Genomic DNA, 1,105,183 nt, shown 5'->3' on the forward strand with positions numbered 1-1,105,183 from the left:
AGCTTCACTTGAGAAATGGGCGGCGGACGCTAGATGGTTGCATAACACTGCATGGTCCACCAGGTCAAAGGCCGCCGATAAGTCAAGGAGGAGGAGCATGGCTGTTTTACCTTTATCCTTCAACTCATCGATTTGTGTCTTAAGGTCGATTAAGGCCGTTTCAGTACCATGTAGTCGTCTGAATCTAGATTGGCATGATCTTAGTAGTTGGTTTGTCTCCAGATAATTTTGGATCTGGAGGTAGGCTACTCTGTCGATGATTTTAAGGAGAGATGGGACCGTGGTAATGGGCCTATAATTGGTCGGGATGGCTGGGCCAAGGGTCTGTTTTTTAAGGAGAGGCAGCACCCAAGATTCATTGAGGTTTGTGGGTACAGTGCTGGATCTAAAGGAGGCATTTATTAATTTAGAAATGAAGGGTGCTAAGTCTCTAGTTGCATCCTTAATAACTTGTGCTGGGCAGCTGTCACCTTGGCAGTTGGAAGGTTTCAGGGATGATATCACCTTTTCAGTTTTCAATATGGATATGTTGGTAAATCTGAATGGTTTACAGTTGCTTTGAGTGACTGTTCTAGGTGTATCTGTCATGTGGGAAGTATGGGTTCCAGTGGGACTAAGAGATGCTTTCTTCTTTGCAATTTTGGATTGTAGGGTTGTTATTTTATTAGCTAAGGCATTTTGGATGCTGGTGCACCATTGTTTGTCCTTGGGAACATTATCTGTGGGCGCAATCGGGTTTTCCATTTCCCGAGGATGGAAAAGAGTGCTTTGGAATTAGAGTTAGCTTTGCTAATTCTCTCATTAAATGTGTCTTTTTTGGTTTGGATTATTTCCTTCTTATATTTTTTAGCAAGGTTGTCGAGTAGAGTTTTATTCTCAACTGAAGGTGTATGCCTCCAAATAGCTTGGAGTTTACGTTTTTGAATTCGTAGCTCTTTGAGGTGAGGGGTGAACCATGAGTTGAGATGACATTCTCGTTTACTTTTACGTAGTTTGATAGGGGCAATTATATCCACTGCTTTGGACATAGTGTTGTTGAATATCTCAACTAGCGTATTATGGCCAGAGTTAATAGCGCTAGCAGGGAGAGCTGGTAGGAGGAGTGGGAGTAGTTTTTCAGCCATGATTTATTTTTTGCTTCTGGTTGGCATAGGTGGTGCTATTTCTGGATTATCTAATTTAGGAGGCTCTATGGTGGATGAGAAGCAGATGAGTAGGTGGTCGGTCCATGTTTGTGGTAAGATGTTGGAGATGGTGGTGGCACAGTTTCGGTTAGCTATCCAATCTAATGTCCGTCCTTTTATATGTGTAGGGGCTAAGACTTTTTGGGTAAGGCCATGATCAACTAAGATTGATTGGATGGAGTGGGCCTGTTTGTCCTCATCATCCTTGAATCCCAGGTTAAAGTCACCTAGTAGAAGGAGCTGGATGGAATCTTTGATGATATTAGTAAGGAGGCTAGATAGGTCTTCCTCAAAGTTACCTAGTGGGCCTGGTGGCCTGTATACGAGAAGGACAGTTAGTGTACTGTTATTAGAGATAGGTATTTTAGCAGAAAGAAGTTCGCAAGATGTAATTGCTGGGTGTGGGGTAAGTCTTACAGCTAGCTTAGTTTTGGTGATGATGGCCAGGCCACCTCCCCTAGAGTTGGGCCGATCGACTCTTAGTATATTGTAATTGTCTGGTATGGCAATCATGAGTGCTGGGCCTGCGGCATCATGGAGTCAGGTCTCAGTGATAGGAAGGAGATCTAGGTTGTCCATGGCCAGTATGTCGGCAATTTCCATGTTGTGTGCTATGAGGGACGTTGCATTGTTGAGGGCTCCTGATAAGGTAGGGGTTGTGATTTTTTCTTGGGTGTGTCTAGGATTGGGAAAGTTGGGTCTCTTCTGGTTGTGGAGGAGGTCAGTTTGTATTTTAGGGCGCCTTTCTGCAGCTAGGGCAAAAGGGTTAGGATCAGAGGCAGTTAGAGTTCGTATAGAACCTGAGGATCTAGTTCTTTTATTTTTGAGGTTGTAAAGACGTGGCAGTCTCGCTCTAAGTCGCATATTTCTCTCTTGCAGATTGCAAGGTGTGGAGTTGGTGTGGGCCATTGTTATGGTGATAGTTACAATAGTCCAGAGTAGGAAACAGAGTATGTATATAAGGCAAGTCTTGGTAGTGCACATGTTGGGAGACAGGTAGCAATGGCACCTAAATGTGGCAATCCCAGCAGTGACCAAAATGCATACAACAAAGAGGCACCTAAATGCGACAATCCCAGCAGTGACTAAAAATGCAAACAACAAAAAGGCACCTAAATGCGAAAATCCCAGCAGTGACTAAAATGCATAAAACAAAGAGGCACCTAAATGCGACAATCCCAGCAGTGACTAAAATGCATACAAAAAGAGGCACCTAAATGCTAAACTAAACCAAACTAAACTAAATTATGGACGAGCCAAAGCCAGCCCATTGAAAGCACACCCTAGAGATCCTGGGTTGGCTTGAACTGTCAAAGGGAAACACAGTTTCCCTTTGACAGTTAATGTTCACCAGCATGCTTCCCCAGTGTGCCATGCAAGGCCGGGGGTGTTTTGCTTCCCCAGCCTTGCAAGGCCCATTGGGGATGTAGACTGGGGAACTGCACTATATTTGCCAAGGTGCAATGCCTGCACCTCCCTGCACATTAAGGCCTTCCAAGACAGAGTTTAAGAGTGCTCTTAGGAACCATGAAGATCCCTCTTCTTCCTGGTTCTTGTTAATGTTTTGCGGGAAACCGGTGGGCCTTACATGCAAGACAACGTCTGGACCAGGGCTGCAGGCAATGAGAATCGAGAATGTTTTTTTTAAAATATTGTGTGAGACACTGCAGAACTGATCCCATTACTACATCCATTTGATTTCTTGAAGCAGCTCCCAAGGGACAATTCTTGAACTGTATAAAACAACGTAAATAAATAGCATAATTACATAGTTTAGTTTACCTTCAACTCAGGCAAAAATTGCAAGTGAGTAAGATGAGTACACTTCCTACACAGACCGTCCTCATGTGCGCACTTTCATATACACCTGCTTAAAGTGGGAGAATACTAATTCTCTATGAGGGTGAGGTTTTGAATCTCACCAAGGCCCTAATTCATGGAATTATCAGCGTGGAAAATCGTGACTTGGGATGCATTCTGCACGCAAAACCCTGTTTGTTGATTCATGGAATCAACTTCATAGGACTTGCATGGATTTAGCGCAGGTCTGGCACGCCTCTGTGAGCAGTTGAGCACCTGGCGTGAGACTCCTCGCAGAGTGCGAGTTGGACGTACGCAGAGTCCAAAATAGAGGGCGGAACATGCAAAATGAGGAAGAACAAGGGGAAAAGTGGGCGTGCCGAGGGACGACCTGCCGCAGGGAGATCGCACGCCGACAACTGCGCAGAACAAATCGTATTCATGGATCTGATCGTGCAACCTCACGTTGGGGAAATGACCACCCGAAGGCAGGTGTATAGACACTTACTCATAGGAATCACTGCCCAGAGGTAAGATCGCATGTTGGATTTAGGGGTGCGTGCATGCAGTAGAGGTTCCAATCGGACTTAGCAGTGCGCGTAAGCAGCGTAGCGGGGTGCAGGCGTGGTTTACACGGGTTTGCACACATATTTACTGGGAAATGACAACTTTTATGATGCATGGTATGCAAGTTGTCAGGGTGCTGTGAACAGTTGCGGGAGACCCAACACAATGTTGCTGGGGTGTTGGCTTGGCTACGGGGGACGCCATGCAGGATTACCTGTGTGCATGAGTTGGTGCCCGAGGACTGCGCACAGTTAGGTATTAGTGGCTACATTGGCTTTGCAGGGAGCGTTTCATGGCCGTTCTGGCCGCGACTTGTGCACAGGGTTACTTTGCAGGAAAGATTCCATGAATATGCAAATCTTGCACAGGTGCCTAATGCGAGAGGGGGCACGCAAAGTCCTACTCGCTGTGCGAACTTTGCGGGGTCTATGTGCACTTTTTCATGAAACGGACCCTTAATCTCAATTCACCACTGCTGCCCTTCTCCCCGCACCCAAGCCGACCCCAGCCCACTTAGCGTGATAACACCTACTCTCTTACTTTGCACATACCGTTCTCTTACCACTCGCATAAAGGTGCCTATGGAAAGACATGTGTAGTGTCAGTGCGACTCATCCCAAAACGTAAAGTGCTACCAAGGGCCAGATTACAGAGACTTTACATCATTGCAAGTGCAACTTTGCACAGCATTAGCACTAAGGCAATGTTTCCCCTAGTGCAAAAAACAGTGAGGCCACATTAGAAAACATTTGCGCCAAAGCAAGTGCAATTTTGCATAGTATTAGCACTAGTGCAAAAACTGCCCTAGTGCAAAAAACAGATACTTTCTATGCATTTTTACACCAGAGCAAAGTTTACCCAGGTTCAAAAATGCATTAAAGGAAGAGATTTTGGCCCAAGTTCAAGCTTTGTCCTAGTGCTAATGTCATGCACTTGTAATAGTGAAAATGTTTTCTAATGTAGTCCAAATGTTTTTGTCACTATGTGCTAATACAGTAACGAAATTGCTCTTTTACCAATGAGAAAATCGGCTCCCAGATGCCTCTGGGTTCTGGGTGGTTTATAAATGTCAAAATAAATAAATAAACAGATAAAAATGTCTGTAATATGGCCCCAGGTGGCCTAGTCCATCGGATGGAGGTCTAAGGTTAGGTTGGGACTGGGAGAAGTAATGCCTGCCCCATTTGCACACGACTGTGTTAAAAGCCAGGTTGAAAGAAACAGCGCAGTTTGTTTTAGAGCATGGCTCACTCCGAAAACTGGAAAGCGATTCATAGGGAATCGTGGTAATGTACAGTTTTACACTTCCTGACATGCTGCAGATGCCGAGCCGATAATATTCCCGCCAAAGCTGGAGCCCACGGTGAGATAGATAAAAACCTAACTGCGCATTCAGAATAAGTGCTTTTCTTCATTAGGGCCGGTGCATCAGCTAATTACTACAGCTCGGCTTAAGACTCATGTGGAGACGCCATTGATTTGTAGAGTCTTGTTCTGGTTTTAATGCCTCAAAGACATTTGGCCCATTTGGGAATCGAACGCCGCAATGCTACACTTCAACAGAGTATCACGTTATGGAAACCGCCGCCGGATGACGCAAGCTAGAAAACTTAATGGTCCTCGACGGAGATAAATAAGGTAGCAGTTTCGCTAATATGTGTAGCTCTTTCCTTGCCGGTATTGAGGAAACCTTGGATCCCAGCACTCACGACAGAGTGACTCCATCTGTGCTCTTGGACAACTATCAAAGTGAATGCCTAAACTTGCACTTCTTGGAATGAGTGGATCTTGAAACCCATGTGAGACTGAGACGGTGGACCTATCTAAATGTTAGTGCCCTCACCATAGGGTATTAGCGTGTAGTCAATGACTACTTCCAAAGTTCATGGTCCGGGTTCCATGTCTTAAAATCGCGGCAAAAATGGGCGTGAATACAAAATATTGCGGCAAAAATGCAGTGGTTTTCCCACCACAATCATGTAAAAGATGCAGGGGACACTCCCGCAACTCCCGGACGCATTATACCATTTAAGGGGAGCGGGGTACACGCCCGCAACCCAGCTCCACTTAAATGGTATAATGGGTACACCTTTACCGGGTCAAAACACAGCATTTTGGCCCTGATTTTTTTTACCAGCAACATTTTGCTATGATTTTATTACCTGATACCATGGTCCAATGCCAAAGGCAACGGCCCTCTTACGAAGGTGAAAGTCGCGAAGACCACATTAGAACCGGATGGTAAGGGTTTGAATGCTATAAGAGCTTGTGCAGTACAGAAAAAAAGAAGCCTCACCTTGGGGTACGACACTGGGCACTAGCCAAGGATATATGGACCAGCTCCATCATGGGAAGCCCCAGGTGGGTTCCATGTCATTTCGTCGCGGGATGTTTTTTCGTGGGGTTTTTTAACCACAAATTTTTTTAGAAAAAAACCCATCGAATTTTTTCGAAAATGGGGGGCTTGGGACAGAACCTCCCTAAAAAATAATAAGAAAAAAAAGAAACCGATGTTTAAAAAAAAACAGCGAAAAAACATCCCTTACACCAATTACAAACCGGTCGGCAGCCTAGCTCCCTAAGGTCTGTAAAAGTCTTGTCCACAAGATGCTGGTGTAGGTCAACCTCACAATTCTTCAGTACATGCTCACACACAATCAGATTGTAAATCCCTTTGAATGTGTCAACTTTGTCTCCAGACACCCTCCCGCCCAGATATTTCAATGATAAGTGTGTGAATGCCTCAAATGGCTGCCCACTTTTTCTAAGCTCTATGAAGCTCTTGAGATAATGTTCTGGGGTCTTAAAGAACTTCCTGAGGAGGGCAACCTTCATGCTCTCATAAACAGGCCTTTCCACAGGAGTTGACTGAAGGATTGCATCAGTCCCCTGGGTCGGAAAGCAACTCATCAGGGCTCCACCCCACAGTACCTCCTCCACCTCCTCTAGTTGAAAAGCAAGCGTAAGCACTTCAAACCAGTCAAACATATCCTTCCCCACTTCATAAGCCTGCACTAAATCTTTGGGAATGTAGCACCAGTGCTTATGCCGGACACCCTGGTTTGAGCCACAACCGCTGCTTTCGCTAGAGGTGGATCTGTTGGCCTATTTCTTCTCTGCGAGTGCCAGCTTGCGCAGCTCTATTGCGACTTTGTGCCACTCTTTTTGTTCCACCAGTGCTAGTCTCCTCTCCTCCAGCAGGAGCTTACTAGCCGCTACATCGTTTACCACCAGAAAAATTACTGGACCACTCATAGGCTGTGCTGAGGCCTGGGACTGGTGGGATGTCGCACTAGCCCCTGACCTCACTGACAGTCTGGAGTGTTGGGAAACCACACTTGCCCCTTGAGGGATGGTTTGCATTTTCGGGGGTCGCAGTAAACGCAGCGCAGTAATTGTATAATCCCACAGTCTCTACGTCAAGATCCATGATTATTAACAAATACCTAGCAGTGTCTAAACATTGCCTGCAACAGTACTTTTATCGCTGGGTGACTAAGCTGTGCGCAAGGCTCCAACTAGATCTGACCGTCTGCCACCAATGTAACTAATCAACTTTTCGGGCACCAGTGGTTCAGCGGTGAATATCGGTTTCTTAACTATCAATCAACCCCACACCTTTATTACACCAGAAGAGATCCAAACAGATTGGAATAACAAGCAAATTATAAACCTCCTTGTCCAATTTTGGTAACCTGGACGCAGTGCTCCAGATAAGATTTTGAGGTGGGAGTATTTTACGCATGATTTTTCAAATTAGAGCGTAAATGCAATTTCAAGAGAGTAAAAATTAGTTTTCTCCTCTGCAAGAGAGTAAAACTTATCCAACACATACGTTATGGGTATGAACACATTTTAAAAGGGCGTGTGCTTTATGGTGTTGCTCGCTTAGCTGTCACAGATTTGGTCTTTCAGTTGGAAATTCACCATCATGCATAAGAAGGCTATGCTGCTGACAAAAGAAATGCTACATTGCCATCTAGTGGTGGAAAGTATGTTTTTTTTAATGAATAAATCAAAGCGTACACGGTACGCAGTACAAAATTAAATGGTCCGTATTTGCCATATTTACATGCATACAAGGGCAAGATACGCACGTTAACTGGTAGGCTGCCTGGACGGAATGTTATGTTATGTTAACTGAATTTATTGAAGCGCACCTACGCCCGAAGGCATCATGGCGCTGGAGACATGAGGAGAGTTTTTATAATATCACTGTTTCTAAAATAGCATTGTTTTCAATTGCCGACGAAAGGCAAAGTGGTCAGTGGTCCCCCGCAGGGCAAAAGGAAGGTCATTCCAGGCTTTGGCGGCTGCCACTGAGAAAGCACGCCCCCTAACGTCACAGTTAGAAAAAAGGGGAAATGTGGACCACGACCCCTTAACCGGGGATGGTTCCACATCCTGTGAGGGCAGTACCATAGCCCATCCTTTCTCTGACGTAGAAAGTGACTGAACCAAATCAAATAGGGTTTTCGGTTTGTTAATAGCCCTCTCTACCATAAGACTGAAATAGACTTTCTTAGCACTCGCCACTGCTTTATGGTAGGCAGCGAGAGTGCTGCGAAAGATGGTTTTAGATTCACAGAAGTAGATAAAACGCCACTTTCTTTCAGGAATGACACGCTTATCTCCGAAAGGTTGTGGATCCTTTAGTTTGTTTATTGTTTTTTGGTGTTTTCATAATGCGCCTATACACAAGTGTTTTGAGGCACACCAAGGCAGGAGGGGGGAACACGAAGGGGAAAGTAGCAATTCTAATAGGACTTGCGACATTCGGTTCGTACAAGTGCTGTAACGTGATGTGCATGGGGGAGGGAAGGTGGGGAAGTGCAGGAACTGGACGGAAGGGCCCATTAGAAGGAGAGTGCTATGGGAGGCCAGGTGTTCAGGGCCAGGGGGAAGCAGAAGTGAAGAGGAGTCCACAACTAAGTGCAAGTCTAAATTGGCTGGAATAGCTCCAGGGGATGCAAGCCGGCCAGACAAGTGAGGGAGGGGGAGCAAGAGGGCACGTGCAGGTTAGGAGAGGGAGGGTGGGATGGTTGTCAGGTGAGGACAAGTGCAGAGGTAGAATGGGCATGGGGGGGCTCATGCTCTATATGACTTTGAGGGAACCAGGCTGGCAGTCACAGGCAAAGGGAGATTTAGCATGGAAGGGGGAGGGAGAAGGAAGAAGATATTCTTCAGTTAGTTGCAACACAGCGAAAATACAATTATTACCCTATGATAAAAGGGACTGTCCAGTCAAGGTTGTGCCAAAAATATCTGCTTTATTTACATCACAACAGTCAGTTCTACCAACACTACTAAATACAACTGTAAAGGAATGCAGAGGACAGACAGTTCCAAAGAAGGGAAAGGGATGCACTTTGGATACTGACAGGAGGGTAGTCAGTATGGTTAATAACCACAACAGTTTAAGGTTACTTGGCTTTAGCACAAAGGAAGCAATGTGTCTTACTATGTCTCTTGGGGCATTCTTGGAAGGATCAGTGGGACAGAACCACAATGTACTTTGTGCTGTAGATGTTCTCGGTTCTCGACAGGATTGAGTTGGCTTCAGGGCACTTTTCAGGATTCTGTGACAGAGTTCAAGACAGAAGTCAGCTGCGGGTATCAGATGGCAATACAGTTCAGTGAGCAAATCTAGACAAACAGCTGGAGGCTGGCCTACACGCCGGCTCACGATCAGGAATTGTCTCCTCAGTGCTGGTTGGCAGTTCTGAATTACTGGTCTAAATGTCTTGGATGTCTCTAAGCGACTACAGCTTGAAAACAGTCAGCGTTGCAGTCTGTTGCAGCTCAAGGAACACGACTAACTCGAAAATGCCCTTTAAGCCGACATCGGGAGATGCTCATCGAGGCACTTCTCACAGCTTCTTCAAAGGGCTTGTATCTTCCTTTAACACGGATGGGCCAAAACAGAGGAGTGTGTTGCACAGCTGCCATGTGCTTAGTTGTAGGTTCAGAGACCTTCTGGTGCTTCTTACCTAGGAAGCTTGCCACAGAACCTAGCAGGGCAAACTGTGTACTGGTTGGGTATCGGTTCTGGAGCGGCGAGATGGTACTCTTAGGTATTTGTCTCCCTCTGTTCACTGGGAGATGGTTAGCGGAGGGGTCTTGCTTCCCTCATTGGAAATCCTGGTCTTCCTTTACTGGTGGAAGATGTAAGTGTAACGCTCACCTGGTATCAACGGGGAGGTCACTCAGCCTGTTCTGACCTCTTACGACCTCAAACCCTTCCCTGGAGTCTACTCAATTGGAGACTGGGCCTGAAACACAGGATTGGTAGAGTTTAACTCCCTATTGTCTCTGTGTGCCTTCTTCCCTGGGGTCCAAGCCCTCCCTTTGATCCACAACTCACCTTGTTTTCTTGGAAAGTGTGCTCTCTGTCCTGCTTTCAGCGCAGGGGTGCGTTGATTGATGCGGGCTCGTTGCGGCCTAGTTACTTCACTGGCAAGAGTCTGACAGGTAAGTATAATGAGTCTTTTGAACAGTCCTCTAACTTCGTTCCTTTCCTTCCTTAGATGATGGCCGGCGTCCGGGGATGGCAACGTGCTGCTGAGATGAGTAGCGCTGAAGGTGAGTGAGAGTGCGATGCGCGATGCAACCCTTTCGTATTTGTACTGAACTGAGTTCTTTTTATGTGCCTTTTAGGTGCCGCGACGTTTTCAGCGTGGATGCCGGTTATAAAGAAGAAATGCGGAGAGTAAGCGCAGTATGCGGAGCCTCTAGATGTTTCCACGCTAACCTGGAGTGTCTTTACCCTCTTGCAGATGGATGAGAAGTTCCGGAGACAGAGTTCCCCCAGAGCGGCTGGGATTCAGGTAAGCGTTTGAAGCTCGTACAGTCTTTAAAAAATAAGCGAAGATTTGCTGAATGCTTACCAATGCCTTTTTTCTGTTCTTTTCCCTTTTCCTTAGAAAGCGGCATGCCGGGAGGGGAATTACACCGCCGAAGATGCCCGCAGAACAGAAGGAGCGATGAATGATGGGCAGAAGCGCCGCAAGGTAAGGCTGTTCCTAACGGTGTTCTTGTTCTTGCAGGAGCTGAGCGTAGAAGAAAGATGCAAGCCTACTGGAGACCAATCAGAACACAGTGAGTGTCACGCTGCAGGTGCAGAAAACACAAAGCATGCTTCTCAGCCTGGGCGTGGCTTAAATAGTCTGTGGGTTTCCCAGGTGTCTCTGGGCTGAACCACACCCAAAAGACTAGACTGCACATGCAGTTCTGGGAACCGAAATATGTGGGGGCATCCATCTTGACCCCCATCAATGCACTACAAGTCCAATCCCCAATGTTATCCTATGGGAGTGAGTGAGTCTGGTGCCACAAGCGCCAAGTCTGACTCCAAGTGGGTCTTTGGAGGGATGGAGAGGCCCTTGAGGGCCATGTAGGTGATCGTGGCCTGGCTCCAGCCTGACATCTTGGAGGGCTGGGGAAATGAGGGGCAGGAATCATGACAGTAAGGCAGAGTGCACCTTCAGCCAGAGTCCAATGATGAATTCTTCTTGCTACTCCTTGAAAAGTCTTCAGATGATCTGCCAAAAGAGGGGTTCATCCCTCTTTTAAAGCCAAGTGGGCCTCAGTGATTGGAGTATGCGAAGCCCACCTTAATGAACCAATTCTGGGGTCCCCACCAACAATCTCCTGTATGCATGAGGTCATATCCAGAGTGTTTTGCAACAGGAAATGTAAACATGTCCCACCCATCTTCCTGTCTGTTCTTGATCAAAGAGTCTCTCTGGTTAATGGATCTCTCTGTGGTTCCTGTTTAAAGTGGCAGGTCTCCCTGTGGCGAGACTAGACTCTCTGGCTCCCTCTTACCTGATGAATGGGGTCCCCCTACCGGGGAGGCTTACTGTAAACATGCAGTTCCAGACATGACAGTTCACTGTCAATGACACTGAGGGTGGGAACTGCCTTCAGGTTGGCACAGGTACATAAGAAAAGTTGTTTGGGGTTTTCTGTCTCCTTTGTTAACCTCTTTAACCAGGTACCCATGTGGGCCTGTTTGAAGTACACTCTATTAATATGATAGGCAGGGCCAAACAAAAGAGCAGTGCGCCTCCATGGAGCCTTTGTTACTTAATCAGGTTGGCCATGGCAGGAGGAAGGTGGGCCCTTCCCCTTCCTGAGATGACATGGTGTACTCCTGGTTGTCACATGCAAACTAAATATGATAGGGCTAACTGTGCCTGTATCCACCAAGAGTACACAGGGCTATGCGTCTGTCGTGGTGCGAGTATAGAAAGATGTGTGTGGATTAGCCCCACACATTTTCCTGAGGTTGGTCTACCATCATTCCACTTTATTAAAAATGTAAAAAAAGCCGAGGTCAGCGCCACACCTACCCTGCGGAAGGTCGGATTCCTCACACCCATACTTAAAAATCATTCTTTTGTGTAATAATCAAAGATCCTTCATTCTTTCGTGTAATAATCAAAGATCCTTAGAGCATATCAGTAAGTTCCATCAGTTAGCTTTATTCCATGTTACACAAAGTTCCTTTAAGATGGCAAGTATGAACCACTGGCTCCCATCACCCAGGCAGGAGCTCTCCAACTCACATACTGCGGAACCTTCACTACAAGCATTCCTACACTCACATCTAAACATTCTCTGAGTCACACCAACATTTTCTCATACATTACCAAGCACCTGCATTCACTCCAAGCACGATACAACACAGATCCACAAGAGGAAAACATACAGGGAACACTCATACGAGACATCTTTTTTGTGAGAGGTGCAACTCAAAAATAAGGTAGAGGGACGTCCCCCCATGCACCATCCATCCTCCCACTTTCTCCTCCCATTGCCGCACTTAATCTCCCACCTTCTTCTTCATCGTCCTCCACATCACACCACAAGTCCTCTCTACCCCCTGTGGCCAGTATTTCATCATCAGCATGTTCACTCACCTCATGTAGTTCTATTAATCCCGTGGGCGCTTCTTGTATTCTGAACAATATTTCCCCCTTCTTCCACCCCTCCTCAATAGACTTGTCATGGCCCTGTGCCCTTGGTGTTTGCTCTGGCCGGCAACATTAGTCCCACTCTGCTCACAAATGTTTTTAATTCTTGATAATTCTTCTCTTGCTAATGAGAGCCTGGAGTCTAAATCCTCTGTTAGCTTTTCTATATCTACTGTGGGTGTATTTATCTGTCCACGTTGTCTATGGCTCTCATACGGTGGGGGTGCAGTCGGGCCATGGTCGTTGTAGCTGTAGTTGGGAGCACATATGTGGGGTCACTATACCCCTCTGCGGGCACCGGTTTATTAAATATAGGGTACAACTGTGTTACTTCACCTCGTTTTCCTTCCTCTATCATCTCTTTATCATCTTTAGGTATCAGTAATGGGTTATCGGTGGTAGATGGCAAATTTATCCCTAACTCCTTTTTGAGAGGGGGCACTTCTTCAAACAATCTCCAAAGATCTAATATCTCCTTCCTATTGTGAAACTGCTTCCCCTTATATTTCATAAAAATGCAGATGGCTACCATATCTAGAACATTTTTGTCAAACGATCCTCCTTCTGGCCATATCTGGGGCAGCCCTTCTCCCTTTAACTCTGTGACCCACTGGTCGTGGTATTTTCTGATGCGTTCAGCATACCCAGGAAAACTCTTACAAATATGGGCCAGGGGTGTTTCTGCCCCCATGGTATATGCTTGGCTTATATATCACTTTATATACGTACGTATAAAAACCTGTGCGTTTCCAACACCTGGGCAATATGCAAGTGGGTCTGTACAGCTTATACTTTAAATAACTTACATACAAGGGCAAACCACCTTTTGCACACTACCAATATCTTCAGCACAAATATTCAAAAGAAACAGTTTAATTCATTGGGCTTACCGCCTTAGAATGTCTCCTGGTCACACTTACCACACCATAATCATACATATTTTACCATTCACTAAAATCATCATAACATAGCTACGTTTTGACACATATAATGCATATACAACGATAGTCAACACTCTATTGACAGTTAACCTTCAATCTTTTTCCTCCCTCCCTAGTTGGCCCCTTCTTTCTTTCTTTGATATGAGGTCCCCCTTTTGCTTGAATCTTTTTTATTTTTGCTCAGTATTAACCTATTTTTATTCATAGACCCAGAAAGAATGAAAGAATAGCAGTCACTAATATATTCACTGTGTCTCCCTTTTTTACCAGACACCTTTATCTTATTCTCCACTTGTTCATATATTCCCAGTACTAGTCAAGATAGCACTATGCGGCGCAGCCTTCTACCCCCTTGCAGAGGTAGGTTCGAGTCTCTTTATCTCTTTTCACCTTTTGATCCTAATGGCCATATGCAAAGAAAAAGTAAAGAAAATGTAGAATAGTTTTTAGTGGTCCCAAAAGTGTCCCCTTTTAAATGACCTCGTTTTTTATCCTGCTCACTTCCCCTACTCCCTTTACGGTCACTTGCACTTAATACTCACGTGCCCGTCTTGAACCGAGAGTCTCCGAACTGGGTCCATTCAGGCGGCGCTACCACACGCTCAACGGCCAGCCCCAGCTCCAGCGAGCGGTACTCAAAGGGTATTTTTTGAAACGGGATCCCGTACCCTTTCTCTATTGAGAGCACACTTCTAAGCGTACCAGTTGCCGTAGGCGGGTAGCTTTCCGGAGCAGGCGTACCGTGCGTCTCCCTTTTCAACCAGAGATTTTCATGCCAGAGGGGACGGAAGGGATATATTAAGAGATGTAATCACGCATTTGGGGTCACCACTGAAGGCGAGCGTCCCCAAATAGCACGACCCTCCCCGCAATGAGAGGCAATAATGGACTTTCCCAAAATGGGAATAAGGCTAAGACCAAGTGCGGGTGAGCTTAATGGAAGTTTTATCTTAGTCAAGTAGGGCATGCAAAGAACTCTGCATACTCCGAGAGCGCTCTGTCTGACAATCGCAAAGACAGGCGTTTATATTTACAAAAAGTGTCATAAGAACCTACACACTATAGGGGGCACATGTTCATGGGGATTGGGTGGCATCAACTAACTATATGTGCAGCTTTGATGTGTTGCTTCGTGGTTGGTGGACAACGCTGGGTGCCAACGTGGGGTGGGTAGGTGAGCTGGGCTCATCCGGGAGGTGCTGCCAGGCCAGGCGTGGTCAATGTCATTGATGGACATCTTTCTTGGCATTCTGCCCTAATGGCCATGCACACCCCATTCATTCAATACTACAATGTCAGTTGTCCTGTAAATCCTACAATAGGTTATTCTACAGGTTAATACAACACAGGAGGAATGCACATTGGGTGGAATACTTTGACGATACATCAATACATGGTTACTGTTTTCCTGTTGACTAGGTATCATGGGGTCAGGTCTCAGGGCACGGGGTGAGCTGTCCGAGTTTTAGGTCTCCTTAGAAGTAATGACAGATGCTTTTACACAATGTTGGCACAATATTAGGTGTCTTATTTTACAAGCGCCATTAATCTGGGGTGAACTGGTGGGCCATGGGACCTATGAGGGGGCACCTCTAGCCTTTGGTTATGGCCAGGTTTTACTGCTAGGTTGTAAATAATTCAGGTGGCTGGCCGTGGCCATGTGAGCTGCGGGGGAACATGAATGCTTGAAGCGGCTCCAGCCGAATTGGGGGAGGTGAGGCGGTGTAGCTAGGGCCTTTGCTTTCTCTGGCAGGCTTCAATGGGAAGGGAGGGGAAGTGACCTTGGATATGCCCATGATGATACTTTTCTTGTATGCTGCAGATTATATTGAAAACAAAGGGATTTGTATAATGTATAATGCTTATTGATTTTCTACAGGGTTACACGTCTACATCCTTTGCACCTTTACATAGTCATTTCAAATATGTTAACTATACCAACGTTTCTATTAATCACTACAGGGTGAGTATTTGCAAAAATAGCAGCTCTTGCATTATATGGTAAACATGATACGTGAGGTAGCATTAGGGTTGATGGAGCACGCAGGAGCAACAGACCAATATGGTTGACAGCAGTAATACAGGTTAAACTCATACATTCACATTTGATTGCATTCTATGTATCTCTTTAAGCAATTTACATGAGCTCACAATACTGTCGCGCTTGTGTTCCTTTGCACTCTAGCAGCATCAGTTTAGTCATTGCATAAGGACTTGGTATTGCTCTATTTACATTACCCCTAGAGAAGCACATAGTAGGAGGCCAGGGGCACTGGGTACATAATTGAAGAGGTTTGGGTATCCTGACCATTTTGTCGAATAATAACACATTCTTCTATCCTTACAGTGTTTGTAGATTTTGACAAGGGGGTCGTACAGAAGGGGGTATCATTGTGATGCATTATATATATATATATATATATATATATATATATATATATATATATATATATATATATATATATATATATACAGTTTCTTGGTATAGGATTGATGCTTTTTATTCGTCTGGGACGATTTACAGTTATTTTCCAAGCCGGCCCCGCTACCCGGGTCACGCTGAGGATAATTATGCACTGCGGAAGGTGAATGATACAGTGTTTGCTCTAGCACAAGCACATGTCCGACTGTTCATGGGAACAGGCTTTCAGCGGATCTGCCAGGGAGCGGAGGCAACAGGGGTAGGCGAAGACTCTCTGAAGGTGGGGGCGGTGCTGCAGCGCACGAGGAATCATGTCTCACGATGGCGTTCTGGTTTTCAAAATGGTTTCCAGGAACAAGCCTAATACAGTACGTTTGGTCAATGTGTCAGCCAGTGGTCCACCCACCACCTGGGTCCTGGTGACAGGGGGGCCCCTGACGAGTCATGGACATCACAAGGAGGGGACTGCAGGGGAGGGGGGGTCCCTTGGACCTGTCCTCCCATGCATTTCCCCCCTTTCGTTACTTAAGTAACGAATACTGTAACTCCCCCAACCTCTGGCTTTCCTTTTCATCAGCCACTGCCTCGTCCCACGCCAGGGTGCCCTTTATGGGCATCCAAGCCCTACACACCCCCTCAGGCTTTCCCCCCTTCTAGCATGTTCGTCTGGTGTACAAGTCAGGTATGTACAGTTCCTATCCCCCTCCAAATCCACCCACACCTCTTCATACCATTCACGTTCCCGGGGCTCTCCAATTGTGGTGTGCCATAATCGGTCCACTATATCCCCACTGTGGTATATTGGCACCATCTGGTACTTGGGCTCACTCTCTTCACCTGTTTGCACCTGAGCTTCCAGCATAGCTTGTACTGCACCTCGAGCATTGCCCATTGTCACCATCATCAATGTACCATTTGGTACTGCGTTTGCACAACATCGAAGGCCCATCTGACACACGCAAAAAATTAGAAGTAAAAAGACCACTGTGGGCATTAGTAGTTTGACAGTTATCCCCAACCATGATGGGACCCAGCAGAAGAGGTTGTCGAACCACGTGCTTGCTTCTGCCCCACCTTCGGTTTTCATTCTTTCTCCTAGGTTGTGTACTGCTGCGATCACATGGGACAATGTACCATTATCTGCGTCTTCAGAAGGTATAAAAGTGCAACAGGCACTTCCAATTTTTCGGCAAACACCTCCGTCCATCACTGTTAATAGGTCTAAGACATACCTATTTTGCATTGTCTTTAGCCGCAGGGCTCTCAGCTCTACCTTGATCACGTTGAAACCTTCTCCAGTGTCGTTTGCTAACTGGATCAGCTCCCAGCGGGTTATTTGGAGCCACTTAGCATTTGCCCGTGCCTGGATACTTGGAATGAGTGAGGCAAAGAAAGTCTCTGCAGAGCTAAACAATCGATATCTGTCTGGGATCTGCGCCAGTAGTTCTGAAGATGCTTTGGATATGTAATTGGACGATCGTCTGTTTTGGGACAGCATTTCTTCCTTATTGCCAGAGGACAGGACATACATTTGCGGCTCTTCCGTCGGTTGGGCCTTGCTTTCACGAGGAGCATCTTGCACTTTCTTGCCCGCACCGATGTGGCTCTCTGGTATCACCATTAGGGCAGAATGTAGTGTGGCCAGTGAGCAAATGCCGCTCCATGATTGTGGGAGATGCAAGTATGCCTGGCTGCCACACACCCAGTAAGTGTCTATGAGTGCTGCGGTCCCCTTCCTCATGTCTGGGATGGTGAGAGTCCTGTTGCCGTTTTTGTTTACCCCAATTACGGTTTTTCCTTCTCCCTGGAAACACAGTTCATATGTTATTTCTTTCTGCAGTTTGAACGGTTTTTCGATGGCAGTCACCCAGGTTAGCTTTGCGATATGCTCCTTCCAGACTGGTGTGCACGTTTTTTCGATCCACTGCAGTTTTTCAGGTGACACTCCTCGTAGTGCCTCAGCTTTACATGTCACTTCTTGGTCTTTCCACTTGTTGTCTTTAAATAATGTCCCTTTTATTATAAAAAACGGTTCTTTCGGGCATGTTACTCCTTCCACTTTCGGGTAGCATGTTTTCTCGTTCTGTAGCATGTTAAAAGTTATTTCGTGTGCCTGGAAGGTGTTCTTAATTCTGCACAGCGTAAGATGAAGGAGACATTGGGCATTTATAAGAGGCAATTCTTTTGGTAGCAGCACCTTGGGTGTTCCTGAGGCGTGGGGGATAAGGGAGCAGACATAGCAACTCTCATTTGTTATTTGCTTGGCAGTTGCACTCATGTCCGCATACCATTTATTAGTTTGGTGAGGGTGTCTTGGGTCATCCATTTTATCTAAACCCAGACTATAATACTCATCATACTTCCTACTCCCCACCTCCCTTTTCCTTCTATTATTTCTAAGGTATCTCCCAGCTTCACGGGCAAGGTGTAATCTGGACCCCCCTTTTCCCACACCCCTCTCTTCCCATTCATCATACAGAGATGCAAACCTTTCTGCCATCTCTTAATTTTCTTCTTTTATTCTATGATGTAATGTACTGTCTGCTGTAGGGATGGTTACATGTGTGGGCAGGGTGGTGGGGGTATTGTAAAGCCATGATATGACAGAAGGGTTGCGGTCATTTAAGCTGTGGGCATTGTAGTCAGAAACATTTGGCAGGGGAGTTGTGTTAACATTCATTTTAACACTGCTTTCCTTGGAGGGGGTGATTGTTTTGGGCAGTTTTGTGTTATAGCCCCATACAAGCTGGAATCTGTCCCATACCAAAAAATCACCTTCTTTACCCTTTCAGTTGTTTTGGTTTCATTTGTCATATTACTTCCGTTCCCCCGTCCACCCTCATTCATCTCGATAGAGATGAATGCTACGAACCAATAAGTACTTAGGCCAAACAGTATTGCAAAAAATAATACGATGCACACAGACAGTCCACATTCATACGAATATCTACAACGTTTTACTACAGCATCTCTACATCTAGACACTCTATTGCTATCAATTGCGGGCTGCCCGTTTGTTGCCATGGTTGTTCCTATTTAAAACATAAAAGTGCATTAAGTATATACATGTAAACATTTCTTTTTTTAACTGTGTGTATCAGAGGATTATAGGGAGAGGGAGAGAGAGAGACATTTTCTCATTTATATTTGATCACTTTTTTCATAATTCATTTCAATCATTAATTTTACCCAGTTATCTTTTTCTTTTACCTGTAAGTGAATTTGTTCGTTAGCATATCAATTTGTTTGTTAGCATATTAATGTACCGTTTACACTTCCGTTTACCTGTACCTTTTCATTCAACATTTTCATTGTTATTGTTTGCTGTTGTCTGTGCCTCCTCAGTCACTTCCTCCTGAACATTATTGTACGCCCTTTGTACATCTGTTAAATGTATCCAGTACCGGAGTCCTTTGACCTTGACAGCGGTGGGCGTACAAAAAACTACCTCGTATGGGCCATGGAACCTTGGGGCATCCCACCTACGCACAAAACTTCTAACATAAATGAAATCCCCTGGAATTAGTTGTCCTTGGGGGTTCTGTTCCATAAATGACACAGCTGTGTTCCCTTCTTCCCTTGTAAATGGTGGTGAGAGTTGTCTTGAGATTGCGTGCGCTGGCCTAGTCAGTTTTTTCAGGTAATCAGTAAACTCATCTCCTAATATCGTGGCGCTTCTGTGTGCACCTGAGTGTCTGCGCAGCGTAGAATGTGCTGTGTGCATTCGTCTTCCCGTCACAATCTCGTGCAGGGACAAGTGGTGGTCCTTACTTGGCTGATTCCTCAGCTCAAATAGTGCAAGCGGTAAACAATACACCCAATTTTTTTTTAGGTGAGAAACATAGTTTGGCCAATCTCCCTTTTAATAGGCCGTTGATCTTCTCGACAACGCCGTTACTTTGAGGGTGATAAATCGAGCAAAGCTTATGTTTAATCCCCAACATTGCAGTTACTTCTTTGAATAGCTCGTTTAGAAAATGAGGGCCGTTGTCTGAGCGAATCACGTCGCAAATTCCCCAGCGCGGGAACACCTCTCTCACTAGGAACTTTGCGGCGCATTTAGCATCAGGGCGTGCACATGGACCAGCTTCGACCCACCTGGAGAACGGACATACAACTACTATCATGTAGTGTGCCCCATTACACCTTTCCCCCATGTCTGCATAATCAATATGCAGTTCTCGCCCTGTAGGTTTTGGAATTGTCCCTCTGAGTGTCCGTAAGGTCATCCCAGAGTTGCATATCTGGCAGGCTGTGCACTCCATTGCTAATCTTGATATATGTTCTTGGAGCCCAGACACAAACCAATCTTCCTGTATCTCTGCTGCTATATGTTGTTTGGTATTGTGTGCTGGAAAGTGTAATTGCTGGAACGCTATCTCCACCAGTTTAATGGACATCACTACTTCGGGATCATCTTCGACTCCACACTCTCTTTCTCTCCTCACATATCTGACGTCTCTAAGAAGTCACACTACCAGCTACACCTCCTCAGAGGTATCCTTCCTTTACTCTCCTTCCCCCAGAAGCTCACTGTCTCCAGAGCCCTGGTTCTCTCGAAGCTGGACTACTGTAACAGCCTCTATCTAAATCTTCCTGCCTCTACTCTCCGCCCTTTGCAACTCATCCAGAACAGGACTGCAAGACTTGTCCTTGGCCTCAAGCCCAGGGACCGTATCTCTCCAGTGGCCGCAAGGATTAAGTTCAAAACCCTCTGCATTGTCCACAAGGCCTTCTGGGGCCTTGGGCCAAAATACCTTCAACTCTCTCTTCCTAAATATCTTCCTTCTCGAGCTCTTCGCTCATCCACCTCCAACTACCTCAGGGTCAGCCGCTTCTCCAAGCAACGAGCTGGGGGTAGATCTCTCTCCGCAGCAGGGGCCTCCCTCTTGAACAGCCTTCCTGCCTCCCTGAAAGTTGAGGAGAACCATCTCCGGTTCCGGAAGCACCTCAAAACCTTCCTCTTTGCCTCCGCTTTCTCTCCCTCTCTCCCCTGCTAAAATCACTGAACCTGCACTGAATCTGCAACTGGCCACTCACCGATCTCGGTCCTTGGCCCTGCCACTCTTCCCTGCACTGCCTACCTGCACTACGGGACTGTCTCTGTATCCTACAGCCCCTTCTCCCGGCACTTACCTTGCACTTGCCACCAGCTGGCCCTATTATTTATCTTGTATTCTACTAACCATGTACTGCACTCTCCTTGCACTTGCCACCAGCTGGCCCTATTACTTATCTTGTATTCTACTAACCATGTACTGCACTTCCCCTCTCCCCTTCCACTTGCACTTTTCCCAGTCCCCCTACCCTTGCACTTGCGCGATCTGAATGACACCTGGCCTAGTAGGATCGTTGTCTGTTCTCCCCTTTTTCCCCTCCTGCCTCGTCGCGCCTTGAAACACTTGTGTATAGGCGCGTTACAAATGCCATATCATATATCATACTTAACCTGTGTTATTTTGGCGCCATAATAAGTCTGTTAGCGACTGGCTGCAACCCCTTTTTTTCCTACAAGGCTTTTTCCTCATTACTCGCTCCTTCCTGCAACTCTAGTATTTGCGATATGGGCATGGCATCGTTTTCCTCACTTGCTTGTTGTTGCAATAGGTACTCACCTGCAGTTTCTTTTACAAAATATGACGCCTCCTTGGCGGCCACGTCCGCTGCCGCGTTTCCCAAAGATACAATGTCTGTGTTAGACGTATGGGCTTGGCACTTGCCGATTGCCACCATTGTAGGTTCTTTCAGTGCCTCAATTAATTCCTTTAACAGTTCGGCATGTTGTACTGGAGTCCCATCCGCCCTGCGAAACCCTCTCCGCCCCCACCGGGCCAGGCCACCGTGTACGGTGGTAGTCATATAGGCTGAATCTGTGTATATCGTTACTGTGCATCCCTTGGCTGCACGTAATGCTTCAATTAGGGCGATAAATTCTGCTGCTTGAGCTGAAAAGTGCGATATTGTACTAGCACCTCGTACTCACCTTCTTCTAATCTCACTACCGCCATCCCCACATGTTTTTCCCCTGTATCCATGTCAATTGATGCTGATCCATCTACAAAGTACACCTCTCCTTCGGTTAGGGCATTTTCACTTACCACCGGGCTCTCCCCCTGTTCTCCTGTGTAAGTTGCACAATTGTGCTCTTGCATGTCTTCTAATGTACATGGTTCTGTGATAAATGTCGCTGGGTTTACTGTTCTGCACCTTACTATGTGGATGTTGGCGCTGGACAATATTATCTCATAGGCCGTTGCCCGCTGTGTTGTCAGTGTGCTTTTTGATCTCTCCAGTATTGCGAACAGGGAATGTTCCACAAATAATGTAACGGAGCACCCCATTACTATAGTGGCGCTTTTCTCAATGGCGAACGCGGCGGCAGCGAGAGACTGCTCGCACGTGAAGTGACCTTGCATTACTGCATCTAGCGTGCTACTGTAGTAGGCCAATGGCCTGTGTCCCAGGGATGTCTTTTGGGTCAACACAGCTGTCATAAGAGTCCCTTTGCAGTGGGAGAACATGTACAATTTGCGCTCATAGTCCGGATTGGCGAGTACTGGAGCACTTGAAATTAACTGTTTCAATGACGCAAAGTAGTCACTCATTTCTTTTGACCACTTTATTGCTCTGTTCTCCCTCTGGGCCTCTTTGAGTGCTTGTAGTAAGGGCCTGTTGTATTCTGCGTAATCTAGTATCCATGCTCTGCAACAGTTGCACATTCCTAGAAATGTTTGCATCTCTTTTACCGTGTTTGGCTCTGTTACTGATGTGATCGCTTCTACTTTGTCAGGTATTATCTTTTTGCCATCCTTTGATATCAGCTGTCCCAGTTATATTATTTCTGGATGACAGTATTGTAGTTTCCCTCTGTCCACTTTGTAGCCTTTGTGGGCCAGCAGTGTTAAGAGGGTAACTGAGTCCTTCCTGCACTCATCCTCATTCTGTGCGCAAATGAGCAGGTCATCTACGTACTGAATGATTGTGCTTTCAGCTGTCAATTTTCCAAAGTCTTTGTGGAGGATGCGATTGAATATGCTGGGACTCTCACAGTAACCCTGTGGCAACCTGCAATGTTCATATCTCTTCCCCCCTAGAGTGAATGCTGTCAAGTATCTGCTTTCTTCTGCCAAGGGAATGGAGAAAAATGCATTTTTCAAATCAACTATTGTGAAATGTGATGCGTTTTTTGGGATACTGCAAAGTATCGATGCAGGGTTTGGGACTAGAGGAAACTCTTTTTGTATGACGTCATTTAGTGGGCGTTGATCCTGGATCATCCTCCATGCCCCTCCCTTTGCTTTCTTGATCGGGTAAGGAACAAGTTACTTACCTGTAACTGTTGTTCTCCAGCATGGGTCTGGCATGGATTCACATGCTCATGAATATTCCCCGTCGTCAGGCTGGGAATCCTTGGTAAAGAAAAAACCAGTATCAGTTTCGTTTCTGATCTGTCTTTCGTAATAGCAACCAATCACTGATCTCTGCGTCATACTGACCACAGCCAATGACTGCCCTCTACCTAAGCCCCGCCTCTGGCAGCCATCTTCAGATTTGGTAGCACGTGAAGTGGCAGTATGACCAAGTGAAGAGCCGCAGAGGAATAGGCGGGAGGGTTCGCATGTGAATCCATGCCAGACCCATGCTGGAGAACAACAGTTACAGGTAAGTAACTTGTTCCGTCTCCAGCATGGGGTCTGGCATGGATTCACATGCTCATGAATAAATAATACATAGCAGTACACACATGCACAACCACGGGAGGTGGCAAAGGCTCAACATTAAGCATCACATCAAACTCAACATTAAGCAAATGTTACCTCCTCACCAGGCTCACCTTAGGCGAACAGGTTGCGCTGCACTGCTTGGCCGACCCTGGACTCCTCCCTGGAATCCCGATCGACGCAGTAGAATTTCGTGAAGGTGTGCGTCAACCTCCACGTAGCAGCCCTGCAGATGTCCAGCAAGGGCACACCAGATAGGAACGCCGTAGTAGCTGCGATCGCTCTGGTGGAATGGGCTCTCGGACGGCCCGGCAGCGGTCGGTTTTCCAACCGATGACAGTACATGATACAGCTGGAGAGCCATCTGGAAATGGAAGCCTTCGAGAGAGCCTTCCCCTGATTGACAGGTCCAAAGTTCACAAAGAGTTGTGACGTCTTCCGAAAACACTTTGTGCAGTCCACATAGAACTTCAGCACTCTAGCCACATCCAGCGAGTGCAAAGTCCTTTCAGCCGGCGACGAAGGCGACGGGAAGAAAACAGGCAACACCAAGGGTTTGTTGAGGTGGAAGTCCGACGGCACCTTGGGCATGAAGGAGGGGTGCGTCCTGAGCACTACCCTCGTGTCGTGAAAAGTCAAGTACGGGGCCTTGCAGGAAAGGGCCTGGATCTCTCCCACCCGTCGTGCGGAGGTGATGGCCACAAGAAACGCTGTTTTCCATGACAAGAACTTCAACGGAGCCGAGTACAGAGGCTCGAACGGAGGTCCCATGAGCTTGGTCAGCACCACGTTGAGCTCCCACGCCGAGGCCGGAGCCTTCACCGGCGGGAACAATCTGAACAGTCCCTTCATGAACTCTTTCACCAGACGATGAGACCACAAAGACGTCCGCACCGTGGTTCTGGTGTATCGGGAGATCGCAGCAAGATGAATCTTGATGGACGCGTGCGCCAGTCCAGCCTTGGCCAGCGTCGGTAGGTACGGCAGTACTTGGGGAGCCGTAATCCGTAGAGGGTTAATCTTCTGTGCGTGGCACCAGACAGAGAACCTCTTCCATTTGTGTCCGTAGCATTTAAGAGTTGAGGGCGCCCTGGCCTTTGCAAGAACCTCTCTGCAGTCGGCCGGTATGTCGTATCCTCCAAACTCTAACGCTACAGGAGCCAGTCCTGCAAGTTCAGCGACTTCGGGTCGTGATGGAGGATGGCGCCTCCTTCCCTGGAGAGAAGATCCGCGTCCACTGGCAGCTTGATTGACGGGGACACTGACAAGTCCAGAAGGTCCGGGAACCATATCTGCCTCGGCCACGCAGGTGCGACGAGGATCATCCTGCACTGTGACCTCTTGAGCTGGTTGATGAGCCGGATCAGCAATGGCAATGGAGGGAACGCGTATAGAAACAGGCCCTCCCAGGGGAACGAGAAAGCATCGCCCATGCTCCTCGGCTGGGGAAACCTGCTGGCGAACCTCCGGCACTTGGAGTTTGTTGCCGTCGCGAACAGATCGATCTGGGGTGTGCCCCACCGTCGGAAGAGACGATCCACTAGATCCTGTCGTAGTTCCCACTCGTGGCACGAGCGAAGCTCCCTGCTGAGTGAGTCGGCAATGGTGTTTTTTATCCCTGCCAGATGAAACTGCACCAGAAACATCCCTTGGGCGACGGCCCAATGCCACAGATCCTGCGCCTCCCTGGACAGGGCTGGGGACCTGGTTCCGCCCTGTTTCCTGATGTAGAACATGGTGGTGGTGTAGTCGGTGAAGATCCTCACCACCTTGCCCTTGAGGGACGGAAGGAAGGACCTGAGGGCCCAAAACACTGCACGGAGCTCCAGGACGTTGATATGGAGGGACTTCTCCGTCGGGAGCCAAAGGCCTCTCGCGTGCAGATTTTCGGTGTGCGCTCCCCCACCCTTCCAGGGAGGCATCCGTGGTCACTGTCTCCTGGTGGCCGGGGGTCTGGAAGTCCATGCCCGCCGTCAGATGCGCGCGGGAGCCCCACCACCGGATCGCTCGTCGGAAACTCTCGTCGAGTGTGATCCTCTCCTCGAAGCTGCCCGTCGTCTAGATCCAGCGCGCGTCCAGGAACTCCTGCAACGGGCGCATCCGGAGCCTGCACAGGGGGATGAGGTAAATGCAAGAAGACATCAATCCGAGGAGGGACTTGATGGACCTCACTCTGGCCGCGTCCGCAACCAGCTGCACCTTGCCCAAAATGGCCCTCGTCCTTTCCTCCGACGGATAGGCCAGAAGCGACACTGTGTCGAGCTTCGCTCCCAGAAACAGTGCGTCTTCTTACGCGGGCACCAGGTGGGACCTGGTGTAGGTTATGGAGAATCCCAGGTCCGTGAGAAGTTGGACGGTCCTTGCCGTGTGCTCCACGGCGAGCTCCTTCGTCTTCGCTCGGATGAGCCAGTCGTCCAGGTAGGGGTAGACGTGGATCCCCTCTCGGCGCAGCTGCGCCGCCACAGGTGCGAGGCACTTGGTGAACACCCTGGGTGCCGACCTCAGTCCGAAGGGAAGGGCTCTGAACTGATAGTGACGCCCTTGGACCACGAACCTGAGAAACTTTCGGTGTCCCTTTAGGATGGGAATATGGAAGTAGGCATCCTCCAAATCCAACGACGACAGGAAATCGCCCTCCTCCAGCTGACCCAGGACGTGTTGGAGGGTGACCATCCGGAACTTCTGTGCCTTGATGAATTTTTCAGTCGTCGTAGGTCCAGGATGGGACGCCATCCTCCCGTCTTCTTCTTCACGAGGAAGTATCTTGAGTAAACTCCGGAGCCCCGAAGCCTCTTTGGGACGAGCTCGATGGCGCCCTTCCTGAGCATCGCCTTTACCTCCAAGAGAAGTTGAGGAACGTGATGTTCTTTCCTGGCCACAGGGGGGCGCGGGTGCACCTCTTTAGAAACTCGAGCGCGTGACCCTGGGCTAGGGCGTCCAGCACCCAACGGTCGGTGGAGATGGACTCCCACACGCTGACGAAGCTCGCCAGCCGGCCTCCCACCGGGGTGCTTCGGTGGGGGCCCGACCCCACGGCCGGTTCAGTCCTGCTTCGACGAGGCTTTGCCGCCTTGACCTCCTTGGCGACGACGACGGGGTCCGCCTGACTTGCCTCATCCCCTGTACGCTTCCTGCAACGACGAACGGGCCGCTTGATGGTAGGTGGAAAATCCGCCGCCGGAACCTTTGGAGGCACCCTGTTTGCCTCCGCCGCTCTGAAAGGGCGGCCCCCGTTGCTGGAGAACCCCAAGAGCCTGGGCCGTCTCCGTGTCTGCCTTGATGGCTTGAAGGGAATCGTCCACTGTTTTCCCAAACAGGTTGTTTCCGTCGAACGGCATGTCCAAGACTCTGGTCTGCACGTCCTGACGGAAGTCAGTAGCCTTGAGCCATCCACGCCGCCTAACGCACACGCCGTTGTCCAACTGGCGAAATCCAGTGTCAGCGATGTCCGTGGAAATCGTAATGGCGTGGTCCGACGCCACCTCTCCTTCCTGCAAGATCTTTAGGGCATCCGCCCTCTTGTCGTCCGGTAGAAGTCCAGCAGGGGGGCCAGTTTGTACCACAACTCCCTGTCGTAGCGGGCTACGATAGCCAAGGCGTTGGCCGCCTTAATCGTCGTCGCCGCAGACGAGATGACCCTGCGTCCCATCGTATCCAATTTCTTTCCCTCGCCGTCCGGCTTTCTTCCTGGCCGCCGCGGAGACGACCGAGTCCGGGGTCGGCTGTGCCCGAAGGCACAAGGAGGCCGCGTCCGGGACCCGGTACTTCTTCTCGTACCGATCCCTTCTTGCCGGCGTCGTGGATGGGTTCTTGAGGAGCGCGAGGCCCTCATCCCAAATATCATCCAGTAGAGGTACGGAGAGGACCGTCTTCCTCTTGGCCTTGCGCCGTTGATAAAGGAAACCTTCCTTCTTCTTCTCTTCCGGGCAGAGCTGGAAAAGCTCGGATGCCCTGGCGATTATGGAGTGAAACGATCCAATCTCGTCGGGCGGGGAAGCCCGAGTGGGAGGTGACGACGGCAGATCCTCATCGTAAACCTCGTCGTCCGTACCCGTCGCGGCCGTGTCAGTCCTCGTATCATCCCCACGAGTCGTGGACGGGGAGGAGGGCTGAACAGGGTGCGATGGCTGAAAAGGAGGATGAATCCTTCTTCTCTTAGGGGGAAGGCTCCCAGAAGGGCCTGGCTCCGGGTCTCCCGACGGGAGCGGTTCCTCCGCTGGTGGTAACGGCAGTCTCGTCCTTATCTCCGAGCATAAGGACTGTATAGCCAACAAAATGGCCGCCGAGTTGTCTTGCGGCACTGGTTGAGGGGATTCCGACGGGCGGTCAGGGGCCCCGTCGGCACCCTCGATGTTATCGTCGTCTCCCACGTCGGGGTCCCTCCCGACGGGCTGGTCTTCTTCCACGCCAACGCCGTGGCTTAAGACTTCGATCAGCTCCTCCTCAGAGGTTGAGGCCGAATCTATGACGACCTCCTGCCCCCCCCTTTTTCTTCTCCGTCGGAGGTTTCACGGGAGTCCTGTCGATGGGCATAAAAGAGGACTCCCTCCGCGGTGGCAGGGAGACTCTGAGCCCCGAGGTCGCCACCACTGGTGTAGCCTCCACAGGCTGAGCCAGGGCCGCCGCGACTGTCTCGATAGAGGCCTTGGCCGGATGGATTAAGGCTTTCACCACCTTAGGTGCGCTCACCGCCTTCTCCTTGGGGGGAGGGTCACTGCCTCGCTCTCCCTCCGATGGGCCCTTCGAGCTCGACCGGAGCCTCTCCAGGAGCTTCGGCGGGTGCTCGGCCTTCCTCTTACCCGAACCAGAGCGTTGGCTCGTGGTTGATGGTGCCGGGGAGGATGCGCCCTGCCTGGCGCCCGTAGAGCCCGACCGTTCGGCGCTCCCGATGCCAGCGGACTCGTGGTGCTTGGCCTTATGTTGGACCCCTCTCGCCGGGGCGTCCTCAAAGGTCTTAGAAGACCGCTCGGATTTCTTCTTCTTCTTCTCGCCTGACGGGCTCTTCCCTTCCAGCCAGTTGGCGAGACGTTGATGGCGGTCCTTCATGGTCCGCTCCGACATATTGCCGCAAAACGCAGAGTCCTTCTCCACGTGCGTCTTGTCCTCATGTAGGCAGTACAGACAAAAGGAGTGTTCGTCCTCCTTAAAGACATTCTGAAGCTGGCATCCAGGGCAGACCCTGAACAGCTTTCCGGGCGTCGAGCTTCCCTTCTCCTGGGCCATGTCCGAGATGGGCCTGAGAAACTTCTGGAGTCCTCCAAAAGTGTGGCTCGACGAAATCTTCACCCTTGAGGGGCGTAGACGAATCCGACACGGGTCCCCGTTGATCGGATGAAGAGACGGTGGAGCTTGAGGCTCTTTTGACCGAAAAATCGAAGTTTTTGAGAAAAAAACGTGAAAAATAGCACTAACGCTCGAGAGCAATAGCACAAGGATCCCAACACTTGAACGTGCAGTAAAAATCTGAATATGGCTGCCAGAGGTGGGGCTTAGGTAGAGGGCAGTCATTGGCTGTGGTCAGTATGACGCAGAGATCAGTGATTGGTTGCTACTACGAAAGACAGATCAGAAACGAAACTAGTGCTGGTTTTTTCTTTACCGAGGATTCCCAACCTGACGACGGGGAATATTCATGAGCATGTGAATCCATGCCAGACCCCATGCTGGAGAAATGCAAGTATTACATGGGGAATTTGAGGGTATTATTATTCCCTGGGCCAATAAGGCACTTATTGTTTCCTTTATCCCTTCCTCAGCTTCGCGGGACAATGGGTACTGTTTGACTCGGGGCAGGATTGCTCCCGGTTTAATCTTTATTGTGACTGGGGTAACTCCGTACAACAACCCTACATCATGGGGACCTGTAGTCCACAAGTTGCTTGGCACTAGTTTCATGTCATCATCAAAAAAGGAAGGCGGTGCTCCTACCACTGCCATCAACTGTACGGGCACTTGTCTCACTTGTATCAAGATATCACATGGTATTGCTATCTCAATTATTATCTCACCGTCACTTTCTGAGTCAGAAAAGAGATCCTCATCTGACAGATCACGTAAGGCAATGTCAGCATTGATGAACAACACAGTGCGCCATTCACATCCATCTATGCCCATGCCAATTACTGCAATTCTGTTGGCTGATATCTGTACGGCATGCAAATCTAGAGATATCACTGAACCAGGTGCAATGTCTGGGCGTACTATTGGGCGGACGATGAATTCTGTTGGCATCCGCCATTCTAGGTTTTTTAGCTCGGGTACTATTCGGGCTAGTGTTTTCAATCTTTCAATGAAAACATTTGGATTTACCGGCATGCCACGTATCTCTGGTGCTGTTGCTCGCGCATGTACCACCAGCATTACACGCAACGGGCATATTCCTGGGGTGGAGCAAACTATTCCTCTTTCCGTGAATGATATAGTCATATTGAGCTTGCTGAGAAGGTCCCTTCCGAGCAAGTTTATCAGTGACGGTTCATAGTAGAGTAGGGGTGTCCTCACTGTTTTACCCCCCACTGTCACATCCAAATCTGCTGTGTAAGGAACTTCAACGACAGCCCCAGAGAACCCCTGCATCTCCAACCTACGGTTAGATAGCAGAAACTGGCCTTTACGTAGGCATGATTTTTCGGCTCCCGAATCCACCATAAATATGAATTGCTTGTCTCCTATCTGCGCCCCTACTAATGGTTCCTCCACTGCATTGTAGGTGGTAGATAGAACGGGACACGCAAGTGTTCCCTGTGGGCTGTCCTATGCTGGTTGCCTCATGGCTCCCCCTTCAATAAAGACATTGCCTGACACTACTGCCACACCACTGTAGCGGGCTGGGGCAGGTGCCCTGCTTGCAACTGTTGCGAAAGGGTTTCCTGGTGTGTATTGCATAGGTTCGTCTTTCTGTGGGTGTCCCTGTGCTCTATTGGGTTAAACTAGTCTTTGGTCTACGTACCCTTGCTCTTGTTGCCTCTGCTGTCTTCCCATTGGAAGACCGTATGGGATCTCCTGAAATCCGTTGTTTGGTCTGTTCCTGCATTCTCGGGAGAAGTGTCCCCACCTCCCGCAATTACAGCAGCTCCCTTGTGCACCTCTGGGACCTTGCCCCCCATATCCTCCATTACTACCATACCCCTGCCCACCCCCTCTGCGACCCCTGTACCCACCTCGTCCCCCTCGAAGGGCCCAATCTTGCCACTGTGGACCTCCGTACCGCTCCTGTCCGTTCCACTGTGGTTGTCCCGCTCCTGCCCAATTTGCTGCCATCCTCCCCTGTATTGCTACCTGCCCCGCCTCCTCCTCTTCTCTCTCCCTGTTATGTGGGAGCACAGCTACTGCTGCAGCGACCTTCACCAGTTTCGTTTGTACTAACTTGGCCTCATCTGCCAATCTTTTTTGTGCTATTTCTTTCTCACGCTCTTTTATTCTTTTGCAGTGGTGGACTATTATACTCTGTATTTCGGGCCACCCCTTCGCCTCAATTCCTGAAATTTTGTCAAGTGCGTTTTGTACCTCTTTAGGCAGCCCTCTCTTTATTATGAAATAAAATAATGATGTTGACTGATACCAAGGCGTGCCCGTTTCCGCTCTCCACATCTCCTGTACCCGGAAAATGTAATCCATAGCATCTTCCCCATCATTCATCGTACATTGCATAACTGACTGTAAGTCTGGGGTGTCTGGAAACGTTTCTCTTAATGCGTCCCACACTCGTGCACGCACTGTGTTGAAGGAGGCACCGTCATGGTGGTCGCAATCTAGTGTTATCCCCGGGAACCCAGCTTTTGCCAACACTCTATCTGTTTGATCCCCAACTGCCGATAATAGCAGACTTTTCACATCACCTACTGCCAAGGGTACTCCAGCTGTGTGCTTCTCGAATGCATATATCCACTTACTTGCCCCTCCCGACAGCGGTGGTAACAGCTTTAACAAATTGACCTTATCCATCTGACCCCAGGGTATGTAATTTGGCCTCCCTCCTCCCCTGTGTATCAATGGGAGTTGTAACCTTCCCTTTGTTACTTTGCTTGTACTCACCTTCGTTCCTTTCTTTCCTAGTGGAGCCATTCTCCCCAATCTATTCCTTAATCGGCCTGTCCATTCCTCATCCATTGTTCTCCCTAAAGATGCACCATCCATCCTCCCACTTTCTCCTCCTATTGCCGCACTTAATCTCCCACCTTCTTCTTCATCGTCCTCCACATCACACCACAAGTCCTCTCTACCCGCTGTGGCCAGTATTTCATCATCAGCATGTTCACTCACCTCATCTAGTTCTATTATTCGCGTGGGCGCTTCTTGTATTCTGAACAATATTTCCCCCTTCTTCCACCCCTCCTCAATAGACTTGTCATGGCCCTGTGCCTTTGGTGTTTGCTCTAGCCGAGCAACATTAGTCCCACTCTGCTCGCAAATGTTTTTAATTCTTGATAATTCTTCTCTTGCTAATGAGAGCCTGGGGTCTAAATCCTCTGTTAGCTTTTCTATATCTACTGTTGGTGTATTTATCTGTCCACATTGTCTATGGCTCTCATACGGTGGGGGTGCAGTCGGGCCATGGGTCGATGTAGCTGTAGTTGGGGCACATATGTGGGGTCACTATACCCCTCTGCGGGCACCGGTTTATTAAGTATAGGGTACAACTGTGTTACTTCACCTCGTTTTCCTTCCTCTATCATCTGTTTATCATCTTTAGGTATCAGTAATGGGTTATCGGTGGTAGATGGCAAATTTGTCCCTAAATCCTTCTTTTTCAGAGGTGGCACTTCTCCAAACAATCTCCAAAGATCTAATATCTCCTTCCTATTGTGAAACTGCTTCCCCTTATATTTCATAAAAATGCAGGTGGCTACCATATCTAGAACTTTTTTGTCAAACGATCCTCCTTCTGGCCATATCTGGGGCAGCCCTTCTCCCTTTAACTCTGTGAACCACTGGTCGTGGTATTTTCTGATGCGTTCAGCATACCCAGGTAAACTCTTACAAATATGGGCCAGGGGTGTTTCTGCCCCCATGGTATGTGCTTGGCTTATATATCACTATATATACGTACGCATAAAAACCTGTGCGTTTCCAACACCTGGGCAATATGGGAGTGGGTGCGTACAGCTTATACTTTAAATAACTTACATACAAGGGCAAACCACCTTTTGCACACTACCAATACCTTCAGCACAAATATTCAAAAGAAACAGTTTAATTCATTGGGCTTACCGCCTTAGAATGTCTCCTGGTCACACTTACCATGACCACACCATAATCATACATATTTTAACATTCACTAAAATCATCATAACATAGCTACGTTTTGCCACATCTAATGCATATACAACGATAGTCAACACTCTTTGACAGTTAACCTTCAATATGTTTCCTCCCTCCCTAGTTGGCCCCTTCTTTCTTTCTTTGATATGAGGTCCCCCTTTTGCTTGAATCTTTTTTTATTTTTCTCAGTATTAACCTATTTTTATTCATAGACCCAGAAAGAATGAAAGAATAGCAGTTACTAATATATTCACTGTGTCTCCCTTTTTTACCAGACACCTTTATCTTATTCTCGACTTGTTCATATATTCCCAGTACTAGTCAAGATAGCACTATGCGGCGCCGCCTTCTACCCCCTTGCAGAGCTAGGTTCTCGTCTCTTTATCTCTTTTCACCTTTTGATCCTAATGGCCATATGCAAAGAAAAAGTAAAGAAAATGTAGAATAGTTTTTAGTGGTCCCAAAAGTGTCCCCTTTTAAATGACCTCGTTTTTTATCCTGCTCCCTTCCCCTACTCCCTTTACGGTCACTTGCACTTAATACTCACGTGCCCGTCTTGAACCGAGAGTCTCCGAACTGGGTCTGTCCAGGCGGCGCTACCACACGCTCAACGGCCAGCCCCAGCTCCGGCGAGCGGTACTCAAAGGGGATTTTTTGAAACGGGATCCCGTACCCTTTCTCTATTGAGAGCGCACTTCTAAGCGTACCAGTTGCCGTAGGCGGGTAGCTTTCCGGAGCAGGCATATCGTGCGTCTCCCTTTTCGACCGGAGATTTTCGTGCCAGAGGGGACGGAAGGGATATATTAAGAGATGTAATCACGCATTCAGGGTCACCACTGAAGGCGAGCGTCCCCAAATAGCACGACCCTCCCCGCAATGAGAGGCAATAATGGACTCTCCCAAAATGGGAATAAGGCTAAGACCAAATGCGGGTGAGCTTAATGGAAGTTTTATCTAAGTCAAATAGGGCATGCAAAGAACTCTGCATACTCCGAGAGCGCTCTGTCTGACAATCGCAAAGGCAGGCGTTTATATTTACAAAAAGTGTCATCAGAACCTGCACACTATAGGGGCACATGTTCATGGGGATTGGGTGGCGTCGACTAACTATATGTGCAGCTGTGATGTGTTGCTTCGTGGTTGGTGGACAACGCCGGGTGCCAACGTGGGGTGGGTAGGTCAGCTGGGCTCATCCGGGAGGTGCTGCCAGGCCAGGCGTGGTCGGTGTCATTGATGGACGTCTTTCTTGGCTTTCTGCCCTAATGGCCATGCACACCCCATTCATTCAATACTACAATGTCAGTTGTCCTGTAAATCCTACAATAGGTTATTCTACAGGTTAATACAACACAGGAGGAATGCACATTGGGTGGAATACTTTGACGATACATCAATACATGGTTACTGTTGACTAGGTATCATGGGTCATGGGGTCGGTCGGGTCTCAGGGCACGGGGTGAGCTGTCCGAGTTTTAGGTCTCGTTAGAAGTAATGACAGATGCTTTTACACAATGTTGGCGCAATATTAGGTGTCTTATTTTACAAGCGCCATTAATCTGGGGTGAACTGGTGGGCCATGGGACCTATGAGGGGGCACCTGTGCCCTTTGGTTATGGACAGGTTTTACTGCTAGGTTGTAAATAATTCAGGTGGCTGGCCGTGGCCATGTGAGCTGTGGGGGAACATGAATGCTTGCAGCGGCTCCAGCCGAATTGGGGGAGGTGAGGCGGTGTAGCTCGGGCCTTTGCTTTCTCTGGCAGGCTTCAATGGGAAGGGAGGGGAAGTGACCTTGGATATGCCCATGATGATACTCTTCTCGTCTGCTGCAGATTATATTGAAAACAAAGGGATTTGTATAATGTATAATGCTTATTGATTTTCTACAGGGTTACACGTCTACATCGTCTGCACCTTTACATAGTCATTTCAAATATGTTAACTATGCCAACGTTTCTATTAATCACTACAGGGTGAGTACTTGCAAAAATAGCAGCTCTTGCATTATATGGTAAACATGATACGTGAGGTAGCATTAGGGTTGATGGAGCACGCAGGAACAACAGACCAATATGGTTGACAGCAGTAATACATGTTAAACTCATACATTCACATTTGATTGCATTCTATGTATCTCTTTAAGCAATTTACATGAGCTCACAATACTGTCGCGCTTGTGTTCCTTTGCACTCTAGCAGCATCAGTTTAGTCATTGCATAAGGACTTGGCATTGCTCTATTTACATTACCCCTAGAGAAGCACATAGTAGGAGGCCGGGGGCACTGGGTGTTTGTACATAACTGAGGAGGTTTGGGTATCCTGACCATTTTGTCAAATAATAACACATTCTTCTATCCTTACAGTGTTTGTAGATTTTGACAAGGGGGTCGTACAGAAGGGATATCATTGTGATGCATTATATATATATATAAACAGTTTCTTGGTATAGGATTGAGGCTTTTGTTTCGTCGGGGACGATTTACAGTTATTTTCCAAGCCAGCCCCGCTACCCGGGTCACGCTGAGGATAATGATGCACTGCGGAAGGTGAATGATACAGTGTTTGCTCTAACACTAGCTCATGTCCGACTGTTGGTGGGAACGGGCTTTTAGCGGATCTGCCAGGGAGCGGAGGCAACAGGGGTAGGCGAGGACTCTCTGAAGGTGGGGGCCATGCTGCAGCGCACGAGGACTCATGTCTCAAGATGGCGTTCTGGTTTTCAAAATGGTTTCCAGGACCTAGCCTAATACAGTACGTTCGGTCAATGTGTCAGCCAGTGGTCCACCCACCACCTGGGCCCTGGTGGCAGTGGGGCCCCTGACGAGTCATGGACGTCACAAGGAGGGGACTGCAGGGAAAGGGGGTCCCTTGGACCTGTCCTCCCATACACTATGTATGTTGGTGCCGTGTCACCACAAACCAGTAACCACCCCTCACACAAGGGAAGTCCCATTCCATGCATACCTCACTCAAATACCCTACCCTTAAAATATTCTAAAGTACTTGCACAATGACACTATAACATCTTTGACATTGCCCTAAGAGTCCACAACTGAAAACATATTTTAAACTGAAATCCGCCAAAGAGGTCATACTAACCCATACTCTTAACTTTCTACCCTTTTACAGAATAGTGCTACATCTTTTACTGGCGATGAAGTTTTCAATCTAAATGTCCATAGCTGAGAGCAGCCCTAAACTGAAAACTCTCAAAAATGTGTTTGTCCTTTGTATTTTCTCATAACAGCAAACATTTTCCCAATGCACCTTACTTTAATTAAGATTACTAAATTTGACACTGTTGGAAATACATTCTAAAAGTCAATGTTGCCTCCAACAAACTAAAAGTCCATGTTACAGCCAGCAACCTAAAAGTCCACGTTGCAGCCAGCAACCTAGAAGTCCATGTTACAGTCCATGTTACAGCCAGCAACCTAAAAGTCCATGTTACAGCCAGCAACCTAAAAGTCCATGTTACAGCCAGCAACCTAAAAGTCCATGTTGCAGCCAGCAACCATAAAGCTAAAATTCCTCAATAGGTAAAATTAAGTGAACTTCTAAACACAACTATCGACATCATGTCATACACACAGCACCATTCACACACATTGCCACCCGTTGCCTCGCCGAACACTCCCTGCGCATTTCCTAAACATCTTTTCTGCTCGAGACAATTTATATGTCACATTTAACCATTCCACTTTGACCATCGTATGGTGCACATATAACTACAACACAACCGTTAACGCTACCAAAAGAACAGATCCTCACTACATTAATACTTCTAAATTTACCCGCAACGCCGCTCACCACCAGCTGATGCGGTTAACCACTCTGCAGTCTGCCTCCTATGTGGGCATTGGAGGTAGGGATCCATCCCAGGCAAATCCATGGATCCATTTCTTGACAGCCCCTTGCTATTAAGAGGCGCAAGTCATTTTATGCTGACTCTGCCCTCCCGACTAACACTGTTCCTCCAGCGCCACGTGTTAATAGGACGCATTTCCTCCTGCACCAGGTCTTACAAAAAAAAAACACAGCTCCTACTGCACCGTGTTTTACCACCATCACTGGCGGCAAAATGCAGTTCCTCCTGCACTGTGTTTTACCTCCAGCACTGCCGCAGTAACTAAAACAGACCCACAGTGCCTCAGTACATCATCGGATGCAGCCGCACCACTCCCCACAGCTAAATGTACACAGAGTGTGACATCACTATGCAGCCGTGGAGCTCGGAGACCGGGTGTTCCATCTTTCGCCATCACCCAGCACATAGGGAAGACGTCATCGCATCAGCTCGGAGCGTCAAATTCAACTGAGCTCCTGCCTCCAACCGTCACACGGGGTGCTGGTGAGTCAATGCGCTGTCATGAGGGGCAAACAGGGGGCCTCTTTATTTACCCTCTAGCCAGGCAGAGCGCCCCTTTCACCTTAAGAGGCAACCACTGCCCTTCCCTCACTCATTCCTAATGTGCCGCTTGTGCCCAGTCCTACTCCTGCCCTTGGAGCACTCACATTGTAGGGTGCATAATGAATTCACACCGGGCAGAACATGAGTTCAGTCTTCAGCTTCTGTTTACTGCCCTGAGTCCTCCTTCTCCTCGTTCCCCCTGGACATACTTCTTCTCTCCTGCCCAAGGACCCACGTGGCACAACTTCTCATCTTCCCACTGTGTCATGTGCTAGGACAGCACTCATTGTTTCCTGACACAGGCAAGTTCCTTATTGGCACTGGTTTTGGGATGGCTTCCCATAATAGGCCACTTTCTCCTTCCTCTGTACCTTGGGACTTCTCTGCTTCCTTATCTTTTCATCTTGGCTCTCTTGTTGGGGCTCCCTTGCTAATGGGTTGCTAAGTGCAGCTCTCCCTTTTTATTCTCACTGGTGTATCTTAATGCTGCAGCTCCCCCTTTACTTGGCCCTGGATGATGGGATGTACTTGTGTGGGGGGCAGTGGTTCCTTTCCTTCTTCTCTGCACCACCCGATGCAGACTGGTCACCTTAATCTTCACTCTTATGCCACACAGGTCCGTTTCTTTCCTTAGAGAAGACCAACTCGTCGCCAGGGTAATAATCAAAGATCCTTAGGAACATCAGTAAGTTCCATCAATTAGCTTTATTCCATGTTACACAAAGTTCCTTTAAGATGGCTCCCATCACCCAGGCAGGAGCTCTCCATCTGTGGGACATTCACTACAAGCATTCCTACACTGACAGCTAAAGATTCTCTGAGGCACACCAACATTCTCTCATACATTACCAAGCACCTGTATTCACACCAAGCACAATGCAACATTTTGCATTCAATGTAAATGTGGAAGCGATGCAGGGTGAGCAGTACCTCAGTACAGAACCCTATGATCAGACTCTGCAGTGTCGATGAGTAATGACCCTTCCAACCTGCTGTCAGTGCATGCCCCCTGGCTGTGCCACTTTCTGAGGAAACGCCCATTGATGCATTGCTCTCTGCACACTGGCAGCAGTAGCCGCTAAGATGGATCGCCCTTTGTCTCCAGAGCTGCAGGCTGTCCTTGCTCAGTATCACTTACCCACCTTGAAGGCTCTCCCTTTACACACCACTCACCACACTGCTGCTGCATTCATTCTCTTCTTGGACATGATGTTTTCCCCGTCTTCCATGCGAAGTGTCTCTCTTGGTCTTTGAGATGTCAAAACCAGCATCTTATTTATTTTCTTTAATTTGTAGACGTTGCAGTTAGTTCTTGCTGGGAAAATACATATTTTATGGTCCCATGCACTGCCTGTAAAGACACGGCAGTTTTACTTTGAAAACACGCATACAGTTTCTGGGCTACTTCACAACAAGAGGAGGCAATTGTTATAGTAGTTGTAAGAAGAAACTGTTACTTTGGAGTACAGCTGGAAGGGAGGACCTTGTTTGTGTTGTTTGGTTATAAACCCACCCATTTACTGCCCATGGGCATGCTAATCCATATGGGCATTCCCACGCCCATTCCTGCCTAAAACACATTCTCCTGGAATCGCTTTGAGCTAGCTTTATCTAGTAATAACCTCAAACTTGTGCAGCCAGTGTTATTTCTAAGCACTCTGCTGAGAGATAATGGTTTAATTGCAGCTGTAAATGTGCTGCTGGAGTAATATAAATATTGGATCCGTATGTGCCTTCAGACACTTGATTCAGATGTGTTCCTTGCGGTGAAGTTCTGTTAAAAAACAAACATGGACAAAGACAACTGTTTTGACTTGTGTATAGATATTAGATAGGCATTTTCCAGGCACCTCTATTGTATGCCCAGGTAACCATGCCTCCAAAAAAGCCAAAACTGTTGTCAATGCTCATTTATGGATATTACTCTCAAATCCTTGACAAAACTCATCTGACATCGGAGTGAAGTCATAGACATTTGTAAGTCAATCCCTTTGTTTAAAGCTGCTAATGTAAGCCTCACTCAGGATTGGGAAGAGTCAGGAATAAGAGGCGGACGCAGAGGACTCAGGCTTAGGTTACAAACTTTTATTAAATGAGAACGGGGTTGAAAAATGCCTTTCTTTCCCTATACTATGAGTTTCCCTACCTAAACCAAAACGAATGGGTCTCTACTTTGTCAAGATTTCCAAAGTATAAATATGTGCTGTGCCCGAAATCCTATCCTGGCCCTCACACTAAAACTAACTCTAAGGTCAAAGGTTATTGTCTCTGAGTTTCAAAGTGCAAAAGTGTTCACCTGCAACACAAAAGGAAAAAATCCAACCAAAAAGATCCAAGTGGACAATGATCACATTTCCAGGGAATTACTCCCTTCCCCAGGTTTCTTTTCTCCCAAACGAAAAGTTCAAACAAAGAATAACCAAATTCCTTGTAATTCAACAGGACAACACTTGCCCCTTTATGTGTTTATGGTTCCTGAGGAAATGGCTCCCTTCTCCAGGTCTCTTTCAAATTCAAGACAGTTCAAAATCTTAATGGTATATGTCTTCCTTGTTATTCTCGCGTCGCTGTCTTACACTTTGGTTGTGGGTTCCAGACTTGCATGTCACCTGGCATATTTTTTTAGCAGGCACTTTTCCACACTCATAACAATGCAGTCTCAAGGGCATGGTTCTTCCTTGAGATTTACTTCTTACTTTTATTCATCACAAATACTTGACTTTGCCTGGTATACCCTTGTGCCAGTTCTTGGATGCACACTCTTTCACTTTCTTGCAAATATTTATCTTTTTCTAATATACCCTCCTGCCAGGATTTGTATGCAATTTCTGTCAAACATTTTACTTTGGCTGGCATACTCTCCTACCAGGACTTGTATTCAGTTTCTTTCAAACACACTTGGTATATTTTGTTTCCAAGTCACAACATGTAATGTATCCCTGGTCTCTGCTCTTGATCTCTGCCAAGCTCGTACTGATGATTCCAGACCCCAGTCTCACTGTCTAGGGCTTTTGTTCTGCCGCCGGACAGTGCTTTGCCGTCCGAACCCTTTCCCTGGTCCTTTCTTTGGGCCTTTGCAGCGTTCCCGGCTCCAAGTTAGATGTTTCTCCAGCTCTCACATTGCTTTCTGCCCTTGCCGGCAGCTTCAGTAGGCGTACAGGCTTTGGTCAGCTTCCCAGTCTCTGAAGCAGTCTGGAACAACGGTTCGCTTACATAAGCATCTTTTTGGTCTCTAGTGAGCCTTCCCGAGCGTGTCGCTCCCAGGCTGTCCCTCTTGCACCATGTAGCTGCTTGGACCCCCGTGCTGCCACCCGTACTTCATTCTGCCTTGAGCTGTAGAACTCCATCTTTCTATTTCTGGCATGGTTTCGAACCATGTTAGGCCAATTGGACTTCTCCAGTGACTACACCGCTGACCTTGGTTCGCATTAGGAGTAATCCCCGTTGCTCCTTGGCTCTTCCTCGTCTCAGTTGTTGTTATACTGTTCTCTATGGTATATTGGGGAAACTGAGGTTGGATCTTGTTGGGAGGAATCATCATCGTTCCCAGCTTCTTCCGCGTCTCAGTTGTTGATACACTATTCTTGGGATGATATTTGGGAACACTTACAGTAGGTTTGGCAGGTGGTTGAGAGCGTTACTACAACATGCCATCAAGGCATGAGGAAGGAATGGAACATCCTTGAAAGGGAATGTGGGGTATACAATTTTGTCCGATGAAGTTGTGTCCTCCCCCGAGGGTCAGCTCCCCCATGTAGTCCTTCCTCATGTAGACACCCCCCCACCCCCCGGATCAGGATCAGGTAGCGGCTGCCGTCTCCTGGCAACATAAGAAAAGGCTGTCCCAGGAGAAGTGACAACACCATCAGATGCATCGCAGGATGCATTGGCCCATTACACGATGACGACCGACCTTAATATTGTCCACTTCACAGCTAAATGTATTCACTGTGTATGGCCGGTGAGGAAGCAATTAATTATCCATTGATCATCATGATATTTGCTACTTTTATTTTACTTGTTGGTTGTTTGTATTTTATTGCTGGGTTTTTATGCTCTATTTAGTCATATATTTTTAATTAACTGCTGTTGTAATTGGCTGCTTTTATCATGATGAATTTACTGTATTTCAAATTGGATCTATTTTAATTGTCTGCCTGTGAACTGGTGACCAATGTCGAATAAAGCAGTTTGAACTGAAACTGTAAGCCAATTCTGGGAAACAAACCTCTATGAATTTCAAACTAGCCCTGCATTGCCAGGGTGACAATTCCCATCTACTGCAATACTTTAAGGAATTGTGGCCCCTGAAGTGAAGTGCCATTTTGATGGCCCCCACAAGACTTGCAGTGGGTCCATAATTGCGCTGCCTGGTGCCCTTCTGCTGGTGGCATCAAATGTGACAGTAGAATTGCCTTACTGTAGCACAGAGGTCTTCAATCTGTGGGGCGCGCCCCTTTGGGGTGCGCGCCACTATGCCTGGGGGGGCACGTGATGCCTTCCAGAAGAAAAGAAAAGAAAAAGAGTAACGCTTTTTTTTTTTTTTTTGCACTGAACTGAGCATGTGCAATGGGGAGCCACTGACTCCCATGCACATGCTCAGCCAGTGCGATGTGGTGAGGGCGTGGCCATGGAAACAGGAAATAAACGCAGCCTGGATGCGCGCTTTCCTGCATTTGGATCGCGCATCCAGGCTGCGTTGTAGTTCCTGTGTTCCCTGTTGTTGCTGCTGCTGCCGACGTGTGCGAGTGCGAGGTAAGTCACCCGTTCCGGCTTTATTTTTGCCACGGGGGAGCCGTGTTGTTAATGCAGCACCGCCCCCCTGCGCCCCTCTCTCCCTGCATCCCCCACATTGGGGGGCATGCATGGAGGAGAGGAGGCGAGCGGGGGACCGGAACTGCTCTGCCTGTGTTTTTTTACAACGCGGCTCCCCCATGGCAGATTGCTGGAGCCCAGCAATCTGCCATGAGGGAGCTGCGTTATTAATGCAGCACCGGTCCCCCTGCGCCCCTCTCTCCCTGCATCCCCCACATTGGGGGGCATGCATGGAGGAGAGGAGGCGATCGGGGGACCGGAACTGCTCTGCCGGTGTTTTTTTACAACGCGGCTCCCCCATGGCAGATTGCTGGAGCCCAGCAATCTGCCATGGGGTAGCTGCGTTATTAAAGCAGCACCGGTCCCCCTGCGCCCCTCTCTCCCTGCATCCCCCACATTGGGGGGCATGCATGGAGGAGAGGAGGCGAGCGGGGGACCGGAACTGCGCTGCCAGTGTTTTTTTACAACGCGGCTCCCCCATGGCAGATTGCTGGAGCCCAGCAATCTGCCATGGGGGAGCTGCGTTATTAATGCAGCACCGGTCCCCCTGCGTCCCCCAATAGCGATAAGCCCACATTCAGGGGGAACCGGGGTGCAAAGCTCCTGCTCCCCTGAGAGAATTGAGGGCCTCTGCCAGTGGAGTAACTTTGCTTAAAATGTTGGGGGGACATGACATCTGAAGAAAGGTGCCCCAGCTAAATGAATGAGGACAAAATGGTATGCCATGAAAGTTGGGGGGACAAACACCCCTGCCCCCCTAAAATTACACCCATGGCCTCTGCCCCCAGGTCTCCCAGAGTCTTTCCCAGAGCCGCTGAAATAATGTAAAATGGAAGTAACACCAGGGCACTAAACCCACAATTAGCAAGAGTGCTTCGGGGCACCCCAGCAAAAACAGGAAGTAGCATTGTTCCCAAGTACTTTAATTTTCCACATAAATTTGCTGGACTTCCAGTCCCCCTTATGTCCACCCGTCCATTCCATGCACCCCCAGTCCCCTCTCCAGATCTTGTAGTCCTAATCTTGTGGCTGTGCAGTAGACAAGGAAACCTCAAGCAGAAATTATTAAACTATCGAGTGATGAAAACATTAAGGGTCAGGTGGGCTCATGAATTAAGTCGCTTGCAGCATCAGATCAAGAGGGATGAGTTGAGTCCGCTAGATGTTTTTAAAAGAGGGACTGGACCGGAGCTGCTCCCCTTTGCTGTTGTAAACCACTGTCTGGGGGAATAGGGTGGCAGCGCCACGCGGGTCATGTATTTGAATCAGGGATTTCAACCCTATCTACTTCTGGGGCTGTACCTAACTCTGATGCATTTTACCCAAGAGCTGGGTTTAGCTCGTGCTCATCTAATCCCAATTTGAAGTCTCAGGAAGACCCATATATCCTTGTCTAACTGTTCTGTTTTCATTGCAGCAGCATTGCTCCATGTAACCTTGACTAACTGTTCTGTTTTCATTGCAGCCGCATTGCTCCAAGCGTCAGTCTATCAACCAAACTACCTGTGTTCCGGCAAGAAAAACCCAGTGAAGCACTTGCCCCAGTCACGCAGGTAAGGATTTATTTTCCCTGTGTGCCATTGGATGAGTAAATATGCTGATGTTTTATATCCACCCTGTGCAAGGTTGCACCTGCAACCTAGTCCGGGGCCACATTGCAAAAAGAAATTAGAACTGGGCCTGCATGATCTGAATAGTAATTCTTCTGAGACTTGTACCAATGTATTTTAATCCAACCAGTGTTTCTGGCCCATTTTTGCTTTTTTAAAATCTGCCCTCCTTTTTCCCCCACCCCATATTTCTGGAGGTGGAAGAAAGCCTGCGGTTGGCTATTGAAAACATTGAACCCAATATTGACAGGCTGGCTGGTGAAAGGCAGGCCCACCCTTCACACTAGTTCTCCAGTATGCCACTGTCCAACTTGCAAGTGACAGCATTGACAGTACGCTGTTGTACTTCAGAAACAAATTGTTACAGCACTTGCATAGCAAATGTTACTACAGGACAGCAATATTGGGTGTTTTTTTCGTTTGTGTGAAATAAATATCCAACACTATTTTTAGTCAAGTCCTCTGTATTATAGCAAAATAATCGGAATGCTTTGTTCACAAATATTTGTCCTCATCTGATTTGAATCATTGCAAGCAATGATTTTGAAACAAAGTGGTGTTTGACATGCACTCCTTCGTTGGAGGCACCATTGTACTCCAGCGCGCGATAACCGTTTGCAACCGAGTACAATTTCGGAGTACATGTGTATAGGGGGGGGCCTGGGCCGGAGAAATTTTTCTTAGGGGGGGCTCGGGGTCAAAAAGTTTGAAGACCACTGCTGTAGCATCAGCCTCTTTGCTCCTTGGCATCCTGATTTGGTTTGGCTGCTGGTGTGTGATATGGGCTCGGTCCACAACTGGAGCTCAATGAACACGGAGAAAGGGTACTAGGAGTTTATCTTTTGTTTTGAGAAGAAAAAAAGCATGCATGGTCTTTCACTTCCCAGGCGTGGCAGTGATTGTTGCTTCCTGGTTAATCGGGAGCCCCTAACCATTAGGGACTATACAGGGAGAATGGTGCTGTGGTGGCGTGCGATTGTTCATAGTAATTTGGTCTTACTGTCCATTTGGCATTTTTGGGGGGACCGGCCAGCCTACTTTTATCTCAGGGAGGCAGAGGCGGGAGGGCACAAGCCAAGGGGGCGCAGGGCTCTGTAGGTGGGCCACGTTGGAATCAGGCATATCCGTGTCACCCCACCCCTCGGAGTTTGGAGAAATCTGGGACACACCGACTCTTTGAGCCATTGTAGGAGTCAGATGTGGCCTTACTGTACCTGAAGGCCCTTAAGACAGCTGGAACTGCAACACTCATTCAGCATTCCCCCTAAAACAGTGCTGCATGCATTGGACTAACCCCAATAAAGGGCAAGTAGCCAGAAAACTGAATGCCAGTTGACAGGGAAGTGACGCAGGATTAATAGCTCTTGAGTACAAATGAATCAAACAGTTTGTGATTTCCTAACTCTGCTACCAATGGATAAAAGGCTTGCAAGTATGTTCCCAATGAAGAGTGTAATGACTGCCATTATACCACCAACCATACTGGTGGGGTGATCGCATTCAAACTCTGCATTCCAATCCATTACATGGCACATGAGAGGGTGACAGTCGACAGACACCTTGGGGGGCTGGGGCTGAGGCTGCAATGACCATGGAAGATGAATGCCATGTAAGGTCAATAAAAGCTCCCAGGTTCTGTTCTTAGATCGCCAGGATTTTTCGCTGAGATTTTTGCTGAATATTTTTGGCTGAAAAAAACGCATTGAATTTTCGTTTTTAATATTTGAGTGGTTTCCCCCCAAGCCCCACCATTTCAGCCGCGATCAACTGAACCTGATTGGCTGCACCCCCTGCCCCCGGTGCTAATGCTCGAATGTTTACGAATGTTTTGAGTATGGCAATCGAAATTAGAAGCAATATTTTTTCGAATCCCTAAACAAACCAACAGACCCCGCCAGTAAGAAATTACAGGGGATAAAGTTTATACAAAGACAGGCGACAATGACCAACACTTTCTACCTCCTCATCCTCCACTTCTACCCCCAATACGCAGGGAGATCATGGGGGGGGTCGCCAGGGGTCACAACTGCGACCACTGTGGACTCCCTTGCTACCCCTAAAAAAAACCAACATGTTTTTCTTTTTATTTTAATGTAAGCTCCTGGGCTGCGGCCAGCACCATGTGGCTCTTTGTTTCTGGAGTGGCTGGCTTTCTTCTTCAGGCCTCTTAAAAAACTGGCGATTCCACAAGTGTAACACTTTGAGCAGTGACCCTAAATAAGAAAGAATAGGAATAAAAAATAATTTGTCTTTCTGGAATTCTATTCAATAACTGCTAGACTCATTAAAGGTTTGTTTCAGGGACACTTCAGGGTAAGGTGACCAGCCCGGTTTTGCCAGGACTTTCCAGGCTTTTGGTGCTCTGACGGCCTTTCTCAAGATTATGTTTCCATTGGAAACTGTTGTGGTCCTTTGATAGTCTGTCTTCATGGCTGGCATGCAGGAAAGCAAAATCTCGCACAGAAGAAATTCTGCATTTTACAACTTAAGATAGCGCTAGTTTGTGATAAATTAATTATAATATGTGTTTATTTGAACAGTAACCTTTAAACCCGTTTCTCCTCCAACGGCTACTGAAGTGAAGTGCCTTGACAGCCACTTTCAAGAGTTAGTCCTACTTTTATCTTAATTGCCCTCTCCCGGTTTTTTACTTTTTAAATCTGGTCACCCTACTTTCGGGGGTGGGTCACTGATTTGGTCTGTTCTTAAACCCCTCAATCCAGCCTTTCATACTTCTGAGGTCGATAAATGAGTACCAACACAGGTTGAGTGACATTGTATGTATATTTGTTGTATATAAAGCGCTTAAGCGTAAGTGCTATATAATAACACATCATTATAATTTGGCCTTGGAGGTCTGCTTCCATTCACAGTAATTTGGTAATATGGGCCTATACACACTGGTATTAACGATACATGTGGTGATCCATTCTTGTATGAAATGTAATGTTAATGTTAAAGGATATTTGTACTGCCCACTATCACCACCGGAGTGATATCACATTATAGTGATAACGTAATCATATTTTTTGTAGTGTGCTTAGGAACAATGCTTAGTGATGCCAATTCCTGTTTTGTCAATGGATGATTGGTCGTGTTCTATTGCTTCCGTGATGTGACTTAGGGGTGCGGTCAAAGGGTCGTGTGTGTGGTCACTTCCGCTACACCTGGCATTTTGGTGAAATGACATCCCTGCCAATACGTCACACTATGTTGCAATAGGACACTGGTCTAATGCTCACACACTCCCAAGGAACGATATAAACCTGCCTGTCTGACCCTCCACAACCAACAACCACACAGGCCCCTCTGCACCCATTATAATCTACCTCAGACTAACATAATGGGATGGAAGATGTGTGTGTTCAGGGCCGCTGGTGTGTACTGCTAACCTCCCTGTGGCACAACTTCCCATGAGATGCCTGACAAGGCTAGCCCATACTCCACTCCATAGTTGTGTTGCAGTGTCCAGAGACTAGTCATTGATGGGCGATGTCTGTGACCCATGCTGTGTTATTAAAAATATGCAACTCTGGTCGGTTGACTAACTCTCAACCTCCTGCCCCAACACCCACACTGCTCTTCTAAGGCCAGGGCCGTCACGAAGGGGGCACAGTGGGGGGGGGGGCAAACTGCCCCGGGCCTCGCACTTGTGGGGGGCCTCGCAGCCCCCTCTCCTAAGTGGAAGACAGCACAGTCTCCCGTGTCCTTTATTCACACGGGGGACTGTGCTTTCTGCTCTCTGCCCCTGCAATGATTTTGCTGTTTGTTGCTAAGCCGTTTGGCTCTGCAACAAACAGCAAAATAATGGAGACAGCAGGGCTCAGAAGTGAGCTCTGCTACCTCCCGTGATTCAGCTCAAAACGTGGACATGCTGAATGACAAGAGCCAGTGTGTTCACGTTGCTCAGCATGACCACACTGACTGACAGGAGAGGAGTTCTCTCTTGTCAGTCAATGTTTTCATGTTGTCAGCGTGATCACGCTGACTGATGGGAGAGGAGTTCTCTCTTGTCAGTTAGTGTGTTCACGTTGCTCAGCATAACCACGCTGACTGACAGAAGAGGAGTTCTCTCTTGTCAGTCAGTGTGTTCGTGTTGTCAGTGTGATCACGCTGACTGATCGGAGAGGAGTTCTCTCTTGTCAGTCAGTGTGTTCACGTTGCTCAGCGTGACCACGCTGACTGATGGGAGAGGAGTTCTTTCTTGTCAGTTAGTGTGTTTACGTTGCTCAGCGTGACCACTCGGATTGATGGGAGAGGAATTCTCTCTTGTCAGTCAGTGTGTTCATGTTGCTCAGGATGGACCACGCTGACTGACAGGAGAGGGCTCCTCTCCTGTCAGTGTGTTCATGTTGTCACCGTGATCACGCTGACTGTTTGGAGAGAAGTTCTCTCTTGTCAGTCAGTGTGTTCACGTTGCCCAGCGTGACCACGCTGACTGATGGGAGAGGAGTTCTCTATTGTCAGTGTGTTCACGTTGCTCAGCATGACCACGCTGACTGATAGGAGAGGACTCCTCTCCTGTCAGTCATTGTGTTCATGTTGTTAGCGTGATGACGCTGACTGATGGGAGAGGAGTTCTCTCTTGTCAGGCAGCATGTCTACCTGTCGGCTGCGTGGATGCTTTTTAAGGGTGCATGGAGGTAAGGTAAGTTTTTTTTTATTTTAAATTAAAAGTGTATATGTGTATTTAAATTAAATTAGTATGTATATGTGTATGTATGAATGCATGCGTGCATGTTGGTGTTTGTGTCAATGCTTTGTTTGGTTTTATGTATACATGCATGGAGTTGTGTAACTGGTGGATGAATGCATGGTTGAAAGTATTTTTTGTGAGTGTGTGGTCTGCACCACCCCTAAATGTAGCCGCCCTGGGGCCACTTCATTAAGGGGTGGGTTCATGGCATCAAAGGTGCACCTAGGCTAAAATGTCAGGGGGGACAGGGGACTAACACTTCAAATGTTAGGAGAGGTGCTAATGCCAGAGGCTGTGAGGAAGGGGCACCTAACATCTTTCCACATTTTGAATGAGATTATTCTGGTGAAGCTTCAATGTTGCAAGCAGCTACCTCTTGCCTTCACTTCTGAAACATCACACTTAAGGACTGCTGTGAGAATGAGATGTCTCATGTCACCACTTCCCTTCTTTTCACTGCCCTAGCATGCAGGTCCTAATCCCACATCACAATTTCAATTACCTAAAAATGTATGGATATGAATGCAGGTGCTAACAGTGAAATGAATTATCATGGCCATGCTAATCCCTATGGCAATTCTCACCCAGTTCCTGCCCTCCCCACCCAAAACACCTCCTCACTGGAACTCTTTGAGCTAGCTTTAAACATGCCTTGCCATCAAGCTTTGCCCTCAATGTGCCAGCAAGTGTTTCCTTAAAGGAGTCTTCTGAGAGTTCATGACTTCATTGGAGTTGTAAACACTGAACTGGTGTAATAAAAATGTCTTAATCAGGTATGCCTTTGGCCACTCAATTTGAAAACACCCTGCATGTCTTTTGTTGAAGTTCTTTTAAAAATAAGCATTGGCAAAGCCAACAGTTTTGGCTTGTGTATAAGTATTAGGCATTTACCAGGCACTGCTACTAGCTGCTCAGGTACTCAAACCATTTTGCACTGATGCTATCAATGGCCAGCTAATACCAATACAGAAGTGCCTTTCCCATGCCTACATGAATGCCCAAACTGTTAGCATTGCCAGTGCTCTTTTTGCTTTACCCATGATGCACACGACTATGCATCAAGGTTAAAGCAAACATACTACTTGGCTAAATTAGCCCACATTGAGTGCAGTCATTCTAGCCAGTAATAACACTTATGGTACATAATCAGCCTGGATATACTTTCTGTGGCATGGCATTTTTACTGGCTGGGAGTCCGTACATGGTAATAATGGCATATATTGATGCAGCCTCCATCGACATAATTAGAACAACCAGCATGAATATATTTTTATACTAGCATATCTCGCGTGGAAAGGCGGGATGAAATGTATTGGAAAATGTTTCCATGCACAATTTGTGATTTTCAACTATTGGGAATTCCATGTGCTTCCATACAAAACCAATTGCAAACTGTATGGATTTCTACCCAATTTTGCAAAGAAAGTTTTGTAAAATGCTTACTTTTAACCTAATGTTTCAAACATTTTCTTGGGAGTGAGAACCCCCCTCAAGCGACCCTTGTTTGGTTTGGGCTCCCTCACTGTGCTCTGTTGATCCTGCCTAATTGGCACAATAATTTAAGCCTCTTCAGTTCAGAAATGTACCAGCCTCCACTGTACATCATTTGTCACTGTGCATGATGTGTATTTTAATGCACACACAGGGGCAGGGTGATCCTTAATGATATGGTATGGCATTTATAATGTGCCTGTACACAAGTGTTTCGAGGCACGACAAGGCAACGAGGGAGAAACAAAAGAGTAGGACAAAACACAGATCTTACTAGGCCTTGTGTCATTCAGATCGCGCAAGAGCAGGGAAGGGGAGAGGGGAGAAGTACCAAGGGTGGGGTAGGATGCAGAAGTGCAGGAACAAAGGAGAAACAAGAGTGCAACCAGCGGGTGGCAAGTGTGTGTACTCATAAGTGCAGCCAACAGGTGGAGAATAAGATCAAGAGCAGGGACTCTCAGGTTACAGATAGACCACAATTGCAGGGGAGCCAAGAGGCAGCGCGGGATTGCAACAGGACAGGCAGAGACCTGGGCCAGAATTCAGAGCTTGACCAGGTGACCAGTGTATGGATCAGGCAGGTGATCAGCAAGGGAGAGAAAGAGAGAAGGCAGAAGCAAAGAGACAGGTCTTGAGGTGCTTCCGGAACCGGAGATGGTTCTCCTCAAGTTTCAGCAAGGCAGGCAGGCTGTTTCCAGAGGGAGGCTCCAGCCGAAGAAAGAGATCTGCCCTCAACTCTTTCCTTGGAAAAGTGACTGACCCTCAGAGAATTGGAGGTGGCGCAGTGGAGCGCTCATACCATCTTATAAATATTTATTCATATGATAAAAAAGTTAGTCTGGCATGAACCTTTCTTCAGTAGAGAATTCTAACTTTGCTGTAGTTCATTTGGAGTTGTAGTAATAAACCATATTTGGGATCCTGCACACAAAGGGGGAGATTTCTCGAGTTTCCTGTTTGCGGAGGTGCCGCCGCTGGCCGAGTGTTTTGCCCCGGACCTCACCACATCTTCTGACAGCCATGTCTACAGCAGCCGCCACTTGCCTTCCTGTCTTCACATACCATGCATAACACAAATCAAGCCCTCGCCACATCTCCCAACTATATCACCCACTGTTCCCACCTCCCCATACCCTTGCAATAACCTGCACGTAGTGAGTTGCTAAACAGCAACACTTTAAAAACACTAATGCATTCCACACATAAAACACATGCAGACCCGCTGCACAGCTCTTATAATAGCGCCAAGAGGCCAATAAAATGACAAAAGGTGTGCCACAGCAAGATCCCGTAACATAAATAACTAGATAAACAGTCCAGATTATGGAGTCCGCAAAGTGAAAGATGAAAGTTTACGGTTTTGCTTTGCTGTGGGTAGCTCCGATTCCTTACCCAGCACTGCCATCTGCTGGCAGTGAGGCAATTACATATACGCCTGTCCATGAACAAGGTAATAATCTGGAACTATGCATTCCAGTGGACAAAATGTTATACCATTCAAGCAAATAGTCCATTAAAAATGAATATGCACCATTACAGTGGAAATGATTATTTGAATATTAACCTTCTGTGGATTACCAAAAAATGATTGTCTGCATTTTTGTAGGAGCCAAATTGCCCAAGAGGGAAAGCTGACTCGGTCAGAGAGCTAGAAATAAAACACTACTAATGAGAAATAAATCCTGCGGCGCATGGGATTACTTCAAAGTAAAAATGCAGAACACATTTGCCCTATGCAAGGACCTGACATTCTGTTGCATAGAAGCAAGTAGGTGGGTACAATAAAATATATCTGTTGACCTCTAAACTTCTAAATGTCCTGGCCATCCTTGTGCAATCACACGCAACTGCATACGCTTGAATGTGGCCAAAAGTCAGAGTGAAGCGGCTAACAATAAGAATTTAAAAACAAAATTACGTAAAGTAGGGCTGCTGGTTCTGGTCCCCTGAATGCTGTCAGGTTAGCTAATCTACGTTTTCCTTATTTTATTTGAATAATTGGCTCGACTGCATAAATATCTCCAAGGACTATTGCAGCAGCAGCATTTCAAAGATGAGGAACAGTATAACCTTTGGGGCAAGGCTGAATTGTAATACAGAAACTAGAATGTGATATGGATGAGGGATGGGGTGTTACCGTGACAGTGTAGGATGGCACAATGGCCATGGACGCTTTTAAACATAGTTACACTCAGTGGATTAGTAAAATGCTAAATCGAGGGGGGCTCTCATTAGGGGACCAGGCCTAAGTATGTGTGTCCATAGACCACGCCCCCAATGAGAGCCCGCTCGCCAATGGGGGATTGGGGGCTGGTGAAAGCAGGGGAGGTGGGGCGCACTGGCAGTGTTACCTTTGGTGCGCCCAGTTTCCAAAGGTGTGGCACCAGTGTGCCCCAGCTCTCACACGCAGCAGACAGCCCTTTCATTCAAGGTGCCGTGTGGTTAAAAACCACAGGCTCCTTGAATGAAAAGACTTCCTGTTACCTAATGACTCTGTACTCCGAAACAGGAGGAGGACCGAGTCTATCCTTTTGTTTCCATGTAAAGCGTCATCACGCATCATGACGCCTTGTTTAAAAGGGTTTGTGGTGCACAATGAGATTACTCAGAAACAAAAGGAGTGACAGGGCCCTCCAGCCCTCCTCCTGTTTCGGAGTTCAGAGTCATCTGGCAGCCGTGTAGCCGAAACCATGGTTACACTGGCCGTCTGAGGATGTCAGTGATTATGAAGTGCTGACACCGGCAGGCAGTCCCTGTAACTGTGCAGCGCTTCAGCTACACGGCTGTCTGAAGATGTCAGTGATTCTGAAGTGCTGACACCTGCAGGCAGTCCCTGTAACTGTACAGTACTTCGGCTACACGGCTGTCTGAGGTGTCGACATGGCTGGGGCTAGTCGGGGTGGGCCCTAGCAGGACCCCGGCTCGGGAGCCCTTTCTGGAGACTGCCCACTTAAAGCCCTGGTTACACTACTCCATCTTTGCAACGTTTAGGCACAATGCGGTAAAAGATGCATCCAAGATGACACTGTTGGCTTCAATGAAGTGTCTGCTATGGTTCAAATTCTCACAAGGATACATGCGGACCGTCGTCATCACGATCATCAGCAACATCGGCACCCCCGCCCGTGACTAGATTTAGAAAACTTCTAAGCTAACGTATTAAATTAAGCATTTAGATTTAAAGATGGGAGTTTTTTATTTTTTTTTAAGACAGTATCAAATTCGGATTACAAGTATTAAGCAGGCCTAAAAAGTTCCTGGTAAGCCAGAGGTACTGAAATCAATCCAGACGAAACTCAATGAGGAAGTAGACAAAGTGCAAAGCAAAGTTCAGCTTCATCATCGTCCAAATAAAACAGGGACAGCATACAAGCATCACAATATTGTCCCTCGCTATCCTCTGGATACAAAACAATGGATTACATTCTTGAAACACGTCATGAATGGCATTATAACAATCACAGTTACAAAAACCTAAAGGGAAATGGGAATAGGTTACTGAGGGTGACTACATATGGATCATATATGGGTTAAACATTTCATTGGGGTTGCTATATCTGATGGCTCCTCCTGAGACCATCCCAATATTGATAAGCATTTTATAATGGTGCAAACCCATATGAAAACGTTCTGTGAATCAGGCCCATAATCTGTAGGGAAGACAATTGGCTGCCATACTGCGTGGTGGGCGGCATGACACAAAGGGATTTGATTGGTTGGCTTCGTGCTAACCAACCTTGGACATCTGACAGGTTGTCGAGATATGTTCCAGACTGCGAGTAGCGGGAGAGAGGCCCAGATCTTCTATTCATTAAAGAAGTTACCATCCCTCAATTCCTAAGCCCTGGCGATCTCTTTGTATTTGGCAGTGTGGCAGCTAGTGTCCATGTGTGCTTTTAGGGAGTACCACAGGTGTCCTTATCTGTTGGCTCTTTGTAAATAGACACTGTTCTCCAATTATAAATCACAAGTTAGGGGACCATGAATGAAGTTGTTATATTTTCTAGTCAGAGGTATAATCTTTTTAAGTCCTTCTCTATTCTAGGGCATGTGTGAACTCAAAGACAGAAGAGAACCATAGTGGTCTAGGAGCCAAAAGTAGGAAGGTCAGGATAGGGCTCAGACCAGGAAAGTCAGAGTTCCAGAGGATATCTCATCGAACAAGTAACTACAGACTTCATAGTTAGTAGAAAGTGTTCAGGGACTTCAAAGAAGCCTCTATGATGCGTTCGAGCTTTGGGTCTGGGCGAGCCATATGGCCAAACGACCAAAAAAACACACATCACCCACTCAGCCACATTGGATTGACACAAGACTTTAGTTATGTATTACCCAAGCCAAAACAGTACCTCAGCAGTGAAGATGAGCTTGGAGATGAATGCCTTCACGATGCAGCAGCACAGGACCCCGTCTCTGGATTCTTGGCCATGGTGATGAAAGAACGGACTCTGGATGGGAACTTGCAGCAGCAGTCAACAGAAAAGTCTCCCAACAGAGGATTCTTCAGTACTTCTGTGGCTCTGTGGATTTGGTGTCCTTTTCAAGGTATCAGATGAAGGACGGTTGTCACCGGTCAGACTTTCTTCACTCTCTCGGTCCAGCACTCTGCTGAGGGGACTGCAGGGATTCGAATTGCATCTCCGGAGGTCCAGCAGGAGTCCACCAAACTTTCAGCGAGAAGTGGACTCTGGCTTGAGGTCCCTGGGTATTGGCGGTTTGCAGCCCAGCAATGTTGCATCATATCGAGGGATGGCTCTAAATGCAGGTCTTTTCAAGGCTAGTGAGTCTCATCGGACTGTAGGTGGGGATCATCATCCTGTGGACCCCCAGGTCTTTTGGAAGGAAGGGTCAGAACTGGCTTTGGTTACACAGCAGGCATCTCAGGTCGCTAGAATCAGTTAAAGCAGCCTTTTCTTCATCTTCCTCTTCAGATCCAGATCCAGTGGTCGACTTGTTTTCAGTTTCCAGAATCTGACTTTTATACAGGAACCCACACACAAACTCTCCCTACTGTTTACAGAAAGGGATGGGTGGCTGTCCAATCAGGACAGCCAGCGCCCCAGCGGGAAATGGTTTCACTGATGCACAACAGAAGACAAAGGGCTTCAGAGTTTCAGACTCCTCCCTCACTTCCTGCTTTCACAGACACACTGGAGCCTCAGTGGGAAACACAAAGGGTTCCTGTCAAAGACAAAACTTCAACCAGGAACTCCCCAACCTAGGATGGCAGAAGACCCAAGAAAGGACAATCACAATACAAATGAAAAAAAAAAGAAAAGTCACCACTCTGGTTTGACAACCTGCATGTAATATTAACTTAAAATTCATACAAGTATATCCACTGCAGGGGGTGCTCATGAGCTTTTGACCGGAAGTCTTCTGAGCTCCGTGAGCGTAGGGACAGAGGAGGAGGCCACATGCTGATCTAGCCCAATGGTGGAAGTGGCGACGGACTGAGTGCACGCAGGAAGCGGTTTTGGAGTCCCACTCTGCTTTTGGTGACCTGCACCTGCCTATTTGTGGAATAATCACTGGAAGAAAGTGGGCCCCTCCCACCCCTGACACTGAGATGAGATTGGAGCAGCCAAGAGAGGAGGAGCGCACACAGGGCTGTGAATGCCGTGGTGGTTCTCCCCAGGTTTGGGAGTGGGGTCGCAGCAGGGGATTCCGCTTGCCAATGAAGAGTCGCCGGGGGAGCAGGAGACCGGGCCCCTGCAAGCGCACGCATGAGTTCTAGTGGCAGGTGGCAGCCAGAAAACCCGCTGAAGACCCTGGAGCAGAGGACTAGCTCGAGGGGCTCTGGCAAACACTGAGCCCACACACTGTGGCGTAGCAGTGTAGTGAGAGCTGGGCGCCTCATGATCTGGACCAAAGAGCGAGGGGCTGGATTAAAGGAGCGGGGAGGCCCTCGGCAGAGTGTGGGCCGGTGCCGCCTTCCTGCTCTGCTGGTTCCTACTGGCACGGAACGAAGAGCCAATTTGGTGTGGTGATTGCAGGCCACAGGAGAAAGTATTCGAGGCTACTGGAGAGGTGCAGTGGGAAACGGATGAATGGTGCCCATTGTACAGAATGTAGCACCGAAAGCTTTACAAGTGCAGTGCAGACACAGCAAGTGGAGCCAGGGACAGCTGCTGGCTGGTGTCTTTGCTGGCCCTTGCGATAGAGGGTGGAGGAAAGCAACTGGATTACATCAGGGATTGGAAGGAATGCTTGTGTTTGTGAACCTGAGTGAGGTGGTTGTGGTTGGTCGAGGTACCCTGGAACAGTCGGAGCACTGACAGCAACCTCTTCTCAGCTCTAAGCCTAGCTAGTGTTCGGGGTGTGGCTGGTGCATGGTAGTGACCACAGGGAGAGCGAGGGAAGTGAAGGTGGCATTATCATCAGGGCCTGGCCTGGGAGTGAAAGTGCAGTGCAGTCCTGCCCGGCTGTCTGTGGGCTCTTTTAGAAGTGGGAGGTCTCGCTGAACACGGGAGCTGCATTTGAGATGGCGTGGATTGGGACTAAGGTGAATGGGTGTCCCCTGTGCTACAAGGGGAGGCAGAGCAAGCAAAGACCCGGCGGCTACAACGGGATGGCTAAAGATAACAAGAAGCAGGACCGCCTGCAGCTTACGCAAAAGGAAGGCCTGGCACTGAGTAAGGGTACAATGGAGGCTCCGGGCCTGGCAGGAAGAGAGGTCGGGGAGGCACCCAGTCTGGTTATGTCACCACTGGAAGTATTGGTAGGAGCACCCTCAGAACTCAGCATACATGAAGAATGGCTTTGCGTCAGTGAACAGTAAACTTGATGGTATGGAATTCAAGATGGACGGAATGCAGGAAAGAATCGAGAAGGAGAACAGCCGTATTCGCGAAGCACAGCATTGAGTGTGGGTGCTGGAGGACACTAGCAATGAGTTAACTCAGGCGATATGAGGTCTGCAAAAAGAAGTAAAAGAGATTCGACAACGAGGATTTGGAAGCAAGGACCAGACACAATAACATCAGAGTGGTGGGCATCCCAGATTCAGTGCTGGCGCAGAGAATGGAACTATTTATGGAGACCTTTATGAGAGCGGTACTGAAGGATGCCCCGTTGTCTCCCCAATTCATTGTGGAAAGGGCACACCGGATCTCGACACAAAAACCCAGACCAGGGCAGAAACCCGCCCAGTTATTGCTAGACGACTGCTGAATTATCACGGTCAGGACATTAGCTTGCACAGGGTATGGGAACTGGATGAGCTGCAGTATAAGGAAGCCAAGGTGTCCTATCAGGACTTTACCCTGTCAGTACAGAGTGCCCATCTTTCCTTCCTGTCCGCTAACTGGTTGCTGAGAGACAAGGGGATGCAATATGCAATGCTTTATCCATCCAAGTTGCGTGTAATTCATGAGAACAAAACTCTCTTCTTCATGCATCCGGCAGAAGTGTTTATATTTGTGGAATCACTTCCTAAGTCTTGAGTGGAGGAAAATCCTCAGGCTCAAATCGCGGAATTGATGAAACCAGGTTGTGGAAACTGCTACGCTTGGATCCAGAGCCCACTTCCGGACAGATCTGAATGTGTTATTCAAGAAAAGATATTTGCTTTAAGTACCATGTTGGGTACAATCATAGTTTCATAATCCAAAAATATGGGTCAGTAGCTGGGTATCTTGGCAACACACTGCCTCCTCCTCCAGGGAAGGGGCTCAGTATGGGTGGTCAAACAAGGTTGTCAAGTCCGGTAGCCCCGGGCGGGTGGCCTGATGAGAGATGGGTGTTGGGAATGGGTGGAGAAGGGTGGGTGATAGTGCAGCTGGCTTGGGGTTTCGCAGCGGGGGTGGGTGGCATTTGGGTTGGGCGGGGGCTGGGTGAGGGATTAGGATCAGAGAAGGGGGTGGTTGAGTTAGGGTATGGTGTGGATGTTTCTGGTTGGGGACGTTAATGAAAAACGGGTCCACATGTGGCATAAATTCAGTGCTGAGTACATAGAATTGCTTTCTTGGATGTTCACGAACATGGAGTGGGCATCTGTAGTGTCTTCAGGTCTTCAGAACGGATACAGGATGGGAGGACAGATAGTCTTGTTTATAGGAACAACGGAGGGAGGCCAGGGCTCTGATACCTGTACTCTACTCAATTGGAATGTGCAGGGCCTTAATAATCATGCGAAAATGGACAAAGTCGTGGCATATAGCGAGCAGCGCCACAGGGCTAAAATCTTATTTTGACAAGAGACACACTTAATGGGGGGCTGAATCCTGGCTTTGCAGATTGTATACATCCTTTTCCTGCTACTCACAGGCGTGATGATTGTTTTCCAAAGGTCGTTGGAATTTAAGCGCATGGAGAAGGTATGCGACCCTGACGGGAAGTATTTCATAGTCTCCGAGGTGTTGGCTACATGCCTCATTACATTGGTTAATGTGTACAGACCAAATTTGGAGGACCCTGTTTTCTACGCAGCCTTGTGGGCAAGGTGTGGGAAATATGCGCATACACAGCTAGTAGTCGCTGGGGATTCGAATACAGTCCTGCAAGTAGAACGGGATAGATCTTCTGTGTGTGGGAGGTCAGAGTCATCTGTCACTAGGGTGATTCAGGGAGGGATGGAAAATCTGGGCATAGTGGATCTATGGAGGACACTACATCCGGAGGAGCAGAGATATTCTTTCTACACCTGTGTCCACGACACAAGCACATGCATAGACTATATATTAACCAGCCAAGCTCTGGTCCGCAGTTGTGTATCTTGTTTTATGCTTCCACATACTCTCTCTGATCACTTCCCGCTAGTGTGGCAGTTCCATCTGGCTGGAATGTGCATTGTGCACCCACACTGGTGTTTTAAGGGTCAGAACCACCTAGACGTAGTTTATTGCAGTGAGGTGCAGGAAATTGTCTCATTGTTCTTCCCTACAAATGAGGGTTCAGTAACATCTGCCCGTAGTTTTAGGGAGGCTTCAAGGTTAACTTGAAGGGTCATTGCATTTCAATAGAATGCAGGGTATTGACGGGAATGCATAGCAGATTAGTGTTGCTAGAAAGCACTTGTGTGGAGTTGGAAATCAAGAATAGGGAAAATAGCTCCACAGACTCCCTAGCAGCGGCCTGTACTGCTTTAAACCAATTTAGAACGGAGGCAGACAGAGGGGTACGCTTTTTGGCAGCCCCCCAACGGGTGCGTAGGTATGGAGAGGAGGGTAAACCGGGTAGATCCTTGGCAAGGATGCTGAAACGTGCCGAAGGGCAGACATATACCAGTCATTTGTCGGGCAGACAGTTCCTTAGTGCCGGACCCAGGAGGTATTTTGGCAGAATTACGTGATTTATATAGGAATTTGTATGCCGCTAGGTCTGACATTTGCCTGGACATGCTTAGGGAGTTTGTGGGAGATGCCATTCTGACGGTTCTTAGCGCTACTGCAGTAGAGGCCCTAAATGCTAAAATTACTGTGGGTGATATTATGAATGCTATTAGGTACCTCCCGTCGACTAAAGTCCTTCGGTTGGATGGAATCACCTCTGAATTCTTTAAGGAATTCGGACCTGGGGTGGCGGGGTATTTATTGCAGACATGTTAGAAAAGTGTGGAGTTAGGGGCCCTACCCTCCATCAATGCATGAGGGGAATATAACGCTGATTTTAAAACCTAATAAAGATCTGCTGGACTGGGCCTCGTACAGGCCGATTTCCTTGATCAACGTGGACACATTTTTTTGCCAAGATTTTGGCTGATCGATTTTTACCACTCCGCCCTTCTATAATACATGTACACCAGGTGGGTTTATTCTGGGCAGCAGCACAGCTCTTAACCGGAGAAGACTGTTTGGGGTAGTAGCACAGACTGACCCTTCGATTCAGGCAACTGGGGCAATGCTAGACATGGAAAAGGCATTTGACTCGGTTGCGTGGGAGTACCTCTTTGCAGTCCTGGAGAAGATTGGAGTGCCCCCTTAATTTATGTCCTGTGGACAGGTATTATACTCTGGGGTGACAGCGGGGATTGGGCTATTTGGACAGCACTCTGAGGCTTTTAATCTTGGGAGAGGGACCCGCCAGGGGGGTCCACTGTCCCCACTTTTATTCGGCATTGCAATGGAACCATTAGCTGTCAGATTGAGACGGCTCCACATCCATCGAGGTCTGGCATTGGGAGGGGTCCAGGAATTGATTTCGCTATACGTGGATGATATAATATTGTATATTAAGGATCCCAGTAGTAACCTAACCCCCTATCTGAGAAAGTCGAAAAGTTTGGGCGACTATCAGTGCTGCACCCCACCAGTGTGGGAGTTTTGGCTAAGAACAGGCATCAACAAAGTATTTGGGGATTAGGTTGTGCAGGTCCAGAGTTCAGATTTTGAGGGACAACAATGGGGTGTATGTGGAGGGTCTCCGGAGCTGGGTGCATAGATGGGTGTAGTTCCCAATTTTTGTTTTTGGGAAAGTGGTGATTATAAAAACGATTATCCTCCTGAAAGGATATATTTTTTTTTATGTCCCAGTGTGGCCAGGATCCCAATTTTTTGCAGAGATCAACTCCCTGATGGGTAAACTGGTGTGGGGCCCGGAAAAGCCTAGGATTCGGTGGGACTCACTGGTGGGAACATTGGAGCAGAGAGGTGTGGGGCTGCCGGATTTTGAATTATACTACATGGTGGCGCAAGGGTCTTTTGCTTTATACTGGAGGCCAGAATCCCAGCAGTTCCCTCATGTTAGGTTAGGGAGAAGGTCAGCATTCCCGTATTCGTTGCAGGGCTCCCCACTTTCCCTTAAGACAATCAACAAGTGCCAGTTCAATCCGGCAGCATTCACGGTCCACGTTTGGAGAAGGACTTGTACCCCGCAGGGAAGTTTTTTACATGGAACTAAGTAAAGGCAAAATTGGGGGATACATTTGGGTTGGCGTTCCAATTTCATAGACTGAAGGAGGCATTTAGGGCATGGTCCGCTAGATTCCCGGAGGAGCCCCATACAGTTCCCCTTTTGAGGTTCTTGGGGAATTCTGGGAATTCCAGAAGAATAGTTGCTGTAATATTTAGTATGGCCTTGAGCTCGGCCCCCAGGAAAGTGTTGGCTAGCAGACAGAAATGGGAATCTGACATAGGCGAGGAACTAGGGGATGTCAGATGGAAAATATGTGCACACATACTATGAGAGTGGCAATTTGCTCCTCCAGATTTAAACTCATACAGCTTAAAATTCTTCAACGGGCAAACTTGTCCCCGGCTGTTCAGTCGAAATTCGATAGCAAATGTGATCGGAAGTGTCCAAGGTGCAAATGCACTAACGCCATCTTTATTCATGTCTTGTGGAGTTGCCCGCACTTGCTCTCCTTGCTGAAGTCATGGGCGGTATGATTAACTGTGAAGTCCCATTAAATATAATGTGTTGTATCTTTGGGTGGCAATCGGATGCCCCAAAGGGCAGTAGGGAATTATTGGCTATTTGTATGATGCTAGCTAAACATTGTATATTAATGCTCTGGGCAAACCAGGCAGCTCAAACAGTGTTAAAATGGCTAAAGGACTGTTACTCTCACCTGGTATCCATGGGGGAGCCACACGATACTGGATGGCAGTCTAAGCGCTATCCCGGACCCCTCTCTGCTTGGTTATGTGCCAGACGTTGGGTAGCGCATTAGGTTTTTGTGTGTTGAACTCTACGTCCTGCGTCTCTGTGCAGGGCGAGTGGTTGGTGCCGGCATTCTGTGGTCCTAGTTGCTTCACTGGTCCGTGTGCCCTTATGTCGGGTCCAGATCGGCTTTGACTCCGACTCTGCTTGCTGTCTTCCAGGTGAGTTATACTGTCTTTTCCGTCTTTATTCTGTCTCTTTCTTTCCCTCTGTTTTCTCTGTCTTCTCGGCATCTTGCTCCACTACGCTGTTCCCTTACAATGTCTCTTTTTGTTTTCACAGGGATGGTTGCGATCTCGGAGTTGCCGCACCGATGGCGAAGACCACAGTGAGTTATTGATGTGCGGAGAGCTGCACTGTTTATTGGTGTTAATTGCTAAACTGTGTTCTCTTCCCTTATTTGTACAGGTTGCGGTGATGTTCTGGAGTGATGAGCGATCGAAGCGCTGCTTGCCCAGGTAAGTGCTTTGTTAATGCTGACCTTGTTCCTTCTCCCTTGCAGGTTGCGGTGAAACCCGGAGATGGGCGAGTAAGAGAAGCGCAGGGTGCTTTCAGGACTCGCTGCTTGCCCAGGTAAGAATTGTTATTAATGCTGTCCTCGTTTCTTTACCTTTGCGGGTTGCGGCGAACTCTGGAGATGGGCGAGGTAAGCGAAGCGCAGGATGGATTGAAGACCGGTTACTTCACAGGCAGTGTTCTTGCTCGCTAATGCTGTTCTTGTTCTTCATGGTTATTAGTGGAATCCGGATATAGGGCTTCAAAATCGGGCCACCGGAGAAGCAGATGAGCAGGAGCTGGACACGGTGAGCGTTACGCTGCAGGAGTGCAGAATAACGCAAAGCGTGTTCTGCTGTTTGGGTGTGGTTTAAATAGCCCAGGTAAAGTAGTTCCAGGCCAGCCACACCCAAAACACTAGACCACATGGCTTGGTTCTAAAGTACATGAGTTGTGTAATAAGCCTCCATGTTTGATTAATGTCCAAAACTGGTATTGCTTTATTCCTGATAATGAGCCTGGCGCCACAGTCGCCAGGACTGACTCCACGTATGTTTATGATAAAGTTTTAAGGCCCTTGGGGCCAGTGTGAAGGGCTTTAGCCCCACTGCTGCCAGGGGGCTGTTATACCCAAGGGGGTCAGGGGCATGGATCGTGACAAGGACCTGGCTTGGTGTTGCGATATGGAGCAGGAATATTGCAGGACACAACCGATGGGCTCCAGGCCTGCAGACATTTGGGACCCAGTGCGGGATATGTTGGCTCTGTGGAGCAGTTTGAGAGAAGGGGGGTACCCATGGGAGGACGTAGTAGCTGCATATAAACTGGCGGGTTATGGGAGGGTCTGGATACAGCAAAGTGGGTCTCCCAGCTGAATCTGCGGCGCAGTAGTGTACATGAGGGTCATTACCCTCTACAGGCTATGTAGACCGTGTTGGCTATCAGATGTTCTTAATATTTGTTAATGTTGAAAATCAATGTGCACTTGTATGTTGTCACAACTGTGAACCTGAATAAATAAAGTGTTAAAATAAAGAAAAAGTGTATCCACTGCCACCAGTCATAAGAGTTAGCTTGCCATAGTAATAGAAATGTTACTAGGTCAGTCAGAAAGAGGATACCATGCATCTCCACAGCACTCCACATAAGGTGGGGTGTGCTGGTCTCACATATAAAATGAAAAGGGGATGCAAATCTCACTCTACCCTTGGGAACAGTAGTTTACCCATGGTAAATTAAGAGAAAATACAAAGGGAAGCCCAAGGAGAAACCCAGCAACACTGCATATAATGTGCTGTAAGCTGCCATAGGAAAATGCATAATGCCCAAAGGTTATAAAACTACAAATCCAAGCATACATTATGGAGAGATATAAAAAGGTCACCCATCAAAACAGTTCTAGGGGTTTCACAGGTGAGGAAGATTTGCTATTACCCAATTTGACAGTGGCTGATTCGATCATGATGGATTTGATCGAATCCTTGGGTGGCCGCTTTTGATGCAAATATATGTGGGGGTGGGTTTAGGGTAATCATTAATATGGGGGATTGGAGGGGCTGCAGGGGGCTCTCCCTGCATATATTTGTGACAAAAACTACCAAAAAAGAAAATGTGATCAATTCCACCATGATCAAATGAACTCTAACAAATCACACAGTTCCGAAGATTCATCATTCAAATAAAAATCTACCCTAACAATAACTGTTATGTTTTTTGATGAAATCCCACAAATCATCAATGCAGACCTGCAACTGCATGCTGAAATGAGACACAGTGCGCTATGTCCGGCATGATCAGACCAATTTGAAAATATATCATTTGTGATGCATTTGTAAATTGGAGAAAGTTTGGCATGTTGTAGATTTTTAAGTTCATAACTGGATAGTTCAGGAATGCTAATCGAAATGGTGGAGTTATACGACCCAGAAATGGAACCTAAAAACCTGAGGACCAGTCAGAGGGAAGAGGCAAGGCCTTGATTAAGGGGGAGGACAAATAGATGTCCAATCCGAGTCACGAGCCAACAAGCTGGCACCTGATCATTCAGATATTTGGGGTTGTGATGAGTGGTATAAAAGAAGGCGCAAAATGGGAAATAGAGGGGAGAGCTGTCTGAAATGATCAGTGGGGTACTGCTGAAACGTTTCTGGAGAACCAACATTGGTTGGGAGACAGAAGGAGCAAAAGAAAAACCAGGAAAAGAGAGAGAGGCTGGGTATCCATAACTAGGAGAGGCAAATAGAGGGATTGATGTTATAGTCTGACAAGGTCTCTGTCCTTTACCAGGAAATGGTCCAGGAGGCTTGATTTATTTTTCTAAGGACAAAACCCATAGCTGTTCAATGTAAGTAAACTTGTCGAACAGAACCAAGTATTTTGGGGATCTGTTTGAATTAATACCCTCCCCTTATTTAGTGTGTGGCATACGGAAGTAGATCCCTAGCCTTTTCTTATTAAGTAATAATTGAATTAATTTCCATACAGCCAAATGACATGGGTCAATTTTGTGGAAGTTCAAAATCTACAAACTCTCCCAGTATGAATAATGGTATAGTCATATAAAGTAATTTTGGGATCACTTATATCCTTTTTACCAACCTCAAAACTCCCTAACGGTGGGGGGTTGCATTTAAAAACGAAATTCCCTACTGTTCACTATTCCCCAGATCATGCCTTAAAGCAGAGGGGTTCCAAATGCAAACTGAATTTCTGGGTTTGTGCTGGAGCAGAAATGTGTCTTGCCCAGTTAAACAGAGTAAAATGACTGATTGAAAGGGCACCCTCTCTACTGAGAGTGTGAAAGAGACACCAAATTGAAGAGAGATTGTTCACTGAAGGGTGGTAAAGGAAAAAAGTTCATTACATTTTAAGAAAAGTATTTTTGTTAAATGTTGGTTGTGCTAGGACCTAGTTGGAAATATGGCAGGTGAGAATTCTAACACTGAACCACCAATGCTAGTTAGAAATAGTACAAGCACAGGGATGTCAGAGTCGAATGGCGCTGTGCATGAAAATTGTTTTGCCAATTGAAATGTGCTACATGTTATTTAAAGTAACCCCATACATAATATATAGTAGGTTAAATTATCCCATCATGTCTAGGGTGCTGCTTAATTATTTACGTTATGTGTATTGTGAGTGACCCCATAATTCGAAGGGTTTATTCAACCTGTGTGTGTTTTTACATGAAAGCAGGATTGAAAATACACATGTTGAGTTTTGGCTATCTTTTGAATTATATTATTAAAGGTGACTAGTGTTCAACTGGTTTGTATTGAAGTTTGTGCCACAGAGTAAGGTGGAATGTCTAGTGATCATTTTTGGGCTATATTGATTTTGTCTGCTAAATAATAAATGTACATTCTTTCTGCACACCGGCCTGCTTCTTGGCTTACCTATTGCATTGGGATGATGGCTGATAGTTATGTGAAATAAGTCAGGGGCAGGGCAAGAAACAAATCCGATACATTAAGTTACTGGTGTGGGGCTCTTGATTGGGGAAGGAAAGAATTCCCTGCATTGATTGTTGCCCCATAAATATCTCCTACAAGCATTTTCCCGTAACCGTGGCAAGAGGTAAGCGATAGGTTATCATGAGAATCAGAATTTCATGGCATCATTACCGTGGGAATAGGATGAGGGTAAAAGAAATTCACTGAGTCAGTGTTTCAAACCTGCACAGATCACACTTACTAAGCAAGGAGCAATGCGTCTTCAGGAATCATTGGTGCATGTACAATGGACACAGCCCTGGCCAGTGGAATACAATGGGTACGACTGTGGGCACTGAAAATGGATGAAGCTCAGTGGCCTCTAAGGGCCTCAGGATCCACTGACCTTCAGCCTCGACGGGTAAGCCTTCCCCCTTCATCAGGGCAACATGGACAGTCACCATGCCAAAGGGTGACTGTCCATGTTGGGGCATGGTGACTGCCAAGGCCAAATGCTATGGCTAGTGGGCCCCAAAGAATCTATATTATAACTAAAGCCAGGAAATTCATTGAACATCTATAGTTAAAAGGGAGTTAAGGTGAGCGAATAAGACGGAAGGGCTTACCGTTTTTTAAGTCATTGTTGAAACATGGAGAGTGGCCACGGCAAAGGCCATAGCTAGTGACCCTGATAAAATACATAGTGTGACAAAAGCCTTGACATTCACTTTAAAAAACTTTAGTTAAGAGACTGTGAAGGTGAGTCAGTTTATTGCAGTGAAAGTCTTGAAAGTCAGCGCGTTTTGGAAGTGTTGATTCACAATGACATCATGGGGGACATCTATAGGCGAGTGAAGATGATCATCACTTCCCAGACCCGCTGAATATCAAGGGTTTTGTTGAAAAAAAATCATCCCACCTTAATTCTCTCTTAACTAAAGTTTCTTTTCAGTGAATTATATATGCACATATTCAGTGAAAAAAACTTGTTAAGCGAGAGTTAAGGTGATTAGGTTTAATGCACCAAAATCATTGAAATTAAGCAGATGTGGGAAGGAATGACCATCTTAACAATGCGTCCCCCCATGCATGTCCCCCATGATGTCATTTTGTATGTCATTGTGAATCCCTTCTGTTATAATATGAATGTGCTCATGGGCTTCGCGATGGGGGGATGCCGAGTTAAGATCGTCCTCACTTCCCACATTCGATGAATTCCAAGGGTTTTGTTGCGCTGAATATGATCACCTTAACTCTCTCTCAATAAAGTTTACTCACTGAATTTCATGTTTGTTATACTATAGTTTCTTCAGGACCTACTAACCGGCCACGTATATGTTACACCAATATTTTTTTCAGAAAGACTCATTGCCTCCTTCCTAGTAGATGTGATCTCGGCAAGCATAGCAGATTTCCTGCTATAGCGTAGCAGTGTGTGCCGATTCCTGCAATGATGGAAAAAATGGTTGAAAAATGGGTGTTACTCTTAGCAGTGCACAGTGGTGGTCCGAGATATGGTTGCTTACCTTACCATAACTGGCCAATTTCGGGGGGTTTTCGATTTTACTTGTAACCATAATAACCCTTTAAGAAAGTTTTTCCACTGATTGTGTTAGGTTTATACGAGTGGAAGTTAACCATAAGTTCCACTTATGGGGACCCTGCTCCTGTCCTGCAGACGCCTGGACGCATGTGTACTTGATCCCTTTGCGCCCCAAACACTGCACCTGTCCGGACCTGTCCGCAGCATATGTCACTTTTAATTGGTTCGGGGGCTCTACCACTGTCCTACGGACACTGGCATGCATGCGCAAACCGTATCCCATGCAGTAGGTGGCCGCAGGACTAACTTGTTGAACCCTACCTATGGTTCGAACTGTCCGTGGACAGTCGCAGTGTCTGCGGACAGCACCCCTAAAAGGGACACACCCACTGCTGCTCCTCGTTGTGTTTCTGTCCAGGAGTGAGCGCCTGCTGCCGATTAGGATATTGCCTTCCTCTGCTTTCTTTGCATTCTTGAGAATGTCCGCAATCAGGAAAGTGAGTGAAACAGTCAGTCCCTATGTGTTGTCAGCTGCCTCTATTTACCCTTGCAAATGACATCATAAAATGGGTGTATGGGCCGGCTTAGCTAAGCTTTCCCCTGTGAGCTAGGATTGGATCAAAACCTCATCTCCACCTTGCAACTGAGTGATTGGATCAAGGCCGGATGATGTCACATTTTATGGTTTGCTTTACAGCTCTTAGAAACCTCCCTTTAGCCACTGGTCTCAAAATCGGATTTTATACTAAATACATATTTCTACATTGGTCACCTCTACACAAATCACACACAAAGATTCCATATTTTATGTAGCATTTGTTCCTCAAAATCCCGCAGCTGTAGGATCTTGTTTCAACTTTCTACAGAATTTTGTCCTTTTTGCTATGAACGCAATTTCCAAACTTTATGCAAATTGATACATTTCACATAAAACCATATATATTGCCATTCCTGTCCAGAACATGTTACACATTTCTGCTGCCTCTTAAAACATGCAGCCAGAAATTAGACTAACAGATATGTCCTTGGTATATTTTTCACCACTTTGAATCACAAGTTATGAGTCTTTAAAAATTGTTCTTTGTTCATTCTTAACAGCAAATAGTATGCCCCTTTTTCTCTCCCTGGAGTCCAGGAGCATCCCCCTCCTTGTTTGTTCCTTCCAGGAGCCGTTTACGACCCTCTCACACCTCTGTTTCCTGGGCTGAAGGGCCTGCTATTGTTCATTCTCTTTCTGTAGACAAGAGTCTGGGTTACCCCACAATTATCATCTCCCCGTGAGTTTCAGCTGGGAGGAATCCCTCCCCCCTGGGAGAAACCCGTTTGTCCACTTCCAAAGGGTTGCAGCTCAGCCAAGCTAATTTATTCTTAATTAAAAATCCAGGAAAAAACAAACTTGTTGCATCAAACATAAATGCATTACTTTCTTAGCTTTAACTCTGTGGGAAAAAAGCAACTGAGATCTGTATTCTTTTTAGCCACAATCCTTCTTTTGTGTGCTAATCCGGCAGACTTTTTAGTTTAGATCACTTTGAAGTTTCATCAGTAACTCATCGGACAGCTGTCATTCAGGTAGCTCAGGGTACTGCATCCAGATTTTGACAGGGGCTGTCAGTTTACAGACAATCCAGTTTGTCTGATTAACGTTTTGCTCTGCACATTAGGACTTTGTATGTTCGCAATGCTTCCTTAGATTACATGAATTATAGTGCCGAGCAAGATTTTGAATGTGGAGAAGTGTTGTGTTATAGGCATTTTGGAGTTTTTAGCACCAAGCAACTGTCATTTGTAGGCACATTTTTGAGTTTCAATTGCAAAGTGCTGCTTCTCCTTCTGCACTCTGTTTGCTGGTCATGGAGTCCATTGGCACATTCTCTGCAGTGTGTTGGTTGTGCATCCATCTGTTTGTGTGCTTGAAAACGCAGTTTTTGTAGGTTTTTGGCGCGCACAAGAGTTTTGCCGCCATTGTTGGAGTTCCTTGCACCATACTATCAGAGTGATGCTTAGTGGAATGGGTCAATACATCCCACACTACGAAGCTGCAGACCATTTAAAAGGCACAGCCTTATACGGGAAATCTGAACACATACTGCCTCATCACAAGTTTGGCGGTATTCCGGCAGATTACCCGTTGAGCGATATTTGCGATAACGTCACGCTGCCTGGTGGAAAGTACATCAGATCACGAGTCCGCGTGCATGCACACAGGGACATGGCGTTAATGCAAATAGTGTTTCGCGTAAAAATTGACCAGGAACCCATTAAATCCATCGCACATTGCGCTACAGCCTAGCCGCAGCGCTAATAGCTCGCGGGAAATGCATCACCGCTGGAACAGGAAATAAAGCGGCAGCCATTTTGGAAAACACAGTCCGCTGAAAATCACAGCCCCTGCAAGCCATCCACTCCTGTAAACATCGCAAAATGTCTCAGGAACACACCAGGGGCAAGTCAGCCCTGGACAGGGTGAGAAAAACAAAGTTTACTGACCAGGAGCTAGCCATACTGGTAGACGAGGCAGTGGCCCATCAGGAAGAGCTGTATGGCTCACCGCAGCACAAGACAACTGGCCAGCGTCGAGTGCAGATATGGAGGCAAATCAGCCAGAGGCTGTCTGCGGTGGGCCTAGGGATGGGGAGGACAGCCCCTAGCACTTGAATGACTTGCGGGTTCCAGTACGTGGCCTACTCTCCCAGCACAGAAGTGCAAGCATGGCGACTGGAGGAGGGCCAGCACCACCACCACCCGAGCTCACCCCCTGAGAGGAGCAGATGACAACACTCATCGATATGGGTACCATTGAGTGAGTCAGAGGAGTGGAGGCTGCAGGTGAGATCCCCCTCCACGTAAAAATGCATGAAACTGTAAGGGCCACGCCTCCAGACCCTGAATAAATGTATCTGCATGCAATGTGCGTGAAGCTCCGCAGCCACCCATAACTGACCCCTCGTTCCACCGTACCGTAGCGCTCCCTTGACCCCTGAGTTCGGACAATCCATCAACACAATGCCCAGGGGAAAGACATCCATGCCATGGCACAGCAACATGATGTGTGAGTGTGCATGACCCCCCCAGCAATATGGGAGTCGTGCATCCCCAGCAGACATCTGTAGATGTCATGCCAACATGTCCAAGCACTGTCCCTCTCCAGTACCACGTTCCACCAATCACAACATGGGGAGTCACCAAACTGCAATGGCCAAGCATGATTGCATCTGTTTTCAAACCCATTGTAAGGCATGATATACATGATACAAAGCTAAGCTGCCCTAAACTCATACCACACCCTATGTACCCCACAGGTACGCATCGCTCATCACAGGCCGATGATGAAGTTGAGGAGGCAACAACATCCAGCCGCATGACGGAGCGCGCTTCCACCAGCACCACCACCCTGCAAACAGACCGGGCAGATAAAACACATTGCCGGACACATTTAACGTCACCCCACCGTAGCCCAACCAGACGGGTGCAGTGACCACAGGGCCGCAGCGCCTCATACACCGAAAGCCACCACGGCCACCCATGATGTGGTGGGAGCCACCAGTGGGTCTGACTCTGTTGAGGGCCACACACCAACAGCAGCACAACGCACTGCTGTCGTCACCCAGCCTCAGTGTCACACAAGAGTTGGCCACACCCCAGGGTAGCCCATAGCATGTGCCAGTGGATGCACACACGTCACATGTACAGGTGCGTCGGGGCCCGCACACCTGAGCCAGATGTGGATACACCATCCTCCCATGAGGAGAGTAACTCCAAACACTGCAGCCCCATTAGAGGTGGCACCATGTCCCCCAATAGCTCCCATCCGAACCCAGGCAGAGCCGTCAGTCCAATCCCCAACACACCTCAGATCCATCATCACAGAAGCAGCAGTGATGGGGCAGCTAGATCTGATAGAGGCCCGACAGCAGCGCACTGAGGAAATGTCAACAGAACACACAAACCACATCAAGGCGATCAGCCGTGCAATACGCAATGCTGCAAAGTCGATGGCACATGACAATGCACAGACCCGTAGAGTCGTGGAGGGCTGCACAGCGGCCATGACAGGTTTTGGTCAAAGGGTACGGGAGCTGTGCGAGGTCCAATCCGCATATGCTGAGCAGAAGCGGCAGGCAAACAATCTGCTCCGCCAGCAGCTGCAGGTCTCTGGAGCAATACCATCTGCCTCAACCACACCCACTGAGGGATCCATAGAGGCATCGCCCACGTGACGTTTCCTGCGAAATCTCACCTGCCGTTCACCGTAGGGACCCGGCCGTGGAAAGTGTCAACGTCCAGCCTAGGTCCACATTTCACAGTTGTGCAGAGCCATGGGCACATGGACACACTAGCACTATGTAGGGGTGTGCTGAGGGGGGCGGGGGGGAACGTGTGATGGGGAGTTTACACGGGATGAGGGAACGTGTGATGGGGAGTTTACAAGGGGTGGGGGAACGTGTGATGGGGAGTTTACAGGGGGTGGGGGAGTTGTTTAAAATTACAATAAATCCCATTCCAAAATCATACATAGCATGGACATTCATGATTGAGTTGAAGTGCTCTTTATTCTACAAGTGGTATGTGTCAAGTTTTTCAATGCAGTGGATCAAAAATAATTGTCAATCAAGGTCTGTCTGGCCAAACTCCCCTCCCTCACTGCATCCCTGTGTGCATGTGGCATGGCTTCGCTCACATTTTCATCATCACTCCCAGCCCCAGGTGGCTGGCCATCGGCATCAGGGGGCAGCGGCACATGCCAGCGTCAGCAGATTTTGTGCAGCATGGCACAGGTCAGTATGATTTGGCCTACTTTATCAGGTGCATACATCAATGCCCCTCCCGTACGTTCTAGGCACCAGATCGTGCCTTCAGCAGTCCAAATGCCCTTTCCACACAGATGTGTGTACGCCCATGGGCAATGTTGTATGCCAGCTCAGCAGTAGTGTGTGGATGACGCAGAGGAGTCATAAGCCATGTGTACTACGAGTATCCAGAATCGCCTGCACTGGAGAGAATGTGCACATTAGGGCAAGGTTGGTAACGTGGATGTACAAGGCTCGGTCATCAGTGACATTGGCAGCACAATCTAGTATGTGTTGTGAAGGTTCCTGCTATCTCAGTGAAATTTTGCCAAACATCCTTCACCTTCTGAGACGTGCATGCTCTGAGGTTTACATGTAGCAGTGTATCAATTGATATGTGGATTCCTTTGTGTGTCACTCTCATGTTGTACACGCACGCTAGAACCTATTTGGTTACTTTCATTGTGGTGTGTGTTGTGCACGGTGTAACAATCAATCAATAGACCCTTTACTGCATGCACAACCCCAGTGTTGAAATGCCACACTACTCTGACCATTATCACTGGATGGGGGCACCCTTATGTCTGCATGTTCATGTGACACATTGTTAGGCCATGTGTCTTGGCATTCGCTATGGCTGGTATTGCGTTTGCTACTTGGCACGCTCATGTACATTTGGCCAGGCATGTGATTGCCCAATCAGGTATCAGTATCTCAGGGATGGTCATGACTCCAACTACTTGTGTATAGTGGCTTTGTGAATATGCCTACATTAAGACTCTATTGGCATAACTGTCTGGTGACCAGGATGGGATGTCTCTTCTGTGTCAGGGTGGGGTGCAGCACAGCAACAAACACAAGATGCTTAGTGGTAGTTGTGCTTCCATATGTGACTGTACTTTCACAGGTGTGTGACATTCAGACTGTGTTCTGCAGTGTTGAACGTGTACTGTGTTTCACGTGAGGCACAGCCATGGGAATGTTGCAGTGCTTTTGCTGCCTTTGTCGCATGCTGGCATGCAGGGATTCCTCTGTGTATGCCCCCTAACCCCCAGCAGATGCAATTTGGAATGCATTTGGGGCTAATTTTGTACTCACCCAGCATCCATGTGTTTTGGCCTCAGTGCCTCTCCATGTAGGCTGGGTAGGTACTGTTGTGAAGGACCATGGAGTCGTGGGTGGATCCTGGGTAGCGGGCGCAGCAGTGTGTGAAGCTTAGGTCAGGGCTACATGTCATCTACACGTTAATTGAATGGTAATTCTTACGGTTCCGGTAGGCTGCCTCATGTTGCCGGGGGGCTACTAGTGCTACGTTTGTGCAGTCCAGGGCTGCTATGACATTCGGGACTTGGGCAATGGCATAGAACTGGCCCTTGAGCTGGTTGACCTGTGCCTGTGTGGCTGGCAATGCGATGTGCTCATTGACGTGGAGCAGCAGTGCATTCAGCACCTGTCCCAGCACAGCACTGAAGGTGGACTGGGCCATGCCGTGAATCATGCCAACGGCGTGTTGGTAGCTGCCAGTTCCCAGGGACACAAGCAAGACAAGTGGGGGCACAGCAGTGCTGATGGCTATTTGGCTGCTTATGTCAGTATGGATTGTTTGTTTATGTATGCTTATAATGCCCGTGGGCATCAGGGCGCGGAAAGCTCAGAAAGATCAAAACATAATAAAGCCAAACTAACGGTAGTAGAGTAGGACTAACTGTTAGAGTAATTAGTGAAACAGATGAGTTTTCAGTAATTTCCTAAAACTCTGGTAATTTTCCTCTAGTCAGAAAGTGGAGGGCAGCTTGTTCCAATGTTGTGCTGCCCGCACTGGGAAAGATCTACCTTGGCCTGTGGCGTGATTTACGTGAGGTACGTTAAGCAGGTCTAAATTGGCTGATTTTAGAAGTCTCCTGGGAGTATAGATTGAGAATTGTTTTTTTAAAATAACTCGGTGCATTGCCAAATAAGCACCTGTGGACTATTGTCATAGATTTGCATATGACCATCTTCAATTTTAAGCCAAGGTTTTTCTTCCTGTTGTTATGTGTTCTCTGTTTTAAATTCCTTTTACTATATGAACTGCACCATTTTCCATTACTTGGCACCTCTCTATTTCTCTTTTGGTGGCTCCAAGCAAAAAAGCATTTCCGTAATCCAGTCTTGACAATATGGTTGCTCTGGCGATGGTAGCCGTATTTTCCTCGTTGATGAATGGTCCAATAGCCCTCAGTAGGCGCAGGTAGTATCCGTTATTTTTATGCAGGTAATTAACCTGTACCTCTGACCCAACTGAAGCTTCGACCATCATCCCAAGTGTTTTAACTTGAGTCATTACCGGAATATTAGCCTCTTTAATAATGAAAGCTTTATATTCTTCACCAAGTTTAGATCTGGCCTGTCGTGTACCGAAAATCATAAGTTCCGTCTTGGTTTCATTCAAACACATCCAGTGTTGTTGCATCAGGAGGTCTATAATATTATAGACCTCTGTTATTTTTGCACTGTCCGTAGCATGATCGCCTTTTAGTTTGAATATTAGTTGTGTATCATCGGCGTAATTCATAAAGAATACGCCGATGTTTTCCAATAAATCGCAAAGGCTTCTCATGTAGAGGTTAAACAATAGGGGGGATATGCTTGCTCCCTGGGGAACTCCAAAGATAATGGGAGCAGCCTCAGAGAATGTATCACCCCAGTGTACTCTAGCTCGCCAATCCTTCAACAAGGAGGCCAACTATGCCAGTGCCACAAGGGAGCAACCTGCTATTTTATCCAGCGCTTGTTGTAATAGTTGGTGGTCCACCAGGTCAAACGCTGCACTGCGATCAAGTAGCATTAAAATCCCAGTTTTGCCTTTCTCGTCCAATTCCAGCATATGATTCTGTAGCTCTAACATGGCCGTTTCGGTGCTGTGAGCAGCTCGAAAGCCTGACTGCTGTTCGTCTAAGGTTCCTAAGACATCCACATTCTTTTGAAGTTGATTGGTTGCTATTTTATCAAGAATCTTCAAAATAAAGTTAGAATTTGTGATTGGTCGTAGGTTACTTGAATCTTTTGGATCCAGGCCAGCTTTTCTGACCAGTGGTGTTATCGTCACATCTTTAATCTCCCTTGGTACTGTACCCTCACTAAAAGATGCGTTGATTATCCTGGTTAGAACTGGAGAAAATAGTTCTTTGTTATCTAAAATAATTTTCGGCGGTAGAATATTCTCCGCACAAGACGTGAGTTTCATTTTGGCCAGTACTGAGCATAGTTCTTCCTCTGAAATAGGAGTGAAGCTAAAGCTGTCTCTTTCTTCCAGTTTGGGAGTGTCCACTAAGTGTGCTGTCATGTCTGCAGCTCCTCTGGCTATAATAATGTTATTTCTGGCTTTCTGGATCTTAGCTGCAAATGCCTCTTGTACTGCATCACAATCATCCTTAGTGGGTATGAAAGGAGGTGTGAGCGTCTTTGCTTTTTCTATGCCCTTGTCTATCTCAAAAATGTTGCTACCTCCAGCATTTGGCTAGGGGTATTTCCGGCGGATTTTCTGCCAGTTTTCTGGCGCTATTAGCACCTACGCCGGACTCATGATGGCTCTGTAATAGCGCGATTGGGTGCCGGCACTATTACGGCCGGTGCTATTACAGCCGGTTTTGCTCCACCGTCTGTAAACGCGCTGGCAGGATTTGTACTCGTGATCCGGCACAGCGGTATTGGCGGCGCTAATACCGTTACCGCCGGATTTAAGGGCTACAGCCCAACTCCTGATGAGGACCATAGTCTGGCTAAGCTTTGGTCCTGCTGCATACAGAAAAAGAGTACTCAGCCTTGCTGGTGCTGGTCTCCTCCTCCTTCTCCTCATCGCCAATACCCCCTGTGCTCCCAGGGCACTTGGCTGGTTGGCAGGCATCTGCATCTCCAGTCGCAGCAAGTAGATGTCATCATCAAGGCTCCCGGCTCCAAATGGCAACATGCTGTTGGGAAGAGTGTGTTGTGCATGGGTGGGTCTTTCGTAGGCCTCTGATGTGCACTGGATTCACCTGGGCACATTTTGCTCTCTCCTCCCTACTCCTGCTGGTGTAATAGTGTTGGGGAGGGTGTGTTGTGCATGGGTGGGTCCTGTATAGGCCTCTGATGTGCATTGGTTTCACCTGGGCACATTTTTCTGTCTCCTGTGTTCTTTTACCTCCAGCATTTGGCTAGGGGTATTTTCCGCTGATTTTCCACTGGTTTTCTGTTAATGTTTAACTAGATGAAAAACATGGAAAATACATTTCAAACTTATCAAACCCAGCCTAATCAATCATATGAAGTTATCATTTAAAACTCCTTAACATAGGGGGGGGAACGCTGTTGCGCTTGAAGGAGCATGGCCGCCCGAAAAGGAGTTCTGTGCTGGGTGACTGCATCCTGGATTATATCTGCGATAGTACGACAAATTTTTGACAGTGGAGACTGGTGGTTAACTGCTGCAGTTCCTCTCCATCTGCCATCTGAGTTTCGTATCGAGAGATTGCAGATCTGGCTGACCTTGGGAGACTGTGTGGAGGCGCTCCCTGAATCTGGCATTCGCATCTGGTGAGGTCTGTGTGTGGAGGGGCCGTGGCTGCGGGGCCTGCTATGGGGGAGGGGCAGGCTGCTGCTCACCCTCGCTCACCCGGCGCTGGAGGGGATCAGCGACTGGTGCCTACTTGGAGGGGGGTCGGTGTGTTGCCCTTGGCACTCCACCCTGAGAGCTGCCACCCCCCCTCTCCCCTCTACCGCCCATGCGGCGCTCCGACGTGGTGTAGGCTGGACTGGAGCCCCGAGACCTGCTGAGAACGGCCCAGTGGCCTGAATAGAGACGGTCCCCCAGCTGCTCATTGGAGGACGTGCCGCTCAGCGGACTGCTTGCTTGCCCTGGAGACGAAGGAGCCGAGCTTGCGGGCGCCCTTGCTCCACTTCGTGAGTCGCAATCCAATGCGTGAGAGGACACCGACTCTGCAGAGCATACAGTGAGTCTGCCGCCTCTTTTGCTGCCGCGGGCGACGTCAGTCCGAAGAGACATCTCAAAGAGTGAAACTGCTCTCTCCTCCCTTGAGACCCAGTACGCCCTGTCGCAGACCCCCGAAACCCTTTCCAATATTGTTATAGAACTGGATACATTCCGCACACATGCAGAACGGGAAAGGAAATGTATTAATAACCCCTGTGCTGCTCGGAGATATGGAGAGGGGGAATGACCTGGTCGTGTTCTGGCTAGGCTCCTCCACTAGGAAACAGGATCTCCTCACATCCCGGCTATAGAGAAATCTGATGGTACCTTGGCCCTTCTTCCGCAAGACATAAACGCAGAATTCCTCTCTTTCTATTAATCCCTATATTCGAAATGTAGATACCGTTCCCACAACTGAAGTTGACGCATACTTGGACAGCCTACCTCTCTCCATTATCTCTGATGAAACTAGCTGCTGTCTCGATGTACCAATGACAGCCGAAGAAATATCAAAAGTCATTGATTTCCTAGCGTTAGGTAAGGCCCCTGGCTCCGAAGGCCTCCTGGTTGAATTTTAAAAACAGTATAAATCTGACTGGTCCCCCAACTGTTGGCACTTTGGGATGAGTCATGCGAGGTGGGTACACTCCCCCCCCTGCCTTTGCAAGGCTATTATATCTGTTCTACTTAAACCGGGTAAACCTCCCACTCAATGCGGATAATACCGACCCCTTTCCCATATTAACTGCGATGCTAAGATTTATGCAAAAAGTTTAGCCCTTTGATTGTCCCTGTACATGTCCTCCATTATTCACCCTGACCAGTCAGGATTTATCCCTGGAAGATCCACCTCCCTTAACCTACGTATTCTGTTCAATATTATCAGCCGAATGGACCCAAGCCCTCAGGCAGTGGCTGCCATCCTTGACATGCAGAAGGCTTTAGACTCTGTTTCATTAAACTACGTTTGGCGAGTCATTGAGAAATGCAATTTTGGGCCCCGTTTTCGATCCTGGGTCAAATTGTTATACTCAGCTCCTATGGCTAGGGTCCATACCGAGGACAGGTGTTCTTCTCCCTTTCGAATAGCCAGAGGTACGAGACAGGGCTGTCCCTTTTCCCCTTTGATATTTGCCATAGCCATAGAACCTCTAGTGGACAAGTTGTGACAGATCCATTCACACTGGGGGCTGAGATTGTCAGGAACACCTGATATTATTTCCTTATATGCTGACGATGCCCTACTCTTCATTCGCTCACGGGCACACAACCTTGCCCCGATCTTCGAAGATGTTATCTACTTCGGACAAATATCGGGACTCAAGGTAAACTCTTCTAAATCAACGCTATTTCCACTTACCGATGCCACACTTCCCACGATCCCATGGGGTTCACCTGGTCACATACTGAAATCACCTATCTCGGAGTGGTGGTCGCTCGCCAATCCAATTTAGTATCTGAGGCTAACTATCAGAGATACTTTAAGAAGAAATGGAGATTAGGCACGCACTCTGATTCCCAGTCAGATTTACCTGCTAAAGCAACAGTTAGTCTTCTCCTCCAAACGTTTTCTTGACTCTATCAATCATCAGGGAGGCTGTGTTTCTTTTCCTTTTCAGGTGTGTCTGGTTAATTCTCATTAAAGTCTCTAAGGATTCTGGTACATGTAGTCACACACCTTTTTCAATGCAGGTGACTAGGAACCAACTCTCCTCCAAAGCACAAATCTTTCCCTTCATAGGGAGAGTGGGAAAACCATGTTTATGGCTCTCCATAGAAAGGCATGATGACCCTGGTGCTGCTGCCTCTTGAGCCCGGGACTCTTGAAACACTGTAAGAAGAAATGGAGATGAGGCGCGCACTCTGATTCCCAGTCAGATTTACCTGCTAAAACAACAGTTAGTCTTCTCCTCCAAACATTTGCTTGACTCTATCATTCATCAGGGAGGCTGTGTTTCTTTTCCTTTTCAGGTGTTTGGTTAATTCTCAATAAAGTCTCTAAGGATTCTGATACATGTAGTTGAACACTTTTTTCAGAGATACATCACTACGCTTACCAGGAAGTGTACGGGCTGAGCAAAACTCCCTCCTATCTCACTAGTTAGCAAGGTCGGTATTTTGAAAATGATCGTGCTCTCTCAACTTCTTTACCGTTTTCTTAACCTACCCCTGTGGCAAGGTAGAGAATGTTTTCAATCACTGAACCGTACAATCAATACATTCATATGGCACTCCAGAGCAGTCCGCCTTAAACTCGACACATTGTCTGCTCCCATTGATGGCATTGAAGTTGGTCCCCAACTTCGGAAGATATTGGTTGGTTGCGCAGGCCCAGTTTGCGTCGCACTGGTTTACCACTACAAACCCTCCCCCTCATATTAGCCTTGAGCGACTAGTGGTGGAGGGTCGGGATATTCGCTCCTTATTTCTTTCTCCCCCAAGTCTTAAATATGATCCACTGGATCCAGTGGGCACCACGTTCCTAGTTCTGTCTAAAATATGGAAGATGCCCTGTGCTTCTTGTCCCTTTCACAACAGTTTACCTCACTGGAATTTCCTCCCGGGTGCCCCCTGTATTCCCTCGTCCGTAGTACACCGTTGGGCTGCTGCAGGTTTTGAAACCATTAATGATGGCTTTAATACTCGGGCCTCCGCCGATTTCTCAAGGGTAGGTTTACAAATTTCCCCTCTATACCCCCTGATGACCCTATACTAGCTGAAATCATGAATGCTAATGGTTTCAGAGGAAAGGTATCCAGATTGTACGCTTTGCTACAGTCCAGATCCACTCCACCGTTTGATAAATTCAAACGCTCTTGGGCGGAGGAACTGGAGATCGATATGACAGATCAATGCTGGAATCGTATGTGTGCTCGCACTCACAATGTATCATTTAACGCTCCCTTTAAACTAATTCAATTTAAAATTTTACACAGATTTCACTACACCCCAATTAGATTACACTGGATGTCAGAAGACCATTCCCTCATATGCCCCAGGTGTGGATCCGAAAGTGCAACATATATACATATGATTTGGTCCTGCCCTTGCCTGGCTCCATTTTGGGAGGGGATCTGCTCCACCATGCCCGATGTCCTCGACTACAATATCACCCCATACCCACTGTTGTGTCTCTTTCATCACTTCCCTGGATTTGGACGCGATTCCCAAAAATTGGCAGGGCTATGCATGCTCCTCGCTGCACGCTGTATCCTGCTATGTTGGCTCCGCCCTCGGGCACCTACACATGCACAGTGGCTCAGTGCTGTGACCTGGGCCTCAGACACCGAGGAGGCCTGGACAGACCAGCAACACCCGACGTCTAAACCCAGGAACATCTGGTAATCAACTGTACCCCCTTCTCCTGTCAATGTTTCCACTTGAACTAGAGGCATTAGTTGTTGTATTGCATGTGGGTTCAGATGTTGTCGGGTGAGAAGGTCTAATCGCTTGATTGGTGACAATGCATACAAACTGTTTGTGACTAAATTGTAAGTGCCAATACTCATTTATTGCTCGCTCTTCTATTGTTGTGTCAAGCTCAATAAATAAAGTTTAAAAAAAAACTCAACATAGAAAACTGTACTACATGTCCTTACTCCAACTTTTTAAACCATAGAGAAAAGAAGATTTATTAGGCACCCATGACTCATTTGAAGCTGCATTCAATACAAATGAAAGCAGTATAACAAATGTCAATTTCAAGCAATACAAAACCATGTTGGACAATGAACGCCAACAAGAGGAAGAAGTTCAAGCTCAACTAAATGAAGACACTCCTGAGGGCAGTAAACCTTCTGTTACAGGAAGACATGAAGACATGAACCACTTGTAGAGCCACTCATAGTGAAGACGTGGAAGTTTTGACAAAACTTAGTTGTAACTGAGTAAAGTTCAAATAAATAATAATAAAAACATAAAATGAACCATAATTAGCAATGACTGAAGTAGAAAACAACATATATCAATATGAGCAATCAGAAGAAAACTTGCCACTGCTCAAATCGCAACTAAACGATGAGCAACTTAGCATTTTCCTAGAAGTTACTAAAGAAATAGAACATGGTTTCCAGCTTGAAAGTAAAACTTGTAGCTGTCAAAATGATAAACCTGTACTACTCTATGTAAGTGGTGAAGCTGGATCAGGCAAAACATTCTTAATAAAAATCATCAGCAAATTCCTTAAAAAGTTAACATACAACAACCTTTCAGCTACTATAACAGCCCCCACAGGTTTAGCTACCTACAATATAGGAGGTGTAACTTTACACCGACGACGGCTCCTTCCAGTAGAACACCAAAACAAATTAGAGTACTACAAACTATCAACAGAAGCTGCTACTGTAATACACAGAATTCTTAAACAAATGAAAATGCTCCTAATAGATGAGGTGAGCATGGTCTCCAACCTAATGTTGGCTTTAATTCACCTCAGATTACAAGCACTCCTTAAAACGGGCTACAAATATCTCTTTGGATGAAAACATGTTCTTGTTTTACAATTAACACCAGAGAAAGGAGAACCTTAGGACACAAACAATGCTGCAACACAGTTGACAGCATAGGAAATGTAAATCTCTGGCAACATTTCCAATATAGAGAACTAGCTCAAAACATGTGTCAGTCTGCAGACCTCCCCAATGCTAACATTTTAAAAAGCATTAGGACTGGTCTTCTTTCTAAAGATGCACAATACGTCTTAAATACTAGACTCGTACATTAGCCATATGGGCATGGCACATCTGCTCCTGATGTCATGGAACAATTAGCACAAAAAATGCCAAATGTATGTCCTTAATGCCAACCCTAGCAAGCTGTACAAAATTCAATGAGACAATGTTAAATAAAGAAGTGCAACCAATAGTTCATATTAGTTCCACAGACAAACTGGAAGTGCTAGCATGACACTCTATGTGTCAACAAGCAACAGCACGACTAAATAGCTTAGTGAAATGCATCTCCAACACAGCTGGTTTGGAGAAAATCTTAACATTGTGTTTAAACTGCAGAGAAATTCTGAAACGTAACCTTGACATGGAGAAAGGTTTAGTCAATGGAGCAACTGGTACAGTTGCTGGCTTCCAGATGTATCCATATTACAACATTCAGTTTGGCAACATCCACTTTGAAAAAATGTAATAACTTCTTTTCAAAGACATGTATGTATGCAGAGAGCAATCATCTCTGTCTCTTGCATATGCAGTCACTATTCACAAATCACAGGCACTGGTTGGCATTGGCAGCACATTCTTTAAAGAAGGTATGAGTTAAATAGCACTGTCACATCTACATACACTCGAAGGACTATTTCTAGTCCATTTTGATTCAAACAAAGTCAAGGCTGGCATTCGTTGCATTGTAGAGTACAACGGACTACATGCACTCTACAGACCCCATCTCGATATGTATCCTGTTCCTGAAAAAGGTAAACCTTTTAAAAGAAAAGTAATGCAAATAGAACATATAAGAGATCCCCCAACAGTACCACCAAAGAAACTAAAAACAGCTGCTACTCCATCGAGTACTACAACCACAAAACCGTCTAGTGCAAACTCAAGTGCACCTCCGTCAGCAGAAACAAAGAGAAATATGTCTCCGGTCCATATAAATTTTCAAACACAACTGGTGATAATTGGTATGCAAATATAGCCATCACTCTTCTGTTCCAATTGCCACCAATTGTACAAAACATTTACGTGAACGGCTCAGACCAGTTGTGTTGGCAAATGCTCTTTCTTCATAGAAATGCAAAAAGTAATCCTGTCAATACTTACAGTGTCTCAGGAATAAGGCAATAATTGGACAACTGTGCAGGAATGGTAAAATTCACCATAAACACACAGGAAGATCCACACAAATTTCTAATGTACTTAACACAAGTACTAGAATGCACAAATGTACCTACAAATGACATGGAAGCATACATGCACTCTCTGCACCCATATTGCACAAGAGTAGATCCCTAATGAACGACTTGTGCATGTATCTATACCTAATTGTGAATCCATTCCATCAGCTGGTGCAAATTGCAAATCATGGCATATTATGTACTGTTTGCCATTCAGACAATCGTTCCACCTTACACATAAACTCACATAGCCAATATGCAATAGTAATTATTTTATGGTACAACGTAGATGGTACCAAAAACAACTGAAAGCTTACTAGCTTCACACACGGGCAAATACCTCTTGGCAAGAAAAACTTCCTAACAGTCGGCATAATATACCACACTGCTGCCACCACCACTGCATACATTAAAAAAGATGTGGTTGGTTTGAATGAAATGACACTTCCATTACTATAAAACATAGATCACCAGCCAATCTAACAAATGCCTACTTAATATTCCTTAAACCTTAAATTTAGTCACTGACCTGTAAAGGTATCATAAGTTGGTGCACTTTAGACACCAACAGGTATCTAACTGCTTCAAAAAATACCCTTCAGAACTGTAAAACTATAAACAGTTAGAATACGCCAACTGGTATCTAACTACATCCATAGTGCTACACTGCTGTTTTTGAAATGGAAAACAGTTTCATTATGCCAACAGATGTAAATTTAGTACATTTTTGGTAATGCTTTATAGATTTCTTCCCCAATGATTATGCAAACACAAACAACAACTGTGCAAAACACACATTAAAGTTGTTCCATCCATAGTACTTAGAATGTACTGATTATGAGGGTCTACAAACTGTAGTCACTAACCAGTAAAACTATAAAGAGCTAGAATAGGGCACCTGGTGTCTAACTGCAGCCATACCACTCCAATACTACTTTTGAATAGCAAAATAGCTAGAATACACAAACAGGAATAAAACAGGAATGCCAACTGGTATTTAACTGCACCCATAATACTGCAATATTAGTTTCCAATAGCAAAATAGTTAGAATTCACCACCAAAAATCAAATAGAATCAAAACGTACCCTTCACAACTGCAAAGCTATAAGCAGTTAGAATACACCAACTGGTATCCAACTACAGCCATACCACCAGCACTTTCGAAAAGCAAAACACATACACCATAACAATTCTTCCTACTGAAACACTGCTAGTAATAACAAATTCACTCAGTTGTGGACCTTACACATTTCTTTAAGTACTGCACACTTCAAACATAGTGTTACATGTAACGTCAAATAAATGTACTAGGTTTTAATCCTACATGGATTTTTTTCCCCCAAAGACTCAATGATTATGCAAACAAAAACTGCAACTGTGCAAAACGCACAATAATGTAGTTTGAAGCATACTACTTGGAATGTACTAATTATAAGGGTCTAAAAAGTACATGAATATGTGAGATTGTATGCAATGCGACATTGTGAACTATCCTACCTAACATATTATGCTACGTTTTTTTCTCAGAGATAGAAGCAAAGATTTCTCCTGCATTACCATGTACAACAAAGTCAACCTGTACCACCAATGTAACATCAATCAAAAGTACAATTTCCACTTCAATGGTATTTTGTCACAAAAACTATACACTGCCTACACAGTATGTATAATTAACTGTACACTTATAATTTGTTTCCAATCGCTGAATTCCATTTCTGTACACATATTATTCCAATACTTGTGGCCAGATTCGTGGGTGCATGGCCGTATTATGCTGTGGTGCTTGTGGCCAGTGCCTAGATTCTTGGGTGCATGGCCTACGGCCTGCGGCCGGGGGAATAGCATTTTGGGGGACATCAAGGTGAACGCGCAGGTTAAGCTGGCCGAGATTTCCCACATCCACTGAATTGAAGTGTTTTGTTGAGTTAAATATGCTCAACTGAACTACACTTTAACTAAAGTATTTTCGGTGAATATATATATTTTCAATGAAAAAAACCTTGTTAAAGGAACGTTATGGTTAAGTTGCACTAATAAACACCAATGGAATTCAGTGAAAAGAATAGCAACAACACAGGCCCGTTGAATACATGTGATAGAAACTAGTCTGTTCTATATATAATAATATAGCTATGTTGTCCCCTTTGCCAGCAATGGGATTTTAATATGACTAAGAGCTGAATAACGGTGTACAGTGGCAGACAAACAAGCCGCAAGCAAAAACACTTTTAGAAGAATTGCTATTTGGTGTTTAAATAAATGTACTGTGTTGTGACAGTTATTGACATCCGGCATGCAACACGCTGTGACACTCTGGTTCTTGCAGAGTCACAGATTCAAAGCCCAGCACTATTGCATTAGTAACTATGTGGTAAGAAGTACTGGTAGTGTGCTTCAAGAAGAAATATTCGTGAGTATAACACTCTTGATTATTTAAAGACAATCCTGAGGAAAGTAGGCACAAGAGATATCATCCTACTGAAACCGATCGACACGCATGTAGAGATGCCACTATGTCAATTGTCACAAGCTAGATTTCACTTAATCCACAGAGGTTGAATAACGTACACCTTCTGTGTTGATTCGGTGTGTTTTTTCAGTTTTTACATTGTTTGTTTTGTAAGAAAAACTTGTGAACCTAGATTATCGGCCATTAAAGTTGCAAACTGTTGCCCAAGGTAGTTACTGGGTCCCACATTATGTTTTAGTGTGAGATGTGGGAATGAGGCTGGTATGAGGTGAAGTGGTGTTGAAACTCTGGTGACATAGTAGCACTTTGCATCCTGGAAAGTTACTTATTTCAGACTTTCTTTTTCTATCCAATTTTAGATAGGCAGTACACAAGTACCCACTAGGGTATCTGTAGCACAGGCAGGGTCCCAACCTTTTCACACCTGGTATTTTGAATGGGATGCAGACCATCACCTTGTTACGCTCACCTGGTATCCACAGGGACGCCACCCAGCCCTGGTTGGATGATTTGCACTCTCGAACCCTCTCCCGGTTCCTTGGTAAGGCCTCTGGTTAAAGATGGGTCTGCAATATAGGAGAGCTGGATTCAATACCAGATTGTCTTTATGTTTTCCCACCTCCCTTGGCCTCAACTCCTTCCTCCCCCTTGGGCCTTCTCCTCACCTTAATATTGTAAAAGGTGGATTCTCCATCCTGCTCCTCGTGTCAGGGGCGCGTAGATGTGGGGGGCGAGCAGCGACCAAGTTACTTCACTAGTACAAGCCCCCCTGTGGGAATCCAGGCCTGCTGCGACTCCGTAGGTTGGCTGCTTTACAGTCTTTATATGCAGTTCTTATGTTCCTCTTAGTTCGAATAATAATGTCTTGCTTCTTTCCTTTTAGGTATGGAAAGGTATTTTGGTGTTGTCATGCAGTTTGAAGATGAGCAGGGCCGGTAGGCAAAAGCGTGGTGTGCGCGATGCTCTCCAGTGAGTACTGATCGATGTGCGGTGCTGTTTCGCCTTTTATATTGCTAACCTGTGTCTTTTCTCTCCTTGCAGGTTGCGATGTTCCTCGCCGAACGCCGTAATGTTCCAGCAATGATACTGACCAGGAGATGACTACCCAGGTAAGAATTCTGTGGCTTTCTTCATTCGGGAGGAAATGTGAGTAAACGCTTACTAATGCTGTCTTTCTTTCTCCTCTTTCCAGGTTATGGTATTCCAGGTTGCATGCGGTGCCGGATAATGGAGTTTGTACCTTCAGGTGAGTGGAACTGAAGTCGGCGATGGATTGAAGACAGGATACTGTTCCAGGTAAGTTTTGTAGTTTTCTTTTTCTCTCTGTAGGTCTTTGGTTTCAGATAAACTGGCGGCATCAAAGAACTGGACACAGTGAGCATTACGCTGCCCACAGCAGAATAACGCAAAGCATGTTCTGCTGTTTGGATGCGGTTTAAATAGTCTCAGGTAAAGTAGTCCAGGTAAAATAGTCCCAGGCCTGCCACACCCAAAGTAGTCCAGGTAAAGTAGTCCCAGGCCTGCCACACCCAAAAGACTAGACCACATAGCTCAGTTCCTTGTAACTGAGCTTTGTGTGTACCTCCATGTTGGCTGAACTCCCCCAAGTTAAATAGTCCCAAGTAAATAGTCCCATTCTAATGTTGGTCTTCATTATGGTTATGAGCGTGAAGAGAGCCTTGGATGAGGTTTGAAGGCCTTTCACCTGGCCCTAACTGGAAGGCTGACTTGCCAGTGAGGGCCAGGGGCAAGGGTCATGATAGCACTCCCCCCCCCAAGGCCCCTCTGACGGTTGCACTTCTGTCTGGTCCTGGTTTGGCTGGGTAATTCTGATGGAACTTTTTTAATTAAGCAAGGTGCATGGATGTATTCACTAGGTTCCCATGATCTGTCTTGAGGGCCGTATCTCTTCCAAACAACTAAGTAGTATAGTTTGGATCTGGTGTAGTTTGAGTCTAGGATATCCTTTACTTCAAACTCTGGTTCTCCGTCAACTAATACTGGTTTTGATGGTGTTGAAACCTGGGTTGTACCGGTTTCAGGAGTGATACGTGAAACACAGGATGAATCTGCATAGTGGGTGGTAGGGCTAATTTAACTGCCACTGGATTTATTATGGATTCAATAGAATAAGGTCCCAGATATCGGGGACGAAAGGTCCGAGTCCCTTTTATGGGCACATATTTTGATGCTAACCAGACCTTGGGCCTCATTACGAGTCACCCGGTATGGAAATAACGGTGGAGGTAAAACCGCCACCACCGTTGTTTCCATACCGGGTGATCTCGAGTCCTGCAGGCGGAGGTGTCAGTCCCGCCAGGTCTGACCTGGCGGGTTTAACACCACCCGCCTGCAGGCGGACGTGGAAACACCGGCACCATCACAAGATGGTGCCGGTGTTTCCACTTCCCCATTCCCATTGAGTCCCAGGGGACTCAGTGGGAAGTGGGATTTACCGAATTCTGCCTCCGGAATTCCCGGGTCACTGGGGTCGTAATGCCCCAGTAATTCCGGGAATCACAGAGGCGGAATGGTAATACGAGTCCGGCGGTAATCTGCCGGAATATCAGGCACGGTTACCGACGGACTCGTAATGAGGCCCCTTGTCTCCAATTTGATAGTCGGGGGCTTTACTACGATGTTGGTCAGCGAATTTCTTTTGTCTGTTCTTGGCTTGGAGTAAATGTTCTGCTGCTTCTTTGAAGGCCTGGGAAATAGTGGTATGTAGGGTTTCAACCGCTGGCATTTCCAAAGGGTTTGGGAGATCCAATTCTGAAGTATGTGGATGTCTACCATATATAGTGTAGAAAGGGATTTGTCCAGTGCTGGTGTGCAATGAATTATTATAGGCATATTCAGCTATCCATAACAAGTCCTTCCAATTTCTTTCCACTTGATGTAACATGCAACGTAAGTATTGCTCGAGGGTTTGGTGTCTTCTTTCTGTTTGGCAATCTGTTTAAGGATGGTGACTTGTGGATAGTCGAATGTCAATTAGGGCCATTGAACAGCATTTCGTCCAGAAGTTGGATAAGAACTGACTACCTCGATCTGAGATCAAGACCGATGGAAAGCCATGTAGCCGTACGATTTCCTCCAGGAATACTTTTGCTAAATTGTATGCATTTGGAAGACCCTTAAAAGGAATAAAGTGTGCCATTTTAGAGAACAAGTCTACAACTACTAAGATGGTGTTGAATCCTTGACTGGGTGGTAGATCTGTAATTAAATCAAGGGACAGTGTGTGCCATGGTGCGGGAGGAATTTCCAATGGTTGGAGAAGACCAGCTGGTTTCTGCTTTTGGGACTTATTTTATGCACACACACCGCAAGATTGGATAAATTGTATGATGTCTTTACGCCATGTGGGCCACCAATAGTTTTGTTTTACTTTAGCTAGAGTTTTGGCAATTCCAGGATGACCTTCAATCAGGAAGTGTGATAACCCGAAATAACCTGCTCTTGTAAATCTTTACTTGGAAAGTACAGACGGTTCCTAAAATATGGTAACTGGTCTTTAATGGTATAATGTTCTCCTTGAGTACACCACTCTTGTGAGAAAGTGGGATCCATTAAGAGTTGTATCTTGTTTTGGAGTTCACCATGTGTCAATGTTGTCGTAAGACCCAGGAGTTTGTCTTCTGGAATGATGGCTACTGGATCTGGAGTTATGTATACCTTTTCATCAACACCCATGCGGGACAAGGCGTCAGCCTTTCCGTTTCGGATTCCTGGCCGGTAGGTGATCACATAGTCATATTCAGCGAAGAAAAGAGCCCACCGCAGTTGACGGGATGATTGAGCATTTGCTGTTTTTAGGTATTGCAGGTTTCGATAATCAGTTATGACCGTGACAGTATGTCTAGCACCAAGGAGATAGTGTTGCTGTGCCTTGAAAGCTGATTTTATAGCCAAGAGTTCTTTGTCTGTGATAGCATAGTTGAGTTCGGGAGGTGAGAATTTTCGTGACCAGAAGGCTACAGGGTGTAACTGGCCAGTTCCTGGGTCCCTTTGTGACAGAACAGCTCCCACAGCCATGCTAGAGGAATGTGTTTCAACTATATAAGTGAGGTCTGGGCGAGGATGCTGTAGAACTGGAGCAGAAGTGAATTTTTTCTTAAGTTCTTGAAAGGCCTTCTCTGCTTCTTCGGTCCAATGGAACTTTTTATTGTTTCTTCTCAATAGTGATGTAATTGTATGCACTATTTGGGAAAAATCTGGGATGAATTGGCGGTAAAAGTTTGCAAAGCCCAACATACTCTGGATTCCTTTAAATGAAGTTGGTGACGGCCAGTTAAGAATGGCATCTACCTTGTGCCTATCCATTCTGATACCTTTTGGTGTGAGGATAAAACCGAGGAACTCCACTTTGGTGACATGAAAAGAGCATTTTTCGAGTTTAGCATACAGTTTATGTTGGCAGTTTATATTAAGGACTTAGCGGACATGCCTGACATGGTCTTCTTTTGTAGCAGAATACACTAAGATGTCATCAATGTAAACCAGGGCGCAAATGTCAATTAACTCCCGCAAAACATCATTCATAAAGTACTGGAATGCAGCAGGAGCGTTGCAAAGTCCAAAAGGTATTACCTGGCATTCATACAAGCCGTATTTGGTACGAAAGGCGGTTTTCCGTTCGTCTCCTTTCTTCACTCGAACAAGATGGTACGGCCCCTAAGGTCCAGTTTGGTATACATTTGGGCGTCTTTGACTTGATCCAATAATTCAGGAATAAGGGGCAGTGGATAACGTTTTTTTTACTGTGATCTGGTTTAATGCGCGATAGTCCTCAAATCTCCTTCCTTCTTTGGTACGAAGAATAAGGGACTGGCTGTCGGTGATTTAGGTGGGCGGATAAATCCATTTGCCAGGTACTGATCAAGATAAGATTTCAAATGGAGGTTTTCTGGTTCAGTAAGTGCATAGATTCGACCACAAGGAATTTGCGCACCAGGTATGAGGTCTAGCTGACAATCGTAGGGCCTGTGCGGTGGTAGAGTATTGGCTTGTTCTTTCTGGAACATGTCTTGAAAATCTTGTTATTCATTTGGTAGAGTACTAGTCACACCTAGTACAATCGCCGCTGTACTAGGAGTAGCAGATGTACATAAGTCTGTTTTCCCCTTTTCTTCGTAATAACAGGTGCGAGCACAATCATCGGAAAAGGCCAACTTCTTGGCACGCCAATCTATTAGAGGGTTGTGAGTTACCAACCATGGCATCCCTAAGATTAGTCGAAACTGAGGAGCTTTGATGAGATCAAATGCAATAGATTCTTGGTGTCCATCCTGGCACAGTAAGGTTAGTGCTGCTGTACATTGGGATGCTGGTCCGGAAGCTATTTCTGTCCCATCAACAGTAGTAACTTTTTCAGTAGTCGACTTAGAGCATAAGGGAAGCCCCATCTCTGCTGCCAGATCTTGGTCTACATAATTCCCAACTGCTCCGCTATCTATGTATGCTTCGACAGCATGCATCCGAGACGGTTGTTGGTGATTGATCAAAATTACTGATAATGCAAAGTGTGAGGTCTGTGGCTCATCCTTCTCGCTAGACAAGCGGACCTCTACGCTTGCCGGGCTTGGAAGTTCTCCGACTCCTTGTTATTATCTTCCTTCTCTGTGGCTCCAACAGTTCTCTTTGGTTGTTTCACTGGACATTCTTTGAGGAAGTGGCTTGATTTTCCGCAATATAAGCATAATTCTCCAGCATGGGGTCTGGCATGGATTCACATGCTCATGAATATTCCCCGTCGTCAGGCTGGGAATCCTCGATAAAGAAAAAATCTGTTTCAGTTTCGTTTCTGAACTGTCTTTCTCCTAATAACCAATCACTGGGTCACACTTCCCCCAGCCAATGACTGCCCTCTACCTAAGCCCCTCCTCTGGCAGCACTCTACAGATTTTTACCGCACGTTCAAGTGTTGGGAGTCCTTGTGCTGTAGCTCTCTAGCTTTTACTGCATTTTGCGATTTTTCAAAGAGTTTAATCACATTTTGTAAGCCAATCGAGCCTCAAGCTCCACCGTTTCTACTTCCGATCAACAAAGTTTTCGTCGAGTTACGCTTCTTGGAGGATTCCAGAAGATCTTTGAGGCCTAACCCACGTGGACATGGCCAAGGATAAAGGGAGCACTACGCCCGGATCCAAGCTGTTCAGGAGCTGCCCTGGATGAAGATTGCAGAATGTCTGCAAGGACGACGAGCATTCTAGATGCCTCTACTGCCTTCACGAAGACAAAATGCACGTGGAGAGAGACTGTGCGTTTTGCAAGAACATGTCGGAGCGGACCATGAAGGATCGGTGTATCCGCCTCACCAACTGGCTGGAGGGGAAGAGCCCAGCAGCAGGTGAGAAGAAAAAGAGGTCCGAGCGGTCTTCTAAGACCTTTGAGGGCGCTCTGGCGACGGGGGCACAACAAAAGGCAAAGCAGTGCGAGTCCACGGGTGCCGGGAGCGCCGAACGGTTGGGCTCCTCGGCTGCCAGGCAGGGCACACTTTCACCGACGCCATCAACCACAAGTCAACGCTCTGGCTCGGGAAAAAGGAAGTCGGAGAACCCGGGTAAGCTTGGAGGAGTAGTCCCGGTTGATCCCGACGGAGACAGCCAAGGGGGAGTGAGGCGGCGACCCTCCCCCCAAGGTGAAGGCCTCAAGCGCGCCCAAAGTCGTGAAGGCCTTGATTCATCCAGCTAAGGCCTCTATCGAGGGAGTCGTGGCGGCCCTGGCAAAGCCTGTGGAGGCTACCCCAGTGGAGGCCACCTCGGGGCCCATAGTTTCCCTTCCACCGCAGAGGGAATCCTGTTTTCAACCCATCGATAAGACCCTCGTGAGAACCCCGGAGGGGGGGGTGGTGGCCATCACGGACACAGATACAGCCTCTGGCTGAAGTCGTGAAGGTACTGGACAAGAGGTTCGAGGAAGTCCGGTCCCGCGGGACGGATCCCGACGAGCGGATGAAGAAAGCAAGGGTGGTGCCGACGAGGTTCCCGTGGAGGATTCGACTCCCCAACCGTCGCGCCAGTCACAGCCGGTACCTGGGCCACAGGACAACTCAGGAGCAATGTTGATGGCGATCCAGGCCTTGTGTACAGAGATAAGGACAAGGCTGCTCTTACCCACAACTGACGACCCAGCAGAGCCTGGACCGTCGGGAAGCCGTCCGAGCAAGCAGAGAACTCATCCCCCGGCGCCCTCCCAGCCTGCGCGGCCCTCACAGTCTTCATCCCCTTCCCCGGATCCGAGGGATGAGACGGGTACAGAGATGGCCACGACGGGGACGGATGATGACGGTGGCGACGACGGGATGGGCCTTCCATCATCACCTCACCGGGCTTCCCTGCCCGATGAAATTGGCTCCTTCCACGCCATGATTGCCAGGGCATCCGAGCTCTTCCAGCTCTGCCCCGAAGAACAGAAGGAGGAAGGTCTCCTCTATCAACAGCGCAAGGACAAGAGGAAGACGGTCCTCTCGGTCCCATTACTCAACGACATCTGGGTCAAGGGTCTGGCGCTCCTGAAGAACCCGTTCACGACCCCTGCCAAGAGAGACCGGTACAAGAAGAATTAACGGGTCCCGGATTCGGTCGTCTCAGCGGCGGCCAAGAAGAAAGCGGTGGGGGCGACGGCTTCAACTCTGACCTCCCTGCCGGACGGCAAAGGGAAGATATTCGACGCCATGGGACGACGGGCCATCTCGTCGGCGGCGACAACGATTAAAGCAGCCAACGCCCTCGCAATTGTGGCCCGCTATGACAGGGAGCTGTGGTTTAAGATCACTCCTCTGCTGGACTTTCTCCTGGAACACAAGAGGGCTGAGGTCCTGGAGATCCTGCAGGAAGGCGAGGTGGCGTCAGACCACGCCATAACGGTGGCCATGGACATTGCCGACACCGGCTTCCGCCAGATGGACAACGGTGTTTGCTTTCGCCGGCGTGGTTGCCTCAAGGCAACTGATTTCCGCCAGGACATGCAAACCAGAGTTTTGGACATGACTTTCGACGGGAACAACCTGTTTGGCAAGACAGTGGACAAGTCACTGCAGGCCATCAAGGCCGACAGAGACGGTGCCGGCCTTAGGAGTTTTGCAGCAACAACGGCCGCCCTTTCGGAACTCCGAAGGCAAGCAAGGTGCCTTCAAAGGATTCGGTGGCGGCTCCTCGACGTAACGCCAGGCGGCCCACTCCTCGTCGCAGGAGGCCTACAGAGGATGCAAGTCAGGAGGATCTCGTTGTCGTCAAGGAGGCCAAGGCGGCAAGGCCGCTACCAAGCAGGACTGAACCGGCCGTAGCGTCGGGCCCCCACCTGAGCACCCCGATGGGATGCCGGCTGGCGAAGTTCGTCAGCGTGTGGGAGTCTATCTCCACTGACTGATGGGTGCTGGATGCCCTGGCCCGCGGGCACACTCTTGAGTTTCTAAAGAAGTACCACCACATTCCACCCGTGGCCAGGAAGGAAAACCACGTACCTCAACTGCTGCTGGAAGTAAGGGCGATGCTGAAGGAAGGAGCCATCGAGCTTGTCCCAAAGAGGCTCCGGGGCTCCGGAGTGTACTCACGATACTTCCTCGTAAGAAAGAAGACCGGCGGTAGGCGACCAATCCTGGACCTTTGTTGTCTAAACAAGTACATGAAGTCCGAGAAGTTCCAGATGGTCACTCTCCAGCACGTGCTGGGGCAGCTGGAGGGGGGCGACTTCCTATCGTCGCTGGACTTGGACGATGCGCCTTCTTCCACATCCCCGTTCTAAAAGGACACCAAATGTTTCTCAGATTCGTAGTCCAAGGACGGCACTACCAGTTCAAGGCCCTCCCCTTTCAGATTGAAGTCGGCGCCCAGGGTATTCAACAAGTGCCTAGCACCAGTGGCGGCAGGGGATCCACGTCTACTCCTACCTGGACGATTGGCTCATACGAGCAAGGACAAGAGAACTCGCCGTCGAGCACACAGCGAAGACCGTCCAGCTGCTCACGGATCTGGAATTTTCCATCAACTTTGTGAAATCCCACTTGGTTCCGTCGCAAGTCGCACTGTTCCTGGGAGCCAGGCTCGACACAGTGGCGCGATTGGCCTCTTCGTCAGGGGAAAGGACGAAGGAAAAAGAAAAAAAGGTAAAACAAAAAATAGACAAACTAAACAAATCACAAGACAAAGGAAAATTGGATTTTGGGAAAACTGGGTAAAAGGATGAAGAGTGTAAGGGGTAATGTGCCAAAAGTGCTTGCCGTTACTCAGAAACCCTTTCACTAGCAAGTAGATAAAGCAATGATTAATGTAAAGTTATTTTGTGTGGGTGTGGTGATTATTCACAGCTACAAACTACAGCACTGTCTGATTGGGAAGTCCTGTATGCGTGGATGTCCTCAAACGACATGAGCGTAGCTGCGTCAATACAGCGCAACGTGGGATTGGATAGTTTGTGACGCATATAAAAGTCACATGTATGCACAGAGCCGCAATGTGTGTTATGATTGGCTGATGCATTTTTGCCCAGAGGTGTAGCCGCGTTACAGGGGTTTGACGTCCCATTGGCTTATTTCGTAGGCGCAGGTTACGTCAAACGGCAAGGGTGTACTTGCATAAATACTTTGCAATGTGTGATTGGATCATTTGTTGGTGAGTATAACGTGTAGGGACAGAAACGCAGCGTGTGATACCATTGCCTGGAGTATTAGGCACAAACATGCGTAGCCACAATGAAGGATGTCGACGTTCTACTGGCTCATTTCGCACACACAGGTTACCCCCTGCCCCAGTCATTGCTGTATGTAGCCGCGCATGTATACTTGGTAGACGTGGCTATAAAACCTTTAAAAAAAATAAATATATATATATATATATATATATATATATATATATATATATATATTTATATATATATACATATATATGGGCAGTAGTCTTCTAAATATTTATTTTAAAATATATAGACAGTTACTGTAAGACTTCAATAACTATTCATGAACAGTACATATACATGTAAATACTTTAAAAAGTTAAGAACATATGCAAACTCATTTTTTGTAACAACAGTTTTATTTGGGGGGAATGTGGTTGCCCAATTGCTTTTTATTTTATTTTCTAGATATAATACAATGTTTTGATTAGCTGAATTGTCTGTATTATTCGTGTTAATTATATATGGAATACCAAAACCCTTGAAATTCAAGGAAACAAGTTTAGTTGCAGAGATGTTAAGGTGAGCAATAAATTGTAACAAAACCTTTGAAATTCAAGGAAAAAACTTTAGTTTCAGGGACTTTAAGGTGGGGAACTTAATGCAACAAAACCCTGGAATATCAGCTAAAGTCACCTTAACTTTGCGCTCCCTGTTGCGCATATTATGACCACAATGATGACATCACATATCACAACACTGATGACATCACTAATTACATTACAACAGTAACTGGCATTAAGCATGGCGTTCAGCCATGGTCAGTGTGCATGGCCAAATATATTTTAACACATGAATGGGTTAGCCATAGCTGAAGGCCTGTTGGGACTCGGGGCTAGCTAGCCCTTTGGTTGTAGCCCGACCTTCTATTCGGGGCTACAACAGATAGACCAGGGTCTATAGTCCCCTCAGCACCCCTAGCAACCCCTCTGTGAGTTTGAAGAGTAGGAGGTGGCTGATTCGACATGGCAACCAAGGGAATGAGTCCAACCAGTAACACGCACACAAATTTGTGCTGACTAGGATTGTGATCTTTTTTATGCACGTACAGAGGCAAATCTGGGTCAGTTAGACAAGGGGCCAGGTGACGGCAGGTCCTACACACAGTGTTATTGGATATAAAGGTACTTGCAAATTCTCCCACAACACATGCCGGCTGCAGATGCCAGCATTAATATTTACCTTTGATGAGCTACTCTGCAGTGGGAAAGCCTCTTCTCGACCAAGACTGCATACTCACAATAGGTGGAGGGGAGGACCTTCACAGTGCTCCAGCGACCATCCTGGACCCTATAAGAGATGGAGGTTACTTTTGAGAAGCACTTGACATGTGCGCCACCTGCAAGGTCTGCCTCATGACATGGCAGGATTCCCTGTAAAACCAGCGTAGGGTGCACCCATTGATATATTTAATGGGTAGGTTTCTTGCTTGGCCATTGACAACGCCTTCACCCTACTGTACGGAATAATGGTCAGGGAAGGGGTGCTCAACAGATCTATAGACATACAGATGATTGAGATGAGCAGGCAAGGTTAGAAAATCTTCCAGTAAGTCAGAACTTATATAAGGAGCACAGTGAGACGAGGACTAGGACGTCCAGTAATGGCACGGGGCCAGGTTAAAGACCCGAATGAAGCAAGGGCCTTATTAGCAGTGTCTAGTGCCATTACCAGCCCGGATAATCACACCCAACCCATTATTATTGCCATTATCACCCCGGATTTGCAACCCGTAAACGCAGAGTGCTGATAGCAATGTATTTTCTTTGAATTAACGAGATGCTGCATGGAGTCCCGTTCATTCAAAGAAACTACTGACTTAAAATGGCTACCACAGAGAAAAAAGGTGAGGCTCCATGTAGAGCCCCTCTTCCATTTCCACAGCGGCCAGCAGTCCAGAAAGGGGGCTTGAGTGGCAGCGGTGGTTGCCGCCACAAAACATTAAGCTGAGTGGGGTATTGGGACGGGGCGGGGAGGGGAAGAAATGGTGACCGAAGGGAAAACAGGAGCAAGAATTTGAAGGGGCGGGGAAGCAGCTATCAAGCTGCTTGGAACGTGGGTTGAGAACGTGTGATTCAGCCTGCGATCTGAGCATTCTGATTAGTTGGCTCCCCTATCCCGGGTGCTAATGTTATATATTGTCAATATTAATATATGCATATTATTTATTTAATGATTTTGAAGATGGCCAAAATCTTCATGGCTTAAGGGCTACCGTTCTAAGTCAGGCAAAAATAAGTCAGCACTGTGCCTAACTTTCACAGCCTTGACTACTGAGCTGCCTGTAGTGAAATAGTAGCTTGCAAATTAGACCACGCGTTCATTCTTCAACGCCAGGCACTTTTGTAGGTAACCAATGAGAGTCTTGCATGTGCACCATAACACATTTATTCGGAAAATGCATTTGCTACATTGTTTTCCAAACTGAAAGTTTTTAATGAATTCACTCTGAATACTGGAGACATTATGGGCTCATAAGGAAAGTGGGATGAGGCATATGCTGTCTTTGACGGACATTGGGGACATGGGGGCCCTGGTGTGGTAGGGCTATGATTCCATGAGACATTTCTTAGCAGGGTTATATAGGGCAAGGACCACATACAAATACATTCAGAGCATTTTCTCATTGTATCACCTATATTGAGTACAGTTTTTAACCCAGTGGTGCCCATCCGATCCTTCACTTTACGGAAGATCTTTTTTGCACAGCAAGTTGGTGGTACACTATTATTAACATGTTGTATGAAAACATGTCTAATTTAAGGAGATGGAAGGAGAAAAAATCCATATTAATCTGGCGTTGACTAGACTTCTGTTGTTATATTTTAGTTATATTTTAGAAAATCGATGAAATGCCAACGCAGGAAAAGGTGGAGGAGGGTGTAAGAAAGAACTGAAGGACTAGCAAGACTGGGTTACACCCATACCATGATTGACTGGAGTATTACTTTGTTATGTCTCAACTTTTCCTTTTCTTCTTCTCCTCTCTTTCTTTCCGCTTTCCTTTTCTCTTTGTTCTCTTTTTAATGAAACCTTAAAATGTTTGAAATTACTACATTGTAATGGCTAAAGGATTTCGATTTGTAAAGCATGTAGAGCCGTATAAATAAAAAATAATTATAATAAAAATTCTTTATAAAACAGAACATTCTAATTTAACAAACTAGAAGGCTGACATTGTGGGTTCACAACTAAAGAAGCAGATGCTATACTGAATTTGGCACAGGCAGAACATGTGCTAATATAGATCCTACTAATATAGTTAACGTATTGGAACAATTAATACACAGGAAAATCAACAGAAAATTCAATGTTGTTCTCTATAAAGCACAACCCATTCTCTGGGGACATAGAATTGGGTTGAAACCCACTTCATGGAAAGAAAGTAGAGTTCATTCGTAAGTGGGAACAAATCCTCCACAAACGTCCACTAGATTTAATTCTGTTGACAATCCAAGAGTTATCGAAAGCTTTAGACAATTTATGGAAAGAAACTGAAGACATACGTACAGAACTATTAGGGTGATATAGCAAAACACAATTAGGACCTCAACAATAATCTGATAGAATATCGCACAGAATTAGAACAGAAAAAGATAAGACAATTTCGGAGAGCCACCTACGACTCCTTGCATGACGAAGTGCACACTTGGATGAAGAAATATAAACAATCCCAAAAGACAAATATGCAACAACATAGTTAATTAGCTTTTAGAAGATCAGATTCTGACATTGTAAAAAGTAAACAAGAAAGCGTATTTAGAGAACCTGTAGGTAACATTTCTAATACAGCTTTGTTTTTTTGGAAGTGGAGCAAAAGAAAAAGGACTCGTAGGGGACATAGGATACGCAGACACAGCACATTTTCAAACCAGACAATATAACAAGGGAACCTAGAAGTAAATCTTTCTAACAGAATTCCTACTGACTGGGAACTTAACATATTGTAAAAAGTTCTCCGCTTTGTAGACACATATAGTTCTAACTTATTTGAGAACAAAGTAGATTTATTTAGATTTATGAGTAGGGATGTCACGGTATTGATTTTTTGACGGTATGATAACCTGCATGCGAAATGACGGTATACCGTGGTTATCGCGGTATAGCACACACGCGTGTTTAACCATTATCTTAGATAATATTTTGCCAGGGAAAGTCACACATTTTCACCAAGACACAAAACACAAACAAGAGTCTCCACCAAGAAGTTGCCTTAGTTCTTCTTACATAAATTTATGTTACTTTAACGCAGCAGACGGGGATCCTGGTGGTCCAACTTAACTTGGTCATACAATATACAACCTTTATAGAAGTTTAGAGAGGTAGGAGGTCAAGAAATGTGGAGTCATGCAAGTGTTGTAGTAGAAGTCACTTATGTCTCAGTCGCACTAATGGTAATTAGACCATCAATATGAAGAAAAACAAATCTCAAATGATGTAAAATACTGTCATGCCATACCAAGTAGATTGTACACGATAACACTTGTACCGATAAGGTCATGCCACAGAAATAAATGACTAGACTGACTACCAAAATGCTATTCTAGTGACATTCACATAACACATATGCTGAAGAAAAAGCAATTGCACAGACCCTAACCTCGGGTGTGAAAAAGTACACATAATGTCATTATATGTAGGCTCGCATCCGTGGGGAGGGGGCTTATGTGAGCATTTGATTTTGCTGAGGCAGACGGGCATGGAAGTCTTGAAAATAGCAGCTTTCAAGTTTTACTGTGTTAGTGCAAGTACATTTTTCTGCATGTGCACAAACAGAGTAAAAGTTTAATGCTGCCGGTTTCAGGAAAGTCTTCCCTCCTCACCTCTCTGCCAACAGCAAGTGTGCATATCTGCTCCTTCCAGTGGTGCACCTAGGGTAACATTTCGGTGGGTGGGGGACGGGGGGGCTAAATGTTGGTGGAGGCGCTAACTTCAGAGAATGTGGGGGAGTGGCAAACATACTTGTGTGGGGGCATCTAACTTCTTTACACATTCCAATGAGACTATTCTGGTCAAGCTTGAAGGCTAAAAGCTGTTAACTCTGCCCTATACCTCTGAAATCACCCACTTATTTATTTATTACATTTGTTATACGCCCAAACCCGGAGGTATCACGGCGTAGGTTACATGAACAGGCTTAACTGGGTACAGGGGAAAGTACAGTGCAGTGAGGGTTAGGGTGGTTGATTAAGCCACCAGCGGCACAGTTCAAGGCATGGCATGGTTATAATACAATACAGGCAGTGCGGGGCTATAACATAGATATAGGTCAATATAGACAGAGGAAGATAGCCGGGTGAAGTGGGAGAATGAGGCTCTCAGAGTCAAGGCATGGCATGGTTATAGTGCAATACTGGAAGTGCAGTTCGGGGCATAACATAATTATAGAACAATGCAGGCAGAGGGAAATATCCTTGAAGGGTGAAGTGAAAGAATGAGGATCTCATTGTCATGGATTGTTAAAACTTGTTGGAGAGCCAAGTTTTGATTAGGCTCTTGCACCGCTGGTGGGGTGGCTTGTTTCTGATATGCATGGGAAGACAGTTCCAGATTTTTGGAGCAGCAACAGGAAAGCTGCCCCCCCCTGCTCTAGTGCTTTTGAACCTCGGGATGAAGAGGTTGAGTTCTGGAACCTGATCTGAGGGATCTACGGCCGCAGGAAAGGACCGAGACCCCTGAAGTCCTGTGCATGGCCAGTGTAGGCCATCCCCTGTTTAAAGAGGCGACCACCCTCCCCCTGGGTAAAAGCGCCCTAAGGAGCGCTCACCTGCAGGAGAACAACCACACGTCTCTGACACACCACCTAGCATTATTTTCCAGTGATCCCATTAGCCCTGCCCAAGTATTGGGGTTCCCCGCTTCCTATGCCACCCCCTCGCTGCATCATGGCTTCGGGTCAGATCGGGGGCCTGGTGCCGGATCCCCCATGACCCTGGTTTCCCTTCCAGTTGGAGAGCTGCCACTCGCCCCTGCCAGCAGCAGCGCCGGGCACGGAATAAAGAGCCCTTTCACGCCACCAGTGCCGATGACAGAAGAGGCCCAGGCCAACATCCTGCTCTCAGGAAGGAGGCGCTCTCCTCCAAGTGCCCATGGGGCTTTGTCAACAGTTCGAGTGTCCCCTACTGATAGAGAGCGGGCAAAAGATTGAATGTCAAAGCAGTGAGCACCTTCTGGCCCTGGGGCAACAGGAGTAGAGCATTTGGTGCCCAGGAGTGGTTTCTACAGCTGTTAACACCCCGCAGGCCACGTCTCCCCCGAAACCTAATTTGAATCGTGCGTCTCTTATCCCCCTTCTGAAGAACAAGTTCTCAGATCCACAGGACGGACATGCAGCCTTGCTGCCACAAAACATTCCTCTCCCCCTCACCACCTCCCCTCCCCCCCCATTCCAATGGCCCCTATCCACTCCTTCTCCTTTCACAGAGTACGGTCTGGATACCCCGGGCAATGGGCGCACAATATGCCAACCTCCAGACCTGCCTGGATGCTCAGAGACTACTACGGTGGACACATGAAGGCACAACATGAAAGCTTTACAACACAACATAACAAAAGGCTGCGATACCCCACTATCAGATCCTGACAGCAGCAGGTGCATCACCGACCCCACAGAGTTTTCTTCCCAGCATACCATTTCTAGAACTGCCAGTTGCCTAGCCCTGTGTTAGTTGCGTACAGCCTCAGCCAGTCCTGTTTTTCTTAAACATCAGTAATTATGGTAGGAGCAATTAAACTACATGTCCCAGCATGCAACGTATTGGGTCTCCAAGGGTCAGTCATGCATTGCATATGGCCACACAACAGCAATACCTATACAGTGCCGGCGGGTGCAGGGGCCTGCTCTAGGGACATGGGCTGGCGTATCCTTTCCGAGACAGTCAGAAGACATAGAGAGAGGCTTGTCAGAAACTCTCGGGTATATTATTTGCTTTTACTCTCGTCCCCCTTGGGCGGGCCCACTCTTATATTCGGGGCTAAACACTCAGTTGTGAAATTCTAGGAGCTGAAATTGGCTCTTGCCTCTGTCAGGGTAACATGGCCGTGTTCGCAGCTGGCAGGGGACACAAATCACGATGAGTCAAATTGTTTTATTTGTTTCACAATTTCTCAACAGACACGTGCTATCATAGGAGTGTTAGCCTGGGGAAAAAACTTCAGACAGCTCTGCAGGCCAAGCCACCAGAGGTGGCGATCTGTGCATGGCATAAATGCAGGCCAATCAAGAAGAGATGGACCTCTGAGAGGCTAAAGGCAAGTACAGGGCAAGTCATTAGAGGACTTAAGAACTGCTGTGAGAATGAGCAGTCTCCTATGCTCCCTCTACACTTCCAATCACTCCCCTGGCGCGCATCTACACTTCCAATCACTCCCCTGGTACGCAGTGCTAACCCCACATGTATGCATGCATTCGAATACAGGTGCTAACAGTGAAATGAGTTAGTAATGCAGCCCCTTTGTCTTTTGGTCCGGCCACGGCTCTTTAGGTTAGCCAGGTCGAATCAATAGCCCAACATTTTGGTGGCCGGGGGGAGGGGGCGGGGGTCTGGGGTAGAGTCCGATCAGAACAATGGTTTTGCCCACTGCAGAACATAACATACAGAGTAAACTGCTAGGGTACGGTCAAAACATGCTTTGTACCACCATTCCCTAGTACATTCCAAGACTTAACTGCTTTTCTGGTAGAATGCACTATGCCACATATAGCATTCATAATAACCGAGCAATTGTATAATTAAAAGACAGTTCTAAGGCCACACAGTAAATGGCCACTTTCGATTTGCTCGGGTGAAGTGTGCTGTGCCGCTCTAAATGTTTGTCTTTTAGTTTTGCGAGGGGTTTCAAATAGTTTTGAAAGGGGGGGCGAGGGGGATAATAAAAACTGTGCAGGATCATTACGAAATGCATTTTCTTGGAGAGATACGTGCTTGCTAGTTTTTAAAACTGAGTCAGTACATGAGTGAGAACCCTGCGCATTCGCATAATGTGCCGCCACCATGTCCGTTCCTCTCATGCTAACTGGCATCAGAGAGAAGTGCAGTGCCCCATATTTTACCCCTCACCATGCCCCCTAAAACAGAAGAGACTACACACACACACACGGGGCTTTGCAGGCAGAGTGCAGAAATTGATCCCCATTATTAATTTTCTGTCTAATGCGGCAGACTACAAGGGGAAAGCTGCATCCTGACTTTCTCTTCTCTTCGCTGAGGCTGCCTATGCCTGTCTCGTGCCCCCTTTCCCTCCCAATACCCTCCTCGCGCCTAGCCCTGTTTGAGCTGAGGATAGGAATTACAGTTACACCTGTGGCTGGTTTGTAACTGGGGTTGGCGAACAGGGCTGGGAAGGGGGAAAGGAAGGGTAGGTAGGGGTACCTTACCTGCTGCTGCACGTACGTAGGTATATAGGCTCCTGCAGGTGCTGCCATTGCACCCACGATCGTCAAGGAGCAGGCCACAACTCTGGCACTGAACAACCCTGCGCAGGTCCAGTGGGCCTCCATTCCAGAATCCAGGAGGGCACTGTCTGAAGTAAATCTGCTCCCTGCTCAGTCTAATAGCTGCCTGGCTTTTCAGAGTTCTTCTTGGTGACTGAAGTCATGCTGTGTTGATAGAAACTTCAGAAACTTATTTTTGTAACCTCCTCTCTGCTGCAGGCCCGTGTCTGTCTTACACATGCGTCAGGAATGTTCCAAGCAGCCTGGGCCCGGGCAAACTCCGCCTCCAGTCCCAGGCTCACTGAACAGAAGCCTGCCAGCCCAGCCCAGTGACTCATAGCCCTGCTTGCATTCATTGTAAAGTCTGGGCCCGGGCAAACTCCGCCTCCAGTCCCAGGCTCAGAACAGAAGCCAGCCAGCCCAGCCCAGTGACTCACACCCCTGCTTGCATTCATTGTGAAGCCTGGGCCTGGGCAAACTCCGCCTCCAGTCCCAGGCTCACTGAACAGAAGCCTGCCAGCCCAGCCCAGTGACTCATAGCCCTGCTTGCATTCATTGTAAAGTCTGGGCCCGGGCAAACTCCGCCTCCAGTCCCAGGCTCAGAACAGAAGCCAGCCAGCCCAGCCCAGTGACTCACACCCCTGCTTGCATTCATTGTGAAGCCTGGGCCTGGGCAAACTCCGCCTCCAGCCCCAGACTCGCTGAACAGAAGCCAGCCAGCCCAGCCCAGTGACTCACACCCCTGCTTGCATTCATTGTAAAGTGCACTACAAAAACATAATTTATATCGGGATTCGGTATACCGTTACAAACAAGGTAACGGTTATTTAAAGATAATTAAATTGTTCACGGTGTCTATACCGGTATACCGGTATACAACCCTATTTATGAGAAACCTGAGGCTTAAGTCTATTTTCTGGCAGAACTTACCAAAAACAACCAGCAGACACAAGTAGAAGAACCACTGTACATGGAGTTGAAACCATGGAGTACTTTTACAGTAACAGTGACTAATCCAAAAACTGACCGTTTTATAGACTGGAATAAACAGATATATAGCAGTTCTCCTTTAAACATCCTACATTTGTTAACTTTAGCCATCAAGAAATGGCTTTCTTGATCAAGTTTAGCCATCAAGAAATGGCTTTCTTTTATCAAGTACACAGATTACAAGATAACCATAAAACCAGCAGACAAAGGAGGAGCCTGGTCATTCTAAATACCGAAGACTATGAGACAGAATGCCAATGACAACCTGTGGACCGGGTAATCCAGAATAGGCGTCCCCAACAACATGAACCCAGGGGAAAAACAGAGCAAAGCACACCAAAAAAGGAAGGGGGTTCACGTGAATTAGACCATAGAACAGATCAATGGAATAAACTGCTCACTGTAAAGGAGCTAAATGTGGGCATAGATCAGGTCAAGGAGCATAAAATGTTATTCAATCAATCTTTAATAAACACATTCAATTGCCTTACACATGATAAAAACAGGATAAAAACATATAATCAATGCTGAACATATCCGATTAAAGTACATATTAGTTTAGTGGCCATCCTAAGATGTAAGAATGAATACACTGTGCATAAAGTAGTTCAAAAACACATAGCATCAGAGGACAGCTTGAATCTCAAATTGGTGCCCAATCTGTATTCAAAAAAGTTTTTTTATAACCAAAATTAAGGCAGAAAAAAAGAGAAGGAAAATTAGAAAGGTATACAAATGTTTTTTTTTTTTTTTTAGAAAAAAAGAGAAAGAAATATGGAGGGCACCAACCCACGCAGACAAGGCAATCAATATTTTCTGCGGGGTAAAAGAGGTTGTCCCCTAGTCAAACCAATCTATTGTTATTGTAAACAGACAAGTAGGATTGCATCAATACATACTAAAGCAGAAGCAATACTTGTCTCCAATCTGACCATAATAGTCAACGACCAGTACCTAGTACAGCTCCTAACTGTCTCATGGGCTGTACTGGTATCTAACACAGGTAGTTTCGACGACTAATTAACAATGTCTAAGCTATCTGTCTCTTAACCTAGCAAGAGAGAGAAGGTTTGACAGTCGTCTTCCTCAGGACAGGACAGATTAGATAATCAATTATAAAATATAAACATGTAATTTCTCCACATATAAATATTCAAAAGGCACTTGTTTACAAGCAATACAAAAAGTGTCTTGATATTATTCCACGTGTCCATTCTTCTTCAAGTGGTTCTTCCTTAGTTCACAAGGATGATCAATGTATTCCATGTTAGTGATACTCAAAAACTAACAATACATCGGAGAAGAATATACAAAAAGACAAGAAAAAAAGAAAGTATAAGACAATACATGAATAAAATTCATTCATAAAAACTGCATAATTAAAAACATCGCTTGACCCGATCTAGCAACCCCACATATAACTCCATACAAGCAATTTAGAATCATAGTCCCCTTTGTTATAATGAAGGGATAACCCCACACTCTACTCTCAAGTCAGAGATGGGAAGTCCCAAAGTGATTTATAGGAAGATGTCAAAGGACATATTTTCCCTGCATCTGTGCCGTGAATATACAATAAAGTTGATCCAGCCAGGCACGTAGGGAGAGGGAAGCCTAAGTCAATCTGGGCATCCACTATCATCCCGGTGGCAACAGAACTAGAATGCAGAGTGAGAGGCATCCTAGCAGTTCAATACATAGACAAATTACAGTTCCATACCTTCAAAGGGAGGAGAAACTCCTCTTGAATATATCCAAGGGTAGCAATCGAAGTAGGAAGAAATTCTCTTGATAATGCAACCTTAGGATCTTATCGGGGTGCAGTAAAGATCCAAACTGGGTGGGGAAGAATCCCATCACCTGATGATCTTGAGAGCAGAATAGACCGGATGTCACTAGTCAACGCATTGTATGCGTAACCACCTTTAATTCACACCATAAGGAGATCTCAGTTCTTGTTCCCCCATCCCTCATCGTGTAGCAGAAGTGGCCAAAAATCAGGCCTGACCGTACTCAGCTATGTTGGAACGAAAGCTGTTATAGCATGTGAAATTCTTCATAGGGGTAGGTTGGAAGGGCGATGAATACGTTGGGGGTACATCCAGGCGAAAGAACGTTACCAGGGTAACTTGTTCTTCGAATGGATTGTGTCCTCCACCATATTCCTCATCTTTGACAGACTCCCAAATCAGAATCCGGAATAGGAGGGTGAAGAATTTAGCATGAATGGAAATTTAAAGGGCAGAATAGAGGACTGCCCTACCAAACGCCACATATTGAGCATGGGATGTACCCAGGGAATAATGTTTTGCAGGGCTGTTGACGTAGCCATGCCTCTGATGGAATGCGCGCGCAAGCCCTCTGGAGGGGCCTTCCACGCCAAAGTATCACACTCAGAAATAGTGAGGATGATCCACCTAGACAAGGTCTGTTTAGACACAGCGTGGCCTAGTTTGTGCCCGGTATACCCCACAAAGAGCTGGTCATTCACTCTCACCTTGGACATTTTGGAAATATAAAAGATCAAAGCTCTACTAGGGTCCAACCTATGAAGCCTCTCCTCTTCCTTAGTAGGATGCGGAGGAGGATAGAAGACAGGTAGCACCATTTTCTGACTCAAATGAAAGTCTGAAACTACCTTAGGTAGAAATGAGGGTCTGATTCTAAACACAACCCTGTCCATGTGGAACACAGTAAAGGGTGGCTTGGAACAAAATGCTTGCAATTCGCTCACTCTTCTTGCAGATGTAAGAGCAACCAACAGAACGGTCTTAAAGGTTAACAACCTCATTGGGCATGACTGCAATGGTTCAAACGGAGCACCCATGAGAAACTGAAAGAACAAGTTAAGGTCCCAAACCGGAACCTGAAATGGTGAAGGCGGGAACACATTCGTGAGCCCTTTCAGAAATTGAGTAACCAAAGGGATCTTAAAATAAGAGCATTCCTCGGATGAGCGCTTAAAGATTGATAGCGCTGCTAGGTAACCTTTAATGGTCCCCACCTGAAGACCTTTGTGGGCTAAAGAAAGCAAAAAGGACAGAACATCCGGAGTTGAACACTGAAAAGGATTAACATTCCTTTCTCTGCACCAGTCGCAGAACTTATTCCAACGGCAACGGTACAGAGACTTTGTTGCCGGCCACCTGGCCGAATCAACACCTCCATCATGTCATCCAGGAGGTCCCAGTCCTTGTATCTCAACCTTTCAGAAACCATGCGTGTAGGTTGAGAGTCTTGACTGCTGGATGGAGAACCCAACCTCCCTCTCGCGAGAGAAGATTCTCTCTTTGGGGAAGACGTATCGGAGGACAGATGGACATTTCCAGAAGATCCGGGTACCATGATCTCCTGGCCCAATCCAGAGCAACTAGGATCATGTGGGACCCGAATCGTCTTAACCTCCTAAGAACTTGAGGAATGGTAAGGAGTGGAGGAAACATGTACAGTAGTGGAAATTCCCAATCCACCACAAACGCGTCTCCTAGAGCTCCTATCAGAGGAAATTCCCTTGAGCAGTACTGCTCGCACTTCCGGTTGGCACCTGTCATGAACAGATTCACTTGCGGGGTTCCCTATAGGGCGAAGACCTCTTGAAGGACTTCCTGAGCTATTTCCCACTCGTGGGAGACTGCACTCTGCCTGCACAGAGCGTCCGCCGCCATATTCTCCTCTCCGGCCAAATGAACTGCAGCTAAGGAGATTCCTTCTAGAATTTCCGAGAACCAGAGCTGCTTCGCCTCTAAGCACAGTGGTAGCGACCCTACACCCCCTCTCTTGTTTCGGTAATGCATGGCCACTGTGTTGTCCGTCATTATCAGGACATTCATCTCCCATACAGACGGCAGAAAAGCCTTTAGTGCTAGCCTGATCGCTCTCAGCTCCAAAAGATTGATGTGCAGAGTGGACATCGATGGAGACCAATGACCATTGATGATCAGATCATTGGCATGAGCACCCCACCCTGTGAGGGAAGTGTCCGTCATTACGGTCACCTACGGCCATGGTTGCCAAAAAGGTTTTCCCTTCATTAGGTTTTCCTCGCAGGCCCACCACAGAATATCCTGTAATACCCTGACCGGAACCTGAAGGTGATCCAACATCCTGCCTGAGAATTGTGACCACTGAGTCCTGAGTGCCCATTGAAGGGACCTCATTCGCAGGCGGGCCTCTGGCACCAGAAAAATGCAGGATACCATGAGGCAAAGCAACCTCAAGAAGTCGTAGGCCAGAAGACTCTGGGCAGTCTGAAACTTGTTTACCATCTGGCAAATGTTGTGAGCCCACACCTTCGTTTGGCGAGCACGTCCCCAAGGACGTGTCTAAGACAGCCCCGATGTACTGGAGCCGTTGGGAAGGTGCAAATGGGTCTTCTTGAAATTGAGAGAAGCCCAGTCTGTGAAGGGAGTGACAGGTAACGTTGAGATGATCCAAGGCTTGCTCAGGAGAACGTGCCCTGATCAGCCAATCGTCCAGGTAGGGGTAGATGTGTGAATCCCCTCTCTCCTAACATGCGCTGCCACGACCATCGTCAGTTTGGTGACGACCCTCGGGCGGAGGTCAACCCAAATGGCAGGACTCGAAACTGATAGTGTGAGCCGATCTGGAACCTTAAAAGAGTGTACTCCTGGTGTATTGTCTTGAGGCAGCCGTAAAAAAGGAAGGCAATACCCGTGGGAAATTGTATCCAGAGCCCAAGCATCCGAAGTAATAGCTCGCCATGCTACCAGATGCTGTGATAGCCTGCCCCCCACCAGGGAACTTTGACTGAAGGCCTCAGAGCGGTTTTGAAGCAGCAGTAGAAGAGACTGACGGCAAAGAGGCTGCTGCTTCAGCGGCTTTGGCACCTCTACCTCTTCCACCATGAGGAAACTTACGTTGGCCTCTTTTACTGGCCATTCCTCTCACCCTTCCAAATGAGGAGTAGTAACGAAAAGATCTACCCCTCCATTTCTGTCCTCTAGGTTGAAAAGGCTGAAGCTGTCTAACAGCGACACCCAAAGACGTGGCGGCCACCTTAGAGGTCTGCAGCTTCTCAAGGCTCTCGTCAGCCTTGCTGCCAAAAAGGTGAGACCCGTCAAATGGCATGTTCGGAAGTCTAGCATGCACATCCGGTGCAAAACCCGACTTCCGCAACCACACAAGTCTGTGTATTATGGTGCTCATAGTCATGGACCTGCTGACGCTGTCAGCAACATCCAACCCAGACTGAAGGGATTCACACATGGCTTCCTTGCCGTCCTTAACAATAGCCAGAAAGCCCTGCTGTTCTTCCCCTTCGGGAATATGCTCAGCCGCCATACGGATGCAATCCCATACAGTGTTCGAAAATCTTGCCAAGGCACAAGAGGAGTTGGCCGCCTTCAACGTCATACTCCCAGCTGAAAATAAATTGCGCGCCCATCCATCCATGCGCTTATCCCTATCCGGGGGATGGTATGGTACGCAGCCTGCTTCGAGGCAGCCGTGAATGCCTGGACCACCAGACTCTCAGGAGTGGGGTGAGAGGACAGATAGCCAGGGTCGCTACTGGAGGGGCGGTATTTTCTCATCAGAGACTTGTTCACTGCCGGATTAGTCTCCGGGGTTTCCCAATTCTTTGCCACCCTGTTCTGCAGATCCACATGAAATGGCAATATGGGATCTGTAGGAGGACCCTGATCCAAAATGTCCATAAGATCATCCTGATCATAGTGGGTAGCAGGCCTGGACCAGCCCAAATACTCCAAAACTCTCGACATAAGGCGTCAGATTCGGTATGCTCACCAGGGTCTGGTCTGCCGAGATCCAGCTCTGGAGAAGTGTCACTACCACTGGCATTATGCAAGGTATCACAAAGATCCTGTATCCTACTCTCCTCCGAGATGAGGCATTCTGGCACATTTGGGGTACAAAACTGGAGACCAAAAGGAGCCTCACCCTCATCAGACTGTTCCTCCTCCTCAAATATGGAGGTGAAGGACTTAAAGAAGTCTTTCTTCAGCAGGCGGGGGGCACCGTTTCTCAGGAACGACAGCCAGAGGTTTCAAAGTCGACAGCTTCGACTTAGACACCGCCTTTTTAGGAGGATCCACTGGTACCAGGGGCTGCATCAGCAAATTTGGCACTGACGGCATCAATGGTGTTGACACCGGTGCCAAAGGCATCGAGGGCCTGATCGGAGTGGAGGACCCAACGGGCACTATCGACTGGTGTGGCACTGACGGCTTCGATGGCATCGAGGGTTTAGACAGTTTCGGTGGAGATGAAAACCGTGACCTCGCATCACGTCTCGAGCGATCCTTAGCAACCTTGTCCAGACGAGGCCTCGAAGGCTCTCCATGAGGATTGCGCTGTTTACCCGGGCTTGAGGGCGCGCGAGTATCCGGCTGATACCGTTCCCTGCGGGCTTCAACAGAAGGCGCGGACGGGGCCTTGCACTGCTTTTTGAAAAGTCTAAGCATGTCCACTAGGGAAAGCTTCCCAATCAGCAGACGTCGAATGTTTAGATGGGCAACTCAACCTGTCGGGGGTGCCGCCTGAAGACGACGACGAGGAAGGCGAGCGGTGGTGCTTTCTCCTCGAGCACTTTGACGAGGCAGACGAGTGTCGGGAACAATTCCTGGACCTTGAACACTTTGCCTTCTTCCTCTGAGGAGAGTCACCCCTCAACTCATCTGTCGAAGGCAAAGCCGGTCGGGGCTTATAGGGCTTGAACACCTTGCCTACCTTGGGTTTCCCCTTTCGTTCCTGCAAGGCCTTTCCAGTCGTTGACTGCCACTTGGAGCATGTATCGGTGTCATGGCCCCCGCCGAGACACCACAGGCAGACACGATGGGGATCCGCATGGACATCTTGGATCTGCAGTCCCTGCAATTCTTAAACCCGGACCGAGGTGTCGTCGGAGTGGAAGACAAAGACATATCGAAGAACTTCACAGCAAATACTAGAAAGTACGAGGCGTACCGAGTTTCACGTAGGAAGCAAACACATTTGTGGAAAAAACAGAACTGAGGCTACGGGCGCCGTGTGTGCTACCTATAACATCCTATGAAGTCACCCTCGACGGAGGCCTTCGAGGGACATCGACCTGATGCCATTGATGCAGGACACCCAGCGCTGAAAAATTTCCGAAGCAGCCGAGCTGTGGACACTACATGTCAAGGAAGAGGAATACTTTGGATGACACAATCCATTCAAAAGCCCTATATGTAACCCCGAAGAAATAACGACCTTCTGAAGGAAGTTCCAGAAGAAGTGTGAAAAAGAATGAAAGAAAGAACTGGTGACATCACAAGAAGTAGAGGTGAAGCACACAGAAGAGATATACATTAAATAAGGATATAGACCATATAGAAGCTGATTGCAAAGTAATGAAGTATTTAATATTTCACCCCTAAATTGAAGATTGCATGTGCGGAGAGGCACCGAAGAAAATGCAAAACCATTTTACAATTGTACAGACGCAGTAACGCAATTAGACGAAGTAATCATAAGGCTGGCTACATAGTGAATAGAGTGCGGCGATACATAGCAAATATATAGGATCTGGAACTTCCACAACGCACTTTAGCAAACTTAGACACTGTGAATGGAAGAATGTGGCGCAGCAGAATAATAGCTGACGGTGAAGGAAGATTCGAGAAAGGCTTGCCTGGCCCAGTGTGAAGAGTTGGGGCCACAGAGAGCTTTGCCATGTACTCAAGAAGATACAAAAACGTGAGAAGCAAGCTCAGATCCCGTTTGAGGTGTAATGAAAACCATCAAGGATGCCAAGATTTCTTCATTTAATGGTATAAAAAAACAACAAAGAGCTCGAAAACATGGTCTCCAGTCACATGATCGGATGAGAATAGACTTTGGGTCGAGCTACACCGAGACCAGAAGATAAGACCATGCTTCACTCCCTTTTATTCCCAGGCGCAGTGAGCATCTGCAAAGCAAAGTTCAAAGCCAAGAAAACATTAGCTAACGTAGGAAAAATCAGTTTTCCAGGAAGTTAGTAAAGGAGATGTGATACCTGTAAAACTGGTTGAGAAGGAGTGAAAGTGGGTTTTACTTTTGTGCGAAGTTATACATTTAACCAGGACCAGCTTTTTATAATTCAAAAACAACCTGTGCCCCAAAAGTCTGTAATAAGACCCAAAGGTAAAAGAATTCCACTGAAACACACAAGTACATGTGATATGAGTAATGTGATTTATGGAATTAAATATCCATGCGGGCTATTCTATGTAGGACTTACAACAAGGAAGGCCAAGCTCTGGTGGACTGAACACAAATCTAACATCCGATTCTGTTCAGTCCATTCGCCAGTGGCACAACACTTTAAAACGTTCAAGCATACTGTAGCTCAAATGAAATTCTTGATTCTCGAACAAGTGAAATGCCCTAAGAGAGGAGGTGACATTCAGTTGTTATTAAGACAGAAAGAGGTTGAGTGGATCGAAAGATTGGACTCGCTGGAGCCAAAGGGCATGAATAACGACTTTGATTTAACATGTTACATTTCAATGGACTTAGGACATGTTTCCTGTAGTCGCTCTTGATTTGCCCCTGGACCCTGTTTTTTTATAACTTGGATTTTGAGTACCACAAATTTCGTACATTGAAACATATTTTTTATTCTCTCTCAGTTGAGAACATTGTGTATTAGCAATATTGTACTACTGTGTTATTGAATGATCATGTTTACATTTCCAAATGAACACCCATGGCACTATTGGCAATTACCCTTAACTATTGGTTTAACGGGTCGATAACTCTATATTACCCCAACATTACATTTATTTTTAGTGCCACTATCCGGCAGACAGCAATATTAGGTTGGGGAGTATATGACAGAGTGTTGTCTACATTCATTTAACTACTACGAACAACATTAGCTATCCAAGGTCAGTGGATAAACTTTTATTACGACGCTTTAGATTAAAGTATCTTTGTGCAATCTTTTCCATTTGAGTATGCCTTTGGTTGAAGATAGTGTTCCATTGACATCAGACGTTCTTACTTAACCATATTAGTAAACAGCATGCCCTATACCTACTTCTCACAATGCGGATCGCGAAGTGAAGCTACAATGTGGCTTTCGACTTTAACCAATGATAGTGGTTCAATGCGATCAGGTGATCTTCATGTGCATGACTCAATGACGTCTATTTACAATATTTAGGCCACCCCCTATTAGGGTATTCTGAACTGTAATCACTTGTATTTAGCACCTCACTTCTGCTAAATCGTTGGTCTAATATGTTCCAGCCCGCTAATGCGGTTTTGACTATACGAATGGATCCTATGCACTACTGGGTACAAAATGATCATCCGTTCATGATCACGTGACAAACTTCGTAAGTAAATAAATATGCGATGCGGGACAGGAGGCTGTATCAACAGCGGACTTCCCGTTCCTGCATCGTGTTCCATAAAACTGCCAAAAAGGTAGGCACTTTTTTGTCTAAACTCTGAATATTGGGAACATATCGGACTGCACTATTTGTGCGTTTTTTTGACAGCTTCCCTGAACACTAGACTTATGGCAGGGTATGTTCCTGTGTATTTCAGATTTGGCCCAGTACTTCTTCATCCGTTGGGGAATGAAAGTTATGGTTGTCCTTCAAGCCACACATTATTGACAACAGCCTAGAAGGCGTTTATCTCAGCAATACATTGTGTGCCATCTTAGAGCTTCAAAGTTGAAGACTGACCTTGTTCTCACAAAGATTAGTCAAATAAGCATGTTTTGCCATTTCCAGTACATGGGTGTCCACATGGAAAATGAGACAGTGCAGTGATTTTGTCTCTTTATAATATTTTCTTTAGAAAGTGAAGAAACACAATCAACATCTACACCTGAAGAAAGGGTCAGGGAATCCCCGAAACACGTCGTGTACAAAAATATGTGATTGTGTTAACATATTTTGATGAACCTTTAAGCAGATGATAAATTCAGAGATTTGCTCTGATGCACTTTTGATTTATTATTTTGAAAACGATTTCTTGTATGAATCAATTTGGAAAATGTAATTTTTGTATTAATGAATGATGTAATTCATTTTACTCTACATTCCTTGTGGAAAACTGAATGCCTTTACAATACAGTTTACCTAAAGTATACATTTTGTGTATTTTTATTTATTGTACATCTAATTATATAAATATTAGTTATTACAACTAAGTGATCAGGAAGAGACTTTTTTCTCGATTAGAGTGATCAGGCTTTTACCTTAGAGGTTTCTGTGGTAACAAATGTGCTGTTAATGCACAAACAGACCAGCCCAAACTGATAGGCCATTTCTCCACTGTCCAGAAATGCAAACACCATAGCTTTTCATTCTGCTCTTTTTGTTTCTTACGACGGTCCTTAAACATCAAGGAGTACTAGGAGAGATCCAAAATGTGTAATTGTTGTAATGAAATATATTGCATGCCATTTACAAATATCCATCAATAACCTTTAAGCAGGAATCACAGGCAAAGACCACAGCGCAGAGCATTCGGGAGAGAGACTGGCGTGGTAGACTGAAATTACTAAAAGCAGGAAGGCAGGATGATGTGGAGATCTATGTAACATAGTGAAACATAGTGAAACACAATCAATGGTTCATCTGCAGGCGACCAATGCCACTCACTAATTTAACAAATAGGTCATAGCTAAAATAATACTTTAACAGAAAGGCACTTGAAGACACATCAACTAATTTACTGCAGGTGTGGACCAATGTATTTGTACAAAACATCACTATTCTCTCAAGAAAGAGCTGGTCATTTTACAGCAAAAAAACACTTATAATTCTTCAAAAAGAGAATACACTAACGGCCACACGAATACTGAACAATTGGCTAATCAGCCTATGACTTTGTCTCCGTCCTCCTGGTAGCCAGATTACAATAATCATATAATTCTGGATGACGCTGATCTTAAGACAGCTTATCCTGTTACAGGTAAATACCTCCAAAAAGGTTCCTTTCGTGTCCCACCCCTACCTATTTACGCATGAAAAATGCAAAGAGGCATTGGTGATGTTAATATTGCATTTTCTTTTATTATAGGCATCTATTTTTCTTCACTCTTAATTTGTTTGGCTGAAGCTACAGTCTGTTAATGTGAACATCTCAGCCGTGATCGAACATCTCAGTCATGATCATAATCAATTATTTATGATTTGCGGGTCACATACATCTGGTTGTAGAAACAGTATCTATGCATTATTTATGTTCTTATGTTCTCACTATGAGACAACATTGCAGTAAGGAATGTTTTATTCTCAACTTCTTTTTCAATTCAAAAGTTATACTGTTGCCCTGTATAGTGGGCACCAGGTCATGACTAGGTCTAGGTCAGGTGGCAAGGGGTTGGCATGTCCTCATTAAATAGTGGCAAGGATGTTTAATTGCCGGTTTGGTGCTGGGTTTGGTACCCTAAACGTTCATAGGGAAATGTCCATTTAAAATGTACCTGCTCCACCACCTCATAAAACGTAATTGCAATATCAAAAGACAGCTAAATGTCAAAACACCTCCGGAGAATGAGCAAGGATTGCATTGAATGTTGCCTTGATTTAATAATAAAACCGATGCCAGGTATAAAAGAACTGCCTGGATTTTAACCAACAGCATGTACCAATGTCAATGCTTTATGGTGCACATTTTTAAGAAGATGGTGCTACTACGGCCTGTGGCTATAAGGTTTGAAGCTTGGGGTTAGTTAAAGCTCAGGCATTAACGAAATAATTGTGGAATTAGACATTGCATCCTCTGGACCTTAGGACCTCCTCTGCACACAGCATCTTGTATAGGACAAAAACATGACTCCTTGGAATACATCTTGAAAAAATTATTGGTTAGAGTTTCTATAGTAATGAATACTCATTCGAATTTTTCTCAAGAATAAAGTCTCTGAAACAAAACATTAAATATACATTCAATCATTTAATCCACAACAAGTGTATAAATACAGGTAAGTGATAAGCAAGCTAAAAAAATACAAAAAACCAATTACATAGCCAATATTAGTCCTCTGTTCACCCAACACATATATTCAAAACAATTAAAGTAAGAAAATACATGGAATATGAAATTAATGAATCCACAGAAAATATGTATAGAAGAATACAACATAATCAAATACTTTAAAGCCAAAATAAGGAGGCAGGCATCGCTGATGTAATAAGCCTAGTCAAATACGCATTGTTGAAAGAACCAACCAACCAGTGTTAATGCAATGACCTATAACTTCATGAGCACGTCTTTATTAGGGCAATATTCTGTGTACCTGAACCCAAACATATTTTATTGCATATAGATGAATGAGAGAAAGGATTGTTGAGACATAGAAATTAAACATTGTGTGAAAGAAATTATCTTGCACACCTATGTAAATATTCTACATGAGAGATGAAACTAATTCTTGGATCCTATAAAACATAAGCAAGATAATAAATAAACTGAAGTTACTATTGCATTGGTCCACCACCAACAAAGTTAACAGCATGAACTGCTGCATTACTTATTTTAAACAAATTGGTACTTGGACATCTTCAAATCTAAACTACCTAACCAAATGAACTCTGGAAGCACTTCCAAGATATTCTGCAAATAAATTAAGTGACAAGAACAAAACGAAACGCTAAAGATTCTTACACCACTCATGCTGTTGTATAATGAACCCGAAGGTGGTCAGTCTTTGAATGCTGGCAACGCGTCCCGCTGACACAGAAACACTCCTGATGTACCATTATTCTACAAAGGCATGAGTGGTGCGAGATTCTCCCTTAAAATTGGAATAGTAGAGGTGGCGAAAACTGACCTGTGATGAGATGGGAGACCATGTTGTGTTGAGCGATTTTCTTGAGCCAATGTGATCCATGCACTTATGAAAGCAATTAATGGGCGGTCAGTCCTGAAGAAAACATTGGCAAATTTACTTTGGGATAATGTTGAAACTAGGAAGAAGGGGAAAATAGAAGACCCTTCCAAAGAGCTCATTTTGTCAAGAAGACAATATCAATACACAACTGTCTCACCTAGGAGACTGTGGCTTATTTGAATGTGGTTCATTTCTTTTTGTCTTTCCAGCCAAGTGGTTTAGGAATTTCTCATACATTGTTTTGCACATTTAGACTCTATTGTCATTGATGGGGCATTGAGATTAATGGCATGATTTGCACTTTTTTTGTTAGATACATTGTGATGTTAGTTTATGTCTGACACTGTATTTACAATGAATTGCTATGATTCTATGAGCCAGCTCAGGCAGATTTTACATATGGAAAATTTTGAATAAAATTTATTTTTTATTCCTTTTGGAAACTTTATTCCCCTTACATTTTTGTGTTTGAATATATTAGCCCTTGGAATGAAGTGTTAGGGGCCTACCTACCCTTGTTTTTGTTTTTCAAATCTTGTTCAGATCTATTCATGTTAGGAACTGAACATGGTTTAGATTTAATAATCTTGTCAAACCCTTTCAAAATGACCTTTCCAAAAGGTAACAATTTCACTGGTCATTTTAGAGCCCAGAGGAAGATAAATCGATAAGTGGCTGGATCCAGTACTAACATCATGAGTTACATCATCTTATTCAGCCCGGTTCTCTACCTCTACTTGAAGACTCTGCATATAATACGAGAGAACGGCCTACATCATTGTACTTTAGAAGTTTGAATGGTAGTCAGTTAAAGATGCAGGGCAGCCTGCCACCCTCATAGAACAAATGCTGCAAAACATTCACTGAATTCTATTCATGCGAATAACCTCTCAGTGAGGACTTGAGGAGAAAACACATTTGTAAAACGCAATCTTGCGTCCATCAACTAACAAATTGTCAAGAAACGGCAGCAGATTGCTAAAGACAGGACATCTGGAAACATTATGAAAAGGAGAACATTTTAAGTCTAACAGACAAGGAGAAGTAAACATATCAAAGTTGCTGACTGAAAGAACAGCACAAACCGGCACATAAAACAATCTAAGAATGGAGATGAAGCCAAAAGGAATGTTGGGGCTTTAGACAAAGTTTTGATTACAAGCTAATTATGGTAATAACTTTCACTGAATGTTTTATTACTATTGAGGATTAACCAAAGGAAAGCAAAATAACTGAGTAACATGAATGTATACAACACCAACAGTGAACAATAATAAGGATGTCAGAAAAGCTATTATTTGCTCTAAAATAATTCTAAACAGTGGGAATACCGACCTAAACAAAGCTGAATGGAAAGCCATCATTGTTGAAAAGCCTCAAACCAATGTGCGACTACAATAGTGTGCAGACCGAAGACACATTTTAGACCAATCTGCACAATTATATATTTAAGATTTAGTGTACAAAAACATGTCTGCTAAATTGACCAGCTTTTCTCTTGATATAGTAGATGGCAACAAGTCTACAAGGGATAAGGTGTGCATGCCAGTCAATTTATAAGAACTTGAAGAAGTTATTTGTGGTATGTCCACGACAGAACATGGAATCTAAGAAATGGGGGAAGCCCAACAGCCTCAACAATATTAGTAGAAACAGTAAATGGTCATTGTGTCCTCCAGATTGGGGCTGGTTTTTACTCCTTTCCACAGTTATTGTTACCCTGAGATTATGCAAAAGTAAGGTAGATGATACAATACATTGCCTTAGAGTAATGAATGTGCTATACAGTGATGGACAGAATGTGTCTTCAAGTCCTAGTTTCTCTACAGAAATCCTTCTTAGTGCACTCAATAAAGTTTCCATGTTGGTAGCATCAGGCAATGAATTCCAATTCCTATGCGCTTTCAACAACACGGGTGCACAGACTGAGAACTTTCACCATACCCATAAAAGCAAAAGGTTTACATATGTGATTCGGTCATTTTTAATATGCTGTTCAAAATGAAGCCTGATAGAAACCACTGCTGATGTTGCTGATGGGCAACAATGTGTTGCCTCCCCTATAGTGGTTGCTGAATGTTCTATATTGGAAGAAATCACAGTATATGCCACACGCATCCCATTCTATGGCAAGTTAGGCTATATTGGATTGGATGAAGGGCCAGTCAGTTCTCGGCTCCTTTCAACTAGGTCATGAATTAAAATGCCCAATGTCTTTATGGACTGTAAATAACTGATCAGTGACCAAAACATCTGTCCAATACAGAGGAATCCATTTCTTTCCATGAACTTCAATTCTGTTATTGATACACAAAGTACTTTGGTTGGTATATTTGGAAAAGGCGTTCCTCTACCGTGCAGGCATATGGATCTCATTGCAGGTTCTGTTGGTCCGTTCCAGTCTGCTTTAGTTTGTAGTGCTCTTCAGTTAACCCTCTCAGTCGTTCTGCTGCCTAAACAAATAGAGAACAAAGTCAGAAGACTTGAGGCTTATACTTTATACTTAGCCTAATTTATCCTGAATAGTTGTTATTGTGATAGGATCTGATGGGTTCATCCCCCACCACGCCTCTTTGCGATCATTATGTGTTGGGTGGGTGGGCGTAAACCTGCTTACTTAGATGGGCAATGAGATGCTGTTATTACTCACAATGGGCCTCATTATAACGCTGGCAGTAGCTGTGCCGGTAAAAACTTCAGGCTGTCGCCGGATTTGTGCTTTTTTTTCCGGCATCTGGTAATGGGGAATCACCAGGGCATTACAGACCCGGTGGTCCCTGAAGCCAGGCGCCGGAAAAAGAAACTCTCGATTCCCATTGAGTCCCAGTCATAGGACTCAATGGGAATGGGGAGGACGGATGCACCAGTACTGTGTGGCACAGTGCCGGTGCATCCGTCGAGGTCTGCGAGCGGGTGCCTTTCCGCCTGCTAGGTCAGACTTGGTGAGTGGAAAGGCACCGGCACGCAGAACTCGGAGTGTGCCGGTACGGTAACAACGGTGCCGGTAGCTTACCGGCACTGTTATTACCGAACTGGCATACTCATAATGAGGCCCAATATCTACATAGGCATCCCTGGGGATACCGGCTGACATCACAGGAGGGTAGTGATATTGTGGGCTAGTAAAATTTCATGGGGAGGTTGGGATCTGCCATCATAGCAAAGGGGATACCTCATATCATAGGGGTAGAGTGTCTTACATCATGCAGGATTTGCAGACACCATTTAAGGGCTAGTGTCATTCCTTAGGAGCACAAAGACATCACTTATGGGCGGATCTGACTAGCACCCTAACAATACAGACACATATCACCACAAACAAGGCATCTTTATAATAGTACAACCTTCACCAGATTAATGTTGGCAAATCTGCTCAGAGGTGGCTGCCGGACACATTACATCTTTAGCCCTATCACATCCACTTATCACATCCAAACTAGCAGCGTTGTTCCTGCACTGTTACCATATAGATCTTCTGATTTTCCCTTCCGGATCAAACATGGACCCAAGTGTCACTGCAACAAATGTAGAACCATACCAGCACTCAGGACTTGGATAGGTCTAGCCTGCACTCACCAAACCCACATCCCTCCACCCTTCCAACCCAGCTTTTTTTTTTTGAGAACCAAGCACCACTAGGCAGCAAAAACGGTGAAGGTGTGCTATACAAGTCTCATTTACATTACAAAAACCATACATGTTTTTTTAAGCTGGTATGTTGGACGGTTTCATAGGAGGGAATGTATGAATATTAGTAGATTAATTATGGTAGATATTTCATCAGTGAGCACAGATGACAGAAATTACTTGGGTCCAAGGTCACATTCCCAACTAGTTACTACTATAAACAATTATTAAGCTCTTAAAATGCATTAATGTATGAAAGATATTTGTCAGACTGCAAAACTACAAGCCTGTATGTACTCATGCTGGCTCAAAGTCATAACAACAGATTACAGGTGTAACGGCGAGCAGCAATTTCTTTCTAGTTTTATTTTTTACTTTAAATAAGTAGTTGCATGTTGTAGTTATTTGTATTTATTATGTGGAGGACAATTGTCCAAAACCTAGAGTACCCAACTGTATTATGGGGGGTGATAATCATGGGGTAGTGGGTAAATGATTGGGGGGTATGAGGTTAGAGCAGTATAGAGACTGTGAAAAAATATGTTAGGGCAGGACATCACCAACGCTGTTAATGGCAGACTAAAACTGTAGGTGCCATTAAGTGCAGTGATAGTGGAAACTGCAGACTGCGCAACCGGAGGTGTTGGTGGACATAAATGAGCGCAGCAGGGGCTCAACGAGTTCCACTGGATTTAAATTGCCAGACAAAGATTTCTGACACTTTAGAATGAGACTGCTGCTGCGCAGTGCATCAGCATTCAGATGAGGCCTTCAGTGATCACCTAAACACCATCAACCAATGGGCCGTCATCAGGCCGAAGTGCCCGGACTACTACAAGGGCGTCAGCAGGCAGTGTAGTTCCCAGATCATTACTACACCTACCACCGCACCCTCTGCTTTAACAAGTTTGTGAAGCTCTGCCTGAACCGGCTACAGGACCCTGCCACCCTCTGCACCCTGGACACTGGGTCCTGGTGAAATGTCATTAGCGAAGGTCTGCACGTCAGCTGAGGTGGCATGGTCCAAATCAAATTTTATTAATCAGCAACTAAGCAGTGAAGTGCGCCAGTATCTCTATCTGGATTCACGTGGCACATTGCCACAAGGTAGCTGCCTCAGCTGATGACATCACCTTACCGGTCACCGATCTACCACGGACTGGCTCCAGCTCCCCCATGGCCACCGACACCACCTCCAGTGAGGCCGCCATGTGAGTGTGTCAGAGGCATCTGTGCAGTCATAAAGAGAGAGCTGCAGTTTCCTTTGTTAGAAACATCTAAGGATTCTTCACTCCCACACAGTGCCCATCAACGAGAGGTGAAGTTAATGTCAGCACGCAATCTCTACCGATATCGAAACAGATTGATATTAAGCAGAGCAGTGAATATTGTCCTTTTCCTGGTTGTGATAGAACTGAGCCTCTGGGCAGCAGTTACGAAATGTCCCTGTAAGAATGGACCACCATATCCATATGTATTTTGCAAGGGAGGTGCTGAGACAAGAAATGATGACATCATGAATAACTCAGCCTCTAATTAGAGGGGTATTCAGCTTATCCCACTTTCCAGCCCAGCAGCGGTCGCCAAGTGTTCCTGTAAGGATGGGCAACCTCATCCATCTGCAGGTAGCAAGGAAGGTGAAGTTCATGAGTCAAGAAAGGATGACATCATGAATAGGTCAGTCGCTGAATGGAGGAAGATTTAGCCTATCACGGTTCACAGCCCAGCAGCTGCCAAATGTCCCCGTAAGGGAGGTGCTGAGACAAAGGATGGCATCATGAATAGCTCAGTTCCTGTTTGGAGGGATCTCATTTCCCAGTCCAGCAGGTACAGTAATGGTCAGCTCGGAACTCCAGAAGGCTGTTCCAGACAAACCTTCTCTGAATACTACCACAGGGTCAGTGACAATCAACTGAACATCAGAAGCCTTTTTCAGATAAACCTTCTCTGAATACCTCCACAGGTACATTGCCAATCACCTCTGAATATCAAAGCACTGTCCTAGGCCAACATTTTCTGAATACTACCACAGATAGAGTGACTATCACCTCTGAAAATGAGAAGACAGTACCAGACCAACCATTGCTGAATACTAGCACGGTTTTTCCTGTAGACAAAAGTCTGGAATCAGACTTTACGCAGAAGCAAGAGTCCATGAGAATTGACTATGGAGATGAGACTGAAAACAAAGATGGTCCCTAAAGCACAGAAGCCATTTCACTTTAATGAGCAAATGTGACTCCTTATTTATAAATGAGAATGTGAATGGATCAACTTGCCAACAGTGCCATCTGCCTCTCAGGGACTTACTGTACTGTAGGACCCGGTGACTGTAAGCTGTACTACATGGCTATCACAAGGTGGAGGACTTGCAGCCTGCAAAATGTACAGAGAACGCCCACTCCAGCCTAATCATGCCCCTTAGATGGCATTATATACATATACATCCTAGCAGCAATGCCATGGCAGCTTGATCGCTAGAGGGATGGAGGGTCTGAGGGCTTAATCAGGGCCTCTTTTGCCATACCTGTAAACACAAATCCAAATAAAGCGCTGCACTGTGTCTCATATATTTCTTTCTTTTTTAAAGTGCAGTGATAGTAGGTAGGGAGGATTCAGGGGCATGGGAAAGTTATTTTGTGTGACAAAGTGGTTGCTTGTTTAATGAGCAGAAGAAGGAACCTTAGTGTTATTGGAATGAGTAATGTTGGTTTTAATGTCAGGAGGGGAGTTCTAGAGGAGGGGAGAAAAAAAGTAGAAGGCATTGAATCGAGTGGGTTGACGGGGTTTGGTACAGACAGTTTCAGTTGGGGGGGAGAGAATCAATAGATGAGTATGCAAGGTATGGGGTGTGGAGCAAGGCCATTAATATATTTGGAAATTAGAATTCTATAGAGGGATTGTTGTGCATAGGGCGTAAACTAAATGTGCCGAGGAGAGGTAGTGGAGAAGAAGGGAGGATTGTGTGTGTGTGTGTGTGGTAAAGTTCAGGACTTTGTTAAGTTAAGGAAGGTTGTTCAGGGTAGGCAAAGCGACCAAGGACCATGTGGATATAACAACTCTAGCAGAGTGATCAAAGAGGACACCAAGTTTGCGTGCTTTGGGGGAGGGTGTTAAGAGATTATGGAGAGAAGAAATAGGGAAGGGAAGAGGAAATAGAGGCTGGGAGATACGGTTTACATCCAGTGTCAGGCGGCAGTTAGTGATCCCTAGGGATGGGTTAGGGGTGGACAAGTGGAGGAAGTAGAAGTCCTTAGGATGGGAGCTAGCTCAGAAAGTGATGTGAGGGAACGAGTGAATGAAGGCTAGAACGAGTAATGGAGACTGGCCAGTGGAAGAAAAAGGAGGAGGATGTCAAAGAGGTTATATGTGGTAACTCAGATCCTAGACATTTCTGCTGAGCTAAAAGAGGATGTTGGGAGCCAAGTTGCCGTCAGTGCAGTCTGTCTGTCTGCACTGTGTCTTTCTACGCTTACCCTGCTCATTGCTGCCTGGAGGAGGAGCCAGTCTTTAAAACCCCTGCTAGACCTTAGAGCGGAGTTGGGAGCTGAATTGCTGTCTGTGCAGTCTGTGCTGCGACTGCAGCTAGAGAGGCTGTCCTGACCTTGGCCTGCGAAGCTCTTGACTCCAAGACCCTTGGAATTCAAGGGAAGCGGGTTGGCCGAGTCACATCTGGTGTTATAAGCCACCTCAGGGGTAAGCGTTCCTGTCTTATACAAACCTACTGGGTCGTGATCTAACTGTGACTGGGCCTTTGGAGTGTGAGCCTGCTGCCTTTCTGCAGCCCCATAGCCCTTTGCTGGCTGTCCCCCCTCTCAGGTGAACTCAAGCTGTTTTGACTGTTACTTGCTCAAAAGAGTGAGGGAAGAAGCAAGTGTTCCCTTGGGAAAGGCTCGGTCTGTGGGCAGAAGAGTGGCTGGAATCTTTACAATGCAAAGTTACACCAAAAGTGCCTGTCGCCCCATCTGTCTTTGATGAAAGATCTCAGTCCAAACTACACCCTGTGGCCAAAAGCCCAGAGACACAACTTGCAACTCGATGAAGAGCCTGTAAAGCACTGTTCCACCACTGTTTGTTGTTCTTCTATTTATGTAGCCTCAGGGGGGTCTCCCTCACTTAGCTCAAATCTGGTACCCAGCAGGCATTCATCTCAAATAATCAGGACCTTGTTTCAAATGTTTCAATCCTTGCCCCAGCGATCTGTCACAAACTGGGGAAACGAGTGAGACTCTCACTCGACTTTAAATCCAACCAGTGGGTATTTCCAAGCCTTATTGATGAGGAGGATAACATCACCAAGGTCATGTTACATCGGCCCACTAGGCTGGGCCCATCGCCCAATGATCTCACTGGAGCATCTCCCTCAGTAAATGTACTAACAAACTCCCTATGGGAAGAAAGAGGCCCTGGGACCTATGGTGTTACCGAAGCTCCCAAGGTGGGAGACGGGGGGGGCTTATCCATTGCCCACTGTGGTAAATCCTGGGGGTAGTGATCCTGTCCATGAGCAGACAGCAGTCGACGAGCTATCCTTCCTGGTTCTATCCCGTTTGTTGAACTCCCTGGACAGGTGTTATGATACCCTTAACTTTGAATTAAAGGAGGTTCAGACAATATTGAAGGATGTTTGTGCAATGGTTAATTATCTTCCAAGTAGGGATACTGAGTGAACAAAAGCCACCCAGAGATCAGGCCCAACATTTGACAGTTAATTTGTGCACTAACCAGTCTCAGGGGCCCTAGAAGCCACACCCTAATACACAGGAGGGCGAGAGAAGAGCTAGTTCGGACTGGGTCAGGACTGTGAACGCACTACATGGGGAAGTAGTTAACTCCGATCCCCACGCATGATTAACTATAACATCTATGGTGTCTTGGAACTCGAGGGAATTTAACAATATTTCTAGTAACAAAGATGTTTTAAGTTCCTTTGCTATTGTTTGCCTGCAGGAAACCATAATGTGTGATGCTTCCATCATGGATGGTTATGAGGTGTTTGGAATTAACACTGAACGGGGTGAAAGAGGCTACCTCTATGGCAGGCTCTTGACAGCCATTAAACATAACCAGGGGATTGAAGCTACCCCAATCAATTCATCAAGATCGGATATGTTAATCACTCTCCTGTCTTAAAAGCTGTCGGCTTCAGACGAATTCATTAAGTGTCTTTTATTTAATATCTACTTTAACCCAGAACATGTAGGTTTAGAGGATTTTCTCTCAGATTTCTCTTACTCTATGCTTGGTGAAACCCCAGAGGAAGGGGCCTATGTTATAGTTGTGGGAGATTTTAATGCAGAATGTCTCGAGCAGTCATGGTACCAAAAACAAGACCGACTGGGGGTGTCAGCTAAAAAACTCTACAATGGGAGCCGGATACGCCAAGAATTTCTGTCATGGGATTTGATCCCTTGAATGGAGTCCTACAGCCTGGTATACCACCTAGGTTTTAGTGGCACAACAATCTCTGGCGATCGACGATTGACTATGTTTTTGTGTCCTCATGCCTTTCAGCAAGGTGTTGTTCTCTGGAGGTACGGTCCACTCAGCTAAGCGACCATTCAATGTTAGTGTACACATTTCCAGCCATATAGTCTTGTTCCGTAGGCAATGTGGAGCTGCCAATAGTGGTAAACCCAAGGGACCACAGTGTCTGCTGGCAATATAGATTTGCATGTTAATTCAATGGGATAATGGAATTGAAGTTTGAGGAAAATATGCCCAGACTATGATCCCCAAAGTACTTTGGTCCCACTGTTTTTTCAACTCTGGGGGCTCTTTGCTCTGCAAGGTTTCTGGCAAAAAGTATACGCTTGGATGTCCACGCCCCCGCTCTTGACAGTGCAGTAAGGCTTCGCTAGAAACAGTTGAGGCATAATATTAGGGGGCTGAACAAAAACAGCCACTCCTTTTTTGCCGAAAGGCGTGCCTTAAAGACTACATTTAAAAACTGGATTTGGGGGCGCAGGTTTATGAGGTCAATAAATGATGCTGAAAAAATGTTAGGATTTTTGTTAGGGTCCAATTCAGTTAATTCCTGGCAGCTGATTGGATCAAACAGGATTGACCCATTCTTGCAGGTACAATCCATATCGAAGGCAAGCTGGGTTGACCACTTTGAAAAATTACACAAGGTAAATAAAGAAAGTGTGTAGTGCGGACAACAAGGTGTCATGGTGGGGTGCTCTCACTTGGGATTTGGATGACTTGCTGACCATTACTGGCTCTAGTAAGAGCTCGAATGCTCCTGGCCCGGATGGCTTGTTAGTTATGATATTAAGGTCTGACCCCATACTGTGGGCAAAGATTATTTCAGCCCTGTTCTGTAAGATCCTTCTATCTTGGAAACTCGCAACAGTGGTGGTGATTTTTAAAGGAGTGGACAGATTCTCGCCACTTAACTATAGGCCGATATCCATATCGGACGCAAACTGTAAAATATTCTCAAAGCTAGTCCTACAGGATTTGCTAATTTTGGCTCGAAATCTAGGCAAGCTTGACCTTTTCCAATATGGGTTAAAAAAAAGAAGGAGTGGGCACAGGTCGAAACAGTTTTCTGGTAAACCTACTAGATACCAAGACGCGGAACAGGCTCTATACTTGGCATTCCTAGATGTAAATAAGGCGTTCTACTGTGTAAATCGGGAGCTTTTATGGGCAAAAATTATCCAAGCATGGCTGCCCGAGTGCACCATTAGATATCCTTGTTTCACTAAGCAGGGACACAAAGATCAGGATCAGACATGACGCCAACGGGGCCCGCACTGCCTGTATTTCCACGAACAGGGGACTACGTCAAGAGTGTGTCCTGGTGCCTTTTTAATTTAATCTCTACATAATGGACATGGGCCTCTGCTGGGAATGTGTTCCATACGAATCCCCCTCTTTTACGTCAGACCAAGATCCAATGTTAAAACTATGCAGACAATTTAATCATTTTCGACAAAACTCTGATAGGACTACAACGGGCCTTGGACATATTAAATCTTTACTTCGAAAGTCTGGACCTCAAACTAAATGGTGCTAAATCAAAAGTCCTGATCTGAAATTAGGTGAAATCCAAATAGAAATCTTATAGATGTACGGTACAAGGGTATGCCCTGGCAGTAGTAAAGGAGTTTAAATATTTGGGCCGTATACTGTGTCATCAAACAAATGTAAAGCTGAAATGTATAGGAAATTTAGATCGTCCTTTTTAGCTTCGGCCTCTCAGCTGCGACTGTTTGACAACAAATTTGGTTGCTTTTCAACCATGCTGAAATTGTACTGGCAAAATTGCCAGGATTTATCTTTGGCATGGAAAATTTGGGAGTTATGATATGATATATTTTATTTGTATCGCGCTCGTACAAAAGTGTTTCAGAGCGCAAGGGAGGGGAACAGGGGCACAACAACGATCTTACTAGGCCCAGTGACATTGAGAACGCGCAAGTGCATGGGAAAGGGAGAAAGGGAAAAAGTGCATGGAAGGGGGAGAGTGGAAAGTGCGGAGCAGAGGAGAGCAGAATAAATAACAATAAATAGAACATTGAGGCAATAAACAGTGGTAGTGCAGCCAGCAAGTGGCAAGTGCTGTGTTTAAGGCAGCAGACTGGGTAGTGTGATAACTGGAGAAAAAGAAGAAAAAATGGGGGGGGGTACAGATACAGTCCCGGACGGGAGGCAGTGCAGGAGGGTGGCAGGGTGAGCAGGTACCTGGGCCCAGGGGACAGAGGGTGGCCAGGTGCACAGTGCCAAGAGAGAGCAGATCAGCAGGGGAGAGGGGGAGTGAAGGCAGAAGCAAAGAGGAAGGTCTTGAGATGCTTCCGGAACCGTAGATGGTTCTCCTCAGGTTTTAGAGTGGCAGGGAGGATGTTCCAGAGGGAGGCTAGGTAGATAGGGATCTACCCCCAGCACGTTTCTTTGAAAAACGATTGACCCGGAGGGAGTTAGAGGTAGAGGAGCGAAGAGCTCGAGAGGGGAGGTATTTGCAGAGGGATAGCTGAAGGTATTTTGAACCCAGGCCCCAGGACGATGCAGAGGGCTTTGAATTTAACCCTTGCATCCACTGGGAGCCAAGGGAGTGATTTCAGAGCTGGAGAGATACGATCCCAGGGTTTGAGGCCAAGGACAAGTCTTGCAGTCCTGTTCTGGATAAGTTGTAGAGGGCGGAGAGTAGAGGCCGGTAGATTTAGAAAGAGGCTGCTACAATAGTCCAACTTAGAGAGAACCAGGGCTTGGCAGACAGTGAGCTTCTGAGGGAAGGAGAGGAAAGGCGGAGTACCTCTGAGGAGATGCAGTCGGAAGTTTGACTTTTTAGAGACCTCATAGATATGGGCGGAGAAGGAAAGTGTGGAATCGAAGATGACCCTGAGGTTCTTAGCCTCGCAGGTAGGGGTAGGAGGAGGGCCAAGAGAGGCCGGTCAGAGAGTGAGGGAAAAGGATGGAGTTGCCATAGATTGGTCAACATTAGAGGCCCTCCTCTGGAGAAGGGCCCTGCACCTGCCCAACTCAATTCAATGGCCGCGATAAGGCATGAATTTGGTCTGTTGCCTGCTGGTTCTATGGTTGAATGGAAAAGTTTGCAAACATATGCTTTAACATTGGCTCCCCCATATGCATCATTGTACATAAAACTGGGTCAAGAACTCACCAAAGCTATCTGTAAACCATTAGTGGCCTGGAATGTAAATTGTGAGCTGATATTAACAAGGATTGATTCTTCAGCTGTGGAACTTGTTAGTAACCCCAACAAGGTGAAATGTAAGCTATATACAAATGAATGGTTAAAAGACAGGATGATTCTGATGAATTACCAATGTTTCAATGACCACTTTGAACACAATATAAAAAGCTTTAACATCTTGTCTTCTTACCTGAGAAAGCACCCGTCCAGGGACTTTCGAATGACAGCCATGAGACGAAGAATTAATTCATACTTGACAAAGGAGGTTCAAGGTTCACGAGAAGGCCTGGCTCCCAGTTTGAGATGATGTTGCTTCTGTAACTAGGTGCAGGAATCACTACAACACTTATTTGTGGGGAGTGCCCTAAAATGGCACAACTCCGACACGAGAAATTGGATAGATGTAGCTATAACCTCGGGGACATACATGAGGACCACTTATGGATACGTATTTTAAACCTGAATGAAATAAATCTCTTGATTGCAATTTTTGAATTTCTAGAAAAAATCATATCCCCTGACTGTTGAACTAAAATGATTTTATTTAATTTATTTATTTTGCATTTTTAAAGCGCTCACACAGCCCGCAGGCATCGAGGCGCTATTACAGGAATTGTTTGTTTTTTACTTAAGTAATTGTTTTTTCTTAGTTGCGTATTTATAACGCGCTTAAATACCCAGAGCTTTCTAAGCGCGGACCCGGGGATCGAACCTGTGTTGCTTCATGTCGTCTTGCTTCCAAGGCGCGCACGTTGCTGCTGAGCTATCCTCCCTGGATGACATTTTATCCTGTTTTTTAAGGTGTATTTTGTCAATTGAAATAATGTGTAAAATGGATGTATATATGTTGATGACTTGGGTGAAAGGTTTTAAATATTAAACAAATGCTCAATAATGTAATTTAAAAGCGGATATAGATTGAGGGTGGGAGGAACCAGCATGGCTTGAAAGGTAAAGGAGAGTTTGTGTGGTGAGAGCTGAGAGAGGCAACAAGCTGGGTAAAGCAGATAGATTTCGCGGTTTCTAGGGAAGGTGCAAGTTAGAGGGCCTTTTTGTATGTTGTAAAAAATGTAGGTGTGCAAGATTTATTCCATCTGCGAAGGCGGAGTCGCATTGTGGGTTTTGGTTTTGAGCAGGTGGATTTCCAGGGTGATCCACGGTTGGAGGGTGAAAAAGTGTGAGAGGGATATTGGTGTTTGAAGGGAGGCACAGAGGTAGGATGAAGCCCCCGGAATGCTCGCTCAATACAGGATTCCTGGATTGGAAAGCAGGTTAACATGTGAAAATCTGACCTCAGGTATACAGGGGTGGGGTTCGGGGGGGTTAGGAAGTTAGTTATGTACTACTATCTAGAAACAGAGAGACGGGTGGGAAACCAGTTAAAGGACAGAGACATTGAATTGTATATGGTACTAGTCAGATGGGGGAAGGGCTGGTAGTAAGGTCAGATGAGGGAGGAAGGAAGGAAGACAAGTCAAGACAGTTGCCTTTGATGTAAGTAAGAAGATTATGCAGAAAGGTCGGAGAGAGAGTCAATTTGAATTGGTGGGGGGGACATTTTTGGAAGTTTGAAATCAGTCATAATGTGCTCCTTGTGAAAAGATGTTAAAGTATGTCCTAAAGCAACATCATGCATGTTCTAAAATGTCATCAGCAGTCAAACAGTAACAACTTAAAAATACTTACTAACAGACATTGGCTACAAACTGCTGTAGTCTAAATCTGTACCCTCAAAGCCCTTGTGTTGAGGGTGGGGAGGGTTAGCAGGGTGGAGAGGGTTTAGAGCCACTCCATTGAAAATATTAAACAAGACAGGAAAAGAAATCCGCAAAATATAGGAAAATAGTTATTTAGTGAATATTTCGGGGTGTAACGGTTAAAGGGAGTTGCTGAGTGTTATAGTAGCACAATACATGAATTTAAGATTATGTGAAATGCAGATTTGTTAGGTTTTAAATTAGCTAAGGGAGTCAGCTAAACCCCAACAAAACATTGTGTAGGAACGAGGGAATTACTTACCGTGCTAAACTGTTTATCTATAGTATGTGGGTACGATTGGCAAGGAGGACCCAGAGGTTTTGGACAGATTGCACTCTGCAAACTATATTTGACAAATTATCAAAATGTCCCCTGTTATGGCCTCACCTGCTCTGGGGTCAGGTCCCTCTGGGCTTGTGCCAGCATCTCATAGCCTACCATAAACTTCCGTACAGTGGCTGAGCGGAGCAGAGGAGGGTAGTAATGAGCATGAAGCTGCCAATGGCTACAGTCATCCTCGAGGTGAGGTCCTGTGGGAGCACCTAACATAGGGAAAGGAATAAATGGTTCACCATCAAAGTGGAGTTAGCAGCAGACAAAAGAAGTCCATATAAAGAACAAAATAAAATATGTGATATTAGGTGTTACATGTATAAAGAGTAAAGTAATTGCCCACAAGATCACCAAGGGGCGTTCTATCATCTGAAACAAGGATAAGACAAGGTATTTTATAAGACTAGACATTCATCCCATACTGCACGGCTTCTTTTTATATTTGTAAATCAATTTCGATATCAGCGCGTCAAATTTCCGAATAGGATATCCCTGTATTTTAAACAAACTACCTCAGGAAAAAAACCACAACAGGTTTGCAAAAATCTTTTGCAATATTTTTCCCACTCAGTCAAAAAGGTCACAAGAAAGATATTATGTAAACATCAAGCAGCCCAATTTTTTTTTTTTAAACGAAACATAATAAATTCAGTAAATAATCATTACAACTACATAACTTAATATAACAGGCTACACAATAGCATTTTGTAAAAAGAGGAAACAAAACAGGAAGAACAAATGCCCTTAGAAGCAGGTATATGCAAGGCTTTCAAATGTCTACAGAAATCTGGATTTACTATAGTACTACATGTACTATACAGAGAGGAGGCCAAAAGCATAAACAGCAGGGCGGATCAACATTGCTATACCAGAACCAATCAACGTCTGGATCCATAAACGCTTATAATTAGCCATCTGCTTTTTATTCTCAAATGTTAGTTAGTAGCATCATCTACGTTCTTTCAGTATGATGCCACAACCAGCTTTCCTCTCACTTGTGTATTGTTCCTCTAGTTTCTTATGTTGAAGCAATGACCTTGTGCATATTTGCCATTCCCAGGTTCTATTGGCTATTGTTTGGTGTACGAGTTTCAGACAAACATGTACCATCGCTCTTCATATTTGTTCTTTCACTATGGCATTAGGTAGTTCGTACTGTGACAAATCTGGACTATTCCCAGAGGGGAGTGGGATGAATCCTGCACAGTCATCACTGATGCTCAGCCTAAAGTCTCCTCCCATGTGGCCGGGGGAAGGCAGTCAAATTATGAGGGAGGATCAAATGCGAGGAGTGTCTATCAAGGAGAAGTGGTGACTCCTTAGGAGAGACCCAGTATTCGTCTGTTTGTAAAGATGAAGATCCTATAATCCCCAAGTACCTGATGCAATGTTGTCATTGCGCAAGTACTTCCCCTGTTAAAATCCAAAGAACATCATATGAAAGAACACCTAAACAGAATAAGTTTTACACTTTAGGAATTCATGGGTCACATGTGATGTCCCCTGATTAGAATGGTTCTGTCCTGGGTAAAGACGCAGACTAGTTGTTTACCGAATCATCAGCTGTGCGGGAGATTAAAAAATGGTGCAATTTGCCATGCACAGGAGAGTGGAGAGGAGAGGAGGAAGTCGTAACAGTTTGAAGGAAGGAGCAGGAGCGGAAAGCCATGTAGGATGCAGAGCGGAAAGGTACTCCGAGGCGAGCCATCCTGAAGGAGGACGACGCTCATGGGCACCCACCTGGAGGCATTGCATACTGGAGGAGAGAGACGAGAGACGCAGGTGGAAGTCAGCTGCTGCTGGACGAGACGTTCTTGCGGAACAGCAAAGGTTTCATTGGCAGGGGCGCGAGAGACCGCTGCGGGAACCAAGAGAGATTCTGTGCACTTGGGGAAACCAGCCCAGCAACGGTCCTCTGTTACTACACGTTAAACCAGTGAGTCAACCAAAAGGAGTTGCGGGCCCGGGACATGTTATTAAATTGAAGGACACTTAAAGAGACAAGTTGAATACCGTAGAAAGAAAGGGCAAAAGGGTAAAATTCTCCTCACAGGAAATGTCGGTTTGGTGAAAACTGGAACCCGCATTGCCACCAGCCAAGAGACTTTGAAGAAGAGAAAGAAAAGGCAAATAGGGTGCAATTCTCCTCAGGTGAGATATCATTTTGGGGAAACCTGGAACCCACATTGCTATAAGCAAAGAAACAGGCAAACATTGTTCAATTCTCCTCATATGAGATGTTGGTGTGGAGAAACCTTGAAAGAACATTGCCACAAGCAGAGAGACATTAAAAGTTGTATCAAGCAGAAACCATTTCTGGCAGGCGACTAGACTAGGAAAAGAACAGTTGAGTGAAGAAGTTTTAGTTACTTACTTGTAACTGAATTTCTCCAGCATTGGTATCTTTCATAGATCCACATGCTTGAATATTCCCCTTCATCAGACTGGGAATCCTTGGTGATTTAAATAATTATTAAAACATTTAATATATATACATTATTTCCATAGAAATCCAATGCCCCTTATGGCCTATGAGCCATTCACTTGTGTAGTCCCTCCATCTCACTTTGGTCTTTATTGCCCTAACCAATTAGGTGGCAGGGTTTAAGCTCTGCCCCTGGCAGCCATTTTCAGATTTTGAGCCATAGAAGACTACAGATAGGATGGCTGCAGGAAGAGGGAGCAGCCTCTCAGGGGAGGTGGGCACATGTGAATCTATGAAAGATACCAATGCTGGAGAAATACAGTTACAGGTAAGTAACTAAAACATCTCCAGCATTAGATCTTTCATAGATTCAGATACTTGAATAGAATACCAAGCAGTTAGGCCATGCCCATACCATATGTACATTCTGCAGATCCTTCTACTCGCCTTACTATACAACAAATAACAGGTTAAATTACCAGGGAAGGCAGGAAGAGAAGGATGCTCCTACCTTACGCAAAGAGATGGCGAAGAACCGCTTGTCCCACTGCCGACTCTTTGCTGGTATCTTCTGCCAGGCAGTAATGTTTGGTGAACGTATGCAGAGTGCTCCAGGTTGCAGCTCTGCAGATGTCTTTCAATGGTACTCCAGTGTGAAAAGCAACCGGAGCTGCCCTTCCTCTGGTTGAGTGAGCCGAAGGCGATCTAGTAAGTGGATCGTCTTTTGACTGATGGAAGTGGCTGATACATTGGGAAACCCAACGTTCCAAACTTTGCTTTGAAATGTGCTGTCCTTTAGTCCGGCCAGCGAATGCTATGAAGAGTCTAGTCGAGGAGCGGAATTCTTCAGTTCTCTAGATGTAGAACTTTAGGACACTTTCAACATCGAGTGAGTGTAAGGACCTCTCCGCATTGGAAGAGTAATTCATGAAAAAGGTAGGAAGTACGATGCGCTCGGTGAGCGTCATTTAAGACAGTACCTTGGGTAAAAATGTCTGGTGCGTCCTTAGTATGACACGGTCTCTAAGAAACAAGGTGAAAGGAGGCTCTGAAGACAGGGCTTGCAGCTCGCTAATCTTCCTGGCTGACGTAATAGCTACTAAGAAAGCAGCTTTCCAGGATAAACATTTTAAGTCACACCTGTGAATTGGTTCGTATCGTGGCTCCATGAGCGCTGCTAGAACCGTGTTCAGGCTTCATGAAGGAACTGGTGAAGGAGTTGGCGGAAAAGTATGCATCAATCCTTTTAAGAATATTTTGATAGCCGGTTTGGTGAGTAGAGATTGTTGACCTGGGTTAGTCATGTATGCCGATATGGCGGATAAATGCACCTTGATGGATGAAAGGGAAATCCCTGCTTTCGCTAGGTGCAACAGGTACAGTAGTATTTGTTCGATGGAAAAAGAGAGCGGGTTAACTGAAGATGTTTCACACAGTTGGTAAAACGGGTCTATTTCCGAAAGTAGGTTGTTCGTGTAGAAGGGGCCCTAGAGGCCTTCATTACGTCCCAGCATTCGACAGGAAGATTCAGATCGATTAATTTCCATTGCTCAGGAACCATGCATGCAGTGACAGGCTTGCTGGGTCGTGGTGTAGCACCTTCCAACCATATTGCGTTAAGAGGCTCTGATGAGCTTTGAGGCGAATTGGAGGGCATTGAGACAGGTGATGCAGGGTTGGATACCAAACCTGGCTAGCCCAATCCGGTGCTATCAGGATCATCGAGCAGGCCTGTTCTTTCAGTCTGCGTAGCACTCTCGATATGAGTGGGATAGGAGGGAAGGCATAAAGGAATTTTCCCTTCCAGTCCACTGAGAAGGCGTCCCCCATCGAGAGGCGTTCCGGATACCTGGAGGCGAACCTTTGGCATTTTTTGTTGACCTTGGTGGCAAATAGGTTGATCTGTGGACATCCCCACACGTGGAAAATCAGCCGGGTTTCTGCTTCATCCAGCTCCCATTCGTGGGATGCTGAATAATCTCTGCTTAACTTGTCAGCCAGGACATTGTCCACTTCCGGTAGGTGTTCCGCCTTGATGTGGACCTTGTGATGCAAAGCCCAGGTCCATAGCTTTTGAGCCTCTTGCGATAGCAATTCCGACCTTGTTCCCCCTTGTTGGTTTGTGTAGTGCATCGAGGTTGTGTTGTCTGTTTGAACGGTCCCCACCTGCCCTGCCAGTACCGGCAGGAAGGCTTTCCGTGCCCATCTAATTGCCCTGAGCTCTAACACATTTATGTGCAGCTGAGATTCTTGGGTGGACCAAGTGCCTTTGGTTTGTAGATCTGCTAGGTGTGCTCCCCAGCCCGGTAGCCAGGCATCCGTCCTGAGGAGAAGGGTTGACGTTGGAGCCTGGAAAGGCATTCCCCGTAGCAGGTACTGTGGTAAGTTCCACCATCGGAGGGCTTTGTGAAAGGCCGCTGCTAGTTGTATGGTATCTTCCCATGAGCCGATTGCCTGCTTCCATTGGTGGTCCAGGGTCTCTTGGATTGGCCTCAGGTGCAGCCTGCAATTTGGTATGAGGAATATGCATGAGGACATCATGCCCAGAAGAGATTTGAGGGCGCGGACCGTGGTCGCCCCGTTGCTTTGAAACCATGAAGAGCGTTGAATTAGTGCAGATATTCGGTCCATTGACGGTCTTACTCTGGGTATGCTGGTAGTTGATTTCTGCCCCCAGAAACAGCACTGTCTTGTTTGGACGGGCAGGATTTCTCTTCGTTTATCGAAAAAACCAACTCCTTCAAGAGTTTTGTTCTCTCCACCGCGGCACACGCCAGTCTGAGTGAGCGGGCCCTTATGAGCCAATCGTCTAAATATGGGAAGTCTTCCGTTCCCGACCTTCTGAGGTATGCTTCCACAGTGCCAGGCACTTGGTAAACACTCTTGGTGCTGATTTTGGCCGAACGGGAGGACACAGATCTGAAAATGTGACTCCCCTACGGAGAACCTAAGGAATTGCCTGTGGGCAGGATGAATGGGAATGTGGAAATATGCGTCCTCCAAGTCGAGGGTGGCCAGGAAGTCGTGTTGGTTGAGCCACGGGAGAACGTTCTGAAGAGACGTCATCTTGAATTTGATGTGCTTGATAAACTTGTTGAGAGCTTTCAAATCCAGAATCAGTCTCCACTCACTATTCTTTTTCTTCACCAAAAAGAACCGGGAGTAGAAGCTTCTTCCCCTTTGTCGGTATGGTACCGGCTCTATAGCTGCTTTTAGGAGTAGCTTGTGAACCTCCAGCATGACCTGCTTCTGATGATGCACTTTGCGTGGAACGGGGCAAGGAACGGAGGTTGGTCCAGGAATTCAATGGTGTAACCTTCGCGGACACATGTAGCAACCACTTGTCTGATGTTATTTTTAGCCAACGTTGATAAAAACGGCTTATTCTCCCACCCACCGGGGTGCGTCGTGAAAGAGGAGGAAGATGATAGTCAGTTTTGCTTGCTCTGGCCCTTGGCGTGGTTGGAGCCACACTTGCCCCTATGGGTGTACCTATTTGATAACTGATGGTATCTGTCTTGAAAGGTGTTATGTTACTCTGCATTTTTTGATTGTAGGAGGGGCGGCTCACCTATATTTTGAGGTTGCACCTCGAAAAGGCTGAAAGGATCTATGATCTTTGTCTTTGTCCTTAAGGGAACTGATGGCACGTGCCGTATCAGTATCAGCTTTAATACCCTTGAGATGGTCATCAATCTTTTTACCAAAGAGGTTTTGCCCATCGAAGGGCATATCTAAGATCTGAGCCTGAACCTCTGGTCTAAAGTTCGTAGCCTTCATCCAGGCTTACCTTCTCAAGACTGTACCATGGGCCATTTGTCTGAAACCCAACTTGCTATGTCAACAGCTGTGTCGATCATATGGTCGGAGGTGGCCTCGCCATCCAATATGATTTCTTTGGCTTCTTCTTGCAGGTATGCAGGCAAATGCTTGGTCAGTTTGGATATACAGAGCCACAGCTCATGGTCCAGCCGTGCCGTCATGGGCAGAGCGTTTCCAGCCCTGGTGGTGAGAGAGGCAGAAGATGATACCTTCCGGACCATGGCCTCCAATTTACGCCATTCTTTGTCCTGTGAACCTTTTCCTGGCTGCAACCGTTATGACGGAATCGGGTGTGGTATGCCCTCTTAGGCATAATGGTGCTGTGTCCGGTGCCTTGTACTTCTTCTCCGGCCTTGAAACGAGGGCCGGTGTGGACAATGGTGTAGCCAAAGTTTTTGCTCCAGTGTCCTATATAGTGTCCAAAAGAGTGATTGTAGTGACTGTTCTTGTACGTTTGTCTCTATGTTCATAGAGCACCGATTTTTTCTCTTCTGATGCAACTTGTAAATTAAAGGGGTCCGCCGCTTTACCAATTATGGTATGAAAAGACACTAGATCATCTGGTGGTGAAGCATCTCCTCGGGAGTCCTTACTAGGCTTCTCTACAATGTAATCATCCCACTCGCTCTGCACGTCTGGCTCCTGAGTAACCTCCCCTTCTTCAGGGTCTAAAAAATCCCTGAAAGGATCTTCTTGCCAGTCAGAAATGGATGCGGTGCATGGGACTATGGTGGGGTTCCTTGTGGGTGGTCTCATAGAATCCCTTGTGGGTGGTCTTGGCGTAGGGGATGATCTAGAAGGGGAGACCCTTGTCAGTGAAACACTGAGCGTCCTGCTCCTGGACCTGCGGAGAGGTTCCGGCGGGCGGGCTCTCTTCTGAGGTCTGCTCCTGGTAGGGGAGCTTCTTGGGGAATTATGAGGTGGTGAAAACTGCCTTCGAGGAGATCTTTCCACCGGTGTAGAGGATGTCTCTGACGTCCATTGAATTCATCAATGATCCTCTGCATCAAAAGCATGAGTTCTGGATCATATGGGTCTGTGGGTTCCCCTGGAGTGGGATGCCAGGGAGGACTGTTCTCCTTGGGAGTGATGGTCGATTGCTCAGGAATAGGTTTGGAATCCGAGAAATCCTCCTGTAGGATATCAGGAAGTTCTGCCATTTCTTTTAAAGGAGATAGTTGAGCTTATATTGGGAGAATGAGGTCTATGTAGGCCTGTGTTCATTGGTCCGAACGACTCGTTTTCCTTGGAGGGCGTGTCAGGGATATCTGTGGACGGTGCCTTAAACTTGTTATTCCCCGTCGACGAGGGGTCAGTAGTCGTCGATGGTTTGGACTTCGTCGACGAGGATGTCGTCGCTGAGGGTTTTGTGGACGACAAGGGAGTCATCGACGGATGGTGCTCCTTGAGTGTCGACGATAGCTTCGTTGACAAGTGGTGAGATTCTTTCCTCGATGATTGCTTGGAAGTGGCCGATTTCGACGACAATGACTTAGTCGTGGACACGAGGATTGAAGAGTCATCGTTGACGTCTTGGCTTTCATCGACAGTTCAACAGTTTACTCAAGCTTCTTTCCACAGAGAAGGCCCTTCTTTTTGATGTTTGCCTGTATGAAGGCTTCACAGACAGTACAGGGGCTGTCTTAGCTGATTCTTCATCAGAAGAGTGTCCTCTGTATTACAAATGTAGAAGGAGTCTTCTATGTCTGTCCTGGAGAGTTTTGTTAGAAAAAGTCTTACAAATATCACATTTGTGAATTTCATGCGGATAGAGACAGTAAATGCACTGCTCATGAGGGTCTTTCATGTAGACCAGCTTCTTCTTGCATCTAACACAGCCCCTGAAAAGGGAAGGCTTCTTGGTAGTAGATTCCTCTGACATGGTGAGAAGAGAGGATTCACTCGACGAATTCTGAGTGGAAACAAGTGTTTTCTGGGCCCAGAAACACAGTACAGGAAGAGTTTGATCAGGAGATCAAGGTAAAGCTGTTTTTGAGAAACCATTATAAAGCTAACAGCAAAGAAAAATCGAAAAGCTCAGCGAGCTGAGGATTCTCTCCAGTCTGTTAGACTGAGGTGAAAAATCTAAAGATGGCTGCCGGTGGCGGAGCTTAAACCCTGCTACCTCATTGGTTAGGGCCATAAGGACCAAAGTGAGGTGGAGGGACTACACAAATTAATGGCTCATAGGCCATAAGGGCAATCTACATTCCTATGGAAATAATGTATATATTAATTTTTTTATAATTATTTAAATCATGGAGAATATTCAAGCATCTGAATCTATGAAAGATCCAATGCTGCAGAAGAAACCATTCCTAGCACGCAAGTAAACCATGACAGAAAAAGTTGTGTGGCGTGCAAAACATTCCTGGTAGGCGAGTAAACCAGGAAAGGAACAGTTGGGTGAAGGAGAAAACTTTGTCGTTACAGTGTTGTGGAAATACTTGCTTTTTTACCCTGATAAACTATTGTACAACAAGAGACATTAGTTTTGCCATTCTGAAAAAAGTATTCTATAAGGGAAACTTTTACTTTAACCTCCTGATAAAAACATTGTATGAAAGAGGTACTTGTATTAATATCTTGAGAAAAGTATTATATTGAAAAGACGTGTCATCCCTTCATTCCATCTTAAAAAGAATATTTTATGAAAGAAATAGTTGGTTTGGTTTTGAACAAGTGTTTTATGGAAGATACATTTACTTTGTCAATTTGATGGATGTGTTGGATGAAAAAGACATTTTTCATTCAACTGAATAGAATATGGTAGGAGCAAAACTCTTTCAAAAGTCTTCCTGAATTTAATCAGGGGAAGGGAATCAAACCCAGGACACAAGGATTACTTCATTGGCATTATAATGGTGAACTCTTGCACATTTTTGTTGAACTGGAAACAGAGGCATTTACATTACACATGTTGGTTGTAAATGTAGGTTGTATATGTATATGTATTAGTCTGAGAGTCAGATATATTTGGACACAATGTCAATTTTCTTTAGTTTTAGTTTGCTAAGTAGGAAGACTCTTGTTAGGATAGGGACACATAGGCTGTTATCCAATTCCTCTTTATTTTTAATAAAAAGAAAGATGTTGAGAAAATTACAGTTTTGCGTCCGTTTTTCATTTCTGAAACACGGTTGTTACCCCTTACCCCTATTTTGGACTCTCCCAATAGTGATCTTTTCAGTCGCTTTGGCTTCAGGTAATGCTGAATCTCACCTGAGCGCCACAGGAAAAGAGCAGCAGCACACCCTTTTTATTTGTGATGATGTTTTGGACTCTCTATATTGACACCCTTTCAATCTCTTTGGCTTCAGGTAATGCTGGATCCCACTCAAAGGCCACAGTCACAGGACAACCCACCCATTTTGTTTGTGATGACATCCATAAAAAGACTACAAACCTTAAATGGAGAGGAGAGAATCCTACACAGATGAGAGCCTCTAACAGGAGGAAGCCCTGGATGGGTGGAGCCATGCTAGACCACAGAGCCTGCGGTAACGTGAAGAGCGAAAGAATCATTAGGAAGACGCCAGAAAGCTGGCTCCCTGGCTGACCCCGAAGTCAAGGTTGGAAGAGAGACATAGAAGGTAGAGAGCCCATCTCGCCTGGTGGCATGACCACACGTAAGCCGAAGGCGGCCTGGGACCTGCTAACGGCTGCTGGGACCAAACCACAGTGGAGAAGTAGGATCCCTGATCTCTGCATAACTGATCTCCACATAAGAAGTGCAAAAACTGCCGAGCTGGGCAGACTAAGGGAAGCAACAGCTCATGAAGAAGTAACGCCATTGAGAGGGGCGAACCATGGTATCAGTAGCTGGGAGAGCTACAAGGATTATGAGAACCCGGAAAACCTGAACAGGCAGACACCCTGCCGAGGCCCTGATAAAGCAAAACTATCAGAGGGCCAGAGGACTCTGGGGAGCCCTGGAAACAAAACATAGTGAACAGGACTGGAAGGCAAGAGAAACTGGAGCCTTTGCGAGTTCAAAAGCAAGACAAGGACACTGTCAAGCACCAAGTGAGAAATGGTGGAATTGTGTTGAGAAAAGAGAACCATATGGAATCTTTGTAAAAGACTTAAAATTGGCATACAGAACCTGATTCGAGTCTGAGGATTCTAATGCCAGAAATTGACAACTTGGTGTAAAGAAATACAGAACTTGAAGAACTTGGAAGAAACTGATTAACCTTTCGAAAAGAGAACCAAAACATAACAACCCTTTAAAACCTTCTACTTGGAAAAGAGATCAAGTGTTGGGCCAGGCAGAGGCCCAAGGCAGAGAATATTGCTCCGGCCTCCTCCTGTTAAGTTTCCTTAAGTGGTATTGCAAGTTAGCTGAAAAGGATTTGGATAGGGCTTTTTCTTTTATGAAATTTGACAAGCACAATTAGTTTTAGTTTGTTAGGCAGCGATCTTCCCTTATAGCGGTAGGCGCTAGATAGGCGTTTTTATTTTATTTTAAATAAACACCCTTGTACATGCCAGTACTTAGTCTGACTCCTTTTTGTTTGCCACATTACCTCGACACAAAGTTGATAATTGCTGCAAACTCGGTTGCTTTCCATGGCAGATGTAGCTTGTTTTGAATATTCCGAGAAGGCAATAGCCAATGGGCTTTGGAGAAGATCTAGCATAACTGAGCCCTTGAAATCCAGTGAAAAAACCTTAGTTAATAAGGAGTTAAGATGATCCATTTTATTGCAGCAAAACCCATGAAATTCGGAGGGTGTGGAAAGCAACTGGCATCGCCCCAGTCCTGTTATTCAGCCAATAAGTACATACATGACATCACAGCAGGGATGAACTATGATATAAAAAGTGAGAGTATAGGGGACATCTAAAAAGTGATTAAAAATGTCGACCACAGCGATTCGACCAAACTGGCCACTTCTGAAAATGACAGTGTAACCACTGTGAGAAACCTAGGGGTGTTCTCCCATCGAGACATGAGAGTCCTCTATTCAGGTGGCCATGGGAGGGCCATTGCTTTTGGATCCCAACCCTAGGGGTGGACGTGCGTGGGAGGATCACCTGGGTAGGGGAGCCCGGGGTTGTCTTAGTAGGAATACCCCAGGTGAGACACGGTATTCTGATGGGACAATAGAGGAGGTTCTGGACGCCTTCATGGGATATATGTTGATTCCCACAACTCTTAACCAGGTGTCATGATCTTTGATTCCAATCCTATCATTTAAGACCCACGAGGGAGAAAGAAACATGTCAGTTGCCCAAGACTGGGAAGGAAGATGACCCAAATAAAACAAGAACAAAGTTCTTGTGTTAAGATCCATTCAGCCTTTACTTGTCAAAGTTACAAAGAATACCCTCAACACCACTGTTTTGACAATCAACCCACAGACATAAGCGAGGTGGCAACCATTCCCTTCAGTAAAGACAAGATTAGAAGATGTTCCTATACTCAATGTCAACTCCCTAAAAAGGTAACAGGAAATCAATCTAATCTCCAATCCCATTACACTTCACATCCCTCTCCCTCAGCTTTCACAAGGCCTTTCCAATCACACCCCATCTCTCCCTCCCATTTCCAACAAATACTGAGATTGAGGAAAATGCGAATAGGATCAGTCAAGATTACCCATAGAAACAACATGGAGAAAGTAAGTGAAACCGACTATAGAAAGAACTCAAGTTGTCCCACTAATAAAGTCAGGCAAGGTCAGGCATTTTATAATGACCACTCACACCTGACTCCACTTGACTGTTTGTTCAACTATATAAAGGTGTGGTGTTTCACAGAGTAGAGAGTGAGCTGGGGAGGTTGCCTGGACCAGAGAGGGCAAGGTGCAGAGAGCAGCAGAAACTGAAGCCTGGAGGAGGATGGGGTGCCGAGATGCTGGCCCTGTGTTTGGAAGGGGCTGTAGCATGGCTAGAGAGCTGTATCTCCAAGGAGCCGGTGTGAGGCACCCTGCATCCTGTTATTGGCAGTCAGAAAAGTGCTTGTTCCCTTGGAACATGTGCCTGTCCCCAGGGTATCTGAGGGGCAGGTGGTGAGACCATGACCTCAACCCCAACCCTGTGTATCCAGAGGGACCGATCATCGCGGTGACGCTGCCCTGTGAGTCTCATGTCAGTGAGAGAGAAACTTTGGAGCTTGTGATTGACTGAAGCAGAGCGAGAGAAAGACACAGTTGTTAAAGCGGCACTGAATGGGAAAGTGAGAGAACGCTTGTAGTGGAAAAGCGAGAGAAAGCTTGTAAAGTAGCACAGAGCAGTAAAGTGAAAGAAATTAGAAGCTTGTAAAGCGGCACAGAGCAAAAAGGTGAAAGAAGCGAAATACAGCTTGTAGAGCGGCAAAGAGCTGAGAAGTGAAAATACAGAAAAGACAGAAAGCACAAGAAAATAGATAGACAATAAGAAGGTGCACGAGAAAACAAGGAAAGCGCAAGTGTGCACGAGAAAGCAAGAAAAGTGCAAAGAAAAGGCGCTAGCTGCGCAGACGGAAAGTAAAGACATTAAGAAGGTGCAAATGTGAACGAGAAAGCAAGAAAGGTGCAAGTGTGCACAAGAGAGCAGGAAAGCTGCAAGTATGCACAAGAAGAAAGCAAAGGAACCAGGAGAACAAGAAGGGATGCAGGAAGCACCTGAAGGCTAAATGTAAAAAAAAAAAAGAGCAAGCAAGTAATAAAGAGAGGGATACAGATCAGAGTGGCCACGCCTAGGAGAAGTAAAGAACCTGGCGTTTCGATAGTCTCTGACTTTATCCCCACAAGTGAAATGTGTATGAAAGAACTGTATAAAAAAAGGAAAGGTACATCCTGAACTTGGGTCTAAAACACCTTCGCTTGGGGAAGGGTAACCTGAGAGGCCTGAGCTGAGCCTGTGTTTGAATCCAGGAGGGCCTGTGAAGTGTGTGTGAAAGAACTGTATGTAAAAGGAAAGGTTCATCTGGACCGTTAGGCAGAATCCTGTGCAGTGCCCTTAGGGACCTCTACACACAATTAAGACCACAAGTGGCAATACAAGTTCACCTTTGGTACCACAACCAATTCATTCTGTGCACCACAATTCAAGATAAGAACCATTGGTTGACGGACCGGTGTTGGGAAACAAAGACGTTACCGGGGGGACAGATGCAATCACCTTTTGACAGTAATGACGGTTCGGTCTTACTTAAGATACGCGTACCCACGGAAAGAAATGTCACCAGAGTTAAAACACACTTAGCACACGAATCGACACAAGAGTGTTGGGGATAAAACGTTAGATAATACTTTTGTCAAGGCAGATAGAATCAGAGGGCACTTTCCTCAGGCCCGGCTCCAGCAGAGGGGGCAGGCCCCCCAGAGTCAGCCTCTGCCCCACCCTAGAAAGAAGGTGTTATACACCACTGGTAACCGAGGGAGTGGGGGGTGGTTGGCAGGGTCGGACTAGGCCATAATATTGTCTTGGGCACAATCGACAAGTGGCACACAGTTCCAAATGGCTATTCATTCCTTTTTTAACACTGTTTGAATAGTAACCAAGGGGGAGTTTTTTTGATAAAGTGTGGTGCAAGTTGTGCATGTCAAACAATATTTATTCAGTAACACTGGTCAAAACTACTAGCCGCAGAGTGAATGAACTCATCAAACTGGCCCAAATTAGACAGAAAGGTGGCCCACTTTAACCCAAAAAACTGGCCTACACCAGCTTTTCGTGTTTTGGTTTGCCATGCGCCTACTGCCCTATAGGCCAGTCTGAGCCTGGTGGTTGTCACTCTATACATTCCTCAGCCACCTCAGAGACATCATTCTGTGAGGCTGAATTGCAGGAGGCCTAGCCAGGATTTGATTTCTTGCCCTAGACAATGATTTATGCCCCACAGCCATAAAATTACAAATAACCAGGGAGATGGAGGACCATTCACACCTCTAAGTGAGGTAGCACACTTATTCAAGCAGACTGCCTACAACTATTTTCTCAAACATAAAATCACAATTTTGGTTTCTGTAATTTAAAGTATGTTTATTTTTGGTGGGAATATAGTGGTTTTTCACATCATGCTTAATAAAATGGTTAAGTATATCAAACAATACATGATAGGTAAAGTTTCTTGAACACAGATTTCTGCAGAAGGTGTGTCAACTGACTGGGGGCCCTTACAAATTACATTCAAAGTATATATTCTGCTGCATTAACTACTTGAGTATAAGTGAAAAGATAAGGTTGGAAGTAACAAAAATGTAATTCTGAAGGGGAGAGTGTAGTAAAATCAAAAAGTGATAAATGCAAAACTTTTAATTGAACATTACCACTACCGTTGCTCTGTGCAACATTCCATGCCATAATTCGGTAGTATGTCTGTGCGATTAGAGACAGGAACAAGCCATTAGCAAATTACTTTTGGTGCTGCCACCAAAAGGTTCAGTTCAATCTCAGTTGCTAAGCTGTGTTCCATCTGCACTGGAACACAAGCAGCCATATGAATGTTTAGGCCCTGTGGTCTAGCAGTTTCGGAAGGGCTTATGGCATTAGTGACATGGCCAAGGCTGATATGCATACAATGGTATGGAAGGCTGGCCAGAGCAATGCCGGTGGTTCTAATTGATTCAGAGACGTTCTACCTATTAGGTACAACCAGAACACATACCATGCAACACAGATAGGATGGCAATACAATGTGAGGAGAAACACACATCCTATGGGTGTGTCTGGTCATTTAACCACCTAACGACTAGCCATGGCTATGTCAATGCCTCACCACCAAAACCTAACTTTTCTAGAACTCTTTGAGCAAGCTTTATCACAAAGTAACACCAAACGTGTTGCTGTATAGGGCCTGCCAGTGTTATATCTAAGCATTCTTTTGAGTGTTTAATTACTTAGGTGACTCTGTAAATGAGCTCCTGTTGTAGTACATATCCCTTAATGTGTGTCTTCAGCAAGGTGATTTTATAAGCAATATATTTGTCAATGCCTCTGTGACTTGCACTGAAGTCCTGTTTTAAGCAATCACAAAGGCAGCAGTTTTGGCTTGTGTATAGGTATTAGCAGACATTTGTCAGGCAATGTCACTATATGCCAAGTTACTGGCACCATTTTCCAGCTGTTCACTTCTCATGGCCAGGTGGTACCCTTATAGCAGTGCCTGGTGCCTATCCATGCCTAATCAAAAGGCCAAGCTGTTGGCTTTACCAATGCATGTTGGCTTCCGTTTGTCTCCCTAAGTCCAACAAGACCCTTCCTGAAAATGCTAAGGCTAGATTGGCAAGTATTGACCAGTTTCAGATCTTCTCATGCATACTTACCAGTGGGGATCCGACCTAAAAAGAATGTACCTTTGTTTGGAAGCCTAGTCTACTCTGACGGAACGTTTCATGATTCAAACCGATAAGTACTGACTTGATAGCATCATTCTGTTTGAATAAATGTACAGAGTTTGCATGCAAACAGAATATGTCATGTGTGTTGTGGGATTTGTTTGGAAAGTATGATGTAAATCGTGGGTGCTGGGTGTTCAGGCAGTGCCGGAAATGAAACATGAACCCCCGTAAAAATAACAAAAAAGAAGAGCGTTTTCTATAATGTTGCAGGCAAAGTATAAAAGGTGTACCTCTTTATAACTAAAAAGCAGTAAATATTTTCTATTGAGTGCAATCAGAGGTGGATTTAACATTTGGACAAGGAACAAACGCCAGTCCCAAACCTCCCCCCCGCCCCCCTGCTCCCTCCTTCCCCAGGCTCTACTCTCACCCCTCAAATACAAACAGCAGGGCTGATCAGGCCCTACTAGTGAGATCTTATCTTTTTAACATGTCTCAGAGGCAGATTATTTACACAAGGAAGTGATTAGAGATGAGAAAAGGTAAACAGGCAGTGCCCATTGCTGTGGCACTTTAAAAAAGATTATAGAGGGTTTTAAGAAGCTATTTAAGTGTGACTGTCGGGTGATTAGTAAGTAAGCGGATACAGAAAAAGCTGTGTGAAACAATAACCTTGTCATGCATTTCATTTCACTTTGTGTCTGTATAAGATTGTTTGTAAGTTATCATTAATTGCTATGCTGGAGCTTTTAGGCTTCCATTCAGATTGGGGAAAATAAAGCTACAATCATAGGGGATCATTTTCCAGGTCAAGTGGAGTGGAAGAAGTGGTGCTAAATGCATGTAGCTCCACTTTTTATGAGCTTCAGGGTTTTGTATGATTTGACAGGCTAAGTTGGAGAACAGATCAGACTTAAAAAGGTCCCCCTGCCAAATCCGATTGGTATTCCACCCGCATGTATTTTTTTACGTTGGTGGAAAACCAATAGATTCCTATGGGGCCTGCCTGAGATTTTACACCTGGAAAAAGTGGGCAGAGTCCAAAGGAATCTATTGTGGATGGCTCCCACAATCGTTAATTGTGGAAGTGATTTACACTTTTCTAGACACGTAGTGGTAAAGTAAAGAGCAAAGGCGATTTTTGTCTGCATTTTACTCTTTACTTTATCAGTATTTGGTGAAACTAATACGAATTACTGAATGGCCCCTTTTGCAAAAAAGTGCAAACAGGAGAATTCTGATCTGTTCTATTTAGGATTCAAAACAAAATGCCCCCATTGATCTTTTCATCAACATGTTTCTACAATGATGAATACATTGTCAGGTTGGTTTATCATGTGACTTGTGCATTTTTAAAGTAATCTGTATAGAATTTAGTATTATTTTAGGTATTCAATGCCAAACTTCAACGCATATTTGTATCAACTTGAGCTCGGAAGATATGTGTTCAAGTATCTAAATTTCAGAATAGGCGCAAATTATGGATTACCACTTGACCAAAGGGTGTGATCCTGGGCATATTTTTAATTTCACCCTGCCTTTCACCCCACCTTCCCTGTTAAAATTAGGTGCCCCTAACTGTGATTCAGTTCGCATTGTAAGCTATTCCAAAACGCCTCACTCATGGTTTAATAGATGTGCAGCACAGGGATTAGGGCACACACACATCTAACTTTGAAAATATCCGGGCCACATTTATTGAACACAATTGTGTCATTCAATAGCAAATCAGAGAAAACACATCAAACGAAAAGTCATCATGGACAATTGAATATTATACCTAGTATGTACCAGACAATGATGTACAGGGGCACGCCCCACCAGGAGCGATATCAGGGGACCGCAAACCTCTCAACCTGCACTGTCTGCCTCCTGATGCAGCCCTAACAGCCCTATCACTCCCTTTCACTCGCAGCTCAATTAAAATGTGCTGCAGAAATGCAACAAAAAATTACATTGTGTGCTTAAAATGTAATTTTGGACATGAACCATTGATGGGAGACATTCAGAATGGGACTACTGTAGGGGTTCAGTTGGAATGGAGAGGGGGAGGTTGTGGAATGGGTGGGTGAAGGGAGGATTGTATACATGTGTATGTTATTGGAGGATATGTTGCTGTGCTCGAAATATTGTTAAGATCAACAAGAATACCTGTATTGATTTGACATGGTATGTTCTGTTCTTGAAATTTAAAGAAGTTTAAAAAAAAAATGTAATTTTGTAGGAAACAAAATCTATTCCTTGCTTCAGTATTCTGGGTCGGGGGGTCTATCTTTCACAACAAGATGGATGGACCGCAAGCATCTCCTCCGGGGCCTGCTGGGAGTATCTACAGTGCTCAGGAAGGTATTGTTGGGCAGACACCATCCGAGATGGTACAAAGACGGGGGCCTCACTGCTTAGCCCTCTCAGAGGAGGAGGACGAGGCTGAGGCATTGCCCTCCATTCTCCCAATCCAGTACAGGAAAGGCATGCTGGGTGCTGGTGTGAAGAGGTTGGAGGGGAGGTAAATGGGAACGGTGGTTAGGACAGCTGAAGGAAGGGGACTGGACGGTGAAAGGTGAAGGAGGATCAGATGTAACAAAAAGGGGAGAGCAATGGGAAGGGAAGATAGGTAGATTGATGTTGCAACACGATCTTCCTTGCTTCTCTTTTGCTATGTACAGTTTTTTATAGGGGGGGTGCAAATGTATTTTTGCAGATCTGGGAAGACATTTTTTGCTGGATCACGGACCTGCGAAATCTGGATAAACGCCAGCATTTTGTTTAGGGTTCTCCTAAACCGACACCCAATGGAAAGTCAGATGAAAATTCCTGGAGCCGGGCCGGACTTTCCTACAAGTGAATAAAAGTCAATAGGCCTGCGCCAGTGTCAAGTGGACCGGGGTTCCTGTTGTCGAGGATCACACGGTTAGTACAGTTCACGATTCGAGATTGCCAGGAGTACTTTTGGATATTGTCAAAAAAGGAAGCAAAAGTTATAAGAGGAAGGAAGATAAGGACAAGCCTTTGGTGAGGAGAAAGGGCTTCACCCCAGTTCCTTGAGGTCGAACACAGTACCTTATTCAAGTGAAGAAGAGCTGGTGCTATGGCAGTTATTCCTGTCAGTTCCTGGAGACTCACGGTTCCTGTGGCTTCAGTCGTGGGCACAAGAAGGACGGCGTATGGAGCGATCTGCCCTACCCAGGGATGAAGCCAGCAGCAGCAAAAGCTGTGAAAAAAACAGTGAATAAAAGGTGCGCTCCTTTAAAAACAGGAGAGGCTCTTCAGATGGCTATCCGGACCACTACAGCTGTGTGCAGCGATTTCAACAAAGAAGAGGATCCTCTGCCTGTGGAAGATGAGCTGGTTGATCCCACCAGGCTCAAGGGAAGAAGACTCCGGACTGGATCTTCTCTTGTCGTTGAAAGGTAGATAGCTCAGGACTGCACCAGGGCTCCACCGGGAATCAGTAGTTGCAGCAGCCGTCTTCTTCTCGACTTCTCTTGGGTTCCTTGCCGTTCCAGTGGCGACTCTGACTTCCAGCCTGGCTGTCAATCACACAGCAGGGGGCGGCGGTGTTGTCCGGCCCAAACAACCACCTCAGCCAATCACGACAAAGTGCGACTTGGGTTTCCAAGGATACCCTGTGCAGGGAGTGACTACACCCCTCCCTCACATTCAGCCCACCTAGACACCCAGGCGCCAAAAGGAGGGCTTCTTGAGAGAAGCCTGCCAAATGAAGGTGAACAAAGAAGGCAAACCTGGTTTGCTGCGCAAAGTAAAACACAAGAAGGACTTTAACAAAAACAAATGGCGAATAAACCCGACAGGAGCCAAAAGAAAGAGCATTTGGTCAAGCTGTTTATGTTCGAGGCTAATATGATAGCCTGGAACAGTACCATGTTTCTGCAATATAATCGCGGTAGAAAAGTTAAGGTAGATACCACTGCCACCAGCCAAGTCTAAATGTTAAAAGAGCAAAACAAAGCTCAGAGAGGCACAGGCAAAAAGGGATAGGAGTTAACCCTTTCCAGTACTCCATGTAAGATGGGGTGTACTGGATCTGTATTTTTAAATGACTATGTAAAGGAAATGGCAACTTTACCTGTTTTCTGGGGGACAGTAGTCAGCCCCAGAAAAATTGAGTCAGTGGGAAGTCTCAAAGACAACCCTGTGTTACTGCACTGAAGGTGCTGTGTAACACACATAAAAGTGGGGCTCATGGAGTGGCGTCCTCCTATGTCCACGATCACACAAACAGTAAAAATTCTCATGGCAAAACACATGTAAGAGTGGGAAAAAGGCTCACACTCTTATCAAGTAAACTCCAGAAATCCAGCAAAGCTATTGGGGGACTCACTAGGTGAGGGAAATTAGCCATAGAATGAGAATTCTCCCTAACACTCACCCCCCCCAGACTAAGGTATAGGAGGATTTAATCCACTCCTGGATGGATCTCATACCTCTAGTCGGTTATAAACATGCTAGCGAGACCATCAGAATTTTGGTGGTGACTTCCTGCTCTGTGCTCAATGGAAAAATCAAACCCTTGCAGGCAGATTGACCATCTGAGTAGTTTGGGGTTTTCCCCTTTCATTTGCATCAGCCATCTCAAGGGTTGGTGGTCAGTCTGAGTAATGAAGGTAGATCCATACAAGTATCCATACTAAACCTCTTCAGTGACTACACAATAGCAAAAAATGCACGTTCTATTGTTGACCACCTCTGTCTCAGAATCCTTTAGCTTCCTGCTGATGAAACAAATGGGATGTCCCCTACCTTGCTCATCCAGTTGACTAAGGACTGCACCTATACCTACATTAGAAGCATCAGTCTGTGCAATGAAGGTTTGGTGGTAGTCAGGAGCTCTTAGGACTGGAGCTTGACAAAGGGCTTTCTTCAGGCCTTCAAAGGATTGATTGAATTCCTCATTCCACCTGACCTTTTTAGGAAGTTTGGGAGAGGAGATGACATTCAAGGGAGAAGCTATGGTCCCATAGTTCTCTAGGAAGTTCATGTAATACCCAGTGAGACCTAGGAAGGCTCTAACTTGGGTTTGAGTAGTAGGGGTGGCCCAGTTTTGTACAGCTTGTACTTTACTAGGCAATGGCCTTATTTCAACTCCTCCTACCGCATGTCCAAGGTAGACCATTGTGCTCTGACCAATTTGACATTTACTTGCCTTTATGGTCAGATGGGCCTGTTCAATAGCCTGCAAAACATATCCTAGGTGATCAATATGTTCTTTCCATGTAGGACTTAACACTGCAATGTCATCCAAGTATGCCATGTAGAAATCCTCCATCCCATTCAGAACTTGATTGACCATCCTCTGAAATGTAGCAGGTGCATTCTTTAGTCCGAAAGGCAGTACCTTAAATTGGAAGAGGCCTTCTGGGGTGGAGAATGCAGTTTTCTCCTTGGCATGGTCTGTCAGGGCTACTTGCCAATAGCCTGAGATTAGGTCAAATGTGCTGAGGTACTTGGCTGCACCAAGTTTGTCCACCAGCTCATCTGTCCTAGGTAAAGGATAGGCATCAGTCTTGGTGACTGCATGTAGAGCTCTATAGTCCACGCAGAATCTCAACTCCTTGGATCCTGCCTTTGGTACAAGCACAACTGGGATAGACCATGGACTAGTAGAGGGTTCTATAACCCAGAGATCAAGCATCTTTTTGACTTCATTCCTAATATGGGTTCTAATATTGTCTGACATTCTGTACCCCCTGCTTTTCACAGGCAAACAGTCACCAGTGAGGATATCATGCTGGCCACAAGGGGTCAAGTCTGGTGAAAGTGAGAACAGAGAGGCAAACTGATTTAACAGTAATTTGCACTCTTCCTGCTGGTCAGAGGTTAGACTGGAAGAGAGATTAACTCCTTCTACTTGCTCATATAAAGGTACGCCTCTGAGGAGGTCACACAGAGGTTCACTCTCCTCCTCCTCCTGAGCTGAAGCTAGGAGCAATGCTCCCATGTCAGGTCTAAAGACGTAAGCCTTTAAACAGTTGGTGTGAAAGACTCTAGGAGCCTCCTTAGGATTGCTTAAGTCCACCATACAGATCACCAATCCAAGTTTACCCACAACTTTGAAGGGTCCTATCCATTTGTCTTGTAAGGCCCTCTGCCTTGTAGGTACCATAACAAGAACAAGCTGGTCTTGAGTAAACTCAACCATGTTAGCTTTCTGGTCATACCAATGCTTGACCAGAGCTTGACGAGCTTTCAAGTTATCACTTGCTTCTGCCATCATGTGTGACATTCTCCTCCGGAGACCTATTACATAGTGAGTCACTGTGATTGGCTTGGGGGAAGGAGCACTCTCCAACCCCTCCTTAATCAGGGCCAAATGGACCTCTGACTGGATGGCCATAGAGAAGTTCAAAGGAACTGTAACCTACTCCCTCCTGAGGGACTTCTATATATGCAAAGAGAAGGCATGGCAGTAGAAGGTCCCACTTTCTTTTAAGGGGTTCTTCTAAAGCACCTATCATATTCTTCATAGTTCTGTTAAACCTCTCTACCGACCCATCGGTTTGGGGATGGTAGGCAGCAGGGAACTGGTAGGTGACTCCACAGGTTTTCCACATGGCTTGCATGTAGCGGGACATAAAATTGGATCCCCTGTCAGATATCACCTCCTTAGGAAAACCTACTCTGGTAAAAATACCAAGTAGGGCCTTAGCCACAGCGTGAGCCGTAACAGTCCTCATAGGTATTGCTTCAGGATACCTATTAGCATGGTCTACTACAACCAGGATAAACCTGTTTCCTGAAGAAGTGGGAGGATCAAGGGGACCAACAATGGCAATCCCTACCCTCTCAAAAGGAACTCCCACCACTGGGAGAGGCACCAAGGGTGCCAAATTCCTGGCTCCACTCTTGCCAGAGGTTTGGCAAGTTTGACAGGTCCTACAGAATGTGTCTACTTCTGAACCCATATTAGGTCAGTAGAAGTAGATAGAGAGCCTTTCCTTGGTCTTCTTAAAACTTAAGTGAGCAGCCAAAGGTATCTTGTGGGCTAACTGTAGGAGCTGGAGTCGGTTCACTAGAGGTACTACAAGTCTTTTGCAGTCTCCAGGGGTTGACTCAGTCAGTTCACTGTAGAAGAGGCCATCTTCCCAGTGCAACCTATACTTTCCAGGCTCTGTCTCATTGAGCTGAGAAGCAGCCTGTAGGTGAATACCTTGAAGAGTAGGACACTCCCTTTGTCCTCTGCTGAAGTCTGACCTGTTGGGTCCACCTTCTGCCAGTAAAGGCTGCAGCTCAGGATATTCAACAGGGTCAAGATCTCCAACCAGAGTAAGATCTTCTTCTAGATCTGATTCCTCAGTATCTAGTTGAACCATACAGGGTTGAACCTCATACCCACCCTCAGCTGGTGGAGGAGTCAAAGGTGTGACTTTGGTCAGTCTTGAGATGTCCTTCTGGGCACAGGGGGGCTTGCTGGTTTCTTGCTGGCAGACTTGGGTTTCCCATTTGTCTCTTTCTGTCCTGCAATAGCAGTAAGTCCTGTGGACTTGGGGTAATAGTTTCCTCTATCAAGTCCCCAGGAGAGCCTCTCAAGGTTCTCTCACTTACAGACCTTGTGAGCTCCTGCTTTCTTTTGCTGGGAGGCCTCGGGGTACTAGACACAACTCCAAGAGTTTTTAGGTCATTACCCAACAGGACTCTCCCAGGTACATTATGTTGCACACTTACAGCTATTCTGACAGTCATGTCATTGCACTGGATGAGAGCTGGTAACTGGTGAACCATTTGCACAGGGCCTCCAGCTCACTTGGATAAGTGTTTGGGTGCCTTAGCAACATCCTCTACCTTGAAAAAACATTCATCAACCACAGTTATGCTGGCTCCAGTGTCTCTGATGGCAGGGGTCTCCTGACCATCCACAAGAACACTATTTTTATAATACTCTTTAGTATTATCTGGGATTGAGTTATAGACATCTACGTTCTGTTGTTCGCAAAGACCCAAGGACACTAAACTAGCTGAGACTCTCATGGGCTCATCAGCTAGTAACTGAAAGTTTCCACTGGCTATAGTTACTTCATCCACTGGGAGAAGGCTAAGGAGACAGTGGACCCCTGAAGGTTTACCCTTACATCTGGGATCCCCTTTCACATGGTCAGTTGACCCACATTATTGGACTTCTCTTTAGTGTCTTTTGTTGGCTGCTTTCCCTCATCCTTCTTCTGAGTTGCCCTAGAATCCTTGTGAGTAGCCCTGTTGGCAACCCATAAATCAGCAGCCTTAGCTAACTTCTTAGGATTTATCTCAATTGAATCAGCCAAGTGCTGTCTAAGCTCAGGAAAGCAGGCATCATAGATTGACTCCAACATCACAATATTCCTCAAACCTTCATAAGTGTTCACTTTGTAACCCTTAACCCAACCATCTAAGCTCTTCAAACATTCACACACCCAGGTAGCTCAAGCGGTACCATCATGCTTTTTGAGGGTCCTAAACCTCTTAAGGTACTGGGACGGAGTTTTCCCAAATCTAGCTATCAAAGCTAGCTTCACACACTCATAATCCTGCTTATCCTCCTCCCCCAACTCCATTACAGCATCACTTGCAACAGGGAGAAGCCTAGAGAAAAGCCAAGGAATCAACTGATTCCATGAGAAACCCTGAATCCCATGATTGTATTCAAACATTGCTAACCAATCCAAAACATCAAGTTTAGTCTCATACATACCAATAATTTCCTTTGGCATATGGGGTCTCTTAGAGCTGGAAGACCTAGAAGACTCTGGGAGAGAAGCATTTTCCAAAGACAATTTTTTCATTTCTAGAGCATGAGCCAGTTCCATTTCTCTGTGCCTTAATTCTTGATGTTTCATGGCAGTTTGTGCATCAATATGTTTCACTTCTAATTCAAGTCTCGTTTTCTCTAGTACAATAAACTCAGGGGTGAGTGTAGTACCAGTGGGGGTCCCTGTGGACAGAGGTTGTGGTTTCTGAGCAGGAAAGGGAGTTGTAGGGTTTCCTAACAAGGACTCATCTACTTCTTCTAATCCAGCACTCTCAGAATGAGAAACATCATTATCCACATTTGCTGGAGTGGTAGGCCCTTCTGGCCCACTCTCCAGATTTTATTTTCCCAATAATTTAGCAACCAGTTCAGATTCCTTTCCTTTACCAGAGAGGCTCCGCTCTCTACACATGGTTCTTAGAACCTCAGCAGTATAGTTTAAGAGACTCTCTTCACTGTAGTTTTCCATATTTGACATGATTTTTCAGTTAACAGAATAAGTGGTATTTAGCCTTGTGGTTAGTTGACCCAAGGTAATAGCAGCACGCTAAGTGTAATCACTATACTTAAAAAATCCACCGCTGTACACCAGTGTTAGGCAGAATCCTGTGCAGTGCCCTTAGGGACCACTACACACAATTAGGACCACAAGTGGCAATACAAGTTCACCTTTGGTACAAGCCTGTACTACACTGTTAGAGTGGTAGCAGTAGCGGAACAGCCAGACTTATCTTAAAAGCAAATGAGCAGTAGTAGAGATTACACAAAGGACTACAATTACTGTGACTCAAGCAACCACTGACTCAAGGTTTTTGGTTGAAAGGTAAAGTGCATTTATTTCTAGACCATCTGGTCGTAAAACACTTCACTTCTATTAGTTTAAAATCACATGAAAAACACACTACACACAACCAATTCACTCTGTGCACCACAATTCAAAGCAAGTACCACTGGTTTTGACAGATCGGTGTTGGGAAACAAAGACTTTACCGGGGGGACAGATGCAATCACTTTTTGACAGTAATGACAGTTCGGTCTTACTAAAGATACGTGTACCCACGGAAAGAAATGTCACCAGAGTTAAAACACACTTAGCACATGAATCAACACAAGAGAGTTGGGGATAAAAATCATAGGCAATACTTTTGTCAAGGCAGATCGAATCAGAGGGCACTTTCCTACAAGTGAATAAAAGTCAATAGGCCTGCGCAGTGTCAGGTGGATCAGGGTTCCTGTTGTCGAGGATCACACGGTTAGTACAGTAAACGATTCGAGATTGCCAGGAGTACTTGGATATTGTCAAAAGTGGAAGCAAAAGTTATAAGAGGGAAGGAAGATGAGGAAAAGCCTTTGGTGATGAGACAGGGGTTCACCCCAGTTCCTCGAGGTCGGACACAGTACCTTATTCAAGTGAAGAAGAGCTGGTGCTATGGCAGTTGTTCCTGGTAGTTCCTGCAGACTCACGGTTCCTGTGGCTTCAGTCATGGGGACAAGAAGGAGGATGTCTGGAGTGATCTGCACTACCCAGGGATGAAGCCAGCAGCAGCAAAAGCAACAGTGAATAAAAGGTGCGCTCCTTTAAAAACAGGAGAGCCTCTTCAGATGGCTATCCGGACCACTACAGCTGTGTGTAGTGATTTCAACCAAGAAGAGGATCCTCTGCTTGTGGAAGATGAGCTGGTTGATCCCACCAGACTCAAGGGAAGAAAACTCCAGACTGGACCTTCTCTTGTCATTGAAGGGTAGATAGCTCAGGACTGAAGCAGGGCTCCACTGGGAGTCGGTAGTTGCAGCAGCCGTCTTCTTCTCCGCTTCTCTTCGGTTCCTTGCAATTCCAGTGGCGACTCTGACTTCCAGCCCAAGAGTCCTGCCTTTTATACGAAAATCCCCCATTCACACAGCCTGGCTGTCAATCACACAGCAGGGGGGTTGTCCGGCCCGGACAACTACCTCAGCCAATCACAACAAAGTGCGACTTGGTTTACAAGGATACCCTTTGCAAGGGGTGACTACACCTCTCCCTCACATTCAGCCCACCTAGCTACGCAGGCGCCAAAAGGAGGGCTTCTTGAGAGAAGCCCGCCAAAAGACGGTGAACAAAGAAGGCAAACCTGGTTTGCCGCACAAAGTAAAACACAAGTAGATCTTTAACAAAAAGAAATGGCGAATAAACCCGACCGGAGCCAAAAGAAAGTGCATTTGGTCAAGCGGGTTTGTGTTGGAGGCTAATATGATAGCCTGGAACAGTACCACGTTTATGTAATATAATCGCAGTAGAAAAGTTAGGGTAGATACCACTGCCACCAGCCAAGTCTAAATGTTAAAAGAGCAAAACAAAGCTCAGAGAGGCACATACAAAAAGGAATAGGAGTTAACCCTTTCCAGTACTCCATGTAAGATGGGGTGTATTGGGTCTGTAGTTTTAAATGACTATATAAAGGAAATGGCAACTTTACCTGTTTTCTGGGGGACAGTAGTCAGCCCCAGAAAAATGGAGTCAGTGGGAAGTCTCAAAGACAACCCCCTGTCACTGCACTGAAGGTGCTGTGTAACACATAAAAGTCGGGCTCATGGAGTGGTGTCCTCCAGAGCCCACGATCACACAAACAGTAAAAATACACATGGCAAAACACATGTAAGAGTGGGAAAAAGGGTCACACTCTTACCGAGTGGAAAAACTAAACTCCAGAAATCCAGCAAAGCTGCTGGGGAACTCACTAGGTGAGGGAAATTAGCCATAGAATGAGAATTCTCCCTAACACTGACAAGCTGAACTTGTGTTTGCACCCAAGAGGGCCCATGCTCGGGGAAGGGAATCCTGGAAGACCCGACAAAGTGAAGATACATATTATTTTGTGATGCTGATGGAATTGAAGTTTGGGAAGAGGGGCCTAAACTTGGGGAAGGGAACCGTGAGAGTACTGACCAAGTTGAATACTTATTGGTTTAGATGCTAAAGGAGTTAAAGCTTGAGGAAGGGTACATCGAGAAGCTTGGAGAGGAACTGTGTATATTTCTTTTGATTGTGTTTTGGAACTTGGAAGAGCTAAAGCTTGGGGAAGGGAATCCCAAGGAACTTAAGAAAGTGTAAGACTGCAGCAAGAACTGGGGAGATGGCCTGATGAACAACCCTTTTTTGTTATTGGTCTCATTTTTGTGAAGCTGACCAACCCACACCTGGTGAGAAAGTCACCTGAAATCAATATTGATTTCCTATATTCTGTTGAACCACTGTATTTTTCTTCTAAGAGACTTCCTAACACATGTTGCCAAAGAATGAGGGCAAGCATAGGTTTAGACACAGACAGATTTTTATTTTGGACTTTCAGACTTCGACGGCCCTTAGAAACATCACTTAAGGGAACCATCCCTTTAGTGTTATGGCCAGTTAGGCATTACACCAACCCAGGAACCTTAGCAAATAAAGGTTTTGAAACATCTACTTGAAACTGATGGAAACTTGGTTTTAATTCATCTAATCATCCTTGGGTGTCGAAGGAACATGGTCTAGCCCACACATTTGAGACATGGAAAAAAATAGTTTCCGGCTAGAAAAATCAGTATTCATGTCAAGACGAAACCATTCCCTAGCCAACAATGCCGTTGATGAAAAACCTTGCTGAAGTCTTAGTTACTTACCTGTAACTGTATTTCTCCAGCATTGGTATCTGTCATAGATTCACATGCTTGAATATTCCCCGTCGTCAGAGTGGGAATCCTCAGCGATAAAAATAAATTATTTTTTATATACACACATTGCTACATAGAAATGCATGTACATAGTCCATTATGGCCTATTGGCCATTCTATTGTGTAGTCCCTCCACCGCACTTTGGTCCTTTATGACCCCAACCAATGAGGTGGCAGGGCTTAAGATCCGCCCCAGGCAGCCATCTTCAGATTTTGAACCGTAGAGACTACAGTATGATGGAGGCGGAGCACAGGAGCAGCCTCTCAGGGGAGGCGGGTGGCCGCATGTGAATCTATGAAAGACACCAATGCTGGAGAAATACAGTTACAGGAAAGTAACTAAGACTTCTCCAGCAGTGGATCTTTCATAGATTCAGATGCTTGAATAGAATACCAAGCAGTTAAAAACATGACACCATCAGATCCATATATGCAAATACAGAAAACATATTTCTGATCAAACCTTTACCATGCAGCAACACAACGGTTACATACCCCGGGAAAGGTGGGAAAGGGAAGCTGGTCCCACCTTATGCAAAGAGATGGTAGAGCACTGCCTGTCCAACTGCAGTTTGTTTGTTGGTATCTTCAGCCAGGCAGTAGTGTTTAGCGAACGTGTGCAGAGTGCTACACGTGGCGGCTCTGCATATGTCCTTCAAGGCCACCCCTGCGTGGAATGCTGTTGACGCCCCATCTCCCTCTGTTGGAGTGCACTGAGGGTTGTTTGGGAAGGGGGTTGCCTTTCGTTAGATGGCTGTGGGTGATGCAAGAAGAGATCCAGTGCACCAGACCTTGTTTGGAAATATGTTGGCCCTTTGTATGGCCAGAGAAGGCGATGAACAGTCTATTTGAAGAACGGAAATTTCTAGTCCTTTGCAAATAAAACTTTAAAACTCTTGCTATGTCGAGAGAATGCAATGTTTGTTCTGCTTCCAAAGAATGATTCTGGAAGAAAGTTGGTAAGACAATGTGTTCTGTGAGAGTCATTTCCGATACTACCTTCAGAAGGAACTTAGGGTGTGGTCTTAAAATGACACAGGCCCTCATTACGACCCTGGCGGAAATCGGAAAACGATGGCGGAAATGCAATACCGCCATCGAATAGCGCTCGGTGCGACTATGACCCGTCACCGCAAAGTACGAAGCCATTAGCGACACCGTAGTGAACGCCAACGCTAACTGCACTAAGCACGCGCGCGCGCGCCATGCCAAACCGCAAACACCACCATGGTGCAACGGTACGCCAATTCCGACCCTAGCGGACATGTACCTAACGCCATCAGGCATGGCGGAATGGACCATTCCGCCATGGCGAGAAGTACGGCATCGCGAATCAACCGTAAACGGCCCCACTGAGTGCCTGTACACCGCTCCCTGCCCACAAAGTACAACTCCCTGTAGGTGCAATGAAGTCACAATGCAACCATTGAAATGTACAAAGCACCCATGCATGCCAACGAACAAAAGCAACACAAGAGGGGCCAATGGGAGCTGCAGGGCACAGATGGCACGAATACAGAAGCCATCCCAATGGACATGACCACAGTCCCCCACCAAGAAACGCACGCAAACACAGGCACCTGTGACCAGCAACATTCCGAAAATCACATCATTCCACCAGTCCACCTGGCTGACCGCCATCTGTCACACAAAACCCAATCCCCCGCCCCTGAGCATGACAACATCCAAACTGTCATATAGGCAGCCCCCATCCCTGACCTCACGGGCTCAGTAGGCAAACGCGCCCAGCACAGTACCACGCAACTAAACCCCGAAGCAGGAACCCAATGCAGATCTCCTCACAATAAATCGCCCCACAAATAGGCACATGCCACATCACTTGCAAAGAAAAACGCTACACGGGCCAAATCAGAATAGAAATTTAATGCACAACAAAATCACCAAGCCCATACAGCCATCAGGCCATGAACTCCAAAACACATTTCACCATTGTGGGCTGCATCCGCAAGAAATGACCAGCCACTACTTGTGTGACGCCCTGTCCCATCATGGTACACAGAGCCACAATCACGTACGAAAAGGCAAAAAGGAAGCGCACACAACCGCAGGGCCGTCCCAATGGGGAGGCACTAGTCCAGCTGAAAGGCCGAAATGTTGCACCGAGCCACCAGTACTGCGTAAGGGCATGTGGGCCACTGGCGATCGTCCCATAAGATCGTAATGCTGCTCCACTGATTAACACGAAGCAGCAGGTGTCGGGAGTAAAATCCATCTGCAGGAGTGGCATACAGATGGCAGTTGCAAAAGGGGAGGAGATACCTGTCAACCAAAAGAAAAGAACAAGAACAGAATGGCCATCAGAACTACATGCGAACAACTCACTTCAATGAGCACACGAAATCCACAGCCATATGCATGCTAGCCCACTCCAAAGGATCATCACCACCCCAAAGCCACTTGCGACTCATAACCATCTATACCTAGGTGTAAACACCATCACGAACGAGTGTACCTGTGCATGCGTCTGCCAAAACAGAATCCATCAGACGGGAATGTTAACGTGCATGGACACAAGTGTCTGAGGGCGCGTCGAGACAGGGAGGGCTCAACAAGGCCAGATAGACGATGGTCCCACTATGGCAGCCCTGCATCACATAGCGTAGGGGAGGCGGATAGATCCCAAGAAGCCCTGTACATGGCAAACTCTGCATCAAATCACCTGCCCATGCATCCATTCATCATTCCCTCATCCCGGGATCAAAACGCATGAATAATTACTCACATGACATTAGAAACGTCCATTGAGTCTGTGCGTAATGCAGCCTGCTAAATCCACAGTGCCCCAGCCCGTAAATCCAGTGTTGTGAAGTAACATGTATTTGGGAATGGCCGGCCTCATCGCCCACGTAGCTATTGCGCATCCCAAACTATTCATATCAATCATTGCTCCCTCGCCATGGGCCCTGTCTCAAGGACATAGAACAATAGAACGTTATATTTGCAGTCAGACCTGTGGGCATCTCCTCGCCGCTAGCTGGAAACCGAAAGCGCCGCCCTTCGAATTCCTCATTTGCAACATCACGTCGAAAAGGCATCTGCGGCCGTTTGAAATCACTAATTATTCCATCGAGTGCGGCTGTGTGTGAAAATGGCAACTGCCTTCACCCACAAATGGGACGCCCCGCCCGTCGTTGCAACTCGGTACAGTGATGCATGAGGGCCCACCGTTACTCGAGTACTACGTTCCACTGACCCTTCACAAGTCCGTTCGCGACTGCACAGATAGTATTGGAAACAATGGGACCACAGCAGAATGAACATATCAACCAATCTTACACGCCCATCGGGTACAAATACATGATTGCAATAGCAAGATACCATTACCCGATTTGCAGCGTTGTGCGCGGGACGTGCTCGGCCAAAGGGGAGTGCAGTTTGCACAGGTGGAATCAATCACCACAGGTGGAGGCCATACAGCCTGGAAACACATAAATTGCACAGCCAGTCTCCTCCCACAACCACAGCGAAATGCTACCGGCAGGACTCGCGATGTTGGCCCTGGGGGACCTGATAGCACTGCAAGTGCTCCGACTCCAAGAAGAAGACGAACAACAACTACAACCAGCCGCACGGAGGAGACGCAGGAGGAGGAGGAGGCCAAGGCAGGGCCAGCAAGGCCCACCAGCACAGCCACTACCACCACGCAGGCAGCCCGCAATCCCACGCCTCCGAGCACATCCGTTCAACCTCACTGATGAGCAGATCCACACCCTCTACCGTCTGGACCGGGACACCATAGCCGCCATTGTGGACATGACACAGGCTGACCTAGTCAGCATGATAGATAGCCCAACCGCCATCCCACCCCTACTGAAGGTGGTGTCTGTACTCCACTTCCTGGCCACAGGCACCTACCAGCACACAGTCGGACAGTTGCATGGCATTTCTCAGCCACTGTTCTCACGGACACTATTCCAAGTGCTCGATGCCCTCCTGCAGCACGCAGACGACTACATCTCCCTACCACGCTCGGAGCAGGAAATAACCAACACAAAAGTTGGATTCCATGCACTTGCCGGCATACCGGGTTGCATTGGTGCCATCGACTGCACCCATGTTGAATTGGTCGTGCCACATGCCATGGAGGCCCAGTACCGCAACCGAAAACAATTTCATTCCCTGAATGTACAAATGGTGTGTGACTCCAACAGGATCTTTACGCATTGTTGTGCCCGATTCCCTGGATCAACCCATGATTCCATGGTCTTGAGGAACTCTACCATACCACGCTACATGGAGCGACACGCAGGGAACAGATCCTGGCTACTCGGTGAGTCTCATTGCATGCATGATGATGTGGGGTATGTGATTTGGCAATGTACTGGCAGGAAGGGGGGGGGTGTGCGTACGTATCAATGGCATCCCACATCCTACGTTTCTCGTCCACATACAGGTGATGCTGGATATCCACTGAAGAGATGGCTCCTCACACCAGTCCGGAACCCACGGGACCAGCATGAGGAGGACTACAACCATGCCCACTCACGTACCCGTGTAGTCATTGAGCAGGCATTCGGCCTACTGAAGGGCCGTTTCCGCTGCCTCAGCAGGTCTGGCGGGGCACTCCTGTACCGCCATGAGAAGGTTGCAAAGATGGTGATGGCATGTGTCATGCTCCACAACATGTGCGTACGTAGAAATGTGCCCATGCCCCCTGACGCAGAACTGCAAGCACCGGATGATGGTCATGATGAGGGTGGGGATGTGGCAGCACCTCAAGGAGTCTGCGAGGCACCGGAGGCCCGTGACATTCGTCAGCATCTCATTGATGTATGCTTCTAGCACTCATGCCTGGTGGCTGATACATGGACACGGGACACGTGGCACTGTGTGTGTCTGGAACATGCACAAAATGGACTGTACGCCTATGATGGCCTAGTACACAAAGATCAATGTCCACACATCTCATTGGTTGATCGTGCACTGTTTATGGCATATGTGATATCATGTTGTACACCCTATCGACCCGCCACCCAAGTGAGCCCAACACACCCCCTCCACCCTCCTACCTCCCCCCCGAACACCAGTGTTCAAAGATGCTCATTGTCAGTGGGCTGTCGCTATTGCATGCCCCCTCTGCGGGTATCAGGGGCACCCCTGCCTGTGGAGCGCCGGGTCCTCCCAGATCTACGTTGGGGGCTGCCCTGGACGGAACTTGCAACGGATGATGTGTCTGCCTGCTCACGTCCATGCATGTCCCTAAGGGTTTGCGAGAGCTCAGTGAGCACACGGCGCACTGCGGCAAGTTCGGCACATACGTCTTTGGACGTCGCATGCAGTTCCCCCCTCAGGCTCTCGGTGCTTCTCTCAATTTGTGACCTTAGCGTCTCTGTGCCTCTCTCCATTTCTGCCCTAAGTGTCTCAGTTGATGTTTCTATGTCTGCCTTGGTGCCCCCACATTCATCGGCATGGTCCTTGAGGAGTGTGGCCAGTTGCTGCTGTTGTTCGATCAACTGGTCGAGGGACTGTTGCCTCTGCTGGGCCATGGCCATTTGCGGGGGTGTCGCAGAGGGGCTGTTGACCTCAGGTTGCCTTCCCACAGGGCTTGGGGGGGATGGCCAGTCGTCGTCTTGTGGGTGCCCCTGCGTGGTATCCTCATGTTGTACGGGATGGGACAGACAGGGGGATTGGGACAGGTCATGGATGGATCTGACTTCGGCATCCCCGTTTTCTGTGTCCGAGCATGCTGCCATCAATGGGGTGTCACCTATGGTGCTGCTGCCACCAGAGGCAGTGCCTTCTGTGGCATCCATTGGGGGGACCTGTGGTGGTGGTGTTGTGGGCATGCTGGCTGCTGGGGTGCCTGTTGATGTTCCCTCCTGTGTGCTGCCACCTGATTTGTGCTGCTGCCGTGTCTTGATGCGTGCAGCTGAGGTGGAGGGTCTCTGGCCGTTGGTCTTGGCCCTCTTTGCAGGTGTGCTGGTAGGGGTGTCCTGTTGCTCGTCGTTTGGATCGGACCCTGTGGTGGAGTAATGGAGAGCGAGGGTTATTGATGGGTCTGTGGTTATTGGAATGGCATTGTATCACATGCTTTGGGGTGGTACCTGAGGGTGTTTTGGGTCGGGGCTTTGGAGGTGCATTGATTTGTGTGTGGAGTGAGGGTGCAGTTGTTTGGCAGCCTGCAGTTAGGGTGTGCCTGCTGCACGTGTAGTGCGTGTTTTAGGGGTTTTTAATTATTTATGTATTTATTGTGGTTTTTAACGTGCGCTATCAGGCCGATGTGTGTGGACGTTCTCCTGGACATGTGTTTCTGTTGCACTATGTGGACGCATGGTACTTCACATGGATGGACTGTGTGGATTGTTTTATCTGGCCCACCTACCTGAATCTTCGGATGTCTGCACTCCTTTCTCCATCCCTCCGACTCCCTCAATGCTCTCCATTCCGATGGTGGAGGCACAGATTTCTTCCCAGGGGGTCAACTTGATGGGTGATTCAGGACCTCCCCCGGTGGCTGTGGCAATGTTGCGGTTGGCAGAGAGTATGCTGCGGACGCGTATCCGCAGGTCGTCCCATCGCTTGCGGCATTGCTGTGGGGTGCGGGGTGCGGTCCCCACCGCACTTACCCGCTGTGCCACCAGAGCCCATATGGCCTTCTTGTTTGCAAGTGCCGTCCTGGTCATTTGCGTGGAGAAGACCACGGCAGCATTCTCCTGGAGGGTCTCTGTTAGCACGGTGAGTTCCTCACGGGAGAAGTGGACCTGCCGCTTGCGGTCGCACGCTTTCTTCGCTGCTTTTCCCATTTTTCTTGGTTTCGCTAGGGTGGTTGACGGGGTGGGGTGTGTCTCAGGGTAGTGTTTTTAGTGGTTGTGTGGTTTTAGTGTATTTATAGGTGTACGCCGGGATGTTTCCCGTTCCGGGCCCGTGTTTTGACTTCCGTTTCCGTATATTTCCGGCCACCGTACTTTACGGTAGGCGCACACTGCGGTGACCGCTAAGAGGGGTGGCGGTATTGCACCTGGGGCGCCGTACGGCGGCGGTGTGGGCCGTTTTGGGGTCTTTTCCGCCATCGCGGACTTTGCACTTCCGCCATGCCGTGGTGCTCGTGCCCGATGGGTCGGAATGGGCCGCACTTTGCTCCTTCATGCAATGGCGGAAACGCTATTTACGCTGTGGCGCTCCGGTCAGTCGATTTCCGCAAGGGTCGTAATGAGGGCCACAGTCCTTATGGAACAAGGTGAAGAGAGGTTCAGAAGATGAAGCTTGTAACTCACTGATCCTCCTGGTCGAAGTAATGGATATCAAGAATGACAAGAATTTTATGTCGCACCTGTGGATGGGCTCGTAAGGAGGCTCCATGAGGGCTGTTAGCACAGTGTTGAAGCTCCAGGTTGGAACCGGCGGGGGCATAGGCAGGTATGTACGCAGAAGTCCTTAAAGGAAGACCTTAATGGCCGGAAGGGAGAGTAAGGACTGCGTCTCCAGGGCCGTCGTGTATTCCGTAATGGCTGATAGGTGGACCTTGATCGAAGACAGCGAAAGACCTGCGTTGGCTAAGTGCAATAAGTAGGGAAGTACTTGCTCAACCGAAGCGATGAGAGGATCAATAGCATATGTCTCACACCACTTTGAAAAACAAGTCCATTTCCTAGTGTAAGTGATGTGTGTAGAAGGAGCCCTTGAGACCCTGATTATATACCAGCATTCCGCAGGCAGCTTGAGATTCATCAGCTTGCCCTGCTCGGGAACCAGGCCTTGAGAGACAGGCTCGCTGGATCGTGATGGAGGATCTTGCGGTTCTGTTGCGTCAATAGATACTGATCTGCCTTGAGGCAATTCGGGGGCCATCGGGACAGGTGCTGTAGGGTCGAGTACCAGATCTGCCGTGCCCAATCTGTTGCAATTAGGATCATAGAACACTTCTGCTCTTTCAGTCTGCATAGTATCTTAGAGATGAGGGGAAATGGGGGGAAGGCATATAGGAATTTCCCTGTCCAATCCACTGAAAACGTGTCTCCTACTGACTGACTCTCTGGGTATCTGGAGGCGAACATTTCGCATTTCTTGTTGGCCCTGTTGGCAAAAAGATCGAGATGTGGATGGCCCCATAAGGCGAAGATCCGTTGGGCTTCCTTCTCGTCCAGCTCCCACTAGTGAGAAGATGTGCAGTCCCTGCTTAGTTTGACCGCTAGAACATTGTTCCGCCTTTATTTGGACTCAGTGGTGCAAAGCCAATGCCCATAGTAATTGAGCTTCTTTAGATAAGATCTCTGACCTCGTGCCTCCTTGCTTGTTTGTGTAGTGCATGGAGGTTGTGTTGTCTGTCTGTACAGTGAGTACTTGTCCTGCCACTACCGGAAGGAAAGCTTTCAGTGCCCACCGTATGGCCCTGAGTTCCAACACATTGATGTGAAGTTGGGACTCCTGGGTTGACCAGGAGCCCTTGGTGTGTAGGTCCGCAAGATGAGCTCCCCAGCCCGAAAGGGACGCGTCTGTCCTCAAAAGAAGGGTCGACGTTGGTGCCTGAAACGGCATCCCTTGTGAAAGGTTCTGCGGAACGTTCCACCATCAAAGGGCCTTGTGCAGTGTCGTTGGAATTTGGACGATGTCCTCCCAAGAACCGAGAGCTTGTTTCATTCGTGGTCCAGTGCCTCCTGGACAGGCCTCATGCGAAGCCTGCAATTTGGTGTGAGGAATACACATGAGGACATCATGCCCAGGGGGGATTTGTAAGAGCGCACTGATGTCGTTTCTCTCCCTAAGAACCACAAGATCAAGCAGAGAATTGCTGTTGCTCTTTCTGCCGACAGTCTCACCCTGGGAATGTTGGTGTCGAGCTCGGCTCCCAGGAAAGAAACTGTCTTGCTGGGAACTGGGCAAGATTTTGCATTGTTTATGGCAAAACCTAACCCTTTTAGGAGATTTGTTGTCTTTGAAACTGCCAAGCGTGCGCTTGAGGCGGAACTTGCTCATATCAACCAGTCGTCCAGATATGGAAAGACTTCTGTTCCTGTCCTCCTGCGTTTTGCAGCCACTGGTGCCAGGCATTTTGTAAAAACTCTCGGTGCTGATCTCAGACCGAACGGGAGCACTCGAAATTGAAAATGAAGATCACCCAAAATGAATCTGAGGAATTTTCTGTGTGCTGGGTGGATTGGTACGTGGAAGTATGCGTCCTCCAAGTCCAGAGTGGCCAGGAAATCGTGCATGTTTAACGAAGGGAGCACTCCTTGCAAAGTAATCATCTTGAATTTGATGCGCTTGATATATTTGTTTAGCGCTCTCAGTTCCAAGATGGGTCGCCATTGACAATTCTTTTTGACGAGGAAGAAACAGGAGTATAAATCCTTCCCCTTTAGAGAGTAAGGTACTGGCTCTATTGCTGCTTTGTGCAGCAGTTTCTGGATTTTGTTTTAACATATGTACCTTGCGCAGAGTCTGGGGCAAGGAAGGGTGCTGGTCTAGAAATTCCAAAGTGTGTCCCTCGCGGACCACCTGTAACACCCATTTGTCTGATGTTATTGACTGCCAGCGTTGGTAGAACTGGCTCAGCCTTCCCCCCCACCGGGGCGTGACGTTGAGGGAGAGGAACTGGACTGTCAGTTTTGTTTGCTCTGCGACTTCCCTTGAGCGGAGCCCCGCCTCCCTCTCTGGCTGTATTTGTTGGAAGACTGGTACTTGGTCTCCTGGTATGAATTAACTTGCGACTTCTGACTGTAGGAACGACGGTTAAAACCTCTGTACTTCGAGGATGAACTTCAAAAAGGACGAAAAGACAGGCGATCCTTGTCTTTATCTTTCAAAGAACTGATGGCACGTGCCGTGTCCGTTTTGATTCCTTTGAGGTGGTCATCGATCTTTTTCCCAAAGAGTTCTTGACCATCGAAGGGCATGTCCAATATCTGCGCTTGGACCTCAGGCCTGAAATTGGTAGCCTTCATCCAGGCCTGTGTTCTCAGCACCGTACCGTGGGCCATCTGCCGGAAACCTGACTCTGCCACATCGACTGCAGCGTCAATCATGTGATCCGAAGCAGCTTCCCCATCAGCGATAATCGACCTGGCTTTCTCCTGAAGTTCTACAGGTAGCTGTTTGGCCAGCTTGGACATGCAGAGCCAAAGCTTGTGGTGGAATCTTGCCGTCATGGCCAGAGCATTGCACGCTCTGATGGTAAGCGATGCTGATGCGGACACTTTCCTGCCCATAGTCTCTAGTTTGCGACTGTCCTTGTCCAGTGGGACTGATAGAGGTGATGCTGGATTGGTCAACTTCTTCCTAGCTGCTACTGTGATGAGCGAGTCCGGTTTTGTATGACCACGTAGGCAAAGAGGTGCAGACTCCGGAGCCTTGTATTTTTTTCTCCGGCCTGGAAACTAGAGCCAGAGTGGATAAGGGTGTGGCCAATATCTTGGATCCGGACTCCCAAATGGTGTCGAGGAGATAAATGGTAGTAACAGTTCTCCTACGTTTGTCCCTGTGTTCATAGAGCACGACTTCTTCTCCTTCGATGTGACCTGTAACTGAAACAATTCTGCGGCCTTGCCGATGATAGTGTGAAAAGAGACTAGATCATCCGGCAGTGAAGAGCCACCCAGAGAATCTTTCTTTCTGGGCTTTTCCACAATGTAATCGTCCCATTCGTTAGTATCCTGCTCTTGCGTCATCTCGCCTTCTTCTGGTTCAGAAAATTCTCTGAAAGGATCTTCTTGCCAGTCAGACTGAAACAGAGGATGGTACAGTCGTTGGATCTCTAGTTGGAGACTTTGTCCTGTGTGACGGGACCCTTGTCCGTGAAGCACTGAGTGTCATGATGCCCGCTCCCGGGGAGCCGGTTCAAGCCCGGCGTCCCTGAAAGCGGACATCCAGTCCCCAAGGAAGGACCCAGCAACCCAATATAGGGGCCCTTTGGACAGTGTCCTGGCGCCTATGGTGCCGGGCTCATTATGGGAATGCTTGGGTGCACTTACCTGATGCAGACCATGCTGCAGGATCCCGGCCTCCTTGAGGCCTGAAAGGAACTACTTTACCTGTGGGACTAATTTACCATCCGGGCGTGGTCGGGGAAGGATACATACCTGATTGGAGGAAGGATACATACCTGGAACTTCTTCCAAGGCTATTTAAACCCCACCCGAACAGCCACACGTGCTTCGCGTTGTTCTGCATCTAGCAGCTGGACGCTCACCGTGTCTGCTCCTGCATCCTGACTTCTGCCACGCCTGCCAGCATCCTGGATCACCTGCAAAGGAAGAGAAGAAGCGAACAGAAGAAGGAAAAGTCCTTACCTGCTAAATCCGCATCCCGGAGACATCTCGCCGACAATTCTGAAAAGGAAGACTTTAATTTAAAAGCTCATTGCATCGATCGCTGCAGCGCCGCATGCCTCCATGTTCAGCAGCGATCATCCGGATTCGCTGTCACGCCCCAGCGACTAGGGAGAAAAACACCAGAACAAAAGGTGAGAGAGAGAAGGGAATAGGGAAAGCTAAATCTCCATGTTAAGACTTACCTGTTGATTCATTCCCTCTTCATTTCGGGTCCGCGCCGCATCCTGGCATTTCCGGACCCTGGCCCCTAAGGGGAAAAAAAGACATCAGCGTTAATGAGCGAATGAAAAGACATTACCAAAAAACGCTCATTAAAGACTTACCTGATTTCTACAAGGATTTCACCGCTCATCTCGGGTCGGTGCCTGTTACCCGGCATTCCGTACCCCGGCCCCTATGGGGAAAAAGACACTAGCATTAGTACATTAATGCATGGACACAAGGGGAACCACTTATCAAAAAACCTACCTGGAAGCCAAGCAAGTTTGGTTCTCACCAATCTGAAAATCCAGTGAAGTAACTGGATACCAACGCGCCCCTGCATCAGAAGCAGGATGGAGAGCTCGTCCTTCCAGACCCTAAGAAGGATACTTCTGCGAGCCAGACAAGCCAGATTGGGGGGCCCGGTCCAGTCCGTCTTCTGAACCCTGCGCATCACCTTAGAAGAGGTCACAGCAGCGCGAACCAGGCCAGCGCCTCCGTGGGAGTCAGGTGAGCGTAACAGAACGCGAAGCCTTCCTACAAATTCCCACCCAGGCGCTATGGGAAGTTCTGAGACTGATCAGTTGGCCCAATTACTGGGGGAATTACGGGCCGAAGTACATGCCGCTCATCAAGAGACTAATGCCCTCAGGAGGGACTTAATAATATCAAAGGAAAGAACTGATGACCTGGCCAGACAGCTTTTGCAAGGTCAAGCTGGGCAAACTCCTCTACCCGGTTCCGGAAGGAACCCCGCTCCTGTGGTTTCCAGTAACCCTGTGCAGATTAATCTACCTGGAAACATGCCGCTGGCCCCACCCGAACGCTTTGCTGGGGACCCCAAACGATTCGCCGTATTCATGAATCAGTGTCGTTTGCACTTCCTATGCAGACCTGGGGCCTTCCCTAATGATCAGACCAAGGTAGCCTTTGTATTGTCATATCTCAGCGGCTGCGCTGCCGATTGGTCAGTTCCACTGGTTACTCAAGATGACCCGATTCTCCGTGATTTTCAAAGGTTTCAAGCAAGCATGGAAAGGTTATTTGCTCGACACTCTCAGGGGCAGGCTCTGGATGACGAACTTCTATCCCTGCAACAGGGCAATCAGGACCTCCTATCCTATATTGCAACCTGTAATAGCCTAATTGTGGAAACGGGATGGCCAGAGGATAAAAGAGTCATGTTGTTTTATCGAGGCCTTCGAGGAGAACTTAAAGATGTCTTGGCCCAAGTTGTAAATCCGCCCCAAGAATGCACAGAGTATATAGACTTAGTGGTCCAATTGGATCACAGACTTCAAAACAGAAAAGCAGATCGGTCCAGGTTTGAGACCCGGGTGTTGGTCAAGACCCATGCTAATCCCAAGGGAGTGGATGTCTCTGAGCCTATGCAAATTGGAGGGGTTAAAGGACCCTTAACTCAAAAGGAACGTGAATGGAGGCGGCAGTTAAAATTATGTCTTTATTGTGGGAATTCTGGACACTTTCTACGAGATTGCCCGGCAAAACCGCCCCAAAAGGCGGTAGGAGCCGCTGATAAAAACCATGAAGACTCTGTTTCGGGAAACGACTCCGCCCGACAAGTGTAGGGGTCCGCTTGCCGAGCTTGAAAACTAACTCTCAGACCTCGCATTTCATTGTGCCAATGGTTCTCGTAGATCCAGAACAGCCTAAGCGGTTGCATGCAATAAAGGCATACATCAATAGTGGGGCTATTGGAAACTATGTGGATCGTGAATTGGTCTCTAGGATTAACCTCCCTCTCCGTCCTAAAACCAGCAAAGATGTCATCACCACAGTCGATGAAACTGAAATTGCCTCTGGACCGGTAACACATTCCACTACTGAGGTGACTCTTATTGGTCCCGACGGCCATCGGGAGGGTGTTGTGTTTGATGTAATCAAGGCTCTACAGTTTCAGGTTATTCTTGGAATCCCTTGGTTAGAGACACATAATCCTCGAATTGATTAGCGAGCTAAGAGAATAACCTTCCCGGATTGTACACAAACCTGCTACCCAGAAAACCTGCAGATTAATCTAGCATCTGTAACCTCTGCCTGCATGCAACTACCTCCGGAATACCAAGACTTTCAGGACGTCTTCCAAAAGGAACAGGCCAACACGTTACCTCCTCACAGATCGTACGATTGCCAAATCGATCTCGTGCCCTGTGCACAACCCCCTTGTAGCAGGATTTATGCCCTTACCGAACCTGAGAATCTGCATTTGAGACAATATTTGGATCAATACCTAGCTAATGGTTTTATTCGCCCGTCAAAGTCCTCGGCATCCTCGGCTTTGTTCTTCGTGCCCAAAAAAGAAGGCAACCTTAGAACTTGTATCGATTACCGAGCCTTGAACCAGATAACGGTTAAAAACCGTTATACTCTGCTTCTGATCCCTGAACTCCTTGACCAGGTGAAGGACGCTTGCATATACACCAAGTTAGATCTCCGGGGGGCTTATCATCTGGTACGAGTTAAAGAAGGCGACGAATGGAAAACTGCCTTCCGTACTAAATACGGATTATTCGAATACCAGGTGATGCCTTTCGGATTGTGTAACGCGCCGGCTGCCTTCCAATACTTCATGAATGATGTCCTTCGGGAACTCATCGATGTTTGTGTTGTCGTATATATCGATGACATTCTGGTGTACTCCTCTTCGGAATCTGATCACAGAAAACACGTCAGGGCAGTACTTGAAAAACTGCGCCAACACAAACTATTTGCTAAATTGGAGAAATGTGTTTTCCATACCACAGAAGTCGAGTTTCTAGGTTTCATCCTGACACCGAAAGGAGTCCGAATGGACTCAAGAAAAGTGGATCCCATTCTCAAATGGCCATCACCTAGCTCTGTAAAAGGGGTTCAAAGCATGCTCGGCTTTGCCAATTTCTATCGCAGGTGTATCCCGGAATTTTCACGCGTGGTACAACCCATTACTGCACTCTTGAGGAAAAATAAACATTTTGAATGGTCTGAAGAAGCCGAGCAGGCCTTTCAGGATTTAAAAGCTAAGTTTACCTCCGCACCTATATTGAAACACCCGCGTCCAGATCTCCCTTATGTCGTCGAGACTGACGCATCCAGCCTAGCCATGGGAGCTGTCCTGTCCCAAAGAGATCCCGAAACCAACCAACTGCATCCCGTAGCATTTTGGTCCAGAAAATTCTCGGCACCCGAGATTAATTATGCAATCACGGACAAAGAACTGTTAGCCATTAAGTCCGCTTTTAAAGCCTGGCGGCATTATCTGCTTGGCGTTCGACATACCATCACAGTGATCACTGATCACCGGAATTTACAGTATTTGAAAACCGCCAAGGCTCAGTCATCACGGCAGCTCCGATGGGCTTTGTTTTTCGCTGAATTTGATTTCGTGATTACCTATCGACCTGGCTGCAAGAATGGCAAAGCAGACGCCTTATCCCGAATTGGAATGGGAGAATCTGATACAAACTCAGAACCAGTACCAATAATTCCTGAACAGAGGATTCTAGGCATGACTTTGTTACAGACGCTTGAAGACATTCAAGCCAGAGTGAAACAACTCCTGGACCCTACAACCTTACAGGAATGGATACAAAAGGGATCAGACTTTACCATAGATAATGGTTTACCTTATTTCCAAGGACGCTTATTCCTGCCACATAAGGAATTACACGAACTAGTTATTTCCGGTTATCATGATACATTAATAGAGGGACATCCCGGTATTGCCAAGACAGAGGAAAAAGTGAAACGACAATTTTGGTGGCCCTCTTGGCGAAAAGATGTTAAATCTTTTGTGATGTCCTGTGGTGTTTGCGCCCAAAATAAAAGTCAAAAGAAAAGACCAGCCGGTCTCCTTCAACCTCTAGACATACCACCAGCACCCTGGCACACCCTATCAATGGATTTTATTACGGACCTGCCTCCTTGTTCGGGGTACAATACTATTCTGGTAATTGTGGATTTGTTTTCCAAAATGGCCCACTTTATTCCTTTGAAAGGTTTACCTTCAGCTTCTGTCCTAGCCAAAGAATTCCTCGAAAATATTGTTCGGCTACATGGATTCCCATCTATACTAATCTCTGACCGGGGAAGCCAATTCATTTCCCACTTCTGGCGCAAATGTCGTCAAATAGCGCAGATCGACGTAAGATTATCGACCAGTCACCACCCTCAGACCGATGGTCAGACCGAGAGGACAAATCAGACCCTTGAACAGCACTTACGGTGTATGTTACAGCAATCTGAAAGCAACTGGAAAGACATTCTTTGGATAGCCGAATACGCATATAATAATTCGGTACACTCTGGAACTGGCCACAGTCCTTTTTATACTCTGTTTGGGCATCGCCTTCGAACCTCAAACCTTGGCTCACCTCAGAACCTCGGAATGCCTGCAGTAGAACATCTGCATTCTACAATTACCCAAGCCTTCAAAGAGGCAACTACGCATTTACAACAAGCCAAGAGAAAATACAAGGAGAATGCTGATCTACATCAGAGTGAAGCACCTCCGTATCAGATTGGGGATCAAGTGTGGTTAGCTACCAGACATTTACCACTCAAAGGGCCTCGAACTTTTAACCCAAAATTTCTGGGACCTTATTCTATTACGGCAATAATTAACCCAGTGGCTGTTAAACTTGAATTACCAGCTAGTATGCAAATTCACCCTGTTTTTCATGTGTCACTTCTGAAACCAGTGGTACCCGGAACCCGACTACTCAAACCTCCAGAACCTATTCTAATAGATGGGGAGCCCGAATTCGAAGTGAAGAACATTTTAGACTCAAAAATGTTTAGGTCAAAACTGTTCTACCTAATTGATTGGAAGGGGTACGGACCTCAGGAGAGGTCGTGGGAACCCAGCGACCATGTGCATGCACCTCGATTAGTCAGGAAATTCCACCGACTCTTCCCAGACAAACCAAAACCCCCGGAGGGAACAACCTTGGGAGGGGCCTTGGGGGGGTGTGCTGTCATGATGCCCGCTCCCGGGGAGCCGGTTCAAGCCCGGCGTCCCCGAAAGCGGACATCCAGTCCCCAAGGAAGGACCCAGCAACCCCATATAGAGGCCCTTTGGACAGTGTCCTGGCGCCTATGCGCCAGGCTCATAAAAGACATCAGTCCTGGCGCCATAGGCGCCAGGCTCATTATGGGAATGCTTGGGTGCACTTACCTGATGCAGACCATGCTGCAGATCCCGGCCTCCTTGAGGCCTGAAAGGAACTACTTTACCTGTGGGACTAATTTACCATCCGGGCGTGGTCGGGGAAGGATACATACCTGGAACCTATTCCAAGGCTATTTAAACCCCACCCGAACAGCCACACGTGCTTCGCGTTGTTCTGCATCTAGCAGCTGGACTCTCACCGTGTCTGCTCCTGCATCCTATCCTGACTTCTGCCACGCCTGCCAGCATCCTGGATCACCTGCAAAGGAAGAGAAGAAGAGAACAGATGAAGGAAAAGTCCTTACCTGCTAAATCCGCATCCCGGAGACATCTCGCCGACAATTCTGAAAAGGAAGACTTTAATTTAAAAGCTCATTGCGTCGATCGCTGCAGCGCCACTCACCTTTACAGGGCGCCTCCATGTTCAGCAGCGATCATCCGGATTCGCAGTCACGCCCCAGCGACTAGGGAGAAAAACACCAGAACAAAAGGTGAGAGAGAGAAGGGAATAAGGAAAGCTAAATCTCCATGTTAAGACTTACCTGTTGATTCATTCCCTCTTAATTTCGGGTCCGCGCCGCATCCTGGCTTTTCCGGACCCCTGCCCCTAAGGGGAAAAAAAGGCATACATCGATAGTGGGGCTATTGGAAACTATGTGGATCGTGAATTGGTCTCTAGGATTAACCTCCCTCTCCGTCCTAAAACCAGCAAAGATGTCATCACCACAGTCGATGGAACTGAAATTGCCTCTGGACCGGTAGGGGTACGGACCTCAGGAGAGGTCGTGGGAACCCAGCGACCATGTGCATGCACCTCGATTAGTCAGGAAATTCCACCGACTCTTCCCAGACAAACCAAAACCCCCGGAGGGAACAACCTTGGGAGGGGCCTTGGGGGGGTGTGCTGTCATGATGCCCGCTCCCGGGGAGCCGGTTCAAGCCCGGCGTCCCCGAAAGCGGACATCCAGTCCCCAAGGAAGGACCCAGCAACCCCATATAGAGGCCCTTTGGACAGTGTCCTGGCGCCTATGCGCCAGGCTCATAAAAGACATCAGTCCTGGCGCCATAGGCGCCAGGCTCATTATGGGAATGCTTGGGTGCACTTACCTGATGCAGACCATGCTGCAGATCCCGGCCTCCTTGAGGCCTGAAAGGAACTACTTTACCTGTGGGACTAATTTACCATCCGGGCGTGGTCGGGGAAGGATACATACCTGGAACCTATTCCAAGGCTATTTAAACCCCACCCGAACAGCCACACGTGCTTCGCGTTGTTCTGCATCTAGCAGCTGGACTCTCACCGTGTCTGCTCCTGCATCCTATCCTGACTTCTGCCACGCCTGCCAGCATCCTGGATCACCTGCAAAGGAAGAGAAGAAGAGAACAGATGAAGGAAAAGTCCTTACCTGCTAAATCCGCATCCCGGAGACATCTCGCCGACAATTCTGAAAAGGAAGACTTTAATTTAAAAGCTCATTGCGTCGATCGCTGCAGCGCCACTCACCTTTACAGGGCGCCTCCATGTTCAGCAGCGATCATCCGGATTCGCAGTCACGCCCCAGCGACTAGGGAGAAAAACACCAGAACAAAAGGTGAGAGAGAGAAGGGAATAAGGAAAGCTAAATCTCCATGTTAAGACTTACCTGTTGATTCATTCCCTCTTAATTTCGGGTCCGCGCCGCATCCTGGCTTTTCCGGACCCCTGCCCCTAAGGGGAAAAAAAGGCATACATCGATAGTGGGGCTATTGGAAACTATGTGGATCGTGAATTGGTCTCTAGGATTAACCTCCCTCTCCGTCCTAAAACCAGCAAAGATGTCATCACCACAGTCGATGGAACTGAAATTGCCTCTGGACCGGTAACACATTCCACTACTGAGGTGATTCTTATTGGTCCCGACGGCCATCGGGAGGGTGTTGTGTTTGATGTAATCAAGGCTCCACAGTTTCAGGTTATTCTTGGAATCCCTTCGTTAGAGACACATAATCCTCGAATTGATTGGCGAGCTAAGAGAATAACCTTCCCGCATTGTACACAAACCTGCTACCCAGAAAACCTGAAGATTAATCTAGCATCTGTAACCTCTGCCTCCATGCAACTACCTCCGGAATACCAATACTTTCAGGACGTTTTCCAAAAGGAACAGGCCAACACGTTACCTCCTCACATTAATGCATGGACACAAGGGGAACCTCGTATCAAAAAACTTACCTGGAAGCCAAGCAAGTTTGGTTCTCACCAATCTGAAAATCCAGTGAAGTAACTGGATACCAACGCGCCCCTGCATCAGAAGCAGGACGGAGAGCTCGTCCTTCCAGACCCTAAGAAGGATACTTCTGCGAGCCAGACAAGCCAGATTTGGGGGCCCGGTCCAGTCCGTCTTCCGAACCCTGCGCATCACCTTAGAAGAGGTCACAGCAGCGCGAACCAGGCCAGCGCCTCCGTGGGAGTCAGATGAGCGTAACACTGAGTGTCCTGCTCCTAGACCTGCACGGTGGCTCAGGTGAACGCACCCTTTTCTGTGGCCTACTCCTGGAAGGCAAATGTCTTGGCGTTGAAGGCTTGGTGGACGACGGGCCTCTACCTTTACTGCCACTCGTAGACGGCCTCTCTGTGGACGACTGCCCACCCCAGGTTTTTTGAAAACTCCTCCTTACCTTTGGAGGTAGTTTTTGCCATAGAATGCTTCATCTTATGGCTTATAGAATCCAGTGGAGGTAGGAAAGGTATACTTTCCAGCTTCCTCTGGCTCTTGGGAGTGGGAGAGGAGCTCCTTTCCACTGAAGAAGCGATTCTTTTAGAAGTTTGCTTCTCAGAGGATTTGCTGGAGTGAACAGGGGCTGTCTTCACAGATTCCTCATCAGAAGAAAGTCCCCTAGCTTCCAAATGCAGGAGAAGTCTTCTACGCCTGTCTTGTAGGGTTTTTCTTGAAAGACTTGCAAATGTGACATTTCTGGATGTCATGAGGATAAAGACAGTATATACAGTGATCATGGGGATCTTTCATGTAAACCTTCTTTCTCTTGCACCTCGTGCAATCCCTGAATAGGGAAGGCTTCTTGGTAGTCTGAAGGTCAGCCATCTGAAGAGAAAGTTCACTCGACGAATTCTGGGTCAAAACAAAGAAGGCTGCCTGGGCGGAGCTTAAGCCCTGCCACCTCATTGGTTGGGGTCATAAAGGACCAAAGTGAGGTGGAGGGACTACACAATAGAATGGCTCATAGGCCATAATGGTCTATGTGCATGCATTTCTAGGTAGCAATGTATGTATATTAAAAATAAATTATAATTATTTTTTATCACCGAGGATTCCCAGTCTGACGACGGGGAATATTCAAGCATCTGAATCTATGAAAGATCCAATGCTGGAGATCATGCGGTTGTGGTTACAGAAATGTGATGAGAACATGCTGAACATGCGGTTGTGGTAATAGAAATGTGATAAGAGAAGGTACACCCATTACCCTCTCCATGCAACCGTAGAGGTGCCTCGCTTCTGTTCACCACACAGCAGCAACACTATGTCACGGAGAAGGCTCCTTTGATGACACTTACCTCTGCCTCATTAGGCACAATGCAACACCACAGATAAGCGTAGTGCATCCAAATAGAGGGACCAATTCACTGTTTGCTGTTAGGGGCCGATGAACGCATGGCCTTAAATGACTGACACTTTAGCCGAAACTTAAGTAAACGCCACACACAAAGCCTTAACATTTGTTTGCATTGGAACAAGTCCTCAAATTCAAGCATAATGTCTCTAAAAAAAGATTGGTAAGCTTTGACCTTGACAATTGGGATTGTTTTTTTTCTTGTCACTTAACTGTTTGGTTGCACTCTAATGACCTTTTTCTTCTATTTTACATTATTCGTTAATATTTATCACACTATACATAGAGGCATCATTTTTCATGTGCTCTGTCTTCGTAATTCAGCAAGATATTATGCTCTTTATTGAGAATTATGTACCTCATTGAGAACAATGTTTACTATTCTAACAACAATGTAAACAGATTTTGTTCCTGTGTTTCTTGATTAAAAAAAACAACCTAACATCTCCTCTCATAGTCTGATATCTCACCCCACTCAAATATTAACCTGTTCATCTAGGAAGTGGGAGGTTGGGTTTTAAGTGATGAATCGGGAAGCCTGTCAACTCGGAGTGCTTCTCCACCACATGAACCTGCAATAATGGTGTGCTTAATCTTCTGATTGACTGTATGCAGCATTTAATATGCACCAAAGAAAATGTTATCATTTCTAACAAAACGACTACAATTATCGTCCTTACCATGCCAGCCCATTGAATAGGGAAAGGAGATCTCAAAGAGATTGTCATATTTTGTCAATAACCGTTTCATGATTGAAGCCAGGCCTGTAACAAAAGAATAAAAGGAATTTACTTACAACCTAGCGATTCTTTTGATTCAATGTATCTAAAGAAATGTGTTTACTACCGTTCTCTTTCAGTAACAGACTTTTAAAACAAAATGTATTTAGTTAAGAGGAAATCAATCCTAGATTAATTGGGTTAGTATAGTGTTGTAGAAATGTACAGTAACCTAAGAACAGTTGTACAAAAAAGAAAGGAGATTATTTGTTTTAGTTGGTTGCTGTCTGAGAAGACAGCTCATAGATCAGATAGCCACCAGGACACATCTTACCTTAAGTGGAACAATAAATGAGAGGGACAGGCAATCCACATCCATGCAAGGAAGCCACACATCTCTCTCTCCGTAAAACCCAAACACTATTTCACACATATCACACAAATAAGATGCAACAGTCATAAAGCAACATGACTGCCAATAAAGGTTTTTGGGCTGGCCACAGAGGAAGTACAGTGAAGCTTTAAGTACATTACACAACTGCTTTTTGTCCTTGATCACTTGCATTGGCCATAGATTAGACTGCCAAATTCAGACACATCTCTTTATAGAAAACAAGGAAGCCTGTCCAACCTCCGAGACAACAAGCTACAGAACACCAATGGGTCCCCTGATGAATATCCAACCACTGCTGCAATGAATCGCAGACCTCAGAATTTCACCATTTAAAAAATATTTCAATATTTCATTCATACATCCTTTGTCCTGCACAGATACATAGGCATGCACACATACCTCAACCACATACATTTCCCACAAATACTACAAATACTACAACAAAAAGTATAAGAAGAGTATTGCGTCCTATTAGCCATATGGGAAAAGGCCTATAGTTGGCATCCTAGTTCCAACAGGTTGACATAAGAGATTGTGACTTTGCAGGCACTGCATCCAGCAACCAACTCTAGTTATACCGACCTGTAGCCCCTTTTTGTGTAGCATAATGACAAACTTTACTGATGTTCCCATCTAGATCCATCATACTCTTTTCCTCAAACACACCTTCTTGGTATGTAAAATCTTGACGTCCCTTCAACAAACGGCAAGTCATTTCTATTTATATATATATTTGTAAAGTGCTGACATGCACTTTGTGACATATTGTCCACTGACAGGTTTGCTCTATTTAGCACCCAATATTATGTTAGTATAAGCTTTGGTACCATTTGTTTCTCACTAACCTTTTGTCTTATCGCTTCCTTATCCATTCATTTATTTTTTTCACCACACAAATACTAACACTGTTTGCTTCCCCTCTCATTGTATAAAACCCTTCACCGGTGTAACATCTCCAAAAGTACTACCACTCATCCTCAGCTCTTATTAAAGGAAGAGTGGAAGTAGGCTATTTGTCACCCAACCCCTTTTCATTGCTCCCTTGAGTGCAATGGAGGTTCGAGTGGGCCTGTTAGGGATAGCATGAGGACATTGAGATAAGAGCTTATGATCAGAAGGCAGCTTTGAGAGGAACAGAGGCAGCAGAAACAGTGCAAGTGCTCGCCCGGATATGTGCTCCACTGATGCCTAAAAGGTTTAGGGGAGAGCATGAAAGCAGCCCACAGCCTTTGTATGTCTTGTCAGAGTCAAGGTCACAGTTACGCTGCTTTATTAAACACAGAAGATATGTGAAGAGATTGGGATTTGCCAAGACCATTGGACCAGTGAGGATCGAGAGTTAGAACAAATGCAGTGGCATGCCTTTAGGGCAGAGATCCTCAGTTCTCTCTATGCCTTGAATCAACATGTGCCCTGTGAGAGTAGACTAGGTCAATACAACTAAGCCACAGATGCCACAGCGCGATCCAGTAGCCATCTCTGAAAGCTAACATCCAGTTCAGAGCAACTGAGCAATGCACTGTGGTTATTTATTTTACTTTCTGTGTGTTTGTAATAGGCTTACCATGCCTTCAAGAAGCTTTGGGACAAAGAGTGATAAAGCTTGGTCTGCTGGGGAAGGGATAGGAAATAATATGGGTGTTATTAAAAACAAGTCAAGACCTAGAATTCCCTGAAACTCAGCAATGTATAGGCTTAAGTAGCTGGGTAAGGTGAGATAATGGTGCTGACCTGTGCAATCCCAGGAGACAAGGTATTAAGGACCGGTGGTCCTTACCCGAGTGCTCCTAAATGTGTGAAAATAACAAAGTTACTCACCGTAGTGACTATCTTACTCCTAGTCCATGGTCCCCTTTCCTTCATACTTTTGGGACATTCCGTGCAGTGGGACGGGACCGGAGCACTTTTGTAAAAAAACATCATTGAAAAATGAGATAGTCGCTACAGTGGGTAACTTTGTGATACTCCTATGTCCCGTCCCCTTTCCTTCATACTTTTGGGAGATTACCAAGCACTCCTCACAGGAAATACGGGTGGATGGAACCTCCTTACTGAAAAAGGTTTTTAAGAACAGCCTGGCCGAATTGAGCATCGGCTCTAGAGCCCCGCTCTAAGCAGTAATGCTTACCGAAAGCTGGTGGGAAAGCCCACGCAGCTGCTTTGGCAACGGTTCGATGTGCTTACAAAGCGACCAATAGATAGGAGGCAATGAGGGGAAAGCATAAGCTTTCATGTTGACCCACAAGCTGCAAAGAGGATCACCTCTAGCATGCCCCATTTCTGGAAAAAGTTGGAGATGATATTGCTGTTCATCTCACACTCGTAACCGATGCCGACTGGTGACCACGGAGAACCGCAGATATTTCATATGCGGGCTCCAGAGACCCGCAGATATTTCATATGCGGGTTCCAATCAGAATGTGCATTTACGCATCCTGGAAGACCACCACACTGAGCCAATCACCCTTCCGAAGAGAGGACTTTATTTGGCAGGGCGTGATCAACTCAAATTTCTCTCAGAAAGATCAGTGATAGTGCAGGCCAGCCTGGTTGAGCACTGTGAAAGGACTGCAGTACTAGCCCCTCTCTTGCTCCATGAGGGGAACAGGTTCCACCGCTCAGAGGTTTAGAAGTTTCTGTACCTCTGCTCTGAGGGAGGGAATCCTGATCTGTCGGAAGAGAGGTTTGAAGGGTGGGGTAGGAGGAAAGGGCAAGCGAAAACCCACCTAAACGACGGACAAACCCCACCAGTCTTCGGTGAGGGTTTGCCATGCCTCCAGATGAGACGAAATTCGTCCCCTCACCGAAGTGTAGTGTGACCGACAAAAAATATAATTTGGTGATTTGTAGGCAGGGAGATTACATGTCCCTGTAGAGGAGGCAGATGGCCGAGAGAAAAACCAACCACCTTGCCGCTGTCGCTTAAGGTGGGGCTACCAACAGGAGTTTCAGATTGGCACGCACAGTGACTCTGAAACCCCCTGATCCCAGAGAAGGGCTGGGACCCTGACCTCTGTGTACAAGGGGCTTAGCTGAAGCTGTTGCCAGGACCGACAAGCGGGTCTTTGTTGTCCACATAGCGTGGAAAAACTGCTCAGCCCCAAAAGGAAGGCTCTCAGCACCAGTCGTCATGAAAGTTGGTGTAAGGAAGGTATCCAAAATGGCTGCGGTGGACCAAGGAGATTGGGCCGCCATTTAGTCAACACCTGAAGAGAACTGCGTCATAGGAGAGAATGAGGCAACTGTCCCCTCAGGGGAGTCCGGGGAATTAAGAAACACTTAGCCTTGAAACAAGGATCCTCGGCCGAGCCGGTGCTGGCAGATCTAGGATGTTTAGTTCACATCCTAGGAACTGACCCAGAACTAGCCTCCAATGGAGGAACCTCGGCAGTGCCGGTACTGGAAGGCCTGTTGCTGATCACCTTCTTTGCCGCCTCGACAGAATTGGTACCACCACAACCCTGAGCGTGAGATGGTTGAGGAATGTACCCTACTGACAGGACCCTTAGAAGATCCCTCGACTTCGTCAGTACTGTATTTAGAGGAACCTTGGGTTTTAACCCGGGACATATAGCTCCCTCAAGAGGGGCCCGAGCCTTGGCTCGGTGTGACAAGCACCAGAAACTGAGACCTCAGGGCGTACCCCGTTATCAGTGTGGAAAGCTCCAGAAATGGAGACCTAAGGGCGAACCCCAGTATCCAGAGTACTATTGGGCCTGGGATGTTTACTGGACATCCTGTCGTGACCCTTTGAGTTAGCCTCCAAGAGAGGAGCCTCGCCGGTAACAGAGGAGAAACGGTTGGAGACCTCTCCCTGTGCCCCCTCAACAGAACCGGTAACACTGCGAGCGCGGGAAAGTTGTGGAATCCACCTGACAGACAAGACCTTAACAAGTCTCTCAGTTCTGTTGGTACACACCTTAGCTTCGATAAGAGGAACCTCGGAACCGAGTCCGGTCTTTATAGCTCCCCTGAGAGGGGCCTCGAACCATGGTTCGGTACAGAAAGCCTCAACGGAGGCCTCAGGGCGCACCCCGGAGGCTGGCTATTAGCACCTGATTGGTGAACCTTGGATTGTGATCCGGTATCGGCAGGCCCCACGCAGGAACCCTCGGAGAAAAACCCTGGTACGCCTATTAGGCCTGCGAGGCACCTAAGGGGAAACCATGGTAGCAGAGATCTTGAAGCCCCTCCCAGACCTGAGGACCCCAGGAAGGAGTCCCCCGGTCGGGGTGCCCTGAAAAGTAAGGAACTTACTGGGTGTCTCTTCTTTCCGTTGATGAAGAAAATGCTGTGGGGGAACTCTCTGTAAGATCTACTCCCACCGACGAAGACGACGCTGAAGTGCCCGGACCGAAAGGGAGTCGCAGTAGAAACACGAGTCACAATGCTGATCCGTTCCCAGACACTCCAAACGCTCGCAAGATGAACAAGTGACAAATCCGAAATGATCTGGCATAGACGGTTGTTATGACCGCTCCTACGTCATAGGGTTCACTCATCAAGGACACTCAGGATACTTAGGATAGGTACTCTTAGTGGTTACTTTATTAGCTTCCTGGTTATAGGGATCAGCTTGAAACAGGCGGGGCACTTCTCCACTGCACATGCTCTTGGGAAACCTCTTAGCCTGGCTCTCCCAGCTCGTCATCCCTTTGAAAACTCCTTATTGGCAGCTTGTTTTACTCCTGCCTGGACGTAGGCACTTTAGACAGCTCCCTCACTCTTCCCTGCGGGACCGCCTTAATTGGCTCTGGGTGGCTAGCACAAGTAGCCCTGGGGGCTGACTCAAACAGCCCTGAAACAGCCCTGGGTGGTGGGCGCTACACAGTCCATGGGAGGCAGTGGGCTCTCCCTCTCTCCTTGCATTCACTTGTCCTCTTGCCTGCACCCCCCGCAGCAGAGTCTCTTCTCCTCTCTCACATGACATCACATAGGTACCTGCTTTCATGATGTCCACTCCAAGGTCCCTCATCATAGCTTGGGCCATCCTCGTCGCCAATTGTTATGATCGCTCCTTGGTCATAGGGTTCACTCATCAAGGACACTCAGGATACTCAGGCCAGGTACTCTTAGTGGTTACTTTATTACCTACTTAGTTGCAGGGATCAGCTGTCATCAAGTCATTAAGAGATAAGAGGAATAAGGAACAAGAGACCACTGGCTCCCACCACCCAGGCTCACATATTCTAACTGCTTGGGTTAGAACCAATTCAACTCCAAACATTCCAATCTCACACTCCGCACTCACAGCCTACATTCTGAAGTTGACAACAGTACTAGCACCTCACACATTCAGTTAGAGGCCCAACCCTTACAACGGAGGACTACGCGACTGCAGAACCGGAGCAGGAGAGAAGGACAACGGGAAAGAAAAAGGTCCCGGTGATGCAAGTGCGTCCAGCCCCGACCGCACGGAGAAAAGGACTGAAGAGTGATGCACGGGGAGGAGCTAAGGAGGGCAGGGTTACGGCCACGTGTGGTACCCCGCGTAAAAAGAGAAGGAGGACACATTTTTCAATTTGATGCTTTTTTACAAAACTGCTCCGATCCCGTCCCACTGAACAGAATGTCCCAAAAGTATGGACGAAAGGGGACGGGACATAGGAGTATCAATATTCTAATACATGTATCATGCATTCACCTTTCTTGGATGCCTATAAATAGGGATGGTGCCTTCTGCCAGGGCGTTTAGGGTACCCTGGGAAAACCCTGTAAAACTAAAAAACAAAGATAAGAATATGTTCTATAGCCTTACAAATGACAAAATGAATTAAAACGCTAGCTTAAAATGAAGCTGATGCTGAAACAAACAGCTTGGAATTATAGTTGTACTATACAGCAAATCTTATGATCACAAAACAGGGGAACAGTCATCTGAAAAGAGACAGAATCCGAGCCAGTTTTATGGGCCGGTTTATCCCAGCTTGCTCTTCCATCCTCAGGCATGGCTGAAGGAGTTTGCTCTCAAAGGCCTTAAGAACCTACATATGCAGAAATGTTTTTTTTGTTTGAGACTACCTCAAAAGCAGAATCAAAGTCTCATGGGGTCAGGAAATTATTGTAATTAAATAATGATCATCAAAGGAGCACAAGCAGTACCGCCCAGTCTTGTTCAGGAATACTCCTCAACTCCCCAATGTTCCATAGTCCAAACTACAGCATTAATACTTATAGTGGGGGAAATACTTAAAAGAATGTATTATACCACTTATAGCTATTACGTTTATACACTAAAGTAGTGTACATTACAGAATAATGGAAACAACAACATTAATGAGCTTGAATACAGAACAGTTGAAGTATGCTGGGCACACATTTTTGAAAACACGCTTTCCTGTTGTGCACTCCCACCAGCTTTTTATTGGAAAATCTTTCCTGTCCTGTGCTCTAGCACCTTGAAGTGTCTTGTGTGCTAGGGGGAATTACCAATAGTGATCACAGACCCAAATAACCAGACAGACTCAAAGAATATGGCCAAGTACCACTTCATTATTAGTATAAAATAAATTAGGGCAATCTGGCGAACAACAAACTTGATTATACAAAGGTTGTATACCTTGATATGTGTCATTTTTGATGCCATCCTACGTGGCAAATTGTAAAACCTAGTGAAGGGAGGGATTGGTTAAGGGAACATATGTCCCTATATATCATGTAAGTATTAATAATATTACTGGATGGCCTTTATCTGGTGGGCACGCCTTGAACCACCTCTAAATACGTATAATACTGATTATAGCAGAAAAATGGCAGCAGATTGGCCTATGCAACTTTGTATAGCATGTTGCTACATAGACCCTCTGATTGGTTGGCATTCTTTCCCAACCTTGGACTTCGGCTCATTAGCAGCACGTAAGCAAAATAGAACCCAGGTGCCGAGAGTAACGTCAGAAAATCACCACTTTCCCAATTCGTCCATCATCTTTCATCGGTCCAGCCTTAAACCAAAGCTTCTCCTTTGTAGTTGACCTTGCAGCCTCTTCTCTATTCTGGGACTTTTCTGGGAGTGTAGGTACACCATTATCTTCGTCTAGAGCTTAATGAATAACCCTTGTTTTCGGCTTCTAAATCACATGTGAGGAGACCACCAATTTGTCCATTTCAACCTTCTATTTACTGCAATTTGATCAATTGTGCTGAGTGTCATTACTCCTCTCAGCCTCTAGAGACTTGTTCACGCCACCTTACTTTTTGCATCTTCATTTGTCCAAAACAACGCTCTTGCAGATGTTTTCTTCTTTACTTAATCTAAGAGAAATATGTCTTATGTACACAGTTTATCCTTTTGACTCCCCTTGTGCCTTGCAATTATTCCTTAAAGTGACATCCTTGATGCCTGGTCAATAGACTCCTCTTTGTTCATCACACAAAGCTGTTTTTCAAGGTCTCCTGACTCTGCAGCCTCGGTCTATCTCTGAGGTAGCTTAATTGTTTTCAACACAAGTCCGGCGTCCATCTTTCCATCACGGCCGCCCTAGCAGCGTTATTTTTTCTTCTGCAGCAAGCCTCTACATGGCTTGTCTACCTTGTATTTCTGCATATGTACACTTATTAGTCAACAGGTTACTTTATCTTTTTTACATATGTGATTTCTTCATATTTGATTACGTGTTGCGCTTGTTACTTCAGTTACACCTTAATTCTTTAAGTATTTGCACATCATTTCAGCGCGTCTCTGTATCTTTCCTTCATGAAGTCACTCTGCCCTTGTCTGATTTTCACTTGTAGCTCTATTATGTCCAATGGTGTGTGCAGACATCCTTCCACCCTTTCAATGTGAGGGTACATTCGATATGGTTGTCTAAATGCATATCATCACTCATACACTCAATGCGATACTGGGATGATACCTGGTGTCCCACATACAACCCTTCTCCTGCTATTCCAGTATGAGGGAGGTGAGGGGGCAGGAGCTAGGAATGACGTGACCACCAGCCCCTCTACATTCCCCCCACTGGAAGATCCTCGAACAGCATCTCTTCTTTAATCTTCTCTTCACACTGTGTTGTTTTTGGAATCCATAACTTTGTCACCCCACACAGGTGCCCTGCATTCCTTATATGTACATCTACACTCTGGGTCATATGGCAGCAATCCCAAGATGGTGGACAGAATATTTCTTGTGATCTTCAGAATAATAATACATCGTTCCTATAGGTGTAAGGGGGCTCCTTTTTATGTTTTCAAAAGAGCTTTTCTCATTTTGCATGTGTTCATTAGTGTCAGCATCTATGTAGATCATTATCTTCCTCCCAATATCTTTCTTAGCTGTCTTCTGGCATTGTCCCAAAATGATCCTTATAAGACAGAATCCAAGCAGCTTGAAAGCATTTGTCACCCAAGTTGGAATCCACGAAAACAGAGACAAAAGCCAGTCATCTCTTGCTGTCTCATCAACTTCATTCCCCCATCTTCACGTGCAGGGTTGTCAGCATTGTTATTGCTCCATCAGGGTTCCATTCTCTCCATCATGGGAAGGTATGAAAGTACAACAAGAAGGCCCGACCTTCCATCACTGTAATTAAGTCCAGGACATACCTGTCCTGGAGGGTCATAAGCCTAATGGCCTTCAGTTCTTCTCTGATTGCATTACATCCTTTCATTGTTGCGTTAATTGTTTGCAGCAGCTCCCACCTGGCATTAATATAGATGTTAATATCATTGCAGTCTGGCTGAATAATTTATGGTCATCTGGAATATCTTTATAGGATTCTATTGACTTTGATAAGAAGAACAAGTTACTTACCAACTGGTAACCTTCTTTCGACTGGATGTTCCTACAACGCATTCCACATCTTTGACAGACTCCCAAAGCAGTACCAGTAAATGGAGGAGGGAAAATAATTTAGAATACCCAATTAGATTGCAGAATAAAGAACCGCCTTCCCAAAGGCCATATCCTGACCATGGATAGTATCCAGGGAATAATGTTTTACAAATGTATGGATTGAAGCCCAAGTAGCAGCATCACAAATATTCCTGATAGGAACACCCCGCTGGAGGGCGGTGGAAGTAGCCACGCCCCTAGTGGAATGAGCTCTCAACCCTTAGGAGGGTCTTTACCCGCCAACCGGTAACACTCAGTAATGCGAAGGATAATCCACCTGGACAAGATATGTTTGGTAACAGCATGGCCCAATTGGTGTCCAGCATATCCTACAAAGAGTTCATTGTCCACTCTGACCTTGGACATCCTAGAAATGTAAAAGCTAAGAGCTCTCCTAGGATCTAACCGATGGAGATGCTCCTATTCCTTACCAGGATTAGGAGGAGGGTAGAAAGATGGAAGAACCACCTTTTGACTCAAATGATATTTAGAGACCACCTTAGGCTGAAAAGAAGGACGTACTGGCAGTACAACCCTGTCCTTGTGAAACACAGTAAAGGGTGGCTTAGCTGAAAGTGCCTGCAATTCACTCAATCTGCGAGCGGAAGTAACCGGAACCAAGAACACAGTCTTGAAGGACAGTAATCTCAAAGGACAAGAGTGCAAAGGTTCAAGCGTAGCACCCATGAGAAATCTCGAAACCAAATTCAAATCCCAAACCGGCACCTGGAAAGGGGATGGCGGGAAGACATTAGTCAGTCCTTTAAGAAACTGAGAAAACAAAGGAATCTTAAAGTAAGAACATTCTTCAGAGGAGGGCTTAAAGATAGACAGCACCGCAAGGTAACCTAAATGGTACCCACTTGAAGGCCCCTGTGGGCCAAAGAAAGCAAGAAAGACAAAACCATAGGAATAGAGCACTGAAAAGGTTCAACATTGTGATCCCTGCACCAGTCGCAGAACTTGCGCCAACAGCAACGGTACAGGGATTTTGTTGCAGGCCGCCTAGCCGAAAGCAACACCTCCATCATGTCATCCGGGAGGTCCCAATCCTTATACCTCAACCTTTCAGATACCAAGCGTGAAGGTTGAGAGTCTTGACCTCTGGATGGAGAACCTGAACCCCCTCGCGCAAGAGCAGATCCTCTCGGTGGGGAAGATGGCGTGGAGGGCCGATGGACATTTCCAGAAGGTCCGGGTACCACGCTCTCCTGGCCCAATCCAGAGCAATGAGGATCATGTGGGAACCGAACCTCTGTAACCTCTGCAACGCTTGAGGAATGACATGGACTGGAGGAAACGCGTACAGCAGTGGGAATGACCAATCCAACACGAAGGCGTCTCCTAAGGCTCCTCTTAGAGGAAATTCCCTTGAGCAGACTCTCTCGCACTTCCGGTTGACACTGGTAGCGAAGAGATCCACTTGCGGGATTCCCCAAAAGGCGAAGATCTCCTGAAGGACTTCTTGAGCCAACTCCCACTAGTCAGAGCATCCGCCACCGCATTTTCGTCGCCGGCCAGATGAATTACGGAGATCGAAATTTCCTGCTGGATGGCCCAGAACCAGAGCTGCATTGCCTCTCTGCACCCCCCCCCCCTTTTTAATTGAGTTAATGCAAGGCTAGCATGATGGCTCTCAGCTCTAACAGATTGATGTGGAGTCTGGACTCCGACGGACACCAACGACAACTGGCGGTCAAGTTGTTGGCATGAGCGCTCCATCCTGTGAGGGAAGCGTCCGTCAGTACAGTCACCTCTGGCCACGGTTGCCAAAACAGTTCCGCCTTCATCAGGTTCATTTCGTTCACCCACCACAGAAGGTCCTGGGAGACCGAGCGTGGGATCTGGACAGGATCCGTCATCTTGCTGGAGAACTGGGACCACTGCCTCTTGAGGACCCATTGCAGGGATCTCATCCGCAGCCTGGCCTCTGGCACTAAAAAAATGCAGGAAGCCATGAGGCCGAGCAACCTTAAGAATTCGAAAGCCGGGAGACTCTGGGCATGTTGAAACTTGTCCACCATCTGCACAATGTGATGAGCCCTTACCTTGGGAGGCGAACACTTCCAAGGACGTATCCAACACAGCCCCAATGTACTGGAGCTGTTGGGAAGGTGTCAGGTGCGACTTCTTGAAATTCGGGGAGAAGCACAGTCTGTGGAGGGTGCGGCAGGTGACACTGAGATGATCCAAAGCTAGCTCAGGAGAGCGTGCTCGGATCAGCCTGTCGTCCAGGTAGGGGTAGACGTAAATCCCCCTTCGCCTGAGGTACGCTGCCACCACCACCATGAGCTTGGTGAAGACCCTTGGGGCGGAGGTCAATCCGAACGGCAGGACCCGAAACTGAAAGTGCAAGTCGCCAGCCGCAAACCTCAGGTACTTCCTGTGTGCAGGATGGATTGGCACATGGAAGTAAGCATCCTTGAGGTCCAGAGACACCAACCAATCATGAAATTGAAGGGCCTGGAGGACTTGAGAAAGAGTGACCATCTTGAACTTGTCCTTCCGGAGGAGTTTGTTCAACCAACGCAAATGCCATGATGGGTTTCAAACCCGTCTTTCTTTGGGGAATACCATTCCTTGTTCCTTTCCGCTACAGGGACCAGTTCTATAGTGCCTTTCTCCAGCAGGGACAAGATTTCCTGCGCAAGGAGCGGATCCGGAAGCCTCAAAGAGTTTTTTCCCCGTTGGATTGTCATAAGGCCGCTGAAGGAAGGGAAGACAGTAGCCGATGGAATCCAACACCCACGCATCTGAAGTAATGGCCCGCCATTCTTCGAGATACTGAGACAGTCTGCCCCCAACCGGCGAACCATGGGACATGGCCTCATGACTGTTTGGAAGTGGCTGCAGCAGTGCCTGAAGGCAAAGAGGCAACTGCCCGAGCGGCTCTGGCACCACGATTTCCCCGTCCACCACGGGTACCTTTTGCTTACCCCCTTGACTTGTGGCCCCTCTCGTACTACCAAAGGAAGAATAGTACTGCAAGGAACCTCCCCTTCACTGCTGTCCCCTAGGACGAAAAGGCAGAGGTTGACGCACTGCGGTGCTCAAAGACTTTGCCTCAGCTTTTGAGGTATTCGCACATGGCATCCTTGCCGTCTTGCACGAGAGCAAGGGAACCATCCCTTTCTTCCCCCTCGGGAATATGCTCAGCCGCCAAGGAAACAATTCCACAGAGTATGTGAAAATCTTGCCATGGTACACGTGGAGTTGGCCGATTTCAAGGACATGCTCCCAGCAGAAAATACCTTCCGGGCCCAACCGTTGAAGCGCTTGTCGTCCCTATAAGGAGGGATGGTAGGGTACGCCGCCTGCCTCGAGGTGGCCGTAGCTGCCTGAACCACCAAACTCTCAGGACTGGGGTGAATAGATAAATAGCTGGGGTAGCTAACAGAAGGGCGGTATTTCTTAGATTTTTATTCACAGCAAAAGAGATTCCGGGGACTGCCAAGCAACCGCCACCCTTTTCTGCAAGCTAGAATGAAATGGCAAAACAGGTTCAGAGGACGGACCTTGATCCAAGATGTCCGTCAGATCATCCTGCACAAAGTCTTCCAAAGGACTAGACCAGCCCAGATACTCCAAGATTCATGCCATGAGTCTCCTATAAGAAAACACTGCATGAGCCCCAGGCTCAGGTCTACCAAACTCGACTTCCGGGGAAGTGTCCAGTCCACTTGCATCATTGAGGGTCTGCCTCAGCTCCTCCAACTGACTGTCCCCAGAAAAAATTGGAGCATCATCAAGGTCCCCAGGTTCCTCAATCTCAGACCTTTCCTCCTCCTCAAAAATCACCCAGAGGGGGTTGAAACCCAGGTCTGGGGACAGAAGAGGGCCTGGAGGCCAAAACCAGCCTCACCGACTTCGATGTAGCCTTCCTTGGAGGATCTACAATGTCTGGGTACTCCAACGGCAAATTTGGAGAAAAAATCCCTGCCATCATGGATTTTCGAAATGCCACACATCCATCATGAGTCGAGGGCTCCGTAGGGCACGAAACCTTCCTCGAGGCACCATCCACCGAGGAGGACGGTGAAGACGACCGTTGACAGCGCTTCCTTAAGTGTCGGGATGAGGAAGACGAGTGGTGGGAAGCACTCCAGGACCGAGATCCCCGGGAATCCTTCCGACGCAGAGAGTCGCCCCTCGAGTCATCAGTGGAAACCCCCTTGGACTTGGAAGTCAGGTACTTAACAGGCTTAGAGCCCCTACCTAACTGGAGCTTGCCCTTCCACTCGGGCAAGGCCTTGGCAGTCAGCGACTGGCATTTCGAGCAGTCGTCGGTGTCGTGCGACTCGCCCAGGCACCACAAACAAATGTGGTGGGGTCGGTGAGCGACATCTTAGACTTGCAGTCCCGGCAGGTCCCGGCAGGTCTTGAAGTCGGAACGCGGAGTCGGAGGGGACGATGAGAAAGACATCTTCAATGAAGAAAACACACGAGGCGCGCCGAGCCTCACAAAGCTAACACGTTTGCGGAAAAAAACTGAATTGAGGCTACAGGCGCCGTGAGTCCTATTTATAACATCCTGGACGACTGAGGCCCTCGAGGGACATGGACCCGACACAGGACGCCCTCTGTTGAACAAGTTTCCGAGGTGCACAGCTGTGGACATTGCATGTCAAAGATGTGGAATACGTTGGAGGACACAATCAATTCGAAATAGTTATCCCTTTTCAGCCGACAGAGATTGTGTGACCTCTTCTTTCTCTGGTGTTGATTAATTTTTGGATATTCGTCAATATTGAGGTCACTTTGAGGAATCACTAATGCAAGGACGTGTATGACCACAATGGAGCATACTCCTCCCCAATTTTTAGGCAGTTGTATATAAACTCTGGATCCACAGGCCCAATATCGATCCATCGGCACAGCAGTCCCTCCATTCATTCCTGGTACTTCAAAAACCTGCAAACATCCTTTATTTTCTCCAACCAGATCCAGGCCTTCATTCCTGAAACATGTTGTCGCATTTTTTATTGGTTTTATGAATACTGGTCCTGCTTCATTGTCAACCCATGTTAGTAGCTTAGAATACTTGGCCCATGACTCTGTACATATCATTTACTACTTGCACTACGCTTAGGGGTTCATGGGGTTCATTTTTCAATCAGTGTGCAGGGTAAGTTTTAGTTAATTACATGTAACTGTATTTCTCCAGCATTGGTATCTCTCATATATTCACATGCTTGAATATTCCCTGTCGTCAAACTGGGAATCCTCAGTGATAAAAATAATTATTACAATTATTTTTAATATACATACATTGCTACCTAGAAATGCATGCACATAGCCCATTATGGCCCATGAGCCATTATATTGTGTAGTCCCTCCGCCTTACTTTGGTCCTTTATGACCCCAACCAATGAGGTGGAAGGGCTTAAGCTCCGCCTCAGGCAGCCATTTTCAGATTTTGAACCATAGAGACTACAGTATGATAGATGCTGAGCGTAGGAGCAGCCTCTCAGGGGAGGCGGGTGGGCGCATGTGAATCTATCAAAGATACCAATGCTGGAGAAATACAGTTACAGGGAAGTAACTAAGACTTCTCCAGCATTGGATCTTTCATAGATTCAGATGCTTTAATAGAATATCAAGCAGTTAAAAACATGCACTCATCATATCCATATATGCAAATACAGAAAACATATTTATGATCAAACCTTTACCATGCAGCAACACAACGGTTACATACTCCGGGAAAGGTGGGAAAAGGAGGCTGGTCCTACCTTATGCAAAGAAATGGCGGAGCACTGCCTGTCCAACAGCAGTTTCTTTGGTGGCATCTTCAGCCAGTAGTGTTTTGCAAACTTGTGCAAAGTGCTCCACGTGGCGGCTCTGCATATGTCCTTCAAGGCCACCCCTGCGTGGAATGCTGTTGACGCTGCTCTCCCTCTGGTGGAGTGCGCTGAGGGTGGTTTGGGAAGGGGGTCGCCTTTCTTTGTTTTGGAAATATGCTGGCCCTTTGCATGGCCAGAGAAACCGATGAACAGTCTATTTGAAGAACGGAACTCTCTAGTCCTTTGCAAATAAAACTTTAAAACTCTTGCTGTCGAGAGAATGTAATGTTCGTTCTGCTTCCGAAGAATGATTCTGGAAGAAAGTTGGTAAGACAATGCATTCCGTGAGCGTCATTTCCGATACTACCTTCGGAAGGAACTTAGGGTGTAGTCTTAAAATGACACGGTCTTTATGGAACAAGGTGAAGGGAGGTTCAGAAGATAAGACTTGTAACTCACTGATCCTCCTGGCCGAAGTAATGGCTATCAAGAAAGACGTTTTCCATGACAAGAATTTCATGTCGCATCTGTGGATGGACTAGTAAGGAGGCTCCATGAGGGCTGTTAGCACAGTGTTCAAGCTCCAGGTTCGGACCGGCGTGGGCGTAGGTGGGTATGTTAACAGAAGTCCTTTAAGAAAGACCTTAACGGCCGGAAGGGAAAGTAAGGACTGCGTCTCCGGAGCAGTCGTGTATGCCGTAATGGCTGACAGGTGGACCTTGATTGAACACAGCGATAGACCTGCTTTGGCTAATTGTAATAAGTAGGGAAGTACTTGCTCAACCGAAGCTGTGAGAGGATCAATAGCATATGTCTCACACCACTTGGAAAAACAAGTCCTTGAGGCCCTGATTATATCCCAGCATTCTGCAGGCAGATTGAGATTCATCAGTTTGCGCTGCTCAGGAACCAGGCCTTGAGAGACAGGCCTGCTGGATCGTGATGAAGGACCTTGCGGTTCTGCTGCATCAATAGATACTGATGCGTTGTAACGCTCACCTGGTTCCCACGGAGGCGCGGCGTCGAAGGCGCAGAACTCTGAAGATGGACAGGAAGGGCCCCTCTATTCTGGCTTCCCTGGCTCGTTGGATACCCTCCTGTGCGTGAAAAGGGAGTATTACCAACTGTGGAACAATGCTCAAGCCTCCCACTCCCTTCCAACCCTCCACGATACCTCCTCCACGATTCCCCGTGAAGCCTCACCTTAGGTTTTGGAAGGATGAGCTCTCCATCCTGCTTCTGATGCAGGGGCGCGTTGAAACCCAGTTACTTCACTGGATTGAGGATTGATGGGAGTTCAGGTAAGCTTGACTGTTCAGGTAAGGCGCTGTAAAAGTTCTGTTCAAAAGTTCAAGCTTAATAATAATGTTCGTTGTCTAATTGCAGCAAGCGCTAATGCTTATGTCTTTTTCCCCTTAGGGGCCGGGGTTCGGAGTGCCGGAGATATGGCGCCGACCCGAAGTGAAACAGTTCTGGATGAGCGCTCAGGTAATGTCTTTGCATTCGCTCATTCAATGTCTTTGTCTTTTTTCCCCATAGGGGCCGGGGTCCGGAGATGCCAGGAAGTGGCAGGACCCGAAATGCAGTGGGAATAATCCAACAGGTAAGACTTAAAAGGAAACTGAGCTTTCCTCATTCCTTTTCTCCCTCTGACCTTTGTTCTTGTCTTTTTTCCTCTAGGCGCCGGGGCGTAGCTGAATCCGGAAGATCGCTGCTGAAGGTGGAAGCGCCTTGCCAAGGTGAGTAAAATGCAGCGCTGCAGCGATCGAAACGAAATGCCTTTAAAATGATGTCTTCCTTTTCAGGGCCGTTGGAGAAATGACTCCGGGATGCAGATTTAGCAGGTAAGGGCTTTTCTTCTCCTATTCTCTTCCTTTCTCCCCTTGCAGGTGTCCCAGGGTGTTGGCAGGCGTGGCTGAAGTCTGGATGCAGGAGCTGACACGGTGAGCGTCCAGCTGCTAGGTGCAGAACAACCCGAAGCACGTGTGGCTGTTCGGGTGGGGTTTAAATAGCGTTGGAAGAAGTTCCTGGTATGTATCCTTCCACCAATCAGGTATGTATCCTTCCCCGACCACACCCGGGTGGTGAAGTAGTCCTACAGGTAAAGTAGTCCCATTCAGGCCTCAAGAGGGCCTGGATGAAGCAGCAAGGTCTGCATCAGGTAAGTGTGCACCCAAGCACTTAAACACATATCCTCTTCTATGAGCCTGGCGCCTAAGGCACCAGGACTGGGGTCCGCTATGAGCCTGGCGCCTAAGGCGCCAGGACTGAGTCCAAAGGGCCCCGACTTGGGCCCGCTGAGACTTCCCTGGGGAAAATGATGTCTGCCTCTGGGGTTGCTGGGCCCGGCCTGGCTCCTTAGAGGTAGGCATCATGACATGCGTCTTGAGGTGAATCGGGGGCCATCGGGACAGGTGCTGTAGGGTCGAGTATCAGACCTGTCGTGCCCAGTCCGGTGCAATTAGGATCATAGAACGCTCTCCTCAATTCCAATTATGATCCATTGGCTCATACTCACCATGTTCCCTTTCTGTATCTTAAACAATAACACTCCATGTAGCAATAACAGCTACATACCATACAACAATGGACTAGCCAAACTAGGCTGCCCTAGGCACCACCCCATCCCCTGCCCCACACCCTTCCTCCCCTCCCTTCCACCTTTCTCACACACCCCCCACCAACAACTCTTCGCTAAAAGTAAGGCCACACCAGCCAACATCCTACCTAACAGTACCAACTCAACAAATGCCAACCATACTGCCTCCAACCTTCTCCTTCCCAACCTATTAGATCACTGTCCCACAACTTACGCCACCTTCCAAGACCGCAATAATAGACTTGGCGTTAGACTCCCCACCACTTCTAGCAAACTGCCTACCAAACCTATGACTAAAACTTCAACCACTAAGGATAGTGCCATGACCACTAACGCAACTGCTCTAAAAGGTGCACTACTCAATGTTAGATCTCTAGTAGCCCACCCCACCGAAATTGCTGACATTATCCTCTCAGGAGACCTCGACTTCCTTGCCACTACAGAAACTTGGTTACATGAAGCAGCAGGACCCTACCTCACTCTGGCCCTCCCCGACAACTACTCCATCCTCAGAGCAGACAGACCTAATGCTCGCGGAGGAGGTGTAGCTATCATTTTCAAATCCTCACTCGACTTCAGACACATCACCTCCCCCCCGCTAAAGTCCTGCGAGCACCTCACCTACAAAGTACAAACTAACCCCAAGAGTACCATTACTGTGCAACTAATATATAGACCCCCAGGCCCCACAGGATCCTTTGAGGAAGACATTACCACTCTCATAGCAGAGAACACCAAACCCCACTCCCAAAATATCATTTTAGGAGACTTCAACTTAGGATTTAATGACCCTAACGACTCTCCAGCTGCCTCCCTGGCCAACGCCTTATCCGAGCACGACTTCACTCAAGTCGTTACACTACCCACCCACCAGAAAGGTAGAACCATAGATTGGATTGCAGCCCACAACTGTAATATCACCTGCAAAGCCCCACAACCACTCGCATGGACTGACCACTCCCTCATATCATTTGAAATCAACCTAAATAATCCCAACCCCAAACAGAGCCCCTGTGCACCAGCCTGCCTGTCTAGAAACAAGCGCAATATCTCAGCAGAGACCCTCACACCTCTGATCCTCCCTTCGCTAAACACACTGCCTGCCACTGCCGACCTGAACCTTCTAGTCAACACCTACAATGATGCCCTCACCAGCGCCATTGATACTGTCGCTCCCCTAAAGGAACGCAAAGGTAAACCCATAGCCCACTTGAACCCTTGGTTCACACCAGAACTCAAATCCATAAGAAAAAAGAAAGCCAAGATGGAAGCCTTATGGAAATCCAACCCCACTGCAGAAAACAAATCTAATCTCAAAACCATCTCTTCCTTCTATAAGAAAGAGATAATCCGCACTAAAAAGGAAACCTACAATACTAGAATAAATAATGCCCAATCGTCGGTTAAAGAACTCTTCACCATCCTGAAGGAACTAGAAAACCCTAACCCTCCTACCGATACCTGCGTGAAGGACAAGCCTTGGTGCACCAGTATCCAAAATGCCCTCGCCAATAAAATTACTGGTCTCCAAAACAAAATTGAAACCAAAAGACAACAACTCGCCAACAGCAATGCCCTCACTCCTAGCGCACCCACCCCGACCCATAACACCTCTGGCTTCACTTTCAAACCGGTTACTATTCCTGAAATCCAAAAAATCATAGCATCCCTCAAACCTTCTAATTGTAAAGGGGACAGCTGCCCCGCCCAGATCATCAAAGATGCTGCACGAGAACTAGCCCCCTTCATCTCCAAACTAATAAACCTTTCATTCTCAACCAATTCTGTACCTAACAACCTGAAACAGTCCTGGGTTCTGCCCCTCTTAAAAAAACAATCTCTCGACCCGGCCATACCCACCAATTACAGACCCATCACTACGGTCCCTTTCCTGCTAAAAATCCTCGACAGAGTCGCCTACCTGCAAATCCAAGATTACCTGGAGACCAATCAACTGTTAGGCCTGCGTCAATCTGGCTTTCGTCCTCAACACGGAACAGAAACAGCCCTCGTTGACCTCAAAAGCCAGATTGATGGCATCAAAGACAACAACAAAGCAGCCATCCTACTCCTCCTAGACCTCTCAGCAGCCTTTGACCTGGTTGACCACAAAATACTCTGTAACCACCTTTCATCTGCTGCCCACTTCTCACACTCTGCTGTCACTTGGATACAATCTTTCCTAGCCAATAGAACCATGAGGGTTTTTTCATCTTTGGCTGCAGCAGACCCCATCCCCATCACATGCGGTGTCCCACAAGGGTCCTGCGTCTCCCCTACCCTCTACAATATCTTTACCAAACCCCTCTTTGATAAATTGGACCATCTGGGTGTCACCTACACTAACTACGCGGATGACACCCAGATACTCCTCACCATCACTGGCAACTACAACACTGACGCCACCAGGATCAACGAAATCTTCGCCATCATTCAGGCATGGATGGCCATACACGGCCTCTGCCTGAATGATGAGAAGACTGAGCTCCTCTTGGTCGGCTCCCCCAATAACCTACAGAAACTCAGCCCTGACTACTCCAAATTCATCATAGATGGCAACATCATTCCAGTTGTAAACCATGTGAAAACCCTAGGCTTCTACCTAGACGCCAATACCAACCTCTCCAAACAAGTTAATATGACCGCCTCAGCTACCGCCTACACGGGGAAATTAATTAGGGCTTGTAAACCCTTTCTATCTACAAACAGCTGCCTCATTCTGGCGAGGGCCCTCATACAATCTAAGCTCGATTATTGCAACAGCCTCTACCTTGGTGCCAACCAAGCTATAATCAAGAAACTTCAGATCCTCCAGAATAATGCGCTGAGAGCAGCTCTAAACATTCCCAGGAGAGAGCACATCTCACACATAAGACTAGCTTGTAAATGGTTATCTATCCAACAAAAAATCGACTTGAAAACCCTCTGCCTCACCTATAAAGCCCTAAATCACCTTGCCCCCCAGTACCTCACCAACAAACTCTCCCTCAAGCCTAACACAAGACTCACCAGATCATCCAATACTCTCTGCCTCACCGTGCCCAGATTCTCCGCCAAAAGAGCGGGGGGCTCAAGCTTTAGTGTCCTTGCCCCTCAACTCTGGAACACCTTGCCACTGAGTATTAAATTGACCAAATCCTTCCAACTGTTCAGAAGATCAGTCATTAGCTGGCTTCTAGAGAAGGAAATCCCCAGATAAATTAAGCTCAGTCCCACTTGCGTTTACTGTACATACCTTGAATAGATGATTGTCTTAGATCTGTACCAACTGTATATATTGTACATACCTTGAAATGCTCCCACTGCCTGCCTGTATACTCTATATTTGGCATCTTAACGCCACAATTGTATAACTGATTATTTACTGTAATTATGTAACCTATCCTTAAGCGCCCATTTACCCCTGGGTCTGGAGCGCTATACTAAATAAAACAAACAAACAAACAAACAAACAAAGAACATTTCTGCTCCCTCAGTCTGCGTAGTAGACTGGAGATGAGAGGAAAGGGGGGAAAGGCATATAGGAATTTCCGCGTCCAATCCACTGTGAACGCGTCTCCGACTGACTGACTCTCTGGGTACCTAGAGGCGAACCTTTTGCATTACTTGTTGGCAAAAAGATTGAGATGTGGATGGCCTCATAAGGCGAAAATCTGTTGGGCTTCCTTCACGTCCAGCTCCCATTCGCGAGAAGACGTGTAGTCCTTGCTCAGCTTGTGCGCTAGGGCATTGTCCACTCCCGGAAGATGTTCCGCCTTGATTTGGGCTCAGTGATGCAGTGCCCATGCCCATAGTAGTTGAGCTTTTTGAGACAGGATATCTGACCTCGTGCCTCCTTGCTTGTTTGTGTAGTGCATGGAGGTCATGTTGTCTGTCTGTACAGTGAGTACCTGCCCCGCTACTACCGGAAGGAAAGCTTTCAGTGCCCACTGAATGGCCCTGAGTTCCAACACGTTGATGTGAAGTTGTGACTCCTGGGGTGACCAGGAGCCCTTGGTTTGTACATCCGCAAGATGAGCGCCCCAGCCCGAAAGAGACGCGTCTGTCCTTAAGAGAAGGGTTGATGTTGGTGCCTGAAACAGCATTCCCTGTAAAAGGTTCTGCAGAATGTTCCACCATCGAAGAGCCCTGTGCAGAGACGTAGGAATCTGGACGCTGTCCTCCCACGAACCGAGAGCTTGTTTCCATTGGTGGTCCAGTGCCTCCTGAACGGGCCTCATGTGAAGCCTGCAATTTGGTATGAGGAATATACATGACGACATCATGCCCAGGAGGGACTTGTAAGAGCACACCGATGTCGTTTCTCTTCTTAAGAGACAAGAAGTCAAGTGGAGAATTGCTGATGCTCTTTCTGCCGACGATCTCACTCTGGGAATGTTGGCGTTGAGATTGGCTCCCAGGAAAGAAACTGTCTTGCTGGGAACTGGACAGGACTTCGCTTAGTTTATGGCGAAACCTAACCCTCTTAGGAGATTTGTTGCCCTTGAAACCGCCAAGCGTGCGCTTGAGGCGGATCTTGCTCTTATCAACCAGTAGTCCAGATATGGAAAGACTTCTGTTCCTGTCTTCCTGAGTTTTGCAGCCACTGGTGCTAGGCATTTTGTAAAAACCCACGGTGCTGATCTCAGACCGAACGGGAGCACTCGAAACTGAAAATGAAGATCGCCCATAGTGAACCTTAGGAATTTTCTGTGTGCTGGATGGATTGGTACATGGAAGTATGCGTCCTCCAATTCTAGAGTGGCCAAGAAATCGTGCATGTTTAGCCAAGGCAGCACTCCTTGCAGAGTTATCATCTTGAATTTGATGCGCTTGATATATTTGTTTAGTGCCCTTAGGTCCAAGATGAGTCGCCATTGACCATTCTTCTTTTTGACGAGGAAGAAACGGGAGTAGAAACCCTTCCCCTTCAGAGAGTAAGGTACTGGCTCAATCGCTGCTTTGTGCAGCAGTTTCTGGATTTCGGACATGACTTGCTTTAACATATCTACCCTGAGCAGAGCCGGGAGTAAGGAAGGGGGCTGGTCTAGAAATTCCAAGGTGTGTCCCTCGCGAACACCCTGTAACAACCATTTGTCTGATGTTATTGACTGCCAGCGTTGGTAGAACTGGCTCACCCTTCCCCCCAACGGGGTGTGACATTGAGGGGGAGGAGCTAGACTGTCAGTTTTGCTTGCTCTGCGACTTCCCTTGAACGGCACCCCACCTTCCTCTCTGGGTGTACTTATTGGAAGATTGGTATTTGGAGTCCTGGTATGAACTACCTTGCGACTTCTGGCCATAGGGAGGGTGGTTGAAACCTCTGTACTTCGAGAATGAACCTCGAAAAGGACAAAACAACCGTTGATCCTTGTCTTTCTCTTTCAAGGAGCTGATGGCACGTGTCGTGTCCATATCCATTTTGATTCCTTTGAGGTGGTCATCAATCTTTTTCCCAAAGAGTTTTTGACCATCGAAGGGCATATTCAAAAATCTGCGCTTGGACCTCAGGTCTGAATTTGGTAGCCTTCATCCAGGCCTGTTTTCTCAGCACTGTACCGTGGGCCATCTGCTGGAAACCTGACTCTGCCACATCGACTGCAGCGTCAATCATGCGATCCGAAGCTGCTTCCCTATCTGCGATAATCGACCTGGCTTCCTCCTGGAGTTCTACAGGCAGCTGTATGGCCAGCTTGGACATACGGAGCCAAAGCTTGCGGTCGAATCTCGCCGTCATGGCCAGCGCGTTGCCTGCCCTGATGGTAAGCGATGCTGATGCGGACACTTTCCTTCCCATAGCCTCTAGTTTGCGACCATCCTTGTCTGGTGGGGCTGATAGAGGTGATGCTGGATTGGCCAACTTTTTCCTAGCTGCTACTGTGATAACCAAATCCAGTTTTGTATGACCTCGAAGACAAAGAGGAGCAGACTCCGGAGCCTTGTACTTTTTCTCTGGCCTGGAAATTAGAGCCTGAGTGGATAAGGGTGTGGCCAATATCTTGGAACCGGACTCCCAAATGGTGAGGAGAGGCATGGTAGTAACAGTTCTCCTACGCTTGTCCCTGTGCTCATAGAGTACTGACTTCTTCTCCTCCGATGTGACCTGTAATTGGAACAATTCTGCAGCTTTGCCGATGATAGTATGAAAAGAGACTAGATCATCCGGTGGTGAAGAACCACCCGGAGAATCTTTCTTTCTTGGCTTTTCGACAATGTAATCGTCCCATTCACTAGTGTCCGGTTCTTGCATGATCTTGCCTTCTTCCGGTTCAGAAAACTCTCTGAAAGGGTCTTCTTGCCATTCTGAGACCGAAACAGAGGATGGTACAATCGTTGGATCTCTAGCTGGAGACCTTGTCCTGTGCGACGATGCCGGAGAAGGGACTCTTATCGGTGAAGCACTGAGTGTCCTGCTCCTAGACCTGCGCGGTGGTTCTGGTGAACGCATCCTTTTCTGGGGCTTACTCCTGGAAGGCAAATGTCTTGGCGTGATTTGTCGAGGTGAAAACTCCCTCTGTGGAAGGTTAGACTCTCTCGGTATAATTGTCTTGCTTTTTTCATTTGGTCGTCTGTTGAACTCTTCCAATGATCCTTTGCATTGATAACATTAGCACAGGATCATAAGGATCAGCAGGCATCTCTGTAGTAGGATGCCAAGGAGGACTGTGTTCCTTAGTTGTAAGACAGTGTTGTTCCTCAACAAACTCAGTGTCTGAAAATTCCTCTTGGAGGATGACGTCAGGTAGCTCCGGCAATTCTCCTAAGGGAGATAATTGTGCTCCCTATGGTTCAAGAGCGTCCACAAACTGATGCAGCGCTTCTAAAGACTCAGGGAGACTTTCCTCATTGGTTGGCGTAACAGTGGCGTCAGCGAGGGGCGTTTTGGGGCCTATTTCTTCTGTCGGTAACGAAACTCACGGTGCCGTCGACGGAGCCATGGTCGAAGTTTTCGTCGACGGCGGATCCGAGGACGAAGATTTTGTGGACGGTGGCTTGCCTTTATCCATCGACGAATGCATGGAAGAAGATTTCATGGACGGTAACTTCTCTGTCGACGAGTGCTTCGTGGACGAATGTCTCGTGGACGAGTGCTTCCAGGACGAGTGATGAGCCTCCTTCGTCGACGATTGTTTCGTAGACGATAAACTCGCTGACGAGGACTTAGTCGTGAACGATGCGGTTTGCGTGGTGGTCGTCGATGAGGATGCCGTCGACGGCTTGGTGGATGACGGGCCTCTATCTTTACTGCCGCTCGTAGACGCCCTCACCGTGGATGACTACCCCCCACCCCCTGTTTTTTGCAAACTCCTCCTTACCTCTGGAGGTCGTTTTTGCCGTCTTATGGCTTGTAGAGTCCAGGGGAGGAAGGAAAGGTAGCTTCCTCTTGCTCTTGGGAGAAAAAATATACACTACTGAAACATTTTAAGTAAAATCGAAAAAGCTCATGTGTCCATTAGACTGTGGTGAAAAATCTGAAGATGGCTGCCTGGGGCGGAGCTTAAGCCCTGCCACCTCATTGGTTGGGGTCATAAAGGACCAAAGTGAGGTGGAGGGACTACACAATAGAATGGCTTATAGGCCATAATGGTCTATGTGCATGCATTTCTAGGTAGCAATGTATGTATATTAAAAAGAATATATATATATTTTTATCACTGAGGATTCCCAGTCTGACGACGGGGAATATTCAAGCATCTGAATCTATGAAAGATCCAATGCTGGAGAAGATAACATTCCTTCTTCCCATCCTGTACTGGTAGCAACTCGTCCATACACCAATAGCTGAGGTGTCTCCCAGCATGCTGGTACTCCTGATCTTTCCACTATGTCTGAACATCCACCCTCTTCATTTGAACAACCTTTATTCGTTCTCCAATCAGGGATGGAAATATGTTTTTTACTTGTTCAACTTAGCCCGTTTTCCATCTTTGTGTTTTCACATAAGTATCTTCATATGGAAATGTTCTCCTTGATCGCCATAGTAGGGTTGCCTATTTTCCATCAAATTGCCCTCTGGTTGTGAATGCGGCTAGATAACTCAGGCACTACTACGCATCATATGCAGACATTTCTTTTGCAATATATGGTCTGGCTGCGTTCATGGCTTAGGGGATGAGAGAACATAGGTAGCAGCTTTCATCTGACGCACTCGCTCCCACCTCCTTCATGTGCTGATACCATAGAGTATTCTTTACATGAGCCAAATTATCAAGATACAGATTAATCATGATCTTGACCAGCAGCTCTTTTGAGTGAAATCAGGAAAGATGCTGCTCGTGCTTTTGTTAGGGATCATAAAAAATGGTTCAGTGTCACCCACTGTGTCTGCATTTTTAATCAGTATGTGTCTAAATGCTATACTAATAAGGAAGAACAGACAACTCATGATGCAGAATGAAATTACAATTACTATTCCAGAAAAACTCATTGATTTTCTTTATAGCAGTGAGTCTCTTATATGCTGAAACCTTCTCATTTTGTTTCAATTCAATATGTCATTTTGTTATTCCTTTTTGTAAATCACACCTTTAAATCAAAAACTGCAAAATGATTGCCACAATAATTCTAAAAATAATATGATTGTGTTTAGGGTTTCAAAGAAAAGTCACAATGTTTACATGTGGCTTATCAGAGCTGGGCAAGACCGTAATATGTAGGGGAAAACAGCATACAAGAACGTGTGTAATGGTGTTACGACTGGCAACATAGAAGATGCAGTGCGCTCTTTTTCTTTTGGCTCTGGCACATCAACATATTGTTCCTTGTTCCTATCTAAACAAGTTCCAGGATAGCTGCAAGTTCACAAATTCCTTATTAGATTTAAGAACTGTCAATTTGTAATTCAAAAGTGTTTCATTATTCCATAGACTCCTTTTCTTTACTCCTGGTTGCTGATCTTGTCTGCATGCATGGATTTTATTCTCTTGCTTCACTGTGGGTAGATACATGATGGGTCGACGTTTCTCCTTTGTATGGTTTGATGTCATGCAAGTGAAGCTAGGCTTGCCTTACTTGTAGCTTAACAGCTGTGGGTGTACCTTCTTTCACCTCGTAGAGATTCGTACAAAAATGTCGACCTGGGAATTGCGACGGTCAAAAATGCTGACTTTTTTTTGTTTAACCCCCTTTTACACCACATATATATGTGGGGGGGTTTAGAGTAATATTAATATGGGGAGGCTGCATATATATGTGGTGTAAAGGGTTAAGAAAAAAGGTTGGCATTTTCGGCCGTCGCAATGGTCACATAGATCCCCTCGTAGGGTCCTTCGAAACAGGGTGTATTTCACGTGCGGACAAATTTGCATACCAGAATCTGGTCCGTTGGATATAAGCTAGTTTGCTTCAATAGGCTTTCTGGATCATTTGGCTGGCTTTCTTCATCAATCCTCTTGGACCCCTCCCTCTGGCTCTTAATCTGTTGAAAAATAGAAAAAGCTCTAGCAGTCATAGTTGCCAAATAATCATTCATCTCATCACCTAATGTCTTTGCTACACTGTGGGCATCAGTTTCTAACCTAGTTTGAGGAGCAAGAGGTGTTCTCATTCAGCGCCCAGCTACCAAATCATAATAATAATTTTGCATTTATATAGCGCTACGAACCCTCAGGGATCTGAGCGCTGCTTATTACGGTGTGTGGTGCTCATGAGGAGTTAAGTGGTGATCTGAGCTTGGATGATTTCGCAGCGCGCATTGTCCAAGGGGGTCGGCAATGTAACCGTCCCTTTTTTAATGTGATCTTCATCTTTGCGCTCCTCTCTTTAAGAAATTAGTTTAAACGTTCACAAATCCAATTTGCCCGTGGGCAATAGGCAGAAGAGAACTTGTGCTTTATCCCTAATAAAAGAGTAACCTGTTCAAATAGTTCATTTAGAAAATGTGGTCCATTATCAGACTGCAGGACCTCGCAGACACCCCATTTTAGAAACACCTCACGCACAAGGAACTTGGCAGCGCATGTTGCATCGGGGTGCGTACATGGTCCTGCTTCAATCTATCTAGAAAATGGACATTCCACGACCAGCATATACCTATAGCCGTTGCATGCCTGCAGCATAGCTACATAATCTATATGTAGGTGCTGAAATAGGCCACTGGATCTAGGGATTGCTCCCCTTACTGTTCGAAAAGTGTGCCCTGCAGTACATTTTTGACTCACGATGCAATTCACAATAAATTGTGACACATGTTCTGATACATTTGGTGAAAACCAATCATCTGCAATTGTAGCAGCTAGACTCTCGAGTCGTATGCGTGGGGTAGTGAAGCTGCTAGAGAGTCACCCTCAATAATGCTAGAAGCATAACTGGATTTCCAGTGCTATCTTGCCTCCAGATCACCTCAGTGGAGGATAAAGAACACCCCCGTTTTCTTCATAAGTCTTGTTACGCCCGTGAGTCTCGACCTCGTATCTCAACAACTGAACAATAGACAGCATGTTAAAACTCTCCTTTACCAACATACACTGTCCTGTCATCTGTTTAACATTGCTTATCTTAAAATCAGACATATTTGGGAAATATGCTGCTTTTTGGCTTCCAAATCTGCAGCTTCGTTTTCACGAGAAATGTCTGTCTGTTCTTTTAGTATGCGCTGCGCATTTTCCGACTGCGATAGTCAATGGGAGCCTTAATGCCTCAATAAGCTTATCCAATAGGGCTGCATGTTGCACTGTAGTGCCGTTTGCGTGGTGGAAGCCCTCCTTTACAGTTGATGTGACATGGGGCAGTCAGAGTACACCATACACCATCACTTCCTCATCCTCGTATCTCTGCATTGCGGCGATAAGCGCCACTAATTCTGCAGCCTGTGCTGAGCAATGCAAGGGCAATATCAGGCTTGCAAATACTTCAAATTCACCCTGTCGCTTCAACTTTACTACTGCTGATCTAGTATGCCTTTCGCCCGTCGTTTGATCAATTTTCGAAGAACCGTCATAGATAATTTCCCCACCTCTTAGAGCATATTCTCTAACACAGGGAATGTCATCATAGAATTCAGTATACGTTGTGCAGTCATGTACATAATCATACTCCCCTACTGGTTCTGCTATGAATGTTGCTGCGTTCCCGATTCTACATTCACCAATTTTGATCGCAGGATTCAAAAATTTACCTCATATCCTGATGCTCTTTGTGTAGTCAATGTACTTTGGGTTTTTTATAAAATAGCAAATAATGTGTTTCACAAATAATGTTACTAAACACCCCACTGTAATACTTAAAGCTTTTTCAATTACAAATGCAGCAGCAGCTAAAGCTTGTTTGCAAGGATAATGCCCTTTCATAACTGGATCTAAAATCCCACTGTAGTAAGCCAACGGTTTGTGTACATGTCCTAATGTCATTTTCTGTCTGAGGCCTGCTGTCATGACTTCTCCATTTGAATGAAATAATAGGTAGAATTTGTCATGATAATCTGGAATCCCCAACAAAACGACTGTACTGATCGGCTTTTTTAATTCCTCAAATCCTTCAGTCCTTTCATCTGACCATGTTATCTTACTCTTGTCCTTCCAACAAAACGGAAGAAAGAGGGTGAATTAAGTACACTTAAATGATCAGTATATATCATTTAATGATTCTATATAGCCGCAAAATTCTGGCTTCAACACATACATGTTAAAAAACAAATGTTATGCATATATCAAATAAATTGCAAAAGACACATGGAAATAAAAAATAATGGTGTGAAGGAATGTGGCAAAGTGTAAAGATGGTGATCAAAGTAAGGCAAAATACACCAAGCAACAATAACACAAATATCCTATACTGTTCAATTGGGCTCTGAGACAGAAACTCCTCTTGAATCACAGTCTCGTATGCAGCCGCAAGTTCCTTGTCAACCACCACAACCAAATTCATGTTATTAACAAACATGAATTCACATTGAAAAACCTCCTTGAACCCAAGAAGGAAAACATTTTTTAACAGAAATACAGCATATGTAGTGAATACAGTCATATGTAGTCTACTAGGTCAGACAGTATACAATTCATATTATTGTCTTCCATACATGATAATCTTGAGCGCTAAAATTCCTAGTTTCAACTAATCACCCGAAAGGGGCTACTTTTCTTCAGGACTGGTCTCCTGTTTCTACATTAAATTGAAAGTGGATATGTGTCAGTAGCCATAAGTTAAATAACATTAGTATCAAACAATGAAGTTAATTATATACCACTTGGTGTACTTGCTTCAATTCAATTAAGCATGTGCACAGTGTACTTTTGGTGTCCACAGATCACCTGCACAGCCCTAAAAGGAAAAATGCCAGAAAAACACCCATGAAGGTTGTAAATTAGACATTGATGAACCAAATTTGCCTGGTTTATGTTAAAAAGACAGGAGGAGTTAGGGGGGTTTGAAAAAAAAGATTTACACACATGCCGGAGTGATACAATGGTCTGGTTTACAGATGGAGAGACCCACTGGCGCCTGGGCACCCTTCAACGTGGTGCAGCAAGGTACGGAGCAGGCGATGGATGGCACGGGGAAGATGAGGGACAAAGACAAAAAGAGAGATGCACTCCGTTATATGCTCCACAATACAATCGGGATCAGACGATCCTTCACCCTAAAGGTGCTTATGATCTAACGTGGCCTGCAGGAATCAACACATGAAGCCAGAACAGTAGTCAAGGCAACCCCTCGTAGCCGGCATCACGTAATGTCGTGCATGCCTGGGCGGGTCTGGAGAACCAAAGGAGCCCGAGTTAAAAGCCGATGTTAGTAAGAACGTAACCATGGACATGTTTAGGCTGAGAGGGATCCATAGCAATGGAACAGCGGCTCGAGAACAGGGGTGTGTAAGAACCTGTTGGGTCGGTGCTGAACAACAGTCACAGGAGGCAAAAAAGAGAGGCCAACCCTAGTGGCATATAGATACGGTAATCAGTCCCCAGTTGGATAGGTCAGGGCTGCCATAAAATCTGAAGAAAATGTTCTCTGTGCATTTTGAGGGTGTGTGCATGGAAAAAACCCTGAGGCTGCACCCCAATGTAAATCTAATGAATGCCGTTTATATGGCAGATAGAGTCCATGGAGCTCAGGCTGAGCTGGCGGGAGGACAACTGGGAGGGAAATATGGGCGAAAGACTGACCTGAGTGGCTCATGGATACGTAGATGCATACCCAGTAGAATATGTGAGGGCTGCCATACAGTCTAAGAATGAGGCTTTCTGTTAATATGCAAGGATGATGTGTGGAATGGACCCTGAGGCAGCATCCATTATATACCTAAGGGCTGCGATTCTTCTTGCAGACTGAGTCCCGAGTGAAAAGAGTCAAATTTATACAGCCAGAATTGTTATAGCTGGATAGCTTGTACTCAATTTCCCTGGTGTTACTTCCCTGGATTTTGTCCACTACCCACCAGTTGATATCGTTCTCACTGTGGTCCATAGATATGAAGTGTTCGACCAGTGGCACGGTCATCGTCTTGGTTCTGATTTTCAACTGATGTTCAATGATCCTGACTCTGACTTGCCTTGTGGTTTTTTCAACATATATTTTCTTGCAAGAACATTGAATTGCATACACTAAATTGCTGCTCTTATATGTGCTATGAAAGTTCAGATTCCATTCTTTGTTATTAACATCAAAGCTCAGATTTTTCATTATGAATTCACAAATCACACAACTCCCACATTGGTAGTGTCCCTTTACAGGAGGCAATCCCATAAGTGTTCTGATGTCAGTAGGGAGTTGAGTGGAATGATTGTGTGCAGATACTAAATGTTGTTTAAGATTTGTACCTTTTTTAAACACAAATAGGGGAGGTTCCCAATCTGGAGAGATGATTTGGAGGATATGCCAATTTTTCAGAATACATTTTTTCAAAGTAGTACTCTGTGGACTAAAGGTAGTCACACATATCGTCCTGGATTTTTCTTCTTTTTTATTCACTGTTTTATCATGAGATTGGTTCTGTCTGAGAATCTCGCTCTTTCTACATTTTTTGAGTCTGGGATAGCACCTGTCCAGGAATCTGTTAAATACAATTTCAGCTTCTTTCTTGAAATCCTTTATGAGGGTACAGTTTCTTCGTACTCTGAGAATATGTCCGAAGGGAATATTGTCCCAGAGTGCCTTGGGATGGTAGCTGAGGTGGTGTAAAATGGTGTTTTGGTCAGTGGGCTTTCTGTATATACTCATACACAAATATACATCGATCTCTTTGATAGTTAAGTCTAGAAAGGGGAAATGTTTGTTTTCTTTGCATATGGTAAACCTAAGGTTAGAGTTGAGACTGTTGACCCAGTCAAAGAACATGTTGATGTTTGCGTCTATGGTGTCCCATACTATGAGAATATCATCTATATATCTCTTGTACAAAACGAACACCGCCCGGTATGGATTATTGGGCGTGAGTATGAATAGTTCTTCAAATTTGGACATATATGGATTAGCCAAATTAGGGGCAAACTACGCTCACTTTGCTGTTCCTTTGATTTGGGCAAAGAATCGGCTTTTCAAGCGAAAGACGTTTTGGTAGAGAGCTACTTCTAACATTTCTAAAATGAAATCAGTGGGAACCAGATAAGGCTCCACTCTTTCATTGAAATATTCTTTGACCACTCGTAAGGCGTCACCCTGAGTATACTGGAGTATAATGATTACACATCTAGGGTGACCAGGAGGAAGTGGTTAGATACAAAGGGTACTCCTTCAATCAGGTTGATAACATCAGTAATATTGGACAAAAGGCTCGCGTAGCACTGCCAATGGTTTCAGAAACTAGTCAATAAACCTCCCTATCGGTTCCAACACTGTGCCGCACAAAGAGACAATGGGTCTGCCAGGGGGTTTGGCAAGGTCTTTATGAATTTTGGGCAAAGGGTAAAACAAAGGTGTCCTGGGGTTCCTAAGATTGAGGAATTCAAATTATTAATTGGTAAGGAAACCTGCCTCTTTCCCCGACATCGCAATCTCTGTGATCCATGCTTGAATGCTCGAGATAGGAAAGCCCTGTAAGGGCTTGTAGGTGCCCGTGGCAAGTAGAATCCTGTATGTCTCTTGTTCATAAAAACTGCTGTCCATGATGACTATGCCCCCTCCTTAGTCGGCATTTTTGATAACAATGCTTCTGTCATTTTGTAGGTTTTGCAGAATATCTTTCTTTCTCAGTCCAAAGTTAGAGTATACTGGCGAGATATTGTCCCTGAAGATGGCATCCAAGCCTTTTAAGATGACTTTTTCAAACGTGATTGTTTCCTTTGAAATCATATTATTGGTCAGGATAAATGTAGACTTGGAGTTGGAACAGGGTGTTCGCCGTTTCAGAATCCAAATTAGATTGCCATTTAAAGATCTTGGTCCGGATCAGATCCTGATGATAAATTTATAGGTCACCCATTTTTTCCGGTCTCCCCTCTTATGCCTCTCTGGCCTGGGGCACCGGACCAGTGGGCTGGGCCAATGTAGTCTGCCTGTAGGTTAACATATACTTCCTGTATATTGAAATTCGCTAAGTCTTTTTAGAGTTTTTCCATTTTATGGTTGGTCAAGATTTTTATGAATTCATATTGTTGTTTTTGGATAACTTCTAATTTATCTTTTGCATTTTGAATGGTGCCATCGTTGAAGCAGGTCAGTTTTGCCTCATCAAGTTCTTCTTTTATTTTCACACTAGCATTAAGTGCATTGTTAATGGTCAAAATAATCCAATCACGACTGCACTGCATAGCGATGTGTGAAAAGGCAGCTTTGTATTCCTCATCATCTAGGAATAGGCATGGTTCATACTTAATTTGTAATCCAACTGGGATTAAGTTTCCACTGAGATATTTCTTCAATAGATGACTATGCATTAATGTACGGAAATATTTCTTTTTGAGTTTAAGTCAAGTGTCACTATTGATTGTAGTGGGGTTTGAATTGTCAGAGCGTATTATGTCAAAGACTGAGGGACCGCTGATGGCCTCAGCTAATTGCTCATCTCTGAAGGACAAGACTTCCATAGTAGACAGTGGGTGTCCTGGCTTGGAGGAAGGGGATAACAAAACAAACAAATTAGGTCAAATTGAGAATGTGGTTCAATGGATAGAGTGAATCACTCAGCCTACTCTGCCCAACTGGCTGCAATTATAATCACAAAAACACAAGGTAGGCAGGCCCATTTCCTGGGCCAAATACATGTCATTCCAACAACACGGGGAAAGAGGGTGAATTAAGTAAATTTACATGTTCAATATATATCATTTAATGGTTCTAGATGGCCTCAAAATGCTGGCTTCAAAACATACATGTTAAAAAACTAATGTTATGCACATATTAAATAAATCACAAAAGACACAAGGAAAGACAAAATAATGTTATGTAGGAATGTAAAAAAGTGTGAAGATGGCGAGCAAAGTGACGCAAAATAACACCAAGCAGTAGGAACACAAATATCCTATACTGTTCAATCAGGCTCTGAGACAGATACTCATCTTTCTTGAATCACAGTCTAGTATGCAGTCACAAGTTCTTTGTCAACCACAACAAACACATTCATGTTATCACCTAACATGACTTCACATTGAAAAACCTCCTTGGACACAAGAAGGAAACCTTTTCAGGAACAGAAATACAGCCATATGTAATGAATACAGTCAAATGTAGTCTACTAGGAGAGACAATATACAATCCACATTATTGTCTTCCAAACAAGATAAGCTTGAGCGCTAAAATTCCTAATTTCAATTTATCACCTGGATGGGGCTAGTTTTCTTTCATGACTGGTCCGTTTCTACAATAAATTGAAAGCAGATATGTGTCAATAGCCATAAGTTAAATAACATTAGTACCCGGCGAGGGATAATCGGAATTGAAGAACCATTCTGATTGGCCCTCGCCTGGGCATTACCCTGCCGGGAATCCCTCCATCGAGATTTCAGGGCCTTTGACCCCGGCGGGGGGCGTGGCAACCCCTCAGCCAATGAGGAGGCTTGAAGCAGGGACATCCCCGCTCCGAGCCTCCCCAAGGCTGAGAGGCTATCTTCGCCCCCCGCCGGGGACAGAGGTAAGGTTTTTTTTTCCTTCCCTCCCTCCTCCCTGCCCTCCCCACCCCACTTACCTTCTATGCCTTGGTCCCCGGCGGGGGACGATGAAAGCCTCCAGCCGTGTGAAGATTCGGAGCCTCGCTCCGAGCCTCCAAACGGCTGGAGACTTCCATCGTCCCCCACCGGGGACCCAGGTACGTTTTTTTTTTCCTTTTCCCCTCCCTTCTGCCCAACCCCACTTAATTTCTTTTTTTTCGGGAAACGCTTCTGTTTCCAGCGCATCCGCTCCCGAGGGCTGCCATGGAAAGGGAAAACGGACGTATTTATAACGCGCTTAAACACCCAGAGGTTTCTAAGCGCGGACCCGGGGATCGAACCTGTTGTTGCTTCGTGTTGTCTTGCTTCCAAGACACGCACGCTTCCGCTGAGCTATCCTCCCGGGACATGCCCCCGCACTCTGGGCATATTGCTTAATTAGTGTCAAACAATGAAGTTAATTATATACCAATGGGTGCACTTACTTTAATTCAAAAAAATAAAACTCTTGATAATCTGGAATTCCCAACACAGGGGCTGTACCGATTGCCTTGTTCAATTCTTTAAATCCTTCAGTCATGTGTCCACATTATTTTACTCTTGTCCACCTGTGCTTCTTTAAGTCCTTTTAAAAGTGGTCCAATATATGTACTATAATCAAAACCCAGGCCCAGCAATAGTTAAATAGGCCTAAAAACTGTTGCATTTACACTGTTTTAGGTGCTGAAATCTTCATGATTGCATCTGCTCTTTTAGGTTGCACTTTTCTCCCTTCTTAAGAAATGAACTGTCCTATATACAGGATCTCTTCCTGACAATTTTGTAGCTTTTCTTTGTCCACTTTGTATCCTTTCTATGCTAGTATGGTCATGATCCGAACTGAGTCTTCGCTGCATTTTTCTTCTGTCTCACTGCACACTAAAATGTCATCCACAAACTGAATTGTTGTACTTTTAAGCTGAACATTACCCAAATTCATCTGGACTACCGTGTTAAAGATTGAAGGGGACTCACAGATCCCTTGAGGTAAACTAGTATGTTTCAGGCAGATATTTATATATGAAAATGAGGTAAAATCTTGTGAGTCCTCATGGAGGGGAATTGAGAAGAATGCATTTTTTAAATATGTAACTGAAAAATATTTGGCCTTAGATGGGATATTACATAATATTGTAAAAGGATTTAGAACTGAATGAAACTCTGCTTCAACTATATTGTTTAGGGGTCAGAGATCCTGAATAAATCTCCACGATCCCCCAGTTGATTTCTTCAATATCTTGCTTCATTAAAGCGAAAATGTTCTTGAATATACCTTCATCTGCTTCTCTGGACATAGGGTATTGTTTTGCTCTTGCCAAAATTGCTCCTGGTTTAAGCTTGATTTTAACTGCCCCTACTCCTTTCAATAGAGGCACATTATATGGGGCCTCATCATGAGTTGGTCGGTATCGCGGCGCTAATTTTACTGGGTTACCACCCAACACAATTAGCGTGACTGCATCTCGGTCAGGTGCAATTTGCGCCTGATCCCTAGATGCGGGGGGCGGTACATACCTATTGGACCCAAAGGGGGATTCTTGGCGCTTTTAGCGCAGGTGCAATTAGAGCCAGGCTAATAGTGCTGAAAACAGGCAGAACATTGTTATGCTGGTAAACTGAAGGTAAAACTCCCATTTCCGTCCAACTCGAGATTGGGCGGAGCAGTAAATACAGTGGTAATAATAGCATCAGCAGCGCATTTTACTGCTCCGTCCAACTTGTGATGAGGCCAATGGACTGGTATTCTGTAAAATATTTGGCACTTTCTCTAAATCTTCCTGGAAAAATCTATGGTTGATTTTTTACCATCGCCATTCTCTGCAGTATTTCTCTACTTTCACTTTAATCCAATAAGTGAGACTTATGAAAAATACCAATTCATCCTCTGAATAATCAGCCCTAAAAAGCTCTTCATTTGTCAAGTCTGTCAACCTATATCCTTCAGTGAGGCCTATCACTGCTCTCCATCTTCTCCCTTCATCATCTGTTCCATGGACAACCAACCACCCTCTCCTCTCTGACCACTGCTGCTTCTAACTCTAAAGGAATAACCTGTCCTCCTTCGTCCTCCATAGGTATTTCTGGTCTGAACAAAAACTTCAGGTATTCTCAATGTTACCTACCAACTTGGTTAACCACGATAATAAAATAGTCACTCCATACAAACCAATAAAGATCTCAGACCAAATAACCAGACAGAATCAAAGAATATGGCAAAGTACTGCTTTATTCTTATTTTAATAAATCTGGGTACACTGACAAACATCGGACTGATGTTTGCACACACACAAACAAACGTGATGACACAAAGGTTTATACCCCAATATGCATCATCTATTAAATCATCCTACGTGGCAGACTGTAAAACCTACTGGCTGGAGGGATTGGTTAGGGGAACATGTCTACTTATAGCAAGTAAACAGGTTAGTACTTCATTGGCGGTCATTTATCTGTAAGACACAACTCGAACTACCTCTAAATATGTTTAATACTGATTATAGAGGACAGAATGGCAGTGGATTGGTCTATGCAACATTGTATAGCAGGTTGCCCCATAGACTCACTGATCGGTTGGCATCCCACCCAACCTTGGACTTTCGGCTCGCTCACAGCACGTCCACACTGGTGATTCATTGCCAGTGCTCTGCTTCTTCTCTTCAGGATCAGTTCCTTACATCAGACTACTAATAACAACTATATTTGTTCAAAGCCACTGCCCAATGTATCGGGACAGACTTTTTCATCTTTGGCCTAGCTTAAGCAGAGTACTACTCAGTTTCATTGCACAGCACTGAGGAGTCAGCCTAATCAGCTCAGAGTGTACTACTACTTAGCTCACTGCTTTATGAAAGGGCATTCGGCCCACTCACTTGATCTGCCTATGTATCTTGCTGCCACTGCGTAAATGACGACCTGTTTTATCAATGTTTAATCATCACGCGGCGCCAATACACTAGTTTGTTACCCATTGTCTATAATTGCAGAGTCCTTATGACGCCCTCCCTATCTCCATAATGGATTCTCATTACAGAGACTGAACGCCTTCTTCCCCTATCTTTAACACTACCAGTACACTCGCCCAATGACTCATAATACTGCCTTACCGACCAATAACAACGGTCCCATTCTTGCTTAAGATCATAGATAAGATAGCCTACACCCAAATCCAAGCCCATCTTGAACAAAACCAGCTCCTGGGAACCAGGATTTCGGCCTAACCATAGCACAGAGACGGCACTCCTTGATTTGAACATCCAGATGGAAACTTTGCATATTACTGCTGCTAGACTTATCTGCAGCATTCGATCTAGTGAATCATGACAGACTTTGCATGACACTAGCGAATTACTTTAGCTTCTCAAAGGATGCAACCCTCTGGGTGAAATCCTTTCTAGCTGATCGTACCTCCAAAGTCTCCATCGGTAAAGAGACTGCAGATCCTATCCCAGTTCCCATAGTTGTACCCCAAGGATCATGCTTATCGCCCACCCTCTACAACGCGTACACCAAGCTCCTACTTGCGGCTTTGGACGCTACAGTGTCATCTATACCAACTTCACTGACGACACCCAGAGTCTCATACCGATCACTGGGAACTATGACCAAGATACACAGCTCATCAACAAAATATACGCAATAATATAAAATTGGATGGCGCTGAACAGCCTATGTCTCAACGATGAGAAAACAGAGATTTTCATCTTAGGATACCCAACTAAAATTAACGCCCTCCGCCAGGACTATACCCCAATCAACATTGATGTTACTCTGAATCCAGTACTGAAACAGGTAAAAACTCGAGTTGTTTACCTAGATGCCAACATAACTATGACAAAACATGTAAATGTCTTATCCTCATCTACCTCTTACACCTCCAAATTAATTGGCCTAAGTCAACAGGGTCTTGCGCCTAGAAACACTGCACTGCAATAGCCAGAGAGCTGATATTATCCATGTTGGACTACTGCAATGTACTCTTACTAGGTACCTCCAATGTCAACCTATCCAAATTACAACTAATGCAAAATAAAGCCCTACGAGCAGCCCTAGGACTAAAAAAGTAAGACCACATCTCCAATATCAGAAGGGAGACCCACTGGCTACCTATTAAGGCTAGAATTATCTTCAAGTCATAGTGTGTTACTCACAAATGCCTCGCCAAGAAAGCACCCATATATATCAATAACTCAATAGTCAAAAAACAACCTAATAGAATGCTCAGATCCAACAAAAAATCACTCATAGTGGTCCCGCGATACAACAGTTCCAGTGCAGGGGGAAGCAGTATCCCAGTCATGGCCCCTAAACATTGGATCACCCTCCCTTCTAACATCAAAAATGAAGCCTCCTAACAGTGTTTCAAAAAACTATTAAAAACTTGGCTCTTTAACCAATTCTAGAAAATCGACACCCTCGTAACGCTACTCAGTCACCTTCCATTGTCGAAAGTTAAGGAGTATCGCTACCTGATTATGTAATTTAAGTAATCTTTGCAAAATGTATATAATATGTAACCTACTGCTTATTTTCTTTATATGTTTGTACTTGAATGCTGCCAAATGCTAATTAAGATGTCTGTAATTACGCTGTGACACCTCAGGGTTTGGGCATACAACAAATGAACAAGTTACTTCTTACCTTGTAACGTTCTTTCGATGGGATGTTCCTCTGACGTATTCCTTATCTTTAGCTTTGATAGATCATCTTCCAGCTTGCTGGCCTCGGAATTTTTTTTTCAGTAGAGGGCGCTGCGCTTCGACGTCCCTCGAGCCGATGTCCCTCGACGGCCTCAGTATCGGCGTCGACGTCACCACGTGTATAAATAGACTCGCGCAGCATCCGTTGCTCAGTTCCGTTTTGACGTTAACAGTTGTTTTACATGAATTGGTTATTCACCTTGAAGGAGCGTAAACTGCAACCGAATGTAATACGGCTTTGCCAAACCTAGTCTCTTGACTAGAGGAGGAATCCAGGTTGTAAAATGTTGTGAAGGTATGTGCGGACGACCATGTGGCAGCCACACATATGTCTCGAACCGGAACCCTTCTTTGGAGGGCAGAGGAGGCTGCGATACCCCTGGTTGGATGAGCCCTAAGATTTTGAGGAGGCTCTTTCCCTGCCAGTTTGTAACATTCCAGAATGGCCAAAATAATACATCTGGAAATGGTTTGTTTTGTTATCGGTAGTCCCAACTTGTGCCCTGAGTAACCTACGAACAGTTGGTTTGCTTGCCTAATCCTAGCAAGTCTGCTGATGTAAAAGCTTAAAGCCCGCCTTGGGTCCAGCATATGTAGCCTTTCTTCCTCTTTCCCCGGATGGGGAGGCGGATAGAATGAAGGTAAAGTAATTTTCTGAGTAATGTGGAATTCAGAAACCTCCTTTGGGAGGAAATTAGGCTTCACCTGTAGGACAACCTTGTCTTTATGAAAAATTGTATGAGGGGATTTACAAGATAGAGCTTGTAATTCGCTCACCCTTGTAGCAGATGTTAAAGCCACTAATAAGACAGTTTTAAGGGTGAGAAATCTTGGCGAACAAGAGTGGAGTGGTTCGAAAGGAGTACCCATCAGGAAATTTAAGACTAAATTTGGAAAGGTCTTGGAGGGTAGACATTAGTTAATCCCTTTAGAAATTGTATTACTAAGGGTAATTTGAAATAGGAAGGCTACTCCGCAGTGCGCTAGAAGATCGATAGCGCTGCGAGATAGCCCTTGATAGTGCCAACCTGAAGGCCTGAATTTGCCAAGTAGAGTAGAAAGGATAACACCGTTGGTGTACCACATGAAAAGGGGTCGATATTCTCTTCTCTACACCAGCTGAAAAACTTGTTCCAACGGCAGCGGTACAATGACTTTGTTGCTGGCCTTCTGGCCGAAAGCAACACTTCCATGACGTCATCAGGGAGGTCCCAATCCTTGTATCTCAACCTTTCAGAAGCCAGGCGTGAAGGTTGAGGGTTCTGATGTCTGGATGGAGAACCTGACCTCCCTTCTGTGAGAGAAGATTCTCCTTGAGTGGAAGACGAATTGGAGGGCAGATGGACATGTCCAGAAGGTCCGGGTACCACGTTCTCCTGGCCCACTCTGGGGCAATTAGGATCATGGTTCTCCGGAATCTTCTCAACCTCCTGATCATTTGAGGAATGACAGGGACTGGTGGAAACGTGTACAGGAGTGGAAACTCCCAGTCCACTACGAACGCATCCCCTAGAGCTCCTCTCGGGGGAAATTCCCTTGAAATTCCCTTGAACAAAACAGATTGCACTTCCTGTTGGTACTGGGGGCGAACAGATCCACTTGAGTGGTCCCCCATAGGGCAAAGATCTCTTGAAGGACTTCCTGAGCTAGTTCCCTCTCGTGGGAGACTGTGCCCTGCCTGCTCAGAGCGTCCGCCGTCGAGTTCTTCTCTCCAGCTAGGTGAACTGCCGATAGAGAGATTCCTTCTTGAATTGCCCAAAACCAGAGCTGCATTGCCTCTCTACACAGTGGCAGTGATCCTACGCCTCCTCTTTTGTTGAGGTAGTGCATGGCCACTGTGTTGTCCTTCATTATCAGGACATTGTTCCCTTGTACAGATGGCAGAAAAGCTTTCAGCGCTAGTGTGATTGCTCTCAGCTCTAACAGGATGATATGTAGTCTGGACTCCGATGGAGACCAACGACCGCTGATGGTCAAGTCTTTGGTATGGGCTCCCCACCCCGTGAGTGAGGCATCTGTGACTACTGTTATCTCCGGCCATGGTTGCCAAAACAGTTCCCCCTTCAAGATGTTCTTCTGGCAGGCCCACCATTGAAGGTCTCGAGCCACCTTGTCCGGAATCTGAAGGAGGTCTGTCATTCTCCCTGAGAATTGCAACCACTGAGTTCTCAGTGCCCACTGAAGAGATCTCATTCTCAGGCGAGCCTCTGGCACAAGGAAGATGCAGGATGCCATGAGGCCTAGCAACCTCAAAAAGTCGAAGGCTGGGAGACGTTGGGCATTTTGAAACTTGGTGACCATCTGCAGAATATCTTGAGCCCTCATCTCTGGTGGCGAGGCTTTTCCCAGGGAAGTGTCCAGGACCGCTCCAATTAACTGGAGTCTCTGTGATGGTATCATCTGTGACTTCTTTAAATTGAGGGAGAAGCCCAGTTTGTGAAGGAAGTGGCAGACATAATCTAGCTGGATCTGAGCTTGTTCCGAAGATACAGCTCTGATCAGCCAATCGTCCAGGTAGGGGTAGACGTGGATCCCTTCCCTCCTTAGACTTGCAGCCACTACCGACATTAGCTTGGTGAAGACTCTCGGGGCGGAGGTCAGCCCAAATGGCAGAACTCGAAATTGATAATGAGAGCCGCCAATTGCGAACCTCAGGTATTTCCTGTGTTTGAGATGGATTGGCACATGGAAATAAGCATCCTGGAGGTCCAGAGATACAAGCCAGTCCTGGAGCTGGAGGGCCTGAAGGATCTGAGAGAGAGTTACCATCTTGAACTTGTCCTTCCTGAGGAACTAGTTCAATTCTCGTAAATCCAAGATAGGTCTCAGTCTTCCGTCTTTCTTCGGTATGAGAAAGTAGGTGTTACCACATCACTTACCTGTCGTAGGGGGTGCTCCTCTTCACTTACCTGGGGTAGGAGGTGCACCTATGGGTCCCGGCGCGCCCCATTCTGGCGCTGCTATCCCCGATACCGGCTGGGGGGACCGCGGTCTTCTGCGGCACTCGGCGCTTCCGGGGTTTCTGTGTCTCGGGATTCGCGCATGCGCGGAAGGCCGCGTTTTGTTCTTCGCTTGCGCAGTCCACGAGACGCTTGGGAAGCCATAAGCTTGCTTCCCAAGCCTCGTTCTGGGCACGGCAGCACTCGGGGACAGCACGGCATGCATTCCAAGCCTCCCGGGTGCTGCCATCCCTATTTAAGGGATGGAATCTTGAGACTCACCGCGTCTCAACGCGGTTTGTTTCCAGATCATGTTTTTCGCTCCTGCAGCCTTCCGCTGCGTCCATTTTCTCCTTGTTGGATTCCTGTTCCTCCTGTTCCCTTCTGTTTCCTTGGTTTTGGTCCTCCCTTCCCTTGGTTCCCTCAGGCTGCCTAGCTCTTCTCCTTCCCTCTCAGACTTGCTTCTCTTCAGCCTTGCCTGCTGCAGCCTTCCTGTAGCCTAGCCATACCCTGCTATGGACTATTCACTCCTGATCAGCCAACTTGCCTGCTGCCTACCCTGAGCCTTGCAGCTACAGCCTCGGACTACTCTCCTCAGACCAGCCAACTTGCCTGCTGCCTTCCTTGTGCCTTGCAGTCACTGCCTTGGACTATCTACTCAGCTCAACTATTGGTCCCCAGCCGTTTCCTGGAACCTTGCTACTTCTTTTGTAGACATTAGCCTTAAATCTTCAGCCTACTTTTGGGGACCTCTCAGAAGTTGGTTCCAGCATACAGTCCGCAAGCACCGGCCCTCCAGACTGCCCCGGCGCCATGAGAATCAGGGAGGTGCACACTTGTGGCGTTGGGAGCTGGTCCACCCCTAGCCCTGTTGACACCAGGGAGAGGGCTGCACCGGTTTCTCGCGTTACACCTTCTGCAGTCATCTGTCGGACAGCCTGGCGACCTCACCACAATCAACTACCAGAAGTTCAGGTACTCAGCGCCCTAGAGACGCCATCTTTAACAGATTGAGACGCATACCTTCCGACTCCGAGATGGATGAGGCTCAAGAACTCTGGGAGGAGATGCAAGTTCTTCGGGCCGAAATGACAGCACTCCGTCAAGAGAACATTGGTCTAAGACATATGGTGTCACAATCCTCTGGGGCAGCACCTCAGGGAGAAGGAGCTATGTCCCAGACCACGCCCATCAAGTTTGACGGAGATTCAAGACGTGTGGCAGAGTTTTGCAACCACTGCAGAATACATTTCCTCTTTAGAGCCTCCTATTTCAACTCTGACAAAGCCAAGATAGGATATATTCTGGGAAATGTGACTGGGAATGCCCTGGCGTGGGCCGCCCCATTGGTGTCCGCCAATAGCCCCATACTCAATGACTTCGCAGCTTTTGAAAAAGCATTTTTGGAGGTTTTTCAATCACCAAATCTGGCCTCCACAGCCCAGAACCAATTGATGGATCTGAAACAAGGTTCTATGGATATAATAGCCTACATTGGTCGTTTTCGTCAATTGGTAACCGACTCCCAGTGGCCTGAGATAACCCAAAAGACTTTGTTTCGAAGAGGATTGAGAGAGGAGTATAAGGACGAATTACTGCATATTCCAGAGCCAGACACCCTACAGCAATGAATTGAACAGGTTTTGCGTATAGACTACAGACCGGCAGAACGGAGGGGCGAGAGACGACGAGCTGAACGGATGTTCACAAGACCACCCAACGCTCAGGCCGGAAATTCCGGGTCTTCGGACCCGGGTCCAGAACCCATGCAGTTGGGAGCCGTTAGGGGTCCGCTCTCTGAAGCAGAACGAAAACGCAGAAGAAGTTTTAGACTTTGTTTATACTGTGGGGCTGCTGGGCATTTCTTGGGTACCTGTCCTCTACGCCCACAAAGGAAGTCGGAAAACTAGAAGGCCTGTCATCAGTAGGAAGGGCAACGACAGGTCCAGACTCGTACTTAGTCCTTTCCAATTCCAATTCCTTGTTCCAGCCTATGCAACCGGCTGTTCTACTGGCTGTGAAGATCAAGCTATCATGGTTAGACAAAGAGGCAGAGGTTCTAGGCTTATTGGATTGTGGGGCCTCCGGAAATTACATAGAGACATTTGCAGTCTGTCATGGAATACCTCTGTTCGCCCGTACCCGTCGAGGTGATCGATGGGACCCCTTTATCTTCAGGCCCAATTTGTCAACAAACCATGTGCCTACATATTCAGATTAAAGAACATGGGGAAAGAATCGCCTTGGATGTCATCAGATCACCCTCCTATCCTGTGGTCTTAGGTTTGCCCTGGCTTCTTCACCATAATCCAACCATCGATTGGGGAGCTCGCACTCTGGATTTCTCCTCTGCTCATTGTCTCCAAGATTGTTGTTTGCCCGGCGTGTCAAGAAAGGAGATCTCCTCCATACCCCTCACGAGGGGTACTTGTCCTCCTGGGTTTTGTTCCCTGTCGCCTGTCCCACAGGAATACGCCGAATTTCAAACCGTGTTTTCTGAACCTGAAGGCATACCACTGCCTCCTCATCGAATTTTTGACTGTTCTATAGAACTGGTACCTGGTTCTGTGATACCTCATGGGAAGGTATATGCCTTGTCCCTTACTGAGAAGACGGTCCTTCAAGAATACTTCTCAGACTGCATCAGGAAGGGATACATTGCTCCCTCAAAGTCACCAGCTGGTTTCCCGCTATTTTTTGTGAAAAAGAAGGAAGGAACCCTACGACCCTGTATCGACTATCGTCAGTTAAACGATATCACACGAAAAGATAGATATCCATTGCCTTTAATTCGGAGCATCATGGAATCCCTTCGAGCTGCCCAGGTTTTCACCAAGTTGGATCTGCGGGGCGCTTATCATTTAATTCGAATTAAAGAAGGAGATGAATGGAAGACGGCTTTTAAGACCCCTTTTGGGCATTACGAATACCGGGTCATGCCATTCGGGTTATGTAATGCCCTGGCTGTTTTTCAGCGTTTCATGGACAACATCTTTGGCCACTTAATCGGGATATCAGTTTGGATGTACCTTGATGATATTCTCATTTTCTCTGTCTCCCTGAAGCAACATGTGGAACATGTCCGAGAGGTGCTTCGACGTTTGTCCCAGAACCAACTGTACGTTAAGGCTGAGAAGTGTTCTTTTCATCAGAAAAGAATGGAATTTCTGGGTTACGTGATCAGTGGCACAGGAATCTTCATGGATCCAGCCAAGGTACAAGCCATTCAGGACTGGACTCAACCTTCCGATCTGAAGTCCCTTCAACGATTCTTGGGATTTGCCAACTTTTATCGGCAATTTATACCCCACTTTTCTCAACTCACGGTTCCCTTGACTCAATTAACCAGCAGTAAAGCGCCCTTTCTTTGGAATTCACAGGCCACCAAGGCTTTTAACATCTTGAAACAAGCCTTTAGCACTGCTCCCATTTTGCGTCATCCTAATGATGAAATGCCGTACATTGTGGAGGCCGACGCCTCCGATTTTGCTGTTGCTGCTGTCCTCTTGCAGAAGGAACCTGAAACTGATTTGGAACACCCTGTGGCATATTTTTCTCGCAAGCTCACTCCTAGCGAACGAAATTACGCAGTGATCGAAAAGGAATTGTTGGCCATAAAGGCTGCATTTGAAGAGTGGAGGCATCATCTCCTTGGGGGCCGGCATTCTGTGGAAGTACGTACTGATCACCGAAATCTACAGTATTTGAAGTCTCTTCAGTGCCTAACCTCTCGTCAAGCCCGATGGGCCTTCTTTTTCTCTCACTATGACTTCCATATTACGTACATCCCCAGTGCTCAGAAAGGCCGATGCCTTGTCTCGATCCTTGGATATAGACACGAGAAGTCGGTACAGGGATGAGCCACTAATATCCCCAAGGCATTTTCTGTTCACACTTTCACCTTATCTTCAGAAGATTCTACAGGACACAAGTTCTGATCCTGCTCGGGAAGGCCTCCTGAGGCATTCGCAGGTTACTGAAGATAACGGGCTGCTTTTCTTCCGGAACAGGCTATATATCCCCACAACCTCACTTCGGACTCTTGTGCTTCATGGTTTTCACGACTCCCGAGTGGGTGGCCATCGTGGAGTGAGAGCAACTCGAGAATTGATATCTAGACAGTTCTGGTGGCCTGGCTGGGCCGATGATGTTGACCGTTATGTTAAGAGCTGTCCTGTGTGTGCTCAGGTGAAGACTCCTAGGAAGAGGCCCCTGGGATTGCTTCATCCCAATGAGATTCCTCCTTACCCATGGCACACCATTGCGGTTGATTTCATCGTGGAACTCCCTCCATCAGAAGGATATACCTGTATCATGGTCGTAGTGGACTGTTTTTCTAAGGCGGCCCATTTTGTTCCATGTTTTAACATACCCACTGCTTTGCAGATGGCGTTGGCATTTCTTCAGGAGGTATATAGGCTACACGAATTACCGGAAAAGATCATATCCGACCGAGGGTCTCAGTTTTTGTCGTCTTTCTGGCGCCAATTGTGTAGCCATCTCGGCATTCATCGCGCACTCAGTTCTGGTTATCATCCTCACACCAACGGCCAGACAGAAAGGACTAACCAGACTCTGGAACAGTACCTTCGCTGTTTTGCCAATGCCACTCAATCTAACTGGAATTCGCATCTGGTTTTTGCTGAAGTCTCCTACAACAACACGGTTCATTCTGCTACTGGCCTGAGTCCGTTTTTCTGTTTGTCTGGTTTGCATCCTAGACTGGTGCCCTTTTGTCCCGTACTTTCTAGTGCAGTTCCCTCTGCTGATCAGCTTGTCACTTCCATCCAGGATCAACACTCCTTGGCACGCAGTACCTTAGCGGAGGCACAGGCACAGATGAAGCAACAGGCTGATAAGGGGAGGACCCCGAAACCCGCTTTCCAGGTGGGGGGTTTGGTTTGGTTGTCCTCCAAGAATCTTCCCATACGTAATTTGCCCACCAAATTGGCTCCCCGATATTTTGGCCCATTCAGGATTACTAGGCGCCTGTCTGCTGTAGCATTTCGTTTGCAGTTGCCTCAGACATGGCGGGTGCATCCAGTTTTCCATGTCTCCCTTTTGAAGCCATACGTGGTTGACACTTTTGGCCGGTCTTCCCCTCGTCCCGCACCTGTTGATGTCCGGGGGTCCCCTGAATTTGAGGTACAGGAGATTTGCGATTCACGCATAAGGCGAGGGGTTCTCCAGTACTTGGTGGACTGGAAAGGCTACCCCGCCTGTGATCGTACTTGGGAACCACGTAGTTATGTGCATGCTCCCCGCCTGGTCCGTGAATTCTATCGCCGCTTTCCTTGGAAACCTGGGGCTCCTGGCCTTTCTGGGAGGGGGCAAAGTGTTACCACATCACTTACCTGTCGTAGGGGGTGCTCCTCTTCACTTACCTGGGGCAGGGGGCGCATCTATGGGTCCCGGCGCGCCCCATCCTGGCGCTGCTATCCCAGATACCGGCTGGGGGGACTGCGGTCCTCTGCGGCACTCGGCGCTTCCGGGGTTTCTGTGTCTCGGGATTCGCGCATGCGCGGAAGGCCGCGTTTTGTACTTCGCGCATGTGCAGTCCACGAGACGCTTGGGAAGCCACAAGCTTGCTTCCCAAGCCTCGTTCTGGGCACGCCAGCACTCGGGGACAGCACGGCTTGCGTTCCAAGCCTCCCGGGTGCTGCCAGCCCTATTTAAGGGATGGAATCTTGAGACTCACCGCGTCTCAACGCGGTTTGTTTCCGGATCGTGTTTTTCGCTCCTGCAGCCTTCCGCTGCGTCCATTTTCTCCTTGTTGGATTCCTGTTCCTCCTGTTCCCTTCTGTTTCCTTGGTTTTGGTCCTCCCTTCCCTTGGTTCCCTCAGGCTGCCTAGCTCTTCTCCTTCCCTCTCAGCCTTGCTCCTCTTCAGCCTTGCCTGCTGCAGCCTTCCTGTAGCCTAGCCATACCCTGCTATGGACTATTCACTCCTGATCAGCCAACTTGCCTGCTGCCTACCCTGAGCCTTGCAGCCACTGCCTTGGACTATCTACTCAGCTCAACTATTGGTCCCCAGCCGTTTCCTGGAACCTTGCTACTTCTTTTGTGGACATTAGCCTTAAATCTTCAGCCTACTTTTGGGGACCTCTCAGAAGTAGGTTCCAGCATACAGTCCGCAAGCACCGGCCCTCCAGACTGCCCCGGCGCCACGAGAATCAGGGAGGTGCACACTTGTGGCGTTGGAAGCTGGTCCACCCCTAGGCCTGTTGACACCATTGAGAGGGCTGCACCGGTTTCTCGCGTTACACCTTCTGCAGTCATCTGTCGGACAGCCTGGCGACCTCACCACGATCAACTACCAGAAGTTCAGGTACTCAGCGCCCTAGAGATGACATCTTTAACAGTAGGGGGGGGGAGTACCAGCCCTTGTTCCTCTCCGCTACAGGTACCGGTTCTATGGCACCTTTCTCTAGCAGGTCTACAATTTCCTGCAAGAGGAGCGGATCTGGAACTTTCAGAGAGCTGTCTCCCGGTGGATGACTCTGAGGGATGTGTAGAAAAGGCAGGCAGTAACCTTGGGCAACTGTCTCCAATGCCCAAGCATCTGACGTAATAGCCTGCCATTCCGTCAGATGTTGAGTTAACCTGCCCCCTACTGGTGTTTTGTGAAGAGAGTCCTCAGAGCGGTTTGGAGGTGGTTGATGCAGATGCCGAGGGTAAAGAAGCACTTGCTGCTGCTGCGGCTTTTGTGTTTTTACCCCGTCCACCTCGGGTGAATTTCTTCTGACCCCTTTGAACCGGCTGTCCTCTGCCCTTTCTGAATGCAGAATGGAAGTGAAAGGACTTACCTCTCCAAGAGGTTCCTGAGGGGCGATATGGTGTCTGACGGATTGCAGCTCCTAAGGATTTTGCTGCTGCCTTTGATGTTTGTAGTTTTTCTAAACTGTCATCCGCCTTCTTACCAAACAAAGAAGAGCCGTCAAAGGGCATATTCAAGAGTCTGCTTTGCACATCTGGAGCAAAACCAGACTTTCGCAACCAAGCAAATCTCCTGGTTGTTGTACTTGCCGCCATGGCCCTGCTGATACTGTCAGCAGAATCGATGCCAGTCTGAAGGGATTTGCACATTGCATCCTTACCTTCCTTAATGATGTTGAGAAAAGCTTCCCTTACTTCTCCCTCCGGGAGGCAGTCAACCGCTGATGAAGCACACTCCCAAAGTGTGTGGCTGAACCTTGCGAGCGTACAAGTAGCATTGATGGATTTCAACGCCATGCTACATGCGGAAAATACTTTTTTGGCCATAGAGTCATATCTCTTATCATCCCTGTCCTGTGGAACAGTAGGGTAAGGCGATTTACTGCCTGCTGAAGTAGCTGCCTGAGCAACCAGACTCTCCGGAGTTGGGTGTTTGGATAAATATTCAGGGTCAGCAGAAGACACCCGATATTTAGCTGATAATTTTTTGTTAACTGCCGCGATTACCTCAGGTGTTTCCCAGTTTGCCAATATTCTACTTTGTAATGACGCATGTAATGGCACCACAGGATCCTCCTGTGGACCTTTGACCAAGATGTCTGTGAGGTCGTCTTGCTGAAAAGCAGGTGAGGGTGTGGACCATCCCATAAACTCTATTATCCTTGCCATCAAGGTTCTATAAGGGGTTTCAGCATGTTCCCCTGGGTCTGGTGTGGCAAATTCCACTTCTGGGGAAGTGTGGAACCCACTTGCTTCCTGTAGGGTTTCATGGAGGTCTTTCAACTTACCTTCCTCAGAGGTAAATTCCTCTGGTGCAGGAGTTGCAGATCCCTGCAACTCAAAAGGTCTTTCCTGATCTGAATCCTCCCCTTCTTCATAAATAGAAGATAAGACCCTGGAGTGATCAGGTGTTGAAAATGGTATAAATCCCATTTCCAGAGCAGAAGGAGCCAAATTAGTCATGATTGGCTGAGAAAACGTCGACATCGTCGACGCAGACGTTAAAGGCTTCGAAGCCATCGAAAAAGGCGTCGAGAAAGGTGGTAGAGGCCTTGATGAACTCGAGAGTATCTGGATTCTACTCGAGGTTGTCAACGACATTCTCGTGCTCGAGGCTCTGGGTATGGCCACTGGCTGTGAGGTGGCCGTGGGTTTATCCTTTCTCAGCGTCGACTCGACTGACCTGTGCGTCTAAGAACCCTTCGCTAACGGCGTTGACGACGCCGATCTATGAGTCGAAAGGATCTTGGACGACGGCGTCGAAGACGCAACTCTGCCTTTACTAGAGGGTTTGTGACGCTTTCGAGTGGCTTCTTTCGCTGGGTACTGCGACTCGCGGCTTTTTGATTTTTCGGGTCTTTCACCCAGGGTATCACCCTCAGCTGTCTTCGAGGGGGTCGAGGCTGCTTTCTCGAAGACGCTTAGCATCTTTTTCCTGAATTCCGCCCACTCAGCCTGAGAGCTATGTATTGTGGGGCAGGAGACCCTTTTTGGGGAAACGGAAGAAGACGAAGACGAGGAAGGGGATCTTCAAAGTCTCTTTTTTGAATGCCTAGATCTCGAAGAGTGATGGGAACTGCTTCGAGACCTAGAACGAGAATGTCTTTTGTGATGGCGAGGAGATGAATGTCTCGACTCCGCCGAGGAAACTTTCGAAGAAGTTTTAACTGCCTTACCTCTCTCGAATTTCCCCTTACGTTCCTTCAAAGCTTTCGCTGTCATGGACAGGCAGTCCTCGCACTCCGAACAATGGTGCTCGATTCCCAGGCACCACAAACAAATGTGAGGATCCGTCAATGACATTTTCTTTCCACAGTCTCGACATTTTTTGAAGCCGGACCATGGAGTCGTCGTTTCGGGTGAGGAAGGCATCGAGTACGAGTCAGCATTCACGAGGAATATATTGATATATTTGACTGAAGAACTGAGCAACGATATTCCGAGGCCCCACGAAGCACGGAAAAACGGAACTGAGCAACGGACGCTGCGCGAGTCTATTTATACGCGTGGTGATGTCGACGCCGATACGGAGGCCGTTGAGGGACATTGGCTCGAGGGACGTCGACGCGCAGCACCCTCTACTGAAAAAAAAATTCCGAGGCAGGCAAGCTGGGAGATGATCTATCAAAGATAAAGATAAGGAATACGTCGGAGGACACAATCCCTTTGAAGCAATAAATAAGGAAATCGAAACCCAGGTGCTGTTCTATGACATTCGAGGGAGTATAGGCACATCATTTATCTTCAACCGCAGCTTAATGAATATCCCTCGTTTTCATCTTCTGCATCACATGTGAGGAGGCCGCAAATTAGTCCATTTTGACCTCCTATTTACACTGCCATTTGATCCAATTTAGCTGGGTGTTATTGCTCCCTTGGGATCTAGAGACTTGCTCATTCCATCTTGTATGAGCCTTATTCACTGTTAATTGTCCAATACTTGGCTCTCGCATGTGTTTTCATCTTTGTCAATCTAAGAGAAATGTGTCTCACACGCATGACATTATCCGTCTGCCTACCTTTGTACTCTGCAGTTATTTCATGAAATAGCCTCCTTGATCACCGTAGGCCAACATAGACTCCTCTTTGTTCGCGCTCCAAGCCGTTTTCCAGCATCTCCTGACTCTTCAACCCTGATCTGTTTCTGAGGTAGTTAGAATGAATCTTTGCACAAGCCGGCGTCCATTTTCCAATTATGGCCGTCCTAGCAACATTATATATTTCTCCATAGCAAGCTTCTATATGTCTTATCTACCTCGCATTGCTGCGTATTTACAATTATTGATCTACAAGTTACTTCATCTTCTTTTTACATGCATGATTACTTCATCATTTCGTACGTTTCTCTTGTCGCTTCAGTCACATCGGCATTCTTAAGTTTTTTATATCATTTCAGCATATTCTCGTATATCTTCTTCATGACATCACTCTGCTCTTGTCCAATGGTGTGTGTAGACATCCCTGCACTCTCTCAACGTGTGGGTACATTAAATATGGTTGCCTGAGTGCATAATGTCTCTCATACACTCTATGCGGTGTAGGGATAACAGAGGGGGTCCCAAATGCAGCTCTTCTCCTGCTGTTCCAGTATGACAGTGGTGAGGGGGCGGGAGTTAGGGTATATGTGTCTACCTGCTCCTCTACATTCCCCCCGCTGGCTGAGACCTTAACCACATTCCTCTCTTTATTCTCCTTTATAATCTCTTCATATGATCATTTCTTTGGGATCCAGGTCTTTGTCACCCCCCTTAGGTGATCTGCATTCTTTATATGTTCATCCACACTCCAGGTCATGTGGCAACAATCTCCTGATGATGGACAAAATATCCATGGTCCTACATATTTTTGGTGATTCTTAGGGTAAAAGAACTTCATTCCTGGAGGTTCAAGGGTGCTTTTCTTGATATTCTCACAAGTACTCTTCATTTTGCATCTTCTCACTAGTTAAAGCATCTATGTCAATCCAAATTTCATCCCAAAAGCTTTCTTGGCTGTCTTCTTACTTTGTCACAAGATGATCCTTATAAGAAAGTCCTAGCAGTATGAACACTAGTACTGCTCCAAGTAATTTGAAGGCATCCGCTAGCCAAGCTGGAATCCATGAGAACAGGGACCAAAACCAGCCATCATCCTCTGGGTCATCAACTTCATCCTTCATCTTTGTGTGAAAGGTTGACAACATTGCTATTGCTTCTGTCAGAGTCCCATTATCTTCATCATGGGCAGGTATGAAATGTGCAACAAGAATCGAAAGAATGTTACCAGTTGGTAAGTAACTTGTTAATTTGATCAACACAAGGAAGGGTTTATTGTTGTACACTTGATCAAACACTTCAGCCAACACGTGTTTCAACACTGGGTCTTTGTCAAGGCTGATGGTTAGACAGTAATCAGGTGAAATCAGTCATGCCATGATATAAAACAATAACATTTAGTATATAGAAATGATCAATACATACCATGGTCAAGGTTAAGGGGGAGGAAAGGAAAAGCAAAAAGAGGGACACGGGGAAAGAAAATAGTTAATGTGTTAAAGATTCAATATACAGTACATTACACATGTAGACAGTTTCATGAATTCTACAATATACATAGGTTGTTGTGGTTTGGTGCCATAAGCAAGCCGCTACATTATTATTACGAAGATAGGTCGAGCAGAAGAAGCACCCAAAAGTCCCAAACTGATATGTTCACCAGTTGGCAGTGAGATGCACTGGTGCCATAGGTGATCAATGCCTTTAACATAATGATGAGAAGAGATTAGGACTGCCATAATGACGAAAGTAGGGTTACTGTTCATGTGAGGAGGAGGGACTTTAGTATGTGAAAAAATATTAGGATATCTTGACACAGACTCACCAATGCTGGTGTCTTAAAATGACCTGTAAATCACATAATAAAGGGGCGAAAGTATGAGCGGCCGTAAAAAAATTGTATTGATGTACCAACAAGGTTTGAAGTCATGGTGCACCTTGGCACGTACAATAATGGTCACAGATAATGTTTAGGTTCTATCAGTAATTGGTTGGTGGGTGAAATGCAGTCCCGATTAGGAAGCTGTGGAGAGTGGTAAATGGCCTGGTTAGACGATGAAGGGGAGGGTGGGCTCAAAGGGTGGACAAAGGTGATTTGGTAGGCTTACCACTTGACGGTATCAATTGTCACAGGTTGGCAGTATTACTTAGCAACAGTGGGTGGTTTCTATTATAACTTCCTGTAAAGGGTTAGGGCAGCCTTTTAGTATAAAATATTAGGGTCATGTTGCCAGCAATAGGTAATAAAACTGGGATACTTTCATAACAGATATGGGGTGGTTAATATTTAAGACAAGAAGCTATACAGTAATTGTACTTTCTGGTAGGCTATCAGAAAGAGAAATGAAACATGCTCGATTTGCCCTTGGGGGTTAGCATAATAGACCCGGACAGGAGAAAATGTACCTAATGGAATGGGGGTTTCCTTTGAGGAATCCTCCCTTGTGTCTCGTATACGGGACTCACAGCCATGTACGCGCCATTGTTTATACTGTGGTGGTGGGGGTGAGGTCATGCACATTGATACGCGTGACGTCGCACACTCAGTGCGCATCGTGTCATTAGAAACTAATGTCACTATTGCCAATGGCGCTGGGATTCGTAGGTCAAATTGGCAAATAAACAATGTTTAGAAGCAGGGCCTAATTACCTGACGCTAACTAGTGTGAGGATGTCAGGGACGTGGTAGGATTATGTTCTGAATTTGTGAGATCAAAGGTTATTAGTGGGGTCTAAGAAGAATAAGTGAGAGAAACCTCCCTAATATTCACAGAGCTTGAAAAGTGATAGGGTGAAAAAATGGTGAAAAAATGAAGGAGGGTGAGGTGCGCACTCCAGGTCCTGCTCAATTAAACCTGTTGCAAAACAACTACAGACAACAGAACTGCAGCTGATGGGATGTAACCCTGTTAATACTGAGCAACTGAATTGCAGCAGAAGGGATCTAACCCTGTTAATATTTGTTCATCTTTGGGATTTCCAGCAGATGGGATTTAACCCTGGTGAATACTTGTCCATTTTGGGATTTAACCCAGATATATATTTTTTGCAACAGGTTTAATTGACCAGGACCTGGAGTGCGCGCCTCACCCTCCTTCATTATTTCACTTGAATAGTGACTGGTAGGGTCTAAGGAGATAAAGCGAGAAAACCTCACAACTATTCACAGTCTCAGTATATGGATATGGGTGCTTTTCCCTCCAGGCTTTATAGTTTAGAAAAATTGAAATTGAAACCTCACATAGAATAGTGCATGTTGCAAGGGGCATCTTGATTACAGCAGATACCACACAGTACAGTACTAGGTTGGTGCCGTCTATTTGCACCTGTAGTCACAAAACACCATTATCAGTGAACAGAGTTATAAAGCAGATTGTTAAGCTTGAAACTTTGAGCAATTAATAGAAATGATATGCTTAGAATTAGTACAGCAATGCAATACAGTACATTGTTAGATCAATTGAAGTCATGTAAACCTAACATGGAATAATTGGTACAGAGATACATAGGGCGGAATACAGAGACATTTCTAAAATGTAAAGTAAAATTAAGAAACACAATAATTACGCATTCCGCATACAGGACAGTACATTGCTGACTGGATATCAACTGAAGGCTCCTATAATCTCGATAAGGTAATTTTGGTGCAGAATTACATAGAATAAAGTACAACAACATCAATTAAAAACAAAGTTAAAGAAACACATTCATTTCGTGTTCCACATTCAGACCATCTTTGGTGCCCCTGCACTTGCAGATGCATTTGGATTCCAACTGCCGTAACATTAGAGTGCGGTTTCCTCCGCGTTTGCTAGTTATGTCTCTCATGAAGCCTATGAATTTGATCTCTCTCTTGTTTGACATTTGGTGGCAGTTCTGCCAATGCTGCAGAACCAGTATGGGAGGATGATTATGTACATGATTGTACAACGTAGGTTGAAATTTAAAATTCAATTCCCCAACTTAGAGAAAATGCTATTGGGAGGGGGGAAGTTGTCTTTATTGATAATTGTTTTAAAATTGACCAAACGACTGGCGAAAGGCATACTTGATCAGCGGTAGTAAAGTTGAACCGAGAGGGTGAATTTGAAGTAGTGAAAAACACAAGATTGCCTTCGCATTACTCAGCACAGGCTGAAGAATGTGTCGCTTATCGCTGCGCTTCAGAGATTCGATGATGAGGAAGTGACAGTGTAATCTGACTCTATATGGCGTATACTGTACGTGAATGTTTGTCATGCTGGAAAAGGAGGGGCTTCCTCCACGCAGGTGGCACTCGAGTGCAACATGCAGCCCTATTGGATAAACGTATTGAAGTATAAGCACTCTCATTGACGCTATCAGCCGTAAAATGCAAAGCCCATACTAAAAGAGAATACATCATTTCCAGCGGAAACAAAGCCGCAGATTTAGAAGCCAAAAAAGCATCCTATTTCTTTCAGAGATCAATAATTTTGAAATTTAAAGCATTAAACGGATGACAGGACGATGCATGTTGGTAAAGGAGGGCTTTAACATGCATTTCTATTGTCCAGCTAATTGAGATAAAAGGACGAGCACCACAAGAAGATAAGGATTTATATAAGAAACATGGGTGTTCTTTATCCCCTACTGAGGCAATTTCGAGAGAGGTTAGCACTGCAAAGCCAGTTATGCCTCTAGCATTATTGAGGATAGCATTAGAGCAACTCCCCTATCCTGCGCATACGACTCGAGAGAGTCTAGCTACAGCAATTGGAGAAGAGTGGTTCTCGCGAAATCTGTTAGAAAATGTGGCACAATTTATTGTAAATTGCATCGTGTGCCAGCAATGTACAGCAAGGTACTCTTTGCGAACAGTGAGAGAAGCAATTCCTAGACCCAATGACCCATTTCAGCACCTACATATAGATTATGTGGATATGCTGCAGACAAGCAATTGTTACAGATACATGCTGGTTTTGGTATTTCCTTTTTCTAGATGGATTGAGGCAGGTCCAGGCACACTCCCCGACACCACATGCGCTGCCAAGTTTCTTGTACGTGACATCTTTCAAAGATGGGGGTATGTGTGAGGCTTTGCCGTCTGACAATGGACCACATTTTGTTAATGTGCTTTTTGAGCAAATAGTTCTCCTATTAGGCATTAAGCATACATTTTCCTCCATATACCATCCACAGGCGAATGGTGTTTGTGAACGATTAAACAGACTGTTGAAGGAGAGGATAGCGAAAGTCAAAATGACTTTGAAGAAGGGATGGCTACATTGCCTACCCATTGCCCTATACACCCTAAGAAACTAGCCTGGCTCAGATCACCATCTAATGCCTCATGAGTGTGTGACTGAACGCCACATGAGAACTCCCCTTGCTCTTCCAACTATGTTAAAAATGTATGCCCACAGTGTAGCAAGGGTATTGGGAGACGAGATTCATGATTACCTAACAACAACTGCAAGTGATGACTCAACAGGTCAAAAACCGAAGGGAGAAGTCAAAGAGAAGCGATAGACAATCGATCGAAGTAGATATTTATTGAAACAATCAAACATCTAGCCAGGGGATCAGGTGCTGGTATCCAAATTTGCAACCACTTAGAGCACATCCCGTTTTGAAGGTCCATACTAGGTGGAAGAGGTTAACCCAAAAGCTGCAAATTTAAAAGGAGGATGATCTTGGCTACATCTGCACGACATCAAACCATAGAAAGGAGAAACTCTGACCTCCCCTGAAGATATTGAAGGTGAAGCAAGAGAAGTTCCGCGCATGCAGACTCGTTTTGATGGCTAGTAGCAAAGACAAGCAAAATAAAGAGCATGACAGTATTTAGAATTAAGGGCCAAGATCTTTCAGCATTTGAAGATGAGTAAAAAGACTTTCAGTTATGCTGAAACTTTCTTTTTGGACAAACCCATGGAACATTACATTGAATTATCAAAGTTAAAAAGAAGAAAAGCACACTTTTTATGTTACCTATTGCAATAACATTACACACACTTATTTTTGCTGTGTTTACCCACATATTACTATCGTATACAGCTTTTGTATAGGATACGTGATTAAAGTGAAATTTATTGTGAATCTTAAGAACAATTATATTATTTTGCAGTTCTTGGTCTAAAACTGTGCCTCATAAAGAATTAGTTAAAAATAAAATGAGGAGGTTTCAAAATATAAGAGATTCATTGCCATCAAAATAATAAATAGGCTTTCATGCAATACTAATTGCAATATCATTTTGTATTATGATTTGTATGTTCCTCTTGATTATTATGGCATACAGACATGTTATGAAAAATGATGCAGGCATGATGGGGGAAAAAATGAGGCTGTTAATATTATTCCTGATGGAATCACAAACAGTATTTTTTATAATGTCACCAGGCATTTTTTTTTATTTCAAAGGAATGCTGGGGAAAACAAGATATAAATACACCTCTTGAGAATTCGCTAATTAAATGAATAACCTATGGTATCAGCACATGAAAAAGGTGGGAAGACGAACGTCAGATGAAAGCTGATTTGTGTGTTCCTTAATACCTTATCCATTGGGAACCTCTAAAATATTCATAGCCACATAAGTATCGGTGAAAAAAGCTCATCTCGCGCTTTGCCTGACAAGATGAATGTTCCAGGGTAGAACAGCATCCATAGTGTGGGTGAATAAAGACACATCTCAAAGAGAAGACAATTATGTACAAGATTTAAAGACAAAAGAGAAGCGAGAAACAAAGCTTCAAATAATGAAATATGAACAGTCTGGAATAAATGGAGCAGGACCCAAGATTGAAGAAAACATGTTGCAATGCAAAGATAAGAATGGGAAGGAAGTACGAGAATTCTCGGAAATAAGTCAACTACAAATCAAAGGAACAGTGCTTACCTCTAAAGGATGGGGTGATGGACTGATTGTGTTCAAAGCAGCACTATTAACCGGACAGTGGGAAGTAGTTGTGGCAAATGCAGAAAAAGAATGGCAAGATCAATGGCCAAACATTGCAAGATTGTTGACATGAGTCGATAATGAGGGGTACCATTGCAGATGCTACCTCTGAAGAATGCATCCTAATGTTTCAGAAATAATAGTACAGTGAAAGTTGGAGAGAATTGGCAGTGTGGCCGAGATTATGATGTACCAGGCATGAAGGAAGAAACAGCAGTCTTGATGGATCATTATTCGGCCTGTGGATCAAGAGCATACATAAAGTTGGCACCAAAATGGGGAGGAGTTTGTTCATTGGTGCTGGGGGTACCAAAAAGTGAACAGCAGATTACTGACTTTCCAAAAATGGACACAAACCTGTGGAAGAAAAGATCCCCCAGTGAAGCAGACAGAAGAGACATCATTACTTTGCAGCAAAATCAATAGAATCCTATTATAACATTCCAGATGAGCATGTGGTTTTCAACAGAGCAGCAGTGATATTCACTTCAATATTCCTACCAGGAATTCAGACTGCAGCGAATGCTAAATGGTTAGAGATAACAATATGGGAGCTGCTTCAAATGATCAGTATGACAATATAGGGATTTAATGGAATCAGAGAAGAATTGAGGGCAGTCCGGTCTATGGCTCTCCAGAACAGGTATGTCCTGGACTTAATCACAGCTATGGAAGGAGGCATGGGCGCAAAGATCGGGCCTTCTTGTTGCACATTTCATACCTGCCCATGATGAAGATAATGGGACTCTGACAGAAGCAATAGCAATGTTGTCAACCTTTCACACAAAGATGAAGGATGAAGTTGATGAGCCAGAGGATGATGGCTGGTTTTGGTCCCTGTTCTCATGGATTCCAGCTTGGCTGGCGGATGCCTTCAAATTACTTGGAGCAGTACTAGTGTTCATACTGTTGGACTTTCTTATAAGGATCATCTTGTGACAAAGTAAAAAGACAGCCAAGAAAGCTATTGGGATGAAATTTGGATTGACATAGATGCTTTAACTAATGAGAAGATGCAAAATGAAGAGTACTTGTGAGAATATAAAGAAAAGCACCCTTGAACCTCCAACTATTCCTCATCTTAGACGTATTCCATCCAGCTTTAGCTGCTTCAGAAAAAAATTTCGGCAGAGGGCGCCGTGCGTCGATGTCGAGTCGTTGGTACCTCGAAGGCCTCCGTCGAGGGTGACGTCATCGGGTGTATAAGTAGCACGCTTGGCGCCGTTGGCCTCAGTTCTGTTTTTCCCCCTTCATGATTGATTTTTCACTGTATAGGCTGTAGCCCGGAAAAATCTACAGAGGGGTAGGTTGGGAGGGCGATGAGGAATACGTTGGAGCAACATTCAATCAAACGAACGTTACCAGTTGGTAAGTAACTTGTTCTTCGAGTGGATTGTGTCCTCCAACGTATTCCTCATCTTAGATAGACTCCCAAAGCAGTATGGACAACTTCTTTGGAGGACGGATTAGATTTTTTCGGTACCCTTAGATGGCTGAATATAGTACTGCTTTACCAAAATTCAGCTCCTTAGACTGGGAAGTATCCAGGCTATAGAATTTTGAAAAAGTATGCAACGAGGACCAAGTTGCTACTTCACAAATGGACCTTATAGGAACACCTCTTTGTAGGGCTGTCGACGAAGCGATGCCTCTGGTGGAATGAGCCCTTAGAACGTCTGGTGGGTCTTTTTGTGCTAATCTGTCGCATTCCGAAATACAAAGCACAATCCAGCGTGATATTGTTTGCTTTGTTACTGACTGACCCAATCTTTTTCCTGTGTAGCCAATAAACAGTTGATTGTCCACTCTAAGCCTAGAAAGCCTAGAGAGGTAAAAGCTTAAAGCTCTTTTTGGATCCAAGCTGTGTAATCTTTCCTCCTCCTTACTAGGATGGGGTGGAGGATAGAATGCGGGTAAAACAATTCTTTGACTTAAAATGAAAATCATATACCTCTTTTGGTAAAAATGAGGGTTTAACCCTCAACACAACTCTGTCCTTATGGAACACAGTATAGGGTGGGCCAGAAGACAGTGCCTGCAATTCGCTCACTCTTCTTGCAGATGTTAAGGCAACTAGGAAAGCAGTTTTCCATGTCAGTAATCTTAATGGACAAGTGTGCATAGGCTCGAAAGGAGCAGACATTAAGAATTGTAGGACTAGATTGAGATCCCAAATTGGGACTTGAAACGGATGAGGAGGAAACACATTTGTGAGTCCTCTTAAGAATTGCACTATCAACGGAATTTTGAAATAGGAGCATTCTTCCGACGAGCGCTCGAAGATGGAAAGCGCTGCAAGATAACCTTTAATGGTTCCAACATTTAAACCTTTATGTGCTAGGGACAGGAGGAAGGACAATACTTCCGGAATAGAACATAAAAAAGGATCGACATTCTTTTCTCTGTACCAGTTGCAAAACTTTTTCCAACGGCAATGGTATAGAGACTTTGTTGCTGGTCTTCTTGCCGAAAGCAACACCTCCATGACGTCATCTGGGAGGGCCCAATCCTTGTAAATCAGCCTTTCAGATGCCAAGCGTGAAGGTTGAGCGTTTTGACCTCTGGATGGAGAACCTGACCCTACATTTGAGAGAGAAGGTTCTCTCTCTGAGGAAGACGTACTGGTGGACAGATGGACATGTCTAGAAGGTCCGGGTACCACGTTCTCCTGGCTCAATCCGGGGCAATTAGGATCATGCGGCTCCCGAAACGTCTCAGTTTCCTGATGACCTGAGTAATGAAGGGAATCGGGGGGGAACACGTATAATAGTGGAAAATTCCACTCCACTACGAACGCGTCCCGCAGTTCTCCTCTCAGAGGAAATTCCCTTGAGCAATACCTTTCGCACGTCCGGTTTATTCCGGTCGCAAATAGGTCTATTTGAGGGGTTCCCCAAAGGGCAAAGATCTCTTGAATGACTTCCTGAGCCAGTTCCCACTCGTGGGACACCGTGCTCTGCCTGCTCAGAGCATCTGCCGTCATATTCTCCTCCCCCGCTAGGTTGACTGCTGTTAAGGATATTCCTTCTTGAATTGCCCAATACCAGAGCTGCACTGCCTCTCTGCACAGAGGTAGTGATCCTACACCTCCTCTTTTGTTTAGATAATGCATGGCCACTGTGTTGTCCGTCATTATCAAGACATTCTTTCCTCTGAAAGATGGTAGGAAAGCATTCAGCGCTCGTCTGATTGCTCTCAGCTCCAGAAGGTTGATGTGTAGTTTGTACTCCTATGCAGACCAACGACCGCTGATTGTCAAATCGTTGGCATGAGCTCCCCATCCCTTGAGTGAGGCGTCCGTCACTACTGTGAACTCCGGCCATGGTTGCCAAAAAAGTTCTCCTTTCAGGATATTCTCTGAACAAGTCCACCATAGAAGATCCTGACGAACCTTGTTCAGAACCTGGAGAAGATCCGTCCTTCAACCTGAGAACTGGGACCATTGAGACTTTAGAGCCCACTGAAGGGATCTCATTCTCAGACGTGCCTCTGGCACCAGAAAGATGCAGGATGCCAGGAGGCCGAGTAACCTTAAGAAGTCGTAGGCCTGAACCTTTTGGCCATTTTGGAATTTGGAAACCATCTGAAGAATGTCTTGTGACCTCGACCTGGGAGGCGAGCTCTTTCCCAGGCATGTGTCTAATTCGGCTCCTATATATTGGCGCCGTTGAGAAGTTGTCATTTGTGACTTCTTGAAATTGAGGGAGAAGCCCAGTCTGTGGAGGAAGTGGCAGGTGACTTTCAGGTGATCTAGTGCCTGTTCGGCAGAACGTGCTCTGTTCAGCCAATCGTCCAGGTAGGGGTAGACGTGAATCCCCCCCTCCTGAGGTGCGCTGCCACCACTACCATCAGTTTGATGAAGACCCTCGGGCGGAGGTCAATCTGAATGGCAGGACTCGAAACTGATAGTGTGAGTCGCCAACTACGAACCTCAGGTATTTTCTGTGCTTGAGATGAATCGGCACATGAAAATAAGCATCCTGGAGGTCCAATGACACCAACCAATCCTGAAGTTGAAGGGTCTGAAGGATCTGAAAAGGGTAACCATCTTGAACTTGTCCTTCCTGAGGAACTTGTTCAAGTTTCTTAAGTTCAAGATGGGTCTCAATCCTCCGTCCTTTTTGGGGATCAAAAAATACAGGGAGTACCATCCCTTGTTCCTCTCCACTGGAGGTACCGGTTCTATAGCACCTTTCTCCAGCAGGGTTAAAACTTCCTGCTGTAGGAGCGGATCTGAAAACTTCAAAGGGTGTCTCCCTGGTGGATTGCTTTGGGGAAGGCAGTAACCTTGGGCTATTATTTCTAGGGCCCAAACATCTGAAGTAATGGCTCACCATTCTTGCAGGTGCTGTGACAGCCTGCCTCCTACAGGTGTCTTGTGATGCAAGTCCTCAAAGCAGTTTTGAGGCGGTTGCTGCAGCCGCTGATGGTAGAGAGGCTGTAGCTGGAGCGGACTTAGCAAGTTTTCCTCGTCAACCGCGAGTGGCCTTTCTTTGGCCCCTTTGATTGGCCATTCCTCTCGCCCTTCCATATGAGGAGTAGTAACGATAGGATCGTCCCCTCCAAGATTGACTTGTTACACGAAAAGGCTTAGGTTGCCTGATGGCAGCTCCCAAAGATTTGCCAGCTGCCTTTGAGGTCTGCAACCTCTCAAGGCTCTCGTCAGCCTTGCTGCCAAAAAGGTGAGACCCGTCATAGGACATGTTTAGAAGCCTGTTCTGCACGTCTGGTGCGAAAGCAGACTTCCGTAACCATGCAAATCTGCGCATTACCGTGCTAGTGCCCATGGACCTGGTCACACTATCAACAGTGCCCAAACCAGATTCAAGGGATTCTTGCATAGCCTCCTTTCCATCTCTAACAATGGCTAGGAATCCTTCCCTTTCTTCCCCTTCTGGTATGTGCTCTGCCGCCATCGCAATGCACTCCCACAGAGTGTACGAAAACTTTGCCAAGGCACATGTGGAGTTGGCCGATTTTAACGCCATAATCCAAGCTGAAAATACCTTCCGTGCCCAGCCATCCACACGCTTATCGTCCCTGTCCGGAGGGATAGAAAGGTACGCCAGTTTGTTAGAAATTGTGGCTGCCTGTATGACCAAACTCTCGGAGTGGGATGTTTAGACAGATAGCCGGGGTCGCTACTGGCAGGGCGGTATTTTGAAGTAAGGGATTTATTCACTGGAGGAATAGAATCCGGAGTCTCCCAGTTTTTGGCCACCCTATTTTGTAAGGCTACGTGAAAAGGTAGAATTGGGTCTTCAGTAGGACCATGATCCAATATGTCTGTAAGATCATCTTGGACAAATTGGGCTGGAGGTCTGGCCCATCCTAAATAATCTATTACTTTAGTCATCAATTGACGGTATGATGGACTGGCATGTTCTCCTGGTTCTGGTCTACCAAAGTCATTTTCAGGAGACGTATCAATACCACTTGCATTGTGCAGTGATTCAACCAGATCCCTCATCCTGCTTTCTTCTGAAATCAGGCATTCTGGGACATTTGGAGTGCCATATTCTAGCCCAATAGGTAAGGTCTCCTCATCGGATCTCTCCTGTTCCTCAACAATTGAGGTCAGGGACTTGATAAACTCCTTCCTAGGGAAAGGTTTGAAAACTTTTTCTGAGAGAGGTGGAGGAGGAGTGATGATGGGTCCTGAAGGCATCACAGGTGTTGTAGCCTTCTCTTTCCCTTTTTCTCGCTGATCTTTCCGAACTGGAGGTTTCGGCGTCGAGGGCTTCGGGGTCGACGTCGACAAAGGAGTTGATAGCGTCAATGGCGTCGACGTAATACCCGTCTTTGACGGCATCGGCTTCGAGGGCGTCGAGGCACCCTTCGAAGACTTGCCATTCGAGGTGTGTTTGGTCTCGGACGGCGTCAGTGACCTCGAACGGTGGATTCGACCAGTCTTTCTCGCTCGGCGTCCTAGAAGGTTCTCTATCCTTCCTCCTTCGATCACCCGGGCTCGAAGGTGCGCAAGTGTCGGAGCGATGCCGCTCCCGGCCGGTTTCCCAGGAAGGCGCGGACCAAGGCTTTGCTTTTTCGAACACCTCCATCATTTTGACCCTGAATGCTTCCCATTCTTCGGATGATGAATGTTTAGTGGGACATTTCATCCTTTTTGGGGATTCGTCCGTGGACGAGGTGGAGGGGGACCTGTGGCATCGTTTCTTCGATTTTTTCATCGAAGACGACGAGCGATGGGAATCGCTTCGGGACCTAGACTGATGCCTTTCGTGTCGAGGAGATTTCTCCTCACAGGTCTTCGACTCGAAGCTAGAGGCTTTATGGTCGGATTTACGACCTACCTGTAGTCTTCCCCACCTCTCTCGCAAGGCCTTCCCCGTCATCGCCTGACACTTCGTACAGGCCTCCATGTCGTGGCCTTCTCCGAGGCACCACAGACAATCTCGGTGCGGGTCGGTGATCGACATTTCTGAATCGCACGACTTGCACTTTTTGAAACCCGATCTCAGGGTCGTGGTCGGCATCGATGAAGCTGACATATTTGTTATTTATCCTTTATCACAGAACTCGAGGCGCGTGGAATCTCTGAAGCAACGTATACTGCGGAAAAACGGAACTGAGGCCAACGGGCACCGAGCGTGCTACTTATACACCCGATGACGTCACCCTCGACGGAGGCCTTCGGGGGACCATCGACTCGACATCGACGCACGGCGCCCTCTGCCGAAATTTTTTTCCGAAGCAGCTAAAGCTGGATGGAATACATCTAAGATGAGGAATACTTTGGAGGACACAATCCACTCGAAATATAATTATTGTAATAATAATTTTCATTAAGGTTAGCACGAACAACTAGAACCAACCTGCCATTTCTTAACAAGTCCTTGAAGTTGAGAGTAGAACCTCAGGGTTCCCAGTTGCGCTGTACGCCTACATACTTGCCAGGACTAGAGCGCAGCATTAATCTGTTTTACTCACACACTTTAATCTGCAGAAATGGGTCTGGCATGGATTCACATGCTCATGAATATTCCCCGTCGTCAGGCCGGGAATCCTCGGTATAGAAAAAATCAGTATCAGTTTCGTTTCTGATCTGTCTTTCTTAGTAGTAACCAATCACTGGTCTCTGGGTCATACTGCCCCCAGCCAAAGACTGCCCTCTCCCTAAGCCCCGCCCCTGGCAGCCATCCTCAGATTTGGTAGCACGTAAAGTGGCAGTATGACCAAGTGAAGAGCCGCAGAGGGGTAGGCGGGAGGGTTCGCATGTGAATCCATGCCAGACCCATGCTGGAGAACAACAGTTACAGGTAAGTAACTTGCTCCTTCTCCAGCATGGGGTCTGGCATGGATTCACATGCTCATGAATATAAGAATACATAGCAGTAAACACATGCACAACCACGGGAGGTGGCAAAAGGCTCAATATCAAGCAATACAACAACTCAACATTAAGCAACTCTTACCTCCTCACCAGGCTCACCTTATGAGAACAGGTTGCGCAGCACTGCCTGACCGACTCTGGACTCCTCCCTGGTCGACGCAGTACAATCTCGTGAAGGTGTGCGTCGACCTCCACGTAGCAGCCCTGCAGATGTCGAGCAGGGGCACACCAGACAGGAACGCCGTAGTAGCAGCGATCGCTCTGGTCGAATGGGCTCTCGGACGGCCTGGCAAAGGTCGGTTTGCCAACCGGTGACAGTGCATGATGCAGCCAGAGAGCCATCTGGAAATGGAAGTCTTCGAGAGAGCCTTCCCTTGATTCACAGGTCCAAAGTTCAAACAGCTGTGATGCCTTCCGAAAACTCTTCGTGCGGTCCACGTAGAACTTCAGCGCTCTAGCTACATCTAGCGAGTGCAGAGTCCTCTCAGCCGTCGGCGAAAGGCGACGGGAAGAAAACTGGCAACACCAAGGGCTCGTTGAGGTGGAAGTCCGACGGCACCTTGGGCATGAAGGAGGGATGCGTCCTCAGCACCACCCTCGTGTCGTGAAAAGTCAAGTATGGAGGCTTGTAAGATAGGGCCTGGATCTCTCCCACTCGTCGTGCAGAGGTGATGGCCACGAGGAATGCTGTCTTCCACGACAGAAACTTCAACGGCACTGAATGCATAGGCTCGAATGGGGCCCCCATGAACCTAGTCAGCACCACGTTGAGCTCCCACGCCGCGGCAGGGGCCTTCACCGGCGGGAACGATCGGAGCAGACCTTTCATAAATTCCTTCACCAGCCGATGAGACCACAAGGACGCCCGTCCCGTAGTTCTGGTGTAACGTGAGACGGCAGCCAGATGCACCTTGATGGAAGCGTGAGATAGGCCAGCCTTGGCCAAGGACAGTAGGTACGGCAATACTTGAGGATTAATCTTCTGTGCACGGCACCAGACAGAGAACCTCTTCCATTTATGTCCGTAGCACTTGAGAGTTGAGGATGCCCTGGCCTTTGCAAGAACATCTCTGCAGTCGGCCGGGATGTCGTATCCTCCAAACTCTAGTGCTGCAGGAGCCAGGCCAGCAAATTCAGCGACCCTGGTTCGTGATGAAGAATGGCGCCTCCTTCTCTGGAGAGAAGATCTGCGTCCGTCGGCAGCTTGACTGGTGTGGACGCTGACAAGTCCAGAAGGTCCGGGAACCAGATCTGTCTCGGCCACGCCGGTGCGACGAGGATCATCCTGCACCAGGACCTCTTGAGCTGGTTGACGAGCCGGAGTAGCAACGGCGGGAACGCATAAAGGAATAGGCCGTCCCAGGGGAACGAGAAAGCATCGCCCATGCTCCTCGGCTGGGGAAACCTGCTGGCGAACCTCCGGCACTTGGAGTTCGCCGCTGTCGCGAAGAGATTGATCTGGGGTTCGCCCCATCGTCGGAAGAGTCGATCCACTTGATCCTGGCGCAGTTCCCACTCGTGGCACGAGCGCAGCTCTCTGCTGAGTGAGTCGGCGATGGTGTTTTTTATCCCTGCCAGATGAAAGGGTACCAGAAACATCCCCTGGGCGCCGGCCCAATGCCACAGATCCTGGGCTTCCTTGGATAGGGCAGGGGATCTGGTTCCGCCCTGCTTCCGAATGTAAAACATTGTGGTGGTGTTGTCGGTGAAGATCCTCACCACCTTGCCCTTGAGGGACGGGAGGGAAGACCTGAGGGCCCGAAACACTGCACGGAGCTCCAAGATGTTGATGTGGAGTGTCTTCTCCTCCGGGAGGCATCCGTCGTCACTGTCACCTGGTGGGCTGGGGCTAGGAAACCTGTTCCCGCCGTCAGATGAGAGCGGGAACCCCACCATCGTATCGCCTGAAGGAATGCTTCGTCGAGCGGGATCCTGTCCTCGAAGCTGCCCGTCGACTGGATCCAGTGGGCGTCGAGGAAATCTTGCAAGGGCCGCATCCGAAGTCTGCAGTGTCGCACGAGATGCAGGAGGACATCATTCCGAGGAGGGACTTGATAGACCTCACTCTGGCCACGTCCGTGGCCAGCAGACGTTGCACCTTTCCCAGGATGGCCCTGATCCTTTCCTCAGACGGAGAGGCCAGTCGCGCCACTGTGTCGAGCTGTGCTCCCAGAAACAGGGTGACTTGCTGGATCCCCTGTAGGCGCAGCCGCGCCGCCACCGGTGCTAGGCAATTGGTGAACACCCTGGGCGCCGATTTTAATCCGAACGGGAGGGCCTTGAACTGTTAGTGCCGCCCCTGCACCACGAATCTGAGGAACTTTCGGTGTCTCTTTAGAATCGGGATGTGAAAGTACGCATCCTCCAAGTCCAACGACGACAGGAAATCGCCCTCCTCCAGCTGTCCCAGCACGTGCTGGAGGGTGACCATCCGGAACTTCTGTGCCTTGATGTACCTGTTCAGTCGTCGCAGGTCCCGGATGGGACGCCATCCTCCTGTCTTCTTCTTTACGAGGAAGTACCTTGAGTAAACTCTGGAGCCCCGAAGCCTCTTTGGAACAAGCTCGATGGCACCTTTTCTGAGCATCGCCCTTCTTCCAACAGCAGTTGAGGGACGTGATTTTCCTTCCTGGCCACGGGAGGAATGCGGGGGCACTTCTTCTGGAACTCGAGGGCGTGCCCCAGGGCCAGGGCGTCCAGCAACCAACGGTCGGTGGAGATGGACTCCCACACGCCGACAAACTTCGTCAGCTGGCCTCCCACCGGGGTGCTTCGGCGGGGGCCCGACCCGACAGTCGGTTCAATCTTGCTCGGAGGCCGCCTTGCCTCCTTGACCACCTTGGCGACGACGGCGGGATCCACCTGACTTGCCGCGTCCCCTGTAGGCCTCCTGCGATGAACATCTTGCCGCTTGACGGTACGTAGAGGAGCTACTGCCGGCTCCCTTGGAGGCACCCTGTCTGCCTCCGGAGCTCCGAAAGGACGGCCGTCGCTGTTGGAGCACACCCAGTGCACGGGCCGTCTCCGTGTCCGTCTTGATCGCCTGAAGGGACTCATCAACCGCCTTGCCAAACAGGTTGTTCCCATCGAAGGGCATGTCCAAAACCTTGGTCTGTACGTCCTGGCGGAAATCCGTCGCCTTGAGCCATCCTCGTCTCAGGCAAATGCCGTTGCCCAACTGATGGAAACCGGTGTCGGCGATGTCCGTAGCCACCGTAATGGCGTGGTCCGAAGCAATCTCACCTTCCTTTAAGATTTCCAGGGCCTCAGCCCTCTTGGCGTCCAGAAGGAAGTCCAACAGAGGGGCGATCTTGAACCACAACTCCCTGTCGTAGCAGGCTACGATGGCCGGGGCATTGGCCGCCTTGATGGTCGTCGCTGCAGATGAGATGACCCGTCGTCCCATCTCATCCAGCTTCCTACCCTCGCCGTCCGGCGGGGAGGTTGAAGTCGAGGCCGATGCCCCCCCCCGCTTTCTTCTTGGCCGCCGCCGAAACGACCGAATCCGGGGTAGGTTGCACCCTAAAGGCACAAGGGGGCAGCGTCGGGGACCCGGTACTTCTTCTCGTACCGGTCCCTCTTTGCAGGCGCCGTGGCAGGGTTCTTGAGGAGGGCGAGCCCCTCATCCCAGATGTCATCAAGAAGCGGTACGGCGAGGACCGTCTTCCTTTTAGCCTCGCGCCGTTGGTAAAAGAACCCTTCCTTCTTCTTTTCTTCGGGGCAGAGCTGGAAGAGCTCGGATGCCCTGGAAATCATGGCATGGAAGGATCCAATCTCGTCGGGCGGGGACGCCCGGGCAGGGGGCGACGGGGGACACATCCCGTCGTCGCCTCCGTCGTCATCCGTACCTGTTGTAGTCGTGTCCATGCCTGTATCATCCCCGTGGGTAGTAGACCGAGGGGAAGGCATAGAAGGCCGCAGAGGCGGGAGAGGTGGCCTAGGACGCGTCCTCCTCCTCTTAAGCGGTGGACTCTCCGAAGGTCCTGGCTCCGGTTCCCCTGTCGGGTCTGGCTCAGGTACCTCCGTCGGGGGAAGGGGCAACCTAGCCCTTATCTCCGAGCATAAGGGCTGAATGGGTGACAAAATGGCCGCCGAGGTGTCCTGCGGCGCCGGAAACGACGGGAGAGAGGGCTCTTGAGGAGCCTCGTCTGCGACACCGTCGCTCTCGTCGTCGCCCTCGTCGGGATCCCTCCCGATGGGCTGGGCCTCTTCCATGATGAGCTCCTCTTCAGAGGTCGTGTCCGTATCCACGATGGCCACCAGCCCCTCCCCCACCCTTTCCAACGAGGATTTCGTGGGGGTCTTCTTGATGGGCCTGAAAGACGACTCCCTCCGCGGTGGCAGGGAGACTCTGGCTCGTGAGGGCGCTTCCACTGGTGTAGCCTCCACAGGCTGAGCCAGGGGCGCGGCGACATCCTCAATCGAGGTCTTAGCAGGGTGAATTAAGGCCGACGTCACCTTCTGTACGCCTGGGGCCTTCACCTTGGGGGGAGGGTCCGAGCCTCGCTCCCCCTCTGCCGGAATCATCGAGATCGACCGGGGCCTCTCCAGAAGCTTCGCCGGGTTGTCGGACTTCCTCTTACCCGAGCCAGAGCGTTGGCTCGTGGATGATGGCGCCGGGGAGGGTGCGCCCTGCCTGGCAGCCAAGGAGCCCGACCGTTCGGCGCTCCCGGTGCCCGTGGACTCGCGGTGCTTAGTCTTTTGTTGGGCCCGCGTCGCTGGAGCATCCTCACAGGACTTAGAAGACCGCTCAGACTTCTTTTTCTTCTTCTCGCCTGACGGGCTCTTCCCTTCCAGCCAGTTGGTGAGACGGAGGTGGCGATCCTTCATGGTCCGCTCCGACATGTTCCCACAAAACGTGCAGTCCTTCCCCTTGTGCGTCATGTCCTCATGGAGACAGTAGAGGCATAAAGAATGCTCGTCCTCCTTGAAAACGTTCTGAAGCTGGCATCCAGGGCAGGTTCTGAACAGCTTCCCGGGCGTCGAGCTTCCTTTCTCCTGGGCCATGACCGGGGTAGGCCTCGGAACTTCTGGAAACCTCCAAAAGCGTAACTCGATGAAATCTTCACCCTTGAGGGGCGTAGAAACTCCGAAACGGATCCCCGTTGATCGGATGTAGACACGGTGGAGCTTGAGGCTCTATTTAACGGAAAAATGAGAAAATCTCCTGAAAAAAGCGCGAAAACGCAGCAAAAGCTCGAGAGCTACAGCACAAGGACTCCCAACACTTGAACGTGCGGTAAAAATCTGAGGATGGCTGCCAGGGGTGGGGCTTAGGGATAGGGAAGTCATTGGCTGGGGGCAGTATGACCCAGAGACCAGTGATTGGTTACTACTAAGAAAGACAGATCAGAAACGAAACTGATACTGATTTTTTCTATACCGAGGATTCCCGGCCTGACGACGGGGAATATTCATGAGCATGTGAATCCATGTCAAACCCCATGCTGGAGAAATTAAGATATGTTAATTATCAACGTTGCACTGATAATGTTATAAGCTTGGTTACAAATTGTTAAAACCAATTAAGAAATAAAAAAAATAATAATAATTTTGCATTTATATAGCGCTACGAACACTCATGTATCTGAGCACTGCTTATTATTACCCACGGTGTGTGGTGCTCATTTATCGAACTCTGATGGATGAAAGGATGAGTTTCGCCCTGCCGGGATTCTAACCTGCGTTAGCAGGCTCTGCACGGATGTCAAAGCGAACGCTCTAATCGTTGTGCCACTTGACCGGCTACCGGTACCATACAATCCAACCCGCTTTCCAAGCATCCTGATTGGCCAGCACCCCCTTCCAGGTTGCTAAGGACTAGTATTAACTCCTATACTTTTATCTGGTCTAAAGCCAGAAGGCATGTTTTTAAGGAAGGTATTCACTTTACTGAATTGCTGGGTCTGTGTAGAGACAACTTCTTAAATGAGTACCCCTCGACCTATGAGGGCTGTTATGAGGGTATTGTTCTTTTTAAAAACGAAACGAGATGAGCGTAGTCTAGCTTTAACTTTCATGGTTTTCTTGGAGCAGGTCATTTCTAATATGTGCTCTTGAGAGACCGGAGTTAATAATGAAAACATTTGTTAAGTGGAGGGTTGATGAAGATTTCGGGAGGGCTCTGTTGTTAGCTTTGGTAACTACATCACAAACTAACCACAGTCAAAGTCATTGTAAGTTACAGCGATGGCTGGAGTGGCATGGTTTCCTAGTTGGAATTCTTAAGTTCATTGTAACTCTGGAAGGGATCAACACATTTATTGGGAGCATTCAGAACACTTCTGCATACAAATTTGAAGAATTGTGCATTTTTCTATTGCCGCATGGTCTGGAGCTTGACGTGTCTGAGACAAGCCATTTTGTGGTTTAGTCACCCCAATTTCTGGTATGTTCACTTTATCTTTCCATCCTCTCTTTTGAGGTCAGTGAGTGAATGGTCATACCATTTATTGTTCATTGTGGTGATTTTTTTTGTTCTCTGTTTGTAGGAGAGTTAAGTCACCTAAGGGTCTACAAGACGATCTTGTGTATTGTCATCAGTATGGTCAGAGGGTAAGACAGATCACCATCATGTTCTTACAAGAATGTGATGGGTAGAATTGTACAACTCTGGAGATGAGACACGGGAAGAAAGAGAGGTTCCAACACAAGAGGATACGGCTAGTACACAGAATGCGAGCGAAGACCAAAGTCGGAACGAATAGTGCAAAGTGGGCCTAGACCGATAGGGAGTTTTGGGGAGGGGGGGTTGGGTGGGATTATGTTATGTTTTGTGAGCGATTTGTTTGGTATTGAAATGTAAAATGTTAGGCGTTTTGTAAAATAAATAAAAAGTTTAAAAATGTATATATTTTTTTTTTCCACCCCAGCTTGAAGGCAATAGTGTTTGGTGCAATGCGGTTAATGAGAGCAAGAGCATCTGCTGAGAAACAGTCAAATGCCTTGTATAAATGGATAAACCAGAAGCAGGGACGTGCAGTTATTTTCAACTCACATATTGAGGCGTTGAGTGTGAATGGCACAAAAGTGTGCTGTATTGTATGTGTGTGGATTCACAATCCAGTATCTGAAATCCCATGCTGGCCATGTCAAGTAGTTCAGTGACTGGTTTACTAGAGATGCAAGGTGTGAATAACCAGAGGGATGAAACTGTCAATGACACATGTCACTAGTCTCTTCGATGAGGCTGGACAGCAGTCATGTCTAGACAGAGGGATGGGGCCATTAGACACCACCTGCTGTCATAGTATTGTGGAAGCAGATAACTTCAATGTAACATCAGTCGGACAGGTGGTAAAGAAAATAATTTAACTCAATTTAGAGCTTTAAAAGGTTTACTCAGTGGTCTCCTAGTGGATGCAGCTAAGTATCACTTAATGTATCTGGTCAAGTGGACCTCTGTACTTCATAAAATCCACTATGTTTACTGTGGTGTGTATTTTAGGAACAAGGTCATGCCTAAACAATTTGATAAAGGCCCCAATTCATTTCAGCCACCTGCACAAACCAAAAATAAAAGGAAACTACGTGGTGCCCTCCATCACCCACCCCTTCTCCGTGATCCCCTAACCTTCCTCCAGCCTAAGGGGAAGAAAATTACCTGGAACTGACCAGACAGGCCATCTGATTTCCCTCTGCCTCCCTTCTAGTGCAGACTTACTTCCCAACAACGCCAGGGCCACAGACCTGCCACTATCACAGCCCATTGCTCCATAACTGTTGGAACACAAGGCCTGTGACAGAAAGAGGCGATTGTTGACATCAGAGAGGGAAACTTACTCTGACAGACTTGTGGGTGCAGCACGGTCACAGATTTGGCAGTTGCCCTCTTTGGTAGGTCTGAATCAGGATACAAACATGCATGATTTTCAAAAGGTTTATTTCTGCTTTTGAATCAAAAGGCCTATTCTTTCCCTAACTCTGTAATAGTAAGCCCTACTCTAAACAAATTATAGTAACAAGGAGCGCTCGTATAAACATGCTTTAACATAACGTCCTCGGTCCAAAAATCCTATCCTAACCTTTCTCTCCCTACTGCTCAAAAGAAAATATATAACAACCAAGGCATACTTTTGGGCCTTACCCAAAGGAAAGGGATTACTGGCTTCTAACCCCCACTCTTGCGTCTCTTTACCATAGCCCTTTGCCTATGTTCACAGTTCAAAACATATAGATGTTCACAGTCCAAAACATATAGTTTGTGTACTACTGGAGTGCAATCCCAGGGTTTCAGCCGGGTCTCCCTAGTTCTCCTTGAACGTGTGGAACTTGTATTTCCCCCTTCCCGCAGTCTGAGATTCCTTCAGTCTCTTCCTTCTCCTTCAAGGGTGTGCTCGCTCTTGTTTCTTTTCCCTCTTTCTTCCCACTCTAGGGTTCTTTCCTCTGGCCTTGCCACAGGCGTCCCCTTCCTCTGAAGCCACTGCATACCTGTGTCTATCGAGTGGTGCATCATGGCAGGGCTATGCAAGCCTCTTGTCTCACTGCAGAGCCACTTACGCAATTCCCTAACTGAACTCTGCAGTGATGGGCCTATCCTCCTGGTTCCTGCTGGGTTGGTACAGGAGCTTGTGGTTGGCTTCTCCTCCGAGCTCTGCCCACAGAGGTACTCCTTTCTCGCTCGAATTTCCAAACCCAACAGGTACGGTTTCTCACCTGTCAGGCCACGGTACACTCTCCGAGTGCATGCCTCCGGGTGTGACGCCACATCTGGAGTCCTCGGTCTCTGAGCATCTCCCCCGCAATGTGCTCTGCAACGTAATTAAAACCTGCGGGCTGGGGGAAATATGAGAACAGGCTGGGGCGCACAATTTCACCTGTATCATAGGAAGCCATATGGAGAAGGGCAACCAAAACATTGGTATGCACCACAATCCTGAAGAATTCCTATAAAATCCTTTACAGCTGGTATCTTACGCCAGACAAGCTGCACCAAATGTATCCTGAGCTTTCTTCCCTCTGTTTGAAGTGCTGCGCAGAGGTCGGCTCCATGACCCATATATTTCTTTTTTTTTTTTTTATTCAGATATGTAGAGCGCCCTTCAGCGCACTTCGAGGCGCTTGTTACAGACAAAATCTTAGTTACATAGGATACAGTAATTACATATAATACAGAATTTACAGTAGACATGAATACATTAGCAATGCAGAATATTTACATGGATTCCTGAGAGTTTCCTAATTATTTTGTAAGGAAGGAGGTTTTTAGTTTCCTGCGAAAAATGTGGAGTGAGTTTTCCGCTCGAATATCTGCAGGGAGCGCGTTCCAGGTTTTGGCTGCAATGTAGGGGAAGCTCAGACCTCCGGCTTTGGCTTTTTTGATGCGTGGGATGCAGATAAGGTTGGAGTAGTGCGTCCTTGTGGGACGGGAGGAGGAAGGTTTAAGGATGGTTTCTGATAGATAGGACGGGGCGGAGAGAGAGAGGCATTTATGGGTGAGGGTCAGGATTTTGAGAGTGATCCGTTCTTTGACTGGGAGCCATTGGGCTGAGTGCCTGGCCTGAGTGATATGCTCTCTTCTTGGGATACTAAGAGCAGCCCGGAAAGCATTGTTTTGCGTGACTTGTAATCTGTTTATGTTTTTGGCTGAAGTGCCTGCTAGGAGTGCATTGCAGTAGTCCAGTTTAGCTCCAATGGTAGCCCTCGCTATAGAGAGGCAGTTGGGTTTAGAGAGGTAGGGCTTGATGGCGTTTATGAGTTTGGTGGTGTGTGCGGATGCGGAAGTTATTGCGCTGACTTGTCTGGTCATCGAAAGTGAAGAGTCAAGATATACTCCCAGTGTCTTTACGGCTGTGGATACGGGGATGATGGAGTTGTCAATAGAAAAGTTAGCGTAAAATTTGTCAAGTTTGTCTAGGGTGTTCTGTTGACCTAATATCATGATTTCTATCTTGTCACCATTGAGGCAGAGGCCATTAACTGCCATCCATGCCTTAATGACGGAGTAGATTTTGTGGAGTGCCTTGGCGTCTTCGTTGTAGGATCCTGAAAGGGGTAGAAGTACTTGTGTGTCATCCGCGTAGTTAGTGTATGTGATGCCGTATGAGTCAAGTTTGTCAAAGAGGGGCTTGGTGAACAAGTTATAGAGTGTGGGTGCAGTGCAGGATCCTTGAGGGACCCCGCAGTGGATTGTCGTGGGAGTGGCGTTGGCGATGTCCGAGAAGACTTTCATGGCTCTTCCCTCTAGGAAGGAAGTGATCCAGAGGGCTGCTTCTTTGGAGAAGTTGGCAGAGTTGGTGAGGTGTGAAGTGAGAGTCTTGTGATCAACCAGATCGAAAGCGGCTGAGAGATCTAAAAGGAGCAGAAGAGGAGGCTTGCCTTTGTCCATGATTTGGGTGATCTGACTCTTGTGATCTACTAGGGCTGTTTCTGTGCCATATCCTGTCCGGAAGCCTGATTGCCTAGTCCCGAGGATGGAGTGGGTTTCCAGAAAGTGTTGGATTTGGCAGTGTGCGGCTTTGTCCAGTAATTTCAGCAGGAAAGGCACCGTGGTTATTGGTCTGTAGTTGTTTGGTTGTGAGGGGTCGAAAGTAGGTTTTTTTAGAAGGGGCCGGACCCAGGCCTCTTTGAGGTTAGCTGGGATGATGCCTGTTTTAAAGGACGCGTTGATGAATGCAGTGAAGAGCGGCGCAAGGCAGTCTGCGCAGTCTTTGATGAGTTTAGGTGGGCAAATATCGCCTTTACAGGGGGAGGGTTTGAGATTTTTTAGTAGGTTAATAACTTCTGATTCAGTGACATCTCTGAAGGAGAAGTCAGGTATGGTGGGCTTGGGTGAGGTGGGTGGGGTGTTAGTAGGTTTAGTTCCTGTCTGATGAGGAAGTGCTTTGCAGTGGTCTTTGATTTTCTTTTGGAGAAGGTCAATTTTGTGTAGCATGGCAGCTTGAATGCTGGTACACCGAGCTTCATCTTTGATTATTTCGTCCGGTGTATAAGGGGGGGAGATGAGCTCATTAAAAATGGCGAAGATCTCTTTGGAGTGCGATTTGGCATTGGAGATTCGTGTGTTGAAGGCATTGGCTTTGGCATTGGTGATAGCTATCTTGTATTGGTGGGAGATTAAATTGTATTTGTTTTTGGTATTGGTGCAGGGCTCAGATTGCCGGTTTTTTAGTGCTGCTCTTTTGTGGGATCGCATTGAGTACAGTTCTTCAGTAAACCATGAGTTGGTGTGTAGGGATTTCTTCTCTTTTTTCCATTCGAGTGGTGCTATTTCATTGATAGCTTTGGAAATGGCATCTTTGTAGATGTCTGCTAGGACATTGGGGTCATTAGTGAATGGGGGAGCTAATTCGGGGATATTGAGGTCTGGGCGCAGGTTCTCCTTTATGAGTTTTTTAGAGCTTCTGACTTGTGCAGCGCAAGCAGGGGTCGGAGTTTTGTGGTTTTTGTTGATAGGAATAGAGAACTCGATGCAGTTGTGGTCAGTCCAGGGCAGTGAGGAGATAGAGGTGATAGTGGAGAGGCAGTTTTGGTCTGCAATCCAGTCAAGAACGCGGCCTTTGATGTGAGTAGGGCTTTCTACTTTTTGGGTGAAGTTCAGGTCATTGAGTTCCTTGGTGAGGGTGGCTGCAGTTTTGTCCTTAGAATCGTTGAATCCGAGATTGAGGTCTCCTAGTAGAAGGGTTTTGGTGGAGCTTTTGATATTATTTCTAAGGAAATGAATGATGTTGTCCTGGGAGTCTGGGGTGTTGCCTGGGGGGTGATATAGTAGGTGAATGTTGATGGTGCTGTTGGGTGACAGTGTGAGTTTGGCCGATAAGAGGTCAGAGTTGTTGGTCGAGGGGTGGCTGACAGGTCGGAGCTGGAGGTTTTCTTTGTAGATGAGGGCTACTCCGCCTCCTATTCGATCTGGCCTATCTTGTCTGAGTATGGTGAAGCCAGGTGGTAGTGCAAGTGCAACGGCAGGGCCTGATGCTTCATGAAACCATGTTTCAGTGATGGCTAATAGGTCAATGCTATTGTTGGTTATGAGGTCGTGAATATCAGATGCATGGGCTGGGAGTGATCGGACGTTGAGGAGGGCACATTTGATGTGAGGTGTGTGTGATTTGTTTGTGGAAGTGTGAGTGGTGGTCGTATCTGATATGTTATGTGAGGTGGTATTGTGGGGTGTGGCGAGGTTAGTGGGAGGTGGACTGTGGGAGAGAAGGTATCCTGTGCGGGGGCAGCGTTTGGAAGTGGTGCGGGAACTCAGTCTATAGTTTCTGTATTCTGTGGGAAGGGATAGTGTGCTGAGCTCTGTGGTCTGTGTGCGGGCTCTAAGTCTTTCTAGTCTATGCATAGTTGCAACACACGGTGTGCGAAGTGGCATGGTTGGTGTGGTATCCAGGGTAGCGAGATGCTTGTGGTAAGTTAGTGGTGTGGGTATGAGGAGAAGGATAGGAGTATAGAGTTTGAGAGCAGATAGTGTTGCGAAGAGAGTGAGCAACGTGGTGGTGGCAACGGTGAGCTTGCAGGATGCTATGGGCATGATTGTATGCTGGGCGGGGCTGAGTGTGGAGGAGGACAGAGTCAGATTGGGTGAACCTGGCCTGGGGTAGGCAGGAGTGGATAGGTTCAGAGTGGGCTGAAAAGCATCCTAGGTACTAGGAGGTATCAGAGTGGCTAGGCGCAGCAAGAGGCACTGGCCGGATCGCAGATGGGTGACTCTAAGGCACAACACAATTCAATGTGGTCTGGGAGCGACTATAAGGCACAACACAATTCAGAGTGGTCTGGGAGCAACCTTAGGGGACAACACACTTTAGATGTGGTCTGCTGGCAACGATGGGGCATGACACAATTCAAGTGTGGTCTGAAAGCGACCATAGGGTACAACACAATTTAAATGTGGTCTGAAAGCGATCATAGGGTACAACACACTTTAAATGTGGTCTGAAAGCGACCATAGGGCACAACACACTTTAAATGTGGTCTGAGAGCCACCATAGGGTACAACACACTTTAAATGTGGTCTGAAAGCAACCAAGAGGCACAACACTGGGTAGTGTAAGCACTATTAAGTTGAGATCTAATAGCAGCCTAAACATGTGCAAGTTTAGGCCGTGGTCATTGGACTAACTGGACGGGTACAGTTATAGAGCAGGCAACAATGGCATGGACAGCTGAGTGTTAGGAGTGGCTGCTTACTAGATCAGAGCGGCGATGGAGCGCGCTGCTAGTAGCCTATGAGGACCCAGATCATTCAAGTGGGATTTGCCCATGGCGGGCGGCCATCTTGGAGAGAATGGACAGTAGACAATAAAGGGCCGCAAGGGTGTACGGTGGGATGCTGCCGTGAAATGGCACTTTCAGTCGGATTGTCGAAGTCGGGGTCAGGAATAAAGGCAGAGTTGGTGCGTAATTCCGGCGGGAATGCGCAAGCTAGAGGAATAAACTAACAAACCCAGGGGGTCCACCTTGAAATGTTCGAGAAGTACCTGCTTCGCTACACGACGGGATACTGCGCCTGCAGAGTCGTCGAGGCTCCAGGTAGGCAAGCTGAGGTGTGCCGCAGGGAGGTGCAAGATGGCTAGGGTAGGATGATGCCAGTTGTGTAAATGTTGGTACGTGAGGGCGCAGAGGTCGGGAAAAGTGGCGACGCCTAACCGCTGCGACCCGGGGCGAACAGGGGAGGAACAGGGCCTTTTCCCTTGGGCCTTCTCCCGATGCCGGCTTCCGCCTACCGGTGTAGGGGATTGGCTGAAGAGAAGTCAGGTTGCTTAGCAACCAAAGGCAGCCTCGTTTTCGGGCCGCGCTGCGCCCGCCATTTTGAGGTCAGGCCGCAAGATTAAGACAAAATGGCGGATCGTCGCAGAGGATGTGTGCAGGTACACAGGTGGGGCTCTGGTTGGCAACAGGGCTCGGAGGGGAGGCCCAATAAAGGTGAAGGGGGCTAGTTAGCCAAGATATCACCTCACCAATGCTGTGGATTCCGTAGATGCTGCTTCATGTAGGTCAGGCAGCACGAGTGGTATATGCGGCTGGATGCTTTTGGTGAGCTTGTGTGGGGCAGGGGAGGGCTCCAGCCCCCTCACCCTTCTAGGCGAGCAGGTGCAGCTGAGTGGGGCTCACTGGGGAGGAACAGGGCCTTTTCCCTTGGGCCTTCTCCCGATGCCGGCTTCCGCCTACCGGTGTAGGGGAATGGCTTAAGAGAAGTCAGGTTGCTTAGTAACCGAAGGCAGCCTCGTTTTCGGGCCGCGCTGCGCCCGCCATTTTGAGGTCAGGCCGCAAGATTAAGACAAAATGGCGGATCGTCGCAGAGGATGTGTGCAGGTACACAGGTGGGGCTCTGGTTGGCAACAGGGCTCGGAGGGCAGGCCCAATAAAGGTGAAGGGGGCTAGTTAGCCAAGATATCACCTCACCAACGCTGTGGATTCCGTAGATGCTGCTTCATGTAGGTCAGGCAGCACGAGTGGTATATGCGGCTGGATGCTTCTGGTGAGCTCGTGTGGGGCAGGGGAGGGCTCCAGCCCTCTCGCCCTTCTAGGCGAGCAGATGCAGCTGAGTGGGGCTCACTGGGGAGGAACAGGGCCTTTTCCCTTGGGCCTTCTCCCGATGCCGGCTTCCACCTACCGGTGTAGGGGATTGGCTGAAGAGAAGTCAGGTTGCTTAGCAACCGAAGGCAGCCTCGTTTTCGGGCCGCGCTGCGCCCGCCATTTTGGGGTCAGGCTGCAAGATTAAGACAAAAGGGCGGATCGTCGCAGAGGATGTGTGCAGGTACACCGGTGGGGCTCTGGTTGGCAACAGGGCTCAGAGCGCAGGCCCAATAAAGGTGAAGGGGCAGTTAGCCAAGATATCACCTCACCAATGCTGTGGATTCCGTAGATGCTGCTTCATTTAGGTCAGGCAGCACGAGTGGTATATGCGGCTGGATGCTTCTGGTGAGCTTGTGTGGGGCAGGGGAGGGCTCCAGCCCTCTCACCCTTCTAGGCGAGCAGATGCAGCTGAGTGGTGGCAGTGCTCGATTATTAAACCCTTTTGGGCAGCTATTATTGGCATGATCCACAGGATTGTGGGCATCCAACTCCACTTAAACCCCATGGTGAACCTACTGAGCAAGATATTTTACCCTTGGGGGTCTGCGCTCTATATTATCTAGACATATGCTAACGGCAGCAAAACTTGCCATCCCCCATCATTGAAAAAAGATATGATTTATATGTGCCATGAAAAGATCTCTGCTACCCTCTCTGATACCCTTATTAAGTATAGTGGGGTTTGGGACACCTCTATAACGTTGATAAATTCCGAGGACTATTGTCTCTTGATTCCACAGCAGCAGAAGTTGTTCTCACTATCGTGAGAGGGGTGCACGCTTCAATGCCAGCACTGAACTTCAGGTGGGACGTGTTTCTGGATGCACTTCTTTCCAGACTCAATGAATTAGACACTGGTGATTCGGTTACATGCATGCATCTACTTCATTTCTTTTTGGTTTTAAAATAGTTATACAAACAAAAGGTCTTCTCTCCTTGACTGTTTTCTTCTCCTTGTTTAGAAATCAAATCAAATATTTCTTTAATAAAATCTGTGGGACAATTAATTCCTCGTGTGACGTGATTTCAGGAGGATGGATTTCCTGTCAGTCTACTGTTTTCCCTGTAGAGGATGAAAAAAAGGTTGGGTCAGAAGCTTATCCAGCCATTGATAAAGTGACCTTAGTCCCTGCATATCCCATAAAGGTGTCATTCTCTGGGGGAAAGGGTTAGTGACTAAAGTCTCACTCCAGGGTTTTTCCAGCCCAAGGAGGAGTCACCTCCAGAGGGATCCTGCTTACCCTGTCCCCTATGGGATGCTAAGCGCAGCAGGCTCATCTCCATAGTCCCAAGGGATTGGCTCCCCCTTGGGGAGAGGTGACAAACTCCTTTGCTTAGTAACACCTCTTAGTCTCAAAGAGTTGCAAAAAGGGGCGCAACATATCTCCTCTAAGTGTCCCATGTTTACAGCCCCCTGGGAGAGTGGAAAACAAATGCTGTACTACCTTGATGTGACATCACACCAGTGGAATAGAAGTTTCATAGACTACTGCCATGATATTATAGGATGAACATATGTCATTTAGTATAAAAAGTATTCAATCTTGGAATCCTGTGCTGAGATACATTTGTGTTCCCCATTTGCTGGACCACACAAAAGTTGTATTTATTTCACAAGGACATAACTACAAGTAAAAATAAAATGGGCCAGGAAACAAAATGAGGACACACAAAATACCGAACTGGGAAAAGTAGGCAGCCACCGAGTGCAAGCAAAATTAATGCATGTGCAGTGCCATAGCTGTAGTTCTTGACTGCTAAAGAGACAAATCCAGTCACTCTGTGTTGTTCAAGAAAGGATCCGCCGAGAATCCCTGCCCTATGAAGCTGCTTCATTTGGAAACAAAGGTTGAAAATCAGACTGTAGTTTAGGGTGTTAAGGCCTAGCCGAGACTTAAGAGGATGTATAAGTAATGCCTCTTCGATAGAGAGGCACTGATTTGCAAAGAATGTGTTTTTTGGTGCATGGTCTCATGGATGCCAATTCACTGCTGTGGTGGTGACAACACAGGACCGTGGAAAACAAGGCTCATGCATTTCACTCATCCAGATACTGGCAGATGCAGAGCAGAGCCAGTGTCGAGCATGAAAGGTTAAGAAGAAACTTAACTGCAAAGTACCAGGCCCAGCATTTGAAAGTTGGAACTTGACAACAGCCAAATTGGCATTGCCTGTAACGTCCCATCCATTCCGTGCCGATTTTCACTACATTTCATCAATCGCTGATCACTCCACTAAACCCTACTTCTTCTCCGGACCATTTCTGTTGTGTGCTCCCCTACCCATTATAGCTCCATTGCTACCCCCACCAACGCCACAACACCAACCCAGCACCACAAACAGGATGCTCACAGCTCCTGCAGAGAGTGTCTGCTGGAGCCTGCACATAGAGAGAAGGCAGAGCCAGCATCAGGATGGCTATGGTGCAGCAGTGATTCTATTCCTGGGGTTGAGGCGGCCGGTACAACACCGGTCGTCACAGTAAGAAGGCAGCGCAGAGAGCTGGAATCTGTGCATACAGAGAACCCACTAGCCCACCATGGAATCCCTTTTCAACAGGCGCCCATTAGGCCACCAGGCATTGGCTTAGTGAAAAGAAGCCTCCAGAGAGGCCATACTCACCTCCCAAACCACCATGGATATTTTATAATAGAAGGAGATGGAGAAGAATGCCTGGTCCATAGGAACTAGTACAGGATCCATGCTAGAAATGCGGCCAGCTCACATGAAGGGGCAGGACTTACATGCCCTCTTAAGCCCTATCCATGGCCTGCCCCTGTCAGACCCCCAAAAGGCAGCAAAAAGTGATTTGATAAAGGAAGGGGAGGTTATGTAAGTAAGTGTGTGTGTGAATGGCTGAGTGTGGTTTAGTTGGTGAGGACAAGAGCTGGTGGAGGACGTCTGAGAGACCAGAGAAGGCGCGAGCATGCTGGAGAACGGAAGCTATTGGAGAGAGTTCTGGTTAACTATTACATAGATTAAGAGGCCATTATGACGACTTAATATGATGGGAGCAATTTGTGGAGTCTGAATAATGACAAGGGGCCCCTTTCGCTTTGAGCCTTGAATAAAATCTGCATTGGAATTGCATGAAAGAAAGTTGAAACTGGGCCCTTGGAGGCATTTCGATCATACCTAAAAAATTCCACATTTGAAATCCATTCAGTGGGACAATTTCTCTGAAATCGGTATTATGACCCTTACTGTCTCTCCAAAATACTCTGTAAAGATTTTGCAGGCATAAAGACCCCCTGCAACATTCTTGGAGGGTTTTGATGACTTTCTTGTAACCGTAGGCACTAAATACAATGAATTGTTATGCCTGGGTGACCTAAATATATGGATGGAGGACCACACACCAAGCCAGATTCTAAGCACCTCTGGGAAATATTACATCAACATGAGTTGTCACCACTGACACAAACAGCTTAACATGAATCTGGCCATTGCATGGATGCAGTCCGTGCTAGGGCTAAGGGGTTTGACATGATTGAAACAGTACCCATGTGGTGGACAGATCATTAACTTATCTGTCTGTCAGCTATCTTACTCTATTGATGATCCTATACTGTTTACTATTAAGGCAGCAGAGCATGAAATCTGGACCTCCACATCTAATGGTGTAAATTCAGCTTGCAAGAAAAAAGAGCTGAATAGTATTTCTGGTAATGAGGTAAGGGTGGCACTGAGTCTATGTGGCTCATCCAAAGGATGTGACAGCTTCTTTTGTACAGAGGCCCCAAATAATGAATACTCTTTGTACTAAATATGCCCCTCTGAGAAAAAGTCCCCCTAGGAGACCCTCCAAGGTCTGGTACAATGCTCTGCTACTGGAGTTTAAAACAGAACACAGAAATCAAGAGAGGAGGTGGTACTCCTCAAAGTTGCCTGATTGTGCTATGTCAGCAAAAAGAGCCCTGACAAAATATAAAAAAGCCATCTTTAGAGCAACATCTACTTTCTTGGATGGAAAAATTACAGCTGCAGCAAATCATATTCAATAGTTATTTAGAGTAAATGCACAGTTTGTTAATCCCAACATGACTACCTTAGCGAATGATCTATTGGGAGATCATGCAAACGAGCTGAATACCTTTTTCATGGACATAATTCTGAACTTTCAGAAGAGCATCGAGTTTCAGAGGGAGTTAGACAGTTTGGACTCTCTGACTGTTAGAAATGAGACTACTGTATTAACAGAAGAAGGAACTAGTGGGAGTGTTCCATTTACCTTTAAATTGGTAACCAAGGAAGATATTTTTATCTTATTGTCATAACTAAAACCTACTAATAACTTATTATCCCCAATTCCTGCATTTGTACCTAAGCAGATCTCGTCTGAGCGAACCCCTTTTATGACGAAGTTTGTCAATGCATGGTTTGGACAAGGGGTGTTCCCAGACTCTTTGAAATTGTCAGTCATTTCTCTGATGCTGAAGAAGGTCAGCCTCGATCCTGATGATCTCCAGCATTATCACTCTATCGCCGGCCTCTCTTGGTCGGGGAAAATTCTGCAAAAGGTGGCCACGAGCCTGCTCCCAGGCTATGTTGAAGACAAGGGTCTTCTTCACCCCTTACAATTTGGCTTTCGGACCAAATTTGGGACGCAAACTGCTTTATTGGTGGTATGGGACATGCTACTACAGGTAGGTGATGAATGTAAATTATCCCTGCTTGTGATGCTCAACCTATCCGCTGCATTTGATACAGTGGACCGTAGTATTCTGTTCGACCGTCTAATGGGAATGTGGACACCATTGCCTTGGATTGATTTGTCTCATTCCTAGGGAGGCGCAAACAATGTGTACAGGTGGTAGGCTTCCTATCTGAAATCCTTCGACAATGCTGTGGCGTACCACAGGGCTCTGCCCTTACTCCCCTTTTATTTAATATTTATTTAACATTTATCTTCATTCGTTAATGGACATATTGGAGAAACATCTTATTAGGTTCCACTCTTACCACTCTTACGCTGACGATGCACAGCTGTATATCAGGCTTGATGACATGGACACTGTTCTTGTCAAGGTAGGTAGATGCTTGGATGAAATAGGGTTCTGGATGGCCCTAAACTGGCTACAGCTTAATCCCAAGAAAACAGAGGTGATCCTCTTCAGACCAAAAAATCTAATGGAGGGCAATAATAGCCCGCTGTCACCTCTGTTTTTGGGCTCAAGACTTAAATATGCCTCCAGGGTAAAAAACCTGCAGATGGCAGAGTGACCTGGGCTGTGATGGCCAAGTCTCTGCTAAAGTGTAATCAGTCTTTTATAATATTCAGTTGTTGCAGCAAGTGCTCCCCTATGTGCCTGAGACTGATTGTGCTGTGGTCGTGGGAGCCCTGGTTAACTCGAAATTAGACTACTGCAATGGACTCCTAGTTGGAGTCTCGGCTAAACAAATCCATTGCCTACAAAAGGCTCAAAATGCAAGAGTCAGACTAGCTTTTGGCATACCAAAAATCACCTTAACCTCAGGCCTGCGCCGCTCCCTTCACTGTTTAGCGGTGGAGGATCGTATAAAATGTGAGATTGGCTGCTTAGTGTTCAAGTGCATTAATAGCTTGGCACCAAGTTATTTGAGCGACAAATTGCACTTGTATCATCCTGCCCGGGTCTTAAGAACAGAGGACACATTTCTACTTACTATCCCTAGGACAAAATGTGTCTCAGTCGCTGCGCCCAGACTGTGGAACAGTCTGCCATTAGACCCTTTGTTAGCATTCCGAAGAGGACTAAAAACGTATCTCTTCAAATAAACTCTGTTTCTCTTGCTGTGATTTCATTCTTTCCCCTGTTATGTGACTGATTGCTATGTCCAATTTTTCATCTGCGCCAGGATTTGATTTAGTTTGTTGTGTGCGCGTTTACAAATGGTTCAAATAAAATCAGAAAGGGGTTCTGTGGAGTATTTGTAAGTGAGTGAAGAGTGTGAGGAGCAGCGGTAGAGTAGGAGTAGCAGGGCAGTAGTGGTAGCGGATGTGGTAGTTCTCAGAGTAGTAGAGTGGTAGTGAACAGTAGTAGTACTTGGGGAGTGGTAGTTGCAGTAGAGAGGGAGTGGTGGTAGTAAGAGGTAGTAGTGATAGCACAGCGGTGGTAGTAGGGACAGGTGGTGGGAGAAGAGTGGTGGTAGGAAAGGGGAGGTGGTAGTAGCAGAAGTGGAGGAAACCAGCAGGTATCATAGGAGGAAGGAAAGTATCAATGGAGTGGTAGTTGTTGTTCAACTCAAGACGAGAGGTAAGGTCAAGGGGTGGAGGTGTAAAGGCGGAGTGAGAGATCGGAGGGATAGTGACATGGTGGGAGGAGAAAACCTTAGGAACCCAGTGTAGTGAAGGGTCAGGTAAGAACGTGTGTGGAAGAAGAAACAGTGACACCGGGCGAAAGGCTGCATCATCCCTAGCTCTCCAGAATACTAAGCAGGATAGGTCAGGGACAATTAGAAAACCAAGAGGGACTTCAAGATGGCCACCTACACGACAGACATGTCAACGGTGCTCTGGAGCCCTACAGCAAAATATAACAGTTCCACCACCCTGTTTAGGCTGTTCAACTCCAAAACGAAGGAGAAACCCTTGGGAAAAGCTCTGACAAAGTGTTGGGATAGAAGGAGAGCGTGCGGAGCACCAACGATGGGGGGAGGCGAGAGGAGGAGCGTGGCCTGCTCGAGATACGGAACGGAGGGGGAAGGGACGCAGTGGCGGGCCCAGCAAAGGAGAACGTAAGAGCAGGGAGCCACGAGGGAAAGTGAGCGATCGAGCATAGGAAGAAGCAGCAGTTCCCCAATGCCACCACAGTGCAGGGAGGGGTCGGCGCAAAAGGGAAGCAGACCAGCTGAGGAGATCGCCCCCCACTGACACCAGGCAAGGGAAGAGGGGCGCCGCCAAGGGGTGACCAGCGGCCCAGAAAAAAGAAAGTCGGCAGGAAGAGCACCGTGTGATACGCAGGTACAGAATGGGGCCCGGACACCGAAGGAGGCTCCGGACAACCACAGGCCAAGGAGGGCTGAGGTGAGGCGGGCCCGAGTGGGACTACACCGCAGAAGGCAAGGAGAGAGAGCCCATAGGAGAAAAGAGGTACCGGGGCCCGGGTGAGAAAGGAAGACAGCGGAGACCCAGCCAGGAGCTGTCTGGAAAAGGTGAGAGGCCCGCCCGACGGGGGGAACTGATCCGGAAGAGCGGCAGGAGTACTGGGGCTGCGAAGGAGCCAGGCGACTGAGCGACAGACAACGAGGGAGGCACAGAGACACAGAGGCAACCCCCAACAAACACGGGACCCCCGAGGGCGAGAACCCCATGAGCAGAGGAGGACAAGTCCACTCCCCTTAACAGAGGAAGGAGCGATGGGCGGCCGTGACGTGGGGGCTACAAAGACAGCGCCGAGGCCTAGCTGCCTCCCTCCTCCCCCAACGTACACAGGGGTATGAAAGGACTGTACCTAGGGAGATAAGGAAGGAAGGAAATCACAGCGAAATCACAGCGAACTGGCAAGGGGACCAAGGGCAGGGATGGCACGAAACCCGCTAAGGCCCTAAATAACCATCAGACACAACCAGAGGGAGGGGGACATCCAGGGAGGAGAGACGCTCACAAAACCACACACAACACTGCAGAGGCAGCCATCACTTTGAGAGACGGCCCCTCAGCCACGGGGAAACAGGGCAGAGCCACGAGGCAGAGGAGGGGGCGCAAGGCCACAGCGGAGAGAAGTTGCAGAACTAAATCAGGACAAAAGATTGCCCGCCCCCCCCTTCGCCTCACATACACTGGGGGTGAGAGGGAACGGGGAAATCAACCGGGCCATCACAGAGCCCCGCCCGGAGGGAGCAAGACACTCCAAGGATTAAAGAAGCGGCGACCGAGACAGGAGTTGAAGGAACAAGGGCCCATCACGGAAGAAAGGGGGACAGGATCGAAAAAAGAGAAGGCAGCACCCCCAAGGGGGCCCCAAATACCATGGCCTGACCCACACATGGGACAAATAGGTGAGACAAGAAACGGGAAAGGAGGGCAGGGCGGAATAAAGGTGCAAGACAGGGTGAGACACACACCTAACAACGGAGAACCACAGAAGACAACCACCACAAGCCCAGCCAGAAAGAAGCAGGAAGGAGGGGAACCCCCCTCAGCGCCCTACAAGAGCCCCCCACTGAAACACAAGAGGACAAGGCCCAGATGCCAGAAGCAGGGCAGGGCAGGGAAACACACAGCATCAAGCTGCCCGAGACATGACAACCAAAAATAAAAGCAGGCAGAATAAAGGCGCGGAAAGGCACCGGGGGATAACCTCGGAACACTCCCAACAATGTGGCATCCCAGAGAAACAAAGCCCAAATGTATTCCCAAGAAGGGATAGCAGGCCGCAGCTCCCTAGAGGAGGGGGATCCAACCTCCCCAATTTCGCTCCAGGACCTCCATGGAGAACTGCTTGCACTACAATCTAACCTGGTAAAGACGTTCCAGGATCAAATTCAGCTGATTAGATCAGACATCAACCAGGCCATGGCAGAGATTAAGCAGGCGGTGGGACAGCTTGGAGAGCAAACATACCTCCTAGAAAAGGGCCTGCAGGAAGTAGACAGGGAAACAATGACAACTAGTAAGGCGATTGAAAGACTAGATACGGCAACAAGAAACTTGGAACTCAGAATGGAGTAAATGGAAAACAGATCCAGGAGAGTCAACATAAGGCTGAAACTACTATTGGAAACGGTGGCAGACAGAGAACTGAAAGAGGCCTTGCAAGAAATCTTTGCCGAACTAAAAGGAGAAACGGCCTCAGACAGGGTGGAGCTGGACAGGGTCCACAGAGTTTGACGCATCAACAAAGGCCCAAATGCTAGACCAAGGGATGTACTAGTCACTTCCACGAGATATGGGCAGAAGGAAACAGTACTAAGGGCCGCCAGACAACGGGAGCCAGTATAATACAAAGGGGAAAAAACAAAGCTACATCAGAACCCTGGTGAAGTGCCGCCAAATGAGTCCAATTCTTTTTTTTTTTTTTCGAAATATGTTTATTTTAAACCAAGGCAGGAAAACGAGCACAGGCATACATTAATTCACCATTTCAATCAAATTCCCCCCCTCCCTCATTCCCTATTATGGGTGCTGGCCCAGGCCAAAAGTCCCAGAAGCTGGGGTTCTTCCCCTTTCCCTTTTTTGTATTTATGTATCTCTTGTCCTCATCAGGTGCACTCCCGCTGCATAGAATCCGCTTAGCCTGTTGGGGTTTGTACGTAAGGGCCGGGAATTTTAGGTCATAGTCATGAAATGGGCCCCAAATGTTCAAATGAGTCCAATTCTTACAATTCTCAGGGACAGGGTCACAGAAAAGAATAACAACCTTACAAGAAGGGGCTGAGCTCATGCAATTGGACTTGGAAAAGGGAGATCGAGCAGGGAGGCAGGAGAGATCACCAGAAACAGAGCCCCGACTGAGACCCAAACCCTGGGAATGGACAACTGTCAGAGAGCCGGAAGAGGAGAACTACATACAAGGCCCATCCGGAAGGGGTGGAGGTGAGGAGGCGAAGGCAGAAAGGGGAGAAGCAGCCAAAGGAGGGAAACCCTGACAAGGCGACATAATTAAGGGGTGGTGGACACTAAGAAGAACATAGGGGCAGGGGGCCAAGGAGAGCAAACATTATAAAGGTGGTAAGGGTGAAGAGACCAGGGGGGTGGGGGGAGAAGGGAAGGGGAGGGGAGGGATGCCGGGGGATAATGGGCGTGGATGGGGAGCAGGTCAAGGAAGGGGGGGCTAACAAGAGAGGAGAGGAAAGCCAGACAAAGCAGAGGAGAAATGGGAGGGGGGCAGGAGCATTCAAAAGACAAAAGTGGCAAGGGAGCGGGGGAGGACTAAAGGAGGCAGGATCCCCAAAACGGCAACAACACAAGGCACAGGGCTAAGGCACATCCTTCAAGTGGGTGACTCATAATGTTAGGGGACTAAATTCCCTGCTAAAAAGGAAAAGTTGGAAAGATTTACAATGAAGGAGGGACCGATATTCTGGAGTGCAAGAGACGCATCTTCTTCCCAAAGAGCAGGCACTGTTAAGGCTGCAGGGATTTGATCAAATTTACCAAGCGTCAGGGGTATCTAAGACGGGGGGTGGCACTAGCCATCAGGAACTCAGTGGACTTGAGGGAAGCGGGAATCATGCGAGATAAAGAAGGGAGATACATAATAATATGGGGAACCAGTAGGGATCCCGCATACACAATAGCGGTGGTGTACGCTCCCAACTGGAGACACAAAACATTTCTGAAGCGATTCCTGGGGTTACTGGAAGGAAGCGCGAGGGGACAAGTGGTTCTGATTATTATTGCCTGGGACAGGGAACGAGACAGATTGGGGAAAAGAGGCGGGGGTAGCGATGGCGGACTTACGGGATAGGATGGCACGGCTGGGCTTAAGAGACGTGTGGCGAGAAGTGAAGGGGGACGAGGAAGGATACACATTCCTCTCTAGTGTTCATGGCACACAATCTAGAATAGACTATATATGGGTGACGGCGGCCCTCCTGGGAAGGATTAGGGAGGTAAAAGTGGGGCCCATTGGAATAGCGTATCATAAAATCGTCACTACGCTATTGGAACTAGGAGACAAAAGAAGGGGTGTGTGGGGCTGGAAATATCCAGGGACCCTCATGAGGGACCCAGTAATTAAAGAAGAAATGGAAGGGAAAATGAGGGAATTTATGGAGATCAACAAAAGGGGGGACAAAAGGGACGACACTAGATGGAATGCATTTAAGGTCACAATGAGGAGTGATCTCATAGCAGCTAACGGCCAGAGGGAAAAGCAGCTGGGAGAGCTGGAGAAACAACTGGAGGCGGAGGTTGAAGTAGCAAGGAAAAAGGCAGAGGAGGCACCCAATAGGTCCTCTCTGAGAGAACATAGGCAGGCAATGGCTCAACTGGGGATCCTGCGTACGAAAACGGCAGCAGGGGCATTGCTCTTTGTTAGCCAAAAATTATACGCGAAGGCAAACAAGGCAGACACCCTGTTAGCGCACCTTCTCAGGGGAGCGGCGGCCAAAAACGTGATCACGGCATTAAAATCAGACACAGGGGAAAGGATTATACGTAACAAAGATATCCAAGAGAGCTTAGGAAAATTCTATGAGATGTTGTACACATCACAGAACCCACAGCCCCACTTGCAAGAGGAATTCCTGAAGACAGTTTGCCTACATAAAAGCAATAGGGAATCCCAGGAGAACCTGGATCAAGAGATCATGGAGGAAGAGGTGAGAAGGATTATCGGGGGTCTATCCACGGGTAAGGCCCCGGGCCCAGACGGCTACACAGTGGCATTTTACAAAACCTTTGCAACGATCTTAGTACCGTACCTGACACACCTCTACAACACATTTAAAGACACGGGCCGCATAGCCCGCTCCATGTAGGAGGCAAAATTACTCTCATCCTAAAACCCCATAAGGACCCCACAAAACATACATCCTACCGACCAATTGCCTTAATTTAGATGCGAAAATCTACACAAAAATACTAGTGAACAGACTGGAGGGGCTACTCACAGGTCTAATCCACCAAGATCAGGCAGGCTTTAAAGGAGGCAGGCAAATGGCAGACAACATAAGAAGAGTTGCCCACCTGTTGAAAAAAAGCACAGAGAACAAACACTCCTGCGGTCCTGCTCTGACTAGACACTGAAAAAGCGTTTGACTGCGTGGAGTGTCCTTCCTGTTCCAGGCCCCCGGGACAGAGAAAGGAGCATTTAGGAAATGGCAGGAGGGAGGCTGCAAGAGGATCTGGGATTTGTTTCAAGATGGGGAGATTTTGTCCTTCACAGACTGTAAAAGAGAATTTGCAATTGGAGAAGGGGACAGGCTTAGATACGCTCAATTACACCACTGTCTGTTACGCCGGGCGAACAAAGAGGCAGCTAATAGGGAGATGACTCAGTTTGAGAAGTTCTTATTGTCAAATAATGGGTCCAATGGGCTGGTCTCCCACCTGCACAGGATAATAGACAACGCGATCCCCAAACAGCAATGGCCGTACATGCAAGGATGGGAACAGATACTGTGGAGGGACATAGAAAAGGAGGAGTTGGGGAAGCTATGGGGGAAAAATTCCCAAGCTAGCCAAGGCCTCTCAGCTGCAAGAAGCCTGGTATAAAATATTTTTTGGGTGGCACTATACACCAGCTTGCCTCCACAGAATCTACCCAGGGGCCTCAGGGGAATGTTGGAGAGGATTTAGGAAAGAGGGCACATCAGAGCATATATGGTGGAAGTGCCCGAAAATCGTCCCCTTCTGGCATATGGAAAAGGGGGAAGCAGACCCACTGAACAGATCCTGCTGGGCCTAAAGGGAAGAGTGGTGGTGAGGGAAGCCAGCAACAGAGAAAAGGCAACAGTGGTACTAACCCTGGTAGCAATGACTAAGTCCACAGAGATGGAAAAGCACAAACCATCCTACAAACCAAGACTGGCTATGCAAAGTTTTGGAAATAGTAGCCTTAGAATAGGCCACATATGCCATGAATGGGAATCTACAAATGTTTGCAAGGGAATGGGGAGAGACTCTGGCCTTCCTCAAAGACGACTACAGGGCAGTGTGGTGTCCCCAACGCCTCATATACCTAGACTTGCAATGAACATGTAGAACCGGCACAAGCTGAATCAGCACAAGGAAGAACGAAAGCAAGCTTCAGGTGGGGTTTGTGGGGTGAGTTGGAGAAATGTTTTCCATGTTGAAACTCAATAAAAACAAGTTTAAAAAAAAAGAAAACCAAGAGGGAGATAGTTAGCCAATACTTTAGAGAAAACATTAATAGAGTAAGATAGCCGACATACAGATAGGTGTCCACATTGGTGATAAATTAGCACCCTTGTTAAGGATGCCTGTTCTAGGGAGGAGGTAACGCAGAAGGAAACGGACCTAGCGCCAACTTCTCTAAAGAACCCGGTAGGCCCTGAAGAGCTAATTGTAAAACATACAGACACGTTGTCTGTTGTAAAGGCAAAAAGACCCTTGGACCTGCAATCTGAGTCAGTGTGGCACCCACATTTGGCTAGCTCATCATCAGGACTACCTCCTGCTACAACAGTCCAAGACTTGTTAAAGGCTCAAAAGTCTAGGCTATCCAGACATCGCAGTTGTCCAAACTATATAATGAGTGTCATAGAGACCTGGCTCACATCAATTTCAAGACAAACAGAGGCATCTTTATTTGCAGTCTTGCAAGCAAAGGTGCACAGCAACCTGCACCAAATGGGACGTAACCCACCCACCAAACCCCTACCCTTCATCGGACCTTGGAAAATTGGAGAAAACGGAACCCTAGAACTGCCACCACATTTATTCTGCCTCCTGCCAAAACATAGAACTAATTCATTAAAATGTAGTCCTACTTTAGTGTCCACTTAAGTTTCTGACATCACAGGACAACTACCGGTCTGCCGATTCCCACAGAGAGGCGTTGGACCTGCACCCTCAATGATAACGTCTGGTCACTTAAGAGCAACTCCATTGTCTGTGCCAGCCCAGCTGGTTAATTCCACCATACGGATGCCTTCGTCCTTGTCACAGTAACCTCATTCGGTCAGCGCTTTCCAGTTCAGTCCGTAGAATGCAACACCCTTGCACCCTGAAACTCCCCCACCAAAGGTCACATCCACACTTACCTCAATCTGGTCTGCTTCCTCTGCTTACACACCCATGCCATTCTTTCATCGGCCACCCCTCTAAAAAACCCTATCCGCCTACTCCCAACACAGCCGGCCACACCTCTCCCTTAACCGAGTCCATAGGCAAGCAAGTAGTGGGAAAGCCAACTGAGATTGGGGAATATAATAAATGCTTGCTAAAAGGGAAACCCTAAGGGAATGAGTCGTGAAGTTGTATGGGCGGGATCACATGTATTCAATTCATGATCAGTATTCATCTGCAACCAAATTGTCTTTATTTCGTCTACTTATTTATCAGTGGTTTTCCTGGTCATGAGCTTTGCGAAGCATCTTGTGATTGCTTTTTGAGATTTTAAGTGGTGATGAGCCCACTGGTCTGGCAGTTCACTTGCGGTTTAGTTAAGGCTTAACGTTAACAGGGACTTCAGGTTTTCACTACAAAACATTACCTTTATCTGTACGTAACAATCCTAAATGAATTATTATAGAGAGATGCATTATTTAAGCTATACCACAGATTGAACAAACCGTGTAATCATAATGACAGTCTTACCCTACATCTCGATCCACCGTGCTCCAGTCCTGAGAACTTGGCATTGATTACTCACATACATGTGCTTTACAGTGTTAGTGCTGGCATGGGTGTCCAGTTATTTTTTCGAATACAAAAGTTCTGAAAGGCAAACTTTCGAATCTTTTTTTTTCGAAATACAATAGTTTCGAATGACAATTTATTTGAAAAAAGTTTGCCTTTTGAAACTTGGGTTAGGGTTGGGGCTTGGGTTATGGTTGGGGGTGGGAGGGTTTCGTGGGGGTTTAGGGGGTGGGAGGGACTCACCCTCAATATACACTAAAACCTTAAAAGATTAGATGGAGCTGTCCAGTGCTGTAATTTCAGCACTGGGCAGCTCCATGTAACGTTTCAACGTTACAAACAAAACAGCATTGAAATGCTATTTTTAACATGTAAAAGTGCATTTCAATTGAAACTAATCTATGACTATTGTCGAAGGATTGGTTTTGAAAGGAATGCACTTTTGCATGTTAAAAATAGTATGTCGAGACTTTTGTTTTCGAAAATTTTGTTTCAAATCTTTTGTTTTTCAAATCTTCTGATTCGAAACTTTGACCATAAACCACTGGCATGTATTGTGGGCACCGTGAGTTTTCACGTGGCAGTACATGGGCATAGGCAGCATGAACAAATTTGTCCAGGGCAACACTGGCATATGTACATCATGAACCTATTTCACCAATCCACCAATCAACAGTCACATGCGTCAACTGCACATTCACACCATTTCCTTTGCTGCATTGCATTGTACCCATACCTCCATCCGCCTTATCACATCGATTCAATCACATTCATCCCTCCATCTAATCAGACTCATCCAATCGCACTCAAGCACACATTCATACCCATGAATAATCCCAATGTCACCCATTCCTCAATCGCATAAATCCATCCATCCTTCCACACAATCACACCCATCTAGTTCACCTATCCACCGAACTACACCCCCTACCACAAAATAACATCCAGCATCAGTTTAAACAATAATGCTCATCAACCCATCCACCTGTCCTCCATCCACACAATCAAACTCACCCATCCATTCATCCATGAACCAATACTTGTTTTCCCTTGCACACTTAAACACAAAGGCATCCGAGAACTAGACTTCTGCAGAAAGTCTCCCCTTAAATGCCCCCACAAGTTCGTATATACATCCGCTCATTGCAGCTAAAACACATGGATGGCCTCCTTGACACTCTTCCTCATGTCAGTACCTGTCCCGAAGAATATGCAAAACCCACAATGTTTAGCGTTTACATAAAGTCTGCAGGATACAGAACTATTGTAGTATTGTCATTTGGTCATTTATGGAGTATACACGTGTCTACCATGGGCTGATATTCACTTCTGTGTCAAATCTCTCTCACCTAATCGCACTTATGTTTTTCAATTTGTCAATCTCCTGACTTCAATCATTCATACATTAAAATACGTATTGATACGCTTGTGAATAATGCACTTTGATTGTGGTGTAGTTCAACATTTGGGCACGCGCAGGCAGACATCTCTGCTACTTGTCATTTTCTAACTAACTCCAGTGATAACCTTGTGAGAAAGCTACTTTAGCTCATGACCGGGCACATGCGTACCCTTATTTTCGGTAGTGATGATTCTGTCCACGTAGATGGCTTGCATGTAACTGACCACCATTATTCTCTGAAATATTCCTCACTGTTCATACTGCAACTGCTTGGCTATACCTGCTTTATCAAAAAATGCTCTAATGGCTCCCCGGTAGGCTAACCAGCAGATAACCCTACCTGTAACTCCAGGGACCAAAAAAGACTAAGGGGGTCATTACGACCCTCCCGTTCCGGTAACAACGGTGCCGGTAGGCTTACTGGCACCATTGTTACCGGACCGGCAGAGTACAAGGTTGCGGTCCGGATGCCCTCCCGCCGCCAGGTCTGACCTGGCGGGCAGAAAGACACCCTCTCGCAGACTTTGACGGTAGCACCGACACCATTGCGAATGGTGCCGGTGCTACCATCTTCCCCATTCCCAATGAGTCCCATAGGACTCAATGGGAATGGGGGATACCATTATTCCAGCGCCTGACTTTCCCGAACGCCAGGGTCGTAATACCCCGGTAATTCCGGGAAGCCAGGTGCCAGAAAATTGCACAAATCCGGCGGCAGCCTGCCGTTTTTACGGGCACGGCTACCGCCAGAGTTGTAGTGAGGCCCTAAGACTATTACTGTCTTGCTCCATCCACACTGTCTGGTATTATATTATAATTATATTATTATTATTATTATACACGTATTCATATCCTACTTCAAAGCCTGAGTCTCCAGTGTATTCTCCCCAGAACTTTAGGAAGATAAACCTCTATAAATGGTAGTCAGCTTTAAAATTGACACGCTGCTTTGACAGGAGCTTCCTGCAGGCTCTGTACGCTGCCTTACGTTTACCTCCTGGTACATGCAGAGGTGACTTTGGCTTAGTTCTTTTGCAAACGACGGAGGTAAATGCATAGTTGGAAGTTGAATACATTGTTATTGGGCCAATGGTTGTGGAACACATGGGCATTGAGCTACAGTTTAATAGGAAAACAAAAGATGATCCTAGAGCTGTGTAGACTTTAGGGAAGGACCTGGAAGGCAGCTACAACAATGTTTGTTCTGCCCTGAAAGCTGTTAGCGAGGTATATGTACATCTATTATCTTTATATATAAAGCTGAATATATATATGTTTGTGAGTATGTTTGTCCAGCTATACAAATCCACACAGTTGAACCCACGTCCACCAAATATTTCATGGATTCCTCTTTTGTCTGGGGCAAGATCATAGTCTATGTTTGGATGCAAAAATCGTATATGCAAAAAAATGCTTATCTTTGTGTATGTTTGTCCGGCTATACAAATCCACATCGATGAACCCACTTCTACCAAATTTTGCATGGATTTCTCTGGGGCAAGATTGTTTGGATGCAAAAAATGTACTCGGTAGACACCGTCATTTACTGATGCTCACCCAATTCACTACAGTAGGTACTAGAAGGAGGCAAAATTTGGAAAAGTGTCTGAAGCAAAATGTTCAATATGTTGGTTATTCCTTTTAAATGTATTACTACTGTATACAGTTCAAAACTGTTTATTGAAGCATTTTTAAAGGAAATAAAAGAAAAAAAAGAATGACAATTATTTTTTATCACACCACTCCAAATATGGGAAATGGCAAAGTTACAGTTTACTTAAGTTCATTCATGAGAAGAGAGCACAATCAATCTTTCTTGGACATTTTCTCAAATGTGCTGAAGCTATTAAGTGACTGAAACATGCCACACAAAAAATTAACATCACTTGGTAAAGCTCCATCTGACGCAAAGTGAAAATCAACATCAAGAGCTTCTGAAACACAACAACAAACAGGACAAGAGCAACTTTCTTACGGGCAGATGAGATGCCAGAGCAAACTGAAGCAAGACTTGCTGACATGAGGACAAGAGCAACATCCTCCAGGGCACATGAGACACCACTCAATCAGGAAACGGGCAACGGCGGGTAGCCCAGCTATAGGTAATAACAAGGGATTCTCTCTGGATTACAAATAAGCATGTGTCACGGAAACAGAACAGATGCAGGTGTATCCAACTACTTTCTTTTCTAGGCTGAATCTACATAACATGTCAGAAAATGAAATTCCGGAATTCATGAACAAAGGGAAATGTTCAGGAAAAAATGGTATTATAATAGACTTTTTATGAGACCTAAGATCTTTCCATTGACAGGTGATAGAGGAAAGAATCTCGAAATTATGGCAGATGTACTACTAACCCATATTCTAGAACTCTGCCATGACCATACTCATTATGTAAATGTTTACACCACATCCCTTCTAAATTTTGATAGAATGTTTTCAGACAAGAAGTGCTCTTTAAGACTTGAATATAAGGCAACAAACAGTAATCCAAACAATTCAGTCTGGATTTATTCCAGGCAGGCATCGTTCAGGAAACGTGTGGGAGTTGTGGCGGGTCAGTAGAAGAACACAGACTCACGTTAGTTATTTATTAAATGAAACGTGAAAACTCCTAGCTTTCCCTGAACTATGGGTGTTCCCTACCTAACAAAAAGAACTAATATGCTTGTCAGTCATCAGTGAGAGTCCAAACAAAGTTCAGTCCACTATCCAAACTACCCTATATTGATCATACCACTATTATATAAACTAATCCAGAATAGGACTGCAAGATTTATCCTTGGCCTCAAGCCCAGGGACCGCACCACTTCAGCCCTAAAATCTATCCACTGGCTCCCAGTAACCCCAAGCATCAAATTCAAGACCCTTTGCATCATCCACAATGCTGTCTGGGGCCTGGAACGTCATTGCATCCAACTTTCCCCTCCGTAAATACCTCCCATTCAGAGTCTTTTGGTCTTCTGGCCCCAACTCTCTGCAGATCAAACTATTCGCCAAGCAGAGAGTGGGAGTTTGATCCCTTTCCTCAGCTGGTCCTCCCTCTGGAACAGCCTCCCTCCCCCCTCACACTTGAGCTGGATCTTCTTAAGTTTGGGAAAATTCTCAAGGTTTTCCTTTTCTCCTCTTCCTTCCCTCACCACCCCCTCCCATGCTAATTCTGCATCTGCCAATGCGACTGGTGTCTGGTCCCTTCAGAGTCATACAGGAGCCAGACCACCTCATACCAGTCCCTCCAGCATCCCATCTCAGCACTATCCCTTGGACCACCTTTCCCAGACAAGCCCAACTGGCCCTCCCCAGCACTCTTCCCTTGCACTTGCCACTTTGGTCCACCCAGCCCTTGCCCGGTGCCCCACACTTGGGGACAGCCAACTCATGCACTTCTCCCTCTGCTCCTCCACTTGCACTTACCACCTTTTCATACACTTGTACGGTAGGATTGTCACAAGGCCAATATAACTCTGTCTAGGCGCCATACAAATGTCCAATAAATAAAATAAAATAAAGCACAGTGGAATGCCTCTTGTCCCATGTAAGGCGGTCTTCCACCACTTCCATTTCAATAGCATATCCTCAGATAGTTCATGGCAACTGTTCTTACGAGATCATACAGTTCAGATACTTTATTTTTCAGGATCTCAACAGTGTCTTTTATTCATTTATTGCTTCTTTCCTTTTGACTCTTTTCCTTTCACTATATTAGGGTTCTGTGTAAATTGCCATCTTCCTCTTCATATTGACTGAAGATTTCTCCTCTTCTTAATGCCCTTTCTTTATCTTCGTTAGGATGAGTTTGCTTGTCCCAATTATAATTGTTACTCTCTTCATATACTCTTTACCCTTGTGTTTGACTAGGATGAGTAGAAACGTTCCACTTGTGATTATTATTCTCTGCACACAATCTTGATATCTGATTTTGACTGGGACATGTATGAGTGTGCGAAAAATGATTCTCACTCTCCTCAGACAATCTTACTACTTGATCTTGACTGGGACGAGCATGAGCTTTCCAGTAATCTCTGGTGCCCTTCCCGGGTCTCCTGCTTTCGCCGTTACATGGACTCTTCTAGGATAGTGTCACCGGGGCTCCGAACAGGTCGGGACCTTCTCCTTTTGTCAGGCAGGATTCTCTGTCTTCGTTCTTCATTCGAAAAGCTCATTCCATGATACTTTTCCAAAAGTTTGTTTTCAAATAGTATTAGGGTATTTATTGAGCGGGAAGCGAGCTTCAGGAAGCAATTGAGCACTTTACAAAACATAGGGGGAAGGACACAGTGAGAGAAGCAGAGATATAAGGGAGCAGGGAGCTAACAACAGAGGGGCAGGCATGGCAGCAAGGGTTTCACAAGCAACCAGGAGAGGAAACAGGGGGGAGCAGATCACCCAGTCTCAGTTTGGGTTCGGAAAAGCGAGTGAGCGTACTGAGATGATAGGGAGGTTGTCATTCCTTAAAGAGGATGGTCTTGGGCTTCTCTGTGTAATGTAGAAACAAGGGGGGCGAGTCTAGTGTTGATGGGGGGCAGGTTCCAGAGTATGGGGCGTAGACAGAGAAGGGCTATCTTCTGGTTCTTCGCTTCCTGCACCGACAAGTTCAGGAAGCAAAGAACCATGTCTATGCATGTTCTTACTTCTGGTGCAGTCACAGCACTTCTTTTCCAAAGACGCAAGCATTCATTTCATTGAAAAAAGCTGTAATCAGTGGACCATCTATTTCTGGCACTGTAGTTGCACTAACATTGCTGTTAGAATGCCTTTTGCAGACTTTTGGAAATCATTTGGGTGGGGTGATATTTTATTAATGTGCTATTACTTCTCAAAGTTTGCTTTTAAGATGTATGTTTTGTCAGTAAACCTCCTCCTCTGTCTCTTCCTAACCCCGTACCACGAACTAACGCTCCTTCCATGTGAGCATCTGTGTATAACAATGACTACTTTGCTGATCTAAATTGAAGCATATTTTTATACTTCAGAGAATACCTCACAAGATTTCAAAAAAACAGTTTATTGTTCGGCAGACATACTGGGAAAAATAGACTACAAAAGCAGTCTAGTTGAATTATTCCAAAAAGAATAAAAGCGTTTAACATAAGTAGCCTGCCATTCAATTCTCCTTTTCAGAGATTCATACAAAGAAGTTCAAAGAGTCTGCGTCACACTTGAAATCGCTGTGCGTCTGCCAGGAGACTAGCAATGTTTTATGCATGCTCAAGAAATGTTTGGAAAGGCCTTAAATGATCCAATCTGTGTACCTAGATGTTATAGGGCATGCTATGTGCAGTGCTGATTTCTGTATAGCCCCTAAGGCAAAGACCCAGTGATGGTTATAATAAACCTTGCTAAGAGTGCACACAGTTATATCACAGCTCACATTATTAAATAGCTAAATGGGCAAGTGGGTCGCAAAGCATACGTTTGAATACAGTCTTTTTAGGTCATTCTTGGGGGAGAGTGGCGAGGTGCCAGTGAGTTGGTAACACCCATTTATAGATTCCCTATGGGGAATTCAGTTTATGGTTTGCATTGTATATGCAGTTCATGTTTTTATTATGCTGTAGTTGGGATAATGTACTACCTACATTATGCTATGCAAGTCACATATCGGTACTTTGATCATGTAAAGGATAAATCCAAGGTGATTGCGATCTTTCTTCTTACTATATAAAGCAGTCAGCACTCTACAACTTATAGCACAAAGGTCGCTCCCCACCCTGCCTACCTACTGCACAATTGGTCAATGCTACCATTGGGAGTAATACATTATTCCTGTTACTAGACGAGGGATCCAGACTTTGCAAAACAATTAAATGGCCCTATTAAAGGAAGCACAAGCCACTTTTATAAAGCGAGGCAGAGCAAAGAGTCCTCTCTTCTAACCTCCAGCAGTACAACTCAAAGGAAATTACCATTATATGTTTCAGTGTGGCGAGTTATATCACTCAATTAACTAAGCATTTGCTGCAGAGAACTGTGACCAAATTAAGGCTACGTTTACAGTGGGCAATACTAAACCTCATTACTTGCACCATGGTATTGAACAGTTATGCAAATGTTATCATTATTAATGACAATTAATTACTCAGTCACCTTTGAAGCAATGGAATAGTAGTATTGTGTCTTAGCACAACCCCTCCTCCTGTGACTATGTTTGACATGCTTGTGCGAATGTGACATTGAGGGGTCATGTGAGGGATCGCAAATGTCCTGGTATGTCTGAGTATTAGCATTGACGACACTCGCTTGCTCCATTTTTCCCAAAGATCATTGGATTGAATTAGTGGCAAGAACTGATGTGACATAAGCAGGGTGGGATATTTGTGCTCAGGGAGTGGTGCAATGATGCAATGAAGAATTGAGAAACAATGCTGAGCCATGTTTATAACCTGCGCAACACATTTATATTTAAACTGAGCATATTATATAGGCACATCAATAGCAGTATTGTTGTACAGTAAACACACACACTGAACTAGATGGTGTATGAATGAGGTCACGCTGAGCCTGGTAACATAACTGTGCCACAGCTAATTGCAGTGAAAACAGGCAGCGCTATGCCCGTTTGTAGCAGCCATGCACCATGATGGATACCCTATTTATCGCACTATTAGGTTCTACTCACCCAATAAACAGTCATGTAATGTGCTCTTGTATAACATAGCTTCTAGCATTTTGGCGGCCTCAAGGCACTATACTGTAAATTTAAACTGAGCTAGTACTGTGGTGATGGTGGCCGGCCTGTTAATAAGTGATCCTTAATACAGATTAGTAAAAGAATTGGCATCTATGACTCAGAGAACAGCTTACATTGGAGACGTTCTGTTCTATTCAAAAGCATGAAAAGATGAAAAACCTAAATAGTGGACAAGTTTATGGCAGGTTACATGCAAATAAAACAGTGTTTAGTGAAGAGCGCTACCAAATTGCAAGTGGACTGGGCTATTTTAGAGATCACAGATATTGTAACATTCAGCAAAATAATCCCAAGAATTACCCGGATGCTGACTGAGTTGGCAATTACAGATACAGAGGACCACTAGCATAGATAATCCACAGATCAACAGGAGAATTTGAAGCGAAAGGGGAATTCACTTTTATTTATTTATTTATGTGTAATGCGCCGTTAAAACCAAGGCATCTGGGCGCACAAAAACACAAAGGACACAAAGAACGCTTGTGCACGAGCGCGATAGAAATAAAATATCAATAACATACAACAGGACAAGGGCAGGGGCATTACCATCGGGACTTAGGAGCAAGGAGATCGAAAGACAGAAAGAAGATCAGAGAAGTCCATCTAGCAGAGAGCCTATGAAAAGAGTCTAGTTATAAGGGCTATGCGAAAACTCCTCAAGTTATGGTCCAATTGTAGAGTACTTAGCAGTGAATTCCAGACCCGAGCTGCTAGTATCGGAAAAGCACTTCCTAGGCACGTCATCCTTTTAAACTTGGAAGTGTTTATCAGACTGAGGTTCGCTGAACGGAGCGCTCGACTAGGTACATACAGTGAGATACGTGCTCTCAGGTAAGCCAGTGCCTTCTCATAAAGACATTTGTGAAATAACAGAGCTGTCTTGAATCCGAGCAGCAGAGATCGGAAGCCAGTGAAGTGATTGCCTTGTTGATGAAATATGCTCCCTTCTAGGAATGCTTTTAATTATGCGCAGTGTCATTCTGGAGAGTGTGTAGTTGTTTCATACATTTTTTACAAGCCCCCAACAGTAGGGCATCACAGTAATCCAGGCGTAAGAGGATGGTAGCACGAGCAATTGATGCACAGTTGGCTTTGGAAATGAAGGGCTTGATATTTCTCAGAAGTTTTAGATAATAATGAGTTATTGGAGACATAGTTGGTTTGACTTTCAGCGCTATGCTGAGGCGTCAAAGAAGACCCCGAAAGTCTTGGTTTGTCCACTATAGTGATGAGGGAATCCTTAATTCTGAAGCGTGAGTATTCTAACCTTTGTAGATAAAGAGTTTCTGGAAGGGCTTTTAGCCCTTTGTTTGGTCAAAGTTAAAGTTAAGAGCTTTACCTTCTATAACGATGCACAGCCAACACAAGAAGGTACCAATCTAGCATCTTGTTTTGAGTGAGGATAAGAAAGTAGTTCTGTACAGGCATTTGGGGGGTTCTTGATAATTATTAATGTTGGAGCTGTCCCTATTTACATTACCGTATTCCCTTTTAGCTACACCTGTCAAGGTCTGCTACAATAGCATATCCTCCCAAATATCCAGATTATTTTTTGCCAACACTTTTTTTTGGGTAGTTTAATTTCTTGGTAGGTTAATTGCAGGAATGTGCGTCCTTTCCTGCAATATTTTCATCTGAGTTTTCTTATCTTCATCCAACACCTGTCTCAAGTACTGAAAGCTTGTGCTGACTCCACTTGCTTGGCTCCACGAAATCCTAACCAATTCATCCACTTTAAGCTTGTCCCTGACCTGAAAAAACAATGGTGTTGGGCTCTCTTTCATTTTTTGAACAGCTCTTTTTGTTAGCGTTTGCAGCTTTTGTTTGTCTTGTGGACTCTCACAATGCTCACCTCTCACATGTCTGCGTTTTGGGTATGTCATATCTTGGACTCCAATAACTCCTACTTAATTTTAAGTGCTTGCTGAGTTTCTCAGCTCTTAGGAGTTGATTGCCTCTTAAGGTTCACATAACTTTTTTCTTGGTGGTTGTCAATTATCCCAGCATCTTTTAGCTTCAAGTAAATCATAGGATTCTCAGCACTTAGTGGGTCCGAGTGCCTCCCAAGGTTATTAGTACTTGCACAGTCCAAATAAAATCAAGAATCTCAAACCCACATATGGCTAAGCCTTTTCCAGGATTCTTGGCTCCTCTTCGGTTGAAGTACTTACCTGTACTCTTAAGGGTAAAGTGCTTCACAGGCTTCTCAGCGTCTCTCAAGGGGAGAGACAAGCCAAACCCAAGTTCCCCATCAGAAGTGTAAGGTATCTCCAGGGGTGGGGTCCATTAATCAATGCACACGGAAGTATGCGAAAGTACGCTGTTGGCTGGTGTGAACGTTTGACTTGGATCTGCCTGCTCATCTGCCGCTTCACCCTTGCAAGGTTATTCCTTGCCGTGCAGTGGGTCTACTCCGAAGCGGACGTCATTTTCAAGAACACGGAAGTTGCCTGACCCTCTATCCTTTGAACTTTTTATTCATTGGGCTAGTTCCATCAAGCCCGCCTTCCTCCACGCCCACAAACTCTTCAAATATTGTGTGTATAACGCACATGCGCGCGCACACGGAAGTACGCGAAAGTACGCTGTTGGCTGGTGTGAACGTTTGACTTGGACCTGCCTGCTCATCCGCCGCTTCACCCTTGCAAGGTTATTCCTTGCCGTGCAGTGGGTCTACTCCGAAGCGGACGTCATTTTCAAGAACACGGAAGTTGCCTGACCCTCTATCCTTTGAAGTAAACAACCATTATTAACTTTATTGACTTTACTGGCGTAGCATGAGCAATCACGTTCAGCGTTATACTTCCCTCTGTTGCCTGCACTAACGCCCTCCCCTCCCTTTATTTGCAGCTTTTTATTCATTGGGCTAGTTCCATCAAGCCCGCCTTCCTCCACGCCCACAACCTCTTCAAATATTGTGTGTACAGCGCACATGCACGCGCACACGGAAGTATGCGAAAGTACGCTGTTGGCTGGTGTGAACGTTTGACTTGGACCTGCCTGCTCATCCGCCGCTTCACCCTTGCAAGGTTATTCCTTGCCATGCAGTGGGTCTACTCCGAAGCGGACGTCATTTTCAAGAACACGGTAGTTGCCTGACCCTCTAACCTTTGAAGTAAACAACCATTATTAACTGTATTGACTTTACTGGCGTAGCGTGAGCAATCACGTTCAGCGTTATACTTCCCTCTGTTGCCTGCACTAACGCCCTCCCCTCCCTTTATTTGCAGCTTTTTATTCATTGGGCTAGTTCCATCAAGCCCGCCTTCCTCCACGCCCACAACCTCTTCAAATATTGTGTGTACAGCACACATGCGCGCGCACACGGAAGTACGCGAAAGTACGCTGTTGGCTGTTAGCTGGCTAGCTGGTTGTGGGTTGTCTTCATAACTCTACCCATAAAGTGTGAATCTAGGGCAAGTATATATTTTTATGTGATCATCTACTGCTTTTTCTTTTCCTCTATCTTTCTTGTTTTTACGCGTCATCTTAAATATGTTTAGCTTAACGGTATCTAAGCTCTTATAACCTTGTGCAGGAGCCTCACGGTTCTTACGTTCCTGTAAAAAAAAAAAAAAAAAACACATGGCTGCGGGATTGAGGAGCGCGAAGGGAAACCTGACACCCGCGCTTCCACTGTCTGCAATGACCATTGATTCTTTGATCTGCAATGGCAACCCCTCATATACTGAGTCGGGTGCCAATGCACCGCTTGCGGTGTGTTTTCTAGAAGAAGAAACGCATATGCCTTGCTTAGGTTCCCATGCTGCACAAATTCATAAGCAAGGAAACTGAGGTCTATAATTGTACACCTCCGCTAACATCGACTGTAACTACCGAAATTACTAACACTATCAGTCCCGAAGTCCGGAATACCATCGAGGACTTCAGAAGCTGCTCTGAATCCCCGCTGTCTTCGGAAAGCAGCAAAAGGCAATTTGATTTAACTATGGAAAAAATGGACGCATTGGACCAAGCTGTATGTCGTTCCATTGGTACCCTTACTCCTGTAAGGGTTTTCAATTCTGTCAAAAAGCGGATGTCATTTCATCCACACCTGTCCAGACATTCCCAAAATGTGTTGGACACGAGTATTAACATTGCTGACGATATAACTAAAGAAGTGCCTCCATCCCAGTTCACTTATTCTCCTGAAACTGACAAAGTGCAGGATGAAGCATCCCCCATTAAGACTACAGCAGTATTGAATGTAACTTCGAATGGAATTGAAGATGTTGCGCCCCATTCTCCAAACACCTTTCCGGTCATTATTCGTATTTTAGATCTCCTTGACAAGGGCCACGTTAACCCTTTTGGAACTGAAGGAGACCAAAGTAATGCTTTCGTTAATGATTTCTAAAATGGATCGCATTGAGGGGTTCATCATGGCCGCAGAGACACTAAAAAATCTGAGTGGGGAGCCAAGCTCTAAATTAAACCCTATAATTCATCCGAGTGTAAGAGACAAAATTATCCAATGCAGCCTTGATCAAACTCCAACACCCGGATTAATATCGCAAGAGCTGCCTACGTCTCCAACTACCTGTAACTGCCAGAAGGAGGTGAAAGAACTCAAAGCAACCATCGAAGCAATGAACAACATGATCATGTCCCACTTTCCACAACCGAGTCAATCAAATAATTGTCCCGACAGCCCAACTGAATTGCTCAAACTGCTGGAACATATAAAAACTGAACCTAGCGATGAGCCTCCACCAGAAGAAAATGTTTGCTTCATGTCCAGGAGAGCAAAAAAACTACATCTCAGAGCAGTAAAGAGATACGCGAAACGACGCAAGGACAGACTTTTAAAGGGTTCTACATCAAATTCCTCACTAGACACCTTTTCGACAGCCCTGTCCCCTGATACAACCGCTGATGACGATCACATTGATCTCCAACAACTTTCTAAAGAAAGTCAAGAAGCTTTAATTCCAGTTAAAAAATCCTTGCTCAAAAACCCTCAAAAAATAACAAAAAAGAAAAAAAATGCCAACTCAATCAATATGGCAAACATGGGCAATGTCAATCAATCTGACGCTTCTAACACCAACAATATAGAAATGATTGCATCCCAAGTTGCTGAAATGCCTACAACAACAAATGCAGAAAGCCAAATAAACCCGATGTCAGGAAGCATTTTGACCATGTCCTCAAAGCCACTGAAAACTGATTCACCCATTCAACTGACGGGAATGAAAACCAATTTGACAAGTTATTTTCCAGCATGCGGTAGAAGTCGGACTACTCGACTCGACGAAGCATCTTCGCAGGAACCAGTAATTTGTTTAAAGAAGAAAACCTATAGCGAAGCTTGCACCAACGCATTAAATGGCTCGCTTATCCGGACACAACCCACAGATCCTCCGACAGCAATACATCCGAGGATAGTGGTGAATGGCCAAGGGAAAGAACTAACCATAATGTCACATCCTTCTCCCATAGATATAGCCCCACAACCGAAGAGCCAAGTGCCCAATATTTTTAATATTCCATCCCCTTCAACTAATAATCGGTTTTCGGTACATGGTCTCGCGCTGTCTAAATCTATTCCAGCAGACCGGAATGCATCTGTAACAAATTATCATGAGATACTAGACCTACTGCGGAAAGAACTCCACGAAGGGCTTTTGAAAGTTGAAGGAGTTAACAACCGGACGACCCCAACCCTGACATACTCTGAAAATCAAACTCAGCCCAAATCAACAACGGATGAATATTCCACCAATGTCACAGATCAATCTTCTAACATAACACAAGAAAATAAAACTGATAAATTTCACTTACTAGAATTTGAAGGCAACTATGAATTCCTTGGACAGAACAGAATTAATCGAGCTTTTCTCCTAGAATTATTCACACGTATTCCTCAATTATGAATGTTTAAAACAGAAGACCTTCTTAGAGTTTCACTATCTACAGAAAATAATTATCGCGCAGGGTGCTACATGAACTCGGAAGCTGCCAAGAAATTTCTGTGGTTCAACAGAGATGGAATCAAAGATGAAGGTCTCACTTTAAGCTCTATTGCAAATGAGTTGGAAGCAAAGAATTTCATCCAATATAAATGCCCACATGCTGTCACTTTACCGCTGCGATTATCCTCGGCAAACAACTCTCACATTGATGAACAGTGCTATCAACGAGCTATTGACCAAAATGGGCAATTCCAAGAGTCTACCGAGGCTAGCTCCAATGCTTAATGCCATTCTAAAAACTAACAAACCTGGACCTAGCACGTAGCCACCCACAAAAACGCACCTAACTCTCCTATCATGGAATTCGTGTGGTCACTCTAATCTCATGAAATGGCATTCACTTTCACAACATCACAATCGGCCATCTATCTTGATGATTCAAGAAACTATGAAAACCACAACATTTACGTTGCCCGACTACACCACACATTCGACCCCGGCCTCTCGAGCCACTCTTGGTCGTCCATCTGGAGGACTGATGATTGCAATAGATAATGCCTTGCTGTTGGATTCAAGAATCATTTGGAAGGCCGACAACCTACTAGGGACATTAGTGAATACCAACACTAAGAAACATCGTCATCTTATTATAATAACGATTTATTGGAATCCAGTGCATATTCTAATAGAAGACATGATTGATGCAATCAACACCTGTCTCGAATTCATAACTCATGAATACCAAAATACTGATATAATTGTTGGAGGAGATTTCAACTGTGATTGCAGGAAAAACGATGAATTAAGAGGCTCAAAAAGAAATGCCCTATCTAAGCATAGAGGAACGATATTGAGGAATTTCTTCCATGACTGGGATTTGGATATCATCACAGCTGACCAATCCTCCCAGTGGTCCACTTGGTCAAGGAACACAAAGTCTTCTACGGTAGACTTTATATTTGCCACACACAATCTGCTCTTAATCTCAGCCCAGTTAATAATTAACCAGATGCCGTACGGGGACCATGCTCAAATGGTTTGTAAGATGAGTCTCCTTTGCTCTCATTTGCCGGTCGATCAATCTACCGCATTGGTAGAATTAGACCGCCCGCAGACCTCGCTTAGATGGAGTCAAGGCTTATGCAAGCAATTTGTGAAAAATGTAGCCCGAAGCACTGCTAAGTGTACTACTTATAAGGACATTTCGACAGATGAAAGGGAGAAAATATACTCTGACCTCATCCACGCAGCGTTAATATTTTTCAGCAAACAAAGCGTGAACTCGACTCATTTACATCCTTTTGACCCTCTATGTAAAGAACTGAAACGTGCAAAAAATAAAGCATTAAGGCAGTTGCGGACAATTGGCCTATCGCATGAGATGCACCGCACTCAGCAGAATCGTATTATGGCTTCATACAAACAAAGTATGAAACACGCTAGAATATCAAGATATAATGAAGCCAACTGCAAACTTATCAGAGCCATAGAGCGACATGACACCCGTACCATATGGCGCACCATCAAAAACAATCAAAAACAAATACTGTCATCGACACCAAATTCTATATCAGAAGCTGCGTGGACCACTTATATCACAGAGAAATACAAGCTTCCTCTTAAATTTCTGGACCCTTTTCCGATCTCTCTGTCATATAATGAAATTCCTCGTTTAAAATGGACAGAATCAGACATCAAGTGGGCCATCTCCAAACTTCATTCTTCAAAATCAGCTGGGCCTGACGGATTTCCTCCTTGCCTGTATAAAGCAGACCCTGATTTCTGGGCCATGATACTACAAACTAAATTTCAAGCTATCATCAACCAAGGTGCCGTCCAAATGTCCTGGATATCTGCTAATATTATTCCAATATACAAAAAGGGCGATCCATCTCTCCCGCAGAATTACCGACCCATTGCCCTAATAGATACAGAGGCCAAACTGTTTGCGAAACTTCTGCTCTACGATCTAGAAAAGCATATTGAAAGACATGCTTTATATTCCAAATATCAAAAAGGGTTCCGCAAGGGGATTAGAACCACCGTGAATGCTACAATGATGGCATTTGTCATTGCAGGATCTAAAAAAACATGGGCTAATCCTGTTTATATCGCACTCATCGATATGTCATCAGCCTTTGACAATGTCGTCCGCAACCTATTGTGGATTAAACTCATGGATATGGGAATTCCAAAAACCCTAATCTACTGGTTCATAGCATTACACTCTAACACCTCCTACAAAATCAAACGTACAACCGAGGGCAGTATGACAAAACCGATTAGTACCAACTTAGGTTTGAAACAAGGTTGTAACCTTGCAGCAACCTTCTTTAACTTGTACCTTGCAGACCTCGATAAGAACTGGCATGAAAAAAACTTGTTCACTGTCAAAATTGATACCATTCAACTTAAATGGATCGCCTTTGCCGACGATATTATCATATTCGACCCTACGCCGGCAGGCCGTCAAACAAAACTAAGGCTATTTGAAGAATTTGCACTAAGCCACAACTTAACACCCAATCCTACTAAAACGGCAGTTATGAAATTTGGAGTTAAAAAAAGTACTGGCAAATTCCAATGGCAAATCATGGGAACCTCAATTCCTTGCATTGAGGATACCATCTATTTAGGCTATTATTTAACAGGGAATTACTCTATAAAAACATGACGGAGATACTGAAAGATAAAATTAGACCACTTCTATCTCAATTAAAAATCATCCATGCGAAATATTGCAAATTCTCTCTAACTCCTGTCATCGAGTTCCTAACTTTGAAAATTGAAAGTGTGTTATTATATTCGCTGGATATATGTCTTTGTGAAATGGGACCGACTTTAGACCAACTTCAAGGCTTTGTCTTGAAAAGCGTAATGTCCTTCCCAATGTCCCTCCCGAATTCTGTTAAGACATGAACTAGGTCTAATAGCATTATCCACTCGTTGGAAATGGAGGCTTCTTACTAATTATGTAAAAATAATGTATCCGCTGCCTAACTCATTACTAATGGATATGAGGACAAGCATTGAAGTAATGCCCTCACCACCCTTTAATCAATATCGAGCTTAATTAGAAGCTATTTTAATTGACGCCAACATTTCGGTGGATGATGTACACATTAGAACAGCTTATGCAAAAAAGAAGCTATTTGAAATGGATTTGTGCAAGACCATTGAACAAATAGGGCATTATAAATTGCACAAAGAATATTATCTGTATACCAAGAAGCGTTTGCCCAGATACGACCATATAACGCTATTTCCCTGTAATCATACACGGAAGGCCTACTTATGGTTTAAACTAAATCTCTATTATACAAGAGAAAGGACATCGCACTGGGTTGTGAGATCCAATGGAATAGCCAATAAGAATTGTAGATTCCCTTCGTGCACAGAATCTACTGAAACTCTGAAGCATCTAGTTCTATATTGTCCACACTTTAAGCACCTGAGATCTACACTTCTTATGGAATTTGTAAATATCAATTATGGCGATTGTCTAATATTCCTATGGGCCAGAATGATGCAAGGCACCCACAAACCCTTAATTTACGCAGTAGTGAGACTATGTAAATTAATAGCTAAAGAACTTGTGTTGTATTCTAAATAACTGAAATGTCAAATGAGATATATCATTGTCATGCTTACCTAATTTCGAATTTGCATTGCTGGTTACACTTCTAAAAAACCTTAAACATTTTTCAAGTTTTAAATACTAAAGAACATGTTTAAACAAATTCAAGGAGCTATGTGCAACACTGATACTTTTATCTATCTACGTTCTTAATCACGATGATTAGCAATTGTATAATTTTGTATAATTTTGGCATAACATCGTATGTGATCTGTGATCTAAGAACTTTTATTAAGTTTTATCGAAATAATGTTCTTATTTTTCTAAGTTGATATTAGTGTTGCACTTTTAGGAATATGACTTAATGTTTTCTTATACTTTGTAAAGGTTCTGTTATGTCATAACTGAACCAAGAACAAATAAAAAAAAATAAAAAGATCAATGCACATCAGCTGCACTGGGAGATCTGTATTTAGCATTTGTGTTTATTTGAAGATCAGGATGTCAATTCCGATCAGAAATGACCTGTAATACATTTACAGATGGCAGAGGCAATCCCACAAACAAAACAAACACAATACTACATATAAAACAGGTGAATTACGAAGGTAACATTCACCTAAGGGGGCACGTGCATTAAACTAAAGAGGAGTTTTATATAATTATACCAAATTACATTATTAAGCGTCACTGGAGGCAGTGGTGGGGTCAGGTAGGGAGGCTAGGTTGAGCTCCCGCTTTAACAAGTAAGTGACGTTTAAGCCAAGCCTTGAAGAGATCCACAGTAGGACTGGCTTTGTTTGCTTTCTGCAGTGGGTTTCGGTGGAGCCGGGCGACTAGGAAGAAATAGTGGAAGAGAGAGGTGGCACAAGAAGGGTATGGGACAGTGAGATTGAATGTAGAGGAAGATCGGAGGGAATGAGATGGTGAGTAAACTGAGATATATTCAAACAGGAACTGGGGAGGAATACAATTGATGGCTTTGCAGACTAGGAGAAGGAACTTGAAGAGTTGTTGTGCATGGAGAGCCAACCAGCATATTTTCGGTAGGTAGAAGTGGGGGAACATCTGGTTAGGTGGTAGAGAGAGTGGATAGCAAAGTTGAGGACTTAGTCTAGAGGGAGGAAGATGTAGGGAGGAAGGCCAGGGTGAAGGCTTGAGCAAAAGTCAGGTTTGCTGAGCACGAGAAAGGAGATGCACCTGAATCCCCTTAGTCTAGAGGGAGGCTGGAAGTAGGGGTGAAGGGCCTATAAAAGGAAGGTTTGTGGCAGAAAGGTGTGAAGGTTGATAGGGCCTCATGAGGAGATGGCTAGAGGGGGGAATAGAAGGCGCTGGAGGAGCAGCAGGATATGAGACTGCAGAAAACATCTAGGAGACTGATATAAGGGGAGTTAGGAGATTGGAGAGGGAGAGACCCAGACGCTGGAACAATATAGACCCACAGGGCTGAGAATAGAGAGACACAGAACAATGAAGAGTGAAAAAAACTAAAAGGATGGGAATAGAGAGCGCGAGACAGACAGCGACCTGGAGGGGCAGAGAAAGAGGCTGTAGGAGTTGGAGAAGAGGAAACTATTATCAGACCAGAAGAAGAGAGGAAGAAAGAAGACGATAGAGGAAAGAGATACCAAGTTGGTGGATGAGTTGTGTAAGGAAGGAATAGTGGCAATAGTCAAACAGACACAATTGACCACAGTTCAAGGGTGTTTATTGAAATTTTGCATCTAAAGATGGATGCAGGCTACGACCATCAAATAATAAAGAAGGCAGTTCTAGTGGAGTCGTGTCAACATAAAAAGGGCCTATACTAAAAAAAAAACTATTGCCAATCCATACTACTAGTTACAAATAGTGTGGGATGCAGCTCATGAAAAAGAAAGAAGTGTTCACAAAATGATAAGTCGGGATACCATCCGCACGTTTTAAGCAAGACCCATTGCATGACCACTTCGATCTTAGTATTTTTTTCACACTCAGCATCAGTTGGATACCTAACATACTTTTCAATGAGCACCTACGTGGTGCCAGACCACTCTGTGTATGGTATCTTTTCTTGATTTCCCCAGAGTTCAATTCTGAAGTTCAAGTTATTCTTTCTGGCTTTCAATTACAGTTGTGTCGCTCATTCCAAATGCCTCATACAGTGTTCCCTTTATACAATGTTGCTGCTTGCCACCTTGGTTCAAAACACTAGCTAGTTTGGTATCAGTCTCTCCGACTCACTGGCTATGTTGCTTTTTCGGATGCCGCTTTTTTGTATGAGCGAAGGACAGTACCACAGCAGCAATCGCTCCTCTCCGCCTTGGTTATCGATGCGGGAGAGCCCTGGGTACCTCTGACACACTGTGTAGGTTTGATCAGTCTTAGTTCCCGGGCTTCGGTTTCTTACTTTCCAAGGCTTGTGGAAGAAACAGCCTTTATAGGTCAAGGGTGCTTCCCTTCTTACAACCCTCTATGGTCTCACCGTTTTCTGCTTGTATTAAACTGCCATCTTGAAACTGCAGTTTCATCATGTGTTTTGCCTTATTCCAAGTGTGCTTTCGTGCTCTGCCTTTAATCCGTGTGGGGAAGGACGTGTGATGGAAGTGAGGTGTGTGTAATGGTCTGCAATTGTCTGACCTTGCCTGACCGTAGTATTCGGACATGTCAGGTATACAGCTCTGGAGTTAGTCTGTTGTCGCTCACGGTGAACTGGAAATGGGAGGAGCGGTTGGAGTTCCTGTGATCTCTTACCAGGTAGGATGGGGAAAAGGTGTTACAGGGCAGGAGATAGTGTGTCTTGCCGTCCGGTATCCAACTTCCACTCCTCGAATAGCCCTCATCCAGGTGATCCTCCCGCACTGGTCCAAACCCAGGAACTGTATCCAAAAGTGATGGTTGTGTCCTGGACACCTGGATGAACCGGGAACCAGCGGATGAGACACCTTCAGGTTTCTCACAGTTGTTGTAAGTTTACACTGGAAGAGCAATGGAAGGCCTATAGAGACTAGGTGCAGGCGCTGGACCCTAAATTATAATGGGGTGGCAGGGGTAGAGGAACACACTTATAACGGGATATCGAGGAGGAGCTTATGAAGCTGGAGAGAGAAGTCCACTGAATGACTGAGGAACGAACATGTAGCGAGGGGTCAAAGAGGAGAGAGAACAAAGGTTTGTGTTGTAGGACCTGAACCCAAAGAGAGAAAGCCGATGAGAGGACTAGTAAGAACCCTGATAAGTGAATAGGGCAGCCTATTGTCCTCCAATAGCGCCAAGCCCTGGCTAAATAGCAGTACCACTGTGCCACTGCAGAATCCCATACCAGTGACCAGAAAGGTCATATACCTAAAACCCAGGAGAAGTTATACCAGGCATGGTGGCTGTACAGGAACCCAGGCACAAAGAGTAGCAGTAAGAAGGTTGTGTCCCTTTAAAACAAGGCTGTAAATTGTTTTAATACTTTAACGTTTGCTTTGTATGAGAATGCTAATTTGATTTTGTCATGTTTTTGTATCAAGTGAAAAGTGAAAGGTTTATATTTATACTAAGTGAAAGGTTTATAAGTTGATACTTTTGTCTTAACCATAACACTTAATAAAAAAAAAAATATCAAAACAAGGCTACATGCGTACGGGAAGGGACGCGGATTAAGCTGTAATAAGGGTGAAGGATCCCTTAAACTGGAGACTTTGCAGATGCCTGGAAGTACAAGGATTGAGCAGAAAGATATGCCATGACTCTCCCTGACTTGCGCCCCTGACAGCACACCATGGCAGCGCTCATCCCCGGGTGCGAACTGCCTTTGATGGGGGGGGGTGGATGGACGGGCCGGTGGGCGTGCAGACAAGGCACAGGAAGACTGCTGAATGGAGACACACTTATGTGGATTGCAGGGGGTGGCCTGCGTCAGGCTTGGCCTGCCTGGAGACACGGGGTCTGAGGAGGCCATGTGAGCCATGGCCCCTGGGCATGGGATACCTTTTGAAGTTTACATGGTGTTTGGCACCTTGGCCGTTATCGCCCCGGACAGCACACCATGGAAGCGCTCATCCCTGGGTGCAAACTGCCTTTGATGGGGGGTGGGGGGGATGGATGGGCCGGTGGGCGTGCAGACAAGGCACGGGAAGACTGCTGAATGGAGACACACTTGATTCATTTAAAGAATCAAAACAACCGTTGTTAAAATATATGTCGTGTTTTATTTTGTATCTTATTTTGATGGCACAAAAATACAAGACTTTACACATTGTACAGGTCAGGTTGCAGCACAGCTAGGGAAAATCCCCTGTACTGACTGCTGTCACTGGGGAAAGTTTGTCTTATGCCACGAACGGCACAGGCGGGTATTACTCTTCGAACGCGGTGTCCAAGCCTCCCGTGAAGCCACCATGTAAAGGAACGATAGGCCACCAGCCTGTACCAACTGTGAAAAAGAATGAAACAAACTGTTTTTAAATGACCAAGATAAATTTAATAAACGTTTGTTGTAAATGACAATTCTTGTAACTAATGGCATTCTGCTCGGACAAATGCTATCTAGACACTGCACACTATTGAACGCCTTTCATGCGTTAAAATGATATGTGGATGTAATTTTGGATAAAGGAGACGACCATGAAATAGTAGTGGCATCACAAGCAGACTATACTTACTCGTTACTCGTTTTACGAGGTGCCTGACCACTCTGCAGCTGGCCCTTTCTGGACTTCCCCCCAAAAGTTCAAACACACACACATTCTTTGTTCTCAAGTTCTTGCGTTCATCTAATGTTGCTGCTTGCAACCTTGGGCTCAATATTATTCAGCTAACTATCAGCTCCCTCCGAGTCACCGATTGTCTCGGGTCCGCTGGCTTGGCTTTCTTCTGGAGTCAAGGACGGTACCACAGTAGCCAGCGTGTCGCCCCGCCTCTGTTCTCAATGCGGGAGGTCCCCGTGCACCGGTGACATCTGTCACTCCACACGACAGCTGCACTTCCCGGTCTTGTGTTCCCTTTATTGCAGAGTGTCTGGTGTGGCTACAGACCCTGCATCTTTGCTCGTTTAATCGGTGGATTAAAAGTTATCACGCTGTTCAGACTCGTTGAGTCTGCTTTCTACTATTTACTTTCAAGGACTTTGCCTCGCTGCAATAAGACTCGCTGAGTCTGTCCTCGCTGCCTGCTCTTTTGAACTCTGCCTCTACTTCCGCTCGCTACCTTCAAAATCACTGGGCATAGCGAAGTGTGGCGGAGAGTTGCAGTGTGTCTGTTGTCCGGCATCCAGTGGCCAATGGACGAGGCCATACTTCTCAGGAGTAACAAGCATCTGACTATGAGCAAGCAAAGAAGTCTGTCACAATTGCATCAACTATCGCCCAGGACTATGCCAGGAACGGCGGACGATGAGCATAATAATCAGGTGGTGAGTAATCCTTTGACTTTTATCACAAACACTCCCACCCTGGTCTCTCATTCTCTGCGGACTTCGGGGTGCTCGGCAGTTCCGGGCTATAAAAGCACTCTGGTTCACCCTCCTCACAAACCTCGCGGGACGTCCTCTGGGATACAGGGGCAGTGTTTTGTCCGTCCAGGCCGTGTCTCGAATTGCTCGAATTGGATTTGCTTAAAGCCCAGCACACGCCTGCACCTAGCTCTGTACTGGTGTGTGCTTCATGTCTCGCACCCTTTTCCCTGTACATTTGTTGGCCAGGCTGGAGGGTTTTTGCTCCATCTGCACCCCTCCAAGTGGCGGGCTCCCTGGAGGAATTGGGCACACCAGGCAGCTGGATTGCCACTGGTGGTGGTGGAGGGAGAATTGCCCATTCCGGTTTCTGGAACGCCTCTCTTGATAAAGGCACAAATTCACAATCCATCGGCTAATATCAGAGAGAACACCTTGCCTTCCACTTCCCCTAAGGTGGACTCAATTCCTGGTGAGCCCCACTCAGGTGCTGGCACAAGGAGCACCTGACTCTAACCTTCACACCATCCCAGTACTGCTGGGGCCTCCGGTAGAGGACCAAGAGGCAGGTCCACTTCTGCCCTCTCGTAGTAACCCGATTATTCCAACTGTGCATCTAAGGACTTTACGGTCCCACCACCGACAAATCCAGGGGCTAACTCTTCTCGCCGGCCCAGAGAGACTGGGCATGGTCGTCCGAGACCCACAACAAAAACATCTGCAACTTCGACCCACAAGCCCAGCATCCATCACAAATTGCACAGGTGGGGCTTTACCACGAGCCCTAGAGTCTTATCGATGTTTACAAAAAAACAGCCTTCCCCAGCACCTGGTCTTCACGCAGGTGACGTTTTGGACTCTGGCATGCTGGAAAGTGTGGAGGCTTGGGGCTGGCCTCTGAAAGACACACCATGCTCAGAAGTTGGACACATCACGGCTGGACGAGGAGGTATATTCCCTGGATCTACCGAAGCCTGTCGTCCATGACTCACCCTCACCTTCTTTCGAGCAATCCCAGCCATGTGGTTTGCAAGCTGATTAGCCACCAAAGCCTCTTTCAGCTAATTCATCTAAACGAAAAGGAAAAGCTTGATCTCTTTTCCATTATGTCAACCTTGACCATAGCTTTAGCACTGTTCACCAAATTATACGAACAAGTGAACGATACGCTAAGGATCTCGCTACGCTCTTAGCGATGACTCATTCTAAACTGATTTTCCACAAAGGTTTCATCACAGGAAAGGAGGATCGGCGCTTAGGCTCAAGTGTGGCCACTCACGCAACTCAAAGCTGTGCAGACAATCAACGTATCTCTTCCAGTTGATCTGACATTGGATCACCGAGCTCTGCCAGGCCCCCGAATACACCCCCAAGATGATATAATGCCCCCACATTATGTGGAGAATGGGCCGTGTTCTTGTCCTGACTCAGCACTCCAAACCACCGTAGTGCTAGCTGAAGGGGAGGGAGCCGGAGGAAGCCAGGCCTTGCCTATTTTTAGCCAACAAAAACTAGCGCTATCAGTAAAAAAGGAGAGAAGTAACAGGAAAGAAAATCTAGTGGATCAGTGACCGGGATGAAAACCTCCTCAGAACCAGGGGGGAGGAGCACCAAAACCGGCCCAAAGAAAGGCGTCCCTAAGTCAGAAAAGTAAGCATGTGGTGGGTTCCTCAGACAAACAACTCGATACGCAGGCACCCAGTGTAACCGCCCCTCCACCTACAGACATACTGAGCCCCACACTGCAGACTCTTGTCGAACTTTCAACCTATTCGCTTGATGAAACAGTCATTCAAGAAGATGGTAGGGTGTCCGACTCACAACCTGCTAGCATAGAAGCAAGAGCAGCTCATTCGGCAATAAGCACGGAATTACCAGTTTCTCCAGCATTTGAGTCCATGGCTGAAAAAAGACAACGTTTAAGAACTAATGAATTTGTGGATGTAAATGAAAGTGAATCTTGTGCGCTGTCATCTTCACATCTGAAACAACGGGAACGACACGACGAACGCCAAAGTAAGACTGAGTATGAGAGAGGTCAAGATGTTAGAGGGAACCATTCTGACTACGCTTGCGCGAGGTCAAGGCAAGTAAACCCCCTGACCCGCTCCCTGAAATTGGAGAGAGTTTTGGACCACAGTAATAGGCTGGTGCTCAACCGGCGAGTGGTGTTGGAACTTGTCCATTCAATTCCGAATCTGCGTCAGTTACACTCGACTGATTTTCAACTTACTGAATTTCACAACGAGAAACACTTGGATTCAGTGTTTCCTCACACCACTTCACCAGTCATTACAAATATGTTGTTAGATTCCGTAGAGAGTCTGTTGATGCTGGGGTTTGACTTGAAAAGCGTAAATTCGGTAGTGGAAACTAGGCCAAGATATTCCCAATTTGAGCCAACCCCCAAAACTAGGTACAGCAAAGACACAAGTCAACGTCAGGGGGAACAACGGCAGTCGGCTCTGGGATATCTATACCATACTTGGACCTCTTGAATTTGGGCAGGGTGCCATCTGGCCCTGAAGTGAAATTAAATTTGACCTTCCAGCCAAACTTGTCCACTAGACAAGTGGGCAATGTGAAACCAAAGGATCCTTCGGCAAGGTCTAACCTCGCAACATCCGACTGGTCTTGACTGGCAAGTGCATTGGTGCCTCACAACTCATCTTAGCAACCCAGCTGCAACCTTGTGGTTCAACGACGTGAGCTTCACACGGTTCACACATCAGCTTTGCCGGCATCTTTGAAATTGGCCTTCTGGAATAACAGGGGGCTCTCCCACCTTTTAAGACCAAGTAATGTAAGCCTGGGAGAGTATGATTTACTTTGTTGTCTCCAGGAGACATGGTTAAGGAAGAAACCAGTTCTTGATGGCTTTGAGCTGTCAATTAGTCCCGCTATTAAGGGGGTGTTGGACGCCCATTGGCGGGTCTTCTTACAGCAGTAAAATCAGGACCCCATCTGCACCTCTCCCTCGTCAGTTGAATATTCACTTTTGTTGGAGGAGTTCCACTTTCAACCTAAAAACAAAGGTTTTTAGCTCAAAGCCACTAAACACTGTTTCGATCCAGTCCTGGTGATTAAGAGAAGACTAATCCGAAAGCTGAATGGTGTCGCTAAAAACAAAATCAGGTATATGGAATTGATGCTAAGGCAGCACGATAAAGCTATAAAAAGTAGTTGCGCACATCGAGGTACCAGAGATACCAGAACGATGAAGAGGCCATGCTGAAAGCCCTGGCTGATAAGAACCCGCGCAAATGCTGGTCTCTGATACCCAATAAGAGAGGAGATGTGGACCAATCACTTTGGGAAACTGTTTATCTCGCCCAGGGCCGTCGGCGTAGAAGGGGCTTCCGAGCAGAGCACTGGCCCGGGGGTCACGAAAAAGGATAGCGACAAGATCGTAGACCAGATTAGGAGATTGAAGGTCTCTCGAGCACCAGGCCCAGACGGGCTTACAAACTCTATGTTGAAGCAGTTCCCAGAAGATTGGGCAGTTTTTATATCCATTTTGTTCAATCAAATTGCTATAACCCATCAAGTGTCCACTTTGTGGAGGAGAGCAATCGTGGTTCCCATTTACAAAAAAAGGTGATCGGCATGATCCGAAGAACTATCGCCCGATCGCTCTACTCGACGTAATCGGTAAATGGTATGGCTCTATCATCCTGGACCATCTACACAGCTGATGTCGGTCGAGTGACTGTTTTGACCCGTTCCAAACAGGTTTTGTGAAAGGGTTGGGCAATGCTGTTAACATTCTGCTGTTGGAGATTCTGAAGGGAAATTCACACAGTCGAAAGGGTAAGATCTATATGGTCTTTGTGGACTTAGTCCAAGCCTTTGATCAAGTGGACAGGGGTCTGCTCTGGACAAAACTGGAGAAAAAGAACTGCCCGAGTCAATCTTGCACCCAATCAAGGCCATGCATTCTACTACCACCTTAAGAGTGAGACTAAGCCAGGCCAGAGCATTGTCCAGAGAAGTTAAAAATCTAAGAGGAGTTAAACAGGGATGACCCATTGCCCCAACACATAACTTTTTTCTAGAGTACATGCCCGACGCCTTCATGTCAACGAGATAATTTCACCCTAAGGTGGGTGGACTCCATCTGTCACGATTGTTATACGCCGATAATGTGGTACCTATCGGCCAGACCCCGATTGGTCTACAGAGGCCACGTAACTATCTTCAAGACTACATAAACAACAATGGGCTCGAAATAAATAAAGGTAAAACAAAAACCATGAGTTTTGGAGCATCGACAAGAGTCAAGAATCGTCTTTCCTAGCACACAGGTGGCGAGAAAATAGAACGTGTAGACTCGTTTAAGTATTTGGGCGTCTGGCTAAACAATTCTAGGCCTGAAGCTCCTAGGTCATCCCACTTAATGGAAAAAATGAAGACGCTAACCAGCCAGGCTTGTGCGTTAAATTAAAAGTTTGGCCGTTTTTCCATTCTTCCAGTTTTACGATTCTACAAAGCAAAGGTTACATCAGCCGTGACTATGGTGCTGAAGCCATGTTCCACATTCAGGAGCCCCTGTGGACCTGACTCTAGGGGGACTTTTAGAAGAGGGTCCTGGGTGTACCACAATCCACCCTGATGGCGATCCTACGTAGCGGGTTGGGTCTCACTTCTTTGAAGTGCATAGTGAAATGGAACAGACTGGCCCTAGATGGGAAATGCTGCTCTACTCCGAGACCAGTAATTCTGGAGATGATCCACTGTGAAATGATGCAGGAAATCAATACATCATTGCAGGGCTGGCGCTCACAAAAGACGACCTGCCTTGCAGAAATTGGAAGCTCGCTGGATCAACTGGTGACAAATCCAATGCAAGTTAAAGTAAAATTGAAGTCCTATGAGTGGATTCAAACTTTGGAAACTGCCAATAGCCACATTTCTGTACCTATTGAGGGTCGTAAATTGAATGCTGTGTGTACCTACCTGACACAATTCCCGGATGAAAAGATTAGAGACCAATTCATGAGGGCTTGTTTGAATCTTTACTCAACAAACAAGATTCAGGCAATAAGGGGCGTGTCAAAAGAAAACCACTGCCGATATTGCAAAACTCCATCTGAAATTGAATCTCTATCCCACCTGGTTACAGGGTGCTCAGCTTTGAAAGACCTCCGCACAAAACATTTTAGACCACTCTTTTCAGACTTTGCAATCTAGGAGTCTTTATTGTGGTGGAAGTTGTTAATGCAGGGCCACAGAACAAAACACATAATTGCACTGGGCCGATTCCTTGCAGATGCTTGTGTGGATACAGGTCCTGTCATAGGAACTTGATTTCTATTTATTAGGATTACATTGTAGGATTATTTTCCCTAAAATAATAATAATAATAATGTAATGTAATTCAAGTACATGACGAAGATTGTTTTGTTTTGTTCCTTGTCACTTACTGTTCTTTTTGCTAAAAACTTGTTGATCAATTTTAACGCAATAAATACAAATTTTTCTAAAAATCCCTTTTCGGAGGCTTGGCGGGTCTGCGTTGAAATGGGCAAGGGCAGTTGGCCCTTCATCATCCATCCAGGTCTCACCGCCTTTCTCCTCCATTTGAACTGGCAGTTTGGTGTAGATGTCTCATCGTGCGTTCGGCCTTGCTCGAAGTGTGCTCTTGTGCCATGCCTTTTATCCCTGTGGTGAAGGTAAAGGGCAGTCAGGTGTGCGTGGTTATTGCCAACTGCCCGACTCTACCGGACCCTTGTGTTGGGATATGTCAGGTAAACAGCTCTGGTGTTAGTCCGTTGTCTATTACGTGTGTAGGATAGTGTTTGTGTCAGAAAAGGGGGTGGGTAGAGCTTCAAAATATCCTACAGGATAGGATGTGGAAAAGGTTTTAGAAGGAAGGTGATACCGCGTCTCACCCGTCAGCGTCCCACTTCCATTCCCAGAGGACCACCCAACCAGGTGATCCTCCCGCACTGGTGCACCCCCAGGAACTGGATCCAATAGCGATGACCATCTTCTGGCCACCTGGATGACAGATCCCCGGGGATTAGTCAGTGAGACACCTTCAGGTTTCTCACATAGGCCACAGTTGCCCATTTGACAACTGCAGTGACAGCGACGTCTCTGCAGCGCAGGGGCTACATTTAAGATATGCACCTGTGTACCAAAACATGATGATCATAAGTAGCCCATGATGGTGGCAGGGTAAACTCTAAAAATAAGCGATGCCCGAGTTAAGGCATGGTGCATGGCACTACTTCTAATCCTTTCAGCCACATCCAATTTGATATCACACATTTGTCAGCTCCTGTAAGCCAGCTCAGCTATTGCAGGTGATATGTATTCTGGCCATACAGGTTGATCCTGCCAAAGAGTACTGATCCTTCTCCATGGTTACACAAGAACGTTTATTGAGAATTTGATGAAAGGGTTCCATTTAGGCTGGCAGTTGATGTGAGAGAGAATGGACAGCCTGGAGCAGGTGCTATAGCATTGAGTTGATTAAAGACTACAAAATATACGAGTGTATTAATGAGCTTAACAGATACATACCTGATTAATATGCTGCTTCTTTGATCTCTTTGTGAGGGTAGGTAATGCACTCAATGTGTATATCACCTTGAGTCACACCTAAAGAGGACTACGATTATTAACCTGTGCCACACTAAGATAGAACTGTGAATATTAGCCTGCGTCGCATCCATACCGGATTGTGAATATTACAGTGAGTCACATATAGTGAGGACTGCGAATATTAGCCGGTGCCGCTTTAAGAATAAGCCTACAACGCATCCAGAGACGATTACGAATATTACCTTGAGTGAGAACCGACAAAATGAGTGTGCTTCTCTTCAGACAACAATGCTAATTACCAACCCTACTAAAACCTCACCCCTCTGCATACACCTCTCAAACTCAAACTAAAAACAACAATGCCTCTAGAACCACAGCAAACCGCACGCACTTCACTACACTGACAATTTGATAAGGCCCGGACTTGGGTAAGGGAGACCTGAGGCGTCTATTTCAGAAAGCGTTCTACTGTATCTTTGATTCAAGGCAAGGAAGTCAAAAGTAATTGTTTTGAAATGAGAAACGTTTGATGCCCAAGAATGAACTGTCGAATCGTACCAGCAAGTCAAAGTGTGACGCATTGAGAGAACTGTGCCATCTACCTATCCTTTTCTTAACTCTTGAGACCCTGTGCCTGTCATGGCCACTTGCCCAGGATCACAGGAGCTGCACCATCAGGTGGAGGGAGCAAGGGGCTCCATGGTTCACACACGTCCCTTTGGGACGTTTATACACAGGGGGCCCGGTTGGACTCAGTCCTGGCGCCTTTGGCGCCGGGCTCATAGAAAAACATAAGCAAGAATCTTATTATGGGCAGGAGTGCTTTCAAGAACTTTCCACTTGTGTGCAATCAGTCCGGGTGTGGCCTTCTATCTTAAGCTGCACGTGCAACTTTAAGGACTGGCAGGGTGTGGAAAGCAGAACTGAACTAGTGGTTGTGGCTTTAAAGCTCGGCTATAAAAGCCAGCCCAACCCCAAGGCACACGCTTCGCGTTAATCTGCATTCGCATGCAGCTAACGCTCACCACCGCCAGGGACAAGCAGCACTTACCTTGAGAATCCAGTCTCCTGTCCATACACTTACCTTCTGGAGTCAGCTTTCATCTGCATTCTTCATCGCTGAAGTCTGGCATCCATTCTTCATCCTCCAGCACGCAGAACTTCAGCTCTTGGCACCGCAACACGACATCTTCATCCTCCAGCATGCAGAACTTCAGCTCTTGGCACCGCAGCACGACATCTTCTTCATCCTCCGACACGCAGAACTTCAGCTCTTGGCACCGCAGCACGACATCTTCTTCATCCTCCGACACGCGGGACTTCGGCTCAGGGCTCCGCAGCACGACATCATCTTCTTCCATGAAGGCGGACCCTGTAATAAGACAAAAGGCAAGGTTAGACATACGGACCTGCAGCTTAAGGTCACGCTTGCAAAATTCTCTGCGCGATCCTCCGCTCCTCAACCTGACCCACCTCTGGCTCTGTTGCCCTGTTGGCCCGCAATCACACCTATTTGGGAGAAAGACAGACATTATTACAGAGCTGAAAACAGGCTGTGTAAAAGACAATACCAATACTTCAAGACAAAGAGAAACAGAAAGACACTTACCAGAAAGGCGTCGAATCGTCACAGCTGGACTGGACACCACGTATAAAGGCCCAGTGAAGGAACTTGGTCCCCATTCTACATGCGCTCCTGCCAGAAGAGCAGGACGGTGAGCTCACCATTAATAATCTACAGGAGCAGTGTTCCCATTCATCGCAGCAGCCCACAGCCTATTTGCAGCGGGAGGAAGCAGATTGGGGGTCCTACTTCCTGGGAGGGCTGCAACCGTGCCCCAACGTCCCCGCAGAGACCAGGTGAGCGTAAGAGAACTTGAAGCCACTACGAATCTCTGCCTGGGCGTTATGGATGCCTCAGAGACTGACCTATTGGCCCAACCTTTGGGTGAATTACGGGCTGAAGTTCATGCTTCTAGGCAGGAAACCAATGCCTTAAGAAGGGACCATATTGTGAACCAAGAGCGTACTGATGGTTTGGAAAGACATTTACTCCAGGCACAAGCTGGCCAGGTTCCATTGCCAGGGCCTACTCCCACACCACACCAGTCACCACCAGTCCAGGTGGTTCTTCCAGGAGCAGTTCCTCTGGCCCCGCCCGAACGTTTGGCGACCAAAACAAGTATGCCATATTTATGAATCAACGCCGCTTATATTTTTTATCCAGACCTGGGCTTTTTCCAATGACCAACCCAGAGTGGCGTTCATACTCTCATATTTGGGAGGCAGTGCAGCAGACTGGTCAATACCTTTGGTAAATCAAGATGATCCTTTGCTTCAAGACCTAGAGGGTTTTCAGCATGAAATGGAGACATTTTTTGCACGACACACTCAAGGACAGGCCTTGGACAACGAATTACTGTCACTCAGACAGGAAAATCAGGATTTGCTAACCTACATTGCATCCTTCAATCGTCTTATAGTTCAAACAAATTGGCCAGAAGGAAAAAGGACTATGCTCTTTTACCGTGGATTGCGTGGAATGTAAGTGATTTCAATCCGGCAAACAGGCCCAATTACTTTGAGTCTTTCTTTTGTGGGGTGATTGTACAGTGTAGCACAGTATGGTAACCCAACAAGGTGTATGTACCCTGTTGGCTATCACGCTGTGTTAGACTGTCACGAGTGGTATGTCAAATTCAGAATCCTGGCACCGAGCCCCCAAGCTGTAAGTGATTTCAATCTGGCACACACCCAAATCCCGCCCAGCGTGTAGTGCACAAGTGAAACCCTTATTTATTTTATTCAATATTCTGAACGATATAGCACTCATATCACACCCCTCTCCTGGAACCCCCCCCGGTCACACTGAACCAGGAATCGGGCTAGTTTTCAAAGGTAAATATTTATGTATTTAAAATTTAATCACAATGTATTTTAATAGTTAAACAACAATCACCAATGGGCTGCCAGAACACTGAATAATAAATACACTAGGATTCAAATAATAAGCACAAAAACAAATGCAGCACAGAAAAGAATACTTTTGTGTTGGTTTGGTATAGATGGCACTATGGATAAATGTTCCACCTGCAACATCCCTCAACCCCCCTATAGGCAATGAACAGATGTGAGGAGAGAGCAGGTATTTAGGAACAGCACAAATCAAACAGAATATCACTCCCACCTTCGCCCTTCAAGCACAAGAGAAAAACGGAATGGACTTTTCAGCTGTCAGAATGGCTTTGAAATTGACAGAGCAAAAACACCAAATGTGGTCAAAAATACATAAATTATCATAAATTCCTATGGGAGCCGCTTTGAACAGTTGCACACAATCACAATGATTTAGTCAAAAGAAAGCATTTGAAATCTCAAAGTCCAAGTTGGAAGCAGTTTAAGGCAATTAACACGTGTAAAAACCTTTCAAAATTTTAATTTGCGGCAAACTTTTCCTTACGCGATATTCGCCGCTCATAACAGTTCATATGTGATACTATATTTTCCGTTTGGTTTGGGAATTACTTTTCTTAATCAATCATTAAGAAGTTAGGGTTTAGGAACACAGATGAGAAAAGAGTCAGTGCAAAGATAGTTCTAGCAAAACTATGGTTCTGGGATGGGTTTGAGATAGGGATCAGACAATGCAGATATATGAGGGTAACTTTTCTTCCTATTAATACTCACAGGAAAAGTTATTAAATTGGACGGTCAGTTCTGGTCATGGATTGGATCTGGTCTAGGAAGAACAGCACATCAGGCACGGGATTGGATCAGCTATGCCGGTCACCGGATTTGCACAGAATCTGCCCTCCTTGGTGTGGATATTTCAATCAGCTGGATAGCGAGTTCCTCAGGCAAGCCTTGTGGTAGCAAACCAGAGAATTTCAGGATACTAGTTCAACAAGGCCTTCTTGCACCAAAGCACTTCACTGGGTTACAAGAATAAGTTTGAGGATTAGGACTTGCAGAAAGTCAATAGTCCTCTACTGCTTGCAAGGGTCTCGGCATCTGGATCTGGAAGGATGTTAAAGCTGGATGTAGAATGCTGGATCAGAGTGCTTTGCTGGAATCAGGAAAGTGAGTGAATCAGTGAGTCCCTGTGTGTTGTCAGCTGTCTCTATTTATCCTTTAAAATGACATCACAAAATGGGTGTATGGGCCGGCTTAACCAAGCTTGCCCCGGTGAGCTGGGATTGGATCAAAACCTCATCTCTGCCTTGCAGCTGAGTGATTGGATCAAGGCCGGATGATGTCACATTTTATGGTTTGCTTTACAGTTCTAAGAACCCCCCCCTTTAGCTACTAGTACCAAAATCGGATTTAATCCTAATACGTTTTTCTACATTGGTCACTTTTACATACATCACACACAAAGATGCCATATTTTATGTAGTAGCTGTTCCTCAAAATCCCGCAGCTGTAGGATCTTGTTTCACCTTTTTGCAGAATTTTGTCCTTTTCACCATGAACACATTTTCCAAATTTTCTGCAAATTACCACACATGTGCGCGTTCAACATGGGGATGTGTGTGTACATTTTCACAATTCTAGTATTAATACATTTCACATAAAACCACATATATTGCCATTCCTGTCCAGAACATGGTACACGGTTCTGTCGCCTCTCGAAACGTGCAGCCAGAAATTAGACTAACAGATATGTCCTTGGTATATTTTTCACCACTTTGAATCACAAGTTATGAGTCTTGAAAAATTATTCTTTGTTCATGCTTAACACAAAATGGTCCTGCCCCTTTGTCTCTCCCTGCAGTACAAGAACAGGCCCCTCCTTGGGAGTCCCTTCCAGGAGCAGTTTACGGCCCCTTTCACACCTCCGTTTCCTGGGCTGCAGCTCTGCCAGTGTTCCTTCTTTTTCTGTAGACAAAAGTCTGGGCTAACCCGCCATTAGCATCTCCCAGTGAGTTTCTGCTGAGAGGCCTGGGAGAAACCTGCTTTCCAGTTCTTGCAGCTCAACCAGGTTAATTTATTCTTAATTAAAATCCAGCAAAACCAAACTTATTGCATCAAATCACATAAATACATTACTTTCTTAGCCTTCAATCATCTGTGGGATCAAAAACACAACTAAGATGTGTATTCCTTTTAGCAACAATCCTTTTTATGTTTGCTAAGCCGGCAGACTTTTAGTTTAATACTTTTCAGTTTCATCAGGGGCTCCTCTGAAAGCTGTCATCCACAGGTAGCCCAAGGTACTGCACCCAGATTTTGACAGGGGCTGTCAGTTTACAGACAATCCGGTTTTTCTGAAGAAATGTTTTGCTCTTCCCATTTAGGACTTGGTATGTTCGCAATGCTTCATAAGGTTACATGAATTTTAGCGCCAAGCAAGATTTAGGATTTTGAGAAGTGTTGTGTTATAGGCATTTTGGAGTTTTTAGCACCAAAGCAAATGTCATTTGTAGAAACATTTTGGAGTTTTAATTGCAAAGTGCTGCTCCTCATTCTGCACTCTGTTTTCTGGTCACGGAGCCCACTGGCACATTTTCTGCAGTGTGTGCTCTAGCCCACCACACTTGCACCATGAGTGGCAGGTTGTGGATCCATTCTTTTGTGTGTTGCAGAATGCGGTTTTTATAGGTTTTTGGCACACACAAGGGTTTTGCCGCCATTGTTGTTGCTTCTTGCAGCATAACTATCAGAGTGACGCCTCATAGCACAGCAAAGCGGGTTAATACATCACACAGGAGAACTCAATGACGTTTTAGCTCAAGTGGTGAATCCCCCAGAGGTCTGTGCTGAATACATCAACCTAACTGTACAACTTGATCACAGGCTGCAGGATCGGAAAATGGATCGAACTAGGGTGGAAGGGCGATCGGTCAATATGCGGCCTCCTGATAATCCACCCAAGTCACACGAACAGACCGAACTCATGCAACTTGGGGGACTACGGATGTTACACATCGTGGGAGGTGGTCACTATGGGCTCGCAATCGGTTGTTTTGCAACCAGTTGTGTAGTAACGTTCTCTACGCTAATCCCGATAATCCTTCTCAAGATGACTTCCGTTTTGAAAGTAGCGGTCTAGACTCTTCACGTTTCTCCGAGACGTTCCGGCTGGCTCACGTGATCCTTTATCAAACACGGAAGCCGGCGATTCCTCGCGTCGCTACTGTTTCTACAGACGCTCCGTGAGTTCGCCTCTAGGGATTTCTGAGCTCTACTTCTTACTGTCAACCTTTTGACTTACCCTGTAACCTATTTGTCTCTATAGTTCCCATCTCCACGCTCCTGCTCCCAGTCCGGTCTCGCTTTCTCTCGGGATTTCTCATCACTTCCAGATATCCTTCGGCGTCTCGGTTTCGCCAAATCAACTTTCATCTTGCTGATACACCCGCTAGCTGTAAGTTACATAAAATCTGAATCCTGATCTACCTCTTTCAATTCAGATTCTGACCCAAGTCATATTTATTCCAGAGCTCTCATCTCCCGATCTCTTCTCCTTCGAAGCCTTAAATAATTCATCCTCTCATTCCCTCCGCTGGTGAGAACCTTTCACTAAGCCTTTCAATTCCACTTTTCATTCCCATCTCTCCTCTACTTCTCTGATCATTGTCCTCTCATTTCTCCAGACGAAGCCTTCCTGCCCACAGCCACTTGTTGAAGACAGTCATCTACCATCCGGATTCACAACACATCCAGATTCGACCAGGGTTTTCTTCCCCATTGAGGGTTTCCCTGGCTACCCTGTTCTCTCCCCTGGTTAATCTCACTCCGGGTCGGAGAGGGCAGGGCTGTCCTAGGGTAGCTTTCACAGCTGCACTTGATTGTTTCCTGGTGGTCTCCTCGTTCTGTCAAGGTGAGATTAATCACATTTCGCTTTCATTGTGGGAAACAGTATCGACTTTTCTGTCGTAGTTCTATAGCGTAATAGTTAGCGACGCCTAAAGAATATTGACAGAAGAAGACCATTATGGAACAACAAATGCAGCAACTAATGGCCGCTATGCAGGCCATGTCTTTAGAAGTACAATCACTTAAGCAAGACAATGTACAATTACGACAACAGGTTGCTAGAGCTTTTTCCGATACCCCCCCGTCCACATTGCACCCGATAATGTATGATGGCGACCCCTACAAACTCAAAGAATTCCTAGATAGCTGTACGGTACAGTTTACACTTAAAACCTGTTTCTTCCCAACGGACAAAGATAAGGTGGGGTTTGTGATTTCTCACTTATCTGGGCCCGCTTTGGCATGGGCCACGCCCTTAGTTACATCAAACAATGCTATTCTTGAATCTTACTCTGCCTTCTCTAACAGTCTAAAAGCCATGTTTGGGAGAAAAGAAATCACTGTATCCTCCCAAGAAAGACTCCTTGACTTAAAACAAAGCGGAAAAGACCTATTAGGGTATATTACCCAATTTAAGCAGTTATCGTCAGAATTGGGATGGCCAGATGAGGGTCTTCTTACTCTTTTTCGTAGAGGATTAACAGACGAGCTGAAGGATGAGATTTCGAAGGTTCCTCGACCAGCCAACCTAGCAGACATGATAACGCTAACCATGCAAATTGAGTACCGGTTGCAGGAACGATCCTATGAACGAAAAAGAAGCAAGAGTACCAGATCCTTTAATGAATACTATCCAACAGGAAATAAACCTCACGTCCAAAATGAAGAGCCCATGCAGATTGGAGCAGTGAGAGGACCACTATCCACCTCTGAAAGAGAAAGAAGAAGGACAGGAGGACTGTGTATGTACTGTGGTTCTTCATTACATATTTTGAAGGATTGTCACCTGGTTCCTCCGCGACGTACCCCAAATCCTAAGTCGGGAAACTTCAAAGCCCTACCCCAAGGGGAAGAACGGTAGTGGCTTCAAATCCTACTTCCCCATACCGAATGGGAATGTCGCTTGACACAGCTACTTGCCAAACCATGGTGGTGGTATCTCTATCTATGATTCTTTCCGAACGAGTGTTGGCGGGTATACCAGCCTTGATTGACTGCGGGGCCGCTGGCAATTTCTTGGACAATGATTGGGCAACGAAATACGAGATACAGCTTGTTTCCAAATCCATCATTACTCCCATACAAGGAGTGGATGGAAACCCTTTGAGCTCTGGCCCGATCAAGGAACAGACCAAACCAATTACTTGTCTGATTGCCAATCATAAAGAAACTTTGGTTTTTGACCTCATTAAGGCAGCTCATTTCCCTGTTATCTTGGGTCTCCCATGGTTACGACTACATAACCCTTATATTAACTGGTCAGCGGGTACTTTATTCTTAGGGTCTGAGTTCTGTGTAAACCACTGTTTGTCCCAGGAGTCTGTGGGTGTTCACATTCCAACTGAGGTGTCTAATCTTCCAACCGGGTCCACCATAAACCAACTAGAGATCATCCCACTGTGCCATCAAGAGTTTCAGTCAGTTTTCGAGAACCCCAAATTTCCCACTCTACCTCCTCATAGGAGGGATGATTGTCATATTAACCTTCTTTCAGACCAACCCATTCCCTTTGGCAGGATGTATGTTTTGTCCCAAAAAGAAAAAGCAGTCCTTAAAGACTATCTCCAGACCAATTTACGCAATGGTCTAATTTCTGAATCAATCTCCCCAGCGGGCGCCTCTCTTTTCTTTATTCCTAAAAAAGACTCTGAGGAACTTCGCCCCTGCATAGACTATAGAGGTCTCAACAAGATTACCATTCCTGATAAGTACCCCATGCCTTTAATATCTGACATTATTGAGGCTGTCCAGGGGGCTTCTGTGTACACAAAACTCGACCTCAGAGGAGCTTACCACCTCATCAGAATAGCTCCTGGAGACGAATGGAAAACCGCCTTTCGCACACCATTCGGACATTTTGAATATCATGTGATGCCGTTTGGTCTTGTAAATGCTCCAGCAGTGTTCCAGCGATTTATGGATCACCTGTTCGCGGACATTTTGTTTCATTTTGTAATCATCTACCTGGATGATATTTTGGTCTATTCATCCAACCCGAAAGACCATGTAAATCATGTAAACATAGTCCTTGGTCGACTCAAGAAGAACCATCTCTATTGTAAAGCCTCAAAGTGTGTGTTCCATCAAGAACAAGTTACTTACCTAGGTTTTGTGTTATCGAGCCTGGGCATATCTATGGATCCAAAGAAGGTATCCGCAGTCGTAAATTGGCCCAGTCCTTCCTGTGTCAAAGACATCCAGAGATTTCTAGGATTTGCAAATTTCTACAGGAAATTTATCCCCTGTTTTTCTGAAATTATTCTGCCTATCACTCAATTGCTAAAAAAGAACGTCACATTCTGCTGGAACGAAGCCGCCCAAAGGGCCTTTCAGACTTTGAAAGAAATTTTCACCTCTGCCTCTATTTTGATTACCCCTGATCAGACCAAGCCGTTTATAGTGGAGACTGATGCCTCTCAATACGCTATGGGAGCTGTGCTGTTACAACTCTCTGACCAGGGGGAAGAAAGACCCGTTGCGTATCTGTCTAGAACATTCAACGCAGCCGAACTGAATTATTCTGTTCTTGAGAAAGAACTGTTAGCTATTAAACGGGCTTTCGAAGAGTGGAGACATCTGCTCTTGGGGTCTTCCTTTCCTGCCACAGTTCGAACGGATCACCAAAATCTCAGAGTACTCCAGAATGCCCAGACGACCAACAGCAGACAAGCCCGCTGGGCTTATTTCTTTCTTCCCTTTCGGATTGAATTCACTTTTCTTCCTGGAAAACATAACCTAAGGGCCGATGCTCTTTCTCGGAAGGATTCTCCCACTTCTAATTTCTGTTCTGAAAGGATGTTCCCCACAGCACGGTTTATCGCGGTACTAACGGACTTTCTTCAAGAAGTACTGATTGCTACTAATCAAAACAAACTTCTATGTGAAAAAATTGCTACTACTCATCATCTCACTGAAGAAGGGGGCTATTATTTTCAGGGAGCTCAGGTTCTGCTTCCCACTCCATCGCTTCAGCAAGAAGTTCTACGAATGTGTCACGACTCCCGAGCAGCTGGCCACCGAGGTTACGCCTCAACCTTGGAGCTTGTTCAACGACATTTTTGGTGGCCGGAAGTAAAGGCAGACATACATGATTATATTTCAGCCTGCATGATATGCGCTCAGTCTAAGTCTCCTCGGATGTCTCCTTTGGGTTTACTTTCTAGAATGCCTATTCCAGACCGACCTTGGCAGTTTATCTCCACTGACTTTGTCTCGGACCTACCTCCTTCTGAGAATAAAACCACTATCATGGTCACCATTGATTATTTTACCAAACTGGCACACTTTATCCCGTTGGTTAAGCTTCCTGGAGCAGCAGATATGGCAAAAATCTTCCTTTCTGAAATCTTTTCTCGACACGGACTCCCAGATACTATTGTATCAGATCGAGGCCCCCAATATACTTCTCTTTTCTGGCAGAAAGTATGTAACATTCTGGGCATTAAGAGAGCCTTAAGTTCCGGTTATCACCCCCAGACCAACGGGCAGACGGAAAGATTAAACCAGACTTTGGAAGGATATTTAAGATGTTTCATCTCTGCAGCTCAGGACAATTGGGTAGAGTTGCTCCCATTTGCAGAGTTCGCCTACAACAACGCCAAACATTCTGCTCTTCATACCAGTCCTTTTCATTGTTCTTATGGGTATCACCCTTCCTTTGTACCTACCGTTTCTGTCCCTGCTTCCATTTTCCCTGGAGTTGACAGTCTTATATCAGACATTCAAGAGGGACAGAAACTGGCCAGACTATCTCTTCAAGAGGCTCAAGATCGGGCTAAGAGGAATACAGATAAGCATCGTCGGGCAGCCCCTGATATCATCCCGGGAGATTCTGTTTGGCTGGCATCCCGATTCCTTCCCCGGCATCTTGTACCATCTAAATTGTCTCCTAGATATTTTGGGCCTTTTAAATTCCTCTCCTGGGTTGGTTCTGCTGCAATCAAACTCGCCTTACCGGCTTCCTGGTCTCGGATTCATCCAGTGTTCCATTTATCTCAAATCAAATTGGTGGTTCCGGACCGTTTTCAGAGATTGGTGAAGCCTCCTCCGCCTCCGGTCTTGACGGCTACTGGATCAGAGTATGAAGTGGCCAGTATTTGTGACTCTCGTTACAAGAGGGGTAAATTGCAGTTTTTGATAGACTGGAAGGGTTACTCACCTGCTGAACGATCCTGGGAGCCTGCTTCTGCTGTGCATGCCCCCAAGTTGATTCGACGATTCTTTCTTCTTCACCCGGGTAAACCGGGTTCTCCCCCCAGGAGGAGGGGGTATACTGTTACACATCGTGGGAGGTGGTCAATATGGGCTCGCAATCGGTTGTTTTGCAACCAGTTGTGTAGTAACGTTCTCTACGCTAATCCCGATAATACTTCTCAAGATGACTTCCGTTTTGAAAGTAGCGGTCTAGACTCTTCACGTTTCTCCGAGACGTTCCGGCTGGCTCACGTGATCCTTTATCAAACACGGAAGCCGGCGATTCCTCGCGTCGCTACTGTTTCTACAGACGCTCCGTGAGTTCGCCTCTAGGGATTTCTGAGCTCTACTTCTTACTGTCAACCTTTTGACTTACCCTGTAACCTATTTGTCTCTATAGTTCCCATCTCCAGGCTCCTGCTCCCAGTCCGGTCTCGCTTTCTCTCGGGATTTCTCATCACTTCCAGATATCCTACGGCGTCTCGGTTTCGCCAAATCAACTTTCATCTTGCTGATACACCCGCTAGCTGTAAGTTACATAAAATCTGAATCCTGATCTACCTCTTTCAATTCAGATTCTGACCCAAGTCATATTTATTCCAGAGCTCTCATCTCCCGATATCTTCTCCTTCGAAGCCTTAAATAATTCATCCTCTCATTCCCTCCGCTGGTGAGAACCTTTCACTAAGCCTTTCAATTCCACTTTTCATTCCCATCTCTCCTCTACTTCTCTGATCATTGTCCTCTCATTTCTCCAGACGAAGCCTTCCTGCCCACAGCCACTTGTTGAAGACAGTCATCTACCATCCGGATTCACAACACATCCAGATTCGACCAGGGTTTTCTTCCCCATTGAGGGTTTCCCTGGCTACCCTGTTCTCTCCCCTGGTTAATCTCACTCCGGGTCGGAGAGGGCAGGGCTGTCCTAGGGTAGCTTTCACAGCTGCACTTGATTGTTTCCTGGTGGTCTCCTCGTTCTGTCAAGGTGAGATTAATCACATTTCGCTTTCATTGTGGGAAACAGTATCGACTTTTCTGTCGTAGTTCTATAGCGTAATAACGGAGCCCTCTCACCAAGGCAGAACGAGACAAAAGAAGACAACAACCACTCTGCTTGTATTGTGAAAAAGCAGGCCATTTTCTTCGAGAATGCCCGGTGAAACCACCCAGGAAAATAGAAGGAGCAACCGACAAAGACGAAGGAGAACAAGACTCGGAAAACTCCAACGCCCGACAAGCGTAGCAGTCCACTTGTCGAGCGGTAAAAAGGAACCTGTACCGACCTCACATCTAGTCATTCCAGTGCTCTTGGTAGACCACAAACCGTCAAAAATACATGCTTTGGAATCATACATTGACAGTAAAGCTGTGGGAAACTACATTGACCAAGACCTGGCTATCCGAATAGGCCTTCCTCTCCGGCAAAAGCTGAAATAGGAAAATATCACAGCGGTAGACGGATCTCAACATTCATCTGGGCCAGCAACAAATTATACCGAAAAAGTCAAGCTGTTGTGTAAGGATGGCCACCATGTGGACATTACCTTCGATCTCATTCGTGCTCCTCAGTTCTAGGAATGCCTTGGTTGGAGACCTATAACCCTAAGATTGACTGGCAGAAACAAGTTCTGACCTTTCCCCAAGACTCTGTTGACACCTGTTACGCTCAAAGACCCACCAACTAAAAAAGGAATCGTACTGGGTCTCACTGGCTCCTTGCCACTCGAATACCTACAATACCAGGATGTCTTTCAAAAGGAACAAGCAAACATCCTTCCTCCACACAGGTCCAACGACTGCCAAATTGATCTCGTACCCGGAGCCCAGACACCCTGCAATCGGATTTATGCTCTAACTGAGCAAGAAAACCAACACCTCAAATATTACCTAGACAGTACTTAGCCAATGGCTTCATCCGTCCATCCAAATCCCCTGCCTCCTAGGCACTCTTTTCCATGCCTAAAAAGGAGGGCGACTTAAGAACATGCATTGATTATAGAACACTAAACCAGATGACAGTGAAGAATAGATACCCATTGCCACTTATCCCAGAACTCTTGGATCATGTAAAAAATGCTCAGATCTGGTCCAAACTGGACTTTCGAGGGGCCTACCACATTCTAAGGGTCAAAGACGGAGACAAGTGGAAGATGGCGTTCCATACTAAATATGGCCTCTACGAATACCAGGTGATGCTCTTTGGGTCATGTAATTCCCCTGCAGCGTTCCAGTTCTTTATGAACGACGTGCTCCGTGAATTACTGGACGTTTGCGCACTTGTCTATATTGAGGACATTCTCATTTATTCAACTTCCAAAGAAGAGCATATTGGTAATGTTCAAGCAGTGCTAGAAAAGCTTCGGCAACATCGACTGTTTGCCAAGTTGGAGAAGTGTTTCTTCCATGTAACAGAGGTCGAATTTCTTGGCTTTATTCTCACACCAAGAGGCGTTCGCATGGATACACGCAAACGGACGCTATCCTTCAATGGTCCTCACCGACGTCTACAAAAAGGAGTACAAAGTGTGCTCGGATTCGCCCTCTTCTATCGTCGGTTCAAACCCGGTTTCTCTCAGATCGTCCATCCTATTACCTCTCTGCTGCGAAAGAACAAACAATTCTGCTGGTCCCCAGAGGCTAAGGAAGCCTTTCAGAAACTAAAACAAGCGTTTACCACAGCACCCGTTCTACGACACCCGCAACCAGATTTGCCGTATGTGGTTGAAACTGATGACTCTAACATAGCAATGTGTCATGATGCCTACCCCGGGGGACCCAGACCAGGACCAGCAACCCCGGAAGCAGGCATTAAGTTATTTTGAACAAGCCCAAAAACCCCTGCTAGGGGCTGTTTGGGTGCGGTCCTGGCGCCTATGGCGCCAGGCTCATATGGAGAGTCAGTCCTGGCGCCATAGGCGCCAGGCTCATAGAGTAGAACTTATCTGATGCAGACCATGCTGCAAGCTTACCTGATGCAGACCATGCTGCAAGAGCTCCAAGTCAAATGAGGCTTGGAAGGGACTATTTTACTTAGGGACTATTTTTTTTACTCGGGTGGGGCTGGGGAGGAATACTTACCTGGGACTACTTTGGAGGCTATTTAAACCACGCCCGAAGAACAGCACACGCTTCGCGTTATTCTGCGTCCAGCAGCGTAACGCTCACCGTGCCTGCAAGTATGCATCCAGCCTTCTGCCACGCCCGCCTCGAGTTTGGAGCTCCTAGAAAAAAGGAGAAAGAAGGAGAAAAGAAGGAGAAAAGGTTAGAACAAGAGCAATACCTTTGATCCTTACCTGAATTCCCGATCCATCGTGCCTTCGAGCTGGAAGAAAGAAGTTATTTTATGCGCGTCGCCTCGCCTGCTGCAGCGCTGCGCTTAACTCGCAGTATCTTCACAATCCACCGCATCCTCCTGCATGTTCCCGCCGCATTCCGGCACCTAAGGAGAAGACAAGAACAGCAAGGTGAGCCAAGGGAATACACAGAGGAATATTAGTTACCCCCCCATAGACTTACCTGATTTTACCACCGGGGGTACTATTCCTCTTCACGGGTCGCCGCAGCTTCCACTGCATCTCCGCCGAACCCCGGCCCCTAAGGGGAAACAAAAGGACAGCAAGGTGAAACAAAGGGACTATCAAGGGGAACCCTCCTCGCCACAATAGACTTACCTGATTTTACCGCCGGAGGTATTATTCCCCGAGACTTCATACTTTCTCTCAGCGCCTGAATAAGGGAAAAAGCAACAGGTTACATATTGACATTATTCTATCAAACTGTGTTGGAAAATACAAATCCTTACCAGAATATTACCGGTTGCCACGAGGAACTCTTCACTAGGGTCAAGCTGCAACCTGCAAGGAATCGGACAAGAGTGAAAGTCAGGCATTTGAACTCTTACGAACTACATACTTTTCGGAGTCAATATTGTTCTGGAACTCACTAATTCCTTCGAGCCAGTGAAGCAACTGGTTATCAACGCGCCCCTACGCTCAATGCATGATGGAGACCTCATCTTTTCAAACGATCAGGTGAGACTATAAGAGGGGACATCAAAGGTGATCTGTGGGGAGAACAGCGGGGGTGGGGAGATTTACACTCAACTCCACGGGTGGCTAATTCCCTTTCTCCATTTGCAGAAGAATATTCCTACGGGCCAAGCAAACAAAGCTAGGTAGGCCAGTCCAGTCCGTCATCTCGGCCCTACGCGTCACATTGGTGGAGACAGCAGTTGTCAAGTTCAGATCGACGCCTCTGTGGGAGCCAGGTGAGCGTAACAGAACGCGAAGCCTACCCACAAATTCCCACCTGGGCGTTATGGATACCTCAGAGACTGACCAATTGGCCCAATTACTAGGGGAACTGAGTGCTGAAGTGCATTCCGCCCGTCAAGAAACCAATGTTCTTAGGAGAGAACTGATTTTGTCAAAGGAGCGAACTGATGACCTTGCTAGGCAACTATTGCAAAGCCAGGCTGGACAAGCACCCCTACCTGGTTCCGGGGGAAATCCAGCTCATGTGTTATCGAGTAACCCTGTGCAAATAAACCTACCAGGAAATATTCCATTAGCTCCACCCGAACGCTTTGCCGGAGATCCCAAAAGGTTTGCCGTGTTTATGAACCAATGTCGTTGGCACTTTTTATGCAGACCTGGAGCCTTCCCAAACGATCAAGCCAAGGTAGCCTTTGTATAGTCATATCTCCGCGGCAGTGCAGCTGATTGGTCAATTCCACTAGTTACTCAGGATGACCCAATTCTTCAGGATTTTCAGGGCTTTCAAACGAGCATGGAAAGACTATTTGCTCGGCACTCCCAAGGACAGGCCCTGGATAACGAACTTTTGTCCCTACGACAGGGTAACCAGGACTTTCTATCCTACATCGCAACCTTTAATAGGTTGATAGTGGAAACTGGATGGCCTGAGGTAAAACGAATCATGTTATTTCATTGAGGGCTTCGAGGAGAATTCAAGGATGTCTTGGCTCAAGTCGTGAACCCACCTCAAGACTGCACTGAATATATAGACTTAGTGGTCCAGTTAGATCACAGACTTCAGAACAGAAAGGCTGATCGAGCTAAGTTTGAGAATCGGGTGTTGGTCAAAACCCACACTAACCCCAAAGGAGCAGATGCTTCAGAACCCATGCAAATCGGAGGGGTTAAAGGACCCTTAACCCAGAAGGAAAGAGAAAGGAGACGGCAAATACAATTGTGTCTATATTGTGGAACTTCTGGGCATTTTCTACGTTATTGCCCTGTAAAACCACCCAAGAAGGTGGTTGGAGCTGCTGATAAAAGCCATATGGAGTCAGACTCGGGAAACGACCACGCCCGACAAGCGTAGAGGTCCGCTTGCCAAGCTTGAAGAAGGATACTCAGACCTCGCATTTCATCATACCAATGGTCCTCGTAGATCCAGGGCAGGCATCGCGTATGCACGGAGTAAGGGCATACATTGATAGTGGGGCCATAGGAAACTATGTGGACTATGAATTGGCTTCCAGGATGAATCTACCTCTCTGCCGAAAAACCACCTCAGATGTCATCACCACAGTCGATGGAACTGAAATTGCCTCTGGGCCTGTAACTCATTCCACCGCAGAGATGACACTATTGGGTCAGAATGGGCATCGAGAGACTATTGTGTTTGATCTAATCAAAGCCCCACAGTTCCAAATAATACAGGGGATACCTTGGTTGGAAACACATAATCCTTGTATTGATTGGCTAGAGAAGAGAATAACCTTCCCGGATTGTGCACAAACCTGTTACCCAAAGAAAAATCAGAACGCAGGCCTGGCCACAGTAACCACAGCAGTCATGCAACTACCTCCATAATACCAAGAATTCCAGGATGTCTTCCAAAAAGAACAGGCAAACACCTTACCTCCTCACAGATCGTACGATTGTCAAATCGATCTCATACCCGGTGCACAACCCCCTTGTAGCAGGATCTATGCCTTTACGGAACCTGAGAACCTTCACCTAAGACAATACTTAGATCAGTACCTTGCCAATGGCTTTATTCGCCCATCCAAGTCCCCTGCATCTTCATCTTTGTTGTTCGTGCCCAAAAAGGAAGGTGACCTCAGAACGTCCATAGACTACCGCGCATTGAACCAGATAACTGTTAAGAACCGATACCCATTGCCTGTGATCCCTGAATTACTAGACCAAGTGAAGGACGCTTGTATATACACTAAATTAGATCTCCGGGAGGCATACCATCTGGTACGTGTAAAAGAGGGCGATGAATGGAAGACTGCTTTTCACACTAAGTATGGGTTATTCGAATACCAGGTGATGCCTTTCGGGTTGTGCAATGCACCAGCAGCCTTCCATACTTCATGAACGATGTACTTCGTGAACTGATGATATTCTGGTATACTCCTCTTCAGAATCTGACCATTTGAAGGACGTCCGAGCAGTCCTTGAGAAATTGCGCCAGCACAAACTATATGCAAAACTAGAAAAATGCGTTTTTCATGCCACAGAAGAACAAGTTACTTTCTTACCTGGTAACGTTCTTTCGATGGGATGGTCCGACAACGTATTCCATATCTATGACTGGTAATGTCCACAGCTGTGCTGCTTCGGAAAATCTTTGGCATCTGCGTCCTGCGTCGATGACGTCGATGCGCCGTCCACGAGGACCTCCTTCGACAGCCGACGTCACCCGATGTGATAAGTAGGACGCACGACGCCCATAGCCTCAGTTATAGTTTTTTCCCAGAACGTGTGCCACCAGTTTTCTGCCAGTCAGACACACAAGGCCTTGCGGAACGCAAGCTGCAATCGCAAAAGAAATTCTGCAGCGGGGAAGGCAGGGAGGGAGCGATATGGAATAGGTCGTCGGACCATCCCATCGAAAGAACGTTACCAGGAAAGAAAGTAACTTGTTCTTCGAGGGGATTGGGTCCTCCGACGTATTCCATATCTATGACAGACTCCCAAAGCAGTACCAAGCAAGGAGGTGGGAAAGAATTTAGAACACAAATTTAGCATGCCCAATCAAATTGCGGAATAGAGGACTGCCTTGCCAAAGGCCAGATCCTGCCCTCTGATGGAATTGAGGGAGTAGTGACGTACAAAAGTATGTACTGAAGCCCAGGTGGCTGCATCACAGATGTGACGAATAGGAACTCCCCTCTGCAGGGCAGTAGACGCAGCCACTCCCCTGGTAGAATGGGCCCGCAAGCCAGCCGGAGGATCCTTACCCGCCAAGCGATAACACTTGGAGATAGCTAAAATAATCCAACGAGACAAAGTCTGTTTCGTCACAGCTTGTCCCAAACGCTTTCCAGCGTAACCAATGAAAAGTTGATCGTACACTCTGACACGGGACATGCGCAAAATATAAAAGCTCAACGCTCTCCTAGGATCAAGCCTATGGAGCCTCTCCTCTTCCTTACCAGGATGTGGAGGAGGATAGAACGCCTGAAGAACAACCTTCTGACTCAAATGAAATTCCAAAGAAAAGAAGGACGAACTCTAAGGACAACCCTGTCCTTATGAAACACAGTGAAGGGTGGCTTAACTGAAAGTGCCTGTAACTCACTCACTCTGCGAGCGGAAGTAACCGCAACCAAAAACACAGTTTTCAGAGTTAACAACCTCAAAGGGCAAGAATGTAAAGGCTCAAACGGAGCACCCCTAAGAAACTTAAGAACAAGGTTCAAATCCTAACCGGGCACCAGAAAAGGTGACGGAGGGAACACATTAGTGAGCCCTTTCAAAAACTGCGAAATTAAAGGAATCTTAAAATAGGAACACTCTTCAGAGGAGCGCTTAAATATGGACAGCGCCGCCAGGTACCTTTAATGGTCCCCACTTGCAAGCCCCTGTGGGCCAAAGAAAGCAAAAAAGACAGAACCATGGGAATGTCACATTCAAAAGGATCCACATTCTTAACTTTGTTGCCGGCCGCCTGGCCGAGAGCAACACCTCCATCATGTCTTCAGGGAGGTCCCAATCCTTATACCTCAACCTTTCAGAAGCCAAGCGTGAAGGTTGAGGGATCTGACCTCTGGATGGAGAACCTGCCCCCCCTCCCGTGAGAGCAAATCGTCTCAGTAGGGAAGAAGACGTGGAGGGCAGATGGACAAGTCTAGAAGGTCTGGGTACCACGTCCTCCGGGCCCATGCCGGAGCAATGAGGATCATCCGGGAACCGAACCTCCGTAACCTCCGCAGTACTTGCGGTATGACGGGGACTGGAGGAAACGCGTACAGCAGTGGGAATGACCACTCCACCATGAACGCGTCTCCTAAGGCTCCTTTTGGAAGAAATTCCCGCTGGCAAAACCTTTCGCACTTCCGGTTGACACTGGAGGCGAAGAGATCCACATGAGGGGTCCCCCAAAGGGCGAAGATCTCCAGGAGAATCTCCTGAGCCAGCTCCCACTCGTGAGAGATCGTGCTCTGCCTCCTCAGAGCGTCCGCCATCTCGCTGTCGTCTCCGGCCAGATGAACAGCCGAGATCGAACTTTCCTGCTGGATGGCCCAGAACTCGAGCTGCATCGCCTCCCTGCACAGCGGAAGTGACCCTGCCCCCCCTTTTTGTTGACGTAGTGCATGGACACAGTGTTGTCCGTTAGAATCAGGACACTCTTTCCACGCACAGTCGGCAGAAAAGCCTTCAGGACTAGCCTGACGGCCCTCAGCTCCAACAGATTGATATGGAGTCTGGAGTCCGACGGTGACCAACGACCGCTGACTGTCAACTCGTTGGCATGAGCTCCCCATCCCGTGAGGGATGCGTCCGTCACGATCGTCACCTCCGGCCAGGGCAGCCAAAATGGGGCCCCCTCATCAGATTGCCTTCGACGGACCACCACAGAAGGTCCTGGGCTACCGAGGGCGGCACCTGAACAGGGTCCGAGAGCCTGCCGGAGGACTGAGACCACTGGAGCTTGAGTGCCCACTACAAAGATCTCATCCGCAGACGAGCCTCTGGCACCAGAAGGATGCAGGATGCCATGAGGCCGAGCAGTCTCAAGAACTCAGACGCTGGGAGATCCTGGGGAAATTGAAACTTGTTCACCATCTGCTGAATGTGAAGAGCCCTCACCTGAGGAGGAAAACACTGCCCCAGGGACGTGTCGAACACTGCTCCGATGTACTGGAGCCGCTGCGTTGGTGTCAAATGGGACTTCTTTAAATTGAGGGAGAAGCCCAGCCTGTTAAGGGAGTGGCAGGTGACGGACAGATGATCTAGGACTTGCTCGGGAGAGCTCCCCCTGATCAACCAATCGTCCAGGTAGGGGTAGACGTGAATCCCCCCTTTCCTGAGATGCGCTGCCACCACCACCATGAGCTTGGTGAAAACCCTCGGGGCGGAGGTCAATCCGAACGGCATGACACGAAACTGAAAGTGCGAGTCACCAACCGCGAACCTCAGGTACTTCTTGTGCCTGGGATGAATCGGCACATGGAAGAAAGCATCCTTGAGGTCGAGAGACACCAACCAGTGCTGAAGTTGAAGGGCCTGGATGACTTGAGAAAGAGTCACCATCTTGAACTTGTCCTTCCTGAGGAGTTTGTTCAAACCGCGCAAGTCCATGATGGGTCTCAATTCCCCGTCTTTCTTCGAAATCAAAAAATAAGGGGAATACCATCCCTTGTTCCTCTCCGCTACAGGCACCAGTTCTATGGCGCCTTTCTCCAGCAGGGCTTGAATTTCCTGCGCAAGGAGCGGATCTGGACTCTTCAAAGAGAGGTTCCCTGGAGGATTGTCCTGAGGCCTCTGCCGAAAAGGAAGACAGTAGCCGTGGGTTATGATCTCCAGAACCCACACATCCGAAGTAATGGCTTGCCACTCTACAAGATGCTGCGCCAGCCTTCACCCAACCAGCGAACCATGGGACCTGGCCTCATGACTGAGTGGGCGGCAACTGCCCGAGCGGCCTTGGCACCTCGAGTACCTTTGTATCCACATCTGGCACTCTTACGATGGCCTCTGACTGCTAACTCCCCTCGCTTTACTTAAGGACGAGTAATAGCGAAAGGAGCCTCCCCTCCATTGCTGTCCCCTAGGACGAAAAGGCGGAGGTTGGTGAACTGCAGCGCCCAACGACTTCGCTGCAGCTTTGGAGGTCTGCAACCTCTCAAGGCTCTCGTCAGCCTTGCTGCCAAAAAGGTGTTCACAGTCAAAGGGCATGTTGAGGAGCCGGGACTGCACATCAGGAGCGAACCCAGACTTCCACAACCACGCAAATCTGCGCATTACGGTGCTCGCCGCCATGGACCGGCTCACAGAATCTGCCAAGTCCAAACCCGACTGAACGTCCTCACACATGGCATCCTTGCCATCCTGAACCATAGCAAGGAAACCATCCCGTTCATCCCCTTCGTGAATATGTTCAGCCGCTAATGCAACACAGTTCCACAGAGTGTGTGTGAAACGAGACAAGGCACATATGGAGTTGGCCGCCTGAAGCAACATACCCCCTAAAGAAAACACTTTCTTCGCCCAGCCGTCAAAACGTCTGTCGCCCCTATCCGGAGGGATGGTAGGATACGACGCCTGCTTTGCCGGGGCCTTAGCGCCTGCACCACCAAACTCTCTGGATTGGGGTGCCTAGACAAGTAGCAGGGGTCGCTACTGGCTGGATGGTATTTTCGCGACAAAGACTAGCTCACTGCCGGGAGACTCTCCGGAGCAGTCCAAGCCGCCGCCACCCTTCTCTGCAGAGCCATATGAAACGGCAAAACCGGGTCAGTGGGGGGACCAAGATCAAGGATGTCCGTGAGATCATCCTGAACGAACTCCCCTGGGGGAGCAGACCAACCCAAGTACTTGGTGACCCGAGACATAAGGCGCCGATATGAAGAATCGGCATGAGTGCCAGGCTCTGGCCTACAAAACTCCACCTCCGGAGAGGTGTCCAGTCCACTGGCATCATGCAGCGACTGCCTCAGGTCATCAAACTGGCTATGGCCCGAGATAAGCTCATCTGGAACCGTAACCGGAACCAAGCTGTCATGAGAGCCTTCATCACCCTCTGAAATGTACTCCAGGCGGGGAGAGGAAGACCCCTGGGGACCAAAGCAGTGCCTGACCTTAGCCAGAGCCTTCGTAGGGGCTAATCCCGTGCCACGGGGCCCCTCCGACACCACCGCCTCGAAAGGCGTCGAGGGCGCCGGCGTCGACAGAAAAGGCGTCAACGTCGAGCGAATCAGCGTCGACGTCAGCTGCAGCGCCGCCAGCATCGACGGCGTCGACACAGGCCTCGAAGCCGGAGCTCCGAGCGGGTCTCTCGATGACCTAGGCACTGACGACCACCTCGGAGGCGGAGCCTCGAGAGAAATAGACGACGACCTCGGCGCCACAGGCATCGATGTCTTCTTCGAAGACGGCACAGGATCACGCGGTCTCGAGCACTTCAAGGACCGGGACCTGAAATGGGCATGGCGAGAACGGCTACCCTTGTCCGATCGGGACCTCTTCCGCGAGCCATGCCGACCACCCGAGCCCGAAGGCGTACGAGCGGTGTCTCTCGACCGGTGCCGACTGACCCCACTCGGAGGCGTGGACGGACCGGTGCCCTGCGATTCAAGAATCGCTAGCATCTGCTTCCCGAAGGAAGCGCATTCCTCCGGTGTCGCTTGCATGGAGGGATAAGCGACCCGCCGACGGGCGGAGTCCTCGGAAGAGGACGGGGAAGACGACCGATGCCGGCGCTTCCGGGAATGCCTTGAAGAGGCGAAGGAGTGGCGAGACCGACTCCTGGAAGGAGACCCACTGGACTTCCGACGATGACGCGGAGATTCGCCCCTCGAGTCATCCGTCAAAAGCTTAGACACCCGGCCTACCGACAGCTTCTTCTTGCGTTCCCGCAAGGCCTTTGCCGTGAGCGACTGGCAGTCCACACAGTCGTCCATATCATGGGCCTCCCCGAGGCACCAGAGGCAGGCGTCGTGCGAGTCCGTGACCAACATCTTGGACCCACAGTACCCGCATTTCTTGATGCCCGGACGCGGAGTTGAAGACTAAGTAGACATCGCCACGAACAGGTCTTCAAAAAAAACGAACAGGTTCAACGAACCGAGAATTGAAAACAGCAAACTCCAAAGAGTCGAGGCGTACCGAGATTCACGAAGCGAACACGCTCGCAGAAAAAAACAGAACTGAGGCTATGGGCGTCATGCGTCCTACTTATCACATCGGGTGACGTCGGCCGTCGCAAGAGGTCCTCGGGGACGGCGCATCGACGTCATCGACGCAGGACGCAGACGCCAAAGATTTTCCGAAGCAGCACAGCTGTGGACATTACCTGTCATACATATGGAATACATCGGAGGACCTAATCCCCTCAAAGTTGAATTCCTTGGGTTTATCCTGACCCCAAAGGGAGTCCGAATGGACTCACGAAAGGTGGACGCAATCCTTAAGTGGCAATCACCAAGTTCAGTTAGAGTACAAAGCATGCTCGGCTTTGCCAATTTCTACCGCAGATTCAACCCAGATTTTTCACATATCGTACATCCCATCACGCTTTATGTGGACTGAAGAAGCTGAAAATGCCTTCCAAAAGCTGAAAGCGAAATTCACGTCTGCACCTGTATTAAAGCACCCGCGCCCTGACCTTCCATACATAGTGGAAACTGATGCATCCAGTCTAGCCATGGGAGCTGTCCTGTCTCAAAAGGACCCTGAAACTGGCCAGCTTCACCCAGTAGCATTTTGGTACAGAAAGTTCTCGGCATCCAAGTTAAACTATAGGCTTACCGACAAGGAGTTATTAGCCATTAAATCCGCCTTCAATGCTTGGCGGCACTATCTTCTCGGTGCCAGGCATACCATTACTGTGATCACCGAAACTTACAGTATTTAAAAACAGCCAAGGCCCAATCGTCACGTCAACTCCGATGGGCATTGTTCTTTGCCGAGTTCGATTTCGTGATAACCTATCGACCAAGTTGTAAGAATGGTAAAGCAGACGCCTGATCCTGAATAGCGATGGGAGAGGCAGAAGTGAACCCAGAACCAGTACCTATAATTTCCAAACAAAGGATTCTTGGCATGACTACTCTACAGACACTAGAGGACATTCAGGTAAAGATAAAGCAACTCTTTGATCCTACAGCCCTGCAGGACTGGGTAAAGAAAGGCCCGGACTACTCTGTCACCAATGATCTGCCTTATTACCAAGGCCGGCTATTTCTGCCACACAAGGAACTACAAGAGCTAGTCATTTCCCGTTATCATGATACCCAAATGGAGGGGCACCCAGGTATTGCAAAAACTGAAGCTAAAATAGAAAGACAATTCTGGTGGCCCACCTGGCGAAAGGATATTAAATCATTTGTGATGAATTGTGGCATTTGCGCCATAAACAAAAGTCAAAAGAAAAAACCAGCTGGTCTCTTGCAACCTTTAGACATTCCGCCTACACCATGGCACATGTCAATTGGCGCAAATCGACGTGAGATTATCGACCAGTCACCACCCCCAGACCGATGGTCAAACGGAGAGGACCAACCAGACTCTTGAACAATACCTGCTTGTATGTTACATCAGACAGAGTAATTGGAGGGACATTCTTTGGATCGCCGAATATGCATACAATAATTCAGTACATTCTGGAACTGGACAAAGCCCCTTTTATACCCTATGGGCACCATCCTCGAACCTCAGACCTTGACTCACCCCAACACTTAGAAATGCCCGCAGTGGACCATCTACACGCTACGATTACACAAGCCTTTAAGGAGGCAACTGCACATTTAAAACAAGCAAAGAGAAATATAAGAAAGATGCTGATCGGCATAGAAGTGATACTCCACAGTACCAAATAGGGGATCAATTATGGTTGGCCACAAAACACATACCTCTCAAGGGAACGCGGACCTTTAACCCTAGATATTTGGGACCTTCCTCTATTAAGGCCATTATCAACCCGGTGGCCGTCAAGTTGGCCTTACCTGCTATAATGCGAATTCACCCCGTCTTTCATGTGTCACTTTTGAAGCCAGTGCAACCAGGGACAAGACTAACCAAGCCACCAGACCCTATCCTTATAGACGGGGAACCCGAATTTGAGGTTAAAAACATCCTGCACTCCAAGATGGTGAAGTCAAAACTTTTTTTATTTAATCGACTGGAAAGGTTATGGACCACAGGAAAGGTCTTGGGAACCTAGTGACCACGTGCATGCATCTCGATTGGTGAAAAGATTCCACCGAAATTTCCCAGACAAACCAAAACCACGGGGAAGAACGACTTTAGGAGGGGGCTTGGGGGGGGAGGGCTGTCATGATGCCTATCCCCGGGACCCAGACCAGGTCCAGCAACCCGGAAGCAGGCATCAAGTTATTTTGAGCAAGCCCAAAAACCCCTGCTAGGGGCTGTTTGGATGTGGTCCTGGCGCCTATGGCGCCAGGCTCATATGGAGAGGAAGTCCTGGCGCCATAGGCGCCAGGCTCATAGAGTAGAACTTATCTGATGCAGACCATGCTGCAAGCTTACCTGATGCAGACCATGCTGCAAGAGCTCCAAGCCAAATGAGGCTTGGAAGGGACTATTTTACCTAGGGACTATTTTTTTACTCGGGTGGGGCTGGGGAGGAATACTTACCTGGGACTACTTTGGAGGCTATTTAAACCACGCCCGAAGAGCAGCACACGCTTCGCGTTATTCTGCATCCAGCAGCGTAACACTCACCGTGCCTGCAAGTCTGCATCCAGTCTTCTGCCACGCCCTACTCGAGTTTGGAGCTCCTAGAAAAAAGGAGAAAGAAGGAGAAAAGGTTAGAACAAGAGCAATACCTTTGATCCTTACCTGAATTCCCGATCCATTGCGCCTTCGAGCTGGAAGAAAGAAGTTATTTTATGCGCGTCGCCTCGCCTGCTGCAGCGCTGCGCTTAACTCACCGGCCTTCGCAGTATCTTCACAATCCACCGCATCCTCCTGCATGTTCCCGCCGCATTCCGGCACCTAAGGAGAAGACAAGAACAGCAAGGTGAGCCAAGGGAATACACAGAGGAATATTAGTTACCCCCCCCATAGACTCACCTGATTTTACCACCGGGGGTACTATTCCTCTTCACGGGTCGGCGCAGCTTCCACTGCATCTTCGCCGAACCCCGGCCCCTAAATGGAAACAAAAGGACTATCAAGGGGAACCCTCCTCACCATAATAGACTTACCTGATTTTACCGCCGGAGGTATTATTCCCCGAGACTTCATACTTTCTCTCAGCGCCTGAATAAGGGAAAAAGCAACAGGTTACATATTGACATTATTTTATCGAACTGTGTTGGAAAATACAAATCCTTAACAGAATATTACTGGTTGCCACGAGGAACTCTTCACTAGGGTCAAGCTGCAACCTGCAAGGAATCGGACAAGAGTGAAAGTCAGGCATTTAAACTCTTACGAACTACATACTTTTCGGAGTCAATATTGTTCTGGAACTCACCAATTCCTTCGAACCAGTGAAGCAACTGGTTATCAACGCGCCCCTGCGCTCAATGCAGGATGGAGAGCTCATCTTTTCAAACCATCAGGTGAGACTATAAGAGGGGACATCAAAGGTGATCTGTGGGGATAACAGCGGGGGTGGGGGGATTTACACTCAACTCCACGGGTGGTTAATTCCCTTTCTCCATTTGCAGAAGAATATTCCTACGGGCCAAGCAAACGAAGCTAGGTGGGCCAGTCCCGTCCGTCATCTCGGCCCTACGCGTCACATTGGTGGAGACCGCAGTTGTCCAGTTCAGATCGATGCCTCTGTGGGAGCCAGGTAAGCGTAACACAATGGGAGCTGTATTTTCCCAACGGAACCCTGAAACTGGACAGTTACACCCCGTGGCATTCTGGTCCCATAAGTTGTCTTCTCCCGAATTGAACTGCTAGCAATCAAGGCAGCGTTTAAAGCATGGAGACATTATCTTCTCAGAGCCAGACATACAGTCACTGTCATCACAGATCATCGCAACCTACAATACTTAAAGTCCGCTAAAGCACAATCTTCGCGCCAACTTCGTTGGGCCCTCTTCTTTGCGGAATACGACTTTGTCATTACCTATAGACCAGGAGTTCATAATTGGAAAGCGGATGCTCTCTCCCGCATGTGCGCGGACAAGGAAGCTTTCACTACACCAGACCCTGTGGCTATCATTCCTGAAGAGCAGATTCACAATATGATTGTCACGGCAACCTGTCTGGACAATCTACATTCCAACTTGCAAGGCCAGATGAGTCAATCTGCCCAACAGGAATGGTTTCGAAAAGGAGACCGATACACCATTAAAGACATCTACCATACTTCCAAGGGCGACTGTACATTCCGAATAAGAAACTACAAAACCAGATCATCGCCAACTAACATGATTCCTTGGTGGAAGGACATCCAGGAATAGCAAGAACTCATGCTAAGGTAAAGAAACACTATTGGTGGCCCACTTGGAGGAAGGACATTACCCACTGCATTTCGACCTGTGGTGTCTGCGCTCAACACAAATCTCAAAAGCAAAATCCTGCCCGGCTACTATGTCCATTGATTGTACCGCCAGCACTTTGGCACACTCTGTCCATGGATTTTATTACAAAGCTCCCTTCCTGCAACGGTTACACCACCATCTTGGTTATTGTGGATTTGTTCTCCAAAATGGTCCACTTCATTCCTTTGAAAGGGCTCCCCACCGCTTCTGCTCTCTCAACAGTGTTTCTAGAACAGATTGTGCGACTGCAAGGGTTCCTATCGGTATTAATATCGGATCGTGGAACCCAATTCTTTTCAGCATTCTGGAGAAGGTGTTGTAAAGTTGCCAAAATCCACCTTCGGCTGTCCACAAGTCACCACCCCCAAACCGATGGCCAGATCTTACGAACCAACCAGACCCTAGAACAGTATTTAAGATGCATGTTACAACAATCTGAAGAGAGAGAGAGATCCTCTGGTTGGCGGAGTACGCCTATAACAGTTCCATTCGCACCAGTACAGGGCATAGTCCTTTTATAGTGTGTAGGAAGGCATCCACAAACATCTGTTTTTGATGCACTCGACAAATTAGAAATCACAGCTATAGCAAACCTGCATAAAACCATCACCCAGGATTTTAAAGAAGCAACCGAGCATCTGACCAGAGCCAAGGAGAGACAGAAAAGGTTTGCAGATCAACATCGAAGAGAAGCTCCCAGTTACCAAATCGGAGACAAAGTCTGGTTGGCATCAAAGAACATTCCTTTGAAAGGACCACAAGCTTTACGTCCCAGATACTTGGGAACCTACACAATCAAGGCCATAAACAATCCCTCCGCCATGAAATTGGAGTTGCCATCCAACATGAAGATTCATCCGGTGTTTCACGTTTCACTTCTAAAACCAATGGAACCGGATAGAAGTATCAACATTCCACCAGATCCTGAGATAATTGAGGGGGAGCCGGAGTACAAAGTCAAAACTATCCTAGACTCTAAGCTAGTCCGATACAAATTATACTACCTCATAGACTGGAAAGAATATGGGCCTCAAGAGCGGACCTGGGAACCCAGCGAACATCCATGCTCCCTGATTGGTTAGGCAGTTCCATCGCGACAACCCCACCAAACCAGGACCAGGAGGAGAACCACCCTTGATAGGGGCCTTGAGGGGGAGTGCTTTCATGGCCACTTGACCAGGAGCACAGGAGCTGCACCATCAGGTGGAGGGAGCAAGGGGCACCATGGTTCACACACGTCCCTTTGGGACGTTTATACACAGGGGGCCCGGTTGGACTCAGTCCTGGCGCCTTTGGCGCCAGTATCATATAGAAATATGAGCAAGACTCTTATTATGGGCAGGAGTGCTTTAAAGAACTTTCCACTTGTGTGCAATCAGTCCGAGTGTGGCCTTCTATCTTAAGCTGCACGTGCAACTTCAAGGAGTGGCAGGGTGTGGCAAGCAGAACTGAACTAGTGGGCATGGCTTTAAAGCTCAGTTACAAAAGCCAGCCCAACCCCAAGGCACACGCCTCGCGTTAATCTGCATTCGCATGCAGCGGAACGCTCACCGCCGCCAGGGAAAAGCAGCACTTACCTTGGGAATCCAGTCTCCTGTCCATACGCTTACCTCCTGGAGTCAGCTTTCTCCTGCATTCTTCATCGCTTTAGCCTGGCGTCCGTTCTTTATCCTCCGGCACGCAGAATTTCAGTTCTTGGCACCGCAGCACGACATCTTCATCCTCCGACACAGGGACTTCTGCTCAGGGCTCTACTACATGACATCATCTTCTTCCACGAAGGTGGACCCTGTAAAAAAACAAAAGGGAAGGTTAGACATACGAACCTGCAGTTTAAGGTCGCACTTGCAATATTCTTCGCGCTTGTCCTTAAAAGCTCACTCACCTGCTGCCGGACTGCCGCGGGATCCTCTGTTCCTCAGCCAGAGCCACCTCGGGCTCTGTTGCCCTGCTGGACCGCAATTACACCTATTTGGGAGAATGATAGAAATTATTACAGAGCTGAAAACAGGCTGTATAAAAGACAATACCAATACTTCAAGACAAAGAGAAAACAGAAAGACACTTACAAGAAAGGTGTGGAATTGTCGCAGCTCGACTGGACATCACGTACAAAGGACCAGTGAAGGAACTCGGTCCCCATTCTACATGCGCCCCTGCCAGAAGTAGCAGGACGGAGAGTTCACCATTAATAATCTACAGGAGCAGTGTTCCCATTCATCACAGCAGCCCACAGCCTATTTGCAGCTGGAAGAAGATCGAGGGGGTCCTACTTCCTGGGAGGGCTGCAACCGTGCCCCAACGTTCCCGCAGAGACCAGGTAAGAGTAACAGTGCCTTGAACGTGGGGAAGGGAGTTGTTACCTGTTCATAAAAGCAATTCTGACTTTCCTTTTGAAACACTATTTTCTTTTGAACCATATTTCCTTTTCACATTTGTTAGTTAAGAGTGAGGCCAAGTTTAGATTTATAACACAGACAATTAATTTCACTAGACTGACTTGGACTTGTTTCCTTTTGTTAAATAATAGAGACTACTCCCATTGTAGAGTTTGGGCCAGTTAGGAATTCTCCCAACCCTTTGCCATTACAAAATAAAGGTTTTGAAAACTTGCATTTGTGTGCATCTATCTACTATTGATACCATGCCTTCCTCACAGGGCAGATGTATCACTTAAGTTTTTAAAGGCTTTTTGCGGAAAGAGCGATTATACATGAAGCCTGTAAAGATTTACCAGAGTTCTCCAGCTCCAGAATGTGTTCTTGATCTTTCTTATTAAAGGACACTGAATCACATACCACCTTTGGAGTAACGTTCTATTACCCGGTAAGCGTAAAGTAATCATGTAACAGATTGCAGTTCTGTGGGTCCGGTATTATTTTTGAAAATAGAGGCGTCACACATCCACTTGTGAGTTACATGAGATCAGCATGCCACCACCGTTGCTGTGGGAAAAAAACGTAGTCCACTAAAGTTGGCCGACCAGGATTAATTCCAACCAGGAACCGGACTTTGAATCAACACTCATCAAGCAGATGCTGGAGCTAGTTGCCATCAAGATGACCTGTACGATACAATATCACCCTAGGGGGATGCCCAGATGGAGACGTTTAATCAAATCCTCTTGGTAATGCTGGGCACTCTGAGGCCAGAGAGGAACAGATGGAGTCAGCATGTAGACACCCTGACCCAAAAAGAATGCCGCCACCGGGTTTACACTGTATTTCTTGATGCTTGGAAGGGACACCTGGCTGCCTGTAGACCTGCGTTTTGGAGTGTTCACAGACGGAAGAGGCAGCGAGAACTATGCCAGCTAGGTAAAACCGCTCAAGCGTCAACTGGAGCAATCATATCAGCTCACCCAGGCTGCCGCAGAGAAGACACTGGAATAGAACAAACGCTGCTACGCCTCCAATGTCAGGTTCACACTCTTGTGTAATAACTAACTGTGATGATTCCGATGGTGTAATCACTTCTTCCCCGAAAGTGACCTCCCCCCATGTGGCCAGGGGATGGCAGCCCCTACCTGATCCTGATCCTGGGAGCAGCTATATGAGGGAGGATCACATGGGGGTAGACAACCTTCGAGGGCAGAGTCATGGCATCTTAGGATGAGACATGATATCCCATTTTCCTTCTGACAATATCCCACCCATACCGAATGCTTTAAAGGTGCACTGCTACACCTCCCCTCATCCACCCAAGAAGAATCTGTCTACAAACTATCAAAACCCAACTTGCCTTTGAAAACCACAAAAAAACGTTTTCCCAAACTTCACATGCAAGTTACCCAACATGGACTTCCATTCCCACAAACCTGAGAATACTCCGACAAGGAAGAGGGAATCGAGTCATACAGATCACCCGAGTCCAAGAGCACAAGCCGTGCTCTAGTTATGAGCGCTTACCTACAGTGGGGAAATGTAAGCAGCTGAAGCAGCTGACCAAGAAGAGCTGTTGATGGGAGAAGACTGCATCCCTTGGCGACCGAGAGATTGGAGGACCAGAAGGCGTTCAGTGGAGCCAACGGGCTTATGGAGGAAGAGAAGGCAAGCAGACTGTGAAGAGGAACATGCTGCAGGGACTCAAGAAGCCGAGAGAAAACTTCTGGCCATTTGCAGGCGTCCGATGGTAGCTTTCATATCACCGGAGCCCGGAAGACGCAGGAGAGCCCAGCAGGAGCTGGGAAGAGCAGAGAGACAGGGAAACAGAAGAGGCAAGCAGGACGCCGAACACTTGCTGCCGATTAACTGCGAGAGAGGTAAAATACACCAAGAACCACCTGTGACTCCACAGAAGGGAATAGGGGAAACCGAGATGTATTGGCAGACATGCCAAACAATGTTAATGAGCAAATCAGCCACTGAACAAATACATGCAAATGAACATTGTTCAGTGAAAAAGTGAACCGAATAAGACCATATGAGTGTATGCCATACAAATTGGAAAGAAGTCCTGGCAGAATAACGTACCAAGCGGATATAAAAGCAAGAACAGCGCATGTTAAGAGACTATCAATATTGAAGTATAAGGAAGCCTGGGTAGAAAAGAACATCAGGCAATAGCAAATCTGTTTGGAAGTCCCGGCAGAATAAACCAGGCAATTGAAAATGTGGGTCACGAAGTCCTGGCAGAAGAAAATACCAGACAATTGCAAATGTGTATGAAGACGTCCTGGCCAAAGAATATACAAAGAAGTTGCAAGTGTGTTTTGGAAAGCTTTGGAAGGAGAGTAGACCAGACAATTTGAAGGTGTACTTGAAGGTGAAAGAAAGTGTATATGTAATAAAAGCCCCGGCAGGAGAGTATACCAGGTGAATGTTAATTGTGAAAGACATATCAGGCACCCAGTTGACCTTAGTGTAAAACAAAGATTGGTTCAACAAATTCTGAACAGAGCACATTAAGAAAAGGCAGAGGAAATATATCAAAGGAGAAAAGAAACCTGGCAGGAGAGTACACCAGGTATCTTAACACAGTAAAGTACAAGAGTCAAGTTGTTTTGTGTGCCAGTCGCACTGATACTCAAGAGGCTGATAATCCGGAAAGGAAACCAGAGTGAAGAGAAATCCAGGGGAAGGGAATCACCCTCTGGAGCAAAGAACTCTACCCTTTGGAACATTTTGTGTTGGAGTTACGCATTTTCACCCAAGGCCCAAGAAATGTTACCTTTCCACTTTAGAATTACTTTGTTAGAATGTGACGGTCAGAATAAAACTTTGGACCCAGGATGTTTTGTTATGGACACTCTGACCACTGACGGATACTTACTTTTGGTTTTAGGTAGGGAAGCTGCTCTAGTGCAGGGACAGAGAGGCATTTTCCCAAGCCCTGTTATGTTAATAAAAGTATTCAACCAAAACTATGAACCCGCTGTGTCTGCGTTTCATTTGGGACTCACATAACACAGACTAATCAGTAAATAATAATTAATTCAGCTCTTTTTACAGAGCTTCAAATTCACATGGGTCAAAGCATTCTGACACTGAATGTCTTGAATATTTCCAAAACCTTACTATCCCCATTTTTCCCCCAGAAAATGCAGGTGAATGAATCCACCCAAACTCAAGATACATAGGAATACTACAAAGCACTGAGGTTTTGGCAGATCAACCTATGAAATCGTACAATTATATCCTAACATCTAACATGCTCCCAAATATTATGAGGCAAGTTGACATTGCTTAAATACTAAAGCCGGACAGGACCCATTCTCCTATGGTAGCACCCATTCCCTTCTTAATACTGACTTTAAGAGTCCCACTAATACTTTAGGAGAGAGAGAGTGGAGAATGTATTTATTACATTCATACTGGCCAGGTTGAGTTTATTAATAATCAGATGTAAATCACTCTGAAAAAATTAGGGCTGCCATGTCATGGCTCCAGTCAATGTTGAAAAAGCATTCAACAAAATGTTCTTTGCTTGAATTTAGCTTTTCCCTAACTTTTTTATCCTCGATTAGTACGCTTTATAGTTCCCCCACAACTGAAATGTTAACGGTCAATCAGAGATCACAGCCTTTTCAATTCACAAGAGGGAATCATCATGTGTGCGCTCTGTCACCATTGCTTTTTTGCCAATGTCTTAGAGCCCCATGTGATTAAGATTTAGTCATACTCTGAAATTGAGTGCATCACAATAGGCAATTCAGAGAATAAAATACTACTGTACGCCAATGACCTACAATTACATGAAAGGATACTGGTATCAGTGAGCCAAAAAATGTTCTCTAGCTAAAGATCTTAAATCGCATGCAAGAAGAACTGCTCCAACTGACCAATAGAGAGCCACTACCTACCCATCTACCTACTGGGAATTATTGTTCAAATTGATTACTACTCCACCAGTAAATTATTTGTCTATTTGTATTACATTCAGGGTAAAACAAACACTTTGATATCCTGGTAAGGCTGTCATTGAAATTCTGGTGAGCCTGGGGAAAGCCCAGATTAAACTATTGTATGTCTTTAAAGACTACCTTAATTGAGGATACGTTTTATTAATTTAAAGTTATGCATGTGTGATACTAGATTGGCTCAGCTTGCAAGGGTGCAACTCCAAGGCCTTGAACAACCAGTATGCTGAAGTACCAGTCCTTTTTATAATTTCCATTTTCAGTTGCTCAATGGCTGGGTTGCTCAAACACATTACCAAACCCTATTCTACAATGTTCTAAGAGAATGTGGATATCCACTTATTAGTACTTAGATATTACACCTCATATTACACCTCATTTATCTTGTAATACCCTGATTTGGCTCATTTATCATTCATTTGAAGATGAAGGCTAGTGTCCTAAGTGGGCTCAATGGATGGAAATATGTAGTCTTTTATTGGGTCAATGTTTTGAAAAGGAAACTTTTGTTCAGTATGATAAACTAAATCTTTTATTATTGATAAAGAAGGATTTGAGATATCTTCAATTTATAATTGCATAATGTCCAAGCACTCAGTAATAAGTAGCCCACGTAAAAATGAAACTGCAGTAAAGAAGTTCTGAAGGACAATGAGCCTCATTAAACATAGCATATCTTAAACTTTTGCACTTCTTCAATCAGCTATGAGTGCTTTTGGAAACTGTGGAAAAAGAGATCAGAAAGGAAGTAAATCGGAGGGAGCACCAGGGGGCGCACGAATGAGTCCTGCCTTCGTGTGAGCTCCGACGCCTCTGGTCCTTGAGACGAGTTGAGCCCACGTCTCATGAACCCCCCATGGACATAAAATGAGGAGTTGATCAACAAAGACCCTCCGACACCCAGGAAAAAGCCCGGATGAAATCGGACACGGGAAAGCAGAGAAAATGCTGTCCGAAGAAACGCGCTTGCAGTGCACGGGAAGCGAAAGTGAAACTTGGGCTGAACGACGCAGCTACCCCGTGGTGGCCTTCATGAAAGACTGAGGCTCGGACAGCCAACCCGCGCAGTGCCCTCCCCGACCTCCGACTCCACTAATCCTTCGCCCATCTGATAGTACAAGCTCTGCTGCGAGTGCGCAGAGCCTGGGCAGAGAACCCCCGGAGCGACTCGCAGCACGCCGTGTCACCGGAGATCGACGGCAACCCGCGGGCGGTTTCAGGTGAGGAACTTCCCCGCGAATCCACGGAGCTGCGTGCGGTGTCAAGCAGCACTCCTCAACGGGCGCCTGCGATCCATCTGCTTGCGGCCCCCGCAGCGGGGAGTCCGCCGCGGGAAACCCCTGCTCCCAGAAGGCCCTGAATCAAGGTGCCTGGAGACGGGACAATACTAGCCGAGGTCCCCACCCACTATCATACACCGGGCCTCTAGGCCCCAAAGCCCACCAGCTCCCTCATTAACGACGCGCCCTGGGCGCTCCCACATAGACGGTGAGCCCCCCCCTCCTGGCTCATGGCATCATAACACACTCTGCATCATCCCTCAGCTGGGAAGGCTAACGACAACCGATCGTGCTGCACTAACGTGGTGTTTAAGTCCCTCCACCTCACATGCTGCTTAATCCCTCACGCTGATCAATGAGGAGAGAAGCGATTCCCCATATTGAAGATTTTCAAAACCTCCATACTGAGTGGTACCAGGCATGACGCCGCCCTGATATGCGAATCATAAGCACTCTGTTCTAGGCGTCCACACACCAGCTTAAACGGGACCTCGCCTGCCCGTTTCTGGATTTCCCTGTCCACCGCACTCCATTGTTACTCTGTTGACACGCGCTCCCCCCCTGTGGATGGTACCTGAGGCCTGCAGTCCCTGACGCTGCTAACAAACGACGATTTCTCCACGAACTGTGAACTAGAGCAGGGCACCGTCGATCCCCTCCCCCCACAGCGTACAATTTTGGGCGTACTCTCCAAAGGACTAGCCTCATGGCTCTACAGAATGCTCATTGCAAACTCCAATGGCCTCACGTCGACCTACATATGGAGCTAAATGTATGAGACTGCCCTGATCCTACGGTCCCATGCAACTCCAAAGAGGGTAAAATCCTGATTCAGTGGCGTGTGCCTCCTCTGACCCTGGACTCATCATATGGACGTACAACACAAGCTGGAAAGATTCGCCTACGACCCATCCCCCCCCGCTCATCCGAAACACAGCTACCATTTCCACAGACACCTCGGAAGCGGGTGCTGCTGCTACCAAGGGGGACATCGCCGCATTACAAAGTGAGATAAAAAACATGGGGGCCAACCTTAGTGGCAAGATAGATAAAATCACCCAGAGAATGGACAGCTTTGAGGAACGGCTGGAAGGTGTCGAGAACAATCAGGCCTCGATCGACACCCTTGAGACTCAAATGGACATGAGGATACAAAATATTGAAAAAAGGGAGGAGGAGATACGGCTCAAGATGGACGATTTAGAAAACAGAGAAAGGAGGAATAACCTCTGCTTTTTTGGTATTCCAGAGCGCGAAGGTGAAACTGAGAAAGACCTCAAAGACATGATCCACGATATCATAAAAATGTTAACAGCGGATGAAGAAATTGACGAACCCAAAACTGAACAAATACATAGGGCGGGTGGACCACCTGGCGGTCCTCGTTCAGTCCTGGCCAAATTCCATCGATCCCAGGACAGAACTAGAATTCTTGAGAAGGCTAGGTCCGGAGGCCCACTCACAATGGGAGGCGCTCAAATCACCATCTTTCAGGACTTATCCTCACTTATATTAGCGCTTAAGATGCCTATGCAGCCCCTTGATGAAATGGCTCAAAGAACAGGGCACACGGTATAGCTGGGGATATCCTTTCTCGCTCACCTTTGAGCACGGAAGCAGGAAAATTGTCCTCCGATCAGAGGAAGAAATCAAAGATTGCATTGCTGACCTCCTAGGTACGGATCCGGGGAAAAACGAATGTGGCAAAAATGAGCGGGCTGGATCGCAATGGGAACACCAGGGCCCCAGGCGAAAGAGTGAAGGGATCAAGGAAATACAGACGCCCCAACAACACGCCTGACAGTGGAAAATGAAGATATGCCCTGTGGTTCTGCGAATCGGCATAGTGATAGCCACGGCCGAAACATGGGCCACTGACCTCCACAGAGACTGAGATTCAGGAAGATAAGCGACATGGGGGTAACCGGAGGCAGAGCACCCCTCTGGATCGAGAGGGGATACGAACTTTCGCAGGAGGACCCTGGGAGTGCACGTAAAGTTACACTTCTGTATGTTTGTTGTTGTTATTGTTGAATTATATGACGTTGGGGGGGGGAATGAGATAGGGGCTCATCCTTAAGTTAAGATGGTATGTTTGATTGGGACCGTGAGGCAACGGTCCCCACTGATGGTCCGTCAACGGACTGAACACTGTCATCCAGTCCGTTCTGTACGCCGTCAAAAGCTGCCAATGCAGCACCCTCAGTTCCTGGTCTCACTTGAGCACCACCAACTATGGAGGGACAGGGGGAAAGAGGGAAAGGGTAATAGACACTTGGGAAAAATACTAGCATCATCTGGATTATTTCGACACCCCAAAGTCAATGGGACACTAGGAAATCGCATATTCCTCTGGCCGCCGAAAGTGAGTGAACACCCCAGCACAAGCCATTGATGGTGTCACCCGACAAGTCTAAAGGCAAGGGCCTCCTCAGAATTGGGACCATTAATGTGAAGGGATTGAACTCGCCAACTAAGAGGTCACTGCTGCATAGAGAATTGTGCAGATCCGACAGACATTCTCCTTCTCCAGGATACGAAATTTGCAAAGGGAGAAGAGGGGAGCATTCTGGGGAAGCGGGGAGGCATGGAATTTTGGGGCTCTGGTCCACTCAGGAAAGGAGGGGTCGGAATCCTACTCAAGAAGGGAATTCGATTAAAGCTGGAAAAGACATGATCAGATGTAAGTGGACGGGCCCTCCTGATAGTGGGAAAAATTGCGAAGGTCCAGGTCACAATTGCCACAGTTTACTCACCCAACAGCAGACAGGCTGCATTCCTTGGGAAAACGATCCCTAAAATAATGTTAGAAGCTGCAGGCCACGTTATTCTGGGAGGTGACTTTAACCAATGGGTAGACCCGTCCATAGACTGGAGACCAGGTAAACCGGAAACGAGAATTGACCGTACTGAATTGTCCACCATTATGGGGCTATACGAATTAAAAGACGTGTGGAGAACTCTGCACCCTAGAGAAAGTGGATTCACCTTCTACTCAAACCCTCACAGCACATTCACACATATAGATTATATATTTCTAACGGCTGACCTCACAGATACCACAGGTTACTCCGAAATCATTCCGATAATGTGGTCAGATCATGACATGGTACTAGCAGACATCAACTGGGCCGACCTACCTGTCACTGGGGGGGCCTGGTGCTGCAACGAGTCCCTCTGGAAAGATGTGGTCTTTAAAAGTGAAATGGAGACTGAGATTGAAGAATACTTTAAAACGAACAATAACGGGGAAGTCTCCAAACAAATGATCTGGGAAAGCCACATGGAGAGGCATACTGATACGCGAGGGATCCTCTAAGAAGAGGGAACGTAAGATTGTAGAAAATAGACTACAAAATGAAATACACCAACTAGAGGAGGAAGTAAGAGAAAACACAGAGGTGAACCCTGATAAAATAGATGCAGCTCAACGCAAAAGAGAGGAACTACGGCTGTTAGAGCATGGCCAAGTAGTACGCAAATTGCAATTTCTTAAGCAAACATTTTACGAAAAGGGGGACAAAGCTGATGCACTATTAGCAGCCAGACTTAGGGAACAAAGGACAGAACGCAAGGTGAAGGAGATAATAGAGAATACCACTCCCACGGTGCACCCTCCCCGCACGATACCCGAGTGCTTCGCCAGCTTTTATGAAAAACTATATACCTCCGAAATGACCTCTGCCCAATCTGACATAACCTCCTACTTGTCCTCAATCACTATGCCCATAATAACACACACAGAGGCTGAGCTTCTTGATACTCCAATAGCTGAACACGAGATCCGGGATGCAATCAAAAGGCTAACACTGGGGAAATCTCCAGGTGAAGACGGTTGTACTGCTGGCTTATATAAGATCTTTAGTGGACAACTGACACCTTTCCTAACAGAGCTCTTTAATGAGATAGTAGACACTGGAGTCGCACCGGACTCTTTCAAGAGAGCGCTCATAACAGTGATTCCCAAAGAGGGGTGAGACCCCAAACTCTGCGGGTCGTACCGCCCCATCTCCCTCCTTAACCTCGACGCCAAGATCTATGCTAGGGTACTGGCAGCAAGACTGGAAACCCTAATGCCCAACTTGATCCACCCTGACCAGGTCGGGTTTATTCTCGGGAGGCAGGGAGCCGATACCATGCGCAAAACATTACACCTCATCCATGCAGCCCACACCCTCCCCTGCGATCCGGTCCTCCCGTCAATCGACGCAGAGAAAGCCTTTGATAGGGTGGAATGGGAATTTCTGGGAGCAGTCCTACAGAAAGTAGGGATTGGCCCGAAAGTTCGAGATGGGATACGAGCAATATACACCTCCCCCAAGGCGTCGATATTTGTAAATGGGGAATACTCCAGATGGTTCGAACTGCAACGAGGGACCAGACAGGGATGCCCTCTCTCTGCGATCCTGTTCGCACTCTCCCTCGAACCACTGGTACAAAAAAATGAGAGATGACCCCAACATAGAGGGAATGCGATTAGGAGCGGTGGAATATAAGGCAGCATTATATGCAGACAACATTCTTCCACACATAACAAACCCTACAGATTCCATCCCACATGCACTCAACCTAATAGATGAATATGGCCGGTTCTCCGGGTTCAAGGTAAACAAATCTAAGTCCATACTCTTCCCCCCTCCAGGGATCCCCTGAAGAGAACAATGTCAGGTTCCTCTCATTAGGGCTCAAAGTGGAACACACAATACTGCAATATCTGGGTATCCAGATCACTAGAACCCTGAGTGACCTCTATGAAGCCAACTTCCCCCCGCTTCTCTGGCGATTTGAGACAGACCTCAAGAAATGGAGCAAATTCACGATTTCTTGGCTGGGGTGTATTAACGCTGTCAAGATGGTATGCCTCCCTCGATTCCTGTATCCCTTTCAGATGTTGCCAATTGAGATACCTAAAAGGTTCTTCATGGATGCAAAAAGATCATGATGCGGTTCATCTGGCAGGGAAAGAAACCGAGAATTTCATATAACACACTGTTACTCCCCAAAGACAAGGGAGGAGTAGGGCTTCCCAATTTGAAAACCTACGATAACGCCGCCCAGTTGCGCCTCCTAATTCCACACCTTAGGGACCATAAGAACCTCCAGTGGGTACAAATGGACAATCACTACCTGTCCCCCGCCACAGTTTCGGAATGGCTATGGACAAAGAAAAATCAAATGCCACCCCATACTGAGCACTATATGGAGAATATGGCGAATTGGGAAAGAGATGCACAAAATCACTACCTGGCCATCCCCGCTCAGTCACTTGTGGTCACCCGGCATAAACAATTATATTCCTAAAGTGGGGCGGTTCCAATCATGGTACGAGGCGGGCCTGGAAAGGGTGGGGCAACTGCAAAGAAAGGACTCGTTCATCACATTACCAGATCTGACGGAAGCATTGGGTATAGGCACTCTATCAACATTCCAGTTTATCCACTTAAAAGGGGTACTAACGAAACCTGAATGGAGAGAAAACCTTAAGAGACCTTACCCCTTTTGAGAAACTCGTAGATTCCACATCAGAAATAAAAGGCCTCATATCCGTGATGTATCAGGAGCTATTAGCGGCAGGAGATGGCACCACAGATCCCCTCAGGGCCAGATGGGAAAAAGACTTTGGTGAAGAGATACTTCCTGACCAATGGGACTTAATGTGTAGAGCTGCATCTAAAACCTCCATATCTAACAAATATAAACTCCATGCAATTAAGCTTCTGCACAGGTGGCAATACAATCCTCTTAGACTTTCTAAAATGTCCCAATCCATGAGCCCGAGATGCTGGAGACAATGTGGCGAAACTGCTAACTATTGGCATATGTGGTGGGGTGGCCCACACATCAAAGTGTTCTGGACCGAGGTCCTGGGATGGATCAAGGAGGTAGACGAGATCCAAAGGGAAGTTGACCCCTACCTCATACTGTTTGGCCTTTAAAGAGACAAAGAAGACTGGTTCCAGGTGAAAGGTCTGGCCCCCCAACTATTGTTGGCTGCGAGAGCCCTGATAGCGAGCAAATGGAAATCCCGAACAGTTCCACGGAAGAGCGAATGGATCAACTTGGCCTCTAGCATCTACTTGATGGAAACAATCACCGCCTCCGTACACAATAAAGCAGCCAAATGCGAAGCCTTATGGATGGACTTCAAGAGTAAATATATTGCACCTACCTCTGATTCCCAGTTGGAGGAGCCCTCAAGGTCTTGACTCTGCGATGCAAAATCCAAAGAGAATCAAAGGGGGAGAAAACCCATGTTCAGTGGTGACGGTGTTGCCAGACATTGGAACTGTGTTCACTGTGCCTTTCTAGTACTCACATTCAGCGATTATTCACAAGATGTATACTAACCCAAGTAGGGGTGGGGGGCGGGAGTGGGTTGAAGCTAACAGTTGAGGTGATACACCCAGAAACATGGAACTATTGCCAAATTATGTGATTCGAATAACATATGTTCTGTCTTAATTGAATTGTCATGTGCTAATGGAGGTGTATTACAAAACGTATATTCTTTTGTTTAATGTTTGCTTCTCGGTTTTTTTGTTCTTGTAAAACTAATAAAGCCAAATTTAAAAAAAGAAAGGAAGTAAATCAACCTAGATGGCAGGGCTGTTTTGATGGAATGGCATCACAGCTCTATAGAATGACAAGAGATTTGATACAACATTTTACAGACAACACACCCTAACAAATTCATAGCATCAAAAATATTTTCTCTCCAGGTTGTTGGAGGGGATGTGGGGAAGATGGTACAGTGTTTTATTTGTTCTGGGATTGCCCAGTGATTCACCAGTGATTTGCCCGTACCTCCGCTGAACTAGCTTTGCTGGATATTGTTAAGTCAAGTAATCCACTTCAAGGTGCATAGTCCAAATGAAGAGACTAGGCTGCTGCTAGATGATTACGCTATTTGGAGCAATCAAGCACTGTTAAACTCAGGGAAAAGTTATGATGTATTTTACACAACAACATTGTATATGTTATGCTTGCTAGGGATAATGGCTTTGAAAACAAACTTCCTGAATTTTGATCAAAGTTCTTCGGCAAGTAGCTTGTGGGTTATGTTTCTGAACCATATTGTTTCCTACTGAAAAACCATAATTATTTACTAAATGTTTGTCTTTACTAAATAATATATCACAGTCACCAATGGGTTGGGATGTGAAGTGACATTGCATGGGAGAGGTTCCTAATTTTCCTGAATTACCTTTTTCCTTTTTGTTGGTACATTAAAAAACTAAACCCAGATCCTCAAAAAATATCCAATAAATGGTAAGATGGTGAGGCAGAATCCAAAGGGGATATTTATTTAATTTTATTTAACATTCAGCGTGCAAAGCCCCCCAGCAAATAGGCTAAGTAGAAAAGAAAGCAAAATAGTCAAAAAATGACATACAGGATAGTGCAAAAAACAGTCAATTGTCAGTTAGTGATATGGGGAGGAGTTGCTCTTTTTACATGTGGCTTTATGAGAGAAATATATGCTTGCAGTCTTTTCAAATCAAGACAATTTGCTTTACTAGTAGCTGTCTATGCTTGTAGCAGGTTCTCAGAGTCACAGCTAATTAAAGAGGGCGTTCGCGCAGAACATTTATTGGGCCAAACAATCGGGCATGTATTTTTTAGCATACATCGATCGTAAAAAATTTCCAGTGGATCTTACCTTTGTTTTTCTCAAATTTACACATGCAAAACCTATGAGTAGGCTAGCGCCATCTTGGGCTGAACTAAACCGTTATTTCAAGTGTACTGGAGGCAGTAATTCAGATCACCCACTCCTCAAGCTGACATCACTAGATGTTTAGGCCCCTTTTCACAACACAAATCTCATGTCAATGTCCTCTGTGCACAATCGATTGACGTGCCTCTGTGGAAATGTCAAGATGCTCTTTCCTCGACAAATATAAACAAACCCTTTCTGGTCAGACAACATTGGAGTTTCTTTTTCCTTCATGTCAGTCTATTACATTCCAAGCCTCCCTGACTTACTTTTGCTCTGTGCAGCTATCTACCAAGTATGACATACTGAGAACAGGTATTAACACTACCTAAAATGAATTAACTTAGTAATCGTTTTTTGTTTAATATTTTTTATATTATGTACGAATTGCATTACCAAACCATATTAAAATTCTATTCTATTTTACATGTGTCAATGCAAAATGTCAAAGCTTGTGCCTTTTATTCTTGTCGTTGCACTATGGGTTTTTGTAACAAGGCTGTTTCTTCTCTTATTTTTCTTTTGCATTGCATTTAAATGTAAATCCTCATGTGGTTACTGTATGCAACAAATACCTTTTTATTTTCCTCACTGGTGATTTTATACTTCAATATTCAGGCACTATTGCAACAATGTAGCTCTATCTATACGAGCCCGTATATTCAGAGGAGGAAATAGTTGAAAGAGAAAGTAGCCGAAATAATGGTGGGTCAGATGAATCTTGTGAAGATCAATCACTGGAGCCCAATCCCAGTCGCATGGAAGATGTTTTCACCTGGTGTACCTACCATTGCTGTGAGGTTATGCCAACATTTGTGGAGAACTGCTGTTGCAGAGAAAACTCTGGCTGCTTGGCCTACACAACCAAAGAAGACACACCACCACTATGCGTTACCCAGCTGCATGACGTCAGGGGGCAGCCTAGCTTACAAGATGTATTGCGAATGATGATAGTCCATATGCACGAACTTCGAGCAACATTTCACTCTCGTAATTAAGTAATGAGCAAGTTTCCTCTTTATACCTTGTATGTTTGACAACCGAAACTGCTAACATGTTATGTTGTTCTCCTACATCATTATGACTTTGATGGATCACTAATGAAAGAATGTTTCTGGTATTTCAAAAAATGTCTCATTCTAATCTCAAGCCAAATTATTCAACATTATATTTAACGACCACACAATTATATTTCTCTCACTTTAAAGTTAAAAAACAATATTTCCCCATGTTCCAAACAGTTTTTTCGCTGGAATCTACTTGAAAACAAAAGTACTGTCTGTCAGTACTCGGCTCGGAAAGGTACTTTAAGCATCGCGATGCCTTCTATTTTAGAAGACAGTGCAAACAAAATAAATGCATTTAATGGATTAATTCAAGTAAACTATTTCTCTATCTCTTACAAAGATGGTTCAGGCTTGGGGCCTATCGAGCGTTTACATGGTGGATTCATGAAAGACTGGTATTCCGCATTCAACAAGTAATACCTGCCTGTGTGGTTCGAACCATTCGTGAGAAATTCCCCAGTGACTCCGGACAATACAAGGGATTTATACAGACAGTACCTCTACCACAGCATTACAATTTGTAGCTTGTCAATGCCATCAACCTTACCAAACTAAATGAAAAACAAAAGCAGTAATATGAAAAGTTATTAGATCTAAACTGTAAGTCACCAACACGTACAACGATCCAATATTTATAAATGCATGCTCCATCAAGAAGATCATGAAAGATCGGTGTCCTTTAACAGGGTTCGTGGCATACTGCACTCGCCTCATCCACATCCATCCCCCTGTGGGCAGTTTGCACCTGTGTCTGTGCGCTCTCAAGAGGGCTGGGCCAGTTGAAACTAACAAGGTGTTGAATACCATGTACACCTCAAAGGGTTCTTTTGCACGTGGTCCATTGGCCACATGGCCATCCCAGACCCGGTGTCTCGATACTCCCCTTTGAAGACCCCGTCCCTGCAATCAACATATGTATGTGTCCTTTGACTGTGCTCCGGGCCCATTACGCTCCCCTCATCCACATCCATCCATCCATCCTTCGGTATCAATGGCAGGTCGCACTGCGACCGTTGTAGGGGAGGCATGGTATCACAAGTATGACACTAACACAATGGATACAATTTGTAAAACCTTTATGGAAAATGTTGTGGCTGGAGAAACTCCAACTTTGCCCTATAACTAATATGGGAGAAGTCTCAACCATCAAACGATAAATACAGTCCTAGTGGAGTCCGTCAAAACCTAATGCCTGACCTATCTCTTGTTCAAAACGTGTAAAAAAAGAGAAATGTATGCAAAGGAAAAATCAGTGTTCAAAGAATAAATGCAGTTAAACCAGCTCTCCTCCCCATGTTAGACCTCACAGAGAAAGGCTGTCCCTGTAGGCAGGATGACACACTTTTACTCAGTGTCCGACACTATAAACAGTTCCAAACCGTGGATTGAGGCACGCAAGACCTTGAACGTTAAAGTCTCTTTTCTGGATTTCCAAAAATAATACTTCAACACAAAGTTTACAAAGGTCCCCCTCTGTTGGGCTCAGACCTTTCACCACACAGGTCAGGTAGGTCCCCCTCTGTTGGGCTCAGACCTCTCACGTCAAAGTTCAACACAAACTTGCAATGGGGCTCCCTTTCCCAAGCTTATGATACTTCGGGTCTCCCTCAATCAGGCTTGGATCACTTTCGGATGTCGAATACTTTCGAATGTGCATTTCGCTCTTTTCAGACCCCTGCAGGACCACTTTGACTCTATGTTCATGTTTATTCTTGCTTACTTCACTTTTGCTGTTCATTTTCTTGTCTTTACTTCAAAGTTCATTCAAAGGTCTACCTTTCTCAGGGTCTCATCCACACACATGCAGCCTTCACTTGCGATATAATGTTGCTACTTAATTCGCTTTAACACACACCAATCTCTCAGGTTGCTTGCCAACTCACCAGCTGTGTGCGTCTCTTTCTTGTTTTTGATATTTCCAATTCACGAGTCAAGGTTAGTAACACATGCTTGGCCCCGCCTCCCCAACACTGCCATTCACTAGGGAGGCTCGCTGGTGTCCTTGAAACACAATGCAGTCTTCACTTGTGGGATCTGGCATTCTCCACGTGTCTTTCGCGGTGTGTCCAAGGAAACAACCTCGAGTAGGCAATCCTTTGGGTTTTGGGCTCACTGCTCTCATCCCTTGTTCCGTTACTCTGCTCCAGTAGGTGTGCCTTCATCCCAGAAGTTCTGCTTGTACTCGTGTTCCGCCTTGCTCAGAGTGTGTCTTTAGGTGTTGCCTTTTATTTGTGAGGAGAGCTAATTGGTATTAGGTGTATGCACTTAGTGTAAAGTGCCTGACTTTGCCTGATGCAATTAACAGGACATGTCTGGTACGAGGTGAGTTAGTCCGGTTACCCTCAGTCACCCTCTTCCTCTGCCCAGTGATTGTGTAAAAAAATGGGGGAGAGGGGAGTTGGGACATCGAAATATCCTGAAAAAAAGGATGGAGTAGAGGAACAAATTATTATCAGTTACTCACCGTAGTGACTAACATACTCTTAGTCCATAGTCCCCTTTCCTCCATACTGTATGGGCGTCCCTTTGAAGGGACGCGAGACAGAACCTTTTCCACCAGAAAAAATCTTCTTCCTTTTTAAATTTAGAGGCACGAAGGGGCACGGTCCAGGGAGCATGCGCTGCCCTGACTCCGTCCTCCGGTGCCACACCTCAGTCCCCATTGACGCGTCAACAATAGATTTAACATTGCCTAATGACCTCAGTATTATTAGGGGGGAGGTTGGTGGGACGTATGGAGGAAAAGGGACTATGGACTAAGAGTATGTTAGTGACTATTGTGAGTAACTTAAAATTACTCTTACGTCCCATCCCCTTTCCTCCATACTGTATGGGCGAAGAGGAGACCCTCCCTAAGCAAATAGGTTCCTGAGAACCGCCTGTCCGAAAGCTGCATCAGATCTAGAGCCGGCATCCAAACAGTAATGCTTGCAGAAAGCCGAGGGAGAGGCTCAGGTGGTCGCCCTGCTTATGACTTGCCAAGGGACATGGTGCTGGAATGCGATGGCCGATGCCTTGGCCCTAACTGCGTGGGCATGCATGTTGGCCGGGAGCAGCTTGTGCTTGCCCTCATACATTTCTTTGATGGCACAGACCATCCAGTTGGATATGGAAGCTTTAGAGGCCTGATAGCCTGGCCTAGAGCCGCCGAAAGTGACAAACAGGGCGTCCGACTTGCGGAAGCCCTTGGCCCTGTTCAAGTAGACAAGTAGAATTTTAGGGCACGCCTGACCTCCAGGCAGTGCAGCACTCACTGTGCTACATCCTTGAGATCGGGAAAGAACGTAGGAAGGACTATCTCTTAGTTCAAGTGAAATGCAGATGGAACCTTGGGCAGAAGTGCCAGGTACGTCTGCATGAGTACCTTGTCCCTGTGAAAGGTGGTATATGGTTCAGAGGCGACCAACGCCTGAATCTGCAAGCCGAGTTAAGACCGACTAGTAAGGCTGTCTTAGTGGTGACCAGCCTAATGTCCGTGGATGCCATTGGCTCGAATGGCTTGTGCGCCAGGGCGCCCAAGACTATATTAAGGTCCCACACCGGGTGCGGTCTCTTGATGGGCAGGTAGAGCCTGGCAAGACCAGTCAGGTGTTTCTTGACTATAGGGTTGGAGGAAAAGATGCCTTCCTCCGAGTTCCTCTAAGCCCCAATGGCTGCGAGGTATGTATGGCAGGTGTCGACCTGTACGCCTGAGTGGGCGAGGTGCGCCGAAAAGGGGAGCATGTCGTCCAAATTGCAGGCCAAGGGGTCAATTCCCTTAGAGTCTGCCCAGTGGCAGAATCTGGTCCATTTGCTTTGTACTGTGCCCTGGTGGCTTTGCTCCCGACACCCTGTATGATTTCCAGATTTGCCTGTGAGAGGCTAAGGTGCAGAAGCGTTACCTGCTCAGGTACCACGATGTAACGGCTAGTTTTCCTGGCGCGGGATGGATGATCCTGCCCCCTGCTGTGCCAGAAGGTGAGCTGGCCCGTCGGGAAGAGTATCAGAGGCACTTGCGAGAGGCTGAGGAGCCCCAAAAACCATGGCCTGGCCGGCCACCATGGATCAATCAGAATAATGAGGAGTCAGTGTGACTCCTTGCATTTTGCAAATTACCCTGTGGATCAGGGGGGTGGGCGGAAAGGCGTAGGCCTTCATGCTGGTCCACTGGAGGTGAAATGTGTCGGCCAGAGAGCTGGGGCCTTGACCCTGCCAGGATGCGAACTCGGGGCACTTCTTATTGTGCAAGGTGGCAAAGAGATCCACTTGGTGATGACCTCACTTGTTGAAAATCTCCTGAGTAACAAGGTTGTTTAGCTGCCACTCGTAATTGTCCGCTCCCAGCCTGCTGAGCCTGTCCGCTTCGAGGTTGGATTCCCCCAGGAGGTGGACAGCCGAGAGGAAAATTTTGTTTTCCAAAGCCCTTTCCCACATGCTGATCGCCAGTCTGCACAGAGGAGGGGATCTGGTCCCTCCCTGCTTGTTGACGTAGTACATGCTTGTCGAGTTGTCTGTCTGGATGAGTACAACCTAACCCTTGAGAAGTGGTAGGAATGCTCTGAGCGCCAGCCAGATGGCGTACAGCTCCAACCAATTGATGTGGTATTCCTGCTCCGGTCAGGTCCAGGTGCCGTGGACCGAGAGATTGTCCAGGGTGGCTTCCCAGCCCTGGAGCGAGGAGTCTGTGGTGATTGTGGCCTGCGGAGAAGGCGGCAGGAAAGGCTTGCCCGTCCGTAGGTTGCAGTCCCTGGACCATCACGTTAGGTCCGGGTGGAGAGATGCAGGAATGTTGATCCTTTCGGATTGAGAGCCCTGCTCCTGACTCCATGAGGCTGCGAAGTGCAGCTGAATCCTTCTCATCCTTAGTCTCGTGTGTGGGACGGCTAGGAGAACTGCTGCTAGTAGGCCCAGGAGATGTTGATACCACCAAGCCGAGGTCCCTTCTCTGCTGAGGAAGTGGAAGGTGGCCCTCTTGATGGCCGAGATCTTGTCTTCCGTCGGTAAGACCTTCTCGGAGCACGTGTCCCAAAAACATCAGAGTCTGGGTAGGGAGCAGCTGTGACTTCTTGAGGGAGAGAGAGAAGCCCAGGTCGTGCAGTGTGTTCATAAGGGCATGGGAGGAGTGGTGGACCGCCTCCGGATATGTAGCCCTGACGAGCCAGTTGTTGAGGTATGGATAGATGTGGAGGCCCTGCTCTTTGAGGAGGGCTGCTACCACGTTCATGAGTCTGGTAAAGACTATGGAGGCCGAGTTCAGGCCAAACGGGAGGACCTTGTATTGGAAATGGTAGATCTTGAACCGAAGGAAAGAACGATGGGGCTGCCAAATCGGGACGTGTAGGTACGCCTCCTTCAGGTCTAGGGAGCACATCCAGTCTCACTTGTCCAATGTCTCCTCTATAAAAGCTGGCGTTACCATCTTGAGCTTTTGCAGGGGTAAGGAGAGGTTGAGGGTGGAAAGGTCCAGCACAACTCTCAGGCCCGCCTGGTTCTTCTTCTGAATGGCGAAAATCCTGGAGTATAAGCCAAAGCCTCACTGGGAGGCTTGAACTTCCTCCACTGCCTGGCTCTCTACGAGTGACCGGATCTCTTCCAAAAAAGTTGCTGTCCCAACCCGTGGGAGTGGAGGGGAGGAGGGAGTAGAGGCTGGGATGGGTAGGCGGTACCCCGTGGATAATACGGAGAGGCTCCAGGGGTCTGCGAAATTCTGGTGCCAGAAATTTGCATGGAGAGCAAGCCTGCCCCCCACCAGAGACACGTGGGCCCGAAGGGGCGTGTCATGCCTTCTTTCCCTCAGAGGCTGAGGCTGAAAAAAAGCCCTTACTCCCCCCCCTTTTTGTTGTTTGAGCCGGCTCTGAGACAGCGAGCGGTCTGGCTGCCTGGATCTACGTTCCTGGAAGCCGCAGAACCCTCCATATGTAAGACCCTTCTCCGAGCACTGCTGAGATTGGGTGCAAGATTTGGGTGTGGTCTTTGTAAGAATGGACAAAGACTTTTCCGTTTGTGAGCTGTTCTTCTTGTCCAGCTCTTCATCCCTAGAGGAGTGGAAGAGATACGCCCCCCTCGAACGGCAGATCCAGAATGCGCTCCTGGACATCCAGGTTGAATTCCGTCGCCCGGAGTCAGGCTGTGCGCCTCATGTCAGTGGCAATGCAGATGGCTCGGCCCGAGGTATCGATATGCGCAACAGTGGATTCCATGAGGTAGTGCGCCACAAGCTTGGTCTCCGCTAGCCCCGCCTTGAAGCGTGATTGGCATTGGGAGGGGAGTTCTGGGAGGAAGTCCGCAATTTCCCGCCATAGCCGTTGGTTCACGGCAGCCAGCATGGCATCTGCGTTGGCCTGACACATGTGCGTTGGAGTAGATCTCCTTGCCGTAAGCCTCCAAGATCTCCTCCTTGCCTAGCAGCGCCGCAGAGGAGGCTGAGGACGACTTAGGATTGGAGTAAAGTGATGCTGCGGCGATCACCGAGGAGTGTGGCTAAGGATGGGTCGAGAGCAAGAGTGTGTCCCCCTCCATCTGCCTGTACTTGGCGTCCAGGCGTCGGTTGACCGGCAGGACCGAGTGAGGTTTGAGCCAACCCTTCTTGGCCAGGTAGACTACATTGGTTTGCAGTGGAATCCCTGTGTTGGCAGAGGGGCGTCTTGTGAGTACTTCGGCCAGAACCCCCTCTGCCGGCTTTTCAACCTCAGGGCTGAGGAAGGCCTAGGTACTCTGCCAGGCCAGCAAGACATTCATTGAAGGCCCTGGCTGAAGATGGCGTGTCCGGATCTTCTTCCTCGTCCATGTCCTGCGGGTCTGGGGGATCTTGTGGAGGAGGAGGGGTAGATGGTGCCGGAGGCTGGGGTACAGAGACCGCAGCCAGAGGTTATGGAGTTGGCTGTGGAGCCAAAGGAGACTGCTGCGCCGGGGTCAGGGAGCCCGATGGAGGCGTCTGTGGTGCCGCTAGCATGGCGGGGAGGACTTCCCCGACTGCGTCCTTGATGAAAACCCCCATCTGAGGAGACTCCTGAGGGCGCGGAGTTTATCGGAGAACACCTCCTCGTTGGCCGAAGAGGTGGCAGCGGGTACCGACGGCGTAGCGGGGGACTGCTGGAGCCAATGGTTACCCAGTCCGTATGGACGCATGGGAAAGATGCAGGCCGCGTACCTGGTTGCGACCAGTCCCACATGGACACTCGTTCTTTGCTGAATTCGTGGAATGGCGTCGGACGGGTGCCTCTGTCTGGCGCGGCTGCCATTTTGTCGAGCTGCCTGACACGTGCCTGCAATGTGTTGCCAGGACTCACGAGACCTACCCTGCTCCTCGGGTCTCGGCCCGGTAGGTGTAACTCACTCGACCTGGGGGTCGGTAGAGCTGCGTATAGGTGCCACCTCGGACGTATTGCCGGTATTACAGCAGAGCCCCTCGAACGTCTTGCCGGTGTCAGGGCATAGCCCCTCAGCCATTGTGCCGGTAAAAGGGCGTAGCCCCGGTAAAAGAACCTTCCGGTCCCTCGACACTGCGTCCGGGAGGAGATGAGGACCCCTCGACCCAAAGGCCGGGAGCTGAAGCAGCCTCGGCTGGTACCTCCCGCGGGGGTGAGTCCCTGGGAAGGAGTCTCCCTTGCGGGTTGCACTGGAAAATATCGGCCCTACCTAGGACCTGGGACGATGTTTCACGAAGGACAGCGCATCGCACGCTGAACATGATTGCCAACTGTGGTCTGGGCCAAGGCAACGTAGGCAAAGGGTATGGAGGTCTCAAGTTGGGAAGAGCCTGTTGCAGGATGGACACCTGCTGAACCCTGTAGAAGTCGACATGCGCCAGCGAGGAGCACCGAGTACCTGAATGACAAAAAAGACAAACAGAATAAGTATCCGCATGTGGAATTACATGGCCGAAGCCAAACTCAGGAGCGCTGGTGAATTTGGCCCGTTCCCGTCGACGCGGAAAAGGGGAATGAGGTGTGGCGCCGGACCGCGCACCCGCGTGCCTCTAAATTTAAAGGCGAAGAAGATTTTCTCTGGTGAAAAAGGTTCCGTCTCTCGTCCCTTGGAAGGGACGCCAATACAGTATGGAGGAAAGTGGACGGGACGTAAGAGTAAGGGGGGAATACTGCGTCTCTCCATCGGTTATTCCACCCCCACTCCCCGAAGACCCCTCACCCAGGTGATCCTCCCGCACTGGTCCACCCCCAGGAACTGGATCCAAAAGCGATGGCCGTGTTCTGGCCACCTGGATGACAAGTCCCTGAGGACTAGCGGGTGGGACACCCTTTGGTTTCTCACACCATGCTCTCACAATGCGGCTGCAGTGGCGGTAATTAACGAGGTGCCGAATAACATGTACACCTCAAAGGGCTCTTTCGCTCGCACACAAACCATTGCCCACATGGTCACCCCAGCCCCTTTGAAGACCCCATGCCCACAATCAACATATGCATGTGTCCTTTGCCTATGTTTGGGGCCTACTACGCTCCCCCCTCATCCATAGCCATCCCCTCTCCAGTATCAATGGCAGTTTGCACCTGTGGCCCTGCGCTCGCAAGGGGGCTGGGCCGGTGGGAACTAACAAGGTGCCAAATACCATGCACACCTCAGAGGTTTCTTTCACACACGGACCATTGGCCACATGGCCAACCCAGGCCTGGAGGCTCCATACTCGCCTTTTTTTAATACCACGTGGGAAGGACCACTCCACCACGAACACATCCCCTAAGACTCCTCTTGGAGGAAATTCCCGCGAGCAGAACTTTTCACACTTCCAGTTGACACTGGAGGCGAAGAGAGCCACTTGTGGGGTCCCCCAAAGGGCGAAGATCTCCAGGAGAATCTCCTGAGCCAGCTCCCACTCATGAGAGATTGCGCTCTGCCTAAGCCTTCAGGGCAAGCCTGACGGTCCTCAGCTCCAACAGATTGATATGGAGTCTGGACTCCGACGGAGAACAACAACCGTGGACTATCAACTCGTTGGCATGAGCTCCCCATCCGGTGAGGGACGCGTCCGTCACAATCGTCACCTCCAGCCAGGACAGCCAAAATGGAGCCCCCCTCATCAGATTGCCTTCGACGGCCCACAACAGGAGATCCTGGGCGACCGAGGGCGGCACCTGTACGGGGTCCGACATCCTGCCGGAGGACTGTGACCACTGCATCTTGAGGGCCCATTGCAGAGATCTCATCCGCAACCTGGCCTCTGGCACCAGAAGAATGCAGGATGCCATGAGGCCGAGCAACCTCAAGAACTTGAACGCTGGGAGACTCTGGGCATGTTGAAACTTGTCCACCATCTGCACAATGTGATGAGCCCTCACCTGGGGAGGGAAACACTGCCCCAGGGACGTGTCGAGCACTGCTCCGATGTACTGGAGCCGCTGAGTTGGCGTCAAGTGGGACTTCTTTAAGTTGAGGGAGAAGCCCAGCTTGTAAGGGAGTGGCAGGTGATGGACAGATGATCCAGGACTTGCTCGGGAGAGCGCGCCCTGATCAACCAATCGTCCAAGTAGGGGTAGACGTGAATCCCTCCTTTCCTGAGATACGCTGCCACCACCACCATGAGCTTGGTGAAAACCCTCAGGGCGGAGGTAAATCCGAACGGCAGGACCCGAAACTGAAAGTGCGAGTCACCAACCGCGAACCTCAGGTATTGTGCTTGGGATGGATCGGTACATGAAAGTAAGCGTCCTTGAGATCGAGAGACAACCACCAGTCCTGGAGTTGAAGGGCTTGGAGGACTTGAGAAAGAGTAACCATCTTGAACTTGTCCTTCCTGAAGAGCTTGTTCAAACCGCGCAAGTCCATGATGGGTCTCAATCCCCTGTCTTTCTTCGAAATCAAAAAATAAGGGGAATACCATCCCTTGTTCCTCCCCGCTACAGGCACCAGTTATATGGCGCCTTTCTCCAGCAGGGATTGTATTTCCTGCGCAAGGAGCGGATCCAGACTCTTCAAAGAGAGATTCCCTGGTGGATTGTCGTGAGGCCTCTGCCGGAAAGGAAGACAGTAGTCGTGGGCTATGATCTCCAGAACCCACACATCTGAAATAATGGCACGCCACTCTACAAGATGCTGCGCCAGCCTTCCCCCAACGGGCGAAACCATGGGACATGGCCTCATGACTGAGCTGAAGCGGCTGCAGCAGTGTCTGAGGGCAAAGAGGCAACTGCCCGAGCGGCTTTGGCACCTCGAGTACCCTGTTTTCCACCTCTGGTACTCCTACGGTGGCCCCTTTGACTTGCAGCTCCTCTCGATTTACCAAAGGATGAGTAATAGCGAAAGGAACCTCCCCTCCATTGCTGTCCCCTAGGACGAAAAGGCGGAGGTTGGCGAACTGCAGCGCTCAACGACTTCGCTGCAGCTTTAGAGGTATGCAACCTCTCAAGGCTCTCGTCAGCCTTGCTGCCAAAAAGATGTTCACCAAAGGGCATGTTGAGGAGCCCGGCTTGCACATCCAGAGTAAACCCCGACTTGCGCAACCACGCAAACCTGCGTATTACGGTGCTCGCCGCCATCGACCGGCTGACACAAACTGCCATGTCCAGACCCGACTGAACCGACTCACACATGGCATCCTTGCCATCCTGCACAATAGCAAGAAAACCATCCCGTTCCTTCCCTTCGGGAATATGATCAGCCGCTAACGAAATACAGTTCCACAGAGTATGCATGAAACGTGACAAGGCCTGTAAAGCCATACCCCCTGAAGAAAACACTTTCTTTGCCCAACCATCAAAACGCTTGTCGTCCCTAACAGGAGGGATGGTAGGATGGTAGGGTACGACACCTGCTTTGCTGGGGCCGTAGCCGCCTGCACCACCAAACTCTCCGGAGTGGGGTGCGTGGTCAAGTAGCAGGGGTCGCTACTGGCTGGGCGGTATTTTCGCAGCAAAGACTTTCTCACTGCCGGGAGACTCTCCGGAGCAGTCCAAGCTGCTGCCACCCTTCTCTGCAAGGCCATATGGAATGGCAGCACCGGGTCAGTTGGTGGACCTTGGTCGAGGATATCCGTCAGGTCATCCTGCAGAAAATTCACTGGTGGCGCAGACCACCCCAAGTATTCCGTGACCCTCGACATAAGGTGCCGGTACGAGGACTCGGCATGGGTGCCAGACTCAGGCCTACAGAACGCCACCTCAGGAGAGGGGTCCAGACCACTTGCGTCGTGCAGCGACTGCAACAGGTCTTCAATATGGCTATGCTAAGACAAGATCCCGTCAGGTACCTCCTCAGGAACCATACCTTCCTCAGACCCTTCATCCACCTCAGAAATATAATCCAGAGGCTGAAATGCGGGCACAGGAAAAGGGACAAACACATTTTAAGCCTTGGCCAGAGCCTTTCTAGGGGGTTCCACCGTACCACGGGGTACCTCCGACAAAGCAGCCTCGAAATGTGTCGAGGGCGTAGATGGAATCGGTGTCAACGTCGAGCGTGGCGCCGACGGCTTCGACACAATCCTCGAGGGCGGAGCCCCAAGAGTGTCCTTCGACAGCCTGGGCGCCGAAGGCGTCAACGGCTTCCTCGGAGGCGGAGCCTCGAGAGAGTCCCTCGACGAACTTGGCGCCGAAGGCGTCGATGTCTTCTTCGAAGACCTCACAGGCTCTGACGGTCTCGAGGTCGTTGAGGACCGGGACCTGGAGCGGACATGTCTAGAGCGACCATCCTTGTCCAACTGGGACCTCGAAGGTGCCCGGTGATCGCGACGACTGCTCGAGCCCGAAAGCGTGCGAGTGGTGTCTCTAGCATGGTCACGGCCGGCGTCTTTCGACGGCGCGGACGGAACGGAGCCCTGTGACTGAAAAATCGCCAACATCTCCTGCCGGAATGAATCCCATTCCGCAGGAGAGGAGTGCTTGTTGGGACAAGCCACCCGCCGACGGGCAGAGTCCTTGACGAGGAAGACGACCGATGCCGGCGCTTCCGTGAGTGCCTCAAAGAGGCAGAGGAATGGTGGGACCTATTCCTGGACCAGGACCCCCAGGACCTACGCCGACGATGCAGAGAGTTGCCCCTCAAATCGTCAGGCGAAAGCCCAGTGGATCTCGACTTCCGGGGCTTGGCCACCTTACCTACAGAAAGCTTCCTCTTACGCTCCTGCAAGGCCTTTCGATGTAAATGACTGGCATTCTACACAGTCATCCATGTCGTGGTCCTCACTGAGGCACCAGAGGCAGGCGTCGTGCAAATCCGTCAACGACATCTTGGACCCACAGTCCCAACACTTCTTAAAACCCAGCCGTGGGGTAGAAGAAGACGAAGACATCATGAAAATCTTCACAACAAACCGGTTCGACGAACCGAAAGTACAGAACTCAGAAGAACCGAGGCACGCCGAGATCTCTGAAGCGAACTCTTTCGTGGAAAAAGTGGAACTGAGGCTACGGGCGTCGTGCATCCTACTTATAACATCCGGTGACGTCGGCTCGGAGGCCCTCGAGGACAGCGTATCGACATCATCGACGCAGGACGCCGAAAGATTTTCCGAAGCAGCACAGCTGTGGCGATTACTGTCATAGATATGGAATATGTCGGAGGACCCAATCCCCTCGAATTCATCATTATCAACCTTTCTATGTATTTTTTTCTGTGGAATTAGCGCATCAGATAGCAGTGTATTCTTTACAAATGTAATGTTTCGTAACCCATATTTTAAATGCATGTTTTCTTTACGTGGCTCAAAGGTTGTTCAATGTACCAGTAATACGTTTTTTCTTGTGGTAGACAAATGATTTTTGACTAATGTGATCGCTGTGATGGTTAGACCAGGTTACATGGCATTTTTTAAAGTCTAAAAGGTTTTACGATCAAAGCTATGTGATGCTTTATTTACTCACTGTGATACTTTATTAATTGTAATCTTTATTTATATTTTTTAATTAACATCTTCTGGACATTCAAACAATGTATGTTCATATGTACGCAATTGTATGTATACATATGTCGTCTAAATGAGCAAACAATCTATTGAAACAGTGTGTCAAAAGGTAATATTATGAAAGGTTTAGAGTTTTTTCTTGCAATATTTGCATCAATATTGTATTACACAATTTTCTATCACCACACAATGTACAGAGGTTTTAACATTTTTCACTTTAGACCACTTTGTGTATCTCAACTTTAGGGATACACAAATAGGTCAGTGCAATGAGAGCCTTTCGGAAAATTGGGTATTTTGGTAAATGTGTTCATTACCATGTCTGTCTTTACGTAGACCACAATGATGGAAGTACAGACCGTTACCACGGAGGAAACCACAGATACTTCAAATAGCCAAATGGTTAGGCCAAGCAACATGCACATAGACTTATTTTAGAGTGTATGAAATGGTCTAAATTTTAATACTAATGTACGTTTTCTATTAAACACAGTTATGAATATATACATTGAAAAAGGACCAAGCTTCAACTTCGACAACTATTCCAAAATTAACGTCAACCTCACTCCCGTTTCAAACATATTTCTTTTACTATTCCTTCACATGCGACTGCACAATAAATTTGGTCAAGTCCGACTTTAAGCACATTCACCATTGTTATTTAAAATATTATCTAGTGATATAAACTGGCATGTAGGATAATATCACAATATCGACTATCCTTTGCATTAAATGTTTTTGCTAGATTTCTCTCACATCTCATTTATAACCGCAATCATTTTGATACTGGGGGATGCATGAACTTCAACCACTTACTATTCTTCTATTGCAACCAGTCAGCAGGATGAGGTATGATGCTTGAGAATGTATTGAATGATATTAATAGTTGATTAATAATATTTCTTTTAAAATCAATAAGAAAAGGGACAATTTATTTAGAATTTGTCATTAATTCCGACAAATGTAAACGCATTCAATTAACAACCTTGCTGTGTCAAACACCCACACAAATGCAACAAAGTCAGTAATCCATCACAAAAACTAAGATTATAAAAGAGTTACATGGACACTTCACTCTCTTCATGGTCTATGTATCTGTTGATAAACTTCCGCTGCCTATCTAAAACTCAATAGAAAGAAAAAACATTATAACGCGACATACTTTAGGCAGCAACAATTTATCCACTTTATCTTGCAGGATGATCTCACACTAATTTCCTGTGACATCTCTGAAGCTCACAAGGTACAAATTGAAATATCTTTTTTTAATTTACTGTCTCTGTTTTCAATGTGTAACTGATGATGTAAACTCGACAATCATAAAAACTAAATTCCCAAGAAGTACTTTTTGAGAAACTATTTGATGTTAAAATCTTTAATCTGTCAAACTATGTATGTTGCATTTATTATGTACAAGGAGTCTACTACTGAAGCGGTCGAGAATGAAGAGAAACATGGACCTGAAGTATACATATGATATTGTAAAAGATCAGTTATCCATTTTTCGTTTCATGTAAATTTTATAATGTGATGATGGTTTTCATACAGAAATTAGGTTTTATTTGTAAATATGTATATATGTATCTTGAAATGGAATAGTAAAATGCTTGGTTTATACATTTTCAAAATGCTCTTTTCAAGCTGGGTGTTGAAGTCAGCAAATCAAGATTGACACACTAGGAAAACAAGGATACATAAAAAACAGGCTTTCTGTGTATTTAAAGGGGCTGTTTCGAACTTATTTAATTGCATTACATTTTGAGGTTGTAATTCATATATTATTTAAGTGTGCTATAAATTAAGCATTCTTTTATATAATTGATTATAGACCTAGGAAGAAGAGGAGCAGAAAGACTCAGACCACAGCACAAATGATGTTGCTTGCCAAACTGATGTTACTCAGGAGCAACTACATTTTGAGGCTCAGCATGCTCGTCTCAAGATTCAAAGTCCGGATGCAGATGTCCAGGGGCCGGAATTTGAACTGAATGTCACTAGTGACCCATGGAAAGTAACCATGAATCACTGTTATAGCATACAACGTACCCCAGAAGAGACAAACACAGAAGCTGTTTCAGAATTGCTTGCAGAAACGCTCACATAATCTAAAAAATGTCAAAGAAAGAGACAAATCCCTGTTTCCCGAATTCACATTGAAAACCCAGTACCAACATACTGAAACATCACAGACTGAAATAACTAAAGCAATTTTAGAATTGTTCGACGAATGTGTTTATGATCTGGACTTCACTCTTCTGAGTGTGGAGGACTTGTACAACACCATTGAAACACCAACCAATGTACTGTAGGACGATTGACTATTAAGGGAGCCAAAACACCTCGATTTCGACTGTTGCCTGCTAGAGATGATCAAAATGATTAAATCCAATCATAAATTATATTGGAGGGATTTGTGAGGACCCATTGGTGAAGTTTATTCATGTGATCAAAGGCACCAATCTGAAGATCAAGAGTAGCTATGTCCACCGACATAACACATTTAGAAGGACTGCTCGACCTATACTTGGAAAAGTGCTTGCTAGAAATGTACTTTGTTTCCTCTGCTTTGTTGAATAGTGGATGAATGTTCATTAAAATTTGGAGTTTCTGTAAATGTGTGGGACTTGAGATCCTTGCTAAAACCACATACTACAAATATCACAGCAATTTCTTGTTCCCCACTATTAGCCAAGCCTGGAATCCCAAACAGATATGAATGGACAGTGGTCTTACGGGCAAAGGACTAAGGCTTTCTGGTGATGGACAGTGCGACAGTCCTAGTTTTTTCTGCATAATACTGCACTTACCACTTCAAAAAGATGGAAAGCAAAATAAGTGAGTTCAGTCGTCATGCAAGTGTCTGAATGTACATCTTCTGTTGAAATATGGTTTCATTAAATCTATTGAACTTCTGCAATGCAGGGTAATTCAAATAGACCAGATAGCCACTGACAGGCACGTTGGAACAGCAAAGGCCATGCAAGCACAGTTCCCACACAAACAGCATCAATATGATATTTGGCAAGTCACAAAATCAATATCTATAAAAATAACAGCGGCTGATAAACAAAAAAGGGTGCAGAAAACATGTTAAAATTGGTTACGGTCTATCAGCAACCATCTTTGGTGGAGCTCAAAAACTTGAGAGATTTGTAGATAATCTTCTTGAAAATGGGGTTCAATGCTGCACCACTGTTCAAAAATGTACTCTTGGGCAGAAAACAAACATTTCCACAAATTTGTACATGGACCTTTGAATAAGTAGCAAGAGCGTAAGAAAATGTGGTTGTTGCCAGGCTCCCCTCCTCACACAGCACTCAAGAAGTTTTGTGTGCGACAAAAAGCTTTCAAGAGACATGAAGGGACTCACAGAATTCTGCCACAGTGGAGATTTGGAGGAGTTCCATAATATGTGCCGAAAGTACAGGCCTAAAAAGTTGCAATTCGGCATAGACGGTATGGAGGCCAGAACAACACTGGCTGTACACAAGAATATTGGCAAGGAACAAGCCATAACTGCAGGAAATAAAATTATGTTTACAAAAAGAAGCTCATGGTGGGTGGCAAAGCCAATATTCCATCAGATGGATTTTGAATTTATTAAAGATCTGTCATTAACTGTGCTGGCTATGCATACACATGGACAGGCTCCAGATTCTGTTCCCAGGGCCCAGGTTATGCAAAAGAATATTACAAAAGTGGTTTGTCCCCCAAAACCTGAACATGTTGAAAGGTTGACTTCAAGATTCAAATGATGGAACAAGTTACTTACCTATAACTCCTGTTCTCCAGCATTGGTATCTTTCATAGATTCAAATGCTGTGAATATTTGTTAGGCAGAAACCTGTGCAGTTCCCTTTGGGAACACTGAAAAAGATTTAGGACTACAGGTGTTGGCAGTAAACCCACTTGGTAGCAGTCCGCACCACACAGATTCACTGTTGGTAGCTGTGGCTGAGCAGTCAGACTTCCCTCAAGAAGAGTTAGGCAGTATGTAAAGTATACACAATAGGCACTCAGATACAATAGCACAAGCAAACACGGACAAGAGCTTTGGTATCAAAAGGTATATAACTATTTATTTAAAAAGACACACTTATAGAAACACTCCAGCACTAATATTGTAACCCACTTCAAAAACACTGTTACTATTACTATGTACTCCACAAATTCCCTATCAGACAAGTCTTAGTTAACACCACTTATTTCCAGACAGAGGTGAGCACTTAACTAAAGATGGCACTCTGATAAGTTAACGAATTGGGAGGGAAAGGGCAGAGGTTTTGGAAAGCACACAACACACAGACTTTAGAACGTTTAGAGCAAGGCAAGAAAGGCAGAGTCTATCGGTGGGCCAAAGTCCAAAGGCCGGGCCCGCTCTTAGAGGGAGATAGGCACAAATGTGTCCAGGATCACACGGTTAGACAGAGTCAAAAAGTCTTGCAAATAGTTCTTAAAGAAGGAAGTGAACTTTTAGAAAAGATTACTTAGGGTGTCCCAGGCTAACCAGGATCGAGAGCGGAGGGCTCAAACTACCTCGTACAATCGGTTGCAAGGGAAGCCTGGCGGAACACAGTACCTTAGGTGGAAAGGATCCTCCAGCGGGGGCAGATGTTCCTGGCAGTGGGTGCAAGTCGCAGCGTCATCTCGAGGAAGAGGAGGTCTCAACGAAGAGGAATGATGAAGGTCGTTGCACTGCCAGGGATGAGGCCAGCCGTGGAGTTACCCACCCACAGGGTACAACCCTTTGTTCGCGGTTGCGGTAAAAACGTGGTATTCCGGCTACCAAGAGTGCTGGGCACAGGTAGGACGGCCACGAGATGTTCCCGGGAGCGAAAAAGGAAGAAAAACTGGTTATCCCCACCAGTCAAAGGAAGAAGACTCTCCGGAATGGAGATCTCCTCTGTCGTTGGGAGTGAAGAGTCGGTTCAGCAGGGCTCCACCGGTGGTGTCGTCGTTGCAGGTCGGCTCAGCAGCTCCCTCGTCGGATTCTTAGGTCCTGTGGCGACTTCTGAAGAACCAGTCCCAAAGACCCTGCTTTTATGCAGCAAACCCCCATTCATTCAGCCTAGCTGTTACTCAAACATGCTAAGTGGTGAGCGGGGCGGCTCACCACTTGGGCCAATCACACCAGAGTGCGACATGAGTTGGCATGGCAACTCAGTCCAGGGTGCCTAAACCCCCTCCCACGCCCCCTGTGGTACCCAGACAGAATGGCACCACTTTGGAGGGCTTCTATGTAGAAGCCCGGCAAAAGTGGAACAAAGGGCTCAACTTTGGGTTAGAGTCACAGAAGCAAACACATACGCCATTTTAGAACCGAGTTTCGGCAAAAACTACCAACCGGAGAATTATTATTAAATAAATAAACCGGCGGTATGTTCGAGGCTATGGTAAAAAGTATTAGCCTCGAACAATGGGAAAATCCCATAGAGAAATATTTGCGGTCGAATATAACAAGTAGTATCCACTGCCACCAGCCAAAACTCGATCAGGGGGGACGGAGATGTGCCCCCTCGAACAACAGACCCCGGGTCAATCGAATTGCCCCGGCCAGTACGTCCACAATAAGATGGTTTGTACTGGTTCTGTTCAGAATTTAAGACTAGTAAAGTCAATGGTGACTTTAAAATGCGCTGGGAGACAGTAGTCAGTCCCAGGGTATGGAGTCTATGTTTGGGGGTCTCTAGGACACCCCTGTGTTACGGCACTGAGGGTGCTGTGTAACACATATCACAAAAACATATGAAGCCCTATGGAGTAAAAGACCCCATAGCCCATTAAACACATCTAGAGTCAAGGAAACACACTCACATCATGTCCAAGAGTGAGAGTAAAAGAGTCTCACTCTTGGCAGGAGAAAAGAATAAGCCCAAGAAATCCGGCAAAGCTGCTGGGGGACTCACTGGGTTAGGAAATTCAGCCTAAACAGAGAATTCTCCCTAACAATATTCCCTGTTGTCAGGCAGGGACTCCTCGGTAAAACAGAGCAGTTTAAAATTAAACTGAACTTCAGTCACTTTAGTGCTCTATCGTCGTCGTTTTGGGTCATACTGCCCAAAGCCAATAAGAAATACTCCCTTAGCTCCTCCCCTATAAGCCATCTTCAGATTTAACAAGCACACATGAGTGGCAGTAAGAGCCAAATGACGAGCCACGAGGGGATGGAGGGTCGCATGTGAATCTATGAAAGATATCAATGCTGGAGAACAGGAGTTACAGGTAAGTTACTTGTTCCATATCCAGGATTGGATCTTTCATAGATTCACATGCTATGATTAGATTACAAAGCAGTAAAAAAAAACAATACACAAGGGTGGAGGAGCTCTCTGTATCACTTACCACGGGTAACTTACCAACCTTATGCAAACAGGCTTTGTAAAACTGCCTGGCCGACTCCAGACTCCTCTGCGGAATCTAACGCAGTAGAATCTGGTGAATGTGTGCACTGATCTCCAGGTGGCTGGTAGAATGCGCTCGGCGTCTCCCCGGGAGCGGTCTGCCCGCCTGCTGATGGCAGAATGAGATGCACGCTGAAATGCATCTCGCAATTGAAGATTTGGAGACAGCCTTTCTGGGTCCTGTAGGCCCAAATGCGACAAACAGTTGATCCTTTACACGGAATGACTTTGTGCCTCCCACATAATACTTGAGGGCACGCACCACATCCAGCGTGTGCAGGGTGCGTTCTGCCGGAGATGCAGGAGAGCCAAAGAACACCACCTGCTGGTTAAGATGCAAGGATGAAGGTACCTTAGGAATGAACTTTGGTTTAGTTCGCAATACAGCTGTTTTGAAGAAAATGCCTGTACCTCTCCCACCCGTCTCGCTGAAGTAATCACTACCAAAAAAGCAATTTTCCACGACAGGTGTTTGATGGATGGCTGGTGCATGGGCACAAAAGGGGGTCTCATAAGCCTCATGAGCAGTACGTTGAGCTCCTAGGTGCGGGGTGGCGACTGGAGGAATGAACAAAATGTTTGTAAAACCTGCTCCGCCAGCGATAAGAGGTAAGGAAGCAGTTTTTCCAGGTTGATAGTCTGGAGTTGCAGGTGATATCTTCTGCACCACACCTGGAAACGTTTCCACTCGCTCTTGTAGCATTACATAGCATTACAGAGTGGCTGGGGTCCTTGCCTTAGCCAACACCTCCTATCAAGACTGCAGAAGAGAAAGAGTCCCAAATTCTACGAACATAGGAGCCAGGCCGTCAGATTGAGAGAGGCTGGGCATGGTGCAGAACCGTTTTCTGGACCCTGGACAGGAGCGGCTGGTGCAGGGGCAGCCTGATTTGAGCTGTCGCCGAGAGAGCCAGGAGCTCCGAGTACCAATACCACCTCGGCCACGCAGCGGCGAATAATATCAGTCTGCAACGAACGAAACCGTTTGAAAGTGTGTAGGACACCAGGTACCAGAGGAATTGGGGGAAAAGCATACAGAAATGCCCCCTTCCATGGAAGATGCAAAGGCGTCCCTCAAACTCTCTGGTTGAGGAAATCGACTGGCAAAGGTCTTGCAGCGGCTGTTGTTGCATTCTCCGGGGTGCCCTACTCCTGGTAACAACGGATGTAGCTGGTCTTTGTGCAACTCCCATTCGTAACAAGGGCGCAACTCCCTGCTGAGGGAGTCTGCCAGAGTTTTGTGGATAGCCGGTAGATAGAGGGGAAACAAGAAAATGTTCTGTTGCAGGGCCCATTGCCATGGCATTTGGGCCTCACTGGAAAGCAGTCGGGACCTGGTCCCCCCCCCTTGCTTGCAGATGTAGAACATTGTGTTGTCTGTGTAAATCCGAACCACTTTTCCTCCGAGCAGGGGGAGGAAGGATTCAGTGCCCTGAATATCGCCCGTAGATCCAGCAGGTTGATGTGCTGGGTCTTTTCCGTCTCTGACCACAAACCCCTGGTGTGCTGGTCTTGGCAGTGGGCTCCACAGCCCTCCCGAAGCGTCCGTAGGGACAGTGATCTAATGGTCCGGGAGCCTGAAGGGGGCACCTTGGATGTGTTCCCTCACTGACCACCAGAGCAGGCACTTCCTGAAGGCTGGAGTCAGCAGAATGCAGTGCTCCTGGGAGCTTGAAGTTTGTACCCATCTGGCATCCAGGATTTCTTGTACTGGTCTAATGTGTAATCTGCAATTGGTGACTAGTGGGATACATGCATCCCCAGCAAAGACTTGTAGCTGAGGACTGTGGTTGTCCTGCTTTTACTGAGGCAGTGCACCTTCTGTAGAAGAGCCGACACTCTCGTCCGAGGGTCTGGCTCTGCACGTGCTGGTGTCTAGCAGTGCTCCGGAGGTACACTGCCCTCCGAGATGGGGCAGATGAACTTCGGGAAGTTGATGGAGAAGCCCAGTTGTTGAAGACATTGGATGGTGACGGTGGTGTTGGACTTTGAAAGAGAGTAGGAGGGGGCTCTTAATATCCAGTCTAAGTATGGGGACTCTCTGCTGCAGGTGAGCCACCACTGGTGGAAGGCATTTGCTGAACACTTGAGGGGCCGATCTGAGGCCGAAAGGAAGAGCTTTGAACTGATAGTGCTCTCCTGCCACAACGAAACAAAGGTAGAGCCGGTGTGAAGGGTGAATAGGAATGTGGAAGTATGTATCTTTGAGATTGAGGGAAGCTAGAAAATCCCCTTGCTGCAGCTGGGAGAGTACCTGTTGCAGTGCATGCGAAAGTTTTGTGCTTTCAGAAACTTGATGGGCACCCTCAGGTCTAGAATGGGTCTCCAATACTCTGGTTTGTTCAGCAAGTCCCTTTTTCTTACCAGGAAGTAGCTGGAATACACTCCTTTCTGTATCTCGTTTCTGGGGTACTTTTCCACAGTGCCTTTCCGTAGCAGAGACTGCATCTATTGGATCAGGGGGGGCTGCAATTTTTCTGGTCTTCATAAAGGAGGAATGTCTGGTGGGTATTTTTACAAACTCCAGCAAATGCCCCATATGGAGGAGGGACAGCACCCATTTGTTGGATGTTACTCAAGCCCATTTGTCGAAGTTTGATAGACGATTCCCCACTGGGGTGCTGAAGTGGAGGGCTCTGGCTCTCGGTAAGTCATGCGTGCTTGCCGGACTGGCCCCAGCGTTGCTGGGAACCCTCCTAGGGCTGCGTTGGCTTCCTGTACTGATCCCCTGATGAATATGGGCTCTTGTAGGATGACTGGTACCTACTGCAGTTGTCCCATGAAGTTCTATTATTACACCCTTTTCCTGAACGAACGGTCTGGTGCTTGTGTTGGAATGTGACCAAGGATTAGGCGGTTTCAGTGTCTGTCTTTATAGCCTGTAGGGCATCATCCACCTTTTTCCCCAAACAACTCTGTGCCATCAAAAGGCATGTCTGTAATCCAGGATTGGACATCCGGTCGAACGTCTGAGGCTTTAAGGCAACCTTGTTGGCGTAGGACCACTCCATTTCCCATCTTGCAATAGACTGTCGACGATTTCGACGGAAACAGTGATGGCAAGGTCAGATGCAAGCTCACCCTCAACTCACGATCATAGTGGGCGAGTATGGCCATAGTGTTCGCCGCCTTGATAGTCGTGGCAGCTGTCGTTATGATCCTCTTGCCGAAAGAGTCAAGCGTTTACCCTCTTTGTCTGGGGCACTGAGCAGGTTGAAGATTAATTGGTCGACCACTTCCTGGTCGCCGCAGAAACTACAGAGTCTGGGATAGGCTGTCTGCGAAGACAGGCAGCAGTGCTCTCTGGGGCCATGTTTTTTTTTTCTTGAAACGATCCTTCTTTGGAGGTGCAGTTGCTGGGTGTGCCAAGGCAACCAGGTCACCTTCCCAGATATCCTCTAGTAGTGGTATTGCCATGATTAACTTCCTGCGCTGTTCTCTGCGTTGATGTAAAACACTCTCCTTCTCCACATTGTGGATGCCCTTGACATGAGAACATGGAAAGCTCCTATTTCAACAGGGGGAGAATCCTTGAGGGGCACCTCATCTGGCTCACCAACTGCCGCGATGAAGTCGTCAAACTCATCTGTTTGATCGTAATGAGTGAGGGACGTGACCTATTCAGGATCTGTCTCCGCTCCGTCATCTATCAGTAATTCTGGTACTGCCCGGTGTCTTTGCGGCTTGGGGTGGCGAGGAATCTCGTAACTCTCGGTCAGAAGTTCCTGGAGTCTCAGCCGGCATTTGCCTGTTGATGTCAGCATCCGATGGTCTCAAAAGCAGTGTATGCAAGGTTGCCACAAAAGTTGTCAGTGTTGACAAAAGGTCCAATGAAATGTTCCTTTGAGGGCATGGTTGCTGATGCTGGACTGTTGTTGACAGCATAGGATCCCATTGGGGCAAAGGTTGTAGAGGCTGTACTACCCCTGCTGATGGCACAGGGTTCAAGAGTGGTGGTCTAATGAGGCTTGCACCACCCCCCCCCGAGGTGTACTCCTCAGTGGCAATGCCCTAGGGGATGATGGTCACTGTGACAACAGCTCTGACTGTGAAAGACTTGGTTCTGGAACTATGAAGCCACCTGGCAATAGAGCCACCCCCAGGTTTGAAAACACAGCTCTGACATTCTGGCCATGCCTCTGCTGTGCTGATGCTGGACTCAGGGCCAACAGCTGCGGAGACAGTGGATTGGTGGGATTTTGGCCTCGTTGACGGTGCTGTCGGCGACGGTATGGTCGATGAAGCGCTCATGGTTGATGGGCTTATGGTTGTAGTCGTCGAGGACGGATTAGTCGTCGAGGTTTAGGTCGATTACTGTTTTGACGTCCTGTTCGATGACGGGACAGTGCTGGTGTCATAGCCCATGACGAAGTAGATGATTTTGTAGCCGACGTTGTTTTTGGTCGTCAATGATGATGATGATGATGATGACAAGTCTTTGGATTCTGACGCCACCAACGAAGAAGCTGTGGACGATGACTTTGTGTAGATGATCTAGAGTGCGAGGAAGAGGGATTTGTAGCTGACTGTGATAGTCAGAGAGGAATGCTCACCAGACTTGGAACTGGACCTCGAGGTAAATGATTCCTTGGGTCAATGGAAAGGGCTCCAGTACTTTTCCCACTCTGTCTCTCCTTGGGTAGCGACCTTCGTGAGGACCGGTCCACGTGAGAGGACCTCGCACCATCGCCTGAGGCTTCCTTCTGCCACTTTTCGCTTATGGCCTGGTCGTCGTGCGTTCTATACCGCTTACTTGAGGTGGTTCGCTGGGCCATCCTGCCCTGCCGTAACGATGCATGACTTCGTACCAAAGCCGAATCAGAGGCCTCACCGGTGCCTTCTAGCCAAGCGACAAGACTGGGGTGACGGTCTTTCAGCATCTTCAACGAGAAAGACTGGCAACTCTCACAGTCTGTGATGACATGTTGCGGGTGAAGGTAATAGAGGCATTCCTCGTGGTGATCCTCCACATAAACGTTCTTCAGCCCTGAACAGGCACTTCCTTGTGGACTCTGCCATGAGGTAGGTCCAACTGCGTTGTTGACTCATCCTCAACGTTAAATGGCAGGGGGAAAGTTTGACAGAGGTCGCTTAGGTTCTTAGGAACTGCGTTGCCGGTAGTCGAACAAAGTTGCAGAAAAGTTTTTTTTGTTTAAATGCCAAAATTATGTCCTATAATTAGAAGAAAATTGTTGAAGATTTTTGAGCATGCCCAACACTAACGTGCGGTAAAAAATCTGAAAATGGCCGATAGGGGAGGAGCTAAGGGAGTATTCCCTATTGGCTATGGGCAGCATGACCCAAAACGCCACAACGATAGAGCACTAATATGACTGAAGTTTCAATTTAATTTTAAACTGCTCTATTTTACCAAGGATTCCCAGCCTGACAACGGGCACTATTCACAGCATGTGAATCTATGAACGATCCAATGCTGGAGAAGTGTTGCAGTCTTTACAATTTTATCCCAAGCAACTTTCAATTGTTTGTCTGATGTTTGGAAACTGTATTAATCAAACAGAACATGGAAAAGTATACCACTTGAAATGTAATGGTTGAAGAATTTATTTTAGTTAATTTATTGTGTGTGATGTAATCTTAGTAGATCTGCATTAATAGTTCTGTCTTACTTGTCCTTTTTAAAAATATTGGTTCCCCTCAACATTATTGATTTATATTACAACAATAAATTAATGTGATGATTTCGCGTATGTGCCTTTATTTTAAAATCATGTAAAAGTCTTGTATGAATAAAATTCTATATACATATGTTTTTTTTTATTTTTAAACAAATTCTAAGAGGTCATGGTAAAAAGAAGCAGAACAACGATAGAAAGTTAATGCATTCACAAAATTCAATCTTTACATTACAACAGATGCCAGATGTAATATTATCTTTGTTACAATTTATCTTGCACACAGACCATGGATTGACAGGAAAGGAACTATTATAGTTTTGTGGTTGATAGTATTCAAGTATTATGAAAGGGCTGAGGTCTATGGGATACATAACTATCGTGTAGCCCCACTGTCTTCAGGAGCCCCCCTCCAACACTTTTTGAGAAGGCACCCTCATATGCTAATTTCTGGTGAAACAACATTCAATTGGTATGTTAATGAGTAAACCCGCTTTTTTGTGGGGGGCTTGAACACTGGATTATGGTCTGACCGTGCACAAAGCAGAGCATATAGGCTGCCAGTGTATGGATTTCAGCATACAACAAGGATATATTTAATTGTCAATTTGGAAAAACATGACTTCTCTGTCGCATTCATTTAAAACAAGTCTTAATTGAAAGATATATTCTTAATGCAAGTGTGCATCACCTTGTTACAACAAATAAGGCATCGAGCCAGTTCCGCAAGGAGTTGCATTGGCTTGCGAGTCAGGCGTAGATCTTTTGTAACTGCCACTCAATCTAATGACCTACCTTTCATGATTTATTTATTTATTTTGTGTAAGATTTAGTTTACATGAAAAACTTTTATCACACTTTCTACTCTGTTTCATGACCGTTTTAGGATATTTCGACCAATTTCACTATTTGATTTTATGTCGGGTCTTTTCCCGTGGTTTCTCTGGCTGCCTCTTTGTCTTTATCTTTCAAAATGTTGTCCAGCAGGTTTATTCCTGCACACGAGAATCTGGGATTGTGTCCTTGACTAAAATAATCCCATCTTTCCTCGTCATTGCTTTGTGTCATTACTGACATATGGCTTGTTAGCATTTGATTTCTTACTTTTGATACCGCTCTGCAGTTCGTGAGGAGATGTGACGGTGCCTCCTGTTGGTCATTGTCCATACAGAATCTACAGCGTCCTTCGTTCATTCCTCTGCCGCCGGTTCTGTTTTTGTAGTCATTGGTCGGATAAACTCCTGCCCTAATTTTCATTAGTAGACTTCTATGAATATTTGACGGAAATCTTACCAGATACTCTGGGAGCACATTTCCTTTCCAATGCTCCACGGCCATGTTTTTTATGTTCTTTAATTTCATTTTAGCATCTCTTGTTGATATCCAGTCTTGTCTGAACAGTTTTTCTTTTACTTTGTTAGGGTTTGTCACCAGTTCTTCTTCAGTCGGTTCCAAGTCTGATAGAATTCGACTCTATTCCCTTTTCCAATGATTTAAGTAGGTTGAGCTATTACCTTGACCTTTCGTTACCAGTATTTTGTAGCCCTCAGCCAGACTTGCTTCTATGATTTTCCTCAGCAGACCTAGTGATTTACATTTCATGGTGGCCTCTAATGATCCTAGCCCTAGCTCCGCTCTTATCGCTACCATCGGTGTGTTCTTTGGTAGCCTCAGTAGGGGTTTCCAAAACCCACTTTCCAACTTTGGCCAGATTTTGTAGGAAAGGTTCACTCCGGCTTCACTGCCATAAGTTAATGACGGTAGTACTGATCGATGGGTTCAATTCCACTTTGTGGGCTTGCCCTAAGTTGTTCGACTTTTTTGCTGTCCACCAAGTCGCTTTGAGGATGTTGTGATCGCTAACGTTCTGTTTGACAATTTGAAAACTTTTTATTTCTTTTAGTATGGTTGAGGATACCCATATGTAGTCAATTGCAGATGAAACTTGGCCATTTGACCACGTGTGGGCTCCAGGAATATCCCCTGTTTGACCATTTAACATATGCAGATTAAAGCCTTTTACCATTTGTATCCATCTAGAGGCGTTTGATGTTCCTAAGCTTAAAGCTTCCAGCCGTGTAATTCCGTTCACGTTTAATCATTTTATGTTGAGATCTCCACATATGATTATTTGTGTTTAAGGATTAGTTTCCACCCTGGCGACTATTGTTTCTGTTATTACTTCCAGGAAGTGGTCAGTTTTTATTCCTACTGGGTTCCAATAAACATTTAGCACATTTAGATGGTATTTCCTCTTTTTTGTTGTCACTATTGTTTTCTAGTACAGACCATTATACAAAGTTCGTTGAATTGCCTTTGTCAGTTAGCCGCCATCTGCTGCCCTTTCTTATTAGTGTGATTAGCCCTGCTGAAGGTCTCCCCTCGCTTACTGTTTTCACTGGATTCATACAAATGTCCAATTTCCTGTATGTTTAGTAGAGGGTTTTCTTTGTTCATTTGGCGTTTGAAACCCCTAGTATTCCATGAGATCACTAATTCCTCATCCATTGATACATTCTGTTTTTGCCATCGACGGTTTCCTTCCGTAGACAAGGAACTTGCCAGCCATTGCCAATCTTCTTGAAGCTCTACATCTCTCTTCAAGCTGTCTTTTCTGTTTCTAATTTTTTCCTCTCTGTTTCTTGCGTCTTTCTTTTCTACTTCTTTCGCCTTTAAGTTGAAATTTGCCACTGTTATTTTGAAGTTTTCTTTCTGGCATCTTTCCACCGTTTTTTTCGGTACCTGGGAAGTCTTTGTTGTCTTTCTCTGTTCTTGACTGAGTAGTTCTATTTTCTTGTCCTCCACATTTGTATTTCTGAGAATTTCTCGCACTTCATAACCTTGTTTCAACAACTCTTTCCCTTCTCTTATTATTACCTCTTTGTATGAGGACGACTTCAGATGTAAGACCACTATGTCGACTCGATTGTATTCCACCACTGCTATGTCTTGATTTTTTTATTATTTTTTTAGTCTTTCCACACACAGTGAAGTATGGACATCACGTTTTTTCGGTTCAGATTTTTATCCTCGTTTTCTGTGAGCAAGTTTTTGATCAATACCTTTTTCAACGAGTGATCCCTTTCTTTTTTATGTATTTGCGTGTGGCCCAGTTTGTGATCGTCGCACTGACTCTTGCGATGTTGCTTTGGATTCCATGATTTGTTGTTCTTTCTAGCGGGCTCAAACTTCGACATTAACTCCTCTTTCAGACACTTTTCGTTGATTATTAGTTTTCTTTTCTCATCCATTGTTAAGAACCGTGGTCGTTCTGTGATCTCTTCTTCATCAGAGTCCATGTGCGAAGTCTCTCCGTCATTTATCCCTCTTTGTACAGACCTTCTTGCTTTCTGACTTGTTTGGGGTCGCTCATCGTCTTCCGTTGGATTAAATATTGAGCTGTTACCAGCTTTTTCGATGTAAAAGGAACAAGTTACTTACCTGTAACTGTTGTTCTCCAGCATGGGGTCTGGCAGCTTCGAGGAGACGATCATCTGGCAGGGATAAAAAACACGATCGCCGACTCACTCAGCAGGGAGCTGCGCTCGTGCCACGAGTGGGAACTATGGCAGGATCTAGTGGACCGCCTCTTCTGACAGTGGGGCACACCCCAGATCGATCTGTTCGCGACGGCGACAAACTCCAAGTGTCGGAGGTTCGCCAGCAGGTTTCCCCAGCCGAGGAGCCCTGGGAGGGCCTGTTTCTATACGCGTTCCCTCCATTGCCATTGCTGATCCGGCTCATCAACCAGCTCAAGAGGTCACGGTGCAGGATGATCCTCGTCGCACCTGCGTGGCCGAGGCAGATATGGTTCCCGGACCTTCTGGACTTGTCAGCGTCCCCGTCAATCAAGCTGCCAGGGGACGCCATCCTCCATCACGACCCGAAGTCGCTGAACTTGCAGGCCTGGCTCCTGCAGCGTTAGAGTTTGGAGGATACGACATACCAGCCGACTGCAGAGAGGTTCTTGCAAAGGCCAGGGCGTCCTCAACTCTTAAATGCTACGGACACAAATGGAAGAGGTTCTCTGTCTGGTGCCACGCACAGAAGATTAACCCTCTACGGATTACGGCTCCCCAAGTACTGCCGTACCTACTGACGCTGGCCAAAGCTGGACTGGCGCACGCGTCCATCAAGATTCATCTTGCTGCGATCTCCCGATACACCAGAACCACGGGGCGGACGTCCTTGTGGTCTCATCGTCTGGTGAAAGAGTTCATGAAGGGACTGTTCAGATCGTTCCCGCCGGTGAAGGCTCCGGCCCCGGCGTGGGAGCTCAACGTGGTGCTGACCAAGCTCATGGGACCTCCGTTCGAGCCTCTGCACTCGGCTCCGTTGAAGTTCTTGTCGTGGAAAACAGCGTTTCTTGTGGCCATCACGTCTGCACGACGGGTGGGAGAGATCCAGGCCCTTTCCTGCAAGGCCCCGTACTTGACTTTTCACGACACGAGGGTAGTGCTCAGGACGCACCCCTCCTTCATGCCCAAGGTGCCGTCGGACTTCCACCTCAACGAACCCTTGGTGTTGCCTGTTTTCTTCCCGCCGCCTTCGTCGCCGGCTGAAAGGACTTTGCACTCGCTGGATGTGGCTAGAGCGCTGAAGTTCTACGTGGACCGCACGAAGTGTTTTCGGAAGACGTCACAACTCTTTGTGAACTTTGGACCTGTCAATCAGGGGAAGGCTCTCTCGAAGGCTTCCATTTCCAGATGGCTCTCCGGCTGTATCATGTACTGTCATCGGTTGGCAAACCGACCGCTGCCTGGCTGTCCGAGAGCCCATTCCACCAGAGCGATCGCAGCTACCACGGCGTTCCTATCTGGTGTGCCCTTGCTGGACATCGGCAGGGTTGCTACGAGGAGGTCGATGCACACCTTCATGAAATTCTACTGCGTCGATCGGGATTCCAGGGAGGAGTCCGGGGTCGATCAAGCAGTACTGCGCAACCTGTTCGCCTAAGGTGAGCCTGGTGAGGAGGTAAGATTTGCTTAATGTTGAGTTTGATGTAATGCTTAATGTTGAGCCTTTGCCACCTCCCGTGGTTGTGCATGTGTGTACTGCTATGTATTCTTGTATTCATGAGCATGTGAATCCATGCCAGACCCCATGCTGGAGAAGGAACAAGTTACTTACCTGTAACTGTTGTTCTCCAGCATTGGTCTGGCATGGATTCACATGCAAACTTGGTCTTACTGCCACTTTACGTGCTACCAAATCTGAGGATGGCTGCCAGGGGAGGGGCTTATGGAGAGGGCAGTCATTGGCTGTGGGCAGTATGACCCAGAGATCAGTGATTGGTTACTACTAAGAAAGACAGATCAGAAAAGAAACTGATACTGATTTTTCTTCTTTACCGAGGATTCCCAGCCTGACGACAGGGAATATTCATGAGCATGTGAATCCATGCCAGACCCCATGCTGGAGAAATATCCTTATCTTCAGCTTGCTGCAGCTTGCTACTTCGGAATTTTTTTTTCTTCTTTCTACCAGAGGGCACTCCCCTCGAGGCCGCGGTGTCGATGTCCCTCGACGGCACCCTTCGAACACTGACAGCATCGCCTTTATAAAAGCCTCGAGCGCGCCCGCTGGCTTCAGTTCTGTTTTTTCGTATATTGTAGTCAATGGATTTTAATTAATGGCGCGCCTCTTTTGACCCAAGCCTTAAAAGAATTTAGAGTGTAATTCACGTAAACTGTACTGTGGGGTTGGTTGGGAGGGTCGATAAGGAATACGTGGGAGGAACATCCAATCGAAAGAACGTTACAGCTGGTAAGTAATTTGTTCTTCGAATGGATTGTGTCCTCCCACGTATTCCTCATCTTAGATAGACTCCCAAAGCAGTTTTGTCTCGGAGGTGGGAGTACAGAATTTTTCTAATCATGTACAGAATGTAGTACAGATTTAGCAAACAGACTTCCTTGAGAAGAAGTCGAGCCCGGAGCATAATGTTTTATAAAGGTATGCATGGATGACCATGTGGCTGCTGCACAAATGTCTTGTACAGGGACACCCCTTTGTAGTGCTGTCGAAGTTGCCATGCCCCTAGTTGAATGAGCTCTCAATCCATCAGGTGGTTCTTTCCCAGCCAATCTATAACATTCTGCTATAGCCAAAATTATCCATATAGATAATGTTTATTTATTTACCGCAAGTGTACCCCACAAAAAGTTGATCACATTGACGTATTTTTGCCAATCTTGAAATGTAGAAACTAAGAGCTCTTCTGGGATCTAGTCTATGTAGCCGCTGCTCTTCTTTGCTTGCATGAGGAGGAGGATAAAAAGTAGGTAAAGTTATTTTCTGTGACAGATGAAAGTCCGAAACAATTTTTGGCAAAAAAGATGGTTTAACTCTAAGAACTACTTTGTCCCTATAAAAAATAGTGTGAGGAGGACCGCTAGAAAGCGCCTGTAACTCAATTACCCTGCGGGCTGATGTCAATGCTACAAGGAGTATTGTTTTCAAAGTAAGGAGCCTTAGCGGACAAGAGTGTAAAGGCTCAAATGGAATACATATGAGAAATTTTAGAACTAAATTCAAATCCCACACTGGAACCTGGATAGGTATTGGTGGAAATATATTGTTTAACCCTTTCAAGAATTTAATTATTAAAAGGTATCTTGAAGTAAAATTCTTCTTCTGAAGAGCGCTTAAAAATGGATAGCGCTGCTAAGTATCCTTTTATCGTACCAACCTGGAGCCCCAGATTAGCTAAATGTAACAGAAAAGATAAAATTGTGGGAATATTACATTGAAATGGGTCCACATTCTTTTCTCTGCACCAGTTACTAAACTTATTCCAACGACACCGATACAGAGATTTGGTTGCTGGTCTTCTGGCCGAAAGCAAACTCTCCATCACGTCATCCGGAAAGACACAATCCCTCTCAGAAGCCATGCATGAAGGTTGAGTGTGTTGACCTTCGGATGGAGAACATGACCTTCCTCTCGCGAGAGAAGATCCTCTCTTCTTGGAAGACGTATTGGAGGGCAGATGGACATGTCCAGAAGGTTTGGGTACCACGTTCTCCTGGCCCAATCCGGGGCAATTAGGATCATGGTTTTCCTGAACTTTCTCAACCTCCTTATTACTTGAGGGATCACAGGGATTGGAGGGAATGCATACAGGAGTGGAAAATCCAAGTCCACTACAAACGCGTTCCCCAGAGCTCCTCTCGGGGGAAATTCCCTTGAGCAGTACTGCTCGCAATTCCGGTTGGTACTGGTCACAAACAGATCCACTTGAGGGGTTCCCCAAAGGGTGAAGATCTCTTGAATGACTTCCTGAGCTATCTCCCACTTGTGGGAGATTGTACTCTGCCTTCTCAGAGTGTCCGTTGCTGTGTTTTGCTCTCCGGCTAGATTAATTGCCGATAGAGAGATCCCTTCTTGTATTGCCCAGAACCAGAGTTGCATCGCCTCACTGCACAGCGGCAGTGACCTCCAAAAGGTTGATGTGTAGTTTGGACTCCGAAGGAGACCAACGACCGCTGATTGTCAGATCGTTGGTATGGGCTCCTCACTCCGTGAGTGAGGCGTCCGTCACTACTGTTATCTCCGACCACGGTTGCCAAAAAGATTCTCCTCCGAGGACATGATGTCTGCAAGCCCACCATTGCAGATTCTGTGCTCCTTTGGCTGGAACCTGCAACAGATCTGACATTTCCCCTGAGAATTGAGACCATTGAGTTCTGAGAGCCCATTAAAGGGATCTCATTCTCAATCTGGCTTCTGGCACCAGAAAAATGCAGAATGGAATCAGACCGAGCAACCTGAGAAAATCGAAGGCCGGAAGATACTGGGCATTCTGGAATTTTGTTACCATCTGCAGAATGTGGTGAGCTCTCTCTTCGGGAGGCGAGGCTTTGCCCGAGCAAGTATCCAGGACTGCTCTCATAAACTTGAGTTTTTGTGATGGTATCATGTTTGACTTTTTTAAATTCAGAGATAACCCTAGTTTGTGAAGGAAGTGACAAGTCTTGGACAGATGATCCTGGGCTTGCTCTGGGGAACGTGCTCTGATCATCCAATCGTCCAGATAGGGGTAGACATGAATCCCCTATCTCCTGAGACTCGCTGCCACCACCGCCATCAACTTGGTGAAAACTATTGGGGCGGAGGTTAACCCGAATGGCAGAACTCGAAACTAATAGTGAGAATTGCCAATCACAAACCTTAGGTACTTTCTGTGCTTGAGATGGATTGGCACAACAAAGTAAGCATCCTGAAGGTCCAATGATACCAACCAATCCTGGAGTTGAATCTTGAACTTGTCCTCCCTTAGGAACTTGTTCAAATTTCCCAAGTCCAAAATGGGTCTCAGTCCTCCGTCCTTCTTTGGGATGAGGAAATATGGGGGATACCAACCCTTGTTCCTCTCCGCTACAGGTAAATGTTCTATTGCACCTTTCTGTAGCAGGGTTAAGACTTCCTGCAACAGGAGCGGATCCGGATGTTTGACAGAGTTGTATCCCGGGGGGTGATTCTGAGGTTTCTTTAGAAAAGGAAGGCAGTAACCTTGGGATACTTTTTCCAGCGCCCAAGCATCTGAAGTAATGCCCCGCTATTCTTCTAGAAGTTGTGAGATTCTGCCTCCCACCGGGGTCTTGTGGGTCAAAACCGCAGAGTGTTTTGCGGCAGCTGCAGCAGCGGTTGAAGGGACAGATGCCGCTGCTGGGGCAGATCTAGCACCTTTTCCTCGCACCGAGAAAATTTTCTTTGACCCCTCTGACTGGCCTGCCCTCTTCCTCTACCAATTGAGGAATAATAACGAAAAGGACGACCCCTCCAGGAAGATGAGCCTGTGTAGGGGTGTTGCTGAGGTTGTCTTATAGCGGCACTGAGAGATTTTGCCGCCGCTTTGGAGGTCTGCAGCTTCTCCAAACTTTCATCCGCTTTGCTGCCAAACAACCTCGAGCCGTCAAAGGGCATATTAAGAAGAACAAGTTACTTTCTTACCTGGTAACGTTCTTTCGATGGGATGGTCCGACGACGTATTCCATATCTATGACAGGTAATCACCACAGCTGTGCTGCTTCGGAAACTTTTCCGGCGTCTGCGTCCTGCGTCGATGACGTCGATGCGCCGACGTCGAGGACCTCCTCCGACGTCCGACGTCATCCGATGTGATAAGTAGGACGCACGACGCCTGTAGCCTCAGTTGTAGTTTTTTCCCCCAGAACGTGTGACATAAGTCAACTGCCAGTCAGGCACAAAGCCTTGCGGAACGTAAGCTGCAATCGCAAAAGAAATTCTGCAGCGGGGAAGGCATGGCGGGAGCGATATGGAATACGTCGTCGGACCATCCCATCGAAAGAACGTTACCAGGTAAGAAAGTAACTTGTTCTTCGAGGGGATTGGGTCCTCCGACGTATTCCATATCTATGACAGACTCCCAAAGCAGTACCAGAGCAAGGAGGAGGGAAAAAATTTATAAACAAAATTTATAATAGCCAATCAAATAGCAGAGCAAAGGACCGCCTTGCCAAAGGCCAGATCCTGCCCACTGACGGAATCGAAGGAATAATGCCGTACAAATGTATGTACTGAAGCCCAGGTGGCTGCATCACAGATGTTGCGAATAGGAACACCCCTCTGCAGGGCAGTAGACGCAGCCACACCCCTGGTAGAATGGGCCCGCAAGCCAGCCGGTGGGTCCTTACCCGCCAAGCGGTAACACTCCGAGATGGCCAAAATAATCCAGCGGGACAAAGTCTGTTTCGTCACAGCTTGCCCCAAACGCTTACCAGCGTAACCAATAAAGAGTTGATCGTCCACTCTGACCCGGGACATGCGTGAAACATAAAAGCTTAAAGCTCTCCTAGGATCAAGCCTATGGAGCCTCTCCTCTTCCTTACCAGGATGCGGAGGAGGATAGAATGCCGGAAGAACAACCTTCTGGGCCAAATGAAATTCCGTCACTACCTTCGGAAGAAAAGAAGGACGAACACTAAGGACAACCCTGTCCTTGTGGAAAACAGTGAAGGGTGGCTTAACTGAAAGTGCCTGTAACTCACTCACTCTGCGAGCGGAAGTAACCGCAACTAAAAACACAGTTTTCAGAGTTAACAGCCTCAAAGGGCAAGAATGTAAAGGCTCAAACGGAGCACCCATAAGAAACCCAAGAACAAGGTTTAAATCCCAACCAGGCACCAGGAAAGGTGACGGAGGGAACACATTAGTGAGCCCTTTCAGAAACTGTGAAATTAAAGGGATCTTAAAGTAAGAACACTCATCAGACGAGCGCTTAAAGATGGACAGCGCCGCCAGGTAACCTTTAATGGTACCCACTTGCAAGCCCCTGTGGGCCAAAGAAAGCAAAAAGGACAGAACCATGGGGATGTCACATGCAAAAGGATCCACATTCCGAACTCTGCACCAGTCGCAGAACTTACGCCAACGGCAACGGTACAGAGACTTAGTTGCTGGCCTTCGGGCCGAAAGCAACACCTCCATCACGTCTTCAGGGAGGTCCCAATCCCTATACCTCAACCTTTCAGAAGCCAAGCGTGAAGGTTGAGGGATCTGACCTCTGGATGGAGAACCAGACCCCCCTCCCGTGAGAGCAGATCGTCTCGGTAGGGAAGACGACGTGGAGGGCAGATGGACAAGTCGAGAAGGTCCGGGTACCACGTCCTCCGAGCCCACGCCGGAGCAATGAGGATCATCCGGGAACCGAACTTCCGTAACCTCCGCAGCACTTGCGGGATGACGGGGACTGGAGGAAACGCGTACAGCAGCGGGAACGACCAATCCACCACGAACGCGTCTCCTAAGGCTCCTTTTGGAGGAAATTCCCGCGAGCAGAACCTCTCGCACTTCCGGTTGACACTGGAGGCGAAGAGATCCACTTGAGGGGTCCCCCAAAGGGCGAAGATCTCCAGGAGAATCTCCTGAGCCAACTCCCACTCGTGAGAGATCGCGACCTGCCTGCTCAGAGCGTCCGCCGTCACGTTTTCGACTCCGGCCAGATGAACTGCCGAGACCGAAACTTCCTGCTGGATGGCCCAGAACTCGAGCTGCATCGCCTCCCTGCACAGAGGAAGTGACCCTGCCCCCCCTTTTTTGTTGAGGTAGTGCATGGCCACCGTGTTGTCCGTCAGGATCAGGACATTCCTCCCTCGCACAGTCGGCAGAAAAGCCTTCAGGGCTAGCCTGACGGCCCTCAGCTCCAACAGATTGATATGGAGTCTGGACTCCGACGGAGACCAACGACCGCTGACTGTCAGCCCGCTGGCATGAGCTCCCCATTCCGTGAGGGATGCATCCGTCACGATCGTCACCTCCGGCCAGGGAAGCCAAAACAGAGCCCCCTTCATCAAGTTGCCTTCGACGGCCCACCACAGAAGGTCCTGGGCGACCGAGGGCGGCATCTGAATAGGGTCCGACATCCTGCCGGAGGACTGCGACCATTGCATCTTGAGTGCCCACTGCAAAGATCTCATGCGCAGGCGAGCCTCTGGCACCAGAAGAATGCAGGATGCCATGAGGCCGAGCAACCTCAAGAACTCGAACGCTGGGAGCGTCTGGGCATGCTGAAACTTGTGCACCATCTGCTGAATGTGAAGAGCCCTCACCTGGGGAGGAAAACACTGCCCCAGGGAAGTGTCGAGCACTGCTCCGATGTACTGGAGCCTCTGCGTTGGCGTCAAATGGGACTTCTTTAAATTGAGGGAGAAGCCCAGCCTGTGAAGGGAGTGGCAGGTGACAGACAGATGATCCAGGACTTGCTCGGGAGAGCTCCCCCTGATCAACCAATCGTCCAGGTAGGGGTAGACGTGAATCCCCCCTTGCCTGAGATGCGCTGCCACCACCACCATGAGCTTGGTGAAGACCCTCAGGGCGGAGGTCAATCCGAACGGCAGGACCCGAAACTGAAAGTGCGAGTCGCCAACCGCAAACCTCAGGAACTTCTTATGCTTGGGATGGATCGGCACATGGAAGTAAGCATCCTGGAGGTCGAGTGACACCAACCAGTCCTGAAGCTGAAGGGCCTGGAGGACTTGAGAGAGAGTAACCATCTTGAACTTGTCCTTCCTGAGGAGTTTGTTCAAACCGCGCAAGTCCATGATGGGTCTCAATCCCCGTCTTTCTTTGAAATCAAAAAATAAGGGGAATACCATCCCTTGTTCCTCTCCGCTACAGGCACCAGTTCTATAGCGCCTTTCACCAGCAGGGCTTGAATTTCCTGCGCAAGGAGCGGATCCGGACACTTCAAAGAGAGGTTCCCCGGTGGATTGTCGCGAGGCCTGTGCCGAAAGGGAAGCCAGTAGCCGTGGGCTATGATCTCCAGAACCCACACATCTGAAGTAATGGCTTGCCACTCTACAAGATGCTGCGCCAGCCTTCCCCCAACCGGCGAACCATGGGACATGGCCTCATGACTGAGTAGGAGCGGCTGCGGCATTACCTGGGGGCAAAGAGGCAACTGCCCGAGCGGCCTTGGCACCACGGGTACCCTGTCGTCCACCTCTGGTACCCCTGCGCTGGCCTCTTTGACTGCCAGCCCCTCTCGCTTTACTGAAGGACGAGTAATAGCGAAAGGAACCACCCCTCCACTGCTGTCCCCTAGGACGAAAAGGCGGAGGTTGGCGAACTGCAGCGCCCAACGACTTCGCTGCAGCTTTTGAGGTCTGCAACCTCTCAAGGCTCTCGTCAGCCTTGCTGCCAAAAAGGTGTTCACCGTCAAAGGGCATGTTGAGGAGCCGGGATTGCACATCAGGAGCAAACCCCGACTTCCGCAACCACGCAAACCTGCGTATCACGGTGCTCGCCGCCATGGACCTACTGACGCAATCAGCCAAGTCCAGACCCGACTGAACGGACTCACACATGGCATCCTTACCATCCTGGACCATAGCAAGGAAACCATCCCGTTCAACCCCTTCGGGAATATGTTCAGCCGCCAACGCAACACAGTTCCACAGAGTGTGCGCGAAACGTGACAAGGCACAAATGGAGTTGGCCGCCTGAAGCGCCATACCACCAGAAGAAAACACTTTCTTCGCCCAGCCATCAAAACGCTTGTCGTCCCTATCAGGAGGGATGGTAGGGTACGACGCCTGCTTTGCCGGGGCCGTGGCCGCCTGCACCACCAAACTTTCAGGAGTGGGGTGCCTGGTCAAGTAGCAGGGGTCGCTACTGGCTGGACGGTATTTACGCGACAAGGACTTGCCCACCGCCGGGAGACTCTCCGGAGCAGTCCAAGCCGCCGCCACCCTTCTCTGTAAAGCCATATGGAACGGCAGTACCGGGTCAGTTGGGGGACCAACATCAAGGATGTCCGTCAGGTCATCCTGCACAAACTCCCCTGGGGGAGCAGACCATCCCAGATACTCAGAAACCCTAGCCATAAGGCGCCGGTAAGAGGGATCGGCATGGGAGCCAGGCTCAGGCCGACAAAATTCCACCTCCGGAGAGGTGTCCAGTCCACTGGCATCATGCAGAGACTGCCTCAAATCGTCAAACTGACTATGGCCCAAGACAATGTCATCTGGCACCTGACGAGGAACCAGGCCATCAGAATCCTCATCCGCCTCTGAAATATATTCCAGGTGGCGAAAAGAAGGCACCCGAGAGTGCTTGCTCTTAGCCAGAGCCTTCCCAGGGGGTACACCCGAGACACGGGGCACCTCCGACACAAAAGGCGTCGAGCGAATCGGCGCCGCCGTCGAGAAAACCGGCAACGGCGCCGAGAGGATCGGCGTCGACGTCGAGGAAATCGGCGTCGACGTCAGATGCAGCGCCTCCAGTATCGGTGGCGTCGACACAGCCCTCGAAGCCGGAGCCCCGAGCGTGTCCCTCGACGACCTGAACGTCGACGGCTTCAACGACTTCCTCGGAGCCGGAGCTTTGAGAAAGCCTGTCGACGCCCTCGACGCCACAGGCGTCGATGTCTTCCTCGAAGACATCACAGGTGCACACGGTCTCGATCGCGTCGAGGACCGGGACCTCGAACGGGTACGGCGAGAACGAGCCTCCTTGTCCGAACGGGACCTCTCCCGTGACTCGCGCCGACCACTCTTGCGAGCGGTGGCTCTCGACCTCACACGGCCGACCCCCTCGGGGGCGCGGACGGTTGAGTACCCTGCGACTCAAGAATCGCCAACATCTTCTTCCCGAAGGAAGCCCATTCCTCCGGCGTTGCACGGCTAGAGGGGTAACCGACGGGCCGGGCAGAGTCCTCCGAAGAGGACCTGGAAGGCGACCGGTGTCGGCGCTTCTGAGAATGCCTCGAAGAGGCGGAGGAGTGGCGAGACCGACTCCTAGAAGAAGACCGACGAGACTTCCGATGATGACGCGGAGAGTCACCCCTCGAATCATCAGTCGAAACCCCTGCCGACTTCGACTTCCGGGGCTTGGACACCCGACCTACCGACAATTTCTTCTTACGCTCGCGCAAGGCCTTGGACGTGAGCGACAGGCAGTCGATACAGTCATCCGTGTCGTGGGCCTCCCCGAGGCACCAGAGGCAGGCGTCGTGCGAGTCAGTCACCGACATCTTGGACCCGCACTCCCCGCTCTTCTTAAAGCCCGGACGCGGGGTTGACGACGCAGTGGAAGACATCGTCGAAGAAATACACAAACGAACAGGTTCGAAGAACCAGAAAGAACAGAACTCCAAAGAGTCGAGGCTTAGAACAGAGAAACACGAAGCAACACGTTCGCGGAAAAAACGGAACTGAGGCTACAGGCGTCGTGCGTCCTACTTATCACATCGGATGACGTCGGACGTCGGAGGAGGTCCTCGACGTCGGCGCATCGACGTCATCGACGCAGGACGCAGACGCCGGAAAAGTTTCCGAAGCAGCACAGCTGTGGTGATTAGCTGTCATAGATATGGAATACGTCGGAGGACCCAATCCCCTCGAAGCCTGGATTGCACATCCAGAGCAAAACCAGACTTTCTTAGCCACGCAAATCTACGTAGCACCGTGCTAGTTGTCATGGACCTACTGATACTGTCAGCTGTGTCCAAACCTGATTGAAGGCATTCTCCCGAAGCCTCCTTCCATCCCTGATAATGGCTAGGAAGCCATCACACTCTTCACCTTCCGGGATGTGTTCAGCTGCCGCTGACATGCAGTCCCGCAGGGTATATGTGAACCTTGCCATGGTACAGGTTACATTAGTAGACTTCAAAGCCATACTTCTGTTAGGCAGAAACCTGTGCAGTTCCCTTAGGGACCACTGCAAAAGGCTTAAGACTACAGGTGTTGGCAGTAAACCAAATTGGTAGCAGTCTGTAACACCCAGATTTACCTGGTAGCTGTGGCTGAGCAGCCAGACTTCTCTCAAGAAGAGTTAGACAGTATATAGAGTTTACAAGATGGGTACCAAAATACAGTAGCACAAGCAAACACTGACCAGAGCTTTGGTATCAAGTATATAATTATTTATTTAAAGACACACTTTGAGACACTCTAGCACTATTATTGTAAGCAAGTATAAAAACACAGTCACTATTAATATTTATACACCCGTTATTTCTTATTAGACAAGTCTTAGTTAACACCACTTATTTCCAGAAAGAGGTGAGCGCTTAACTTAAGATGGCACTCTAATAAGTTTAAGAAAAAGGGAGGGAAAAGGCAGAAATTAGGAACAGCACACAACACAATACTTTAGAAGCACTCAGCAAGGCAGGAAAGTCAAAGTCTACTTGTGATCAAAAAGTTCAGAGGCCAGGCTCCCTCTTGGAGAGAGTAGAACATCAATGCGCCCAAGATCACACAGTTTGAAAGGCTTGGAGAGTCTTGCAGAAAGTTTAAAAAGGAATCAGTTCAGCTCAGAAAAGTTCAGTTAGCCAGCCTAGAGCCAACCCAAGTGGTAAGTTGAGGATTTAAGAGACACCCCACACAGACCGTTGCGAGGGAGGCCAGGCGGACACAGTACCTTGAAAGTGGAGAGAATCCTCCAGCGGCAGTTGTTCCTGGCAGCGGGTGCAAGTCGCGGCATCGTCCAGAGGAAGAGATGGTCTCGACGTGGAGGAAAGCTGAAGGTCGTTGCACTGCCATGGAAGAAACCAGCCACGGAGTTCTCCGGTTAAAAGGTACTACCCTTTTATTCGCGGGAGTGGAAAAACGTGGTGTCCCGGTTGCCGGGGTGCTTGGCACAGGCAAGGCGGCCACGAGATGATCCGGGAAGGCGAAAAGGCGGGCAAACTGGTTATCCCCACCAGTCAAAGGAAGAAGACTCTTCGGGATGAAGATCTCCTCTGTCGTTGGAAGAAGTGGTGAGTCGGTTCAGCAGGGCTCCACCGGTGGTGTCGTCGTTGCAGGTCGGCTCAGCTTCTCCCTCTTCGGATTCTTTGGTCCTGTGGCGACGTCTGAAGTCCCAGTCCCCTGCTTTTATGCAGAAAACCCCTATTCATCAGTCCTAGCTGTCACTCAAACATGCTAAGTGGTGAGCCGGGCGGCTCACCACTGGGCCAATCATACAAGAGTGTGACTTGAGTTGCCGAGGCAACTCAGTCCAGGGTGCCTAATCCCCCTCCCACACCCCCTGTGGTACCCAGACAGAGTGGCACCACTTTTGGAGGCTTCTGTGGAGAAGCCCGCCAAAAAGTGGAACAAAGGGCTCGACTTGGGTTGGAGTCACAGAAGCGAACACAAACGCCATTTTGGAACTGAGTTCTGGCAAAAAATAACAACCAGTGAATTAATATTAAAAAAATAAACTGGCGGTATGTTTGAGGCTATGTTAAAAAGTATTAGCCTCGAACAATGGGAAAATCCCATAGGAATATATTCGCGGTTGAATATAAAAAGTAGTATCCACTGCCACCAGCCAAAACTCACTCAGGGGGGCCTGGACAGTGCCCCCTCGAACAACAGACCCAGGGGCAATCGAATTGCCCCTACCAGTATGCCCACAATATGATCGTTTGTACTGGTTCTGTTCACAATTTAGGACTAGTAAAGCCAATGGTGACTTTACATGCCCTGGGAGACAGTAGTCAGTCCCAGAGTACGGAGTCTATGTTTGGGGGTCACTAGGACACCCCTGTGTTACGGCACGGAGGGTGCTGTGTAACACACATACCAAAAACACATGAAGCCCTATGGAGTAAAAGACCCCATACCCATAAAACACATTACAAAGTCAAAGGATATCTCAAATCATGTCTAAGAGTGGGAGAAAAAGAGTCTCACTCTTAGAAGTAGAAAAAAATAAACCCCAAAAATCCAGCAAAGCTGCTGGGGGACTCACTAGGTTTGGGAAATTATCCTTAACAGAGAATTCTCCCTAACAACTTCCAGATGTAAAAATCATCCTAGACCATGCATCCACCTTTTTAACGTCCCTATCTGGAGGGATTATAGGGTATGCAGCATTTCTTGTGGAAGTGGCTGTTTGTACTACCATACTTTCTGGAGTTAGGCGTTTGCTCAAGCATTCCGGATCAGAATTGCAAGGTCTATATTTTGGCACAAATGTTTTATTTACTGCCGGTATGGCTTCAGGGTGTTCCCATGCAGAACTAACCCTTCTCTGCAAGGCAATGTGAAAAGGGAGAATGGGGTCCTGTTGAGGAGTTCCTGATAGTATATCAGTCATGTCATCATCTTGACAGACTGGAGAACTTTTACCCCACCCCATAAATTCTGTAACTCTATTCATGAGTTTTCTGTAACCCGCATCAGCCTGCTATGATGGGTCTGGCTTGTCAAATTCGTACTCTGGAGAAGTGTCCAGACCACTTGCAGTCTGTAAACATTCTTGTAGAACTTCAATTTTTGATTGAGGATTAATTCATTCCTCTGGAACAGATCTTGTGCCAAATTTAACACCAGCAGAGGTGACTTCTTCCTCTTCTGATGATTCTCCCTCATAGATAGATGACATGGTCCTGAAAAAGTCATGTCTATTCTCAGGTTGAAAAACCTTTTACTGGTAATGTGGGTTTTTCCCTTATAAAAGGCTTGGGCGTCGACGTAAACGTCAGTGGCGCCGATGTCATAACCACATCCTTCGACATCATCGAGGGAACCTTCGATGACCTTGATGTAATCGTCGAGGGAGTTGCGGAAACTGTCGAAGGAGCTTTAAGTTAGCGAACGTGAACTCCACGTAGCTTCCTTTCGACTCGAGGGCCTTCGAAGTCTACGATGGCGCTGATGTCGACTTCGATGGCGTATGATGTTTCGATGCAATTTTGTTTCCTTCTACCTTCGATTTATGCACCGAAAGGTCTTTTTCATGAGGTGATCGAGAAGAGTCCCTCGATGACACCCTTGACGACTTTTTATCAGCTTTTCTTGTTTTGGACCTCCCTCTGTCACGTTTTTCGTGAGCAGGAGCATGGTCTTCTTTAGCCCAGAAGACCATGCCCCTGCTCACAAAAGCCCCTTTTTTGAGGGGGTCTGGGCTGCATTCTCAAAATTTTTTAGCATGGAAACTCAAAAGGCTTCCCATTTACTCAGGGAGTCATGCTTTGATGGGCATGCTATCACCTCCTCCGATGACGTCGAGGAGGATGAGGGAGATCGATGCAGTCTTTCCTTGGTCTTTTTGGATGACTTTCTCGATCTACTCCTCGACCTATGCTTTTTATGATACTTTTTCGAAGACTCGGCCGAGTCTTTCCCTTTCGAAGTAGACTTCGATGAACCCTCCCCCATCGCCAGTTTACCTCTGCGTTCTTTCAAGGCTTTGGGGTTATCGACTAGCACGAACCACAGTCTTCAATTCTGTGGTCGGAACCGAGGCACCAAAGACAATTTTTATCTGGATCAGTCAGTGACATTTTCTTTCCACATTTCAGAAATTTTTTAAATCCCGTCTTCGGTGTGGAAGGGTTCGAGGAAGACAACATAGCTTTTCACAAAAGATTGAAGCGCTGTTTGAAACGATCTGAAGCGAAGCTAACGGAAAAACGGAACTGAAGCCAGCGGGCGTGCTCGAGGCTCTTATACAGGCGATGACAGTTCGAAGGTGCCGCCGAGGGACATCAACGCTGCGGCCGAGCGGAGCACCCTCTGGTGGAAAGAAGAAAAACATTTTCCAAAGCAGTAAGCTGCAGCAAGCTGAAGGTAAGGATATATCTAAGATGAGGAATACGTGGGAGGACACAATCCATTCGAAATTTATTTTTGCATTCTGAAATTTACATAGCACAGCTACGTTCTGTCGATGTGCTTTTGTCATGGATACAATCTTATCGTGGATGGGTTTTTCAACCAGAATTGGACAATAACCATCAACAACGCACCTGTAATATAAATATTCTAGGGCAATAATCATGCAGCAATCTGTCCTTTTGCGATGGCAGTAATAAGGCGAAGCATGTCTGCCATCATGGCCTGAATATGTGCAGATGCAAAGGTGTTGCATTTCAAAGTGAAACAACTCCTTTCTTCTCACTAATGGAACACCATGTGCGACGGTGATGGAACATAAGCACATTAGATTTAATCACACTGAACTTTGACTAAAGAATGCAAATACAGGGATTAATCGACCGACCAACGCAATTGGTAATATTTGATGGAAGTTGATAGTTATAGAAATAAATGTGAAGCATGCAATGTTTGCTAGCTCCCAATTTTATTGGCAAAAGTTATAAAAAAAAGTGGATGTAATATTCTATTTTGAGCGTTATGTTAAAAATAAAGCACTTGTTATATTCCTGACTTTTGCTATTTTCTTTAAAATATACGTTATTTTCTCCTTTTATGAAAAGAAACAAAATGTTCACGTGGTGTGGGATTGTGAGTCTTTATCTTCCTGGTCTTGCGTTATGTAACGTTATGACATGGGTGATGGATGACAGGGTATGTTTGGCTATGCTGTCCACGAATGCCATGAGAACAGGTGGAGCATACCGTTTTGACTAGTGATGTCAGCTTGACAGGTGGGTGATCTGAATTACTGCCACAGGGAGCACTTGAAGTTAGAGCGATGGACCAGCAGCTAAGTTTAGCACAAGATGACGGTACCCGACCCATCAGTTTTGCATGTGTAAATGTGAGAAAAACTAAGATAAGATACATTGGAGTTTATTTTTACGATCGATTAATATATGCTCACAATGTATTCCTGATCGATTGAGCCAATAACATTTCTGAGCGAACTTCCCCTAGGAGGAGTATCTGAAAGAACATGTATAAAAGAGAGGCAGCTTAAGATGCACATGGCCAATCTATGGCTTGAAAAAATAACTGTGAGCGGTGCATCTTCCACAAAATAATAACAGTAGTGGAACAAAAGAGACTGCAGAGAGCTTGTAGTTGTGATACTTACATTTTTTAATATAGCTTTTTTTACTACAGCATATTTACTACAGACTATATCTGAAGCAATGTAAATTTATCAAGATTTAAATACCCACCCATTTACCCTGTCTGTAATCGTACAATTTTGACTTATTCGTTGTTATCGTCACAGCCACTATTCAATCTTCCTTTTCACAATTATATGTTGCAGCATTGTACCTCTGCAGCACATTCTTCCCTCGAAGCTTCCATACCACAACCTACCTTCTAAAGTGTCCACAACTGAAAGCTTAACGCTTGCACAGAAGCAAAGACGCACACCAAGAGGCACAGAAAACTGCATTGTGGCCTCCAATATTATATGGAGTATACAACTTCCAATAAATTAAGCACTTCACTTTTAATGTGGTCCTCTGCTATGTTCCAGAGAATATTAAAAATAGGAACAGTAGTTTATTGATGTAGTTCACAAAATACATTTAGTCTGAGTAATAGCAATCACAGCCAAATTTACCAGTGAAAAATAGGGGCCTTTTTACGGTGCATTGTACCTATCCTCTTCCTTATAATTTGCTAAATTAATCGGCAATAGAGTTAAATCAGCAAGCTGAGGGCTCACGCAGGAGGATGGATATCCTATCCTGCAAAATTGTACATGGTCAGATTCAATATTCACGACAACTGCTGTAGTTCCTCATTGACAGTAAACCTTAGCCTAGGGTGGTGCATCTTGTGATGAATCCGACAAACTCATCACCGATTTCCTGGTGGTGACCTCCACCCATGTAGCCATGGGACAGCAGCAAAACAAAAGAGGTGATGGCTGGAAGGTATACAATTAATCCTAACCTCTGGCATTGCTCTGGGCAACCCTCCAGACCATCGTTTTGCCTGCCAAGCTATTACAGAAAGGGAAAGACCATATGCAAATCAGGCTTGGTCCTACCATAAAAGGAGCAATCCGGCCCGAACTGCGCGGTCGCATCCCCTCTGCACGAGACCACAAGCATCCCCAAAAATGTTTGGCCTCATTGGCCCTCATCAGTGAGGAGTAGCTTGGGTCTCTAGGCCCAGCAGGCAGCCGCTACCTGATCCTGTCTGTGTGGGTGGTTATATGGGGGAAGATCACATGGAGGGGATGGCTACCGGGGTTCCATGTTCTTTCATCGACAGGCTTTCTAACGCCTCCTGTTTCAATGTGGGAAGAATAACAAAAATGTTCATCAAATTCTTTTTTTATTTTTCCACTCCCCAAACCCTCCTCAGCCACCCTTTTTTAACTATTCCCGAGCCCCCCACCGCTTATCTGCCCTTTCCCACCCCCCCAAAAAAATCAATTTAATGTTTTCGTTATTCTTTCCACGTTGAAACAGCAGGTGTTAGAAAGCCTGGTGACAAAAGAATGTTGTACCGGCTACCGGGAGGACCCTTGTCCCTGATGAAGACCTTATAATACACAAGTTCCTGATGGATTATTGTCACCCTACAAATCTGCCTTATTGTGAAAATCAGAAATCCCTTCCTTTATGTCACTCTAGACAAAACTCCATGCATACCTCAAACATTTACAATACGCCTAAAACATCGTTTGTTTCTGACATTTCTTTATGTAAGGTTTTTGAACAACAACAGTTTAGAAGACCACTTAAATTTATGGACCTCAACTCCCAAAAAGCTTCAAGTACTGGGACGAAGAAGAAGTGGGAAGAGTGGATGCATGCCAGGTCAGGCCAAAAGACTAACGTGCAGACTAGTTGTTCTGTGGGAATTAACGTGCCTTGGACCTTTAAAAATGAAATTCGCAATAACAAGGCAGGCAGTGGTGGGGAGCTCTGTGAATGAGAAAAAACAACAGTGGGAAGACAGGCACCTCCGTGCGGCGGCTTGCAAACCTGAGCTACACACACCGACATGGCGCGAAAGAAGGAGAAGTGCAGTAGACTTACCGGAAGGACAGTGGGGCCACTGAGAGACACAGCGGAGCTCTTGGAGGTGCGGTTGTGCCGGGATACAGCATTCTGTGATCCAGGCCACAGAGACAAGCCGACGAGTAGGCGCGGAGCCACAGGAAGAGCGTGCAAGATGCCTGCAGCCTGTCAGAGGCCAATCCAGAAGGGAAGCTTCATCGCACTAGTACGCCAAAAGTTGGAGACGCATGAGAACAACCAGTGAGTCTGCCCAGAGCCATTGGGGATCGTGGGGCGTACCAACAAACATATAATCAAGTGAATGAAGTACGGGAGATTGATATTATGGACAATGCTCAAAGGTAATTTAACCACAGACAAACCCTAAAGTTAAATCGATGTTTGAAAGAGAAAAGATTTGAATACTGAACAGAGAAAGTGAAACAACAAAAGGACAAGAAATACCTACGCATGAGATGTCAATGTGGGGGCGACAGAACAAAGCAGATGTTGATGTGGTATATTGCAAAAGACAGTGAAACCGCAAAAAATTCTTGGTAAAGAGAAGACACCACGAAACTGATTTGTGTGTGTGTGGGGGGGGGGGGGGCAGGGGTAGAAGATACCTGGGAAGGAAATATACCAGGGTATCTGTGAAACCCCAGAACAGGATTCCTGGCAGGCGGTATACCAGGCAATACACCAAAGTTGTGCCTAGACTTGAACATTCGGAGGAACATACCTGGCAGGGGAGAATACCAGGGAATCTGAAGAGCCCCATGAAAGGTTACCTGACAAAGCAGTAGATCAGGAATCTAACACAGAAGGAACTTATAAAGGAAATCCCGGCAGCTAAGTCTACTAAGCGTTTGTTTTGAAACACTGTGGGAGGAAACCGGGCAAGAAGTACATCAGGGGATCTAAACAACCCAGAGAGGATTCCTGGCAAGGAAGTTTACCAGGTAATCCACCAGAGTTGTAAAAGAAAGCTTGATAACTAAATAAAATAACTGACAGTCAAATATGCCAGCATTTGAATTTGAAAAGTACATGAAAGAAGTTCTGATATGAAAATGCACCAAGCTTTTGAACATGATATCAAGACTTCAATATTGTGAATGATTATCTGGCCTGGGAACATATCAGGAAGTTTAAAAACCCTGCAAGAGGATCTTTGGTAAAGGAGGAGCTCAACTAATTATTTAAGTTTACAGACCAAGAACCTCGTGAATCCAATATACAGAATCTATTATTCAAGAGAAATACTTTTGCTACAAAGCCATCGTTGGATATTATGGAACTTACGGACAGAACCAGAACTTCCAGAAGGCAGTTTAAGAACCTCAAGGAATTGTTGGATAAAGAGACATTTTTGTGCAATAGAGAAATGATTGTTTAAAATAGACACTTTTACATCCTACCTAATAATCCAGGGGAAGAGAACCCATCCCCTGGACCCAAGGGTTTCTCCTTGGAAAGATACATTTTGATTTATTTTTATATTTTAATTATAAGCACTTAACACTATACATAAATCAGAGACATTTCCTTGCACCCTTAATTGTTTGTTTCTAATGTGAGGGTCAGTTCAGATGTTTTGGACACAAGAACCGTTTCCAAGTTGAACTACTTGACAAAGACTGATTCTTAGTTTTAGTTTCCTAGGCAGGGAACCTCTTTTTTTAGGATAGGGTTAGAAAGGAGTTATTCCAACCCTTTTTGTGTTAAATAAAATGTCTGATTCTGAGAATATGATAAACTTGTGCCCACCTCTAATTTCTGACCCGTCACAATCTTCCAAGCTTCAGAAATCCTTCATCCACTCTGCATACCCCTTTACCACTCATACTTGCTGAACTGGTGAGACCGGAAATATGTTCTGCATAAAACGACTTGTTTGATAATCTCAGATTGACTAACTATATTTAGCAAAGAATTGCTTCTAAGGTAAAAGACAAACTGAAAAAATTAGTAAAATTAATAAACGTACTGTCTCGCTCCTTGTGGGTGAGGTCCTGGAGCCTTAGCACATGGCGTCTGGGTAGTAGGAGGGTCTGGAAAGGCCAAACTGCCCAATAGGGGACCACAACTAGCCAATCCTCATTTTCGACAACAAGACGATCCTGAAAAACACACATTCTGCAATCAATTTAAAAATGTAATCTAAGATTGGTCTGAAATAGACTGAAGTATTTGTATAATGCTAAGCCTGATTTCTACCAGATTCTCCTACATATGGATACAAGCCACGATTGATTGGTGTGTTGGAGAGTTATCAAGCATATATGTAGACAACTGAGTATTTAACTTGGTTTACATAGCAATGCTATTATGTGCACCCGCACCTACACACCTTAACAATTCATCCTTATACGTTAACTGGTCACTAAGTACTAACCTTCTGAGTAGCCTCCAAAGTTCCATACTCCACCAACATGGGCACTTTGTGTTCCAGAAGATACTTCTTCTGGGTCCGGTCTTCAATCTGGGCCTCATTGGGCAAATAGTTGCTAGCCCAGACCTAAATGCAGCAAAAAGGTAGATGGGAGATCACACGTCTGATTAATACAAAAAACACAACGGTAAAAAGTCCATATTCTTTGTAGAAAGGTAAAACCTGAAACTGATCACTGGAAAATCCCATGTGACATTAGCCACCACCCAACCTCTGTGCCTAACACAGACTATCAGAATTATATATTTTCTTTCCTGGCTTAGCAACAGAGCTGCAAGTGATCAAATGAAAACACAAGGCTATTAAAAAAAATTACTATTTGAACAGAAAATGAAAAGAAAACAACATCCACATCATATGCACTTCTACATTATCTCATTCTTCAGGCAGAGCAGATAAGGCACAGATCTGTGGCACAGTAAATCATATAATGCTGCAAGACAAACAAACCTCCACCGCAGAGAGTACGCCAACCAACTTCCATCTTGCAAGGGATCACCAGTGCAGATGAGCAAAACAGAACTTGTTTCCCCTTTCATCACCCAAGTGGGGAAAGCTAAAATAGTGAGAACTAGAGTATCCACGTTAGGATTAGTGTTACAGCCAGGAAATGAAGAAGCAACACAAGGCTACAGTTTCAAGGTTCACAGGCCTTAATTAAACAATTGCTATGGGATGAGATAGAATTGAAGCAATGTTGTGAGAAGATCCAAGTAACAAACAAATTAAGCTTTCTAAAGGACTGTAGACTGTCCTTTTCCCTCACCTCCTTAAGACGCTGCAATCAAAAAGAGACAGTAGTGTGGAGTTAAAATTCCCCAACAATAGTTCCTTGGCACTTGTGGTTGGATGATTTGCTTTTGTAGAAGTGGTCAGGATGTTATTCTTTGACATGGAACAGGCACCACCACTCACCTTGGAGCTCTGAAACCCCTCGGTGTGTGCCAGGAATCAAACGCCATTGGATCTTATCCACAACCGTGGTTGGCCCTGCGATTATCAAGCTGGTGGATGTTGGGCATTTTGAAACGTGGTGACCATCTGTAGAATATCCTGAGCCCTCACCTCTGGTGGCGAGGCTTTCCCCAGGGAAGTGTCCAGGACTGCTCCAATGAACTTGAGTCTCTGTGATGGTATCATCTGAGACTTCTTTAAGTTGAGGGAGAAGCCCAGCTTGTGAAGGAAGTGGCAGACATAATCTAGCTGGATCTGAGCTTGTTCCGAAGAAACTGCTCTGATCAACCAATCGTCTAGGTATCGGAAGACGTGGATCCCTTCCCTCCTTAGACTTACAGCCACTACAGACATTAGCTTGGTGAAGACCCTTGGGGCGGAGGTCAGGCCAAATGCCAGAACTCGAAATTGATAGTGAAAGTTGCCAATTGTGAACCTCAGGTATTTCCTATGTTTGAGATGGATTGGCACATGGAAATAAGCATCCTGAAGGTCCAGAGATACCAACCAATCCTGAAGCTGGAGGGCCTGGAGAATCTGAGAAAGGGTTACCATCTTGAACTTGTCTTTCCTGAGGAATTTGTTCAATTCCCTCAAGTCCAATATGGGTCTCAGTCCTCCGTCCTTCTTTGGTACTAGGAAGTAGGGGGAATACCAACCCTTGTTCCTCTCCGCTACAGGTACCGGTTCTATGGCACCTTTCTCTAGCAGGTCCACAATTTCCTGCATAAGGAGCATGTCTGGAAACTTCAAAGAGTTGTTCGCCAGTGGATGACTGAGGGGTGTGTAGGAAGGGCAGGCAGTAACCTTGGGCCACTGTTTCCAATGCCCAAGCATCTGACGTAATAGCCTGCCATTCTGCCAGATGTTGAGTTAACCTGCCCCCTACTGGTGTCTTGTGAGGGGAGACCACAGAGAGGTTTAGAAGCGGCTGACACAGATGCCGAGGGTAAAGCGGCACCTGCTGCTGCGGTTTTTGTACCTTTTCCCCGTCCACCACGGGTGAATCGTTTCTGGCCCCTTTGAGCTGGTGGTCCTCTGCCTTTTCCGAATGCGGAGTAAAAGCAAAAGGACCTACCCCTCCAGGAGGTTCCTGAGGGGCAATTCGGAGTCTGTCGGATTGCAGCACCAAGAGATTTTGCTGCTCCCTTGGATGTTTGTAACTTCTCCAGGCTGTCATCAGCCTTCTTACCAAATAAAGAAGTGCTGTCAAAGTGCATGTTCAAAAGTCTGGCTTGTACATCTGGAGCAAAATCAGACTTCCGCAACCACGCAAATCTGCAGATTGTGGTACTTGCCGCCATGGCCCTGCTGATACTGTCATCAGAATCAATGCCAGTTTGAAGGGACTCGCACATTGCATCTTTCCCATCTTTGATGATGTTTAAAAATGCTTCCCTTTCCTATCCTTCCGGGAGACAGTCAGCCGCAGATGAAGCACTCTCCCAAAGTGTATGGTTGAATCTTGCAAGCAGCGTTAATAGATTTAAGCGAAAAATGCTACATGCCGAAAATACTTTTTTTGACATAGCATCAAACCTTTTATCGTCCCTGTCCTGTGGAATAGTAGGGGATGCAGATCTACTATTTGATGAAGTTGCTGCTTGTACAACCAAACTCTCTGGAGTTGGATGTTTGCTCAAGTATTCAGGATCTGCAGCAGATACCCTGTATTTGGCAGATAGTTTCTTGTTAACTGCAGGGATAACTTCAGGGGTTTTCCAATTAGCAGAGATCTTTCTTTGCAGAGCAGTATGAAAAGGAACAACTGGATCTTCCTGTGGACCTTTAACTAAAATGTCAGTAAGGTCATCCTGCTGAAAAGAAGCTGTAGGGATAGACCACCCCATGAATTCTATTATTGTAGCCATCAGAACCCTATAATGGGTCTCGGCATGCTCCCCAGGGCCTGGTTTAGCAAACTCTACTTCTGGAGAAGTATCTAAACCACTTGCTTCATGTAAAGAGTCTTGAAGATCTTTTAATCTGTTCTCTTCAGAGATAAAGTCCTCTGGTATAGGTGTTGTGGTCCTTTGTAAACCAAAAGGTCTCTCATGGTCGGAATACTCCCCTTCCTCATACATAGAGGACAAAGCTTTAAAGTAATCAGACATAGGGTATGGGTTAAAACCCATTTCTAGAGCAGAGGGGGCTAAATTGGTTGTCACTGGTTGAGAAAACGTCGAAGTTGTCGACGTGGAAGTCAAAGGCTTCGACAAACCCGAGAAGGGCGTCGAAAAAGTTAGAAGAGGCCTCGAAGTACTCGAGAAGATAGGAATCCTGCACGGAGTCGTCGAGGTTGTCGACGGCATCTTCGAGGTAATGGTCGAGGTCCTCGACACATGTACTGTCTGAGATGTAGTGACAGCTGTAGGTCTGTTTTATCAGCGTCGACATAGGCGTCAAAGACGGTGTCGATGCAACCGATTTATGCATCGACGGACCCTTCGACAAAGGCGTCGATGACGCAGATTTATGAGTCGAAGAAACCTTCGACGACACCGTCGATGATGCGGATTTACTGCCTTTACTCGAGGGTTCATGACGCTCTCGGGTAGTTTCTTTCGCCGGGTGCAACGACTCGCTGCGTTTTTGACCTTTAGCCGTCTCCGAGGGGGTCGAGGTAACTTTCTCGAAGACGCTAAGCATTTTCTTACGGAATTCCTCCTACTTAGCTGGAAAGCTGGGTTTCGTGGGGAAGGTGACCCTTTCCGGGGAGACAGAAGACGAAGAAGAGGGAGATCTACGACGCCTCTTCTTAGAGTGTTTCTATCTCAAAGACTGATGGGAACCGCTTCGAGACCTTGAACGGGTATGTTTCCTGTGACAGCGAGGAGACGAATGTCTCGACTCTGCCGAAGACACTTTCGAGGGAGTAGAAGTTTTAAGAGTCTTACCTCTTTCAAGCTTCCCCTTACGCTCCTTCAAAGCTTTCGCCGTCATGGACATACAGTCCTCGCATTCCGAACAGTGATGCTCTGATCCCAGGCACCACTCCTGTGAGGATCCGTCAACAACATTTTGTTCCCACAATCACAACACTTTTTGAAGCCGGACCGTGGGGTTGACAGTTTGGATGAGGAAGCCATCGAATAAAGATGATAACTTCAAAGAATAAGTTGAATCTTCTTGAAGAAAGAACTGAGCAACACGATTCCGAGGCCCACGAAGCGCGTAAAAATGGAACTGAGCAACGGCTGCTGCGGGAGTCTATTTATACGCACGATGACGTTGGCGCCGAAACGGAGGCTGTCTATCGAGGGACACCAGCTCGAGGGACGTCGATGCGCAGCGCCTATACTGAAAAAATTTACGAGGCCAGCAAGCTGGAATGTAATCTATCAAGATAAGGAATACGTCGGAGGACACAATCCCTTCGAAAATAACTTATGATATTTCTGTTTGAGAAATTGTGTGCCAAGCACACAAAAAGGCCTACCTTCTTCAGGCGTCTTAATATACTTGCACATTGAGATGTTGTTTGTATTTTTTTGTATTTATATAACTTTTATATAGCTCTTTACACCAAAGCGCTGTAAATGAGAACAGAAACAGTACATTTAAAAATGGAATGAAAAATTGAAACACTGCAGAATTCTGTGGTTACAATTAACTATCATTAACCAGTAGAAAGAAGATTAAGATATCAAAGTGACCCTATGAGATCTGCCAAACGCTTATTCTCAGCACAATCTTACTCACATTTCTGTTCTTTGAATGATGTTTCCTTGCTGCAGATGAGTACATTCTAGGTCTTACATAATTCTCACCTGGATATCTTTAACATAGTCTATACCATATAGTCTAGTTCCATCTCCACATTTGCAGAAGATATTTCTCATATTCTCTCTACCAACATGAAATCTAATTTGCAAATCATTGTTCAAGGCGACTTCAATCTGGGGTTACAAGACCACAAGGACTCTGCAGCACACGACATTAACAACTTACTCACCAGTTTAGGCTTTTCACAACACATTAATGAGCCTACGCATTCCAAGGGCAGAATCCTTGACTGGATTTCTGGTTTAAATTGCAAACTGAACATGGATTCGAACCAACCATGTATCTGGACAGACCACCATCTAATCACATTTAGTATCTCTGCCAAAACTACCCAGACAGACCCCGACATGGCACCTGCCACCTCGATCAGATACAAGAGAGACATAACATGCGAAAAACTCCTACCACTTATCCTCCCTATCCTTAATGAACACGCCACCACCTGCACAGATCCCACTGCTTTGGTAGATTTGTATAACCAGACTATACTAAAAGCACTAGATCTAATCGCTCCTATTAAACTAAGGACACCTAAACCTTGGGCCCACCTCAACTCCTGGTTCACACCTCAACTGAGAGCCCTACACAAAGAGAAACGTAACCTAGAGGCACGATGGAAAAGTAACCCGAATGATTTGAACAAAGCTAGTCTAGTACTAGCCACCCCGAACTATAAAGACGCGATACTTCAGGATAAAAAAGATACATACAACAAGCGTATTGAACAAGCCAAATCTAACACCAAAGAGCTATTCCTAATACTAAAATAAATGGAATTCCCAGCCTTCCCCCCTGACACCTTTGTCAAAGATAGTACTTGCGGCGCCAATATACAAAAGGCACTTCTTGGCAAAATCTCCACTCTTCAAACCCAAATGAATAACAAGTCAGCCTGATGATTGATCCACAAAGTACCTCTCACCAGCCTAGTCTAAACTACAACCACCATGCCCTCAAACCATTCAACTTCATACCCCTCACTACCGCTGAAGTGGAAAATATAATTAACAACCTTAAACCCTCTAATTGTCAAGGCGACGCCTGCCCTGCCAATATTATCAAGGAGGCCTCCCATAATTTAGCGCCGTTCATCACTGCATTCATAAACTCCTCCTTCAACGCGGGGATTGTCCCTTATAACCTTAAGGATGCCTGGGTCTTCACACTCCTAAAAGAAACGTCCTTTGATGCCAACATCCCCTCGAACTACAGGCCAATCACCACAGTACCTTTCTTGCTAAAAATACTTGATCGGGCAGCCTAGCTACAGATTCAAGATTACTTAGAAACTAATAAACTCCTGGGACTCAGACAATCTGGGTTCCGCCCACGTCACGGCACTGAAACTGCCTTAATTGATCTCAAGACACAGATCGAGGATCTTAAAGACAAGGGTAAACTAGCCCTTCTCCTTCTCGACCTCTCTGCAGCGTTTGACTTAGTCAATCACTAAAATCCTATGCCACCATCTCAAAACAACAGCCCACTTTTCGGACAAAGCCACTGCCTGGATCAGATCATTTCTGGACAACAGGTCAATGAGGGTCTTCTGCCCACCCGCCTCTGCTGAACCTGCCCCTGTCACACGCGGAGTACCTCAAACATCGTGCATCTCACCAACACTTTACAATGTGTTCACGAAGCCTCTCTTCGATATTCTTGATTCTTTGGGTGTCATCTTGACTAATTACGCGGATGACACCGAGATACTCTTACCCATTACCGGTGATCACGCGATGGACACTCTCGCAGTTAACACCATTTATCAAGTCAGCCAAGCCTGGATGGCGAAACACGTACACTGTCTGTATGACGAAAAGACAGAGATTCTCATCCTAGGTACCGAGCAAAGACTTAGCAAACTTGATCTTACTTTCAATTCCTTTGTCATTGATGGCAACATCATCAAAGTCACCAAGGACACTAAAACCTTAGGTATTAATATTGACTCCACCCGTTCTCTCTCCAGGCAAACTAATGCAGTTTCATCTTCAGCGGCCTACACATGTAAGCTTATTACAGCCTGCCGCCCGTTCCTAACCCCAGCTAACTGCACTACATTAGGCAGAACATTAGTAATGTCAAAAATGGATTACTGTAACGCCCTCTATCTAGGCACCAACCAGGGGAATCTTAACAAGTTACAGATTATACAGAACAATGTAATTAGAGCCGCTCTAAACATTCCCAGAAATCACCACATCTCAGATACTAGAAATAGCCTCCGTTGGTTATCAGTTACACAACGTATCTCTAAAAACCCTGGCTATTGCGCCCAAATGCATTGCCAACCAAGCACTTTCCTACCTAGCCAAGTGATTTAATACTCACACCTCGAACAGACCCCTCAGAATTGCACAGGCCAATTGCCTCTCGATACCCCCTTTCAATCAACAGTGATCAGAAGGGTCTAGTTTCCCTGTCCTAGCAGCTAAACAGTGGAACTCAATGCCCAAACCCCTTAGAGCGGAACCATCCTTCCATGCATTCAAAAAGCAAGCCAAAGCTTGGCTGTCTGCCTAACCACTGTTGATTTAGTCTGGTCACTCTACCCACTGACCCATGGTCTTATTACCCGTAAAATGCCTAGCAGCTGTATAACAACATTTAATTGCTCACTATGCCTGTATATATTGTGTTAATGTTTATATTGTAATGTGTCAATTCTTTACTCTGCCTGTACATATCCTGTAAATGCTTCTTTATTGTAACTTTATCTTGCAACCTTGCCTGCATTACAAACTATGCGCCCGGATGCCCTGGGGCCAGGTGCACTTTATAAATAAATAAAATACAAATAACTCCTCCTATGCAACTCAGAGCAGACCAATTATTTTTACAAGATTCGAGGTGTCATATTTCCTATTATACATGTGTGAAGTTAATTAATATTATTAGGGTATTGGAGGAGCGGAGAGCTTAATAATCATCAGGGAGAAAGCAAGGCTAGGGAACAGAGAAACAAGGGAGTGGGGATCTAAAAACAGGAGAGGGAGGGCAATTGTCTGCAAGTAACTAAGGGAGGAAACCATGGGGATCGATCACCCAGCTTCAGGTATGGTGGTGAGTGGACAATGTATAGACCTAGGTGTTAGGGAGGAGCAATTCCTTGAAAAGCGTGTCTTGAACTCCTTCCGGAACTGTAGAAGAAAGGGGAGAGTCAGATGTTGAAAAGGTTCCACAGTCTTTGGGCGTAGACAAAGAAGCCCTGTCATCTGTTTTATTTCCTTCCGGTACGGGTGGAGTTCAAGTCTGTCCTTACTTCCGAGTCTGTGAGTTAGCTTGGGGACTTTAGGGTGACAGTCTTGTAGATGATGCAGCAGGATTTGAAGATGTACAGCCTTGCAGCTGCACCCAGTGCAGTTTAATGAGGGCCAGGGTGATGTGTTCCAATTTGAAATCCTTTGATGAAGTGGACAACAATCGAGAAAAAAACCTAAATACTTGCTCTACCAGCCAGGAGAGTTTTTGATGTGGGAGTCACAGTGAAATCAAAAAGAATGAGACTCTTCCCTAACGTATGTCTTGTAAAGTGCAAAACTACTTCAACAGGGCTTGGTTTCAAAACGTGCCTTTCCTTTTTTAGAATTGAAAAGGTACAAGTTAATTACCTGTAACTCCTGTTCTCAAGCATGGGTCTTGCATGGATTCACATGCTCATGAATATTCCCCTTTGTCAGGCTGGTAATGCTCGGTAAAAAGAAAGAAGTTTTACTTTAGAATGAAAACTGTTAGTCTCCTCTACAGCCAATCAGTGTCCTTTGGGTCATACTGCCCCCAGCCAATGACACTTGTCCTCATAAGCTCCACCCCTGGTGGCCATCTTCAGATATGGTAGTGCACGTAAAGTGGCAACATGAACCAAGAAGATCCAGAGAGGGGAAGGAGGGAGGGTTTGCATGTGAATCCATGCAAGACCCATGGTGGAGAACAATAGTTACAGGTAAGTAACTTGTACCATCTCCAGCATGGGGTCTAGCATAGATTCCCATGCTCATGAATACCATTACACAGCAGTACATATACACAACCACGGGAGGTGGCAAGGCTCACAGAAGCAATACTCTTACCTCTAGAACATTCTCACCTCAAACAAACAGGTTGCGTAGCATTGCTTGTCCAACCCAGGACTTCTCCCTGCAATCCCTGTCAACGCAGTAGAATCTCATGAAGGTGTGGTATAAGGAAGGCATGGTATCAACATTAAGACAGACAAAGGTGAACACAGTTCAAAGGTGTTTATTGAGTTTCAACAAGGCTATGATAAACGCCCATCTAACTATTCCTAAATCTACAGATGAGAGCAAGCTACGACCATCAAATAATAATAACAGTCCTAGTGGTGTCTTGTCAAAACAAAAGAGCCTATACTAAAAAAAACTATTGCCAATCCTTACCTTTAAATGCAAATAGTGTGGGGGTAAGGTTTATGAAAAAGAAAAGTGTTCACAAAAATGATTTATTTTAAAATGTTTTAATTGGCATTTGTATATGAACAGTAATGCCTACATCAATCGCTCCTTTTTCCACAGTACATGTTATGCGCATATATATAATACATACATGCCTTTTAAGAACAACGTAACACAATAAAAAACACAAACTATCTTTACTCAGTAGGCAAATAAGTAGCTTAGCCTCTTTTTGTTCACTGCAGATGGGCCACGCGAGACACCTTATTGTTGTTTGTTGGGGCTCTATGCTAGAAACTGTGCCACTGGCATGTTAACCGCTTTTAACTTTGGGTTCCTGCCAATCTACTAGTAGTAGTTTGCTGTTCACAGGGATTTGTCATCCGAGGGGTGGAACATATCTCAAAACAGCATTTTCCAAGCTTCATGGGTGACACTTGCACTTGCCTCTGATCTAGTAACCACCCCCCCCCACACTTTGGTCTCTGCCTAAGCCCAGTTTTCAAAGTCCCTATGCCAGCGTGAATATTGCGGGCCCCTAACCGATTTCCAAGCCATAGCTATGCATCTCTTGGCTAGGATGCACGCCATGTTCATGAATTTCACCACGTGTTTGTACTTGCTATCTCTAAGGTATGCCTCCAGCAAACATATTTTCAGATACCAGTCATATTGCGTAATCCCTGCCCTTCTACAAGCCTGTTCTATTCACGCCCAGAACCCTTGTATGTGCCCACAACCCCAAAACATGTATATCAGGTCTGCTTCAGTAGTGCCACAACAGGGGCACTTTGGTTGTGTGTTGCTGTTGAATTTAGCTACCCTATGTGGCATCATGTAGGTGTGATATAGTACATTCAGTTGGATTAGTCTAAAGTGAGCGTTCCTGGACACATCCCGGGGGTATGATAGTATTCGTTTCCATTCCCTTTCTTCTATGTCATCTCCTAAATCAGCCTCCCAGTGTTCTTTCAGCAGCATTATGCTCTTTGGATTGGGCCTGTCTATCAGGAGACTGTATATTCTAGATACCGGTTTCCAGCCATCACCTAGGTTATGCATCAGGGCCAGTAGGGTTTAATGTCTGGTTCTTAAATCCATTTCTCCCACTTCCCTTTCGCCACTCTCTTGACTTTCTGGTACTATAGAAATTGCCCATTGGGCTGCCCCTCCTAATTTGATTTGAGGAATTTGTAACGCGCTCAAAACGGACCAAACCGTATAATGGCGCAGATGACCCTTTGCTGAGAACGAACTGCCAGAGTTGTAATAATACCCATATTCCATCCAAAAAGGCAGCATGTTCCAATAACCCAGAGGAAAAAAAACAACTTTATTTAACCCAAACTTTTCAGGGCTTTCCGAAGCTTAAACAATGAGTTCAAAGTCCTAATTTCCTTGGGTAAACTATTGCAGAGTCTAGGACCAAAGGCAGAAAATCTTCTATCCCCTCTTGACACAAATGAAGATGAGGGGATAGCTAGCAAAGCATGCTCTCTTGAGCAGAGCTATCTGGAAGCTTGATAATGCTTAAACATATCTTTCAGGTAATCCAGTGCTGGATTATTCAAACACTTAAATACCAAACATCCTACCTTGATTTTAATACGGTCCTCAACTGATAACCAATGAAGTAAACAGCGTGAAGGGGACACGCAAGAAGTTTTATTTAGTTCATAAATCAACCTAACTGCTGCTTTCTGCGCTTTTGCTGTCTACTAAGTTGTTTTTTTGGAATGCCCATCAATTGACTATTACAATAGTATAAGTGGGCATTTGTAAGTGCTCCCACCACCAAGGCATGATACTCTTCTGTAATATATGGGAGAGTTTGCTGAAGAAGTCTCAGGGAGAAGAAAATAGCCTTCACCTTGGCTCCAACCTGGCTTTCACTACCTAAGTTGTCCTATGGGATGCAGCAAAGATGTTTAACTTTATTAGAAAACTTAAGTTCAACTCCCAGTAACCGGGGGAGGGACTGATTTTTAATGTTGGCCGAAAGATGCTCAGGGCCAAACAGGATAAACTCTGTCTTAGTTGCATTTAATTGCAGTTGATTAGAGGCCATCCCATCACTAATCTCCTGAAGTCAAAGGTTTCCTCATCCTTGTCTATTGTAATGAAAATCTGAGTATCGTGACTGGAAGCTAATTCTATGACGTCTCAGAATTTCCATAACCAGTCGGAGATACAAATTAAAAAGAAGGGGCTAGAATGACAATCTCCTGCTCAAGCAGAGACCCAAACTCTCTGAACACTCCTTCCGCAAACATGTCACCCCAGGTATATACACCTCATCCTTCCCAGCGTTTCACCACCGCCAAACACTCTACAACTCTGCAAACATCCGCTGCTATCAGAGTCTCAGGTGAGTAAGGGCGCTCCAGTTTCAGCAGCGTCAGAGTCCTAAACCAAATCCGATGCCCTAGTAACACGATCATGGGCGTGCCACCCAAACAACCCACCCAGAGGCAACCACAGTATTTCCATCAGCCATGCCGGGGCTACTAATTGCAGTAGCAGCACCGACTTCGAGGTAGCCTCATCTGAAATCCACCTATAGCTAAGTTGTGCTGCCAAATAGTATTTTTCCAGGTCTGGCAACTGTGTGCCCCCCTTCTTATAAGATAGCCAAAGTGTTGCAAGTGCAAGTTTATGTCGAGCCATGCCCCATAGGAATTCATGTAACATCACCTCTAATAAGCGAAAAAAGGGGGTTTTGATATAGTAGTGGACATTGTTGAAAAAATACAGGAATCTCAGTAAGAATATAATTTTGGTTACAGCAATCCTGCCCATCAAACACAACGGTAATTTGGACCAGAATGACACTGATTTTCTCAAGTTCTTCACCACACGTGTTGCACTCATGCATTTTTTCAGGTGTGTGCCTTATGTTTACCCCCAAATATCGAAAAGACTCAAGCTGCTTGTCCCACTCTCGGTAACTCATCCACACTCTTCACTCTCAGACCTGCCAGCGGGAAATATACAGGACTTCTCTCTGCTGAAGCAAATTCCAGAAACACTTGCATAGTTGTGCAGTACCTCCAGTATCACTGGCGTGTTGTGATGTGGATCCCTCAGGTACAGTAATACGTCGTCTGCGTAGAGCGAGACCAGATGCCCTACTCCTCCTACCCATATACCCACCTCCAGCAGGAACTGCTTGCGACGATAAATCGCTATTGGCTCTAGCGCTAGCACATACAGCATGGGTGAAAGCGGGCATCCCACTTTGTATATCCCAGGCTGAAGATACTGACCTTCTTAACAATATCCTTACCCATTTAATAAACTGCTCAATGAACCCAAACTCCTGCAACACTGTTAGCAGACACTCCCAGTACACCGAATCAAAAGCTTTTATTGCGTCTAGCGAAATTATTACATATTGCTCCTGTGAGTCAGTGGGCTGGGTCATGACGTGCTGCTGTCGGCGTAAGTTCATAGCTGTACTGCGACCCGATATGAAACCATTTTGGTACCCATGCATCAGACCTCTGATCACCCTGCGCAGCCGCCCTGCTAATATTGTCGTTAATATCGTTACGTCACGTTTAACATCGCCAGTGGCCCATATGAGTCGCATTTATCAGTAGCTTTCCCTGGCTTGGAGATCGGGATCACTACGGTTCCCCTCATACTTGCCGGAAGCACCCCCTTAGCATAGGCCAACCTGAACACTTTATTCAGCACCGGAATCACAACTGAAGCATACGTTTTGTAGAACTCTGGGGGAGTCCATCACTACCAGGGGTTTTGCTAGTGGCCAGTGATTTCATTGCTTCGCCTATTTCCTCTGCCGATATGTCTAGTTCCAGTGCGTCACGCTATGTTTCGCCCATTCTAAGCAGCCCTATTTCATCTAGGGTGTCTATTATTTCATCCTGGGGTACCAGATTTTCATGCTTATAGAGCTGGGAGTAGAACCTGGCAAAGGAGTCATTAATTGCTTGCTGTGACTTGTGTGCATTGCCCTCATTATCTATAGGTTCTGTGGTTTAGTGTCTCAGGTGTGCTCTTTTGCATAGCCACAATAGTAGCCTGCTCGGTTTGTCCCCATCCGTGTGTGCCCTAGTGCTTCTAACCATGTAATAAAATTTAGATAGTCTCCCCCAGGAATCTTGAATAAAGAATGCACAGAATTACACAACTACGGGAGATGGAAGGGCTCAACAGAAGCAATGTACACTTACCCCTGGAATAGACTCACCTCAAGCAAACAGGTTGTGTAGCACTGCCTGGCCGACTCTGGACTCCTACCTGGAATCCTCGTCCATGCAGTATAACTTTGTGAAGATACGTGTGGACCTGCAGATGTCAAGCAGGGTCACACCAGAAAGGAATACCATCGTTGCAGCGATCTGTCTGGTGCAATGGGCTCTCGGACGGTCCGGCAGGGCCGGTTCACCAGCCTATCACAGTGCATGATGAAGCCGGAGGGCCACCTTGAAATGGAAGCCTTGGACAAGGCCTACCCATGGTTCACAGGACCAAAGTTCACAAACAATTGAGAAGTCTTCCGAAAAAACACTTTTTGTGTGCTAATTAGAACTTCAAAGCACAAGCATCTGTAAGTGATTTCAACCCAGCACTCCAACTAAGTCAATGACTAGTATGGGATGCCCAATGGAAACTCTTATTTATATATTTTTATGTCAAAAGTTCTTTTAATTCTGGATGATGTACCCTTATATAACGCCTCTCCCTTTAAATCCCCCCGGTCTCACTGAACCAAGAAATAGGTTTGTTTTGCAAATTAAAAGATTTATTTGAAGAATTGAACAATATATAGATTACACTTTTATGAATATGAATAATATCTGAATATCACACTGATGAATATGAACAATGATCAGCAATGGGTAATATTACAATATCGACAATCTCTTTAATCAATTAGGAGTAGGAATAGGAAGAATAATGTAGCAGAGAATACTTTGTATGGGTTCAATGAAATGCAATGATAGGAAAGAATGCAACACAGAAATAAAACTTGATATAAATTCAATCAAAGACAATGTGATCACTCTTTCTCCCTGTTGTTACTCACTCCCCACAATATGCAATATGAAGAGATGATGAGGGCACACAGGTATCAGGAATAACAATCAACAATTGCAGTTTCAATACCGATTCCCCCAAGCAAGCTTAGAGAGAACAGTAATGATTTTAAAACAAGTTAATTGCTTTTAAATGTGGTTTGAATTGAATGGGAAAAATGCTAAATTATATTTTAATTCGCTAAATGGGATTCAGAACTAATGAGAGTGGCTTTGGATTGGTTCAGGTAGACACTAACAATGATTGTTGAATGGTTAGCAGATGGAAAACGAAATTCAGAAGTTGAAAACAAGAAATAGCTGTTTTTACATGTGGTGAACTTAGCCAAATGCAAATTCGCGGCAACTTTTCTGCGTGTGAGAAACACGGTTACTGAAAAACTATACTTTGGGTTCCTTTGAAAGCTGAGGATGTTAGCTTCAAAATGAAATTTCAAATTTCGTTCGTAGCACATACGGTTCAAAAGTTAGAGTTTTAGTAGAGGTCGATTTTTCTCAAAAGGAGTCAAGATTTCTAATGAAATTGCGCTTTGAATTACAAACAGGTTGGCTTACACTAACAATTCTCACAGGATTAGATGGATGAGAAAGGATTCAGAATGGATAAAAGAGATTCTACAATGCGTCTGGATATGTTGGAATGGGTTGGATGGGATTACTTAATGTTAATAGAGGACTATGGACAGTTCTATGCTAAATACTTACAACTATGGCTTTGGAATGGGCCCATCAAAGATCTGGTCAAAGGTTTGGACTGGACTTCGCTCGCCACCGGACAGGATCAGGGCACCTGGACTCTGCTCTCAGCACTCTGGTCTCTGCGCGGCCTCTTGGACTGCATCTGACGGGTTCTGGGTTACAGCTCTGCTGGACTGATCTGGATATTGGGTTCTAGCAAAGGTTGTTGGCCAGATGCAGCCAGGCTGCTCAGCCAGGCTGTTGAATGGATTATGCCCTGTGGAAGCTTAGGGGTTAAATCAGGTTTTCAAGGTTTTTAAAGGCCTGCTGAAAAGGGTTCCGTTTTTTGGATTAGGCCTCTGCTTCACGGTTCTGGAGTCTGGATCTGGAGTCTGGATCTGGAGTCTGGTTCTGGAGCCTGGTTCTGGAGCCTGGATCTTCCTGCAGGGTGCTTCGCCAATGGATCAATTGATGAGTGAAAATGTGTCTTGCCTGTCCTCAGCAGTCACTATTTATCCATTTTCCAAAGTGGGTGGGGAGGCCGATTGTCTATACCCAACCCTCTAAGGATCTGATAGGTCAGAGACTTCCCTGTCCCCTGATTTGAGAAAGGAACAGTGTGTCATGAGGTGTCATCATGTGTCAGAGTGATGCTGCCATTTACAATCTAGGGAGAACCTCCCTTTTGCTTTTACCCAGAAAATCTATTTTTCCCAAAATACATATTTTCAATATGCACAACTTGTTAATAATACATATACACATCACAGATTGCCTAAGGTACGTTTCTGTCAAAATCTTATCTTCCTACGAGTTCTGGTTCATAAATGACAATTTTTTGCTCTTTTGATTGGTTACACAGTTTCGGATCTGTACGATTTTTTACACATACATGCACATACCCTCTGGACATATGCCTGTAATTTTTCATGTTCCTAGCATAATCACAATAGCTACAATATTAAACATTTCGTGGTTCAGCCTTTGAATGTCGCACAGATTCCAGATTAGTTTTAAACTGTGAGTGAATTTTTCATTTTAATAATCTCTAAGTTTCATATTTTTGTCAGTTCGGTACAATATTTTCCTTAAACATATATTTAGTCCAGTTTCAAATCCACATTTTCAGTCTGGCCCGCCTCCAAAGCTTGGCTGAGTCAGAGAGTCACATGGCTTGTCTTCCTGCCAGGGCAGTTGATGTCAGTCACACCCGAATTAGCATTTCCATTCTGTTCAAGGACTCCATTATCTCTTTCCCAGAGCCACATGCCACAGTGCCCCTCCCATTTCCTTCCACACTTGCCTGTCAGATACTCATCAGAGCACAGGAGAAAAGATTCTGTTGTTTAGGGAGGCGGTGTGGAATGTGTTTGTAGCATAGTGTGGGAAACCTCTTGGAAGTTTAGCTGAATCAGGTTACCTTATAGTCCATTTTAACATTGTCCTTTGTGCAAAATTACAGTTACAGTTAAAATAAGCAAACATATCTTTAATTTCAGTCTTTTTCAACATGAAAATCAATGTGTGGCACCCTATATCGCATTTGATGGAAATCCCTTCTTTGGCATATTTAGCTTTTGAGCCACAGTTTCTCCTTTCAGATTTAGAAATCGCCAGCGTCTGACAAAGGCCAGTAACGGTATTGCACCCATTTTTGACAGATTTCTTTCCAGCAACCATCTTCAAAAGTGGACTTTGTTCAGATAACATACTTCTGCTGACATTATATTTATGTGGATTCTTGAAGTAGAATGATGTTCAACACCCAACAGGAGGTTGGATCTTTTGGGTGGTTTGTGAGCCATGATTTTTGAAAATTTGACAACCAAGAAAAAACAGATTTTCACACAGCTCTGTTTCTTTTGCAGTCAGCCTTGCTCTGTGGGCAGCCAAGTGATAGGTTTTGGCAGTGGTCTCATGTGTTACCACTGACATAGGCAAAAGTGGATGGCCGCCTATTTTTCAGATTTTTACTGCGCTCTTTTGGATGATTTTTAACGAGCAAAATGCTCTCCGGCGGCCCTTCTGATGTTCCTGATGCAAGCAGCGCACAGAAATGTTGCAGGGCCTGGACTAGTGGGTTGAAACATCCCACACAACGTCCAGCAAATGCAAGGCCCTCTCTACACCAAAGGTTTGTTGAGGTGGAACTCCGAAGGAGGGGTGTGCACGCAGTACCACCCTCGATTCATGGAAAGTCAGATATGGTTGCTTACAAAAAGAGGTAAGGGCACCCCTCTGCCAGAAAGAACATAGCATGATAACCAGTTCTGTGGGAATGTATCCACTCGGAGCCTTCAGCCACATGTTTTAGCTCACTGTACCTTTCACAAAGGAGGAATATCCATTTGCACATCAGTCTTTGTCCCGTCCACTTTAGCAGTCCAGTACTGAAATGCTATGGCAATCCTCCTTTGAACAAGAGTATCAACAGCAAACCCAGACACATGTCTCGGCCTAGTCAGGCCTCATCAGTGAGGTGGAGCTGTGCCTCTCTGAGCACAGTGAGCCTGGATAGGGCCTGGATCTCACTCACACGGCCACAAAGAAAGCCGTATTCCACGAGAGAAACTTGAGTGGGGCTTGATGCATAGATTCAAAAGATGCCCCTATGAGCCTTGTCAGGACCACGCTGAATTCCACGCCGGGGCAGGAGACTTCACCGGCAGTAAAGATCGGAAAAGCCCTTGAGTAGCTCCTTGACAGGTCTGTGGCACCATAGCAAGGATCGACCCGGGGATCTGTTGTACCGTGAGATGGCCGGCAGGTATACCTTGATCGAAGCGTGAGCCAGTCCAGCTTTTGCCAAGGACAGCAAGTATGGAAGAATCTGTGGAGCCGTGACCCTCGGAGGGGTAATCTTCTGCAACCAACACCACATAGCAAAAAGCTTCCACTGATGGCCGTAGCATTTTAGAGTCGGCAACGCCCTGCCTTTGGCGAAGACTTCCCTGCAGTCCCCTGGAAACTCATAACCTCCAAACTTTAAGGCTGGGGGAGCCATGCTTACAGGCTCAGCGATCCTGTGTCGTGATGAAGGATTGCGCCTCCCTCTCTGGTGAGCAGATCCGGAAGTACCGGCAACGTGACTTGAGGTGACGCTTACAGACTGAGCAGGTCCGGATACCAAATCTGCCTCAGCCACACCGGGGCGATGAGTATCATCTTGCATCTACACTGTCTGAGTGTGTTGACACTTAGCAGGCGAGGAAACGGGGCAAAGCACACAGAAGCAGACCTTGCTGCGGGAAAGCGAACGCGTCCCCCAAGCTCCTCGATTGGTGGAATCTGCTGGCAAACTTCTGGCATTTGGAGTTTGCCACAGTGGCAATAAGACTGATCGGGGGTCTGCCCCATTTGACAAACAGATGATCCACCTGATTCTGATGAAGTTCCCACTCGTGGCAGGATTGCAGCTCCCTGCTGAGGGAGTAGGCAATGGTGTTCTTGGCGCCTGCCAGATGGAGAGGGACGAGGAACATCCCCTGTCCGATGGCCCAGTGCCACAAGTCCTAAGCTTCCTTGGAGAGCGTTGGGGATTGAGTGCCCCCTTGCTTCCTGATGTAGAACATGGTGGTGGTGGTGTTCTGTGAAGGTCCTCGCCACCTTGCCCTTCAGAGACAGTAGGAAAGACTTGAGAGCCAAGAACACTGCCCGTAGCTTCAGGATGTTGATGTGCAGATCCTTCTCCTCTGCAAGCCACATACCTCTGGCGTGTAGACATCCGGTGTAAGCCCCCCCAACCTTTCCAGTGAGGCGTCTGTAGTGACCGTCTCCGGGTATGGCACGGTTTGAAATCCTGTCCCCTGGGCGATGTGGGAGCGAACCCCCACCACTCTGTCAACCGCCGGAACTCCTCGTTAAGAGGGATCTTGTCCACAAAACTCCCGGACACCTGTATCCAACGTACATCCAAGAATTCCTTTAGGGAACGGACAAGGTAGATGCAGGACGACAACGTGCCCAGCAATGATTTCATGACCTGCACCATGGCCGGCGTCTCTGACAGTCGTTGCACCTCTCCTTGAATGGCAGCTAGCCTCGTCTCTGAGGGCGACATCAGGCAAGTCACTGCGTTGAGTCTGGCACGAGGAACGGCGTGTTCTGCGATGGCATCAAGCAGGATTTGGAATAGTTTACGGAGAATCTCAGCTCTTTCAGAAGTCGGACGGTCTCCTTCGTTTGCTTGTCGGCCAGATCTTGAGAGCGGGCACGTATACGCCAATCATCTATGTATGGGTATACGTGTATGCCCTACAGACACAGATGGGCCGCCGCCAGGACCAGGCATTTTGTAAACACTCTTGGGGCCGATTTCAAGTCGAACGATAGGCACTTGAACTGGTAGTGTTGTCCTTGCACCACGAACCGTATGAACGTTCAATGTTTCCTGCGGATGGGGACATGGAAGTACATGTCCTCTAGGTCCAACAACATCAAGAAAACCCCTCCCTCCAATTGGCCAAGCACGTGCTGCAACGTGGCCATCCTGAAATTTTGGGACTTACCAGAAAGTATCTGGAATAGACACCGGAGCCACAGAGTCGTTGGGTAACACCCTCTATCGCCCCTTTCCGTAACATGGCCTGCATTTCTTCCAGGTGCTGAAGGATGTGGAGCTCCTGATGGGGGAACAGGAGAAATACGTGGGCAAATGTATTGGAACTCCAAGGTGTGCCCCTAAGCGAGAGCATCCAGCACCCATCTGTCGGTGGTGATCGTCCTCCACTCGCTGATGGACCTAGTCTGCCGGCCTCCCAATGGGGTGCACAAGTAGGAACCAGACGTCGTGGCCGGTTCAGGGTTGCTTGGGCACCAGCGCCCTGCGAGTGAGGCTGATCTCCGCTACTGTAGGCCTAAGAACAACCTCTGTAGGTTTCCTGCATGGAAGAGAGGGGAGATTGTCTGTATGACATGGAGAATCCCTTGGATGAGCTTCTCGATTTACCCCTGGAGGAGCGAAAAGACGACAAGCGATGCTGTTGAAGGGTGCCAAGGGAACGTGCCATCTCTGTATCTGTCTTTATGGCTTGAAGGGATTCATCAACCACCTTCTCGAGCAGATTTTCCCAGTCGAAGGGCATGTCTAGCAAAGGCAGACTCTGTTTCCCATCTGGCAGAAACCCGTGTTGGGTTGGCGATGTCCACTGCCACCGTAATGGCATGGTCCGACACCACCTCCCCTTCCTGAAAGAGGGCAAGAGCTTCCATCTTCTTGTCATTGGGGACGAATTCCAGGATGGGGCCCAGTTTATACCAAAGCTCCCGGTAATATAGGGCCAAGATAGCCAGAGCATTGGCCGCCTTGATGTGGATGCTGCCGTGTAAATCACTCTCTTCCCCATGGCGTTCATCTTCTTCCCCTCACTGTCTGGGGAAACTGATGATGATGAAGCCAGGTTAGCCGAATGTTTCCTTGCAGCAGCCAACACTAACGAGTCCGGCGACGGTTGTGACCTCAATCACTTGGGCGCGGAGTCCGGCACCCTACATTTCTTCTCTAACCTGTCTCGCTTGGAGCCGTACATGGGTTCTTGATGAGGGCTAGGCCTTCCTCCCAAATGTCATTCAAAAAGTCATCTTCCTCTTGGACTCTTGTCGCTGATACAAGAAACTCTCTTTCCTCGGTCCCTCAAGCACCAGCTGTAATAGCTCGGAGGCCCTGGAGATCATCGAGAGGAATGATCCCACCTCGTCTGGTGAGGAGATTATGACTGGCAGTGATTCATCGTCTGCAGGGACGAAGTCCTCATCTTCGTCAACTCCCGTGGCTGTGTCCGTACCAGTGTCTGTGTGCGTATCCTTGTCTGCTGGTGGAGTCAGGGCCTGATGTGGTGGAGGAGGCTGATGTGGAAGCGTCCGATGACGCTTTCTCTTCTTATGCAGAGGCTGATCCAGGGCCTGCAGCACCACAGGTGTCTGGGCTAAGGGCAACCCCTGGATCTCCGTCACCAGGGTGTGGAGAGTCAACAGGATGTCCATGGATATGTCCCTTGACACCGAAGGGAACAATGGATTGCTATGCCCTGTGCAGCTGTCGTTCTTGTGGACCGTTATAAACGGACTCTTGGTCATCGTCGTCCGTGGATGAGATGTCCATCGGTTGAACACCAACCCTGGGTGGCTGTTTTAGGGCCTCCTCGCCACCCCTTAAACCCCCCTGAGGGTTTGAGGGTATGAAGAAATCCAAAGAGGACAGTGTGTGAAACACATGTGATGAGCGACGCGAATATAATTAGAAACCAAAGGAGTGAATGAACTTTGGGAGGCCAAGAAAGATACCGTAGACAGAGGGATCCGGCGCCACGTAGGTGCTCATTCGAAAGTTTCTGTTAGGTATCCAACTGATGCTTTGTGTTAAAAAGGACATCTGGAAATCAAAGTGGTCCTGCAACAGGTCAAGCTAATCCCTGTGCACATTCAAACGTCTTTGATAGTTTAAAGTACTGCAATTGGTCCGAGCCCGGCTGAGGGAGACTAATTAGATACGAGGAAGGATCTGAGCCCGGCTGAGGGGGATCCCGGGTGAACCGTGAGCCACCCGAGAAAGAATATTCCCTGAACATTGTAAAAAGGGGATCTGAGCCTGGAAGAGGGGGATCCACGGTAACGACTGTGATATAAAAGTGATCTTAGCCCGGCTGAGGGGGATCTAGGGTGAATTATCCAAATTGAATACATGTCAGAAGAAATGAACTTTGAATCTTGTTTTTGTAAATCAGGCCCTCTGAATCAAGAGACTTTGTAAAGAAGTAAAGAGACTTGAATACAGAAGGTCCTGATGCTGTTAATGGAAATGTATCCTTGTGCCGTAGAAGCCAGAGTGTGTGCTCAGATTGAGTGAACCGCCTTGCCCCATGCTGAAAACCTGGGTAAAGGTGGACAACGGCTCGAACATACGGACATCATTTTGTGAACACTTCTTTATTTTTCATGAACATTCCCCCATAGTATTTGTGAATTAGCGTCAAGGATTGGCAATAGGTTTTTTAGTACAGACCCTTTTATTTTGACAAGATTCCACTAGGACTGCATTATTATTATTTGATGGTTGTAGCTTGCTCCCATCTGTAGTTTTAGGCTTAGATAGGCGTTTATCACACACTTGTGAAAGTTCAAGAAACACCCTTGAACTGTGGTCACTTGTGTCCGTCTTACTGTTGATAACATGCCTCCCTTACAGTTGCGTATGCATGGTGCAGCCTGTTAGGCAGAATCCTGTGCAGTGCCCTTAGGGACCACTACACACAATAATGAGCAGTAGTAGAGATTACACAAAGGACTACAATTACTGTGACTCAAGCAAACACTGACTCAAGGTTTCTGGTTAAAAAGAACAAGTTACTTTCTTACCTGGTAACGTTCTTTCGATGGGATGGTCCGACGACGTATTCCATATCTATGACAGGTAATCACCACAGCTGTGCTGCTTCGGAAACTTTTTTCGGCGTCGGCGTCCTGCGTCGATGACGTCGATGCGCCGTCGTCGAGGACCTCCTCTGACGTCCGACGTCATCCGATGTGATAAGTAGGACGCACGACGCCCGTAGCCTCAGTTGTAGTTTTTCCCCCAGAACGTGTGACATTAGTCTACTGCCAGTCAGACACAAAGCCTTGCGGAACGTAAGCTGCAATCGCATAAGAAATTCTGCAGCGGGGAAGGTAGGGAGGGAGCGATATGGAATACGTCGTCGGACCATCCCATCGAAAGAACGTTACCAGGTAAGAAAGTAACTTGTTCTTCGAGGGGATTGGGTCCTCCGACGTATTCCATATCTATGACAGACTCCCTCCGACGTATTCCATATCTATGACAGACTCCCAAAGCAGTACCAGAGCAAGGAGGAGGGAAAGTATTTAGAATGAAAATTTAGAATTGCCAATCAAATAGCAGAGCAAAGGACCGCCTTGCCAAAGGCCAGATCCTGTCCTCGGATGGAATCGAGGGAATAGTGACGTAGAAATGTATGTACTGAAGCCCAGGTGGTTGCATCACAGATGTTGCGAATAGGAAAACCCCTCTGCAGGGCATTAGATGCAGCCATACCCCTGGTAGAATGGGCCCGCAAGCCAGCCGGTGAGTCCTTAAGCGCCAAGCGGTAACACTCCGAGATGGCCAAAATAATCCAGCGAGACAAAGTCTGTTTCGTCACAGTTTGTCCCAAACGCTTTCCAGCGTAACCAATAAAGAGTTGATCGTCCACTCTGACCCGGGACATGCGTGAAACATAAAAGCTTAAAGCTCTCCTAGGATCAAGCCTATGGAGCCTCTCCTCTTCCTTACCAGGATGCGGAGGAGGATAGACTGCCGGAAGAACAACCTTCTGGGCCAAATGAAATTCCGTCACTACCTTCGGAAGAAAAGAAGGACGGACTCTAAGGACAACCCTGTCCTTATGGAAAACAGTGAAGGGAGGCTTAACTGAAAGTGCCTGTAACTCACTCACTCTGCGAGCGGAAGTGACCGCAACTAAAAACACAGTTTGGTCAAGTAGCAGGGGTCGCTACTGGCTGGACGGTATTTTCGCGACAAGGACCTGCCCACCGCCGGGAGACTCTCCGGAGCAGTCCAAGCCGCCGCCACCCTTCTCTGTAGAGCCATATGAAACGGCAGTACCGGATCAGTTGGGGGACCAACATCAAGGATGTCCGTGAGATCATCCTGCACAAACTTCCCTGGGGGAGCAGACCATCCCAAGTACTTGGAGAACCTAGCCATAAGGCGCCGGTACAAGGAATCGGCATGAGAGCCAGGCTCAGGCCTACAAAACTCCACCTCCGGAGAGGTGTACAGTCCACTGGCATCATGCAGTGACTGCCTCAAATCGTCAAATTGGCTATGGCCCGAGACCATCTCATCTGGAACCTGACTAGGAACCAGGCCATCAGAGTCCTCATCCACCTCCGAAATATATTCCAGGTGGTGAAAAGAAGGCACTCTAGAGTGCTTGCTCTTAGCCAGAGCCTTTATAGGGGGTTCCCCCGAGCCACGGGGTACCTCCGACACCCCTGCCTCGAACGGCATCGACACAGTCCTCGAAGCCGGAGCTCCGAGCGTGTCCTTCGACGACCTGAGCGTCGACGGCTTTGACGACTTCCTCGGAGCCTCGAGAAAGCCTTTCGACGCCTCAGGCGTCGATGTCTTCCTCGAAGACATCACAGGTGCACACGGTCTCGAGCGCGTCGAGGATCGGGACCTGGAACGGGTATGTCGAAAACGAGTCCCCTTGTCCGACCGCTCTTGCGAGCGGTTTCTCGCCGACCTTTCACGGCCGACCGCACTCGGGGGCGCGGATGGCTTAGTACCCTGCGACTCGAGAATCGCCAGCATTTTCTTCCCGAAGGAAGCACATTCCTCCGGCGTCGCACGGCTGGTGGGGTAAGCGACGTGCTGGGCAGAGTCCTCAGAAGAGGACCTGGAAGACGACTGGTGTCAGCGCTTCCGAGAATGCCTCTAAGAGGCCGAGGAGTGACGAGACCGACTCCTAGAAGGAGACCCACGAGACTTTCGACGACGACGCGGAGAGTCACCTCTCGAATGATCCGTCGAAAGCCCCGCAGACTTCGACTTCCGGGGCTTGGACACCCGACCTACCGACAACTTCTTCTTACGTTCCCTTAAGGCTTTGACGTGAGCGACTGGCAGTCGATACAGTCATCCGTGTCGTGGGCCTCCCCGAGGCACCAGAGGCAGGCGTTGTGCGAGTCCGTCACCGACATCTTGGACCCACATTCGCGCACTTCTTGAAGCCCGGACGCGGGGTCCAAGACGAAGTAGAAGACATCTTCTTACAAAGGATTTTCTCACAAAAACGAACAGGTTCGAAGAACCGAGAAGAACAGAACTCCAAAGAGTCGAGGCGTAACCGAGATTCACGAAGCAACACGTTCGCGGAAAAAACGGACCTGAGGCTATGGGCGTCGTGCGTCCTACTTATCACATCGGATGAAGTCAGAGGAGGTCCTCGACGACGGCGCATCGACGTCATCGACGCAGGACGCAGACGCCGAAAAAAGTTTCCGAAGCAGCACAGCTGTGGTGATTACCTGTCATAGATATGGAATACGTCGGAGGACCCAATCCCCTCGAAATATAAGTACATTTATTTTTAAACCATCTGTTCACAAAACACTTAACTTCTAGAAAAATAAAACCACACTTCAAATACACTACACACAACCGATTCCCCTTGTGTAGATAAATTCAAGGTAAGTACATTGGGATTTGACAGACCGGTGTTGTGAAACAAAGACGTTACCGTACATATGTGTTAACTTATTGACAGTAATGACAGTTCAGTCTTACTAAAGATAAGCATACCTGCGGGAAGAAATGTAACGGTAGTCAAACACACTTAGCACATGAATTCACACAAGAAAATTGGGGATAAAAATCATAGGCAATACTTTTGTCAAGGCAGATAGAATCAGAGGGCACCTTCTAACCAGTAGATAAAAGTCAATAGGCCTGAGCCAGTGTCAAGTGTAACAGGGGTCCTGTTACCGAGGATCACACAGTTAGTACAGTTCACGATTCTAGATTGCCAGGAGTACTTAGATATTGTCACAAAAGGAGGCAAAAGTTATAAGAGAGAAGGAAGAAAAGGACAAGCCTTTGGTGAGGAAGAAGGGTTCACCCCAATTCCTCGAAGTCGGACACAGTACCTTATTCGTTGAAGAAAGCTGGTGCCACGGCAGTTGTTCCTGGTAGTTCCTGCAGACTCACAGTTCTTGGAGCTACAGTCGTGGAGACAAGAAGGACGACGTCTGGAGCGATCTGCACTACCCAGGGATGAGGCCAGCAGCAGCGAATCGACAATGAATAAAAGGTGCACTCCTTTAAAACAGGAGAGGCTCTTCAGATGGCTATCCGGACCACTAAAGCAGTGTGCAGCGATTTCGACCACGAAGAGGATCCTCTGGCTGTGGAAGATGAGCTGGTTGATCCCACCAGGAGCAAGGGAAGAAGACTCCGGACTGGATCGTCTCTGGTCGTTGAAGGGTAGACAGCTCAGGACTGCAGCAGGGCTTCACCGGTACTCGGGAGTTGCAGCAGCCGTCTTATTCTCCGCTTCTCTTCGGTTCTTTGCAGTTCCAGTGGTGACTGACTTCCAGCCCAAGAGTCCTGCCTTTTATGCCAAAATCCCTCATTCACACAGCCTGGCTGTCAATCACTCAGCAGGGGGGTTGTCTGGCCCGGACAACTACCTCAGCCAATCGACACAAAGTGCGACTTGGGTCTCCAAGGAGACCCTGTGCAGGGGGTGTCTAAACCCCTCCCTCACATTCAGCCCACCTAGACACCCAGACGCCAAAGGAGGGCTACTGGACAGAAGCCCGCCAAAGGTTGGCGAACAAAGAAGGCAAACCTGGTTTGGCGCGAAAAGTTAAACACAAGAAGGACTTTAACAAAAAGAAATGGCGGCTAAACCCAACCGGAGCTAAAATAAAAAATATTTGGTCGAGCGGGTTTAAGTTCGAGGCTAATATAATAGCCTAAAACAGTACCACGTTTATATAGTATAATCGTGGTAGAAAAGTTAGGGTAGATACCACTACCACCAGCCAAGTCTTAATGTTAAGAGAGCAAAACAAAGCTCAGAGAGGCACAGACAAAAAGGGGTAGGAATTAACCCTTTCCAATACTCCATGTAAGATGGGGTGTACTGGGTCTGTAGTTTAAAGTGACTATGTAAAGTTAATGGCAACTTTACCTGTTTCTAGGGGACAGTAGTCAGTCCCAGAAAAATGGAGTCAGTGGGAAGTCTCAAAGAAAACCCTGTGTCACTGCACTGAAGGTGCATAAAAGTTGGGCTCATGGAGTGGTGTGGCTCCAGAGCCCAAGATCACACAAAAAGTAGAAATACACATGGCAAAACACATGTAAGAGTGGGAAAAAGGCTCACACTCTTACCAGGTGGAAATAAAAAGAAACCCCAGAAATCCAGCAAAGCTGCTGAGGGACTCACTAAGTGATGGAGATTAGCCATAAATGAGAATTCTCCCTAACATAGCCCAGCAATCAGATGCAGCGTGGGGAGAGCCCACAACTTTATTTAACCTGGGCCACATTCCCAGGTGTGACCCAGGGAGGCGCTGCTTGGAGCCGGTTGAGAGCCGGTAATCAGCTGACCCCGGGGCTGGTGGCAGCGGCACTCCCCACCATAAAAACCTGGGCTGCAGCCGTGCCGAGCCGAGCGCCTGTCAACCCTCTTTGTCAAGGATTGAAAAGCCATTATGTCTATGACACTGCACTTGGTCCGTGTGAGAAACCTGAAGGTGTCTCAATCACTAGTCCCTGGGGATCTGTCATCCAGATGGCCAAGACACGGCCATCGCTATTGTATCCAGTTCCTGGGGGTGGACCACTGCGGGAGGATCATCTGGATGAGGGGTCTTCAGGGAGTGAAAGTGGGACACCGAAAGGGGAGACGCAGTATCCACTTCCTTATGACACCTTTTCCCCACCCATCCTGCCAAATAGGATATGTAGAAACTCTACCCCCTGCCCTTTTCCTACATAAACACTTTCTCACACTGTGAGCGACAATGGACTAATACCAGAGCCGCTTACCTGACATGTCCCAACACAAGGGTCAGGCAATTACAGACAACTATACACACCTAACTGCTCCTTTCCCTTTCCCCATAGGGATAAAAGGCGGAGCACGAGAACACACTCTGAACAAGGCCAAATGTACGAGGATGCAGCTATTCCAGGATGGCAGTTTAAACAAAGAGAAAGGCAGCGAGAGCTAAAAGGACGTCAAGGGGGTAGTTTTCCCTTGCCCTTTTCAACCCATAGCCGCAAAGCCTCTAACAAGGGTAACATAAGACCGGGAATCGCAGCAGGTGAATGGTGTGACGGATGTCAGCGGTACGTGGAACCCTCCCGCACTGACGGCCAGGGCGGGAAGACGCGGTTGCCAGTGAGGTACCGTCTTTGACTCCAGCGACCAAGGAAACGCCAACGAGTTCTGACTCACCGGCTGTGCTGAAGATCCTTATAGTGGACCACACTGTGTGAGGCTCAAGGTTGCAGTGACAACATTAAGAGAAATAGACAGAGGTCTTTTTGTGAACGGACTTGGTCCGGGGCCACGTGGGCGCTCAATCGAAGGTCTCTAGCTGGTACCCCTTTCCTGAAACTACAAGTACCAAGAGCCAAGGGAAGACCGGTGTGAAGTCTCAATGTGGTCATACAAGACTCAAGCCAAACCCCTCGTACAATCGAAAGTACTTGAAACGTTGCAGAAGTTATGAGTATTATAAAATTGTGAACCCAACTGAGGGAATTGCAAAACAGGCATTTGCACCCGGCTAGGGGGAACGGGAAGTGAACTATGAGTTTGTAAAAACCTGCACTTGCCGGGATTCCAAGATGGCCGCCGGACCGTGAGGACGCTCACCTCCGGTCCTCCGTGCGGGCACATTACGAATGAGATCATAGCAAATCACAACGCTGAATTATAGGCTCAAAGGAAGAGCATGTGAGGCAGATGTATATGCGGAGTGCGGGGGGAATGCCAAGAAACATAAAAGTAAGAATCAGAGGTGTCTCGGCAGCGGACATAAGCGCAGGACGCCACGACTCCAACGGCCGAGAACGCATCGCGGCTGAAACTGAAGCGACCTGGAGCACAGAGGCCCAGGGTAAGCAAGCGCCGGAGCAGAGGCCAAGACCCGGGGCCAATGTTCCCTATAAATATTTATATCTATGTGCGGAACTGATTTGCTGTTGTGCGCACATTATTTTCCATGTGCGCAACTGACTAATGAGGTAAGCCACTTTGTGAGCATGCGTATTTAGTGAACTACTGTTGCAGGAGAGAGTCGGAAAGAAATTTCCTCTTCCCAGTCACTGCAATTCTTGACAAATCTTACAACACTTTTTCCAAACACATAGGCTAAAATAAAATATGTCATATGTGATTAAACAGAAAACTCATCAACCAGTCCAAGACTTCCACATCTGCCATAGTTCCTTGCAAATGTTTTATGCCACTGGAAAATCACCAATATGTACTACAAAACACAAATATCTCTTGTCATAAACTGATGTGGCTGTCAGGAAATTCTGACAGAATACATGTGCCAATTAATTAATGGCAATTAAAAGCAATGTGTCAAAAACATACTGATAGGAGTTCAAGTGCCACTTTAATGAAGTCATTCAATGGCCAGGATTACATGCTTCTAATAATGTGTGTAAGGATGAATATTGCATCAGAATAACTGCACCTCAAAATATGATAAAACAATTCCTGTGCCTCTGCTTACTATCCACATTACGTGTCCTGTGGGTAGTGTTAAAACCAGCCTTATAGCTAAGAGACATATATGCCATCCATTTTTAATCCCTGAAAAAATGAAAATGTGCCCAACAAAAACGAGAAACAATGAAAATGTTGTTGCTTCAACCCACAAAGCTCCAATGATCTTTTTTCAAATTGGTGACCAGTAGAGCAGTGGCATAGGAAGGAACTCTAATAATATTAACGCCTGATCTCAACAGGAATTTTATGGGGAAGAACATCTTTTAATAAGCAGAAAATATTCCTATTAGCAGAGCTAATTACTTTTTTACTACCTGAAAAATCCTTTGATTCCAAGTAGGGAGCAAAATCTGATTAGAGCCCTGCTTATAACCCTGACATAGGAAGTTAAATGACAGGGCACATTATAGTTTTGCCCGCCCTTCCGCACCACGGCCTAGATAAAATTAAATAAGTGCCTTACTGAGGTTTATTATGGAGCCCTGCTGAAGAAAGTCACATATATATGCCTTTTAAGTTAATAGCATCAATTCATCAGAGACACAACTGATTGAGTTCCTTCTTCTATAACTATGGATCCCTCTTCTGTAATTCTTTGTTATCAGTTAAATAAGATGGAGGGGGATGCTAGAGCCGATACATACAGAGCAAATGGTTATATTGAAAAGCCCTCAGCAGTTGAGCATAGAAAGAAAAAGAAGGAACTGTTTAGACGGGTACTAGAATTTCCTATCCTTTAGCAAACAAGCAACACATTTGCTTCAGTGTACTGCCGAAACGTCTGATTTTGTTTTTGAAATGTGCTGCTTTGTTCATCAGCCGCAAGGAGTGATGACATGTGCTCTTCCACCTATACCCTTCCCCGGCCCCTCCGCTAGCCTCCAATACTAGTTGATAGAGCACTGTAAAAAGTGAGGGACTGTAGCAGTAAACACTCACTGGGATATTTGCAGACCCACAATACTTTGCAAGCAAGGCGTATTTAATGACTCACCATATTATGTGCATTTTAAGAATGTCATGACTCTGCATGTACGCAATTCTTTTGCAGTGCATACAAGATTGTTTGCAACATTCTCCACCCTTATATCATTGTGTAGGTTTAGACAGTGCTCCGTGAAACGTTTTTGTATAGCAGCGAGTTACCATAAAATGTGTGAAGGCCTATGCCCAAAGGAACTCTGTACACTTGGAAACGAGGCAGACTGTGTGAAAAGCATTCTCTTGTCTGAATATCTGGTGCCCTGATACTATGGACAAGAAATCCCAGGCATAGTCCATACCCATTATCCTTTGTAGGCAAAGTAAATCATATTGCACTGTTGCTATCCACGTATAGGTAATGTTAGTAATGCAACAGTAGGAGACACAGAGCATCACATTTGTCTTCTCAAAATCCTTACAGGGCAAATTAATATTTGAGTTTTATAATGTGTTAACTTGCAAGGGGGTCACTTCAAAACACTTGCATGAAATATGTGCAAAGAAGAGGAACTATGGGATAAGGTTACATATCCAGGTAGCCTGCTTACTTACAGTCAGTATCCGATATTTGAACAGGTAGTTTGAGTGTATTGTGTGGGTGATGCGTTTGGTAAGGCACAATGAGTAACAGAAATTCTGGCATGTGAATGTTATTCATATTACAAACATACATAAAACAAGTGGATGTAGGTACACATCTGCTAATCTTTCGCAGAGCCAAGAGAGGAAGAGTCAAGGTTGTCAGGTACCATCTTAATGTGTTCTGGGGCAGCAGTTAAGAGTCATAAGGTAAAAGTGTGGTAATAACAAGCTTAGGAGTCATGGGTGGGGAGGAAACATTATTCTGTTTATGTGTGCAGGCATATCTTGGTTAGATTCTTCTGTTCATGGAGCCAGTTTTTCATATTAGTTTTTAACCTCTTATGTGTGTATTTTGCTGCTAGGGTTTTTGGGTGTTCACGGTCACTCTTGCATAGTAGCGTAATGCAAATGAGCAGAATATCAAGACTAGTTGCTTATTTTAAGAGAAAGAAAATTTGAAGTAATTGCTGTGACTTGTGCCTTATAAAAAAATGAATAGGTGGGAATTGTCTGTGTGCGCTGCTAAAAATCTTCTGAGTGGCACCCAGAAGGAAGTTGGGCAAGCGCACATGCGCACAGATGAGAGGGAACACGGCCCGGGGCGCTCCATAACACCTACGCATTGCGGGGAGATGCATGGACGTGTCCCCCTCCCCTACCAACAAGGAAGCAGGACCGATCCCGACACAAGACCCCTGCGGCAGCCCGGGGACCGGCTGGCCCGGGACTCAAGTGGGGACAACGGTGCGGTTGCAACAGTGCGCCCGCAGGGCGTAATAAGGAGAAGAAGCGCAATCCCCCCGCATCTATAACTGACTGTGCCTCGGCCTGCCTGGGTCGTGAGGACGGGCAGAGGAGAGCTGGCCCCCTCCATAGAGCGGCTCTTAGAACGCGGGTGGAACTACGGGCCTGAACAACAGAGAGCCTCAGTGAGGCGGATCCCACCACAAATATAGCAGCAAAAAGGGACACGGGAGAGGGAGCCAAAGGAGCCACAAGATGCTCAGTGACCGGGAGAGACTCACCCTCTGGGGACAAATTCTCCAGTTCTTATGAGGAACTCCCTAAGAAAAATATTGCTAACACTCTTTGAACCACATCCTGTGAATAAATAGTATAAGAACAGATCAGAATCTGTTATTGTCATTCAAATACACTATTGATACCTGCAAATGAAAACCTATATGGTACTGGGACGAAGAAAACCACTGGAAGAATACAGAACATGAGTCAAACAGAGAAGAAGGACTTTCACAGTATGCCAGAGAAGTTGCAGAACAGTGCTATACAACTTGCTAGCCTGAGACCTTGAGAAAGAGGGAGAACACGGGAGTTTCGAATCAGCTGGTCGAGGTACGCTGTGGAAAACCTGGATGCGCGCCATCTGATGCTGGTGCGATGCTTGGGTATAGCTCCCAAGGCACGTGAATGCAGACTCGGCACGGTGGATCTGGAGGTTCGTTAACAACGCTGATACCACGCCCACTGAGGAGTCACAGGACGAGCCGACCGAGCCGATACCATGCTCACTGAGGAGCCACAGAGCGAGCCGACCGAGGATGGAATGGAGGGGGCCCTTCACAATACTGCCAAAGAAGTGATAAGCCAACATGACAAGGGAAGGTCCCAGCCGGTTACGAGACCAGGTGACGTTATCCCTGACCAATGCAGGTAACAGGGAAAGCAGGAAACTCAGGAGGGGGACCGAAGATCATTACTGGAACGCTCTTACTGGTCTCTGTCAAAATGAAGTATTAAGAATACCTGAAGAGGGTGAGACTCATTACTGGAACACCCACACTCATCCCAGTCGAGATAAAATATCAAGAATACATAAAATAAAGAGTGGACATTGAATAAAAGGCAAGTAACAAACTTATACCATGAAAGGAGGGGGCAAAATTAACTAGAATAGAACAAGAGGAGAATAAGAATGAAAGAAGGAATAATCGACTGAAAGAGAGGGTTGAGACCTTGAAGAACGACTGTCCTAATCCATCAATACTAAGAAAAGAGTGTTTCAGTGAACTTGGAGTTCTTCCCAAATTGCTAGAAGCAGGTGTGCACACGCAAGCATGCCCTAGATGATCCAGATTCTAGGCCAATGGTTGAAGCCCCAACTCCAAGACACCTAATTTACCTTAATCCCAGAGCATTGATGGGGCGCCTAGGTCCAGCCACAATTTCCATAAAGATGGACATAAGCGATTCATGACTGAGGCTTCTGTGAGTAGAACACAAGGAAGGCAGCTGGAAATAAAACCCTTCTGGCTGCATTACCCTCCGGATTCATTTACAGTGCCCTGCAGGGGAGATTGAGATATGGATAAATACCCACAGGACAACTTTGAGCAGTTCCCTGGAGTAGTCGTGTGAGACCTTTGTCTGTGAATCTTGAATATCTTGCCCTCAAGAGCCCGTTATGCCCTCTGCCTCAAGACTTACAGGCTGATCCAGCGGCACAGACCGGCAGAATGAGACGGGCAGGCCCAGGTTACCAGGCTAAGTGATTCACAACCATCCAAATCCATGCACGATACAACCGACTGGATTACGCAAGTAGACTGCGAGATGTGTAGCCGTGATGACTGGAAACCAGAGCAGACACCAATGAACTACGCAGAGGCAATGTTTTCCTGGTGCCCTAACAGACGTGCACAAGGTCCAGAGAACCTGCAAAATCACAGACAATGAACACAGGACCTCCGCATAAGTGGCTAAAAAACATTTTCCATCCTGATGAAGGATGACATATTTAGAGAAATCATCAATCGTTCCACAGGCCGAAACACTGATGTGTTGACGACAGGAGTATCAATAGTGCAACAGGGACACTACTTCAATAGCCTAGGATTTCAGGCATATACATTGAGCTTGCCACCAATGGAATCATAGGGTTTCGAGATTAGATATTAAGAAGATGACTCTACTTTTTAACCATAAATCACTGCACATGTAATGTATTGCACTTTGTATACCTGTTACAATGCTACAATGTTGATGATGTTGTTTTGATTGTATTAGTTGTGGAAACATGCAAACTGGCTTCTCTATAGATGTATTGGAAGAAATGAAGTCAATGTATATAAATTTGGAAGCATCATGTTCCACTGTATTTATATAATATTGAAACCTGGAGCAAACAGGGCAAAGCCAGGTGCCCTTTTATAAGCCACCTCTGCCCCAAGGTCAGGACAAATATGCAGATCATTGACATCCGCCTCTGCTTGATAGGGAAGAGTGTCTGACGGGGAGTGGAGGAAGGAAACAGAAGCTCTAACGGGCCTGAGCCCTTGGTCTGAATTGTAAGCTGTGAGGGGTGAATGCAAACTGTTACAGGTGCAGCCACCTGAAAGTTGCCAAAGGAGTCCAGGATGATCATCACACATGGGTCTTGGCGAGGTCTCCAGTGGAAGCTCATCTCAGGGCCTCAGGAACATCCCATGCAAGGACCCCTAAAGATATATCAGACTGAAAACTGGAAGAAATATTCCTCATTACTGATAATAGCAACATATGATGTTATTAGAAGAGTGAACATACCAGTCACCGGGTCAAAGTGAAAGATGGTTAATCAGTGTAATATTCAACATGGTTCGGGATCCGAAAAACAATCTGACAGAGTGAACTGACCCAGCCCAAGAGCTGCCCGATTTTCTCAAAATGCTGAAGAAAATAAAAGGCAGAGCAGGTATCAAAGTTGTTGAGCTACTAGGACCCTGCTTGTAGCCAGATCCTTTTAAAGCTTTTCAGCAACAGCTACTATGATGTACTATTGACATTAAGTCTGTGTACTTGGGAATGGGTCAAAGGAGCATTTGGAGACCTCTATAGGACAAGTCAAGCCTGATGTGTCATAATGAACAGAATGCAATAGTTTGCATCTTATGTTTAATAGATGTTATGGTATTCTATGAGCTAGCCACTTGTTCCCCAGAGGTAGCTCCTGTTAATTGGATGATGCGTGATTCCTAGGATGGTTTTAGCTCACATACATCAATCTTCACTTAGATCCCTGAAGAAGTCTTACACTTGCAGAATACATCGAGTACATGACAAGCCGTTTATGCATGGTACAAGGTTGGTGAAGACACACATCAATATCAGACAACCTCTTGTACACAAACCCACAGACGGGGGCCGGCCGTTGTTGCGGCGGCCCGCCCTGCTGACTCAACTCTCAGACCACCCTTTGCACACAATCACATACCAGTCCTGAGCCTCCTTCGCCGTGACTGGTGCGCTCAGGATATCGGTATATAGCACCTGCCATTCTGATGGTAGCTTGTGCGTTATTGGAAAGTTTCAGTACAGCCGATCAGGATATGAAATATGCACTGGGGTCCATTGTTTACACCTGCCTCGGCTGCACAGCTAGAAGACCCATACTGGTAGCGCTTCTCTTGTCAAATATCTAAGGGGATTGCCAAAAAGAAGTGCTCAGAATGTTGGTCTAGATTGTTGGTGGTAGGAAATGTAGTGCACCTAGATGGATTTTTGTGGCGTCGGGAATCGCAGCGCACTTAGATGGATTATTGGGGGTAGGAAATATGTCACGCCGAGATGGATTTTGGGGTAGGAAATGCGAAGCGCTAAGATGGATTTGGGAAGTAGGAAATGTGGTGCACTTAGATGGACTTGGGGCAGGGATTGGAAATGTGACAAATTCGATGGATTTTAGGGGCGGTAGGAATTGTGTAGCACTCTCTAGCTAGCCAGTCCATGAAGATCATAGGGAGAACCAGCCCAATGCGCCTGAAGTCCTTTGAGGACAGAATGTTCATTGCACCTAGATGATGTATTATGATTGCCCCTTTCATGTTTAAAGATCTGTCAGTGTAGCTTGTCAGCTCCAGGGTCTTGGTACTGGACCTGAAAGTTTCTTGACACTTGCACGTTTACACGCTTACAATACCTGTAAGGAAAGCCATGGGGTTGCATCTAGCTATTCGGGTAGCCTCTCATTGCAATTCAAAGAAAGCACATGTAGGTTAACACATGTGTTACACTTAGAGCATTTACGCCTTATAATGTTTAGCCCATGACGCTCAAAGATATATGTTGGTGACCCTCCACTGAACTTTTAACGGCTTAGGTGAGCCCTTGCAACGAACAGTGATTTTATGCAGTTATCCTTGATATTGCACGTAGTACACTCCTTTGGTTAGCGTTTATAGAACATGGAAAATATGTAGTAAAACTATAAAGGTAACCTGTCTATTGCGCTTAGAGTGGCCCATTATCCTAGTTTCTATGGTAGCCCATCTGTCCTGCCTAGAAGCTGTTCTAGGATAGCCAGTCTGTTTCACTTAGTAGACTTGAGGGTTGCCTATCCATAGTGGCTAGAAAGGTCTACAAAGGGATCTAGCTTTTTCTTCCTCACAGACTATCGGATGACACAGCAACATCAAAGATAAGCTCTATTTGAGCTTAAGGTATGTATACATGCACCACTTTGGTGGACATCTGCCGCAGGCATGGCTATCCATCCACGCACTCTAGAATGCAACAAAGACTATGACAAATTCAACCTATCTGGTCACAACCATTTCGCACTGAAAAACACGACTTGCCTCAACACCTCTGCAATTATAATACAGCGTCAACCTATGACAAATTTCGGTTTAGCTGGGTACAGATAGAGTCTCTTGCACTAGCGCTCTGTTGTGATCTCCCTCGACACCCGTTCACATGCCTGACCTCTTGGGTTGCTTACTGGAGCCTACCTAGCCCTCCTAAGTCCCAATCTTGCCAAATGCACACATGCCTCTTAAGCCTACTCTGAGAACTTTCCCATACCTGGACTTATGTCCTCGAGGGCCTTGCTACCACAAAGCGCTTTGAGGGCATACAAATTGGAAACGGCGCTATATAAATGACTACTAGAATACAATACGAGGCTGGCTGAGCCCAGACCACTGAAGCCTGCTGCCAGGAAGACACAAGTTCAGATAAGCCCTGCTAGAGACTCAAAAGTCCATCATATGTCAGACATAGCAAGTCAGAAGAATTTGACTGTTAGAGCTACAGAGAGAATACGGCAAGGAGACTGAGACCACCAAGAGTTGAGAGAAAGGTTGTAGGTACCAATATCCGAGAAATAGCTCCGAGCAGTACAGATGGAGGAGACAAGCCCGAGAAACTTTGAAGTACTAGCCCCATAGTGAATAGAGAATCTTGGCAACTAATGACATTTTGAACTTAGAGAGACCAAGTCATGACTTCCACAAAGCCTGGAAAGACCAGTTACCTAATGAAAGTAATGGTGGGAAAAGTGAACTTCATAACTTAATGGCAAACATTCTAATACGACAACTCCTGAAGCTAAACTGCATTAAGAATTTACCAGAGAGTAAATGGTAGACACATCACGACAACTAAAAAGCCTGATCCCAAATTACAAACTCAGAATGTGTTTAATGAAACCTGTTTAACAGCAATATTGAGTCTGTCATCTGCTTTTTTATTGATAAAGACACTATAGCACCAGAGGATGGAGATGGTGATTAAACTTGGTGCATATTTTCCCACTTTCCACTCCACCCGTGACCTCCCCAACCCTCTCCCAGCTTCCCTCTCAGGAACTGTGGGTCCACTGGGCCAGAGCATCAGGTGACTGCTTCGGCCATCAAAAGCCCAGCCCCTTCGCACAGCTGCAATCTCATTCCTCACTGAAGCACTGGAGGATCAAACAGTTGACTTAACCTTTGTGCAGGCCTTTTTAAACTTATTTTACCACCTCCTGCTCCACCTGCAGCCTTCCCAACCATTTTCCAGCTTCTTACTACAGAATGGAGAGCCCATTGGCCCAGAAGGTCAGTGGATCAATCCCAGGACCACCTTCTTTAAGGCCCCTCAGGGCAGCAGCCTTAGCAAGTCAGCACGCAAAGAGCGACACCTGGTTAAAGCATTGACCCCTCTCCCGCCCTCCCCTTCCTCCCCACAGTCCTGGATGATGAATACAAGCTCATGTAAAAACCAGCAAGCCACAGCACCGTGTCCCCACTAGATATCCCAATAGTTATTATACAACTGCAATAGTTACTATATCACTGTAAGATAATTGTTGCATAATTCGACCTATAATACCACCGTCTAGTCTAACTTCAATCCAGTCAAATGTAATTTGTGCATGATATGATATGGCACTTATAATGCGCCTATACACAAGTGTTTCAAGACGTGACTAGGCAAGGGAGGGGGAACAGAGGGAAGACAGAGACAACGATCATATTAGGACAAGTGTCATTCAGATTGCGCAATAACAGGCGAAGGGGGAAGGGGAACAGTGCGGGGGGAAAGGGGGGGCAGTGCAGTGCATGGGATAAATAGAATAAATAAAAACAATAAATAGAATAAGTGAAGCAATAAGTAAAAAGTACGGCCAGCTGGTGGCAAGTGCAAGGGTAAGTGCAGAGATCAGGTGTCAAGTGCTGGTAGGGGACTGTAGGGATACAAAAAAAGTCCCCAAGTGTGGGGTTTGCCATGGAGGCAGTGCAGGTGTGCAACTGGTGGGGGAGGAGACCTGGGCCAGAGATCAGACGGTGGCCAGATAACCAGTGCAGTTACGTGCAGTTTCTGCCAGAGGTTCAGCATAGGAGAGGAGGAGAGAAAACAGAAGCGAAGAGAAAGGTTTTGAGGTGCTTCCGGAACCGGAGATGGCTCTCCTCAAGTTTCAAGGAGGCAGGGAGGCTGTTCCAAAGGGAGGCCCCAGCCGAAGAAAGATCTACCACCAACTTGTTGCTTGGAGAAGCGACTGACCCTGAGGGAGTTGGAGGCAGATGAGCGAAGAGCTTGAGAAGGAAGATATTTAGGAAGAGAGAGTTGAAGGTATTGCGGCCCCAGGCCCCAGAAGGGCTTGTGGACAAAGCAGAGGGTTTTGAACGTAATCCTTGCAGCCACTGGGAGCCAGTGCAGGGACATCAGGCCTGGAGAGATACGATCCCTGGGCTTGAGGCCAAGGACAAGTCTCATGGTCCTGTTCTGGATGAGTTGCAGAGGGCAGAGAGAAGAAGCAGGCAGATTTAGGAAGAGGCTGTTGCAATCGGCCAGCCTAGAGAGAGCCAGAGCACTGGAGACAGTGAGGTTCTGGGTGAAGGAGAGGAGAGGAAGAATACCTCAGAGGAGGTGCAGCTGGTAGTGTGACTTCTTAGAGACATCCGAGATGTAAGGAGAGAAGGAGAGCGTGGAGTCAAAGATGACCCCAAGGTTTTTAGCCTTGCAGGTGGGAGCAGGAAGAGGGCCAAGAGAGGCCAGCCAGAGAGTGACAGGAAAGGAGGAAGCGGGTGTGCCGATTAGGAGAATCTCAGTCTTACTGACATTAAGGCAGAGGTCATTGGCAGCACACCACACATGGATAGCAGACAGACCGTCAGAGATGAGAGAAGGAAGGAGAGGAGGTGGCTGAAGGTAGCCTGAAAATGAGCTGAGTGTCATCCGCAAAGCACTGAAAATTGGGGCAGAGAGTGGCAATACAGCGGGCAAGAAGTGCCATGTATTGGTTGAACAGCCAGGGAGAGAGGTTGGACCCCTGTGGTACACTACAGGTAGGGATAAAGATAGAGGAGAGGAAGGACCCAAGTTGGACCTGGGAGGGTCGATCAAAGAGGAAAAAGTCAGCCATGCCAGGGCCTGACCGGTGATACCCAGGTTATCACGGAGACGGTTGAGCAGGATGGAATGGTTGACCGAAAGGCAGAAGAGAGATCAAGTAAGATGAGGACGCAGGGGCTGTTGGAATCAAGGTTGGACAGCAGGTCATCCCGGATTTTCAGGAGAGCAGTTTCCGTGCTTCTGGCAGCTCTGAATCCAGACTGATGGTCATGAAGACAACCAACAGATTCAGTGTGAAGATTAAGCTGGGAGATGGCCAGCTTTTCCAGGAGTTTGCCCAGGAAAGGAGTGATGGAGATTGGGTGATAGTTAGCCGGGCAGGAGGAGTGATGGAGATTGGGTGATAGTTAGCCGGGCAGGACGGGTCGGCAGAGGGTTTCTTAAGAAGAGGGTGCAAAAGGGAGTGCATCAATAGATCATTCTGTTTCTAGACTCTCTACGTACAGGTCAGAATACATGAAACATCGCTAGATTGAGCGTACCTCTAGTAGATTAATTGTTTAATCTGTAGATTAATGGTACCATTGTTGGATTAATTGTTTGTCTATTAAGTTAAGATTAGATTTATTGTTACAGCTCTCACAAGTTGTTGTTCCTCTGTTAATTGTTGCATCACAACTTTATTTGTACCAGTGTTAAATTAATGTTGGCATCGCAGCAAGAGTTACTTTTTGCACCCTATAAAAATTAACTGTTGCATCATTGGACTTTTTGCACATATGCTTGGTCAACTATTCCTTTACTTGGTGTATTGTATCAGTTAAAGTTTCATCAGGCAGGTCTTCGATTAATTGATGAAGCACTTAATATAGCTGAACCTTGCCCAAATTAATAGTTGCAATATTAGATGTATTGTACTACTGTTAAACTGACTATATCTCGGTCTTGGATCAATTGTACATCTGCTAAATCAATTGTATCACTAGATTTTAGCTCCAGTTGGTTTAACTGTTGCATTACGTTATATATGTGTGGTGGTCAAACTACTAATTGGACCGCTAAATTGCTGTACTCTCCTTGCCATGACCCTCCTTCCTAGCCCAGGCATCTGCAACACCCCTGTTAGTGCTACTGATTGTTGACCGCATACTGCCTAAATTCTGACAGACTTGTGATGGCACTTCCTAACTTTCCCAAACCCTAAACAAATGTTCCAGGGGTCGAAATTAAGATTGCATAAACAGGGGCTAGAAGCAGCTCCTGGGTATCGGACATTAACCAGTGACCAGGAGCTACCACTGAGGAGCGAGGAGCTAGTACATAGCATTCCACAAATATAACATGCACATAAGATTCAAACATATAATTTTGTCCATTATTTATGACCCCTTATGCCTTAAATGTTGCACAGATGCATCTTAATGTTTATTCATAGCTTGTCCCAAACTGTTACGCGGTTGCGAACTCCCAGTTCCTCAATGAAGCCCGGGTGCCTGGCGGCGGTACGACCGTTGGTGTGCGCGATTCCTGCCCACCCGGCGGCGCGTTCCTTACCTGGATACTGGTGGTCTGGCCCCCACCTGCGTTTCGGCGGTCTCCTCCTGCTCTTTGCCGACCTAGCAGTGGTCCAGGTCTTTGCAGTGCGAAGCAGCTGGACGCGGCCATTTTTGCCTGACATCATGTCCACGTCACGGCCAAGGCCAGGCAAGCGCGTGCCTGTGTTCCGCACAGCATTGCCTACTCAACTCTTGTTGCTCGCTTCTGCTCCCTTTCTCCTTTTTCTCCGTGCATCTTCTCTGGATGTTCCTCGTCTGTTGCCTGTTCCTTGCTCTCTGCCTTTTCGGGATCAACCAGAGTCTCTCGAGTTAGCACCCACGTGGTGCCGGACCCCTCTGCAGCTGGTTTCCCCTCAATCTTACCAGTTCTTTGTACTTCCCTTAATTTGCCACTTTGTGACTTTCATTCAACACAGTGCGGTTTCTTATTAGTTCTCCCCCTCGACTCACTGGCTGTGATGAATCGCTTGGCTTTATTTATTTCTGGAGTCAAGGACGGTACCATGGTAGCAGGCGTCTCTCTCTGTCCTGCTTATCAGCGTGGTCATGCTCCGTGTACCGTTGACTACTGCTGCAACACACTCTGGCTATTGTTCCACCAATGCTTTGTGGCTTTGGGTCGGAAAGGGCAAGGTCGCTTCTGTCCTTGCCGCCCATCTGGTTCTCGCCGCCTTTCTCCTCTTGAACTGCCGTGCTTGGATAGCCCTCTCGTTGTTTGGTCTGCCTTGCTCGTATTGTGCTCTCAGGCTCCACCTTTTATCCTTGTGGGGAAGGGAAAGGGCTGTCAGGTGTGTGTGTGATTCTGGTCAATTGCCTGACTTTGACTGACCCGTGTGTTGGGGCATATCAGGTAAACAGTTTTAGCATTAGTCCGTTGTTTGTCACAGTGTAAAAAAGTGTTTGTGTTGGGAAAAGGGAGCAGTTACAGTTTCTAGATCTCCTATGGTGTAGGATGGGGAGAAGATGTCATAAGGAAGGGAGTGGGAGATTTATAGGGTTTGTGAAATTAATAGGGGAAAATATGGGAACGGTAGTGTTTTATCAAAGTATACTGGGAGTTTGGGAAAGAATGATCAGAGGGACGTAGCTAAGAATGACTGGGAGTATTCCAGTAGGAAGTAAGGAAACAGGGATTCTGGGAGATAACGTTTTTGAGTGCAACAGGGTTTTTAATGGATTTACCAGATGCAGAGGGGATGTTAGATTCTGGTAAAAGAGGTTCACAGGGTGGAAGTGAGGTTGAGTTGGCACAGCCTATAAAAGCCTCAAGGACCTTTTCTTCCTCGTAACTTTCTCCGGTATAACACTGCGCCTCACCGGGGCATTCCCCTGAGCATAACAATGGGTTCCCCCACCCAGGTGATCCTCCCTCGCTCGTCCACCGCCAGGATTGGGATCTGAGAGCGACAGCCCTTCCCTGGTCACCTGAATAAGGGATTTTCAAGGTCTGTTTGGGAGGATACCGTCAGGTTTTTCACAGCTCTCTTCTTCCTTGCTGCCCCCGCCTTGCTACGGTCCTGCCTGGCAATCGATTCCTGGATTCCTGGTCTCAGTGCCTTGAACTGTTTTTGTACCATGTAAGAAATATCGGGTAATCCATTCTGTGTTTCAAGAAGTACAGTCCTGTCTCCTGCCACCTGGTATATTGTCTGGGTACGCGGTTACAGTGCAGTGCTTTTACGCTACTCTTCAGTTCCGGAACATCGTGGCGATACCACTCCCCGAACTTCAAGATCAGGTATATCCAACGCTCCCTCCAGCTTGACAGATTGAGACGCCTACCACCAGATCTTGATGACATGGAAGCTATAGAGGAATTAAGAGATGAAGTTAGGGTACTGTGCCAACAAGTACTCAAAATAAAACAAGAGAACCAACTACTGACACGCTATGGCCCAAAGTGCGGCAGCTCCACTCGTGGAAAGCACCATTGAGTCATCAGGTACCGTAAAGTACGATGGGGATCCACATGCTCTTACTGAATTTTGCAATCATTGTCAGGTTCAATTCATGTTTTGCCCTGTGCACTTTACTAGTGACAGAGCAAAGATTGGTTATATACTAAATAACCTCACTAGAAATGCACTGGCCTGGGCAACAGCGTTTGTTTCAGCATGGAGCCCTGTGCTTGACTCTTTTGCGGAATTTGAAAAGGCCTCCCTGGAGGCCTTCAAATAACCCAACAGCCACCATTGCACAAAATCGTCTGTTGGACATTAAACAAGCTACCCAGAACGTAATACTATATACCTGCAGGTTCCGCCAGCTCGCGAATGAATCTCAGTGGCCAGAGGAAACCCAAAAGACCCTGCTTCTCCGTGGTCTGAGAGAGGAATACAAGGACAAGCTCGTCCATGCTCCGGAACCAGCTACAGTTCAGGCCACTGTAGACCTAGTGATTAAGATCGATCATCGATTGAACGAAAGCCGTTCTGAACGACGGCGACATGACTTCGGAAAAGCTGTGTACAACCCTACCCAATCGGCTAAGAACCCCCTTCCTCCTGGGGAAATAGCGGTGGAACCGATGCAGCTCGGGTCATACGTGGTTCCTTGTCTGAAGACGAGAAGAGGAGGTGAAGAACACAGAATCTATGTTTGTATTGAGAAGTTGACAAGCATTTCCTAAGCGGGTGTCCCATCAGAACAGCAAAGCCAGGTGGAAACTAGTGGGCTTGTTGTCAGCTGGGAAGGAAACAACAAGCCCAATCCCTACTCCGTCCCTTCCAATGGATATGGTCCAAGCAATGAGTCCTCAAGCCTTGTTTTTCTTGAAAGGGACCCTTGTCCAGGGCATGGATAGAAACCTAGTCGATACTATGGCTTTAGTGGATTCAGGAGCATCCGGTAATTATATGGACGTACGATTCATAACCCTCCAAGGCCTTCAAGCCCGCCAAAAGAGCCAGTCAGCCCTGGTGGAAGGCATCTATGGCACCCCATTGGCTTTGAGGACCATCACTCAAGAATATGAACTTATTCGTCTGGCAATTGATACACATCAGGAAACATTGGCCTTCAACATCATCCAGTCTCCTTCGTATCCTTTGGTCCTGGGTCCGCCATGGCTGGTGTTCCAAAACCCTACATTAACTAGGCAATGCACACCATGTTCTTCTGTTCCGACAGTTGCATCAGAGAATGCTGCTCGGTTTCTGGTTCTCCAGCTGTTAGGAAGCCCAGCAAATGGTTTCCTGTTGTCTCAAACGACCTTCTGAGTATCAGACATATGACAAAGTGTTTTTTCCACCGTCATGTCCCTTTGACTGTGAAATAGTATTCACACCAGATCAACCTATTCCTCATGGTCGTGTGTATTCCCTTACTGCCATATGCAGTAAGGGAATACACACTGTGCAGGAACACATTGTGCACGTTTCCTAAGTTCTTCAACGGTTAATAATAATAATTTTACATTTATATAGCGCTACGAACTCTAAGGCGTCCGAGCGCTGCTTATTATTACCCACGGTGTGTGGTGCTCATTTATCGACCTCGGAAGGATGAAAGGTTGAGTTTGGCCCTGCCGGGATGCGAACCTGTGCCAGCAGATGTCAAAGCAAGCGCTCTACTTGCTGTGCTATCAGCCTGTTTACTAGATAATCAGTTGTTTGCCAAAAAGAAAAGTGTGATTTCGTTCAGGAGCGCTTTGAATTCTTGGGTTACATCATAAGCTCCACGAGCATTAATATGGACCCTGGGAAAATCAATGCGATCAAGTAATGTACCAGAAAACAGGATGTTAAAGTCGTCCAAAGATTCCTGGGATTTGCGAATTTCTACTGCCGATTTATCCCCACGTATGCCCAACAGACTTGTAACATCACCCCCTCTTTTAGGAAAAGGAACTGTCTTTGTTTGGGATGACCAGACAGAATAGGCATTTCAAACTATCAAAACAGAATTCACCAAGGCACCTATCCTGCAACATCCTACGGAGAACCAACCATTCATAGTTGAAGCTGATGCATCCGCCACTGCCATAGATTCAGTACTATTGCAATGGAATCCTACGATGACTGGCCTGGAATACCCCGTAGCATACTATTCCCGTCAACTGACAAGCAGTGAGCGTAACTATGCCATCATTGAAAAGGACATACTCGCTATTAAAGAAAGCTTTTCCGAATGGAGGCATCACCTTCTCAGAGGACGGTTCCCTGTTGAAGTACATACCGACCACAGAAATCTGCAATATCTTCGAACCCTGATGTGTAACAACAGCTGTCAAGCCTGATGGGCGCTGTTCTTTTCTCAGTTCGACTTCACGATTTTACATATACCGGGAACACAGAACATCAAGGCAGACGCCCTACCACACAGTCTGAACCAACACGTCTCGAATTCCAAGAACTCCATGCCATTGTTGCCTGCCAAACATTTCCTGATGGCAGTACAGTCCTTTCTAGACACTGTTAAGAAGGCCCAAGCCGTGCAACCCTATATGGCCACCTTGAGGCGATCTGCATTTTTAACTGCTGGGAAGCTCTGTGCCTTTATCAGGATAAACTCTCTACCTCCCTACTGAAGCTCTACAGAACATGGTCCAGCATGGTTTTCAAGACTCAGTGACTGCTGGTCACCGTGGGCAATCCGCTATGCTGGACTTGATTTCTCGCCAATTCTGGTGGTCTTCAATGAGAAAACAGGTGTTCTCTTATGTGTCCCACGTGTGCCATGGAACAAACACTGCAATGTAAAACTGTGGGTCTCTTGCATTCCATTGCAGTTACACCATACCCCTGGCATACCATTGCTATGGACTTTATCGTGCAATTACCTGTAGTATCCAACTGGTATACGTGCATTATGGTGGTCGTTGACTGTTACAGCAATCTGGCGCACTTCGTTCCCTTAGCTACAATACCCTCTGCACACTAAACAGCAGAAGCTTTCTCACACGAGGTGTATCGCCTGCACGGCTTGCCCGAGAAGATCATCACTGATCATGGACAACCATTCACCTCCCGTTTGCTAGAGGCATGTTCCCGGGAATACATAAAGCTCTTAGTTCTCGATATCATCCGCAAACGAACGAAAACACAGATAGAACCAATCAGACCCTTGAATCCTATCTATGTTGCTACACAGGTTCGGTACAATCGGATTGGGCGGACTATCTGGATGCAGCGGAGGTGGTTTACAACACCACCAACACTCACTCAGCGACTCAGTGTAGTCCGTTCTACTGCGCCTACGGGTTGCACCCCAGGAAACTAGCTGTGTACTCTGATTGTTACAAAACCCCATGCCCACAGTGAACAACCATATCAAGGCTATCTGTGACAACCAAGCATCCCTAAAATCCGTCTTGACAAGAACCAAGGCCTATGAAGACACTCAGGCCAATCGAAGGAGAACTCCCGAACCCCCATAACTTGTCGGCGACTGGGTATGGCTTAGTATAACTGTGCCCCGAAATATGCCTCGCGTTTTGTGGGATCTTTCAAGATCACAAAAAGGCTGCCATCCGTGGCCTTCGCCTCCTCCTTCCTGCACCATGGTGTATTCACCAGATTCATTGCATCGTTCCCGTCTTATCCCGGATCCTACGGTTGTGGCTGATGGTGAACCTGAATATGAGGTGGAGGCCATATGTTTTGCCCGTCATGTCCGGGGATGTTTTAAATACTTGATCCACTAGAAAAGCTATGCACCTTGTGATCGCACTTGGGAGCCTGCCTCTCAGGTGTTTGCCCCGCAGCTGCTTTCTACCATCGCTTTCCATGAAAGCCAGGTGCCTCAGTGGTCCCGGTGAGGGGGTAGAGTGTCCGGGTGCCTGGCGGCTGGATGACCGCTGGCGCGTTCGATGCCGGGCCTACCCGGCGCTGCGCTCCTTACCAGGGTCCCGGTGGTCTGGCCTCTGCCCGTGTTTCGCCAGTCTCCTCCTGCTCTTTGCTGACCCAGTGGGGGTCCAGATCTTTGAAGTGTGAGGCAGCTGGACAGGGTCATGTTTGCCTGACCATTATGTCCACGTCCCAGCCAAGGCCAGGCAAATGCGTGCGTGGGTGCCGCACAGTGTTACCTAGCAACCATGACAAAACACATAAATTCAGGAAGTAGACGCATGCTCCCATTCTCCCTGGTCTCTGTGCATCTTCTTTGGATGCTTCCTTGTCTCTTGACTGGTCCTCTGGCTTGTTGCTCTCTGTCTTGTTGCTCTCTGCCTTGTTGCTCCCTGCCTCTTACTTCCTTGGCTCTGTTCTTCCTTGCTACCCCGTGGTTGCTCCTTAACTTGCCGCTACCCTGCCAGGCCATCGTTTGTGCGATTCGTGGATTCCCGATCTCAGCGCCTTGCACTGTTTTTGTACCACATAAAAAATATCGGGATATCCATTCCGTGGTGCAAGAAGTATAGTCCCATCTCCTACCACCTGGTATATTGTCTGGGTAGGCGGTTACAGGGCAGTGCTTTTACGCTACTCCTCTTCAGTTCCAGTTCTGCCTTCAGGGAACATCGTGGCTGATACCACTCCCCGGACTTCAAGATCAGGTACGCGCCAACACAAACGCAGTTAAATTCACATAGGTGTGTGTGGGTGCGGCATCAGTTGACCCGGGGAGCCACTAGAAGCTCCTGATAGCTGTTACTGTCAAGCTAGCAGGAACTTAATAGCTCCCAACTCCCCTCAATTTCGAACCCAGGTGTTCTAAGGATTGAGGGCGTACCTTTCAACTGCTCTGTAGGATTCAACTGGTTTCACTCACGCCCACTTTCACCTCACCCATCTGTTCTACCAATTTCCTCTCCCTTCACTCCTCCACACCAACCCTCTGTCACTTTGATATTTCACTTGTCTCCACCCTTTGATGTTAATTCTCCTCCAACTTCTACTCCCCTCACTCCTCCTCTCCTGACACTCCACTTCCCCACCACTCTTCCCCATCATTCTTCCCCTCCCATACTAGTACGCTTCCTCCTCATATACTGCACCTCCTCCTCCCACACTACATCTCCTCCTCCCACACTACTACACCACCTTCTCCCACACCACTACTCCACCTCCTCCTCTCACATTACTACTCTACCTCCTCCCACACTAGACCTCCTTCTGCCACACTACTATACCTCCTTCTCGCACACTACTATACCTCCCGGTTCCACACTACACTACCTCCTCCTCCCACACTACAATACCTCCTGCTCTCACACACCACTTGCTCCCACACACCACCTCCTCCCACACCACCTCCTCCGACACAACTGCATAGACACCCGCCTTTCACCCGATACTAGCCTTCTCACAATCTTACTTTACACCACCCTCTCTAGACCTTTGTCTCACGCATACTGAAAAACCACCATCACTCTGAAGCCAATGCCTCACCTGCTCCAACAAGCCAGTGCTCCATCATCCCTCTGTTGGTCTCTTGGTTATCGTCCACCTACACCTCTGACCACACCAGATACACCCAGATTTCCTGTTTCCTCTCCCCTACTTTAATAGCCCTTCCACTGGTGCAGGTTGACCATTCATCTCTAACCAATCGGTTTCTCTCTTCTTCCACCCAGGACATTTATGTGTAGAGGAAAGCATTTAAATGGGGCTTAGTCCTGCTGACATTCTCCGTGCAGGGTCAATTCTCGGCAGACTTGGGGATGCTGTGAAATTGTACAGTTCATGGTTTGGGCCCGACATGGACTTTCTTGGTAAACTTAGGAAACTTTCACCATTTTAGTCTGTGGTGGTTTAGGGCATTGTCTCTTTCAAAGGTGGGATTATCGACGAGGTTACTGAACCTGCTCTGTGGGTTTCTGCTTTGTGGTGGTACACAGCTACAGTCAGCGTCTGCCTCTCTCCTTAGCCAGTCTGCACCGGCAAATGGGTCTCTGTGGCACAGAGGACGAGTTTGGGGCTTGTTCGTGCGGGTAACTGTTCTTGGGTTCACCTGCTTATTTTCCTGCCTTTCTTCTGGGGCAGTATCCACAACATTTGTGAACATATATACCCAGAGGCTAGACTGGAGACATAAGGCTTCATTCCGAGTGTGATGGTCTGGAACAAGGCTGTCGGTAAGCTCACTATAAGTCTGCCTGCCGGGGCCGATGAGCCCGGCAGGTCCGACCCTGCCGAGCGCAACAGCCACCCCAGGTGGCAGAGTCATCACATAAGCACCGGCACCGTTAAAACGGTGCTGGTGTTTCCGTCTCCCCACTCCCATGGAGTCCTATGGGAGGGACTCCACGGGAATGGGGAGTTACCAAATCCGCTGACCCGCCCAGACTTGTAATGTCCCAGTGGTACCGGGAAGTCAGGCGGCTGATTTAGTATTTCCAGGTCGGTGGCAACCTGTTGGTGGCATCAGAGGGTTACCGCCGACCTCAGAATGAGGCCTACAGTTCTGCAAAGATACAGGCTGGTACCAATGGGGGACAGGAATTGGGGCCCTCTCTGCTGTCACATCCACCTTAAGGATACAACTGGCTCTGGATTCCTTCCTGATAGGCACCCACTTCAGGCTTAAAGGGGTCCGTCCCCACCTTTTGGCAAGGACATGTTACTGTTCTTGTCACAAAAGGTTGAAACTATTGCACCCAAATCAGATTGTTATTTTCTTCATTTCCCAGATATGTTTTCAAGGTGTGGGTAGCCCACTATTCACTGTGCAACTAGATTGTTACACTGTACACAAGATCGCGCATTGAAAAACTTGTGTATAGGCGCGTTATAAATACCATATCATATCATTATTTCATTGTGTAACCCAATTCTTTTCACTGCATAGCGCGAAAAGATTTCCTTCTGCAGACAATTTTTTTTGTAAAACTTTTTTATTGATTTATACATAAACAAGAAAAACATTAACAATCAACAATACTCCTGACCCCCTCAATCCCTCAACTCATAACCCCCACCCATACCAACCCAGTTGCCCAAACACCCCCTCATTGGATGTCACAGTCACGAAGGCAGATAGGAACAAACAAATCATAACAGTGTGGAACTCATTACCCTCCAGTTGGCATTCCGGCCCAACATACCAAGCAGATCCAAGTACACATCATCGTGGATGAGGCAGGATCATCTAGTGCACATAAGCAGTAGAGGGGCGCTTAATCACAGTTCAAAGGGCCGGAGACCTGTCCCTCTCCCTTAAGAAACACCTAAACAAGGACCAATAATCCAAGGGTCTTCTTCTTAGCGGCATTGTTTGTATATAAAACGATTCCAGTCTCTCGAATCTAGACATGGAGGCAATCCACTCCTCGACAGTCGGAGATTTCGATGCCCCCCGATTTGGCAATCAACCATCTTGCAATGACCAAAGCCATGCCTTGGAGGCGCTTCTCACTCCTGGTTCCGGATTCTACCAGGGCCAACAACCACAATGCTGGGGAGTCGGGTAAAGTTACATCGAGAATAGTAGCCATGGTATGTTGAACCCTAGCCCTGAAAGACTGTATCAGGGAGCATAACCAAACCACATGCAGAAAGTCAGCCAGAGACAAAACACATCGCTTACAGCTGGGAGACCTATCCTGGGTAGAAGTCGCTCAGGCAGGCTGGGGAATAATACATTTGATGGACAAACTTGAAATGTGTCAGGCGCAGTTTAGCATTCATAGCGATGTGCTTAGTCTGCGAACACACTAAACCCCATGAGCCTCCGACAACAAGAAGCCCAAACCCTCCTCCCATCTACTTCTAAATTGTTTTCCCAGAGAAGGGGCATTGGCCCGCACTAATCTATATAATGAAGAGCACTGAATTGCTTACAGAAAGCTTCCTCCTGAGTAAGGGGAATACCACGTACATTGTAAATGGCCATGTCTGGGGAGTACCAGCAGTTTAGGCCCAGCCTAGCCGCCAAACGGTCAAGCGCCTTAAGCGTAATTATTATGGGCTGCACCTCCATCCTAACACCATGAACCCGCACTCACCCAAATAACCCCTTCTAACTATGCGGGTATGATATAACCTTCTCCAATCGCGTGTGAGGATGGTCTAGGGAAGGGGTCCACCACCAGACAGCATATTGGGCCTGCGCAACCAGATGATAAAGGGGAAGGTCTAGAATATCAAATCCACCTTGCGAGTATGGAAGGCAAAGTGTTTCAAGCGCAATCCGAGGGTGTCCACCGGCCCAGATCAATCTATTCAGCAGGCTCCTAATGCAGGCCCAGAATCTCGAGGGAGGCCAGACCGGGACATTATTAAAGATATGTAATAATTTGGGTAAAATCACCATCTTGGAAAGCGCAATTCTGGCCGCCTGGGCGATCGGAAGGGCCATCCATGAATCCACCTTGTGCTCCAAGCCTTCCAGAGTCGACAAATAATTGTCCTCATACAACTTATAGGGAGAAGTGGACACAAAATCTCCAAGTAACGAATCCCCGGAGGGCACCAGGTAAACCTATCCCCAATATCCTCCCGAGATACCCCGCTGTGTGGGGGGGAGTATTTCTGACTTGGACCAGTTAATCCGCAATCCCGAAAGGGCTCCAAACTCCGAGATCTCCCCCATAATTGGCCCCAAATTATCCCTTGGGTGCTTTATATAAATCAACATGTCATCCACATATAACGACACAATAGACGTACACGAATATATACTTATACCCCTATGAGAATGAAATTCATGCAAAACACAAGCCACCGGCTCAAAAGCCAGCGCAAAAAGAATGGGTGAAAGTGGTCCCCCCTGCCTGTTTCCGCGGGAAGGAAATATTGCTGCCGACTGCGTTTGATTAGTGTAAACAACTGCCTTAGGGGCTGTATACAACAGTCGAATCCACTGCAAAAAGATATTGCCTAAACCAGCCCTATGCAGCACCTCGAACAGGAACGGCCACTAAGAGTCAAAGGCCTTCTCTGCATCGAGAGCCGCGACTGCCATGGGGATTTCATTGTTAACGTTGTGCATCAGTGAGAATAGCCTCCTCAGATTATTTTGGGTGGACCGACCTGGGATGAACCCAGCCTGATCCGGCAACACCAGGGCGGGCATATGGGGTAGGAGCCTATGAGCCAAAATTTTGGCTAGAATCTTATTGTCGATGTTCATCAGAGATAGAGGTATGTAGGACGAACAACTGCGTGGATCCTTATCAGGTTTAAGGAGAACTGTGACCAGGGCCGCCTTAGTAGCCTCTGGGAGGGTACTAGCCAGCCTAGCCTGTTCAAACATCTTCCACAGCGGCGGGATAGTAGTTCGGCATATGCTTTGTACATTTCGGCCGTAATGCCATCAACACCCGGCGCCTTACCATTCGGGAGGGATTGGATCACTTTGAGGATCTCTTGGTCAGAGGGAGGGGCATTCAGCAATGCGCCCTGCTCCGGGTCCAGCCACCCAAACGCCACTCTGTCCAAATATTGGGTGATGCTATCATGGCCCACCTTCAGCTGAGTGGAATACAACTTCTCATAAAAAACCCAAAATGTGTCATTAATAGCTCCACTGTCCCTAACCAAATACCCATCTTCCGTCACCACCTCAAGGATAGTCTCCTGCCGACGTTCGTGTTTAATCGCCCAAGCCAGGGTCCTACTGGGGCGATCCCCCTCCACTTATCTAGCCGCCGCTATAGGGTCTCCCAAAAAACGCAACCTATCCATTAGAGACTGAACTTCCGCCCTCTTCACCCACAGTCGATCTTGTATCTCCTGAGAACCACTATGAGTTTGTTCCCATTCCAAATCCCTAATCTTCTTCTCCAGGGTCGCAACAGACCTATGTATGCATTTCAGGACCGCCCCCTCCCTAGACATACAGCACCCTCGGACATAGACCTTGAAGGCCTCCCAGACCGTCCTAGGGACCCACTGAATCCGTATTAGTAAGAAAAAATGTGGTTATTTCCCGTCGAATGTCCTCCCTGAAGGCGGCATCCTCCAGAACCCGCGCTCTGAATCACCATCTGAGCGGACTCCTGGGAACATGGGGTCTAGTAAATTGGGCCACTACCGGGGAATGATCCGAAAGAGTACGAGGGAGGATCTGAGCGAACCCAGTCGACCTGGCTGACTCCAAGGACAGTTGAATGTAGTCTATCCTAGAGGAGCTGCCATGGACTCCTGAATAAAAGGTGAATTCCCGGTCCAAAGGGTGTAACAGTCTCCAAGAGTCCACCAAAGAGTAATCCTCTGCTATGGACCACCACTTCTGGGCCGCACGCGGCAACAAAGTTGGTGTAGATGAGGATCTATTCATATCTAGTGTGAGAGCGACATTAAAATCGCCTGCCCAAACCACATCATATTGAGGGAACTCACAGAGATGATCCGCACATGTTTGAAAAAATTCTGGACAGTCATACTTGGGACCATATATATTAATAAACATTATTCGCCACCCCAAAATTTCTCCCGCTACCAGGACAAATCTACCTTCCGTATCAGAAATCACTTTGTGCAACTTAAACTCAAGAGTTCTGTGTATATATATCGCAACCCCCCGCGAATGGGAGAAGGAGGACCCGTACCTATGGATCCCCCAGCCCGCAAAGTTAGGGAGGTAGCGAGATTTGGTGAGGTGAGTCTCCTGGATACATAGAACATTAGCATGATGGTTCCTTGCATAATTTATTAGGCGTGTTTTTTTACTATTGGTGAACCCCCGAATATTCCAAGATAATACTGTTATATTCCCTCCCAGCTGTACATCACTCACTATGGGGGGCTCTGCAACTGCCCTTGATTGCAGGAGAACATTGCAAAATAGCACATTAGAACAAATTTATCTGCCCCTCGTGTCATGTCAGAACCAACGCTCAATCTTATATTACCGCCTACGCCTTTGGCAACTGGAAATCCCCCCACCTACCCCTGCCCTGCTAAATCTACAGGCCAACAAAACTAACCCAAGTCCCCCCTCCCACCCACGCCAGAAACCCCAACCCACTGGCCCCTTATCGCCCCCCACCCTATACCCCTCAAACAACAAATCCAACATAACAAGTAGCCACTGGGCACGGGGGGAGCTGGCGGCTACTGCGACTCCTAAAGTTCGGGGCTCAATACCATTGATGCAATATGCTGTGGAAATCCATCTGAAGGGAACACAATTTACCATATACAAACGATGCAAAATAACATAAAAAGCAGCTACAGCCATGTATTGCTTTTTATTGGCCAAGTGACACAACGGGACCACAGGTGCATTCAGGCCCCCGCTCCGCTAAGAGGGCTCCAGGACAGGGCTGCTGGAATCCGGAATGCTCATAGCAAACCTCTCCGCTGACTCCGAGGTTGTAAAGAAAAGAACTTTCCCATCTTGCACCACCCAGAACTTCGCAGGATACATCATCGAGTATCGAATCCCTTTTTTCCTCAGAATGCTCTTAACATTTACAAAAGATTTCCTCTGGTCCTGAACCTGCTGGCTAAAATCAGGAAACAACCTAATTGTCGCATTGTCATTCTGGCAATGATGGCCCTTTTTTCTGGGGCTCCAGGCGGTAGCCTTGTCGCTAGCGATCGGTGTGCCCGTTCAACCATAAACATGCTGGTGACCGGAGGATTAGCCAGGACTTCTTTAAGGACTTGTTCAACAAAAAGCTCCATATTATCCATGTGGGTACTCTCGGCCACCCCTGTAATCCGCATATTATTTCTACGAGAGCTCCCCCTCAAGGTCATCGTTTTTGGCTGTGACTCTCTTAACAGTCTGTTGCAAGGATGCCACCTCCCGCTGCAGGATAGAGATCTTGTCTTCACCCTCCCCTATCCTCTGCTCGGCCTCTGACATCCTCCCACACAATTTCTCAATTTGTACCGCTGATATTTGTACTTTTACCGCTGATATATGTACTTTGCAGGTTAAAGCGTCAATTTTTGCTCCGAGACTGTCCATACTGCCTTTCAGAGCTAGAAGTGTTTGATTTAAAGCAGAAATGTCAAAACGGGGCTCACCGATTTCCCCGCCCTGACTGGTCGAGGCCCGATCCGACCTGGCATATTGCTCCATCTTGGATTGCCGCTTCTGGTTGCCCATCCCAAAGGAAACGGGATCTCAACCAGGCCAGCACAGTCAATTCACCCCCGCAGGGACACAAACAGGAAGGGGACCAAGGCACACTCCTGTTGCAAGAATATTGCACTTGGGGTTGGGGGGTACACAACCAATCTCTGGCCCCCTCAATAAAACCCCAACCGGCCTATAGGTTTAATAGATTCCGGTGCCCCTGCTTCGCAAAGAGGGGGTGAGAAAAGAAAAAAAAAAAAAGGGAGGTGGGAGGGCCAATATGCACCCAATCTGCGTTGATCTGTTCAGCCGTCAGGTCATAGGTTCCTCAAGGCCACAGAAAAGGGCCACTACCACGGGCCCCGCAGACAGGCCAGTCCTGGGGACCCAGCAAGCTGTAACCCCCACTGAACCCACCAGCAAAGGAGCGCCAGGCAGACGGCCCGCCTAGCTCAGTCGACCACTCCACAACGCACGACCAGGATGGAAAGAATCCCAAGGGCCCCCACGTTATCCAGCTGAGGAGGAGACACGCCTCAGAAACAAACTCACAGCAGCCACCCTCACAGGAGACCCAAGAAAGAGGGGGCACTCCACTCGCCTCCTCCACCGCAGCACCCCCACACCGCCGCAGCCCAGGTGCAAGCCAGCCAGCACGGACCGCACAAAGAGCAGGCGAGGACTCGGAGGGCCCCGGGCCGTTCAGCAGCCACGTCTCTCCACTGCAAGTGAGCCAGCCTCTCCCTGCCCCACCGCAGATCGTCGCCCAACGGGGTCGGGAGCACTGGCAATGGCCCGAGATCCGGTGGGAAGACCCCCGGTCCGCCGGGAACCACTCCGCCGGCCGTAGGCAAGCAAAATCCGGCAGCACCAAAGCTCCATGAGGCGGGGGGAGGGGCAACTCCAGCACACACGGCCACTACAGCAGCAGGCCCTCAGGGGATTTCTCTGCAGGATGTAAACTGCTTGGGGATCCCTCGGGGCTCTGTACCGCCTGATCAATCCCGGTGTGAATTCCAAGTAGGAGACCTAGCTTCCGGTCGTTGTAGCGTCCCTGTTGGGCAAAGTTTCTGAGCCCCCGACGGAGCGCTTTCAGGCCATGGCCATTTTGTTGCCGTGCAACAGCGCCCCCCTTCTGCAGACAATTTAATTCTGTAGCTAGATTAGTGTCACTGTAGAGCTAGTTTATTAATAATGAAGGTAGATGTATCCTTATGGGGTGGGTGTAGTTCATTGGGAATCTACATTAATTTAACGGTATAGCTAGATGAATTGAATAACTAGATTATTTCACTTTACATCTAAATCTCATTTTGCAGCCAGATCATGGATTATACAGTTAGATTAATTGCACTGTATAGCTATTTTTATTTATTTTGTAGCTAGAATAATTCACTGTACAGCAGGATTAATTTTCATTTTGCAAATACATCCTTTCATGGTGTAGGTAAATTGATCATTGTGTCCAGACAATGCACTGCACAACTACATTAAGATTCACAGTATAGTTAGAGTAATTATTGTGTAGCTAGATTAATTTCACTTTATAGCTAGATTAATTCATTACATATCTAGAATTATTTTTATACAGTGTTATTTTGCAGACAGATCATTTCATTGCCAATAAAAAACTAGTTTCATTAAATATGTCGCTAGATAAATTAAATGTGTATAAATTAAGTTGATTTCCCAGACAGATTAATGGTTTAAGTAGAATTATTGCATGGCTGAAACAATTAATTGTAAATTTCACTGTATAGCTAGATTAATTTATTTTGGCAGATCGATCATTTCATAGTGTAGCTAGATGAATTGGCTGTATATCGAGATACATTTTCATTTTGAGCAGTGATTATTTCACAGCGTGTGTAGTTGTGAGGGGTCAGAAATGAGAGTTGGACACAAAATTGCAATGTTTTCAGCATCAGGCATCTTTATTTAAGAAAAGGTGTTGGATGACGGCCTTTCTGTCCCTATCCTACAAATTAATTAAATAAATCCCAAAGAGAGCTTCCCTTCCCAAGAAACTAAAACTAAACCTAGCGAGTACCACGAGTACTGTTGGATGTGTGGACCGGCTGCTCGACTCTCCTCTCTACTTTATGTCAAGTTGCTCGAATTTCCCAAGAGGACGTCTTTAACGGCTACACTTGCTTGCCTGACCTCAATCCAGGAAGCTTAAAGGTGATTACACAGACATTGGCTCTTCGCATTGGACTTGTTTATGACGCCGCTCTCACATAATTGGTGTCTCTTGCATAGTACGCTCCAAAGGGGCGGTTAGTGATTTGAACGTTACAACGTACCTTTGATGTTCTTTGCACGTCGCGCCTGAGTGGTGCACGGCTAACTTGTGACGTTTGTTGTCTATGCTACTTCTCATTACCCTTGTTTGTGTTTATATGTTTTAGAGTGCCCGCCCCTCTCCTGGCCGCGCCTCTTCCTGCATCTATTATAATCTCCTACTCCTGCGCACCCGCGCTGCGCACCTAGCGAGTACCACGAGTACTGTTGGCTGTTCGCTGTGGGGGGTGCATCGTGCAAGGAGTGGGTCCCTATTAACTGATTGAGGTATTTGGAGTCGTGTCCACTGAACTAGTAGAATTTGAGTCTGTTGAAGCACTACAACTGTAATTTACTTTTTCCAATTGTTGACAACAGAAGTGCCTGGAAGTGCCGTTTGGGCTGTTCGGCCATTGAGGGCGGTGAGTTGGCTCTGAGTATTTTCATTTTCTCGCCCTTATTCATCTGTGTAATTACGTGCATATGAAAATTGGAAGCTAATGTTTATTGTTGATAAGGTGAGCTAGTGGGTTGTATGCGAACTTACCATAACCACTACTGAAAAGTGAGTGACACCAGCACTTTTCAATTAGCATACGAAGTGACAGAGCTATATTACTAGGTCTTCAAGGTAGTTAAAACAGCCGGAGCAGTCCATCCAAAGCGAGAGGAAAATATGGCCAGTGGGCTAAGAAGCAAGGTGGGTGAGAAAATCGCACAACCCACACCTCTCACTGAGGCAGAAAAGACACAAATGCTGCCAGATCAAAATAATGGTAATGCAATCAAAGGCATCCTGTAACTGTAAGTGCAGAAGTACATACACCATGTGCGCATCCACACGGAATCCCTCCGTTCCCTCTGAAGGAAATGTATGATGGTGAACACTCTGTGCAACTCAGTTTTATGAGTATACGTGAAGACCCACACACCAATGTACCAAATAATGGGTCAGGTGGCCTCTTAAAAAAGGGCATATCTGATGAATCTATGCTAGCTCCAACTATAATGGCTGAGCTGGGAAAACGAGTACGTATGTCACTAGGGCCCCCGACTCCTGCAAATCCGAGACATGGAACCATTGAAGAAGTACATCTATTTGGTGCGAGCTGCATCAACTCTGATCGTCTGCAAATCCCTCCAATGGGACTAAATGACTCAGATCCAATCTTAATATAAACATCTTTTGCCACGAACAGCAATAAACCTCAAAACTACGAACTAAATTCAGCCACGACTGCTGGGGCTAGAGCATGCTCCAGTCCCGTAGACTACAAACAAAATCTCCTGGCAGCTCATGAAGCCTCCCAAATTCCAACTATGGGAATGACAAATGCACTCAATGATTTTGAGAATGCAGAAGCAACATTCCCTGTAATAACCAGAATTTTGAATTTGCTTGATAAGGGGCATGAGTTCACCCACCTTGAAATCAGAGAACTCAAACAAACAGCTAAAGAAACCCTCAACAAGATCAGCAAAATAGAGGGGTATATTTTGGGATTACAGAATGTTGGTGAACCCAAACCAAGCAACTCCACCACAGGAAAAATAACTCAAGTGTCCTCTACGGCCACTCAAACTGCAGTTCTCTTACGGCATTCCAAAACAGTACAAACAAACCTCTCGGAAAAAACATTTGCGGTGTCATCTAGATCATATCCTAAAGTGCTGGAACAAAAAAAGACGTTGAATAAAAGTACACAGGCAGAGGCCTCTGCTGAACCATCGATAATTAGTGATACAATTCAAATTAAATTGGATATGTTGGATTCAAAACTTACTCTACTAACAAACAGAGTTTTTTGCAACCTGGAAGGCAGCTCGGAAAGCCCTACTTCTAGCTTTCCCTCTCCCAGCAGAGAGAAGAGTGATAGCCCGTCCTTTTTATTAAAGATAATTGAGCATGAACAGCAGGAAGTTAATGAGGCAACAATTGTCAACATCACAAATGAGGTCCCTATCAAAAACAAAAAGGGATTTTCAGCAGGACCCTATATGTCAAGAAGACAAAAGCGTATGCACACACGCCAATTAAAAAGGAATCTTCGCCCTAAAAAAGAGACGAAAGCGTCTGAAACTGCACAATCAGTAATCATGCCCCAGGATGATGCTAAAGGTGTGGATATGACAGACACCCAGCTAAGCACCTCAGGAGAGGAGGGCGTGCTGGACTTGGAACAGCTAGATGATGAAAGTAAAAAAGCCCTGCAAATAGAGAAAAATAAAATGATAAATGAAAAAAAGGAAGCAGAAATAGGAATAAAGAGTGTCACAAAAAAACAAAAAATGACCAAAATGAAGAAGGATACACATATCACCACAACGGCAACACAATTTAAGAAGACAGACATGCACAACTGCAGGGAGGCACAAGTACCCGCCGCAATGAGTATTGAAGGTGCTTCGGCTATCGAATCTAAACCATCTAAACAGCTACAACTCTCCGCCTTTTTTCAAATGAAGGGGAGTAAAAAACCATCAGATACCAACGCTAAATCACAGCTTGAAATGAGACCTAAAGAGAAAAAAACATCTACAGAAAAGAAGGTAACACATGCTTATATTTGTACAGAAAAACTGGAGCTCCCCAAAAAAGAACCAAGTGGCAATACAAGCGCATCTTCAATCTCATACCATCGCTCAGAAATCTGAAATCAGAGGACATTGACTGGGTGGAACTGTTTAACTCCAAGAATAATAGAATTGTATGTAAAACTCACTCGTTAATTATTACGAAACTGCTCTTAGAACACTGCATGAACACTGCATGGATTTTGAGTTATTGGGACTTGAACTTTTTCAATTTGAATCACATGAAGCAGCTAAAAACTTTCTCCAATTTCAACCACCCAAATATTCCATGGCTGACACACAAGCTGATGGCAATCAAGCCCTCAGAGAGCCAGAAATAATAGCACTTACTCAACTGGCCAACTTAACTGCCACGATCAAAGACTGGTCATGGCCGATTCCTTTAGCTAAAACTCTAAATGAAGTAAAGCCGGTAGCACATCTCACATAGTAACAACGAAATATCAATTTGCTCCTGGAATTCCTGTGGTTTCAAAAACTTCATAACATGGCAGGATAAAATTCCTGCTCATTCTGAGATATCGATAATTCTAATACAGGAAAAGATGAACACATAGGACTGGGTTATAAATGGCTTTACGACATTTCTCACTAAAGCCAAGTCTGGCAGGGGAGGGCGACCGGCTGGAGGGCTGGCCATTTGCATTAACAATAGTCTAAATGTAAAGTCAGAGATGATTCAAAGTACAGAATTCACGCTAGTAGTGCTGCTTTCTTTATGTAACGACTCGTGGCGTCCATTTTACATAATTGATTTATACTGGAATCCAGCCAGAATATCACTAGAGTGCATGCTGGAACAGTTAAATTCAATTCTGGAGGATATTCACTCACGCCATCCCTCGAATCATATAATCATTGGAGGGGATTTCAATGCATGCTGCAGTGGGTATGAAGCTGCAAGTGTGTCACATGGGCTCTCTGCATATCAATCACAGTCACAGGAGAATGGCAACAGATGGAGACGGTTTTTGGAAAGCTGGGACATTTATCTGATAGACTTTGATTCCAACGCAACTCAATATACTTGGCGGCGAGACAAAAGTACCTCCAGAATTGATTTTTTGGCTGCATCACAAAATTTGCTACAGTTATCATCACTTGCATGTGCGGTAGATGTACAACTGGGGGATCACCTTATTATTTTTTTTTTAACTTCTTTTTATTGTTTACAACATAACGGAAAAGAACAAACCAAAAAAGAACGCATTCCCCATTTCCCTTTTTTCCCTCCTCCCCCCTCCCTCTCCCAAAGGCTGCCGCAGTATGTTCGTAGTCCATCGCCTCCTCGGGCTTGGCTCTAACAGTTGTCGCGATTATAGCGGAAGGACCGGTCTCTCAGCAGCCTCCTTCCTTTCACTGGGAGTGTCCCTGCTCTCGTCTATGCGTGTGTATGCTGGCCTTTCCAAGTAGGGTTTCCACTGTTCAACGTCTGCGCAGGCTACGGCCAGGCCTCTTTCCACCCAGTTCTTTCCTATCTCTGAATCATATGGTGCTCTCTGGCGTGGGCGGGCCAGTTTCCTCATTTCCTGAGTCGCCCTGGTCGCTCGTGTTATCCCCGTTTCTGTTACCTAGCAGGTCTCGTACCAGAGAGTTCCATGCCAATAGTCTGGCTCCACTGTTACTCTCCCCCCTTTGAGTGGCTCTCGCCCATACTGCCGTCTCTGCTATTGTCCATTTTTGTAGGTCGGCCCACCAGCCCTCCTTCGAGGGGCCTTCGCTCTTGTTCCATGCCATCGCTATGCGGCGCTTTGCCAGTATTATCATTAGGTCTTTCATTTTTGCCACATGTGACATCTGCCGGTGCCCCCTTGGGAACAGGCCCAACAAGTATGATGCCGGCGATCCCGCTGGCATGTGTATGTCAGCTGTCAGCGCCTTCTCCTTCACCATGTTCCAGAAGTCTGTTATCTGCGGGCACGACCAGAACATGTGCACCATGTCGGCTTGTTCGACTCCGCAACGCGGGCAGCACCGGGCCTGTCCATCTCCCATCCTCGACATTCTCTTGGTAGTCAGGTATGCTGGGATCACCTTATTATTGGTACAAATATTGGTATGAATATACCAGCATTAGCAAAGGACCTAGGGTTGGACTTTGTTGAAATTGAACGTCCGGACATCTCGATAAAATGGAATGCCCGATTATGACGTGAAGTAAACAAAGTAATTAAAGCTTCTACTTCCGTACTAACAACGTCTAATTGGCATTCACATGACATCAAGTGCACAGAGAAGTTATTCATGGAGACGATTGCATCCACTGTCTTATTAAGAACCAGTGACGTTGATAAATCAAAATCACAGCCTCACAAACTTTGTAATGATGCAATCCTCGAATTGAAATGGTTGAAAAACAGAACTTTACGAAAATTAAAGAAAAGTTGTCCCAATATCGAAGATTATCTAATACAAAAAAAGAAAATTTGTAATAACTTCACCAACAAAGTTCGCAACATCAAATGGAGTGCAAAAATTAAAAATAATCAAAACATGGTCCTATTTCTGTGCACAAACAACAGGAGGTCCATATGGGCGATGCTCCGCAGTGGTGTAGACAAACAATCAGAAGTAATGACATCTCCAATCTCTGCGTCAACTTGGACGACATTCATAAAAAGGAAATACCAACTCCCTCTTGCGTTCCAGCAAACAAATCCATGTGATACGAACTATACAACTGTATCTGTTTGTCCGTGGTCAGAACTAGACATCAAATGGGTGATAAACAACCTAAAATACTTAAAGGCACCGGGGCCCGATGGCATCCCGGCTTGCGTCATGAAACAAGATCCTGGATTATGGGCCTCCATATGTAAAATCAAATACGATAACATTTTTAAATCCAAATCAATCCCTACATCTTGGAATACTGCTATAGTAGTGCCTATCTGGAAAAAAGGAAACAGAGAAGATCCAGCCAGTTATAGAGCAATCGCACTTCTAGACACCTCAGAAAAAGTATTTTCTATTTTGATTCTAAAGGAACTGGAACGTCACATGAAGGACAAAAACATGCTTTCAAGATTCCAAGTGGGCTTTCGACGGGCAATGGGCACCCCTCTGAATACCACCGTCCTAGCGCACCTACTTACAAAATCGAAACATGGTGAATGTGGTCCTATTTACATGGCCTCCCTGGATTTAACATCTGCGTTTGACACAGTCATCTGATCATTATTATGGTCCAAGTTAAAAAAATCAGGGTTCGATCCTATGTTATTACACATGTTAGCTCTTCTCCATGAAAACACACAAGTCCGGATTCGTATCACTCAACAAGGCAACTTATCTGACACAGTCCCTACGTTTATTGGCGTCAGACAGGGATGCAATTTAGCATCCACCCTTTTTAATGCCTACTTGTGTAATATGGATAACATATGGCAGGGTACTTCCATCTATCCTGCCAAGCTGGGGGGATTGCGCATACAGTGGTTGGCGTTTGCGGACGATATATTACTGTTCGACCTCACGCCATGTGGTCTGCAAACCAAATTAGAGTTGTTTGCAAAATTTGCACTATAACATAATCTGAGTGCAAATGCACTGAAATCAAACATCATTATATTCAGTAACTCTAAGAAAAAATGTTAAATATAAGTGGGCACTAAATGATACTCGAGTTGAATGCATACACTCAGTGAAATATCTTGGATACAATCTATCCAACAATGAGTCGAAAAGCATGTGGAAAGCTTGCATTGAAGATAAGATCAAACCACTATATGCGCAAATGAAAATTATATTCAATAGATACTGCGAGTACTCTATGTCTCCTCTATTTGAATATTACACGTTAAAAGTAGAAGCAATAGTGTTATATAGTCTGGACATGTGTTTGTTAAACATTGGACCAGAGCTAAACCAGGCTAAATCCGTGATATGGAAAAAAACGTTAAGGCTATCTAATGCAATCCCGAGTGCAGTGATACGACATGAACTTGGTCTCATATCCCTATCTGCTCGCCTTCACTGGAGGCGTCTTAACAGTCTTTCAAAAATGCTTACTCCACCACAAAACTCTCTGTATGAAAATCTGTCAACCATGATCACAGAGAAATCTCCCAAATCTATGAAAAATATTATGGGGAAATGTTGAATTTATTATCAAATATCAATGCAACAATTGACGACTTTCAGTTGCGCCCAGCATATGTTAACAAAAAGCTATATGAATATGATTGGAGAATTACCCTTGAGACCCTTTCAACGCTGACAATGTACACAGAAATAGCACAGTTTATTACTAGATACACCCCAAGAGCAAGATATTTGATGCAATTCCCGGCAAAATTAGAACGGGACACTTACTTACGATTTAAGTTAAATCAGTTTCCGACTATTGAAAAAATCCAATATTGGAGAATCACGCCCGTAGAAATTGCACATGGTGGATGTCGATCTGTGGCAATCCCTCCATAAAGGAAACTCTTAAGCATCTCATTGTTTATTGTAGGCACTTTGAAACACATCGCATCACTTTCTTTGGCAAAAATAAAACTGATATCACAACACTAGGGAGAGAATGGCTGTGGATTCGTTGTATGTGGGGTACAAATGTAACGCTGATTCTTTCATTGACAAGATTCTTAAGCATTATCAATACGCAACTTCAAAAGAAATTAGTTGAATATAAGGCATGGGTGAGACCTGACCTGCAAATGACGCGCTTGAGCTGTTCTGCAAAACATGGAAGGACAGCGTCTGACCAATAACATGATTAATGTTAAACCCTGATAGCAAGGACACAAGGGCAAATGTAATTCATGGGGACTTAACTTAATAGGCTCCAGCAAATGCAGTAGTTGACCATATGTTGAATTTTAATAAATGTATGCAATTGAATGTATCCTCAACAACGCCAATGGATATTACTTAATCTCCCACTATAACTGCAATTGGTGAATCGTACTGTCTGGGCACAGGCAAACAGCTAATGAAAGGCTGGTGTCAACAGCATACATGCAATAGGTGCTTAGTAAAGTAGCGGCGATATTGTAATTTGTGATTATGAAGTGTAAATATGATTTTAGAATTTGTTATATGTAATGAAAGATATATGAATTACTGTGAAATGTTGTATATAGCATACGTTAAATGTGGAAAAAAGAATAATGTGAACAGAAAATGTTTCAAGAAACGTAAAAATTGTTGTAAAAGTTTGTAAAACGAACTAAAAACAACAAATATATTTTAAATAAAAGAAAACTAAAAAAAAAACTAAAGATCAGTCTGTGTCTCGTCGTCAACATTATGCAAACTGTCCTTGTGTCCAAAACAAATCTGACCCTCACACTAAAATTGAACAATCAAAGGTGTAAGGTAAGCATCTCTGTGCTACCATGAGTCCGGTATGGTTCCGGATGTAAGGACATGTTGAAAAATGTTATCAAGTATTGAGGCCCATTCTCAAGGATGCTGTTTAAGCATCCTGTTGTTTAGGACATCAGTCCCAGGAGCTCTCAAATTACTCGATTTCATTATATAATGTAGAATTTCCTCTTCATTGATGTTCATTTGATACGACCTAATGGAGATTGCAGCATCATCCATTTCAACAGAAGTCTTCGGTCGAGCATACAATTCAGTATAATGTTGAATCCACAGCTCCTGAGTGACTCCATTGATTTTTAACGGGAGTTGAGTAACTCGCCATCTAGCTGATATAAATGAGCTTTCCTTGATCGTCTCCAATTTCAATCTCTCCATCGTCTCGCACCCCCTTATCTCTCTCCTCCCTTCGCTCCTACTCCCCCTCTCGTTCCCTTCGGTCCGCTGACCACTTCCTTCTCACCGCACCCCCACCATCCTGTGCCTCCTCCTGTTTTCGCTCCTTCCAACTCCTAGCACCTCTACACTGGAAATCCCTTCCTCTTACTATCCGTTCTTCCCTCACCTTCACTTCATTCTGCACTTCCCTTAAATCTCTCCTCCTCCATTCTCCTCCCTGAAACCCCTTCCCCTTCTGCTTTCCCCCTCCTCACTCTTTCCCCCTGACATTCTCCCCCTTCCCCTCCTGCCTCCCCCCTCTTCCACCCATCCCCTTTCCCCCTCCTTCTCCTCTCCTCCACTCCCCCCCTATCCAGTCCCATCTCCCTTTCCTCCCTATCCCCTTCAGGTAATTGCTCTTCTCACTGTTTTATTGTTCGATTGATTCATATTGTAAATGCTTCAACTGTTATTTCGTTTGTTTTATGTATTATGTTGTTCCACTGTGCAGCGCTTTGGCGTAAGGCGCTTTATAAATCAATAAATACAAATACAAAAACAAAAAGTGTGTTAAAATCAAATATGAAAATTCAACAAACAATCCTTGAATCCAGGTTCACTTCCCCTGGATTGTTTCAGGTAGGATAGTGAAAGTGTCCTTTTCAAACAAGCAGAAATGTCTCTTTCATACAAATGTAGCCGCTGGTTTTCTGGCCTTGGTCCGTGCAAGGGTGTACTCTTCCCTTACCCGGAGCAGGAACAGTTTCCATGGATACCATCATAACCACCCGCCGACTGGGTAGGGAGGGGCGCTGCACCTGCTAAATAAAATTACCACTGACAGGCGACGGGCTACAGCCTAAGTTCTTAGATGACTAAGGACAGAAACACCAGAGTGAGTTTTTGTGAATTTTATATAGACACCCCAACCGGGCTCCTCTTTGTTGAACACACCCTTATTCTTAAAACCTAGACCCTAGGATTCCCCTGACGGGTGCTCCATGTAAGCGGGGACTGGCTACGTCAGCTCACCCTTCGTTGGAGGGGTTTTAGGGACCACAAGGATGAGCTTGTTGCAACTAATCCACTTAAACTCAGGTACCACCCATATGGAGAGTGAGGCCAGAGGATGGCCTCTGTGGGTGATCCCATTTTGCAAGGCGGCCTCCGACGGGGCCGCCAACCTATCCCTCTACCTCACACCAGGGAACCTCCCCTCGACTCCAAATTAACAACAATGGCCATCTACATAATAGCCTATCTATCCCTACTTAAAACAGTTACCCTACTTAACATTCCCCTAATGCCCCAACTATCTACTTCCTCCTACTTAACATTTACCCTACATAGCATTAATCACATATAGATATAACTACTCATAGATATATACATAGACTCACAACATATATACAACATAAACTACTAGATTAAAATGGGGTGACTGCTACAGTACCTTGCAGGTCTGTCCTTCTGGCGCTGGGTAAAGGACTGTGAAGGGTTGGTTGCAGGCTGGGGATCTATTCTCTAATGACACTGGTAGATGGGGGCTCCTTGACATGGCCACGTTGTTGATTTATAATGGGGACCTGACCCCTTGTCCTCCGTCAAGGTGACCCCAACCACCACTTTGGGCCACCACATTCACCAGGCTGGGTTCTTGACACTGTTCTGTGTGGCCTCCATGCATGCATGAGGACCACCCACACTCACTGTTGCACACCCACCTCAGTGTTTAAATTATACTGGGTGGGCCCAAGTAACAGGGGGGCCGCAACACTGCTGTGACCCGCGATATGAAGATTATTTTAGGGTGGGCCCCATTGGCTGGGTAGCCCACACAACATTACGCCGCCACTCGCTGCATGTTCCCAGTTCACTGGGTGTGCCCTGTTGGCGGGGGGCCCACCCAATCTCACTGCTGCAGCCTGGGTGCCATTTTTTTTTTGGCGGCGTCCCCGTTGCTATGGGGATGCTGCCAAACTCAAACTCCGGCCTTCTCCAGGCCCGTCCCCTCAGCAATGCGTTGTAGCAACGCAAGGGGCGGGTGGCGTCTTCATCAGGGCCGATCAGATGGGCAGCCTGGGGGTTTCATTGCCTGGGCCGCTTAACGGACCAACCTGGAACTTCACCATCAACTCCTCTTCACAAGGGTTGCCCGCTGAGGCACACCCGGGGCTTCCTTCTTCACCGCTCCACCCCTTGGCTTCTACTGCACTCTCTGCATTCCCTCCCAGGCTGCTTCCGACATATGCAGCCCCGGAGGATGTCTTCAATGACAGGCCCGCCTCGCTGGCCACAAAGCAGGCCTTTGGGGGCACAGCCGGGCAGCCCATTCGGGGCTGCCCACCACATGTGGTCCTAGCCGGTATGATCTTATCGGGCCAGGGCAGCAACCGCCAAGCTGTACAGACCTCGAATTTGACAGGTGCCACGGCCCAGGGATGGCCCAGCTGTCCTTGACATAGAAGCTTGGCCCGCCTGCTCACAGTCTCTGCAGGGATTTCCCTGTTGCGCTGCCTGATGCTTTTCAAAGGATTAAGGCACCAGAGGCCGCTCAAGGCAGCAAGCCCCCAGGTAGGTCTTTTTTCTATCCTTCTCCAACTGTTCTCTTTTTTAAATCCCTTTGAATTCTCATGTCTCCCCTGCCCAGCCCATTCTTTGGCAGGGGAGTTATTTTCTAAAGTTCTGTCTTTTACTTTTAACATTCCAGCCAGCCCCACGGTGGAACGGATGGATTCTTACAAAAGACACACAGAGACACAGACACACACACACACACAAACACACACACAAAAACTCTCACTACACTTAAATAAACTTAAATAAAACCTTTTTAATATTACACTGGTGATTGTGTCTTTCCTTACTGTATGTTCCCTCAGAGGGCTAGCATGTAGCACAACTAGCCGGGCCCTGTGGAGCCACGGGCTACACAACACTTTCTTAGGGATGGCAAAAAGTGTCTGTTGAAGTATAGCAAAAGTGTCTCCTTTACTCCACAACTTTTCAAGGATGGCAAAGATGGCAAAATTGTCTTTTCAAACAATGATTCCTCAAGATTAGTAGAAATGTCTCTTTCACAAAACACTTTCTTGAGGAATGGTTTCCTGGTTTACTCCCCTGCCAGGAATCCTTCTGGGTTTTACAGAACCCCTGGTATACTCTCTTACCAGGTATCTTTTCTCCAAAAGTTTCACTGCCTGATGTGCTTCTTTGACTAGGACTGCTTACAAGGTTCTCTTTCTTATATTTAAAATGGATTACCTGGTATACTGCCATGCCATGAATCCCCCTCTGGGTGATGCAGATCCCCTACTATACTCCCCTTCCAGGTATCTTTCTCCCAAAGGCACACCGTCTGATGTGCTTCTTTCACCAGGACGTGCTACAATGTTCTCTTTTTGTATAACATAGTTGTACTCCTTCACTGTTTATACTTCATTGACTTTAGGTACGACTTGTTCAAACTTTCCCCTACTCGACATTTCGTATAGGGAGACGTGTTTAAGTTCGGTTTACAAAATTCTTCACTAGGATTCATTTGCATGTGGCAATACTTGATCCACTTTCCCCCGAATTGACATCTCATATATGGAAACTTATAAATGTATTGCCTTTCAACTTCTTCATTAATGTTCATTTTCTGGTGATAATATTTACTCCAACTTTCCTCATATTGAGTTTCCTTATGAGGATTTGTGTAAATTCTGGCTTTCTAATTTACTTGGTCGGTATTCAAAATAAGTTTTCAATTGCTCATTTGCATTTCGGCACATCCCAAGGGACCCTATACCTATGGGCAGACTTACTGGTGTTTGATTGTGGCACATTGATGCAGAGAAGTTTTTACTCTAAAAAGGCTTCTCTTGCTTTGCAGACCCTCATTCAGTTCTCTCACCGGCTCTGCTTTCCTTTACTGGTAGAACTGTTGCTGCTCACCAAGACCGAGTTCTCAAAAGCCTTGCTGCTGCTGCCAGACTTTCAGCAGTTCCTCCAAGGCATCCGCTGAGTTTCTCCCAGTCTCAAGCCTTTCCAATATCATAAGTAGTTGCTTGGAAGCGGCTGCCTCTCAGCGCGTTCCGCTTCCATGCGTCTGCTTCTGTCTTCGGTTCTGCTTCCTGCTTCGTCCACTGTGCATCTCTCTTCTCCAACTCCACTTCTCAATTGCATGTGTTCCCCATGTTTAAATGACCCATGCAGCTGATTTCCATTACAACTTGCATGTTTAGCTTGTTGTTTCATACAATCCACACCGACTCGTTTTCTTCCTCCTCTCAGTACTTGAGGCTTTATGGGAGTTGGAGTCCATAGGAATTGTGGATCTTTTAAAGTTACATTGTTTTGGATCTTTCTTTAAATCAAAATCATCACAGACAGGAGATGTTGAGTGAGCACTATGTGTAATGGTATGAATAGTGTTCTGCTCAGATTGTTTTGCAGGAAGGAGTTTTTGGATCTTAAAATGATAGGGACTTGAAAAATGACAAGAAGTCATTGAGCATTCAGGAATTAGGAGGTCTTAATCTCTGGGAAAGAAAGAATACCCTGTCTTTCCCGATGGAGTTATCACAAATCCCTGACAGCCTTCTTTTCCCATGTGATCCTCCCTCCTGGGTCAGGATCAGGTAGCGGCTGCTGTCCCTTGGTCACATGGGAAATCTTTGGCTGGGGATCAGTGATGACTACACAGGACTCATCACAGTATATTGAGCATTGTGTGGCTGGACCAATCCAATGTGTGACAGAAAATAAACATGTCCCTGCCAGGTGAATGTTGTCAAACATTACACCAACATTGCTAATACTATGCTTCTGACATGAACGTTTATGTCTTAATAACAAATAATATGTTTCTTTAATGTAATTTTGAATTAATGCACTAACTTTGTCATTCCCACATGTTGGCCTTTTCTCAAGAAAATAGAAAATGGCTTTTTGTTCAGCCTTATGCATTCCCTTGCCTGTGCCAGAATTGTCATGTATATGGGACGTGCCCTCACTGCTGCATCTTTGTGTTAATGATTCCAATCTGGCGTCACACCACAGACCAGGACTCTTGTCCTTAGCCTCGGAGGTAGCGCACAATTAAAATACTTTTTCTTTATTTCCTAGAATTCGGATTGAGCTGGCACCCAACCTGCCTCACACCCCCTTTTACAGATACCCCGGGTCACAATCAACCATGAACCAGGCCGGTGGGTGGTAACACAATATTTATTTATTTTAAATTCAAAGAAAATCACACAAATTTAATATTGGGCCGCAATCACCAATGGGGTGATAATTACACTGTACAATGATGGAATACACTTAGTTTGACCTTCTACTATAACATATCCAAAGCACAATTGGATGGGAGCAATTTTACTGTTCAGGTAGATGGCACCCGAGTTAAGATTTCCCCCTGCAATGCTCCCTCAAATTCCTATTAATCCAATTTTGAGTGGATCGAAAGGAGCAGCAAAGAGTTGGGTACACTAGGCAGCAAACAGAATTAAAATCCGACCTTCCCCCGCAAAATGAAATTCAAAAACCTTTGTAATTGTATAAATCACACTCAGAATTGGTAAATAGTTAATTTACATGTGCATTTGAATAAATGAGGTAAATATGAATTATAACAGTATCATAAATGTAAGAACACTAGCAACTACAAGGCAAGGTACCAACAAAGTGCATACAGTTCAAAAATCAACTTTCAAGTGACAACATAGTGCAGCCCAAAATCAAACGATTAGAAATCTCACGGGTTTAAATGTCAAAACGGTTTGAAAAATGGGTGAAATAGACAGAACTGGAATGCGGTTTTAATGTTGGATGACAGATACACATCACAGGGATAATATGCAAGTGAAAGAGTGACTAACTTAATGACAGGATGAGATTCTCAAGGGGAAAGTACATTTGGTTTTAAAAATAAAAGCAGTTGACAGAGAGAATCGGTTTGGAAAGAAATGACAAATTCACTTAAGATTTTAATGACTAGATTGTTAAAGAAAGACACGGTACGCTCCAAGGTTAATTTGCAAGGTTAACCTTTTCACCCCGCGTTCAGCTCTATGTGGAAATTAATTAAATTATTCAAAATATGACTAAGGACATATGCAAGACAGAAATTAGTGTAAGAATGGAGCTAACGCTTGGAAATCAAGGACAGGATGCACAGAGAATTCTGACAGTTTGAAGCAAGTTATCAGGGTATTGATGGGATTACTTAGAGAGTGGAACAAAGACAAGGTTTCAAGATGGGGTATGATATGTGTTGCTATGGGATGGGGTCTATACTCACATCAGCACTTTAGTTTGAGATTTGGGACAGCCAGCCGGATTTCGGGACACCAAGGCAATATCTGGTCACTGGTCACTGCGGTGTGGCTCTCCTAGAAGGGAACAGCTGAGCTGATTCTGGTCACTGGAGGGTACAGCTGGCATGCAGGTAGTGGGGCAAGAAGACGCTCTGGTGACAGGATACTCTCAAAAACGGTACCACCGCTTCTCCCCCTTTCTCCCTGGGTTATTGGGATTTTCAGTGGGGTTTCATTTTCTGGATCAATGGTCCTGCCTGGGTAGGGTCAGCTATGCTTTGGCCTGGCTGTGGAAACAGGAATCTGGTGTCTGGCAGGATGAATATGGAATGTCTGGATACGCAGGAGATGGAAAATTCAGAAGAGTGCTCGTGTCTCTGTGAGCTTTCCCCTTTTATAAGGCGGGTGACAACACAGGACGTATTGTTGGGGCAGGCTTAGGCTGGACATGCCTCTAACAACTGGATAGGTCAGCCTATGTATGTTGCCTCCTTCCTTGAAGCAGATTGGACTGAAGGAGGGACCTCAGTTTTATGGGGTGTGTTTTAAATTGCACATTTTACAGTTGTGGCACTCTTGCAAATCACATAGACAAATGACATACAGAGCATGGCAGTCCAACTCCCAGGTCTGTACGACATTGTTTCATCCCTCTAAGAAGTTTTCGCTCTTTGCGGCGGGAAATATTCCACTTGCAATTCTGCAATTTTATACAGGTGTACCTATTATCAAAGAGCATGTTTGCATTGAATTTCGAAGTTATCCCATGAACACCTTTCCCATGAATGACATTATTCTACCGTTTGCGTCCCATACATGTGAGGGAAAGCCACAATATCTTGTTTTAATGCCCCCAAAATCATATTTAAACTGTTAAACTCTTGCATTACTGTGTTGTCCGGTTGCAGAAATAAAGCCTTATAGCTTTTTAATTAAAAAAATGTATTTTGCCCCAAATGGCCAGAATTGTCTCCCAAACAAGGGCATAACTTCCAAGGTTGATCTGGAGTTTGTTTTCACACTCCCCAGATGAAGTTGAGGGGCGGTGCTGTTCACAAAGTCGCACCCAAATGTCCTGGAAATCCTTTGTCTCCTGGCTGCAGAATGCCAGAAAGTCTGACGAGCGCGTTACATTTTCCACCTTGGTCTATTCATAGTTCCCCGATGCTGGTCCCCTTGGGGGGAGGCAGGTCTTGTTCCCAGGAAGCAAATGTCCTTTGTAGCCAGGCCAGGAAACCTGTTATGTGGCTTCAGCACAGTAAATGCATGTATTTATTTACTTTTTTTCTGAATCAGAAGCAAGTCTGTTGAAATAAAACATCCCATATATGTTTTCAAACAACCCCCCCACCCTCACATTTCTATACAAGGACAGGGCCTAATTCAACATTTCACTTTTAAACAGATATTTTTCTTGTCTCCAAAAAGGAACCCATTTTTACACGTGGTGAATTCAGCTGGGATGTCACTTTCAAATGCGGTTTTTCTCTAGATTCTAACATTATTTGTAGCCCTCGTCATTTTCTCATACACAGAAATCTGTTCAAGTCAAAGGTCCACTGAAACTAACATAAGCACAGAGAGACAGGGCTTGATATGATATGATATGATATATGATATGACATTTGTAACGCACCTATACACAAGTGTTTCCAGGCTTCTTTTGAAGAGTTTATCTGTGATATTTTGTAGCAAAAAGTCAAGCATTGTTCCATACGGCCGAGAGTGAAGTTTCTTTGTTATTTCACAGATCTTGCCTGACACAGCCTGTCATTCAGTGAGAAGTGCTTTCTTTTGCTGCTGGAGCACAGCCTGAATATGGCTGGGCATAGCTGGGTCTCACTGGAACCAACTGTGTACTGCTGAAACGGTGGAAAAAGGCATCAGGGCGCCATCATTTTAAATGCAGAATATTTCCTTTTTCAATGGAAAATTTAGAGCTGCAGCAGAGCAGTGCTGCTTTTCAACTCTTTTCTTGAGTGCACATAACAAACACACTGGCAGCCTTTCTCAGGGTATTCCCATGTTCCATGTTGCCCCATAGGTGTTTGGCAACGACAGCGCAGCCATCATTTTTGATAGCTGCAAAACACAGTTTTAATGCAATGGAATTGCGCTCTGCAGAGCCAGCGCAGCCATTTTGCTGGTAACTGCTGAAATGCAGATTGGTGATGGAGGGGAATTCTGCTGGCTGGGTAAATGTTCCCCACTAATTCCCCCCGACTTCCCCGAGACGTCTTGTTGAGGGAGAGTAGGGCAAAATGGGGTTCATCAGGTGGAGTCCTTCTTCCATCAGGGAGCGGAACACCACGATCCTCCTGTTGTCTTTCGTTGGAGTGTGGATCGACACCCACACATTTTCCTTCGGTCTTTCCTTGGAGTGTGGGGCGACATCCACAGATTACCCTTCAGTCTTTCCTCTCCAGTTCCCCGGGGAAGTCCTCCTCGGTCTATGAAGGAGCAGAGTCAGTACTAATCTAGTGAATAAATAAGACAGGTTACAACATTTTCCCACTGCCTTCCCGGAAGGTTGACAGCATTGGGACACACATACCTTACAGTCATTAAAGAACTCTGACAGAAAAGCAAATGATTCCTTACAAGACACAGATAACTATTGATATTTTTACAAGGGCTTTTTTTTGGCGATACCCTTTTGCACTGACAATGAAGAAAAGTACTCCCTGTTAGATAGATATACCTATGAACCTACCTGTTCCCTTCTGTTTCTTCTTTTTCTTGTTCTCATTCTCCAGATGGCTTCTCTATTTGACTTTCTCTTGGCTCCTCAATCAGCTGCAAAGTGTGTCTGGCGTGAACACTCCTTAACTGATTAATATGGACCCATTTCTCTTCTGCCGATTCTCCTTTGGGGATGCGGATTCTGTAGGCGACAGGAACATTTTTATATACAAGTTCAAAAGGACCGTGCCAGCTAGGGCGAAATTTCCTGTCCTTGGTCTGGTTCGTTTGAAAATTGTGCAAGTGTACCCGGACTACTACTTGGAACTCCTTTTTGGTTGTTTTTAAGTCATATTGAGTCTTCATCCCTTCTGCTGATTTTTCCAGATTCTGCTCAGCGTACGCAAAAGCATGTTGAAGGTGTTTTCTTAGATTCTCAAAGAATTGAGGAGTTGTGGAGGCGTTTATCAGTGTCTGCTCTTGTGTTCTCTAGAGCAGATGCTGAGGTAGCACCATCCTTTGCCCAGTCATTAGCTCAAATGGAGACATCTTGGTTGCAGAAGATGGTGTAGATCTGATGGCATTCAGAACAATCGGTAATCGGATGTCCCAACTTGGCACAGAATCTGCCACAAACTTTTTTAGAATGGTCACAATTTTTTTGTTGTACTTCTCCACTAGTGGACAGCGGTCTGCAATGTGAAGTTTCCTTTTTACCCCAAGTTTCTAGCACATCTTTGTCATCACTTCACTGGAGAAGTGACTTCCTCGGTCTGACTCAATCGTTTGGGGTAGGCCAAAACGCGACAAGATGTGGTTGATTAGAAGAGCAGCTGCTGTTTCTGCCTTGCAATTTGGGGCGGGGAGACATTCCACCCATTTGGTAAACAAGCATGTTACAGTTAACATGTACTTGTTCCCCCTAGAGAAGCGAATCACAGGCCCGATGAAATCTACTTGTGAATCTGACCACAGCAGTGTCATCCCTCTCTTCTGGAGGGGAGCTCGGTGTGTGAGTGAACTCGGCTGAAACTGCGCACACACAAGACACCACTTTAAATATTGGTCCAGGTCCTGCCCCATGTTTGGCCAGTATGCAACCTCCCGCAAGATTTCTAGGGTAGTATGAAACCCCTTATGACTGGCTGTGGCCGCGCCATGGGCGTGACTTAGCATCAGGCTTTGGAATGAGGTAGGTACCACCCACTGGTCACATCCAGAGATGGATCTCCTTACCAACAAACCGTCTTGGATTCTGAACATTTTGGGACACTTCAACACCCTGAGGTCCTCTTTCCCAATGCAATCATTATCCGTCAGAGGAATGTTTTTAGGGTCCTCAATGTGTTTCCCAATAATCGGATCCCCTTTTTGTGCCATGATTAAATCCGCATCTGGGGTCTCCTTACTCCACTGGGCAGTACACAGTTCATTGTGAGCATTTGTCTGGGACCTAATGACAGCAGTGACCTGGATTTCCCCCAACAGTGACTCGATCTCAAGGAGATACCCTTGGATGGCTCCGGTTTTGGCCAGCAGATCAGCTAGGTCATTTCCAGTTTTGTCTGGCCCCTCTATTCTGGAATGACCCTTAATCTTCTTCCAATAGATGGTCATCCCATTAGAAGTGACCAGATCATCAATATATTGTATTAGTTTGCCATGTTTAAGCGGTTTGTTATTAGCACACAGCATGCCTCTAATTTTCCAATTTACCAGGTGCTCCACAAACCTATTCCGGACATAATCTGAATCAGTGATTATGACCATTTTGTGGAGTCGGTGTTGGACAGCAGTGAGAATGGCCTGATGAACCGCCATCAACTCTGCCACAGACTACTGCGGAGAGCGATTTTGTACCCTGCGGAGGGCTCCGAGGCATCATTCACCCAAGCATTCTCAACACCGACCATCAGTTCCCTTTTCCCCCATTGTTGTCAACATGGTACTTACATTTCCGGCACAGATTCTGTCGCTTTGGAGGTATTGCAACGGCTGGTGTGGAGTCTCCACTATGATGTGTTCCCCCTGGATGAACGGGCGGTAATTTTTCAATGCCCACACCGTTGCCAGGAGTGACTTCTCACAATCGTTGACTTTTTCCTCCACAGAGAATAAAGTCTTGCTAGCATAGGAGATGACTTTACTTTATTGAGCTTGTCATGCTCTTGATATAATACTGCTGTCAAGTATGTATTCGAGAACGTTGTCTCCAAGAAGAACTCCTTGTATTTGACAGGGTAAGCTAGACAAGGCGCTTGTGAGGGACTTCTTTTGAGTTGTTTTACTGCTCTGGCTTGTTCTGGACCCCACCCCCACTTGACCTCCCCACTTCAACAGATGATCAGGGGTCTTGTGACCTCTGCGTAATCCTCAATGAACTTCCTACTGTAATTAGTCAGTCCAAGGAGGCTTCTTAGCTCACACAGAGTTGTGGGGTCTTTCAGTTTTAGGAGTGCTTCCACTTTCTTCTCCTGGAGACAGAGACCCTTAGGAGTTATTTTATGTCCCAAGAAGTTGACACGGGTCCTGCACGACTGTGCCTTCTGGAAGGACAGTTTTGCTCCGGCAACCCTCAACTGGGTCAGAACGGATTTCCGCTAAATGTTCCTCCACAGTTGAGCTTTTTATCAAGACATCATCCATATAGGCCAGGTTACCCCTTTCACCCAGGTCAGGCATGGCCTTATGTAAGAAGATGTTGAATTCATTGCCAGACTTTATGTATTCAAAGGGAGTACCGGTCCACGTGCACTGCTGATCCCCGAAGGTAAAGGCCAGCTTGTATTGGTCCTCCTTACTGACAGGCACGGTCCAGTATCCATTTGTCAGGTCAACAGCATTGTATACCTTGGACCCCTGGATCTGGGTCAGACCGTGGCAATGTAGGGAAGAGGCCATCGGGACATGTGGACCCATTGATTTCGCTCCCTGAGGTCTGTGCAAAGTCTCCATTGGCCATTTGGATTTAAAATCCCCAGCACCGGATTATTAAAGGTGCTGTGGACTGGACGAATTATCCCACAGGACTATAGATTTTTTATTATTTGTCAGGGACTCTATGGATGTGAGAGGAAAGCGATATTGCTTCACAAACACAGGAGCCATTCCAGGATCTGTGGTAATAATTGTAGTATGCATCTCGGTGCAACCACAGTCGTACAAGTCCACAGCAAAGAGATCTTGGAAATCTGAGAACACCTGTTTCAACTTTTGTTTTTGCTTCTTGGTCTCACAGGCATCAGCTAGGTTGACCCGCTCTTCAACCATTTGCCTGAAGCCTAGAAAGACTTTGGGTTTCGCTATCTCAGCAGCCTCACCAGCTGGGTGGAGAGGTCTCTGGTTAGAGTATTGACCTGGACAGAGGGTTTCAGGGAGGAGAGGCCATCATTGTGGACCTGCAAGATCACCTCATCCTGCCTGATGTCACAGCCCACCTCTTCCTACCAGTAAGGGCAGGAAGAGTACACCATTCCAATAATGAGTGATACTCCTAGGGTTGCCGTTATCCATGAATATTGGAATGGTGTTGTGTTCTAAATTGACGAATGGTCTTGGGTTTAACCCTGCTGTTGGGTATGGGCATTGAGGTGTACATATGCATCAGGATTTTGCAGTTGGGTTTAAACCTGCTGTTGGAGATGAGCACTGAGGTGTACATATGCGTCAGGATTTTGCAGTTTCTGTCCTCTTAATTTTTAAGTCAAGTGGGAAATGTCGGGTCCGTCCTGGGACGGTGACCTCCTCTCCAGTTTGAACTTCAATCGCATACGGCAGCAATTGGGCTGACTAAAATGCTTTTTCAGAATCATTAAAGTTCATGGGATTTCCCCCTAGTCCGGACCAGGCCTTGTAATTTATAAGGTCCAAATTAATTGCAAAATCACTGCCTAAATAGAATGCAGCAGGGACATCTGGCGGGAACACGAGAGGCATTGAGAAGGGTGTGGAGGTATCGTGACTCCCCTGGGACATTTTGTGCCAAAATGAGAGGCTCACCTGATATATAGTTAGGGCGAGCTCTCAGTCCTGCTTTTCATCAGCAGGGGCGCTTCAAGAAGACCCATTTGCGTCAATGGTCCGTAGATGTGGTGGCCCAGGCCGGCTGTGACCAAACCACTTTGAAGGTAGGAGTCTTTATGATGATTATTGTTCATATAAGTATTAATGTCTTGTCACATGATTTAAGTTCATACTCTTAATGTATCTTTTGCCCGTGGAGGACTTCACAGTGTTCCCAAGAAGATAACCAGTTGGGATCCAAAGGTAAGCGTTAGATGCAATGGTGCGCGACCTTAGCGAATTTCTCTATTAGGTTTCTAACCTTATTTGTTCTTTCCTCCTGCAGGTGCAGTCTGGCGGCGCTTGGAGAAGAGTTGCGGTGCGCGGATCTGGCGGCGGGTGAAGGGTGCGCCTGCGACCGCGATGAAGCTGGCCATGTAGAACTTCGGAGTTGGTCTCAGAGCTGAAGGTCAGGTAAGGCGTGCAGTCGGTGGTTGTATTCCACGAGCCAGGTAAGTAAGCCCTGGACGATCGCAGATGGAGTCACAGCGAGCAGATAAGAGACGCTTCAGCGAAGATTCAGCTGGTTCTGACAGAGAAAACGGGTAAGTAGCGCCTCCACGATGGTTTGGCCGGCTATACAGGTAAGATGGTTCTCCACGATGGTTTCGCTGGACGACAGGTAAGATGCTTTCCCGCGATGGTTTCGCTGGACGACAGGTAAGATGTTCTTCTGAGGTGGTTTGCTGGAAAACAGGTAAGAGGCTTCTCCGAGATGGTTGCAATGGAAAACAGGTAAGTTGCTTCTCAGGCGGCGGTGAGCGTTACGCTGCTTGGGCAGAATAACGCAAAGCCTAGGCCTGCGGGCGGGGCAGGCTTAAATAGCCTGTCCCCAGTCACGCCCCCTTGCTCTGCTAGATGGTTCCAACCTGCCACTCCCAAATGGTGATGCACGTGTAGCTTTATTGATTCCTATGGCCACACACAGCCCAAATGCACGTGGTTGACTGATGTGAGATAGAATGACACGAGCCCAAGGGAAAAAGTGTCCAGAGCACACTTTGTTATGAGTCTGGCGCCAAAGGGGGTTTAGGGGATTTGAACTGGGGTTTCTGACCAGGGACCATGACAGGTTCAGGGATGGGTGACTCTGAAACAGTCCACGCACCGACCCAGTCTTCATTCCCTGAAGGAGAAGATTTTTTTCCCAGAATCCTCTAAGGATTCTTACCCATCAACCAGGAGGATACTAACTTCCTCCACAAAATGGGCCCTTTTGATATCTTTATTTCTCCTACCCACCCTCTGTTCCCTGGGTTGCAGATTTTCGGGGAGGAGATTTTAGTTCCGGTTCCGGGGTGTCCAGGGGCTTTTCACGGGTGAGGAAGGAAGCTTCCTCTAGGGCTTTACACCCCCTTCCTCCCGTGCCTCCTCCTCTGGAACCGGTGAGTTGTTGGGGTTCTCTCCCCGTCATTGTTCTTCTTACAATCTCTTTCAACACCTCGCCTTCTTTTTATGCCAGGAAAGGTACTCACGAATCTTCGGGTTTTATCCGGATGTTTGTAGAGTAGAGAGACGTCCCCCCAGGAGTCCAGAGACCGTGAGTAGTACTCTGTGCACCTAGGGGGCCACCCCCTGGGAAACCCTTGTGGGGAAGAAAACCCAGAATCAGACAGTTTCCGATTGTGTAGAATGGTAGTCTACAGGATCAATGAAGAAGTAGAATAGTAAGCTTGCTGTTCAATTGAAGACTGGATGCGGGATACGAATAATCCAAGGTAAGGTGTTGGGGAGGAACCCAAATACCAGGAGAAGTGAACTGGCACTCGAGAGACGAGACTCCAGAGGTAGGAGAGGAGAGAGAAACAAAAGTGACAGCAGGAAGAGAGGAGCCGAGGGTGAGAGGGGCCGACGGCAGATGGAGGAAAGAATCAGAGAGGTAAGTAAAACAGAAGCTGTGAGCATGAGAGTGGGAGACGCCGGAGCGGAGTAAAAGATGCCGAGTAGGAGCAGCAAACACAGAAAGCCGTGTGGAAAAGGAAACGGCGAACGGCCAAAGTTGGCAGACGCCGAGCTGAGGAAAGGCGCTGCGAGCAGCGAGTACTGCAAAAGGCCAAGGGCGGTAGAAGCCGAACTGAAGAAAGTAAAATGAAAATACGAGTGAAAGGACTGCTGGAGAGCACAGCACCAAGAGTTAGGTAGCAATGCATACACGGGAACGAGTAGCAACGCAGAGTGTGTTAGTGATTCAGTGTATAAGTAGGAGTGATCACGTGGAAACTGAGTGCGAGAACTAGACCTGCACTGTTAGGTAGTGGAAACGTGATCCAACAGGCGCCATCTTGAATTCCACTGGGTGCGCCGATGATGGTGAATCTTCCAGTGTTTCCAAAGACTTCTAGGGGTGTTCCTAACAGTATGCCCTTCCCGTGGGGTGGAAGGTCCGGGTTTCCACGGTTGAGACCTGTGGAATCGGCGCACCAATGTAGGTGCATGAACTGCAGAAGCTGGTTCCCAAGTCCTGTCAGACGGTCCATAACCTTTCCAATCTAGGAGATATTGAAGAGTTCCCCGATGGTATCTGGAGTCTGCTATGGCCGATACTTCATATTCTTGTCCTTCAGAGGAGTCAATAGGCAAAGGTTTGTTTCTTTCTTGCCTTTGGAACCTGTCTGAAACATTGGCCTTTAGCTGAGAGACGTGGAAGACATTATGTATCCTAGACCAAGAAGGAGGTAACTGAAGGCGATATGCCACTTTCCCTACTGTTCCGGAAACCGTAAATGGACCAAAATACTTGGGGGACAGTTTTGTAGGTATCAGTCTTTTTGGGAGGTATCGAGAGGACAACCATACCAAATCCCCTTGATGGTAAGTGGGTTCTTGGGATCTTCGCTTGTCTGCTTGTTTTTTAGTCTTTTCTTGTGTTTCCTTGAGAGCTGTACGGGCCAGGGCATGTCCAGACTGAATGTTGGCCACCAATTCTTCTACTACAGGAGTGTTTGTAATTCTGGGAGGAGTGGTAGGGATTATTACAGGATGATATCCGTATGTACAGTAGAAGGGAGACATTTTGGTAGCAGAGTGTTGCGAATTATTGTATGCTATTTCCGCATAGGGAAGGAAGTCGTCCCAGTTGTCTTGGGTAGCCGAAATGAAGAATCTAAGGTATTGTTCTAAAGACTGGTTCAGCCTCTCTGTCTGACCGTTAGATTGTGGATGGTATCCAGAGGTCAGATCTCGTTGTATTCCTAAGGATTGGCATAGATTCTTCCAGAATGTCGATATATATTGTGGTCCCCTATCGGAGATGATGTTTTTGGGGAGTCCATGCAATCGGAATATTGTCTGTAAAAAACAGGAGGCCATCTGGGCTGCTGTTGGGAGTTTTTTCATGGGAATAAAGTGTGCCATCTTGGTCATTGAATCCACAGTCACCATTATAGTGGTATTACTATTTGAAGGTGGTAGGTCTACAATAAAATCTGTAGATATTTTTTCCCAAGGTTGGTCGGGTAGAGTGGGTTGGACCAGTTTTCCTACTGGGAGCCTCCTTGGTGTTTTTTCTTGCAGACAGATGACACACGAAGAAACGTAGTCTTTAACATCTGCAGATAAGGTGGGCCACCAAAAATGACGGCTGATCAGCTCTTGAGTGTTGGCTATTCCTCTGTGACCTGCTACTTTGTGATCGTGGCACATGTGTAATACTTGCTGTCTTAGGTTGTTTGTAGGCACAAACAAACTAGTGCCATAGTAATATAGACCATGTTCTTCCTGAAGCTGGTAGTTCTGGATATCACTATCTTTTATGTCTTTTATTTGACGGCGGACATCTTGGAGAAATGAAGAGACTACAAAAACAAAAGTAGTTTGTGGAAATATCTTCTCCTTAACTGTACCGTCTACTGTTTATATACTGCGAGACAAGGCATCAGCCATTTGGTTACAGGTGCCTGGAATGTGGGTGATCTGAAAGTCAAAAGAAGAGAAGAAATAGGCCCATCGGGCTTGTCGGCTTTTTTGGCACTCGAAATTCTGAAGGACTTCAAGGTTCCTGTGGTCAGTTCTGATAGTTACGGGATGTCTTGCTCCTACCAGAAGATGTCTCCATTCTTGGCATGCCTTTTTAATGGCAAGCAATTCCTTTTCCAGAACCGTGTAGTTTTGTTCCGAGGAAGTCAAGGTTTTCGACATATAGGCAATGGGATGCTCTTTGCCGCTAAGAGAAGTCTGTTTCAAGACCGCTCCTATAGCCGAATGAGAAGCATCAGTCTCTAGAAGGAATGGTTTGGTTTGGTCCGGCAGTCTAAGGATGGGAGCGGATGAAAAGGCAGACTTAAGTTCGTCGAAGGCTTGTTGTGTCTCCGTAGACCACACGTATTTCCTTCCTTTCTGTAGAAGCGTCGTCAATGGTTTGATGACTCTGGAGAAGTTGGGTATAAATTTCCTGTAGAAATTTGCGAAGCCAACAAACCTTTCGATTTCTTTGACTCCTTGTGGAGCCTTCCAATGCAAAATGGCTTTGTACCTTGTGAGGGTCCATGGAAGCCCCTTCTTTGGAAAGAATAAAGCCCAAATAAGGAATCTTTTCTTGATGAAACGAGCATTTCTCTAATTTGGCGAAAAGGTGATTGTCTTGTAGGCGACGTAGTACCTCTGAAACATGAGAAATGTGCTCCTGTATATTGGTAGAAAAGATCAATATATCGTCAAGATATACGATCAGTGAATGAAGTAATAAATCCGAGAACAAGTGGTCCACGAATCTTTGGAAAACTGATGGAGCATTGGCCAGGCCGAAAGGCATAACGTGATATTCGTAATGCCCAAAAGGGGTGCGGAATGCCGTCTTCCATTCGTCTCCGCTTTTGATCCGAATCAAATGATAAGCGCCTCTCAGGTCCAGTTTGGTGAAAATGGAGGCACCCCTTACCGCTTCTAAAATATCTTGAATCAAAGGCAAGGGATATCGATCCTTGTAGGTGACCCTATTTAACCCCCTATAATCGATGCACGGTCTTAGCTCCTTGCAGTCTTTTTTCGGTATGAAGAACAAGGACGCTCCAGCTGGACTTTTTGATTCAGTGATAAGTCTGTTGCGTAGGTTTGTCTGAACATATTCCTTCAGGGCTTTCTTTTCGGGATTAGACAGGGTGTACATCCTCCCAAATGGAATCTGCGCGTCTGGCAGGAGATCTATACTGCAATCGTCTCTCCTGTGCGGAGGCAGTTCCTTGAATTCCTCATTAGAGAATACATTACGGTACTCGTGGTAACATTCTGGTAACAATTTCAGATTTAGCACCACTGCATTAGAGTTCTGAGAGATTACAGGTGCATTGGAGGTGTGTATACCAGTTGCACTGTTGTGTTGACATGTGGAGATACAGTATTCTGATCCCAGAAACAAGGTTCCAACTTTCCAATTGATATAGGGATTGTGTTTAGCCAACCAAGGTATTCCCAGGATTACCGGGTAGTGAGCTGCCTTAATGAGATCAAAGATCACCTCCTCTTCATGGGAAGATATCCTCATTGTGAGGACGGATGTATTGGCTCGTATGGGTCCAGAGGATAAGGATTCTCCATCTACTCCTTCGACTGGGACAGGTAATTCTTTAGCCATGTTGGGTTATCTTGTTCTTGTAAGCCCAATCGGTATCCATAAAAAGACCAGCTGCCCCGCAATCTACAAGAGCTGGAACGTTTTCGAGGGAAACGTCTTTGAATCGGAGTGTTACCGGTAAAACCACCATTTGAGTTGAATTAGCCACTCCGTTGAGGGAACTCGGAGTTCCATGCCCGTTCATGGTTCCCTTTATGAACGGGTGAAGGCGTTTCCCGAACGGCGGGGAGGGACTAAATTACAGTCCTTCAAAACATGCTTGTCCGAACCACAGTACATACAGAGACCCAAAGAGCGTCTTCTGTTTCTCTCTTCTGAGGTAAGAGGACCTCTGGTGATTCCTATTTGCATAGGTTCTTCCTCATGGGTTCGTGAGGTCTTGGCAAATTCGCTTCGTACAGTTGGAGGAGGTCCTTTTGCTTTTCCTCTCTTCCTTTCCAAGTTCCTTTCTTGGATACGATAATCCATCTGTAGAACGAGTGTAATCATCTCTGCGAGGTTATGCGGGCGAGGTACCCGAGACAGTTCGTCCTTCAATTCTTCGTTTACGTTTCTCCTAAAAATAGTAAAGAGGGCGTCATCTGCCCAGGCTGTTTCATGTGCCAGTTGCTTGAACTGTGTGATGTACGCCAGAATTTCCATTGTTCCTTGTTTCAGGTCTAAGAGGTTTTCTTGTGCAGAGACCACTAATTCTCTGCGTCCAAACATGGCCTGTAGGCTATTGGAGAACCCGGCTAGAGAGTCTAAGATTTGATTATTAGTGGTCACCAGGGGTGTGGCCCAAGCCACAGCACTCCCTGATAGGTTGGATATCATGAAGCTGACCTTGGATCGGTCGTTAGGAAAAAAGGCCGGTTTCAATGTAAATTGTACCGTACAGGAGTCAATGTATTCTTTTAGCTTTTTGGGATTGCCATCATATTTCCCCATAGGGAGGGGTCCTGGAGGCAGTTCGATTCTTGAGTGTACTACTTGGCGAAGCATGGTGTTTTCATTGCGCAAGGTTTGCATTTCGGTATTGAGATTGTGTACAGCTGCGACGAGCTGCTGTATCTGTTGCTCCATGGCGTTGCTATCTCTTACAATCTCTTTCAACACCTCGCCTTCTTTTTATGCCAGGAAAGGTACTCACGAATCTTCGGGTTTTATCTGGATCTTTGTAGAGTAGAGAGACGTCCCCCCAGGAGTCCAGAGACAGTGAGTAGTACTCTGTGCACCTAGGGGGCCACCCCCTGGGAAACCCTCGTGGGGAAGAAAACCCAGAATCAGACAGGTTCCGATTGTGTAGAATGGTAGTCTACAGGATCAATGAAGAAGTAGAATAGTAAGCTTGCTGTTCAATTGAAGACTGGATGCGGGTTACGAATAATCCAAGGTAAGGTGTTGGGGAGGAACCCAAATACCAGGAGAAGTGAACTGGCACTCGAGAGACGAGACTCCAGAGGTAGGAGAGGAGAGAGAAACAAAAGTGACAGCAGGAAGAGAGGAGCCGAGGGTGAGAGGGGCCGACGGCAGATGGAGGAAAGAATCAGAGAGGTAAGTAAAACAGAAGCTGTGAGCATGAGAGTGGGAGACGCCGGAGCGGAGTAAAAGATGCCGAGTAGGAGCAGCAAACACGGAAAGCCGTGTGGAAAAGGAAACGGCGAACAGCCAAAGTTGGCAGACGCCGAGCTGAGGAAAGGCGCTGCGAGCAGCGAGTACTGCAAAAGGCCAAGGGCGGTAGAAGCCGAACTGAAGAAAGTAAAATGAAAATACGAGTGAAAGGACTGCTGGAGAGCACAGCACCAAGAGTTAGGTAGCAATGCATACACGGGAACGAGTAGCAACGCAGAGTGTGTTAGTGATTCAGTGTATAAGTAGGAGTGATCACGTGGAAACTGAGTGCGAGAACTAGACCTGCACTGTTAGGTAGTGGAAACGTGATCCAACAGGCGCCATCTTGAATCCCACTGGGTGCGCCGATGATGGTGAATCTTCCAGTGTTTCCAAAGACTTCTAGGGGTGTTCCTAACAGTTCTGGGGTGCCAGACCCTTGATTTGGGGGGTTCTGAGCCGCCATGTTCATCTGAGGGTTCTGCTGAGCCCTCAACATGCGACTCAGATCCTGTGTGAGGTTCTGGACCTAGTACTCCAGTTGTGAAACCCGTTCCGGCTGGTATGGGGGTCCCTGTCCATACCTAGGTGTTTCAAGGGGAAGTGTAACTATCCCTTCTCCCGGAGTACTCTGGGTATTGGAGATTTTGGTAACCCTCCACCCTTGGCCTCCCTTCTCCTGGATTAGGTAGTCTGGGCTCCTGAAAGCGGGGAAAGAAAGGAGGGCTGTACCTGCAGGTTGGGGTTTTGTAGATACTGGGGAAAGAAACTTAACCCAGGATTTGGGGGATTACTACCCTCCTGAGGGAAGTTACACGGGGCATACTTACCTGTAATCAGGAGAGTTAGGGGTCCCATTGGTGAGATTACCTCCCTGCTGTCACCTGCTGCAGATTAGCCAGAAGGCCCTCTTTGTCTCTAATTTGGCTGGTTTTGGGAAGGGGTGTTTTTAGGCCCCCCTATTTCTATGTCTAAAATGGGGGCAACCATCACCTGCATCACCTTAGCAGCAGCAGGGTGTTGGTTGGTTTGGGGTTTTTTACCTGGTTTTTATTTTCTGCAGGTTTTTTGCACCTCATAGATCCGGGTAGCCTGCTCTATTACCCAGTCCAGGGATCTTTTATCATGAAAATCCCTCCCCAGCTGAGTCATTATGTATTTTGGGAGCGCATGAAAATAGGTAGTAATAAACTCTCCACCATCCGTGCACAACCTCCCGGTAGTTTGTGCAAAGGCGCGTTTTAGCTCCTGCACAAATTCTCGTGGGGCCTGATCTTCTCTGCATTGCAAATAGTAGGCCGCTTTGTGAGCCTCTTCAGGGTTTCTGTGGGCGGAAAAAGTGCTTCAAGATGGCCGCCTTGTAGGTGGACCATCTTGAATGGTTTTGGTCTTCCAGTCCAGCAAAGAAGCTGGAGTATTTCGGAGAGAATGTCCATTTGGCATAATCTATGCAGTTCTGGCTATCTTTGATGTGAAAAGTGTCCATCATTTGTTCACAGAGTTCCAGATGCTCCCAGAAAGAATATTTTGTGTTTTTATGGCACAGTGTGATGAAATTCCTAATAGCCTTAATCTGCCTAATGTGTCTTTCACCAGTACTCTCTTTAGTTTATTTGCCTTCTTTTGCCGCGTTACCAGAGTGCACTCTCCCTCAGACTCAGAGCCGCTACTGTTTGAGGTCCCCTCATGATCATCTGGGCGCTCCCTGATTCTGTGAGCTTGTGAGGGGAATCGCAGAATGGTGGGGCCTAGTTTCTTCTCCCCCGTGGCGCACAGGAGAGTAGTCTTCTGACTCCTCCCTGCTTCCAAGGTTGACAGAGGATCCCCCGCCAGTGCCCTGATTGGGTGGAGTCTTCAGAATGTACTTTTGGGGCCTCATTTCATGCTGTTCTTCTGCAATTTGAACCAAATGGTACCTTTGGAGATAGTGCTTTTGTAGGTCTAATTCCCTGACTTTCTCCTCATAGGTGGCTTCCTGGTGAGAGACATCAGCCCTGATATTTTTGAATCTATATAGGGACGCCCACCCATCAATTTATGAGGGGCGCTGACCTGTCAACCCCATCATGCTAGGCCTATTTAAGTCTGGCTGCCCCATGACACCCAGTTATTGTGAACCGGGGGACATGAATTCAGCAGTGCCCAGGGCATACAAATTGGTTTGAGGCCCTTAGTACAGAGGGCATCATAATGTAATCAGGGATTGCCCTGTCCCCCTCTACTTGTTCAGGGTCCCTCAAATTCGGATTTAGCCTAGCATACTCTTTCTCCAACCTCCTAGTTTCTCCTTTTTGGCCCCTACCTCTTGATAGTAGGCAAAGGTCTGAGCCTTTTCCTCGACTATCAAGGCTTGACTGCCTTCTATTACCTGCACTTGAGCACCCACCTTCTTATGGAGTCTATTGTTCTCCTCAGAGAGGGCCTCATTGTCTTTTTGTGCTGCTTGTATAGTTTGGAACACAGACAATTTTTGTTGCAGGAGATTGACCTCCTGATATTTCACATTTTTAGTTTGGGTGTTCTCTTCCAGAGCACCTTCTACTCGTCTGGTGTGCTCTAATAACTTTTCGTATTCTATTTTTAGTTAATTTAGTTTCTGGAATCCTAACTCTCTTTTCTGTAGTTCTGTTCGTAGGTTGCACACTTCCTGACATAAGGCATCTTTCTCCTGATTTAGGGTGCCCATCTGTTCAGCCAGGTCATCCCTTTGTTGCTTGATAGCATTTAATTTCTGGTATTCTTGATCAAATTCTGCTTGCGCGTGGAGTTAAATAATTAATTTATTACTTTCCTCCTCCGCTTTCTCAAACTGCTTTTGTAACACAATAATTTGTTCTGAGAAATCTATTATATTTTAGTTGTTGATTTAGTTTCTGTTGAAGAGAGTCAGCCTTTTCCTGAAAACTCTCTTTCAATGCATCTAATTGGTCCTCTTAGTCTGAATTATTCTGTTGTTGTAGGGCCAAGTCCTCTATTAGCTGTTTAATGTAATTTTCCATTCCTACCTCAGACTCTTGGCTCTTTTGCAATTTTTCTACCACTGATTTTAATTCAGTCTGGATTTGGCTTAAGAGCCCGGATTGATTTTGTGCAAGGGTTCCATTTTCTTCATGTTTTACCCGCAAAACTCCCATATGGAGATACATGTAGGCTGTGATGCTGACAATTTTAATCCTCTTTAATTTTCAGAGTCATGTACATCTTGCTCAAAGCTTGATGTAATAGGCCAACGTCCTGCCACCTACCCATGTCCATGGCATTGACTTGCTGCACCATTTCTTCTAGCCAGACCGCCTCTTCTTGCTCTGCCCATTCCCCCCAACGAATAACTTGTGCAGAAGGTGCTGTCTAGCCATGTTTATCTCTACTGTGGTAATTTTGGAAAGTGTTCTTTCGTTATTAATTTATCTCTATAAGGGTAACATGTATTCTGTTGCTTTTTGTCTAAATTGGGGTTGATTTTGCTTTAGTTTTACACACAGGCCTGGTACTTAGGGTTTATATTTTGGAGAGGCACCTTCTACAGCGTAACACAGCTTTCTAGCCCCACAAAGCAACACTACCTTGAAAGATAGCCTGCTGTGTTAAGCAGCCACGGGTGGCAACACTTGTCTCAAATCCTGGCACGAGCCCCAAATCTGTTGAGGATTCCAATCGGGCGTCACACACCAGACCAGGACTCTTGCCCTTAGCCTCGGAGGTAACGCACAATTAAAATAATTTTTCTTTAGTTCCTAGGATTTGGATTGAGCTAGCACCCAACCCGTCTCACACCCCCTTTTACAAGTACCCCGGGTCACAATGGACCATGAACCAGGCCGGTGGGTGGTAACACAATATTTATATATTTTAAATTCAAAGAAAATCAAACAAATGTAATATTGGGCAGAAATCACCAATGGGGTGATAATTACACTGCACAATGATAGAATGCACTTAATTTGACCTTCTACTATAACATATCCAAAGCACAAATGAATGGGAGCAATTTTACTGTTCGGGTAGATAGCACCCAAGTTAAGATTTCCACCTGCAATGCTCCCTCAAACCCCTATTAATCGAATTTTAAGTTGATAGAAAGGAGCAGCAAGGAGTTAGGTACAATAGGCAGCCAATAGAATTAAAATCTGAGCTTCCCCCACGAAATGAGAGGAAAAATCGGATTCAAAAACCTTTGCAATTGTATAAATCACACTCAGAATTGGTAAATAATAAATTTACGTGTGCATTTAAATAAATGAGGTAAATATGAGCTATAACAGTATCAATGATATAAGAACACTAGCAACTACAAGGCAAGGTACCAACAAAGGGCATACAGTTAAAAAATCAACTTTGAAGTGACAACGCAGTGCAGCCCAAAATCACACGCATAGAAATTTCACTTTCTTACTCTCACAGGTTTAAATGTCAAAACGGTTTGAAAAACAGGTGAAATAGACAGAATTGGAATGCGGTTTTAATGCTGGATGACAGCTACACATCACAGGGATAATATGCAAGTGAAAGAGTGACTCTAACTCAATTACAGGATGAGATTCTCAAGGGGAAAGTAAATTTGGTTTTAAAAATAAAAGCAGTTGACAGAGAGAATCGGTTTGGAAAGAAATTACAAATTCACTTAAACAAGATTTTAATGACTAGATTGTTAAAGAAAGACACGGTACGCTCCAAGGTTAATTTGCAAGGTTAACCTTTTCACCACCCCGCGTTCAGCTCTATGTGGGAATTAATTAAATTATTCAAAATATGACTAAGGACTTAAGCAAGACAGACATGTGTGGAAGAATGGAGCTAATGCTTGGAAATCAAGGACAGGATGCACAGAGAATTCTGACCGTTTGAAACAAATTATCAGGGCATTGATGGGATTACTTAGAGAGTGGAACAAAGACAAGGTATCAGGATGGGGGTATGATATGTGTTGCTATGCGATGGAGTGAAACTCACATCGGCACTTTAGTTTGAGATTTGGGACAGCCAGCCGGGTTTCTGGACACCAAGGCAATATCTGGTCATTGGTCACTGCGGTGGGGCTCTCCTAGAAGGGACCAGCTTGGCCTGTCTGGTCACTGGAGGATACAGCTGGCATGCAGGTAGTTAGGCAAGAAGCCGCTCTGGTGACAGGATACTCTCAAAAAGGGTACCACCGCTTCTCCCCTTTCTCCCAGGGTTATTGGGATTTTCAGTGGGGTTTCTTTTTCTGGATCAATGGTCCTGCCTGGGTAGGGTCAGCTATGCTTTGGCATGGCAGTGGAATCAGGAATCTGGAGTCTAGCAGGATGAATATGGAATGTCTGGATACGCAGGCTATAAAAAATTCAGAAAAATGCTTGTGTCTCTGTGAGCTTCCCCCTTTTACAAGGCGGGTGACATCACAGGATGTACTGTTGGGGCAGGCTTAGGTTGAACATGCCTCTAACGACTGGATAGGACGGCCTATGTATGTTGCTTCCTTCCTTGAAGCAGATTGCACTGAAGGAGGGAACTCAGTTTTATGGGGTGTGTTTTTATGAGGTACAGAGCCATCCCACAGTTACATTTGCCAAAAATCTGTTCTGATCTAAATTGCATATTTTTACAGTTGTGGCACGCTTGCAAATCACATAGACAAATGACATATTTCATACAGAGCAAGGCTGTCCAACTCCCAGGTCTGTACGACATTGTTTCATCCCTATAATCTTTCGCACTTTTCGGCGGGAAATATTCCACTTACAATTCTGCAATTTTATACAGGTGTACCTATTGTCACAGAGCATGGTTGCATTAAATTTCGAAGTTATCCCATGAACACTTTTCCCATGAATGACATTCTACCGTTTGTGTCCCATACATGTGAGGGAAAGCCACAATATCTTGTTTTAGTGCCCCCAAAATCATATTTAAACTGTTAAACTCTTGCATTACTGTGTTGTCTGGTTGCAGAAAGAAAGCCTTTAAGTTTATTAATTCAAGTATTTTGCCCCAAATGGCCAGCAATGTCTCCCAAATAAGGGCATAACTTCCAAGGTTACTCTGGAATTTGCATTCAGGCTCCCCAGTTGAAGTTGAGGGGCAGTGCTGTTCACAAAGTCGCACCTAAGTGTCCTGGAAATCCTTTGTCTCTTGGCTGCAGAATGCCAGAAAGTCTGACGAGCGGGTTACATTCTCCCCTTGGTCTATTCATAGTTCCCAGAAGCTGGTCCCCTTGGGGGGAGGCAGGTCTTGTTCCCAGGATGCAAATGTCCTTTGAAGCCAGCCCAGGAAACCTGTTCTGTGGCTTCAGCACAATAAATGCATTCATGTATTTACTTTTTTTTCCTTCTGAATCAGAAGCAAGTCTGTTGAAATAAAACATCCCATATATGTTTTCAAACAAAATCCCCCTCACATTTTTATGCAAGGACAGGGCCTAATTCAACATTTCACTTTTAAACAGATATTTTTCTTGTCTGCAAAGAGCAGCCCTTTTTACACGTGGTGAATTCAGCTGGGGTGTCACTTTCAAATGTGGTTTTTCTCTTACATCTAGATTCTAACATTATTTGTAGCCCTCGTCATTTTCTCCTACACAGAAATCTGTTCAAGTCAAAGGTCCACTGAAACTAACATAAGCACAAAGAGACAAGGCTTCTTTTCAAGAGTTTATCTGTGATATTATGTAGCAAAAAGTCAAGCGTTTTTCCATATGGCTGAGAGTGAAGTTTTTGTTATTTCACAGATCTTGCCTGACACAGCCTGTCATTCAGTGAGAAGTGCTTTCTTTTGCTGGAGCACAGCCTGAATATGGCTGGGCATAGATGGGTCTCACTGGAACCAAATGTGTACTGCTGAAATGGTGGAAAAAGGCATCAGGGCACCATCATTTAAAATGCAAAATATTTCCTTTTTCAATGGCAAATTCTGAGCTAGCAGCAGAGCAGTGCTGCTTTTCAATTCTTTTCTTGGGTGCACATAAGGAACACACTGGCAGCCTTTCTCAGGGTGTTCCATGGTCCATCTTGCCTTATAGGTGTTTAGCAACGACAGCGAAGCCATCATTTTTGGTAGCTGCAAAACGCAGTTTTGATGCAAGGGAATGGGCTCTGCAGAGCTAGAGCTGCCATTTTGCTGGTAACTGCTGAAGTGCAGATTGGTGATGGAGGGGAATTCTGCTTGGTGGGTAAATACAACCCACATTTGCTGCAACTGGTTTTTTAAAATTTCTTTTGTTTTTGTCTGATTTGACTCTGTAACTCCATCATTGATCTTCCTGACCTGCACCTTTTGCACCACTTGGGATTTGTTAGCCTTTGTTGTTTCTGTTTTGTTTTTTTTATTTGATTTTTTGACTAATTTAGTTTTTGCCTTTTGCCCATTTTCTTTTTTTTCATTGGATTGTGAATATTAGCTTCTGTCACATTTAGATTGCAAATATTAACCGGCGTCATCTCTAGACAGGATTGTGAATATTGGCCTGTACCACATTTAGATAGAATTGTGAATATTGATTTGCGTCACATCTAGACAGAATTTGTGGGTGTTGGCCTGGCCCATATTTAGAAATAATTGTGAATATTAGCATGCATCATACCTAGATAATGATGCCACTAACCAACCCACTAAAAATCTCACCCTTCTGCATACACCTCTCAAGCTCTAACCAAACACAACCCCATCGCTAAACCACAGCAAACAGCACAAACTTCACTACAGCGCAAAAACAAAACAAATCACACATAGCCTTGAACAACAGATCACAATGGGTACCAACTGAAAAGCACACTTATGCTCAGCGAACAGTGATAACCGAACTGAAGCTGCCAACAACACACCACTGCTCTCTTGCACTTTTCCTGCTCGGTCCTACTAACCTCACTCCACCCCCTTTCCTTTTCAGATCCGGTGGTGATAGTGCACGATACAAATGTCATTAACATATATGGCACTTGTGACAAATCTGGACAGTTCGTCCCTTCTCCCCAGATGGGAGCCACACCCTGTGAGGCTATGGATGTGAGCCGGCTCTGCAAAACCCTCCCTAGGGATCTGTGCAAGTGGGACTTCACTGGGAGTAACTCTCTAGGACAAGGACTTCCAGTCCAATAAGGACCTCCCTACAAGAACTACCTTATCTGCATACATGGGATTGGAAAGCACTGAGTTTTTTTTACTACAAGTACCAGCATTCCTTCTTCCTCCCTATTGGCTTCAGGTAATAGAGACTGTTATCCACGGGTCATCGTAAATGAAGAAGGACCAACATATACTGGTTGTAATGACGTATGTGTACAAGATAAGAACTTTGAATGGAGAGACACTGGGGAAGCCATGCGTGACTCCTACTCTGGGAGGAGAATTCGCAGTGCGTAGAGGCGAGCCTCTGATATGATATGATATGATATATGATATATGATATGGCATTCATAATGCCCCTATAGACAAGTGTGTCAAGGCGCAACTCTGGAAACACGTCCTCGAGGGGAGGAGCTATGCAGAGTCAGCTGTAGTTTAGCGGGAGCAAAGCCAGCTAACTTATAGAGCGCACTGTAACACAGAGGTATCATGGCACTGGAATATCACAGGGCAAGCGATACCTTATGAACTAAAAAATAAGGGTCTTCAGGGATCGCCTAAATTGCAGTGGCTGGAAAGATTTCTAAGTGGGGGCAGCAGGGTGTTCCACAATTGGGCAGACCGCCCACTCTGGTGCGACTGAAAGAGAGCACACAGAGCAAGCCGGCAGACCCAGAATGGAGCTCCTGGCTAGGGAGGTAGTGGACGAATTTGTTGCAGAGGTATTCTGCCCCAACACCCTGGAGGGTGCGGTGAACCAAACAGAGTGATTTGAATTTCATACATTGGGCCACAGGTATCCAATGTAATGCATGCAGGACTGTAGAAATATGACCTCCATACGTGGCTCCAGTAGCAACTCGAGCAGCAAGATTCTGAAGATGCTGAAGTCTCTGGACAATAAAGCACATTACAATAATCCAAACGGCTAAAAACAAGGGAAGCTACGACTGGTGGCCAGAGCTCGGGAGGTATAAGAGGGAGCACTTTCCGCAGAATCTTCAAGTGGAAATGCTCTGCCTTGCACACGGCCAAGACCTGATGATCCATAGAGAGGGTAGAGGAAAGCATAACTCCAAGATTCTTTACAATCAAGGCTGGAACAGGGAGAGACCTAAGTGAAGACGGCCAGAAGGAAGGGTTTGGGGGGGCACCCACCACCAGAACCTCCGTCTTGTCTCTGTACTGTTTCTGCCAGTAGTGGTTCATCCAATCTCCCACGGCAGAAAGACATTGACATCAACATCTCAGCCTGCTCAAGATCTAACCGACCCAGGATCTGCGTGTCGTCAGCATAAGAGTAGCATCTAATGCTGAAGGAGCGGATGAGACACACAAGTGGCTGAATGTACATGTTAAAAAGTATCGGAGACAAAGCAGAGCCCTGAGGGATCCCACTAAAAAAGAGCACGCGAGTGAAGAGAAAGGAGGAAGTGAGAAAGTACATGGCCTCTCTCGGCCAGGCAAGAGGTGAACCAGGCCAGCAGTTGGCCAGCAATGCCGGCCTGGGAAAATGGGGCCAACAGGGTGGACCAACATAAGTTTCTGAGCACAGGGGGAGCCAAGACGGGAAGAAGCCTGTCCTTTCTGGTGGCGTAACCACTAGAAGCTGGTGGTGGGCCATGTGCCCCACAACAGACGGCAACACTAGAAACCAGCAAAGAGCCATGGACGCCGGGCTCCATGAGGTGAGTGCCGATCCAAACTGGACGAGCACGATGAGGGGTGAGAGCGCTCCCGCCGCGATTATGCCCGCAAAGTCAAAACACTATGGGGCCATTCCTGGTATGAGACACTGGAAAACCAAAACGTATACAAGAACCAGGCTACCTGCAATGAGAGAGTTGCTAATATCGATTTTCAATGCTGGAGAAGTCACTGTGAGGGTGAAAGCCTTAAAGCATGAAAAGAGAGTGCAGGCCTTCGCAAAGAGATCGAAAACAACACATGTATTACCTATAAATGTTGGGGAAGCTGCGCTCAGCATCAAAAAGTGAGAAATATATACACACACACGTCTTGTTGACCAGGGAGTTAAAGAAATATGCGTGATCTGTACACTGTCTAGGGAATCCAACAAATGAGTTTGCATTGAAGATATCAAACAACCACATGACTTTGGGGAGTCTCAGTACGACAGGTGGCACCAAAGCGAATATCTATAAAAAAATAATCCTGGAGAGATTTTTACTACTGGAGTCTAAAGTTGATCCTGGAGGAATTTAACCTGTAGTAAACTAAGAATAAGAGAAAGCAAGAAGAATTGTCTTTAAATGGAATAACTATAGCAAGGTATGGATAGCGGGTAGGGACATCCTAATTTGAACTTTGAGACTGAGAGAAGTACTCAAAGAGCCGGGCCAGGCAGAAGTATATGCTGAGGCTATTCTGCAAACCTCCTTTTCTTTTTTAGATAGGTTTGTCTAAATTGGTTGGGCCAGTTAGGTATTTAGGAATTTGGCCTTTTTATTTTGCACTACAAGAACTCTGAGTTTTTATTTTACAAGGCAGGCAATGTCTCTCAGTGATAGGGTAAAGTAAGGCATGTCTCTTTTGATATGAATAAAATACACAAACCATGACGCATTGTTGTCCGAGTCCTCCTTCTAGCTCGCAACACAAGCATAGCTTGATTAATTCCATTTTGCAGATAGAGTATCGCATGGTGTAGCTAGATTAATATTTGCATAATTACGTTGATCAACTACATAACCAGAATAATTCCTTTTGCAGCTAGGATAATTTAAGCGGAGCTAAATTGTTTATTGACGCTAAAGTAAGTATTTTCTTTAGCCAGATTAATTAATTGTAAAGCCTGCTCTAATTTCATTAGGCAACTGGATTAATGCAATGTCTAGATGCTGATTTAATCATCCAGGGCTCAAGATGTGCACTTGCCAATAGCTTTTGGCTAGTGAAAATTGACTCTTGACAAGTAGGATATGGTGTGCTGTGTTTATGTGTATAATTGAGGTGTTGAGAAACCTTTTATCAGTGGTTAGTAGCTTGAAACGCTTACCATTGGATTATCTACATAGTTGTACATTTCTTACTACATTACTCCATTTTGTGACGCTCGATCAATTCATTTGGCTTCTAGATAACTCACTGTGTATCTAAATCATTTACTCTGCCACTAGATAATTGTACTCTGCAGTTAGACTGACACTTTCTGCAGCTAGATTCATTCATCCTGCCACTAGAGGAATTCATTTTGCGGCTAAATTCCTCAAGGAGCATGAATCTTATCTTATCTGAATTTATATAGCGCAGCGTAAGCCCGAAGGCATTATGGCGCTGAAGCTACAGAGGTAAGGCCAACCAGAGGATAGAGGCTAGAAAAGGAAGGTTTTCAAAGCCTGATGGAAAGACAAATGGTCCTCGATGGAACATAAAAGGAAAGGAAGAAGATTCTAAGCCTTAGCTGCCACCACCGAAAAGGCACGACCACCCACCCACGCAAGTCTAGCTCTAAGGGCTGGATAATCTTCAAAGTTTGCCAACAAAGAGGCATGACCGGTATGTAGATGCAGAACTTCGCTTGAAGGAATTCTGCTCCAATTTTATGCAGAGCTTTGTGAACTAAACAGAGTAATTTGAATTTAATGCGCTGCTCAACAGGGAGCCAATGGAGCTGGCGCACAAACAGAGTCATGTGGGCACCAAATTGTGGATGAAGAACTGCTCTTGTTGACATGTTCTGCAGAAGCTGAAGACGCTGGAGCAAATGCAGCGGAAATAGCAAGATATGAGGCGTTACAGTAATCAATATTACTGATGACCAGGGAGATAACAACCAGAGCATGGAATTTCAAAGAGACACTCCGAAGGATCCCCAGTTTAAAATGCGCTTTCTGGCAAACAAGAGTTACCTGCTCGGCCATTGAAAGGAAGGCTGAGATTTTGACACCCAGGTCCTTCACCAAGGAGACCGGACGGGGAAAGAGACCAAGACTCTCGGGCTAGAACTCAGGGGTCCAAAACAGCGAGGGCAACGTGGTGCCCACCATCAACACCTCTGTTTTCCCCCCATTCAATTTAAGCCAGTTTAAGACCATACAATCACCAACTGCTTTCAGGTAAATCCTCAGCTGACCCGCCGTCTCTGGTTAAGTTAAGTCCAGCCGCACAATAATTTGCGAATCATCAGCATAGGATTAACACATAAAACCAAAGGCGTGAATTATGCCCAAGAGAGGTTGAATGTACATATTGAATTAAGTTGGAGATAATGAGGAGCCCTGGGGAACTCCTCACAGCAGAGGGATTGAGTGAGAGAAAAAAGGGGGAAGAGAGACAGATTGAGAGCCCCCCGCCAGAAAAGACGAGAACCAACCAAGAACTTGGCCAGAGAGGCCCGCAGAGGAAAGCCAGGCAATCAGGGTAGGGTGGTCAATGGTGTCAAACGCTGCAGACAGATCAAGCAAAATCAGGCTCACAGCCCACACTGATCAACCAGGGGAGTCAGGTAATCCAAAACAGAAACCAATAGAGACTCTGTGCCCCGGCCAAGGCGAAAGCCTGACCGAAACAGGTCGAAGAAACTGGATGACTCTAGAAAGGAACTAAGAAGAGGGATAACCAAAGACTAGAGCAATTTCATGAGACAGGGAAGCAGAGTAATAAGGTGAAAATTGGACAGAACAGCAGAGTCCAATCCAGGCTTTTTCAGCAGCGGGATGACAAGAGCATGCTTGAGATGATCGGGAATGACCCCTGAAGAAAAGGAGTCCTCAACAGCCTTGGTAAGCCACAGAACGATATCATTGGAGATGTTCTTGAGTAGAGAAAGCGGAATAGGGTCACTAGGCACGGCTGATTTAAGACTGTTGAAAGCTACCAAGACCTTGTCAGAAACCACCGGGAAGGAGGACCAGAAACCAGTCAGGGTTTCTGCAAAGATAGGTGGGCTGAGAAGAGGCTCAGGCTGCACCTCAGAAGGGCGAGACATGCTGATAGCTTTGTGAATGGTGGCTTTCTTCTCATCCAAGCAATAAAGCAGAGAATCACAGTTCCTGAGAGGGCAGGATAGCGGACTGGGGTTTAGCTTGAACAGCTAACAACTGCAAAAAAAGCTCTGGGTTGGTTAAGGGCCTGCTCAATTTTGGCACTAAAGTGTGTTTGCGTCGCAGCTAAGATGGCTTTTTGATATTCTAGAGTAGCCAGACGGTATAGAACTCGGTCAGAGGAGGAATAAACTGACCTCCATTTTCATTCTGCCTGCCTACGATGGAGTCTGAGATTTTTAAGTTCATTAGTAAACCAAGGCTCAGAACGACGGGTCTTTTACAAGGGGCAAGAATATCTGTCACTGAATTTAATGTCTGAGAAATAGTCGTAAGTGTGCAAAGAGGGGCATTACTACACACCTTAAGAAACAGAGAAATAAGATCGGGGGGGGAAACCGAGTGCCAACTTCGCTTTAAGATGAACTGCTGAGAGCGCGTACGAGGAGAAACAGTCGCGTGAAGAAGAAAGGAAACACCTTGTAATCGGACCAGATGATGGGGAAATGCTGGAAAGACAGATAGTACTGCAGGCGGGGAAAATATAAGATCCAGGGTATTCGCCAATTGATGAGTAGAACCAGTAACCAACTGGGACAGACCCAAGTCAGGCATTGAGGCCACAAGTTGCTTAGATAAGCAACAATTGGCTTTGTTGGTAGGGAGATTGAAATCGCCAACAATAATCAAATTAAAGTATTTTTGGCATAGCATAGCAGCAAGGCCAGGGAATTAATCGCAGAATTTGCAATCATAGCCGGAGGGCGATATATCAGAAGCACATATATAGTGTTAGCAGGTGACAAAGGAATGCAAATCAAGATTCCATCCACATTGACATCATGATCAAATTGAATAGAAAGAGCTTGAAAATCTGATGAATAAATAACAGCAACCCCACCGCCAGAGCGGGAAGGACTGCGTTCGCAGCGCAGAAACTCATAGTTAGGGGGAGAGTTTGAATAACAGGTTCAGAGTGAGGGCCCAACCAAGTTTCAGAGATGAAAATAAAAATCGGGAAGATGAGCTTCCACCAAATCGTTGCAATTCTGTCCGTGAGCCGCCAAAGAACAAGTATTCAGCAGGAAGCTATTCAAAGTGGACTTCCCGTTGCTGATGAGTAGCCTCATGAGCAGGCCTTCTATTCAAATTCATAGGATAAATAGTAGCATCTGGGGCCAGAGCAAAAATCTCAGGCCGCAAAAACATAAGAACATAGGGAGGGAAACTAGCATAAGGCAGAAACCATGGGCCAGCTTGGGCACAGACGGGCTTGCTTTGCGCACAAGATTGGCGCGCCTGCTGCAGCCGTCCGCTACACGGGCGTTCACTCTGGCACATTTATGCCAGAGAAAGAGACGAATGCGGTGTGCGAGCGCCAGTACGGACGTAGAAAGAGGACTGACCGCGCAAATAAAAAGAGACCTACCAGCAATAACAGTGTAGCAAACACTGAAATACAGATTCAATAAAAACACAAGGTTAAAAATGCAGCAATGCCAAGTAAAACAATGAGGTAGGTGCTCAGGGTAATTAACAAGAGCGGCTTTAAATGGAAGTCCAACTAAGGACAACCTCACCTCTCGCCTCAATCAATTTTTTCAACTACTAGATTAATTCATTTCTGTTGTCAAATGAATTAGTTCACTGCTACATGAATTTCACTGCAAAGAAAAATTATTCATTCTGCTGTTAGTTTAACTCACCTTGCTGCTGGATCAATTCCATACTGAAAGATTAAATCCTCAAGCTTGTGTAACTCACGCTGCTGCTAGATACATTAATTGCATAGCTAGAGTACCTCTTTTGTTGAAGCAGAATTAAATTGTTTCTGCAACAGGCTATGAATAAGCAAATTCTTTGAGTAGCCACATTACTTCACTTTTTACTTGAAGAATAATTAACTTGACTGCTAGGTGACTCATTGGGAGGCGGCACAGATTCAGGAAGCAACAAACCTCTAGGCAATCTTCCGCCTAACTCCACAAGCACACAAATCACAGCGAACTCTGACTTTCAAAACAGCCTACCCAAGGAAAGAGACAGACAAAAAGAGAATTCGCAAATGACTGAATCCAATATAAGAAACACCTTTCAACGAACTACGGAGCCCTTCCCCAATTAAATAATGTATAACACGCATAACAACACGCACAAGAGACCCACGAGACCTACAGGACGGAAACGCCACAGCAGCGACCAATATTCTCAACATATCGCGCTAACCCTTAACATATCAACACAACCGCCCCAAAGCAGAAAGGAGAGCAGGTGAAATTGAACAGGAACATTACAACACAAGCAGGTCAACAGAAATGGCCACAGCGCCAAACACAATCTGGTTCATGACCAATACAAACAAGCTAGAATTCCAGAACCCCCACTTTCTCCAGGAGTATGGATGCCCTCCCCCACCATCTGCTAAAAGGATTGCAGAGCATAAACAAAAAATGTTCAATAAATGTTTAAGCACAGAACATAGCTCCTCGAAAAATTCAGATTATAAATGTAAGAAGTTAAACCAAATCCTCTAGAAGCAGACCTCTCTATCCTGGAAGAACAAAAGAGTTGCACTGGACACCTTACACAAATGAACGTTATCACTCTTTCAGAAAAACAAGACAGCACACTAAAAAAAAACGGAACAAGTGTGTAGAAAGCATTACAAGCATTTTGACAGGGGAGCGTTTCAGAGACAGATTCAATAATACAAGTTTGAAATATTGCAGTCCAAAAGGATTGAAATTAAGATTAGATAAGCAAGAGCTAAAAGCAGCTCCTCGACATTCAGCATTAACTGGTGATAGGGTGCAACCATTGGGGAACGAAGAGCTAGCATATAGCAGTTCACAAATCTAACACCCACATAAAATGCAAGCTTATAATTGTGTCTATTATTTAGGACCAATTATACTTTAAATGTCATATAAATAGGTTTATTTATTAAAGTTAAGAGTTACATTCACAAAGGTGTGTTTGTTCGCCATCAGTTATTATAGTGGAGTAGCTCCAGTTAGCGGATGGTGTCAAGCTAACCATATTGTTCTAAGCTACATGCAAGAGCTAAATAGCTCCCAGCGGCGCTCAATTTCGAACCCTGCAGTCAAAAAATATAATTACACGAAAAGGCATCAGAATAGCAACCCACCCTGAGAAAACGAGAAACAAATCAGCCATAAATTGTGTAACGACATCACCACCCACTTTTAAAATAAAATGAGCCATACAGCAGGCTATACATGCAGCATGGGCTGTTGGAATTAATGACATTTTCCTAACAACCGCACAAGCACAACCCCAATGCTCAAACAATTCGACTAAATAACGGGAGTGTACGTAATAAAACTAGTGAAAAAAGGTACAAACCAGGCTTCACAGCAAATCCCTGGCTGGGGACATCTACAAGGAGTTACTCGTCAAAGAATGGCTGCGCCTCTTTTGGCAAGCCGCAGGATTTTAAATTGAGTGGAAGTGGGCTCTATTTAGCTTTTGTGAGGAACAGCTTCCAGGAACTACTTTGGCTCTCCAATCCAACTGTTGCTGAACAAAGTGTGACAATCCTTCGGTTGGCGTCACTTCTCCCCAAGAGGGAGCCCCTTTCCAAATGAGGCCAGGGAAGTTCTGCCGCTACCCGCGTGCCTCCCTGGGGTGGTATAATGAGAGAGGATCTCATGTGCAGGGACTCCAGCTTTCACCAGGGAGAAGGACGACCCTATAAGGTGTATCCCTTTTACGAACATCACTGCCCCACAAACTCTAACAACTTCTTTCTCTGCTAATTTCTTTTTAGAGACTAGGTCTATGTGTTGGTGTAAAGCAGACTAACCTCAAGGTCCTGGAAAGTACTGAGAAGAAGGAGATATCAGGACATAGCTAACTCAAGTACTGGAACAAGGTGGAACAAAGGATCAATGATGACCAATGCCAAGACGGAACTGCAGCAGTATCGACATCCGCAGAGGCGTGGTCCTGCTTACGCGATAAAGCCGAAAAATGTACTGCCTGAAAGAGACGCAGCCAACAGGACAAGAGAGCGTAAAGCCCGGGAAGAATGTAGAAGATGCAGAGAAGGCCAGGAGAGAGTCAAAAGCGGTCTGCTTTTGGAATCAAGAGGACATCGGGACTCCTTCACCCGATGGCGTCCAGAGGGTACCGGGAGGCTGGCAGACAGTGACAAGAACGCAGGAAGCCGTGTCCATACCGTCACTCCATGGACATGGCAGGAGATACACAGGGCAAAGGAAACGGGACATGAGAAAAGCCAGTGCAACACTTCGAGCCGGATAAGGACCACAGAAAGAACGGGCCACGCATCTCATGGCAGTGCTTGACAGGGAAGTGAACCAAGTGGGCCAAACCAAAGAAGAAGAGAAAGAAGGGTTGAGGACCCTACCCAAGAGAGGGATACAAGTCATCTTCCTCATGGCAGTGCTTGGCAAGGAAGTGAACAAAGTGGACTAAACCAAAGAAGAGAAACAAGGGTCAAGGACTGCGATGAACCTGAGGATGTCGTCCCTTCTCCCCTAGGGGGAGACCTTTTCCCATGGGGCCAGGGTGGTGCGTCCACAGTGCAAAAGTCCCCAAGGGGGTGCTGCACGAAGGGAGGATCACATGGGGGAGAACACCCTTATGGAATTGGGGACAACCATGTTCAGAGAATGCGGTATGCACCCGCATTAGCACACCCTTCTCCAATGTTCAATTCTACCCTCCCTTTTTTTGATAAGGCCAATATCTATTATTGTCAAGTTAGTCAACCTAATACACTTGACGAGATTCAAACCTTAGAAAATGCAAGGTATGTTACACAGCACTATGGCATGCACTGATGAGAAGATGATGACCAGGAGTCCAAGGATCACTCAAGAAGCAGAGTGAGAGCTCTAGCTTCTCAATGAATGTGATTGGCCCAAAGAAGAACAAGTTACTTACCAACTGGTAACGTTCATTCGATTGGATGTTCCTCCAATGTATTCCATCCAGCTTTAGCTGCTTCAGAACATTTTTTCGACAGAGGGCGACGTGCCTCGATGTCGTCGAGCCGATGGTCCTTCGAAGGCCTCCGTCGACTGTGACTTCATCGGTTGAATAAGAAGCACACGCGGCGCCCGTTGGCCTCAGTTCTGTTTTTCCCCCTTCACTATTGATTTAGCACTGTGTAGATTGTGCCGGCAGACAGGTATTCGCCTTACGACAGTTGAAGTGAAGTGGCAATAACCCGGAAAAATCTACAGAGGGGTAGGTTGGGAGGGCGATGAGGAATACGTTGGAGGAACATCCAATCAAAAGAACGTTACCAGTTGGTAAGTAACTTGTTCTTCGAGTGGATTGTGTCCTCCAACGTATTCCTCATCTTAGATAGACTCCCAAAGCAGTATGGACAACTTCTCTGGAGGAGGGGTTAGATTTTTCGATACCCTTAGATGGCTGAATATAGTACTGCTTTACCAAAATTCAGCTCCTTTGAACGGGAAGCATCCAGACTATAGAATTTTGAAAAGGTATGCAGTGAAGACCAAGTTGCTGCTTCACAAATGGACCGGATAGGAACTAGCTAGTCTGTAGAATTCTGAAATGCAAAGCACAATCCAGCGTGATATTGTTTGCTTTGTCACCGATTGACCCAATTTCCTTCCTGTGTAGCCGATAAACAGTTGATTGTCCAATCTAAGCTTGGAAAGCCTAGAGATGTAAAAGCTTAAAGCTCTTCTTGGATCCAGCCTGTGTAACAATTTTCTGATTTAAATGAAAATCAGACACCACGTTTTAGCTAAAAATTAGGGTTTAACCCGCAACACAACTCTATCCTTATGGAACACAGTATAGGGTGGCCCAGAAGACAGTGCCTGCAATTCGCTCACTCTTCTTGCAGATGTTAAAGCAACTAGGAAAGCAGTGTTCCATACCAGTAATCTTAATGGACAAGTGTGCAAAGGCTCCAAAGGAGCACACATTAAGAATTTTAGGACCAGATTGAGATCCCAAATTGGCACTTGAAATGGGTAAGGAGGAAACACATTAGTGAGTCCTTTTAAGAATTGCACTACCAAAGGAATTTTGAAATAGGAGCATTCTTCCGACGAGCGCTTTCAATATGGAAAGCGCTGCAAGATAACCTTTAATGGTTCCAACATTTAGACCTCTATGTGCTTGGGACAGGAGGAAGGACAGTACTTCCGGAATAGAACATAGAAGAGGATCGACATTCTTTTCTCTGCACCAGTTGCAAAACTTTTTCCAACGGCAACGGTATAGAGACTTTGTTGCTGGCCTTCTTGCCGAAAGCAACACCTCCATGACGTCATCTGGAAGGTCCCAATCCTTGTATCTCAGATACCAAGCGGGAAGGTTGAGCGTTTTGACCTCTGGATGGAGAACCTGACCCTCCATTTGTGAGAGGTCGTCTCTCTGAGGAAGACGTACTGGGGGACAGATGGACATGTCTAGAAGGTCCGGGTACCACGTTCTCCTGGCGCATTCCTGGGCAATTAAGATCATGCGGTTCCCAAACCGTCTCAGTCTCCTGATGACCTGAGGAATGACGGGAATCGGAGGGAACGCGTACAATTCCCTTGAGCAATACCTTTCGCACTTCCGGTTGTTTCCGGTCACAAATAGGTCTACTTGAGGGGTTCCCCAAAGGGCGAACATCTCTTGAATGACTTCCTGAGCCAGTTCCCATTCGTGGGACACAGTGCTCTACTTGCTCAGAGCATCTGCCATCATATTCTCCTCCCCGGTTAGATTAACTGCCGTTAAAGAGATTCCTTCCTGAATTGCCCACTACCGGAGCTGCATTGCCTCTCTGCACAGAGGTAGTGACCCTACACCTCCTCATGGCCACTGTGTTGTCCATCATTATCAAGACATTTCTTCCCCTGACTGATGTCAGGAAAGCTTTCAGCGCTAGTCTGATTGCGCTAAGCTCTAAAAGGTTGATGTGTAGTTTGGACTCTGATGGAGACCAACGACCGCTGATTGTCAGATCGTTGGCATGAGCTCCCCACCCCATGAGTGAGGCGTCCGTCACTACTGTGGATTTCCGGCCAGGGTTGCCAAAAAAGTTCTCCTTTCAGGCTATTCTCTGTAAAAGTCCACCATGGAAGATCTTGTCGAACCTTGTTTGGAATCTGGAGAAGGTCCGTCATTTGGCCTGAGAACTGGGACCATTGAGTCTTTAAAGCCCATTGAAGGGATCTCATCCTCAGGCGTGCCTCCGGCACCAGGAAGATGCAGGATGCCATGAGGCCGAGTAACCTTAAGAAGTCGTAGGCCGGGAGATTTTGGGCATTTTGGAATTTGGAAACCATCTGAAGAATGTCTTGAGCCCTCGACCTGGGAGGCGAGCTCTTTCCACAAGGATGTGTCTAATACAGCTCCTATGTACTGGAGCTGTTGAGAAGGTGCCATTTGTGACTTCTTGAAATTGAGGGAGAATCCCAGTCTGTGGAGGAAGTGGCAGGTGAATTTCAGGTGATCCAGTGCCTGTTCAGCAGAACGTGCTCTGATCAACCAATCGTTTAGGTAGGGGTAGACGTGAATCCCCCCTCTCCTGAGGTGTGCTGCCACTACTACCATCAGCTTGGTGAAGAACCTCGGGCAGAGGTCGATCCGAATGGCAGGACTCGAAACTGATCGTGTGAGTCGCCAACTACGAACCTCAGATATTTTCTGTGCTTGAGATGAATCGGCACATGAAAATAAGCATCCTGGAGGTCCAATGACACCAACCAATCCTGAAGTTGAAGGGCCTGAAGGATCTGAGAAAGGGTAACAATCTTGAACCTGTCCTTTCTGAGGAACTTATTCAAGTTTCTTAAGTCCAAGATGGGTCTCAGTCCTCCGTCCTTTTTGGGATCAAAAAAATACAGGGAGTACCATCCCTTGTTCCTCTCCGCTGCAGGTACTGGCTCTATAGCACCTTTGTCCAGCAGGGTTAGAACTTCCTGCTGTAGGAGCGGGTCTGAAAACTTCAAAGGGTGTCTCCCTGGTGGATTGCTTTGAGGTTGAATTAGAAAAGGAAGGCAGTAACCTTGTGCTATTTTTTCTAGAGCCCAAACATCTGAAGTAATGGCTCGCCATTCTTGCAGATGCTGTGACAGCCTGCCTCCTACAGGTGTCTTGTGATGCAAGTCCTCAAAGTGTTTTTGTGGCGGTTGCTGCAGCCGCTGATGGCAAAGAGGCTGTAGCTGGCTTTGCACGTTTTGCTCGTGCACCGCGAGTGGCCTTTCTCTGGCCCCTTTGACTGCCCATTCCTCTCGCCTTTCCATATGAGGAGTAGTAACGATAGGATCGTCCCCTCCAAGATTGACCTGGAGCACGAAAAGGCTGAGGTTGCCGAATAGCAGCCCCCAAAGACTTGGCAGCTGCTTTTGAGGTCTGCAACCTCTCAAGGCTCTCGTCAGCCTTGCTGCCAAAAAGGTGAGACCCGTCAAAGGGCATGTTCAGAAGGCGGTTCTGTACGTCTGGTGCGAAACCCGACTTCCGTAACCACGCAAATCTGCGCATTACCGTGCTAGTGCCCATGGACCTGCTCACACTATCTACAGTGTCCAATCCAGATTCAAGGGATTCCTGCATGGCCTCCTTCCCATCTCTAACGATTGCTAGGAATCCTTCCCTTTCGTCCCCTTCTGGTATGTGCTCCGCCGCCATTACAATGCACTCCCACAGAGTGAACGAAAACTTTGCCAAGGCACATGTGGAGTTGGCTGATTTTAACGCCATACTCCCAGCTGAAAATACGTTCCGTGCCCAGCCATCCACACGCTTATTGTCGCTGTCGGGAGGGATAGAAGGGTACGACAGTTTGTTAGAAGATGTAGCTGCCTGTATGGCCAAACTCTCGGGAGTGGGATGTTTGGGATAGCCGTGAACGCTACTGGCAGGGCGGTATTTTCAAGTGAGGGATTTATTCACTGGCAGAATAGAATATGGAATCTCACAATTTTGGGCCACCCTATTTTGCAAGGCTACGTGAAAAGGTAGTATTGGGTCTTCAGTAGGGCCATGATCCAACATGTCTGTCAAATCATCTTGGATGAATTGGGTTGGTGGTCTGGTCCATCCTAAGTAATCTACCACATTTGTCATTAACGGTACGATGGACTGACATGATCTCCTGGTTCTGGCCTACCAAAGTCATTTTCAGGAGATGTATCAATGCCACTTGCATTGTGTAGTGATTCAACCAGATCCCTCATCCTGTTTTCTTCTGAAATCAGACATTCTGGGACATTTGGGGTGCCATATTCCAGCCCAAAGGGTACACTCTCCTCATCAGATTTCTCCTGTTCCTCAAAGATTGAGGTCAGGGACTTGAAGAATTCCTTCCTAGGAAGAGGTTTGAAAACCTTTTCTGGGAGAGGTGGAGGAGGAGTATTAATGGGTCCTGAAGGCATTACAGGTCTTGTAGCCTTCTTTTTCCCTTTTTCTGGCTGACTTGGCCGAACTGGAGCCTTTGGCGCCGAGGGCTTCGGGGTCGACATCGACAAAAGCGTCGATGGCGTCAACGTAATACCTGTCGTCGACAGTGCCAGCTTCGAGGGCGTCGAGGTGCTCTTTGAAGACTTGCCCTTCGAGGTGCCTTCGGTCTCGGACGGCATCGGTGACCTAAAGCGGTCGACTCGGGCAGCTTTTCTCGCTCGGCATCCTAGAAGGTTCTCTATCCTTCCTCTTACGATCACCCGGGCTCGAAGGCGCGCAAGTGTCGGAGCGATGACGCTCCCAGCCGGCTTCCGGAGAAGTCGCGGACCGAGACTTCGCTTTCTCAAACACCTCCATCATTTTGACCCTAAATGCTTCCCATCCTTCGGATGACAAATGTTTAGTGGGGCATTTCATCCTTTTTGGGGATTCGTCTGGGGACGAGGTGGAGGGGGACCTGTGGCGTCGTTTCTTCGATATCTTTGTCGAAGACGACGAGCGATGGGAATCACTTCGGGACCTGGACCGATGCCTTTCGCGTAGAGAAAACTTCTCCTCACGGGACCTCAACTCGACGCTAGAGGCTTTACGCTCGGATTTACGACCTACCTGTAGTTTTCCCCTCCTCTCTCGCAAGGCCTTCCCCATCATCGCCTGACACTTCATACATGCCTCCATGTCGTGGCCTTCCCCGAGGCACCACAAACACTCTCGGTGCGGGTCTGTGATAGACATTTTTGAACCGCACGATTTGCACTTCTTGAAACCCTATCTCGGGGTCGTAGTCGCCGTTGATGACGAGGACATATTTGTTATATTGTCAGTAATTCTACTATTCTCACAGAACTCGAGGCACACCGAATCTCCGAAGTAACGTATACTGCGGAAAAACGGAACTGAGGCCAACAGGCGCCGCATGCTAACTATACACCCGATGACGTCACCCTCGACGGAGGCCTTCGAGGGACCATCGACTCGACGGCATCAGCACACGGCACCCTCTGCCGAAATTATTTTCCGAAGCAGCTAAACCTGGATGGAATACATCTAAGATGAGGAATACGTTGGAGGACACAATCCACTCGAAACTCCCTTTTCCAAAGCAGGACTTTAAACATCCAGCAGCTGAGATGCAACAAGAGATCTATCCTTCAAGGAGAAATCCGGCAAACTGTGCAGCGGCAAAATGGACGCAAGACAGTAGGAGGGAAGCCGAGAGCAGAGGACGAGAAGCCAAGCAGGGTCCAAGAAGCAAGGACTGCTCGGGATTGCCGTTTGAAACCTCAGAGCATCCAGAGAACTAGGGAAGCATCCATGAGAGAGGAAGCACCACTGGGGAGAAGCAGACGTCAGGAGAGCCGTTGCAGACCACAAAGCTGCACAGGAAATGCTGGTACCTACCAGAGAGAGGTAAACAGGTATGCTCGTTATATGAGAGGTGCTGGAGGTCGGGAGGATCAAGAGGATCTGGGACGCTGTGAATGAAGTGCGAGTCGAGGACATGCACCCATATGAGAAACTGAAGCAAAGCCAAACAGAATATTGCGAATCTGGGATCCACAATCAAAAAGGATAGTCTTTGTTGGGACTGTTGCTTGGCGGGAGAGTACACCAAGCAACTGTGAATGTTACGAGACTGGGACTTGCACCCAAAGAGGGACAGTTCTTGAGTGGACGAAGGCTTGGCTGGAGAGTACTAAGCCAGTTTGAATATTGCGAGCCTGGGACCTGCACCGAAATAAAAAGTTCATGAAAAGGATAACTCCTTAGCAAGCAAGTTTACCAAGCAGTTCTATTGCCAGTCTGGGACTGGCACCCAAAAAAGTAACAGTCCATGAGAGGACATTTGCTTGGCAAGGAAGAAACCAAGTCATTCGGAATACTGCGAGTCTGGTACCCGCATCCAAAATAAGTGATGAATATATTGTGAAAACAAATCCTAAGCTTGTCAAAAGGAGTGTGCCAAGATGGTTTGATAAAATGGAGAAGCATAAGGAATACATTCTTTTGAACTGCCTATTGACATTTGTATAAGCAAGTACAGGCCTGAGAGGCTCCAAAAGGAGAGAAACACTATAAGAAGAAATCTAGGGTGAAGGACTACGACCCTAACGTCGGAGTCCTATAGTTTTGTGATGTTACGTTAAAGGTTCTTGTACCAGGCATCGTCGTTCATTCTAGTGCACAGCAATTACCTCCCCCACAAATTCATCCAGGAGGGTGTTCCCCGTCCCTTGAGGTGAATCCATGTGCAGCACGATTTCTGCCCCCAAACGCATTCCTTTATGTGCAATGCATTTCACACCCTCTGCAGTCCATTTAAGTGTGATACATCGCACTCCCCTGTTCCCACCTTTGGCGCTCTATCAAGGTGAGATACACTTCTGGTCTCCAACCGCCAATCCATAATAGACGCCTCACTCATTCTCCACCGTCTACCCCGGTGCGACACACTCCCCACTTTTATTCATTACATCTGGGTGTGTAACAATTTCTGCTCCGATCAGTCTATTAGGTTTGATACATTTCTTTATTGTTGCCACTGTGATAAATCTAGCTACGTAATCACTGCCTCTCCAGGGAAACTAGTGAAGAGCACTAGAGCAATGCAGAGCACTGACGCTTGGGAGCCAGAGACATGCTCTAGTTGTTGGAAGGTCCGATAGGTGCTAGGACATTTAAAAACATCCAATGTCAAGAAATATAGAGAACCTCTACTCCCGATGCAGGTCGAGTAACCGAGAAGAGTTGCAGCGGGGTGCAGGGAAGCTCCTGGAGGCGCTGATTTGCAAAGCTGAGGGTGGTCTATGTCTTCCTAATGGGCAACTTTATTTCTAGGCTTTACGGCTACTGAAGCTGGCTAGAACCTACATCCAAAGAGACGAGCGTCAAATAAAGGTGAGATATGAAAGCCATTGTTTCCATTGCTTGTCAGCGTTACAGATGGAGGCGGACGGAAAGTACTCCCACTAATATGCTTTGTACGAGATGGCCATCAAGATACCAGGCCAATGCTTTCTTAAATCTTTGTGGACCTCCCCTCTGAATTTGGGCTACTAGGACCAGACAAGTCGAGCTACCTCCTATTGAGGTACTGTAGTCCTAACCTTCTTAATCTCCCACATACAAAACTTAATATTTTGCACTCAGTAAAAGGTGTCGACGTAGAGGGCTTAAAAGCAGGGTTGTCCAACTCTAGGCCTCAAGGGCTGCAAACATGTAGGATTTTCAGGAAGCCCTTCATCAATATTCATACAATGATTATAAACATATGCATATTTGTTCTCATGAATATTAATGAGGGATATGCTAAAAACCTGCTAGGATTGTGGCCCTCGAGGCCTTAAGTTGGACAAACCTACCTTAAAACATACCAACCCTCCATTTAGGACTAACCAGTCACTAGCTCACAGAACTACACTATGAAATGGAGATGCAGAGGTTCCAATGCGTGACTGACCTATATCCCCAGTGTGATAGTACTGAACAAGATTGGGAGGGCATATAAATCAGACACGACCCCCACCAAATTACCTCACCCCAAGGACATACACAAAATAATTTCAACAGGTAGGCGATGAGGAGAACCTGCAGGTACCTGCGGAAGGACTAGCACAACCTAATCCCCTGTCTAACAGTTCAAAAGCGGAACCACACCAACGTGCATACATCATCAGAGCAAACCTGGAAAGACAAGCGATGAGGGAGGCGTTCCTGCTAGGACCTATTAACACCCCCCTGCCAGGCCCTTTTTACATCACCTGTAGCATGGCGTTTTATACAAGAGTCCAACATATTAATGATCACGCTATACGAGCTAATGTTAACTGCAGAGGTGCCCATTCTTTCTACAATGTGGCGTTTATCCCCCGTTCCAGGGGCTGGAACAGGGGATAACGGCCCGGCAGCCCAAGTTATCAGCACCTGGAGCGGGGGATGATGGCCATTAGCACCCAAAGTTACCAAAGCGGTAAACCGGGGTGCTAAAAAAAATAAAAAAGCATTTCCTTCCTACAATGGGACACGCGTGGCCTCCCGCTTTAGGAAGTAAAATCCTTTTCCAAGATGGGTGCCATGAAAAGGGAAGCCGAGAGGAAGGTGCGGCTGCAGCAGCGAAGGCTGCAGCAGCCGAAATAAGGTAAGAGGGGTGGCGTGGGGATAATAAAGAAAATAAAAACGGGGTGAGGCTGGGGGGAAGATGGCGGCGGGGGGAGTTGGTCGTCAGGCAGCTTGCAACGCAGGCTTACACTGGCGTTAGAAGCATGTGTTCCTAGCCACCCCCGCCCAGGGTGCTAATGTAACATAATTTATGCTGTTTGGAGTAATCAGTGCTACATTCCAGATTATTTTATGTTACATGGTGAACTTTAATGTAGATCTTCCATTTAATATTAATGTTGATCTTCCATTTGATGTTTTAGCCAGTTCCTTTTTTTAAAAAAAAATAGTACGCAATACTGTGTTGTTTACATCATGTTCATTTACACATCACGTTGATTACGTCATCACGCTTAAAGTTAGGTGTGAGTTTGCCGGGATTTATTACAGATATATACGGGCATAGGTAAGACATGCAGCTTGGTTTTAGGATGCAGTGCTATGCTTTTATGGTAAATGTTAAGCCAAAAAGATGATGGACTCTAAGTAGACCCTGAAGCGTACTAGATTTCTTATGATTGCATATGTGATCTATCTGCAGGTGGTAGTGTCTCCATCCTCATTGATTTTGAGGTCATCAGTGGTGCAGGTAACACTCTGGGGTTGTCCAGCTTATCTTTGAACATGGGGACACTTATGTGAGTTTGACACAGGTCTTGTTACGTTTTCCATTTTAGATCCAAGACAGCGTGGCACACACACAGGTAATGAGTCACACATATGCTTTATGATTGACGAGTTAGATGACTGATGTCCTACTCAATTTTGTTCTTATCCTTTTTTTGAGCATTTTCATGTCTGTTTAATTTATGCATTTTTTTGTTTCATTTATTTGCTTCATTTTCTTACTCTTAATGTGGTGTATATGCATAGATTGCCCTAATGATGGACTAATGTCAGAAATGCATAGGCTGACCACAAGTTACTATATTCGTTCCCCCTGATTGGGTCTATATATTAAACATCTGAGCCCCCGATTAATTGGACTATGAATTTATTTCATGTGACTTAAACCAATGAACCTCTTTAAACATATTCTGAGCTTCATATGTGAGCATGCAGCTCTATGGATAATTGTTTCTGGGGATTATTCGTACAATTGGGGAAAGTATACATTTATTGGCCCTTTTTTTGCAGTGTCCTCCAATATGCATATTTAAAATCCAAGGGATGATGTTGAAGCTAAATGTGAAAACAATATTTAGGAAAACAAAAATGTTTAAACAAAATGCATCAAGTATTTTACCTGGCAGTGTGGATGCGGATTCGAGCAGCCCATCATTGCGCCTTTATTTTCAAATATCTGTAGAAAATAGGGCAAAAGAAAACTGTTATTTGATTTTCTATTGATAAAATGCATGTCCTTAAGACTATCTATGAGCCATGTGATTGAGAAACACTAATTTGCCAATATGTCCAGTGTCATACAAGAAAGGAATGGAAACCTGAAGGAACAAGAGAAAAAAGGAAGATCACTGTAAACAGGAAAAATCAATTTAAAAACTCATGTGGTGAGTAAGGCAAAGAGAGTAGTTACAGGTCAGGAGAGCAGATTGGATCAGTCAATTGTAAGGAGCAGAGGCAGGGAGCGGGAAACTCATTTAGCTGGAAACGCCAAGAGCATTGTGGTGGTGTGGCAGAACCACAATGGGGAGACTTATGTAAGGGATCAGGAGTAAGACTCAGACAAAGTGGCATCTTAGGTGCTTGCTATAGGCTTTTATTTATCAAAACAATAAGAGGGTTGGGGGAAATCCTATCCATCCCTAATCCTAATAGGGGTTTCCTCGCATCAACAAATATAAGGATCATCTGTGTCAGGATATTAAACAAAAGAGCACCTTCTGTTCTGTGTCTAAAAACCCTAATGTGATCCTTAGATTCTAAACTCAATATAATGTGTACAAGGAAATATTAGTAGGCTACACACTTACAGCTTACTTTAAGGGTTACAAAATACAATGTGTTATGGTGCAGAAAAGAACCAAATAAAGTTCTACCAGGAAAGGGGCCTCTCTTCCCCTAGATTTCTTCTGGTAGTTTAAAAGTCACTATTACACTGGCCACCAGGGGGCGCGCGGATGTGGTCTGACTTCGCGTGAGCTCCGCTGCTTTGGGTCCCTAGAAGGTATTGAGCGACCACTTTGACGACCCCCCCAAGATTCTACACCGGTGTGCCGCCAGCTGAGGACCCCCCCCTCTGGTCGGTCGAAAACCGATCGAAATCGACCCCTGCAAACCTGAGATATACCTCCCTCAAAAAGTCATCACACATAACGGCTCCGCGGCCCGCTCGCAGGGAACTGCGCAACGGTCGGAGGCGGACCCTGGGCCTGACGAACGAAGAAAACCTGAAAGACCCTGAACCCCGTCCACGGAACTCACACTCCCGACGACGTTCCTCGCCGCAAAGGGGCCGGGACAGCCTCGGTCGAGTCGGCGGAGATTCTGAAGAGCGGGATCGGACTAGGCCCTGAGACAGCGCTGAGCGGGGAGACGGTAGGCCCATCCCATCTACCCCGTGAACAACGGGTGGTGCGCCATCACCACGCAGCGGCGGCTTGGATCTCTCTCGCCCTGAATATTTACCCCAGCATCTTGCACAAGAGGAAAACACCCCCAAAGCGTTGCCGGGCCTGGACTCTGCTTAAAGGGCACCCCGGGTGACCCACACGCATTACTGAGCCGCCTGTACCCTGGGCATATCCACAAACGCACAACGGACACCCCTCCCAACACCTAACGAACTTCCCGAGAACGCCGACTTCGGAGTGCAGAAGTAGGGCCACCGACCCAGGGGCGTGTGCCTCCTCTGCCCCCGACCCCATCTCCCCGTCGAACAGCACTGGTGACACCACGGAGCTTTGGGAGAACCAATGGACATAAGCGAGAAACTAGCTACATTTTCTTACGTTTTGACTCCTGCCGCAAACTGTGCCCATACCATGGCAAACTAAAATACCTCGGGGAGTGAATCAGCAGCTACCAAAGGGGACATTGCCGCCTTGCTGGGCGAAATAAAGAATATGGGCGCCAGTATTGGCTCCAAAATTGACAAGATTACCCAACATCTAGATACCATGGAGGAGAGGCTCGAAGGGGGCGAGAACAATCAAGCGTCCATAGACACCTTTGAAGCACAACTCGACCAGCGGATGACCGAACTCGAGCAACGAGAGGAGAGCTTCAAACTCAAGCTTGATGACTTGGAAAACCGGGAGAGGCAGAACAATCTGAGGATTTTTGGAATCCCGGAACGAGAAGGGGAGACGGAGAGCGATCTGAAGAACACCCTGCATGACATCATCAAACTCTTAGTTGCCGATGACGTGGTTGATGAACCTAAGACAGAGAGGATACACAGAGCCGCAGGGCCCCCAGGCGGACCAAGATCTGTCCTTGCTTGATTTCACCGCTTTCAGGACAAAACACGGATCCACGAGAAAGCAAGAAGCAGCGACTCAATTACCATCCAAGGATCCCAAATCTCGATATACCAGGACCTATCATCCATGCCCCTGGCACTCCGACGCATGTGTGGGCCTATCACCAAACATCTGAAAGAAAAGAACATAAGATACAAGTGGAGGTACCCCTTCTCTCTGTCCTTTGAGTACAACGGAAACAAAGTCAAACTAAGCTCGCAGGGGGAAATCAAGGCATACATCTCTGACCTCCTTGGACCAAGCGCAGAGGAACACGATCGGGGAGACCCACGTCAAGAAGAAAGAGGATGGCGTATACAGGGCCCCAGAAGGAAACGTGTCAAGGGATCGAGGACATTTCGGAGAGGTAATACCCCCCCAGGGGGAGAGAACCGATGAACTACAACACTGGTAAGACAACATATATACTAATACATATGTCCATGGCCTGAACTGTGTAAGGATGTCTAGGCTCGAAAGAGACTCGGTCCATGTAAACGAAGGAGGGAGGTGAATGGGGGCTCAATCAAGATTATGATGTTATAATAATCTTGGGGACCCCAAGTGATGGTCCCTAAAGGTGGTTCGATGCAGGACCAGTGTCTTTACCTGGATCTGCATGGACGCCGTCAATGTGGGAAGGGTGGAGGGTGGGGGGGCTGGGCAGACAAATGTACAGAGGATGAAGCATTATCGGCAATACAAAGGTTCACTCAAGACGACGTGAGTCCTTATGACCAATATATCTACTTGACACGGGTCTCGAATCCACAACCGAAATACTCTGATAATGGCACCAATTGAAGAGCAGAAGGGTAGGGAGTCCCTAAGGATAGGAACACTTAACGTGAAAGGCCTCAACTCGCCGACCAAGAGATCATTAGTGGCAAGGGAATTCCGTAGATCTCAAACAGACATTCTCCCTCTACAAGAGACAAAGTTTGCCAAGGGGGAGGAGAGAGGAATACTAGGAAAAAGAGGGGGAAAGGAATTCTGGGGCTCGGGCCCACTCAGGAACGGAGGAGTCGGAATCCTGATCAAGAAAGGAATCAACTTCGAAGTAGATAAGACCTGGTCCGATGTAAGCGGGCGTGCCCTCCTGATATCTAGGACAATCGCAAAGGTTAAAGTAACAGTCACAGTAATAGATTCTCCCAATGCAGGACAAGCCAAGTTCCTAGAAAAGACAATACCCAAAATAACGTTGAAGCATCCGGCCAAGTTGTTCTTGGAGAAGACTTTAATCAATGGGCAGACCCGACTAAAGACTGGGAACCAGGCAACCCCGAGATAAGAAGCCAAACGAGAAGTGATCGCACTGGGCTTTCCGACATAATGGAGATATCTGACCTGCAAGATGTGTGGAGAATTAAACATCCTAATGAAAGAGGCTACACATTTTACTCCAATCCGCACAAGACATTCACCAGGATTGATTACTTGTACCTCACCAAGGACCTCCTTGACACCACAACGCTATCAGAAATAATTCCGATAACATGGTCAGACCATGACATGGTCCTGTCAGATATAAGATGGGCAGACTTACCTGTTTCAGGAGGGAGGTGGCGCTGTAATGAAAGCCTGTTGAAAGATACAGTATGTAAAATTGAAATGGCAACTGAAATTGAGGAATACTTCAAATTAAACAACAATGGGGAAGTCTCCAAGCAGACAATATGGGAGGCGGGTAAAGCCACCTGGAGAGGCATCCTGATACGAGAAGGATCTACCAAAAAAAGAGAGAGAAAGATGATTGAGCACAGACTTGGGTCCGAAATATGCCAACTGGAAAGCGAGAACAGGGAACACGTGGGCACGGACCGCGACAACATCAACATAGCACAACGTAAAAGGGAAGAACTAAGACTATTGGAGCACAAACAGCTTGTGTGCAATCTCCGATTCCTCAAACAGAAATTCTATGAGAAGGGGGACAAGGCCGACGCACTATTGGCAGCCAGACTCAGAGAACAAAGGGCGGAGCGGAAAGTGAAAGAGATAATTGAAGAAAACCCCACGACCCCCCCAACCCTCCACACTATCCCAGAGAGTTTTGCCAACTTTTACGAGGCGTTGGACACCTCGGAAGTGACTCCAGGACAAGCAGATACAGATCACTATCTCTCCCAGATAGATATGCCCAAAATCTCGTACCCTGAGACTGAGCTCTTAGAATCTCCGATATCCGAACTTGAGGTCCAAGAGGCAATTAAAAGACTAACTGTAGGCAAATCCCCCAGAGAGGACGGTTATACCGCTGGGTTTTATAAAACCTTCAGCGACCAACTAACACCATTCCTGACAGAGCTCTTTAACGAGATATTAGAAACAGGGACAGCCCCCGACTCCTTTACAAAGGCGCTCATAACAGTAATCCCAAAGGAGGGAAGGAACCCCAAACTTTGTGGTTCATATTGCCCGATTTCATTGCTCAACCTAGATGCAAAAATGTACACCAGGGTACTAGCCGCCCGATTAGAAGTACTGATCCCTCACCTCATACACAATGACCAAGTTGGATTTGTATTGGGTAGGCAAGGGTCTGACACCATGCTCAAAACTCTCCATCTCATCCACTCATCACCAGAACTACCAAGTGACCCTGCCCTACTGTCAATAGACGCAGAAAAAGCATTTGATAGAGTGGAGTGGGAATTCTTGAGGGCAGTCCTTCGCAAGGTGGGGATAGGGCCGAGTTTTAGGAAAGGAATACAAGCAGTATACACATCCCCAACGGCATCTATCTCTGTTAATGGGGAGTATTCCAGATGGTTTGAAATGGGACGGGGTACTAGACATGGGTGCCCCTTCTCTGCAATACTTTTTGCGCTCTCCCTAGAACCCCTGGCCCAAAAGATACGATCCGACTCCAGAATAGAAGGCATGCGATTGGGAACAAAAGAATATAAGATAGCATTCTATGCTGATGACATACTTTTACACATTACCAACCCCTCTGTATCTGTCCCTCATGCTCTCCAACTATTAGAAGAATATGGCAAACTCTCTGGGCTTAAGGTGAACAAGACTAAATCAATATTGTTCCCTTTGCAAGGAACGAAAGAGGAAAACGAAACCAAGTTCTTGCCCTTAGGCCTCAAACTTGAACACTCTGCCTTTAAATACTTAGGCATCCAGATCACCAAAAACATAATGGACCTATACGAAGCTAACTTCCCTCCCCTCCTCCAGAGCTTCTCGGCCGATCTGAATAGGTGGGACAAACTCACGATTTTGTGGTTAGGACGGATTAACGCCATTAAAATGGTATGCCTCCCCCCTGATTCCTGTACCCTTTCCAGATGTTACCTATCGAGATACCAAATGCGATTTTTGAAGAGGCCAAAAAACTTATGCTTAGGTTCCTCTGGCAGGGAAATAAGGCGAGGATTGCATTTGACACTCTGGCGCTTTCCAAAGACAAAGGAGGAGTAGGTCTCCCCGACCTGCGAGTATACTACAAAGCCTCACAACTACGTACATTATCCCACACCTGCGTGATCACAACCACCTCCAATGGGTCCACATGGACTTCTCGCCGGCCACTGTGTCAGAATGGCTATGGACCCCTCACAAAAGAATACAAAGGAAAATTAAGGGCCACCCGATACTGAGTACCATCTGGAACATTTGGCAACCAAGCAAAGCAATGAACAAGATCACCACCTGGCCGTCCCCACTTAGCCATTTATGGTCCCCTAGTAAAAACGACCACATACCCGAGGTAGGAAGATTCCAATCCTGGTACGAGGCAGGACTCAAAAGAGTAGGGCAACTCCAGAAGAAGGACAAATTCATAACTCTTCCAGACCTAACTGAAGCCCTAGGGATAGGCCCATTATCCACCTTCCAATACATTCAGATAAAAGGAGTCCTCACAAAATCTGCATGGAAGGAAAAGCTGCAGAGAGAACTCACCCCATTCGAACAACTCTTGGATTCTAAGTCTGGAATGAAGGGTTTGATATCGGCTATGTACAAAGAACTTATCGAAGCAGGCACCGGGTCCACGGAACATCTCAGAAGCAGATGGGGGAGAGACTTAGGAGAGGAGATAGATCCAGAACAATGGGAAATGATGTGCAATAACACATCTAAAACATCCTTATCCAGCCAATATAAATCACACGCCATCAAACTTCTACACAGATGGCAATATGACCCACTCAAATTGTCCAAGATGTTTCAGACTCTGAGCCCGAGATGTTGGCGAGAATGTGGAGAAACAGCCGACTATTGGCACATGTGGTGGAGCTGCCCACGCATTAAGGTATTCTGGGAGGAGGTCCTGGCATGGATCAAAGACATAGACGGCATACAGAGAGACGTTGATCCACGTTTGGTTCTCTTCGGAATGGAAAAGGACGAGGACGAATGTACTAGACTCAGGGGTCTTGCCCCACACCTATTACTAACAGCCCGTGCACTGCTAGTAACACAATGGAAATCCAAAAAGGTTCCAAGTAAGAAGGAATGGATCAATTTGTCCACCAACATCTATACAATGGAATTGATCACGGCATCCCTACATAACAAAGCATCACAATGCGAGATTTTATGGTCAGAATTTCGAGGCAAACACCACTCGGAGACGACGGACACCCAACCCGAAGACACTACAGGATCTTAATTGAACTAAGAATCTCAAAACTCTCAATACAGGACAGTTATGACCCAAGAATCGAGGAAACCTCACAATAGTGAACCGAACATTACCCGCTATGAACATGTCAACAGGGAAAAGATGCCGCAATGATGTCTGCCCAACCATGGGGAGGGAGGTGGGTGGGTATGGGGGATGTTATATTGATTGTTATTACTAGAGATCGGAAACAAACACAAGGACGATCAATGGTATAATGAGACTCTAGTTTTGTTCTTTTGATGTAACCATATGCTAACAGAGTTGTAACAAGTGAAATGCTCAAATCTTTTGTTAATCTTTTCTTTCTCCCTTTTATTTTTTTTTGTTTCAAAATCAATAAAACCCAAATTTAAAAAATAAATAAAAAATAAATAAAAGTCACTATTACAGTTCAAGTGTATCCAAGGGGGGATGAATCTTCCCTTGAGTTTCCTTTTAATACACAATTCTGTTAAATGTTCAGTTTCTCACACTTTGTACTTCCATTAGCCTCTTTATCTCTGATGAACTCTCCTGCAAGCGTAATTGCGACTTTCTCACTAATCCTTAAAAGGGGGATGATTCTTCCCTTTTATATCCGTTGGTCACTGTTTCACAATTTCAGGTTTACTTTCCTTGTCACGCCTGGTTTACTCTCCTGCCAGGATGTCACGTTACTGCCTCACAAATTCAAGTACACTCCTTCCACTCCTGGTTTACTCTACTGCCAGGATGCCACACTACTGTTTTGCTATATCTTTCTGTATGTGTGTGCGAGTCCCAGACTCACTGCTTGCCAGGTTCACTAACCTGCCAGGGCTTTTCCGTTTTCCAATCACTCACTCTCATCCACGTTATAATGCTTTTCCAATATTGGGTCACCAATCCTTTCTCAGCAAAGTTTGTACCTGTTTTAACAATTATTTTCAAATATTGTGTCACCAACCCTTTCTCAGAATAGATTTCCTTACAATAATTCCTCTTCTGAAATATTGCCTCGCTGACGCAGTCTTCATATTGCTCGTATCCGTATCAGTTTCTAATGGTATCATTTGACTCTCTTGCGCTGTTAGTGCGACACAGCATTTACCTTCGGGCGTTCCGGTAACCCATTCACTTTCCCTGGGCTTACTGGCCAGTTTTGGTCTTTCGAGTGTCTTACCTTCTCATTCCTTTTCAATCTGCTGACTCAGAGTATGTCCTGTTAGCCGGTCAGCCCTCGCATTGCCTTCTTCTCTGTGCGGCTTCAGCTGCTTAAAGCCATCAAATAGTGAGCTTCTTTCGGTCTCCTTGCACGCTGTTCGCGTCAGCTTCCGTACTGCCTTTTACAGTTTGTTCGACTACAGCGTTCCGACCGGCATCAGAACAAGGTACCAGCAGTTTCAGTATCTGCCTCGCCATCTCATTCTGGTCAGCTGTGTAAGCTTTAAACTTACCAGTATTGCTTACCATTTTCCAAAGACTAAAACGCACAGTTGGCTTCCCACATCTGGTCATCTTCATTGTTCTATCCCTCATCATCTTCTCAGTACAAAAGGGAGGAAGCGGAGTTAAATAAGTTGGTTGAGAAAACCTGGGCATTCTTTAACTACATCACAATAAGCCATGTAGGTACCGTGCAGAGGCACATGAGTGTCATTAGGAATTCTGATTGCAAGAGTATTTTGATCGAGCGGTTGTCTGCCTCTCTGGAGTTTGTCCTCCCCCACGTGGTCTGCCCACAGATATCCACCACCAGCATCAGGGTCCGGTATCTTCTGCCTTTCCCCACCATGTAAGAGAAGCTACCGTCCAGAAAATCAGTGATGATATTGCTAGATTTGTCACTATAAGCAGAAGGGATGGAAACTTTCAGAAAGAAAGAGAGAAGGTGAATACAGAGGTTTATTAGGCGAAATCAGAGGCTAAAAGGAAATTTGGGGCACTTTGAAATAAATGTATGTGCATTCAAACCAATAGATACTTTGTATTTCAGTTTGGACCTTAGATTATGTGACATAATTAATAAAAAATGAAATAGTATGAATACAAGAGAGTCACTGTAGTGTAAAGTTAAACGATTACCGCATCCAACCGACCGGATGCTTAGCTCAAATTAGCAAAATATTAAAATACAAATCTTTAATACGATTTTGAAATTTTTAAGTAAATGAGATTTGTATCCTTAACGAAGACCATTCCATCACATCAATACTTTTTTAAGTATTTAGGTAAATTTGAATTCCCCCTGCCTACCTTACCGCCGAAAGATTCCTTTTTTCAAAGATTAACATTGGGCCCAGGCACAATTTCTTAAAATATGTAAATGTATTTATATGCATTCCCATATGTTCTCCCAAGTGTGTCTTCTTTTTATACATTTCTGAACACGGATGTACACTGTTGGTCAGCTTTGTAAAGAAATCCATTTCCACATGCAAAATGCAGTAGGTCAAATTTGTAACTGTGGCTTCATGGAAATTGCGCCAAATTAGTCATGTACAATCTATCTACCACATTTTGCATGAGAAAAGTGGCCTGCTTCACATAAAAAGAACGTCACCAGGCACATTTTTTATATTATTATCTGAAAGTTGCATTACACTGTAAAGGAAGGGAGCCACTTTTGGGGAAAATATTAAATGGGACATTTGTTCATACAGTTTTGCCCATGTCTCAAAACTGACATGCGTCATGTTGGAACTGATAAATAATTGCCACAGGAGCAAGCGAGATGCGATGTTCGACCTGTGTTTGTAGGTGTTTCCTTCATTTGACATGCCTGGCCACTGCCAATCCTTCAGTGACAACCGTTTTGCATCTCTAAAGCCTGTGTTAATAGACAACCAGTCTGACCTTTAAGTCGCTTTTCTACGTGTCGCGTAACAACCACGCTCGCCCTAAGCGTTACTCGAGTGCCTCGTTCCCACTGCGCACGAGCAATGGCCACATCGCAAACCGAGGCACATAGCAGGATCTGCACTTAAGAACAGCCTGCATCAGTGCATATTCTAGAATGCAAAGCACAAACCCCACACCACTTCTCACCCTAGAAAGGCCTTCCCCTGCCATACCCAAAAGCACAAAGGACATTTTCACTTCAGCAATCCAACAACAGTCGGCACACCATGCTCCAAGTTATGCTCACTCGGCGAACGCACCTTGCTAGACACACAACTGCACCTATACGCCTCTCCCTGCACCCCTTCTTGACCCAGCACAATGCCCGCTTGAAAAACCATGCGGCCAATTGCCCATGTCTGCGCACCTCGCACGGCCGGCATAGTATAACTGCAACAACTGCTGACACCCCTTTTAAAGCAGTACCACCGACCACCGCACCTCTGGCACGCCCAGTCCACTGTGCCTTGCTTAACACCAGATCCCTGGTGGCACACGCTCTCAACATACTGGACCTCATTACCTCTGAGGAACTTGACATTTTAGCACCAACAGAAACCTGGCACTCCATAGCCGTTCCCAAGGGCTATGCCCTAATCCGCTGCGACAGATCATAAAAGGAAAGGAGGTGGGATAACCCTAATCTACACGGACTCCCTCGCCCTCTACGCACTCAACATAAACACCCTCCAGAATTGCGAATCCCTATCCACCAAGCTAAAATGCTCGGCTAACCCAACTATCTCACTCCACCTCATCTACTGGCCCCCTGGCCCTCTTGCTACTTTCAAAGATGCTTTCTGCCAGCTCATCCTACACAACCTTACGCCCTAAACCCAACTCCTTATCTTGGGCGACCTCAACTTGGGCCACAACAACCCCTCAGACTCTGAAGCTGCGTCCCGCACCAACACGCTGGCAGCACCTGAATGCACTCAACTAATCACCAGCCCAACTCCCATGGTCTGACGTTCGACTGGATCACAACAGTAATACTTCCACCCCATCTAGCCTCCCGTGTACATGATCCAACCACAACACCATCACTTTCTCCATCACACCACCTAGCCAACCTAGACCCACTGGTGCCAAATCTGGCACCAAACCAGCAGCCATCATGCCCCCTAGCAACGCAACCTGTCCAGTGACCTAATGATCCCGCTCCTCAGGTTCACCCTCCTGCAAACTAAACATGCAGATGCCAGCCCGTTTCCGCCCTTCAAATTCAAGCTCACATGTGTCTCCACCCTTGCCAACATTAAGGGACTGAAACCCTCTCATTGCAAATGGGACTCCTCCCAGCTTGACGAGGCCAACAACCAAGGCAACCTCTCCCTCCTCGTCCTCTCAGACCTATCTGCGGCATTTGGCCTGGTCGACCACCAAACTCTATGCCACCACCTCACAGCCTCAGCCCACTTCTCTCCTGACATGTCAAAGTGGAACGCATTATTCCTAGCAGACAGAACTTTTCGGGTCTCTGCATGCGAAGCTGGCGCACATCCCACTCCAACCCCGTGAAGTTTACCACAAGGCTCTTGCGTCTCACCCACCCTATACAACATATACATCAAACCACTTTTTGATCACCTCGACTCACAAGGCATTTCATACACCAAGTATGCCGATGATCTGTCATCCAGGTGGCCAGGACACGGCCATCGCAACTAGATCCAGTTCCTGGAGGTGGACCAGTGAGGGAGGATTACCTGGATGGGGGGTTCTCGGGGAGTAGCACACCGACGGGTGAGACACAGTATCCCCCTTCTTTGAACACCTTTTCCCCATCCGCGTAGGACATTCAAAACCATTTTCCCCCACCCCTTTTCCGACACGAATACTTTTGCACGGCACACGAGAGAATGGACTAAAACCAGAGCCATTTACCCGACATGTCCCAATACAAGGGTCAGGCAAAGTCAGGCAACTGATCAGAATCACACACACCTGACAGCCATTTCCCTTCCCCACAAGGATAAAAGGTGGAGAACTTTTGTTTTATTATTTTTTTGAAGACATCAGGTCCTGAAAGGCAAGAGACTTTCAAGTGAAACGAGACTTGGCCAACGACGTCCCTGAGAGATGAAAACTGAACTGTTATCTTGTGCTGTGAAAGCTCAAAAGTGTGCTGTGCTCCACGATCCCACCTTACTCTGTGCTCAAAACGTGGGTAAGGGAGACTTGGGCTACCAGACCCTGATGTATTATTTGAGAACACGTCTTTCTTTTCTTGAGAACTATCCCACAACCCCTTTTTGTATTAGTTGTAAGGTTTGGCAATCGGTTTCTTAGTATAGGCCCTTTTATTTGAGTCCATGCCACTAGGACTGCCTTAGTTTTCATTTGATGGTTGACGCTTGCTCCCATCTTAGATTAAGGTTTAGATTAGGTGTTTTTCCACCCTGCACTCATTGTTTAATAAACACCCTTGAACTGTGATCACTTGTGTTTGTCTTTACTGTTGCCACCATGAGTTTCTCACACCATTCAATCTTGAATCTTGGATGGCCACATTTAACAATGAGAAGACAGCGATACTCCCTGTGGGTCCCCCGACACGCCTCGACAAACTGCACCCTGCCTACAAAACCTTCACCATCGAAGGTCTCAACATTCCAGTGGCCACATCTGTTAAGACCCTTTGGGTATATTTGGTCTCCTCATTAATATTTATTTTATTTATTTATTTTTTCATTTATTTCAGTGCACAAAACCCTTTGGCATCTAGGTGTGAGTTACAGAAAGTGCTTATAAATGGTAATCAAACACAGTTACAGGTAAGTAGCATAGGCAGCGCAATTGCTGCACGAGTCATATCAGTAGTTATAGGTCAATAGCATGAGCCGCCCATAGCTGCACGAGTCATCATCGGTAGTTACGGGTAGATAACATAAGCAGCACACTGCTGCACGAGTCATCATTGAAAGTTACAGGTCAATAGCATAAACAGCACAAGGCTGCCCGAGTCATCAATGGTAGTTACAAGTAGATAGCATAAGCAGCTCAGTGCTGCACGAGTCATCATCAGTAATTACAGTTAGATAGCATAACAAGCACAATGCTGCACGAGTTATCATCATTAGTAGCAGGTCAATAGCATAAACAGCCCAATGCTGCATGAGTAATCATCGGTGGTTGCAGGTGGGTAGCACAGGCAGTTCAAGGCTGCACGAGTGGTCACAGGCAAAATGCACAAACAACATAATGCTGCACAAGTAGTGCCAGACGAAATTCCCAGGCAAGTACAATGTATAAGTAGCACAAGGCTGCGCGAGTCCAGAGAGGACACATCCATTTAATTTATTATACTGGTCATCTACAAAAGCCCCTGCACACCAAGACAAATGCTTCAGAGCGCTCCAGGGCAGGAAAATGAGCATACAACATAGTCGAAATAAAAACAGACAATCCCACCAGGCTTGGAACGTTCAGAATATGCAAGTGCAATGCGTCAATGTGGCAAAAACATGCAAACTGAGGCATAAGAGTTCCAACAACACAAGAACAGGGACCAACCCAGAAGGCCGGCGGCATTTAGTACAGTGCAGGCGCAATGCCAAAGTGAGAGAAGAGGCGTGGGGAAGAGGGGAAAGTGCGGACAGCAGACAGGAAGAGGGAGGTGCAGGGCTTAGAGAAGAAAGATCAGTGTCCATCACAGAAGGCATATAAAACGAAAGTGGCTACACCGATGTAAACTCACCTAACTTAGATTTTAGCAAAAGGCACACTAGGGCACATAAAACGAAGAGGCTGCACAGATGTAGGACGTGCTGTGGATAGCAGAATACGCATACAACAATCCAATCCATACCAGCACCGAACAGACCCCCTTCTACACCGTATACGGGCGAAACCCACGGACATCTGTTTTACACTAGAGATGCCAGCAGTAACAACCTTGCACTCCACTATCTCTCGTGTTGTCAAGGAAGCAACTTAACACCTCGTCAAGACCAAGGAAAGACAAAAGAAGTTTTCTGACCAACACCGAAAGGAAGCTCCAGCTTACCCTCTCTTCTGCCTTTGATACTGTCAACCATACCATCCTGCTCAACCGTCTCTGTGATAACCTGGGTATCACTGGTCAGGCTCTGGCGTGGCTGACCTCTTTCCTCTCCAATCGACCCTCCCAGGTCCAACTGGGGTCCTTCCTCTCTGACATCTTTTTCTCTACCTGTGGTGTCCCCCAGGGATCTAACCTCTCTCCCTGGCTGTTCAACCAGTATCTGGCACTCCTTGCCCACTGCATCGCCACTCTTTGCCCCAACTTTCAGTGCTAGGCGGATGATACCCAGCTCATTTTCAGGCTACCCTCGGCCTCCTCTTCTACTTCCCTCATCTCTGTCTGTCTTTCTGCTATCCAGGAATGGTGTGCCGCCAATGACTCTGCCTTAATGCCAGTAAGACTGAGATTCTACTCATCGGCACACCCACTCCCTCCTTCCCTGCAGCTCTCTGGCCGGCCTCTCTTGGCCCTTCTCCTGCTCCTACTTGCAATGCAAAAAACCTCTGGGTCATCTTCGACTCCACACTCTCTTTCTCTCCTCACATATCTGACGTCTCTAAGAAGTCACACTACCAGCTACACCTCCTCAGAGGTATCCTTCCTTTCCTCTCCTTCCCCAGAAGCTCACTGTCTCTAGAGCCCTGGTTCTCTCGAAGCTGGACTACTGTAACAGCCTCTATCTAAATCTGCCTGCCTCTACTCTCCGCCTCTGCAACTCATCCAGAACAGGACTGCGAGACTTGTCCTTGGCCTCAAGCCCAGGGACTGTATCTCTCCAGGACTGAAATCGCTACACTGGCTCCCAGTGGCTGCGAGTATTAAGTTCAAAACCCTCTGCACTGTCCACAAGGCCTTCTGGGGCCTTGGGCCAAAATACCTTCAACTCTCTCTTCCTAAATATCTTCCTTCTCGAGCTCTTCGCTCATCCACCTCCAACTCCCTCAGGGTCAGCCGCTTCTCCAAGCAACGAGTTGGGGGTCGATCTCTCTCCGCACCAGGGGCCTCCCTCTGGAACAGCCTTCCTGCCTCCCTGAAACTTGAGGAGAATCATCTCCGGTTCCGGAAGCACCTCAAAACCTTCCTCTTTGCTTCTGCTTTCTCTCCCCCCTCTCCCCTGCTAAAATAACTGAAACTGCACTGAATCTGCAACTGGTCCACTCACCTATCTCGGTCCTTGGCCCAGCCACTCTCCCCTGCACTGCCTCCCTAGCAACCCCTGCACTGCAGGACTGTATCTGTATCCCTACAGCCCCCCTTCCCAGCACTTGTCTGCACCTACCTTGCACTTGCCACCAGCTGGCCCTTATTATTTATCTTGTATTCTACTAATCCTGTCCTGCACTTTCCCCTCTCACTTTCCCCCTTGCACTTTGCCCTTCCCCTCTACCCTTGCACTTGCACGATCTGAATGACACCTGGCCTTGTAGGATCGTTGTCTGTCTCCCCTTTGTTCCGCTCCCCCTGCCTCGTCGCGCCTTGAAACACTTGTGTATAGGCGCGTTACAAATGCCATATAATATCATATCATACCAGATCGGGGATGCGGTATGGTTAGCAGCTAAGCACGTACCCCTGAAGGGACCAAAGAAATTTCATCCCCGGTACATAGGTCCATACACCATTGAGGCCATCGTCAATCTTGTTGCTATGAAACTATCCCTACCCTCCAACATGCACATCCACCCGGTGTTCCACGTTTCACTTCTAAAGCCAGTGCCACCAGGGACAAGGATTATACCATCACCAGCTCCGGTGGTTGTGGATGGCGAACCTGAATTCGAGGTCAAGGACATCCTGGATTCCAAGGTGACAAAGTCCATATTGTACTACCTCGTGGACTGGAAAGGATACGGACCCCAGGATAGGACATGGGATCGACTAAGTCCATGCTCTACAGTTGGTGAAGCGCTTTCATCGCAATCACCCGACCAAACCAGGACCAGGGAGAAAACCGCCCTTGAGAGGGGCCTTGAGGGCGGGGGAGTACTGTCACCATGAGCAGGCCCAATCGCCCCAGTCCAGCAGCAGTGGGAACATTGGGGCACATTAAGGGCCCTGACTAGATCAAGCCTCAAAGGAGGGCCACCTGGAGTCCTGGCGCCTCTGGTATAATCGGTCTGCCACTGAGTGATTGACTTCTGTACTAATTGCAGTTAATGGCGTGGCTCTGAATCATTAGCTTTTGCATTAGTCTGCAATCATGGGTGTGGCAGAGAGCTTCTGGAATTACTTGCACAATGGGAGTGGCAGGGCGTGGTTGGCTATATAAGCCCCATCCAAGCACTAAAGCATGCTTTGCGTTATTCTGCTGTTAGCAGCGTAACGCTCTCCGAGGAACTCTGCCAGCAATCTTCCACAAACCTGCAAAGAAAAGCCAGAGACCATCGGGCCTCACATGCTCACCTGCTCCAACTTACCTGTGCCTCCAGCAACAACCTTTTTGTTCGACAAGGCTTTCCTCGGTCGCCGGCACCTGCAGAAGCAAGAGAAGGAAAACAAAGTTAACCGCTGAGCTCATTCATCGCGCCCAGTCACCGCCGCACATTACTCACTGCTTCCGTCGCCATCGACCTGATTCATTCATCATGCCGGCTCACAGGTACCTGGAAAAGAGAAGGAAAGAATAGGTTAGATCACGCAAACCGCACCTGGCTCGCGCTGGCCCCCTAGACACAAGGCAGGCCACCCCGACCCACTGGCTCAGCCGCTCGCACGTGTTGCACCAAACCAACGCACACCGAGGAGGGCTTAGTGCCACAACTGCGACATGAGCCACAACAGTGAAATGAACATGGACTGCGGCACGGAGAAAAGGACAACACAGATAACAGGACACGGACAACATACAATACCACGGATTACACGGACAATAACAAGCAGAGCAACACAAGCAACACGAGTTGCGACCACAGCAGTACTGGGTTGCCACCCGACTTCAAGGGTCAGCGAAATAACTGGATCCTACAGGACATTGCGCCCCTGCTGAGACTAAGCAGGAAGGAGAGCCCAAAAACCACATACACAAGGAGCTGATCCAAGGCCAGTCCAGGGAACAAAAGACACGCAGCGCCTCAAACCAGGAAAGCAGACACTCCACGCACCATCGCCCGACGTCCCCGCAGAGACAAGGTGAGCGTAACAAGACCTTAGGTTTCACAAATCTGATTTTTCCGGGAGTGCCTCCTACCACAAAGGTTGATCGCTTAAAATCTCTTGGATCTCACAAACCTCTGACCCCCATCCCTTTCCATGTCGGTGTCCATAAGGGTTGGTCCTTGGACCTCTGTTCATCCTTTGTTAGGAAAGATTTCCATTTATCTGCAATTTTCCCTCCAGTTGTAAATCCCACCCCCCAACATTTAGCTGTTATCTGACCATCCTAGACTGATTTTTGCCAGTGTGGCCCAGCCTTCTGCTGCACTGCGCTGGGTTTTTGAACACTTTGTTATGGGTAAACGGACAAGCCCTTAAATACAGTCAGTACTGGAAGACTTTGTTTCCCTTAGTCGTTAACTCTGTTGCTAGTTCTTAGCAACATGTTATCAGTGAACAAAGTACCTTACAGTACAGTGCACTGGGGTCTTCTTTTCATTCTAAGACACCCTTAAAGGATTTTTTTCGCCAGTCGTACAAATGTAACTTGGACAGAGCTGGTGGCAGCTGTTATTTTTCATATATATATATATATATATATATATATATATATATACACACACACACTTCTATTCATAAAGAACACCAACCAAATAACCTAAACCCCCCCCCCCCCACCATCAGAGGTTTTGTCCATCCCTTCTACCATTCCACTGCTTGTTTGGGTTCATAGGATATCCAGTATTATTATCCTGTGTGGGCACCGTTGGACCATGTAGTCACTTTGAAGATGGGACAGAATCGGGCTCCAATCCTGCTTGAATCTCCCCTGGTCCCCTGGGATTTTGTATATTACCCATTCTAGCGCCACGAAATTCAAAACTTTATAAAGCTAGTCCAGTACCTTTGAGGGGGTGGGGGAGGGTGGTTGTTCTCAATTGTGTGCTATCACTAGCCATGCTGCTATCAGGAGAGTGATCATGCCCCTCTTCTGTGACTCGTTTGGTGATTTTGCTTTCAGGTCCCACATGCCACACCACCAAAATGTGTCCTCCAGTTGGTCGAGGCCCTGGTATATTTCGTTCATTTGTTTTCTGACTTCCGCCCAGAATTCTTGTAGCTCTGGGCAATTTCTCCAGATATGCTGCAAGTCCCCTAGTGTTTTGCATCCTGAAATGCGTTAGATGATGCACTCCTTCGTGGGGATAAGATGCCAGGCAACCTTTTTGCCTGGTATTTTATCCCCACAAAGGAGTGCAACACTGCCCCTCTTCGTATTGTCCCCTCGCTTTTCTGTGTCAGGAGGGCTCTTTTCTAGGTCTTCAACCTTTCTGCCTGGTATCTTATCCCCTCAAAGGAGTGCATCATCTAACGCATTTCCTGAGAGTGCGACACGCAAGACTCTCCGATACAACTAAAGCTCTGGGCTGTTTCTAGTCCGGCTCACGTTGAACCAATAATTTGTTCTCTTTTGTATGTAATATATGTAAAATAATTATGAAGTTATGAGGTATCAATGATATCTATGTTTTTTTAATCTTTTTGTGTTGAATATAAATGTCACTTCACGGTTTGTTTTCTATGACTAGTGGGAGTATCGCACTAGATTGAATGTACTGCAAAAATGTCATACAGTAATTAATGAGTTTGTTTGACCAAAAAAGGAAAAAAATACATCTACAGCAAAACAATAAATGCTGTATGAGCACGATTTAGTCCAAGTGTTGTTCTATTTCGCATTAAGGTGATCATAAAGATAGATATCTTCCTGTCTTTGGGTTACAACAAATAGATTAATATGTTTGCATAAAGTCTATTTGAACACCCCCGCCCGCCAGTTGCAAATCTTCTCTAGCCCATAGTCCTGCCAGTCTAAGGGCTGTCCCTCCTGTTACCAGAAAGGGAACGAAGGAATACAACACTGGCTGGGAAGGACACAAGTGAGAAGGATTTCGGGTGTTGTTTCACCACATGACTGTCGCATGCTTTTCCCTGGTGTTGGGTGCTTAGGAGGTATCTGGGGAGTTTGATTTGCTTCTGTTGTTCCACCTTTGATTCTTCCCCCTTGGAGTCTGTTTGGTTTAATTACTCTCCATCTATTCTGGGGCTCTTGCTGCTCTGGTTGTGTTCCTGGGGTGGATTGTTTTTCTCCTTGCTCTCCCCCTTCCTTGCGTGGGGCTCCCGGGTCCTTTAGCTTCCGCTGCTTAAATCTTCTGCTTTCCCCTTTTATTTTTATTTTTTTGGGGGGCTGTGCTGCCTGCCCCTCTTTGTATTGTCCCCTCTCTTTTCTGTGTCAGGAAGTCTGTTTTCTAGGTCTGGCGTTTGCTGTATGCCCCTCTCACCCACTTCTGGTGTTCGAGGTTGCGGGTCCCCGCTTCCGCTCCCCCTTTCCTTATGATCCCCTTTGCCATGGGGACTGGTGGGCCTTGCTCGCCCTTCACTGCTGTTTCCTGATGATGCCCCTTCCTGTCTGCTGAGATTGGGCTCGCTGCTTTTGCTCCTTTCTTTTCACCCAGACCTCTGGCCTTTGGTCCTTCACTCATTATTTGTTGGCTTCTCACTGCTTTTATTTCTTTATTTTCACTGAGTCCACTGGCCCCCCTGGTTCTTCACTCCTTTTGTTTGGCCCCCCAGTGTCTTCCCTGTGCTTTTCTGTCCTTCCCCCCTCGCCTCCTCTCACTCACCGGCTATTCCACCGTCCTCCGTCGTCTCCCGCTCTTCTCCATGTGGAAGGGAAGTGGGGTGGTGGTACTGCTGACTCTGCTTGTCTTTCTGGGCTGCGCGGTGTGTGCACCGCGGCACGCCCTCCCAGGGATCTTCTCTTCCTCTTCCCGCTTCGGTCTCGGTCTCCTCATCTCGCTCAGGGGACGGGGCCGTGAGGACGTTCTTCCTCCACTCTTCCATTCTCCTTTTCTTCCGGCGCACAGCTGATTCGGTCCACTTACCACTCCAGTGAGGTCCGAACGGGCTCTCTCCTCTCTACATGTCCAGGACCCGTTCTCCTTGCCGCACTCCTTACAGTTGTGCGGCTTGAGGCCCCTCCTTCGCTGCGTGTCCCTTCTTGGCCCTGGTCTCTCTGTCACTGCATTGCTCCTTGGACCGCCTCCCTCGATTTCCTCCTTCGCCTGTGTGTTTGCGGCGGCCTCTTCCCCCGGTGGGGTTTCACACTGCAATTATGTTGGAGGTGTTATATAGGCATCCACGTTACTTCTTTGTTTTTCTTTTTGATGCTGTCTGGTGGGGATAGACGCTTACACACGTCCTCCTCTGCCGGCCGCCATCCTTTAACCTTTTTGTGTGGTTCATATTGTGTTTACAGCGTTTGGCCCAGGACAGTGGCTTGGCCCTAAAATGGCCATTCCACAAGGTCCTTTGTTCTGTCCTTTGGCCATCTTGTCCCTTTGCCTTCCCCAGGTTGAGCAGACCCGGGAAAACCCTTCTTTGGTCATGCATATCCCCGCGCAAACCGAAGCTTTCGCAGGCTTCTGCATGCCTTGTGTGTGCACACCCAAGATATGGGCTGGACTGTCTACTTCCAATACATATCCTGGATGCCAGGATGTCTGGTGTGCTGGGAATGACTGGGTCCACCGTCGTCCATGATTGGTCTAAGTCAGGGATGTCTGTATGTGAGCAGATCTCTCATTGGGTTCTCTTCGTTTTGGCACAAAGGAGATTCTGGATAAGAGAGGGCATCTTACACCCATTCCAGGTCGAGCTCTTGAGTTCTCCCCGAACTTAGGATAGGAGCCAAAAATCCTGAAACCAAGAAGCGGACGAGATTTATAGGTTGGAAAAGGAGTAGGTGGGTTCAGCATATGGATCCTCCTTTTCATCAAGGTCGAGGGGTGTGGCCATTTTGTTTCGTAAGAAACTACCTATTAAAATTTAGAAGGAATGTGCGGATAAGGATGGCAGGATGATTGCATTGTTGGTTGAGATTCAGGGGGAGTTGTTAACCCTCTGCAATGTGTATGCTCCTACAGTGGACGATGGCACCTTCTTCAGAATCGTGGCACAGACCCTTTTGGATTTGAATAATCCTAATATTCTATTTGGTGGAGACTTCAATACGGTAGTAGATCCTGATCTAGATAGAAGTCAGGTCAGGCGTGTGTTGCGTTGTGATTATCATCATCAGGCGCTTCAGTCACTCTTGGAGGAACATGATTTGAAAGATGTGTGGCGTCTTGAGAACCTGGTCAAATGCCAATACAGTTTCTTCTCTAGTGGGCACGGTGTGTTTTCTAGATTGGACATGATTTTTACTGGTGGGAATGTATCGGAAAGCGTGGTCTCAAATAGTATTGGTAATATTTTATTGAGTGATCATGCCCCCGTTGAGATGCATTTGAGACTTAAATTTCAGTGTAAAAGAAGTTTCTCTTGGAAGATGAACACTTCTATCTTATTGGATGATGATATTTTGGAGCGGATTGTTGCGGAAGCAAACTAATTTGTTATGGAGAATCGCTCGGAAGAGGTCAGTGTGGCAAACATGTGGGAAGCCTTTAAATGCTGTATGCGTGGTGTTTGTTTGGGGCTGTCTTGTGGTAAACGGAAAAAGGAGGAAAGTAAGAGGCGTGATCTTGATTTACGTATTGGCGAGATCTCTCGAGAGCTCATGCTCGATCCAACTGACTCTGTGAAATTGGCTTCTTTGAAAAAACCTAAAAAAGAAATGGAAGACTTTTTGTCGCTGAGGGCGGAGCGTGGACTGTTTTATTCTAAATGTGCTTATTTTGAAAATGGAGAACGTTGTGACAGATGGCTGGCATACCGGTTGAAGAAAAGGAGTTCAGAATCAGCGGTTGCTTCTATGGTTGACAAGGAAGGTAGAATTACTTTTGATCCCAATAAAATTAACTTGATTTTTCGTGACTTCTACGGGAATCTGTATAGCAATGAGGCTAATATAACTGGAAGAGGAAGATTTCTTTGGTAATTTGAATTTGCCTAGGGTTCAAGATACTGACCGTGAGTTTCTTGGTGATATGAGAACGATGGATGAGATCAAAAGTGCAATTTCTGGGCTGAATGTGGGTAGATCCACGGGCCCAGACGGCCTACCTTGTGAGTTTTATAGGATCCTCCCGAACTCGGCCTTAGAGCTCTTGAGAGATATGTTTGTTTCCAGCAAACTGATTGGGTCGTTGCCTAAAAGTACTAACCATGCGTCTATTTCGGTCTTTTTGAAAAAAAGTAAGGACTGTCATCATCCGGCTAGTTATCGCCCAATCATCCTTATCAATACAGATAACAAGATTCTTGCCAAGGTTCTAGCTATGCGCCTAGCACGGTTTTTGCCTGCTTTGATTGATGAGGAACAATCGGGGTTCAAGAAAAATCAACGTACGTCAAGTAATATCAGAAGGTTGTTGCTTACGATGGAAATGGCGGACAGGATAGACTGTGACGCCGATGTCCTTTCCCATGATGCGGAGAAAGCTTTCGACAGAGTTAGTTGGAATTACTTGTACTCTGTGCTGAGGAAGATGAATTTGGGTGAGGATTTCATTTCTTGGGTTGCTCTTCTGTATGCCAGACCAACGGCTGACGTTAAGACCAATGGGGTAGTTTCAGAACCTTTTTGTTTGGAGCGAGGCACGCGTCAAGGTTGCCCTTTTTCTCCTATGTTATTCATTTTAGCGATTGAACCTCTTGCCATTAGCATCAAATGAACCAAATTTGAAGGGTGTTGCTTGTTGGGGTGTTGTACAGAAGGCTTGGCTTCATGCGGACGACCTCCTGTTGGTGCTGAGGGATTTGCAGGTGTCCTTACCCAGTTTGATGAGGCTTTTGTCCGATTTTCATTATTGCTCAGGCTACAAAATTAACCGATTGAAGTCTGAAGTGTTGCCTCTGACGAATAGATGTGATAACACTCTGGTTACTGGGCTGGAGTTTACTTGGTGTGATGTACGCTTGCGTTATTTGGGGGTGTGGTTGACGTATCCTCTATCCAAGTTGGTTGACGAGAACATGAGTGTGGTTGTGCGGGATTGTAAGTTGGATCTAGAAAAGTGGTTGTTGCTTAATCATTCTCTATGGGGTAAAGTCAATGCCCTGAAAATGAATACAGCACCCAAGATCAACTTTGTATCTAGCATGCTTCCTTTGAAAATTAAGAGCTGATATTAGAATGATTTAGACCGTCTGGTTCAGGAATTTTTGTGGGACAAAAAACCTCCAAGGCTTAGTCTTTGGAATTTGCAGCTTCCTGTCCATTTAGGTGGATTGGGAGTACCGAATTTTCGGGCCTACCATTTGGCCTTTTCTGCTCATTCTTTTGTTCCATTTTTGACAGATGACTTGGACAGCTGGGCGGTGGCGGAGTCGAGTGCCTATGGGTCGCTGGGTCCGGAAGCCTTGTTAACCACTAATACAAAGGTTCCGAATGGTAATTTGTTGGCAACGTCATTTTTGCGCAATTCGTGGACTGTAGTTTTGTCATTGCTGGGTCGGGACGCATTTAAGTGTAGGAGTGCCTCTATTTGGCTGAATCCTGGGATTAGGGATAATTCAAGGACAATTTTCTGGCCTTATTGGTTTTTGCTGGATATTAAACAGGTCTCTGATTTGGGGAATAAAGACCGGTGGTTGACGGCTGCTGAGCTGAGAGAGAGATGGAATTTTGATGGTTTATCAGACTCTGTTTATAGACGCCTAAAGAAGGCTGTGGGTGAAGTGGACTCGGATGTGAGTGCTTTTTTGACTGATTCCAATGAGAAGAGTGGTGGTCTGGCCAGTAGACTTTACAAACTCATTGTATCACATTATCGGAATAACAACAATTTACGGAGAGTTTGGAGTGAGAGGATTGGTTCAGAGATTGATATGGATGATTGGCAGAGTATGTGTGGTAATGTCTCTTTGTGTTCGCTGAATCTTAGTGAATGGTCCCGACAAATCAAAATTCTGAATCGTGTGTATTGGTGTCCTGAAACACTTCATAAAAGAGGCATGTCTGACAGTATTGACTGTTGAGGTTGCGTTCAGGCAGTTGGGTCGTTGGAACACATGTTGTGGAGTTGTGTGAGGGTCAGATATTTTTGGAGTGAGGTTTGTGATGTGTGTGTCAGGATTGTTGGAGGAAGGCCTGCCCTAGATTTTAGGACGGTGATCTTGGGTGATGATTCTGGATTGGATGATGTCAGCTCTGCCCACAAAAAGTGGATTTCCCACGCATTCATTGTGGCCAAGAGTCTGATTCTCTGTGGTTGGAAAGGGCGGGTCCCTCCTTCCTTCGAGGAGTGGATACAGGAAATGCATGGCCTGTCAAGGACTGAGAAGTTAATATATAAACTGAAAGGCAAATTGACATCATATGAGAAGATCTGGAACGTTTTTAATGACTTTTTTTAATTTTTGTTTTTGTAGATTGTGTTACTGTAATATTGCTTGTTGCTGATGTATTCTATGTATTGTATATATTATAAATAAATAATAAAAAAAATTAAAAAAAGAAGCTGAGCTGAGGAACCGCTGGTGACCCACTGGAAGGTTTGGAACCCTGAGCCTGCTGTCGTCCCTTTGAAACCCCTGTTTCTGATCGAACTTAGAAGGTCTGCAAAGGCGCTTGACCCACTGGAATAGTGGGACCAACTATTCTCGGCACCTCCACCTTAACCTGTAAGCAAGACTTTTCGAAAGTGTTCCTAAGCCAACTAGTGAACTGACCAGCTTGCATGGGACCGTTTCCCTGGAACCGCCACCATCTGGAGTTGACACTTGAGCATTTGGAGACTGGAAACTCTGGGTATAAGGCACTCTCCCGCCGAGTTTCCTACACTTAGCATTCCTAGGTCTGGAATTAGGCAAGTACGCCGGAACCCGAGCATATGCAGTCGCTGTGTCGTCCAGCTGTGGTGAAAAACTTTGTGGGTGCCTTGCTGCTGTGCCCCCCTGTGCCCTCAGACCTGCAGTGGAATTGGCCTGATCCCTTCATCAGGACCAGAGACATTTCCACGGTCCCGCCACCGAATCAACCCTGGAACGCAGACCCAGACAGTCGCAAAAACGCACAACTGCAGGATTTGAACCTACAACCGAAGTGGACTCGACTGCCGAAGTTTGATCCGGAGTACGCCGAGGTTCGGTGAATACTTGCAGCCCTTACCGGTTGCCACTGGCGAATCCATACATTTTTACGAACGAGTGCCCCTGAGGGCCACTCTTCTTTGTCGAGGTAGCCTGTGCTACCAAGCTATTCCCAACTCTTGGATCCTGTTCTGCACTCTTGGGTAGACCCTCCTTGAATAGTGGGAACTTTTCTTCACTGACTCACCCACCTTCCTGAGCTGCTACAGCCCCTGCAAGAGACCCCGTTTTGGCTCATGTCGCATGATTGTGTGAATCAGCACCGAAAGTAGTTTTGAACACAAGGCTCCACTCATCGTAGGGACTGGACTGCCTTGATAAGTGAAGGATTGCCTAAACCTTATTTGCACTGTATGCTCCCTCTCTTCACAGCTTGTGGACCCTTACTGTGCACTATTCCTTTACAATTGTGTGATAATATTCAGACACAACATGTGATCAAGAAACCTGTGTAATAATAAAAATAACCTGTATTCATATTTGACACAATGGTGTTCCTTCTGAGCTTTCCTCAGGACCATCGGCACAACACAGTGTGTAACTATCTGATTTAGAAATTCACTTTTATTTCTTTTTAATGTGTCGGGCCGCTTGCTTATCACATCTAGCTATTTGGTGTGTTTTGAAGTTACCTATAACTGTATCAATCTGATTCCAGAGCCGGCATGTCGTTATTGTACCACCCGGAAGAAAGGCATGGTATCAAATTAAGTGTCAAGCATGCAGCAGTAAAAATTGATTCTGACTAACCTAAAATGGTGTATTCATGAACCGAGGCTAGTAAGACCTCCCCGAGGAGTATGCCACTCCCTAAACCAAGAGAGAGTGCACAGAGCTCCCTCTTGGGGGAAGAAACCCTGTTCTTCAGTCTTGCGGGCGGTGTCGTAGTTGGCCGCAGGGTCAGCTGGAATCCGACTCCTGTTCCGGCTCAATGTGTACTAAGCAAAGAGACAGAGAGCGAGATAAGCCTCTGATATTAGCTAAAGGAATAAGCCCTTGTCCCTCTGGGCGGGCACAGTACCTGAATGTTGGGAAGCTAGGACTCGAGCCCGAGGGAGATGGCGTTCGCGAGGCTTGCGACAGAGAAGAACAAGTTACTTACAAAACTGGTAACGTTCTTTCGATGGGCTGTCCTCTGCCTTTTCCGAATGCGGAGTAAAAGCGAAAGGACCTACCCCTCCAGGAAGCTCCTGAGCGACGATTTGGAGTCTGCTGGATTGCAGCCCCAAGGGATTTCGCTGCTGCCTTGGATGTCTGTAATCTCTCCAGGCTGTCAACAGCCTTCTTTCCAAATAAAGAAGTCAAAGGGCATGTTCAGAAGTCTGGTCTGTATATCTGGAGCGAAACCAGACTTCCACAACCACACACATCTGCGGATTGTGGTACTTGCCGCCATGGCCCTGCTGATGCTGTCAGCAGAATCAATGCCTGTTTGGAGGGACTCGCACATTGCCTCTTTTCCATCCCTGATGATGTTTAAGAATGCATCCCTTTCTTCTCCTTCTGGGAGACAGTCAGCCGCAGATGAAGCACACTCCCCAAGTGTGTGGCTGAATCTTGCTAGCGTGCAAGTGGCGTTAATCGACTTTAGTGCCATGCTACATGCCGAAAATACTTTTTTTGACATGGCATCAAATCTTTTATCATCCCTGTCCTGTGGAATAGTAGGGTATGCCGACTTACTGTCAGATGAAGTCGCAGCTTGTACAACCAAACTCTCTGGAGTTGGATGCTTGCTCAGATATTCAGGATCCGCAGCCAATACTCTGTATTTAGCAGAACGTTTTTTATTTACTGCAGGGATAACTTCAGGAGTTTCCCAATTAGCAGATATTTTTCTTTGCAGGGCAGTATGAAAAGGAACAACTAGATCCTCCTGTGGACCTTTATCTAAAATATCAGTAAGGTCATCCTGCTGAAAAGAAGGTGTAGGTGTAGTCCACCCCATGAATTCGATTATTCTGGCCATCAGAATCCTATAAGGAGTCTCAGCATGCTCTCCAGGGTCTGGTTTAGCAAACTCTACTTCTGGAGAAGTATGTAAACCACTTGCCTCATGTAGAGACTTTTGAAGGTTTTTTAACCTGTTGTCCTCAGAAATTAATTCCTCCGGCATGGGTATAGTAGTCCTTTGTAAACCAAAGGGTCTCTCATTGTCGGAATCCTCCCCTTCCTCATATATAGAGGACAAGGCTCTAAAATAGCCAGACCTAGGATATGGTTTAAAACCCATTTCTAGGGCAGAAGGAGCTAAATTTGTTGTCACTGCCTGACAAAGCGTCGAGGTTGTCGACGTGGACGTCGTAGGCTTCGACAATCCTGAAAAAGGTGTCGAAAAAGTTTGAAAAGACCTCGAAGCACTCGAGAGGTTCGGAATCCTACTCGGCGTCGTCGAGATTGTCGGTGGCATCCTCGACGTCATGGTCGAAGACTTAGAAATCTCTACTGCCTGTGACATAGTGACAGTTATAGGTGTGTCCTTTATCGCAGTCGACAGTGGCGTCGAAGACAGCGTCGATGAACCCGATTTATGCGTCAAAGGGCCCTTTGACAAAGGCGTCAATGACGCAGATTTGTGAGTCGAAGACGATGCAGTCTTATTGCTTTTACTCGAGGGTTCATGACGCTCTCAAGTACTTTCTCTCGCCGGGTTCAACGACTTGCGGCGTTTTGATTTTTTGGGTCTTTCACCCAGGGTATCACCTTTAGATGTCTCCGAGGGGGCCGAGGCCGCTTTCTCGAAGACGCAAAGCATCTTTTTACAGAATTCCTCCCACTTAGCCGGAGATCTGTGTTTCGTGGGGCAGGTGACCCTTTCTGGGGAAGTAGAGGAAGAAGAAGAGGGAGATCTACGACGCCTTTTCTTAGAATGTTTTGATCTCGAAGACTGGTGAGAACCGCTTCGAGACCTTGAACGAGAATGTTTCTTTTGTCGACGAGGAGACAAATGTCTTGACTCAGCCAAAGAAACTTTCGAGGCAGTAGAAGTTTTAAAGCCCTTACCTCTTTTCAACTTCCCCTTATGCTCCTTCAAGGCTTTCGCCGTCATGGACATACAGTCCTCGCATTCCGAACAGTGATGCTCCGATCCCAGGCACCACAAACAGATGGTTCGGATGAAGAAGCCATCATGTAATGGTAATAATCTTCGAAGAATAAGAAGGTTTTCCTGAAGAAAGGAACCGAGCGTTACATTTCCAAGGCCCACGAAGCGCGGAAAAACGGAACTGAGCAACGGACGCTGCGCGAGTCTATTTATACTCATGATGACGTCGGCGCCAATACGGAGGCCGTCGAGGGACACCGACTCGAGGGAGGTTGACACCCAGCGCCCTCTACTGAAAAAAAAAATGTTCCGAGGCCAGCAAGCTGGAATGAATAACATCAAAGATGAGGAATATGTCGGAGGACACAATCCCTTTCAAGCTGTGTTCTACACAAGAACGGAAAGGAATGGGAGGAAACAAGAGAGAGTCAGGCTCAGAACAGGTAAGTGGAAACACAGGGGCATGCATAGGAAGCAAACCCACAAGTGTTAACTCCACATTAGCAACGCGCCGTTCCCCCGGTCTCCCGTGAACATAACTGCTGCAGTGCCGTGGTGCTGATATTGTCACAATCACGTGACACATCTTTGCCGAAGCAGGAACTAGAACGGCACTCGGTACCCAGGATGGCATGTTGGAAGGACTAGAAATGTGAGTGTAATATCCTCTTCAATTGTTTCAGGTAAGTATAATGCCTGAACCGCCACATGACAGTAAGACAGACGCAAGTGACCACAGTTCAAGGGTGTTTACTGAACCTTATTAAGGGTGTGAAAAATGGCTATCTAAACCTAAATCTAAGATGGGTGCAAGCTACAACGATCAAATAATAATAATAATGCAGTCCTAGTGGAGTCTTGTTAAAATAAAAGGGCCTATTCTAAAATATCTATTGCCAATCCTTACCGCTAAATTACAAATAGTGTGGGGTAATGTTCATGAAAAAGAAAGAAGTGTTAACAAAAATGATAAGTCAGGATGTTCAGGCCGTGTGCCTCACTTCCCCGTGTTTTCAGCACAGGACATGGTGGTCGAGCATAGCTCACTCCTGCGCCTCATCAGCACGAGGACACAGTTCCATTACAAAAATTAGGGCCTTCTACGCCCAAGTCTCTTATCGAAAGTCTCTTGGTTCAGAGGGCCTGATGAATCAAACAAATGAAATGTTCCTTTCCAGATATTCACATAGGGCGTTTCTCTCTTCAACCTGGATCCCCCTCAGCCGGAATCTAATTAATTTCCATTTTTCTTCCACCATTCCTTCTCAGGTGACTCACGGTACACCCTGGATCTCCCTCATCGAGCTCATATCCCTTTTCCACAATTAGTCTTCCTCAGTCAGGTTCGGACCAATTACAATTCGTATACATCTCTTCTCAGGTGACGCGCGGTTCACCCCGGAACTCCCTCAGTCAGGCTCAGATCCCCTTTTCACAATTAGTCTACCTCAGCCAGGCTCAGACTAATTACAGTTTGTATTAGCTATCGCAGACTGACGAATGTGCACAGGGTTTGGCTTGACCCGTTGCAGGACCACTTCGATGTTACAGTTCACAATTTTACACTGTCAGTTGGATATGTAACATAGACTTTCGAGTGAGCACCCACGTGGTGCCGGACCACTCGGTATACGGTCTCTTGGGTTACCTCCCAAAGTTCAATCAAAAAGTTCAATTACTTCTTCAGTTCCAATTATACTTGCGTTGCTCATCGCCAACGTTTCACACACGATTCTCTTTTTACAGTGTTGCCGCTTGCAACCTTGGTTCTAAAACAGACCGGTCTGCTATCAGTCTCTACGACTCACCAACTGTGCGGACTCTACTGGCGCTGCGTTAAGGTGGGAGCCAAGGACAGTACCACAGCGTTCCTCCCTGCCTCGGCTATCGAAGCGGGAGAGCCCCGGGCACCTTCGACACAATGTACCTATGTTCAGCTTTTCTTATTCTCGAGGGCTCTTGAAAGTAGCGGTTTTCCTCTGAAAATGCCCTGGGCAACTTCTTCCTTGCAACTCTTTCTGATCTTGCTGTCTTTCTCCTCGTATTAAACTGCCATCTCTGAACTGCTGCTTCCTCGTGTGTTATGCCTTGCACAGAGTGTGCTTTTGTGCTCCGCCTTTTTAATCCGTGTGGGGGAAGTGTGTGACTGGCAGTTCTCCTTAACCTAGGACTCCCTCGACTCCGGGATGGACGCTACAGATCAGTATCCCTTACTGTCTACAATCTACCTTACGTACGCGTGAACACCCTATCTATCTAGGACTTCCCCAAGGAATTAAATGTCCTAGGATGACTTAGGTTGGATTATGTGCCTTTCAATCACTCCGGACCCACTTTCTGCTTATCCTTACATGTCAGACTAGTCCTCTCTTTAGGACTAGCGGTCACTTTCCCTCTTCTCCCCCTATTATCCTCCCTCCCACGCCACTGACCATCTCCTCCTCGGTCTTCCTACCACTTCCTCTTCTGTCCCTCTGATGTTCCTCTCTCTACAATCTACTCCATCTGATCTTCATCCCGCCTACTCTCTCTTCCCCAAACTACTACTCCCATCTCAGCGTTACACAAATGTTAAGAATAAATTACCACTGCTATCCTCACTTACATACCTTTCACATGCACCCAAATGCCAGCACCAATCTCTCCCACCAAAAAATACCTCACCTTTCACACTCTCTTTCTCTTCTCCACACACCTCTGCTCTGTCCTCCCTCGGTCTTGTCACTTGGTCTTCCTGCTCCTCCCTTGACTTTCACTCAAACAACCCACACCATCCTGTTAAATCATCCCAATGGTCTGAAGAGATTCCCAGAGCAATGCCAGAGGTTAAGATTCATTCACAATCTTCCAGCCATCTCTTTTGCTTTGTAATAGTCACATTGAGTGGGACAGGTACGCCCAGAGGTGAGTCCTGCGCCTGCTGGGCGTAGAGACCCAAGCTACTTCTCATTGATGAGGCCCAACAAGGCTAAAACATGTGTGTGGATGCTTGTGGTCTCATGCAGAAAGGATGTTTGGTCAGGACTGCCCCTTTTGGGGTGGGACCAATCAATTTGCATATGGTGTGTCTCTCTCTCTCCATTACTCCTCCTCTGTTCGCCCCCCGTCAACCACTCGGTTGCTTGGTGGTTGGTGCCACTGTCGAGGTTGATTACCTTGTAGTTTCTGGAAAAGAAATTGGCCAGTATGGTGCTGTGCAGTCATGGAGTGAGAGACTGCATTACTGTCCTCATGAAACCAGGTACAAGAGGAAGGGGAATGTATTGTGGCCCTCTAAACTTCCCCCCTGCCTCCACCTCTGGGGACCAACTGGCTCTGGTGTCAACCCAGAAATGCCTCTTACCTCAGGCTGAGAGGAGTCCCTACCTCCACCAGATATGCCGGTCACACTAGGATAAGATTCATTTCACCTTCCAGAAATTGTTGGAGTAGGGCGTCCGGAACACGAACCTGATGTACAGCTGGCGAATTTATATAACATTTTCACCTATTTAATGACTAAATATTTAACATGTTCTGCCCACTTTTCCAGCCCCCTGTGGCCCTTCGCCAGGGGGCGCTTATTATGTTTTTTTTATGTGAGGGAGCAAACAGGGAGCACCTCTCTATGCAAGTGGATGCGCACCTCCAATTAGTGAGCGTGAGGTGCATTCAACAACCCAGCAGTGGATAACATTTAGTGGAGGCTAAAGTTATGACCGCCATCTGCTCACAAAAAAGCACCAAGGGCCAGACAGAACGCAAATTAATTTGTAATCTTTCTCTCTGGGTCCCATTCTTGGCAATTTTTTTAATGATAAAAACAGAGTACTTTCAATACGTTGGATAATGTCCAGAATAGTGGCCATCTTCAAAAAAGGTGATAGGTGCCTCCCGGGAGATTATAGACCCATCTTTTCCATAGCCTGGCCAAAGTCTTTGGGAAATTACCTCTGTCGAAATTGGAGGATTGGGAAGATGAAAAAGAGCCAACTTTCATACGGCAGGAGGGCTTAAGTTCAAATAGGAGTACCACTAACCTTAGGTTTCTTAATTGCTGCCATTTTTACATAAAGTAGTAATTCAAAACAAAGCATATTTATTCATGGTTTTGACCGAGTCACCCAACATAAATTATGGGAAATTCTAACAGAAAAGGTAAAACCCAGGCTCTATTAGCTATGATTCAATTACTTTATAGCAACAACACTGCCCGTGTGCGCTATAGTCAAGGGAGGGAATTGACAGTACTTTTATGTCGAGAAGGTGGTTCGCCAGTGATGCATACCGCAACCTTTGCTGTTTTTATTATACATTAATGATTTGGTGGTATCAACTGATAATATGATATGGGATGGACTCGTGATTAAGGGAAAGAAAACTGGAATTCTTTAATATGCCATATTAAATCCAAATCAACAGGCAGCAATAAGAAACAACTGGAAATTTTACATCTATTCCGTCATCACCATAGGCCCATTAAAATAAACTTTGAATTCAATGGTTCTCCAATTAAACCAACATCAAACTGAATGTAGAACCAGCAATTTGAGTGAAACCGTACCATTTTCAAACAGCGCACAGAAGCGCCCTAGGCTTTGCCCCATAGAATTGGGGTTAGAGCAACAGTGGCAACTATAGAGAGCTTAATGATCAAGCCTGTACATGCTACTTAGATGGGGCTCAGCTCTAGGGCCATATTATGCATACTTGTTTAGCAGTGGAGCGGAAAGGCTTTCAGAAAGAAATTACTCTCACTCCCCAAAAATGTCCCTGCACTCCCTGTGTATTTAGAGCTGGGACTATGCCCTTTAGAATATGTGGTCATGTTATGTCCAGCTCTATTTTGGCTCCATTTTAATCAATTGGAAGCCTTATGATTTCTTTAAAAAAAAGTCCTTTGGGACTTGGCAAGTAATCCTGGTAGCCACTATTGGAAATTGTTAAGCTAGATTGAAAAGCAAATTGCCAATTTAGATCCAAGACACATTTGGGATACCTCCTTGCCAGATGTAGTATTTGAGTGCTATACAATTAAAACTAAACATGAAGAATGAGTAATGACCGATTTCATTGCAGCCAAGGCCGAAGTGGTTCTTGCTCATAACTACTTGGTTATGATATCAAGTTTTGAGTGTGAACCATATCTCTCTTGGTTGACTGACACACGTAAGAGAATGTCATTTCTCAAGTTTAGATTAAAAATACTGTCATTTGCATCACAAAACTACTATGTTGCTCACCCTCCTTGTCAAAGAAATGTCCCCCACTAAGAAATTCCAGCGGGAACACTAGGGGCATCTTTTGCTGGCTTGTCCATTTTACTGTGAAGCCAGAAAACAGTTATTTCAAATCACATAATACGAATTGGGATTTTAAATTCCAGTGATACACTGGTGCTTTTTTAATTGGGGACTGCGCTATGCTCGACGGTAGCAGTACCGAATTACCTTGATTCTACATGGCATATCAGAACAAAATTTTTGAATTTGTTCGGGTGGGGCCTCGTTTATTTTTATGACGTATCCTTGTTCTTAGGTTCTTGTACGTTTTCATTGTTTTAAACATTGTACGATTTTAAGATTGCATAATGCTGCATTTCTATGTATTTTCTATCTGTATCACATGTTCTTTAAATTGTATTATTTCTGAATAAAGCTATTGATTGATCATCCAGGTAGATGATAATCTCAATTCCTCTCTCCCGAAGCAAAATATTACCGGCTTGAGGACTTTAGTAAAACACCAGGGAGCAGATAAAAGCCCAAAGGGTAGACATGTAAACTCCCAGACAGGCTTGAGGGAAAGCCTACGTGAGCGGAACATCAGATAAGCATCCTTTACGTCCAGCTTTGCCAACCAATCTCCCTCTTACAAAAGAACCATCTATTTAATAATACTTTTAAACTAACTAACCATTAACAATTTAACCTCTTCAGTTTAATGACCAAAGGCAAATGATGCTTTCTCGTCACTAGGAAGATACAATTCATGCTATCAAGAGGAGATGTAATTAATCATAGATCCATCTCTTGAAGGCATTCTTTCAAGCTAGCTTTGCAATCTCCGTCTACTAGAGCTGCCTCTTGCTTAGAAAAATGTAAGGCCATGTGATGGCCAGGTTTGTCTTGGGTTGCTGTTAAATCACAGTCAGACATTTTGCACTGCCCACAGCAAACAGGGATCCCCTTTTATTCTGCATTGTTCTATACAAAGTAGATTATTTGCTCACCAACTGACTTCCCGCTGTTGCTGCTTGTGCTGGTACTCACCTGGGGCAATGGTTAGTTACATTTGTGTCCCCCACTCAAGCCTCTGCTGTTTCTCCCGCTGAATGGAAAGAAAGGTTGTGCCTTCCGCTGACCCTGCCACTGGTGCAAGGTTCCTCTCAGGCCTTGGAAAATCCACTCGACCACTACCTTAGTTGAGTACTTGTTAGGAGGGTTGAGTACCTTTTACATATCACGACGGGCTATGTCAGCAGCTGCCCTCTTAATGGCATAAGTGCACCAAGTTGGTCCCAATTACCTGGAACTCTGCTCAAGGCAATCCACTATCATGATTTTTGGTGAAGGCAGTCCAGGGGTAGGCTCTGGAGCATCTCTGATTTAGATCAGCATTGAGAACAAAGGAGTACACCTTTCTGGGGTTCTCCAGCTTCTACTTTCTCTACAAGTAGCTCGGGAATAGTTACTGACACCTGCAAGCAGTTAGCACAAAAAAGGTATCTTTGTGGCCTAGAACATGTGTGGTACAATATTGACAGTTAAAATAGTAGTCGGTATGTGTGACAGGCTTGGTAGGTGTTGAGGAAGCGAAGCATTACAAACGTGTTGAGGAAGCCAAGCATTACAAAGGGTTTGAAAAATCAACATGTAGTCCGTAGCAGAGGTGGCTTTCTGATTGTGGTGCATGGAATGGGTCTGGGGGTGAGGCAAGTTGTGGCCAAAGAGGATGCAAGGTTGCTGGACACCGGCAGTAGGCTAGGTGGTACTGACCAGATCCTGAGTAAGGCAGAGATGGACAATTTTAGCTCTTTAGGCTCCATGCTCAACTGTCTCAGTAGCAAGCATCTGATGCACCCCTACAGGTTCATTGTGAGGGAGTGAGGACCCAATGCAGAGGCTAGATGAGCCTCAATTAGCAGTACTGCAAGTTAAGTTCGGTTATGTTACTGATATTTCTTAAGCACACGATCGCCAGAGGCATCTTGCCACTGGAGAGACGGGAAGACATCCATAGCCAAAGCTACTAAAAGAGTAGACACAAAATTTGCTAAACAGAAGTGTCTTAATTGCTTTTCTAAAAGCCAGATGACTTGATAGTGTCTTTATTGAGGGAGGTAGTTTGTTCCACAGTCTTTCCCTAGCTATAGAGAAAGCCCTGCCTCTGATCCTCATACGATGGTAAGGGGGTAAGGTAAGCAGGTTGGCGGAGGCTGAACGCAGCTGACGAATAGGACAGTAGTGTGAACATTTTGTTTGCAGGAACTCCGCGTTTATCGTGTATAGTGCGGTGGACTATGCATAGTGCCTTGAAATTGATACGCTGGTTAACGGGAGCCAGTGCAGTGATACTTAGCAACGGGGAGTTCTGTGCTCCATAAGGGGTGTCGGTTGCCAACCTGGCTGCCATATTCTGGAGACGTTGTAGACTCTCTGGCTGGGCCAGATACAGTGAATTGCAGTAGTCCAGCCGCGATAGTGTCAGGGCTGCTACCACTGGTGGGCGCAGAGGAGCAGGAATCAAAGGGAGAATCCTCTTTAATACTTTCAACTGAAAGTTTCTCACTTGACAAACAGCAGCCACCTGGTTGTCCATAGACAAGGAAGCCGAGAGAATAACATCTCGATTTTTCACCTTACCCACAGGAGAAGGAACGACACCAAGGGAGTCAGGCCAGAAAGCGGAGACCCAGAGTGAGGGGTCAGGGGGGCACCTCACCACCAGCACCTCCATCTTGTCTCTGTTCAGTTTGAGCCAATTGAAGTTCATCCATGATATATCCGGATCAGCATCTGAGTGTCGTCGGCGTAGGAGTAACACCCGACGCCGTAGGAACGGATGTGACACACTGTAAGGACCGGAGGGGGGGTCTGTACTTCTGCTCTCTATATGGCAGAGGAGAGGCACATAGGACCCCAGCCAAGATTCTCTATTATTGGTACGTGGTCCAGCAATCAAGGACTAGCTTCTCCGGAGGTGATGCAGGCTGGTTTTTAAGTACAATGCAGTCCCCAAGCACCCACAAAGGAATGTCCGCACACTGTATTAGTTAAAACACAGTCTTTATATAATTAATATTCAAGGTTATGTACAATATCACGATAACTCACTTTGTACTCCGTTATCTACAATGGCAAATATACAGTTCTACGTGGTACCACTATTACTATTACGGTTAAATGTCACACAAATCAGTTCGTAAAGGAAACCAACAATAGACATAAGAGGAAAGTAGTTAGTTAGAACAATTGGCAGAATACTGGCCCCTACCACTAGACAGTTCTGTGTGGAGATCCCCCCACCTGGGCAACCTGTAGGATAAAGATATAGCACAAGCCCAGTCCATATATTGTTTACAAGAGTCTTTCCAATAGTTCAACAACCCCAAAGTACCTGGTGTTGTCCAGTTCCTCATCGGGAAATCGACGGCCCTTCTTGAGTGCACTCCATTTAAGGCAGGAGCCACGGGTCGTCGAGCGTCCGGCGATGACCAGGGTGAACTACGGCGGTGAAGTGGCAGCTTCGTTCCTAGCGGTGCTCGCTGACGGGGAAGGGTAAACGTCCTGCAAGGAAGAGGCGTGCGGGGCACCTCGATGTTGATAGTTCTGGACCGCAAAGAGTTTGAAGAACAGTGGCCCAGCAAGGGTGTCGAGTCATCGGCGTCTCTGTGGTCTTTGGGTGGCGGGAAACTCACCAGCGGATGCTCCTGGGCGCGTCGACGGCCTGGCCTTATCCGGCGGGCTAAGGCACACGGCGGTGCAGATGAAAGTTCTTAGGCAACGGGAGCATGGCGGCTCTGGTCAGCGACGACGGTCATCGACGGTGGCGGACAACAGTCCGGGGGCTTCTCTTTGGGATTCCGCGGCAGTCCTGGTCTCCGGTCGGCAGCCTGACGTAGGTCTGTCTACCAGGGAGCTTTGGCAAAGATCAGCTGGTGCACGATGGTCCCTCGTAGATCTGGAAGAGGGCGCCTTACCAGGTCCTCTCTGGGTCAGTCCTTGGAGACACAGCAGCTTTCAGATTGATGAAGTAGAACAACAGCAAGACTTCTCTTCCAGCAGGGCTTTAAGGTTAAGCTTCAGTTTCAACTCCAGTTTCTCTTCAGCTTCTGAACACGAATTCTAGCAGTGAGAGGCCCCCAGATATAATAGTTGATCTCCCATTCATTCTGCTGAGTCACACTCAGGCAACCAATCGGTCAGAAGGGCATTCATGCAAGCAGGCGGCCAATCAGGTGCATAGTGCATTCAGGCCACTCATTTCTCTCCAGACACTCAGAACAAGTTATGTGTATTGGGACAAGTACCCAGCCATTCAACACTGCACACTGCATTCATACCAGTTTCGGACAGGGCTGTCTCAGTCATTGTGTCAAAACACCAGATACTAGACACCCACAACACAGAATGCGTATTCGTCACACACCATTCACTCAGGTCCCACCCACATGATGCACCCACAACATACAGTCACTGGGAAGGCTCCAGCCAGTCTGGCCAGGACATCACAACAACACCATACATGTAACTTCCACCCAACAGCCAGTCAGGGGGAAAGGACAGAGTCAAGGCTTCCCAGGACTTTGGGAAAACAAGGTAACAAGCAATAGAGGGTCCATCTTGTTTCCTATCAGGAATCAACTGATTCCAATGGCAGGGCCTGGGTATCCCAAAATGGAAGATACTCAGAGCACCTGTCAAATCCAGCATGGAGCTGCCACCAGCCCATACCCTGCTCTGTGGGCCACACACAGGTGCCCAAAAATAAACACTAGGGGCACAGGGTTGTACCCCCACCCATGGGTGCCATAAGGGTATCCCATAGGTCTGCACACCAAACCAAAAGAGAGAGCTGCACCGCCAGGAGTCCCACATGAACTACTGCGTGGAAAACACAACAGAACACACGATAAAAAGCAATAAAGAACAAGGATATGGAGGCCCTGTCCCTCCGATGCATTTCCATCTTCACACACACACACACACACAAAGTGTCCAAATATAGATGTTAAATAGAATTGGAGACAGATGAAACCTGCAGGACATCACAGCTCAGATGACAAGGAGCGGATAGGAAGGCTGGCATGGAGAGAGTCTAGGTCCGATCCACCAGGAACCACGTGAACCAAGCTAGTAACTGGCCAGATATGCCTATCTGGGCCAGCCGAGACAACAGAATGGGGTGGTCGACTGTGTCGAATGCTGCTGAAAGATCTAACAAAATCAGAGCACCAACCCCATCTTAGTCTACCAGCCTGGCCACTGCGGGAAAATAATTAATATGAGGAAGTGTACGGACAATGCAACGTTGACACAGACTTCAAATATATGAGCTATTTTATACATTCCTAAAAGGACAGATCAGAATTGAGGTGCTAGGAGAGGAGGGGCAGTTGTGTTGGAGCTTTGTGTCTGCGCTAGTCCTGGCCACTGTAGCCATAACACACACAGCCCCTCCCTAAGGGAGGGGAGAGACGAATTACACAATGTTGAGCATCAAAATAGATATGTAAAAATGATTGCCCTTCAAGTATGGTTAGCTTGGAGACAGTCGACTCATGGTTCATTTATATTCAGTGCACAGTGAAGAGTGCACAGTGTGAATAAAAGGAGTGATAAACAAAATATTCAGGGAAGATAGTACAGATTGCAGACTGCAAGATTTGCACACCCCATTCGCAATTGGCGAGTAATAATTAGGGTGGGCCGAGTAATGAATTGGGTGTGTGCAGGTGGCAGACAGTGGTGTATTACAATTAGGCCAAGTAGGCTAGGGCCAACAGCAGCAGATTACCACTGAAGTGGCATGTTTAATGTTATTTGTATTTCCCTGTGTCAGGCAGATCATGTGATGCTCATGCTGATAACCTGTATTCTCTCAGCACTAGCAGAACACAGGCAGCAGCCCACCCAGAGAGCCGTCATTCTTCTATATATGGTTCAGGTTTATAAAAGCTTTATAGTTCGGGTGACCTTTGTAAATAAAAAAGGAAATGAGAACAAAACCCAGTGTGCATTAGGCATTTAGTGATTCAGTCATACAGCCCTCCCATTCTCACAGTTTTTTAATCAATATACACAAACTGTGCTAAGCAATTACTTTTCACACACAATCTTTCTTGCAACATGCATTTTTTAAGCCAATCTGAAAATCAGGAATGTTCCATAAAGTAGAGTAAACCTTAAATAAGACACATCATATAGTGATTCATGTCAGATTGATCCTGCTTCTAAGCACTTTAGTTATAGTTTATACATCATTTATTTGTGCTAACATTATCAACCTCGGGAGAATTAACAGCTGGGTCAGCTCGTCCATGTGATATGCAGACTGGCTCCATGATTGATGCGTGGATTATCTTGCTAAGCTATCTTCACGGTTTACTACTGATTAGATAAACATGAAGGCATACAGAACAATTGCAGTGGTAAGCTGTAAACTGTTGGCTTTACCAGCTTTCATGGTTGTGGGTGTAGAGGTGCACCTATACATTAGTGTTCAAGTTTTGATGCGCAAGCCACTTTCATCATCTTGCCATCACAGCCCTGAGTTCCCAAATGGGTGAAAAGTGATTTTTATGTGTGGCTAGTAGCTTCAGATTTCAGATTCAGATTTCAAATGTTGCACCTCGATTGTGTAAGTGACTTTGTTTTAAGTGAGCTCTTACTTGGGAGTAGTGGAGCAAAGGGTTTATTTATTTTTGCCATGAGCTAAGGCTGATATTATTTGCAAATAGCCTTAAGGTTATATAGTCTAATTTCACATGGCCGACTAGTCTAAAGATAAGGGAGACTATTAAGAGTATTATGAATTAAATAAGGCTTTATTAAGGGAACTCAAGTTAATCACTTCCCTGTTTCTTTATCCTTGTGTTTCCCCCCTTGCCATAGCCAGGGAAAGGCAAATTTACAAAAACGTGAGCCCGTCTTTGCTTGAAATCCAGTGACAACCTCAAAAGTAGCCACTGGGAAAACGGCTCTGGGTTTCCAGCATTCAAAATAGAAAACTCCCTTCCCCAACACGTTTCTCAAGCACTCAGATCTCTGGGATTCAAGTGTCACCATATCTCTTTTACAGCACTTTTCTGTGGTATCCGGAATTCCCCTTTTAATCCTTGGCTCCTGAGAGACCACTTTGACTTTACTTCTGGGGGTCCTCTGTGCATCACACACTGGGCTAAAATGGTTGTAGCTAGATACCAACAGACTGAGCACCAAGTAGTTATCTAACTGGGATTCACAGCGGGATTGATTTTGCTGGGTTGATCGGGCGACTCCCATCTGTAGGCTGGTTAGACAGCTGGAGAATAATAAACTTCTTCGCTGATCCAGGCTCCATGCTATGGTCCCCATCACCCTGTCCTAATCTATCTTCTTGCCGAGTTGCAATGGTCTCATACACAAGGCGACCCCTGGATTCTTCACTTCAAGGCCTCTTCACTTCACTTTACCTGTACGTCCACATTGCTTTGCCATGTACCTCTTATGTCCACCACTTATCCACTCAAGTCACACAGACTGACAGTATGCCCGCTTCCCTTCCTCCACTCTTATCGACTCCTCAGTTTCTCCAAGCCTCTTTTCCTCCTTCTCCGTCTCGCCACATGCTTTGCCTTCAACTCCATCCTGGGTAGCTTCTTCGTCAATGCTCTCTAGCCCCTTTCACCTGATATTACCTCCAGCCTACTACTTTCCCTTTTCCAATAAACTCATCTTCCCCCTGGCCATACCTCAATTCTTTTGCTACTTCCCCCTTCTGCTGTTCCTATTTACCAGCATCCCTTCATTCTCCACTCCACATCTCCCTTCTCCTATCCACTTCTCTCACCTCGCTCGGCTTATCTGTTTTTCTGCAACTCTCACCAGCATTAGGACTCCTTCTCTAATCAACCACACTCCCTCTCCCAGATCCAGGATTATTTAAGAAGTTGCATCACAAAGGAAATCCCTAGCATGGACGGCTTCTGTAAGTAGCCATTTCGAACGAGGGACTTAATAAGGTAACAGAAAATGGATACAGTGCATCACAATGAACCAAGAAAGTCAAACATTGGCACAAAGAATAAAAAGTGAAAAGAGTAATACCAAGTGTGAGACAATAGGTGGTAGTAAAATTATCGCACAAACAGATCAAGACAGAGACACACACCCACATCAGCCGAAATCTGCCAGCTCTGCGTTCAGCACAATGCCGGAACAGAGTTGACATGTGTCTAACACCATACCACAACTGTGTGAAAAGGCACGGCCGCGACATGATGACATAGTACCAAACCCAAGTATACAAGACTGATCATACATTGCTTCCAGGGTTCATTCAACGCCCTTGCAGCATTACTACTCTGGAGACCCACCAGACTTGTGAAACACTTCGATGGCAAACCATACAGTTCAATTAATAGGGGTATCAACGCTCGGACTCATGGAACACGTAAGACTGCAAATACTTTATTTTAAAACTTTATTTATTAGGGTTCACATCTCACACAGGTACACTTATTAAAATATAATCTGGCTGTACAATACAATGAGCTATAACATATATAACTATCATAAACAGCATATTCACCTTGAGGTACAATGCATTCACCATTTCCCTCAAGCATAGGATACGAAATGCAACAATGAGTGACCAGAATTAGCGCCTCCAGGTTCAATCCAATGCACTGGGATGGCTAAGCCTCTACCAGGTTTCTAGCAGCCCCGCCTGTCTTCAGAGGGACTGGGGATACCACCACTTCCCCCTAATCATTAGGCTGTTGGGAATTAAGATAAACCAGAAGACTGCAAATAATTATAATACTCACAACCAACCAGAGTGAATCCTTGCAGCCAATCTCTTCTTGTCCCGAAGAAGGTTGGACCAATCCACATATATAGGGGGTGGACAGACTGTCATCTTGTCCTTCCATACTGCACAACTTGCTCTCCAGATTGAACACTGATGGAAAATTGTTTATGACTTCTACATTTCCATACTTGATGTCTCTAATGTCTTGATACGTTTGTCCGATCATTTTACTACCATTTATTGTCTTTAAACTTGTGTTTTTCTTTTCCCTTTGTGCCAATGTTTGGCTTACTTGGTTCATTGTGGTATACTGTTTGCTTTTATACAATTAAACCATTTTCTACTAACCTGTTATGTCCCTCATTACAAGTAGCTACTTACACAAGCCATCCATGCCAGGGATTTGCTTTGCGACATTTGTCTTGTTTGTCCAATGCTGACTCACATGTTTAGGCGTTTAGCTGTCGTTTGTTCCTAAAGAAGGATTTGGCCATGCCCCTGGGGACTGTCCCTGCCTAAGTGTATTGAACTGAGAGCAATAATTACGATGACCCTCATATTGGTGGTCTTCTTCAGGTTCATGGGTTCTTTGCAGCTTGCTTCACTCTGCCTATGACTTTAAGGCCAGCCGACATCTTGAATCCACATTTGGCTACTGTGAGCACATTTGGAAAATGCGAGTATTTCCATGGAGCCTTGCAGTTCAGCTCCACATAGGGCAGCACTCTGAAGTAGAATGAAATGCAAGTTTCTCAATTCTCAGGCCCTTACAGTTGCAGAGGCTTGCGAGGAGTAGGTTGCTTATTGCACAGCATGCCTTTCTCCCATTGTAGTGTTCTTGTGTGCAGATGTCCCAATCCATTCACCTTGGGTATCTCTGGTAATGCACCCTTAGTGTTAGATGCTTCTCCGCCCTCCCCCAACGTATCTCACAGGAAGTGAGGGTCGCTAAACAAAGTTGTTGGGTAAACAGGGTCTGCTTGAAGGAGTTTGTGGTAACTGGTGCGCCCATGTGACGAGCCCCTGTAAGACATCCGGGTCATGCACATCATGGGGTGGACCAAGGGAACATCCCTACAATGCGTTCAACATCATAGTAGGCTGTGCACCTGGCCTCGTTAGCCCTCCCCACTTCTACCTCAAGGTCCAAGTAGGAAAGCCTTATAATAGAAATTAGCCACTAAACTGCAGTGTGGCCCTATTGGTGAAAAAAAGAATGTATGTAGTTGCCTTATTGTACAAACTGCCCACTAACTTTGTGAATAAAGGCCATCAAATTATATGTGGAAAATTGTAGCTATAGTCGATGTGGGTTGCTGACACCTAGACTGATACTTTGCTAACAGTAGGACCGTGAGCTAATAGAGGATTGTCAGTTACACTAGTTAACTAATCTTTCCCCTACAACAAGGGCCTGTTTTCACAACGGTAGTGAGCAGTGTTTACAATACTAGGTACATCTATTATTACTAGCCTGAGAAATGTGTAAGCTCCAAGGTCATAAAAGGTTTGGACAATGGTGGCATGTAGGGACGCATGTGCTGGTCTGCACCCGATATGCTGGTTCCTAAATCCTATAGGCATAGCACATTAGTATAGCCCCCTGACCTCTGCCTATGTGGGCTCTTTCACGGCTTGAGAGCGGCTAGCACGCCTTAGAAGCTTTGCAAGACAGGATCCTACATCAAACGCGCCCGAATAACTGCCCTGATTCCCAGCTCACGAGGGGAGGAGCGGCCCTTCTCCCACGTCAGTCTCTTCCCTGAAAAAAGTAAAAAGGGGAAGCATGTGCGCACCGGCCGCTGCACAGTGCTGGAAAGTACTAGCCACTGGAACACAGTTAATATTGGTACAAAGGTCACTTATCTTGCACTGAGAAAGTGTTTCAGGGCAATATATGACCTATGAGGGAGACAACTGGTCAAGATTTTGACAGTGAAGTTTACTTGTTGACTTCAGTGGACAACAAACTTTCCTCAAGGATGAAGGGAAATGTATAGCTTAAACTTGTATTGCGATTGCTGCTGTGATTTATTAAAGAAAAGCTAATCAAAATAGGAGGCTCTGGTCTTAACACATGAATATAATAAACATCCATTGTACACAAAATATCATAGTAGAAGAAAAAGGGTGAGTGAAATGAAACGAGTGAGAAATTGTGGAAAAGGAGAGCAAAAACTGAAGAAGCACCATCTCAGACTGGAATCAAATCAAGATAATAGAAATAGTGAGTGGATTATATAGGGAATCAAAGTATATGTGATAGGCAGCAGGGATGTAAAGTAGCAGAAGACAGTGGAAAGATGGATAGGGCGAGGAAAGGAACAAGGGAGGTGGTGCAAAAGAGCAGCAAATCACAGCATGATTAAATAAGAGAGAAGAGGTAAAATCAGCTATTATTGGGATCATATCCATAGTTTTTTTAATCAAGTAAGAAAATATTTTTTATTTAAAATTACAGAGTTTAAAATGACAGCGAAGGAACATAAAGGTACAGCTCTTTATTCTGTACATGATCTCTAATCACATATTCAGAGAAAATCTTGAAAGGAGCAATGTGTTTAACGTATACATAAATCACATCAACAGGGGTTAGGGTCGGCATCAAAATATTAAACAATTGACATTTCACTTACCTGAACCCATGGGTAAGTGCCTCCCTGTTCCCTCATTATTTCTGCCCACTTGTCGATGACCACTCTTATTTCAAGGAGTGACATCAGAGGAAGAGTCATATCAGACCAAGGATGGAAACACATCACTGTGCTGGGAAATAAAAAGACAATGGCCGGAACACAAAAAGTGTTACTGAACAATAATGTTCTACAACTATAACTACAGCCCATTAAATTCCTAGAAGGAAATTTGGAACCAAGAAGAATACTTGCTAGTCACCATAGGTTTTGGTGGAAAATACTTTGATTTGCATAGGGTTTTTAAAATTTTTGGTTCAACAAAACCTTTATATTTTAGTCCTATGGTATAATGGTTCATACAGAGAAACAAGAGAAATACAAAGAGTGATATTAGGAAACAAATGCATCAAAATATAAGAGATTGTTAAAGAGAACTTTATAATTTCCCCAAGTGTTTGCCATCAGGGAAGGGTATGAAAACAAATTGGGAAGATGACGCCATGCAGGATGGATTAAGTAGTGTATGAGGGTAGCAAACAGTTAGGCCTAAAAGAAGAGAGACTTAGATAAGTAGAGTTTGAACGCTTGCCTGCACAACAAACAGAAGAACATTACCATAGCTCCAAAAGGAGGGTGAGCTGAATACATTTAAGCATGTCCAAATAGGGTATGGCCTTGCTATCTTGTAGGGCGTCCCAAAATGCATTGAATGCTGTGAAGCCCTATAACATAGGTTTAGTCTGTCGAAGGAGGTTATAATGGTACTTATGAAAAAGAATTGTTGGTATGCCATCGGATAACTTATCAACGCTAGATCCCTCCCTGCCCACGCCTTAGACATAGCAGACCTTTTAACATCGTCCAATCAGGACTTCATTGCCATAACCGAAACTTGGCTACATGCCGCTTCTGGTCCGTCACTATCCCTTGCCATACCACCCAGCTTCAGCATATTGCGATGCGACCGTACCTCTGCTTCCCTCTTGAGAGGGGGTGGCCTTGCCATTATCCATAAAATCACTCTGGACCTAAGAGTAATGACCAATACCAAACTTGAGTCAGCTGAACTACTATCAGTCAAACTCACACTAACACCCAACCAAGCAGCCACCATCCACTTAATCTACCGGCCCCCTGGCCCCGCACTGACCTTTGTTGGTGACATATCCACCTTCCTCCTTGATAACGCCAAAACTAACTCACAAATCATCATCCTTGGCAACCTCAACTTGGGACTTGGTGACCCTAATGATCCCGCTGCACTCGATTTGGAAAACACTCTCGCCAATTCCGACTTCACCCTGCACATTCTAGGGCCCACGCACTCCAAAGGCAGGACCCTTGACTGGTTAGCCAGTTCTAATTGCAACATCAACGTCCTAGCCACTACCCCTTGCCTTTGGTCAGACCACCACATTATCACCTTTAATATTAAAGCCACCCCACGCATCCCGACAGTGATAGCACCTGCGCTCCCAACCAGAAACAAAAAGGACATAACCAAAGAGAAACTCCTCCCTCTACTACTCCCTACACTTAATGCGGCCACTGACGCCTGTAATGACCCAACTGTTTTAGCTGACATCTACAACTGTAGCATGCCGACAGCTATAGATACTATCGCCCCCATCAAACTGAGGAAGGCCAAACCACGTGCACATTTGAACTCCTGGTTCACCCCACAGCTAAGAGCACTCCGTAAATCCAAACGCAGCACCGAAAACCGTTGGAAAAGTCACCCATCGGACGTGCATAAAGACGGCTTCTTTCTGGCCTCGCTTACATAGCAGCCATTATAGAAGCGAAAAAAGAATCCCTAAATAATCGCATTATGCATGCAGACTCCAACTCTAAGGAACTATTTAAGATCCTAAAAGAGCTTGAAACCCCCGTTACCCCCCCCACCCGGATACATGCATTAAAGACAGCAAATGGTGCTCCAATATCCAGGCAGCATTACTAAATAAAATCACCATGCTTCAATCTAAAATTACAGCCAAACAAATTAGCCTAAAATTGGACAATCACCCTCCAACAGCCGCAGGGGCCATCTCCCCTGACGTCCCAAACTGCAATCGATTTACCTTCTCACCGCTCACCAGTGCGGAGGTAGAAAACATTATCCTGAGGATCAAACCATCCAACTGCCAGAGCGACCCCTGCCCTGCCTCAATTATTAAGGAATGCGCCCACTATCTGGTCCCTTTCATCACATCCTTCATCAACTCATCCTTTAAAACGGGTACCGTCCCTGACAACCTCAAGGATGCTTGGGTGATCCCCCTGCTTAAAAAACCCTCCCTCGACCCCAGCATACCTACCAACTACCGACCCATCACCACTGTCCCGTTCCTGTTAAAAATCCTGGACCGTGCAGCATACCTGCAAATCCAAGAGCATTTGGAAGCCAACAACCTCCTAGGCCTCAGACAATCCGGCTTCCGTCCCAGACACGGAACTGAGACAGCTCTACTAGATTTAAAAACCCAGATCGACGTGCTAAAGGACAGCAGCAAACTTGCCATGTTACTTCTACTTGACCTCTCTGCGGCCTTCAATCTGGTCAATCACCAAATCCTATGCAATCATCTTCACTCAGCCGCCCACTTCTCACCATCAGCTACGGCCTGGATCAAATCCTTCTTGTGCAATAGATCTATGCGGGTCTTTTCTCAATCTGCAGCTGCAGATCCTTCCCTGATTCACTGTGGGTCCCCCAGGGTTCTTGTGTGTCGCCAATGCTCTATAACATATTTACAAAATCACTCTTTGATGTACTTGACCATCTGGGTGTCTCCTATACTAACTATGCGGACGACACCCAGTACTCATTCCTATCACTGGTGACTACGTGGCGGACACCAAGGCCCTGAATGAGGTCTACCTGGTCATCCAAGCTTGGATGGCGCAACACCAGTTATGCCTCAACGATGACAAGACCGAGCTCCTCATCTTGGGCACCACGCAATGTCTCAGTAAACTTGAGCCATCCTACCGATTATTTATCATCGATGGCAACACCATCCATGTTTCGAAGGACACCCAAACTCTTGGCGTCTATCTTGACGCCACTCTATCACTAACCCGACAAACAAACGCAGTCAGATCCTCTTCAGCCTACACCTGCAAACTCATTACAGGCTGCAGGCCATTTCTGACTACACCCAACACGGTCACCTTAGCCAGAACTCTCATCATGGCCAAAATTGACTATGGGAGCGTCCTCTACCTTGGAACGAGCCAAGAGAACTTGAACATACTGCAAATTACCCAAAATAACGGTATTAGAGCAGCCCTAAACATCCCTCCAAACCATCACATCTCGGAATCCAGATCTAACCTACACTGGCTACCGGTCAAACAGAGAATTTAACTGAAAGTCTTAGGACTCACCCACAAATGCCTAGCTAACCAAGCCCCACCATATCTTTGCAGCCGGCTTTCCCGACACTCGCCTACCCGCCCGCAAAGAACGGCTCAGACCCACTGCCTAACGATTCCCAGGTTCAAACTCCAAAAGGCGGGTGGATCTAGCTTCCCCGTCCTAGCCTCTAAGCTTTGGAATGCCCTCCCTCTCACCATCCGTGCTGAAGAAAGCTTTAACGCCTTCAAATCTAAAACCAAATCCTGGCTCTTTTACCAGCCTTGATGCCCAGACCCACTTCGGCAAACGCTTGCCACAAGCTACGTCTGTATATATGTATATATTGCCTGTATGCCCTGATCACTATGTACTGTAAATTTGTTGATTTTATGTAACTGTTCGGTCATGTAACCATGTCTAAGTTGCGCCCTGATGCCTCCGGGCCGGATGGTGCGCGTTACAAATAAAACAAATACAAAATACAAATACAAAAATAACAAGCTAATGTTCCATTGGTAGGTCATCGGATAACATATACCCTGTATTCGCACCATGTTCAAAGTGCTCGGCCGACCACGTGTGTTAGGCTCGTAGTGGTGAATACATGCTGAATCCCGTTTTCTCTCGCACACCGCTTCTCTAAACACAAATGCAGTGCTGCTTCTCCCTTTGCTCTCCTCTCGCCAGCCAGTCTGAAGAAAATGCTTTGACTTATCCCCTCCATCACCTGCCATCCTTCACCCGAACATCCTCGGCTGCCATGACAAGTCACTGCCACTCAGTAGCTGAGCCTACAGCAAGTGTTCACACTTTCCAGGTAGCTTCTTATGGACTCCAGGCCAGCTCTAGGTAGAATGCATTGAGGCGGCTGCATGTCACTCGAGGCTGCAGATCCTGTCACTCAGTTGCTTATTTAACCAGTCCTCCTTAGGCGTCCTTATAGACAGCATTCTCAGCAAAGGAAAACTAAGACAAGGGTTCAGGACAAGGGCCAGACCTGCTATCCCGCAGTTTACCTACAAAGTAGTTGTTACTGCTACTAGCCAAAAGACATCACAAGGTGTCTCCTCCCTCCACAGCCTATCCCCACCCTTGCTAGGGTTCGAGTGCCCTGAGACGGCCAGGCAACCCTCATCAATATCGCTGTTGCCCCGGTCAAACACCTTTGAACTACACACACTCAACAGTCGCTCATGCCGCAGAGATAGTCGACCTCATCTCGTACAACAACCTTAGCGCCATCAACGAAACATGGTTACCCCATCCTCCATCCTCCCTCATTCTCCCTCCATGTTTTTGATGTCCCCTTACCAGCAGGCTACTGCATAACACGCCCACCGTCCAAGAAGGGCAGAAGGTGGAGCAGCAATCACCTGCAGGGGCGATCGGCTATGCTCCATCATACCCTTTCCCAAAACAACCTTGTTCTAATCAGTTGCCTGCCTGTTCCCGTTACCTCATAAGGAATACATCACCTTTAAACTCATCTACATAACCTCATCTACAGACCACTTCACAGGAGTGACTCTTTCATTAACGAGTTCTACAACTTACTCTCCTCTGCCAAATTAGCACACACTACTAATGTCTTTCTCTGAGTTTTTAATGTCCCCAAGTCGGAGAGTGACAACCCCACTAGAAACATGCCTTTTGCACTGCCCGGGTACATGGACCGTAAGCAAATTGTGCTCTCCCCCACACACAACAAAGGCAACACCCTACACTTAACCCTTTGATCCTCACCCCTAATCACCTATACAGGCCCTATAACACTCGACTGCTCTGACCACGCCGGCATCGCACCGTAGATCACCTACTCAACCTCAGGCCACAAAGGTCAGGGTAAACACGGTCTCACTCAGCGCCACTCATGCAAAACCTTCCCAGTCAATGTGCTTAAACCAAACTTTGCAGACTTCCCCACCACAGGGAATACCTTGGTCCTCCTAGAATTATTCAACAACTCAGCTATGAAACTATTGGACACTCATGCCCCCCTTAAAACCACCTGGACTAAGGCCAAAAAATCCTCCCCTTGGTACACCCCCCATGTATGCCTCCAAGAAATGCTCAATTAGCGCTCTAGAGAAATGGTGTTTCAAAAACATTTCCATCAACCTCAAATCTCCCTGTGCCAACTATAGGATTCCGATTATGGTGCCACTCTGCTTACTACTCCGCCACCATTACAGCAGCCTTTAACAGGGGCAAAGCCCTCTTTTTTATTGAAAGAAATAGACAAAATGTGGCAGGTCATGGAAAGAACCTTCAAAAGCATTTGCCCCCCTGTACTCCAGCACAAACTCTGCACTTCTGGACTGAATGCTTGACTCTCTCTCTCCCAGACAACGCAAAAACAATCGCCTCCCTGAAACCTACTTCCCACTCTGACAATATCATTGCAGCCTCCCTCATTAAACAACTGATGGTCCAGTGATCAACGCACTCATCAGCATCATTAATACCTCCCTCAAAGAAGGGTCATCATTCCCAGACACCCTCAAGACTGGTCTCATATGACCTCATTTGAAACCACTGGCCCTAGACCCAAACGACATGATCAAGTACTAGCACTGTTTCTAACCTCCCATTAATTGTCAAGATCTCACAATAATTAGTCACTCCACAACAACACGCCAGAATCGAACTACACCTCCTAAACTACTATCAGTCAGGGTACACAGGTGGTGGATGATGCCCTCCAAAAAATGGATAGGGGTGACATGTGCCTCTTCGTCCTCCTTGCCACCTCAGCTACATTTGACACAGTCGACCACAGCATGCCCTCCCCCTCCTTGCTGGAAGGATGGGATGTTCTGGCTCTGTCCTGCATTGGTTTACCACCTACCTCTCTGGCAGCTACCAAGCCGCCAGATGAGCATGTTGCATTATAACCAATTGCCAGTGTCCTCAGGAGTCCCCCATGACTCCATCCTCTTACTGATCCTTTTTAACCTTTACATGGAGCCTCTGGTTACACTTTTCAAAGATCCCGATAAAGCCAGCCACCAATTCGTGGACGATACTCAATTGTACATGAGAGTAGAAGCCCACAGGACAGCAGTCGTCTATGCAATTATCTAGACATCACCCAGACCAGACTGTCGACGCCTACCTCAGACTTAACCTAGCCTAGACAGCATTAGTCTTCATTGGTCCCCCCGCTAAACAACAACTTGTCCAACAAGGGCTCAATGACAGGCACCTAGAAGGTTTTAATCCACAACTCTCGTATTCATTAGGCTTCCCCATTGACAGAAGCATGTACTTCAAGAAACAAATAACACTGGTTACCCATACCGCGGGCAGCACTCCACTGCTCACGAGCTAGGTCTGTGCTTTAAACAAGAAAAGTGAAAATGGGCTCCTTTCCAAACCTACTTTCACATTGCATGAATCGGCCATGTTTGCTGGGGCATAGAGATTTCCTGATGCAACACCGAAAAGAATCCATGAGCACCCACGAGTGCTAAGGGTGATATTAACCTGGCCAGATAACCTTTCCTGCTGGTAATAGCGCAGCCATCCGCTTTAAGCACCCTTGATTGACTTTGGCAGTGGGACTGCCGGCAGGGTCAGCCAGCCTACCAATCAGCATTGCCTCATTAACATATGGAAATCCTTACTGACCTCCTCACAGCCAATCAGAACACAGTAAATCTTGGCCGTTACCTGGAGGCCTGGAGTGAACAGCCGAGCCATGAGTAGTCCCAACCCAGGAAGGAAGGCAACTGGCACCAATTCCGTGTTTCAACATTTGCTTCACCTAAGCCCAGTCAAGAATACAGAATTTCCAGGTGTGGTGGTGCCTATTTTTGGGACCATTCCAGGAAGAACAATGCAACATCTTGATAAGAAACAAATATGCCAACAAAGACTCTGCAAAGCAAGAAGTGCATGGGCACTTAAAACCCCAAGACTCAGAGTGACAGTTTGCCGCCACTAAGGTGGTTTAGCAGAAAGAGAGACCAACTGAGAGAGAGAGCAAACGATGACCACAACTAGGACCTGAGGGTCCAAGATTTGCACATGTTATGTGAATGCCCACCTTTGACCTCTAGTTCTCTGGAGCTTTCGATTACATTAATAAGCATTTGCAACTCCACTTCCTGGCATCTAGTTCTCTTCTGATCCCTCAACCATGAAATTCCATACTGAAAGATAGTAATCATCTCTCTGAGGGCTTTCAAGTCAGCGCATTTGGTAGCCAATTCTGTGTAGAACCTAGTTGGATAGATTGCCACTATGTATCCTGAGAATTTGTCAGATTTAACCAGAGTAGAACATTTCTCTTCATCTAATGTTAAAAAAGTATCTAGATAAGTCGTTCATTTTCTAGGTTAAAAGTTTTGTAACTTAGTATGTGTCTTGGCTCCCTGTACTGTTGTCTCCATTCCAATAAGGATTTCCTTGTGAACTGATCGGATTTGATCATTAAAAATGATTGCAATGTTATTGCATAATAACTGTCAGTTGGTACTTTATCAGCTAGCACCGAGGGATTCCAACAATCCTCTATTCATTTGACAATTCATTTTGGAGGGCAGCATTCCCCACAATACATTCTTAATAATAGGATATTTGTACCTTAGTAATCACATTTCTGTTTTGCCTAGAAAATGTCATTAGACAGATCTTATATTTCAGTAGATTGTTATCTCACAAGGTGCACTCTGCAGTGCAGGGTAAAGAGGAGAGAGTGCAAGTGAAATGGGGGTGTTCAGGGGGGAGAGGTGGAACACGGTCCCTGGGCTTGATTCCAAGGATAAATCTTGCAGTCCTATTCTGGATTAGTTGAAGGGGGCAAAGCGAGAATAAATGAAGATTGAGGAAGAGGCTGTTGAAGTAGTCCAGCCTAGAGAGGACAGAGCTCTGAAGACATTGAGTTTCTGGGGGAAGGTGAGGAAAGGGAGAATGCCTCTAGGGAGGTGCAGCTGATAGTTGGCTTTCTTGGCAAGTTCTGCGATGTGAGGAGAGAAGTACAGAGAGGGGTCAAAGATGACACCAAGGTTTTTTGTCTCACAAAAGGGGGAGGGGAGGGGTCCCAACGAGGTCTGCCAGAGGGTAGGAGAGAAGGAGGGAGAAGGGGTCCCAATGAGAATGATCTCAGTCTTACTGGCATTAAGGCAGAGATCATTGGCGCTACACCATGCCTGCATAGCAGACAGTGTAAGGATCTCATGTTGGCAACAGTCAAGACAGACACAAGTGATCACAGTTCAAGGGTGTTTATTAAACTGTATATTGGGTGCAAGAAACGCCTAATCTAAATCTAAATCTAAGATGGGAGTAAGCTATGACCATCAGATAATAATAAGGCAATCCTAGTGGTGTTTTGTCAAATAATAATGGCCTATACTAAGTTACAAAAAAGTGTGAGATAATGTTCTCAAGAAAAGAAAGAAGTGTTCACCAAATGATAAATCAGTATGGCATGGCTGGGTCCCCCTTGCCACATTTTTAGCAAGGGACAAGGTAGGGCCTTTGAGCACATGGCCAAGTCTCTTTTCAACCAAAAGTCTGTTGCCTTAGAAGGCCGGCTGTACCAAAGCAATAAACAAACAAAAGTTCCATTGGCAATCTTTTCACCTTGTGCGGCTACCGATCCCTCAGCCGGGCACTGATCCTTCTTGCAACGTTAGCCTCCCTCAATCGGGTTCACTACAGCATTTCACAATTCTCAATTTGCAGGCATCCCTCTGTCAGGTTCACATTTGCCAGTTTCAATCAGTTTTCGCTCATGTGTCAAAGACTTACGAGTATACGAGGGGTTTTGCTCGACCCTCATAGGACCATTTTGAAACTTTAAACTAACCTCTCCCAAGGCTTCCTGGTCTTCGTAGTTTCACAAAAACAACACAACCTCAAAAAGGCTTTAGTCATAGTCCTTCGAATGAGCAACCCTTGCGATGCCCGACAACTCTGTTTCTGGACCTTTTTCTAGGGTTTCTTTAAAGTTCAATTACACAAGTTCTTTGTTCAACAAGGTTGCCGCCTCCAACCTTGGGCCCAGCACAGTTCAGTTCAGTTTCACTATCTGGTCTCCTCCGACTCACTGGCTCTTCTGAACTTTTGGAGTCTTCTTGTCTCGGGAGTCAAGGATGGCACCACGGTGGTAAACGCTTCTCCCCGCTTTGACTATCAACGCGGGAGGGCCCTGTGTGCCGTTGACACCTGTCACACCACATGCCAGCTAGACTTTCTGGTCTTATGTTGTCCCTTTCGGAGGCTTCGCAGGTCTGAGGTGAAAAGGGCAAGGGCGATTACTCTCTGCCTTTCTCCTCAGTTTGAACTGCTGGTCTGGAATAGCTGCTCCCTCGTGTGTTCAGCCTTTCTCAAAGTGTGCTTTTGTGTTGCGCCTTTTATCCTTGTGGGAAACGGAAAGGGCTGCCAGGTGTGCATAATTATTGTCAATTGCCTAACTCTGCCTGACCCTTGTGTTAGGACATGGCAGGTAAACGGCTCGGGTGTTAGTCTGTTGTCTGTTACGGTGTAGTAAAGTGTTTGTGTTGGAAAGGGGGAGGGGCAGAACTTCTGAAAATCCTATGGGGTAGGATGCGCAAAAGGTGTTATAGAGAAAGGGGTACCGCGCCTCATTCGGCGGTGTCCCACTTCCACTCCCTGAGGACCCAACATCCAGGAGAGTCCCCCGCACTGGTCCACCCCCAAGAACTGGATGCAATAGCGATGGCTGTGTCCTGGTCAGCTGAATGACAGATCCCCGGAGACTAGCAGGCGAGGCACCTTCAGGCTTCTCACAACAGACAGTCAGGGATGAGAGAGGACAATGAGGTGGCAGTAGAAGGAAGCCTTGAAGGAGAGCTCGTGTCATCGGCATAAAACTGGAAGTGAGGAGAGAAGGAGGAGATCAGGTGGGCCAGAGGGGCAAAGTAGATGTTGAAGAGATACGGCAAGAGGATAGAGCCTTGAGGGACGCCGCAGGTGGAGTATGATAGGGGAGAAAAAAGGGCCAATGGAAACTGGTAAGGTCGGGCGCAGAGGAATGGGGTGAACCAGTCAAATGCTAGGCTCATGATGCCTAGGGTGTCACGGAACTGAATTTTTCAGGGTGGCATGATTGACTGTGTCGAAGGCAGAGGAAGGATAAGAACGGATGGAGATTTGGACTAGAAATTTGAGAGCAAGTATTCACGGGTGATCAGTGGAGCAGTTAGTTTCCATGCCTCTGGCTGCTCTGAAGCCAGACTGGTGGCCGTGGAGACAACCAACAGATTCAGTGTGTTGAATCAGTTGGGAGAGGACCAGCTTCTCAGGAGTTTGCTAATAGTTTTCTTATTGATAACAGGATGTCATGATGCCTACCCCCGGGGAACCAGACCAGGTCCAGCAACCCCTGAGGCAGGCATCAAGTTATTTTGAGCAAGCCCAAAAACCCCTGCTAGGGACTGTTTGGGTGCGGTCCTGGCGCCTATGGCGCCAGGCTCATATGGGGAGTCAGTCCTGGCGCCATAGGCACCAGGCTCAGAGTAGACCTTACCTGATGCAGACCATGCTGCAAGCATACCCGATGCAGACCATGCTGCAGAGCTCCAAGCCAAATGAGGCTTGGAAGGGACTATTTTACCTAGGGACTATTTTTTACTCGGGTGGGGCTGGGGAGGAATACTTACCTGGGACTACTTTGGAGGCTATTTAAACCACGCCCGAAGAGCAGCACACGCTTTGCGTTATTCTGCATCCAGCAGCGTAACGCTCACCGGGTCTGCAAGCCTGCATCCAGTCTTCTGCCACGCCCGCCTCGAGTCTGCAGCTCCTAGAAAAAGGGAGGAACAGAAGGAGAAGAGGTTAGAATAAGAGCAAAACTTTCGATCCTTACCTGAATTCCAGATCCACCGCGCCTTCGAGCTGGAAGAAAGAAGCATTTTACGCGCGCCGCCTCGCCTGCTGCAGCGCCGCGCTGAACTCACCGGCCTTCGCAGCATCCTCGCGATTCACTGCATCCTTCTGCACGTTCCCGCCGCACTCTGGCACCTAAGGGGAACACAAGAACAGCAAAGGTGAGCCAAGGGAATAAACAGAGGCAATAGTAACTACCCCCATAGACTTACCTGATTACCGCCGGGGGTACTATTCCTCTTCACGGGTCGGCGCAGTCTCCATTGCATCCTCGCCGTACCGCGGCCCCTAAGGGGAAGAAAAGGACAACAAGGTGAGACGAAGGGACAAACAAGGGGAACTCCTTTCACCACAATAGACTTACCTAATTTTACCACCGGAGGCATTATTCCCCGAACTTCATATTTTCTCTCCACACCTGAATAAGGGAGCAAGCCACAGGTTACATTCTGGCCTTATTTTATTGAACTGTGTAGGATAAGTCAAATCCTTACCTGAACTTCATCAGCTACCACGAGGAATTCTTCGCTAGGGTCAAGCTGCAAACTGCAAGGAATCGGACAATAGTGAAAGTCAGACATGTGAACTCTTACGAACTGCATACTTTTCGAAGTCAATATTGTTCTGGAAATCACAAATTCCTTCGAGCCAGTGAAGCAACTGGTTATCAACGCGCCCCTGCGCTCAATGCAGGATGGAGAGCTCATCTTTTCAAACCATCAGTTGAGACTATAAGAGGGGACATTCAAAGGTGATCAGTGGGGAGAACAGCGGGGGTGGGACGGATTTACGCTCAACCCCACAGGTGGTTAATTCTCTTTCTCCATTTACAGATGAATATTCCTACGGGCCAAGCAAACGAAGTTAGGTGGGCCAGTCCAGTCCGTCATCTCGGCCATACGCGTCACATTGGTGGAGACCGCAGCTGTCCAGTTCAGATCAACGCCTCTGTGGGAGCCAGGTGAGCATAACACAGGAATCTGAAAATACATTTCAGATAAGGCACTTAATGGATTCATTGTATCAAGATACACTACAAACAGAGTCTCTCCTTAGGTCTGACATGAGAGTTTGTGTTCAGACATGTCAGGGTTTAGATGGCTAGGTTTGGCTCCCTAAAGCACTGAGGCCTTAGTCAACTCTTACAAATAGGACTACATATTGGTTATTACAGAAGACAGTCAACAATGATCCAAATACCATCTTTTCTGGTGTGTCCGGCATTGTATGTGCGATCCTTTACCTGTTAGAGAAGTTCCATGTCTAAACAGAGTTGTATCAACATGTTCCTCTTTCCTTCACCCATCCAAATAATTAGATTGCCAACGCTGGCCAAATACTTTAAATAAGTCTCAAATGCATGAAGTCATGAAATCATTCAGAGCTATTATAAAGTTACTACCGCCTCAGAGTTCTTTATATCAAAATATAGGTATAACAAAATATAACAGTCTGCACTCATCAATGATGCTGGCAAGGATGGGGGAAAGCCAAAAGGTAGTTTCACACACAGACTGTGGGGTGTCCACCTAGGTTTTCATTGGTCTTCCTATACATCATCTTCCATATCTCCAAATTCATAGTAATGATTGTGTGTACATTTGGCACCATGTCCTACATAATGGGAGCAATGTCATCCAGATAATCAATTATTCTGTAATAAAAGCATCATCAAACCCCTGTGTCTGAATGACATTATATAGATCAATACTATGCATGACATCAGACTTTGCATTAATTAAACTGCAAGTATATCCTTGACTTTTCAGAATGGGCATGCATGAGATCAACCTTCAGATTTCTTGTTTAAGATTAATAGTTAAGCAGCATAGCATTGAAATGTAAAGCATAAAACACTGCCTCCTACTTCTGGTGGATTCCGACTGGCAATCCAGCTTATGATGATTGGATACGTTGGTCTTATACATTGTTAACATTTTCAATCCTAGGCAGAAATACACTCACCATTCGTGACATTGCAGGCATTTTAGAAGAACTGTCTAATTGGAAAATCAGATCACAACCTAGGAACTAGTGATCTGATAAACACACCTTTCCTTCAAATTTGCAGACAACAGATTTGCAGATATTGAGAATTTCTCTCTAAGCCAGAGATGTTGTATTCTATGAATGATGGTTTTAGTATCTTAAGTGTGACTTCTGCAGTTTCTACGAGGTATGGGTTTTCCTTGACCTCCATCATTTGAAATTAATAACTGTGTATTATATTTTAATTAAATAATTTCCATGAGTGAAAAAACAAACGAGCAAACTAAAAGTTGATGATCTGATGGGGGTGCTTTAATGTAAATGTAATACTTTCATGCAGAAAGGTTTTGCACACTCTCCACTCTACCGCAGAAAAATCCTTCCAACTGAAAATCCTACCATGTAACCCACAACTCTCATGTCCCAACCTCTTTCAGTGAAACAAGAAAACCCAAACCAGGCCTCTGGATGGATACAATAGATTTCTGTATGTGTAGTACATTCTCTTAGCAGGATAGAAAGTTCACTTACCAGATTCCTCTAGCAGATCTTGCTTGCAGTAATGGATGGACACCGGTACCTACAACAAATACATGGAAAGAGTAAGGAGATTCTGCCACTGAATGAGTGTCCGTTACCAAACCAAGAGTTTCAATCGGTGGTCTTATTCAAAAAACACCTTTGTATAAAACATGTGCAGAAACCAAATCCAAGAAAAGACGTTAACAGCAATTTTGTAACAAAAATAAATGTACCAAAAACAAATGAATTCTCTTTTTTGACACTTTCTGTGCGGGGAACAGGGAACCTCATCACAGTTCATATGCATGTATATGGGTAATTCAGTGTCTCAAGTAAAATCTTGCATTAGCCTGGTCTGTTCATGTCAGTAATTTTAAGGATAATGGATACATGGATTGGATATAGTCTGTATCCTTATGAAGAAGTACAAAGACCATAATAGAGATAAAACTCTGGGAGTCCATGTTGATTTGTGCTTATTCTGTTTTTAAGAGTTTCTCCATCTTTAATTGGTATGTGGACTAAACGATCACAAGGCATTATAATTCCTGAAGCAGGACAGAACGATCCAGCAACAAGGCATTTCAAACTGCATTTTAAATGTTTTTTCTCCCATAACAAAGTAGGTTTTTCCAAGGAACCCTTGCATTTAAAGTTACATTCCCTCACATAGGAGAATGTGATTAAGAAGCCAAATAAAATGTTGAACAGAGCAGTGGTTGGAGTGTGGACAATTACCCTGTTTTGTTTTGCTCACAGCCCCCATTGCAATTCTGGTTAATCCTAATACACTTCTTGACTGAAGTAATGATATACTTTAACATTTACAAAGTATGAAAACTGAAGATTTTTGTAATTCGCAAAACTAAGTATTGAAAACAACAGTTCGTATTGCAGTGGACTTCTAATTTGAGACTAAGACATCAGTTTATTCGTGCTCCCATGAAAAGTCAAAATTAACTTAGTACAAATCCACACTTGTAAAGTTATGAGTTGTAGAGATATCTACCAAAGTGCATATTTGCATTTACACATTACCATTGCTAGATCTTTGTACATGAATGATACATGATAACAATTGAATGTTGAGACGCTATAATTTTGTTGTACATCAATAAATACCTGTCCCAATCATTCATATTTACTCATTCAATAAAGCCTTATTAAACCTGGTTTGAATCTCAATATGAATGTAAGTACGTTAGAGTGTAATTAGAAAATGAGATAATAAGATTTCTTGGTCATTACACATGGATGGATGCATGATTACAATTCAACTGCTGCAATAGTGGCAAGTCTGAATCATTAATCTTTGATAAATACATGTAGTCCGTGGTCCATGTTGAGACTATCTCTGACAGCTCCTAACCCATAAATTAGTCTGGCCACTTTTTGTCTATGTGATTTCTCTGTTGTTGTGTCACAGTGCTAGATTAAACTTCTTGATACCAAAAAAATGTATCATTTGTGGCTCTGATGTTTGCACAGCCAGTGATTGGCCAATGGGTTTTGAGTATTGCCAGTTCTTATGGCATAGAGGTGTTCCCGAATTCTGAGTCTTAATTCACGTTTCATGATGCCTATAGAGAATTTATTAGTGACTCACACAATGCAATATACGTGTGTACATTTACAGTTCAGGAAACCTTGTACATTTATCAATTAGTTTGTGTAAGTTTCATTATTCATTGCAAAATTGTAAAAGTTCCATGTACCACATTTGAAGAATCACACAGGTTTTGGTAATCAGGTAACAGCCATGTGAATAGATGGTAAATTCAAGAAACTGGGAATAATCAAATGGCCTAGATTTGGGGCCTTGGTGAAAACCATTGAAGGCTTGTCTTTGAGGTAATCTTTGAGATCCTTGTCTAAATGTAAAACATTCAAAGTTTTACTAAATATGTTGTAAATCTACTGATGCTGTGCGGAAAACGTAGTTCCTAAAATTTGTGTAAGATTTTCCTTTCTGTTGCGTTAGCTTTCAGAATAGCTACTTCTATGTCATGTCTTCTATAACCTTTTGCCTTGAACTGGTCAGTGTTTGTAATGAAGTCATCTTCAAAATCATTGCTATTGCTACAATTGCGCCTAGCTTGTAGCATTTCTCCTTTTGGAATATTTCTGATAACACTCAATTTGTGTGTGCTGCGTGGATGTAGAACTGAAAAGTAATGACTAACTACACGTGAGCTTCATTCCAAAATGGCTGTCATTAAGCTTGGTAAAATTCTGTAAATCATCAGTGTTACCTGTCCAGATATCGTCAATAAATTGTTTCCGAATAAACAAGTGTTGCTATTTGGGCTGGTGGCTAATGCATGGGTTGTTTCATATTCTCCCATAAATAGATTTACTAATGACGGTGCAAATTTTGCTCCCATTGCTACTCCCTTATTTTGAGTGAAATATTGTCTGTTAAACAAAAAGTCATTATTGCTGAGAACGAATCCCAACATCTCTATGAGAATTTCACCAAAATGATAATGTGTAGCTGATTTTTCTTTCATCCAAACTGTAACTGTAGCTAAGGCTAAATCATGCCTGATGCTGGTGTATACAGACTTGACATCTCAGGTGATTAAGAGGTATTCCTTCTGCCATGTCATCCCCTCTAGTGTCTTAACCTATCCATGGAATCCCTGGTAGAGGACTCGGGTTTAAACACTTGTTCCCGTAAGTGTGTTTTATAGAATTTGGATAGGGTTCTGTAACGTAACCGATGCCTTACATGATGGGACTCATCTCTGGAATCTGCCAATATTATTTGTGTACTTTAGGTAGAAATATAGTGGGTATTGTACCTGGTGTGTGTATTAGAAACACTTTCTCCTCTTTATTAAGTCATACCATTTCATGATCAGTTTGGTCATTTCTTTTTGAACATTTTAGGTAGGATCTGAATCTAACCTGGAGTAACAACCTGGAGTCTCAAAGTGTTTTGCGGCGGCACCAATATAGTCTGAGGTGTTCATGATTAGTATGTTGCTCCCTTTGTCTGCTGGTTTAATGACTATGCTCTTATTTTCCTTTATATTAATAAGCGCTCTTCAGTGATATTGTTAGTAAAGGGTTTATGCTTTGTCTGCAAGTGTACCAAATCGTTGGTTACGCTGAAAGCATAATGAAGCAGGACACAGACAACAAATTCAAAGTTCAAACAAAAATGGTTTATTAACTTAAATGTCAGGATGGTTGAAGACCTAACTTGCCCTATGCGAAGGTGGGAATTTCCATACCTAAAAAAAAAATAAGGATAGTCTTAGTCACAAAGTTAAACTTAAACGTCTGTGTCCAAAACCTATTCTTGCCCTCACAAATAAAGCTAAACAATGTGTAGCGATGTCAACAACAAAAAAAATAGTGTTCCAAATAAAGTTCTAAGCTTCTTCCAGCTATGGGCTTACTTTCCAGCTCCCCTTCCCCAAGTTCAAAACAGTTCCACAAAGTCTCAAAAGGAATCTCTGGGTTCCCTTCTCCAAGAAGACAGCACAGTTCCAAAACGAGATCTCAGAGTTAGTTTCCCCAAGAAAACAACACAGTTCAAAATGAGTCTCAGGATTCTTCTCTCCCAAGACACCAGCTTGCTCAGCTTGCCAACTTGTACTTAAGGTCCGTCTCTCAATATTCAAAACCGGTTCCAGGTCAACTTTATACTCCTAGTTATTGACAGTTCATACAGATGGCTTTCTTCTGCCTCACTTCAGCAATCTCATTCAGGCGCTTGTAATTACTTTCTGTATATTTCTTTAGCTTTCACAGATAGGTTATACCCAGTCAAGCCACAATTGTCAGGCCACGCGGTCCAACCGTTAAGAGGTCACGCAACCGGTCAACCTGGGCTTGCTTGCCAACACAGGTTCTTCTGTAGCTGCACTTGTGTAACGATTCACACTCACTTGGCTCTCTCTTTGCCAGCCTTTTCTCTTTGCCACAATCTGGCCGATTGATGGAAAAATTAGCACCGAAAAAGGGGACTTGTGCGCGAAAGCGTGCGCAAGCACCGGTTTGCCGATTCATGGAACACAAAGCGCGTGGCTCACCGTAGACCTGTGACAAATCCGCACGGGCCAAACACGGCACTGCAACATCACAAATGCCTTGCGCGAGACACCCAGCGAAGGGGCGCGCCGTCCTGCGCATTCACCTAAAAAGGGGGCGGAACACGTGGAATGGGGAACAAAAAGCATAAATAGGGGCGTTACGTAGGAAATGCCCCAGCAAAATACTTGCAACACCCACAAGCGCCGACATCACGTATTCATGGAATCAAACAGGGCTCACCGGCACACGGGAAAAGACACGCAAACCCGGAAACACATCCGCCAAGTGAAAGCTAGCGTAAGCGTCATGGCGCACCAATACAATGCATAAATAGACACACAAAATACAAACGATGAACGTGCCATTTCTCGCAGCAGTAATCGTGGGACACCGCAGGAGGAGGAGGAGAGCCAGGGCCCTCATTTTTTTACCCAGGACCAGCCTTTTTGGGATGCCTGATAACAAGGTCTATGGCAGGTATAGGTTCTCACCTCATATCATCCTAGACCTGGTCAGGGAGTGGGAAGATGACCTCACATCACCCACCCTGTGCTTCCAAGCACTTAGCCCCTTGGAAAAGGGGCTCAATGTACTGCTTTTCTGGCCACTGGGTCATTCCAGCAGACAACTGCCATTGTTGGGGGTGTTTCACAGGCCACGCAGTCACGCTGCCTACACCAGGTGTTGGCAATCATGACTGCACGACCCTCAGTCCGATGGCACATATACATGCCCAGAACACCCGCAGAAAGGCAGGCTGTGGTCCAGGACTTCTATGGGGTGGCGCACTTCGCTAAAGTGCTTGGTGCCATTGATTGCAGGCATGGGGCCCTATGTCCACCTAGGGCCACTGAGCCCATCTATCGGAATCGCAAGCACTGGCATTCCTTCAACGTACAAGTTGTATGTGATGCCAAGGGAATCATTACCTCTGTATATGCAAACTATCCAGGGTCCACCCACGATAGTTTCATATTTCGAATGTCAGCCCTACACCTGGCCCTGGAAGCTCAGAGGCATGGCAACACATGGCTCATTGGTGAGTACAAATGGCCCTGCAAATGTATGCATGTCTCACACAGACCAAACCATACCACTGACAAGCCATCTCACCTCCACAGGGGACAGTGCCTACCCACTGAGCACCTACATGATGACGCCAATACGGAACCCTGCCACACCACCCCAGGTAAGATACAACGCAGCCCATATTGCCACCCGGCCATAGTGGAGTCACGCTTCCGCTCCCTTGACCACTCTAGTGGCGAACTACTATATGCACCACCAGTAGTGTGCAGGATCATTGAAGCAGCGCGTGTCCTGCACAATGTTGCAACACGGCGGGGCGTACCAGTGGACATGGTGATGAGCCCACATCCCCAACCACATGCACGCCTGCTGAGCATGGGAGAGGAAAGGGCACGTGGTGAGGCTGCCCGTACCCAGCTTGTGGCACAATCTTTCACCTAAAATCCAACCCCTGCGCAGTGCACACAGGCCTGGCACATACCAGGTGACAATCGATGATGACAAAGAGACAATCATCTGTCACAACCTTTGCACCCTGAGGAACTGTCCCTGGAAGTGCTACATTGTGTGCCATCTTCTGTGCACAAAAGGCACACATGGAAGATGCAGTATGCCACTACCCCCATTCACGAATACACATCCAAATGACAATAAGTCACCTAAAGCCCCCCAAGCTCCATGACACCTCGTTGGCACGCCATACCATGGCATGCAATGTCAACAGTGACACAAATGCCCAACGCATAACATCACTGTCACAAAGTGGTCAACGACAAACCGTCCTACCACTCAAAGAACCAACTCACACACATCCAAACAATAATGTACACAGGAACATCAATTGGCCAGTATGACATACCAGAAACACAGGACACAACAGTGAATATGTCTGACAGTCACCATTCAGAATACCATAAGTGAATCAATGTGCCCTAACTAGCCCAGGCACCATCTCACGGGATGCACAAAATTCTGCTTGCAACACCTCACAGGTTTCTTGCAGTTCCTCCGATATGGTGTGTGTCAATTGTTGCACGAGCACTTCTGAGCGTCTACTGCGTGCTGCCTCTAGTGCAGTCAGTGTATGCTGCAGTGACCTAGCCTCTGCCCTCAGGTCAGCCCTTTGGGCCCGACCCTCTACAACCATGGCTGAGCGCAGGGACCACATTTCTGCCTGTCTGCACCTGTTCCTGGCCTGCATCTGGAGCATGTGTAAGTGGCATGTGGACCGCACTACCTGCTGCCGGAGCTGCACCTGTCTTTCTGGGGGGAGAATGGAATTGGCCACCCTATCCATGCCCTGAGCCAACATCTCATAAGCAGCCCCCTGCTGTTGTGCAACAGAATACATGGACTGCTCCCACACATCTTGGCCTGTTGGCACACGGCCACCACAGTGGCATGCACCACGCCTGCTCGTTCCAAGGAAACCTGGCCCTTGATGTGTTGGCACAGTCTGTGGCTGCAGGACTGCATCCCTACCTTGAACAGCTGTCCCAGGAAAAGAAGCCAATACTGTGGAGCGAGGCCTTGCAGCCGTAACCACCACAGATCGGCGTGCCGACACTGACTGGCCTTGTGAGGGTTCTTCCGCCCCCCCCCACCACAGATGCTTGTGATAGGCCAGCACCCACAGTTGAATCACTCACCTGCGACGGTTCCGATTCATTGTCCGACTCACCAACAGAGCCATAGGCTTCCTCAGAGGCAGAGTCAGAGCGAGCAATTCCCAGGATGGATTGCAGCACCAGTGGGTTCTCATGGCCCACCACACCAAGTCCTCCACTGGTGCCTGGTTGCGGCCCACTCTCCTGTCCCTCTTCCACCTCTTCGCCTGCAACCAGTGGCTCATCACCTGCAGAAGGACAGCAAAATACATGAAGACACTGTTATAAAGTCCAGCCCACACACATAGGTATCATAATCCTTCATGCAACACATCAACCTGCCATGTCAGTGAGTACACAAACTCTGCCACGTACGCAGTGTAATTGTAAGGCAAGGGGATCATGAAATCAGACATGGATGCACGTTAAGGGCACAACACCACATGTAGTGCATGGTGCATAGCATCTGCTTCACACACAAGCACCAAACAGGCATAGTTGAGTCACCGGCATCACTGATGCGCACACACACACAGATGACGCTAGCATGGCCCTGCCAGAACCGTCAAACTGCATGACATGTAAGGTGAGGGCCACTGCCCCTGATCCATGTACAATGCATGTGAAATGACAAACTGGAAATACCAATATTCGTGAACACAAGTGTTACACAGTGCTACGATGTTAGGGTGGTAGAACAGAGTGAAGGCAGGCACACTGATTCCATGAGTTCTAGTCACATCGACAGAATCCAAGAGAATAGCCATGCAGAAGGTGAGACCATGGGAACGTGCTCAACGTACAATTAAATGACATTTCCCGGGAAGGCAAAGTTGCGGGACGATGGCAGTGTAAGTGCAAGTGCATGATTCAGGTGTCAAGTGCCGTCAGTGGGTTGTAGGGTTCTAGCAAATACCCCCAAGTGTGGGTGTTGGCTTGGAGCCAATTCCATCATCACAGTGCTAGTATAATACCTGGCCCGTAAACCAAGGGACCAAAACCATTCCTGTGTGAGCTGCTGAGGGAAGAGAGCAGAAGCACATGAATATCTGTATAGCCAGTCGCAGTAGTCCAGCATAGGATTCACAGTCCCCAGGAGACAGTGAGCTGTTGGGGGAATGAGCTGTAAGGTAGAATACCTCTGGGGAAGGATAGCTGGCAGGGTGACCTCTCACAGACGTCAAGAGATGCGACGAGAGAATGTAAGTGTGCATAGGATGAGAAGCACAGGCAATACACCATGACAGGTTTCAGCAGGAAGAGGGCCAAGAGAGTAAGTGAAGAGAGTGACATGGAATGAGTGATTAGGAGTGGGGATGAGGATTCACCCGGTGGGCAGCACATTGTCCGCATGCAGCCTGTATGCCAACAGGCACATACCAGTCCACCATGACATGGTCAACCCATGTGAGTCATGAAAATGTTGAAAAAACTGCTAAACAATCATTACACTTCATCGAAGCAACATACACATATCCCGGACACACATGCATCACCACTCACCTGACAAATGCTCGTAGTTTGGTAGGTCGCCCACGCCTTGGACCTGCTCCACTTCAATGAGATCACTGACAATCTCCTCATGTGGATTGAGTCCCTCATCCTCTGGCTGTGACCCCCCTCCAGTCACCAGAGTAGAGGAGTAGGCAGCACCCAGCTTATCCTTGGCTCTGCGTTGGAGGTCATTCCAACGCTTGATCACCTCCTGCGGAATGCGCCTCTCATGGCCCATAGCGTTTATACGATCCATGACGGCCTGCCAGTGGGCCATGCGCTGAGCAGACGTATGTATGCACCCTGACTGTCCCAACACGTAGTCCACAAGGATATCCAGATCCTCATCACAGAAGCTCCTCTTCCTCGACGTGTGGGTCTCCTGTGCTGTGCCTTGGGTTGGAACCTGTCCCGCTGCTGCACGCTTTCACCTCTTGCAAGGACGTGCAGACCCAGAGTCGCTTGTGCCTCTCTGGTCAGTAGGGGCTGGAGCACTGGTGGACTGGGACATGGCATCAGCCACTGATGTGACGAGAGCAGGCCGGCTTCCAGGTATCCGAACCAGGGCACCGGTGCCAGTAGCATGTGCTGCACGTTACTTCCCCCTGTGGAGCCTGCAAACGGCCCCCGGGTCACTCTCAGTCTGGCCTGCATGACCCTGGGCCTGGGGGGTGGTAGCCACAGCTGCCCCTGCAGCTTCCACACCCTGGCTGTTCTGGACAGCATATGGCACTGCTGGTCTGGGACCACAGGTGCTGGGGACATCAGCAGCAGCTGCATCTCCATCTCCCTGACCCTGTTGTCAGGAGGGCATAGCTCTCCATGCACATGCCTGTATACCTTGCCCTAGTCACCCACCTGGCACACCTCAGCCACCTTGCCAACCTTGGCCACCTCTGCCAGGTCGCCCACCTTTGCCTCCCTTCACACTTGTTGCCCTCCCAGACATGGCACTGATGGACTAGCGCTATGGGAGGAGCCGCTAACAATTGTCCTGAGCAATTTGAGTGAGGGGGCAGGGTACGTGATGTAAAACGTACCACTGCGCTCCAGCAAGGCTCTATGTAACCCTGGAAAATAACGGGTCGCGTAGCACACAGCGTTAGAGAGAATTCTCAAGAATGTGCTAAAGTCCCTTACCTTTTGAGACCCCAAGCAATTTGCTGGATTTCTAGGATTTGATTTTTTACCTGGGAAGAGTGTGATCCTTTTTTTCTCACACTTCCATGTATATTGATGTGTGTTTTACTTTTGTGTTCTACTCCATAGGCATAATATTTTTCTATGTGTCACACAACACCCTCACTGCAGTGGCACAGGGGTTACTTTCAGACTCCCCAAGGTTTAAATACCTTCTCTGGGACTGACTACTGTCTGCCAGAGCATGTAAAGTTAAATTGACTTTACTAGTCTCTCTAAAATTACAGACCTAACACACATATATATATAATACACACTTCCGATAAGTGCTGGAGGAGTTGCCTAGCACCCCCTAAGTCAAAACACTCACGTAACAATCAAATGATACCCTTTCCTACTTTAAATGGCTGGTGTCAGTGGTTTAGATCAAACTACCATGATTTTTCCCGACCGCGAACAGTAGTAGCTAAAAATCCGGTCAGCCATGTTTTTCAATATGGTGCTGTCAACTTCTCGCGGTGGGATTAAGGCCAACACACCGTTCAGGTTTCAAAGCGTAAGCTTTATTAACAGTTGTCTCAACAGGAATGATAAAAACAACAACAAAAAAATATGCAAACAGTTTGGTCGTCTGCCAGGGGCTCTGGTGCTTCAATATTCTCTTTCTTTCAGTCCAGAGTCCAGTCAGACTCTTTGTCAAAAATAAAAACTAGGCAGAATGTGGTTAGGACTTCCTCTTTCTTTTCCTCGTTGGGATTATGCTTCACTACTCACTTTTGAACCTGGAACTCTCTCTGAAGAATATTCCTTTAAAACTTAGGCTGCTTGTAAGATTCCTTGGGGTGCAGAATCAGCCTTAAAGGTTGACACTACCTAGTGCCAAGCTCACAACAAACTGTTTGTGACTTGTTGAAACTCTCTGGGTGCTTTAATTGTCCCAAACACCTTCGTAGATTGCTTTTCCTTAAACAGATTGGCGATCCTTTCATTAGGTGCGAGTCTCTGCCAGCCTCCCTCTGCTAATGTTTTCCTGTGCTGTTAGCTTACTGCTCTGGGTAGTGGACGACGCCAGATTACCTTCGGCCTCCTCGAAGTGGGCTTGTTAGCTCTACAGCTGACATTCCTTTAGGCCCTGCCCCTCTGTTTCGGCAGCTCTACTTCGCTGGAGACTACGAAGGTAACTTTCATGCGGCACAGCTGATCACAGGTCGGGGATCGCGCCTGTCCAGTCACGCCGCTTTTGAGAAGTATCTTCTCAATGCTGAAAGCAATGCGGCTGGTCAGTTACACAAGCTGCGCCGTTCTGAATGCAGCGGCTCCTCAATTTCTTTACACCTCGGTCCCTTTGCAGACCTGGATACTTCCTCTCAACTCCAACTACTTGGCTAGAAGACGCAAACTTATTTGATCATAAAACTTAACTTCAACAATTAACTTCTTCTTTCCGTAGGTTCTTAATACACCCATTCATATCGGGCGTCCTGCTCTTCATCAGCTGTTCCCTGCCCAACGAACAACAACAATATTAGAATAAAGTATCATGCCCACTGATCTTCATTTTCTACTTGATAAACGAGCTGGCAATCACTTCCCTAGACCCACCTACATATTCAGCCTTTTACCCTTCCAATGCCGTGATGCCTGATACTAAGAGAGCGCTCCTTCTGGCTTTCTTTTTTGGAGATAACCCTTTCACAGGCGCCCACGACCCATCGGTAAAAAAAGACTCTGGTCAACTTTTCTTGCTATTTCTTTTAGGAAAGGTTCTTCTTGTGTTTGTCTCTGTGTGCCAAAACCAGGTTTGGTCCCTTTGTTCGTTGGCCTTTGGCGGGCTTGAGTGCTGAAGCCCACCTCTGGCATCTGAGTGTCTGGGGTTGACAGGATGTGAGGGAGGTGCAAGAAACTCCAGGTGCTAAGTCTCCCAGGAGACCTGAATGCACTCTGGTGTGATTGGCTGGCTGGCTGTCCGGCAAGGACAGCCACCTTGCTGTATGAGTGACAGCCAGGCTGCAATGAATGGGGGAAAACTGTTTAAAAGCAGGTCTCTGGGACTTGGAAAGCAGAGTCGACCACTGGAATGAAAGAACCGAAGACGAGCTGAAGGAAGAGGACTGCTGCATTTCCTGGACGACCGGTGAAGCCCTGCTGCAGGTCCAAATTGCCTGAAACTCCATCGACAGAGAAGCCCTTCAAGGTTTACTTCTTCCCTTGAGTTTGGTGGGAACAACCAGCTCGCAAGCCACCTGGACACCGTCCCATCCTGGGTGAATTTTCTTCAGAGTGCTGTTGAAAACCGGATAGCCAGGGGGAAGGAAACCAGCTTGTGGACTTTAAGGCACTCGCACCTTAAACCGACGTTTTGCCAAGCCTGTGGCCTGATCCCTGGGCAGTGCAGGAACCTCCCGATGTCCTCCTTATCCCCACAAATGAAGCTCAGGAACAGCGAGATCTACTTGAACTGCTAGGAACAACTGCCTCAGCTACAGCTCTTCTTCACTTTAAAAGGTACTGTGCAAACGCAGTCCGGAAATCTTTTCGGCCACGGTGAAGGTTTGTGAAACTTTCCCGACTTCGAAGGCTTGTCCTTCCCTAAGCATTTTTTTAGCCTGACAATTCTTCTAAGATCCGTGGCAAAGACTTAACCGTTTACTACCAGAAATGTGCTATTTTATACAAAGACTCTGAACCATTGACTTTGGCCCAGGTCTATGAACTGAATTGCTGGTTGTAGTTTACTGAAACCCTTTGCCGTGCCTATGAAAGTATTTGTGCTGTTGATTCTTGTAACCTTGTCTTTTTACCCCTTTTTAAAGTATCTGAAGTGCCATTTTGCTCCTACTTCAGGGGAGCTGAACTTGTTCAGTAATTTATTGGTTGTGTATTCGTAGTATATTAGTATATGATATTGAGCTGCTCTTGCTAGTGTAATGCTTTCAAACTGTGTAAATAAATGTATTTTTTTTTACCAAGAAACCTTGAGTAAGTGTTTGTTTGAATCACTATATTTGTTGGTCATATGTGTAACTTGTTCTACTGCTCACTCAACTCTTGAGGTAAGTCTGGCTGCTCAGCCACTGCTACCACATAACTGTAGTACAGGCGTGTACCAAAGGTGAAATTGTACTGACACTTGTAGTCTTAATTGCATGTAGTGTTCCCCAAGGGGCATGTGATTCTGCCTAACACACAAGCACCCCAAAACCCAAAAATACATGTACGTGACCCCTCGGTAGCTCACGTGTGAAGAGAAAACGTCACGCAGTACGCTGTGGCACCCAATAACACTAAAAATGCGTACGCGAGGAACACGTAGGGTACTAGGACCTTGAAAATGGGGTACGCGACACACGGGGGTAAGCACTGTATGAAAAATGCATGCGCCACTCACCGTCTGCCTCGTAGAAAGAAAAAAAAATGACAGGCCCGTGGGCAACTCCCCCGCCAAAACAAGAAGTATGCACTGCCACAGTAGTGAACTAATTGCGTGTGACCCCAAAGAAACTCTGAAGTGCATGCGTGTCCCCACGAAAAGCAAGCACAGTGCACTGTTGTCCTGCGCACACCTTTATCCCATACTGAACAACAACGCCCAACGTACAGCGTGTGTCACGTAACTTACGCGCTTAGGGCCTTTCCTGAGATTCCATGCAAACGCGCTGTTTCCGCTTGTGTGGAGTCACTCGGTTTCCGGCTGGCCACGTGAGAACACAGAAGACCCACGCTCCTGCCTACCAGCCAATTTACCTGCCCCCAACTGCCCCAAGCTGCCTCCTACGAGCCATCTGCTGCTGCCAGCCCACTCTGTGTGCCTGCTACCCACGTGCCCTGCAATTTGGTGCCTGCTCTGAAGCCATTGCCAGTGATCCTTTCCTTGTGACCACCTCTGCTGATCTTGAAGACTCCGAACTGCCATGCCACCTCTCCACAGCCCAGCCCCAGGACCACCTTGCTCACCCACGCCTGCCTCGGGGGTTGCTATGTCTGACACCACACCATCTGAGGCAAGTGACAACCCCCCGACACAGAGGCAGAGGGCTGTCACCATCTCAGCCAGGGAAGTTGGCAACCTGGTGGAGCAAGTCCTGGGGCATCGTGATGCCCTCTTCCACGGCCCATCGCAAGTCGGCAATGAAGGACGGAAGAAGATCTGGGCGGACATCATGGGTGCCATCAACGCGGAGGGGTTGGCACCCCGCGTATAACAACATGTCTACAAGTGCTGGGAAGACTTCAAGACCAGGACCCTTAACAAGGCCTGGAGCCTCATCAAGGCTGTTGATGATCGAGCGAGGTGCCGGACCGGTTGACCACAGACGAGTTGAGGGTCTTGGAGAGCTTCAACCCAGCGCTGTATGCCCAGGTCTTGGAGTTGGTGCTCCCTCTGGAGTCGACTGGTAAGTGTTCATGTGTTCTTGTCCACCATAGTGCATGTGCATGTTGACGTGTGACTGGAGTGTGCACCTTGGCCTTATGTCTGGCATGCCTCCTGTACAGATGTCTGTGTGCATGTCCATGACAGTGCTGCATGTGAGTCCATTCAAGCGTGTCCACATCAATGGTGCCTGTGTTGCAATGCGTGATGCGCACCGGCATGTAACAATGCGCACATATTTGCTTACCTGTGTCTGGACTGGGGCATGTGAGAGGTGTGACACATGGGTGCTTATGTCACCATCATGGACATGCATGGTGTACATGCGCGTGTGTCTGAGCAGTGAGTGTGTGACTGCCCATCACTTCGGAATGTAGGTTACTTGAGTTCTTGATTTGTGATTGCCTCACGCTGCTAATTTGCCCTCAAGTGCACTGTGACGTGATAGCTCCATGGCCTGCCTCATGACCGTCAGGTGATGTGTGTAAATGAGATGTGTATGTCCCATGATGTGTGTGAGCTGAATACACAATTATGATCTTGTGTCAGTGGCTTGTCCAAGGATGTGAATGTGTGTTGTGACTGACAGACATGTTTGTGAATGTGTGTGAATGGCACTTCCCTGTGTGTAGCAGCGATTGATGATGGTTGTGATCTTTGACAGTGCCACTGATGTACATTTGCACAAACACACATACACACATGTTCAGTAGCCTGATGTTTTTGTTCTATGTTTCCCTACCCACAGCAACAATGGAAGAAGAGGTCGGAAACAGCGCTGTGGAGCACCGCAGCAGGGATGCCTCCACCAGGCACAGACGGAGGGCCCAGTCATCCTCCCAGGGACCGTCATCTACCGGGAGCAAGGAGACTGGTGCTGTGTCAGCGGCAACGGCCGCAGCTGCTGAGGGGAGGCCCAAGAGGGTGGAGTTGGTTATGGGCTCCTCGGCAGTGGGAGGGACAGGTGAGCCGACACAGGGGCAATCTGATGCGGAAGACAGTGGGGAGTCATCCAGGTTGGTGGTGGTGGAGGAGGAGGTGGCCACATCAGCCCAGCACATGGGGCCCGGTGGGGGTGATGAGGTAGGTGTGACTGGTGCAGTCCAGGGTCAGGGGCTGGAGGCAGTGCAGGTCACTGTGGAGGGGCCTGTGACTGATCTTGTCCCTGGAACTGCAGCTGCACCAGTATGCACCTGCACGCATGCCTCAGGCCGGACCCATCCGCAGGTGGGGGATGTATCCAAGGAAACGGATCTTCCACAACCTGCGGATGAAGCAATTTGTGACAGGGTGGAACCGTTGCTAGCCGGTATTGCGAGGCGTACAGGCACCATTTGTGATGATGTGCAGGCTTCCAATCAGGGGCTCCAATAACTGGTGGTGGGGGGACATAAGCACGATGAGGTCTATCGCCTCATTAACTGGCTAGTTCGGTTCCTGGTCACAAATTTGCTACATGTGCTGGCCACTCCTGCGACCTCCTCCTCCTCCTCCTCCTCCTCTGTGCGCCAGTCATCCTCCCTGCCATCTTCCGGCTAAGATACCACCAGAGCCCCCTGTGTACCTGTCCCAACCCCGGCGGCCAGTCTGGTGGAGATCACATCCCTGCCACAGTCGGGAAGCAAAGGAGGATCAGCAGAGGTGGTCACAGCAGCAACAGGAGCTATGGCAATGGAGGAAGTGCAGGCACCAAGCAGCAGGGCACGTGCATGACGGCCCCGGGTGGTGTCATCATACCGGAGGCTGTCCTTGTGGCGCATGCATAGGGCATTTTGGCAGCAGCAGGCTCAGGGTAGGAGACAACAGGACTCAGGGCGTTCATCATCAGAGGGGCAGGTATTGGCCATCGGGCAGGAGGCAAACATGGACCGTACGACAAGGATGTCTTCCGTGTTGGAATGTTTGGGCCAGAAAATCGAGGCAGAGCGGCAGCAGGCACAGGAGGCACGACTCACCATGGCCAGGACGGAGAATTCACTGCGTCAGGCAGAGAGGCGGGCGGAAGTCCTCGAGGAAACTCGCAGGGATTTCCAAAGGAGCATGGAGGAGTCCCTGCAAGCCCTCAAGGGGGAAGCCAAGGCCTGCCTAGTGGAACTGGACGCAATGTACGATGATGCCCTGGCAGAGACTATGAGAGAGCATGGTGAGGAGATGGAGTAGCCCGCTGCCTTTGTATATAGTTCTTTAGGAGTAGGTTTAATTTGTTTTTTCACTTTTTTTTGGAGTTCCTGGACTTTGCTCCGCGCCTTGTATATATTTGTTTCTGGGTTGTACTTTTAGGATGTTTATACATGTTTTGGGACCATGGACCCTGGATCATTGTTAATAGTTGGATTTTCATTGGAAGAACTTGGTTTCACCATGAAGGAATGGTTTTATGATTTGTGGGGGGTTTTTTTGGACATACATTGATGGAGATGGACCACATTTTTCACATTTTCATTTTTTACATCCCATTGGTTTTCGTTTTCAATTTCTTTTGTTTTTTGATTTGGTTCATGCATGTTTTAGTTGATGTTTCCACTGTGTGTGACTTGGGTACATGTTTTACAATATATTTTTGGCCATTGGGTTCTAAGTTGTGTCTGGTCTAAATGGTTTATCGCATTTTCCACTCTTCCTTGACTCATTTGCGTTTCCCCACTGTTCACCAATGTTGTTCATGTGTGATATCAGGATTCACATGCCATGGGGCATGTGCTGGGGGCATGACCAATGGATGGGTGTTGAGGTGCACCAGGGGTGTGCAGCGTGTGGTGGCACTTTTTGTTGGCATGTGCGGCATGATTGTATGTTGGGCCAATGTGTTTTGGGGTGTGGGGTGTCCCATGAGTAGAGGCCTGCCTGCAGGTTTCCGTCACTGGTGAGGGGGGGTGTTGCATGAGTCAGGTCTGCCTGCAGGTTGCCGTCACTGGTGGTGGTGGGGGGAGATGGGTCAGGGCCTGCCTGCAAGTTCCCATCACTGGTGAGGGGGGACATGAGTCGGGGCCTGCCTGCAGGTTGCCGTCACTGGTGGGGGGGTGTTCCATGAGTCGGACCTGCCTGCAAGTTGCCATCACTGGTGGTGGGGGGAGGGACATGAGTCGCAGCCTGCCTGCACGTTGCCGTCACTGGTGGTGGGGGTGGGGAAACATGAGTCTGGCCCGTCTGCAGGTTGCCATAACTGGTGGTGGGGGGACATGAGTCGGGGCCTGCCTGCAGGTTGCCGTCACTGGTTGGTGGGGGGAAACATGAGTCGGAGCCTGCCTGCAGGTTGCCGTCACTGGTGGTGGTGGGGGGACATGAGTCGGGCACTGCCTGCGGGGTATGGTGACGGGTGTTGGGAGGCCCATGTGGTGTGGGCTGCCTGCGTGGTATTGTGACGGAAGTTGGCGGGGCCCATGTGGTGTGGGCTGCCTGCAGGGTATGGTGACGGATGTTGGGGGGGGGGCATGGCGTGGGCTGCATGCGGGGTATGGCGACGGGTGATGGGGGGCCCATGTTGTGTGGGCTGCCTGCCGGGTATGGTGACGGGTGTTGGGGGGGCATGTAGTGTAGGCTGTCTGCAGGGTATGGTGAGGGGTCTTAGCGGGACCCATGTGGTGTGGGCTGCCTGCAGGGTTTGGTGACGGGTGTTGGAGGGGGCCCATGTGGTGTGGGCTGCCTGCGTGTTGTATTCGCGGCTGATGGCTGCACATGCGGCCCTTTCCACGCAGTTTGGATGGTGCGAGTGAAATTGCAACCTACAGAACACGCACAAATCGCAGAAACGAGTGCTCAACCGGCTGAGCTATATTATTGGCTAACATCCTTTAGAGGTCGGTCGACGGAGTATCGGCTGAGGTATAACAATCACAGTATCTAGATGTTGGACGAACCATGTATGAAGCGCTACATAAATACCTATCTGGATTATCACAGGGACAGGTTTTGCTGAGTCTCTATTTCAATTACAAATGTAACTACAATTTGTTTGTTTTTGAACAGCACTTGCACTTCCTGGAGAGTCAAACTTTGGATGGTTTAATTGTAGTCTTGACGATTTGAGAGGCTAGAACACCTGTGATTGGTGTCATAACAATCACTCACCCTTGATCAAAGACTGTGATGCTACTGACCATTTATATTAATGTACCCCATTGACTACAAGCTTGAATGGACTAGACTGTGCATGATGATCATTTTACACACTAGAAGAGTGGTGGCGGAAAATGTGGAATGGACTGGATATGAAACTAATCTTGCCCTTGACTTCCTTTCTGGCTATTATCGTAGCGAAATTAAAAGTGAACACAGGTCAATAAGGAGCCGGAGAAAAGGGTTGAGAACTCTTAAAAACCATCTTTAAGGGGAAATCTGGGTGACTATCTCTGTCCGAAGGTATGGGGAGAACGAAATCGATCCAGTCGGGGGCATTGACAAATGATGACGGAGTCGGTAAAACTCTTGTTTTGTGTAGATGTTTGTGCAACATTTTAAAAGTTTGTTTTAAACCAATAAAATTAAAATAAAAAAAAAAATAATAATAATTTATAAGTATAAACATGATACGCCGCTGCATGATTATGCACACAGCACAGGAACTCTGAAAAATACAATTGTGCAATACTGGTTTGCTTTCACTGGAAACAAAGCATAATTTGTTACAAAATATGAATTCTCAATGGCAGCTTAGTTTTCCATCTATTAATTATACAATCCTAAAATGCTAGGAAAAAATATATGCACTGTGCTTCTGTTGCTCCATGAGCATCAACACAGCAGAAGCTGAATGGAAATAAACCATTCCTTTTATCACAGTGTGCAGTTTCTTTTTTTGAAAGGCTTCAGAGAAATACATTCTGTTTCAGAGGCTTTTATCCATGGCTTGCAATTACATCAATGTAGGAAAAAAAAGAAACATTCTGGTTTGTGTCAATTAACCTGACCTTTGCACTGCCCTCTGCTCTACATTTGTTTGTAAATGTACACAGGAAAATAATAAAGCTGCCGTATTTACAAGATCTTCATGCATACATGCTTAAAAAGGCATGGTGCACCTTATCTGGAGGCCTGATAGCAAGCACTGCTCAGAGTTCGCTTCTCTCTCCGTGTGGGTCACGGCAGCTTCACTCGCATCCCGCAGATGCTGCTGGTGGATCTCTTCTCTGGCACACTACTCCTGATGCAGGCACCGACCTGCGAGGCTCCCAATACTGTGGCCTTCGCACTGCCCTTCCTAGCCCCAGTGCCACAGTTACTTACCATTCTCACCGGGGTCCTGGTTTCTCGACAGGACACGCTCAGCTGCCTCCTATGCTGCAGGATTTCGCGGTCTGCAGGCCTCCCTGCTGGTCTCTCTGTGTTCTCTCTGACTTCTCTTTTTATACACCTGTGACTGTTTAACAGGTTGCAGGTGTGAGTCTTTAGGCTCAATTGCCTGACTACAATTAGTGCAGCATTCTTGACATGCCTAACCTTTACACCAGCCTGTAGGCCTCTTATTCGTCTCAGTACTAGAATGGTGAAAGGTTCTATTAGTGTGCATTACTCCTAATCGCCTCTTCTTCATCCCAGTATTATAGTGGAATGAATGAGAGGAATTTAGAGGAGAAGGTTGACAAAAGCCTATGAAGGCAGGGGGTGGGTGATGTTGGTTCTCATTTGGAAAAGGGCGATATGCATATGGGCCAGCTGAAATGAGTGGAAATGGGGAAGATTGATAATAGCCTATAGAAGTAGATGGCGAGCAGAGGGTATTTTGATAACCTCTTAAATTTATCAGGGGGTTTGAATGTGGGAACATTCTGTAATGAGGTGTTCTTGTTGGAGTTTTGTTTGTTTCTGGATACTGGGGTTTGATTTGAAAAGAAGAACAGAAGTGGGTTTGACAGTATCCTATAAAGGCTTCAGGGACTGAGGGTTCACTATCGAATTAAACAGGGAGTACCACGTCTCACTTGATGGCATACCCCTTCCACTCACCCAGGATCTTCCACCCAGGTGATCCTCCCTCGCATATCCACCCTCAGGGTTGGAATACAAAAGCAATGGCCCTTCCCTTGCCACCTGAGAGGAAGACCCATTGGGAGTAGATGGGAGGACGCTCTCAGGTTCCTCATACTACTAGTTAAAATACATGTCAATGTGGTTGTTTTCTGAACTGGAGGGCATGAACTTGGACCTCTTTTTAAGGTCACTCGGGCATAGTATAGCATAATCAATGTCCAAGTGTCCCAGAAGTGTAATATCATCAAGTTCTTGACCTTCTTTTAAAGACAGTAACAACTTGGTATCTGCCAACTCACAGAGTGGCACAGTCACTTGGTTCTCGAGTATGCTTCTCTACTATGTTTAATGGAGCAGGAGTAAGACTCACACATAGAGACACTGATGATTACTATAGACTTTTATTAAAGTAAAAGAAGAGTTGGAGAAAGACCTATCCCGCCCTATCACTATGGGGGGTTTCCCTGCTTCAATGAAACTAAAGGATGTCTGTGTCAGAATGTCCAATAATAAAGAGTTCTCTGTCCTGTGTCCATAACAAGCTAAACTTAAAGAAAAGTCCAATGGGGCAAAGTCTTTAACTTGACCATCTGCAGGCATTCCAATGTTTCAACACAAATTTCAAAAGGTGTGCAAATAATTGAAAAAAAGTTAGACAAGGTTTCACAACCCTGAGGATGGGCAGTTTCCTTCTCCCGAGTCTCTCAGCTTCAGCTCAGTTCTCAACCACAATTCTCTTTCCCAGTAATGTACAATTATCCTATAGAGGGGATATGGCTCCCTTCCCATAGACTTTACACACTCAAGGGTTATTTTCCTCCCCTTGACTCGTTTGGCTTCTCCACAGTTCAATCATCTTTCCAGCCCAAAGTGGGTAAGATTCCTTCCACTAAGTTTCACACACTTTCAAGAGGCTGCCTTTCCTCTTCTGGCACCTTCAATATGTAATTGGATGCGGGTTACAGACTTGCAACCACACTGACTGGTATCCTCTCCTACCAGGGCTTTCTCAATGTTCTTTTTCTCTTTGTGTGCAGGGCTCCTTACTCGCTGTCACATTGCCTGGTATACTATCCTGCCAGGGCTTATTCACTTTATACTTTTGGTGCGGGAGCCAGACTAGCAACAGACTGCCTGATTTACTCTCGTGCCAGATCTTCTTCCCTATGTTACAATTCAGTTCTTTTGGGTGCTGGGTCTTTGACCCCCTTCTATTTGCCTCCCTTCTAAATGTACTCACCGTCCCAGTTACCTCACCCGGGTTCGCCCTGCGAGTGCCTCTGCCTTCGCTCGGCATGCGGTATATGCCTCGAAGCGCCCCAGTGTCCCACTTCCACTCTCCTGGCTCAGCACTATTCTCTGGCGGCTTCTGTGTTCTCCGGGGCTCTCTGTTTCTCCAGTGGGGCACCTCCTCCTTCTGGTGGCATCCCGCCTGCCCTCCGGTGTTCACCGTGCCTGGACCGCCTCTCGTCAGCCTCCCTTCCTGCAGGTCTGCATGCAGTGAACTCACCCCCTCTGGACCTCCTCTGACTGCGCTGATAGAAGCTCTTCTGCTCCCTGTTCCTGTTGTAGCTGGTCTGCTTCTCGCTTCACGACCCGCGTCGGGTACAGTTTATCTCCATATTCCTTGTGGTGCTTCCAACCACTAGAGTACGTCTCTAGCGCCAAGGCTTTTGTGCTATGCATTACTCTCTGGCTATTCCTCATCTCAGTGTTTTGGAATAAGGTGTCAAACATTGCCAGGTTTTCTGTATAGAGGGGTTGGACTGCATCGGTACTACAATAGGCCATAAAAGTTTGTGAACTTAAGGGGATGCCATACCCTAAGTTGAAAGGGGGATATCATGATTCTACCAGTGAATCTCCTTCCTTCCCATGAGGGTCCCCAGCTACCATGTGGTCTTCCTTTAGACAGCCACACCCAGGGCCAGGATCAGGTAGCAGCTGCCCTTGTAACGCTGGATGTCTCCTGGAGTGGCCCACATCTCTCATCACCAAAATCACGTGTGGCGCTCTGAAAAGGCTCACTGGCGTGTTTAGGGTGGAATGGGTAGGGATTGTAGGATGTAGATGAATGAACCGGGTTGATTGGGCTTCTGTGGTTGCATGGGCAATGCCTTAGAAATAAAATATGCAGTCATCACTAGTGATAATGGCTCTATCCTTCCTAACTCAGGCTGTTATCCTACACAGGTTGGACTGGGCTCAGCTTTCTGTAAGGATCTGCTGTGATTCTTTGCAAACTGCACTTGTTGATAGTTAATTCACTGGTTGCACGCCCAGGCCTGCTGTGGCTTGCAGTTGTCCTCCTTTGCATCTCTTGTGTATGTTCGCTCTGTACTTGTTCCTTCAAGGCCTTTCCTGTATGTTTTGTCCTTGCTGCTTTTATTCTTGCAACTCTAATATCTCTCTCTTGCTCTTGGGCTTTTAAGTTCTGCTGCAATGTTTTATCTTTGCTATTTCAATGTTTATGGTAGGTTATTTCTTATACCTCTTGTATGTCCTGTTCTTGCTTCCCTTGAACATAAGCTGGTTGTTAATCTGTCTTCTTTTGTCTTTATAGGTCCTGTAGCAAGCGGCATACCAGTACCGGAGGCACCAGAGCGGGATCAAAGGTGAGCATGCAATAAGAGACGCAGGCGAAGCACTGCTTGAGTTGGAATGCTGGTTCTTTTATCTTGCAGGTGTGTCTGATGTGGGCAGAAGAGAATGAGCCGGGTGACGTCGGGCGAGATCTCTGGCAAGTATCCACTGGACCGGGATCACTCTTAAGCGTCCTGCTGTCAGGTTAACAGAATCAACGCAAAGCAGGGGGGTGGGCCAAGGCATGGCTTAAATAGCCCTGGGACCATTTCCCTTGTAGTCTAGATCAGTGTTCAGAGGCCATGGTTTGTGGATCACACACCGATATTGGGATACTGATGAGCCCCAATGAAGCGCACATCTTGTTAGAGTACTGTAGTGCCTTGCAGTGAGTGATGCAACCACCATTCTCACACCAGTGAAATCTAGCCTCCCCCCAACCTGTGGATTAACTAGGGTAATTGATGTCCCAGGACCCGTGATTATGACAGCACTTACCCTAAAGCTGCCCTCAAGGTGTTAGATCAGGGTTGTGGTTTCTCTGGGTTGTCAAGATGGAAACAGACTACCAGACATGGCGCATGCACATTAGAAGCAGATTCCCTGGTCCTGTCCATCACACCATACCATTTCCAGTCTATCAAGTAGTATAACGTGTTTCCTACACATTTAGAATCTAGCATGTTCCGCACCTCATATTCGGGATCAATGTTCTCAGTCTGTACTGGTGGTGGGATGGGCATGGAATTTCCTATTCCAAGTTGGACAGGTTTTAGTAGTGAAACATTGAACACAGGATTAAGATGTAGGGAAGGTGGTAGATCCAACTTGACAGCTACTGGACTTATCAGTGTCATGACAAAGTACGGTCCTTGTTAGGACAGTTTTTCTAAAGTCCAACAAAGACGTCATAAAAACCATATCTGACAGTAAATACACTTAGAATAAGGCTGTACCACCTGAGAATGTTTTGGTAGCATGGACAGAGCAGCCAGGCTTATCTTAGGAGGGAGAGGGGTCTGTAGTTTGGTACAAAGACATTGAAGCATACATTTGGTCCAAAGAAACACTGAAACACTATGTATTGTAAAAATAAAGGGTTTATTTAAATACAAGTAAACTGAGATAGTATTGTGTAAGAAAGTAATATAACATAATATAAACACAATCATAAAAACCAACAATGCCAATGGTATTCAAGCCAAGGTATAACCTTATTTAGAGGAACCAGAATCAAGTCAAGGCAGGTCAAACCTAAGGTTATACATTGAGGATAGTAATATACTATTCTTGGGGAATAAGGCCAGGTTAGATATACCTTTATAATACAATCAGTATTTCAAGGGTAGTTGGCCCTGTCAGTCATGAAATCACATAACAAACCAACCCTGTTACAAGTATACTCCTTGCAACATTACTTTTTAGAATTCAGTTCAGAGCTAATAAAGCAACTCTTTCTGGAGGGGCCTCAATCTACTCAATGATAAGTATGGACACTCAATAACTATTTTAGACTGCAATAAGCAGTTCAAGGAAAGTCAAACCCAATTACACTTTAATCTTATTACTGCCAAGGACAAGGTATCTCGTCCTTGGGATTCCCTCCCTGTTGCCAAGGACGAGATACCTCGTCCTTTCAGGCACTCTGTTTTGTGCGATCCCTGCAAAGCAGGGATCGCACAAAACTGTAATCCATCCCCCGGCTATGTGAGGGGGAGGTCCCTCTTCATGGCCCGGGGGTTGGATTACCTTCAATTTCACGTCGGCGTGTGTGACGCACGCCGACATGAAATTGAAAGTAAATTCAACACGGCAGCCATTTTCGGCTGCCTTGGTGAAAACAGAAGGTGAGTGTTCACCTTACTCTGCCTCGATCTCTGGCTGTATTTCAAGCCGGAGATCGAGATTCTCCCCTTTCCAGCGATACCTTGTGTGACAGCATTGCTGGTCACGGATCGGGCGCAGAGCTCCATCCATGGCCAGCAGTGGCCACTAGAGCACCAGGGATCTGTTTTGGGAGCTGGGGGTGGGGGGGCTACTTACTAGATAAGCGGCCCCCTCTTCTCCCAAGCCCCCAAAGCATGGTGCCACAGCGCAGGAGACCCCTGGGGGCAGTGAGCAGTGATGAGAAAGAAAAAAAAAAAAGAAATCGAAAGATGGGTGAGGTGGGAGGGTGTTTGGGGCCCTGGGGCCCACTAGACCACCATGGATTTTTGAAAAAATTGTGTCTTTGGAAAGGGGAGTTTCTCCCCTTTCCAAAGACACCATTTTTGACGCATTGCTCGTCACGGATCGACGCAGAGCGCTCGATCCGTGACCAGCAACCCACTGGATCACCAGGGATACGTTTGTGACGTGAGGGGTGCTTACAATAACCAGCCCTTCCCTCCCCACCCCAGGCCTCCAAAGAATGGGGGCACATATGTGCACAACCCTGGGGGCAGATGGCAGATCATCTGCCCCCAGGGAAGGGGCCAAAAAAAATAATAAACAAAAAAAAGAAATAGAACGGGGATGGGGAGTGGGGGAGCCTGGGATTTTTTTGCTCCCCTGAAAGGGTGGTGGCCCTCCTCCTCCCACACCAAGTGGAAAGGGGGCACCAATTGGGGCGTGGGGGGGAGGGCCACCAGGAATAAGTGTGCAGGCCCCCCAAAGAATGGGGCCTGCAGGGTAGGGTCCCGCTGGGGGCAGATGGCCGATCATCTGCCCCCAGGGAAGGGGCAAAATGAAAAAAAAAGAAATAAAAAAAATTACAAGAGGAATTTCGGGTGGGAGTGGGGGGGCCACTAGCCACCTGTGATTTATTTTACAGAAAAGCGGGGTGGCCCTCTCCCCCTCACTCTAAGGGGAAATGGGAGCACCCCTTGTAGCCCTCCCTGGGGGCAGATATTTGCTCCTAGGAGGGGCCATCTGACCCCAGGGAGGGCTGCATGAGATGCCCCCCTCTTATCTGCCCCCAGGGAGGGCTGAAGGAGATGCCCCCCCTGCATTTGGTGTGGGGGGGTAGAGGGTCACCCCCCATTACATTAGAAAATTACCTGGTGGTTTAGGGTGCCCCTCAGCCCGCCCTAAAGTGTAGTGTACCATTTTCAATTTTTTTCTTTGTTTACGAAACTTGCCTTGGCGCAGAGGGGCACATTGGTGTGCCAATCTGGCCTCAGGGTGCCCAAACCTTACTGCCCCACCCACCGGGGGGCCTGTCTCACACATTTTTGGTGGCCCTCTCCCCACATCCCAAATGAAGGGGGGTGTGCCTCACACAGCTGTTTGTAGGAGGCCCAGGGAGGCCTGCATGAGATGCCCCCACCACCCATTTGGAGTGAGGGGGGAGAGGGGCATCGGAAATTGTAGGACAGGCCCCCCAGTGGATGGGGCAGTAAGGGTTGGGCACCCTGGGGCCAGATTGGCACATCAATGTGCCTCTCTGCACCAAGGGGAGTTGGGTTACCAAAGGAAAAAAGTGAAAATGGTGGAATGCTTTTTAGGGGAGGCTGTGGGGCACCCCAATGGGTCAGAACATTTTCTAATAGGATGGGGCGTTGACCCCCTCCCCCCACCCGCAATGGAGTGGGTGCCATGTCATGCAGCCCTCCCTGGGACCAGATATCTGCTCCTAGGAAGGGACGCCTGAGCCCAGGGAGGAGTGCAAGCCAGCCCCTCCCCCCCATTATCTGCCCCAGGGAGGGCTACATTTTGCTGGTGTAACCGTAGGTAACACATGTTTTTGTTTTGTTTACAGCTTTTTCTACGCGAGCAGCTGCAACGTTATGTGAGTACTGTTTTTTATTATTCTATGGTTAGGGCCCACTGTCAGTGGGGTGGGTGAGGCTTGGGCTGGATTGTTGGCGGTGTGGGTGGGAATGGCCCATCTGGGCAGATATGTTGGTGGGCTGGGACACAATTGCAGGGGCAGGCCACAAATTGCCCCCAGATCATTGGTGTTTCCCTGGGAGCGGGTCCCTCCCATGTGGGTTGTCCATCTGCAAGCCCAGGCTCCACCTCTGGCTGTGCTACGTTACAGATGTCACCTCCGGGGAGGAATGGGGATCCTGCTGGGGCTCCCTGGAGCTGCGGCTGTGCTTAGGGGACGGTACACCCACATGGTACATGCATGGATGTCCAAGGCCAGGGACATCACCTCCAACTGTCCTCAATCTACTCAATGATAAGTATGGACACTCAATAACTATTTTAGACTGCAATAAGCAGTTCAAGGAAAGTCAAACCCAATTACACTTTAACCTTATTACTGCCAAGGACAAGGTATCTCGTCCTTGGGATTCCCTCCCTGTTGCCAAGGACGAGATACCTCGTCCTTTCAGGCACTCTGTTTTGTGCGATCCCTGCAAAGCAGGGATCGCACAAAACTGTAATCCATCCCCCGGCTATGTGAGGGGGAGGTCCCTCTTCATGGCCCGGGGGTTGGATTACCTTCAATTTCACGTCGGCGTGTGTGACGCACGCCGACATGAAATTGAAAGTAAATTCAACACGGCAGCCATTTTCGGCTGCCTTGGTGAAAACAGAAGGTGAGTGTTCACCTTACTCTGCCTCGATCTCTGGCTGTATTTCAAGCCGGAGATCGAGATTCTCCCCTTTCCAGCGATACCTTGTGTGACAGCATTGCTGGTCACGGATCGGGCGCAGAGCTCCATCCATGGCCAGCAGTGGCCACTAGAGCACCAGGGATCTGTTTTGGGAGCTGGGGGTGGGGGGGCTACTTACTAGATAAGCGGCCCCCTCTTCTCCCAAGCCCCCAAAGCATGGTGCCACAGCGCAGGAGACCCCTGGGGGCAGTGAGCAGTGATGAGAAAGAAAAAAAAAAAAGAAATCGAAAGATGGGTGAGGTGGGAGGGTGTTTGGGGCCCTGGGGCCCACTAGACCACCATGGATTTTTGAAAAAATTGTGTCTTTGGAAAGGGGAGTTTCTCCCCTTTCCAAAGACACCATTTTTGACGCATTGCTCGTCACGGATCGACGCAGAGCGCTCGATCCGTGACCAGCAACCCACTGGATCACCAGGGATACGTTTGTGACGTGAGGGGTGCTTACAATAACCAGCCCTTCCCTCCCCATCCCAGGCCTCCAAAGAATGGGGGCACATATGTGCACAACCCTGGGGGCAGATGGCAGATCATCTGCCCCCAGGGAAGGGGCCAAAAAAAATAATAAACAAAAAAAAGAAATAGAACGGGGATGGGGAGTGGGGGAGCCTGGGATTTTTTTGCTCCCCTGAAAGGGTGGTGGCCCTCCTCCTCCCACACCAAGTGGAAAGGGGGCACCAATTGGGGCGTGGGGGGGAGGGCCACCAGGAATAAGTGTGCAGGCCCCCCAAAGAATGGGGCCTGCAGGGTAGGGTCCCGCTGGGGGCAGATGGCCGATCATCTGCCCCCAGGGAAGGGGCAAAATGAAAAAAAAAGAAATAAAAAAAATTACAAGAGGAATTTCGGGTGGGAGTGGGGGGGCCACTAGCCACCTGTGATTTATTTTACAGAAAAGCGGGGTGGCCCTCTCCCCCTCACTCTAAGGGGAAATGGGAGCACCCCTTGTAGCCCTCCCTGGGGGCAGATATTTGCTCCTAGGAGGGGCCATCTGACCCCAGGGAGGGCTGCATGAGATGCCCCCCTCTTATCTGCCCCCAGGGAGGGCTGAAGGAGATGCCCCCCCTGCATTTGGTGTGGGGGGGTAGAGGGTCACCCCCCATTACATTAGAAAATTACCTGGTGGTTTAGGGTGCCCCTCAGCCCGCCCTAAAGTGTAGTGTACCATTTTCAATTTTTTTCTTTGTTTACGAAACTTGCCTTGGCGCAGAGGGGCACATTGGTGTGCCAATCTGGCCTCAGGGTGCCCAAACCTTACTGCCCCACCCACCGGGGGGCCTGTCTCACACATTTTTGGTGGCCCTCTCCCCACATCCCAAATGAAGGGGGGTGTGCCTCACACAGCTGTTTGTAGGAGGCCCAGGGAGGCCTGCATGAGATGCCCCCACCACCCATTTGGAGTGAGGGGGGAGAGGGGCATCGGAAATTGTAGGACAGGCCCCCCAGTGGATGGGGCAGTAAGGGTTGGGCACCCTGGGGCCAGATTGGCACATCAATGTGCCTCTCTGCACCAAGGGGAGTTGGGTTACCAAAGGAAAAAAGTGAAAATGGTGGAATGCTTTTTAGGGGGGGCTGTGGGGCACCCCAATGGGTCAGAACATTTTCTAATAGGATGGGGCGTTGACCCCCTCCCCCCACCCGCAATGGAGTGGGTGCCATGTCATGCAGCCCTCCCTGGGACCAGATATCTGCTCCTAGGAAGGGACGCCTGAGCCCAGGGAGGAGTGCAAGCCAGCCCCTCCCCCCCATTATCTGCCCCAGGGAGGGCTACATTTTGCTGGTGTAACCGTAGGTAACACATGTTTTTGTTTTGTTTACAGCTTTTTCTACGCGAGCAGCTGCAACGTTATGTGAGTACTGTTTTTTATTATTCTATGGTTAGGGCCCACTGTCAGTGGGGTGGGTGAGGCTTGGGCTGGATTGTTGGCGGTGTGGGTGGGAATGGCCCATCTGGGCAGATATGTTGGTGGGCTGGGACACAATTGCAGGGGCAGGCCACAAATTGCCCCCAGATCATTGGTGTTTCCCTGGGAGCGGGTCCCTCCCATGTGGGTTGTCCATCTGCAAGCCCAGGCTCCACCTCTGGCTGTGCTACGTTACAGATGTCACCTCCGGGGAGGAATGGGGATCCTGCTGGGGCTCCCTGGAGCTGCGGCTGTGCTTAGGGGACGGTACACCCACATGGTACATGGATGTCCAAGGCCAGGGACATCACCTCCAACTGTCCTGGAGTTGCGGCTGGGATGCATTACAGCTTTTGTCTTCGGGGAGGTATTGGCACACTGCCGAGACTCCTTGGTGGGGAGAAGCTGTAATGCAGGGCAGCCAGGGCTCCAGCAAAGTCGGCGGTAATATCCCTGCCCTTGGGCACCCTTCTCCCATGTGGGTCTTTGCCAGGGGTTCTGGGTAATAAATGCTGTGCCGATTTGCATAAGTCAGACCTCTGTGGATTCCCAAGGGTGTCCTCTTTTGGGAAATGCATGGGGTTCCCCGTTTTCCTTGCTGGCTTCGACACCCTAGGCCCAAATGTGTAGGTTGCCCACATGAACAAAATGGGCTGTGCCGAAAGGCTGGATGGTACCAGTGGCTTACCCTGTTCCTTTTGCACCTCCGGTAGGTGCACCCACACATGTGAGGTACCGTTTTCATCGGGACACGTGAGGAGACGTGGGAAAGTAGGCCGTGTGTTGTTGGCGGTGTGTTTCGGTGTGTGGCCAGACCGAAATGCCTCTGAAATTGGCTCGAAATGAAGACAATTCTCAGACATTTCGCTACCCAGAACCCCCGGCAAATTCCAAATTTGGGGGTAAAAAACACAATTTCCAGACATTTCATTCTGCTCACCCACCGAAACACGCCGCCAACAACAGATGTCATACCTTCCCGCGTTCCCACAGGTGTCCCGAAGGAAACGGTACCTCACATGTGTTGATTCACCAATCTAGCCGCAAAGGGAAAAGGCTAACCCACTGGTAACCACAAAAGGGTTGGGGGAGATAACCTACAGATTTGGGCCTAGGGTGTCCAAGCACCAAGGAAAACTGGGAAGCCCATGCATTTCTGAAAAGAGGGCATCAGTGGGAATCCACAGAGGTCCAATTTGCGCAAAGCGGACCAGAATGTTTTACCCCGAATCCCCGACAAAGTGAAAAATGTGGGTTTCTTTGGCACATTTCAGACTTCACTGGGGCTTCTGGGTAATAAATTCTGGGCCGATTTGCGCAAGTCATACCTCTGCGGATTCCCACGGGTGTCCTCTTTTCGGAAATGCATGGGGTTCCCTCTTTCCCTTGGTGGCTTGGACACCCGAGGCCCATATCTGTATGGTGTGCCCGTCTGCAGTGTGAAAACAGACTTGGGGTTACTTGTGTTTTAGGCTTTCTCCTTGGCGCCCAGGTAGGTGCGCCCACACATATGAGGTACCATTTTCATCGGGACACCTGTGGGAACGCAGGAAGGTATAAAAATGTGTTGTGTTTGTGTGGTTTTCATAACGTTTTGACCCATTTGCTGGTGCCCTTGTCACACAACCCTTTAATTTCCCAAATGTAACCTACATTTAGTCACTGCTTTAGGCACCATACACTTTTGTAACCTGCACAAGTCACCTACCCTTGAAAAGGTCTGCCTGTCCTCTTTCAAAAAATGTATGCTTGCCGTTCCTCACCACATTGGTTTTCCCGATTTACACATGCCAAGTGAAGTCTGTTCAGGCGGTGAGCATAAAACTCCTGTGTACCATGGCTCAGTGTTTGGCTTGTGGTATTGCTTGTTTTGTAAAACACTACAAAAAATGTGTGCTTTCCTAACTGCAAGAGTCAGGGGAATGTAGCGGAGCACTACTTTTCTCAAAACTCATAGAAGCCATTGCATGCCAATTGGCAAAATTGGCCAAAATTGCCTACCTCTCACAAAACGGTTGATAACCACGTCAAAATATTTTTTTTTCTTTTCCACTCATCCTGTTCTTGAAAGCCAGGAAATAGGGGAATTCAGCACAGCAAACCATTTGTTCCTAGCTCTTACAAGGAAAAAACCACAGGCTTCTTTGTACATCATTTTATTCGCATTTTTTAGAAAAAACACAAATTTCTCGCCCTTTTTGGTTATTTTCTCTCACCCCCCTACAGCAACCTAGGATTCCTGGGTGGCGTTACGACCGCCTACATGTGGGGAAAAAAGAAGCCAAATTTGGCCGAGATATCTCATGTAGCAAAAAAGTTACAAGGCTTTGAATGGCCACATACCGAAATCACCAAAAAAGGCCGTGGCACTGGGGGGAAATACCCCTGGCAGTTAAAGGGTTAAGATAGCCACAATGTATTTACAGGTAGGTAATTGACCTATTGGTATATACCTATGCGCTCCTGATCGCTAATTATGCTTTTCAGAAGTGTATAATTTTTTTTTTTAAAGTAAGTAAGAACTTTTTGAAACTATTTTAGAATAGCATTAAAGCAGGGACGCCGTTGTGCGCCAACGAAGACGGCCGCCTAGAATGAGAGCTCCGTAACCTCACAAATCCGTTCCATAATATCCTGCAGAGGTACCGTAACGCCGATGAGAAGGGGACAGAAGAGATCTGTACACTCTTGGAAACCAGCAGAGAAGTTTTTGAAATAAAACTGCAGCTACATTCGTCTACCGCCGCTCCAGGCATCCGGGACGGGCCGAAGCAGAGAAAACAACCAGTCACCAGCAGGGCGGGTTGCGCACCAAAACACGTCCACTCATCGCTGTTCCAACAGGCAGCGGGGATCACGGACCAAAAACCCCAGACACGAAGCTCATAAACTATAGCCCAAGAACACAGGGAAAGGGGGCACGCAAGACCCTCCGGATCCCGGCCTCAATATAGAGAAGTACAGTATACTATTCAGCATCAGCGTTGCGGTCTTGGGAAAATAAAAACTGCAGCCCAAAAGCCTGCTGCATTGCTATAGCAGTACAAGCGATTTGCCAATGCCCGAGCCTCACAAGGTACGTGTCATCAGCTGCTTGCTGAGAGGGCGCCCTATCAGCATTGGGGGCCAGGTAAGGGCGAATCGCCAGCCCGGAGCCGTATAAGTGCCCCGCCAGAGTTATAGCGGGTAAATTACGTGCTGCACCCTCCCCTCCCTCTTATTACTTGGGCGGGAGGAACTCTGCGGACGGCCTGTGCGGCTTCTCAAACTGTGTAACCGACACCAGATACTATCACAGTCGCTAATCAAGGTGAGTAAGACCTATATACTTTTAAGAGGGGCCACAAGCCACTCATATGACAAGTATTAACTTCAACACTGTTTTAGGTCTGTACGAAGCAGATAAGGGAAAGCAAAACCCTTTGGTATGCTTTAAGAAGAACAAGTTACTTTCTTACCTGGTAATGTTCTTTCGATGGGATGATCCGACGACGTATTCCATATCTATGACAGGTAATCAGCACAGCTGTGGTGATTACCCGTCATAGATATGGAATACGTCGGAGGAACCAATCCCCTCGAATGACACTTATTCAAAGTAGGTAAACCTTATTGGTAAGCTTTTACACTCATTCAGTTAAGCAATGATAAAACAGTACCAACACGTATTACTTTTTAGATGGGGAAAAAACATTAAAAGTAAACTTTGTTAGAGGAGGCAGAATGCAACTCAAAAGGTGAGCATAAACTTAATGACACTTTGTAACTTCTTTCACAGAGATACAGTTACCACACTAACTTCTTTAGCAAGTAAGTACTTTTACACTTGCTATACTTTCAAGGCAGAATCATTTTCTTATCCAGTCCTTCCCTAGTCTATTCCAGGTGTTCTCTCAGAGGCAGAAAAAGGATCCCAGTGCTCTAGGTGCCAGCTGTAGGCAGGTTGAGATGGTGTTCAGTTGCAGGAAAGTCAAAGTTCCAGAGGATATCTTCCTTAACAAGTATTCACTTTCACAGTTAAAGTGTTCAGGGACTTCACAGAAGGCTCGCTATATGCGTTCCAGTATTAGGCCTGGGCAGTGGTATGGGCAACATCCCAACCACACAAATCACCCACTCAGCCTCACAGGATTCACGCAAGACTTAAGGTAAGTATTAACCATGCCCACACAGTAATTTATGACAAAAGAAGAGCTTCTGAGTGGATGCCTTCAGGATGCAGCAGCACAGGAACCGATCCCTGGATACTTGGTCTGGAAACAAAAGAACGGGACACTGGATGGGAACTTGCAGCAGCAGTCGTCAGAGGAGGCTTCCAGCAAAGGCATCTACACAGATGCTCACTGCTCTGTGGATTTGGCGCCTTTTTACAGCAGCCAGATGAAGAACGAATATAGCCGGTCTGATTCTCTTCACTCTCTCTGTCCTGCACTCTAGTGAGGGGACTTCAGGGATTCAAATTGTGTCTCTGGAGGTCCACTCAAGTTTCAGCTGGATTCAGACTTCGGAGGTGCATGCAGCGCACTCAGGCTCGAGGTACCAAACTATTGGCGTGGTCGCAGCAGGTCATGGGTGGCCTCAAAATGCGGGTCTTCTTGAGACTAGTGGACACTCGTGGATATCAACAGCCTCTGGCATTCGAGTCCCCCAGGTAAATTGGAAGGAAGGGTTGCATCAGGCTTCAGTTACACAGAATGCTTTTTGGTCGCTGGAAATCCCTACAGATGTCTTTTTTCATCTTCCTCTTCAGATTCAGCTACAGTGGTTGACTAGTCAGCAGCTGCCAGGACCGGGGAATTTATCAGGAACTACAGCACAACGTCTGCAAACCTTCCCTGAAGTTTACAGAAAGTGGTGGTATGGCTGTCCAATCAGGACAGCCAGCCCCCTAGTGGGAGTTGGTTCCTTTCAGGCAAAGTGAAAGACAAAGGGTTGCAGAGTTTGGGACTTTGCCCTCGCGTCCTGCCTTCTCAGAGCCTAGGCCGGGAATACAAAGGATTCCCATCGAAGACAAAACTTCCACCGAGGTCATTCCCACCTAGAATTGCAGGTGAAGAACTCAGGAACAACAAGGATATTTAAAAATGGCAAAAAAGAAGGAACCCACCATTCTAGCAGAATGGTGGTCCTTCTGTGGATGACCGAGGCTGATTTAACAGCCTGCGAGTAAAAAAGACTAAAAAGTTAAAACCACTGCCACCAGCCATTCCAGTAAACATCCAATTGTAACATAACTGTTAGCAGGGAAGTAAGAAAGGAGATGCATTGTATCCCCCAGTACTCCATATAAGGTGGGGTGTGCTGGCTAACTATATAAAATGTAATGTAAAATCCCTCTTTACTCCTTGGGAACAGTAGTTCAGCCAAGTAATTTAAAGAGAAATTAACAGGAGAGCCCAAAAGGGCAGCTCAACCTAAACCCAAATGGGAAAATGGGATAGGAAAATACCCATAAAAAGAGTAAAAGACTAGGTGAGAGGGGAAAAGATTCCCCTTCAACTAGGGACATGCGAAAGCAATCACCAAGTCCAAGCAAAAAGTTCTGGGTTTGAAACAGTTCAGGAAGGAAGATTAATCACAAACATGAAAATCCTACCAACACTCCTATGTATCGTGGACAGAAATTTTTTGGCCCTTTCTGTGGAATGTGTTTGGTTGCTAACCACACTTGGTTTCCTGCCTGGTATGCAGGTGCGCTCTCTCTCTTTCGATCAGTGAATCTTTTGTATGAGACCTTAGCTCGATGTAAGTGTGTAGAAGCCTGTTTTAATGTACAATGGATAGTGTCTTGTAGTATTGGGACTGCAGGCATTTCTAGTGCCTCGGGTGGATCATACAGTGAGGTTCTGGGCTTCTGCCGTGAAGTAAAAAGAAAGGTGTGAAGCCTGTGGTGCTGTGTAAGGTGTAGGCATGTTCGGCTGCCCGGAGGAGGTCTACCCAGTCCAGGTCTGTATGAGTGAACATACCGCAGAGGTATTGCTCTAATGTCTCGTTGGTCCTCCGTTTGCCTGTCCGTTTGTGGGTGGTGACTGGTTGATAGTCAGACTTCAATTTGAGCAAAATTGCAAAATTTCTTCCAGAAGCGTGAAATGAAATGACTCCCACAATCTGAAATCGCTATGGAGGGAAACCATTGGTGTTTAGCTACTTGGTGTAAGAATGTCTGAGCTAATGCAGTGGCATTCGGTATCCATTTGAGAGCTATGAAGTGTGCCATTTTTGACAGTAGGTCGACTACAACCAAGACTAGAGGATTGTTTTTTTAGGTTAGCAATACAGACACTATACCACATACAGCCCTATATTGCCTGAAAAAACTTTTTTTGCATCGGGCTCAATAGAGGAAACAAAGGGCCCCTGTAAAACCACACATACATTTGGTCCGGGCATTAAACTTAGACCTTGATGCCACACATACATCACAGATGTTGATGCCAGATTGAATTCGTTTATCTTCATCCAACATTGCCTAGTCAATATTGTTTTATGATATGTTCATGAATGTTACTTTGTGCTGTATTTCTTTGATGTTTGCACAGCTTTTTCACTTTATATTTGTTGAGGTGTTTTGTTAAAAAAAATATATATATGATTTGATTTATGTGGGAATAAAAATGTCCAAAAAGTACTAAGGAGTCACACTAATTAGACTCACCTTACAAAGTGAAAATGACAATAAATATTATAGGGTAATGAAAAAAAACTAAAACCAACCAAACATGACTTACGCTGGGTTTTGTTGAATGGTTTCATCGCCATCTTGTAGGGATGTAAATTCTGGAACACCAAGCAAAGATGAAATAACTGAGAAAATAATTATCTCAGAAATTATCTAATAGGACACCCCCCCTTGTTACAAAAGCAGAACAGCGGTAGGTCTGTAATAAAATCTAGTGACACAGCATGCCATGGAGCAGGGGACAATGGAAGTGGTTGGAGGAGCCCTTGTGATTTCTTCTGCTGTGTCTTGTGCTGGGCACATCCGTTGCATGTCTTTACATACTGTGCCACATCTTCTCGAAGTGTGGGCCACCAATAATAATGTTGAAACTTGCCAAGGGTTTTGGTAATCCCTGGTTGACCTTCAAGTAAGGAATCATGATAACTCTTCAGTATTTGCAGACCCATTGAAGTATCATCGAGATATAGTCGGTTTCAGTAGTAGGGCAGGCCATACTTATATTCTCGTTTTGGATGTTGCATGACCCATGAATGCAATTTCTCTTGTGTAAATGTCTTTCGGACTGACTCTTTTGCAACTTTAGCAATTCAATGGGCATGGTGTCTATGGTTCCAAATATTGTGTGTGTTCGGACCATTGCCACAGTCTAGAATAAGAACACAGACAGGGAGTAGGAGGTAACTTGTTACAGAAACAACTTTTATTAACTTTGAATTTGTTTTGTTTTCTCTTTCTCTTATAAAGAATTTTAAAAAAAGGATACGGTTTTCTTTTTTTCCAAAGGTGTGGACCAGTGGACTCTCTCTCGACTCACCCTCAGGTAAGTACCGACCAAGCTTTGCAAATGTTCTCAGTATTTCTTCCAGTTCTCTTTTGCCTGTGATTTCCTTGTCACCTCTATCTGTTGCTTTCAGTCTCTCTATACCTCCCTTTCGATGTATTAAGGAATCCTCTTGTGTTGCTAACTTCCACATTCAAAAGTACCGTTTGATATTTCAGGCTTTAAGATCCTTCCCCCAACATGTCCTTCTGAATTCAATGCCGTTCGTTTCCCACTAAGGATCTTGCAGCTTACAGAGAAACGATGAACAGCTTCACACACACACACACACACACACACACACACACACACGACTCCATCGTTACACTTCACAGCCACCGCTCCTTGTAAAGAGGATCGGACTCCTCCCCCCCCTTCGTTTGAATGTGCAGCTGAGGCAGACAGAGTCAGCTGGTCTCCGCCCCTATCGCAGCTGATCGTAATGCGGCTTTGCTGCTCACAAAGAGTATGTGGCTCTCACCTTTTTTTCTCTGAGTGCCTGTGTTAAACCTCTTCATCTGGACTTCAGAAGGGACGTCCGGCTGGGAGGTTTAAGAGGACACAGTCTTTCGTTTCGGACGCTTTGTCTCCTGGCGTCACTCAAACCCCGCCTTCAGGCTTCGCAACACGCTGAACGGGGCTTTCCGCTTATCCCGTTCAGCGACTGTGAACTTCATCAATAACAATATAACCAGATGAAGAGTTGAGCGCAATGGCGCAACAGGACCTTTTCTGCCACAAACTTCGGATCACTTCCCTTTTCGCTTCGACGCTCAGGCCAGCTAATAAGCCCACTCATAACCGTTGTTTTTTTCCTCCACCTCCATTTCCTAGCAACTGGAAAGTAAACAAAAGTCATTGGTTGAAAGAAACATATAGCTGTACTCAAAGAGAACCTTTGATTGGTCCAGGGAATTGTCACTTACATGTGCTATTTCTGATAGCCCAATTCACCCTTCACCTACTAGTTTCTCCCCTTCTAACATCCTGTTTACCCCTTCCCAGGGCTACCCAGCCCAGTATTGCCAGAGTCTGAGCCTAATGCAGATGATTCTTGTTTTGCAGAATTTACGTAATAATCATCACAGGCATCTCGTTTTGGATGTTGCATGACCCATGAATGCAATTTCTCTTGTGTAAATGTCTTTCGGACTGACTCTTGCAACTTTAGCAATTCAATGGGCATGGTGTCTACGGTTCCAAATATTTTGTGTGTTCGGACTATTGCCAAGGTCTCTGGAGCTGCATAAGCGTTTTCCTCCTACACTTAACCAGCATCTGCCTTGCCATTGCGTTCCTCCGGTCGATAAGTGATCACAAAATCGAATTTGGCAAACAAGTGTGCCCATCGTAGTTGTCAAGAAGACTGGGCCCGAGCGGTTTTGAGATATTGTAGGTTTCTGTGTTCTGTGAGAACCGTGACAGGATGTCAGGCACCCAATATAAAATGTCACCACTCTTTAAAAGCGGCCTGGGTGGTCAATAGTACTTTATCTGTGTTTCGTTTTACCAAGATGCCACTGGGTGGAGCTGCCCGATGTCTGGGTTTCGCTGAGACAAAACAGCTCCCATGCAGATGTCAAAGGCGTCACTTTTAACCACATAAGGGAGGGCTGGTTTCGGGTGTTACAGGATTGGTGTAGTGGTGAACCGGTTCTTCAGGATGGCAAATGCCTTTTCTGCGTCTTGATTCTAGCAAAAGCTTTTATTTTTGCAAAGTAGCAAAGTAATGGGGTGTTCAATATCAGATAAGTCAGGAATAACCCGTCAGTAAAAATTAATAAACCCCAAGAAGCTTTAGAATGTCTTGACAGGGGTGGGTGAAGGCTACTGGAGGATCGCTTCGAGCTTGTGGTTATCCATATGAACTCCCTGTGGTGACAGTATAAACCCCAAAAGCTCCACTTCGCATACATGGAATGTGCATTTTTCAAGTTTTACATAATGCATGTGCTGTCACAACTTCTCAAGAACAGCTCTTACATGTCCTACTTGCTCTGAAGGGCAGAGTAGATCAGGAAGTCATCTAACTAGACGACTGCGCAGATATCCAGGAGTTCCTGCAAAACAGTTCATAAAATATTGAAATGCTTTAACAGTGTTGCATAACCCAAAGGGCATGACCTGATTTTCATATAGACCTATTTAGTGTGTAAGGCGGTCTTCCATTCATCCCCTAAATTCCATTAATCCCAGTCAGCATTAAATGGTATGCCCCAGAGGTCTAACTTTGTAGAAATGTTAGCATTCTAAACCTGGTCTAAAAGCATGGGGATTAATGGCAGTGGGTATCTGTTCTTCAGAGTGATCCGATTTAAAGCTCTATAGTCTATGCAGGTTCGTAAATCCCCCTCCTTCTCAGGAACGAAGAAGAGGAGAGAGGCTGTAGGAGACTTTGACGTCTGTATGACACCGTTCACCAGGTACCGATCCAGGTAGATGCGGAGGTGCTCATTTTCTTGTTCGGTTAGCGCATAAATACAGCTGCAAGGAACTTGTGCACCTGGCAATCGTAGGGTCTGTTTGGAAGCAGGGTTCTGGTCTGCGCCTTCTAGAAGATGTAATTGTAATGCGTGTATTCAGGAGGCAATACCCCTATGATGCCCAAGACATAGCCATGTGTTTCAGAGGCAGGTGTTTATGATGATGCGACAGGGAGAGGCTGCTCAGAGGCAGGTGGTTTATTTTAACGTCACTCAAAAAGGTTGAGGTCCTCGCCTGCTACTCTATGCCAGTGTTGTGGGACTCTAACAAAGGCATCGTGAAGATAATCTAGAACTGTGGGGCACTGAAGAGTTCAAAGGCGAGACGTTCCCGAAGCCCGTCCTAGCCGGACTTTCTCTGTACACTGTGTTACTGGACTGGAGGCTAACTGTGTGCCGTCCACAGCTACAACATTGTCCACTGTTGTCTTATGACATAGCGGGATACCAATCCTGCGGGCCATCGTGAAGTCCACATAATTGCCTAAAGCTCCACAGTCCACATAAGCTTCCAGAGCATGAATCCTCTGGGTTGCTGAGGACAGATGAGAACGACAGGAATAGCAAAATGCAAGACCCAGGGTACCTTTTCTTTGCTCGACAAGTGGGCCTCTACACTTGCCAATCTGCGCAGTTTCCCGGGGGATCAGTTTCTGTGGGTCTGGTGTCCACAGTCCCCACTGTTTTTAGAGGCGGTTTAACTGTAAAATCACAAAAGAAATGTCCAGGCTTAACGCAGTACAGACATAGCTGTTGATGCCTGTGTAGGTCCCTCTCTTCTAAGACTTCCTGTTTGTATGGGTTCAGGTGGAGTCTCTGTGTGGCGTATGTGGTTTTCCTTAGGATGTACATACAGAGGGCATGCATCTGAACAAGAACAATCAGACGTCCGTTCCTGTAAGCAGTGATCAAGCTGTATGACCTGGTCTAGGTTATTGGCACAGCGGCCTGGTGGGCTTACCCACCCCTACAGATAGGGGGTATACTGGCCCCTTTTACTCCCTAAAAATTGGCAAATACTCCTAAAAAATAAAAAAATAGGGAGTACAAATACTGCCAATAAAAAATAGGAAAAAGACATGTAGAATCTTGCACCCCTGCTTTCACCCTTACAGCTCCATGGATATGTTTGGACCAGTAGGGTACGTAGTACCACAGGAAGCAACTACTATTTTAACTACCTGAACGGAAGAAGCAAACATGTATCTTTTAATGTGCATGAGTAACTAGGTGCAAACAAATAATTATTACAAAAACATTTCCGTTTTTCAGTCAAAACATATTTTTACTTTTTAAAATACTCTCATTGGGAATTGCACTTACATTTTTACTCCCTAAAAATCATTTTACTCTCAACTTTTTAAAATAGGGAGTAAAATACTCCCCCTTCCAGATCCTATCTGCAGCACCGGATTCACCACCAGGGCTAAAACGTCATTGAGCTCCCCAGGGAGTCCTATGTGGAAGAGAGTGGTCTGTTTGTCCTCGGCCAGTTAGTCTCCACCACCAACCTAATAAAGCTGGCAACATAGGCTAATAGATCTTGTGATAACTGCTGAAGGGACAACAGCTCATTGCCCAGAGCCTGTCAATGAGCTTCCGAGCGAAGAGCTTCTCTAATTCTCGTTGAAAACCCTTGGAAGTTGTGTAGTATGCAATCATGCCTGTCTACTAATGGGATCGACCAATTGGACACCCAAGTAGGACAATACAAACCATCATCATCATGAAACGCACCCTTTTTTTCATCATCAGGAAAGGCACCGGGTCTGCAGAGAAAATGGAGCCTCGACTGGTTCATAAATACTGCATACTTATGGGGGGTCGCCTGTGAATCATTCTTGGGGCACAAAGGGATCAGAAGTGGGTGTGATTAATTGGATAGGCACAGGCCTGGGTGTCAGATTGTCCTGCTTGTGTTTCTGGTCCCTATTTTATTTCTAGGGAATTGCCCATAAAACCACAGTAGCCCAAACAACCCAGTGCCTTCACCTACATCCTACAATCTCTACCCCATCTAACCCAAATACGGCAGTGTGCCTTTTCAGAGTGCCACACATGATTCGGGTAGAGAGACGTGCGGGGCACTCTGCAAGACACCCAGACACTCCTGCAAGGCATTAGATAAGCCCAGCATTTCTCACCACCCAAATCACATGTGGTGCTCTGAAAAGTCGCACTGCGTTTTTAGGGTGCAAGGGGTATGGATTGTAGGTTGTAGGCTAGTGCTCTGGGTTGATTGGGCTTCTGTAGTTGTACGGGCAATCCCCATTCTCACACCAGTGGGAACCAGCCTCTAACAGCCTGCAGAGTAACTATGGTAATTGGGGTCTCCGGACCCGTGATGAGCACAGCCCTTCCCTGGTCGCATGGGAAGAGTTTCCCAGAAGAGGACGTGATGACATTGCTGGATTCATCAGAGTTGGAAAATTCCTCGTCGTGAAAGTATTTGTTTAGTTTCAAAATTCTAATAAATATGTACAGGTATGTATCAGTGTCTTTGATAGGTTTGAGTGGAGAGAATGTCAGGCCCCTAAAATGGATCTTTCACAATAATTTAGAACATGGCCAACCAAATTCAAAATTAAGTCTGGCTAGTCTTGTGTAGTGGTAAACAACTTTTATTTCTGGATCTGGAGGTCATGCTGTGTTCTTTTTCTCTTCTTTGGCATATTACTATTTCCCTTTCCTCTTGTGTGTGTGTGTTGATGTATCCAGTTCTTGGACCAGAGGTACCGAGAGTGGGACGTTTACCTCAGATAATGTCCACGCTCAAAAAGAAAAATGTCCTTGTTTGTGAAGTTTGATTTCATCTAAAAAATTGGTCCGCTTGAAACTAGAGGTAGCTACTGTGTTAGATGTAGATGTTTCTCCTTCACTGCTATCATCCTTGCTCTCAAGATCTGAGCTAACTGCTGAGGTGGGTGGAGTTTTATTAGAGGTGCGAAATCTAGTGTCATTTATTTTGAACAGTGTAAACCCTCCCTTGTTTATAGTCACGTTCGTCTCTTCTTTAGCTTGACCTCGTCTTGAAATTGTGCTGTATACCGGTTCAGTGTATCAAAATGTTTCTTTTTGGCTTCAGGCAAGTCTATGGTTTCTATTTCCTCTCGCAGTGATGCTATTTGGTCACTTATTTTCCTGAGTATTTGTCTGCATGTTCAATGAGCATTTAAATACAAAAAGACCAAGGGTATTGATTAGAACTATAGGAACTTCATTTGCATTCCTGCTGTTATCTCCCACAATATCTTGACACAACAGAACAGACTCAGGAGCATATATATTAACACTAAGTAGCATTCTCATCCGTACTCATGTCAGAAAAAAACACTAGCTGTCCCTCAAAGGAAGCACACCCTTGGCCTGTCAGGGAATGCTCTCCCTAGGTGGCCTGTGGTGCACCGACTATCTTATAGGGATAAGAGAGAAAACTGTCCCTCATCACCAGTTAACACACTCAATGAGTCATACACTATTAAAAATCCAAGACAGCGCAAGTACATCGAGACAGATCTTCTTAAGAGGTCATGTCTCGGGGAGGCGTGGCCAGCGAGCACGCAATGGAGACGTGATTCTTCGGCGCTCCCGTTGCCGTCTGGAATATCCTGCAATAGCCTATAATATGGAATGTTAACATGCATAAAAATGATAATTCATGGCAGCGAAATCTTGGGGCAACTTCTGGCGGTGAAGGGAACCGAATCCGTGGAGTGAAACGCAAGATATCTGCGTTGGAAGACTGGTGGAAATATCGCCCGGCCCCAATCAAGATGGCCACCGCCTCCGAGACGCGGTGAATCACAACAGGGACAAGCAGAGACTGCTTGCGACCCCCGACCGCCAAACCAGTTGCAGTGCCGGTGCCCCTGGAGCGGCCCGTAGGCACGCCGCCGCCGAGACCTACTGCTGTCCCCTAGTGCAGTGGGTGCGCGGACGAGTGGTGTGTGCGATCCCCCGTGCCGTAGCGCACTGCTGCGGCGCCGGCCCGTGACGCCAGCCGGGGCCACATGGCACTGCCCGCAGATAAGGGGCGGACGGCCCGGGCCTGCCCCCCGGGAGCAGACCGAGACTAGGACAGAGAGCGGGCTCCTCCTGTGCGTGAAGCCGACGCGGGCGGTGACGCCTCCGGAGCCACACTTCTGCTCCCGATGGCCTGGGAGAGGCATGGACCTGCCGCGGACCTGACGTGCCTCCGCTTGCAGCGGGTAAGCCGCTGCGTTGGAATTCCCAGCCGGGACTCTGACAAAGACGTATTTGCAAACCCCGGGGCACCCAGGGGGGGGGAGCGCTTCCGCGGCAAGACACATCATATGCCCACACACGGCAACCTGCTAAGGAGGTAGCAGCAACAATAAAGGCAGTACTACACACTGGAGCGGCGCCGCCTCCGAAGTGAAGGAAAAGATCTAAGCGGACAAGCTGTGCTCCCCATACTGGCGCTGGCATGAATATAAGCAACCCGTGAGCTAAGACGCAACGGAGGGATAGGCGGAAACCCCACAGAGAACGGGGCAACTACCCGGGTGGCTCTGCACAGCGATACCGCCTTACCCAGAGTCACGTGCCGATCTCTAGAGTGCTCTGACACCGCGGGCCCCCCAGACGGAAGCAGGAACATCAATAGCCCCACTGAGACAGAGTAGGGTGACCCGCGGCGATTTTCCCGCAAACTTCAGTATACACCTCCACGAACAGCCCCAGACCACGCACTGAGCAAAACTTGTTAATCTGGCTTCTGACACCCCGATAGGGGACGTACCGCCACTGTCCTACAAATACAACAACAAAGCGCAGTGACCAGTGCAACGGACCACGAAGGGTGGTGAACACTGGGCATCTCCGTGCAGCTGTGCGCCACAGCGGTGCAATCTCTGGCCGCACTGCTGAGCAGCAACCCTGGGTTATGTGGTAGGAAGACCTTGATGGTGCCACACTATCTACTGCCCGTAGCTAATACCATGTGAGTGCCTGCTACAGCCATAACCGGAGGCGGATCTGCAAGAAGACCGGCACCACTGTGTATCTCTCACTGCGAGTCGGTCACAGAGACCGGAACACCACACGTGAGCCTAAGTGAACGGAACCCTTCTGCATCTCTAGGAGGCCACAGCCGCTCAAACTTCAACACGGAAGCAACACCACAAGGGCACTGCAAGCACTAATAAAGGTTCGAACAACGCCACGAGAAGGAGTGCTCCTCCAGAACTTGCACCGGACGATCCATGCAAAGCAATATCATGGGCAAAGAAAAGAGCAAGAAAACCTTGATGCAAAGCACCATGGACCAATACGCTACAAGCACATCTACAGCGTCAAGCGTAAAGGAACCGGGGGTGGCTGTCATGATGCCTACCCCCGGGGACCCAGACCACGTCCAGTAACCCCGGAAGCATGCATTGAGTTATCCTAAGCAAGCCCAACAACCCATGGTAGGAGCTATTTGGGTCATATGGAGAGTCAGGCTCATAGATTAAAACTTACCTGATGCAGACCATGCTGCAAACTTACCTGATGCAGACCATGCTGCTAGAGCTCCAAGCCAAAAGAGGCTTGGAAGGGACTACTTTACTTAGGGACTATTTTTTACTCGGGCGGGGCTGGGGAGGAATACTTACCTTGGACTACTTTGGCGGCTATTTAAACCATGCCCGAAGAGCAGCACACGCTTTGTGTTATTCTGCATCCAGCAGCGTAATGCTCACCGTGCCTGCAAGTCTGCATCCAGCCTTCTGCCACGCCCGCCTCGAGTTTGGAGCTCCTAGAAAAAGGGAGAAAGAAGGAGAAAAGGTTAGAAAAAGAGCAATACCTTTAATCCTTACCTGAATTCCCAATCCATCGCGCCTTCGAGCTAGAAGAATTTATTTTATGTGCGTCGCCTCGCCTGCTGCAGAGTCGCGCTGAACTCACCGGCCTTCGCAGCATCTTCACATTCCACCGCATCCTCCTGCATGTTCCCGCCGCACTCCGGCACCAAGAACAGCAAGGTGAGCCAAGGGAATACACAGAGGAATATTAGTTACCCCCCCATAGACTTACCTGATTTTACCACCAGGGGTACTATTCCTCTTCACGGGTCGGCACAGCTTCCACTGCATCTTCACCGAACCCCGGCCCCTAAGGGAAACAAAAGGTCAGCAAGGTGAAACAAAGGGACTAACAAGGGGAACCCTCCTCACCACAATAGACGTACCTGATTTACCGCCTGAGGTATTATTCCCCAAGACTTCATACTTTCTCTCAGCGCCTGAATAAGGGAGAAAGCAACAGGTTACATATTGACATTATTTTATAGAACTGTGTTGGAAAATAAAAATCCTTACCAGAATACTACCGGTTGCCACGAGGAACTCTTCATTAGGGGCAAGCTGCAACCTGCAAGGAATCGGAAAAGAGTGAAAGTCAGGCATTTGAACTGTTACGACCTTTATACTTACGGCGTCTTGCCGGGAATCTCAGAGTCAATATTGTTCTGGAACTCACCAATTCCTTCGAGCCAGTGAAGCAACTGGTTATCAACGCGCCCCTGCGCTCAATGCAGGACGGAGAGCTCATCTTTTCAAACCATCAGGTGAGACTATAAGAGGGGACATCAAAGGTGATCTGTGGGGAGAACAGCGAGGGTGGGGGGATTTACGCTCAACTCCACAGGTGGTTAATTCCCTTTCTCCATTTGCAGAAGAATATTCCTACGGGCCAAGCAAACGAAGCTAGGTGGGCCAGTCCAGTCCGTCATCTCGGCCCTACGTGTCACATTGGTGGAGACCGCAACTGTCCAGTTCCGATCGACGCCTCTGTGGGAGCCAGGTGAGTGTAACAGTGACCCCCCCCCCCCTCCGCCAGACGAGCCTCTGTCACTAAACGATGTGATGGCCGCCATCGCCAGCTCGCGCTCCCGGTGGAGCAGAAAATGGACACCATCTCCACCGAGGTCTCCTTCCTCTGCCACAACATCCAGAAACTTTCGCCTCCGACCGGGGAAGTGGAACAACGAATCTCAGGCGTGGAGGACAACCTTGGTAGGGTGCATCAACAACTCACACAAGCATTGACCCGACTGGAAGCCCGAGTTGACGAGGGAGAAGGCAGGTCCCGCCGCAATAACATTTGCATCCTGGGACTGCCGGAACGCACAGAGGGACCCAGTGTGGAACTTTTTCTGGAGGAGTGGCTGGCGGACCTCTTTACGCCAAAGACTTTTTCGAACTTTTTCTCAGTGGAACGTGCGCATCGCATGCCTGCGGGTCGCCCGGCCCCGGGTGCACCCCCAGAGGACAATCATCGCGAGGCTTCTTAATTATTGTGACAGAGACGCCATTCTACAAATGGCCAAAACAAAAGGGTCGAATACATATAATGGAGCTAGACTCACCTTCTTTCCGGATTATACTCGCGAAGTCCAGAAAGCCAAACAATCCTTCGAGCACTTAAAAAGGAAGCTTCATTCCATGAACGTCAGATACGGGCTACTGTTCCCAGCCCAGTTGAAAATCCAACATGAAGGCAAAACTGGCCACTTTACCGAGCCACATGAAGCCTGGAAATGGGCGGAGGCCCACATCGGAGGTGACTGGACAGGATCTGATCAAAATCGCAGGAGAAGATCAGGACCCCGACCGAGGGGAGAAGGACCTGCCCAGCAACCCATACCAGAGATCCCAATTGAGCCGGACGGAAGCCCCAACCCCTAGCAAGGTTAAGAAGAATTACCGGCCAGATGCAGGAACGGATTGAATCACTAGTGCACTCAATGATGAAACCCTTTCCTGGCAACCACTTGCAATGACACACTCCTCCTGGAGCTACATCAGCGGAGGCTTGCCTTTGCTCCTGCACGAAGGATCAAATGATTCACATGCTGTCACCATTAACACACCATGCCATTGGCGGACGCCACACCCCCGACCCGAGACACCAGACCCACAAAGGAGTAGTAAGTCGGTGAGGAGGTGAAAACAGTTTATACTAAGTTGATCTGGCAACAGTTTTTAAGCGCCAGTAGAGTTTTGGCGACAGATACTTGGGGAGGAGTATGGGGAGAGGGGGAAGGGAAATTGTTTTATGTTAGTTATTTTCCGGAAGGTCACACCACACCAATGTTTATCAAGATACCACCAAACACACCGTGCTTGCTGCTCATGCCTCCACCAAGCGCAGATGTTGTGTCCCCACGGCTAAAATCACCACGCACTCACCTGGTACAACATCCCAGACTCTTAGACAGTAATGGCTACACAGTACCATGAGGATTCCACTAGTGGAAATGCACAAGCCCCAATGATACCCAACGAACACCATAGGTCCCTAAAAATCCTTACCTGGAACATAAATGGCATGGGCGCAAGTATAAAACTCCATCTCATTGTGCAATTCCTTAACAGACATTCTCCTGATATAGCCTTCCTTACCGAGACCCACGTAGCGGGCTCAACCTGCCAGTTTTTTCCGCAGAACCAACTAGCGTATCACGCGGGGTACACGATGGGATCCCGGGGAGTTCTGATCCTCTTACATAAGCGCCTCCCTTTTGAAATATCTGCTGTGTCGCAGGACCCCTGCGGCCACTTCGTGAAGCTCCGGGGCACACTCTGGGGGGGAGACAGTGGCTATTCTAGCGATATATTCCCCACCGGGTTGGGGGAGGGTCTCCTGAGGGAGACGACGGCCCAACAACAACTGGATGTATGGATTTTGGGGGGGGATTACAATGATGTCATGAACAACACACGAGATCAGACCCACATCCGCAACCGGAACCCAAACCGGCCCACAAGGCTGGCAACCTTTGCATCAGCGCTTGGTTTGATTGATGTGTGGAGAGAACTCCACCCTACAGACCAAGGATTTTCCTTCCATTCGGGTGTCCACGCATCCTTATCCAGATTAGATTACTTCTTACTCCCAACCCCCGAAGCATATAGGGTAAGAACGGCAGAATTCCTTCCCCGTGGCATATCAGATCACTCTCCCTTGGAGATGATGCTCCGCACGGATCATCCCTTACCGTCCAAAACATGGCAGCTAAACAACTACTACCTGGGCCTCACAGAGTTCGTGGAACACATCACGGAAAAATCTAACAAATTCTTCGAAATAAACACGGGTTCGGTAGATGACCCAGTAACATTATGGGAGGCACACAAGGCGGAACTTAGAGGGGAAATGACTGCCTGGACGTGCAATAAAAGGAGAGAACACTATAGGAAAGTGACGGAGACGGAGGGAGAGGTAGAGAAATGGGAAACCAGATACTTCTCCGATGCTACCCCCGAAACACACCGCTCCCTCTTGAAGGCTAGAGCAGCCCTCCATAACACGGCGCTAGATAACGCAAGACAAGCGCACAGGGAATCAAAAACCAGAATTTACGAGCAGGGTGACAAAGCGGGCAAACTATTGGCATGGCTGGAACGACGTGAGGAAGGGCACAGTCACGTCAGACAGATTACGGACAGCCAAAATGGGCCGGCCCAAACGGACCCAGAGATAGCGGAGGCCTTCGCCAACTTTTATGCCACGCTCTATGCTGCCCCAACGGTCTCTGTAGACCCATCCTTCCTGGATGAGATTATGCTTCCGCAGTTATCGGAACAGCAGAGAACACACCTAGACAGGGAATAAGACAAAGCCGAAATTGCGGAGGCTATGACCCAGCTACAATCCGAGAAAACACCAGGCCCAAATCGTTTCCCGGCAAGATGGCTACCCCCCTCCGTAACCTGTTCCTTGCAACCAAAGAACAGGGCATCCCTCCACTAGACCTACGAATGGCCAATATTGTGGTTATTCCCAAACAAGGCATACCCCCTGACCGGTGCACATCGTATAGACCGATATCGCTTATTAACAGTGAAGCCAAATGCTGGCCAAAGTATTGGCCAATAGGCTCCAACTGGTCATATCCTCACTGGTCCATCAAGACCAATGCAGCTTCATGCCACAAAGATCGACTAGAATGAATTTACGCTGATTAAACCTGCTACTGGAAAGGGCCCCAACTCTCAATACACCACTTGCGCTACTCGCAATTGATTTTGAGAAGGCATTTGACTCGTGGTACGGGAAAGTCTCTGGGCAACAATGAGGCGCATGGGCATCGGTGAAGCCTTTCTTAGCTGGGTTCAACTTCTATACGAGGCCCCATAAGTTGGGGTGAACAGCTGGACCTCCGGGACCTTCCCGCTGGGTAGAGGTACCCAGCAGGGCTGTCCTCTGTCCCCCCTCCTCTTCGCCCTAGCAATCGAGCCACTGGCCCGATGGCTCTGACAGGTCACCACATGGTCCGGATTTCACTGGCCAGACGGACGAGAGGACAAGGTCTCCCTTTACACAGACGACCTATTACTCTATCTGAGCAACCCAGACCACGCATGCCCAATTATAACCCGAATGCTAACGACTTATGGGGACTTCAGTGGCCTCAGAGTAAACTGGGGAAAGTCAGTTCTCTTCCCAGTAAAAGGCGGTGACCTAGCAATTCCCCGGGACATCCCATATCGAGTAGAGAGAGAGGGCTTCCGCTACCTGGGCATATGGGTCTCCGGGGTTCTATCGGACTATGTGCTTCATAAGGTACATCCACTAATCGACCACTTTGCGTGGGACGTACATCACTGGATGCTCCTCCCCCTTACACTTATGAGCAGAGCGGCCCTCTTTAAGAAGATGGCACTTCCACGTTTTCTCTATATAGTGCAAAATGCCCCACTGGCCATACCAAATTCAAAATTCATCCGGGTGGAACGCCTCCTTAGGAAATTGATATGGAAGGGAGGGCAGCCTCAAATTGCGCTGACCACGCTGCAGCAATCTATCTGAGGGGGGTATCGGAGTCCCATACCTTAGGTCCTACTACTGGGCCAGCCAACTAAATGTAGTCAAGTCAGAGCGTAATTACCCATTATTCAGGACACCCCGCCACTAGAAACAATATACCAGAGCCTACCCAGGCCCCCCTCACAAACAATGTCATCCCACATTGCGATCATTTGGAGGCAGGCACACACGCACATAGGCTTGGGGAACAGGATCACCACGGCACAACTGCTGTGGCATAACTACATGTTGACGGAGGTACGAAAGCTGGCCGCATGGACCCGGTGGCTGGAGGCGGGGATAACCACGATAGGAGATGTCATTGCTGATGGTTCCATCCTCCCGTTCGAAACGCTCCAGCAGAGATTTGGAATCTCAGCAGCAGAACACTACCACTATACACAATTAACACACGCCCTCAATGGTCACAGGCAAGCACTTGCCGATGCACCAGATTATACACCCCTGGAACGCAACCTACTTACACAACATATCCCCACCAAGGTAACAACTATTCTATATAAAGCTATCAACGCATTTGCTACCCCGGAATTGGTCAGCCTCAGAACTAGATGGGAACAGGAGGTTGGGACCATTGAACCTGAGGACTGGAATCAGGTTCTCATGCACCCACGCGAAATTGCAATAGAATCCAGAATTAGACTTAGACTTATACAGCTCAAGATACTCCGCAGGGTATACTAGGGCCCTGTGTGGCCCTTTTTGGTTGGGGAAGGGGAATGGATCCCAACTGTTTGAAATGCCGGGGGGAGGAAGGCTCCTTCATTCATCTCCTCTGGGAGTGCCCCAAAATCAAGACCTTCTGGACACAATGCTCTCAAATGCTAGCAAGAACTCTGGGTCGCACGATAGCACTACAACCTGCAATAATGTTACTGGGTGCCCCGGATGAAAACACCTCAAACAAATGGGAGGGTATCTTTCGCTCCACAGCAATGGGCCTGATAAAGCGTGATATTGCACAGAAATGGGGAGCCCAGGAGTGCCCGACAGTGGCCCAATGGTCTAACGAAAGGGACATCTGTGCGGCGAAAGAACACAGAATATACACAGCACGGGGGTGTCCGGCAAAGGCTACAAAAATTTGGGGAAAGTGGGAAGAACGTGTGACCTGAGAACTGCCAGCAGGGGCGGGGGGAGCGCAGGAGCGCGACCCGGAACACAGCAAGTAATGGATTACTGGACAGTGATGCTAAAAGTGGCAAGACACGAGCAGATCGATGACCCTACCCCGGTGATGGAAACTGTTGGTATGTTGTATCAATGTTTAAAAATAAAACAATAAAATATGTTATAAAAAAAAATAGGTCATGTCTCGTCTGCGTTCATTAAAGAAGTGCTACCAGAGGGAATTTCCTCGAGTTTTATTCACCAACTGGACAGCAGGCTCAAGAGGTGTCAGTCGTCACTCCAGGATAGTAAAATACCCCTACATGTGGCGACAGCCTAAAAGCAGCGCTCACACAAGGTGAACATATGTAGTACTGATGCATCCTCAGACAATTTTGACACAGCATTTTGACTTCAATTTAAGCCATTCAAACCATACAAGACCTAGTTATCCACTGGAGAACGAACAGTGCTCTAGCCCAAAAGCTGTAAATTACTGTTTTACTTATTATAACCCTGCATGAGTCATTGCATACTTCATGCTTGACTGCACACAACTTACAGATAATGACAACATGCATTTTTCATCATTTGTGATTTTAGGGTAGATCCCTTTAGGAACCAACACAGAATATCGGGTATTAATTCAGGAATTAAAGGAGGCATCCAGGAGCGGTTTCACAGGCCTACAGAATGGATGGCACACTTTGTCCAGAGAACATCTGGTTAGCACGAATCCCCAATTGGGGATACAAAATATACTCGCAAGATTTTGAACACGTGCATCCTCTTAACATAGCAGCTCTATTAACCCAATATCATAGCAAGATACAAGCCATGACATGTATGTTTGCATGATGTGTTATAGACTATTTGGTTTAAGCTCACAGATCTGTGGGGTACATTTACCAGCCCAGCAGAACTTCCCCTACATAACCAAACTGCATTTTCAGCAGTTGCATGAAGAATGGCTGCGCTGGTTCTGCTGAGCACTTATTCCCTTGCATCAAACCTGCGTTTAACAGTTACCAAAAATAATGGCTGCGCTGGCTCTGTTGAGCACAGATGGGGCGAGATGAAAAATAGAACATCTCGAGAATTGCTGCAGTTATTTTCTTCATATGCACCCAAAAGATGAATTCAAAAGCAGCCTGGTGCAGCGCTGCTATGCTGAAACCTCAAGATTTCTAACTGAAAGAGAAAATGTTCTGTATTTAAAATGACTACGCACTGATGCTATTTCCATCTTTTCAACATTACACAGTTTGGTTGCTGATGAGACACATTCATGCCTACCTATCTTCAGGTTGTACAGCAGCAAAGGAGGGCATTCCTCACTGAATGGCATGTGTGTCAAGTAAAAACTGTAAAATAGCAGAGAAATTCACTCCAGGCCATACTGCAGGCGTTTACTCTTGCAACAAAGTGACAGTGGCATAATTCCTCACAAAAAGCTCTCTCTCTCCCTTTGCTTATGTCAGTTTCAACGAAACCTTGTTTTTGAACAGATCCTTGTGTTAGGAATTGACCAGAGCTTTGGAAATGTTCAGCATAAAAATACGAGGAAAATCACATTTGTAAATGGCCTAGGAAAGTAAAAATGAACCTGTGTTGTACTGCTCTGCAAAGCAGTGAGTGGAGATTGTACCAGATCAATTGAAATAATACTGTGACGTGCCCTGAAATAAAACTACATATGTTGGGAAGAAAAACTGCCAAATTATAAGTAAAGTATACTCTGTGTACTGTATTTTTCCACACAAAAAGAACTTCAACATCATGGCTAGGCCCTGAAATTGCTGCCAAACCTGTTCTTGCAAGGCAGGCACTTCTAAATGTAATGGCCCGATGGGAAAGGAAGTCTTAGTTACTTACCTGTAACTGTATTTCTCCAGCATTGGTATCTTTCGCAGATTCACATGCTTGAATATTCCCCGTCGTCAGACCGGGAATCCTCAGTGATTTAAATAATTACAAAAAAATGTAAATACATACATTATTTCCATAGAAATATGACAGTAGGCAGGTTCTTGATCTATGAGCCATTCACTTGTGTAGTCCCTCCACCTCACTTTGGTCCTTTATGCCCACAACCAATGAGGTGACAGGTCTTAAGCTCCGCCCCAGACAGCCATTTTCAGATTTTGAACCGTAGAGATTACAGTATGAAGGATGCTGAGCGTAGGAGCAGCCTCAGGGGAGACGGGTGGGCGCGTGTGAATCTATGAAAGATACCAATGCTGGAGAAATAGTTACAGGTAAGTAACTACGACTTCTCCAGAATTGGATCTTTCATAGATTCAGATGCTTGAATAGAATACCAAGCAGTTAAAACTTGCCCACATCATGTATACATCAATATGCAGAAAAAAAACTTCTGTGAGCCTTTGCCATACAGCATCACCAAGGTTAAATACCCTGGGAAAGGCGGGAGGAAGGCTGATCCTACCTTATGCAAAGAGATGGCGGAGCACTGCCTGGCCAGCTGCAGATTCTTTGTTGGTATCTTCTGTCAGGCAGTAGTGCTTGGCAAACGTGTGCAGAGTGCTCCACGTAACGGTTCTTCAAATATCCTTCAAAGCTACCCCTGCGTGAAAAGCCACTGAAGCTGCTCTCCCTCTGGTGGAGTGCGCCGAAGGTGGTCTGATGAGGGCGTTGCCTTTGGTTTGATGACAGTAGGTGATACATAGAGAGACCCAACGTGCCAAGCTTTGTTTTGAAATATGTTGTCCTTTAGTGCGTCCAGAGAACGCAATGAACAATCTGTTGGAAGAGCGAAACTCCTTAGTTCTTTGTAGGTAAAACTTTAGGACTCTCGCCACATCTAAAGAGTGTAGAGATCTTTCAGCCTCAGATGTGTGATTCTGGAAGAAAGTAGGGAGGACAATGCACTTCGTGAGAGTCATCTCCGACAAAACTTCGGGAAGGAATTTCGGATGTGTTCTCAGAATTACTCGGTCTTTGTTGAACAAAGTGAAAGGAGGTTCTGATGATAAAGCTTGTAACTCACTGATCCTCCTGGCAGATGTGATGGATATCAAGAAAGCTGTTTTCCACGATAAGAATTTCATGTTGCATCTATGAATAGGCTCTCAAGGTGGTTCCATTAGAGCTGTCAGTACTGTGTTTAGGTTCCAGGATACCGATGTAGGCATAGGCGGGAAAGTATGCATAAGCCCTTTTAGGAAGATCTTAACCACTGGTGGAGTGAGCAATGATGGTTTATCTGTGTTCGTTGCATATGTCGCTATGGCCAATAGATGAACCGTGATAGAGGATATAAATAATCCTGCTTTGGCCAAGTGCAGGAAGTATGGTAGCACTTGCTCGACTGATGCTGTGAGAGGGTTCACCAAGGATGTTTCGCACCAGCTGGAGAAACGAGTCCATTTTCGGGTACAGGTAATTTGGGTTGACGGAGTTCTAGATGGCTTGATAATATCCCAGCAATCTGCAGGCAAGTGTAGATTCATAAAATGTCGCTGCTCAGGAACCAGGCCTTGAGAGATAGGCTCGCTAAATTGTGGTTGAGGACCTTGCGATTCTGCTGCATCAAAACCTCATGATGAGCTTTGAGGTGAATCTGGGGCCAACGGGAGAGGTGTTATAGATTTGGGTACCAGATCTGTCGGGCCAGATCCAGAGCTATCAGGATCATTGAATAATTCTGTTCTTTCAGTCTGCGTAGCACTCTCGATATGAGAGGGATGGGCGGAAAGGCATAAAGGAATTTCCCGGTCCAATCCACTGAGAACGCATCTCCTACCGATTGATGTTCTGAGTACCTGGAGGCGAATTCGTGGCATTTCTTGTTGGATTTGGTGGCGTACAGGTCCATCTGCGGATGACCCCATTTGGAAAATATTTGTTGGACTTCTTTCTCGTCCAGTTTCCACTAGTGAGAAGTTGTGAACTCTCCGCTTAGTTTGTCCGCTAGGACGTTGTCCACTCCGGGGAGATGTTCCGCTTTGATTTGTACTCTGTGGTGCAGTGCCCATGCGTATAGGAGCTGAGCTTCTTGTGACAGGATTTCTGACTTGGTACCTCCTTGTTTGTTCGTGTAATGCATGGAGGTCATATTGTCTGTCTGGATGGTAACAGCCACCTGGCCGGCTAATACCGGAAGGAAGGCTTTCAGTGCCCATCGTATTGCCCTGAGTTCGAAGACATTGATGTGCATTTGAGATTCTTAAGAGGACCAAGTGCCCTTGGTTTGAAGGTCCTCTAGATGGGCATCCCCAGCCGGACAGAGATGCATCTGCCCTGAGGAGAAGGGTAGATGTTGGTGCCTGAAAGGGCATTCCTGTGACAGGTTCTGAGGTGAGTTCCACCATCGAAGTGCTTTGAATAATGTCTGCGGTAGTTGGACTGTATGCTCCCATGAGCCGCGTGCCTGTTTCCATTGGTGGTCCAGGGCCTCCTGGATCGGTCTAATGTGAAGCCTGCAATTTGGTATGAGGAATATACATGAGGACATCATGGCCAGGAGAGATTTGTAAGAGCGTACAGTGGTTGCCGTTCTGTTTAGGAACCATGAGGTCAAGTGTAGAATAGCTGTTATTCTGTCCGCAGAGGGTCTTACCCTGGGGATGCAGGTGTTGAGGTCTGCACCCAGGAAGAGATCTGTTTTGCTGGGCACTGGGCAGGATTTCCTTTCGTTAATGGAGAAATCTAACCCTTTTCAGAGTTTTATTGTTCTCGAGACTGCCAAGCGCGTGAGTTTGTATGAGCTTGCCCTTATCAACCAGTCGTCCAAATATGGGAAGACTTCCGTTCCTGTCCTTCTGAGTTTTGCCGCTACCGGTGCAAGGCATTTGGTAAAAACTCTTGGAGCTGATTTTAGGCCGAACGGGAGAACACGGAATTGGAAGTGTAAGTCCCCTACTACGAACCTGAGGAACTGTCTGTGGGCTGGATGAATGGGGATGTGGAAGTAGGCGTCTTCCAAATCTAGAGTGGCCAGGAAGTTGTGTTGGTTTAGCCAAGGTAAGACACTTTGAAGGGATATCCATCTTGAATTTTATGCGCTTGATGAACTTGTTGAGCGCTCTTAGATCCAGAATAGGTCTCCACTGACCGTTTTTCTTCTTGATCAGGAAGAAACGGGGGAAAAACCTCTTCCCTTCTGTTGGTCTTGGACTGGTTCGATGGCTGCTTTTAGGAGCAGTTTTCGAATCTCGGACAAGACATGTCTTAAAAGATGTACCTTGCGAGGTGTGGGAGCAAAGGATGGAGGTCGATCTAGAAATACTATAGTGTGACCTTTTGGATCACCTGTAACCCCCTTACTCTTCCCCCCACCGGGGTGTGACTTTGAGGGAAAAGGTAAGATTTGTCAATTTTGCTTACCCTGGGACTTGCCCTGGGTAGAGCCACGTCTTCCCCTCTGGGAGTAGCTGTTAGAGGTTTGGTGGTATCTGTTGTCCTGGTAAGTGTTTCCATGCGTTTTCTGACCATAGGAAGGGCAATTGAAACCTCTGAATTTGGAGGATGAGCCTCGAAAGGAACAAAAGGATCTGCAGTCTTTGTCCTTATCTTTAAGGGAACTTATGGCTCGAGCCGTGTCTGTGTCAGTCTTAATTCCTTTGAGGTGGTCATCGATCTTTTTACCAAAAAAGTCTTGCCCATCAAAGGGCATGTCTAAAGTTTGAGCTTGGACTTCCAGTCTGAAATTTGTAGCATTCATCCAGGCCTGTCTCCTCAGTACCATTCCGTGAGCCATTTGTCTGAAACCTGATTCCGCCACATCCACTGCTGCGTCAATCATATGATCTGAGTTAGCATCCCTGTCTGCTACGATTGATCTGACCTCCTCCTGAAGATCTGTTGGTAAATGTCTGGCTAGTTTAGACATACGCAACCATAGTTCACGGTCAAAACGCGCCGTCATGGCTAGTGCGTGCCCGCTTTGATAGTGAGAGAGGCTGACGAAGATAACTTCCTGCCCATGGCCTCTAATTTGCGACCCTCCTTGTCATGAGGTGCTGATAAGGGCAATTCAGGATTGTCCAACTTTTTCCTCGCTGCCACCATGATGACAGAATCTGGTTTGGTGTGTCCCCTTAGACAAAGCGGCACTGTGTCCGGAGCTTTGTATTTGTTTTCCAGTCTTGAAACCAGAGCGGGGGTAGATAAAGGTGTAGCCAATATCTTTGACACCGATTCCCATATGGTATCAAGAAGAGGAATGGTCGTGACAGTCCTTCTGCATTTATTCCTGTGCTCATAAAGCACTGACTTTTTCGCTTCAGATGTGACTTGAAGCTTGAACAAGCCTGCAGCTTTGCCAATAATGGTATGGAAAGATACCAAATCGTCTGGCGGTGAAGAATCTCCTGGAGAGTCTTTCTTATGGGGTTTTTCAACTATGCAATCATCCCATTCGCTCTGAGTGTCAGGTTCATGAGTGATCTCCCCTTCTTCGGGGTCATAGACTTCTCGGAAAGGACCCTCTTGCCAGTCTGAGACCGATCGTGTTGAAGGCACAATAGTAGGATCTCGAACCAGTGACCTTGGCCTAGATGATAATCTAGGAGATGGGACCCTTGTTGGTGAAGCACTGAGCGTTCTGTTCCTGGATCTGCGAGGAGGCTCAGGTGAATGTGTCCTTTTACGTGGTCTGCTCCTGGAAGGAGACTGTCTATGCGTGCTATGCCGAGGTGAAATACTGTGAGGCGGTGTTACCTCTTTTGGTATGGATGACTTATTCTTTTCTGCTTGACGTCTGTTGAATTCTTCGATGATCCTTTGCATTGATTCTATGATGACTGGATCGTAAGGATTGACAGGTTCCTCCACAGTTGCACAGTTGGTTACCAGGGAGGACTATGTTCCTTGGGGGTGAGGCAAGGTTGCCCGCCAACAAATTCTGTTTCTGAAAACTCCTCCTGAAGAATGATGTCTGGGAGTTCCGTCATTGTCACGATGCCCGCTCCTGGGGAGCCGGCTCAGGCCCTGCGTCCCCGAAAGCAGACATCAAGTCCCCGGGGAAGGTCCCAGCAACCCCTTAAAGGGGCCCTTTGGACAGCGTCCTGGCGCCTATGGCGCCAGGCTCATAGAAAACGTCAGTCCTGGCGCCATAGGCGCCAGGCTCATTATGAAAGTGTTTGGATGCACTTACCTGATGCAGACCATGCTGCAGAACCCCGGCCTCCTTGAGGCCTGAAAGAAACTACTTTACCTGTGGGACTCATTTACCACCCGGGCGTGGTCGGGGAAGGAATCATACCTGATTGGAGGAAGGACACATTCTAGGAACTTCTTCCAAGGCTATTTAAACCACACCCGATCAGCCACACGTGCTTCGCGTTGTTCTGCATCTAGCAGCTGGACGCTCACCGTGTCTGCTCCTGCATCCTGACTTCTGCTACGCCTGCCAGCATCCTGAATCACCTGCAAAGGAAGGGAACAAGAGAACAGAAGAAGGAAAAGGCCTTACCTGCTAAATCTGCATCCCGGAGACATTTCGCCGACGATCCTGAAAAGGAAGACATTTATTTTTAAAAGCACATCACATCGATCGCTGCAGCGCCTCATTCTACTCATCTTACAGGGCGCTTCCATGTTCTGCAGCGACCATCCGGATTCACAGTCGCGCCCCAGCGCCTAGGGAGAAAAAGACAATAACGAAGGTGAGAGAAAGAAGGGAAAAGGGAAGCTAAATCTCCATGTTAAGACTTACCTGCTGGGTCATTCCCTTTTCGTTTCGGGTCCGCGCCGCATCCAGGCATTTTCGGACCCCGGCCCCTAAGGGGAAAAAGACATCAGCGTTAATGAGCGAATGAAAAGACATTACCAAGACGCTCATTAAAGACTTACCTGATTTCCACAAGGATTTCACCTCTCATCTCGGGTCGGTGCCTGTTCCCCGGCATTCCGTACCCCGGCCCCTATGGGGAAAAAGACACTAGCTTTAGAACATTAATGCATGGACACAAGGGGAACCACTTATCAAAAACTTACCTGGAAGCCAAGCAAGTTTGGTTCTCACCAATCCGAAAATCCAGTGAAGTAACTGGATACCAACGCGCCCCTGCTTCAGAAGCAGGATGGAGAGCTTGTCCTTCCAGACCCTAAGGTGAGACGCTACGGGGAAGCACAGAAGGGTTTTGAGGAGGGTGAGAGGGGTAAGTGGGAGGCCGATTGCATTACCCCGCAGACAGTTAACCCCCTATTTTCACCTACAGAAGGATACTTCTGCGAGTCAGACAAGCCAGATTTGGGGCCCGGTCCAGTCCATCTCCCGACCCCTGCGCATCACCTTAGACGAGGTCACAACAGCGCGAACCAGGACAGCGCCTCCGTGGGAGTCAGGTGAGCGTTACAGTCATGTCTCCCAACTGAGAAAGTTGTGCTCCTATCGGTTCATCCGATAAAGGGAGTACTGTCTTTTCATTGGATGGTGTAAAAGTGGCGTCTGCGGCATCTGGGTTTCTCAGCGGGAGTTGATTTTATCGTCAACTGCGCCGAAATGGGCTTCGTCGACGGTGGTTTTGTGAACGATGATGACTTTGTCGATGGTGGTTTCGTGGACGCTGGATGACTGTGTCTACAGCGTCTTCGTGGACGATGACTTCGTCGACAGGTGAGTGTTTATCCGTTGACGGGATCTTCGTGGACGAGAGAATCGTGGGCGAATGGTCGGACTCCTTCGCCGACGAGTGTTTAGTCGAAGCTGATCTCGATGACGAGGATTTGGTCGTCGACGACGAGGTTTGAAGTGTCGTCGTCATTGATGCTACGGGATTCGTCGACGGCTTGGTCGTCGATGGACCTTTATTACCATGACCGCTCAGTTTATCTGTTCACGATTGACCCCTCCCCAACCCCTTGTTTTTTTTTAAAATGCCTCCTCACCGCTGGAGGCTGTTTTTTCTTCAGGATGCCATTTTTTGTGATCCCCAGATTTCAAAGGAGGTATATCCACCTTCTTCTTACTTTTGTGAGAAGGTGAGACACTCCTTTCCACTGAAGAGGCCCTGTCTCTCAGATGGTTTAGAAGAATGTACAGGAGCTGTTTTTGTAGATTCTTCGTCACAAGATAGACCTTTGGCTTCTAAATAGAGAAGTCTTCTGTGACTATCCTGCAGGGTCTTGTTGGAAAAAATCCTGCAAATGTCACATTTATTTATATCATAAGGATAAAAACCGTAGATGCATTGATCATAAGAATCCTTCATGTAGACAAGTTTCTTCATGCACCTCGTGCAGTCCCTGAATAGGGAAGGCTTCTTGGCAGTTGGAAGTTCAGCCATGTTCTGAAGAGGATTTCACTCAACGATGTTATGATGATATGACAATGCATTACTTACCGTAAAAGCATTTCTGATGGTTGTATTTGCTTAGATTCACATGCTGTGCATAGGTCCGACATCCAGTGGTCACTGCAGAGTATTGCATTTTGTTTTTCGTAGTCGAAAAGGGGACGTCGACAAGGCGTGTCTGTAACACTATCCCTATAGTGACGTGCGTTGTACCCACAATCCCTCACGCGTCGAGGTCCCTCTGTTTGTATTTTTCTGCCCTGAGGGAGCCTTCTAGACGTGAGTGAGTACAAAAAAGAGAGAAATCTAGGAAAGGATGTCTATGTTTCTTCCATCCGAGCGGGGAGGAAGGGCGGGCGCATGTGAATCTAAGCAGATACAACCATCAGAAATGCTTTTACGGTAAGTAATGCATTGTCTTCTGATGTTTGTTAATCTGCTTAGAATCACAGGCTGTGCATAGACTAGCGAGCAGTACCCGGAGTTGGCGGTGGGTTATGAGAAGGAACAGTAGAGAAAAGATGTCTTAATACTGCCTGTCCCACCTGGGAGTCAGATCTAGAGTGTGCATCTAGACAGTAGTGTTTTGTAAAGGTGTGCACAGAACTCCAGGTAGCCGCTTTGCAGATGGACTCAAGGGGAACATTTGCAATGAATACTATGGAAGCCCCAGTGCCTCGAGTGGAATGTGCTCTTGGCTTGAAGGGTAGTTCTCTCTTAGCAAGAGTGTAACAGAGAGTGATACATTGTACAATCCATCTAGATATAGTGGACTTAGAAACTGCATCTCCTTCTCTTCCTGCTGCCACCGAGACAAAGAACTGATTAGTCTTTCTCAGTGTTCTGGTTCTTTCCATGTATAACATGACAGCTCTGCGTACATCTAGTGTATGCAGACTTTTTTCTCCCAAGCTGGAAGGGTTTTGAAAGAACGTTGGTAGTTCTATAGACTGCTTTACATGAAATTTCGAGATGAATTTTGGTGCAAACCTTGGGTGTGTGCGTAGAACCACCTTATCCTTGTGAACTGTTACGAAGGGGTCTAGTACAGAAAGAGCCTGTAGTTCACTTACTCTTCTAATGGAGGTGATAGCTATTAGGAAAGCAGTCTTAAGAGTGAGGTATTGAAGAGTTGCCTTGTGCATGGGTTCGAAAGGAGTGCCCATGAGTCTAGAAAGTACCACGTTTAAGTCCCATCCGGGAGCTGGGTTAGCTATCGGAGGGTGTATTCTCTTTACCCCCTCCATGAAGGCCTTGATAACTGGTATCTTCCACCACGACACTTTAAGTTGGGAAGTGGTGTATGCAGAAAGTGCCGCTAGGTGGACTTTGATGGAATTAAACACTAGACCTGAATCCAGTAAATGGGTCAAGTACAGAATAATGTTAGTGGCAGAGCAGTCAACCGGGTTGATGTTCTTACCTCTACACCAGATAACAAATCTTTTCCACTTGCTGGAATAGCAGTGGCGAGTATTAGGTTTTCTGGCTTCCCTGAGGATGTCCATACATCTCTGTGGGAGATGTAAATGTCCAAATTCTATGATCTCAGGAGCCAGGCTGCTAAATTCATGGTCTGAGGGCATGGATGCAGAGTCCTGCCCTTGTCTTGTGACAGCATGTTGTACGGGCAGGGAAGTTTCATTGGGGGAGATAGGGACATCTCCATCAAGTGAGCAAACCATGGCTGCCGGGCCCACATTGGGGCCACTAGTATCATGGTAACCTGCTCCTGGTGCATCTTGTGCACCACCTTGTTGAGGAGGGGAGTCGGGGGAAAGGCGTAAACAAATTTCCCTGACCATTGAATCGACAGACCGTTCCCCTTGGACTGGTTCTGGAGGTACCTGGAGGCGTAACTTTGGCATTGTGAGTTCTCCAGGGTTGCGAACAGGTCTATTTCCGGGAATCCCCATTGCGTGAAGACGTCTAAGACGATGGCTTCGTGCAATTGCCATTGGTACTCTTTGGGCAGGGGGAAGTCTCTGCTGAGTTTGTCTGCTAGCAGATTGAGTTCCCCTGGTACATGTTGTGATAGTAGGAACATGTTGTGTTTGAGAGCCCACTTCCATATATTCTGGGACAGCTTGGACAGTCCTGGAGAGTGAGTGCCCCCTTGCTTGTTGAGGTAGTACATGGCTGTGGTGCTGTCTGTGAGGACCATCACTGTCTTTCCGTGTAAGTGTTCCTGAAAGGCTTTCAGTGCTTTGAACACCGCTAGTAGTTCCAGCAGGTTTATATGCTTGGATGCTAAGCTCGGAGTCCACACTCCGTGAGCAGTCTGATGGGATAGGTGAGCCCCACATCATGTAAGGGATGCGTCTGTGGTTAGAGTGGCTTCCACTGAGGGTGTGGCAAAAGTTTTCCCCAATAACAGGTTTTCCTTTGTCCACCACCGTAGCGAGAGAACCAAGGCCTGCGAGACCACCACTAGATCGTCCCATTGTCCGCTGGCCTGACACCACTGGCTGTAAAGCCACTCTTGCATTGGGCGCATGCGCAGGCGCGCGTGAGGTACCAAATAAATACATGACGCCATCATCCCTAGCAAGCGCATTGCTTTGCGTACCGTCACCTCTCGACCTGCCACATAACTGGGGATCTGAAACAGCATGTTTTGGACCCTCTCGTTGGAGGGGAAGACGAGGCTGTCCTTTGTTCGAATTAGAGCCCCTAGGAATTGTTTGATTTGGCTGGGGTCTAAGCTGGACTTCTTTTTGTTGATGGAGAAGCCCAGTTGGGACAAAAGGTCTACGGTCTTTTGGGTATTGGAGAAGCATGTTTCGTAAGAATCCCCTGTTATGAGCCAGTCGTCGAGGTAAGGGTATACCGGGATGGATAACCTGCGCAGGTGGGCCGCTGCCACTGCCAGTACTTTCGTGAATACCCTTGGTGCCGATGCTATCCCGAAGGGTAGTACTCTGAACTGGTAGTGTTTGTCCTCTATCTTGAACCTGAGGTATTTTCTGTGCGCTGGCAACATTAAAATATGAAAGTATGCATCTTTCATGTCTAGTGTTGTCATGTAATCCCCCTGTGATAACAGTGGGATTACTTCCTGCAAGGTTACCATACGAAACTTTTGGGGTTTGACAAATTTGTTCGCTGGGCGCAGATCTAATACAGGGCGCATGGTTAAATCCTTTTTGGGTACAAGGAAGTACACTGAATAAATACCTTCTGTTACCTGAGATAGGGGGACAGCCTCTATAGCTTCTTTTTTCAGTAGCTCTTCTACTTCTTGAAGAAGAATAGTGAGGTGTGCCGGTGTCATGCGTCGGTTCCGTGGGGGTCTGTATTTCGGGGAACCGTTGAATTCGATGCAGTATCCGTGGGCTATGGTGGATAATACCCAGCGGTCTGACGTTATTCCCTCCCATGCTGAAAGGAACGATGTTAGCCAGCCCCCGACCGGTGATGCATGGGAGGGGACCCGAATCTTCGGGTCATTTGTTGGTATTGGGCGTGGGGCCTTTGGGACTGGAGCCGCGACCTCTTCCTTTGCCACAACGTTGGCCTCTTTGACTGAACTGGGTGCTTTGGTTAGAGGGCCAGTTGGTAGCAGAGTAAAATTGCTGTTGGCTTTGCTGCTGGCGTTGGCCACGAAAGGAGCGTCTATTGCCATAGCTACGTCTGTTAGGTGGCCTAGAAATTTGGTCAAGAGTCTTGATGGTATCAAACTCTTTCTTCGCATGTTCTAGGGCTTCATCAACTGCTTTCCCAAACAGATGTGTTTGTTCTATGGGCTTATTTATCAGGGAAGCCTGGGTTTCCGGCTTAAATCCCGAATTGCGCAACCAGACATGGCGTTTGAGAAGTATTCCCTGAATCAGGGAACGGCCAGCCGTCTCTGCGGCATCTAAGGAGTTCTTTACGATGCCCTGGTTTACAAGAGTTCCCTCTGAGATTATAGCCAGCAGGCGCGAACGCAGGGGTTCTGTGCGTCCTCTGCTTCGCTGCGCAGCTTGCTCCACTGTGCATCTGCGTAGCTAGCTAGTAGTGAATTGTTATTTGAAATCCTAGTTGAGAAGGCGGCAGAGGTCGTGATTCTCTTCCCAAGTGCATAGAGCTTCTTGCCCTCTTTGTCAGGTGGTGCCTCACTAGTGGATAGTGGTACCCCCGCTCTTTTTCTTGTATTAGTAACTACAAGGAAGTCCGGAATAGAATGTCCCCTGATGTACAAAGGGTCAGAGGACGAAGGGCTGATAGAAGCCAGGAGCGGAATAGATTGACTAACCGGGGCTTTTTCTTTAATAACTTTTTCTACAAAGTCTATGTCCGGAAGAGTCTCCCCTGTGTCTATTTCAAAATGCGCTGCTGCCTTGCGCAATAGTGCATTAAGTGAAGGTTGGTCATCTATGGGGGAGGTGTTTCCAATAGGTGAGTCCTTGGGAGGAGAAGGGTGAAAGACATCAGGGTCTGAGTGCACTGATGGGGATTGCCAAGGCTGCACTGATGGGGATTGCCAGGGCTGTGAGGTAGCTGTATCTTCTTCAAAAGCTCCTGCACTAGTGTAAGGGTCTTCTTCAAACCCCTCTTCCTCATGTACTTCCTCTCCACCCAAACACTCCTCATCTTCCTGGAGGTATTGCTCCTCTACAGTGAGGTCATATGCGTCTGTAGAAGGGGGAAACAGCCTAGGAATCTTGACCCTAGGGTCATCCTGGGTCCATTCTCTTGGTCTTTTGGGTGTGGGTGGGTTTTGGCTACCCAAAAACCTTTCCATTTTTTCCATACAAGAATGGAGTCTTTCAAGGGTCTCATGGGGAACCCCTGAATAGTCTAGAGGGGGGAAATCAGTGTTTTCACCTTCAAAACGCTTCGAACGCTCCCACAACGTCAACGAAAGGTTTCCGTCGCCCTCAGAAAAGCCCTCCGGTAGTTCAGAAGTGCCCTTAGATGAAGGGGGCAGTTCCTGGCTACTCTTGTGCTTTTTCGGCGTTACTATATCTTTTGGTGCGGTATTCGACGTCTGTTTCGTCGTCCGCTTACGCTTGCCTTCGGAAACAATTCTCGCCAGGCTCTCGACAACGAGTTCGTCAGTAGAGGGTTCTGGAGTCGACGTTGCCTGCGTTACGCGTTGTTTCTCGACGGCCGCTCTATGGAGCGTTACGTCGGATGTTTTTGAGGTAGCGCCCGTGTTAGATGAAAGCCCAATCGCTGTTCGCGGCTGCGTTTGCAGGTGGGGCTTGAGACCCTTACGGTCTGAGGTAGACGCCGGAGTGCCCTGCGTCCCCTTCGGCGCTGATGGATCCTTCGTCCTCGACGAAGAAGAGCCGTGGGTTGTGTGCTTAGGCCTATGGGGTCTGTGTGCGTCCTTGTCGCCGGGGTGTTCATCCCCATAAGCAGGGCGTGAGCCGAGCCCGTCGGGGCCGGGGACGGACGTCGAGGAGCGCGAGCGCTCCTTCTGGGGGTTAATGACTTCCGTAACGGACGTCGAGTTATCACCCTCCTCGTCACTTTCTGTAACAGCGGCGGCGGGTGAGGAAACTGACTTCGACATAGCGTAGTCCGCCCACCTCTTAACTTTTCGTTCTTTAAGAGTTCTTGGTTTCAAGAGCTTACAGGCCGCGCAGCTGTCCTCTTTATGATCGAGGGGCAAGCAACGATTACAGAGCTTGTGTTTGTCCTTCCAAGTGTATTTGCCCCTACAGCGTGGGCAAAACTTAAAAGGTGTCCTCTCCATAGCTGAGGCAATAAAAACTGGTGATAACAACCCCAAGGGAAAGATAGGGGAGAAAGAAAGACATTCTCGGCGAGAAGATAAAAGTTCGAACCCCTACTCTCCCTACTGTATGTTGGCCGGCGAGGCCTGGCCACGTGTTCGGCAGCGCCGAAGGATCTCCTCCGTCTCTTCCCCTCCGTCGAAAACTTGCTCGGCGGATAAACAGCTTCACAACTAACGTCGAGGGGAGGGATCTTTAACAATAAGTATAAATTAAGGTCCGTAGTAAATGGTTTGAGATCTCAAAAAGGTATAATTTGTGTAAAACAAATATACCTAACAGGAAAAAATATACGAAAAGCTCAGAGAGCTGGAGGATTCCCTCTGTCAGACTGTGGTGAAAAATCTGAAGATGGCTCTCTGGGGCGGAGCTTAAGCCCTGCCACCTCATTGGTTGGGGCCATAAAGGACCAAAGTGAGGTGGAGAACTACACAAGTGAATGGCTCATAGATCATAATGGGCAATCTACAGTCATATTTCTAAGGAAATAATGTATGTATTTAAAATGTTTAATAATTGTTTAAATCACAGAGGATTCCCGGTCTGACGATGGGGAATATTCAAGCATCTGAATCTATAAAGATCCAATGCTGGAGAAGTCTCTTTACCACATGAATGGCCCTGAGGTGTGGGATGTGGCGACTTCGTCAGACGAAGCGGCATTGCTGCAGCATGAGACAATGGACTGCCCTGGCACAGAGGTGTCAAATCACCTGACACCTCTCCTCAGGGGGGGTGGAAAGACCACCCATATTTGGAAACAAAGCCAGCCCATTTGAAGTCAAAGACTGTACACATCATGACATTTATGTCAGTAATCTAAAGAAACAGTGATGTGAAATTATGACCCTTTGTAATGTCATTTTTGCGCCATTAAAATAAGACATTGTAGGTTTTTCTAACATGTTGTGGATGCAAAGGCCAGTAAAATGACATTTCTGGGGAAATCGTACATGACAAGGTTATAAAAGTTAAATACAAATATGTCCGACGCTGTTAGGATGACCTATCCGATTTGGAGGTATATCTAGCTTAGTTCTGCCCACATAGTAAAAAATCCTCTGATGTCATCCGGTCTATATAGGGTGGAGACATACAGACAGTAAGGAGGCAAAAATCCAAGTCAACATCAAGAGATCCAGACATTCAACATTCACCCTGCAAGATTCCAGACTCCAGAGCAAGGCCAGAACCTCTTACCCAGGCTGAACCTCTAATCCAGAATTAAAACCCTACAAAAATCCCAATAATTCAGGGGGAAAGGGGAGAAGTCTGCTGAACCCTTTTGGGATTATCCTGCTTTGCCCAGCTACCCGTTTTGCCCAGCTGATGCGCCCCGCTGTCTACTGAGACCAGACTCCAGTTGCCCCGCTGTGTCCCTAGAAGAGAGCCCCGCTGTTGCCCAAGTGACAAGATCTTTGTCCCGTGTCCCGAGGCCCGGCTGGCTGTCCAAACTATTAAGTGCTTGTTATAAGTATTTCCCTTCCCCAATAACCAAAAACTGCATCCCTTGCTATGTTACCTGGCATTATTTCCAATCGCATAGAAATCCTATAAATACCCTAGTTAAAATTGTTAGAATCCTCTGTGTATCCTGTCCTTAGGGAAATCTGTGTCAATCTCCATGTCCCAGTCCTTGTGTAAGTCCTTAGTACTATTTTGAATAATTTAATTAATTCCCATATAGAGCTGAACGCAGCGTGGATAGGTTGACCTTGCAAGTAACCTCCTCGCGTACCGCGTCTTTCTTTAACAATCTAGACACTAATAATATAGTTTCAGTTGAATCAATCCTTTTTCTAACAAAACCGAGTTGCCCTTTTAAAAAGCAGATTTTTCCTTTCCCTTAAAGAATCACATACTGTCTTCAACAGTCACCCTTTCACTCTCATATCATACCTGCTATGTGCCTTTATACCTTAGCAATAAAACCGCATTCCGATTTTGTCCGTTTAGCTCATTTTCCAAGCCGTTTTGCTATTTTAAACCCGTGAAACGTAGCAATTGCAATTTGTCCATGTGTGATTCTTGCTGCACTGTATTTCCTTCCATAATTGATTTTCTACACTGTATGCCCGTTGTTTAGTCCATTGTATGCCCATTGTTTAGTCCTTTGCCTTGTAGCTTTCGAGTTTTCTTGCTTCTTTGATACAGCCCTACACATTCTTGCCTTATTCATTCACCCGCACATGTAAAACAACTGTTTAGTAATTCCGAGTGCCATTTTGCTCATTTTTCAAGGGAGCTCAATCCGATTTTTGCCTACCATTCAGGGGCGGTAGGTTGGATTTTCAATCCGATTTTTGCAAGTTATACCTGACTCCTTGCTACTCCACTCCACCCACACACAATTTGGTTAACAGGGGCTTGAGGGGGTGCTGCAGGGGGAATGCTTAATTGTGGTACCATTTAAAAGCACTACTTCCAAAGTAATTTAGCTTTCTTTCAATTGTGCAGTGTATATCTTATATTAGAAGGTTAAACTAAGTGTATTCTATAATTTTACTGTGTAATTATAACCCTTTGTGATTGATGCCCTATATTGAATGTGAAACAAGGGGGGTCTGGGAATCTCTCTACCAGCACGAACACAGCCCAATGACCTGTTCTTGGGTGAGTAACCCCTGGGAGAGACTCTACCAAGTCTTTAGCTCACTATCCCTTTCACAGAGAAGAAATGTCCCTGCATTCAGTCTTTTTTCTGCCCAGGGGCAGTCCAGCACCGAAATACTAGGCAATACAGACGTGGACCCCTTGCTCACTGTTCTTAGAGAGGCGCAGCTTCACCTCACTGATGATGCCCAACAAGGCTGAAACACATGTATGGGGTTGCTGTTGGTACTCTTGTTCAGAGGAGAATTGCCTAGTATTTCGGTGCTGGACTGCCCCTGGGCAGGACAAAGACTGATATGCAGGGACGTTTCTTCTCTGTGAAAGGGACAGTGAGCTAAAGACTTGTTAGAGATATTCCCAGACCCCCCTTTTTTTCTATATTGAATGTGTTTGATTTTTATTCAAAATGAAAAATTTAAAAATATTCTATCATTACACACCGGCCTGGTTCATGGTCCATTGCGGCCTGGGGTGTACGTTAAAGGGGGTGTAAGACGGGTTGGCTGCCTTCTCAAAGCTGAATCCAAATTCATAATTCTAAAAGCGTTTTGATTGTGCGCTCCATCCTAGGCCAGTATAAAGAGTCCTGGTCTGGAGTGAGATGCCCCCTTTAAAATTCTTAACAGAACCCATGGCATTATGGCACATTTTGGCATCTGGTTTAATATATACAATCCGGTCTAAATTGAACTGAGTATTAGCAATACAATGTTAGATAAAGAATTGCTTCAAATTTATTTCACTAATGCAAGTATTTTTGCTCATCTGTCTGTCTCTCTGTTTTGTTATGTTTTTGTCCAATCCGTTTGAATGTTTATCATGTATGCATTGTACTTATTGGTTGATATCATGTTACATGCAATCAGATGATCACAGTATGGTCCTGAAGAAGCACACGAAACACACGTTGGCTATCTAATAATCATACTGTTATATTTTTGAAGAATAACCAAATACAGTCAAAAGTGTCTTTATTAACCGGAGTACATTATTTCTTTTGTTTTTTCTTCAAAACTCTAAAGGGAGGCGCATCTTGAAACGTTGTTTCTTTCTTGTATTCATACTTTGAATATTGTCCAGCTCCCAGCATCAGCTGAGAATTCAAGTCATGTTGCGTCCTCATCTCCCACAAGCGTACATATTGATGAAGGTGAACTCCTAGTGCATCCCTGCTGCTCGAGACTATGATAGGTTGCATTATGATTTACAGGTGTGTGTTTAGATATAGTGGTCTTTCTGTTCATATTAGTTTTGTCTCCAGCAGCTCTATGGAATAAAGTCTTTACTTAATGTGATCTGAGCCAAATCAATCTCAGCATTTTTACGCCACAAGATAAATGGGATTCCCCCATCTCTTTTGAAAACAGTGTTCTTAAAGGAAATGAAATACCAAAAATATTGTAGGTCCTGAAAACCCATTTCACTGATAAATATGGATGTGAAGATCATGACGAAGATATTGGCTTCCAGATTCAGGGAGATTCTCCATAGCATCATTCACACAGATCAGGTAGGTTTATTAATGGGAGGCGAAGGGCCGATAATAAAAGGAAGACCACAAATCTGATTTCTTCAACCCAATCGACCCATTTCTATTTTCACTCAACGCAGAAAATGAATTTGACATAATCAACTGGAGATTCAGGAGTGGTGTCATGGATAGCATTGGGTTGGAAAGGGTTGGTTACAATGGCTAGGATCACTTTGATCCACCCTTCTTCCCCCTATGGACATGGTTAATTGTTTTTAAAATCAAGGAAGGTCATATTGGGGAGTGGCGCAAGGCAAGCCTGCCCCGCCGCCTTTAATATTCGCCCCTGGAAGGGCCCTTGGCTTTTGTCCTTTCTCCCCAAGGGTGAGCCATCCCCTTCGGAATTAGGGAGGAAAGCCTGCTACGCAATACACTGCTTACGGAACAGGGCAAGCAGGATATTACTGGCCGTGACCTCACCCTGCCCCCATTAGAGGCAAGGAATCCTCAAACAAGGCTACTATTCCATCTCCCTTCCATTCAGAGACTCAAATGCTTGTGGGGTGCATAGGAATTGAGTAATACTCTATGAGCTTTATAAAGGACTGGTTAGGTTTCTGGCCTTGTTTTAGTAACAAAACATATAACACCAATTGCGGTAGAGTCCTTTGCTATTGTATTCAGCTTCCAAAGGAAAAACAATTTTTAAAAAATGATATAGATTTCATTTAAACAACTTCAAATTCGAGATAGATTTTGAGTCTGGAAAAAGGTGAGATGGGTTATTAGTAAATCATATTGACGTTTGAGTGTGTGCAGACAATACTTAATGTAATATGCTTCTCTTGATGCATATTTTACGGAGCGTTGAGATTAAATAGACAAACATAAGCAAATCGGATCATGATAGGAATGAGGACTTTTAACCAGGTATGAAATGGCATTTTTACCATTCTACACCACAATATAAAAATATAAATATGAATTTACCAAGATGATTTGATTTACTGAGTCCGTTTCTGTATGTTTTACTGAGTTCATTTCTGTATGTTTTCAGTTTCTCTTCCACAAATGGTTTGGTAACGCTGCTACAGAAGAAATATAATTATCTGATAGATTCGACATTTTGAGAATATGAATGTTTAAATAGATTATATTCCCCTGATTAAAGTATAGGGTACGAGAGGCCTACCAAGGATAGAAACATGTGCATGTCGGGGACAGTCAGTCCATATTGGATAGACTTGAAAGTATTTTTGAAGAGTTCAGGTACAGGCTGCCTAGCGGTACATGATGCAGAGTTGAGCAGTTTGTATGTATGATTATTGATTGGTTGGTATTACTTTGATATGTATTTTTTTGATTAATTCTGATATAGAGATATTTTTTTCTTCTCATCTGGTTGACTAATGTATTTAGACAAATATATTCTGTTTTATATATTTGTGATATCACTTTTTGATATTTAAATAGCTTTTGGAGTTATTTAAATGAAATATAGTTTTAGTTTTTTAGTGTTTTTCCTTTAGAAGCTGAGAACAATAGCAATGGGCTCTAACACAATTGGTGTTGTGTTTTGTAAGTAAGTGGGCAGGTACCCAAATGCAGTTTATCCACGGCTGTCCTTTCTTAGGTATTACCCGTTTTAGTAACACCATTACCTTCAGAACCGGATCAATGGTGTCCCCATTCTTGTTCCAGAGAGGAACATAAAAGGCGTGGGACCCTATTGAGGAGGAGTGAGCCAGCCTGAGGGCAGGGGATAGCAATCTGTGTTGGAGCAACTCACAAGGGAGATATGCCTCCCTTTCCAGAGGAACCAGGATGGAGGACCACACGTAGAACGTGTGGGCAAAGAAAAATCATCCCGCAGAATACATCAAGAGCTCAAAAAGCATAGCGTTACCGAACCAGGCAGGAGGGAGCGGGCCACCGTCACTGGCACTCACCAGAGTTTCATAGTATTGATCTTGAAATCCTTCTGGCCGCAGACAGGAGGAACTGACAGATATGGCCCGACCGCTGAGATGTCGGTGTCAAAGTTCCACAATGACAGGAGAAACCAGCGTCCCCTATGAGCCATAACGCAGGATAAGAGGTACGTTTCAGGTGAAAAAACGAGGGCAACGAGGCACAGAGGAGCCCACAAGGGGCTGGTATTGGGAATACCCCATGAGGGGGGCGATAGCAAGCCATGAGAAATACTGCCAGAGAAGACTGACAAGCACACTAGGGGCTGACACCCAATAATACCCCTAGAGGGAGTGAACGCAAGTCATGAGACATACTGTTAGATTTTGTGTAACCCACGAGGCAGGTCCAGACAATAACCTAGTGGGTGATGAAAGTAGTGAAGAAGAGATACGGCCTGAGAACCAGAGTAGTCCACGAGGCACTGATCCAAAGAACTTGGAAATGAACTACAGGAACTATGCAAGCTTTGTGAAATCTTTCCTTTTGAACCTTGGAAACTTTATAAACTTGGTGAGATTACAAGGACATATTCCTCAAAATCAGGAATGACTTTTTTTAGGAGAGGGAAGGACTTGAATGACTTATTTTTGTTCAACTATACCAGCAGGCCATGGCCTGAGACAAAGAGATGGAACCAAAGACCCATTAAGTGAGGGTCAGAAACTAGCCTGAAGGCGAAGCACAGTGGGAGTGAACTTATTTGGGCCAAGTTATATTTTTGTGTTTTAGTGGTAGGACATGGGTCCCCTTGCCTGCTGGGACTACAGGCCCAAGATACTCCTCACTGATGAGATCCAATGAGGCTGAAACATTTTTGGGGATCCTTGTGGTCTAGAGCAGAAGGGATGTGACCAAGAAGTTCGGACAGCCCCTTTTGGGGTGGAACCGAGCCTGATTTGCATATCGTCTTTCCCATTTTGTAATAGCTTGGCAGGCAAAGAACGTTTGTCTGGTGGGTTGCCCAGAGCAATGCCAGAGGTTAAGATTAATTCTAAACCTTCCAGCCATCACCTCTTTTGTTTTGCTGTAGTGGTAAGGGGAGCATAGGATAGAATAGGTTTTGGACAGAGGACCGAATATTTAGCAAGTTATCTTGACAAATGCCAGTTTGTTAAATTCGTTAAAGTCAGGGAACCATCCTCATAGATATAGGGTTAGTTTCCTTTCCACATTTGATATGGTCAATCATGCCACACTGATAAATCGGCTCTGTGATACCTTTGGCATCACGGACCTGGCTCTGGACTGGTTGACTTCCGTCCTCTCTGACTGACCGTCCCAGGTTCAACTGGGCCCTTTTCTCTCCACCTGCGGTGTCCCTCTGGGCTCTATCCTCTCCTCCTGGCTTTTCAACATCTACCTTGCCCATTCTAGCCCATTTGATCTCCACCTTCTCTCCTAACTTCCAGCGTTATGCTGATGACACAGAGATCACCTCCAAGCTTCCATCCTCTGCCTTCTCATCGTCCTCACTGATTCCTGACTGCCCATCTGCTATTCAGGCATGGTGCACTGCTAACAATTTCTTCCTTAATGCTAGTAAGACAGAGATCCTTCTCATTGAGACACCTGCTCCCTCTTTCCCTTCCACAATCAGGCCGCCTTCCCTAAGCCCCATCCCTTGAACCTCCTGTAAGGCAAAAAACCTTGGTGTCACCTTTGACTCCTCTCTCTCCTATGTCTCCAGGGCTCTGGTTCTCTCCAGGCTGGACTACTGTAACAACCTCTTCCTCAATCTGCATAATTCCTCCCTTCGCCCCTTCAACTAATCCAGAACAGGACTGCAAGACTTATCCTTGGCCTCAAGCAAAGGGACAGCATTTCTCCAGCCCTAAACCCTCTCCACTGGGTCCCAGTTGCTGCAAGGATAAAGTTCAAGATCCTCTGCATCATCCACAAGGCTTTCTGGATCCTGGGGCCCGCTAAATCCAACTCTCTCTCCCCAAATACCCCCTTCTAGTGGTCTAGATCTATGTCTATGCAGATCAGATCCATTTCCACAGAGAGAGTGGGGGAAAATATCTCCCCTCTGAGATGCCTGCCTCTGGACTAGCCTCCCTGCCCCTCTTAGACTTGAGCCGGATATCCTTAAGTTCCGGAAGAAGACCTTGCCTTTCGCTTCTTCCTTCACTCTCCCCCTCCCCTGCAAATGTCCCCGTCTGTCACTGACTGGCTGCCTGGTTCCTACAGTCTAACAGGGCACCGGCACGCCCCTTGAAACACTTGTGTATAGGCGCGTTATAAATACCATATCATATCATATCATATAGTCCAGTCTACCCCTGTACTTGGTCTCTCCTGACGCCCCACCCCCCCTTCAACCTGCACTTGACCCTTCTGGGCCCTCCCCCACACACTATCCTGGCTGGGCCTGCACCCTTCAGCCCTTCCAGCCCCTTACCTCGCACTTAGCTCGTGGACCTTCCTTTCCCTGCACTAACTGCTTTCCCTCTCGCTTTCTCATGAGCCCTTTCGCCCAGCCCGCCATTTCCTCCCTACCCACCTTTCCTCTGCACTTCTCATTACTGCACTTGCACAATCCGAATGAAACAAGGCTAGTAGGATTGTTTGTTGTTTTGGCCTCCCTGATCCCCGACCCCCTTGTCTTGTTACGGCGCGAAACACATTGTGTATAGGTGCATTACAAATACCCAATGAGTACATTAAATGAATAAATAACTCCTTTGAATGATGCCCTCTCGTCTGTCTCCCTTGTCTGACTTACCACACTACCTCCATCAGGGACAATGGAAAGATATGTTTAAGTGCAGCAGACGTAAACTTAAATTAAGTCTCTTCGCAGATTACATACTAATATACATATCAGTGCCCATGACGTCTATCTCGCTCCTGCTAACTGAAACACTGTCTGTTCTCTTACTACTGGTGAGATTAGATTTGAATGAGCAGTTGAAACTACATGCATGAAATATTTATGATTCACCATAACAATATCATTGAAAGACCTTTTATGATCTAATTGTGCTCCCCTATGCAGAGGGATTACATTGGAAATTAAATGGTTGCCTAAAGTTGTACCATCTTGGATGGGCCGATTGATTTCAACCAAGATGAATGTTCTCCTTCAGCTGCTAGTCCGTTTTCAGATACTACTGATAAGAGTCCAATTTTTTTTCTTAAAAAGACGTTAAAAAAAACAAAAAAAACATTTTTTGTAGGAGGGCAGATTGAGAATAGTTTACAAAAAATGTGTTTTTCCTAAGGAAGAGGGAAGAGGGTAGTGATTATATTACCAATAGTTTGTGATTTATTATAGGACAGAACTGAAATGGGTGATGCTACCTAATTTAAGAAACTCATAAATGCAGCAGGTGTTCTTGGAAAACCTTGTACTCTCGCCAGTAACAGTAGGTGAAAGGTTGTAGGACCCCAATAAAGAAAGAAAATTCAAATAAAGGGTCAGACGTCCCTCAGTTTTAGAAGTGCTCTGGGATCTGTGGAGTGATAGGACAAATACTTAAGGGTCTGTAACTGCCCTTCACCATTGAATTGCATTTGGGAACCACCCCCTATTAGGGGACGCTATTCAGGACCTGACAACATCCAATTACAGCATGAAACGGGTTAGAAGGCATAGGTCAATTATGGATGGATGGAACATTTCCTAGCCTAACCGGACCGGGTGAGGACTTGGGCATAAAGCGCCTTTCAGGATTTCCATTTTCACTTCTGAAAGGATCCATGGTGAACTTTACCAACTCTAAAGTGTGATGAATCGAGGGTATTCGTCCCTTCTCCCAGAGCGGGAGCCACCCCCTGTGGCTATAGGGAGGTGAGCCCGCTCTGCAAGGCCCTCCCCTTAAGAGGTCTGAGCAAGTAGGACCTGACTGGGAGTGACTTTCCCCCTTAGGGGACAAGGGTTCTCGTTCACATGAGATACTCCCAAGACCAAGCACCATATCAGCATATATGGGACTGCATGCTATGAAGAATAAAGTGTCCTCCTTACATTTGGCTGCAGGCAATGCTGAAGCAAACTAGCCATCAAAAGGAAAAGTAGAGATCTCTTTAAAAAGAGACGTGTATTTAACTGGGACGGGTGAATTTACAAAGAGAGAGAGTGCAAGGTGCGCACGTGAAGCCCTCGACATAAGTGTACCTAGGAGAGAGAGCAGAAGCAAGCCGCGTAGCTCACAACTTTCGGGAAGGCGAATAACACCAACTTGAGGAGCTGGAGAGTCGGCGAATCCAGTCACAGGGAAGCCGTTAGAAGCAGGAGGAAAGTCCTGTGAAAGGTGGTGGCTAACGATGCCGAGACCATTGTAACCAGGAACGCTAGCGGCTGCCTACCACCAGTGTCCGTAGATAGCAGCAGCCTTCAGCAAAGCCGAAAACGTAGCACTGGCGAAACCAAAGACCGAGAAGACATACAAAGAAGACAATTGCTGCGAGTGCTGAGTCCAGCAAGGTTCCCCTGCATACACAAAGGTACCGCCGAAAACGGGAGAAGTGGGAGGCTGCCAGGGCAACAGTATATGACTGGAGCAACTAGTCCCAGTCATAAGGACGAAATACGAACAATAAACCCGCCTAACTGGAGTTGTAAGAAGCCAAGAATGTGACGAATAGCTCTGTATGGGAAGTAAAGAGAGATTGGAAACTAATTCCCTGGGAAGAAGACCCCATAAGTACAGGGTGGAAGAGTGCAAAGAACACGCCACCAAAACATGTAATAAGTGTTGTGAGATAAGACGGTCAAGTGAACAATATAAGATAAGTAATAATCCAATACAGAGAACCCAGGAGAGGGGAGACTAACATTGGATAAAGTCATATCAAACCTAGGAGAGGTTGAATTTAAAGACATTGATATATATACAAGCAAAGACAAGAATGTGAGAGAGTGTCTCAAAGAAAGCTGTCATAAGCTTATCACTATAGAGAGTACAAGGTCCAGGAGTGTTTTGTAAGAGCTACAAGAGCACATAAAGGAGATATCAAGAGAATATCCAAGAAGATTATCTTAAGAAATCTATGTTTGTAAAGAGGAACATTTCTATGAAAAGAATACAAGTAGACAAGAAAGGAGTAGGGAGACATTCTGTTGGCCTAATTTGAGATGTTAATATTAGTGGTAGGGTGAGGTAGAGTAGGTTTGGACCGAGACATTTATTTTGGACTTCCTGATGACTTACGAGCACCTTTAATTATTTAGGTTGGGTAATCGCTTTAGTGAGAGGGGAATATAGGCCTTTTACTTTTATGAAGTACAAGAACCCTTAAAATGTCCTTAACGTGTCTAACTCCTTCCAACATGCTACAAAAGACAAATAAAAGACAAGCTTCCCCCCATCATTTGAATACGAATTAGATATGGGCATAGTGTCAAAGGGGCTTGTAACATGGCTTTAGAGAGCACTACTTAGGGCGAGCAGCATGTGACAATACACAGTGGGACTCAAGGGGAAAAACTTTGGGAAAGTATTTTCAGATGACATCTGGAGCAGACTGTGTGAAAAACCATAAGATATATTTTGCCAGCCAATACAAGTTACATCGTATACAATTATTACACAGATGGTAACAAACACCCTCAAAGATATCTAGAAATGTACTATAGCAGCTCCCTCTTTTATAGAGGGTGCAGTGACGTGACAACATACTGGCGAGTTTGGAGGAAGTGTGGAATAATATATCTTTTGGAAAGATATATTTATCTTCTATTAAGTGCTACTCAGTCGCCCCAGGGAGTTTGAGAATGCAAACCATTTGCCAGGTACGACTCATAGAATATTGTTATCTGCAAGAGTGTATATCCATGATATGGAAACACCCATTCCCACCAAATAAAAATCGAACGGCAGCAAAAGGCATGGGAGCTATTTGGTATGGAGTAGGTACCACACTTCATAAAATGATTCATGAGAAATATAGATTCAGAGTGGTATCCCTTCCTCTTAAAATATGTTGCCAAACGATTCATTCTATTAAAGATCTGCACAAGGGAGTGCAGTCCAATAACTTAGGATAATAACAGAAATGTCTAAGGAATAGTGGTCTCAATCTTTTAAGACACTGGGCTTTGTGGCTATTAAACCCCCTACCCCGCCCTCACTCACACTGGTTGAAAGAGAGACCATAAAATGTAATTGCTGAGAAGCATAATCGCTCAAGTTGACTTTTCTGTATTCTATTTTAGTTGGTTTTATATTGACTTAGATTTCAAAGTAAAATTTTGCAGCATATAAATGTTAATAGATTGAAAGGTGTCAACCAGTGCAAAGGGAGTTTTAATGCACTGACAGTATACTTAAGCTTGAATGTGCCATTGCTCTTTCTGTGCATTTGCACAGTATTGTTTTCTTTAAAATTCACTTAAATCTAATTTGGAAAAAACAGGACTGCTAGTTCTGCAACAAAATGCTACTGATGAAAAGTAATCTATACTAGCCTAGATCATTTCTACAACTAGCCTCTTCCTAGGCCACAAAAGCACTGACGTCCACACATTTAAAATTAACCAAAACACAACAAGCCACCGGCCCTGCCACGTTTAGATTGTGTCTTTTCTAAAGCTACAAAAGAACTTGGGACGCAAGAGAGCACTGTCTATCAAGGAGATAAAAGATAGGATACAATTAAAAGTATAGAATACTAAAAAAACAAAGATATGTAGAGAAGGGAAGACATTTCAGTAGTCGCATGTGCTGCAATTAAATGCTCTCTCGCTCATCAAATTCTGATTCCATCCCATGGACCGCAGAAGGCAATTTACACTCTAAACAGAACACAATGCCCCACCACTGCCCATATTCATACGACTAACCAAAAACTCATCCGTTTAAAACATATACTTTGCAGAGACATGAGCACCGCCACACACAGTCCCATCTCAGATCTTCAGAAAACTCAGCCTTGAACACTATAATCTAGTCAAATTCTACACTTCTTGCCCAACTAACTGCCTACTAATTTCTCTACCACCCAGTACTTTAACTAAAACATCGCACTCTATTGCCCATGATCACTCGATCCCCCTTGACTTATTAAGAAAGCATAGGAGAACTCAACCACTGTCACAATATCGGCTCACATTACAGCTCATCTCAAGTGTATCACTGCATAGGAATCCCACCCTATACAAAATATACAAAATGATGATTCATTACAAACGTGTCTGATCATCCACCATGACAAACTAAACAATTTGCTTGTGACTACAGACTTCAAACTGCCTCATTTCTTCTGTCTGGATCCTAATACCCACAACGCTTATCTATTCATCTAATGGGCATGGCCTGTAATGGCCTATTTAGACAACACACAGACATGCATCGTGATTCTAACACTACTTACCAGGTTCTGGAGAATCTGCTTGGAGGGCAGGGAAGTCATTCTCAAAGAGGTATGTGCTCTCGTACAGCGGATTCACCTGGATGAAGTCAAAAGTAATATCAAGTCTGTATTAGCTCACAAAGCAGCAACAGGTCTGCCTTTAACAAAATATCAATGGTTCTACACTCACACGTACTCCAGAAATGTATGTCCTAGATGAGATAGCAAAATGTGCACTTGCTACTAGCCATTGGCTAATTCACTGGTGGCGAGTAAGAAATGATGTGCTTTGTGTATGTGTAGAATTGAGGCAGTGAGTGACTTTTTGCGGCTGGCTAGTAGCTCAGAACTTGAATTCTTCATGGTACCCGTCTTAGATTTTTCAAATGTGCTTGAAATGCATTCAAGGTATCCATTCACGGATGTAAGTGTGGGAAAAAAACGTGCAGCTTGGAGTACATTTTACATCAGAGTAATTTTCAAATCATATCCAACCTATACGAAAAGACCGTTATTCCATGAGAGGTTGGAGTGTAGAAATAAGTTGTGCGCTGCAGGATATAGGGAGCAAGTGCATAATTGCAATTTATCGAACATTCCATAAAGAATACTTCTGTGAGGAGTCAGGAATCGAAGACGGACACAAGTTTGCCATGTTTTTGGCTAAAGACTTTTATTGTAAATAAAGGGGTTGGGAAAATGCCTCCCTGACCCTGGTCTAAGAGGAGTTATCCTGTCTAAACAAAAAACTAAGGATGGGTCCATGTCAGGATGTCAAAACCCAAACTGTCCTTTGTCTAAAGTTCGACTCTGACCCTGATACTATAAACTAAAAAGGTGAAAAGGGAAAAGTCTTAAACCTTGGAAGGTTTGGAAAATGTTCAAGCAAAAGTTCTTCATGGAAGAAGGTTCTTGGCTCCAGAGAATAGTTCCCCTTCCCCTCAATTCTTCTTTGCCCGTTTGGTTTTTATACACATCAGTTCCTTGGGCCTCATTTGGCCAATTACCACCCTTGCCTACAAAAACTGTTTAGCTTCACAATTTTGGTTTCCTTTCAGGACTGTATTTCTCTCTCAGGTGGTGTGGTTGTTTCTTCTTTTTTTTTTCTAAGATCTTTTTATTCAATTTCCAACAAAACATAGTATCATCACATAGGTGTTACCAAAATACCACAATAAAAGTCATCTGCAGGTCGCAGGTTCGAATCCCGGCAAGGCTAACTAGCCTTTCATCCTTCCGAGGTCGATAAATGAGTACCAATTTCGGTTGGGTGATATTGTATGTAAATATGTGCTCTGTAAAGCGCTTTGGATTAAGGCGCTATATAAATAACACATCATTATCATTATCTTAACAATATCATTGATCCATATCTATAATCCCAGTACAACAACCCCTAAATACACAAACAATCACCCTATGTAAACAGCAAAAAGCGAAATAATATCAAAAATACTCACTAACACACACAAAACATCACAAAGACAACAATAACGGGAGAAGAGAAAATACAAAATTTTTAAAAAGGGGTGGAGAAATGTGTCCTCCCACTCCTCTCTCCCACCTTCCACCATCTCTCCACTGCACCATTCATATAAGGCATTAAACAGCCCCATAATTAAAGACAGTCTTCCTCTTTACCTTTATCTTTCATTGAGATCTTTTCATACTTTAATAAAATCTGTAACTCCACCAACCTGTCCTCAACAGCAGGTTTCTTCCTAGTCTTCCAGACCCTAAGGATCAGCTTAATCCCCACCATCACAGCCCTATTAATCCATGTATTATGTTTTCTGGTGTTTGCACACCTCTCTTTATGTAGAAGCAAGTTTATATTTGCTGCCAATCGTTGCATAACTATACCAAAAACCAAATCAATTCCATCAACTATTTCCTTCCAAAAATCCTGCTCTCTTGAGCAGTCCCAAAGTTGATGTAAAAGGGTACCTCTATCTCTTCCACAACTCCAGCACAATTCATCTGTCCTGAACTTCAATTTGAACATCCTAACTGGTGTCCAATAAACCATACCAACTAGTTCTGTCTAACCAAACGCAAATTCATATCCTTCCCCAAATTCATGCTTACTCTAAGAACACTCCTCCAATCATCTTCCGAAATGACCACATTGACATCACCCGACCATGCATCCTTTAATTCATTCCAAGCTACAATATGCCCTATCTCCATGGGCATGAAATGCATATAAGTACGCACATTATACTCCTGCCCAATCAACTGTTTACAAATCACCGATTTCTCTGTGAATGAGCCACCCATCATACTCTTCCTTTGATTAATTAGATAAATCAAATCCAGATATTTACTCTGCTCTCTACCTCCTAAATTATACTTACTTTGCAATTCCTCAAATTGCAGCAATCTATTTCCATCCAGCATATTGCTTGGATTCAAAATACAATTTTTAATCCAACTCGGCCGATTCAAACATTTATTATCAAGTTGTAAAGTCTCATTATGTCAAATAGATGCATCCTGGCTGAAAACACTGAAAGGGGCCCCTAGGGGTCCCTCGTGATATGGAAACAAGGGAATAACCATACACGAAAAGATGCGCCAGACATAAGGTTCAAATTCCCAATGCTAGGGTTTATTGCAAGCAAATATAGTCCCAATTGGCCAATTCTGGTCTCACGCCCTGCGACGTGAGTTTCCTAGACCTCGAGGGACGCAAGAGAGCGAATTACGTACATCAGTTATATATATACAAAATGCATATCATACAATCAGTTATGTCATGTTTAACAACCTCCTTTATTAAGTTTCTTTGAACTCGGGATGACAATGGACATTTCCGACGGGTATGACAATTATGACACTTTCGATGTCGATTCTAGTAACAATGTGCAATTTAGAAAGTGTGGAGGCATCTTTTAGTTGTTGAACAGAACACAGTAGTTCTGTTCTTGGAAGCAAGCTGCACACGGGGGAAGAGCAACATTCCATGCTTTGCTATCTATGAGGTACTATTCGTGTCCTGGGAGCCGACACGCTCTAAAGGGTTTTGCGAAGGGGGGCCGTAGGAAGAGCATAATTCAAGCCTTTAGCTGTTTTATTCTAACATATTCAATCATCGTACGAGACTGGCTGGCAGCTGTGAAGTGATTAAATGCCCTGCAGCTCTCCCTCAAGGCTGTAGCTCTGTAGAGAGGGAGCGTGGGCATTCCTTTCTGGGCTACTCATGAGGAGTTTTCAACAAACTCCTCAGTCCCCCGACCTTGCCCTTTCATTTTCAGACAACAATGTTAACAGTTGAGCAGAGTAAGCAGAATCCGCAAGAATTGCAAGCTGCAAAGCAGTTTTAGACAGAAAGCAATGAGCAATGGTTAACAAGCAAAATGGCGATTCTTGCTACGTTTAAAATGGCCGCTTGTTGGTCAAGCATATCAGTCTATATTTCTATAATTCGGTGCATAAGACGGTTGGCCTACGGCCATCAAGTTACGTCTGTCATTCAAATGAAGGGTATTCACTTTTCCAGATTGACACCACCATTTTCTCTAAACCACGACCCCAAAGCCTGTCTAGTCGCCACTATTGTTTGTAATTTTAGCTTCTTATTTGACAGCTTCTCCGTAGTATAAAGGTTTTCCAAGTGATATGGAGCACACATTTCTCTTTCCATATGTAGCCAATTCGCCCCTTTAATATTCCCATCCTTAAAATAATACAAACTCTTCCTGAGTAAAGGGGCCTTACAGTATTTCACCAAGTCCGGATAACCACCCTCTTCAACTTTTTTGCATCAATATATATTTCGAATACAAGGTCTTTTACCTACTCCCCATAAAAAGGATTGAAAAAGCTTATAAATCTTTAGGAATTGTTTCTTATAAATCAATAAAGGAACTGATTGTATAATATATATCATCTTAGGCAACAGAACCATTTTAACCGCATTAATTTCCGCCCATAAATGTATGTGCAATCTTTCCCATTTTTTAATAGATAAGGTAATTGACAAAATTATGTTATCAATATTACATTGAATGATTTTATTCAAATCACCAATTATATGTATACCCAAATATTTAGCACCCCCGGGAGACCATCTACAATTCCATGATTTCAAAATTCCATCATCACAAGTCCTAGACAGAAAACAGATTTCAGTTTTGTCCCAATTTACTCTGTGTCCCGATAGTTACCCCCACTTCCTTAGACATTTGCTTCAACATGGGTCCGCATACTTCGGGGTTCGACTGAAGAATGAACATGTCATCTGCATAAGACAATATTTTAACTTCTGTATTCCCGACACAAAGCCCTTTAATCTTCTCACATTGTCTGATATATGCAGCTAATGGCTCCAACGCCTAGTTAAACAAACATGGCGACAAAGGGCACCCTTGCCACGTGCCCGTAGATAGAGGAAAGGACCCTGAAATCAACCCATTAACAAACACCTAGCCCTAACACCATGATGAATATAATCAATCATTTTCATAAACACTGGACCAAACCCCATTTTCAACAATGCATATTCCATGAACTTACAATTAACCCTATCAAAGGCCTTTTCAGCATCAAAAAACCTATAATCCCATTTGATTCCTTTCCATAATGCACCCCAATAACGTTCAACACAGTCCTTATGTTATCATAACCAAACCTTCCTGGAGTAAAACCCACCTGAGACTCATCAATCATATCCCCCATACAAGACATCAGCCGATTTACCCATATTTTTGTAAAGATTTTAAGATCCACATTTAACAAAGAGATTGGCCCATCGTTCCCACATTTTTTATGGTTTTTATCTGGTTTTGGAATAACAATGATCAATGCATTCTTCATCGAGTGACACAGAATTCCCGATGATATAAATTCATTAAAGATCTCACATAAAATTGGTGACAGCTGAGTCGCAAACCTCTTATAAAACTCTGAAACCATATCATCCGGCCCTGGTGACTTTCCCTCTTTCATCTGTAAAATTGCATTATAGACCTCAGCAACATCAATCACTGAATCAAGTATAGTTTTCTTCTCAGTAGATAACTTTGAAAGAGTAATTTTATCAAAGAAGTTACCCAAGTCTTCATCACTAGGATAGAGTTCTTCCCTATAGAACCGCTCCTAAAAAACCTGAAAATATTACCAATTTTCGATGTTCCTGTGCAACGTATCCCCTCCTTCAGTTTGTATGTAAGAAACGCATGTATCTGTCAGCATCCATTTGAATTTATTGGCCAACAACTTACCATTCTTATCACCGAATTCCCAAAACAGCTGCTTCATATAAAATAACTTTTGCCGCTAGTGTTTGTACGTGGTTTTTCATCTCGCCTTCTAGCTTTCTCAATTTTATTCTATTCGATTCTGGTTCTACAATCGCACAAATCGTTTGAACCTCCTTAACCTCCTCTTCCATCTTTTGAATCATTTCTTGATTTTTCTTTTTAGCATGCGCATTTCTGCTTATCAATTCACCTCATAACACTGCTTTAAAACAGTCCCAAACAGTTTTAACATCAGCTGAACCTTTATTCTCCTCAAAGTATTTCCTAATAAAATCCTCCAACCCTGTAGTAATATATGGATCATTAAGTATATTTGCTTGCATCCTCCACCTCTTGGACTTCTCCCCTACACCGTTTAAATGAAGCTGCATGTCAAGCAGCGTGTGATCCGAAATTCCTCTTTCATTAATATTCAAACACAATGTCTGACTAACCAGTTTATTACTAATAAGATAATAATCAATCCCCGAGTATGAGTTATGGGCTGGAGAATTAAATGAGTATTCCTCCTCTCCATGTTGGAGTTCCCGCCATACATCAACAAGTCCATATTTGAATGCAAAAGCTTGTAATTCTTCACCAACGTTTTCGTTATTTTACCTACAATCTGATCTCCGATCTAGTTTGCTATCCATCACTACGTTGAAATCACCCCCCAAAATTACTTCTTCACCCTCCATTTTATCCAGCATACTCAACAAACTGAAGAACTGCACACTCAGAGAGCATGGGGCATACACCCTCCCAATAGTCCCCTTCCTACAGTCATAAAGTACATCAAGCAATAGAACTCGACCTTCCTCATCCTTTATTGGCTTCTCTATCTAGATCAGTAACCCCTTCCTGAACATTATGCTTACCCCTCTTGACCTGGAGTCATAATAATTTGAAATCACCTGTGAATATTTGGAACTAGTCAAATAACATCCAGTCTGTTCATTTAAGTGTGTCTCTTGTAGGAAAATTACATCCCCTCTACTTCTCCAAATCTCTGCTATAACCTTCCGTCTTATAATAGCAGAGTCAACCCCTTTCACATTGCAGGCCTATAGAAGGACGTGATCTTACTCAAAACAGGCAATTCTCTCAGTTCGGTTGCCTGCTTAATCAACTTCTCATTTGAAATCATGTGTGGGAACGCCCCTGTAAAAGCGCATTATCGTCATGAGACCTGCACAGTCTGTAAGTGTACTTTGGAGAAATTGAGCTTAAAATATAGAGAATGGCACTGTTTGTTTACTGCAGCATTAACCCCTGCATTTGCCGGTATCCAAAATGATGCGTAGTATTTCATCGAGAGAGAAGGATGGGCATGATAAGCCACAGTCATTTCCATGCATCACATAAGTTTACAGCTGATTAGTCGATAGTTGTTGTCTCTCGATACAAACAGCACTGTTATTAGGACTGACAGGGGCTGGGCAAAGTAACACCATCAGGAGAGATAATATCGAGCTTGGGAATGAACAGAGACCACACTCCTCTGGCTTACCGGCACCCCACAGAAAGATGTAGAGCTTAGCAGAACCCAGTGGGCAGCTGTTATCATATTTATGTCACGCCCGGTGGGGATTCTTTAGTGAAAGACCGTTAACAGAACGAGTGAATGCAACCTGCTCTCAACTTAATGTATCCGTATGAAAAGCAAAACCGATACCATCAGCCATTAGACATCATATAGCTCCGTTCAAGGAAACCACTGTCAAAGTGCACACAACAATGTAACAATGTAAGCCCCATTAGCAACTACTGTGTCAGATTCCAAGATGGCCGCCGAGTAACGGACATCGCGGCCCCCGAGCTCCTGAACCCGCGCGAGTCCCGGCCAACATAGCCACCTTCTTCTGCCGCTTTTGCCCTCCCCGGCACCTCCAGACGCGCGGCCACAGTCGAGATCCTCTGGGGCTTGCACCCCCTGAGAAGGCGGGCGAGGGCTTGGTGGTGTCCCCTTGTCACTGGCCTGCTGAGTGAGGCGTGACGGTCTGGGCGGCTCGTCAGTGGGCCGGCCTCGCGCGTAGCGAGCGGGCGGGCAGCCCCGGTGAGCTGGTAGGACTGGAACCCGGTGTTGGTCCCTAGCGGCCTCCCATGGGGGAGGTCCGGCGAAAGTGAGGCGGCGCGGGACACAGCGCTACCCTGGGAAGCTCCTGACGGCGGGGGGCTCGCTGAACGCGGGACGAGCTGGACCCAGAGGAGCCGTCCCGGGGCCCGGACATTGGACATGGCGCACAGAAGCGGCATTGGAATATAAGGCAGCAAGTGGGTGACTTTGAGAGCCGTTTGACTGGGCAATTTTTTAACCCCTATTTGCGCCCCCACACGAAGAGTCTATGGCAGAGGAGCGGACGATCACCAGGGACTGGGATACCAGGCTCAGGAACATGGCGCAGAGCCAGAAATATGATCAACGAGTGGGGGGCTGCAGGGGCCAACTGCTGTGGTGCTCTGAGCTGCTATTGACTGTGGGCCCGCGCCTTCGCCATATTTCCCCCCTAGACCATCATCTAGGAGGCTGTGACTGTGGGGCTGGATTCCCTGGAACGTCTCTCCCTGAATCAGAACCTGCGCGGAGAAGTTGGGAAGACCCTCCTCCCCCTTTGGACTTTTTTTGACATAGTGGGGGCCGGAGCTGCGATTACCTGGCCGGGTCCCTTAGCTAAAGCCGAGACCCCCCGGACCGACAGACTTAATGTGGTGCCCTCGTTGGTGGGTCACAATACATCGGACGCTTGCTCTGTGCGGAGATTTGCTGCTTGCCGTGGGGGACCGGGGAGGAGGGGGGGATAGTGGCCCTGTTGGCGTCATCTGGCTTCCCCCTGCGGGTTGGGGGCCCCCCCTGCTCTCTCTGCGCCACCTGATCACTTCACCCAGGGATTCACAGCTGCACACGGAATCCATCATGTCTGGAAACAGATCTAGGGACACCCCATCGGCCCTAAAGAGTGCCGGTAAGGCTCAGGGGGCCTCCCTCACCAAGCTCTGGGTCAAAGAGCACCCACTGTGTCAGAAGGACGCGTAGACCGCATACTACGCTCTGCTACCGTATGCCAGCTATTTCTTACAGTCATGCGTCACCTGAGCCCACCGTCATTTTGCTTGCTCCATTCAGGTCCCCAAGATCAGCTGATGTGCCACCACTCCCTTTCCTCCGCACTCCACCATTTCCGAATCCGTCATACAATGTTACGTTACGTTCCTTGTCAAAGGTGCTTTTCTTTTCTTTGTTTCTTATGACGGTGAAGATATGATATGATATATTTTATTTATATCGCGCCCATACACAGGAGTTTCAGAGCGCGACCAGGCAAAGGGAGGGGGAGCAGGGGAGAAAAAGAAAAACAAACGATCTTACTAGGCCCAGTCACACTGAGAACGTACAAGTGCATGGGAAAGGGAAAAGGGGGAAAGTGCAACAGAAAGAGGGAGTGGGGGCCAAAGTGCAAGGCATAGGATAATAATACGTTAGTGGATATAAGTGAATAAATAAGGTGATAAGAGCAGTGTTAAGGGCAGCCAGTGTAGGGTGCAGTGCAGGTCAAGTCAGATTCGGTAGCATCTGATAAGTGCAGGAAAGGAGTGGGGGGGACCTGTGAGGGTACAGATAACAGGCCCCAGTGCAGGGGTGGCCGGGAGGCAGTGCTGGAGGATAGGTGACTGGGCCAAGGGGGCCCCGTTGGCAGGTGAGGCAGTGCTGAGAGGAGAAAGGCAGATCAGCAGGGGAGGAGAGTGTCAAAGGCAGATGCGAAGAGGAAGGTCTTAAGGAGCTTCCGGAATTGTAGATGGTTTTCCTCCAGTTTCAGGGTGGCAGGGAGGCCGTTCCAAAGAGAGGATCCGGCCGAGGACAGATCTGCCCACTGCACGTTTCTTAGAAAAGCGGCTGACCCTGAGGGAGTTTGAGGTAGAGGAGCGAAGGGCTCGAGAAGGGAGGTATTTACGTAGGGATAGTTTAAGGTATTTTGGACCCAGGCCCCAGAAAGCCTTGTGGACAATGCAGAGGGTTTTAAATTTAATCCTTGCATCCACTGGGAGCCAATGGAGGGATTTCAGTGCTGGAGAGATACGATCCCAGGGCTTGAGGCCAAGGAAAAGTCTTGCAGTTCTGTTCTGGATTAGCTGTAGAGGGCAGAGGGTGGAGGCGGGTAGCTTTAGAAAGAGGCTGTTACAGTAGTCCAGCTTGGAGAGAATCAGAGCTTGGGAGACAGTGAGCTTCTGTGGGAAGGAGAGGAAGGGAAAGGTACCTCTGAACAGGTGTAGTAAGAAGTTAGATTGTTTTGAGACTTCAGAGATGTGTGAGGAGAAGGACAGTGTTGAATCAAAGATGACCCCGAGGTTCTTTGCTTCGCTGGTAGGTGCAGGAGGAGGGCCGAGAGCGGCAGGCCAGAGAGTAAGGGGGAAGGAAGGAGAAGGGGTGCCGATGAGGAGGATCTCAGTTTTATTTGCATTTAGACAGAGATCGTTGGCGGTACACCAATTTTGAATGGCGATTAGACAGTCAGAGATGAGGGAGCCAGAGGAGGTGGCAGAGGGAAGCCTGAAAATGAGTTGTGTGTCGTCAGCATAGCATTGGAAGTTGGAGCAGAAGATAGAAATGCAGTAGGCAAGGGTTGCCAAGTATTGATTGAAAAGCCAGGGCGAGAGATTAGACCCCTAAGGAAGATGTGGCTTGCTCTTGCTTACGTTCAATAGCAGATGCTCCATTCCAAACAGTTAAAATTAACGGTATTCCTCCGGCGGCCATTTTTATGCCCATGAATCAAGTATTACACAAAAACAGAAAAATAAAAATGTAAGATTCATAATATAGAATAAGCAAGTAGAAGAAGTAGCCCAAACTAGATGAATAAAGCAAGTCCAAGTCCAGTCAGCATCCACAATGCATTTGATTTGATTAAAGTAATTCAGAACTCCCCTTCTTGGGGGGCGCTGTTGAGCAGCCTGCAAGATGGCTGCCTAGCTCTCTTGCTCCGTGCCCTGTTTGCTCTATATCCGCCTTAATCAGCGGTTCCCTGCTCCATCGGAGGCTGTGACCGTGACCATTAAACAGCTTATGGTCTCTGCGACACTTTGAGCCGTGTCTGCCTGAAATCCGCGGCTCCGGGACCGAGTTCACCCCGTGTTCGACGCCCGACAACTGAGGCCTTCGGGGCCGCGTTCTCCAGCTGCGGCCCCGACCCCCCTGTGTCTCGCGGGAGACGGCTTTTGGACCTGGGCGGGGTGCCTGGCTGCCTCGCCTTGCTGTGCTGCGGGCTGGTGCGGCGGGTCGGCCCGCCTTCCTGCCTGCCCTGCGTCTGGGCCCGGCCTTCACGCTCCGCTGGGAGGCGCCCCCTTCTCTGGTCCCCTGCTCCTCCTGGGGCTGGGTGCCGGTGGCGGCCAGTGCCGCTACCCTATCCGTCGGTCCCTGGAGGGACGGTGGCGGCGACTTCGACTCCTGCAGTTGGTGGCCTGATTCCCGCCAGGCCTCCGGAGCGTCCCCGCTGCAAAGAAGATACGGATTTTCGGAGTGCCTCAGCTGCTCCGCTGTGGCCTGCGAGGCCGCGTATTCGGGGCCCCGCTCTGGACGCATACCTTGAGTCTCTGCCCTGCTGCATGGTGGGCCGCCGCTGGTGGTGGCGGACATATCCTTTATCTTCCCGGCCCACCTGGGCTGGCCTCTGCGCGCCGCTGGAGTGGCGCTTCCTCCCGCAGGCGGCGGCCGGATTCTCTCTACAGCTCCGCGGGGGCCGCTGGTGCTCCCCCGCGGCGTGCATCCTGTGCTGATCTCGTCCTCCGGATTCCCTCGTGATGGCCTGGTCTCCTGCTGCTGCCTCGCTGGCTGGCTCCCGCTCCTGGATGGGGGCCTGACATCGCTCCCCCTACCCCTACATCCCCCGTGGACCTTGTTGCTTCAGGTGAGGAGCTGGGGACTGGGAGTGCGTTGTACCGGTCCATTTTCATGCTGAGGGCCCCAGGGGCTGTGCTCACTCCACCCCACAGGGCATAGGTGCCCCCATATTCACGTTGATTGCCTTGGACTAAGTGTCTTTAACCCCGGCAGGGCTACGCTGCCCCCTTTGGTCCTTGTGGTGCTGTTCCCTTATTGCGGTGCGGCCTGTGGCACCTGGACTGATGCACGAACTGTTCACTCACACGCCAACACCCCGCGTTTGTTGACCGTCTTCTAACTGCGCTGCTATCTGCTGGACATTACTGTTGCCCATTACTTCCACCAGTACACGCTGCCACCCCCACTCCCTGGAACGCATCCGTCTGGTGTGGATCGCACCCTAGCTCCTTTACAGTGGTCGGTCCTGGTTGGGTCGGCGCATACATTCTACTCGACCTCCCCCCGGGTCTCAGTGTGTCCCCAACATGTCCAATAGGCAGCGCGGGGCTAACAAAGCGGGGGCAATGGACAAATATGCCAAGACATTCCCTAGGCAGAAGCAGGGGGGGATCCCTTGCCGCAGGACGATCCGGTTGCACCCTCTTGTTCCCCTCAGCCAGACCTTACTACATTGATGGAAACTATGGCAAAGAACTTTGCGTCATTCCATGAAAAACTAGATGACATTAACGCTAGCGTAGCTTCGCTCCGCACCAAACTCGATCAGCATGGCGCCAGGCTGGTTGAGGCCGAGACCAGGATAGGGACCAATGAAGACGAGGTCCATGTGCTCCAAAACACGGTCTCAGATCTGGTGCGAGATATGAAGCAGGTCAAGGCGAAGTGCGATGACTTAGAGTCCAGATCCCGCCGGAACAACATCCGTATTGTAGGGGTCCCGGAGTCGGCCCTCAGAGGCAAAATGGAACAAGCTGTTGAAAATCTCCTGAGAGACCTATTGGGTAACCCTCAACTCTCCCCATTCTTCACGATTGAATGCGCCCATCGGGCGCTGGCCCCCCGCCCCAAGCCGGGTGACTTCCCCAGGCCAATTATTGCTAAGGTTCTCAGCTTCAGGGACAGGGATCACATTCTGCGCTTGGCCCGTGAGAAGGGTGAGCTGAAACTGGAGTCCCAGACTATCCGTATCTTTCCCGATTTCTCAGTCAATGCTCAAATGGAAAGCAGGCAGTTCAACGGTGTGAAAAAGCTGCTTAGGGAAAGGAAAGTGGAATATGCCATGCTGTTCCCTGCAAGACTGAAGCTCACCCATCGCAATAAGCTATATTTCTTCACGGTCCCGGATGAGGCGGTTACATTTATTGAAGCCCACATACCACTCCCTGGTCCGGTGGATGTTCAGCTGGAGGAGGGCTGAGATAGCCTGCCCGGACTCTGGTGTCTGCGCCTCCCTCCGCGCCAATGGCGTGTTTTACATGTGCATTTCCTTGCTATTCTGTGAATCAGTTATTCTGTATATCCATTACTAGGTTTAACTTGTTGTAATGCCTCCTTGAAACCTAATATGTGATACCGCTGTACAATCTATGGTGTACCGCACCATTCACTCATCTAAGACAGGTTCACAGCAGCAGCGACCCCCGCTGCAATTGCAATGCCGCGTTTGGCTTGTTGTGATCACTTGATGCGCCCCAGTTGGGCGTATTGGCGAGAGTTGCCCTGTTGGGGTTGGCACGCACGCACTTGGTCTTCGGGTGGGTTGTTGCACACTGCTGTGTTTTGGGGGGCAGTGAGGGAGGGGGGGTACAGTTGTGGGATGTTCTAACAAAAATGGCAAGGTAGTGGTGACCCTGGGCACGAATCAGCGTGCCATTGCATTGATAGCCAACGCAGGTTCAACAGATAATGTTACACACTGTTGGAATCCCCCCTGAGAACCACAGAATGGCTATTAGGTTAATGTCCTGGAACATCAGAGGGCTCAGCAACTTCACGAAGGCCCGAAGGATCACTTCTTATGCCCAGAGGCACGGGGTCCAAATACTCCTCTTGCAAGAAACCCATGCCCTTGCACACCTCTCCTCCGCTCTTGCTCCGACATGGGGTCCCAACAAATATTACACGGCTTACTCCTCTCAGTCCAGGGGCGTCCTCACCTTAATTCACAAGTCCGTGGAGTTTTCTCTTCGCACCAGTCACATAGATCAAGAGGGAAGGTACGTAATCCTCCATTACCTACTTGCCAACACAGAATGCCTTGTGGTTAACACGTATGCCCCGAGCATTTATAACCCCGATTTTTTTGATCACATCGACGACATACTCCAAAGATATGTTGGGATCCCGATTATTTGGGGCGGGGGGGACATGAACCTAATACTAGACCCCGAGCTGGACAGATCGGGAACCGCTCCCAGGGTGATGTCCAGAGCCGCCCACCGCCTCCACGCCCACATGGTCCCTGCTTGTCTCGTTGACGCCTGGCGGGCGCTCCACCCGCTGACTAAAGAGTTTACATTCTACTCTTTGGTGCACGACAGCCATTCCAGGATTGACCTCTTCCTTCTCTCAGCTGGACTCATTGGCAAAACCCTTGATTCGCAGATACTGCTGCGCACCCTCTCTGACCATTCCCCGATCACATTGTATATAGCTCTGCACCCTTCTCTCCCCTATCGCTCCAACTGGCGATTTAAATCGGCGGCGCTACACGACATTGTCTTTAGGGCCGACATCCTTGCAGATGTCACCTCGTTTTTTGATAACAACAAACGACACGACACAACAGATGGGGTTAGATGGGAGGCATTCAAGGTTTACATCAGGGGCATGTGTATCTCCAGGGAGGCGGGGGTCCTGAAAGACATTAGGAACTCCTTGCGGCGCTCCGCGTCCAGACTCAAGGAATTGGAGCGCGAGTACGCTTCTGCCCCTTCCCCACCCAAGTTAGCACAAATACGATCTGAACTAGACACGTTTGAGTCCCTTGCCCTCAGCGAGATAAGATACTTTGCCGACCCGCTGCGGCTCGACAGTATGGCGAGGGCGAGAGGCCGGGTCGCACCTTGGCCCGCCTAGCCCGGATAGAGGGGGGTAAAGCCCAAATAGACAGTATTATCGATAAAGATGGAGTCCGGCATTGGTCTGACCAGCCCATCCTTGAGACCTTTGCAGACTTCTATACAACCCTATACGCTCAGCAGCGAGAGCACAACCAACAAGATCTGGACATGCTTCTCGATCGCATACCTATGTCCCTTATATCCAATGCTACTAAAGAGCAATTAGACACGCCCTTCACCCTGGATGAAATTACTGCGGTCATATCTTCCCTCCCTAAGGGGAAAGCTCCCGGTCCAGACGGCCTAACTGCCAAGTTCTATCAAGAGCATGTTGCCCTGCTGGCCCCACGCCTGTACGAGGTATGGGATGAGTCGCTACACCACGCTAGCCTCCCTCAGTCTTTGCGTGAGGCTGTCATCACTGTGCTCCCCAAGCCGGGCAAGCCTCTGGATGAGTGCGGCTCCTACAGACCTCTGTCTCTCATGAACACCGACACCAAAATATTCGCCAAGATTATAGCAAACAGGTTCCTCCCCATCATGAAATACTTGATACACCCGGATCAGAGTGGTTTTGTTCCCGCCCGCTCCACTGCGCTAAATATTCGGCGACTGTTTAACGTCATCTCTAGAATCGATCCCAATGCCAACGCGGTTGCTGTGACACTGGATGCCCAGAAGGCGTTTGACATGGTTTCATGGCAATACCTATGGCAGTGCTTGAGAGGATGGGAATCGGCCCAAACATGCTGTCCTACATCAAACTGCTATATACCAACCCTGTGGCCAAAGTCCTGGTTAACTCTCATCTGTCAGCTTCATTCACCCTCCACAGAGGGACGCGTCAGGGATGTCCTTTTTCTCCTTTGCTGTTTGCGATGGCTATTGAGCCCATGGCGGATAGCATTCGGGATAATCACACACGTAAGGGGATACGGCTACGGGATACCCCTGAGATTATATCACTCTATGCGGATGATGTACTTCTGTACATCAGAGACCCCTCGGCTCATCTCGATCCGATCATTCGTGAAATAATCAAAATTGGTACATTCTCGGGCTTCACTATAAATTATTCCAAATCAGAAATCTTCCCCCTCACACCCGCAACTCCCCAACCTGGGTGCGAATTCCCGCTCAAATGAGCTCCTGGGGGCATCAAGTACCTTGGGTCCCTCTCGAAGGCCTCCTTGCTGACCGATAACTATGAGGCTGCTGCACAATACGCCGAGGCCAGAATGAAGAGGTGGTGTAACCTCCCCCTCTCACTATCAGGGAGACTTCCGCTAATCAAAATGATCTTGGTCCCAAAACTCCTTTACATATTTGCTAATGTCCCACTCTGGCCCGGGAAACGATATTTTGCTGACCTGCATGCGGGGTTCGCCCGCTTTCTATGGCACTCTGGCGCGGTGCGTAGGAAGTGGCAGCACATGACACTGCCCTATGAGAAAGGGGGCTTCAATGCACCGGACATTGCCCTGTACTGGATAGCTGCACAAGCTCAGCACGCCGCACACTGGTACCAACACCAGGACCCTCCCCCGCATGTTAAGCTTGAGAGCCTTGCGACAGGAGAGGTAAACGTTATGTCCCCAATCCTTTTCCACTCGTATCACTCGGACGACCCAGCGGACCCAGTGGCCGCCACCATCAGGGCGTGGAGACAGGGTTTGCTACCCCAGTCTGACAATCCCCCGTACTACAAATGGCTACCCTTGTGGTCATTCCCGGGCCTAGCCCCTACACAGGATAAGCTCCTTATGCGTCACTGGCTAGACCTGGGATATCGCTCTTTTGCTGATCTGTTCCCCGATGGGAAATTCATAACCCCGCAGACATGGAGGCCGAGGCACTCCAGGTCCTCACTTGAGCTGCTGCAGTACTTTAGACTCAGAGCGGCAGTCCGAGATATGTGGCCTTGTTACCTGGACGAGCCCCCCGAGTCCCCCGAGATCTGCTACATTGCTAATTCTGCAGGGGGCAGGGGCATAGTGTCCGCCCTGTATAAAATATTGAGGGCACGGGATGTAGAACCCTCTGACGTGATCCGGGGTGCTTGGAGCCGGAAGCTGGGGATAGACATCACTGATGGTATGTGGACAAAAATGTGTGTACACACGCGCAGGGTTTCCCTCAACTCTAGATTAAGATGTGTACAATACAAGCTACTTAATCGCCTGTACTACACTCCTCATGTGGTCGGGAAGTTTGCACGGGACCAACCTCATCCCTGCCAGAGGTGCAGATCCACTGATGCGGACCATGCCCACATGTTCTGGTCCTGCGGGGCGTTGGTTCCGTTCTGGGAAGCAGTGCTTGGGGCCCTTTCTGAGATGGTGGTGTTCCCGATCGACCCGGACCCCCTGGCTTTGTTGTTCGGGCTGTGGGAGGGGACTGAGGCGAGGCGTGTTGCTAAATTCCTGAATGTGGGGGCGATGGTGGCTAAAAAGTGCATTCTGCAGTATTGGAAGCGGCGCTCTCCCCCCTTCACTGGAAATGTGGTTAAGGGCCCTTACCTGGGTGCAAATGTGTGAAGAGGACTATATCAAGACGCTCCCTGTGATAGCCCGCCCCAAAAATATATGGACTGCGTTTTGTGGTTATCTGAACAGCAGAGCGGACTTGGAACTTCTATATTCTCCCCCATCACCCGCGCATACGACTGCGCAAGTTGAACTGTAGGGTCAATATTGTAAGTATCCTGCTACTGTTGATATTTAGTATTGCTGTTGAACCTTTTCACTGGCATCCGTTCCCTGAAGTTTGTACTATGAGCTGCTGATGTAATGTGCACTGTGCCTGTCTCTACTTCTTGCCAATAAAGAAAAGTTTTTTAAAAAAAAGAACTCCCCTTCTTTTTTTTCAACTTGCTTTTAGTTCCCACATGAGATGACATGCCTTCCATGTGGTCTGAGTCTAAATCTGTCAAAAAAGCTTCTGCCGATTTATTTTCAGTGAAGGAGTGTAGGTGGCCATAAACCCAACCCCGAAGATGGCAGGATAAATCATATAGTATTTTAAACTCTTCACACGTGCTTTTATCTTAGCCTTATCTAATGCCCACCTCTTCTCCAACACATCCCTACTTAAGTCCACAAATACCATTACCTTATTACCTCCCCAAGCAAGTAATTTCAATTCACAGGCTCTCTTCAAAACAAGTTCTTTCACCGGAAATCTTAGAAATGTAACAATAAAATGTGTCTTCTTTTTGATTAACAAACAATTTTCAATTGCCTGGTATACTCTCTGCCAGGAAGTCTGTTTCCCACAGTTGAAATGTAGCTTGTATACTCTCCTGCCAGGGTTTCTGTTTCACACACTTGCAATTTGCCTGGCATACTCTCCTTCAAGGGCATCTGTTTCACACATATGCAATTTGCCAGATATAGCCCAGCCAGGACTTCTGATTTGCTCTGGGTCTTCATCCGCTCCAAAAATTGCTTATATATATAATGTTGGATAATTTATCCCTCGGATATGTCATCCTTCTTCTGCTTCATACACAATCACAGAGTGTACATGCACACTTTACAAGAGGGTTTGGCTGAGGTTCAAGCTTGCCATTTTCAATATGTCCATTCTGTACCTAATTATCATATAAGTGGGTCTCAAGTGTTTGCTGATATGCCCCGTGTCCCCTCTGCTTCTGAGCGAACTCACCGGTATTGGCTGGCATTAGCGGCAGCAAAAGGCTTCCCGCTCGCCTCCTTCTCCCGGGCGCATTCCCTTTGTTCTTCGGTCCTCTACAGCTTCCACTTAGCACGCCTGATGTTACCTTGGCTCCAGTAAGTGAAACACTGCTTACCTTTGTCGGCGAACGCCCAAGGGTCCCTCACTTGTGTAAGGAACTCATGGTGCCAACAGTAAAGACAGACACAAGGTGTTTATTAAACTGTAAAGGTAGTTTGGAAAAATGCCCAATCTAAACCTAAATCTAAGATGCGAGCAAGCTATGACCATCAAATAATAAGGCAGTCCTAGTGTTGCCTTGTCAAATAAAAGGGCCTATACTGAAATAAAACTATGGCCAATCCTTACAACTAAATACAAAAAGTGTGTGGGATAGGGTTCATAAGAATGAAAGAAGTGTTCACAAAATGATAAGTCAGGATGTGGTAGCTGGGGTCTCCCTTCTCTACTTTTAGAGCACGGAGCAAGGCGGGTCTCTTGAGCACAGCACCGTCTCAAGCTTTCCCAACACAAGACTATAGTTCGGTTCTCAGGTATCAGGATCTTCGGTGGTTAAATTCATTTATGCCAAAAAAGTGTTCAAAATAACCAAACAAAAGGTTCCTTTCTGTATGTAGATTGAGTGATGCCTTTTCACCCATGGATCCCCCTCTTCCAGGTTCAGACCGTTCTCGAATGTTAGCATCCCACTGTCGGATTAATTATGGCTTTTTCCTAAACGATTTCACCTGTTGCATTCACAAATCTAGATGTCCTTTTTATAAAATCCACTGTGGACATCCCTCTGTCAGGTTCACTCTTGCCAAAACAATGTTCATTGGGGTATCATGCTTCACCCTGTTCTGCAGGCATCCCTCTGTCAGGTTCACGTTTGCCAGCCTCACAGTTCCTTCTCCTTTCGCACTATGTGGGATTCACTTCCCTACGTTTTCCAATTACTTGTCGGTCAAAGACTTTCAACTGTACAGGGGTTTTGCTACACCCCTGTATGACCACTTTGATCTTTTCCTTGCGGCTCTCCTAAGGCCTTCTGGTATTGGTAGTTTACACAATATGGGAATCAACCGGTCTGATAGCACAGCAAGTAGAACACTCGCTTCGACATCTGTGCAGAGCCTGCTGACGCAGGTTCGTATCCCGGCTGGGCCAAACTCAGCCTTTCATCCTTCCGAGGTCGATAAATGAGCACCACACACTGTGGGTAATAAGCAGCGCTCAGATACCTGAGGGTTCGTAGCACTATATAAATGCTAAATTATTATTAACAAGAGTCTCTCGAGTGAGCACCAACGTGGTGCCTGACTCCTCTGCTGCTGGTTTTCCCCTAAGGTGTTAACAGTTCTTTGATTTTCACTTCATTTACCATTCACAACTTTCGTTCAACAAAGTTCAGTTTCTTATTGGTTCTCCTTTTGACTCACCGGCTGTGATGAACCGCTTGTCTTTTCTTGTCTAGGTAGTTAGCATCTCTCCCTGTCCTGGTTATCAGTGTAGGAGGGCTCCATGTACCGTTGGTCTCTGCTGCAACACACGCTGGCTATTGTTCGCGGTATTACGATTACTTTCACAGAGGCTTCATGGGTCTGGCTCAAAAAGGGCAAGGTTGCTTCTATCCTTGTCGCCCCTTCGGTTCTCGCCGCCTTTCTCCTCCTCTTGAACTGCCATCCTGGGCGAGTTATCTCGTCGTGCGGTCTGCCTTGCTCGTAGTGTGCTCTCATGCTCCCTGTGGGGAAGGGAAAGGGCTGTCAGCTGTGTGTGATTCTGGTCAATTACCTGCATCCAGCCACGCCCATATTCGCATCGGAAAGACGGCGCCAAACGAACGAGGAGACCGCTTCAAGGTTTTCTCTGCTAAAAACCCTCTGCACACAATAGACCATGCAGCAAGAAGCACGAAGACAGGAACAGCCACTGGCTTCAGGGATTCCCATTTTATGCCGGATATCGCACGTTGGAAATCAGTACACACTCAAACGAGAATTATCCGTCTTGAGAATAATCTATCACTCACTACATGCGCTTCTGGTGGTCCATTAGCCCGCAGCGAGGACCCCTGTGCTCTGTACCTTATTGCCCTATGAGCCAATTAGGTGATTTGGCGGTTGGACCCCCTGGACCATCAAATGGATGGTGTCAAGTGGATTGAACAAAGTGGTTGTTTTTTGTGGATGTATATTCCATTGAAATACTAAAGTGGCACATTGATTTCACGCCATTATGTACATTTCTGTGTATATAGAACTGAAATATTAAAGACCCAATTAATGTGTTGGTCCTTGTGTTTTATCTTAAATAGCGCCTTGTGGCGCTACACAGAGCACCATCTGTAGACATTGACGCAACAGTTCCCTGATGAATTTCCCTTGACTTGGTTTACACCCCTTCCTTTTTTTGGTGTGATTGACGGAAAGAAACATGTTGGATGATTGTATGTTGAGAAGGGTGTGTGTGTAATATGTTGAATGATAGAATGTTATCTTTGGAGGACATTACCTTGCTCTGCCCCCCACACCCTAGACTGTTTGTCGTATTTTCTATGTTGTTGCACTGATGTTCTTTTTCTAATTTTATCATTGTTGATTGTCTTTGCATAGATTCTCAGAAGCATTAACCGGTGTAGCCCATGTGGCTAAACAATCAGCCAAGATGAGCCAACAACTAGGGGGCATATTTAGATTTATGACCAAGTGTAAGGGACAACCACTAGATGTGATTACCAAGATCTACGGAGTACAAACCGTAGCCACCACTATGTATGGTGCGTCCATTTGGGGTTTCCAGAATGCAGCCGAGATACAAAGGAAGGAGACAAAATTTTTCAAAAACCTGCTGGGACTCCCGCCCAGTGTCTCTGGAATAGCTGTACACAGAGAACTGGGCGTGGAGTTCTGGGAGGATCAGTGGGCAATGGCTCCACTTTTTTTTTGGGTCCGGTTATGGGCCAATGAACATGCCTCTCTCTGCCATTCCATTATTCATGCTGTGCTGGGCAGAGATGGTTGGAAAAAAATCCCTTGGCTTGTATATGTCTGGAAAACTCTGGGGGCAGCTAACTTAACATCCCTCTTCCCACCCACCACATTAATTACAAAGAGCGAGGGGGTGCAATTTAAAATAGCACTGGGGGAGATTAATGTGAGGAAAAGAACCCTGGAGGAGCATGGCCATAGATCTGGTCAATTCCACTCCAGTATTAGCAAGCTCACAGGAATTCAACCTTATCTGACTTGGAGCCCTCATAAAAAGGATAGGTGGCTGATTACGAGGGCATGGTTTGATTCCCTAAGGCTACATGGGAACACCTACACATGGAAAGGCTTCCCTGATTCTGCAGGCTGCCCAATCTGTGGTCATCACCTCGAGGATCTAGCCCATTTGTTGTTTTTTTGTACTGGTTATGTTGGCATTCATAGAGCGACCTTGATTCCTGCCCTCAAGAAGTCAGCGATACGTTCGCACAGGGCAGCTCTCGTGTTTCTATTGAGTGCCGACACGTCCTACACAGCGTGGGCACTGCTTATGTTCTTGAAGAGAGCGATGTTTTTTAGAAAGGGTCTACTATCAATGCAGGGAGATGCGAGTTAGCACCTTGGGATTTAAAGTTTAATCTAAATTTTTTTTTTTCTAACTGATACTGTCAGTGTTCTCATGGGTTTTAATCATTCATGTAATTTTCTGATTAATGTATATGGCAGGTTTTTATGGTTACGAATACCTATGATTTTACTACTGGGATGAGTGTTATGAATTGTAACTATATTTGTGATTAATTGTGTTCTTGTTTGTTGTTTAATGGATTTTTTTATAATCCGAATAAACTTGTTTGACTGACTGACTGGCATATATTTTTATGATGGACTTCTCTCTTATCAATAAAAAATTATTTATCTTTTCTAGAAACTGCCTGATAATTCAATGAAATAGGGTAGTTTTGTCTACAATCAAGTTTTTGATCCAATGGTTACCTATGTGGAATACAAACAAGATGCCTGTTTGACCCCATTGTAAAGTACTAAAGGTTGTTGACCTTCATGAGGGTGGTCGATTACGGGTTTCCTTTCCCTTCTACCTCCTTTCGTGTTTTTGGCAATTGCCTGACTTTGTGTTGGGACATGTCAGGTAAACGGCTCTGGTGTAAATCTGTTGTCTTTCGTGTCGTAAGTATTTGTATCAGGAAAAGGGGCGGTGGTAGAGTTTCTGACTATCCTATGTGGTAGGATTGGGAAAAGGTTAATCTTCACACTGAATATGTTGGTTGTCTCCATGACCATCAGTTTGACTTCAGAGCAGCCAGAACCACGGAAACTGCTCTCCTGAATATTTGTGAAGACCTGGTGTCTAACCTTGATTCTAATCTGCCCTCATCTTACTCGATCTCTCTTCTGCCTTTGACATGGTCAGCCATGCCCCATCTTGCACAATCGTCTCTGTGATAACCTGGGTATCACTGATCAGGCCCTGGCCTGGCTGACCTCGTTCCTCTCAACCTTCCCAGGTCCAACTTGGGTCCTTCCTTTCCTCTATCTCACTCTCTACCTGTGGTGTTCCCCAGGGGTCTAATCGCTCTCCATGGCTGTTCAACCAATACCTGGCACCTCTCGCCCACCGCATTGCCGCTATCTGATCCAAATTTCAGTGCTATGCGGATGACAACTCGTTTTCAGGCTCCCCTCTGCCACCTCTTCTCCTTCTCTCATCTCTGACTGTCTGATATCCAGGAGTGGCGTGTCGCCAACGATCTCTGCCTAAATGCCAGTAAGATGGAGATTCTCCTCATTGGCACACCTGCACCCTCCTTTCCTGTCACTCTATGGCCAGCCTCCCTCGACCCTTTACCTGCTCCCACCGATGAGACTAAGAACTTCTGGGTCATCATCGACTCCACACTCTCCTTTTCTCCTCACATCTCTGGCGGCTCTAAGAAGTCAAACTACCAACTGCACCTCCTCAGAAGTATTCTTCCTTTCCTCTCCTTCACCCAGAAGCTCATTGTCTCTAGAGCTCTGGTTCTCTCTAGGCTGAACTACTGCAACAGCCTCTTTCTAAATCTGCCTGCTTCTACTCTCCGCCCTATGCAACTCATTGAGAACAAGACTGTGAGATGTGTCCTTGGCCTCAAGCCCAGGGATTGTATCTCTCCAGCACTGAAATCTCTGCATTGTCTCCCAGTGGCTGCAAGGATTAAGTTCAAGACCCTCTGCACGGTCTACAAGGCCTTCTCGGGCCTGGGTCCTCAATACCTCCAACTCTCTCTTCGTAAATACCTTCCTACTCGAGCTCTTCGCTCCTCCACCTCCAACTCCCTTAGGGTCAGTCCATTCTCGAAGCAACGAGTTGGCGGTAGATCTCTTTTCTTCGGCTGGGGCCTCTCTCTGGAACAGCCTCCCTGCCTCTCTGAAACTTGAAGAGACCCATCTCCGGTTCCAGAAGCACCTCAAGACCTTCCTCTTTGCTTCTGCCTTCTCTCTTCCTTTCCCCTGCTGATTTCCTGCCTGATACTGCACTGGTCACCTAGCTACCTTCCGATTTCGGGCCCAGGTCCCTGCTCGCCCAGTTGCACACCCGCACTGCCGCCCGGCAAGCCTTGTACTTGGGTATGTATCTGTTACACTACAGTCCCCCTACCTGAACTTTTGGAAACCTGCTGTCTGCACTACCCTTGCACCTGCTGGCTGTAGTTCTTGTTATTGTTTTGATCCCATGTACACCAGTGCCCCTGCCCCTTTCCCCTGGCATTTTCCTTTTCCTCCCTCCCCTGCACTTGCGCAATCTCGATGTCACTTGGCCTGGTAAGATAGTTCTGTCTGTACTCCCTCTGTTCCCGCGTCCTTGCCTAGTTGCGCCTTGAAACACTTGTGTATAGGCACATTCCAAATGCCATATCATAAGAATCCTGTGTCTCACCCATCAGTGTCCTACTTCCTCTCCTCAAGGACCCCCCCATCCAGATGATCCTCCCATACTGGTCCACCCCCAGGAACTGGCTCCAATAGCGATGGCCTGCCCACCTGGATGACAGATCCCCAGGGACTAGTCAGGGAGACACCTTCAGGTGTCTCACACTTGCTCCTGGCATTGCTGCAGCGATGTTTGGCGCAGCAGATTCTTTCTCCAGTGGTGAGCCTCCTAGCACCACCACACCAGTCTCAGCTCTTTATCTCTCTTCCCCTCGCAGAGAGGTGCAGATCTCTCTTGGCAGTCCTCACAGCAGCTGTGCCTACTTCTTGGTTTGGGCTGCTTAAATTTCCCGGGCACAGGTGTGTGCTGGGAAACTTTTTGCGCTTACAGTCTCTTTTGTTCCACACTGCTCAATCTCTCTTCTTCGTCCCAGTACCTCAAGGATTCTGGGAACCTAAGTCCATTGCTGCCAATTGACTTAGGAAATTGGAATAAGCATTTTTAAAAGGTTTTGATGGAAAGACAGTTCTGAGTGATTCATAAGTGGAATTGAAAAAGGTGATTCCATTCAGATTGGCAAGATCGGTTCATGCATTGATTGTTATTCATGGGAAAGGGAGAGGATACATGGCAGTAAGCCTTGTGTGTTTCAGGCATGGGGAGGTTATTTTCAAGGGAAAATGGGGGATACCATGTCTCACCAGATGGAGCCATGACATCTCCCTGGAGGCTGTCTCCTCCCATGTGATCTCCCTCACATAGCCGCCCCCAGTTTCAGGATCAGGTAGCAGCTGCTGTCCCCTGGCAACATGGGAGGAGGTTACCGCCAGGGAAATCAGTTCTGACTCCACCGGATTCATTACATACCCTTAAGACCAGGCTTCCCGCAAAAGGGTTATAACTTGGATTTTTATTGAGGGCACCCTCTACATAGGATTTGTTACCTCCAATTTCAGAATCCCACTTCCAGACAGGCCCTTCTTGAATAAAACCATTTACATCCCAGGTCCCGAGGGGAGAAAGGGTAGGGAGGTTTTGCTCGCATGTTTCGGTAGGGTTTCAAAACTCGGGAAATCAGAGCCAATAAGAGTTACCAACGGTAGCCCAAGAATAATGGCAGCATTTATTTGGGTTGACTCCCCCCTGGACTCGGATGGTGACAGGTGCCTTGTGATACACCTCCTCATCTCCATGGACACAGGTAATTTGTATTGGGCTTCACCTTCTAAAATCCCTTGTAGAAATTAAATCAGCCCTTATCACGGTTTGTTTGCTGCATGCGTCAATTAAGGCTTTCACCGGTACTCAGTTTACCGTGGCAGAGTCATGGTTCTTACAAGGCATTACACCAAAAAAGAAATAGCTGGCAGTTTCAATAACCTCTTCTTCAAGCATGCTACCTCCCTTCCAATTCTGACCCATCATGTAACCGATCTCCATCAGTTACTCTTTTTTATTTGAGGGGCAATGTCTGGCTAAGTGTCCTGACAAATGAGAGTTGGGTTTGGAAACGTTTCCTTCCTCTGGCTTTACTTCCCATCTATCTTTGCTTATAATCGATTTTCTTTCTCCCCTTGATAGATCTTTAAACTTGGGTTTTTGGGATCGTTCTTGGCCCCTCTTTTATAGGATTAGGGGAACGGGAAAACCCCTTTTGATCTTTCCTGTGTTTTTCATTGCGATGTAGACCTTTCACATGCTTGTTAGCTTCAGCATGATTCTGGACTGTTTCTATAGCCATAGCTAAACTATGTCTCTGTAATTGTTGGACTGCCCTTTGTACATAGGGTGCAAGGAATTTACAAACTGCTTGATGTTCAGGGCTTCTAATACCTCAGGTAAGTTTTTTTTTACCAAGCCATAAAGCCATAGTATTTTCTACTCTGGCTCCCAATACTACAGTCGTTTCGCCTAGGTTTAACCTGATATTTCTCAGATTTTGTTTATAGAAATTATCTGTTTGACCCACTCTTTGAACAATCCCTGCTTTATTTCATCAAAAGTAGCGGTACCCAAAGGGTTTAGTTTATATGAATTTTGCAGCTCGCCCTTTGGCAGGGGAGCCAGATAACACATTTTTAAGTAGTCTCCCCAGTGGAATTGCTTGCCTACCTTTCAAAGTGGAGAAAAACATTTCCCATGTCTTCCCCTTCCTTGTAAGGTTGTAGCCCCCCACGGAGTAATATGGGTCTTTATTGAGAAGCAATGATGCAATCAAGCCCGGTTTGAAACTGATCTTCGGCTTGGTTCGGGTGGGCAGTTAACTGCATCAAAGGATTTTCTATAGTAGCTATCTCCGAATCTTCTGTTATCTCAGGGATTATGCTGGCAACCGCCTCTTTAGCAAAACCAAAATCTTGTTTAAAATTATAGAAGTCAAGATCTGGAACTCAACTTTCCATTTGTTTGGCTGGAAAGGAGAATACCTCTTCCACTACTCCCTGAGTTTGCTCTATTTCTTAAGGGACAGATATACCTTTCTGTAGAGAAGGCTCCTCTAGATTGTCACGCTCACCTGGTCTCCACGGGGGCGTAGCATGTGGCTGCACGAATGATGTCTGCGCTGGCGTGGTGCTGCGTGATTGGTGATGTCGCTGCGACTTCTCCCTTGTTATCACCCTCCAGAGGCTTTGGTCTGCAAGGTAAAAATAGGTATTAGCGACTGGGGAGGGAGTTGAGTTGGACCCACCTCCGCCACCACCTGGTGCCCTTCTCCGCTTGCTCTCACCTTGAAGTTTTGTAAGGTAGGCTCTCCGTCCTGCAATCTAGCAGGGGCGCGAATAACAGTCTTTCCAGGATCGAGTTACTACCGGTGAGCGATTGCCAAGTCTTGGAGAGCTTGGTCAAACGGGTAAGTCTCAATGCCAATGACTGCTTGGTATAAAGTGTTTGAATCTTTATTTGCCCCAACTCCTTTTAATCAGTGTCTTTGTCGTTACTTTCAGGCGTGACTTGGAATGGATTTTGCATGAGGGTTCAAATGGACTTAGAGCGCTGAGCAGATGTCCTGCAGGTGAGTGGAAGCCTAAGAATGAAGCGCTGTAAGTCTGAAGTATTGTTTTTCCTTTCCGTGCATGACTAACCTGTCACTCTTCTTCTTTTGCAGAGGCGGCGCTGGAATGAAGAATGGAGGAACCGCTCCGAAGATGCTCCGGAAGGATGCTGAACCCGAGAGCACTCTTACAGCCAGAACGAAGACAGTCCCCTTCAGCCAGTGCAAAGGCCCGGGAGCGGCTGAAGAAGCTGAAGAAGCAACCGATGGAAGGATGCTGCAGGTAAGGCTTAGCCGTTGTACTGACTTGTCTTTCCTCTGTCTTTTTCCCTTCCAGGTACCGATGGATGAAGTCCTGGATGGGCGTGGGTGTAGAAGTTCAGGAACAGAACAGACACTGTGAGCGTTACGCTGCAGGAGTGCAGAATAACGCTAAGCGTGTCCTGTATGCAGGGCGTGGCTTAAATAGCCTTGCAAGTAGTCCCAGGTAAAGTAGTCCCTTTACCACACCCTGTTCTTTGAATAAAATAGAGGAAACAAAGGCTCAGCCTGGCTAGACTGGGCAAGCAGTTCCACATGATTTATCCCATATTATGAGACTGGTGCCAACAGCACCAGGACTGAGTCCAAGAGGCTCTGGGGGCTTGAAAAGCCCTTATGGGAGCCGCTGACTGGGGGGGGCATCAGATCCATGGAGCCTTTAGTGTGAAACATGACAGATTCTGTTGTCCAACAGGGATCTGGGGAGGTCTCTTAACTAGCTGTATTATCGGGGGAAGATCTATCTCCACTTTGATTATTAGATTGACCTTACCATTGGCCTGTATATCATAGTCTGATAATTTAAGGGTGTTCAATAAGGGGCGGCCTTGGTAAAGGAACTGTTGACATCTAACAGGGAAGTGAAATGTATTCCTATATTATTTGTTTAATTTTAAGAATGATCTGTGGGAGTTTCCAAAATGAAATCCGCTTCTAGTTGTTGGATAATAAGTATCATTGAAGATATATGCAGCATAACGACTGTTAAATTCTGATGGGTTACCCAGTTTGCGTCAGCTGGGTCAGAATTCCACATCCGACATCATTGCGAGGAGTCAGGAATGAGAGAAAACACAAGTTTGCCATGTTTTTGGTTAAATACTTTAAATAAAGAAGTTGGGAAAAGACCTCTATGACCCTCCTCTAAGAGGAATTTCCCTGCATATACCAAAAACTAAGGATCGGTCTTGTCAGGAAGTCAAAATCAAAACTGTCCTATGTCCTATGTCTGAACCTTACACTATAACCTACATTGAAAAGGTGAAAAGCAAAATGTCTTTAACCTTTGAAGGTTTGGAAAAAAGTGTTCATAAAGGAAGAGAATGGTTTAGAGAAGAAGGTTCTTGCCTTCAGAATGTAGTTCCCTTCCCCAGGATTCTTCTTTGGGTCTTAAGGGTTTTATACACAACAGCTCCTTCGGCCTCTTTTGGCCAATTACCAAACTTGCACAAAAAACTGTTTTGCTTCACAATTTTGATTTCTTTTCAGGCAACCAGGTATTTCTTGCTCAGGTGGTGTGGTTTCTTCTTCTTGATTAACACATTCCTTTTCAATTGTATGGTATACTTTCCTGCCATGGCTTCCGTTTCACACACTTGCAATTTGCCTGGTATACTCTCCTGCCTGGGCTTCTGTTTCACACACTTGCAATGTACCTGGTATACTCTCGTGCCAGGACTTCTGATTCACTCAGGTTCTTTTCACGCCCCCAAAGTTGCTTCTATATAATGTATCTCTCTGCTATGTTATCTTACTTCTGCTTCGTAGATAATCACACTGTGTACATTCACACTTTACAAGAGAGTTTGGCTGAGGCTCAAGCTCCAAAATTTCAATATGTCCATTGTTTATGATATGATGTGGCATTTATAACACGCCTGTACACAAGTGTTTCTAGGAGTGACAAGACAAGGAGGGGGAAGATCGGGAGGACAAAATAATGATCTTACTAGGCCTTGTGTCATTGAGATCACGCAAGTATGGGGAACAGGGAAGGCGAGAAGTGCCATAGGGGAGGCGAAGGGGGTAGTGCATTTAACTAACAAGTCCAGCCAGTGGGTGGCTCATAAGTGCAGAGAGAAGGGAGTGTAGGGTTGCAGATACAGACCCTTAAGTGCTAGGGAGCCCCTAGGCAGTGCAAGGGCAACTGGACATGCAGGAGCATGGGCCAGAGTTCAGAGGGTGACCAGGGCGTGGAGCAGTCAGGTGCATCAGCAGGGGAGAAGAAGAGAGAAAGCAAAAGTGAAAAGGACGGTCTTGAGTTACTTCTGGAACCAGAGGTGATTCTGCTCAAGTTTGAGCGAGGCAGGGAGGCTGTTCCAGAGGGAGGTCCAGTCGAGTAGATCTGCCCCCAACACTTTACTTGGAGAAGCTACTGACTCTCAGAGAGTTGGAGTTGGATGAGCAGAGATGAGCAGAGATATGGGGGTAGACGAAAATCTGCCATTTCCTTTGTGGTCCGAATAGTGGATATATCTAAATTAGGACAAACTCAAAAAGTACACCTTGAATTTTTACACACAATACAAATTCTTATCAAAAGACCAATAGGTCCAAGAATATAATACTACTTTTATTGGGAGGTAGTTACCAGTATCAGGGTCAGACTGTTTCAGAATTGCAGATGCAGATAGTGCTGCTGTTGGCAGATATTTTGTATACCTGGTCAATAAGTAATGCATCTATATCTCAGTTTCTTATATCCTTGTGCATCAGGGTACCTATCGGGTTGTGTGAGTAGGTACTCTTAACTTCATTGCAGGATTCATTATTCCCTTGTGAATTCCATTACTAATTGGAGTCTTTCTTTTATTTAGATAGTGCACCATACCTTGCATCAAGCCTACATAGTAGTCCCTCCCGCTCAATAGAATATCTCCCTGCCAACTGGCTTATTAAAACAATTGGATAAGGTTAGTGTTCCATGTCAACAGAGTATCAATGTTGCATGGATCCAAAGGGGCCAATTTATAGAATAATTTAAAAAAATGTTTGCCTCATTCTCTTTTGTCCTCTTCTCTGCCTCATCCCCTAACCATGATGCTGCCATAATCTGGCATATGGATTGAATTATACAATTTTGCTTTTATAATAACATATTGATGATGCCATCTTTGAATAACTTTTAAACCGGTCTCTCTGAATCGATCATGGAATACGTATCTTTCACCTTGGGTATCTGTGACTTTACACTTGGGACACACAATTTGGGTTTTTGGCCTATTTGACACACTTATATTGTCACACTATGTTTACCTTAGCCTTGACAAAGACCCGGGAGGGTCGAAACACGTGTTGGCTACATAATTAAAACATAGTGGAATTGAATTCCCAGTGTTTTTTTAACTCATCAGAACCTTGGCAATGGGTTTTTGAACTCTGTAGGCACACAGTGCAATTGTAACAGGGGTTTCATTCTTCCCTTTGATGAAACCCATACTGAGGACGAAAGGGCACCATTTCCTCATAACCCCCATACATGCAGCAGGGAACCCATACTATACAATTGATCAGTGCAGTTCCCCAATTGTCACTTAAAAACAGTTTATGTGCACGGTCTGCCAAGTATACAGTAATCATACTACTGTACACATGACAAAGGTAGCACTGCAGCAATCCGATTGTTCAGGGGTACCCCCAATGGGCACCAATTATGAACCTATCTACTGTCAGAAACTCACAGGTAATAGGCGTAAGCATGAAGCACCAAGCACAAAATGGCAAAATGGTCCCACATTATGGAAACTATAAATGGGGTAAAAGGTTAAAACGACCTTACTTCAGGATATTACTTTGTATTACATGCAGGCAAATGGCTTGGTGTAGGCTGAAAGCGCTAAAGGCCCCCAGAGACAAGGAAAGAAGCAAGAGACTACACTTCCCTGAAGGCTCGTGTACCCACGAGCCTCCCAGATCCATCAAGGCAATGCCCAAACAAACACGCATGTGCGCGAGGCGTACTGATCTCCCTGCTTATGCTACAGACTGCCGGAGAGACAAGACGTGTGTTCGAGGGCTCTTGCAGACTGTCAACCGCGGGGCCATTCCCCTGTCTGCGAACACTGCAGGCCACGCAGACGTCAACAGATGAACAAGTTACTTACCAACGGTAACTTTCTTTCGATAGGAGGTTCCTCCCACGTATTCCTCATCTTTAGATATGTTGTCTCCCAGTTCTGCTGCTTTGGAATTTTTTTTCACCAGAGAGCACTGTGTTCGAGTCTGCGGAGTCGTCGTCCCTCGAGGGCCGCCGTCGACGTCAGTGTAAAGGGCTTGAGCAGCACCCGTTACCTCAGTTCTGTTTTTACGGTGTACGCGGTTACATCAGCTGATCAGGCTTTAAATCCTCAGGCTCTTAAGGAAGTTCGAGTACAACTGGCATAAACTGTACGGAGGGGTAGGTTGGGAGGGTCGATGAGGAATACGTGGGAGGAACATCCTATCGAAAGAACGTTACAGTTTGTAAGTAACTTGTTCTTCAAATGGATTGTGTCCTCCCACGTATTCCCCATCTTAAGATAGGCTCCCAAAACAGTAAGAATTTGGAGGAGGGAGTACCAGAAATTTCAATTATGGACTGAATGAAGGACAGCTTTTGCAAAGAGTCCTCCTTGATATGAAGTAGAGTCCAAGCAGTAATGCTTCACAAAGGTGTACATTGACGACCAGGTGGCTGCCGCACAAATATCCTGCACCGGGACACCCTTTTGAAGAGCCGTGGAAGTTGCCATGCCTCTGGTTGAATGAGCCCTTAATCCATCTGGAGGCTCTTTTCCAGCCAATTTATAGCACTCAGAGATAGCTAGAATTATCCATCTGGATAGAGTTTGTTTACTCCAAGCCCAATTTGTGTCCAGTATACCCAACAAATAATTGGTCACATTGTCTAAGATTTGCCAATCTGGAAATGTAGAAACTGAGAGCCCTTTTTGGATCCAGTCTATGCAACCTTTCCTCTTCCTTACTAGCGTGAGGAGGAGGATAAAAAGACAGTATGTTAATTTTCTGTGACATATGGAAATCAGAGATTATTTTAGGCAAGAAAGATGGTTTGACTTTTAGAATAACTTTGTCTCTTGGAAAATGGTGTGAGGAGGCTTTCAATAAAGTGCCTGCAACTCACTAACCCTCCGGCATGATGTTATAGGCACCAACAATATTGTTTTAAGAGTGAGACGTCTTAATGGGCAAGAATGTAAAGGTTCGAAATGGGCACACTTGAGAAATTTTATGACCAAATTCAAATCCGGGACGGGCACCTGAAAAGGTGTCGGGGGGGTACACATTTGTTATCCCTTTCAAGAATTGAATTACTAAGGGCATTTTAAAATAGGACACCTCTTCCGAGGAACGCTTAAAAATAGATAGCGCAGCCAGATATCCTTTTATAGTGCCAATTTGGAGCCACAAATTGGCCAAGTGTATTAGGAAAGAAAGTACTGTTGGACTATTACAAAGAAATGGATCCACATTCTTATCCCTGCACCAGTTACTGAACTTATTCCAACGACACCGGTACAGGGATTTTGTTGCTAGCCTTCTGGCCGAAAGCAAAATCTCTATTACGTCATCCGGGAGGTCCCAATCCTTATATATCAGCCTCTCAGAAACCATGCATGAAGACTGAGTGTCTTGACCTCTGGATGGAGAACCCAACCTTCCTCTTGCGAGAGAAGATCCTCTCTTTGTGGAAGACATATTGGAGGGCAGATGGACATGTCCACCAGCTCCGGGTACCACGTCCTCCTGGCCCAATCTGGGGCAATTAGGAACATGGTTTTCCTGAACTTTCTCAACCTCCTGATTACCTGAGGAATCACGGGGACTGGAGGAAATACGTAGAGGGGTGGAAATACACAGTCCACCACAAACGCATCCCCTAGAGCTCCCCTTGGAGGAAATTCCCTTGAGCAGTACAGCTCGCACTTCCGGTTGCCACCGGTCGCGAACAGATCCACTTGAGGAGTTCCCCAAAGGGCGAAGATCTCTTGAAGGGCTTCCTGAGCTAGCTCCCATTTGTGGGAGACTGTGCTCTGCCTACACAGAGCATCCGCTGCTTTGTTCAGCTCTCCGGCTAGGTGAATTGCCGATAGAGAAATTCTTTCTTGCATTGTCCAGAACCAGAGCTGCATTACCTCTCTGCACAGTGGGAATGATCCTACGCCTCCTCTTTTGTTGAGGTAGTACATGGCCACTGTGTTGTCCGTCATTATCAAGATATTCTTTCCCTCTACAGAGGGCAGAAAAGCCTTCAGTGCTAGTCTGATTGCCCTCAGCTCCAAAAGGTTGATGTGTAGATTGGACTCTGATGGAGACCAATGACCGCTGATTGTCAGATTGTTGGTGTGGGCTCCCCACCCCGTGAGTGAGGCGTCTGTCACTACCGTTATCTCCGGCCGTGGTTGCCAAAAAGGTTCCCCCTTGAGGATATTCTCCTTGCAAGCCCACCATAGGAGATCTTGAGCCATGTTGGCTGGGACTTGAAGATCTGACATCTCCCGCGAAAATTGGGACCATTGAGTCCTGAGGGCCCAGTGAAGGGATCTCATCCTCAATCTGGCCTCTAGCACCAGAAAAATGCAGGATGCCATGAGGTCTAGCAACCTTAGAAAGTCGAATGTCGGTAGATGTTGGGCATTTTGAAACTTTGTTACCATCTGCAGAATGTGGTGAGCTCTCTTCTCGAGGCTTTCCCTAAGGAAGTATCCAGGACTGCGCCAATGAATTGGAGTCTTTGGCTTGGAATAATTTGTGTTTTCTTATAATTGAGGGAGAAGCCCAGTCTGTGTAAGAAGTGGCAGGTCAAGGCCAGATGTTCCTGGGCTCGTTCAGATGAACTTGCCCCGATAAGCCAATCGTTCAGATAAGGGTAGACGTGAATCCCCCTTCTCCTGATACTCGCTGCCACCACCGCCATCAGTTTGGTGAAAACCCTCGGGCGGAGGTCAGCCCAAATGGTAGAACCCGAAACTGATAATGAGAACCACCAGTTGCGAACCTCGGTGCTTTCTGTGCTTGAGATGGATTGGCACATGAAAGTAATCATCCTGAAGGTCCAATGAAAACAGCCAGTCCTGAAGCTGAAGAGCCTGAAGGGTCTGAGAAAGGGTCACCATCTTGAACTTGTCCTTCATGAGGAATTATTCAAATGAGTATCCAAAGGGTTGGTACTCCCCTTAATCAATAAGGGGAGTACCAACCCTTGTTCCTTTCCGCTACAGGTACATGTTCTATTGTAGCTTTCTCCTGCAGGGTTAAAATCTCCTGCACAAGCAGCGGGTCTGGAAGCTTTACAGAGTTGGCTCCCGGTGGATGATTTTGAGGTCTTTGATGAAAAGGAAGGCAGTAACTATGGGTCACTATCTCTAGTGCCCAGGCATCTGACGTAATGCCCCTCCATGCGTCCAGATACCAAATGATTCTGCCTCCCACCGGGGTCTTGTGGGTGAAGACCTCAAAGTGGCTTTGCAGCGGCTGCAGCAGTGGCTGAGGAGGTAGTAGCCGCTGCTGTGGCTGATCTAGCACCTTTCCCTTTTCCACCACGAAAGGGTTTTCTCTGTTGGCGTCAAGACTTGATTGTCGTGAAGATTAGAGGGGCCTCCGTCCCCAAGTACCACATAGGGAGAGATAAAATGACTCTCTATGCGATCCTTGAGGCCACAGGTCGGAGATGCTGGAACGCCAGAACCACGTAACACTGGAAACCCCAAGCCCGCTGTAAGGCAAACAATTATTTGTACAAACAATCAGTTACAGTACACAGAACAGACTCTAATACTGTCAGGGAAGAAGCTTACCTAAGTGTAGTAGTAAAGTCGCTGCTAACCACACAGGGCCTGAGATGTAGCTACGTGGGGGCGCGTGGGCAGCACGCTCAGTTGATGGTATAGGTGACGTAGGTATGGTACTCGGAGTGGTCACCGGTTACTGGGCACACCTGCAGTTGTTGACGTGATCCTTGATGAAAAATAACAACCCAAGACGTGGATTCAAGTAAGTTCGTGAGAGTTTCAGATCAATCCAGGGAAGAACCAAAAGAAGTCCGGTAGGAAAGTCCGAAGGTCAAAAACAGCCAGATCTCCACAATAAATAAGCACCAAATACGAAGGAAAAGCCAAAAGAAGTGCGAAGTCCATAGTTCGAGGTCCAAGTTCGAGTTATCCAGGAATTGAGGTTGAATTGCATACACCAAACCGAGTCGTGAAGAACAGCTGTGAAGCAGTGTGTGATCGTGGGAACTCTGCTTTTATCCCGTTTGTTTCCTTGCCACATGACCCAAAACAGGGACACGTGATCTGGATATCCTTGTCACGTGATCCGGAAACGGGTGTGTTCGCCTGACCCAATGTGCCACGGCAGTTGCCAATGCAGGAACGGATACAAACGGGACCGAATAGGACCCCCGCTGTGATGTAAAGTACCATACCATAATCGAGGATTACGGGCCCCAAGCTGCTCACGCGGCCTCCGTCCTACATGTGTACCAGATGTCAGGAATGGGTGTGCTGCGGGGAATCTAGCGGGAGTGAGGACATGATGCATGACAGATGGCCTCTTTGACTGGCCTGCCCCCTCCCTTTTCCAAAAGAGGATTAGAAACGAAAGGGGCGACTCATCCAGGAAGATGAGCCCGCGTAAGAGTGTTGTTGAGACTGTCATATAGCGGCGCTAAGTGATTTTGCTGCCGCTTTGAGGTCTGCAGCTTCTCCAAGCTCTCGTCTGCCTTGTTGCCAAACAACCTCAAGCCGTCAAAGGGCATATTAAGTAATCTACACTGCACATCAGGTGCAAAGCCAGATTTCCTAAGCCATGCAAACCTGCGTAGGACCGTGCTAGATGCCATGGACCTGCTTACACCATCAGCAGTGTCCAGTCCTGACTGAAGGCATTCCTCTATAGCCTCTTTACCATCTTTTACTATAGCTAAGAAACCCTCCTGTTCCTCACCTTCCGGGATGCGACCAGCTGCTGATGTCATGCAGTCCCACAGGGTATATGTAAATGGTGGACAGTCATAATGTCGAAAAAAAAATGTCGACAGACAAAAATGTCGACAAAAAAATGTCGAAAAAAAAAATGTCGACTTTCGTTTTTTTAAATTATATATTTATTTTAGGGGTTCGGGACTAAAAAAAAAGGGAAAAATGAAAACAAAATTTAAAAAAGGGGGGCTGGGGGGGAACCCACCCATTTCGAAAAAAAAATGCATTGAAAAAAAAAGTCGACATTTTTTTTTCGTCATTTTTTTTTCAACTTTTTGACTGTCGACATTTTTGTTGTCGACATTATGACTATAAACCATGTAAATCTCGCTAAAGTACAAGTTACATTAGTCAATTTAAGGGCCGTGGTGCCCGAAGAAAAAAACTTTCCGGGCCCAAGCATTAACTTTTTTAATCATCCTTGTCTGGTGGTATTGAGGGGTAAGCGGATTGCCTAGTGGAGGTTGCAGCTTGAACCACTAGATTTTCAGGGGAGGGATGTTTAGATAGATATTCCGGATCTGATAAAGATGGCCTTAATTTTGGTACAAATTTCTTTTTTACTGTTGAAATAGAATCAGGAGTATTCCAATTTACCATCACCCTCTTCTGAAGTGCTTTACGGAATGGAAGAACAGGATCTTTTAGAGGACCTTCACTCAGGATGTCCATCATGTCATCCTGGTCGAAATTTGGGAAAGCTGCCTTCCAACCCATAAAATCAATGGCCCTTCCCATTAGATTTCTACAACTAGGATCAGCATGATCTGTAGGGTCTGGTCTCTCAAATTCCACTTCAGGTGAAGTGTCTAGGCCACTGGCATTTTGGAGACAGTCATAAAGATCTGTTATCTTGGAATTCCAGTCCACTAGCTTTTCAGGGACCTCTCTGGCTCCAAACCTAACTCCAGCTCCTCAGAGGAGTGTTCTTCAAAAATGGATGACATGGATCTGAAAACTTCCTCTCTGGGTTGAAGATGGAAAGCTTTTTTCAGGTAAAGAGGGTGGTACCGACTTAGGCATGGGCAATGGCGTTGACTTAGGTATCGAGATTAAAGAATGCCTCGATAAAGGCGTCGATAAAGACGACGCTGGCTTCGGCGTTTTCGAAGGAGGCTTCGATACTGTCGAAGAAGGCTTTGATACAGTCAAAAGTGTTGACGCCATTTTCGTCAGCGGTTTTGACGCAGTAGTCGTCGACTGTGTCGAGTATCGACTTTGACGCCGATGTCGATTCCGCTACAACGGATTTATGCTCAAAAGGTTTGGTCTTAGTATGAGGCGTCAGGGAACTTTCCCTTGATGACACTCTTGAGTCTTTTGCGGCTCTCGCGTGTTTAGACTTTGATTTCCCTCTGTCACTTTTAGAGTGGGCAGAGGCATGATCTCCACGCGGCATCTTCGAGGGGGGCCTGAGCTGCTTTCTTGAATATTTGAAGCCCTAAAGGTCTCCCATTTTTCAGGGAAACCGTGCTTGGATGGATAAGTCACTCTCTGCTCAGAGGATGAAGAAGACCTGTGACGTCGCTTTTTTGACTTCTTAGTCGAAGAAGAGGAGGATTTCCTCGAGCGACTCTTCCATCTCGACCTCCTCGACCCATGTCGAGATTTTGGACTAGAGTCATCCAAATCTTTTTGTCTTTTAGAAGACTTGTAAGTTTCCTCCCCCACCGCCAGCTTACCTCTACGTTCCCTAAAAGCCTTACTGGACATGGCCTGGCAGGAACGGCACTCGACAACCCGATGGTCTGGGCTGAGAGACCAGAGGCAATTCCGATGGGGATCAGTTATTGGCATTTTCCTACCACATTTCTGACATTTTCTGAATCTTGTCTTGGGTGTGGTGGGAGTAGATGATGAGGACATCGTCGAGAAATGATGCACCGTTCCTGACACGAAGCAGTTGCTCAGAAAAACAGAACTGAGGTAACGGGTGCTGCTCGAGCCCTTTATACAGCGGAAGACGTCGACGCTCGACGGCGGCCCTCGACGTACTACGACTCTGCGGCCTTGAACACAGTGCCCTCTGGTGAAAAAAAAAATTCTGAAGCAGGAGAGCTGGGAGACAACATACATGGGAGGACACAATCCATTTGAAAAGTGCATTTCATGAATATTGCTATTATATCGGAACGCTAGTAGCGTTCGGGCACTTGGGGAGCATTGCATGCAGGGTGAAAAAGGGATGAGAGGAATGCTGCAGGGTTCAGGCAAAGGGACAAGGCCTTGAGAGTATATGGAGCACAAGGGTGCTCACTGAGAGTGAACTCCGATACACCAGTGGGAATTAAGAGTCGGGGCACCGCCACCATTAATGTTCTACGCTCGCGTGTTGTAAACCGCCTGTTCAGAGGTCATGCAAATGTGAAGACACTGTCACGCCTTTCCACAACGCAAACTCATTCATGATTTTGGTTTCTTAATAGCGACGCACTATCGGTCGTAAGACTAGAAAATTGGTCAGTTCATGGCAGAAGCACCCGCTGCATGACACAAAGCGACACGAAGCCAAGTGCCATATTCTTGTTTCTTGATGTTCTTATGCGATTGTGAATTCCAACGGCCAGGGGGTAATGCAAAAGTATAGGCTTGTAATACTATAAGAACTTGTGGTACACAGTAGAATAAAAAGGTGTGCTGGTTGTGAGGTGAAACAACCAGTGCCAGCACGTACGGTGAGAACGTGCTAGTGAAGCACCAAAGAACCCAAGGCACAATGTGTCATTAAGCAAAGCAGAAGCATTAAGGTCTGAACGGCCAGAAATAGATAGGGATTTTGGTAGCTTGGTATGTATGTGTGTGTGTGTGCAGGAGTGTGGGTGGAGTGTCAGTGTTCTCAGGAACCCTTACCCATCCATTACCTCTCCCCATCCCTCTATCCGGTTTCCCTAACTATACCAACCTATCCAATCCAGCGGATCCTAACCCTCTTTCCCTGGCGGGTCGTGGGCGCCCTATGATTTGGTACATTCCAGGCACCAAGACCCAACGGTGAGGAAGGTGTACGTGCTACCTCCGCGCCAGACCAAGAACCCTGACATCTACGCACATATTTTTATGCCCGATTTTGAATTGACACTGCACAGCATTATTAATTTTTTGTTTCTATTTTATATATCACAACAGCAATAAACAAAACTAAAATCGAAATGTATAGCATAAATGCTACATCAGAACATCCACACATGAAAGTTGTGAATAAAGACGAAAACAGTGTATAGAACTAACTACCCAACTAACTAACTACCCAATCCAAAAGCGAATTCTAAAACAATATTATTCACGGGGAAGGGGGTAGACTGCAAAGCCTGAGAAAGTAGCAAAGAGGTCCCAAGAGCACTGTTTCGTAGAGAGTAGACTACAGCAATTACCTTCAGTCTCAGAACACGGACAACCACATCAAACCAGGGTGAGATTTGGTGCATGACCCTGCTGCTCCAATATTATTTTTGCAAAAATAATGAAATAAATAGTATCTTAGAAGTATTATTAGGTAGTGCCTCAATCTGTCACTAAAGGCAACCCCGAGGTCCGAATGCTAGAGGGCATCCAGTGATTTCCTTTAATCTACAATGACAGCAGCAAGCTAGAATTTTGAGACAATAGGGTGTTGACAAATTATAGGAAAGAACCCAGCACCCACCCTAATACATCGCTGGTAAATAGAGCTCATCCCAGGACAAAAGCGGTCAACCTTGGCATGGGCGATAATGGCTCAGTTCAACATCTTGAGTTTGATCAATTTATACCGAGCACTAATGGAAACCCTGTCTGATGTACTACATTATAAAAGGTAATCAGTTAAGTTCCAGAAATTACTACTCATCAGCGACAAAGGATTTTTTATTTGGAAAATGTCAATAGATAACCTGTGGTTATTGGTAATCCTGGTGTTAGCTGCTTCTGCATTAATACGGTGCAGTGGTAGTTTTGAGTTGAACATATATAGCAACCCAACTGGCCAGAGTTGTTTATCCTGTGTGAAGGACATTCAGACTAATACATATCACAACAGCAAAGTATTTACACTATATGTGATAAAAATGTAACAATGCTTCTCATAATGTAGATAACCCATAAATAATTCAAAAAGAGCATCTACAGTACATCAACCAGAGTGTAGTTGCTTTTAAAAACAATTAACAGACCGCAGGATTCAACATTGATTTTGTGAATATATTTTTGCAACAGATTATCAGATTACAGGAAGTATGAGAAAATACCTAGAAAAAGTTATATTTTTCCATGAAATATCATTGCATACAAAAGAAATCTAAATATAAAATCAATATACAAATTAAAGAGCCGAAATCCTTTGAAATTTCTAAACCATACTCAATTTGCAACACATTAACTAAGCAGAACTAATTTCATTGGAGCACAGGAAAAAACATAGTTGTGCTTTGAAATTCTTAAAAAAGGTTCAGAGCTATTATTGAGATGGAACGGGCATCGATTTCCTACATAGAAATCAGTTTTCTAGGCTGGCGCATTTGACTGAGAATGTTCATCATGCCATGTGCCTTTGCTATCCTAGATGTTGACATCTGGTTTAGACTTTGCAGGGAGGCGCTCTGACCAGAAAGCAAACAATAAGAGTGACGCATTGTTTCCCCAGTTTACTCCCCTCGTCCATCCCCTTGACCCCATGCAACATCTTAATTGCTGCTGATAGGCTAGCAGAAGAACAAATGGCTTAACACCACTTGCTAGCACTACCACATCCACAGGGGATTATGGGATACGGGGGAGATGTCGGTGGAAAAAGTGGAGACCAATGGACAGATACATTGACCCCGTCAAGGAAAGAGCGGGAGATAGGTTGGGAGCACGGCCAAAGAGCATCACGTAGATGTGTGAGACTTCACAGTACGTGTGATTATCAGGTATATGAGGAATTAAATTGCATAAGATGGCACTACTGGGGCACACAATGTTGCATTTTACACATAATACCAGCACCTGCACTCATGAGTGTACCTTCAATGTGGTGATTATACCAGACAATTGATGCATTAACTGGTATACAATACCATTACTGAGGCATTGGAGACAGCACTTGTTATACGATGGCAGCACATGGACGCTTACCGAAGGGAAAATCTAATTGACTTCTCAAAAGTCTGCTGTGAAGACCAAGTCTCAGCTGGAAGGCGAGGAAAATCCCAAAATACACAGATGTTCTGTAGCCAGTTCAAACAACACTGGATAACAGAAATAGACTAAGTACAAGGTAAAACCCAGCTTTATCATCAAGATAAAGCAGGGACAGCATACAAACATAGAATTATTGGCGCTCTCTATGGTTACAAAATAACAATGGCTTATATGGTATGCAGTAATTTTAACGAATACAAAACAACAAATTGAATTTATAACAAACCAAAAATGTCTATAAAAAAAGAACTATTTGTTTAAAACTATATATATATATATATATATATATATATATATATATATATATATATATATATATATATATATATATATATATATATATATATATGGTTGAGAAAGGGAATCGTAGTTTTGTGAGTGGGAGAAAAGTATGAATAAAAAAAATAGGGAACCCCGTCAACCCAAAAAAACAATGAAAAAAAGTGTTACTTTTTTGCCATTTTTGGTTTGTTAAAAAAACGGTTTATATATTCAATAATTGCTATAACTAAAGTCAGGGACTGGGGTTTGGCCAAAGGGATTGACTACATATACATTCTATAGGGGTTACACTTCTAATTGGGTAAAACTTGTCTGATGGCGCCTCCCAAAACCACTTCTGAATTGAGAAAGGTAAAAAGACATCCTCTCCACAGTGTGCTATTGGTTGGCATAATACATAATGGGTCGACCTAACATCAGTGGTTTTGATTGGTTGACTTTCTGCTGACCAACCTTGGGCAATTGACATGTTGGCAAGACATGAGCCAGACAGAGGTAGGGGGAAGAGAGGTCTGCAGCTGCTTTCCTTTCCATTAAAGAACCCATCCCTCCTTTCTGGGCCATGAGCCAGGGTAATCTCTTTGTATTTGGCCTTGTGTGGCATCCCACGTCTTGGTGTATATTTAGGGAGTAAGGCAGGTGTCACGTCTGTGTTCATTGCTAATGAATAAACAGTGTTCTTCAATTATGGGTCACGTGTGATCGGACAGTGTTTAGATTTATCTCACCCTGCATTTATTAGGATTTTAACTAATACTAATGCAAGTATTATGGTATATTTTACCATTAGGGACACCCCCAAGTCATTATTCATGGAGTCTTTTGGCTTGTAGTTGTCCTGCACCTAGCAAACAAAGACTGGTTGTATTCTTAACTAATCTGAAAATATAGGGCTTGCGTCTTAGGAATCGTTATCTCGCGTTTTCTATCTGCCTTTCCTATCCTCCCCTATTCAAGGTAACCTTGCTTGGGTTGCTTGTTACTGTCTTAGCTCTGCACGGATCTGTATTTCTGTGGTTTCAGCATTTTGTGCTCTCTCGAAGCATTGAGGCTTTTGTCTATCTGGAAGCGTGTTACAGCTTCTATTTTGAAAAGGATGGCTGCTCATTCCTCTCGTGTTTCTATGTTAGTGAGCTATATCCGTTTGTCATTCATGTTACATTCAGTTTATACAATGCTTATGTTAGTATTCTTGATGTCTTATGGTTGCTATTTTAATATTCTTCATGTATAAATGCACAGATTACCTAGTATGTATGTTCTTCATGTTAAGTGCACTTTCGCTTTGTGTCTAATGCATGCAAAAGTATTGTTGCAACGTTAGTTGTATTACTCTTGCCATTTTTAGCTGAGATTGTCCATATCTTCCTGTACCTGCCTGGGATATGGGTGGTACCGTTGCCTTAGTGAGTAATGTTTCTCACCTGTGCTGTATTGGGCTGGGAGGGGCAGTAGCTATGGATGATGTACTCATATGGCTCACAACATTCCCCTCTCTGGTCGAGTCCTCGACCACACTCTCCTTCTTGCCCTCCACCACATAGTGTTCTTTGGGTATCCATACTTTAGTCACCCCCTCAAGGTTTCTGCATGTTTGACATGTTCGTCCACACTCCAGGTCCTATAGCAGCATTCCCATATTGGAATCACAATATACCCAGTGCTCTGTGTAATTGTGAGGGTCCTGAGGACAAAAACATTTGGATCCTGGATAGGCAATAGGGCTTTCCATTGTTTGGGTACAGGGAAAGTCCTCTGTTTAGGTACACTCATGCCCTTGAGCATCCAAATGCATTACTATTTTCATTCCTACTGCCTTTTTAGCAGTCTTGTTGCAGTGGTGTATTTCTATTCATAGAACACAGAAGGCCAGTAGTACTAGCACCAATATGGCCACTAGTATTTTGAATACATTAACTAACTATGTGGGTAACCATGTGGGCATCCAGGAAAACATGTAGTTCTGCCAGTCATCTGCAATATCCTCCACCTCTTCCACCATTTTTGTGTATATTTTTGTTAACGTAACTATGGCTTCCGCAATAGTCCAATTTTCCTCATCGTGGGTGGATTGTATGTACAGCAAGAAGGCACAATTTCTGCACATGCGCCCTCCCTCCATGGACCTTATCAGATTGAGCACATATCTATTCTGAAGAGTTGTGAGCCTTACTGCTCTGAGCTGTTCCTTTAGGGCATTACACGCTTTCAAAGTTGTGTTTATTGTCTACAACAGCTCCCATCGGGGTATATATAAGCATCTTGCATTAGTGCTTGCTTGCAACCTGGGAGTAAAGAAGGAGGCAAAGAACATTTCTGTTGTATTGAACAATTTTTGCTCATCTGGTATGTTGTATGCCTATTATTTTTGTTGAAACATAGGGCCTCTTAGGTATTACGTGTGCTTTCATTTTGGGGAAATCACCGATCTCCACCTCACTTTGGGGAACTACTGAGTATGGTGCATTTATTACTACCAGGGAAGCAGGCCTCTCTGTCACCACCTCCACCTCACTTACCTGTCGGAGGGGGCGCGGTTATGGGTTACGACGCGCCACATCCTGGCGCTGTTATCCCCGATACCGGTTGGGGGGTCCGCGGTTGTCCGCGACACCCGGCGCTTCCGGGGTTTCTGTGTCCCGGGGCCTGCGCATGCGCGGAAGACCGCGTCTTGGTCTTCACGCATGCGCAGTCCTCGAGGCACTTGGGAAGCCACAAGCTTGCTTCCCAAGCCTCGTTTCGGACGCGGCAGCACTCGGGGATAACACGGCTTGCGTTCCAAGCCTCCCGAGTGCTGCCGGTCTTATTTAAGGCGCATGATCCTGAAACTCACCGCGTCTCAATGCGGTTTGTTTCACGGATCGTGTCTTCGCTCCTGAAGCCTCGCTGCTTCAGCTCCAGTCCTTGCCAGCTCCAGCTTGCTCTCCTGTCCTCGCCTGCTCCAGCCTGCCCTTCGGTCCTCACCTGCTCCAGCCTGCCCTTCAGTCCTTGCCTGCTCCAGCCTGCCCTTCAGTCCTCACCTGCTCCAGCCTGCCCTTCAGTCCTTGCCTGCTCCAGCCTGCCCTTCAGTCCTCACCTGCTACAGCCTGCCCTTCAGTGCTTGCCTGCTCCCGCCTTCTCCAGCCTTGTTCTACTGTTGTGCCCGCTACGGTCTTGCTCTTCTACCTTGCCTTCCAAGACCTGCCTGCCTCCTCCGGTCTTTTTGCATCCTCTGGAAACACCACAGCATTCCGTCCGCAATTCTATCTTACTACACTGCTCCAACACTGCAAGAACCAGGAAGGTGCACTTTTGTGGCGTTGGGAGCTGGCCCACCTCTAACCCTGTTGACTCTAGGGGAAGGGGTGTGCTGGTTTCTCGCGTTTCATATTCTTCAATCACCTGTCGGACAGCCTGGCGACCTCACCAAGAACAACTACCGGAAGCCCAGGTACTCAGCGCCCAAGAGACGCCATCTTTAACAGATTGAGACGCCTACCTTCCGACTTCGAGATGGACGAGGCTCAAGATCTCCGGGAAGAGATGCGTGTTCTTCGGGCTGAAATGACAGCACTCCGTCAAGAGAACATTGGTCTAAGACAGATGGTGTCACAAGCCTCTGGGGTAGCGTCCCAAGGAGAAGGGGCTATGTCCCAGACTACGCCCATCAAGTTCGACGGCGACCCGAGACGAGTGGCAGAGTTTTGCAACCATTGCAGAATACATTTCCTGTTCAGAGCCTCTCATTTCAATTCCGATAAAGACAAGATAGGATATATCCTGGGGAATCTGACTGGAAACGCCCTGGCCTGGGCCGCTCCATTGGTGTCTGCCAATAGCCCCATACTCAATGACTTTGCAGCTTTTGAAAAGGCATTTCTGGAGGTCTTTCAGTCACCAAATCTAGCCTCCGCAGCTCAGAATCAGTTGATGGAACTAAAACAGGGTGTTATGGATATTATAGCTTACATCGGCCGTTTCCGTCAGTTGGCAACTGACTCCCAGTGGCCTGAGATAACTCAAAAGACTTTGTTCCAAAGAGGTCTAAGAGAGGAGTTCAAAGATGAATTGCTACACATCCCTGAACCTGATACCTTGCAACAATTAATTGAACAAGTGTTGCGAATAGACCATAGATTGGCGGAACGGAAGGGTGAGAGACGACGAGCTGAACGGCTGTTCACAAGACCACCCAACGTTCAAACTGGAAATTCCGGACTTTCGGATTCCGGCCCCGAACCCATGCAGTTGGGAGCCGTTAGGGGTCCACTCTCGGAAGCTGAACGGAAACGCAGACGGAATCTAAGACTTTGCCTATACTGTGGGGCTGCTGGGCATTTCTTGGGTACTTGTCCTTTACGCCCACAAAGAAAGCCGGAAAACTAGTTGGCCTGTCGTCAGTTGGAAGGGCAACGACAGGTCCAGATTCGTATTCAGTCCTTTCCAGTTCCGCCTTTTCATTCCAGCCCATGCAACCGGCTGTTTTACTGGTGGTGAGGATCAAGTTGTCATGGTTAAACAAGAAGACAGAGGTGCTTGGCTTACTAGATTGTGGAGCATCTGGGAACTATATAGACGAGACATTTGCAATTAGCCAAGGAATACCCTTGTTACCCCGGAGAAGTGTCTTGCCAGTCGAGGTCATCGATGGAACCCCTTTATCTTCCGGTCCAATCCGTCAACAAACCATGTGTCTTCATATGCAGATTAAAGAACATGGGGAAGAGATCGCCTTGGATGTTATCAAATCACCCTCTTATCCCGTGGTCTTGGGTTTACCTTGGCTTCTTCACCATAATCCTACCATCAATTGGGGAGCTCGCCTTTTGAATTTCACCTCCGCTCTCTGTCTCCAGGATTGCTGTTTGGCCGGTGTGTCAGGAAAGGAGATTTCAAACATACCCCTCACGAGGGGTACTGGCTCTCCTGAACTTTGTGCTCTGTTGTCTGTCCCTCAGGAATATGCCGAATTCCAGCCAGTATTTTCTGAACCCGAAGACATACCACTGCCACCTCATCGAACATTTGACTGTACTATCGAAGTGGTACCTGGTTCAGTAATACCTCATGGGAAGGTATACGCCTTGTCCCTTACTGAGAAGGCAGTTCTTCAAGAATACTTGTCAGACTCTATTAGGAAGGGTTATATCACTCCCTCGAAATCACCAGCTGGATTCCCGCTATTCTTTGTGAAGAAGAAGGAAGGAACCTTACGACCCTGTATTGACTACCGTCAATTAAATGACATTACAAGAAAAGATAGGTATCCATTGCCATTGATTCGAAGCATCATGGAGTCCCTTCGAACTGCCCAGGTGTTTACTAAGTTGGATCTACGAGGCGCTTATCATTTAATACGAATCAAAGAGGGAGACGAATGGAAGACGGCCTTTAAGACTCCTTTCGGGCATTACGAATACCGGGTAATGCCATTCGGTTTGTGCAATGCCCCGGCTGTCTTTCAGCGTTTTATGGATAGCGTTTTTTGTGATCTAATCGGGATATCAGTTTGGGTGTACCTCGATGATATCCTCATTTTTTCTGTCTCCCTGGAGCAACATGTAGAACACGTTCGAGAGGTACTTCGACGTTTGTCCCAGAACCACCTGTACGTTAAGGTTGAGAAGTGTTCTTTTCACCAGAAAAAGATGGAATTCCTGGGCTATGTGATCAGTGGCACTGGAATATTCATGGATCCGGCCAAGGTACAAGCCATTCAAGTTTGGACTCAACCTTCTGATATAAAGTCCCTACAACGATTTTTGGGGTTTGCTAATTTTTATCGGCAATTTATACCCCATTTTTCTCAACTCACGGCTCCCTTAACTCAACTAACTAGCAGTAAAACGCCCTTTTTCTGGAATACACAAGCAACCGAGGCTTTCAACGTCTTGAAACAAGCCTTTAGTACTGCTCCCATTTTGCGTCATCCTAATGACGAAGTGCCATACATAGTAGAAACCGACGCTTCCGATCTTGCCGTGGGTGCAGTCCTTTTACAAATGGAACCAGAAACCGGTGTGGAACTCCCTGTGGCATACTTTTCCTGCAAGCTCACGCCTAGCGAACAAAATTATGCAGTAATCGAGAAAGAACTCTTGGCAATAAAAACTGCATTCGAAGAGTGGAGACATCATCTCCTAGGAGGCCGGCATTCTGTGGAAGTACGTACAGACCACCGAAATTTGCAGTACTTAAAGTCTCTTCAGTGCCGTACCTCTCGCCAAGCCCGATGGGCCTTTTTTTTCTCCCACTATGACTTCCATATCACATACATCCCCAGTGCTCGCAATTTAAAGGCCGACGCCTTGTCCCGATCCTTGGAGGTAGAAGCAAGAAAGCAGTACAGGGAGGAGCCAATTATATCCCCAAAGCATTTCATATACACCTTATCACCCTATCTCCAGAAGATTCTACAAGACACTATTACCGATCCTGATCGGGAAGGCCTCATGAGGAATCCTCAGGTTACTGAAGAGAATGGACTACTTTTCTTCCGGAACAGGCTATATGTTCCCACAACTTCTCTTCGAGCTCTTGTGCTTCAGGGGTTTCACGACTCCCGAGTTGCTGGCCATCGTGGTATCGGAGCAACTCGAGAAATAATATCCAGACAGTTCTGGTGGCCAGGTTGGGCCCATGATGTTGAACGTTACGTAAAGAGTTGTCCTGTGTGTGCCCAGGTGAAGATTCCTAGGAAGAGGCCCCTAGGGTTGCTTCATCCCACCGAGATTCCTCCTTACCCTTGGCACACCATGGCAGTTGATTTCATCGTAGAACTCCCTCCGTCTGAAGAATATACCTGCATTATGGTTGTTGTGGACTGCTTTTCCAAAGCAGCACATTTTGTTCCGTTCCTTAAAATACCAACCGCTACTCAGATGGCATCGGCATTTCTTCTGGAGATATACAGGTTACACGGACTGCCGCAAAAGATCATATCCGACCGAGGGTCTCAATTCCTGTCATCTTTCTGGCGTCAATTGTGCAGTCATCTCGGCATCCATCGTGCACTCAGTTCTGGTTATCATCCTCATACCAACGGCCAGACTGAGAGGACTAACCAGACTCTGGAACAATATCTTCGCTGTTTTGCCAATGCCACTCAATCTAACTGGAAGTCCCATCTGGTTTTTGCTGAGGTCTCCTATAACAACACTGTTCATTCAGCAACGGGCCTGAGTCCGTTTTTCTGTTTGTCTGGTTTACATCCTAAATTGGTGCCCTTTTGTCCTGTACCTTCTAGTACGGTTCCCTCCGCTGATTGGCTCATCACTTCCATTCAGGATCAACACTCCTTGGCTCACAGTACTTTGGCGGAGGTGCAGGCACGGATGAAGCTACAGGCTGATAAGGGAAGGACACCTGAACCTGCTTTCCAGGTTGGGGATCTAGTTTGGTTGTCCTCCAAACATCTCCCCATTCGTAATTTACCCACCAAATTGGCTCCCCGATACTTTGGCCCTTTCAGGATCACTAAACGCCTGTCTTCTGTGGCTTTCCGTTTGCAATTGCCTCAAATTTGGCGGGTGCATCCGGTTTTTCACGTCTCCCTGTTGAAGCCATATGTGGTGGACACGTTTGGCCGTTCTGCCCCTCGTCCCGCACCTGTTGTTGTCCAGGGGTCTCCCGAATTCGAGGTACAGGGCCTGCGCATGCGCGGAAGACTGCGTCTTGGTCTTCACGCATGCGCAGTCCTCGAGGCGCTTGGGAAGCCACAAGCTTGCTTCCCAAGCCTCGTTTCGGACGCGGCAGCACTCGGGGATAACACGGCTTGCGTTCCAAGCCTCCCGAGTGCTGCCGGTCTTATTTAAGGCGCATGATCCTGAAACTCACCGCGTCTCAATGCGGTTTGTTTCACGGATCGTGTCTTCGCTCCTGAAGCCTCGCTGCTTCAGCTCCAGTCCTTGCCAGCTCCAGCTTGCTCTCCTGTCCTCGCCTGCTCCAGCCTGCCCTTCGGTCCTCACCTGCTCCAGCCTGCCCTTCAGTCCTTGCCTGCTCCAGCCTGCCCTTCAGTCCTCACCTGCTCCAGCCTGCCCTTCAGTCCTTGCCTGCTCCAGCCTGCCCTTCAGTCCTCACCTGCTCCAGCCTGCCCTTCAGTCCTTGCCTGCTCCAGCCTTCTCCAGCCTTGTTCTACTGTTGTGCCCGCTACGGTCTTGCTCTTCTACCTTGCCTTCCAAGACCTGCCTGCCTCCTCCAGTCTTTTTGCATCCTCTGGAAACACCACAGCATTCCGTCCGCAATTCTATCTTACTACACTGCTCCAACACTGCAAGAACCAGGAAGGTGCACTTTTGTGGCGTTGGGAGCTGGCCCACCTCTAACCCTGTTGACTCTAGGGGAAGGGGTGTGCTGGTTTCTCGCGTTTCATATTCTTCAATCACCTGTCGGACAGCCTGGCGACCTCACCAAGAACAACTACCGGAAGCCCAGGTACTCAGCGCCCAAGAGACGCCATCTTTAACACTCTCTAGTTTGGGTGATGTTGCATAAAGGCTTTTGAACCACAGGCCCAATAGTGGTCCATTATTACAGCTGTGCCTACTTTCATGCCTGGTACATCAAAAATAACCTTGCACTTTGTGTTCATTCCAACATGCCCTGTGCCATTATTTCTGAAACACAGGGTGGCCTATTTCAATGGTATGATGGGCACTGGTCCTCTTTCACCTTCTACCAAGGCACGTCATTTGGTATACTTGGGCCATTCTTCAAGGCATACTTGATTCACATTTCACGCAACCTATTCAGGCTGCTCTAAGAGTGCTAATGCTTTTCACCCTATTAATCCTCCCCCCAAGCCTTCTGCCGTAAGTATGTATCCCTTTATTTGTAACTGTCCTCTATTCCAGCACACTGGTATTTCTTTTACGTGTGCATCATTAAACTGCAGCATTGTGTGATCTCTATTCTAATCCCACCCCCCTTTATGTCTACTTGTAGGTATTTTACTACCTTGTGTTGTATTTCAGCTTTTATAATTGTATTTTTTTGTTTCATAAAACCATCCTCCTGTGGAGATTATTCTTTTGTCACCCACTCAATGAAGGCTATCTGACTCTGGAATTGTCCTCGGGTCATACACAGTGCAACGTGTGTCAAGTAATGTACTGTGTCCTTGAGGATTTCTGTGGCTATGAATAATCGGGAGGCACTCATGGCATAGAGGATAAGTTAACACACGAAACAACTCTCCACACCTTGCTCATGTGTTTCTACCACAAATGTTTAGTGACATGAACAGAATCATCAATATATCTACTCGAGGACTTTGAGTCATCTAACACACTCCTTTTTACTATTTTCATCTGTGTGCTTACTATAGTATACTGTTCCTGGAGGATAGCTCAGCGGCAACATGCTCGCCTTGAAAACAAGACGCCACTAAGCAACACAGCTTCAATCCCCGAGTCCGCCCTCAGAAACCTCTGGGTATTAAGCGCTTTATAAATCTGCAACTAAGAGACATATTCCTGTAACAGCGCCTTGATGCCCCCGGACTGTGGCAGCTCTTTAAAAATGCAAATAATATGCCATTTCACTTGTCATTGTAGCAGTAGTTATAACCCTGTTTACCGGTCTAGCTACATCACAAATGACCAATTCTCTTAATGCTATAAGAATAACAAACTAAGGCAGCAAAATGTAAAAGATGTTGCTATAAGCATTATTGCTAGCGTGTCTACCTTTTGTAAATTAATAGAAGCATTATTCCTTCTAATTGCTAAAAGCAAATATCTATTATTATTGAATAATCCCATTCTTCTCATCAGGAGAAAGTCTTCTTCTAGTTTGGTTAAGGAGTAAATATTCACAGGAAAGACTGTGTTAATATGAAGAGGATGTTTCTTTCTAAACCAAGGTAGGGTATTATATTAAACAATACGGCGAAACAAATATTCCAGCTTCCTAGGAAGGGATAATTATAATAATTGGTTATAAATGTTCATCAGGACAAAACAAAGAATAGAGGTATCGCTACAGGGAACATCTGTTTTCTTTTGCTCTAGAAGTATCATACTTTATTCTAGGCAAGCGTCATCAAGAAGGAGGTCAATTCAATGTGTCGGTGTATCTATATAAAAAGAAATGTCTTTTACTCTCTTGCTGGCGATTGGTCCTCATCATTGATCTTGCTTGAACTCTTCTCACATCTTCTTTACCTTCATGCCCATGCTGGCAGTCAGGGGGGTCTCTCCTTTGTAAAGTTTGACGTCACTGGGGTGTAACCAGGCACTACTTCCTTGAACCTTTACTGCAGACAGTGTAACCACCTCCACTACCAACGGTCCCTCGAATCAGGGCTTGTACCACTTCCTGGTAAAATTCTTGCACAAGATCTTGTCCCCCAAAAATAACACCAATGGTATTAGTAAAACATCTAGATCAGTGTGTTCCTGTGCTTCATCTTTCTTCGTTGAACCCTCCTGCCGTGCCTGTACCTGTCGAGACATACATTTAAGAGACTTCGTAATAGCTGTCAAATAATCATGCATTTCTTTCCCTAGCACAAGAGCAGTATTCTCTGCTTCAGTTTGAGCTTGAGTAGGAGGAGCAAGAGCTGTGTGCATTCAGCGTTTCGCCACCAGCTCTTGTGGAGTCAGGTGATGATCTGAGCCAGGCTGATTGTGTAATGCAAATAGGACTAAAGGAAGGCAATGACGCCAACCTTTTTTCAGTGTCTCTTTTAGTTTATCAATTCACTCCTCTAGAAGGCCATTCAGGCACTCACAAATGCAGTTTGCTTGTGGGTGGTAAGCTGACTAAAATGTGTGCTTTATACCCAGCAGTATAGTGATTTGCTCAAACACCTAATTTACAAAGTGTGGTCCAATGTCAAAGCTGAGCACCTCACACACTACCCACCTGGGAAATAACTCACATACGAGGACCTTCGCAGCACATGTGGCGTCTGGACCTGTTCAATCCATCAAGAAAAGGGACATGCGACCACTAGCATATACCTGTAGCCGTTACAAATTTGGAGCACATCTACATAGTCGATGTGCAAATGCTGAAATGGTCCAGTTGGAGGGGGTATTACTCCCCTCACTGTTCACACAGTATGCCCAGCACAGTAGACAATTTATTACAAAATTAGTTGTGTTCTGCCATATTGGGGACAACGCATTCTCCGAAATCAGCACTGAAAGACACTATCTTGATGTGTGTGCTGGGTGGTGCAATTGGTCTAGTGCTACTGTAAGCAGCCATAAAGGCATAACTGGTTTCCTGGTGCTGTCCTGCCTCCACTTTGCATATGAGGGGGACAAGGTGCACCCTCTTTGTTCCATAACTCTTGCTCTTCTGATGGTGCCCTCAATTGTCATTCTATTATGTGTGCTATAGGTAGTGCGTTGAACCCTTCCTTCATTATGTTGCATGTACATGTGTACTCGTTTGGTGCAGTCGCAATGTCAGATATTTCCGGAAAATGTGCTGCTCTGTTTGCTTCCAGTTCGAGGGCCTCATTGCCGTGAGAAATTAAATGCACACATCTGATGTGCACTACACACTTTACCACTTCGATGGCTGATGGGAGTTGAACTGAGTCTTTGAGCCTGTCTAGTAATGGCGCATGTTGCACTGGCATGCTATTTACACACAGGAAACCCCACCCCTTCCAACATGACAATCCTGCGTGTACGGTTGACATCAGATAGGCAGAGTCAGAGTACACCGTTACCGCCTCTTCTTCATGCGCTTCAAGTACCAAAATCGGTGCTGTCAATTCTGCAGCTTGTGCTGAGAAATGTGTGGCAATCTTGCACTTATCACTGTCTCAAAGCTGTTATTCTGGTTTGCCTTCACTACTGCTGTCCAACTGTGCTGTTCACCAGTGCTCTGGTCTATTGATTATGGCCCGTCAATCATTTTCCTTGACCTGTATTTCATCATGAATACAGGGTTCATTACTGGTTCTGCTATAAATCGGGCTGGGATTATCACTCAACCCCTGACAATTTTAATAGATAGGTTTGATATAATTACTTCATAACCAGAGACTCCATGTGTGGTCAATGTGTTTATGGATTTTTCAAGTATGGCAAATAGGGCATGCTCAACATATAATGTAACTGTACATCCCATAGTTATGGTGGCAGATTGCTCAATCGCAAAGGCTACTGCCACCAAAGCTTGTTCACAGGGATAATGACCTCTCATGACTGGATCTAAAATCCCACTGTAGAATTCTAATGGTTTGTGTCCCATGATAGTTTTCTGTGTGAGGACAGATGTCATTACTACTCCGTTTGAATGGGAGAATAAAAAGAATTCTTCATTATAATCAGGCATTCCTAATACAGGTGCTTTGCTAATTTCTAGCTTAAATTCGTCAAAGGCATCAGCCTGTCCATGCTGTGTCACTATTGTATTTCTGTGTTTTCTTAAGTCCCTTAAAAAGTGGTTCGACATATGTGCTATAGTCAAAAACCCATGCCTTGCAGTAATCGCAAAGGTCTAGTCATTGCTGTAATTCCATCACAGTGTCTGGTTTGGATGTTTTCATGATTGCTTTTACTTTCAGGCATCACCTTCATTCCTTCTTTTGATATTAGCTGGCCTATATATAGGACTTCTTCCTGGAAATATTGCATTTTCTCTGTCAGTACTGTCATTAGTTTTATTGAGTCTCTCCTGCACTCTTCCTCCATGTTTCTGCACACTAAAATGTCATCCACACATTGCCTTACTGTGCTGTCAAGTTTTAGGTTTTCCAAGTCCATCTGCCACATTCAGCTGAAGATGGGGTAATCGAGTAGGTTTCAGTTTAATTCCACGGTAAGCAAACAAGGTCAAATACTGGGATTCTGCATGCTACGAGATTGAGAAAAAAGCATTCACCAAATCAAATCACTGTAAAATATTTAGCTTTGGATGGTATGTTATACAATATTGGAGCTGGATTAAGAACATGGGCACTCCGCCTCAACGATATTGCTCGAGGGGCGCAAGTCCTGGATATTTCCTCACAACCCTCCCTTTTGCTTATTTCACAGGGTACACATCCGTGTAAGATGGGGATTCTAAAGACACTAATATCCCTTGTTGCACTAAGGCAGCAATGGTCTCATAGATACCCTTGTCGGCTTCTTTTTGACATGGGATATTGTCTTACCCATGGTAAAATAGCTCCCTGCTTCAGTTTTATTTTAACTGCCCACACTCCTTTTAATAGACCAAAGTCATATGGACTTCTGGACCACAATGTGCTTGGTATGTATGACAAATCTTTCTGGAGAAAGGATGGTACCTTTTTTACTAGTGGTATTCTCTGAAGTATCTCCTTATTTTCAATTTCTAATTAATATGTATATTAAACATCCCTTTGTCATCTAAGTCATCATCTGTAAACAAGCTATCATCTGAAGTCAGTCAATCTATGTCCTTTGTCGAGAGCTATCACTGTTCTACAGTTTGCCCCTTCCTCATCAACTCAATTACTCAGTCTTCCCTCGCTATTGCTGCTCCTAGCTTAACTGTAATTATCGGTCCTTCCTCCACATCCGTGGGTACTTCGATTGAAACAAAAATTCTGTGGGTAACCACATTAGTATATGCCTGTGCATTCACGTAATGGATCCCTGGGGTAGAACATATTATCCCTTGATCAGTGAATAATATTGTCATGTTCAATTTACTGAAGTCTCTCCCCAATACGTTAACTTGTGTCTTGCAGAAATATAATAATGGCATGGACATGTCGTGTCCTCCTATTGTAATGGGTAATTTCTCAGTAAAAGGAATCATAGTTGTCACAAAAGAAAATCCATGTGCATTCATGGCAATGCCTGGCATTGGGATCCTTCCCTCTTTAAAACAAGATCGAGTCGCTCCTGTATCTACTAGGAAGGAAAATGTTTGGTCACCTATGGTCACCCCGACCATCAGTTCCTCTTGTGGGTCTGGTGTAATTGATGGGAAGGAACACATCAAGCCTTTCTGAGGGCTGTCCTATTGCAGATACATGTCCCGACCTGTGGTGGGGAAAGAAGTTCCTCCCACTACTGTCTCACCACTATTCTAGGTGTAGTTGCCTGTGGCAATATGTTTGTGTTCCATGGTGTCACTGTGTTGTCGCCTGCGTCTCCATTGGTGTTTGCTGAATCTGCATTTAGGCTTGCTGTGTTTGGGGAGGCATCCTTTGTTGCGTTTATTGTATTTGCAGGGCTTTCACTTGATACTGCGTATGAACTTGGGAATAATATTCGGGTGGCTCTGCTCTATATGGTGGGGCATATGCTGTCCCCCCACTTGAATCTGCTTTTCACCAGTTCTGCTGTATTCCCACTATGCTTCTACATACACGTGAAATTGGCAACATTGTTGTGGCTGTCGCCAAATCTGGGTTGCCCCCCAGGTTGAAAACCGAAACCTCTACCTGTGGGCGCAAACCCTCACCCTATGGGAAAATAATCATACTCTCCTTTTCGTATAAAATGTCCATTCCCTGTTGGCTGTACCTGCTTTGTCCCTTCTATAATAAAACGTTCTCCCACACTTGTAAATACCGCCCCCTCCAGTGATAACTTTTCCTGGCCTCAACTTTCTTTTCGTCTTTCTCTTGTTTTAACTGACAGTAGCAAACAATTGTCTGTTGAATCTCCGCCCATGGCTTCGCTTCCATTCCCATAATTTTCCTCAATTGTCTTTGCACTTCTTCGAGAAGTCCCCGACATAAAATGTGATAAAAGAAAGTTATATTTTTGTCCCCCGGGCCTCTAGATGTCATTTCTGCTGAATATCCTGAATATAAGCCAACAGATCTTTGTCGGCTCCCATTTAACGAGTCATTTTACGAGTCATAATTGCCCTCATAACTTACAAGTCTGGGTACACATCACCCTAAGTGCTCTCCATACGTCAGCTCGACAGTTATTAAAAGGTGCTCGATCATGGTTAGTATTTTGTGTTATCACCCCAGGATATCACGCAGGCTTCTGAATGCGTTCGGATTGTTCTCCTCATATGGCAGTAAGCAGGCTTTTTATGTCACCTACTGCGAAAGTCATTCCAGCTGTCATGCTCTCTAATTTATAGATCCCGTTACACATCCTTGATGTGAGTGATGGTAATTTACATTATTTGTGTCCATTTGTGGCCATGGAATATATTGCAGCAGTCCACCCCCTTTCTCCATTAAGGGGAATTGTGTGAACCCAGCATCCTGCCGCACCCTTCGTCACTGCGTTTGGCATACTAATTCTCTTATTCCTGGTAAATTCCTCATTCTATTCACGTTGTAAGCGATATTCAATCAACACTACAGCTAAGTCAATGCCTAGTCTGGGATGCTGAGGAAAACCCTTATTGATGTATTTTTATGTCCAGTTCAGTACTCTGGATGACAACCCTTGTATAACACCCCCCTCTTAAAATCCCCCTGACCCCACTGAGCCAAGAAGTAGGTTTTTTTGCAAATTAAAAGGTTTATTTGAAAAATTAAACAATATATATATATCACACTTTTATAATAAATTATATCTGATAGTACACTGAGACATATGATGTGGATCCTCAATGGGTAATGCTACAGTGGTACACTTGATTACTTAGGAGCAGTATAGAGGATGAGGTAGCTGAGAGTGCTTTTATGGCTTCAAGGACAACGCAATGATGAATGAAATGCAGTACAGAAAATAACTTGATATGGCTTCAACAAAAGGCAATGTAATCACTTTTCCTTGACAATTCACTCCCCCCCTATGCAATGTAAGAAATGGAAGGAGAGCACACAGTCTTCAAGAATCCCAACAAAATGCAATACGAAATGCAGTTCCCCCCCAGCAAGCTTAGAGAAAACAGGGTTGAGTTTTAAACACATTACTTTAATGTGGTTTGCAAGGAAGTGAAAAGGTGCTAAAATTGCTTTTAATTCCCTCTAGAGGTTCAGGGTAGGTGGTGGCTGCTTTATATTAGTTCAGGCTCACTTTAACAATACTCTATGAATGATTAGCAGATGGCAAAGGAATTTTAGCAAAGAGAAGCAAAAAGCTGCTGATTTCTACAGAAGAAGAAATCGGGCCAAATCGCAAATCACTGTAAATTTCTCAAGTGCGTGTCTCGCGATTACGGGAAAAGTATAGGGAGTAGGGAGTAGGAAGTCGGTTCTATGTTCGTTGGAAAGCCTAAATTTTGTTCCTAGCCCAAACGGTTCAAGAGATACGGACGATTTAATAAAGGTAGATTTTCGGATTTAAAGTAAAACTCAAAATGACAGGTGACAGCTTGCAGCTTCAGAATTGTCAGGTGACAGTTGTGCAGCTTTAAAAATGACAGATGACACGATTTCTAGGAGGCTGTTCTACTTAGGTTAAAAGAGTTTGGATTAGATTATTTTAACTAAGAGATTGGTTCTGCACAGTTCTGCTAGGTACTCACAATATCAATTTGAAATAGGCCTCGTCATGATCTGGTCAGGTTGGACGGGATTCCGGCGGGTGGTTCTGAAGTCCCGGCTATCTGAGTCAGCTCTGCTCTGTGGGTCTGTCAAGCACCGGATCTGCTCACAACGGTCGGGTTTGTGGTTCTCTCGGGTTCCGGATACAGCACTGCTTTCTGGATACTGCTACAGGTTCTTGCAAAAATTATTGGCAAAAATTCAAACAGCTCGCCCGGCTGTTGAATAGTTTGGTTGGTTTTGAGGCCTGCTGAAGAGGATTCAGCTGGTGGATTCAGGCCTCTCTGCTACAAATTCTGGAGTTAATTTCTGCTACAGGTTCTGGAGATTGATGGATTTGAAGTCTGGATCTCTGAATGTGAAGTCGTCGGTCAGCATGCTCCGCAGCAAATGGAATTGAATGTCTCTACCTGTCCCAGCAGTCTCTTTTTATGTGTTTTGAAAATGGGTGTGTGCCTGGGCCTAGCTAAGCCTGCCCCTCTCTACTTGTCATTGGCCCAATTCTCCCCTCTCCCATGATTGGGGGAAGGAAATGGATTGTCATCATGTTGAGGTCTGTTTATGGGTCAGAGGATCCTCCCCTGGTCAATTTGCACACAAATCTATTTCTGACCCAAATACATATTTATCTATGTACCATTTTTCTAATATTATAGTTCCAGTTAACATTTTCTGTAGCACCAAACCATCCGATCCCTGTCTTTGTACGATGTCGTGTCCACTGATGACAGAATTCTCCCCTTTTCATCCAGATAACGACCTCTAAACCTTTCCAGATTTTACACAAATATGCACCAGGGATATGGGTTACAGATGATAAAGTGTCAGATTTTTAACATGCATACATTTGGAGTAACAACCTTTTTTCCGCTACTATCCCCAGGAACATACCGCAGGGTCCTAACACCTCTTAAAATGTGCACAGAGAAATCACAAGAATAATGATGATATTTATATAATTTTGACAGGTCCGTACTATGAATTATCCATCTTTTTAAAAGTATGCCCTGGTCAAAAAGGGGTGTGGCTTCCCACGTCACACGGTGGAATAACTGGTTTATCCACTTCCCCCAAGCCAGCTTGTTCACAGAGGCACAGCTGCCCCCCAGTTTCTCCCAAGAGGAAGCTATTTTACGACGCCCCCAATATAACATTTGCCTGAATCCAGGACAAGGCTTTGTGCAACCTCCTGCGGTGCCCATCACCTAATATAATCAGAGAGGTGTCAACTCCTTTTGGCAAGGGGCAGCAGGATGCAGCTAGGCCTGGGAAGAGTGGCTGAGCAGGTTTCAACTCCTGTCGGGGGTAGTTGTCAGGCAGAATCCAGTTTCATTAAGCCAGGTTTCCGCTAAATGTCACTTTTTGTTCCCAGTTTTATACATTCAAATCAAACTGACAATTTTTACCTATACATTAAATAATTACTTCCTTCAAGTCATTTCAGAATATAGTTTTACATTGTATCCACCTCTTAGCAAGTCTTTCCTTGGCCTGGTTTTGTTTCATTTGTTCAGTTTTACACAAAAGTCTGGTGGTTTTAAAACGCCGGCTTTCTGATAGTGGTGAGTACCGGTATTGCAACCATTTTTGGGATTAAGAAAATGAATTCCCCACAGTTCTGAGTTGCTTTTTGGCAATCAGCATTGCCATTCCCAATGGTTTCAGGCTACTGTGTGTGTAGCCCAATGGTGGTTTTAGGCAGTGCCCTCCTGTGCTCACAACATAGGCAAAAATGGGTGGAAGCCTATTCTTCATGTTTTCCCTGTACACTCTCTGGGGAGTTCTGGCCATCATGATGTTTTCCATGCCAGTACTGCACAGTGTTATGGTAGGGCTTGGATGCATGGGTAAAAACATCCCACAACGTATGGCGTTCTCACTTCTCAACTGCTGGATCGCATCTTCTGGCGTCTGGTATATTTAACAGGCTCTGGCCTCTTCAAGATTGTTCCATATCTAACAACGACATATCTTTAACTATCCCTATGCTTGAAGAAGGGGCTTGTCTTGCCTCTTCCTCTCCACTTTCTTCTCTCTCTCCACCTTCTAACATAGTGTCATCACTGTCATCACCTTAATCATCTTCTCTGTCTTCAAAATCTAGTCGCCCAAGGGGACTTGTGCTATACATTAGGCTCATCACCTCCTCCAGTACATTCCTTCCCCCATCTTGAGGTGACCCCCCTCCATTCCCCTTTATGCTGCAGATGCCATCCCGCCTCCTACTGTATAGATTACCAATCCTCCTCTGTATAGCCTGCTCCTCTTCGTCTGGAAGAGTATTCTTTTAAATTAGCTCATCAACTTGTGGCAGCTCTCTAAACTCTTCGCTCTTTCTCTGTTCTAGTTTCCTGTCCCTCTGTCTAGAAGCATAGGCCCCTGAAGTAACAGAGCAGAGATTAAGCATGTTTATTTCCAGTCTTCTTATATACCCACCAGCAGAGCAGCATCCATCCGCATTGGCCACTCTCCTTTTCCACCCAACCGTGACACCAGCATTGTGGATCCCTCATACATTCTACCTTCCAACGTCCACATCATAGACCCACAAGCACCTGGTGACAAGCACACTATACACCTCCATCCCATTGACCTACAACAAAGTCTTTGAATTTGTTGCCATTATGATGGCCCTAACATGCCTGCAGCAGTCAGAAGTCCTGCTTTCCCACACTTCCATCAACAACTCTCTCCCCCTGGATTTCTCTCTCATCCACCCTTTTCTCTTTGTTCATATTCCAAACCCTTGCATCTTCTGTCCTCTCAAAGTTGTGTAACTTGTCCTCAACTTTACATGGTAGGGGGCTGCGCATGGTATCTCTTCTTAAAGAGCTTGGTACCTTAATCCTCACAAAATCCCGCTTTTCCACTCTTCCCTACTTGCCCGACTTCATTATGTCATACCTGATCCAAGGAGGAGATGGCTTGTAATTTGGCTTCCTGCGCCTACAAACCTCAAAAGACAGAATACTTGTCGTAGTATGTGGATAGAAACTGAATCACCATCCTACTCAACACTACCTCTTCCCAGTCCTCACCATTATACCAGGCCCATCTTATATCTTATGTAGTCTTTGATGACCTTGTTAAAGCGTTCTGTTACACAATTCGCCTGGGGATTATACATTACGGTACACATATGTTGTGCCATTCGCCATGCGATAACCACACATCGCTCTTGACTTATATTGTATACCGTTATTAGCCACCAATTCACATGGATAACCCTCTCACCTGAACACTACCTCCATGAAGTCAATCACATCTTTTGTTGCTATAGACAATGTCATTGTATCCCTACCCATTTAGACAAAACGGACTCCATATCGGTCCAACAATATCCATGCCAACCCTCTCCCAGGGCATCTTTCGCATGTGTAATATTGTCAACAAGCTCTCCCTCGGCACCAAACTCTTTTCACTCATCACACAGGGAATACAATTCCTTGCTATCCTTTCCACATCCATTACACACATAGGCCACCAAAACTCTGCTTGCACAGCTTGCTTGGTCTTTATAATGTCCTGATGGACATCACAGGCTATCTCAATACTCCTTTTCCTCGCGCTACATGAGGGCCATCAACCTGCATCATGTAGCCTTCTGCCACATAAAAATTCCACCACTGAATGCAGCCTTCCAAATCGGTACCCATCACCATTTCTTTCTTTAACATACCTGCCTTCTCGAATATCTCTTTAACTTTCCTGAGCGTCCCATCTTCATTCATCCCATTCTCCCACTCCTCTTTCGTCACCATATTCTGCTCCACATACAACACACAATCTTCCTCATACTCTCCATTACTTCTCGCTCGCCAACACACATTCTAGATAAGCAATTGTTTGGAATGTTTCTCTTCCTGGGAACATATTCCACATTGAGGTGGTACTCTTGTAGTGCCACAATCCATCTTCTTATTCTTCACGATACTCCATCTAGACCTTTCTTCTGTAGTGTCACCCTCAAGGGCTTGTGATTTGGTCATACAATAACGGTGCAGCCCCACGGGAATGTCCTGAATTTTCAATTAATTCTCAATTGTGGAGTAGTGTATGTCAGCTCCCCTAAGTAGACGAGATGCAAATGCAATGACAAACTCTGTCTTCCTCAACCTGCGTAAAAACTGCACCCAATCCTTACTAGCATCAGTGAAAATTAAATTATCTATTTCCTGCCTAGTTTGAAATCGAGTTCATTCTGATTCCGTTTTTATGGATTTAAACTCTTCACCACCCTCTGAACTCCATTCATAGAGAGCGTGGATCTTCAACAATGACCTCATGGTCACTGTTCTGACAGCAGAATTTGGTATGAAGCGTGAAAGGTATTCGGCCATACCAAGAAAGGAGTGCAAAGATAATTTCTTCTTCGGTTCCTCAGCATTCTTGAGGTTATTGGGAGGTTTCTCCTTCACATTAACTCCTTCGGCTGCCACAGTATGCCCCATATATTCCATTTTTCTTTGGCTGAACTGACATTTTACTTAACAATAAGCCTTGCCTCACCAGCATGCCCATCAATGTGTTAAGGCTCTGATCATGTGTCTGCTGGTCTGGACCAAATACTAGAATGGCATCTTGCAAGCAAATCACACCAGTCTCATCCTTGAAAATGTCATGCATTATGCTCTAAAAAAAGACTCTGCAGACACCAGACCGAAGGGCATATGTACAAATTTTAATAAATCTTCCGGTATGAAGAAAGCCGTGTGCCGTTTCGAATCCTAATGAAGCTTGATTTGATGGTATGCCGATATTAGATTCAAAGACGAGAAAACACTAGCACAAATCATTGTTGAAAGAGTATCCATGATGTTGGGAAGGGGATGACAATCTGGAATCACCTTCCTGTTCAAAGCATGAAGGTCTAAGCACAGCCTCAATTTCCCGTTTGGTATGGCCACTACAACCAAAGGAGGCAGCCACTCAGAAGACTTTACTCTTTCAATAATGCCTCTTTCTTCCAAGCAGTTCTTTGTTTACTTATTCTCATATTGCAAGGGGAACAAGTCATTACCTTCTGTACAATTGGGTCAGCATTTTGCACCAACCGAATCTGATGTACAAACCCCTTTAAACAACAAAGTTCTTCTTTGGATAATTGGTTTTGCAAGCTTGCACTGTCGATATGTAACACATACTCGGCCTCATTAGGATTCAATTTGATTTTTAACTTCTTCTGTTGTAGCCAACTCAGAAGTGGGACCTACCCCTTCTCAGTGACATTTTTCCCGTAGCCCTTCGCCCTTTAAATTGTAACTCAGCCTCAAACCACCCAATGATCTCCATCTTCGCTCCACCATTATGCTCTAGGCTTCATGTCGACATCCATTAGGTGTCTGCCAGGAAACATTGTAATAAAAAATATTTTTGGTAGTAGTGTGTATTTCGCTCCAGAGTCAATCATCATCTCTATTGGATAGCCATCTATGACAACTATGTCTCTCAGACCGTCAAATTCTTCCCCTTCTTTTTCTCCAATGGCAAAGTGTCAATTGACCCAGACATGTTCGTACAAGGGATACAAGTTTTGGCAAAAGCAGTGCCTGAAATAACACAACAAGAATGGTGAGTACCCTCCGACTTTGTGTTTCACCCCATGGCCGCCCCCGAGTGGTACCAGAGTCGATACTGTCCCTAGATTTGTATGGTGTACAAGTATCCCTACAGCGAATAGTGGTGATAGGGTTGGACATGCACGGTTTGAGTGTAGACCAGTGCTATGCATAGATCCCAATATAGCACTGCATGAGGTACCAGATGAAGAACTATTCACTGACAGTGCCACTGATGGGGAAATCATAATGGAAATTTGTATTCCTAGCGACATAATGATTAAAAATAAACAAGTGACGGGGCGCTGTTGAGCAGCCGAAAATGGCCACCTAGCCGTGGAGCTCCGTGTGGTTGGGACCTAAAATCCGGCATCATCAGCGGAAAGCTTCGCCTCCACAGCACTGCACAGGCCCAGATTGAAGCCAACATCGTGCTGCATATCCTGATGTGCTTTCGGCCTTAATCCGGCGCTGGGGGCCCCGCGTTGCTGTGTCGGAGTTTCGGCCCGCTTTCCTGGGTGGACCCCGGCGTTGCCTGAGGCCCGGCTCGGGCCCGCCTCTGGGGAGCGCCCCGTCGCTCGGCTGCGGGGCGTGGGGTCGGCGCCCACATATTCCAGACACCGAATTCGGTGGGAGGCGACGTGTGTGCCCCCCCGGCCCCCTCTGTGTGCTGAGACTTCGCCTGCACCTGGCCACGATACACCAGCGGGCCGGAGGGACGCCCGGGCTGGTGCCTGCTTCTGCCCTGCCTCCTACCTCCCCGCTTTGACATTGCGGCCTCGCTCTGGGACCCGGGCAGGCCGGAGCTTCCAGCCGCAGTGCGCCACAGGTTGGCCGTGCTTAGGGACCCGGAGCGGCTACTGGATCCTGCAGATTGACTGCCGACGCTGGGCAATTTCCCGCTGGTGGCGGCCTACACCCACGGCCCAGGTGAGGAGCTGGGTTGGGTTGAGGCTTGCCCCCTTTGATCTTCCCCGCATCCCTGCCTCAGCGCACTACCTTCAGATTGAGCTTGAGCCCGGGCCCCGTACGCACCTAGCACATATGGGTGACCGCAGAGTCTATGCCCTAGCCAGCACTGATCTCAGCCACGCACTGACAACACTCTACTCCTCAGCAGGCATCCTGCCTATCCCACTCAGGCTGACTTTGCTCTGGCAGCGCTATACAGCGGTCCCCCCCAGCCCTTACACCTTCCATGCTGGGGGGCTGTGCTGTCTACTACTTTAGTTTTGCTCACATGACAGCCCGGTTTGCTACCAAGACCATGAACGCATCAGCGGGGGTCACAGCCCATCTCTGCCTTCGCTCAACCCTAGCGACCTGCAACCGTTGGAGGGTGAACCTTACCACTACACCCCTGCGCCTCACATTAAATCGGGCCTGGCCAGTCGGGTCACCCCTCATCACACTTGCAATGTCCAACAGATCCAGGGGAACGAACAAGGTGGGCGTCATGGACAAATTTGTGCAAAGGCAGCCCCACGTGTAGACCAGGGCGCTGCAATGTCCCCCCAGTAAGATCCCGAATCCGAGCCCCCCTCTGGAGCAATGGCTCCTGATTTCACTGCCATGATTGAGTCGATGGCCAAAAACTTTGCCTCGTTCCATGAAAAATTGGACGATATTAATGCCAACGTCGCTTACCTTAAATTCTGAGTCGATCAAGGGGAACAAGGATTACCGAGACAAAAAACAGAATTGGGGCTAACGAGGATCCGAGGATCAACTTCACACGTTGCAGGATGCGGTGGCCACCCTGACCCGCAACAAGAAAGTGGTGAAGTCAAAGTGCGATGACCTTGAATCCCGCTCACGAACAAACAACCTGCGCATAATCGGGGTCCCAGAAAATGCCCTGAAGGAGCGCATGGAGTTGGCTGTCGAGACCCCGCACTATCCCCTTTCTTTACAGTCGAGCGGGCTCATCGGGCCCTGTCCCCGTGCCCCAGGCCGGGAGATTTCCCCAGACCCATCATCACCAGGATTCTCAACTACATGGACCGGGACCTCATCCTACGCCTGTCACGCGAAAAGGGCGACCTACGCCTTGACTCAAATACCATTTGGATATTCCCCGACTTCTCCGTCGGGGTGCAACAGGAGGGACGTCAATTCCTGGGAGTCAAGAAACTGCTACGTGAGCATAATGTCCCATATGCAATCCTCTTCCTAGCCCGGCTCAAAATCACCTTCAAAGAAAGGTTGTTCTTTTTTACAGTGCGTGAGGAGGCTGTCAAATTTATAGAGTCCCAGATACCGCTGCCTAACCCCAACAGCAACCCTATGGTTGATGACTGAACACAGACCACTTTGTTTCTTAGCTATTTGTGTACTATTACTTGTTCCTTCATGTGCTGATAGTAATGCAGCCTTATTGGCTTACCAGTATCCACGCATTGAATGTCTGTGTCGATTACATATGCATAGTTTACCGCCGTTGACCGGGGGCAGCTCTCCGCCATGCATAACGGCTGGGCAATATTGAATATCCCACTTGTTGGTTGTTCACCCACTTGTATCCACAAACCCAGTTACGGAGTGCTGGAGTGTGGTGGGCTTCGCCCTCTGTTTGGCTTAACCACCCTTCTTTATTTTATTCACTCAGGCTCGGCCCACATGAGCCAGGCGTGATCAGTCTGCATATGTGTTGTTTGATGTACCGCTGGTAACCTATTGCCATTTCTATTTCTCAAAGTGTCCACCACACGGCAACGGCGCACCCCACTGCGATTGCAATGTTTACTTTTGTTAATTTGAAGTTGGGTATTGGCCCTGGTTGGGCCAATGGGATTGCGGATCCACGTTGGGAACCGCCTGTTGTCCTCTCTTTCATGGGATATGTTGGTATTGACTGGGGGCTAAGGAGGTAACACTGCCTGCTTGGATGGGGTGGTCCGGGAGGGGGGTGGAGCGGGCTTGATGTGTATTATGAAAAAAGGCAGAGGCGGATTGGCAGATCACAGTGCATCGGGAGGCCCCAATGGGGGGGGCCCCAATGGGGGCGGCCCCCGCCCTGGATTCACTTTATGACAACGGTGGTGAGAGGTTACTTAGATCATTAAAATGCCTGTAATGGTAATGTCCTGGAATGTACGGGGCCTGAGCAATTACACCAAGGTTCGTAAAATCATGGTGTACACCAACCGATACGGTTGCAAAATACTGCTCCTGCAGGAGAAACACTCTTCGGGCCCTCTGACCAAAAGTATAGCACCAGCATGGGGTCCACACAGATATTTCAACTCATATTCCACGCGCGCCAGAGGGGTGTTGACGATGATCCATAAATCACTTAAGTGTGTTCTCCACAAGAGCTACATAGTCCCGGAGTAGAGATACACTGTATTGCATTGCGCCATAGCCAACAGGGATTATTTGCTGGTGAATACTTACGCCCTAATGTTGACTCTCCCGACTTTGTAGACCTGGTGGTATCTATATTGCTAGGATACGTGGGGGTGCAGATTATCTGGGGTGGGGATATGCACTTCATACTAGATACCACGCTGGATAGGACTGGCACAGCCCCTAGGCCCTTGTCTGGTGCAGCGCGCAGACTACTGACCCACAGCACAACACTCGACATTCACGATGCATGGAGGGCACTACATCCGCAAACGCGTGAGTTTACATACTACTCTTCAGTGCACGATAGTTCCTCCAGGATCGACATGGTTCTATTATCCGGTGCTATGCTGGGCAGGGTGGTGGAAACACGAATACTCGCGCGCACTTTGTCTGATCACTCAGCGATTTTCATAACCCTGGAACTGGGAATACCTGCCCCTACTATCAACACATGGCGATTCAAATTGTCCACTCTGCAGGATATTGTATTTAAGGCAGACATCCTTGCCGACATTCAGTCCTATTTTGAGCACAATACGCCCCAGTCCACCACCCTTGTGGTCCACTGGGATGCTTTCAAGGCCTTTATCAAGGAGGCGTCCATTTCTAGGGAGTCGGGAGTCCTCAAAACTATAAGAGCTGCCCTGTCCCACACCGAAACTGAACTAACCTGGAGCGAGCCCACCCGGCCTCGGTTGACCAGAGTGCCCTCTCTCAGATCAGCGAGGAGCTCAAAAATGTTAATGAACAAGCCGCTAGGGAAGTCCAGTACTTCAGCAGTCTGCAGGCTGCGCGGAAATACGGCAAGGGTGACAGAGCCGGCAAAACACTGGCCGCTTTGGCGAGGGGTGAGTGGGGACAAACCCAAATTACCTGCGTCAAGGACAGTCAGGGGGCAATACAGTGGTCCGACCAGCAAATCCTTGAAGTCTTCACAGGCTTCTACTCGGAACTATACTCTCAGCCCCCCGAACATAGTGACTCTCAGATGCGGGAGCTCATTGAGCAGATGCCCACTACCTGTGTATCCCCCGCAACGAGAGACCAACTAGATTCCCCTATTACATTGAATGAAATAGTGGAGGCCTTATCTAGTCTCCGTAAAGGAAAGGCACCGGGCCCCGACGGGCTAACGGCTGAATTTTACCAGGAGCATGTAGCTATATTGGCCCCCGAACTGCTCGAAGTGTGGAATGAATTACTTCGGCTAGGATCCCTTCCCCGACACTACGCGAGGCCGTTATTACGGTCCTGCTCAAGCCTGTTAAGCCTAACGATGAGTGTGGATCATACCGGCCCCTCTCAATAATGAATTTGGATATTAAAATCTTTGCCAGGGTGATCGCTAGCGGCTTCCTACCTGTCATGTCATATATGGTGCACGACGACCAGTCAGGCTTCGTGCCCGGGAGATCCACGTCCCATAATATCAGAAGGCTTCTGAACATCATGTCACAAATCGATCAGGGTGCGAGTGCGGTTGCGGTCACCCTGGATGCTCAGAAGGCCTTCGACATGGTGTCCTGGAGGTACATGTGGCTTGTCCTTGAGACCATGGGCATAGGGCCCAGGATGATTGCATACATCAAGTTGCTATACACCTCCCCAGTTGCCAGGGTCTGTGTCAACTCCCAAACGTCTGCTCTGCTCCCTCTCTTCAGAGGCACCCGACAGGGATGCCCGTTCTCCCCGATCCCATTCGTCCTGGCTATTGAGCCCATGGCGGACTATGTCAGGGAGTGCCACTCACGTAAAGGGATACGGCTACAGGATACCCCCGAAATTATCTCACTCTACACGGACGATGTGCTGTTGTTCATCAGAGACCCCAATGTCCACCTTGACCCAATCCTGCGCGACATCACCCGCATTAGTACATACTCTGGTTTCATTATCAATTATACCAAATCCAAGTTCTTCCCCCTCACAAGCTGTACAGTGCAACCTGCCACTGAGTACCCGCTCCGCTGGTCCCTTGACGGGATTAAATACCTGGGAATCCAGGTGTCCCTGACCAAAGACACCCTCCTAGCTGACAACTACCTGGCCAGAGCAGAACAAGCGGAAGCCAAGATCACTAGCGGGGAGACTCTCGCTGGTACAGATGATACTGCTCCCTAAGCTGCTGTACATATTCACTAATGTACCTTTATAGCCCGGTACAAAATACTTTGCAGATTTACACAAGCTGTGCGCTCCGTTTCTGTGGCACTCAGGAGCCGTGCGTAAAAAATGGCTTGATATGACACTTCCTAACGAAAAAGGTGGGTTTACTGCCCCTGATATGCTGCAGTATTGGATTGCAGCGCAGGCACAGTTTGCCTCCTACTGGTACCCTGGGCCCCCCCCTCCTCGCCCTCATGTCAAGCTGGAGACCCTTGCGGCATCCGGCACCAACATAATGTCTTTAATATTACACCGACGATACGAGCCGGACTCAACTATTGACCCGGTCCGTACCACTGTCCATGCATGGGGTCGGATATTCACTGCATCTGCTGAGAGACACCCATACTACAAGTGACTACCCGCCTGGCGGTTTCCCGGGCTGGAACCCACAAATGACATAGCCCTGGCACGACACTAGCAGACCCTGGGGTATCTGGCCCTAACCGACTTCTACCCGGACAGGCAATTCATAACACAGCAGACTTGGAAACCAGGTCACTCTGGGTCACCGCTGGAACTTTTGCAATTCTACAGACTCTGGGCTGCCATCCGTAGTGCTTGGCCTGAGTTTCCCAGTGAGCCCACCCCGATTCCCCTGGGATTTCCTACATTGCCAATTCGGTTGGTGCCCATGGGGTGGTATCTTCATTATACAAACTTCTCCTAACTGTTAACCCACCACGCCCTCCACCCAGGACGACTGGGCGTCCGAACTGGAGTTAGAACTCACGGACCAACTGTGGGGAAAAATGTGCTCTCACACTAATAGAGTCCCCCTGAACTTCTGCTATCTTACCATTCAGTACCAATTATTGAACAGGCTATACTACACCCCATGCAGGATCTCCAGGTTTGGTTGCTCTGACCCACGGCTCTGTCCTCGATGCGGTGCAGAGGGAACGGGCCATTAGCACATGTTCTGGGGCTGTCCGAGGCTAGCTGCATTCTGGGATGACATCCTGAAAACATTATCAGAAATCTGTGACACTGTTATTGATCCTTACCCGTTGGGGGTACTGTTTGGGGCGTGGAGGGCTGAGGGAGCTAGAAGTGCAGCTAAATTCTTAAATGTGAGCTGTATAATTGCTAAGAAGTGTGTCTTACAGAACTGGAAGTGCTCCTCCCCCCCACATTCCAGAAATGGTTGAATTTATTAACATGGTCTAGGAACTGCGAGGAGGAATGTCAGGCTCGCCGTCTTGCGCGGAGGTAGCACGTACACCTACCTCCCCGTTGGGTCTTGGTGCCTGGTTTGTTTAAGAAACACAGGCCACCGCGACCCGCCGGGGAAAGAGGGTTAGGAAGGCCGTTTTGCAGCGTTTAAGGGAGCACCAGTTGTACGCTAAGATCGAGAAGTGTGTGTTCCATCAAACTACAGTGGAATTTTTGGGATTCGTTCTTTCCCCGGAAGGCGTAACCATGGACAAAAGCAAAGTGCGAACCATTATGGAATGGCCATCCCCCACGACTGTCAAAGACGTGCAAACAGTGCTAGGATTTGCCAATTTCTATCGGCGATTCATCAATGGGTTCGCAAACATGGTGCAGCCGATTACTCGTCTATTGAGGAAAGGTGTAACATTTCAATGGGCCGCCGCCGCCGAAGCCAGCTTTCTGGCCTTAAAGAAGGCCTTTACCACAGCTCCGGTCTTACTGCATGCGGACCCGACTCGTCCTTACATTGTCGAAACGGACGCCTCGAGTTATGCTCTCGGGGCCATATTGTCCCAACGGGATAACACCGGTCGCTTACATCCAGTGGCATACTACTCTCGTACCTTGTTACCTGCGGAACGCAACTATGTAATTGCAGACAGAGAATTATTGGCTATTAAGGCGGCATTCGGTGAGTGGCGTCACTACCTGATGGGAGCCCAACACACTATAACAATTTTGACCGACCACAGAAACCTGCAATTCCTGAAATCAGCCAAAGCACTAAGCCCCCGGCAGTTACGTTGGGCCATGTACTTTGCCGACTTCGATTTCATAGTCACATACCGCCCGGGTGCAGAAAACAGGAAAGCAGACATCCTATCTCGTTACCCGGAACTGGAATCCAATTGTGAAAAGGAAGAACCAAAACCTATAGTACCACCAACGCGCATCGTGGGTAGTGTGGTAGTAGATGACATGTTTGCAAATATCAGAAAAGCTTTGACAGCTCACGATTTGGCCCAGTGGAACGATCCTGACAAGAAGAAAACTGTAAAAGATGGACTACCTTTCTTCGGCACAGCTCTTTATCTCCCAACGTCAGCAACTCGTCTACAAGCCATTGAATGGTGTCACGATTCCCCATTTGTAGGACACCCCGGAGTAGCCAAGACTTATGAGCTGTTAACACGTCATTTTTGGTGGCCTCGGATGAAGCAGGATGTTCAACAACACCTACGTATGTGTGAATGTTGTATGAGAAACAAGGCGGATCACCAAAAACCAGCCGGGTTACTACGCCCCTTGCCCACGTCGCCAATGCCCTGGCACACAATATCTCTGGACTTCATAGTAGACCTACCAAGGTGCCATGGTTATACTGCAGTGATGGTGGTGGTGGATTCACTAACTAAGCTGGCGCACTTTGTGCCTTGTAAAGGGGTCCCCACGGCTCAGGCTTTGGTTCACCTTTTCCTCCAAAACATTGTCCGTCTACACGGCATACCCCTACATATTGTTTCGGATCGTGGGGCGCAATTTACATCACGCTTCTGGCAAGCTTTTTGCGCCAATGCAGGTATGCAGTTGAAATTGTCTACCAGTTATCATCCCGAGACGGATGGGCAAACCAAACGGGTGAACCAAACACTGGAGCAATACATACGGTGTATGACATATGATAACGAAAACTTGTGGGCAGACGTCATCTGGTTGGCGGAGCTGGCATATAACAACGCCGTGCACGCATCTACCAAAGTATCTCCTTTCTACGGCACTTATGGCTTCCATCCGCGCTTTCAGCCAGTACCAGTGGTAACAAGAACAGAGGTACCGGCTGTTGCCTCGCTCAAGGAACATTTAGGAAAGGTCTGGCGGAGTATGATGACTAACTTGGACGCAGCTAAAGCATCCTATAAAAAGTACGCTGATGCTGGCAGGGGACAAGCCCCGACATATCGAGTTGGGGATAGGGTGTGGTTGAACACGCACAATCTGCACTTGGTAGGGCCCCGTAAATTCCAGCCCAGGTTTGTGGGTCCATTTCCTGTGGAAAAGATCCTCAATCCAGTTGCTGTCCGCCTTACCTTACCAACACAAATGAAGGTGCACCCGGTATTTCATGTGGCATTACTCAAACCAGCCCCAGCGTCTATCCGCCCAAAGAGACCTCCCTCAATAACTGTTGCCGGGGTTCCGGAGTACGAGGTAAAGGCAATTTTAGATTCACGTTTTCACCTAGGACAATTATATTATTTGGTGCACTGGTTGGGTTACGGGCCTGAGGAACGCTCCTGGGAACCGGCGTCTAATGTACATGCTGCCCGACTAGTACGCAGGTTCCACAAAGATAATCCCGCTAAAGCAGGACCTGTTGGGAGGGGGAGTACTGTCAGGGCCACCACTGTAACCAAGGTGAATCTGCTGCATGGAAGGGAGCAACCTGGACTCGGGACAAAGGTGATGGGGTACAGACAACTATATTTCAGGACTTATTGCAGGAGATGGGCTGGGGGCGGCAGAAAACGCCATCCGGCACCTAGACTGGTGAAAGACTACATTGCCCAGCATGCTCGCGGGTCCGCGAGCCAAAGAACTACTTTCCGGACCACGCCCGACTTTCAGCGCATGCGCGCGGTGCGCGCAAGGATCCCTGCTTGCGCTAAGGGACACGGAGCAGAGAAGACGTCTAGGCAGAGGGCTCCTGCAGGCAGCGACGTGCGGGGCCATCCCCCGCCTGTGAGAACTGCAGGCCCCGCGCACCCAGACAGATAAGTGCTTCTCCTTCTCTGTGCATGCTTTCGCACAAGCGAGTTTGTGGATCGCTTGTTATATGTAGAGGCCCTCGTGGGGAATACTCCCTTGGCAAATCAGGCGCGTGTACGCGCCGGACAGCTGGGGAAAGCTTGGGCATGCCACGTGTTGTGGCAAGACTTGGTGCAGACCTTTACGAGCACCCGTAACGCCGAGTGCAGCAACTCGGCGTCTAGTGGAGTCGTATGTTGATGTTAGTATGTACGCCGTGTGAAAACAACACGGATATGACCTGGCCTCATGTATGTTTTGGTTCTCTTGTAGCGGAGCTCCGCAGAACTGACAGCACGAACAATCAGCGCTGAGGCATTACGGCAAGAACAGGCAGTCGCCTTGCAGAGAGATCCAAATAACCTCGCAAAACCTCAATCCAGGAAGTGCTGAAAAGCGGCGGGTGCGTTGCAGAGGCCGAATGGCATGACCTGATATTCGTAGAGCCCATACTTGGTTCTGAATGCGGTCTTCCACTCGTCCCCCTCGCGCACCCGCACAAGATGGTAGGCCCCTCGTAGGTCGAGCTTAGTGTAGACCCTAGCGTTTCGTACTTGATCCAGTAAGGTAGGGATTAAGGGCAGCGGGTATCGGTTTTTTATGGTTATCCGGTTAATCGCTCTATAATCGATACATGTTCTTAATTCTCCGGTCTTTTTGGGGACGAAGAATAACGGTGACGACACTGGTGACATGGAGTGTCGTATAAAACCGTTAGCTAAATTTGTGTCGATGTAGTTCCGTAAGTGTTCGTTCTCTGATTCCGTCAAGGCATAAATGCGACTACACGGTAATGCTGCTCCAGGTTCTAGATCGATCCTGCAGTCAAACGTGCGGTGAGGTGGCAAGGTTTCTGCTGCGGCTTTACTAAAAACATCCCGGTAGGCTTGGTAGACGACTGGTAAACTCTCTATACTCCCGATCACGTGCTTCTGACTTGGCATCTGTTGCCCTTCCCGGCCACGACTGGGTTTTGGTGGCAGTGCGTCGAGCAATGGCTGGATGCGAAACGTAACGAGCCTTGAGCCCAGTTCACATCTGGGTTATGCTTCCTTAACCAGGGTAATCCCAAGATCATCCTTAACTGTGGCGCTGCAATCACATCAAATCTGATGACTTCGTGATGCTCGGGGGTGCATTCTAGATGTACCCACCTAGTTTGTTTTGTTATGAGACCGGAAGTAAGCGGCGAACCGTCCACCGACTTAACTTCCTCCTGACGTTCCTTCACAAGGAGGGGTATATCTAATTTTTCTACTAGGTTCTGGTCAATAAAGTTGCCCGTGGCCCCAGAGTCAATCATCAGCAAGACTGGCACCTGTCGAGTGCCCCAGCTAATTTGCCCTGGGATCGTTACATGGACTACTTGCACGTGACTGGTATTAGCCAAAAGCTTCGGGGTGTTTTCCGCTTGGCTCGCCTGGACCACCCTCACTGGCGAGCGCTCTCGTTTCCCGGCCTTTCCCCTTTAGGTTTTGCGGGACATTCCCTAACAAAGTGTCCTCCCTTACCGCAATATAGGCAGAGCTTTTCCCTACGCCTCTTGTCCTTTTCTTCCTTGGTTAATGGCCCACGAATTGTTCCAATCTGCATAGGCTCATCGATTGGCTTCTCAGGTTTGGTAGTCTTTAGGTGTTGGTCAAATCGAGCTACGGGTCTGGGTTCCCATTTCCTTCTATCCTGCCTTCTTTCGCTCTGTCGTTGATCCAATCACAAAGCAAGATCAATCATCGACGAGCAGGTCTCTGGCTGGGGGTCTACTTGCACAATAAGGTCCTTCATATCTTCCCGCAACCCTTGGTAGAATAAAGCTAAGCGCTTCTCCTCTGGCCAGTCTGTTTCTACTGCTAAACGATTAAACGTGGTTACGTAGGTAACTAAGTCCTTGGCTCCCTGGCGCAGGGTGAGTAGCTCGCTCTTTATCCTTAATCAAGGTTGCTGCTTTGCGGTTAAATATCTTGCCAAACTCCTCCAGAAAGGTATCCCAGTTGTATAATATTATGTCATCTTTGGTTACCAAGGGTGTGGCCCAAGAAGCTGCATCCCCACCCAGATATGATATTACAAATGCAGTGCGAGACTGGGCGCTACGAAATATGTTGGGTTTGGTAATGAAGTGTAGCTGACACTGCATGATGAATTGGTTATAACGTTGCGGGTCCCCATGGTACCTTTCTGGGGCTGCCAATGGTATTGGTGGCTCGGTAGATACGTGCACCTGGACTGGGGTGGGGAAACGTGATCCCGGGGTAAAGGAGTAGCTTGGGCGGTGCTCTGCAAAGTCAATGTGTGTACTTGCCCTGCTAAATTCACATAATCTTGGCGGGTGGCCTGTAACTCCCCCTTCAAATCTCGCAAGGCTGCTAAAACCTCTTCCATGGTGACGTGCTACCCAGGCGCTTGAAGATACGTGGGCTTGCGCTACTGTCAAGCTGGCCGTCTTGCGCGGAGGTAGCACGTACACCTACCTCCCCGTTGGGTCTTGGTGCCTGGTTTGTTTAAGAAACACAGGCCACCGCGACCCGCCGGGGAAAGAGGGTTAGGGTCCGCTGGAGTGGATAGGTAAGGGGAATTAGGGTAACCGGGTAGGGGGTAAGGGAGTGGTTTTGGGTTGGGTAAGGAGACGGGGGAAGACCATATGCATGAGCGTTTCCATCACACCCCAAATCAAGCTTTTCCCTGGTTGGTATCTCCCAAGCACACTACTTGCCCAACAGGTAGAAATCGAGACTGCACTTAGCTCTGAGTGTTTTCTGCAAGGCGACTGCCTGTTCTTGCCGTAATGCCTCAGCGCTGATTGTTCGTGCTGTCAGTTCTGCGGAGCTCCGCTACAAGAGAACCAAAACATACGTGAGGCCAGGTCATATCCGTGTTGTTTTCACACGGCGTACATACTAACATCAACATACGACTCCACTAGACGCCGAGTTGCTGCACTCGGCGTTACGGGTGCTCGTAAAGGTCTGCACCAAGTCTTGCCACAACACGTGGCATGCCCAAGCTTTCCCCAGCTGTCGGGCGCGTACGCGCGCCTGATTTGCCAAGGGAGTATTCCCCACGAGGGCCTCTACATATAACAAGCGATCCACAAACTCGCTTGTGCGAAAGCATGCACAGAGAAGGAGAAGCACTTATCTGTCTGGGTGCGCGGGGCCTGCAGTTCTCACAGGCGGGGGATGGCCCCGCACGTCGCTGCCTGCAGGAGCCCTCTGCCTAGACGTCTTCTCTGCTCCGTGTCCATTAGCGCAAGCAGGGATCCTTGCGCGCACCGCGCGCATGCGCTGAAAGTCGGGCGTGGTCCGGAAAGTAGTTCTTTGGCTCGCGGACCCGCGAGCATGCTGGGCAATGTAGTCTTTCAGTCTAGGTGCCGGATGGCGTTTTCTGCCGCCCCCAGCCCATCTCCTGCAATAAGGACACAACAGAGTCCTGAAATATAGTTGTCTGTACCCCATCACCTTTGTCCCGAGTCCAGGTTGCTCCCTTCCATGCAGCAGATTCACCTTGGTTACAGTGGTGGCCCTGACAAGGAATACCTCAGTAAGCTCCCAGCCCGTTCCCGGCCCAAAAACATCTGGACCGCCTTTAACTGTTATCTTAACAGCCTAGACACACCCTCCTCTGCGGACAATTCTTCGCAATCATCTCTGTTAAGTGCCACAGCTCTGGACGCTCCGTGATGCTGCATTCCTTACTCGTCTTTATGTCACTGTTCATATGTACCACTGTACTCAGTTATATATGTATTTCATCAAATTTGGCTGCGCTGATGTATGTGTATGCTATTTGCGTCTGCCAACAAAAATAAAAGTTTAAAAAAAAAATAAAATAGACAAGTGACAAACCCCCTCATGGCTACTGTCAGTGCACCCCCAACATTTTTTGAGGAAGACATGCAACAAGTTCCACCACATTATGGACGACCAATCCCCACAACGTAGGGCTCCTGCAAGAAATAACTCCCATCAAAATCAAGCTCAAACCTTGTCCAGTGTTGCTCCGAGTAAAACAGTACCCCTTGTCAAGAGAAGCAGAGGAGGGAATAAAAGAGCCAATTCACACCCTACTAGATGATAATCATGCCATCAAATTCACCTTGTAATACGGCAATTTACCCAATTAAAAAGTGAAGGACAGGGCTTATATGATGATACAGGACCTACCCCCACTTAATGACATCATACAAAAATCCCTGCATCCATTTTGTGCAACATCCCGAAAGGGTCAACTTGTTTCACAGTGGTAGACTTGAAAAATGCATTCTTCTTGAAGCCACTGCACCCAGAATCACAGTACTTGACTGCATTTACCGGGGGGGGGGGGAAGATAAGAGCATTACAGATTCCTCATTGATATTGAGAGAGCACAAGCATTTTCAATAGAATACTACATGAAGACCATGGCAACATCGACACAAAGAACACAATAATACAATATGTAGATGACCTTTTAATATGCAGAGAAACCAAAGAACAGTGCAGAACAGACTCAATTGCATTGTTAAATTTACTGGCCTGCAAGGGGTACAGGATGGACAGACAAAAATTATAGTACTGCCTAAAGGAAGTGCTGTACTTGGTACAACTGATACCAAAGGATAGTAACCGAATACTCCCAGACAGGGCAGCAGCAATACACGCAACTATCAGGCCCCACACAGTGAAGGACATGCAGAAGTTAATTGGCAGGTGTAATTATTGCCGGGCATTGAGACTAGATTATGCAGCATACACAAGACCTTTGCTACAAGTACTAAAGGAAGCACAGAAAGAGAGCTAAGGGATCATATGGACCCCAGAAAATAAAACAGCTTTTGACACACTGAAAGATCTCATCTCCACAATGCCAGTCCTAGCAACCCCCGATTATGACCGCAAGTTCTTCCTATTTTCACACTGTGACAGAACACTCGTGACAGCAGTATTGACCCACAAAACGTCTTTAGGACACAAGCCCCTAGTTTACTACAGTGGCACACTCGACGCTGTAATGCAAGGACACTTTGCGTGCGAACAGGCTCTCGCAGCCGCCACTTTCGCCATTGAAAAGAGCGTCACCATTGAAATGGGATGTTCACTAATATTATTTGTTGAGCACTCCTTGTTTGCCATTCTTGAAAGATCCAAACCTACACTAACGACACAGAGGACCACAGCATATGAAATAATGTTGTCCAGTTCCAACATACACATAGTGCATTGCAAAACAGTAAACCCGGCAACGTTTATCACCGAAGCATGCACAGTGGAGGATATGCAAAACCATGATTTTGCCACATATATAGGGGAAGGTGACGATCTACCCAAAGCAAATGAAAATGCCCTAGAGGAAGGGGAAGTGTATTTTGTAGACGGGTCAGCATCAGTTTGCCCAGAGACAGGAGAAAAACATGTAGGAGCAGCAGTAGTGCGGTTGGAGGGTGGAGAATATGAAACGATTGTACAGAAAAGGTTACCAATGCATTTTTCAGCTCAGGCAACGGAATTAGTGGCATTAATTGAGGCACTTCACGCAGCAAAAGGGTGCGCGGTAACAAATTATTCAGATTTAGCATACATGACCACAACAGTATTGACAAGGTGGGGGAGGAGCGGTTTCAGAAGAGCAGATGGGTCCCCAGTGCAACATGCAGAACTTTTAAACAAACTAATATAAGCATTAGCAGAACACTCGGTAGAGGCCCTGGTGAAGTGCCAGGCACACACTAATAACAATGACGTCATCTCATTGGGAAACGCGGCAGCGGACGCGAAATCAGCATATTTTGACAAAAAAGTAAAAGGAGAATTCATAGTAAAAGCAAATGTGGGGGAGAAAAGAGAAGTAGGGTATAACTCAATGCCAATATCACAGATAATTGACCTGCAAAAAAGAGCACTGATTGAAGAACACGAATTATGGGTTAAAAGAAGATGCACACAGTCAGCTACAGGCCTCCTTTGGCACCAAAACTGCACAGGGAAAGTAGTAATGCCCCTAGAACTGTTATAAATAGCATTCAAACAATTGCACTTCCCAGCACACACAGCAAAACACACATTGCGGCAGACATACAGGAAGATTGGTTTGTTCCAGGATTACAGGGGCAATGGGGCAAAATTAACAATAGAATGCAAATTCGTGAATAACTTGAGAGGGATCCAGCCCCGCCCCCATCAGACCCTTCTGTGAACTGCATATTGATTATGCGGACATGGGCGAAAAGGTGCAATGGAGCAAGGTATCTCATTGTAGTGGTCTGCCCTTTTTCACGTTCGGTGGAGGCAGGACCCTGCGCCCACCCAGATGCGAAATGTGCAGCGAAATTCTTAGTAAAAGAGGTATTCCCACAATGGGGAATTTGTGACGTCATGTGTTCCGACAACGGAACGAACTTTGTAAATGACTTGTTTAAGGCAGTAACCTCCTTATTGGACATCAAACACAAATTGTGTTCGATTTACCACCTCCAAGTGAATGGGATTGTAGAAAAAATAAATGGCCTTCTTAAAAGCAGATTGTGAAAATTATGTCACACCCTAAAGAAAAACTGGGTGTATTGCTTACCACTAGCATTATTCTAGTTGAGAACACAGCCAAGTAAAGACCACCACTTGTCCCCGCACAAGATAGTGACAGGGAGACGCATGCACACTCCAATATTTCCAATTAGGAGAACATCAGATGCTCACAAAACAGCCACAATATTAGGAGAGGAGTTCGAGGAATATTTAACGCAGTTGACCAAGGCAGTAAGAAGCATAGCAAAACAAATTGCACCACCCTTTACATGAGAAAATGAAACAGATACTTTCACAGTTGCAGCAGTCAGTCCCAATACACAACTAATGCCTGGGGAAATGGTGTACATGCACAGTTTCGTAAAGCGATGGAATGCTCCAAGATTTCATGGCCCATATGAAGTAGTATATTGTACACCAACCGCAATGAAGGTGAAGGGCCTGAAATATTGGATAAATCTCTCGGACATACGAAAAGCACATGAGGTCGTACTAACTCAAGGGGAGCAGCAGGATGAGCAAGAAATGACTGCACCCTGAGGTAACTGAAGCATACATACAATAAGTGTGCCACTGGTTAAAGGGTAACAAACGACAAGAAGGATGTAAAATGAGAAAAGAGAAAAAATGAACAAGTACTGTAAAGTAAATATGTATATGAGATTGTAAAATAATGATTTCCTCCCTTCTGCTTCACTACTATCTACCTATATCCACCCTCTATCCACTTGGTACTAAGATGTTTTATGAAGAGTATGAAAAGCAAATAACATGAATATGCACTTAACCCATTATATCTCACTTTATAGGTACAAATATGGCTGAAACGAGGGCCCTCAATGACAATGAAACATTAGTAGATGGCAATAGGGGAAATATTAGTGCAACTAGCGCCTACTCCTATGAGTGTGACTAATGTTTTGTAGCTGTGGTGTTTTCAACAATGTTGGTGTGCCTTGGACTTTACTGGCAAGTATCTTTTATTTCTATCGGCATAAAAGAAGGGGGGGAGTGAAAATGATACAAGAAGGTCCCCCTCTAGTGTGGGATGGTTTTAAATTAATTGGGGCCACAATGTGTCTACAAACCTTACTACCCTGAATAAGAACAAAACTATCAGGCTCCCACTAGTTGAGTACTCGGTAATTGACACTCCTGATCATGATCATGAATATAATGTGTACGATATGAACAATCCTAACCCTGATGCACTGATGTTGCCACACGTTAATGTCTATACAGCCTCACAACCTACCTCAAGTGGTGATTACATGTATGATGAAACAGACCTCCACACCATTACCTGACACAATGTATTGGCAGCAGAGTAATGAAGGAAGTGAAAAGATACTGACTGGAATATTCCCCATTCGGTATCAAAAATTACTAAAAGCCCAAACTGGTCTAGGTGGGAACAAAAGATGGAAAAGGGTGGTGGGGCGGAAAAGATATGACGCATATCATGGCCTGGGGTTAGATGCGGTGGAAGACCCACGCCACCCATATCAATCGAACAAATGGTACGCAGATATGAGCACAATGGCAAAACAAGCAACTAATGAGAGTTGCTATGTGTGCTCCTTAATTCCCCATGCCTCGGGGACCTCCAAAGTTTTACTACCATAAGAGGCGCCTATTGCTGAGGCTCAGTGTCTTATTCATCTTGAACTGTGTAGAATTAGAAGCACCTACCAAGTGCACACTGTTTCATTACAATTGCTGCAAAATGAAAAAAACCTGCCACAGCAAGCCACAAGGAATAATCTGCGCCAAAGAGCCATATTTTGTCATCAAGGGGATAATGTTCACAGACGACAATAGATGGCAAGAGGGGCAATTAATGTGCCAAGCAGAGGCCTTGCAAGGATTGTCGGATGAAAAGCTCCAATGGGTCGAAAAAACATGCACTCCAATTTGGTCTCCACACACCGCCAAACTAACGTGGGTAACAGCCCTTGAAAAGCCAATCAAGATCCAACGTGAAATACAATAAGAACTTTGCTTTGATGGTGAAGGGAAGGTGCCCCTGGGTGCAAACAAACACAGCAACAAGGCACTCATTATGCCATACATGATGAAAGGAACAACAGCTTTAATGCACACTTACTGGGTGTACGGCAAACAGGCGTGCTTGCACCTCCCGCTATCATGGGGGGGTACGTGTGCAATGGCAACGCTGTACTCGGCCATAATGGTTATTCCTGAAAGCCATATCCAAGGGAGAGGGTGCCAGCGGAGATATCCCAGGCACCCCAGTCAACAACCGAAGAACCCCCTATGCATGATGTACTGTCAGAAGAGCAGCTGCAAGACCGGGTGTCATGAAAACGGAGGGCATCAAATTACATCTCCAAAGAATCCTCAGCACTCTTGGCACCAGTACCTGACAAGTTTAAGCTGTTCAACTCAGCAGAGACATTTTTCGCATCACTCATACCCAGCATCCAGGCCCAAGTGAATGCCAAATGGTTGCAGATTGTTCACTGGGAGCTGATCCAGTTGGCCAATGGCTCTGAAGAAAGGTTGAACATCATCAAAGTAGAACTTAGGGTCCTGCGGCTGATGACCATGCAAAACAGATATGTGCAAGACCTGCTCACAGCAATGGACGGCGGGGTTTGCTGAAAAATCGGGAGTGCATGTTGCCCATTCGTTCCTTCTACCGACGCAGACAATGGGACACTATCACATGCGATAGCAGCGGTACACAATCTTGGAGAGAGGATGACGGAAGAGGGCGGCGTGCAGCCAAGCACATGGTTCGATAACCTGTTCGAGTGGGTCCCATCGTGACTAAGGATGGCCATGAAGCTGCTGATACCATTCATCGTCTTTTTGCTGCTAATCTTTTGTGTGTGCCAGGTAGGAATCATATGCTGTGCAAAATCCATTCCTAACAGTGCAATGATGATGGTGACAATGAGCAACACAGCAAAGATGTTTCAGGTTGCGCGAGATGCTCAAGTGCAAACCGGAGAGGACCCAGAACCAAAATATCGAATGACTGCAGTGTACAACAATGGAGACAGGATAGATCACCTCTATCACACCACGATGAAAGAACCCTATGACTTAGAGTGGTACGAGGAAGTATGGGTAGATCTAGCGGGGGATGGTGGCTGCATTTATATGACCTTCACTCCAGATGAATATGCACGCAGAGGTGAGTGTCTCAGATCTGTGTGCAGGGCTTGGATGCCAATAAAGGGAACGCCAGCCTGCGATGAAGCAATGGCTTAGGGGGAAGAACGGAAACGTTTGAAAGCCTTAGCATTTTCGTTACTTTAGTAATGAAAGGGGGAATGTAAGGGAGGAAGGGTTGTTTGGGCCCCCCTACATTCTGGGTGAAGGGTACGTAATGTTCATACAATGGGTTGGAGACACTCCCTTGTCTGAGCCCCGGCGACGGGTGCGAGGAAGCCACTGAATGATACCTAGACAATGCATCTTGCACAACCCCAGAGACTCCATTTTGTATTAACCACAACTCCATCTTTAGACTAGGCCGCGCATGAAACTCACAGAGGCAAGCCTGCACCTCTCCCCTGTCCTGCGACGCGCACAGCCAGCCCGACAACTCTGTCTCCTCCCCACTGTCTGCGCTGCGGCTATCCTATTCTCACGGAAGCTTGGATGTGAATTGTTGCAAGCTGACACTGTATCTCTCGTCTTCCTCTGAGATCACTGCCCTGTGTGTTACCCGACCGGAGCGTGGCTCATGGAAACCATTTGTCTCCACAAACCCGCCCCTGCTCCAACAAACCCCATTGTTAAGAGTTACTGTCTGCATGAACCTTAAACCCCTCATTCCTTTGATGTAGCAGTGGTGGGACCCCTACCGATGGGCCACCCTCAATTGCCCCCATATAAAACATCCAGAGCAAACATATATTCTCCATGTACTAACCCAATCCTTGTTTGATCCTCGAGGCACCTGATAAATGTGCCCCAAAAGTACACACCAAGATAAGGCACCTGGACCACCGCACCTCTGCCCCACTCTGGTCCAGGTCAAGAATGTACACCTATTGCTACAATTTATAGACAACAATGTGTTATGAAGAGTCTTGTGTCATATTAAATCTTGCATGCATCTTGCATGTGAAGCTTAGCTTAGTTAGAATTAGAACTGTGTGGACATGGCTTGACCCTTCGCCCCTCCCTTATGAGCCCAGCTGTCCCACACGCTGTCTCAAGAAGCAACAAGTTCAACTTCAGCCAATCCAGCATCAGCACAACTATACAATGTATAATGTCTTGTTCAACTAAACCAATGAAATGTATTTGTGTAACCCATATAGCATATGTCATAGATGACGCGTTCTGGACTTATAATGTGATTATTCTGTATTGTTGGCAGAGCACTCTCAGAGCAGCAGAGTCCTCTGCATGCCTCATCTTAATTTTATATAAAGATAACCTTGACTCATTTGCAATCTCTCCTGGTCTCATTCCCTACTGGGGTGTGTCAATCAGTGTCTAATTCTCTGATATATTTTAATTGTAATTTTGGGGAATGACCACTTTCAACTTCAACCAACTGTTCTCAAGACAGGGGTTAGTGGAGAACATGTGATGGTGTACATTGGGGTAAAATAGCCCCAGTGGGAGTGATTATGCAGTTGTGTGCATGCAAGGCATAAAATGCAAGATGGAAGCATCGCAATAAAAGAAATAAAAATGAAAATCACACTGCAAGGTCAAAGTCACATGTTAAATGTGAAGTGAGGTATAAAGGATTCAGTAATGAAGATATGCAGATGTCCAGCTTAGATAGTGAAACAATGATACAAGATTCTCAATAAGAGACGCACGTCACTGAAAAGAGCTGTCAAATGTAGCAAAGAAAGTTATCTCCTCATTCATCCCTTCGTGGGCGAGAGTTCCAAGGCGATCTATCCAGTAAGTTTCTTTTCTGTCTAATTTGGTGTTGATGTCCTCGTACAGATTTGATTTGGTCACAGCTTCAACTATCTGGAACCTTATCTGGGCTAGATTATGTCTCTTCTCCTGCCAATGTCTGGCCACTGCTGAGTTTGGGTTCGCATTCCTAATGCAGGACATATGCTCGTTCCACCTGACTTGCTGCTCGTTTTGATAGCCCAATGTAGTAAAGTCCACATGGGCATTTGATCGAATAGATAATATTGTTACTGTCACAAGTCACAAAATTCAGTTTCATCTTCTCGCCAGTGTGAGGACGCTTAATGGTGTTACCCTTGGTGATGAATCTGCAGTTAGAACAATGTAAGCAAGAATATGTGCCGATGCGTCTCTTTATCGGCTCTATGGTCGAAGATTAGTGCATGAGTTTTACCATTTTAGGTTATACAGACTCCCATGAGAGTTTACAGATATCTACACACATTTGCAATCATTCTCCAGGGGACCGACACGTCGCAACCTCTTTGTTGCAATGGAGAGGTCGGGATGTAAGACGCCGCGGGCGTGGCGACACCGCCGCGTGTGCCGCATCGCGGCGTCCCACTGGATCCCATGGAGATGATCTAAAATATTTGGAAGCGCACTGTCTTAGTTTGCTGTCAAGTCCTCAGTACAGCAGCAGCAGGTAAGTGTCCATTACACATGCCTCGACATGTCTCGCACAACTACTTAGTACGCACTTATGTGACCGCCGCTTTTGCTTGTTTACAGAGTTTGGATTTCTATTGTGATTGAAACACTCTTCCTACTCGGGGGAGGTAAATTCCCCAACATTTCTAGCGCACGCTATGGTTTTTTGCATATTGGATAATGATTAAAACGCCTGTTTTGAACTTTAAAGAGTTTGTAGAGATTGACCAATTGGTCCGAAATCAAAGGTTCTTTTTGCCTTACATGATTCTCTTACTCAGTATGGTATTGATGGACTGTACAATTCATTCCATTTACCATTACTCTTTTTACCCATTTCTTTCACATGCATTACTTTGTGCAACTAGTGCGGTATGCATTATGTTTATTTGATCATTGCATGCAATGAAGCTTGATATTGGTTTATTTATGGTATCTATTTTATGTACGGATATGAACTGTTGGTTTATTCTGAACATGATCACAATGTTGAATTTTATTATGTATGACTGGACCTGGTAAGGCTCAGCCCTGATGAAGGAGAATCCCACCAAAATGCATTGGCTTAACAGCTCTTTAAGATGAGGCAAAAGCTGGCCTCCCCACTTTTATTATTAAAATGTACATTTTTGCACAAGACAACCCTTCGACTTGTTTTGGACATTCTACATTACTTGAAGACACAATTTGTATTTGACATTGACATTTGCCCAGCTTCCCTTATCAAGGAAGGCGCTGACCTGCTCACAGCAGTCATTACAGCGTTCATTAACGCCTCAGGATCGGTTCCTCCGAGTCTGAAAGAAGCCTGGGTTCGTCCCCGTCTATAAAAAAACTTGACCCATCCAATAACAATGATTAAAGACCCATAACTACTGTACTCTTCCTGCTCAAAATTCTGGACAAATCAGCATACCTGCAAGTCCAGGAATTATTATAATCAAAGAACATGTTAGGCACCCAGCAATACAGCTTTCGTACTTGTCACAGCACAGAAATGGTCCTACTAAACTTGAAAAATCAAATTGACGATATCAGAATCAAAACACTCATAGTTTACTTAGACACGAACCTAACCATGTCCAGACAAGTAAACGCAATCGCTACCTCTGCAGCCTACTACTCCAAACTCCTTAAAGCCACCAGACCGTTTTTATTCACCTCCAATTGTCTGAAAATTGCACGAGCCATCATTGGAGCAAGGCTAGACTACCATAATTCACTCTTTACAGGAACCTCAGCAAAAAACCTGGACAAACTGCAAACCATTCAGAATAACGCCCTCTGTGCAGATTTGGGCATCTCCAAAAGAGAACATATCTCCGCAGCCAGACAACAAGCGCACTGGTTGCCTGTACGCCAACGCATTTTGTTCAAAACACCTTCCATCACACATAAGGGCATCCACCACACCGCACTGCCTTACCTATCCCACCGAGTCATCCTGCCTCCAGCTGCAAGACCCATTATAACACCATATTCTAACCGACTAGCAGGTCCCAAGAATTAAACGTGCAAGAGGCGGGTGCGCTAGCTTCCCATTAATTGCCTCTTGGCATTGGAACTCACTGCCTCACTCCATCAGAAGTGAACCCTCTCATCTCGCCTTCCGCAAGGCCATCAAAACCAGATTGTCTAAACTGTACACACAACCCGATAGGCCTCACCCTCCCTCACTCCTACATAGTACCACTGAAACATTCAGACTAGGATCTCCCTAACATAACAACTGTTTTATGTATGACAGCAGCTCAAATGTAACCTTGCTGCCTCCCTACGGATTCAAACAATACAACTTGCCCGCATCCTGTAATGAGATAACGTCTCACGCTTATCCAACAAATGAAGGGCTACTGTAACCAAGGCACTCACCGAATAAATATAATCAAAACATGTTGTTGCAGGCTAATGTAACCCAACCGCGCACTTATGTGCTGCAACTAAGACAGAATCTTCTAACAGTGCCTCAATACCGCTGAACTGTGTGGGCACTAAATGCAAATAAATAAATATGAATTTTTCTAAAGGGACATTTTATCACAATTAATAGATAGATTCTGAAGTATAACTCAAGTGAACTTCAGTACCCAGTATCAATGTAGTTGAATCCTTGTGAAGCAAAGGGTATGTCTCCCTCGAGCCACTAAAGAGTCCAATGATTGGGCTCTCAGTGACCGGAGGGCGGCATCCACAGGAAACCCTCAGGTGAAACCCCCTGTTGATCCGATGCCGCAGTAGTTCTTTCAGGAACCGGTGCTTTGTGAACCGAAGTAGAGGAGAATAATAACTTCCCACGAAGAAGAATGTCCTTGGAAATCCGATGCAGCAACAGGTAGTTTGCAGAAAGAGATGCAAAGTAACTTTAGCAGAATAGCAAGTGGTTGTAAGGAATCTGCCCTGTGCGGGAAAGACAGCACAGAAGAAAGGTAGAATAGCAATTTTAGAGCGTAGCTTAGAAGCACTTAGGAGCAAAGTAGTGACGCACCTACCCGATGATTCAGGATCCCGCTAATAGATTCGGGTAGGTGGCGGTCGCCATCTTGGAAAGAACTAGACCTGTGCTGAGGAACAAAAAACGGAACCAAAAAGCTGCCATCTTGGTTTATGTTGAAAGTAACCAGGATGGTGTCTTTTCCATTGCATCCACAAGGACCTTTTTGAAGTTCTGACAGTATGCCCTCCCCGTGGAGTACTAGGACCAGGTTTCCAAGGATGGGTGCGGTGGAATTTGAGGAGGAGGTTAGGCGCATGTACAGATGATGGTGGTTCCCAAGAATGTTCAAATGGCATATATCCTTTCCAGTCTATGAGATATTGTAGGGAGCCCCTGTAGTATCTCGAGTCACATATGGCTGTGATTTCATATTCTGGCCCTTCAGAGGTTATGATCGGGGGAGGATGCGCATTCTGTCTTATGTGGTATTTGTCTTCTATGTTTTTCTTCAGTTGAAAAACGTGGAATACGTTGTGTATTTAATGCCATGTCTTTTCCAGTTGTAGTTTATAAGCAACCGGTCCGATTGCCTTAATGACCACAAAAGGACCAAATTATCGTGGTGATAGTTTAGTAGGTACGAGATGTTTAGGTAGATATTTAGAAGAAAGCCAGACTATCTCCTGAATTAAAGTTGATTTCCTGGGAACGTTTTTTGTCGGCTTGTTGTTTAACTTTTGCTGTGATATCTTTGAGTAGAGATAGCCTTCACAGGATTTTCTTGGATTTCCTTTACCAAAGAATCCACTGAAGGGATCTTAGGAGAAGGAGTGGCAGTGGGGAAGACAGAAGGACGGAAGCCATAGGTACAATAGAATGGAGACATTTGAGTTGCTGAATGTTGTGCATTATTATATGCTAATTTGGCATATGGTAGTAAAGAACTCCAGTTATCTTGGAAAGCCGAGATGAAACAACCAAGGTATTGTTCCAAGGATTGATTTAGCCTTTCTGTTTGTCCATTGGATTGAGGATGGTATCCAGATGTAAGGTCTCGCTGAATATCTAAGGATTGACATGGAAAACTCCAGAAGGCTGAGATGTATTGTGGACCACAGTCAGATATTATGCTCTTTGGTAACCCATGTAATCTAAAAATGGTTTGCAAGAAACAAGAAGCCATTTGAACAGTGTCTGGTATCTTGGTTAAGGGTATGAAATGAGCTAATTTGGTCATGGAGTCGATTGTCATCATTATAGTTGTATATCGGAAAGGAGGTAAGTCGGTTATAAAATCTGTTGATCTCTTCTCCCAAGGTTGTGAAGGCAAGGAGGGTTGTACTAGTCTTCCCATTGGTAGTCTACGGGGTACTTTGGCCTGAAGACAGAAGATGCAGGAAGTTATGTATTCCTTGACGTCTTCTTTCATATGAGGCCACCAAAAAAAACGATGAATCAATTCGTAAATGGTGGCGTTCCCACGATGTCCGGCTGTTTTGTGATCATGGCAGAGATGGAGTATCCATTTCCTGAAGGCTATCGAAGGAATATACAATTCATCCGTATGGTAATAGTGTTCATTTTCTTGAACTAGCCGATACTGTTGCATCTCCTTAGGAGTGACAGTTTTACTGTGTTCTCGAACTTCTTGTAGCAGGGATGTCACAAAGAAAACAAAGGTGGTTTGAGAAAACATCTTTTCATGCTTAATTGGAATTTGGTCTTCATAGGAGCTACGCGATAAAGCATCTGCTATCCGATTACTGTTTCCGGATATATGGGTAATAACCATATCATAAGAAGAAAAAATGTGCCCACCGAGCCTGACAAGAAATCTGGCATTCAAAGTTTTGTAGAGATTTTAGGTTCTGGTGGTCAGTTCTTACTAGAATAGGATGTTGTGCTCCTAACAGCAGATGTCTCCACTCTTGGCAAGCTCTTTTCATAGCCAATAGTTCCTTTTCCTATACAGTGTAATTGCATTCAGATGGAGTGAGAGTTTTTGACATGTAGGCTACAGGATGTTCAGTGCCGTTGGCAAATATTTGTTTAAGCACTCCTATTGCAGAATATGAAGCATCTGTCTCCAGTATAAACGGTTGGGTTTGATCCAGTAACCTCAGGATGGGAGCTGAGGAAAAGGCTGTCTTCAGTGTATCAAATGCCTTTTGTGTATCTTGATTCCAACAGTATTTTTTGCCTTTTTGAAGTAATGTAGTTAAAGGTTTAATTACTGCCGAAAAATTAGGGATGAGTTTATGATAGAAATTCGAAAACACTAGAAATCTTTGTATTTCTTTGATGTTATGAGGAGGTTTCCAGTTAGTGATAGCCTTAACCTTTCTTGGGTCCATAGCTGCTCCGTCAGCAGATAGTATATAACCCAGGTAAGGCATGCTGGGCTGATGAAAAGAACACTTTTCAAGTTTGGCAAATAGATGATTCTTTTGTAGCCTCCTCAAAACCTCTGCCACATGTTAAATGTGTTCTTATGGGTCCTTGGAAAATGAGTATGTCATCCAGATATACTATAAGGGAGTGCAATAGAAGGTCCAAGAATAAGTGGTCTACGAAGCGTTGAAAGACAAAAGGAGCATTGGCTAACCCGAATGGCATTACGCGATACTCGTAATGTCCAAATGGTGTACGAAAGGTGGTTTTCCATTCGTCTCATTGTTTGATTCTGATGAGGTGCTAAACTCCTCTTAGGTCCAATTTGGTGTATATTTTGGAACCCCTTACTGCTTCCAGAATGTCCTGGATTAGGGGCAGAGGGCACCGATCCTTGCAAGTCACCTTATTCAGAAGAATGTCCTTGGAAATCCGATGCAGCAACAGGTAGTTTGCAGAAAGAGATGCAAAGTAACTTCAGCAGAATAGCAAGTGGTTATAAGGAATCCACCCTGTGCGGGAAAGACCGCACAGAAGAAAGGAATGAAACACTGGAGGAGAAAAAAGGTAGGAATAAACTAGAATAGCAATTTTAGAGCATAGTTTAGAAGCACACTTGGGAGCAAAGGAGCGACGAACCTACCCGATGATTCAGGATGCAGTTATAGATTCGGGTAGGTGGCGGTCGCCATCTTGGAAAGAACTAGACCTGTGCTGAGGAACAAAACACAGAACTAAAAGGCCGCCATCTTGGTTTATGTTGAAAGTAACCAGGATGGTATCTTTTACATTGCATCCACAAGGACCTTTTGGAAGTTCTGACACATTTCTCATACTTACCTTGCCTCATCTTATTGGTAAATCCGGAAGAGGAACAAAGGGAGAGCAGAGCGACTGGCTAACTGTGTGGTTCCCATCCAGTTTCTTCCATGGTACTGATTTTAGATCCTGGTGTCTTTGTATCTCTTCAACCAGTCTGCTCCTCTAAACACATACTACTTGATTATAAAAAATAGTATTATCCAGAACATTTAAGTGACTTAGTAGTGCCCACCTCTTTTCCTTATCATTTCTATAAGTTACCTCAACCATATTATTCGCTCTGGAGGCCCTGTCTGGGGCCGCCAGTATAATAGACCGAAGACGGAATGGGGATGCCAGGGCCTTCTCACCTATACATGCCTTCTGTCTTTTTGGTCCCCATACCAATGTAAGAGGTAGCCAGCCTGAAACACCTCACAGTAAATCACAAACTCTGGGAGCACTAGGCACTCCCTTCCAACGGTGGCACCAATCTTTCCCAGGAGATCCTATCTTGTTTCCTGGCCCATATAAATCACCTTATTGTAGATCTCAAGTCTCAGAAGTGATTCCTTGGGACTGCCAGGGGGTCATTAGGAAAGACACATAAGAAGCGAGACAGTAACTCTTTTTTGACCATAGAGATTCTCCCGTACAGATTCAGCTGTAGCCTCGTCCATCTGTCTATTGTGGAACTTGCCCGTCGCAGATTTATGCCTAGATATTATGTGCATACCTCTTGCCATTGAAACCCAAACCGATCCCTAAAGAACGTGGTACCCTCCGTTAATGGAAAGAGGACTGAATTTGTGGTGATGATTATCAGATAGAAGAAATTCCCAAATTGATATGTCCCCTATGATTGGCTCCAGGTTTCTCTGCAGATCCTTGACAGAGCACCATGTCGTCCGCGTGGAGGGAAAAAATTAGCCTGCGAGTGTATAGTTGCAATCCCCTCCCCAGATGGCGGCCCCTTATCAGTTCAGCCAGGGGTTCAATCGCCTGTGGAACTGAACTGAATGAAATGAGCGGTCAAGGTCCTGTTACATTTTTGGGAATTATGTCACAGGAGCCGATTGGTGGAGCTGCGTCAGTCCCCTACATGCACGTGTAAATGGGTACAAAGTTTCTTGGCCAAAATCACAAACACTCCTCGTGAAGTCACAATCCTTCCCGTACCGCCCCACAATTACGTGATTGTGCTCACGCTTCTATCAAAAATACTTGTTTGCCTTTGGTTGGCATTGCCCAACATACAAATGGTTAAACTGTTACATACTGATCGGACATGGCATCTTGAGATGGCATGGGCGAGACATTCACACCAAATCTGAACAATGATGTGCACGGCGGGCATCAGCGTGGACAATTTAAAATGTTGCACCCTATGCACACCAAAACCTCTCCCCGCTGATTGCACATCCCATAAACCCAACCCATACCCCATTCCTCTGGCCCCCCATTTCCCTTCTGAAGCCTAGCTGCCAAATACAGCCTGAAAAAATTGTACCACACCATGGCTGGATTTTAATTAACTATTTGATTTCTATTTCTCTGCCAATTATTCTCGTGCACCCTGGTGCCTAGCTCATTGGCCTCTAGAGCATATTTTAGAGTGACTGACGGGACAATAGAAGGTCTCCTGGGAAACTTCAGCCTTGCAACATTTCAGCTCACTGTTTCTGCTGAATGTTCAAAAATACACTGCTGTCACCACAGCCTGCAGCCCTTTATTATGAACTGAGTGCGAAAGTGCTTTCTAACATTGGCCTATGAGGAAAATGGCTTCTCTACTGTTCACATATTGCTCAAAAGCCCCCCTATCATGTTACCCCCTAAGGCACCTTGCACTCCCATGCTGTGCCTGCACTGCACAAACTATCCATTACTACAACAGATCACCTACCCTTGCGTTCCCACATGGGATTTTACGCGCTGCGCCTCCTTCTGTGTCCCCCATGCATGCTAAGCCACATTAAATGATGTCCCCACTACTGATGTTTCCCACCATGTCACTCTCAATGCCACCAATTTACTTGCGCAACTGATACGTGCAGCCCTCTTAGCAGCATTGAACCTGTACCTTTACAACATTAGAGTAAGGAACACACATAATTTCCAGGTACTCTCACAAATGCCCAGCTTTTGCCATGTGACAAAAGTAATTAGCTAAATTTAGTAGGCATTGCAATACGTTGGCATTCTAGTTGCATCGTATAATTATAACTGGGTGATTTATATAGAACGCTGTGGATCACTTCTTAGCTCTGTATTAATCAGTGCGATTACTATCCACTTATGGTACTTTTCAGAGGGAGTGCAGTATGAGGTAACGGTGGAGGTGCAATGTGGGTGGGGAGGGGTATTCTGGTGTTTACCCCTGCGTGAAATATTGTCTAGAAACTGCTCTGGTGATCCGAGGTTTGATGGTGAGGATCATCCTAAGCAATTAATCGCCCATCTATCACAACATGAATGTCTCGAGAGAGAGAGAGAGAGAGAGTATCCTACCAACTTCAGGAGATAGAACATCATGTTAACGTATTTTTGGGCCTCCTATCTGCATGTTAATCAATGATGGGGTTTCCCACTGCACCGTATGAAGGGCGCTATTTTCCAAAGGTAATTCTTGTTCCAAGGGAGCTTGCAAGCAGATCACAATGAAGTCTTCAAGTAAGTCCCTTCCCGTATCTCCTTCACTTTTGTTTTCTTTTTGAAGCAGGAGTTGACGGGTTTAATTTGCGTTTGCATATATGCTGCCTCAAACACAGCATCACTTGACAACATTGCTACAGTGCTCCTAACAAAGCCAATAAAGACAAAAGTGAAGAAAAAAATGGTCCATTCATTCAAGGATCCAGTAGAGGGCGCAATTCGCTTACAATACTACATTTAACTTCTTCGTCTGTGGGTAGAGGATATCTCAGAAGAACCTGCACTAGTTTTTAATTAAGAGAATAATTCATGGATACACAGGGCCGGCAAAAAAGACGTGCGGGGTCCCATATGAAGATGTTTGGTGTCCCGTGCATATAGCTCAAAAAGTCTACTTCCATACAACAAAAAATGCATTATTCTGATGTAGTGTACAGTTTTCAAACGCAAAGGTGCAGTTGACAAATAGTAAATACGGGCTTTTGAACACAAGCAGTTTTAAAGTGATGTTGTTTTGGATACCTGGAGCACATTAAGTTAACGCATACGCATCCCTGGGACGGGCAAGGAAGCAATTGCTCCCACTTAATTGGTGCTAGGATCACTCCCCTTCCCCTCCACCCCACTGTCAAAGGACACTTCAGCAGACAAAAGGTGCTGGCAATAAAATGTTTACAGTCTCCGATTGGCTTGCGGGAATATATCGGCCATTAACAGAATTCAGTTGGGAGGCATTTGTGTTAAAAGTAGACTTCGCACATGCTGGACACACTGTTTGAATGAAACAACAAAGACATTTCTAAAAGGGAAACCGGTTTCTTAAGGAAGACACCAGCTGATTTCATTAATCTGTGTTCAGTATCTTTGTGGGAACACCCCATAAAACCCTACCAATCGTGTGCCCCTTCCTTTGAGCGTTTTATCCCAGGGTAAGATGTTATTAGCTGATCATACTGCTCATTGAAATCAAATGCTTCGATTGTGCGGACATCACTTATTAGAAAACTGAGCTGTGGGTTCATGTGTGCCAATTTTTGGTTTTCGCTATGGGGGCAGATATTCCCTTACTCACACCTCGAACAGAAGTAAGTGACCTGGCCATCCCTATACCTCCTCTGGTGAAACAGTTAATTTTACAGCACTTAGATTTGAGATGTAATAACAAAAAACAGCAAAGGACTTCAAAGGCAGCTTTAAAGATAATATCTCAGCAGCAGTCATCCGACCTGCTGAGCTACCATGGTAAGGACACTTCATAATACTTCACGCACATGAGTTTGAAGCCAATAGTGTTTAATCTCCAGCCACACTGTGCACAGTCTGTACAGTCAGAAGTTTCTAAGGCTGAACTCTTTAAAATCTGAAAGGAACTGACCAATCCTGCCGCAGTCTCTACCTCTCCTGTCCCTTCCCAGGCCCTCTGCACGGCACTGGCTTCTCACTTCATCTCTAAAACTCAGGACATCCTGTCCTCACTCTCCTCCTATCCCCTCCCTCCCCCTACTCCCTGCTCTTCCTCTGGCCCTTCTGCAGCCACCTCTCCTCCCTCCTTCTCTTCCTCTCCCCTGTTCTCCGCTGACAAGGTCTCTAGACAAGACCGATCGATGAAAGTCTCGTCGAAACAGGTTCACCGTTGTTCCTCCAAAAGTATCAAGGACCACATCGACTCCCTGGCTCCTGCCCTGGCTGATTTCTGCAATCACTCCTTCGCTACTGGAGTCTTCCCATCCACCCTGAAGCACTTCCTTGTGCACCCTCTTCTTAAGAAATTCTCTGCTGATCCCTCCGGCCTGGCTAACTATCGCCCAATCCCCATCACTCCCTTCCTGGGCAAACTAGCCATCTCCCAACTTAATCTCCACACTGAATCTGTTGGTTGCCTTCATGACCATCCGTCTGGCTTCAGAGCTGCCAGAAGCACGGAAACTGCTCTCCTGAACATCTGTGAAGACCTGCTCTCCAACCTTGATTCTAACACCCCTTGCGTCCTCATCTTGCTTGATCTCTCTTCTGCCTTTGACACGGTCAACCATGCCATCCTGCTCAACCGTCTCCGTGATAACCTGGGTATCACTGGTTTGTCTCTGGCGTGGCTGACTTCTTTCCTCTCCGACCGACCCTCCCAAGTCCAACTGGGGTCCTTCCTCTCTGCTATCTTTTTCTCTACCTGTGGTGTCCCCCAGGGGTCTAACCTATCTCCCCGGCTCTTCAAACAATACCTGGCAATCCTTGCCCACCACATCGCTGCTCTCTGCCCCAACTTTCAGTGCTACGCGGATGACACCCAGCTCATTTTCAGGCTACCTTCGGCCTCCTCCACTCCTTTCCTCATCTCTGTCTGCTATCCAGGTGTGGTGTGCCGCCAATAACCTCTACCTTAATGCCGATAAGACTGAGATTCTCCTCATCGGCAAACCCGCTGCCGCCATCCCTGTAGCTCTCTGGCCGGCCTCTCTTGGCCCTCTTCCTGCTCCCACCTGCAAGGCTAAAAACCTCGGGGTCATCTTCGACTCCACACTCTCCTTCTCTCCTCACATCTCTGACGTTTCTAAGAAGTCACACAACCAGCTGCACATCCTCAGGAGGTATTCTTCCTTTCCTCTCCTTCCCCCAGAAGCTCACTGTCTCCAGAGCTCTGGGTCTCTCTAGGCTGGACTATTGTAATAGCCTCTTTCTAAAACTGCCTGCTTCTACTTTCCACCCTCTGCAACTTATCCAGAACAGGGCTGCGAGACTTGTCCTTGGCATCAAGCCCAGGGATCGTATCTCTCCAGGGCTGAAATCGCTGCACTGGCTCTCAGTGGCTGCAAGGATAAAGTTCAAAACCCTCTGCATTGTTCAGAAGGCCTTCCGGGGCCTTGGGCCTTAATACCTTCAACACTCTCTTCCTAAATACTAAATATCTTCCTTCTCGAGCTCTTCGCTCATCCGCCTCCAACTCCCTCAGGGTCAGTCGCTTCTCCAAGCAACGAGTTGGTGGTAGATGTCTTTCTTCGGCTGGTGCCTTCCTCTGGAACAGCATCCCTGCATCCCTTAAACTTGAGGAGAACCATCTCCAGTTCCGGAAGCACCTAAAAACCTTTCTCTTTGCTTCTGCTTTTTCTCCTCTGCTGACGTCCTGGCTGTAACTGGAACTGCACTGGCTTCCTGGACACTCTCCGATCTAAGGCCCAGGTCCTCCCCCGCCAGCGTCAAACACCTGCACTGCCCACCTGGCAACCCTCGCACTTGGGGACTGTTTCTGTATCCCTACAGTCCCCCTACCAGCCTTTGACACCTGATGCCCGCACTTACCGATGCACTTGCCACATGCTGGCCGTTTACTTATTTATTGTTATCTTCTTTCCCATGTACTGCACTGTCCCAGCCCCCTTCCCACGCACTTGCGTGATCTGAATGACACCTGGCCTAGTACGATTGTTGTCCGTCCTCCCTTTGTTCCCCGCCCTTGCCTCGTCACGCCTTGAAACACTTGTTTATAGGCGCATTATAAATGTCATATATCATATCATGAGGTTTATCTGCACATTTCTAAAGAACCAAAGGGCGATTTGACCCCATCTACCCCTTGTACTCAGCGCCCACGGGTGATATCCGTCTAACAGATTCTTCGACTACATATTTGAAGCCGAGCTATGAGTGATATCTATGTAAGTAAAAAGAAGGTTTGGTTTTACGGAGTGCATACGGTTAGGAGGTTGAACAATGAGTGATGTCATTTCATTAAAGGTATGCTATTTGTGGCTTGTGTGCACATCCTGCATAACAATAAGATGCATGTCTGCAGCAAACAAAGAATAAGATAAGATTCCAAGATGACTGCCGATCAGGGCGCACCATGATCGATGCTCATCCGAACCTCGAGTCTAAGAAAGGGTTGAGTTAGCAAGGTTTCGTCAACCCCAGCCACAAGAAAACAAATGCGATTCACCCGACGGTGAGCAGCTTGGAAAAGGCGGGCGGTACTTGTGGAGTACACCCATCCAGAGGAAAGATGCTCCCAGGAGGCAGAGCTGACCTCTTTGGGGGGAAGGCCGGCCCAGAGTGACAGAGGGAACTGGGAAGGGACACGCCGGACGAGCATCCCAACACCTTCAAATGCTGACCGCAGCCTATAAGAAGGAACGCAGGTGCGCAGCTTAACTGAAGGAGGGAGTCGCGAGGGGAGGCGCGTCGGCTCCCCTTCCAGGAGAAAACCAACGTGGCAAGGCCGGCCCGCGGGGGTTGGCGGTCACGAGAAAAGATGGTGGCTGAGCGACGTCGTCGACTAAGTGGCTTGGCTGTGCCCGGCCGCAGGGAAGAACGCGAAGACCTCGTGAAGCGGTAAGGCAGTCTGGACAGGGGCTAGCCCTGGCTCCGGGTGGCGGAATCAGTCGAGGGCCAACAATTACTGCCTGCATCCCAGCTCCGAATACGAGGAACCCCCCCCGCTTGAGTGGCATCACAGAAGTAGCTCCCTGCCCCGGGACGGCGAACGGACTGGTACACCCATAGCCCTGTTTAGAGGAGCACACCTCTGGAAGACTGGGGGTAATGCAGTGTGAGGGAGGCGAGCTGGAACCCCAGTACGTCGGGTGGGCAAGCTTGGTGCACCTGAAAGAACAAGTTGCTCTCTTACCTGGTAAAGTTCTGTCAATGGGATGGTCCAACGACGTATTCCATATCTATGACAGTAATCACCACAGCTGTGCTGTTTCGGAAAATTTTCAGCGTCTGCGTCCTGCGTCACTGATGTCGATATGCTGTCCTCGAGGGCCTCCGTCGAGCCGACGTTACCGGATGTTATAAGTAGGACGCACGACACCCATAGCCTCAGTTGTAGTTTTTTCCCCCAGAACGTGCGGCACCAATCTACTGCCAGTATGACCACAGAAAGCCTTGTGGAAACGTAAGCTGCAATCGCATAAGAAATTCTGTAGCGGGGCAGGTAGGGAGGGAGCCATATGGAATACGTCGTCGGACCACCCCATTGAAAGAATGTTACTAGGTAAGAGAGTAACTTGTTCTTCGAGGGGGATTGGGTCCACCGACGTATTCCATATCTATGACAGACTCCCAAAGCAGTACCAACGTATGGAGGAGGTAAAAATAATTTAGAATATAGAAATTTAGAATGTCCAATCAAATTGCAGAGTAAAGGACCGCCTTGCCAAAGGCCAGATCCTGCCCATCGATGGAATCTAGGGAGCAGTGTCGTACAAAAGTATGGACCGAAGCCCAAGTGGCTGCTTCACAGATGTTTTCAATAGGAACGCCCCTCTGCAGGGCAGTAGAGGCAGCCATACCCCTAGTAGAATGGGCCCGTAAGCCAACCAGAAGGTCCTTACCCGCCAAGCGGTAACATTCAGAAATTGCTAAAATAATCCATCTAGACAAAGTCTGCTTAGTAACCGCTTGTCCCAGACGCCTTCCAGCGTAACCTATAAAGAGCTGATCGGCCACTCTGACCCGGGACATGCATGATATGTAGAAACTTAAAGCTCTCCTAGGATCCGACCTATGGAGCCTCTCCTCTTCCTTACCAGGATGCGGAGGAGGATTAAATGCCAGAAGAATGACCTTCTGGCTTAAATTAAATTCCGAGACAACTTTCGGAAGAAAGGAAGGACGTACTCTAAGGACAACCCTGCCCTTATGAAACACAGTGAAGGGTGGCTGAACTGAAAGTGCCTGCAACTCACTCACTCTGTGAGTGGAAGTAACAGCAACTAAAAATACAGTTTTAAGGGTTAACAGTCTCAGAGGACAAGAATGTAAAGGCTCAAATGGAGCACCCATTAGGAATTTTAGAACAAGGTTCAAATCCCAACCAGGCACCTAGAAAGGTGATGACGGAAACACATTAGTGAGCCCTTTGAGAAAATGAGAAATTAAAAGGAATTTTGAAATAAGAACACTCCTCAGACGAGCGCTTAAATATGGACAGCGCCGCCAGGTAACCTTTGATGGTACCCACTTGCAGGCGTTTTGTGGGCTAACGAAAGCCAAAAGGACAGAACCAAAGGAATGTCACATGAAAAAGGATCCACATTCTTAACCCTGCACCAGTTGCAGAACTTTCTCCAATGGCAACGGTACAGGGACTTGTTTGCAGGCCGTCTGGCCGAAAGCAACACCTCCATCACGTCTTCAGGGAGGTCCCAATCCTTATACCTCAACCTTTCAGAAGCCAAGCGTGAAGGTTGAGGGATCTGACCTCTGGATGGAGAACCTGCCCCCCCACCCCCTACCGTGAGAGCAGATCGTCTCGGTAGGGAAGACGACGTGGAGGGCAGATGGACAAGTCGAGAAGGTCCGGGTACCACGTTTTCCGGGCCCATGCCAGAGCAATGAGGATCTTCCAGGAACCGAATCTCCGTAACCTCTGCAGCACTTGCGGGATGACGGGGACTGGAGGAAACGCGTACAGCAGTGAGAAGGACCACTCCACCACGAACGCGTCTCCTAAGGCTCCTCTTGGAGGAAATTCCTGCGAGCAGAACCTTTCGCACTTCCTGTTGACACTGGAGGCGAAGAGATCCACTTGAGGGGTCCCCCAAAGGGCGAAGATCTCCAGGAGAATCTCCTGAGCCAGCTCCTTCTCGTGAGATATCGTGCTCTGCCTGCTTAGAGCGTCTTGACGTCTCGTTTTCACCTCTGGCCAGGTGAACTGCCGAGATTTCCTGCTTGATGGCCCAGAACCAGAGCTGCATCGCCTCTCTGCACAGAGGAAGTGACCCTGCCCCCCTTTCTGTTGAGGTAGTGCATGGCCTCTGTGTTGTCCCTCAGTATCAGGACATTCTTTCCTCGCACAGTCGGCAGAAAAGCCTTCAGGGCAAGCATGACGGCCCTCATCTCCAACAGATTGATATGGAGTCTGGACTCCGACGGAGACCAACGACCGCTGACTGTCAACTCGTTGGCATGAGCTCCACATCCTGTGAGGGATGCGTCCGTCACGATCTTCACCTCCGGCCAGGGTAGCCAAAATGGAGCCCCCCTCCTCAGATTGCCATCGACGGCCCACCACAGAAGGTCCTGGGCGACCGAGGACGGCACCCGAACGGGGTCCGACATTCAGCCACAGAACTGGCCACTGCATCTTGAGAGCCCATTGCAGAGATCTCATCCGCAACCTGGCCTCTGGCCCCAGAAGAATGCAGGAGGCCATGCGGGCGAGCAACCTCAAGAACTTGAACGCCGGGAGACTCTGGGCATGTTGAAACTTGTGCACCATCTGCTGAATGTGACAAGCCCTCACCTGGGGAGGAAAACACTGCCCCAGGGATGTGTTCAGCACTGCTCCGATGTACTGGAGCCGCTGAGTTGGCGTCAAGTGGGACTTCTTTAAGTTGAGGGAGAAGCCCAGCTTGTGAAGGGAGTGGCATATGACGGACAGATGATCCAGGACTTCCTCGTGAGAGCGTGCCCTGATCAACCAATCGTCCAAGTAGGGGTAGACTTGAATCCCCCCTTTCCAGAGATACGCTGCCACCACCACCATGAGCTTGGTGAAGACCCTCGGGCAGAGGTCAATCCGAACGGCAAGACCCGAAACTGAAAGTGCGAGTCGCCAACCGCGAACCTCAGGTACTTCTTGTGCTTGGGATGGATCGGCACATGAAAGTAAGCGTCCTTTAGGTCGAGAGACACCAGCCAGTCCTGAAGTTGAAGGGCCTAGAGGACTTGAGAAAGAGTAACCATCTTGAACTTGTCCTTCCTGAGGAGCTTGTTCAAAACCGCACAAGTCAATGATGGGTCTCAATCCCCCGTCTTTCTTTGAAATCAAAAAATAAGGGACATACCATCCTTTTTTCCTCTCCGCTACAGGCACCAGTTCTATGGCACCTTTCTCCAGCAGGGATTGCATTTCCTGCACAAGGAGCCGATCCGGACTCTTCAAAGAGACATTCCCTGGTGGATTGTCATGAGGCCTCTGCCGGAAAGGAAGACAGTAGCCGTGGGTTATGATCTCCAGAACTCACATCTGAAGTAATGGTACGCCACTCTACAAAATGCTGCGCCAGCCTTCCCCCAACCGGCAAACCATGGGACATGGCCCCATGACTGAGCTGAAGCGTCTGCGGCAGTGCCTGAGGGCAAAGAGGCAACTGCCCAAGCGGCTTTGGCACCTTGAGTACCCTGTTTTCCACCTCTGGTACTCTTACGGTGGCCCCTTTGACTTGCAGCTCCTCTCGATTTACCAAAAGATGAGTAATATCGAAAGGAACCTCCCTTCCATTGCTGTCCCCTAGGACGACAAGGTAGAGGTTGGTGAACTGCAGTGCTCAACGACTTCCCTGCAGCTTTGGAGGTCTGCAACCTCTGAAGGCTCTCGTGTTCACCATCAAAGGGCATGTTGAGGAGCCGGGCTTGCACATCCGGAGCAAACCCCAACTTCCGCAACCACGCAAACCTGCGTATTATGGTGCTCGCCGCCATGGACCGGCTGACACAATCTGCCATGTCCAGACCCGACTGAAGGGACTCACACATGGCATCCTTGCCATCCTGCACAATAGCAAGAAAACCATTCTGTTCTTCCCCTTCGGGAATATGTTCAGCCGCTAACGAAATACAGTTCCACAGAGTGTGCGTGAAACATGACAAGGCACGCACAGAGTTGGCTGCCTGTAAAGCCATACCCCCTGAAGGAAACACTTTCTTCGCCCAGCCATCAAAACGCTTGTCGTCCCCATCAGGGGGGATGGTATGGTACGACGCCTGCTTTGCTGGGGCCGAAGCCGCCTGCACCACTAAACTCTCCAGAGTGGCGTGTGTGGTCAAGTAGCAGAGGTCGCTACTGGCTGGGCGGTATTTTCGCGGCAAAGACTTGCTCACTGCCAGGAGATTCTCCGGAGCAGTCCAAGCTGCTGCGACCCTTCTCTGCAAGGCCATATGGAAGGGCAGTACCGGGTCAGTTGGCGGACCTTGGTCGAGGATATCCGTCAGGTCATCCTGCAGAAAATCCACTGGTGGCGCCGACCAACCGAAGTATTCAGTGACCCTCGACATAAGGCGCCGGTACGAGGACTCGGCATGGGCGCCAGGCTCAGGCCTACAGAACTCCACCTCCGGAGAGGTGTCCAGACCACTGGCGTTGTGCAACGACTGACGCAGGTCTTCAATCTGGCTATGACCAGACAAAATCTCGTCAGGTACCTCCTCAGGAACCATACCTTCCTCAGACCCCTCATCCACCTCAGAAATATAATCCAGAGGCTGGAATGAGGGCACAGAAAAAGGGACAAAGAATTTTTTTGCCTTGGCCAGAGCCTTCCTAGGGTGTTCCACCATGCCGTGGGGTACCTCCGACAAAGCAGCCACGAAAGGCGTCGAGGGCGTCGATGCAAATCGGCGTGGACGTCGAGCATGGCGCTGATGGCTTAGACACAGTCCTCAAGGGAGGAGCCCTGAGCGTGTTCCTCGACAGCCTGGGCGCTGATGGTGTCAACGGCTTCCTCGGAGGCAGAGCCTCGAGAGTTCCCCGACGACCTCAGCGCCGATGACTTCTTCGGAGACCTCACAGGCTCCGACGGTCTCGAGGGCGTCGAGGACCGGGACCTGGATCGGGCATGTCTAGAGTGACCATCCTTGTCCGACCGGGACCTCGAAGGTGCCCGGTGATCGCGAGGACCGCTCGAGCTCGAAGGAGTGTGAGTGGCGTCTCTAGCACGGTCACGGCTGGCGTCTTTCGATGGCGCGGACGGACCGGAGCCCTGCGACTGAAAAATCGCCAACAACTCCTGCCGAAATGAATCCCATTCCGCAGGAGTGGAATGCTTGTTGGGACAAGCTACCCGCCAACGGGCGGAGTCCTCGGAAGGCGACCGATGCCAGCGCTTCCGTGAGTTCCTCGAAGAGGCAGAGGAATGGCGTGAACTACTCCTGGACCGAGACCCCCCCAGACTTACGCAGATGATGCGGAGAGTCACCCCTCGACTCGCCCCTCGAATCGTCCGTCGAAAGCCCAGTGGATCTCTACTTCCGGGGCTTGGCCACCTTACCTACAGAAAGCTTCTCACGCTCCCGCAAGGCCTTTGATGAAAGCGACTGGCAGTCTACACAGTCATCCGTGTCATGGTCCTCCCCGAGGCCCCAGAGACAGGCGCTGTGCGAATCCGTCAATGACATCTTGGACCTGCAATCCCAACACTTCTTAAAACCCGGCCGCGGGGTGGAAGAAGACGAAGACATCATGGAAATCTTCACAACGAACAGGTTCGAAGAACCGAAAGAACAGAACTCAGAAGAACCAAGGTGCGCGAGATCTCTGAAGCGAACACGTTTGTGGAAAAAATGGAACTGAGGCTACAGGCATCGTGCGTCCTACTTATAACATCCGGTGACGTTGGCTCGACGGAGGCCCTCGAGGACAGCTTATCGACGTCATCGACGCAGGACACAGACGCCGAAAAATGTTCCGAAGCAGCACAGCTTGTCATGATCTCTGCTTCCAAAAGATCAGGACTTGCCCGACTCCCTTGGAAGCAGACCCATAACCCCAGTTCCGAGTGCCAGCCAGTCCCAATTGGGACCTTTTGGACCCTGTCCTGGCGCCAGTGGCACCAGGCTCATAAAGATGCCCAGTCCCAGCGCTGGAAGCACCGGGCTCACAATGCTTGGGTGGACTTACCTGCAGCAGACCATGCTGCTTACTTACCTGCCAGTTGAACCCCTGATCCTCTTCTGTTTGGGACTACTTTTCCTGTTGGGTGGGGCAGGAGCCACTCCCTAGGTTCAGAACACTGGAACTCTTCTGGAAAGCAGGAACTCTTTTCTTACCTAGGCGTGGCTGTGGAAGGAGACACCTAAGCACTACAGGAGGCTATTTAAACCACACCCGATGGATGAATCTTGCTTTGCGTTACTCTGCATTCTCTGCCGCAGAACGCTCATCGTGTCTTCTGCTTCTGATCCTGGGCCTAAGGGAACAAAGGCTTACCATCCTGGAATCCAGTCTTCAGCAGCACCTGTAAAGACAAAGAAAGAACAGGTTAGCACTACGGTCTTCAGTGGCAGCGCATCTCTTACCTGGTCCATCGGCTGTCACCAACGCCTCGCGCTGTATTCCGGCATCTGAAAGACAAAGGCTTACCTACTCTTCGCATGCTCCGGAGGTCTTCGCACTGCATTCCGGCATCTGAAAGACAAAAGCTTACCAGCTCTTCGCACGCTCCGGAGGCCTTCGGCGCTGCATCCCGCATCTGAAAGACAAAAGAAGGTGCGTTTAAAGACATTGGGCAACTTTATTACTCACGTGTCATTACTCTTTCCCACGCCGAATCCAGTGGGTATTCCAGCACCCTTCAGCTTCTCTAAAGCTCCGAACTTGTACCTGCAAGATAAAAGGGACAGTTAGTGCGCATCGTGAAGCAGGCTACAGCGCTTACTTACGTGCTTCCAGGCGCTTCTATTCCTCACGCGGGTTTCGATCCTCAACTCTCATCAGCCCGCCATCCGCCATCGCCGGAACCCTGCAAAACAAGAGATATCATTACAAAAGACTTTTAAGACATTTGAAGTGCCCAGAACTTACCGTTCGTGCAGTTAACGACGGACAGCAGTCCTCTGAGGTCAAGAGGCCTGCACCCTTATCCAGTGAAGAAACTGGTTACGGCACCCTGCCCCGAGGCAGATGGAGAGCTCGGCGTTCACTTACCTAAGGTGAGGGCGTTAACCTTTGGGGTTCTACAGGAGAAGAGAAAGGGAAGAGGAGAGAGGCACCCAATAACCCCAGTTCATTAATCCCATATTTTCTATCTGCAGACATCTTACTCTTCCGAGTCAGACATACAGTGCACAGAGGTCCAGCCCAAAGAGCCAACCGTGTGTTACACATCACCTTTGAAGATACGGAATTCACCCAGTCAGGACCGGCGCCTCTGCGGGAATCAGGTGAGCGTTACACAGCTGTGGTGATTACTGTCATAGATATGGAATCCCCTCGAAAAGTGGATACTAGAGTGATTGACAACGCAGCCCTGAAAAAGACCAGCAACAGCCTTTCGACATACGTAGCTGGCCATCTGCAGCGGCAGAGAGCTCAGCAAGCCCCTGCGTGGCGTCACAAGGGCCCAGGGCAGTGAGTGCCCATTGCTCAGACAGGGCGACTGGCCTAACAGACAGAGAGGTTTAACCCTGGAGGCACACCCCCACCCTGGGCCAACTCAGACGAGGAGCAAGCACATTGACACACATCACTGACATCAGCAGCTGGAGAGGGAGGAGAAAAGGCCTTAAGGCCAACCAGCACTGGGCCAAGCAACCATATAAAGGACTGGGCTTCCTGGAAGGAGGAGGTGGGATACCTAGCAGACACCTCGGAGGAGTCTAGACTTTAGGCATGAGACACCCTCCAGGCGAAGGAGGCATAGGTAAAGAGACACTCTCTGCAGAGGAAGAAAAGCTCAGCATATCCAAGACACGGGGGAAAGACCCTGACTTGTCAGCGAAAGGGGCAAAAAAGCCCCAACATTAAAAGAATGTGGGGTGGGGAAACAATGGCTCCCAAACAAGGGGAAACAGATCAAGCCGGATAAGGCGACCCTCAACAGCAAGAGACCGGCGAAGAGATTGTCACCACAACGCTTCTCAAAAGCTTTTTTTTTTAATCAATTTTATTTAGGTTTTCAGAGCAATGTAGGAATAGGTATATCCATAACCAAAAGTGATAACAAATATACATTATTTCGTATCAACTCATTTTACCCTTACTTGGGATGCAGCAAAACCATTACTCATCTTTTAACAACCCCTGTTCAGTAACCACTAAACCCTCCCACCACCCCCCGTCCCCAACACATATCCCAACTTATAGGTGACGAAAGTATTCTGTCCTTGCTTTAAGAAATCAACTGGTTGAACCACATTTCAACATGATGTTCATAGCTTTCAGATAATAGATACTGCCCGGAGAAATCTAGGTTTAAAGAACATCTGTTCCCTATCATTCATGAATTCATGCAGCGGTAGCCAAGTGTTTGAATATTTCGTGTATGAGACAAGGGCTAATGCCGTCACTTTCTCCATAGCTATCACCCCCCACAATCTTAGCCACCACATGGCTACTACAAGGCCCTCTTTGGTTTTCCATGTGTGTGCAACTGTAATCCTGGCTGCATTCAACATGTGAGTGATAAGTGTGGCTGTGGGTCCTGAGCTTGCATAACATCCCTCCACTACCTCTCTCAGAAGTATTACCAGTGGGTCGAATGGAAGCTGCACCCCAGTTATTTCTTTACTATGACTTAAAATCTCTTTCCAGTAGGTTTCAACTAAAGGACAAGACCACCACATGTGAATAGGGTCCCTGGAAGGCCGCAGTTTTTCCGGCAAGTCACAGGGTATTCTGGATTAATTGAGTGTATACGAACTGGTGTAATATACCAGCGGAGACATAATTTATATGCTGTTTCTTTAATTGAGGTGCATCTAGAACTTTTGGCGGCTCTCTGCCAAATGGGACTCCAAGTGTCCCCAGTGATTGATCTCCCTAAGTCCGCCTCCCACTTTTGCATGTATGTGAGGTTTTCCTCGGGATCTGTCCCTTCAATTAGGTGATATAATCTGGTTATCCCTTTGTCCGGCTGGCCTTCTTGCATTGTAATTTCCACCCCCGTTGGATCTCTAATTGCCCTTTCTTTTACCTTTGCGTTTGAGACCCAGTGCCTGAGCTGGGCATAATGGAAGCGCTCTCCTTCTGGAATGTTAAACTTAATCTTATAGTCTTCGAACGTCAGGGGAAGCCCATCTATATAAAGGTCATGTAATACCATATTGTGTTCTCTGCGCCCCCAGTGTATCCAGAAGTTGGCCTGCAGGCCTGGGGTGAAATCTGGATTAAAAGCGATTGGTGTGAGTGGCCCACCCCCCACTTTGATCTTGCAATATCTTATCCCAATACCAGAGAGTGGTTTTGGTTGACTCTAATAGCTGTCCGCCTTTTCCCCTGTTTCGTGTGGCAAGAAAGCCCAGGTTTTTAAGTTGTATCTTAGTCGCAATTTTTTCCAATGTGACCCATTGATTACTCTCCTCCCCGGCTGTCCATTGCAGCATTGGGGTCACTTGTGCCGCCCATAAGTATCTACGAAAGTCTGGTACCCCCAATCCTCTCAGGACCTGTGGCCTGAAAAGTACTTTTTTGGGGCTTCTCGGTCCCTCCCCCCCCAGATGAATTTCATTACCTCTTTCTGTAGAGCTTGAATAGCTGGGACCGGAATTCTGACTGGGAGGGCGCCTATTATCTATAAGAATTTAGGAAGAATAGTCATTTTGACCGCGGTAATCTGCGCAATCCAGGAAACTTCCTGCATTTGCCAACGTTTTAGATCATTGGTTAATGTTTTAAAGAGATCAGGGATGTTGGCGCCGTAAAGTTTACTGTAACTGGGAGTCAACTGTATCCCCAGGTATTTAACTGCTTTATGCTCCCATTTCAGGGGCTATTGGTTTTCCCATATTGGGATCCGGTCTAACTTTTCTGTGACGTTAAGAACTTTAGACTTGGGATAGTTAATATTAAATCCTGAGGCCTTTGCAAACTCCTCCAACAAATGAAGGGCTGCTGGTAGGGAATGTCCAGTGTCTCAAGAACATAAGGATATCATCCGCGTATAGAGCTACCTTTTGTTGTCCAGCAAGCCCCACTTCCACCCCCCGGATCTCAAGGTGACCCCGAACCTTACATGCAAATGGCTCAATAGCCATGGCAAAGATCAGGGGCGACAGAGGGCACCACTGTCTTGTGCCTTTTTGAAAGGGGATGTTCTCGGTCAGTTTCCCATTGAGTATCAATCTCGTAGACGGGTTCGCAAAGTTGGCCATTATCATGTGGGTAAACATTGGTCCGCAACCAAACTTTCCAAGAACTAGTCTCATGAAACTCCAGTCTAAACTGTCGAAGGCTCTGGAAGCATCCAGAGCTGCTACTGAGAATTCCTGGCCCGACCTGCGTCCCCATTCGATTGTATTGATGTCTCTCCGAATATTATCCTATGTATGTCGCCTTTTCACAAAACCCGCCTGATCAGTGTGAATTATCCCCAGGAGTACCATTGCCAGTCGTCGGGCTAGAATTAAGGAGTAGATCTTTGCGTCCCCATTTAATAACGAGATCGGGCGATAGCTTGCGCAATCCGCCGGGTCTCTGTCCGGTTTCAGTAGTAGTATTGTGGTTGCTGTACACATGTCTCTGGAAGTGTACCCCTTGTCTCTAATGGAATTAAATAAGTGCATTAGGGGGCCTATCAAGATATTTCTAAAGGTTTTATAATATGCGTTGCTTAATCCATCTGGACCCAGGGTTTTATATCCCTTCAATGTACCTATCGCCTCCCCGACTTCCTCCTCTGTTATAGGGCCTTCCAACTGCTGTTTAACTACCTCACTGATTTGTGGTAATTCTACCTGATTAAGAAATGCAGCTTGTGCTTCTTCCTCCAAGTTATCTCGTTTTGAATTATTGGCGTAGAACTCAAACATTACCCTCTCTACTTCTTTCTCCCCCCTCATTACCTCCCCTTTCCTATCCCGGAGTTGAGTTATACGGTTCCGGAGTTTCTGGTGTCACAACTTGGCAGCGAGGAGTCGATTGGCTTTATCTCCATGTATATAGTAAAATTGCTTAGTCTGCAGCAACAAACGCGCCGCATCATCCGCCAAATGTGTTTCTAGAGTTGCCCTGGCATTCTTTAATTCCTGCCATGCCTTCTGTGAGCTTTTGTCCTTACATTCCACTTCCGCCTTATGTATGTTGGCTTCCATATTACTTCTCACCCTTTCCCGACTCTTAATATAATTTGATGTTTGGGCAATGAATTCCCCCCTTACTACTGCTTTGGTGGCATCCCATATGGTCAGCCAGTCCATTCCCTGCGTAGCATTTTCTCAGAAATAATTCAGTAGGGTTTGCTCTATACTGCCTCTGACTGTTAGGTCTTTCAATACAACTTAATTTAATCGCCAGGGTTTGTAAGATTGTTGTTGCATGTTATCATGCTCTAATTTAAGTAGTACCGGGGCATGATCTGTCAGGCACCGCACTCCTATTTCCAAGCCCGTGACCGGCGGGATCACCGTTTCAGAGACAAGAATCATGTCAATTTGGGACAAATTGCAGACAAAATAATGGACACGGTCCAGAGGCAGATGGAAAAGATGAGGGAGGACATAGCGAAGCCTTCCAAGACATCAAAAGGGATGTGAGCAAGATAGAAGAAAGGGCTGATACCAACCAAAGGGCAATCCAGGACCTTGCCGACGACCCCAGGAAGGTTGACGATCTGATGGAACAACTGGCTACAGCCACCCACAACCTTGAACTCCAGGCAGAAGACCAGGAAAATAGGTCTAGGAGATCAAACATACGTATTAAGGCCCTACCCGAGGAGGTATCAGATAAAGAGTTGAGAGCAACGGTCACTAGCATTCTTACAGATCTTTTGGATCCGACCAGCAGCCAGGAAGAGGTCCGCATAGACAGGGTTCATAGAGTTGGGCCACAGAGAACGGAACCGGAAGCCAGACGAGAGATGTGTTGGTGGCAATGCATGACTACTGTCATGATGCCTACCCCCAGGCATCCGGACCAAGCCCATCAGCCCCGGGAGCAGGCATCTAGACATTTAGTAACACCTCAGCAGCCCCGGCTAGGGGCTATCTGGGTTCAGTCCTGGCGCCTTAGGCACCAGGCTCATAGTAGGAATCAGTCCTGGCGCCTAAGGCACCAAGCCCATAGTCATTACTTACCTCAGGCAGACCATTCTGCAAATGACTCCAATCCAACATGAAGCCTGAAAGGGACTATTTTTCTACAGGGACTATTTTTTACTCGGGTGTGGTTCTAGGGACTTCTTACATCGGACTACTTTTGAGGCTATTTAAACCACACCCGACCAGCAACACACGCTTCGCGTTATTCTGCATCCAGCAGCGTAACACTCACCGTGCCTGCAGCCTGCATCCAGTCTTCTGCCAGGCCCACCTCGAATCCGGAGCCCCTAAAACAAAGAGGAAAGAAAGGGACAAGGTTAGAAAACAAACTTATTTCTATTCCACACCCGATTCTGGATCCATCTTGTCTCCGGACCTGTAAAGAACATCATTTCTGCACGCGCCGCACCTCCAGCTGCAGCGCCGCGCCATACTCACCAGTCTTCACAGCATCCTTCGGGTCGGCGCTGCCTCCATCATTTCTTCGCCGAACTTCGGCACCTAGGAGACAAAAGAAAACCACAAGGTGAGCCGAGGGAACCAACAAATATAATTCTTACCACCATAGACTTACCTGATATACCACCGGAGGCATCCTTTTGTGACTCTCCATATTTTCACGTGCCGCATCTGTAAAGAGAGACAAAACAATATGTTTTCCTCGTACAACATTTACCGGACAGCGCCGGGTGACACAGACTCTTACCTGAGCGCCACCAGCTGCCACAAGAGCATCTTTTCACGAGCCAGCTGCAAGACAAGAAAGGAAGGGGGGAACAAGAGTGAACATCGGACATATTGAACTCTATGAACTTAATACTTACTGGTCCTCACCAGGAACCTCAGAGTCAATACTCTCCGGAACTCTCCTGAGCCTTCAAACCAGTGAAGTAACTGGAATCGACGCGCCCCTGCAAATCCACGCAGGATGGAGAGCTCATCTTTCAAGAATATAAGGTGAGATTGCTGTGAGGGCATTTCGGAGGTGATTAGTTGGGGAGGACTGTGGGGGTGCCATCACTTGAATCCACAAGTGGCTAAATCCATCTCTCCACTTGCAGGAGAATATTTCTACGGGTTAAGCAGACAAGATTAGGAGGGCAGATCCAGTCAGTCATCGCTGCACTACGCATCACGTGGATGGAGACCGCAGCTGTCCGGGTCCGACTGACGCCCCTGTGGGAGCCAGGTGAGCGTAACAACTACTCAACAAAGGAGAAGATTCTGCAGACGGCAAGGGAAGTTAACTAAATATCATACAATGAAGCAGTCATTCTCCTATTCCAAGACCTCGCCCAGGTAACACTAATTAAGAGGAGACAGATGGCCCCAGTCCTTAGGGCCCTGAGGAACAAGGATATAAAATACAGATGGGCTTTCCCGTTTGGAGTGACCTTGGACTGGTAGAGCAAGCAGAGAAGGAAAGGATCTTATGAGGAAGGAGCAAGATTGTTGGCCATCGAAGAAGAAAACAATCACCCTAGGTCAGCCCAAGGCCAAGCACCACGACATGCCAAGGAGCTGGGAACGGGCATTGGCCAAAGGCAAGAAAGGGGGTTTATATGAATGTAGATAGCAGTAGAAGTAGGATTAGCTCAACCAGAACATATAGCTATAACTGTGGCCTGAACTTCAGCGCAATACTTTTCACATTATTGATGTTTATTTTGGGGATATATTGGGGAGCATCTTTTATCTGGGAGTCCCATATAAAAGATGTGGGTGTGAGGGGCAAATGGAAGTGGGACGGTAACATATCCCTGAATCTAAAAAGTTTACATAAATATGCAACAAGAAATGCCCCAGGTGTTCCTATATTCAGTGACAATGTGACTATAAACTTACTAGATGTACCAAATGTCAATTTTGCAACCCCCCAGAATGTTTCCAGTTCAACAATCTACCTCAGTATTTAACATGTTGCCTACCTCAGTGTCTATTGTAATAATAGGTTCTTATTACCCCACAACTCTAAAGATGATGTTATTCCACTGAGTAGTGAACAACCTATAATGCCTAACACCACAAATGCCACGTCTGACGACTCCCAATCCACAATATGCAATAGCTTAATGGTCCAGCTATTACCATCACGTGTACAGAGGTCTTTATGTGTTAGGAAAGATTTCATAATTATATGTAATTTTCCCTCCATGTGTCAACCCCCAAACTTTTTGCTGCTGTTTAGACACACTTGACTGACTTTGAGAGAGAAGCACAGCCTTCAGCTGCACTCCTCTGGGCTTTCGCTCACTTTTTAATGGGGAAACTGATATGCCCTTAAGACAGTCAGTACTGGGAGACTTTGTTTTCCTTAGTCCTTTCCTCCTGTGGCATCGTTTGTGCAACATGTAACAAGTGTGCAATGTATCTTACCATACAGCACACTTGGGTCTTTCGTCATTTCCAAAGGCCCTAGATACTCTCGCTGGACTTTTTATGAACTGTGCAGATGTGTCATGGACAGGACTTGTGGCAGCTATCTTTTCGCATTCTTTTTAACCCTTTTCCTGCCATGTTAACAGCATTAACCGCGTTTGGCACGAATAGGTGGCCTGGCACCAAAATGGCCAGGCCACGAGGTTCTTTGTCCTGTCCTTTGGCCATCTTGCCCCTTCACCTTCCCATGGTCGAGTGGATCCGGGCCAGTTCTTATTTGGTCATGCACTTTCCCGCGAATCCCAATGTTTTCGCGGGCTTCTGCATGCCTTGGGTGTGTGCCTCCAGGATGTGGGCTGGCGTGCCTGATCCCAATACATATCCTGGGTGCCGGAGAGTCTGGAGTGCCCTGAATGCCTGGGACCACTGTGGTCCGTGATTGGTCCACGTATGGAGTGTGTATTTGTGAGCAGATCTCCCATTGGGTCCTCTGCGTTTTGGCGCGAAGGTAACTTTGGATAAGAGGAGGTTGAAAACACCACTACCATGTTGATCTACGGAGTTCTCACTGAACAAAGGATAGGATCCAAGTATCCTACAACTACGAAGCTGAGTCGAGGAACCGCTGGTGACTCGCTGGAAGGTTTGGCACCCTGAGCCCGCTGTCGTCCCGTGGAACCCCTCTGCATCTGGTCATCCTAGAAGCTCTGCGAAGATGCTTCGACCCATTGGAATAGTGGGACCAACTATTCTCGGCACCTTCATCAAACCCTGCAAGTAACCTTTCTCGGAAGTGTCCCTGGGCCAACCAGTGGACTGACCAGTTTACCCAGTTGCTTTGCTCTGTCACCGCTGCCGTTTCGAGGAGGCCCTCAGAACTTGGTATACTGCTAGCTCTGTGTCCCCGGCACCCTCACACCAAATTTCGTACACTTGGCGTTCCCAGGTCTGAAGTGAGACGAGTGCGCCAGGACCAGAGTAAACGCGGTTACCGTGTTGCCTTGCCGCAGCAACGACCTGTGCAAGTTCGCTGCATTTGTGACCCTCTTGCCTCTGAAGCCTGCTGCAGTGAAACTGGGCCGATTCCTCCACCCGGAGAAGAGAAATCGCCACTGTTCCGTTTGGGAATCATCGCTGTATCTTAGGAACTGAAAGGTGCCGAGACGTCCTTTTTGCCGCATTCGAACCTGCCAGCAAAGTGGACTGAACTGGCGAAATTTGGGACTGCTTGCGTCGGGGACCGGTGAGTACTCCTTACCCCAACTGGTGGCCCCTAGTGCAAGAGCCCATTTTTACGCACGAGTGGCCACTGGGAGCCCCTCTCCTTTCCACAGCTATTGCGAAATAGCGACTCCAGACAGCACTCTCGAACTGCCTCTGCCTTCAAGTGGAGGACCTCCTTGAATGGTGGGATCCTGGTCGGCATCGCCTCATCCACCTTCCTGAGCTGCTTGAGACCCTTGAAGAGACCCTATTCCGCCCATTGGCACGAGCGCATGCATGTACTATTGAGCACAAGGCTCTTCTCTTCGTAGGGCTTGGACTGCCTCTTAGTTAGGTGAATTATTGATGTTGAACTGGCCCTAAAGATTAACTGCACTGCTTGTTTCCTTCCCATCTAGGTTGTCGACATATTGTGTGCATTTAACCCTTTAAACCCCCGTGGTCTTGTATATATATTGTATTGAGTGTGATGTATTGGTTTACTTAGTGTTACTGCGATTCTTTTGCTATGGTCTATGTTACAAAGGCCTTGTAATAAATGTGTCTATATTTTTGATAGAACACCTGTCTGGAGTAATTTGTAAGTGTCCTTGCTCTGTGGGCTAATTGCGGTCCTTCAATCACCCTCACCCCTCCTGAGACTTAGTCTTGACCGTCTGCCATAGCTACCCTGATTGGTCTGGCTTGTCCAGGTGTTACCCTGTTCCAAGAAACTTGGTTGGCCTTCTGAACCTCTGCCCCTCCAAGTCAGAGTTCAGAAATCCTTCTTAACATTATGTAACAAAAGTAGGTCATGTAAAACTCTAGAGAAATGACCATTTCCCTTGCACAGTGATAGAAGAAAACGGCAAACACGCCAGTATAAATCTAATGCATACCATGGTTTAAGACTGGATAAAGTGGAGGACCTTCGCCATCCCGGGCACTCAAATGGCTGGTACTCTGACATGAGTGCCATGGGAAGGCAAACAACTAACGGGAGATGCTATGTGTGTTCCTTAATACCTCAATCATCTGGGGCGCCCAAGGCTTTAGTACCTCAAGAGATACCCTTAGTAGAGTCACAATGTCTCATCCACCTTGTACTATGTAGGTTGAAGGGCACCTTAGAGGCATGCAACGTGAAACTAAAACTCTTGGATCCAGACAGCCGCAAATTTAAGGCAGGATCAAAAGACTCAAAATGCTTCAAGGAACCATTTATAACCAGAGAAAGAACAAGTTTCATGGAAAACAAGTGGCGAGAAACAACATTCATATGCAAAGCAGAGGGACTCTGTGGTCATTCCAAAAAGATATTGGCATTCGCAGAGAAAACATGTGCACATATATAGACAGAACATATCACAAAGCTAACATGGGTCACTGCCATCGAAAAACCAAAGTACAGCAAGAGACAATTATGAACTTTGTTTCTATGGTGAAGGGGATGTCTCTGTAGGGCCCAACCAACACTGTAACAGTACCGTGATCATTCCAGATCTTAAAAAAGGAACTGTAGCGCTGATGGACTACTTCTGGGTTTGTGGCCAAAAAGCATACTTGCACCTCGCGCCATCATGGAGGGGCTATTGCTCGCTTGCACCGCTACATTCAGCCCTGTTGGTAGTACCCGAGAAGCAGCTAAACGGGGGACCATTGTCCGATGATGGACAAGCACCGGCTGAGTCAACAGAAGTAATTCCTACAGCATCACCCCCGAGCTTTCGCATCTTCCAAGAGAAAGAGTGCCATGACCAGGCTGTTCAGGAAAAAACAATCCTCCAACTATCTGTCCCAAGATTCCTCTGACCTGCTCGCACAAATACCTGATGAATACAATCTCTTCAGCTCTGCAGAGACATTTTTTGCAACTCTTGTGCCTAGCATCCAAGCAAGAGCAAATGCCAAGTGGATTCCAAATCATCCGATGGGAACTGATCCACTTGGCAAATGACACTGAAGAAGGGTTCAACGTCATCAAGGTGAAAATGAGAGCACTTCGGCTAATGACAATCAAAATCGCTGTCCTTGACCTCCTCACAGCCATGGAGGCCGGGTTTGCAATAAGATCGGCAGTTCATGTTGCACGTTTGCACCTTCTACAGACGCTGAGAATAGGACACTATCACACCTAATAGCAGCCGTACCTGAACTCGGAGTGAAATTGAAAAAGCAAGCAGGAATAAAAGAGGACGACTGGGTAAACATGGCATTCAGCTGGGTACGGGCCTGGCTTGGAACAACTATGAAGATGCTGATCCGCATCATCATGTTCCTTTTGGTGATGTTCTGCGTATGTAAGCTGGGTCTCTGTTGTTGTGCAAAGGTGGTACTTAATAGTGCAATGATGGTGACAATTGGGAATAGTAATAGTACCAAGATACCTCATGATACACAAGAAGTGCAAATACAGATAGGAGAAAATGATGGTCCCAAATATCATATGGTTGCTATATACAATGGTCATGGGGATGAGGTGGGCATGTCATATCACTCGACTATTGCAGCCCCACCAGATACCTGAGAATTACAAGGAGGTGTGGGTAGATTTGGCAGGGGATGGGGGATGCATATACATGACCTGTACCACGGAACAATATGCACAGCGCAGGGAAAGTCTGAGGAGCGTGTGTAGAGCATAGATGCCCATTAAAGGAAGCCCAGCATGGGAGGAAGCAGAGGCGGGCAAGTGAACAAAGAAATGTAAGGTGGGAAATGTGTTTCTGTAGTAGTAATTAAAGGGGGTAATGGTGGGATGGAAATGATCCTATCCCACCCCCCTAGGGGCGTCCAAGTTAGGTAAACTCCATACAAAGACAAAGGGGAAGATCCCCCCGCCCCCCACCTCCAGGGTGTGTATAAAGGCCCGATAGCGCATAGAAATAGGTGAATAGCACTAGCCATGACCCTGCCCTGCGACTCCATTTTGTATTAGGCCCACAACAGACATACTGAGAACTGCGGCACAAGCCATGTTCCCACGGAAGTCCATTTCCCTTCTCTCCCTCCATTGTTGCAAATGTCTAGTATCACATTCAGGACTGTGCCTGGCACAGAGCGCGAGACAGTACCCAGCCCGGCGATGCTCCCATCCATCTCCACAAAAACTGTCACTGGGCCTCTGACCCCCACCCAGCCAGGCCAGAGCCATCCATCCTCCGCTAGCCTCTCCAAGGAGCCCACCACAGATCTACAAACTCGCACGACTGTATATCTTCCCAAAAGCAACACACATCTCCTGTAACATGAGGTACCAGGGAGATCAATTCTGCGGGGGAGGCTCTGGGTGCATCAATGAAGCCCTGAATGAGGGGGTCAACATAACTATTTTATCCCCCTATCTCTTAGACACCCCTTTCATATGGTGTTCAGGTGCCTGCCATGATGGATGAATAACTAGTTCCTGTTGTTTAGCTTAGATTAGATAGAGTGTTTCTAATGTTCCCTCTGGCCTTCACTGCGAGGATGAGCCCAGCTGACCCACGTGCAACAAGATCAACTGGGAAGAAACAGCCAATTAGCACCTGGCATCCCCTATGGAGCAGGCTTCGGTATATGTCTGCACCAACCAGCTGTGTGAATATTTACTGTTAACGATTTCGTCACTAATGTTGCGTTTGGCCTTTTTAGTATGCTGCCCATGTAATTTTTGGCAGAGAACTCTCGGGCAGCAGAGTTTTTTGCTAGCATCTAGATTATATAAAAAAGTTTTTACCCTTGCAAAACTATCTCCTTGCTTTATTCCCTAGCGGGTTGTATTTACTTTGGTGTGTACGTTCAGAGGTCTACACCTTCACAGTACTGGGACAAAGAAGAGGCAACTGAGACCAATGGTGACTACACTCTTTTACCACTCTGGTACTGGGACGAAGAAAGATGCCCGTTTAGAGCAGTAAATGTCGGGCCTGTGCCTTTGATTGTGGTCAGGCAGGGCTGATTGGACATCCACACCTGAAGCCTGTCAAGGGGCTATAGGTGTATAAAAGAAAACCAGCCCAGCAGTAAAGGAGGGTGACAGGAGGAAGCAACTGCAATCAGCCTGGAACCTTAATGAGAAGCACGCTGAGATCTGCAGATAGAAGCGCTCTATGGAAGCGTGACATGGGTATGGAAGCGTGACATGGGATCTGTGGATCCGTAGAGCAGACTGAACATTGGGAAGGGAACTGTGTGGAGAGGCTGTCCTTTTCCCTTGTGGTCAAGATGCTTGCTCCACTGTGAAGAGATTGCCACATGAGTACCTGAGGGGCAGTAGTTGGAACCCTGACCTCAGAAGCAGACGGCCATATAAAAGAACCTGGTGCCAGAGCGTTTGAACTTTTCCATTCTAAAGGAATACATTGGTCCTCATTACAAGTTTGCCAGTAGAAACTCGAATTACTGGCATGCCGGTGATATCGTGTCCCTGTAGCACTGCTGCCAGAATCAACGGTTAATTCCGTGTCAGCGTGCACGCGCATTCCGGCATGCTGGAAACGGTAGCACAGCCATGCCGGTAACACCACCAAACGGCCCCAAAAAAGAAAACATACCGGCAGCCTCGGCTCCGCGCTCCCGGTCCTACCGGCACCGTTGTTACCGGTACCGTTATTACCATGGCTGGAAATAATAATGGCCGGAATAGGAAATGTACCGGTGGCCATTAACAAAACACAATACATTGCAATCCTCAGTGCACAGGAGTCAGAGCCATATCCAAGGCACTGACAAAAGTACCCCAGACATGTCCTCAAGGCAAACAGCTGCAAGAAGGCACAAGCCGCGTTTCAGCAAGGCTGAACTTAACATGTTGGCAGACACGCTAGTGGAGAAATCAGAAGAAGTCTTCTGCAGTGAACTATGCCGGCAAACTCAATTGCGGAAAAAGGCCATCTGGGAGGAGGTGGCCTGGAAGGTGTCAGCAGTCGAGACAACGCCCAGAACAGTCAGGGCCTGCTGCAAAAGGTCGGATGATCTACGTCTCCGGGTGGAGAACCTAGAGCACGGCCATAGGAGGCGGACCTGCATCACCAATCAAACTCCAGGCCTGGGAAAAAAACATGCAGCTGCATCATGCACCTGGAGGCTATCGAGGGAGTTGGAGATGCGGAGGCGTCACATCTGACGAGTCCCCATTAGCCCAATGTCAGATCACTCACCTTGTAGCCTCAATGCAAATGAGTAGGTCAACATGTAAAGTATGTCGTACCCAAGGCCAGTACAGCCCTGCTGGCACTCCACCCATCGTCAACCTGGTTGCCCACATCCAAATAGAACTTGCCCGCAGCCAACATCCATACACCACTCACACATCACACAGGTCGCCTGTATCGCCCCCACAAGATGAGGCTGCAGGCACTCAGACACACATCCCCCTGATACTGCACAAGTGCTGTTGTCACTGCCATGCTACCACATGCCCAAAGTCACATCAATGTCAAGCACCTCCGTGGCCCACTTGTCCCATCCACCATGTCCCATCCCGCTAAATCATCATCAATGCAGCAACTGCCATAGGCAGCAGTCACGTGTGTAACACACCTGTGTCACAATCAGACACAACACCATGTCATACAGCTTGTGCGGCACACCCTTAACACCCAAACCGGGAAACACCAGTACGCCAGGCAACAGCCACTGCACACACCATGTACGCACACCACACATGCACCCACACAGAATCCCCGAAACATGCATGTGTGCACCGCCACCACCAGGTCCATGACAATGCACATACATCAGAAAGTGTTAGGCAGAATCACATGCAGTAGTACCCTTTGGGAACACTACACACAATTAAGACTACAAGTGTCAGTACAGTTTCACCTTTGGTACAAGCCTGTACTACACAGTTTGTTTGTTTGTTTGTTTGTTTGTTTGTTTGTTTGTTTGTTTGTTTTATTTATAAAGCGCACCTGACCCAGAGATAATTGGGCGCTGTAAGGACAATTAAATGGTTACAACATGCAGTCATGGTAAGATTTACGACAGCAAAATATATACATATTATACAAAATAGTACATTTTTATACAGTCAGACGTTCGAGGTCATAACGAGAATACAGGGAAACGTATGTGCAAAATGTGTAATCTACAAAAAGGTCACTAGTATAGCAACTATGGCGATTATGTTTTGTTAAGTAGCCAAGACATGACATGGCTTCTGAATATGTTAAAAGCTTGAATCATTTGAATATTCTGGGGGAGGGTGTTCCATAGCTGGGCGGCTAATACCGGGAAGCTGGTGCCTCCGACTCTTTTTAAGTTAAATCTAGGCACCACCAGACAAGGTCTGTTAGATCTAGTGGTTCTGTTGTGCACTTTCCATGTGAACTTGTCTGTGAGATAAGTGGGGGCTTGGTGGATAAGTGCTTTGTGGGTGATGCAGATAGTTTTCAAGTCAATTTTATCCTGTATAGAGAGCCACTTGTGTTCCCTTTCTGGTTTCTGATATATGCTCTCTTTTGGGTATGTTTAACGCTACTCTGAGAGCGTTATTTTGCATGATCTGTAGTTTATTTATAATGGCTTTATTGGCACCAAGGTAAAGACTGTTGCAGTAATCTAATTTGGATTGTATGAGCGCCCTTGACAGAGTCAGGGTACTAGTAGTGGAGAGGAAAGGTCTGCACGCTCTAATCAGTTTGCCAGTGTAGGCAGTGGCAGATGAGGTCATGTTCATCTGTTTTGTTAGGTTACATTGTGCATCGAGGTAAAAACCTAGAGTTTTTACATGTTTGGCTACGGGTATATTGTTCCCATCAATGATGATGCTTGTGTATCGAGGACTAATTTTGAGCAAATTGTTAGGTGAGCCAACTAGGAGGAACTCTGTCTTATCATCATTCAGGCAGAGGCCATGCGTGGCCATCCATGCCTGAACGATGGTGTAGACTTCGTTGATCCGTGCAACATCAATATCGTAGGTTCCTGATAGGGGTAGTAGTATCTGGGTGTCATCCGCGTAATTAGTGTAGGTGACACCCAGACGGTCCAATTTGTCGAATAGTGGCTTTGTAAAAATGTTGTACAAGGTGGGTGAAACACATGATCCTTGGGGGACACCACAGGTGATGGGATCAGCAGCTGCCGAGGGTGAGAACACGCGCATTGTTCTATTTGCAAGGAAGGATTGGATCCAGGAAACTGCAGAACTGGAGAAGTGAGCTGCTGATGATAAGTGGTCGCAGAGTATAGCATGATCCACCAGATCGAAAGCCGCTGAGAGGTCCAGGAGGAGTAAGATGGCCATCTTTCCATTATCTTTCAATTCATCGATCTGGCTCTTGAGATCAACAAGGGCGGTTTCTGTGCCATGCTGAGGTCTGAAATCAGACTGACGGGTTCCGAAGATCTTTAGTAAAAAGGGAACTGTCGTAATTGGTCTATAGTTGGTAGGAATAGCCGGGTCAAGAGTCTGTTTCTTTAGTAGCGGTAAGACCCAAGACTGCTTAAGGTTACTTGGGACAGAGTTACTGGCGAATGAGGCGTTTATGAGCTTAGTAATAAATGGTGCTAGGTCTCTAGTTGCATCCTTTATGATCTGGGCAGGGCAGCTATCACGCTTACAATTAGAAGGTTTTAGAGACGCAATGATTTTTTGGACTAATGGTATGGTAACTTGTTTAAACATGAAGCCTGAGTTAGTGTGTGCTGTAACAGTGGGTGCTGGAGTGTCAACTGTTAGTTGGGATCTTTTGTTAGCTATTTTAGTCTGAAGTCCTTTAACTTTGTTGGAAAGGGCATTTTGTATACTGGTACACCAGGCCTTATCCTTGGTACAGGTATCTGGCGTGGGATTTGGGTTTTCAAGTTCTCTGAGAATAATGAAAAGTTCTTTAGTATTGGAACTAGCTTGGGCTATTCTGTCATTGTAAGTTTCTTTTTTAGTCTGAATTATTTTATTCCTGTAGGTGGCAGATATGATGGCCAGGTTAGTTTTGTTTTCCGGAGTGGGTGAGGATTTCCAACGTGATTCCAGTTTTCTTTTTTCTGTACGGAGTATTTTTAACTCTGGTGTAAACCACGAGTTAAGATGGGCTGTCGGTTTACTTGTGCGCAGTTTTAGCGGGGCAATAGCATCAATCGCTTTGGCCATAGTCTCATTATAGGCGGTGGTCAAGTAATTAGGATGGTTGATGTCTGGTAGGGCTTGGAGTACAGGGACTACCAAGGGAACTAAGGCTTCTACTGTAATGTTTATTTCTTGTGATGCATGGAGGAGCAATTGATGGCTTAGTCTTTTCTAGGTTGTTGATGTTTACCTCAAAGGTGATGAGGTGGTGGTCGGACCATACTAGCGGGGTAGTATCTAATAGGGAAGTGTTACAATTGAGAGCTGCTACCCAGTCAATTATCCTGCCCTTTTCGTGGGTAGGTTTGGAACGGTTTTGGGTGTAGCCATAGTCTGATAGTGCAGAAGCTAGGGAAGTTGCATGTGGGTCGCTGGTGTCACAGTAATGTGGTAGCAGTGGCTGAGCAGCCAGACTTATCTCAAGAGTAAAGTGAGCAGTACAAGAGGTTACACAAAGGACTAGCAATCACAGTGATTCAAACAACACTTACTCAAGGTTTCTGGGTAAAAGAATATACATTTGTTTACACAGTCAGTTGGAAAACATTCCAGTAGCAAGACCAGCTCAATACCACAATCTAATATACTACAATACACAACCAATCAGTTTCTGAACAAGTTCAGCTCCCCTGAAGTGTGAGCAAAATGGCACTTCAGTTACTTTAGAGAGGGGTAAAAAGACAAGGTTATATGAATCAACAGCACAAATACTTTCAGAGGTAGGGCAAATTGCTTCAGTTCACTACAACCAGAAATTCAATTCAATAGGCGTGGGCCAAAGTCAATGGTTCAGAGGCTTGGCTGGGATATGATATGGCATTTATAACGCGCCTATACACAAGTGTTTCAATAGCACAGTTCTGGTATTAAACGGTTAAGTCTTTGCCACGGTTTTTAGAAGTAGTTGGTCAGATGTAATGTTAGATGTTGGTGTAGGGAAGGACAAGCTTTCAAAGTCGGGAAAGTTTTACAAACTTTCACCGCAGCCAAACCGAGTGCTGAACCGCACTTGCACAGTACCTTTAAAATGAAGAAGAACTGTAGCTGAGGCAGTTGTTCCTGGCAGTTCCTGTAGATCTCGCTGTTCCTGAGCTTCATTCGTGGGGACAAGAAGGAGAATGTCAGGAGGTTCCTGCACTTCCCAGGGAAGAGGCCACGAGCTTGGCAAAACGTCCGTTTAAGGTGCGAGTGCCTTCAAGATCACAAACTGGTAGCCTTCTGACTGCCTATCCGGTTTTCAACAGCACTCTGAAGAAAATTCGACCAGTATAGGGACGGTGTCCAGGTGACTTGCGAGTTGGTTGTTCCCACCAAACTCAAGGGAAGAAGTTAACCTTGAAGGGCTTCTCTGTCGATGGAGTTTCAGGCAATTCGGACCTGCAGCAGGGCTTCACAGGTGGACCAGGAGTTGCAGCAGTCTTCTTCCTTCAGCTCGTCTTCGGTTCTTTGGTTCCAGTGGTCGACTCGGCTTTCCAAGTTCCAGATGCCTGCTTTTAAACAGTTTCCCCCCTTTAATTCCAACCTGGCGGTCACTCGCACAGCAGGGTGGCTGTCCTTGCCGGACAGCCAGCCGGCCAATCACGCCAGAGTGCACTCAGGTCTCCTAGGAGACTAAGCACAGGGAGTTTCAGGCACCTCTCTCACATCCTGTCCACCCCAGAGACTCAGGCGCCAGAGGAGGGCTTCAGCGCTGAAGCCCGCCAAAGGCCAACAAACAAAGGGACCAAACCTGGTTTGGCACGCAGAGTTAAACATAAGAAAGACCTTTTCTAAAAGAAATGGCAAAAAAGTCGACCGGAGTCTGTTTTTACAGCTAGGTCTTGGCCGCCATATTGAAAAACATGGCTGACCCGATTTTTAGCTACCGGTGTTTGTGGTCGGGAAAAAACATGGTAGTTTGTTAAAAACTAATGACACCAGCCATATCAAGTAGAAAAGGGTAACATTTGACTGTTAAATGAGTGTTTAGACTCAGGGGATGCTAGCCAACCCGTCCAGCACTCTGTAGGAAGATAGTGTGTGCTGGGTCTGTAAATTTAAAAAGACTTTACTAGTCAATTTAACTTTACATGCTCTGGGAGACAGTAGTGAGCCCCAGAGAAGGTATTTAAACCTTGGGGTGTCTGAAAGACACCCATGTGCCACTGCACTGAAGATGCTGTGTGAAACACAAGAAAAAGATGATGCCTATGGAGTTGTTGTAAAACTCTATATCCAAAGAACACAAAAGTAAAACACACATCAAAATACATGAAAAAGTGGGGAAAAAAGCTCACACTCTTTCCAGGTAAAACTTAAAATCCTAGAAATCCAGCAAAGTTGCTGGGGATCTCAAAAGGTAAGGGAAATTAGCACATTCTTGAGAATTCTCCCTAACAGAAAGGACTAGCACTTATGTCTGTCTGATGAATCCACACCCATCACTGATGCCCTGCCTTTATGACCCATACAAGTACATCATCTGGCAATGAGGCCAAACAGCCAACCACATCCAGGAACACCAGACCACGCCGCCGCGGGACAGCCACAACCTCCACCCAGGATTCAAATGCATCCACCAGCAGATGGGAGCGGGCAACTACTCCTGCCGCCCAGACGCCACCTGACCAGGTGGCAGCTGCTGCCCAGCCACCAACCGAACAGGAGGCATCTGTGGCACATCCACCAGCACAGCAGGAGGAATCTGTGGCACATCCACCAGCCCAGCAGGAGGAACCTGTGGCACATCCACCAGCCCAGCAGGAGGAACCTGCACCCCTTATGCAAGAGGGCCTACCTGACAACATTGGGGACAACGGTGGAGTTGACAATCTATCTAGGGACCAGAGCTATGCGGACGCTGAAGGATTCAGTCCCATGGGCCCAATGAGCCCCCAATCCACACAACCACCACCCCTACGCAATGTTATGGATATAGAGGGGCACCTGTCTAGGATGGAGGCACAACAGGAATCGATGGACAGAATGGTGCAACAACACCTGCACGAAGCGCAGCTCATGCGTGAGACACTTCAGGCCACCTCCAGGAGGTCTGCACGAGTGCAGATCAGAGCCACAGCAGCCATTTACCATCTGGCACGGCACGTGAGGGAGGGGACGGGGTAATGTCATCCCTGGTGGAGTCCATATCAGTGTTGGTGCAGGCACTCGCGGACCAACGGCACATGCCCTTGCCACTGGCACCATCCACAAATACCACTTCCGGAAGTTCCCTACCAAGCAGCCCAAGGCATAGATCGGAGCGGCTTACTCGCCCTGCAGAAGGGCGCACCCCTCAGCCTGAACGGGGATGTAAATAGGACAGATTGTGTGTGTGAGTAGGGATAGTCGGGAAGGGGGTGTGGGGAGGGTTAGTTGAGGAGGGGATGTGGGGAGGGGTAGTTGGGTGGGATGGTAGAGGGAGTTGTGGCTTTTTCAATTGTAAATATTTCTAATCACAATATATTTGGTGTTGTCAAAAGAAATCATGAAAAGGACATTGATCTTTCAGTGTGAGTGCATTTATTCAAGTACAGTGCACAGTGCCCAGTGTGCTCAATGTCCTGTGCCGTGTGTGTAACAGGTGCTCAAATGTAGTGATCAATAGGTTCCCCAGGTGTGGCACGTCCATCCCTGCCATCTCGGTGTTGACCAATAGCCTCCTCATCATCAGTGTCCTCATCAGCCTCTGGTGGCAGCATGTCCATGTCGGGGGCAGGGGGACATTGCGCCTGATGCACATGTTGTGCAAAATGGCACATGCAAGCACAATCTTTCCAACCTTTTCAGGGCTGTACATCAGCATGCCACCAGATCTGCTGAGGCAGCGGAACCTGGCCTTCAACAGGCCAAAAGTCGGCTCAGTGGTGCAGCGAGTTCGGACATGGGCACGGTTGTACGCCTGTTCGTAGATGTTATGTGGTTGCCTGACTGGGGTCAATAACCATGGCGTCAGGGGATACCCAACATTACCTGCACGGAGCAAAAGATACTGTAAATGTCAATTTCCTGGTTATATCATGTAGGCACAAGCTGTATAGTGGGCATTTCAGACAAATAGCACGCACAAGCAAAATTGAGTTTAGCTCTCATTTTTGATCTTTCATGTACCAGATAGGGCACTTGGTCAGTATGCATGTGGGGTGTGTGTTGTGCAGTTGCATTCACTTGGACCATTCATACACTACATGAGCTACATCACTTCTAGTGCAAGTGACACATGGAATTTATGTATGTCAGTTATGGGTCACAAATGAAAATGTACTATATGTCCATGTAGAATGGTGCCCTTAGCATTACCATGATGTGCAGTTGTGATTTAGGGTACAAAGGTTATGCAGTCTTCATGAAGTATTCTCTATATAGACTTACCTATGTGTCATGACTCACACATATGGATGTAATGTGCGAGTGTGGTGAGGTCTAGTATCTACAAAAGGGTGGAGGAGGGTATTTTAGGGGTGGGAGGCGGTTGTTGGGGGTAAGCACTCTAATAATCATATATTGTATAGGATATATTTTTCAGTGATTTTACATTTCGCAACTTTCAGTATGAATGCATTGATGTGTACAGTATCCGTAATTAAGACATGTATCTGGTACTAATAAGATAACAGTACCAGTCACATGTGTGTGCAGCAAGAAGATGTTTTGGGGGTGATAGCCTATGCATCCTGTGGCTGTGCATCATGAGTTTTGTGTTAGCTTGACTGCAATTTTGCTTGTTGTTGTATTCGCAATGGTGTAGTGCATTCTGGTACATGTAGTTTTTAGGATGTTGTGGTACGGAATAGATGTAGTTATGTATGCAATGTATATTCATTATACATGGCGTCACGGCTGTCAAGACCTTCCACTCTGGCATGACACTACTATGTTGCGTCTTGAGTTACACCTCGACACTTGCACATTTCATGCACTCACAACACTGAGTAGGTTCCTGTGCACTTCAATGTTTGCGGTTTACTGGTCTGACAATTGTCAGTACGATTTCAACTTGCTATTATTTTTCGTCTACCTTCCCCATTTTACGCCCTGTGGGGCCTCTGTGCACCTTCACAGAAGTTTGCTAATTGATTCAGAAAATTGCAGTAGTAGTAATGATGGTTTAATACAAGCAGTGTGCACATCCCCTGGTCATGGGTGTCATACTGGGACATGATGCAACATAGCACATGGCCTTGTAGTTGGACTCACCCAGCTGCCAGGTATGCTATGCTGGTTACTGCCCTTCCGCCAATTCAACACAGCACATGGCCTTGTAGTTATAGACTCACCCAGCTGCCAGGTATGCCATGCTGGTCACTATCAACCACCAATTCAACACAGCACATGGCCTTATAGTTGGACTCGCCCAGCTGCCAGGTATGCTATGTTGGTTACTGCCTAACCCCTCGAACCCATTTCAACACAGCACATGACCTTGTAGTTGGACTCCCCGAGCAGCCATGTACGATGTACGGCGTGTCGTAACATGTACCAAGGCAGCGTGGAGTTCCGCAGCACCATGGAGTCATGTGTTAAGCCACGAAATCTTGCACAGCAATGGGTGATGAGGTGGCGGGAATCACACACCATCTTTACGTTGAGTGAATGATACAGCTTCCTGTTGCGGTACACTACCTACACAGCATGCCTGCCCACCAGCTCCACATGTGTGCAGTCCACCGCACCAATGACATTAGGCATGCCTGCAAGGGCAGGGCAATGCTATTTTTGTGGCATTCATCTCGTTAGCAGTCCAGGGTAAGCTGATGTGGTCCCGTACGTGCCACAAGAGTGCTTTAAGCACCTGGAAGAGAACACAAGAGAAACAGGGTTGGGAGATCCCATGCAGCTGCCCAACTGTGTGCTGATATGTGCCTGTGGAAAGAAAGTGTAGCACAGACACTACCTTCAGCAAGGGGGGGTGGCTGTACGGATATTAATGAGGCTCACCAGGTCATCATGCATCAGGTCCACTATACACAGGTGGACCTGATACACAGTGGACAGGTGGACAGGTGATGGTGTCCCCATCTAGCCGGTACAGGGTGTGAATCTGACCAGGCGTGATGTTGAATGGGGTGGCCTTTAGACGAGGGATTGGTGGCTGCCTGCGGGGTACAACCTGCTGCACATTGGGTATTTGCTGGGCCATGATGGCCTTCCTTCTCATGTGCCTCTGCTGCATCCTCCGCCTCACTGTATCTTCAATCAATAGCTCTGCAGACATGGCCTCCAGGTCCTGTACTGCTACAGTTACTGCTAGCATTGTGGTTTTGGAAGGGGGTGTGGGGTGCGGGAGTGGTCCTTTTGTGCAGTGGCACAGCCCATTGGGACCGGCTGTGCTGATTTTGAGCATGTGCCATGTTTCTACACACCAGAATCCACTTAACGCCTGGTCTGTGATGAAGGCGTTTCCGGCATAGTTTTCACGTTGTTACCGGCATGTCCATGACGATGATTGTGTGCCCGTGCAGCTCCGGATGTGCCCTTACTTACGCCATGCCGGTATATCAGGCACAGCTGCGACGTGTCGATGCAGATACCGGCAACAGCGTTGCCAGATGCGGTGGGTCACTTTCGATGCCTGCGTTACCAGCATCGCGACTCGGACTACGCCGGTCCGAAAAAAGGTGCCGGTACGGATATACCGGCACCGCTATTACCGGACCGGCAAACTTGTAATGAGGCTCATTGTATTGCAGTGTTCGCGTGTTTAAGGAAACAAGTTTTCGAAGGTCTCTAGTTAAAGCCATTGTCGTCTAGTGAATTACCAGTGGCCACTGTATCACAGTGTTGCGTGTTTAACGAAACATTTCGAAAGTCTCAAGAGTGCCGAGCATTACATTTAAAGCAAAGTAAAGGATTATTAAAACAGCGGGTTGAATTGAACGTGTGTTATGAATACAACCCATCTTTATTGAATACCGAACTGTATGAAAACATTACAAATAAGCAAACCTATCACACTGAGTTCCGAAGTGAACAGAACTTTAAATGCAAGTCTAAAGTGAATGGGACTTTAACATTGAATCAAAGAGGAATTTTGAATACCAAATTGTGTGAAAACTACATATGACAAAAATATACATTGAAAGCAGAATGAACTGGAAATTTGAAGTTTAATCCGACACAGTCAAGATATTTACATGAAAACCAACAATAGAAAAGGGAGCAAGTGTGGCAAAGAACCTTAAGAAGACAAATTATATTTTTGTAATACTGAAACTAAGTCTTGGGGAAGGGAACCCTGAGACTTGAAACATTTACTGACTTGAGAACAGATTCTCAAGGTGCTTTTGTGTTTGGAACTGTGTTACTTGCAACTTGGGGAAGGTAACCCCGTGTATTGGTTAAAACTATAACATCCTGAACTTAAGAAAGTTCGTTTTGGGGCTTTTTGTCAGAACTGTTTTATACTTGGTAAAGGGAGCTGAAAGGAAGCTGCAAACAGGAATAAGCTCTGAACTTTATGTTTGACATTGTTTCTTTTGGTTGCCGACATCCCTACACATTGTATAGATTAATTGTGAGGGCAAGTATAGGTTTTGTACACAGATTCTTAAGTTGAACTCTTTGACTCCGACCTTAGCTTCATTTAGGTAGGGACACCCCACCTTAGCATAGGGCAAGTTAGGTCTTTTCCCATCCTGAATTTAAGTTAATACAGTGCTTTGTTTTGAATTCTGAATCTGTTGTCCTTGTCTTGCTTCATGATGCCTTCACGCACTGAACAGTGTTAACCAGCTCTTGTACCTGATCCATTTTTTATTTAGATTGTAGAAGTTTTAATCTGTTACAATTGCACCTTGCCTTACTACTTGATGTAGTGGACTTGCGATGTAAACAACTCTGGTTCCCTAGGCAGTTTGAGAAATCTGAAGGTGTCTCACCCACTAGTCCGCAGGGATCTGTCAACCAGGTTTCCAGGACACAGCCATCGCTTTTGGCTCCAGTTCATGGGGGGTGGACCAGTGCGGGAGGATCACCTGGATGAGGGGTCTTCGGGGAGTGGAGGTGGGGCACCGGATGGTGAGAAGCGGTATTCCCTTCCCTGTAACACCTTTTCCCCATCCTACTGGGTAGGATACCTAGGAACTAAACCCCCCCCTTTCCAGACACAAACACTTTCTCACAGACTTTTCACCATGGGCGATAACGAAAATTACCTTGCCTTCATTCTACCCACCTCCCCATACGGGGAAAGAGGAGGAAAGGCTACACAGGCTGGACCCTAGGTGAGCTCTCAGCTTTTACTGCTTGTCCGCATACTTGCAGCATCTGAGCGCCCGCACCCACAGTGCACGGTGCACCGCTGGCCATAGACTTGGCTCTACACCACCGACGAGGCAACGCCGACGAGATTCCAGCCACAAGATGGCCGCCGCTCAGTTCGTCCTCCCGACGCTCTCTATGGTTGCCTAGCAACCCTCATCTACATATCAATAGCGTCTGGCGACCGGAGGCGGAAGCCGGCCCTAGCTGCCTAAGGCCCGTGAGCCAAAGGCCCCTCCTGTCTGCCCCTGTCCGCACCTAGCGGCACGGCGCGGGACACTGCTTCGCTCCTCACAGTGCGACCCTGGAGGAACCTCTGCTGCTTACAGGACATTGCACACGTGCCGCCCACCGGCAAGCAGGCTTTGACTGGCAAGAGCTACGTGAACACTCTGGTAAGATCTGTGCCCGTATACCTGCACTCCTACGAAACCCCACATATGTTCCTGCTCACTGTACATTACACGCGCATGGCACATCCCCCTACCACTTGTTGGCGATATGAGCCAAATGCAAACTTGTTCCTAGGGTGTTCCTAGCCCGTGCCTAACCACATGATGTGCACCTAGCTCGTGCAGCGTGCTCAACACCGTTGCTGCCTACGCTTCGGTTCTCAGCAAACATTCTCTGATTCTGCCTTTGATCCATGATGGTCGCATGTCTTCCAGCCTCGGTCAATACCCATATCACTAATCCACGCATTTAAGGCCTATGGCCTAAGCTGTGCCCCTGGTCGCCGATTAGACCACATTTACCATTGTGTTGTGCCTTTGGTCGCCTATTAGACCACATTTACCATTGTGTTGTGCCTTTTGGTCGCCTATTAGACCACATTTACCATTGTGTTGTGCCTTTTGGTCGCCTATTAGACCACATTTACCATTGTGTTGTGCCTTTTGGTCGCCTATTAGACCACATTTACCATTGTGTTGTGCCTTTTGGTCGCCTATTAGACCACATTTACCATTGTGTTGTGCCTTTTGGTCGCCTATTAGACCACATTTACCATTGTGTTGTGCCTTTTGGTCGCCTATTAGACCACATTTACCATTGTGTTGTGCCTTTTGGTCGCCTATTAGACCACATTTACCATTGTGTTGTGCCCCTTGGTCGCCTATCCGACCTCATTTACAGTTGTTGTGCCTTGGTCACTCGGCCGCCCACAAACTACGTTGCCTGTTATGATGCTCTGCATAGCTACTCCGCATTCAAATTCAATCAATTTATGCTGTGCCTCTATTCGCTAACAGACCACCCCTGTCACCTTGTGTACCAGTAACACCTTAAACACCATGTATTGGTACCTATCAACGCTCATACACCTACTGTACACTTACAGTAGTTATTGGTCTAGCCAGCCTGACCTACACTCTAAACAATACACTTCCACTAGATTAGGCATGGCACCCACCACCTCCTCCCTGAGGCCTAGCACCATGACACCCGCAAATCTATACTTGGATGATCCAGCACTCTGGATACGACACTTTGCCTCCAAACCAACACCCAACCAACCCTGTACCTTCACCATCAGAAATTCTAGACTGAACTCTAGAACTAGACCACCCACTTACCCAGGCTCGTTCCACCCTAGCTCACTGAAGAGAAATACTAGTCTGAACATCCGAACCTGTCCACCTACCTCCCCGTACTCTCACCACCCTAGTATTTTAAGCAGGAACTCCAGACTAAGAGCCCGTACCATAAAACTCTCGCATCTTGCCCATAATCATGCTGCTCCCCCCTTTGACATCAACAATCTATCCCACAATCCACCGCCAACACTTGAAAAAAACTTCAAAAAAGATAAACTCATCAAAGCAGCACTAGTGAATGCCAGGTCTCTTCCTGCCCATGCTCTCGACATTGCTGACTTTATAACCTATGAAAACCTTGATGTCCTCGCAGTCACTGAAACCTGGCTCAATGCCGCATCCGGCCCATCTCTGGCCCTCGCAATACCTAATGGTTATGCCATTATAAGATCTGACAGAAACACCACTCAAACAAAGGGAGGCGGACTTGCCTTCATATACAGAAATACCTTCGACATCAAAATCATCCAAGATGCGCAAATCCCGTCTGCCGAATCCTTGTCAATTAAGCTACCCCTTTCACCCAACCACACGGCCACCGTGCACCTCATTTATCGACCACCAGGACCCATCGCCTCTTTCACAGAGGACATTGCATCACTTATATCCATAAACACCAAACCTAACTCGCAAACCATCTTACTTGGGGACTTCAACCTCGGTCTCAACGATCCTAAAGACACCAATGCCCTTGACTTAGCCAATTCATTATCTGATTTGGGTCACACGCACATCATCCACGAATCTACCCATATCAAAGGTAGAACTCTAGACTGGCTCTCACACATCAATTGCTCTATTGACCTCCTATCTAACGACCCATGCATCTGGTCAGACCACCACAAACTAACCTTTACTATCAAAGCTAACACTACTCACTTAGCGCCTACCATCGCCCCTGCCATCTGCACGAGAAACAAGAAAGACATTACTCCCGACAAACTCCTACCCATTCTACTCCCCATATTGAATAATATTGATTCAGATGCAGACCCTACAGCTCTAGTAGACACCTACAACCAGGTTATACTTAAAGCTCTGGACTCCATTGCCCCGCTAAAACTGCGGAAACCGAAACCACAGCGTCACCTTAACACATGGTTCACACCACAGTTAAGAGAACTACGTAAATCCAAAAGAACCGCTGAGGCACTCTGGAAAAAACATCCCACAGCTCCGAACAAATCTGAACTAACCTTAGTATCCTCTAGCTACAAAGAAGCCATACTCCTAGCCAAAAAAGACTCCTATAACAAAAGGATTACACAAGCGGAATCCAATACTAAAGAACTCTTCAAAATACTCAAAGAATTAGAATCCCCTATTGCCCCGACTGACAAAGGTATTACTGACGCACTATGGTGTAGCAACATCCAGAAAGCCTTACTAGATAAAATAGCTTGTCTACAATCCAAAATTAACGCAAAAAAATCTGTGCTATCTGCAGACCCTAACCACAAACAACTGCCTAACATACCTCCAACCTTCCAAACGACTTGTAAACCTTTCAGCTTCTCACCCCTTTCAACGTGGGAAGTAGAAAACATCATCAGGAAACTGAAACCTTCAAACTGCCAAGGCGATGCCTGCCCTGCCCCGATTGTTAAAGCAGCTGCACACGATCTGGCGCCATTCATTACCACTCTCATCAATGCCTCTTTCAAATCTGGAATAGTTCCTGACAATCTTAAAGACGCTTGGGTCATTCCACTCCTTAAAAAACCTACGCTTGACCCAGCTAACCCGTCTAATTACAGACCAATAACGACGGTACCTTTCCTATTAAAAATACTGGACAGAGCAGCCTACCTACAAATACAGGCTTATCTAGAAGCCAACAATCTCCTAGGGCTCAGGCAATCAGGCTTCCGACCAAGACACGGTACGGAAACTGCACTTATTGACCTTACCACCCAGATCCAAACCTTGAAAGACCATGGCAAACTTGCACTCCTTTTATTGCTTGACCTGTCAGCAGCGTTTGATTTGGTTAACCATCAAACACTTTGCCAACACCTGAAATCTGCAGCCCACTTTTCAGATGCAGCCACGGCTTGGATCAGCTCCTTCCTGGCGAACAGAACCATGAGGGTCTTCTCTCCCACAGATTCCGCCGAGCCGGCCCCAGTACCCTGTGGTGTCCCGCAAGGCTCATGCGTGTCCCCGACACTTTATAATATATTCACGAAACCCCTCTTCGATATCCTAGACTATCTGGGTGTCACGTATACCAACTACGCGGACGACACCCAGATACTCTTTCCTATCACGGGTGACTACGAAACAGACAGCACGACCCTCAATGAAATCTACTCCGTTATACAAGCATGGATGGCACACCATGGCTTGTGTCTTAATGACGATAAAACCGAGCTGATTATCTTGGGCACTCATGCCAAACTTAAAAATCTCAATCCTTCATTCAAAGCATTTACCATAGATGGCAATCTCATCTCAGTCTCTAATAACACTAAAACTCTTGGTATTTACATTGATGCTACCTTATCCCTCTCTAAACAAACTAACGCAGTAGCGTCATCAGCTGCCTACACTTGCAAGCTGATCACTGCATGCAGACCATTCATCTCCGCACCCAACTGTATCACTCTAGCGAGAGCTCTAGTCCTTTCCAAAATAGATTACTGCAACGCCCTTTACTTGGGCACCAGCCATAAAAATATTAATAAACTACAAGTAGTCCAAAACAATGCAATCAGAGCTGCCCTGAACATCCCCAAAAAAGCACACATATCTGAGACCAGACGTAACCTACGCTGGCTCCCTGTCAAGCACAGAATATCACTGAAAACGCTTGCCCTCACACACAAAGTCAGGGCTAACCTTGCTCCAGCATACCTCACTAACCACTTCACACCACACTCCGCCTTGAGACCTCTTAGAACAACCCAAACTAACACCCTGACCATACCAAGATTTAAACTCCTCAACTCGGGTGGAGCTAGCTTCCCAGTACAAGCATCCAAACTATGGAACACCATCCCCCCTCATCTACGCGCAGAACCCTCATTCTACCGGTTCAAACATAGCACGAAGTGTTGGCTCCATAACACGGACTCCTGACAGCTTAACTTCTGCGCATGCACTTGCTTATTATGCCAGTTCCTACCTGTAACCATTTTGGAACCTGGCCGACCGTATTGTTTTGATTGCACACTTATGTAACTGTAACCTTCCTGTAACTGTAACGTAACTCTGTTTAACTGCTCCCCTGTAACCAGCTCTACCTTACGCGCCCATATGCCCCAGGGCCTGGCTGCGCTTTATAAATAAACTAAATACAAATACAAATACATCAGCAGAATGGCTAGAATCAGGCAAGCAGACCAGCTGTTTGTAGGATCCTCAGGTCACAAGTTGGGACTACCCATAACAAAAAAACCATCTCCAGGTGGATTATCTTGGCCATCCTGGAATGTTATAGACTAGCAGGGAAAGAGCCACCCCAAAACCTCAGGGATCATTCAACCAGGGGTGTCGCAGCTTCTTCGGCTCTCCAGAGAGGGGTACCGGTCCGGGACATATGTGCGGCTGCCACATGGTCGTCTGCACATACATTCACAAAATTTTACAATCTGGATTCCTCCACTGCTCAAGAGACCAGATTTGGCAAAGCCGTATTACACTCGGTCCATCCCTAAAGGGATATATAACACTATCACTCCCTCCTCCAATTACATACCACTGCTATGGGAGTCTATCAAAGATAAGGAATACGTCGGAGGACACAATCCCTTCGAAGAACAAGTTACTTTCTTACCTGGTAACGTCCTTTCGACGGGATGTTCCTGCGACGTATTCCTTATCGCCCCTCCCATCCATCCCCGCAGTGATAACTTCCCTTGTGGTTGCAGCTTTCGCCCCTTCAAGGTTACTAACCAATTCAGGCATGTCTTTCTTATACTACAAAACGGAACTGAGCAACAGACGCAGCGCGTGTCTATTTATGGGCATGGTGACGTCGGCGCCAATACGGTGGCCGTCAAGGGACATCGACTCGGCGGACGTCGACGCGCAGCGCCCTCTACAGAGAAAAAATTTCCGAGGCCAGCAAGCTGGAAACGTATATCAAAGATAAGGAATACGTCGGAGGACACAATCCCTTCGAAGTAAGGATTGGCAATAGGTTTATTAGTATAGGCCCTTTTATTTTGACAGACTCGACTAGGACTGCATTATTATTTGATGGTAGTACCTTGCTCCCATCTTTATATTTAGTATTAGATAGGCGTTTTACAAACTCCATCCAAGTTCAATAAACACCCTAGAAGTGTGGTCACTTGTGTGTCTTACTGTTTGATACCATGCATTCCTTACAGTCCTCTCTCGTCTTAAACAGTGTGATAATTTTGTAGTGGTAAGGAGGGAAATATTATGCTGCAGAGACTTCATGATGAAATCTATGCTGCAAGATACTGAGAGGACTGCCAGAAATCACAGCTTCAGCACCTTTTGCCGCTTCATTACAGACTTTTGTTAGCAGTTGCTTGCCTCCGTATACATGAAGGGCGATGAAACCACTCCACCAGAGTTTCAACGATCACCATGTTCTCTGGGGTCTGCAGAACCGCGGGTCCAAAACAGCCATCTCAGGAAATTGCGCCAGCTATTACACAACAGGCGAGAGTGTTGTTCAGCTGACGGCTGAGCCCCAAAGGTGGCGGCAGTTGTTACGCTGATGGATAGAGTGGAAATCGATAAACACCTCGCAGACCCTTATCAGTCAGGTGAGATGCACCTCCAATACCACACCAGCAGCAATCCACAGCATATTTAAAAATTCCAGCTTTGGTCAATTAAGGTAAACCGCTTCGCCAATGAGGGCGATAGCCACCACTACTAACTCCTCTAAGCTACAATCCTTAGTAAGTTAATGTTGCTATCCGCCTGATATGAACAGAAGCAAGTTGCTGCATGTTTCTGGTGTTCCAAATGATTGCAGCTTCATAGTTACTTAATATTTGTCTTGTCTATGTGAGGAGACCCCAAGTTAGGCAGCCATTTTGTAGGCAACTGGCGACGTCTACATCTCCTGTCCATTTCTAATAAATCAGGGGTAAATATTAGAAATCAAGTCTTTGGTAAGTGTGACAAGGTCTGGGATCAGGCCTGGTCAAGCGAGGGAACACGCACTACAACTCCCTTCAAAAGGTACCTGAGCAAGAGCAGGCCCACTCCCAACTCCTGCTTAACAAATGGTGTGGTGGCGCCATAGCTGCAACACAGAGCAGCAGAACGAGGCCTTAAAGGAGATGCCGAAAGCTGGGACTGCAGGGCAACAGTCTGCATAATGCTGCTGGATGCGAAGAGCGGGATCCCACTGGTCCCAGAGGCAGGTGGAGGCAGAAACTTCCCAACACTGGCACGGTTCCAACAGACCAGCCTCTATCCCACCAGGGATTACAATATTAAACAAGGTAGCAAAACAAAAGGGGTGATGGCTGGAAGGTTTAGAATAATTAACCCCCGGCATTACTCTGGGCAACCCTACAGACAATCCTTCTTCACCTGTCGAGCCATCACAACTAGTGAGAACAGTCAGGATGTCCAAAAGTATAAAGTATGTCCCAGACACGTCCCCAAAACATAACTCTGTCCCTCACACTATAAACTAACAAAATGGTGCAAGGGTGACCTCACTCTAAAGAAAATAGTGTACATTAAAGCAACATAAATTAGTTCAGCCAGGTGGGCTTCAAAAGGATTAAAGAAAATAATTTTCCAATACTAGGGTGTTGCTCCTTTCCCCTAGACTTCAAAAGGACACATGTCTTTCCAGTTTCTTCTCATACAAAGCACAAAGGATTCTCCAAAGAAATACAACACGTTCTCAATCCCAGGGTTTTAAACCCTTTTTTCAGCCTTTTATTTGGGTGCGAATATCAGACTCAATATACTAGAGGGGTCTTTTTGTACTCTCCTGCCAAGACCCAGTTATTCCATATATTGTCTTTCTTTTTTGTATAGGGCTCCAGCCCCTTTTATTTCTGTTATATACAAACAATGATACATTCACACTGGGAATATGTCCAAATTCTTGTTTAATGCTTAGTCGCATATATTCAAGTCAGTTCTGAGTCAGCCTGACATGTGTTTCGAGGAACTGCTCTTCTTCTGAGGTTTATGCACTCTTGTATTCAACCACTTACCCTTATCATTAAAAAGATTTTGGACACATGCGCAGTGTGAATGTATCATTGTTTGTATTTGTTAATTAATGCTGGTGGTTTGAGCAGTAAACCCCACAAATTGTTACACTCACCTGCTGCGACTTGTCCTGGACTAAATATATACTTAACTTGGTATAGTACCTGACTGTATAAGCGCTTGTGTTTCCAGTCTCCTCTGCTCCTGTGTTCTTCACACCCTTTTATTTCTGGTTACCTTTAGGGTCCCAAACCAGTTTATCCTGCGTCTCTCGTTTGGGTGGGTTCCCAGACTGACAATACAACCTTGGATTAGTTTGGTTTACTCTCCTGCCAAACATACCGTTAATTGTTTCAAATCTTGCTTTCACGTGGAGTCTTGGATTCCGTTATATTTTCTATTTCATATGGATGCGGAACCAGACTTGCAATTGTTGTCTGCAAAAGCTTGTTTCACTCTCTTGCCAAGCTACATTTTCACCTGTCGGGCATTAACATGTTCTGCATGTATTAATGATGGGGGTATCTACCCTGTTGCTTCTCTGTATTTCTCTTAGTGTGTCAGTCCAAAATATTCTCTGACCCTTATTTGGAACTTTCTGTGTTTCACCCGGCTTCGCAAGACCCGCTGTCAATTCCCACAAGGCAGAGTACCTTCATGTTTGGTTCGTGTCTTCTGGGCGACGGATTTCCATCTCGAGGCTCTGGTAGCCTTTGGAGTTGCTCTCGGTTTGGTTGTTCTTCGGCAGCGTTCCGTGTCCTTCTTGCAGTCTGCTCTCGCTTCGACGATGCTGCGGATGTGGTAAGATTCGGTACGTGAACTTCAGAATAGCCTGCTCCCATGCTATACTCACTCTTTCCTCCTAGTATCCGTGTCGGTCTCGCATCTTTGTTCTCTGCTTCACAGCTGACAGCTTTGCTTTCCCAGCAATACCTGCCCGGAGGAACTCTTGACTTTCAGCTGTATTACATTTACACTGCTGCGTTGGGGAAAGGAGTCGTCTTGAACCAGATATGTTACAGGACTAGACTGCTCACTACGGTTTACCCGAGTGATCTTCATCCTCGCAGTCCTCTCCTTCGTCTCAGTACATGGTTTGAGATGTAATAAGTCAATGTTAAAGCTAAATAGATTTTCTGAATGAATTAGTTGGACTGGTTTCACAATAAAACATAATAGCTCTATCAGGTGTAGGGGAGACATGGTATCAAAAGCAGAGACTGATACAATGGGCACAATTTGTAAAACCTTTATTTAAATAGTTGGGATTGTAAGAACTCCTAGTCTGCCCTATAACTAAGATGAGAGCAGTCTCGGCCATCAAATAATAAATAACACAATCCTAGTGGAGTCTGTCAAATCAAATTGGGCTATGCTAACAAAAAACCTAATGCCCCCCCTATATCTTGTACAAAAAGCATGAAAAAAATGTCTATAAAAGGAAAAATCAGTGTTCAAATGATAATGTGGTTGAACCAGCTTTAATCCCCATGTGACCTCACGAAGTAAGGCGACCCTTGCAACCAGGATGACACACACTGGCTCTGTTTTCAACACAATGTATAAAGTTCAAAAAGCTGTGGATCAAGGCCCACCTGGTCTTCCACGCTCGAGACTTTTTTCTAAAATAATGTCTTATCCAAACCGTTCCGAAAAGATCCCCCACTACCTGGCTCACACCTTTCACTACACAGTTCCATTAGATCTTCCTCTGTCAGGCTCAGATCTCCTAAGATAAAGTTCAACGCTGGTTGCAAGGTGGGCTCCTTTTCCCAAGTTTATTTCACTTTGGGTCTGCCTTTGTCAGGCTCGGACCATTCACAATAACTTTCAACACAAACTTCGGGTCTCCCTCTGTCGGGCTCAGATCCCTTTCGTATGTCGAAGACTTTCAAATGTGCGTGGCTTATTTGTCAGACCACTACAGGACCACTTCAACTCAAAGGTCACTGTGTTACTTTCACTCTTCCGTTCTCTAGAAATTAATCTTCTTCCTTTTACTTTTACTGTTCAATCGCTGTCTCGCGTTAAACAAAGTACCTTTCACAGAGACCTTCGAGTGGGTTACTTCCTTTCCTGGACCTTTGTTACTTAGTATCGCTGATTTCCAGCTGTTCTTTACATCAAAGTTCATTCCCAGGTCTGCCTTTCTGTGCGTCTCATCCGCAACCGCGCAGCATTCTCTTGTGATATGATGTTACTACATAATTCACTTTTACACACACACGGGTCTCTCAGGTCGCTTGCCAACTCACCGGCTGTGTGAGCCTCTTTCCTATTTTGATGGTTTCTGCTTTTCGAGTCATGGTTAGTACCACAGGCTTGACCTCGTCTCCCCAACTCTGCCGTTCACCGGGAGGGTTGCTGGCGTCCTTGAAACACAATGCACTTGTGTGATCTGACATTCACTAGTCTTTCGCAGCCGGTCAGAGGCGACGGCCTCCAATAGGGAAGCCTTGGGGTTTTAGGCCCGCTGCTCTCGTCTCTTGGTCTGTTGATCTGCTCCAGTAGGTGTGCCTTCGTCCCTGAAGTTCTGCTCGTTCTCATGTTCCTCCTTGGTCAGAGTGTGTCTTTGTTTTCTGCCTTTTATTCGTTTGAGGGGAGCTAATTGCGATCAGTTGTATGCGCTTAGGATTAAGTGCCTGATTTTGCTTGACCCGATTAGCAGGATACAGCAAGTACGATGTATGAAAGTCAGTGTTATTCTCAGTCACCTCTTCCTCTGCCTAGTGTTTGTGTAAAAGGTGGGTGTGGGGGTGATGGTATCTCAGAGCCTCCTAAAACAGATGGGTTTGATAAACAAAATAAGGGCCATCGGCTATCTTACCCTCACTCGCAAAAACCCCTCAACCAGGTGATCCTCCCGCACTGATCCACCCCCAGGGTCTGGATCCAAAGGCGATGGCCATGCTCTGGCCACCCGAGAGAGAGAGAGCCCCAAGGACAAGCGGGTGAGACACCCTTTTGGTTTCTCACACAAGACAGACGAAGGGGAATTTAATACCTGAAAAAGAGTTGAAGGAATTTCAGCAGGTTAATACTGTACCATCCGTAGACCCAAAAGGAACTTCCCTTCCCACGTGATTCTCCCCCTGTGCACCAACCCCAGGGGGATAATTGAAGTGTGGACGCACCGCCCTGGCCCCCTGGGAAAAGTCTCCCCCGAGGGAAGAAGGGACAGCAACATCAGATTCGATACATTTAGGACTGTAATTTCATTTTGGGGAGCACAGAATACTTATTTAAAAATGCACCCACCTGAAATTATAATTCTCTGAAGTGATCGGAACTAACCCCTTATCCTATTTTGCATTATTAGTCCGCTTAATGCAGAATCATTTCTATTCAGTGTAATGTTATTGGAAAGATTGCAATTTTGAATAAATTGCCACCATTTTCGTGGGAAAGGAAGTGGACCAGGTAATCTCCCTCTATTCCCACTAGAATGGTACAGCATCAAAGTGTCTCTTTTTATGAAAACTAGGGTTTCTGCAGGTCAGAAATTCAATAATCCCCTTTAAACTGAGAATATGTTGCACATCAGATCACCGTTCCAGTCTTAAAATACACATGTGAAAACACAGGGATAATTTTATCTGGTTTACTCTCTTCTGTCTCCACGTTAATTTGCTATCCGTCCTTTACACTCCACCGAGACTGCCCTTCTACATATTTATAAATTCTCACTGTTCTCATTCTTCTTGATCTGTCTGCAGCATTTATTACCATTGACCACCGACTGTTTCTGTCCACCTTCTCTGCCCTTGGCTTTTCTGGATCTCTTCTCAGGTGGTTCCACTCTCATCTCTCAAACTGTTCTTACTTGGTTACCTAGGCTGTCCAAACTAGACCCTCTTGTCCCACCACCCCTTTTTGGGGTCCCCCAAGTGTCTGTCATAGGGCCTTTACTTTTCTCACTTTACACTCTTCGAAAATTCTGCTTTCATTCCTTTTTATAATCTTTTTTTCCATCTTCATGCTGACAACAGCCAAATCTTTTCCTTTCTCCAATACATTACACTCCACTGTCTCTAACCGTCTGTCTGCATCCCAATCTTGGATGTCGTCTCATTTCCCCCATCTTAATCCCTCTAAAACAGAGGTTCTTTTCTTCCATGCTACCTGCATTCCCCTCTTCCTTCTACCTTTCCCACCTCTCTGCTTAATTTCTGCCCATCTGCACGAAACTTTAGTGTCATTTTTGACCCCTCCCTCTTGTTTTCCCTTTACATTTCTTCTATTGCTTGCTCCAGCCATTATGCCATCTTCAACATCCGACATGCTTGTCCGGTCCTACTCTATTCACGACACTAAGCTCCTTCTTTCCTGCCTGGTATTTTCTCTCATTGACTATTGTGCAGCTCTTCTTCTTGGCCTTCCTGCTCCTCACCTTACCCCTCTTCGATCAGTGTATAATTAATTTGTTAGTCTTCTTTTTTCCCTCCCTCCTCTTTCTTCTATCCTTCTCAACGTTCCCCATCTCTTCTTCACTTTGAATCCAGTCTTCTCTACCATTTTATTTACATTGTTTTCAAGTGTATCCATGGCCTTTCCCCTCCATCTCTCTTTATTAATCTCCCTCTAATACCCCACCCGGGCATTACACTCCTAGCACAATTCGTCCACTGTTCCTAAACCCTTGCTCCTCTTCACATTCCCGCTCCTTTGCCTTGCTTGCCCCCAAACATTGGAACTTCCTTCCTCTACTTGTTTTTCTACCGCTCTCTGTATCTTTCATACTATTCTGAAGATGTTCCTCCAATCTCGCTGCTCTGACTGCTACGTCTTCGCCATTTTCTTCCCGAATGCATTAACCATTTTTTTAATATACCGTTTTTCTCTATTTCTGTTCAGTGCTTTGGCATAAAGCACTATACAAATAAATTAAAAATACCCACTTTTGGAAGACCCAGTGGAGATGGGACATCACAGGTCCAACTTCACCCAGTAAGGCCTCCAATCTGTCCGTTGCTTCCAAAAAATCTATCTCTGAGAATATAGTTTTGCTTTGGGCAAATTGTTCAGCATCACACTTTATCTTTACCAAATGCCTTCTTAAGGGGCTCCTCAAGCTATTTCTAAGGTATAATCGCACATCAGCACTCCTCCGACTCGCCAAGAATCAGAGAACTCTTCCTATTTCTTGTGTGTTTGGGCTTAAATAGATTTAAATGTTACCCATGCATTGTCATTGGACAAGATTTCTCATTGTGTCCCTTCACAAGCCGACACTCCCAGTGATACACCCCTCTATTAAGAAACATCCAAAATATTTTGCCATGTGACAAGGGGAGGTCCTGGTCAGATATGGACCCAAATCCATTTTCTCCCATACATTCTCTTAGGAACTTATCCCATTAGTGATATATTTTTGAAATAATACGATAATCCTGCAACTCTAGACTTGTTACACGCCACAATAGCATGAAGTATGAAAAAAGTTATTAACATATAGTAATAATTCATAAATGTGACTATCATTTTTATTCTTTAACTATAGGGGATGCTCTCCAGAGATCAAATTGCTTTTTCAAACAAAAAGGCAGTTTACATTATTTGTGCTCCAGTAATTTCCCTTTTTCTTATTGGAGTGTACGGAGGTCCTTTCCAAGTTTAATTATTAACTTGAAAGTCTGAGTTAGGTTCTAAGCCTTGAAACATACATGTACAGATAGTATTATATTGCTGAGCAATTTCATAGGTCAAACTTTAGCTGTGGCAACATTTCTTAGATATTCTGTAACGTAAAACTCAAGTCTCTTTACATGTGACCAGAAATCAGCCATAAAACTGAAAAGACAGTAAAAATCAAACTAATGGAACACATTTTCTCAATTTTTTAAGATGCGCATTTGGGTGCAGCTCTGTTAGGACACCTACCTGTGCTGGGCGGCGGGACTCTGGGGGGCGTGCTGGTTCCTGGCGGCTGTACCCACGTCTCAGAATGTGGAGACGAGGCGCCGCCCCGGGCACATTTCCCCGGCGGATTTGCTCTGTTCTGGCCCGTGTGGGGCACGGGTGTCGTTCACGCAGCCGTTCGAACGGGTTTGCGTTCCAAACCTCGTTCGCGCGGCGACATCCATTCGCGCATGCGCATTGCAGCGCGGTTCAAGCCTCGTTTTCACGCAGGACCGCTACTTAAGCGATCCGAATTGTTTTCCCATCGCGTCTCAACGCGGTTGGTTCCCTTCCGCATCGCTCCCTGGTTCTGAGGTTCTTGGGTCCTGATCCTGTGCCTGGGCTGTGTCCTTCCTGCCCCTACCCTTGCCTGGCTCCCCCTTCCCTTCCCTTACCTGTCTTCTTGTGTACGCTGGTCTATTTCCTTGGGGTGTCTTCCTGCTTCCATCCTTGCCTGAGTTGCCCACCTCCTGCTGAGTCTCCTGTGGTCCTGGTCTGCTTCTCCAGCTCTCCTGCATTGGTACCTTGGACCCACTGCTTACCTGTACCTGTACCATAGACTCTTTGCTTACCGGCATTGGTACCTTGGACTCTCCGCTTACCTGTACTGGCTACTTTGTACACTCACTATCCTGGATAGCTGCTTGGGAGACTTTGCCGGTACCTGCCAGAAACATCTACGACCTTCCCAGTCAGTGCTTGCACTGTTCTGACGCCACGTTAATATTGGGAAGCGTCATTCGTGGCGTCAGGAGCTGGCCCCAGTTCAATCCTGTATTACAGGACGGGTCCGGGGTTGGTTCTTTGCGTCGCTACTCTTCATTTGCGAAGACTTCATCAGCTACGTGTCTACCTCTACCACGACCTGGCTACCTCGGCACGCAAGACTTCTGGAGATACAGGTACGCCCCGTCCTCGGGACACACAACTTAACAAGCTCACCTTAATAAGTCTAATGGTATCTTTTCACGAGACCTACGCTTTGCATTGGTAACCAAGCCTCAAAGCCATGTATCCGCAAACAGATCTGCACAAAGTTGCTAGTCTTCAAGGGATATGTGCTACACAATGCAACGGCCATGCTTTTTTCCCCACTTCCAACTGTAAATTAAGTCAATTTAATACATACATTATTTGGTATATTTAAAAGACACACTTTGTCCATTCTTGTACCTTTGAAGGTGTGCAATCTTCAATTTGAGTATCGTTTAAAAATAATTTGCATGAGATGGCATATTATGCAAAGCAATGGCAGAGTGCATATGGTAAACCTGCTGAAGAACAATTTTAATAGGATAGTACATTATAGAGAGATTAAAAGTAATGCACAATACAATTTAGTGAATATTAAAGTACAGGATAAGATTTCTGGTGCAATTATCTACAGTTCTCATTTTTGTGCAAGAGGGCTGTGCAAAATATGCATGTCTCATTCGAAAATGTGCCTCCCTGTAAACTTTGGGAGGTTTTTACATGATCGAAATTAACAAGCCAAATACTGTGTTTGGTTCAACAAACTAGGTTACATTATCGCTACAAATGGAATCAATAGGCCCGTAAGCAAACTGCAATTATGGGTTAAAGGATTTATGCATTACTAGCTACATTTATGGTGAAATTTCGAGTATTGGGTAAGCTTCCATATTGTAGATCTTATGCTATATATATATTCAAGATGATTATCGTCAAACTGAGCCTGAATAGATAATTATACTTTATCACTCAATACAGTCTCTAAATTGAATACAGACTAAATACATAGTCCATGATTATCTACTACACTTCTAAAAAGTAAAGCATTTCATTGGATGAATACAAATTTAAGTAAGTAAACATATATAACCGTCCTTATTTAAGCTATAAGCATAATTTTATTTACAGTAGGACTCAGACATACATTTGTTCTATTTTGCATAGGGATTTGACGAATTGCAATTGAAGATACTCAAGAGCAAGATTACGACTGAAATCTTAGTGTCTGTTACATAAGGATTTAGAACACCCTAATGTCCCTACCATCCTGCTCTCCCTCCTTCCAAACTGGTTGGGACCAGACTAAAAACCGCAGTAATAGTAAGAGTGGAGGAGACAGCATATACGAGATTCAAGCAAATAAATTGCAAAGCACCTCTTGGCCAAATCAAGCATCTTTCCTAGAAGATGTGTCCAACGCGTAAGGCTTGCAAAAACAAGAGTACACCTAGCAACATGCCTAATATAAAGGCTGCTGATGATGCCTTGACTCTTGTGGAGTGAGCCGAAAGTCTCTGAGGAGACTAAAGCCCCCTTCACATCTTAAGCTTTTACAATACACGAGACAATCCACCTGTCAATTCAAGATTTTGGTGACGAATCCCAGGATGTTGTCACTGCTTCCTGAAGGGGAGCCCATTCCCATGAGGCCAGGGAGGTGAGGCCGCTACCAGATAGACCCCCCTGGGGGTGGTACACAGCGGGTGCATCTCACAGGGAGAGGAAGTGATGACTATTGTGGGAAAACACGGCATCTGCCTAACACCTACACCACTCCTTCACCCCACTCTTGCCATCCCGACCCTCCTATCCCATGTACTTCTATAAGACTCATGAAGTAGAAAGAACTGAGATGAAGAAGAATAGGGAAGAGTTGAAAGACAATGCAACTGAGGCGAGGAAGAGGTGCCGCGTAATGCAGACTACAATGCAGAACCAATATAAGCGGTCAGCACATCATGCTAACAAAAAGGAAAGAAGGACTGCTGAGAGAGAGAACGAGATCCTCCCAAGAGGAGCCAAGGGGCAGGAAGCCATCCGGCTTGACATGAGCAGATGACGGATGACGGGGACGTGGTGCCAGCTCCCATGAGGACCCAAAACCGTCTGCAACCGGCTGGCAGCAAAGAAGGGTGGAGAACCAGACAAAGGCAAACTCCGCACCACCTCCTAACCGCAGAGCTGCTGCAAAGAAAGTTGAGCCAGAGAGAGAGGGCGGAGACCCAACCGGAACTGTTGGAGCAGTCTGCGAGCAGAGCCATACTTCTGAACTACTGAGCCGCCGCAAAGGAAGTTGAGTCAGAGAGAGCGAGATGGGAGGCCAGAACGGAACTGCTGGAGCAGTGCGGGTGACGGACCAGAGAGCCTCCAGCTACCCCGATCAGACCACTGCAGAGCCGCAGCTGAGATCAAGGAGCCCGGAAGAGACCATGACAGACCGAGACGAATGAATGGAGGTCTCTGTGGGTCAGGAGGTGACCCAACATTCAACCCAAAGGTACTGGGGTTGTTGAGGAAGGTCAGAAAGGCACAGGGAACCGGAAGGACAGGGTCTGGGACCCATATCAAAACCAAGGGAGAGTAGAACCCAATAACCAATAATCTCCAGTTCCAACTCTGATAACTGTCATCTGATCATCTTCAACACACCAAACTCCAGTGACCTACACTTGCCCCGCAAGACTACCTTAAAAGCTTCCCATATGGTGACCATTGGGGGTACAGTTCCCAAGTTGTCCTGGATGTACGACAGGATTGCATCTACACCTCACTCTGAAACACTGCATCAGTTAAAGCTGCAGCCTTAAACCACCAGAAGGGTCTAGGCATCCTCTCCCGGCCCAGATTTAATAACTATAAAACAGGCGAGTGGTCGGATACCGTCCTAGGGAGAAAAGAGCATTCCACTGTCATCCGCACCAAGATCAGATCCGCCAGGACATAATCTACCCGCAAGAACATGTTATGGGCCGATGAATAAAAATAATATTCCCGGTCCTCGGGTGCAGTATCCGCCACACATCTAGCAGTTCTAACTCAGTCATGGTCTTCCACACTGCACATGCTGCTTGCGAAAGGAGCCGAGCATTCCCCTCCGATCTGTCTTTTGGTTCTTTCCATATACAATTTTAGAGTTCTTGTCACCTCCAGATTATGCAAGACCTCCTTGGCCAGTAAAGAATGTCGTCTGGGATGAAAAATCAGAAGGGAAATCTTTTTGGTTCAGATGAAATTCCGACCACCTTAGGTAAGAAGACGAGTACTGTACAAAGGACTACCCTATCCCTATGAAAAATTAGATAATATTCCTTTGATAACAGAGCCTGCACCTCTACCTATTGCAGACAAATAATATTTGCAAGTGTCAACTTTTACTCCTGTTGATACCAGAAAGGACATACAAGACATTACGTCATCGACTGAAGCTTTCAGGGATTTAAACTTTGATCCAAAGCCCAATGGCAAAGCTGCAACCATTTGCTTTGATGTAATCTGCAACCATTTGCTTTGATATTGCTTCTTCATGGAAGCCCTCCTGGAAGAATTAATTATCTTTAGATACTGTTCAGATGGATGTAAATACGAAAAAGGTCATCTCTTCAGGAACCAAGCCTTCATGTTCATTGAGGGGAGGGTTGAAGCACCTGCCCCTTCTGTTGAGTCAGAAGAGCTTCCGTCACTGGCATACCGTTGCTGGTTCCTGCTAGATCCAGCAGATGGGCAAACGAAATCTGACGTGGCCAGAATTGGCCTACAGGAATCACTGTAGAAATCCGAGTTACTTTAAACCTCATCAACGTCCTTTATATCAGATGAAGCGGAGGAAACAAATACAGCATTTTGTTCTGTCGGTCCAATTACAGGGCGTCTCACAAAGAACGATGCCCCTGTCCCCTCCTTCAATGCAAATAGGACACATAAGACATTGTTACTGGGTTGCAAAACCTCTGAAAGAGCATCCTCACAACCAATGCTTTTAGTTTCCATACTTGTGGAGCAGGTTCTACACTGCTCAATTTGTTCACCAAGACACAAACCTCTTTCCCTCTAGGTGGACGCCATCAGAAATAGGTAATTTACCTCGCCCAATAACTTAATTGTTCTGTCAGAATACAGAGGATGTAAGCGAGTCCCTCCTTGTAGACATAAAAATATTGCATGGTATTGTCTGTAAAATAAATGTACCGCCTTTCCCTGAACTGAGGGAAGAAATGACTTTGCGCATAAAAAATTGCTTCCAGCTGCAAAATATGTGTGTGTTCCTTGCTCAGCTGCATTGACCAAAGACTGAGCTGTCAAGTCTCCAAAATGAACCCCAAGCAGTATGCCCAGTCCTTTGTTACTACGATGTAGGGAGGGTTGAAAGGAAGCCAGAGAAAATTAGGGATTCTTGAATGTGATATAGTACCAGAATCTCGATGCTGTTAGGATCCGACAGCATATTTAAGTTGCTGGCTAGGTGCCAATAAATAGTCCTCATCCGAAGTCTTTCATAGATGGATGCAAGATGCCATCAACCTCTAATAGTCTTTGGTACCACCAGGATAACAGAGTTTGATGTTTTATGAACACTGTTATATCGCCAAAACCCTGTCCAAAGGGGTAAAGGCTTTTCTTAGAGTAGTATCCATTACTGTTCAAATAAACTAAATCCTCTGAGATGGGATTAGTTTTGATTTGGCCACTGTGATAAATCCGATGGAGTCATTACTGTTCTCCTGGCGGTAACCTACTCTCATGTGGCCAGGGCACAGCAGCCATTACCTGATCCTGACCCTGGGTGCAGTAACATGAGGGAGGATAACATGGGAGGAGACAGCCTATGGGGAGATGAGGGACTCCATCTGGAGAGACATGGTATCTTCCATTTTTCCCTGAGAAGAACCTCCCGATGTCTGAAAAACTAATGGCTTATTGCCATGTTCCACTCCCTTTCCCATGAAGGAATTTTGATGGAGTTACCTTTTTCAATTCTACTTATCGATCCATCAAAAAGGACTTGCCATCAAAACCTTTTTATGCTCATCCAAAGTCCATAATTCAATCATTGGACTTCTATTGCCAGAGTACACAAAGTACTGAGACGAAGAATAGGAGAGATCCAGCAATGTGGAAGAGGAAAGTTTGCGAACCTAGGAGAGATCGAGCAATGTGGAAGAGGAAAGTTTGTGAACCTAGTGAGAGTTCTAGTGTTCCCCCACACACACCTGTTCCCAATAAATTTAAGCAGCCCAAACTGAGATTGGAGGAGAGTTACTTTAGCGACTGGAACATTGAATCTCCCTGCACAGAGCAGAGAGACACAAATCCAGAACCGGTGAGGTGGAGCGCAACGTTACGCCACCGGAGTAAGAAGGAACTGCTAAGCTGTGGCCCGCTGCGAGAACCTGAGCAGTCTATAAAGAACTCCTAGGCGTTTGCAGATGGTAAAAAGCAGTCGTCCACTGACCCAAGCCGAAAAAACAGCATGCAAGTAGGGTGCAAACAGCCAATGTCTGCCGAGCGAAGGAAAGCAAACCGCGAGGGAGAAGTGGAAGAGATCCCTTTACCGGCCGACCGCGGGAGAAGAAACCTACGCCATCTGAATCCAGTGGGTCCTCATGAGAGCAACAGGGATACTGCAGCATATCTGCAAACACGCTGGATGAAAACAATTGAATGTTACCCAAGTAAAAGCAGAATTGTGGACATATTGAGAAAAGGTTATTTGAACAGAAAATAGACCCTTTTCTAATGTGTAAATGTACACAGTGCCAATACAAAGCAAACAGAACGAAGATTATATATCAGCAGGATACATGTTCAAATCTCATATATAAAGAACCACTGGAATGGACGAAAGACCCGGCTAAGCAGAAGTCCTCGCAGGGGTGTATACCAGGCAGCCACAAGTGTGTAGACAATAGAAGTTCTAGCAGGAGAGTACACTAGGCACTTTGAAGTATGTAAAACAAAAGCCCTGGCAGGGGAACATACCAGGCAACTGAAGAAGATTATGATAAACTAAGAGAGAAGTCAAACAGTTGTGCAAGTGTTGTGCTTGGCCAAGAGAGAACCTAATAACTGTTTTTGAAAGAAACCAATATTGTGAAACCAGACAGTTTCTGTGCAAGTATTATACTTTGCCAACAAAGGCACGGAGGACAATTGTGTGTGAAACCCCCTCAAGGAGTAACGAAGAATCCAGGGAAAGGGAACTACCCTTTGGAGTGAAGAGCTTCATTCTTGAAGAAACTTTAGTTTGAGTCATTTTCCCTTTTGAACTCTTTCCTAAACCACTGAAGGTTAAAGAGATTTCCCCTTTTCATCTTAGAGATTAGTTTTATTGTGAGGGTCAGAATAGAATTTTGGACACTGGACAGTTTTGTTTTGACATTCTGAGACAGACCGATACTTAGTTTTTGGTTTTAGGTAGGGAAAAATCTCTAAAAACACGGTCAGAGAGGCCTTTTCCTAACCCCCTTTCATTTAATAAAAGTCTTTAACCCAAAATATGGCTGCCTTGTGTCCGATTCTCATTTCGGACACTTCACACCACTATTGAGAATCCTAGATCTTTCAGTGTGTTGCATGTGAACTGCACATTCTGCAACACTTCTGCCAGAGACAGGGCCTTTATCAGCCAATCATCTAGGTAGGGGAGGGATGAACCTTTCTCAACCGCAGGTAAGCTGCCACAGCACCCAGAACTTTTAGCCCGAATGGGAGACAGGTCTATTGGTAGTTTAACTTCCCTATGGTAAACCTCAGTTATTGACAGCGTTCCTTCAAAAGAATCTGAGGTAGTGTTACTACTAATAGAAATTGGTTCAGATCTGGAAGATGTGATATAGGAATTCCACCTGTCTTTTTTGGAATGATAAACCCCCCAACCCATTTCATTTTCCGGAACCAATTCTATCACCCCCAGAGACTGAAGTTTTTGAATCTCTCAGAGAAGCTCTGGAAATTATTTGTTTGAGTTTTGGAGAAGAAGGTGGTGGTGTAGCAGGAAGGGCCGGAGAGTAAGCTTGACAGTTGATGGTTAAAAACACCAATCCTCTTGCATGATGTTTTCCCATTGATGTAATAATTTTGCAATCCTTCCTGCTACTGGAGATGTATGCTCCTTGATGCTGATTGGAGCGGATGGATCGTACATACCCGGATTGAAGTCATTTTCTGATCCTGAGTGGTGGAAGAAGAAGGGGTAACCCCGGACTTAACTTTTGGCTTGTATCTCCTCTTCTTTATTGAGGAATAGAAAGGCTTATTTGTAGGGGCTGAATTATTCGCACTAGTACGTTGTTTAATTATTCTAAAATGTTGATGGTATGGTAGTTTCACTGAGATGGAGCTCAGAGATTTTGTTGCAGTGACACTCGCCTTGCATTTTTGTAGCACTTCATATGTTGACGGATGAAACAATATTTTAACATCAAATGGAAGGTCTATTACTTTCCTCGCGCCTAGAAACACTTGGGTACAGGCATGTTATAAATGCCATATCATATCATATCTGTAATGTCCTGATGCAATGAACTTGTCGGCAAATGTGCATGTCTATGCATGCACCCCGCACCCGTCATGACCCTTGCTGTAATATCAGTCAAATCTTTTATGACCTGCAGTTGATGTATTGCAGCTTCTCGACCTTCTGAGACACAAAAAGAGAATTTGTCTGCCGCTTCTTGTGGGATAAATTCTGAAAAACGATCCAGGTTCTCCCAATTAAATTATTGCAACCTGCCAGAAGCGTGACCGTATTTACCAGTCTGAGCTGTAACGAAGCATTGGTATGTGACTTTTTACCTCGCGCCTCCTAGGCCTTAGCATTTTTGTCCAACACTGCAGCAGGTAAAGGTGTCGGTCCTTTACCCTTTGATCCTAAAGCAGCAGAGACCACAGAAGAGTGTGCTGGCAAGTTATCCATCAATACAAATGGTTCCTCTTTTAGAACCTTATATTTAGCTTTGGACACATGAGAATCAGAATGGTGTGGGATATATTTACCCCTGAGTTGTAGTCCCTTCCCTAACCAAGCTGAGCTTCAGCAGAAGCAGCAAAATGGCTGCGCTGGCTCCTGTGAGCACCATTGCCTCACACCAAAACTGTCTTTCAGCTACAAAAAGATGGCTGCACCATCTTGCCAAGCACATATTGGGCAGGATGGAACCAGTGGGCACACTGAGAAAGCCTGCCAGGGTGTTCTCACATGTACAAAAGTAGGTGAGTGAAAAACCAGCGCTGCTTTGCTGCAAGCCCAAAGTTCCCATTGAAAAATGTACATTTAAAAAGGATGCCGCTTTGATGCTCTTTTTCCTCTGATCCTCATCACACTACTTTTATTTAATAAGACCCTGCCATTCCCATCCACATTGTGCTCCAGCATACAAGAACAGTATCCCTGAATGTCAGGCTGCTGTTCAGATCTGAAGAAATCAAAAGAAGCTTTCCTTCAGCTACACAGGAAACGCTTTACTTTTTGGCTACAAAATGTCAAGGATCAATGAGTCAAAAAGGCTCTGGGTCTATGTAAATTTCAGTGCATCTGTGTTTCAACCATTTGCTGTCTACAAGAAGCCAACTATGGCTACAAAACAATCTGGAAGAGCAGATGCAAAACCGAATTTGCAAAGGAAAATGTAGTCACCACATGTTTAAAATGTACTTTAGCAAACTAAAAAATACTTGTTTAAAGGCGTATGTTGGAGAAGGCCCTGCCCTTATCTAGCAATGTGAAGGTTTTTTGTGTGCTGTGAAACATATATGGGAGATCGTATTCAACAAGGCTTTATTCTGATTTATAACAAAAATAAATAAAGTAAGGAATTAAATTGCATTTGCTACATGGGGGAAATCGGCTCCAAACAGGTTTCTGCTTGGGATTTGCCAGCAACACAAGCCCCTTCACAATAGATGCTAGAACACACAAGTGATAATTGCTACCTTGGCAGACTTCGTCTGGGCTGAGGCCTCTTACAATGGAAGTTCCGGGACACCAACCTGTGAAGTGGAAGCGGCCATAAACCTTCAATCATACTGGGAAAACCCCTCCCCACACTGGGCTGAAATGACAGTTGGTGGTAGCTGAAGAGAAAAAAAATGGTTCCAGTGAAGGAAAAAGGATGCCCATTTGTTTCAAAAGACACTTTTATTCAGAAATGTTTAAAGACAGTTATTTTTGCAACAGAAATTCACAGGAATGTAAAAAGTTAACAGTTTTAATGTAATTTTGTGGGCTTTAATTTAAGATATTGTAGCCTTCACTGCCACCTTGGGAACAGAAATGGCAGAGAATTGGGTATTCCAAGGAAAGTGTACATGATGCCAATGTAAAATTCAACACTGACATGCCTAATGATAATCCATAAACACGTGTAAAGTTATAGAATTTTGGGCTGAATATTTCACGCTAAAAATGACTAAACATTATTAGAAGGGCAAAACAATGGAGAGTTGGACTGGCATGTTCTGCATAAAATATTTAACCTGCTTATGTAATCTGTCGAGATGCTTCATCTGTACAAATGTGCCATTTAGGCCAAAACTGGAATTTAGCTAAAGTAACTGTGGGAGGTTCTGGATATTGTAAAACTCACATCATAAATCTGACATCATGCCCTTGAAACCCAACCAGCTGAGAGGAAGGCAGTAACTATCACCCCTGACCAATCCAGTTGTTTAGAGGCATTCTAACCCTGCCTGCCGTATAATTCTACAATGTCACCATGCTCTATAAAAAGGATGGCTGCCAAAACTCTAGACAGACTCTTTCCTGAATTTCCTGCGCCTGCCTTCCTGATCTTCTACATTCATCTTGCCAGATTCCAGACCCCACTGCAAAGCCAAAGCATAGCTGATTCTAGACTCTACTACAAGGCCAAAGCATTGCTGACCATCCCAGCAAGGCCTCAATCCAGAGATCCACTAAAAAAAAAATCCAATAAACAAAGGGAAAAGCTGTGGTGTTCTTTTGGGAAGCATACTGAAACCAGACTGGCTTTTTGCCCACTAACTGCATGCCCGCTGCAACCCTGCCATCCAGCTGTCCTGATTATCCAGTGACCAGACAGGCCCAGCTGTCCAGAACCCGGTTGAATATTCCTAATCCCAAATTTAAGAGCAGACTGAGAGTATCCCCATCCCATAGCACATAGTCTACCCCATCTTGACTTTTGTCATTGTGCCACTCTCTAAGCAACCCTATCCATACCCTGATAACTGTTATAGACTGTTCCAATTTTCTGTGCACCCGGTTCTTGTTTCCTTGCGTTAGCACAACTCTTTTATTCACCTCACCTTGTAACTCATTAGTGACATTTGGAGTAATTTAAATTAATTCCCACATAGATCAGAACACGGCGGGAAATGGTTGATGTTGCGAATCAATATTTGAACGTACCGTTGCTTTCTTTAACAATATAGTCTAAATAAGTTAGTTTAAGTCAAATTTGCCTTTCATTTTTTAACCGATTTTCTCTTTTTCACTGCTCTATTTTCCCAGAAATTAACCTCATTCTACCTTCCAAATCTCTCACAATTCTCCAGATATAGCCCTCCTTTCACTCCTGTAGTGTCCCTGTGCTGTGCATCTCTTTCCCTGCCCAAAAACCGCATTCCGATTCAGTGTTTTTCACCCATTTTTTGAAAAAAATGTTTTTGCATTTAAAACTGCAAACCAGAAAAATGCAACTTTTCCATGTGTGAATTCGGTTGCACTGGGTATTCAATTTCAACCTGTTTTGTGAACTGTATGCTTTTGTGATATCTTGCCTGATGGTTGATAGGGAGATAACATCCCTAATACTGTGATAAAACATGTATATCATTATTTAACACACATATAATTAATTATTTTTCAAAATCCAAGTGTCATTTTAGGCCTTTGCAAAGGGTTTTTGCCTCTTATTTTGTGAGAGAAGGTCAGATTTTGATTATGTTTGCTGCTTCTTATCCATGACTACCTGACTACCTGCTGCTTCTTTCTATCCACTCAGATATCTGTGGGTTGAGGGGACTTTGCAGGGGGAAACCTTAACTTGTGTGCTATCTATCCCAATTCAAAAAGTGCTGCTATTCATTTGTGCTTTGGATATGTTCTACTAGATGGTTAACCAAGTGCATTTCCCTTATCACCCCATTGGTGATTGCTGCCCAATATTAAAATGTGTGATTTTTGTGAATTTAAAATAAATAAATATTGTATTTTCACGCCTGGTTCATGGTCCATTGTGGCCCGGGGTATTTGTAAAAGGGAGTGTGAGACGAGTGGGGTACCGGCTCAATTTGAATTTGTTGAAATTAAAGAAAAAGCATTCCTACTGAGCACCACATACCAGGCTAAGACTAAGTGTTCTGGTCCAGTTTGTTTAATCCCCTGTGACAGCCTAACACAGCACACTAACCGTCAAGGTAGGAATATTGTGTGTGGCTGGAACACTGTTACGCTGTAGAAGCACCTCCCCAAAACAAAAATCCTAAGTACCATCCCTATGTATAAAATTAAAGCTAAATCAACCCCAAAAATAGACAAAAAGCAATAGAATACAGATTACCATTACATAAATAAATTGATAAAGAATGAACACTTTCCAAAATGGCCACAGCAGAGATCAACATAGCTAGGGAACACCTTCTGCACAAGTTATTTGTCAGGGGGGAATGGCCAGAACAAGATGAAAAAGTCTGGCTAGAAGAAATAACGCAACAGGTCACGGCCATAGACATGGATACATGGCAGGACGGTGGCCTATTACACCAAGCTTTGAGCAAGTTATGCATGACTCAGAAAATTAAAGAGGAGCAGATGAAAATGGTCAGAATTGCGGCCTATATGCACCTTCATATGGGAGTGATGCAGGAAAAACATGAGGAAAATAAAACTCTTGCGCAAAAAAAATCCGAACTGTTAGCAGAGATCCAGACTGAACTGAAATTAGCAGAACAAAAATTGCAAAAGAGCCAAGATTCTTAGGCAGAATCTGGAGATTACATTAAAAAGCTAAAAGAGGACTTGGTTCTCCAACAGCAGAATAATGTAGACCATGAGGCCCAATTAGATGCATTAAGAGTAGAGTGTCAGGAAAAGGTTGAAGCTGACTCAACAATTAATATAACGGGTCCTGCTCAGGACAAGTAAGCATGCTGCAAGAGCAGGTCAAAAGGTTGAAAGAGGAAAATAAAAAATTAATTATGAGAGACCTCCACTCCCAAGCAGAATTTGATGAAGAGCGCCAGAAATTAGGCGCCATAACACAACAAAGGGATGACCTAGCTGAACAAAAGGGCGTTCTGTATCAGGAGAAGGGAAAGTCTGATTTGGATTCTGTTTGCTGCCCCTCATCCCGGACTACCTGCTGCTTCTTTCTATCCACTCATAATTATCTGTGGGTTGAGGGGACATTGCAGGGGGAAACCCTAACTTTGGTGCTATCTATCCGAATTAAAAAAGTGCTCCTATTCATTTGTGCTTTGGATATGTTCTACTAGAAGGTTAACCAAGTGCATTGCTTCAATTTCCATTGTCATCATCACCCCATTGGTGATTGTTGCCCAATATTTTAAAAGTGTGTGATTTTTGTGAATTTTTTAAATAAATAAATATTGTATTTTCACCCACCGGCCTTGTTCATGGTCCACTGTGACCTGGGTATTTGTAAAAGGGGGTGTGAGACGGGTCGGATACCGGCTCAATTGGAATTCGTTGAAATGAAAGAAAAAGCTTTCCTATTGAGCACCACATCCCAGGCTAAGACTAAAGGTCCTGGTCCAGTGGGTGACACCTGATTGGAATCCTTAACAATGGGGCTTTCCCTAATGACTTAATCCTTGTTCCTTGACAGACAATTGCATAGGCAACAAGGACTGTTTGCTGAGAACATAGTTTCCCCAAAATGCCTGCAGTCTCAGGTTTGTCCTTTGGTACAATCTTTAAGGCCTGCATAGCCTTTGCTACAATGTCATGAAAAAAATTTGAAAGTGAAACAGACAAATTTTCATCTTCAGAATCCGATTCTGTGTCTTTTGCCACTTTGTGCTTCTTTTTAGCTGGAACAGTTCCCTCTCAATCAACTGTAACTGGTGTAGGCAATGGTGATGTTTCTGTGGATCCCACCTTTTAAGGGACCTCGGGAGACCACTTTTTGTCTTTATTATGTTGAGCTAAAACCTCAAGGAAATGTTCAGACAGCATGGTCTCAAGTACCATAGCTGTAATTTCTTTAGCCATATCAGAAGGTTTCCTTTGGATATCGCCTGGTGTCATCAGATGAGAATGAAGAAGATGAAGAAGAGTCTATCTTGGATGGTTGTTGTGCAGGATTATAAATATTAAACAGGTAAGGGTACCCTTATGTTGGTCAATACCAGCTGTAGTGTAGATTGAATTGGCTCAAACAAGATCACCTCAGTTTCAGAAGAAAATTGAGGCAAACTCTCTGGGGTCTTGGGCCTTACTGGGGTTCCAAAAAGCTCCTCAGGTGGAACTGGAAACATCACATTTCTCAGAGTCCTAAATGATATGAATGTGCTCATTTTGTACCTCCGGTACCAATACCGTATTGGAGCATTTGAGCTCGGTACTGATAGAGTATGTTCCGTATGCTTCTTGTGGAAGTTTTTTCTTCGGCACTGAAGAACCAGAATATTTTTTTGCGGTTCCCGATTTGTGTACCAATGCAGATAAATAAGGAAGTCGAATGTTACTTATTCAACCCAGGAGGCTCTTGCCTCTTTAAGGTCAATCTTTCCCGTTTGGTTGCTATCCAAGGCAGAATAGCTCTTTCCCGGTCGTAGTGATTTTATCAGGAGTGAACAAAGCTTCCGGTACCGGTGGATCTTTTCAGATCCTTTCCGACCTGGACATACTAGCGTTTTCCCACCCACCGGTACTCGCAGGTGTAAACGCCCAGGGTTTCCCCCTATACAGTCCTTCGATGACCCTGGAATTTAGGTTGCAGTCTTCTCCTGAGTACTGAGGTCCGGTGCCAAAACACATACCTCACCTGCCGGTACGGTCTCCCCTCTTATCAATATCGGCCTCCTTCCTAGTCCTCATGAAGTCCCAGCTGTGACATGGAAAGAAGACTACTTTGCAGAGACCTTGGGTGAATTCCACTACCGAAAACACGAACTCACCGGGTGATCAGTTCCCAGGCATCAGACGCAGGCATGATGAGGATTGGCAGTAGAGAACTGCTTCCTACACTGGATCCATTGTTTGAATCCCGTGGTAAACAGCACACGTCAGAGGGAAACACTGCGTAAAAAAATAAATGAGAAAAAAAAACCCAATCCGAATGAAATAGGGGATGACAGCCAAAAAGTTGCACCCCAAAAAATGGGATGTCACGGAGCGCAGCAATTCCAACCCACCCAGTAGGTGGGAAAAACAGGAACTGGGTGTGGGCGGTTGAGGTAGGGGTGAAGTGTCGGACTGTCGCACGGAGGGACACGCACAATATAGTCCCCTCACTCAAAAGCTCTTGAGGGGAAGCTATATTTTTGAGCCAGCTTTTTCCGACTCTGCCCAGGAAGGGGGGAGCGCAGGACGTTTAGAGAACTCAAGAAGCACCACAGACATGGTAAGGCTGCTCCAATTGCCTTTATTGGATTATAAAAGGTTCAAGCATTCAGGTGGGTATGAGGCAACACCCAGAGCACCCTTCTCTCAGCTCCCTCTTCCACTGTGCTTCCAATCGCCCAGTATGGAATCCACCACCACCTTCAGAACTGAGGAATACTCCAAGATTAGAGGGTTCCAAAGTGATCAATCTGGGCAGCACAGAATATTGACACATTAGGAACACACAGTATAACAGCTAGCCAATCAACAACCGGCAGAAACACACAATTTCCGGTTGCAAATCCAAATGCTGGCCCTAAACCACCAAACAAACACAGGGTCCATATATTGATCTAATGTGGAGAGAAAACAAGTTAGGCCAGTCAAATCACAATAGATGGTGCAGGTCAGGGCTGAGGGTGAGCTCCTGTCCGCACAAGGGAGATTATATATGAGTAGGGAAGGCCCCAAAGAAAAATGTGAACGGGAGTAGGGCTTAAAAAACACATTTATAGTAGCCCAATGGCTCCCATACTGCTACAATAGGTAAAACTGGCAACACCCCTGGTGTAATCAAAACTTGATTACAGATGCCACCAGCCTACACTGCAACACAATTAAGGATGACGTCCTGGGACAAAATGTGTTTAAAAAGCCATATGAATTGCTGTAGGATCGCACAGCGACAGGAAAAAGCAATACTTTTAGGAGCCTCATAAAATGGGTCTGCAGAGCTCCCACAAAATTGAATTCTGTCCCAACAAAAACATATTACTATAAAAAGTTGGTACCATAAACTATCACTGGCAATGCCGAATATTTAGACTTATGTATAGACAGGATTTACCAGGTTACTCACCGTAGTGACCACCTTACTCCTAGTCCATAGTCCCCTTTCCTCCATACTTGTGGGACATCTCTCCGTCCTGTGGGACGGGACCGGAGCACTTTGTAAAATTTTTTAAAAATGTGTCCCTCCTCTCTTTCCTGCGCGGGGCCCGGCACGCGGCCGTAACCTCACCCACCTTGGCTCCGCCCCGCGCATCGCCCATCAGTCCTTTTCTATCGCCGGGTCGAAGACCCATTAGCAATAACAGAGGAACCTTATTAGAGGGGACATCGGGCGGGCGTATGGAGGAAAGGGGACTATGGACTAGGAGTAAGGTGGTCACTACGGTGAGTAACCTGGTAATACTCCTACGTCCCGTCCCCTTTCCTCCACACTTGTGGAAGATTCCCAAGCAATCCTTACAGGAACTACGGGTGGATGGAAATACCCCTCACTGAAACAGGTTCTTCAGCACAGCCTGACCAAACTGAGCGTCAGCTCTAGAGCTCATGTCGAGACAGTAATGCTTACAGAAAGCAGATGGGGAGGCCCAAGTAGCTGCCTTAGCGATGGACTCCCAGGGGACATACTTCTGAAAAGAAACCATGGCTGCCTTGCCCCGCACCAGGTGTGCATGGATACCTTTAGGAGGATTCAGCCTCTGGACAGTGAAAGACTCTGTGATGCAGGCGGCAATCCACCTGGAAATAGTTGCCTTAGACGCCGGCTTGCCCTGAGGGTTACCGAAGGTCACAAAAAATTGAGAAGAACTCCTAAGTTCGGAAGTCCTGTCCAGGTAGAACTTAAGAGCTCTTCGGACATCAAGACAGTGTAGAACTCTTTCAGCCTCTGAGGCAGGGTTCGGAAAAAAGACCGGAAGGGAGATCGACTGATTCAGATGGAATTCGGTCACTACCTTCGGTAGAAAAACCGGGTTTGTCCGAAGGACTACCTTGTCCTTGTGAAAGACCAAGAAAGGATGCTCCACCGACAATGCCTGGTGGAGCTCACTCACTCTCCTCGCTGACTTAACGGCGACCAGAAAGGACACTTTCCAAGACAAGTACTTGAGGTCTACCGTAGCCATTGGTTCAAAGGGCTTATGGCACAGCGCCGTCAGGACTACATTTAGGTCCCATGGCGGGTGCGGATTACGAACCGGAGGGTAGAGGCGTGTCAAACCAGCAAAATGCCTCTTCACCACTGGGTTAGTTAGAAAATAAGAACACAGGTCTGTAGAAAGGTAAGCGGAAACCGCTGAGAGATAAGTCCTGAATGACAGAACATGAAACCCCTGACTCTGCTAGGGAGGACACAAAGGACAGCACTGTGTCAATCGTGGCCACCCTTTGATCCAACTTCTTCTCCAAACAGCAATGACAGAACCTGAGCCATTTACTCCTGTATTGAGATCTGGTCGAGGGTTTTCTGGCTGCCTGGATAATGTGCATGTTATCTGCAGACAAACTCAGATGCTCTAAAGACTTGAACTCAGGCACCATGCCGCCAAGCTGAGCGATTGTGGGGAGGGGTGCCACATCTGTTGTTCCCCTTGGTGAAGTAGATCGGGAGCTACAGGTAACCTGATCGGCGGATACACCGACAGGCGTTGAAGTTCTGAGAACCAAAACCTGGCCGGTCACCACGGGGCTATCAGCAGAAGGGAACAGTTCACAGAGTTCTTCAACTTCCAAATTGCTCGATGAACTAGAGGCAGAGGCGGGAAGGCGTAAGCTCTCATGTTGTGCCATGGAATCTCGAGAGCATCCCCCAGAGAGGAGGCTCCCAGCCACTCTCTGGAGGCATACTGAGGAAACTTCTTGTTTACCGCCGTAGCGAAGAGGTCCACCTCCGGTGTGTCCCAACGCGAGAAAATCCATGAGGACCTCCGCCTTCACTTCCCACTCGTAGCTGACCACTGTCTGCCGGCTAAGGGCATCCGCTGTGACATTTAGCTGGCCCGGGATGTGCACTGCAGGCAGCCAGACACAATGAAGCATGGCCCACTCCCAAATCTGAATGGACAGGTCCACGAGGGGGGGAGATTTCGTTCCCCCCTGCTTGTTGACATAGTACATTGACACCGCATTGTCCGTTCTTATGCGGACCACCTTGTTGGCAATGATCGGTCTGAACGCCTTGAGCTCTAGGAAGATCGCCAGAAGCTCCAAATGATTTATGTGCAGGAGCCTGTCTTGAGGCGACCAGAGGTCCGAGACCTGAAGAAGATCCAACATCGCACCCCACCCTAGAAGGGAGGAGTCCGTCGTGATCGTGACCGTGGGGGTCGGATCCTGAAATCCCGCACCTCCGGACAGGTTGCTGAGGGATGACCACCAATCCAGGTCCGCTCTCATGGAATCCGGAATCTTTATCCGTTTGGAATCCGGATCCACCGCCTAATGCCATGAACTCCGAAGAGCCATCTGGGTCCGTCTCATTTTTAGACGAGCAAGAGGAAGAGCCAGTACACACGAGGCCATGAGGCCCAGAAGCCTCTGGAACCACCAGGCCGACATGCTCTCCGACTGTGCTAACATCTGACACGTGGCCAACAGATCTGCCATTCTGTCCCCGGTCAGATACACCCTGCAGTCGATCGTGTTCCAACGGAAACCCAGAAAGATCAGGTCCTGCGAGATCGTCATGGAGGATTTCCGCCAGTTCACCGACAGCCCAAGATGGAACAGGAGCTGAAGGAGAGACTGGAGATTGCCTGCTGCCGCCAGCAGACAAGGGCTGCGTAAGAGCCAGTCGTCCAAATATGGATACACGTGAATACCCTGGAGACGAAGATAGGCCGCAATCAAAGGTGCCGCCCCCGCGGGCAACAAACCATTGTGCGGAAGAGGCATCCGGGCGTTCCAATCGTAAACCGGCCAGTAAGGATGCGCATAAGGGACCTTAGGTTCACAAGAGGAGCCAAGCCCTACACCAGAGGTGGATGGCGTAGTTGTAGGGGTAGCACCTAAAATGGCTGCCGTAGTCGTGGCGGGAACGGCCGCCATTTTGTCCTCATCTGAGGGGGAACTGCGGCATGTGAGGAAGTGAGGCAGGGGTCCCCGTCGATGGATCAGGGGTCTTAATTTTAGCCTTAGTATAAGGAACCTCGGCAGAACCGGTACTATGAGGCCTGGAATGTTTCTGTGACATACCAACCGCCACCTGAGCCTTTGAAAGAAGGACCTCGGTACTGCCGGTAAAAGAAGAACTCTGCTTCTTTGCAACCTCAACAGATCTGGTATCACCACAAGAGCGGTAGCGGTGGGCACCCGCCTTCACCGACAAGGCCTTGCTAGGCCTCTCAGAACTGTTTGTAGCTTTAGCCTCTGTACGAGGGACCTCGGACCCAGGCCCGGTAACAGCCTTATCCGCGCGTGCCTCGAACAGCCGTTCGGTAACTGCAAGCCCAGCCAAGGCCTCGGGGCGCACCCCCGTTTTGTTTTTGAGGGAAGCCGACAGAGAGGCCTCAGAGCAAGCTCCGGTACCCTCTGACCCAAAAGGACTGGGCCTACAAAGAGCCCCCAAAGGAGGGGCCTCGGAGCGTACTCCGGTATTCACAGGCCCCTTACGGAGACCCTCGGAGAAAACTCTGGTAGAATTATTAGGCCCACCGGGCACCTCGGGGCGAACCCCGGTAACAGAGCGATCAATGCCCCTCCCAGCTCGAGAGGAACCCGGGAAGGTATCCCCCGGCCGGGGTGCTCTGAAAAGTAAAGAACTTACCAGGCGTTTGAATTGCCCGGACCGAAAGGGAGTCACAGTAAAAACAGGAGTCCCAACGGTGATCCGGACCCAAACACTCTAAACAAAGAGGATGGTGATCCGCCCTCGCGAAGCGACGGTGACACGATGAACAATCTGGAAAGTCTAATTTGAAAGACATAGACACACTAGTAAACGAACGCTAGCGAGAGCCAGAGGGGAAAAAGGGAAGAAAATCTTCCGAGGATGCAAGTGCGTCCGGCCCCGATCGAGCGGAGAAAAGGACAGATGGGCGATGCGCGGGGGGGAGCCAAGGTGGGCGGGGTTACGGCCGCGTGCCAGGCCCTGCGCAGGAAAGAGAGGAGGGCCAAATTTTTTAAAACAATTTGGATGCTTTTTACAAAGTGCTCCGGTCCCGTCCCACAGGACGGAGAGATGTCCCACAAGTATGGAGGAAAGGGGACGGGACGTAGGAGTAATAAGCATTTACTGTTTGCAAGTTTTGCCTTCATAATCATGGGTACAAAAATCATTTACTGTGGAACATCCACGACATGGCATTTACTATTGACATATAACCAGCTTTTGCCATAAAAAAAAGGCTGAGTACGCAATCCGCAGGCTTTGCCATCGATGTCAAAGCACACATGTTCATTGGCAGGTACAGCCATTAAACAAGCATATAGTCACTTGACAATTGATGGCCATTACATCACTGCTGCAGTTTACCTCTTTGGGTTTTAGCAGCATGAACTAATCTCACCTATCTAAGGGAGTATGCACTCCAAAGAATTCTGGGATGTATTGCTTTGCAATACAGTACCTAGCATGGAGAAAAATACAGACAGCAGCAAATGTTTTTTTTCAATGGTTTAATTGCCCAATCGATCTTCTCAGCTTCTACCATGGACCATGGTACAAGATAGAGAATACAAGATTTGGAACTTTTCTTCACCTTCTGTCTTTGAACAGAGGACATCAAAGCCAATAAATGCAGCTGTAGTGGAGTTTAGGGTTGCAAAATGTGTGGAACACAATCAAACAAGTATAGTAATATTGAAGTGTAGGCACCATCACTTATTTAAGTACAAAATTATAAGAACAACAAAGTTATGGCAGAAAAAGTCACAAGTCCACAGCGCTTATACAGTGATTAAGAAAATAAACATCAAGGCTGTGGGTATCTGGGCGGTGTGGGTGTACTGCCAATACACATCCACAGGACTAGTTGAAGAAAAACAAAGATGTTCCCAGTCTCATTGCGCCAAAAGTGAGACTGGGAACATCTTTGTTTTTCTACAAAATTATAAGCATTGTAAAACAGTCTCCCTCCAATTTAAAGTAAACTGATCACTGTAACAGAGATATCTCAATGCAAACATGGAACTTCAGATTAGGAAATCCTGCCATCTCTATGGCGAAGCCCCCGCTGCATTCAGAAGCCCCCAATGGTCAATAACGACCACTTCATCTAAAAGGTCACTTTCTTTTCCCCATGCACATATTTCTTATAGGATTATTCTTTGACCCTACATACCTCTCCGTTGGCTCTCTTTGCTCCAGGGCACAGCGGGTTGGACGGATCATTACGAGGGACATGATCTGAAGGTGGATTTTCAAGCTGGCCCTGCCAGGGACGTTTCATCCGGTGGGCGGACACCAGCACCCACTCATCCCGTAGTGGATTGTACCGCACATGCTGGTGCTCTGAAAATTAGGAAAGTGAAAACCGTGTTAGGTCTCAGATGCAGAACAGCTAAAGGTTATGGCACATAGCCGTGAAAATATTAGGGCTAGGATTGTTGGTGCAGTGACTAGGAAAAATCTTGTAGACTTTGTAAGATAGGCAGAACATAATGTTACATTAATAAATCACAATGGATATGGTTTGCATGTTTGTAAAATAATCAAAGGAAAAATGGACATTAATCAATCTCAATGGAGAGATTTTTTTAAAATCATAGTAAAAATGTAAGTGGATTTTACTCCTAAGCTTCTCCCATCTCTCTTTTAACCATTCCCTCTTAACTGGCACCTTCCCTTCCCAGCTGGCTTTAAAATAGCTGCAGTTCTACACATCTTCAAAAAGACTTAAGCTGGCCCAACAGCCTACCAGACCTTAATAACAGCTGTCGGTTCAACTTTCTTCTGCCCCACTTTTCTAAAATCCTGGACTGGTTAGTCTTCAACAGATCAGGTTAACACGCCCCGGGATCATCTCTAGTCTGGATTCAAGAGTGGCCAATACATAGAAGCAGCATTGACCCATGCCTCCAACTTCTCATTACTGCTCACCACTGCAAATGTACACTTATGTTTATCCTTTTGGACATTTCTGCAGACTCTGTCAGCAAGATAAAGGATATAGCACTCTCCTAGTTGCCCCACTACCTCTCAGATAATTTTCTATCCCTTAAACATTGAGCCCTCTACCTGCACTAAACTCCCCTTTGGAGACCTCGAAGGGTTTTCCCTTGGCTTGCTACCCTTTACACTCTGTATTCTGCTTCTTTTTGGCAGGCACATTTCCTCCTCTATTTTGTCATTCTACCTCTTTGCTGCTGATATGCAGACTTCATGTTTCCTTCCTTTACATTGGACCTATCCTGAAGGATGTCCGTCTTCCCTGAATAGTACTACCTGTTCACATGCTTACCTCTTCCAAGCATGGAGAGATCTAACTTGTTGCCCACAATGCCCACCCACAACTGTCCTAATCCATTTCCTTTTTGTTTGATGACCACCTCTCCCCTTGCCCCAAGACTTTCAACCTGGCGTCTTTCTGACTGCGACCTTAAACCCGCTCATTTAATCACCCCTACCACAACGGACGCCAGGTCCAGCCTACATAACATCCAGAAAATCCACATCACACCCAAAAAATAAAAACCCACACAAAAATCCACTTTTACCCTATTACTCAGTTGCTTCGACTTGCCTCCTTATGAGCCTTCCTCTCTACTATTTGCCCACCACCAATGGCAGATCGTCCATTAAAAATCAAAAAACACCACTAACTTCCACACATTCAAGTCCACCCTCAGGCTCAATCTCCTTTTCCTGGAAGGAGATTCTGCCCTATATCATAACATTATCCCTTCCATGATTCCTCACACCTCCAACCATGAGGTGTATACACATTATAAGGACGACCCCCAGCGTACACACATCTTTTTTCATGAGGAGTATGCCCCTATACAAGCTCATATGTCCCCTGTTCATTGTTGTGCACTCAATTTTCTGTACCACCCTAAACCCATCCTCAACTGTTCTCAACATTCTCAAATTGCCATCTCTGCAATATCAGTGTTTCTGGTCAAAACACCATATCTCTGCAATAAAATACAACAAAATTCCCTTTGTTGGTTGAAGAGTCGTACCCAAGAAAATATATTCTTGGCAACTCAAGGTGGTGCCTGGCGGAGGGTAGTTGTGACCTAGAGCGCTGCGCTAATGGGACCGATGCCGTGAACGCAGTTGTGGCTGGCTGAACTCGAGAGAGGGCAATGGCACTGATCATCAACAGGTCTACCGCCTTCTAAGCCGGCACTCATTCTGCTGTTGCAAAGCTCCTGGCGAGTAGACACTAAAGGCTGTCGCTGGTGGATTGGCCACCATTACTGAGTCAGGCAGAGCCTTCCCCGAGGGGCCAGAATGGAGATGAGGAGGAGGGCTGGCAAGGCACTTCGATGGAGTTGCAGCCGGAAGTGGCAGCAGGACCCCCAGAGGGGTTGTTGACTTGCCCACCTAATCTGGAGAGAAGTGTCCGCTGTCTCTGAGACCCTCAGCTCAGGTCAAAATCACATGGCGGCTGATCTTGCAGCAAACACCAGTGAGTTTACCAGTGACAGGTAATCCCGGTATGCTCCGTGATCGACCGCTGGCCATTGATAATAGTTTTGAATGCCGAACTAACGCAAAGAAATCCCATTGGCGGTAGAAGAACTTATAATCCTTACCATCAAAACCCATATTGTTGCCAAGACAAAGAGGGGACAATACTGGAACAAGTTGGCCATAACAAACATTGCCAAAGTAAAGAGTGGGCAATATTGTACAACGCATAAAAACCTTATTGGTCAAATAACAAGAGACTATTGTCATAGAGTATTATAACCATTATTGCAAGAGTGAGGAAGAGGCAATGGTTAAAGAAGATATCACCAAGCACTGCCAAAGCCAAAGAGGTGAAAATGTGATAAAGTAACATTGTCAGCAGTAATTTGTTGTGAAAGTAGGAAAGGAGAGAAGCCCTTCTGCTAGAAGATATCCAGGAGGAGAGAAGTATAACCTACATAGCCCTGGGCAAATACAACAGTAGAACAAATAGCACCAATGTGAATCACGTTTTCCAAGAATAAGTTGTGAATTCTGATGTTGCTGAAAGTAAAGGTCTTTTTAAAAAAAGCTTGAAGTAAACCTCGCCACAGAATACTTGTAGTAGTGTTAGGATCTTTTCATTCTGGAAGGAGAGTATACGAGAACAGGGACTTTCTATTGGTATTCCTGGCAGGTAAGTGGACGATGAAGAAATCATTGTCGATACAGAATTGTGGTTGTTGAAGGTTGTGAAGAATAAGCAGCGGCAAGTCCATTGAACTATTTCACAAATTGTGGTGGAATCATCCTCACAAAACAGTGTTGTTGATACAGAAGAATTGAGAAAGGGTTTTTTTGATTTTAAATAAGAAGACATGTTGAACTTTTGTTTATAATTGGAGATAAAGACGTGGTGTCTGGTTGAACACTTGGCTAAGACCATACAAACAATGTTTACCAAGTCATCCAGGCTTGAATGGCTCAACACGAGCTCTGTCTTAATGATGACGAGACAGAGCTCTTCATCTTGGGCTCCCCTAACAGACTTCGCAGATTAGACCACACCTTCAAATCCTTTATCATTGATGGTAACAACATCAAGGTTACCAATGCCACCAAAACTCTAGGTATTTACCTCGATTCCACCTCATCTCTCTTGAGACAAACCAATGCTGTGATCTCAGCTTCTGCCCACACTAGCAAACTTATCACAGCCTGCCGCCAATTCCTGACCACTGCGAACTGCATCATCCTCGCCAGAACGCTAATCATGGCTAAGTTAGACTATTGCAATGCCCTTTATCTAAGCACCAGTCATTGTAACCTTTGCAAACTCAGGTCACCCAAAATAATGCCATTAGGGCTGTCCTGCACTTCCCCAGGAAACATATCGGACTCCCGGCATAATCTGCGATGGCTCTCAAAGAGTCTCTCTCAAATCTCTTGCTCTCACACATAAATGCCTCACAAACAAGGCCCCTCAATAATTGGCTAGCCGGTTCACTCCGGACACCTCAAGCCAGCCTCAGAGAGCAGCCCAAGCTCACTGTCTATCCGTGCCTAGATTTAAATTACAGAAATCTGGGTGTGTCAGCTTCCCGGTCCTTTCCTCCAAACTGTGGAACTCCTTGCCCACCCCAATTAGACTAGAACCCTCAAACCATGCCTTCAAGAGCAAAGCGAAATTGTGGCTCATTGCTCAAGAGTCTAACAGTACTACACTAAAATGCCAATAACACACAGTCCCATTGATCCTTCACTGCTACTGTCTTTTGAGTCTCTTTGTAAAATGGTATGGTAAAACGTACCCGTATGTACTTGACAATGTTTATCCTACTCTGTAACTGTATATTGATGGTGCTCTGTAACTGTATATCGATGTTCTTCATGCTTCTTTGTAGTTTTACTGTAAATTGCACCTGTAAATACTTGGCAACATATATCCTGCTTTGTAAATGTATATTGATGCTATGCATGTAACCTAAGATATGCGCACAGATGCCCTTGGGCCAGGCGCGCTATACAAATGAAGAAATACAAATACAAAGTGAAAGACTCTTTTAAGCAAGAAGAACTCTATTAAAAAAGGGAATTTTCTTGTTTGAACCTTTGATTGAAATTCCTGCTTTGAATCTGGGGAAGGGGATCTGACACAGGTTACAAGGATGCACAGTTATTAGATTAAGGTTTAAAATAACTTATTTATGTTACAATTGAATTGCCATTCATTACCTTTTTCAGTTGATGTATGTGTAAGTGTGAGGAACAGATTCCTTTTATTAGAGTGTTTTCCTTTCGTTATTTTATAAGCATGGAAATCCTATTTAAGTTAGGGATAGTGAGGTGTTTGACAAACCCATATTATTTAATGAAACGGCTTCTTGTGAAAAACCTTTACCAAGTTGTCCGCCTCACATTTCTGATGCCTCAAGGTGCGGAAAGACATCAATCTGGCAACTGCCATGTGCAAAGGTCCCCTCCGAGTGAATATTCTGGAGGTGTAATTATACCAAGATATTGCCATGTGTACTGTGAGAAACCAGAAGGTGTCTCACCCACTAGTCCCCGAAGATCGGTCCTCCAGGTGGCTGGGACACAGCCTTCGCTTTTGTAGCCAGTTCCTGGGGGCGGACCAGTGCAGGAAGAGCACCTGGGTGAGGGGTCTTCGGGGAGTGGGAGACCGGACCGTGAGACGCAGTATCCCCTTCCTTATAACACCTTTACCCCATCCTACCCGGTAGGCTATTTGGGAAATTTAACCACTCGCTTTACAACACAAACACTTTCTCTGTGACAGCTTGCTCAAAGGGAAAACAGACTAACACCCCAGACGTGTACCCGACGTGTGAAAATATAATGGTCAGGCGAGGTCAGGCAAACACTGATCATCACACACACCTGACTTACATTACACTTACCCACACAGATAAAAGGCAGAGCACGAGAGCACACTCTGAGCGAGGCAAAACACACGAGGAAACAGCAGTTCCAAGATGACAGTTTAATGAGAAGAAAGACAGCAAAACAGAAGGAAAGTTCTCTTGACCTTTTCTACAAGGAACCATTATTGTCACACAAACTCAAGAGAAAGCTTAAGACCATGAAACCAGGCTGAAGAATCCTGCATTGTGTGTCAGAGGTACCTGGGGCCGTCCCGCGTCAGTAATTAAGGCGGGGAGAATCTCCAGCTACTGTGGTACTGTCCATGTCTCCATGTCTCCAAGCACAAAGCCGCTTCAGTGAAAGCAACACAGCCGGTGAGTTGGGGAGTTGGGGAGACCGATACAAGACCGGTATGTGTTGAAGCCAAGGAGCAGCAAATGTCATGACCCCAGTAAATTAGCACAGTTCCCATTCAGGCATACTGAAGAAGCAAAGGACAACACATCATCAGCAGGTTTACAGTGGCTACAAACCTGGCACAAATGGCATTTGTATCATTCATATTATGGCACCCATAGGCTATCATAGTGCTTACATTGGTTTCCATATATGAAACATGGTCGCCGCCAGGTCCACGGATAACTTCAACACATTCTATGTCTTTTGCAGAGGGAGCTACTTAAGCCCTGCCTCCGCTGGAGTGCTCGCTTCGCGTCTGCTCCGCTGACTTCGGGTAAAGCTACCGGCGTCTCTCCTCACAGAACCTGTCAAATGAAAAAGACGAAGATATTAGTTTCCTCAGAAAAAAAACAAAATTCCATTGTTATTTAAAGACTTACCGAACCGGAGTATTTCCGAAGAGTTTCTTCAGTCAGCTGTTGCTTATCCGCAACATCTTCTGTCAGAAGTTCCCTCACAGCCGCAGCATCTTCTTCACAGCAGTCTTCGTTCGCAGTCGCAGCAACTTCATACAGAAGATTTCCTCAGCAGACTCTGCGGCTTCCGAAGGTATTTCTTCCACAGCTTTCCGAAAACCTGCAAAACAAAAAAAATAACGAATTAATTTAATAGAAATAAGAAAGGAAAAGTTTAAATACGTTACGTACCTGAAGTGTCTTCAAGTGTTCACCGCTTAGTTATTTTCGCGCTCTTCCCTGAAGGCTACAGTCTTGAGCATAGTGTGTTAAAGATTTCTTCATACAGAGTTTAGTCGCAGTCATTCCGCAGCCACAAACTTTACCCGACATCCAAGAACCTGTTAAAATATTAGAAAGAGATTGCTCCAACGTAGAGACAACTCTGAAATTAACTAACTATAATATTTGTCTCAAATACTTACCCAAGACAATTTGGAAACACAAATACATTATTAAAGACAAGAGTCCTTTGAACACCGCGACCTTCCAAGTTAAAAGCTCTCATACCAACGCGCCCCTGTAGACTACAGGATGGAGACCTCCACAAAACATACACACAGGTGAGAAAGGAGGGATTACCAACGGCACACTACTTCACAGTATTTTCCCGAGAAAAGAGGTATTACAGTAGTTCTATTGTATTTATTGTCATTTACACAGGAGAAGAATCCTAAAGGTGCCCAAGTATCAGATGCACTGGCTGCGAGATATTGTCAAGGATTGAAGAGAGAGAAGAGATCCAAAGTACAGCAGAACCTGTAAACATAATTCCAGAAGAGAAGGTGCTGGGAGTCACTGGATCTTCAGAAGACGACTTGAAGGCATAAATTCTACTTAACATGACCACTTCAGAATTAGAGACGTGGGAGTCAAGAGGACCCAAGTTTAGTCTTCAAGAAGGATTACCATATTTCCAGAGTCGGCTTTACCTACCTAATCAGGAGCTACAAATGAAAGTTATGGGAGATTACCATGGAGCCACATTGGAAGGCCACCCTGGAATCACCAAGACCATGGCCAAAATCAAAAGGCATTTCTGGTGGCAAACCTGGCCCAAGGATATCATAGATTACATTCAAACTTGTGGTATTTGTGCTCCAAATAAAAGTTTAAAGCAGAGACCAGGAGGACTGCTTCAACCGCTAGCTGTCCCACCAGCACCATGCCATACCATTTCTATGCACTTTATTATGGAGCTGTGCCCTTGTTCGGGGTATAACACAATCCTTGTAGTAGTGGACCTATTCTCCAAGATGGTGCATTTCATTGCTCTTAAAGGGCTTCCTACTTCATCTTCGCAAAAGTGTTCCTCAAACAAATTGTACGTCTTCATGGATTTCCATCTACACTGATCTCTGATAGAGGGAGTCCATTTGTATCTCAAATTTGGAGAAAATGTTGTGAGTTGGCTAAAATTGAAGTGTGTCTATCTACAAGTCACCATCCACAGACTGACGGCCAAACAGAAAGAACCAATCAGACTCTTGAAAAATACCTTCGATGTCTTCTCCACCAGCTAGATTGTTCTTGGGTGGATGTCCTTTGGATCGCAGAATATGTTTATACTAACTCTGAACACACTTCCACAGGCTTTACTCCGTTCTACATACTTAACGGTTCACATCCTCGTCCCTCCACCTTCGACCCCACAGAGTACTTAGAGATGCCAGCACTACAGAGTCTTCATGACAATATTACCAGAGTCCAAGACGAGGTTCTACGACATTTGACGACAGCAAAGTAGAACCAAATGAAATTTGCAGATAGACTTCAAAGAAAATCTCCAGAGTATAAGGTGGGAGACAAAGTATGGTTGTCTTCAAAATTCATTGCACTTAAAGGCCTACATAAATTCCAACCCAGGTTACTGGGCCCATTTCCAGTGGAAACCATTGTCAATCCAGTACCAGTAAGATTAAAATTGCCATCCCACATGCAATTTCATCCGGTATTCCACGTTTCCTTGATAAAGCCACTGAGTCCAGGGACCAGATTACAACCACCACCCAAGCCCCTAATCATAGAAGGTGAACCAGAATTCATAATAAAACAAATTTTAGATTTCTTGTAAAAAATAAACTATTCTACTTGGTAGACTGGAAAGGGTTTGGTTCACAGGACCGAACTTGGAACCTAGTTCAGACATTCATGCCCCCTACTTCAAAGGTGTCATCAAAACGATCCTACTAAGCCAGGACCAGAGGGTTCATCATTGGGAGGGATCTTGGGTGGGAAAACAGTCATGATCCCAGTAAATGAGCACAGTTCCAATTCAGGCATACCGAAGAAGCAAAGGACAATACATCAGTCAGCAGGTTTACAGTGGCTACAAGCCTGGCACAAATGGCATTTGTATCATTCATAGTATGGCACCCATAGGCTATCATAGTGCTTACATTGGTTTTCATACATTAAACATGGCCCTCCGTGGCAGACCATATCTTTTCTGCCATTCTAGATTTTGTCTCTGCCGCATATAGGAGAATAGGAGTGAGTTTTTGCAAGTAATGTGTTAATGCTGGTCTAATGGAGAATTTCCTGTACTTGGTCTGGATGATTCTGGCTTGAGATATCCCAGTAATTAGTTTGTTTTTTAACGTGTCAATATAATGTCTTTCATCATGGGAATTGGCAACATTCAGACCCAAGTATAATAAGATACACGTTCTAGCACTTGTCCATCTAAGAACCATCTATAGATTTTAGTGTTTTTCTTTTTACCCATGTGGCACTGCATGCCCTTTGTTTCATCCAAATTTATGGTCAGATAGTTCTCTCGGACATAAATTGCTAAGGCATTCAGCAGCCTTTGAAGCCCTTGAGGAGTTATAGACATCATAATCAAATCATAAGCGTATAATAAATAGGTAAAAACCTTGTTTGCTAGCTTAGGTGAATCAGTGATAATATTCTGGAATGTTTTGCCCACATCTGAAATAAAAAAGTTGAATAATACAGAGGCAAGGGTGCAACCTTGACATAACCCGCTATACGTATTAATTGGAGATGTTAGTTTACCATCAAGCGAAAGTCTCACTTGAATACAATTTCCAGTGTGTATATCTTTGATCAGTGATATTAAATACGCCGGGCAACCCTGATGGATCAATTTCTCAATCAGTAGTTCTCTCGAGACCAAGTCAAATGCAGCTTTTAAATCAACAAAAACCAAATTCAATGTCTGATTTATGGTAGCATGATGAGTTAATATTGAGTTAAATGTTAACAAATTAACAGAGGTACCCAATCCAGGTATTAATCCCGTTTGATACAGATCAAAATTGAGCGTGGCTAGAAAAGATTTTCCCAGGTGCATCGAAGGGGGCGATCAACCTATAGTTGGTAGCACAGGACCGATCGCCTTTCTTGAAAATTGGCACTATGATTGATCGGTGCCACGAATCAGGTATAATGTTTGATATTATAATTTGGTTAAAGATGTTACACAGAATCCTGGCCCATAATATTGGATGAGCTTTAAACATGCAATTGTTTAACCCATCAGGGCCTGGATCTCTTGAACCACTTGCTTTGTTAATGTGATATAGAACATATTCTTCAATAATCTGCAATCCATGGTAACTAGAGGGACCAATATCCAGGTGCTGATACTTGAAGATGGTGAGGCGTATAATTTTGTATAGTACTGGATCCAATCGGAGTCACTAACCCCATTTATTTGGACTGCTGTTTGTTTCAAGTGAGTTGCTTTATTAATTAAGGCCCAAATCTGGACCGTGTTTTTATTGCCAATCGTACGTAACATCGCTTCACCATCTGTTTGCTGGAGTTGAAATTGATGTGACCTTAGCCAATACCTGTATTTGCATTTGGAACTTCGAGTTAATTTACTTTTTTCTAGTGCTGACGATGCAAGGATAGTTTTTTCCTCGTCGTAAAATTGCTTTCCTTGCTTGCACATCTAGATCAAACTCGTGTCTAGGTTTAAAAACTGTGCGAGTTGACCTGAGAGGCTGGATTTGACACAAGCGCAAATAGGCTGTACATGGTTCATCAGGCCACATCTTTAGAATACAAGTCTCCTTAATGTTAGCATTAAATGACTTTAGTGTCTTATTTGTTCATTATTTACAATCACAATTTGTGAATACTTCCGATTTCTCATACTTGTAAAATCAAAGTCAAGGGACAAGTGAAACGACAGAGCATCGTGAGCACTATGGATGCATTTGACCACTTTAAATTCAGTAGCACATTGAAAGATATTTCTATCTACGAATACATAGTCAATTATGGAGTTGTTTTGTCCTCGCTGCCACATATGGTGTGGTGGTATAACTCCCTTGATGGACCCATTGTGCATCACAAAGTTTCTCTCACTCATTAAGGTCAACCATTTGGCATTAACCTGATTCGGTGTTTGTTTCTGAGGGGCTAACAAATGCATATTCAAGTCTCCAGCTAATGTGACATGTGTAATGTCTGTTGCTTGAGAAGAGAGATTTAACAAATGTTCTAGGTCTTCAAAGAATTTTTTATCTGCTAAACCTAATGGATTGCAATATATATTAATTAAAGCAATCCTCGTGGATATGTTATTTTCACCATCTGCAGATAAAGATTAAGTGCTTCATAGGCAGAGATCTGTACGTTTTTGAAAAAAACCCATGTGTTCCAACTAATTATAGAAATATCTTGTTGAGCATTTAACTGGGATGGTTACGATTGCAATCTCCACTTCTCTAAACTGCTCCCAATGCAATCAGTTCTTAAATTACTTGCCTTATAGGGATTGGGTTTAGCTATGCTTTTTGGATCATCTTTAATATCATGTGTGGTAGGATCGATCGCAAGTACAAAACCTAGTGCAAATAGCGCCATACGAGCTTGCCATAGTAGATTTCTAACAACATTTGACGTCAGCCACAATTACACCACAGAGGTCATTATCATTAAGGAACTCAACTTGATCGATATCCGTGGTGGATATATCCTGTAGGCTACCCACATCTTCAAAAATTGCTAATACACTCATTCTGTTCAGATCATACGTCACATATGGAGCAGAGCGACATTTGAGGATTAGATGATGAAACTTGGTAAACGTCGACTGTACTTTGGAAGGTTTGTGAGGCAAAGTCAGAAGACCTCGATCATTCTTCTTTATGTTAATATCTACATTTGTGTGACTAGGAAGAGTAGGAGACCATGTTGGAAGATCAAATGTAACGCTTCGCGAGGGAACAGATGGATTAAACTGTTTCCTACTCTACCCATTCAAACATTTCATTCTAGTAGATGCAATATAATTCTCTACTGCTCTAGCAATTTAACTCTGCAAATCGCTCGACTCATCGTGCTCTGGTGTTTGATTAGTTTGATGTCGAGTTGAGCTCAGAACATTTCGTTCTTGTGATGAAAACGATTGCCCATCATTTTCCTTAGCATTTTTTCCTGTTCTCGTTATTTATTAATGTAGCTGATTGAGGGTTATCCAGCATAGGTTTTCTTTTTTTTTTTTTTTTATTCTTTTTATTATTCAGCGTGGCAGCAAAACACAGGCGAACAGCGTCAGGCAGTTACAGTATGAAAACAGTGTACATAAGGTAGGTGCGCAGAGGTTACTACACATGATGGCACAATCAATGAAGACAGTCACAGCATGGAGAGGGCAACAGAAAACTATGATAGGGGTGAGGACCCAAGCTGGTGGGGGGAAGCGGGTGGGAGGGAGGCATCCGGTGTCTCGACAAGATCGGACATGTAAGAGCGGAACCTGAGCCAAATATTTCTAGGCCTGGAGTGGGTGGGTTGCATATGGGACCAGGCTTCCTCAGAGTCCGAGGCCCACGTGACCGCTCTCAGCCATTGGGCGTGTGTGGGAGGTGAGGGGCGAAGCCAGCAGAGCAGGATGGAGCGCACCGCGAGAAGCAGGCAGAGGCCAGCTAGTTTCTTGGAATCACGGGAGAGGCCTGGGAGGTCGTGAAAGAGGCATACCACCGGGGAGGGGGCAATGGGATGGTCGATCACAGCGGATACTGTCGAGCAAACAGTCTCCCAAAACTGTGAGAGGCGGGGGCAGGACCAAATCATGTGGACATAGTCGGCATCGTCCTGGCCGCATCTGGGGCAACTGGCAGGGTGATCACCGGACATGCGGTGTAGTCTGATCGGGGTGTAGTGAAACCTGTGTAGTACTTTGAACTGAATGAGTTTAAACCGGGAGTTGAAGGACACTCGATGTGTGCGTTCGCATAGGTGTGCCCAGCGCTCAACCGACATCTCAACACCAAGGTCTGCCTCCCAAGCACGCTTCAGTTTGGCAAAGTCTGGGACAGATCTGGATTGTAACATAGTATATAACCTAGAGATTTGACCCCTCGTGGGCCCGGGGGAGGCGAGCTCCTCAATGGCAGGGTCGTCTGGTGGCAATGCAGGGAACGCTTGGTAGTTACACTTAAGGGTTCTGCGGAGGGATGTATATTGGAGCCATACACTTTGGCCGCTCCTCAAGGGCAAGGGGAGATCGGGCCATTCAACAAATATACCCTGGTCAAACACGTCCCGTAGCAGCTTGTAGCCCGCGTCCGCCCAGCGGCGAACCGTGCCTGGTGGAACCCGCGGGACCCCCGGGAGAAAATTCCAAAGAGGGAGGTTACCGTGGAAGGCGTAGGCAGTTCCGGTCTGCTTCCACATTTTCGCTAATGCGATGGCTGTGCAGGCGACCGGGCTCTGTGAGTCCTGTACCAAGGGAGCGGGTTGTAACACCAAGGAGCAGATGTCCCGGTCACAAACCGCAAGCTTCTCAAGTCGGACATGCGGGGGGGAATCCGTTGTATTAAACCAATAAGAAGTATATTGGATTTGGACAACCAGCCAGTATTTAAGAAAGTCAGGGGCACCGAAGCCCCCGGTAGACATGGGAGTGGAAAGGGTATCGATTTTTAGGCGAACCGCACCCGAGTGCCAAAGAAAGGAATTCACAGTGCAGGTCAAATCACGAAAGAAGCCCACCCCTGGCCACAAGGGTACGTTAGTGAACCTGTAAAGCAACTGGAGCACCACCACCATCTTCAACAGTCCTATCCTGCTTGCCAGAGAAATCGGGAGTTTATCCCAGACCCGGATCTTAGCCGTCAAGTGTGTGAGATACTTCTGATAGTTTTCCTGGAAGGTCAGCGCCCGCTGGCGCGTTACCACTATCCCCAAGTAGGTAAATGTGGATTGAGCCCATGTGAAACCAAGGGTGTCGGGGGGGAGGGAGAGTGCATTCCGTGAGTGGGAAAAGAGTGGATTTCGAGCAATTCACTTTAAGGCCCGAAATTCGACCAAACTGAATGATGTCCTCCAGTATTGGGGCTAAGTTGGTGGAGGGAGAGCGCACAAACAACAAACGCGTCATCCGCATATAGGGACACTATGTCCGTCTGTCCCGCAGAGCGGAGGCCTCTATGAACGTGAAATTGCCAGAGCATGTCGGCGAAAGGCTCAATTGCTATAGCGAAAATCAAGGGAGAGAAGGGGCACACCTGTCTCGTCCCCCTGGCGATCTCAAAAAGGGGGGAGCAACGCTCGCCGGTGCGGACCCTGGCAACAGGAGTAGAGTAAAGCAGTCTGACCCAGGAGAGAAAGGAGGGGCCGAATTTGTAACCATCGAGGACCCGCCACAGATACTTCCACGAAACCGAGTCAAACGCCTTTTGCATGTCAAGGGTGACAGCCACTGCGTGCGTCTCGGGGCTGATTCTGTTAATGATGTTAAATAGACGCTTCAGGTTCAGGGAGGTAGAGCGACCCGGGATGAAACCCGCCTGGTCCGGATGGATGATAGATGGCAGGAAGGGAGCCAACCGGAGAGCCAGAGCCTTGGCGTATATCTTGACATCACAATTTATAAGTGAGAGCGGGCGATATGAACCGCATTGCGAAGGGGGTTTACCAGATTTAAGTAGTACTGTGATTATAGCCTCACGGAGTGAAGGGGGGAATACACCGGCCTCCACGGACTCCTCCCAAAGAGCCAGTAAGTAAGGGAGCAATTGTGACTTGAAATGTTTGTAAAATTCGACTGGGATACCGTCCGAGCCAGGGGCACGTCCCGAGGATAAGGAGTCAATAGCGTCCGACAGCTCTTCCAGCGTGAGTGGGGAGTCAAGGGAACCCGCGGTCTCCGGAGACAGGGTCGACAGAGGAAGGGCATCGAGAAAGGAGTCAATCTCTGCCACCGACACCTCATCAGAGTTAGAGTATAGGGTTTCGTAGAATGTGAAAAATTCCCTGTTGACGTCTTGCGAAGAGACAGCCATGGAGCCGTCAGGCCTCTCAATACCAAGTATGTGTGGGGACCCCGTCTCGTGACGGATCAACCGAGCCAGAAATCGACCGGGGCGCTCACCCTCCCCATACCTCCTCGCCATGCCAGGGCTATCCAAGAACCTTTGTTCACGGTCCGCAAGGGAACGGAACTTGTCCAATTCCATCCCAATGTCAGCCAGGTTGCCCGGGGTAGAGTGAAGTGAGCATGTAGCTTCTAGGGTTGATAGTCTGGATTCGCTAGTGGCAAGATCTCTCTGGATCGACTTAAGGACCCCATTCTCCTTGGACAATGCGATCCCTCTAATATAAACCTTAAAGGACTCCCATAGAGTGGCCTGAGACGTTACTGAGCCGTGTTAGTCACGAGGAACTCCTCAATCGACAGCTCAAGCTCGGAACAGAACTCTGAGTCCAGTAAGGAGAGGGGTTTCAATTTCCAGTTGCGAGTTCGGCCGGGATCAAGACCCCAGCCGACGGTAACAGTGACTGGAGAATGGTCAGACAGGGTTCTGGGAAGGATCATTAACTGTATTACATTCTTAACCAATTCGTTGGAGATCACCCATCTGTCAATGCGGGAATAGGAATCATGAACAGAGGAGTAGAAAGAGTAGATGCGAGAATCTGGGTAGAAGAACCTCCATGCATCCACCATGGCCAGACGGGTTAAGGATGACAGTGCAGCGTAAGCTGCCCTGGAGAGGTGACGGGGCTTGGAGTCAGATCTATCGAGAGCTACATCAAAGATTGTGTTGAAGTCTCCCCCCCCAAAGGATAGGAACAAGGGGGAAGCCATCGAGGAGGGAGGTGACCTGCACATAAAAATCCGGGTCATCTAGGTTAGGGCCATAGATGTTCAGCAGAACCACTTCCTTGTGGTGAAGCATGGCATGGAGCAGTACATATCTGCCTTGGGGGTCAATTATCGAGGAAATGAGGGTGAAATGGAGACTCTTGTGGATGAGAGTCATGACCCCACGGCTTTGAGTGGAGAAGTCAGTGAAAAACCTATGGGGGCCCCAGGTCTTGGCGAAACGCATGCACTGTTCGGAGCGGGCATGAGTCTCTTGTAAAAAGAGAATCTTGGATCCATGGCGCTCGGCCTGCAACTGGAGCTGCCTCATCTTTTTATAATTACCCAACCCCCGCACGTTCCAGCTCATAAAGGTCAGGGCACTCTCAATCACAGATGTGGTGGCGTTTGGAACAAAAAGAATGTCAATGACCAAAGGGTCAGATTCGTAGCCCTACGGCAACAGTTCCTGAGTGCCACAACACAGTTCGCCTTCGCTGCCAGCCCCAACTTTTTAATAACAAAACCCCAAACATGTCCCGCCCCCACCCACATCCCCCCCCAAACAGAGGGATGACAATCCCAACTCCTCTCAGCCAAAACCAAACCAAAGGCATCAGCGCCTGGGGGCCTGTAGGCCTGACAGGCTGTGTCGCTCCGGGCTGCAGCAGATCCAGTAGAACAAAAGATGCCCACAATAGAAGTCGCATGTAGCTTGGGCAAAGTACTTGTACATGGTGATCCGGAAGGTCTCTAAGTTCAACAGAACAAGCAGATTACGGGATGGAGGATCAGCGTGGCCCCGATGCGGGAAGGCGGAGGGGCCCGGCCACTCCCCGCCAGGAACCTAGGGTAACTGCAGAACCGTGGTCAGAGGAGAGGGATCAGCCAGGTAAGTGTTCGTCAATGAATTTGGAGGCCTCCTCTGGAATCGTAAAGAAGAACACCTGGTTAGCGTGTTCTATGCAGAGCTTGGCAGGATAGAGCATAGCATATTTGATTGAGTGGTCTCGCAGCCTATGTTTCACCGCTTGGAAAGCCTTGCGTTCCCGTTGGACGGCTGTTGAAAAGTCCGGGTAAAGGTGAATCCTTGCGCCGCCCAGTAGTAACACGCCTTTGAGCCTAGCGGCCCTGAGGAGGGCGTCCCGGTCGCGGCAGTTCAGCACACGAGCTATGATGGGCCGAGGTGGAGCGGTGGGCCTAGGTTTAGCCGCCAGAGCGCGGTGTGCCCGCTCAATTGCGAAGTGTGGGGAAAGCTCGGGCTCGTCGAGGAACGACAGCAGTGTGCGCTGAACAAAGTCTTCCATTGGCTCGTGGACTTCATCCTCGCGAACCCCGATGATGCAGAGATTGCTGCGCCTCGAGCGGGATTCCAAATCCTCGTTTTTCTTTTCCACCTCGAGGACTCGGTTGGAGAGTGTGACGACCTCAGAACGCAAGGCACCCAGCGCATTCTCAGCGGAGCCGACCCGCGTCTCAACCTCCGACACCCGGCTATCAGTCCTCTCAATGTGGGCCTTAATAGAGGATATAGTGCCGTTCATGTCGTCTAATTTTGAGTGAAGTGCGGTGAAGCCCTCCCGAATAAAGTCCATCATATTTTGGGATTCCGGGGCTGCGTCGGACGAGGCAGCAGGGGCCTGCTCGGCAGCCTCCTCCGGCGATCTCACTGCAGCCTTCGCGAACATGCTGATGGAGCTCTGTTTCCTCGTGCCCCCCTTGGTCATCCTGGCAGTATCGGAGGTCGAGGAGAAGGCAGGGGGGGGGGCACGGACCTCGCAACACAGTGTATAAGATATGGTTAGGAACAGGAAGCAACCAGAGGCTGTGGATCAATGAGTGTAAGGTGTTGTGGCAGCCCAGGGAGATGTGAAGGCTTGATATTAGTGCAGGGCCCGCTCCCCAGATCACAAGGTCCGATGCATGTACAGAGTCATTGCAGGCGTGGGGCAACTGTTGGGCCCACCGATAGCCCGAGTGGTGAGGAGTTGATGCGGCTGTGACCCTGTAACGCTCACCTGATTCCCGTAGAGGCGCCGGTCTTGACTGGGCATATACCGTATCTTCAAAGGTGATGTGTAACACACGGCTGGCTCTTTGGGCTGGACCTCTGTGCACTGTATGTCTGGCTCGAAGGGTAAGATGTCTGCAGATAGAAAATGTGGGATTAATGAACTGGGTTATTGAATGTCTCTCTCTTCTTCCCTTTCTCTTCTCCTGTAGAACCCCAAAGGTTAACGCTCTCACCTTAGGTAAGTGAACGCCGTGCTCTCCATCTGCCTCGAGGCAGGGTGCTGTAACCAGTTTCTTCACTGGATAAGGGGAGCAGGCCTCTTGACTTCAGAGGACTGCTGTCTGTCGTTTACTGCACGAACGGTAAGTTTCGAGTAATTCTAATGTCTTTAAAGTCTTTAGTAATGATTTCTCTTGTTTTGCAGGGTTCCGGCGATGGCGGATGGCGGGCTGAAGTGAGTTGAAGATGGAGCCCGTGTGATGAATAGAAGCGCCTGGAAGCACGTAAGTAAGCGCTTGTTGCCTGCTTCACGATGCGCTCTAACTGTCTTTTTATTTTGCAGGTACAAGTTCGGGGCGGCTGCAGGGTGCCGGAATACCCACTGGGTTAGATGTGGAAAGAAGTAATGGCACGTGAGTATTAAAGTTCCCCAATGTCTTTAAACGCACCTTGTTTTGTCTTTCAGATGCGGGATGCAGCGCCGAAGGCCTCCGGAGCGTGCGAAGAGTTGGTAAGCTTTTGTCTTTCAGATGCCGGAATGCAGTGTGAAGACCTCCGGAGCGCACGAAGAGTAGGTAAGCCTTTGTCTTTCAGATGCCGGAATGCAGTGCGAGGCGTTGGTGACAGCCGATGGACCCGGTAAGTGAAGAGCTGTCACTGAAGACCGTAATGCTAACCTGTTCTTTCTTGTCTTTATAGGTGTTGCTGAAGACTGGATTCAGAATGGTAAGCCTTTTTCCTTAGGCCCAGGATCAGATGCAGAAGACACGATGAGCGTTCTGCTGCTGAGGATGCAGAATAACGCAAAGCAAGATTCATCCATCGGGTGTGGTTTAAATAGCCTTCTGTAGTGCTTAGGTGTCTCCTTCCACAGCCACGCCTAGGTAAGAAAAGAGTTCCTGCTTTCCAGAAGAGTTCCAGTGTTCTGAATCTAGGGAGTGGCTCCTGCCCCACCCAACAGGAAAAGTAGTTCCAAACAGAAGAGGATCAGAGACTCAACTGGCAGGCAAGTAAGCAGCATGGTCTGCTGCAGGTAAGTCCACCCAAGCATTATGAGCCCGGCGCTTCCAGCGCTGGGACTGGGCATATTTATGAGCCTGGTGCCACTGGCGCCAGGACTGGGTCCAAAAGGTCCCAATTGGGACTGGTTGGCACTCGGAACCTGGGTTATGGATCTGCTCCCAAGGGAGTTGGGAAAACCCTGACCTTTTGGAAGCAGAGATCATGACAGTACCCCCCCCTCAAGGCCCCTCCCAAACCGGGCTTATCTGGGGGTTTTGGCTTGTCAGGAAATGTTCGGTGAAATCTTTTGATTAGGCGAGGAGCGTGGACATATTCAGCAGGTTCGCAGGATCTCTCTTGGTGGCCTTAGCCTTTCCAGTCAATTAGGTACAATAGTTTAGATTTGGAGATCTTGGAGTCCAGAATGCTTTTGACTTCAAACTCGAGTTCTCCATCAACTAGGATAGGTTTTGGAGATTTGGTTAGTCGGGTTTGAGGTTGCACGGGTTTTCATAGAGAGACGTGGAAGACCGGATGTATCTTCATGTGCGGGGGAAAGTCCAACTTGACCGCTACTGGGTTTACTATGGTAGTGATGGAATAGGGACCAAGGTATCTTGGGTTGAATGTGCGTGGCCCTTTTAGAGGTAGATATTTGGTGGATAACCAGACTTGATCCCCTACTTGATATTGAGGGGCTTCCTTCCGATGTTGATCTGCTCCTTTCTTGTATTGTTCTTTAGCCCTTTGAAGGTGAGAAACAGCTTCCTTAAAGGCTTGGGTGATTGTAGAATGCAGGTAGTCTACTGCTGGTGTTTCAAGATCTTGAAGGGGATCCAACTCAGAGGTTCGAGGGTGACTGCCGTACAAAAGAAAAAACGGGGTTTTCCCAGTTCCCGAATGGACAGAGTTATTGCAGGCATATTCGGCTATCCAAAGGATGTCTTTCCAGGTTTTTTCAGTTTGTTGCAGCATGCAGCGTAAATACTGTTCCAGAGTTTGATTGGTCCTCTCGGTTTGTCCGTCGGTCTGAGGGTGGTGACTGGTCGATAGTCTCACATCAATTTGAGCCGACCGACAGCAACTTCGCCAAAAATGAGAAATAAATTGACTACCTCGATCCAAAATTAGAACCGAAGGAAAACCGTGCAGTCGGACGATGTTTTCGAGAAATTCTCAGGCCAGAGTTGCTGCTGTTGGCAAGCCTTTGAGCGGAATGAAATGCGCCATCTTGGAGAATAAGTCCACGATTACTAGAATCGTATTGTATCCGGAGCATGGAGGTAGATCGGTGATGAAGTCCATAGAAAGCGAATGCCAAGGGCGAGGTGGGATGTCAATAGGGCGTAAGAGGCCTGCTGGTCTTTCCTTTTGACTCTTGTTTTGGGCGCATACTCCACAGGACATTATAAAGTCTCTGATATCTTTTTTCCAAGACGGCCACCAGAAGTAGCGCTTGATCTTTTCTGAGGTCTTGGCCATACCGGGATGTCCTTCCATTAAAGAATCGTGATAACAAGAGATTACTTTTTTCTGTAAATCTGTGCTGGGTAGGTATAATCGTTCTTGGAAATACAATAAGTTGTCCTTTACTGCAAAGTCCTTTCCCTGCAGATGCCAATTCTGTATGTCTGCTGGAGTTACCAGTTGCCTGGCTTTATCCTTAACTTCCTCTATGGATTCTGTGGCGATTACACCCAGAATTCTTTGTTCGGGAATGATTGGTACAGGTTTAGGGTTGATCAAGTGTTCTTCCACTCCCATCCGAGAAAGGGCATCAGCTTTACCGTTTTTTGTACCAGGTCGATAGGTAATTATGAAGTCAAACTCGGCAAAGAATAATGCCCAACGGAGTTGTCTAGAGGATTGGGCTTTTGCGGTTTTCAAATATTGCAGGTTTCGGTGATCCATAATCACAGTAACGGTGTGTCGGGCCCCCAGCAGATAATGCCGCCAAGCCTTAAAGGCAGACTTGATAGCCAGAAGTTCCTTGTCAGTAATTGTGTAATTGATTTCAGGAGGCGAGAATTTGCGGGACCAAAATGCCACGGGATGCAACTGATTGGTTACCGGGTCCTTTTGTGATAGAACTGCCCCCATGGCAAGGCTTGAAGCATCAGTTTCCACGATGTAGGGGAGTTCGGGGCGAGGGTGTTTTAAGATTGGTGCAGAGATAAATTTAGTCTTCAAATCCTGGAAAGCTTGTTCCGCCTTGGTAGACCATTCAAAACGTTTGTTTTTCTTTAACAAGGCAGTGATGGGCTGGACTATTCGAGAGAATTCGTGGATAAACCTGCGGTAAAAGTTAGCGAAGCCTAACATGCTTTGCACACCTTTTACGGAGGATGGTGATGGCCATTTGAGAACTGCATCGACCTTCTTTGAATCCATACGCACTCCGCCAGGTGATAATATGAATCCCAAGAATTCAACTTCAGTCACGTTGAAAATACATTTTTCCAACTTAGCGAAAAGTTTGTGTTGACGCAATCTTTCGAGGACCATTTTCACGTGTTTCCGATGTTCAGATTCCGATGAAGAATAAACGAGGATGTCGTCAATGTAAACAACAACACACACATCTATGAGCTCTCTGAGGACATCGTTCATAAAATATTGAAAGGCGGCCGGGGCATTACAAAGTCCGAAGGGCATGACCTGATATTCAAATAGCCCATACTTGGGGCGGAAGGCCGTCTTCCATTCATCGCCCTCTTTTACTCGTACCAAGTGGTAAGCTCCTCTAAGATCCAGCTTTGTATATATGCATGCTTTTCTGACTTGGTCCAGGAGTTCAGGGATCAAAGGTAACGGATATCTATTCTTAACGGTGATCTGGTTCAGGGAGCGATAATCTATACAAGTTCTAAGGTCTCCTTCCTTTTTTGGAACGAAGAACAAAGCTGAAGAAGCAGGGGACTTGGAAGGACGAATAAACCCATTTGCCAGGTATTGTCGAAGGTGAAGGTTCTCAGGCTCGGTGAGGGCATAAATTCTACTACAAGGAGGAGTAGATCCAGGTATCAGGTCGATCTGGCAGTCATAAGACCTATGAGGAGGTAGAGAGTTAGCCTGATCCTTCCGGAAAACATCTTGGTATTCTAGTTATTCGGGAGGTAACTGGGGAGTCTCTGAAGAAATTGCTGCCAGTGCAACACCAGGTGGAGGGTGACAAGTAGAGACACATTCTGGAAACTGGACCGTTCTTGCTCGCCAATCGATCAGAGGATTGTGTTTCTCTAACCAAGGTATTCCTAGAATAATCTGAAACTGAGGGGCCTTGATCACATCGAACACGATCTTCTCATGGTGTCCATCTTGACTTACTAGCGTCACTTCTTGAGTGGTATGCATTACTGGCCCGGAGGCTATCTCCGTACCATCCACCGTAGTAATGACGTCCTTTACAGCCTTGGGACAAAGAGTTAGATTCATCCTCAAAACCATTTCATGATCCACATAATTGCCGATGGCACCGCTGTCGACGTAAGCTTCAATTGCATGTAATCGATCCGGATTATCAGGGCTAATGAGGACCATAGGTATCACGAAATGCGAGGTCACGGAACTGGTTTTCACGCTCGGCAAGAGGACCTATATTCTTGTCGGGCGAGGTCGTTTCCCTGCTCAGAGTTTGTAACTTTGGTAACTGCAGCTCCTACTGCCTTCTTGGCAGGTTTCACCGGACAGTCTCGAAGAAAGTGCCCCGAGTTTCCGCAATAGTGGCCTAATTGCAACTGTTTTCTCCTTTCCCGCTCCTTTTGTGTTAGAGGACCTTTCAGACCCCCTATTTGCATGGGTTCCCCGGAGTCTACTCCTTTGGAAGGAGTTGGCGGTTTGGAAAATACTTGAGCATCAAACTTGGAACGATCGGCCTTCCTGTTCTGCAGTCTGTGATCTATTTGAACGACTAAGTCTATATAGTCCAAACAATCTTGTGGGGGATTCACTACTTGGGCTAACACATCTTTGGGCTCTCCGCGTAGACCTCTATAAAACAGCGTAATCCTTTTGTCCTCAGGCCAGTGAGTTTCCACTATCAGTCTGTTGAAAGACGCAATATAAGCCAAAAGGTCTTGATTACCTTGTCGCAACGAAAGAAGCTCATTGTCCAAAGCCTGCCCCTGTGAATGTCTTGCGAACAGTTTTTCCATACTGAGCTGAAAAGCTTGAAAATCATGGAGGACCGGATCATCTTGATTTACTAGAGGGATCGACCAGTCTGCCGCATTGCCACTAAGGTACGAAAGCACGAAAGCTACTTTAGCTTGATCAGTTGGAAAGGCTGCTGGCTGGCATAAGAAATGCAACCGGCACTGATTGATAAATACTGCAAACCTCTTTGGGTCACCAGAAAATCGTTCGGGCGGAGCCAGAGGTACATTCCCAGGTAGGTAATGGGCTCTCCAAACTAGCTTGCCCAAGACACCATCCCATCCCCTGTCCTACCCCCTTCCTCCCTACCACACCTCCCTTCCCATCCTCCTCCATTCTCCTTTCCAGGCTCAAGGACACCTACGCAACCAGTAAGGAACACCATCCCACCTCGACCATCACTGATGATCCTCATGCATACCCCAACCCCTCAAGCAATGGTAAAACACACCCTATCCTAGGATATGAAAGAACATCCCATTTAAGAACTCGCACTAGACCACCATACCACAACCCTACTACCAAGACCCAGCCTCCTAGATCACCCAAACCCACGACCCACACAACCAACGACAAACACACCCAGCCTAGAGCTACTAAAACCACTCCACTAGGTGGCCCACCAACCATAAATACACCCTCTAAGGAGCCCAACCCCCCCATCAGTCTCAAAAATGCACTCATTAACGCCCGCTCCCTTGGAGCCCACGCCATTGATATTCATGACCTCATCATCGAACTTGACCTTGACATGTTAGTAATTACAGAAACCTGGCTACACCAAGCTTCAGGCCCTCTGCTAGCACTGGCTATTCCACCAGATTACACCATTCTCAGATCTGATAGAACCACCACTCCAGGAGGCGGTGTGGCCATCATTGCAAAAAACACTATCAAACTTAGATCTAGTTCCATTGAAATAATCTCAGGGTACGAACTACTACTCGCCAAACTCTCATTGAATGAAAACACCACAATTAACATAGTTGTCATCTATAGAGCCCCTAGCACAAACAGCCACCCAGAAACAGACATCCCACTAATACTGGCGCCCTTCCTCAAACCTAAAACGAAATGTATCATCATTGGTGACTTGAATCTAGGTTTTAATGACAACCAAGACTCCAAAGCAACCGCCCTCTTCCTGGCACTAAATGACATGAACTTCTGCCAACACGTCAATGCCCCCACCCATACCAAGGGCAGAACCCTCGATTGGATCCTCACCCTCAACACCAACATCACCTTAGGCCCGATTACCGCACTGAATTGGACAGACCACTTCTGCATAGAATTTACAATCACTAGTGACGAACCTTGCATACCCAAGAACATACCTATGGACATCATCGAAAGTAGAAATTCTAAAAAGCTCACAGCTGAGAACTTCGATCCCACTTTGAATAAATTGCTAGATACCCAATCTATCCTCAGCAATGACCCAACTACTATCGCTGAGTACTACCACACATGCCTTTCCAAAGCGATTAACACCATAGCACCGGTAACCTCCAAACTAAGGCGCCTCAATAAAAAATCCAACTTCTGGTTCAACGAGGAACTAATCGCCCTTAGAAGGAAAAAACGCTCTCTTGAGCATGCCCATAATAAACATCCCTCCCCAGACTCAGCTAAAGCATTCAAAGACGCAAATACCCTCTACAAATCAGCTATCATCTCACATAAAGCTAACGCCTACAATGCTCGCATTAGCAATGCAGCATCTGATTCCAAAGAGCTCTTCTCTATCCTTAGAGAACTTGAAAACCCACTTCCGACCGACACTCCCATTAACACAAGCAAAGAATGGTGTACCACTATACAAGATGCTCTTGCTTCCAAAATCACTATGTTACAAAACAAAATCAACTCCAAAAAATTACTCCTAGCTACAAAAACCCCCCCCTCCTCTAATCCCTGTACCCTTTCCAGTGACAACTCCAACCCCCCCTTCCAATTCACACCAGTCACACACAATCTCGTACTCGAGACTATCTCCAAACTAAAAGCATCCAACTGCAAAGGTGATACTGTCCCAGCCAAACTAGTCAAAGCCTGTGCACCCACCCTGACCCCCCTCATCACTAAATTTGTCAATGCCTCATTCAACTCCAATACAGTTCCGACTTGCATTAAAGAAGCCTGGGTTACAGCACTTCTAAAAAAAACAAATCTAGACCCCACCATTCCAACCAACTATCGCCCCATAACCACGGTCCCATTCTTACTCAAAATCATCGACAAACTAGCCTACCACCAAATTCAAGCCCATTTAGAATCTAACCAGCTCCTCGGTACCAGACAATCAGGCTTCAGGCCCAACCATAGTACTGAAACAGCTCTCTTGGACCTCAAAATCCAGATGGATGCCATTAGAGATTCAGGGAAACTCTGCATTCTCCTGCTGTTGGACCTCTCAGCTGCGTTCGACTTGGTGGACCATGACAAACTCTGTAATTCACTCGCCCGTGAATTTAATTTCTCTGGGGCAGCCACTGCTTGGGTGAAATCATTCTTAACTGACCGCACCTCCAGAGTGTCCATAGGCAAAGAAGCAGCCAACCCCATCCCAGTCCCCATAGGAGTGCCCCAAGGCTCTTGCCTTTCCCCCACGCTGTATAACGCATATACCAAGCTCCTGTTCTCAGCACTCGACGATATGGGTGTCATATACACAAATTTTGCGGATGACACTCAGATCCTTATACCCCTTACAGGCAACTATGACCAGGACACTTCAACCATCAATAAAATTTACGTCATCATACAAAACTGGATGGCATTAAACAGCCTATGTCTTAACGATGAGAAGACGGAAGTCCTCATCGTAGGAGCTCCAGCCAAATTAGCAACCCTCCAACCAGAATATTCAACCATCAACATCGACGGCACCAATATTCCAGTATCAAAACAAGTAAAAACACTGGGAGTGTACTTCGATGCTAGCCTGACCATGACTAAACAGATCAATGTACTTTCCTCCTCCACGGCCTACACTTCCAAATTAATTGCACTCAGCCGCCAATTTCTGACTCCAGTTAACTGCCTCACCCTGGCCAGAGCACTGGTCTTATCGAAATTGGACTACTGTAATGTATTACTACTGGGCACATCCAACACCAACCTAGCCAAAATGCAACTTCTGCAAAACAAAGTCCTGAGGGCAGCGCTAGGTATAAAAAAATCAGACCATATATCCAAGACCAGGAAAGATGCCCACTGGCTCCCCATCAAAGCCCGCATCATTTTCAAAACATTATGCATCACCCACAAATGCATCACAAAAAAAGGACCCATCTACCTCAACAACACTCTGCATCCTAAAACTAATATTAGACTACTGAGATCCAATGACAAACTCCTCCTGGACCCCCCCCGATTCAAAACCGCAAGAGCAGGGGGCAGCAGCTTCACCACTCTAGCCCCCAAACACTGGAACACCCTACCCACCACCATCAAAAAAGCATCCTCCTTCACGACCTTTAAGAAACAGCTAAAAACCTGGTTATTCAACCAATATTAGCACCCAAAGATAGGTCCCCTCCCACCGGATACTGCTGTGAATACCTAGGCCACTGTATATTTTTGTGAATATGTTTGTAACCTATATCATGTAAAGCAACTAATGTAATGTATGAATATGACTAATTCCTAAGGCATCTTATATCCTCGCCGTGACACCTGAGGGTCTGGGCGTGTAACAAATAAAATAAATAAATAAATAAATAAATAAATAAATAGGTTGATCTGCACTGGATTCATAGAGGATGTAGAAGGAAGATTTCCCCCAGATGCGGGTAACGGGGTCTGTCCGGCTTGTGACTGTAGCAATTGTCTAGCGAGATCATCTGTTCGCTCCTTGGAAATAATCAGTTCCCTTCTTAGAGCGTTCGTTTCCTGACGGGCTGCATGCACTTCTGCCCTTAGTTCCCCAAGTAACTGGGCTAGCTGGTCGGTATCCGAGGTGTCCATAGCGCCTGGACGGGAGTTTTGTGGTAGGCTTTGCGTTCTGTAACGCTCACCTGTTTCCCGTAGAGGCGCCGGTCTTGACTGGGCATATACCGTATCTTCAAAGGTGATGTGTAACACACGGCTGGCTCTTTGGGCTGGACCTCTGTGCACTGTATGTCTGGCTCGAAGGGTAAGATGTCTGCAGACAGAAAATATGGGATTAATGAACTGGGTTATTGAAGGTCTCTCTCTTCTTCCCTTTCTCTTCTCCTGTAGAACCCCAAAGGTTAACGCTCTCACCTTAGGTAAGTGAACGCCGTGCTCTCCATCTGCCTCGAGGCAGGGTGCTGTAACCAGTTTCTTCACTGGATAAGGGGAGCAGGCCTCTTGACTTCAGAGGACTGCTGTCCGTCGTTTACTGCACGAACGGTAAGTTTCGAGTAATTCTAATGTCTTTAAAGTCTTTAGTAATGATGTCTCTTGTTTTGCAGGGTTCCGGCGATGGCGGATGGCGGGCTGAAGTGAGTTGAAGATGGAGCCCGTGTGATGAATAGAAGCGCCTAGAAGCACGTAAGTAAGCGCTTGTTGCCTGCTTCACGATGCGCTCTAACTGTCTTTTTATTTTGCAGGTACAAGTTCGGGGCGGCTGCAGGGTGCCGGAATACCCACTGGGTTAGATGTGGAAAGGAGTAATGGCACCTGAGTATTAAAGTTCTCCAATGTCTTTAAACGCACCTTGTTTTGTCTTTCAGATGCGGGATGCAGCGCCGAAGGCCTCCGGAGCGTGCGAAGAGTTGGTAAGCTTTTGTCTTTCAGATGCCGGAATGCAGTGTGAAGACCTCCGGAGCGCACGAAGAGTAGGTAAGCCTTTGTCTTTCAGATGCCGGAATGCAGCGCGAGGCGTTGGTGACAGCCGATGGACCAGGTAAGTGAAGAGCTGTCACTGAAGACCGTAATGCTAACCTGTTCTTTCTTGTCTTTATAGGTGTTGCTGAAGACTTGATTCAGAATGGTAAGCCTTTTTCCTTAGGCCCAGGATCAGATGCAGAAGACACGATGAGCGTTCTGCTGCTGAGGATGCAGAATAACGCAAAGCAAGATTCATCCATCGGGTGTGGTTTAAATAGCCTCCTGTAGTGCTTAGGTGTCTCCTTCCACAGCCACGCCTAGGTAAGAAAAGAGTTCCTGCTTTCCAGAAGAGTTCCAGTGTTCTGAATCTAGGGAGTGGCTCCTGCCCCACCCAACAGGAAAAGTAGTTCCAAACAGAAGAGGATCAGAGACTCAACTGGCAGGCAAGTAAGCAGCATGGTCTGCTGCAGGTAAGTCCACCCAAGCATTATGAGCCCGGCGCTTCCAGCGCTGGGACTGGGCATATTTATGAGCCTGGTGCCACTGGCGCCAGGACTGGGTCCAAAAGGTCCCAATTGGGACTGGTTGGCACTCGGAACCTGGGTTATGGATCTGCTTCCAAGGGAGTTGGGAAAACCCTGACCTTTTGGAAGCAGAGATCATGACAGACCCCTCAGGGGCTGACGAGCAGACGTCGCTGAAATGGGCGGCAAGGGGTGGTCAGCAGGAGGGGGGCTGGTGGGCCGCCCGTGTCAGGCCAAGCGGAGGGGCCGGCAGCCACCGACGACCCGGGTCGGGTCGTGAAGTAAATGGGGAGTAGCTCAGCCAGCCGGAGCCGCAGGGCAGGGAGAGCAGGAGGCCACAGCCGCAGTCAGGGGAAGGAGGCGCAGCCCCGTACCCGGGGCGCGTAGAGGCTCCAAACTTCACACGCTCACAGTAGGAAGGCTCACAAAGGATCGTAGGTAGCCCTGCAGGGTTATATGCAGCGTTGGGCGGTGGAGATAAGGATCGATTGCTCTGCCAGTCCGGAGCGTAACGCTTAAGCGGCCATCTTGCTTCAGCGCAACAGCGCCCCCCCAGCATAGGTTTTCTAACTTGATCATCGATTTCTACTCTTATGTTGTTCACTTCATGATCATAACAGTCTAAATCTTCCTTGAGGCTACTTCTAATACAAGTCTCAACAATTTGAGAAGATGTAAAATTTAAGGGTTTTGTCTTACCCTTTTCCAATTGTGTGCCTGAGACTAATCTCGGGCTATCCTGATCAGTCACCTTGAGTGTAGCAGTCAATCTCTGTTCAGTTGCGTTAATAGCAGTCTTAAACATATACTGTGAGTTTGGCAGCATACTTAATTGGTGTTATGTTATATATTATTCAATTGAGTTGTCAATCTGCATTTTGATGTCCGCTAATATCAATTCAAAAGTTGTCTGTTGCTTCTCGCTTATAAAAGTCAATTTTTTGGGGAAGATCTACTGGATCTTAGGCCAAGTTTGATTCAACTCCACAATCCCCGCCCCCTTTTTGTTATCCTGAGATACACCTATTGCGGAAATCAAATCATTTAGCGGTGGATAGTCGCCAATTTCTTTTGTTTGGGAATTTGCAATATTTCTTTGATTGTCTGCCATGGCTTTATACGTTGAAAGCAAAACATGAGTTGTTTTCGATGCCAGTCTCTTCCCGGACATGTGTCTAATAAATTGTTTTACATTCGCTCAAGAGCGACATCATAAGCCCTTCTGATTTTATGTTTTCTTTGTAGCATTAGGCACATCACGTTTCTTCCTTTTAGCATTTTTATTAAACAAGTTCTAATTGATTAGAGAAGGGACCGAGCCCTGGGCCCCCTCTGGCTCAATTACAACTGAAATGGCATGAGGAAGTAATAAGGCACTTTGGTTGTCGTCCTCTGGACTAATAATACCAGTGCACATCAGTAACACGCTAGATTTAGCTCTTTGATCACACACTTCCACCATGCACACATCTGCAATCTTACAATCCTTCTTCGGTATAGATTCCGGCTTGTCTCTTTGAGCACTCCCTTCTTTTTCTTTCACCAAATCATTCATCCAATGTTCAATCCGCCGTATTTGAATCGTTTGTTGTGTAATTTTTGTGTCTAACATCTGAAACAGCTTTGTTAATGATACACTAGTCCTATGTATTGAGTTTAAAGTAATCTCTAACAACGCAGATTGCAAGCTAGTGTGAGTTACCAAAGGAATACGAGTCACTGATGCTTGTCTAGTTGGATGTGTTTCATTTAGTGTTGTAATCCATGAGGTGGCTATGCTGGAATTATTAAACAAGCTTGGTGATTGATATAAACTGTTAACTTCAGATTCAATCAATGACGAAGAAGCCATTATGGATATATTGCCAACAGACTGTTCAAAGCTCGATATCCTATGGGCAGATTAATTCATACCATCTGTGATTGTGAGAAGTGTAACCACCACAGGGCTATCTGTTGTCTTTTCCATAGAAGTCTGATGTCGTTCATTAGATTCTGTTACAGGAGCATTAGAATCAACCAGGGGTAAGGATTGGGTGTCAACAATCAAAATCTGTGTGTCCGAAATAGAGGAATTAAGGTAATTCTCACAACATCTCTTTGAGTAGAATTACATTCAGGGGTTGCAGTGTGAGCAGTTTAATCACTATTAGGTGATTGAGACATATCAAATGAACTTATTCGAGGACAGCAGAAGCCTCGAATGTCTCCTGGACACACCTTTCTTTCTTGAGCTAGATTAGATTGACCAAGCAATTTTTGTTTGAGAACGTTTACTGAAGGTAATTTCAAAGGTGTCGATTTTAAGACCAATGGTGTGGTTGTTCTTTTGCGAGTTCTAGGCATGCTTGTCTTTTAAGAATACGGCATGTATATCATTAATTACACTGGTACAAGTAATGATTCATTGACACAGGAATGGTTGTCAAAAATACCAATAAAGGATAGCACAGCCCAAAGAGCACGACAGCTCTGCAGTCACCGTGCTAAATAACCACATTCCATTGCCCGCTCAATACAGGAAAGAATAAAATTCAGGCTGCCTTTTCCTTTTGCGGCTCAAAGAGAAAGAGTCTCTGCAGTCACCGCAATACTTTAATGAACAAGGTTTCACCACAGGACAGTTTAAGCAGCTCAATATTCACAGTCATGGCAATTATTAAATCAAACGACTTCTTGACGTTATCGCGGCTCAAAGAGCTACACGCCAGAGGGCGCTAGAGACCTGAACAAGATGACCGCTCCCCTGTGAGCTCCCGCACGGCCTATAAAAATCCTCATCAATCCTGTCCGTTCCGGTGGTCCAGCACCCCATTACTGCTGTCAGCATTGCCACATGTGAGCCGCTAAAAGAATTACCCGATCAGCAGCTGATTCCGGACACTCGCCCTATAAAAACTACGCCTGGCGAACCTCGGCGCACTCGAGTGGCAGCGCGATCCTGGGAACCCGTAGACGCTCATCCACCCCCTGCGGCCCTACAGCAGGGCCCCACGGCAGACGGAGAACCCGATTAGGCGTTCGGGCAAAGAAAGCTGGGGAAATTCTCGCCGGTCACTGGGCCTGCGAGCGCGCCCCCCCCGAACAAGAGCCAGGCTTGAGCCGCGTGGCTTGCGCGCCCCCCTCCGGCGATCCAAGAAAGTGAAGCCTGCAAGATTTTCCCTTCAGAGAGCGGACGCCAGCACACGGCTACCCTCCTTCACATCGGGGATGCGTTCTGGCTCGGATACCGCCCCCTTCACATCAGACTGTGACTAGGGGGTTGTCCTTCCCTCTATGGTTTAAAGGAGTTGCATCCCTAATTTAGGTGCAAGCTGGTTTTTAGACCCTTTTCGGTGCCCGTTTGGTTGGGGAAGCCATTGTTGGAGACAACAGCCTTGTCAGTGAGAAGTACATATTTCTTACTCATATGTATAATTTTCAACACAGTTTTGATACAGAATGTATTTCCTAGTGGAAAATGTTAAAGTGATTACAACAGAACACGGACCATTTGTGATTTAAAAAAATTTTTTATATTTTTTAGTGAAAATATTGAAGTAATTACAGCGGAACAACCATTTATAATTTCAACATGAAGTTTGCTGTTCAAATAAAACGTGCCAATGTATCAAGCAATGAAGATAGAAATACAGAAAAATGAGACATTAGGCATAGGTCTCAGTTGCCCGGCTGGTTTCTGACCTCACATCAGAGCCACACTCCAGCCCATGCCAGCATAGCAGGGGCGGCGCGAGCCAAAGGGAGATATCGCCTGGATCCAGAGGCGGCATTCGCCATACGTCACCACAAGCCCTCTCCTCCCCCCCCCCCGTCACCCCTGAGGGCTCTGCAGACCTCGACCTCCCGTGAGGTGCAGTGAAGCGGGCGGAGCAGCCCCCCCGGCCAGGCTGACAACCCGGAGGGGAAACACACAATAAGGCACCCCATGGGGAGACAGCCGCTGGAGCGCGGCGGCAGAACAGACCCCCCCCTGTGCCCCAGCGTGGATACCCACACCACAGCGGCCTGCTCACCTCAACGCCACGGCACAATTCGGCAACGGAAAAGCGCGAGAAGCAAACCTACAGAAAGAAGACCCCCACAGAAACCCCAGGTACAGCGCATGCAAGGGGGGCAGAAAAGCACAGAGTGCAGCAAAGACCTAAAGGCATAACTCCCTACAGCCCAAACGCACAATAGACTGGTCGGCCAAATCGCTAGACCTCACCAACCCCTCCAACAGAGCTTGGCATACCGCTCAACACCACCCAGCAAAAGGCCCAAGCTCTGTAGTACGGAGGCTAACAAGAACTGCTGGGACTGAGGGCAACTAATACGAACTAGACCAGCCCCCATGCGATACCAAAGCGCAGCCCAGTAAGGGCCAGCTAGTAGAACTGCTGCGTGCACGCAAAATAAATCAGTCGTTGAGCCAGAACCCCCCGGCGCCTCAATCACTTATTGCGCTTTCAACAGTAATTTGAGAGACAGGCGCAAACCAGACTAAACCGCAAATGCCCCCTGGGGCACAAATATCCTTGTAAACAGTGCAAACCTTTACCCGGCACCAACAACCCATCTCACCAATCAGTCACGTAAGTGGAGTAACCAACAACACTGCTTATGCAAATCCGAGATGGGGAAATCGACAAGTCGCAGCGTAAACTGAACTTTGATGCCAGCACTTCATCCAAGACACCCAGACACAACAGCGAACAAGAATCCCCCTCACATGCGGCGAGTCAAGATGATTGCGATCCCCAACCCCTAGATATTAGAGCACTCCTCCTAGAGTTAAAGGCTGGAATGAGTAACTTAAATAGCAAACTGGACGACCTCTCTTCCAAGGGCGACCAAGTGCAACACTGGCTTGATACTCACACCAAACAGCTAGATGAGGCAGAACAGGGAATTTCCAATCTTGATGACGGAGTGACAACCTTAACCGCCAAAGTGACGACCCTCGAGGCTCAAATGAAAACGGCCAATGCGCACAACAAGGACCTCGAAGAGGGCGCTCTAGAAGGAACAACATTAGGATAGTAGGGGTAAGAGAGAAACAACTACAGGGCAAAATGGAGGACCAACTGGAAGAAATTTGCAAATCCCTTTTTGGACCCGAAGCTCTATCACAATTATTTGTTGTCGAGAGAGCCCACAGAATACCAACATCCAAACTCATCCCCGCAGCACCACCTCGACCAATTATTGCACAACTGCTCACTTATAAAAGACAGAGATGCAATACTCCGACTTGCAAGAGAGAAAGGTGAGCTACAACATGACGGCGACACCGTCCACTTTTACCCTGATTTCTCACCAGCCGTACAAGCGCAAAGGAGAACCTTCACAAGAATCAAGCCAAGACTCTGTACCAACCAGATCCCATATTCAATGCTGTTTCCAGCCCGACAGAGTGCTACATCAAGGGAGGACCCAGTTTTTCGAGATGCCTGAAGAAGCAAGCTCATATCTCGACCGGGCAGGCTGCGGCCCACCCGAGAACAATCAATCACGGGCCCAAAGAGAAAGGGCGCAGAGCAAATCGCCATAGACTAACTATGCTGACGAAACACGGCTCAGAATCACAGATAATTCCACCGGAACACAATTTTAAGGGTGAAACACCCCAAGGCCACGCAACTTGGGAAGATCCAAGCACCCCTACCACAGCAAAGTTCAAATTTACTAGTTACATGTTCAGACAAAGGGGGAAAATGACGAGCAAGTTGGAGTTTGCTCGCGAGAAACGGATAGGGATTCTACACAAGTTGGGGGTTAACAAGTTCTACCGAACCCAAGGCTATCCACATGTGCCGCCTGCAAGAAGACCACACCTCACCCATTGCTATAACGACAAGTCCTACAACCTTTGCCTCCAAGCAACCAATTGGAAAAACTCACTTACACACAGATATAAAAAGACAGCACCTTCACCGTAGCTACGTGGAAAATTAAAGGAGGGAACCAGCCGGCCAAAGTTAGAAAAATGACACAATACCTCTGCCGATACAAAATAGATGTAGCTCTGTGACAATGTGCAGGTCTTATTACAGAAACTACTTTCATGTAAATACAAGCCAGACCATAAAGTCCTACCGACGTGGAGATACAAAAGCAGGAAGTAAAACATGTATCACCTTTCCTCTAACGCTGTTTTTCGTTCCCTAGGAAGGATGAGCCTGGGCAAACGCTTAATACAACTGGTCTCACTGCTTTACAAAAAGCCAACATCGAACATCACACTGGGCGGTATCCGATCAGCTGACATCCATCTAAGAAGAGGGACCAGACAAGGCTGTCCACTCTCCGCACTTTTGTTTGCCCTAGTAATGGAACCTCTGGCCTCCGACCTGCGCATTCGTCACCTCCATAGAGGCCTTACATTCGGCCCACACAAAATGATCATCTCACTATATGCGGACGACGTAGCCCTGTTTCTCCAGAACGACATCGAGAACCTGAACCCGGTGATAAAGAGCAATAATCCAATTTGGCCATTTCTCAGGACTGAGAATCAACAGTAGCAAATCAGTCATCTTTCCACTTACCGCTGCCACCACCGAATTTGCAGACGACTTTGGTTTTCATTGGCAACACTCGCACGGTATCCATTTGTCCAGATTGAAAGAAGGCATCCTACGGGAGAACTACAAAGCCACATTGGACACCATTCAACTTAAAATAGACAGGTGGAAATCCCTACCACTTACCATCTGGGGCAGAGTATCAATAGTGAAGATGATCATCCTACCAAAACTTTTGTACTTCTTCTCCAACATCCCTCTGCTTCTCCCACATAAGCTCCTACAGCGGATCAAAAGCATGGTCCTTGACCTCATCTGGGCGGGCAAGGGGGCGAGAGTGGCCTATAGCACACCAACTCTACCAACGCGACAGGGCGGTTTAGCTCTCCCCGACATGGAACGCTACTACTGGGCAGCCCAAGCCCAATTCCTTAGCCATTGGTATACGGCGCCTTTCATAAGACCCCACGTTCAGACAGAGAGCGCGCTGGCAACACCACATCTCCTCCGTGCCATTATCTTTGGCCGATTCCTGGTCAATCAATCATCTATGAACACTGTCACTACCACGTACTCAATCTGGAAAAAGATAGCCAAGAAAAGTAACGTTACATCCAGATCCTCCCCTCTTCTCCCGATTAAACACATCCCAGAAATCCACATCACAACGGAAAAGGTCTTCCTGCTTTGGATGGAAAAACTACTGCTAAGCACCATGAATGATCTCTTCCCAGAAGGTACATTCCTTTCCCTCCAACAAGCCCAAGACAGAGGAAGCAATAACACCCTCGATACCTTCATCTATTTCAGACTGCAACACTCACTGCAGGCAGCAATCCCGACCTTTCCACAACAACCGCCAGTTTGGCCACTACTCCACAACACAATCCAAGCCCAAGGAGAGGGGCATTTGGTAGCAAACATCTACAGAGCCCTCCTCAGCGAATCAAACCCACCCTGCTCAGGCAGCAAAAGGAGATGGGAAAAAACACTTGGAAGCATAATCCCAGAGGGGGAATGGGCCTTCATACTAAAACTCACTCAAAAAGTAGCGATTTAAGCTGATCCGCTTTAACTTCCTGCATCAAACATACCATACACCATCGAAACTCCATGCCCAAAGAGACACAATATCGGCAGAGTGCGACAGATGCGGAGAGCCAGAAGCGGACTTCCTACACCTGGCGTGGTCATGCCCACCGGTAGCACCTTTTGGAGGGCAGTGCTGGAAAAACATTGGCAATAATAGGAACGGTCCTCGACCCCGACCCGAAAATAGCAATGCTAGGACTGACCCAATCACTGCCTAGCAGTTAGAAAACTAACAAACCTACTTCTAGTCTTGGCACGAAGAAGAGTTGCATACAACTGGGGTAGAGGACCCCCACCAAGTCCGCAACTCTGGCTTAAAGACATTACGTATTGCCAAGTGGAAACTAACTTCATCAAGACGCTACCGCACCATTCACGCCCCCCAGACATTTGGGGCCCATATATAGCATACCTGCTTTCAACAACGGATGTACTAGACCCGCAACACCGATCTCCTTCACAGAACTCTAGTACCAGCTCGACGCACAACGCCAAAGCCACGGAGACGGCGCAATGCTCATAATAGGGCAGGGCAGCGGGGGGGATGGGCACTTTCGAGGCGGCCGGCGCATGGCCTTATTGTTTGTTTTGTTTGAAAATGCCTACAAAGAAAGCAAAAAATAAAAAGAGCTACTCCCGCGCCACAGTCACTGCGATCAAGTTCAAAGAGCTGTTCACTATACCATAACCGAAGGCCAATTTTGAAAATCATAATGTACTAGAACACTCAGAAGTTTTAGTGCAGTGGGAGCTGCGATTACCACAGTTCAAATCAGTTGTTAGGAATCGTGAATTCCACCGCCAAAGGTGAGTCACTTCTAATTGGCATAATCAGAGATGGCTTCAAGAACGTAACACAGTTTATGAAAGGCTCAAAAAGCAATACGTTTCTCAGTCGCACAATTCAAGCTGCTGTTAACCACTCCAAATCAAATTCTTTAAGGAGATTAATACATTTTACCATAGCATTAGTGCAGGCAAAAGTCCCTTAGCACCAAGCACCATTCACCTGACACAGGACACACTGCTTTGCACACGGCGCAGCGCTCCGCGCATTCACTGTGCTTTTACGGATCTGTTGGTGTTCCAAAGCGAAATAGAAAGAGGGCTGAAGAATGTAGAAGCAGCCTCTCCAGTAACAACATAGCAAGTTAAACAGGGAATGAAGAAACAGATCCTCCTCCACAGGTACCACAGGACACACTGCTTTGCACACCGCGCCTCATTTTCAAGTCATTTGACCACACAAAGATACAAGCTTTACTAGCATGCTAATATATGTGCTCACATAGGACCTCTTGCTAGTCAAATGCAGACAGACAGTATATTGGAATATAATTAAACAAGAGCATTCGGGCCACGTCAAATTACCCCCATCCAGAATACTACTTGCAGATTGAATTCAGCAGGAGGGGTGGCCATGTTTTTGTTACTAAGGCGTTGCAGTGCAATTTGTGGAGGTTGGACTTTGTTTTAGTAGATCACATACTTTATTAGTCAGGGTAGACTGTGATTATCACAAGTCCTCACACCGTGGGGGACACCGGTTGCCAAAGTCACCTATGCACCTTTATTTGGACCTCAAGGGGTTCTCTGTGACGAGGTAACGGGGCGCACCGGCTTAATTATTAAAGTGCACATGAGGTAAGGCGTGTGGATAGAACTTACCCATTATACCGCTTCTTATTTGGTGTACTCATTTACGAGGAGACTTGGACCACACAGGACCAGATTCAACGTGCTGCTTGACAATGTACACTTCACCTGGGACTCCTAATAAGCGTGTTAAGTGTTTCTCTCTCCCCCTGGATGTCGCTGAGGGGGACACTATTAGTCAGTGTCATCACTGTAATCACTGCCTTTCTCTATCATATGTTTTTCACAGGAGACTAGGACTCCACTCCTGAATCCATTAGGTTTGGACTGGGACTGTAACAGCTCACCATAGAAGTGCAGATTGAACATTGATTTTACGTGCTACATGGATTAAAGCACAGTAAGTTCCCCCTCCCTCTCCTGTACTTCACATCACTGCACTTGCACGTCAGAATGTAACAAGACCTAGTAGGACCATGATTGTATATTTACTGTGTGAGAAACAAGAGGGTGTCTCATCGTCTAGTCCCCTGGGATTTCTTGGCATTGCCTTTGGAACCAGTCTCTGGGGGGGCTAGGGGGGGACAAGTGTGGGAGGTTCTCATGGGTGAGGGGTCCTAAGGGAGTGGGGGTGAAACACCTAATACTGAGATGCTGTATTCCCCCCCTTTTAAACACCCCTTTTTTACACAAACACTTAGATGAGGAAGAGTACTGAGAAACCACACACTAAGGCACAGAGGACAGACTCTCCCATTTTGACAACAGGCTGTCCGGTTAACGAGGACAGGCAAGGTCAGGCAGGCCCAACCCTGCAGCACATTAACCTCACAAAGTTGTTTAAAAGGAGACTGCGGGGAGGAGAAGCAGTTCTTCGGAATAGAGATGGGAAGCTGCAAGGCTGAGTCCAGCAGAGGATCCCTACCCAAATCCCTAGTAGTCAAGTGGCAAAGCTTGACACGAGAAGGAGCAGCTCAGCAGGGGCAGACAAGGACCAGGCAGCGAAGCACCGAAGGCTGAGGGGCCGTTCAGCTGCAAAGGAAAGCAAAAGAAAGCCAAGCGGGAGAGGCTAAAAGGGTTTGTGATGTGGAGCCAAGGAGCTGGAGGAAGTATCCCTTGTGTCAGGAAATGGGCCATTCTCTTCTTGGGTAAACAAGAATGTTGGAGTGGAGCATAGAGGCTGATGCTTAAGGCCTTGCCCACAAACCAGCTGGAAGAAGTGGAAAGACTGAATGCTACCGGTGAGTGAGTGAATGAAACAAGAGCCCGGTTGGCGAAAGTCACCAAAGAAAAAGAGGCAATAGCGAGGCCTTATGGGACTTGTAGTCCTGTTGGGAAAAGAGTTGGCAGAGAGGTCTGAGCCCGACAGAGGAAGACTCGAAGTATAATAAGCTTGAGGAAGGGAGCCCCTTGCAAATTTGTGTTGACCTTTGTAACGCTAAATAGTAGAAGTGATCCCGATGGCGGAAAACCAAAACAATACAAGATTGATTGTAACTTTGTAGGCTCGAAACTACAGATACCAAAAGGCATTGGGAGAGTAGCTAAAAGTAATAAGGGAACAGAAGGTCAAAGTGGTCCTGCAGAGCTATTTGTCAAAACCTTGCACATTCAAAAGTCTTCGAAAGTAAACAAAGTGTAAAGGAACATTTGTTGATGATAAACGCTTGGGGAAGGGAACCCCTAAGCATTGTGGTTGTAAGTCTGAGCCGACGGAGGGAGACCTACCAAGAATTTTAATGTGAACATTAATATTGGGAACTTTGTTGAACTGTGAAACCAGAAGAAACCGAGTCGTGTTTGAACTGTAGAACAAGGAACATTAATTTGGGAGGCTAAGTAAGCCTTGAGATACAAAAGACCCAAAAGTGTAATGATGGTTAAAACATGAATAACACATGTTACATTAAATACAAGTTGGTGGTCTTACAGGTGAGTGAACCCAAAACGTTCCAAACAGAAAACACAGTGAAAACATAACCGTACTACCACTTAGTACATATTCAGAGTACAAAACATCTTATCAGTACAGCCCTTTGTTGTTTTAAAGGGAAATGTATTAATATCAGTTTAGACAACATAAACTTAATGCTCAGTGAATCTAATAAACACTGTGCAGTACATAAAAAGTCGACTACTGTGTTTCAGCCTCTCAGCCAACTCTGATGGCTGTGAATAAGACGGCCTTCATCAGGACAGGGAATTGTAATTGGGGCTCTAGTGAACTTTCCTGTGATGGTACTTGTCATGATCTCTGCTTCCAAAAGATCAGGACTTGCCCGACTCCCTTGGAAGCAGACCCATAACCCTGGTTCCGAGTGCCAGCCAGTCCCAATTGGGACCTTTTGGACCCTGTCCTGGCACCAGTGGCGCCAGGCTCATAAAGATGCCCAGTCCCAGCGCTGGAAGCGCCGGGCTCATAATGCTTGGGTGGACTTACCTGCAGCAGACCATGCTGCTTACTTACCTGCCAGTTCAACCCCTGATCCTCTTCTGTTTGGGACTACTTTTCCTGTTGGGTGGGGCAGGAGCCACTCCCTAGGTTCAGAACACTGGAACTCTTCTGGAAAGCAGGAACTCTTTTCTTACCTAGGCGTGGCTGTGGAAGGAGACACCTAAGCACTACAGGAGGCTATTTAAACCACACCCGATGGATGAATCTTGCTTTGCGTTACTCTGCATTCTCTGCAGCAGAACGCTCATCGTGTCTTCTGCTTCTGATCCTGGGCCTAAGGGAACAAAGGCTTACCATCCTGGAATCCAGTCTTCAGCAGCACCTGTAAAGACAAAGAAAGAACAGGTTAGCACTACGGTCTTCAGTGGCAGCGCATCTCTTACCTGGTCCATCGGCTGTCACCAACGCCTCGCGCTGCATTCCGGCATCTGAAAGACAAAGGCTTACCTACTCTTCGCATGCTCCGGAGGTCTTCGCACTGCATTCCGGCATCTGAAAGACAAAAGCTTACCAGCTCTTCGCACGCTCCGGAGGCCTTCGGCGCAGCATCCCGCATCTGAAAGACAAAAGAAGGTGCGTTTAAAGACATTGGGCAACTTTATTACTCACGTGCCATTACTCCTTCCCACGCCGAATCCAGTGGGTATTCCAGCACCCTTCAGCTTCTCTAAAGCTCCGAACTTGTACCTGCAAGATAAAAGGGACAGTTAGTGCGCATCGTGAAGCAGGCTACAAGCGCTTACTTACGTGCTTCCAGGCGCTTCTATTCCTCACGCGGGTTCGATCCTCAACTCTCATCAGCCCGCCATCCGCCATCGCCGGAACCCTGCAAAACAAGAGATATCATTACAAAAGACTTTTAAGACATTTGAAGTGCCCAGAACTTACCGTTCGTGCAGTTAACGATGGACAGCAGTCCTCTGAGGTCAAGAGGCCTGCACCCTTATCCAGTGAAGAAACTGGTTACGGCACCCTGCCCCGAGGCAGATGGAGTGCTCGGCGTTCACTTACCTAAGGTGAGGGTGTTAACCTTTGGGGTTCTACAGGAGAAGAGAAAGGGAAGAGGAGAGAGGCACCCAATAACCCCAGTTCATTAATCCCATATTTTCTATCTGCAGACATCTTACTCTTCGAGTCAGACATACAGTGCACAGAGGTCCAGCCCAAAGAGCCAACCGTGTGTTACACATCACCTTTGAAGATACGGCATTCACCCAGTCATGACCGGCGCCTCTGCGGGAATCAGGTGAGCGTTACAGTACTCTACAAACAAATGAAATGTGCCAAGTATTGGTCTGTATCCAGGATTTTAATTTTAATCAACTCTAAAAGTGTCTAAAATCAACAGTGTCTCCATGGGGGGGGGACAAAGAATGGGCAAGTGTTGGTGGGGCCGGAGGAATTGCTCCAGGTTCCGGCAGGAACCAGGGGAGAGCCTCGGCTAACTGCTAGGGTGGACGGATCCTAGTTGGGATGCACAATTGGCAGGCAGGAGACAGTGCTGAGGGGGGGGGGGCAGTGCTGGTGTCGACTGGGTAAGGGGCCTGGTATCCTGTGAGGTTCATGAAGACCAGGTCACCAATGTCAGCGGCAGTGGGGTGTGATTAGCAAGGAAGGGATAGAGGGAAGGAGGGAGAAAAAAAGCAGAGTTTTGAGAAGTTTCAAAACTCTAGGTGGTCTGGTCCAAGTCTGAGAGGCAGGGAGGCTGTTCCAAAGGGGGGCACCAGCCAAAGAGAGAGACCTGCCCCCCGCTCTCTGCTTGGAGAAGCGTTTGACACAACGAGGGATCCGGAATTCCTGAAAAGCGAAGGTTGTGACAAAATCATCAGTAGTGCCTAATGTCTAAAATCTGGCTGACTAGTGGTGGGGGCCTAAAGGAAACTGCCTTCTCAGTCTTGCCCCCTCTGGGGCTTTCTAGGTGGTTCCAAACCTGGGGTATCAAAAAACAATAATGTAACAGGAAGTGGCTCCTCCAACAACGCAGGTCCCACTCAACATTTACCCCTCACTTTCACATATTCATCACCCTTCCTTTTTCCCCCTTCCTTCTAATCTTCTCCCTCTCCCTCTTTCTGTCCCTCCAATATTCTTTCCTCTACTACTACTCTCCCTCTATTTTACTCTCCCTTCTCTACTACTCTTTCCTCCCTCTACTCTCCACGGATCTATGTAATCACTTAGGAAAAGACAGAGTACGGAAATGTCGAATTTTCATTTTTTATGCATTGCGTTGTATATTTAGGTGGGGGGACCCCCACACAGCCCCTCCATTCCTCTCCACATTTATTATTACCCTTACCCACCCCCAACACTCCCCCCACATATATATGCAATGAAAGCAGCCTTCTCCATTTGGCATTTATGTCCTCAGAATTTTTCCACTCTGTTATTTTGGTTCTATATCCTCTCCACTACTCACCGCTGGACTACTCATAACTCCCATTACTCTCTGCTGCACTCTCCTCCCACACACCATCCCATCTACCAGTCACTCACTGTAACCCCCCTATGCTTACACTTAACCTCAGTCACTCTCCCTGCTCTCTACACATGCACTCTCACACCCAAGTACCGCTTTCTCTCAACAGTCAATACCTCACTTTACACACGCTCTTTGCACTTCTCTTTGCCACTACGCTCCACTGTCATTCCTCCATTTGGTCTGTTGCTCTGCCTTCTCATTCCTTGACCTCATCTGAAAAACCCAAACTTATGTGTTCTTCCCATCTCTGTTTATCCCACTTTGCCCCCTTCCATTGGCTCCTGGCCTCAGCTTATTCCCTGGGCTAATCGCTGCCTTTCTCTCCCCCAGGGCTGGGTTAAAGAGATGAGAAACCATAAAGCAACAGTTACGTTGCACCCTTTTTCCAACACAGGTCCACTGATAACCTGCAACGGCAGCTCGCTACAGTGAGCACCTGTTTCAAAGTTTGTATTCAGCAGGGGGGATGAGCGTTTAAATTGTCTGGTCTACAGTGAGCAACGTTTCTCTGGTTTGAGTTGCAGAGCTGCATCTCTCGCTGTTGGGATGTATGCCCCATTCACCACTGCAAGAAATCCAGGTCTCAGCAGACATGGAAGGAAAGAAAGAAGATACTGGACAGCATGTTTTATGGCAGGTATGCGATGATCAAAAATAGTATGCTGTCATTTTTGAATCAGGGATGGGACTGGGGATCTGCTAACTGATTCACCCCGCCTTTACAGTAGGACTGGCTCCGGCAAACAGCCTGGTAGGCCTCCTGCCGCAGTTCGAGAGTAGTACCCATTCCATTTTGACAATGTCAGATACCCAACACTGTAACAAAAGCTATACCACAATTTTCACTGTTGACAGACGTCTTCATCTCATCATACCCTCTGTCAGTTACGTGACATGCACAGTAGCCAATTCAAAACCATTTTAAGGCGACTTTGACTCCAAAATGTAACCTAGTCAAATTTTGACTAGGAAAACAACACTATTCACAACAACAGTTGCGAACCTCACCCAACATAAACAGTACACAGGTATTTGCTATGTTTCTTCGCATCTTCTTGATGGCCCCACAGGCGAGCTATCCTCCTCTTGGTCCTTTTTATCACCTACAAACAATATTAACCACAAAGCATTATCGCAATCAAGTCTTAAATTGGATTTTGCATCATCAGTAGTCAATTTTACATTTTTTAATTATCTTTAGAGTTTATGAACATTCTTTATGGTTTATTCTTTATTGTTTTTTTATTCCAAAACTTGCTTTAGCTAAAAAGATGCTGTGACGAATCTAACCCCTTGGAGCTAGGGAGAAGAGCCTGCTAAGATGAACAGCCCCAAGGAGAAAGGGCAAGCAGGATTCCACTGGGAGGATGTCCCTGCCCCCTTAGTTGCTTCAAGCTCCCAATATTATTTTGGCTATATGGGCCTCAAACTGTATAACAGTTTGAAGCTTCAATACTCCAATATTTGATCATGATGATTAATATGACATGTGGACAAATGTAGTCTTGTTATCCAATAGCAGTATGCAACAAATATTTTTTTAAACAATTTTTATTAGGTTTAACACAAACATCATACATCAGAACATTGCACTATAATTGCATTATATAACCAAATTTTTCATTTTCTCACCCCTCACCGACCCCCCCCCATACCCTGCTCTTCACTTCAATCTTTCCCAGCCGTTTTTATGGGCGTGTCATCCATTGAGGAGCCCTCTTCCCCAGAGTAATCCATTCTGCACTCGAACAGGGACTCTACTATGTGTCTCCAATCTACCAATGCATGCGCCTCCTCATCCTCATCTGTTCATGTCTTCCTGCCACACTGTTTCGGCATTTTCCCACTTCTGGAGATCCTGCCACCAGGCTTCCACACTCGGCCTCCTCTTTAATTTCCAACTCATAGCTATCTTACGTTTTGTCAGTATATACACCAGATCTTTAAGCTTGCTTACATGTTTGGGTTACGCGATCTAGGGAACCTGCCAAGCATCCCCGCACATAGGGAGTCTACGTCTAGCATTATCTCCTTCTCTGATAGTAGGTGCGCCACCTCCCTCCAGAACCTCTTGATTTCTGGGCATGTCCAAAACATATGCGCCATTCCAGCGTTCATTTCTCCACATTTCGGGCATGCCTGTGGCGCTGCATTTTTGAACTTAGCGATCTTCTCAGGGGTCATATACGCCCTGTGGGTTACAAACACCTGAATTTGTTGTAGCCTTACATTCCTAGAGACTTTTTTACGATACCCTTGCACTCTGTGCCACAACCCGTCTCCCATCAATTCGCCCCCCTCCTCTTCCCAATCGCGTCTTACTTTAGTTACCTCCTTTCCCACTCGGGTCATCAATAACTCATATCCGAGAGACCTCGTGCCCTCCCTCTGACACATCACAGAATGTTTCCGCCACAGTGTCGGGCTGCTGAGCCAACACTGTCCCAGTCCATTTACTCTTAACTATCTTTGTTAACCTGGCGTATGTGATGTACTGACCTCGGTGTAGTCCAGTATCTCTCATCAGCTCCTCGAATTGTATCACTACACCTTCTTGCCATATATCTTCTAGCGTTGCTATACCTTTAGTTTCCCACTGTCCTCTAAGTATCCCCCTCATCTGATGAGCAATCCCATCTAATGCTACCAATGGCATTTGCGGTGAACTTGGCTCTGGATTACCTAGTAGTTGGCAGGCTCTCTGCCATACTTCTCTCCCCACGTCTCAACAGTCTCAACCCGCTGTTCCACTTCCCTTTTGGTAACCACATCCATTCATTGAAAAGGTGAGGGGCACACTCCTCTCTAAGCAGCCTGGATTTGCACGTGGTATCATCCGCTAACCACCTCGCCACATATTGCAGTTGGCTGGCCAAGAAATACACTTAGACGGACCCATCCCTTCTCATACGGGTTTTATAACTTCCACAGCGTAATCCTATTCCTGGTGTTGCGCCATATAAACCCCTACACATGCTCTGTATACCGACAAAGAAGAGTCTTGGTATCAGATACGGAATATTAGCAAAGTAATGCAACAACCTAGGTAGTACCACCATTTTCAGCAGTGCCACCCACACCATCATGATCAATGGCATCTTAGCCCAGAATATCATACTGTTTTTAAAGGTAGCCACTGCTTTTACCGTATTCTGCTCATGTTCCGCCTCAATCTTATGATAAATGTTAATCCCTAGGTACCTGAATGTCTTGAGTTCCCACTTGATCTGCAGTACTGGGAGTCTGTTCACTGTAACCCTGACGTATCTACCCAAAGGTAAAATGCTGGACTTCCCAGGGTTTACTGTTATGCCAGACAACAGTGTGAACTGCTCCATGACTTCCAGAAAGTACTGTAGGTTCTCTTCCGGGTAATGTAAATATAACAGCATATCGTCCGCATACAGCGAGATTAGGTGCTGCCTCCAATTGGTACTGATCCCGACCTTATCATACTGCTGTCTAAGGTACGCCGCCAGTGGCTTCAAGTGCCAGGACAAATAACATAAGGGACCAAGGGCATCCTTGTCGGGTGCCCCTTCCCAATCGCCAACATTCCGATATAGTCGGCCCTGTTTTGACCCGGGCCAACGGCTCGCTGTATAACAGTTTCTCCCATTTAAGGTATCCTGGCCCTATCCCATATTTCTCCAGAACTGCCTGCAGCCAAGGCAACTTGACCGAGTCAAATGCCTTCACTGCATCTAACAAGATTATCGCCATCTCCAGCGAGCTCCCCTCAGTCTGGTCTATGACATGATGTAGCCGCTTAAGGTTATCTGATATGCACCTCCCCGGGACATAACATGACTGGTTCGGATGAACACGTTTATGTAGCAGGGGCTTCAATCTATTTGGCATCACCGCTGTCAATATTTTGCTATCTTGACTGAGCATCGAGAGCGGTCTGTAGGACCCGCACTCCACCTCTGGCTCATCAGGCTTGAGAAGTGGAATAATTATTGCTTCCCGAAAGGGATGTAGGCAGTACACCGGCCTCGAAAGCCTCGGTTAACATGGCCAGCATGGGAGGGGGCAACCCCTTCATAAATGCCTTATAGAACTCGCTTGGTAAGCCATCTGCTCCAGGGGTTTTATTAGTGGGTAGTATCTTGATAACGTATTGAAGTTCGTCTAGCGTCACAGGTGCTTCTAGGCTCTCTCTTTCTGCCTCCTCCAACAGTGGCAAGGTAATTTCCGTCAAAGCTTCCACCATGTTGGTTCCCCCCTCTAATACATAACCTCTGCATACAGTTCCTCATAATGTTCATAAAAACATTTATTCACCTTCTCTTGGGTATCTTGCAACTGCCCATCTGCTCCTCTAACCACCCTAAAGACCTGCCGCGGGGCCTCGCTTGTACAACCATGCCAGCAGCCTGCCTGGTTTATCACCTTCAGCATGTTGTCTCTCTACGTACTTCTTGTAATTCAAATTACTTAGCCTGTCCCAGTGCCCTCTACACGTTTGCTGTAGTTGGATTATAATTTCTGCTACCTTCGGGGATTTCCCAACCTCCAGTAGTGTAGTTTCTAGCTCTCTTTCCGCTTTACTCATGCTACTCATGATGTTACCCTGTATCCCATTCGCCTTCCAAATAGCTGTCCCCGTTGCCACCACCTTGAACGCTTCCCACAGCGTCCCAGCTGATTCCACGTTGCCAGTATTAATTTGAAAATATTCCACTATGTCTTTCCTCAGGCCTTCTCTGAACGCTGTATCTTTCAAGGCCTCTGCTCTAAGTTTCCACTTTGGGACCCTCGCCCTAGGGGGTAAAATCTGCCACGTTACTATCAGTGGCGTATGATCAGAGAGGACTATAGCTTTATATTCTGCCTTTGTCATTGTGTCTAGTAACTCCGATCCAACAAATACATAATCTAATCTAGTGCTTAGGTGCTGCGGGGCAGAATAATGTGAATACCCCCTATCTTGCGGGTGTTGTACTCTCCATACATCCTCCAACTGAAAGTCATGCAACAGGGTAATCAGAGCTTTAGCAGCAGGGGCTGGCCGTCCCACCTTTTCATCTGATCTGTCTAGCCTCGCATCTAACGTGCAGTTGAAGTCTCCGCCCCATATAACGGCCCTATCCATATATGGGCTAATCTTGGTGTATAAATTCTTAAAATAGGCCCCAGTGTCATGATTCGAGGCATACACATTTATGATATTTACCTCCATGTTCTCCACCAATCCCTTAATCAATACCATCCTCCCATCTCTATCTACGGTGGACTTCGGAAAGGGACATGTGGTGCAATCCATGTGAGGACCCCCCTTGCGTAAGACGAATATGTCACTCCTAAAGTCGTGCCTTTACATTTCCTTGTTACCACTTCCATCTGTTCCTTAGTCAGGTGAATTTCTTGTAATAGTGCCACGTCAACCTTCAACCTTCTCAAATACATCATCACCTTGTTACGTTTGATATAGGACTTCAACCCCTTCACATTCCAGGTCACTATTCTTAGGTCTCCCATTTAACCCAACTCCCTTCATCCCCACTCTTCCACCTCTTATCCTCCCCCCTGGTTCGTGAATGCAGGCCTGTGTTCTTGCCTCCAAAACCGACTTGTGAGTACAGGCTTTCTCTGTTCACTTATCCCCAACTTCCCCCCCGCCCCCACACCCCCAACAAAACTACCCCCACCCTCAACCCCCCCAGTTCCCCAAACAAGTGCCCAGCTCCATCCCTGGATCTCAGGCTCCCCCGCATCTAGCCCTTTTCTGCAGTTCACATCGATACTCAGAACTCAGCAGAGTGATACTAACCTACTAATATCCTAACTGCTAAACTACTAGCCTAAGCTACTATACCCACCTCAGTTCCCTTCTAAAGGGTCAAACATATATGGTCCATTACTTGTCTCCAACGTGACCTCCAAGAGTTGGTCAATAACATTTAATTATGTAGAAAAGCGGCATATCTACCCATACGCTATTTAAAATGTATCAGAGAGACCTCCAATGTTCACCCATCCGTTCTGCCCTCCATCTGGTCATCTGCGCCTGATGGGCAGTTCCGTGCATCCAACCATGCCATTGCCTCCTCAGGGGTGTCGAAGAAGTGTGCCTTACTGTTGTGTATTACTTTCAGCTTCCCTGGGTATAGCAACATGTACTTGTATCCCGCACCCAAAAGCCTCCTTTTTATCGATACGTAATTCAGTCGTTGCCTCTGTACTAAAAAGGTGTAGTCCGGGTAGGCTGTGATGGTCGCGGACCCTCTGCTGATCGTTCCACCTTTCCAGAAATGATCCAATATCCTCTCCCGATCTCTATAGGATCTTGGCGATCAGTGGCGTGGGGGGGGGGCCCGGCTTCGGTCGCCTGATCAGGGCCTTGTGTGCCCTTTCTACTGCGAATCCCTGAGAAAGTGCGCCGCCACCAATCTCCTGCAGTAGCATGGTCTCTACATAGTTCGTCGGGCCCGAGCCCGCCACTACCTCCGGCAGGTCAATGATGCATACATTGTTCCTATGCGACCGCCCTTCTAGCTTCCTCCGCCCTGTTTTCCAGGATGTGCACTTGTTGCCGGAGTATCGCAACTTCTTTAGGGTTGTCTGCACTAGTATGCGTGTTGACTGCCACGTCTTTTTCATGTGTCCCGGTGCGTGTTGACTGCCACGTCTTTTTCAAGTGTCCCGGTGCGTTCTGCCAATTTTCTGACATCCAGCCGCAGGAGATTCACGTCCACGCAGACCGCGTCTACTTTTTGTTCCAGTGATAATTTCAATTCCGCTATAGACACGTCCATCCGATTTGCCCAGGAAGTCCTCAGCTCTGCTAGGGCGTCAAGGATCCGGTGGTCTTCCCGTGTCTGAGGCCCCTCCGCTTGCACGTCCTGTTTCTTTGACTTTGCTTCCTCTGACGAAGGGGAGACCTTGGTAAATTCTTGCATTGTTGACTGTTTACCTTTAACTTTGCCCATCTTAGTCGCCATATCCGCTTCCGTCGCTCGCAGGTCCTGCAGATAGATGTTCCTTCCGCCTGCTTGTCTATCGTGGTCAACTCATGGGTGCACCTCTCATTTGTGTGGCAGAAATAGCTCAGCTACAGTACACTTCGACCTCGCCTGTGGTCCTGCTTGCGAGCTCCGGCTTGCGCCCTGCGTGTCTAGTCTTTGCCTGTCGGACCTTCCGTGTGGCCACCTCCCCTGTGCCTTTTACAATTTGGAATCTCTCATACAGCCCTATTTCAGGGTATAGTGCACCTGTCACCCTTGCATCCATTATCCTCTTGTCATCTCTGTGGGGCGCCAGACTGTGTTGAGGGGCACTCAGGTATATATCAGTTTTCAATGGGTGAGGGCCTTAATGCTCTCTCGTGCCTCGTCGGGACTCGCGGCCTCACCCGTTCCCTTTAGCCACCTAAAACCACAGGGGATCCTCCAGTGCACCAATCATGGGTGACCATTAGCTAAAAGCCACTGGTCGTATTGCCTCCAACTGCCACCACAACTATATGGCCAGCCCTCCTGAGTTGGGCTTCTCTGTGCCCTCATATGCTCCAGGCCTGTACAGAAATTCAGGTTAATGTTAGTGTTTGGGGCACCTTAGCAGGTTATTCCTCTCCCCCTGCCAGTGCCATCCGTTCTGTAAGCGTGCGCAGGCAAACCGTCTCTCCAATTTGCGGTTTCCGGTACTCAGGGGCCTCACTGAGCAAGGCAGACACCCTGCACAGCCTGCAGCAGATTGCCTCTCTGTGGCATGGAACTGTGCTCTACTCCGCACAGCGTACCAGCTCTGCTTGAATTAAGTGTTAAAGGATACTAATGTATCAAGAATGTTGCACTGCCTTCAATCGTTCACCGAGGCTCGGGCATCGTGAGTCAAGCCCGCTCACCTCTTGTTGCACCACTGCAACAATGTTCCACCGGCGAGGCCCGGTTCCATTTAAACCTCAGCCGTGTCCGCTCCAGAGGCTTCGTAGCTGCGATTGCTGCAGTGTCAGCAAGCAAACCCTTCCACTGTCCGAACAACGCCTGCCCTCTGCTACTAGTGACAGATTGTAATTATTCTCTGCCACCGTTCTGACGATGTCTCACACCCCACTTGATACACCTCCTTTGCAGCTTATTACTCTCTGTTGCAGCCGGGGACACAATCCTCCCGGATCAGCTGTTTCACCCTTTGTGCTCAGGCATCCGCCATTTTCTTCGCCACAGCATTCAGTTCCCCGCAGTTTCCTTCGATTTTCTCCATATCAGCCGCTCCCATCAACAATGCTACAATAGAACTTCTTCCGCCCTGTGTCTTCACATACATGGTCCTTAAACAGCATGAACATCCGTGTTAATTTTTATGCGGTTTTATGTCGGATGAAAGCCAGATATGCAGGAGCCCTAGAGGAAGCACGTCCTCCTACATGGCTTACTAGGCACGCCCCCAGCAGTATGCAACTATAACAGAGAATTATGTGTTTCCAGACTAAAATAATATCACATCTTTCATTTGCTTACTGAGTTGGTGCAAAACACGTAACACGGTTGCAGGTCATTTGGTCGAAAACCAAATGATCGAATGCCATTTGATCAAGAGTCAAATGGTCGAAAAAATGGTTGATTTTTTTTTTTATATGGGGTGTTCCCCCTCCCACCCCCCTTTTTCTATGTTAAATTTTTTTTTTACCAAACAAAACAAAAGAAATATATAAATAAATAAAAAATTCGACCATTTTTTTTTCGACCATTTTACTTTCGATCAAATGGTCATTCGATCTTTTATTTTCGACCATTTGACCGGACACCACGTAACACAAGATACATGAGCACAACATTACATTGTTCTTTCTCCACCTACCCATATCAACGTGCCTGTGTCATGGTCAAAATATTCAGTAAAATGGGAACTCTAACCTGTATTGTATGGTCTCTCTTCCTAATTAGCAGGAGGTCAGCAGTATATGGTAGGATGTAGGAACTCCAGTGTGTCCCCTATGTTTAGACACATGCCAAGAGCCCTGCACCAATACAACATTTATGAAAATGCATATGTAGCTCTATGCATATGGATCTGAAGAACATATCAGATCATCAAGTCAAAGTAGCAGATCTAAAGAATGAGAAGTGGTTATATTCACTATGCTTTGTGGTTTGAAGGATTTGAAGGCTCCCTAAAAATGCTGTTGAGCTTCCCGCGGCAGGAATAATAGCCGACCTTTCTAAAATGTAAGGATTCGTTAACTTTGGCATGAATATGTACAATTATTTCTGGAATTGTATTTCGACTTTAAGGGTGTGTAATCTAAAGCAAAGGAATATCAATGATATTATTTTATTGTGCTGCCCAAATGCCTGGATACCTGTGATGTAGTTCTACAATGAAATGTTAAAACAAACTCTAAGATATACTACTGCAGCAACTGCTTTTATTAGTCCATAAATCATATTACTGAAAAATATGTTTGATGGGAAGAACGTAGAAAATGAATGTGAGTTGTCCAACTTTGCATCGCGACATATTTCCGTAAATGTGTAATTTGCTAGAGCGTCCGGCTGCATCACAAGCGGGGCTGTTTTACTCCTGCAGCCGTTTGTGTCGCGAGCATAGGCATGCACTCTAGTTTTAGACCTTAACTAGAAAGAAGTTGAATTAGGTTATCACAAGACAGGGTTCGAAAATGAAGGGAGCTGGCCACTATGTAGCTCCTGCTTGTAGCCTGGCTAGCTTAGCACAAACTTCTACCAGGAGCTACATTTGGCTCCCCAGGCCAACTGATGCCAAACAAAACACACCTATGTGAATGTAACTCTGTGCATATGGGTCAAGCTATAAAGGTTTGTAAAAAAGAAGCAAAATGTTTGGCTTGCATCCTATGTGGAAGTTAGATATGGCGGAACGCTATGAACTAGCTCCTTAATGTCAGATACCCAAGAGCTGATTTTAGCTCCTGCTCATGTAATCTTAATTTCGAGACATGAAAGATGGTGGTTAGGAAAACATGCAAGGAGCATATGTGGTCCGAAATGTTAATGACGCTCCACAATTTGTTTTTATTACTATGTGGTGCAGAAGGGGTCATGACTATTGGTGGAACACCACATGTAGGTGATCCTTTTCTTCAAAATATGGACTAAAGAATTCTCGTGAGATAAGAAGGTATAAAGGGCCTGACATCTTGTGGCCAACACGTAAGCAGCGAAGAAGAACACGAAAACAAAATGACAAAGTTACTCACCGTAGTGACTACCTTACGCCTAGTCCACAGTCCCCTTTCCTCCATACTTGTGGGACATCCGCCCTTTGGGATGGGACCGGAGCACTTTTTAATAGCATCCAAAAATTACATTTTTTGTCCTTTTATTTTGACGCTGGGCCACCGCACGTGATTGCAGCCCCGCCTTACTGAGCTCCGCCCGCGCCATTGCCCTTCAGTCCTTTTCTATCGCCAGGTCCAGGACCATTTAGCAACAATAGAGGATGCTCATTAGAGGGGACAGCGGGCGGGCGTATGGAGTAAAGGGGACCCGGAGTAAGGTAGTCACTATGGTGAGTAACTCTGTCATACTCCTACTACCCGTCCCCTTTCGTCCATACTTATGGTCAGTGCTTGGTAATCTCCCACAGGAACTACAGATGGATGGATAATCCCTTATTGGAACACATTTTTAAGAACTGCCTGGCCAAATTGGGCATTAGCTTGGGAGCTCAGGTCAAGATAGTAAAGTCTGCAAAAAGCCGATGGGGAAGCCCACGTAACAGCCTTGGCTATGGACCCCCAAAGGACGTATTGTTGGAAGGCAACTGCAGACATTTTTCCACAAACCAGATGTGCATGAATGCCCTTTGGGAGCTGAAGGCCCTGAAAATTGTAGGCCTCGGAAATACATGAAGCTATCCACCCAGAGATGGCCGCTTTTGAGGCTGGTATCCCTTTTAGGTCACCAAACGTAAAATTGTTGCGGAGAACTTCTAAGTTTGCTTGTTCTGCCGATGTAGAACTTCAGAATACGTCTGACATCTAGCTTGTGTAAAACTCTCTCGGCATAGGGGACCGCGTTCGGGAAGAAGACCGGTAAAGATATTGACTGGTTTAAATGGAATTCAGAAACCACTTTGGGGCGGAAAGAAGGGTGGGTGCGAAGCACATCCTTATCCTTGTGGAAAGTTAAGAACGGGTGTTGGACAATCAAAAAGGCCACCTTCCAAGAAAGGTACTTGACCTCGGTAGTGGCCATGGGTTCAAAAGGCTTATGACAAAGCAGTGGGAACCACATTCAGATCCTATTTGGGAAGGGGGGCCCGAACCAGTGGGAAAAGATGTAGTAGACCTGCAAAATGTCTCTTGATGACTGGGTTCACCAGTGAAAAAGAGCAACTGTCTGTGGACAGATAAGCAGCGATGGCGGATAAATATGTCCTGCATGACAAGACATGGATGCCAGAGGCTGCAAGTTCAGATACAAAAGACAAGACACAGTCAATAGAAGCCTGTCTGGGATGAAGCCCTTTGGCTAGACACCAATGAAAAAAACGGAGCAACTTGCTCCTGTATTGGGCTCTCGGAGAGGGCTTTCGTGCCGCTTGACTTATATGCATGTTGTCTTCGGAGAGGTTGAGCTGAGCTAATGATCGGAACTCAGGCACCAGGCCGCCAAGCTGAACGATTGTGGGGAGGGGTGCCACAACTGGTGATTGCTCTGGTGAACAAGGTCTGGTGAACAAGGTCGGGAATCTGCGGCAGGTGCTGCAGTTCCGAAAACCAGACCTGGCTGGTGTCACGATGCCCGCTCCCGGGGAGCCGGCTCAGGCCCTGCGTCCCCGAAAGCGGACATCAAGTCCCCGGGGAAGGTCCCAGCAACCCCTTATAGGGGCCCTTTGGACAGCGTCCTGGCACCTATGGCGCCATGCTCATAGAAAACGTCAGTCCTGGCGCCATAGGCGCCAGGCTCATTATGAAAGTGTTTGGGTGCACTTACCTGATGCAGACCATGCTGCAGAACCCCGGCCTCCTTGAGGCCTGAAAGGAACTACTTTACCTGTGGGACTCATTTACCACCCGGGCGTGGTCGGGGAAGGATACATACCTGATTGGAGGAAGGACACATTCTAGGAACTTCTTCCAAGGCTATTTAAACCACACCCGATCAGCCACACGTGCTTCGCGTTGTTCTGCATCTAGCAGCTGGACGCTCACCGTGTCTGCGCCTGCATCCTGACTTCTGCCACGCCTGCCAGCATCCTGAATCGCCTGCAAAGGAAGGGAACAAGAGAACAGAAGAAGGAAAAGGCCTCACCTGCTAAATCTGCATCCCAGAGACATTTCGCCGACAATCCTGAAAAGGAAGACATTTATTTTTAAAAGCACATCGCATCGATCGCTGCAGCGCCGCATTCTACTCACCTTTACAGGGCGCCTCCATGTTCAGCAGCGACCATCCGGCTTCGCAGTCGCGCCCCACGCCTAGGGAGAAAAAGACAAGAACAAAGGTGAGAGAAAGAAGGGAAAAGGGAAGCTAAAACTCCATGTCAAGACTTACCTGTTGGGTCATTCCCTTTTCATTTCGGGTCCGCGCCGCATCCAGGCATTTTTGGACCCCGGCCCCTAAGGGGAAAAAGACATCAACGTTAATGAGTGAATGAAAAGCATTACCAAAACACTCATTAAAGACTTACCTGATTTCCACAAGGATTTCACCGCTCACCTCGGGTCGGTGCCTGTTCCCCGGCATTCCGTACCCCGGCCCCTATGGGGAAAAATACACTAGCATTAGAACATTAATGCATGGACACAAGGGGAACCACTTATAGAAAAACTTACCTGGAAGCCAAGCAAGTTTGGTTCTCACCCATCCGAAAATTCAGTGACGTAACTGAATACCAACGCGCCCCTGCATCAGAAGCAGGATGGAGAGCTCGTCCTTCCAGACCCTAAGGTGAGACGCTACGGGGAAGCACAGCAGGGTTTTGAGGAGGGTGAGAGGGGTAAATGGGAGGCCGATTTGCATTACCCCGCAGACAGTTAACCCCCTATTCTCACCTACAGAAGGATACTTCTGTGAGTCAGACAAGCCAGATCTGGGGCCCGGTCCAGTCCGTCTTCCGAACCCTGCGCATCACCTTAGACGAGGTCACAGCAGCGCGAACCAGGCCAGCGCCCCTGTGGGAGTCAGGTGAGCGTTACAGCTGGCCACCAAGGAGCTATGAAGAGGAGAGTGCAGTTCCGATGCACTCCTGAGTTTCCAGAGTGACCAATAAATCAGTGTCAAAGGAGGGAAAGCATAAGCTTTCTTGTTGCTCCATGGGATCTGGAGGGCGTCTCCCAAGGAAGACACTATGAGCCCGTCCCTGGAAGCATAGAGAGGGAGTTTCCGGTTTGATGATGTCACAAAGAGGTCCACCACAGGAGAACCCCATTTCTGGAAAATCTTGGTGAGAACATCGGAGTTCACCTCCCACTCGCAACTGATTGGCAGCTGGGGGGACTCTGCAGCCACATTGATGTGTCCCAGAATAAGCACAGCTTGACGCCAAACATTGTGTTGGATAGCCCAATTCCATTCCAAATTTTGATAGCAAGGTCCACCAGGAGGGGAGACTTGGTGCACCCCCGTTTGTTGATGTAGAACATCGCTACAGAATTGTCAGTGCAAATTTTAACCACACTGTTGGTGGTAGTGTGTTGAAAAGCCTTGAGCGCCAGCAAACCTGCCAGGAGCTCCAAATAATTGATATGAACCACCTGTCCGTAAGTGTCCACAAATCTTACACCTTGAGATGACGCAGTGTCGCTCCCCACCCCAGAAGGGAGGAGTCTGTAGTAACCGTTGCTTGTGGGAGGCCCCCACTGAAAGGTTGATGGCGGATTTCCACCATTGCAGATCCGCCGTCATGCAGGATGGGACTGGAATCATCTTGGAATCCTGATCCGTAGCCTGGGACCAGCAGCTTCGAAGAGCAAGCTGAGTGCGCCTCATCTTCAGGCGTGCAAGAGGTACAGCCAACACGCAAGAGGCCATGAGGCCCAGGCGTCTCAGGAACCACCAGGCCGATATGTGGGAGGACTGTAGGAAGAGTTGGCATGTGGCTGAAAGATCCGCAATCCTGTCCCCCGTCAGAAACACTCTGGTACTGACAGTATCCCGACAGAAACCCAGAAAGATCAGGTCTTGAGCAACCATCATCGACGATTTCTGCCAGTTCACCGTTAGTCCAAGATGGAACAGGAGCTGGAAGAGTGACTGAAGATTGGCCATAGCGGCCTGTGGGCAAGAACTGCGCAGGAGCCAATCGTCCAAGTATGGATATACATGAAATCCCTACAGTCTGAGAAATGCTTCGATGACCGGCATTATCTTCGTAATGATGCCGCACTGAGACCAAACAGAAGCACACGATACTGGAAGTGTTCCGTTCCCACAGAGAACCGCAGAAACTTTTGATGTGGGCTCCAGATCAGAATATGCATGTAGGCATCCTGAAGGTCTACTATGCTGAGCCAGTCGCCCTTCTGGAGAGAGGACTTTTTCGGACTAGGTGTAATCGTCTTGAATTTCTCTTGGAGTAGAAAGAGATTGTTCTTGGAGAGGTTGAGGATAGTGGGCAGGCTAGCCTGGTTGGGTTTGGCCACTGCAAACAGATGGGAGTAATAGCCCTCCCCTTGCTCCTGCAAGGGAACAGGTTCCACTGCTCTGAGGTCTAGAAGTTTCTGTAACTCGGCTCTGAGGGACAGGGATCCAGTCTGCTGGAGAGGAGGGGAAGAGGGTAAGGGAAGCCCGCTCGGGCGATGGACAAAACCCATCGGTTTTCAGAGATGGTCAGCCACGCCTCCAGATGAGACAAAATGTGTCCTCCCTCCGGTGTCTTGTGCTACTGATGGAAAATATCAATTGGATGTTTTATCGGCTGGGAGACCACCCATTGCTGAAGAGGAGGCTGTTGACCGAGAGAAAAAACCGGCCACCTTGCCTTTGCGGTTTACGGCAAGGACCACCAGATGTAGCCTCTGTGCAGCGCGCACAGCGGTCCTGAAAGCCTCTGAAACCAGAGAAAGACCTCGTTTGAGACCCCGACCTCTGAATATAAGATGCCTTTGCTGGGGTGTTTTGGCAAGGACCGACAATTACTTGGCAGTTTGAGTGCTTGCCTTGGTCTTTTTGAGTTCTTCATCCGTGGAGGAGTGGAACAGTTCCTTACTCTCGAAGGGGAGATAAAGCACCTTGTCCTGAACTTCCTTCGAAAACATCGTAGCATGCAGCCACGCTTGGCGGGAGATGTCTACTCCGACCATAAGGCCTCAAGCGGATGTGTCTATATGATCGGCTACAGCCTCAAGTAGATCCTGCGCCAGAACTCTGGCATCGGACAAGCTGCCCTTAAAGTCTTCAGCCTATCAGGAGGAATACATTCCTGAAACTCAGGGAGCTCCTTCCACCGTTTGACATTAACAGCCGCCAGGATAAGCTCGGTATTAGCCTGATGCAGCTGAAGAGCTGAATTGGAAAAAATCTTTTTCCCAAATGGCGTCAAGAAGCTTGTCCTCTTTGGGGAGGATCTGAGATGCTGCAGTGGAGGATAGAGGTCGGCTTCGACTGGATCATAATTGCTGCCACCACAGTCGATGAGGGGAGTGGACATGCAGACAACGATATGTCTTCAGGCGCGTGGAGCCTGTAGCGAGCATCAATTTTCTTGTTTAGGTGTTGCCCGGAATTAGGTTTTTCCAAGACTTTCCGGGCTTCGGCCAAGACATCCTTTTGTATTGTATTGTATTGTATTTATTTGTAATGCGCACCTAACCCGAAGGTAGCCAGGCGCAAAGGCAGCAAGAGGGTTGCAAAGCTTCGTTACATACGTGTGGCGAGGTCCAGCTAGGGTTACATTGCCGGAAATATCACGCCAAGTAGGAGGGTAGAACATGTACATTAAAGGCAGTACTATAAACATATTTACAATTAATGCGTCGGGGACGAGCATAACATGTGCATTAGGGCAATACTATAAACAAATTTACATTATTTTAAAGGAACCGGCCAGTGCGATCCTGTGTCGACAGCGTAAAGGCTCCAGAAAGTACCCCATCTTGTTGAGCCGGATGCACGGGCATTGGGATGTCTATCAACGCCATCATATCCATAACCCGGTCGGGAAAGGCTCCAATAGACCGGGGCAGGTTGTCGCTGTCCTGGTCCGCTTGATCCTCATCCAGTGAGGCAGGAGAAGAAACCTGATCCGCCGCACATGGCGCCTCAGGACCTGAGGGCAGGGTTGACTGCACAACAGTCTTATCCATGGTAGAAAGTGGAGGAAGACGAGGCGGTGGAGGAGGAGGCCCCACAGGAAGTAGTGGAGGAGTTGGCACTACCAGGACCTACAGAGGAATTGCCGAGGCAGGGACCTGTTCAGGCGGCTTAGGATAGATTTCCTTAAATAAATCCTTAAAGTACTCCTTCATAGGATCAGAATGCATCAGCATCTGAAACTTGCCAAAAAACGCATCCTCAGCTGGAGTGGGCAGAGTCCGCTCGGATGGGGCGCAGCCCCAGGATCGCAAAGAGGATGGCTGCCAAGATGGCCCTCTGCCAACTGGATCTACCTAAACCAATGGAGCAGACGTAGGAGAGAGCAAGACTATGTGTGGCAGCGGAGTCCGAGCACGCCAACCCATTGGAGGGTGGACATGTTCTATCCACAAAACGTTGAAAAGGCTGCTCAGCCCCAAAGACAGGCCTCTCAGTACCAATCGCTGTGAACGTTGTTTGAGAATTAGACAAAATGGCTGCCGTGGACCGCGGGGGTTGGACCGCCATTTTGTTAGCCTGAGATGAACTGAGTCAAAAGGTGCCAGTGAGGCCGTGCTCACCACAGGGGAATCAAGGGAATTATGTTCCATTTTAGCAGACCTCGAGTGTGTCAGCAACCCCTTAGAGACTGCTGATAAATAACTCCCCAATGAGGGTACCTCGGCAGAGCCGGTATTCAAAGACTTAAGGTGTTTAACCGCCTTCTTTGCCCTCTCAGCAGGATCAATTAGACCACAGGCCTGAGTGTGGGAAGGCTTAGAGTAACCCCCCCCCCGAAGCCAGAATGTCCCACAAGTATGGAGGAAAGGGGAAGGGGGCGTAGGAGTAATGAGCCACTTACCCAAGTGGCGTGAAAAAAGGGATCCCAAAATAAGGGAACTTGCGTCCCCTGCACACTATCTAAAGCCAATAATAGGCAAAAGATTTCAGTCTTTATAAATCAGACGATATTGTATTGAGTAGATTAAGATAAACATTCCATATGACTCACGTAACGTAATTCACGTTAGTGAGGTTATTGTGCAATTGTTCAACAAATCAATGATTTCCAAACATTTATGGTCCAAGAAAATATTTTAATAAATATGACCCTAAAGCGTTTCGAGAGTAAATCTCTCCATAAGGGGTTCAACATTTTGACCTATTGCTTTGTAATTTCTAAAAACATTTCAAAAAGATAAACTGTGAAAGTGTATTTGTCTTAAGTTCACAGATATCACTGTTATTACAAAAATGTTCAGCTAAATTAATGAATAAAGTATCATGAATATTTGCATGTACCTCCTGAAGATCTCCGATCCATCCTACACAAATGTGATAGAGAAAATAATGGACGGGGCTGTCCAAATTAGGTTAGGGGCCACTGCTCCTATGGGTTCAAGATATTCATTTGAATGTAATTAGAAAAGACATCCAGATTCCATGTATCTTAAGGTTGAAAGCAAAGAGATAAAGGAAGAACCAACAATCTCACCTATTCTCCTTAGAGCTCTCCGTGAAGCGCTATTGCCAGTCAGTGTTCATGAAGTGTAACACTGATCAATGTGATCCTACCTATAAGGATGAGATCACCAAAAGAAATAAAAATAAAAAGTGATGGAGGATGGAGTAACTTTTAGTCTTGTGCAAGTAATCTATGAAATACATGCACTAAGTAAATTGAGAAACAGAACTTACCTATCTTTCTGTTCCCACTTTCCAAAGTGTCAGCCTGAACAATGCATGATTGCACAACATGGGTCCCAAGGAACTTAGATCCTACAAATACAAGTTTAAAGATCAGGAATGTCTAATCTTAGGGTCTAGGTAACCATATGTCATATTATATATGGTAGCCATTATAGAAAATGTTCACTCACCCTCCGCCCAAAATCCAATGGGATCGCGGGATCAGGATATCTGGAAAGTATGTAGTTAAGGTCTTCCCATGGTTGTCAATCAGAGGTTCCCCCTATATTACAGATTAAATGTGTGTGGAATTAATGAGCACAACATTCATGTGTCGATTATATCTAGATGTGCAACTTTCCCTATATCTTTCTTGAAAAGAGGTAAGTAGAGTGGAATTAGTCAGGTTCCTCTCACAGGTGCGGGACGTGTCGGAATTCTGCATAGAATATAAAGAATCCACAGTTAAAATGGCTCTTTTTAATAATTGCGACCATTCCAGGCGTGATAACGTCATCCCGCTGTGACGGCGATTAATTCATCTGTGTAAACATACTGCAGCGATAGTGATTAAGTTAGTGCTGTGGTCGGAGTTTTAGAAATGCAATCTATGCTGGATAACACTATATAATTCAATATGGAAATGACACTGGCCCTCATTACGACCCTGGCGCTAAGGGGTCTGCGCCAGCGTTAGCTGCGCCGACCCCTTACCGCCAACTACGCTCTGGGACCTTGGTGTTAATTACGCCACCGTAATTTACGGTGGCGTAATTAACTCCTTCCCCACTCCCATTATACCCTATGGGACCGAAATGGGAATGGGGAAGGGTAAATGGGTCAATGGGGACTTACCGCCCCGCCGACCTCAGAATGGGGCGGTAAGTCCGCCATCCGCCATGGCGTAAAGGGACTTTGCGCCATGGCGGAAAAGTCCGCCGATGGCGGAAAAAATCCGCCAGGGTCGTAATGAGGGCCACTGTGTCCATATCAGAATGAAAAAATAAAAAACTAAATTATAGCAAAGTGAAGATAAAAATATTGAGTTAAGTGGCATATAACTGAACTGGACTTGGGCCTGGATTGAGGGATAAACCAGATAAGGGATAGATAAAGCGAAAGGTGTCAAAAGCGGCTGTTCTGTCAATCTTGATTCTAGGTACTCATCTTCCGGAACGGTGCAGCTTGACGCTGAGAGGAGCTTTCTTCCAATTTCTTGGAAGCAGGGGGTGAAGTAAGGACAACGCAGCTGGCGAACTTGCAGGAGTATATCTGCAAGACTTCTTGAGGCCACAGGAAGATCTCTAGCGGGGCGCCTGGAGGCAGGTGTTGCCTGTGTGGTCTGGTGCTAGGGACTTGGAGGGGTGAGAAAACTTCATGTTACGGGTCACTGAACATTTGTTCCGTGACTGGCTGGCTGGTTGGTTGCCTGGCTTGTGCACTGCTGGTGGACTACCAGGAGTCCTTCCTTGTTTCTTTAGAGCAGACTACTCTGGACATCACAGGAAAGGAAGAGGAGGCAGTACCTAAACAGCAGCCCTGTGTGAAGCGCTATTAATGCTGTTCCTGTGCTTCCGGCTGAGGCAGTTGTTTCCCTGATAGTGGTAAGATTTATTGGCTAAATCTATGTATGCGCTTGGGAGCAAAACTACTGATCATGCGTGGGAGACGAGTGCCCAGTAAGACCTGAAGGCCAAGAGAAGGGGTTTACTGCCGCAGCTATATCAACCCGTACGGCATTATGGGTCAAAACCCCACAGTTATCAGGCATGTGTGTGTGAATGTGGCAAATAGAATCACAAGCTATTTTCCGGTGGTAGGGGGCATTCGGAGCAACTGTAAATAAGCCCACAGATGATTACTGTAGAGGCAGTAGAGGCCGATAATTTGTGTTCATTGGAACACATCCACGCTAAAGATCCAGAAAATTGTCCCCATGCAGACCTTATTTTTGAATGTTTCAATATTGGTATCCTGTGGTATCGTACAAACTGGCCAAAAGAGATGGACTCCAGGTCCCAGCTAAGTCCGGCAGAGGGTGGCTGGTTGATTTAACCCTGCATAGGACCCAAATACTCCCCATTTCTGCAGAAGCTTCACCTGACGTATTTGTGACCACTTTTGGATCTAAACTGTCGCAGGAAGCAAACGCAGGTTTGTGCTTAAATGAAGATATGACTTCTACTCCAACAGGAGCCCAGCAGAAACCAAACTCCCCCTTGGAACTGGGCCCTCAGAAGGGGAATATGAAGTACCTGATGGGCAGTGCGATCTCCCCTACTGCTTTAACACATATTTTGAATTTATGGGAGAGAAGTTATAACAATTTTAATGCAGAGCCAAGGGAGGTGATGGCGATTCTAAATGATCTGTGTGCGAAGATCTGCTTTATAGAAGGATTTCTAACAGTGTATGGGAAAGGTCCAAACAGAGGCTGTGATTCAGGTGCAAATATGCATGATGCAGGACTCCCGGGACACCTAGATAATCTGTCAGGTCTATATGTAATGGATGGAAAAGAGCCAAAGGAGGTTGTAGACTCCATTGCGATACTGAGAGAAGAGAGGAGTTGGGTGCAGAATTAAGTGGCTTTCTGGGGCCAAGGGGGACATTTTGCTGGAACTCCCCACAGCGAATCTGGAGGAGTTTGAAGATCCTTTAGAAGGAGGGCACTCTGAAGCCCACAATGCTGTATTGGAGAATCTAGAACACTACAAATACATGTTGTGACACCTAAATGTAAATCCACTAAAGGTAAAGAGCCTTTGCCCAAAAAAGTCAAAGAACATGAAATCAACTAAAGTTTCCAAGAATTGTGGTTCTAGAAAAGGTCTCCTGAAATTGAAGAAAAAGAATAAAAAAAACAAGTGACGTGTTCCCATGAGGGCCCTATGGAGGAATATGGGCCCACTGTGTCTGGGGTTGTCAGGATCGAAGGCAATCACCCTACAGAGAAACTTCCACCTCGAACTCTAGGGCTGGCGACTTTGGGGGCTCTTGCAAAGGGTCATCAAGGGTCATTTCTGCCATTTTTCAGTAAGGTGTGCCATCAAGAGGATGGGGCAGAGCATGTGGATTCTAGATCTGCCGTTATGACCTTTAGCGAGCCTGATCAGGTGGAAGAGGAACCTAGTGAATTACTGGATGCGTCAGACTTGCTCTCTGAATGGCTTACTTTGGCAACGTTAACTAACCCACTATTCACAGAGTGATATGTACCGAGGGTTGCAACTGAAAAATCAGTTCCAGGTGTCTCTCCTCGAAGCACTGCAGGACAGGAGCCTAAGGGGATTTTGGGTTGCATAGCATTGGGGCAGATTTTGAATTGAAAAGACGCTGTAACTTTAAATAGAACAAATGTTTTAGATCTGTTCACTCATGGGCTGAACCTAAGGATTGTCTTTTCAAGGGACATTAAGAGGGTGGAATTCACAGATTTCTCAAGATCTGACCTGGTGGTCTTGCATAATGTATCCGTGAATTGATGTTGTAGGGAAAGTATGCTCTGAGTGTGAAGAAAAATAAGAGTAGAAAGGATGAAGGGTAGATAAAAAGGGTGTTTCACGTGTCTCCACAAGTAGGGAGGAAAGTCGTGCTCAAAAAGAATGTGGTGCTGGATGGTTCAATTCAAGATGATTGGCATTGGTAACCAGGTTGCCTTAAGAACAAAACGAGGTGTACGTTTTAAAAGGCATAGGAGATAGGGGTAGGTTTGGCGTCATGGAACACAGCGGAAGCCTGTGGCGGGGTGTGAGGCCTTTGGGCGGCAGGGAGGGACTCCCTGCCTTGCCAGAGACATCTACAAACATCGGGTGGAGGCTGCCAGCTGGGGGAGCCATGGGTGCACCCTGGAGGCTTTTCGGGGGGCACTGGGCCCAGCCCCTACCCTTGATACTGTTTGATGGAAGCCTGGACAGTTTATGTCCTCCTTGCTTAGACCTCTGGCGGCTGTACTAGGAGTGAAGTGCAGCCGTTGGGGCAATTTGGTTGGCTGTGAATGAGGACACTTGAGTAAGGAGGGGTGTAGCGGACCCTCCATCGGCGGTAGTTGACCTCGACGAGCTGAGCTCCGAGTGTGGGAATGAGGCGATGCATTGGTACTGAGGGTGTAGACATTTATTGTCACTGCGACACCGGGACACACCACTGTGTACATGCCAGACAAGCGGCACAAAGGGAAGTCCAGACATACTAGGATGGAAGCCTTGGCGCACAAGGGCGAAGGGAGCGGTGCAACTCAAGAGGAAGGAGGCGCAGTACAGGTATTTCCACCCCACGATGGTCCGACAGAGGAGAGCCAGATCTTAAAGGCCATCGCTGTGCTCCAGACCACATTGGAGCGGAAGATTGATGAAGTCATAATAGATGTTGGATTGTTAAGGCAGGATGTCCGGGCTCTGACCGACAGGGTGCGGACGGTGGAGACCCAGGTGGATGAAAAAAGACAGAACAACACAGGGGCCCCGTCAGAGGTGTGCGGATTGACAGTGAAAGTAGCAATGCTGGTTTGAGTATGCAGAGGAAAAGCGCAACAAAACAGCATCAGGCTGCTGGGTCTGCCTGAGGAGGCGTAGGGGAACAACCCCATGAGATACGTGGAGAATATGCTGCTACAGGAGTTGGGCCCCACCCGGAGCACCTCCAAGACCGTTGATTTTTAGGATCCTAAACTAGAGAGACAGGGAATCGATCCTGGAGTATTCCAGAAAAGTAAGTCTCATTGAGAGGGGAGGGAGCGTGGCTACATGGCCACGGGATAGTCTGTGCTCTCCGAGAGCTCCTGCTAATCCGTCTGAGAAAAAGGACATTTTAGGCCTGCTGTGGAACAATAAAAGGTATCCACAAGAATATGAATATGCGAGGGAGACACTGCTTGCATGCCCGGTGAAATCCGCAACACGAAAGACTAACGGGAAGCTGCAGAAGATTGCGTGCGGCGGCCAGATAACAAACAAAATGGCGGATTGAACAAAGAGAACTGAGGTGAGCTACAGTGTCCGCGACTGCAGGCGAGGCCACAGAACGAAATAAACCTCCGGCGGTGAGAGTAAAGCAGCCGACGGCTACGTAACACGGTGAGCGCCGGAGTAGTATGTGAACCTGAACGAGATGCCGTAGAGATGAATGGAAATGGGACGCCTCCCCGAATGAAACAAAATTAACAAAGCATCAGGGGTCACAAGGCTACCGGATAAGAAGTACGTGATCTAGAATATAACCTTGCGAAGCGGACAGGGAAAAATTAACGTCCAAGCTAAATCTCACTGAATCGGACAGGGGAAGCAGCAGACGGGAGACGGCTAAGTTAACTCCTTCAAGCGAGGCTCAGCCACAAAGTATCCAGGCTCAACCGCTGGAGAGTGAGCTCAATAAAGCGTGCCAGTGAAACTGACACTTGTAGTGAAGCTGGGCACCCCGTCACATTACCGGAGCAACGAATCTATGCCAAGTGCAGGCTGAATGCCGAGGCAGGAATTAAAAAGTGCATGGAACACTGGAACTCCCTATAAAGCGCCAGTAGCAAGTGTGGACTATATGATCCTGGGGCCACACAGAGGCTGGTGGTAAAACATCAGAGAACATTACACCAGCCCAATTCAGATGTGGAAGGGGCCCTGAAGAACGTTGCTTTTGCGGCCGGCATACTGATGACATGTAAACCCTGAGGCGCAAAACCAAGATGGCGCCCGCTGCAAGATAATAAGCAAAGACAAAAAAAACAAAGCGGCTATACATGGCATACCTGCGCCAGCGGCTGGTGGTGGCTTGTGATAGTACAACTAGAAAATATAAAACAGTGCAGAACAAGCACCCCACAGGGAAAGCTAGGCAGGGAACCTGCGGAGAGACACCACATCTCAAGAGACAAAAGACATGGGGAAGCCCCCTGCGAAACGCTAACTAGCCCCCCCAACACAAGCGTATGGGCGCATCGTAAGGAGGCTCCAGACACGCCTGCCTCCACGCACATACAAATGGCATCCAGGCTGCCCAAAGTCAGAGGGAAGCAGTCATCCATAGAGGATTTTACTAAATCATTGCAAACAATGGAAGGGGCCAAAGCTAAAGGTCAGTCCATACAAGATGCAACGACCAACAGATACTGGATGCCATAGTCGAACTAAAAACATATTTGGAGCGCAAAATTGACACTGCCATCTCGGAGTTGAGGACCTTGCTTGAATTCAAGATTGACGCAGTGAGCATATATGTGAATTTATTGTGACAAGATGTTCGGGCGCTGGCCGAGCGCACAGGAAGCCTGGAAATGGAGGTGGGAGCCAACACAAGCTCTTGCTTGACTAACACAAAGGAGATTCATAAGTTACAGAAACAGGTGCGCAATCTGGAGAACAGAGCTGATGAAGCAGAAGGGCATAACGTACGCATTGTGGGACTAGCGGAGGGCGAAGAAGGGCCGGATCCGACAAACTACGTGGAGAATATGCTATTGCAAGAGAGAACAGGCGGAGCACTCAGCCAAGGGTTCGCAGTGGAAAGGGTGTACAGAGCCTTGGTCAAGAAACCACAACCAGGGGCCCCCCGCAGCCAATCATTGCCAAGATATTGAACTATAAAGTATCAAGGAAAAGGTCTTGGAGCATTTCCGCAAAGGAGGGACGATAAGCAGGGCATCTGCAACCATCACCGAGTATCCAGACTACACCTTTGCAGTGCAAAGAGAGCGCCTGAATTATGTGGCCATCAAGAGGAGGTTGCGCGAAGCGGGCCTCAAATACATGCTGCTGTACCCGGCGAGGATGAAAGTGTTCCACAAGAACAGGGCCCATTTTTTCAATACACCAGAAGAAGTGACTACATGGCTGGACGCGAACACCTGTCTGTCAGGAGCAGAAGACCAGACGGAGAGCAGAACGGGGAAGTGACCCAGTCCTTTCTTTCCAGTGCCGGGCTGTTGGACAAGTAGATGTTATGAGAAGTGAAGTACAACATGTAAAAATTGATTCTGGGACTGGAATATAATGACGAATGTATGGATACTGTGTAGGAAGAGTTGCGCAGAGGCTTATATGTACTTACACTGTAGCTGAAAGCAGGAGACACAGGTGTTGCTGTAGACTAGCGGCACCAGGAGACACGCAACCATGCCTCCAGAGGTAGCTTAGTTGGGATACTGATGATCCAGGGATGAGCTGGGCAACAGTTTGTGGAAGGTGGGGGGATGACGGGGGAGGGCATCAGTTGGGGGCGGGCAGGGAGAGGGGTGGGTAGGGAGGTGGGGTGTTTGAAGGGGTGTTAAGAAAAGGGGTGAACCGAGCATATACCCATAAAACACTGCACTTGGAGCAGAAGACAAGGGAGGACAGGGGCGGAACAGGGTACGGATAAGATGGGGGACCTCAAGATAGAGACCTGTAATGTCAGGGGACTCAATAGCTACTTGAAGAGGAATAAGGTCATGATGTATTTGAAGAGACAGAGAATTGATATTGTTCTACTACAAGAAAACTCACTTTACAAAAGAAAAACAGGAGGTGACAGGGAGGAAATGGAGTGGGACCACCATAGGAGCAACATATTCGGCATATGCCGGGGGGGGTAATCACATGGATAGCACTGCATGCCCCCTTCAAGCTGTTACAGACCACCATAGAACCTGATGGGAGGATGGTGCTAATAAAAGGACTAGTGGAAAACAAAGAGCTGAGCATTATTAACACGTATGCCCCGAACCAACATGCTGCCAGCTACTTCAGAATTCTATACCGCAAGATAAACCCATATATTGGGGGGGGCAGTATTATGGGGAGGAGACTTTAATTGCACGCTAGACCCAAGGGTTGACAGATCAGATAAGAAGATGGAGAAGGCCACCCCAGTAGCTAAAGCCCTGAAGTCCCTATTAAGTGACTTCCGACTAGTGGAACTATGGAGGATGTACCACCCACAGGATAGGCAACACTCCCACTACTCTGCCCAACAAAATCTACACACGCGGTAGACTACATATTTGCGACGTCAGAGCTGATGGGGGAATTAGTGCAGTCAGAATATAAAGCGAGAGTCCTATCAGACCACTCGCCATTAATTGTGGCATGGCAGTACTCGCCGCCCAGGGCACGGATCCAGACATGGAGACTTAGGGCCGAAGCCTTGAAAGACACAGGGTTTAGAGAGGATCCGAAGAAGGAAATAGTGGAATACTTAGGAAACAATAACGGGAGCGCAGAATTGGCTGGCACATAATGGGAGGCATTTAAGGTGGTGGTGAGGGGGGCTGCAATATCTAAATCCAAAGGCCTACAAGGTAGAATAACGCACGAGTTACACAAAGCAGAAAGGAAATTAGACATAACAATGCGCAAGGGAGGACATTCCCCAGAGGAGGCTGTAACCATACGACAACTGCAGCAGGAGTACAGGGAGCACTGGGAGAGATTATGCAACCTGAACTATAAAAGATATGTTGAAAGACAGCACACAGAGGGAGACAAACCGGGCAAGTTGTTAGCCTGGTTGTACAAGAATGAGACACCCAGACAAACAATAATAGCTGTACGAGGATGGATGGACAATTAATAGATACCCAGGAATTGGTGAATAAAGGCTTTTTAGAGTTCTACCAGCGACTGTATATGGATGTTGGCGAGGGACAGGAGATTGATGTGATGGAAACATTGAAGGACATTGGCCTTCCCAAACTAGAGGTAGCGGAGAGGGAGAACTTAAGAGGTGCATATTACGCTGAGGAATTGGAAGCAGTGATCAAGCTCTTACCCACTAGTAAGGCTCCAAGGACGGATGGACTACCTGGCGAGTTTTACAAAACGTACAAGGCGGAGTTGCTCCCTCCACTACTGGCAATGTTACTGGCAAGCCTTCGGCCTCGTGAACGCGCTCAGCTTTCTGCCGTATGCTGACAGGAGGCAGCATCTTCACTGCTTGGTACGTTATGCATAGCATTCTTTTTTCTATCTAACACAGTTTCAGCCCCTCCATACTTACCGATCACATCATCACTCTTATTTATTAGACTTCGGCAAGCCGCCATTTACTGCCAGCTCATGGTGGTTGAAAGCAAGAATTCAGCATCTTTCACAGGTTACACTTCAGGAACCTTCCTGATTCACTCAAGATCATACACCCTCCAGATAGTTTTTTGACACACACTGATACCCCATTTTTTTCACACTGTATTACAATTCCACTAATTTGCTTCTCTCACCATTTTCTTGTCACCATTTCCTTCTGACAACAACTGAAAAAATTACAATTGGTATGTTGTATAATGTTTACCTTCTTTTTTCGAAATTGGTATATTAACTCATGTATATTTGATGTATTTCATGTATTAAGTATTATACTGGCCCTGAAGAAGGAGGCAATCTCCGAAATGCATTGGCAAATCAAGTCTATGGGCCTCATTACGACCCTGGTGGAATGGGTTAACGGGTGCCGCTAATGGGAGGCGGACCCGTTTAACCCATTCCACCTCATTACGAGGTTCCTTCGCAGGACCCGGTAAGGACGCCTGGTGACCGGGTCCCGCGAGGGAACCAGGGAGCTAACAACGGGCCGGTCGTAGTCGGCCCGTTATTAGCTCCCTGCACCCATTCCCATTGAGCCCTACGGGGGCTCAAATGGGAATGGGGAAGGTCCGGGTTCCCTGAAGGAGGAATTACCGGGCCCTCCAAACTTGGAATGGCCCGGTAATTCCCCATTCAGGGAACCCCGAACCGGTGGCAGCCATGCCCTTCTTAAGGGCATGGCTGCCACCCAAGTCATAATGAGGCCCTATATATTTTAAGGATGTATTGACCGCTTCCTCACTAAGTCATTAGTGACCATTTTTTTGAAAATTCACTTCGTGTATATACATTTGTCACAAAGCAAAAAGGAACAGACTCATTTGTGATGATTTACAAAACCTAGATACTACATTTTCAAACTGATAACTAAAAATTGAGAGTAAGAGACTTTGAAGTTCAATATCCCGGTTGGGATCAAATGGAGAGCGACTGTGTGGCTTGGTTGTCTACCCAGCCTTCTGCTATGCATGTATTTTTGAGTCAGGGTGTCTCCAGACTCTTCACGGTCAGCTCCCAATACATTATCTTTTCCTCTAAATCTGTTAATCAGTGAACTCTTTTGAGACTATTTTTACTTTCAACCTAAAGGATTATAATTAAGTGTTGCCCACTCACTTTGGCTTGTTTTTGTTTTGTTCTGGGCGAAGCTACCTTTGACCATGATGGGTAGAGTGGCACTGTTAAAGATGGTGGTGCTGCCTAGGCTGTTACACTACTTTGTGAATATACCATATATGATACCCAAGCGATTCTTTGCTAAAATCCAGGGGGTTCATATGGCACAACACTAGGAACAGAATAGCGTTATGGAAATTGCAAAACATGTATGACCAAGGGGGCATTAAATTGCCCAATTTCTGGCAGGCAACTAAAATACGTGGCAAGGTGGTTATCGGAAGACTCCACATCGGAGTCTAGGCTGTTGAGGGCTGAATGTGTCCCGGTTTTCCTGAAAGAATGGATATGGTTGCCAAACTCATAGCGAGGCGGAGGGACAGGGATGTTGGACTTGGGATGGAAGATATGGCGAGGGCTTGCGGGCCATGGAGAGCCCGCACCCGTGTTCCCCACAGACGCCGCTAGCGGCACTGAATGGCGTGGATCAGCAATTGAGGAAGATAGTCTGGAAGCACTGGGAACCGATTGGTATAGCAACACTGGGAGATGTATGGCAGGATGGGTAGGTGGTGGAGTTTGAGACACTGGTGGAGGACACCGGACTACACCAGGGGCAGTACATCACTTATACTAGGTTGGTGCAGAGGATAATAGACACTTGGTCAGAAATAGTGCTGGAGAGTCTGCCTAACACCGCCATAGAAACATTTTATGATGTATCAGACAGGGGCCATGAGGTCTCCCGAATCTACGAACTGCTGATGTCAAGGGTGGGAAGGGAGGTGACTCAGTTGAGACGGGACTGGGAAGAGGAAGCTGGGGAATCTATGATTGATGGGTTGTGGGTGAGGGTACAAGGATACCACATAGAAGTGTCCAGAATCAAGAGGCAGCAAAAAATCCTGTTATATGTTACCCATAGAGCATACATGACCCCTCGGAAGATAGCAAGGTTTAAGAATGCAGGAACACGAACATGTCCAAAATGTGGGGAAGAGAGTGCAGGACTGGTGCACATGTTCTGGGCGTGCCGGGAAATAAGGAGATTCTGGAGGGAGGTGGCCCAACGGTTGACCGAAAAGGAGATTAGGCTGGAGGTGGAATCTTTGTGGGCATGCATGGTGGGAGGGTTCCCCAGCCCGCGTAAATTGAAACATGTGAGTAAACTCAAAGACCTGGCTTATATACTTGCGAAGCGCAGAATTGCCATGAGCTGGAATGCAAGTAATAGACCAAAATTAAAAGCCTGGTGGTACGACCTTCAATAATGGGCGGGTAGCCCCTTCAGTACCCTTTAAGCTGCTTGAGTTCTGGTGCGATAACGAGGGCAGAATGACTATTGTGCACAGGTTGTTAGAGCAGCGCAAAATCTGCTTAATCAACACATACACCCCTAACCACCTCTGTTTTCAGGTCCTTATACCCCAGACTGGCACTATATCAGGGGGCCTTGTGGATATGGGGGGAGAGGGGATTTGAACTGTACATTGGCCCCTAAGGTGGATGGGTCGGATAGTAAACACAGCAGACCGGAACCCCCAGCAAAGACATTGGGCGCCCTGCTAGAAGACTTGGGATTTGTAGACATCTGAAGGAGGCTACACGGGAACAGGAGAGGGCACTCCTATTTCTCAAGCCCACATGGGGTTTACACACAAATAGACTACATGCTTACGGGTACGGAGTCCCTGGGCAAATTTATCACAGCTTAATACAAAGCCAGAGTGCTCTCAGACCATGCACCTTTAGCAGTCACATGGCTGAACACCAAGAATAGGCCACCAACCCCAACGTGGCGACAGAGCGGAAGCATTGCTTGACAGCTCGTTTAGAGCCAATATGGGAAATAAATTCGAAGAATTCTTTGACTTGAACTCCGGAGAGTGGAGAGTGTGGGATCTCTATGGGAATTGTTCAAAGTAGTGATGAAAGGCTATTGGCAGGATGGAAGGTGCGCGTTGAGACCTAGTACGCAGCATCGCTGACAGAGAGGTTGATATTGAGGAATTGATTGAAGGGGTGGGGCCAATGGAGGGGCGAGAGAAGAGGCTCACTGAGTTACCGCAGGCATGCATTGCGGACTGGGAGAGGTTGGGGAAATATGACAATGCTAAATATACAGAAAAATTCCATGAAAGAGGGGACAAGCCTGGGAGAGTGCTAGCGTGGCTGTGCCGGGCAGAGGAGAGGCGAGCAAACATTAGTTCCACAAAGGACAAATGTGGAAGGAATAGAAGGTGCAAAGTGAAATTAACTGTCTTTAGTGGGTACTACCAGCGGATCTACAAAGCAGGGGATGAGGCTAGCGCAGATGACATACAGGATGCCCTGTTGCAGACCTTGCTGCACTGTATGGGACAAGAACAGGTTGCTGATGCTAGAAGAGGCCTTTGAGAATGGTCAGGTGCCCAAATCTCTGAGAGAGTCCATAATTGTGGCAATACTCAACCCTAATAAGTCCCCACTGGAGTGCAGTTTCTACAGACCACTCTCAATGATTAATCAAGATTGCAAGATACTAATAGCACTTTTGGCAAATAGGTTGCGTACAGTGATTAGCGCATTGATACACCCCGACCAAACAGGATATGTTCTGTGCAGGAACAAGTCCTGGAATCTACGCAGACTGTATCATGTGATAGACTAAACTAGTGATGCTAGGACAGAATGTGTAATGGCTTTGCTTGTTGCGATAAAAGCATTTGATTCAGTGAGGTTGGATTGGCTGCATGCAACCCTGCAGCAATTCGGGATGGGACAGAGATTCTTGAGGTGGATGAAACCGATTTACGCGAGACCAATGGCTAGAGTCAGGGCTGGGAGTCATATCACGGACAGGTGGGAACTGTGCAAGGGGACTAAACAGGGATGGCCGCTCTCCCCCATGTTGTTTATCTTGGCTCTGAAAACCTTGGTGGCCTTCCTAAGAGCGGACTTTAAAGACGCTGGTATACCGGCTGGGGGAAGCACGCATGTGGTCTCCCTGTATGCGGACGATATGTTACTCTACGTACAGACCCCAGTGGTTAATCTGCCATACATGCTGGAGGTTCTGGATGAGTTTGCGCAACTGTCAGTCATAACAATGTGTAGGGATAAGCCGAGATTGTTCCCCCTGGCTGGCTGGTGTGGGCTAGAGCGGGACTCCCTGCCGAGCCTGGAGTTGCAGTGGGTGGTTGGTACTTTTCGGTCCCTGGGGGTAGATACTCATTACAACCCCGGGCGGGAGCACAAGATGAACACACTAAGAGCATGGTGGGTGTAGAGAGGTCCATGGAGTTCTGGCGTATGCTTCCACCGTCCATGATCGGCAGAGTGTCACTCCTTAAAATGATAGTGCTTCCCATACCCTGACAGCGAGGGGGGGAGGGAAGAGACCGCGGCGAGGTTAGCTGTTTCAGACGATACTGGGAGCCAAAGTGATTATCACCCTGGGGGATGTATTTAGTGACTGCATACTGGCAAGCTTCTCGGAGCGGGAGGAAAGGTATGACCTCCCTAGAGGTCATAGCATATCATAGGGCGATCAGGACGGCAGCGGCCCGATGGCCGGAATTTGGGCAAGGCCTGGATGGATGCTTCTCGACTCTCTGTATGATTTGTCGGAAGAGGGCCATGTGATCTTTAGGTTCTATGAAATGCTGCTGACACATCAGAACTCAGGGTGCGGTCTCAGTGGGAGGAGGAGGTGGGCCGAGCATTCACAAAGGGAGTGTGGGCCAGGGTGTTGCTGTATGCACGCAGGGTGTCCAGAAACGCTAGGCTGAAAATTATGCAATTATATACACAGGGCATATCTGACCCCAAAGGCGAACTCACGATTCCCAGGTACAGAAGAACATAGTTGCCCCAGGTGTGCGAGTGCACAGACGGGTATGTTGCACATGTTTTGGTTATGCACTGTAATCAGTACTTTCTGGCAAGAAGTCTGGGTGTTGCTTGGGGCACGGGGGGCAATCAACATGTTTCCCCACAGGCACGAGGAGGCTGCCCTCACCAGGATGAAAGATCTCATGTGTGTTTTGGCGAAGTGTAGGAGAGCAATAGCGTGGAAGACAGCAGGAGGACCCAGGATAGAGGCATGGCGGGGGGATTAGCGTGGGGGGCGGAGACAGAGACGGTGATATGGCATCACACGGTGTGCAGAGCGAGGTAAGCGATGATCTGGCCGCACTGAATGTGCTGATGCAGGCAATGTTTGCACCCACAGAGGACGTGCCCCAGGACAGCCAGCGGGATGGGACAATGTGATCGGATTGCAATGTACGATTATGAGCAGTACTCGGGAGGCGGTTAAGGGGAAATCTGGGCTAAGCATGCATTTTTTTATTCGGCGCAGTCCTCAAACCGGGTTTGTTTAGGTGCAGGCGGCATACTTGACCTGGAAAGACTTAGTCGCTGACTCTGAAGAGCGCACTCGATGAGAACATTACGAACGTGAATATTTCACAGAGGGGCGGCATGGGACAGAGATGGGAAATGATGTAAGGTTCTGAATCAACCACATGTAGCAAGGTATGCCATTGAACAGTTTCTTTTCTGTTTTTCCCTTTCCTGGTTCTTTACTGTTGGAAAATAATAAAGAGAAATTAAAAAAAAAAAATAAGAAAAAAAAACTTACTTGGTGATTTCTTTTTAAATTCTCTTTATTGAATTTTTCAACAGACATAACAATCCCCATAACTCCCCCTCCCCTCCCTCGGTGCTGCATCGTTTTTCCGTTGCTCCCTATCGCCTCATAAGTGTCTCTCCGGGGCCATTGCAGATCCAGAAGTCTTAGGCGATGCGGACGCCATCCGATCCTGAAATCTGTGAAAGGTTAGAACCTCTCCCCACTCGCCTGCAAAGTTCTGTATTGCATTGTTCATTGCGTAAGTGGCCCATTCCATTGCCACCATCTCCCACACTTTGTGCAACCAGTCTTGGAACGTCGGTATGATTGAACTCTTCCACCGCTGGGCAATAATTGTCATTCCAGCTAAGGTGAGCATCACCCGCGCTCTTTCCCTACCGTTCGGTTCACCTGTTGCTTTGAACCATTCCGTGGGCATGCTTCCCCCTGACCCAAACACTTGTTCTAGCGCTTGACTGATATCCTTCCAAAACGGGTCTATTTTTGGGCACCTCCACCAAATATGTTCCGCTGTGCCCTCCTGCCCACAGCCCCTCCAGCAAATTCCCATTGTCTCAGGGTAAATCCTGCGCAGGCGAGCTGGAGTGTAGTGCCACCCATACAGTATTTTGTACCAGGCTTCCTGAGTTTGTGAGGCTCTTGCTAGCTTAGGGATTTTTCTCCAAAGTTTCTCCCATTCCCTCTTCTCTATCTCCCTGCCCAGAATATGTTCCCATCTTCCCATGTATGCCCACTGCGGCCTCGGAGTAGCTTCGTCCAGAATCTTGTTATCTCTTGATGTAAACCAGTCTCTGGACGTCTCCATCTATTTTATGTAGGCTTATCTTTTCGAGGAAATCCTCCTGGGCCTGGGCGTGAGGGTTCTGGGATACGTATAGTGTCTCATACATTTTAGCCATGGTTTCTTGAATGTCTTCTGTTCGTATAACCCTGTCGCCTGAGTCTGTATTCAGGGCCGTGATTGTGTTTCTCGAGGTCGCTCCCCGGAGGCGGCGTGCCAATATGGTGTAGGGAGTCTGCTTTGTTCCCTTTGGCGTAGAATTTTTGCCTCAAAAAGAGTAGAGCCCCCTCCGCTTTTTTGGTTGGTAAGATCCCCAGTTGGCCCACCGCCCGCCTGTATTCCCTCCGATTATGCCTGTTGTGGTTCTAAGCTACCTTGTTTCCCGCCCTCTCGACCTCTGCCTCTAGCCGGTTATCCAGGGCCAGCAGCTGTTTATGCCTTTGTGCTTTGGCTGCTATAAATTCCCCCCTCATCGTGCCTTTAAATGCGTCCCACCTTGTGTCTTCTCCCGTTTCCCCCCTTTTATTATTGACAAAAAACTCCCTCATCATGCCCTCTATCTCCTCCCTTATTATGGGATCCCTCAGCAGGTGCTCTGGGTATTTCCATCCCCATATCCCCCCTTATCTTCTCCCCCAATTCCAGCTGCATTGATAGTATTTTGTGGTCTGCTATTCCCATGGGGCCAACGTCGATCTCCTTGACTCTTCCCACCAGATTAGCTGAGACCCAGATATAGTCAATTCTGGACTGTGTCCCGTGGACTTCGGAGAGGAAGGTGTAACCCTCTGCATTCCCCTTCAGTTCCCTCAGACATCCCTCAGGCCCATGCCCGCCATTCTGTCCCTTAGTCCCGACGAGGCCACCGCCCCCCCACTCATGCTCCTGGTCCCCCCTGATCTTATCCCAAGCTATGTTTAGGTCACCCATTATGATTATCTGGCCCCTTGCCCACTCTCCTATTTTCCCTAAGATGCCACGGAGGAAGGAGTCCTGCCTTGAATTAGGTGAGTAGATGACCCCTATTTTATATGTCTCCTCTGCTATTTTACCTCTTACCATTATAAATGTGCCCTCTTTGTCCCTAAGGAGTATCCTCCACTCGGAAGTTGATCGTGCTCCCGACGGCCAGCGCCACCCGTCCTGATTTCGTGGGGCCCGATGCCTGGTACATTTGGTCAAACCCCCTTAGCCGGTTCTGATCCTTACGGAGCAGGTGTGTTTCCTGTAGCCCCAGAAAATCTGGTTTTCCCCGTTTCGTGAATTGCTCCAGCTTTTTTCTTTTCAGCGGGGAGTTGAGGCCCCTGACGTTATGAGTGAACCATTTGAACTGTGATTCATCTCCTGCTCCTGCTGTGTGTCTCCCCCCAGCCCTTTATCTCCATTAGTTCTCACCAAACCGAATTCCCGGGAGCGTTTGCAGTGTCTACTTCGCCCCTTGGGCAGCACCAGAAGGGTCCCCCTCCTAACCCCTTCCCTCCGCCCCCCTCCCTGTCCATGAAGGCCTTAACGCTAGGTCTTCCCGTCTCCCTCCTCCCCTCCCCAGGCTTTCTCGCCCTTACTGATCCCATGATGTTTGCTCGTCGTTCCTCCTCTACTCCTCGAAACCAAAAATCAACCGTTCTGTCCACCACCCTTTACATTTGTCCACACCTCGGGTCAGTTCTCCTCGACCCCAGCCCACCCTTCCACTGTAGATTCCGTTTCCCCTCCCTTCCCAGAGGGCCCCCGTAGCGCGGGTCTCCTCCTTTTCCCCTCTCCCACAACTGAGCACTCCCACGGTCTGGGTCTCATCCCGACTCCCATCTCAGGTGATCTACCCGAACCCACTGCATCCCGCTCCCGATCCGGCTCCTGATCCAATTCGATTTGTAGTATGTCCGCCCCTACTTGCATCGTAGTTATCTGCTTCTGTGAGCCAGCCCACTCGAACACGAGCCCAAATGGGAAGGTCCACTTGTACTTGATCCATTTTCTTTGAGTTTTGAGGTTATAGGGCTCCATTGTCGCCGTTTAAGTAAGGTACTGGTGGCGAGATCCTGATATAATTCAATACGCTGACCGTTGAATGAAATCGGCTCTTTTTGTCTAGCCGCCCTGAGAACTGCTTCTTTTTGGGCATATCTTGTGAATGCAGTCAGCACGTCTCGCGGCCTGGCTTTCGGATTCCTATTGAGGTATCCCACTCTGTGGACCTTGTCTAGCTCTATCTTATCGGGGGAGGGTTCCCCCAGTAGCTCCGTGTAGATTCCTTGGACAGTCTCTTTCAGGTCCTTGTCCTGTACCGTGTCCGGCAAAAACTTCAGTCTAATATTGATCCTTCGAGATCTGCTTTCCATGTCTTCCATTCTGATCTCCAGGTTTTGTGTCGCTGTGTCAAGCCTCTCAATTGCCTCACTATTCTCCATCGTTTCCCTGCCCACCTCCTGTAGGCGTTTTTCAACTACATCTGTTCTCTCACCCAGCTGACCTACTTCCTGCTTGATTTCCGCCATTGCCTGGCTGATATCTGATCTCATTAATGGAATTGGTCCTGGAATGTTCTTCCAAGTGACGTTTGAAGGGAGAGCATCTCCCCCCGCAAATCTTGGCGTGAAATTTGTGCGGCCAAATCTGGGCTCTCGAGGTGCTCCTGTCCCGGAGTTCCCCCTTGCGTGGCCCTGTGCTCTTCGACCGTGTCTGTGTTCGCCCACACGGTTACAAGGGGGCCTTATGTATCCGCCTGGGGCAAACCACTTTTGTTTGCCTTGCTTTTGTTTTTGGCCGCCATAATTGTGGGATACTGTCAAGTATGAATAGCCACTGGGCTCTGCTCCGTGAAGCTCCGGCCAGGGAGCCTCTCTGACCCTGTCAGTGCTTCCCCTTAAGCTGTTCCACCGGTCTGGGCATGGATGCAATGTTCTTAGTGTCTCAAGTGCTGCCTTAGGGGCTAATTAGGATAGTGCTTCCACTTAAGCTGTTCTGCCGGTCTGGGCTTGGATGCAATGCCCTTGGTGTATCAAGTGCCGCCTTAGAGGCTAGGTAGGCTTTATCCCTGGAGTAGATGAGACTGAGCGGGTCAGGGCCAATCTAGATGCCTTTTGTCTGTGCAGAGTCTGTGTGCCATATTATGCCGGGCTCTGTTTGCGACCGGGGAGGGCAATTCGTGATCATGCATGCACTGTCCGTGTACCCCGCTCCAGGCCTGCTCTCATTAGGGGCCTGGGGCCGATTTACTGCCAAATCATGCAGTGGGAGAGAGCCACCAGACATGCAGGGGACCGAGGGTGGCCCGCTCGAGACGCTCCTCGGGGCTGAAGCGGCCGGGACCCCACCCCCCCGCCGCTCTCCCGTACTCCCGCTCCGCTAGACTCGCTCCTCACCTCGGGCCCCCACTGGCTGATGCCTCCGCAACTCCGACAGGGAGCCCACTGCTGCAGCGGATGACTTCCTCTCGCCGTGGGCCCGCCGACCCCCGGCACGGCAGGAGCTCGGGTCTCCGCCCATCACGTGTGCGGCAGCGGCGGCTGCGGGCCCCTCCAAGCCAAGCCCCGGTCCGCTGTGCGCCTTTCCGTGCGCCGAGTCTACTCCGCTGCGTGCGCCCCAAGCCTTGGGGCCTCGTCTCCGCGGGCAGGTCTGGCTGCTCCCACCGCAACCAAGGTAATATGAAGGTCTGCCTCCCCGCCCCGCCGGGGGACTTTGCACTGGGGCAGGCCGCCGGTCCTCCACCCTCTCCCAGCCGGCACCGCCTGGTTTAGCACCAGGGGGATTAAGCTCACACGTTGGGCGGGGAGGCAGCCGGACACTCAGCTGGGCCCACGTTTGCTCTCCAGAGGCCGACCTTCTCCATCCGTTGCTTAGGGGGGGACAGGAGCTGAGCCCGATCCCGTCCCGCCTCAGCCCGCCATCTCCATCAAGACAGGTGTCATTCGGCCCGCTGCACCTCCTTTCTCCCTCGGGCCTCCGGCACTCGCTGGACTTCAAGCCTCCGTTCCTTTTCCCCTGCTGAACACAGTCACGGCCAGAGTTGCCCACGGCGGTGGCGGACAGCCGTTCGTTACTTTCGTGCGCTCGTCAGCCTGTAAGGGGTGGTGGAACCGCTTAATTCAACTGGAGAGCTCCGGAGCGCTGTCGATACACGTCTGTCTGGTGTCGGCGGCCATCTTGGAATCTTACTTGGTGATTTCAATTGCTTTTGCGGGGGGAATGATACTTTACTTGTACAAAGTGCCTATGTGGGAAAGGGGCCCAAAGAGGAGGAAATGGCCAGATGGTGCAAGTTGCTGAGGGATTGGGATCTTCATTGTTTGAATGTAGCAATGGCCGGTGGGAACGCGAGGCGGACAACATGGTACGGCAACAATGCCTCTTCAACTTTACATAATTTTTTGTCTTGCACCCACTGTTACATATAGTAGAGGATTTTGCTGTTTATAGGACATCTAGTAGTAACCATTCTCTGCTGGAATGTCGTTTTAAGTGGGTGGTTGGGGAGAGAGATAAATCGGGGACATCTCAGCTACAGGTAAATAACTCAGGATATCGGTTGATATGGAATGACGGGTCTACCTCCAAATTTAATGACTTCTTAAAGGATTTGCTGGATTCTGTTTCAGTGGATTCAGTTAAAGATGCCCTTTCGACACACAACTGTGTTCCATTCACTGAAGGTGGAATCAGAGAGAATGGGATGTGGGTTGTTGGTTTCTCGGGGAAAAGAACTACTGATTGTCTATTCGAAAGGACAATTCAGGGAAGGAAAAGAGAACCAGGGATAGAAGTCAGGATGTTGAGACAATATGCACCACCTGCTGAGTACTGGGTTAAAGCCAGAAAACGAAACCAAAAATGTAAGAACTGGGTGAAATGACAGAAAGGTTGTTTATTTCAAATAGAGGTAGAGAGGATTCTCCAGATCCTGAAGAGTAAGAATACCAAATAATTGTTGAGAGTAATGAATGATAATCCAGGTCGACAAGAATTCATTGAGGCAAATTGTAAAGCAGAAGAGGTGTGGGCAGAGATTATTGAGGAAACGTATACCCTGGAAAAGGGGGATGTTGGTGATTTACAGTTGGAGTCTGGTAGCTGGGACCTGGAATTAGATAAGGAGTACATAGAGCACCCAATAATGGCATCAAAATCTTTGAGGACAGCTGCCTGGATAGGGTCTCTAACTCATAATGAAGTCTGAACCGCCCTATGTGCAGATATACTTTTTGTTCTGTTTCGAAAACATCTTACTAAATAAAAGTATCACAGACTCTTGGAGGGTTGATATTTTGGTGCCCATCTTCAAGAAGGGCAATATGCTTTTGCCCAAGAATGATAGACCTATCGTCCTTCTATATTTATGTAGCAAGATATTTTCGGCCATGGTGTATGAGGCTTTGGGGGGTGGTCCAGCAGGGCCGGGTGTGGTGACCCCAATTAGTCTGGCTCTAGGAGGGACCTTGTAACTCAGGTGAACAGCTTTATTCTATCCATTTTGGCAAACATAATTGCTCAGACAAGAAGCCGCTTTACCTGTTCTGTGGGGCCTCACCTAAGCATTCAATGGGGTTGTAAGGGGCCTCTTATTGCAGAAATTAAAATTGTGGGGTATTCCTTTGTATCTGTTGAAGATCCTCATCTCCTTGCATAAAAACACAAGTGTCAGGGTCCGTTTAGATGGTGAGGAGAGCCTTCCATGGTCTTCCATGCCAACTGTTTTGCGTCTCTTTATGCCTGCTTTCTTCTCTTCTATGTTGTAATGTTCAAGCGCCCTGATGCCCTCGGGCTACCGTCGCTTTATAAAAATATATAAATACATACATACATACATACTCATGAGGCCGGTGGTGACACATCAGGGTGTTCGACAGGGTTGTTTGTTGGCCCTGGCCTTGTTCAATTTGTAACTTTCAGACCTGGGCTCCTGGTTGGGTCAAGGATTTTCCTATCATATATGCTATGAAATTTGACTGTGTTTTATGCAGATGATATAGTGATTATGGACCAACCCCTATAAGACTTCATGGTCCATAAATGCGTTAATATCCTTACAAGACCATGTGCATCCATATAGAATATTAAAGCATTTATGGACCATTGAGGGCCTTTTGCGGTTTGGTCCATAATAATATCATCTGCATAAAGCAGATGGTGCAATTTCACAGAACAAATAGGAAGAACAATCTTGGCCCCATCCAACAAGTATTGAACGTGTAGGTAGTTACTTATATCTGGGTGTCGCTATATACGGCTGCCTAATAAAAGGATTAGATGGTATGAGGAAACAATTTAACATTTTCAGTGCTCAATTGAAAAGAATTGTGTGCAAAATAGTGAACTTTTCTCTAATGCCCGCTATACCATATTAGTGGTCCATGTGTTTCTGTCTTTAATGTATGACACTGACATTTCTGCAAGGGGGGTGGGAGATGAATTGGTCCTTGTTGGATGGAACTATTTGGCGGAATGTCCAGGGTTTTTTTAGGGGTGTTCCGGTTTCTGTTATACTTTATGAACTGGGTTTACAATCTATGGAATCTTGTTTTCAATGCAAACACTTTTATTTGCTCAGAAAAATTAGACTGCCACAAGAACATGCCTTATATTGTGAGTAAAACACTCTGTTGCTAAATGAATCCTCATTTCATTCTAAGGGTTGGGTAAAAGTTATTGAGGATGTTTTACTGGGCCTGAATAGATCGTTAGACTCCCTGGACCACAACCCACAAAAGGTGGAAAAGGCTATGTTAGAAAGGGTCTGGATAACAACGAGTGAGGCAACGGGAAAGTACATCTTGTTCCGCAATGTGGTAAAAAGTGTTCCTGAAGCCTATCTTGAAAGATTCCCAAGTCCCGTATGGAGAAAGAAGTTCATGCAACTTCGTTTGAACTAGGCTACCTACTTACTAGAAAAGATCTTGATAGACCATCTAGACTCTGTCAAGTATGGTATGACAGAAACAAACATCTTTTATTGCATTGTTCACAAACAAGATCAATCAGTTGTAAATATTTCTATCCTTTTGTGAGACAAAATACATTAGTGGAATAGGTTTTTTTTTAAGGCAGATTTTGATTGGGAGTTCAATTGCACTGATTTTGGTGTCGATTAGAAGCATTGAAGACATTTTAGCTATGATGGTATTTTGATAGGGATCTTGATTTGGTTAAGTGCCATTATAAGTTTTAGCATGTTTTGTGTTAGGTTTCGTTTTCCCTTTGTATGATATAATTGTGAACTGTAACACTGTGTTTTGGTAATTTATTAGGTGTGCTTTTTGTGAAGTAAATATGTGTAAGGATTTCTTTGTTAAACCATAACACAATTAAAAAAAATACCCCCTCTACTTCGCTCATCTACTGTTACAAAGTGACGTGCGCATGCGCGGGCCGCAACATGGCCGCGCATGCGCTGTAGAATAAAGGGAGCCCGTGCCGGCAGTTGCGACCGGGACTCCGTAGCATGCAGACCTGTCTGTCTGTTCTCATAAGGTACGGTCGGCGGGGCCTAGCTACGGAGGAGACCTGGGGCCATTATAACATGCAACACTGGCGACAAGGACACGCCTGAGTAGGAAGGGAATTTCGGCATCGAGCAACCGATTTGAGAGCATTTTTCTCAGCGCTCACTAGTCGTGTCGTGCACGTGCAGCCGCCATTTTTTGGACTATTAAGGTAGCGGCCCCTCACGGGGTACTCGTGCACTGTACTGGCAATTTTATGAACCCTCACAGCTGTTTTCTACTAATGGCTGTGTCTATATTCATGATTATGGACATTTGTGAACAATTTTGAAGATGTGGGCTATTTGTGCAGCTATCTTCAGGAACATCCTACTGTGGGGTAGACGTCTTTGGATGTTTGTGAATTTTTGGAACGCTCACAGCTCTGATCTGCTACTGGCTTTGTTTCTATGGATATTTTGCACCATTTTGGTCGATTTTGGAGCATTGGTCCACTTGGACACCCATATTGCAGTGGGGTGGCCATGTTGGGTGTTGCTGTCTCCTGGTGTTTTCCTCTGGGCTTATACTGTGTTCCCATCCTTGCCCAACTCCGCTGGTGATCTACATGAAAACCTGTGTTGGTTCACTGATCTCATCTGGGGTCAATCTTTCTGGCGCCATCGCCATCCTGTCGAAGGATACACACGCCTCACACTGGACATGTGCAGACAACTACAGTGCAGGTGCTGACTTGCAGCCTCTGTCAAAGTGAGAGGTGCCTGTGCGGTCTGCAGCCATGGGCGACAACGATCATGGTTAAGGGGTGGTGGCACCACCTGCTCCTGGGGCGCTGCCCCCTGTCAGACCTGTGCCTCGAAAACAAGGCACGCTGGCACCCATGCCAGAATTGAACATGTCTGGGCCTCCATCGAAGCTGAGCCCCAAGTGGCTGCTGTGGGTTAAGAAGCTCGAGATGTACTTTAGGGCCACCGGTGAGACAGAGGATGATGCAAAGGTAGTTACCCTAATGTATGCTGCTGGTTCCGAGGTCCATCGGAATTATACGAATCACTGAACCCTGCGGCAGCCATGTACCAAGCTGCCAAGGATGCCCTCAAAGTATACTTTCTTCCCTTGGCCAACCAGGACTTTTACCGCTTTGTGATGTGTGGGAAGAAGCAGCAGGAGGACGATTCACTGGACAGTTTCTGCGGGAGGCTGAGACACCTGGCAAGCAGGGCTCACTCTGATGCAGATTCTGGACATGGGGAGAGCATATGAGCTGGCGGACAGTCATGGCCCGAGAATGGACGCAACGGTTAAGACCGCTAGGAGTGAGGAGGCGTACGCCGTCGGGCGCAATGCAAACTCTGCGCCGCAGCAGCCAAGGTGGACTCAAAGGAAATTCGAGCCGCCGCGGAAGGGCGAGGCTCCCCCAACAATGCCAGAAGTATTGGTATGACCTCCCGCACTCCGGCGAATGCCACGCGAAGACAAGGGTGTGTGGTAGATGTAGCACCACCGGCCATTTTGCCAGAATATGCCGGGCGGCCAACCCTGTGGCTGTCTCGAGGGGCCAGAGTAGAGCGAACAGCGGGGGCCCGCACAAGCAGAAGAGCGTGGCCGCTATTGAGAAAGATCTCAAAGAGCTGGACATTGAGGAGAAGTATTCTTCATCTCCAACATTGATGCCGTCACGAAGAAGCGCCGTCAGCCCATGTTTGAGGTCGACATTTGTGAGACTCTGAACCCAGTCCTTATTGACACGGGCGTGTCAGTGTGTGTGATGGCCTTGCGCACTACGAGGCACTGCCAGGACTGCCAGTGTTGGCTGAGTCCAAAGCCAACATATTCTCATTTGAGGGAAATCATCCACTCCCTCTCCAAGGGGTTTTCACAACATCAGTGAGGCATGCCAACCGATCCATCAAGGCCAAGTTCTTTGTGACCTATGTAAGCCCGCACTTGATGCTGAGCTGCGCAACGTCCGAAGCTCTGAATATAGTTCACTTTGGCTATCCGTGTACCAGTCGGACATCCATGGCCTCACCGAGCGGTTTGCGGGACTTTTTGAGGATGTGGGCAAGCTCAAAGGAGAAACGATACGCCTGCACAACGATGAATCCGTTAGGCTGACAGCGCTCAAACACCAACGCATTCCATTTCATCTAAGGGCACAGGAGGGGCAAGAGCTTCAGAATCTCATTGACCTAGACATCATTGAGAGGGTGGAGGGCCCTACCACATGTGTGTCTCCCATTGTGGTGGCAATGAAGCCCAAACAGCCATGCCCATCGCACTGACACTGGAGGAAGTGGCGAGAGCCTTGCAAGCAGATGAGCGTTTCCAGCTGGTTCAGTCCGCCATGGGCTGTGGGCACTGGAAGAGGCTCCTCGCGGACCTGTCCCGAAGAGGGACAGAGGCACAGAGTGACTTGCAGGTGCTGTGGTGAGTGTGTCACAAACTATCGGCATCCCAAGAAGGGCTACTGCTGATAGCAAGGCAGATCGTGGTTCCGCGGGTGATGGTGGACCGTGTAGTAGAGCTCACTCATAGCATCCACCAGGGTACGGACAAGACCAAAGCACGCCTAAGAGCCAAAGTCTGGTTCCCGGACCTAGAAGGAAGGGTAGATGAATACAACAGTGTGTCTGGTGTGAAGCAGCTACGCCAGTTTCTCAGGAGCCCTGCATCAAGTCGATGGACAGGAGAGACCAGCACTGGGGGACGGTGCACGCAGATTTTGGTCCACCGGGTAGGGTATGCACTTCCTGGTCATCATGGATCAGTGGTCCCGCTACCCGGAGGTGGAACTGGTCGAGTCCACATCCAGCGAACACACCATCCAGGCGCTGGAGAAAATCTTTGCTGCAAGAATTGTGTTCGGACAATGGTCCCCCATTCCAAGGCCGCCAGTTTGCAGCATTGGAGGAATGTGGCGTCACCCACCAGAAGGTCATCCCTGGGTGGCCGCGAGCTAACGGGGAGGTGGAACATTTTATGCAGACCCTCAACAAGGTATCACCTATGGTCAAAGGGGGGTGAACTGCAGAGAAATCTATACCAGTTCCTACGAGTAGATCGAGCCACACCCCACTAATCCACCGGTGTGGCTCCAGCCGAAGCCTTGTGCAACAGTCAGAGCTGGGAGGTCGGACCCCTGCGGTCACCAATAAGCAGGAGACCCTGGGGGTCAGGAGGGAGCGCAATGAACGTGAGAACGTCCAGAGGAATCTCAGGCCGGTGAACATCGAAGTAGGGGACACCGTCCTCGTTCGCACCCGGCATACGAGGGGTAGCTGTCCCTCAACTACGACCCCAAGCCCATGGCAGTGATGCACGTCAAGCGCTTCATGGTGACAGCATCTGACCGAAGTGGAACTGTCACAAGGAACTCTTGCTTCTTCACGAAAGTGGACCTCAGAGACAGCGCCGATGAACAGCCGGGCGGTGGGGAGTCCACTCATGCCTCCAGCACGGCGCCTGGGTTTAAAGATGATCCCTGGGACCCAGTGGCGCTGGAGCCTCCTCCGGAGACACACGGAGAGGAGGGGCAATATCCCCACCGGGAAGGATGACGATGCCTGGCCCGTTCAAGGACTATATTCTAAGGGGCCAGAAGGGACAGTAAGGGCCCAAGCCGGACCTCCGCCAAGTTGTGTGTAATGGTTATCACTGTGTGTCCAGTTGACACTTCTTTGGTTATCTTACTGTTTGAGTTTATTTGTTTGTTATGAAAAAGGAGGGATGTTACGAAGTGACGTGCGCACGCGCAGGCCGCAAAGGGGTCACGCATGCACTGTAGAATAAAGGGGGCCCGTGCCGGAAGTTGCAGCCGGTACTCGGTAGCATGCAGACCTGTCTCTGTGTGTTCTTACACGGTACGGGAGGCGGGGACCTAGCTACGGAGGAGACCTGGGGCAATTATAACCTTTAACATCTACCAAGCTCCTTCAATACCAACAACGTATTTGACAGGTAGGAATAAAACAACCATTAACCACCATCTCATGAATGATTGGCTCCACAGTCCTAATGAAAATCACCTGTGGTGTACCCTATGCCCAGGCCTTTACATAGTATGCCCAGCCCCGCAGTCACCGTTCAGTTAAATGTGTTCCCGAGGCATCACATGCCTCTGTAACCTTCATTCCCCTTTATGAAAAGCACCGGTTTAGCATATTTATACACAACGTTCCTCTGTGATGTTTTTGCTATGAAAAATGGGGTTAGATGTTTTACTTAACACGCCACATAAATTCAATGCTTTCCTTTAGCACTTTGGCTAAATCGTACTGTATTTCACTACAGTATACCGAGAATATACATCCAACATACAAGCGCACTGCTCATTTCCCTTTCTGCCTTGCAGCGCCTGAGTGACTGTTACCACTGGGTTGAAAGTCTTCTTTCGGCCCCTTGTCGGCGGAGTCTCCAGAGTCCATTGTGCTGCTCAGCAAGCGCCGCCGAACTTCGAGGTGCGCTGTGGTAAAACTCCCGCTTGCCCTGAGGTGATCTTCGGCGAACTCCAAGCTCCCGCCCCTCCAGACCTGGATCCTGACAGCTCCGGCAGCCCATGTGCTTCCCTCACGTGACAAAGGCCAGAATGACAGCATTATGGAAATGGAAAAAGGACAAGCGCCCGCTTCTTCCACGTATCTGCACCTCAAACCGTTGATTATGAGAGAAACGCACGTTTGGAACGGAGCTTTGATATAGAAAAGTATGCCTGCAGGTGTTCACCGTTCCAGTGTCACTCTGTTCATTTTATAACACAGTTTGACGTTGTTCACATAGGGTGGAAATGGCAACCTTTATTACTACATGCCACTCTTCCTCGTCCCAGTACTTTTGTGTTCCAATTACAATTTTCCCATAGGAATGCGTTGGGGAAAGAATTAATTTAGACGGGAGAACGTGAAAAATAGCAATATTTTTCACCGAAAATCGGTACTCTCCCGCCTAAAGCGGGACGGTTGGCATGTGTGTAACCAGTGCCTTAGGTTGCAATGCTAAATACGCCGGGGCTTATCAAGGGTGCGTAGCCCAGACTCTACAGGCTACTGGTACCCCTGCCAGTCAGCCATTTGTAGAGATAGTTGCTGACCTCTGCATTAATTTTCTATAGGCTTTGGCAGGGTACAGCACCTCATCTATTCAGCCTTAATCGTGGTGCTGCCACTCTCCATCTGTCGAAGAGCAGTGTCACCATTAAGGCTGAAGGGGGGAGGCCGCTGGAAGCGCCTTTTTCCTAAAGACTGATGTTAAGTTCCAGCCCTCGGCGTGCGCGCACGAGGGCGGGAGGAGTTAGGCAAGGCCGCACGGCCTGTGGCGCAGCTCCAGCGGGAGCTTCAATAACTCACGAGCACACGAGTGGATGGTCTGCCCCGGAACTGCCTCCCGAGCGCAGGGGCGGGGCTTTTATTCGGCACGCCCTGCGTCACTGCGTAGCGGGGCGCAGGGCGGAACATAACATTTGAAACTCCTGCAAATGCGCGGGAGCTTCAGGATTTAGACAAAAAGGCAGCTGCTTCTTGCGGCCTCACATTTCCCTCTATAATGGTGGTGCCGGCCCACAGGCATCTCTTGCTTGAAGGGATGCCTTGCAGGTGCGGTGCCACCATAATGGATGAAAGGCATTATATTCTGAAGCCTGAAGCTCTCGCACACTAGCAGGAGCTTCAGGCTTTGGAAAAAAATCCTTGTAATGTAGTGGCTGGGGCTGCCCTGCCTCAAAACGAGATTTCAGAGCATGCCGGGAATTGGCCCTGGCTGGCCCCGGCCCACTTAAATCCCTGTATGTACCTCTCAACTCACAGGCTTTTGGTAGGTGTCACTGTCACCCGCCCTGCAAGTAGCCATACCTCTCATCTCACATGCTTTTGGCAGGTGTCACCAGCCTTGTAATCAGCTGATTCACCCGCCAAGGCCCCTGCACATCCATGCCTTTCAATGGGCTTTCACCCGTCAAAAAGGAAATTGGGTGTTTTCACCCTCCAATTGTTACACAAAAGGAGGGAGCTATGCTCTAGGCAGATGAAAACAGAAGATTTCCTTGCTGGCGGATGAGAGCCCATTCAATTTTATGGGTGGGTTCAGGACTTGGCGGGTGAGTTAAGAGTTATGACATCTCCATGTGCAGAATAGCTGGGGCTGTATGAATACAGATTTGCCATACTAAGGTCAGGAAAGTCATGATTCTATTAAAGACAGGAGGCAAAGCATTGTGCTTCTCTATTGTTAATGTCGGTGAACAGCATCATTTGAACACAAATCAAAACCTTTAAACCCCAATATATTTCCTAAGAACACCCAGGATAAATTAGTATTTTAACAAAAAACACGTGACAACTTCCCCCAATCACAGTCCAATCTGGGCATATAACTTCCCTACATCAGAAACCACATCATCTTCTTTGATGGGACACTTCTCTGAGTCCTTTATTTTATTGAAATTCTAAGAACATCATGAACATCCACATCCTCAAACAACTTAAGCGCTGATACACTGATTTTTCCTTCGTTCCTGAAATCAGAACAAACATACTTATGAATAAAATTGGGACGGGTTCTTGTCATAGTTACAGTTAACAATAATAAATCTGTATTCTATGGGAAGAGCAGAGATTTTTTAAAGCTTACCTACTACCAATGAAGCAAATTGAAGTGTTGTCGGAAGTGTTCTGCTATGCCTGCTCATTTCTTTGCTGGCACAGAGAACGTTGAATATGTGAACATTTCTCCTAACAAATGCTTGGTTCCTGTACCTAACTGCCATGGGTCCACCCCACCCCCGTGGCCAAGGCCTTTTTTGGTGATTTTGGTATTTCACCATTCAATGCCTTCTAATGTTTTCTGTTTCATTAAGATGCTGAGCTTATAAACACCTCCTCTTCGCGAAGCTTTTTGTGAAGTGTTGTCGGAAGTGTCCTGCTATGCCTGCTCATTTCTTTGCTGCCACGGAGAACGTTGGATATGTGAACATTTCTCCTAATGACAGCTTGCTACCTGTACCGTTAAGAGGCTGTGCTTAAAAATACCTCCTCTACGCAAAGCGTTTCGCAAAGTGTTGTCAGAAGTGTTCTGCTGTGTTCAGCAGGTGAAGCAAGTGGTGGAAGTAAGCCTCAGCAAATCCTAGTATTATGCTCATTTCGATCAACGTGATGTTTTTGTAAAACTTAGAATAGCGCCAGCATGTTACCATGCTATGCTGTCTTGTAGGTTTGAAGCCACACACCGACTGCGTTCTGAATTTGAATTTTGTTTGTAACAACTTGTTGGGGCGACTACGCGCATACTTTGCCTTTGAGAAATGTGCGCGACGCTGCTTCACGGTATGTAGAAATCCTATGGGTGCTTACAGAGACCTGCTGGGGTGACAGTTGGCAGATTCTGCCTTTGAGCCCCAAAGCAACATGGTTGTACGGTCCGTAGTCCTCTTCTTTGTTTTTCCAAACGTTATGCTGTTCCTTTTATCAGCATATACCCAATGCGTTGAACCTCATCTCAGATTATAGAAGAGTGGCGGGCGGCAGGGGCGTAGGAGACAAATAAAATCTGGGGGGACAAGGGACACCTTGGGGACTTTTTATTTTATTTTTATTTATTGGGTTTTTGACAAAAAACTCCACTTTTCACAAAATTTAAATAGTAGTACGTATTACATATATCATCACTGTATAAAACAATGGAAAAGAAGAAAACAGAAGAAAATTAAGAAAAAGAAAAGCAGTTCAGAGTATAAAATCCTTCAATTTGGCGTCCCACTTCAAAAGGCTCAGTTTACGTAAAAATGTTATCATTTCAAGTCAAAAGGCTTTCATGGCCTGAGCATAGCTGGTCCCAAAAAGATTGGGTGTCCACTCACCATTCCTTGTCCACAAATATCACAAACTTTACAACCCTTCTGACAGGGACTTTGCTGCAGACACAAACCACAGAGTAAAATGATCTGCCAATTATTTTGTAGTGAGTGATGATCATGAGCATTTGATAAAAAAACAAATATTTTTTTCCGGCGTTCGGTACACATGATACATTCTGTTTCTATTATTTGTATGTCAACCAGATCCATTATATCTTTGTGTATATTCCACACACAAACATGATTGAGTCTTTTCTGAGTCATAATGTGTAATGTGAATATATTGGAGAGGTGCCTCAAGACAGACACCCAATGTTACAACATTTTTTTAAATCAGGCTATGTGTGCTGTAAGCATGGCTTAGTGAATACCAGACGTCATTAACAGCATGTACTGCAGTTAGGATCAAACTATTGGGGTAGGGCTGAAGACATCCACTCGCCTGGCACAGTGTGTATTGGGTGTGGCATCAGGCCATGCAGAAGCATTAAGTTAAAAAGCCCTCTCTCCTGTATAGCGGAGCAGGGCGTGCAGCGGGTTGTTGGAGTGACAGCTCTGTCTGCTTTTGGTGACAACCCAACCCAGCCAGCAAGCGTACTGTGTGACAACGCTCCACAGTTTGTGACTAAGGAGATAGAAAGGTATCTTGCCCAACGTTGTATAAAACACAGGAGGGCAGGCTGCACTTCTGCTAAGTAATGGGGTGGTGGAAAGTGTTAATCGGTACCTGATGGATGCGGTGTAAATGGCGAGTCCAAGTGATGTGGACAGTGATGTGGACAAGAAGGAGGCGATCCATGAAAGAGTGAGTTGATTGCACCAATCTCCACACAAGTTCATGGGAGTCTGGGATTGATGGTTGCTGGGAGATAAGGCTGAGGCTTAACATGCAGGTTTTCTTTATGTATACAGTGTGGAACCTTCAGAGGTGGTCAAAGTGCATGTGAGACATCGCTCAAATATGTGTACGAAGAGGAGTTGTGTGTTTTTGTCATTGCTTGAGCTCATATGGCTACCTCATTCCAAGTCCTTCCTAGAAGGGTGTCAAATGCAGAGACCTTATAGGGTATTCTATGTCCACCAAATAACAAAAGACTGTGCTGCCATAGTGCTGGGTGACTCGTAGGAGACCAGGAACAAGCGCGTATGGCGGAAATAAGGCAAGATAAGCACCCCCGGATGCGACCCAGTCGAGAGTGGCAGTAGTACCATCCTAGGGGAAGACCATTTCCAGAGAACAGTATTATCCGCATAAAAGTGGTTATATACTGAACACGAACCATCATAGTCGTGCCATTTTGGGAAACAAGGACCCATACAGAAATATGGACTAATATCCACATCTGAACCATCTGCCCCAATTGATAAGTGCAGGGACCTTGGCTCACTCTACCACAAGAGACAGCACATAGAAGGGCTGCTGTTTGTTCGTCCTGAAGAAGGTTGCTGTATGAAGGGACCCTAATAGGGGCCAATGGACAACCGAAACATATGTAGACATTTTGAATCTGTGAGAATATAATTTACGCAGATGGGGTGATTGAGCAACAGATCCGAACCCAGGAAGGAATCATCACAGTGAAACTGTTATATCTAGCCAAGGGTTAGAGAAAGAAGATTGAGAGTTTGAATGGTATGGAGAATGAGAGAGAATGAATGGTCGTATATGTGAAATGTGAGCTTTGGTGTTTTTTAACCAACCTGGAAGTAATACAAGTCTTTGTTTAAATGTATAATGTATTTTGTATTTTTTATGAATTTTTATAAAATGTGCGCGACACAATTAAATTGATTTCATTGATCAAATAACTGGAATTGTTGGTCGATATTCATAAAAAGACCATACATTACAATAGGAGATTACCCCCCTCTACCACTGGTACATTGTTTTTTGTTCCATTGTTTATAGCCTCAAGGACCAGGTGTTAGAATCAGGCGTCCCCATTTTGTTGAACAAAGTGCATGTGAGACATCGCTCAAATATGTGTACGAAGAGGAGGTGTGTGTTTTTGTCATTGCTTGAGCTCATATGGCTCCCTCATTCCAAGTCCTTCCTAGAAGGGTGTCAAATGCAGAGTCCCCACCAACCTTATAGGGTATTCTATGTCCACAAAATAACAAAAGGCTGTTCTACCATATAAAAATAAAAGTTCCCTTCCTCTTTGAGGTGCCTGAGCACCACCACACCGCAGTGGTTGAACCACTGCAGCTGGTTTCAATCTTGGCTCCTGTGCTAGCGGGCTCAATCCAACCAAAATACATGGTCCAGGATAATGCAAGTTCCTACACTCCAGGCCTCTTGTTGCCCACACCCGTGAGCTGAAAGCATCAGCCCACCCATTAGCCAAAACCTGCATTAGCGTCACGTAAAGTAGGGCTGTGAGGGCTCCCCATACACAGGAACTGCCCTGTTCAGCCGCAGGTTCCGCTATACCTGCATCCCCTATCCCACAATATATAAAGCTTCTTTTATTATAAGGATTTTTTTGCAGGTGTTTATTCTGCTATCAATAACTTATTTTTGAAGTCCCACGTCTAAGTGCTTACATCTTAATTTCACCAATAGAGTACATGTACTCACACAATATCTTCTTCCATTGATTTTATCCTAATTGATTTGAAGAAGAACAATCACTGACAATGCCAACAGTTTGTGCTTTTGAGTCAGCAAAGTCACTTGTGGTGTGAGTACCTGGGCATCTAACAGCAGTGCTTGGCAAATGCCTAATACTTTTACACAAGCCAAAACTGCTGGCTTTGCCAATGTTTGTTTTTACCAGGACTTCAGTGAAGGACACACATAGTGCTTATAAATCAAGTGGCTGAGCATGAACCTGGTTACGACATTTTGATTACACCAATAGAGCATTGACAGCCGCAACATCTATTTCTCAGCTTTGTGTCTACAATCTGTGGGAGCTGGCGTAGGCTGGTGTAGGCAATTATGTTTTGCCAGCATTCTGGGACGTGCTGCAGCTGAATGGGACAAAACTTCAACTGAGTAAGCAGTGATTAAAGGACCTAAAGACCCTGGGTTCCGGACTGGTGAGGCTCCATGAGGCTGAGTGGAATTTATAATTAAGGTGGCTTTGGATACTTCTCTGTTTCGAGCCTTACTGGTTGCCCAACCACGTGCATGTGCAGTTGCTTCACCAAGATATTTTAAGAGAAGGAATCAGGATATGTGAATAAGGGTCAGGAGCTACTGACTTATTATCTCAGTGACGTCTGACAGACAGCAGCTTCTAGATGCTATATGGTTAACAGCACGGCCTAGTAGGACTGTCTTTGATGTTTTCCTCCCTGTCCCCCACCCCCTTTATTATCTAGTGGGGCCTTGAAACACTATTTTCTGTCTAGTCACTTTATAAATAACCAATACATACGTAAATAAATAGCTATGTTCTCATGACATGATGCTCCCAGTAAAACATTGGATTAGTGATGCACAAATGCAGGAGCTGAAAAGGCCCTGTTGTTGTAAACACACCAATGCAAGTGTTGTGTTGCGAAGGAGCTTTCAATAAAAACAAAGTTGAAATGTTGTGGCAAAGGTTTCTGATGATTACTTCATGTAATCGGAGAATATCTAAAAATGATAAACTGATGATTTGATCTGGTTTTCATGTTGACACTGGCGCGGAAGAAGAGTATGCGTTGCCAATCCTGCCCTCTGCATTCGGAAAACCTGCCGGTGTGCAGCACGTCATGCTTTGGTTGTTCCCAAATCACTTTTCTATCAAGTTAATGGCTTTAGCATATACTGAAATACATCCTAATCTTCAGCAAGGGTTGATGGTGTGCCATCTGGCCATCTTTCTGGATGGTTTCCATACAAAACTATGTAGTTTCTCACAGCTATGCCATAGGCTCCAAGGAATAGCTAGTTTACCTGGGTGTGCCAGAAATGGCGGCGGGGTTGTGCCATTTTGCACTGATAGTCATTAGAGAGTTTTGTGTCAGTGTTGCAAGGAAGTGTGTTTCGATCCCGACTCGTCACCAATGTCATGTAAAGACACATTTTTGGGCCCGATTCGTGGAATATTTTGCACGGTTGAAAGTGACTTTGCAAAGTGTGTTTTTGTAGTGCAAAGTCATTTTGTACTGCAAAAATGACTTTGCACTGACTTTGCACGCCAAAAATGCACTTTACACAGTTCCATGAATCAGGGTTTGAGTTGACAGTGCAAAGTCACTTTGAACGGTGCAAAATAATCCATGAATCAGGCCCTTAAAGTTGAAAAGTCGCCACAAAGGATCCTGAAACCAACCTCCTCTGTGCATTGCAAACGGGTTAGAGATATCACGAGAATCGTGGGCGCTGTGCACAACACTTACATTTTCTGGGGGGGATAAATGCCATTATAATTGTAGGGGGATTTATCTCCCCTGCCCCCCCCATGTCCTTTGCCCATGGCGGTCAATCTGTCCATTTACTCTCATTTATCCCTCCTCTCATTTTACTCCCCCTCCGCTCTCTCCGCTCAGCAAACCTCTACCTGCTCACTGTACCCCCAGCCCCATGTGCCTCCTCACGCTTCCGCTCCTTCCAACTCTTGGCCCCCCTACACTGGAACTCCCTCCCGCTCTCCATCCACTCCACCCCACCTACTCATCCTTCCGCCACTCCCTGAAAGCCCATCTTCTTCACTACCCCCCCGACTTCCCTTCCCTACCCCTCTCCCCTTCTAACCCTTGCCCTCCCTCCTTCCCCCCCATCCACTCCCCTTCCACACTGACCTTAAATTGGTAACTAATACCACTTGGGGGCATTGAGGACACCAGATCACTCCCCTTTCCCTTCCCCCCTTTCTCTCCCCCGACCTCGAATCAGATACCGTAACTTCCTTCACCTACCCCCTTCTCTACCCTCCCCCCGCTCTCTCCTACCCCTTCTTGTAAATTGTTCTACATATTGTTCTAATGACCTGTTTCATGTTTGTAAATATGCTTCTCTCACTTTTGTACCTGTTGTTATACTGTAAAGCACTTTGGCTTAAAGCGCTATATAAATTCAATAAACATAAACATTTATATTTGATCGAATCCTTACAACGTATTTCTTTGCCTGAACCAGTTGTGATTTTCATGCTTCTTTCGTGCGTAGCCATATGTGTAGCGCTTCTGGCAAAAGAACATTTTGCTCATAACTCACTAAGACAATGTATAATTTACTATGTTCAATATTTAAGGACGATTTAAAGGCCCCTGAAATCGACCTTTATTCATCATCTAACAACTCAAATGACTGTTGCCCACAAAATTGCAAATGGTTACAAACACTATTGACGAAAATCAGGCATCATGTTTGCCAACATGCCCCTCAATTTCTGTAATTGAAGACCAAATCAATTTGACAATTCTTCCTTTTCATCATGGATTTCACTGTATCCACTTCAACAATGAAACACCATATTAATAACTTAGCGCAAAAATAAAACCTAGGTCTCGTAGCTTGAACTTCTCTTGGGTTGCTAGCCCAATTCGATTAAAGCAAAAAGCTAACCAGGAAATAAAAGACCTTCATGCTCGTTACATCTTGTTTAATGAAATGCATGATCATTTTGTTCAATCATTTAACCTTACTCAAGACGCTGGACCTAATGTACAAGAAAACGGTCTGACCGTTCCCTTTCTCACAACTACACCAACATGCACTAAATCAAATAAAGTTCCAGGAGTCGGAGAGGGTTGTGCGCCTGTTAACCCTTCTATTTGTGATAAATCTGCTGAAAAAAACTGCAAACACAGATCCTAATTGCAAGATCCTACTCTTTCAGTATTAAGCTTTGTGCTAAATTCTCTGGTAAATGTTTTTGAAACACTGAAAGAGGAAGTCCACGCCTACACAGGCATCATAATGGAACTTATTAAGGAGGTTAGTTGTTGCGATTCCACACTAGTCGGGCTGAATAGAGCTATGCACGCTCATTTTAAGGAAATTGTGATTCAAGTCTCACAGAATGATAAGACTCAGATAGACTCTATCAAAACCCTTGCCAATTAATTTAGCCTGTTCAAAATCAACAATGAGCTAGTGTGGTCCGATATTGAAGCAACCCTCACTGCGCTATAACCAATGGATGCATTTGAAGCAGAACAACTGAGATCTGCCACCAATAAGTCCTTTGTTGAGTATGATACCCCTTTATCTGCCTCGACATTAGAAGAATATATGAGACTAGCTCAGATTGCTGATGTTCTTGACCAAAACCTCTTCCGTCAACTGAGTCATGCTCCGAATCCTCCTGATTCTGGGAGCAACACTTTATCTTCAAATAAATCTTCAGTAGCCAATGAGGTGAACAAATGTGTTACGCCCATTCTATCTGATAAAGGGGAAGATGTTCTCAATTTGCAAAATAAACCTCCGATGAATACAGGAAAACTTAAGAGGAAAGGAAAAAATAATCCACATGTAAAAATCATTCAGGTTGCTTCTCCATCTCAATCTTCAAAAAGTCACCAAAATAGAAAACAAAAAGAACTGGTAAAAGGAATTTCTTCAAAGCGCTAGAAAATGTAACCAAAATGAATGAAAAGCAGGCTAAGACTTCAAAAGGATCGAGATCCGATGTTATAGAGGCTCCCTGGAAACCTAATGAAGAAATTCGATGTCCTAATATAGACACATTAACAAAAGTTCTTGAACGATTAACTCCCATGGTGATAAAGAAAAAAAACATGAGGTCTCAAACTGAAGATTCTTCGAAGACTGAAAATATTCCAGTAAAAGTACTGAAATTAGCTCCAATTTATTCTAAGAATATCCATTCAAAATCAATGGGCAAAAGTGAACAGTCTAACATCACTGCTGAGTTAAAGCTACAACTACCAGAGCCGTCAGATACATGTGGGAACAATGTATCTTCTTCACAAGCTCCGGTCCATGCTAAGACTGCCTGCAAGTCTGTTCCTATCAACAAACCATTCGCTGCTCCCAAGGTGTGGCTGCAACAAATCAATCAAAAAAAGGCCAGAAAACTCTAAATCGAAGTAATATTTTAACCTACACAAAAAGAATACCCGATCTGTATAGTCTTTCATCTAATGATATAGATTATTTTTTTTTATCTTTTCCATATGGCAAATCAACACACATTGTCAAACCTATCTTCACAACAACTGAAGGTGTACAAGCGTTCCTTTCATGTGCTTCAGATCTCAAAAACATAGGAGTGGAGGTCTTTACTCCATTCCTCGGCTGATTCAATTAGTGCAACATCCAGTGATTATTGGTCCTGCTGCAGATCAAAAATGATCATCAACGTTTGGTCAGCAAGTGTCAGAAATGGAAGCAATTCGATCTTAAGGAATAAGTGCAGTCCATGCAAACAAAGAAAATTCCAAATTATTGACTCTACTTTCAGACATCATATCACAGGTCTGTCAACGTTTGATGTCCAACTCTAGGTTAGTGATATTACTAAACTAGTGGGTTGGAACACACAAGGTGCTTTGTCATTTCAGCACAAAGCTGTCTTTAAAATTATTTTCACAGAGTTTGACTAGTTTTTTTTCAAGACACTTGGCTTAAGACTGAACTATATTTGGATGGTTTCACTGTTGTGTCTCAGCTTGCAATCAGTTCTAATCGGGTCCGACCGTCTGACAGTCTTTTGATAGCTGTGCGAAATATGATTGGTCATAATGTCCAATGTATAAGAAATAACATTCAAGGTATTCTGGTGATAAGGTGCAATATTAGATGGGGTGTAACATCAAAAGGTCTCCAATTGATAAATGTTTATTGGAATCCAGCATCTCGTGCTTTACTTGATTTTAATAAATGTTGGTCACTAATAGCAAGGCTTTCTTCAAAATCTTTAGTTAGCAATGCCAATGGTGAACTATGGGAGCAGTAGTTTACAAACTGAAATCTAAACATTGTGAATGGCAATATTTACTCCGACTGTCCCCCAGTTGCAACTTGGTCGATTGGCAAGAGTTTGTCCATAATAGATGACATAATAGTATCCCCTGACTTATTCTACAATTGCAAGTGGTTTTGGGTTGTTCCCTTGCACCAAAGTAATTATAATGCATTACAAGTTGCCTTTTCTTTGGAAAAGTATGAAAGCAAAGACACTTATGCTTCCAAATTACAGACTAACTCAAATGGGAATCGTATTGTTTGCTTTGCAAATAGGGGTCGGAATTTGAATGCAAAAATGCAACATTTAGTAATGCATGGTCCAACTCACGATTTGGAACTGTTAAGTGCCCCCGGCACTTTTGTTGAATTTGTATGGGAACTGAATCCACCACAATTCAAAAAATAGAATGTTTAAAAAACACATGTACACACTTTCGATCAGATAACTCATGTATACATAAAATAAATAAAAAACTCAGAGATTTAAAAGCAAAGAAACTTGAGCTAAATACTTAAGATATTGAAAAGTCCAAATGACAAAATATCTATAAATATTGGTAGCAAGGGCATCGACACCTGAGTAACATCAATGATGGGCAACGCATGTCAAAAACACTCTTATCCTCACAAACTAACAATATTTGGGCCTTAATCAATAACCAATACGTATCTCAAAGTTCTCGTCCAACATTTTTCTTATCTGGAACTGTCTGGGAGACCTATTTTAAAGACCAAATGGCTAAGGATACTCCGTTTCAATCTCACATAGACAATACGACATATGGAGCATGCAGATAGATGAAGATGTCACGGCCGCCAGCGACTGGCGTTTGTGGCGAAGGTGGACGCGAGGACGCCATTAAAATGTTCCATTACGTTCCTCCTCGTCTATCAGACGCGGTCTAGTTGTTTTCAAGATGGCCGCCGCCGTTTGTATATATACCACTCGGCTGCCGGCGGTTCGGCGCGTTGCAACTGAGTTTATCTCATCCCCCTGTTGCTTGCGCTAGTTTTCCCTTCGGATAGTCTACTTGCTATTTTTCCTGTTGTTTTCTCCACCTCCCGTTCCTTACGGGTCCCCCCTTCCTCTGTATCCTGTTTGCCTTCTCCTGTGTTTCTGTTCTCGTGTTGAATCTCTGCTGAGTATTTCTTCGCTCTAGAGACAATGCCCTCAGATTCTCCGTTCACTCTTGTCCTCCACCCTGAGGGGTGCCGACCTGAAATCTACCATCTCCTATTCCCTCGATCAGCGGTATCGCCAACCTTACCTATCATCTGGGTCTTCGGCAAAGGATCATTCAACATACGACTGTGCTGACTGCGCCCACAATCTTCACGTCTATATTGGATCCAGGGGTTTTTTGCCGTTCCAGTGGCTTTTTCCCCTCTGGCTGTCGCGGAGGGGAGTCACCGTGGGGTTTCTTTGTCTGAGAGTCACGGTGGCTTCTTTCCGAGGTAGACCATATCTTCTAAAAAAGAAGAAGCCGTACACAGGACTTACCCGCCGGAAGAAACTGGACTATTCAGGTGAGGAGGAAGAGACAGGGGAGGGTTACAAATCGAGTGAAGACAAGATATAGCTGATCACCTAGCTAAACCCGTAGCCAATATTGCCAGTTCTGAAAGCTTGCAACGCCAAACAGAAAACATGGCTACGCCACAACAACTGCAAGAGCTGGTGACAGCTGTCCAAACCCTCAACGTAGAAGTCCAAACACTAAAGGCTGACAACGTGGCGCTCCAACAAAGAGTAGCTGCAAGAGAACAACAGACAACCGATTTACCCCCACTACCCCTGGTGTCAGGTAAATTCGACGGCTCGGAAAGAAAGGTTAAGGAATTCCTGGAGGCCTGTAATATTCACTTCACCTTCCGCAGAAATGCCTTTTCCACAGATCATTCCAAGGTGGGTTTCATGATCACACACATGACGGGAAACGCCTTGGCATGGGCTACTCCGTTGGTATCCCTATCAGACCCAGTGTTGCAGGACTACGCGGCCTTTAAGGAACTGCTGCGACACACCTTTTTGTGAACCGAATGCTCACACGTGGCTAGCGAAGACCTGCTGGATTTACGTCAAGGGAGTACCGACTTACTATCCTATATCTCCACGTTCAAGAAACTTGCTGCAGAGGCAGGTTGGCAAGAGCAGGCCCAGTATACCATATTCCGCCGGGGCTTGCGAGAAGAGCTCAAGGATGAGCTTGCCCGGATCCCGCGCCCAGACACCTTTCTGGATCTTCAAACGGCAGTTCTAAGAATCGATTTCCGCCTGTTGGAACGAAGAAACGAAAGGAAGAAGGTCCGAGGTCCACAATCTTTCTTGGATATACCCCCCGCCTCCTCCTCGCCTGTATCGCGCCACGCCAGAGAGGAACCCATGCAGATCGGAAGCACCAGATCTCCGTTGACTGCCGAAGAAAAGAAGAGGAGACGTGAAGGGAACCTTTGTTTATATTGTGGAGGAGCCAACCATTTGCTGAGAGATTGTCCCGATGTGCCCCCAAGGAGATCGGGAAACGACCGCCCTCGATAGTCAGTGGAACGGACTATCGAGGGGCTACGCCTTGTTCCTACACTACACTTTCTGTGGTCTCTTCTCAGATGAGCGAAGATGTGCGTCTCATGGTGATAGCCATCAAACTCCGCTTCCGGAATAGAGAGGTAGAGACGCAGGCCCTACTGGATTGTGGTGCGGCTGGAAACTTCCTTGACACTTATTGGGCTGACAAGATGGGTCTGCTAAGACTTGAGAAAAAGGAGGACCAAAAGGTTGAAGGAGTGGATGGTACACCCTTATGTTCTGGACTCATTACCCACACCACTGAGGAGATACAGGTATCCATACACCAGCATTCTGAAATCATCAAGTTTGATATTATACGGGTGGCCCATTTCCCTGTCATCTTAGGAATAGGCTGGCTCAGGAAACACAACCCAACGGTGGATTGGTCTAAGAACCTACTAAGTTTCCATTCCGCCTTTTGCCTAAGAGAATGCCTTCCAGAACCAACATTCACCACTGTAAAGACCATGTCTGCTGTTGAAGGCAGAAAAATCCATTGCATCCCAAAATGTCTTTCAGAATACAACGAAGTCTTTCAGGAGCAGACCCCCATTAGACTCCCTCCACATCGCCCAGAGGATTGTGGTATCGACCTAGTGCCACAAGCATTGGTCCCCTTTGGAAAGATGTACTCCCTCTCAGTATCGGAGAAGGCTGTACTCCGATGCTACCTTGATGATAATTTAGCCAACGGACTCATAAGACCTTCCAAATCTCCCGCTGGGGCCTCTCTGTTTTTCATACCCAAACGGGACACCAAGGAGCTGCGGCCCTATATCGACTATCGGGGGTTAAACAGAGTGACCATAAAAGACCGATACCCTATGCCCATTATATCAGAGATCCTAGAGGCAGTCCAAGGCTCTGTGGTGTTTACTAAACTTGATCTACGGAATGCGTATCATCTACTCCGCATAAGAACAGGAGATGAGTGGAAGACGGCGTTTCGCACCCCCTATGGGTTGTTTGAGTACCAAGTCATGCCGTTTGGCCTAGTCAATGCACCATCTATTTTCCAGAGATTCATGGACCGTTTGTTTTCCGACCTTCTTAACCTTAACACAGTGGTTTACCTGGATGACATTTTGGTCTTCTCACGGAGCCAGGAGGAACATACCCGACATGTCAAGGAAGTTTTGCGCAGACTACAACGTCACAGTCTTCTGGTAAAACCTGAGAAATGTGCATTTGCTCAATCCTCATTGTCTTACTTGGGATTTATTCTATCCGACAAGGGGGTTACTATGGACCCCAGGAAGGTGGATGCCATCTTGTCATGGCCATCGCCTTCTTCGGTGAAGGACATTCAACGTTTCCTAGGGCTGGCAAATTTCTATAGGAAGTTCATTCCAAGTTTTTCCTTACTCACTCTACCTATTACATCCCTTCTCAAGAAATCCACAGGCCCTTTCATCTGGTCTAGTGAGGCTGAAGAAAGCTTCCTCGGCTTAAAGCACAAGTTCTGTGCAGCTCCTATCTTGAAACAACCAGATCAGCTACTACCCTTTATCCTGGAAACTGACGCTTCTGCAGCAGCCGTAGGAGCGGTTCTTCTTCAGAGAGTCGAGGACCTAGAGCATCCGGTGGCGTATTTCTCAAAAACTCTAAATCCTAGCCAACGAAACTACTCAGTCATAGAGAAGGAATTACTTGCTATGAAATTGGCTTGTGTGGAATGGAGGCATTTGCTCCAAGGAAGCCTACACCCGTTCCAGATACGAACAGACCATAAAAATCTGCAAATACTCAAGCAGCAAGAGTGTTACAACACCCGCCAGGCCAGATGGGCTCATTTTTTCGCCCAGTTTGATTTTGTCATCACATTCATCCCTGGCTCTCAAAACCTAGTTGCTGATGCTCTCTCCCGCAGAGACGATGTTATCGTCCCTTACAGAAAGGAGTTTATGTTTCCTCGTACCCGGATCATATCTACAGTGTCTAACTTCTTGGATGAAGTACGAGGAGCCTGCCTCCAAGAACCTGCTCTCACTATGGGAAATCAACCGGTCACCACTAAGGACGGGTTGCACTTTATCCACGGAAGACTGTTTATTCCTTCCAGTAATCTTAGAAGACGAGTCACTCAGTGGTGCCACGATTCCAAGACCGCTGGTCACCGAGGAGTACGAGGTACTCTGGAACTTCTCCAAAGGGCGTTCATCTGGCCGAACATGAAGGCTGACACGCAAGTCTATGTTAAATCCTGTATGGTATGCTTACAAAGAAAACATTCCACCTCGAAACCTATGGGGCTGTTACAACAGGAGCCGGTTCCACTTGGCCCCTGGAAATGCATTTCTACGGATTTTATTGTGGAGTTGCCGGTATCCCGAGGCTGTACCTGCATTATGGTAACAGTAGACGCTTTCTCGAAACTTGCACATTTTTCACCATTGACAAAGATCCCATCCGCCTCGGTCATGGCTGACGTATTCCTAAAGGACATTTTTAGGTTACATGGGCTTCCTCAAAAGATAATATCAGACAGGGGCAGCCAGTATACCTCCAGATTCTGGGCAGCATTGTGCAATTCATTGGGCGTGGAGAGAGCTCTTTCGTCGGGGTTTCATCCCCAGACAAATGGACAAACTGAGAGGTTAAACGGTACCTTAGAGCAATACTTAAGGTGTTTCATTAATAAACAGCAAGACAACTGGGTGGACCTGCTTCCAACAGCAGAGTTTGCATACAATAACGCTATCCACACGGCTACAGGTACTAGCCCATTCTTTTGTACCTACGGATACAACCCGCAGTCCATAGTTCCGTGTTTCTGGGAGGAAACTAACGTTCCTACTTTGGAGAATACCCTTGCGCAGATCAAGGAGGCCCATAACACAGCCAGTCAGAGCCTCTCTAAGGCTAGCAGTCATTACAAAGAGCAAACGGACAAACACCGAAGTCAAGTTCCTGCCTGGGACAGAGGGTCCAAGGTCATGCTGTCCACCAAGTTCCTTCCTCGATGGGTTCGGCCTTCTAAGCTGTCACCCCGCTACATCGGACCCTTTGAGATAACTTCAAAGGTTAATCCGGTGGCCTTCCGCCTCAAATTGCCAAAGGTACTCAGGCGGATTCATCCCGTGTTTCACTCATCACTCTTACGCCCCTTTGTGCCAGATACCCGGAAACAAGCATCCCCCAAACTGGGTACTCTGCCGGTTCCAGCTTCCGAGGAATACGAAGTTTCTCGGATACGGGACTCCCGTTATCATCGGGGACGTCTTGAGTATCTCGTTCATTGGAAAGGATATCCCTCCTCAGAAGACACCTGGGAACCACAGTTCCATATTCACTCTCCTCAACTGTTACACAAGTTCCACCGACTACATCCAGAAAGGCCGGGTGGGAGATGCCTTCGGAGGGGGCATACTGTCACGGCCGCCAGCGACTGGCGTTTGTGGCGAAGGTGGACGCGAGGACGCCATTAAAATGTTCCATTACGTTCCTCCTCGTCTATCAGACGCGGTCTAGTTGTTTTCAAGATGGCCGCCGCCGTTTGTATATATACCACTCGGCTGCCGGCGGTTCGGCGCGTTGCAACTGAGTTTATCTCATCCCCCTGTTGCTTGCGCTAGTTTTCCCTTCGGATAGTCTACTTGCTATTTTTCCTGTTGTTTTCTCCACCTCCCGTTCCTTACGGGTCCCCCCTTCCTCTGTATCCTGTTTGCCTTCTCCTGTGTTTCTGTTCTCGTGTTGAATCTCTGCTGAGTATTTCTTCGCTCTAGAGACACTGCCCTCAGATTCTCCGTTCACTCTTGTCCTCCACCCTGAGGGGTGCCGACCTGAAATCTACCATCTCCTATTCCCTCGATCAGCGGTATCGCCAACCTTACCTATCATCTGGGTCTTCGGCAAAGGATCATTCAACATACGACTGTGCTGACTGCGCCCACAATCTTCACGTCTATATTGGATCCAGGGGTTTTTTGCCGTTCCAGTGGCTTTTTCCCCTCTGGCTGTCGCGGAGGGGAGTCACCGTGGGGTTTCTTTGTCTGAGAGTCACGGTGGCTTCTTTCCGAGGTAGACCATATCCTCTAAAAAAGAAGAAGCCGTACACAGGACTTACCCGCCGGAAGAAACTGGACTATTCAGGTGAGGAGGAAGAGACAGGGGAGGGTTACAAATCGAGTGAAGACGAAGATATAGCTGATCACCTAGCTAAACCCGTAGCCAATATTGCCAGTTCTGAAAGAAGACGAGATTTTTAACTTAATCATGTCAGCTTCCAAATCTCGTGCAGACCGTCCAAATAGTTTAACTAATCAGATGTTTCGATAGGACCCTCATACTTGGTCAGTTATTCTAACAAAATTGTTTAAGAAGATTGTGCTGACTAAAGTAATACCCAGCTCTTGGAAGCAGGCCATAGTAATCCCTATTTACAAAAAAGGCAACAAACTGGACTCCGCAAACTACCATCCAATTGCTTTGATGGATTGTGATAGCAAGATTTTGTCTCGTTTGGTTCTACATGACTTACAAAAATGGCCTACCAGTCAACAAATACTGTCTAAATTCAAAGTAGAATTTCGAAAAGGTCTTTCAACTATCTTAAATGGGCTGACCATAAATATCTTGCAAGCTCAAAGTCAAACAAAGCAATCAGTCCCAACATATGATATGATAGGTTATTTATAACACACTTAATACCCAGAGGTTTCTAAGCACGGACCCGGGGATTGAACCTGTGTTGCTCCGTGTTATCTTGCTTCCAAGACAAGCACGTTGCCCCTGAGCTGTCCTACCAAATCGCCCTAATTGATTTATCAAAGGCATTTGATTTAGTTAACAGGCTAAAATTAAAATCATGGAATATCCCTGAAGGGTTGTTGCAAATAATCATTGCCCTTCACGATAACACATCCTTTAAACTTAGGTTAAATCTACAAGTTGACCTTTCTTCAACTATACCCACAGACAATGGTGTTAGGCAAGGGTGTATACCTGCAGCTTTACTTTTCAATTTATATTTGGCGGATTTGGTTCCCTTCTTGCAAAACTAAACCTTTGCGTCTCCTTCCATAGGAAATTGTAAAATCCATCTATTAACTTATGCTGATGATATAGCCCTTATTGACAATACTCATCTAGGGCTAAAACATCTAATCTGAGCAATGGAGATATATGCTAAGACCAATGATTTAATAATTAATCCTACAACATTGAACATATTTATGTTTGGGAACCCAACTAACAGGTTCCCCAAACAACATTGGAGCATGGCCCGGCAAGCAATCCTGATATTAAAAAAAGTAAAATACTTGGGCCTTAATCTCACAACCAATAACTCGTTCCATGAATTAACATCAGAACTAGAGAGCAAAACTCACCAATATATGTGCCAGTAAAAAAAAACTTTTAAGCTCATATTGTAGATTCTCCTTGATGCCTTTAATAAAACTATACAAAGGCAAAATGATCCCAGTCCTTCTGTATGGGATGGAATGTACTCCATGTGCCCGTAACATCAATTGGGACCATCTTGAGGGTCGACTATGGAAAAGAACCTTATCTTTACCTCAGTGTCTACACATCTCAAGGCTAAGAAATGAACTTGGTCTACACCCTCTCCAATCTAATTTTTATTGTAAAGTTCTGGTTCTCTATAGACTGATTCTCATCCCTCCTGAAAACTCTTTGTATGTGGACATTCGCGAGTATATATAGAAAAGTTATCTTTCTAATATATATGATGACGCTGAAAAGATCATAGAACTATGTGAATGTACATGCCAGACTCTTATAGAAAACCCTGACATGGTTAAACATTAATTAATGTGTTTCAATTGGATCAAAACAAGAACTGTGTGCGAAAAATCAAGTTCTTATGTCCTACCTTACATCAAAAGATTCCCAAACCCTATGTGGTGTAATGAGTTATTATAGCGGCACAGGCCCTCTTCGCTTTCATCCTTAGCTTCCTCCTTGCTGCGGCCTCATTGATGACCCCGGAAGACTTTGCGCCTCCTCCATCAGAAGAAACACGTCTTCGACCTCATAATCTAGAAGGGCCGCAATGATGGCATTGTTACTGTCTTCCCCTCCTGCAACCTCTTCTGGCCAATGAAAAAGGTGTGTAATAAACTATGTTAAAAATAAAAAATAAATATCTGAACTTAAGGCAATCATGAGACATTTATTTGTACTGCTTTGTACTTGGGGAAGGGAGCTGAAAGAAAGCTGTGAGCTGGACAGAGCACTGTTTTTTTGGTTGCTGACATCCCTACTTGTTTTGCTTTGTTTGTTTGTTTTATTCGAATTTATATAGCGCACAACAGTCCGACGACATTGTGGCACTTGTTACAGTACAATGATTAGTTACATAGTCATGAGGCATGCATTTGTTACATAATGAGCAGCTTGAGCAAGGACAAAATATATATACAAGGTTACAATTTAGTTAAATTACATTTGTGTTTATATTGCAATATACATGACAGGAGCAGAGGAGGAAGTCGCTATGCTAGTTGCGGAAAGTGGTCTTGAGGTTGTTGTAGACAACAGTGATGGAAGTTTCAGCTCTAAGGGTGGCAGGGAGTGAGTTCCAGGTACAATATAGGAGAAACCTAGACCTCCAGCTGTGGTTCTCTTGATGCGTGGTATGTGTAGCTGGTTGGTGTACTGTGCTCTTGTGGGGCGAGTGGAAGTGGTCCTTGATATTGCTTCAGATAGGTATGTGGGAGCAGTGTTGTTGATGCATCTGTGTGTGATGGTGAGGATTTTCAGAGTAATGCGGTCTTTGACCTGTAGCCACCGTGCTGCAAGTCTGGCATGGGATATATGGTCTCTTCTAGGGATGCTCATAGCGGCTCTAATGGCATTTGTGTGGTTTGCAGTCTGTGAATGTTCTTGGTGGAGGTGCCAGCTAGGAGAGCGTTGCAATAATTGAGATTGGCGCCTATAGTTGCTCTGGCTATGGCCAGGCGGTTGGGGGCGGATAGGTAGGATTTAATGGCATTGATGAGTTTGGTGCTGAACGCTGATGCAGAGGCTATGGCACTGACTTGTTTGTTCATCAATAGATTTACATCAATGTGAACACCTAGAGTCTTGACGGAGGATGATACAGAGATGGTTGAGTTGTCTATGTTGAAGTTTGCGTATTGGGGGCTTAGCTTTGTTATTGTGTTATTCTGCCCAAGGATGAGAATTTCCCTGTTAAGACAGAGACCATTGATTGCCATCCATGCTTGGAAAGTAGCATAGATGTTATGAAAGGCCGTTGAGCCTTGGTGATAGAGTCCAGATAGAGGTATAAGTACTTGAGTGTCGTCTGCATAGTTGGTATATGCAACAACCATGGAGTCAAGTAGGTCGAACAGGGGTTTTGTGAAGAGGTTATAGAGGGTGGGGGCTGTACGTGATCCTTGGGGGACACTGCAGTTTATAGTGGTAGGATCTGCGTTTGCTGTGTCGGAGTAGACCTTCATGGCTCTTCCTTCGAGGAAGGATGTGATCCAGGATGCTGCTTGTTTGGAGAAATGGGCTGTATGAATGAGGTGGGTGGTAAGTGTTTGGTGATCTACCAGGTCAAAAGCTGCTGATATATCGAGAAGGAGGAGCAGGGTGGGTTTGCCTTTGTCCATGATCTGTGAGATTTGATTTTTTTAGATCTAAGAAGGCGGATTCTGTTCCATGCCCGACACGGAAGCCAGTTTGCCTTTTGCCTAGTATGGAGTTAGCTTCTATGTATGATTGGATCTGGTTATGAGCTGCTTTGTCCCGGATTTTCAGGAGGAACGGGACTGTCGTTATCGGTCTGTAGTTGTTGGGTTGCGCTGGGGCAAGTGTGGCCTTTTTTAGAAGTGCCCACACCCAGGCTTACTTGAGATTGTTAAGGGCAGTTCCTGTTTGGAATGATGCGTTAATGAAGGCAGTAATCAGGGGTGCTAGGTCGTTAGCGCATTCCTTGATGATTTTGGGAGGGCAGATATCTGCTTTGCAGTGAGAATGTTTGAGGTTTTTGATGAGATTAAGGAACTCTGGTTCAGTGATGTCTCTCGAATTGAGCGTGATTGAGATTACTGCACTTGTCTTGTGTAGGTCGGTTAGCTTTTTGGTTTGGGAGGGCTTTGCAGTGGTTTTGTATTTTATTCTGGAGGAGTTTTATTTTGTTGAGCATGGCGGACTGAATGCTCGCACACCAGCCTTGTTCTTTAGTTATCTCCTCTGCGGTAGCCGGGGGTGTGACTAGTTCAATAAAGATTGTGAATAATTCTTTAGCTTGGAAATTGGCCTTTGAAATCCTATCATTGAAGGAGTTGGCTTTTGCTTCTAAAATGGCTTTTTTGTATTGGAGGGCTATCTGTTTGAAAAGGCTCTTATTTAGGTCACTGGGATGCGTTTGCCAGTTTTTTAGTGACTGATGCTTTTGTGCTCAGAGGGTTTGAAGTTCATCCGAGAACCAAGAGTTTCAGTGAAATGATTTTTTTTCTTTCTTGCTTTCAAGTGGGGCTATAGAATTTATGGCACTGGTGAGAATATCATTAAAGATAGCTGATAGTATGTTTGGGTCCTGAGAGAAAGGTGGTGCTAGGCAGGGGTTTTTGAGGTAGGGTCGCAAGTTATCTGCGTTACGTTTTTTAGAACTTCTTGTTATGGCAGGTGGTGCATGGGTGAGAGTCTTGGGTCTTGGGTTGGTGGGGATAAGGGATTCAATGCACGTGTGGTCTGTCCATGGAAAGGCGTTGTTTGAGATAATGTTAGATGCACAGTTGTGATCCATGACTCAGGGCCTACACATTGTATGGATTAGTTGTGAGGGCAAGTACAGGTGTTGGACAAAGGCAGATTCCTAAATTGAACTCTTGGACTTTGACTTTCCTTAGTTTTGGTTTGGTAGGGAACTCCCACCATAGGATAGGGGAAATAGGTGTTTTTCCATCGTGACCTTTAAGTTAATACACATTTATTATTCATTCAGAATCTGTTGTTTGTGTCTTACTCCAAGATGGCTTCACACAGCACAACGTTTAGGTTGATCAGAAAGAGTTGGGTAAGATGCAGTTGAGATTTTCATCTTGGTCCTCCTAGTAAGATGGAACGTAACTCCTTTGGGAGAAAAACACCTATTTGCTATATCTAATGCTCTCACAGCTGAAACTCCCTTACAAAAGATCAGGCCTAGAAGCATAGTGAGCTTTGCTGGCAATGCTTTCCTGGCTATTTGCTAGTTATCTGGCCAAGAAGGGAAAGTCTTAACACTTTATCAACTTCCCATAGTAGGAAATAATTTGGAACTGGCAGCTTCAAGAGTTAAATGCCCTTCATTGCACTCTCGATGAAGGGATGCTCTCTGATTGGAGCTCCATTAACCATGGCATGTCCCGCTGGAATTGATGACCTGTATATATTGACTGTCCTGTAGGCCTTATTCTGTGTTGCTAGACCTGCCAGAAAATGAATTCATGCAACCACATCTGCTGTAACAGGATTTGTACACTTTACCATGGACCATCTACTCCAACTATCCCCACCTGCTTTGCATGACTTTGTCTTTCCTGGGGCCCTTGAGCGTCGTATAAATCGACTAGATTGTTCCAAAACACCTGGCATGCCGGCAATCATCCACACTAAGAAGGTCATTGCTGTCGGATGACTGCACCCCGATGGATCCTGAAGGATCTGCACGATCTGCAGCAGCAAAACTGGCATCAATTTATTTATTTATTTATTTATTTATTCGTTTGGATTTGTATATCGCATTACAGCCCAGGAGCATCGAGGTGCTATCACAGCAAAATGAACGTGAGCTTTATTAAGGGTTACAAAAGGCTGCCCAAGGTGCTTAGTTACAAGACAGTAACAGAATGTGCAAACAGTTATCAATAGGCAGAAACAGGAGAAAGCTAAACCGTGGGGTGCCAGGTGGCATCTCTGTTGAGCGATCTTGGAGGTCTGGGAGCCATGGTTATATCGACCAAAATGGGGCAATAAGGACTAATCTGGCCCAGTGTCTGCGTACAAAAGCTAGTGTACGAGTGATCATGGTGAAAGGAGGGAAGGCATACTCCTTTTCTGACCCCCATTGTTGAAAAAAGGCATCTGTGGCAGCTACTTACAGGTTTGGCATCCAGCTGAAGAATCTCTCCAACTGACAGTTGGTCCATGAGGCAAACAGAGTGGTGCTGCACGGTCCTCACTTCATCATCAACCCCAGGAAGACCTCCCTGTGCATCTTCCAATCGCTGGCGTCCCTGAGGAGCCTTGAGTTCCAATCTTCTACTGTGTAGATTAGTCCACTCAGGTAGTCTGCTGTCACTGAAATGTTCCTCTCCAGGCAGAAATGTCAGAAATGTGTTCTCTGTTGAACACCCTGCCCCTCATTATCATATAAATTCAGTGAGGTAGAGATGTTTCAAACAAAGTTGTCATAAGTCGCTGTTCCTGGTTCCTATGGTCGGCATGGTGCCATTCTCTGTGTTTCACGGGCACCATCTTTTCCACCAAGATGGTGCTAGTTGTCTTGTGCATAAAACATTGCTATGGTCTAGTGTTTGGCCCACACTCTGCAGCCAGTCCTTTCCTTCCTGTTGTGAAGCATAACAGACTCTACTGTTCGAAGCCTGGCGTGTCTCAACACAGGTAATTTTTCTCTTTCTGCTCAGCTCTGCTTATTCTCCTTGTCCCTTTTGCCCTCCTGGGCCCTGGCTTCCTTTACGTCTCTTCCTTCCTTGCCCTGTGTTCTTCTTGCTACCCTCTGTGAGAAACCTGAAGGTGTCTCACCCGCTAGTCCCCGGGGATCTGTCACACAGGTGGCCAGTACAAACCTAAAGGGTACCTGTAATGCTACTGGTCCTCCAGTTAAGAATCAGATATATATATATCACTGACAAAAAACGTTGTTAAAGGGGCGTTATGGTTCAGTTGCCCTAAGAAAAACCTAACAAATTCAATGCAACAACTATTTCAAAGGGACATTATAGTTACTTTTCACTAATAACAACCTATCCATATTATGGTTACAAGTAAAACGGACAAACCCCAGAAATTCACCAGTTATGGTAAGCTAAGCAACCATAACTGGTGCCACCACCGTGTACTGCTAAGACTAACACCCAGGACATCAAAGATGTCATCACAAATCCCATTAATGACATCCCATGTGCAATTAATTTTGATGAAAAGTCCCTACAATGGGTTGTGTTTATAATGTTGGTAACAAGATGTTTGGGGTAATCGAGAGACCTATCATGAACTACTTAATCTATTAAAGAATGTACTCATCTAAACAACATTGTGTTGCAGTGTTGTTGGTAATACAGCAACCTAATCATATATAACCATAAGCAATGGCTGCAGCATGTACCATAGAAGTACAATATTTGTAAGCTTGTCATTTTGGATAGTACAATAATGAATGCTACCTTATCAGAGCTCTGAGTAATGTTAAACATGTAATAACTAGCTAACAATTAAAGACTTACTACACACTTGTGCTAGTACAAACAATACATATGAAAACCCAAAATGCATTCAAATCAGAGGCACATACTGGGAACCTAAAGTATGGAAGAAAGAAACAGCATCCACAGAAAATGTTGAAAACATTAGAGTTTATTGTCATGTACACAAATAAATTGTGTGTTTCACGCCTGCCTTTTGCCCCATGTATGTGCACCATGACCTGCGACCAAACCTTAAGGAAAGTAGTTTACGAACACATTACAAGGGTAACGTCTAGAAATATAGCACCATTTGATTTTTAATATTCTGACTGTCATTGAACAGAACCACCTGCTCTACTTATGTCAGATAACAAAAACAAGTGGCCCAGATATGTGATGTCATCAATGGGATTTGTGATGTTATCTTTGATGTCCTGGGTGATAGTCTTACCAGTGCACAATGGTGGCGCGTATTATGGTTGCTTAGTTTACCATAACTGGCGAATTTCTGGGGTTTGTAAGTTTTACTTGCAACCATAACATGGATAGGTTGCTATTAGTGCAAGGTAACTATAATGTCCCTTTGAAATAGTTGTTGCATCGAATTCGGTAGGTTTTTCTTAGGACAACTGAACCATAACGTCCCTTTAACAACATTTTTTGTCAATAAATTTCATAGGTTTTTAGTAGGGCACTTTAACCATAACATTCCTTTAGCATAGTTTTTTTTAGTAAAGGGGATAGTTTTTAGTAGCGCAACTTAACCATAACGTCTCTTTAATAATGATTTTCTCACTGAATTCCATAGGTTTTTAACAGTATACTCTTAGTTTGTATAGATGTACTGTACAGCATACTGAAGCCGGTGACTCTATAATAATAGCCACAGTGGCTGCGAACAGTGCATCTGTTCACAGACATCGGGTGGAGTCCAACCTGCCGAGTAAGGGAGGGAGGTCGTACAAAGTGGTACCATGCAGCAAAGACAAGAAACATATACAAACAACAGCAAGTACGTGAATGGGAAGGTAAAATGCAGTAGCTGCACAAAGTCTGTACTTTGGAAACAAACAGCTCAAAGGCATAGGGTATGCAGAATAATGGAATGCACCAACAAGAGAAGTAACATTTGCCTTCAGCAATCATACCACACACCTGCTTCACATTCCAACAAAGGACGGAGAGGCAGAGTTAGGGACGCCAACTACTGAGAGCAGAACATCAGATGGAGGATGAGGATGAGGAGGGGGGAACAAAAAGGCTCTTTTCAGAGCCACCTTGCACTGTTCAAAACTAGAATTTGAATGAAAGCATGCAGGCGGTGACGCAGCCTATGAGCACCGCGTACACGGTATGTCAACAATGTGTGGCGGGACTCAAAAACATTGTACGTATTCGCAGAACGAAGTGGTGGCTCTGAAAAGAGCCTTTTTGTGCTGTTTGTGTTTGCAACGTGGGAAGTTGTGAACACCCACAGGGAAAATGCTTGTTAAACTTGTAGGAAGCCCTGCACTGCATTTTGGATATTACGCAGAAACAGCTCATTGCCTGCATCAGTCAGATGAACTCCATCAGAACGAAAAATGTTGCTACTACGAAACAAAATGTTTTCATTGTGGAAGGAGAACATGCCATTGTCTCGCAAAAAAGCATAAACAGCCTTGTTCACATTGCGCCGTGCTTTCTCCATTTGTGGCCCACACGAGGAAAAACGCTGCCACACCTGTCTCTGGACAATGCGAGAAAAAATGATGTACGACTTTGGAAACATTTCCATGAGTTGCCGAAATGTCACCTTCATCGCAAACTGCAGTGAGATGCCGCTAACATGTCCTAAACTGTTCCCTCCACAATTAACAATAATAATGTCGGGATGAGCGAGCGTCACCAAACTGGCACAACGAGGACCCACATGGAGCCACTTCATCCCATGTATTCCGTACCAGTGCACATCAACATTATGGAACCCAAGGTGTGCTGCCAATGCACAGCGTCTGTGTAAACTTGTACCCAATGTATCCAGGAGTCACCCAAAAGCCATAAAGTCCCCTACTGAATGGCACAACCATACCTGTAGCCATTTCCACTCCTATTTGCGATCACACATTCTGGCACAATCTGTTGGTACACACCACACCCAGGAAATCGTATTGACTAATCTCAACTCCTGTGCAGTCCCATTTCCATTCCAGCCACCCTGAAAAGACCTGGATGAAGCACGTGCGCATCTCCAAATTCTGCGACTTTCGCAAACATATTGTTCTGTGTGGGGGCTGTGCAAACAAATTTGAAGCATGATAGAGAATGGCCGCTTTGTTGATAGTTCTGAAAAGTGTTTTGGTTTAATTTTTGTAAAGCGACTTGTAAAGAAACTCCTTTTTGTGTGGTAGTTGTTGGGGATTGCTCTCTGCTTTTCCTCTTCCTTTCTGCAAACTACATTTTACATTGTGGAACAGAAGACAAATTGTAATAGGCGGAAAAAGAAATATCAGCTCCACTGACAAACGTCACACTACAAGCACTAAGGTTCTCATGGGCACAAACGAACATCCTAGCATGGAACAGAAAAGTAGACATACAGCTGATTTCGATAATCTGTAGTCCCATTTCCATGGCAAGCATATTAAGAAGGACAGCATGTAGCACGTGCGCTTTCCCCAACTACCGCGAGGGCCGCAGTAAAGCAGGGCCAGTCCGTCTTCCCTTTCCAGTAGTCTTTTCCCAGCACTCCCTCATTGGATACTGTTAAACGGTCACATATGCTTCCACCAATTACATCCAAGAATTCTGCATCTAACGCTATCACCTCTATTGAACACTCCATACCAACCGTTAAACACGCAGAGTTCAAGTGTCCTGTAAATGAAAAGCACCTGGACTGGAAAGTACTGTAAAATGATCTACAAGTTCTGCATCCACACACATCGGCATCGCTACCCATCACAATGCCTCGTAGGTATCACTACCTTTTGTACAGTACATTTGGAACTGTGTTATAAGTTTATTGCAACAGGGTATCTGGCACGTAATCTCCTGAACGTACTCAAAATTCATACTGTTATTTCTCCCATCACCTACCATGAAATGGCTCCTACATGGTAGGTGCTGCCAAAGTTGACATTTGGCCATAGCAGCCATTGTTATATGCAAACTGTTACTCTGTTCTTTTGTTCTGTCAATTTTACGATGCTTACCCCCATTAACGCACCTCCTATCAAATTTGGAAAAATCACACACAAACAGATCAGTCAGCGTATCCCACCAAACTAAGTCAAGTGCATACATTGCATGCATAAAACAGTTTCCTGCCACTTCCCTTTCACACTTCATAGATTACAACATTACGTAAAAAAGACAACTATTTATGTGTGCATTGACAACTCTAACATTCATAAATACGCATAAGGAAATTAAGGACCGGAAACAACAGATCCACTCATGTAGCAAGCATATATATACAGAGAAGTACATGCAAATGCACACACAAAAACATTCTGCTTTGCACTCTGTACATCTTTCTGCATCTTTTTGTCATCCTTCCACATTGCAAAGTACTCCATTTTGAAAGTAAATAGTCCTACACTAATACACACAAGTGTTCAATAAGACGTCATACAATGCACGCCCAAATAACCCACCTACCGCCTAACAAACATGCTTATGCTCCCAAGTCCCCATTCATATCGTAAGCCAGCCATTTATACACACACACTTTCTCTTCCTGCCAAGACATCCCCCTATAGTTTTAAAGAATGTATTGTACAAATGTAAGCACTATGCTATTAGTCAACATATTTTCTTACAGTCTTCTTATACAGGTGCAGTACCCACCTCTCTCCGGAATGCCACTGGGGTGTGCACTTCAAAATACAACCTGCAACAAACCTACTCTCACCAAGCAACAATGTCAGTACAATACCATCATAGTGTTGTACGTCTCAGTGGAAAAGTGCACTATTGTTGTATTGTAGCATATAGATCTGCATCAATCCACCAGCATGTACTTCATTGTTACTCATACCTCTAAAGGTTCTCAGTGTTTGTTAAGTCACCACCATTAGACTAATGCCCACATAGTAAGATACTGTCCCCAACCGAAAGTTAGAGGCCATTACACAGTGACACACTTCCATTTATATGCCTACCCTCCTATTGATCCACTCGTGCACATTGCACACATATACATTTGAAAATCTTTACACCCACACTTCCCTTTCTTCGCCAACAGCTATTATACAATGCCTACGGAAGTGCAACTCCGTAGAAAGCAATGCAGAAATAGAGCCACACAACCTAAAAACATAGAAAGTAGCAATCCACTGCAAACAGAAATTCTACAGAAAGTTGAAAAGAGAACAGCTAATCCAGTCATTAAAGAAAGCGGATGCATCTACCAGTAAAGACAGTTGTCATGCATGCTGGACGTGGTCCTACCTCCTACGCTCGTAGAACAGCTAGACCGTTCTATTCCAAATGGCGGTTGTTCGATACGTTGCCGGGAAAACGACGTTTGCACTTTTCACGTCGCTAACTTCACGTGTATTCTGCTTCGTCACGTGAACTACGGCATTACGTATTTAAGCAGCGTGGAAACTTCACTCGCTGCTTCTGATCGAATCATTTGGCGTTGTGTAGTTGAACCTCCGGTCTGCATCCTTGCAGGTTACTACAGCTACTTTTTGGGCCTTCTATAGCGTGTTTTCCGCCACACGCTGATTCCTGGAGCTGTTTGGTTGCATGTAAATCCACACGCGCACGTTGTCTTCAAATGCGGCTGGCCTGGGCTGCGTGAATCCTGTTCGCGTGTAATTCCACACGCGCACGTTGTCTTCAAACGCGGCTGGCCTGGGCTGCGTGAATCCTGTTTGCATGTAAATCCACACGCGCACGCTATCTTCAAGCGCTGCTGGCCTGGGCTGCGTGAATCCTGTTCGCGTGTAAATCCACACGCGCACGCTATCTTCAAACGCTGCTGGCCTGGACTGCGTGAATCCTGTTTGCATGTGAATCCACACGCGCACGCTATCTTCAAGCGCTGCTGGCCTGGGCTGCGTGAATCCTGCTCGCGTGTAAATCCACACGCGCACGCTATCTTCAAACGCTGCTGGCCTGGACTGCGTGAATCCTGCTCGCGTGTAAATCCACACGCGCACGCTATCTTCAAGTACGGCTGGCCTGGACTGCTTGAATCCTGCTCGCGTGTAATCCACACGCATATGTTGTCTTCAAGCGCTGCTGGCCTAGACTGCGTGAATCCTAATCGCGTGTAAATCCACACGCACACGCTCTTTTCTTCGCGGCTGTACAGAACCGCGTGTACTTTGTTTATACCTTAAAAGGAGCGCTATTTCCAACTCCTGCACCTGTGATATTAACAGGGGGATTGATTCATTTCTATACTTTACACTACGTGGGAAGGAAGCTTTTCAAGGATAATTGGAAGGTGACAGTGAACAGTACTTTGGACGCTATCCTGTGGTGCATCAACCCGGTATCTAGCGTGAGCCTCGTTCCGTTCGGGATAAGTCTCCCTTACTAATCTTCCCTTCCTTGTCGTTTGTTCTACCTTGGATTCCTCAAGAGACTCTGCTGGATTCATCTGCCTTGACTCAAGGTCAGTGTGTGCATTCATGACATTTTCTATTCCATCATACCCAGGTTGGGGCAGTTATTCATGATACTTTATTTTGTTCTAGGCTGACTTCCTATACCTTACCCACGCCCTTTCCAGTGATCCATCGCTCTGCCTGTTTTACCAGTCAGAGAGTTGTATCATTTGGAAGGTCTTAACTTGACTTCACAACTATCAAAACGCGTGAACAGGGATCCGGAAGACCCTACCACCTGTATCCTTTTGAGTACCGTATCCTTTTCAGTTATTACTTTGGTGCTCTCTGACAACAGTGTAGTTCATCTGTCAAAATGTGAGAATGAAAATAAAAGCACTAAAAACAGTGCAACGCGCACAACTCCTAACAGAGCATGTACAAATGGTAATGTAACCACAAGCAAGCATGCCAAAAAATTAATTTTACAAAATATTTGCCACCAGAGTCCTTCAGAACCTTATAAATAGAGGGCAGAAATCGTGCTTAACCCTCAAAACCTACCGCAGAAAAGTCAAGTCATCCTGGAAGCTCTTGCAGGAAGTGCAATGATCGTGAAATGGAAATTGTTTATAGTAATTTTGAACAGAGTGAATCCACTAACACAATTAATTGGTAAATTGCAAGCACTACTTTGAAACAAACGCATTATCAGCATAGATACTTTTGGCCACATCTGTACAGGTGAATGGAGTCACACCACCAACACAGAGCCATACTTCAATGAAGAAGCATACAAACAAGAACAAACAAACAAAATTGCCTTACATCGCAGTGGACAAGGTTATGAAATGAAAAGATACACAATACCATAATGGAAGAAGAAACACTGCTTTCACAAATATCCCCATCAAACTAAGATGTCACTCTCCATTCCACCAACGCAACACGCCTTACCTACAAAGGGCCTTGTGTAATATCTAACTTCCAAATTCGTACTTATCATCAAACACAAGTGTCAACATACAACATATTACCCACCTCTTGACTTGATTGCTCCCTGGAGCTTGTGATTGTTCTACTTGAAGACTATTGAGGTTCCTCCTAGGGATCCCTTCACTACCCGCTCCAAGAGTCGGGACGTAAAGGAGCCCCCAGGGAAAACCCCCAACGGGGGAAAAAACCCTGTGCTGGGCTGCTAGGGTCGTGGAATCCTGAGGACTGCTAGGATGATGTGCCTCAGCCACAAGGTCGTTGGTAAGTCGTCAGTAGGACAGGAAACTGAGAGTGAAGATATAAAAGGTAATAGACTAGTCAACACTTGAGAGTAGAAAGGATAAAGAATGTGAATAGGGTGAAACAAGGATTACCTTGATGTCATCCGGCCAATCCTAAATGTAAGATAAAAGCAGATAGAGGCTCCCTCCTAATCGCAATGAGCTAAAGAAAGATAAGAGTATTAATCTATGAAGCTTGTTTTCATAGTTTTGTCTAGACACACTAAGATCGCCTCTCTTACCGCCTGAACAAATAACCCAAAGGAAATTCCCTTTCCTGTGCTTCCGGGTAGAATCTCCTACTTCTTCTTGTGCAGTGGCTAGAACCAGAAGTGCTAAGGGGAAAATAGGACACGTACAATTATAAAGAGTAACCAGTGAATGATTCTCAAAAATAAAGGGCCGTAAGAATAAGTATGTTGCAACGCACCTAAACGAGCCTCTGAAGAGACCAGCATACTCAGCACTAACAGAACCCGTAATGGTGGAAAGACAATCAGCTGGAAGCCCGGTTGGTTCAACTAAGAAGAAACAAAGGACATCACGAGCTATTAGAAATAACAGCATTAAGCACTAAGAAGTAAGGAAAGTAAGTTAGTAGGATCAGATTGGAATCTAAAACGAACTTACGGAGCGTACCGCTACTCAGGAAGTGAGAAGCAATGCGCGTTGCCACAGGTAGAATGTCCGGATATACTGTCCTGAAGTCTGGGGGCGTGGCCAACAATCTGTTGAGATCTGGCAAAAATGCTAGAGCGTTGCAGCTTGTTCCGCAATAACCCGGAACAGCTCGCGCAGCGTAAGAGAATCGGTATACAGAACCGATAACCAAATTATCCAGTCATCCTGGAAGCTCTTGCAGGCAGTGCAATGATCGTGAAACGGAAATTGTTTATAGTAATTTTGAACAGAATGAATCCACTAACACCATTAATTGGTAAATTGCAAGGACTACTTTGAAACAAACGCATTATCAGCATAAATACCTTTGGCCACATCTGTACAGGTGAGTGGAGTCACACCACCAACACAGAGCCATACTTCAATGAAGAAGCATACAAACAAGAACAAACAAACAAAATTGCCTTACATCGCAGTGGACAAGGTTATGAAAAGATACACAATACCATAATGGAAGAAGAAACACTGCTTTCACAAATATCCCCATCAAACTAAGATGTCACTCTCCATTCCACCAAACCAACACGCCCTACCTACAAAGGGCCTTGCACATCAATGTGTAACGTTCACCAATGCTTAATCAAATCTTTGCAGCAGTTCCTCAATCACTATGTCAAAGGCAACGAGAAAATAAAAATAAAACTACTACAAACTATGGACTTCTGTCCAGTGTGCAACTACACAGGACTACGAGGACGTTCCTTAGCCTGTATTTCTGGACCTGCTTGCAAAAGCACCTTCCACTGTATCAAAATGCTAGCAACCCACCATTCAACAGTCAGAAATCTAGTTTACAAACTCTACTATGCAAAAGGTCCAGCTTTAGCACTGCAACATTTAAATGATATTCTGCTACAAAGTACAGCCAAACAAGTGCTCAAAGAAATAGACCACATCCAAAGGAAATATTGTGGAACTGAAGAGCACTTACAAACTCCAGCATTTTCAGACATCAGTACTGACAACATTGCAGCTATCAACCTTTTATATCACACATTTAGAAAAGAAATACTAAATTTCAAAAGCACATCTGCTGAAATGCCAAACCAAGTATGTGTGTCTTGTCGTAGAACGTTCTATAGAAAGAGCACCAAAACTATAGATATAATGCAGAAAATAGAAAACAATGAGGAATCCCAATGGTTTCAATTAGCTCTGTACCTTATAGCTGAAAACAAATATAAAATTACGTACACCTCGTACTGTGCACATACTGCACTGCAAAACTTTACAATAGCCAAAGGCCTTCACAGGCAATCAGTAATAATTTGGAAGTATTTCCACTGCCAAACGCACTGGAGCAGCTTAATTTGTATGAGATCATTATTATCCAAACAGTGCACCCATTTTAAACAATAATACGACTACAACCGAAAACTGCAAAATTGCCTCCCACCGAATTACTGAAAGGCATTTGTGGGAATTAGATCTGAAAGAAAATGTAGACACTCTACGAGTACAAAGGCCAATAGAAGAATCTTTGACTGTCCTAGTAAATGGTGTACCTACAAAAGACAAAAAAATTGCCAGCAACTAGTGGACTTAAACAAAGTTAGGGAAGCCTTGCAATGTCTTAAAAACACAATGGGCTTCATTATAATGTTGGCGGTCACGGAATGAACAGTGCCAGTAAGGCACCGGCACCGTTCATACCGTGCCGCCGAATTATGAGTTCTGCTCACGGGTGCCTGGCAGCCCGCCATGTCTGACCAGGAGGGCTGTGAGGCACCCGCGAGCATAACTCGTAATTGCACCGGCACTGTTATCAATATAACCATGCTCCCCACCCCCATTCTGCCCTATGTGCAGAATGGGTATCGGGAGCCCGGCAATACCGCCACCCGCGAATGGGCAATTACCGTTGCCCAATCGCGGGTGGCGGTGCGGGTAGCGAGTTTGGCAGCAACTCGTAATGAGGCCCAATGAATACTACAAAGAAATAAACGTTTAAGAAAACCTGAGAGCAACGACTGAAATAATTCAGTACTCCTCAACAACTGCCCAAATTCAACATCTAAATCCAAATGCAGCCTCCAATATTTTACACCACTATACAATTCACCCACTGCACTACAAAGACACCATAGACGATGCACTAGAAACATATCAAATGCGGGAAGCCAAAGGAGCGCCAATCAGTATATGGGAATAAGGTTTAGAAGCACAAGCCTTTCCTCTACTCTTCCCGACTGGAAAAGGTGGAAGATATCATGAAAGATGCACACAAATAACAACAACAGAATAGAGCTTCTTACGCATATATTCTGAAGACCTAGGATTTAGATAGAACGTTGAATATATATTTCACCTCCTCTTTGAAAATGAACTAGCAACGCTATGTTATGGAGTTGCACACACATTGAAAACAGGTTCCCATTTTCAAAACATATCTGCTACACAGCTACTTCAAAAGGTGCAAGACAAGGATGAAGTTTTACAGTAAAGTATTACCAATCTCTTGGCAAACATGCGTGGTACGAAAGAGTACTGTTTCCGATGGCACGCAGATGTACGTTGTAAGCTACGCAACCTTGGTCCACCCACATGGTTTGTCACTTTAGGTTGTGCAGATTATGCATGGGAAGACTTGCACACTTACCTGCACATAGCAAACAAACAAAACAAGTGTACACATGAAAACACCAGGAGAACTTTGCTCGCCTGATCCTGTAAATTCATCTGCAATAAAGCACTTCCTCGTCTCAGAGAAGTGGATCACTTCTCTTGGAGAAAAGAATATCAAGCCAGAGGAGCACCACACATCCACATGCTTTTGTGGATTCTAAATGCTCCTAAATTTGATGAGGAGAGTTTTGCAGTTCATTCACAAATATGTCACTTGCGAAATCCCTTCAGAAACTTGCACACTTTCCTGCACATAGCAAACAAACAAAACAAGTGTACACATGAAAACACCAGGAGAACTTTGCTCGCCTGATCCTGTAAATTCATCTGCAATAAAGCACTTCCTCGCCTCAGAGAAGTGGATCACTTCTCTTGGAGAAAAGAATATCAAGCCAGAGGAGCACCACACATCCACATGCTTTTGTGGATTCTAAATGCTGCTAAATTTGATGAGGAGAGTTTTGCAGTTCATTCACAAATATGTCACTTGCGAAATCCCTTCAGAAAGTACACATAGTGACCTACATGCACACATTTTGCAGTTCCAAAGACACAAGTGTGGCAAGTATTGTCGGCACAAATATAAAAACAGAGGCAAATACTACACCAAATTCCGATTTGGTTTCCCTAGACCAGTTTCAGCAACAGGGCAAGTAAACAGATTCATGTCTTCGGTTCGACACAGTGTGAAAGGGAAATCTCCTAAGAACACATACTGCAAAAAAAGAGGGAAGCATCAAACTACATCAATGATTACAATACAATAATTGCCCTCCTATGGAATGCTAATGTTGATATACAGCACATTTCAGACAATTCCACTGCAGTTGCACGATATGTCACAGCCTACGTAACCAAAGCAGAGAATACAGAGCTCAAAGACCTCTGGGATGACATATCATCTGACAAAACAGTGTCACAAAAATTGTACAGCTTTGGCATACAAATGCTGTTCCATAGAGAATGTGGCTCCTACAAAGCCGCAGACCGTTTAACTGGCACCGCCTTATATGGAAAATCTGAAAACATTGTGTGGCTAAGCCTTGGTCCTACTGCATCCAGAAAGAGAGTACTGAAATCGTACGAAGACATACAAACAATAGCCAAAAACGATCCCAACAGCCAGGACATTTTCAAAAACAACTTATTGAACACATACTACCCAAACAGGAGTATTACTTTAGAAGCCATGTACCTATACCAGATAGCCCATAACTTCTCATACAAAAGTAACATTAAACCAGATAAGAAAAAAGGTAGTTACAGAGTGGAAAGTTGTGAAGGCAGTCTGGTGAAACTTACCAAACGCAGCCTCATTAATCATATGAAATTGTCCTTACAAACTCCTCAACACAAAGAACCGTACTATATGGCTCTACTGCACCTTTTCAAACCATGGAGAAAATAAGATTTATTAGCCACCCACGCCTCCTATGAAGATGCTTTCAATGCAAGTGAAAGTACAATTACAGATGAAAACTTTACACAGTCCAAAGCCATATTAGACAATGAACGCCAGCAATTAGAAGAACTTCAAGCACAACTAAATGTAGACACTTTTGAGAGCAGTGAACCTTCTGTAACAAGCAGCCAAGAACCACTTGAACAGCCACTCATAGCAAAGGAGGCAGAATTAGCCATGACGGAAGTAACCACCACCATGTTTCAGTATGATCAATCTGCTGAAGAGTTGGCTGTACTGAAATCCCAACTAAACAGTGAGCAGCGTACCATTTTTCTAGAAGTAAGTGAAAAAATTGAACATGGTACACAGCACGAAAGTAAAACTTGTACCTGTGACAACTAGAAACCTCTACTGCTTTATGCAAGTGGTGAAGCGGAGTCAGGGAAAACATTCTTAATAAAGATTATTAGCAAATACCTCCAACATTTAACAAACAACAACCTTTCAGCTGTTGTAATCGCCCGCACAGGTTTAGCTGCCTACAACATAGGTGGAGTCACGCTACACTGATTACTACTCCTTCCAGTAGAACACCAAAACAAATTAGAGTACTATAAACTTTCAGCAGAATCTGCTATGGAGCTACGCAAAGGTTTGAAACAAATGAAAATGCTCCTAATAGATGAGGTGACCATGGATTCTAACCTAATGTTAGCTTTGATTCACCTCAGATTACAAGAGGTCCTCAAAACAGACTATAAAGAACTGTTTGGAGGAAAACAGGTCATTGTTTTCGGAGATCTCCTTCCATTAACACCAGTCAAAGGTGAACCAATCTTCAGAACCTTAGGACACAAAGTGTGCCATAAAAGTCTTGGAAGCATTGGGAATGTAAATCTATCGCAACATTTCAATACAGAGAACTAACTCAAAACATGCGTCAGTCTGCAGACCTCACCTACGCCAACATTTAAAAAAACATACGGATTGGTGTACTATCAAAGGAGGCACAGTCAACCTTCAACAATAGACGGATCCATGAGCTATACAGGTGTAACACATGTGCTACTGATGTCATGGAACAATTAGCTCACAAAAATGTCCCATGTATGTCCTTAATTCCAACTCTAGCAATCTGTGCACAATTGAATGCAACAATGCTAAAAAAAGAAAAACAACCATTAGTGAAAATTCTTGGCAGAGACAAACTAGACGTACGCAGTATGACAATACCTATGTGTCAACAAGCCATAGCACAACTAAATACCTTACAAAACTTTACCTCCAACACAGCTGGTGTGGACAAAATGTTAACATTATGTGTGAACTGTAGAGTAATGCTAAATCGTAAACTTGACGTTGAGCAAGGTTTAGTTAATGAAGCACTTTGTACAGTTGTTGGCTTCCACACATACCCACAGGACGACAGCATATAGTATGTCAACATCCAGTTTGACAACCTTTCAGAAGTTAAAAAGATATGACACACAATGGCTTGATTCCTTCTTTTCAAAGACATGTATGTACGCAGAGAACAGTTTTCTCTGTCGCTAGTTTATGCAGTAACTATTCATAAATTGCAAGGTCTAACCTTAGAACAAGCATTGATTGATATTGGCAGCACAGTATTTAAAGAAGGCATGAGTTACATAGCACTGTCATGGCTACGTACACTGGAAGGACTATATCTAGTGCATTTTGATGCAACTGCAGTCAGCGCAGACATTCCTTGCATCATAGAGTACAATAGACTACGTGCACTCTACACATCCCATCTGAAAATGTACCCTGTTCCTCACAAACACAAAGTTTTGAAAAGAAAGCTCATTCGATCAGAAGTGCTAAATAATTTGGCAACAGTACCACCAAAGAAATTGAAATCAGCTCACACTACAGCAATGTCATGATCTCTGCTTCCAAAAGGTCAGAACTTACCCAGCTCCCTTGGAAGCAGACCCATAACCCAGGTTCCGAGTGCCAACCAGTCCCAATTGGGACCTTTTGGACCCTGTCCTGGCGCCAGTGGCACCAGGCTCATAAATATGCCCAGTCCCAGCGCTGGAAGCGCCGGGCTCATAATGCTTGGGTGGACTTACCTGCAGCAGACCATGCTGCTTACTTACCTGCCAGTTGAGCCTCTAATCCTCTTCTGTTTGGGACTACTTTTCCTGTTGGGTGGGGCAGGAGCCACTCCCTAGGTTCAGAACACTGGAACTCTTCTGGAAAGCAGGAACTCTTTTCTTACCTAGGCGAGGCTGTGGAAGGAGACACCTAAGCACTACAGGAGGCTATTTAAACCACACCCGATGGATGAATCTTGCTTTGCGTTATTCTGCATCCTCTGCAGCAGAACGCTCATCGTGTCTTCTGCATCTGATCCTGGGCCTAAGGGAAAAAGGCTTACCATCCTGAATCCAGTCTTCAGCAACACCTATAAAGACAAGAAAGAACAGGTTAGCACTACGGTCTTCAGTGACAGCGCTTCTCTTACCTGGTCCATCGGCTGTCACCAACGCCTCGTGCTGCATTCCGGCATCTGAAAGACAAAGGCTTACCTACTCTTCGCGTGCTCCGGAGGTCTTCGCACTGCATTCCGGCATCTGAAAGACAAAAGCTTACCAACTCTTTGCACGCTCCGGAGGCCTTCGGCGCTGCATCCCGCATCTGAAAGACAAAAGAAGGTGCGTTTAAAGACATTGGGTAACTTTATTACTCACGTGCCATTACTCCTTCCCACGCCGAACCCAGTGGGTATTCCGGCACCCTTCAGCAGCTCCGAACTTGTACCTGCAAGATAAATGGACAGTTAGTGCGCATCGTGAAGCAGGCAACAAGCGCTTACTTACGTGCTTCCAGGCGCTTCTATTCCTCACACGGATTCCATCCTCAACTCACTTCAGCCCGTCGTCCGCCATCGCCGGAACCCTGCAAAACAAGAGACATCATTACAAAGACTTTTAAAGACATTTGAAATACTCAGAACTTACCGTTCGTGCAGTAAACGACGGACAGCAGTCCTCTGAGGTCAAGAGGCCTGCACCCTTATCCAGTGAAGAAACTGGTTACGGCACCCTGCCCCGAGGCAGATGGAGAGCTCGGCGTTCACTTACCTAAGGTGAGAGCGTTAACCTTTGGGGTTCTACAGGAGAAGAGAAAGGGAAGAAGAGAGAGACACCCAATAACCCCAGTTCATTAATCCCATATTTTCTATCTGCAGACATCTTACTCTTCGAGTCAGACATACAGTGCACAGAGGTCCAGCCCAAAGAGCCAACCGTGTGTTACACATCACCTTTGAAGATACGGTATTCGCCCAGTCAAGACCGGCGCCTCTGCGGGAATCAGGTGAGCGTTACAGAACGCAAAGTCTACCGCAAAACTCCCGCCCAGGCACTATGGAAACCTCGGATACCGACCAGCTAGCCCAGTTACTTGGGGAACTAAGAGCAGAAGTGCATGCAGCCCGTCAGGAAACAAACGCTCTAAGAAGGGAACTGATTATTTCCAAGGAGCGAAGAGACGATCTCGCTAGACAATTGCTACAGTCACAAGCCGGACCGACCCCATTACCCGCATCAGGGGAAAATCTTCCTTCAACATCCTCTATGAATCCAGTGCAAATCAACCTACCTGGGAATGTACCTCTGGCTCCGCCCGAACGATTTTCTGGTGACCCAAAGAGGTTTGCAGTATTTATTAATCAGTGCCGGTTGCATTTCTTATGCCGGCCAGCAGCCTTTCCAACTGATCAAGCTAAAGTAGCTTTCGTGCTTTCGTACCTTAGTGGCAATGCGGCAGACTGGTCGATCCCTCTAGTTAATCAAGATGATCCGGTTCTCCATGATTTTCAAGCTTTTCAGCTCAGTATGGAAAAACTGTTCGCAAGACATTCACAGGGGCAGGCCTTGGACAATGAGCTTCTTTCGTTGCGACAGGGTAATCAAGACCTTTTGGCTTATATTGCGTCTTTCAACAGACTGATAGTGGAAACTCAATGGCCTGAGGACAAAAGTATTACGCTGTTTTATAGAGGTCTACGTGGAGAGCTCAAAGATGTGTTAGCCCAAGTAGTGAATCCCCCGCAAGACTGTTCGGACTATATAGACTTAGTCGTTCAAATAGATCACAGACTGCAGAACAGGAAGGCCGATCGTTCCAAGTTTGATGCTCGAGTATTTTCCAAACCACCAACTCCTTCCAAAGGAGTAGACTCCGGGGAACCCATGTAAATAGGGGGCCTGAAAGGACCACTAACACAAAAGGAGCGGGAAAGGAGAAAACAGTTGCAATTATGCCTCTATTGCGGAAACTCAGGGCACTTTCTTCGAGACTTTCCGGTGAAACCAGCCAAGAAGGCAGTCGGAGCTGAAGTTACCATGGTCACAAACTCTGAGCAGGGAAACAACCTCGCCCGACAAGAATAGAGGTCCTCTTGCCGAGCGTTAAAACCAGTTCCGTGACCTCGCATTTCGTGATACCTATGGTCCTCATTAGCCCTGATCATCCGGATCGATTACATGCGATTGAAGCTTACGTCGACAGCGGTGCCATCGGCAATTATGTGGATCATGAAATGGTTTTGAGGATGAATCTAACTCTTTGTCCCAAGGCTGTAAAGGACGTCATTACTACGGTGGATGGTACGGAGATAGCCTCCGGGCCAGTAACGCATACCACTCAAGAAGTGACGCTAGTAAGTCAAGATGGACACCATGAGAAGATCGTGTTCGATGTGATCAAGGCCCCTCAGTTCCAGATTATTCTAGGAATACCTTGGTTAGAGAAACACAATCCTCAGATCGATTGGCGAGCAAGAACGGTTCAGTTTCCAGAATGTGTCTCTACTTGTCACCCTCCACCTGGTGTTGCACTGGCAGCAATTTCTTCGGAGACTCCCCAGTTACCTCCCGAATACCTAGAATTCCAAGATGTTTTCCAGAAGGATCAGGCTAACTCTCTACCTCCTCATAGGTCTTATGACTGCCAGATAGACCTGATACCTGGATCTACTCCTCCTTGTAGTAGAATTTATGCCCTCACCGAGCCTGAGAACCTTCACCTCCGACAATACCTGGATCAATACCTAGCGAATGGGTTTATTCGTCCTTCCAAGTCCCCTGCTTCTTCAGCTTTGTTCTTCGTTCCAAAAAAAGAAGGGGACCTTAGAACTTGTATAGATTATCGCGCCCTGAACCAGATCACCGTTAAGAATAGATATCCGTTACCTTTGATCCCTGAACTCCTGGACCAAGTCAGAAAAGCATGCATATATACAAAGCTGGATCTTAGAGGAGCCTACCACTTGGTACGAGTAAAAGAGGGCGATGAATGGAAGACGGCCTTCTGCACCAAGTATGGGCTATTTGAATATCAGGTCATGCCCTTCGGACTTTGCAATGCCCCGGCCGCCTTTCAATATTTTATGAACAATGTCCTCAGAGAGCTCATAGATGTATGTGTTGTTGTTTACATTGACGACATCCTCGTTTATTCTTCATCGGAATCTGAACATCGGAAACACGTGAAAATGGTCCTCGAGAGATTGCGTCAACACAAACTTTTCGCCAAGTTGGAAAAATGTGTTTTCAACGTGACTGAAGTTGAGTTCTTGGGATTCATATTATCACCTAGCGGAGTGCGTATGGATTCAAAGAAGGTCGATGCAATTCTCAAATGGCCATCACCATCCTCCGTAAAAGGTGTTCAAAGCATGTTAGGCTTCGCTAACTTTTACCGCAGGTTTATCCCCGAATTCTCTCGAATAGTCCAGCCCATCACTGCCTTGTTAAAGAAAAACAAACGTTTTGAATGGTCTACCGAGGCGGAGCAAGCTTTCCAGAATTTGAAGACTAAATTTATCTCTGCACCAATTTTAAAACATCCTCGCCCCAAACTCCCAAACATCGTTGAAACTGATGCTTCGAGCCTTGCCATGGGGGCAGTTCTATCACAAAAGGACCCAGTAACCAATCAGTTGCATCCCGTGGCATTTTGGTCCCGCAAATTCTCGCCTCCTGAAATCAATTACACTATTACTGATAAGGAACTTCTGGCTATCAAGTCTGCCTTTAAGGCTTGGCGGCATTATCTTCTGGGGGCCCGACACACCGTTACTGTGATTACGGATCACCGAAACCTGCAATATTTGAAAACCGCAAAAGCCCAATCCTCTAGACAACTCGTTGGGCACTATTCTTTGCCGAGTTTGACTTCATAATTACCTATCGACCTGGTACAAAAAACGGTAAAGCTGATGCCCTTTCTCGGATGGGAGTGGAAGAACACTTGATCAACCCTAAACCTGTACCTATCATTCCCGAACAAAGAATTCTGGGTGTAATCGCCACACAATCCATAGAGGAAGTTAAGGATAAAGCCAGGCAACTTGTAACCCCAGCAGACATACAGAATTGGCATCTGCAGGGAAAGGACTTTGCAGTGAAGGACAACTTATTGTATTTCCAAGAACGATTATACCTGCCCAGCACAGATTTACAGAAAAAGGTAATCTCTTGTTATCACGATTCCTTAATGGAAGGACATCCCGGTATGGCCAAAACCTCAGAAAAGATCAAGCGCTACTTCTGGTGGCCGTCTTGGAAAAAAGATATCAGAGACTTTATAATGTCCTGTGGAGTATGCTGTCACAACTCGCCCGCCGTGGAGACTATACCCAAGATGGAGACTGAAAAGAAGGTAGAAGATGGACTCCATCCCTGGACTCGCTATGCGCATTCTAGTCTTTTGACTTTATATTCCCGGAAGTTGCTAACGCACTTGCGTTGCAACTTCCAGTACCTTGGAAAGTGTTTCCCAGCGCTCGTGTGTTATTTTCCTTTTTTCCTCCTGGCCGCTTTCCGAACGGCTTCCCCTTTCCGTTTCTGCCGTTCTCGGACGGCTGTTCCGCTGTATGCTGTCTACTGCTTACCTTCTTGGAACTCCCTCTTTCCTTACTCGCAGTTCTTGCGAGGAACCTGCTAATCTTCTGCAACCTAGCCCTCCGGACTCCTAGTATCCTGCTGCTGCTCTCTTGGGTGTTTATTTGGAGCCATTGTGTACTTTGCCTACTCCTTCAGTATCTCAGTGCATTCTGGGACCAGTAGTCCCAGCAAGATATCACAACCTACCAGGGTTTTTTCGGCAAGGCTTTTTCCCTGGTCTGGGGTGGGCTCCCTGGGGTCCCCACTGCCAGGCAAATTGCATCTCAGGCAAAGTGGCCTCTAGTGGAGCCCATACCCATCGCACCAAACCAGGAGTAAGGACGCCCAAGAAGCCCAGCGACTCTTGGAGACAGAGAAGAAAGGAGATACCAACGGATGAATCCTGGGACTCTGATTCAGACGGTACCTCAGTCATTAAGACTTCAGGTGAGGAGGGGGTTGGTGGAGATAACAAGGATCAGACTGAATCTGAGAGATTGCAACGCCCAGAGATTATGGCCTCCCTAGAACAATACCAAGAAATGGTAAACGCCATCCAGGCCCTGACGGCTGAAGTACAGTCCCTAAGAGCTGACAATACAGCATTACAGCAACAGGTTCAACAGTTGGGACAACGGGCACCTCAACGGGATGATAACAGAGGAGAACTACTCCCTCTTCCCTTGTCGTGTGGGAAATATGATGGGGACCCAAAGAAATTAAAAGAATTCTTGGATGCCTGCACAATCCAATTCGCCTTTCGCCCCAGGACCTACGAATTAGACAGAACTAAGGTTGGGTTCTTGATATCCAATCTGACAGGCAACGCTCTGGCATGGGCTACGCCTTTTGTTACTACTTCAGATCCGGTTCTCATTGATTACGGCCTATTCACACAACGACTAAAAGAAAGGTTCGAGAGACCGCAGGTCTTGTATTCCGCCTTTGAAAATCTACTCGACATACGACAAGGGTCATCGGATGTTCAAACGTACCTTGTGAGATTTCAAAGGATAGCTGCAGAAGCAGGATGGCCCGAAACTGCCCAACAGACTATATTCCGAAGAGGACTCCACGAAGACATTAAGGACGAACTGGCGAGAGTTGCCAGACCTAATTCTTTCCAAGAGCTGATCTCCTTAGTCTTACAAGTAGAGTTCCGTATGGCAGAAAGGAAGGCAGAAAGAAGAAGACCACGCAATTTTGTATCAGGACCAACCCCTCTTCGATACCTGAAAAGAGATCCACGGAAGAACCTATGCAAATTGGAACCACACAAGGACCTCTATCTACTAGCGAACGCAAAAGAAGAAGGGACTTAGGTTTGTGTATGTATTGTGGGTCAAACAGCCATCTATTACGAGATTGCCCTGCTGTCACAGTCTATGTACCTTTCTATTCCAAAGGTTTGGTGTTCACAGTCCCTACTGCAGATATCAGATAAACAACAAGACAACACTGACCTGGTCCAGTAGAAATTCGTAGAGAAGAATGGAAAGCTCACCTAACCTCCTCTCCCCGCGCCGGAGAAACCCAGGTCGAGGAGGGGAAGTCAGGGAAACCCTCATGGGGGAAAAAACCCTGTTGTACCAGGAACTGAAAAGAAGCGATGGGCGAGTCTTGATTCCCAGGAGTGACTTCGGGAGTTGGACCTGCGATCGCGAACTATCCTGAAGAGAGAAACCAGATGGTGTTTAGAAAAGGGAGAGGTTGCTGCAGTAGGACTCTGGAGAGCGATATACCTTTAAATCTGAATGTCTGTTGAGGGGGTGTAAGACGGCTTGCACGAAGGTTGTATTCTGTTCAGCGCGTGGTAGAAAGTAACTCCCTGTCCTTGCAGAAGAGACTGAAGAATGGAGAAAGATTAGTTTTGGAATAAATGAAAGTATGTTGTATGCTGGGGGGGGGTACGGAACTATACGTACTGCAGAGTGTAGAACCAATGCCTTCGGTGTAAGTGTATGGAGAGCTGGTAGGGAAGAGGACCACGGGTAAAGGAGTCTGATACTGAGAAAAGGGAGAGACGGTTGAAAGATTACAGACAAGCTGAGTATTCGAAGGGTAAAGAGAGCTAGCCTTGAATTACGAACTCACGGAGCGTGGCCTCTGAAAACAGTAGCAACGCGCTGGACCGAAGACGCCGCCGAAGGAAATCCATTCTGCGAGGTTGGGGGCGGAGTCATCCGACACTCTCGGATTCGGAAGGCTGGAGCGCTGCTTTTCCTTGCTACCGTCATGTTGGAGGGGGTAGAGGCGATGCATGAAATTCGTCGCCACCTGTGCCAGAAAGTCCACGTGAGCCGCCCCCTAGAGGGAGCGGACGTGACACCTGCAGTACCCCCCAAAAGACAGGGAAACGAAGGACCCCAACCTTAAACAGGGAAAGGGAAGGGGTGAACACCATAAATCCCTGTCACTTAGCGCAGCCTTCGGCTTTGGACTGTTGCAGTCTTATGGTGATCAAGATACTAATAGAATGGGAGCCGACAGGGTCCGTGGAGTGCATAGCCATGTTAGACTGTGGAGCGGCTGGCAAATTTGTGGACGACAAGTGGGCCAAGGAACATCTCTTACCCAGACGACCGAAGATCAGATCTATACCGGTGGAAGGAGTCGATGGTACCCCACTAACATCAGGCCCAATTAGTCACGAAACACAGGAGTTGAAGATAAAGATGGCTAATCATCAGGAATACCTCTCATTCGATCTGATCAGGGCGACACATTTTCCGGTAATACTGGGAATTCCCTGGTTAAGAAAGCACAATCCTCACATTGATTGGAGTTTGAATACAGTAGACTTCAAATCACAGTACTGCAGTCAACATTGCTTAACTACAGAAATCACCCCAGTCATTCAAGCAACTCTGCATCCTTCCTTCAGTGTCAACATGATACCAGCTCCCTATCAGGAATTCATAGACGTATTCACAGACACACAACCCCGCCTTCTACCACCACATCGGAGAGAAGTTTGCAAGATTGATCTGACACCGGAAGCAGTTGTGCCTTTCGGGAGAATGTTTCCGTTGTCACTACCGGAAAAGCAAGCTCTGAAAGAGTACCTTGCCGCCAACCTAGAGAACGGCCTTATTAGAGAGTCATCTTCCTCAGCAGGGGCTTCTCTCTTTTTTATTCCAAAGAAAGGAACAACAGAACTACGTCCCTGTATAGATTACAGAGGTCTGAATAGTCTTACGGTGCGAGATAGATACCCTATGCCATTAATGAAGGACATCATTGAAGCCGTCCAGGGGGCCCGGGTCTTCACCAAGCAGGATTTGAGAGGAGCTTATCACCTTTTAAGACTCCGCGAAGGGGATGAGTGGAAGACGGCTTTCCGGACACCTCTAGGACATTATGAATATAGAGTAATGCCTTTTGGACTAGTCAATGCACCGGCACAATTCCAACGATTCATGCACAATGTGCAGTGCTTTAAGTGGGCCGGGGCCTGCCGGGGCCGGGCCCCGGCAGTCTCCAGAAAGTGGGGCTGAGCCGGGGCCCAGCCGGGGCCCCCCGTCCCACACAACATTGCGGGATGCATTATCCCGCCGCAGCCGCGACGGGAGATGCGCCCGTCATTATGTTGGCCAAGCTGACAGAAGTGCCAGCCAGCCACAGCGACGCTGAGGCTGGCGGCACTTCTGTCAGTTAGTGTAACTCCCTCTGATGACCCCTCATCAGGGTCACCAGAGGAAGTTACTGCCCCTTTGTTTTCCCTCCCCAGGTCACTGACCCCCGCGGGCTCCGTGATCTAATATGCAGATTAAATCATGGAGCCCGCGGGTTCGCAGAGGGTGAAAGACACCTCGGGCTCAGTGATAGCAGATAGATCACAGAGCCCGAGGTGCCTTTCTCCGTCGGCAAAGCTTTATAAAAGATGCCTTGAACTGTGTACGTTTCAAGCCATCTTTTATAAAGGTAGAAATATTTCTATGTTTATAAAAGACGGCTTGAAACGTGCACAATTCAAGGCATCTTTTATAAAGCTTTGTCGATGGACAAAGCCACCTTCCGGTTTGTTTTGTCCGTCATGCCTTGAATTGTTTACGTGTCAAGCCATCTTTTAGAAACATAGAAACATGTTACAAATATCTATGTTTATAAAAGGTGGCTTGAAACGTACACAAACCATAGTAAGGTAAGCACACAAGTGTGCATAACTTACTATGGTTTGTGCACTTTTCAAACCACCTTTTATAAACATAGAAATATGTAACATTGCTATGTTTATAAAATATGGCTTGAAAAGTACACACACCATAGTAGTACGCATACAAACATATAAATGCTCACATACATTTATATATTTGTTTGCGCACCTTACATTGATTTGTGCACTTTTAGGCCACGCCCACAATGAAAGCCACACCCCCAAACGAGGGCCCCCCCTCAATTTCTTACCCCACTTAAAGCACTGACAATGTGTTTTCAAATATGCTCTACTCCTCAGTGGTCGTTTACCTAGACGACATTCTTGTCTTTTCTGCCACCCTGGCTGAACATCGTGTCTTGGTAACAGAAGTCTTACAACGTTTAAGGAGAAACAGTCTACTAGCTAAACCCGAAAAATGCATATTTGAGGCATCCACAGTACCATATTTGGGTTTTATATTATCTGCAGATAACATACAGATGGATCCAGCCAAGACGGATGCCATTACAAATTGGCCTGTACCCTCTAATGTCAAAGGAATCCAACGATTCTTAGGACTAGCGAACTTCTATAGAAAGTTTATCCCCAATTTCTCTGAGATTATTCTACCTATCACCAATCTTCTTAAAAAGGGGGCGAAATTCCAATGGGATTCCGGCACTGAACAAGCCTTCCAAACTTTGAAAAGATCTTTTGTAACAGCTCCGAACCTCAGACAACCAGATCAAACACGCCCGTTCATAGTGGAAACTGATGCATCCCTCGGTGCTATCGGGGCAGCATTACTACAGAAGGAGGAAGACGGCTTAGAACATCCTGTCTCTTATTTTTCACGCACGTTGACCACTAGTGAACGCAACTATTCGGTGTTAGAAAAAGAACTCCTGGCCATCCGACAAGCGTGTGAGGAATGGAGACATCTGCTACAAGGCTCTGTAGTCCCGTTTTTGGTCCGTACGGATCATAAAAACCTTAAAGTCCTTCAAAAGATGGAATGCCGCAACTCACGACATGCTAGGTGGGTGTATTTCTTCTCACAATTTGACTTTGAGATCACCTATTTCCCAGGAAAGGACAACACTCTGGCAGATGCCCTTTCTCGGAGTATGGGTGAAGATTCGGGAGATCTACCAGAACAGGAACTCATGTTAGCAGGGAAGACATTCATCGTCAACATAAACACATTTTTGCGACAGGTAAAAGCGGAACAACAGAACAATAGGAGCTCAGAAATGGATTTGAAAGGGAAGGGCAACTTTCTCTTTAAAAAGGAAGCTTTGTATATACCAACCCGAGAACTCCAAGTACAAGCAATGTCCTGGTGTCACGATATTCCCTCTGCTGGACACCAGGGCCAAAGAGCCACACTAGAGTTAACATCTCGTCAATTTTGGTGGCCTTCCCTGGCTAAGGATGTGAAGGAGTATGTAAAGACCTGCCCTGTGTGTGCTCAAAACAAGTATGATTACCACAAACCCCTAGGACTTCTACAACAAGAAAAACAGCCCGAAGGACCTTGGCAACAGATATCCACGGATTTTATAGTGGAGCTGCCAGAATCCTGTGGACACACCGCCATAATGGTCACAATCGATTCCTTTAGCAAGCTGGCTCACTTTTCTCCTCTTGAAGGACTCCCTACTGCCAGCACGACTGCAGAAGTCTTTCTGAAGGACATAGTCAGGCTTCATGGGATTCCCACCAATATAGTCTCAGATAGAGGCGCTCAATTCACGTCCAAATTCTGGACAGTTCTGTGCAGAACATTAGGAATCAGGAGATCTCTTTCCTCAGGGTTCCACCCGGAAAGCAATGGGCAAACTGAACGTTTGAACGCCACTCTCGAACAGTACATACAGTGTTTTTGTAACCAAGAACAAGAAGACTGGTTCCATCTTCTGCCCATGGCCGAGTTCTCTTATAACAACACTAGACATACCTCCCTAGGCATGAGTCCTTTCAAGTGCACCTATGGTTATGACCCAAAGCATATACCTCTCTCTGGTATCCCTCCTACAAACACACCTTCAGTGGATCATCTACTGGATACCATACAGAGGATGCATCGAGTATCAGAATCCAATCTCGCAAAAGCTCGACAAGACTGTAAAAAATGGGCAGATCAAAAAAGAAGCCCAAATCCTCAGTGGGAAGTAGGAAGGCAGGTGTGGTTATCCACCAAGTATTTACCCAGATGGGTTCATCCAGGAAAGTTTGCACCCAGGTATCTTGGGCCCTTTCGTATCTCAGCCAAGATCAATCCTGTGGCTTTTAGACTGGACCTTCCCCCGATTCTCAAAAGAGTTCATCCTGTCTTTCATACCTCACTCCTTAAACCATATATTGAGGACCCTCATTCACGAAAGACAAAAAACTCCCCTCAAAAGTCTCCAAAGATCACTGAGGAATATGAAGTTTCCGACATCATGGATTCCAGATACAAAAGAGGTGTACTGCAATACCTGGTTTTTTGGAAGGGATACCCAAGGTCAGAATGCACATGGGAACCAGTTAAGAACATTTCTGCTCCCCGTCTACTACGGAGATTCCATCACCTTCATCCCGGAAAACCAGGGGGTGGAGGCCTGAAAAGGGGTCATACTGTCACAACTCGCCCGCCGTGGAGACTATACCCAAGATGGAGACTGAAAAGAAGGTAGAAGACGGACTCCTTCCCTGGACTCGCTATGCGCATTCTAGTCTTTTGACTTTATATTCCCGGAAGTTGCTAACGCACTTGCGTTGCAACTTCCAGTACTTTGGAAAGTGTTTCCCAGCGCTCGTGTGTTATTTTCCTTTTTTCCTCCTGGCCGCTTTCCGAACGGCTTCCCCTTTCCGTTTCTGCCGTTCTCGGACGGCTGTTCCGCTGTATGCTGTCTACTGCTTACCTTCTTGGAACTCCCTCTTTCCTTACTCGCAGTTCTTGCGAGGAACCTGCTAATCTTCTGCAACCTAGCCCTCCGGACTCCTATTATCCTGCTGCTGCTCTCTTGGGTGTTTATTTGGAGCCATTGTGTACTTTGCCTACTCCTTCAGTATCTCAGTGCATTCTGTGACCAGTAGTCCCAGCAAGATATCACAACCTACCAGGGTTTTTTCGGCAAGGCTTTTTCCCTGGTCTGGGGTGGGCTCCCTGGGGTCCCCACTGCCAGGCAAATTGCATCTCAGGCAAAGTGGCCTCTAGTGGAGCCCATACCCATCGCACCAAACCAGGAGTAAGGACGCCCAAGAAGCCCAGCGACTCTTGGAGACAGAGAAGAAAGGAGATACCAACGGATGAATCCTGGGACTCTGATTCAGACGGTACCTCAGTCATAAAGACTTCAGGTGAGGAGGGGGTTGGTGGAGATAACAAGGATCAGACTGAATCTGAGATATGCGCCCAAAACAAGAGTCAAAAGGAAAAACCAGCCGGCCTCTTACGCCCTATTGACATCCCACCTCGCCCTTGGCATACGCTTTCTATGGACTTCATCACTGATCTACCTCCATGCTGCGGATACAATACGATCCTAGTAATCGTGGACTTATTCTCCAAGATGGCGCATTTCATTCCACTCAAAGGCTTGCCAACAGCAACAACTCTGGCCCGAGAATTTCTCGAAAACATCGTCCGACTGCACGGTTTTCCTTCAGTTCTAATTTCGGATCGAGGTAGTCAATTTATTTCTCATTTTTGGCGAAGTTGCTGTCGGTCGGCTCAAATTGATGTGAGACTATCGACCAGTCACCACCCTCAAACCGACGGACAAACCGAGAGGACCAATCAAACTCTGGAACAGTATTTACGCTGCATGCTGCAACAAACTGAAAAAACTTGGAAAGATATCCTTTGGATAGCCGAATATGCCTACAATAACTCTGTCCACTCGGGAACTGGGAAATCCCCGTTTTTTCTTCTATACGGCAGTCACCCTCGAACCTCGGAGTTGGATCCACTCCAAGATCTTGGAACACCAGCAGTAGACTACCTGCATTCTACAATCACCCAAGCCTTTAAGGAAGCCGTTTCTCACCTTCAAAGGGCTAAGGAACAATACAAGAAAGGAGCAGATCAACATCGGAAGGAAGCCCCCCAATATCAAGTAGGAGATCAAGTCTGGTTATCCACCAAATATCTACCTCTAAAAGGACCACGCACATTCAACCCAAGATACCTTGGTCCCTATTCCATCACTACCATAGTAAACCCAGTAGCGGTCAAGTTGGACTTGCCCCCTCACATGAAGATACATCCGGTCTTCCACGTCTCTCTATTAAAACCCGTGCAACCTCAAACCCGACTAACTAAATCTCCAAAACCTATCCTAGTTGATGGAGAACTCGAGTTTGAAGTCAAAAGCATCCTGGACTCCAAGATCTCCAAATCTAAACTATTTTACCTAATTGACTGGAAAGGCTACGGCCCCCAAGAAAGATCCTGGGAACCTGCAGAATATGTCCACGCTCCTCGTCTAATCAAAAGATTTCATCGAACATTTCCTGACAAGCCCAAACCCCCGGAGAAGCCCGGTTTGGGAGGGGCCTTGAGGGGGGGTGCTGTCATGATCTCTGCTTCCAAAAGGTCAGGACTTACCCAACTCCCTTGGAAGCAGACCCATAACCCAGGTTCCGAGTGCCAACCAGTCCCAATTGGGACCTTTTGGACCCTGTCCTGGCGCCAGTGGCACCAGGCTCATAAATATGCCCAGTCCCAGCGCTGGAAGCGCCGGGCTCATAATGCTTGGGTGGACTTACCTGCAGCAGACCATGCTGCTTACTTACCTGCCAGTTGAGCCTCTAATCCTCTTCTGTTTGGGACTACTTTTCCTGTTGGGTGGGGCAGGAGCCACTCCCTAGGTTCAGAACACTGGAACTCTTCTGGAAAGCAGGAACTCTTTTCTTACCTAGACGAGGCTGTGGAAGGAGACACCTAAGCACTACAGGAGGCTATTTAAACCACACCCGATGGATGAATCTTGCTTTGCGTTATTCTGCATCCTCTGCAGCAGAACGCTCATCGTGTCTTCTGCATCTGATCCTGGGCCTAAGGGAAAAAGGCTTGCCATCCTGAATCCAGTCTTCAGCAACACCTATAAAGACAAGAAAGAACAGGTTAGCACTACGGTCTTCAGTGACAGCGCTTCTCTTACCTGGTCCATCGGCTGTCACCAACGCCTCGCGCTGCATTCCGGCATCTGAAAGACAAAGGCTTACCTACTCTTCGCGTGCTCCGGAGGTCTTCGCACTGCATTCCGGCATCTGAAAGACAAAAGCTTACCAACTCTTCGCACGCTCCGGAGGCCTTCGGTGCTGCATCCCGCATCTGAAAGACAAAAGAAGGTGCGTTTAAAGACATTGGGTAACTTTATTACTCACGTGCCATTACTCCTTCCCACGCCGAACCCAGTGGGTATTCCGGCACCCTTCAGCAGCTCCGAACTTGTACCTGCAAGATAAAAGGACAGTTAGTGCGCATCGTGAAGCAGGCAACAAGCGCTTACTTACGTGCTTCCAGGCGCTTCTATTCCTCACACGGATTCCATCCTCAACTCACTTCAGCCCGTCATCCGCCATCGCCGGAACCCTGCAAAACAAGAGACATCATTACAAAAGACTTTTAAAGACATTTGAAATACTCGGAACTTACCGTTCGTGCAGTAAACGACGGACAGCAGTCCTCTGAGGTCAAGAGGCCTGCACCCTTATCCAGTGAAGAAACTGGTTACGGCACCCTGCCCCGAGGCAGATGGAGAGCTCGGTGTTCACTTACCTAAGATGAGAGCGTTAACCTTTGGGGTTCTACAGGAGAAGAGAAAGGGAAGAAGAGAGAGACACCCAATAACCCCAGTTCATTAATCCCATATTTTCTATCTGCAGACATCTTACTCTTCGAGTCAGACATACAGTGCACAGAGGTCCAGCCCAAAGAGCCAACCGTGTGTTACACATCACCTTTGAAGATACGGTATTCGCCCAGTCAAGACCGGCGCCTCTGCGGGAATCAGGTGAGCGTTACAAGCAACTACCAAAAGCACAGACAAAAGGAGTAAAAAAGACAAGACATACCCAACTCCAGACACAAATAAGTGCCTCTTGAAACACATCACGTACCCTTTAATCAAAGTACTCAGACACAGAATGACCTGGTCCATTCAAATTTTCTAATACAATTGGTGTTAATTGCTATTCAAATGTAACAATGAATGTTCTATTGCAAATGCCAGCAATTGTGGAACACATTTATTTTAATGGCGCAGACCAGTTGTGTTTGCAAATGCTCATCCTTCAAAGAAATGCAGTAAATAATCCTGACAACATTTACAGTGTCTCAGGAGTAAGACAATTGGACTACTGTGCTGGAATGGTGAAATTCACGTTAAACCAAGAAGAAGATCCACAGGAATTTCTAATGTACTCAGTGCTTTAAGTGGGGTAAGAAACTGAGGGGGGCTCTCATTTGGGGCGTGGCCTAAGACATGATGGGCGTGGTCTAATTGGTGGGTGGGGCCTAAATGCGACATGGTAAAACTTGTCGGGCCTACATTACTAAGTACATATTTTGTAGCAGACTGCTTGCTACATGGCTTAAAGCATAACAAATCAAAGCTCAAGGTGATTATTTATTGGACCCTTAACTGGGCCGTTAACGAAAGGATAGGTGTTGAGGTATATTAGCAGGTGCATTCAAATGTGTAAACAATTAATTGACAATTTCCCAGAACCCCACATAATAATCTTCAAGGGAGTCCTTCTTTGCATGAGCTTGCTCGCAGTGCGTTTCCTCAGCTGTGCGTCTCCCATTTGCCAGCCAGCTTTTCACAAAGGACAATGGGTTAAATGCTTTTACTGGAGGGCCATTAAGTTTCAGCCATAAACATGAGCAAATAGTGGCTCCATGGGGGGATGCTCGGCTTGGCGAAGCAATTAAATTCATAGCACTGAAGCCCTTTCGCAATCGGCATTACTTGCAGGCAACATTTCCATGCAAGCAACCAAAACCCTAAATGCTTCAGGGCACTTTTTGCCACCAAAGTCCTTAAAATCCCTGAAGGCATGGATGGTGTCTCTGATTGGGAGCTGAAATTTCGTACACAGTCTCTTAATCTCATTTTCACCATAAAGTACAATGTCTTCATCATTCGGTAAATTCTTTGCATACAAGAGACAGAAACTGGCTACAAGTTCTTTATCCAAGTCTGGAGCACACCTTTTGGCAAGGTTAACTGAAAGGCTTTGATAAAATTGCCTTTCATTCAGAGACACAGAGTTTGCCCTTCCCTGGGAAATATGAACGCCCTTGAAGTGTCCACAATCAACTGCACTCTGAGCAAAGAATCTCCGGACTTGCCCCACCAAGAGTCTGTGTGCATACACAATTGTGATATCCCAGCTCTGAAGAGCCAGAGACAAGTCTTTCAGTTCTTGAAGGGCATCGCACATAAGCCCTAAATCTTTCAAGAAAGAACAGCAGGTAAGCTTCTTAAGCAGACCCTCGTATTTGCTTCGGTCCCCTATGGATCTTGAGAGGTCCTTAGCAGCTTCTCCGAAATGCTTACACAAAGCACAGAAGCAGTTCCAAACAGCTTGAACCATCCTATAACTTGATGCAATCCATCGTGTGTCCAGCATCTTCCCAATCTTCTGCAGCTGCAAACCCAGATCACTGGCAGCCATTTATAGCTGTCTTGTGTTTTTTGGTGACATGCTGTATGAGGCATATAAAGAGTCCATGAACATTTTAAAATGATTGGCCCCACCAACCTCATCAATAGTATCACCAACGGCCAGTTCAAGGCGGTGAGCTAGACAATGCCAAGATAACACAAGATTTGTGAATTCCGCTCGCAATAATGTTGTCACCCCCCCTTGCTACCAAACATTACAGCTGCACCATCTGAACAAATAGCAATCCAGATCTCATGCAACAGGGTCTTTGTGATGCCAACATTCTTTTTTTTTTTAAATTGTATTTTAAATCAAGGCAGGTTGACAAGCATACATCGCAAATAATAGCAAAGACGTGTTAACCCCTAGCCCCCTCCCCTTGGGCCCGTCCCCCCCTTGCTCCACTCCCCTGCCAGGCCTCCACTCTCCGTGACCTCCGCTCTGCGGCCCCACAGTTTATGTGTCCCCTTCGGGTTCTTCCCGGGTTCCCAGGGTCCATCAGGCATTGATAGGCTTATAGGTCAGGGCGGGAAATCGCTGGTCATATTCCAGTACCGGGCCCCAAATGTTCTGGAACCGGTGAAGGACCCCGGCCTTTGCTGCCGTCACCTTTTCCGCTATCAGTATGTCGCATAGTTTTGTCCACCAATGAGCTAAGCAGGGGCCATCCGGGGACTTTCAGTGGCAGGCCAGCACCTATTTCCCGGATAAAAGGCATTGGGTCAACAGTTTGGCCTTATTCCCGAAATGTGGGTAGATCGCCGGTACTGGGACCCCCAGCAGAACGGGGCCTGGCTCCATGATTTGTGTAATTGTCCCCAGGCACTGTCTCCAAAATCACTGGATTTTCGGGCACGTCCACCACATGTGGAAAAAGGAGCCTGGGTGGCCACATACTCTCCAGCTGGAGGGGTCCACCCTGGGATTCATGTGATAGAGCCTAAGAGGGGGGTAGTACCACCTCAGCATGATTTTAGATGCACATTCCCTATTGGTGACACAGGAGGACGAGGAGTGTTCTCAGGTCCAAATGTCTACCCGTGTTTCGTCTTCTATCGGGTGCCCCAGGTCGGCCTCCCACTGGGCCATGCAGCGGGTTCTCTCGACAAGGGAATCACCCAAAAAGCGTTTGTAAAAGGTGGATATCCTACCTCGAGATGGGTGGTCCTTGAGCGATAGTTCCGGTGAAGTCGAGGCGCGTGTTGCTGCTTGTAGGATTTGGGGCTGCGAGCACCAGTGGTGCAGCTGTATGTAGGTAAATCTGTCCTTTTCCTGAAGTTGGGACTTCTCCTTGCATCGTTTGAACGTGCATGGCGCGTTCCCCTCATACATCTGCTCCAGGGTCTCAATGCCTCCCTTTATCCAGCGTTGAAAATTGCGCGGGTCTGATCCGGGTGAGAAAGCTGGATTGTGGAAAATCGGCGATTGCGGGTTCAGGCCTCTTGGGACGCCCTTCCGCTTTAGTGCCCAGTCCCAGGCACTCAGGGTGTGTTTGGTTGCCCGCAGGAGGTCTCCCCAATGTGTCCTGAGGGGGGCCGGGATGTGTGGCAGGAATAGCAGGGGTAGGGGCAGCCGTGACTGTTCCAGTTCTACCCATCTGGGACGGTTTGTGAGTGTTTGCCATGCGTGAACATGTGCCAATTGGGCTGCCGCTCTGTAGGCCTGCAAGTCCGGGACTCCGAGCCCTCCCATTTTGGAGGCACCCAGTAGAGTTTTGTAAGGAATTCTAGGTTTTTTACCCCTTCATATGAACTTCACCATTTTCTTCTGTAGGTCTCGAAGGGCTGGTGCGGGGATTGCCACTGGGAGGGAGGAGCAGGCATAGAGAAACCTCGGGAGAAGGTTCATTTTGCAGGCTGTTATTCGCCCCATTAAGGAGATCTCCTGGGTCGTCCAACGTCTGAGGTCTCCCTCCATTTCTATAAATAGCCGGGGAAAGTTGGTCTGGTATGTTTCTTTTGGGTCCACAGGGATGTAGACCCCCAAGTAGGGGATGGCTCTGTTTTCCCACTTGATCGGGCTCATCTTGATCAGTGTCTCCCGCTCCTCCGGGGCGAGGCCAATGCTCAAGGCTGTTGATTTAGCAAAGTTAACTGAAAAGCCGGATACCTCACCTTAGCTGCTTATTTCTGCCAGGGCCTGCTTCAGGGAGGAGCGGGGTTCTGAGATCGTTAGCAGGACATCGTCCGCATATAAGGCGATTTTGTGTTGGGAGAGGCCGACCTGCAGGCCTGTGATCTGGGTGTTTTGTCTTATTTTCTGGGCAAAGGGCTCCATGGTAAGTGCAAAAAGCAGGGGTGATAATGGGCAGTCCTGCCTCGTACCACAGGACAGCGAGATCGGGGCCGAGATGGATCGGTTGGTCCTCAGAAATGTTTTGGGTCCTTTGTAGTTGGCCAGGACCATTGTCTGAAAAGCTGTTCCAAAGCCAAAGGCCCCCAGGGTGCATTTCATGAATGGCCATACCACCTTGTCAAATGCCTTGGTGGCATCCAGTGCCATCAATACTAGTTTTTGGGATTTTCGGGTGGCGATGTCCACCAAGTTTAGAGTTCTCCGGATATTGTCCCCTGCCGACTGATTTAGGATGAAGCCTGCTTGGTCTGGCTGGATTATCTCCGGTAGGATGCAACCCAGATGATTCGCAAGGACTTTGGAATATAGGTTTGCGTCTATGTTCAATAGCGCTATCAGTCTGTAGGAGGCTAGGTCTCTCGGGTCTTTCCCTGGCTTGGGTAGAAGAACAGTGGTTGATTCCTGCATCTACGGGGTCACTGAGCCAGAATCTCTGAAGGAGTTGAAGAGAGTTACTAAGGGGGGGGGGTTAGCTGGTGCTTAAATAATTTGTAGTACCTTGTCGAGAATCCATCTGGGCCTGGGGCCCGTGTCTTGAGCGATTTGATGGCTTCCTCGACCTCTTCTTCTGTGATCAGTGCCTCCAGAGATTCCCTTGCCGAGGTGGAGAGTTGGGGCAGTGCTGCGCTCTGCAGGTATTCCTTCTGTTTGAGCCGGTCTCGCGGAGTAGCCGTCATGACCTGCGTTAAGTGGGCTACCGGCAGTTGCTGTTTATTAGATTCTGAATATTGGACAACTCCCTGGGGGTCGCACAGGCTGGAGATCGTGTTCGTTTGTTTTATTTTGGCCAGTTTGGCTACCAAGAATTTGCTTGCCTTATTATTCTTTGCATAGTAGGATTGTTTGGCCTTGGCCATTAATTGTGCGGTCTGTTCCGCGTAGTGGGCCTCCAGCTTCTTTCTGGCCATGCATAGGGCTTGCTGCGTTTTGGGGGACCAGCCTCTTTCTTTGTGGATCTCCTCTGCCGCTTACAGTTCTTCCTCCAAGGTTGTCCTGGTCTGCCGCCTGTTCCGATGATAGGCTACTCCCTATGCAATCAGGACGCCTCTGATCACTGCCTTCATGGCGTCCCAGTTATTCGCTGGGGAGGTATCAGAAGCTGGGTTTTCTTCAAGAAAATTCTTGATCGCCTTCGTGATTCTGTCTCTCACCGACATGTCATTGAGGATCGGGTCGTATAATGACCATTTACGGGGAGCGTTAGGGATGGGGTTCTGGGCCCGGATCTCCATGATCACTGGAGCGTGGTCAGATAGAATTCTTGAACCAATAGACACTTCTTTAATGAAGGCAAGGGTTTGTGGGGATGCCAGGAGGAGGTCGATCTGTGAAAAGGTTCGGTGGACGTAGGAGTGAAAAGAGTAGTCTATTTCAGTGGGGTGTAGGACCCGCCATGAGTCCACTTCTTCCAGGGATCTGAATAGGTGTAGAAGGCTCAGAGCATGGGCAAAGTCATTCGGAGTCAGAGGGTGTGACTTATCTCTTATCGGGTCTGGTACTTCGTTAAAGTCCCCTTCTATTATCACCTGGCCTTCTATGAAGCGTGAAAGAGACGTGCTCAAAGAGTCGTAAAAGTTCGATTGGCCAGAGTTAGGCGCATATACGGAGACAAAGGTGTATAAGTCACCAAGGAGGAGGCATTTGACTGCTATGAACTGGCCTACTGAGCACGTTTTAGTGTCCAGGATTTGAGGGTGTAGGTCCCTCCTGAAGAGTATTGCAGTGCCTCCTCTTTTAGACTCTCCCGCGGTGAAGAATTGGAGTGGATACATCCGGGAGCGGAGACGTCCAAAGTCTGCTCGTAGCAGGTGGGTCTCCTGCAGCATGGCCACCGCGGCCTCCTCATCTTGGAGTTTTTGCAGGATATTCTTCCGTTTGGCGGGAGAGTTCAGCCCATTGACATTGAGGGAGAGGAGTCTTAGGTTTTGGTGATCCGGGGCCCGATTCTCTCCCGTTGACTGGATTGGGGGGGGAGGGTCGATGGCGCCTGGGTCAACCGCCATCGCTTGTGAGAGATAAGAAGGGGTCAACCTGCACTTGGGATTTTAACACGAGCCCCCAATGGGGGGCCGTAACTTTAACTAGCGGGTGGGCCGACATTGTGTGAGTGGTCCCACCCTTGGCCAGCGGGGCCAACAAGCAATACAGTACTGTGAATTTCCAAGGACTCAGAGTTGGAACGTCTCTTGGAACGGCCATGAGCCGTGGATGTCTTTCATACCAACTAGTAACACAACCTTATTCGAGGAGAAAGTTTGCTTTCATAGACTCTTGAGAAAGCTAAGATTGAAAATCTTTTTTAACACAGACGCCGATGAGGACTGTCCTCCTTCAGAAATCAACAATCTTGAATTTCGACCAAAGAGTAATTTCGAACCTCATACTCAGAATTCCATGCTCAACCTATTTGAGAACAGGGTTATTAAAGACCTTGAAGGGATTAACTATCAAAAGATGACCCCCAGCAATATGAAAAAATGCCAACTTGATCACATCGAAGCTCTAGCTAGAGATGAAGAAATCACCATTAAACCGGCGGATAAAGGTGGAGCCATTGTTATAATGGACACAAAGGACTACACAGACAAGTGCCTTACTCTCCTCAACGATGTAGACACCTACTCTAAATTAGATAGAGACCCCATCCATAAAATCAAAACACTGATCACCAGGACCATCGAAGAAGCATTAGACCATCAATGGATTGATGCCAAAACTGGAGAATTTCTTCTCAATCAACATCCTATTACTCCCGTCTTTTACGGACTCCCTAAGATTCACAAAAACCCTACCAATCCACCTTTGAGGCCCATAGTAGCAGGCTCAGATAGCATCTTTGACCCACTTGCCATCTATGTCGACAAATCTCTCCAAAAAATTGTTGAAGACACTCCCACTTACCTAAAAGACACTACTGATTTTCTCAATTGTATTAATGACATTACAGCCTTGAGTGCTGATTGTATCATCTTCAGTATGGATGTGTGTAGCCTATACACATCCATCCCCCACGACGAGGGTTTACGTGCGGTCCAATGGCTAATTTCCAATAATCCTAACAGTACAGGTAACAACCAGTTGATCTTGAAATTCTTAGAGATTATACTTTACAACAGTTACTTCAGGTTCCAAGGGAAATTCTTTTTACAAACTACTGGAACTTCCATGGGCTCTTCCATGGCCCCAGTCTATGCCAATACATTCATGTATAGATTTGAACATCAGCATGTCCTGGACCACCCTGAGTGGTCATTTAAGATTTTGATGTGGAAACGGTACATCAACGACATTTTCGGGATTTGGTGCGGCACACGCGAAGAATTGGACTCATTTTTCAACTATATGAACTCTATCCATAACAGCATCAAGTTCACTATGGAAACAGGTGCACCTCATTTACACTTCCTTGACGTTGACATGGAAATCAAAGACAACCGGATTTACACAACCATTTTCCACAAACCTACAGATGCTAATAATTTGCTACATTTCACAAGCCACCACCCGAAATCTATGTTGAACAGCCTACTATACAGTCAAATACTCAGACTCAAAAGGATAATTTCAGATCTAGCTGGTTTGGACATAGAGAACTGTAAACTCTTCGAGAAATTTGAAGCCCGCGGCTATCCAGATTCTACCCTAGTGGCAGCCAAAGAAAGATCGGAGATTATTACCAAAGAAGAACTGCTCGTACCCAAGACAAAATCTAAGGAAACACCATTGCTCCATATCACTAAATATTCCAGACAGAGCTTCCAAATAGGCAAGACAATCAGGAAACACTGGAATATTCTACACAATGATGTGACACTCAAAGAATTGTTCCCCAAAGCACCCATGATTGCCTTCAAACGGGGTAGGAACCTCAGGGACAGACTAGTGAAAGCGGAAAGACCACCAAAGGACAAGCAGTTGGTTCTGCAAACCAAGAAAATGGGCACTTTCCCCTGCCTCTGTTGCCAGCACTGTAACAATGTAACGAAAGGTGACAACATTGTTCACCCGTGCACAGGCAAAAAGATTAAAATAAGGCACTTCGCCACCTGTATGTCCACAGGAGTTATCTATGCGATAAAATGCCCTTGTGGCAAACTGTATGTTGGCCAAACTACAAGATCTGTGAAAGAGCGCCAGACAGAACATAAATCCAACATCAGGTGTAAGAACAACAGATCACCTCTCTCTAGACACTTTACGAAAAACAATCATACTGTAGCCCAGCTGAAATTTCAGGTGCTAGAGGTTGTTAAAAAACCCTATAGAGGTGGCGACTACTCATCAATACTCTCGCGAAGAGAGAAATACTGGATCCACACATTAAGCACCCTAATCCCCAAGGGCCTCAATGATGAATTTTCTCTAAAATGTTTTCTCTGATATGGCACTAACATTCCTAGCCTCATCTCTCAAAATAATAAGGTTATTAATGCAGCCTAGTTGTCTGCTCTGAGCTGTACACGATGAACGTATCATACTATGTCATCTCTGGACTACATATCAAATGTCTAGAATTTACTCTACCCTTTGGAGATTTACATGTACGCAGAGTGATATCTGTCTATCACCTCTGTTTTTGACTCCATGTAAATTCAAAGCCACCTTACTAGAATCCAGAAGGCCGAGGTTGGATCAAGATTTTCTGTGATTATTTACATTCCCCCAGCTACTCTAGTCACGTGGAAATATTTTCTTATGGCATAGTTTTGCCTTCCTTTTTAATTAATTAATTCAAACCGGGTACTTCCCCAGTCATTCCTTGTTTCCTTCCATTAGTCAAGATAAGAGTCTCTTTAAGGCATTTTTTTGCCTTTCTTTGTACTTTATTTACTCATACCGTGCATCTCCTGTGTTTTTGCACCGTTCGCAATACACTGCACATCCGATCAATACCCATACTAAGATGGCCGTCGCCTTCCACACATAGCGCTCTCTACTTACTTATGATCACCCAGTAGTCCGTCCTCTCTGCCTAGTAACTACGGACGCACTAAACAGTTGACGATTCGCTCGAGGGTCTCTGCCTCGGCTGGAAGCGTCCATCGCCTAGCAACTGTCTCCAAAGAGGATCACACGCGCTTCGATAGCGGAGCATTGCGACCCTGATTCCACTCATCCCTCCGGCTCGCTCTGCAGTGGCTGGAGCTTGCACTTCATGCCAATGTAAGTTACATCGCCTTCACCATGCAACTTTGATACTTTGTTACCACATACCCATGCTTTAGTTGAGCCGCTTTTTTCAGCAGCTAACGGCACCCGCGTTTGGATTACTTTTATAGATCCTGACGTCTGGTCCCTTGAAATCCCTGCCTTTTGGCTAGACACCAACAGTGGCCACATCTGGACCCATTTTCAACTGGCAATTCCATTACACCCGCCTGAAGGGGTGGTAAGTGCTAGACATTTTCACCACTGTTACCGACAGCCTTTCTTCCGGATTTCTTTACTTACTTTAGACTATGTTCCCATTTTTTTCAGTACAGAGGGCTTCCCCCTTCCGTGACAGCACGCTACTTGGTCTACTTTTGACCTGTATTTTCCACCATTCAAACCTAACGGCCCACTATTTCATATCAGCACTAAGGAACTAGAGTGGGGGTGAGCATTTCCATAACTATGCACTTTTCTCAGTCAGTTTCCACAATTTTCCTTAACTTACTGGCCTTCCCCCATTTTAGTAATATGTGGCTTTGGATATAATTGAACTCTGTTTTGTACAGGCTTGATATTTTTGAAAATAATTTCCTTCAATTCCACAATATCTGTGACTAATCTTGATGATGAGGTTTCGTGTAGAATGATATGTTACGGACTCTAGCTTACATCACCTGGATTGTAACCTTATTTTTTTTCTCTCTTTTTCTTTACATTGCTTGTATCCAGTTTTTTGTGCATAATCTTTGGCTCTTGAAGAAGCGAATACTTTGTTCTCGAAACCCGTCAGCCGTACCCAATGAACTGAACTTTCTCTGGCCTCTGCGTTTGGAAATAAATGATTCATGTACTTTTATATGCTGATATCTGTCTGCATCATTACCATTTCGGTTTTAAACTGCTTTTTCATTTGAAATTATCTAATTTGAATTGCAACTGACATGATGGTAAATGTATATTAAAGCGTCAGTGTGACGCACAATCACGGTGTGCAGGGGATGGGAGGGTTCCATTCTGGATCCTCTTTTCTCTCTTTTTGTGTAATTTGGTAGCCCTGTGCCAGGGCCACTTATCCTCCCACGCACCCTATAGATTACTTAATCCTTCTCTCACCCCTTATAAAAATTGACCTTGATATTAACCAGCGAGTGTGCTCCTTCTATTCCTTTTTCGATGAGCCATGGATATTGCCCGCTGCCTCAGTTAATGGCGCATGTTACTTACCCCGAAGATGATGGTTCCTTACAGGGCAGGGTCAAGCGGTTGGTGAGAAATGTGTGGTGAGCGCCTATATCTTCAGTTATCTCTTCCGGTTGTTCCGCTGCACCTTTGACCATGATGGCCGCCTTGGCTTCGGGGGGGGGGCCGGGTCTGGGCCTCCAGTTGGCTCTGAGTTTGGTGTGGCGGATTCTCTAGGTGAGGTTGGGTGCATGATTTTATCTGCATCTTCCAGGTGACTGATACGTCGCACCATGCCTTTGAATGAGAACTGCAAGGCCGTTGGAAATAGCCATTGGTAACGCACCTTTTGGTCTTGGAGAAAGAGTGCCAGGGGTCGGAGCGCCCTTTTCTAGAGGGTGAGCATTGAGAGATCTTGATAAATTTGGAGCGGAGAGCCCTGGAAATAGAGTTTGTCCCCGGTACGGCTGATCGCCGAGATGGCCTCCTTAGTAGAGAAGAAATGGACCCAGGTGATGACGTCTGGGGGGAGATCCGAGTCTATTCCCTGGCGTGGGTGCAGTCTATGGGTGCGGTCTAATACGAGTTGGGCTTCATCGAGATCTGGGAGCAAGGGCCGAAAGAAGTCTCCGACATATTCCGCCAGGTTTTTGTCGGGTACAGAGGACGGAATTCCTCGGATCCGGAGGTTGTTCCGATGGGCCCTGTTTTCGAGGTCCTCGTGTTTATACTCTAGGATCTCGTATTTATCTTGTAAAGCTCTGATTGAGCGCTGCACCTCCCCTAGTGCGGTTGTATGTTCCAGTGAGCGATCTTCGACCTCGCCCAGCCTCTGCTCTACCTCAGTCATCCTCTGATTGGTCTGTTCCACTTTGGTGGAGAGTTCTGCTAGGCATGAGCGGAATTCGGATTTGATGTCTGCCATAAAAGCCACCAGGTCTCCCTTGGTAGCGAGGGCTTCTTCTCCTCCACGGGGTGTTTGCGGGGTAAGACTGGGAGGGTCCTGTTTCTTACCCTTTTCTGTCGTCGAGAACATAGTAGCTATGTCTGAGTTTTTGCCGACCTTCGTTTGTTTCGTCATGGCGGCTGCGGCAGAGGTTCTGCAGGCAATGAAGTTGGGCAGGGATGTGGGCCGGGCACCCCAGGAAACCCACGGGAGGCAGGTCGCTGCGAGGTCATTGGTTTACACCGCCGGTTTTGTTGTACAGCCAGGGGGACCTTATGTGGGGCGCGTGGTCTTGGGGTGCTCCCAGTCCACAGGTGTGGGTCTTCAGCTGAGGTTACTGCCCGCTGGAGCGGGGTCCTGGTGTTTTCCGGCGGAGTAGGCTGGTGGGGGAGGCCTGGGTTGTCTGTGTCCAGAGTCTCTGTTTTTCGGTGCCCTGCAGGGCTGGGGCAGGTGGCACTTGCCCCGCCGGCTCCAAGATGCTTATGGAGTGCGGGCTCACCGCAGGCTCCGCCGCCGCGCGTCACGCCTGGGCGCCGGGGGTGCTCCCTCCGGCTAAAGCTCCGCTGGCCCCCTCACCGTTATGTTAGATCTGGGTCGCGTTGTGCATCCGGCTTCGGGCTGCAGGCTGCACTCGGGCTCTCCTCTGTTTCGAGTCCTGGGTCAGCGTAAGATCCGCCTCCATTTCTTGGCTGCGTCTGAGCTCGCGGGTGCGGCCCCCATCTTGCTTCTTCCGAGGGGTTCAGGGCGCTATGTTTCAGAATCCGAATTCGGGCGCAGAGCTTCCCTGCAATTTCTTCATCTTCGGACCGCTTGTGCTCTGGCGGTTCCGCTCCTTATTGCTAATGTCGGCGAGTCATTTCAGCCAACGGAACCGCATGAATTCTGCTGCGGCAGTGGGCGATCCACGGCGGCTTCAGCGGAGCGACCACATCGTTGGCGCTCCAACCCATGCCCCGATGCCAACATTCTTAAAATACCACAGCAGAGTTTCCTTTATGGCCAAGGCATTTGTCTCTTGAAGCTCCACTAGTCCAAAGAAAATGGTGACTGGTTTACCATGACCCCCAAAAAGACCCCGCAGATAAATAATCAAAGTTGATTTTGTTGCTGACAATGGTGCTCTCGTCCACAAACACAGACATCTTTGGCTAACACACTAACTTCTTTTGCATTTCTGATGCAATATGTCTCACTATCTCTGTTGCAGTAACATTACTGCACAACACACAACCCATTTGCACACCATTGACCTCCTGGAGGTCCACCAAATTAGGGTGATCTGTGAATGGCCAATCCTTTTTGGTCAGGTAGAAAACAGTGTGAAACACTCTGCATGTGCTTTCCAAATGTTTGCCACTGCTTTGCGGCATGGCTTCTGTCAAGTGATTCTTTTTTCGTGCTGTTAGAAAGTCTTCTGATGCCTTATGAGCACCACTTGACTTGTGCTCCATAATCTTCTTTCGGAGCTGCTTCTGCCTAGCATGTTTTCCAGAACCTGAAGGACCCACCTTTCCATTGGCCCATTCAATGCTTATGCGCAAAACTTTGCCCACAGGAGTGAACGGATAAGCCACCTGTTGCTTTCACGTCCCTACACACAGAGCCTCGCACGCATTTTCTTTCATTTATTTTCCCTGTTCTAAACGTTCTGCGGTTTGTTCGCATGCTTTTTCTTTAATTTATTTTCTCTGTTCCAAACTTTCTGCTGTTTGTTCCCTCGCATTGCTCAATTAACGGGAACAAACAGCAGAAAGTTTGGAACAAGGAAGATAAATTAAATAAAATGCGTGCGTGGCAGCAGACACTTACCGTGTTTTTGTAGCTTCTCCTTTTAGTCGGATGGTGGTAGTCGCCGGTTGTCGCAGAATCCAGTGCCAAAGCAGGTAAGATCTATGTCGAACCCTCACAGGCTGGGACTCTCTAACTTCCTCTGGTAACCCTCGTGAGGGGTTGCCAGAGGAAGTTAGTTTCCAAGGTAATGCTCTTCCGGCAGCAGGCAGCTGTGACTGGCAGAAGTGTCAGCCAGTCACAGCGTCGCTCAAGCTGTAACTGGCTGGCAAGTCTGTCAGTCACAGCTTTGCCTGTTGCCTGACTCTGCTGTGCCTGACCTCTTGATGGGCGGCCGGCAGGCTCATCTCCCGTCGCCTCTGTGGCAGGAGATGCACCCGCCATGGCTTGGTGGGATCGGAGGGCCCCAGCAGGGCCCCGGCTCAGTCTCACTTTTTGGAGACTGCCGAGGCCCGGCCCTGGCAGGCCCCGGCCCACTTAAAGCCCTGAATGTACTTACTACAAATACTGGAAAGGAAAAACATACTCATGAATGAAATCTTTCACATTTCCTACATGTGGAAACATACATGCAGTCTCTTCAGCCATGTCATTCAGCAGAAAGTCCCCAATGAATGCTTTCTCTATGTGCCAATACCTAACTGTGTCTCCATTCCATTTCAGCAACTTGTGCAAAATGCAAACCATAGCATATTGTGTAGGTCGTGCAATTGTGATAATCGTTCGACGCTACATATACTCGGACATAGTCAATATGTAATTGTAATGCTCTTAAGATACAAAGCCGATGGAACTAAACACAACTGCAAACTTACTGCCTACACACATGGCCAGGTATCACTTGGTAAGAAATCCTTCACAACAGTAGCCATAATCTACCACACAGGCGACACAACAGGTGGAGGCCACTATACTGCATACATTAGAAAGCAATGCTCATGGTGGGAATACAATGATACTTCCATCATTCCAAAGCAGAGATTACTTGCAAATCTTGCAAATGCCTACTTAATATTCTTGAAGCCAAACTGTAGGCATTGATGTACAAAACTACTATACCTTACTCACCAGCACCAACCAGAACTCTTGTAATGCACAAATAAAGAATTATCTTCCACGCTGCCGACCTAAAGCATCTTCGCATACAGCAAGCGTTCAAGAAATGCATTAAAGTGTGTGTTGGATAATTTTATCCCCAGTGAACCCAATGAGTACACTCAGACAAAGAATACGTGTACACAAATGACAGTAGCAGTATTTTCCACATGATACTTAAAAGGGAAAGTACTAAGTATGAGGGTTCAAAACTATCCTCACTAACCTCTGAAACCACCAAATACAGAAATGAGTCACTGCCTTTCTAAGAATACTCATACAAATGCCATACATATGGAACTATCACTACGTAAACCCATAATAGTAGACCACCACCACCAGAATGTAGACAGATGTGAAAGTAGCAACAGGAATGCACCAGCTTGTAAACATACCCTATAGCAATGGGACACTGTAAACAGTTAGAATACGAAGCTCGGTATCTAACTCCAACCAGAATACTACAATGCTATTTGCTGCATTACAACAACCCAACTCAACCTTCAATAACGACTGTGCTACAAACATATCCTCAAACACTTCCAAAGTATGAGCAGTTACAATACGCCAACAGGTACTTAACTACTGTCACAATTCTGCAGTAGCACAGTACAATGCCACAATACTTGCAAAACACCAGCAGCAACCAAACGCATAAAGAAACAGTTCTACAAAAATGAAGCAGGTAAACATTTACAAAACACCAACTGCTATACAACGCCACCCATCCTACCAACATGTATAGCTCACAAATCGGAAACCATTACATTTCCTCCTACTTCAAGAGTACACCTTAAAAAGTGCTATAACCACTCCAAATGTTACTGTCATTCATTGTGCACCATAGCAGCAAAGACATTCGGAAAGATTATGCAAAGAAACACAGGAACAGCGCTTATTGCACAGCACATTGTAGTACACTGGTTCAAAGCATAGTACTTATGAAGTACTAGTTATGAGGGTCCACAAAGTAAATAAATATATGCAATGTAGTGGCCTGCAAAGTAAGAAATACCTGCTCTAACATGTTCTCTTCTCTTTTCCCCACAGATAATGCAGCAATGATTACTACAATGTTTCACATTCCATACACAAAAAACAGCACAGGCCCTCTGTAATCCAAACAGTAAGTATGCAATTATTCGTATCATACTTCTCTACAATGTCCACAGTGCAATGTATGCACTTATTTCTGCAATTAACATAGCAATGCCACAATTTGCAATGCACACCGATATTACACTATGCAGCTTGTGCCTACGCCCTACACGCTTCAGTACACCCAGTACAGTAGAGGGGTTCCGGCCATTCACTCAATATTGTATACCCTTCCCACAACTGCCGCTGCACTTTACAACTATGCATACAAACAGCTATCCACGTACCAGAAAACTCACACATAACACAACCACCTACCCCCTAGCCACTGCAGTTGACATTGCCTGACATTTCTTCCACATAATAGGTAACCTGTTTCCTATGTACACTGTTCATCTAAGCCTATAATAATTTGACACACTTAAAGCACTACACTACAGTAACCTACCCGATAATTTGCACAATCATAACAAAGAAAATTGATCGATGCATCGATATATTTTACATAACTGTCCTAACTGCTGCAACATTTGGCTCCTCCCATTCCACCGGCACCGTTTAGGCCATTAGGTAATCTTCATTGTTATGTACACCATTTCAAAAGAAGGTATACAACACAGATTTCACTAATGCACATAGTACATAGCTTGGCAGCCATATTTCAAACACTCCATTACTCCTTACATTTTTAAACTTCTTTATCCCTTCTTATTGCATAATGGAAACACTATTTGAACACCATAACCCCCTTACAATGTTTGAAGAACGTACGTAGTACTTCCTTTTCTTTGATCAACAACAGCCCCAAACATGTTTATGCTGGAAGACACCAATCTGCGTACGATGGCCCAGTCACCCACGTATTCTGAGGGAGTGCACCACAGTCTGCCATCGTCCACTGTTGCCTTGTAACACACTATGTGCATATAAATGTTCCTTAGAGACTGTAAAAGCACATTTTTTGTATGTTGCCATCTGTGCATTCAGGGCAGCATGTGTACGGCACCATCAACTGTACTTATAAGTCGTACTAACTTCATCGTAATGACACTACAAACATTCATAAATGCATGGTACAATTGAAACACATCTCCGTAAAGCAAAACCTAACATATCTCTCCTTCAACAGAACAAATGCTCATTGTAAAAAAGCCTTGAGTGGGAAGTATGATTAGCTGCAAGGGCAGACATTGTATGGAATTGTGGAAAAAAATGATACATAACTTACAGAGCAGTTGCTCTGCCCATGCACCCCAAAGGTAGTCTGCAACGATTCGATTTGCTGTGCACTGCAATTTGTCGCCCACCCAATACAAGCATGGAGTTTGCCGAAGTTATGTAATTACAACTTTACATCACATGTGTATTATGATTAAAATGTGTTAAACTGCAGTTCTGTTTGCATAGTTATAAATGTACTGTACCGCACATTTTCTCTGTGTACATTGTACAGAGGTTTGTGATGGCAGCAATCACACGCCGCTACAGTGGCATGTCTCTACCATTTCCTGTAAATTGCAACTGTGATTGCACTTGATTTTGTTGCCATTCTTCCACAGCCCCTGAAAATCCAGACATAAAAAGGACAAGACGAAAAGGGAACGCAATTCGTGCAGTGAAACAACACACCATATGCTCACTCATGCAGTGCTACATTCTCTGCTTTACCCTTACTATGCCCTTTCAAACAATTACCAGTTCTATGCACCCTCATTGTATCGAAAGTAATAATGGCCATAGGTGCATGCAGCAGTTAACCGGCACACGAACATCGACAGCTCACATTTCAATGTTCCATTTTTTAGCAAACTAGCTCCTGCATTCTCCTGCAATCCGAGGAGACACCCATGAGGGTTTAAAAAAAAAAATCATTGGAAACACACAGACACATTATGCTGTGGGTCTAGCAACACTCGCTAGCACTCATGTTTTGTAAAAAAGAAACACATGAAAGGAGCGTCTGGTGGCAACGTTTCAAAGACATTTTGCTTGTGTGCAGCTGTACAAGGACAGTATCACCTACAGAACAGAGAGCAAATCAGTGGGTTAACATATGATGCTACTCAATAACACACACTACATTGTCCATGAGGTAGCCAACTATTACGACATCCTTCCTGCAAACTCTTGTCCTGTATGCTGCCACTAATAACAGCTACTTACATCTATTCTTATTCCTCTTTCTTTTCAGATACCTGGCACCTTACTGCGAGTGCCACTCCTTCCACATTCCAACAGACGGGTGGTGGACCAAGCACTGCAAGATTACCGAATGCAATGTGTTTTCCGTTGTTGTTATCTGGGCTGACCGATATGGGCCTGTATGTCAATTTGCGGTTCCGACAATACGAACCAACCTGCAAACGTTTATTATGTAAGTCATCCCAGAGGGGACAGCTACTACCTTGTCTACCTTGCAAAGAAAATGTGTTCTTCACACAGCCCACCAAGCACCACAAAATAATCCTTTTTCCACTTTGCTAGATGACAAAAGAAGTAGAGAAGTACACAGAGGGCATTGCACAGTGGATTTTGTTTGTGAAATAAAAGAGCAGTGATTGCTTCCACCTTACACGCTTTCATGAATATTCTGTAGCAAAATAAAACTTGCAACAATTCACAGTGTTGTTGGTAAAGTATGCAAATTTTCTGGAACTGTATGCTCTGTGTGCACATGTCTGCTTTTGTTTATGTTGTTCCTTTCCGGAGCTAGGTGCTCACATGACAGAGTGCGCTATGCTTGGCATGCACGTAACAGAAATTCCTGGAGTGCACGCTGTGAGCAACGACTCTCCACAACTAAAGTCAGCTATGCCAGTGTCTGTTGCGATTGTGTATGCCGCCCACACGTATAGGTAATGGAAGCGATGCACACATTACAATTGCACACAATAGTAACGCCAACTGCGTTCGTTGGGCAGCTCAAGAAGTTCGCAAAAGAAGAGTAACAGTCAGATGGCCTGCCAACCTGTATATGGCGGTACTTACCGGCGTTGATGATTTTGTCCGGTGCAAATGTATGTGGCTCTGTCTGTATATTATCCATACTTTAAATATGTAATGCTTAGTAACTGGTATCATGTAGCTTTAAATGTGTAATGCTTAGTAACTGGTGTCATGTCGCAATATCTTCCTTCACTCTCAAAGCACAGGGTATTATCAGGGGAACACCATACGAAACAGAAATGGTGGAATGTCAGTCCGTGAACGGAAACAAGTCCAATGACGTACACCATATGCAAGTGCATGCACCTCACGCCACCACTGAAGTGCATGCACCTCACACCACCTCTGGTGGTGTACCAACTGCAGAATGTCCTCCACAACCTTTCTGTAATGGAGAGCACCCACATGACACATGCATATTTCCAAGAGTGTATGCTGGAGTTACGTATCAGTATAGGAACAGACCCAAAGAAGGCAACATTCTGAAACCTACTTCCAACTAGTGTCCACACTGTTAGTTCAAAGGGCCCTAGCCATGCACACAAGGCAGTAGGGGCTTGCCACTCCCAACACAACATAGTACACCGAATGGAAATATATCCCGATATCATCTGCAATACTCTCCCCATCCCCAATGGGCACGGAAGGTAGTCGCCTGTGCAGCTACCCGACAATTAATTATATGTCAGTAGCTGCATACATGGTCCATGCCGCAAAGGTGTGATGGCAAAAAAATCCTTTCATGTCCCACTGCCTTACTACACTCCCTGAAGCAAGGCTCTGTTCATGGCCACACCATTCCAAACGCAAATGGTGGCATATCTCACCAATGCTGTTGCAGCAAGTCTAACATGTCCTCCACAATGATTCTACAAAGGCAAGTACCTTAGGACATTCACATACTGAAACGTGTGTGGGATGGAGCAAGGTATAGTTATAATAACTTACCACAGTTAGCTAAGGCAAATGAAATGCACGCTGTAGACATATGTGTGCACTCAAAATACCATTACGACAGTGCTCCCATGCATGGTCCAATGTCTTCCTGCACTCCCTGAAGCAAGGCTCTGTTCACGGCCACATCATACCAAAAGGCAAATGGTGGCATGTCTCACCACTGCTGCTGTAAGAACTCCAACATGTCCTCCACAATGAATCCACAAGCATAAGTACCACTTACATATTTAAAAGTCTGTGGGATGTCAGAAGGTATGGTTATAATAACTTATCCAAATGAGCTAAGGCAAAGAGTGTGAACTCTTTATACATATGTGTGCAATCCACATAACAATACCACAGTAGTCCCATACATGGCTGCATTGTGTTGCCTCCGCCCATGCACCCAAGAGCCTACTCCTTGGACACACTGACTAGAAGGCAATAAAGCCATGCATGGGAACATGTATCCACGTAGCTTTCCTGACTACACAACATAGTACACTGACTGGAAATATCCTCATATTGTCTCCAATACACTTCCCATCCCCAATGGAGGCTGCCTGCACACACAAAAAAAGGATAGTCGCCTGTGCAGCTCCCTGCCAATAAAGTATATGGGAGTAGCTGCGTAAAAGGTCTATATTGCAAAACTGTGATGGTAAAAAAATCCTTCCCTGTGGCAAAGAGAATACACTCTTTATACATATGTGTGCAATCCACATACCAATATCACAGTAGTCCATTACATGGCTGCATTGCATAGCGGGAATTGGGCCAAAGGTTTAGGCTCGTGGGTACATGCTGAGGCCTATGGCCTCACTGGAAACACTGACTAGAAAGCAATAAAGCCATGCATGGGAACATGTGGCCATGTAGCTTTCCTGACTACACAACATAGTACAAGGATGGAAATATCCTAATATTGTCTCCAGTTCACTTCCCATCCCCAATGGAGGCTGCCTGCACTCACCAAAAAAGGATAGTCGCCTGTGCAGCTACTCGCCAATGAAGACTATGTGAGTAGCTGCATAAAAGGTCCATATGCAAAACTGTGATGGTAACAAAATCCTTCCCTGTGGCAAAGAGAATACACTCTTTATACATACCAATATCACAGTAGTCCATTACATGGCTGCATTGCATAGCGGGAATTGGGCCAAAGGTTTAGGCTTGTGGGTACATGCTGAGGCCTAGAAAGCAATAAAGCCATGCATGGGAACATGTGGCCATGTAGCTTTCCTGACTACACAATATAGTACACCGACTGGAAATACCCACATATTGTCTCCAGTTCACTTCCCATCCCCAATGGAGGCTGCCTGCACTCACCAAAAAAGGATAGTCGCCTGTGCAGCTACTCGCCAATGAAGGCTATGTGAGTAGCTGCATAAAAGTTCCATATGCAAAACTGTGATGGTAACAAAATCTTTTCATGTGGCAAAGAGAATGCACTTGTTATACATATGTGTGCAATCCACATACCAATATCACAGTAGTCCCATACATGGGTGCATTGAGTTGCGGAGATTGTACCCAAGGCCTAGGCTTGTGGGTACATGCAGAGGCCTATGGCCTCCACCCATGCACCCAAGAGCCTAGTCCTTGGACACACCGAGTACAAGGCAATAAAGCCATGCATGGGAGCATGTGGCCACGTACCTTTCCTGACTACACAACATAGTACAAGGATGGAAATATCCTAATATTGTCTCCAATTCACTCCCCATCCCCAATGGAGGCTGCCTGCACCCACCAAAAAAGGATAGTCAGCTGTGCAGCTACCCACCAATGAAGTATATGTGTGTAGCTGCATAAAAGGTCCATATTGCAAAACTGTGATGGTAAAAAAATCCTTCCATGTGGCAATGTCTTACTGCCCTCCTTGAAGCAGGGCTGTGGACAAGCCCTAGCCTCCGTAGGCCTACGCCCATGCACCCAAATGCTTAGGCCTTGCCCACAACCACTACAAGGCAATGGAGGCATGCATGGGAACATGGCGCCACATATTTTAGTTGGCAAACGTACCACTGCCACCGACACCCCTACTCACCGCCAGAACACAATGGGAACACACAACATCCTACGGCCTCCGCCAATGCACCCAGGACGCTAGCCCTTGCACACACACACTACAAGGCACTAGAGCCATGCATGGAAACATGTGGCCACGTAGCTTTCCAGACTACAGGTACGTATGGGTATATAGTAAAGGACCCAAACATGGCAACATTCTCAAACCTACTTCCAACCAGTGGTCAGATTGTTAGCTCCAAGGGCCCTAGCCATGCACACAAGGCAGTAGGGGCTTTGCAGCCCCAACACAAAATAGTACACCGACTGGAAATATCCTCATATTGTCTCCAATGCACTCCCCATCCCCAATGGAGTCTGCCTGCACTCACCAAAGAATGATAGTCGCCTGTGCAGCTAACCGCCAATGAAGGATATGATATGATATGATATAGCATTTATAACGTGCCTGTACCCAAGTATTTCAAGGCGCAAGGAGGCAAGGGAGGAGCAACAGAGGGAAGACAGAAACAGCGATCTTACTAGGCCAGGTGACATTGAGATTGAGCAAATGTGGGGGGAGTAGAAAAGGGAGGGGGTCAGTGCAGTACATGAGATCAACAGTGGAATAAATAGAATAAATATAAGCCATAAGTAAAAGGTTTGGACAGCTGGTGGCAAGTGCAAGGGTGAGTGCAGACATCAGGTGTCAAGTGCGGGTAGTGGGCTGTAGGGATACAGAAACCGTCCACAAGTGGGGGGTTGCCAGGGAGGCAGTGCGGTGTGCAATTGGCCGGGGAGGGGACCTGGGCTCAAGATCCGAGGGGGGCTGGGCGACCAGTTCAGTTTCAATTACAGCCAGGAGTTCAGCAGGGGAGAGGAGGAGAGAAAGCAGAAGCAAAGAGCAAGGTTTTGAGGTGCTTCCGGAACCGAAGATGGTTCTCCTCAAATTTCAGGGGGGCAGGGAGGCTGTTCCAGAGGGAGGCCCTGGCCGAATACAGAGATCTACCACCAACTCATTGCTTGGAGAAGCGACTGACCCTGAGGGAGTTGGAGGCGAATGAACGAAGAGCTTGAGAAGGAAGATATTGAGGAAGAGAGAGTTGAAGGTATTGAGGCCCCAGGCCCCAGTAGGCCATGAGGACAATGCACAGGGTCATGAACTTAATCCTCACAGCCACTGGGAGCCAATGCAGAGATTTCAGTCCTGAAGAGATACGATCCCTGGGCTTGAGGCCAGGGACAAGTCTTGCAGTCCTGTTCTGGATGAGTTGCAAAAGGCAGAGAGTAGAAGCAGGCAGATTTAAAAAGAGGCTGTTACAGTAGTCCAGCCTAGAGAGAACCAGAGCTCTGGAGACAGTGAGCTTCTGGGGGAAGGAGAGGAAAGGAAGAATACCTCGGAGGAGGTGCAGCTGGTAGTGTGATTTCTTAGAGTCGTCAGAGATGTGAGGATAGAAGGAGAGTGTGAAGTCGAAGAGGACCCGAGGATTTTAGCCTCACAGGTGGGAGCAGGAAGAGGGCCAATAGAGGCTGGCCAGAGAGCGACAGGAAAGGAGGGCACAGGTGTGCCGATGAGGAGAATCTCAGTCTTACTGGCATTAAGGCAGAGATCATTGGCGGCACACCACTCCTGGATAGCAGACAAACTGTCAGAGATGAGAGATGGAGAAGAGTAGCTGCGTGAATGGTCCATATCGCAAAACTGTGATGGTGAAAAATCCTTCCATGTGGCAATGTCACCCATTCTCATTTTCTTTACATCATCGGCAAAGCAGTCCCCAATCCCAAGGGAGCGTCCACGCAGTCGCCACAGAAGGTAGTTGCCTGATGAGCAACCTGCAAATTGCCTCACTGCTCTCCCATGCCTGGAGGCATTGAAATGCGGGGGTGGTGCCTTCAGCCTCCGCCCATACACCCAATAGCCTAGGCATTTCCCACTACAAGGTGAGGCAGGCATGCATGTGAACATTTGGCCATGTACCATACTTCACAAACGTACCGCTGCCACCGACAGCCCAACCCACCGCCATAACACAATGGAAACACACAAAAGTCAACATTAGCACCGGCATCCTAGGCAACCCTACAACACATTATCAAGTTGTTTGCATCATTTGCAATGCAGTCCATGTTCCCAATGAAGAGTCCATGCAGTCGCCATAGAAGGTTGTGGCCTGAGGAGCTACCAACAAATTGCTGCATTGCTCGCGTACACCACTCGCACTCCACTGTCTTCTTCGACCGGAACAAATGTATCATATCTTCTACTTTTCCCTCTGTTAAGTAGTGAGCCGGAGACACCAGAGTATTTTGACAAATGATATTTATTTCTTGATATTACTTCAAGTTGCAAAAAGGGAGGTTATGCAAAAATCTCAATTCGAAATGAACAGTGCCAACCAGGCTTCTCAGAATCTCTTTTTAAAACATGACCGTAATCAGAGGTTCAGGTTTACCTCTAAGAAAACTTTGTTCGTGCCGTGCTGAGCGGTTTCCTTCACACACTCGACTGAGCACCCCGTTACAGAGAGTTCCGTCATATAAAGTTCCTCCAGTCCTCTTGCCGTCCTTGAAGTGAAAGGAAAAACTCAAACTCCAGTATTTTTATCACCTTGTGAGCAGTCCCTCTCGTGTTGACTGTGCTCTGCTCTGTGCATAGTGTTGCCTGCTGTCTCGATAAGGGTTCGTCCTGCGGAGTGCCCTTCTTCCTCTAATAAGCCCACCGGTGTTGTGAGCTGGTCTCTTCCCACTCGGAATCCACGCCGGCCGTCGCCTTCCACTCCTGCAAAATGAGACACACGTTGAGGTGTTTAGTGCAGCTTTAAACCCTTGGGCCACTCCTCCTCCCCAGCAATTAATCACAGGTGCTGCCTCTGGGCGTATTACAGCCGATGTTAATTCCCCTCCTTCCTGCTTCACACAATCTGAATCAGCGTTAGTTTTCACCCTTAACTGGGAGAGTCTATTCATATATGGAAATGTGGATTCCCTCCTTCTTTCCCTGTTTTCTTTTCCCTGTTGTTGGCTTTTATTAAAAAATGCATCTGTTGAGGCCTTCTGGGAGTTGTAGTCCGTGTCGTTACTGTAGCAATCATTTCGCCTGCTGTGATGTGTGAGGTCTGCCCCTTTGTACCGTTTTGTTCTTTATCATTTCTCGATAACCTGTCCGCTGCTACAGGTTCTCTATCACATACTCACCTCGAAGACCCATGCCTTTCGGGCATGTCCATTGCTCTGGATAAATAGTTTGCCACACATTGATACCTTCCAGGTTTGTGAACTGTTATGAAGTGATATGGTTGTAGAGTCAAGAACCACCGTAGTACTCTATGATTGGAGTCTTTTTGTGTTGCCAACCATTTCAATGGTGCGTGATCTGTGAAGATGGTAAACCTCCTCCCCAACAGGTAGTATCTGAGTGACTCTACTGCCCATTTAATGGCCAGGCATTCTTTTTCAAGGGTTGAATATGGAAGCTCATGTGGAAGGAGCTTCCTACTGATGAATGCAATGGGACACAGGTTTTGTTCGGTACCCTGTGAGAGTACCGCTCGTAGACCACATCCCGAGGCATCAGTTTGTAAGTAAAACTCTTGGCCGAAATCCGGACAATGGATAACTGGTTTGGAGGAAACCATTTGTATTAATGTCTGGAATGCCTGTTTTGCTTCATGAGATATATGTAGGGGTCTATTTGTTTTTAATAAGTCTGTAAGTGGGACTGCTATTGTAGAAAAATGAGGCAGGAATCTCCGGTAGTACCCTACAAATCCTAGGAAGGCTCTAATTTCTTTTCGGGTTTCAGGCATTTTTAGCTTTTGCAAGGATTGGATTTTATCTAACAGTGGGGTTACCATTCCGCCCCCTACTTCATACCCCAGATATTTTGTGGTATTGGCTGCCAATTTCGATTTTTTTCGGGTTAATGTGTAACCCGGCTTCTTTCAAGGCCATTATTACTTGGGTTAAATGTGCCAAATGTTCTTTCCATGTTTTGCTGAATATTACAATATCGTCTAAGTATGCAGCTGCATACTGATCATGAGGCCTCAGTATTTTGTCCATTAGGGTTTGGAAGGTTGCTGGGGCCCCATGTAGCCCAAAAGGCAAAACCGTAAATTGGAACAGACCCTGTGGTGTGGCAAATGCGGTTTTCTCTTGGTCGACTGGGTTGAGTGGAATCTGCCAATATCCTTTTGTTAAATCCAGTGTGCTTAGGTATGTGGCTGAACCTAGATTTTCTATGAGCTCATCAATTCGGGGCATCGGGTACGCCTCATACCGGGAAATAGCATTTAGTTGCCTAAAGTCCATGCAAAACCGGGTGGTGCCATCCGGTTTAGGAACTAATACTATAGGGGAACACCAGACGCTTTTTGAAGGCACAATGGTTCCTAATTCTAACATGTTCTCTATCTCCTTGGCAATCTCTCCCCTTTTTGCTTCCGGAATCCGGTATGGTCTGAGGCGTACTGTTTTTCCCTTCTCTGTAGGTATTGAATGCATAGCCAAATGGGTCCGCCCTGGTATGCTAGAAAAGGTCTCGGATATCGGGTTTAGAGTCGAGAACAGCTCCGCTTTTTGAGACTCACTTAGTTGATCCCCCAACTGCACTTCTCGTATACCACAAGGATGTTTTGGAATTAATTGTTCCGGGACAGACGTGTCGGATAAGGTTGAACACAGCACGCTTTGGGTTCCTTCCTTCCACAACTTGAGTAAATTGATGTGATAATTCTGATACTTGTTTTTACGTTCTGGTTGTTCCACCTCATAATTCACGGGTCCTAAGATTTTTGTTATCTGATACGGCCCGTGCCATTGAGCTAGCATTTTGTTTGTGTGGGTCGTAGTAGCACCAGGACCTTGTCCCCTGTCTTCAGGGATCTAGTTCTGCTTCCCTGATCATAGTACTTCTCTTGTTTTTCTTGTGCTCTACCCAAGTTTTCATGAGCAAATTCCCTCAGTTTTCCCAGCTGTTCTCTTAGGTCCTGAACATATTCGGTGAGGGATGATTCTTTTTGTTGCTCCCACTTATCTTTTAGGATCTGTAACACCGATTTAGGTTGTCTTCCGAATAACAGCTCGAAAGGGGAGTAACCTGTAGAGGACTGAGGGGTATCTCTGAGTATCATTAAAACCCATGGCAATACCCGATCCCATCCCAAACCGGTAGGGCTGGTGGCTCTTTTTATCATCTGTTTGATAGTCTTGTTGTACCTCTCCACTAACCCATCTGTCTGGGGGTGATACACTGAGGTTCTCAAGTGGTGTATACCCAGGGTTTTGCACACCTCTTTCATTACTACCGACATGAAATTACTCCCTTGGTCTGTCACGATCTCAAGGGGTATTTCCACTCTAGCAAAGAATGGTAATAGTACATCACACACTTGTCTGGCAGAGATACCTCTTAGAGGAAAAGCCTCGGGATATCTGGTGGCGTAGTCCACTATGACCAGGAGGAACCGAAATCCTCTACTGGAGGGTTCTAACGGACCGACTATGTCTATACCTATCCTTTGAAAGGGCTCCTTGATCAAAGGCATTCTTTGTAGGGGTACCCGAGCCGGGATATGATTGCTCGTTTTCAGACATATGACACATTCTTGGCAATATTTAGCTATTTGAGCATAAATCGCAGGCCAGTAGAAATTCTGTAACACCCTCTTTCCTGTCATATTTTCAGCTAAGTGACACCCTGTAGTATGATCGTGTGCCAGTTGGATCAAGGTTTTCCGATATGACTGAGGAACCAACAGCTGCTCCTTCTCTTGGTTGTCTGTTCCTCGGGTCACTCTGTAATAAAGCCCTTGTTTTTCTTTGAAATAGGGAGTGGTAACTGGTGAGTCTTTTATGGTTAAAGCTTGTTCGCGAGCTCGCTTTAGAGTCTCGTCAAGACCGACTTCGGTCCTGAAGGATGGCAGATGTTCGTCAACCCTCCAATCTATAACAGCAATATTTCTTCCCGGATGCCCATCCTGGTTATTTTCTTTTTTCTGTTTCTTGGTGAGTTTTCTCCTTGGATTCCTCCCTCTTATCTCGGTTTGTGAAAAGGGAGCTTCTTTTAACCATTTATCAAATTCGGGAATGTCTGTCCCTATTAGTACGGGTGCGGGTAGAGAGGGTATAATAGCCACTTTAACGGGTATTTCTTCTCCCTGTAAACCTAACACAACGTCTTTTGTGGGATACCCTTTAACGTCCCCATGTACACATTTAATGTCAATAGTTCTCACCTGTCCTGGATCTTGTTCACTCACATGGGGTTGTATGGCTGTCTGCCGGCTTCCACTATCCATCATGGCTTGTTGAGGATGACCATCCACCGTAACTTCTATCACATAGGGAAGTCTTCTTCTGTTCCCCTGCGGTTGTAAGGTGCCAATTTCCATGGGTTCGGTTTTGTTTCTCTTTGCACAGAACCTGGCGATGTGACCCCATTCCCCGCATTCAAAGCATTGAGGAGCCTGACCTTTTGTTGGGTTGGTTTCATTGGTTGCCTTAGGTTCCTGTCTGACTCGTGGCTCAGGTGCACTTCCCCGGTGGTTACTGCGTAAGGCGGGAAGATCATAGTAATGCTTTGCTGTTGGTGCTGCCACACTGCGAGGAATTCCATCTTTTTGGTAAGCTGTGGCCATGTCTATGGCTTCGGTCAATTTCAAACGGTGATGTTGCCTAACCCACGGTGGATAGGACCTGGCAGTGCTTCAATAAATTGTTCGAGCATTATCTTCTCCTTGATTTGCCCGATTGTGGCGGTATTGGTTTGCAACCATTTCTCTGTTAGATCTTGTATTCGGTAAAACAACTGTCTTGGGCTCTCGCCAGATTTTAGTCTGGTTTCCCTAAACTGGAGCCTATAGGATTCCTCATCCATCCCTAGCCTCTCCAGTATTGACTTCTTGATGTCCACATATGGGGTATCCCCGTTCGGATTGGCCGCCTGATATGCCCTTTGCATTACTCCCGTGAGCAGGGGCGCCAAAAAGAAAGACCATCTATCCTGGGGCCATTGTGCCACTCGGGCTATGCGTTCAAAATTCACAAAGAAGAAACTGGGATCGTCTCCTGCTTGGTATCTTTGAAGCACTGTGGGTGGAATGGCTGGATGTGACCTGTGCGCCGCTACTTATTCTTCCAGAATTCGCAGAGCTTCCCTGCCCTGCTCTTGGGCTGCTGTGTGTACCTGTAAAGCCTGTTGCAGGGCTTGTCGATCTGCTTGGGCTTGATGTCCTTGAACCTGTACCAGCTGTTGTAATTGCTGTTGGCCTTCAACCAATGCTTTGATGACTGCTTCCATTATTTCAAAGTAGACGTGTCTCTACAGCATCCCACCGCTGCCACCACTGTTAAGTAGTGAGCCGGAGACACCAGAGTATTTTGACAAATGATATTTATTTCTTGATATTACTTCAAGTTGCAAAAAGGGAGGTTATGCAAAAATCTCAATTCGAAATGAACAGTGCCAACCAGGCTTCTCAGAATCTCTTTTTAAAACGTGACCGTAATCAGAGGTTCAGGTTTACCTCTAAGAAAACTTTGTTTGTGCTGTGCTGAGCGGTTTCCTTCACACACTCGACTGAGCACCCCGTTACAGAGAGTTCCGTCATATAAAGTTCCTCCAGTCCTCTTGCCGTCCTTGAAGTGAAAGGAAAAACTCAAACTCCAGTATTTTTATCACATTGTGAGCAGTCCCTCTCGTGTTGACTGTGCTCTGCTCTGTGCATAGTGTTGCCTGCCGTCTCGATAAGGGTTCGTCCTGCGGAGTGCCCTTCTTCCTCTAATAAGCCCACCAGTGTTGTGAGCTGGTCTCTTCCCACTCGGAATCCATGCCGGCCGTCGCCTTCCACTCCTGCAAAATGAGACACACGTTGAGGTGTTTAGTGCAGCTTTAAACCCTTGGGCCACTCCTCCTCCTCCCCAGCAATTAATCACAGGTGCTGCCTCTGGGCGTAGTACAGCCGATGCTAATTGCCCTCCTTCCTGCTTCACACACTCTGAATCAGTGTTAGTTTTCACCCTTAACTGGGAGAGTCTATTCATATATGGAAATGTGGATTCCCTCCTTCTTTCCCTGTTTTCTTTTCCCCGTTGTTGGCTTTTATTAAAAAAATGCATCTGTTGAGGCCTTTTGGGAGTTGTAGTCCGTGTCGTTACTGTATCAATCATTTCGCCTGCTGTGATGTGTGAGGTCTGCCCCTTTGTACCGTTTTGTTCTTTATCATTTCTCGATAACCTGTCCGCTGCTACAGGTTCTCTATCACACCCTCCCCTAAACTTTTCATCCCCTCCTTCACCCACATCTATCGTGCAAACCATGTTTTGCAACCCTTCGGCATGGCAACATTGCCGCAGTACTCGCGTACACCACTCTCACACCGCTGTCTTCTTTGACCTGAACAAATGTATCATATTTTCCGCTTCTCTCTCCCCCACCCTTTCCATCCCTTCTTCCCACCACCACATGCCATACATTATGTTTGTCAGTACCTTTTGGCGCCGCACTGTCCTCCGATACACCATGGTGGCGTTTCCCAAAAACTATGACGCACAGCACGCTTCCCCCCAGCCAACCACCGGCCACGTCCAATGTTCGCCGACATCTCGTTGTACTTCAAACCAATGAGACTTCTGTCCGCGGAGCGAACAGGGAAATGGATCTATGGAGTGGAGCCAGATATCACTCATTTTTTGAGACATACATTTTAGTTGTTTGAAACCAAAGTACTGGTCAGATTTCCACCAAACACACAAAAGCACGCTTTATGACGAAAGCCCCCACTCCTGCCACAAATTTGGTCAATATCCATCCAGCCGTTCAGCCTGTAGACGTGCGCAAAGTATTTCCTCATTTAGTCTATGGAAAAATAAAAATTGTTGGAACCCCCCTATAACTTTGCCACCCCTCCACTAAACATCACCCAACTTTACGCGGGCCCCATATACTTTTTTGGTGAAGTTTGGTGAGGATTCATCCACGGGGAGCGAAGTTATAAGCCGCCGAAAAAAGTGGTCTTCCTTTGGGTTTAGCAACTTAACCATAACTACACAGCCGCTTGTAGAGGAGGTCCCAAGTACGGCCCGCATTCCAACCGTCCATTTTGAAGTACCAGGAACGTTCACGCCGAGGTATGTGACGTACGAGGAGCAAATAAACCAGCACAGACCCGCAATGGGGCTCTGTCTAGTACCTATCAGGAGAACCGCACCCATTGAGGTACCGACACCTAAGAAAAATGGACAGTAAAGTATCCATTGAAAAAACCATATCAACAAATGAAACAGAATGAAGATTACAGTTCCTGAAGAAGCCAAAAAGGTCTTAAATGAAGACGAATGGTGATGTCACAAGAACCCGGAATATAGAAGATATGACGACCTGCGAATGACAAAAGGAGATGAAACGCCATGGATAAGGGACATCATGAACCTAAATTGAAAGGACGATGTCAAATATAAGAAGCTTATGCCCTGAGCACGGCATGTAAATATGCTTGGAACCGCAAAAAAACGAAGAAAATCGTGCCTGTAGGCTCTGGCTCCTTCGGGGCCACCTTGGCTGGGATTGGTACCTGCCCTTGGGGAACCCTGAGGAGCCAAACCCCAAAAGGTCAGGGAAAAAGCCAATTGGCAACAAAAAACTCTGATGTCCAAATTCCCTTGCAGATAGTAAGAGTCTGTGGTTAAATGTATGAATGCAAGTGATCGAAGGAATAGAACTCAGCAGCTTCAGGACTACAAACAACTGGAACCTGGTCTGTGGCAGCCGAATGGAGAATTGGAAGGGCAAGGGACAAGAGGATAAGACAGTGGTAAGTAAAGAAAAGACAAGAAGAAAGACATACGTAGTAACAGAATGAGAGTCAGAAACAAAGGCAAAGTAAAAAAGGAAAGGAAAAATATCACTGAAAGAAGGCACCAGTAGTGTCAGAATCACGGCAACTCCAAAGGTGGAATCGCGGAAGCACCGCAAGGAGAATCCCAAAACAAAAGGACGAACCGGGAAAGAGAGGACGACCAAAGGAAGCCGAAAGGTAGGTAAAGCGAGATAGAAGGGCGGCAGAGCCGTAGCAAGAAAAGAAATTCAGAAAGTGTTACGCTCACCTGGTATCCACATGGACGCCACCCAGCTGGGTTACTCGCTGGTATGCTTCTTAGCTTTGCCCTGATGTGGTCTGTGGGGAAGGTTCTGCCTTGTGGTAGAATTAGGCGTGCTCTCTGTCCTGCCTTCTTTGCAGGGGCGCGTTGCCTTTCATGGGCGAGTGTGGTCCAGTTACTTCACTGATGCCGGCCCGTTTGATATTTTTCAGGTAGTTCTTATTGCTGTTCTTTAGTGTTGTTGCTATCCTGCATGCCTTTCTTTGTTTAAAATGTCTCTTTTTTCTCCCTTAGGTATGCAGAGCTTCAGAGCGGCGAACTGGCTTGGTTGAGCCCAGCTGGTAAATGATGGCGCATTAAGAGCACTATGATGCGGTAAGTAAGCGCTATGCGCAGCGCTGCAAAGTCTTGCCTTTGCTAACCTGTGTTTTCCTTCCTTGTAGGTTGCGGTGTTCTTCAGCGCGAATGGAATGTCCAGAGTGGTGCCAGCCGAGAGGCGACCTGCCAGGTAAGCCTTTTGAGCAGTTCGTAATTTGTAAATGTCTCTACAGCTTTCTTTAATGTTGCCTCTATCTTCCTCTTTCAGGTCGTGAGGTGTGCAGATTCGAGGATGCTGTTCTCAATAGCTGCGAGTGTTTAAAGATGAAGACTGCAGGTAAGATGCTGCTGCTAATGATGTTCCTTTTGTCTCCTTGCAGGTTCTGCTTCTCCGAGGTTCGAGGGAATAGCTGGACACGGTGAGCATCACGTTGCAAGCTGCAAAGTAACACGAAGCATGTTCTGCAGTTAGGGTGTGGTTTATATAGCCCAGGTAAAGTAGTACCAGGGAAAGTAGTTCCAGGCCTGCCACACCCAAAACACTAGACCGCATAGCTTGGTTCTTAGGAACCAAGCTATGTGGATTCCTCCATGTTGGCTGACAATACAATAAAGTAGTTCCCAAGCACATTGTTGTTCAAGGTGTATGAGCCTCGCACCATAGGCGCCAGGACTGGCCCTTTGAGGGCTTTTGAAGAGGATGCCAGGCTCTAGAGGCCCGAGTCCTGACTCCACGTGGCCAATGTGTTTGCCAGAGGGGGTATTAGGTGAGGGTTGGGACAGCACTCCTACCCCCTAAGGCCCCTCCCATGGTGTTCCTTCTGTCTGGCCCAGGTTTGGTTGGGAAGTTCCGATGGAATTTCCTGATTAGATGTGGTGCGTGGATATTCTCACTGTGCTCCCAGGATCTATCTTGTGGTCCAAATCCTTTCCAATCGATGAGATAATATAGCTTGGTCCTAGAGTATTTAGAGTCCAAGATATCTTTGACTTCGAATTCTGGTTCTCCGTCAACAAGTATGGGCTTAGGTGGTGTCCAAATCCGTGTGCCGGGTTGCATTGGTTTCAGGAGGGACACATGGATTACCGGGTGGATGTGTAGATTAGGTGGTAAATGCAGTTTCACGGCTGCTGGGTTGATAATTGCCTTAATGGTATAGGGTCCTAAGAATCTGGGATGAAAGGTCCGGGTTCCCATGATGGGTACGAATTTAGCGGATAGCCAAACGTTGTCTCCTACTTGATAATCAGGGGCCTTTTTCCGGTGTTGGACGGCGAATCTCTTTTGTTTTTCTTTGGCATGAAAAAGGTGTTCCTTTGCCCTGGTGAAAGCCTGAGTAATGGTTGTGTGTAGAGTCTTTAACGCAGGCATTTCCAAGCTGGCTGGAAGGTCTAGTTCAGAGGTACGTGGATGTCTGCCATGAAGGGTATAGAAGGGTGTTTGTCCCGTGCTTGAATTGTTATATGCATATTTGGCTATCCATGGTAGGTCTTTCAAATTCCTTTGTTCGTGGTGCAGCATGCACCGTAAATATTGCTCGAGTGTCTGAGTGGTTCTCTCGGTTTGGCCGCCCGTTTGGGGATGGTGACTGGTAGATAGCCGAACGTCGATCTGCGCCATTACACAGCATTTTTCCAGAAGTTTGAAACAAACTGGCTGCCTCGATCAGAGACCAGAACCGAAGGGAAGCCATGTAGCTTAACCACGCCCTCCAGGAACACTTTTGCTGAAGTGGCTGCGTCTGGGAGGCCTTTGAGGGGAATAGAATGGGCCATCTTCGAGAATAAGTCCACAACTACAAGGATGGTGTTGAACCCTTGGCTTGGAGGTAGATCTGTGATGAAGTCAAGGGAAAGAGTGTGCCATGGAACTGGAGGAATGTCCAATGGTTGGAGGAGACCAGATGGTTTTTGTTTCTGTGATTTATTTTGTGCGCAGACACCGCAGGACTGAATATACTGAATGATGTCCTTACGCCAGGTAGGCCACCAAAAGTTCTCTTTCACCTTAGCTAGGGTTTTGGCGATCCCAGGATGCCCTTCAATCAGTGAATCGTGATAGTTTGAAATAATATGCTGTTGTAATTCCTTCTTGGGTACATATAGGCGATCCCTAAAAAAGGGTAGGTGGTCCTTGATGGTATATTGTTCTCCTTGAGTTTGCCATGCGAGATAGGCATCAGGATTCATTGTCCGTTGGATTTCTTTTCATAGTTCTGCTTGTGTCAAGGCTGTCGTGATACCCAAGAGTTTGTCTTCAGGTATAAAAGGTGCTGGGTCTAGAGTTGTATATACTATTTCATCTATGTCCATGCGAGATAAGGCATCTGCCTTTCCGTTTCTGACTCCTGGTCGAAATATGATTACATAATCATATTCGGCGAAGAAAAAGGCCCACCGTAATTAGCGCAAGGACTGGGCTTTGGCTGTTTTGAGATATTGCAGGTTTCGGTGGTCTGTGATGACTGTAATGGTGTGTCTGGCCCCCAGAAGGTAGTGCCTCCAGGCTTTAAAGGCGGATTTGATAGCCAGGAGTTCCTTGTCTGTGATGGCATAATTAATCTCTGGAGGTGAGAACTTTTTCGACCAGAAGGCCACAGGATGTAGCTGGCTGGTTTCTGGGTCTCTCTGTGAAAGGACAGCCCCCATTGCGAGAATGGACGCATCAGTTTCAACGACATAAGGGAGGTCTGGACGAGGATGTTGCAGGATTGGAGCGGAGGTAAACCTTTGTTTAAGTTCTTGAAAGACTTCTTCTGCTTCTTCGGTCCAAGCAAACTTTTTATTGTTTTTTCGTAATAGTACTGTGATTGGGTGCACAACCTGGGAGAAGTCTGGGATGAACCAGCGGTAGAAGTTCGCAAAGCCCAGCATGCTTTGTACCCCTTACAGAGATGTCGGTGAAGGCCATTTCAGAATGGCATCTACCTTGTGCACGTCCATTCTGATGCCTCCTGGAGTAAGGATAAAACCAAGAAATTCTACTTCGGTGACGTGAAAAAAGCATTTTTCAAGCTTTGCAAACAAGCGATGTTGACAGAGCTTGGTGAGGACTGAACAAACGTGCCTGACATGATCTTGTTCCGAGGCTGAGTATACTAAGATGTCGTCTATGTACACTAAGGCGCACACATCAATTAACTCCCTTAAGACGTCATTCATGAAATATTGGAATGCCGCAGGAGTGTTGCATAACCCGAAGGGCATGACTTGGTATTCAAACAAGCCGTACTTAGTACGGAAGGCGGTTTTCCATTCATCTCCTTTTCTGACTCGGACCAGGTGGTAGGCTCCTCGAAGGTCCAATTTGGTATAAATCTGGGCATCTTTAACTTGGTCTAGCATCTCAGGGATAAGTGGCAAGGGGTAGCGGTTCTTCACGGTGATCTGGTTCAATGCGCGGTAGTCAATACAGGTTCTCAAGTCTCCTTCTTTTTTAGTACGAAGAACAAAGTACTGGCTGCGGGGGACTTCGAAGGACGGATAAATCCATTTGCAAGGTACTGGTGTAAATAGGATTTCAAATGAAGGTTTTCTGGTTCTGTGAGAGCGTAGATCCTGCCGCAAGGGATTTGTGCACCAGGAACAAGGTCGATCTGACAGTCATTGGGCCTGTGCAGTGGCAATGTATTGGCTTGGTCCTTTCGGAAAACATCCTGGAAATCATGGTATTCACTTGGCAAGGTATTAGTTGCTCCCAAGGTTGATACTGTCGCTCCAGGAGTCATGGGGATACAGACGTCGGGTTACTCCTCTTGGTAATAGCAGGCAGGGGAGCAGTCACCGGGGAAGGTTAATTTTCGTGCCCGCCAGTCTATCAAAGGGTTGTGAGCAACCAACCATGGCAGCCCAAGTATTAGCCTGAACTGAGGTGCCTTGATGAGATCGAATGAAATAGACTCCCGATGTCCGTCCTGACACAGCAAGGTTACCCTGTCTGTGCACTGGGTTACTGGTCCGGAAGTGATTTCTGTCCCATCCATGGTGGTTACTTTCTCCATAGTTGGCTTAGAACACAAAGGAAGCCCCATCTCTGCTGCCAGTTCTTGATCGATATAATTTCGTACTGCTCCGCTATCGATGTATGCTTCAACGGCATGCATTCTTGACGACTGTTGGTGGTTAATTACGATCACTGGTATTGCAAAGTGCGAGGTCAGCAACTCTTTCTTCTCACTCGACAAACTGACCTCTACGTCTGTCGAGCTTGGTAGTTTCCCAATTCTTTGGCTTCATCCTTCTCTGTGGCCCCGACTGTTCTTCTTGGGGGTTTTACTGGACAGTCCTTCAGGAAATGTCCTGGTTTCCCACAATACAAACAAAGCTGTTGTTGTCTTCTTTTGTCCCGCTATTGTTTTGTTAATGGAGGCCGTATCCCTCCAATCTACATGGGTTCTACAGCATTTTCAGGTACACATGGTGTGTTTTCCCTTGGTCGAACATACACGGTCCGAGGGTCCGTCTTAGACCGGTCTGCCTTTCAGTCCTGCAACCGGTGGTCTAGCTGCATGACCAGATTTATGAATTCCGCACAGTCTCTGGGTGGATCAACCACCTGGCCTAAGACGTCCTTTAATTCGCCTCGTGAACCTCGATGGAATAACGTGGTTCTTTTGTTTTCTGGCCACCTAGCTTCGGCAAACAGTCTTTTTAAGGTAGCAATGTATGTTAACAAGTCCTGATTCCCCTGTCAGAGGGACAAGAGTTCATTGTCTACTGCTTGTTCCTGGGCATGGCGAGCAAAATGTTTTTCCATTTCTCTCTGGAACCCCCCAAAGTCATGTAATAGAGGATTGTCATGGGTTACCTACGGCACCGACCAATCTGCTGCACTACGACTCAGGTATGATAAGACAAAAGCTTCCCGAGCTTGGTCGTTAAGAAATGCTCCAGGCCTACAAAGAAAATGAAGGCGGCACTGATTGATGAATGCCGCATACTTCCGTGGGTCGCCTGAGAACCTTTCTGGTGGTGCCAGGGGCACTGTCCCAGGTAACGTGATGTGTACCGGAGTGGGTGGTATGGCGGGGTTTTGCATCGTTGGATTGCTTCCAGGTAGAGGCGTCTGTCCTGCCTGTGATTGCAAGTATTTCCTGCTAACCTCTTCAGTGCATTCTTTGGTCACTATTAGGTCTCTCGGAGGGCATTAGACTCTTGTCGGGCAGAATGAACCTGAGCACGAGGCTCTCCTAGTAATTGGGCCAACTGGTCCATTTCTTTTTTTAATAAAACATTTTATTGTTTTTGAGTAACATAAAACATACAGCCCCACACAGTGGGGTAAACACAACTGCCTTTACCCTCCCGCCAATATTTCCCCGCGTGTTTTCCTGTTAATGAGCCTCCAGACATTCTCTAAACATGCCTCGACACACTGCTCCAGTCATGACACACAGTCATACTAGGAAGTCCTTGGGCTGTATTCCAATTTGCCATTATGGGTTATTTTTAATGTGCATCTTCCCAGTTCTGCCATATTCTCTGAGCTTTCTCTGGGCACTCTCTGGCAGTGTAGACCCTTTTTTCCATTGCGATGCACATGTCGACATCCGTAATCCATTGTTCATAGCTCGGTGGCCTCTCGGAGCCCTATAGTTGCGCTATATTCCTTTTCAATATTGCGGTGGTGGTGGATAAAAACGCATTTTCGTATCTTGTTAAATAAATATCTTCCTCTATTCCCAATAGTAGTTGTTTTGGGCTTACAAGTATTCTCTTTCCCATCAGCCTTGACAGTTCATTGCAACATTGCTGCCAGTATTGTTGAATGACAGCACATTCCCACAGTATATGGTAGTAGGAGCCCTCCTCCCTCCTGCATCTCAGACAGTTCGGGCTAGTGGGCTTTCCCCAGTTGTAAAGTGCGACTCTTGGATAATAGATTCTATGTAATATCTTCAATTGAATTAATCTAAGTCTGGAGGAGATAGTCAATTCTCTAGGGTACATTAGTGCGGTTACCCTTTCTTCTGGAAGTATGTCGCCTACCTCTCTTTCCCACTTGGCTTTCAGGCCCACCAGTTCTTTTGTGGCAAAGGAGTTTATGGCACTGTACATAGTGGATGTGACTTTATGTGTAAGCATTTCTGGGAATATATTGCGTTCCAACGGGAAGTAGTCAGGCACATCAATCAATTCCGTAAAATGAGCCTGTAGTGCATGTTTGAATTGCATATAATGGTATTGCTCGTTAGGTGGGAGTGGGAAGGTGTCGGCTAGTTCTGCGAATGATCTTATCTCATTCTCTTTTATTACATTTCTGATATTTGTGATGCCTAGTTGGGTCCATGCTTGCCACTTAGGGAGTTTGTTCACTTCCAGGAGGTGTCTTTTGTTCCACAGAGGTTGTGCTAGGGTTAATTTCTTGTCCCAACCTAAGTATTTATGTGTGTCTGTCCAGACCAGGGTTATGTGGGACAACATGGATGGGGTGGGAGATCGAGCTTTTTTCCCGTAAAGGAGGGACATGACGGGCCTTCCTTGTGTATCGGGATCCTGTATTTTATTGTGTGGCAGAGTAATGTCTCCATGCATTTTGTCGTTGACTATTGCCATTTGACTGGCCCAATAATAGGTTTGCAGCCGGGGTAGTCCAATCCCACCCTCCCATATGGATCTTTGTAGGGTAGTAAGTGCTAGACGTGGGTGACCCCCTTTCCCCAACAACTTCCTAAGCGTTTGGTCTATCCTATGGAACTCGCTGGGTGCGATGGGCATTTTGAAGAGTGCGGCGCGTCCTAGCAGCGTGAGCGGTAAGGACATCCAGTGGCGGACATCTTCCTTGAACCTGGTCGTTATCGGGTGGAGGTTTTTTTCCACGTAATCTGACAGCTTATGTGTAATTAATACACCTAGATACCTGAATTGACCTCTTTCAATTCAGTAAGGGCATTCATCTCGTATGGCATTCTCTATCTCCTTTACTGGAAACAGTATGGATTTTGACCAGTTGACATGAAGTCCGCTGAACCTGCCATAACTCTCTAGTAGACGTGGCACTACAGGACAGGAAACACGTGGGTTCCTTAGGTATATTAGCAGGTCATCTGCATATAGGGAAAACCGTATCTTCCCAGCCATCTGCCCACCTGAAACCGTTCCATGTTTGTGTGGACCTTAATAGGATCGCTAACGGTTCAATTGCTAACGCAAAGATCAGGGCTGATAGGAGACAGCCTTGTCTCGTGCCTTTACCCAACTGGAAGGCTTTTGAAGTGTACCCGTTCACCTTTGTTACTGCTACCGGGTGGTGGTATAGTAGCTTGACCCAGCTCATGAAGTGTGGGCCTATACCCATTTGACGCATAATTTCCCAAATTGCTTCCCAATGTACGGAGTCGAAAGCTTTTTCAAAATTTATGGACAATAAGGCCAGAGAGTTTTGTAGAGCTTAGATGCCCCACCTGACAGTGTTTACCCAATCCCCTCACTCCGTTACCATATACAGATATAGTACCTATATTAAAGTTACCTTCCGAGAACCAATAGAATTGCATGCAACATTTTAAGCGTTACGTGTCAGTGATGGTGAATTTTTTGTATAAATGATGTGTTTTTTATGAAGTTCGTTGGAGTTGTGAAGCGAGAAGGAAGAACTAGCAACCGCTGATATTCATGAAACTCCCTGTTTTTTGTACTTGTCATTAAACGGACTCCCTTTGCCAAACCATTGAGTTGTCATTATTCAACAGTAATCGCCGTTGAAGAAGGGTACAGATTGACTGACGTCAAGAAGATGGAGAAGAAACAAGAGTTGAGGTAAATCTCACTTTCTAGGTGAAAATGATCAAAAGAGAAGCGCCTCAAAGAATGATGTTGGCACAGAATCGTCCCGAATATTTTGAGGATGACATAGCCCAGGTGCCTGTCTCAGTATGAACCACAGGCACCTATGACGTAGGCTTATTGAAAGGAGTCGGAGAAGTAAGGATTAAATTGAAGCCAGGAGCAATTTTAACCATACGACAGTATCCCATGTGTGGGAATCAGATGAAGGGATTTTCAAGAGAATTTCGGCTATGATGGAACAGGGCATCTTAGTGACGTCAGAGTCATCATGCAATACCGCAGTGGACCCTATCAAAAAATCAAAGGGAGGGTCTTGGAGACTAATTCAAGATTTACGCCCGATAAATGATATTGTAGAGGCCGAGTTCACTTTAGTCCCTAACCCGGCCACAATCCTATGTAATATACCTGTTGAGGCAAAATATTTCACGGTGATTGGCATGAAAAATGCATTTTTCTCAATCCCATTGCACCAAGACTCACAAGATTTGATGTCATTTACATTCAGACAGATGCGTCTGAAAAGCACAAGGTTGCCCCAGGGGTACTGTTAGTCTCCTTCAATTTTCAACAGAGTCCTGCAGATGGACTTAACCAATATTGCATTAGACAGTGTTGTCTTGCAATATGTGGATGACATCCTAATTTGCAGCACGACAGAGGAAGGATGCAGACGCGATTCTATTCAGCTCTCGACTATATTGGGTAAGAAAGGATATAAAGTTGACAAAGAAAAGTTACAATATTGTCAGCGAGTAGTGCTGTACATAGGCCAACTGATCTTGCATGAGGGGCAAAGGTTTACCCCTGAAAGGGCTGAAGCCATACTGAACACAGCTAAGCCGCACACAATAAAACAGATGCAAAGTTTTTTAGGTCTTTGCAATTATGTCAGGGCTTGGGTCTTTGACTACAGCTCATATACCAAGCTCTTGTTACAGGCCCTAAAGAAGGCACAGGTGACGAAAGGGAAAATGGAATGGTCTGAGACAATGGAAAACAGGTTTACTGAACTCACGAGAGCCATTTGCACTGCTCCAGATTTAGGGATTCCCAATTATGCAGAGGAAGTCTACTTGTTTTCACACACAAATCGAAGCGTTATGACGGCAGTGCTCAACAGAGAACCACATTGGGGTACAAGCCCCTGGCATACTACAGTGGGAACTTGGACCCAGTAATGAGAGGCCACTTCCCTTGCGAACAAGGTTTAGCTGCTGCAGCATTCGCCATAGAGAAAGCTACAACCATTGTGATGGGATGCTCCATGATGTTGTACGTCGAGCATGCGCTATTTGCTATTCTAGAGAAACCAAAGGGCACATTGACCTCTCAGAGAGCTTATGAAGTGATCATATCAATTCCATCAATTAAAATAATTTGATGTAAGATAGTAAACCCAGCTATGTTCATAGCAGAACCAGTCACTGAAAGAGAGCCAATACATGACTGTGCAAATTTTGAAGAATTGTATGATGAGATTCCCAGAGTGAAAGAGAATGCATTGGCAGAAGGAGAAATTGTCTTTGTTGACGGTTCCTCGAGAATCGATCAAAATGATGGGCAAAGATATACAGACACTGCTGTGATGAAACACACAGCAAAAAGAGAATTTCGAGTACTCATTAGTGCACGATTACCATCTCATTATTCAGCACAAGCTACAGAATTATTGGCGTTTGTACTCGCAATTGAGAATCACGCAGACCAGGAAGTAACGGTGTACAGTGACTCCGCCTGTGTGACATCGACGGTGCATGCACGCCTAGCGTGCTGGAAAAGGAGGGGCTTCCTCCGAGCGGACGGCACGCCAGTGCAGCACGCAGCCCTATTGGATAGGCTGGCTCATTAAGGAACTACAGCTCCCAGTGGGCATATCGGTCGTGAAATGCGCCGCCCACACGAAGGTGACAGATTTGATCTCATGAGGAAATCAAGCAGCAGACACGGAGGCCAAGCGTATGGCATCCAAAGACGAAACCATAACGAATGTGGAGATAACAGATGTAAATGAAAAAAATATTGTTGCACGAAGTGAACCTGAGAGCTATAATAACATGGGGCAAACCCAGTTAATGGAACTCCAAGTGGAGGCAACACAGGAGGAGAAGAACCTCTGGGAGTGGCGATGGTGATCTATAAACCCCTCCGAAAGCTTGTGGCGACAAGACAGCACTGGTAAACCAGTAATGCCGATAGCCCTTTAAAATTAGCATTGGAACAGTTGCACTATCCAGCGCACATGGCAAAACAGAATCTCGTTGCAACGCTCGCCTAAGACTGGTTCATACCGAACTTAGCAGAGTACATTGCATTTTTTATGGTCAACTTTCTAATCTGCCAGCAGTTCACGGTCATCCCAAGGCCCAATGGACCTTTACAGCACTTGCATATCGATTACGTCGATATGGTTCAAGTACGTAATGGGCACAGGTACCTAATTGTTGTGGTGTGTCCATTCTCTAGATGGATAGAAGCAGGTCCATGTACACACCTAGACTCTACCTGTGCGGCCAAATTTCTGGTGAGAGAGGTATTTCCCAGGTGGGGAGTTTGTGGGGTTATGAGATCATATAAAGGGGCTCACTTTGTTAACAAAGAATTTCAACAGATTAGCTTGCTGCTTGCTATAAAGCACAAGTTCTCATCGGCGTATCACCTGCAAGGTAATGGGATATGTGAGCAGCTCAATGGTTTGTTAAAGGAAAGGATAGCTAAGTTGAAGAAGGGATGGTTACACTGCCTTCGTTTGGCACTGTATGCACTCAGAAACCAGCCTGGTTCTGACCATCATCTTACGTCGCACGAAATAGCAACAGGCAGAAGGATGCACACTCCCCTGACACCCAGAGAAAGAGCTAGATGTGATGCCCAGCCAACAGGAGAAATCTTAGGGTCTGAAATTCAAAATTACTTGAATTGCATGACATCTTGCCTTACTGTAATTTTCGGCCAGCTGCAGCGACAATGAAAATGGTACAGGGCAGCACAGAACACAGAAGGAGATACTACTGAAAACCCAGTTCAGAGTTTATATGTACCATCAATCTTCCCTGGAGACACGGTCCTGGTGAAGAATCACACGAGGAAAAAGTGGGACGAGCCAAGGTTCAACGGTCCCTTTACAGTGGAAAACCTCACTCCCTCTGCAGTCAAGCTACAAGGACGAAGAGCTTGGATCTTTCTGGGTGACATCAAGCCATACATCAGACAAGGCCCCCTGCCCGCACCCCAATGCGTAGAGACTACAGACGACAGGGAAGAACTGCAGCACGTGCAGACGAGATCCATGACGAGGAAGAAGGACGCATGACCAGCAAAGACAAGGAACTTTTGTGCAAAGTTGTGGCTTAAATTTGGATATTTCATCTGAGCAAAAATGGGGATAAGGACATAAAAACGGACACTATGTGCATCCTCGTTGCTGGGTGAAGAAGAAAATTGCAGTATAAGCCACAACATAATTTGTTGACTTTGAACTTTGGACTGAGGCACACAAAATTTTGATCGAGGGCACACAAATTAGAAGAAAATACAGTATCCAGACTGATTTCACACAGGAGCATTATTTGGACTCACTTATGGTGTCCCACAGTAGCGACATCACCAAAGACATCCTGAGTTATTTTGATCTAGTCCTAAGGTCATACCCGTCATTGATGGGAAGGCTCACCAGCATCACTGAATTTCTTCAAGATTCTGAAAACGAAAAGACAATTAGGAGGCTGCTCATTGTGATTGCCGAGCAGTTCCTCCTGCTTCCAGAGTACAGAGAGGAAAAAACACATGTCCCAAGCTGAAGAAAAAGCGAATAGGCATATCTTTCGCTTAATTGAAGACTGTCCAGATCTCGTTGGGAGAAACACAGACGTTTTAACATTTCTTTGAGATCCAGCAAACACAGAACGTTTAAGTATAATCCTGAACTGAATTATCATCCAAGTTTCTCTCCACACACATCACGATTGCAGAAACTGCTCACAGTGAGTGAGGGCCAAACAGTTCCAAACATTAGCAAGGGCAGGACAAATGTCCCTGTCACCAGAAGATAGCAGATTGGCAAGTAACGTCTTCTTTCGCCTAATTGCGGATTTTCCAGAACTTGTGGGGAGGCCTGCCGGTGTTGATGTCCTCACATTCATCAGAGACCCAGCTAATTCTACACAGATGAGCATGCTCTTGCATGGTATTGTGATGCAGGTCGAACTATCTAACCATCAAAAGAATTATCTGAGAAGATTTTAAACTCTCTGCTGAGGGACAGATTGAGAAGATATTGCCAGAGACTTCACTCTTGTTAGGCTGACAAGGACACAACATGTCCTCTGGAGTGAAACAGATAAGGGGCATTGACTGGGAGCTTGTTTATTTTGAACATGCAAACTAAGAGAATTGCTGAACTTCGTACCTAATTTTGACATTTTCATATACGGCAAGGAGAAATGTTTCCAGAGACAAGAGACAATGGGCCTCATTACACGGTATGCTGTAACCATGGCGCTATTAGCACCAAGGTCCCTTTGCGGGCCCATTCCTTAATGGTTGGTAAAACCAGCCGTTGAGGTCGGGTCCCGCAAAGGGACCTCGTAGTAAGGCAGTAAGGGTTTACCGGTACCGGTACCGGTAAACCCTTACTGCATTCCGTGTAATGAGGCCCAATATATTAGTGAAGCAAAGAAGGACCATTGTTTCAGTACCTGCAACCCACAAGCAGAAACGGCAGAATCCAGAGATAATATTGTCTAGAGTGTATTAAAAGTTAGTTTTCTTGGGGGGCGCTGTTGCGCACAGAAGAAAATGGCTGCTTTTGTGTGAGCTCCGGCAGAATCTGAGGCCGCAATGCCCTTATGACCATGCAGGAGGCCCGGTTCTACACATAAATTATGCTGAACATGCATAAATAGTGTCAGACTCGACACGCAAAGTTTGGCGACGGAAGAAAATAGTATCGCCGAGATAAGAGCCTTCTTAATCCACACACGCACTACGAGGCAGGAATGAGCAACGGGTACCGGGGGAGGGGGAGGAGCCCGGCCGTGAACAACATTGGAGTGGCGTGGTGAAGGAGGCCGCGTGATTCGGAGGGAGAGCCGCGGGCGCTCCGATTAGCGTAGAGCGCCTGCGGCCCCTCTCTTACACCCCGGCTGCCGGCGTGACAGATCCGGCACTCGCGCCGACCCGACAACAGGAGCAGCCGACGAGGAGGAGGTGAGGGGAAGCGCCGCGCGAAGGGGACGCGAGACACAGCGCTGACTGGAGCCCATCCACATACTCATAAACAGTGACTTCTTACCACTGGCACGTGGAAGCCAGCGGGGATCGGCGGGGACCCACCCCCCCGAAACCCACCACCAGCATTAGAAGTGAAAAGAGTGGCCTAAATGCAGAGGAGGCTCTCGCGTCCCCACCATAATCCCTCCCTCGGCCAGCCCTCGATACGCCAGTCCATCCCATCGCAATATAACAGGGACCGGACATCACCAACCCCCCCCACAGTGGGGCAGCAGGACACTCATAGGAGTGGCCGCGAATGGCCACCCACAAACAGCCCATGCAAGAAGCCCCTGACAGAACAAGGGTGAGCAGCCGTCTACACCAGGGTGGTCTGAACTAAGCCTTGGAAACGGGAGAAGGGAATCGCTGCGCAATATAACGGAATCCAAATAAACACATAGCGGAGAACCAGGCAGGTGACTCCTGGCACCCATACACTGCACAAGAAGGGTTCATTACCCATATCTCTGAAGCCGGAGGGCTGGACAAGGGGGAGGTGGCCCGCCGCGGACCACGAATTCGCAATTCCAACTAGCAGAGGTAAAACTGTGTGCAGATAAGGGGCGCACAGATAAAGGTGGAAAAGAGGCCCTCATACACTGAAACAACGAATACACTGCAACAACACTGAATAGGAATACACCGGAGGTGTCACTAACCCACACAGGGGTCAGGTGGCAACGACACAAAGGACCCACGAACATAGAGAATTGGCGACTCCAACAACAACGTTCAAGGAAGAATACTAGCGAAACCAAAAGACGATCCCAACCTCGCATACATTAGACGGAGTCAGGGCTGGAACATTTCTACACGCCCCAAGGGCAATCTACGTATTCCTCAACTATATATACGATGCCCAGGAACCTTGGCCGAAAGAAAGGTAAAGGATCAATAGACAGGTATACAACACCAATTCGGAAAGATACAAATCGTGAAATGGAAGGAGGTATCACCACGCAGGACCAACAGCCTCCCACAGGGTCGATGTTGGACTCTCAGGCAGTCTTTCTGGCCATGCAGAAGGGCTTCACAGCACTAAATGATAAGTTGGACGGAATAACAGTAAATGTGGCAAACATCAGAACACAACTAGAAAAAACAACGTCCCACATAACGGAGGCTGAAACAAGGATCTCGAACACAGAGGATGAACTTGCAACCTTGAAGACCACGGTGGCCACAATGACAATTGAAATGGGGACAGTGAAAACCAAGTGTGAAGATTTGAAGGCGAGATCCAGGCGAAACAACATTTGCATAGTGGGAGTTCCAGAGGAAGCAATTAAAGGCTTGATGGAGAAAGCTGTAGAAGATCTTTTGCGCAGTCTGCTAGGGGACCCTGGTTGGTCATCTGTGTTCATTGTGGAAAGGGCACACCGGTCACTAGCTCCAAAACCGAAACCTGGGGCATACCCTAGACCAATAATAGCTCGACTGATGAATTATAGGGATAGAGATTTGATCCTGAGAACAGCCAGAGAGAAACAAGAGCTACGATGGGAAGCGAACATCATACGTATCTTTCCAGACTTTACTCTAGCAGTACAACAGGAGAGGAAGCTTTTCGCAGGGGTCAAGAAACTGTTACGTGACAGACAAGTACAATATGATATGCTCTACCCCGCCAGGCTCGAAATCTAGCATCAGAACAAAGTGTACTTCTTTACATTCCCGGAGGAAGCTGCAAATTTTGTTGAAACACACATACCAGTACCACTGAGACCCCCAAGGGATGAGGAAACCCTGTGAAAATAAGTTGGAATGCAATAAATGAGCACGTTCAAGATATAATACAGACAGGCAAATAAGGAGACCCTCATACGAGGAGCTCAAATGAGGGGGCAACTATACTCTCTTCATACTATGAGTCCATGTGCAATCCCCCACAAATGTCAATATAAGTTAGAGTAACAAGTAGAACCGGGTACACCTAATAAACCCAACGTTGGCACAGGCATTGGTGACCGCCACAGCTTCCCCCATAGCAGGTGCACAAATAATTGTTGGGAGGGATGGGAGGGAAGATGAGAGCACATTTGAAGTTATGGGAACTGTGAGGGAGGGGGGAGGGAGTAAATTTGAACAGTTGGGACTTGGTTGTGGAAAGAATGGTAATAGGAAAAAAAAGCACACAGGTAATAGGCACAAAGACAACGGAGGAAATAGCCATAACATACCGGCAGATGTATGATACAACACTCTTTATAGACTATGGCTAAAACAAGACCTGAAGACATCAAAATGTTGAGCTGGAATGTACGGGGCTTAGGATCTAGAGTCAAGAAAAGGAAAATTCTAGCATGTATCAATAGGCAAAACCCCAAGATTATTTTTTTACAGGAAACACACATAGGGCCACAACAAAGCCAGGCAGTGATACCGAACTGGGGGGAACATCAATATACTACGAAGTTTTCCAAACGGCAAGGGGGCTGCGATTTTAATACACAAATCACTATTGCTTACAAGTAAGACTGTTGAGTGTGAACCAGAAGGAAGATACTCCTTCTCCACATTTACGGCCCCAATATAGACGACCCTGAGTTCTATTCCCGGATATTCCAAAAACTGGCAAATTTCCCTACAGCCAGCCTGATTTGCGGCGGAGATTTCAATACCATTCTAGATGTACACACTTACCGCACGTCAACACAAACTAGAACATTAACCAAGGCAGCACAGGTAATACTTACACATATAGCTGATCTAGACCTAAAAGATGCATGGAAGACGCTGAAACCAAATAAACGAGAATATACCTTCTACTCCACTGTGCATGACATGCATTCCAGAATAGACTTATGGCTAGTAGACAATGAAGTCTTATCTTGGGTTTCCGTAACCCAAGATAAGACTTGTCTACTAAACCCATATTCACCCTAGGACTTATTCAGATCATTCACCAATCCAAATGACGTTACGAATCCCTGGCAGGGTAGGGAATAGACCCCCATGGAGGTTTAAACCCGCTGCGCTACGAGACCTGATCTATAAAAACACGATGTTACAACAAATACAGGACTTCTTTGACATAAATGAAAACTCGGTTAATAGTCAGGCCACATTATGGCAAGCATTTAAGGTCTGCATCAGAGGCAACTCGATATCCACGGAAAGTGGAATCCTTAAAGATATTAGGGGTAGATTGCCCCGATTAGAGACACAATTAAACGCACTACAAACACAGTACGCACATACCCCCTCACCACACCTCAACTCGGAAATAAAGGTCAAATTAGATGAGGCAGCGGATCTGGTACTTTGATAAACCCACCACTGCACGAAGGTACGGATAAGGGGAACGCCCAGGGAAACTACTAGCCAAAACAGGGAGAGAAGAGAGAGGCCCATCACTCATATCATGCATACATACACCTGACGGTACAGTAACCACTGAAAAGGACGCAGTGTAAGGAACGTTTTACACGTTCTATAAAGACCTATACTCCCCACAGTGCAAAGTTACTGAGGAAGAGATCCAGTGCTATCTCTCTCAAATCCCGACAACGCTGATATCTGACACTGCTAGAGAAGCATTAGAAACCCCGCTCACTGAGGCTGAAATAGCGGAGGCGATAAAGACACTTCCCAATGGGAAAGCCCCAGGATCTGATGACCTTGGGGCAGAATTCTCTACAGAATTCAGCCAAGAGATAACCCCTGGATTACGCACTGTATGGGAAGAAGCCCAAAATAAGGGCGAACTCCCAGAGACCACCAGAGAGGTAGTGATCACACTACTGCTAAAACTGGGAAAGCCCCCTAAAGATTGTGGCTCATATAGGCCTTTGTCATTGATAAATACAGATGTGAAGATATTCTCTAAAATCATAGCAACTATACTTACACCACTGATGCCCTTTATGGTGCATGAAGACCAGGCGGAGTTTATCAAAGGCAGGTCAACAGCGATGAATATTAGGAAAAGTCATCAAATTATGGTTACAACCCCCCCCCGACACACAAGCGATAGCGGTATCACTTGATATGCACAAAGCGTTTGATACTGTCTCTTGGCCCTTCTTATTCAGAGTCTTACGGAATTACGGGTTTGGCCCTAATTTTATAAAATGGATACAAATATTATATACACATCCCCAGGCCAGGATTAGAATTAATGGACAGTTAACGAACAAGCTAGAACTTCGTGGAGGGACACGCCAGGGATGTCCATTGTCGCCTCTTTTGTTTGCCCTAGTAATAGAACCACTTGCAGACATACTTAGGTCCAGATACAAACCATATAGCCTGCAGCTAGACGGCAACCCACAAATCATAACCCTATATGCAGATGACATCCTACTATACCTCAATAACCCAGATTGCACACTAGGTAAGGTCTTGAAGGAGGTAGAGAAATTTGGAGAATACTCGGGATTAAGGCTAAACCCTAACAAATCAGAGGTATTCCCACTGACAGAAAATACAATACAACCCCAGAACCTTCACAGACTTATTTGGATACCGGCACAGATTCTATACCTAGGTGCATATATCGCCAGGACACCCAAACTATCTTGAGCCCTGAACTATAGCGCTTTGACGGTCAAGCTATGCACTAAGATAAAACGCTGGAGTGCACTCCCAATCTCAATGATGGGAAGAATTGCCCTGATCAAAATGATTATACTACCAAAACTATATTATCTATTTAGCACAGTACCGGTCTGGCCGGCGCGCCTTATTCACGAAGATGACCAGTGCCTGCACAGGGTTTGTATGGGGAGGACATTAGAGATTAAACTGGAAAACGTTGACAAACACACACCAGAGGGGAGGATTGATGGCACCAGACCTGGAATTATACTACTTAGTGGCGCAGGCGCGCTACGCGTCACAGTGGGCTACACAATTCCTCAACCCAGGAACTCCACCAACCACTCAGAAGGAACGTGAGGTGATTACAGCACTGCACAGGTTGTCCAGACGATCCCCCAAACACTAACACCATAGATCCCACTAAGGTGACAATAACAGCATGGGCCAAAATAGCGGATATATTCACTACAAACAAGCTTTACCACCCTAGTATGCCACTCTGTGGAGACCCTCAAACGCCGTTCAACTTAGAAGGGGAGGTGGCCAGACACTGGGGTGCAAGGGGCATAGCGCAATGGGGACAGCTTTTCTCGGATGGACGCTTTGTCCAATGGGATGAAATAAAGGATGTACTGGGAAACACAACCATATATAGACAGCAATATGCAAATGTAAGTAATGCCATACGAAAAGAATTCCCCACATTTTCTGACGAACCGCAGATAAACATAGGTCTTGGGTACATGTTCACCGGGGCAAAGCAACAAATCAAAGCTTCAGCATTGTACAAAACTATACTACAGACACGTCCGACAGACACACACACAGCCAGAAACAAATGGGAACAAGATCTGGAACAACAAATAGAAGATACGGAATGGGCCCAAATTTGTGGACTTACCAGACAGGTCTCATCGAATTCCAGATACAAATGAATCCACTATAAAATAATAAACAGGACACACTACACCCCAGCAAAACTGAAACAAATTTATCCTGACATGCCGTGAACCTGCCCGAGGTGTAATGTAAATGATGCTAACATATACCACATGCACTGGTCATGTATAAAACTGAAAGAATACTGGGGTCAGGTGTGTGAAGCGCTAGATGAGATGGCAGACCAACCAGTAGAATGGTCCCTGTGGATTTGCATGCTTGGAGAGGTGGGGAAAATGAACCCGGTATGGAAGAAATTGTTGAATTTAGGTCTTCTTATAACGAAGAGAGCTATATTGATGAGGCGGAAATCTACAAACCCACCAACCAAAGAAGACTGGGACAGAGACATGATATGGTCAAAAGACACAGAAGAACTATATATAGAAATGGTCCAGCCCCCCGCCAAACCAAGAAATATATGGGCAAGATACAAACAATATCTCGCAGATAAAGCCGACAACGCTAGTGAAGTCTCAAATGGCAATAACTGTGTATAATGTAATACAAAGTGATGCTGTGAGGCAGATATATACATGTGCTGTACCTGTGTGCAATATTAAATAAAGTATTTTTAAAAAAAGGTAGTTTTCTTTTCTCAGATGATTGAGATGAGCAACCAAAGTAGTAATCTTGTCATCCCTCAGGAGGAGAGTTTCTCTTATTGTTCCAGAACTAAGTGCTGTCGATTAACCTATAGAGGAATCATGTACCTATGCATTGTATTCATCATTGTTTTACTGTCACTGACAATTAGAACTGCATTTTTTATTGGTGCACAACAAAGTGTTCCAATTCCAGTGCACCCACCTAATGGTGTACACATGAAACCCACAAAGGCACCCAGACCTTACATAGTCATTCCAGTTCCTAGAAGATCTGATAGTGGAATGAGTGAACTTAAGATGGATGTGATTAGCAATGACACACACACACTTATGGTAACAAACAAATTGAAAAGCCGGAGACAGGGTCGGTAGAGTAAGAATGAATAAAGGTTACTGACAACCACCCGCATGCAAGCGATGAATGCACACACACCAGGGCTAGTGTCAATTACTGCAGAACCACAATCTGAAGAAGATGGGAAAGTTGGACAGCCAACAATGAGAAGCTCTACTATAAGTGTAATTAAAAGCCAAATGAGGAAAGCTGAACTAGTGAAGAAACAAAAGGAGTTGGAGAGGAAGCCAACTGAAACAACCTTAATGAACACCCCTGGTCCAGCACTGAAAGAGGCAAGTGCAAGCCCAGAGAAAATCTCACAAGCACAGATGATAGCAGAATCAATATGGTCGTTCATAACCAGAGCTAGACAAGAGGACAAGGAAAGAATTGCCAGACTGTCTTCTACCCAATTGGTACAGATGAAGAGGCCTGAAACATGGATTGGGATACCTGAGAATCCTCCATCAAGAAGAAGCCATACGGATGCGTTCAAGGACGTAGTTATAACAAACTACATGAGAACCTTGAGAATCAAGAGAAGCATATAAGGAGATGACAGTGAGCTAAAGGACTACTTGGACAGCACAGGACATTTGGGAAATAACATATGTTACCAGCATATGAAAGAAGTTGGAAGATGGAATTCACAGGGGGAATGCTTTGTTTGTGCACTTCTACCTTACAGCATGGGGAAGTCAAAGATCTTTGTAGCTGTAGAAATTGATGTCCAGACAGCACACAGTCTATCACACATAGCAATGTGCACGGCCAGAGGCCAGCTCATAGGAAGTGATGCCTCACTGAAATGGGCAACTGAAGCAACTGATCCGAATGAAGATGATTATGTCCAGGACATAAAGATAGGAAACAAAGGAAAGACAAAACACATTATGATCAGATATGAGAAGCCTGGAGTTAAAGGAGCAGAAATAAGAAGAGAAGCAAATCACAAACTAAATGTTCAAGGGAAGATTCCAGAAGAAGCTCGAAAGTGGAAGAACAGAGGCCAAATGCAATTTTGGGGAACAGTGCTTTCACCAGACGGATGGGAGAAAGGAGTAGTGATATGCAGAGCATGGATGGTCTTCGGTCACTACAAACCCACAATCAACATAGTGCAAAATGGATGCAAGCCATTGTGGCCGAAGCTTGCAAAACTGCTAACATGGGTCGAAGACAGAGGTGGACCCTTGGAGATAGTGCCGTTGGAAAGCCCAGAATTCTGCTTTAGGAATAATGGCACAAGGAAGATGGGGGAGAATCAGAACTGTGGATGAGTTTTTGACACTCCAGGAATGGTAGACGGTACTGCAGTGATCATGGATCATTATTGGGCATGTGGATCCAAAGCATATATCAGGCTGCCGAGAAACTTGGGAGGTATATGCACAATAGTGATTGTCCACGTTCCAGCATTGGTGATTCCGAAAAGTGACCTGAATATTGACAGTTTCCCGAAAGCGGATGCTCACCTGAGGAAGAAGAGATCCGTGGAATTGATGAACCGAATGAAGCAAGAGAATTACTTTTCTGCCAAATCCATAGAAGCTTTTGATGCAATTCCATATAAACATAGGTTATTCAGTCAGACTTCTTCAGTGTTCACTATAATTTTCATGCCAAGAATCCAGGTTGGAGCAAATACTAAATGGTTGCAGATAACCAGATGGGAGTTACGGCAGACCGTCAACACGACCATAGAGGATTCAACACAATCAAGTGCAGATTAGTCGAATCAATGCACTACAAGTCCAATCCCCAATGTTATCCTATGGGAGTGAGTGAGTCTGGTGCCACAAGCGCCAAGTCTGACTCCAAGTGGGTCTTTGGAGGGATGGAGAGGCCCTTGAGGGCCATGTAGGTGATTGTGGCCTGGCTCCAGCCTGACATGTTGGATGGCTGGGGACATGAGGGGCATGAATCATGACACATAGGTATGCTGAAGGAACTACAGAACCAAATGAATCACTATTCTCATGGGTTCCGCAGTGGATGGCAGACACATTCAAATTCCTAGGAGCCCTGCTAGTGATGATATTGCTCAGATTCTGTGTTATCAAGATAATAATCTCTCAGTGTCAGAAAACTGTGAAAAAAAAGGTCATAGGGATAAAGATCATGATTGATGTCGAACCAGGGTGGAAGAAGACCTGACTGATGAAGAAATAAGAGACTTTGTGAAAGCCAGCATTCATGCACCAGAAGGAACAAAGTTTCTCAGGAAACATAGAAATTATTTGGGAAGATGGATCTGGAAGATGGAAGATGGATCTATTGTAGTCCAAATGGACAGTGTTAACTAATGACGTGGAACAAAGATGAACACGTAAGGACAGCAGGAAGTCTAAAAGGAGTCATACAAATATGGACCCCAAAGAGACATTTCTTCAGACCGTCATGTATGGACCCACAAGAACCGTCCATTTTGAAGTACCAGGAATGTTCACGCCAAAGTATGTGACGCACGAGGAGCAAATAAACCAGCAGAAAGCCGTAGTGGGGCTCTGTCCAGTCCCTATCAGGAGAACTGCACCCATTGAGGTACCGACACCTAAGAAAACCTGGACAGTAAACTATCCATTGAGAAAACCATATCAACAAATGAAACGGAATGAAGATTGTCAGAGTACAGTCCCTGAAGAAGCCAAAAAGGTCTTAAAGGAGGACGAATGGTGATGTCACAGGAACCCAGACTGACTCAGATATAGAAGATATGATGACCTGCAAATGACAAAAGGAGATGAAACGCTATGGATAAGGGACATCATGAACCTAAAGTGAAAGGACGATGTCAAATATAAGAAGCTTATGCCAGGAGCACGGCGAAGATATTCAGTTAGTTTACAAATGTACATTTGCTTGGAACTGCAAGAAAGCTAAGAAAATCGTGCGGCTTGCTATGCTTAGTAGTAAGATAGATTGCGGCAAGCGCCACCTATACATACTTACCTCAATAGAAGCTTGTTATATAAGTATACTTCCACTACGCATAAGGGCAGAATCAACCAAAAGTTACTAGAGGTCGCATGAGGAGAGTTTCATAGTTAACAAATCAAGAGTAAAAGACAGAAACGAAATTTGGACAGAGACAAATCATGGCAAAAAGCCAAGGTCGTATCAGCTAAAATAGACCCACAGTAGCTACAATTAATGAAGCGAGGAACAGAATATCCTGCTCAGAAAGGTGAAGATAAGAAGCAGAAGGCAGGTGGTGGACAAAACGAAAATCAAATACACGAATTACATGGAGAATGAGGCGATTTTACGGTGTCTGAATCATGTGACCAGCCGAGCGAGAAGAAGGGGGACTTTCACACCTACGCACGGCGGTGTGCCATGCAAAGATATCAGAACTTTTCCAGACAGAGATGCAGTCTCAACGCCAACCACAGTGAAATAATTGACACATGACCACTGAAGTGATGATTGATTGTAGCAAGACAGAGATGCAGTCTCAACGCCAACCACAGTGAAATAATTGACACATGACCACTGAAGTGATGATTGATTGTAGCAATAATTGTAGAAAGGCTGGGGGAGCTGGCGAGCAACCTGCACCTGGCCGACAATTCTGCATGCTGCTAGGCAAAGTGGAAAAATATGAGTGGGGTTAGTGCCAACCCAATCATAGTGGAGCAAGTAATCTAATGTACTACAGTTAGTAGAACCAATGGGACATCGTATTTTTAGTGATGTCCACAGTAGCCATTTTTAAGGTAGGGCTTAGATGCCCCACCTGACAGTGTTTACCCAATCCCCTCACTCCGTTACCATATACAGATATAGTACCTATATTAAAGTTACCTTCCTAGAACCAATAGAACAGCAATGACGAATTCTTAGTATAAATGAAGTGTTTTTTATGAAGTTCTTTGGAGTTGTGAAGCGAGAAGGAAGATCTAGCAACCTCTGATATTCATGAAACTCCCTGTTTTTTGTACTTGACATTAAACTGACTCCCTTTGCCAAACCTTTGGGTTGTTATTATTGATTTGATGCCAGAGTATTAATCTGAATCCCCATCCATCTCACGGGTGCTGCTACTTCATCTTAAAGTGCTATTGGGCAACGGCCAGCTTTATGGGCCGGTTGGGGTCCTAGTGCACACGCTACCGCGGCCCGTGTAATAATATGGACCGTAGCTGTGAGGATGGAAAGATGCTTATTCACTTAATCGTACACAAAAATATAAATTTATTTCCAATTATAAATCTTCAGTAGGTGGTACTGTATTAACACAACAGACACATCATTGTATCTTTCAATTCGAATCTAAATTCAACTACATTCAATATCACTCCATCTTACATTTATGCTTGCTCAATCATACAAGGCACTGAACATTTTACATTACCTGCTGGTTATATATTCCATATGGTTGTTGGTGGCTTGTGTACGACTCCTGGGAATCGGCTGGTGTAATAAAAGAAGGGAGGCCAGGTATGCTGAAATTTACCCATAGTTCCCAGCTGGGTAATGGGAAACTCTTCTCCACTGCAGCAATGTCCCAGCACTTTGCCCACTGTAGTGAGATCGCCGGGACATCCAGGGATCTCCAAAGGCAGGACAGAGATACCTTAGCTGTCGTGAGAAGTGTGACCAGGTCAGCCATATGTCCGATTAGGGGAATGTCCCCTTGCCTGTGTCCCCCAATAGAACTATTCCTGGGTGACAAGGGATTGTCAAGCCTGTGATCCCTTTCAGCTGAAGCAAAACCTCCTGCCAGAACCTGGCTGATAGATCACATGACCACCACACATGGAAGAATGACCCCACAGACTTGCAGCCCGCCAACAATGTGGTGAGATGGTTGGATCACTTTTGGTTAGTATTTCCAGGGTGAGGTACCATCGGTAGCCAACCTGGATTGCTCCCTCCATAATGCATTCGTAATGCATCTAGAGCTTCTGTGTGTGCGGGTCCAGAAGCGGTACCAATCCTCTATGTCTATTGCTCTGCCGAGATCTCTTTCCCACTTGAGCATATATTTCTCCTTCCCTTAGGGGTCTGACCTTTCAAGGAGCATATAGAGAAGTGCCACCCTGCCTCTGAGAACTGCTGAGGTTAGATTCTGTTCTAATGCGTTGAGCTCTCAGCCCCCTCGCGCTTTAGTCGCAGCCTGGGACATCCAGTGTCGCAGCTGCGCATACCTGAACCTCTCCCCTTCATCAATGTGGAATTTTGCTTTACATTCTTCGAAGGTTAGGGGGATTCCGTTGTTGAAGAAGTCTTTTATCTGTGATAATCCTCTCTCTTTCCAACTAGCAAACCTTAGTGGGTTCAGGTCTGGGGAGAGGTCTGGGTTATTCCATACTGGGATGAGAGAGCCCAGTGACCCACTGACCCCCCAGCGATGAAGGTCCCTCCTCCAGCTATAAATAGTGTTCTTGGTGGAAAATAGTGGGCATCCCCCCTCCATGAACATCCCACTTCTAAGTGTGGTAGGGTGGCGAGAGAGACTGGGCACCATGATCCTTCAATCTGTTTCCACCGTGAGGCTCTCCCCCCTTCCTGCCATGTGAACTTGTGAGATAGCTGAGCTGCCAAGTATCTAAGGATATCAGGGACCTGAGGCCCCCTGTTTGTGTGCTTCTCAGTACGGCCCTTTGTAACGCTCACCTGGTTCCCACGGAGGCGCGGCGTCGAAGGCGCAGAACTCTGAAGATGGACAGGAAGGGCCCCTCTATTCTGGCTTCCCTGGCTCGTTGGATACCCTCCTTAGGGTTTGGAAGGATGAGCTCTCCATCCTGCTTCTGATGCAGGGGCGCGTTGAAACCCAGTTACTTCACTGGATTGAGGATTGATGGGAGTTCAGGTAAGCTTGACTGTTCAGGTAAGGCGCTGTAAAAGTTCTGTTCAAAAGTTCAAGCTTAATAATAATGTTCGTTTTCTAATTGCAGCAAGCGCTAATGCTTATGTCTTTTTCCCCTTAGGGGCCGGGGTTCGGAGTGCCGGAGATATGGCGCCGACCCGAAGTGAAACAGTTCTGGATGAGCGCTCAGGTAATGTCTTTGCATTCGCTCATTCAATGTCTTTGTCTTTTTTCCTCATAGGGGCCGGGGTCCGGAGATGCCAGGAAGCGGCAGGACCCGAAATGCAGTGGGAATAATCCAACAGGTAAGACTTAAAAGGAAACTGAGCTTTCCTCATTCCTTTTCTCCCTCTCACCTTTGTTCTTGTCTTTTTTCCTCTAGGCGCCGGGACGTAGCTGAATCCGGAAGATCGCTGCTGAAGATGGAAGCGCCTTGCAAAGGTGAGTAAAATGCAGCGCTGCAGCGATCGAAACGAAATGCCTTTAAAATGATGTCTTCCTTTTCAGGGCCGTTGGAGAAATGACTCCGGGATGCAGATTTAGGAGGTAAGGGCTTTTCTTCTCCTATTCTCTTCCTTTCTCCCCTTGCAGGTGTTCCAGGGTACTGGCAGGCGTGGCTGAAGTCAGGATGCAGGAGCTGACACGGTGAGCGTCCAGCTGCTAGGTGCAGAACAACGCGAAGCATGTGTGGCTATTCGGGTGGGGTTTAAATCGCCTTGGAAGAAGTTCCTGGTATGTATCCTTCCACCAATCAGGTATGTATCCTTCACCGACCACACCCGGGTGGTGAAGTAGTCCTACAGGTTAAGTAGTCCCATTCAGGCCTCAAGAGGGCCTGGATGAAGCAGCAAGGTCTGCATCAGGTAAGTATGCACCCAAGCACTTAAACACATATCCTCTTCTATGAGCCTGGCGCCTAAGGCGCCAGGACTGGGGTCCGCTATGAGCCTGGCGCCTAAGGCGCCAGGACTGAGTCCAAAGGGCCCCGACTTGGGCCCGCTGAGACTTCCCTGGGGAAAATGATGTCTGCCTCTGGGGTTGCTGGGCCCGGCCTGGCTCCTTAGAGGTAGGCATCATGACAGTACCCCCCCTCAAGGCCCCTCCCAAGGTCTTTTCCTCCGGGGGTTTTGGTTTGTGCGGGAATCTTCGTTGGAATCTTTGAATTAATCGTGGTGCGTGAACATAGTTACTGGGTTCCCAAGATCTTTCCTGAGGTCCATATCCTTTCCAATCAACAAGATAGAACAGTTTCGACTTAACTATCTTGGAATCTAAAATGTCTTTCACTTCGAATTCTAATTCTCCATCAATTTGGACAGGGCCTGGGGGCTCAGACAGTCTGGTTCCAGGTTGTACTGGTTTTAGAAGAGATGCGTGAAAAACGGGATGAATCCGCATGTTGGATGGTAAATCGAGTTTAAAGGCCACTGGGTTGATAATAGCTTTGATGGGGTAAGGCCCAATGAATCTGGGATTAAAAGTTCGCTGACCCTTGAGGGGTAGATGTTTAGTTGCTAGCCATACCTGATCTCCTACTTGGTAAGGAGGAGTTTTACTTCGGTGCAAATCAGCGTTTTCTTTATACTTTTTCTTGGCTTGCTGTAAGTGGGTTGTAGCTTCTTTGAAGGCTTGGGTTATTGTGGAATGTAGGTGATTTACTGCAGGCATCTCCAGGGTCAGAGGTGGATCTAGGTCAGAGGTCCGAGGATGGTGACCATACAGGGTATAAAAAGGAGTCTGTCCGGTTCCAGAATGCACTGAATTGTTGTATGCATATTCTGCAATCCAAAGGATGTCCTTCCAATTCAACTCGGATTGGTGTAACATGCACCGCAGATATTGCTCGAGAGTCTGATTGGTTCTCTCGGTTTGTCCGTCGGTCTGGGGGTGGTGGCTGGTGGATAACCGCACGTCTATTTGTGCTAGTTGGCAACATTTCTTCCAAAAGTGGGAGATAAATTGACTTCCACGGTCTGAGACTAATATGGAAGGGAAACCATGTAACCGCACTATATTTTCCATAAATTCCTTGGCCAAGGTGGAAGCTGACGGCAATCCTTTTAAAGGGATAAAATGGGCCATTTTGGAGAATAGATCCACTATTACGAGAATCGTGTTGTAACCACCACAAGGAGGCAGGTCAGTTATAAAGTCCATTGACAAGGTGTGCCAAGGTGCAGGTGGAATGTCCAAAGGTTGAAGTAGGCCGGCTGGCCTTTTCTTTTGACTCTTATTTTGGGCACAGATTCCGCAAGACAACACAAATGACTTTATGTCTTTTCTCCAAGAAGGCCACCAGAAGTGGCGTTTGATCTTTTCTTCTGTTTTCGCGATACCGGGGTGTCCTTCCATTAATGATTCATGATGACGGGTAATGACAAGTTCCTGCAATTCTTTACTTGGCAGAAATAACCGCTCTTGGAAGTAGGGTAAATCATCCTTAACGGTGTAGTGAGGACCCTTTTGACTCCATTCCAGTAAGGCAGAAGAGTCAAAAAGCTGTTTTACTTGAGCTTGGATGTCCTCAATGGTTTGCAATGAAGTCAAGCCCAGAATTCTTTGTTCCGGTATGATTGGCACAGGTTCTAAACTCGAATTGGGTTCTTCCATGCCTATCCGGGATAAGGCATCTGCCTTACCATTCTTGCAGCCAGGGCGATAGGTAATTACAAAATCAAATTCCGCAAAGAATAAAGCCCATCGGAATTGTCGCGAAGATTGAGCTTTGGCCGTCTTTAAATACTGCAAATTTCTGTGGTCCGTAATTACGGTGATGGTGTGTCTTGCACCGAGAAGATAGTGACGCCAAGCCTTGAAAGCTGATTTAATAGCCAGTAGTTCTTTGTCGGTAATTGCGTAATTGAGTCCAGGTGGAGAGAATTTTCTGGACCAAAAGGCTACAGGGTGTAGTTGGTTAGTTTCTGGGTCTCTTTGCGACAGGACAGCTCCCATGGCCGAACTGGATGCATCGGTTTCCACGATGTAAGGGAGATCTGGGCGCGGGTGCTTCAATACAGGTGCAGAGGTGAATTTGGTTTTCAGGTCCTGAAAGGCTTGTTCAGCTTCAAGAGTCCATTCAAAGCGTTTGTTTTTCTTTAGGAGAGCTGTGATGGGTTGAACAGTTCGAGAAAATTCCGGGATGAACCTTCGATAGAAATTGGCAAAGCCAAGCATGCTTTGCACTCCCTTCACAGAGCTAGGAGATGGCCATTTGAGAATGGCGTCCACTTTCCGCGAGTCCATTCGGATTCCTTGAGGTGTCAGGATGAATCCGAGAAACTCCACTTCTGTGGTATGAAAAACGCATTTTTCGAGCTTGGCAAATAATTTGTGCTGGCGCAATTTCTCAAGAACTGCCCTAACATGGTTTCTGTGATCAGATTCCGAGGAGGAATACACCAGGATGTCGTCAATATAAACGATGACACAAACATCGATAAGTTCCCGAAGAACATCATTCATGAAGTACTGAAAGGCGGCAGGTGCGTTGCACAAACCGAAGGGCATTACTTGATATTCGAAGAGCCCAAATTTGGTGCGGAATGCAGTCTTCCACTCGTCGCCCTCTTTTATACGTACCAGGTGGTAAGCTCCTCGGAGATCTAGCTTGGTGTACACATGAGCATCTTTTACTTGGTCGATAAGCTCAGGTATCAGGGGCAAAGGGTAACGATTCTTAATCGTTATCAGATTTAGGGCGCGGTAGTCAATACAGGCCCTAAGGTCTCCTTCCTTTTTAGGTACGAAGAACAAAGGGGAAGAGACTGGTGACTTTGATGGGCGAATGAAACCATTGGCCAGGTATTGATCCAAATACTGGCGCAAATGCAGGTTCTCAGGTTCAGTAAGAGCATAAATCCTACTACAAGGTAGTTGTGCATTGGGTACCAAGTCGATTTGGCAATCGTAAGATCGATGGGGAGGTAAGGTGTTAGCCTGCTCTTTCTGAAAAACGTCTTGGAATTCTTGGTATTCAGATGGTAGCTGTACAGAGTTGGTGGAAGTTACAGAGGCTAGACCCATAGCTGGATTCCTTGGGTAACAGGTTGGTTCACAATCAGGAAAAGTTATCTTCTTTGCTCGCCAGTCTATTCTCGGATTATGTGTTTCTAACCAAGGGATTCCAAGAAGTACTTGAAATTGTGGGGCCTTGATCACATCAAACACGATTGCTTCCCGATGTCCGTCCTGACCCACCAGAGTGATTTCAACTGTGGAATGCGTTACAGGCCCTGGGGCTATTTCGGTTCCATCAACTGTAGTAATTACATCTTGGGTTACTTTCGGGCGGAGAGGAAGCTTAATCCTGGAAGCCAATTCACGGTCTATGTAATTTCCAATAGCTCCACTGTCTATTTATGCTTTTATAGCATGCAACTGCTGAGGCTGTTTTGGGTTCACAAGCACCATTGGCAGGACAAAATGCGAGGTCAAAGAGTTTGTTTTCAAGCTCGGCAAGCGGACCCCTACGCTTGTCGGGCTAGGTCGTTTCCCGAACCAGGTGTCAATAATTCGTTATCAGTGGCTCCAACCACCTTCTTGGGTGGTTTAACTGGACAACTTTGAAGAAAGTGACCGGAAGTTCCGCAATACAGACAAAGTTGCATTTGTCGCCTTCTCTCTCGTTCCTTCTGCGTTAATGGTCCTTTAACACTGCCAATTTGCATAGGTTCGGAAACGTCAGTACTCTTGGAGTTAACGTGGGTCTTGATAGTTACTCTGGTTTCATACTTGAGCCGATCTGCTTTTCTATTTTGAAGTCTGTGATCAAGTTGAACCACTAAGTCTATGTAGTCTGCGCAGGCCTGGGGTGGACCTACTATCTGAGCTATAACATCTTTAAGCTCTCCGCGCAGGCCTCGATGAAACAATGTGATCCTTTTATTTTTAGGCCTTCCGGTTTCCACAACTAGTCTATTAAAGGTGGCGATATAGGACAAAAGATCCTGATTACCTTGTCGTAAGGATAGCAGTTCGTTGTCAAGGGCCTGTCCCTGCGAGTGTCGAGCGAACAATCTTTCCATGCTGGCCTGGAAGCCCTGGAAATACCGGAGAATGGGATCATCCTGATTTACCAATGGAATAGACCAATCGGCAGATGTAGTGCCGTTCGTGTATATAGCCGCTTTTGATGCTGTGTATAGGAGTTCGACCCAGTTGATATAAGTTAAGCCAGAACAACGGAGCACCTCGAAAAGGAAGGGCCGTTCAACAGAGTCGAACGCCTTTTCGGCATCCAGGGTGACTACAGCCATTGGTATTTCAGGATTGATGTTATGCATAAGGGTAAAGAGTTGACGTTAGTTATTCTGGGTAGAGCGTCTGGGGATGAATCCTGCTTGGTCTGTTAACACTAGGGCTGGCATGTGTGGAAGTAGACGGTCAGTAAGAATCTTGGCAAGAATTTTATTGTCGGTATTAATGAGGGACAGTGGCCTGTAAGATGAGAGATGAAGGGGGTCTTTCCCAGGTTTCAATAGGACAGTAATTAACGCAGACCTAGTAGACTCCAGAAGGGTGCCCCTAGCCAGCGTGCTATCGTACATCGCCAGCAAGGAATGACCAGGTCGATGTATGCCTTATAGAATTCAATGGTAATACCATCTACACCTGGGGCCTTCCCGTTGGGGAGCGAGATAATAGCTTTACAAATCTCTTCCTCAGTGATGGGGGTGTTAAGAGCACTTCCTTGTTCAAGGTCTAACCAGCCCAATGCGACTTTGTCTAGGTAACGTAGCAATGCATCATGTCCGGGGGTAGGGCGTGAGGTATACAACCGATCATAGAATTCCCTAAATGCGTCATTCATCTCCTTGAGATATCTTATTCAGGCTCCGCTCTGGTCTTCAATTTCGGCTATACTAGTGGGGAGCTGTTCCCTCTTAATGGCCCAAGCTAAGGTCTTACTAGGTCCTCCCCCTCTACGTGCCTAGTGGCCAAGATTGGATCCCCTAAGTACCTTTCTTCATTATTGGCCAGTTCCCGCAGTGTCTCCCTATGAGTTTTTAGCTCTTAGTAAAGCGCAGGGGGGGTCAAGGATCCTCTGCCATCTTTCTCCCACCCGTATGGTGCCCTCTAACTTCTTCATGGATCTCCTAAGTGCCTTCCGTACCCCTCCTTCCCTTGATATGCAGCAGCCCCTTACATATACCTTGAAGGCTTCCCAGATCGTACCTGGATCCGTTATTGACTCTACTTTAGTTTGAAAATATGTGTCTATATCCTTTGCTATATCCGCCTGGAGCACTGCATCTCTAAGGGCAGCAGCTCTAAATCGCCAGCGGAGCTGGCTAGGGGGGCACACTGTGGACTCAAAACGTATTAACACTAGGAGGGATAGTGGCCTCTGTTGCCGCTCTGAGGATAGAGGTCGTGGACATCACATAGTCAATTCTGGATTAGCTACCATGTACTCCTGAAAAGAACATATATTCCTTGTCAGCGGGATGTAAACTACGCCATACGTCATGTAAGTCATGGTTCTGTGAGATATTGGTACTAATCTTGGAAAAAGGATCCAGAGGATACAATTTTGAAAAAAGGGAATCAAGGAGTTTTATTAGACCTGATCCATTATTTTAAATATCAGAATTTTTAATCATGATTTAATCATAGCACTCATAACAATTTTACATCGCAGGGAAAGATTTAAGAACACATAATTTTACATACAATTCATATCATTAATACACATGCGTCCATTAGCCATTCATAGATACAGGAATGACAAATATAAGCTAAAACTTTATCCTAAAAAAGTAATAACAATCAGTCATAACAATCAGTTACTTATTGTCTTCATTAAAAAGAAAAGAAGTATATAATCAATATATAAGAAACCACAACAAATTGCACAAGTGGTCATGGGTTGGGATGGGTCACATCGGTGTCCAAAAACGACCTCATCTCTGGTTTCTCAACCGGTTTCGACATATTTAACTTTAATTTTGTTACGTCTTCATCAGGAGATAAGCAATTACACTCTGAAAAGACAGGGAGACATATATACATGAGACCCTGTCTTAGAGTAACCAAGTGGGGAGAACCCCCAATTGTCAAACAATTAAGATATTTACTAAAAATAATTTAAAACAAGAAAAAAACCTGCCCCCACCCTTGTGCCGTAACTCCAAGGGGGGCCTTTGCATGCTGAAAAAGTGCTACCCGTATAACTGATGCCCCATAGTGCAAGAGAGAGCCCACAAAGTCATGGTCGACGTGATGAACTATTTAGTTTAAAGTGCAAGTGCATCATAGTCCCGTGAGTTTGGTGGAAAACACATTTTATGTCTTGAAACCAAGAAGAAATGGTCCGGATTTAGGTAATATATTGCATAAGACAAAAAGTGGGCCTAATTAGGTCACTAACCTTCAAAGCGAAGAAAAACAGCGGGGAGTTCCTGATATGAATAACAGGAAAAACTGCTGCTACAATATGCTGAGTCCCGAGAAATCTGAGCTGCATTACTGTCAGCCAATTTATGGTAGATGTCCAATCTGTAACAAGTGAGTACATCATTAGGAACCCTAAAGCTATTTGATTAAGTATTTTTGATCTCTACCACATTGTAGGTACATTACATTACATTACATTACATTGCATTTATATGGCGCACCATAAACCCATAGGTGTGAGGGCGCAGACAAACAAAAACAAAGCAGAGAAGGAAGAAAGAAAGGCTAAAACGATCTAAGGGGTAGCAGAATTAATAAACCAGGGGCAGCTATTTGAAGAGGAAGGTTTTAAGGCCCTTCTTGAATGAATTCAGAGAAGATGAGTTTCTCAGTTGGTCTGGCAGAGCATTCCAAAGTGCCGGTGCCACTGAGGAAAAAGCACCACATTGTGCCTTTTTGCTTTTGACTCTGGGCTGCTGAAGCAAGTTCCGGTTGTTAGACCGAAGGTTTCTAGCAGAGGATTTTTTTCCTATGTACCTTTGCAGGTATGGGGGCATCTTGCCCTGAAGACATTTAAAGGTGATGACCATAAGTCTAAAGGAGATTCTTGATTCTACGGGCAGCCAGTGTAGTGCTCGACGTGCCTCCGAGACATGTACCCTGTGAGCAAGACCGGATACCACTCTGACTGCTCCATTCTGAACCACCTGAAGTCGTTTGACGATTTTTTTACTGGCGCCCGCTAATAGGCTACAACAGTAGTCAAGTTTGGAGCCTATAATGGCTCGGGCGATGGTCTCAGCATTGGATTGGGAAATGTAGGGACGCAGATGGGATAACAATTTAATGTAGTAGTTAGCGGAAGAGACGGTACTGGCTACATAGGAGTTCATCTTGAGTGATTGATCCAATACCACACCCAAGATTTTAACCTTGGGAAGAGTGGAGATCAGAACATCTCCCAGCTGGAAATGTTTATACATTGAGTCCAATTTGGCTATGATGCTGTCCGATCCTACAATCATAAGTTCTGTCTTGCTGCGGTTAAGTGCAAGATTATTCCACATCATCCATTGTTCAATCATGGCGAAGATGCGGTTAAGTTCCTTTTCATCCTCCGAATGCTGGCCTGTAAGAGGGATGACACATTGAGTGTCATCTGCATAGTTGGAAAAGAGGATGCCCTCATGGGCCAGATGAGCAAAGAAAGGGGACATAAAGATGTTATAGATACAAGGAGACAGACTGGCGCCTTGTGGCACTCCAAACAATGTCTGAATTGCAGGCGCTTTGGCATTGTTGGCACATACCCTGCTAGACCTGTTGGATAAGAATGAAAGTATCCAGTTGGTAGCGGCCTGTGAACAGTTAGCTACTGACATGAGCCTATCTGCTAGAATGGCATGATCGACGAGATCGAATGCTGCCGATTGATCTAGGGAGATTAAGAGAGAGGTCTTTTGAGAGTCCATTCTTTGTAGTAACTGAGACTTCAGATCAAGAAGCGAGGTTTCCGTACCAAACCCTTGTCTGAATCCTGACTGAAAAGGGTTGAGAATGGGGTGGGCATTTAAGTGTTGCGCAATTTGAATATAAGCAACTCGATCCAATATCTTGAGCAAGAAAGGAGTGTTAGTTATGGGCCTATAATTAGTAGGGACGTTTTGATCCAGGCTGGGTTTTTTCAACAAGGGAGTGACCCAAGCTTGTTTCAAATCGTCTGGGACCGAACAGCTCTGTAGCGAGGTGTTGACAAATTTACATATGGCATGAATAAGAGAGGGGGGACAGGTTTTAATAATAGTTGAGGCACAGGGATCCCCGGTGCAATTTGTTGCCTTAAGTTTGTTAATAATGGTGGTCAGTTCCTCCTCTGATATTGATGTAAAATCAAAAATGGGGATATTGGGATCCCTAATAAAGGTGTTACTAACTACTGGTTTTTATTAAATTATCTAAGGAACCCAATCGATCTTACCCTACAGTATCTGATTAGCTGCAGAATAGAGAAGATTTTGAGGAAGATGTCAGTCCTCCAATCATTCTGTTAATTGGTGCGATGGTCTTAGGGAAGTCAAAAAAAACACCACAACTTTCACATTCTCTGTGTAAATAAATAAAAGAGAGGGAGGGATCACAAGGATGATCTATTCAGACACTCCTGAATTACAGGAACCGCAATGATAAATGTAAGCCAGGCAAAACGCGTGGGCCCTAAGTTTAAGTAAAAGATCACAGAGAGAACGCCCACCATGGTAATATAATTAAATTCATTCCTTCACAGTGGCGGCCAAGAAATGATTAAAGGCACAGGCTATACTTAGATAGAGAAGCAACATGTTATACTGCAGGCAGTTCGCAAGTAAAAAATACTGAAGACGGATCACAAGTGAAGAAATGCTGCATTCTAAGATTTCCAGTCAGCATGTTATAGGAAACCCACTCACCATTCCAGAAAGAGCCGTCCTGCTCGGTTACAGCCGCTCGCAGATAGACCGGACGTCAGGAAAGCTCGGGCGACATGGAGACTGTATCTGCGTCATGTTAAATAGCGGGTCAATGTTGTCAGGTGACCGCGATAGAAAGACACCTGACCGGGAGGCCGTTCATGTGACTCTTTCTTGTCCATCAGGCTAGAAAAAGGACTACCAACTTCATGCGAGATATTGGACCATGTTTTGACTGCTTGAGGGGGGTTAGTTGTGATGTTGCATACCTATCCATATCTAAAGTGAGGGCCAGATTAAAATCACCAGCCCATAACATCTGATACCCAGTGAATTTGTGGAGGTGCTTAGCACACTGATGAAAGAACTCAGGGGAGTCAGTGTTAGATATTTATGATTAGGAGCTTGAGACCAAACATCTCACCTGCCAATATTGAGAATTTCCCCTCTTCATCTCGGACCTGCTTGTGCAACCTGTACTGCAGTGTTTTTTAATATAAGTGTAACACTCTAATCTGATAGTCCAGAATGAGATATAAAACTCCACTAACCTGGTCGGAAAGCCGGAACCGGGACAGCAGCGGCGGAATTGAAAAGCCTCCCTGAGAGTCCTGAGACCCCCACTCTGCTGGAAGGGAAGAAAGAAACTTCAACAGGAAGAGGCAGGACCCCCAGGGAAACCCTCAAGGGGGAAAAAACCCTAGGTGTGTTGTCGGAGATCCTTGCAGACAGGTGGTTTATCCAAGGCGCAGACCTCCCGATTTGATGGCTGTATCACAGGTTCTAACGGGAGAAAACAACAGGTGAATATAGGAGGACAGCGGAATGATAGAATCGATTGGGAGAAGAGAGGGGTTTCTTACGGATGGATTTGGAGGAATCTAGTTGTTGCTGAGAGGTGGAGGGTTCTCGGAGTGAAAGGTAGAGATGGTTGGAAGGAAGCGCTGGAAGGGCACAGGAGCGTCCTGAAATACAGAAGCGACGCGCGAAGGCGAAAGCCTTCGGTTCTGATATAGCGTCACATGACATGTCGTAATAGTCAGCTGGTTGCGTGGAAGAATCATGTGACCTGTCCTTGACGTGCACTGATGACGTGGAACCACAGTACCGCTAGAACTGGTGGTATTGACAGAAATAGATCGCGCATCTGCACAACAAAGCGCGGAACTGCACATTTTCCACCTATGTAAGTGTACAAAGCAGCGATGACGAAAAGGTGTAACAGTATGCCCTCTCTTCCTGGGGGGCGATCCGGGCTTCCCCGGGTGTAAACGAAAGAAACGTTGAATCAAAAGGGGAGAGTGAACACCAGAAGCAGGTTCCCACGTTCTTTCAGCCGGAGAATACCCCTTCCAGTCAATAAGAAATTGTAGTTGACCCCTGCGGTAGCGGGAGTCACATATACCGGCCACCTCATATTCTGTCCCGGTATCAGTGATCACCGGAGGTGGAATGGTCTTTGTGGAGCGTTGGAAACGATCAGCTACAGTTGGTTTCACTTGAGATAGATGAAAAACAGGATGAATGCGAAACCAGGCCGCCGGGAGAGCCAGTCGAACTGCTGCCGAGCCTACTTTAGATACCAACTTGAAAGGACCAAAGAACCTAGGAGATAATTTAGAAGGGACTAAGTGTTTCGGAAGAAACCGAGAGGCCAACCAAACCTTGTCCCCTACTTGTAGTTCTGGAAATTTGCGTCGATGTTGGTCTGCATACCGCTTGGCTCGATCCTGAGCTTCTTGAAGGGCCAACCGAGCCTTCTTTTGGCCAGACTGGATGATGTCTATCAAACAGTCCACCCCTGGTAATTTAGAGGGGGAGGGAGTAATGGTAGGGACAAAAGAAGGGTGAAACCCGTATGAACAGAAGAAGGGGCTAGTCTTAAGGGCAGTGTGCTTGGCATTGTTGTAAGCAAATTCTGCGATAGACAACAGTTCAGACCAATTATCCTGAGCTGCTGAGACGTAACAGCGGAGGTATCCTTCTAGAGTTTGGTTAAGACGCTCCGTCTGCCCGTTGGTCTGGGGATGGTAACCCGAACTGAGTGCCCTCTTAATGCCTAGGAAGTGACAGACTCCTTTCCAATATTGAGAAGTGTATTGTGGCCCTCTGTCAGAGACTATGACTTCAGGTAGGCCGTGTCTAGAAAACACTTCAGAAATGAAGATCCTAGCCATTTGGGCTGCCCCTGGCAATTTGACTAAGGGAATGAATTGGGCCATCTTGGTCAAGTAGTCAATGGTGACCATTATTGTCGTGTAACCTGAGGAAGGGGGAAGATCCACTATAAAATCAGTGGAGATGATTTGCCAAGGTTTCTCGGGAATCGGCATGCGGGAAAGTAAGCCAAAGGGAGGAGCTCGTGAAGCCTTAGACTGGATACATGTTGTACAGGAATTTACATAATCTTGAACATCGACCTGAAGGTTTGGCCACCAGAAATAACGTTGTATCAAATCCAGAGTAGTCTGTATTCCCCGGTGACCTGCAGCTCGGGAGTCATGGCACATCCGAAGAACCTCAGATTGAAGAACACTAGAAGGAATTAGGACCTGTGTTGCGTGGAAATACAATCCTTGATCCTTTGTAAGATGGTGGGTATAAAGAAGATTCTCACATTCAGATTGATTCTTAATGGTATCCAGCTTTAGTAGTTGAAGAAAGTCGGAAATGACTGCCACAAATCTTGCTTGAGGAAACATCTTCTCTGAGCTGAATTGCGAAACCTGTGGTTTCTTTCGAGATAAGGCATCGGCTCTGAGATTCTGGCTTCCTGGGAGAAAGGTGAATTCGATTCGGTAAGGCAGAAAGAAATACGCCCACCGTGCTTGTCTACTATTGGTGGTTTGAGCCTGCTGTAGTACTTTCAAGTTCTGATGGTCTGTACGGACCACAATGGTATGGGGAGATCCTAGTAGAAGATGTCTCCATTCTTCGAAAGCCTTCTTTATGGCCAATAACTCTTTTTCAAGAACAGAGTAGTGTAGTTCTGAGGAGGTAAACGTCTTTGACAGATAGGCCACCGGTCTCTCCTCCCCCGAATCAGTTGTTTGTAGAAGGACAGCTCCTAGAGCGTGATGAGAAGCGTCTGTCTCAAGGATGAATTGGCGGGATTGATCCGGGTTGAGTAAGACCCTGGCGGAGATGAATAAACCCTTTAAGGTCTCAAAGGCTTGTTGGGCAGAAGGATTCCAAGAGAAGACGATCCCCTTCTTGAGTAGTCGAGTAATGGGTAGAATCGTCTCAGAATAACAAGGAATGAACTTCCGATAGAAATTTGCGAATCCGAGAAATCGCTGAACCTCCTTGACGGTGGAAGGAGCTGGCCAATCTAGCACGGCAGAAACCTTTCTGGGATCCATAGAGATCCCATTTGCAGAGATGACAAATCCAAGATAGGTTATCTGAGCTTGATGGAACTCACACTTCTCTGCCTTACAATACAAATGGTTCGTCTGCAAACGACTCAGAACTAGATTAACATGTTGGATGTGGTCTTCAAGAGTGTCTGAGAATATCAAAATGTCATCGAGGTAAATGACGACACAATGAAGCAGCAAATCGGCGAAAAGGTGATCCATAAACCGTTGAAACACAGCCGGCGCATTAACCAGGCCAAAGGGCATTACTTGGTACTGGAAGTGTCCAAAAGGGGTTCGAAAGGCCGTTTTCCATTCGTCATTCGGAGCGATTCTGATGAGATGATAGGCTCCCCTGAGATCTAATTTAGTGTAGAGAGTAGCTCCACGGACGGCTTCAAGAATGTCTTTAATCAATGGCATGGGATACTTGTCAGGAATAGTGATCTTATTGAGCCCTCTATAATCTATGCACGGTCTCAATTCTTCTGTATCTTTCTTTGGAATAAAAAATAAAGAAGCTCCAGCGGGAGATTTAGATTCGGTAATGAGACCGTTCTGAATATTAGCATGGAGATACTCTCGAAGGGCACTCTTCTCCCGTTGGGACAAAACATACATTCGTCCAAACGGAACCGGTTGATCTGGAAGCAGGTCTATATGACAATCATCCCTTCGATGAGGCGGAAGTGTTGGAAACTGGGGAGTTGAGAACACCCTGAGAAAGTGTTGATGACATTTGGGAATCATACTCAAATGACCGATGGAAGGCAATTCGGTGGTAGGAGGAGACTCTGATGGAATATATAGGCCTACCGAATTGCGTGAAAGACAATGTGTGACACAGTACTCCGAGCCCAAAAAAAGTGTTCCTGCCTTCCAATTTATGTAGGGGTTGTGTAATCGCAACCAAGGCAGACCAAGAATAATGGGGAAGTGAGCCGCTCTGATTAAATCGAACACCAATGACTCTTTATGAGAGGCGATCAAACAAGTTAGCTGTTTGGTCTGTTCTCGTATAGGTCCCGAGCTTAATGGACTACCATCGACTCCTAAGATAGGTGTAGAAAAGGGTTTAGGAGTTCTGCCTATCCCGTTCTTAGCTGCCCATTTATCATCAATGAAGTTTCCAGCGGCTCCGCAGTCGAGCAGAGCTGGTATGTCCATCAAGTTACGGTCAGGCAACAAGATGGTCAATGAAAGTACAACCATGGAGGGGTTATTAGCCAATGGTTCAAAAGTGGACTCTTCTTCTATCGGGGAACCCTGAAGTTGTACTCCTACCGTGGTTCCCCTTACGGTAGGGGCTTGGCGTTTCCCGACGGCAAAGGTCTGGATCTGCGAGGAGGGACAACAGGACAATCTCGTAACAAATGGGAAGAAGACCCACAATACATACACAGGTTCAAGGCCTTCCGTCGTTCTCTCTCTATGGCTGAAATAGGACCTCTAACAGATCCTATCTGCATGGGTTCCTCAGAAGGAGTGGTCTTATGTTGTAGGGCCAAGATATCAGGGTTGAGACGAGGACCTTTCCCTTTCTTCCTTTCGATAGAACGCTCTTGAAGGCGGTAGTCTATTTGCATAGTCAAAGATATCATCTCCGCCAGATTCGCGGGCCGTGGGATCTTGGACACCTCATCCTTCAAATCCTCCGCAAGTCCTCGTCGAAAGAGAGTGAGTAGTCCGTCATCAGGCCAACCGGTTTCTGAAGATAACTGTTTAAATCGAGTAATATAGGACATAAGGTCCTTCTGACCTTGCCTGAGATCAAGAAGCCTTTCCTGCGTGGCTACCGAAATCTCTTGTCGACCAAACATGGACCTGAGACTGTTGGAGAACGCTGGATAGGAATCCAATACAGCGTTTCCGGAAGTGACTAACGGAGTAGCCCAAGCAAGGGCAGGACCCGTTAGGTGTGAAATGAGAAATCCTACCTTGTCCTTATCCGTGGGAAAGAATCGAGATTTGAACGTAAACTGAATGATGCAACTATCAAGAAATTCTTTCAACTTATGTGGGTCACCATCATACTTGCCCAAGGAGAGAGTAACGGGAGGGGTTTCAGAAAAGGCCCGAGTCAACTGTTGTTTTAATTGTGCATTGTCCTGTTTAAGACTCTGCATTTCAATAGACATAGACTGCATAGCAGCCATTAGCTGCTGCATTTGTTGTTCCATCCCTGCACCGCCGCTCCGACCAAGCTAGAGAGTTTCTTTATAGGGCGTCGCTTACTGTAACACTCTAATCTGATAGTCCAGAATGAGATATAAAACTCCACTAACCTGGTCGGAAAGCCGGAACCGGGACAGCAGCGGCGGAATTGAAAAGCCTCCCTGAGAGTCCTGAGACCCCCACTCTGCTGGAAGGGAAGAAAGAAACTTCAACAGGAAGAGGCAGGACCCCCAGGGAAACCCTCAAGGGGGAAAAAACCCTAGGTGTGTTGTCGGAGATCCTTGCAGACAGGTGGTTTATCCAAGGCGCAGACCTCCCGATTTGATGGCTGTATCACAGGTTCTAACGGGAGAAAACAACAGGTGAATATAGGAGGACAGCGGAATGATAGAATCGATTGGGAGAAGAGAGGGGTTTCTTACGGATGGATTTGGAGGAATCTAGTTGTTGCTGAGAGGTGGAGGGTTCTCGGAGTGAAAGGTAGAGATGGTTGGAAGGAAGCGCTGGAAGGGCACAGGAGCGTCCTGAAATACAGAAGCGACGCGCGAAGGCGAAAGCCTTCGGTTCTGATATAGCGTCACATGACATGTCGTAATAGTCAGCTGGTTGCGTGGAAGAATCATGTGACCTGTCCTTGACGTGCACTGATGACGTGGAACCACAGTACCGCTAGAACTGGTGGTATTGACAGAAATAGATCGCGCATCTGCACAACAAAGCGCGGAACTGCACATTTTCCACCTATGTAAGTGTACAAAGCAGCGATGACGAAAAGGTGTAACAATAAGTGGCTATTCCTCTGGAGTGTGAGGAGTATGAGGATTCATATCTGTGGGTGCCCCACCCAGTTAGGGCAGGAAGAGTGGTGCCCCTGGCGAGGTGAGTTTCCTGTAGATATAGTATATTCGCCCCATGATTCCTGCTATAATTAGCTATCAGCCGCGTCTTTTTCTGGTTGTTCAGCCCACATATATTCCAAGTAAGCACAGAAAAGATCAACCCAGACTTATCGTTCAATGCAGCCATAGCAATTTGGCCATCTCAGGTTTGGTGGCGAAGCTAGTGATGTGTTCAAATTGGAAGTACACAAAACTATCTTCGTCATTTGGATATGGTGTAGTTGAGTTGTGAAGGGCAATAAGGGGCTTGCCTGAGAACTTGGTAACTGGTAACATTCCTCCCACCCCCTCCCACACCAGAAACATTAACCTACCGGCACCCATTCACTCCCTATAATACTAACCCCAAACATTTAAAACTGTTCAACAAACCACAGTGGCTGCGGAACTTGCAGCGCTAGGGGCAACTTACATGCTCCAAGCGGCTGCGACAAATAGTGTGGCACTTACGACCAGGACCAGTCCCCCGTGCCAAGGTTTATCAGAGAGAGGAAGGGGGAAACTGGGGACTGAGTTGACTTGTCTCCATGTGGAGATCTCTCATGAGCGATGAGGAGATTGCCTCAACGATTTACCTGGGTCGGGAAGATTCCTCACAAATCACTCCACCGACTACGCTGAGGTGAAGAAGACAGTGGATGCTCCATGCTGGATGCAGAGTTTAGCGGGGCACAGCATGGCATATTTCACTCCTTTTGTTCGCAGGAAGGTCTTAACGTTTTGGAACATCTTATGTTGATCTTGAACACCTGTGCTGAAGTCAGGGAACAGACGGATCGTGGAGGATCCCCACCGCAGCTCTCCTTTTTCCCTGGCTGCCCGAAGCATTGCGGTCCCCTTAGCAGAAGATCCTGGTGATGATCTGACCCTCAGGGGTTATGGGGGGCAGCCGCGCTGTCAGCGATCAGTGTACCCGCTTCACCATGAACATCGATGTGAGGGGCGGGTTGTCGAGTATTTCGCCCAGCAAGGTTTCCACAAACCTTTCTATGTTGTCAATGCAGGTGGATTCAGGGACCCTCAATATGCGAATATTGTTGCGCCTTGAGCACCCTTCCAGGTCTTCATTTTTTGTGAGCACCTTCTTCACTGTTTGCTGCATCTACGCCATCTCCTGTTGCAGTACAGCGACCTTATCCTCTGTGTCTCCTATCCGCTGTTCGGCCTCTGTCATGCGGGCACAAAGTTTGTCTATTTGAATGGCTGAGGTAACCACCTTGTAGCTTAAGGCATCATTTTTGCCCCCAGGGTGTCCGTGCTATTCTTTAGGGCTAATAGCGTCTGATTCAAAGCCGCCACATCAACCTGCGCTTGCGTCTGGGCCTGGCCTGACGATGGTGGGTGTTTAGGCGGATCCACTTGCGCAAATTGAGCCATTCTAGTTTGTTTCTTGGGTTCACCCATAGGGCGTCGTCCAGGAGTTACAGCGTCGCCAATGGTTTTCCCCTTGTGGGTCGCGGTTGTTCAGTAAAGGCAGTATGAGCCTTTTCACCAGCCCTCAGTGTGGACACATGCAAAGTAGAGGTTATTGTCTTGGGAAGGCAGGCAGGGTTATTGTTTGATGCCACCCTTACCTCACCCACGTGTAGGAAGGTCCGGTGAGTGTCCAGGTGATTGTGCCAAGTGCTGAGACAGTGTAGAGGGTGCTTCCCCACAACAACCAGGTCCCCCGCACTCTTGCCGCGTTTAGCAATGGTCCTGTTTATGAAGCTGAGGAGTCAGCACGCAAGCGGGTGGGTGGAACGTGTAATCATGTTAGAGTGGGGCCGGGCACCCCTCAAGCCCATGACCAGCAAGGGCACTCCAGCAACCATCCTAACAGAGTTCTATGCCCCCTAGAGTTATTATGGATCGCTGCCGGGGTTGCTTGCAGTATGGATCAGGGTGACGAGGTTCAGGGCCGTAGCGTCAAGCCGCCACCAACACAGGGGTGCCGACCCACTGCAGAGGCCCGGCTGCAGTATGGGAAGCAGGGTCACAGAAGTAGCAGACTGGCCCTGGTGTGAGCCTCTCAAGAGGGGGTGAGGGGAGGCTGAGGGAAGTAGACTATGAATCTGTAGGTCCATGTTAGTAGTTTCAAGTTCTTTACTGCGCCATTATGTCACAGGCCTCCAAATGACCCCCATGGGGGCCGTGCGGTGACAGCGTTATGGCAGGCAGGCCCCTGCAGCAGGCCAGCACCACATCGGGGACCCCCTCCAGGCGAGATAGAACCAGGCTCACCTCAGCTGTATTGTTCGGGTAGCAGGATTGCAGGAGGCAATTGGGCAGTCGGGCTGCACAGGTTGGCGGACCGGCAGCACGGAGGTGGGTGGCTGCAGGACGCACGGGCAGAGCCGCACACCGCCACCCAGGCCACCCCGACCCGCCACCCGCCGGGAGGAGGTCAGGCCACATTGTGTTGCCGGGCGGTCTCACCTACGATGTTGTCTGACGTCGCAGCCGCCTCACGCGTCTGCCGCCTCAGAAAAGCCCAAGGGCACTGACGTTGGGTCTATGGATCTACCAAGTGCAGCGGAGCCCACCGCTAATCCAACGGGGCCGCACCACAAGTAGCATCTGCTGAAAACCAGTGCTCCGGTGCTGCAGTATGCTTCAGTAGTGCGGGCAGCCAGGCAGTTCTTTTCCAAGTCCTTCCCACTGGAGGCTCCACTTTGCCCTTCCCCCATCGTAGCTCACAGAGCACCGTCTGTCTCGGGGACAACACAGATGTGGTCTATAAACATATCAAGATGTGCCCCAGTCCTTATTGCACTTATAGTGTGGCCCCAGGAGTTGGGTGAGGGTCCAGAAGCCGGACCTTCTCAGGCGATGGGCATCTTCGAATTTGCGCGACAGCGCACCCCCATCCCCCACTCGAAGATTTCTGTTTGGTGCCCCGCCCACTTCTGAGTGGTGAAGAATTGTTGAACTGTAAAATCCAAGTAGTCTTGCAGCGGGTTACGTTGCATCCCGTGCACACTTGAAAGTCTTCGATTGTCAGTAAGCTAAAGTTGGTCTGAACCTGGCTGAGGGAGACTATTGGTGAAAACACACCCGAGACGATTGATGTGGAAATGTGAACCTGACTGCTAAAAATTCAAGTTTGTCTGAATCTGACTGAGGGAGGCTAAAGGTAAAAGAAGGATCGGAGCCTGGCTGAAGGGGATCCAGGGTGAAGGGTAAATCGCCTGACGTGAATATTGAGAAAGGAACTTTTCTTTGTTGTTTGTGGTACATCAGTGTAATAACCTGATTGTGGATCTCCTCACGCTACCACACAATTATCCGCTCACCCAGGTAAGGACACACGGACAACTGGAGCTGGGGTGCAACACGTCTTTATTCTCTGACGATCAACCTCTAACTAACTCTTTTGGCGGTAACCCCGCCTCTTCCTACTCATGTGGGTCGCACCACTGATCAGTGTCAATAGACAGAGGACTTATCCTCTGACAATAGAACGTGGCAACACCACACCCGCCCGTTTCTTAACATTTAGTAGTACCCTCAGTCCATTTCTTCAATGAGGCGGTGGGGCTTCTTTCGTGATCTCTGCGGTCGACAGTCCACTCTTGCCGGCAGATCGGCCCCTATCTCTGGTCCCATGTCGTTCTCAGAGTCTTCTCGATCACCTTCATAGGGAGAGTCCCAGCGAGAGAACGAATTATTCATGTGCGCAACATCTGCGGAATGAGTGTCAGGCATTCGTCTGAAGTGAGATGAGTTTCTTGTTATGGTCCTGTGGTCTCCTTCCGCAGTGATTAGTGATCCTTTTTTCTTTACTATGATGAATCGTTCTTCACTGAACGGAGCCACATTTTTGCGCTGTTGAGGTTGTCGGACCACTACCAGGTCCCCTGGTGTCAGGTCACTTCCCTTGGCCCGGCGAGTAGCATCAGCATTTTGTTTCATGTTCTCTTTCATGAGGGTGTCTTTGACTCTCATCTCTGCGTCATCCACGTATCGGTCTTCTTCTGCAGCTACATGAGGTAGTCGCGTTCTGATCATTCGTCCGAACATCACTTCTGATGGCGACTTCCCGGTGGTGCTGTGTGGTGTGTTCCTGTAGTCTCTCAGGAGTTGGCACAGCAGTTTTTCGACGGGTTCTCCCGTGAGGCGCGCAATTTGTGTAGTGCGCTTGATTGTACTCATGAATCGTTCCACTGTACCGTTTGCTTGAGGCCATAAAGGTGTTACCTTTCTGTGGCGGAAACCCATGTATTCTGCGAATCTCTGGAAGTCTTGTCCAGTGAATGAAGGCCCATTGTCGGACTTTACTATTTTTGGTATGCCGTAGATTGCGAACATCCGATCCAGTGCTGGGATCGTGTGATGTGCGGAGGTGGACGGGACTAGGTCAGGATATCTTGAATATTCATCCATGGCTACCAGTATGTACTCACCCCCTTCCATGGGCCCGAAATGGTTGATGGCTATTTCTTCCCATGTCCCTTCAGGCAGCGCCGTCATGCTTAGCGGCTCAGGGAATGTGTGCGGCTTTATGATGGCACAGGTGGGGCAGTTTTGTAGCAGTCCTTCTACGGATGTGTCTAGTTGGGGAAACCAAAGTTTTTGTCTTAGCATCCTTTTTGTGGATAGAATGCCCCTATGGCCTTCATGGGCTAGTTCTAGAACCTTCTGTCGCAAGCTTCTCGGGATTACAAGCTTAGTTCCTTTTAGCAGTAGTCCTTCCTCTGTCTTGGCTAGTTCTTCTTTTACTGCGAGGAAGCATGTGATGTCCAGTTTTGTGTCATCGTTCATTCTTTCACGGATCTGCTTTGTTTCCATCGCCCTGTTTCTAGGCATTTTAGGATGACTTGTATTCCTTGGTCGGTGTTGGATTCCCGTGTTATTTGCTCCATGTCAAGTCCTTGGGGTGTGCTGCTGTGGATAACATATCTTATATACTGGTCCGCGATGGATGGTTCTGGTCCACTCTCTTCTTTTTGGGTGGCGAGAGAGAAAGTCTGCCAGGCTTTGTTCTTTCCCGGGCCTGTGTGTGATGGTGAATTGGTAGTCCTGTAGCCGAAGTGCCCATCTGGCTATTCTAGGTGGCATTTTTTCCTGAGGATTTCCATAAATGAAGATGAGTGCCTGGTGGTCTGTTACCACTATGAACGGTTTTCCATATAGGAAAAGATGAAAGTGCTCGCAGGCCCAGACGACTGCTAGACCTTCCCTCTCCGCTTGCGAATAGGCTTGTTCAGTTTTGGAGAGGCTTCGACTGGCGTAAGACACTATGTGCTTCTCGCTTCCTTCTTTATTGTCCAATTGCGTGAGAATGGCGCCTAACCCTATGGGACTGGCGTCAACGATGAGTTCTGTGGTCTTCTTGGGGTCAAAATATGCCATGTTGCGGGCGTCAGAGATGCTGTCTTTAACATTTTGGAATGCTTCTTGGCATTTTGGGGACCAGACAAATTCAGTATTTTGCTTGATGAGGGCTCTGAGAGGTTCACTGATGGACGCGAAATCCCGTATGTATCTTGTGCAATAGCTTGCGAGCCCTAAGAAGGATCTGAGGTCTGAGGTTGTCGTGGGTGGTTTAGCTTCACGGAGTGCACTTACTTTTTCAGGATCGGGTGTCATTCCCTTCTCGGAGAATATGTGTCCAAAGAACCTGAGTGTTTTCTTGCAAAACTCACACTTTTCTTTGTTCAGTGTTAGCTGGGCTTCTTCTAGGGCCATGCAGACCCTCATTAACGTGTCATCATGCTGCTCTTGAGTTTGGCTGAAAACCAAGATGTCATCGCTATAGTTCAAGCAATTGGGCACATGTTTGATGACATTGTGAATTTCTGCTTGGAAGATTTCTGCGGCTGAGGATACCCCAAAACTCAACCGTTTGTAACGGAATAGCCCTAGGTGGGTGGCGAACGTTGTTATATATCAGGAGTTTTTGCTAAGTTCCAGCTGGTGGTAGCCCTTATTTAAGTCCAGCTTGGAGAACACAGTTGCTCCATTCAACAGGTGTACCATGTCTGTTATTCGCGGGGCTTGATGTCGTTCTCTCAGGATGGCCTCATTTGGTCTTCTCATATCTACACATATCCTGATGTCGGAGGAGTCTTTTTTGGGCATGGGCACTATAGGGGCGACCCATCGCGTGAGGCCTTCTGCGGGCTCAATGATGCCCGCCCCGAGCAGTTTGGCCAGTTTGTTTTCGACTTGCTGTTGAATGTTAATGGGGATGACCCTGTAGTGTTGTGCTACTGGGGGGACGCTGGCGTTGATGTGAAGTTCAATCTGCCTGGTCTTCAGTTTTCCGAGACCTTTAAACAGTGCTGGGAAGACTTGGTCGATGCTTGCCGTGGGGTCTAAGTACTTGTGCACCATGAGGCGATACAAGATGTGAATAAGTCCCATCTCAATGGCTGCTCGATAGCTTAGAATACGCCCGCTCTCAGTGGCAGCCTCAAGCACATGCATGGGGATGTTCTTCTCATGTTCCTTGTATCGACATGTGGCCATGAAGAATCCTCTACAGGCCAGTGGTGTTTTTGAGCCGTATGGGTAGATGAGAGCTCGTGCTGGCTGTAGATGAGGGGCGTTTGGTATTCTTTCATAGTCTTCCTCACTGATTAAATTTATGGTTGCTCCTGTGTCTATCAGGAATTCGGCCGTGGCTTGGTTGACTTGTATCCTCAAAATTGGGCTATGTTCTTTTGCTGTGTTGTTTCCAAGGGCATATAGGTATCCCTTTCTTCGCGGTGCTTCCTGGTGTTTTTCCGGTCTGCGGTCTCTCTCTTCGGATGATGTACTTGACATGCTTTCTGATGGTGACTGTTCTACGAGGCATCGCACGTACCTCCTGGGTCTTCTCCTGGTCTTGTGTGGTGTGGCTGTGGCTTTGTTCTCTCTCCAGTCCCTTTTGTCTTGCCTTCTTTCTGGTTGTTCCTTCGAGGTATCAGTGACGTCCTTGTTCATAATACTTGTGGGTGACCCGGGGATGCTGTGTGGGTGGGTTTTGCTCCAGTTCGATCATGGGTTTTCCGCTTCCTCCTGCCCCTTTCATTTTGCTGCGGAATATCAAGCACACAGCCTTGTAGTGATTGTCACCACCACATGCGGAGCATGTCTGGCCCATAGCGTGGCATGTCCCTTCATGGGGATATTCGTGTCCACACCGATAGCAGAATGGGTCACTGTTGGTTCTAACTGTCCCTTCTAATCTGTTAAAACTTTCGTGCTTCCCATGCGTGATTTTTATTTCATCCAAGCCTTCCACCTGTGCCGCGAGTGCAGCATCTGATCGGGCCAGACGTAGAATCTCATCCAAACTTCTCGGCTGTTGCAGCAATCGTTTGCGAAAATCAGCGCTTTCACATCCCACAATGATCTGCGACCTAAGGGACTCCTCATTGGAGTAATTATTGAAATCACAGTGTATCATTTTGGCTCGTAGCCTCATGACAAAAGCATCAATGGTTTCTCCCTTGATCTGTTTGGTGTTATGGAATATGTGCCGCTCATAGTCCACATTTGTGTGAGGTGTGAAATAATCAGTGAGTGATGTTTTCAGTTTGACGTAGGTGTCTATGGTGTCCACCGGTATTTCGTCGAGAATGTCTCGCACGTTGGCCCCTACTGCATGGTTTAATAGATTTAGTTTCTGCTCATCCTCTAGTGGTCCTGCCGCTTTTATGCATACTTCAAAGTCCCTCCGCCATCTTCTCCACCTTGATCCGAGAGTGCCGGTGTCTGTGAGGTCGAAGTTTGCTGGCAACTGGGCTAGAAGGCATGTCTGTCATCTTTCTGCGCTCTATTCTGGTGGGACTCACAGGGACTGTCAATGTCTCCTCTTCCGAGCTGCTCAGGGGCTGAGCTGACGTCACAGGGAATGCCAACGGTTCCCTTTCCGATCCACTCATGAGCAGCTTTCAGGTGAATATTCTTTGTGCTGGCCGTACTAAGCCGGGTTTCACAGGTCGTGACGAGAAGTTTTGTTGCTGGCAGGCCGCTGCACAGGGCGTGTGTGTATGAGGCCCACTGTCTGGCGTGTGGCCGTATGTGTGTGCCGAGAAGAGGGGGGGAAATACTGCGCCACGTGTATGACAGGTTCGTGGGGCTCCAAGGTTTCCTGGCTGGGCCCAGTCTCTAATGCCTCGGGAGTTTGGGAGGTTCGCCTCGCACGTGTTGTGCCAGGAGAGGCGCTGCGCCACGTGTGTGCAGCCTTGTAGGCCTCGGCTTTGAAGGATATGAGTTTGCGGGCTTTTCCGGTGGTTCGCGTTGGGGCGCGTGAGCTTACCCTTGCATGTGCTCCTGGGCCTTCGTTGCTGTTGGCGGGAGGCCGGTGCTCCTCGACCGCCCGGAGACGTGCGCGGGGAGCTGCTGCTCCACCCGCAGATGACGCGGCTGTGTCTGCTGGCGTGGTTGCCGTTGGCGGGATAGTTATTTCTCCTCTCTCCCCGCCCGGATATATGCTACGCGGGGAGCTGCTACTGGTGCTCCACCCGTGGACTGTGCGCGTAAGAGTCTCTTCGGAGCTTGCGCAGGGCTGCAGGCCTCTTTCCGACAGTGGGGAGTCCCTCGCTCCACCCACCGTCGCCGGGAGTCCTCGACCGAGCGAAATCCCGCGGCTCCAGTGGCGCACGATTGCACTCCACGAGCGCTCTGGAACCCTGAGGTGGCGGGCACGGTGGAGACACGTGTCCGCCTCGTCGCCAATGTAATAGCCTGATCGTGGACCTCCTCACGCTACCACACAATTATCCGCTCACCCAGGTAAGGACACACGGACAACTGGAGCTGGGGTGCAACAGTCTTTATTCTCTGACAATCAACCTCGAACTAACTCTTTTGGCGGTAACCCCGCCTCTTCCCACTCACGTGGGTCGCAGCCACTGATAAGTGTCAATAGACAGAGGACTCATCCTCTGACAATAGAATGTGGCGACACCACAATCAGGTTCTGTGAGGAAAGAGACTTTGCACAAAAGAGACTTGGGCACAGAAGGCCCTGATGTTGGTGAAAGAAAATGTGACCTTGTGCCAGAGGATCATAGTAGTGGTTTGTGCTTGAGTGACCCACCTTGTTAAGTGCTAAAAACTTGGGTAGGGAGGATCACGGCCGAACATCCTGACTTATCATTTTGTGAACACTTCTTTCTTTTTGTGAACATTATCCCACACTATTTTGTAGTATAGCGGTAAGGATTGGCAATAGTGTTTTTTAGTATAGGCCCTTTTTATTTGACTAGACTCCACCAGGACCGTATTATTATTATTTGATGATCGTAGCTTGCTCCCATCTTAGATTTAGGTTTAGATAGGTTTTTTTCACACCCCTGATAAAGTTCAATAAACACCCTTGAACTGTGATCACTTGTGTCTGTCTTGCTTTGATACCATGCTTTCCTTCCATATTGTGTCAGGAGTGGGAGGTGATAAAAATTGAAATCCCTGCTGATAATTGTCGTACCACCAGAAAAGGAAAATAGAATCGTCGAACACCTTGACTCTGACCGCGTATCCATGCTAAAAGCGGTTTTACTCTCTCAAGTACATATCCAGACTGGTCAACAGAATCTGTTCTTTAAAACTCAAGTATTATTAGACACCCTCCCTCTCTCACATTACAATATACAACAGTGGAATCCAATAATACTGATATTTATTAGACTGAGTGCTTTAAACCTCCCCGCTCCTGAACCTTTATTTTTTGTTACCCAATTGTCATCCAAAGCGGGACCATCAGGGTTAGTGATTAACCTTCCAAGTCAATTCCATCGGCAGACTCAGAATTAGAAGAATCAGGCGACTTTGAAACTTTTTCCAAGGGACTCGAGACCTGTTTCCTTTCTGATTCAGAAAAAAACACAGAAGGGACCCTTACCCCACCCAGAAGAAATGGTGAACTAGCCAATGCCATCACCCAGTTGGTGGCCCATCAAATGCAGGCTGAAGCTAGGATCCAAGAAAATGTGAATAAGTTGGTTGAATTGCAAGCTAGACCCTTAAAAGCACAGGGGTTACTTCAACCATACCAAGAAGGCGTAGATCTAGAAAGATTTTCTTAAATTTCAAATGCTTAGCTGAACAACTAGGGTGGGAAGAGAACCTTAAAATGTGCTGTTTGGCTCCTCTGTTCAAAGGTGAACTACAAACTGCTTATCAACTACTTAATCTAGCACAGGGAGCCACCTTTCTATCCATCAAGGAAGGGTTGTTAAAATGAATGGGGCAACCCTGCAATTTTTATTGGCAGAGGTTGAGGGCCATTAGATTAAACCTGGGAGAAACCTCCCTAGAAAGGGGTGAACGCGTCAAAAACACTGTAGCCCTGTGGATCAATATAAAATTCTTAGAAGAACTGACAGAGATGATCCCCCTAGAACAATTCACTAATTCCTTACCCCCTTTCTTGCAAAAGGCTGTTTTACAGTTAAGTTGATCTACCCTAGCCATGGCCATTGAAACTGCACACAACCACTCAGATGCAGCTAAACACTTCCACTCGGCTCCTCGGAGGAAGGAACGGAAGGATTACAAATCCATCATCTGACCTCAATCTCAGGGAGTAGATAAACAAGGGGGTCATATAGAATCAAGGAAGGGATACCAAGGGAAAGAGTAGACATCAAAAGATCTGATCCTAAAGCCAAAGTTGAATGTGGAAAGGAGGAAGTAAAAGGAAGCAGACCACCCCCTCCTGTCTGTTTTTCCTGTAGAGAAACAGGACATTTAGCTAGACACTGCCTGAAAAATCTAGGGGACGAACCTATGGAAATAGGCTGTTTAAAGGGTGAAGAGTGGGAAGAACCCAAAGACGAGCTAGAGACCTTTAGCATATGTTTTATGTCAGTCTTCTGCTGACTTCACATATGAAAAGGCTTGCTTGAATTGGAGGCAAGTAAGGGCCTTAATCGACTCAAGTAGTAAGCAAACCGCTATACGAGCTGATTTAGTCAAAACAAAGGACCTTGAAAAGGCTGCCCTAGTTAGAGCTACCTGTATACATGGGGACAATGAAGTGTACTCCAAAATATCTGTGCACATTAATATCCGGGGCAAGTCCTGTGTGTTATCTTCAGCCATCATTCCTGTACTCCCAGATGGAGTTATTCTGGGTCTGCCTTCCTTACAGTTCCGTTCCCCAAGCTTAGGCATCTCTTGGCTTCAACACAGGTTCAGTTTGTCAGGATGTATAGGCTTCTCAGGATTCCCTTCAACAAGCGTAGGCCGCTTTTGGTTTCAAACACAACTGTAGCTTATCAGGTTGTATTTTTCCTTTATTACCCAGTTCTTTCACACACACCTCACAGGCCTCTCAGGGCTTCCTTCCACATGCTTAGGCCCCCTTGGGTTATAAACACAAATTCAGCTTGTCAGGATGGACCTTTCAATTCATATACAGTTCTTTCACATACCTTTCACTTGTAGGGGGAGGTTCAATCGGAGATATTCAAAACTGCCAGGTTATTTGCTCCTCCTAGGCGTGACCACTCTGATCTGTAACCCCTCTCTTTATTCTTTGCTCCTTTTTATTCAACTTGATTCTTCCTCATGCACACTTGCACCTTAACTTTTCTGTTCCTTGTTTTCTACTGTGCACTCTTGCACCTTCCTTTGCTTTCATATCGTGCCTCGTGTGCACCTCACTTACTTTCTTTTTCTACCCGAAACTAGAGAGAAGGGGGCAAGCGACCTGGCAGAGTGGAAAGTGGAAAGTGTCTACGTGTGCATGGTAAAGCTGGAAAAGGTGCCAGTGGGCACAAAAGGGTAAAGAAGTGCAAGTGTGCACAGAAAAGTTAAAGAAGTCACCAGCGGGCACAAGAAGGAGAGGAAAGTGCAAGTGTACAGGAGAAGGAAAGAAAGGTGCCAGTGGACACAGGAAAGAAGTCGAAAAAACAGAGGGGAACAAGAAGGGTTGCAGAAAGCCCCTGATAGCAAAAGGTTAAGAGCAGGAAATAAAAGAGAGGGGTTAAAGCTCGGAGTGGTCACTTAGGAGCAAAGAACCTGGTATTTTTGAAAGTCTCTGATTCTACCCCTTTGAAAGAACTGTATATGTAAGAAAGGTACATCCTGGAAAATTGAACTTGTGTTTTGAAACCCAAGAGGGGCCTGAGCTTGGGGACGGAAACCCTGAGAGGCCTAAGAGCTAAACTTGTGTTTGAACTTGAAAGAGGCCTAGGTTCGGGAAGGGAATCCTGAGAGATCTATCAAAGTAGAATTTTGATTATTTTGTGTTACTGAAGAAATTGAAGCTTGGGGAAGGCAATCCCAAGACGCTTAAACAAGGAACTGTGTTTTTTTGGTTATGTTTTGAACTTGGAAGGAATAAATCTTGGGGAAGGGTACCCTAAGGCATTAAAGACATTGGGGGTCATTACGAGTATGGCGGTAGGGGCTTAGCGGCACCGTTAAGGATGGCGGTGCCGTTAAGCCTCTGTCACCTGGGTCGGTGATATCTTCGTCCGAAAGTGTAGTTTCTGAAATCTCCCCCTCGCCCGACTCCTCACCTTCTTCTTCCTTCCAAGAACCCCTCTTTTCTTTTCTTCGAACTGACACCTTTTTTTTATGAAGATAGGGACGACCCCGGAAGGAAGCCATTGTGCCCCCCCCAAGAGGGGAGACCAGGGGGCCCCACCCCCGGGATCGACCAAGAGGGGAAAAAGCCCTTAGGCACAAAAAACCCCTGTATTATAGTTGGGTGTCTTGTAGGCGTGGAACCAGGAATACTTGAAAGGTAAGAGCTGGTGGAAAGTGTCTGGAGGCAACACGTGGAGTGAATACTCCAGAACTGAGGCAGTCCAGTAAGCGGTCCGAGGAACTGGTACACAGGCTAGGAGTGGAAGTAACTAATACAGCAAGCAAAGGCAGTCCAGGGGAACAGGCCGGAGTCTGGTACACGGGAGGTCACAGCAAGCAATACTGAAGGTAGGCGAGGGAAGAGCGGAATGAGCTGAACAGACAAGAGGAGAAAAAAGCGGTACGTGAAGATGGGAAGGAGGGAGGGTAAGCAAGTTGGAAGGAGGGCAAGGGAGACAGGTGAATGAAAGCAAAACCAAGGGAGTGAGAGAAAGGCAGATAGGACTAGCGGAAGGAGGAAGGAAGAACAGAAGGGGCCGGACAGGGTACGAGGACCCGACCAGCAGACAAGCGAGAGACTTGGAAGAAAGCCACAGGCAGCAAGCAACTCAGCTAACGGACGAAACCGGAAGCGTTGCGACGCATCCGTGACCCGGAAGTGGCCGGTTAAAACACTGGGCCGCGGAGCGCCCACCCAATAAGAATCAGAGGAAGGGAAACCAGGAAACATGGGACGTGGCCGAAGCGAACGGAGCTAAGTTCCGCGTCGCCAGCGGCTCCATAGACGCCAGGAACTCGGCGGTATGACAGTATGCCCCCTCCTATAAGCTCCTCCCCCTGGTTTCCCTGGATGAAAGAAGTGGTACTTGCGAAGTAGGACAGGAGCATTAATGTGTGTGATGGGTTCCCAACAGTTTTCCGAGGAAGGGTAGCCCTTCCACTTAACCAAATATTCCAGCCTGCCCTTATGATACCTGGAGTCACAGAGTTGGGCGACCTCATATTCAGCTCGAGTGGAACCCTGAGGAATCGGGGCCTGTCTAACCTGTCGTGCCCATGTGTCAGCATTAAATGACTTGAGTTGGGAAGCATGGAAAACAGGGTGGACCCTTTTTAGGTTGTTGGGTAGCTTTAAGCGAAAAGCCACAGGATTGATTTTTTGTATGATCTCATATGGCCCTAGATACCTGGGAGATAACTTGAAGGGATGTACCCAACGAGGTAAATATCTAGTGGAGAGCATGACTTGGGTACCCACATCCCATCCTGGTACAGGTCTACGATGTTTGTTGGCTTGAATGCAATACCGGGCTTGGGCTGACTTAAGGCCTTCCTCTACCTTCTTGTGTGTTTCTCTAAGGAAGGAGAGGGAAGAATCTACTGATGGTACGTTAGTAGAGAGGCCTGAGACAGAAAGAATGGAGCGAGGGTGAAAACCATAAGTACCAAAAAAAGGACTTAACCCCAGAGCGGCATGTGTGGAGTTATTGTAAGATAATTCAGCTAGAGGGAGTAGCGTGCACCAGTTGTCTTGTTGGGAGTTGATAAAGCACCTTAAGTACTGTTCCGTTCAAGCGTTCAGTTTGCCCATTGGATTGTGGGTGGAATCCAGAGGTGAGAGCTCTTTCGATACCTAGTCTGATACACAGGGCCTTCCAGAACCGGGAGGTGTACTGACTACCCCGGTCTGAAATTATCTTGTTAGGTAGACCGTGTAACCGGAATATGTCTTGGCGAAACACTTCCGCCATCTTGGCTGTAGTAGGGACGCCAGGCAATGGGGAGAAGTGAGCCAATTTGGTAAATGAATCCACTACTACCATGACACAGGTGCATCCTTCAGACGGGGGTAAATCTACTATGAAATCAGTAGAAATCGTGCTCCAGGGACCCTTGGGTACAGCATTTGGTTCCAGTAGACCAATTGGTCGTTTACGGGATGACTTACTCCTCAGACAGACGATACATGACTGAACGTACTGCTCTACATCCCTTCTCATTGTAGGCCAGTAGAAATGTCTTTGAAGATAGTCTTGAGTGCCAGCCACTCCCCTGTGTCCTCCTAGTTTGGAATCATGACACCAGACAAGTGCGGTCTTACGAAAAGCCGGAGTGGGTAGATAAAGTTTTCCTCCTACAAGGTAAAGGCCGTTCCTGATTTCATAGGCCAGATCTTTAGAGTGTCTTTCAACTTCAAAACGACCTCCAGAATCCTCCTGTACCTGCTGAAGGAATTTAGAAATAATTCCAATAGTCCTGGACTGGGGAAACATCCGTTCAAGATGCGTCTCTGACTCTGGCAGGTAATCACTCCGGCGGGAAAGAGAGTCGGCTACAACATTCGTTTTGCCAGGGATGTAGGTTATGTGGAATTCGAATTGGGCGAAGAAGTGAGCCCATCGGGCCTGTCGAGTATTGTAGCACTCGAACTGTTTGAGAACCTGTAAGTTCTTATGATCGGTCCTTATAGTGAACGGGAACTTTCCTCCTTGAAGCAGATGGCGCCATTCTACACAGGCCGCTTTCATGGCTAGAAGCTCTCGCTCAATGACCGAGTAGTTCCTTTGACTGGAGTTTAGGGTCTTCGAGAAATAAGCCACCAGATGTTCTGTACCCTGGATCTCTTGAAGAAGCACCGCCCCTATTGTGGCTGAAGAAGCGTCCGTCTCTAGAACGAAGGGTAGATGTTGGTTTGGTTGTTGAAAAATGGGTGCTGAACAGAAGGCTTCCTTAAGATTTCCAAAGCTGTCTTCCGCCTCCGCTGTCCATTTGAATGGAGTTGCAGACTTCTTTAAGAGCGAGGTGATGGGTAGTATCTTTTGAGAGAAATTTCGGATGAATCTCCGGTAGAACTTTTCTAACCCCAGGAATTTCTGTATCTCTTTGACTGAGGTGGGTGAGGGCCATTCAATGATGGAAGACACCTTGTTAGGATCCATGGAGATACCGTGGTCTGACAGAATGTATCCTAAATAAGGAATGGAGGAGGCTGAAAACACACATTTGGCGAGCTTAACAGACAACTGATTTCTCTGTAGCCTTCTGAATACTTCCCTGACATGTTCCACATGGTCTTCAGGTGTACGAGAGTATATCAGAATGTCATCTAAATAAACCAATGTGGTTTGGCACAGGAGATCGGAGAATAGTCTGTCCATAAATCGTTGGAATACCGACGGGGCGTTTACCAACCCGAACGGCATTACCTGGTATTCAAAAAGTCCGAAAGGAGTCCGGAATGCTGTCTTCCATTCGTCTCCTTTCTGCACCCGGAGTAAGTGATATGCATTCCTCAGGTCGAGTTTGGTAAAGATGGTAGCACCCTGTACAGCTTGTAGGATATTGGTTATCAATGGCATAGGATACTGGTCTTTTATGGTAACCTTGTATAAACCGCGATAATCTATACACGGCCTCAACTCCTTTGAATCCTTTTTTGAGACGAGAACAGGGATGCCCCTGCAGGGGACTTTGAAGGCCTTATGAGCCCGTTCTCCATGTTGCTGTCCAGGTACGTTCGGAGGTATTGTTTTTCTTCTAATGACAGTGGTAACATCCTACCGAAGGGTACCAATGCACCTGGGGTGAGATCAATGCAACAGTCTTCAGGCCGGTGTGGAGGGAGCTCGACGGGTATCTTTTCAGTTGCCACTTCATTGAACTCCTTCAGGTAGTGTGGGAGACAGTGCACCGTTCTGACTTCGCAGCTATTTGTGGTCTTGACGGTCTGGAATCTTGGTTCTGGCAAGCATTCCGATTTGCATAGTGAGGACTGAAAACTAAGTAGGTTTCTAGACCAGTCAATACTGGGGTTGTGTCTGCATAGCCAACAGATACCCAGGATAAGAGGGAAGTGAGCAGCCCTGATGATATTGAATGTGATACTTTCGGTGTGTTGTTGGATGGACAAAGTAAGTGCTTCAGTGGTGTGAGTGATCAAACCCGAGCTCAAAGGTTCGCCATCAACTCCTTCCACTTTTTGATCTTCTCGTTTGGCTATCCTCTTGACTCCATGTCGTTCTGCCCAATGGGTATCCATGAAGTTCCCTGCTGCTCCACAGTCGAGTAGGGCTAAAGTGGTTACTTCCTTGGGGCATACTCTGAGAGAAACTGTGAGCACCATCAACCGGGAGTCCTCAGATGTTTCTGTAGAGGATACAGAAAGAGGCGCGTAGCGACTAAGAGCAGCCCCTCGGTAATGCGTCCCAATGTTTACCGAGGCGAGCGTTTCCCGACCTTCTGGGTGGTGCTTCCGGACAATCTCTTAATAAATGTAATGAATATCCGCAGTACATACACAAGGAACCCTCCCTGCGCCATTTTCTTTCTTCTGGTGTGAGCGGGGCTCTGGTGGTTCCAATCTGCATGGGTTCTTCTTTAGTTGTCCGTTGGAAGGGTACAGATGCAGGTGAGTGAGTCTCCACAAGAGGGGGTACACTTAGCCTGGTCTTCTTCTTTTCTTGACGTCTTTCCGTCATTCTGAAGTCAATTCGGAGGGTAGCTGTCAGGAGTTTGGCGAAATACACCGGTCTTTCTATTCGGGCTAGTTCGTCCTTCAATTCCTCCCTTAAACCTCGCCGGAATATAGCGTACTGAGCCTGTTCCTGCCAACCTGCCTCAGCTGCCACCTGTTTGAAAGTGGTGATGTATGTCAGTAGATCAGAATTCCCCTGACGGATGTCAAGGAGGTCCTCCGAGGCCAAGTATGTACTCTCTGTTCGCAAAAAGGTTTGTTGACTAAGGGCCTTAAAGGCATTGTAGTCCTGTAAAACCGAGTCTGGCTGGTTTACTAGAGGGGTAGCCCAAGCCAGGGCATTCCCGGTCATGTGGGTGATCATAAACCCCACCTTGGCGTGGTCTGAGGCAAAGGTCTGAGGGCGAAAGGAAAAATGAAGATTGCATGCGTCCAGAAACTCCTTAACCTTCTTTGGGGATCCATCGAACTTCCCCGATACTAGGGGAAGTGGAGGTAAATCGGTTAAAGGTCTTTCTCTGTCTGTCAGACGCTGTTGAAGGGTGGCGTTAGCTGTTTTAAGGTTCTGCATCTCCAGACTTAGACTTTGTACAGCGGCTACGAGTTCTTGTACCTGCTGTGGGGTGGCCATCTCTTTTTGGGCGTCGCAAACTGTCACCGGGGTTGGTGATATCTTCGTCTGAAAGTGTAGTTTCTGAAATCTCCCCCGACTCCTCACCTTCTTCTTCCTTCCAAGAACCCTTCTTTTCTTTTCTTCGAGCTGACACCTTTTTTTTATGAAGATAGGGACGACCCCGGAAGGAAGCCACCGTGCCCCCCCAAGAGGGGAGACCAGAGGGCCCCACCCGCGGGATCGACCAAAAGCGGAAAAAGCCCTTAGGCACAAAAAACCCCTGTATTATAGTTTGGTGTCTTGTAGGCGTGGAACCAGGAATACTTGAAAGGTAAGAGCTGGTGGAAAGTGTCTGGAGGCAACACGTGGAGTGAATACTCCAGAACTCAGGCAGTCCAGTAAGCGGTCTGAGGATCTGGTACACAGGCTAGGAGTGGAAGTAACTAATACAGCAAGCAAAGGCAGTCCAGGGGAACAGGTCGGAGTCTGGTACACGGGAGGTCATAGCAAGCAATACTGAAGGTAGGCGAGGGAAGAGCGGAATGAGCTGAACAGACAAGAGGAGAAAAAAGCGGTAAGTGAAGATGGGAAGGAGGGAGGGTAAGCAAGTTGGAAGGCGGGCAAGGGAGACGGGTGAATGAAAGCAAAACCAAGGGAGTGAGAGAAAGGCAGATAGGACTAGCGGAAGGAGGAAGGAAGAACAGAAGGGGCCGGACAGGGTACGAGGACCCGACCAGCAGACAAGCGAGAGACTCGGAAGAAAGCCACAGGCAGCAAGCAACTCAGCTAACGGACGAAACCGGAAGCGTTGCGACGCATCCGTGACCCGGAAGTGGCCGGTTAAAAAACCGGGCCGCGGAGCTCCCAACCAATAAGAATCAGAGGAAGGGAAACCAGGAAACATGGGGCGCGGCAGAAGCGAACAGAGCTAAGTTCCGCATCGCCAGCGTCTCCATAGACACCAGGAAATCGGCGTTATGACAGCCTCTACCGCCATATTCCGAGGTCCCTTAGCGGGTCCCAGCAGGAACAGCAGGTCTGACCAGCTGGTTTTAGCAGGACCCGTTAAGGGACCTTGGAGCTAATAACGGGCCCGCAATTTGCGGTCCGTTATTAGCACCTTCCCCATTCCCATTGAGCCCTATGGGGGCTCATATGGGACTGGGGAATGGTTTACTGAATGGGGACTTACCGGGTCCTCCGAGGTCGGAATGACCTGGTAAGTCCCCATTCAGTGACACCGGACCCGGACCCGGGTTTGGAGGCAGCCATGGTGTTAATAGCGCCATGGCTACCTCCAAACTCGTAATGACCCCCATTGACCTTGTTTGAACTATGGGGAAGGTCCTATGAACAGTCACTTTTGATTGAACTCATCCTTCTGAGGCTGGCCAAACTAAATCTGGGGAGAAGACCCCTGAAACCAATCCTGGTTTCCTATTGTTCCCGAACCACCACTTTTTGCTTCTAAAAGACTTCCTAACATGTTTTTATGTCAAAGAGTGAAGGCAAGCATAGGTTTAGACACATACAGATTTTTATTTTGGACTTCCAGACTTCCACGGCCCTTAGAAACATCAATTATGGGAACCATCCCATTAGGTGCCCGAGCTGACAGGCTGTGAATGCTGCCTGCCATTACCTTAAAGGAAGCTCCAGTCCCCAGCCAAGTCTCCCTACTCCTTCGCATCGCTGCCGCCGGAAAAGAGGCATGCTGGGCCGTGCCGTCACACTGCACCGGTGTGAGCAGGCATGCAGTGCAGAGTCTCAGGATTGGTGAATGGCTGCATTGGCCCCCTTGACTCCTGGTCTCACAGGGGGTATGTAGTTGGGCAGCCTCCTTCTGTCACCGCCCACACTGCCACGCTCCCCCAAAATTGCAATTTCCAAGAAGCCTCAAGGAAAAGAAACATAAGATGGGGGATTGCAGCTGACAAACAGTGTAGCATGTGTCAAAGGTACACAGGGCCCTCCTGCGTTGATAGCCAAGGCGGGGAGAAACGATTGCCGCCGTAGTACTGTTCTTCATTCTGACAGCAGAATAACGCCAACGAGTTCAACACAGCCGGTGAGTTGGAGAAACTGATAGCAGACCGGACTGTGTTATGCTCAAAGTTGCAAGCAGCAACATTGTATGAAGAAAGAGAACTTGAATAAATTTGAACTTTGTGAAACCAAGATAGGTACCAGATACAGGGTGGTCTGGCACTGCGTGGGTGCTCACTCAAAGGTCTCTGTTTTGTGTCTCACGCCCTTCCGAGCGGGGAAGAATTGTTGAACTGTAAAATTAAAGTGATCCTGCAGCGGGTTATGTTGAATCCTGTGCACACTCGAAAGTCTTCGATTGTCTGTAAACTAAAGTTGGTCTGAACCCGCTTGAGGGATACTAATGGTGAAAACATACCCGAGAAGATTGTTGTGGCAAATGTGAATTCGACTGAGAGATGACTAAAAATTGAAGTTGGTCTGAACCCGAGTGTGGGAGGCTAAAGGTGAAAGAAGGATCTCAGCCTGGCTGAGGGGGATCCAGGGTGAAGAGTAAATTGTTGCACATGAATATTGAGAAAGGAATTTTTCTTTGTTTTTTGTGGTACATCAGGTCTTCTGAGGCAAGAGATGTGCACAAAAAAGACTTGGGCACAGAAGGCCCTGATGTTGGTGAAAGAAACTGTGACCTCATGCCCCTTGTCCTGTGCCAAAAACGTGGGGAATGTAGGCCCACGGCCTAACATCCTGACTTATCATTTTGTGAACACTTCTTTCTTTTTCTGAACATTATCCCACACTATTCTCTAGCATAGCGGTAAGGATTGGCAATCCTTTCTTTTCGAATAGGCCCTTTTTATTTGCCTGACTCCACCAGGAGTGTATTATTATTATTTGATGGTCGTAGTTTGCTCCCATTTTAGATTTAGGTATAGATAGGTATTTTTCACACCCCTGATAAAGTTCAATAAACACCCTTGAACTGTGATCACTTGTGTCTTTCTTACTTTGATACCATGCCTTCCTTACAGTTCCGTTCCCCAAGCTTAGGCCGCTCTTGCTTTCAACACATGTTCAGTTTGTCAAGATGTACAGGCCTCTCAGGGCTCCCTTCCCCAAGCTCAGGTCCCCTTTAGTTTCAAACACAAATTCAGCATGTCAGAACGGATCTTTCATTTATATACAGTTCGTTCATATAACTTTCACTTGTAGGGGGGATTCGATCAGAGATATTCGAAACCGCCAGGTTATTTGCTCCTCCTAGGCGTGACCACTCTGATCTCAATTTATTCTTTGCTCCTTTTTATTCAACTTGATTCCTCCTCATGCACACTTGTTCCTTGTTTTCCACTGTGCACTCTTACACCTTCCTTTGCTTTCTTATCGTGCCTCTTGTGCACCTCACTTACTTTCTTTTCCTACCCAAAACTAGAGAGAAGGGGGCAAGCAACCTGGCAGAGAGGAAAGTGGAAAGTGTGTAAGTGTGCATGGAAAAGCTGGAAAAGGTGCCAGTGGGCACAGAAGGGTAAAGAAAGTGCAAGTGTGCACGGGAAACCTTAAGAAGGCACCAGTGGGAACAAGAAGGAGAGGAAAGTACAAGTGTGTAGGAGAAGGAAAGAAAGGTACCAGTGGACACAAGAGAGAAGTTAAGAAAACAGAGGGGAAGAAGATGGGTTGCAGAAAGCCCCTGATAGCAAAAGGTTAAGAGCAGGAAATAAAAGAGAGGGGTTAAAGCTCGGAGTGGTCACGAAAGTCTCTAATTCTACCCCTTTGAAAGAACTGTATATGAAAGAAAGGTATATCCTGACAAATTGAACTTGTGTTTTGAAACCCAAGACGGACCTGAGCTTGGAGAAGGAAACCCTGAGAGGCCTAAGAGCTGAACTTGTATTTGAACTTGAAAGAGGCCTAGGCTTGGGGAAGGGAATCCTAAGAGGCCTACCAAAGTAGAATCTTGATTATTTTGTGTTACTGAAGAAATTGAAGCTTGGGGAAGGGAGCCCTGAGACGCTCGAAAAAGAACTGTGTTTTTTTGTTTATGTTTTGAACTTGGAATGAATAAAGCTTGCGTAAGGGAACCCCAAGGCATTAAAGACAGACTTATTACGAGTTTGGTGGTAGCCGTGCCGGTAAAACCAGCATGGCTGCTGCCAAACTCGTGAAATTACTGGCACCCAGCAATGGTGACGTAAGGGGCATTCCGACCCCGGCGGACCCGGTCCGTCCCCATTGCCGGTTGCCGGTATTCATTACGCCCCATTCCCATTTGAGACCCATAGGGCTTTCTCCTCCATTCTTCAACTCCTGCTGCTCTCTGCTCCTTGACCTCTTCTGTACACACAGCAACCTCAGCTGTTTCCACTCCTTGTGAAAAACCAAACCTTTTATAGTTGAAAAACAGTCAAGTGGAGTCAGGTTTCAGTGATCATTATTAAATGCCTGACTCTGTCTCACTCTATTAGTGCGACAATTTGAGTGCGTTAAATAGTAGGTTTCCCTTTCTTTCCTCATGTTGTTTCTATGAGTAACCCTCACTGATCTCGGTTGCCTCTTCCTTTCCGGAAAATGGGGAGGGGGTGATGGAAGTTTTTTGGTGAATAGACCTATTTCTGCTGCTCTATCAGGGCATTGACAATGGGCATAGGGAAATACTCTAGTCTGGTTTTCCCTCAAGGGGATGTTTGCACACTTCCATGTTCCTGATAGTTGTTAATATATACGTGAGTCTTGATGGTATTCCCTATGGTCTATATTGGTAGATGCTCTGTCTTTGTTTTTCTTCCTTCTCCACCTTGGGCAACTGACTCTTTCCTTCCTCCCCCTTCGATCATGGATGACAGGGTTGGAATTAGGGAAAATGAAACCTGGATTAGGGTTCCATGAATCAATGTATCCCATGAAGGGACGTTCCTCCTCCTCTTCTATCGCCCCGTTAGGATACTGCATCTCGCCAGGGGTATTCCCACAAAGGTGATCCTCCCTCACTCTTCCACCCCCAGGGTTTGGATCCAAGAGCGATGGCCCTCCCCTCGCTACCTGAATAGAGGACTCTCTGGGTCTTAATGGGAAAATACCCCTAGGTTTCCCACACAAAGTTCAGCGTCCTTTTCACCGGCCCATCTGCTGCCTGCTTCACGTCGGATTCCCATTTTCTGTTCTCCAGGCGGGTTTCTCCTCTCTGCTCGCCTGGCTTGCCATTTATGCACATGTAGCCAATCAATTGGCTGCAACTGCACGTCCTTTGCCTGATCATAGTTAGGGTGGTTACTGGGAAATGCCTGACCATCATAATAGTGCTTCACAGTCCTGTACCTCGTCTCTTAACCAAAGTTGTGTGCACCACTGGAAGTGTGCATTACTCCCAGTTGCCTCTCCCTCGTCTCAGTACAAAAGGGATATGAATGTGGGACAGTGGGTGTATGTGACAGAGGGGAAGACTGGTAATAACCTACCAATGTCGCTGGGAGGGTAGGGTACATTTTGACAAGGGAAGGGGGATACCATGCCTCACCTAAATGCATCCTCTCCCCACTCCCAAGGAGGTGATTCTCCCTTGCATATCCACCCACAGGATCGGGATCCAGAAGGAATGGCTTTTCCCTGGCCCCCTGAGAGGAAGACCCGAGGGGAGTAGATGGGAGGGTGCCCTAAGGTTCCTCACACAAGTTAGCAATGTCTCTTGCTTCACAACATCAAGTGTACGTATTTCTTCTGGGAAAACAAGAAACCCATTGGTTCTGTTTGTTACACACTTATGATTGCCACACGCAATGCAGGTTATGCTCCACTCCTCCAGAATATCTCCTACCAGATGGACAGCCTTCCTGCCACTCTTATTTCTCCACTTCCACATTAACCAAATGCTGGCAATGGTTCTCTGTCACTGTTACACTTCTTTGGCTTTGGCAAAGTGGGTTTTTAGCCAGTTGCTCTTATATCCTCGTTTACATAGGTTCTACAAACACTTGGATTCTTAATGCCCCCCCCCCCTCTTGGCTTTGGCAATGTTTGTTCTTTTTAACTTGCCTTGGTATGATTCTCGTTTGGCTTTGGCAATAGTTTTATTTTTTTTACTTTTTTAATTGTTTTATAAACAACACACCAACTTTGCCAACATATAGGACATTCGCATCTATGCATTGCATCATTATTTCCATATGTTTTGCATCACAGTCCTCCCCCCTCCTGCCCCCTTAACTCGAGCCCTTTGTTCAATACCTCAAAATACATTCCTTAGGGTTCTTCCCCTTCATTATTCTCAAGCGTGTCATCTTCGCTAAATTCAGCCTGAGGGAGTCCCACCATTGTTGCCACGAGTTGTCTCCACTCTATCAGGGGTCCTACCTCCTCCTCCCCTCCCCTGGTAACAGCTTCCCACCATTCCGCCGTCTCCGCCTCTGCCCATTTCAGGAGTTCGGTCCGCTATACCTCAATACTGGGTCTTTGGGCTGCTTTCCAGCCCATAGCAATCCTCCGTTTGGCCAAGATGTATGCTAAATCCTTCATCTTACTGATGTGCCTCAGGTTGCGTGGTCTGACAAAGCCCCCCAGCATGCATGCCCATACCGACTCCACCTCCAGCTGAATCCCCTTCTGGGACAGACGTTGTTGGACCTCCAACCAGAATCTACCCACCTCCGGACATGCCCAGAACATGTGGATCAACCCGGCCTCCACCTCCCCACTCCTGGGGCACTTCTGTATCACTGAGCTTCCAAACCTGGCAATTCTGCTTGGGGTCATATGTGCCCTGTGGGTGACATATAACTGTATCTGCTGCAGCCTCGCGTTCCTGGACACCTTTTTTATGATACCTCTGGGCCCTCTCCCATTGTCCGTCTAGCAAAGGTTCTCTGCCTCCTCCTCCCAGTCCCGCCTCAGTTTGAGCAACTCCTTGCCCACCCTAGTCATAAATAGTTCATAAATTCGGGATATTTCGTGCCTGCCCTCCGAAATATCGTACATCGTCTCAATGACTGTATCGGGTTGTTCCGCTAGTCCTGCCCCAGGCCACCTTCCTCGCAACCGCTTAATAATTCTTGTATATGTAATATGTTGTCCTCTGTGTACCCCGGTGTCCTCCATTATCTTCTGGAAGTCTAGTACCTCCCCCTCCTGCCATCTATCCCCGAGGGTCGCAAGGCCCATCGGTTCCCAGTATTTATGGATCATTTTTATCATTTGCATATCCTCCCCGCATAGCGTCACAAGCGGCACCTGCGGTGAGCTTGGGGCCGGATTCCCCGCTATCTGCCACGCTCTGCACCACATTTTCCGACCCAGTTCCAGCAATCTCGCACTACCTTGCATCTTTGATTGAGGCAGCCACACCAGTTCTCTCAGGAAGAATGGAGCGGAATCCTTGCTCAACAGCCTAGCCTCGGCCGTCTCTTCATTGGACAGCCGGCTCTGGCAATAGTTGTTTATTTTGGTTTCTCAGGTTATTGCCATCTCTTGTTGCTGGCCTTTACTCAAACCCACATACATACAATCACACCCTTCTGGTCTGATGGTTACGTTTTTATTCTGTCACCTGCTCCTTTTTGAGTCAGCTTGATTAGCATAGTGTTTCTGTGCTTAAAGCACCTAGACTTGGCCTGCAGGTGGTTACGGAGTGCTCTGGTGTCCAATCTACTAGCAAACTCACTGGGTCTAGTGTACGCATCCGTTTGCCTCGCTGCCTCCAGGTCCTCTGCTTCAGCTTTCCTTCGCAGCCCGGCAACCTCGGAATGCGACCGTCGTTAAATGAGCTCTCCTCGCTCCTACGGCACTCCGGTGATTGCCTGCCACCGGAGCCCAGTGACAATGGGGACAGCTTTCAAATTGCATGCTTCCCGATGCGCGACCTCTCCAACTAAGATTCCTCAGGGGGAAAGCCATCAATCGCAATACTTCCCGCTGTGCAACCTCTGCAATCAAGGTATCAGACAGAAGAGACTCTTCCAGGACCTGCATCCGTTCAACACACAACAGTGGTTACAGCGTCTCTGCTCTCCTCTAACCTCTGTTTCTGCTGCCACACGGAGGTGCCACAACTTCTCCACCTCCTGCTACTGCTCTTCCGCATGGCCTGCACCTGAGAGGGCCTTTTTTGCTTCCCTATCTCCCAGGTTTGGGTCCTTACCACTAATCGGCTGCAAATTGCAGTCTTGTACCTCTGCAGCCCTCTTCTTCTTCCTAGTACTTTGGGAATCGTGGGACTTGGAGTACACTTTGTCAAAATTGGCTTTTCTAATGGAAATATCAACACTAAGTTCATTTCTTTTCTTATTTATATTCACTAGAGGAGTATATACAGATTCAATGAAGGATTTGGCTTTACAGAGGAATGATGATTTTCAAGGTCTAAATTGGTAATATTTAAGGACTCATCTCTATAATTCCCCTGAGAGTCATAGGAGCTCTCATCTTGATGAATGGCAGTGACTTCAAAAAGGGTTTTTCTCACTCCCAATACCTAACTGTTTATGATAGTTTTCACCCACATTCAGATAGTTAACTTGGTAAAATAAAAGCTTTCTCTGACAAGTCATTACATATTGAAGTATCAATAATAGTTCCTTCTTTTCTTTTCTTCGTTTTTTCATTTTTTTCATGTTTTGGCTAAAGACTTTTATTAAAGAAAAGGGGGGTTGGGGAAATGCCTCTCTGTCACTACTCTACAGGTGTTTCCCTATCAAAAAGAAAAACTACGTCAGAATGTCCAAAACAAAACTATCCCGTGTCCAAAGTTCTATTCTGGCCCTCACACTTCAACACAATAAACTCTTAAGGTGCAAAGGGCAGTGTTCCTTGTCTTCTTCAAGTGTTCAACATAAGAGTTTAAAACTCAACAAAAAGGTTTTTTCTCATGGACAAAAGCTCACAGTTCTAGGGAGAACCTCCTTCCCTAGGTTATTTGCCTTTAACATCCAGTTTCAAAAGAATCACCAAGTTTCCAAGAGGACTTCCTCTCTCCCCTTAGAGTCGTCACATTGCTTAAGGATCTTGTTCCCTTCCACAAGGTTTCTCTTTACCTCTATTTTCAAAGGCACCTTTCTCCCCAGGGACCTTTCCTTCTCTTTATACACTTTTGCTCAAAGCTCACAATGTTACTGTTCTCCTTTACCTTATTCTGTTCCTATGTCAGAACCATAGCTCAAGGTTTCCAAAACATGATTTTCCCTTGAGCCACATCATGATTATAGTTCATAAATGGCTTTTTCTTGTCACAGTTCATACAGCAGACACATTTCTCTTCTCCTGGTATCCTGCCAGGGCTTTTATATCCAAAACATTCAACGCTGCGCAGTATCAGGGGGAAATGACTCCCTTCCCCTGATGTTTGACAGGCTGGGTTTACTAACCTGCCCAACACATCACTTGTCTTAACAAAAGTTCACAAGGCTTAACAGGATATTTTCTCCCCTTGCCCTCTCACGGACTTTGTCCTCCCCTTCATGTATTTTGCATTTCTCACCAGTTATGAGTTTCCCTTTGTGTATATTTCTTTCCTTTTGTTCTAGTTTTAAGTAACAGCATTGGTGCACTGGCCACCCGGTAACCCATTCACTTGTTTTTTTAAAAATATATATTGTATTATACAGTTAACAAAGAAAACATTTGTTTTTAATACAAGCCACCAGGTCTGGTTTGATACAAATACACTCCTCAAATGACACACGCATTATTCTAAAATTAATACAATTATTTTCCAAACATAGTCAAAAAAAATAATACATCATTCATTTTGGCCAGTAATGACAATTCTCCAGAGATTTTCAGGAGTGATGAGCATATCAGTGCTAGTGACTCTAATTGCCTTTTGTCTTAAATCGAACAGTGCAGGACACTTAGTAAGAAGATGAGGTACAGACTCAAGTTCAAATTCACTGCAGAGACAATAGAATCTTTCCTTCCTTGGAAGCTTAAACCAGCGTCCAGTGATCTCCAGGTTTTTTTTTGCCTCAACTTGTTTTTATTGGCATATGTTTCCATTTGAACAGGTAACAAGCAAAAACAGAAAAGGAAAACACAAAACAATAACAACAAATCAAACCCCCCTCCCTGCACCCTCCCCTAGACTCCAGGATTCCAGTGCTGTCCTTTTCCCTCTCTGATGAACCTCAACCTGGTCCCCATTAGTGTCATTTTATATGATCTTGGTTGAATTTGCTCTTAGCGGCCTCTGCCTGGCATCCTTTTCATATCTCAGATTCTTCTTGGGGGTTGAATATTCCCAATAATGACATAGCTTTAGGGCACCATGCTCTACATGAGCCCTCCTTTAGGTATGCTAGAAGGGCAGCCCAATCGGTTGCAAATTGCATGTGTTGACCTTGTAGTGAATATGTAAGCCATTCTATGGCGACTAACGACCAGCTTTTTGTGACCCTCTCATGTTCCTGAGGGGGGGGGTCCTTCCTTTTCCACATACGCGCCAGGGCCATTGCCACAGACATCATCATTATGGCATATAGCTTGCGACCAGCTTTCGATCGAATGTCAAGCAGGGTTCGGTTCAGACCTATCATATTGAGCCCCCTGTTTACACAGCCCCTAGTTCCGAGGATTCGTTCTATAGCCTGTTGAATATAGCCCCAAAACGTGTCCAATTTCGGACATTCCGACCATATGTGGGCCCATGTGCCCGTTCCCCCACACTCCCTCCAGCAAATATGGGTGGTCTGGAGAAACATTTTTCCCAGCTTGACCGGAGTTAGATGCCACTGGTACATCAACTTTAGCCAGGTCTCTCGGACCTGGAGGGACTTGGTTAACTTCGGTATCTGAGCCCATAGATAGTGCCACTCCTGCTCATCTATTGCAGTGCCCGTGTCTGCTTCCCATTTCTTCATATATGATCTGTTCGGCTGGGTTTCCCCCTCTTTGATGTATTTATAAATTTTGACCATCAGACCCTTATCCCCACATGTGTGTCTAGATAATTTTCAAATGGAGTTAGGGGGCGTGGGCCTGCCAGTTTCATTCCTGGGTGGGATAGCCAATGCCTCAGCTGTATGTAACCGTATCTGTGCCCCTCCTCCAGGCCAAATTCGGTTTTGCATTGTTCAAAGTTTTTGACTTTGCCCCCATCATACATGTCTCGTACCATCCTGCAACCCCCTAGGTACCAGTCGCCAACAGCTACAGTTTTGCAGCCTGGGGTGAATTGTGGATTTTCAAATAAGGAGGCAAGAGGTGAGATGAGCCTGTGAGATTGCCCTGTCCCATGCTTCCCCTGTGGCCAAGGTTATTTTGCTGATGTACATTTGGGGTGGTCTATCTGTCTTCGGTTTCCATAACACTCCCTCCAAATGCCCGGCCACAACCGCCCTGTCCACAGGGCTCCATGGTTTAATCCGGTCGTCCCTCTGCCAGTCCCTGAGAACCCGTATTTGGGATGCAAGGTAATATGTCCTGAAGTCTGGCTCTCCCATGCCACCTCGGGAAGTGGGAGTTATCATAAGGACTGCGGCTATTCTGGGGCACTTAAAATTCCAGACGAAGTGGGTTGTGGCCTTCTGTAGAGCCTTGAAGAAGGAGTGAGGAACCTCTATTGGTAAGGCAGCAAAGTGGTACAGTAGCTGAGGTGGACCGCCATCTTTAGGACATTGATCCGCCCCACCCAGGTGCTATATAGAGGGCCCCAGTCGATCAGCTTCGATTTAAGCTTCTCGAGTAGGGGAGGGCAGTTTGCCTGGTGCAATTCTTCTATGGTTTTGGTAAGGAAGACCCCCAAGTATTTTATGCTATTGCTTTCCCACCCAAAGGCATATGTCCCTTTGATATGTTGCTCTGGGTCCGTTTGCAAGTTCAGGCTAAGGATCTCTGACTTTTTGTTGTTTACTTTCAGACTGGCTACTCGTCCAATTCTATCTAGCTCCTCGCATGCCGCTGGTAAGGATACCTCAGGGTGGGTCAGTGTGAGGAGCATGTCGTCTGCAAAGGCGACTACTTTGTGAACGCGTCCCCCAAACGGTATACCCCTTTTTGTTCCCGGCCGTTCTTATCGCCTCCAGGAACGGCTCCAGATGGAGTGCATAGAGCAGTGGGGATAGTGGGCATCTTTGTTTTGTGCCCTCTCCACCCTCACCGGAGCTGATATTTGACCATTGATAGCCAGACGAGGGTCGGGGTACGATAGCTGGCACCCACCTGGGTGATATACACCGTGGGTAATAATAAGCAGAGCTCAGATACTTGACGGTTCATAGCGCTATATAAATGCGAAAGGTGGGTCACTCTCCTGACATTGTCCGCCGTCTGCCGGCCTTTAATGAAGCCCGCCTGATTGGATATTATTAGTCTGGGCATGATTGTGTCGATCCTAGTCACCAGAATCTTAGTATGGATCTTAGCGTCCACATTTATAAGTGCTTTTGGGTGATAGGAGCCACACTCCTCCGGGTCTTTGCCCTTCTCTCGTATGAGGATGACTTTAGCCTCGTCCATCAACCTGGGTAGGTTTCCAGAGGTGCCAATGTTATTAAACAATTTGGTAAGGTGGAGGATCAGGAGTTCCTTATGAAGTTTATAAAATTTGGCCGTATAGCCGTCTGGGCCCGGAGCTTTGTTCAGGGATAGGGAGGTTATGGCCTTCCTGACTTCACCAGTTGTATTTTCCTCTTCTAATTGTTCCCGATCCCCATGTGACATGGGCTGGAGGACCAGTCCATCTAGGTATGCCTTCTGTACGATAGGGTCTGGGTTGTTTGAAGAGTAAAGGGTGGTATAGTATCTGTGAAATTCTCTTTCTATCTCCTGATTGCTAGTGTGTGCCATGCTCTCCTCCCCCTTGATTTTTAAAATAGTTTTGTCCCTCTCCTCCTTCCTCAGTAGTCTAGCTAGGAGGCGATCGGATTTGTTCGCTTTGACATAATGCTTTTGGCGTAGGTGCAGAAGGGTTTGTTCTGCTGTCCTGGTCTGTATGAGAGTCAGCTGACCTCTCACCGTTCGGACCTCTCTTGCTATAGCCGGCGTACTTCTCGCGGCCATTTGCGCCATTGGCTCTTGGAGTCTTTTACCCAGTTGTTCTTCCTCTAGCCTTAGTTCCCTTTCTCTTCTCGCCTTTATTGCACTAATTTTCCCTCTTATCATGGCTTTTAAGGCGTCCCACTATATTTGTGGCGAGGTATCGCTCTCAGGATTTTTCTGCGCGAAGTCCTCAAGTTCCTGCTCTAATTCCTTTGTTAAGATCGGGTCTTTGAAAAGCGGAGACGGGTATCGCCATTTCCACAGACCCGGCGGACCACGTGGTCTAGTTATCGTCAGGGGGATGGGAGCATGTTCCGAGATCGCTATGGGCCCCAGGGTGATCTCTGTGGTGTTCCCCAGCAGTGAGGTGGACACCCATATATAATCAATTCGCAAGTGGGTCTTCTGTGCATATGAATAAAATGTGTATCCTTTCTCACTCGCCTGAGTTGCTCTCCAAGCGTCCACCAAGGCCAGCTCCTGGATCTTCTTCTTTAGGTCCCCGGAGGGTCCTTCCTGTGGTCCCCACCCTGCTCTACTTCTGTCCCTGGAAGGGTCCCATGCGAGGTTAAAATCTCCTGTTAGGATAATATGTCCCCTGGCGATTTTGCCTAGCCGAGTTAGGGCCTTCTGAATGAATGCGTCTTGTCCAGTGTTGGGCGCGTATAGTGTTTCAATCGTATACATTTCCCCTCTGCCCTCCATCACCACCGCCAGGTACCTACCCTGTTCATCTTTTTGTGATGCCTTGATTTCCAAGTCTAATCCATCCCTCAGCGCTAGTACCACTCCCCCTTTTTTAGCTGTCTGCGTGGCCTGGAACAATCTGGTGTACCCCCAGACCTTAACCCTATGTCTATCTTGAGTCTGTATATGGGTCTCCTGTAGAGTGACTATGTGTGGCTTTTCTTTATGGATGAACAACTCTACCTTTTTCCTCTTCACCAGTGAGTTTAGCCCGTTTACATTTAGGGACAATATCTTAAGCTGGGCTATGTTATCCATTGGTGTAATGTGATAGGTGTAAGCTGGCCGTTTTAGTGGTGTGTTTACCTAGGGATCCCATTGTAGCAGCTGAAGAGTTCACCTCTGGGGGCCTCTGCCACCTCGCGTTCACCTGGAGATCTGCTCTCCCCCCTGACCTCCCCCTCCTCCCTTTGCTCCCTCCACCTATCTGGTTCCCCCCTGGGTGGGCTCAGCTGGCAATCTGCCCCCCTCGTTCCCTGTGGTGGAGAGCTGTGCCCTGTAACATGCCCAGGTCTTGTCAACACGGGATATCCCAATCCCAGCCCAAGAACCCTCCCCCTCCCTTCTCTGCATCAAGTATGCGAGCTGAGCTTTCGGGCGATCCGTTTGACTGTTTGAGCTGCTTCTTCCCTCGGGATTACGGTCCATCTTGCGTGAATCCTCCCTCCTTGGTCGTTTAGGCTTAACTGTGGACCACTCCCATGGTTTATGCGTATTGCACCTAGCAGGCGGGGCGCGTTGGTGATTTCTCCTCGATTCCCAGCAGATCCAAGCCTTGGTCGCAAGTATCGATCTTGTGTTGCTTTCCCTGCCATGAGAAGGTTAAGCCAAACGGGTGAGTCCACCTATACTTGATTTGTTTCTCACGTAGGTATTTCAAAACCGGGCCCATCTGCCTCCTTTTTGTGACCCTCTCATGTTCCTGAGGGGGGGGGGGTCCTTCCTTTTCCACATACGCGCCAGTACCATTGCCACAGACATCATCATTATGGCATATAGCTTGCGACCAGCTTTCGATCGAATGTCAAGCAGGGTTCGGTTCAGACCTATCATATTGAGCCCCCTGTTTACACAGCCCCTAGTTCCGAGGACTCGTTCTATAGCCTGTTGAATATAGCCCCAAAACGTGTCCAATTTCGGACATTCCGACCATATGTGGGCCCATGTGCCCGTTCCCCCACACTCCCTTCAGCAAATATGGGTGGTCCGGAGAAACATTTTTCCCAGCTTGACCGGAGTTAGATGCCACTGGTACATCAACTTTAGCCAGGTCTCTCGGACCTGGAGGGACTTGGTTAACTTCGGTATCTGAGCCCATAGATAGTGCCACTCCTGCTCATCTATTGCAGTGCCCGTGTCTGCTTCCCATTTCTTCATATATGATCTGTTCGGCTGGGTTTCCCCCTCTTTGATGTATTTATACATTTTGACCATCAGACCCTTATCCCCACATGTGTGTCTAGATAATTTTCAAATGGAGTTAGGGGGCGTGGGCCTGCCAGTTTCATTCCTGGGTGGGATAGCCAATGCCTCAGCTGTATGTAACCGTATCTGTGCCCCTCCTCCAGGCCAAATTCGGTTTTGCATTGTTCAAAGTTTTTGACTTTGCCCCCATCATACATGTCTCGTACCATCCTGCAACCCCCTAGGTACCAGTCGCCAACAGCTACCGTTTTGCAGCCTGGGGTGAATTGTGGATTTTCAAATAAGGAGGCAAGAAGGTGAGATGAGCCTGTGAGATTGCCCTGTCCCATGCTTCTCCTGTGGCCAAGGTTATTTTGCTGATGTACATTTGGGGTGGTCTATCTGTCTTCGGTTTCCATAACACTCCCTCCAAATGCCCGGCCACAACCGCCCTGTCCACAGGGCTCCATGGTTTAATCCGGTCGTCCCTCTGCCAGTCCCTGAGAACCCGTATTTGGGATGCAAGGTAATATGTCCTGAAGTCTGGCTCTCCCATGCCACCTCGGGAAGTGGGAGTTATCATAAGGACTGCGGCTATTCTGGGGCACTTAAAATTCCAGACTAAGTGGGTTGTGGCCTTCTGTAGAGCCTTGAAGAAGGAGTGAGGAACCTCTATTGGTAAGGCAGCAAAGTGGTACAGTAGCTGAGGTGGACCGCCATCTTTAGGACATTGATCCGCCCCACCCAGGTGCTATATAGAGGGCCCCAGTCGATCAGCTTCGATTTGAGCTTCTCGAGTAGGGGAGGGCAGTTTGCCTGGTGCAATTCTTCTATGGTTTTGGTAAGGAAGACCCCCAAGTATTTTATGCTATTGCTTTCCCACCCAAAGGCATATGTCCCTTTGATATGTTGCTCTGGGTCCGTTTGCAAGTTCAGGCTAAGGATCTCTGACTTTTTGTTGTTTACTTTCAGACTGGCTACTCGTCCAATTCTATCTAGCTCCTCGCATGCCGCTGGTAAGGATACCTCAGGGTGGGTCAGTGTGAGGAGCATGTCGTCTGCAAAGGCGACTACTTTGTGAACGCGTCCCCCAAACGGTATACCCCTTTTTGTTCCCGGCCGTTCTTATCGCCTCCAGGAACGGCTCCAGATGGAGTGCATAGAGCAGTGGGGATAGTGGGCATCTTTGTTTTGTGCCCTCTCCACCCTCACCGGAGCTGATATTTGACCATTGATAGCCAGACGAGGGTCGGGGTATGATAGCTGGCACCCACCCGGGTGATATACACCGTGGGTAATAATAAGCAGAGCTCAGATACTTGACGGTTCGTAGCGCTATATAAATGCGAAAGGTGGGTCACTCTCCTGACATTGTCCGCCGTCTGCCGGCCTTTAATGAAGCCCGCCTGATTGGATATTATTAGTCTGGGCATGATTGTGTCGATCCTAGTCACCAGAATCTTAGTATGGATCTTAGCGTCCACATTTATAAGCGCTTTTGGGTGATAGGAGCCACACTCCTCCGGGTCTTTGCCCTTCTCTCGTATGAGGATGACTTTAGCCTCGTCCATCAACCTGGGTAGGTTTCCAGAGGTGCCAATGTTATTAAACAATTTGGTAAGGTGGAGGATCAGGAGTTCCTTATGATGTTTATAAAATTTGGCCGTATAGCCGTCTGGGCCCGGAGCTTTGTTCAGGGATAGGGAGGTTATGGCCTTCCTGACTTCACCAGTTGTATTTTCCTCTTCTAATTGTTCCCGATCCCCATGTGACATGGGCTGGAGGACCAGTCCATCTAGGTATGCCTTCTGTGCGATAGGGTCTGGGTTGTTTGAAGAGTAAAGGGTGGTATAGTATCTGTGAAATTCTCTTTCTATCTCCTGATTGCTAGTGTGTGCCATGCTCTCCTCCCCCTTGATTTTTAAAATAGTTTTGTCCCTCTCCTCCTTCCTCAGTAGTCTAGCTAGGAGGCGATCGGATTTGTTCGCTTTGACATAATGCTTTTGGCGTAGGTGCAGAAGGGTTTGTTCTGCTGTCCTGGTCTGTATGAGAGTCAGCTGACCTCTCACCGTTCGGACCTCTCTTGCTATAGCCGGCGTACTTCTCTCGGCCATTTGCGCCATTGGCTCTTGGAGTCTTTTACCCAGTTGTTCTTCCTCTAGCCTTAGTTCCCTTTCTCTTCTCGCCTTTATTGCACTAATTTTCCCTCTTATCATGGCTTTTAAGGAGTCCCACCATATTTGTGGCGAGGTATCGCTCTCAGGATTTTTCTGCGCGAAGTCCTCAAGTTCCTGCTCTAATTCCTTTGTTAAGATCGGGTCTTTGAAAAGCGGAGACGGGTATCGCCATTTCCACAGACCCGGCAGACCACGTGGTCTAGTTATCGTCAGGGGGATGGGAGCATGTTCCGAGATCGCTATGGGCCCCAGGGTGATCTCTGTGGTGTTCCCCAGCAGTGAGGTGGACACCCATATATAATCAATTCGCAAGTGGGTCTTCTGTGCATATGAATAAAATGTGTATCCTTTCTCACTCGCCTGAGTTGCTCTCCAAGCGTCCACCAAGGCCAGCTCCTGGATCTTCTTCTTTAGGTCCCCGGAGGGTCCTTCCTGTGGTCCCCACCCTGCTCTACTTCTGTCCCTGGAAGGGTCCCATGCGAGGTTAAAATCTCCTGTTAGGATAATATGTCCCCTGGCGATTTTGCCTAGCCGAGTTAGGGCCTTCTGAATTAATGCATCTTGTCCAGTGTTGGGCGCGTATAGTGTTGCAATCGTATACATTTCCCCTCTGCCCTCCATCACCACCGCCAGGTACCTACCCTGTTCATCTTTTTGTGATGCCTTGATTTCCAAGTCTAATCCATCCCTCAGCGCTAGTACCACTCCCCCTTTTTTAGCTGTCTGCGTGGCCTGGAACAATCTGGTGTACCCCCAGACCTTAACCCTATGTCTATCTTGAGTCTGTATATGGGTCTCCTGTAGAGTGACTATGTGTGGCTTTTCTTTATGGATGAACAACTCTACCTTTTTCCTCTTCACCAGTGAGTTTAGCCCGTTTACATTTAGGGACAATATCTTAAGCTGGGCTATGTTATCCATTGGTGTAATGTGATAGGTGTAAGCTGGCCGTTTTAGTGGTGTGTTTACCTAGGGATCCCATTGTAGCAGCTGAAGTGTTCACCTCTGGGGGCCTCTGCCACCTCGCGTTCACCTGGAGATCTGCTCTCCCCCCTGACCTCCCCCTCCTCCCTTTGCTCCCCCCACCTATCTGGTTCCCCCCTGGGTGGGCTCAGCTGGCAGTCTGCCCCCCTCGTTCCCTGTGGTCGAGAGCTGTGCCCTGTAACATGCCCAGGTCTTGTCAACACGGGATATCCCAATCCCAGCCCAAGAACCCTCCCCCTCCCTTCTCCGCATCAAGTATGCGAGCTGAGCTTTCGGGCGATCTGTTTGACTGTTTGAGCTGCTTCTTCCCTCGGGATTACGGTCCATCTTGCGTGAATCCTCCTTCCTTGATCGTTTAGGCTTAACTGTGGACCACTCCCATGGTTTATGCGTATTGCACCTAGCAGGCGGGGCGCGTTGGTGATTTCTCCTCGATTCCCAGCAGATCCAAGCCTTGGTCGCAAGTATCGATCTTGTGTTGCTTTCCCTGCCATGAGAAGGTTAAGCCAAACGGGTGAGTCCACCTATACTTGATTTGTTTCTCGCGTAGGTATTTCAAAACCGGGCCCATCTGCCTCCTTTTATTCAGGGTCGTTTGCGACAGATCTTGGTATAGCGCTATCTCGGAGCCATTGTATTATATACGGCCTGCCTTTCTCGCCATTTTCAGGATCTTTTCTTTCGCGGCATAGCTATGGAATGCCACTAGAAGGTCTTGAGGCCTACCTCCTGGTTCCGCTAGAGGCAGTCCCACTCTGTGGATTCTGTCAAATTGGAGGTCTAGACCTGAGTCCGCATCTATGAGGTCCGTAAAGACCATTGTGAGGGCTTGGGCGAGATCTTGGGCCCGAATAGATTCTGGTAATGCTTTGACCCAAATATTGATTCTCCTCGAGCGGTTCTCCAATTCTTCGGTCTGCAGTTCCAGGTTTTGAGTGTCCTGTGCTAGGGTTTCCAGGAGGTTCTCCGTCTTCCTCATGTCCTCCGTCAGTTCCTGAATGGCCCGTTCATTAATGTCCAACCTTTCTTCCACCTTGTTGATATCCCGCTTTATCTCCCTTGTACCCTTGGTCAAGTCTTCTCTTAGTGTGTCCATCTGCTTCTGGGATGCTGACGTTATTTTGTCCACCGCCTCGCCAAAAATAGTTTTAGAGCCGAGTAAGTGACAGGCTTATCAGGAAGGTCCTGTGCAGGGTCTGATCCTTGAATGCTTGACCAGTCCCCCACCTGTTGTTCTCCCTCAGATTCAGGGTCCTTGGCCCAGATTTTGGTAAGGGAGCTATCTTGGGTCTTCTTTGTGCTTTTCAGGGCCTGGGGCGGATCTTTCGCTCTATTACTGGACATGTTGGGCCACGGTTCGGGGGACAAGGTCCATTCTGTTGTCTATCCGCTCTGGTGGTATTATGCGGGGCGAAGGCAGAGCCTTTAGTATGCTGGGCGATGATGGTTGCCTCTGTTAGGGGCAGTGGGCACCTCTTCCCCCGCTGACCTCGTTTGGGCATTTTTGTGAGTCTTTCCTGTCTTGCACTTTCCTTGCTCCTCGGAGAGGGCAGTAGCAGTGTAGCGTTGTGCGACCTTTCACCGTGTCCTGGTGAGGTCCTTGCTAGGGGTCAGGGCCCGGGGTCCCTCACGCATTTACCGCTCCCCCTGGAGGGCCCGGGGGAGTCAACAAGGTTTCAGAGATGCGTTCCAGACCTGCCACCTGGGACGGTGATAAGGGAGGGTAACGTCACCGCTGGCACTATATGATATTACTGTTCTCTCCTCTAGGACCTGGCTGCCCACGGCCTTACCCTGACGTGCGTAGCGTGGGCCACCCTTGCCACAGGTGCTTCGGTGGTGCTGCAGGGTTGATGTCTCTCCTCCCTGCGTTCCGTCACCAGCTGGTGTCGCAGGCCGGTCCTGAGGTATTCACTTCTTCTTGTCCAGTGCCCGGAGTCTGTTAGCCGTCGGGGCACTCTCCCATCTGGGGGATTGGCGGTCGGGAGGCTTAGAGGTCCCCTGCACATTGTTCCTGGGCCTTCTCCTCAACGGGCCCTTTGCTGGTGTTGACGCTCAATGCCTCCCGGGCCCCGCTTCTCCGCCGCCTCTCTTAGCGACTCCAGGGGTTGTGTGCAGATCCAGTGAGTTTCTGTGGGCAGGGGCCGGGTTACGGTGGGAGCTGGTGGGACTCGGTGGTGATGAGCCCTGGGTTACTCTTGACCTCCCGCCCGCGGAGCTTTTATAGGGATGCGGTCTTCTAGCTCCCCCGTCTTTCGATGTCGCCGCTAGGTCCGGATATGGAAGCAATTATTTTGGAGCGGATCAGCGTTGCGCTGGCCTCCGGGACCAGCTTTGATGACGTGGATCCGGTACATTAGTGTTCGCCGTGGGGGTTTGGGGGCCCCCTCCCCGTCCGGGGCGGCCGTCCTCGGGGCACCTGGAGGTGCTTTCCTCCAAACCTTTGTACCAGCCGCAGTGGGCCGCAGTGGGCCCGTAAGACAAGTGGGGGTAGAGCGAGCTAGTTCACGCTTCGAGAGTCTCCAACCCGCCAGTGCCGTGCTGGAGCTCTGGTTGGGCCATTCAGTGGCGCAGTCTCTGCCACAGCCCCCGGTGGGTCGCCTCAGAACCAGGCACCCATCGGTCACTGCCTCCCATGAATCAGCGTGATGGGGAGGGCAAGGTGCTGCTCTATATCTGCTTCGCCCACCGAGGGGTTCTGAGCGGGTCCGGGAGCTCAGGAGCCGTGGTGTTTATCAGGCGGCGGTCATCTTGGAACACATCCAGGTTTTTTTTTAAATTGTTTATTTTAAGTTGGTTGCACAAGCGTAATTATCACATAGGTACAGAGTATACAGAATGACAGAGCATCACAGCTAAATATGGCTGAGTTATACATTGTGGATATAGTCTGTTTCCCCCTGTATCTCTCCTCCCCCCATCGCTCCCCCACACTGGCACAAATCTTCTTGTAGTCCAGTAAGGTGGATTCATCCCCTGTTGGTTCAGAGACGGGCTGCAGGGCCACCCGGGCTAGACGGGGCTTGTGGGTTTGTGCTGGGAAGTTCCGATCGTAGTCTATAAGTGGGGCCCAAATATCTGCAAACCGGTGAAGGAGGCCCGCCCTGGCCGCAGAGTGAATTTTTCTGCCACCAGGATGTCCCAGAGTTTGGTCCACCATGGAATCATTGAGGGGCCTTCTGTGGTCTTCCAGGTGCGGGTAATTATAATTCTACCCACCAGTAGTACTTGTGTGAGAAGGTTAGCCGTTCTCCCCGTCCTTTGGTAAGCCTCCGCGACCGGTGTGCCCAATAGGACAACCTCCGGTTCCCTGGGAACTGTCACTTGCGTAATGTCTTTTATAGCCGCGAGGCATTGGTTCCAAAATGTTTGCACGGTAGGGCAAGTCTACCACATATCCAGATACGAGCCGGGTTGTCCACAGCTGCGCCAGCACTGGGGGTCAAGGGATTGATTGAAGTGGTGATAGCGAATCGGGGGATAGTACCAGCGTAAGAGCAGTTTATGGGCACACTCTCGGTTGGTGATACAGAAAGAGTATTAGTGGGTTCTAGTCCATATGTCCACCCATGTCTGGTCTTCCAGAAGATGACCCAAATCTGTCTCCCCTTGTGCCATGTATGGAGGTCTAATGGAAAGTGGGCTTTCTTGCAGTAGCTCATGGAGACTGGAGGTCTTCACCTTTTGCGGCAAGTCCTGGGGGTAAGTTTTAAAGGGCTGAGGGTTTGCGTGGCTTCCTGTTGTATTTGGGCATTAGTGCACCAGTGCTGGAGTTGCGAATAAGAGAACCTATCAGTTTCAGCCAGTTGGAAGGTAGCTTTACAGAGTTTGACGGTGCAGGGCTGGCCGTTCTCAAATAGTTGCCCCAGGGATTCCAATCCCTCCGCGACCCAGTTTTTAAAATTGGTAGGCTGTGATCCAGGAGAGAAGGCCGGGTTATGAAAAATCATGGAAAGCGGGCCCAGTCCCCGTGGGATACCCTTATATTTCAGTGACCAGTCCCATATGCTAAAGGTGTTTTTGGTGGACGCCAGAACTCCTGCCCAGGACTTCTGGAGCGGGGGAGGGATGTGTGGGAGAAAGCAAAGGGGGAGTGAGAGACGGGGTCGCTCCAGTTCCACCCACCTCGGGGGCCCATCCCTTATGCCCCAGGCCTGGACTCGTGCCAATTGTGAAGCCACTTGATATTTCTGGAAGTTGGGGACCCCTAAGCGCTGCCCATCATCACCTTCTAAGATATTCTCGCCTTCCTACCTCTCCATATGAAGCAAAGCATTTTCTTTTGCACTTGTATTAGAGGGACTAGTGGGATCGTGGTGGGCAGGGAGGAACAGGCGTAGAGAAAACGTGGAAGGAGATTCATCTTGCAGGCGGTAATTCAGCCAATAAGAGATATTTCCTGTGTGGTCCATCGTTCCAGGTCCCTCTCCAGCTCTTTAAAGAGCGGGGGGAAGTTCAAAGGATACACATTTTAGGGATGGGCCGGGATCTGGACCCCCAGGTAGGGTATGGATTTCCCGCTCATTTGAATCGGGCATAAAGGTTCGAGATCCTGCCACTCTCCGTGTTCCAGGCCTACCCCTAGGGCCGCTGACTTCCCGAAGCTAATGGTAAACCCTGCAACCCTCCCAAACCTGCAGAGCTCCTGAAGAGCAGATTGCAGAGAAGGGCGGATATCTGTTATAGAGAGCAGAACGTCACCAGCATAAAGTAAGATCTTGTGCTGGGAGTCACCCATTGGTAGGCCCCTAATAGTGTGATCTATGCGGATCCACTGGGCGAGCGGTTCCATCACCAAGGCAAACAGGAGAGGGGCATCCCTGTCTGGTTCCACAGGACAGGGGAATTGGATTGGCCAGATTATGGTTAACTCGGAGAAAAGGGATTGGTGGTTGGCCAGAACCATTTTAGGAACGTTTGGGCCAAAGTGGAAGGCTTCTAGGGTCAGCTGTAGGAACGTCCAGTCAACTTTATCGAAGGCCTTAGACGTGTCCAAGGATAAGAGGGCCAATTTGTGTGAGTCTTGGGTTGCTATGTCTACCAGGTGTAGAGCTCTCCGAATGTTGTCCCCAGTGGACCTATTCATTATAAACCCTGTTTGATCCAGGTCAATCAGGCTGGGGAGAGTGGCTGCCAGGCGGTTTGCCAGAATGTTTGAGTAGATGTTGGCATTGATGCTTAGTAAAGAGATGGGTCTATATGAGCCGTTTTCTTTTGGGTCTTTACCGTGCTTAAGCAGAAGATGGTTATAGATTCTTGCATAGATGGGGTAATGGTGCCCGAGGTGGCAAACAAGTTAAAAAGGGCAGTCAGCGGGGCTACTAATTGGGGGTGAAATACTTTATAAAACCGTGTTGTGAACCCGTCTCGGCCCAGAGCTCTAGGCTTTAGGGATTTGATGGCTGCCTCCTCCACCTCACCTGTGATTGAGACCTCCAACTCCTCTCTGTCAGGCCCCTCGAGATGTGGCAGACAAGCCCCCTGCAAGTATTTCATCTGTTCCGCTTTGTCCTGGGGGATGCCAACATCATTTCGGATAGATGTGTAGCTGCCAGTTGTAGCTCCTCCCTGTCCGCATAGTGGACCGGGCGTTGAGGATCGCTTAGTCCCACTATGGTGTTCCTTCACTTTGTCTTGGAAATTTTTTTCACCAACTCTGTTTGCATTGTTGTTCTTAGCGTAGTAGCTTTGTTTAGTTTTGGCTAGCAAGTGGGCCGTCTCCTCTGAATAGTGGGCCTCCAATTTCGTCCAGGCTGTCTGTAGGGCCCGATGATTTTAGGGGTCCAGCCGTTTTTATGATGGGCCTCGGCCTTTTGGACCTCATCTTCCAGGTCCCTGCGGGTCCCTTGTTAGGATTTCCGATATGCCACCCCATGTGTGATCAGTTCTCCCCGTACTACGGCTTTCATGGCGTCCCAGGTATTGGCTGGGGATGTGTCTTCTACCGGATTCTCTCGAAAGTTTCAGATCACTTTGGCACTAGCGTCTCTCAATGGCATATCATTTAGGATGGGGTCGTACAAATTCCAGCAGCGTCGGGGAGGCGGGTCAGGGTCGTGTGCTTGTAGAGTCAGTTTGATGGGAGCGTGGTCCGAGAGTGCCTTCATCTCAATGGCTACATCGTCCACAAAGGTGAGGATTTGAGGGGAGGTTAACAGAAGGTCTATGCGGGAGGCGGTCCTGTGTACAAGTGAAAAGAAGGCGAAGTCTTTTTCGCCTGCGTGTAGCACTCTCAATGAGTCCATGACCCCCATTGTTCGAAAGAAGTGGAGGAGGGCTGTAGCGGTATTGAAGTCGTTGGGAGCCGGAGGATGAGATTTATCCCATCGGGCATCTGGGACTCCGTTGACGTGCCCACCAACAATTACTTGGCCTTCAACAAAGGGAAGGCGGTTTCTTCCCAATGCATCATAGAATGCTTCCTGTCCCTCATTGGGGGCGTAGACAGACATGATGGAGTAAATCTGTCCATATATGAAGCCTTTGACTGCTGTATAGCGTCCCTCCGGACAGAGTAATGTCTCTAGTTTCCTGAACTGGACTCCTCTGGCAAAGAGTATGGCTGTTCCCCCTTTCTTTGTCCCATTAGAAGCTAGATACTGGAGTGGAACTACCTACTTCGGAGGTGCGTGAAGTCTGTCGGCGACAAGTGTGTTTCCTGCAGGAAGACCACAGAGCCTTCCATACACTGGAGCCGTTTTAGTGCCAATTTCTGTTTGGGGGGAGAGTTCAATCCCTTTATGTTCAGTGAAATAAAATTCAGTTTCTGGTGAGATGGGGGTTCCTCTAGAACGCTTATGTTCTGTGGATGGGGAGTGGGAGCTGGGTTTCACTCAGACACCATCTAAGGCCACTGTATTCATAGTTCCGCAGTGCAACTGGGGTTTTAACTGAGGCTTACAAACTTGAAGCCCGAACAACAAACTTAAGGGATACCGACCATCCTTCATCGGCCGTTCCCCTAAACAACTGAAACAAAACTGTATGTAATTCACTCCGAGGGTTTTCAGGTGACATCCACCTCAGAGTCAGGCATGGGCCGCATGTAGCCCGCTGCAGCTCTAGAGATGCATAGTATTCCATGATGTTTTTGGTGTCCACATGTCCAGCTGTCCTAGATCGCTAGAGTGAAGAAACGCCAAATATCGAGGCATTGGGAGCTTCGCGCTTCAAGTCTGGCGGGGTATAGGGCCCTGTCACCTCCTTTTTCCACCCTTCTGGACCTTCAACAAGGTTGGATGTCTTGGTTTAGGGGGGAGTTCTGCAGCGCCGTCCTCAGGGGAGTCAGGTGTGGCCCTATTTTTATTTGCTGGTGAGGTAGGGTGCAGTATGATCTCTGCATCTTCCAGATGTCCAATCATCCGGGAAACCGCCTTGTAGGAGAATTGAAGCGCAGTCGGGAACAGCCAACAGTCTCTGATATTTTGATCCCGGAGGAACAATGTCAAGGGTGTCAAGGCCCTTCGCTTCTACATCGTTACCACAGCCAGGTCTTGAAAGATTTAGAGGGGGTATCCCTGGAAGGATAGTTCATCTCGGGAGCGTCCTATCGCCATGATTGCCTCTTTAGTTGTGTAGAAATGGACATGGGTGATTACATCTGGAGGGGAGTCAGCTTCTACCCCCCCGTCGAGCGTCGAGGGCGTAATCTGTGGGTGCACTCTAGCAAAAGTTGAGATGTCTTCAAGTGTGGCAAGAGGGATTAGAATAGGTCACCCACATACTCTGTGAGATTTTGGTCCGACATCGAGGAGGGGAACGTAGGTTGTTCCGCCGAGCCCTATTTTCCAGATCTTCCTGTTTATGTTCTAGGATTTCAGTTTTGTTCATTAGGATCTGAATGTTGCGTTGTACTTCCAGGTGTATCGCAGAGTGTTCTTGGGTTAAATCCTCAATTTCTCCAACCCTCTGTTTCACCTACAAAACCCTCTGTTCCATGTGTTCAAGTTTGGTAGTGAGCTCCGACATACAGGCTCGGAATTCTCATTTAATGTCTAGCATGAAGGCTTGGATGTCTCCTTTGGTCGCCAGTTGGCCAGCACCTTCTGATGGGGCTTGAGGCTGTGATTTAGGTATTTCTGACTTCTTCCCTTTCTCTGCTGGAAGTAGCATGGTGGTGATATCTGCGCTTTTGGGGGTTTTAAGGTGTTTTGACATTTTGTGAGATTGTAGACTGCCTCGAAGGGCCCCCACTGAGGTGCAGCAGATGGAGGCTGCTGGAGTGGGTATGATGTTGGCTCCCACCCAGGCCCCTCTCACATGCTTTCTCTGCTATGGTAGAGTCCCCAGGCATGGGGAGGGGGCAGCTGTCCCTCCCCCGGTATGAGGTTGTGCAGAGTTCCACTGAGCTTACAAGGGCCCTCTCTTTACGTGTCGGTGAGAGGGGGAGAGTGTCATGATGCCTACCCCCGGGCATCCGGATTGAGTCCATCAGCCCCGGGAGCAGGCATCCAGATACTTATTGAAACCCCAACAGCCCCGGATGGGGGCTGTTTGGATTCAGTCCGGGCGCCTTAGGCGCCAGGCTCATCATAGAAATCAGCCCTGGCGCCATAGGCGCCAGGCTCTTAGACTTTACTTACCTTATGCAGACCATGCTGCAAATGAGTCCAAGCCAACATGAGGCCTGGATGGGACTATTTTATTACAGGGACTATTTTTCACTCGGGTGTGGTTCTGGGGAACTTCTTACCTGGGACTACTTTGCAGGCTTTTAAACCACACCCGAACAGCAGCCCATGCTTCGTGTTATTCTGCATCCAGCAGCGTAACGCTTACCGTGTCTGCAAGTCAGTATCCAGTCTCCTGCCTCGCCCGCCTCGAATCCGGAGCTCCTAGACAAAAGGAAAAGAAAGGAGAAGAGGTTAGATCACGGACATTATTTGATTTCTTACCTGTTTCCGGACCCAGCACAGCTCCGAGCCTGGAAAGGACATTATTTCAGCACGCGTCGCTTCGCCAGCAGCAACGCCACGTTATACTCACCAGTCCACCGCATCTTTCGACTCGGCGCTGCCTCCATCATTTTCTTCGTCGAAACCCAGCACCTGGGGGGAAAACAAAAGGAATAACAAGGTGAGCCGAGAAAACCGACGAAGACAATCTCTTGCCACCATAGGCTTACCTGTTTTGCCACCGGAGGTATTATCCTTTAATTCACCGCATCTTCCTATGCTGCACCTATAAAGGGAGAGAAAACAGCAAGTTAAACTCATGCAACTTTTACCGGACAGTGTTTGGTAATACAGACTCTTACCTGAACGCCATCAGCTTTCTTTTGGACCCAGCTGCAACCTAACGAGGGAATGGAACAAGAGTGAACACAGGACATATTGAACTCTTTGAACTTTATAGACACTGGAGTCAATATTCCTCCGGAACTCCTCCAGTACCTTCAAACCAGTGAAGTAACTGGTATCTACGCGCCCCTGCATGCCATGCAGGATGGAGAGCTCATCATTTAAAAACATAAGGTGAGGTTACCAAGAGGGGATATCGGAGGTGATTAGTGGGGAGAACGAGAACAGTTGGGGGGCCATCACTAAAGTCCCTGGGTGGCTAAATCCCTTTCTCCACTTGCAGGAGAATACTTCTACGAGTCCAGCAGACAAGATTAGGCGGGCAAGTCCAGACTGTCATCTCTGCACTACGCATCACGTTGGTGGAGACTGCACTGTCCGGGTCCGATCGACGCCCCTGTGGGAACCAGGTGAGCGTAACAGAGAGTGGGAAAGTAGCATATATCCTGAGTTCCCAGCGCCGTTCACCGGGCCTCCAGCACAAGTCTTCAAGGTAGGTGTTAAGGCAAAGGCCTGTGCTGTTGATTGTGTTTGCTGGGGTGTCGCAGCTTGCCATTGCCAGATCAATGTTGTGGGTTTTATTTCTGTGGCTGTAGCGGTTCTGAGGGGTTCCTGGTCTGGTCAGGGTAGCCGGTCCTCTCCTATTTGCAGGAATCAGCAGTGTTATTGAGGCCCCGGGTCCCCCAGGCGTTTAGAGAATGTTAGCAGCCACCACTGCCTGTCACACTTGGGAGCCGGGGTTCATACCTCTACGTGGCGTGGGTCCTCAGGATCAAGAAAGCGCAATCTGCTCTCCCCCTGCTGGATGAAGCGCAATGCTGTAAGAAGTCTCGGCTGTGTTACGGATATGGTGGTTACTCCGTCATTGGACTCGAGTACCTCATAGAAGACCATTACACGTTGGAGCATCGAGCGCTGAAGGCGTTCAAGTAGTGGCAGCCCCTGCTGTGCACTGCGATCAGGGGTCGGGACCCATGGCTCTGGGTGATGCAGGACCACGAGGAGATAATTTGTGCGCCCGCGTCGACAGGTGAGGTTATAGCCATATTATGAGAATGCGGGTGCGGCTGGGGTATTGAGAAGGGCTTAAGTGCCGTGTTGGGGTCGGAGGCGCCAGCAATGCTTTGTTTTACGGATCGGGTCTATTTCGGGCCAGTTAGCTGGACTCTGGGCAGGCGCGCCTCCTCCTCTGCGTGGCACTGAGTCCGTCCGGCCATCTTTGAGTGTGCTGTGGACAGGCACGATGGTCGCTGGCTGCGGCCAGAGGCGGCGTTAGAGGCTCAGATCGCTGCCAGCAGGGTCCAAGCCATTGCAGGCACTGTGGATAGTTTCATTTGCCGGATTGCTGGTCAGGAACTGCATCTTTTCTCGTTGCAAACGTGGGCTTCATGCGGAGGCCATTAAAGGAGCAGCCTCATTGGTGGCGCTCCAGACCACACCCAGATATTTCCTTCTTTGAGGAAGACAAATATTGTGTCTCATCCAACAGAGTTCTCCTGTTCCCCTAAGGCCCTTCTCCACCCAATTGATCCTCCCAGCTAATACCAACCCTAGGGTTAGGATCAGGAAGCATCTGCCTTTCCCTGGCCACCTGGGAGGAGACTTTAGGTAGGGTCTTTGTGAGGACTCCGTAGGATTCATCACAGTCTGCAGTGAAAAATCTAGGCTTCTTTATGCGAAATGGATTTTCCTGCAATCCCAAACTGAAAAAGTTAGAGCAGTCAAGGAAACTCAAGATTCCAAGACCAAGAAAGAACTACAAGCCTTCCTGGGACTGGTGGGTTATTACAGAAGGGTTATCCCTAACTTCGCTTCGATCACTTTCCTTCTCACTATCATGATGCCACCTTCCTTGTGGCGCTGCGCTTACCTGTCTTGGAGGGCCCGCTGGCGCTCCTGGTATCAACTTCCCCAGGGACCGTCACAACGCGGTCCTCAGCATCAGCGCCTTCTCATGGGGGATGCCATCTTGCAGGATGAGGGAGACTGGCGGCTGGTTTCTGCACATGCAAGGTCCACATGGCTTGTTGTGGTTGCCATGGATTCCCGGCGAGGCCACGGAGTCTCGGTCTGACCCAAGGATATTAAAGAGAAGAGGCACTGCCATCAGCACGTCGCAACTTTCCTTGTTCCGAGGGAACTGATGCTGACTGAATTCTTGAACCAACATTCCAGTATAATTCCTTGGCTATTTGCCTTAACTCTTTCCCTGCCATTACTCTTCCCTCTCTTTAGAGTACTCTTCCTTTGAACTCTTCTACTCTGTTCTGGGTCCTGATACCATACCTATTCTCTTTAGTTGTTATTCTGGTTACTCTCTGTCCTGTTCCTTTCCTTCTCTTATCTTTGGTGCCCATGTCAGTGCTTGCACTGTTATGACTCCATGTTAAACACAAGGGTGGTCCTTTCTTGTGGTGTTGAAAGAGGGCTCCCAGTTTCTGCCTGAGTTCAGTTCTCAGTCTACGGAGCCGGGGTTGACCTTCCTTACCATACCAGACTAGGACCGGATTGGACACCAGCACCTGGAGTAACCTGGATCGCAGAAAACCAAGATCCACAGGTACACAGGATTCTCGGGGGATGCACCTTAACACTCACAGACAGGCTTAGGAATGCAGAACCTCAAAAACTCAAATGGTGCCCAGATGATCAAGTATGGTTTGATGAGTTGAAACACATTTTATGTAGTGAACCTGTTTCAAAGGTGGCAGACTTTTATAGACCATTCATCTTGCAAACAGATGCTTCACATACTGGTCTCAGGGATGTATTGTGAAGTCCATGATGGTGTAGAACTTTCAATTCTTTACTATTGCAGAAAAGTATTTCCTCGAGAAAAGAATTATGCCACTCTGGAGCTTGAAGCCCTGGCTATAAAATTAGCTAGAACGTATTTCAAATATTATGTGACAGGTAGATAATTTCATCTGGTTACCGACCATGCACCCCTTCAGTGGTTGAGTTTAAGAAAAGATACCAATGCGAGTTATGAGCAGGTTTTTGGATTTGCAGCCCTTTTGTTTCTCGGTTGAACATCACAAAGGAAAAGAACAGGGTAATGTTGATTTAATTTCAAGATTTCCAATAGAGGCTGTGAAAAACAGTGACATATGGGGAAGTGTATGAGATGAATTGTCATGAAAACACAGCGCAGAGACTTGTACCTGTAGTGTAAGTGGAGACTGCCCTATTAGCACACCATCACGGAGCTCCACTCCAAGATGGCGCTGCCATTGCCCACAGTTCAGAAAGACTTTTCGAAACCAACATGGCGCCTCGCTGTCAGTGTCAGACACAGCTTTGTTTCCATAGCAGTTATCAGCCCTTGATAGACGAGCTTGGCGTGGTTCAACGCTAAGGTAAATTCTTAGCTCAGCGTTCTTAGTGCATTTTCTGCTCTTGTTTCCTGGAATTCCTGTTGTTCAAACATTTCCATTCTGCCTTCCCCTCCTCTCCTTGCCCCGGTCCGTTCATGCTCTTTTCTGTGGTTTTTGACGTCCAGTCCCTTTCCTGGACTGTACTTGTTCTTGCCTGTGTTTCTGGACTCCATGAGACTTTTTGTTTTATTTATTTATTGGGTATTTATTATGTGCCTATGCAGCAAATGGTGTTTCAAGGCGCAACCAGACAAGAAGGGGCGGGGAGGCGGGGGCGGGGGGAGCTGGGATGAAAAAATAATGAATAAACAAAATGGTCCTACTAGCCCTTGTGTCATTCGGAACGTGCAAGTGCAGTAACAAGAAGTACAGAGGAGTGGGGGCAGGGGGAAGCGCTAATGCTGCAGAGAGAAAGGAAGTGCAGGTCCGAGTGGTGAAAGTGCAATTGCTGGGGGCAAGGGGTAGAGGGCCCAAGGGCTACGTGAGTGCTAGGGGAGGCCAGGTGAACAAGAGCCAGGGGAACGCAGAGAGTGTAGGGGAAAGAAGGTCCATGTGCTAAGTGCGAGAACAGGGTTGGATGGGCTCAATTGGGGTCCAGGCCAACCAGGCTAGTGCAGGCGGGAGAGCCGGGAAGGGCAAGTTAGGGGTGGGAGTCAGGTGAGACCAAGTGCTAGGGTAGACTTGTCGAGCAGGGCCTGGTGCCCTGTAAGAATCAGAAGGAGCCAGGCAGCCAGTCAGTGAGGGGGGCATTAGCTTGGGAGGCAGAGCGTGAAGGAGGAAGAGAAAAGGAAGGTCTTGAGAAGCTTCCGCACTTAAGGAGATCCTGCAAAAGTCTGAGAGGAACAGGGAGGCCATTCCAGAGGGCGGCATCTACAGTAGAGAGAGCTCTATCCCACAATTTCTGCTTGGAAAAGCATCTGATCTGCAGAGTGTTGGAGCTAGAAGATCGAAGGACTCTAGCATGGGGGTATTTCGGGAGAGAGAGTTGGGTGTAGCGGGCCCCAGGCCCCTAAGAGCCTTGTGGATAATACAGATGTGTGCCTTGCCAGCCTTTATGCATTGGAAGCCTCTGAATTTGCTTACCTGTTATCATCTGCTGCTCAGCATCTGCTCCTCCAGTCATCTGGATCAGTTTTTTTGTGGGATTTTCCTTGTTGGCAGCTGGCTCGAAGTGTTCCCCTGTCTGGTATAACAGTAACCAGACATGGTGGCGCCCAGAGTCAGTTGCCCATTTCCTCATAACTCCCAATCCACGCAAAAAAATGCCACAATAATGTCTCCCCCAGCGCTACCGCCAACCAAGCTCAGGTGAGACCTAAACCTCAGCTCCAGTCCTCTGGCAGTTCTACTTATCAATCTGACCCTGAACCAGGCATGGATCAGAGCTGATCATCCCAAAAACCATGGCCAAGAACCCTTCTCATTTGGCCAGGGAAATTCAGTTGCTTCCTGAACCTGGCCCTGGGGGTTATGTTCTGCGGTTGGATCACATGCGGGGGAACCAGGTCAGGGAAATTGGGAAACCCCTCTTACTAACTTCTCTAATGATCCCACAATGTAAACGACTTATTGTACAATTGAAGTATGTGGTGAAAACAGGCATAAGAACATTAGGGACTTCAAGTCCCAAAATGCTTTAGGTACTGGGATGAAGAAGAGGAGCTAAGAGGCACAGAGCTCTGATGCAACGTCTAATGGCTCTTAGATGGCCCACACCTGTGTGGCACTTTGACTACTTAAGAACCCCTCAGGTGCAAGCCATGAGAACTCATCAGCCGTGTGAGCAGCAGAAGCAGAGAGGAGACGCTGAGAACGTTGCTGCTTTTCCAGATGGTTGCGCCCCTGAGAGAGTCGTAGAAGTTGTGGCCTGAAGATGCATAGATCACGAAGCGGGAAACGGTGAGGAGGCTGACTGCCCCACGGGAGAGAGGAGCTTTCACAATTTTGTGCTGTGGGTCAGTGGCTGACGAGTGCTGGAGGTCTGAACAAAGCAGTCAAGCATTCAAATCCAGACACATGAAGCAGAAGTTGGACCAGCAGTGGGTCGGAAGGAAGCGCAGAGGAAGACCGTTGAGTTTACCTATGCGAGGTAACTCCAGGGCGCTACGTGAGAGAGCACTGTCTAGAGATGGATATTTTGAATACCGAATTAATGAATTAAAGTACTTTTGGAATAATCCTTACATTTACAGAAATGTGAAAATGAAAGATTATAACAACCATTGCCATAGTAAAGAGGGGGCAATATTTGATCAGGAGAACCATCATTGCTTAAGCCAAAGAGAGGCAATAATAAATGAGAGGGAAGCACATTTTACTAGAGAAAGAAAACTAAATCAGGGATGTTATCAGCAGTTAAGTGGTGGAGCAGAAAAAACACAAATGTGGCAGGAGAGAAGTCGTCCTTGTAATTATTATAAAGGGGGCGAGAAAACAAACTTGTATCTGGCAAACAAGTCAGAGGAACAAAGGGCATCAATGGGTATTATGTCTTTTCGACAGAAGTTATAAATTAGCAGTTGATTGGTGGACTAGAAGAAACCCAATGGTGGCAGGAGAGAAGCTCTCCTTGTAATCATTATCACAGGGAGAGGAAATTAACCTGCATGGCATGTGGCAAACAAGTCAGAAGAACAAAGGGCATCAATGGTTACTGTGTCCTTTTGTAAGAAGTTGTACATTTCAATGTTGTTCAAGGATGAAGACCTTTATGAAGTTTGAAGTATACCTCACCACTGAGCACTGGTAGTAGTAGCAGGAGTGTTGTCCTGGCAGGCAGGTATACCAGGAAAGGGCTTTAAGTGGTTAGTCCTGGCAAGTAAGTGAACCAGAAAGAGGACATTGAAGTACTACATTGTGGTTGAAGGTTGTGGTACAAAGTGGCAAGGCCATTAGAATGTGATGATTTGAACTGTGATAAAAACTCATCCTGATAAAATCTTGTACATGATGAAAGAAATATTGAGCAATCAAGAGTGGGAATATGAAAGTATTTTGGTTGTGTTAAAGCTGAAAATTGTGAATACTTTGAACAAGTCACCTTGGAAGAGAACTTGTTGCATTCGATCCAAGTATACATTCGAAAGCGTGTGGAGTGAAGAGAACTTTGTGTTGCATTTTTAAACAGATTTTGGTTATTGAAAAGAACTTTCTTGACTGGAACTTTGATCTAAGAATCCTGCATTAATCCTGAGGAAGGGGGAACTGACCCATATTACAAGGAGCCTTAGTTATAAAACTGTATTTGGAAATAATTTTATATTGTTGAATTTGATCGACCATCTAATACCTGCATGTTATGTTGTTTGCATAATTGTGAGGGACAGAAAGCTTTTTAGCGTGTTTTCCTTTAGTCTTATTTTAATAGGTAGGGAATTCCTCGTTAGGTTTGGGAAAGTGAGGTGTTTTTCTCACCCTATTATTTAAATAAGGATGGCTACTTGTGAGAAAACTCTAGCTAATTGTCCGCCTTACATTTCTGACCCCTTATAGTAGTTACTGACGGATCAGAGGCTTGGTTGCTATGTTTTCCAAATCTGAGGGTTCCCAAGTGTGTATCAACTGAGCCTGATACCCCTTCTGACACCATATGTGAGGATCCAGGAATGAGACATGGACACAGATAAGTCATATTTGTGGTTACAGACTTTTATTAAATTATAAACGGTTGGAAAATGCCTCACTGACCCTACTTCTAAGAGGTATTTCTCTACCTCAACCAAAACTAAGGATCTGCCACATGTCAAGATGTCCAAAGCAAAACTGTCCTGTGTCCGATATGCTATCATTGCCCTCACATTCTAAAGTAACTCTAATGTATAAAGGGTTAATGTCTCTAGTCTTGAGGTGCATATATGTTCAAATTCAAAATAAATATAAATGTACTCCAACACAAAAGTTCTCAATGTATAAGGTTTACAGTTCTAGAGGATGGCTCCCTTCCCCAGGTTGGTGGTCAATATTTCTCACCACTTCAAAAGACACAAAACTTCATTGGGGGTTTCTTGGTTAGTAACAAAACACTTTTTATTCCAAAACAGTTTTAGATATAAGTTCCATCTATACAGGATACCTGGTGTACTCCCCAGCCAGGTACATTTCCACTTCAATTTCACTTCATTCACTGTCTTGGATTTATCTGGTGTATTCCTGTGCCAGGACTTCTTTGGTTTGTCTATTTTCTACAATTGCAAATATTAGCTGTGGCCTGGTATACTCTCCTGCCAGGGCTGTTAACGTGGTACACTTTACACAAACGTTCAGCTTTCCTGGTATACTCTGATCTGTGATTGCCTGGTATGCTCTCCTCTCCAGTGCTTTCAGCATGGTACACTTTACACACACTTGCAGGGTTGTGGTTTTGCAAATGTTCATGGGTTGAAGGGCTCTATTTCTCTCCCCTTAACCTCTCTCTGGCTTTGCTCCCCTTGGGAACGGGTCCCAGACTCATAACTGTTATGGTATTGCATAAATTCATGAGGTGAGGGGTTTTCTCTGACCTCTCTCGGTCTTTACCTCCCAACATGATTCTCTTTCATTCCATTCACAATTATTTAGCATTCTTCTTTATCGTAGCCGAAGAGCCCCGGTGTCCCAATCTTTCTTTCCAGGACTCACCGGCTTTCTGCAGCGCTCTTCAGTTCCCTCGCGGTAATCAGGGAGCAGAGTTTCACTGCCCTGTCTCCAGTCTGAGGGTCCACCGTCCCGACTCACCGGCTTCCACGTCCTTCGCGGCTCCCGGCTGGTTGTTGAGCCTCTCTCTGTGTTCCTGCATCTGAGACGCTGTCTCCGGTTCCCGCAGCCACGACCAGACTTGCCTTCTTCCTCTGGTGCGGTTCAGCGCTGCACACCGGTTACTGAAGCCCTTGTCCTTCTTTCTTGAACCAGCTGGCTCCATGTACTCATCCACAGCTCCTCGACAGTCCCTTGATCGACCTTGAGTGGACCTGGCTTCCCGAGGTAGCTCTCACTGTGCTCTTTCAGGTTCTGCCTTTTAAATCTCCTGGCACCTGTCAAGCGCTCATAAGTAGTAGAGCGTGTCTCATGCACTGGTGATCCCTCCAGTACCTCCTCACCTGGGTTTTCTGTGGAGCTGTTGCTGTCTTCAGACTTCTTCTTACATCTAGGTGTTACACCTTTTCGTCATCGCTGCTTTGTACACTTACATAGGTGGAAAATGTGCAGTTCCGCGCTTTGTTGTGCAGATGCGCGATCTATTTCTGTCAATACCACCAGTTCTAGCGGTACTGTGGTTCCACGTCATCAGTGCACGTCAAGGACAGGTCACATGATTCTTCCACGCAACCAGCTGACTATTACGACATGTCATGTGACGCTATATCAGAACCGAAGGCTTTCGCCTTCGCGCGTCGCTTCTGTATTTCAGGACGCTCCGTAAGTTCGAACTCTAGGCTCTCCCTATTCTAGTGTATTCAATCTTGCATGGTATCTACCATTCCTTTTTCTCTCTTACCTTATAGTGTGCCCTTCCAGCGCTTCCTTCCAACCATCTCTACCTTTCACTCCGAGAACCCTCCACCTCTCAGCAACAACTAGATTCCTCCAAATCCATCCGTAAGAAACCCCTCTCTTCTCCCAATCGATTCTATCATTCCGCTGTCCTCCTATATTCACCTGTTGTTTTCTCCCGTTAGAACCTGTGATACAGCCATCAAATCGGGAGGTCTGCGCCTTGGATAAACCACCTGTCTGCAAGGATCTCCGACAACACACCTAGGGTTTTTTCCCCCTTGAGGGTTTCCCTGGGGGTCCTGCCTCTTCCTGTTGAAGTTTCTTTCTTCCCTTCCAGCAGAGTAGGGGTCTCAGGACTCTCAGGGAGGCTTTTCAATTCCGCCGCTGCTGTCCCGGTTCCGGCGTTCCGACCAGGTTAGTGGAGTTTTATATCTCATTCTGGACTATCAGATTAGAGTGTTACAGTAAGCGACGCCTTAAAAAGAAACTCTCTAGCTTGGTCGGAGCGGCGGTGCAGGGATGGAACAACAAATGCAGCAGCTAATGGCTGCTATGCAGTCTATGTCTATTGAAATGCAGAGTCTTAAACAGGACAATGCACAATTAAAACAACAGTTGACTCGGGCCTTTTCTGAAACCCCTCCCGTTACTCTCTCCTTGGGCAAGTATGATGGTGACCCACATAAGTTGAAAGAATTTCTTGATAGTTGCATCATTCAGTTTACGTTCAAATCTCGATTCTTTCCCACGGATAAGGACAAGGTAGGATTTCTCATTTCACACCTAACGGGTCCTGCCCTTGCTTGGGCTACTCCGTTAGTCACTTCCGGAAACGCTGTATTGGATTCCTATCCAGCGTTCTCCAACAGTCTCAGGTCCATGTTTGGTCGACAAGAGATTTCGGTAGCCACGCAGGAAAGGCTTCTTGATCTCAGGCAAGGTCAGAAGGACCTTATGTCCTATATTACTCGATTTAAACAGTTATCTTCAGAAACCGGTTGGCCTGATGACGGACTACTCACTCTCTTTCGACGAGGACTTGCAGAGGATTTGAAGGATGAGGTGTCCAAGATCCCACGGCCAGCGAATCTGGCGGAGATGATATCTTTGACTATGCAAATAGACTACCGCCTTCAAGAGCGTTCTATCGAAAGGAAGAAAGGGAAAGGTCCTCGTCTCAACCCTGATATCTTGGCCCTACAACATAAGACCACTCCTTCTGAGGAACCCATGCAGATAGGATCTGTTAGAGGTCCTATTTCAGCCATAGAGAGAGAACGACGGAAGGCCTTGAACCTGTGTATGTATTGTGGGTCTTCTTCCCATTTGTTACGAGATTGTCCTGTTGTCCCTCCTCGCAGATCCAGACCTTTGCCGTCGGGAAACGCCAAGCCCCTACCGTAAGGGGAACCACGGTAGGAGTACAACTTCAGGGTTCCCCGATAGAAGAAGAGTCCACTTTTGAACCATTGGCTAATAACCCCTCCATGGTTGTACTTTCATTGACCATCTTGTTGCCTGACCGTAACTTGATGGACATACCAGCTCTGCTCGACTGCGGAGCCGCTGGAAACTTCATTGATGATAAATGGGCAGCTAAGAACGGGATAGGCAGAACTCCTAAACCCTTTTCTACACCTATCTTAGGAGTCGATGGTAGTCCATTAAGCTCGGGACCTATACGAGAACAGACCAAACAGCTAACTTGTTTGATCGCCTCTCATAAAGAGTCATTGGTGTTCGATTTAATCAGAGCGGCTCACTTCCCCATTATTCTTGGTCTGCCTTGGTTGCGATTACACAACCCCTACATAAATTGGAAGGCAGGAACACTTTTTTTGGGCTCGGAGTACTGTGTCACACATTGTCTTTCACGCAATTCGGTAGGCCTATATATTCCATCAGAGTCTCCTCCTACCACCGAATTGCCTTCCATCGGTCATTTGAGTATGATTCCCAAATGTCATCAACACTTTCTCAGGGTGTTCTCAACTCCCCAGTTTCCAACACTTCCGCCTCATCGAAGGGATGATTGTCATATAGACCTGCTTCCAGATCAACCGGTTCCGTTTGGACGAATGTATGTTTTGTCCCAACGGGAGAAGAGTGCCCTTCGAGAGTATCTCCATGCTAATATTCAGAACGGTCTCATTACCGAATCTAAATCTCCCGCTGGAGCTTCTTTATTTTTTATTCCAAAGAAAGATACAGAAGAATTGAGACCGTGCATAGATTATAGAGGGCTCAATAAGATCACTATTCCTGACAAGTATCCCATGCCATTGATTAAAGACATTCTTGAAGCCGTCCGTGGAGCTACTCTCTACACTAAATTAGATCTCAGGGGAGCCTATCATCTCATCAGAATCGCTCCGAATGACGAATGGAAAACGGCCTTTCGAACCCCTTTTGGACACTTCCAGTACCAAGTAATGCCCTTTGGCCTGGTTAATGCGCCGGCTGTGTTTCAACGGTTTATGGATCACCTTTTCGCCGATTTGCTGCTTCATTGTGTCGTCATTTACCTCGATGACATTTTGATATTCTCAGACACTCTTGAAGACCACATCCAACATGTTAATCTAGTTCTGAGTCGTTTGCAGACGAACCATTTGTATTGTAAGGCAGAGAAGTGTGAGTTCCATCAAGCTCAGATAACCTATCTTGGATTTGTCATCTCTGCAAATGGGATCTCTATGGATCCCAGAAAGGTTTCTGCCGTGCTAGATTGGCCAGCTCCTTCCACCGTCAAGGAGGTTCAGCGATTTCTCGGATTCGCAAATTTCTATCGGAAGTTCATTCCTTGTTATTCTGAGACTATTCTACCCATTACTCGACTACTCAAGAAGGGGATCGTCTTCTCTTGGAATCCTTCTGCCCAACAAGCCTTTGAGACCTTAAAGGGTTTATTCATCTCCGCCAGGGTCTTACTCAACCCGGATCAATCCCGCCAATTCATCCTTGAGACAGACGCTTCTCATCACGCTCTAGGAGCTGTCCTTCTACAAACAACTGATTCGGGGGAGGAGAGACCGGTGGCCTATCTGTCAAAGACGTTTACCTCCTCAGAACTACACTACTCTGTTCTTGAAAAAGAGTTATTGGCCATAAAGAAGGCTTTCGAAGAATGGAGACATCTTCTACTAGGATCTCCCCATACCATTGTGGTCCGTACAGACCATCAGAACTTGAAAGTACTACAGCAGGCTCAAACCACCAATAGTAGACAAGCACGGTGGGCGTATTTCTTTCTGCCTTACCGAATCGAATTCACCTTTCTCCCAGGAAGCCAGAATCTCAGAGCCGATGCCTTATCTCGAAAGAAACCACAGGTTTCGCAATTCAGCTCAGAGAAGATGTTTCCTCAAGCAAGATTTGTGGCAGTCATTTCCGACTTTCTTCAGCTACTAAAGCTGGATACCATTAAGAATCAATCTGAATGTGAGAATCTTCTTTATACCCACCATCTTACAAAGGATCAAGGATTGTATTTCCACGCAACACAGGTCCTAATTCCTTCTAGTGTTCTTCAATCTGAGGTTCTTCGGATGTGCCATGACTCCCGAGCTGCAGGTCACCGGGGAATACAGACTACTCTGGATTTGATACAACGTTATTTCTGGTGGCCAAACCTTCAGGTCGATGTTCAAGATTATGTAAATTCCTGTACAACATGTATCCAGTCTAAGGCTTCACGAGCTCCTCCCTTTGGCTTACTTTCCCGCATGCCGATTCCCGAGAAACCTTGGCAAATCATCTCCACTGATTTTATAGTGGATCTTCCCCCTTCCTCAGGTTACACGACAATAATGGTCACCATTGACTACTTGACCAAGATGGCCCAATTCATTCCCTTAGTCAAATTGCCAGGGGCAGCCCAAATGGCTAGGATCTTCATTTCTGAAGTGTTTTCCAGACACGGCCTACCTGAAGTCATAGTCTCTGACAGAGGGCCACAATACACTTCTCAATATTGGAAAGGAGTCTGTCACTTCCTAGGCATTAAGAGGGCACTCAGTTCGGGTTACCATCCCCAGACCAACGGGCAGACGGAGCGTCTTAACCAAACTCTAGAAGGATACCTCCGCTGTTACGTCTCAGCAGCTCAGGATAATTGGTCTGAACTGTTGTCTATCGCAGAATTTGCTTACAACAATGCCAAGCACACTGCCCTTAAGACTAGCCCCTTCTTCTGTTCATACGGGTTTCACCCTTCTTTTGTCCCTACCATTACTCCCTCCCCCTCTAAATTACCAGGGGTGGACTGTTTGATAGACATCATCCAGTCTGGCCAAAAGAAGGCTCGGTTGGCCCTTCAAGAAGCTCAGGATCGAGCCAAGCGGTATGCAGACCAACATCGACGCAAATTTCCAGAACTACAAGTAGGGGACAAGGTTTGGTTGGCCTCTCGGTTTCTTCCGAAACACTTAGTCCCTTCTAAATTATCTCCTAGGTTCTTTGGTCCTTTCAAGTTGGTATCTAAAGTAGGCTCGGCAGCAGTTCGACTGGCTCTCCCGGCGGCCTGGTTTCGCATTCATCCTGTTTTTCATCTATCTCAAGTGAAACCAACTGTAGCTGATCGTTTCCAACGCTCCACAAAGACCATTCCACCTCCGGTGATCACTGATACCGGGACAGAATATGAGGTGGCCGGTATATGTGACTCCCGCTACCGCAGGGGTCAACTACAATTTCTTATTGACTGGAAGGGGTATTCTCCGGCTGAAAGAACGTGGGAACCTGCTTCTGGTGTTCACTCTCCCCTTTTGATTCAACGTTTCTTTCGTTTACACCCGGGGAAGCCCGGATCGCCCCCCAGGAAGAGAGGGCATACTGTTACACCTTTTCGTCATCGCTGCTTTGTACACTTACATAGGTGGAAAATGTGCAGTTCCGCGCTTTGTTGTGCAGATGCGCGATCTATTTCTGTCAATACCACCAGTTCTAGCGGTACTGTGGTTCCACGTCATCAGTGCACGTCAAGGACAGGTCACATGATTCTTCCACGCAACCAGCTGACTATTACGACATGTCATGTGACGCTATATCAGAACCGAAGGCTTTCGCCTTCGCGCGTCGCTTCTGTATTTCAGGACGCTCCGTAAGTTCGAACTCTAGGCTCTCCCTATTCTAGTGTATTCAATCTTGCATGGTATCTACCATTCCTTTTTCTCTCTTACCTTATAGTGTGCCCTTCCAGCGCTTCCTTCCAACCATCTCTACCTTTCACTCCGAGAACCCTCCACCTCTCAGCAACAACTAGATTCCTCCAAATCCATCCGTAAGAAACCCCTCTCTTCTCCCAATCGATTCTATCATTCCGCTGTCCTCCTATATTCACCTGTTGTTTTCTCCCGTTAGAACCTGTGATACAGCCATCAAATCGGGAGGTCTGCGCCTTGGATAAACCACCTGTCTGCAAGGATCTCCGACAACACACCTAGGGTTTTTTCCCCCTTGAGGGTTTCCCTGGGGGTCCTGCCTCTTCCTGTTGAAGTTTCTTTCTTCCCTTCCAGCAGAGTAGGGGTCTCAGGACTCTCAGGGAGGCTTTTCAATTCCGCCGCTGCTGTCCCGGTTCCGGCGTTCCGACCAGGTTAGTGGAGTTTTATATCTCATTCTGGACTATCAGATTAGAGTGTTACACTAGGCTTCTTGGGATCCTTTACCTTCCTATCCTACTTTTTATCGTGGAGGTAGGGGCAAGCTCCCTCGGAGGCCACCTTGGCCTGTTGAGTATTTCAGGCCAAGAGGAACAACGAGGAGCAAGCTCCCAAAAACAGGGAAAAAGCATGTCAGCATAAACAATCCTGTGTGGAGTACAGCCGTGGATCTCTTGATGAATAGTATTTATTTGTTTGTTTGTAATGCGTCGGTAGCCTGCAGGCATCAGGGCGCAGAGAGACAAATTAGAGTTTGGCAGAACGATAGGTGGGAACTAGGGGTGGCACATTATTTGAAGAGGTGAGTCTTCAGGTTTTTCCTAAAGATTAACAGATTTGGCTCTGCTCTCAGGGTACCTGGGAGGTTGTTCCACTGCTGAGCTGCTCGAAACGGAAAAGATTTCCCAGCACCCGTAGTTCGGAATGCCTGGGGTATCTGTAGCTTGCCATATGTTTGAGATCTTAGGGCCCTATTAGGGATGTATCGTGTGAATTTGGCTCTAAGGTAGGATGGAGCCACTCTGTACAGACATCTGTGCACTAGAGTCATGGACTTAAAGAGGATTCTCTCCTCAACTCTAAGCCAGTGGAGGGATCTTCTAGCCTCCGTCACATGGCTTCTTCTATCGATCCCTTTTACGACCCAGACTGCATTGTTCTCCATTATCTGGCTTTACTGATGCATTTTTGAGAACCTCCCAGTATCAGTGAATTACCATAGTCTAAACGTGCCAGTATAATGGCCCTGGCTATTGTGGCCGCATTATGTTCTGTCAGAAAAGGGCGTATAGCTCTCAATAGCCTAATATAATATGCATTATTTTTATGAAGATAGTTTGCCTGGGATTCTGATACCAAGGACGCCTCCAGCATGATCCCATGTATTTTGACATGGGAGACCACCTTAATGCATGAGTCTTTATGGTAAACTCTTCGAATTCATTTGTCTATCAGATTGTAGATGGTTGTAATCTTTTCCTTATCTAGTTGGTATTCTCCCTCAAGCTCGAACACTAGCTGTGTATCATCGGCGTAGTTAGTAAAATGAACGCCGATGGATTCTAAAAGTACACATAGATATTTCATAAAAAAGGTTAAAGAGCAGAGGGGAAATACTAGCACCCTGTGGTACACCTGCACTTATAGGGGTAGATGTTGAGAACTTCTCTTCCCAATGTATTCTGGCTACACGGTCTGTGAGGAAGGATGCTAACCATGCCAAGGCTGCCTTGGAACATGCTGCTGTTTTCTCCAGAACTTGTTGTAACAAAGTGTGATCAACAAGGTCAAAGGCAGCACTTAGATCCAAAAGCATTAGGATCCCTGTTTTGCCCTTGTCTACTATAGAAAGCATGCGTGTTTGAAGATCCAACATTGCAGTTTCCGTGCTGTGGGCAGCACGGAAACCCGACTGTTGCTCATGCAGGATATTGTTGGCTTCCACGTGTGCCTGCAGTTGTCCTGTGGCGATTTTTTCCAGGATTTTTAGTACAAAATTGGTGTTAGTGATGGGGCGCATGTTATTGGGGTCTTTGGGATCCACGCCTGGTTTTTTTAACAGTGGTGTAATGGTCACCTTTTTTTATTGCTGTAGGAATCTTACCATCATGGAAGGATGCATTGATTATCTTGGATAACACTGGGGCAAACAGTTCTTTGTTCTCCACGATAATTTTGGGTGGGATTAGGTTTTCAGGGCAAGAGTAGCTTCCAGGGACCCTGTCTGTTCCTTTGTAGATGATACTTCAAAAGCGAAGATGGCAGCAGAACTGGATGACTACAAGAGAACAGGGCAACAGGCAGAGTTCCAGTCTATGAATATTTAAGCACCGGCTCAGCTGGGGTGCTTGGGTGAAGGTCTGTATGGTTCCAGTGGCAGTAGGCTCTATGAAGCACGGTGCCTGAAGGCACCTGGTGAGATGGACCAGCAAGGGAACTGCACCTTGGGTACACCCGATAAGACAGGATGTGAATCGGTAGTAGCAAGGAGAAGAGAGCCTGCACCCAGGTGGAGATACACAGAAGGGTTTCCGGGGAAGTCCAAGGAGAGTATGAGTTTCGAGGTGCAGCCCTGCGAGTAACAGGAAGAATCCCCAAGTAACTCTGGCACCCAACAAGAGAGAGGGCGAAAGAATAAAGGGAAAAACCCAACGAGAAACCTAGAAGAAGACAGGAAAGCAAAGGAGACTAGCAATAGAGCAGATGAGACGAGAAAAAGAGAGAGCGAAGCCCAGAGAAGGCACAGGCGAAATCTGGCAAGAGCGGACGCCCTGCGAGGGAGTGGGAAAAGCAGGAAGAGAGAGAGAGAGTCTAGCGAGACAGCGCTAGCAACAGGGAAGTGGGATGTCCGGCTAGGAACCGGCAAGAAGGGAAGTGAAAGTACCCGAGCGCAGCCGAAAAAGAACAGGGGAGAGGCAGAGAGCTTCCCTGTAGGAGGCAGGGTGGAAGGAGCTTGTTGGAGAACCGAGCAGGTGGTCCAAAAAAGAGCTTGTAAGCGAAAGGCAGTGTCTCACCAATGTGGCGGGATATAACGCACCGGTCTTCGGCTTCCGTCTGTGGAAATACAGCGGTGGCCATATTGGTTGGGAGCTAGACCGCTAACTGACGTTGAGGAAATAACGTAGTGGCACCTTAATGGAGTCTCCAGCGCTGCCAACATTTTCATGGACACCGCATGACAGCGCCTTCTGTAGTTCATGGCATTGTGGATCTGCATTGCTCTATTCAGCCTCCTCATCTCAGTATTCTTATATATATGGAAATGTTGGGCTTTCCTAGGTTTTCTTTATACATGATACTAGAAGAGGTCTTTAGCGGGTTTTGTGGGCACTGGGAGGGAGTTTTTACAATATGTCATAAAAGCTTGAGACACAGAGGGAACATCCCTAAAAGGGAAAGGGGAGTATGTGCCTTCATCCCATAATGCCATGTTATCCCCCTGATGGTCACCTCCCCTCATGTGGTCCTCCCTCATATAGCAGCCCCCAGGGTCAGGATCAGGTAGCCGCTGCCATCCCGCGGCCACATGGGTAGAAGCTACCAAAAGGAAAATGAGTGATGACCTCATAAGACTCATCACACTGGCGTCGATAACACCCCACATTGGGCTTCCACCTGGCCCATGGATGATTTTTCTAAGTCCCCCTTTCTTGTTCCTCTCTGTACTGGCCAGCCCTTTTGTTTCCCTCCTTTGGGGTATTGGGGTCGCAGGTCTGGTGGGCATCTCCACTAAGTGTGGAGGCTTCCAAGACCTCTGTGTGGGCCCTCGATGCCCTGTCTTTCCGCTGGTGTAATTGGGCCCTAGCGCACAGAATTCCCTGTGAGCTAGTCAAGCCTAAAATTCTAATGACACTCCTTTCCTCTGTTAGAGCCAGCCAGGGTAGGTATTAAAGAGCAGGAAGAGTGTGGTGTGGTTAGATTTGATCAAAGATAGGCTATGTCTACCTGTATGATTTTGGACTAAATAAGTGCTCGGCTCTGACATCTAAAAACCCTACTCTTCAGGCGAGATCTACCGTAGTAGCCATTTAGGCACTCGCCTAATACCTGTACCACCTTGTTAAGTAGTGAGCCGGAGACACCAGAGGATTTTGACAAATGATATTTATTTTTTTAGTACTTCAAGTTGCAAAAAGAGAGGTTATGCAAAAAGTCTCAATTCGAAATTAAAGCGCAAACCAGGCTTCTCAAAATTTCTTTTTCAGAATGTGACCGTAATCATCGGTTCAGGTTTACCTTCAAGAAAACTGTATCATACCATGAAGGAATACAATGGATCGGTATGTTTAAACCGGCAGTTCGTCACGGCCATTCAACTATTGCCACTTTTCCCCCCCTTCAGTTTATACCGTGACCTCACGGGTTAAAGTTCTCTGTTAGCACCTTCGTTCGTGCCGTGCTGAGCGGTTTCCTTCACACGCTCGTCTGAGCACCCGCGGTAGAGAGAGATCTAACCTTTGATTGCGATCCGGCAAGTAAAGTTCCTCCAGTATTCTTGCCGTCCTTGAAGTGAAAGGAAAAACTCAAAACTCCAGTATTTTATCACCTTGTGAACAGTCCTTCTCGTGGTGACTGTGCTCCGCTCCGCGCACAGTGTTGCCTGCCGTCTCGATAAGGGTTCGTCCTGCGGAGTTCCCTTCTTCCTCTAATAAGCCCACCGATGTTGTGAGCTGGTCTCTTCCCACTCGGAATCCACGCCGGCCGTCGCCTTCCACTCCTGCAAAATGAGACACACGTTGAGGCGTTTAGTGCAGCTTTAAAACCGTGTGCCCCTCCTCATCCTCCCCAGCAATTAATCACAGGTGCTGCCTCTGGGCGCAGTACAGCCGATGCTAATTCCCCTCCTTCCTGCTTCATACACGCGGAATCAGCGTTAGTTTTCACCCTTAAGTGGGAGAGTCTATTTATATAAGGAAATGTGGATTCTCGCCTTCTTTCCCTGTTTTCTTTTCCCTGTTGTTGGCTTTTATTTAAAGGATGCATATGTTGAGGCGTTCTGGGAGTTGTAGTCCGTGTCGTTACTGTAGCAATCATTCCGCCTGCTGTGATGTGTGAGGTCTGCCCCTTTGTACCGTTTTGTTCTTTATCATTTCCCGATAACCTATCTGCTGCTACAGGTTCTCTATCACATACTCCCCCCGAAGACCCATGCCGTTCGGGCATGTCCATTGCTCTGGATAAATAATCCGCCACACATTGATACCTTCCAGGTTTGTGAACTGTTATGAAGTGATATGGTTGTAGAGTTAAGAACCACCGTAGTACTCTATGATTGGAGTCTTTTTGTGTTGCCAACCATTTCAGTGGTGCGTGATCTGTGAAGAGGGTAAACCTCCTCCCCAATAGGTAGTATCTGAGGGACTCTACTGCCCATTTAATGGCCAGGCATTCTTTTTCGAGGGTTGAATACGGAAGCTCGTGTGGAAGGAGCTTCCTACTGATGAATGCAATGGGACACAGGTTTTGTTCGGTACCCTGTGAGAGTACCGCTCCCAGACCACATCCCGAAGCATCAGTTTGTAAGAAAAACTCTTGGCCGAAATCCGGACAATGGATAACTGGTTTGGAGGAAATCATTTGTATTAATGTCTGGAATGCCTGTTTTGCTTCATGGGATATATGTAGGGTTCTATTTGTTTTTAGTAAGTCCGTAAGTGGGGCTGCTATGGTAAAAGAATGAGGCAGGAATCTCCGGTAGTACCCTACAAATCCTAGGAAGGCTCTAATTTCTTTTCGGGTTTCAGGCAATTTTAGCTTTTGCAAGGCTTGGATTTTATCTAACAGTGGGGTTACCATTCCGCCCCCTACTTCATACCCCAGATATTTTGTGGTATTGGCTGCCAATTTCGATTTTTTCGTGTTAATGTGTAACCCGGCTTCTTTCAATGCCATTATTACTTGGGTTAAGTGTGCCAAAAGTTCTTTCCATGTTTTGCTGAATATTACAATATCGTCTAAGTATACAGCTGCATACTGATCATGAGGCCCAGTATTTTGTCCATTAGGGTTTGGAAGGTTGCTGGGGCCCCATGTAGCCCAAAAGGCAAAACCGTAAATTGGAACAGACCCTGTGGTGTGGCAAATGCGGTTTTCTCTTGGTCGACTGGGTTGAGGGAAATCTGCCAATATCCCTTTGTTAAATCCAGTGTGCTTAGGTATGTGGCTGAACCTAGTTTTTCTATGAGCTCATCAATTCGGGGCATCGGATACGCCTCATACCGGTGTCATGATCTCTGCTTCCAAAAAGTCAGGGTTTTCCCAACTCCCTTGAAAGCAGATCCATAACCCAGGTTCCGAGTGCCAACCAGTCCCAATTGGGACCTTTTGGACCCAGTCCTGGCGCCAGTGGCACCAGGCTCATAAATATGCCCAGTCCCAGCGCTGGAAGCGCCGGGCTCATAATGCTTGGGTGGACTTACCTGCAGCAGACCATGCTGCTTACTTGCCTGCCAGTTGAGCCTCTGATCCTCTTCTGTTTGGAACTAGTTTTCCTGTTGGGTGGGGCAGGAGCCAATCCCTAGATTCAGAACACTGGAACTCTTCTGGAAAGCAGGAACTCTTTTCTTACCTAGGCGTGGCTGTGGAAGGAGACACCTAAGCACTACAGGAGGCTATTTAAACCACACCCGATGGATGAATCTTGCTTTGCGTTATTCTGCATCCTCTGCAGCAGAACGCTCATCGTGTCTTCTGTATCTGATCCTGGGCCTAAGGAAAAAGGCTTACCATCCTGAATCCAGTCTTCAGCAACACCTATAAAGACAAGAAAGAACAGGTTAGCATTACGGTCTTCAGTGACAGCTCTTCACTTACCTGGTCCATCGGCTGTCACCAACGCATCGCGCTGCATTCTGGCATCTGAAAGACAAGGGCTTACCTACTCTTCGTGTGCTCCGGAGGTCTTCACACTGCATTCCGGCATCTGAAAGACAAAAGCTTACCAACTCTTTGCACGCTCCGGAGGCCTTCGGCGCTGCATCCCGCATCTGAAAGACAAAACAAGGTGCGTTTAAAGACATTGGGGAACTTTAATACTCACGTGCCATTACTCCTTTCCACATCTAACCCAGTGGGTATTCCGGCACCCTGCAGCCGCTCCGAACTTGTACCTGCAAAATCCCATATTTTCTATCTGCAGACATCTTACCCTTCGAGTCAGACATACAGTGCACAGAGGTCCAGCCCAAAGAGCCAGCCGTGTGTTACACATCACCTTTGAAGATACGGTATACGCCCAGTCAAGACCGGCGCCTCTACGGGAATCAGGTGAGCGTTACAACCGGGAAATAGCATTTAGTTGCCTAAAGTCCATGCAGAACCGGGTGGTGCCATCCGGTTTAGGAACTAATACTATAGGGGAACACCAGACGCTTTTTGAAGGCACAATGGTTACCAATTCTAACATGTTCTCTATCTCCTTGGCAATCTCTCCCCTTTTTGCTTCTGGAATCCGGTATGGTCTGAGACGTACCGTTTTTCCCTCCTCTGTAGGTATTGAATGCATAGCCAAATGGGTCCGCCCTGGTATGCTAGAAAAGGTCTCGGATATCGGTTTTAGAGTAGAGAACAACTCAGCTTTTTGGGACTCACTTAGTTGCTCCCCCAACTGCACTTCTCGTATACTCCAAGGATGGTTTGGGATTAATTGTTCTGGGGCAGACGTGTCTGATAATGCTGAACACAGCACACTTTGGGTTCCTTCCTTCCACAACTTGAGTAAATTGATGTGATAATTCTGATACTTGTTTTTACGTTCTGGTTGTTCCACCTCATAGTTCACGGGTCCTAATATTTTTGTTATCTGATACGGCCCGTGCCATTGAGCCAGCATTTTGTTCGTGTGGGTCGGTAGTAGCACCAGGACCTTGTCCCCTATCTTCAGGGCTCTAGGTCTGCTTCCCTGATCATAGTACTTCTCTTGTTTTTCTTGTGCTCTACCCAAGTTTTCCTGAGCAAAATCCCTCAGTTTTCCCAGCTGTTCTCTTAGGTCCTGAACATATTCGGTGAGGGACGTTTCTTCTTGTTGCTCCCATTTATCTTTTAGGATCTGTAACACCGATTTTTGTTGTCTTCCGAATAACAGCTCGAAAGGGGAGTAACCTGTAGAGGACTGAGGAGTATCTCTGAGTATCATTAAAACCCATGGCAATACCCGATCCCATCCCAAACTGGTAGGGCTGGTGGCTCTCTTTATCATCTGTTTGATGGTCTTGTTGTACCTCTCCACTAACCCATCTGTCTGGGGGTGATACACTGAGGTTCTCAAGTGGTGTATACCCAAGGTTTTGCACACCTCTTTCATTACTACCGACATGAAATTACTCCCTTGGTCTGTCACTATCTCAAGGGGTATTCCCACTCTAGCGAAGAATGGTAATAGTACATCACACACTTGTCTGGCAGAGATACCTCTTAGAGGAAAAGCCTCGGGATATCTGGTGGCGTAGTCCACTATGACCAGGAGGAACCGAAATCCTCTACTGGAGGGTTCTAACGGACCGACTATGTCTATACCTATTCTTTTGAAGGGCTCCTTGATCAAAGGCATTCTTTGCAGGGGTACCCGAGCCCGGATATGATTGCTCGTTTTCTGACATATGACACATTCTTGGCAATATTTAGCTATTTCAGCATAAATCCCAGGCCAGTAGAAATTCTGTAACACCCTCTTTCCCATCATATTTTCAGCTAAGTGACCCCCTGTAGTATGATCGTGTGCCAGTTGGATCAAGGTTTTCCGATATGACTGAGGAACCAACAGTTGCTCCTTCTCTTGGTTGTCTGTTCCTCGGGTCACTCTGTAATAAAGCCCTTGTTTTTCTTCGAAGTAGGGAGTGGTAACTGGTGAGTCTTTTATGGTTAAAGCTTGTTCGCGAGCTCGCTTTAGAGTCTCGTCAAGACCGACTTCGGTCCTGAAGGATGGCAGATGGTCGCCAACCCTCCAATATATAATGGCAATATCTCTTCCCGGATGCCCAGCCTGGTTATTTTCCTTTTTCTGTTTCTTGGTGAGTTTTCCCCTTGGATTCCTCCCTCTTATCTCGGTTTGTGAAAAGGGAGCTTCCTTTAACCATTTATCTAATTCGGGAATCTCTGTCCCTATTAGTACGGGTGCAGGTAGAGTGGGTATAATAGCCACTTTGATGGGTATTTCTTCTCCCTGTAACCCTAACACAACGTCTTTTGTGGGATACCCTTTAACGTCCCCATGTACACATTTAATGTCAATAGTTCTCACCTGTCCTGGATCTTGTTAACTCACATGGGGTTGTATGGCTGTCTGCCGGCTTCCACTATCCATCATGGCTTTTTGAGGATGACCATCCACAGTAACTTCTATCACATAGGGAAGTCTTCCTCTATTCCCCTGTGGTTGTAAGGTGCCTATTTCCATGGGTTCTGTTTTATTTCTCTTTGCACAGAACCGGGCAATGTGACGCCATTCCCCGCATTCAAAGCATTGGGGCGCCTGTCCTTTTGTTATGTTGGTTCCGTTGTTTGCCTTATGTTCCTGTCTGACTCGTGGCTCAGGTGCACTTCCCCGGTGGTTACTGCGTAAGGCGGGAAGATCATAGTAATGCTTTGCTGTTGGTGCTGCCACACTGCGAGGAATTCCAGCTTTTTGATAGGCTGTGGCCACGTCTATGGCTTCGGACAATTTCAAACGGTGATGTTGCCTAACCCACCGTTGGATAGGACCTGGCAGTGCTTCAATAAATTGCTCGAGCATTATCTTCTCCTTGATTTGCCCGATCATGGCGGTATTGGTTTGCAACCATTTCTCCATTAGATCTTGTATTCTGTAGAACAACTGTCTTGGGCTCTCGCCAGGTTTTAGTCTGGTTTCCCTAAACTGGAGCCTATAGGATTCCTCATCCATCCCTACCCTCTCCAGTATTGACTTCTTGATGTCCACATATGGGGTGTCCCCGTTCGGATTGGCTGCCTGATATGCCCCTTGCATTACTCCCGTGAGCAGGGGCGCCAAAAAGAAAGACCATCTGTCCTGGGGCCATTGTGCCGCTCGGGCTATGCGTTCAAAATTCACAAAGAAGCAACTGGGATCGTCTCCTGCTTGGTATTTTTGAAGCACTGTGGGTGGAATGGCTGGATGTGTCCTGTGCGCCGCTACTGATTCTCCCAGAATTCGCAGAGCTTCCCTGCCCTGCTCTTGTGCTGCTGTTTGTACCCGTAGAGCCTGTTGCAGGGCTTGTCGATCTGCTTGGGCTTGATGTCCTTGAACCTGTACCAGCTGTTGTAACTGTTGTTGGCCTTCAGCCAATGCTTTGATGACTGCTTCCATTATGTCAAAGTAGACGTGTCTCTACAGCATCCCACTTCTGACACCACTGTTAAGTAGTGAGCCGGAGACACCAGAGGATTTTGACAAATGATATTTATTTTTTTAGTACTTCAAGTTGCAAAAAGAGAGGTTATGCAAAAAGTCTCAATTCGAAATTAAAGCGCCAACCAGGCTTCTCAACATTTCTTTTTCAGAATGTGACCGTAATCATCAGTTCAGGTTTACCTTCAAGAAAACTGTATCATACCATGAAGGAATACAATGGATCGGTATGTTTAAACCGGCAGTTCGTCACGGCCATTCAACTATTTCCACTTTTCCCCCCCTTCAGTTTATACCGTGACCTCACGGGTTAAAGTCCTCTGTTAGCACCTTTGTTCGTGCCGTGCTGAGCGGTTTCCTTCACACGCTCGTCTGAGCACCCGCGGTAGAGAGAGATCTAACCTTTGATTGCGATCCGGCACGTAAAGTTCCTCCAGTATTCTTGCCGTCCTTGAAGTGAAAGGAAAAACTCAAAACTCCAGTATTTTATCACCTTGTGAACAGTCCTTCTCGTGGTGACTGTGCTCCGCTCCGCGCACAGTGTTGCCTGCCGTCTCGATAAGGGTTCGTCCTGCGGAGTTCCCTTCTTCCTCTAATAAGCCCACCGATGTTGTGAGCTGGTCTCTTCCCACTCGGAATCCACGCCGGCCGTCGCCTTTCCCTCCTGCAAAATGAGACACACGTTGAGGCGTTTAGTGCAGCTTTAAACCTGTGTGCCCCACCTCCTCCTCCCCAGCAATTAATCACAGGTGCTGCCTCTGGGCGCAGTACAGCCGATGCTAATTCCCCTCCTTCCTGCTTCATACACGCTGAATCAGCGTTAGTTTTCACCCTTAACTGGGAGAGTCTATTTATATAAGGAAATGTGGATTCTCGCCTTCTTTCCCTGTTTTCTTTTCCCCGTTGTTGGCTTTTATTTAAAGAATGCATATGTTGAGGCATTCTGGGAGTTGTAGTCCGTGTCGTTACTGTAGCAATCATTCCGCTTGCTGTGATGTGTGAGGTCTGCCCCTTTGTACCGTTTTGTTCTTTATCATTTCCCGATAACCTGTCTGCTGCTACAGGTTCTCTATCACACACCTGTATATATAAAATGTGCAATATGTTAAAAGTGTTATTGTGTAGCCATGACGCTATGTTCCTAATACCTGTAACCATGATGTTATTCTCCAAACGCCTGTAACCATTTTCATAAGTTTGTATCAGCGCCTAGTTCCCTTGGGGCTTTGAGCGCTTTATTGATGAATAAATAAATAAATAAAAAGACACATATGTGCAACCTGAAGTCACAGATTTCACTTTTGGTGAGGTGACTCAGCATTTCACCCATTAGAGGCCAATAAATTGAACACTATTAAACTGGGTGGTGCTAACATGGGTTGCCCCACTTATAATTTGGAGGAATCTCTGATGAAGTGCTGTATGTCAACATCACACCATTATTGTTAAATATGTAATAATAGAGAAGAGATACACAAAGGCTGCTTCGTTAGCACTGATGACAATTTACGGAAAAGAACTGACTTGTTTAAAGTTATGCCAAGTGGCTAAGGTGAATTTCAGGGAGCCCTGTGGGGAAGGGGGCTTGAGGTTACTTGTTTAAGGGGAACAGTGTATGTGGAGGGGAGGGTCACTGCAGACTGTTAGTGTATTTTGTGTATTCATTGATTTAAAGCCACATCAAAACCAAAGATGACAAAAAGTATTCAGTGAAAAGCCATCTTTAAAACACTTTGAAGGCTAGACGTGTTGGAACATTTGTAACCGGTACAGACTCTTATCTGGCTCGACTGCGTATTAACTTGATGTAGACATTTTCTTAACCCTATTTTGACATGGTATAATGTCATCATGCAAACTGCTTGATAAACGTAACTTATGTTATTTTGCCATGTTGGGTTGTTCCACCCTAATCTCGATTTCTAGAGATGCCCTGCTTGTGAGGAGTTGCCATCGTGGGTGGCACACTGGGAGGTTGGTGGGTCATGGAAGGGCGAGGGGCAGCACAATTAATCTTTTCTCTAGCACAGCAAAACATCCTTGCAGCTGGTACTGCAAGTCGTGCGTGGCATGGAGCCACGTGAAATGTTTTTGGGATGGTAAAGGTTAGCTGGGAAGGTGTTCCATTGAAGTCAATAGAAGGCATTGAGAAAGTTGGCAGGGGGAAATCCGTCCAAGGCGAGTGAGACCGTCCAAATGATGGCGAGTTCACATGCGCATACATGCCCCCATGCAGGGGTGGACTGGGAACTAAACGAGGCCCTGGAAATAATGACTGGGGACCAAAAGAGGCCCTGGAAATAATGTCTAAAGTAATGTCCAAAGTGGCCCCATATGTTATGTTATGTTATGTTATTGAATTTCTACGGCGCTACAAGCCCTAAGGCATCCAAGCGCCCCATCACAAGCAGAAAGGTCAGTGAGGACAACCAAAGATGTAAGTTAGATGAAAAGTTCTGTCTTTAGGAGTTTCCGGAAAGCCAGGAGATTGCTCTCTGTACGAAGCCCTAGCGGTAGATTATTCCAGGCTTTAGCCACGAGCACCGGAAAAGAACGACCATTTCCACAGGCTTTCTTAGTCCTTGGCACCTGCAAACTTAGAGTCGTTGTAGAGCGCAGATGTCTTGCCGGTTGATATATCGTGACTTTATCCTTCAAATAATTAGGAACAGTTCCATAGATGCATTTGTGACCTAAAGTCAGTAATTTAAAGGAAATCCTAGCTGATACTGGGAGCCAGTGTAGTTCCCTTCTCGCGTTGGAAGTGGGTTCATGCCTCTTCATACCGTATATTATACGTACAGAGGCGTTCTGGATTTTCTGCAGTTGCTGTACATCTTCTCTACTAGCCCCCCCCAGCAGAGCATTACAATAGTCGAGTCGTGGCAAGATGACGGCTCTGACCAGTTTGGCTCGGTTGTTTTCAGAGATGAGAGGGGCAACCTGCCGCAATACTCGTAGGTGATAGTGGGTATTTTTTACTATGGCATCCACGTGTGCGCCTGCATCCAAGGAGGCCTCCATATAAACACCTAGTGTTTTTACTTTGCCAACGACTTCAATAAGGCTATCATCCACCTGGAAGCCAGTGAAAGCCTTAGCAAGTCCCTCTCTCAGTTTATTGGGCCCGTAGATCATTAGTTCCGTCTTTCCTGCATTTAAGCATAGCCAGTTTATGGTCATCCAATCTTTTATTACGCTGTATAACTTATTTAGTTTAAGTTGGTCTGCCTGATGGTCACCTGAAAGTTCCATTGACAGCTGGAAATCATCTGCATAATTGGTAAAGAAATAGCCCAACTTCTCCAATTCTCTGCATAGAGGGGCAATATAAATGTTAAAAAGCAAGGGCGACAGGCAAGCTCCTTGTGGGACACCACAAAGGATGGTCTCTACTTCTGAGAAGGCCTCGCCCCAGTGCACCCTGGAGCTTCTACTCTGTAGGAAAGAGCTCACCCAGTTGACAGTTTCTCTCACAACTAGTCGGGTAAACAGGTCTGTCTTCGGGAACTACACAAATAGACTGTTCCGAAACTCTGTTAATCTGGCCCCTTTCCTCCTCCTCCGCCTCCTCACCTGTTGTTATGGGGCTGTCCTTTCTTCGTCTTTCCTTCCTTGGCTTCGGATGCCTCCGGTCGAAGAGGAATGGTCTTCCTCGGTCGGAAGCCACCCTGATGCCCTTTAGTGTTGGCAAACAGGAGGGGCTTCCTTCCGAAGAAGTCCGGTATTCAAGAGGAAAAAAGGCGATTGCAAAAACAACCTCTTGATGATAACAAGTCCGGAAAGGTAGGTATTCGGACCACAGGTCCCAGAATGCAACTGCGGAGGACGTAGGTTCCTACCCGGAGGGGTAATGGTCCGGAAGGCTTCTGTAGCAAATACGGATCTGAAGGGACTCCGTATGCAGAAGGAGAACCCTCTGAAGTCGGAAACAGCCTGGTGGAAGCCGCGAGCCGAAGGAACTCCGGCGGAGACTTGGATCGAAGCAGGAGGGGTGACGGAGCTGGAGTAACCCCGCCAAGCAGAAAGAATAAGGAGGTAGGGGAACGGAGAAAGGAAAGGAACAGGAGAGTAGCTGTGAAACGAGCGTTACTCACGGAAGGAAACACAGTGAGTTGCAACGCACAGACAGGGGGGAGGGGAGGGGTTAAGAGGAAAACCGGAAAAGAAAGACTAGACCCACAACCAAACCAGGAAGAGGAAAAAGCGATCATCGGCTACTCCGTAGCCTGAAGGGCCAAAGACGCCAGGTACAGCGGCGCGTGACAGTATGACCCCCCCCTGAAGAGATGCCACCCGGTTTTCCCGGGTGGGATCGATGGAATCGGCGCACCAATAACGGAGCATGGACATGAGGTCTTGGTTCCCAGGAATCCTCCGTATGAGGATACCCCTTCCAGTGAACGAGATATTCCAGCCTCCCATTCCGGTACCTGGAATCCTGTATGGAAGCCACCTCGTATTCCTCTGGTTCGACACCTAGGGGGGGTCTTATGGTAGGAGAAGATCTCTCAAAGGGATCTGATTGACATTCCTTGAGCAGAGAGGAGTGAAACACCGGATGGATTTGTTTCATGTGATTGGGCAAATGAAGTTTATAGGCTACAGGGTTGATCCGTTTAGAGATGGTGAACGGACCCACATAGCGAGGTGAAAGCTTTGATCTTTTCAACCAACGAGGTAAGTATCTTGTAGAAAGCCATACCTTGGTTCCTTCCTGCCAGGAGGGGGAAGGCAGTCGATGACGGTTGGCTTGATTGCAGTAACGTTGACGGGTGTCTAATAGACTCCTCTTGGCTACCTTGTGGGCTTCCACAATGTTAGTTAGCAAGTGATCAACCGAAGGAATGGATGTAGCTTGAAGATCGTCCGGAAATATGGCTTGAGGGTGGATTCCGTTGGAACAGAAAAACGGACTGAGAGAAGTAGAACTATGTTTACTGTTGTTATACGAAAACTCTGCCAAGGGGAGTAGTGCCACCCAATTATCTTGCTGATGATTTATAAAACACCGGAGGTATTGTTCCAGTGAGGCATTCAGTCTCTCGGTCTGTCCGTTGGTTTGTGGGTGGAAACCAGACGATAAAGCTCTTTGTACACCTAACTTGGCGCAGAGGGTCTTCCAAAATTGAGAAGTATACTGACTTCCTCGGTCGGATATGATCTTAATAGGAAGACCATGTAGACGGAATATGTCTCGGATAAACACCGTAGCCATCTCAGCAGCAGTGGGTACACCCGGTAGAGGAGTGAAATGAGCCATCTTGGTAAAGGAGTCAACTGTAACCATAACGCACGTAAAACCTTCTGATTGCGGTAATTCAACTATGAAATCTGTAGTTATGGTACACCAAGGTCTTTCAGGGATGGGTTCATGCTGTAACAAACCCAACGGTCTTCTGGTATCGTATTTGGACATGCAACATGTGGGACAATTCTGTACATAGCTTTGAGTGTCTCTCCTTATCCCAGGCCACCAAAACTGCCGTTGTAGCAGCTCAATGGTATTAGTGATCCCTCTGTGTCCCGCTATCGGACTGTCATGACACCATTCAAGTGCTTGCCGCCTGGTCTCTGGATCAGGCAGAAACAACCTTTGGTTCCTAAAACACAGACCTTCCCTGTGAGTCACATCCGGAGGTAAGGGAGAATGAGAAATCATGGCCCTTCTCACCTTTTGGAGAAAAAAGGACACAGCATTAATGATTCTTTTTGGAGGGAACATATACTCTGGACTGCTACAAACAACCCTGCCCGGCATAGGTTGACGAGAAAGGGCGTCTGCTAGAATGTTCTTAGTTCCGGGTAGGTATGTTATGCTGAACTCGTACTGGGAAAAAAAATGCGCCCATCTGGCTTGCCTGGAATTAACACACTCCATTCGTTGCAGCACCCTTAAATTCTTATGGTCAGTTCTTATGATGAAGGGATGAGCTGAGCCTTGGAGTAAGTGCCGCCATTCTTCACACGCTGTCTTCATTGCAAGCAACTCCTTTTCAAGGACTGAATAATTCGTCTGACTGGGTGTCAACGTTTTTGAAAGGTAGGCTATGGGATGTTCTAGACCCCCATGCTCTTGCAGAAGGACTGCTCCTAAGGCAGCTGCTGATGCATCCGTCTCAACAATAAACGGTAGAGTTTGGTCGGGTTGGCGTAGAACGGGTGCTGAACAGAAGGCGGTCTTGAGTTGGTTAAAAGCTTGATTGGCCTCCTCAGTCCACTTGAAGGGTTGGATCCCCTTTTTTAGAAGGGCCGTAATGGGTAGTACCGTCTTGGAGAATCCTGATATGAACTTCCTATAAAAGTTGCTCAAACCCAAAAATCTTTGAACTTCCTTGACTGAATCTGGTGTTGGCCATTCTAGTATGGCGGTGATCTTTTTGGGGTCCATCCGGATTCCTTCTCGGGACAAGAGAAATCCTAAGTAGGGGATAGTGGATACTTGAAAAAGGCATTTATTAAGATTTATTAACAGCTTGTGTTCTTGAAGCCTTAGAATGACCTGACGTAGGTGATCTTTGTGTTCCGTCTGTGAAGACGAGTAAACAAGGATATCATCTAAATAAACAATAGTGTTAAGAAAAAGGAGGTCCGAAAAAATACGGTCCATGAACCTTTGAAAAACCGCAGGGGCGTTAACCAGGCCAAAAGGCATGACACGGTACTCGAAGAGACCGAACGGAGTCCGGAAAGCCGTTTTCCATTCGTCTCCCTTTCTGACCCTTAAGAGATGGTAGGCTTGTCGGAGGTCCAGTTTAGAGAATATGACAGCCCCCTGTACTGCTTCCAATACGTCCTTAATCAGGGGCATGGGGTATCGGTCTCGAACAGTAACCCCATTGAGACCACGATAGTCTATACAGGGGCGAAGCTCTTGGGAATCCTTCTTTGGGATGAAGAATAGTGGTGCCCCAGCAGGAGAACGGGAGGGTTGGATAAGACCGTTCTGGAGGTTCCCATCTAGGTACTTCCGCAGCGCTTCCTTTTCTTTGAGGGACAAGGAGAACATCCTACCAAAAGGCACAATGGCATCCGGAACTAAATCAATAGAACAATCCTCCGGCCTGTGCGGGGGTAGTGCTAGAGGACCTTCGCAGTTGAACGCCCCCTTGAGGTCCGTCAAGAAGGCTGGAAACGGAAAGATTTCTGCAGCAGTTATCGTCATCGTTTCTGCTGGGACCATGTCTACTTTGGCGAAGTGCTCCTTCAGGAGGCAAGTTTGATGACAGTAGTCAGAAGAAAAGGCCATCTGATTCTTCATCCAATCTACGGCCGGATTATGTCTCCGGAGCCAAGTTATGCCTAGTATGACTGGAAAATGCGCTGCCTTAATAAGGTCAAATTGGATGGTCTCTTCGTGGTGCGTGACCCACATAGTTAAGGGAATCGTGGAATGAGTAATCAGACCGGAACAAAGTGGTTTGCCATCGACTCCCTCTACCTTCTGATTTTCTTCCTTCTCTTGTGTCTCGATGCCCTTCCTTTTGGCCCAGGAAATGTCCATAAAACAGCCAGCGGCTCCGCAGTCCACTAGTGCTAGTACTTCAAGTCTTCCATTCTTGGTTTGAAGCTGGACACCCATTACCATGAGTCGGTTATCATCGGAGGGCAACGTGGTGGTAATGGCTAAGGTAACGTAAGGACCTCTTGATGTACCTCGGAAATCGGCCCCTTCTACTTCCGAGGTTGGTCGTTTCCCTGGCGCCGTGGGGGTACGAGAGGGCAGTCTCGTAATAAGTGTTTGGCCGAACCACAGTACATACAAAGGTTATGGTCTTTTCTTCTCTTTCTTTCCTCCACACTTAAAGGGCCTCTCATGACACCGATCTGCATTGGTTCTTCGTGTACGTTGGTAGGTGGTGAGGAGGAACTG

The 1,105,183-nt window shown here is 46.8% G+C and overlaps 1 protein-coding gene across 3 annotated transcripts; it reads right to left on the bottom strand.

Moving 5' to 3' along the window:
* Positions 1 to 116,010: 116,010 nt before the first annotated feature.
* Positions 116,011 to 900,940, bottom strand: GALT (galactose-1-phosphate uridylyltransferase). 3 transcript variants are annotated; one of them, XM_069626825.1, is made up of 11 exons: positions 900,732 to 900,940; positions 813,426 to 813,595; positions 648,886 to 648,961; positions 569,859 to 569,907; positions 556,118 to 556,247; positions 511,556 to 511,612; positions 398,067 to 398,189; positions 397,659 to 397,791; positions 180,248 to 180,331; positions 131,405 to 131,559; positions 116,011 to 119,420 (listed from the first exon to the last, which is right to left on the bottom strand). In XM_069626825.1, the coding sequence occupies exons 1-11, from the start codon at positions 900,784 to 900,786 to the stop codon at positions 119,340 to 119,342; spliced, it is 1,113 nt and encodes a 370-aa protein (XP_069482926.1). In that variant the 5' UTR covers positions 900,787 to 900,940; the 3' UTR covers positions 116,011 to 119,339. The 3 variants fall into 3 exon arrangements, with proteins under 3 accessions (XP_069482926.1, XP_069482927.1, XP_069482928.1); XM_069626826.1 differs by having other exon boundaries at positions 900,680 to 900,940; XM_069626827.1 differs by lacking the exon at positions 131,405 to 131,559.
* Positions 900,941 to 1,105,183: the final 204,243 nt, after the last annotated feature.

Source organism: Ambystoma mexicanum, chromosome 6p (assembly GCF_040938575.1).
Source record: "Ambystoma mexicanum isolate Mex_15411 chromosome 6p, UKY_AmexF1_1, whole genome shotgun sequence".
Taxonomy (NCBI): Eukaryota; Metazoa; Chordata; class Amphibia; order Caudata; family Ambystomatidae; genus Ambystoma; species Ambystoma mexicanum.

Excerpts from the sequence above, each read along its gene's own strand:
- GALT (XM_069626825.1), bottom strand. The coding sequence starts at position 900,786 with ATGGACTCTGGAGACTCCGCCGACAAGGGGCCGAAAGAAGACTTTCAA. Across the intron at positions 569,908-648,885 it reads AGCAGATTCTCCAGAACCTG|GTACCGGTGTCCATCCATTA; the intron begins GTAAGTAGTGTT and ends TATTTGTTGTAG. Across the intron at positions 119,421-131,404 it reads GGGACCTGACCCCAGAGCAG|GCAGCAGAACGACTGAGAGG; the intron begins GTGAGGCCATAA and ends CTATTTGTTTAG.